Genomic DNA, 1,153,433 nt, shown 5'->3' on the forward strand with positions numbered 1-1,153,433 from the left:
CCCTCTTCTGACAATTATTACTTCGTGTCAACAGGCTGCCGTGCCGAGCTGTCCAACTCTGACAACAGAAGACAGAGCAGCCCCTGTCAATCTCTGAGCCGTGAGGCTCTGGCAGGGGGTCAGAGGTTCTGGAGTTTTCTGTGGAAAGACATAACATCCTCTTTCCTGTGCTCCTTGGCAGCGGTCTCCCACGCAGGACCTCACCAGCCTGCAGCGTCGCTGTGTGCTGGAGCCGCAAGCTTTGATGCTGGCACTGCCTTGGCACCTGGCTCTGCACCATGACAGTGTGACAAGGAAGACAGGCTGCCTCCTAACCGTCTTCCGGACAGAGAAGTTTACTATCCTGGGATTTGTTCCAAAAGGAATTGGAAATGACTTCTCGCTCCCTGTCATGAAAAATAACCTGTATAAAATCCAGGCTTTCTGAAGGCAAGAAAGGGAGGAACAAAGGCCAAGCCAGGAGGGTCGAGGACAGGAGTTTGAGACCAGCCTGGGCAACAAGCAAGACCCATCTCTACAAAACATTCAAAAATGAGGCCAGGCGCGGTGGCTCAGACCTGTACCTCAGCGCTCCCCAGCATTGTGTGTGTGGAGCCCGGACCCAGTCCGCACCCCTCCTCTCCGGCCACTCGTCCTCTCCCCACCTTTTTCCTTCTTTCCAGTGCAGCCCTGTGTCCCCTCCGCATCCCGGGTGCAAGGCACGGATCACGATCACGGGTTGCTGCTTCCTCCACTCCCAGAGACCTGGTGGGAGTGGGAATACGAGAAACCTTGTCCTTTTTAAACTTGCCTATTTTTGTCCTTTCTGATTCTTGTATTTGTTATCGGTGAATTCTTTAAACATTTTTAAATTTCGGCTGGTCATGGTGACTCACGCCTGTAATCCTGGTACTTTGGGAGGCTGAGGCAGGCGGATCATGAGGTCAGGAGATTGAGACCATCCTGGCTAACATGGTGAAATCCTGTCTCTACTAAAAATACAAAAAACGAGCTGGGTGTGGTGGCCGGCACCTGTAGTACCTGTAGTCCCAGCTACTTGGGAGGCTGAGGCAGGAGAATCGCTTGAACCCGTGAGGTGGAGGTTGCAGTGAGCCGAGATTGCCCCACTGCACTCCAGCCTGGGTGTCTCAGGGAAAAAAAATTAATTCCACAGCTTTAGGGATACAGGTGGTTTTGGTTACATGGATGAACTGTGCAGTGGTGGAGTCTGGGCTTCTAGTGCCCCTGTCATTCCAGTAGTGTATGTTGTACCTAATAGGTGATTTTTTATCCTTCAGCCCTCTCACTGGGCCTCCCTGCCTCTGCGTCCACAGGGTCTATCCCACCGTCTGTGCCTTTGTGTACCCATCGCTTAGTCCCACTTAATAAGTAAAAAGTTGGGCCAGGCGCGGTGGCTCACGCCTGTAATCCCAGCACTTTGGGAGGCCAAGGCGGGTGGATCACGAGGTCAAGAGATTGAGACCATCCTGGTCAACGTGGTGAAACCCCATCTCTACTAAAAATACAAAAAATTAGCTGGGCATGGTGGCGCGTGCCTGTAATCCCAGCTACTTGGGAGGCTGAGGCAGGAAAATTGCCTGAACCCAGGAGGCGGAGGTTGCAGTGAGCCAAGATTGCACCATTGCACTCCAGCATGGGTAACAAGAGCAAAACTCCGTCTCAAAAAAAAAAAAGAAAAAATTGCAGCATTTGGTTTTCTGTTCCTGGGTTACTTAACTTAGGATAATGGCCTCCAGTCTGTCCACGTGGCTGCAAACATATGATTTCCTTCTTCTTTTTCTTTCTTTTTTTTTTTTTTGAGATGGAGTCTTGCTCTTATTGCCCAGCCTGGAGTGCAATGGCGCGATCTCGGCTCACTGCAACCTCCGTCTCCTGGGTTCAAGCCATTCTCCTGCCCCAGCCTCCGGAGTAGCTGGGACTACAGACAGGCACAACCATGCTCACCTAATTTTTCTATTTTTGGTAGAGATGGGGTTTCACCATGTTGGCCAGGATGCTCAATTTCCTCCATTTTTACGGCTGAGTAGTATTCCATGGTGCACGTGCACCACATTTTCTTTACCCACTCATCAGCTGTTGGGCACTTGGTTGGTTCCACATTTCTGCAGTTGTGACTGGTGCTGTGACAAACACATGAGTGCAGGTGTCTTTATAACGCAGTGACTGCGTTTCCGTTGGGTCGATGCCCAGTGGTGGGACTGCTGGATGGAATGGTGGATCCGCTCTTCATCCTTTGAGAAATCTCCGAACTTGTTCATTGTTCACTCCCTCGGGATATGGTCGATGTCGTCACCAACTCTTCCCTCGTCCCCTTTGACCACCCTGCCCTCTTCACCCTTCTGGTGCCCAGGGACAGGTCTAGCAGAAACTACGAGGAGGAGGAGCAGGAATGGAGGGCCCAGCAGAGACAAGCACGCTGGGGCCGGGCACGTGGCACTCAAAGCGGTGACCTGAGGATCACCTGGGGCTTTAAAAACACGGATGCACAGCTCCCTCCTCCCCAAGTCTTTTTGTCAAAAGCCCCTCAGGTAATTCTCTTGGGCAACTGGGAGTGAAAAACCATTGATTCTCAACTTTGATCATACACTTAACCGGGGAGCTTTAAATGTCATAGTTTGAGTGACACTTGGGTTATAGAATTTTGTTTTGTTTTGTTTTTTCCATATGGAGTCTTGCTTTGCCCTCCAGGCTGGAGTGCAGTGGCACGATCTCGGCTCACTGCAACCTCCGCCTCCCAGGTTCAAGCGATTCTCCTGCCTCAGCCTCCTGAGTAACTGGGATTATAGACGCGCACCACCACGCTTAGCTAAGTTTTGTATTTTTGGTAGAGACGGTTTCACCACGTTGGCCAGGCTGGTCTCAAACTCCTGACCTTGTAATCCGCCCGCCTTGGCCTCCCAAAGTGCTAGGATTATAGGCATGAGCCACCGCACCCAGCCTGGGTTATAGGATTTTTAAAAGCTTCCTCCTCATGTGCAGTCAGAGCTGAGAACACGGATTGACTGTGGGCCAGCCTGCCAGCTCCCCGAGGCCAGCTGCCTTTGCCAGGGCATAGTACCTAGGAGCCCTGATACTTGGAAAGGCTCACAGAAATATCTTAATCTTCATTTATTTTAAAATCAGAAGCGAAGAATGAAGTCTTAGGTGGAAGAAAATGTCACAGCTAATATTTATACATTTGTTCTAGGGCGGGCACGGTGGCTCATGCCGGTAATCCCAGCACTTTGGAAGGCTGAGGAGGGCAGATCACATGAGGTAGGGAGTTTGAAACCAGCCTGGGCAACATGGTGTAACCCGGTTTCTACCAAAAATACAAAAATTAGCTGGGTGTGGTAGCAGGTGCCTGTAATCCCAGCTACTCTGGAGGCTGAGGTGGGAGAATTGCTTGAACCTGGGAGGTAGAGGTTGCAGTGAGCCGAGATCATCCCACTGCACGATTGAGTGAGACTCCATCTCAAACATAATAATAATTTTATATGTTTGTCTTTCTGCCAGCACAGTCATGAAATATTTTCATTCTTTCTGGAGGAGGGGCTCATGAAGGTCATGGGGTGGCCAGTGCCTGCCCAAATACCCCGTCCAGAGCTTTGTAGCCGCTAGGTACAGAATGAGCGAAGGGACACACAGGATGAAATAGGACTAAAGACAATGAATTCCTTCAGGACGGAGGGAGATGCTGGCATGAAGTCTCATGGAACGGACCCTGCTAGTGGATCTGGAGAGGTGGGGCTGGAAAGAATAAGGAGTGACGGTTAGATCGAGGAGCGCTACCAAGTATGATACAAAAAGCATCGCGCGGGTCCAGGAGCATCTCTGTCTGTCTCTCAACAATGAACTGCAAGCTTTGTTCAGTTTCAAACAGAAGAATTTAGGGTGAATGTTAGGGAAAACTCCCAGAACCTGTGAATTATCCAACACAAGAGAGGGTGACCAGCCTGGGTGGCATAGTGAGGCCCCACATCTACAGAAGATGAAAAACAGCCAGGCGTGGTGGCGCCACCTGTAGTCCCAGCTACTCAGGAGGCTGAGGTGGGAGGATCACTTGAGCCTGGGAGTTTGAGGCTGCAGCGAGCTATGATTGTGTCACTGCACTCCAGACCCTGTCTAGAAAAAAAAAAAAAATGAAGGATTATTTTCAGCAGGGCTGGTCTCGGTGAGCCAGGCCAGGTGTTGGGGTACACAGTCTGAGGAGACCCCCAGACTCGCTTGAGGCTTTTGTAGCCCCTCATGTTTGCACCCAAGACATCTCGCTGGCCTGCCCTTGTCACTGGCCTGTCCTGGTCTGGTCATGCTTTCTGGAGTCCTCTGAGTGCGCCTTGGTGTGGACGTGGGTCTGTGTCATAACTCAGTAAGCTCTGTTCCTATGGACAATGGCAGCCTCCCTGAGAACTCTGGAGAGGGGCTAGGACTTCGGCTTGTTTAAAAATAATTGGAGTAAACCAGCAAGCTGACGATAAAGAGTCTCCTGGGACTCCAGCGGGAGCAACCTCAGCTGGCTGTTCTGAGCCTGGGTTTCCCCGGCGCTCAGGAGGGAGGAATGCTCTAAGAAATCTGCAGTCAGAGCTTCCTGGGAGGCCTGGCCCGGGTGGCACCTGCCTCTTTGCAGTGGCTCTGGTGTCCCAGCTGAGATGCCTGGCAGGGGGCGCTGTGGCAGGCTCGCCTGCCTGTGTCACTTGCTCTGGCAAGAAGCACAAAGCCCATTCTATTTATAGGTTCGGAATAAAGGCGGCTCTCGTGTGTTTTCAAGGCACGTGCACCAGCATGTCACAGGCCTGTTGCCTGGAGGCTGGGGCGAGGGTAAGACTCCCTGGTACCAGTGGGGAAACTGAGTCTCAGGGCCATGAGGCTCTGGGCGCGGGGTGTCTGGAGTGGTGGGACTGGGACCAGGGGCTGTGCAGTCGTGAGTGTTATCGGGGCCGACTTGTGCTTCCTGCTGCATCGTTGCTGGGGACCTCCTCCTGCTCTGAACCCCACCAAGCCCTGTGAGTAGTGGACCCAGTATTGAAGCTCAGTGCTGGGCCACACATCAGCCGGTTCCGAAGAGCCCCTGCCCTTGCCACCACATTCTTTAATCAGTAAACACCTGTACCCTGATTGTCTGCCTCAGTGTTAAAGACACAAGTGGTTCAGTGACACTTGGTCAAGCACAGGAAGGAAGCCTTCACTCAGGATGTGGTGGCAGGCATGGGGACCGCTGCAGTGGGGCGGTGTCGTGTGGCACGGAGATCAGACTCTCCTCCGAATGCAGCCTGGGCCATGGAGCAGCATAAGGGGCGTGGGCACCGGTGGACGGAGAATCACTGAGAGGAACATCAGAGGGAAGAGGGATCTGGCTAAACCCACCCAGCAGCGTTCTTTTTTAATTTGATGTTTGTGGGTACTTAGTAGGCATATCCACAAAACTTACGAGGTGCATTACATGTTTTGATACAGGCATGCAATGCGTAATAATTAATCATGGGTTATCTGTCCCTTCAAGCACTTATCCTTTGTGTTACAAACAATCCAGTGATACTTTCACTGATTTTAAATGTATAGTCATTACTGACTATAGTCGCCCTGTTGGGCCGTTAAACACCGGACCTCATTCATTCATTCTACTGGTGTTTGGTACCCATCAACCATCCTCATCTTCCCCGGGCACCCCGGTACTACCCTTCCCAGCCTTTGCCAACCATCCTTCTACTCTCTCTCTCCTTCAATTCAACTGTTTTGATTTTTAGATCCCACAAATAAGTGAGCACATGTGATGTTTGTCTTTCTGTGCATGGCTTGATTCACTTAACATGACGACCTCCAGTTCCACGCACTTTGTCACAGATAACAGGATCTCATTCTTTTTCATGGCTTAATAGTGCTCCATTGCATACAGGTGCCAGTGTCTCCAGCCGTTCATCTGATGATGGACACTTAGGTCTGCAGGGCTCTTGCCGAAGGCAGGCCAGGGTGATCACACATCAGCCGGTGGATGATGGAGGATGAGGAAGGACCCTGATCAGATCTCGAGGGTGATCAGATGTCCACGGTTGGTGGGGGTGGGGGGCAGTTCTTGCTGAAGCTGGGTTTTATAAGGATGTGCACCTACAAGCCTCAGAGAAGGTTCAGGAGCCTGATTACAGTTTAGCCAAGAATCTTTGTCATCAGGATGTCCCCAAGTAGAATATACATTTTGGAGGGAGGGTGACTGTTCCTTTAACATCCTGTAAAGCAACCTGAGACCCACTTACACTCAGCTGGAGAGAGAGCACAGCACCTCCCCATCTGTTCCAGGTGCTTTTCTCTGGAATAACGGGGGGTCACCTCCCCACCCTTCCACGATCCACACTGTACCCTCCTTTTCTGAGGCTCCTCCTGCCTTGGTTCCTGTGTGGCCAGAGCCCTGGGATGTGGCCCACTTCTTCATCCCCCGGAGCACACTGGCTCAGGGCCTCTTCCTGCCGACTTCAGAGGCGGATTCATTGCCATGCTGATGAGGACAACCGGAAAGGGATCCGTCCGTGTCCTCAGGAGCCCCTCTTCTTGGGGTGCTGTCCTGATTCCTGTTCTTTCCAGCACCCTGCCTCCCCGTCCTCTAGGGAAAGATCCAAGTCTTGCTGCTTGAATTGCAGTTCTATGTCACACGGAACCTTTTAACCCTGCTTTGCGTCAAAAAGGGATAACACCCTTTTATCTGCGTGATGCCTTTGCGGGGAGGGGCTGGCCTGTCTTTTAAACCCAAAAGACCCAAGATAGCCTATCAAGAGCCCCCAAAAGCCCATTTCTCCCCCAAACAAAAGATTACCTACCCTGAAGCTCAATTTTGTCACTTCCCATGAAAGCCCACAGTTGGGCTTCGTTCAAAAGGCAGTGGGTTCTTCCCTCTGCACAGCGGTCACTGAGAACTGTCTGTGGACTCAGCCTTGAGACTGGCCCTGGGGACCCAGGGGGGCCGGGGGTGGGCATCCTGTGTCAGTTGCCTCTCTGGGTTTTTCAGTGCCCGGGGGCGGGTTCTGAGTGGCTGGGCAGGGCTGTGCTGTTCTGGGGAGCAGAGGCTGTGCTTGCTGAGGGTTTCACCTCGCTGCTGCCCGGGAGCTGGTTCTTTCACTGTAAAGTTCTGCTTTGAGGTTTCAGGCCTGGCTGCCACATCGGGGTGAGGGTTTTCTCCAGTCATGGAATGGCTTTTCTCTTTGTTCCAGATGGGGGTCACGTCTGGTTTAGAAAACTGAGATGCCCACGGAGACCATCATGGGATCTCTATAAAGATCAGGGTCTGGTCGTCCTCCCACATTCTGCTGAAGTCTCAGGGAGGGGCAGGGCCTCAGAAAGCTGAGCATTCTGTCTGAGTCAGAGAAGACAGGCTGGGAGACTGGCCTCCTGCAGGGTATGGGTCACATGTGCACACACATGACTATACACAGACATACACATACATGTGCAAGAACACATGCTTGTGCACACATGTACAGATGCCAATATGCACACATGGACACAAGCATACATGCACACACACCCCTATATCATCCCTATATGTGCAAGCACATGCATGCACACCCATGTACACATGCACCCACAGATACACATGTATACACACACAAATACAAAGACATGTGCCTCTGTGCATGAGGTATGCACACATAAATGCACCCTGAAGCCAGCTCTGCCACAGCCACTGTTACCAGGCATGTAGATGGGTGCCCAAGGTCCGTTTGCTGACCAGGGCATCTTCTGAAAGAGCAGTTTCTGAAATGTCTTTTGCCCAGGTGAGGTGGGTGTTAACGAAAATGGCTGTAACAAAGTATGGGTGCCCGGGCAGGTTTTTCTGGATGGGAAGAAGGTGAGGCCTGGAGAGGTCAGGGAAATGGAAGGATTTGAGCTGGTTCTTAGGTAGGACTGGAATAAACAGAAGAAGCATGAGGCTTTTAAGATAAAGGGGGCTGCAGAAGCGATGGCTGATGAGGAAGTTAGTAGCGCAGGTGACAGCAGGCTGGCTGGGCTGGGGTGGCAGGTGCACGGGAGGACAGTCCAGACACAAGACGAGGTGGTAAGGTGGGGCCGAGCCAAAGGTGGCCTAAAGGTCTGAGTGATGGGAGGGACATTAGGAGCCACTGATGTTTCTTGGAAGGAGAAGGAAGAAAAGGAATGCCTGCTGCCACGCTCTTACTGTTGGTTAGTTTCTAAGCCAGATGCTTTAGTGGGTGTTTATGAAAATGCCTACAACTGAGGGTGTGTGCCCAGGGAGGATTTGATGGGATGGGAGAAAAGATGATTTGTTTCATCATTACCACAATCCTGTAAGAGGAGATATTACTACTCCTGTTTTTACAAACGAGGGAACTGAGGCTCAGAAAGGTGATGTAACTGGCCCAGGGTTACATAACCCGTCATGGGTTCAGCCAGTTTTCAAACTCAGCCCTCTGAGTTCCGAAGCCCATGCATGTTCCTTGCCTCCCGAGAAGAGAAACAGAGCTCAAATTAATTTAGAGAAAGATTAATCTAGCTGCAGCAAGGATGCAGACAGCTTGGAGGCTGGGGTCAGGGGACTTGCCGTTGAAATAAACAAGAGCGAGATGAATGTGCGAGAGGAGCCTGGAGCATCTTGTCACGCCAGAAAAGCAAGGAAGCGACCAACGTGGATGCTGGAGCCAAAATAGTTTCTACCAGCCGAAGATGAGGCAATTCGAGCATCATTGAGGACTGCAGCTGCAAGGGATTGGTTACAATGGATTAAAATACATCGGATATGCTGAAATTCAAGCCTTGGTAATGGTACTAAAAATGATACCCACATTGACCACTTGGAGGATGTTGATAAAACCACTCGGGGAACTGGTACAAGAGAAAGAATCAAGCATTCCTTCTGCTTTTTCCATTACGGAATAAATATTCCGTATCTTCAAGTGTCTGTGTTTCAGAAGCACTCTAACAAATGAGGAAGGAATTACAGGGTTAGATCAACACCAGCTGTCAACCTTGGAGGAATGAACGGATCTGGGCAATGATCATTGATGTATGTGGATGACACAAGAACTGAATCAATACTACGCACCACTCAGTGGAGGAGGAACGTCACCGCCTTGGAAGTTCCTTGACAAAACTTCTCATGCCTGAAGCAGATGAAATCTGTAGAGTTACACATCAATTTACCAGAAACTCAAGGGACCAAGGAACATTTTAAATGACATCTTGGGATGACATCAGCAAAGGGCAGACTGCAAGATCATAGACTGGGCACTTGGTAATATTCAGAAATGGATATCACTTTATTTTTTTGAGATGGAGTCTCAAATTCTCTCCCAGGCTGGAGTGCAGTGGCGCGATCTCGGCTCACTGCAAGCCCCATCTCCCGGGCTCAAACGATTCTCCTGCCTCAGCCTCCTGAGTAGCTGGGACTCCAGGCGTGCACCACCACACCCAGCTGATTTTTATATTTTCAGTAGACACAGGGTTTCGCCATGTTGGCCAGGCTGGTCTCGAACTCCTGAGCTCAAATGATCTGCCTGCCTTGGCCTTGCAAAGTTCTGGGATTACAGGCGTGAGCCATCGCACCTGGCAAGAAATAGATAAAATTTTTAAAGGACAATAATGATTTTGTGGATACCTATTAAGAAAACTCTGATCTTTTTCCAGATGCATTTAGAGATATTTATGGATGAAACAATATGGCGTCTTGGGTAGAGGTTGGGGAAATGAAAGGGAGATATGGGTGAGGCAAGGCGGGCCATGAGTTGAAAATGGTTGACTTTAGGCGATAGAAGATTGTTGGATTCTTTTTTTCTACTTCTGTGTGTGTTTTAACAAGTGCATCTAGTGGAGAGGTGGTGCTGCTGCAGTGAGGCTGGAAAGGCAGTGCATGAGGAAGCTTTTCTAGAAGGGGAAGATTAATGAAGCAGAGCTGGATCTGGGGCATGAAGTCGAGGAAGGGGCACCGTTGAGTCCGAGGGGTCTGCCAAGACTGTGGCCTGGCATGACTCAGGTTCCCACGGAGCTAGGCCCTGACTGGAGACAAGTTCTTCTGCCCCAGGGGAGCTGAGAAATGCTCTCAGCCCAGCTGGGAAGAAGGCCTGCCAATTCTTCATGCTCTGTTCAGTATTCCAGCTCCAATGTCATCCACTCTGAATCCTCCCAGATCCCTCTCAGGCAGAGGCAGTCATTCCCTCCTCTGGGCTCCCCAGGCACCTCGCTCAGGCCTCCTGTTCTGTGTAGCCTGACTTGCATTTCAGTGGGTTGTGTTTAGTCCTTGGTTCGTGGTGCTGAGTGTGCCCCCAGGGCAGGGACCATGTAGGAGCCGGGAGTCTTCCACACAGGAGGCCTGTGGATTACGACCCTCTTTCCCCTGGCAGGGAAGGACAGCCAGGGATAGGCACTGTGGAAAGCCTGCCCTGATGAGGTCTAAAGATTGCCTTCCTCCCACGTGGTCAGGGAGAGGCTCAGCCAGAATCAAGCTATTTCTATGGTGCCCTGAGCTGTGGCTTCTGACTCCCTTTCTCAAAGTCGAGTGCACTGAAGAGCTTGGATCAAAATAATCCCAAAGGCCCTTCCCATCAGGGCATTTTCTGGGTCCCTCACATGCTGCTCTGGGGCCTCAGAAGATGAAGATGAGCTCCTCTGTGCTGGCAAGGGCCTGGCTCGGGTGGTGAAACGGGTGGCTGCACACATCCTGCCCTGGGAACCCGTGGAGAAGGTACAGCTGGTGGAGAGAGCTCAGGTGGGGAGCGTGAAGTCAGAAGACCCGGGAGCCAGGGATGCAGTCACACTCCACTTTCAGAATCCCCTCTCTGCTCTGATTTTGGGAAGCTGGGCCATCTTGGGTGTCATTTTATACAACTGCCACTGAGCTCAAGTCGCCTCCCTGGGAGCATCAGAGTCTTGGATTCATTCCAACCTGCGTGATTGCATTGCGCCTGTTAGACTCCCTCTGCAGCAGCCTCCATCTGACACTGTGTTCATTGCATTTGCTTTTTCAGATCAGCTCTCGGAGGGGCGTCTGCAGACGGCACGCTGCCCAAAGCTGTCTCACAGGGTGGAGGCCCAGAGCAGAGCCCGGGTTGTGCTGACACAGGTTTTAGAAGCTTCCGGCCATATCCCCATCACTGAGGACCAGGAGCCCTGGGGCACGGCTGCTGGTGGGCAGGGCGAGGGGTGCTGGGGGCCTCCCTGACCACTTGTCCTGTTCCAGCTCAGGGCAGGGTGGCTCACCAAGGGGTTAGAGCGCATAGGGCTGCAGGGCTGTGGGCCTGGCTGGATGTCGGGGGTCAGGGCTGACCCCGCTCACGCTGGCCTCGTGACTGTGGTCAGGGGCTGCTGTCCAAATTAGGCACCTCCCAGGTCTTTCCTAATTTTAGCAGGATGCCTTTCATCATCTGGGAATTCTCTCAATACTGTGAATCAGGCAGCTCCCTCCAGGACAGCCAGGCAGAGGTGGCCCACTGAGGCTCCCTGGCTCTGAGGCCATGAAGTTGGGGTGCAATGAGTAGATGGGCCTCCAGCCTGCAGAACATCCCCTAACCAGGACCAGGGAGCATCCAGCTTACTCCCAGACCTTCCAGAGCTGCAGGTCCTTCTTGAAACTCTGTAACACAGAGAAACATGGAGCTGCTGGGTAGACTCAAAGCCCCACCTGCCATGGGCCTTGACTCATGGGCCTTGACTGTTGCCTGCAGGGGCAGATGAGGCTCTGAGCCTGAAACCAGGTCCACTCTTCCACCCTCAGGCACAGAGACCCGTGTTCGAATCCTGGGGGGAGGGAGAGGGTGTCCTCAAAGCACAGCTTGAATCCAGAGACTTAATTCAATTCCTTCCTTCTGCAAATGGGAAATTGAGACTGGAGGTCCCACAGCTTGTCAGAGGGTGAACCAGGATGAGGACCAGTGGCTCCTACCACCTGACCCAGGTTTCTGCGTGGCACAGCCAGCCCCTTCTCTCTCCTGCAGTGACTGTGAGCTCTGGGTAGGGGAGATTGGGAGATTTCTCACCTGCTTCCTCAGCACCTGCTGTCTCGGGGGCTTGTGCAGGCTTGTTGAGTGAAGTGGAGCTAACTACGTGGCTGTGGAATTGTGGACATGTTGGGGAGGGAGCTGTCTGAGGCTCTGAGGCCCGGAGAGGCTGGTCCCCACGTCTCAGCTCAGAGTGGGACACCACAGCCACCAAGAGAAAGATGGTGTTCACATGCAGGACTCCAGTGAATAAACGGAGGATCTGCTCAGCCACCGTGCTCCTGAGCTGACTGTGCGTGGATCTCTGCGGGCAGCCAGGACGCATCTGCCCCCGAGGATGGCCAGTGCCTGCTGGCCTGGCGGGGAAGCGGGCTAGAGGCCCGGCCATTCGTTCTCCTAGAGGGCATCTCACAGTCCTCCCGCATCTCACAGTCCATGTGTCCCCACGCACCAAGAAAGGCTAAGAAACTACACGTCAAAATGGTCACAGCAGATACTTGGCAATGCCTGGGGGTGGTTACCTGGCGAGAGATTTGACTGGGTGCAGAGCTTCTCTCCCCAGATCTTTTATGTGGGTGCCTTGTGCAAATTCAACTTTAGTGATAAAGGTTTGGGGTTAAGCACTGTCTGCCTCCTGAGGGTGTGGGATGGGTGTTGCAGTGCTCCTGGGGTTGAAATGAAGGGAAAGGGCAGAATGAAGTGCTCGGAGGCCAGAGGGCCTGGCTTAATTCCTGGCTATGCTCCAGGCTGCCAGGACTATACCCCTTATCTTCTCTAAACCTCAGTTTTCTCATAAAAATGGAAATACCAGCAGCATCTTAATCACTGGGCTTTTTTTTAAAGACCAAATCTCACCCAGGCTGGAATGCAGTGATACAATCTCGGCTCACTGCTACCTCTGCCTCCTGGGCTCAAGCGATTCTCCTGTCTCAGCCTCCCACGTAGCTGGGATTACAGGCATGCACGGCCATGCCCAGCTAATTCTTTTTGTATTTTTAGTAGAGACGGGGTTTGGGCATGTTGGCCAGGCTGGTCTCAAACTCTTGACTTCAGGTGATCCACTCACCTCAGCCTCCCAAAATGCTAGGATTACAGGCATGAGATCACTGGGCTTTCTTGAGCATGGAACTAAGGGATTTCTGTAGGACAGCCTGGTGCCTCACCCAGAGGTGTGCTTAACAAACAGCCTTTTCCTATTGCCTTAAGTAGGACGTATTAGGAACTTTCCTCTAAGATGAGTGGTGGGGCCCCAAGAGATCCTCAGTGCTTAGGAGAGAGGAGAGGCTGGGACCGATGGGACACAGTGTGGGTGGGCAGTGGGGCCAGGGGACAGGAGATAGAAAGGCATGGTTGAGACTCTCCGTGGTGACCACCTGCCCCTTCTCCCTGCCCAGTGGGTTGTTGGGGGATCTGCTGGGGGTGGCACCATAGGAGTGGTGAGTCATAGGGGCCTCCGGAACCCTAGTTGTGTCCTGTTTGGTTGCCCATGGTGGTGGCTCTCACCTGGTTCCCCAGTGTGTGAGGTAATGAAGCTGGCTAAGGCCATTGGCTGTGAAACTTGTGTTCCACTCACAGCTCCGCACCCCACATCCCACACATTTAGTGGCAGGCTTTTAGGATCCTGGTCCATCCCCTGGTGGGCTTTGTGATTAATATGGTTTGGTGGTGTCCCCACCCAAATCTCATCTTGAATGGTAGTTCCCACAATTCCTATGTGTCATGGGAGGGACCTGGTGGGAGATAATTGAATGATGGGGGAAGTTCCCCTATACTGTTTTTATGGTAGTGAATAAGTCTCACGAGATCTGATGGTTTTAAAACCTTTTACTTGGTTCTCATTCTCTCTTGCCCGCCGCCATGTAAGGCATGCCTTTTGCCTTCCACCATGATTGTGAGGCCTCCCCAGCCACATGGAACTGTGAGTCCATTAAACCTCTTTTTCTTTATAAATTATTCAGTGTCTGCTATGTCTTTATCAGCAGCATGAAAATGGACTAATTCGGTGATGAAAGCTGGGAGAGGACTCGAGGGGTCTTGCTTTGCTTGCTGTCCTCAGTTGGCCCCAGATTGGTGCCTTCTACCCAAGAACAGCCACAGGAACAACAAGCACTCACCAGGGACTGACATGGAATTGGGTGGAGGAATCCCAGTTCTGTCACTGACATTGCTTGCCTGCAGGGAGACAGCCCACAGCCTAGTGGCTTAGGGAGGCCTAGAACTGTGAATCCCTCTCTGTTTTCATTTGAATTGGTGTGGGTGGTTTTAGTGGGACCAGCTAGAAGCAGTTCACCTTATCCATGCATGGCACTCGGCCACACACATTTGTAGAAAGAACCTTTCTGCTGTCGTCCTGTAAGGAAAGGTGTGCCAGTCTGCATGGTGTTAGGGGCGTCTCTTAGCTCTCTGTGTGTGCTTGGAATCTCTAGATTCAATTCTGTTCTTTCATCTTTTTCTTATTTTCATAGACAGGCTCTCATTGTGTTGCTCAGGCTGGTCTCAAACTCCTGGGCTCAAGCAGTTCTCCTGCCTTGGCCTCCCAAGTTGCTGGGATTTACAGGTGAGAGCCACTGTGCCCAGATTCCTAAAATTAAAAATCAGATATCATCTTAAGATATCTAATTTCTAAGCAAGTAAACATGATTGGAAATAGGCTGGGGCTCAAGAACGGAGTTGGACAGCTGGGTAATATGGGACACTCTTTTCTCTGGGGTCCCTGAGAGGCCCCGAATGGACATACCAATGGAGCCTTAACCCAGGAAGCACTCTGACCCCAGAATATCTCCTCTTTCCCAGTGGCTGCAGACATGTGGGGCCAGGGCCTGCACACGGGGCTGTGCTGAGAGCATCTTGAAAAACTTGCATTTTTCCAGTTGTCCAGTCACGGTCAACATTCTTCACTGCCCCTGGAAATAACCTCGTCCAGAACTCCTGTTTCACGCAGTATAAGTCCACACAAACCAGGTGACTCCTAGCAGACCTCACTTTTTCCGGCAAGCCACCCCCAATCCCCTCCCAGCTTCTGCAAGCTGCTTCTGGCTCCAGCGGTCTCACACGCCCCGTCTACAGATGGGATGAGTGATGGAATCTTCTGGAATGATAGATGCTGGAACTCTGAGCTTCAGTCTCTGGAATGCATGAATGAATAAATATCTGTTCTGTTTGCAGGTACGTCTCCCTGAAGCCAGTCTTCATGCTCTATATCTCCCGTGGTCGGGATCAGTCTCTGGAATGCATGAATGAATGAATATCTGTTCTGTTTGCAGCTACGTCTCCCTGAAGCCAGTCTTCATGCTCTATATCTCCCGTGGTCGGGAGAAAGTTCTCTCAAAACACTAAAAACTTGGTGGCTTTAGTCGGTGGCCTTTCTCTCCCTATTTCCATTGAGCAAAGTAGTGGAGGGATGACTTTCCTTCTTCACTTTCTTATGGGCTGTTAGCGGGAGGAGATGATCCATTATCTGAGCCCTAATGAGCCCAGGAACTGGAGAGAGAAGGACCCGTGGGGGTGGTTTAATTGAAAATCAATGGCCCAGTTATTCTAGTGGGCTTTCATCTGGACCCCAGTGCCCACAGAGGAGGCTGTCTTGTTGCAGTCAGACGTCACAGTGGTACTGGGGCACAGGTGCTGGGAGGCAACTTCCTGTTGTTTTTGCTCATAACAGTGTTCTTCCAATTACCCAGGTCCAGACAACAGCTCAGGGGCTTCAGTGACACTCCTCCAGCTCTTACAGTTAATTCAAAATGTTCTGGAGGAAAACTCTGGCTTGCCTGTGGGTGGCTCAATGGCCTATTTCCATGAAATGATAGACGGTTCCCGTCTGCTACTCTAGATACCAAGTAGCCATGAGGCATGGGTGGCTGTCTTAGGACAAATCTTATAAAAAATAACAGGCCATATTTGGATGTCTATTGCCAAACGTTGGGTTTTCATTCATTTGTTCATTTAAGAATTGATCCATTCAACCTATACTCAGGATCTGCATACAATATCTCTCTGTCCAAGCATTTCCTCTACCCACCTCTTAACAGGGTTCCGTTGCCCCGCTGATAGGCTCTGATTGCCCTTGCTGAGGGAAGACTGAGGCTCTACTGCTCTTGCTGAGGGAAGACTGCCCCTTCTTGTCCCTGAAGCCTATGTTCCCGTCACCTCCTCAGGATCCATGGTTCTGTCACTACTGGGTCTTCTCCTGCGTCCTTTTTTTTTTTTGAGGCAGACTTTTTCACAGTCGACCAGGCTGGTGTGCCATGGTGCAGTCTTGGCTCACTGCTGCAACCTCGAGCTCCCGAATTTAAGTGATTCTTGTGCCTCAGCCTCCCGAGTAGCTGGGATTGCCAGCATGCACCACTGTGCCCAGCTAATATTTGTGTTTTTAGTAGAGCTGGCGGGATTTCACCATGTTGGCCAGGCTGGTCTCCAACTCCTGACCTCAAGTGACCCGCCTGCCTCAGCCTCCCAAGGTGCTGGGATTACAGGCGTGAGCCACTGCGCCCGACCTCCTGTGTCCTTTTTCTGTGTTCAAGTCTTTCCCTAATAAAAGTTCCTTTGGGATTCCCAACTTCTCCAGTTATGTCTCCTCCTTTCTCCTCCCATTCCCAGCCAGGGTTGTGCCCTTCCCTCCTCTCCTCTTCCCCTGAAAGTTTGGCTTGCAATCCTACTCGGCCCTGCAGTGACTTTCACCCAGGCCACCAGCGCCCCCCCTCATCGTCACATGCCGAGGGCACTCCCACCCTTCCACACGTGACCACACCCCTGTGGTGACCTCTCCTTTCTGGGAATTCTCCGTCCCCTGCCTCTGGAGACGCCTCTCTCATCTGCCACAAGCTCGGGGTTTCTGCCTTCCTGGCATCTCCTCTTCTCAGTCCTTCAGTCCTGTGCTACCTGGGGCTCTGTCTTGTCTCTTCCTCTCCCCATTGCCAGGGCTCCACTTTCCATTTGCAACCCAACATCACCCCAACGACAGCCTCTCCCCAGGCCTCCCTCCCCTCCCCAGCGCTCCATTTTGCTGTCTCCATTTGGGCTTCTCAGATTTTGCATTTTTCTTGCCATCTCCACAAATGAGCGTCTCCGTCCCCATCACTGTTTCCTATCTTCTTCCCAAATCCCCCCTGAACTTTTCCCTTTCTGGCCTCCACACCTCCCATCCACTCAGTAACTCACAGCAACAGATTCTAGTCCCCAGATTCTCTCCAGCGATCAGTCCCGCCACCACACGGCACGCGGTGCTCTCTCTGGCCCGGTCGCCCTCACCTGCTGCCTGCACTGCCCGCAGCACCTGCCCCTGCCCCCTCCAGCTCATCCCTGGTTACATACGATGTAACCAGGAGGGCCTTTCTACAATGCAGCGTTTCTCATGGCACCCTTCAGTGATTTTAGAGTCACCGTTAAGTCAGGTGAAATATTTCATTCAGACTTTACCAGACCCTTCCCCACCACGGTCTGCTCTTCTTCAGCTGTTTTTCTTTCTAGAACATTTGATATAGTTTGGCTGTGTCCCCACCCAAATCTCATCTTGAATTGTAGCTGCCATAATTTCCACATGCTGTGGGAGGGACCTGGTGGGAAATAATTGAATTAGGGGAGGGGTTTCCCCCATACTGTTCTCATGGTTGTGGATAAGTCTCATGGGATCAGATGCTTTTGTTTTTATTTTTTATTTTGAGACCAAGTTTCACTCTTGTTGACCAGGCTAGACTGCAGTGGTGCAGTCTCGCCTCAGTGTACCCTCCATCTCCCGGGTTCAAGTGATCCTCCTGCCTCAGCCTCCCAACTAGCTGCAGTTACAGATGTCCACCACCAGGCCCGGATACTTTTTGTATTTTTAGTAGAGATGTTTCACCATGTTGGCCAGGCTGGTCTCAAACTCCTGACCTCAGGTGATCCACCCACCTTGGCCTCCCAAAGTACTGGGATTACAGGTGTGAGCCACCACGTCAGGCCAAAATCGGATGGTTTTATAAAAGGTTTCCCCTTTTGCTTGGCTCTCATTCTCTCTTGTCTGCCACCATGTAAGATGTGACTTTTGCCTTTGGCCATGATTGTGAGGCCTCCCCAGTCCCGTGGAACTGTGAGTCCATAAAATGTCTTTTTCTTTATAAATTACCAGTCTTGGGTATACATAAGCAGTGTGAAAAGGGACTGATACAACATTCTTTTCAGGATCGGCCACCTGGTTAGATCGGCCACCTGGTTAGCACCTAAGAGACTGATGGGCTATTACGGGCTAAATCGGGCCCCTCCCAAAATGTATAGATTGAAGTCCTACAGCATCTCAGAATTTGGAGAGAGGATCTTTAAAGAGATGATGAAGTTAAAATGAGGTCATTAAGTAAACCCAGTAGGACTGGTATGCCTCTAAGAAGAGGAGATGAGGACACAGACATGCAGAGAGACAAACCCTGTGAGGGCACAGGGAGGGATGGCATCTCCAAGCCAAGGAGAGAGGCCTCAGAAGAACCAGCCCTGCTGAAACCTTGACCTTGGACTTCCAGCCTCCGAGATTATTGCGAGAAAATGCACTTCTGTTGTTGAAGCTGCCCATCTGCGGTATTTTGTTACTGCAGTGCGAGCAAACTGATACGTAGGCTTTCGAATGTGCTTGCATCTCACCTAGTCCAGGAGGCCTTCTTTCTCTCCATACCATTTTGCAACTCTTCTTCTTTTTACATTTTAATTATTTGTGGGTAGATAGCAGGTGTCTATATATTTGTGGGCAACGTGAGCTGTTTTGATACAGGCATGCAGTGTGTAATCACATCATGGAAGACGGGGTATCCATCTCCTCAAGCATTTAGCCTTTGTGTTGCAAACAATCCAGTGATGCTCTTTATTTATTTAGAGACAGAGTCTCACTCTGTCGCCTACACTGGAGTGCAGTGGTGTGATCTTGGCTCAGTTCCACCTCTGCCTCTCAGGTTGAAGCGATTCTCATGCCTCGGCTTCCTGAGTAGCTGGGATCCTGGGCACTTGCCACCATGCCCGGCTGATTTTTGTATTTTTAGTAGAGATGGGGTTTTGCCATGTTGGCCAGGCTGGTCTTGGACTCTTGACCTCAAGCGATCCGCCTGCCTCAGCCTCCCCAAAATGATGGGATTACAGGCATGAGCCACCGCCTCCAACTGCTTTTAGCTATTTTTAAATGTATAATTAAGTTGTTTTTGACTCCAGTTACCCTGTTGTGCTATCAAATACTAGGTTTCATTCTTTCTTTCGCTTTTTTGTGCCTATTAACCATCCCCACTTCCCAGCCCCTGCGAACCATCCTCACTTCCTGTCCCCCTTCCCAGACTCTGGTAACCATCCTTCTACTCTGGGCGTACCTGAGTTCCACTGATTTAATGCTTAGCTCCCACTGCAACGCTTTGTATGTGTGAGATGACTGCTTCAGTGCTGGGTTTCTTGAAAATCTTTGAGGTTCTATGAAAGTAGACACTGGTGCTAGTCCTGTGTTGTATCTCAGTGCCTCACACATTCCTGCTATCTGGAATCTTCCAGAACCATATATGTGTGACTGACTGAGGAAACAAATGGGCAGCATTGGAAACATCCAGGAGGACCCTCGGAGCCGGACCACCCACTTCGTGGAGACGGCACTGACCACAGAATTGGAGCCCAGCTGTTGAGTTCACATGAGGAAGATGTAGAGACCGAGGGATAACTTCCCCTCCACCCTCTGCAGGTTCGTAGAAAATTACTAGCAAGAGGCAGATTAATAGGAGAAAAGGCATACAAATGTATGATTAACATGTTCACATGTGAGTCTTCAGAAGCATACAGAAAGATACAGGGGGAAGTGTCTGTTTTTATGCTTTCATTCAACAAAATATGGATAGCCATATACCAGTCCGACTGCATGAAAAGGGTCTGATGTAATGCTCACAGATGAGGAAGGACACCCAGCAAAGCCCGTCTATCTAGGTTCTTCTTGGCCTCTCTGAGCAGCACTCCTCTTCTCTCTCTTCTCTCCTCCCTCCATTTCCTTCCCTTTTTGTCCATTCATTGAGTCTAAAGGGGTCAGTGCCGGGAACAAACAGCCCCAGGCAGCAGAGAGGAGCTGTCCCTTCCTGGGCTGTCACAGGCATTGGGGTTCCACTGCTTTCCTCTTCCGAGGTGAGGCCTCCCCTGTAGGCTTGGCCAGGCCTGGTAGGTTTTTTATTTGGGTTCCCATAAATCACCTTCCCAAACCTAGTTCTGCTTCTTTGAGCTGATAAATATCTTTGTCTCGTGGTCTCACGTTCAAAGCCACCACACTAGCAATGAAAACACACACTTGTTTTTACCTATTTCTATATGGGTCACTTTTATGTGTATTTTAGATGCACCGCTGCCCCCCCCCCCCCCCCCCCCGGTAGATCCTAATGGAGATCTTCAGTCCTGCAGAAGGTGCATTGTCCTCTCTGGGTAGGCGTGACGCAGCGTGCGTGTGTGTTAGATATGGAGTCTGCATTAGATATGGAGCTGAATCGCAGTACTGCAGTTGTAATGATGGAGGGAGAGAATAAAGCCCTTTAGCCGGGCGCGGTGGCTGACGCCTGTAATCCCAGCACTTTGGGAGGCCGAGGCGGGTGGATCACGAGGTCAAGAGATCGAGACCATCCTGGTCAACATGGTGAAACCCCGTCTCTACTAAAAATACAAAAAAAATTAGCTGGGCATGGTGACACGTGCCTATAATCCCAGCTACTCAGGAGGCTGAGGCAGGAGAATTGCCTGAACCCAGGAGGCGGAGGTTGCGGTGAGCCGAGATTGAGCCATTGCACTCCAGCCTGGGCGACAGAGTGAGATTCTATCTTAAAAAATGAAAAAAGATGTTGTGTTTCTCTAAATTTTTTTCTTTGAGTATGTTTCTACTCTCTGTCCCCAGAAAGTACCTAACCTAGGTGGCTGTCCTCTCTTCTTTTATGAAGAGTGAAACGCTTTGTTTCAGCTCCTGGATTTGCAGAAAAACCCTGCATGGACCACAGTACAACACAGAGCTACTGGGTGAATCAGATGTACTTTCTTTTTCTTTTTTTTTTTTTTTTGAGACGGAGTTTCGCTCTTGTTACCCAGGCTGGAGTGCAATGGCGCGATCTCGGCTCACCGCAACCTCCGCCTCCTGGGTTCAGGCAATTCTCCTGCCTCAGCCTCCTGAGTAGCTGGGATTACAGGCACGCGCCACCGTGCCCAGCTAATTTTTTGTATTTTTAGTAGAGACGGGGTTTCACCGTGTTGACCAGGATGGTCTCGATCTCTTGACCTTGTGATCCACCTGCCTCGGCCTCCCACAGTGCTGGGATTACAGGCGTGAGCCTCCGCGCCCGGCTGAGATGCACTTTCTATAAAACGCAGTTTTACGATTATTTTTGATACAGTAATAGGTCACTCAGCATCAGGGACGGATCAAAATATTTCTCTCCTCTGCCTAAGAGTGATAATTGAATGAATACCTCTTCTTCGTTATTGAGGTTTTAATCGGTAAACCCTTCATTGACAAAACCTCAATGTTTTGTCCATGTTACGTCGCATTTGACACTCATGAGATGCACTCCCTCTCAATCTGTATCTCTCCATCTTTAATTTGTTCAGGAAATTCCTTGCACTGCCCCCCATGACAGACACTGGTCTGATGGAGGCGAAATGGAAGGGAGGCCACTTGGGGAAGTAAGAGGTGCTGCAAAGTCACAAATGGGCCCTAACTGCTCTGCCCTCCCGCCTGGCTCCAGGGTCTTCCTATTGCATCAAGAAAAGTCCACACCTCTCAGCATGGTGTGCAAGGCTCCCCCCCCCCGCCCCGCAGTCTGACATCCATGGGGCTTCTGAACCTCCCCTCCTGCCCCTTCTTTGCTCTTCAGCCACCTGGGTATATCCTCACCTCAAACGGATTCCCACATAATGGTGGTCATGGGTGTTCTTCAATAGTTTCTTAAATTGTTGATCTCTAGAGCGCTCCAGGGTCTTGTAACTGGAGACCACGCCCCTTCTCACAGCAAAGGTGAACCCAACGGTTGTTATTACCCTACTGCACGTGGGAAGGTGGAACTGACATGAGAGGGTGGAACTCGACATGGGAGGGTGGAACTGACATGAGAGGGTGAAACTGACATGGGAGGGTGGAATCCTGAGTTAGAAGTCAGACTACCAGTCCCAGGATGAGGGTGGAGCTCCCCTGTCCCCACCCTGTTTGTAGCAGCTGCTAACCTCTCTCACCTACCATTCTTGGAGGGCAAAAGGTGAGAGGCTGTTGGAGTCTTGTTTCCTGAGCTCTGTTCCCTAAGTTTTCCCCACCTTCTGCGCAGAGCTGGCAACTGCAGCCCTACATGGAAAACTCTGTGAAGGTGTGCACCAGTAGCCACAGACACTGGCTGTTGATTCAAGCAGTTTGCTGAAAATAATGGGCTGGTACCCAGAATGGGGTAGGATTTGTCCCACTAACCTGGGTCACGTTGCCAGCCCCTAAGGGTGTGGGGCACAACTCTCACCTTCACGCCTGACCCATCAGCCAGGGGGTTGGGGCCAAGAGCCGATGGGCAGCTTTGTTCCTCAGGGAGGGCTGGCCCAGTGGCTCTCATCTGTGACCGTAACCCGTGTTCTGACCGACCCACATCTTCACCACCACCGAGGAATATTCCACAGGCCACAGTGCTGGGAGCCTGGCGTGGGGAGCTGTCACCACCTGCCACTGCAGCCCCCGCAAGCTGCTCCTGCCAGGCCAGGAGTGCAGCCAGCCAGGGACTGAGCCCAGCAAAGATGCAGATGCTGCTGCCGGAAGCAGGAGAGGAGGCTTTGGCCAGCACTTGGCATCCTGACCGGCGTCTCTTGGGAGGAGAGCTGGGCAGCGGATGGCCCGGGAAGCAGATAGATAAAGAGGTGGTGAGAGGATAGTTCTCCACACGGCCATTAACAGGCAACGATGACACGGAGCAGCTATCTCAATTGTGCGGCTGGGCACTTTGCCATCTGGGGCTCGGGCTCCAGAGGTGGCCAGCAGCATGGTTCCCACAAAAGGTAGAGCTGTTGGAGTTTCTGGTTGGAAAGCCAATTTTTGAAGGATGATTTCTCGGCTCCTCTGATTAATGAGCAGCAGAGATTTCAGGTTGGCAAATGGAGCTCCCTCTGGCTGGGTGCACGTTTTCGTGCTCTCTCGCTGCCTGCAAGTCCTTAGAAAATGTTTGGGGAAAGAAAGCCTTTAAATAGCCTCCAATTTTCTAATTTAATGGGAATGTGCCAGGCTGAATGGAGGGGCTCCAAAGAGGCCCCCACCCCCACCTTTGGGCAGCACCCAGGTTAGACTCTCCTCTGGATTTCCAGCCTGCAATTCTTTTAAATGCTGGGTGGATTATTTCCCTGTTCTCAAAAATCGCAGAGCCCCCAAATCCCAGTAGAGTAGAATGGTGATGCCCTACGCTGGCATCCAAGTTCCCTGTGGCTTTCCACTCTTCCAGGTCAAATAATTCTGCTTTCTAAAAAGACATTTCCCAAGGGGCCACGGTGTGCTCTTCCTCAAACCTCTAGGGGCTGGGTGGAGGCCACGGGTGCTGCCTCCTGTGTGTCACTGCACTGGAGTCTGGGGCATAGCCTCGCCCTGAATGGCCGACTCCCCTGCTCAGCTCCCTGGCTACCAGCCCTGCCTGCTTCGGTTCCCATGGGCCCAGGCTCCCATGTCAGAGCTTCGTGTGGCCTGGTCACTCTTTAAAGGAGTTGCTGAGGCCCAGAGAGGGCAAGCAGCATGGTCCAGGTCACACAGCCAGTTGCTGCTGAGCAGAGACTCCCCTGCATTTGGAGAGTTGGGGGGCCGCACCCCACCCCTGCCAGGGGTGCCTCTCAAATCTCTCTTGGTGCTGGGCACAGAGTGGCCTGTGTCCCAAGTGTGGCTTGGTCTATTCATTTCCTCCTGACTTCTTTTGGCTGTCTCTTTTTTTATTTTTATTTTTGAGATGGAGTCCCATTCTGTGGCCCAGGCTGGAGTGCAGTGACATGATCTCACCTCACTGCAACTTCTGAGTCCCGGGTTCGAGCGATTCTCTTGCCTTGTGCTCCCCCATAATTGGGATGCATGGCCCCTCATCAGGCAGTGAATCCAAAGCTCAGCAGTTTGCGTTCATTTGCAAACCAGCTCTTCTGTGTCCTGTGGCCCAGTGGAGAGGTGTGCGGGGCCACGCTGGTGGTGCTGGTCTGATTGTGGGAGGTGGCCCAGGGTTCACAACCCTGATTACTTCTCTTCCAGGGTCGATTGTGGAGGCTGCAGGGACAGTGTGTTCCTTCTTCTAGATCTCACCAGGAGATGATTTTGCACTCTGGTTAAAAGCACCTCATTTGAGCCAACAAGGTCTGGGGGTAGAATCTGCAGACCCGGGGTCCCCGGGGAACTGGGTTTTTGTGTGTGGGGAGCCCAAGGGCTGAGTGAGAGCCCCTGGGTCTGTGATCTAGGTCCACACCTGTCTCTGACTTGCAGTGGGATCTTGGACAGGTGGTTTGACCTCTCTGAGTCTCAGCTTATTCATTTGTGATTATCTGTGTTTCTACCCTGGCTATCCAGGAGCTGCCAAAGCAATGTGGGGGCGCTTGTTCTTAAAAATAGATCCCACTTTGTGCTCAGCGTGGCCCAGGCCCTTTAATAACCGCCCTGCTAAGAGTCACCACTCTTGCCAACTCCACCAAGTAAACAAGGAAGCTGAAGCTCAGAGAGGTTCAGTCATTTGCCCAAGGATGCACAGCTAGCGCGTGCAGAGCTGGCACTGCGAACCCGGGTCTGTGTGAGTCCACAGTGAGGGCTCCTAATGCTGGTTACACTGCCATTGAGAGCTTCAGCCTGCAGCTCTACGTTTTCCAAATCAGTAACATGGGGCAGTAATGACAGTTTCTATGCTCCCCCGCACAGATGCCCTGAGGCCCCTGTGGACTTGAAAACTGGCAAAAATTCCAAATATCCTCGGTTTTCCCAGCCTGGACGATGATTCCTTGGCCTTCGAGTTGCCTGGTGGGGGTGAAGCATGGCCCAGGGTGGAGGACAGTGGCCAGGTACCTGCTATCGTCTCCGAGTTGGTCCCTGAATGGCTCTAGGTGAGTGGAGAAAAACCTTTTAAAAGCTCCAGGCTTGGATTCCTCATCTGTAAAATCAGATCAGGGTTCTCAAGTCTGGCTGCACCTGAGAAACATCTGGGGGAGGTTTTAAAAGATATAAAGGCTGGGTGTGGTGGCTCATGCCTATAATCCCAGCACTTAGGGAGGCCGAGGTGGGCAGATCACCAGAGGCTGGGAGTTCGAGACCAGCCTGACCAATGTGCAGAAACCCCGTCTCTACCAAAAATACAAAATGAGCACAGGCTTAGGTGGCACATGCCTGTCATCCCAGACACTCGGAAGGCCGAGGCAGGAGAATTGCCAGAACCTGGGAGGCAGAGGTTGCGGTGAGCTGAGATCGTACCATTGCACTCCAGCCTGGGCAACAAGAGTGAAACTCTGTCTCAAAAAAAAGAAAAAGATACCAGTGCCCAGCCCACACTAGACCAATCGACTTGGCCCATGGGGCTGGTGCCACCTTCTCACAGCTGCTTGGGGTGAGGGGTGTGTTGTGCCCCCCAGCTTGGAAACCCCAGCCCAGCCACCTCTATGGCCCTCCCCGACCTCTGAACATCTATGTCATTAGAATGCAATTGAGTGTCTACTCTCATTCCAGACTTCAACTAATGTGTATGATCCAACCTTACATTGAATTAAAATCAACTTTGAGGCCAGGAGTTTGAGACCAGCCTGGCCAATGTGACAAAACTCTGCCTTTACTAAAAATACAAAAGTTAGCCGGGCATGGCGGCGGATGCCTGTAATCCCAGCTACTCAGGAGGCTGAGGTGGGAGAATTGCTGGAACCCAGGAGGCGGAGGTTGCGGTGAGCCAAGGTTGCACCACTGCAGTGCAGCCTGGGCAACAGAGTGAGTGAGACTCTGTCTCAGACAAAAGTCGACTTTGAGAGTGGAATGGTGGAGGTGGAGTGACTGTAACATGAAGGCCAGGCTTGGGGTCAGGAGATTTTTATTTTATTCTTGGCCTTGGCAAATGGAGACACCAGCTTCCCTCTCACTCCATCTCCTGATCTGTTAGCATGCTGCCTCCTCAGCTGTGATTCGCAGCTGGGAGCTCTGCATGGGCTGGCTGTGATTTCCCCAGCCAGCCGGGACCCCTACCCTCTGTCTCTTTTGCAACTCAGGCTACTGTTATTGTGGCTGCTATGAAATAGGTTTTTGTTTTGTTTGTTTGTTTGTTTTTAGAAAAGCAAAGCAATTCATGACACCTGATGAAGAAATGAATCCCCTGGAATATTCAGTCCCATTATTTCTAACCCTTGGGCACACGCACCCTGGTGGGGATGAATCTTTCACAGCTTGGCAGGGAGGCAGAAATAAGAGCTTTGGAGTTCAAAGATTTGGGCTCAGATCCCACATCTGCCACTGACTAGCCATGGGGCCTTTGGGCTGAGACTTAAGCTTCTGAAACCTCTGTCTGCTCTCAGTAGAATGGGGGCAAAATGATCTACCTTGCAAGGACTTTGGGAGAAGATGATGGGCGTGCAGTGTCTCCAGCCTTGATCACTATTAGAAGGAGGAGGGAGATGGAACAACTTCCCTCAAAGGCTCTCGGGGAAGGTGACAGCTGTGTCCTCATCTGGTTCCAGAGTGTCCTTAGTGGGAGAATAAAACAGGCGTAGGTGTGACATGGAGAACAATGTCTTGTTCTTGAAACAGATGCTAGGAATGTTGGGTGTGGCATTGCTGTGGGTGAATGTTTGTGTCCCTCCAAAATTCATGCACCGAAATCCTTGCCCTTAAGGTTATGGAGGTAGGAGGTGGGTTTTTTGAGAAAAAAATTCATGGTGGGACTAGTGAATTTATAAAAGAGGACCAGGAAGCTGCCTCACCCCTGCCACGGTGTGAGGATGTGGTGAGAAGACTGCTATCCATGTGCACACTTGCCGCACCCCAGATTTGTTGGTGCCTTAATCTTGGGTTTCCCACCCTCCAGAACTGGGAGGAATAAATTTCTGCTGTTTATAAGCCACAAGCCACCCAGTCTATAATATTTGTTCTTTTTTTATTTTTTTTGAAGGACGAGGTCTTGTATCCTGCTTTGTCATCCAGGCTGGAGTTCAGTGGCAATTCACAGGTGTGATCATAGCTCACTGCAGCCTCGACCTTCTGGGCTCAAGCGATTCTCCTGTCTCAGCCTCCGGAGTAGCTGGGACCACAGGTATGTGCCAACACACCTGGCTGCTATTCTGTGATGGCAGCCCAAACACACTGGGTGAAGCATGATTTGAGGAGAAGTCTTCACTGTGGTTTTCTGTGTGATTTTCAGCCATTGATACAAGTATTTATTGAGAGGCTACTTTGTACCCGGCACTCCTCCAAGTTGGGTTAGCATGCATTTTCTGTAAGGGACCAGGTGGTAACTATTTAGGGTGTTGGCCAGTTGTAATGCTAAGTAGTCATGGACACCACGTAAACAAATGAGTGTGGCTTCCTTCAATAAGACTTTGATTATGAAAACAGGCTGCAAAGCTGCGCGGTGGTGCACGCCTGTAGTCACAGCTGCTTTGGAGGCTGGTCCCGGGAGGACCCTACCCTAGAAACCTCCCCAAGAACCACTGTACTGCTCTTCCTACGAGGACTGAATTCTCATTTTGTGCCGTTCTTGGCACATTTGCTCGGCACTGTCTCTACCTCTCTCCCTGTATCTCTGTGCCAAGTCTTAGAGGGCAGGATCCATGTCTGTTGCTCCTCTGGGTGTAGGAATTTGAGACCAGCCTGGGCAACATAGCAAGACTCTTGTCTCTTTAAAGCAAAACCCCAGAACAGGCCACAGGCCAGATTTGGCCTCTAGCTGACTTCAAACCAAAACCAGGCCCAATGAGCCTGTCTCTATGGAATTTACACTCAAGTGGGGGAAGGCAGACAGGAAACAGTAATATAATAAATGTGTAAATCTCTGCATATGTGAGACGGTAAGATGGTGGTGTAGAGAAATGGAGTGGGCTTCAGTGGCATGTGCTGGTGCTGGCTGTGCACATCTCTTTGCAGCGAGCTCACGTTAGTGGCTGGAAATGGGCCGTGATGGGAGCCCTTACCCCAGAGAGATCAGCCGTGGCTACCCATCAGGGCTCCCTGGGAGCTGGTCGGTAAACATTCACCACACTGCCATCAGGGGATGGGGGGTGCTGCGTTTTAAGTTTTAGAAGACTGGTCTGGGTGGGTCTTCTTGAGGAGGAGACATTTGAGGAAAGAATTGAAGGAGGGCAGGGTGAGCCTGTGGCTTCCAGGGGAAAGGGTGTCCCACGTGGAGGGAGCAGTGGATGGTGGGAGGGCTGGAGGAACAGCAAGGACTAGGGTGGGAGACCTGGGCCATGGACGTTGCAAACCAGGTGAAGCCCTGGCAGGAGGGGAGGCGGGGAGGCTGCTCAGAGGCTACGGCAGGAGTCCAGGTGAGATGATGGCTGCTCTGTGCACGGTAGTAACAGTGGTGGCACCAACGTGACATATGACCCATCAGGTGGCAGCTGGGATAAAAGGAGTCATGTGCTCAGGTGTTTGGACTTAGCAACTGGAGAGACGCAGTTGCCTTTTCTTTCTTTCTTTTTTTGAGACAGTCTTGCTCTGTTGCCCAGGCTAGAGTGCAGTTGTGCAGTCTCAGCTCACTGCAACCTCCGCCTCCCGTGTTCACTAATAACCTCCCACCATGACCAACTGGTTGTCACTACCTAAAAGGAGGGTCAGATAGCAACTTTGGGCAGAAGTTTGAAAGGTGGCTGAAATCCTGCTGTAGATGTTGACGAGGAGTCGGGTATTCAAGTCTGGACTTCAGAAGAGAGATCTGGCCAGGCATGGGGGCTCACGCTTATAATCCCAGCACCATGGGAGGCCAAGGTAGGAGGATTGCTTGAGGTCCAGAGCTCCAAACCGGCCTAGCCAATTCAACAAGACCCTTCTCTACAAAAAAAAAAAAAATTAAAACTTAACGTATAGTGGCACATGTCTGTAGTGCCAGCAGCTTGGGAGTTTGTGGGGGAGATCACTTGAGTTGAAGGCTGCAATGAATTATGATGGTGCCATCACACTCCAGCTGGGGCAACAGAGCAAGACCCTGTCTCAGAGAAAAAAAAAGGACAGATCAGTCAGGAGTTATTTACGTGTGGGTGATTTTTATTTTATTTTTATTTATTTATTTTTAATTTTTATTATTATTTTTGAGACGGAGTTTCGCTCTTGTTACCCAGGCTAGAGTGCAATGGCGCAATCCCAGCTCACCGCAACCTCCGCCTCCTGGGTTCAGGCAATTCTCCTGCGTCAGCCTCCTGAGTAGCTGGGATTACAGGCACGTGCCACCATGCCCAGCTAATTTTTTTGTATTTTTAGTAGAGATGGGGTTTCACCGTGTTGACCAGGATGGTCTTGATCTCTTGACCTCGTGATCCACCCACCTCAGCCTCCCAGAGTGCTGGGATTATAGGCATGATCCACTGCGCCCAGCCCATGTGGGTGATTTTTAACTCGTCAGAGGAATGGTAACAATGAAGTACAGAAGAGCATTGAGGACTGAGCCCTGGGGCCTGCCAGTGTTTGGAAATTGAGATCAAAGATTCCCACAAAGAAGGCAGAAAATGAGGGAAGAGGTAAGGAAGAAAGAGGTGATTTTCATGTCCAAGTAGAAACCCCTGGAAATCATAATTCAAAGTCTAGCTCAGGCCAGGCGCAGTGGCTCATGCCAGTAATCCCAGCACTGTGGGAGGCCAAGGCCAGAGGATCACCTGAGGTCAGGAGTTCAAGACTAGCCTAGCCAACGTGGTTAAATCCCGTCTCTACTAAAAATACAAAAATTAGCCAGTCATGGCATGTGCGTATAGTCCCAGCTACATGGGAGGTGGAGACACAAGAATTGCTTGAACCTGGGAGGCGGAGGTTGTAGTGAGCCAAGATTATGCAACTGCTCTCCAGCCTGGGCAACAGAGAGATTCTGTCTCAAAAAATATAATAAATAAAAATAAAAATAATTAAAACAAAGGCTAGCTCAAAATCTCCTCCTCTGGGTGTCCTCCAACCACTCAACCTCCACCGCTCTTCCCTTCCCATAGTTATTACACAACCACTCCTGGGGTGCTTCTCACATACTGTCTTGGGTTAACCAGCAGTCCCAAGAGGAGGTTGGCTCAGCAGTGTGGTGGCTCGAACCTGTAATCCCAGCTCTTTGGGAGACCGAGGCAGGAGGATCGCTTGAGGCCAGGAGTTCAAGGTTAACTTGGGGGACATAGTAAGACCCTGTCTCTAAAAATTGAGAAGTAACAGAGCAAGGTGGAGTGTTCATAGTCCCAGCTACTCAGGAGGTTGAGATAGGAGGATCGCTTGAGCTTGGGAGGTCGAGGCTGCAGTGAGGTATGTTAGCATCACCGTACTCCAGCCTGGGGGACAGACAGAGACCTTGTCTCTAAAAATAAAAAATAGAGAGGCTGGGTGTGGTGGCTCACACCTATGATCCCAGGACTTGGGAGGCCAAGCCAGGTGGATCACCTGAGGTCAGGAGTTTGAGACCCGCCTGGCCAACATGGTGAAACTCTGTCTCAACTAAAAATACAAAAATTAACTGGGCATGGTGGCGGGTGCCTGTAATCACAGCTACTCGGGAGGTTGAACTTGGAGGCGGAGGTTGCAGTGAGCTGAGATCACACCATCACACTCCCGTCCCGGCAACAAGAGCAAAACTCCATCTAAAAAAAAAAACAAATAAAAATAAAAAATAGAGAAAGAAGAATGTCTTTGGCTTTCTGAGCGAAAGCCTCAGGGAAGACCCCTAGGTTCCCCAACCCTCACTGCACCCAATACCCGAGTCACCTTACAGACAGCACCCATGGGCTCCTGGCTATGGCCCCTGGCTGGGTAAATCCTTTCCCTCCCTCGTTCCTTGGTAAATGTAGGAGGTGGTGACTGGTTTCTTCAAGAGAACATGTAGAGACTCTAGAGCTGAGCCTAAGGAATGAGGCTGTGTGGTGGTCCCACCTGCTTCCCTGGGGTCCTTCCTGCAGGCTGTTCTCCCCAGCAGCCCAGGTCACCCTCTTACCTTTGCAGGTAGATCTGGAGCCCCTGGCGTCATCGTGCATACTTGGGATCAGCCATGCACTGCAGTATTCTCCAGGCTGAAGTCATGGAACCACTTTTAATTCTCCCGTCAAAGACCATGGCATTCCCTCGAAGTGAACCCCAAGATGGCAGCAGCTGAGGAGGGGGATGCTGAACAAGTGGCCTGATGCCTTCTGTCACTGGATTTTCTCTGGACCAACTATGCTGTTCACTTTTGTCCTTGAGGTTCATGCACATGGAGAGAGAGCTCTAGTCCGGGCACATTTTCCTTCCACGAGGTCCCTATGGTCAGGATACCTCCCCAGAACCACCCTTTCTCTTTCCATGAGGACAAAGCCCTATTTTTTTTTTTTTTTTGACACAGGGTCTCCTGCGGCTCCGTCTGGGCTCAGGCGATCCCCTGACCTCAGCCTCCTGAGTAGCTGGGACTACAGGGATACCACCATGCCTTACTAATTTTTTGGATTCTTTAGTAGAGACAGGGGTTTCATCTTGTTGCCCAGGCTGGTCTTGAACTCCTGAGCTCAAGTCATCTCCCCGCCTCCGCTTCCCAAAGTGCTGGGATTACAGGCGTGAGCCACTGTGCCAGGCAGTCCTCTCTTTTGTGCTGTTCTTGATACATTTGGTTGTCACTTTCTCTACTTCTCTCCCTGTATTTATTTTTTTTTAGATGGAGTCTTGTTCTGTTGCCCAGGCTGGAGTGCAGTGGCATAATCTCTGCTCACTGCAACCTCCACCTCCCTGGGTTCAAGCAGTTCTCCTGCCTCAACCTCCTGAGTAGCTGGGATGACAGGTGCCCACAACCATGCCTGGCTAATTTTTTTTATTTTTAGAAGAGGCAGGGTTTCACCATGTTGGCCAGGCTGGTCTTGAACTCCCGACTTCAGGTGATCCACCCTCCTTGGCCTCCCTAAGTGCTGGGATTACAGGCATGAGCCACTGTGCCTGGCCTGTGTTTCTGCACCGAGTCTTGGAGGGCAGGATGGATGTCCTCTGTTGCTCTATAAATCTGCTCTCCATATTGCAGCCAGAGGACTGACCCCTCTTTAAAGCTCCAAGATCATGTGCTTTTTCTTAAAACCAGACTCAGAACAGTGCCCTACTTACAACTGAGCTCAATGGTGGTTTGAATGAAGGAAACCCTTTGAAAATGCCCTCTCTTTGCCTCCAGCCTCTACAAAGACAAGCCTTTGTGGACTCAACTTTGCCATGGACTTTCTCTGGCCTAGCTAGGGAGAGGAGGCCCAAGTTTTGGAGCTGGCTTCCCTGTGGTTTCTGCTTTCTGTTGTGGGGGCAAAAGAAAGGCTTCTTTACTCTCAGAAGGTTTGCTGAAATATCAGCTTACAAAAAGCAAGTTAGTAGGAGAAATACGATTATTATTAGCATGTGCATGGGAGCTTTCAGAATGAAGACTTCCCCCAATGCAGAAGCTTGTATGCCATTTTGAAGACCACCCCCAGGCAGAACCTCATCTACCATCTGGAAGACCACCCCCATGCAGAAGCTCATACACCATCTTGAAGTTACAGAAGGAATGTGGGCTCAGAGCATGCTCAAAAATGGTTACGGTGGTAAATCAGGCTCTAGTGGCCAGATGGTCATGGAAGGGAGAGAAGAAAAGGCCTGGCCAACAAAGGTGGTCTTGTTGCACAGACGAAAGCTCACGGGCAGCAGCCCTCTGAGAGACTGGATGGGAAATGTTTCTTCAGCCCTCCGAGAGGCTGGATGGGAAATGTTTCTTTCTGACGTTTAAAGGCCTCAGTCTCTCAGTCCATCTTTCCTAGTTCTGGACAAGGAAGGGTGTGGCTGCATCAGTGCAAATTTTTCTACAGACGCACATTTTCCGCAAAAAAGACAGCTTTGCAGGCCTCCCTTATTTAGCTGCCTCTGACAGCTATCTCAAAATATGTCAAAGAAATATGTTTTGGGGTTGAAAATGTTTTGATTTCCTTCACTGTCATCCAGGCTTATATCATATTCAGTCATTTAGGCTGTTCCTTCCTTTCCCCCGATTTAGACACAGACGCTGGGCAAGGCCTGTGGGTGAGAGAGCTGGGCAGAGCTCGGGACGTTTTCCCTGCCATGGACACCATCCTGGGAAGGACCACGTTTTAGTGACAGCACAGTGGAGTAAGATGAGCAAGGATGCTGGTGACAGGCCCAGCGCTTGTGTGGTCTTGGGCATTACTCAGTCTCTTCAAGCCTCAATTTCCCTGTTGAATATTGAAGATAAGAACCGTGACTCAAAGTCGATTCACTGACATAGGTAGACATCCAGCACGACGCTGCACCTAGCAGGTGGAATGGGTTTGTTACTGGAAAGGAGTCCTGATCCAGACCCCAAGATGGGTGCTTGGATTTCAGGCAAGAAAGACTTTGGGGCAAGTCCATGAAGTGAAAGCAAGTTTGTAAAGAAAGTAAAGAAGCAAAAGGATCAGCTGCTGCATAGGCAGAGCAGTGTCATGGGCTGCTCAGCTGAGAATGCTGATGGTTATGTCTTGATCATATGCTAAAGAAAGCGTGAAGAAGCGGAGAGGCTGGCAGGGGTGAGGAGTCTTGAGCCCCACCTGAGATACCTGAGGCAGCTCCTCCACCTGCCAGGGAAAGAGCAAGAGTGAGGGCCCTGGGTACATGGTGTGGTGATGACAGCCTGGACTTGGCCAGCTCTGCCTCCCCTCCCCAGTCTTCCTCCCCCGGGGAGTCCCACCTCAATTGCACCCTTCTATCCGTCCTGCCCTCCTGATGAAGTCAGGAGGAGCCCGGTGGGAGGCGAGGCTGGAGTGATGGGGGAGCCACACCTCCCATCTGCAGGAATTGCGGATTTTCTCCCTCAGGCAATGGTAACCCAGTGAAGAACACTACGCAGGAGGTGGTATTAGCAGATTCGCCTCTAAAAAAAACATCAGAGGCTTGTGAAGAGGACAGATGACTGTGGCAGACCAGGGGAGGCCTGGGTCAGGGATCCAGCGCAGGCCTGGGGAGAGAGCGAGCTCGATGGAGGTGAGAAGCTGGAGGGATTTGAGCCATTTGCAGAGGCGAGCATGGATGGGAGGCTGGGACTGATGTGGGGGGGGGGGCGGGATTCCTCACAGGGAGCACCCTATGTGCTCTTGAATAAACAAAGGCCTGGTGACCCGTGGGCACTGAGTGCACACTTGTCCCCAGTGCCTCCTGCTGGCCGTCCCTGGAGGCACCGGCACCTGCTTCCGCGCTTGGGGTCTGGAGAAGCCGCAGTCATGAAGACCCCATCAACTTATCCCCCAGGATGTGCCTGGACTTTTCTTTCCAGTTGGAAATCCTGCAGGCGTGTTGCTGATCAGCCACATAAGAGCTGTGACTCCCTAACTCCACGTAATGTGTAATGATAGCACAAGCCTGAAATTACTGAGGACAAGGAGCTGCAGGGTAATTACAGGCTGCTTTGTTACTTGGAGGATTTTTTTCCTTTTAAAGCTGATTCCGTTAAAAGCACCAGTTTGGTGGGTGGGCGGGGAGAGCAGGTGGCCAAGGGATGAGAGAGATTGATGGGTGAGTTCAGCTTCCTCGGGGCTCCAAGACAGGAGAAGTGGCCTGGGATGAGGTGGGAAGGTCTGTGTGGCCCCTCAGTCCCATGTTTGAGTGTCCCTCCAGCCCACCATAGCAAATAGCATCATCGCAGCCTCCCAGGGTTGGGGAGGGGGTTGGAAATGGGGCAGGAGTTGGGAGGAGAAGGGGAAGGGGAATGGCAATCCTGGGTAGCTCCAGGATCACCATGATATAGTGCAATGCAATGGCCACATTACTCCACCCCACGCCATGGCACAACTCAGCTCTTAATCCATGCATACCCTACACCACAACTCAGCTCTTAATCCATGCATGACCTTACACCACAACTCAGCTCTTAATCCATGCATGACCCTACACCACAACTCAGCTCCTAATCCATGCATGACCCTACACCACAACTCAGCTCCTAATCCATGTATGACCCTACACCACAACTCAGCTCCTAATCCATGCATGACCCTACACCACAACTCAGCTCCTAATCCATGCATGACCCTACACCACAACTCAGCTCCTAATCCATGCATGACCCTACACCACAACTCAGCTCCTAATCCATGCATGACCCTACACCACAACTCAGCTCCTAATCCATGCATGACCCTACACCACAACTCAGCTCCTAATCCATGCATGACCCTACACCACAACTCAGCTCCTAATCCATGCATGACCTTACACCACAACTCAGCTCCTAATCCATGCATGACCCTACACCACAACTCAGCTCCTAATCCATGCATGACCCTACACCACAACTCAGCTCCTAATCCATGCATGACCCTACACCACAACTCAGCTCTTAATCCATGCATGACCTTACACCACAACTCAGCTCCTAATCCATGCATGACCCTACACCACAACTCAGCTCCTAATCCATGCATGACCCTACACCACAAATCAGCTCCTAATCCATGCATGACCTTACACCACAACTCAGCTCCTAATCCATGCATGACCCTACACCACAACTCAGCTCCTAATCCATGCATGACCCTACACCACAACTCAGCTCCTAATCCATGCATGACCTTACACCACAAATCAGCTCCTAATCCATGCATGACCTTACACCACAACTCAGCTCCTAATCCATGCATGACCCTACACCACAACTCAGCTCTTAATCCATGCATGACCCTACACCACAACTCAGCTCCTAATCCATGCATGACCCTACACCACAACTCAGCTCCTAATCCATGCATGACCCTACACCACGACTCAGCTCCTAATCCATGCATGACCCTACACCACGACTCAGCTCCTAATCCATGCATGACCCTACACCACGACTCAGCTCCTAATCCATGCATGACCCTACACCACAACTCAGCTCCTAATCCATGCATGACCCTACACCACAACTCAGCTCCTAATCCATGCATGACCCTACACCACAACTCAGCTCCTAATCCATGCATGACCCTACACCACAACTCAGCTCCTAATCCATGCATGACCTTACACCACAACTCAGCTCCTAATCCATGCATGACCCTACACCACGACTCAGCTCCTAATCCATGCATGACCCTACACCACGACTCAGCTTCTAATCCATGCATGACCCTACACCACGACTCAGCTCCTAATCCATGCATGACCCTACACCACAACTCAGCTCTTAATCCATGCATGACCTTATACCACAACTCAGCTCTTAATCCATGCATGACCTTACACCACAACTCAGCTCCTAATCCATGCATGACCCTACACCACAACTCAGCTCCTAATCATACATGACCTTACACCACGACTCAGCTCCTAATCCATGCATGACCCTACACCACAACTCAGCTCTTAATCCATGCATGACCTTATACCACAACTCAGCTCTTAATCCATGCATGACCCTACACCACAACTCAGCTCCTGATCCATGCATGACCTTACACCACAACTCAGCTCCTGATCCATGCATGACCCTACACCACAACTCAGCTCCTAAGCCATGCATGACCCTACACCACAACTCAGCTCCTAATCCATGCATGACCCTACACCACAACTCAGCTCCTAATCCATGCATGACCCTACACCACAACTCAGCTCCTGATCCATGCATGACCTTACACCACAACTCAGCTCCTAATCCATGCATGACCTTACACCACAACTCAGCTCTTAATCCATGCATGACCTTACACCACGACTCAGCTCCTAATCCATGCATGACCCTACACCACAACTCAGCTCCTAATCATACATGACCCTACACCACGACTCAGCTCCTAATCCATGCATGACCCTACACCACAACTCAGCTCTCAATCCATGCATGACCCTACACCACAACTCAGCTCCTAATCCATGCATGACCTTACACCACAACTCAGCTTTTAATCCATGCATGACCTTACACCACAACTCAGCTCCTAATCCATGCATGACCTTATACCACAACTCAGCTCTTAATCCATGCATGACCTTATACCACAACTCAGCTCTTAATCCATGCATGACCCTACACCACAACTCAGCTCCTGATCCATGCATGACCTTACACCACAACTCAGCTCCTAATCCATGCATGACCTTACACCACAACTCAGCTCTTAATCCATGCATGACCTTACACCACAACTCAGCTCCTAATCCATGCATGACCTTATACCACAACTCAGCTCTTAATCCATGCATGACCCTACACCACAACTCAGCTCCTGATCCATGCATGACCTTACACCACAACTCAGCTCCTGATCCATGCATGACCTTACACCACAACTCAGCTCTTAATCCATGCATGACCCTACACCACAACTCAGCTCCTAATCCATGCATGACCTTACACCACAACTCAGCTCTTAATCCATGCATGACCTTACACCACAACTCAGCTCCTAATCCATGCATGACCTTATACCACAACTCAGCTCTTAATCCATGCATGACCTTATACCATAACTCAGCTCTTAATCCATGCATGACCCTACACCTCGACTCAGCTCTTAATCCATGCATGACCTTACACCACAACTCAGCTCCTAATCCATGCATGACCCTATACCACAACTCAGCTCCTGATCCATGCATGACCCTACACCACAACTCAGCTCCTACACGGCCCACAACACTGCACCACAATGCAGCTCCTACCCCACACCCAGCACACCACTCCTGTTATCCCTTGCCCCACTGTGATAAGACCAGAGATGTACACTGAGGTTTGCAGCAGGAGAAAGGAAGGCTTTTCTTTCCAGGGTGCCAAGCAAGGAGGACCAGGCAGCTCACGCTTAAGTCCCGATCTCCCAGAGGGCTTACAGGTAAGGCTTTTTAAAGGCAGGGAGGCAGAGGTTATAGGCAAAGTCACAAATCAATACAAGGAAGCTATCCCTTGCATTGAACTAAAAAGCTGGGGACATTTCCAGGCAGGGGACCTACAGGCCACAGGTGGATTTAAGGCTTTTCTGATTAGTGATTGGTTAGGGAAATAAAGTTTTGTCTAAAAATTTCAGCTCGGCTGGGTGTGATGGCTCACGCTGTAATCCCAGCACTCTGGGAGGCCAAAGTGGGCAGATCACCTGAGTCGGGAGTTTGAGACCAGCCTGGCCAACATGGTGAAACCCCGTCTACTAAAGACACAAAAAGTTAGCTGGGTGTGGTGGGGCACACCTGTAATCCCAGCTACTGGAGGGGCTGAGGCAGGAGAATTGCTGGAACCTGAGAGGCAGAGGTTGCAGTGAGCCAAGATTATGCTACTGCACTCCAGCCTGGTAGACAGAGTGAGACTCCAGCTCAAAAATACAATAAAAATTTCAGATCAACAGAAAAGAATGTTAGCTCCAGCTCATGGGTGTGGCTTCCTCCAGACCCCTCGGGAAGAAATTTAGAATAAAGAATGGGGATCAGAGGTCCTCTGCTCCCCTTATCTGAGGTCTGTGTGCCAGTGAGTATTCTTGGTGGGGGTCTGGGTATCTGTACAACAACTCAGGGACATATGTTAAGATGTTATCTCTAGTCTCTATAAGGAACTAAACGTTTTGACTCTCACTGTTTTGGCTCTTGTTTTAAGCTACAATTACCTTCTTGTTTACTAAATTGTTCGTTTTTTAAGGCTATCTAAGTACCTGGAATTTTAAGTTGTTTGTTTATTTTTTAGGGTCAACTAGATAACCTGAAATTTTTCTTGAAGGAATATAATTTTTTTTCTTTTTGAGATGGAGTCTTACTCTGTTGCCCAGGTTGGAGTTCAATGGTGCAATCTCCGCTTAATGCAACCTCTGCCTCCCAGGTTCAAGCAATTCTGCCTCAGCCTCCCAAGTAGCTGGGATTAAAGTCACATGCCACCATACCCGGCTAATTTTTTGTATTTAGTAGAGACAAGTTTCACCATGTTGGTCGGGCTGGTCTTGAACTTCTGACCTCAGGTGATCCTCCTACCTTGGCCTCCCAAAGTGCTGGGATTACAGGTGTGAGCCACTGTGCCTGGCCTAAGATTTAAAAAAATGCCCATGTTTGGGCATGGGGAGGCCGTGCCCAGCAGGCCCTTAATGAGGGGTTCCTGCTCCGTGTCGATACAACACAGCTCTTCCACCACATCCACATTCCACCATGCACAACGCTGTGCATGACACATAACACACATGACAGCTGCGCCCCAACTGTGCCTCACCTCCTGTGCTGAACTCTACCTGTGCCCCAGCCCTCTGCCCTACCCCATCACATGCTTCCCACGGACCTCTCCACTCTGGCCTTGCAGAGGCCCCCAGGCTGGACATCAGAAGGGGCCCTTAGGAGCAGAGCAGAGGATGGAGGGTGCTTGCTGTGACCACCAGCCCCGGGAGTATCTGACATGGAGCTGGAGAGGGCCATCCCATATGCAGCCTTCCTGAGCCAGCACCGCACTTGGTCACCCTCTCCCTGTGCTCAGTTACTGTTGGTGGCATTGTTCTTCCTCTGTGCAGAGCACCACCATCTGTGCAGCAGTTCTGCTGGAGACAGCTCCCCTAGGGCTCCTGCGGGGCTCAGCAGTGCCCTTTGCCCATGTGCACAGGCACCAGGTGGGCCTCTAGCATCTCCCCACCTCAAAGTTTTGCACAAAAGGTAGCCAGTAAAGTCTTCCTGGAGTATTGGATTGAAGTGGGACTTGGCTGTAAGATGCAGGGAACCCACTGAGAGGGGACTGTGGTGTCCCTTCATTCTCTGGGGAGTTCCAGGCTGAGAGTGGTCACCTGGAGGCCATCCCTGTGCCTCCGAGACTGCTGTACAGGGCCCACCTCAGTTCTGTCCTTCTCTCACGGGTCCTTGTGCCAACTTTGAAATAAAACTGTCTGCTCCCACTCCTCTCTTCAACTTCTGTGCACCATTATTCATCTGCACTTCCTATGGCTGGGTGCAGAGGTTCATGCCTGTAATCCCAGCACTTTGGGAGGCCGAGGTGGGTGGATCACTTGAGGTCAGGAGTTCGAGACCAGCCTGGCCAACATGACGAAACCCCATCTCTACTAAAAATACAAAAAATGAGCCCGGTATCATGGCAGATAACTGTAATTCCAGCTACTTGGGAGGTTGGGGCAGGAGAATCGCTTGAACCCCAGAGGCAGAGGTTGCAGTGAGCCGAGATCGTGCCACTGCACTACAGCCTGGGCAACAAGAGGGAAACTCCTTCTCAAATAATAATAATAATAATTTGCACTTCCTTAACATAATGCTTCTGAAGGGATTTGGTTAGTTCCAGCCGTGACTGTCCATGTGGATTCTTTCCCCTCAGTGGGACTCTGCAGCAGCCTCACCACCACAGGACCTCACGTGCAGGCAGGGCTGTGTGCTCAGGGACCTGTGCCTTGTGAATGTCCCCAGTCATTCATTGCAGCCACTTTTGGAAATGCTCCTCCTCATGCCCATTGTGCTGTGAATGACTCAGCAGTTGTCCCTCCGAGCAGCTGTGTAATGTTTAGGGCACATCCGTTCCACCCACTCATGGCATCAGGCAGACCCCCCAAAGCCAGGCCCAGGCACATTCCTCCCCCAAAGATCCCTTCCCGTTGCTGTGGAGAAGTGATAGGGAATATTCTCCTGCCAGTCCAGGAGAGGAAGGGACAGCTGGGGTCCAAGGAAAGTGTCCTACGACATCATTGGTAGCAGGTTGTGTGGACCAGGTTTGTTAGGGCGGTGGAGAGCCACCCACCAGAATGGGGTGATGGTGTTTCGGTTGGATTTGGGGTGTCATAAAAGCAATTATTTGAATGGCCCAATTGCTTGTTTGACTGAAGCACAAGAATTCCATCTCTAGGTTTCCAGAAGAAAGGCAAAAGCCCCGCATTAATGCCATCAATGTGACAGTTGAAATGGGTTCCTTGTCCCCACAGCCATGGGTCTTCCGTTCTACAGTGGAAGGTGGGTGTTTGGAAGTCTAGAGTCAAAGGCATCTAGAGGATGATCTCCCACGACGAAGAACTTATTACCAAAGTTGGGGTGGAGTGAGAAAACCGACACTGTACTTTTTCATTGCCCCACCCCAAACCTATGGAGGTTTCACTCTGTAGTCACTCCAGCCCATCCCTGTTCTCCCACAATCCCAGAAGTAACCATTGCTAACAGTTGGTATACATACTTCTCCATGTATCTAGATGCATAGTTAGATGCACAGGGATATGTATGTACACACATAATTTAAGCAGATCAATACTACACACACACATTCCCCAACATACGGGGTTTTCATTTACGATGGTGTGAAGGTGATACCACGTGACAGGAACCATCCTTCAAACACCCATTCTGCTTCTCACTTTCAGAGCAGTATTCAACAAAGTCCATGAGATATGTACATTTTAGTGTAAAACAGGCTTTGTGCAAGATGATCTTGCCCCTCCCTAGGCCAGTGTGAGTGCCCTGAGCATATTTAAGGTAAGCCAAGGCTGTGATGTTCATTAGCTTAGGCAGACTAAATGCATTTTCAACTTACAATGTTTTCAACTTTCAATGTGTTTATTGGGATGCAACCCCCTTGTAAGTCAAGGAGCAGCTGTATTGTTCCGTTGACTGGTTTGTTTCACTTGACAATGTGGCCCAGGGTCTCTGTGTCACCATATGTGTTATGTGTACTTCCCCACTACATAGTATTTTATATCATGAATGGCTCATAATTTATGTAACCATTTCTATATCAATTATTTCCAATTTTTTTTTTTTTTTTTGAGATGGAGTCTCCCTCTGTTGCTCAGGCTGGAGTGCAATGGTGCGATCTCAGCTCACTGTAACCTCTGCCACCCGGGTTCAAGCGATTCTCCTGCCTCAGCCTCCTGATTAGCTTGGATTACAGGCACGCGCCACCATGCCCAGCTAATTTTTTGTATTTGTAGTAGAGACGGGGTTTTGCCACGTTGGCCAGGCTGGCCTTGAACTCTTGACCTCAGGTGATCCGCCCACCTCGGCCTTCCAAAGTGTTAGCATTACAGGCGTGAGCCACCGCGCCCGGCCTCCAATTTATTTGATATTACCAATGATCCCATAGTGTCTGGCAATACGTTTTCCTGCGAGTAAACAATCCGATGACAGTTTGTCAACATGATTCTTCCCTCTGTCCTTGCATCTTCCTGCCTGCCTGTCTCCCTCCCTTCCTTCCTTCCTGTCCGGGTAACAGGACATCTGCAAGTAGACAGTCCAGGGCTGGGGCTGCTGCCAACAGATGCTGGGAAGGAAGCAGCCTCTTCCTGTTCCGCCCTCCTAGAGCGTGGCTTGATCTCCTGGTCACAAGGCGGCTGCCACATCATCTTGGTTGTGCCTGTATGTCAGCCAGGAAGGAAGATGCCCAAAGGTAAGAGTCAGGGCAAAAGCTTTCTTTTGAGACATTGCGTTCTTCTGGATGGGGGTTGGTGGGGGGAGGTTGGAGGAAAAAACTCCTTCACAGGGACGGCTTCCATTCAAATGCACATGGCCAACTGAGATGTAAAGGAGGCTGGGAAGAGATGGCTTTCATTTCATAGGCTCAGCTGTAGAGGAAGACAAGGAAGGTCATGGCTGGAATGAACCAATCTTGGAGTACAACCGTCACAGAACACGTATGAACAGTGGTGTAGGAGAGATTCCTAGAACTGGATTTGTTATAAACTCCAAGCTGCTTGGCATGGTACCCAAGGCCTGAGACCTGGGGTCTTACCTTCTTCTCTTTCCTACACATCTCTCTGACTCAGCCCGGTGTCTTCACTTCTGACCTCTCAGTTGCTCCCATGCCTGGACCACACTCTTCTAGGAGGTCCGTGCCACTTCTGTGCAGCCCCACCCTCTGAGGTTCATTCTGTCTTACATTTTCCCTGGAGCATGCGTTGGCCAGCTTGGCCAGGCAAAATGTTTCTTTTTCCAAACTTAGAGGCTGCATGCTTTCACTCTCCTTCTCCCTCCTCTCCCCTTCCCATTCTTTCACTGAATTATTCCCAAGGGTCTTTTTGGCTGAGGAACTAAGGAGGGAAAAAAATCAACAAAAAAGAGAGAACCAAGGCCATAGGCTACATTCAGAGACAGTGCCTCCCACTTGGAGATGTGGGGATCTGTTCTCAATCAAGTCCTCATGGATTTGTGCCTAAATTCTGGAGAACGGGGACTTCAAATGGAAAATGAACAGGCAATTTCACTGGGAGATCCTGTGGCCCCTCGGCAGTCACTGTTCTAACAAGAGTTGCTGTTGGAACTGCTGGGAGCAGCAGGCAGAGTGGGAAGTGGGAGAGGAAGCCCCCACAGAACCCTGTGGTTTCCAGCACCATGGTGGGGACACATGGGGTTTGTGAGCAGCAGAGGCCTTGGCACAAACATCAGACACTTGGTGGTAGTTCATAAGGTGCCAGAGCAAAGGAGGCAGAGAATGGCCTGTCATGGTGTCTAGGAAGACATGCCCACATGCCCAGATGAGCTATCCTCAGGGGCAGGGTAATCCACTGGGTGGTGCTGAGGCCCTGGAATAGCAGATGGGAAGGAGCCAGACAAATCCTGTTTTATGGCTGCTGTGTTTGTCTTCTTCTCTTTGGGCTGCTGTAACTACATGCCACAGACTGGGTAGCTTATAAGTTGACATTTTTGCTCACAGTTCTGGGGCCCGCGAAGTCCAAGATCAGGGCACTGGCAGACCGGGCATCTGGTGAGGGCCGGTTTCCTGGTTTGTACGTGGTCATCTTCTCACTGTACCCTCACATGGCAGAAGGGATGAGCTGGCTCTCTGGGGTCCCTTTTCTAAGGACACTAATCTTATTCTTGAGGGCTCTGCCCTCATGACCTAATCTCCTCCAAGAGTCCCCACCTCATAATACTATCATCTTGGGGGTTAGAATTTCAACATACGAGTTTTGGAGGACACAGACATTGAGACTATGGAGATGTTGATTCTGTCTTCTTTTTTTTCTTGATGAGACAACTTGGATCACATATGCACAGTTGTCTGTAGGTGTAGATGGTGGGTCTCTTGGGGTCCAGCTCTCACTGTCCTAGCTGCTTCCTTGTCATGGAAGTTGCTTTCTTTGTGACTTCAGCAAGATAATTTTGGAGAGTACACCAGGAAGCAGCAGTCCTCAAAGCTGGAGAGTATGTTTTGATTAGACATGCCTTCAACTTTTTCCAGGCAAAAAGGACCGTATCCCTACTCTCTGGAGTGAAATTTTAGAGTTTCTATCTTATACGAGTTTCTAAATTATTTTCTAAGGGGAGTTGGCCTTTTTCTTCTTTTTTGTATTCCTGTTAAATTTTCTTGAGATAATCAGAGGTTTGCATGAAGTTTCAAAAGAGAATATGAAGAATATACCCTTTAACCAGCTTTCCCCAATGGTAACATCTTGCAAAACAATGGTACAGGGTCTTACCCAGGATATTTACATCGACAAAGTCCAGGAAGATACAGAACAGTGTGTTGTTACAGGGACCCTGTGTTGGCTTTTCATAATCACTGCCTGGGTGCTGCTTCCCCTCTTTCACCACCAGCAACCACTAATCTGTTCCTAATTTCTGTAATGGCATTTCAACAGTGTTGTATAAATGGAATCATGCCGTATATAACCTTTTGGGATTGGCTTTTTTCACTCTGCATAATTCCCTCTCGATCCATTAAATGGCTGAGCATGTCAGCAGTTCGCTCAATTTCATTAATGAGTAAGAGTGATCTTTTTCAAGTAAACATCTGACCCCGTTTCTCCATGGCTTCCATCTCTCTAGCACCCCTGGAATGGTAGCCAGGCTCCGTGCAAGTGGCTACCATTTGACCACTGCCTGGCTCTTCAGCCTCAATGCCATCCAGTTGCTGCTGGCTTGCTTGGCTCCATTCCTCCGGGTTTCTTGCCAGTATGTTCATTCTCCGTGTTTTTCTGCCTGTCCTTCCTCCCCCACCCTAGTCTTTGACTTTACAGTTTCCTCTGCCTGGAATATAAGAGCAAACATCGACACCATCCTCCCTGCAGGCCAGGCATTGCGCTCACATACTAGGCCAACCATTTCATCCTCCAGCACCCCTATGAGGCCGATGCTATTTTTTTTTTAATTTTATTTTTTTTTATTGCTTTTTAGGTTTGGGGTTACATGAGAAGGACATGCAAGATTGTTGCATAGGTACACACATAGCAGTGTGATTTGCTGCCTTCCTCCCCATCACCTCTATCTGGCGTTTCTTATTTTTATGCTACTAAAGACATGGCAGAGAGGTTCTGTCACTTGCCCAGGGTCACACATGGGTTGCACAGCAGAGCAGGATTTGGTTCCAAGCAGCCTAGCCCTGCAGCTGTGTAGTGTGGGCCCAGGCTGTACGGGGGCCTCAGCTCCCGCCCCCATCCCTGCACCCCCAGGGAGTTCCTTTCCTGTCATTCAAGCATCTCCCCAGAAAGCTTTCTCTAACCACCAACCCTAAGCAAGTTTGATCCCTCTTGTTGCCTTCTTTTATTTTCTCTTCTCTGTTTTTATACATTTACTACATATTTGTGGACCATATGTATATTACATGGTTATTTTTTTTTTTTTTGTTTAAACAGGTTTTTAAACTTTAAACAAAGGATATCCTACTGTATGTATCACCATGCCACTTGGTTCAGGCTCAGCATTGTTCTTGAAATTTGTATATGTTGAATAGGTGGCTCTTGTTCGTTTTTATTTAGAGATAGGGTCTTGCTCTGTCCCCCAGGCTAGAGTGCAGTGGTGCTATCATTACCCACTGCAGCCCTGACTTCCTGAGCTCCAGCAATCCTCTCGTCTTAGCTTCCCAAGTAGCTCAGGCTATAGGCATGCACCACCATTCTCAGCTGATTTTTATCTTTATTTTTTTTTGTAGGGACAGGGTCTTGCTATGTTGTCCAGGTTGATCTTGAACTTCCATCCAGAAGTGATCCATCCACCTCAGCCTTCCAAATCACTAGGATTACAGGCATGAGCCACTGCACCCGGCCTCCACAGTTTTTTGCTATTATAAATAGCACTGCAGTGAACAATCTTAGATATTTTTTTAAGACATGGCATTGAAAAGTTTCCCTCTCTCCTTCTCTCCCTTCCTCCCTCCCTCCCTTCCCTCCCTCCCTTCCTATCTTTCTTTCTCTCTTTTTTTCCTCTCCTCTCTCTCTCTTCTCCTTCCCCTTCTTCCCCTCCCTTCCTTCCTCCCTCCCTCCCTTCCTCCCTCCTTTCCTTTCCTTCCTTCCTTCCGACAGTCTCTCTCTGTCACCCAGGCTGGAGTGCAGTGGCGTGATCTCCACTGACTACACCGTCTGCCTCCTGGGTTCAAGTGACTTTTGTGCCTCAGCCTCTGAAGTAGCTGGGACTATAGGCTTCCGCCAGCACATCTGGCTAATTTTGGTATTTTTAGTAGAGACGGGGTTTCTCCATGTTGGCCAGGCTTGTCTCAAACTCCTGGCCTCAAGTAATCCTCCCACTTTGGCCTCCCAAAGTGCTGGGATTATAGGCGTGAGCCACTGTACCTGACTGTGAAAGTTTATTTAAATTACAGAAATTATATAAAAAATATCAGTAAAAGAATATTCAACTTTACAAAGTAGTGCCAAGTTTCCATCCAAGGAATGCCTTAGCAGTTTATTCTTCCATCAGAAGTTGAAGACTTTCTTTTTTTCCACATTAAACAATCAAATTTTTGTTTTGAAAAGATTAGTTGCAAAGTAGAGTAATCTTTTCAAAGGAACTGTGCCTACATCTCAATTTCAGCGCAGTGAGCTCCCTTTTAGACTTTTGACTTCTGAAATTGTATCATCATAAATTTGTGTGGTTGTGAAGCCAGCATTTTGCGGTTGATTTGTTACAGCAGCAAACGAAAGCTCATACAAGCCTGTATTCATCTACTCTCATGGGGAGGAATAAGGGAGGATGAAGGAAGGGCCCAGGTACATGGAGTGAAGAGCTAGGCCAGGCAAGTTTCTCCCGCTGAAAACTCGCAGTAGAGAACTGTCCCTGCAACGCGATACTGTCTTTTTTTTTTTTGAGATGGAGTTTCGCTCGTTACCCAGGCTGGAGTGCAATGGCGCAGTCTTGGCTCACCACAACCTCTGCCTCCTGGGTTCAGGCAATTCTCCTGCCTCAGCTTCCTGAGTAGCTGGGATTACAGGCGCCCTCCACCCTGCCCAGCTAATTTTTTGTATTTTTAGAAGAGACGGGGTTTCACCATGTTGACCAGAATGGTCTCGATCTCTTGACCTTGTGATCCACCTGCCTCAGCCTCCCAAAGTGCTGGGATTGTAGGCATGAGCCACCGCGGCCGGCCTACTGTCTTTTGATGTTTTCCATTATATCAGCATGGGGCGGACAAGGATAGAATTATCTGCTTGTTAAGTGTTATCAATCAAATATCAAATTGTGTGGGAAGCCGAACGGCTATTCTTTGTAGAAAATTATTATTTATTTTTTATTTAGCAGAACTCGAGGCTGAGAGGGTGCCCCACGGTGGCCTTCCGTGGCGCTGCTGCTTTCCACGCTTTGGCTCAGCCCGGGCTGTTTATTATGCGAGTGCTGCGTTGCAAATGTGGAACAAATGAAGCTGAGATATCAAATTAATACTGTGATCTGTTTTTCTGTTTTGTTGCCATAACAGTCTGTGCCTCTTGAAGCAAAGAGAAAATTAGAATTGTGTTAAAGGTGTTTACACCATGTACGCCCCATCCTGCATGATTATTTACTGCTATAAGAAGTGTATTTCACATTTGTTTAAGGAGAGGAAACTGCTTTTTCCCTCATGACTTTTCTAATCACATTCCAACCTGGCCTTGCTTTTGACCTTGGCTTTTTCTGATCGTTCTGAGCAGGGCAGAAGAAGGTGCTTCAGGTGGATGCCTTTTGACTCCATGGCTCCTGTTAATAACGTACCCCTTCCCTTCTCCCCAGTCCTTGGAGCTCTCTAAAATCAAGAGTCTTGGATAGAAACAAAACAGGACTTGGTCTAAGTTTTTCTTCTTTCTTTGTCCCCTTCCTGACCTCTAAACCTGATTAGGAGGGCTGTCATCCTTCGGGAGAGATGAAAAAAGGCTGAGGAGTAAAAGAAAGGATAGTTAGGATAAGAGAAAGGATATTAGAGTAATTGGAGCCCCAGAAGAAGCGCAGTGGAAATTCACATGGCCAAGGGGGAGACAGGGTGCCGGTCCCCTAACATCTCCCTCACCTCACTCTGCTGCCCATGTGAAGCACCTGACTGCTCAGAGACTTCCTTGACTGAGGCCTTTTCTGTCCCAAGCATCCCAGCCCAAGCCACAAGGCTGCAGTGTTGGGCCGATGTGGCATAAGCCCTGTGACTCAGTAGGTACATTTCCTCAGGTGGGGCAGTCCTCTTGGGACTGTCCCATGCTCTAAGGTCTTTGAAAGCAAGTGTTACTCCTGCTCCTTTTGTCAGCCTGCAATTCCTAGAACAATTCTAGGCACACATGAGAAGCTGAAGCAGCACTTCATCCGTTGCTGTTCAGGCCGTTATGATGATATAGCTAAAGATCATCCTCTTAGTGAGGGAAAACAGGCTTAAACAGGCACCGCTCTGGGGGAATGAGGCCAATTTTCCAGTGTCTATGGCTCCAGAGAAAATAGAGTAAAGGCTGAGCGTGGGGTTCACACCTGCTATCCCAGCACACTGGGAGACCAAGGTGTGCAGATCACTGGAGTTCAGAAGTTACAAAGTAGCCTGGCCAGCATGGCGAAACCCCATCTCTACTAAAACTACAAAAAGTTAGTGAGGTGTGGTGACGTGTACCTGTAGTCCCAGCTACTGGGGAGGCTGAGTCAGGAGACTTGCTTGAACCTGGGAGGTGGAGGTTACAGTGAGCTGGGCAACAGAGCAAGACTCCATTCCTTAAAAAAAAAGAGTGAAAAAGAATATTTTGAATCTTTCTTAGAAGAGCCTTAAGGGGATTTGTTTCTATTTTCTTCTTCTTCATCCGGAAAGAACATGGGCAGAGGGGGAGGTATGGGGACTTCCACACCTGTGACCCTCTATGCCAAGAGATCAGAGCACAGAGGCCCTAGGTGAGAACAGATTACACAATGCCTTGCTGCTGTCCTTTACTCCCTGGGGTACCTGGAGCCAGGTGTGAAGCCCAGAGCTGGATGAAGGCCCTTTTGTATACCAGCCTCTTTGTTAGCATGAGAAACTCAAACCTGGGATAGTCCCTGGTCATTTTCGTGTTACTGGAGGAAAGAGCCCATGGGGACTAAGAAAAATTCAACCTTTCTCTAAACGCCAAATTAATTTTCTTTCTCAAATTCTTGTACACAGGCACATGCACGCACGCACACATGCGCACACACAGACATACAAAAGGATAAAGATGAGTTTGGAGGTCCAGGTTAGTGGGTGAGAGGTCACAGTGTTACCAAAGGGGGTAGCTGTGTGTGAGTATGGCAACTTCCATCCTGAGGGAGAAGCGTGAAATGGAAGGGATATTAATCAGGATGCCTGAGGGAGGATGCTGGGGAAGGGATGGGCAGGGCAGGGCGATATAAGACAGTTGGGGAATGTTGGCTCTGAGCATATCAGGGAAAAAGGCAAATCATGTCTTTCAGGTCTCCCACTTCTCACTGCAGAGAATATCCTCATCAAGAGGGAAGATAGGCTTTAAAATGCATTTTCTAGAAAGTTCTGAGCATATCAGGGGAAAGGCAAACCATGCACATTTGCCTGCACATGTGCTTTGCACAATTTCTTTCTAGAAAATGCCTTTCAGAACTTTCTAGAAAATGGGTAGTAACTTCCTGGTCATTGTCATGGAAAGGGGTGGTAACTTCCAGGTCGTTGCCATGGCATTTGTAAACTGTCATGGTGCTGGTCGGAGTGTCTTATGCTAGTGAGCAATGAGGGCAGCTAGGGATGCTTTCCTGTGTCTGCTGGTTCCTGCCAAAGCATGGAGCCTCACTTTTCTGTGCCGAGGCACCTCTGGAACTAAGGACATGGTAGCAAAAGACAAACACGAGGCAAGCTTCGGTCTTCCCCAGACACTGACGTTTTGCTTTTATGAGTAACGTGACACATGTTCCATCTTAGTCAGTTTCACTGGTAACTTTAGTTAATTCCTCTTTCTCGATGGGTCTAAATTGCTTATAAAGTGGCGCATGTCCTACTTCAGTGCAGTCACCGGTTCTGACTCCAAGGGTTACATTATAGTTTGTTTATTTCCATGCCAGCCCTTTCCTGAGGCGTAGAGATGTGAAGTAACCTGTCGAAGTTCACACTGAGAGTAAGTTCACACCGACCAGAGCAATGGCAGAGCATTTTGCCATTCTGCTTCCTTCAGCAAGCGTCGGTGTGTGTGCAAGGAGGGACCTTTGGGGCTTCACTTCATTTTGGTTGAATTCCCTTGTGTCCAGATGGTCTGACTCTCTGTGACTGAAACACAGTCATGAGCGCAGGCTGAGGTTGCTGTCACTGGGAGGAAGGACACCTGCAGTACTTATTTCCCGATCCTCAAAGGATGAAGTGAAGAAACTGGCAGGAACAGGCAGCTGCTACAGAAGGGATTGCTAGCTGCCCTCATTCTTTGTTAGCACAAGACAGTCCCAACAGCACCATGAGAGTTTACAAATGCCATGGCAATGACCCAGAAGTTACTGTCCCTTTCCATGACAATGACCAGGAAGTTACTACCCATTTTCTAGAAAGTTTTGAATAACGCTGTCCCTCAGTTTGCATTAACCTAGCCTTTGATTTGCATGTAATTGAAAGTGAGTATAACTGCGTATAAATGCAGTTGCAGCCAGCCCACAGGTGTGGTTCTGGAGGCACTGCCTAGGAGTTAGCTCTCCTCCCTCTGTGAGGAGCAGTGCCCTTCAATAAAAGCTTGTTATTGAACAATTCTGGCTGACCCTTGAATTCTTTCCTACATAAAGCCAAGAACCGTTTTGGGTTAAGCCCCAATTTGGGGGGGTCACCTGCCTGCATCATCCTGGCAACCACAGTGGGAAGAAGCCAGACAGTGAGACACAGCGATAAGACAGCAAGTCTGTGACCGGCGGGACAGTGTGAGGTGACAGGATAGCGAGATGGCAAGAGGCAGCAATTGGTGGTTCGTGATGTGGTGCTCAAAGCTGGAACACTAGCCACACGCCTTTTAGAAGCCATGGTCTTTCCTGCAGGTGGGGCCGCAGGACCGAGTGGAAGGGTGAGTGGACACAGCGCTGCCTCCTGTGAGACCCACCACTCCGGCTGACTGGGCACTGGACTGCATGCTGGTCCCCTCACAGCAGCCAAGTCTGCCCAAGCTAGGGAAACCTGGGGAGGAGACCTTCACCCGAGCACCATGTTACAGACTGGTTGGCAGCATTTCGGCTTCTGCAGACAGGTAAGTGTCCTCTTTGCACCCCCACCCCCAACAGTGTCAGGTGGGCCAGGAAATGAGGCCTTTGGCTAGGTAGTCAATTCAAAGCCCCCCACTATTTGGTTGCTCCGGACAGAAGCACACCTGCCCTGCCACGTCCTTGTCACCCCTTCTCTCTGTTGTTTATCCTCTAATGCCATCGGCACAATTTTTCCGTTGGCCATTTTATTTTATTTTCCACCTTTAATGGAGTCTTTCTCTGATGCCCAGGCTGGAGTGCAATGGTGTAATCTTGTCTCACTGCATCCTCTGTCTCCTGGGTTTAAGCAATTCTCATGCCTCAGCCTCCCAAAGAGCTGGAACTACAGTAGTGTACCGCCATGCCTGGCTAATTTTTGTATTTTTAGTAGAGAGGGGGTTTGCCATGTTGTCCAGGCTGGTCTCGAACTCCTGACCTCAAGTGATCTGCCTGGCTTGGCCTCCCAAAGTGTTGGGATTACATATGTGAGCTACCATGCCCAGCCTGAAATGTATATTTCATTTGTAGTTTTTGCTTTGGTTCTCTTCTAACTGTATTTGGGCAATTGTTTAAGGCAGGACACTTGGTTGGAGAGGTTCTCCGGTGTGTTGATTCTGGGACGCCAGAATCACGTTGTTCTGTGGTCCTACCTGGCCTTTGGGGTTCGCTGTTTCCTGGCTCCTGGGGAATTCTAGGGCTTTTGGCATTTGGTGGTGGGGAATTCTCACTGGTTGATACTTGGGTACTCTGGGGTTTTTGGCATTTGGTATTGTTGGCTGCCCCCAAGATGCTCTGCGGTTTTCAGTGTTGACATTCCCTCCAGGACCGTGGGGTGCAGGCCCACCCTAGGGGAGTCTTATTCTTGCCTTTTCTTGCTTTCTGCCCTGCAGTTATCATTTTCCATAGAAGCATTTTCTTTTCTTATTGTTACTTGATTTACGCTTTTCCTTGTGTATTTTGCTTGATAAAAATACTGTTGTAGTGTTTAATTCGCTGGCAAACACTTATAATGCACTTTTGTAACACCCTGCTACCTATACCGTACACCTTCTCTACAGGAAGTGGGAATCTGAAAGGAAGAACTGCGAGGGCCCAGTGCTTTCTCTCTCACTAGCCTTAGAAAAACTCTAAAAAAAATTAAAAAAAAAATAGCTAGGCACAGTGGTATGAACCTGTAACCCTAGCTACTCAGGAAGGCTGAGGTGGGAGGATCATTTGAGCCCAAGAGTTGAAGGCTGCAGTGAGCTGTGATTGTGCCACTGCAATCCAGCCTGGGTGTCAGAGCAGAGTCTCAATAAAAACAAAAAATTGGAAGAGATCCCTTATGTACAGGCTTTTATGGCCCTTTACTAGCTTATGTTACTTCCAGGCACCAGGAAGTCATGTCTAAGGAACTCCCTCCTAGCCACTCCCCCTAGAATGTCTATACCCTCCCCCAGAGTTTCCTCAGCTCCCCAATTCAAAGAGGGGATTCCCACCAGGTCTGTAACACAGCATTCCACCCCAAGGTCATCATGTACTCCTCCCCCTTATCCAGCTATCCCCAGCCTATCCCCCCTCACTGCCTGAGAAAGTAAGCCCAACCGGTACCACCAAGAGTGGGGCTCTGTATGAGCCCCTGAAATCAAACCTGTGTCCATTGTGGGAGGTAGCTGACAGGAACAAAGGAATAATCAGAGTACGTGAGACTTTCTCTGTGCCTCACTTGGCTTTATGCAAGGAAAAATCTAGCCAGTTCTTAGAGAATCCAGGCAAGTTTAGAGAAGAGTTTATTAAATTGACCATGTTCTTTGATTTAACTTGGTATGACTTGCAAGTATTGTTATCCACTTTCTGTGCTGCAGAGAAGCAGCAGAGGAAAAGGTGTGTGATTAAGCCAGTTAATCCTAACAATGTTAAGGAAGTAACTTAGGGAAAAAATGAAAATCCCATTCTGTTTCAGGGCTGTTTGGTTAAGGTACTCAGGAAATATACTAAGGGAAACCCAGACTCCCCAGAAGGGCAAGCTCTCTTGGGTGTGCATTTTATGACTCAATCTGCCCCTGACATTAGGAGGAAGTACAAAAAGCAGCAGTGGGACCCCAAACCCCAATGGACCAACTCTTGAATATGGCCTTTAGAGTTTACAATAGGGATAGGTCAAAGCAGGCAGAGAGACCCAAACGAAATAGGCAAAAAGCAGCAGTGGGACCCCAAACCCCAATGGACCAACTCTTGAATATGGCCTTTAGAGTTTACAATAGGGATAGGTCAAAGCAGGCAGAGAGACCCAAACGAAATAGGCAAAAAGCAGCAGTGGGACCCCAAACCCCAATGGACCAACTCTTGAATATGGCCTTTAGAGTTTACAATAGGGATAGGTCAAAGCAGGCAGAGAGACCCAAACGAAATAGGCAAAAAGCACAATTGCTAGTGAATACTTTAAACCAACTCCCCCTTCAGGGTTGCCTATCCCAAGAAAGTGTCATGAGAGCAACATCTGAGATACCCAGATGATAGCCCCTGACTTGCTGGCCCCTGGGCTGGAATCAGTGTGCCTACTGTAAGTAAGAGGGCCATTGTCAATGAGAATGTTCTAACCATCCTGGAGAAAGAAGGAAAAAGCTACCCAATCAGTACTAGAGTTAACCTTCTTCCATTCGCTCCCAACCAGCTGCCTTGCTCAAGTAAAACTACTGGGGGTCCTTGATCTTCCTGACAGACATCTTTCCTCTGTGGCAGACAAGTGACCATTGAATGTTTCTCTTTGGTGTCTCTGCTGCTGGGTGGACTCTTTGCTGTCTCAGTTCTTCCCTTGAGCAAATAGCATTTGCCCCCTCCCTTCTATGGGATCCCCTTCCCTGATACTCCCTGTTTTCCATACCTATCTGGGCAAACAAAATTTGGCCAGGTAGGCATGTCTCAATTTTTCAAATAACTTGGATCCAGCTATCCTGGATAGGTCACTTTTTGTGATGTGTGTTGTGTCTAGTGTGCTATCAAATTGGCTTATAAGTAAAAGGTCGCTCATAAATTAAACAAAGAAACTAATCTAAACCGATTAGTTTAAAGGAAATATTGCATCTTCTAAAATGTAACTTTAAAATTTTTATCTAGGTAAACCACTGATATTTTCAGGCTTTGGAATGATTAAAATTCCTTTAAATGATGAGCTTTTTGTGTGGTTTAAGTCTTAAAATTATAGAATGGTTCCTTCTCTATAAAGTGATAATATCTAATAACCAGTTTAGGATTTCTTGCTTCCTAGGTTTATATAAAATATGCCAAAGAAGATGTATTCTTTACTGGGAAAAAGAATAATTTTTTTCTGATTCAGAAGTTATTAAAAAGGAAGTTTAAAATATAAAGAAACCAGTAAGTAGAAAGGAGAGATGTAAAAAAAAAGTTGCTGGTAAGGAAGGATATAAAGAGTAATTTTCTATAAAAAAAATCTTATATGATAAATTCTTTGTCCTTGGGTATTTAAATAAGCAGCAGTATTAGGCAAGTAAGAAAGTCCAAGTGTGTCAAACATGGTCTAAGCTGTGATAATGTTTCTAAAGGGTAATTTATAAAGGAATTTTATATGTAATTAATTTGGCTGCCATTAAAAGAGAATTGTTTCTGATAGTCATTCTAGAGAACAGTCCCTTGTGTTAAAATAAGGTTGTCCTAAGATATAGATTTGCTGTTAGTAAAATGACAAAAACGTTTGCTTTTCGATTCTATAACCTATTTCTTTGAAAAACTTCACAGATTCTGATATGGTTAGACCATATCCCTACTCACATCTCATCTTGAATTGTAGCTCCCACAATTCCCATATGTCATGGGAGGAGCTGGTAGGGGGATTGGATCTTTCCCATGGTACTCTCTCATGGAGTCGGGTCTTTCCCATGCTGTTCTCATGACAGTGAATACGTCTCACGAGATCTGGTGGTTTTAAAAACCGGAATTTTTCTGCACAAGCTCCCTTTTTTGCCCCGTGCCATCCATGTAAGGTGTGACTTGCTCCTCCTTGCCTTCCACCATGATTGTGAGGCCTCCCGAACCAGGTGGAACTGTAAGTCCATTAAACTTCTTTCTTTTGTAAATTGCCCAGTCTTGGGTATGTCTTTATCAGTAGCACGAACACAGACTAATACTGATTGCTAACTCTAAAGTTCAAATGTTGTGTCAGGATGCTTTTAGCTCTCCCTTTGAGAAGGCCCACAAATAACTGTCTTCTTCAGCCTTTTCATCAGCGTAATATTTTCTTCTCTTGTTTCCCATGGTTGTTATGGCCTGATGCTAAAATATTTTATCTTAGAGACCTATAAAAGCAGTGTTTTCCCCTAGTATAACTTGAATCTGTACTCTTGGTTTTTCCTGATGTATAACCTTAATTTTGGGTTTTAGGTTTTGACTCTTAATATTGCTTAAAAGGGTTTTAAGGGATAATGAATGCCTGCCTACCTCCATTCCTGTCTGGCCTGGAATGTTTAATTGGTTATAAGTCCCTTGGCTGAAGAGAATCCCAAAGAAACACGAAAAACTCAGGCAATGACAGGAAACAGGGGGTTGGACATGCCTCACTGTGCTTCCCCTTGAAATTTAGACAAGGTGCAAAAGGTCTTTCAACATTATGAAAATAAAGGATTACCCTTTCCCACAAGAGAAAAGAATAGCTTCCCCTATTCAACCAGCTGACTTAGTATTACTGAAAACTTAAAAAAAAACAGGACCCCTCACCCACTGAATCAATTTCAGCTTATCATGTATTGTAAAGTATCCTCACCGCGATTAAACTTCAGGGAATCACTAGCTGGGTAGACCTGTCCAGGATGAAACCTGTTTCTTATAAGTCCCCACAGGTATAAGAGGAGGACACCATGACCTACACTTGTGAACCCCTAGAAGACTTAAAGCTGCTGTTTCACAAATGACAGATAAATAACATGACAAGAAAGAGTATATGCACTAATAAACCATTCCTATTATTCTCACCTGTTTTTATTTTTACCTTTCCTAAGACCTTGATAGCTATTATTACTAATTTTTAACGCTTGCTTGTTTAACTTCTCAGTGAAGTCTGTCTTCTAGACTGTGACAATTCCATGTGAAGATGATGCTGCATCAGGCTTCCCCACCCATCCAGTTGTCCGACTTGGAGAATACACACATCCTGCTATGGGGCCCCTTAGATCAGGCCCAGAGATACTATCTCTCCAACACTAGGCAAGGCCTATGCCCATAAAATCATGAAGAAGCAGTTATAGAAGGCAGACTTCTGCCCTTTTGCTGTTCCCTTAAGAGTAAGGGGCAATGTTTAATCTCTGAGATAGAAATGAGGGCGGAGACCAGCAGACTTACTTCCCTATCCCCACAAGATGAAGTGAAAAAACCAGCAGGAACCAGCAGATGGTGACGAAAGCAGGTGCCTGGCCACCCTCGTTGCTCATTCACAGAAGACACTCCCATCAGTGCCATTACGGTTTACCAATGCCATGGCAGCAACCAGGAAGCTACTGGCCCTTTCCAAGGCAGTGACTCGCAAGCTCCTGCCTCTTTCCTAGAAAGTTCTGAATAACCCACCCCTCAATTTGCATGCGATTGAAAGTGGGAACAAGTGGATATAAATGCAGTTCCTGACAGCCCACAAGTGCTGCTCTGGGCACATTTCCTAGGAGTTAACCTGGCAAGGGGCAGCAGTACTGTTCAATGATAGATTGCTAATACCAGGGGCTCACCCTTGAATTCTTTCCTAGACAAAGTCAAGCAGTTTTGGGGCTTGCCTGGCCACCAATTTACAAAAACATGTGCATTCTATCTTACGTAATATATGACAGCTTTATTTGTTTCAAATAAATACCAGAGAGGAAATAACAGTGGATTTGGCAGATAAAATGCCCGTATTATGTTTCCTTTAAAAACATTCATGGAAGGGGTGCCTTTTTTGGTGTGTGAGAAGATGATATTGTGAAATATCAAGGTAATCATTTACCTCCCAGGGACAAGCACACACCTCTTTGCCCCATGACACTACCCTGATCGAGGGTACCAGAAGTAAAACCAGAGGATGCTAGGTTAAATTTGAAAATAACAGATTACAGTTTCGGTATGTCCCAAATAGTGTGTGGACTATACTTATATTTATTGTTTTCCTGCAACTGGGCATCCTGTATTTTCTCTGGCATCTCTGCCCCTAAGGAGAGTGAAACCAAAAAACCCGAAGGACCGAATACTTGGCTTCCAAGTTTAAGAATTGTGGTCTAGTGTAAAACAGGAAATAGTGGAAAGAATACTTGGTGGATTTTATTTTCCTGCCTGAGATAAGAAACATTCTGGAGCACGTTAGAAAGTGGCAAAGGTGGCCGGGCGCGGTGGCTCACGCCTGTAATCCCAGCACTTTGGGAGGCCGAGGCGGGTGGATCACGAGGTCAAGAGATCGAGACCATCCTGGTCAACATGGGGAAACCCCGTCTCTACTAAAAATACAAAAAATTAGCTGGGCATGGTGGCGCGTGCCTGTAATCCCAGCTACTCGGGAGGCTGAGGCAGGAGAATTGCCTGAACCCAGGAGGCGGAGGTCGCGGTGAGCCGAGATCGCGCCATTGCACTCCAGCCTGGGTAACAAGAGTGAAACTCCGTCTCAAAAAAAGAAAGAAAGAAAGAAAGTGGCAAAGGTGACCGTAGCTGCTCCCTGCCTCTCTCTGCTAGGCTGTAGCAGGAGGGATTGGAGGGCAATAGACTCCGCTGGTGCCGGCAGCCAGGGCCTGGGAGCAAGACGTGGGGGTGGAGCAGGAGTGGGTGTGGCTTTCAGCAGCTCCGCCCACCGGCCTGACCGCCGTCCCTTCCCAGACAGCTGTGCGGCAGCAACCGGATGTCCCAGGGTTCCTCGCGGCCTCGCAGGTGCCCCAGGCCGGAAGCAGGCTTGTGCTGTCCTCGAGGGGCACCCTCAGTTGCTGTGGGACCAACTCCACCTGAACCGTGGTCAAAGGTCGAGGGTGGGGGCCAGGGCCGACCCACTGAGAAGCGGCAGGAGGACGCTGCAGTGAAGGGGAAGAGGCAGCCAGCCGCGCCGGAGCCCAGTCTAACGCCAGGTAAGCCGCCGCGTTCCCTGCCCGCCCCCACCCCCGACGCCAGGCCCGAGGAAAGCACGACAATAGTAGAACCTATTGTCCCAACCCGGGGCACCTGAAACCGACGGTTGGGAGTGCAAAGGCGCGGTTGAGTGGAGAAACGGTTTCTGCCCTCGTATGTCGGAGGTCGCGGTGTGAGACGGGGGCGCCGGCCCCATGAGACAGTCACGCGAGCAGGGATAGTGCGGGGAGGCCAGGACGCCTGCATGCATGCCCCCAGTGGGTCCCCGGCTCACGGGGTCTGCAGCTGGCATTGGAGGCCAAGGTCAGCGAACTCATGGCTGTGGCCGGCGTCGGCCCGTGTCCTGCGCCCGTGCGGGAGCTTCTGTGCCAAGCCGGCTTTCCCGTCGACCTGACGGTGGACTGTTCCCCGGTCACCACCAGGGCCCATCCGATGGGCAGTGGGATGACCCACGCTCTCACCACCTGTGCGCCCAGGTGGCCATTAGGGACCTTGTGGAACCTAACGGTTATGCTGCGCCGGTTAGTAGCTGTTTGGCCTTAGGCAGATATTTCACATCGGAACCCGTCTGCTCTTTTGCAAAATGGAAACAGTCACGCCCGCTTCAGTGGGTCACTCTGCTGCGTAACTGAGACGATGGGCAAAGAGCCCATTCGGCGCCATGCCTGGGACATAGCAATGGCGCCGTATGCCAGCGTGGTAGAAGCAGTTTGTCCTTGGGCACCCCCACCGCATCCTCCCACCACCCCCCTTCCATGCTCCGGGTGTCTTCTATTCTGTTTGATTCAAATCACCTCGCCCCGAAGGGCTGTTCAAGTTTCCAGGTGGAACTGTTTCTGGGATCATTGATTGCATTTAGCCTTTTAGCTGATGGTAGAATGAAGCCTTCAGTTTATCAGTGGAGCTTGTTAGGAAGTTTTTGGAGCAGAGAGCCCTTCCCGGTTTTGAGGATCATAGCAGATGGCAGCTGCAGCCTGAGGCAGCGAGGTTGCACAACACCAGGCACCGGTCTGGGGCTGCTCCTGGCACAGGGTGGTGCTCAAGTGTCTCCAGCAGTTGGCCAGGAGACTCCTGGATGCCCGGAGCTGGTGGGCAAAACACCAGGCAGCAGTGTATTTCAGGGTCGCACTAGCAGATGTCTGTTTTTGGCCGGGCAGTTAGCCTCAAAGTGGAACGTCAGCAGGAAGAGAACGGGGCCTTCTCACAGGGCGGGACATGACTGATGTGCACTGGGTATGGTGTTCAGCTGCAGGAGAGGGAAGGCAGCTGATTGGATAAGCTAATACTACCTGGAGATTCGATGGATCCAGGTGGAGCTGGAAAGAATCATAGCTCCGGGTAGGACATTTTGTTGTGGGTTTGATGTAGCCATCTTGATATAGAACAACAAGAAAAAAAATGGTTTTTTTAAAAAATTTTCAAGTAATGTGCACAATGGACTTTGCTGACCCAAAATGTGTCTCTGAACTTTATCCTTATCCCTGAGTGAAGCCCAAGGGTGCAGTTAGGCTGGGGGTGTGATTAACAGTATGAAGGGCGTTAGAGATGGGGTGAAAGTATCTGCACGTCATTGCTGGTAAGAAAATAAATGTTGAAAACATACTAGCATGTAAGCTTAGCTATGTCACTGTATTCTCGTGTCAAGTGGCCATGTTATAATGTAGTTTCATGGATGTAGACAGAGATGGCAACTTTCTGGCTGGTGTGGAAGAGAGAAGGGTCTAAACCGTCTCCTCTGAATAGACATCCCAGGCATCTGTGATCAAGTGGGGAAGAGGAGGAAGGTTTCCAGAGGGCAAAATGGGTCCCCGAATGGGATCTGGAGTCTCGATGTTAATGACTTGGCTCACCCAGAGTACCACTGTGGAGTCGTTTCCGGGAGGGGAGAAATTAAATGCTACCACTTTGCATCTTATTGTAGGTGATGCTCAATACAGGCCTTTCCTCCCCTCTGAAACTCTTGCAGGGTGGGCGCAGCATTCCCATAACTCCTTCCCACCCAATTACTCATGCTGCCCACCTCCTGGGAACAAGACCAGGATGGATTTGAACCTGACATGAGTGCCGAGTTATCACCCACTGCTTTCCAGGACATGCTGCTGCTACTGCTGTGTCCATCTCAAGGACCTTTGCTATAGCCTTGGGCTTCTCCATTTCCCACTCCTAATTCTGACCCATCCCCCACTTTCTTTTTTTTTTTATTGTTACTGCTTTCTCTAAATGCCACACCCGATATTGTGCTGTGTTTGAAATACCTCTCAACCTGTTTTCCCCTTTTGATCTGATTGCCTCTTTCTTCTCTGCTTACCTGAACTGGATTAATTTCCTTGAAACATGTCTCCTTGCCCAGTCTTTCCCTTCTCCACTCAGTTCACTTCCCACTCTGATCCATCCTTGGTTGACTGTTTTTGATGTTGGTGCTCCGTATTTCCCATAGACTGAAATCTCAAGGTCCCTAATTTGGAATATGGGGCCCATAACAACATGTCAGCCGCATTTCCAGTGAAGTGCATCGCCCTGTGTTCTGGCTCCCATCCACTCTAGTCAAATCCAGCTGCTCGCTGTCCCCAGCCACAATGCACACCTACTCTGTATTTGCTGCAGTCAGACTCTAGTTTTTGGCTTGGTGAAATCCTGCTTATGTGTTTGGATTTCTGTCAGTTTGGCTGTAGATTCTTTCCTGTAGCTTTCCTCACCAAAAATGCAATTCCTTCCCTTCTTTGGGTTCCAAAGTCCACACATATTCCTTGCTCATGAGTTAATATGTTGAGTCATAATTACCTACCCTTTCTCCTACCAGCCTGTAACCTTAGGGAGAGACGATGTCTCCAGAATTCTATAGGGCTTCCAATTCTCTGCTAGTGTTTTCCAAAGTGTGCCTTAGGATGCTAGTCCTGCTGGCTGTTCATAAACACCTCTCTAGAACTGATTGTGTTGTAAATGCTGTTATGAATGGTTTGCATACAGGTAGGTACTGCTGTTGGTGTCCTGTGTTTCACAGATGATGAAACTGAGGACCTTGCTCCATTGCAAGCTAGTAAGTGGTAAAGCCATGGTCAAACCCAGGGGGGCGTTCTTCCGAAGTCCATGTGCTTCCCCACAGCACTGCATCACCCCTCTGGTTAAAAGGTATCACAGGATGACAGAGTTCCAAGAAGGAAAACGCAGCGTGCACCGGGCTGAACGGGGTGAACGGGGTGGGTCTTTGCCACAGGGTGCAGAGCTGCCCCAGAGCTTTTCTAAGGGACTGCATGTGGGCAGCTTCCAGGAGGACTGGGTTAACAGCACTCCTCACACCTTCTTGGCTGCCAAGCTCATTTTCCCCCATAGATTATCTTGCAGGGTAATGTCTATGGAATATAGTTTGGAAAACATTACTTCAGATCAGTGTTTCCAGATTCATACCACACGGTAAGTTTGTGAATTAGTCAGATTTTAACTGGGTTGGTTGTAATTGTAGAGGTGTGTGACATATATTTATAATCACATTCTCAAATGACAGATTGCCAATATTTCCATGTTGGTTTGCTCTGGCTGACCTGAGGGGCTGCTTGCCTGCGGTCCTCTCATCACAGGGCCAGGGTGCTTGAGTTGGGAATCTCCCCTTCGCTGACACTTTCTCTGCAGAGCGCCATGTACCAGGGAAGGCAGGCAACTGGGCACCCACAGTCTGTTGCTACTGGGCAGAAGTTGAGGCTTCGAACAGGGATGTGCTGACACTGTAGTAGAGGCCAAATGGGGCACCTCCAGGGGGGATGCAGTCAGTGGGACAGTCTGCCTTGGCTGAGCTCACTGTTGCTCAGACTCAGTATCACCCCACTGGAGCTTAAACAGCTGTCCTGGGGGAGGATGAAAGACAGTGGGAACAGGGCGAGGCGAGTGGGGAATGGAAATGGGCAGAACTGCGCTGTGGGGCATGGATTCCTGGAGCTCCAGGTGGGGGTGACTGCAGCATCAGCTCAGCAGGGCATTCTTCTCTTGCCAGAGCCCTTGCCCCTGCCCCTCATGCTCTGTCCTCCCTTACATCTACCCTACCCAGCTACCCAGCCTCTTTGTGTTCCTTGAGGGGAAGGCACTCAGCATGTGTTTTGGTTCGTAGTTTTTGAAGATGTGAAGCTGTTGGTTGGATCCCATGTTGTAGACGGGGAAGAATGTGTTGTAGTTGGTAGGTGGGGGAACATGACTAGAGCACTGGGGCCACTGTGGTCAGCTCTGGTCTCAGTAAAGACATTGGTGTGTAGAGGCTTTAGGGGGCTCCTTGCCCTGTCTCCCACTGTCTTATGTCCTCCCTGGGACAGCCGTTTAGACTCCCCCAGGGCGATGCTGAGTCTGAGCATCAAGCTCAGCCAAGGCAGAGAGTCCCATAGAGCTGTCTCTGAGTGCATAATCTGTGCGGCACCCTGGGGTGCAGTGTCTGCTGTGCGGGGAGAGAGGTTTGCCTGGACTGTCCACTTGCTTACCTATTTGAAGGGTTTTCCCCGCATTTGGCAGAGAAGCTAATGATGGCCAGACTTCAGAGGCATGGGTATGATGTGTTAACTGTGCACCCACGGCCCTGCCCCAGCACCTTCTGTGAGGTGGCTCTTTAATGTGTGTTCTGAACAGAGGAATGATTAGTGGTGTGTGTCCTCACTCCGTGGTAGCTATTGATGTGTTGGGACACAGAACTAGGATCCAAGCCCATGTCCTGCGTGCCTGCTGCCAAATGGCATCCCTGCAGCAGTGGGGACCTTGTGCCTTTCCATGGCTGTGTGAATGGCTGGGTTGTGTTGTGCAGGGCGGGGGCTGGTGTGATCCCATCCTGCCCCAGACACTGACTCACAGGCTCAACAGGAGCTGCCATGGGAGATCTGGGAAGGGAGAGGATCTGCTTCTAAGGACTGCCTGAGTTAGGTGCCTATATCCACAGTGTTCTGCTCATGTATACTTAGTTCTGTGGCTCTTTTTATCTCTGAGATATTCGACTTCTGTCGAGAGGCAGTGCCTAGATATAAAACGTTCCTGAGAGGTGCAGAAAGAGATGGCGGGGCATCTGAGGTGGCTTGACCTCACTGCAGGCAAGTCCTCCATTTGGGGCCCCTTAGTGAGGACCTCTGGGGCCACCAGACAGAGCCCCTATGGGGAGCTCACCATAGTGGTTCTCCCTTGTTCCCACCCATTCCCCACGTCCCCTCTTTGTGGCTCCTGACTTTTGGCAGGACGTCTCCAGTTTCCATCCTCCTGAGTCCATCCGCAGTTGAATAAGGAGGCCCTTTCTCCAGCTGCGGCATAGTCACTGCTGCTTCTGGGAGTCTCCTCAATCATCCAGCATGTTTGAACCCTGACTAGATGGCAGGCACTGTGCAAGGCACAGGGGACCCAGTGATGGATGAGACACAGTCACTTCCTTCAGAGAGCTCACAGTCATGCTAGGAGACAGACACATGTGACATGGAAACAGCATACCATAAATAGCAGATGTTCTGTGGTATTGCAATAAATGTGGGAAGACAGAAGCGGGTAGAGAGAGGAGGGAGAGGAGAATGACCGCAAAGATCATAACCGCTGCAGGGCTTAGGTAACGGTGAGTCTCTCTTAAGAGTCACCCTCTACTAAAGCAATGGCTTTTCATCTTTGTGCTTTCAGTAGCAAAATCACTTTTCCAAACTTCTGCGCAGATCACCAATAAATAAAACCAAAGCAGAGTGCATTTGTGAAACTGGGAGCAGGGCGAGGATGGGGGTGAGGGTGGGGGTCGAGTGCTCTCTGCCTGGCTGCATCTGTGCCCCTGCAGTTTCAGAAGCCTGACCTCTCTTCTTCCCGAGGTGGTCATATACTGATTCAGGTTGCTGTTGAGGACGGCTCTGCCTTGGGAGGGCCTGGAACCTACAGGCTTGTCATAGGCAAATCTAGAGGCGATCTTGTGATTCCTGCCTTGGGCCCAAACTGGACAGCTAGGCTTTTCTTTTGGGGAAGGGATGCCTAAATAAGATCCAGGTAGGAAGGGTGGATTAGAGTGAGGAATTGGTTTCCTTTTCCTAGCGTGGGATGAGTTGGTGGCTTCCTGGAGTTCTGCGGTGTGTGAGCCTGTAAGGGGAGGTGCTGCCAGTGGACAGTGTCTCTGAAAGGGGTCTGTTTGGGACTTGTCAGTGCAGACCTCTGCTGGAAGAGCTGTGCTTTCTGGTCAGACCTTGTCTACAGTTCCCCAGGGAACCCAGGGAGCTCTGTGGGGCTCTCTGCAGGTGGCTAAATGGATACCTGCTAGGAGAAAGTGAGAAGCCAGAGGCCAGCAGAGGTGAGTTCTGTAGGCGTGGCTGCTCCAGCTCACCTGCGGTCCTGGAGAGCGCTCATGGCTCCCTGGACACCAAGCCCATCATTTTCCATGGATTGGCTTAGTTGATCCTCATAACAACCTCATGCGTTAGGTATTATTTTTACCCTCCTTGAGCTAATGAGGAAATTCAGGCACAGAGGTTCCCTAGGTAATTAGTGGTAGAGCTGGCATTCACACTGAGGCAGTCTGGCTTTCTAGAGAATGCACTTGAGAACTTTCTATACATGTTAAAGCAGCTTCATGAGAGAGGGATCCTTCAGTGTCTCACAACTGGGGATTCTTACGTGCAGCTTCAGCTCTAAGTGACCAGTTGGAGAACACTGTATGTGTAGTTTAATATTAAACACCCTTCTGATGCAGGCATGTAGAAGCTGGCGCCAGGCTGCTTTGCTGACTGTACAGAGAGGCTACAAGACAGGGAGCATTCCTCAGAAAGCAGCTCCTGCCTAGAGGTGACTTCCAGCTGTCTCGACCTGTCACTCTGTGCTGGTCTCCCAGCATGCAGCCGCTGGTTAGGGAGACATGGGAGACTCTGGAATCAGGGCTGTAGACCAACAGGGGAATATGTTGGTCTTATTCCTCCCTCCCTGACTAACTCAGCACGCTCCTACCCATGATGCCCTCGGCCGTGTGCTCTTTACAGAAGGGGGGCTTTCTAGCTGTGTGCCTGATTGGCAACCGACTTCTGTGAAGGGGCACCCCACACGCACGCAGCTCCTCAGCACCAGCACCCAGGCCTCATGGACGACTGGTCTGTCAGCGTTAAGCGCTCTGCAGGCAGCTGTGTGGCCCCAGCAGGTGCCCCCTCCAGGCCCTTGGCTTTGGCTGCCTTTTCTTCCTGATTTTTGGCTTTCTCTACTTCCTCACTTTCATTAGAAGTTTGTTTCTTTCTTTGTGAGAAACTTATGAGTAGGTGGTTTGTAGTGGGAGAAGGCAGAGAATGGAAGAATTCTGGATTATCTGTGGGTTTTCATTAACTGCTCTTTCTGTCCCTCATTACCAGGGATGAATAAGATTTGCTTCATAAAGGATCAGGATGCTTGTGCCATTTTGCAAGAAGTTGTTAAGGACTTTTTCTTAGAATCAAACACTAAGCTAGAAAAACAAATCCAACATAAAACCCTGAAGCAAAAAAGGAATCCAACAGAAAATGCTATTCTGTTCAAACTTGTGGCCTGTAGGAAAAATTTCAAAAATATTCCATCAAAGGGCCAAGCAGCAGGCCTCCCATTTAAGCTCTGCAGCTGTTATGGGATGTCTCTCTCTCACATACGGCTTTGAAACGTTACCCTTCTCATCCTGAATGATCAAATGCCTTCGCTCGCTGCCTCTCATTCTGCGGTTCTGAATAGGGCAGCTACTGTTCTCCGGCAGCGCATGGTTTCAGTGTCACATCATTCGGTAAAGTATTGACATAAACCAGCATTATTCCTGGATCTGCCTTTCTCTTTGGTCCCCTCTCTTCTGGGCCTAAAGAGATCACATCCAGAAAAGCAGTTGGGTTTTCCAGTTTGGGGTGGATGCTGGGCACTTCCTAGTGGGCTTTTTGGCCATGAAGGGATTGCTCTGTTCTGCCACCTGTGGTGTGTGGGTAGAGACGCGCTGTGGTCACGAGGCAGGGGATGGATTTCCAGAGGTCTCTTGGCTAAAATGCACTACGAAGAACTTTTGTTTCCAAAGTCAATTTATTGAATATTAAGTCATAAAGCCAGTGATATAATTTTAATGAAAAATATCCTGTATCACTCAAGACTTAAAAGAACAAAAATACCTTAGAAACACTGCTTTGAAAAATAATCACATTAACTTTACACACAACAAAGTCCTTTCTTAAGCTTCATTTAAGAAATCGAGTGCTATATTGTTCAATATATATAAGACACATCCAGTATTGTGTTCCTGATAGCAAGTGCATAGATTTTGTTAAGATACCATTTTCACTCAATATAAACGCTTCATGGTCACATGAAGATAATATTCCCAGTGATTTGCCCAAGCATGAGAGGAGAAAACAGAACACAGCAAAAATAGTGAACTACAACAGAGATGAAAAACAGAAACAGCAAATTAGTAGAACAGTCGATTCCTGATAAGTGAATAAGCTGATTGTTTGGTCACAATGTTTTATTCACTTATCAGGAACGATTCACAGTACATTATGTTCACTGTGTGTCCTAGCCTGCCAGCTAAGAGTCGGCGCCCCCTGGCTGTGGGCTGGGCAGCTTGTGTGGCTTCCATCAGCAGGGCGGGTGTTGGCGGTGCTGCAATGCCACAAGGTGGTCTGCGCGAGGCAAACTGATACACCTTGTTCACACTGCAGCAGGGTCATGCCGACTCAAAACTATGGGTCTGAATTCAGCAGGGACCAACTCGATAGTCATAAGTGCTGAAAGGAACTAGCATTTTCATCCCCTTCTTTGGAGAATTATTTGTTGCTTTAGAAGAGCAACAAAAACTGGCTCTTTCTCTTCCTTTGCTTAGCATGAGTATTTTGTCTTGTGCCAAAAAGGTGGATCTATGTACTTCTAGATTTAAAAAATAAACACTTACACCTTGGAAATAATTTAGTCACCCCCCCAATACCGCCCAACATCCCCCTCCCACCTCCCTCATACAAAGAAATCACACCCTTAGCCATCCTTTCCCACTAATGTAGGCAGTGCGTTTTCAGAGGCAGACTGCTGAAGGCTATGAGGAGACTGAAAGCTGAAGTGGCGGCAGGAAGTGAGCTCCATCCATGCAGACTGGAGCTGGTGGCGTCAGCATCACTGAGGCAGCCAGCCCCGGGGAGGGAGCCTCCCTTCCTCCACCTCACCAGTCCCCTCTATTGTTAAGCAGACTAGAAAATACAATCTCGGGCCAGAGGGGCTGCTGCAACGAGAGGGTAAAGAGCCTGAGCACCTACTGGGAGAGAGAGTTCACTGGCACCCAGAGGAAGGCTGCCAGGTGCTGGGTGGCCTGAGTCAGACAGAGCTTGTGCGTCTGAAAATAGTGGAAGTAGAGAGAACACAGAGGGAGCAAACATCGACGGAATCTTGTAAGAGCACTTTAAGAGCGATCAGATTCCTGAGCATAGGCAGAACAGGGCCTTGTGGCTTCAGTCTGTGAGGGCATAGAAGGAACAGTATTTGATAACTGGCCTTGGGGTGACAGTGGGGATGAGACTTACTCTGAGCTCTTATGTTCATCCAGGAGGGAGTCTGTGGATGCGTATGGTGTTAATTAGCTTGTGTTTGGAAAAGGACAGTAAACTATGAAGACAACTCGACTGTGAGAAACTTGACCTCCCCGTGCCCGCCACCCCCCCGACTGAGTAGGGCTTCCGTTTGAGCCCTTGGAAACTTCTTTTCCGTTAGTGTTAATAATTAAAGCTGCTCCTGGATTCAATTAGCTTGTAGAAATAATTTAAATGACTTTTCTATACATATCTTTTGATTGATGGCAACAAATAGACTTAAGTTTAACCCTTTTCACATCTTCTATTCACCGGCTAAGTTTATTTTTCTTGCCTGGAGAACTCACCTCTTTTAGAAAGGTGATTAGTGTCTATGAAGAGTTCGACTGTACTGATGCGGCTTTGGCCTCGTGGGTATAGAGGAAACCGCAGCAGCAGTCTGGAATGTATGTTAAGAACTGCAAGGATAGACTCATAAGGGAAGAGAGAGAAGGTGAAATTAACCTGTGTGGTCAAAAGACCGTAAAACACCTTGGCAAATCAAACCCCTTAGGCAGTTACTGAGGTGAACTGTAGAAAAAAGTGTGTAAATCTTGGAAGCAGGAGTTTGAGTGGGCAGTTGTACATAAATCAAAGGTGGCTGGTGTGCAGTTTCCCTTTCCCAAATCAGATATTCACTTAAGTGGAATCGACTGTATCTTTTTACACAACATAGAGAAAAAAACAGATACGTGAAACAGTGAGGTGTGTAGATGTATCACCAACACATAATGACTACCAACAATACAACACGCAGAGAGAGAAACAAGTATTAGGAAAATGGTTTAATATTGGAGACAGAAGCAAAAAACTGCATCACACAATAACATACATTACAAAAATAAGTTTGACTGTTTCAACTACACGGTTATGTTCACAATGAGGACAGAAGAATCAGAAAAAACTTTGATCTAAACAGCAAAAAAGCAAACCCTAAAGTTTTAACTAATACATTTATCCACTTAAAGTGACTGAGTACTTCTAAATCTAATTACCTTATTGTGTAACTGCACGATACAGAATAAAAGTGAAACTTACCGCTGTTATTTTAAGACAAAATTCTAATGCTAGATATAAGCAAAGGGAAAAAAGAAATCAAGCCAAAGTTTTTAATTCTCAAAAGAAAAGCAACTTTCTTTCTATCAACCCAAAATCAAACTTGAAATCAGTCATTGTCAGGGGCCCACCAGAGTAAGCCACAAAAATTTCCACTTTTTTTTTTTAATCTCCAGTATAAAAAGTTCCACTGGTACAAAATGCATAAGTACAATCAGTTGTAGAAATAGGAAAGCCTGCGTATTTTTTTTTTTTTTTTTGGCTCAAATTCCATCAAACAACAAAATCCAAATGCATCAATAAAACAAACAATACTCAAATGGTCTTACAGTTTCCACTAGGGTGCATTAACTTTGGCTTTTCTCAGACAATATTTAAAAACTAGTTTGTAATTCTAAACAAAATGATTATTAATCTATAAACATCAATTGTCACAGCACAAAAAAAACACAAATACATTTTTTGTATGACATTATTCAAAAAGGTAATGAAACTACAAGTTTTTTTTTAAATTTTATTTTTTTAATTAGCACTTAAGATAATAAAAACAAACAGTGAAATGATTCCAGAGTAGCACAAGCCAAAGAACTCTAACCCCTATGGTGAAAGAAAGATGAACTCATTAAGCCTTTGAGGACTGCCATTGTATCACAATTCTCTAATTTAGATTACAAAGAACTATTCTCTACATTTGATTAAAAAAGCAGTTTCCCTGTGTGTTTTCTTCTGGCACAGGCCCTTTGCACCCTTGCAGCTTTGTCCTTTTGATACCAAAAGATCAAGTGGATAGAAGGACAGTTTGTCTCTGAAGAGGAAAGTTATCTTTTAGAGAAGGGCAAAAAAGGACTTTCCCCCTCATGTCCCCTCTTGGTTACTCGTCAAGAAGAAACACTCGACTTGGAGTGCTGGTCCTGAGCCCCCTGTCCCCTGCCCTCAGTGTTTCCTCTGGGGGAGATGCATGCAGGTGGGTTGAGAGGGAAATGGGGAGGGGCCTCTTCTTCAGTAAAGAAATCAAAATTGTTTCTCATTGAGGTTTAATTGATAAGGAGTTTCAGAATGAAATAGTCTTAGAAAATCAAGTGGTGGGCTCTTGTGTTTCCATGTATGTGTCAACACACACCGTGTTCTCTGAGAGACAGATGTGGTAACTGTCGTTGTTACTAAGCTGATTGCTGCAGGAAGTACAAAATAGCCCTCAGAGGATGAAGGAAGGCCCCAGCAGTAGTAAACACGTGTGACGATAATACAAATCATGTCATTGTGAGTAAGTGCATGTGCTTTAAGAAGGAAACGTTTGTTTAATTTTTTTTTGCATCAGTAGAGGCTAGTCCTTTCCATCCCAGGGCTATCACATCCACACACACTGATCCTAACAGGGTGCTGAGCGGGGAAGGGGAGCTGAGATCAAGAAGCTTACGGGGCGTGCTAGAGAGAAAGGCTGGAGTTTGTGTTGGGGCAGTAGTTGTGACATTAGGATTTGTCAAGACAGCAAGGTACTTGTTCACTGAAAGTCATATGGCACTTTAAAAAGTGGCAGCAGGAATTGGTGCTAGGTATTTGGTCAGTAAATTGTGATAAAGAACTGAGCTTTACTTAGATGGTCAGTCCCCTTTAGATGTGTTAAAGAAAAACAAGAAGGCTGAGAAAGGGCGATGGGCTTCTAACTCCAGACACCTGGTATATTCAGAGGTATCTACTGGGGTCGGAGACACCCCAGCATAATGGCTGACTAGAAACAGTATTTAGGAGTAGTTAAGAAACAAAAGGAAAACCCCTCAAAAGACTATCCTGCCACAAAGTCGTTTTACTGTACAGTATATGAAAATATTCTAGACTAGGACACACCGCTAAATGTGATCTCAAAAGCATACAGGATTGTTAGGTGCTGAATCTACCTCCGTTTTCCCTCAGAGTTTATCCAGTTACTAATTAAAACTCCAGAAGGAATTCTAGTAGCACAGTAGGAATCCTTTCTTTTCCAAAAAACAAGGAGAAATAATCAAAAGTAGTATAGAATTTTTTCCCCCTTTAGATTGGCCTCATGGAATCTTCTTTTGGATCTTAACCAAAGAAAAAGTAGTCATCGGAAACAACTTAGCGGATAGATGCAGGGAAATATCCAGATTAGAAACACCCCAAAACAAACTCAAATCATGACAGTAGAAAAAGTTAACATTCCAGATAGCTCTGGGTAGAAAGGGTTAAAAGTTCAAAACTTTCTCACCTTAGAGGTTTCCATAGATTATGAAGAAAATACATGGTGAGGTTGCCTTCACAGCACTGATGTGCAGAGTGGTTAAAAAAGTGGGACATGGGCACTTATACAATGTCTTACAAAAAACATCAGAGAAATAACAAACGATAACAATTTCAGGCAACAAGACCACAGGATAGCAAGTTAACAAACTTTTTAACCTTTTTTTTTTTTTTTAAATATTAGGGATTTATACAAAACACATAATAAAATACCCATGTTATCAAATTACTTCTCACAAGAAACACACTGAAGCTCTAGGAAGGAAGTACCTTTGGAATTTGGCACTATATATTTTCACTTTTTTTCTTTAAAAGAAAAAACAGATCACATTTTGCTGAACACAAACACATCTAAATAGTTCACAATTAATTAAAAAAAATGACATCAATGCTTCACAAGCCAACACAAAACTTATTCTGGAATAGGTTTTTTTTTTTCCCTCACATGAAATTTGTTTTAAGCAAACAACTTTTTTTTTTTTTTTTTGAAATTCTTTTTTTTTTTTGTATTAAGTAAACCAATTCTAAACTTGTCTTATCAACAAAGAACATTAAGACCATAAGACTCATGATGAAACCACAACTTAATTCACAGAAGCACCAACATAACACAGTTTACAGTAACCTTTCTCCTGTACATTGAAACAGTATAAAATATAGGTAATTTCATGTGCATTAAACCATGGATTGTCTAACTGTGAGTTCAGCAAAAGGTGACACAAATAGGTAGCATTTGCCCCAAAACAGGGTAAATATTTTTCTTATACTAATCTACAAAAAGTGGTTCTATATATATATCTTAATGAGAAAGTGAGCCACCTAAAATGGCCTTATCAAAAAACTTTACACTGCCTGAAAAATGTAAAAACTATTACAGACCTCTAGAGACTTAAAATCAGACAGTTTTTTTCTCAAACTGTTTTTGGAAGTAGTCTGTTAGAAACCAACATTCAGTGTCCCTGGACACATATTGCTATTGTTACCAGTGACCGGGAAGAATGCCAATCCCTGTATAATACTTTCAAGTCTGTTTTATGAAAAGAAAAAAAAGAAAAAAACATTTTGCCACAGGTTTTTTCTATAATGAATTTGTCTAATAAATTTCAGTCTTGCATGAATGCAGCAATGTTTTTCACATTGACTTCCCAGAATTCATAGCTAGATGAGGTCACATGCAAATTTCAAAGGTCAAACTAGATCAAAGGTCAGTAGGAGAACCAAATATGATGTGAGGTCAGAAAGACATCAGAAACAATGACGGGACGATGAAACTTTTTTTGAGACGCCACAGGGACATGCTAGGCAAACGATGAACTAACGGGCATGAAGATGTCTAGGGAAAAAACAAGGAAGAGTAAAAAGTTACACAGAATCTATGCAGCAGCAACAAAATAACTCTTAAGGGTGCAGGAGAAAATCTAATGCAAATCTTCCATCATTAGGGAGTCTCCGAGCCATTCACATAATTTGCATTTCTTACACTCTTTATCCACAGCACAATGAAACCCCAAGAGAATCCATCTGGAGAGAGTGAGAGGGGATGGATTCTGGGTGTTGTGGGGTGAGGGACAGGGGAGAGGGTCCAGTTTCAACAAATGTGACATACGGGGAAAGTCAGACGACTGAACTGTAAACTAGATAATGGAAGTTACGAACAAAATCATCAGACAGATACAAACAACGAGAAGATAAAGCATGAACTTTAGGTCTAGGGTTCAACGGTGAAAAAAAGCCCATTCCTAGAACAATTCCTCTAGAGACTACTTCAGAAGGTTCTAGCTAGACAGAGAACTGCTCTTTAGGTACCCAATAAGTTAACAATAGGCAATAAATAACTTCCATTATTTCTGAGGCAGTAAAAATTTTGTATAAAAATAGAAATGCTTTTTTTACAAATAAAATTTACAGGCCTGTGGCTTTCTTTTTTATTTATGTATTTATGTATTTATTTATTATTATTAAATTTATCTTTCAAGAAACATCAAGTATTTTCACTCATTTTTATTTTTTAAACCCTGTAGCTTTAAGAAACAGATCTCTAAATCTTTTTGTACATTAATCCTTTCTAAAAACTAAAATAAAACAATAACAAAGTAGACAACCAGTGTAATAATTTGACCAATAAAGGTTATGTTTCTTTGAACCCTAAAATAAAATCCTACTTAGTAAAACAAGCCGATGTAGTGGAAAGACGTGCGGTTGGAGTAAGTGCTTCTCCTGGCTTCTCCCTCTCCTAGGCCACCACGTTAACCTCTAAGTGCCCGGCCCTCCCTCCAGGGGCGGGTGCCGGGCAAGGAGGGGTGAATTCTCCAGGCAGTGCTCTCGGGGCACCAGTGGTTTCAGAGTTAGAATTGCACATTAGCTTTTGTTTGCCTTTTAAATTCTCAAGATGCCATTTATTTGCGTATATGCTTCTCTTTAAAAAAGCAAAAAAAAAAAAAAATTTAAGAAAACGGTAAAAGGAGATTCAAATTGCAAAACAAAGGAGAATACAGTGGCACAACTGGGGGAGGAATTTACTCAATAGAAACAAGGTGGGCCGAGTTTTAATTATGGCAAACTGGGTGGGGGAAGTGGGTGGGGACAGGGAGGCCTTGTTGTAAAAATAACCGTCTCTCTTGGTAAAAGTTGGCAATGTGGTCCTCCTCTGCCTTTCCTGTTGAGACAGGCTGGCTCGTGGGACTTACCCTAAGAAAGCTAAAATGAGAGCAGGGAGCCTCTGGGGTTAGGATCAGTAAGGTTTGCTGTCGTTTTTGGAGCGCTTCAGCTGCACCTTCAAGCGTTTCATGCCGATCTGAAAGCCATTCATAGCCTGGATAGCAGCTTGTGCAGAGACTGGATTGTCGTAGCTAACAAAACCTGGAAAACACCGAGGGTGGGAGTCAGGCTGGAGAGGAACCCCAGCAGAAAATGGAGCGAGGGCTCAAGAGGCAGCATGGGGCACCAGCCCCACAGGTTCGCCAGTGCTCTACCCAGCTGATTGTGTGTCTGACATGAGTGGACAATGATGGAAGCCCATTGAGCAGCTGGACTGAAAGATACCGTCCGAAGAACACACCCCTCCCCAGAACACTGAAGCATCAGACACAACTGTTTGCGGGAATTCAGTTCCATTTACTGAAGTTGCTCAAATCACTGTGTTTCAAGTCTCTTAGCATCTTTCCGAGAGAACCCCAGGTATGTACATGCTACTCAGCTACTCATACAAGCAGTGGGTTAACTATTTCAGGGCTGCAAGGGCTCACATGTCCCAACCAGGTGAGGCCAACAGGCAGGCTCGGGAAGGGCTGGAGAAGAGCAGATCCTGTCAAGCCCCTGCCTCACTCCAGCTCTCCATGGCCTGTCACACAGAGCCCACACCTGTTTGCCTGGAGGATGGGTCAATTAGCGAGTTAACTCTACCGGTTGGGACCAAGGAGACTAGGGAAGTGCTGGGCCTTTCTCTTTATCTCACTTTCTATATCCAAAGCTCTAGTGAATTCAACAGAAAGGAAATTGCTACTTGGCATCTCCCAAAGTCTGGGGGCATAAACAGTCAACAGCTTAGAGCTTAATCATCTGATGAGAATTCCCATCTCTTACTCGGTAGCAACTACCTCCACCAAAAACAGCAGGGAGGGCATGCTTTTGAAAAAGAACTACTGCTACTCTGCAAAGACCCAGAGACGAGGACCTCAGTCTCAGAGTCTGCTTCAGCACTGAGAGGCGGCAGCAGAGGTGCAGCAAGGCTGTGGAGGGTGGTGACAGGAAGCTATTGTCCTCATTTACTTTTAGGTGTGAACGTCAGCTGTTCAGAAGCTTCTGTACTAAGCACCTCCATCCATCTGCTATTAAAGATAAAGAGAAAATTCCTTGATAAACTAGAGGAGGAAGAAAAGGACATGACTTTCTGTACATTCTCAGCTGATAAAAAGGGGCATGCAGTGTAATGCTGGGCAGCTTTTCAGAGGCAGGCCGTACTGCCAAATGGCTGTTTAAATTTTTATTCAGTCTCATTCCCAATAAATGGGATCTGAGATTTTTGCTCTGACTTTCCTTTCCCTCGGGGTCTTTATCAAGGAAGAGCAAGACAGTTACAGAATGTAAATGGACAAAGGCTAACAAAACCTGGCTAAGAACTAGGAAGGAAGGAAGGAATGGGGTATTACCTTATGACCAGCAACCCTAAGAAATCTGGCTGGCTCATCAGGCAACCTGGGTGCTACAGTGATTAACAACAATGGAAACCAGTCCATCATGCTCAGGAATTGTCTGCTGACACTAATAGCTATGGTTTACATTGGCTAATCTGTTTTCAAGGAAGTCAATATTAAATCATGAAGCAGAATGCCCTTCTAAATAAACCTAGAATATTGTTTATGAAAAATAGAAGAGTCAGCCTCAAAACCTTGGAAACCTTGTGTAGGGAAGCCTCCCTAAAGTAGGCTCATGCTCACACACACACCCTATTATGATTTCATTTGCATATCACTCTCTACTAAACTGCCACAAAGGGGTTTATGCAGTTGCCACAGCAGCAGCCTAATAACGGGTTCTGGCTGACAGCTTTGCCACTAGGGTAATGTGACTGTAAGTGGCTGACATGTGGAGTCCTTTAACGGTGCCTTCAGACCTTCCTGGGTGATAGCAGAAATGAGAAAGATCTTATGATAATAGTTTTAGAAGCCAAAACATTCTCTTTGGACTGGTTACCCATTACCAGCCCGAGTTAAGTTTAAGAAACACCCTCCCTTTGCTACTTTCCTTTATGGCACTCAAGGCTGTGTGTTTCCTCCAGCCCCTACCAAACTTGGGTTGATGCTGTTATTACCTCCCACTGACATGAATTATTAAATTGCAGGAGTGATGAAAGCAAATATTCTAGCTCAAACTGGGTGCTGAGCTTGTCAAGTGATATAGTTTGAACATCTTGGTCTCTAAACTGCTTTGGGGGCCAATAGGGTTTGAAAAATGAAACAAGGAATATATTTAATGAATGCTATTGTCCCAGTGTGAAACATCAGTATGGGAAGTAAGCTTCTCTTACTCCCTAAGGGAGTGAAAACCACCACAGGAAGCAGAGTCCAGGCTGACTGAGGAAAGGGCACGTGGCAGCTCAGGTAACAGCTGCACACTCCTGGACTCCATATTTGTTCCCACAAGCCCTGCCAGTCTCTCACTCCCCCACTGTGGCCTTCAGATCCCATCGTCATGCAGTGCACTGTGTAACTGTGAGATCTGTCAACCGCTCAACCTGGGAACGTGGATGAGCAGTGTGTTGAGGCTGATGAGTGGTTTCTGCCTGTGAAAGTGTCTGTCAAGGCAATAAGCCTCTAATATGGTGTTGCCCATAACCATGGTGTCTGAAGTGTACTAAACCTGGAGGGGTAAGGAATTAGTGGGAAAGTTGGGCTAAATGTGGTTAGACTCCGTAATAGTCTAGAACATTACCTAAAGCATGGGCATTGACATTAATTTCCCAGAGCCTTCTTTTGTTTGCCCAAATCTGCTTAAAAGGATCCAGAAAATGAGAGCCCCCCACCACCACGTGGGGAAGGCCCTATGCTGACTGAAATTGCCAGTCACGTTTTCCTTCCCATGACTTCACTTGGGAGCCCAATGCAATATTCTAGCTTAGTTTCTTTTGCATACCAAAGCACTTGCTCAGATTGGTCTGTTTGTCAATGAAGACTTTAGCAGAGATGACATTTCCAAAAGGCATGAACATCTGTAGAATGTCCTGGTCTCCAAATTCTTGGGGAAGGTGGTAAATAAAGAGGTTTGCCCCCTCTGGACCTAAGGAGGAAAAAAAAAACATCAGAGTAAGTCTTAGTTTCCAAAATCTCTTCTCAGGAATACTGCAACAACAGGTAGGCTAAGCATTTCACTTTCTCTCAATACAAAGAACAGATGGGTTATGTGTCAAGTGCTGGAGTGACTTTCAAGAAAGCAATCCTGCTCCTAAGCTCTCCTCTCCGTCTGTCTCCTAACTCTCCCCTACCCATATAAGCACCATTTGAAACTTAAAAGCAGCACAAAAGGGAAGAAATGTAAGCCGAGGGAGATAAGGGCTGGCTGTTTCTTGGGCATTCCAGGCATGGAGTCTTCCAAGGAGGGGCGCTCACAGAACTGGTGAGGCGACTTCTGCAGATCAGGAATCCTCAGCTGGCCTCCACAGGAAAGGACTAGGCCTGCCTGCCGAACTGGACAACCCCAGGGGAAGCTACACTGGGGTCCCTAGATGCGGGAAGGGGGTCTGTGTGTGAGATGAAGAAAACTAAAATGGGGATAAAAAGAACTTTGTAATAATGTCAAACCAAGCCTCTTTCCCTGCCTCCATGAGATAAATCACACAAAAGTGTCCTAATGGTTAGGACTTTTCACAAAGAAAAGTTCTTGAGGCAGACTGTGGAAGCCACAGAGGTGGAGTACTTCTTTCTCATTTAAAAGTGGGTCTTCGTGACTACTGTAATTTTTTATATTGCTTCCAATTTCCATGGACATATCCATATTACAGGCCATGGGAGGGAGTCATGTTTTAAAGGGACATGATTGCAGGGAGGCCTTGGGTCCCCAGATATTTTCTCGTTTTAAAAGAATCAAAATTTAACATGAAAAGATGCAAAACCCAAAACACTGGAAAGGGATGTTCTGAGTGCTCTGTGTGTGCATCCTCGGCAATATGTTTGCTGGTCAGATTTGCTGTCCCCAAGCTTCGTGTTCCTGCTGCACAAATGAGGGTTACTGGGCACCAATCTGAACTGTGAAGCGCATCTCACCTCCAGAAGCCGGGGTGAAAATACAGTTTCAGTGCACATGACAGATGACTGGGTATGCCTGAGTAGTCCTAACTTTCTAGAACGTTGCTCATGCTGAATGCATCTTTGCCCAACAGAGACCAAGGAAACACAGAGGCCAGTAAACAAAAACAAGTAGGTTTTGTCCTTTTGCTCCTGACACTCCGCCTAGAAAATGTCAGTAGCGTCTCTTGACACAGATCCCCCAAGTTTTTCATCACGAAGAAACAATTTGGTTTTGTATATATGCCTCAATTTTTTAATACTAAAGTGAGAACAAATATTTCATATGGAAAACCTCCCTTGTATGCAACTAAGGTGGCTGAGATGAGGAAAAAAAACATTAAAAAAAATGAGGTTCTACCTGTGTGTCATCTAGCTTCCTCTAGAAGTGGGGTACCCCTGTTCACAAGTCACCCCTTCATCAGATTTCTCCTGGTGCACGTTACTGTCACTTGGTAGATTCTCTGTTACACTCACTACTGGTTCTGGCTGTTGGGTTGTCCATATTTTGTCTTTCTCATAGGGCACTTGATCTGGCATAAAGCACTGGGGATGTTCATAGCAGCAAAGCTGTATGAGGCCACCAGTGTCGCGCTCCTCATGGGACTCGCCTCCTGCAGGTAGTGGGGAGATGGAGGCCATCAGAGGCTCACTTCCTGTCTGGGGAAAAACATTCCAGGGCACGTGACTAAATCCATCACACTGACTTCTAGGTCTTGTGACCTCGGACAGAACTGTGGAGTAGAAAAATCTAAACATCTACTTAGTACTGGAATTCATTATTAGTTTTTGCTCTGCCTGGCATCATTTGCTTTTAAAGTTACATTTTAAATATTATGAAGATGTTTTAAATTTCTTGAGCACAAGAGAAGGTTCTCATCCTTCTTGAGAAGGGAATCAGATGAGAAGGTGGGAGATGATTAAAGAAATGCTGAACAAACAACCTGATGAAACCATGCTACTGAAAACCCACACCCTTAAATCCAGAGCTAGCAATGCTTATTTTGGCTGATTTTACCTTAATCTTAGAAGGGAAATTACTGCACTAAGCAGTAATCCCTAAAACTCAACACAAGGAACTTGAGGGCAGTGGGCTCAGGTGAAGCAACTCAAAACATGCTGCTTCAGGACCCAGACTTCATCCCAAACAGCGATATAGTTCACTGAAAGGCCCTGCTCTAATGGAGAATTGACCACCATTCTCTCAAACCATGGGGGCAACTGGCCTTCTGGCCTCTGCATGAGGATATCATCATCCTACGGGATCCTGCTCTCTGCTCCCTTTCACAGGCCTGGGGGAACCACGGTTGTCCGAACACCTGTGCATGTTTCAAAAGCCTACAATAGCCACAGCTAAGAGTAAAGAGAAAGTTGAAATAATGAAAAGTAACTTAGCCTTTCATATAGTTTTCATTTTAAAAGTGATCTCCATGTTATTTATACAAAGAAAAAAGTCTTTTCCCTTCTTTCAAAAAAAATACATGAATATCTGTTATGCTGTGTTCTCTCAAAACCCACAACTTGGTTTAAGTCAGAATATTCAGATAAAAGCAGTTTACAATTATGGGGAGGGTAAAAGAGAAGGGAAAGAAACTTCAAAGAATCTCCTTTAGTACTTCTCTCTTCTAGCTTTTTAAATCCCATATCTAAACAATTCAGAAGAAAGTAAGTATCATTTAGCAGATTTTGCTCTAGAGGAGCTTCAAAGTTAAGGAAGAATCAAAAGGAAGAATGACCAATGATCCTTATTTGGACTTATGACCCATTTCATAATTAGCTTTAATTTATTCTTAGCATTAAATTCCTGGAGTTTATTTTGCTTTACTGGCCGAGAAGCAAGGTAATCAATCACTTACTTGCTTTCCCAGAAGACCCCCCAATTAAAGAGCAAGTCAATCCTAACCATGGATTTTGTCATTCACCTGGAAACCATCACCTACTGACAGCCACATAATCAAGGGGTGTGCAGACTCAAAAACCCTGGCAAACACAGAACAGTGTGTGTTTCACCTACTGAAGACTGTAGGAGTTTCTGTGTAGGGGAAAGTTGATGGTCTGTGCTGACTTGGGAGAGAGAGGTCCCTGGGAATTTTCTGTAAGCAGCAACTATTAGGTCATTTATGGGAAATTAATAGTTTAAAAGAACTTAATTATGGGAGGGGCTGAGCAGTCAGAGGATATTTGGGATTGTAAGAAAGGTGATCAACGTTCCTAGACTTAGAGCTGCAGAGATGCCATAACCCTTCAGAAGATGTAACTGGGGAATGACTTAAAACCATCTGTGTATCTGCAAAGTCAGACTGGTATACAAATACACAATGGACAAGAATGTCATCTAAACAAGATGGCCTAAGAGTTAAATTAGAAGGTAGCTATAAGACCAAAGAGAAAGATTGAAATCAATGAGGTTTTTGCTTTTGTTCCAGGGAGAGGGGTCTGTGTTCCCTGATGGAAGTGCAGTGACTATTCACAGGCATAACCATGGCTCACTGCAGCCACAGCTCCTAGGCTCAAGTGATCCTCCCACCTTAACCTCCCAAGTAACTGGGACTGCAGGGACATGCCACCACATCCAGCTTTCAGGTTTTTAAACATGAATAACAGAACACATGCTTTCTGTTATGACATGGCTTCAATTTGATACCTGCTCACCGCACTCGAGAGGTCAGCACTGCTTGTCGGGCTAGTCCCTGCAGCCCCTACCCAGAGCCAAGGGTGGCACCTACCTTCCTTCTGGCTGCCGGCAGCACTCTGCTGCTGCAACAGGCTCTGGCTGTACAGAGTGGGCAGCGCAGCGGCTGCGTACTGCTGAATTCCTGAGTAGGCCTGGGTGAGGGCGTCCATGGTGCCAGCCGTGCCATTCGTCAAGCCTGTGGCGCCAAGTCCTCCATTCAGAGCCGCCATACCTGAGAGCATTTGAGCAACTTTACAAAAAACCCAACAATAGAGAAGAGAAACAGCACTTATTCATTAGTGCTTTCCAAAGGAAGTTAGAGAATCATTTGACACAAGTACAACAGCAAGTACATGCAGCTAGCATACAATTACACTGACAGGAAATTAAAAATGAAACCATGAAGAAAAAAATGATGATAATGGGGAAAAATGATCTTAGCCATGAGAACCCTGACTCTCTAGGCCACTGATCCAAATGCACTGTGGCACTAGTTAGATGAGACAGTCAAATGCCATGCAGCGTGCTACTGGCAAGTACCACTGTTAATCTTTTGGAGATAAAAGCTTTTTGCTTCTCGGAGCCTAGGAGCATGTAAAACACCTTAGGAGCAGAGACCTGTAACATCTGTACACTGAAATCCATGTACTGGGCTCTTTGAGGAGCTATGGGATGGCTTGCAAGGCTGAGGAGGAAAGGACGAGACAAAACTTTTTTCCCTTAAGCTGCGTGTGAGGAAATCGCAGAGAGGACAGGTTCTGCAGTCTTGGACCCAGTGGACCTGGTTCTGGGAGTTCTAGTGTGGGGAAACTGGCTTTCTCCACCACTAGAGAATGATGTCAGGAACTAGGACCTTAGGAATAAGTAGCCTGGGTGATGAAGAACTGAGGAACAGGAAGAAATGTGGGCCCTTCCCACAGTCGCAGACCTGAAGCTACTCATTCAGAGTGGTGCTATTTTCAGCAGGAAATAGTTACTGTGTGCACACACACACCTGAGTGGCGACTGGGGTTTCAGCCACTGAAAGAGCTCCGTGTCATGTTTTCCAGTCAGCCAGAGACAGAGCCATGCCTAGGGGCTGGATCTTGGCTATCACTTGATGGGAAAGCATGGTGGCCAGACGACTTGAGTTTCTCCTTGTTTCCTGGCTGCTCTTTGGCTCTACTGGGGTTGCTGACTGTCACATTTTCCTTGAATACTGACTCAAAGCAAGCAACACTTCATAGAGTGCTGACTTCTGTAAGAACTCAGGAAATGGAAGAGGTGACATCACAATGACCTCTAGATCCCTGTGTGATCACAATTTTTAAAGAAAAGATCTGTTTCTGAGAAGATCTTACGATTGGAGATATGAAAACAGCAAGGATGACTAACTGAGAAACAGGAAAGAAGTCTACTGAGAACGGAGGACAGCGAAGGTAGGCTGCATGGAAACACCAGGGATTGGCAGCAGACTGACCTCCACGCCCGGCCGCACAACTGCCCTAACAGAGCAGGCGGAATGTTCTGTTTATTCCACTTGTGCTTCTGTTTGGCCAACTTTTCCTCTTCAATTAAAAAGGACACGTGTAAGATAAGAATTGGGCCATGGCTTACCAGTGGAGGACTGTCACTGTGCCTCAGCTAGGGTATTCCTGTGCTTCTCAGAACAGACACGAAGCAGGGGGTGGCGAGGAGTGTGTGAATGGCGTGAGGAAGGAGTGACAGCTTCCTGAGTGCAGGTGCAGGTGCAGCCCTGCTTTAGTTTCTTACCATGAAAGGCTCTATTCTCTTTTTGTGTCATGTAAGTGCTGTCCAAAAAGCGTCGACGCAGATTGTTCTAATTGCTCTAAAAGATCCTTCAGACACCAGCAAATCACAGTCATCTTCCTGCTACTGTGGCCACCAGGGGCTAGGGAGTCATTTTTCTCTTCCTTCAGTGGTCTTATTTCATCCTCACCTCCCAGTATTTTTGTGATGCAAAGAAACATCTGTGTTTTCTGCGACAGGTGAGAGGAGTATGTATAATAACTTGGGAAGGGCGGGGCACCACTGATCAATTCTGTTGGTCTCACTCTGGCCGGGATGTCAACAGGGCTGTGGATTACAGATGATCAAGTTCTGGGCACAGCCCTCAGGAAACGTAGATGCCTGTGCAGAGGCAATGCTGGCGGGAGGGGAGCGGCGACTTGCCACTCTGCTTGGATCCCAGGGCATGAGGTTCTTCTGGCTGTGCCTCGATGCCAGATGAGCATGGGGTGAAGAGGGCAGCTCTGCTCCGATGGATGCCTCCAGTTTCCCACAGAGGGGTGGGAAACAGCACATCACCATGATGCCTTGTCTGCTGGGGGTCAGAGTCTTCAGGCCCTGCCACGTGAGACCCACAAGGGCATCTTCATTTGATGTGCAGCCTCCACGACTCGGCTTCTCCAGAGTGCCAGATACACAGGTGGCATTTCATGGCTGTGGCCACGGGGCCCCAACACCTTTCTCCGCACACAGCTGTTTTTTAATTGTCCATGTCAAGAAAACTACCTTCCTACTTTGAACTTTTTCCCCTTTTTGCCAAGAATGTTTCTCTCTTACAACACAGAAGCAGAATGAACCTCCTGCTCTTGAAATAGTGGATGGATGTTTCAGAGGGTATTGTGAGGCTTCCAGCCACATCCTCCACTCCTGGGTACACTTCAGAGGCTGGCTGTGTCTCTGGACTACGCCTCAGAGGTCACCCGCTTTTTGGAAGGGTTGTGTTTACCTGTGCTGATGCTGTGCATGTAGGAGACAGCTGTGACTGGCCCTGTTTCCCTGGGGAACGGGGGAGGTGGCAGAGGTGGCACCATGAGCAAAGGATGCAGAGGCACAAGGGGCCTGTGCCGGGGACAAAGGGAGGGTCTGGCCTCTCCAGCCCAGGGCTCACCACCTCCATGGTATAAATATCCTTGTGAACAAAAAAGTTCTAACAAGTACCAGCGCATGGAGAATATTTTAAACCACAGCTAAGAACTTCTGGGAGGGTGGTTCCTAGGTCCAGGGTGGAAAAGCAGCTGAACACATGGTAGGATTTGAAGAACCATCAGAGGCAGCCTTCCACTTCTGAGAACAGTTCCTGTGACTCACCTGATGTGCTCTAGATGAAATAATTCTATCACTGACAGTGTTTGTCAACCTGGCTGCAGCCACCTGATTAGCTCTAAAAGCTCTGGATAACAGAAGCAGAGCTGTAAAGAAAGTTAAGTTGAATAAAATGCTTCCACTTCAAAGAATAGGGCTTTTCCTTGAAATGGCCACGTGGATCGACCATTTCCTCTCATTTACTGTCATCTCCATTCCTGCGCATGCTATTTAGATGAGGAAGGCTGGAAGCAAGTGACAGGTGTGGCAGGGCACAGCAGGGAGGCCTCTGCACCTGGCCCATCAGGAGGCCGGGATGCAATGTGACTACTGAGTGCCTTCTGCTTAATTACTCTCCAGAGTCCCTCAACTTTCTATAGAGACCCAGGAGCTGGGAGATGACTGAATCTGTTAACATGACAGTGAAGGACTAACCCAGAAACAGGAGCCTGACTATTTTTTGCACAGCTGGGGGGCCGGGTTGGGGGCGGAAAACGAAGGAGATGACACTGAAAAGTAGAATCACAAGCCAAGTGCCATAAGCAGATCACATTTACTGCAAGCTGCCCTGCTAGGTTTTATCTCAAATCAGAAAGAAAAAGGAAGAATATTCTCACAGATTTCTAACCACTTCACTGGTGTAAGTTTTCCTTTATACAGATGAGAGATTATCCTTCCAAGATGCAAGCTGATAAATGAGAAGGATAAAATGTCTACAGCTAGGGTAGATGACGATCACTACACTAGGTGTCACTTATATACCTGCCTCTGTTATTACGGGCACAAATGTGTGTGGGGCTGTATATAACTTTATGCATATTAGGAATACAGACTAAAGCAGTAATTTCACAATGCAAATAGTGCCAAGCCACAAAAATATTCCCAGAGCATCTTCTCTTTTCTGTACTTCACAGAAAATATTTCCATAGACACTTTTCAGCAGGCATCTACAGCTGGTTTTCTTAAAACAATCATAATTTTAGCACTATATGGTAAGCCATTTGGAAGCCATTTGACCTATGCAATAAAACAAGGAAAAATAAAGATGTCACTTGGCATACACTGAAACATAAAAACAGAGACAGAGTCTTGGGCCAAAAAAGTATGTTCTTCACCTTAGTTCAGGCATTATTATACAAAACATGCTCAGGGAACCCTGGAAAGAACCCAGAGGTGAACACTGATGGTGATTGCCATGTGTTCCTTCTTTTGATGTTGATGATTCTGACATTTTTAGGATGCTTTAGTGTTTTGTAGCCTTTTCCTTCATTAATGTATAAGGGAATAAAAAGGATATCAAACTCAAAACAGTTTAATTTAGCTACTTGTCTACTGACCAAAAACTTACTTTCTTGGGAGATGTATTAGGGCCTCGGGCAGGAAAGAAAAGAAAACATAGGCTCTAGTGAGCCATCGACCTGCTTTCTTGCTGGCTGCTGTGGCGGTGGGCAAGAGGTGGCTCTATTCAGAAAACCTGAACACTCGACAGATGCAAACAAATAATGGCTGCTGAGATGGGATTAACAGCAGTGCTATGGATCCTCAGTCAACTATGAGAAGCTGACTCTGTCCAGATAACCACTGCCTGACAACTTTCTTTGGGAATTATCCAGTGGAACTGGTAGTATAATCATCTTTGTTGAGAAGGAATAGTCTCAAAGAGGATACTCCATCTTGTAAGGTTTGCTCATGATATTTAGAAACAGGCAGCAAATATTAGCTCCAGGTCAATGCTGAGATCGTAAAACAGCTCTGCATTAGTAACCCTTTCCAATCACAAGGAATGGATTTTCATTTGTGCCTGGTTTTGGGTTTAATTAAACATTTTCTTGGTGCATACTACCTAGTAGGTGTTATTTGAAACCAGAAATGTTCTTCATTTTCCATGAACTATACAGACTTATATGAACCCAATGGCAAAGAACTTCAAAAAGCAAAACAATTTAAACCTGTTGTCCTTGCCAGAAGCAAAATGTATGTCACACAAGACCCCACGTAAGAACTACTCATGGTTTCTCTGCCATTCAACACAGCCCCACTCCAGTCCCTGATGAGTACGATGGGAAAATCTCAGCAATGCAGAGCAGAGCAGCGTGGACAGGGCAGGACGCAGACGAGAGGACACACACACACCAGTCATGAGCACGTGCTGAGGAGGACAACCATTCCCACTGGCCTGTTACTCTTCAGACCAAGGACAGGCAGGCGGTCAAATCAAAGTCCTTGTTTTAGGGGAACTAGGTCCTGGGGCAAGAGAAGCAGCATGAGGGGATGTGTGCGAGCACAGACGTCCTCGACCTAGGTGAAGGACATGGTCAGAGCGAGGAGCTGTACCGGAAACGGGGGTCAAGGCAATGAAGTTCCTACTTGGCTGCTGGAAAAGTCAAAGCTGGAAGCGGTTCTAATGAATGAAACACTGGCTGCTGCAGGGCTACCACACTAATCACAAGCCATCCCGTTTGGGAGGTATGGGCAGCTAAAACTTGGTCCATGTTTTTGTTTTTCCCAGAGCTTCTGAATAAATGGATGTATTACAACCTGAAGATGTCCTACTTCTTTTTTTTTGAGATGGAGTCTTACTCTGTCGCCACACTGGAGTGCACTGGCGCAATCTTAGCTCACCGCAGCCTCTACCTCCCGGGTTCAAGCGATTCTTCTGCCTCAGCCTACCGAGTACCTGGGATTACAGGTGTGCATCACTATGCCCAGCTACCTTTTGTATTTTTAGTACAGACGGGGTTTCACCATGTTGACCAGGATGGTGTTGATCTCTTGACCTCATGATCTGCCCACCTCAGACTCTCAAAGTGCTGGGACAACAGGCGTGAGCCACCATGCCTGGCCAACGTCCTACTTCTAAACATGATTTATCAGGGTTATAAAAGTGAATTTTTATTTGGATGAATTTTAGGTTCATTTTTCTACCAAATCCATTGCAAGGTATTCTGAGCTTGTATAGTATGAAATTACTGGGATTAATTTGCTTTTAAAAATAATATTGCCTGATCACCCAAAAATAGTCCACTTATTGAACCATGGTTTAAAATAGGGCAACAACTGTCAAGGACTCATTTATTAAAAATGAGAATGGGCAGGTGCTGGGCTGCTGGATGCGGGGGGGGGGCAGCTCCTGTATCAGCAGCTCTATTGGCTGTCATGGATCTTCTGGGCTTGACTACTCTCAGGCAACCAGGGGGTCCGAAATGGAGGGACAGGGAAATTACGTGTCCCCTCTGTGGGCTGAGGATCAGCTTCCCCAGTGTAGGAACCCACACCAAGCATGAACCTAAAACATGACTTATTCTCTGGGCAGCACACTGTTCCCCTCATCAACCGAGAATGACAGGAGCAGGTGGGCTGCAGAGAACAGAACCCGGAGTTCGTCAGTGAGTCCATCTGGATGTCTCGGAACCAAGTACAGTTTTGTGAGTGATTTGCCTCCAGCCTATTTCAACCTGCCACAGCTAAACAATGTCCCTTTGGATGGTCACTGATGTAGAGTGACCAATGTCTGTGGTGTTTAATAAAGATTCCGATCATGTCACTTCTGGCAGTGGCTCCTCTCCCCTCAGTTTAGTTTCCTCCTTTCCAAGGCCTCATTTTGTCCCCTATTTAATTGTCATGAATCTTTGGACTTTGGAGCTGAAGGGAACCTTTAAGAATCATCTGATCTAGAACTTTCCTTTTTTTTTTTTTTTGGGGAGACAGAGTTTCGCTGTTGTTACCCAGACTGGAGTGCAATGGCGCGATCTCGGCTCACCACAACCTCCACCTTCTGGGTTCAAGCAATTCTCCTGCCTCAGCCTCCTGAGTAGCTGAGATTACAGGCACGCACCACCATGCCCGGCTTATTTTTTGTATTTTTAGTAGAGACGGGGTTTCACCTTGTTGACCAGGATGGTCTCGATTTCTTGACCTCGTAATCCACCTGCCTCGGCCTCCCAAAGTGCTGGGATTATAGGCTTGAGCCACCGCGCCCGGCTGAACTTTCCATTCTCAAATGGAGACTCTCAAGCCTACAGAGGGAGCAGCATCTGCCTGAGTTCCCACAGCTGCCTGGCAGCAGAGCTGGGTTCAGGTTTCCAGCCTTCCAGTCTGTGAACTTCTTGTTATAACACCCTGCCTCACAGGACAGAACTGACCAAAATCAAGCTAAACTCCTGGAAACCTGAAAATAGCTGCCAGCCACAGAACCCCATAGATGAGCACATGTGCTATGCCACACACTGAAAATCTGGGGGTGGAGAGTGGTCAGGGAATTTTTGAGGCAAATTGAGTGTAGACAGCTTCTGCCTATCAAAGCATGCGCTCCTCCATCCCAAGTTTTAGTTCTCCCCTGGCATACCCTTTTTCGGGTCATTTCTGGCTGACCCCTTTCTGTGGAGAATTTGGGGGAAGGCTGTCCACCAGAGCAGCGAGTACTCACTGTTGATGGTACCTGCTAGTGCATTAATATTATTCAGTCCGACGGTGGCCCCAGCCAGTCCTTGCAGAGTCCCGAGAGAGGTCAAGGAGTTCATGGCTGCACCAGCAGTGGAGTTGGGGGTTGAAGCAGCCACTGAAAAACAAAAGGAAGAGAGGAAAGTGGGGAGAGAAGACATAAGGTGAGTGAGAGCCAAGAGGACTAGAAACCCTTTTGTCACCATCCCAGTGGACAAAGCTGAGGACCTGTGCTTGTGGCTTTCATGTGGAGGACATATGGGACTGTACTTGTGACAATTTTGATAGATTTGGTGATGAAAAACATCATCATAGCATGGTTTTGCCAGTACAACACCAACACACACACACACACACACACACACACACATTGCCGGGTGGGGGGAAAAAGTCTGTGAATGGGAGGCCTGTCCAGCCAGGTTTATACAAAGTTGGCAATAATTCTTTGGTTTCGTTACTTGATAATATTTTGCTTTTTTTTTTTTTTTTTTAAGCCTATGTAAGATGGGCCTTTATTTTTCCTTCTTGTACTGTCTTTAGTTCTGCTCTGAAGCTTTTGCTAGCCTCAAATGACAAGGAAAGTGTTCCTGTTTTTCTGTTCTCTAGAATAAACTGTGAAAGACTGAAATTAATTGTCATTTAAGTGTGTGGTAGAACTTGCTAGTAAAATGTTCTGGAATATGTCTTCACGGGAATATTTTGAAATACTGATTACATTTCGCTAATTAGTGGATGATTGAACTTTTTCTTGAATCACTTTTATTAATTGCTGCTTTCTAGAAATTGATATTTTCAAATTGATACACTGTTTTCAACTATATATTGATATAAAGTTATTCATAATATCCTCAATAAACTTTTGCAATGAAAAACATTTAAATATAAGTCTCATTCATTTGGTCTACCTGATCTGGAAGTTCCTGGAAGAAGCATGTGAACATCTGCTGTAATTCCAACTCCTCCATGTAAATATGTTTATTTTTTGTAAATGATCGTATCTTCTGGTGAAATAAACCTTTTTTGGGACAACCTTTTTGTTTCCGATTTTTTCTTGAAGTCTGTTTTGTATGATGTTTTGTGTAAAAAGCACCTATTTTTTTGGGCTTTGACATTGGACATCTTTTGCCATCTTTTTACTTACCCGTTTATGTTTTAGCTACATCTCTAATATACAGAAATGTTTAAAAACAACACAGCCTGATAACTTTTAACACCAGCATTTAGATTTTGTTAGATTTGTTCTGCTAATATTACATTTCTTTTCTTTCCTTTCTTGCTGTCCTTGAGGTTTCTCTTTCAATTCCATTGCCCCCTCTACTACTTTGGATGTAATGCATAGTAATTCTATTCTTTTGTATATGGCCATAAAAACTTTAAGTCATCCTTAACTTAGGCAAATCGAAGTTACTTGTCTTTGTTCTTTGCCAGAAAAATTCATGGACTTGAGAATACTTAAAGGCAGAAAAAGCCCCCTCTGAACCCAGGTGTGGGATATTCATGCAATCATGCATTTTAGTTGTAGCTCTTCGTTTTTTCATTCAGCACATCATTATTCTTCATAGCACATATTTAGCTTTGCCCACATATTTACCACTTTTGCTTGTTATTTATCCTTTAGTTTGAAGTTATATCAATACCACTTTATTTTGTGAGGGTCTATTGGTAAAAAAGTCTTTCAGCTTTGGTTTGTGTGAAAATTATGTGTTTATCCTAGTTCGTGCAGTATTTTTTTCCTGGACATTTGAGATTGACGGGTTCTTCTTAGCACATTTCACAGCCTTCTGACTTCCATTATTACTGTTGAGATGTCAGGTACTGAGGTGTTTGTATCTCTTGAAGGATGGTTTTTCTCTGTTTTCAAGATCTTCTCCTTGCCTTTGGTGTTCTGCATTTATCACTGTGGTGCTTCCAAGTTTAGACTGATTTCTATTTTCCCTGTTTGGAATTCTTCTGGATCCCTCAATATGTGGATTTTTGTTTCTGCCTTTTATCAGTTCTCAAAGTTCTTGGTTATTAGCTGCTCTTATATTGACTTTCCGCCATCCTCTCCTTTCCACTAGGAATTTAGTTAGATCTATTTTGTATCACTTAACCTGTCATGTTCTGTTCTTTGGTTGGGTGTCATCTGCAAAACCTGTGTTCCAGCTCACCTCATTCTCTTTCAATTGTATGTAATGTTCTGCTAAACTTACATACCCGTATTTTACAATTTGATTATATTTTTTCATTTCTAGTATGTTAATCATGTGTGTAATTTTTCATAATCACTTGCTTTTTCATTTGTCAAGTTCTTTTAATATAAACATATTAACTTCATTTCTATTGTATGCTAATAATTCTAGCATCTGAGGTCTTTGTAGATGTATATATGGTATCTAATAATGTCCCTGCTAGTTTGTAGTTTTGGGACTTGGTTTTCTTGTATATTTTGTGGTTTTTTTGGTTGTGAGCTTAACTATCTTCAAACTTTATTTCTAAGGGTAATTTGAGGCCTGGGTTGAAGATGAGTTTTAACTTCATAGCCTGGGGTTTTTGACCATTCAGATAAAATCAAATTGGGATGTAAACTCATGTGGGGGATGGTTAATTGTTAAGAATTCTCAGAGGGAAATTCCCCTGGCCTTACCTAACACTATGTTTTGAGATAGGCAGTTTTCCTTGTAGTTTTCTAACGGGGAGTACTTCGTATTCATCTTTACACTGAGAGCCTTTTGGGCCTTCAGGCTTGTATGGGGAGGTTCTCCTATTACATACCTCACAGGAGCCTTAGACTTTCTTGCATTCCTTATGGTTGGGAAAGCTTTGAGAACAGATACTTGAATTTACTTGGTTCACCAAATATCCTTAAGAGGAATGCCACCTTCAATATGTTACCTCTTCTCTCAGTTTCCACTTTCACTTAATCATTGATTTATGAGTATTCTTTGCTAATTGATTAGTTATTGATGTCATTAAAAATATTTTTAAAAAATTATCATACATTTTAGGATTTTTCCCAGTGGGAGTTTTGGAAAAACCTAGTCCACCTAATTGCCAGAAATAGAAGTCTCTCCTATGTGGGGTATTTCCCAGGAACTGTATGGGATGTCACTCTACATGTAATAGTTCTTTCCAGATTGCTGTGTCAGTAAGCAGAGTGTTAAAACCTATTCCTAGTACAGGTTTGAAGTCTAAAGCAGCAATAAAGGCCCGAACATTTTCACACTATTTTAGGGAAGTACTTCTAAAAGGATATCTGTGGGCCCTCTTTCCAGTTAAACAGCCACAGCAGATAAAAGTGATAAAAACCAACCAATTATAGTCTCTGGAAATTGTCCTAAGGTATCTACATGAAGAAATATTTTTCTCAAGATTTATCAAATCTCAGCATGAACAGCAAGCATCTGTGGCATGTGAGCTGCACCCCACAACCTGCTCCCTTCTCTGGTACAAATACCCTCCTCTGAAGCTCAGCATTAAAGAAACTCTACCCTGTGTGGGTATGACCAAGAAGATGGGGCTCCCCCTTCCCACAGCTCCAAATGCACAGGATTATGGTTTCTCCCAGGGAGGAGGAGACCACCAACACTGACAATTTACAGCTCCCACCCCTGCCAACTCTGTGGCAGAAGCTCTATTCTAGGCCAAGAAGCAGAGAGGTCCCTTCCTTAGCCCAGCCTCTACTCATGGGGTGGAAGCTCTACCCCAGGAATAGTATTCCGAGAGCACTGACTCCCATTACCCCACCCATCTCACTCACTGGTGGAGGGTTTATGCTGGGAGAGGCAAGCAGAGAAGACCAGTTGCTCCCACGCCCACACAGCACCCTTCTTGTAGATGAGAGGTGTCATTCACAGAAAAGCGGGCCACTGTCCCTGCACCACATTCAGAGCAGGGAGAGACAGGACACAAGAACACAGGGCTCTGTAACTTTCCATAAGGAGAACTAATTTATTTGGAACACAGTATGGGAAAGTTCAAGACTAAGGTTCTGTTAGAAACGAGAAATTGTGTTGGTGAACAATTAAGAGTAGGAGTAGCTCCATGATAGCAAAGCAGAGCAGCTGAAAGCTTAGCAGAGAGAGCAGGGAATGGGACAGCTAAGAAGAGTCCTCCTGGGGTCTGAGCAGGCCTCAAGAACTGGCTGAAAGAGCACCCTTATGAAAAAGGTCCAACTGCAATCAGAGCAGACTGTGGAGACAATTTATGCTCCAGGGCCAAAAATAATAGAGTGAACCACTGAAGATGAGTGAAGGCTAACAGCTAGAAGTGGAAACAACAGAGACACAGCAGCTAGAAACTTAACAGAGATCAAGCAAAGAGGCAATGAAAGGGAGCCATCTGGAAGAATTTTGTAATTTAACAAAGGAAAAATAGGAATGTCACTCATAGCCCAAGGATGTGTCTTCTGAGGAGGGACAGCAGAGGCACACTGCAGGGGAAGAGACTTCGCTGAATTATTCTTGCTAAATCACTAAGGAAATAAACACAAATGAGAAGCCAGTCGGGAAATGGTTATGTGTAGTGGGTAAGGAGGATTAGTACCCAGAAGTTGCTGTAATAACTACAGTGTTCCATTGTGAACAAAAAACTATGATATATGCAAATGAACAAGAACATGCAATCTGTACACAGAAAAACACATGAAAAACCGGACAGCAGACAACAGAAGTGGTGCCTAAGAGGGCCCAGATGTTAGACTGAAGTGGACAAAGTCATGAAAGCAGCTATTATAAATATGATAATCTAAAAAATAATGCTTAAAGGATTATAATTACAATGTTTCATCAAAGAAAGAATGTCAACAAACAGGCTGAAATTATAAAAAGAAAAAAATGGAAATTCTTTTTTGCATTTTACAAAGTAAATTTATTTCAACATTCGTAAGTCAACATAGTACATGCAAGTAAGTAGGACAGAGGCCATTGACAATCCTAAGAAAATCACACTGCCTAGCATGTGATAGACATCTGCCAGGCAAATGACAGCATTTTAAAATTTAACTTTCAGTTGGAAAGTGATGGAAATAAAAATCAAACTAGATAGTTCACCATATAAAAACAATTTTAAAAGAGGGTAACTGCAGTGAAGTAATCTGCAAAACACCTATAAAGCTTTAATAAATAAATGTGACCTGAATTGAACTGACAAGTTTTAATGGGTTACATGTAATTTACTTGTGCCCTGATAAAATAAATAAAAATTCTGGGGCTCAAAAGTAACCAAAATGAAAAATTCATCCTAGGGCTCCACAGTTGGTTTGAGTTGGCAGAAGAATGAATGAACTTGAAGATGCATTGATAGAGATTTTACAGTCTGAAGGACAGAAAAAAGAATGAAGAGAAATGAACAGTGCCTTACAGAAATATGGCACACCAGTAAGCACACTAACACACATGTAAAGTGTGTAATGTGTGTACCAAAAAGAGAAAGACCAGAAAAAAAATTTCAAGAGATAATGGCCAATAATTTCCCAAATATGATTAAAGACATTAATCTACACATCCAAGAAAATAAATGCTAAGTAGGATAAACACTATAATCTATACATAGGTGCCTGACAGAAATATGTTGAAAATATTTTCTTGGAGAAAATCTTAAATGGAACAAGAGAAATCATCATGAATCCCAGTAAGACTAACAGCTGACTTCTCAGTGCAAACAATGGACCAGAGGTCAGTAAGGTGACATATTCAAAGTGCTAAAAAGAAAAAACCTGGTTGGGTGCAGTGGCTCACACTTGTAATTCCTGTACTTTGGGAGGCCGAGACAGGCAGATCACCTGAGGTTGGGAGTTCAAGAACAGCCTGACCAACATGGAGAAACCCCGTCTCTACTAAAAAACAAAAAACAAAAAACCAAAACAATTAGCCAGGCATGGTGGCACATGCCTGTAATCCCAGCTTTTTGAGAGGCTGAGGCCAGAGAATTGTTTGAACCCAGGAAGCAGAGGTTGTGGTGAGCCGAGATCACACCATTGCATTCCAGCCTGGGCAACAAGAGTGAGACTCTGTCTCAAAAAAAAAAAGAAAATAAAAGAAAGGGAAGAAAATCTATTAGGTAAGAAGCTTACATCCAGCCACACTATCTTTAAAAAATGAAGAGGAAATAAAGACATTCCTGATGAAATCCACTGCCAGGAGACCTGTCTAACAAAAATTACTGAAGTTCTTCAGGCTGAAAGCATAGGACTCAAGAGAGTAATCTGAATTTATACAAAAAACACCACCAATAAAAGTATGTAGCTAATTATAAAACCATATAATTGCATTTTCCTTTCCTCTCTTAACTGATTAAAAATCAGTTGACTAAAACAATGTGCATATAGCTGTATTGTTGGATCTGTTAACATACAGAAATGTAATATTTGATAATAGCACAAAGGAGGCAAGTGGGGGTGGAGCTATATTGGAGCAAGGAAATTGCACTAGATAGTAAATGGAATCTGCAAGAAGACATGAAGAGAACCAGAAATTATAAATAAGAAGGTTACAAATGAACTCAATATACACCAGCTCTCCTTTAGTCTTTCAGTTTCTTTAAAAAGAGTTAAAGATGTCCATATAAAGTAATAATCACAACAACATGTATCTAAACAATAGCATGAAAAGGGTAGGAGGGGAAAGAATATATAGGAAGGACAATTCTATATGCTACTGGAATTACGATTATAAATCTGAAATAGATTCTGATAAAATATAATCTCTATTATAAACCCTTGGCAATTACTAAGAAAATCAATTTAAAAAACATTGGAGACAACCATTACAGAAATTAAAGTGTTATACTAGAAAATATTCACTTGCTACAAAATAAAGCTGCAAAGGAAAACTGGACAAAGACATGGGACACAGAAAACAAAAAGTAAAATAGCACATGTAAATTCAATTGTATTCTTAAGACCATTAAATGTGAATGAATCAAACAGTCCAATCAAAAGGCAGGGATTATCTGACTGGATTAAAATGAATGATGACAACAATAACAACGAAGAATGAAATGTAACAGTATGCTGACTCTGGGAGGCACACTTTCGATTCAAACATATAAACAGGCTGAAAGTAAGAGGATGAAAAAATATGCACCATGCAAACAGAAACCATAAGGTGCTGGACTTACTATATTCATATGAGACTGATATAGATTTTAACAATTTTAGAGAGAAAGAAATGGGGTCAAGTGCTCACATGGCAAAGGAGCTAAAATACTATAGTGAAGTATCTGTTTTTGTCCTGATGAAATGTACCTAATAAAATAACTCCAGTGCCAGTATGTAGTGACAAGTAGAAAACCCTTATTTAGGACTCTATTTTTCTTTTCCTCCCTCAGAATCTTTATTCAGATCTAAGGGAAGGGAATGGAAAGGAACAAGCTGAGCAGATAAGATATCCTCACACAGTATAGAAGGGAGGGAGCCAGATGGGATGAAGTGTGAAGTGGAGTAAACTGAGTAACTGGACCAGGACATCCTAGCACTCATCTGAGAAACATGTACCTGTGTCAGAAAGGCCCCAGAGGTGGCTGCCATTCATGCCGATAGAAAAGTGTGGGTGGCAAAGAACGAAGACCAATAACCTGGAGACAACCTTGCTAACCAGTGAGCAACACCAGCTCCCTCGTGGTGAAGTACACCAAGGACCGGCCATCATGCTGACAATGGGGCATGGCCACTGTCATTGCTGGAGAAGCAACACACAAGACAGGCTGTTGCTCGGAGCCTCTGCAGCCTGCACCATGCAGAACCTCAGCTTAGGGCACAGACCTCACCGGTCTCCACTGTTTTGCACTGTGACTGGGGAAGGTCGCCTGCCTCTGGTGAGCAGGGGAAGGATCATGGAGGTTGGCTGGCATGGGGCATCACTGAGAAGGGCAGGAAAAAGGGTCCTACTAGCTCAGCCCCATTGCTACTGAAAAATGAAACCAGCTCTCAATCAGGAACACAATTTATAGTTTTTCAGTGGAATCTTAAAAACAAAAACTGGAAGCAAAATGGGTTCATTAAGCTTGACTCCCCTGGACTTGATCTGTTCCCTCATCTCCCCAAGCTTCTGTTTCACTGCCTTTAAGTGGACGAAGAAAAAAGTACCTAATTTGCTGCGTTTTTGTAAAGATCAAATAATCTATGTAACAGATTTGGCACTGTCTTTGGCCCCATTTTTAGATCATTATCAGTTATTAGGTAGAGGTTGAACTGAATAGACAAAATTATATAGGATCTATTTCATGTAACAACAAAAGCGGGTAACACTTTTCTCCACTTTCATCTAAATATCTCCCACTGTTGGTGACTGCTCAGCCACTCGTCTGGATTCTGCTGAAGGACCTTCCTCCACCTTGTAGGAAATCACAGAGAGGGCCCTGTATGCTAGTCTGTAACCTCTCTTCCTATAATGTCCCCATTGTGAACTGCTGGCCCAGAGATGCTGCCTGCTGTGCCCTCATCCTGGGACATCCAGAGCAGTGCCCATCTGTGCCCAATTCTAGAGTGCTTCACCTCGGGGCAAGGGAGAAGAGGCACTGGAGGATGCCAGGTCTGGCTGAACTTGTGCTCAGGGATTGACTTCTCAAATCCTTCAAGTCGCCAAGGTGAGTCTGCGAAAAGGTGTGGATGCCACAGTCTGCTCTCATGTGGATGACTCCCAGTGGTGATGGCAAATAGTGAGTTGGGGAGAGAACCTGTTAGGCACAGAACATGCACATGGGGGAAGCCTAGCTCAGGGGGCCACGGAGAGGTGGAAGCAGCTTAGAAACTCCCTGGGCTCATTTTATTATTGATGACAGTGAGTCAATATGCAAATTAGGTCTTTTTACACCCTGGTTTCCTATTTAAAAACTGGGAGCCTGGCTACAGTGAACTGAACATTCTTTCTCACTTCTTACTATGCTGTTCTTGGACAGTCCCAGTAGAAAGATGAGGAAAAGGTAAATAAGAGGGAGAAGAATCAAGCATGAGACTGAGAAAAATTAACTAGATGACTTGCCTTAAAGTAGAAAGACCCTCTGCATGCTACATCATCAGACAATATTTTGAAAATTCACTGCAACCACGTCTCAGTTGAAGAGGATAGCTCTATTACACATCTAGCCACCTTTATGAACCTTTTGAATGTTAACAAATCATCTATTTAAAGCATAAGAGAAACTCCAGTTTGTCACACAGGCCATCTCAATCAAGTACTTAAAGACTAAACGTTCAGCAGATGCACAGTCTCTAGAGAAAGAGACCCTAGACAGAGACACATGCAGTGCCACCAACACACAGACTCTCCATTTCTGCACTGGTGGACTGGCAAGATGCTGCCCTGGACAACCATCCACATTCTTCCCACCCCAAATTCCTTCAGTCTGTGCTCAGAACGGTACCCTGCCCTTTCTCGCATACACATTTTACAGAATGCCAAAGGAGCATCTCCGGAGAGACGTGGTCTGTAAGTGTTGGCTCATAATCACCCAGAATGCCTCTTCAAGCAAAGGCTGCACCATCTAAGCAGGAGGAGGCAGAACAAAGCCAAGAGGAACCCAAATGAAGGCTGCAAAGTGCACCTCACCTTGCTCACACAGTGGCTGCAATAACTTGTATGCAGCACATTTCAGGCCTGTTGTACTATAGTTAAAACCTATCAGCCAGGCTACGGACATTCAGACCAGCTAGCTTGCCAGGAAAGAAAATGGTCGAGCAGTCAAGGATGGCCATGTTTTTATTAGCTCATGTGGCAGACAAAGTCTGTGCCCTTTTGTGAAAACTGTGTGGGACAGGGTGGGGTGTGGAGAAGAGGAGAAGTGAAGTGGTCCAGGGAGACTGGTAGTGAGGATATGCCCACTTTGGCCTGGTCACAGAAGTTCTTTGCTTGTTTGACCAGGAAAGCTCATTGCTAGAAAACTCCAAGTTGCGTAATCCCAAACACTAATCCCAACTGAGAGGATAGGATGGGTTCCTTCTCCTCAGAGCTGTGCTAGGTCTCCACCCAGAAGAGACTCTCATCTTAGGTTAAAACTGTAGGTCACAGACTGAGTGTCTAGGTCATTAGGTGCTAGAAGATCACCTAGAATAACTGCCGTTCAGTATCTTAAACAGAGCTGAGAGCCTTCTCTTCCTAATTCCCACTGACAGTCATAGGTAACAGTATATCTTTCAGATGGATCTTTTACTGAAGGTGAGATCCTCCCAGGCAAACTGTGAACTAGACTGGAGTCTTTCCCGCACTTGAAAGATAAGCAGAGACCAAGAGTGCTGAAGGGATTGGCCCTGTTGCACGCATGAGAGACGAAGGATGGGCACCAGCACCCAGGTGTGGGTGGGCATGAGAACTCCACGAGGAGGTCAGTGGCCTTTACCACTTAGGGATATAGCAGTTGTGGAAGGTCGGTCTGTTTGGAAAGCTTTCTCAAACCAACCCAGATAAATTTCCAGAGAGGCAAGGATATGAGCTCTACTTTCCAGGAAAAAGTTCTTTTCTCTGCCATGTAGATAACCTGGACCACCTCCCCATGGCCCCTCACCAGCCTTGGATTTCCCATGGGAGGAGGGGGTGACTAATCAGATTGGTAGAACTAGGAAGGACCTGCATTTACCAGGCCAGAGCTGGGGGAGGAACACAAGAGTTGAACTAGAAGATGCCAGTGTGTGTTTGACAAAGGCTTTCCCATTCTCTCTTCTCTCTCTGTTTCAATGGCTCCATTCCTGGATAGGACCCAAATAAATTAAGCTTATGTGGGTCCTAAGGGCTATGTTTGGAGCAGGAACTACGAATTATTATTAGGTTCTCTGTTCACCCCCCCAGCCAGCTCAAGACATCCATGTCCTAATTCCTGGAACCTGTGCCTATGTTAGGTTACATGGTAAAGAGAAACTAAAATTGTAGATGGAACGTACTATGGTTTCATTGTATTCCCCAAATTTCCTGTGTTGGAAACTTAATCCCCAATGTGGCCATATGGAGAGGTAGGGCCTTTAAGAGGTGATTGGATCATGAGGGCTCTGCCCTCATGAATGGATTAATCCATTCATGAATTAATGGGTCAAGGAATTCATGGGTTATATAACAAGAGTGGAACTGAGGCTTTATAAGAGGAGGAAGATTGTCCTGAGCAAGCATGTTAGTATGCTCAGAAATAATTCCTCATTAAAATGAATTACATAGTTTCAGGTGCTGTGTTATAAGCAACAGAAAATGGACTACAAAAGTTGCTAATCAGCAGACCTTGAGATGGGCAAGATTACTGTGGATAATCTGGGTGGGTTCTTGTAAGTGGAAGGAGGAATCAAGAGAGAAAAAATCAGAGCTGGCAGCATGAGGATTTGCTGGCTGTGAAGATGGAGGAAGGGGCCATGGGCCAAGTCAAGTTGGTGGCCTGTTTAAGCTGGGAAAGGAGATGGATTTACCCCTAGAGCCTCCAGAAGGAACACACTCTGCTGACACCTTGTCCTTAGCCCAGTGAGTATGCTGAGTTCCTAATCTACGGAACTTCAATAAATATGTGTTAAGCCATGAGGTTTGTGGTAACTTGTCATCTCAGCAACAGGAAACTAACATTCTCCAGCTCTGCTGCTAATAATGAACACAGCTCAGGTGTGAGTGCTCACCACGTGCTGCTCATTGCCATAAGCACGTCATGCGTGTAAGCCCATTTAGTCCTTTACAGTTGTCCCGTTAAGTGAGGTGGCATATGAAAGGTCACACAACTCTCAGTGGCAGAGCCAGAATTTAGACCCAGTGTTATGTTGATGTGGAACTCAAAATCCTGTTTTGCCTCTCGTGCCTACCTAGTGGCTACTGTAGACATTTATTTATGAAAGCAGTGAAGTTGCACTCACTCAGATTTGCCTTTAAATTTTTGGCTCTGTCCCTTCCAGTCCGTAAGAACTTGGGCCATCTACTCCATTCAGCTGAGGCTTGTATTTATCCACAAAACAAGAGTAATGTGCCCTGCCTCTGTGGATGGGTGTGACAATTTAAGAAGGTGTCCCCAACGTCTGATTCACAGTGGGTGATCCATATACATGTGTTCAGTCAAGGACAAGAATCTGGGTATTCTGTCCTCAAAAGAGGAACTGCATCTTTTCACTTTCTGTTACGGCACTTGCAATGAAGACTCAACATTTTCCTCCCCAGGGAGGCGACTGCATGCATGATGACTACTTTTGCAGCCTTTCTCATTAGTCTGGTCTTCAGGAAGGTCAGTCTGTGTGTATAGTTTTCAGAGCATCCTGAGGAGGGTGACCAGACATGAAAGCCAAGTTGAAAGAGAGTGAGCTGGTAACAGTAAAATTGAGCCTAGAGAGGTCAAGACTAAGGCAAGAAACAGTCTTAGGTCTTAACGTGAGAAAGACAGATATTCTTTGCAGCTCAAGAGACCCAAATTAGGATGTGGATGAAAGCTGTTCAGAGGCAGATTTCAGTTGGATACAGAGGGAGGTTGGCTAGGGAAGAGAAGTCTTCCGCAGTGAGCTGCGCTGCCTCTGAGGCACTCCAATCCGTTTGTGGGGTGAGAAAGCAGACACCTCCAATGTATATCAAGGGGTTTCCGCAGACCCTGAGGCTAGGCTTGATGGCCACAAGTTCCAAAAAGCCAACTTCTGAAAAGCTCTTATTGTTTCTAGTAGTGCCAAACACATGCTGGCTTCATCTCCTGGCAGAGAAAGAGGAGTCTAGGAAGGCAGGGTTCTAACACTTCCAGGCAGAACTCTGGTGAAGGCTCCAATTTCCACTGCCCATAGCAGAATAGAACAACGTGAAAATCCCACGTCAATTTAGAGACCAGAGAGCAAAGGATCTACATAAATACAAGCACCATTAAGCTTAACGTAGAAATAGCTTTTACCTTCTGCCCAGGAAAACCTATACAGCAGGTGCCACACCAAGCACACCCAACTCAATCCTAAATGAGCAGATCACAGAGAATGTCACCAAGAAAAAGACCACAGTTGTGTGGTGTCAACTCCTGCTGGCCCACGACCCTGGGCGGTAGATGCTCTGCAGGCCATTGGGTCAGTTGTCTGGGGAAGGCGGGCCTAATCCTGTCCTTTGGGGGTGCTATAGCCACAGATACATTTAATGGAGAAAGTCATTACTGTAAAGTTATATAGCCTCGAAGCTCTGGCATCAGCACCACCCGGGCTTCCCTCACTCCCACTGAGCCGGACGCTCTGGTTGTGGGGCTTGGGCATCTGAGTTGAACCAGCCCTCGGGTGCTGCTTTTCATGCAAACGTTGGGGAACCACGGGTCTCAGGACCCTCCAATGCAGTGCTATCATATTGCACCCTGACTGGGTGAAAACTGGAATCTGAGGCATGAGAGGGCGAGAGGATGCAGGGAGAGGGAAGGTTTGGTTTGTGACAGGAAAGAACAACAGTCACTGGGCACCAAGGAACCCAGAGTCAAAAACTAGGCAAGAGTGTAAGTTATAGTTCTGTTCTTCCCAAGGAAAAGAAATCCCACAGAAGACAGTGTGTTGAAGAGCAAGGATTTGATTGTCCACTACCCTAGAACCTGTGAGGGTGAGTGGTGCAGCGGGCACTGAGCTGGCTTCTGCGGAGTGGAGGAAAGGCTGGCAGATCCACCGAAGGCTGAGGTGGCTGAGCTGGGTGTCCTGTCTGGCTCCCTCCATGAGGCATACGTGGAGACCACAGCCCGGTGGACGAGGGCCTCACACTGTACCTCCTGCCGTTGCCTTGCTGGGGCTCCTCACGACACGGCTGAGCATGGGGCTCGCCCAAGACCCTCATCAAACCCTTCCCTTCTGCTTACGTGCCCCAGAAAATGGGGAAAGCCTCAAAAACAGTGGGTGAAGCCAATTGCTGCTGTGGTGCCACCAGGCCAGGGCCAGAGAACCCCTCTGTTCCTCTGACACAGCTCCAAGGCAGGACCAGCGAGGGCGATGCTCAACTCAGGCAGGAGCGGGGCAGAGGCCAAGTGAAAACCCATCCTGGGGAAGCCCACCACCCCTTGCCAGAATGGGAGTCGGGCATGCACGGGGGCTCAAGTGGGTTTCTTATTCTTTGTAGAATGTGGGATGAACAGGATTCTGGATTTGGGGTGACACTGCCTGCTGAGGAAATTCAGTATTCCACCATCCTTCTAACGATTCCAGATCCAAAGAAGGCAACGAGGAGCTTATCCATCTCTCACATTCACCACTTCTTGATTAAAAAAAAATTCCCCTATTAATGTTCCCCTTCCCCCTCGTCTTCTATCTGCGTATCTGCAGGCCATGTGTAGCATAAGTCTGTCCCAGAAACTAGCTTGCATTCTATTCAGGAACAAATGCATTCATGTTCTCATATTAACCCTATTTCCCTCTCTTCCTGGATAGCAAAATACTTTTTTTTAAAGCTACAACAGAACAGTATTAACAGAAGACAGCACGAATTTGCCTTCGGTGCACTCATTAAACACTTTCCATAGAACAATTTGATAGCGAAAGCATAGTGGCTTTGTGGTTTAGGAAATAAAATCATTGTGAACAGAAAGAAAATTGCCTGCGTTGACCAAACATGCTCAGGACGACGGAGCCCAAGGTGGCCGTTTTGTCTCCAGCGAGCATGGATGCTGCATTCCAACAGTGCAGGAATAGCTTGTGAGGAAGCAGCATAATTAAGTCATGACACAGGCACTATCATTATGAGCTAATCACAACCCTGGGGTATTAGCACAATACGGCCTCTCCTCCCATGGGGCCTAATTATTCCACAATAACCACACCTCTCATTTTCATTCAGTCCCTCAAAGATCTTTTGGGCAGGGAGGGACGAGGTGATGGACAAGGCGGTGGGGTTGGAAAGTGGTGCTGGGCGCTGCAGTGGTGAGGTGTGACCTCACACTCCCGCCTGGAAGAGGGCACCTTCCCCAGAGATGTCAATGCCCCTCTCTTCTGCTGCCACTTCCACTTCCCAGGGAAGCTGGTGGTACCTGGCTTGGTGCAGTGCTGGTTAAGAGTTGTCACTATGGCTTGGTGCAGTGCTGTTTAAGAGTTGTCACTACTAGTTCTCAGGAAGACTGGAGGAGGAAAACACTCTAGAGGGCCGGGTCTGGACTCAGAATGACTGTGGAGGCTTTGTTCCATGGTGGCGCACATGTGGAAGGCAAGGAGGTAAGGTGCCAGCACGTGCTCCTCCCGCCCAAAACAGCTGTCCTGTTCTTTGCTTTAATGTTCACTTCCAAAGACCTGTGGGAGCTCTCTCTAGCGGGTCCAAGACATGTATTTGATGGGTTTTCATTAATCAGGGTGCCTTCATCCCTGGTCTCATTTTTAGCACCCTCCCCTGTCCCTTGAGGACAGGCACTCATAAAGGCAGTGTGAGGCCATGAGTTTGGAAGAGTCCATTCATATACACAGTACACATGGATCTCCTAAGAATGAGACAAATGAGAGGGAAAATCAAACCTCTTCCCTGCCAGTGATATTTTGCTTTTGACTCACTGAAACAAGAGTATGTACTTCCCCTTTAGCTGGCCCCAGATGTTTGTTTTCATACACAGCCATGGAGGAAAGAAAAAAATAAAACACTGGCCATCTCCTTCTAAGGGTGAGAATGTATAAGTGGAGAAACACAGAAATACAGTTCTGGGATCCCAGGAGTTCCTGCTTAGAATATGGATTGTCTCATGGCATGCCAGAGCTGTCATCTCACCTGTCAATAGCATCCCACACTCCCTTGGGCAAAGCACTGACCCTTGCAGGCCTCTGTTTCCTCATGTGGGTCACGAGGGAGGCAGCTGGACACCTTAACAGCAGCTGTACTATTTGATGATGGGACCAGGCTGGGGCCTTTGTAGAGAAAGGGTGAGGACAGAGGCTTCTCAAGAAAGCAGGCCCATGTCACTGTGTCACTGATGGCCTGTCTGAAGTCTGGCCTTCCTGTGGGGATTAGGGGGCAGCTTGCCAGATGTAGAGAATATCATTTCTGGGAGGCAGATTTCCCTCGGCCAACATGATCCCAAGGGTGGCAGGGGGCAAGAGGTCACCTGGTGTAGCCCTGGATCGTCACAATGGGGCTGCAGGCTGGCTGGGGCTTGGTATGCACTCAGCAGGAATGCTGCTCCCCCACAGGCCCGGCACAGGGCACGAGCTATGAACAGACAACTGCCCACGGGTCTCAGGCCTGGCCCTCAGTGCAGAAATCCTGCCTGGACACAGCTATCTGGCTCTGTTTACGCCAGTCATACCATTCTGCCTTTGCTAAGGAGGGGATGTTGGTTCTAGGAGCTCAGGTGGCATTTATGGTAGGTAGAAAGTTAACTGTTCCCTCGAGCGGCAGAGCACAAAAGCAGAAAGGAGTGAGGAAACTGTCTTCTCCCTGTATTTATGTCCTAATTTTTAAAGGAAGGGTGGGTGGAGAGATACTTGTTTTCCAAAGGCAAGAGATTCAGAGAAAAGTTATCGTTGGACGTTAATCTAGATTTAACCCAGTTATATATCATCAGACCTTATTCTAGTTTCAACCTAGTTAAATATCATAGGACCTTGTTCTAGTTCTTAGTTAAACATCGTCAAACTCATTCTAGTTTTAACCTAGTCTCTGTTCTGCAGAATTGCAGTATTTTGTGTCACTCCAAAATAATGAAACGCTCTTCCCATGAGATACTTAAATATCTTTTTTAAAAAGCACCAGTATACACTTGTAGAAACATAAATATGTGTATATGTATAAACCTCAATGCTTCCATAAGAAAAGTGAATATTAGCAATTAATTATATTTCACAACTGAGAAAATTAAAGAAACATTACATTACTTGCTCCAGTGACTTGACTCTTGATCAAGATGTCTACATACTCTCGAAAAACAAAATTGGAAATCCTCTATTACATCCTGTAGGTTGACCTTTTCTTTGAGTTTTTGTTTCTAGCCCCAGATATATCAATCCTGGCCTGTATGTGATGTAAGTATCCTTCTGTCCTAACTTCCTGGCATCTCCAATCCTGACAGAGGCTACGGTGTTCCCTCCCTTAAGACTGCACCACTTGCTGACTCAGCCCTGATTCAGGTCCATGCCTGTTGGCTTGTGCACTAGTGCCAAGTCCGTCCCTCCAGCCTGCCCTTTGACTCTAGTCCAGCTTTTAGCTCTCATTGGCTTCTTCCTCTTTCCCTTTGTACTGGCTCTTTGTTCTACAAATATGTTTGTTTTCTCCATCTTAAAACCATAAAAACGTTCTCCTCCTAGTGCTCCCAGTACACTTACAGATATTTTCTTTTCTCTTTTTTTTTTTTTGAGATGGCGTCTTGCTCTTGTCAGCCAGGCTGGAGTTGGCTTACTGCAACCTCCGCCTCCTAGGTTCAAGTGATTCTCCTGCCTCAGCCTCCCAAGTAGCTGGGCCTACAGGTGTGCACCACCATGCCCAGCTTATTCTTGTATTTTTGGTAGAGACGAGGTTTCACTGTGTTGGCCAGGCTGGTCTCCAACTCCTGGCCTCAAGGGATCTGTCTGCCTCAGCCTCCCAAAGTGCTGGGATTACAAGTGTGAACCACCATGAATGGCCCTATTTACAGATTTTTATAAATGTTCACCACATTTCGTGAACATCTGATCACTGCTGGACACATTTTACGGAATGTCTGTTCATATAGAATTCTGTTCTCTCTTACTGCTTGCAAAACTGTCAACCACTGCTGTGAAGCAGCCACTCTGGGGAGAACCCACTCCCCACATTGAACTTCAGTCAGCTCTCCCTTCACCCCCTCCATCTCTGTACCCATTGGCTTCCCTGCCACTGTGCTTTCCTCAGAAAGCTCCCTTTCCATCCCTTGGCCCCTCTGTCCCACAAGCACAGATATCCCCAAGGCTTTCTGCACCCAGTCCCTTCCTTGCCTTGCTGGTGATTTTGGCCTAATCACCTCAGCCCTCACCTGGCTTGGGGCAGCCCGCCTGGCCTCTGCAGATCAGTGTCAATCCACTCTCCAGTGCAGGGCTCTGGTCAGCCTGATGGTCATACATCTGATCGCTGGTGGACACATTTTATGGAATGTCCGTTCATGTGCTCTTGAGCTCAGCATGTGCCATGTCTGATCATCCTGTACAACAGCTTCCCTCAACTCCTCTCACAACTGAAAACTGCCCCACTGGCCACCCAGACTCCACACCCAACATCATCTTTCCTCCTTCCCTTTTGTTCCCCCCACATCCAATGGGTACCTCAGTCGTGTCACTGTCATTCTTGGGCCCAAAGTCCTGAAATGGCTCTTCACTGCTAACAGGAAAAGTTCTGGCTCCTTAGCCACGGCTTTCAGTCTCCCGTGGGCATCCTTTTCCCTATGTCCATGCTTGTGAAAAATGAGAGCAACTTCCATTTGCAGATTAAGTCCTATTTCTGCATTTTCACACGTTTGACATATTTGATATATCTTCCATTCCATTTCTACTTTTAAAAATCCTACCTACCCTGAACATTTTGGCTTAAGTGTCAACTCTTCTATTGAAATCTCCCTCACTTCCTTGGGGCAGAATTGCTGCTGTCACTGACACCTGTACCTTACCTGCCTTGCTGCTTTCCTCCTGTGCTGTACAGGTTGGTGTATTTTGCTTATGTTTGCACGTGGCCATGGAGTTGATGGTGCCTGGTCCTGGGGATGAAACCATATCTGAACTAAAAATTCCCATTTGATTACTTTCAAGTCTTAAGAAATGGACCTTAGAGTATACAATTCTGTGAAGTTGTGACTAGGATAAAGCTTTGATTTTCCCACCTGATATAACACTGAAGCATCCATGCCAGTGGAGATAACATGTTTCTATCACACAACATCACAGATCATTTAGTGGGAATAACAATCTCATTAAGTGGTTGTGTTGGACAGAAAACACATCCTGAGCTCATATAGATATCACAAGGGGATCTGATGTGGATTTGCCATAATACAGGAGACTGTGCTAAGCAAAATTTAAAAACAAATCTCTAACACTTAGCACAGACTCTAGAACCACTAACATGAAAAAGCAAATACATGAAGAATTAGAATCGACAACTGCACATATTAAAAAGCCCACTCAAAATGAGGAACAATGTGCTTGGTGAGTGGCAGCCCTAAGATGCACGTGAGGCTCTGTCTACCTGGCAGACAAAGGGACCTGCCAAGCAGAGCTCTGGGCACAGGTGGAATCTACTTGCATGAATCCCAGTGTGGGCTCTGTGGTGAACCATAAGTATCTACCCCGACAGCTGTGCAGCTTTATTAAACTTTAGATTGGTTCCAGACTATTAAGAGACTCCAGCCTGCTCCAGGTCGGGGCACTGCACACACTGCCTGGAATGTCCATGCACTCACTGTGCAAAAGGTCATTCCACACCCAAACTCCTGCACATGCAGGGCCCTCAAAACCTCTCTGGTTGGGAGGGGTTTGCATGCTCTCTCCTCCTCTAGAAGCAGGATGATCAGTGCCAAATAAAGGACATTTACTAGGAAGATACACCATTCCCAACTATTGTTTTCCCCAACAATGTAAGTCTTACATGCCTCAAGCTTTCAGACAACTTGGTTTTCATGTCCTGCTTCTGTCGAGACACCACAGAGCAGCCCAGGTAGCAAGGCTGAGCGCTAAACCTTCTCATTGTCTGCTTCAGCCACTTGCAGTTCTACCCGAGGTGGGGCCCTCCTCCCAGCTCTTGGCTGTACTCAACACACAGACGGAACAGCTCAAAGGAGAAAAAAGAGCTTCCCCTCCTGCTCTTGATGTCATTCACAAAATTTAATGTAAGATATATAAAATATTGGTTATGACATTTTAAGAGTGTAGAAGTTATAGTTTATACTTAAAGGCTATTCAAATTATTTTTACTATGGTGTGAACTTAGTAAAATGACACTTTTCTTGAAAGCTAATGCTACAAGATAAAGGACATGCAGGCAGAAATCATCTTCAGCTTTGTCTACTGATGTGTCTCAAGTTCTGGAAGAGTCCCAGGCACATTGATGCAGAGATATTTGATGAATGAATGAAAAAATCTATTAAGAGATAGCAGCCACTGCAGAGTCATTTTATTTATGGAACATGTTATGTAATGTTTGACTCCATTAACATTAATGAAAATAAAGTGAGCCCCATACTGTCAAGAGCAAACAAGACAACTTTTTCAGAAAGGCAGTGTAAAATGTTGAAACTTGCACGAAACGAGCAAAGACCAGGATGCCAACGCTCTTCCTACTGTAGCAATAGGAGTGTAAAGAAGTTGGGCTGTCAGCACCTAGGAAAGGTTTAAAAAAAAAAAAAAAAAAAAAAAAAAAAGATGTGACTGCCAGGCGCGGTGTCTCACGCCTGTAATCCCAGCACTTTGGGAGGCCGAGGCGGGTGGATCACGAGGTCAAGAGATCGAGACCATCCTGGTCAACATGGTGAAACCCCGTCTCTACTAAAAATACAAAAAATTAGTTGGGCATGATGGCAAGTGCCTATAATACCAGCTACTCGGGAGGCTAAGGCAGGAGAATTGCCTGAACCCAGGAGGTGGAGGTTGCGGTGAGCCAAGATCACGCCATTGCTCTCCAGCCTGTGTAACAAGAGCAAAACTCTGTCTCAAAAAAAAAAAAAAAAAAAAAAAAAATATGCAGGGCATAAGTGTGGTGAAGTAAAAAATACTCTGAAAAGCTCAATGGGACCGTGCTGTCTGTAAGCCAGTGTGGGCAGGCAGAGCGGAAGGTCATGTGGAGTCAGCAGCACACACAGTCAATGGGCACTTTCTGAGGACAGTCTGCTGTTACGTTATCTTTCAGAAGCCCACATTAGAGCAGGTGGTTCTTCTGAAAATGAAATCACTTATTTGGTACCAGACTCTCACTTATTCTATGTCATGACATCAGAACATTTAGAAAGTCACTATTTGTAAAGAAACTACTCTTGTAATAAAAATGCTGCTTCATTTGACTGTGTTGGTATAACAGTATTGATTCATTCTTCAGAAACTTGTACCCGAGTATTCATCTGTAAGGTGAAACCGAAATATGGGGTTGGTTCTTGAGGGAGCCAGGCAGAGCCACGCCTTACAGGTGAATTGGGTGGGTGTGCTGACCCTGTCAACGTCACCCTGAGGGACTCAGCTGCCTTCCGAGATGTGCACACTGTACCAGACTGAACAGATGGCCTTTAAACATTTGTCTTTGACAATTTTCACTTTGCTATTTGACTGAATTACTAAAAAATATGTGAGGGCCTGTGTCTGATATGCTGTTCCAGATGCAAGGGGGCATTATGCGTAAATAACACAGAGTACCTACTTCAAAAGAACTCACTGGCTAGAGGGCGAGATACAAAGTGAGTGCCCACATGACTATCCTGCAGACACAACAGGGTCAGCGTTAGAGGAGGGAGGCTGAGCGTGTCCTGGCAGCACAGGAGAGGGGCGGTGTCTGCAGAACGCCCGGCCAGCACTGACACTCCAGTCCTCTCCACCCCTGCCCTCAGGGAGCCCGACAGCTCCTCAGGAACAGTCTGCACTGACCCAGGTCTAGAATGAGCTAGGTACTATGTCAGAAATACAATGTGGAAGTGATTAATTCTAACTAGAAGGCTTAATTCTATTAATTCTAACTAGAGGTGGCATATACACTGATTCATAAAAGTAGCAGGTTACTGAAAACAGTTTTTAGTAATTACCACCAAAAATCTTTTATCCCAGTTCAAATGACAGAAGCATAAACTCTTTTTATAATGTGCACTAGAAACACTTTCATATCCACCAGCATTATTGTTCTCAAGAACCAGCAGAGCAGTAAATGAGTGACATTAGATTTTCATGGGAGGAAAGGTGGGAGATGTTCTAGGTAGAGAGGCCTGAAAGAATAATGGCATGAAGGCTGATGGTGCTGCTGGGGTATGAGGCCTGACCTGATCTGCGTGAGCGTGCGCTGCCCAGATTCTGGATGGAAGAGTGGAGCTGGTCTGGGTGGACCCTGAGTGCCACACTTGGAGTTTGTTTCACAGCAGTCTAGACCATAGATGCCAAGAGCGTGCAAGGCAGAGGCAAGGGGCCGAGCTGGAGGCCATTCCAATAGTGCAAAGGGAGAGAAGATGAGGGTCTCCTCCAGGCTCCTGTCGCCTGGGAGGGAAAAGATGCTTCACAGGGAGAACTGAGGGGCTGAAGATGCACACAGATGAGCCAGGGGCCAGCTGCAAAGATCAGCGACTGAGTCACATCAGCCACTGGATGATCCACTTAACAGGGTGAGGCCGGAGGGGTAAGGACAGGTCTGTGGGGCAAGTTTATTCTAGACTTTGAGGTTGTGGGACCACTGCAGTAGCCTTGGGGAGATGGCCTCTCTGTCCGCCTGTCTGTCTCTCTCCTGCCCTGACCCTTTCTCACCTGTGATACTGTCTCCTGCAGGTCACCACTTGGAGAGGGCAGTGCAGGCCCCAACTCGTTTTTATGTATTTGTCCTGCACAACTAGAAGTCTCAGAAATGTGGGTTAAACCAGTTTACGCATCACATCTCTGCATAATTCAACTTCTTCCCTTATGCAAGTGCAGACATGTATTGACAGCAGTGACAAAGCCTCCTGTCAATGGAAAGGCCACAGCATAGCATCAAGGTGAATTCGCATTTCCACTTGCTCTTTCAGCTGCTCTGGTGACATAGGTGTGCAACGACAGTCACCCTTCCTTGGTCAGTACTATATGAGGTGGCAGGGAATAGCTGAACAATGTCCAAACTCCACCAATCTGTTACCCTCACACAGTCCAAGAGGAAATGCCACCATTTCCATGGAGCTTTCTGTTTGTCACAGCCTTCAAGGAGGCCGGGGACACCTTGAAGTTGGGGAAAATGCTACCCAGAATTCAAAGTGATAACTCTTTGAAGAGCCAATGGTGGGAATGATAAAATGTTTCCTAGCCCTTTCAAATGCCTTGTACCATGGTAAGAACCAATCTATTAACCTGGAATGTATACTTGGTTAAGTCTGCTCTTACAGAAGCACTTGGAGAATTTTAAAGCATTCTTTTTCTTTAAAAGAAGAAGATAGAAGAAAGTCAGTGTAATAACATGGTACATGAATACAGTATTATATTTTAGACCAAAAAAGAAGTATTCGTGTGGCAACAGTAACAGTCTCTGCTAGCTCTCAAAAGTACCAGCAAAACCAAGAAATCTGCAAGCTGAATGTAAGACAAACATTACCGTCTTTAATACCTAGTTATGCCCCTTCTAGACAACTCACCTCTTACACAGAGACACAGTCCTCAAAAACAGGTTAAAAACTGGGTAACAAAAAAATGACCCAAGAATTAATTAGCTAAATAGAAGACTGAGGTAAACAAAGGAAAAATTATCATATCAAAATAAAAGACAAGAAACGCGATTAAATTAGGCTTCAAAAGCCCTGTGAGAAACTCATAAAAGGTGTAATATGCACTTACCTGGTTTTTATTCTTTCATGATTTAATTTCTAATTTTATTCACTACCATCTGATAATTGCATGAAATACTTATTCTAACCATGGGCAATTTAAACATTTTAATTTTTATTTCAAGGCCATGAGACAAAGGAACCTATTTATTGCCTAAGGGGATTTTTTTTTTAATTTAACAAAAATTAAAGCTTAATCTTTCATGTTTTAAAGTCAAGACTGTTTTAAATCATTTAAAATAATGCTGTAGGGAGCCTTTTCCTGGGTATGCAAAATTGAAATGATAAATTTACAATTATTAAAAAAATTAATAGTTTAGGGATTGAATTGTCCCTTTGCCTTCTAGATGAATTTGTCTGAAGCTTAAGAGACACGCATTTAAAACGTGGTAAACCCAAGGCCCTGTAGAGGAAGGATGGGATGAGGCTTCCCTGCATCTCATGGTGTGAATGAACTGGCTCATGGTTCAAATACTGTGCCCAGTTTATTATTATTTAAAAAGTAAATAATGGCCATGGCTTTGGGAACGGCTTTCAACTCTTTCTATTTTCTAGAAAATTGCCTTGATGAAGTGGAGATTCATGAATTCTACAAACCACATTTTCTGTGACTTTGAAAAAGTCCCTGATGGAAATTAGACAAATAATTTACTTTCACTTAAACACCAGATTTTTTAGTTAAACTTAAGAAAAATAATTGAAATGCAGATTTCAATCACTGCTGCTGCTACACTTCAGGATTCTAATAAAATACTTCCAGTTACTATGCAAAGCATTCCTCAGTAGAGAAGAGAAAAATCGCTCTCAGTGACACTAAGCGGGTGGCACGTTCTGAAGGGCAGGAAGCCTCTTCCAGAGCAGTAAGGGGAAGGACACTGCCTGGTGTGGGTTTGACTCCAGCAGGGAGGAAGGCTCAGCTTACAACACATTCTCTTTCACTGCGGTTTCAGGAAAAAACTGAAAATAGTCACATATGTTTAAAATTCCTTTTTGACCAACACCTAGGCTGTCACCCTAGGCTGTCCGAGTAGCCCACATTTTAAGAAGGTTGCAGCAAGCTGACGCTCCTCCCCACATGGGGCAGAACGGACGCGGTCCACCACGGCACCCCGACTCTGCTGTCCCCGCCCACTGGCTCTGTCCTCTGCCTGAAAGGGCGCCACAGCTTCCATCACAGAACTCGGGTCTCTGCTTAAAGGTCACCTTTTGAGAGAGGGGTCACCTCCTCCAGCCCCCTTTCCCCTTTTTCAGTGGGATTCTGTCACCGATTTGTCACTCATTGCTTAGTTTTTTGTCTAAGTCCCTGGTGGACTGAAGGACTCCCAAAGGTAGGCAGCACATCTGTCCTGCTCACGCCACACAGCACTTCCTGGATATTATTCTGGATTTATGTTATCTACGCTGATAAGCTGATAGCTACTTCTGCATTTGGCATCTTAAACTGATGAGCCTCCTTCGGATTAAAGATACACCAAAATGCATTAACAACACTCCATGCTATTTTGGTGTAATCATAGAGATCACAAGGGAAAGAATATCCTACTTAAGAAAATACATTTTAATCTGATTTATGAAATCTAAGTTGGGGAGGGTCGAATTTTCTTTTTTAAAAAGGACTTTTTACAAAGGGGAAATCATGTTAAAAACATTTATTTCTCAAAAGGGATCATTACAGGATTTATTTAAATAACAAGTTGATGTGCTGCATTGAAGCTGTCACTTAATTTCCTGAAATTAAGGGTGGCCAAGTTGAATTTTCGGGAACAGTACTCATTACCTAAGATGAGGCCCATATATAGTAAGGGGATGTTTTGGAAGACACTATACACAGCGAACTCAATGTGCGTGCTGTGCTGTGAGATTTCGGCACATTATGGGTAAATACATCAGCCTCTCCGCAACATCTCTCAGACTTCTCCCTCCAAACATCCTCAGGGTGAAATGTCTTAGATACACAGTGTCTTAAGAAGAGACAAAGGGTGACTGCTTTTTAGAGAACTGCCAGCTCTAGGAATGTGCCTCATTCCTTTTCCTGAAGACACATTCGCTGTTTTTTATTAAAGTTTTTTCAACACTTAGCTAATCTTTGGGGCACAGCTGATAAAGGGTCATGGGATTTTGAAAGTTAGAAGGAAGCTTGGAGACTGTCCAGGCCAACTTCTTCACGTAACAGAGAGGGAGGTGAGATCATCTATTAAGGTCTGGAAAATACAGAGAAGGAAAGCCAGCAAAACATTCTACTTTTTTCAAATTAAAACAAAACAAAACAAAAAAAACAACCCTCAAATCACGGTATCTAAGCAACCAAGTTATATGTGGCTTGTAGGAAAAAGAAACTGGCATCTGCTTTTGAATAAGGCAACAAAATTTGTGAAGAAAAAAAAAAGACTTTAAATGACACAGCCCAGAATCTGACCAGACTTGAGCAAAGATGTTCCCTGCTGGACTGCAGATTTTCACATCAAATGTGATGGATGGAGTTGGTGTGAAATATAACATGGGAATCATCAGGAATTTTGAGACTTAAAAGAGAATTCTTACACACAGGACAAAGAAAGACTAAGAGATAGAGGTTCTTCATAGTGGTAACAACTAGTGCTGAATAGACAATACGGACCTTTTTAAAACAGAGGGAATGTGTGAGAAAGGTTTGCGCGGTGGATTCTCTTAATTTTTTCATCTTATCCATGGAAAATAAAGGACACATTTGAATTCTGATCCTTTAAAAAAATTAAATATCCCAGTGAACTAAAGCAGCCCAGTGTAGCTTCCCGGCTCCATCGTGGACACGTCTGGTCTCACCCTTTGCACCTGCAGGCATGGAGACCAACCTGCCACTCTTGCTGCATCCCCCACAAGGAAAGAGCACCCCCATCACTCACCGGGACTTGTCAGGGCTCCCAGGGCGCTGCTCGTGGTAGAGAGAGGGTTTGCATTGGTGCTGGTGGCTGAGGTCTGGGCCGCAGCTGCAGCAGCAGCCAGCGTCGCCAGGTTCTGCAGCTGTAAAGCATTCATGCCTGTGGAGGAAGAGAAAGCTTCTTTAGCAACGGGCCTCACACATCTGTGGTTGTCAAACTGTCAGCACAGGTGGTGAAAGCACATGGCCCTGTGCATGGTCACCTGCCTGGGTGGGAGCTGGGCTCTCCGGCCCTCTCCTCCAAAGCTACTCCCCTTTCAGCTCTGATGCCACTGCTCTTCCCAGAGACCACATACCCAGAAAGGGCACCTGAATCTCTCCCTAGCAGAGCCTGTGCTCCTCCCTCACAGGGGCGTTGCCTGTGCTAACCAATATGCTCATCCCATGGCCTTCTTGCCATGCTGTCAAGTGGAAAAGACGAGAGATTTTGGTGCTGACTGGCCAGAATAGGGCCCTGTGGACTGGCAGCTTCTATGGCACAGGTACCAAGACATGAAGAGATGTGGCAACAGCTGGAGCAAAGACTTCATGGTAAACCCAGTCCCTCAAAACGAGCTATTCCAGAAGAAATTACATTTTACGAGTTAAAAGCTTTTGTGCGGAAGCTGAACTCGTATGGGTTCCAAGCCTGTCCATCTATTTCTGGATACTGAGTGGCAGCATTAACTGAACTCTACCTCAGAGGATTGTTGTGCAGATTAAGTAAGACGATGAAAGTAAATAATGTGGCACAACTAAGTGCTCAGTGAACGTCACCTTTTATTTACCTGTTATTGCCACTGAACTCTCTGGATTTAAATGTGAACCCTAAAATGTGTCCATAGGGACCTCAAATTTCATATTTGATAAATACAGGAAGGCTTGAATAGAAATGGCAGTTACCTTAATAGTTTTTTGGTAAAATATCTGTATTTGCCTGTTCAAGGCATTTGCATGTTAAGAGGGACTTAGACTAGACTGTCTGACTCATGAAAATTACGAGAAACATAGAAAATCTGCATGAACATGAATGGGATCAGCTTAGAGATTTGGGGCGACACTCCGGGGGCGGGATCGGCCCTGGCGTCCACACTGGAGAGTGTCAGCATTTCTTCTCCCTCTCCCCCGCTTCCACCTCTCAGTCCAGAAGTTCTCTAAATGATCAAAGTGTTTTTCCATGATCCACTTCACCGGCAGGCTGTGTATGTGAGAAACATGAAACAGTGGATCTCTCCCTACACAAAGCAGCCGGCAAAACGGTAGACTTCAGCTTAATTCCACCTTCTTCTCTGCTGTTGAGTCCAGATACTTAACCAATATCTATGGAGCAATTTTCATCTTCTTTAGGGAAAGTACCCTGACAGCTGCTTCCATAATGTGTGTAGGGGTGGCAGTTGAAGGGATGAGAATGTTCTAGCAACATACATGTGGGAGCCCCCAGGATGGGTGCAGCCCAGTGCCTGGCTGCTGGGAGCTCTAGACAGCACTCTTCTGCCCCTCTGCCCTGGCCTCCTCAAGCAGGGTGCATTTCTACTCAGAACAAAGTTCCTGCTGTCTTGGCTGCTAAGTGGATTCTCATTTTGTCCAGAGTGATACTGTCTTCTTCCAGGACACATCCAGACCTTTTAGCTTAGGTTGAAAGCCAAGCACCTGTTTTTCAAAACCAACTTTTTTCACAGGGATGCTTGGACATGGGACAGAAGGATTTGTATAATCCTTTGAATTTCTGTAAGAAAAGGGCAGACTTCTGGCAACCCTGCTTTATCAAGTGAACACAACCGGCAAGAAAGTGCTCCCTGGTTTTCTCTCATCCAGGGTCACACGGTGCCATATTCATGAGAACGTGGGTGTTGACAGGCCCTGGTCTCATTTTTCAATTTTACTTTAGGAAAACGGAGGAAGTATGCAAGCTGCCTGGCCCCAGTGCAGACCAACATGGCCCAGCAAGGGGTTCTGCTTCCTGCATGTTTGACTTGCACGTGAGGGAGCACCCAGGCTGTGACACATCTCTCAAGGAGTGAGACACGCTCATACAGATCTGTCTATATCTTCTGGGGCTCTCATGATACGTGCTTTCTCTAACACAAATCATGACCAGACCATACCACCAACGTAAGGCAGAACACACAAGAACAGGGCTTAGCCCTGAAATCAAAGCCTCCAATATGCACCTGACACTGAGTAATGACAGGCAGAGCCACCATTCTAGGCTCAGGCCAGCGGGTCCCCCTTCAGGACATACTTCACCCTCCCAGGTAGAAGCCACAGTGATGGAGCCGTGTTGATGGCCCGGCTTAGCTGGCCCACTTGGGTCAGAGGCATCAGGACCCAGCCTAGGCCTCACAGCCAAGAAACAGACCGTCCTGGGCCTGGGCAGAGCCTTTTGCCCCATCCCATAGCCTACTCCTAAGGAGACATGGTTTACATGTAACACACACTTTCCGTGTTAGCTGAACATTTTTTAATCTGTTTGTTTGTAACTGTTCTGTGGCTTTCATCACACCCTATGTGGACATTATTTGTATGTATTTCTTGCCTTCCCAACTAGATATCAACTCCCTTGAGGACAAAGATTTTATCTTACTCATTTTCAAGTCCATGTAAACACACACACACACACACACACACACACACACACACACACACACGCACATACACTTTTAGGTGATGAGCAAATCTATGTAAGATGAACAAACAGGGTAAGAGACAGTATGACATTTACATAAACTGCTCTGAAGAGTATTGTCTATAGAGCCAGCCAAAGTTTTCGTTTTCCCCATTCTTTATTAGTTCTTTGGTATTTCCAGCAGCATCAAATATTGGTTGTTTTCTCTCAATCATTAACTAATCCATTGTACAAACACTTACTAGGGCCCATGTTTAGTCCTCATCTCAGGCACTGACATTCACTAAAGGTCCTGGAGCTGAGCCGAGAGCACTCAGGTTCTCTCCATTGCCCTCTCCTTTAGGATCCAGGGCTGAGGGCCTGTGTATCCTCCTCTACACACTTTACCACCCAACATTCTGCTCGGCCTTTCCCTACTGCCACCTGGAAAATCCAGGGGGGAGTGGATGAGTTTCTGAGGCACCACACTGGAGCATGGCTAACACTGCTCACCAGCCAGACTGCAAGGAAAGGAAAAACTGTAGGTCAAGGATGCTGAGATGAAGAGTGGAAAGGAGAGGAGACTGATCCCCAGCATCTGAGGGATTTGAGGACAAAATCAGAGAAGAGTTAGAACCAGTCAAATAGGATCCATATTTGCTCATCCACCCATCCACCTACCCACCCACCCATATCTCCATCATCCACCCACCCACCCATCCATCTGTCCATCCCCGTATCCACCCATCCATCCATCCACCTAACTTTCCACCCACCCATCCGTCATCCACACAGCCATCCATCTCTCATTCACATACCCATCCATCCCCCATTGTGTGATGGATCCTCCCACCCTCCCACCCATCATCCATCCATCCACCCACCTGTCATCCAACCACTCTACTCTGTCCATCATCTTCCCACCGATCCATCCATCATCCACCCACCCATTCATCCTTCAACACACCCATCCATCCCTCATTGTAAATGGATCTTCCCACCCATCCATCCATCATCCATCCACCCATCTATCCATGATTTACCTACCATTCATCCATCATCCACCTATCTGCTTATCTATCCCACATCCATCCATCAACCCACCCATCTATTCACAATCCACCCACTGTCTATCCATCGTCCACCCTTCCACTCATCTACCCTACTCCATATATCCATCCATCATCCACCCACTCCTCTATCCCCCCACCATCCATCCATCATCCACCCATCCACTCATCATCTACCCCACATCCATCTATGATCTGGCACTGATTAATGACAGGCAGAGCCATCATTCTAGGGTAGGCCAGCAGGTCCCCCTCCAGGACATATCTGATCCAAGCATCCTCCATCATCTACTCACCCATTATCCACTCATCCTCCACCAACCACACATCCACCTACCCATCTATCAATCACCCCTCATCCATCATCTCAATCCATCTACCCACCCACCCATCATCCACCCACCTATCCATCCTTCATCCATCAGCATGCATCTGTCCACTCATCTATCATTCATTCATCCATCCACCCACCCACCCAGTAGTTACCGAGTAGCCATGATGGGCTACACCCTTTGCAAGACACTGAGGATAAAGTAGAAAACATGATAGTCTGTGTACCCGAGGAGATTTCTGGATATGGGAGCAGGGAGATGCCAGGGAGTGGGGAAGAGATCCTGCCATTTCATCAGTTTCTTGAAATAGGCCCAGATTCAGAATGAAATCCTTCCCGTAAGTCTTTGATTCCATGGGGATGGTAGAGAAGCATAGGAAAGCACAGGCCAGCTAAGGAGCTGTAGGAGGTGTCATCCCTTCCAGCCTGTCCGTCGCCTAGTCCCTGTGTGCTGACCCAGGAGGCTTTCATGGTCCTCCCAACTCTGATTTTCAGAAATAAGTGCTCATAAGCCAGGTGTGGTAGCGTGTACCTGTAGTTCCAGCTACTCAGGAGGCTGAGGCTAGAGGATCGCTTGAGCCCAGGAGTTCAAGTTCAGCCTGGGCAACAGAATGAGACCCCATCTCTTAAAACAAAAAAGGAGTAAGTGCTTATACACCAGAGGTGAGGCAGGGCAGCTTATCTGCTCAGGTTTCTGGGTTGGGGCCCCCATTTCTGGCCCCGAGTCCACATTTCTGCTTTTCTCAATGTAGGGCTGGTAGAGACATCTCTTTCTTCACATGGACCTGTGTTTCTCTAGCTTAGAACACACAAGCTCTATGGTGGAACCAGGGACAACAGCAGCAATCACCACCACCTCCTGAAGGCAGCACAGGCTGGTCCAGAAGAATGCAGGCCCTGCTCTCACACAGCTTGGGCCGAAAGCCAGCTCTGCATCACCTACTGCCAGCCTGTTACCTGGAGCAAGCTCGTTAACTGTTTGCACCTTGGGGTTTTCAACTGTGAAGTGGGACTGAAGTAGAACCCACCTCTTGAGAACTAAGAGATGAAATGGGACAACATACAGAAAGCTCAAACAACAATACCTAGTGAGAGTTAAGCTCAAAAAAGCAGCTCGCAGACCAGTAAGTGAATAATACCGTCTGAAACGGTGACAATACAACCAAGAACAAGGCGTGTGCCAGGCAGGCTCCTCAGCGCTTTACCTGTGCTGCTATTAGGGTTCCTAACACACCATGTGGTGTGGGCACTGTGACTCTTGTACATGTTACAAACAGAGGAAACAGGCATGAAGAGGTGAAAATACCAAGGGCTACTCCCTGAAATGAGACGGTCTGCCCCCTGCCAGGCTGGCCTGCCCATGAGCTGCTTTCTGGCCTCTTGGTCCCCATCTAGAGCTCTTCTGACCTCCTCTTCCTTCTCCTACTGTGCATGGGTCTCCATTTCCTTCCTTAAACTTTGCATCTGAGGGAAGTTTAGGAGGGGTAGGGAGGGAGGAACAGGAAGGAAAGGGTTGATCCAGCACAGGGTCTCAAAAGGCAATGTGGCCGGGGCCCAGAAGTAAACCACCCCACAGCTCCCCGTATCTGCCAGGAGTGGCCTCACTCACCCCCATCACAGTCCGAACAGACGGGAGATGCTGGGGTGGATTCCAGCCTAGCGCTGCTTCAACACACGGTGCCGCTGCTTGCCCCAGGGTCCATAAACACTGGGGCCAATACAGATTTCGTGTATGCCACCTGAATGCCAGAGGGCTGGGACCGAGCTTGTGATCTAGTCTTCATTTGTAGCTAAGAACTAGGTTAACCAGTTAACCACACCTACTTCCTAACCATGTACATGTTTTGCTCTCTAAATCAGTTTGGCAGTTAACACAGACAGATATATTTTGAGACAAGGTCTTGCTCTGTCACCAGGGCCGGAGTATCATTATGGCTCACTGCAGCCATGACTTCCCAGGCTCAAGCAATCCTCCCACCTAAGCTTCCCGAGTAGCTGGGACTACAGGCTCTTGCCACCACGCCCAGCTTATTTTTGTAGAGAAGGGATTTTGCTATGTTGCGCAGGCTGGTCTGAACTCCTGGGCTCAAGAGATCCTTGCCTGCTCTGGCCTCCCAAAGTGCTGGAATTACAGGTGTGAGCCACTGTGCCTGGCTGAATTTCTTAACATGATTTCCTTCTGCATCCATCCCCAGAATCCCAGATATCCCAGACCACTGGACTTAGCTGCCTCAGTGACCAGACAGAACCTCATCTACCACTGCCTCAGTCTACCCCACATCAGGCCCCTGAACTTGGGGCTTCTTAGGCAAAGGTCCCTGACAGGATTCAGTATCTCTGCAAACTCTCTGAAATTTTATGAAAAAGTATGTGTGTGCAGTTTTTGGTGACAGATCATAAAAAGTTGAACTTTTGACACATTCAGACAATCTGAAAGAGATACAAGGGGTAGTAGAAAACCACTGCACGAAAGCCCAGAGGTGGAACGATGACTTGGGCCGTCAGGAAGAGAGGAGAGCTGAGGAGCGAGGACACAGAGAAGAGGGAGGATGAAGGAGACAGTGCTTTCTTCTGATCTGAATGCACACACGTGCATGCACACACAGGCATGCACATGCACACCAGCATCAGAAGCAGCTAGGAGAGCCTGAGCTCCTCCTGTCTTAGCTACCTTCCTGGGCACAGGTGACACTGGGGGAGGACCCAATGGAAAATGGAGCCAAAAAGCCCCAGAGAGCAGCCCTTAAGACCCCCAGGACATCCCCTGCCTCCCGGGCATCTCATTCCAACCAGGACCGAGCCTAGAAAGCAGAGGCCACAGCCCATTCATTGTCCAACCTGCCCCATGAACATCCTCGCACCTTGTGATCTTCTAGGTGCTGCTGACCATCTCACACTGTCACACCACAGTAATAACCTGAGGTGAGAGGAGTGTGGGGACTGTCATTGACCCCAGTGTTCCTGGCACTTATGTGGCAAAAATGCGCACCCCCGTTGGCTGATAGCTCGGCTCCTTCCACCAGAGATGCACCCACAGCCACACCATCACCCGGAACATGGACATCTCACTTGCTTTCCCCTCTGACACAAGGGAGAAGCAGTTTCAGGGAAAGGCACTGGTCCGATGGGAGGACACCAGCTAGGGGAACTGGGTGAGGACAGAGGTTTACTCTCTCCCTCCTTAGCCAGACCAGGCTTCTCAGGCGCAGACTGCAGGCCCAGGGCCTCTCCTACAACTGCCCTTATTCCTCCCCAGAGCTAGCAGAGGGCTTCACTCCTGCTGCTTTGGAAGTCTTCTTTCTGGTTCTCTTCTGTCTCTCTGTCTTTTCTGAGATGTGTGGGTGCCCCGTCCTTTCCCCGTCTCAACCTCTCTCCCAGGCACCTCCTCAGTCTGCACCGCCAAGTCACACTTTGTCCCACATGCTCATCCTGGAAGGGTAGCAGACGGAGAGGCGCGGGCACACACTTGGTAAACAGTTCCTTTCCGAGAAGAAAAATGACATTAACCTCATGAAGTGAGTGCTCACGTGGGCACCTCTCGGACCAGGGGCAATAATCCGGGTGACTGAACATGGAACACATTTAAGTAAGTTTTAGTAACTCTAACAATGGGCTATCTAGATGGCAAATCAAGTCGGGAAGACAGGGATTCAACTTTTTATTCCGTACTTGGGGAAAAAAATCCTTCTCAAAACGAAGAAATTATGTACAAAACAGATGCGCAATATGCCTACTTGAAACTTAACATTAAAAAAAATTATTTATAAGGAGAAGGGCATGAAAATTTAATTTAATGTTCACCTTAGGTAATTTTGTGTCTTATTGTTCATAGCAATTACCATAAATCTGCATATCAATAAGCACGAACAGATGTCAGTTGTTACAAGTGCTTGCCAATCAGGTCTGTTAAAAAGTGACAGATGGGTGGTTATCGAACGTTCTCATAAGGCCTATTAGCACATTTGCAGGAAGTGTCTGCAGTGCGGACTGCTGGAGACTCAGCTTGGGGAGGAACCGAGTTCTGCGTGGGTCCCTGTGGAGGCAGCACACTTCCCAACTTCGGGAGCACCTCCAATTCCAGATTCTCAGACCTCCGATACGCTGTTTTTGCAAAGGTCTTCCCTCCTCTCCACTTGTGCCAGACACCAAGACACTCTTCTAAGAGAACAGATCTCAAATTGATAAAAAGAGAGCTGCTTCGAGGTTTTAAGCAAATATTTGCACTCTACAATTTTATTGTTACCTTCAAAACTTAGAGCAGATATTCTGGAATGGACTATATACTACTTGCTTTACTCAGAATCAGAATGAAAACGAAGCTGTTTCCTCCTGTTCATCAAAAGACTTCCGCCGCAGCTTTAGAACCTCTGTAACTGCTGTAGTAACAAATCCTTATCCTAGAAAAAAAATCCCCTCTAACAAAGAAAAACTACTAGTGATAAACTCAAGATGTTTTTCAGGATGAAGGGAGGCAGCTTTCCTCTTACCATCCCTGAAGTACTTCCTCTCTAACAGTGAGGGGCCCTGAGACCACGTGGTGCTGCAGCTGTGTTTACACAAACACACCTGAAGGGGCTGAGACAGAGCACGGTTTGCCACCCTGGGGGCGGCCTGCAGCTCAGGGTTTGCATCACTGAGCGGATCTGAAGCTTGGTTCTGCCACTTACTAGCTTAGTGCCTGCGGACAAGTCTGCTGACCCATCTAAGCCTCAGTTGCCCACCTGTGCTATGGGCTACTTAGAGTCCCTACCTCATCAAGTTGTGTTATTTGGGAGTTCTGTATCCTGCTCGCTGTGAGGTCGCTGACTCGTGCTGTGGTCTCACACTACTCATTTAATCTTTTCAACTGTAGTGTAGTAACAAGGTGATAGCCATGTCCTTAGCTTGCTATAACTGCATGCTTTTTAAAAGCTTTGTTAAAAACAAACAGGTAAAACACTACCCCTAGTTTTTCTATTACGATGCTCTTTTGAGTTGATAGTTGCTATAAACAAATGAAAGGCAAAGAAGATACTTTCTCTTATTCCCTTTCTCTTTCAAGAAAAATCCTGCTCTTAGCCCAAACTCAGACCCCAAGTTTCTGAGATTTCAGAAATTCACTAAACAAATATCACAGCTGAGTGAGAAATGGACAAGTTTTTATTAGAAGTTTTAAGAGGGAAAATAAAACCAACCAACTTCAAGGAGGCACAAAAAGTAGATATAAAAGCCTTCGGTTTATAAAGGTATACTCCTAATCCATTTTCTGCTTCTAAATTCCATATTTAGTAAAGGTCCTCTTTATAAACGCCATAAAGCACACCTGAAGTTATTTTTAGTTTGAGGGAAAAATGGTTAAGAGTTTTTGGGAAAGAAAGCAAAGCTGATGTCTCATTCAGTTTTATAGATGCAACTACTTGGTAACCAGTCGTCTAAAATGTCTATTTTTCCTATTTGGTTTTACTTTATTTTCTCCTGAAACTCAAAGTGTTTTATCCATATAAATGTGGCGTTTAAACTCTAGCTATGAACCTCATATCCTGAAGGACAGACCAGTATGTTTTGAGAGTTGTTCACAAAAAAATATTATTCGTTTCTCAAAAGATTTTTCACTTTTGGCGACAGTATTCCAAGCTGGATCACTTGAATTTTAGATGCAGAGATCATATTTTATATATATATATAAATAAATGTAATACAGAAAAATTACATCTGAATTGTTTATGTGACACTCTAAGTAGGACACACTATCAATCACCCAATAAGCATTGTCACATCAGGTGGCATTTGGGATAAATAACCCCTTGGATTTCTTCAATCTCACTATCATACGCTTCCTATTGTATTTGTTACATTTTATGTTATACAAACTATCTCCAAATCCCCAACAATTCATTTGTAAAGATACTGTCATTAGTTTATTGTTCTTTCGGTTTATACATATTGCTGAAGTCAAATTTCTTAATTCAAAAACTGGGTATTTAACTTAAGCTCCACAGGGGATTTATGTCTGTTGAGTGATAAATCTATTCACTCATCCACTCGAGAATACTCATGAGCAGCTTAGAGGAGAGGGCTGAGTCTGACAGCCACCAGGCTATGCCCTCCTGGAACACTGAAGAGTCGAGAGTAGGGAGTATCCAGGAAGGTGAGCACAGAGGGAGGGAAGGAAGGAAGGGGCTCTGGGGAACGTGCAAGATGTGCCCCTCTCACATTTGGGGAAGCTGGGAAAGCTTCTCTTAAGAAGGAACCTGCATCACCCATCCACCATGATCACTGTGTAACACCGGTGCAGATTCATTGCAAGGACAGAGAGGCCATATAAACTTGCCTTCAATGGTGGAAAAAATACTCCAAACCCTAATACTTTAAATATGCATGAAGATGAGAGCTGATGATCACTGTAAATGCCAGGTATCCTTTCCAGAGCCTGACAGCTACACCCTGAAGACTCAATATTCCCTATACGCCAAATACTCCAAATGATGGCCGAGAATGGCCTGTCCAGCATTTGATTTCCTAGCCTGTGTGGACTCAGTGTACTCAATTTCACACACTGAGGATTCAAGAAATGGATAATTTGGGAGGCTCAGAACATATACAGATTGCTTTAAATTAGCCATCTGCTCCTCGGCACCTTGTAAGGTGATCCAAGATACCGAGTTTTCAAATGAGCACGCACAGTGAGCAGGCACTGGCATCCTGACCTGCGGCTGGTGTGGCACAAGCACATACATCCTAATGAGAGGTGACAAGGCACGCTGTCCACCCAGGACGCCATGCTCGGTGGCAGCCTTGGGACCCAGTGACCTTCTCTGCATAATTCAGCTGTGGGAGTGGGAAAGCCTGAGGCCTCCTCTAAGGAAAGCCCCTAATTTCGATCCCGGTGAGTCCATAGTGTTAGAAGAAAAGTGTGACAAATCTTAGCATTTATTTTAGAGCTTGCAATCAGGAGGTGTTCTCTTTTGAAACAAAACATACCCTGAATATTTTACTTCTCTCTCTCCAGTTAAGTGAATTAACCATTCAATGTGATTCTTAGCTTCAAGGCCAGCATCCCAAACTGTGTAAGTAAAGATGCTGCCGAATGATTTAGCTCTTTCTCATTTCAAGTCATGTTATTTCCAATAATCCAGAAGGCATGTTACAATAGAACCATGTGGCAGTGCCAACGGATTGAAAGCCCAACGATGATTTCAGAAGTATTTGTATTGCAGGCCAAGGAAGGCTGTCAGCTGATGAGTTTCTAGGACCCTCCGGCCACAATGGCTGGGCTGCTGATCACAGAGCACACCCAGGGAGAAGCCCCCCTTGAAAGTTTTTCCAGATTTACTCAAAGTGAAACAAACGAACAAAAACAAAAACAAAAACCCCCAAGGATACATATTAAAACACACACACACAACAGAAATGTGGAAAAAAGGAATTTTCATGGTGACAAAGAAAGCAAGCTTCATTGTGCACGTGAAGGTTTCACTGCACGGAATCAGGGTGTCCTTGATGAAAACAAACCACGCTTGGTTCTAATATGCCAAAAACCCGTTCTTCTCTTTGCCCTCTTCCCCCACCTTTTTGGAATCACACAAGGAAAAGGCTCTCTGACCGTTCCTCATGGCAGGTTAATGGGCACCTGTGTTCTGATTTATTGTGCCCGCTGCCTTCCCTGGCCCTGTGTTAGGTGGGGAAATCAGCACGGAAGGTGGCTCGGCAGGAGTGACCTTTCGCTAATCACTGCACCTCAGTTACTACTGGCGCAGCTCATTAGAAGGAGGAATCCTTCAACAAGCTGGCTTTCAAACACAGTCACACTTTGATTTTTTCGAGAACAAAGATTATACTTTCACATAAAAGCTTCTGATGCACAATTCTGTCAACTGGGGCACTACAGTAAAAACGGCGCCCTGTTAATTGTCTGTCGTTATCACGGGGCTGCAACCCGCATCAAAGATAGGCCTGCAATCCTGGCCTTCATTATGGAGGTCAGAACATCTTTCCTGACTATTATTCAGATTTTAGAGGGGAGTCAATCATTTGGCTGCTCTAGATATAGGAATCTGGCTGGAAAGCCCCCAGTAATCAATCTTATTTGTAAAAACAACAAATGACTAGAGAGTCATTTATTGATCCAGTCATGTGTTGATATAGATGCCAAGCAGGATTTCTCAGCCCCGTCATTCTACAGCTGTCACGCATAGGGAAGGTGGACAGGTAACCTAAGAGGTAGCAGAGACAGCTGAGAGCAGGAGGTTCCAATGTTAACACCTAAGACGGAAAGCTAACAAGTCTGATGATCACTCTTGGTTCTCTTCCCCTGCTGCTTCTCTTTGCCCTGAGAACCAAGCCCAAATTCTGACAATGGCATAGTCAAAAGGAGAGGCATGCTTCCTGACTTACCTGCCATTTGCTGAATGCCACTGAACGCACCCAGGTTGCTGGAGGAGGTGGCCTGCTGCAGGAGCTGCGGATGAACACACAAGTGCAAAGTCAGGGCAAGGAGGAGAGGTGAGAGCAAAGTAACTTCCTCATTAAACTGGGGACAGATTCGGTTTACTTTGCATTTAAGAGTTGGTTGTTCCTGCCTACTGATGGGCTGAAGGTCCCAGAGCTGGGGCTGTAAATCCATATTCATGTCTAATCTCTATTCAGAAACACAGACACTGGGGAAACTCACTAACACTGCTGCCTTAAAACAATTAATCAATTTACTCTTTTTAACAACCAGGTGTTAAATCTATTGAAACCAACATAGCGTGACTAATTATTTCTCTCTGTAGTCTAGCAGTTACCATAACTCATCTCTGTCAATCAGGGTCCATTCCCTCCCTCTCTTCTACTTTCCAGCACTGTTCAGCTTTCTTCACCTTTCATCAGAAGCACATGGACTCACTGACTCTGGTGCCAACATTAAGATCATCATGGTAACTACTAACGTGAATGCATCTATTCACAGCCATACAGCTGCAGCCCCCACTGTATGACCACGCAAATGGGCAGCCGTTTTAAAAGTCTTCACTGCAGAGAGAAACATAGCTTGTCAAAACTGAGAACTCTCTGGTGCTAGGTATGTGAAGTCACAAATTGTGAATGTCAATCTTCACAAAAATTAAACTACTTGTGAGAAAGTCTGTTTTCCACTAGTGCTTTCAGGGATGCATTTTTCCTGCCATGCAGAATGAATGGGTGCCACGAGAGAAAGGCATGGAGCCCCTGGAGTGCAGCTGCACTTGTCCAGTTCAGCTGAACTGCAGGTTAACTGAGGTGAAATATGGAGCGATGGGCTCTGCTTACTGCTTTTGTATTTGGCAAGGTAAATCAATACAAAAACATACAGCTATTTAGAAATAGCTTTCAGAGCCAGGTGTGGTGGCTCACATCTGTAATCCCAGCACTTTGGCAGGCCAAGGCAGGTGGATCACTGGAGGTTAGGAGTTCAAGACCAGTCTGGACAACATGGCAAAACCCCCATCTCTACTAAAATTACAAAAATCAGATGGGTGTGGTGGCACATGCCTATAATCCCAGCTTTTCAGAGGCTGAGGTAGGAGAAATTGTTTGAGCCTGGGAGACAAAGGCTGCAGTGAGCAGAAATGGTGCCCCTGCACTCTAACCTGGGCAACAGAGCGAGACTTTGTCGTGGGGGGGGGGGCTTTCAGAATTTATTTGGGGCTCTGCTCTGTGAAACAATCTAGAACACTGTTCCTCTGGGGAAGTCCAGGTCTTTCCAGTTTGATATGAAAAACACTACACGTGGATATGACTCAAAAATGAATCTCAAGTGAGGTAAATGCACCACGCAGTGTGGAATTATCAGTGGCAGGTTCCAGCAGTCCCCAACCTTATTGGCACCAGGGACCAGTTTTGTGGAAGACAGTTTTTCCACAGACAGGGGTTGCAGGAAGCTTTTGAGATGAAACTGTTCTACCTTAGGTCATCGGGCATTAGATTCTCATCAGGAGCAAGCAACCCAGATCCCTCGCCATGTGCGGCCTATAGCACGTCTGTGCTCCTACGAGCATCTCCTGCTGCTGCTGATCTGGACAGGAGGTGGGGCTCGGGCAGTAATGCTCACTCGCCTCCCCTTCCCTCCTGCTGTACAGCCCTGTTCCGATCAGGCCATGGACTGGTACTAGAAGCCGGCCCAGGGGCTGGGAACCCTCGGCTGATTCAACGTGAGCCTCAGGTACAATGATATCACATGACTTCACACTAACAGGTACTAAAGCCAAACAAAGTCTGTGTTCACTCGTCCCTCTCGATTCCTTGCCCACACATACTCTCACACACCAGGAAGAGGAAGAGAGTGAGGAAGACAGAGTGGGAAAAGCTAGGGACTGTCCATTGTAGAAGCAAGGCCTTATTTGGTTAGATTTGTTGTGTTTGCATTCCCTTAGGCTTATCAACTCCAACTTCCTCCTCATATTCAATTTTACATTTTTAAAATTAAGCTAGCGGTGAAGATATTTTGAGGAGTTAACACCTATTGAGGTAAGTGGAAACACCTGGAGTGTCATGAAACCACCACCCACTATTATTGCCATGGATAACCAACCTCTGGTGAGCCAGGGTCAGAACCTATCACTCAAGGCAGCCAAGGGCTCCTTCAGAGAAAGGGCTTTTCAACTGAAAGGGAGTAGAACAAACACGGCCGAGAATCACCCACAGCAGAGGGAAATGCAGTGCAAGCATTTAACATGTTTCTATAAAGGAGGCTGAGATTTACTGTCCTTCATGTACAGAAATAATTTGCAGATATGGTCCCCAAAAACATGTGGCTGAGACTTCTGTGAGCTGTGGGGCCTAGGAGATGTACTAGAAGACAAGAGTGTCCACGTGTCTCAGTTTTCAGAAACGGTGGATGGGAAGCTGGACTCTTAGAGAGTATGGGAAGGTGAGCATGATGTCAGCCTCGGACAAAAATTCTGGTGCATATAATTAAACCAACTGTCTGTGCACATCTGAACAACTCACATTTGTGGAAAAACAAATCACAGTCAAGCTAGACTCATTTTTTAAAAGCATTTTTTAGACTGATAAGAAAAAAATCCTAGAGCAAATATAGATTTCAGCAAGACAGCTGACAAAATCTCTCATGGTATCTTCATGAAAAGGTAGAGAAATGGAGAGAAAGTGATGGTAAGCTGAGCCAATGCTTTTGCTAAGAGCACAGAGGAAGACAGGAAAAGGATGCTTCTCATTCATTAATCAAATATATATGGAAGAGCCGTTATGTACCAGACCCCACCGGGCACTGAGGGTGGGGCAGCTAAAAAGATGAAAGTGACCCACAGCAGCACCCAGAGTCCTCAAAGAGGCCGTATGGCCAGCTGGCAGGACACGCAGGGCTGAAGTCCCATGGGCCACAAGAAGCTGGTTGATTCTGGGTTAAGTTACTTAGCTTCTTTGAGTCTCTCTTTCCTCATTTGCCCTATAAGCAGGATAATCTCACCTTCCAATGTAATAGGGAAGATCATTTGACAAAACAGCACAGCTTCTGCTACAAAGTAAGCTAATGAGTGATAGGATCCCAAGAGGGAAAGTTAAAATGTAAAATGACAGAATTAGGACCCAAGACCTGTGGGGTGTACACACACACACACACATACCCTCTCAGAGGCTGGAATCAAAGGCCCAACCCACAATATGAAAATAATACATGTGAAGTCTAGCACTTATGTTCCAAAGCAGAAAAATGGGGTAGAAAAGCACAATTCAGCAGGAATTCAAGTAAAGATAAAATCTTTAGAGTACTGGCTGCCTTCCCTCCCACATCTGACACGGTTACTACAAATCCCAGGCTCAAGCTCCAGTCAGAGGCCCTAAGTCCACACTAGGGGTTACTACTGTGTTCTGTTCAGATCTTGCTGGGGGGACTGTCTTAAATTCTGGTCACTGTGTTTCAATAAACATACCGACAAACTGAAACAAGGAGCATGAAGGAATCATGACCAACCAGAAAGCTCAAGTTCAGATACCATGAGACGTAAGGAATGGCTGAAGGAACTGCATCTGCTGGGCTTGAAACAGAATAAAATTTTGTTGGTTTCAAATATATGAAGTAAGAAACACTTGATTTCACCAGTCAGGTTCCACCATGAAGAGCCAGGACAGTGGACTAGAAGTTCCGGGAGATTTCACAGGAGGTCCTGCTGGGACCGACACTGACCTGACATGGATGAACCCAGCGGCCTCCCTATCCTTGATCAGCGGCATGTCTTCTGACTCAGGGTGTTGCGGTGCCTTTCAAACACTGGTTAGAAGTTTAGCCTGTGGGACTTTGCCCAGTATACATCAGGCAGGAATTCACTTATTCCTGTTCTTAATGGAATCAATCTAACTTGGAAAAATATCCTGCATAAATGCTGATTTCAGTAATTCCGCGAGACTGAAAATGTAATGAAAATGAATGCCTCAGCTTGGGAGGGGAAAAGTCAGTTTGCAGAGTTTCAGCCGGTGAGGACCTTGCCGGCACTGCCCAACACTTACCGCCAGATACTGCGGGGTGAGTCCGCCCAGCCCCGTCAGGTTCCCCCAGGTGGCAGTGTTGAGCTGCTGCATCTGCTGAGCGAGCTGCTGCTGGAGGCGCCTTTGCTCTTTGTCCTTCTGAGTGTCAGCAAACTTCACCACGATAGGTGAAGAGCAGCCCTGTGGTCAGACACATTGGAAAGTGGAGAGGGGGTTACAGGCTGGCGGAATCCGCTCACGACACTCAGCATCGGAGCCACCTTTCTGCACTAGCCTGGAGCACATGGAATGGGCTGAAATGGTTTAAAATGGTTTGATATTCCTCCTTCTTCTCTGAATAGTACCATCAACAGAAAAATCCAGACATTGCCAGTGGTATCTTTGAGGGATCTGGTGATGGGTGAAGTCACTGGCTTTCTTGCTCTGATTAGTAACGGCCTCTCCTGTCTTCCTGTGTCTTCCTTCAACCTTGCAGGACCTCCTTACAGACAACAGACCTTACCGAGGTTCTTTAATGGAGCTTCATGGTTTGCTCGTCTGAAAGAGATTTGGCTTTGTATGTCTGCCGGTGTCCACAGGTGGACAGAGGACAAAGGGGAGAATTTGTAATGGGAATGGCCATATCTCTCATTCATTCATCTTTTTACTCTTTCCAATTTTCAGTTATGTACCTGTGGACTTTGCAATTGTGAAAATCCTATTGACCCAGCAAGAATAGGGAGAAGGGCTTCATTTTAGCTCTGTGGATGAGGGCAGGAGATATCCAGAGAAGACAGGCATTCTCCAGAGTAACCGTTCACATTTTCAGAGAGGCCTCTTCCCTCAGCACAACTGTGCGACCCATCATCCCTGGAGCTGGTGCAAACCCAAAAACCAGAAGCACGTTCTAGCCAAAGAAGTTAGACTGTGAACGGCAGATGGAGTCGTCCACGGGCTTCTTTCCCTAATGAACCTCCCCATTCTAGTGGCTTCTTTCAGTTTTAATTTCCTTTAAAAGGCAAGAAGTAGGGGGCAGTGAGAGAGAAAGGGCCAAAGGTCACAGAATTCACTTGAGCTAGATAAAATCATCAGGGAAGATAACAGCCCGACACCTCAAGCACGAAGACCTCCTTTCCAAAGCACCTTTCCACTCGCCACTTGCTGAGTAACTCAGCTGCAGTCTCCCCTTCTTCCTAGCCTCTTCTCCTCCTCCGCGTGGCTTGCCCACACATTTCATCACAGTTAAAGCTGCTCAGTTTTGCTGAGGTCTAAAGAGGTAATTCTACCCAAGTGATTAAAATAAAAACTTTTATGGAAACTCAGCATGATAATAGACCCCTCTCTCTCTCCTCTCAGAAACGTTTATATTCCTATTTAAATGAGCTTCTCTGTTCCATTCCCTTTGGGTCATGTTTCTTTTTTCTGGAAAACAAATGCTTTTTTTTCCTTATCACCTTGGGTAGTTACTGGGGATGCAGTTCTGAATACATGAGGATATCATGTCTGTTAATAAAACAACGTGAGAAAAATGAGATGAGTATTTCAGTGTTGAGCTTCCAGCCTATTGGTCTTCGCTCTGGTAGGCAGGGTCATGGTACAGAATGTTAAATGTTAGTAAACTGCACAAAGATCCGATTTCCATCATTAAAAAAATCTGTAATTCATGTTTCTGTATCTGCTCCATGTTTCAGCATCACTTTAAAGAGAGCAACATACTTTTCAGATTATGTAGAGAAGGGTTTGAATGGAAAAGCGTTGTTACTGTCCCATCAAATTTGTTCCATAACAAATTATAGCATTTCTCCTCATAGAACATCTTCCTTAAAGACTAAAAAATGACATAAAAGTAGAAAATTAGGCCTAGGATTATAGCTTAAAAATGATTTACTGAAACCATGAAAAACAGGGAAGAGAGGGAATAGGCAAGTGGAGAAATAGAAGGCACAATATAAAACTGTTCGTAACACCTTGTTCTTGCAACTTTCACATCACTGTGAATTAAGTAATACATCTTGTTTAAAGACGTAGGCCAGACTCTTGGAAATAATGTAATTCGTTAAAAAATAAACAACGTTAGTCCAACAATTATAATGTGACTAATACATATTCTATTTAAATGTCAATTTAAAAAAAACTAACCAAGAAACTTAAGTGTCAGAAGGCCCCTCTGTGTAAGCATGGATGTCCAGTTTTAAAATCAAGTATACCGAATTTGGTTAAGTAACACAGATAATAATAATAAAAGATGAAGGGCTTAAGAACAAATATGGCCCAGTGGTCTAACCAACGTTCAATTATGGGAGCCTACTGTTTCTCATCCTGGCTCATGCCCAGTTCTGCTTTATGATCCCGAGTACTCCTACAGGAACATAGGGAACATGGTCTCCCACGGGTTCTCCATGGCTCTGCGAGCATTACTCGGGGGGTTCCACGAGAAGGAATGGGGACGGCAATGTTTCTAACAGAGGTGAAAGAATTGAAGTTAAAAAAAATTATCTCAGGTGAGGTCAATTTGGGTACAAATCACTAAATTACAAGAAATAAAAATAAGAATGACTGCATATATGGAAGATAAATACAAGAGGTTTTTTTTTTTTTTTTTTTTTTTTTTGCCCCTACAGCATTTCCATTTTAATCTTCAAACTGAATTGAAGATTAAAATGTGGCTGGAAATCAGGCTAATCCACAGGAATGGAACAGCCTCAGTAAGAGAAAAAGGGAAGCAAACACCATCACATGTGTAACTTCATGTCAGACAAGATTAGCTTCCTAGACATTCCAAATCCTGCTCATTATCTCCTATGGGGCCCGATTTTCACCTGAGTTTGCCTTCAGGTAGGGGGTTGTGAGTGTCTTAAAAATGCATTGCACTGAAAGGAAAACAAATTGATTATATAAGATATGTTAGGAATATCAAAGTCAAGATGAATGTTTGAAAAAGACAATAGGCTTTGCAATGCTGGTATCACAAGTCAGAAAAGTACAGTCAACACTGAATGACAATGCCATGCACACTCCTTCCCCCCTTTGCACCCACCTTTCGATTCACTATAAAAAAAAGTTGCCCACAAAACATGACACATACTGATCACTTGGCTCCCAGCATGCTTTGGGAGATGCAGCATTGCAAAAAAACAAACAAAAAGAAACAAAAAATAAAACCCCAACAAAACAGGGGTAAAACAGAAGCTCAATCAAGAAAAAAGTTTTCTGCATATTAAATACAATTGAAAATATATTTCTTCAAAATATAAAAACATAGCTTCAGATAACACCACAAGGCCACCTCCGGAAAAGATCACCCATACACAAAGATACGGTATACATAATACAGCAGAACATGCACTCCCAAATGATTCTATCAGACAATACAGAAGTAACGGCATATCACTCTTGGAATGCTTTTGTGCAAAATTCTGAAAGGCCATGACCCAAATCACAGACTAAAAGTATAGAGCCATCTATCTATGTTTGTGGGTGTACATCCACACCTGGGTATTCACCTTCCCCTAAAGCCATGATCTCTCATTAGGAGACCACATTTGAGCCTTTATTATGTTTCTTCGTTATTGCTCATTTTTTAGGAAGGAGACAAATCCTATTTTCCAAATTTGCATTTACACTGTTAAATGCAGTGGGAGAAATAATAACTTTCTCCAACATTCTTCATGTAAAAACACAATGCTGTTTGACTAGATTAAAGGTAACTTGACCCTGTACAAAAGAACGAACACTGGGACTTAGCACAGGGCAAGCAGCAATTTGGGGTGGGGCTGTTACTGTTTCATCCACACTGACCCCAGGGTAGGGAACGTATTTGATCCTGTAGGTCTAGAAGGACACTTTGCTTAAAGTGCTCACGATTTTACACCTCAGGATCTGTGCCACTGCAATAAAAGGCTCAAAGAAATAACTGGAGAGCAAGTGGAAGGTTTTACTAAATGCATTTCAAGTCATTAGGGGAAAAATGCGGGGAAGGGGGAGGGGGAGAGGGAGAGAGAGAATGAGAATGAATGAATAGAAACTGAGATGGTGAAAGTTTACATCTGTGATTGTCATGTGAACAATCCGCACAGGAGAGAATTGCTTTACCATTCCCCATCATTTGCACAAAGAAAACAAAGAAAGGGCAGATGATACAGTACCTCCATGGTCTGAGACTGATGCATGGCTTTGATTGCATTCTGTGCCATTGCCCTTGTAGAAAATGTGACAAACGCACAGCCTGTGGGAAACAAGGGGACAGGGAGCAGGAAAGACAAAAAACAACAAGACAAAAGGGTTGGACGCTTGTTAAACCAACACAGTCTACGAGAACTGCCACAAGACGACACTGTTCTCAGTAGTACATAAAAATAAACAACTTCTCTCTTTGGTTTTATCTTATTTTGCTTTTTATTCACAGTGCTGACTTGCTAATCTGACCAAAGCAGAAAAACGTATTTATTTATTTATTAGTTTATTTTTTAAATGGAAACTAGGGGAGGAAGTTGGGTACTGTTTTTAGCCACAGGGTTTGAAATCAGCAAGATCTAGTTTGCATTTTCTAAAATAAAAAGTTGCTATTTTCCATTTTCTCCTTGACTGATGATCTTTACTGAGGGCATCCACACTTGAGGGCTTTGCATTTCAAATTTTATCATTGATTTTTAAAGGGACAAATAAGAAAATCCTCACACCAAGAGCAAATTAGCAAATAAATTTCAAGAGCTCAAAATGTCAGCAAATAAATGTATCTAATACCTTCTGGGTAGTTTAAAAATATATGTATAAATATAAATTGCTGCTATGCAAATACAAACAAATATACCAAATCTGTTACAAACTATTTAGTAATTACTAATTATTAATAAAAACAAATGCTGTACTACTCCGAGAATATTCAACACTGCTATAAAGTAAAATGTAAAAAAAAAAAGTGCACTGGCATTTATTTGCATAAAATCTTCGTGACTTTTGAGACTTGTGAATTTCTGAAACGTATCAAAGATTTGACCTCAAGTCTAACATACACAAGACAATGTACATTTCTCTGAATATCTACCAGAAGACCAGTGAAACTTTCCATGCCTGTTTTTTCTTGTGCTGTAAAATGACTAGACTCTGTAGTGCCTTTTCCTCTCCTTGTACCAGCGCTGGCCACCATGCAGGTCACTGCTCCAACTGCACGGCTCACTGCCCTTTTCACTAATAAAAACATTGCCTTCTCAAATTTACATTTTATTCATCATGTACCCTTGGGCTTCTTAGAGAAAAAGACTGTGAAATTAATGCAGATTCAGGCTGATATTTTAATAAAACCATAGCACACTAAAAGGTTAGCTAAAGCAACATGGACTTATTTCACTTATGATCTCTAATGACTTTAAAAGTGCATTGATTTTCAGCTTCTTTAGCCTTGCACAGTTTGAACTTAGGTATCAGAGAATAATTTAGTGTTCCACTCAATTTCCTCAAAACAGTATTATTACGACTTAAAAGATCTCCAAATGAAGCAAATCTGAACACTGAGAGGCTGTAGCCTATCGTCATTTCAGAGTGAACGCGTGAAAAGCAGAATTCTCGCATTAACACTGCGAGATTGTTGCCCCTGTGGCCAATAAGCAAAATAGAACATTCTGATTCCAGCAGCCAGCAGATTGTTTGCTTTATGTAAATCAATTTGTAAGCCATAAAATATATTTTTTCTTTTTGCTCTGCACGAGTACCTGGTGAGATTATCAAGTCAATACTGTCGTAGCACCTTTTAATCAAACAGCAGTGAAAGAAAGCAATGCTTGCCTGTTACCCCCAAAGCACAACGACATCCAGTCATGAAAATAAGTCAATGCATTTTTTTTGCATCATGCTATAATTTTTAATATACAAGAAACTCTCAGTACATGAGAAACTCATCTCACATTCGCCTCTTGGCTAAGCTGGCTTGAAGAAGCCTGAATGACGTCCAGCTCACGGTCAATGCTGAGCTGTCTCATGGTTTTCCGACAACACAGCAGCTGATGAAGCTTACTATTTGAACACACTACCTGTACTAAGACTGACTGGAGCTTCTGTCATCCATAAAAGCAATTTAGTGGCCTTCTGTAAGGCAGCTAGATGAGGTAAGCGTGGGACAGAGGACAGGACCTCCACTGGCTTCCATGCTGATGCTGAGCTCTGAGATGATCCAGTCCAAATGTGCCACCTGTTTCCTGGTAACATCTCTTCAGAAGCATTTTCGTCATCTCTGGCATTATTAACAGAGGAATTAACACTAAAAGATTTTTATTTTTCCACTTCTTATCCTGAAACTACAATGGAGGAAAAAGATCGTCTACTGGAGACAGATCTGAAACCAAGCAGAGCCTGGACTAATTTTGCCTGTAATAGTTAAAAAGATTGCTGCATTCACTTCATTTGTTTTTCTCATCTAGCACCATGTGCCAAACTGACAGTTTCCAAATGGAGGTTAAAAATGTGTAAGAAACATATAAAATGTCAACAAAAATCAATAAGGCACAGTTTATGCATTTGCCACAATTTCATATAAGCAGAACTTTTTAAAGTAACTTAGTGAGAAAGATACAGCAGTTATCAGGCCTCAGAAGAAAAGCATTACCAATAGAACAATGAAATCCTGTTCCTAGAAATCAAATCACTGCCCTTTCCTCTAACAAACCTGCAGTTAAAAGCCTGACTGATGCTTCTAATTATGCAATCCTTACCCCACCCAAAAAATGATCTGCCACATCGGAGGATTTCTTTAACCATTTAATTCTATTGGCAGTGGTGCAGTAAGAGAAACTGTCTCCCTAGGGGCTTCTGTCAAGTTCTGCACTGTGTGCTGTGTTCAATTACCTGAGAAAAAAATTACAGTGTCATTTATAAAGTAGGAGTGCATGTTGAAGAATGTCACTCTCTGTGTCACTCCGGATGAAGTCAAGCAACTTGAGTCAAATGTTTCTTGCAATGGTAGCTTGTTAACCACTGTCATTTCTCTAAAACAGGAGGTCATGGTAAATCCTATGGATAGGTGTTAGTTTTCAACACCACTGAAAACACACTGGTGGCTTTAGGATCAGGCCTCCAATCTATGGAGTCTGTGGCTTCAGACTGACAGGATCATGTGAGTCCCTACCATTAAGACTGGCTGCTGGCTTTTTCTTTCAAGCCAACCAGAAGGCTTTCCATCCTTCAGCAGTAACTTGGGTTTTAACTGTCTCTCTCTTCTACTAAACATGAGCTTCTGGGTGCAGTGGTGTTCACTGGGTCTTTATATGACAATGGCTCTAATCTTGTAGGGACAACCCTTAATCATTCCAGACTTTTGAATGTCATGTCTCAGCAATCGGCTCTTTGCCTACTGACCAAAACAGCAGAGAAACAAGGCTGGAGGAAGAAAGATACAGGATTAAAATAATGAAGCCACACTTCTTTCTTTTTTGGTGGGGAGGGATTCTGGTAAGATAGTATGTATATTACTGTCTGAAAACCTCCACATATATAGTAGCAAAAAAAAAAAAAAAGATCATCTGTAAATTTGGCCAACCTGCAATTAACCTTTGCAATGATTTATTATCTCTGTTTTCAGAATGTTAGGGATTGCCAACAGAAACGAAGGGAGCTGCATTCCTCTCATTTCAGTGAGGATGCCTTCTTCCTGCTAAAACAGATAAATGATTGACTGGGGAAAGGTTTCTCAAAGTAATTTCCTCCTACAGACAAGATCTAAGGAAAGCACGTAGCCCTGTCACAGAGAAGATTTTGGAACACATCTATTACACTTGTCATTTCAATTGAAAGGATATCTTAACTCAGGTGTTCCACCTTTTTTCTCAGCTGCAAGAGAATTGAGAACTAGATGAATTCTTGCTCTGCACCAAAAAAAAAAAAAGTACAGGTACTGTTAAAAGCATGAACAATGTCAGGGCCTCTTGCTTTTCTGTGTTACTTCTTTGAAAAAGGTGTAGTAGCCGCTATACTTGAAGTGAAAGAAGTATAACTTAACTAATGTAGTACAAAGGAGATTTTAACCTATGGAAAACGTCTTTATAAATTCCTAGTCAGCCAAAGAAAGATCTGAATGCAGCCAGTTACAGTAACATAGACATATGTTACCAATATAATCTCAGGGCATAAAAGTTAGTACCCTGATGTGCCATCCCTGATGCGGGGTTACTTCATTTAAAACTGGCACGCAGACATCATTCATTTATGGCATGTAAGCCTGGGTATAGACTAGGACCTACTCAATAGCTGGCAAAACCTCGTCACTGAGGTAAGATTGGAACAAGATGGCAAATGCAGTCAGGAGTCCAGAGGGCATGCCATAGAAGTTCCCACACATCTGAATGTTTAGGTACTGTGTGGGCAGAGCCAAAATGTGTGAAAACGGATTCTTTTCTGTGTACATGTTTGTTGTTGTTGTCTTGAGATAGCATCTTGCTATCTTGCCTAGGCTGGTCTTGAACTCCTGGGCTCAAGTGATCCTCCCGCCTCAGCCTCCCAAGTACTGTGTACATGTTGTAATAGTCAAAAGCCTGTCCCTGTATCCTGATCAGATATGACAAAAACAAATGAGGATTTAATAGCTAAATCCAGTCTGTACTTGCCAACATCCCTGAAAATATTGCCAATCCATTTGTCAAGGGTTTTGGCAGGGGAATGTTGGAACACCATAAACACAGCTGGAATATTCTTAAACAAGCAGAAAGTTACCTTAAATGGCAGTGAAGATTTGTCTACAGTTTGCGGGGGGAAAACAAAATAAACTCCTTTACTGTCTCTGGGTTACAGATATTCAACTGTAATGGTGCAGAAAACCCTGTACCTAAATAGCACATGCTGACTGTGGGATTCTGGGTAAGTGAGAGCGTGTGTATTTTGGGAAATCAACATGCTAAGGTGATGCTGTCAGTTAAGTACATTTGACTTAGAAAGTTCAGGCTCTGCTTTTAAGAGCAAACTCCTTATTTGAATTGCCACATGTGGGCCCACGGCATCCTGTTCCTTTTCTCCATGAAGGCTTCTACAGCAGGCCTGAAGAGCCTGAGCAGCCACTGCAGAAGGAGCTGAGCCTCCCATAGTTGCTTGGAAGCATTTCAGTGTTTTCCAAGTTAGAGAAGATGCAGAAGGGGTTACTTCCCCAAAGGGAGAAATGCATATTGAGATATGCCCACGCTGCCTCAAGCCAGGAAACATCCTCAGATCTTTGAGTGGCTCCAAGTGCTTGGCAGGTGTTAGGTGCTTTCTACTTAGAGAGTCGTGACAATTTCCTGAGGGTGTGTGCCCTGGAACTTGGGCTGGGGCTGGCGAATAATGATGGGATTTTTAAAATATTTTTTTCTTGCCAACAGGTGGATCACGACTTTAAAAAAAAAAAGGCATTGATTCTAACCGAAAGTATAGCATGGCTTGATGGGTACAGTGTCGGCCAGGGCAGGGCACCTCTCTGATACGGTGGGGCAACTGAGTCAGGTAGCCTGGAGAAACCTCAGTCTAATGCTCTTAGGAAGGGCCTGAGACTACTGAAGTGGCGGGGGAGAAATGGCATTAGAAATCTGTGAGGAGCCAGCCAGCCTAGGTGCGTCCTTTGTGTTCATCCTTGTAGTGAACTGGGCAAAAGCAGACAAAGTAAGGGGAAGCACTCAGCTGCACTTCTGTCTCACATAATCCAAGAGTTTGATTTGAACACTTTCTCACAGAAGAGGGTATACCCTGGTTTTGTATTAGAAGGTACTTTGCTGAGCTTTTGTTTCTCTTAATTATTTATTTTTAAACAGCTGAGCCAGCAATAGACATTAAGAATAGAAATGCTGAATGCCCTTCATCTGCAGTGCCACTAATGGGAGACACTTACTAATATTGGATTGAAAACTGCAATTCTTTAATGAAAGTAAAATGGCAGCATGAAAGAATTGTTCTTTTAACAAATACACCGACTCAGGAGCAGCCCCGTAGCCAGGAGTCCCTGGGTCCTGCTAATCGAAAAACATACCATTGTCTGTCTTTATATCTCAGAATGGTTATAAATGAGTATTTTCCTTTTCTTTTTTTTGGCAATAGGGAATTCTCATCAGTTCACCAGAAATGACTTTTCTGCTGTTAAACAATAAAAAGAGTGAGGGAGGAGTTTTCTCCTCTTTACGCTGAGCCGACATTTGCATAAAATATTAATGGGAATGCTCCCTGTCACTGGTTGCAGGGACAGGCTGCTGCTGGTGTCAAGTGCTGGTTAATCAACCAAACGGCAGATCAGATTAGCTAAGTTCTCTTGTTAAGTACTGTGTGTCCTGCTCTTTCCCATGGAGGTTCTTTCTGGCTGCTTCCAAACCTGATCTGCAGAAATAACCGATGTCTGCTCGAGGAGCTCTGAACGCTGCAGGCAGCAATGCTGTTCATTACTGTCCCCACTGGGCAGAGTGTGCCAGAGAGTCACTGCCTAGAGCAGCCAGGCCAGCAGAGGGGGAGCACAGATCAAGCGCACACACTGCCCACCCGGGGTCCCCTAACCCATGCAGATAGTATGCGCAGGCGGAAAGCTACCACACCAGTAACGAGTGACTCCCTGCAAGAGGAGCAGGGCAGATATATTTACAAATGGGGACCTCAGGACAGAGGTCAGAAAATAAAATTACTGAAGTTCTATTTCATTTCAGTACAAGTTGTGGGACTGGAACTTGGGGTCAATGCCCCCTAAGCCATGATATATTTCATCATGATTAATTTAAGGGCTCTCCTTGTGCCATTTCTCCTTACCTTGGAGAATGAAAATTACAAGGGTTACACTGAAGTGTGATTGAGAACAACAACAGAAGATAATAGGGATTCTAATTACCAAATTGGCACCAGAAAAGGGATTACAAAACTATGATCATATCTTTCCACATATTTTATTCTTTGCTTAGCCACACTTTTTCCCACAGTACTTTCTCTCCTAGTTTGTCTCTTTAAGTGGAGATATATATATATATATATATATATAACGACTGCAGAAGAATTGGACGACCCGGTGTGATCACAAGCTCTGCTGGTTTGAGTCACTAGGAAGGCATACTAGCAACCCTTGGCTGGTGAGGCTGTTCAGGAGCCAGAGGTGGGGCGATCCATCACAACAATGGATGGCTTTGCTTGCCCCTGATGATGCACAGGTGAAAAGCTGCAGAGGAGCCCCAGGTACTGGATCTGCTAATCCAGAATCACACTCAACAGAATGGCTTGTTCAGCTTTTAGAGAATCACATCTTTTAAGTGAGTGTTATATAACACAAATTTCAGAATTGTTAGAGAATGCATAAACTGTGATTTCCACGCCGCCTTTTTTTTTTTTTTTTTTAAACCACGTTCAGAAGAAAACACAGGAATCAAAAGCTTGGCGTGGTTCCACCTCCCCCTTGTTTTCCTCTAGACCACCTCCATACTGGGGCTCCGGAGGTGGCTGTAGGTGGGCACTTTTGTTCTCCAGGTCTTCCGTTCTGGCAGCTGACATCATGAGGCTTTATGTTTAAAAATCAAAAGAACAATGTGCTTCCTCACATGGTACTGAAGTTAGGTACAACTAGTGAGAGGGATGAAAACTCGTGCTTTCATCCTCATGACCCTATTTTTTTCTTTCAACATGTGGTTTGGGGTGCCAGTGCTGGCCCAGAGCCAGAGTTTGAGAACGAAACCAAGTTCCTCATTTGCCCCACAGAAACTGCACTGGTAATTACAGTAATAAAAGAATGAAAACCTTCTCCATGTTGCTAAAAATACGGATTTCTTGCAAGAAGTGAAAAACACATTTTATATATACATTTCCACCTCGGACTGACTCAGGTAACGGCAGTCAGACGAATGTCAACCTCCAGTGTCAGCCTTTATGAGTGGTTTCAGGAAGGAGGTGTGCAGCATTGTCAAGGGAGAAGCCAACAGGGAAGAGAACGGTGATTTCCAAATATTTTGTAGAGCTGATTGCAAAAATACTGGCTTATCATCAAGGCTCTCAGCTACTGCTTTTGCTTCTATTGTGGTGGCAAAGAAGAGTGTACAATCTTCTTCAGGAAAAAGTCGTTTTTCTGTCACTTAAAGAGCTCCCCTGGTTCAGGACTCCAGGAGTTTTGCTCTCTGAAATAAAACTCTAATACCCCAAGACAGGCCCACTTACCCCACATTCCTATCTGCTCTGCACTGTGTGTGAACACTGATGCTGTTTCCCTGGTTTGTGTCACTGTGAAGAGGACCATACTCTTAACCTTTCTTTCAGGCACAGGCAGAAAGCCTGAAGACTAAGATGAAAACAACAAATACCCTTTATCATTTTCTACCTCTCCTTCTTGCCCCCGACACCCTCTTCAATTTGATATTGAAAAGGATACCTAGCAGTAGGGCAGCCCGTCGGCTTCGCACCTGACAGTGATAACCTGAGCTAATATAGCGGCACCAAGACCTTCTCAACTTGAGAAATAAAAGGTGATCATTTCAGCCGTGGTGAAAAGTTCAGGTTGGATAACTTTATCACATGGGATGTATTACAGGGTGACCTCCTGCTGTGTGTGGTGCCTACATCTGTCTCGACTGTGACACAGAACTCCAATTAGCACTTAAGGGGAGAGGCTTTACAGACAGCACACTCACCTCGACTCAGCCCATCGGGTCCCCGGAGGATCCGGCATTCTTCTATCTGGCCAAATGGAGAAAACATCACCCTGATATCATTCTCATTACATTTCTTCGAAACCATTCCTATGAACAATTTTCTGTCTTCCACAGCTAGGAGATAAAAATAATGAATGAGCAAAAGCCATTTCATCTTTTTTCTTGTAATCAATGCTCCATTACCCCATCAAACCAGGCCCCAGCCATGGGAGACCAAGCACGTGTCCCAAGGCCCTCTCTGCAGATGTCCAGCCACTCTTCTCCCTCCATGCGCCCCACCCTGCCAATCCCTCCCACCTGGCACTTCCTGAATGCCTTGTTCTCCCTGTGCGCTTGTTCTTATTAATAAAATGCTTTAATACAACATGGAATGCTGTTAAGTTCTTCTCTCCTATCTGGAAACTAATAGTAATCTGGTGACTAAAATTTCAAAGTACTGTATAACTGTTCAACACTACCGTTCCCTGGGGATATTTTTGGATACAGATTTTATTCTGGGTTTTTTGTAGACGTTCTTTTAACCTGAATGACAGGAACAGAGAAAGGTCAGGAGAGGAAAGACAACAGGGGTGGATGGAGCGAAACAGCAAATCAAACTTTTAACAAAGCATTCGAGGGAAGAAGACATTTTTCTGTTTCAAGTAGCTTCATCCCTGCTGATCCAGACAAGAATAAGAGATCAGAGAGACTGTCACTTCTCTGGGGAGCTAGGAAAGTACCTCTTTCCTGTGACATGGGTGATTCCGTGCTAACCAGCTCCCATACCTGATTCTAACCAGCCATGTTAATTACAGCTCAACGGGAAGCCAATTCTAGGGAGGAGAATGGGAGGAGAATGGGGTAGAGAATGGGGAGGAGAATGGGGTGGCTGCTGCTGGAGAAACACCTTAGATGGCCCCGAGCTTCTAGCCCTTCACAAAAGATCAAGGAGGGAACAGTACTGTGCTAATCACTGGGAGGCAGGATTCTCGGGGAACAAAAGTGCATTTGGGGATCATGAGGGAGTCACGAAATTTGAACCTGGGCACACAACAGGGGGTAAGGTAAGGCAAGGTCTACCTCACATCGCCCGGGAGACTTTCCTCAAAATCTCCATGCCGTGCTCAGGACACATGAACTACTTTCAGCCTGAAAGGCAAGGTTAGACCCGATTTTAGGACAGCATTTGGAGTCTTGTTTTAGGAGAGGTGCCTTTTTTTTTTTTTAGGACATCACAGACACCCATGGGGAGAAGTCCTGCTGCTTTTCCATTGTTTCATTTCAATCTATTTTTTAGAATTAAAAAAAAAAAAAGCAGCTGCACCAGACTAAAGAGTGTCCCAGCCTAGAGGAGGGCTCTGCCTTAATCCACTTGCACATAAATGTTTGTTTTGAATCTGTGTTATCAACTTGTCATTCTTATTTAATTGGATTTTCTTCTTCTTCTTTTTTTTTATGTCTACCCTGGACAGGAAGTATCTCATTTTCATTTAACCGACGAGCACTTATCCAAGACTTAACCGGGGCCAGTTCCTTCTGGACACTCAAGCTCGTGTCTCAGCTTCGAAGGGGCTGGGGCAGGTGTACTGGTACCAGGTGGGTTCCTCTACCACAGAGCTGTTGACACAGAAGCTGAAGCCACATGTGGCTACTGAGCACCTAAAGGGACTGGTGTGACTGAGGAAATACTTTCTAAAATGTAATTTTAATTAAAGAGCCCCACAGGATTGCTATATGGGACAGCACAGCCCTAAGGTGCCTAACGGAGAGAGCTCTTTGTAGAATTCCAGACCCGAAGGAAGAGACCGAAGGGAGCTTTTGTCTGTCTCGTCCAGTGGGGGAGGGACCTGCTAGGGTCACCCAGCCTGGCCCACAGCCTGGAGTCCTCCTCCCAGGCCAGCATCCCTTCCCCTGTTGTGTCTCCTTCAAGTTCAGAGGAGGAGGAGGCTCACAGGGGAGAGGAGCAGCTGTGAGTAGGAGACCAAGGCTCTAGGTCTGGTGCTGCCATTAATTTGATAAGTGTCCTTGGATAATAGGCTGACCTCTGAGGACCTCTGTTTTGTCATCCATGGAATGAAGGTTTGAACTCTTCTCTCTCCTAGTAATGGAGAGAAGGTGGCCCGTGACGTACTCAGGCAGACTGGAGCTCTTGAGGTGGGGATGGTGAGCGGAGGTCAGAATCCCTTCCACCTAGCTCTCTCTAGACTGTGACAGCTCCTGGGACACCTCAGAAACTCCAGGGCACAAGGAATGCAAGTCGAAAGCACAATTCCACAATACTTGTCAACTATGAATTGTATACCCGAGTGTCTGAGAAAGGCTTTCTGGGAGATGGGGAAGTCAAGCTAAATGAAGGGTCTGGAGAGACCACAGGTGGGAGGGAAATGAGGGCCTCACCAGGCAAGGTGCAGAGTATGGACCTTGTGTGGGGTGGATGGAGGAAAACAGCCTGACCTTAGGACAGCATGCCCCTTCTGCTTCAGCTGCACAGAATGAGCTCAATGAGGAGAACGTCAGCTGGCCTGAGCCACTGCTTGTGTTCAGACTCGGAGGAGACATGGGTAACAGGCACCGTGGGCTCTGATTCCTGGGAGGGAGACTACTGAGGACCTGACCTCCTATATGCCAGTGGAAAACTTCCAATTAAAATTCTTTCTCCTCTGTTCAGAGAGAGCAGAGTAGCATGGATCTGCTGTGAGCTGGTGAAGCCTGGTCAATCATGGGCAGCACAGGCCTGACAACTATGCCAGTCATACACAGATATCCTGGGCAAGGTGGTCACCTGCGGGCTGTCCACGCCACCTGCTACAGGCTATCTACACCGCCAGTGCTCACTAACACGGGAGGATTCTGGTGGGGGAGACCCTGTAAGAACATGGTATTCCCTTGAAGGGAAAGGGGACAGATGGGATGGAAAGTGGGTAGAAAAGGGAAAAAAATCACCGACTCCTCCTTCCCTCTCATCTCCAAGACTCCTACCCCCAGCAGAATATGGCTGACATTTTTATGAGAATAATAAAAAAAATCCTGTTGTGTTCCTTCTTACCCTGAACAATCTGGTTGTAGTTCCTTTAAACAGAAGCAAATGAAAATTCCCCCTAAGTTCTTGGTTTCACTGGTAAACCTGTAATTACGGTATTTAGCTAAAACAATTTGTAGGTTTCGAGCTTCAGGGAGACGGCATGGTAAACTAAACATGCAGCTCCTGGGTAAGCTAAAAAATGATATTTTCTAAGATGAACATGAAGAAAATGGAAACTACTCATGAAGAAATGCTGACTTCCTAGCCATCACTCAGGGTCACCTTGGCTAGGCAGCAAAAAGGAAGATAACTCCCACTTTTAAAAATAGCAAGTATTAGCCAAGAAAAAAAAGGGAAACGTCCATCATCCACGTTGTCAAAACGTTAACTTCCGTCTGTGTGTGTGGTGTGTGGGCTTACCTGTGCGTGTGCACAGGAGTGCTGGGCTTCTGGACTCTCTTCCTAGCCAGTGCTGTTCTGGGTTTCAACAGTTGGGCTGTGTTTGCTTTAAAGGCAAAACGGGAATACCGAACACACCCAGCTTCCCGTTCTTAGGGTCCCCAACAGCTTTGTAAACATTCTACAAAAATATAGTTATCTTGAATTCACTTGGTTTTTCATCAACTTTTGATGACCATCTTGGTGAGTTCTCACTGGGCACTACATATGTCACTTATTTTTCTCAACCTACAGAAAAGTCAGTTTAAATAAAACCTACTGTGTTCAGAGTATTCTGCTAGGTGCTTTAAGGAAGTGAAAAAAAAAAAAAAAAAAAAAAGAAAACCACTTAAAAAGTAAGGTCCCTGCCCTCTAGGGGCAAAGTCATTTTCCATGACAGACACTGAATGAGGGCAGGAAAAGGCTTTTACCTATGAAGTGCTGCACAGATGGGGTCCCCACACTACAGTAGTAACGATGACCACAGAATCAAAAGGGCTTCCACACAGGCCGCCATTTAAAGTCTTCCTTCCATGATATGAGAAGACTGGGTTAATACTTTAAATGTATGGGGTGACTTTTTTAAGTTAGGGGAATAGAAACTTCATTTTTAAAAAAACCCCTAATTGTAAGTCTGTGCTAACACCCTGGCGTACAATCTGTGAAAGTCACACCTGGATTTGGGGCTGCCTGAATTAATTAACAACTTCTCAATGTGTTAGTGCTAACATATGGCATTTAATTACTGCCTCCAAATCTGTGAGTCTCTCTTCTTTGAATTTCAAAATTATTTCTTCATCTTATAGTGAATCAGAAAGTGACTGGGTGGAACCACCCCGTGATTCCTATTTTTAATGAGGCCTTGCAGGTCTGCACCCTCTGCTAACAATATTTAGTTATCTCCACTCCCGCCAGCTCTGAACTTGACACATGGACACTGGAGGTTTTGGAGGCCTTGACAGAGAAACACACACAGCAGCCTTCAGCGGCATTTCTCAATTCTAGGCTTTAAGGACCCCCAGCAAGTTGTGAGGTTGGAGGGTTAAAGCAGGATGGATGGATTTATGCTCTGAACATAGAGTAAAAACAACAAACAACTCCCCTTGTGATAAGAGGCAACACATCGGAGTGAGTACAGGCCCTGGCCTCCGAGTCCCAGACCCAGAACCAAAGCAGCTTCTGTGTTTGTATCACTCACTCCTAGCCAAACTTCAGCAACTGCTTGTGACCTTCAATCTCGAATAGCTGGTACCTTGTTGGGCATAGCAACAGAGGATTAAAAGCTGGATGGCATAGAGAATGAAAGAGAGTAACTATGTTTCTGCTCGTTCATAACGGTGCATGAAATCCACACCTCTTCAAATACCCTGCCTGTCCCACCATTCAACTTTTTGCAGTGGGAAAATAAAAACAAAGGTGGATTCTGTTGGAAGGTAGGTGTTTGCTCAGTGTGCTCCTCTTAGCAGCCCCAGCAGTTTTTGCTTCTCCAGAGTGAGACTGTTTTCCTTTGGGACAATCTCGCCCTGAGGGAGCATGTGAATGGAAAACACAGGCCACGAGCTTCCATCAGTGTGCCAGAGCCTGCGGCTCACATCACACACAGCCAACGGAAAGGGCAGGTTCCAGGAAGCCACACAGACTCGGGAGGTCTGCCCAGTAAAGTCCCAAGTGCAGGGCTGACCTGGGTGCAGCCTAACATTTCTGGGCTCACCCCAGAGGTTCCCTTTCTCAGAATAGCTCTATGGACAAAAGCTGCCATGGAGTTCACCTGTCCATCGTGAATTAATCCATGATTAGCAGCTCTTTCTTGCTCAGCAAATACAAAGTTTCAGCAATCTGAACACAGTGATAATGAAGACAGTAACTGTCTAACTGTGATGAGTCCTTTGTGCTCTCCATAAATGTCAGCAAACTCAATAAAAGTGCAATTAGAGCTCGTTATACTTCTTTCAAAACTACAGGAGCTATTTAGAGCAACTGAGCCAAAGAAATCTTTGTGCTCTCTGAGCTTTTGAAACTGTGCTTACCTGTCAAAAATGCCATGTGAAATCAGAAAAGGCTTGCAGCTTTTATCACTTGCTTTAGAAAATTACACATTTCTCCTGCTTCCTCAAATCAGGTCCAAAGAGAACCTCAAAGCTGCTGCTGTCTATACCAGGTGAGGTTCCGTTTGGGCCTCTAGAAAGAAAAGCCCTTTAAAAGCAGCCTTCGGTCCATTTTATTTTTGAACTTTTCTTACTGAAAGTTCAGAAAATCAAGGTCCACACACAAAGCAAAAGGAGAACTGGTGCAACTAGAAGGCTTCGGGGTTTTCATTGGTACATACAGATCTCTGCTTTGGACAGGCCAGCCTCTGCCCCTCAGAATGCACCAAAAAGGCTGCCTCGGTGAGGGGAATAAGTGTTAACTTGGCGGAACTTAGCACACTGGATACTTGGTATGTGCTAGGTATTATGCTGAGCTCTTTACAGATTTTAACTGACGTAAACCTCAAATAACCTTGTAAGACGGGCATTACAACAAATGTTCATACTACTCCACTGGAGCCTCCTCTTACAGCTAAAGAGACATTGATGCTAAGTAAGATTAAATAACTGCCCAAGGACAAAGCCAATCAGCATGGAGTCAGGGGTCAAACCCAGGCGTCTCCAAATAGTTCTTAACTGCTACTCCAGGCTGCTGCTTGGAAAACAGCATTTTCAGGTAACCGTCTCATCCTAGAAATAACAATGCCTGATGCTCCTTGGCTTCTGTCATCATGCAAAATTGGGAGTGCCCATGACAGTTTTATTATTTGCTGTGATTCTAGACCGAAAGCAAACATGATCCTCAGGGGCCAGAGTGGACACTGGACAGAAAGAACAGCATAACACTCTGCAAACTCCTGGCAGCTGCCTGCAGAAAGGGTTCTTTAAGGCAGATGAATATCTGCACAGCAGAAAATGCAAATGAAAAATATCCCTTTGTGTTTCAATACTGGATATTTCAAGTCACATGTTTTCCATTTGGCTAATTTGTCATGTTTTTATAACTACAACCAAAGGTTCAGAAGGGAGACAAACACTTTCCACAGACTTTCACTCCATGGTCCTTGTCCTGACACAGTTTAGAGAATTATGCCAAAGATAGGGAGCACGTCTTGGTGGCCACACACTCTGAGGTGACTTGTACCAACAGGATTCATCCCAAAATAGAAGATTCACCTCTCCTCTCTCCCACTGAGGAACTGATCAGACTGCAAGGACACACCTCCAGTGTGCAAGGGCAGAAAGGAGCCAGCCTGGGTGAAGCGGTCTTTTTCCCAGGCCAGCAGGCTCTGTGAAGCGCCCGCAGAGGCTGGGAGACCACCTCTGGGTGTAAACAGTAATCAGCATTCTATAGAAGTGTTCTATCATTAAAGAGATTGCTACAAATACCTTATTTTAGTCCTGGGCCGGGGGAAAGCCAACTGAGGTGCGACGGTCACCATTAATCCCATTTTACAAATGTTGAGATTCAAGTTCAGTGTTTAAGTGACTTCTGGATTCTTAAATCAGTAGACTGAACATTACTTCCAGAAGGTCAGAGACACAGTCTCTTGGGGTCTTTTCTTCTTCCTTTTCCCGTTCACTGCTGCAGCCCCAGCCCCTAGCAACATGCCTAGCACACAGTAACTGATGCATTAAGCACTGGTGAATGTAGGAGCAGCGTGGCTCAGTCATGGGCCCACACAGCAGCAGCGGATTTGACAACTTCTGCTGCTAAGAGTCAAGTTTGTGGTAAAGCAGTAGAGCAAAGAGGAATTAACCCTAAGTAAAGTGCAGGGCAAAAGAGAAGACAGTGGTTAAAGCACCAAAGTCTCCTCCTAGAGAGAGAAGAGCTTTGTTAAAAATTTTGTGTTCTTTCTTTATATAGGTATGTTGCCCAGGCTGGCCTTGAACTGCTGGGCTTAAGGGATCCTCCTGCCTCAGCCTCCCGGGCAGCTTTGACTACAGGCGTGGGCCACTGTGTTCTGCTGAGAGCTGAGAAAAGCAAGCTCTGGTAAGCCAGGTGCAGGGAGCACTGCACTATGACTTGGAATTTTCTTCAAAACTTTCTAGTCTGTGGAGAAGCCAGAAAATGGGATGCACTACAATTAGCAAAAAATACCTTGTGGAGAGATTTAGAGCCCAATCATGATTTACATTTGCAGATATGTAGATCTCTGAGTGCATGGCTTCTGCCCTGATTACTAATTAATGAGGTGCAAAACTGCCTGTTGGAAGGAAACAGTACTGATTATGACAGTCTTATGAGACAGAGCAGCTCTCTAGTCTAGGACGGTAGAAGATTCTTTTAACATACATTTCAGTAAATTAAAAGAACAAAACAGGGACAGAAGGTTTGCAGAAATGAAACAAAAAATTAAAGAGGGAAATGTGGCTATCAACTCTCTCGTGTCTCGAAAAGGCAAAACCCAATTATTTCATGGACGTCATCAAATGCATATTTTTGCACCAAGTGTACATTTATTTCATCAGCAGACTAAACGCTGAATTCTACTGTAAATGTATCCGTGCAATTTAGAGGAGTACAATAAGGGAGGCTCCAAGTCCAAGAGAAACACATGGAAAAGGTAAAAAAACCAACAAGCAGAATCTCCCAGAAAGACAGCCTGAGTCTTCCCTGGCAGTTCCTCTCTTGCTGACGTCCCCTGCATCCCCATGAGATGGCCCCATATTGCTCTGATGGAGGAGACAGGAGCCAAATGCTACAGAGCCACTACACAGGACAAGTCCCAAACAGAAGGACACAGAAAGCCACTGCTTCTGACAGCCTCATGATCTTTACACCAGAGATCAACGAGACAAGACAGTGGAGACTGCGTTCCTCTAGACACGCAAGCCACAGCTAAGGTTCCTGCAGCAGCGTTTTCTCTTCTAGAGAGAAATGCAGCCGGGCCGCCTCCTCCCACCCGCATCTGACTTTTTCATTTAAAGAAGCAGGTATGATTAAACAAGACAGTTGGTTACCACCTACCGTTTGACTTTTCACTATCTGCAGGTTTCATCTGAATGGGATGATGCATCTAAAAACACAAAAGTGAGAAAGTAAAGGCAGATTGAACAACTGTAAAAGTAATCTCAGGAAACTGAAGCAATTTGAGTTCTGATACTGTTTTAAGGGCACATAAGTAACAACAAGACTTCTCCCAGGTAATATTAACTACGTTAAAAAGCAGGCCTGTGTTTTCAGGAATCAAACCCTTTTAAGTCACGTGGCCCCGTAACACAACACATATTTAAAAGCTTGGGCTCTGCAGTCAGACTTGAGTTTCAAACCTGGTTCTGCCACTCAGTATGGTTTCTGCCTCTACATTATAGGTAATACTGCTTCTGCCATGTGTTACAGCTATGCAATCTCCGGCAAGTGTCTTAACTTCTCTGAGCTTCAGCCTCCTCATCTGTGAGATGGAGATAACACCTGAATTGCAGGGCTGGTCAGAGTTAAATGAGAAAATGCATGTAAAGTGCTTCATAAGTAGAGGCTAAGATGTGTGGAAAACAACTTAGCTATTATCATATTATTATAAAATTAAATCATGCAGACTTTTCTGGCCATCCTGTGTTTGTTACATGGGTTTTTCCTAGGTCTCATGAGTAATCTGAAGATCTAGCAGTTGACTGACTCAAATGCTAGTATATAATTTTTATTAAATGCTAATACAAATATAGAATAGGAACACAGAGCCACTGAAGAATGGAAAGAAGGATGGAGAGGAGGAGGGGAAAAGGGAGGGAGACACCTACCTTCCAATCATGTCTAGTACATGACAGGAGTGGAAAGAAATTGCGACAGCGGGGCTGAGGTCCTGAGCTACATTGGACTCGGGTGTCCCATGGCTCTTCATAGAGTGCCTGGTCCAGAGTGTGTTCCAATCATAAAATGCTGCCACCATTTCCAATTAGAATCAATTCCTCAAACCACCTCCAAAGGGCCTCCTGCTTCACATTTCATTGTACCCCAAGGAACACAGAAGCCACAGGGTGGATGGAATCCCTGAAGGTGCAAATGGTTTTATTATAACAGGTCCCACTCTCTCTGAACCTTTTGTGGACTTCCATTCCTTGCAAGCCACAGCTCTGGGTTTTACCTAATTTAAATGAAAGGGAAATGGCACTTGGCTCTGGTGCCTTCATCATGGGAAATTATTACCAGGCAGTCAGGATCACGTGCACCTAATGTCTGCCTGGGTCTTCAGAGCAGAGGAGGAGGGAGAAGAAAGAGGCTAAGTGAGCTGCCTCTTCCAAAGCAGGACAAGTCAACTGTGGAAAGCCATGAGCTGGGCTGAGGAGTGTGACCTCTATTCTAGAGTAATGGAGAGAAGGACCAGTAACTTGGCTGGGGGAGATGGACAGAGTCTCTGAGCAAGTGATCCAGCCGGCATGCATCTATCTGGTTGTACAGCAAGGATGGAGGAAACAGATACCCTCTGTCAGGCTCTAGGCCAAGGACTGGGAACAAAGGCCAGTGAAGAAGGTGCTCAGTGTGGCGGGGGTAGGAGAGACGCTGCTGCCCACAGCCAGTAAGCACCCTAGCAAGCGGGTGGGAGAGGCAGGACAGACCTTGGCACAGGAGTCCAGGGGTGTGGGACTTAATCCTGCCTGGCGAGGAAAGCCAAGTTGCTATCTGGGTTGAATCCCTGGATGTGCCAGCAACCAAGGGGGACCAGCATGTGAAACCCACGGGACCTTCCAACGAGGGGAAGGGTGACAGTTCCTTCTCACAGGAAGGGAGACAGTTCCTTCTCAACATGAGCACGGAGGACCATAGGAAGGGGCTGTAGAGTTGGGCAACTCCCAGGCCTCAGAGGGTCTTGTAAGCTAAGGAAGTGAAATTTTGTCTGAAAGTACCTGGTCAGGTACAGAAGATTTAAGTAGCAAAGGCAACAAGATGGAAATTCTAGAAAAGCCATTTTGGCTGCAGCATGGAGGGTGGATCACAGAAGGGAGACATGGGCAGGGAGGACAGTTAGGAGGCTGTTGCCACAGGCCAGGTGACACTGGCGGAGGCTGAACTTCATGGCTCCTGGCTGGTTGTGGGGATGATGGAGAAGGGGAACTCCAGATGTGTACACCAGGTGGACTGTGGGATGACTGCCCAAATGGAGAAAATGCGAGCAAGGAGTTTCAGAGGCGGCCAAAGGGCACCGGTCTGGACGCGATAAGTTTCAGAGGCGGCTAAAGGGCACAGGTCTGGACACACTGTTTGATGTGACTGGGACACAGACTGCAGTTGTCATCATGGGGCTCAGCTTGAGAGAGGGTCCAGGGCCACAGGGAATGTTCCTGAGCATGGCAGTGAAGCCACAGGTATGTGTGAAGCTGTCAGTGAGGGAAAGAAGCATGCAAAGAGCTGAGAGCCAAGGACAGAACTGCACAGAATACCAGGAGAGAGGAGTCCAAGGAGGGCAGCGCAAAGGGCAGGAGAAGCTGCAGGAGTACCTGGTCCCACGGGAGCCATGAGGGAGAAGAGTTTCAAGAATGAGGGAGTGGTCAGCCAGAGCAAGGGCTGTGAGGGGACAAATAATTTGGATTTGGCAATAAAAAATTATTCAGGGAATCTATCAGAAGTAGGTTCTGTGGAGTGGCAGAGAACACCAGGTCATAGGGAGTGGAGGGGAAAACAGAAGAACAACAGTGGATATGGTGAACGAGGACTTCTATTTTGAGGTCACCTGCACAGGGGTTTAATAGGAAACTCAGTGGAGGACTGGGGGTGGCATCTGTCCTTTCAAGACAGGAAAGGCTTGTGCAGGTTCATCTGCTGAAAAGAGTCTGATAAGATTCACAGGTTCAAGATATAGGAGAGACAAGGTGAGCCGACCTACATTATGCATGGGACACAAAAATGAAATGAACATGGCTTCTGCCCGCAGGGAGCATGCAGTCCATCATGGTGGTTGATGTGCATCCACATAGAAACAGGGACAAATCGAAGAGGAGCACAAACAGCCCGAGAGCATTCAGATGCATCTGTCATCTGTGAAATACATGGAGGGTGGGAGGCAGAAATCTCAGAGCAGCAAAAACAGAACCCCTCTACTCTAAATCTGTAAAGGGACCTGGAAATTGTGCGGTCAGTGCTCTTGGCTGACAGGTCTGAAGGGAATAAGTGACTGCATGGACACAGGTGATTAACAAGAGCTGGGATTACACAAATCTGATATCCCTACTCTTAATCCCATGACGCCTCCCCTAAACCACACTGCTTCTCCATAAAATGTCCAGTGTGGGACCTTGGCCATATGAGCCTTTAATTGAGAACAGCATGCTTCACTCACTAAAGGCGACAGACACATACTCATTTGAAGGCACCTGCAATATCCCCTTAGGGGAAAGTAATCTTCCCTTCCCCCTAACTCCCATAAGACCTGATCTCTGTAGCCTTATGACTCGTATTACACTAAGACTGGACTCTCAGTGTTCACGCAGCTGCTGAGAGAATTAGCCTGTGCTGCTCTAAGACTCCACAGAAGGCTCGGCAAAACAGCAGTGGTAGTGGTAACTGAGCTACTGCCACTGCACACTTGAACTTTGTTTTGGTCTTTCGTGGGCTCAGCAGGGGAAGAATCAACTTCACGGAGCTGTGGACTGTCAGACCATGGTGAATTCTGAATAGGTGGTCACCCCACTTCAGGTATGTTCTGAAGACAAGCTAGATAATGTATGCAAAGCACTGTGACCTTCTTAGAGAAAGGTGTTCAATCAGAACTGTATTAATAATGGCTCATTATCATGACCGGTTCATTTGAGTTACAGATTTCTGATCACACCAGATGTAAATGTCAAGGAAGACAAAAAATGGGTGGGAGGACTTGTTCTCATAACACGTTCCGCTTCCTCAAAATCTTCCGGCTCCACGAACTTTGGGAGATTTCTTCAGGAGCGAAGTTATGAAAAAGTGGACATTCTAGTGTAAAGTTTCAAGTTATAAGGATGGAAAAGAGAATTCTTTCCCTGTAACAGAAATCGTTTCAGTGATATGACCCAGTATGACTGCTGGTTTATTCACGTGTTTCTGTTTTTACCAGACGCTGTATGTTAGATGCTGGGAAGAGGAGGAGGAGAAGGCTTTCTTATTGCAATGGAGCTTGCAGTGTGGTAGGAGGGACAGATAGAGCAACCGTTTCCCACAGCGTGGTAAGAGGTGTGCTAAGAGCTGTAGGGTGGGAACTCTAAGAGACATCAAATACAGATGGAGGAAGGACACGCTGGGGAAGGTGTTTCAGATGAAGCAACGTCTGCATTCATTCTCGAAGAAATTCATTGTTAACCAGAAGATGTGTAAAGGACATTTCAGGGAAGAGAAAATACGCCCTACAGTTGATAAAGAATGATGACATATCCCAATCAACAGAGGAAGCAACAGAAGTTGTTAAAAAGAACCTTCACCGAAAACAAAATACCTAAAGCACAACAAGGCTAACAGTGAGAAATCTGTTCGTGGGCTGGACAATTTCAAGTAAAAAGAAAACAATGCGAATCTACTCACTCCTGAATTAAACCTTCCTTAGGCGCCAGGATAGGCAGCCAGAGCCCACACCCTCAGCACCCTTCTCAAGAGCTGATGATGAAATCAGTGGGGTCAGAACCGTTGCTTCTCAACTGCTTCCTGTGACTAGGGACCCTGGCCCTCCCTGCTGCCAGAGTTAGACGGGACCTGAGGCAGGATCTCATGCTGTGCCCTCCACATGCCTGCAAGTCCCAGGAGACAGCAGGAAGCCAGGGGAAGGCCCAGATGATGTGGGAGTCGCTAATTTAATCTGCCTACTGTGTGGCTAGGGTCAGGCCTGACACTAGTTCCCGGAGACTACCTCCTTCCTCTGTGACAAGAGAGCACACAATCTTCAAGAAGTTTTGCAAGGAGCCTCTGAACCGAAGAGATATGTGCTAATTAAACTGAGGCTGCAGCTCCCAGCTGTACAGAATGGGCTGTGACATAAACATCTTCAGCGGTCTGTACTGCCATGATCTATCTACACTGTCTGATGAGTCTAAGAATTGTACACACACCAGACCCTGACTTTACAGGGTGGTTTTCCTGAGTCATGATGAAACACAACGAGTCTGCTACTTCTGCTCATCTCAGCCGCTCCTGCAGCCAGCTTAGAAGACGACAGATCTCCGGTCCCCCAACGCTAGGCTGCAGCATGTCAGTGGGGAAATGGCAGGAACGTAGGGTTTGCGAATAGACCCTGATGATGGGAGTAAATGGGACTTCACATGTTTCTTCAGCTTTAAATTGCTTTAAAGAAAGGCGTCTAAATCCATTCATTTGAAGAGTTCCTTGAAGGAACATGAATTTTTAGATTTTTTTTTTTTTTTTTTTGAGAATAACATTTTGCCTAAAGCCACACACTAAGGTACTGGTTAACTCCTTGGTCTCTGTTTAGCCCTATTTGTTTAAAAACCAGTGACACATAATGAAAGGGGAAATTTCAAGGGCTCCTTCCCTTCCTCCCTCCTGTGGGGAGGGAACTAGAGCTAAACACCGTCCTAAGAAGGCTTCTGCTGAACCTCTGTTGCTCTTGTGTACTGAGAATCAGCATCCTACACACAGTCAAGGTGGAGCTCGTGGAGAGGAGCATCCCGACACACAGAGGTGTGGTCCTTTGGGGTCTGCTTGGGCTCTCAGTGAGCTGGAGCTTCCTGAGGACAGGTCCCTGTCTCATGGTCCCTTCTCTCCCAAAGATAAGCTCCTGCACCCACAACAGCACAGGGTGGCTTGATTCTGACCTGGCATCAGTTGCCACCAGTGCCTCCATCCCTGTCACTCTGGCAGGAGCCATCTGTTGCTGGCAGACCACACAAGCCTCCCAGCATCAGGCCTCCGCCTTCATCCCACCCCCTGGGGATGAGTGGCCTGTGGTCCTCCTACCTCTTCTCCCTCCCTACACACACAGGGCCCCAGAGCTGAGTGCTCCATTCTGGTCGTCACCCTGGCTGGCCTGTGACTGGGCCTGACACCTCTCACTCCCGAATGAGCTGACCTTCGATTCATCACACAAGGGCCCAGCTGTGACTCATGAAATGAAAATGAGAGTACGACTTAGGAGCAAAGTCATTTCGCAAGTCTGAGGGGCAAGTGCATGCACAGAGTGCTGCACACAGCTCTGCCAACAGCTGTCACTGCCTGGTGCCGCTGCGAGGCTGGCCACTGAGCAGCCATGCTCTCCGGAATCACTGCTATGGACGGTCTCATGGGGCTCTCTGAAGCCCTAAGCCTTGGTCAGTCTCTGCTGCAGGAAGGGACAGTTCTGAGCCAATGTAGGACTAGTCTGGAGACAGAGTCCTGGGGGAGGGAAGAGGCTGTGCAGGGGCACGGCTGGCTCCTCACCCATAGAAGAATTCGTGTTGGAACTTGTTGAACCCCAGACATCACCAATTGATGAGTTAACCACCTTTAACACGCGATTCAATAAAACATGCCATTTTTAACCTGAAGTGGGTTTTACAGAGCCACTGTTATGCATCTCATTATTAAACCTATCATGACCCCTTGAGAGGGCAGCCATGCTAGCACATATTATAAGCTTACTGCCCATAAAATATTTAAAAGTAGAGAAAGGGGATGGGAAGATGTGCATTCACAAAAGAGCTATGTGCCAAGTGAGAAGAAGAAAGGATTCTGGCCAGTAAAGCCCCACTGGTATTTTTCTTTCACTCCACGACAACACAATCATCATCCGTGGAGAATACCCATGACTTGCTTGTAGAGTCACTACGGAATGCCAAAGCACCTATACCTTCTGAATTTTCCTCCGAAAAAATTCAGGAAATGCTACCAAGTTTCAAAAGACTTGCCGCCAACTGGAGGCCTGTCACCTCCTAAAATGAAAGCGTGTGTGCCCCATCACAGGACCTTCTACCGTACAGGAAGGCGCCCCCAAGTCACACAGGTCTGCCTGCCTCCCTCTTGAGTGATTCTGATTCCACTGTTCTATCACGCTCCATATAGCACAGATGGGGAAGCTTTAGGAATGGTGACTTAGGAACACCAATCAGCACTGAACAATAACCTTTACTTAAAAAAAAAAAACCCAAAAAACCAACAGTAATACAATGGTAAACTTGCTAAGATACCTTTAATAGGACACTTGTGAAAGAAAGAATAAAGATGACAAGAATAATCTGTCAGATCAATAACAAGCAGCTGGCCCAGCGTGGTGCCTCACACCTGCAATCTCAGCACTTTGGGAGGATGAGGCGGGTGGATCACTTCAGGTCACGAGCTGGAGACCAGCCTGGCCAAAATGGCAAAACTCTGTCTCTACTAAAATAAAAAAATTAGCCGGGTGTGGTGGTGTGTGCCTGTTATCCCAGCTACTTGGGAAGCTGAGACAGGAGAATCATTTCAACCTGGGAGGAGGAGGATGCAGTGAGCTGAGATCAGCTACTACACTCCAGCCTGGGTGACAGAGCGAAACCCTGTTTCAAAAAATAAGTAAGTCACAAGCAGTTTTTATCACTGGGACAAAGCCACATCTGGAGGTCCTAACTACTCCTGGTGAGTAGAATAGAGCCTTTAGATAGTTTCTGTCAACACTGAGGAAACCTTCCCCTTTGCCTTCATTCTTGAGGCACCCTCACTCTACAGGCTCAGTATGCAGGTAACCCACTTAATTCTGACCAGAGCCCTGGAATGGAACCTATGAGGAACCAAGGCAGAGAGGCTAAATAACTTGGCAGTCAGACCGCAAGCAGTTAGTGGAGCAGGGATTCGAACCCAGGTCCGTCCGGTGGGAAGGCAAGCCCGAGGCCTCTACCCGACGCCACCTCTGATGTGCATCCACCCATATGTGGTGCAAGCAAGTTTTGGGTTTTGAATAATCTGTAACATCACCATAATTTCCCTCTTCCACACTCCACGTAAAGATTGCCTCAATCTAAGGCCTGTCTCCAACAGAAACTCATATTTTATACCTGTGTGTGTAGATTTTCACATACACAACGTCTTAATAATTAGACCGGGAACAAAAATTACTGTTTGGGTTTTATGAAAAGAGCAGGGAAGAAAGCTTAAAAACATGTAATGAATGAAAACACACGTACTTCGCTTTAGAGTCATGCCAGGAAAGTGTAGCCCCGGCCAATCTGCTGTTCGACTAACAGGACGGAACTAAATTCATGTTCAAATCCAGAGGTTCAAAACTCACACAGTGGATTAGACTCTGAGGTGTCTTTCACAGGACAAGCTATCTGAAATGTTCTGCACAGATGCTGAGACGCAAACTGAAGATAAATAAGATTACTATCAGTCATTCTGTGAGAGGAAATAACGGTTGTGATTCACTGACATTAATTGATCCTACATTTTGTGGTTTATTCACAAACAGTGCAGAAAAGTCCACTGGAATCTATAAAACGGATCAAAGTGAAGACCACGCATTGTTGCGTGAGCCATCATTCATGTCAAAAGGCCCTGGGGTGTGGCTTTGTGTTCACTGCCTGTATTATGCAAGGCCTATTTATCTGAACACTGCTTTGGAAATCTGGGAAAAAACCATTCCCTTCTGAAGATGCCAGTTCCACAGTGGAGGCAGAATATATGGCGCTTACCTAACTTCTGAGTCTCAGTGCTATTTCAAGTTGTTGCTTTATGTACCACCATTGAGTTAATGCAGCAGGCACATAGAAAACTTCCTTTTTTTTTTTTTTTTTGAGACAGAGTTTCGCTCTTGTTGCCTAGGCTGGAATGCAATGTCGTGATCTCGGCTCACCGTAACTTTTGCCTCTTGGGTTCCTGGGACTCTCATGCCTCAGCCTCCTGAGTAGCTGCAATTACAGGTGCTCATTTTTTGTTTTTAGTAAAAGGTTTTGCTATGTTGGCCAGGCTGGTCTCAAACTCCTGACCACAGATGATCAACCTGCCTTGGCCTCCCAAAGTGCTAGGATTACAGGCATGGGCCACCACCGTGCCTGGTCAGAAAACTTTCAATCACTATTTGCTGAATAATTTTATACAAGTGATCAAAGCCAGTAAAAAAAAAAATGGGAATTTGAGTTTGAGAACAATAAAGAAACAGAAGTTATCCTTCTCTCATATCCCCTTCTCCCAGCTGGGGGGAAAAACTACAGTGGAAATAAATCACGACTTTTTCCTGACAGCCATGATGTGTGTGACATACTTAAAACACCGATGGCAGTCAGTGCCCACTGGAGTTGTCATCATTGTCTTCATTATTATTTCACATAGTGTAGGAGTTTCCCTGAGAGGAGGGGAAAAGGTCCCATTTGAAAGCTAAGAGAACACACTGGAAAGAGTGGCCTTTCTTCGTCACCTGGGATGTATAGAGCTAGCCGTGCTCAACTCCACATGTTAATAATCCAGGGTTGGAGAGAAACTGCAGAACCAGGATTATGTATCTGATTCCAGCTTATCAGGCTCCAAATCAGCCTCTGTGCTGTAAAGATACTACCCATTTACATTTCCACTAAAATCGTGCCGTACACCGGGGGAGGTGGCGGGGGGGAACAAGCAATGCAGCCATTTAGTCCTGGCAAAAAATAAAATAAAATATTGCAGGAAAACCAGATTACTCTGGGTGGAATTCTGTGAGGGAATTTGGAGTCTGTTATGGTGATTAAATCATCATTTCTGACAGATTACTCTAATCGGCTGTCAGATAGCATTCCACAACCCCATCTGTAACTTGGCATCCTAGTTACTCAGCCCATGTTACCTTCTGTGTATAAAACACACACCAAATAAGAGAAGGTACAGCTTAGCATTTATTACACTCATTAACTGTGATTAGGTTCTGTGTTTTCATACTAAATAATAACACAAGCTTTCATTTTGCTTTATTTAATCTTAAAATTAGAAGAAAAATGAACAGGCTTAAAATAGGAGGCACAGACCATGAACGAAAAATAACACCTAGGATCAAAGCATGAGTATGCTGCTTTCGGTAGCACTGCTCTTCAAAAAAAAGGCCATCTTTTCTTAGTTTAATTTTTCTGAGAAACATTTTTACTCTGTTGGTGATAAAGGTGAATAAACCGATGCCCTTTTTAACCCTCCCATCAGATGTGGCACCCGACTAGCTATTATCTCAGTAGGAGGTACTGTCGTTTCTGTGTTTAGCAATGTTATTGTGAACAGGAAATTTCTTTGAGAATATTTCAGTTCTTCCCTCTATGTCACTGTACCTTTGTGTCCTAAGAAGCAACGAATCCAGTCAGTTGAGCTCCCAAAATAAACGCAAAGCAAAACTAGTTTTAATTAAAAGTTTATACCTATGTTTGCCTAGAATCCTCTGCTTAGAGCTGTATGTTTTAATCACAAAAAACTGAAGGGTATAAAACAATTTTGAAAATGGAGATAAATGGAAAGATTCAACGTAAGAAGAGCCTTGCAGGATTATTGTGTTGATGACTGTACTATGACAGCTACAATTATGACAAAAGACCATAAGAATTGTGTGTGACATTTGGAAGATCACAATCACTACTGCTTAATGAGCTCCAATTAACAGAAAGGTAACAATTTTCCCTTATCATTAAGTGGGAAGTATACTAACACCCTTTTTAGCCATGACTCCTTTCTGACTCGTGGAACTGCTTCTGAAATCAATGATGGGTGCGCCAACACTCCTTCCTCCACATGTTCTCCAGACCTTACCGAGACACTGAATGAGACAAGCTGCCTAACTGGACCATGCAAAATACACGCTGAAATGATAATGCCTGACCTGGCCATTGAAGGCGACTCAAGGCGTGATTTAATGACCTGGTAGTTTACTGACATTTCCGATCCTAGATTCTATCAGGTTGGTGCGAAAGTGATTGCAGTTTTTACCATTACTTTCAATAATATATGCCAACAAACAGCTTTCTCTCATAGTTTGAGAGAAACAAGTCTGGTTTAATAACAAATCATCCTTGTGACATCTGTCTTTGCCCGGGACGCTGCCTGTGGCCTCAGTGCCCTCTCCTGCACCAGCTGTGGTCAGGTGGGGCTCACTGACTCAGTTCTCAACACCCTGTGAACTGAGATACACAAAGCCCTAAAAGCCAGTGAGTGGCTGACCCCCAAGCCTCCCTGGTAACCCTCATCCTGGGTGCATATGCCCCAGTGCCCATTTTCTCCTTGGGGACCTGGTACATGTGCTGGCCTCAAATTGGGAAAAAGTCTCCTCACCTGGATCTTCTGAGTCTCCTGGCAGGGCATGGCTCTGTTAGCGCTGATCTCTTACCCTGCCTCCCAGGATGATCTACTCAGACTCTTTCAGCTACACCCCTGCCTCACCCCATAGGAAATGACCTGAATCTGTACCCCACTGAAAACTTGAGAAGCTAGACAGAGACCACTGCTTTCGGAGCATCAGCTCCGGGATGGGGGCAGCTACTCCAGCTTCTCAGACATCTCACCTGACATTTTGGCGTGGCTCTAAATTTGCTTAATTTTCTACCCCTTGAAATTCTCAGTTTCTCTCTCTACCAAATTTCTTTTCCTTCTCGTAGACTTTTCTATTTCCATGGCCACAGCCCTAGTGAGGTTTTCCTTCCTGCTCATCTGGATCCCTGAAACAGACTCCTCACCAGTTCTGGTCATTGTCTTCCATCTTCTACACTATTGCCTTTTTAATCTGTCTAAAACTCAGGTCTAGAAATATTTCTCCCCCACTCAAAAACTTTTACTTACCTGCCAGATTAACTTCCAGCTCCTTGGCCTGTATTTCAGGGAATTCCAGGCTTTGCCCGCAAGCTCCCCTGTCAGGCCTATTTCGCATTATTGTATCACACACTCTTCTAGTCGAATCAGGCAACCCCCTATTCCATGAACTTCGGCTGTGCGTTTATCCACACAACTGCACAATGACCCTTCTCATGCACGTACACACGTATTTCCTTTGCCGATATCTAACTGTTGTATATTTATTATAGAGTAACATCTACACTTCAAGTTAGGTTAATGTGAAATTGCTGTTTTTGTAGCTTTTTTTTTTTAAAAAATGGGTTAATAGTGACCATTTCATATGGTTAAACGTTATATACTACATGGCAATGAAACTACATTCTCTTCAGATAACTCATAAAAGGTCCAAAAAGTTTAATTTATTTACACTCTTTCTTTTTCAGGTTTTGGACAGGTTCCTAGCAATTCATCTGCAGTATTTACTAGTTTCGATTTAACTTAAACACTGACTTGGCTTAAAAAAACACGATGCTCTAAACCAGCCACAGAATTGACGAGTGCTTTGAGTACAACGTAAGGCAACCTCCGTCCACTCCGAGCAGCTTCACTGCTCTGTTCATGTGACTGATGCTTATCCAGTCATCTCTAGTTTCCTTTGAACTTTAAGACAATCTAAAGCCACCAAAAATACCCCTCTAACAAGCAAATCTTTAAAATCTCTGGTTCAAAACTAACTTGGAATATTTAAGCCGACTGTATTTTATCTTGAACCTTCTGACAGGTCACAGGCGTTTTGTGAAATCGATAAAAGTGCTACTGAATTTCGTACTCTAACGATCCTCCCCAAGCTGGGTTGTGAGTCCCGAGTTTTCTGAGTTGCTCTGCCAGCCACGTTTATTAATTAGTGTCTAACATTTCCACCTCTCTGCAAGTTGCAACCTCTCATAAAAAATGCATGATTTGATTGGTTTAGGAATGACAACTTCATTTACAACAGACAAATAAATACCATACCTCACTTGGCATTCCTTTTCATTTATTTTACTACCTCCGTGGCCTCTGGGAGTTGTACTGAGTGAATGAAAATAGATAACTAGAGTAATTTTCCTTTCTTAATCATGTTTAAGCAAAAATGATTAAATATCTGTTTTTTTTTTCTTTTAAACAAATGAGGCTGCCCCCTGCCCCCAAAATCCCCTCCTAAAAATAAATGGCAACCCCTTAAGGGCTATTTCATATTACCCATGTTTAGAAATGCAAATCCATTAAACATCTGGGCAAGACATCAGATACGTTTTTCAGCAGCGGCATTTATTCATCGCATCTTCTACAGCAGCACTAACTTTGGTTGCTATTTTGCTAAAGAAAGAGCTCGCCTCCAGTGCTGCTCATTCTTCATGAGTTTAATTTCACTGTGTCACTTTGGTTTCTACCTTCCACTCTCATGTATGAGCTTGGGAAATTACTTGTTGGTAGAGCTTAGAGAAATTATGACTAAGGTTCAATTGATCTATAAATATGCTTATCCTGAAGCTCAATCTTTTAAAGACTAAATTCAAGTCTCAGGCCTTCAGATATGCTGCATGTAGCCGAAATTTAAATAGCAAAGTAAATGTGGATGAGGAATGTGTGAGACAAGCACGTGGGAGGGATTTTATGTTAAGGAGTGAAGCGAGAACCCTTTATTGACAGCACTGGACCTGTGGCGACACAGCTTCTACTTTCATAATTTCTAACAACTCTGGACATGTGGCATTTAATGGGGACTTGGGAAGCTTGGGTCTTAATGTTTGCTTTCTAGTGGAAACAACATCACAGAATCATAAGGTTTGGGTTTGAATGCCGACTCTGCCCATTGCAAGTATGTTAGTCAAGTCACTTGACCTTGTTAAAACTTGGTAAACTTATGTTTGAAGCAGGGATCTTAACAGAAAACTCATTCCATGACTGTGAGGACTGAATCAGAAAATATATATGAAAGCACACAGTAAACTGTAAAGTGCTGTACGATTGTCAACTCCCTTCTTCATTCACTTAAGGATTCTAATTACAGTAAAAAGTGCTTTTTTTCCCTCTGCACAGGTTCTTATCTCTACTGTTTCTTGTGTGTGGAGAACACACCTACCTGACGGAAAGGACTGTGAGGGGGGAATGAAGGGATCAAGACCTCCTTCCCACCTCCCATCCCCGCCCGCCGGTGTGTGAAATAACTCAAATTTCTTTAGTTGAAGGAGTGTCTATGAATAAAAGCTATTCTTGAGAGTTCGTCTATTCAACAAACATTTGTCGAACACCATCTATGGTATGAGGCATTAAGTCAGGTTCTGACAATGTTCCCTCTCAAGGTGTTTGGAGCTCAGAATGCAGTGGCTGAGATGCCAGCAATGGTGGGGAATGAAGAATAGTAGGTGACACGATACATTTAAGCACGTGACACAGATTACAATGAAGCAGTATTCACTTCGACCTTCCCAGGGTAAGACACTGAATGTGTGTGTGCTATCGCACAGCTGGGATACAGTGTATGAGCAAAAGTGGCCCAGAAGCTGAAGAAAAAGGAAGGGGCTGAGTACAGAGTGTGGATCTCACCTTTTAGACTCGGCAGTCACTTTTAATTTTTCAGACACAAGATGCGGCAATGTTCATATATGCCTGTGTGTGTAGGGGGGTGATGTACAACTCCCATATACCCACCTCTCCCATTCTGCAAAGCATCTAGAAGACTGGCAACCATGGTGACTACAGGGATAACCTCCTAAATCTCATCCCTGCTGTGCCTTCATTACCCCTGATGACAACTGGTAAGTCCCAACCTGACGAAGAGGGAGGAATTCTAGAGGTGCCATTAAGGTAGCATCCCGGATATCTTCACTGTTGGAAATCGGGGGCAGAAAGTTCAGGTACAGGAAGAGGAGATGAGGAAGATGATTTCTTGCTTTTGGCCTCGGTGGGTCTACCAATTCACTTAAGATGGGCAATACAGGAAGAAGACCTTGCTAATAGTAATTTTAGTACTGGAATTTCCTGTAGACCATTTGAATGGATCTGTTCAATAGCAGATACTGGATATCTAAGTTTGGGGCTTAGCAGAGAAGTCTGATTTTCAGATAAACATTTGGCAGGCAGCAGCCAATGCGGGTAGCGAAAGCCTAGAGAAGGAATCACTGGGACCTAAAGAAATCAGGGGTTTGAGAAGAAAGTGGTGAAAACAGAACCCAGGGCACGTCACCGTTTAAAGGGCAGTGACTGATCACACCCTTTGCTTGCAATCTCTAAAAAGTTCCTGTAACTTAGGAGAAAGTGTCCATTTCTCCTGCATGTGTGAAGGCACATGGCTTACGGTGTTTCTCTTTTTCCCTCAGCTTTGCTCCAATCCCACATTCTGAGTTGGAGGCCTGACCCAATCTGCCCTTTCAAAAAGCAGTGTTGGGCTTGGCCAGCTGGTATATTTACTCTTTCATTACTCAGAATTTTACTGAATTCTATGGTAGGTTTTCTTTTCTAGTAAAGCTTTCTAATGTACACTGGATATGTTTAATAGCCACGTTACAATGAAACTTAAAGAGTGTGCCATGTTTAGAGAACAGAGTCAAGATAAAATGCCTATGAACATATCTAAGGAGTCCAAACTATAGCATCTGTTAAGCAAATGCTGTCAAGAGGCTGAAGGTCATGATTAAACAAGACCCTAGGGTGCTGCTGTGGGAACTGGACAGCTGGCACAATTGATTTTGACAACCTCCAACCATATATGCAGCATGCTCTGCCATTTTTCTTCTCCCATCCATGAATGTGGGCTATCTCCTATAAAGCAAATTATGTAAAAATATAGCACAGTGTGTCCTTAAAATTAGTACCATGCACTTGGCCAACAACGACAAGGCACATCTCAGGAGGAGCTTTAAAGATCACCCCAAGAGCTGAAGATATTTCACTGCTCTTTCCCTTCTTCCAAGACATATGCGATTTTACCATTAGTCAACTGCACTGAGTCCAGAGCTCATTTTTACTAATAAGTGGATGTAGTGGCTGTGACCACTTGGTCCTGTGGCTGTGTGAGTTACTCACTTCTTACTCTATTATTTTTTCTCCCTAAGACCAAGGGGGAAGAAGACTCCACTAATCTGACTCAGAGACACAGTTATCACTGATGAGAAAACAATGAGGCTTATGCATCTCCAAAAATGTGGCACTGAGAGATAGCAGCTCTTTTTTAGCCCCAATTGTATTAATTCAGCTCTAATCAGATACTGAAATATAGAAACGAGTAGAGGAATGTGAGAATGAAAGATATCAACCATATACAAACTAAGTAGACAGGATTTTTTTTCCCCGAAGAGTTAATCATTTGGTTGCAATAAGCAAAACAGACACAATGTGTGTGCTTCTGTAAGTTCTGCAGAAAGCCTGGACGTTTTTGTCTTCTAGCTGACATACTCCTCCCGGATCCCCTCCTCTGCTCAGGGCTGACACACCATCAAGGTGGTATGATGCCCTAGCTTGTCTCCTCCTCTGGTATGTGTTCTCCCTTGCCTTGCCCCACTCTGCTTCCTGTTCTACAAGGATCCTCTCATCACTTTCTTATTTGGTCGACCAACTGCAGCTCACTCTTTGATGCTGCTCTAACAAGCAGCAGCTGCGGACTGAGGCAAAAGCGCTGACCACGGTTAGTTCTGGCTTTACGCCACAACAAATGATTTTGTCCTTACAGACTACAACCCAGGATGTTTGTTGTACCTACCATAACTAGGAATAACCCACAATGTGAAAAACTTCTCCAGACCCACAGAAATGAAAAACAAGAACTCAGAACTTGATCAAGGGGAAATCTTACACTATTCAGGGCAGATGACATTCTTTGTAAGCCTCCCAAATTGCAAATACATACATAGACACAGCATCCCTCATTATGCGATAGCATATTCCACTCTAGCATTCATGTGTTAGTTAAATTTTCTTTGTCAGCACAAGTCTCTCAAGCTGTGGATATCAAGAGAAAAAGGATAATAAATGCTTTGCTTTCCTGGTAAGGAATTTCAAGTCCGTGAATGATGAAACAGCAAGACTCTACACTCCTATGGTTTCTGGAAGGTGGAAATAAACTGCTGAATATTACAGATTAACTCTTTGTGGCAGAAAATTGCTCCTTATGCTTTACAATTAGCTTATTCTGGCCAGAAAAACTGTGCTTAAAATAGCAGCATTTCCATTCATCCCCTTATGGTCTGACACATATTAATTCTATGTAAGTCCCATTCAGAGATTTCCCAGCAGAATTTAGAGGATGGTTGGGAGGGAAAAATCCAGTTGCCCATCCAAGGATGCTAGAAAACCCTGGACGCCCTCACATTGCCATTTACTTTCTCACCTCCTGTCCTGCAGCGTCAGGCTGCTCCATGCCACCCTAACTTCAGAATGTCTGAAAGGTAACAGGGAGGGTGGCAGCCTCCCCAGAGGATCTCTCTTGACTTTGGTACTCAGATGAGGGAACACAGCAACCCAGCACTTGGAAGCAGTGTGCAAGCACACAGACACAGGGCTGCCCTCCAGTGCCCTGTGAGGGACTCCCAGGGAAACAGCATCGGGGAGGCCTGGTTCTACATAACAACACTTCTCAAACTTCTCTCTGTACCCATGTCACCCAGGAGTTAGTGTTTTCAATTTAAAAACATTTTTAAATTTTATTTTTTTCCAGTGTGCTGTTCTGATACACAGATGCACTGTGAAATGATGTTGGCGATCAAGTTAGTTAGCTGTCGCCTCACATGATTATTTTTGTGTGAACGTGTAAGACCCAGGAATCTAGTTTAAATGCAGGTCTGGGGATGGGGCCTCCACGACTGCATTTCTGACACTTTCTCAGATGATGTCACTGCTACTTCAGAAGCAAAACTCTAGTGTACCTGTCAAAGATGATCAGCAGCTCAGTGTGTGTGCCTGTACATCTAGATGGAAGCAGGAGGAGGAAACAAGTTATGTCACCACCACCTAACCCTTGGGGTCAGTGATGATTAATTCTCTTAACAGGGGTCCTAAAATTTGCCTGCACACTGGAATCATTTGGGGAGCTTTAAATATACTAGGCTGGGCATGGTGGCTCACACCTGTAATCCAGCACTTTGGGAGGCTGAGGTAGGTGGTCCACTTGAGGTTAGGAGCTCAAGAATAGCCTGGCCAACATGGCAAAACCCCATCTCTGCTAAAAATACAAAAATTAGCTGGGCGTGGTGGCACGTGCCTGTAATCCCAGCTACTTGGGAGGCTGAGGCAGGAGAATTGTGCGAACCTGGGAGGCGGAGGCTGCAGTGAGCTGAGATTGCACCACTGCACTCCAGCCAACAGAGCAACAGAGAGCAAGACTCTGTCTCAAAAACCACCACCACCACCACCACCAAACAAACAAACAAACAAAAAAACTGATGCCAGACTCTTATCCCAAGTGAGTCTGATTTGACTGTGGTGTGGCCCAGGCACACAGTTTTAAAAGCTCCCAAGGGAACTCTACTACTGTACAGCGGAAGCTGAGAGTCAGTGCCCTAGTTTTACATTACATGCAAATGGACTTGAATACTAACGACTGCTTTCCTTTGTCTTCATCAGTTCTTTATAAATTCATCTACTCCACCTATCGTTTTAGGTAAATGGCCAAGAAGAATGTTATTATTAGGTTTCTGGGTCTTTCTCAGAGAACAGAAATGAGAAAAGGAAACACCAAATTCAATAGCCTCACGTCATAGAGTGAAATGTTACGAACAGATTGGCAATTTGGATTCTGGATTTCTGATTCTTTAAGATGACATGTTTGGCATAACCTTGCAGAGAAATCACGGGGGCGCAGTTTGCTGAAAAGAGCAATAGGCTCGAGGTTAGGAGATGTGATCTGCACTCACCCCAGCACTGATGGGCGCGACCTTCAGCGTGTCACCTGTCATCCTGCCTTTCTTTTTTTTTTGAGACAGAGTTTCGCTCTTGTTACCCAGGCTGGAGTGCAATGGCACGATCTCGGCTCACCGCAACCTTCGCCTCCTGGGTTCAAGCAATTCTCCCGCCTCAGCCTCCCGAGTAACTGGGACTACAGGCGCGCACGACCATGCCCAGATAATTTTTTTTGTATTTTTAGTAGAGATGGGGTTTCACCGTGTTGGCCAGGATGGTCTCGATCTCTTGACCTCGTGATCCACCCGCCTCGGCCTCCCAAAGTGCTGGGATTACAGGCTTGAGCCACTGCGCCTGGCCATCCCGCCTTTCTGGGCTTCAGTTTCCTCATCCATCAAGTGAGGAGCTGGGACAGGACATGCTTCTATGGTCTGAGATCTACGTTTCCATACGGCCTACCTTCCTGCACAGGTTCTTTCTTCCTCTGTTGACCCACATAACATTCAAAGAAACACAAGCCAACTGAAATCAGCTACAGGATTTCCTGGGCTTTGGACTCTCAAGTATTTCCAAACTGATGATACTTAGTTTTCCTTAATGACCTACAGAGTTTTTAAAATCTAGGTCACTGACTTAGGAGTGATTTAGGTTAACTCAGTGACTGAGATTCTCTAATAAATGATAAAATGGTACTTCCAAGGTTTTTTTTGGCGGCGGGGGGATGTGGGTGGGGTTGTAATTATAGTTAGTGCCTCTGTGAGCTGCAGAAGACACCAAAGATCAAAATCAAGGCTACTGCTCCAGCACCTAAATGATATCTTAGAAATATTAGTACATCGTAAGTCAGATATGAGCAATGTGAAGAAGACAGGATGGGGTCAGCTTCAATTAACTGACATGTCTCTTTCATATCATACTTGTATCTAGTTAAAGTAGGTAAATTATTACCCATAAAAGATACGCATTGATTTATCATTAGAGAAATTTTCTCTAAGATGTGCAGCCACTTTAACTATCTTTGAACGTACAAGAATAGACTTCTAGTTGAAAAAGCAACCAGGTTAGGAAAAAAATGACTATCTTATTATTTTATTATTTACATGAGATCAAGTATATACTAAGTTCTTGGCATAGTTCCAAGGACAGAGTAAACACTCAGTACATGTTAACTGTCACAACTACTTTTAATGCTTGAGCGTTTCGTGTATTTGATTAAAATTATTTGAATTCTGAAAGCCACTGACATATCCATTATGTAGACAAAACATGTATAAGCCAAAATATGCCAGAAATATCCTGAAGTTCTGTGACTAGTGTTCTGACATTTACCTAGCATATAACATACACGCAAGGACAGCAATTCATTTTCTCTTTCCTAATCCCTGTGACTTCTTGACTCCGCTGAGCCCCATACGCTACTTAAATGTGAAACGCCTGCACAGTGTCCTGGCATGTATTTAAATCCACGCTTTTCTTAGGAAACGATGATACTGCGTATCTGCTGGCAAGTACACAGAGTGCGGAACGTCACAGATTAAAATATGCCCGGTGACCCACAGTCACCCGGTCAAGCCTCCAGGAGAGGAGATGAGTCTGTAGGAGCCGACGCTTTGCTCTCACTTGGTACCTCATCGCTGACACATGACAGTGTAGCAGAAACAATCAGCCTAAAGATGGCAGACAGCTACCTCTAACCTCAGCTGCCAGTGGCCACCATGACATCATTAGCTCTGACTGCTGTAACTAAGATAGAGGCAGAGGTGGCTTGAGCTTCTGCCTCATAATACATCTATCACTTAGATTCCAGCAGAATCTAACAGCAGAAACCACAGTGAGATGCCAAGACAGACCCAGCTGAAAACTGGCCCTAATGTCCTGGCCAGGGCTCAGCCTTTGATCCTAACCAGCCTCCGTCTTGATGATGAACTGGGAGGGCAGGGACATCCAAGCTTCTGGCACTCGTGATCACTTCATAAAGAGCGCCCCTGCCACCTGTCCTCCCTGCCCTTGACTTTGCCGTGACAGGGACAGTAGCAGCTGCTGTCTCATGGGGCCATGTTCATCCTGCTGCAGCATCTGGGGCATGGGCTGCCTGGTCCTGCCTCTTCGTGCCCTGGTTTGTGGTGGTGAGTCTGGCCCTTTGTCAGCAGCAGCAGATTCAGCAGCTTAGATGGTTACGCAGACTTCACTGCTGGGACAATCATTTCCTCGTTAATAATACAACAGGGTAGAACAGTCACTTTCTACAGGCCTCCAGGAGTTTTCAGGGCAGCAGGGTGGAATGATGGCAGGCAGGCTGAGGTTTCTGTTTGTCTCACAACCTCAGCCCCTCGTCCTGCAGCCTAATGCTTGGGGTTGTAGGGAAGAGTCCTGCTCACTCTTCTAGGGTGAGTCTCCATACTCTGCCCTTCCTCTGTCTGTGGACCATGGAAGCAGAGCAATGGCAAGGACAGCTGGATGGAGATGGGCATTAAAATGCAGATTGTGGATTGGGACTGAAGGCCTGTGGATGCAGATAAAGAAATGCACCCTAATAACATGAATGTCAATGAGATGATGCCAGTAAAGCTACAGCCCTCTGAAGAAAGACGGTGCATTTATAATCACTTCGCAAAGCAGTTCCTCTTACAGTAATGACTGTCTTTCATCTACTGCTTCCCCTTAGAAAGCTCTGTTTTAGTAACATGCTCCAAAGTTTCTAGCAAACACCTTGCCTCACTCACTGAGTGTTTTTCAGGATCTCTGCCTATGCAGGAAACATAGTTTCCTGTTTTGGGCAGAGCTGCAGCCAGGTGCCCTGAGGCTCCTGCTGTGGCAGGACCAGCTCGTGTGTGTGTGTGTGTGTGTGTGTGTGTGTGTGTGTGTGTGTTTGTGTGTGTGTGTGTGTGGCCACTGATGGCCCAGGTGACTTCTAGGTTCACACCGCTACACCCTGTCAGCAGGTCCACTCCATGTGACACAGCCAGAACTGTCATGGCCCTGCTGTTCCACATCCATGATGAGCTGCAGTAGTAGGGCAGGGCTAAGAATGCAAATTTATCTTGTGTCAGCGCCAAAGGGGCAAATGTGGTCCTTCTGAGACCCTCCACCTGCCAGCAGGAACCGGGACCGGCAAGCTGGCACCCAACACACAGCAGAATGCAAAGTTCCTTGGCTCAGAGTCCAGACACGCTGATTCTACTCAACTGCCTGTAAACTCAGGGGCTAGCTGTGTGACCTCAGACAAGTTACCGATCTTGAATTTCAGCTTGTCACTACAACACGGTATGCATCCAGTGTCCTGTGGAGTTGTGAAAATTTAACAATAGCCATGGAGCCTCCCCAAGGGAACCCATGCAGAGGAGCTTCTTTCGTTTGGTGATTTTTCCTGTTCTGCTGTGCTGGCTTCTTGAGCCACACCCCTTCTGCCCCACAATGCAGCCAGCACACCTAAATCCCCACCATGAGGCCAACCCACGGGAGTCCTAGCAACTACAACTTTTTTTTTTGAGACAGAGTCTTGCTCTGTCACTGGGTTGGAGTGCAGTGGCGCAATCTCAGCTCACTGCAACCTCCGCCGCCTGGGTTCAAGGGATTCTCCTGCCTCAGCCTCCAGAGTAGCTGTGAGGCACCTGCCACCATGCCCAGCTAATTTTTGTATTTTTAGTAAGGACAGGGTTTCAACACGCTGGCCAGGATGGTCTCGATCTCTTGACCTCATGATCCACCTGCCTTGTCCTCCCAAAGTGCTGGGATTACAGGCGTGAGCCACCGCACGCAGCCCATGACTTCTAATTCCAGGTCCATCATTGCTTTGCTAGGGGAGGTCACAGAAGCTAACCTCTGGCACTTCAGAGATGTCCTCAGCATAACAAGGTGAACGCTATTGATACACCACCTGAAATATTTTTAGAAAGGATAACGAATAAACAACCCTATAAAGCCATTTACAAACAAAGATGAGTCACTTATCCATGTTAGCCAGGACAGGAATCAAATAGATAAAAAAAAATTCCACCAATAATCCTGAAACCTCATTAGGTTAAACACCCTTTCTTGTCAAACCAAGGCTATAAACAAGGATATAAACTGACTTGTTCGACTCCATTCCCTTTCCCTCTACTTTCTCTGCTCCCCAGTGGAAAAATTACGACTGCTCAACTCCCTGTCAGTTCTCAATCAGAGAAGAAAGCAGATGCCCAGAGAATCTCAAAGTGGACAGACGAAGCTTGAATAATCCAGATTTCTCTACATAAAGCACTGTAAAATGACCAACCCATCATAGAACCAAGTCAAGTCACAGTATAGAGTTTTCTATTAAATAGAAGATGACCACAGACAAAAAAAAAAAAAAAAGTTTTGCAAGACAGGAAAGAGTCACTCAGTTGACACATGTTGTTTTGCAGATCAAGTACAGAAAGCATTTCAAGCATTTTTAAGGCTGGAGGAGGAGTGGAGGGCAGCATGAATGTGTGTTTTGACTGCCAACAGGAAGCAGTGAAAGGCAGGAACGATGAGGAGCATGTAAGAGAGCCTCTGTCACAGCATCACTTCCTGCGACCGCCATACACGCTGTTTACTGTTTATCCTTTCATCTCCATGGTGGGTGGGCAGTGAGAGCTGTGAGGATATGGCCCTGAAATATTCCTTCATTATCAAACCAACTTCAACAGCTTATATCACAATACTAAAGAGATTTCCCAGGCACCTGTATGCTATGACTATGGCTGAAATGAGCAGAGGGACAGAGGAAGCTTCTAATCTGCCCCCCCCACCCCCCTTTAAGTATCCAGTACACTTCCCTGCACTAACCATCCAGGGCCCTGACTCCCTCTGATCCTGGCCTCGGCTCCCCCAAGCTCAGCCATCCTCTATTTCCTAGCATGTGGGGGAAGAACCTTGGTGTTCCTGGGACAAGTCTTCTCCACACCTACCCACGTCACATACTTTTTGTGTGTCATAAAGTTCCAGGCTCTGAACTCACCAGCCCACTTCACCTGGACATTGCCTCCCAAGTTACACCCAGCTCATGTCAACGATTCCAGATCTGTCCAGCACACTATGATGAGTTCTTACAGAAACCCTATATGCTAATGACAGAATTTGGACAATTTTATATGCATATTTCAAATTTTTCCTTTCATCATTTGATTATCATAACTCACTCCTTCCTTTGCAATTCCATCCAGTCCTTTAATCAAATTCATGGATCCCCGCCTCCCCCACAATCTTCTTTTGAAATCCTATCAACCTTTCGGGAACTAAGGTCTACATAAGTGAACTGCATATTCCCAGGTTCATCTTGTGCTGTCATAGAGAAATGATTATCTCCGAAATGTAACGATGGCTTCATTTTGCCACTGTACCATCCCACCATCCCCTCCAAGATAATAATGAGATACAGTATCCCTCAAGCAATGGCGCAAAGCACTTCTGCAAACCTGATCAGGCACCAGTACCAAGGCATTCACATACTCTCTCTCTCAGAAGCCCCGGCAACAGTCCTACTAATTAGGGATAGAGCTGAGACCATGCGGTTTGCAAACTAGGCGGTAATGCCTTCCATCGACTTCTGCAGCCGAACACGCTGTGGCTACTCCCTGCTGTAATCCTGTGCTAGCATTTTCAACTTTGCACCACTGAGGAATTCTCATAAACTCTCTCTCATGCAATTCCTTGTATTGAGTAGGTCATGTTTTAAAAGTAACTGTTTTTAAATTTTTAATTAAAGCCATATATAAATAACTGCCCATCAACATTACTGATTCAATGGACTGCCAGCCAAAAGCAAAACAACCTGCTATTCAGGTAGTGTATAAAACTTTACGGCAGGTGAAATAGACGACTTGTAATGGCCTTTTATTAAGTATTAAAATATACTTTCCCATCTCCCTGGGGCTTGGGCCTGCAGACTGGAACTCACTGCGCCCAGAATTTCCTTCCATCCTCCAACTTCCTCTCCTGGGTCTATACTAGTGAGCTGGGAGCCATCCTGATAACCCCTGGCTGAGCCCAACTTGGGGCTGTGTCTGTACTTTAAACCTACGCCTTTCGTATTGCTGTGACTCCTGTAGTGGGAAGGGGCTCCTAGACCTCCAAGGACTCCTCCAGAGCTCCCCCTACTCTGCATCAGAGTCCTTAAAAACTCATCTCCAAGAGAAACACAGTCCTTATTTAGTCTGTCTGGCTTTTATTTGTATGAGATCTGAGTGTTGTATGAAAACACAGAGGGCAGGGAAATGGCTCCCATAGGCAGTCCGGTGAGGCCAAATTTGTCAGCCCAGGCCAAATTCTGCAAATGTAAATCTGAAGCACGTGCACCAAATGGATGTCCTGACTGACACATTCCACAGAATACACGTGTGGAATACCTGAGTGTTCCACACAGGTTTGTAGGTGGGGTACTCCACAAGGAGAGTTCACACCTACACCAATGATGAGGTAGACAGAGCACCTTTGAGGAATGTTTACTCAGGGCTCAGGAAGCTCCTCAAGCAGTACCCTGCTCACCTCCCCACTGTGAAGACGGTGGGAGGCAGGGCTCACCATCACTGCACCCTCTCCAACTCGTACCATGAACCTGCCGCGATCCAGACTCAAAGCACCTACAAACGAATTGTAATTATGCCAAGGAACTGAGATCACCGATGAAGCCTAAAATAATAAAGTTCACCACAAAGCACTGGAGACCATGTCGGCTGCACAGACAAGGGACTTGAAGCTCTATGTTTCTGCAGTTATCTGGACTGGACTGACATCCCCATGTGTACATGTGGAACGTGTGTTTGTAGACATACACATAAATACACAGATCCCTGCCTATGAAACCATCTGTATCACTAAATACACACACATGTCATGACATGTATCTACATTATTTTAGAACATGTGAAATATTTTTAGGCAGAATTATCTTTTTTCAGAAAACTGTATTCCTTTGGAAATATTTCATTTACTAAACACGTACCACATGTAGGCATGGTGGCAGGTTCTGTGTTTCGGTGATTCGGTTACAAAGGGCATGGCTGCTACTGCAGTACCCTGGTATCTAGAATATTGCCTGGCCAACGGTAAACGTTCAATACGTGGTTGCTGAATAAAGAAATGAATCCATGCTCTGTGTGCCCCACATGGCACAAGACTTTGAGGACTCAAACCTGTTCATACAGAGAGATGGGTGTTTTTCCCATAATAATTTTAAATCAAAGTCATCTGAGAAAAAATACTCAAATCGGATGGTTTCGGCAGAAATTTCCCTGACACACGAGATCCGGTTTGAGAGATTTTATGGCAAAAATGAAGATGATGATGACAATGATAAAACGATAATCACGGCTCAGAGAACAAAGGCATTAATATCTATCAGTAAGTAGGAGAGGAGGTTCAAAGAAAATGAACACCCAAAATGCATTCAAACGGGCAAATGGAGTTTGCCCCCGTGAGAGTCGAGCTTTTTTGCTGCAGAGGGTAACAAACCACAGCACTCCACTATGAAGTAACACAGGGGCCAATTCTATGGAGTGAAGCCTGCCTGGGAGGAAGGTGCCTACCCACACGGGTCTATTATCTCTTCCAGGGCAGGCCAGGAAGGGGCCCATTCACTCCACCTGGGTGAACATACTTGTCCCAAGAGGCCATTTCCCTTCCTGCCTCTTCCCATTGGATCAGGCTCATTGGTTTTTCTACCCCAGATCTCCCGCAGTCCTTGCTCACCTTGCATGGGTTATCGTAAAACATCTTTTGGTATGCTGCTAAAATGGAGCACTCTAAACAAATGTTCTCTTAGGGCAATAACTCCTTAATATAAACTGCATTTAATAAAACTGGTGGTGATTCGAAAAAGAAATGGGTAAGGCACATTCAGAGAAGATGTCTGGAAGAAATTTGCAATTAATATTTTACAAGACATTTAGATTCCACAGTTTCCTCCTTGCTGTTAAAATTTAAGAGCTTTTTCAAAACTGTATTCCTGTTATTACATTCTTAATTAAATTAATTTATACAGTGAATGCTCTAATGATACTGCTGTGGATTTCAATCCAAAAGCCTTATTACTAGAGACAATATGTGTTAAGACCTTGAAAAAAAAATGACACCCAGCACAGTGCTGACACCAGCACAACGATATTTGGCCCTGACATCTGATTACTGAAGGGATCTTGGTAGTTTTTGAGTACCTCAATTAAGGTCTTATTTTAGTTTTTTTTTTTTTTTTTTGAGAAGGAGTTTTGCTCTTGTTGACAGGGCTAGGGTGCAATGGTAAGATCTTCGCTCACCACAACCTCCATCTCCCAGGTTCGAGCGATTCTCCTGCCTCAGCCTCCTGCGTAGCTGAGATTACAGGCATGCACCACTATGTTTGGCTAATTTTGTATTTTGAGTAGAAGTGGGGTTTCTCCATGTTGATCAGGCTGGCCTTGAACTCCTGACCTCACATGATCCACCTACCTCGGCCTCCCAAAATGCTGGGATTACAGGTGTGAGCCACTGAGCACGGCCTACTTTATCTTTTAATTAAACGAGGTCAACAAAAACAAAATGAAACTCACGCAAGGTGCCTTGAAAATTTCCCTCCAGAAAACACAATGGCAGGTAATGACATTTCTACTGAGTAAACTACCAGTTAGGTTGTGCCTACATAAAACCCTCAATAAGGGATGCTGTCTTCAAGCCCAAGTTGACACATATCAAAGTGGAGGCAACCAAAATTAGTTCAAAAACACTAATGGCCCAGCAGTGGGAAAAGTCAGCCTAACAAGGCACCAAACCCAACGGCTTACCGGGTAGCCCCGTCTGTGCAGATTCACTCACAATAGTATCCTCAGGCTGTAATGGCTCTACCTACTAGGGATCTCAAGGATGTGTCTGTGTGGTGGAATGGGTATTCTGTCTGTAGCAGAAAAGCATGAAATACAAACCATGTAAGTATTAATTACCTCTCTACTGTCCACCCTTCCAGCTAGATTAGCTAGAAGCCCCCTTAGGCTCGATCCCTGCTACCTCCTGCCAATATCTAGCTTAGAGCTAGGCACATTGTAGACACTCCATGATCATGTGGGATTCATCTCATGAAATGTCAGTAACTAATAAGGCACTGTACCTAAAATTTCATCTGTTGCTTAAGCATCAAGCAACCGCTTCTAGTGAAGAAACATGATCAAACCAAGGGAATGACTCCCAGACTCTCATCCCTTGCTCTGTGCCAAGCTGTTGAGTTTGCTTTCTTTACAACTGCCATTGTATTTGTAGGATTTATGTTGAGAATTTCAGAGGACGCAAGAAATAGTGTCTTCCTTCGCTACCCAGTAAGAGTCAGGTTTGAGAAACGTGTCTTCGATGATTTCACCCTGCTCAGTAAGGGCCCTGATCCTGCAACTCAATGTGGTAGTCCTTCCCCCATCCCCATGTAAAGGGTTTCTAAAATTCCTTCACAACACATAAAGGAGGGTGCTTTTAAATCACAATCTTAGAGCAGCTACTTTCGACGGCACAACGGACCGTCCTACCAGCTTGTTTCTGTGTCCTAACTAACCAAGTTCTTTGTTTCCCTCAAGAAAGAAAGATGGTGCCTACAGAGGAAAGCAAACTCGAATCATCAATCAAGCTTGGCTGCATAATAAAAGTTCCTCAGGAAACAAAATATCAACTGCAAAAGAAAATTACATAGAAAAAAACCCCAGCATTATCTGATCTTGTTTTACATGGAAAGTTTTGGACACTTTAGCAAAAAGGCAAGTGACTTTTTAATGGATTTTATCCACAGGAAAATGATTACAACCAGAAAAGCTTTAAAGTGTCAGCTGCCGATGCATTTTTTTCTTTATCCCTTTTATTTTTATTCAGAAAGAAATTGAAGGCATATGGTAAAGTGCATCATTAATTTCTTATTAATTTCATAATATGAAGGCAGCCAGTTAAAATAGTAGCGTACAACTTTAAATTACTGAACTCACTTGGTATTTAATGAGAGATTTAGCACAGCAGGGTCTCTGTTAAATTAAGTTGTGCCTTCACATCACAGTGGGAAAACAGGTGTATATTGGTTTAGAATTATGGAAATGTTGACTAATTCCAAGGCTTGTAATCAAACAGCAAGGCACCCCGTAATATTTTTTCCGAGAATATGCATTAATGTTTTGTATCTGGTCCCTTCTTTCTGTCCAGCAAAGGCTCACACAGCTAAAAGGCAACGACTTTCATGTTCTTCCCATAGCTGTTAAGGGTAATGTTCACCGGATGAAGCTCTACATAAACGCAAGATGGGAAACTCTATCCTCATTTGCCATATTGGAAATGGCAAATGGAGCGAGTGTGTGCACTGGAAAGGCTATCAGCCTCACAAATCAAATCTGACTTTTCAAATTTTCCTTCAACCTGCCTCAAGTAATTGGGCATATGAAACTAGATAAGGAGAAAACCAAAAATAATCCACCGACCATCTTTTCCAACTCCCAAATTACTGTCCTTGACAGTGGGTCTCTAATGCAGACTTTTTAGGAAGAAAGCAAATAACACAGGTACAACTTTCTAAAAACATAAAACATGTTGTTTTCTAAGAGTCAGTGTAAGATAACCCAAACAGAAGTATATTCATAAGTCACTTTTATGCATTTCAACATGCCCCATTCATCATATACACTCCTGGCTTCTTGAGAGCACCGTTGACTATGAAGATCACATGCTAGGAGCTGGGCTTAGTAGAGGGATAAATATAAATTCACCAAGCTTTGCATTCATTTAAAGTACGATGTGACTTGGCGTCAAACTACACTATACCTTAAATACTAAACAAACAACAGTTCATGTCTCAAGTAATTTTAACAAACACACCTAGAAGGGATTGTGCATGCTAATTACTGAAAAAGCATATCTTTGTAAAAGAAGAAAAACAAAGTGGTCTCTGGGTTTGATTAGGAGTCTGGGAAATAAAAAGGATTTTCTTCTATTGTTGGCTGAGTCAGTAAATATTTGCCTTGGTTCTTTCATTCTATAATGTGACCGAACACTGCAATCTCCCAGAATCTGTGTTAAAAAGTGATTTTACATGAAGACTGCAGAGGAAATAATACTGTTTTTTTTAAAGTCACTGAGCAAAGCACTTAGACTCAATAAAAGCAGCTTTACTAAGAACCATGAAGCAGTTGCAGAGAGAAGCAGTGGAACTGGGAGGGACCACTGTGGGACCACACACTGGCTTTACTGAAACTTCTATTCTTTGATTTCCTCACATACAATGGGGAATACCAAGTGGCATGATTCAAGATCAAGGTTCATAATTTATGACTTCTGGGTGATTAAGAAGCTAATGTTTTGAAAATCTTTTGTTGAGCTTCTTGTCACTATAATCTTGTATTCTGAATGAGTCTGGGATGAATCATACAAATGCTATCTTTTCTTGGGGTTTGGGGGGGTTTCAATGGTTATATGTGCATGTGTGAATATGTATATACACACAGATGTTTGTGTATGTGTTCAGAGACAAATAAATGACACAAAGGTAGAACTTTACCCTGAAAACATTAGGAACATTATCTTATCTTTGTTCTGATCAAACCAGGTTTCAATAAAGTCATTATCCTGGCACTGGTTACCACAGGTTTTTCGTTATAACAAATGTAAGTCATTATGATATTGAATGAACTCATCACTGACATTTGGGTCAATGGGGAAAACATCCAAACAGCATCAGGAAATTGGTAATAGCAAGAAGTACATAAAAGTGCCACAAAATACTTTAGTAAAAATGTATTCTGGTGTTCCTACATGCAACATCAGTTCCCGTCTGATGAACTGTTCCAAGGATCAAATATTACTGGGAAGGAAACGGGAAAAAAAAGGTAAGCTTTTTATTTCCTGGCCTGTATCAACATGAGGCCACAAATTGGGCATTAAAACATTGACTTTGTTAACCACCATTGACTGTTTAGAAACCATTAGGAGGCTTAATATTATGGCTGTACAGGGTACATTTTGTCCTTTCAAAAGAAAATCTAAAGACAAAATTTGAAAAGGAGCTCCTGGTGAATAAAAGCTTTTTCTTTTCCATTTGCTTCTCTTGTGTGTGTTAGTTTTTTTTTCCCCCCCTTTTAAAATCTTAGCCCACCCAATACTCTTTGGCAGCAGCAGCTGCCCAGTGGGGTCAGTCTGATTTTCTAACCAGGGGACACAGTATTTGAAAATGCTTCCCATCAGTGTTCATGCCAGTGCTCCTTTATGGGCTGGCCAGCTGGTGTGGCTGCTGCGGGGAACCGGGGGGTCAGCACACACTCCTCAAAAGACCAAAGCCATTTTTGGCACTAAGAGCCCGTAACTAGAACCTTCAGTTGAAAGGACCATTTTCGAGCAATAAAGTGATTCTGACACAAAAGTAAAGCGACTCACCCCAGGTAAAGTTTTAATATTGTGCAGCGCGTTCTGGGCCTCAAGTGCAGCTTTTCTTGTATAAAATGTTACGAAACAACAACCTACAGAGAGAAATGAAAAGGTTTTAGAAATTTCTGTGAATGCTTTGCTTAGATATAATGGAGACTGTGGCGAACAAATGATCTACTTAAAGGATGCACAGTTTAAAAATAATAAAGCATATGAGAACAGCAATAACATCTCAAGCATTTACACAGTGCCTTTTCATCCCAAATCATATTTATTAGCTTTACCCACTTTGGAGATCAATTCCTGACTCCGTGCCTCACCTCTCTGGAACACAGCTATTCAGAAAGGACGGTGGGAGGTGCTGGTGGAATGGGTGAGGTGTGCATGGGACCTGCATTATACCAGCTACATGAAGAGAAGTATTTCATCACAACAGCAGCAGCACAAGCTTACATTAATTGTAACTTTCTTAAAAGGTATCTCCAGAACATCACACTTTTGAAAGACTTCCAACCCTCACAGGTTCAAACAACTGTATTATAAGCTTCTTAAAAGCTGGGCTAGTGCCTTCTTCCTTATCTCCACCACAGTACATGATGCAAAATTCTGTACATATCACCCTCAATACTTGTTTGCCAATATGGAAGACTGTATTTTAAGTAGTTTAGAAATTAATCTACAGTACAGATGGGTATATGCCCACACAGATGTCAGTGGACTATGGCCCGCGCATTACATAGGCTGCAGGATACAAACTGGCACCGTGTTGATTTGTCCTTTTCAAGAGCCTATGGGAGTTCCCAGCCCTTCGGGGCAGGCCAGCATGTATCTTTTTCCCAACCAACCTCCTCCACCAAAGAGTTGTATGGAAATCCTAGGCCATTCTTTCTGGGTCCTGGAGGAGGGTTTGCACCTTCTTCAACTTGTAGATAAAGATAAAATATGGGCTAACAATTTGTTCATCGGTATGCAGTTTCTCAGCATTAGTTTGGGAAAAGGATAGCACAAAAAATTCTGCAATTAAAGGAATAAAGATGCTAACCTTTGATCTGGGCTGTCTTTGGTAAGTGGCTGGAGAAAAAAGTCGAGGGAAGTATTCACCAAGACTAGATATTTTATCTTGACTTTACTAAAGGAACGTAATATATGGAGCCATACAAGCTTTCAGAGGTTCTCCCATGCCAGGGGGAAAATAAACTATAATCTCATTCATGTAGGATTCTTAAAGACATCTCCCAGATTCTTCCTCATTTGGAACCTTGTCATTTTACACTGGGTTTAGTTAAAGTCTACTGACAGTCAATACATATAATCCTTTACCTTTTGGACAAGGTAGACTATGACCATAGCATCTTGGCATTTGAAAAACTCCATGTGCCCAAGGATCAGAAACTCTTCAAATATACCACTTGAATGATGAAGGGAATTGAACATTATGACATTTCTTCAAAAAATCGCAGCTGAAGAGACTGGCCATTTTCACAGGTGTCTTACTTCAGCTATTTTGAGTTCTGTGACCAGAACCCACTTGGCCCTGCTTCTTGATGGTAGATTTTTTACTGAACTCATCAACTTCACTAGTGAGTTCAGCTTCATTGGTGTGATGTAAGCCCCAGACAAGCCATAGGAATTGCTTCCTATCAGGGAATATTCACTAGTGAGTTCAGCTTCACTGGTGTGATATAAGCCCCGGACAAACCATAGGAATTGCTTCCTATCAGGGAATACTTTCCAACAGAAAACTAACATCACAGCTTCCGGTAGCCATTTTTATAAGAAAAATACCAACCATGTCTCATTAGGCTTGGTATAGAAAGACAGGACAAGCCTTACTAAATGCTTCCAGCAAACACAGTCTCAGTAAGTTCCCCTTTCCCTGTCCTGGGCTTATGGGGTTAGCTTCCGGATAAGGAAGCAATGGGGAAGTTGTGAATTACCACCTTAGTTCATAATCACAGTTTCAAAAAAAAAAGAAAGAAAGAAAAACAAAACAGAAAGCACAATATTATACTTTCAAGCAGGTAACTTTTGGGGATGAGATGTTTAAAAAAAGATTTAGGAATGGAACAGTTTACGGGCTGAACAAAAGGAAATTATGAAAGAGTAAGTTCAGGAGATGCAAAACCGACACCAGTTTGGCCATGCTGGAGCCAAGAATGAAGAGTTTAGGTTGGCCTGGAAGAACAGCGTTATGACAAGGAAAATGCAAATAGACAATAGAGTACTGAACAACGCTAAGAGAAAAGCAACACAGAACAATGCTGATGTAAACCGAGAACTGTGTGCACTTCTGTGTGAGCCAGCTGTGGAGAGCTCTGACCCACACACAGTAGTCTCAGGGATAAAGGGAGTGCTGCTGCCTTAGACACGCAAGCAAAATCCCTGCCATGTCCTGCTGCCTGAGAATCCACCAGGACGGTGAGTCCATCTGCTATTTATACATTAAAATACTATCCTTGAGGAAGGAGACATTTAACTGTTCCTGGTTATTACACCTTAGTGTGATTTTAGCTACTTTAAAGTGTCTTCCTCTTGAACAAAGTTCTTAGCGAAAAGAAGGTGGGTGGTTTTTGTTTTTCAGAAAGGGAGAGACTGAAGCTTTATCTGAGCCTGTTGGGATGGCAGGTGAACAGGACAAAGGAAGGATGAAAGGAGTCTAACATATAGAAGAGGAGATGGGAAGATCCCCAGGATCTCAAATGCTTCCCAGTTTCATCCAAGGTCCACTCTGCCTTTGCAACTAGTAAGGTGGAGTCAGTGACTTACCACTACAGATCCTCTTCCAACTATGCATAGCTCTAAAGTGTTTCAGTTCAAAGTGTATACTCATCTAAACAAATACTCTTTAAGATCATGCAGGGAGAAGCTCTACTTCCAGTGTGACACATAGGAGCATCTCTAGGTAACACTGCTAATATGCCTTGCTGGTCATCTGCCTGACCCAAGAGCTCAGCCCCAGCACAGCTCCACAGGTGCTGTGTTTTGGCAGGGAAGACCAGCCTTTTTGCAAATTCCAGAATGGGATGGGATCTCATCTCCAGGTGGGCACAACTCCTTGCTACAGTCCACGGCTTGATAAGCCCAGCCCAGTCTGGATTTCCACCCCCATTCACAGCCTCAGCGGGGTACCCTTGTGTAATGAGCAAGTAACACAAATGTGGGGTCCTGGGCAGACAAGAAGACTGGGAATATTAACCCCCAGATTCTTTTTTTTTTTTCCCACATTTAGTTCCTGAATGAGTTACAGGGGGGAATATCTTGCTTCCTCAGTACCTTAGTTACTTTAGTTTCATCATTTAAAAAGTTATTTATTTTTGAGACAGGATGTCACTCTGTTGCCCTGGCTGGAGTGCAGTGGTATGATATAGCTCACTGCAGCCTTGAACTCCTTGGCTCAAACAGTTCTCCTGCTCCTTCCCTGAGTACCTGGGACTTACAGGTATATGCTACCATGCCTGACTAGTTTTTAAATATTTTGTAGAGATGGGGGACCATGTTGCCCAGGCTGGTCTTGAACCCCTGGCCTCAAGTGGTCCTCCCACCTTGGCCTTGCAAAGCCCTCAGATTATAGGCATAAGCTACTATGCCCAGCCTAGTCTCATCAGAAAGTAAAAACCAGGTTGCCTAATATCCCCCTAAAACTACATGGATATACAGCCAAAGGGCTTCATTCAGGACCAAAAAAGAAAAAGGGTCAAAGCATTCTTAACTTCTATTAGGCTAAAGAAGTCTTACGCTTCGTTCGGCATGCATAACGGTTCATTTAACAAGTACAGTGTTTGGTTAAGTTATGTTAAAATTTTCAGGACGAATACTTCCAAATTGAAATAGTCAGCTGATATGCAGCAATTAGTGTTTCTCCCCAACAGGACTTCAGTTCGTGCCTTTCCAGATACTGGAATGTCAAACACATTCTCGAAAGAAGACTTTCTATGAGTCTTCTCCTAGCTAACAACCACAGTCTTTTCATCCACCTATCACTTAATATGCTCCCATAAAACTTTAGGTTCACTGACCTGCAGACAGTATTTCAACAAAGAGAGAAATATCATTATTTTCACTGAAATGGCAATTATTAGAGCAAAAGGTCAAGGAGCTACTACAGATCCCTGAAAACCCATGAAGGCTCAACAAAGATGGAATTTTCCTTCTTGCCAGCCCTAACCAAATACGCAGCTGTTAAGGGAACCACCTGTCTCCTGGATTTCCCCAGGCCAGCTGTAACTCAGGTCTGAAACGTACTGGAAGCCTTTCCAGGTCAGCGGCAGCACCAGATGGCTCAGCAGCCTGATTCAGGGGACAAGCCTCCTCCCGAGCAGGGTGTGTTTCCGACAGAGGTGGAAGGTGGGTAGCTACACATCTTTAACACCCAGGCACTCTTCGACGGTCACTGGTTGCACCACGCATCAGAGGGGACACTCCACTGGGCTTCAGATTTCATCCCCAGAATTCCCTACAGTCCATGGAGTGGAGAGAAAGGCCCCCCTCCATGTTACAGGTGACTGGCAGGGGGTTCTGGGGAATAGCACAGGCTGAGGCAGTCAGATGAACCAGGTGGTTCTGCACGTCTCCAGCCTCCCTCTGCTGCTTAATGCTGGTCATTTCTGCAGCTTCACATTTTTCCACTTTGCTCATTTGACACTGTCTAATAAGCACCTGCATTGTAGGTTCACACCACTGCTTATCCACTCATCCAGGGGCTTCTGCCAGTGGCAGCAGACTATTTAGAAAAGACAAACATGATGCTCCATGCCCAGGTGACTTCAGGATATCCTTCAAGGACCTCCTTGAAACAAACTGTAAATAGTTAAAGCTTTGGTCCTTGAAGCAAGAAAACCCCAAAACACAAAAAACACCATCCTCTATCAAGATGCCAGTTTATCAAGCCTCTCCCACGACTCCTCACCAGGACTTTTAAAATTCACAGGTCAATCAGGTCCAGTGGATAACTTGGGAGAGGTGATTCCAGAAGCAAGTATCACAGCCTCAGGTCTACAGAGCCTAGCAGTTCCACTAGCGACTTCTCCTGTTGACTACGAAAAGACTGTGCTGATTCTCTGTAACTTAAAGTGGAAACACACTAGATCTTACTGGCCACTGATGTCACTGTGATCACTGTCAACATCTTGCAGGGCCCCTTGGAAGGGAATGTAAGATGGAAAAAGCACATAAGATAGGTCCGGGGGCACCATGTGCTGTCTGTGAAGGTAGGCCCGGGAGAGCCTCACAGGGAGCATCTCTGGGCGGCCAGAAAGCGGCAAGAAGACCCTCAGCACTGAGGGAAGGAGAGAGGTACCGAAAGCCCTGGTTTCCCATTTCCCACCTGTCACCCTATTTCCCCAGAGGCCTGCTGCAGGGATGTGGACACTTTTGACGCCTAGATTCCCAGAAATTGGTAAGTTTGGCAATACAGTTGCATGTGTTCAGCTTGGAAAGCAATCTGTAATCAGTATTATAATCGCGAGCTATGATTACACCATCATGGATAAGAAGTGGAGAGTGGCAATTCCCAGAGAGGCTGAGTGCGACGTACTCCACACAGGGTAATTGGTGTCTCGCTGTATTTTTTCACTAATAGTTTCTGCTGTCATGAAGAGTTCCCTCAGGTATTTTGCTTGCTTAGCTGCTAGATAATTTGAGACAGTGATATGAGATTTTTGCTGTTTCCAAAGATAAAGCCCCAAAGACCAATGGTAGCCACACACAGACACAGACACACACACACACATACAGTCACACACACAGTAGTGTATTTAAATCATAAAGAAAACACTCAACTGTACTGAAAGACTTTAATTTTAAATGATCAAGTAGATTTATCCTCAAAAAAACCATCTGGATTATCACAAATCTTTTCAAACCACAGCTGTTTCCCCTGAAAATCTTTACTTGGAAACTCTGGGTAATAATACTCACAGAAAAAAAATGTACTGATATATAAAGATAACCAGCTTATACCATGGTTTGCTGTGAGTCAAAGAGCAATAACGTTTTTAGATTTTTCAAGGTAGAGAGAGTGTAGACACTGGTCTGGACAATGGTAACATGAGGTCAGATTTTACAACTCATTCTTCCCTTAAGAAAACTGACACCATAACTCATTAAAGCAACTTCCTCCAAGGGTTCTAAACCAAGGTTTGATGCTCTAAGACACCATTTTAAAAAGGCAGTTTTTTTTTAAATCCCTTGACTCTAAAATATGGACAAGGTAATTTTTGTTTTAAAGGACCAGATTTCACTCTGTTGTCCAGGTTAGAGTGCAGTGGTGCAATCATGTTAACTTCGAACTCATGGGCTAAAGTGATCTTCTCTGCTAGAGGCTCCTGAGTATCCAGGACTGCAGGCATGTGCCACCTGATTTTTAAATTATTTAGCAGAGACTGGGTCTTGCTATGCTGCCCTGTCCTCAAACTCCTGGGCTCAAATGGTCCTCCTGCCTTGGCCTCCCAAAGTGCTACAATTACAGACATGAGCCACTGTGCCTGGCTGAAGCAGTTTTTAAAATTGCATTCATTTTCTTTTTAAAAATTGGCATTTTAGACAGGGCGTGCTGGCTCATGCCTGTAATCCTAGCACTTTGGGAGGCTGAAGTGGGCAGATCACGAGGTCAGGAGTTCCAGACCAGTCTGACCATGTGGTAAAACCCCATCTCTACTAAATATACACAAATTAGCCAGGCATGGTGACACATGCCTGTAGTCCCAGCTACTCAGGAGGCTGAGGCAGAATTGCTTGAACCTGGGAGGTGGAGGTTGCAGTGAGTTGAGATCATGCCACTGCACCCCAGCCTGGGCGACGAGTAAGACTCCTTCTCAAAAAAAAACAAATGGCATTTTGTTTTTTGACACAATATTTATACATGTTTATGGGGTACATGTGGTATTGTGATACATATATACAAAGTACAATGACCAAATCCAAGGCAGGAGGACAGTGATTTGAGTCGTTTTCAATTATTCAAATAGTGGCTCATCAGCTGCAGGGCAGGAACTTCAGATCACAGGCCAATAAGTCACACTGCCCAAGGCGGGAGGTGACCCCATGTTGCAAGGCTGGTGTTACTGAGGCATCCCCCCTGACTCCTCCACTGACACCAGCCTGAAGCGAGGAGAAGGTCCCCTGTGAAAGGTGTTCTCTACCGTGGCAGTGGGGAAATTTCTGTAAAGTTCTAGTTCTAATTGCTAATTCTTTTTCTGATATGACTCTTCAGTAATATCTTATTAGGTGGAATTGTGGAACATTTTCTGGAATACAAAATAACTATACAGCTTGAGGTTGTAGAGTTATAACAGGAGACAAAGTGAAAAGGTTTCCTACAATTCTGCGGCTAAGCTGGTCAAATAAAAACTATTTCCATTTTGGAGCTTATGGGGTTGGGCATGAGAACAACTGTCTCCCTCCTAAGTGGACTCTGCCCCAGGGTAAAGATAGGCCTGCCCCCATCTTCAAGGCCATTCCACATCTTACACATATGAAAATGTACTGTTTTCCAAATCTAAGCACATCAACCCTTGACAACAGCCCCAGACTGATCATCTGATGACTAAATCCTGTGTTGCTGTTTTTTTAAAAAAATAATAGCCCTAGCAGGCAACTTCCATTCGAGTTATATTCCAATTCAGGACATCAAAAAAGTCATCATGTTGTGTAGAAAATTCCCTTACAGGCTGCCTTGGAATTCTATGGGGCTGACAGATAAGGGACAAAGGCCCTAGAAGGCTAAATTAGTGAACCCGCTATGTTTTTTTTCCTTTCCGTGAATGAAGCTCTCTTTTGTATGTGCATTTGCAAGCAAAGCAGGTGCCTGCTTCACACAAGTCAAATTGCAATTGGGATCCTGGCTTCTTGTCAAGTCAGGAGCATGCAAGCCAGTTTAAGTCAAAAGAGGACACACTCCTCATACTTGATTCCCCTTGTCATCTATTTTCTCCCTCAATCTGAGCCACTGGGAGGAGAATTTAATACTTTTCTTTTTCAAGAGTACAAAGGTTGTGGATCTAAGTGGTACATTTTGTGCTCAAGTGAATATCCCGTGCACTACAGTTTCAGCTCTCAATCACTGGCTTTGCCCCTGCCAGGACCCCCTACTTTCACTTTCTACAAGGCAGTTAAAGGTTCAAAAACCCCATAAAAAATCCCCTGCATTAAAATTTTCAAGAAAACTTAGCATTAACCTTAGCAACAACAAAAAAAAGGAGTCCCTTTTCCATGGTAGAAGGTGATTTATACCCTCAGAATCTTGAAAGGCAATGATAAAATGCCATTCTTAGAAAATACAAGAAGCCTCAGGACATGATTTGGGACCCTAGAGGGTCGACCACCAATGTATCCCTTTTTTTCAGCCCAAAGTCCAACCATCAAGAAGAACTGGCGCTGCTCCGAAAGGTCACATCAGGTCACTATGACTGACTCCAGGCCCCACAGTGCTGGGCCCTCAGGCTGAATTCCTGCAGCTGGTCCTCCATGAAGTGCTCCCTTTCTAGGAGTCCTAGATACAACTGACCAAGTGATGCCACCAATTTCACGAGCGACATCTGAAACCCAGGCCCCTTGCATCTCAGCTCTCTGACGTATTCCTGCCTGTAATTTCTTTATTGTGGCCCCCCTGCACTTGATGCTGAACTTGGATGGCCGTAATGACATAAACTGACAGACACAAGCAGCAGATGCATGAAAAAAGCGCCGGTCACAGCACAAGTTAGTCCAGCACAAGACTCCTTCTCGAAAAGCTCTCCATACCTTCCCTCTAGCTCTCTACCTGACACGCTATGACCACATTTCTGTCAACTGGCCATGAGAGCCAGGCCCCTGGCAGCCTTCTGCTGCCCTGGGGACTTCACCTGGAGGAACCATCTTCTGTTATTTCCGTGGGCCTGTGAAGACTGGCCAACTATCTCTGATTTCCATGAGGAAAATGGAGTTTCTTTCTTTCCTTTTTTTTGACCTAGATTAAATCGACTGCATTTTCAAGCCTCTTGGGAAAGCAAATGCGGCCTGATGTGCACAGCTATGTGTGTACTGTAACACTTCCTCACCCACTATTATGTAAATTCCAACCAAAGCACGACACACAGATAGAAAAGGTATCAAGGGCAAAATTGCTGAAATCTGCTTTTCCCCTTCTCTGGTTCTTGGAAATAAGCCACTTATGTTCAACCATTTCAATTGTCTAATAGCTATGAAAGTATTTGAAGAATTTCAGCATCATCCTTTTTTCCCCCCCCGATGGGACCATCATCGTGTTCAGCTGTTTCCTGAACTCCCCTACTCTGCTCTGGGCGTCAACACGGTAAATTCATGGGTGACACATGCATCTGTCAAGGCCCCCGGGGGGTGGCATGAAGAAAGCAAGGGGTCTCCTTTGTCAGAGAAAATCTCACCTGACTATCGGAAGGAAAGGTAATAAACTAGAAACAGAATTGACTAGGCTTTGTACTTTTCAAATTCTCATTCCGAAGTAGTGAGGAGAACTGTATTTTTCTCGGAAGGTGAGGAAGAATGAAAAACATCAGGTTGAACACAGGAGGCCAACTAGAGGGTGTGACTTCCTTAAAGGCAGCATAATTGGCCCAACACCCTGGCCAGCTGGTTTCCAGGTGAGGGGAAGACAAGTGACTGAGTGGCAGGCAGGCCTTCAGGCTGACCAAACCGTGACCACTTCCCATACGCCAAGGGGGCATCACAGGGTTAAACGTGGTCAGTATTAGGTAGTTGTGTCTTGAATCCAATTAAAAAGGATTTAGTTTCTCAAGTACTGAGGGACCTCATTAGAAAGAAGTTTCTAATGTAAGGTTATTTCATAGTACAGATTCTCTGGAGGATAGGACAGCATTATAATTAGGAGGCTAGTGGCAATGAGAGTAGGTTAGAATCACATCTATTTCCTATGATTCTCAATTCACAGCACACTGGGCTTCCACACCAGGCCCATCTCTCCAGCCCCCACTTCACTACGGTGCTTTCATGGTGCATCAGCCTGAATTCCCTGGGCTAAGAATACAGGCCCCTTATTGTCAGCCTGAATAAAATACAGCTCAGTTCTGTTCTGAGCTCCTATCCGTGCTATTCTAACTTATTACTCATTTGTTGTAGGTGCCTCTGGACTCTCAAAAGGGGTATTTGACATCCAAAGCAGAACAAAGGTATTTTTTCTGGAACTGGAATGAGGAAGTCATTATCTGCTTCCTCACTCTGGTCTTTACAGTCCAAGTGAAATGGAGAGGTAAACCCTTAGGCTATAGAAATCGAAGGCTGAAGAAAACATTTGTACTGACCGTAGACGTTTTTTCTTGTTGGATACGATAATGGGGAACTAATCTTTATGGCCGTTATAACTGGCAATAACTGAGCCGCATTTCACGTGTATGGAGATCAGAGAATGAGATGTTTTTCCATGTTGCCTGGAACAGCAGGAATCATTTAAGAAATTCAATTTTGGGGCCAAGGTGGTCACTGAATTCTCATGGCAGAGACACCATGACAGTTTTCAAAGTGATGCTGGATATTCTTCTCATGCTCACTCATAATCTTTGCAGTCAGGCCAGTACAGTCATCCCTGATCAGCATCAGAGGCTGACGGCTTCACCTCCCTAAGCCTCTGGTTCTTAACAACATGGGGTTAGTGACAGCTATATCACAGGTGTATCATATTAAACCAAACAATGCATGAAAATGCTTAACATACTTGCTGGTATGTAAATAAGAGAGTTGAGTAAATGTTAGCAGCTACTGTCCACTTTAAATTTATCATGTCTCTCCACAGAGCCCTGAGCCCTAACAGACACTATGCAGGCTCCCTTTGAGGCAGGTAAGGGATAGGTAGCTTTACTGCACTTTTGTAACAAATGCAGTACAGAAATGCAGTTGTGACGGGCCTGCCGCAGGCTGTGCTGCTGCTGTGTGTCCCTGGGAGGACGGGAGGTGGGGAAGCTGCTTTTTAAGTGATGACCATGAGCCCTTTAATAGGGCTTAGAATTGATTGTGTTGTCTTGCTTTCTGAAGTAATTACTTGGAACTAGCAGAGTTCACCCATTCTCACGGCCTATGAATATGATGAAAATCCATTTATGTGGCCTCTAAATAGTCAATCAATTTTAATGGAATCATTTTCATGACTTTCTTATTCAGGGTAAAATAGAATGTCCCCCAAGTGTATGCTCTATGATCTGCCCCCAAGAGGCAAAAAATCCCTAAAACTGTTTGTTATTTAAAATAAAACCTACGGCTAAGAAGCACATCCAGGTTTCTACTACACGAATTCAACCACAGATTTGTCACTTCCCTTTATTTCAGCAGCAAAGAAAAAACAAAAGCAGCAACACTGGGCTTTGCAAGAAGATGTGATGTCCCAAATGCCTGTGATGAGGTCAGGAGGAGGAGAAGGAAAGGTCCAGCAAAGGGCTGGGGCACAGGCCACCATGGGTGTCAGGCACCTCTTGGACATGGGGTTTCCAGCAGCTGGATTTCATTCTGAGGGTTCCCCTCACACGGGGATCAGGTGCAGAAGATCACTGCTTCCTGATGGTGGTTCTGCTGCCACACTCCCCTGTTCTCGTAAGGAACACAGCTCTTTGCGGGCGGCTGCTACCTCTTAGGTTTCCTTGGTTCCCCCTTCTACGGCATGGCCTGGTGCCAGGCATGGGAAGTTCCTACTGAGAACTCAGGGGATGACTCCCGCCAGGGAGTCTGCACATCCACTTCCTTTAGAGCAACATGGTGTTCTCTCTGACTTCGAGTTCCATGGGCCTTTCTGATGCAGGTTCCTGGGGGTAAAAACAGTCCATGCAGTACTCTCTAGCCCACTTCCGTGAGATGACTGGTATAGTTACTTCCAGCCTAAGACAGACCTGGTTTAATGTCTAGGTAATATGGATTCTGTTTGATTCATTTAGTATACACAGTGCCAAGCCCAGAATCTGGCACAGAGAAAACACCAAATAAAGGCTGCCTTCTTTTCTTCCTTCTGACTGTATAATTTTACGAGCACTATGAAGGGTTTCTTGATATCCAGGGTGATCAAATAATTCATTCCCCAAGTGAGGACACTTTTGAAAGTGGAGGGGAAAATGCTAATGATTCTGGGACAGCAGAAGAAACCCGGGCTGGGACAGGCAAACCCTCCACTCTCCTCCTCTTCTGACCTCTCCCCCAGTCCTTCTGCTCATCCCCTGAGCTTCATCCTTTCAGTGTAGGCTCCGATTCATAGTAAAATAAAAATGCCTCAGAAGACACAAGTCTTCAATCTGTTTCCCAAGCATTTACAATGCAGTGTAAATGAATCTTACAGCTACCGGCTTTGGTAAGAGTTTACATAGTGAGAACGTGGGCACTGGGGCATGAGGGGATATCCTTAAAGGAGGAGGAGGACCCCAAAATGGGGTTGGCTGGGGAGAAAGTGACAAACTTCAGTCACATTGTAATTCCGAAAAGGGTCAGTACAGCAATCAACTTTAAATGCTGCACTGAAGAGAGAAAAAAGATCTTAGCAACCATCTGGTTTAAGTTCTCACTTCCAGTTAAAGAAGCAGAGGCACAGAGAGGGGCTGTCTTGGCGGAGTCGCCCTTCCGGTTCCTGATAGAGCCTGGGCCTGATTCTAGTTAGGTGGACTCAACTTGTCAAACACTGCTCTGCTTCTTCGTTGACCCACGTCTCTTAACCACAGAGAGCGTGTGGCTTTTTTTCTTTTACAGAAAATTAAATAAGTGTACCCGATTATGGATACTAAAACAATCAAACACATGGTCCTTGTACTTGATGTGTTTCAATTTAGCTGCTCCCTCATTAACAGATAGGAAGAGGATTTATCTTCTTTGCTCAAGAATCTCTCTCTGGAACACCTCAGAGGGAAAAGTAAAATATTTCCTTCATTTCCGGGTAACAAAAACTCTCCACACCACACACTGATTAGCAGCCACTGGGTTTTGTTTCAGGAAGAGCACGCCACCCATAAATCGTCCCCATGCCACCTGCATGCTGTAGTAGTATTTGATCTAAAAACTTTCATTTTTCTCAATCATTGCCAATGACACTTATTCTATTAAACCTTTAGAAAAAAGAAAAGAAATATCCTGCAGACTCCTATTTCTTCCCTCGATGACTGAATGAAGACAGATTTCTGAGTATTTTTAGCCCTTTGGACTCTAGGGCCACTGTGCATGACACACACACACACACACACACACACACACACACACACGCACAGCTGCGGATGGGGGTGGGAAGAAAGGCAGGTCATAGACCACTCTGCAAGGAGCTAAAACGCTATAGGCAACAAGACCATTTATCTGATAAAGCCTCTGCTGCACTCTTCTGCTTCCTAATTGTGCAGATAACAAATGATAATAATATTCTTCCACCACTAAGGGTCTCACTGCTAGTTCTAAATTATATTCGATAACAAGATCAATAGCCAGTCTAAACAGTGGCTACCGCAAACACCTTTCCAACATGCGCTGGAACGCTTTTGATGTTAGTGAGAGGAAGACTTCGCTCCCTGAATATAACTGTCACAGGCTAATATTGAAGTCGGTTTGATTCCCTGAGCACATTCCAATCTGTGGAAAAGGACTTGGCCCACGTGACGGACTCGCGGGTAGCTCAGAGAGGGCAGTGCAGGATCCAAATTTGCTATGAAAAGCTGACCCAACAGATATTCCACACATCGTGTCCATCTTCTTGTAGTCCACTGGGGACAAGTTTTCCATCCTTCCTCTTTGGGATGATAAAGAATTTTTTGCCACATAAATAATTCAACTACTGCACATCCAATATATTTATAAGCTTTTAATTTCCATGGTGGTATGTTTCTCAAAGATTCGATATTATGACAGGAGGTGAAAAAAACACCCTGAAGATTTCATTACAGTTAATCTTATACACTGACCAATGTGTTAAACAGCTGTCATTAGATGATATATTCCTAGCATTTGATATAAACCATAAAATCACCATCTGTCAAAATGAATGGTAAACTTGGTCAACTAAATGACACAATCTGCTAATCCAAGAAAAATTCAGGTAGGAACAGATGTCTTAGTGTTACATGGTAGAGTCACGATCTTGTCTATGCAATGAGACCAAATTCTGAGAGAGAGAGAGTTAAACATGGGTGCCGGGAGTTAGGTTTTACCATCAAGCCCACCACCATTCCTTACAACGCAGGATCCTCGGCAGAAAACTGCAACAAGGGTACCAAATAGCTTTCCACAATCTAATTACCTCTTAACATAACCTTTCTCAAATGTTCCTGGAGATGACAGCTGCCTGGGGCATTGGTGAAAACAGGACTCTTGGAACCAAGCCATGCCCCTTGGCTCTGGCTTTCCAGGGGAAAGTCCCGGTCATCTCTACGGCAGTCTCCCTGGGATTCCTACCTTCTAGGAAGCGTGGGAAACAACACGCTGAAGGACACCTGTGGCAAAGACTACCAGTGTCCACCGAAGTCCATCCTCTCCTTCCTCAGGGTCAAGACTGGAGCAGAGCTCACGGTGAAACCACATTTGTCCCTGGCCACATGACTATAGGCATTCTAAGGGAATGTAAGCGGAAGTCACCTGTGCTGCTTAAGGCCCAGAGCTTTTTTTTTTTTTTTTTTTGAGACGGAGTTTCGCTCTTGTTACCTAGGCTGGAGCGCAATGGTGCCATCTCGGCTCACTGCAACCTCTGCCTCCTGGGTTCAGGCAATTCTCCTGCCTCAGCCTCCTGAGTAGCTGGGATTACAGGCACGCGCCACCATGCCCAGCTAATGTTTTGTATTTTTAGTAGAGACGGGGTTTCACCATGTTGACCAGATGGTCTCGATCTCTTGACCTCGTGATCCACCTGCCTCGGCCTCCCAAAGTGCTGGGATTACAGGCTTGAGTCACCGCGCCCGGCCAAGGCCCAGAGCTTTTAACAGAGTATACATGAATCTTCCATACTTTCTTTTCTTTCCTGTTTGAATGGATGCAGATGGCAAAAATATAAAATAAAATTAAACAAACAAACAAACAAAAAAACCAAAGAGCTGGCAGAGCCACAAGATGCAGAAGCCTGGATCCTTTATCATCACATGGAGGAAAGCCACCCACCAATAAGGGTTCTGTATTTAAAAGTCCTAATATATTTTTGGGTGTACAAAAATACTGACAGTTTAACCTATCCTAATGTAACACCTAGAGATTTAAAAAAAACCTACACAACAAAAATACTGGTGAAAGAGTGACAATTCTGCCCATGGCAGTGCTGTCTCTGTCTCACACTTCATGGGGCTATCTGAAACAGCTACATGAAAAACGTACCAGGAGGATCCAAGTGAGTATGTTTCAGAATTTCATTTCAGAAAATTAGAAGTTGGTGAACTGCTGTAGAGAAGTCACGTAGATAAAGCCAGGGAAGCACCGAAACCTACATTTACACTTTCTTGAGAACACCTTTTTGAGCAAACCACTTGGTCAAACTGACCAGTTTGAGAGGGAAATACAATACACTTTCTGACAGGAATATCTGACATTTCATCCTCACTGATCGACAACTCTCAAATTTCATTTGCTCAGAGGGAAAACAACCTGCATGGTGAGATTCCACCCACATCGACACAGAATTTAATTTCTGTCTTCCTTCCTCGACCTTTTTGTTAGCAGGTTTCAGAATGGTGACCCAGTCATTGAGGCTTGCATCTCCACCCCCTGTGACTGCTTCTCCAACCTACCAGCAGCAGTGAATGACAGGCAGGCCTGTGCAGAGGGACACAGAAATCTGACCTAGAAATGTCTTGCAGAGATCTGAGCCCACTGAGCAAGCAAAAGAGGGAGATCCTGAACCATGTTCCTGGGTAAGCCATGAGCCAGCATGTGGTGTTTAAGTCCTCTTGGTACTCAGGTATCACTGCCATCATTTTAAATGCTTTCAAAGTATTCACGAAAGTAAGCACATGCCCACATTCAGCAGAGTATAAGAAATACCAAAGGGATTACGAAAAAAGAGAGGATTGGTATTCAATACATTTAACAAATTCACTTCTTCTTCTCCCTTGGCTGGGATTTTCATATCTTTGCTGTAAGGAGATGCTCTTAGTCTTTTAGCATTTTGACACAGGAACAAAGAAAAATTAATAGTTGGAAAGGAGGCAAAAGTGAGGCTGAATGTGAGATACCTACCTATTGATGCAAATGTAAGCCCTAACAAGTTCACAGGCAGACTGAAAATCAGGTTGGCCAATGGTTCTTGAAAACTATTTGTAAAACTCCTCTACTGGCCCCAAAGAGTTAATTACTCCCCCAAATCTCTTCTCTTCCCATGAAGGTGAACTCTGGAAAGTCTGGGTGAATTTTAACATCGTTCATTCTCGATCACAACTAGAAATCCAGTGTCAAAAAACATCTGTCCCTGGAAGCTCTGCCCTAAAATCTATTCTCTAGAGCACCCTCCCATGGCCCAGTTTTGTGACATCAATGCCGGGACATATCTGGGTGCTCTGGAAAACTCCGAGGTGAGAAATTCAGGCCATCCAATTAGGACGCTTCCAGGTTACCTCCAGCCTAAAGACTCGGGTTTTCTCTCATTAGTCTTCATCACATCCCTGTTCTAGGCTGAGCTTTCCCTCAGCACTGCTGCTTTAGAGAAGCAATGGACAGATTTTGCAGAGAATTTTAAAAAATTCTAAATTTCCAGCTATCAAGGCTAACTTCTTGCCTGTCAGCAGCTTTTAAAATATTAATGGCTTTCTCCTCATAACAGACAAGCTGAGCGGAGACTGAAGGGCCTGCCCTTAACTGTAACTAGAAATGAATTCCAGGGAATTTACCACATTTTTCAAGAGAAGGCACACTTGGAGAAGCGGTGGTGGGAGAGGGAAACTTGTGCCCATCCTCTTTTCCAGCCCAGACCCTTCTCATTCAGGCTCTAGACCCTACACAACACGCGGGCCTTCCCTGCTTACAGGAATGGCAGCTACTTCCAGCACTTCTGGTTGGGTAGTGACAGCAAGGATGGCCTGAGCTCAAGGAACAACGGAGTGTCTGCTTAGAGGGCTCAGGATCTGTCTGAAAGTCATCAGCTCCATGTTCAAGATAGGGGAATGGCAGGCCCAAGAGAGAACCAGCAACCAAATCAGGGAGCAGAAGAAAACATCACAGAAACAAGGTGATGCGTCTCACACTGTATTCTTAACTGAAAGCCTTCTAATAGGACTCCACTGAAAGATGCTGGTCCCAGAGCTGATAATCTTTGGTTCTAATAAAACTGTTCACGCCTTCTTTGATGATCTCTCACCTCTAGAGAATCGTCATACAACTGCATGTCATCCTGCTCTCAGGTCCTACCAACCCCTCCTAAGGTATCCGTGGTTACCCGAGAACTAAACTACTATTGCTCCATATAAGGTGAGGACCGTCCTGCAATACAATCCATTGTTTTATTTTTCTTCCCTATTAACTGGAAAGCTCATGTCCTACTTACAGTTTGAAGACAGATGGTGATTTAATGGGCAGACCTTTATATACAAGATTTTGAGTCTTGGGTCTTTCTCAAAACATCACTAACAGTCTACGGATTGCCAGTAACATCTTTGTAAACAAGAATAATTATCCCTAAAGACTACCTAGTCTATGAAAAAAATCTACAGTGCTTTTCCTTCGGATGAGCTTTGTATAGAACGCAAGTCTGAAGCAAACCACTTAACCATGTTCTTCCGGGTTTCCCTCAACAGCTGTCAAAGTAGGATGTTAAGAAATGGACACTGGTCTAGACTAGTTTTTTTAAACCCAAGTTCTGTAACTGTGGCTATGTTCTGATTGCTTTCAGAACAGAAGAAAACTATGAGCATCAACATTCTTATTTTTAAGGGGTCTACCTATGTTTAGATGAGTACGTGAAAATGTAGGCTAATCAAGTTTATCTACAAACAAAAAATTCTTAAGTATTAAAGAGAAAAGATGTTGGCAACAGATTAAGTGTTCTGCCTCCCTGGGCTTGCTCTAAGCTCCCAGGCTTCTAGGAGGTCTGACCATCACAATCCATGTTTTCCCTTTAGAAGATAACAAAATAGAACTACCCAATTTGGGAAAGGGCTTGCTGAATGCAGTTTTTATCAGTCACTGCATTTGGCTCCCACGTTAACAACAGCAGAGTAATTATTTTTGAGATTGTATACTGCCACACGGAACAGAATAAGCTGGAACACCAGGAGATAATGGACTGATTACGCAGCTATCCTTTTAAACATTTCATCAGTCTCAGAACAGCAGATAAAACAACTATTTCATGTGTACCAGTGGGTTCCAGATTAACCCTGCAGCGTTAAAAAAAAAAAAACTGTGGAACCACAAGTCAGCTGATTCCAATTTAAAGCAATAAATCACTGGTAAATGCTGACATAGTTATATGGAGTCTGGTTACCAGGTGACAGTTACTTTAAGTTTTCATCCAACTTCTCTACTGAAAAATACACCATCTTGCAACTGCCTTGAAGCTGCCACAAAAAGACATTTTTAAGAGTAATAAACAAATATCAAAGAATAGCCTTCATAAAATTGTCAGCATCAAAATGCTACAGAAAAGTCCTCATGAAGAGATGAATGGAAGTCAGTAGTAAATATATGCCAGCACACTAAGCATGAGGAAATGGAACATATTTTGTGTACATGCACCCAAGATGAGATCCCCATTTGGGAATAAAGATGTAAGAGTTTCTCCCTCTTCCCTCTGCCACTGACCACGTGAGTCACACAGAAGTGAGATTCTATTCAGCAGATCAGGTGAGACAGCCCAAAGGACAGTCTGTGTTACTTCCTCGGTGGATTAACAGAAAAGTGGCCCACTGAAAGAGCCCATAAATGCTGCTGCTGCTGCTCTCACTGGAGGTAAAAGGGAACGGGGACACTAAATTCTCTTCTGGAGAGTACAGAAAATGATTTCTGTTTTCTTTTTTCCCTTGTGATATTTAATGAGGGACCACATGCTACCCTAGTATTTGTTTATTTTATGGGAACTGAAATTTGAGATGAAACTGGATGCTACTTAAGCCACAAAACCTTTTTTACCTATATGAAAGGACAGGAGACAAAGGAGCGAGCATCACAATGGGAGGCTCCTGGATTCACCAGTGTCCAGGTATCACAGAGTGCAGAGTCACAGAGGGTGGGTTTAGTCCCAAGTCTCCCAGCTGGAGCAACTCACTGACCACCTTCAACCAGATATTTCTCTTCTGTGTAAAATCAAGACGCTCATCCCTACCCTCCCTACCCAGCCTACTGACTCAGCAAATGCAGACAATGAATGCAAGGACAATAAAAATCTGCCTTACTTTTCTGTCTTTCCTTTTTTTTTTTTTCTTTTAAAAGAGAGGGTCTTGCTCTGTTGCCCAGGCTGGAGTACAGTGTAATCACAAACTCATGGGCCCAAGCCATCTTCTCTCCTCAGCCTCCTGAGTAGCTGGGATCACAGGCACGAACAATCATGCCTGGCTATTTTGTTTGTTTGTGTGTGTCGCTAATTTTGTATGTGTAGCTAAGTGTGTGTGTGTGTGTGTGTAGAGACGGGGGTCTCGCTATATTGCCCAGGCTGGTCTTGAACTCCTGGGCTTAAGTGATCCTCTATCCTTGGCCTCCCAAAGTGCTGCAATTATAGTTGTGAACCAGCACACCTGGCCTCAAAGCACCCTGTTAATAGATGGACTCCATGCAAACGTAAGTTATTATTGAACAGGTATGTAGGTTCTTTGGTGTAAACAGCGAGTCCACCACAGCAGGAACTAAGCTGCGGCAGCAAGTTACTCTCGTCTTCATTTTCTTCCTGCAGAAAGACGCTGACACTGCTCATGTGCTTCCCAGGGTTACTGTGGGACGACTGGTCTAAATGACTCCAAATTACACATTCAGGGATTTATATGATAATACAGCTGCTAGCCAATAAAAATAGCCTAATTATGAATTCAGACTATATGCAAATGCAAAGGATAAAATAATTCTCGAGGAACCAGTTTTTTTTTCCCCCAGCACGAGGTGCTGTTTCACCATGGATGTGGGCAACGGAGGTTTAAATGGAGACTTTGTTTTGCCACATTCAAGAAAGAGTATTAATATTTTGTGACTGCATCTATGAATGAAGACACTCAGAAAGCCATATGTTTCCAACTTAGGTTAATAATAAGGCCATTTTTCCACCCACTCTTTGGCACTGCTGCAATATTTCTGGCCTCAAGTGGGAGGCAATGTGGAACAACGCCTCTCAGAAAACAAAGGACACACAGGGCCTCCCCATGCCAGTTCCTATAAAACACCAGCAGGTGGGCCTCAGCCTCAACTGTCTTAGTGACTGTGATTCTCCTTTTCCTTTTCTCTCCAGCAAGCATACGGCTGTGGTGTCAAGGTCTGCCAAAAGAGCCTGGGTCACGGCACCTAGGTTATGGCAAAATAATTCTCCTAATTCCAATCAGATGCCAGTCGAAACTCTGAACACAACTGATGCCCTGTCCTGTTTTCTTTAGTGACACTGCTTTCCACAAGCATTGCTATCAGCCTGGATGGATGTGGAAGGTCTGTGTCCATGATTAGGAAGTAGCAAGCGATGGAAGAAATGGCACCTAGGCCTGGCTTCAATGACCTCATGACCTCATCTAGCAACAGCAGGAGTCAGGGAATACCACATTTACTCACGGCTTTTGCGAACAGCCCACTGCACACTGAACCTCCTCTTGGTGCCTGCTGTGTTTCTGTTCTCCTTGGCGCAGAAAAATGAGCCAAACAGCAGTTAACATTCTCAGAAAGCACTTGGGTGATATTCTCGGAAGAGGACAGTAAGAGTGCCAAGTGTGACATTACTTTGCTATAACAGAAGGAGAAATATTATCACACCTAGAGGTGTGATAGGAGCTTAAGTTCATGGTCGAAAGCCGAGAATGAATATCATAGATTTCTACAGCTTCCAAAAGGGCATTCAAAAGCTCCTTCTCAACTATGCAGGAAAAGGCATTACTGTCCCTGCTACACTGAGATGGGACTAGTACCTATGGAAAAGGCTGCCTGCTGAAAATTCTAATTCAGAGCAGAAGCCACTGAGATCAAGCTTACCTCCCCTCCTTCCTGAGACTATGGCTTGTCCAACAAAGACTCGTCAGTATTTTTGTAACCCAGATAGTACTATAAAATATAAGAGATGATTGTTTCCTGTGAAACAGCAAATAAAAATTGAGTTGAACTTCTCAACAGCACACACTATTGTGAGCATTCACAACCAATGCGACTGTCTTTCAGATGCAGAAACTGCTAACTGAATTTCTATTAAAATTTACCATTACAGTCACAGTAAAACAGCCTAATAGATTAACATGTCACTGATCTTTGCTAACAAAAGCGGGGAGGGCTAGGAGAGCACATGTGAAGGCCACAGGCAGTTTCCCTTTGTGTAGCTTGCTTTACCTTCCCTCCTACCCTTCAGCGATCAATGTTTGGACCCTGAATGTTCAGGGTACCTTTTGCAGGGAAAGGGTTTACTGGTTCTAAAGAACTACATGAATGCAAAGGTACACACATTTTCATTATTAGGCAAAGAGCAATTTTTTCTCTCCAAAATTTTGAGTTTTCTCATTTTTAATTTCAAAAGGAAAACTCGATTTAAAAAGTAAAATTACTGTGAAAAGTTCTAAAACATGAAATGTACCAAAATGAATTTTAAGACTGCAAGTCTTGTCCTTGAACTCCCAAATTCCTAGCTATGTGACCACTATTTAAACTAAATCTCAGTTGTCTCATCAGAAAATGAAGAGACTAGACCTCCTCAGCCTCTTTCCCAGATTATACCCAGAACCACTACTTCGTAAATCTATCAACCTGAAGCATCATATAGGCACATTTTAGAGTTTCCTGGAAAAGCTATTCTGTTTACAAAATATCTCAACCATGCTTACAATCAGTGTCTTCGAAGATCACATTCTTTTGGTTAAACCTGCGTTATTATGTTCTCACTGCAAACCCTATCTCGGACCCTCAAAGGGTCCAAGTCCTTCTGCTATACACCTGCCCTTAGGTGTGTTTAAGTCTCTCCCACCTTCCCACATGCTGCAGTCCTCAGGTGGAACGAACAGGAATGTGGGCTCAAGAGAAGCAACAGCCCCAGATAGAGAGGGGAGGGCGCTGGCAGCAACACAGAATTCACCCTGAATTCAACTACATCCCATTGTACGGAACCTTCTTCAGCTAATAGTTTCTTGCAAAATTTTCTCCTGTACTCATTTAATTTGTGCACTTGTCACTGTGAAACTTTTGAGTTATTCTCCACTCAGAAACCTGTGATTTCTTACAGACTCCCAGTTCTCTGATTTTGAGACAGTTTTAATGGGCAAGGTGGTTATTTTCACTCTCTCTTCTTGCATTTGGCACCTAGGGGTTTTCCAACCAGGAAGCAAGGACAGCCCTGGAGAATCTCGGCCCAGATCCTCACGGCACCCCAGAAAACCCCGCTCTCCAAAGGACAGACTATGATGACATTCCACGAAGTCACTGGAAGCCCAGGGCGACGCTGGAGATCTGGGGGTGTTTGGGTTCGGGGCTGTGAACTACCACGGCTGATTCTTGCTAAATAACCTGGGGTGGCTGTTGGAAACAATGTTAAGAAAAACAAAAAGTCATAAATAACTTTACGTTAAAAAGGTTAAAATTAGTAGACACTGCCAAAGTGAATGGAGAAATGACAGCCACCCCAGATGAAATTTACCAGAGTGCTCTTGTGACGTCCACCTCCATCCTTCCCAACCCTGGCTGCACATCAGAATCACCTCAACACCTCAGGGGCTACCTGAGGCCTAGCAGTGGAATTAAATCCGAATTCCTGAGGGTGGGGTCAGGACACTGGTATTTCTCTGTTTCAATTCTTCTAGGGGATTCTAATGCACAGAAGGGGTTAAAAACACTGCACCCCATTTGTGTCTCATGTGAACTCGGTGAAAAGAGCTCTGCGAGGGTGTACAGCTCACCCAGGTCACACAGGAGATAGATACTGTCCAGATCGGATCTCCACAGCCTTGACTCCTTTCCAAAATAGCAAAGCTGGCTTGTTATTGTCATGAGGCTGTCATGGGGACAGCTGTTATGGGAAGGTGAAGGAGCAGGGTGTTTGACTTCCATGGAAACCCAGCTCTTGCACAATCAAGTCCTTCCACGTTAGCAGCTGACGCCGTGGTCGCCCCCCCATCAGTCTGTCCATATGGCAGGGCTAGGTAGCACTGTGGTGGCAAACAGTGCCATGAGACTACTCAGCATGGGAAAAACGGCTTCCTGGGAGTCAAAATGGCTGGTGCCCTTGAATGTCACTAGAATAAAGGGAGCCACGCTCTTGGTGCCTCCAAGTACGTAACAGCAGCGCTGCCTCCCTCCAGCCCTTCTGGGATGAAAGGGATGCTCACTCAGGGTGCTGTGCTTCCTCTGCATCTCTTAAAGTATTTTGGGGCTACACTGGAAGAATCCCATCTCAACCATGACTGAACCCAAGCACCCTCCTCAGTGGGTGTGAATCTGCCAAGATCCCAGCCTGCAGGGCTGCACAACCGAGCAGGTGGGACGGCCGGCTCCTTAAACCTGATGAGCACACTAAGGAATGTGCTGAACGTGAAGAGCAGGTGACACTCCCTCACTACTAATTGGCTACTCTGGGAAAACAGCGATAACCCATAAAATGACACTGACTTCTCAGGAAAATTCCCTGCGTTGTCTGTCAGGTTCCTAAGAAGTAGAGTTGACAAAGGGCAGGGGCTTTGCATGGGAGGGCAGGGAGGGCGGAGAACAGGCTTGGGAGCACACACACGGCCCCTCCCTCCTCCTTCACTGGGGATTTATTTCTCTATTCAAACTTTGGATCATCCCTTCGGTCAGAAAGTTAAACACCAATGAGCTAACCATTACGTAACTATATTTCACTTACGAAGAAGTCCAGTCTGCCTACTGGGTACAGGCCTCACCTTCTAAGGAAGCCAGGGTGTGTAACATCCTAGGGAGGCCACAGTTAAATAAAACCCAAGGGCAGGCCAAGGGACGCCCCAGGCTCCAATTTCCCCTGCTACTCAGTGACTTCAGATTTCAAGGTGGTGTGCCTGTTGTGTGCCCCTTGATAGGTCACTTTCCTGAGACCAAGGTTGGTAGCTGATGCCCCACAGCACGTCCAGAGGTCTCCCTCCCACTGCAACACCAGGAGACACCTCTGAGTTTCCTTGTCCAGGGTGCCTGCCCCAATGACAGAGGAAGGGTATATGTGTGATGGAGCCCCTTATCAACACCAGGACAGAGGCATCAGCTTCAACTGGCTGAAATAAACAGAGCACTGCCCCTTTCCATGCTCCCACTCCTGCCCCTTTCCTCTCCAAGCCCCATAGCTGGACAGAACGACCAAAGTAGGAAGCCTCTCTCTCTAAAGAGGAAAAGGCACAGAACTAGATGAACATCTATGAGTGCCCAGTGTTACAGGCACTGAGCCAGGAGCCTTTCAATACATCAGGCCCCATTTACAGATGAGGAAACAGATTCAGAGAGAACCAGGGGCTGGCTCAACCTCAGGCAACCCCAATTTACTTCTAAGCTTTCTGTACACATGGCCAGGACCTCCGCGGACATCAGCAGCACTGAATACACTGATGCTCTTGTGCGGCGATAACCACTGTCCATCTCCAGAACTTTCCCATCTTCCCAAACTAAACCTCCACGCTCCTTAAACCCTCACTCCCTACTCCCTCCTGCTCCAGCCTCTGGCAACCACCATCCTATTTTCTGTCTTTCTGGATTTGACTGCTCCAGGCACCTCATAAGTAGAATCATTTCAACTGATTTTTTTTTTTTTTAAGAGATAGAAAACTCAGTGACTGGGAGTGAGAATTTAGTTTTGATCTTTCTCCTTTTTTGTATGCTTTCAGTCTTTCAGGGAGATTTTCGAGGACAGAAGCTGTCCTTAGCACTTCCAGGGTATAGCCTACTTCGTGATTTTTTTTCAAAAAGAACAAATCTGTTGAGAATCCTTCCTACTAGGAGTTACTGCTTTGATTAAACAGCCATTTCTTGAACCAGGTACCATGCTTGGTTGCGGGAAAACAAAGACAGCAAAATGAAAATCTCTGCCTTTAGTGTTAAGTTTTTTTTTTTTTCAAAGAGAAAAGGGCAGTTCTTGTTTGCAAACTGAGACACAGAGAAGAAAGAAGAGATAATTCTAGCCAAGTAGGGAACAGTATTGAAACATCCTGCAAACAATTTAATTTCCCTATTACTTTTACCCTAAGATATTTTTATCACTGGGCCAAAATTTCATCAATACCTAATTTGGTGTTCATTCCCAAGATTGCCAGTAAATGCATACTGAATGGGCATGTATGGATTCCCAGCTATGTACACAATATAAATTTCTAAGAGCATGTAAATGAGACATGAATTCTGTCCTCAAGGGATTTATAGGTGGTTGGAGGAGATGAGACATGTGCATAAATAAGTTAATACAAGGTAGAAAGTGAAGGCTTGAATAAAACAGGTTCACATAAATCTTTACAGGAGTTTGCAGAAAGAAGAGATAATTTCCAACTTATAAATGTGTTTAAAAATGTGCAGGAAATGGAGAACCTGAAGAAAGACAAGCTGTCGACAAAAGGAGATGGAAGTTCCTGGTCCAGAGGTCTCCCTCCCACTGCAACCCCAGGAAACATCTCTGAGCCTCCTTGTCCAGGGTACCTCCCCCAACGACAGAGGAAGGGTACATGCGTGAGGGAGCCCCTTATCAACACCAGGACAGAGGCATCAGCTTCAACTGGCTTCTGAAATAAACAGAGCACCGCCCCTTTCCATGCTCCCACTCCTGCCCCTTTACTCTCCAAGCCCCAGGACCAGGAATTTCTGTATCCAGTTATCAAATCTGTAGGAATGGAAATGAAGGTTATGAATGGAATTAGAGGAAAAAAGAACAGCATGGTTTATGGAAGACCTGGAAAGCATGGCCAATGAATCTGGGTTGTATTTCCGAGTTGATGTGGTGCCACTGAAGGTTCACATACCATCACTGGTGCTGGAATTCCTCTGGATAAATAGAAGGCACTGTGAGAAAATCAGGGACAGGAAATATCATCAAGAGATGCAGACTTCTGCCTCTGGTCTAGATGGACAGCCCTCCTGCCTGAAAACAGCTCATGGCCTGAAAGAGTTTCTGGGCCACAGCACACAGAGCTGGACGCCAGGCAGGACCCAGTGTACTCCGTCAGCTGACAGTGTGGGGCCATTAGAATTCACCAGAAAGAGTAGCAAAGAGGAAGGAGCTGCAGAGAGAACTCCAGAGATCTGGAGAGGTACCTCTTGAGTATTCAGTGTTGATCAACGCATGTGACTAAAGAAACTACCAGGTAAAGAGCCCTCTAAAAAGATGAAAGGCCTGTCCTTAGCAGACACATTGAAAAAACTCGCAATTCACGGTCTTGGGTAGAGGACTAGGAGAGGCCTCACTTTAGAAGGAGGAAATAATCATATAGATGCTAGAATCGGCAGACAAGAACTCAAAAAGGTCATTATCCCTGTATTTGGTATGCTCCACAAGATAAGCAGAGACTTGGAAGATTTAACAAAGATCTGAAACGGACTTCTAGAGATTGAGAACCGCAATGTCTGAGATGAAGAAAACAGAATGGGATTAATGGCAGATGAGACGTTGAAGAAAACATTGGTGAACTGTGTTTCAAAATGGAACAGAGAGACAAACAGGAACTTCAAAAAAGCGAGACAAGAATACAATAGCGAGCTGCAGGACAACTTCAAATGGCCAAATAGACAAGCAATTTGAGTCTCCAGGGAGAGGAGAGAGAAAGGGGACAGAAAGAATAGCTGATAAAGGAAATTGATGAAAGGGAACATCACACACCAGGGCTTGGCGGTGGGGGGGCGTGGTGGAGGCTAGGAGAAAAATAGCAGGGAATGGGGGCCAGGGGAGGGACAGCATTAGGAGAAATACCTAATGTAGATGACAAGGTGATGGATGCAGCAAACCACTACCATGGCACGTGTGGTACCTATGTAACAAACCTGCACAATCTGCACACGTACCCAGAACTTAACGTATAATAAAAAAAAGTTTTCCAAATTTGATGAAAACTGTAAGCTTGCATGTCCAAAAGTCTCAATCAACTCCAAGTACAAGAAAACCAAACCAAGACACATCATAATCAAATTACTCAAACCCAGTCACATAAAGAGAAAATGTTAAAAGCAGACTGAGGGGGGAAAAAAAGAGAGAAAGAAAAGGATGACATCAGAAACAGTACAAGTGAGAAGACAGTGAAGCAATGTCTTTAAGACACTGAAAGAAAAGAAATCCTGTCCACCTAGAAAGCTATAGCTAGTAAAAGTAAACATCAAAAAGGGACAAAATACAAAAGGTGAAAGACACACAAAAAGTGAGAGAATTTACCACCAGATGACTGGCTGTTCAGGCAGAAGGAAAATGATACAAAAAGGAAATATCAATCCACACAAAGGAAATGGTAACTATGTGGGTAAATAGGCCAGATAGTTTTCTTGTGATTGAAATCTAGGATTAAAATTGTAACAAGGTATCATGGAGACACTTTAGCAGGTAAAAGTAAAGTGTGTAACAGCAACAGCATGAAGTCTGTGAAGGGAGAAATGCAAGTAGATTCTCATGCTATATGTGAAACTGCATACTATCACCTGAAGTAAACGGTGATAAAGATTTGTAACAAATACTCCAAAAAAAAAAGAGCTATAACAAGCCAACAAAGGAGATAAAATGAAAAAAGTTCTTTAAAGTCCTAAGATTCGGCAAAAGGAAATAACAGAGGGGAGGAAAAAAAAAAAAGTGAGATTAGAGACCTAAACCAAACTTTATCAACAATTACGTTATATGTTAATTATCTAAACACGCCAATTAAAAGGTAGAGCTTGTCCGAGCAGATTCAAAAAAATTAAGACCTAACTACCTGCTGGGTACAATAAACGCACTTTAAATATAAAGACAGAAATAAGTGAAAAGACAGAACATAAAAATATGTATTATTTAACAGTAGTCAAAGGACGTTGAAGTGGCTATATGAATATCATAATTTCAAAGCAAGGGATAATCCCAGAAATAAAAGAGGCCATTTCGAAACAACCAAGGATGAAATTCACAAAGAGAACACAAAAATTCTAAACATTTACTCATCAAAAAAACAGAACTTTAACATACGTAAGGCCAAAACAGATAGAACTCAAAGGAGAAAGACACAAATCCACAAGAGAGATTTCAATAGCCTTTCTCAGTAACTGATAGAACAAGTATTAATATATAGAAAATTGGTAAAGATATTGAAGATCTGCAGAACACTATTCAATCAAACTCACTTTTGTAGAGCACTCAGTCCAAGAACAATAGGATACCTGTTGGTTTGAGATGCACATGGACTGTTTGCCAAGACAGTTCATATTATGGGTCATCAAATAAGTCTCAAAGAATTAAGAGTTCTCAAGCCGTACAAGGTATATTCCTTGGCCACAATGAAACTGAATTAGGGATCAGTAACAGAAAAAACTCCAACCCTCCCAGCTCCTAAATACAGGTTGAGATGCTTTATCCAAAATGCTTGGTCCTATAAATTTTTTGGGTTTTTGCTTTCAGATTTTCTTTTATTTGCATTATACTTACTGGCTGAACAACCCTAACCTGAGCCAAAACGTTTCAATGAGCATTTTCTATCAGCGCTGAAAAAAGATTCAGATTTTAGAGCATTTCAAAATTTGGATTTTTGGATTAGGGATGCTCAATCTATATTTGGAACTAAATGACATATTCTGACTAACCCATGGCTCCAAGAAGAAATCAAAAGAGAAATTAGAAAGTATGTTCAACTCAATGAAAATGAAACCAGAGCATATCAAAATTTGTGGATGTCAGTAAAACAGTACTTAGGAGGAATTATATACCACTAAATACTTCCATATGGAAAAAGATTTCAAACCAATAATCTCAGCTTTCACCTTAAAAAATCAGAAGAATAAGAGCAAGTTAGACCCAAAGTAAGCAAAAGAATGAAAGCAATAAATATTAAAGTGAAAGCTAGAGAAATAGAAAAAAATAAAGAAAAGTAAAAAAACCGAACGCTAGTTCTTTAGTCAAAACTGAGAACTTTAAGACAAAAGAATAAAAAAGAAGGCACAGATGATCACCATCAGGAGTGTCAGGAGATGACAAGTGGGAATGTCTTTATGTGTAGACTCTGCGGGCATTAAAAGGATAACAGAGGATACACAGTTTTATGCCAACAAATTTGACAACTTAGAGTAAATGGACATATCATTTGAAAGAGAGAAACTGACTCAAGGAAAAATAGATAACCTAAATATTCCTATAGGAAGGAATTCAATTTGTAGTTAAAAACCTTCTCACATAGATAACTTGAAGCCCAGATGACTTATGTGATGAATTCTACCAAACTAAGGAAATAATACAACTTTACACACAATTTTCCAGGAAAATGAAGAGAACACTTCCCAATTTATTCCATGAGATCAGAACTGCATTATACAAAAACTAACCAAAGAAGTATATGCCAGCTACAGAAAAATATTCTCCTGAACACAGATGTGAAAATTCTAAACAAAATTTGAGCAAACAGACTCCAATAACATCATCACGACCAAGGAGGACTCATCCCAACAATTCAAGGTTGGCTCAACATTGAAAACAGTCAATACAGTGGAGTGCGGTGATGTGTACCTATAATCCCAGTACTTTGGGAGGCTGAGGCAGGAGGACTGCTTGAGCCCAGGAGTTTGAGGCTGCAGTGAGCTGTGATTGAGCCATTTCACTCCAGCTTGGGCAACAGAGCAAAACTCTTGTCTTAAAAAAAAACAAAAAAACAATGTGATATACTATATTTACAAACAGACAAAAAAACCTCTATGATCATCTTAATAGATTCAGAAAAAAACATTAAATAATGTCCATTAGTGATAATGTTATTTTTTATTTTAATTAAAAAATTTTTTTTATTGTACTTAAGATTCTGGGGTACATGTATAGATCACGCAGGATTGTTGCAGAGGTACACACACAGCGAGGTGGTTTGCTGCCTCCAACCCCCCATCACCTATATCTGGCATTTCTCCCCATGTTATCCTTCCCCAACCTCCTCACCCCAACTGTCCCTCCCCTAACACCCCTGCAACAGACCCCAGTGTGCAATGCTCCCCTCCCTTGATAATAACTTTCAGCAAAACAGTAATGCAAGGCAATGTCCTCAATAAAGGGCATCTATGAAAAACCTGCATATCACATCATATTTTTCAATATAATAAAAGTTTTCCCCTAAGATCAAGAATATGATAATAATGTCTGCTCTCACTATTTCTATTCACCTCCACACTGGAAGTTTTGGCCAGTGCAAGCAGGCAAGAAATGATGATGCCTAGATGACACCTAGATTGGAAAAGAAGAACTGTCTTTTTGTGCAAATGACACGCCCATCCATGTAGAAAATCCAACAGTCTCTTTTAAAAAAGCTACTAGAATAAGTGAGTTTAGCAAGGTTGCAGGATACATAATCAATACACAGAAATCAATTATATTTCTATATGCTAGCAGCAAACAATTGGAAATAACAAATAGAATAAAATTATTTAGAAGACCACTGAAAATATATAATATCTAGGGATAAATCTGACACAGGATATGCAAAGTCCTGTTCAAACAGCAAACCACAAAACATTTGTGATAGAAATCAAAGAAGACCTAAAGAAGTGGAGAAATACACCGCTTCGAGATGTGGAAGACTCAGTATTGCTAAGATGACAATTTTCTCCAAATTGATGACTAGATCCAATGCATTTGCAATCAAAACTGTAGTAGGCTTTTACTGCAGACACTGTCCAACTAATTCTAAAATTTATAGAGAGGCAAAGAACCTAGAATAGCAAAAACAGACTTTGAAAAAGAGGAACAAAGTTGGAAGACTACCAGTATCTAACTTCAAGACTCGTGATAAAATTGCAGTAACTAATATAATAGTGATGCAAAGACAGACAAATAAGATCACTGGAGCAGGTCAGACTGTATTTAAATAAACTGACACATATACAACTGATTTTGAGGAAGGTACAAAAGCAATCAGTGGAGAAAGGAGAAACTGGTGGAACAACTGAATATCCACATGCAAAAAGATGAACTTCAATAAATAATTCATACTGAATATGAAAATTAACTCAAAACACATCAAACACCAAAATGTAAAGCCTAAAACTCTAACACTTCTAGTAAAAAATTACAGAAAAAAAACTTTATGACCTTGGGTTAGGTTTTCTTTGGTGTCAACTGAAAGCACAATCAGTAAAATAAGGAATTTATAAATAAAGCTTTGTCAAAATTAAAAAGTTTTTAAAAAAATATTAAGAGAAAACGAGGCACAAACTAGCAGAAAGTGTTTGCAAAATGTGTATCTAGTCAAATATTTTCATACAGAGCACGTCCAGAACTCCCAAAACTCAACAATAAGGCAACAACCCAAGTAAAAAAATGAGAAAAGATCTGAACTGAAGACAGATGTACAGGAATCAAGCATATCAAAAGATGAGTAGCATTATCAGCCATCAGGCAAATTAAAATTAAGACCACAATGACATACCACTACACATACTTTAGAGGGGGTAACATTAGGAATACTGATCATATCAAGTGTTGGCGGGAGTGTGGAGGAAAGAAACTCAAATACTGCTAATAGGAATGCAAAATGGTATAATCCATTTAGAAAACAGGCAATTTCTTAAAAAGTTCAATATAAATCTACTATAGGGCTGAGCAACAAAAGCACTTATCTTTACAAATACTTGTACATGAATGTTCCCAGCAGTTCTTTGTTTAAAATATTCACAAAGTGATGAGGTGATGAGCTGTGGTACCTCCTTTCTGTGGAACACTACCCAGCAATCAAAAGAATGACATGGATGAATGTCATCCTGAGTGAAGGAAGCCAGACCCAAGTAAGCACACGCTGTATGACTGCAGTCATACAACATTTTAGGAAATGGAAACCACATACAACCGGAAGTAGGTCAGTAATTGGTCAGTAATTGGCTACATGGGGTAGCCAGAATGGAAGGGATTGCCAAGACATGTGAGGAAGCTTGCAGGGGTAACAGGTGTGTTGGTTATTTTGATTGTGGTGATATTGTTTCACGGGCGTATACACATGTTAAGATGCATCAAATTTCATACTTTAAGTATGTGAAGTTTACTGCACATCAATTATGTCTCCACAGAGCTGTTAAAAAGACCCTTTAATTGGTCTCTGCAATATTCTAAGTGGCACAAATGGCGACGAAAATAGAGATGGAGAAAATGGTGGTAGGAATATTTAAAAACTCAAGTTCACAAGATTTGGATGCGAAGGAAAGGAAAGGCAGGAGTCAGGGATAATGCTGAGATTCTGAGATCGGGCGACATGAAGGAAGAAAGTTCCACTAACAGCAACAGGGCCAACCAAAGAGCAGATAATGCATTTGGTTTTGGCCAAGCTGTAAGCTGGCAGAATGTCTAATTCCAAGGGGCAGCTTAAAATAGGTGGGACGGGAGAGGTGAGAAACACTAACTAGCCTTTGGAACCTCCACTCTCATTTTCTCTTCACACCTCTTCCTCATTCTCCTTGACTCTAATTCTTTTCCAATCTCTAAAAATAAATTTTCCTCCATATTATAATCCAAGCCCTCAAAGAAAGAAAATCCAAGTCTGGAAGAGTTCCTTTCACCTACACATGACCTTCAGCGAAGCTCTAGGATCACAAGCAGGGGCAAAGCATATCATTGTCTTAGAGTTCCAAACATGCTGTCAGCTAAGTGGAGTTTTCATAGCCTCATAAAAGGGTTGTATGTCTTGGCACTAAGTGAATAAAGTGATGGATGAAAACTCAAAGGAAAAGGGCAGTGTGCACCACGGGATCGAGGCAAGTAGAAAGGGATAGGACCTATGAAGTCATTTCTGTTTGCTGCCCCGCTCCCCGGTTACATCAGCCCCTGCCAGAATGGAATTGTTCCTGAGAACTGCAGTGTGGTTCTTCACGCTGGAGCCAAAGGAAACATCTGTAAGTCTGGCGGGGTTTCAGGTGAGCACGCTGCTCAGAGGGCTCGGAGCCTTGCTGGCAAGAGACGCCAATGACAGAGTGAACTGCTTTTCTCCTTCCTTATTTTATTTTAAATGTCAAAGCTTTTCACGCTACAGTGACACCCTAAAATGATTCTCTTACTTCCACTGCTTCAGCTGAAACAATATTTTTTCATGTTCCATGGAGTGCCCACCAGCTGATTCAAAACCAGGAATGCAACGGGGTACTCTATGTCAACGTGCCATGAAAAGGAAGAAAAGAACAAAGCAGAATACAGGCTGGTGGGAAAATCATGTCCCTTTCTCTTGAATGCTTTGCATCCTCTCAATCAGCAATGTTCTTCACTGTTTTAAGGCACTGTTCCATGAGACCCTACAAGGGATACCAATGGACTAAGCCCAAATTCAAGAGGTTTAGAGTTCAAGATGACAAATGCAAATTCATCTGCAGAATGGCAAAGCAAGTACTGTGCACAGTGAGAAGGGTATGCAGTGTCACAGGAATTTCAGCACAGCAGGACATGATTCTGCTGGGGTGTCCAGAAGGAAGAGCCATGCAGGATGCATGGCGTATGCACTGGATGCCGAAAGGCCAGGATAAAAACCATCCAAATTGGGAAGAAGAAATGATACCTCCACATAGAGGAAATGGCAAGACTCAGGCATGGGAGCAAGAAACCCAAGAAGTGTTGAAGGAATAACTCAATGTACTTCAAACAACATTAAACACCTATTGGTTACCACACACTGTGCTAACTGATATAAATACAGAGATATCAATGACCACTGACAGTCGAGAAGAGTATTCATTCTAACATAAGAGAGGTAATGTCAGTTTGACAAGCACAGCAGTCAGAGAGATGTGCCCAGCTCCATGCTACAGAAACCCCAGAACCAGGACAATGTCATGGTTAGAAGTGGGGACCCCACAGACAAAATACTTAGGTTTAAATTCCATGTGTGGGCCATGCACAGTGGCTCACACCTGTAATCCCAGCACTTTGAGAGGCCAAGGCAGTCGGATTACCTGAGGTCAGGAGTTAGAGACCAGTCTAGCCAACATGGCGAAATCCTGTCTCTACTAAAAATACAACGAAACTGTGTGTGTGTGTCGGGGGCGGGGCACATGGGGGTGCCTGTAGTCCCAGTTATTAGAGGGGCTGAGGCAGTAGAACCACTTGAACCTGGGAGGCATAATTTGCAGTGAGCTGAGATTGCGCCATTGCACTCCAGCCTGGGCGGCAGAGCAAGACTTCATTTCAAAACAGATAAATTCATTCATTTATTCCATGTCTGCCACATACTTAGATGTGTTACTTTGCTAAGTTCCAGTTTTCTTCTCTGTAAAATGGACACCGTAAGTACTATTAATGTCATAGGGTTATTCTGAAGATACGTTACGATAAGAAAATGTATAGTCAGCCCTTGGTATCGGACCCAGCACTTGGCAAGTACTCCAGAGAAATACCAGTTATTGTTGTTACTACCGTCAATACTACTGAGAAGTGATCTTGCTGTCACTGATAGGTTAATTTCTTTTTTTTTTTTTTATTGCATTTTAGGTTTTGGGATACATGAGAAGAGCGTGCAAGATAGTTGCATAGGTACACTCGCGGCAGTGTGATTTGCTGCCTTCCTCCCCATCACCTGTATCTGGCATTTCTCCCCATGCTCCCTCTCCCCAACTCCCCACCCCCCTGATAGGCTAATTTCTTTGGATGGCAGGCTATACCCAGAGTTGTCACTGAGAGATGGGAGCCCTTCCAGGCTGACACTTGCACATCTCTGGACTTGGGTTTCCTCGCCAGGAGGAGACTGAGTGTGGTGTCTGTTTACCAAGTCCAGACATCATTGTCCCTGCTCTGCCTCCACGACCTCACTTAATCTGCTCAATAGCCCTGTTCATTCTGCAGATGAGGAGGCAGAGGTATGGGGAAGTCAAGTCCTTAGTCTAGGTCACAGAAGCAGGGGTAGAGGAGGGTTCAGGAGCCCTGTTCTCAACCACCACCCCACACTGCCTTTTAGGGTCACTGCCTTCCACTCCTGCTGCCGCCTTCTGGGAAGGTGGCATTTGATCTGGTAGCCAAAGGGTAGACCAAAGCTAACCACGACACGAAGAATCACCGAAACCAGGAAACGCACGTAACCACACATCACGCCTCACATGGGTATGGAGTTTTACGATTTATAAAACTCATTCTCTTTATCTATAATTTGTTTTACTCTTTGGCCCCAAGTGACTGAGGAGCATCAAGGGGCTAACAGAACCTCACATTAGCAACACCTCACATTAGGCTGAGGTGTTGCTAATGTGCGATTCTGTTAGCCCGCTGGGGCTGCTAACAGAGAAGACTAGGTGGCTGGAACACTGAGTAAACATTTTTTGGTTTAGAACTAGTTTTGAGAACTAGGAGTGAGTGTAACCACATGACACCACGTAAGCTCTACTACTTTAAGACCCGATTTTCAGCATGCACCTGGCAGCATCCTGTATGAGCTGGACAACTCTGACCCTCCTTGCCCTTATTTGTACAATGCAGTTGTTCTTAACCTTTATAGGACCACAGAGCTTTCGGGGCGGGGAGGAGTAAGAAGAATGTCACAGGCTCTCTCCCCAACACAGAAATACACATACCCTCATGCTCCCCACTCCACTCCATCATTCCCCAATAGACATCTTTGTATCCCTGGGATGCTGCATATTGCCTGGCACACGGCACTCCCCAAACATGTCCTAAGAATGAATAAAAGCATGTCTCTGCTCCAAAGACGAGCAACTCTGTAAAAATGGGTAAGTTGGTGGTGGATCAGTGAGAAGTAGCATTTACTTTATTAATTCAATCTGCAGCTAATTTTCAATGCCTATTCCATGCCAGGCACCGAGCTAGGCACACGAATTTCAGAGATACAAAAGATACAGTCCTTCAGCAAGAGATGTAAGCCAGCTGCATAAAGATACTTAAGAAATTAAGTGTCATAAAAATCTAAAAGATTTTCAAAGTGTGGGTGAAGCTTTAATCTTTTTTTTTTTTTTAACAGTACAGTATTATGTGCCTATTTTTATTTGAACAAATGCCAGGAAAGAAAATGGGAAACTAAGTTGTCTTCTGAACTCAATATACAGTATTAGGGCTTAGATTTAAGGTCACATGGAACACACATGGCTTAGGTAAAAGAAGCAAAAGCATTAAAAATTACTCCAAAGGATGTGTTGGATTTCAAGACTCAATCAGCAATTTTCCCTGGATTATCAGCTTTGCTTACTGTATCACTTAATCTTTGTCTCAGGTTCCTTTTCTGTGAAATGGGGCAATGTTCCTGGGGGTGTGGAGGAAGTGGCCAGAGGGCAAGAGAGGATGCAGTGTGGTTTAACGGTTTCCTGACTTTGAAGTGTTCTAAAAATACAGCATTTTCACTGCAAACATGTGATGGAAGATGTGTTAACACAGCATTCTGTGTTGCTAGGGCAGCCCGACCAATGGTTTCTCATAGACTCACGCATTCTGGCTAATGCGAGGGGAGAAAGTCCCAGGGCAACAGGCCCACTCTTATCTCCGGAGCATTCTAGCTGTCTGGAAGACATGTGGCAGGCCCTCCAAAGAATGATTAGTCTAGGTTAAACAATCAAACTCTGCCATTTGACGAAGACTCTTCTTTTCGCCTCCTAAGCTGTCACACATTTATTTGCCTTGGAGTTTAATCTGTGGCATAAAAGCCTGACATGTCCCACTTAAAAAACTGTACTCCTAAGTACAGATTAGACTGCAATTAGGTAGAGTGGAAAGCCTAAAATACACAATTACAAAAGTGTGTCTTTAATTTATTCATTACCTTTCCTTAAGTCTTTTTCTTCCTTCACAGAGATTAGAGCAAAGCCTTGGCTCTGGGAAGCACTTCCTTTGCAGGGAGTGGGCCTGGTGGAAGGGTCCCATGTTTGCCACCTCTAGAGCTGAATACACCCCGTGCTGGACTTGCAGAATAGCTGAGAGCCAGCGCCACCTGGCAGCTGTATGGTGGCCTGTGTAGAACGGACTGGTGGTCATCATCCAGTTCTCATTAGACAGATGTCCACTTCACAAAGGGAGCATCACACTCAGCAGCCCGGTTGGCAAAGGGGAGCGAGGACTGGGCATGGAACGTGCATTTCCTCTTTGCGCCTAACCAGGTTTCCTGCTCCGTCACACTGACGCAGGCCAGGATGTGTGGTGGGCAGCATGGCAGCCGTTCCGAATCCTTTGCAAACACCTTAAACCCTCTTTTCAGATGTCACGTCCTTTATCCTACTGGGCAGTCACGTTTTTCGAATCTAGGTTGCAGCGTATTGAGCCTCACAGTGGCTGTCTTCTAAGGCCACCACCAGGACATCCTGGCTTCACCCAGAGAGCAATGGACACTGCAATTGCCTACAACACTCTCCGCAGCCTCCATTACGGGGTTAGGGAGAATGCTTTAGGCATGACAGGCAGAGAAAGGCCCTCCTCATTCATTCCAGAGTTCACGGCATCTTCACCCCAAATCAACAAGGAATTGTTGGCTCCTAAACATAAGGGCAAGGTGGTCCCTTATTACTGAAAGTAACTATCTGCTGGACAACTCTTGGCTGTCTTACAGAGGATTAAAAACTCAGGCCTATTTTCTTCCTTGCTGTTGAAGGACTTCATTCCATCTGGACAGTGAAACCAGGCTGGTCTGTTTGCTCCCTGCCTCATGGAAGTGCAAGGGAAAAGTACACTTCCAGCACTGCAGGGGAGTGTACAAATTAAGCAACATTTCTTCACTGATTTTTCTTAATTCATGCCAACATTTTGGTTCATATCCTCATTCTAATAACCTAATATTCTTTTTTTCAAAAAATTCACACATGCAAACATAAGTCAACAAAATACAAACACCCAAGGTAAGCTAACTTTACTTGAAAAACAATATTTAAGCAGCAACACAGAAAGTAAAAAATACGGACTTTTATTTCTTTCATTATGCTGCATTAACTATATAACGTGGAGGAGAAACTTACGCAGAATTGCTGTCAGTTTTAACACTTCCCTACTGAACATTCTATGTAGGGGATGACTTAGTAACACACATTTTTGACAATGGGGTGTTTTTTAGAGAAGGGTAGTGTTTAGAAAGCTAGTGTTAACACGTTTATCTCCTTTTCTAAGCTGCAAGTCTTCTAATAACCATCTTAACAACACTTCACCCAAATAAGCCACCCTATATGGGTTTCTGCAGCCAGTGGGCATTCTGGGTAGGCTGCAAGGCTGGGAAAAAACCAGCATGTCGCTGAAATGATCTTCTTGCCAATGGTTGGCACGGAATGCTTAGAGATTCTACATTAAAGTGACCAAGCTTCCTCCACCACTGGCCACAGAACACTGCTCTAACGCCAACCCACCATCTTTAAAACTGAATGGAGCTGGCAATAAGAGGCTATGTAAAAGGGGATGAAGAAACTTAGAGGAATATTGAAAAATCACCCAAAAGTAATACCTTGTTGATGGCAGTTCAGTTACATTTTCAACTTTGAACAAAGCACACAGAAAGTTTGCTCTGTGCCAACAGGAAAATCTGACAGCATCTGCATCTGTACTGTTTCTAGCGCATCTACTCTACACCACCTAGTAGCCTTTATTCAGTTTCCGCCGTATGCGAGACACCATCCTAGGCAACTACCTTCAACATTTTATAAGCAATGCCACACTCATTTGAAAAAAAAAATGGCAAAGAAACAAATTAACTTTGGGATACTGCAAAGTTTAAAACATGTGTGAGTTCTACACAAACACACATACGTGCCTCCTATGACGGTTAACACTATCAGTCACTCTTTGATGCCAAGGGGATGTAATCCATCAGGTAGGGGCTGGCAGGTCTCCCTCAGGACCCTGCACCAAACACCATGACATGAAAAAGGGTAGGACCAGCCTGATGCCTTCAATAAACTAATATAAACACCCTTTATATCCTTGGATTTAGTGAAGAACCCTCGGAAAGCGTCATTAGTGAAACTTAAGCCTCTTCTTGTCCTAAACTCCCTATAGGGAGGGGAAAGAAAAAAGAAAACTAAAAATGAAGAAGGGGAAAGAGGAGATACAGCATGTTATTGAAAGGAAAAATGTCAGACACCTACTATCACATGGCCTTGGTTCCTCTCATGTTCTCTCACTTCATCTTTATTATACCAACAGCACAGGATGATCACGCTCTCAAGTGCATTCTCTGCTAAACAGAAAACACATGTGTACATACGCACTCACACACACACGTGTGCCATGGACATGGCTGGCCTGAAGCTGGTTTTACACCGCAAGCTAATTATGGCTGTCCTCTCTTTACTACAGACAATTCTTTCTCTCCTTCTGGGACAAAGAACATGGCCTGCTCATCTGTATGTTCTCAGCACTGAGAATGGTGCCTTGCACACAGAAGGCACCCAGAAGTGTCTACTGCCACATGAATGGTACTTTGGTAAACACTTTGTCAGCTCCATGCACCCTATTTTCATCTTTTCTATTCTATATTAGGTTCAACATTAAAAGGGACCCAGGGCTTTGAAGGCCACCCTAACCTCATTGTTACAGAAAGGCTCTGCATTAGGCCTATGCAAGAGATGGCCAGAAGCCCATGCCTGGGGACTGCTAAGTGAGCTGCCCACCATCTCCTTAACTTTCATAACATGCTCTAAGTTCACCACCTCTTCTGTGCAAAAGTTTGGCTCAAACTCTACATGTTGCCTGCTGTTCCAACATTTTAAACATCAGCAGCAAAATCCCAGGGTTTAACATTAATTGAAAGAGCTTATCTATATATAGCTTCACTCTGCACTTTTGCGTCTTCAAAACTTCAATCATATTCTCTCTTTTTTTGAGAACACAATCCCTCCTTTTCATGTCTTGCTACAGCCTTTCCCCCTTTTCATTCTCATGACTCAATGCTGTCAGGTCTTTTAAGCTAACCTCCTAGACCTTTCCATGTGGGCTCACCTTCCTGGACCTTTGTGATTCATGCTGCTCTTCTTTGGAGCTCCTCCATCTCCTTGATATCCTTCAATAACATTTCCCAGTATCAGGCACAGTGGCCTAGTTAGGAGCTAAAAACCTTTTTTTTTTTTTGGTGAAAAGTGGCCGATTACTTGTTCCATAACACTTGGTGTCTGGTGCATCATGGGGAACGTTTAGCATTTGGGGGGCAGTTCTGACCATTAGCTTGTTGAAGGCCTTTTACCCGGTATTCCTCCCCCTCCCTGATGTTTGTGTATTCTTTACATGACTAGGGTACAGTTCCCATTACACTATAGTAATTTGGGGAGCATTTTTTTTTTCACCCGAAGCAAAAAAGGCAACAAAATAGCAGCAATTCATGAACTTAGTAAATGCCGACAATGCTGGAAGACTATAAAGAGACAGGTCTTGATCCACAGGCAGGTAAAGCTACATAAGCAATAAAGCCCAACATAGCCCAACATATTTTATAATGATCAGATGCTGGGTCAGTCCAATAGTGTGGTGAGTCAGTATTCTCTTTCAGCCCTTTAATTCTTCTCCCTACTTCCTATTTCTGATCCTCCAGTAGAAACAGAGGAGTTACATTCCTTTATTCTTCAAACCAATCATTGTCCAGAGTGTATCTTATGTGTTTCTCCCATGTAAATACCAGAATGGGGACATGTCACTTATGCAAAGAACGAAAAAAATACTGATCCTAAATACCGACTTCTGCAGTGTTTCAAAGGCCATCCCCACTCTCTGCTCCATTAGCTTTGCTATTACAGCATCCCCGTTTAGCTAACTAGCCCCTGTTTCCATTTACAGCGGAACTCACTTCTTTGCTTGCCACTTCTGTGTGTTTGTCTGTGTGACTCAGGCTTGGAGAAATTCATGTACATTGAAGACCTTGATTCTTTAATATATGTAACAGGTCTAGTTCACTACAAATTTCCTCAGTGTTATACCTAATATACATCACTCAGTTAACCTTATGACTAACTGATTTCCCACGGGAATTTCTCAGTATGGATCAAAACATCTTCAATTCTCCTGTCCCAGAACCTGATGCATTATCGTCATCATTTCTGTGTTCAGAATATATATAGACCCATATCAATCTGTCACTAAATCATATAATTTTAACTTAGTTTCCACTTTTTTTCTTTTGGTCAATTATCTTTTCATCCTTTCTTATGTTCTGATGGTTTTGAAGATCATAACAATTATTCTGTCCTTATTCATGGCCGTACACCCTGGTATGCCTGTGAGATGTTACTATAAGAGGTTTGGCCCACCCAGTATTAGATAGTGAAGCAGGAGAATAGATGGGCTCAGAATCAGTGAAATTATGATGAGGTTAGCATCTGGGGCGATATGTCCAAGGATGAAAATTCAGTCTTTTAAGAATCTACTAACTTAAGATACAAAAAGCAGTACTAATTATACTAGTGGTGTTTTACATTCTGCCATGATTGGAATTATTCAAGATAATAAACTTCTTCAAAAGGTATGTCATGATTTTTTAATTAATGCTAGAATTCTGAACACTTCTAAAATATAACTTAACTACGGTTAATTTTAAACTTTCATGAGAAGTTGAGAGTGAAGGAGGCTGCAAATAAACCTGTCAACCCAAATGCCTGATTATCGGGGGTATCTGGAGCGAAAGTGAGTAAGGGCAGGTAGGCTGTGCTAGGGCAGCGCTGAGGCAATGTGTGCGCGTCTCAGAGTAACTAACAGCATCACCCTGTGGACAGCACCTCTCCTCCTGGCCAGGAAACTGGACTTCTCCTCTCCAAAGGACTTGCTTCCTAATGCCCCACGGTATGGTAACCCAGAGTGGTACAATCACGTAACTGATGGTGGCATCTCTAGTGGGGAGCTATCTCCTTCTTGCTGGGTGCCAATAAAAAGGCAAGTGAGGCTTCTAGACAGGCAACTCAGACAAGCACTCGGTGGCAAATGAGGCTTCTAGACAGGCAACCCAGACAAGCACTCAGTGGAAAATGCAAATTGTGAGATCACCTAGACTTCACTTTTCCAATCAACCTGCAATACCTGCTGGATGGACTGAAACAGACGCTGCGAAACTCTGGGTTTTCTTTTCATGTCACATTTCTACCAAAGAAGTCTGTTCTCCTTTCATCCAGCACCTGTTTTCTTTATTCTTCTGCTGCTTTAATTCCAGAAATGCAAAGCTACTGGGGAAAAGACGACTGGGGACTAGCTGAAGTCTTAATGTCCCAGACAGAAGAGAAGAAAACAAAATGGTTAAAAGCAGCCATGAGTAATTTCTTTTCTTCTTTGATATTAGCTCGCTCTGTCTGTCTTTTTTGTCTCCCTCCTTTCCCTTCCTCCTCGTCTCTCCAGAGATGTAAGGATCAAAATGTACCCATGATAGGTATTATCTGCCAGGGTAGACGCTGCCTTTTGATGGAAGTTAACAGAAATTCAGCACTGTGACTGAGGCACAGTCTCGGCATCACCAGAGTATGGGGCATTTAAAGGGATTCCTTCTCCCTGTACCTTAAAGGAGGCTTATTTAACATTTGTCCTGCTTTATCTCAGTCAGCACAATGACTAGAGTCAGTATCAATCTAAATATTTTAAAACTGCATTTCACAGAATGAATTGTTCTCTTTTAATATAGCTAAATGATTTAACTAGTGAAGTCACCTTTCACGAGGATGCGATAAAGATCCTCCATTTGCATCAATATAAAAATTCTGACTGCATTTTCTGTTTGTCCTATAGGTCGTCAGTCAGCCAACAATGAAAGGATGTCACAGGAAGTAACAGAGAGCCTTCTGTTAACAGAACATTAATTCAGGATGAGATGCCCTTACTGTGGGCTACTGAGGCAGCACCAGAACTGGGGCTGTCCCAGAAAATCTAGGGCAGCGACCCTGGTTGTCAAGAAATGTAGGACAGAAACCCTATTCCCTATTTGCATGCATTAAAATGTGGTGTGGGTTCTTCTTCCTGCAGTTCGAATTCTTTCTCAATTCCTGATTTCAAGATAACACTGCTTAAACAAATGGGCTTCCAAGTCCACTTCTATTACTTAAGTGAAGTTTCGGACATGTTTTCAGGAAGAAAGGAAAGGCATGAAATGTGAAAATGAACCTCCCCACTCCAGTCCTCCAGCATCAGTGCTTTCATAAAGGAGCCAAGGGTGTTCCTTACAAAAAACCTTTAACATTTTAAGCAGGAAACAAATAGGGTGTAAGATGATCAACCCTCTTTAGACCATGCCAGCAGCACTCACACATTTGTTGACTTAGTGAATATGTAAAGCAACTTGGGAAGTGGGTATTATTTCTATTACACGGATTAAAAAAAGTAAGCCTCATTCTCTGCACAACTTGGTCATAATAAGTACCAGTACCAACTCCCCTTCTCCAGGGCCTACCCTCATTCTACCATCGCACGGAAAAACCTTCTGGATTCAGGGCTACCCTCTACCCAATTCTGAAGTAAGTGAAGTCAGTCTTCGGTGTCTTTATGCTTCTCCTCTCCCTTTTTCCCTCTTCCTGGTCATTCCCCAGCAGTCTAGTCTGATTCTCAAAAAACTTTTCCACTGTACTCAGAGAGAGATTGTGACAAACAAAAATTTTACTAATGACTTCTTGAAAATTGAAGCGAAGCCTTTAAGATGGAAAGAAACAACTCGTCACCCTATTCTAAGCTCAGTGGGGCCAGCCCCAGTGTAACCCTCACTGCAGCCTGACCAGGACGAGGATGAAACAACAGCATCGTAACTCCCACAAAAGTGCTCTTGTGAGACTTGAAGGTAATAACCTTCCCAAAGGAGTCATGAATGCCATTTCTGTTCCATCCAGAAAGCTCTGGCTCACAGCACTGCTGGGCTGCAGTTGCACGGCAGTTATGCCATGACCTCCCAGCTCACTGCAAGAAAAAAGGAAGTTTTTTCCTTTGGTACGTAGTGATAGTCAACACAGCCACTTCCCCTTTCTATTTCTCTTTTAGCTGAGAAATTGCCAAAAAAGAGATCAGTAAAATGTGATCAACAAGACATTTGGTTAGGACTGAGGTGCTGTTCCTACCTTCTCATCTCCAGTGCGAAGTGATTTTAATCTATCACTCAGTTTTCATTCCCATGAAATCAGGATAACAGTACCTAAGCATTTAAGTTTAGAAAAATTTAAACAATGTTCCCTGTAGAACACACTTTCTCAGGGTGCTATGATCTGGGATTATAACTTTGATTAACTAACACATTAAGAGAGCGATGACCCAAGGTAATTTATCCACTGTTTCTAGGTTCCAAGTATAGTCACGCTTGACCACAATTTTCCTATCTGCCAACTTCTCCCACTGAACCTCAACTGCCAACCCTTCAACTCCTCCTCCACCTCCCAGACCAGGAGCTGTCTTTCAGCATTACCGACTTCCCTACTTCAGACCTCCGAGAGAACATTCTAATACAGCTGCTGCCCTTCCTGATCGTCTACAATGTCTGCCCTGATCACCTACAACTTTGGGATCCCTATAACTCTGTTTCTCTGCTCACCCAGCGACAGACAGTCCTAGAACCACAACCATCAGGGCCCACCCCAGATGAACATGATCTAAATATGACTGGCTGCTCCCTGCTCTTCAACAGTTCTACTCTCTCCATCAAATTTCCCAAAGGAGTCATTTTAAACCTTTTCCATTCAAGTCTTCAATTCACTAAGACTTCTCAGAAATTTCCTATTTACTGAGAAGACTGGGGGCAGGAACCTGTACAAACTGTCTCCCGCTTCTGAAACTTTGTGTTGTTACTTCCTCCTGAACCAGCCCCCCAACCCCCTGTCTCAAATGAAGTATCTTTCTACCCTTTCACAGGCCTGAGATAGTGTCATGTCTGCCTCACACTTTCACAATCTTCTTTGCCATACAACTTACAATTTGCTGAACAAACAAACAGCCTGCCTAAGTTTCTGCTCCCTTCATGCCAGACTACAAGGAAGGCGAGTCTACACCGACAGCCTCACACATATATCCATGCACTTCCTTTTCCCACAACCCTATCCTCCTTCTGAAGTGCTCCTGGGTCTTCCCAGTCACCAAATCCAGTGACTTTTCTTGGCCTGCATCCTTACCTCTTCTGCGACACTTCAGACTCAACTCAATCAAAACTGACTTTAATACTCCTCTTCTCCATTCCCACCACGGCTGACTGCGCTCCCAATTCTCCCAGTTAAGCCAAAAACTCCTGGTCATCACTGCCCCAAATTAGTTATCAAGTCCTCTTCCTTCCACTGTCATGCCTGTACCTCAGCCTCCCCTTCCATTCCCACGACAGACAACACCCTGACCTCAACACAAGTCAACACACTGCACCAGCCTCTGAGCCTCTTGCTGCTAAAACACTCTATTCCTAGAGTCTTGAGAGTCTAACAAAGGCATTTTAAATACTTCAGCCTGAGAACGAAGGCCTGCTAAGAGTTGCTCTAGCCTCTAGCTCTAGGCTTCGTGATCTTCCCTTCCTCTATTTCGTGTCACGTATTTCACCTTTCCCCTGAACTGTGGGAGAATTCAGTTCTCAGAACCTGCCCTGCACTTCCTCACCTGCATGCCTAAAGCAGGCCATTCCAACATTACATTATCAAAATGTAAGGCTCATTATCATTACTTACTGAAATCCTATTATTGTTTTCAAGATCTGGTAAAGATGCCATCTTCTTCATCTCCCATAAGCTGTGAATTATTCATTTCTTTGCTCAACTTCCATGGTTCCAGTAAGCTCATCTCTTTCTTACTCATTTACTCTTAGCTCATGTTCTTTTGTGTGAGAGCTGCCTGTGAACTTGCCTTCTTGTTCCTATCAGTTTATGTTCTTGGAGACACTGATGAAGGTAACAAGAAGTATGATCATCACGATTGCTATAACCAGCTCCTACTGTATCCCAGCTCTGTGGAAAGCGCATAACCTCATCACACAGCAACACTACAAGCACTGCCACCACTTTCAGATGTGATTAAGCAACATGCCCAAGGCCTGCACCAAGGAAGCAGTAGAGCCGGAAATTAAATTTAGCGTTCTCCAACTTCAAAAGCCATGCTCTCAATTCTCTATGGTACTGCTCACCATCTACAAACGAAACAGATGACCCCTGAATAAAACACACTCTTCCAAAGTCCTCATGGGGGAGCATGTTTACTGAGCCAGACTCCCCAAGTTCCTCAGCCTGCTTGGTCAACACATGCCCTTATAGGGAGAAGACAGGGAGCTCAGACTCAAACCCTGAAAAGATGATTTCACAAGTATGACCAAGTTTTCGTGGCTCAAGACTAAACAGACCATAAAATGGAAAGTGAGGAGAAAATCTAATTCACCAGGATTAGGTAATAGCCTGACAGTTTCTCTGCTTGGGACCATCAACATGGGTAAGGCAATGAATCAAGCCCCTCCAAAAGCCTTACTCACATAACCTAAACCACTTACAGTAATTCTAGTTTCTGAGGCTCTAACATCAGCCTTGTGAAAATATGGTAATTGTACTCTGCTGACAAAGTCTGAATCAAAGAGGTCTTATTTTACATGTACACAGGCAAAATAATAACGGGATGCATAGGTAACAACATGAAGAAAGTGGGGGCTGTGGCTCTCTCTAGGTAAGCGGCTAAGGACTGTAATCCTCCGAGAGCAATGTCATTATACAGCTCAAATCCCATCACAACAAATACCTTCACAACAGAGATGTCTGTGTAACAAAAGCTCTTTCAAGCTTTGGCTGACGGCCCACGTACTTTAAGCAATATTTGATGTGAAACTTGGAGTTCACAGTAGTGGGAATTGACCTGTATTTCCAAAGGTAAGATTTGAATGATTTCATCTCTAACTCCTACCCCAGGATATCATGAGGTGGGACTGATGTACAATCTAAACCCGAGTATAAAAGCTAAACACAGAGACCAAAATGAAATCAACTCATTCTTAAAGAATGAAATTTCCTCCTTTCAGTTGGGGAACACTTCAGGAAAGGAGACTGTCCTTGACCCAGACCCTGAAACACAGCACACCAGGGCTGCTCTGCAATCTCGTCTCATGGAGACGCAGAATGGTTTAGTCCATGAAGGGAGATGGACCATGTCCAAATCTCCGATCTGTCACTTACCAGCTGGGCAAACTGCACTACGTTTCTTAACTTTCTATGATCCTGAGTTTCCTCATCTGTAAAACATGACTGATACCACCTACCTTCTGGTTTTTGGTGAGGACAAAATGACAACATACGTAAAATCCCTGACACAGGGTGTGATACACGTAGCATGTGCTCAAAAAAATTTCCCTCACTGGTCCTCTCTCTGCTTCTGCAGTCCGTGGGCTTCTGAAAACTATTTCCACCAAATTAGTAGTAAGACATAGTGAATACAAGTTAACAGAATGTATAGTCTTAGTATAGGCTGGTAAAAAATGCTGCTCAGAGGAACATCTGGGCAAGAGAGACAATGGGAGAATAACCAGGTCACGCTCAGGCTCTTATTTGACTGAAAAAAGGGCCTTTTCAGCCAAGTTAAGATACATGTATTTCAAGGCTGAAAGTCATGGAACCAGGCAACAAAAGCTCTTTCAAGCTTTGGCTGACGGCCCACGTACTTTAAGCAATATTTGATGTGAAAAGTGAGCACTGATCATTTTGTCAAAGGTAATTTTTTAAAAAGCTGATAAACCAAAATTTGGAGTCACATTTTTCTTGTCAAGGATGAATTGTGGTTATTTCTCTAAAGCCTAGTCTACCTCCTCTGGTCTAGTTTTTCCTGAGTGACATTATGGCTGTTGAGAGAGCCCTTATTTGGTGATTATTTATTAAATTTTTTAGCTCTAGTCTATTGATTTTTCTCAACAGCATACTATGAAAGTATTAAAATAAACTCTAGTTTTCTCCATTTGGAAAACATGTAGGTAACCAGTATCAAAATATGGTCAATAAAAGTATTTACTACTGCTCTCATTTATGAAGTTTAGAAACCCACAGATTTTCACTTACATGATTTTTCTATATTTCAAACAATGGGGCAATCAAGTTTGTGGTGACAATATTCTATGTACTTTTTCAAACAACCTTGTTTAAGGTTTGTTTGGAAAACTAAAGTGTTCTGAACATACTCCGAAGACACACCTGTTCACCTTTCTAAAATGAGTACTGGCCAGGGGCTCAATTCCTTAAGAGGCTTCCAAAAGCCCTACCAGACCTTGGCGACTACAGGGAACAAGAGGCAGTCCAACATTTCTCGTAGTCACAGAATGTCAGTCTTAAAGATTTCCTAGTTCTATCCTTTCACCTTGCCATTAAGGAAAAGGCTTAGAGAAAAGCATGTGCCAATGTTCATGTGCCTAACTGAAGTATATACACAGGCAAAATAATAACAATAATAAAGCCAAGTGATGCTTTCAGGGGTCTTAGGAGAAGCAACACAGAAATAAAATAATACACCAGACAGAAACACCAAGGCACAGAGCAAAAGAAACTGAGAGACCCACAGAACAACAGAGGACTCCTGTGCAGAGACTGAGAGATCAAGAACAGGGAAAGAAAAAAAAAATTGCTAAAGCAAGAAGGTTAAAATAGCAACAGAGATCAAGTGGTAGCAGCAGAGTAGGTATTTTAAATTCAGTCTGCGGAGAGCTTCCAAAGACAGACTCCAGTGCACAGAAGCATCAGTCCTCACAATGGGCCCTGGTCTCTATTTCATTAGCTGCTCCCACTGCCCCCCATCACCGTCATCTTAAAATGGAGGCAGGAACAACTATCAGATCCTATACCTTCATCTCAACACTGAGAAGGGCGTAACCCGCAAGCGTCTGTGAAGGTGTGCTAGTATGTCAGGCCACTAGGGTGCTGCTCCCAGCGCCAAAAGGCAGATTCACCTCCTGATCCCCACCTGGCCCCAGGAATGCGTGTCCCTCCTTCAAGGGAGCCTTTTCTCCCTCGCACCAGTGGCATCACATCAACTGTTTACGAAGGTACTTTGAGGTCCCCACCGGCTATGGAAAAGTGAAATGCAATTGTAAGTACATGGGCAATTATGGGAACGTAGGGGTGGGGAAGAGTTAGGTCCTGAAATACACGGCACAGAAACGCGATTCCTCGGAGAGGCAGCCACCCCGCCCAAGCAGAGGCTATGCTGCCTAGAAAGTGACCTCCTGGGAGCGATCACGCGCCTGGACGAGCCTCTGCGCTCCCGCCCTGCCTCCGTCCCTCCCTCCCGCCTTCAACCTGTCCCGGAGGGACCGCGGGCGGGCGGGGGCGTGGGGAGGAGTCGGGAGCAGCCCCTGGAGCACAGGGGCCGCCAGCGCCGGCTGCTTCCAGCCCTCCCGCCTGCCGGCCCTCCCTCCCGCAGGCTGGGGGCTCGGGCAGCCCCAGCGCCCCCACGACGCCCACCTGGACTCCTGGCCACCCCCGCCCCGCGCTCTGTACCTTTACTCTGCGGAGGGTTCTGACTCCGGTCCCGGAGGACGTTGATCTGGTAGACGGCTCCATAAGGCTCAAAAAGTTCTTTCAGCTCCTTTTCCGACCACGACCGGGGGATCTGTCCGACAAACATCTTAATGGCATCTGGGTCTGGTTGGTCTGAGTGATCCAAAGCTCCGTTCATCTTGTTGGCTGTGCCGTTACTGTCAAAAACGGAACCGGGAGCCAGAGTTAGGGCGGCACGATGAGGGACAGGAAGAAAAAAAGCGGGGGTTGGGGGCGGGCAGGCGGAAGGAGGAGGAAGAAGAGCAAGGGCAAAGTGCCTAATGAGTCGTAGAAATTTCATGAACTAAAACAAAGCAGAGGCACCATGAGTTGCTCCTCGGCGGCAGCGAGGCTCTCACTGCGTGCTGCTGTCGAGCAGAGCCGCGGGAGCACAGGGCAGCGCCCCGCCGCCTGTCACCCAGGGCGTGGACATCTTGGAGGCTCGGGAGGCAGCTGCAAGTTAAGTGCAGGTCTAGCTCTGCAAGGCTGCCATCAACGCATCAGCGCGTTATCAGCCCTAACCCTGGCTGTGGCTGGGAAAGAAAGGAAGAGCTACACGCCTGCTGGATTTCTCTCCCTCTCCCTGCCCCGCCCCCCACCCCACCGCCCTTTTTGGGAGGTTTTTGGAAGAGAGGAGAGAGGTGGTAATAATAAAGTCACATGGAAAGAAAATGAAACACTTGGCAGTCCGTCAGATGACTAATGCAAGATGCGGGTGATGAATTTGCAGAGTGCGCGAGGCATCCATGTGTGCATCAAATTAGTACGTTGTTGCTACTCAGAATGGAAAGCGGTCCAGCTATGCAGCTCTGCGCAGCTGATTGGCTGCCCACGCTGGAGAAAAAGGCCGGCGCTGGGAGGGGGCTCCCCTTTAAAAAGCACATTGTTTATGGGACCCAGGCACAAAGGGTTTAATTCAGAGAGGCAGAGGAGATCTCAGAATTGCCTGCTTTGTGCTGGGTTAAAAAAAAATAAAAAAAGAAGCCCCAGAAAGTTGAGTTCCCACTAAAGGACACTGAATATTTTAAATCTTTCACACTCCATAAATTGTTCTCTGTATATCTGACTTCCAGATGTTGCACTTGAGTTCTAAACAATCACACGTTTGGGAGAGAAAAAAAGAAAGTCTGCCTTTTCTTCTCCCAGCTTCAGTAAATATTTGGGGCTGACAGAGAGCACAACCACAAGCTTTTGCATATCAGTCCCCCTCAACGCTGTTTCCAAAATCCCCATTTGGAAGAGAATGCTGTACAGAGCCTGCGATTCTAGTCACCACCAAGTAATCCGATGATGAACACATGTCTTTTTTACTTGCCCCCATCCTCCTTTGAGCAGGAATAAACAGCAGAGCAAAACCACATACCCCTTCCCCCCACCCCCCACCTCCAAATATTCCCTGAACCCAGCTACTCTGCCAAGTGACAAGGCTGAATGCCTCTCGGCAGCACTGCGCTCTTGCTCCAGCTTCTCGGCCTGTGAAGGGAGAAGGCACTGAAACAAAGCAGGCAGACGCTGCCCCTATAGAGCCTCCTCCAACAGTACGCCCACCCCCAGAAGCAGAGAGGTCAGAAAGGGGACATGTTAACTAAAACTAAACTGCAAGGGCCAGGCGTGATTTCACTGTAGCCTCCTGGTACCACCAAGAGGGTGGACAAAGATCTTACAGAAGGCTACTTATTTGGTTAAAATGAACCATCAGACAAACAAACCATCAGAATACTTTAAATCTGCTGTGGGCCTAGGCTGGCCCTAAGTCCCTAAAAAGATGATACTTACTCATGGTTAAAAAGCCAGAAACCTATCGAAAGGAGAAATCCTGAATGAGATTCAACCTGTAGAGTAAAGTGATGTCAAATACTCTTTGCTAGGTCCCACCTTCAATTTCTGCTTCTTTGTACCCCCCTATTTCACCACTTTATTTTTTATCCTTCAGATAAACAATCAGACTGTCTAACTTGAAGCACTTTCAGAGCTTGTGCTAATCAACCTTATTGTTATAAAAAATGTTCTGCTGAATAAAATATTGAGTACAAAATCTTCTCTCAACAATTTTGCTGTAATGTAATCCCTGTTTATATTACAGCTAGATTGTTTATCTTGTTCTTATGCACCTATCCTTTTCAAATCGCTCTTTGAGAATTCAATAAACACTTTAACCGTGTGAATCTGGGGCTGAGTGGGGCCGAGGTGGTAGAGTCCCTGGCAGTATAGCAGGTTCACACCCTGTGAGGGGTTGAGCGTGTGGCAAGACTTATTTCTGGGACAGGAAAGACTTGTGGTTACTGCTGTTGACACCCAGCTAGAATGTAAAGAGGAAGCTTTGCCACAGGTCTCAGCTCACAGAAAACACAAGTTCAACAAATGGGGCTATTGCCCTCATCTGCGGAGCGCATAGTGTAACACAGTGGAGAACGGAGCGGCAGTGTACTAGTTCTCAACTCAGAATTCTAGAGCAAGCTCTCCTCCATGCTTCTGCAAATGAGAGGCCACTTATTCTTTCTCAGAAAATACAAACTCACCAAGATGCATCAAGTAAGGAAAGCGGAGGAGCGGTCCTATGCCTCACACCTCTGGCCTGTACGTGGCAAGGTGTCCATGTATAATTCATCCCCATAAGCCATGCTTCACCCCCATGAATAGAGACTTCTCCTCTTGAGGCACTGTAGCACAGTGGCTCTGAGTTCTGGTACCACCACTTCCTAACTGTGCTACTCTGGGCTCAGACTCTTCATCTGTAAAATGGGGATAGCGAACTCCATCTCTTAGACTCATGTGCCTAATACAGGACACGGCACAAAGTAAGGGCTCTTTCAGTGTCAGCTATTCCTACTGTTAATTCCTTCTTTGCATCTGTGAAGCATGTGAAATGAGTGACCATCAAAAATCTACTTTTCAATTCAAAATGTTTACAGTAAAGACTACAACACAATTCCTATCCTAAATAATGATATGTAATGTAGTGATCACTTACACAGCAAATACTGTGATATGTGCTTCACATTTTTTTCAACCCCCCTTTAGGGCACTTTGAAACCCACATTTACTCAGTCACATAGTGTGTCTCCAGCCCCACAGATCCCCTCCTTCTCTGCTCTCACACAGCCACCCATGCGCGCCTCTCATCTGCATCTACATCCTTGCCATGCCACCTGCCCTTTTGGAAGTAACTTTTCCAAAGATTTGCATTAAGTTCTAAGGGCAGGATAAACCCTTCCTTAAGAAAATCCAATTATGTCCACTTGTTCAAGTTAAAGTACCACCCCCCAACACCTTCCCGATCAAAAGCAAACTAGGTGGTCCTGTCCCACGGATCACCCTCCTGGCACTACCTCATTACATGCCCAATCCCGAGAGTGCCGCAGCAGCGTGGTCTCCTCCCTTCTCATCCACCCAACCGAATCCTGCTCTGGATTCCCAACTCTCTCCCTGGCTGATGCTCGTTTTTAGAGGAGATTCACTGAATTCTTTTGTCCTCAGGGGTTGTAGCATTGACACTGCTAAGCAAGCCAGACATTATGTGTTCAACTGTCGAACCTTTGGAGTTACCTGTCCAAAACCAAGGAGAGCCAATGTGCTCTTCAAAGAGAGGTAATTACAGGAACAGACACCCCAGATCTCAGCAAGACCCTTGATAAGGTGTCCTATTTGCAAGGATCTCATCTTGGGCTTAGAAAACTAGACTAGCTTGCTCCTCTTCACTCCCTAGACATTCTCAACACCGAGAACAGTGCCTCTCACAGTCCAAGAATTTACATCCAAATTCAAGTAATATTTATTGAGGGGCTACTCTACGCCAGGAACCTTTGCCAAGTTCTCAATATACAATACTCTCAACAGCTCCCATTGGAATCATTATCTGTTTTGGAGATGAACCCAGTGAGAGTCACAGAGATATACTGACTTTTCCAATGACACACAAAAGGTGCCTAGGGAATGTGGATACAAGGAGAGGTGAAGGTCAGCTGCCTAGGCCTCATGTTCCATGAGCTACTTTTCTCCAGGTTGATGTTTCCCATCTCAGTGACCACTCGCAGGCCCCGGACACAGGCACACACATCTCTGCTGGCACCCTGCCTGCAAACTGCGATGAGATCCCTGGTGCCAATTCTGCTAGTGCCCTTGGCAAGGAGCCAGCTAGAAGGCTCTTCTAAGACACATGCCGTATGGAGTAAGACCACAAGTCTGTGAGCACTACGCCAGTGGGCAGTGGTATCACCCGTGTCACAGTCCAGATGAAAATGAAATGACGTCCGGAAAAACAATGAGTGCTTACTTTTCAGTTTTAGCCCAGGCGCTGACCTACTTCCCTATTTTAAAGAGAACTAGATCAACAGAGTATACGCAAAATCTTCTGAGGTTCCTCTAGGCAGTAAACTATTACAAAAATTGTAATAACTGATTCAACATACTATTGTTTTTACTAGTTTTAGGACAACAAACTTTTATAAGGTCCAGTGATTTGCAGGCTTCCTTTGGGAGAATGAAAACAAAAGAATTAAAATTTCTATTCTTTTTTTATCTTGTTCTGTGGGTAACTTTCTGTGTTGCATTTCCTTTATTTATATAAAAAGAACAAACTTACAAAATGGCTATAAGAATTGCCAAATGGCTATCAATTATACTAATGCTAAAAGACATAAAATGTCATCTTCAGAATGCACACTATACTAAAAAGTATACAAAATGATTGTCTTAGAAAAATTGTAGGCCGGCCGCGGTGGCCCAAGCCTGTAATCCCAGCACTTTGGGAGGCCGAGGCGGGTGGATCACGAGGTCAAGAGATGGAGACCATCCTGGTCAACATGGTGAAACCCCGTCTCTACTAAAAATATTAAAAAATTAGCTGGGCATGGTGGCACGTGCCTGTAATCCCAGCTATTCAGGAGGCTGAGGCAGGAGAATTGCCTGAACCCAGGAGGCGGAGGTTGAGGTGAGCCGAGATCGCGCCATTGCACTCCAGCCTGGGTAACAAGAGCAAAACTCCGTCTCGGAAAAAAAAAAAAAAAAAAAAAAAAAAGGGAAAGAAAAATTGTAATATAAAGATAGAAAATCTGCCTAGTAATTATTAATAATCATATTACTCCAGTACCTTTTTTTTTTTTGGATCCTTGGGATAATCCACATCAGTGCGACCCAACCTCGTGCCATCATGGAAACGTTCTGTATCTGCAGTCCGATGTGGTGGCCACTAGCTACATGTAGCTAGGAAGTACTTGAAATGTGGTTAATGCAACTAAGGAACTGGATTTTTAATTTTATTTAACTTCAGTTTACCTAAATAGCTATAGATGCAAATACACTTGTCCTTTGCTTGTTTTGTACTGATTAGAGTTGAGATTGATCTAAACGTATCATTGCATGGGAAGTCTGCTTTGGAAACACAAGAATATGGGGCCCAGAAAGCCCCATCAGTGCTTGAGGCCGTCAACGGCAGGTCAGCAAACAGTGGGCCAGCAGACCTTAGTTCTTATCTTGGCTCAGCAACAACTTCACTGCGGGATCTGAGGCTAATCATGTAACCACTCTGTGCCTCGGTTTCCTCACTCGTAAAACAAAGCAAGATGATAGGTCCCATCTGGCTCTTAATTTCTCTAATCCTGTGACTATGGTCTGGACTCAGAGAGATTCATGGAAAAGATAATTGAGATAATATAATGAGCTGCCTGAAATTTTGTTGTGATTCCTTGTCTGTGTCCCATTCAGTCCCCCCAGCTCATAGGGGACAAGGTGTCACCAGCACTGTGGAGAGCAGCCTGGAGGCTCAGACAGGCTGCTGAGTGGCAGGTGAATGGGCTGCTGCCACAGCCCCATCCCGCTCCATGTATGCCAGTGCCCTTCTTAATGTCGTAACTGTACTCCCGTCATCTCTGTAGCTAACAAGCCACTCGTTCAAAGGGCTCAAGAATCGTTTTTTAATATCACTTGTACTTAAGTAATAGCACATGAAGAAACAGGCTTTGTTTGGTTATTACAGGAAACTGTCCAAGACTCAGCTGCTTAAGGCAAAAGCAGAAAAAAACCTGGCGATGGGCCTGGTGCCTCTGGCGGGCAACAGGACGAACATGAAATTCATTAATATTAACAGTCTCTACACTGTCCATTTTGGTGTTGCTTAAGAAGAGAAATCTCTTCCCGACAGACTGGCAGTCGGGCAGCTGAGGTCCAACCATCAGTTCCTTCCCACCCTGCGCAATGAAGAACACATTAGAAACTCAGGCCCCACCCTTGGGAGGCTCCCTGTCTGCTAAACAGTGCCGCAGCCTTTCCATTTAGGAAGAGGAGTCAGTGGCCATCCAACCTGGGAACTGCAAGTTCCTTTGCAAATGCATTGCTTCGTGCTTATCAGGAAGAAAGCCTCAGTCTTCCGTGACTGCCTTTCAGCCAGGCAGAGTTTGCCACCATTCTGACACAGCTGTCTTAACTGCAGTGGCATCCTGGGTTGCTGAAAACTTTGGGTAAATTGAACAAAATGTTTTGGTTATCAGTTACACCACCAAAAAGGTGTGAAAATAATGATGCTCCCCTATTTAGCTGGAAGATATTGTTACCATTTATCATGAGTAGCAATACCTTTTGAGGCACCAAATCTTTGAGATGGCCACACATCAGCTAGTGAATCCACACAGAAAATTAACCAGAGCAAATACCCTCAACAGGACAAAGTCAAAGCCCTTCTGCAGATGGTCAAATTGTCATTAAATAGCTTGAGCTCCTCTGAAGAAAAGGTTCAGATTTCCTATATGTACACATACATATATTACCATAAGCTCAATCCTGTACTTTAGCAAAATTAAAAAAAATAGTTTAAGAGGGCACAGGACATCATTGTGATTCCCAGATAATTGAGAATACATCTGTGTTCTTGGGGACAGGCATTCTGCTGGATTACCAAAGGTACTGCTGAACTGTGTTCAGTCGGAGGTCTCCAATGCTTTCCAGGGTAAAATGCATCCAAGACTCGTAGAGAACTATTCCTGCAGAACAAGTCACAGAACATAGGCACTTGGACTCACCAAGTAAAAGGGAAACCTTATTACCTTATCTCAACTTGGCTGCTAACAAAAGGCACAAAGCTAGAAAACCCCCACAAAGAAGTAAATTTGGAGGCATCTAGGGGGTGCCTTATGGTTGAACAGACAGTAACTCTCCCTGGGAAGGGAGCAAGGCAGCGGTGAAAGACAGCCTCACTCAGGCAACTCATTTCCTTCCGTGATTCATCAGAAATAGTTCAGTGGACTTCAGGGCCAAGCAGGAGGCATTCACACAGGGAGAGGTAGGTTGTTTTAGATGGACTTTTAGAAACAGCAACAGGGAAATAATCATCACAAGGAAGATGTACTGAGGGCTTCACATTCCCAAAGTGCTTTAGGGGTACACACCAATGAGTCCTCTCCCCTGCAGTTGAGGTCACTGTGACTGCCCCTCACTTTACAGACAGGAAATTCCTGCAGAAGCCCCTGCTTCTACAGCAGATCTAGGGTATCCTGAACTTACCTGCCAAAGGCTGGATGCTGCTGAAGTCACCTGTTTGCTATGGGCAACTAATTGAAAACGCCTCTGGATGACTGACAGGAGACTGGTTTGGCCATCAGTTAACTATAAAGAGAATCCTTATAAAATGATAAGATGAAGACAAACGTAGGGGGACACTCAACAGGAGCCTGCATTTCCCAAGATGAAGAATGACTTTTAACACAAGTGTCCCAACTACAACCACAGTCCAGCAACAGATGATGAAAGTACAGGCGGGGCAAGACACGGACACACAACATCTGATTCCCTGTACACCAGGTGGGGGCAACTGTGCTCCTCAAGGCAGGTAACTTCTGCCAAGACACGGACACACGACATCTGATTCCCTGTACAGCAGGTGGTGGCAACTGTGCTCCTCAAGGCAGGTAACTTCTGCTTTTACTACTGGTGAAGATGCTTTGCCTGGACTTATTTGTGCAAAAGAATAAGGTCAAAGCGGATTCACCACCCTCTTCCCAAACTTCAGAAATATGGACGGTGAAAGCGAATTATTCCCCTTTGCAGAATCTCAAACACAATTGAGGTTTACTCTGAGTCATTTTCTTTCCTTGTCATTCTCAGTTACTGAACATTTGCTTTATGTCAGGCACAGTGCTAGGTTTGAAGGTGAGGGAGGTGAAGAACAGATTATGTCCTTCTGCTGCTCATGGCCAATTAGAAGAGACAGACATGGACACAACATGAAACCAAAATCCAGTGTGCTAAGGCCTGTAATAGAGCAATAAATAAAGGCCTGGAGTAAGGCAGAAACAAGCGACTCATTAAGCCCAGGATTGGGCATGGGGCATTTCTAAATCATGCCACATCCCTATGGCCAATGTTTAAATAACATCTGGGGTGGGGGCAGATATCAAAGCCAAAAGATGACAGGCTTATACCACTTCAGTTAGTTGGCAATGGGACTGAAATGAAACAAAAAATTGGGGAGAAAAAGGTGGCCCGAACAAGGAAGGAAGTTGGGAAGGCAGGAAACACAGCCCCAGAGCACAGGTCCTCTACAACCATGCATGTGTGAGAGACAGAAGCACCAGCACAGATGGCAGTCACGGGCACCACCAACCTCGCACCAAGGACACAGCTTCATTCCCCCACCTGCACTTGAAATGCCACCCCCCAGAGCCTGTCCCACAAAGGCCCTTCCATTTCCACTCTTCACTCTTGCTCGCTGTGCTAATCCTATGGAAAGCTCACCCATTCTCGAGTATTTGAAAGTAACTGCCCTCATCTCGACCATTAAACTCTAATCCCACAGCACATCCTGGCACCACCTCAAATGAGCACACCTGAAATTCATCTCTTCCTGTCTTCCTTTCCTCCAAGGAGGTTTCAGGCTCAACTTCCCTGTCTTTCTTACTGGCTGAAACTCCCTCCCGAACCAACAATCTAAGACCAGGAACAGTGCTGCAGCACACAGAATATGCATGTAATGCAGACTGACTGCTTGCTCTAGCCTTTCTCTTCTCGGATTGCAGAACCTCAAACAGTGATTCACTGAATCCCCATCAAGAGCTTGGTGGAGGTGTGAAATCCTGGAGACAGGGATGTCTTCTTCAATCATTTAATCAATATTTATGAAGAGACTCTGACAAATTCAAGGTGTTGGGAATACCATAATTGCTAAGGTGGGGTAAAACAGCCTTTTTGGGAGAACTATCCAAGATGGCCAATCGCTAGCATCTCGGGATTGCAGGTCTCAGTGAAAGCGCAGAGAACTAGAGGACACCACACTTTCAAATTCTGGTTGCTCACGGAGCAGAAGATCCCCAGTGGAGGAGCCACACGGGTCGCCAGCATGACTCTTGTGGCCGGCGCAGCGGTTTCGCCGGCACCTTGGCACGGCAGCTCTCGGAGCAGAGTAAACAGGGCTGGCTCCCCTTCTAACCGAGGTTTGGAGGACCCACACGGGTCCCCAGCACGACTCCTGAGGCCGGTGCAGCAGCTGTGACAGCACCTCGGCAAGGCAGCTCTCGGCGCAGACTAAACGAGAGTGGTTCCCCTTCAGACCGAGGTTTGGAGCCCCGGGAAGGCAGAGTCGCCTATTACGGACACAAGAAGGAAGCCAGACAGGAGAATCCTGGGCAGATAAGCACCATCAGTCTTAACGCCGCTGTTCTGGCCCTGGGAACTAACAACTTGGACGTCCACCTAATCTGAAAGTTGGTAATTTCAAAGATGACAGGAGGATAAATTTACAATGATGGGAAGAAACCAGCATCAAAAGGCTGAGAATACTCAAAATCAGAACGCCTCTCCCTCTAAAGATGATCACAGTTCCACATCAACAATGGGACAAGGCTTGATGGAGAACGAGCACATCCCAATGCTAGACTATCGCTTCAGGGAATGGAAAATAAGAAACTTCTGTGAGTTAAAAGAACATGTTGTAGCCCAATGTAAAGAAACTAAGAACTTTGAAAAAAAAGTTTGATGAAATCCTATTGAGAATAGACAACTTAGAGAGGAATATAAGTGAATTAATGGAACTGAGGAATACAATACAGGAACTCCGAGAAGTATGCACAGGTTTAAACACTCGAATTGTTTAAGCAGAAGAAAGGATATCAGAGGTCAAAGTCCAACTTAATGAAATAAAACAAGAAGACAAGATTAGAGAAAAAAGGATAAAAAGGAATGAGCAAAGTCTCCAAGAAATGTGGGACTATGTGAAAAGACCAAATTTACGTTTGATAGGTGTACCTGAATGCGACGGAGAGAATGAATCGAAGCTGGAAAATACCCTTCAGGATATTATTCAGGAAAATTTTCCTAAATTAGCAAAGCAGGTCAATATTCAACCCCAGGTAATACAGAGAACACCACAAAGATATTCCTCAAGAAGAGCAACCCCAAGGCACATAATCGTGAGATTCACCAGGGTTGAAACGAAGGAGAAAATACTAAGGGCAGCCAGAGAGAAAGGTCAGGTTACCCACAAAGGCAAGCCTATCAGACTTACAGCAGATCTCTCAGCAGAAACTCTACAAGCCAGAAGAGAGTGGGGGCCAATATTCAACATCCTCAAAGAACAGAACCTTCAGCCCAGAATTTCATATCCAGCCAAACTAAGCTTCACAACTGAGGGAAAAATAAAATCTTTTATGAACAAGCAAGTACTCAGAGATTTTATTACCACCAGGCCTGCTTTACAAGAGCTTCTGAAAGAAGCATTACACACAGGAAGAAACAACCAGTATTAGCCTTTCTAAAAATATACCAAAAAGTAAAGAGCACCAACATAAAGAAGAATTTACATCAACAAATGGATAAAACAGCCAGTTAACATCAAATGGCAGTAACCCTAAATTTAAATCGACTAAATCCCCCAATCAAAAGACACAGCCAAAACCCAACGGCATGTTATATCCAGACCTGTTTCACATGCAAGGATACACAAAGACTCAAAACAAAGGGATGGAGAAAGATTTACCAACCAAATGGAGAGCAAAAATAAATAAATAAATAAAAAGCAGGAGTTGCAATTCTTGTAGCAGATAAAATAGATTTTAAAGCAACAAAGATATAGTGGTAAAAGGATCAATGCAACAACAAGAGCTAACGATCCTAACACCCAGATACATAGAGACTTAGATTCAATGAGACAGAAAATTAATAAGGATATCAAGGACTCGAACTCAGATCCAGAACAAGTAAACTTAATAAATATTTATAGAGCTCTCCACTTCAAATACACAAAATATACATTCTTGTCAATAGCACATCACACCTACTCATAGGTTTAAATGAAACATTGATTGGCCATTATCAATACCCATTTTGTTTTCAGAATAAAGCAATATTTCCGTTCACCCTCCCTCTTTCTCTTCCTCTCCTTTACTCATTTTTTTTCTTTCCTTCTCTTAAAAAAAAAAAAAAAAAAAAAAAAAAAGAAATCAACTTGTAAACCTCTAGACCCAGGTCGGCAATGTCTCTCTCATTGCTTGATTTCCTTCCTTCCCTCCCTCCCTCCGCCCCTCCTTCCTCCCTTCCTTCCTTCCTTCATCCCTTCCTTTCTCCCTCCCTTCCTCCTTCCCTCCCTTCCTGCCTTCCTCCCTTCCTCCCAAACAAACAAACAAAAAACAGCCTTTATGGAGTTACATTCTAGAGTCGGCATGAACTAAGCAAATAAGTAAATCTTATCATAGATTAAAAAGACCATTTCGACAGAGAAAAATAAAGCAAGCAAGGGAAGAGGCTGCTGGGTATGAAATAAGGGGCTGCAGTATTACATAGGTGGTCAGGGAAGGGCTCATCTGGAAGGTGAGGATAGTCCCAGCACATCCTCAAGACACATTTACTGAATGAATGGATTTAATGCAGGGAGTGAGAAGTCTTCAAAGTTGTAAAATTAAATCACGTCATGTGATCCGTCACCACTATTATGTAGAACCACGTTATCGTGTCCAGTGCTGTCCTATTAAATTCGAGAGTCAGTACACCTATTACCAGTCTGTGACTGAGTCATGCCTCTTTCTCTAAATGCCCACTGGGTTCACTTGTCCCTGAATGGCCACCATTCCGATTCTGGTTATCCTCTCGTTCTCACCACATTAATGTAAAACCGCTTGGTGGGCTTTCCTACTTTGGACTACAGGACAAAGGCGCCACATCGCTGACCTTTGCGCTTGCCTGGCCTTCAGAACTCTGCCTACTTTTCTGTCAAATGCTGATTATCTGTCCATTTAGTATTCATTTTATCATCTATCAATGGCAGAATTTAATCTCAGGCGGGTCTCTCCCCAGCCTGCTTTTGGCCTACCTTTCTTGGTTGTAAATGATGTGTAATCAAGGAATACAACTGAAATGAAATGCCAGGCTAAGGAAGGCAGCCAGCAGCATGAGGTCTGATGTGAATGCACTGGACATTATGGACGCCACTGTCTCCTTCCACTGATCTGGAAAATCAAAAGTTGACAGTCCACGGGAACTAATTACATCATATTAACGACAGCAGTTTAGAGGGAAAACAGAATCCACTTGTGAAGAGAGGTATGTATTTATTACATTCAAATATATTGTCGTTTTCCCAAAAAAGCCTTCAAACTCCAATATTTGTAAATGGCCAGCATAAAGGAAAAAATCTCAGAGCAGCCGGAAACATATTCATCACAAAGTTCCCATCCGGATGTTCATGCCCTTTGAGCTCTTTGGTGAACTCTTCAACCCACTCCTCAAAGATTCCTCATGCTGGTTTTTTCACAGCCTCATCAGCTGCATTTCAAACCCACAGGGGAAGACAAGTGGCAAAGCAAAGGGAGGCTCTCCAACAAGCAGGCCCATGTCCTGGTGGGGACGGACAACAGCATCTGCAATAGCCTTGTGGTGAAAGCCTACCAGTAGCAGGGGGGACTGAGATGTGTTCCCCAGCCATTCCCAAGGACAGTGGCCCAGCAGAGTTATTAATTTGTATAATGACAAGCTTGTCTCATCTGAGAGGTCACATTAAGCTCAACAAATTCTGCTTACGAAGGCCGGGAAATATATAATTTATTTTAAGAAGCGTTCCTTCAAAAAGAGACAAGAAAGAGAATTGGTGCCTTAAAGGAGAAGCTTTCAGCTGTACTGCAAACTTAGCTAGTGAGACTGAGTCATTCCTCAGGGATGAGCGGAGACGTTACTCGCGTTTTCACACACAGCTATCAAACGTTGAGATCTGTGTACCATCTAATTAGCTGTCACTAAATGCAGCAACTGACTGCCTAAACTCTTCGGCTTTGTTTGGGTTAATGTTGACTGAGTATTCTCCGTTTTTCCCTACCTGTGATTGTTTTTGTTGTTTTGTCTAGGAGAATTAAGGGTGATGGGTGGAGTACAAGGGAGGAATGAGCTGTTCCCTTTGGGTAGTTTGTTTTTCAGTAAATAATGTATCACAAATCCAGAAATAAACTTTAATTCTTTCTCTTCAGCACATCACAAAAGATGATTGGTGAGGTTTAAAAATTGGAAATAAAAGGCCCTAAAGAGATAACTGTGATAGCACTAAAGGGGCAAGCACACATTTTCTACAATTTTCCTGTCCGGACATAACAAAAGGCAATCAGATGCACTGCAGTGACTGTACTGAATTCCTAGATGGCAGTTCAAAACATGCACCTCTTACAGTCTAAAGAAATTTGCAAGACGACTTCTAGCATTCTCTGCAGGCCACCTCATCCTGCGGGTTCCCCTTCCATGCAAATATGCTGGTCTGTCATGCTACAAAACCACATCTCAAGAGGCAAAGTCCAGATGCCATAATACTTCACTAGTTTTTAAATCCCTAAATTGTATCTTAAGATGAAATCAGTATCAAATACTACATTTTGATTTGGAAAGCTATAGGTCCTCTCTCTTTCTTCTGTCTCTCTCAGCAAGTCATAAATTCCATTTAGCATCTTAAATCACCAATTAAAATAGGCTTTGACATTTAATTTGCTTATTTCTTAAAACCCCCGAAACAAACAGAAGTAAAAGTAGAATTATGTGCTAAATTAGAATGGCTGTTACACTAAGAAGCTGAATATTACTATATCAAAATTCCCCATAGTTGATTTTTTTAAAAGCCATTTCTTCATTTTTTGATACTACATCTGGCACAATGAATACAGATGATCATGTGTTTATATATCTGTCTAACTGCCTTTCCCAAACACAGCCAGATGGAGTCTTTCAGAATCAAATTAATTTCAGATTAATTCACTCTGGACCCACTCCAGTTTCATGACTCTTTGCTTTGAGGCACCAACCAAATTGACGTGAAGTCATCAACTTGAAAGAGCACAGGTTCCTCGATATCAAGGGGAAAAAACTGTACAATTCTGTGGTTGCTCCCCCTACTGAAAAAGAAATCCATTTAGGTACCACAAGACACCAGTTTCACAGTGTCAAAATCACCCAGGTAGAATTTTTCCTCTTGGATCCAAAAAAGATCACAGTTAATTGTACATCAAATATTCATAATGCCTTTAGATGAGATAATTCCAGTGAAAATTAGCATCTCCATCAGTAACAACAGCACCAAGGGTGTTACGGTAAAGTTGCCACATAAGCAGAGTCAGGTACAACCTGCGACTCGAGAGAGAGAACCCTAAACGCACAAAGTGCATGTTCTCTGTCTCTAGCTGTAGCTACCGAGGGAACTACAAACAAATGTAGCCAGGCTTTGCATGCTGTCAATCTTGGTGGATGCCTTTATTATCCTACTTGTTTCAATTGCAATTTGGGTTTCCATGGAGACACAACAGTCAGCTCTAGAAAATTATAAGATAAATGTCAGACGGTGATAACGGTGTTAATGAAGCTTCGGTGACAAGCAGCTCTGTGCTTCAAGTAATAAGCCTATTTTCTATTAGCATATGTATAACCTGTCAAAAAATACCTGGAAGAAGATATTCAGAAATATCTATCTATATTTAAGAGGAGACGGGTGAAAGGCCCCTCTGGAATGGCTTAAATGTGGTGGGTCAACCTGAACAACAAAAAAAATTAAACTGCCAGTTTCTTGGGAAAATTAGGCATGAGCCACAGCTCTAAATGAAGCTTTAGCTGACATTCAGAAATACCTGATTTCACTGGGTCACAACATTTTTTCTTATAATGTGGTCCAGGTAATCTGTTTTTGTTTCTGGAAGCTAAGAGCTCTACTCACTAAGTCTGACTGTGGAAGATTATGAGTTTTAGAGAAATCAATGCCACAGCCAAACTCACAGCACCTGGACTGATGGAGTCCACCTCCTCCCTCAGTGCTAGGTTGCTGGATAACTCTAATTGGATTGCCAGAATCCACAGCCATCCCTGCCTATTCCACAACCAAACAGGTTCTCTTACCTGCTACTGAAATTTTAGCAGGTAAGAGAAACCGATAACTGTGACAAGAGTTATGTAAGTTTGATGCATTCTGAAGACAGAAGTTGAGACTCTGGAATTGTGAACTACAGCACAGTTCAAGGGAACATGCTACAAAAAGTAACTGAAGGAAAAATTTCCTTTTTTGGGAGAAAAAGATCACTAAGGAATAAAGCAGATTTTTATGTTTTGTTCAAGAACATCCTTTAGGATTCTGAGTTAAAAGGTGACAAGTTAAAAGGGTGGGAAGTTAAAAGGATGACAATTTTGTAAGTCACAGTCTCTCCAGAAAGACAACACAGACTTGCACATGGTAGCTTCTCCTGCACAGTTAATGCTATCTGACACCTTGCCATAGTCCCTTCATTTAATTCTTTCCACCATATTTTTTCTCATTTATTTAACAACTGCTTCCTGAGAACCTACTTGGTGTCAGGCTCTGTGTTCAGAATATAATGATCAACAACACGTTGTCACTGCTCTTATATTCTTCATTGTTCAGTAGCTTGGACAACCTAATGTTCAAAGTCTTGAATGAGGTGTCCCAAAGTTCTATTCTTTCTGTCTAAAGTTTGGTCCATTCAGAAGTGACTCCATATGTTTTTGCGGGCCACGGCAACTCTCTGGCCACACATGTGCATCTAGAACAGTCCATGTTCTCTCCTATCCACTCCTTCCTACTTGACTCCTTCCCAAGCCCCTTCTTCAAGAAGAAAAATAACAGGAGTCAAACCCAAGGACTAGGATATAACTGGGCCATGGTACTAGGGTCAGACTTTTGGTGTAGCTTTTGAAGAAACTACGGAAATTCTTGTTCCCTGCAAGGCATTTCTTTTTCTCTTTAGAAAGCTCTCCTGTAACTCTGTAAGGCTTACGTAGACTATCCCGTCTTCTACTCAGAGAGTGGGGTACTTTGCTCATGTTGCAAGATCTAGCATGACCAGAGTAAGACTCAGGGTGGAGTGAGAAAAGAACAGATGATTAACCAGACACCCTTGTTTTTAGGAGAGAGAATATTCTATTTTTCCTAAATATGCTTAACTACACTCTTTTTCCCTTGACTCAATTCACCATGAGATGTAAAGATCCAGGGACTCAAGTTAGGGTTTGGTCCAGAAAAAACAGCCTCATTCCTCCTTATAGTTCCAGGCTAAAAAGATCTTTTGGTCTCTTATGGCCAGGTGGCTGTCTAGTGTCACAGGTTCTATAGCAAGGCTCATGGCCATACATAGGGTCCCCTGTGTATAGATCCTGATACGTCTCTAGGAATGTGATGGAGGAGTCCAGAGTTCAAAACTCTATCCACCTTGCCAGAAGACAAAATAAAAACAATACAAAACAATCAATCCATAAACTGTCGACAACAGCAAAATCCTACAATATCATGACTGACTCATGCTCTTTTTCTGGGTTATCCCATCCATGGAAAACATACAGAAGAAAAAAACAACTCAAGCACACACGAAGCCCAGGACACTAGCAATATGATTCTTTAACAAGGGCCAAAGTGTAATCTGAATCCAGGGAATATATAGGAAAAGCCATAAGGTTTATATTGAATAACTTGATTTGGACTATTGGACCAGAGATGGAAAACTTTCAGTTGTAAATTAAAGCTTAATATTATGCTACTAAAAACTGGGTGGGGAAACAGCTGTGGTCATGGCAACAGACTACAAACAGCATGCCTTTCTTAGCAACAAGTTTAACCAATTAAATAGGCTCATTCTTTTAACCAATGTTCTTTACTTACTTTTGCTCCTGAACTTTTTATGATCTCACAACATTGTTGGAAGGTGATGGGGAGTTGAATATCTAAAGCCAAAAAGTCACCTGTAATCATTATTACTGGTATTTTTACACTACTGAAATAATTACTGTTATTTTTAATAACCACACAAAGCATCACACTGTAGTTCTTCAGTGTTAAAATGACAGGTCTAGGGTGGGGCCCCAAAATTAATCATAATTTTTCTGAATTGATAATATTTGCTACATAGACTCCTTGGAGAGTAGAGAGTTACACACGTGAGAGAAACAAACAGATTATAATTTCAGCATGGCATGGCACAGCACAGCATCCAAAGTGAATGCGAAAGCAAAAGCTGAAAACAAACGGCTGCCTAAGTGTTGTGTTTTCTTCCCACCGGTTGACATGGAGAGGTTTGGGTACACAGAGGCAACTCAACTGCAGATCTGAAAGCCACAGCTCGGGGTAACCCCTGTTGGTTCAACCATCATTTCCACTTTGAATGGTGTCAAAAGTATCTTTTAGATTTGTATGTTTGCCCTTGCAGACTATTTTATAAGGGCAACCAAACAAAAGACAGCGAATGGGAATTCCCACATCAATAAGGTCATTCAAGTACGACTATGAAGGAAGTCTTTCCAAAACAAGGAGGACTGCAAGTTTCTCTAAGATGCGGCATGCAGCATTCATGTTTAGGGAGCAATGCACACACTTTCCATGCTGGGAAGAGTATCACAAAGTAACCAGGTCAAAACAAAGATGATAAACCACAAAAGTGGGATACCTGTGCTTTTGCCTTCAGCTCTACATTGTCTTTGAAAATCACAATATGTGTGTGTGTGTGTGTGTGTGTGTGTGTGTGTGTGTGTGTGTCTTTCCTAGATTAGTGACTGAGGGAAAACGAACTCCTTGGAAAGATGTGTCTTACGTTAGCAAAACCAACAATGAAACAGACATCACTGATGTTGAAAACTAAAAACTCACCAAGGACAGGATGATGCAGAAATATTAAAAACAACCCATATTACTACAAAAACAATTTTAATTCCCCTCCCAGGGTCATATGGAATCAATTTTGGAAACCACCTTTCCCTTGGGAAATTTAACTGTGAACTTTTCTGTGTCCGTAGTATCAGGAATATATTTAACAGGGGAAAGGCACTAGGGGTTTTGGAGATAAGCTGACTAGCATTGAATACCTGAACACAGTATATTTCCACTGGGGGAGATGTAAGATGATGAGGTAACTTCCTAATTATGTGCTTATAATGACACACACACTTTGCAATCAGCTTGTTTTTGAGGCTTCCATTCAGAGGTTCCATTGGCAACCCAAAGAATCACAATCTCTGTGGACAGCCTGGAAACATTCTCCCTCAGCACACAGGAACATGAGAAGCCAAAGCAAGTCACTGAGAGCAGAGCACAAGAGAGGCAGCAGTAAAGGAACACCAAACTTATCCTGAAGCCGCCCTCATAAAGCGCAAAGCCTCGGGTTTATTTCATACACTGCTTCTGGAAATCCCACTTCCCTTGGCCACGGGGCTCATACTTACTTTATAGAAAAGATTTGTTCTTCAGGAATTTTCACCTAGATGACATGAAACCCAGAGATCTGGGATTCAACTGTATGGGAAATAAAACTGCATCAGTTGGTGAGGGTAGGGGAAATCTCCTTAATATATGAGTCAATAGGCCAGGCGCGGGCTGGCGGCGGGGCGGGGCTTACACTTGTAACACCAGCACTTTGGGAGGCTGAAGACAAGGGGGGATCACCTGAGGTCAGGAATTCAAGAGGAGCCTGGCCAACATGGCAAAAATCTGTCTCCACTAAAAATACAAAATTAGCTGGATGTGGTGGCACACACCTGTAGTCCCAGCTACTTGGGAGGCTGAGGCATGAGAATCGCTTGAACACAGGAGGTGGAGGTAGCAGTAACCTGAGATTGCACCACTGCACTCCAGCCTGGGGACAGAAGGACACTCCATCTCAAGAAACAAAAACAGAACAAACAAAAACTCACCTGTCAATAATGCCAGTATGGTGGCAGGGAATGTGGAGCATTCACAAGGAGAGTACTCTCCTAAATGGGTTAAAACTCAGGACAAATGGGTTCCAGCTCAGACCCACTTCCCTAGTGACACCAGAGTGATGAGGTTTATTGAGGCAATTTTTAATACACTAACTGGCCTTTCTTGACAGGCTACTGGGCTGGTTTTCTGGGTTTTTTGGTTTTTAAAACAATAATCGAAAACAACAAGGGCAACTTGCTCTTTCCCCCCTTAATTAACAAAAACATTCCAGAACCCTGACAGAGAAGAATAATGGTCAAATAAATTATGGAACTGCTTATGTATGAAACCATACATTATTAAAAGTACTTTAAATAGGTCCTTAGTCTAAATAAAGATGGTCATTTTAGGAAGCCAAGCATCTCAAGAATCAGAAATAACACAATGTTAGTGTGACCCAAGTTATAAAAGGTGGATCGCTTTGCCAGCAGACAGCGAGAGTATCAACCTGCCCTTGACCATGATTAAAATTCATGTACGGCTCTAACACTGGATGAGGCTCAGCTTCACTTATTTACAGGCCTGTCTTTCTGTTGGTTAAAGATCGGAGAAAGAAGCATATTGGGCAAAACTCACTACTAATATTTACACTTGGCCTATTCCAGACCAGTCAGCAAAAGCAACGCCTTCCATTCTGTACTGTGTGCAGGCAGGCACAGGCCTCCACTGGGAAAATGTCAAAAATAAGCAATGCCCACAGCTTAGGGTTCTCCCTGTCATCCAAAATACCAATCTCAGTACGGCTGAAGTACCTTTGACTCTCCATTGTAATGCAAGGGGCATTAATGCACACACTTAGAAAAACAGAGAAGCCCCCTCCTTATCAAGTCACATTCTTCTTGCCATATTAGTGTCACTTCCTTTGCTGTTCATTTATGCAAATAAACAAGCAGCGCTTTCATACTCTTTTAATGTAAAATCTATCTTTACATATGTATACTATTTCACCCACACCTTCCTCATTCTGCCCTGTGGCTCTCTAAGGGACAGAGAAGCCTCTTTGCTGCCGCTGTGCCATGCCTCCTGCTGCGAGGAAGGAAGTCTTGCCTTGTGTGTGAGCCCAGGCGAGGCTCTGTTGGCAGTTTTACAGACCTGTGGTCAGGTGCTCACAAAAACGATTTTGCAAGTGATACAGTAATATGAAATCTCAACTTGATGCCGTGGAGATAATTATAATCAGGACAATTTCCTCCTAACAAAATTGGCAAACCATGATTATGTGCGTTTCTGTAACTTACATTCTGCATTAAATACAAGAGAAATCCACTTGCCTTGCATATACTGCCATGTGATTATGAAACACTGAACCAAATCACTTTAAAAGACTCACCCTAGTTAACAAAGGCATCCCGGTTTATATGCATAGAACCCACACTCCAAAAAGCTTATGGGGACAAGTTTTGCACAAGCATTTTATTTTTTAATGAGTACAGAGGCTCCTGGGGCTCATCATATTAAAAGAAACAGAAAAGAAGGGAAGTAGCGTTGGTTTTTAATTACTTCTACCTCTAAATCGAACAATCTTAAAATAAGTGTTCTTTAAATATTTAGAAACGAACTAAAATGCGACCCACATGACTTGTGCAGACACTGATTTTGTGTCAGTACCACTACTGCTGGCACCGTAATATCTCACTGAGAGTACAAGCCAGACCAAATGAAAAGCTATGATTGCTTTTCCCAAACAACATCCTTCACAACAACAAACACCTGCTAATACCAAGTAGCAGTTTCTCTTGATTCCATCATCCCTTTTTCATTCTTGTAGTCACCTTCACTGTGTATCCTGGCACCCAAGCGGAAAGCCTGGCATGTACAAGGGAGTGCGTGGGTGGGTGGATGCGAGAGTGATCAGATAAACAGGATATGGTAATGTGTCTGTTAATCCAGGCACTGATCTAATTCTAATGATTTCCAGTAATTTTTATTAAGGCATCATGGAATCTGAATGTCAATTTAGATAACTACATTGACCAAATCAGCTCCATCCTCTTCTTTCAGACGAACACATCCTTTCTAATGTCACATGCCATGGCTACAGGCTGGCTGCTGAGCTGCCTTACTTTTACCTAAGCACCATGAGGATGTCCAGGCAAAGATAACCCTACATGGATAAACACACTTGGGGATGTGACTATGGGTTGCAAATGCAAGATGAGCTTTTCTGATGACTGGGAGAGTCAAGGTGCCTCTGGCCTCTCATGGGAAGAATCCTGAAAAGTCCTCTTAGATTAAGAGAACAATTCCATTATTTAGCCATAGTATATAGTAACAAATCACCAACAGAACACATGAACATGTGGCCACTGGGGAATGATGGAATGTGGCTTAGTGACCCCGTGATATTCTTATCCAATCCATTCTGTAATTCCCTTCCACCAGTTAAGCATGAACACAGGCCACACAAGGAGTCATAAAATGAAAAGGGAAAACATAGTTGCTTGTCTAGATTATAACAAAAGTATGTCTTCCCTTATTATGAAAGTTGGATTGTTCAGACCTGATACACGGCTATGCTTACACGTTATTTTATCCATTTCTTTAGGATATGTGTAGAGATATGGATATATTTCATACATAATTAAAAAAGACACCCTGGTAGAAAGCTCTATTAATTACACTTTGGGTCCTTTTGGAAAAACGTCACATGAATGTATGGAAAATACCGCTAATAAGGTGTCATTATTTGAATCATTCATTCAAGTGAATCTCTGTAAAATACTACATAATATTTGTAAGAAGTGTAATAAATGGAAGAGGGAGAGTTTTGAGGCTTCAGACCCAAGTTCAAATCCCGGCTCTCGAAGCTTTCTTGCTATGCAATCCTGGGCTAGGAGCAGAGCGGCAGATCCTCTCGCAACAGAATGAGCACAAGGAGGCCCCCCTCTCTGTGCTGTTGTGAAGATTCGGTGAAACGTTTTATAGGCCTAAAAGCACCGGGGGAGAATACAGGGAGGTATTCTCACAATATTCTTGGATATTAAGTAGTTAGAAAATGGAAAAAAAAATGTATAAATAAGGAATAATTGTTTCTTATACAACGTAAACAACGTATATGAAATACACATTTTAAACAGAAGCTATGTGGCCTAACCAGATCCCCAGCACCCAGAATGCTACAATAGTGCAACCAATACTGGTAACCATGCTAAAAAAAAAAAAAAAGAGAAAAATAAATGAAGCAACTTCTTATCTGCCACAGAGGCCTGGCTGGATTTTCTCAACCCTGTTTGGTTTATGTGTAGTTGTTCCACATTCAGGCTGAAGGGAGCCCTGCACATAGTGCTAATGTCTCTCTGCAGTCACCCACAATGGCTCACTTCCGCTTGCCACTTCCTGCCTTCAGCGTCCCCACCCTCTTTCAGTAGCCGATTTGAGAATACAGATTTCCCAGAACAATTCTATCCTTTAATATCTCTATCCCACCAATTGGTTCTGTGAGGACAATCTTACCTGATTCTCATATTAAAGGCAATCACTCACCAGGCAGTCATGTTTTCAAACGCGGGAGTCCTGCGTACAACCTACTATAATTTGCTTGGTCAGCACGAAACACATTTCAGAGATGCTCCTGAATCCTGGCGCTCCTGCAAACCCATGTGAAGCTCAGCCAGCTCTTTCAAACACACATAAAGGTATCTCTGCCACACAGATGCCTCAGACTCACTTATGGAGCAATTACAAACCCTGAGCAGCCGCAGTGTTTTACATTTGTTCTGTTCTGTATTTTTAGCCTGGGCCTTTTCCTTTCGTGGATTATGGTAAATATAACATTTGCTTCCAGAATGTAGGACTTGCTGGGATTATAAAGGAAAGTGCATAACAAGCAGATTACCTTTGGCTACTGCATTATAGGGAGGCAGACAGTTCACACTAAGTGGCTGAAGTTAGTTACATTCAAATTCTATTAAGTTGCCTTGCCTTCAACATGGAAATAAACAAGAAAGTCTTAGTGCTTCATGTATTTTCAACTCCCCACTTCACAATCAGGGCTTTGAGGGGCGTTTTTTTTTTTTTTTTTTTCCCCGAGACAGGGTCTCTCTTTGTTGCTGCAGGCTGGAGTGCAGTGACACAATCATGGCTCACTACAGCCTCAACCTCCTGGGCTCCAGCAAGTCTCCCACTTTAGCCTTCTGGGTAGCTGGTACTACAGGCGTGCACCACCACACCTGGCTGACCTTTGTATGTTTTGTAGAGATGGGGTCTTGTCACGTTGCCCAGAGTGGTGTTAACTCCTGCGCTCAAGCGATCCTCCTGCCTAGGCCTCCCAAAATGTGCGATTACAGGTGAGCACCACTGCACCTGTCCCTGGTGGTTTTTTTTTTTTCTTTTAGTAACACGGTCTGTTTTTGGAAGTTTGTTACTTAAGTTTCCTTCATTCATTTAACAATTTGTAATCTGCTGTCTCAATATCAAGTCAATACAGGAGTATGGGAGCGCCAAGTTAAATAAGCACTATAATTCTGCTGGAAACTATAGTCTGCTGTGTAGAACCCAACAGTACACATTCTACACAAAGCACTGTGTTCTGTTCCCAGCAGATGACATTCCTTATTACTTTATATCCCATGGCTAAACTGATTAATACAATATCTAACTACTATTTGTGTATTTTGCCTAATTGCCCAACTACGTAAATCATTATGAGCAAGAGGGACAGCTTTTTCTTCTTCTTACAAGCCTCCTGCTTTTCTGACCTTGCCATGCATTAGTGAGATAGGAAGTTGTAAATGCAGAGCTGCAAATGTCTTTCAAAGGCAATTACAGTGAAACTTTGTTAACATAATGAAATGTGGCATTTTCACTAGATAATGTCCATATTAAGCACACCAACCAGAAGCCTAGAGAGTGAACCCAAAAATGAAACAAAAATGTGCCATTAGCAAAGCATTAACTGCAGAAATGCCAAGCAGCTTTCTCAACCAAGTGAGTGCCAGCACTGATCCACAGCAGTGTTGGGAACATACAATATTTAAGGAGCTGTCTCCTCCAAGTCTCTGCATTTAATTGTTTCCTTTTTGAAGAATAAAGACAAGACATTTACCACTCTGCAAAAAAATGTAAGTCAGGTCTAAACTTTGAAAAGAAATGTGTTTTAATAAAAGATGAGAATAAAGGCAAATGTATGTCTGGAGACTTTCTAATGTAAATGATCAGCAGAGCATTGAAAAGGTTAATGCAAGGCCTATACTCAGACTGGTGCCTTTTTGGTAGGGCTTTTGAAATAGCAAAATGAGCATAACATACTGCAGGGCATGTTAAACTGTGTGGAGGCCTGAAGTTCTCAATGTGAGACATGAAGAAACTACAAATAAGGGAAGAAGAGGCATGCATAACAGACAACATCTAACTAATTCTTCTGGGGCGAAAATCATTCCAAATGCAGATGAAGTCAGGAAGGCAGAAATGGCAAGAACTGTCTGGCCAGGAGGCGTCAGTCAGTCAGACAAAATGAGCTTGAAGTGAAAGGAAGCTCAAGTATGGCAATCTTAAGCTGCAATGGTCGAGTCCCTAGGGCCTGAAAGAAAGTGAATTTGTTTTTCTACAAGTCTCTAGCTTTTCAAGGGGTTGTTGATTTCCAACAAACCAGAATCATCATGATTAAAGAACAACAAAATATTTCATTAAACTGTATATTAGAACTATGAAAAGGTGACAGATGCTTGTTAAAAATTGGTGGACTAAGCCAGAACACTTTTACCATCTCAAATACAGAAGAGATGTGGGATGGAAAAGTGGCCATTACAGGCACACAATTGAAAGCCAGGACAAGAGGAAGAAAGGAAGAAGCATTAACGGAGTGAGTCCCGCCTCCCCGCCCCCCAGCAGAGCACTAAGGCAAAAGGCCCTCCAGTGGAGGGAGTACAGCAGAAGCACTAGGGGAGCGAGTCCCCCCAGAGGAGGGAGGGCAGGAGAAGCACTAAGGTAGCAGGTCCCCCCAGTGGAGGAAGGCAGGAGAAGCACTAGGGGAGCAGGTCCCTCTAGTGAAGGGAGGACACACCTTGGCTCCAGCAATATCTCCGCCTAACGACCTGCCCTCACATCTTACCTTCCCACGCATTCCACCCACCACTGCTGAGTACTTTTTTTCTAACTACTGGTGTGTATTTCTTGGATCCTGTGGTCACTAATCTTTTCACAACAGCCCACCCATTTTTAATCATCACTCTAAAGTTCTTCACTATTGGATCCACGGATAGTTGCAGTTCTTACCCTTTATCCCCCACAAGAATCCTAGGGCACAAACTCTTACACCCGGTTGTCTGCCTCTGGACACTTCATTCACGTTTGTACCTTACAATTAGTTTCCAAATCTGAATTTGCTCCCATCAAGAAACAAATTATCATTCAAGACACAGCAATCAAATCTTCTCAAAACTTACCACATTGTTGTCTATGTAAGCCACCTAATGGGCAGTCACACTTTATGCAATCTCACATGTTTTGATCTTCTGCAGATACCTAGTTACAGTATTATTATTTAACAAGTGGGAAAGTATGATGCTGTGGCAAGATCGCTTGCCAATGAGTCCAAAGACCTTGTCTGGAGTTGTATCTTCATTACTTATAAAGAAGGCTACAGGACATAGTTTCATCCACGCTATAGTCGCTCATTAATAACATGTCAGCTGTGATAACGGGATAAATCACAGTTGTTTCAAGGATTAAAACATACACTATATGTGAAACTACTCTGCATGCTATTGAAACACTATATACGATACATTATGTTATCTTTCTTCCCAACTAGACTAAATGTCTTGAGGGCAGGAACCAGTCTAAGGGTTCTCTGAATTTTCAACCTTATCTATCAAGGCATATCACCGTGAAACAGGAACTAAATAAACATGGAATGATTGATTAGTCTGCACTTCAAAGTCAACAGTGAAGGGCCTGAGGAACTGAGGACTGTTGCTTTTGTATTCCTCCCCACCCCAGGTTGTCCAGTCTAGACCACACAAATGCATTTTCCACTTGACTCCCAGGCACGTCTTCGAAGAATGTCAGTCTGTTTCTGTTGCACCAGCTCCTTAAAATCGTTTAAAACTCATATAGGTAATCTTCAAACTTTTCAGAGTAAAGAAGGCTTTTTAGGAGCTGCCTTGTGGGTCAGTCTATAGTCTCACTCTTCCTACGCTACCCCTACCAAGTCTCTGCACCTGACTGGTCTGCTCTCTGGTCCTCGAATATACTAAACTCACCCTTCCAATGTCCTCCATCATGGGACTGCCCCTTGCCTTTATTCATTTAGCCAAATTCTATTTAACTTCACAACATTTCTCAGGGAACTATTCTGCTCCATTCAGTAACCCCAGCAGGGGTTAGGAGGCACTGTGCTGGCATCTTAGCTCTACATAATGACTTAGACAAGAGCTTCCCAACAAAGGGGTCCAGCATTCAGAGTTTCATTCCCAGACCTTAGCACAGTCAGTGCTCAGCATGTGTTGAGTGTTCAAAAAATTGTACTCAATGTATGGCTCTAAGAATAAATGAAGAAAATTTAGCAACCATCTTTTTTTTTTTTTTTTTTTAAGATAGGGTCTCCCTCTGTCACCCAGGCTGGAGGGCAGTGGCATGATCACAGCTCACTGTAGCCTGAACCTCCCGGGCTCAAGTGACCCTCCCATGTCAGCCTCCCGATAGTAGCTGGGCTACAGGCACACTCCATCATGCCTGGCTAATTAAAAAATTTTTTGTAGAGATGGGTTCTTGCTGTATTGCCCAGGCTGGGTCTTGAAATCTTGGGCTCAAGCAATCCTCCCATTTGGCCTCCCGAAGTGCTAGATTACAGGCGTGAGTCACTGTGCCTGGCCCTGATTTTTAATACAAATAAGTGATTGGCGTTATCCTAAAAATTATTCCATTTTAATGAATGTGAGGTTGTTAAATTGTTAGTAGCGAAATTTATAAGTGACAAAGCAAATACAGTATTTTGTACTTTTTTCCAATATACCAAAATATTTTAATAATTAAAAATTTACATGCTCATAAAAAACAGAAAGTCTTGTCTAAATAAATTCAAAAATAAATTTTATTTTTGAATTTATTTAGAAGAGATACATGAAGCTAAAGGTGGATGGACAAGTGACTATTGCACACCTACAGTATTTCACATAGAGGCATACCAGATTGTTGAAATGGGGTACTTAAATGTCTAAAGATGGAGCTGGGTGCAGTGGCTCACTCCTGTAATCCCAGCTACTCCCATAATCCCAGGGTGAGACCGAAGGATCATCAGAGCCCAGGAGTTCAAGGCTGCAGTGAGCTATGATTGCACCACTGCACCCAACCTGGGCAACAGAATGAAAGCTCGGCTCTTAAACAAAACAAAAACAAAAACTAACATCAAAAGACGAAGTCTAACACAATTCTTGCCCTTTTGGGTACCTAAAATTGGGGAAGAGTAAAAACATACCAGCCAGATTTATTTTAGGGCAAATTTAGTTACTGGTAGGTATTTCTGACTAAGCAGAGGCAGTTTTCCAAAAGATAAAGTTGGCTCACCATCTCTCAAAAACTAAAAATGTCTATTTTACTTAAATAAAATCCCACAAAACTGTTTCTGATTTGAACCTCCTGGAAAATAATGCAGGTGAGAAATCGAAGATGGCTTATTCTACCATATTAACAGTGGCAAGAATTGAGGGGTATATTGAGATGACTTGAGGGGGTGTTTGCTGAATTTAAAAAACCTGAATGATGAGGTCTATTTTAAAGCACTGGGAAAGGAAACAGGGAAGGTAAAGGATAGATATTTGTGTGACTGAAATTTAGAAGAAGGATGAGGCAAGTCATCAGATAGTAGGGTGTTAAGAAGGAAGAGTTAAGGACTTTACAGGTTTTACCTAAAGTAGCTACTAGAATAATGAAAAAATGTATACATTTATTGCACTCAACTCACGGGCTTGAGTGGTTACTTATTCCCTGTAGGTTACATTTTTACATAAAAATTACATAACCTATATGGAAGTTTCATCCCCAAAAGTAACTAAAATATAAGAAAACATTAATATAGCCCTTTTATTTGGCACATAATACCATAAACATTAATACAAAGTTTTCTAGTTTAAAATATTCTTTGAAAGTCAATCAAGGGTTCAGAAATAATCCTGAGTTTTAACAGAATTTCCTTTCTTACTATTTAAAACTGTGTTTTACAAAGTTTCTTCAAATTTCATTTAAAATTTTAAATTTACAATCAAAGTGTGATGATTTATACAATATATAGAAGCATTTGAAGATAGTAGCAAGCTATAAAATCTTGATAGTTTTGTTGTTTAAAACTACTCATTTCAGCATAAACTCCACATTTATTTATTTCAGTTTCCTTACAAGCAACATTCTCCAGAGCATTACTGTTTCTACAGATACCCTTTATACAGGGCGGCTGAAAAATTCTCAATATGATTATGGGACTTCATTTTCATGACTTAAGTAATTGAGCCTGTCTTTGCAGCTATTAATTATATCTACTTTCAAAAAAACAGACTAAATATAATCGCCATAACTATACTGTAAAAACCAGTAATTACATATTAACTCCCATCATTCAGTCACACACCACTGCACGTAATGCCTTCAGTAAGTTCCAGGCTCAAGTTCAATGGTAAGCACCAACTTTCCCACTTACACTTGATAACTGATGGCCGTTTTCAGTCATAGCACCCAAGCTTCCATCTTACATCATTATAAATGGTTTAGGAGGGAGAACACCGCACTGTTGAACACACTCAAGAAATGATTTCCCACTGAACACATGCCATTCATTTTAGCATCTTGGCTTCTTTAAAGAAAACGCGGTTTGAAATACAATAAACAAAGCCAGTTCATGACACCTGCCCCCATCTTCTGAAAATAAAAATTTGGCAGTATGTCTTCAGGCTAGTCTTTACTGTTCGATGATAAATTCTTTGAGAGTTTGCACCACAGCACCCAGTGGAGTATCCAGATCCTGTGTGTGTCACAGACATCGGTGTATAAATACCGAATTAATAAAGTAAGTCTGTCAAGGAAGAGGCCCAGGACAAGCATGGAAGAGTTGTGCCATCTTGAAGAGCAACGGCCTCTCAAAAGCTCCCTGTGCTGCAACTGAAGGCCTCGACAGTAGAGAGCAACAGAAAAAACGCCCACCAAATGTCATACTGTGGGACTTTTGTCTAAGCCTCAGGATACAAAATCATTCCATTTACATGTCTCAGTTTATTTTTTAAAAATGATCTAATATTTAATATGTAAACATCTCCAAGAAAGAGCAGCTGCTGGGAAATGAAAATTCCATAATCATTACTGTATTTCAAAGTCTCTTATGGAAATTGCTATATTCTGTTTCCATATAGTTTCACATTGTGCTAATTTTATTATTTTAATGTACTAGAAGTAACTTTAAATTTGTGTCTAAAAATATAATTAATTAGGTCTACATTCCAAGCCCAAATTCATCTAAGTCTGTTTTACCCCATCTTTTATCGGGGCACAATTAACAAATTGTTCAAATTATTTTTTCCATCCTAAATTGAACAAACACTGGTCGGTACACATGCTATGAAATACTAAACAAGGTACAGTCACAGTCTCCCCTTTGGGTACACATTACAAGGGAACACTGAAGCTTGGCTCCAAATTCTAAGGTTTCGAATCACTGGAAGAGTACAGATAAATCTGTTTTTAAAGTTTACACAATAGCTAAGATACACAAAGTAAAAAGAAGAGTTGTTTTGTGGAGTTTAATTTCTCTTACTTTTTAGGAAAGGCACATTAATTTACACACAGCAGTCTCTTTTAACCGAGTAAATGATGATATAACGAGAGTCAATATTTGAGTGCTTACTGTATGCCAGGCTTTGGGTAAGTGCTTAACATCTATTAACTTATTTAATATTTTCTATATCCCTATCAGGTAAGTACTATTATTCAGGCCATTTTAGAGAAGAGAAAACTGAGTCTAAGAAATTTAAGTCCTGTGCCTCACAACACAGTCAGAGTACAGACATGAACACAAAACCACGTGACTCTAATGTCGCAGCTCTTACCCACAACACTGTAGTAACACGGTCTCCATCCTCTGGAATTTATGCACATCAACTCCCAAAGAATATGCCTTAAATTCCAAGTATTTAAGTCACAGAGGACTAACTCCAGAAGAGCTACTGGAAGGTATTAAGCAGAATGTTTCTAACTCAACTCTATTGACTCTAGAATTCCCAAGCAAGGATATTCTGATCTACTTCAAAAAGCCAACCTACAGCAATCCCTAACATCTCAAATGATCCAAAAAGCTCATATACGAAAACTCTTTATTCTGCTATCACATTGCATTTTCCAATCACTTTTCACACGTGCGTGTGTGTACATACATACACACATGCCATACAGGCACATACACACATGTATGTATGTATTCAAATTAGATAGCATTTTGAGAAAGAAAATCGGGTGGAAGGAGCTGTTCCGTAAAGAGCTAGTAACACCCAGAACTCTGACAGTCAACATTAGTCCTATTTACTTAGCAATTAACTGTGCGTTCAACTGCGGCTTCTTTTGTTATTATACCGAATTATGTGATCTGTTTGCTATCGTTTAACTGTGTTTTTTTTTTTTTTTGGAGATGGAGTTTCTTTCTTGTTGCCCAGGCTGGAGTGCAGTGGAGCCATCTCCACTCACGGCAACTTCCGCCTCCCAGGTTCAACCAACTCTCCCTAGTAGCTGGAATTACAGGCACCTGCCACCATGCCTTGTAAATTTTATTTTTAGTCAAGATGGAGCTTCACTATGTTGGCCGTGCTGGTCTCAAACTCTGGACTTCGGGTGGTCCACCTGCCTCCACCTCCCAAAATGCTGGGATTACAGGAGTGAGCCACTGGGCCTGCCAGTTTAACTTTTCATGTGCTGTGTTCCCAGCCAGAATATAAGATCCTCAGAGCCCAGGAACCATGTTATATTCTCTGTCATCTCAAGCACTCAGCAGAGTAACTTTCTCCTAAGAATTGAATAAATATTTACTATTTGGCTAGTTGATTGAAAATGTCAGCCCTGGGTTTTTAGTCATCTTTCTCAACCCTCCGATCCAAGGCTGAGTTGCATTTCTAAACAAGTATAAAGCAGCATATTCAGGTTCCACATCTGTTTTTGTACACCCCTCTATTCCTACCATCTAGCCAAGCAACCGTATATTACAGTCCATCAATAAATATTTGCTGAATGGACGTACCTATTCTCAAGGGGCCATGAGTTACTCAGGAGCTTGGTCGAAGTGCCGATCCGAGGCTCCACTCCAGGGAGTCTGATTCAGTAGGTCTAGAGAGTGATGCTAGAGTCTGTACTCTCCCCAGCCACCACCCTAGCAATACAGATACTTACAGACCTCAGACCATATTTTGACAAGTGCTAGCCCTATCCATTTGCCTCTAGGACTCTGGGGGAAAAAAAGTTCAATGGTCAGGGCTGCCGTGCAATTTGCCCAAAATGTGGGGGAGCAGTAATGATGCCTTTCATAAAGAGAAGATGAAGGAGAAAAGTACTAAGTGCAACTCAGAGTACCCCTTGCTCTATGACTCCAAACTCATATCCCTCTCTTGAGCAGATGGCACAAATGACTGTGGCTATTTAGAACACGGTATTTCACAGACAGGCAAGGGTCTTTCTTATAGCATATTCCATAGGCATCGATAAGATTGTTTTAATTTGTAGAAAATCTGTTTGCTCAGTGTTGAACTACAGTGGAGTTAAGTTGGAGGAAATGCATGTTTCATAGACATCCAATGGTTTTTCAACAAACCGAAAGAAATGTAATACATGAGCCACGCACTTGGCCTGAGCCTCTGACCTCCAGTATTTCATATCATGTATGAAAAAAGTCTTGTCAGGGAAGGGAGATACTGCTAAAAGGAAGTGTGCGGGTTAATATAGAGGCTGCACGTAAATTACTTTAAAATAAGTACTGAGACATCAACGACACTGCTGGAGAACCCTTCGGCAGTATTTTAAGTTAAGAGAGAGCATAAAACAGCATCAGCACATGATGCCAGAGCTGGTCAGCACCACAGACTTCCCAGGAGGAAAAAACGCAGGGAGTCGGGACCAAAGCAGCATCTTTTTCCTTAGGGTGTCACTCAGCCTCTCAGAGCATCACTCAACGTAAACACTCATCTGCAAGACTAACCTTCAAGGGTTTTGTGTAGGTGCAGACACTGGTATCTGAGGACCACGCGAAGACCTAACATTTCAAGCAGCATTGATGCTAGGCACTGCAAGGTTGGGGGTATTTTCTCAAGCCAGTGGCCACAGCTATTTCATTGATACAAAAGAAAAAGATTTTTTTGTATCATTGATACAAAAGAAAAAGGTTTCAATTAAAATTATAGGCACACGCCCCTCCTTAGGTTCACTGTGTTTCCCCACCACCTCCTCCTAGGAGGAACTCTGAAAGTGTGAAGGCTGAGGGAGGGCAGGTTCCTGGGTGTTCCTGGCTGTCTCCTTGTGCCCTGCTTTTCAAATCCCACTGCCAACAGAAGCACTAATGCTTATAAACAGCGTGAGTTCATTCACACAGCAGGAACTTATCGAAGGTCGGTAAGCAGCAGACGCAACCCTCAAGGTGCTGGAGACAGTGGTAATGGAAAGGCACAGTCTGTGGCTTCAACAGAACAGACCTGGTATGAAAGACAGAGTCACCTCTGGGCACCGCTGAGAACAATCAGCACTCGGGACAAGCACAGGACGCCTAGGGAGAACACAGCAGCCAAGTCCAGTCACCCAGCGGCTCCAAGGCTTGCATCAGGCAAGACCTACTTCTATTCAAGCCTTCCCTGTGGGATGAGTCTTCTGAGGTCACACTCAGCCGCCCTTAGCGAATCCACTGCTTTTTACCATGAAGATGTGCATCTACAGGATCCAAACTCAACTCCTGAAGCAGGAAAGTTAGACTCACAGAAAAGTAGGAGAGGTCAATGTTCCTCCTGCAGGGTGCACCTTTGAACCTCAGCCAGATGCTGCCAGTGTTATTTATCTCCTCCAATCCCTTAGCCTTGCTGTGATAGGCCTCTTTGCTGGGAATTCATGCAAGGACAAGGAAGGGGATGATGGTGATATTCATCTCTTTAGAAGAGTATAGTGATATTCTTAGTAAAATATTTACAAATATCTCTATGCTAATCATTTACAATCTACACAAACTATAGAATAATATAGAATTCCAGCCCAAAATACAAAGAGAAAGTATCTGTGACAGAGGAAAGACAACCAAAATGTGCTAAGTGTCTAGTGTTTCAGCAACGGCTTAACACCTGCTAAGCTGGGGAGGGGCCAACCTTTAAATAAAGAGTTCAAAGTCCTTTGCAGGTTTCATCCAAAGGAATTACTTCTTCTTTAAGAAGCTGTGCCCTTCACTAGATCTCCAGGTAAGAGAGTCTGGGTGAGCAGAGACCCCTATGTCAGGCCAAGGTGACAGGTGTGCAAGGTTGGCAAAAGCCTCCGCGGAAGGTACTCAGCCCTTTTCAGATTCAGATTTCCTCTAACAAAGCAGAGTGATGCTGGAGTGCAGTGAGGATTAAATGAGATGGACATATCAGATTAGGCTTAATGTATATTATTTCCCCTTTCAGTACTGATGTTTGTGATTTTGTTCAGACGTTAGTGACACATTCCCTATCTTGTGTATGTATGTACAACTTTCCCTTCACGGTGATCACAGTCATTACCACCATTAATTGCAGGAGCATTGCACAGGCCGCTAAACTGTGAAAAGTAAAGAACCACCTTGAATGTTTCTTCTTCTTCTGGGTCCCACAGCATACACTGTTACATCAAAAAGGTCAGCATTTCAGTGGGAGAGAGAGCAATATTGGAATGGCTCCAGCTTGCAGGATTCTAATTGTTTCAAGAATTCCTTTCTAAAGTAAGAAATCAAGGTTCTTGACATCTGCAACTCAAGGCTCTAACAATCTGTTATTTTACCTGGCTGTCTTCTTCTTTAATGGCTCCCTGTGGATTCAAAGATCTCTTTGGGAGAAATTAGACATGTTTACCTTCTTTCCTCATCGTCTGTGTCTCCTGCTTTCCCCTTTACGATGGAATGATGCTGCATTCTAAAGTAGTGGACACATGTAGTACAGCTGTCTTCTTTAAGCTCTTTAGTTTTATATGTTTCAACATAACAGCAGTATTTAATCAATGGAATTTTCATGACTCAATTTAACCAAACATTTCTGCCATCCCTGCTCATCTTAGTGTAGCTTCTGATATAGATCACTAACACCATCACCTCTTATATTATCCTGAATCCTTATTTATCCTGTTTTGAGGTCAAGAAACTCTACTGGTGCCTAAAACAAAGCAATGTCACTGCACGAATCACTAATACTTTGGGTGCATCCTGAGCAAAGGCCTAAGGATCCATTTGGTGGCCCTGTTTTGCTTTCTATGACACCCTCTGGCCATGTGATTACATAACACTGTGTCACTTTTTCTCCTAGGCGGGCATTTGGCATTGCTCTCCATTTAAGACTTTTGTCAGTGGAGTGATTTTGCTGCTGTCGGACTGCATTATGGATATTAGGTCTTGAATGAGCTGTAACTTTCTGCAGCTGAAAATCTTTAACACAAAGACAATTTCACTGGGCCCTGTCATTGTCTAATACACAATCCCTTGAGTATTCAGGACCATGCTGATTTCTAGGATTCTACCTTTGTCACCCACATTTGCAGAATTATGAAGGTTCTTTATTTTTATCCCTTTGTTGTGCTCTTGAGCTAACTTAGACTTTGCAGAGATGAAAATATGTCCGTGTTTCCTTCCCTTGATAGTCTACTCTCTTATATGCTAGGCTTTTGCCCTAAAATGACAACCTATCTTGTAAAAACTGGGACGAAGAGATGAATAATAATAATTAAAACCCACCTAGAAACTTATTTTAAGTATTAGATCTTTAGCAAAAAGTATTTTGCAGAAATGAACACTAATAATCTTTATCTTCTTTGCTCTTGACTACACACTGGTAAACATGTTTAACCGGCAGCAAAATTCTTAATAACAACGCATAAGGGAAGGAAGTGAGGGACGTGAGTGATGCAAGTGGATAACCTGAGGACATAGTTAAATTGGGCACATGTGCACAGATATATACTGTACCTTTTGTTAAAAAATGCTTGAATATTTACAAGTCTTCCACCTTTATAAAATGAAGGGTTTTATTGATGACTATAGGACTTAAAACTCAATATCCACTCAACATATCACTTGAAGTCTGAGTTTTCTCTATGAAGTAACAGAAACTCAACTCTTTAATTAAGTGTTATAATTCAGGAGTGCTGCTTTTATGTCTAATCAGCTGCAATACTAGATTCCTAGGTCAACTTTTTAATGTTGTTTCTTTCTGAACCCTCTCTTTGCCTCCCAAAAAATGTCACTAAAGCCAACTTACCTACTGAACTGCAACTAGCTGCAACGTATGTCCTATGGAGAGCAGTTTATACTTCCCAGTCTTCCCAGCAGCAGCCCATGGCTACTGCCACAACATGGCTGACAGCATCTCACCTTCCTCCGTGGATCCATGCTAACGTAGCACAGAAATATGCGAGGGGAGGTGGCCCATGATTGACAGATGTAAAAGATCCTTAGCCCACAAAACATGTGCTGGCTGTTTAGAGTCTTTGGACCTAACAAACCAGTTATGAAGACTGAGGTCAAAAACAGCTTTCAGAAAAAGTTGATCAAGTCCAGGATAATCCTAATAGCTAACATGACTCTTTACTCAGTTAGGATGATGAAAACCAGATCTTACAACTGGGCAGCAGAAGGCCTACAAAAATGTCATGGCACCTTTCCTCTAGTGACTAAGTACATAATGAGTCCCAGGAGTCCTCGTGCTTCTTGCTCCAGCACGTATCCCTGAAGGTAAGCACATGACAGCGGGTTTCCTGCATGACAGTCTTAAGGGCACTGTCATGTTGGAAACTGCCACCTTCTTGTTAGGCTTTTAAGGCACAGATACCACCCCCAACCCAGTTACTGTCTTGCCAAGTGTTCTGAAGAAATCAAACAAATATTCAAACTTCGAGGTGTATTACTATAAAGTATTTTCAGTGGAACTGCAATATAACGCAAGTTATTCGGTTTTGTGGTTAACAACTACGACGTACGTAACAATGGTTGGATGCTGGATTCATCTTGGATGCTTCGACAAGCTTCTTTTTTTAATATGCAAATGCACTAAAATCTACTTCCAGGGAATTCTCCCATCTCTAACTGTGGAGGGACTCGCATTCTCTTCATCTAGCTGTATTATAAACTAGTAATGAAAAGTTCTCACATCTGTTGTGTATAAACAGGTAATGAAAAGTGGAGCAGAAAAAGGAATTCTCCTATTTAGTGGGCTAGTAACAGACTAGGTTTCAACAATATTCATTTACCCGACAATTACTGGCTTAGCAGAGACTATTTTTTAAGTATACATTTTTAAGTGTATTTTTAAATTTCCAACAGCATTACTGGCTATATAAAATACATGAATATAAACTCAGCAATTAATACAAATATGTATTACATATACTCATCACATATACTCTTCAGATCTCAACCAAGTACTTGGAGTGCACAGAAGAGAGTGATAAATGCCTTACAAAAATGAAGGGCTATGGGGCATCCCAGTAAGAAAATGAAACCTCCACCCTGAGATGCAAGGAGGGGCAACGTGTGAAGACTGGTGTATGCCACGCCCTGACTGCTCAGGGAGCTTTTGAGACAGTTTTGGAACTCTAAGGGTTTAGAATCAGGAAAATGGTGAGCTCTAACAATGAAGTAAATGCCTGTTGAATGAATGGTATGAAGTATGAATGACACAAATGGCTGAAGAGCAACTATATCCCCAGGGGCATGTAACAAACCATGAAGGCAAATGCTCCGACTAATACAAGGGAGTAGGAAATACAAAACGCTAACTAACAGCAATGTCTGTATTACAAAATTTACGAAACGTCAACGACTTACTCTGTATCCACAGATATGACTGCTTTATTCTATGTTCTCAAATACACTGTGTTTTACATATTGACAGCATTGATTTGGACACCGCTCTGTATATTAATTAGCTGCAAGCAGAGTTAACCATGGGAAAGGCAATTTTTATATACATAAACAGTGTCTGCATTTTTAAAGAATTGTTGAAAATATAATTCCTGTAGTCTAACTGTAAATACACACACAGATGGTATGCATACTTGTATGGATGATGAAAGTCGTCTTGAAAACATCAGATATTTGTCAAACTCATCTCTTATTCCTAGTTTGCTTACTAGTATAAACCACCCTGCAAGGGTTGTGTTTTTATTTTTGCAGGTATACTGGTCCATTTTTGACACCTTGAAATGTAGGAGTAGACATATGAGCGAGAAAAGGCAAGACATGGTTAGCACGTACAGAAGAGAAAATGGTTCTGAAAGTATTCAGGGTTCCTTGGTTATTGCTGAAAATGCTGTGAAAGACGGAGAATTAAAAACACAGGGAACCGGAAACTTAGGAAAACATTAATCATCGTAAATGCACTGTCCTTACTGGGTCACTGTTTTCCAGACAGCACATCCTGGCTACTCAAAGGACATGTAAAGTAGCTCAAGCCACCATAGTTGCAGGATGTTGTATTTTATGTCAAGTGGACAGAAAGAACTTATTCTGTGATGGGAAGAAAATTTGAGGAAATACACTGAAAATTATAAGCGTGTGTTGACAGAAAAATGAGATGAATGGTTTACATTGGTAGAAGCCACACAAACCCAAAAGCTGTGATTTTAAAAACATGAAGTTTAGAGTAAGCACAGAGTATTACTCTGTTTGAAAAATAGCAGACATATAAATTAAGTTGCCAAGGAAGACATCAAAAACAAACAGTATAAATGAGCTTGAGGAGACAAGTAGACACTTTAATGGGGGCAGCAGGGATTTAAGGCTGTAGTGACGAAGTCAGCGGGCAGGGTAGCCAAACCGAGAGGTGACAGCAGAGTGACAAAACGTTACCGTCACCACTCTAACAGCATAAACCCTGGACCACTGCGCCATTTTGGAGTGACTTAAAATGAAGAAAGCATGTTATTAGATAATAGATCATTGGTTTATTTTTAAAAAGTCAGTGAATTGAGAGATTTAATCTCCTCCAGGGAGAAGTAGTTTCAAAATTTAGTTGTTATGGTGGAGCTCTCTGAGCCACTTGGTTGCTTGTGTGAAACTCCTATTTTTTTAATCCAATTACCATCCTAAACTGGCCACTCTTCATCAGTAGAGCACACCCAAGGGTTTTCACCCTATGGCCACATTACAAACAACAAAGGTCATTGAATAGTCCCAATTCCTAGCCCACATAAGTTTAGATTTACATCCAAATTAACAGCCAACAAGAGAATTGACTGTTCTTTCACTCCTTGAGTCCTGGGTCTACTCCAGTTTGGTTTGTATGGCCCCTGCTGTTTAATGAACTGCACTCAGCTGGGCCCAGAGGTCCTCACACTACATCTGTGTACGTTCTTGGCCATTTCCACCACTGATCAGGGTCAATTTCAAAAGAGAGCCTGTTGAACCTGAAGCCATCATACTTAATGGTCCAGCTAAGTGGTTCCCATTAGAAAGGAAGCCATGTAGACTGAAGTAACGAGTAAAACAATGTCACACAATATGAGGGTAAATTGTGCCTTATGCCTATTTGTCATCTACTTTTTATTCCAGGAAATAAAATCTCAGTCCACACTTTTTCTCCCCTATCCTGGTCTTTAAGAAAAAAATCTCACACTTGATAAAAAAACATAAATAAGCATATGTGAATCTAAGGCAAATACGCTGTCCATAAGCCATAGAAAGTATTAAAAGAATTTTATGAATAAGTGTGACAGTAATTTTCAATCTTTTCAGCATCTTTTGAAATTTCCCATATGATGACAGACTGTAAGCTCCAGGAGATCAGGGACCATGAATGCTGTGTGTACCAATGTACACTTAAAACTTACCACAGTGCCTGGCAAACATCCGTTACTCAACAGATACGCAAGAGACAGATGAATGGATAACAGAATAATGTCTTACTGAACTTCTCATTCACCTGACACACATGATCTCCACTTTTTGGAAAATTTTAAGCATTGCTGTTTCATGTTACATTTTAAAATGCTGAATCACTTTGTTTTACATCTAAAAACTGTGCAGTTTATTACACACATCTTTGTACTGTAGTTTATTTTCAATGGAGCGACCTTTATCCCATCCCATTTCCATCTTTGTTAGGAATTAAGAAGCTAAGTGATACTGTCCTTTTCTCAAAAAGGCACATGAACAGGTAGAACCAATCTCATTTCACAGGAAGTTCATCAAGAATAGTAAGGGTGACTTAGTGTATAGGTATGTATGTATACACACATCTCTAATCTTTCAGTATCAAGAGAGACAGAGGGAAAGTGATATGGCTGGCTGTGTCCCCACCCAAATCTGACCCTGAATTGTAATAATCCCCATGTGTTAAGGGCGGTACCAGGTGGAAATAACTGAATCATGCGGCAGTTCCTCCATACTGTTCTCATGACAGTAAGTCTCACAGTAAGTCTCACGAGATCTGATGCTTTCATAAATGGGAATTCCCCTGCACATGTTCTCTTGCCGGCTGCCATGTAAGACATGACTTTGCTCCTCATTCATTTTCAGCCATGACTTTGAGGCCTACCAAGCCATGTGGAACTGTGAGTCCATTAAACCTCTTTTTCTTTATAAATGACCCAGTCTTGGGCATGTCCTTTTTAGCAGTGTGAGAACTAATACAAAGAGACAGGGATCTAAGAAAGAAGAGACAGTAGAAAGAAAAAAGGAACATAAAGAAGAGAAAGAAAAATAAGAAGTATAAGTCTTCATGTTTCTGTACGTATTAGCCTAATAATTTTTTCCTTGTCTTTCATCTTAGAAGGAATTCACTGGATTGTGCTCTATGGTTGTTCTAATCATTGGAGAAGTCATGGCCACTGTGCAGCAGGATCGGGATAGCAGGTTCTTTTCTGCAAAGAGCAAATGTCTCATGCTAAGGAATTGTCCTAACATGGTGTTCAGCCCTGGAGACCTTACCAACATCACAGAGGATTCTCACCCAACTGTTGACCTTCACCACATATCAAAGCCTTGCCTCAGCTGGGCGTGGTAGCTCACACCTATAATCCCAGCACTTTGGGAGGCTGAGGTGGGAGGGTCTCTTGAGTCCAGGAGTTTGAGACCAGCCTGGGCAACATAGCCTGATATTGTCTCTACAAAAAATAAAATAAATAGCCAGGGGTGGTGGCATGTGGCTGTAGCCTCAGCAACTCAGAAGGCTGAGGCAGGAGGATCCCTTGAGTCCAGAAGTTTGAGCTGCAGTGAGCTATGATTGCGCAATGGTACTGCAGCCAGGGCAACAGAGCAAGACTCTGTCTCTAAAAAATAAAAATAAAAAATAAAGCAAACTAAAAACAAATGCTGCCTCAGAATTGGGATCCCCAAACAGTGCCCTTGTAAACAAGGACTTTAGAGATCACAAATCTTCATGGTTGTGAAAAGTGCCTCCTCCCTTCACATCTAAGATTTTACTCCACACTCAACTGGAAAGCTAGAAGGCTGAGGGACCGATCGGGAAGAACTGGAAAACTCTGAATGTACAATGTATTTACCCTTATTTTCCTTTCTTCTGCTACAGGACTGATATTCAAAACTGTAAAGTGTACTCCCAGATGCTGTAACTAACTGCATTACTAGATCTTCAGACAGATGCTCTCCTTCCTCCTCCAGGGAGCTTCCCTCAAGCCCTGGCCCCACCCCATGGTAGACCAGGTGTCTGACACATACATCCACAGATCCTCTGTTGATCTCCACAACAGCAATTGCAAACTTGAAAATAATTTCCTATGTTTCTGTCCAAGACGGTAAGTTTCCTGATGAGAAAAACTGAGCTTGACTGTAATAAATACTTGATATGCATAAATAAAACTTTAAAGTCATGCATGAGAATTTTCTTTTAAGAGACTTGCTGCTCCTAGTGTTAAAGGAACAAATCTAAAAGGAGTGGGGGGAAACTCAAACCCTAACCACAATTTATCAAATCAGGAAGGCTTTTGGAATACTCTCTATGAAGGGCTTACTTTCTGAAGACATTTTGAATCAACACAAATAGGTGACTCTCTATAGTCACTGTTTGAAGGGTAAAGCTGTTTAGAAAGCAGCACAAAGAATCAATTGATTTTACCATTAGGTTTTTTAACTTTGACAATTTCTGAACATCATAAAAGCCTTTTTAATATGGCTCTGTATTATGTAAAGCAGATGTCCTTGGTTACTAAACTGATTAGTAAGTGGTTTATATCATTTTAATGGTTGCCATCATTACTGTGAATTTTTAAAAAGTGCATAAGTGAGGTTGCAAAGCAAGGCTGTTCTGTATAGTTTGGGGGATGACAGGCTGTCATATCAAGAAAGGATTCAGAGAAAGTGCCAAGGCCTTGCTGCAGAGATCCATTTTCAAAAGCACTGTTCCAAATAATGAATAGTGCTATGCATTAAAAAAAGGAATGATCCATTCAACAGCTTCTTAAAAACACAATGGAAGCCAGGTCAGAAACCGAGATTTGCCAGAGATGCCTTAATTGGCTGGTGTACCTGACCTGGGGGTGGAGTGTTCCAGATTCTACACGATGAACTCCTAATCTGCCATCATTCTAGGTGATACGGTTATCTGGCAAACACGGACAAAATAAAGCCCCCGGTCAGTCTGCATTAAGCCCTTCCTTGGGGAGCACATCTCCTCAGTTGAATAGACATCATCTCTGCTCTCGCCTGTCTCTACTCTGTCACCAGAGCATTTCTTTGTGCATGCTGGGCTCCATGTATCCAGAATATGACCTCCTGAAACATAGTTTCTGCAAGAAGCACTATGGGGCATCCTTTGCTAAGAAACAGACACAGCAAAACCATTTTTTCCCCCACAAATAAGTCAAAGACAGTACGAAAACATACTAGCCTCTCAGCACCAGGCAAGCTTACTTCACTGCACTAACAAGAAAGTTAACTTGTATTTACTTTTGTGTTTTACTAATGTATGCATCTCTATTTGACCAGGAGCTCCTGAAGAGCATGAACCATTTGTTTCTGTTCATCACTGTATCCCCAGTACAACGTGGTACCAACCACATAGTAGGGCCTCAGATACTTAAGGGAGGATGAGAAGAAACAAAAGAAGAAAGGAGAGAAGGGAGGGGCAGCAAGGACAGAGGGAGAGAGGAATGAAGGCAAAAGCAAAGGCTACTACCAAACGGAAAACACTGTTTAATGGGTTGGCATCAGAAGAATTTGCCTAATTTCTTTCATGCAAACAGTCCAGACCTGCACAGATTCCAGCATCTTATGTGTGCTATTTATTCACAAGCCCAGAGAGACTGGCTAGCCTCTGAAAACACTAAGATAGGTCTTAAAATTTTATATCAACCATGTAATTGGACCCATCAAGGGAGAAATTGGTTTTCTATGCCTGGAAATTGGTGGGAATTTTACTATTTCTGAATTTGCAAAATAGTATGCAGTTGAAAAGTCCAATTGTGTAGACTTATAAACTTCTTAGGCAAGATATGGGGCTAAGGTGGTGATTTCTGTCCCTGACAGGAACATGCCTTGGGGTGTAAATAATGGCGACTGTAGACACTGGGCTCATTTACAGGCTATACACCTACTTGCAAGCTCTTGGCACGTCTGCAAATGGACGCGCTTAAAAGCTGTTGATTTGAGAGGCACGGGGTGGCCAATCCGTGCAGTCTGAGCTGCACCTGCAGTAATTCTGCACTTCAAGGACTCCAAGCTTCAGGCAGGAGCACTCACAAGGTATCCATAAGAGCCTCAGCGCTATCTGTAGTGCTGCTTTAAGTCTCACTATGGCCCTTTTCTGTTTTCAGATAGTAATCTAGGAAATCAAGGGCCCAAACCAGCCACAGCATGGATGGGCTGCAAGGGTTGGAGAGGGGTGGGGAAGCTGGAGGAGAAATTAAGCACTCCCTAGATGCAGCAAAGGTGAGAGCAAAGGCTGTTTGAGGGTTTCACAGCTGAATGCAGCTGTCCTAGATGGGATTTTTGAGGAGCAAGAGGGCTGCCTGAATGCCAGCCAGTACCTGTGGTGGGGAAGGGAAGGGTCTTTGGAGATGCAGAAATTTCAGTTGCATGGATGGTGTGGGTCATTAACATGTCTCGAAATAACAATAAGTAAGCCTGAAATCTGATGGTCTCTTGGTTCGTTTTCCGTTATTCAACAATGACTGAAACAGTGGAAATGAAACCCTGTTAGAACATTAACGACTCAGGAGCAAAATCCAGCAAAGCTTTGCTTTTTGCTTCTAGCGGGAGAGAGCACAGGGAATGGCAACAGTTTTGCTATCTGCTACCAACTATTTGGGGAATATTTGCTCCTTGGGACTACTAAGTAGGGTATCCTTTTCTGCACTGATGTGTAAATTAAGAGCTAAATATGCGTACATCTGTAAGCAAATGACTATCCTTCTGGTAAATCAACTCTGAAGAGAGTATCCCCCCACACCTGGCGAAGATGCTTGACACACACAGCATGCTCCAAGGATGCTTGCTGACTCAAATGAACCTCTCCTTTCACCTGGAGAATTAGCACGGATTCCACCAAACTCTGCTTATGTCAGCAAAATTAACTGCTGGGAAATGGAAGCATAAATAAGTAACTAAATGGCTTGTGGTGAAAGTTGTACAATTATGTACGATTAACAAAATTCAAACATCCCTTTAAAGTAATGAACTCCATTACATGCAAATAATATCTCAATAAACCAAAAAGGGGGGGAAAAACCAACCAGCCAGGAAAAGAAAATAAACACTGCCCTTAGGATATAAACCCACATATACCCATCCTCTTGATCACTGTGGTGTTCCAGCCCCTTTGCTCACTACAGGGGGGGATAAAAGCTTTCTTCGTGTGTACATTTGCAACTTGTATTTCTTTTCATGTGAAAAGCCTATTTGTACATTTGTATCCCTCACCCATTTTTTTTCTTGCGGTTTTTGATTTTTTTAAAACAATTTATGAAAGTTTAAATATTAAAAAATAGTTAATTTGTTGGTAAAAAGTAACTAAAGATTTATACAAACATGACATTTCTGAATGACACATTTCTTCCAGAATCGATAAAATAAGTTATTAATGGGTAAGCCTATGCTAGAGAAAGCTGTAAATTTGATTGTTATAAGACATTATTTTTCTGTTTAAAATTTTAAGGTGCTATGAAAGAAATTAGGTCTGCTATCCTGAATCCGTACTCCCCAGCTTCTTCAGAGGTAGTGGACAGCTGACATGTAATGTTCCTTAGGACAAGGCTTGTACCAAAATAACATCTGACTTTTAGGAAGCCTATCTACTCAATTTCACCAAGCGAATTTACTGCTCTATTTTATCAAGGTCTCTTAACTATGCTCAAGTTTTTGCAAGAAATCTAAAGTTTAAGGGAGAAACAATTATGCCTTCAGACCCTACTGCCTTCATTATTACAGGGACACAGAAGGTGACACGGTGGCACCACTTTTTTGGTGCATCATCTTGTTGAAGACTCATCAGTCCTGATCTAGTTTCAGACTTGTTCATGTATCTGGTCAACTGGATGGTGGCTCGACAAAGTTCCTGAAGCAGGCCATTCTGTCTGAGCATCTCCACTCACCTTTCCTGACAAAGTCACCATCGGAGACAGGCCGGGGAGCAGGGCTCCTCCATCCTCATTTCACAGAGAGTGACACAGGAGTTAAGTGACTTGCAAAAGGTCACACAAGCAGTCATCGGTCAAGACCAAAAATAGAACTGGGGATTGCTGACCTCCTTGTCTCCTGCTCAAATGATTCAAGGACAAGAGAAGTGACTCCTGAGCTGTAAAATAACACTCCAGGCTTTTGATTTTCTCATCTTTGTACAGGGTGAGCTAAGACACTTATGCACTTTAACATTTCTCTTCAACATACAAATGAGAAGCTGTTGAACTGGGGGGGAAAATCCAAGTCAAGAACGCCAAAGCCAGTAACCTCTGCTTTTCTACTGACTAGTTATAAACTGATACCAAACTTCGAACTTACTGCACCTCAGTCCTGTCTGTCCAAAATAGGGACATTAGGAACTACTTACTGAATAACTCATCTTTTCAAAGAAGTGATGTATCTTTGAGTACTGCTCCTCAAAGCTTTGTGGGCCAGGAACAGGGGCTCTCGCTTGTAATCCCAGCACTTTGGGAGGCTGAGGCATGAGGATCACTTGAGGCCAGGAGTTCAAGACCATCCTGGGCAACACAGAAAGTCCCCATCTCTCTCACACTCGAATGTGGTTTTTCAGCATGCCACTTAAAGAGGAAAACAAAGAGCAAGTGGAGGTGACCTGCTGAAAACAGTACACCAAGCCTTGGGTTCGGACTGCAGAGGATGGGGTGAAGAATAAACACCATTCAAATGGGGTTTATCATGCAACTGGGCAATGAGCCCTCGGCTGGCACTACGGAAACATATCACCTCCACTGTGCAAATCAGGCTTCACACAGGGCCTTATTTAATTCACAGACATGCTTATACTTCTGCAAAACTAAAAAAAAATAGCCTTTAATTACTATTTGTAGAGCAGCTAAGACAATTAAATGCTTCTGATTACCCTTTTGTTTTTTAAAAACACAGAAACAGGGAATAAACATTTCCTCACAGCAATCAGAGCAAAATGCCTTTTGAGGTAGAATGCTTTGAATACATTCTGCCTTATAAAAAAACGTATAAAAGGATAGCGCAGAAAAAGGCTGTGAGGCGTGACATGGCCTATCATGTTGTGCATGCATGAGTTAGCTTTTACAAGATCAGAATCAGAAGCTAAGATGAATCCTATTCGACCTAAGCCTGATGCTTTGGAAGTTCCGTAACATATGGTTTGGGGTCAGTGGAAGGCCCAAAGGCACCCTCTCTCTGGAGAGTCATGCATTTTAAAAATACTTGGGTGATCTTGTTATTCATCACCTGGAATGGAGACCACTGTTCTATTTTAATGTGAACAAGGATCATATTCATGTCGAGACACCATCACACACATGGTTTTTGTTTTTATCATAAATATTATGCAGTTAGACATAAAACCCCCTAAGAGGCTGTATAACATCACCTCAAGGCAGACCCAGATCTAAAGGAGTGGCCTCCAGAACTGCTGCAGAGAACAGGAAAGCCGGAAACACAGGAAGACGGCAAGGCCCCTTTGGGCATCCTCATCACGGGAGAACCACTGGATTTTTTGTATGATACCTAACCAATTTCTACAGAGCAAGACATTTTGACTTTTGTGAAATCAGCACGGTTTCTATTGTTACAGTTGTTGAATGAAGAAGGCATCTCAGGAAGGTGACTATTCCATAGCCACCCATCCAGCAAATGTCAGAATTTAAAGCCAGTTTTAAGTCCACACATTTGGCATTCAACTAGATCTTTTAATGAGCCTGAAAGATGTGAGTAGAGTAGGATGATATAAAGGAATGAGAGAGACGATCACTGCTTGTCACTGTGATTTACCAATCATCGCCTTGTATTACTCAGAAGCAGCACAGCAGTGGGTTGAGTGTGGATTCTGAAGCCAAACCTTTCAGGTTCACATTCAAGTTCTGCCATTACTAGCTGTGTGATCCTGGGCACATGACTTAACTGTGCCCAAGTTTCCTTATCTCTAAAAAGGGGGTGATCATACCACTTAAATCCTATGACTGTCATGTGGATTAAATACAATATCTGTAAGCCATTCAAAATAGTATCTGCCATAGTTTAAGTTGTGTAAGTGTTGGTTAATGAATACACTATCCTGCTATGAGGTTCAGTGTACTTCTCTAACTGACATAAACAACTTAGATGAATTTTTAATAAACGCCACCTCACTGATACCTTTGTTCCAAGTTTCTTTTGACAAATTCTGGATAGTCTTCTCAGCCACATGATCAAAAGGAGCACAGGATCTCTTTCTTCATTGGATTTGACAAGTGAAGGGATCACCACTGGACAGCCGACCTACTGTGCTGAACTCAGCAGGCACTCTTCTCTCCAAAGCTTGGAAAACCACCAACTGATTTTGCCAAATAATCAGCATACCCAGCTGTGGCACTAGCACTTCAGGCCTGAGACCTCAAGCCCTGCTGGTCAGTTTCTGGTTAGCCTCCAAGCCTCTGGGCCTCACATGTATGTTAGTGAACACACGCCGACTTCTCATACATTTAAGTTACTGAACACACGTAGATTTCTCACTACATGTAAGTTTGTAAACATGTGCAGATTTCTTGTCGAGGAACGTCAACAGACTCAAGCATCTCTGGTGACTGGGTTTCAAAAATTAAGTCTAAGAAGAGAGTGCTAAAAAGGCTCTACTTTGGGTAAGTCCTGGCCACTGGCCGACAGTTAAAACTGCAGACGGCTTAGTCTTTTCCTCTTCTGAAGGACGGCTTGTATATTTCTGCAGTCTAGTGTTCTTGCGGAGAAGCAAGTCTAACCATTAATATGGAGTATCAAATTAAAAGGATTTTATCTAGAAATTATGAATACCGTCCCACAGGGTTAAGGCCATTTTTAAAACTGTTTGCTATTTTCCTGCACTTATCATTTGGAAACCAAGATACAGCACCATGCTGGCTGTTACAGGGAAATAGGTCCTTCATGTTTCTTCTTCACATACCAATTGTCAAAGCATAAATGTCAGATATATTTCAAAGGAAGGTGGTACAAGATGTGAAAAATCAACCTATTTTTCACTCTATCATAGGGCAAAGAGACATGCATAAAAATCGATTCCTGTAAAATCATATTTTTAATACCACTGACAACCAGCAGCACCAAACTGGATTAGCAGTGGTGATAAGTAACTTGAATCTCCCTACGTTTTCATCATGCATTTCAGTATTTTGCTTTTTAGGTCTATTGTTTTTTCTTTGCAGCTCTGTCAAGTGTCAGCTGTGACTTTTTGAGCAGCTCTGAGTAATAGGATCAGCCAATGTTCTGTACATGAAGAAATTCCATATCATTCGCTTCTCTAAAAATACTGCTGCCTGCCACTGGCGCCAATCAACAGTGATGAACAGCTAAAGGGACAAGCAGGCCTCTAAATTTACTTCGTATCTGACAGCCCTTCAGCAGATATGGATAATGGATCTCTATGACTCACAAATACAACTCCCCCCTACACTACAAGCAAGCCCTTTCTTTTCCCCACAAGAAAGGGCAAGAATTCTTAATGACCGCTGTTCTTCCTTTCCCCTTTTCAACAATCCAAGTAAAGCATGTGAAACGCCTGTAGCATCAGGTTCTTTGCAGCTGCTGGACCGGATATAAAAAGCTGGTGAAAACACACATCCCTTTTCGTCTCTTAAAAAAAGCCATTAGTATGAGGCTTATGACTACATCTGAATCCATGTTACCAATCAAAATGAAGCTGAAAAAAATCAATTTGTGTAGATGTGTACATCTCGCTACTGTACCTTGCTGATGTGGAGATATTCATGTGGATACCGCATATTAATCTGCATGCTGGACAATTTGTGACAAGTTGATCCTCACACATTTATGTGGAGTCCATGCTATTCTTCCAGTTTTTATTCTTCAAATTCAGTATGAATTCATCCATGTAAAAATGTTCATTAAGGCCCTACTATGTGCCAGAAGGTATACAGTACATGTTGGGAACCCAGTAGGGATACTAAAGGAACAGAATTACATGTAGAAAATCAACTATCTACTGAACTGATGACCTTTAAAAAAGAAAAGGTAATTGTGATGTTTTAGTTGTATGTTTTCGCTGATCAGAACTCAAAATCGTATGATAAATTATCTCATCTTCTGTAGTGGGTGTTGAAAAAGAGGTATCGATCTTTTCAGAGTATAAACATCTTTGTGAAGTTGAATACCTTAGAATACATTTCAATTTCTCAAGTCAAAAAACCCAAAGGGCTGTGGCCAACCCACTGCAACTCGACAATCACTTAATAAGTACGCTCTCTTTCTCAAATTCGCCATCATCATTCGCTCACTCAACCTCATACAAACAACAGGTATTAGACTGCAGTGAAGTTCCAACCATGGGTCTTAACTTCAAATCCTCTTTTGATTTATGACTCAATGAGAGTGCAAGCAAGAACACTGGCAACTTTTAAAGAGTCACTAAGTGGCTCGTGACAAATCCATATTTGGTGTTATAAAGACATCGCACAGCACCTAGAACTGTCAAGTTTTCTTTGATATATTATTTACCCTTACACAAGTTTAATTCATTAATGCTCCCTCACATTTGTTCTGTACTGGCATTTTACATAAATCCTATTGGCCTATTATGCTTGTGGATATTAAGAAATCATTTCCATGTTCAAAACATTTCTTAAAGTATTTTTGATCATCACTCATTTCACTGGTTGTTTTTACTCTCAGTATGTTCTGAGCACCAGACCCTTTGCTAGGTATTAAAATTAGAGAGACAAATGAGAACTAGGAAGCCCTTAAATGAGCTATTATATCAAACTTTTAAAAATTAAGCAGAGGGAGAAATAGAGAGGAGCATAATAATCAAAGCACAGAAGCATTTCCCAGAATTGGATTTGTTATGAGCTTCTTTTGCCCAATTACTACTTTAATTGAACCATCTATAATTCCTTTTGCTGATATTTTTAGTCTACAGGAAGCTAAACACAGAACATCATACATGAAGCCAGAAGCCAGCACATTTTCTGAGAGCAGAAGACTCCCTAAAGTCTATCAAAATGAGCAGAAGAAAGAAAAAAAATCAAGAAGTGATGGTCCTCAAAAATGACATCTGTCAAATCAAGAACCTTGCTTTTGTTTCCTATGTTCCTAGGCTAGCTGCACAGAGGAGACCAGCCAGGACCCCAACTCAGGCAACTCCACACATGCATACCTGCTGGGAACCCAGGTCAAGGCAGACTGTCATATTTAATAAGGGATTCTCAAGAACCTTGCCGCACCAGAATACCAGAGGCCTTCTCCTCCAATTTAAGAGATACTTGCTTGAGATACAGGGCTTTTATAAAATTCTACTTGACTATCCCATGTTTATTTAACGGGGCAAACACAGAAGACCTTCTCTCCAGCCAGACCTATTTCCACCACCCCATCTCTCAGCACAGTTTTAATTAGTGAGAAAAGTGCATCATATTTTATCGTCCCCTTTCCTCCACCCTCTAATATGTTTCTGTATTCCCTTAACAACCAATTAGTGCTAACACAGAGGAGAAAGCATCCTCTATCATTCGGTTCCCCCAATTCCCCATGCCCCATCTAGTGGTGATAATTATATTAATAGCAATGATGATGCTGATGATGCCATCCTCAGTGAATTTAAAACACCTATAAAGGCCAATTTAACAGTGAATAAACCATAATCTTCATTTTCCTTTTTGAAACATAAAAAACAAAGTGCTTATGTATTATTTTGGCAAGAATCACCATGACCTCCAGGTTAGAATGCAACCATCTAAATTTTAAAATAAGAAGATACTGATTTATGGAGTCATTGAAAATTGTGTTTCCCTGTTTGTTGGTTTTCCAAACACTGGTAGTAAGACAAAGTGTTTCTGAAGTCAAATACGTGCTATACATGTGGAAGCGCACTGCATTTACTCGTTATGACTCAGTTTCAAAGACAGCTCCCTTCATACATCAGTTTGCACTTGCCACACCTTTGTCTGTATGTCATGTGTGTTGCCCAAACTTCTCCTCTCACAGATACTTGCATTAAAATTGATTATTACTATTGCTTCTCCCATAGACATCGTCGCCTACATTTTACTGCCACTTGATTTCTTCTGCTAAAGGAACATAAAGACATCTTTCACTATCCACATCTACTTCTTCCTTTGCTACCAGAAAACACAGAAATAAAAAAGCAACAGATACAGTCCACTTTCAACCCTTCACTTTCATTACCAGTTGGAAAGCTGATGCACCACTCTGTGCCTGACCAACAGTGAATGTGCATGTGCAATGAGAGGCGACACACACGTGTGTACGGTGCCTATGTGTACATACGTATGCATCACTGGGAATGTCACCGTGTCCTCATCTTCCTCTAACTCCTGCAGCTGCTGACTCCCTTTTCCCATGTTGTATAACCCATCATCTCAAATCCTTCATACGTCCCTAGTGGAATGCAATCTTGATGGTCCTTTCCACATCCTGAGATACCTCTTGAAGAAATGAAAACACTCGCTCTTCCCGAGGCTGAGATGAAGAATACGCCAAAGCCTATAAAACAGAATTTTACTGAAAGACATTCTCAGCCAGTAAGATGGAGCACATCCAAGAGCATCAGCTCGGGGTCTGCATAGACATGGGCTGTGGATAAAGTTCTGCTGTACTATTCCATGTCTATGTCAAGGTGCAAATATCAAAGAGGGCTCCTTGAAAGCCAAAACCAGAGACAGGAAACAAGCTGTTGAGTAGATTTTAAAAGGTACTCTGAGTTATCCGTCAAATATTTAGCCTGTTTTCCTTACAGAAACCAGGCCATGCATACAGCTTGCACTGTCAGAGAATAGGTCTCTCCATCAAACATTATTATAAGTCAGCCAAATTCAAAAGATACAACTTCCACTGCTTTATATGAGAAATCTCTTTCTAAGATGTATTACTGTCTGAGGTATTGATCTGTTCTCAGATTGCCTGTGGAAACACACTGAGTTTTGGCATATCCAACACGAACTTGGGGCACTTTGCCTATAGGACAGACATAGCACAGGAAGACGCATTCACGTGATTTCAATCATTTTTCATCTCTAACCTCTATGACATAGGCCACGTTGCCTATGTGAAAAGAGAGACTGCCTTCATAGCACAGACAAGCATTTAGAATCCTCTTCAATCCACAACCAAGAACAGTTACCCATTAGGGAAAAAAAGAAACATAAATCCTCTTTGTGATTGGCAATAGCTTTCCTCTAGAACTGGTGGGTTTTGCTGGGAGGAAAGAAAATTTCTCGGTCTACGAGACAGATTTTATTGAATGCAGATCAAAGAAAAACTAAGCTTATTCTTATGAATCATTTTTAACTACATCTGAAAAACACTTATCAGTAACAAAAGCATCGCAACAGAATCCATTCTATGAAGGTACTTTACTTTTAAACGTCACCAGATGACCTGCCCGGTGAATAGGGAGATTGTTCAATGGTTTTGTTTGGTCGATTTGCCTATTTTAATCATAGAAGTTTTTAAAAATAAGTAAAGCCATCCAGTGGGAAGATGAAGATTAACACATCAGAAGGCCCAGAAAGTCTCTGAGCCCCTGAATAAAAAAGCACTCCATTAATAAATGCTACATATTATTATCTCATCCAAGTATTTCAAATCACTTCCAAATGACAACTTCCATTTCAGAGGCAGGTAGCAGAATGGAAGCGTGGAGAGTACATCCTTACCCAAACCCAATGGTACTCAGAGTGGGAGAGGCTGACCTGATTATCTTCCAACCCCACAATCCTTCTCCCAAAATTGCCTTGCTGGACGTTCTGCAGTTATACAGTTTTTAAAGAATTCAATAAAATTCTCATTACAGTGCTATGTTTTCAAGGCCCTTGCTCCTTGTTAGCGGGGGTCTAGGCTTCCAAGCTCTCGGGCATGAAACGAGGTGGTGGTGAAGGTCAGGCTTGCAGTTCCTTGACAAGTAGAAACTGCCCCCGGACGAGGCTTCCCGTGGGCACACTGTACTCTGGAATTCCAGAAGAAAGGGGACTTTGTTGGTGCACTGCTGAGAATGCCAGTGACCCTGGCGAACACTATCAGTGTCACACTGGCTGCCTCACTGCCTTCTCCCCACTCATCCAACACCAAACAAGATGCACCCAGACCTCTTCCTCTCCTCTCCAATGCTCTGCCTAGGGACGTTACCTCCACTAAAGCTCCTCTGTTTTTACTCCATGCATTAACACACTTTGTCTGGACTCAGGTAGAAGACGGGAGAAGTAGTACTAAGTGTTGGATTGCTTCTTAAAACTTAATTATTTCACATTTCTTTTTTCTGTTCCACTCAATGAAGGGGACAGATTCTCATACACAAAAAACATACCCTACTAATGCACCTAAAGATGTAATATACCTAGAAAAGAACAAAAACCAGATTTTTTAAAAACAGGGTCTTGCTCTGTCACCCAGGCTGGAGTGCAGTGGCATGATCAGAGTTCCCTGCACCCTTGACCTCCCAGGCTCAAGTAATCCTCCTGCCTACACAGCTGACCTCCCCTCCCTAAGCAGCTGAGACTACAGGAGCATGCCAACACGCTCAGCTCATTTTTTGGAATTTTTAGTAATGAGGTGGTCTTGCTATGTTGTCCAGTCTGGTCTCAAACTCCTGAGCTCAAGCCATCCTCCTGCCTCAGCCTTTCAAAGTGCTGGGATTACAAGCATGGGCCGCCACTCCCAGCCTAGGTTCACTTTTTGAGACACAGATTAAAATGCAAAGCATCAGGAATCTACTCCTGTCACACTGCCTTCTCACCTGCCTCGACTCCCACCCACTTCCTAAACTGCTATGAATAAATTCCCTTTTGCTACAAAGGGGGAGGGGGAGGGAAACATAAAACATATGCATGAGGTAGTTAAGGGAAATAACCAGCCTGCAGAGCACAAGCCTTGCTCCTTCAACAAGGTTAAAGAGAAGTAATGAGAAACTCACATAACTTTCACAGGCAGGAGTAGACTGCGAGGGGTAGAGAGGCTGAAAAAAATCACCTGTTCTAACCTGGGAAAGGAAAGGGGCAGCCTAGGGCAATGAATTCAGAGGGCGCCCCTAGCTGTGCCGGAGGAAACCCTGGCCACGATCCTGTCTGTCATTGGTATGTGACTATGGGCGCTGTGCTCTAAGTTTCAGATTTATGTGAAAATGATAACACGGGGCAGGCAGGATTTAAAGGCTCTTTCTTGCAGCTTTCAGATTCTAGATAAAACCTTAAGTCTATCCACCGTCTATGTGAGGCGCCACAGAGTCCTGGTATCACTGCTTTCTTGGAGGCCTGTACCCATGATGCCGTCTGTTTGCTATTCCAGGAACAAAACCCGCCACAAAAGCAACAGAAACACAAAAATCCCTCCCTTCTGAGGGCCGTAAACATCTATGTACGAGGTATACCTATGCAGCTAACAGAATTAACTGCTAGAAAATATCCTTGGTAGCTTGGGATGAGGAAGAATTTTTTAAAATATGATTTAAGTCATCAAGGAGTCCATTGACAGATCTGCCTACAAAGGCACAGTAGACAAAATTACAAGACATTTGCCACATCTAAAAGTGAATAGAGAATTAATACCCAGACTCTACAAGAGATCAACAAAAAAGACAAGAAACCAAATAGAAAAACCTGCATACGATACGAACCAGTAATTGAGAGAAGGGAAAATAATCCAAATGGCGAAGAAGTTGATAAGAAAAGGTCAATCTCACCAGTAATCAGAGAAATGTAAATGAAAATGACAATGCTACAGCTATCAGATTAGAACGAGAAAGTCAACACCAAGTGGAGATGTGGGGAAACAGAAAACCTCATTCACAGCTCCTGGGAGTATGAATGGATCCAGTCATCCTGGAGAGGATCTCCCACATTTGGTGAAATCAAGTGTGCTTGAGCCTGAGAACAGAACTAGACAAACCCGCCAAGCTCATGCGTGTGAGGGGATATGTGCGCTAACAGAACTAGACACACCCGCCAAGCTCATGCTTGTGAGGGGATATGTGCGCTCACTGCAGAACTATTGGAAGTATCTGGGAACGGGAGGCAGCTGAGGGTACTATTACCAGGAGAAGGAACAGATAGCAAGTGGGGGATCTACATGACGGGACCCATGCAGCAGTCAGAAGCAAGGAGTAAGATGCACACCTAGCAACACAGGCAGCTCTGAAGACAATACAGGCTGAAAAAAATAAATAAAAAAAACAGTGAACCAGAATCTTCGATCCCACTCTTGCAGATTATAAAACACATTCATGCAAGTACATATTTTTCCAGGAAACATACACATTTAAACAAAGGGTTCATGATTCTAATGGTCACCTGTGAAGGGAATGAGCAGGGGAGTGAGGGATGTGGGGAAAACAAAATGAGAGCATCCTCACATGGCCTGAGGAGAATTCTGCACTGTGTATCTGCAAATGGCAGGAAGGAGTGGGAAGATGGGAGTGGGGAGATAGGGAGGGGGAAGAGCGGGGACACAGGGGGCAGAGGGGGGAGTGGGGAGATGGGGGAAGGGGCAGAGGGGGCAGGGGGAAGAGGGAAGGGCAATGGGGAATGGGAAGGAAAGAGAATGAGAAAAGGGAGGAGATGAGAGAAAGGAGGCAATGAGCCAAGGAAGGAGATGAGAAAAGGGAGAGTGGGGGGAAGAGGGAGGAAGAGAAGAATGGACAGGGGGAAGGGGGCAGGGGGAAGAGGAGGGGGAGGAGGGGGATGGGGAGGAGGGGGATGGGGAGCGGGAGGAGGGGAAGGGGGAGGGGGGATGGGAAGGAGAAGGGAGGAGGGGGAAAGGGAGAGGGGGAAGGGGAGAAGGAAGAGGATGGGAAGGGAGAAGGGGGAGGTGGGGGGAGGGAGGGGGAGGGAGAAGGGGAGGTGAAGGGGAGGGGAAAAAGGGAGAAGGAGGGGAGAAGGGGAGGGGAAAGGAAAAAGGGGGGAAGGGGAGGGGGAGGGAGGGGAGAAGGGGAGGGGAAGGGAAAAAGGGGGGAAGGGGGAGGGGAGGGAGGGGAGGGAGGGGAGAAGGGGAGGGGAAGGGAAAAGGGGGGAAGGGAAGGGGGAGGGAGAGGAGAAGGGGAGGGGAAGGGAAAAGGGGGGAAGGGAAAAGGGGGAAGGTGGGAGTGGGAGGGGAAAGTAGGTGGAAGGGAGTGGAAGGGGAGGGGAGTGGAGGGAGAGGGAAGGGTTTAGCCTGGAGCTGCCCCCTCTAGGGAAGCCAGGTACTGCAGGTTCACCACAGCTCCCCAGTTCTCCCCAAAACCAGCACAGCTCACCAGGCCTCAGGGACAACTGAGTTAGCTGCCTTGCTCCTGCTCCCAGTCACTCATTGCTGGGCAGCAATAGCTTGCTAAGCAGCTTCCTGAGCTGCAGCAGAAACGGAGAGTTGTAGCCACACAGCTCCCTGAGTACAAACCACGTTAAGTGTTATTTTTTTCTTTTTGTTTTAATACCAGGCATAAGCCCAGTTCAAGTGGGAGGGCTGTGCTCCCTCTGCAATCTGACTGGCAGGAGATAACCCGTCAGGGAAGGGAAGCACTGAAGCTCTCTGCAGACATGGGAGGTGTTCCAACAGCCTTCCTGAAGGGAGGTGTGGACAGTAAGCCTGATCTGAGAAGCAGCCTGCACTGAGGCGTCACTGTCCCCAAGGACTACAGCACTCCAAATCCCATGCTGTGTGTAGACAGAACCACAACTGCAATCCCATTCCCTGCTCAGGTGTTGGCGCCTTCCACAAAGACCACAGGTACAAGTCATGACTGTTTACTCCATGGAGTATTCATTGTTCTCTTTAGGTTAATTTTTCATCCTTACTTAAAGTATCTAATTCAAATGCTGAAGGAATTCCACCCTGGAGAGTGCTGGCTTCTTGTTGCCTTTCCGTAGTTCTACAGAAATGAACATATTGCTCCTGTTTCAAGACTAATATTAAAAATGCCAAGATAGGTGGAGCGTGGTGGCTCATGCCTATAATCCCAGCACTTTAGGAGGCTGAGGTGGGCAGATCACTTGAGGTCGAGACCAGCCTGGCCAACATGGCAAAACCTCATCTCTACTAAAAATAAAAATTAGCCAGGGGTGGTGGCACATGCCTGCAATCCCAGCTACTCAGGAGACTGAGGCAGGAGAATCACTTGAACCCAGGAGGTGGAGGTGACAGTGAGCCGAGATCATGCCACTGCACTCCACCCTGGAGGACAGAGCAAGACTCCATCAAATAAATAAATAAAATAAAATAAATGTAATAAAAGTACCAAGATGACCAAGTTCTGGGTTCAGATACTTTTCTTCCTGGTCTAAGCTTGTCTGCAAAGTGGATAATACCTTCTCAAAATGATCAGGGTGTATCTGATGAGGAGTCCATGTGGGAATAAGAACTTTCCATCATTTCTCTGCAATATAAAGCCCTGGGAACCAGTAACAACATTCTATCAAAGAGCCAAGGCAATACTTGAATCACTTTGATTCTGTGTTTTCATTACAAAGAATCTCTAAGTGAACCACACACTATATACTGTCAGTTAATAAGTGCTATGAAGAAATCTAAAGAAGGGAATGAGGTAGAGTGTGATTGGGGTGTCATATTACAGGGGTAGGGATAGTGGAGACTGGAGTACAATCTCCAGCAGGTAGGGGAGCCTGCAACCTCTGTGGACAGCAGGGGAAGATCCCACAGCAGAGATGCCTGAAGGTGTCTGAGCAGCAGCCAGCATGCTAGAGCAGAAAGCTGCAGAATGACCTGGCTAAGAGAACATGAGATGGAGAGAACATTTAGCGTTAGCTGGGGGAACAAGAGAAGGAATTAGGTTAGGTACTCAGAATCCGAAATGAAAACCCAGTCGCCACCTCTAGTGGGCAACTGAAAAATGCAAATGATGTCACAAAAGGCAGGGGCTGAAGACACATCCGGGAGTCACTGCTGTCTTGGAGATAACGAAGTCATACCCAAATCTTTTGGAAGGGTAAGAGCAAGAGCAGTGAGTATGTCCTATTCTGCTCCAAGAACTGTTCTATGGTTTTACAAGGAAAACAAAAAAAAATGGTCTCCCTTAATCTCCATAGTATCACTTTGGGATAGGTAACTCCCAACATCACTTTGGGATAGGTGACTTCATTATTCCACTCTACAGATGAGGAAACTAAGCAAACGGATGAATTTAAAGCACAGGAAGCAAACTGATGAATTCAGTCACACAAGTAGGAAGTAAGGTCAGTTCAAACCCAGCCAGGCTGGCCCTAGAATCATTATTTTCTATCAGGACTATAGGTGGTAAAAAAAACAACAACAACAACACCAACACTACTTTGTCTGTCACTCAGTGAAAAATCAGATAACTTGTTTAACCTGACTTAAAGTTTCATCTCCTGTCAGATAACCTAACTGGTATGTTATGGATCACTGTTTCAGTTTTGCTAATCAGGAAATCACAGGGTTGGAAAAAAAGGATGCTTGGGCAAACTACATCGTGGCTGAACCAGGGTTTTCACTCTTTGACAGTGGACCAGCTTCAGAGAAGGTGATTATACAACTGTAATCAGCAGTTGCTCCTGTATCTCACTTTTCATATTCCTCATGAGGTCACCTCTGTCTGCCACATGCTATATGGAACCAAACTACACACTATTTACATGCATTGATACTGAGGCTCTGAATATGCCATTGTTTTCCTAGATGATTCCTATACTTATCAACTCCAAAGAGCATTATTAGAAAATGAATTGTATCTTGTTTTCAATAATGTTTTACCTTAGTGCATTTAGTGGACATTTTTCTTAATTCAAGAGTATTTTATTTTGTTTTTTCTGGAGACAGGGTCTGATTCCATCACCTAGGTTGGAGTGCAGTGGCACAATCATGTCTTACTGCATTTTTGACCTCCCAGGCTCAGTCCATCCTCCAGTCTCAGCCTACTGTGTAGCTGGGACTATAGGTGCACACCATACACCTGGCTAATTTTGTATTTTTTGTAGAGACGGTGTTTTGCCCAGGCTGGTCTTGAGCTCCTGGCTTCAAGCAATCCTCCTGCCTTGGTCTTCCAAAGTGTTAAGATCACAGGTGTAAGCCACTGTGCTTGGCTCAAGGGTGCTTCTTATGGCCCAGTAATCCCAGGAAATACTTACGTTTGTAAGGTCAATTTCAGAGTATTTTGTACATTATTTCCTGGAAGTTGAAACTCATATTTAAAAATTCTGATTATAGAGTTTGATCACTTGACAGATAATTATAATAGACTGTAGCACATAACAAAATGCAAGTAAATAAATCAGAATGCAGATAAATAAATCAGAATATTCTTTCAAAAATTGCCTTCCTCCAAATACACAGACTTGTATAATTTGACATAATTTATGGTATATCAAACAGTTTGATAGAAACAGCAGTCAGTATCAGTGATAATCAGATTAATGCTGGAGACCAAATAATAAGAGCAAAAGGGTAGCACCAGTCTATATTTCTTCCACTAAATAGCGGTCATGCTTTGCTGAATCAAAACAGAACAACTGACCGTAAATATTGTAACCTGCATTTCTCACATTTCAGGAGAGGATAAATTTAGGAGTCAGTAGATTCTACTCCTCCAAATTTTTAAATATGCAATAATTTTAGCTTCCCATTCCAGTAACAGTATCATGTCTCAGTAGAGTTTTTACTTCAATCTTTTGGGCTATCAAACTATATCTATATACAAATTCACCCACGTGTTAGCTATCTGTTGAGTATTTACTGAGCTTCTATTGGGAACCAGTAATCAGAACTCAGTCTTGAGGGTAAGACAAATATAACCAATACCTCCCCTCCAACAACAAATCAAACATGAGCCAGGCACAATGTTTAATTTAACGTGTCAAGAGCTGCATGCGGTTCATCTCAGATCATCATGACAACCCTTTGAGAAAGGTACTCTTATAATTCCCTCTTTTGCATATGAGAAAATTTGAGGTTCAGAGAACCAGCTAATGTCTTTTTCTTTTAATTGATTACTTTAGAACTGGCATAGTTTGAAATCCAGTGAAGTCCTATTTTTGCCATGGACTGGAAAGAAGGCATAAGTAGAAGCTATTGCTACTCTTATGAATTCATTTTTGCTTAGGTGATGGATTCACTGAATCAGAGTATGGTCTATGAATGTCAGATTCAGAAACTCTGCCGCTTCAATGTAGTGAGTAAAACTGACAGGGACACTATTATACTCGTCAGCCACATGGCTTTCCAAGAGCTCTACCATGATAATTAGTTCAGTAAAGGGCCATGATGCTTCTAGACGAAACGCAAAAACACCCTTAAAAACACATTTTTACGATTTGGACTATAACTTTATTATGGGAGTTTGATGCTTTCTCCCAGGAAATTGCTTTAAACCAGGATATCTCAGCAATAATGGTATTTTCCTGTCATTATCCAAATTGTCAGCTAAAGTGAAGATCATTATAATTCCATATATGATAGAAAGAATGGTGCTGTAAACTAGATTCATTTCCCACAGGATGGTATTAAAGGAAAATTATTCCAGGCAAGGGAGAAATGATGCTTGGGACGCAGAGGTTACAAGTCTTTCCGTTGTGCTACAGCGGTGAAATCCTACCAGTCAGTCAGTCAGTTAGGGTGGGTCCATGCTGTGTAGAAAGCACAGCTAATTTTCTACAAAGAAATTTGAGATCATGATGTTGCCAACATCTGATCATGCCCGAATCAGTGCACAAAGTCATATATGTCATTATCCAGGGTGTCCATTTCTCTAACCTTGAAAGCCTCTCATGTTTTGGGTTCTCCGACATTAACACTATCGCAGTGCTCTATGTCTTAAGAGCTATTCCTCTCTAACCTCTTCAGTCTCATCTTCTTAATCCCAGCTCGAGAAACATTAAGCAATCTTATGCACATCCATGACTGAAATTACTCCTATATACAAACTGTCACAATTTAGATGTTGAACCAAGACCTTTCTTACAACATACAGATAGATCTGTACATCCTACTTTCTATTTGACATTTCCATTTGGATATCTCAAAAGTATTGCAACTCACTCCACCTATCTGAAGCCTAATGTTGCTGATCATTCCCTCCAAACCTGATTCTCTTTCAGTGACTAGCTCTCTAACACCACCATTCTTTCAAGTACACCAGTAAGAAATCCTAGAATCATCATTTATACCTTCATCTCTCACCTTCCAAATCCAATTCATAATAATGTCGTATTGATTTTCCCTTCTAAATCTCTCTTGTACACCCAAGTAAAAGAAACAGGATTCAGAAACAAAATATTTTAGAAACAGTCAAGTCTCAAAATCTAACTAGATAGCCCCAAAGGTGTTTAATGAAATACACACCTCTTTGCCTGGTGTTTCAACATGTTGCCATCTGCATCCTAATATGAATTTTGTTTCATTGAATAAAACCTTCTAATTCACGAAAGAAAAGAAAACCACACAGCTGGTATATGATACCTCCCATTACAACAAACACAGAAAGAGAGTTACTTTGCTTTTCCTACCTCCAAGGTACCTGCACATTAGGTTTGCAATGTTAAACATTGTTTTGTGCTTTAAAAACATCTCATATTATACAACGCTATGGGAACTCTTTGTGAACAGGAAAAACCCTGCACATTATTTCATTCATGGACTTAGATTTAGTGTTTGAATGGTGGGGAGTGGTATGAAGTATGCCAGATAGGTTATCATCTTTTCTTTCAAATATAAGAATGAATTGCACAGACTTCTTAAAGTTCCCTTTTCATTTCCTAGAGGGTATAACCCATGTATATTTATTAGGAACACACATGTGGTTCTGAACGAAGGTATCCTGTCACTTATGAATAACGTTATGTTAAGGACTTATCCATGTAACCCAAACCACCTGTACCCCCAAAACTACTGAAATAAAAATTTAAATTAAAAAAAAAAAGTATGTGGACTTCCTGGGAATGAAAAAGGCAGAGAGGATTTTCTATAATTAGCATCACCCTTAGCTGATATTCCACAGCATCAACTTGTTGGCCCTGGTTGACTATGCACTATAAACTTTTTGGGGTTTTTTTTTTTTTCCCCAAACTGTCGTCCAGGCTAGGGTGCAGTGATGCCATCACAGTGCACTGCAACCTCCACTTCCTGGGTTCAAGTAATTCTCCTGCCTCAGCCTCCTGGGTAACTGGTATTTTATAGGAGTCTGCCACCACACTTGGCTATTTTTTGCATTTTTTAGTAGAGATGGGATTTCACCATGTTGGCCAGGCTGATCTTGAATTCCTGACCTCAGGTGATCTGCCTGACTCAGTCTCCCAAACTGCTGGGATTATAGGTGTGAGTTATCAAAGTCCAATACAGATAACTATATAACGTACAATACATTCAATTTTACCATTAAAAACAGTAGCAACCTACCACTTTACCGGAAAGATTCTGCAATTTATACTAATGTATAGAAATAAAATATTCCACAAAGAAAAGCCAAATATATAGGGTAACAAAGTGTTGAGAAATAATTTTACCTGATTGTGAGATGCACTGACTATAAACTTTCTGTAAAATGAAGTTACATTGGTGTTGATGCTGCCACGACTCATCAGAAGTGGAAACAGAAGGAAGTTCGGGAAATCTATGCTTATGAGCTAGTCTTCTTTTTAATCCATGTCTAAAATGTATTTGTCCAAGGCAAAGACCTAGTAAAGAGCCACTGAACAGAAGACGAAAAAATCGACCCCAAGGTAATTTTAAATGAGAAATAAAATCTGGAGGGAAGCCATGCCAGAATTTATTGAAAAACAGATTTTTCTCCTTCAAAAATGTTATTAAAAAATACGAATGTTTTTGTGACTTATTGCCAAGTTTATTTTATAAGCTCTCTGCTACTCAGATGTACCATACTGTACAATGTGATGGATGGGGGCTATTAATCATTTTTACTGAAGTGCAGAACAGCCCATGCGACACACTGGTATTAAAAAAAGGTGAAGGTATTCTAAGAGTACATTCGTTTCCTCATAAAATCACATTTCATGTATCCCTTGGCTTTTCAAATAGTTCCTTCCAATTGACTCACGTATTTTGCTGGTCCTGAAAGATGGGGTGCTATGTGGAGTAGAGGGCTGTCTCATGGCCCCCTGGAGATAGTCCTAATTCATTCTCTGGCCAAACTTTTATCTGAAGTCATCTGTGTGTTTCATATGGCGAACCTTATTTGCATTTCTGTTAACTGCATTTTAAACCAAATCCAGTTTTAAATATCCTCCTGCTGGACTGTACCCAAACTGATGGGATGAGAGAGGTTCGAGGAAGCCGCTCTTATGCGTGGCCTGCTGCCCAGGTAGAATTATCACCCGGTACAGAGCCAAGCCTTGGTCAAATCAGCTGTCCAGCAGTTCACAGAAATTAACCACACAGATAAAGGACAAAGTGGCAGCAGTTTACAGAAAGGTACGGCCAGACATACTACATTAACCAGGACCTTTGTTACTTCTACAGAGAAAACAGTGTGCTCATGACACATTTATACTTAGCATGTATTTGTCTAAAATGGAAAAAAAAAATCAGAGTGCCCTCTGTGCCTTTCTAAAGGAGTATGTGATGATTTCTGTGTCTGTTATTTCCTTTTGGGTCCTCTTCCTCATCCATTCTTTCCTTCCCTAACTGTCCCTTCCTCCATGATTCCTTTTTCAAGGCTGAAGAATCATTCGCTCTCTCCAGTAGGCAGGGGTCTGAGCTCATGAAAATGCTCTTGACCTAAGGGCAAATGGAACTGAGCAAGATGAAGAATTAGACACCCGCCTCTACTTGCAATGGCTTGGAGACAGGGTCTACTACTCTCAGCTGAACAGAGGAAAGAACACACTGGCTCCTGACCCATCACAGAAAGAAAGTGATGGCTTGCCAAGTGCCTGTTGCTGCTCATGGCATACAACATCCTACTCCTCAGCCTCTTTGTCCCCGTCCTAAGACTGTCCTTCACTTGGCCCATTCTATCTAAAATATGGGCGTACGAAACACACCTCACCCTTCAAACAGACAACACGCTACACCTTCACTGGCCACATGACTTTCTTTCAATCATCATCCTGAATGTGCCTTCCTGGTTAGTACCTAGGAACAGCCTTGGTTTAGTGATGAGGCCTCAGCCTGTGGTGAATGCTGTTACTCTGGCTTTAACCGGAACACAGTCCCTGCAGCACGGCATCCAGTCCTCCCTGACTCCATGTGTTAGATGTCATGTGGTCAGGGGCAGCATGGGTTAAACCCCAGAAGGGCCTGGAGGAGGGACCCAGCTACAGTCCATCTGGGAAGTCCTTGATGAGACGTAATGATGTTGACAGAGGTTGGTTGACCAGAGAGATCCACCATTTGGGGATGTCCCTACCAGGCTGAGTATAGTGTAAGGAAAACCCCTCAGAAACTCAGGATCCCAGGAGGATCTTAAAACATGGAAGGGAAAAACAAAATATGCTATATATGAGCCCTTGGTGACAAAGAGTGGAAAGCAAAGCTTGGTTTTCAGAAGTATAAGGTCAAAGACTGTTAGTGATGGTGCCCTGCTACCCACTGTTGAACCAGAGTGCTCGATTCCCTGGTCCCAGAGTCAGGGTCGAGCAGAAGCTTATTATAACCCAAGAGGCTCGAGGCAGAGAGATAGAACCAAAAGGTCATATCACTGGGTATTTCATTTTCCCAGACTGCGTTTCCATCTCTTATGCGCATCTCTTCTCCTAAATCCTCCCAACTCAGAAATTTACTTTCAGATCTTCTGACCTTTCTTCAAACAGAACAGGATTGGACAAAGTGCTTGAAAAGCAAATGGAAGTATTTTGTGAATAATTACTAAAAGGGAAGACATACAAATATTTTTAAAGGCAAGTTTTTACTGTTAATGGTTCAATGAAATCTCTCTCCTATCTTTGTTTTCTTAATTTTTCTACAAACATACCATAAAAATGAATGTGATGGGCAGTTCTACTTTTGTTGGGAAATACTATAAATCACTAAACTGCATTAACTAAAAAAGGATGTGGCAACTGCCCAGCGAAAACATCATCAGGAGAATTTTGTGAGGAACAGCACTACTCCTCCAGCCACATTTTCTGAGTCGGTGATGAAAACGATTCATTTCCTATTGTTTCTAACTTCCATTAGACTGGCATACATTTGAAGACATAAGAAACAAGTAATAGGCCAGGCACCGTGGCTCAAGCCTGTAATCCCAGCACTTTGGGAGGCCGAGGCGGGTGGATCACGAGGTCAACAGATCGAGACCATCCTGGTCAACATGGTGAAACCCCGTCTCTACTAAAAATACAAAAATTAGCTGGGCGTGGTGGCGCGTGCCTGTAACCCCAGCTACTCAGGAGGCTGAGGCAGGAGAACTGCCTGAACCCAGGAGGTGGAGGTTGAGGTGAGCCGAGATCGCGCCATTGCACTCCAGCCTGGGTAACAAGAGTGAAACTCCGTCTCAAAAAAAAAAAAAAAAGAAAAGAAAAGAAAAGAAACAAGTAATATAGAAAAGGAGGGAGAAGAGGAAGAGTGGGTTAATATAGAATTCTTATTAGTTCCCAGTTCATTTAAATTGGGGCCACAGTAATTTGACAGTAACCTCCATTATCCTGGTATACAGAGGACAAGTGAGCAGGTCCTCAGGGCCACACAGAGAGGGCAACTTGTTGCTTCTAAGGTTACAACCAAAAGATACTCACAATTGCTTCTGATCCAAGGTTTTTGTTTGGTTTGGTCATTTTGGTCAAACTCTCTGAAGAGGGGTTCCGTGGAGAAAAGGTTTGCGCATGCCCAGTCTGGCTGTACAGCCAAACACAGGCTGCTTTCAGTTAGCTCCCGCAAGACTTGAGAGTGCGCAGCAACTTCCTTCTTTGATTCTTAACTGCTTTCCTTTTCTATTTTTATTTAAGATACTTAATTTGTTTTTAGTGATTTACTCTTCTTTGTAATTAGATAGTGTGATTAGCGATTATCTTTTCCTTGGGAATGCAGTTTCCCTTCAACAGAAATGAGCTTAAGTCAACAACACAGTTGCCACTAAGTGTAAGGATTCATGAAGGGGAAAACAACGGACTCCATTCCCTCTCTTCTGCTCAAGTAATGCAAATTAGAGGTAAGACAAAGAAAGAAGTAATTAGCAGGAGGGAGGCAACAAAATGGATATTTTAAATGCAGAATTCATTCATAACACAGCACTTCTCTCAAGAGAACTATTCTAATAGATTACCTTCCTAAACTGCATTATTTAAGCTTTAGATGTTCAGAGGTAGAAGTGAACGCATTGCCTCTGCATTGGGTGCATAATGTGTTTCACAGTAATGCAGGTCAACGGAGGCTACTTGTTTGTTTTTGCAAAATCAGTTATCACTACCAAGGCAGGAGGTGGTAAAGGGAGCTGTTAATACCTATGGATGCGAGGTAGGTGTCCAGACATACTTTCATGATAATGTACAATAAATATGGCAAAATATTACACTGTAAATTCTAAGGATATGTTTTTTTAAAAGATCATTTTACTCTAAAAATCAGCTAAAATAAATGCATCCTTTTTCACAAGGGAGTTTCACAAGCGGTTTCATCATTTTCTTCCTGATTCTAAGTGTTGGCCTCACAATTTGTGAGAATTTCATTTTGAAGAGTCTCCTGTCATGATGATGAATGCCAATGTCTGCATCTCCTAGTGCGAAGCACTGCGTGCCTGCCTCTGTCACTGTCTTTTTCTGGTCTCCAAACAAAAATTTTACCATAACCTCTTTCAACAGGCCTTTTCCCAAGCTGGGAGGCTGTTTCCAAGTGACAACTCCTTGTTACAGTTAAAAATGTAGGCAAAAGATATGCGAGCTTACATGCCTCTGTTAACCCTCAGCTGCCCTCCCCCGGCGAGTCATGGATTAAAAACATCCCTTAGCTTCATCTCAGCTCCAGATAACTCATGAGCTACTGGAGAAAACATGCCCAACACTGGGGCACTCAGACAGTGACATGCAGTCACGGACAGGACTCTGCCATGGGACTCAGTCATGTCAATCCAAAGGACACATTCTGGAATGATACAGTACACAACCGCCAGCCAATATGCTACTTCCACACAAATGCAAGAATGCTCACTCTAATGAAGTCACAAGCTCAGCTTAGCAGCCTGCTAACCGTGTGTCACATATCCATGCTTCTCTTACAAAAGAGAATCTCAAGGTATTTTGCTAACAAGCAAAGGAAGAAACTTCGTTTTGTAAACCCCCTGCACAAAGTATCACAGGGGCCAGGCATCAGGGCCAGTGCTCATCTGGGTGCCTCATTAAAAACTGAAAATGGACATAAATATAATTAAAAGCGATGAATGATTGACAGCAATGATAAACAACTTTCAAGATCAAAAGCAAATCGAATCCAGTTATTACTCCACCAAAAATATCAAAATGTAATTATACTGTTTTCACACATCATTATTTGCCATTTTGGGAAATTAGAATGGACACATTAATGAATGTACAAAATGATATTCAATTAAAACAAGTGCAGTGTATCCTTCAAGGTTTTGCCCTAGAATTCTCGCGAATGTCTCCTACTGAAGGGATTACACCAAGCAGTTTTATATTTGCTCATCGATGGCTAAGGTATTTTGTATGTCAGGGACACATTCCTCCTCATGAAGAAACCAAATGACAGACATGCTGACATGGACACATGATGGGCAGCTTTTTTCCCCTGAGTGTTTAAAACACTCTTTTCTACCTTAAAAAATAAATCCGCAGATATATTTAACATATAGACACGGCTCCCGCTTCCCTTTTGCTTTTTTCCCCCTTCCAAAGAAACTGCTTTCAGGAGAAAGCTGGTTGCTATGGGAGCCTTACTGTTGACCACTTCAGTATGAGAAGGTTGGAAAACATTCAACCATTTCAAGCCGCCTGATTTACTAAACATTCCCGAGTTCATTATAATAAGAATGAGGCAGAAGAGACAGACAAGGTAGTTTCAAAAAACCATGCAGCTCTTTGCCCTAAGTGGACTGCATATCCTAGTAACTAGAACCGCTACAGCCACGGCTAATTCGCACAAACTTTTCTTCCAAAGCTGTGCTTACAAATGATGGCATTTTAGAAAGATAGCAGATTCTTATGTTTCTAAAATAACACACAGTTCTTGTCACTGTTGTGTACTCAGTGTAAAGTTAATGTTCTGCGATTCAATTGAGTTAGGCAACTAGGTCTCCAGCAAGTTAATTTGCCACAAAGACACGTTTCATAAACACAAGGGCAAAGAAAGCACTGCAATACACAGAAAGTGGTTTTATCAACTGGCCTGAAAAATGGAATGGCTTTCAGTACCACGTGGACATCCGGTCTCTGAGAACTCATGTGGACTGTCGTGTGGTTGGTCTGATCTCATCTGTAATACCATTAGCAGAAATGAACTGTAACCAATTGTACGTGGCTACTAATTGTCCATGTCAATAATGGAAAATACTGACTCAACCTTAGAGTTAATTTAGTGTGAGTGGTAGAGATACAATCTGCAGCCATCATAATTATATCACAAGTTGACCTTATTAGTCAGCCATTCTGGGGTTCTAACTGTAAAACAGAGATCAAGAAATAAGCAGTGGGCTGAGATTACGCTGACAATTTGGGCCATGTTAACTGAACTGACTGGCTGATTCAGCTGGAAAAAGGGCCTGGACGATTCAAGTAAACAAATGGCTCCCCGATGAATTAAAATTGCTGAATTGTTTTATAGTTGTAGATTATAGTATATCAACTTTGTTTAAAACTTCAGTTGACACACAGGAACAGTTTCACTGTGATCCTCAATTTGATGACTTTAAGGTAGTGATTTGCGGAAATTATGAGCTGGGATATGCGTAGGGCTATTGGTTTGATTTGGTAACATCTTTTTTGGCCTTCTTCCTCCTCTTTTCCAGGTCTCTAGTTGGCATGGCATATACTTACTCACATAAATTAAAACTGGTATTAGTTTAAATTTCACAATACCCTCTCTGTGAAGATAGAAATATCCCCAGGTGCAGCTAAAACAATGTTGGGTGTTAGGACTTTCAAGACTAAGCCCCAACCCTGGCAATAGTCAAATGAAATTTTCACATTAACTAATTCCCAAACATCAAACTGTGGCCCTAAAATAAGCACCATCTGAAGAGGGAACAGACCAAGTATCTCACAAATGATTGACAGCAGCATGAACTTCTTCTGTTGAGGAAGTCAACATATCTGCAGATGCGAAAAAGCCAGAGGAGACAGTTACAAGTAACTGCACTGCTTTGCCCCTATCAGCATGCTAAGTCCTTGCAGAGTAAGAAATGAAGACTGATGCCATTCAAGCAGCACAGCCTCCTATTACACACGAGAATGGACGGAACTACACTGGGCAGCATCTGAAACACCAGGAAAAGCACTTCCCAACAGAGAAGGTCAAAGGAAAGTTGAGCTGCAAATTCAGAGGTGATAAAGTAAGATATCCGAGTCCCATGGTTGGATGGATTCACTCAGCTCTGGATGGAGGGTTTATCAGTCCAGAATGCTGATGGGGTTCAGGCCGCACTATCCCAAACTGAAAGCTTGGCATCTGAGGAAACAGCAGAGGCAATAGGGCCACTCTCACCTTCTTCCCTGAAGTGGGTCACAAAACCCAGAAAGAATTTTCTGGCCTTGTCTATACCCAGAGAAAAGGAACATCCTTATCTCTGAACAAACAGGAACACAGAGAAGAATGTGAACCAACAAGATCTGCTAAGCCTCCTTAATTTATTATCATGAGATCATACCCTTCTTTCCCCCAATCACACTTCTTCATGACTGCTAGAAACACAGTTCTCCCTGTTTCTTTGGTTCTTCATTTCCTTATCAAGGCACCCATGTAACGTTAAATATATCTGTCTGCTTTTCTCTTCATAGTCTTTTGCTATGAGGGTCTCAGCTATGAACCTTGCAATGGGTGGGAAATCTTTTCTCCCTTTTGATGCCTGAATTAAGAGGCAAGGCCTGAGATCAAGGATAAAGTGGTGTCCGCAAACCACCTCTTGTGTTTGGATCACCATCACTATTCCAATGAAGGAAGGTGAAAGTGGTATTACATTTCTTAAAAATGTAATTTTTAAAAATTTCTTAAAAGTGTGTTTAAAAGTTCAGGGGGGAAAAGCACAAATTACGTGGTGTTAAGAATAATTATCTAACACCTACTAATAAGGCAAGGTGGAAGTAGGAGAGTGTGCCCTTTCACTGTCATTCTGGGGCCCTTCGAGGTCTGTGCAGGGATTATTTCATTCTCTCAGAAGAAGTATCTATCTCAGATTTTTCTATTTGGCCTTTGATTAGAAGTTACAGATTAATTTCTAGATGTATGTCTAGTTGAAACTATTATCCCACTAGTTATGGTTTTATTACTTTCTAGGATATTGATCAGTATTATACATAATTGAGAAATTTTATTCTGCTTTTCTCAATACCTATAAATACCTGGTTCTGCAAATGTTCTTTAAGCCAACGTTACCATTTTACTGGTCTCATTAATGGGTTACATCTGTGGCAATTGTTCATTCTATATTTGATGGAGAGTCATGTTTTTAACTTGAAGTTTTGACAGTGGTAAGTTCATTTTTAGTCATTTGGGAAAATTTTATCGCTTTTCTTTCCCCATTTTTATATGGGTTAAATTTTTCTACAAGTTTCATTTCACAGAATGAGTTCAGAAACTACTAGGTTGGTAGGGGGAAAAAATTCGGGTCAACTCCTCCTTCAATTTCGCCTTTCCCTGTATTGCTGTCAATCAGCAGAGAGCATGCTCGTTCGACTAGCATGCTTGTTTGACTGCAGAAGCCTGCATTTTAATATGTCCTCACACAAGTCTAGTTTACCCCATCTTCAAAAAATGAGGAAAGGCATTGAAAGAAAAGGCAAAGCACATTAATTTTCTGGAAGGGATGTGTCATGTACTCAGAGTTTCATTTCTTTTAGGTCCTAGGCATGTAGGGTCAGTGTTTTCTCAAGCCCAAAAAAGGCTAATTAACATCTATAAAAGAGGCCATGTTTCTCACAAAAAATTTCATTCCTTTGCTGAATGGTTCTCCAGAGAGAACAGCCTTACCTCCCCTGTCCTGGGAGACCAGCGATTTCACTTAATGTCTTCTTTCGAGCTGACTCAACGGGCACTTGTTAAAATGATGAAACCTGAATTTGGTGGCTGTCAGGGACTGGGAGGAGCAGCTGTATCCTACAGTAATGTTATTTTAGGAAGCTGGTTAGACAAAAAAGAAGAAGCAAACATTCATACCATAGGCTCACTGCTTTATGTCTTTTTTCTTGAAATCACCCTGTTCAAAAGGAATTTCATAAGGAAACTCACAATTGATATTTAAGTCTACACATGATCTTGAACACATTAACTAAGGATTATAAAAGAATCTGATATTGAATACAATGATTACATTTTTTAAAAAATGACATTTAGGTGACAGAAAAAACACACAAGCTTATTCTTCTAAGATAACTATCATTCCTTCATTTCCAGCCTATATTTTTGTTTAAGAGTTATTTATGTATGCACATATGGTTTTTAACGTAGGTATCAATTTTCACCTAAACATTGATGACAGTACAACCTAACCCTCTTAAAAGTCTTGTGGAATTCCATTACATCACTTCTGTCCCAGCCCAGTGCTAAAGAATAGAAAATAATAAATATTAGCCTTTTTCCTATTATTTGAATCTTAAATGGCTATAAAGTATTCTATTACGTAGATATGCCACAGTATCTTTACCTATTCTCTCATTGCTGGATATTTAGGCTGCCCCTAAGTTTTCATAATCATACATAATGCTGTAATTTCCATATGTACATTTCCAAATTGCAAATCTACCTTTCAATGTTCTCTCAAGTGAGTCTTAAAATGCCCGAGTATTCTAACATATAAAATACTTTTCCAACTATTAAGCATTAGAAAAGTAGAAATTCATTTGATTTTGTATCAGTCTGGAGGGGGAAAAGAAATATGAAAAGCAGCATATCCAGATTCAGACACAATTTACTTATTTTCTTCAAGTCAAAAATAAGAAGTTCCTCTATCTAGGAGGAAAATACTACCATTTATTCTTTTAAATACAAACATATATAAAAACCTACTCTTTACCTAAGTCTTTCACAACTACTTCTTTTACCCCTTGTCTCCCTTTTTCAAAAGGGTTCAAGGTGCTCCCTAGGCATGCTTTTTTTTTTTCTTCCAAATTTCATTTTAGACTCAGGAAGTACATGTGCAAGGGTATCACCTGGCTGTTTTGTGTGATGCTGAGATTCAGGGTGTGAAATGATCCCATTACTCAGCCTAGTACCTAGTAAGTAGCTTCTCAACCCTGTCCCCTTCTCTTCCTCCTCACTCTTTGGAGTCCCCAGTGTCTATTATTCCCATGTTTACATCCATGAGTATCCAGTGTTCAGCTCTCACTTCTAAGCAACAACACGTGGTATTTGCTTTTGTTTCTCCACTAGTTCACTTAGGATAATGGCCTCCAGCTCATACATGTTGCTACAAAAGATACTTTTTATGTCTGCATAGTATTCCATGGTATACCACATTTTCTTTATCGAATCCACCACTGATGGGCACCAGGGTTGATTCCACGTCTCACTATTGTGAACAGTGCTGTGATAAATATATGGGGGCATGCAACTTCTTGGTAGGATGACTTCTTTGGATATACTTTTGATGGCTTCTGCCTTCTCTCTACCTCACTACTCTTTAAGCATTTGCTATCTGGCTTCTGCTTCCACCAGCCAATGAACCCTCTTCCAAAGACCATATACTAATGCTCTTTTCTTCACACTGTTCATTCATCTCACTATCATATCCTCAGTCTGCCACTCCCCTTCTTGAGTTCCTCATCCTGCTCTTCCAAATGCCGAGATGCCTTTGGCACTTGGACTTATCTCTGGCCACCTTCTCTGCATGTATCTCCTTTCTTCAAGTCTTCAGCATCTCTAGACTGGTGTGTTACTCCTGTATCTTCAGTTACTACAGCCTCTTCACCTTCAAAACCCTATGTGCTAACTGAATTAGTCATCTTTGCTGCTGTCAGCTGCCAACCTCCACTGTGGCCTACAGTGTGTTTCAAAGATGGCTCTAGTAATTATTCCCATCCCATATGTTCTTCTGCTATGTGACCCTGGCATCCCCACCAAGAGTGGCAGTCCAATCTTCCCCCCTTTAATCTGGGCTGGCTTTTAGGACTCTCGTCACCAACAGGATGTGGAAGAAGTGGCGCTGTTCAATTTTTGAGACTCGGCCGAAAAGGATCGTACAGCTTTCTCCTGGTTCTACTGGAAGGCTCCTACAGACGCTCATGTCTCTCAAACCCAGCAGCCATCCCACTGGCAGCCCAACGCATGTGAGAGGCTCGCACATGCTTTAGTCGGCAGCGCCAGATAAGCCCAGCTTTCTGGTCACATCTCCTACATGTCTGATGTGCTAGTGAGGACACCTCCTGATGACTCCAGTCCTCAGCCAGCTGAGTCACCTGCCATTTCAATGCTTCCAGCTGAGGCTCTCGACACTGTCACACAGAGAGACCATCCATCACCTCTGTGCCCTGTCCAAATTCCTGACTCCACAGAGTCCATAAGGAAGAAGTTCTATGCCACTAAGTTTGGGATGATGTGTTACATAACAGTATCTGCCATAACCAACAAAACCACCAGTTCTTCCTGGCTCCCTCTGCCTAAGACATTTGTTTCTGCACATCCATTCACACAGCCGAGAAGCATCATCATTTAAGAAATTGAGGTGAGCAGGGATATGTATGCCAGCTCTGCCAGGCTCTTCCTTCTCTAGTCCATTCTGTAGATTACTGAATTCATCTTCTTAAACCACAGGTAAAACCATGCCATCCCCTGCTATAAAGCTTTTACTAGATCTCCAATGCCTAGGGAACAAAGTCCAACCCCTTGGTCCAGCATGCAGAGACCTCTAAAATTCAGCCTAACTTCACATTCTCTGCCTTCTCTCTCATTTTCCACTGCTGATGTTCCAATCTGGTTGGATTGGTCAGCGCCCTCTAAAGATGTCTAAAATGTTTCTACACGTATGGCTCACTCATGCTGTTCACCCTGCCTCTCATAGCCATGGGTACCTCCTTTAACGCACAGCCCTGCCTCACCTGAACAACCTCAGCACTTCGCTCTCACCTCATTTCTGGCACGCCTCACCTTTGCTTGTGTGTGGACATTTGCTTTTGCATCTCACCTCTTCTACTGAACCACGACATTCATTAAAGCCTCAAACCACATCTTAACACCTGTGTTCCCAGTGCCTAACACACTGCCTTCCACATCAAAAGCATTCAGTGATTCTGTCATGGTGGAGAATATACCAGAAGGACAGACTTCGTAGGTAGGAAAAAAGTTAATGATCTACTCCAACATTTAAGAAACATGTATAGTGTGCAAGGCCATGGGAAGTAGATCAGCCCTCCTGCTCCTTTGGAAGTTCTGATAAAGCCTAACTACTTCACTGCAGGTAAAAAGAGAAGTCTGAAGGGGAATTCTGACTTTAGGGGCCTGGAGAAGAGGCTATAAAAGAACAGACACTTGCTAGTACTATCCAGCAATGCAGGGGGTTCAAAGGCGTGTGTTATGAGCCAATGTTTCTGTGGGTATGTGTTGTTGTGATAGGCCAATTATTCCTACTGACTGAGTAATATGGAGCCAAATCCCGTCATAAATGTGATGCATCTCATTCCAGGCCTTGCTTTAATGCATTGGCATTTTGAAAAGAAAATGACAGACAACTGCAGCTCGCTGCTGTGTGATAACGGTGCCATTTTCTACATCAGCCGAGATGCCATCAGAAGGGCGTAATTTAAAAGGAGAAGCCAGTAGCTACTTCCCTTCACCTGGGCAATTCCAGTTAGAAGTGTTGCAGGCACTCAATAGACACATGCTTTTGCCCCTTGAAAAAGGCCTGGGAGTCCTAGGACTGCTTAGGTTTACTCTAGTCTAGTGTCATCTGCTTAAAAAAATGCTTTATCCTCTACACCCCATCCCAGTATGTACGAAACACATCTCTCATCACTTATAAATCTTTTCATTGTTCATTCAGTTTGGAAGCTGGTATATGAAGAGCATTCCTGGAGTCATCCATACACCCTAGGAAGATAACCAAATTCAAACTCAGCAAAATCTCACAACACCAATGCCATCTTTAGAGATGTAATGCATCCCTGACGTCACAGTGCTTTTGTACTCTGGGAGGAGGGGTCTTCCTAAACACCATCTAGAGACTGGAACAGCCCAGTTCTGTAGCTCCCTGTGGCCCCAAGTATCTCAAACCCACCTCCCAGAGACAGAGAGGCACATAAGCTAGTCACAAGAACATCCGAAAGACTTAATTCTTCCTTGAAACCCAATCCTCAAGATTCAATTTTGCCATCAGTGCTTGCTCCCCCATCTTCTCCCGCCCCTTTAAGAAAGCAAGAAAACACCTTTCCCTGGAATTTGTAGAAATATATTTTTACATGAAATTTTATTTTGGTCTAACCATGCAGGAAGCTATTACCCATCCATTATCTTTATGTGCGTGATTAGGAATAATAGCTGATTTGTGAAGTTATCTATTACGGGAAATAATCAAGATTAATGAGCCCTGTGGCACTTGCTGAATGCCTCGAGAGATTTATTGCTCAGGCTGTGCATCTCTCTTGTTGTGTTGTTGGTGCTGTCAAGAGTTTTTTTTTCTTTTTTTTTTTTTTAAACAAATGCAAATGGAGACGTGGATTCATTGTGGAAAAGGAAAAATGCTCTTTCAGTGTTATCAAATATTTTGGACTGCTCAGCCCCACCTCTCTCAATGATGCTATTTTACTTTACATAACGATGTTGGAATGCTGGAGTCTAATCCCCATTCCCTATTAGACCCGGGTAGGGAGCATGCAGCTCACACCCTCTGCAGTGCAGGGAGCAGACACGACAACGCAGCTCACTTGGGGCTCCTGTCCAAAGTCAAGACACAGCCCAGGCGGAGGGAAAAATACGGTTGTTATTACTGCAAATGCCAGGGGAGTTTAAATCACCTGCTCAACTGGGGAGATGCTGTTCTCTCCTCAGTGGAGCTGCCCTATAGCTATAGGGCTTTTCCAGATGGCAGTGCAAATACACCTTCATTGTGAAAGTCTGGATTAATTCAGGACAGTGCTATGATCTACGCATTTGTGGAAATGGAGTGGCGATCCAGGATTCAAATGGTGGTACTGTCTATTTTGTTAACTGTGTGGTTAATATGACATTATAAAAACTGCTTCTGACAGAAGCCAGATGGGGAGGTGGGGACAAAAAACTCCCAATGACTGGATCCCATTTTGGGGAAGCAGATGCGGGCCCTGAACCAGACTGCCTGCTTTTGAATCCCCAATATGTAACTTTGGGCAGTTTCTGTCAACTCTCTGTGCCTCAACGGCCCATCTGGAAACTGGGAAAAGCAACACTACCAGCAACAAGGTCACTGTGATGGATCTAATGAATTAACTCACGTAAACGTGCTTAGGAGGACTTCATAAATGTTATTGTTATTACTGCCAAATAACAATTTGCCAATGAAAACATATTTGACAATCTCCTGGACTCTTCATTCACGGTGTTCCAATATGTGGGCTCAAATCTCCAGGTTCCCAGTCTTTCCAATGAACAAGGTTATGGTATAAAAGATGAATATCAAATCTGGAGCTAAAAGGCCCGGCTTCTAGACCCAGGCCAGTCACTAAGCAATGGTGTGCCGTTGACCATGGTATTTTATCACCTTGGGTCTAGTTTCTTGTCTAAAAAGAATTGGAAACTGATTTCCAATGACTTCACTGACTGTTATCTGCCAAAGCTTTAGGTCACACTTCTTTTTGTTACCTTAAGGGGAGAAACAGCATGATGATTAAATATAAAATCACGGCCATATTCTCAACATTTTACGTAAATGAAAGATAAGCCAAACAAGAGTAAATCCAAATACCAAGAATATCATCATATTATCAACTAATAAGGCCAGAATATTTATTTTAGAAATTTTCAGAAACCAAAGCCTTTGAAAAATACAGTAACAACACAACATCCCTATAGGATACGTTTAATGTGTTAGAGCCTAGAATTTCCATAATGATATTAAGAGGATCATTGGGTTTATTTAAAAGCATATATACTGATGACCATAGCAGTCTGACGATAATGACCCTCTTTGTTGAGGGATCTGTATTCTCTAGACGGCAATTTTCACATTTTCTTGGCAGATCGTAGAAAATAACATTGTGGGTTTTCTTCTTTTATTCTCTTTCTTAGGGACTCGTTACTAATTATCAGATAGAGTCTTAGATTTCCGTATCAATGGCAAATTGGCTAGTTTTTAAAGCAGTATTTTCAATTTAAAAGCAGAAATGAGTCACTGTGAATTATAACAACTGTTAATTTAAGGTCATGACTATCATTTTTCTCATTCAACTTCATCCTTGACTCTGACTGTTAATATACTATCCATCTTTCTTTAAGACCAGGTGAAATTCTAAGACATCATCTCCAGCCTTTCCGAATGATATTCACTGCTCGGCACCCCAAAGCCTTTCTATTTCTAACGCAGCATTGTGCACAGCACCCTTAACTAGGTAAGCTCACCTTCTTTCACCCCAGTAAGGACCTAAGTACAGCATCTACCTCTAACCCATGTTTGTTCAAAAATACACCCAATCTCGTGTCCATGCATTCCTCTGGCTGCCCAACAAGACCCTAAACACAGCACCTATGTCTTCATCTGCATTTGTTTCCACTACCATATTTGGCACACACTACTGACAAAGTTGACACTCAACCTAGGTTGTGCGACTGAATTATTTTACTTCTTGGGGTTACATCCAACCAGAAAACAAGAAAGTAAATTCTACCGGAGGAAAATGAATTTTCCAGGTGATAGTTTCCTTTCTTTGCCACAATATTATTTGCTCAGACCACTGGCAACCAGCATGGACTGGATCTTCACAGTGGGCTGGTAAAGGCTGTGAACCTTCGATAGTAGGGTCTGCCCGCCCCCCGCCCCCGGATTGAGGGAGCAGTAAATCGTGACTGAAACAGTCCATGCTGTGGTTGCTGAGACTGGCAGCAGGAAGCACAGAGTCAAGATGTGGTCGCTACACATCAGCCTTGGTTTCAAAGCCCTCTCCATGCATTTTCTGATTTAATTCTCCCTTATCACTAAGTGGAAATGGCATCATCATCCCCTTGGGTAAAGATGAAGACACTAGGGTGTGAAGACATTCACTGGCTTGCCCAAGTCAGTGGTGGAAGCGAGAGTCCAATTCAAGCTCTCAGACTCCCAAGTCCTTGCTCTCAACCACTCAACTCTGTGAGATGGGGCAGACAATACATGCATCACGCATTGCAGGAAAAGGGGAAATCTGGAACATGGGAAGGAGAAAACAGGTTAAAGCAGAGGGCTGAACTGAGGTTCCAGAGAGGGTGCCTGACACTACCTTAGTAAAAGCTTTCATGTAAGACCAAAGCTATTTTCTATCCTTGACAGGCTGGTTATTTGGAGCTTTGACACGCCCCTCTATGGTAGAAACATACCACCATCACCACGATACTCCTAGTCCAGTGTGCTGTGGCCTCTTCCCGTCCGTTAAACTCAATTACATTTACATTTAAGGGTTCCTTCCTAGAAGCCTTTCACCGAGCAGTCAAGAAGCTGAAGTACACATTTGCTTCCTATTATTAAGAATTCACCAGTTGGCACAGTCCCCAATAATGGGCATCTGTCAAAGTGATAATGGTCCTTTCACTCCTTTCCCCAGTTCATTTTCATTTTCCCAACAGAGGTGTCAGCTGTCAACATATTCTGTGGTATGAACAGAAGGGTCACTCTGACCCCTCACCTCACTGCCAGTCAAGATAGGATAAAAATCACAGCCAAAGGAAGCACTGTGTACTAGGATGGGACCTGGTGTTAAGATCCAGTATGAGGATGGATCATACCAACTCCTCTATGAAGGCAGAGTAGGAACACTATTCTAATATGAATGGAATTTTTTTCTCTGGTAACTATTTATTCAGCTTAGAGAGATAAGTAAAAAGTAACTTCACCTCATTCCATTCTAAATATAAGACACTCGTGATTTTTTAACAGCTAGTCAGTATATGCAAAGGGGCTGTTTCACACACGCTCTCTGAAGGACAACAAGCTCTGACCAATTTGCTCAAAGGCAGTTTCTTTCTCCATTTACAAGAAGTAACTTAAAGTCCATAGGTTTTTTTCTACCACGGATGAAGCAGTCAGGCCATAAAGCACGGTTTATTCACAGACAGCATGCTCTTCATGCCAAGAGCTCGAAGAATGTGCTTTTAATCTTAAATTTGGCAATGTGGAACACTGACTCCAGAGATCTGTAATCTGAAAATCATAGCATTTTTAGAACTGGAAGGGATCTCAGAGCTCATCTAAGTAATCCCCTCATTTTACAGATCACAGAATTGAGAGGCGCAGAAGAGGAGTGATATACATAGTTACTCTCTACTCAGAGCAAAGTAGGATCTGGAGCCATTTTTATGTCTCATAAGGACTAGGTTTTGGCCCTGTAGGCGGACCTAACACATTGCCTTGCCCAGGCCAGCCATCAGTAACTTTCTGATGAGTAAACAGCTGATTGAGCTGGAAATACAGGAAAAGAGAAAACAAACTAGTTGGAAGAGAGTTTGGAGATGATCATCAGCACACAGGCAGGTCATACAGCTCATCCTTATCACTGCAAGGAAGCCAACTTCACCCGTTGGCTGCAACTGAATGGACTCTCTTTAGGGTCCTCTGTTGGAAGGAGCTAGGGGCAGGATACCATTTTTTGCTGTTTTCTTGGAGTTTTAACAGTTTTGGATTCTGCGAGAGCCCCTGGAGGTAAAAGCAGAGATGAGGCTGTGTGAGGGGTGACAGGGTGTGTCACCTTCCTCACTCCTGCCCTCCACAGGTCTCAAGGTCCACATAGAAGCAAGAGATGCAGCCCCAAGCCCCAGGCCATGGGAACATGAACAACTCTGTGATAAACTGGCCCAAGTGACAGGCAAATCCACAAGTCTCTCCAGGGAATGAAAACTAGGCCAGGGTGACATGTTATTAGGCCCAGAATAAAGCTTAATTTATTTGATTCTCCATGAGTTAAAAATACATGGAAGAAAGCACCAATATAATGGGGACATTAGAGTCCAGGGAAAATGCATCAGCACATGATGAGTGTGTCCTCAGTGTTTCTTTAAGGGAAAGAGTATCAAGGAAGCCCTGCTGATACACACTAGAAACCCTGCCAATACTTATTTACCAGAGTGAGCAAAAGAATGTGTCAAGTATGTCAGAGAGAAAACCTATCAGTCAAAACCTCCTTGTATAAATTTTCATGTATTTCTAAATCCATCTCCCATAAGGACATGTCCAGAGGTTCCAACATGTCAATTTATTAAAATTCCCTTATTTTTTTCTATCTCATCTCTTCCAGGTTCTGGCTGGTATCAGATCCCTCGGTGCCAAAATAGTGAAGGAGGTTCCTCAAGTAGAATTTTCATCTTTCCTAAAAAAGGTGTTCTATTGGGAACATGAATGCTCTTTCCCTAATATTTTTGTTTAGTCCGTTTTTTAAACTTGAATTGTCCCAGGTATGACTTAAGAGAACCTGGATACTAGTTAAACTTGAGTTTTCAAAAAGTCCCCTTTCAATTATGGAACTGAGATTCAGACACTGAATCCTTAAGGTTTCTTTCTTCCTTCCCCTAGGCTGGTCTTTTTGCCAACCTGGGTAATAGAAAATCCCTTTGTAAAATCTTCTTCAAAAAAGTCTTACTTTCTAGGTGATGCTATTAACATAAGAACATGCCCCATTTTATAAAAGTTCTTATGTGTTAGTACAAATACACATAAGTCTTCATGTTACTAATGAATTTAAGGTTGGAATTGCCCCCTCTTCTCAAATAAGCACCATTTCAAGAATACTTTTGTTCTCTGTCTGAAATGGATGCTAAAGCAACATCTGAGAAATTCAACCAACACCTGTTTTTCAGAGGAACACCAGACTAATTCATCTCACTGAGCCCACTCAGAAACTAAGGCCAGAAGCAGGCTGAGACAGAGAGCCCTAGCCTGCCTCTAGAAACTGGCAGCTGGCTAAACTTAATTCTAATGACAACATACATGGATCAACTTGTGGTTCATACAATTTCCTTTTCATTAAGTGACTATTAGGACTTTGATTAAAATTAAAGACTGTCCCAGAAAAGCCTGTCCAGCGTCCTCCTCCATCTCTGGAATAGGAGCTTATCACAGACGTTTTAAATTAACCACCCAGATGAGGTTCTCTCTACAATACACAATGAAAAGGCCCTTCAATATCCAAATAATGCACCAATTACATTCTTACAGAATAACTGTTTGACAGAGATGAAGGTAATGGTTAATGCAGACAGAAACTTTCACATCTAACACTGGCTTTGCCTGAAATTTACAACGCCTACATATATCTAGATGTCCATGTAGTCAGTGAATCCATTTTCTGAGTAATCACAGGTAAACTGTAAACTGTGTGTTTCTCGTCTAATAGAGGAACTAATAGCCACATCCTCCTAAATAGATGTACTCGCCCATTTGCTCATTCCATGAATGTTTACTGTGAACCTAGGGTGGTCCAGGAACTGGGTGCTGACTAAGAAATTATGCATTAATGTCTATAAAAGACTTGTAAAAATACACTTCGTTTAAACAAAGAAAAAGCAAAGGGAACTAATATTAATGGGGTCTCTACTTGGATTTTTTTATGACCTCACTTGATTCTCATAATAAACCTATGTTATTTCCATTTTTTAAATGAAGAAATTGAGGTTGTGAGAGGTTAAAGGTTTTGCTCAAGGTGACCCTTGGTAGCAAAATCGGCATTTGAACTGGTGTCTGTCAAGTGTAAACCTGTTTCCACTCTACCTTACTTTCATAAATATGGCTAAAACATTTACAAACCGGAGAGCAATTCACAAAAGTTTATGATCTTGATGGTTCAGTTTCATTTTTCTTAGCGCTTTAAGTAGTAAAAATGGTCAGTAGCTAACAAATTCCTCAGTCATCTTGCTTTTTTATTACTCAATGCTGTTGCTGTTTGCACTGTACTGTGGTAACTCTGATCACATGTGATGATACTGCCAAGTGATGGCAGAAGTGGACACAAGAGGGAAAGTTGAGCGACAACTTCTCTTTCCATCTTGAATTGCTAGATTCCATGGCCTAAAAAAGCAGGGGGCGGGGCGCTGTACAATCTCACAGTGCTATGAAGAAATATCTAAGACTAATTTATTAAAAAAAAGAGGCTTACCTGACTTACAGTTCTGCACAACTGAAGAGGCCTCAGTAAACTTACAATCATGGCGGAAGGCCTCTTTCATAGGGAAGCAAGAGAGAGAATGAGTGCCAAGTGAAGGCAGAAGCCCCTTATAAAACCGTCACATCTCCTGAGAATTCACTGTCACCAGAACAGCATGGGGGAAACCCCAATCCCTAATAATTCAATCATCCTCACCTGGTCTCACCCTTGCTACCAGGCAATTACTACAATTCAAGGCAAGATTTAGGTGGGGACACAGAGCCAAACCATACCATGGGTCATGTGCTTTTTTTTGCACATTTTTGTTGAGGAGACAGCTGTACTTCAACCTAAAAGCTGGGAATCTGCTAAAACCAAGGTCTGCAAATGGGAATATAAAGTAATTTTTAAATAAGAGATCATCTAGGTGAGAGGACTTAATTTCAGCTAAGTCCTAAAAACCACATGAAATTTACATGTTTTTGAGATATCCCTCTCCTGTCACTCTGAGCAAGTTTTAGAATGTTTTCAGTTTTACCTCCAGGCCAATAAATGTAAGGTGTTTCTGTAAAACTCCAGAGACAGAAAGGAGTGAAACAGAAAAGTCGTTTTATACTTTCAGTACATGAAAGAGATACACCCTATCACACCACAACTGTACACACAGAATCCAAATAGCAACAGAAAGTGTGAGCTGCTCATGCGGTTTAATCAACTGTAAAACAGAGCTCTTTGGGTCCAACAGCATTTGCTTACTTATTCTTTAATCACATCACATTTGTACTGAAGGAGGGACCAACATGATTCTCCAAAGCAAAGCAATGGACTCGCCCAGTAGCACCACCACTCCCAGACAGTATCCACCGGGCAGTCTAAGGTTTAGAGTCTTTCCTGCCCAGGTCAAGAATACATAATAGGTAAGAGAATACAGAGTGGCAGCCTCAGATTCTTTTATATTTTGTGCAGGCGGTGCATGGAGAAGAACCGCCCACGCTTTTGTGATCTGACATAATTATTCACTCATCCATTAAGCTTTTAATAAGTCCAGTGTTACATCTCTACCTAGCTTTTCTGAGTAGTTTGCAGGGAGTACAGACAGATTTTGGAAGACCAAGGATTTGGAGATGAATAAGGTTCTGGATGAATGAAACCAGTGACTCTAGAATTAGGTCAAGCAGTAAAATGAGGCCAAGGAAAAATACATTTAGGGACTCTTTCAACTTGGGACTGTGTTATTCTCTATGGGCACTTGTTATTACAGGTAGAACTCCTTCAGCTCTGGAACAGCAGTGAATTCATTTCCCTTGGTAATCATTTTCTGTGAGCAAAGCGCAAGTTTATGAAAGGTGAAACCCAAGAGAGAAATGTTGTTGAACTGTTTCCCATTGCATACATTCCCCCCATTCCCCACACTTCCTTTACAATAATACAAGCAAGAACAACTACACAGAAACTAGAAGAGGAATTTTCTTTTAAATAGACTGAATGTCTTAACGAAGCTCTCAAGTATCTGTATCTATTAGACTATGGAACTGTCCTCCAAGGGAAAGCGTTCAAAAAAGAAACAGATGAAACATGAAGGTCAGGGAACTCTCTCAAAGTAGCAGCAAACTGTCTGCTCCGGACTACCTACGCTGGTGACTTCCCAGCCCTCATTTATGTTTTGCATTCCCTTTTGCATGCTTTTCTCAAGGATTACCTTGGGCTTTAGTTGCAAAACTTCTAATATGCTTTTACAGGTGTTACCGTATGTCTAAATCCTGAGGTAGCAGTTCGAAAGTCAGACTACTGTCTTTGTCCTACATATTTTTCTTCTACTCACATAACAATTTCTTGAGCTATGGGACTGGAGTCCTTAAAAGTGAAATTAATTTTATGTTTATGTGCACCGTATGGTTTTGATTATGGGTGAATTGCTCATCATTCATCTGTCAAGAGGCTCACCCCTGTACCTCGAAGCATCTCACTCACAAGGCGATGGAATGTGTGATACAACGATAAATGCTAACTTTGAACCTAATTGCTTCATGGTTTCACCTTTAAGTTTTACTGAGAAAATTATGATAGGTATTTTTACAAGGCTCAGAGGATTTGTATCATCTTCCAGAAGACAGAAGCATACATATTCAAGGCTAAGTATTTGGAAGCCAGAAGTTTTTAACGCCAACAAATTGACTTCATTACTTCTGGTGTTTTGATCACACTTAGGGCATCAAGTCTCTGGGTATAAAACCTTACAATACCTTCAATGCTGGACTCATCAGAACTGACCCACTTGGGATTATTTCAGATGTTTCCACAGTCGTGTTTCTTTACTTCCCCTTTGGCTTTAAGAGATAAGCGATGGGCAATGGTGGTCATTATAAAAGCATGCCAACTTACAGCCTTTTGCTGGGGTTTGTTCTGGCGTTGGCGCACATTCCTCCCAACGTGCACACTCTGTTCTTACAACCCCTCTGTGCACTGAAAATCTGGTATTTACAATACTAACCCTAGGCACTGTGAGAACTACTGTCATTACAGAGACATTAACTTGTCTCAGAGTTAATCGTTTTTAAAAAGGCAAAGGCTTGGGAATTCACCATTTAAGGGAAGAAACTGAAGCCCAGAAAAATAAAGTGACTTGGTAAGCTGGTTATGAAGCAGTCAACGACGGAGCAAGAATTCAAAGCCAGATATTATCTGCAAGTCCAATACTTCTTTCACAGCCTCTCTAGTCTACTATAACCTACTCTTCCCAAAAGCTCCATGTTATCAATAGCCAAATTAAATACGCCACACAATTTCCCCTAGAGTCAATCCCCCGTAAGCCTAAAATTATACTACTGACTACCAAAGCCTTGATTTGCAGAGCTCAAACGAGGTGATTTAAATTTTCCTGGGGCTTAAGAAGCTGAAAAACAGACTTAAGTCCATAGATTCACCCAATGCTTCTTTGACTATAAACTTTTACTTAATGAATCCACATAATTTTAGTATGTACCAAAGGAGAGACTAAACACACAATTTCACCTAGAGCCAGTCTTCCTTTAAAAAGGCAGTGCCAGGGGCTCCATGTCATACTGGTACAAACGGAAACTGGAGTTAGCAATCAGTACTTAATTCTGGACTGTGAAGCATTCTTACAAGCTTTCACCTGAAAAAACATTCAAGCATTGACAAGTGGCCCTGGATCTGCATCTGTCCACAGATATTAAAGAAAGCAGGGCGTATTTAAAGCCCTCAGGCCACATTCATCCAGCTCTTGCTGTACAACATATCAAGCCCAGGTCCTCGAAATGCTAACACACACCCCCATAGCAACTGCTTTTCCTTTTTACTCTGTCCCTTTTTGCTTGCTGCTTAATTTGGGCTCTTTTACTATTACTTACAATGCTAAGACAAAGTTCCACATAGTAAACCTCCTTGTCCTCCAATGTTCTTTGTCAAGGAGGAGTAAAGTTGGCTTAAGCCTGGCATCTGTCCACCAGGCCAGCGCTGTTAACAAGCTTCCTCCATGTATGACCATCAATATTCCATCTGCTATTTTACCTCCTCCTTTTTCATGTCTACCTGGACTTTAAAAACCCTACAACAGATCTAACTTCCTTTTCCTTCTGAATAATTCAAAAGATACCTCGACTAATTTTCTTAACTGGTGTTTTCTCACACTAGAAAAGTATGCTGATATATAATTTTTCAAAAAACTTCTAACAAAAACAGGAAGAAAAAGGAAAGCATTTTGTTTCACTCATTCTTAGATACTGATGTTGGCAGTTCATTAGACATTTCAGTTAACGGAGATTCATCAGATTACTAGTATTTTGCCCTGATACTGGTGGTTTCATCCTGCCCACAAGGTTTCCAGCCATCATTTCATAGCACCTGCTTGCTTGGGTCGATCCTTCAGGAATCGCTCTTCCTTCCTAAGAATCCTCATGGCTGCTCATCCTCATTTCATTCCAAACACTTTATACCCCCAAGACAAGTCTCTAAGTCAATGCTACACCAACATTTACTGTGGACTCTGGACATTTAAGTTAATACATATGTTCATACCATTCATCCACTTCATTTACACAGAAGCCTTCTTTTGAATTTCTTAGAGCTCTTTGCAGATAGAATAAAACACCTTCAACATACTGGTTTTGGGAATCCAATTACCAACTCACAAACTCTGTCACATTGTGCATTTATCTATATACCAGGAGGGCTCTCCATAGCTTACTGAATAGTTAAGATTAACCTTCATTTTCTTTTTCTGTTTTAAGAAGAGGGCCGGTGAGAGAAAGGAATGCTGAAAGGGCAGGGAAGAGCATATTATGCTTTCGTTTGCTATTTAGTAGAAGAAATATCAACATGCCTTCTGATCATCCCTTACAAATGAAGAACACAGAGTGGGGCAATTCCATGCCATTAGCACTCAGCCAAGGAAGAGGAGGACAATCAAGCCACACTTGACAAGGGACAAGACCATTCACTTTTAGGGCTAAGGGGATTAGCAAAGAGCATTTTCCCATAGTGACAAGAGGAAACAAGAGAATCGAAAACATCTTTCAACTGCATTCTAAGAGGTTCTTGTTGCAGCTCAATTAGGAACCTACATGTAAACCAGCTCTATGAGAAAATAGTTTGCAAAATTTCAATATGTTGTTGAAAATGAACTTTTGACTAATTTGTTATTTAGAGACAAAATTCATTTGCTTTAGGTATTTCAACATAAGAATAGTGCACAGTTCCTATGGCTGGGAGTATGTACAAAGGAAATGGATCTTTTCCTAGGCAGAGGTTGGAATAGCTGTGTCCATGTGCTCTACAGTTGCAATGCATGATTTACACCTTTTGTGGCACTCGGAATTGCCACCATGCTCTCGGCTACACTGGACGTATTTTTTGAACCATACCTACTCTGTCTCTGCTCACACAAGTGCTGCCAATAGCACAGTCCACAGTGACAGACAGAAATGAAGGGCATCTTTTAGCAAATTTCAAAGAATAGCAGGTAATTTAGCTCATAGTGAATATTCATTAGGCAAACCAGAAAAGAGCAAACAGGCATGGGCTAGAAATCTTTCCCTTTAACTCCACACTACTTCTAAGGCAGTATTAAGGTATTTGGAAAACGGAAGGATTCAATTCAGTGATGAAATTTTTCTTCAGGATAAGCTGACATATTTTCTAAGAACAGACCTAGGCTGCAAGCCAAAGTCACTAAGTAATTTCCAATCTTTGGCTGTTTTTTAAAAATCCCTTGAGCAGCAGCAGAACAGTAACTCCCACCCTTCATGAATATATATTTTAAAAAATGTTTTAGCACCCTCATGAGATAATAGTTGAACTTTTGGTACCAGATAAGTAGGAAGAACACAAAAGGATATAAATTCAAAGCTAGTTTGAATTTGGTAATGTGTTTGGAAATTGATATTTTGCTCATCAAAAAAGCAACAGAACAAGTTGAGCAGATGTTGTAATACACACATACTCACATATACTTTACCTTATAGACAGAGCTTGCTGTGTCTAAGGATTTGGAACTTCTGATAACAACTACAGTCCCTCGAGGGACAGTGGCCTGCTTGCTAGAAATCATTTCTCTAAGGTAGGTTTTCAAATCCCAAGCTTCCAAGTTCAGTGGCCATTACAAGAATATTCTCAGTTATTTTACATTTGATAACAGTATGAAAACAATTTACAGAATTATAACCAAAACTGTGAATGTAAAGAAATTGTGAATTAAACCCTCACTCTGCTTCGCAGCACTACACAAAACACGAAGGGCATTGTGGGTTTCCAAGCCACCGCCCTGCAGCCATCAACTTACATTATCAGCACCCCAGGGAGATCTGGCCTCTTCTCCTCAGTTGATGTTAGTAAGGTCACCACTCTGTAAGAGGCCCAAGGCCATTCTGATCCTATGGTGACTGGTAACCACAGCTGGGTGAAATATAAAAGCCACTCCACTTGAAACCAAAGAGTCCACACACAAATTCTCTAAGCACAATCAATGCCTGACATATAGTAGATCCAGTAAATGTGGCTATTTTTGTAACTATCACAAGCCAGTAACTCATGACGTCTGGGTATGAACTACACGCCAGACCCTCACACCACTGCATGTTGCCAAGACTCTTGCTAAAGATCCTGACACGATTCAGTCCCTGCTGCTACTGCCATTTCTCGACTTTAAATAAACGTGTCCATATTCCTAGAAATCCTTAACTGAACAGATGAAACCATTAGGGTAGGGGGTGTTGGAGTTGGAGGGCTTACGTGCCACCAAAATAAAATAAAAACCCTTCCTAGAGGAAAATGCTACCTCATTTGAGAGCAAATTGTCAAAGCTTATGGGATAGTTTCTTCTACATGAGGGTAGTACATGAGGCCCAACAAGTAACTAGTCAGTGTTATACTCACAGATATGTGAGATGTTTCATAATTAAAGTATTATTGCTAAGATTTGGCATGTTAATATTTTGGTTAATAATTATATTAACATTACTTATATTTATAATTTTATTTCCAAAATATGTAAGTTGTATTACTAGTAGGTTGTATAATATAATTTGTGTAATAATTTCTACTGTATAACATGATAGAATTACATTAACATAGTTGTTAGTATAGCATTAACATTTTAATATAGTTATTACAAATGTTTTCTGTTATAAAAATCAGTTTTATTTCAGGGATATTTTCTTCCCATCCTCAGTTAACATACCTCCGCTTTATAATGGAAAAAGACAGGGAAATCAGTATTCATGAAACAGATATTCCTCAACTCAAGTGGCACCTGCTAACCTGAGGTGTTAGTAAACTTGACCATCACCATCTACAGACTCCATAGGGGTGGGAGATACTCCTGTGCACCTATGGCTGGGGCTGCCTTTCTATACCCTTTGTTGTAAAATCCAGGGGGAGTGAAGATCAGCTGAGGCAATAATGTCACTTTGTCCCAAAGCCCAGAATCTGGAATGTTACCCAGAGCCCCTATGTTCAAAGAACGGAGTGTGGCTGCCAGGGCCTCACAGGGGCCAGTGGTCACACTCCAGCCTCAAAGTGAGCACAAACGTTAGAGGCTCCACTATGGTCATGGTCTTAGCAACGTGCCGGAAACAAATGCCTGAGTCCTTCCAACCATTCATTGTCATCTGGGTAAAACACAATTAAACATCAAAGACTTGAGTCTCACATACTGACATCGAAATCTTTTCCTCAAGTCAAAGAAACAACTTGTCACATGCACTTAACAGAGGTTACATAAGTTAATATTAGAGAGATGCAGAGAAGGAACAAACCCTAGGAGAGAAAAATCACAACTCTCTCAAATTAGTGTCTTCCACGGGCTGAAAACTTCTATTAAATAGGGGCTTTGATCCTAAAGAAAAAAACAACAAAAAAATATTGCTCGACCTCACCTCCATCAACTTTCCTATTTCACTTGGAATGCGTTAACTCGGCCATCCACATCTTGGACAGCTTGACCATTCTGTGAAATCCTAAGGACATAACCCATAAGGCAATCTCCAAACCCATGGGGGCACCACAAAGTCAACACTTCTATTTTAATGTGGGATCAACCTGTCATGGTCACAATGCTAGTTATGACTTCCATCCATTCCGTTTTCCTTCTACACGTCACAACATTTCACCAGTGTGACCCCAATGACTCAGGACTTAACAGGGGTGAGATACGAAAGGATTCAGATGTGTTTTGTTCCTGCGTGGAGTCCCAGATAAGGAACTGAGATGATAGTAGGTGGGTGAAGGAGCAGAAACAAAATCCTGCACACATTTCCAAAGCCTCTGGGAAATAAACTGGTTTTATTATTTTCATTTCGCAGAACTACTTCCAGCAGCAAGACAGTTAAGAGACACGCTGGATGAGGCAACAGTAGGGAAGAAGGGGAGATGATCTTCAACTGGCTGTGTGCCGACTGTATGAATAAAAACAGTAACCCCCAACATCTGGGTTTTGCTAGAAAAAATCTCTCATGAAAGGCAGAGATGTTCTATCAGCTGTGATGTTATCTTTGTGTCGAAGATCAATCAGGAAACACATAGCCTGAGTCACCTGGGTTTGAATCCCAGTCCTCCCTCTTCCTAGATGTTTGACTTTTGCAGGGAAGTGGCTTCCTCTGAACCTTAGCTCTATCATTTGTAAAATGGAGGTAACGAAACCAGCCTCATAGAGTTGTTGTTGTGAAGAAACCGAGGTAAGACAAGCTGGATGCCTGGTGCAGTAAAACTTCATGCCCCTCAGTTCATGTCCCAGCTGGAGGCTTGCTACAAAATGTAAGCTAGGCGGAACTCAAGGAAACGTAACAATTCAAAAAAATCAGGAGCTCTCAAATGTCCATGGAGATAAAAAACTAAATTACAGCAGAATTAGCCTCAGTAAATAAAACAAACAAGATTAAAATAAGCAGGTTCACTGCTGTCGTTATCTGGCCATTTGATATTACTATGTCTTTACTCTCTACTACCTTTAAATAGCCAAAGTTCTCAAAATAGGCATCTCTACTATCCCCTTTTTTCTCACCTTCCATTTCATATCAGTCTAGTTCCAATTCAGCCTATAACCTCATGACTTTACTGGAGTATCTCCCACTAAAGTTACCAAGTATCTCCATGTTGCTAAGTTCAAAACCTTTTTTTAGTTTTCCTCTCATTGCTCTCCTTAGCAGCAGCTGATGCTATGGACCCTTCCTGGAACATTCACCTCCTCTGTCTTCCTTCACATGACAGTATGTTTTCTTTCATGCCACTGTTCTTCCTCTGTTTCCTTCAGAAGTTCACTGTCTCTTCAGGCCCCAAGGCACTGTTGGTTCCAGACACTGGGACTCAGATGTTCTCACTTTATACCCCTCCCCACAGCTGCTTTCATCTTCCCTCAAGATTTTCATGACTCACGATGTTCACCTGAACTACATGCAAATGAACCTCAAGTCCACACTTCCAGCCAGAAATCTCTTGCCAGGCCCAGTCCCTTATATACAAGTGCCTGCTCAAAATCACCTCAAATGCCATCATCACTTTTAAAATCCAAGTGTGACAATGCCTGTCCTCTGCTTAATTCCCTTGCTCTCAGAATCAGGGCAGAAATCTCCGAGTGTACAGGTCCCTGGATCACGGCTGCCCACTTCCTCTCCAGCCTCACCCACTGATGGTGTTCTCTGCATTCCCACATGAACAAATCCTCTCTCCTAACCCGAGTCCTTTGCACATATTGTTCCCTCTACCTGAAATTCTCTTCCCTCCTCTTTTGCCTGAACTCACTATGTACCAAGAAAAAGGGTCATCACCAAAGGGCCCCTTTTATTCTTCTATTTGTACTTTTTGAATGAATTTAATGAATGATTTACACAAGAATGAAATGAGAGTACAAACAACATTATTGGAAACATTAGTGGTAACTTAAACAGCAAACCCAAATTTTTACTCTATTTTCCTGGCTTTGAAGCTACAGATACTCAACATAGGTAACATCCTTTGAACGCAACTAACTGCTCATCCACTGTCCGGAATGAAGCTGGAATGTATCCACCTTGCAAATGCTAACTCTAGTTCTGAAAGTAGCTCTAACCGGTTCTAGCTTATCACTACTTCCAGGTCTTTTTATAGTTGCATCATCAAAATGCAGTATCTTAACATTTGACGGCTCATAATTTTGCTGATGAAAGGACAGCCATGTTCCTGGCTTGATAATTACGAAACACTTTCATTTTTGGATTTAGTGCAGTCAATTAGAGTGACAAGCCAATGATTCTTTGCAAATTTCTACATCATATATTCCTTCTAACCACCTCTGTATACATACCTGCATTTGTCCATTTATAAACCATATGAAGTAAATTTTTGGTACACAAACATCTTAAAAGATGAAAGAATTTGTCACATGTCCTTTTAGCACAAACCAAAAGCTCCAGGTTTTTGCTGCAAAATGTTCTATGATGAAGTATTTCCTACTGAATGACTAACTGGATACAAATACCGTATTTCCTTTTTATCCTTTGAAATGTATTACTGACTCACTGATTCCTGAGTTGAGGAAAATTTATCTGGGATACCTTCATCTGAAGAATCTGAGATTTCACTTATACAATCAATTTCACCATCATCTAGAGTCTAGAGAGTTTCTGTCTTTTGGCATTTATCTTCTGAATCATGGGGTAATCATCAGAGGTCCTGATCAGTTTCCTTTTCTTTGTTATCATGGGAGAAAATTATCAATTCTCAACTGTGTTCAACTAGAGATTTTCTAAAAATTTAGATAAAAGCATCTCCTGACTTCCTTTATAACCTTCTTGAAAGATACAAAAAACTGTGGGTCATACGGCAAGAAAACTCCAAGATAAAACAACATTTCAGTATTGCATCAGCCTTAGAGTAGATCCCATCACTCTTTGCTTTTCTAACTTTTATTTTAGTATGGTTGGGAATTGATAAGCATGAATGAACAAATTTCTCAGATGATCAGACAGGAAAATGTTTCAAGACACAGAAAAAATGAGATCACTAAGATGTCAAAATGTGTCTTAAATGTACAAAAGGTCCAAAAGAACAATGTGGTAATGCTAAGACAGAATGAGTTGTTCTTTGCCCTAAAAGAAATAATGTTCTGTTTTTCCCTTGTAAGACCTCTAGGAAAGATTAAATTCATCCAACAGCAATCCTTAAAAGCACTTAAGGCATCTCAAAAAAAGAAACTCCAAAATTAAAATGGGGTTCAAGGGACCCTGATGTTATACTGAGGGCTGCATGCACTCCTTGCCTTTAAGATACTGGTGTTACTGCTACCTTTTCAGGTAAGGTTTTCTGGATCCCCCTGATTTGGTCAAATTTGCCTATTACACCATTTCATAACATCATTTTCTTCTCTCTCACAGCACTAACACAGTTGCAATTTGACATTTATTGGTCTGATTAGTGTGAGTATTTGGTCAATGTCCGCTCTCCCACTAACCTTTAAAGATCATGAGCATAGAGACTGTGTTTCCCCAGCATCTGGAATCAGGCATGGCACACAGTAGGTTCTCAATAGGGACCTTGGGGAAATGAGTCTAAATTCAGTTCTATCTCTACACTACGTGAAATAACTGTCATAATGGGTAAGAATTGCCCGCTATGACTTTATGATTTTTTCCTAAGAGACTGTTACATGTTTTCATCCTCCCCACATTCCCTGCTGTGTGACCCCTGACAACAGTGAAGGAAATATTTACTAAGTACCTACTGGGGTCAGAGGATCTATGTTTAATGTTAGGTTTTACTTCTCAAAATCCTGCAAACTGAATGTTCCCATTTTCACTTTACAGACGGGAAACTGGGATTTAGAAGGTTAAATAACTTGCCCAAGGTCTCAGAACCAATAAATAGGAAAAGAGATTTAAATGCATGCCTGATCTGACTCTAACCTGTGTTCTTTGTACACTACCCACTGAAACACACAAGGGAAGCATGTTCTATTTCTTTTACAACTACCCAGAACACAGAGTCTCTTGCTCGGGAAACAGTGGGCCCTAAGAGGTGTTGTCTAAGGAGCTATGATCCAATGTAAATCAATATTTAGATTTGGTTTGTCTTGCATCAGTTGTTTTCTTCCTAAAAAGCTTGTACTGTCCTTGCCTTGTGTGTGGAGTCTTATTTAAAAGTAGAATTTATGTCACACAGGCACTTAGAGGCATTCTCATTTTCCTTGGAAAACAGGAAGTCAGCTCCAATATATTAGTAAGAGCAGTGCGCTATCGATATTACATATTTGCAAGAAAGTTTTACTTAGCAAAATCAGAAAGAAAGTTCCCCAATGGAGGACTTGCACGTCAAAAACGTACTTGCACTGGCTATTAGAACGCCTGTTGCCATAAAATATCATGACTTTAAGTAAGCCCAGTGTTTTTCATCTGTCAAATATGTACACATTTATGTACTCTCATAAGAGGTTATAATGACTTCCTCCTCAGAACTTATTTCACTTCATACATTTCTATTAGAAGCTGAAGTTCCTCCTTTCAAAATCCAACAGGAAATTCATGAGATGACATCATTAAAAGCCATAAAAAAAGCTAGAGTGACATTAAATGACTAATAACTGGATGTTGGAGGGAAATGAGAGTGAAGTGAAAGTTGCCAATTCAGGTCCCTCATCATAATTTCTACCTGTAGGCAAGAGTTCTATCATGCCACATGACAGTAACTACAGACCCAAGCACGGTGTCACCCTGACTGTGCTGTTTTCAACCCAGAGCACCTACACCAGTGGTCTCCGTGGGTAGGGAGGAGAGGCAGCAGGAGCTGGCATTCTTGCTTCAATATACACATGCAAGTCTCCTAGCTCCTCCCACATCCCGGCAAAGAGCAAACCCTGCTGTAAGTGGGAGATCCACTGCCTGGGCCCGAATACTGACTCTGCCCTTGAGTGACTCAAGCTCTCAGAGTCTCAGTCTCCTCACCTATAAAATGACGGTTTAAAGCTGTTGCGTACAGTTTACAGCTGTTGTGAAGGGTCACAGGGTTAATCAATGTACAGTGATTGACAGCATACCCACCATAGCAAGTATGAGCTATTGTTGCTATAATTTTCAGAGAGGGGGGGAAAAAAGGAAGGAGTGTATAGTTTCAGAAAAAAATATGAAGTTTAAGAAAAAAAAAATAGTTACCAAACACCTGATGAATGCCAGGGCACACAATGAAGCCAGCTCATTCCTCTGCTCAAATCCCTCCAAAGCTTTACTCCCAGTGTCATGGAAAGCCAACTCCTTCCAAGGCCCTGTGTGGCCAGGACCCCACTTCCTGTGGCCTTATCTCTTTTCTGCCTCCTCCCCACTCCCTCTGCAGCAGCACACTGGCCTTCAGTTTTCTCCAACATCCCAGGTACACTCCTTCTTTACCAGGCACTTCCAGTGCACCTACCTTCTGCCTGGACTGCTCTATCCCTCATAAGCACATGGCCGAATCCCTCAGCAGCTTCCTGGTTTAATTTCAATTGCTCCTTCTGGATAAAGCCCACCCTGATATCCTATTTAAAACAGCAACCTTCCCTCTGCCCTGCTCTATTCCTACCACACCACACTCCTGTCCCCCACCCGACCATGGTATCTTCTAAGTAGGTTGTTTTATTTATAGCATCTGTAGTCCTCACTAGAGTGCACACTCAGCAAGGGTGGGGGGCGGGATTTGTCTGCCTTGTTCACTGATGCTCCATAAACATGTGTAGAATGAATAAAGCCTGTACTTCTTATTTTAGATTTAAGTTTTTCCCTATTGGTTCAAAGAGAAAAACCACATCCTTGGGTTTTCCCCTCTCATTTTGACATGGATAAATCAAAAACAGTGACTGGAGCTCCTTATGATTCTAATGATCCAAGAAACCTCTAACCATCACACTAGATGGTTCACTGGATAGCAAACTAATTTGTATATTGCATTTATTTCTACCCTTCTCTTTCCAAAAAGAATCTGAGGTCATTTCAGTAGTAAGGGATTTCCCTTTAGCAGTTCAAGAATTGCCCACCAGATCTACTAAAAGAAACCTGAGGAAACAGGATGACCATCTCACATTTTTGAAAATGCATCACTGTAAGACAAACACTTGCATACACAATACCATATATTCGTTTCTAGGACAGGTATTGTTTTGATAATGGCAATGTTTGCCAAACTTATGGCTATCTGAAAATCCCAAGATACACTGACCACCTCTCCAGAGAGGAGACCTTGTTTAACAGAAGGTGAGCTCCATTAAGTCATGAACGGAAACTCACCCGTAAGAAACAGATTGCTTAACTGCTCAAACTGCTTGATGCCTTGGATAGCAAGGAACTTCACTTGGATAGCAAGCACTTCACGCTAATCGAGATGTGCATTACAAGATTACCAGGGATAGTCTGGGTGACAAATGACACACACATCTTGAGAAAGAAGTATTCCTGAAATGGAGACTGGGCCCACAAAGCTTTCGCAGTAGTTTTCTACCTGGTCTAATTTTAGATGATCCCTGACCACCAGAGGGTTTGTACTATGCCAGGCTGATCCCAGCTCAAGCAACAGATTTTTCTATCTGACTGCAGGTCACATTATCTCATGAATGAGCTGTTATTTAGGTCAGTGAAAAATCTCGGCCTAATTGAATGTGTGTTGTATTCCTGGTGCTTGTGCTCTATCAAGATTTTAAATCATATTTGGGGGGTGGGGAAGAGATTGCTATGAGGAAGCAAAGGGGGATTGTGACACTTATGCTCTATTTGAAGCAAAACAAGGCAAAATACCTTAACGGTTTTAAATGTTTCACCCTGAAACGATGGGTTCATTATGGTTTAGTTGATACTATTTGCTTTGCTATTATTTCTTCCACAGTGTTAACACACTTTTTCCCTAAACAGGAAATGCTGTTTAATTATAACTCTGAAGCTTATGGTTCTAGAAAAAGAAAAGGAATTTACTGTTTCTTTCATCATAATAGACAAACAAAAATAATTCCTTGGTGAATAACCACAGACCACTTTGAGGGGAGTGCTGGTGGGACTGACCTGCTGAAAATGATAAACAAATCCAAATGTGGAATGCAGTTAAAGAGAAACCAAATCCACACATGAGAAAAAGCATCAAGTAACGGAAAATGATTCGGAAAACCCAGTCCAGATCTAAGAATCAGGTTAAGTCTGTCAACAAAATAAGATGATCCTGTTAATGGTGCATTTAGACTTTGAGAAGACTCCTCCTTTTGCCCAAAACAAAAAGTATAAACTCCAGAAGGAGGGATCAACTCTCTCCCAGAAGATGCTAGCCATCACACCTGATATACAGCAGCCCCTAAAGTATCTGCTGAAGGCACTCAGGAATGAAGAGTTCTCTGCAGTTCAACTGAGTGAATGCAACTCCACTGAGAAACACTGCAGTCCAGGGGCTATAAAACATGAGATTACGCAAGGAGAATGCAAAAGGCACGAATCCATTCCCTTCTGGAAGCAATATGCAAAGATGCTCAGTGTCACCCCTCAGAGAGTCTGACTTAATGGATCAGAAAGGGACCCAGGCACCAGTGTGGCTAAAGAATTACTAAGGTGATTCTAATATGTGGACCAAAATGACAACCACCGGTCTATCAATACAACACTGAGTTTGTAAATCTGAGCATTTTTATACAATGTCTTATCTATATTACTAACACAAGCGAAAAAAGGGTTTATTTAAAGATACCTGCCACACTTGTGCAACACTTCGAAATGATCTGCTATTTAAATTTCACATTTAAATCCCTAACAACAATCTAAGACATTTTATTGAATATCAAGTGAAGAAATAAACCTTTTTATTTATGATGCCATACCTTAAAATGTGACCCCAAATTACTATGGAATAAAAAAAATGCTATGCACAATGCCTAGCACACAAAAATGCTTTTAATAAAAATTGCTCACTAAAATTCCATAGTTTCAATATTCACATATACATGGTTCCATGTGGAAATTTTATAGATAATCATGAATGCTTGGTAGTAGTCAGATGACCATCTTAAGTCAGCATCTTTCAACGATTTCAAATCACTTCAGATATCAAACGGGGAGTAAGTATTTAATACGTAGCCCCCCTTTGTGTGTGCCATGCCCTAAATACAGGCATGCCTTGGAGATGCAGATATTGCAGGTTTGGTTCCAGACCATCAAAATAAAGCTAGTATTTCAATGAAGCATGTCGTAAGAATTTTTCGGTTTCCCAGTGCATACAGAAATCATGTTTACACTACACTGTAGTAAACATAACTACTAAGTGTGCCAAAGAATTATATCTTTTAAAAAGTACATTTCTTAATGTTAAAATACTTCATTGCTAAAAATTGCTAACAATCATTTGAGTCTTCAGCTGGTTGCAATGGTTTTGCTGGTGGAAGTTCCTGCCTCCATGCTGATGGCTAATGACTGATCAGAAAGAGGGCTGCTGAAGGATGTGGCAAGTTCTTAAAACAGGACAACCATGAAGTCTGCTGCTTTGACTTACTCTGGGAAAATTTTTCTGTAGTATGCCATGCTGTTTGATAGCATGTTGCCCATATCAGAACTTCTTTTAAAATTGGAGTCAATTCTCACAAACCCTGCCACTGCTTAATTAATGAATTTTATGGAATATTATACATCTTTTGTCATTTCAACAATGTACAAAGCATTTTCACCAGGCGTCCATCTCCAGAAACTGATTTCGTTGCTCATCTGTAGACGCAACTCCTCATCCGTTCAAGTTTCATCGTGATATTATAGCAGTTCAGTCCAGGAGTCCCCAGGCTCCACTTCTAATTCTAATTCTTTTGCTATCTCCACCATACCTGCAGTGACTTCCTCCAGTGAAGTCTTGAGCCCCTGAAAGTCATCCATGAGGACTGGAATCCACTTCTCCCAAATTCCTGTTGATTCTGATACTGTGACCTTCTCCCATGAATCACGAATGTTCTCAATGATCTCTAACATGGTAAATCATTTCCAGAAGGTTTTCAATTTCTTTTGCACAGATCGATCAGAGGAATCATAATCTATAGCAGCCATGGCCTTACAAAACATATTTCTTAAATAAGACTTCAATGTGGAAATTACTTCTTACCCATGGGCTACAGAATGGATATTGCATTAACAGGCATGGAAACAACATCAACCTATTTGTACATCCCTATGACAGCTCTTGGATGACAAGGTACATTGCCAATGGGCACTAATATTTTGAAAGGAATCCTTTTTTCCTCTCTGTGCAGTAGGTCTCAACAGTGGACATAAATTCAGTAAACCGGCCAGGCTGGCAACTCACACCTGTAATCCCAGCACTTTGTGAGGCCAAGGAGGGTGGATCATCACCTGAGGTGAGGAGTTCAATACTAGCCTAGCCAAAATGGTGAAACCACAACTCTACTAAAAATACAAAATTAGCTGGGCGTCGTGGTGGGTGCCTGTAATCCCAGCTACTCAGGAGGCTGAGGAAGGAGAATCACTTGAGCACAGACAGTGGAGGTTGCAGTGAGCCAAGACTGCGCCACTGCACTCCCGCCTGGGTGACAGAGCAAGACTTTGTTTCAGTTAAAAAATAATAATTCAGTAAGACATGCTGTAAACAGATGTGCTGTCAACCAGGATTTGTTGTTCCATTTACAGAGCACTGGAAGAATAGATTTAGTATAAGTATTGAGGACGCCTGGTGAAGATGCTTTGTACATTGTTGAAATGACAAAAGATTCATAATATTCCATAAATTTCATTAATAAACTATTTTTGGAATAGTAAATGAGCAATGGCTTAAAGTGAAAGTCACCAGTTGTATTAGCCCCTAATAAGATAATCAATCTGTCTTTTAAAGCCAGGTACTGACTTCTCGTGTTCAGCTATGAAACATCTAGATGGCATCTTCGATAGAAGGCTGTTTCATTTACCTTGAACCATCTGTTGTTTAGTGTTGCCACTTTCATCAGTGATCTTGCTAGGTCTTCTGGATAACTTCCTGCAGCTTATCCATTAGCAGTTGCTGATTCGCCTTGTACTTTTACGTTAAGGAGATGGCTTCTTTCCTCCAACCTCACCGACCAATCTCTGCTAGCTTCAGACTTCTCTCTTCTGCAGCTTCCTCACCTCTCTCGTCCTTCAGAGAAACTGAAGAGAGTTAGGGCCTTGCTCTGGATTAGGCTTTGGCTTAACGGATTGTTGTGGCTGGTTTGATTTTTCTATCCAGACCACTTCAGTTTTCTCCATATCAGCAATAAGGCTATTTCACTTTATCATCTGTCTGTTCATTGGAACTGCACTTTTAATCTCCTTCAAGAACTTTCCTTTGCATTTACAACTTGGATATGTGCTTGGTGCAAGACACCAAGCTTTCAGCCTATCTCAGTTTTTGACATGCCTTCCTCACTGAGCTTTAATTAATCATTTCAAGCTTTTGATTTTTGACGCTTTCTTTCAGTTGAACACTCAAAGGTCATTGTAGGGTTATTGACTGACCCGATTTCAATTAAAAAATTGAAATTTGGAGTATAGAAAAGGCCAAGTGGAGGAAGAGAGACAGGGGAATGGCAGAACTTCACACACAACTTTCATTAGCTGTCTTCTGTGGGTACTGTTCCTGGCACCCTGAAACAACTGCAACAGTAACATCAAAGATCGTGAATAACAGATCACTGTAAAAGTTACAATAAAGTTTGAAATATTGTGAAAATTACCAAAATGTGAAACAGAGACGCAAATTGACTACATGCTATTGAGAAATGGCACCTACGGTCTTGTGACGCAGGGTTGCCACAAAGCTTCAATTTGTTAAAAAGGAAAAAGAAGGCAGTAACTGAAAAGGACACTGAGGTGAAGCACAATTCAACAAGGTGTGCCTGTGTTCTTAAAGTACATCAAAGGGTGATGACAGTGTACTTGTAAGAGTGGCCGAGAGTGAAGACAGGAGCACTGAGGGTATGCAGGAACATCTGTACTATCAAGAACCTCCACCACATAAAATGCTTCACAGACCCTAATTACACTTTGCCAGAATCTGGCAGACTTGTACCTGACTCTTCGGGAAGTACAAAATGTCCCTGAATCATGAAGGCACTACTCACTCTGCTGGGAACAGTGCATGCAGAGCTGTCCTATCCAGGCAGAGTTGTGAATGAGGTTCACTTGGTTCCTAGGGCTGTATTAAATAGCAAAGCGTATTTCATGTTCTTTCAGGTAGGAGAATGCAGTGAAACTGCTGCTGGTACCTCTCAGATCACGGGGCTGTTCAGCGACTTGGTGAGACAAACTAGACTTCAACTCTTCACATACTGTGATCTCCATTCACAAGGTAATCAACAGCACCAACTCGAGAACTTTACTAGATTTCTCTCTTCCTCTTGCATTTTGAGAACAAGCCTCTGATTTCAAAGATGAGTGCTTCTGATACACTTTGAAATAAAAAGAATCCGAGAAAAAGAACTATGACCAATTCAAGAGCTTTTGAGCATCTACTCTGTGCCAAGCTTAAGCATGTGAAGGTTGAAATCTATCCTAATCAGATAAACTCGAGCAATTTAAATGCAAAGGCTCTATTCCCTCATTCAGCTGCAGTTAGAAGACGAAAACCTGCACATTTCCGGGGTTTCAGATACTCAACAAAGTGAGTTTGGGCGAGTCCTTAAAGAGTTAAGTTTCCTTAAGTGAAAGCACTACTCTTCACTTACAGTGCCTGAGGGCCTGTTCCCTCTGGTTGATATAAATCACTGCATTTTCTGTACTCTGTCCCCACAGACAGCCGCTATCTTGGAGTCTGCAAGGCTATGTGTTTATTGCAATTGCACAATTCTTTCTTTGGACTCCAAGCTTTCTCTTCAAGGTTTAAAATCTTCGATGCACAGAAACAAGAGCTGTCACATGGAATATGTTTTGACCATCTCACCAGAATACTCCTTCAAACTATCAGCCTCAGCCCTAAAAAGGACCATGCTAAGTAAACCAAACACTTTCCTCATTGTGAGGAAAGGGCCCGTTTTCCCTGAATATGAGTTTAGTAAATGGTCTTAAGGTTGCTGCCTACCTTAGCAAAATGGCTCAAACCTTCCGAAATTACCAGGTCAAATGATTAGGTACACTACAAAGACAAATAGACTCAAGCACAGGCTTTCCACCCTAAAACAGAAGTACAAGTCTAGTAAAATTGAGTCAAAAAGCCAGGGATTAAGGAACAGAATGCATATTTCAGCTCAATGATTAAAATGGCAGCATCATGTGGTAAGCCATAGTGAAATGAGTCAGAAGAACCACCATTGTAGCGGTGGTTCTGTTTACTAGTGGAGGGCACTGAGGCAGTAGTCTTAACCTTGTCTGTAGCTTGACTCAAATATAAAATAGAAGGCCAGATGCAATGGCTCATGGCTGTAATCCTGGCACTTTGTGAGGCCAAGCCAGGAGTATCACTTGAGCCCAGGAGTTTGAGACCAGCCTACGCAAGATGGTGAAACCCCTCATCTCTACAAAAAAATTAAAATCAGCCGGGCATAGTGATAAATGCTTGTTTTCCTAGCTACTCAGGAGACTGAGGCAGAAGGATCATTTCAGGCCAGGACCTCAAGGTACTAATCAGCTATGATTGTGCTGCTGCACTCCAGCGTGAGCCACGAAATGATATACTGTCTCTTTTAAAAAAAAAAAAAAAAAAAAAAGGCCAGGTGTGGTGGCTCATGCCTGTAATCCCAGCTCTTTGGAAGGCTGATGTGGGCAGATCACCTGAGATCAGGAGTTCAAGACCAGCCTGGCCAACATAGCAAAACCCCTTCTCTACCAAAAATACAAAAATTAGCCAGGCCCGGTGGTACAAGCCTATAATCCCAGCTACTTGGGAGGCTGAGACAAGAGAATTGCTTGAACCCAGGAGGCAGAGGTTACAGTGAGCCCAGATCATGCCACTGCACTCCAGCCTAAGTGACAGAGCAAGATTTCATCTTAAAAATAAAAAGAAGTAAACAGTACCTCACCTAACTTGCTTTGATGAATTGTTGAAAAATAATACTTTATACTTTAACACAGTAAGTTAAAATAAAGCTCTTAAATCCAGAAGCGGGAAGCAAATACAGTGTAATTCCTTAAAATCAGTGTTTTCCATTAGAAGCACACACATCAGAACAGTGACAGGTGTATAGCCAGCCTACAGGAGAACAATTTGCAGACAGTACTTAAAAAGTTACTACATGGCTGAGCTCAGGCTAAACTAGTTTAGTATTTTATGTATACTTGTTTGCTTAAATACTACAACTTGACTGAAACATGCCAGATTCTCTACTGGCTCCAGAAGAGGGGGTGTTTGAACATTAGATTCCAATTTTCTCTTCTATAATCTATTCCCATTTGGTTGGGAGTAAAGTATTTCCATTTTGCTTAGCCTCTTTCTTCTGTTCAGGCAATCTAAAAGCTAGAGTAAAAAAGGAAGGAGGAAGAAAAGGCTTCCATTTAATTTAACACGTCTTGCTAACAGTAAAAAGTAGAACCTCTCTTGCTAAATATGCTTGTTCTTTGTGGTAGACTGCTGGTTAATGTCAGAACCTTGTGGGATGCAGTATCCTGAAATGCATCTTTCTGATAATATGGGTTAAAGGGATGAGGCTGAGTTTGGGGAAACAGATTGTTCACCAAAAACATTCTGTGACTCTTGTATTCCCGAAGTCATAATCTGACAATCACCATCCCTACATTACATCCTTGTGCTTAAAAAGCCAGCTTCAAGTACTTCATGAGGAGAAAAATAAGAGAAATCATACTACGTCAATGGCTTTGAGCATATAATCAGTGTTTGTATCCATAAAGGCCAAGCATTCTCTTTGGATCAACACTTATTCAAACGCTGTTCTCCCCCGACAAGGCCGTGTCTAAGGCTCCTTTGTGAGAGTTCCATGGTAAGTAGTTGTTTATATCAGGCCACTAACTTGTTTTCCTTTTTCTCCTGTTCTCTCTATAGATTAACATTTAGCAAAATGAAAATATCCTCCAGGTGTTTACCTGGCTGTATTTCAAGGCATTCATAAAATGCCTGGGCTCTACCCCTCTAGAGGCCCAGGCATTGCTCTCTCAGCCAGGCGTACCTCATATGACCCACACTGGCTCATTAGCTTCTGTGGTATTTCATGGAAGTCCGGTCTGGGACCTCTTGTTCTTTCAGGGATTGTAACTGTTGCCTCTGGAGATTGATTTTTCATCAGGGAAAACTGTTTCTCTGTTATACAGATGGTACCATGGCCTCCAGGCATGGCTGCTGACTAATTGCCCCAGCACAGCCTCCCCCTCGGTTCACCGTTCTGGAATTCATTTGGGAGCAGGCAACTGGACACCTCACTCGGCCTCTCCCCCAGAAGCATATAGTTAGGAGGTTGAATGTGCCATCTGATTTTCCTCCTGTGGGCCTTGCCCTTCCCTGCAGAGACTTTCCCCAGTACTATGACTTCTTTTTCTGGCATAAGTTTAGAGGTATTGCTAATGGCCAGCTTTTCAGACTTTAATTACAATGACTGATCAATCAGATTTGCTTCTAACATTGGCTCTTAGCATCTTCTTCACCTCTTCAAAGATGAGTGTTCTACTATCTTCATGAAACTGCATCCTCCAATCCTGCTTCCTCTTAGATGTTTTGCAAGGTCTCCTTCTCCAAGAAATAAATCAATACTCTTTGCAAACATTTCATTCTTACTCTTAAAATTTACAACCCTTGACTCCCTTCTTAGACAATTCAAATACCTTCCCTTCCTGCACAAGAATTCTTTCTTGCTCTCTGCCTCAGTGCATTTTATGGAATGTATGCTTATAATTGCATCTTACAATTCTCTTTATCTTACAGTGAAACTGTCAGGGTTGAAAAGCTCATGCAAGTGTAATCAATTATTACCTGATTGATTAGGAAGTACAGAGCATGCTGTTAGGCACCTATTCCTAGCTATGCATCTTAGAGAAGGCAGAAGCGACTTACAAAAACATCTAACCATTCATTTCCTACAAGAACAACAAAGCCTCATTTAAGGAGTAACCCTACAAATATGATGGAGTGTGAGAGAGCATATTCTAAATGCAGAATGAATTATTTGAACGGTTATGAAAGCATTTTAAAGAGCTTTACAGAATTGTGGAATACAATCCCATAGTGTACATACACCTCTACCTTTAACAAAAATCTCCAGTTTCCATCAGGGGGTTTATCTATGCACGGGCTCAGTATTCCCATTTTCAATGGACAAACATGCTGAAGCCAATTCTGCTTAAAACGAAAACTCTTTCTAAATGCACTTCTTGGATTTAGGCCATTGTCACAAAATCACTACTCTTCTCTGTGGCTCCCCTAGCTGCTTTTAAAGCTTTGTTTTCAAATACAAAAGCAGATTTGAGCATTGCTTGCAGTGAGTGCTGTAGATGGGGTTTAAATAATACAGCAGTTGGGACTGAAAAGGAAGCTTTAGAAATGGCTAGATGGGGGACACTCCAGATAGGGAGAGAAAGGAAAGAAAAACTCACATAGGAGCTTTCAAGATGGTGGCCACAGCACTTGCACTTGGTCTACTGAAGAGTCTGCCATGCCTTCCAGATGCCATCAACAGTTTGCGGGAGCAATCAGGATCAAAATTAGGTCACATTTAGCTAAGAAAGTTTTTCTGCTTCAGAAACCATCTCCCAAAATATCAGGTTTAGAACGAATCTTAAAAACCATCTAAGCCAAGCTCATTTACCTCAGTCACTCACAAATGCATGAAGCATGAGTCGCTCACAAACGCATGAAGCAAGTGCACAGGGATGAGGAAAGATTCTGAAAGGGAAATGCACCTGTGAGCTCCTATGGCACCTGTGTCTCCATTAAAACTGTCCTCAGCCAAATGATACTCTGTCAGCCGAATAGTTCTCTTTATTATTCTTTCTCCCAGTTATTCTGATTCAGAAACTTAACAGAAACAGGAATCTGATCCTGTTCATAAAATTATGAGGCAACTGTAGTACTAGATATAGAATAATGAGTATCAACGTGGACTTGTAAAGGCATTCTACAAGGGGATAGTCTATCTCCTTGCTTTTTGTAGTATTTGTCTTTCACCCATGTTCCCTCTAACTAGTAAAGCACACCAGGAGAAAATGCATGTGAACTCTGAGTTAGTATCCGTCCCATCAACTTATTTTCTAGTTATTCTGGACAACTGGAAATTTGCATGAATGACATATAAACCCATGAAACACAGGTTCTGAGCATTATAGTAACGTCTATAACGCAATCAATTTTCAGAACCGAAAACAGCTCGAGACTTTCTCTAAAAGAATACCAGTGTGGTGGCTCATGCCTATAATCCCAACACTTTGGGAAGGCAAGGCAGGTGCATCATCTGAAGTCATGAGTTCAAGACCAGCTTGACCAACATGGAGAAATGCTGTCTCTACTAAAACCGAAAAAAATAGCCGGGTGTGGTGGCAGGTGCCTATAATCCCAGCTACTCAGGAGGCTGAGGCAGGAGAATTGCTTGAACTTGGGAGGTGGAGGTTGCAGTGAGCTAAGATCGAGCCACTGCACTCCAGACTGGATGACAGAGCGAGACTCCAAAAAACTAAAAATAAAAAACACTAGAAAAGAAAGCTTTTTTCTTCCCTCAACAATCTTCACTCTCCTATCCTGACTTTCATTTGACCTTCATGTCTCACATCAGTTAGTGCCAATCCACAGACTACAGGTCCAACACAGTGTCCTCCAGATCACTGTGAAATGAGATAAAGACAATGTCGATTTTTCATAAATTGAAATTAAAAGACAGTCCTATTACATAGACACACACATACACAGACACACAGACACACACACAGTTATCTTCTACCTCTTTTAAAAATGACGATGAAAGCAGATGACAGACTTTTTCCTAATGTCCTTGCCAAAATAAAATCTTAGCACCTTATACGTGTTTCTCCAAGTCTAGGAACCATTGCCCTAAATATCAACCGAACCACCTCTTCCTCATGAGATCACAGTAACTACGGGATGATACACTAAGGGAAAGCTGGAAGAACAAAACTTTGGTGAGGGAAAGATAATGGAATAAAAGACCTGGCTGTGCATCCTATAACTACCACTATACAAACAGGCATCAGCTTTGTAGTAATAATTGTAGAGCATTTACTGTGCACTTCCTATATGCCAGGCTTTTTACTAAATGTTTTTCAAACACGGTCTCACTTGTCCCATTCTGAGGTCAGAAGTTGAATAATGTGTTGCTTCCTAAAGATACTGGAAATTATACTTCGAAATTCATTTTGGCTATGTTTAGACAGTATCAAAATGGGGCATTTCCCAAAATAGGCAAATGTAGTTTTATTACTGGTAATATCATTAATGAAAACTATAAACAGAACTGACAAAAGTAAATTCAAATAAATCAGAGTATGCCTACAAATGCCCAAGTAAATTCAGCCTTTTTAAAACGATGTGCTTTTTGGAACAAGAGTAACAGAAATTTGTCAATGCAAAAGAAAGAAATTCTTTTAGCCTAAAAGTGGAAGAGTTAAAAAGATGAGTTATTTCCTAATCCATCCACAACACATACTTGAAATTGATTATAACTGTGTTTGAATGCATTTTGTTTCTTAGATACACCTCTGAGGTGAAACAAGCAATGGCAAGAGGAAGCAGGGGATCCGTGCACCAGAAAATACTGAGCGAGATCAGAGTATTCTGTCTACTTCACTGAAGATATGGTCTATTGAGGGAAAACTAATTAACAGTTGATCCAAGGAACAAAAGAACACTGTTATGTGACACTTTGTTGGGAAAGTGACTGTAATAAAACAAATGTCCAGAGAATGTGTCACATAACTACAGTGTTTATGATTGATAATTTAAAGGTATAGATGAATTGTATACTTCTGAAGGTCTCCTTTACCCTATGAGAATACAAGTTACTTTGCTATAACCTTGGTTTTCTAGGAAAAAGAAAAAACAACTTTACAGTAATGAACCAATACTACAAGATTAAAGAAGAAAATGTTAAAAAACCCTCAGGCTCTAATCAAGAAGAAAGTTAAATAGAGTAACATGACATTTCACTCTAAGGACAATAATACGCTCTGAAAAGTTAGTATGGACCAGTTTTGTGATATTGCGGGGGAAAAAACCAGATTTTGACACGAGAAGCCCTCTACCACATGATTTACTGGTTCCAGTGCCTGAATCCACTTCCTTCCTCTTCCCAGGATATGGTATCATCCTGTACCTTCCACCATCATAGTGGGGCCATCTACTTGCAGAGTTGCTGCCTGGATCAAACAAGATAATGAACAAAAGAGAGCTTTGGTTGTAAAGGAAGACATCATACAAGGTTACTGTCAGAGCAATGTGTCAAGGATCCACCAAAGTTCCAACTAAACACAAAACCATTAAAGGTTGTAAAAAAAAGTCTAGTTTACCAATCTGCAGTTAGCTTTTCATTTTTAAATATGGAACTGCGTGGTTCTGAACAGGACCAAAGTTCATTTGACAACCCACAGGATATAATCCAAGGACGGTGCAAGTATGATCATCTGAGGAAATAAGCAACAGCAACTGAGCCCAAAAAACCTACAGGTCAGTAACAAAATAAAGAAGCTTCCATCTCCGGTGACTCTGTCAAGCAAGGTTGAATCGTAGTAACCAAAAAATTGATGATCTGACCTGACTTTGGCAATGTCTTTGAAAAAAAACAGAACGATCTCTACTGGCTGTCTTCTCAGATTTCCCCTACATGATCGACAGACACAATTTAGCAAAAGAAAGTATTAACAGCAGCAGCCTAGGATAGTGGTTCATGCATGTAACCCCAGCACTTTGGGAGGCCAAGGTGAACGGGTCGCTTGAGGAAGACCAGCCTAGACAACATAGCTAACACCATGCCCAGCTAATTAGGTATTTTAGGGCCCATGACAGGACTGTAAAACACCTAATTAGCTGGGCTTGGTGTTGTGCACCTGTAGCTCCAGCCACTTGGGAGGCTAATGTGGGAGGATTGCTTGAGCCCAGGAGGTGGAGGTTGCACTGTGCCAAGACTACACTACCGCATTCCAGCCTGGGCCACAAAGAGAGACCCTGTCTCCAAAAAAAAAAAGGTACTAACAACAACAAATACATACACACAAAAAACAAAAAACTGCCACTGTCTAGGAAGCAGTTAAGATCATTAAACTGCATGGTTAATCCAGTAATACTGGGCAATGTGAAGGTGTTTTACATGAAGCTCAAACATTTCATCTTCAATGAAGCCTTCCTTGTCCAACTCCACCACCAGTTAAATCAAGTCCCGTGTGTATATATTTTAAACTAGCTTGTAATTGTATCTTTGTGTGATTATCTGATTAGCATCTGTCTCCCTCTCAAATCTGAGTTCCATGGAGGCAGTCACCATATCTGTTATGAAACTTTAGCACAGTGCAGTGCCTGGCACTTAGGTGTCCAACATACTCTAAATAAATAAATCGAATGCAATACTTGACTGGGGAGGCATCAGGTTGAGTTTTATAAACAAGCACTGTTTAGGTTGTTGTTCACATAAACCAGCCAAGCAAGAGAGGCAAACTCAGAGGCATATAGGCTAAGGATATGTCCAGATTTAAAATATTTTCTGTAAATAACATAGAGGTGGATAAGAGAAAGAGAACTGTATATGTTTCAGCTGTTTTCAATATTCAACACATAAGGAAGCATTTCATGTGAAATGCAGTAAAACATGTTTTCAAGATAGCATCCATATCACTGTCTGGCTCCAATACAACTTCTCTTCCAAGAAAGAACTAAAAAGCTAACCTTTTCAAGCAAGGTTATCTTTTTAAGAAAACCTAGAAACCAAAGACTACAGAGATTGAGTTCACAATCCTTACCCCTCCTCCCAGGCCTCACCCCTCCCACAGTGAAGAATTGTCCCCATGCTTTCAAGAAGGCAACATCAGATCTGTCAGCTTTCAGCATCTTGATATAGTTGCTACAAAAAGAACTAGTCTTGGAAAATAGGCGAGGTTCTCTTACGGTTCAGGGTTTTATTATCGTCCCTTTCCTCACAGTGGAAGCTTTATGGAGGAGGATTCAGAAGGAAGGCAGGGAGGCAGGCAAACAAGAAGCCCATTGGGTGACTGAGTGACTGAAGTGTAGGGGAGGAGAGGGCTCACGTGCACGAGTATAGTCCGCAGAGCTCTGCATACCAGGCAGGGAGGGCAATACCCCTGGGTATTGTGAGAAGAGGCACAACGCCATCAGACAGGCCTTAAGACCTGTATGGCAATGCAGTGTGGAAGGGACTGGTGACAGAGAGAAGACAGGAGGCTGCAGAATCATCTGGAGAATAAGTGTTGATGTTGGAATGGAGAGCAAGGACTGAAAGGAGATCATGGAAACAGAGCTAAGCGTTCAACCCAATACAAAAAGTAAGAATGCACAGAAAGTGTCTGCACATAGCTGTGAATCCAAGAGAACTGGCTCCCCACTGACAGCAGGAGCTGCTACAATCCAGCAAAACCAAATCAGAAGCAACATTCCAGGTTCAAACAAGGCCAGGATCCAATAATACAAATGTCTTCCACTCACCATGACTTCTGCCTCTTAGTAGTGTTGCTTATCTCAGGCATGTCCCAGATGAATCTGAAACTGAAGCCCAACATAAGGTCCAGACAATGTGGTTTAATGATTTTTAAATGCTGCATTTGCTTTTACCACTTAAGAGATCAGCACAAGCAGGATGTTTGTAAGCCCATTACACTGGAGGTCTCTCTGAAAACTTCAGGGACAGAGTGCAGGACGCAAACACTGTTCTGTTCTTAGAATGCCATATTTTCTGTGGCTCATTAACTCTTCATAGTGCCATTCAGTTCCCTGCCCTTAGCAGGTGGCCAGTTTGTCAGGAAACCCAGAGGGGGCAAGAAAGCTGTAGCTGCCCAGTTGAGCCGCACATACTGATCAAACTATTTGTAATAAACAGCGCCTGCCCTGCAGGCCCTCTGAGCACCTGACAGGCCACAGGTAGCGTGTGGAACCAGCAAGTGTTTATGATACCCCTGAGAATGCACAAAGGCAAGTGGGCGGCGGGGGTGGGGGGTGGGGCAGGAGGACACTGCCAGTCCTCCACAGTGGTAATGTTTTGAGGATGCATGAATGACGCTGTGTTCTCCTCCTCCCAACTGTGAAGATGTGTTTTGTAAGCACTCACATTTTACACTCCCTATCCCACAATACCCAGAGTCCACATACAACCCATTTAAAGAAAAAAGAAAAGAACCACTCGAAGGAGGCAGGGAAGTCATAATGAGTAACCATATCTCTATGGCCCTTTCTAGTCCACATTCTCTACGTATGTACTGGAAGCAAGAGTTAGTGTGGAAAAGGAGAGGTGCGGAAACAAAATGACGCTTGGAGAAAAAAAATAATTAGGAGAGGACAAAAGCAAAGGATCAGAGAGACAGGAACAAGCAAATTGGAAGAAAAAGGGAACGAAAATGAAAACCACCAAATAAAGGCTGTTTATTGAATGATTCAGACTAGAGAAAATCAGAGGTCCCGGTTCGCATTGTTCTCAGACTACGTCCTTGACCTCTCCCCCATCTATTTTTGACATAAAATGATTAGACACAAACAGGGCAGCTAAACTAGCACAGTACTGTTGACGTTAGAATGCAAGAGTAAAATGACCATGGAACCCAGCACACTCGACCACACTGTGATTATCTCAATAACTGAAATATTACTAAAAATCAGTTTGCTGAGATTCTCACTGGAGGCTTAACTTAGGAAGTCGTAAGGAGAAAAAAAAGCAGAGAGGCAGTTTCAAAAAAAGATGGCATACTCACAGTACAGCTATCACAAAAATATTTGGAAGGCTAAACTGATTTTTTTAAGCAAGGAAAAAGTGAAGACTTTTTTTTTTTTTAAAAAACAGAACAGTTTGTTCAAGGTTACATAAGAACATGCAGAAAACAGGCGATTTCCTTCTTGCCAATTTTTCATGGCAATAGGTTACACCCAAGATCCCACTCAATTCTGTACATATTTTGAAGCTCCTCTGGCTTCTAATACATGAAGGGAGCATGCAGACGAAGACAGAGCTGTAAACCACATTTCTGTTTCCCTGACAATTCCAATGATGTTGTGCTCCCTGTCACTCATTTAAATTAGGTATTCTGCACTCAGAGCATTTATGTGTAATGCACTTACATGTACACACACTTTGGAGTTTTTAACAAACTAATTCATACGCCTACGTTTATAATTACAGTAAGAACCAGATTAGCTGAAACGGAAAATGACAGTGCTCTGTAACGTACGAAGCTGAAAAGTCTGTATTGCCCCTCAAGAAGAGAAAAGAGGAAAACTGTGCTCTTAGATTCTACCTTAGGTGTTTTATGAATGCATTTTCACAACTTGGTGGATCTTAACAGCTGCGACAGTGCTGTCAAATGAAGGTGGATCCAATTCTTTCCAGATGTCAGTATATATCTTACATGAGAGGTAGCGGTCAGCACTGAAACATTGGGATTAAAAGTTAAACTACAATACCCTATGTTCATTAACCCAACAGTCTCATTATCAAGTATATCTGGTTCATCTCTCTCTACTTTTAATATGCATAATATTGAGAAAGCAAAAAATGCATATTCTGTTGACTGCCAATTTTTAAAGCAGAGGCAAGAGCATAAATGCAAAGCCGGGGGAAGGTCAACTTTTCTACTGAGAAGAGTGTTAATAACCTGCAGCTATCAAACTCTCCCGCTTTTCTTTGACAGTGTTGTAGAGATTAACAACCTCCACAGTGCAAACTATACTGTGACATTTTCTGGTGACTGAGAAAAGCTACATTGCAGGCAGAGTATCTAACTGGAATACGGCCTTGGGGAGTGCTAAGGGGAGGAGATGTGGGCCAAACAATGAACCTGAGAAGAGAACAAACCGCTGAGTATGACTGTTACGTTTGGAGAGAGGGTTTCATGGGCTTGTTTAAATTATGAATGAGTGAGTCTTCAAATTCCTAGTTGATTTTTCCGTGATTTTGAAAGTTGACATCTAGAAAGGAAAAAAAAAATCTTTATGATTGTCCCAAAGTATTTCACTCTACACAAGTGCATGTGGCAATAGCAACATGCTGGGGGAATTAGATAAAATTCTGTCTAAACGTAGGCAATATAGAATGAAAATGTCCGTACCCCAGGAAAAGATTAAGCCTGAAATTAGTATTCAGGAAAGGCACTGAGGTCTTCAGTAGTGAAAGAACTACTGAATAAACAAGAGCTCATCACTACTTTAAATCTTCTAAAAATAAACTTTTTGCTTCAAAAAGGAGCTGATGAAATTTTGTCTATTGTATCTACACAGAAAAGAGCAGCTTTAATACCTCCGAGGTTTCCTTAGGAATCAAAGATGATGCTGTAACGTAAGGATTTTCATACAGTACTCCTCAAAATCTGTTCTGCAGAACAGCAGCATCAGAGACTCCATGCTCAGAGTCTGGAAATCTCTCTCTTCCATACCCACAATGCACAGCAGCCATATTAAAGACTCTGACAGTCCTGAACGAAACATACCTGTTTAACTTTGCTTAAACCCATGTTCATCGAGTTGCTTTCTTTTTGCCACAGAGTCCTTTTCATCCATAGAACAGTCTTCCAGTGTCCTCCGGGGACTCTACTTTGGAAAACACTCATCTCAAAACTGAACTCATGGGTTGGCTGTGAGTAAAGAACTAAAATGCAAACTTAGAGATTTTTTAAAATCTGTTTTCATGAAGGAAAACATTATTTTCCTCTAAAATGCTTAAATAGGAAGAGATTAAAGGACGTGCAAAACAACCGCCCCCCCACCAAGCTCCAAAATTCTTTTCTGGTGAATAAATACCCAAGTGCTGAGACCTAGGAAAATGTGAGGGAAATAAACAATGGGTTTGACAATATAGTAATTCCGAACAATCCTTCCTCTACAAGCCCAATTTGTTTTCTATCACTTCTCTGTAAATTTTCTTCTCCCCAGTGACTCAATCGAATGTTAACTTAGTGGAGGCAGTTTCAATCAAATTTAAAATTTCAGAAAATGAAGCAACAAGCCAAGAGCTTAAGCTTTATGTTAACAGGGTGGTGAGAGACAGTGAAATAAGATTAAAGACAAGGGGTTTACAACAACTCTTTGGGAGGTGTGAGAATCCTCATTCCTGCATGAGTCCTGAGGAATCTGCCGGCCCTTATTAACGGCTGAAATGAGTCAGGAAAATAAAGGGTAAATGAGGAGAACCTTGGAGTGGATGAAAAAGCTGGTACTTCGGGGACCACAGAAGCCATGAAAATTAGCACTGAGCCCACATGCCCAGGACATAAAAGAAATCAGGACAGTCTTAATGAGAATCAGGCTGTGTGCCTAATGAGAACCTTAATATGCTTTATCTTCCCTTTATATTTCATTTTGGCGTCATCAGAGGCAGTAAACCAACAAGTATTTATTGAGTGCATACTCTGTGCCCAACTCTGGGCCAAGTGCTCGAGGGAGATCCAAACTGCATCCACCAGCAGTTGGCAATGTGTGATTTCCTGACCGGTACATCCATGGGGCATCGCAATCACCCAGGAACTCATTAGAAATGCAAATTTGCAGCCCCACCTTGGACCTGATAAACCGGAAATCTGGGGATGGGCCCAGCATTCGGTGTGGTTAGACAAGCCCTGCTGTGAATTTGAGACCCGCTAGCATGCAGCTTCGCTGGGGAGGAAGGAAAACATTAAACAGCAGAAAATAAAACGGAGCTGAAAAGTGTAGACAGCTCAACGTCAGCTGGTCTTCCTGACTGTTCAAACTCTTCAAGAAGAGTCGCTGCCTTTAAAAACAAACCCAGAGTGGCCAGGCGCGGTGGCTCACGCCTGTAATCCCAGCACTTTGGGAGGCCGAGGCGGGTGGATCACGAGGTCAAGAGATCGAGACCATCCTGGTCAACATGGTGAAACCCCGTCTCTACTAAAAATACAAAAATTAGCTGGGCACGGTGGTGCGTGCCTGTAATCCCAGCTACTTGGGAGGCTGAGGCAGGAGAATTGCCTGAACCCAGGAGGCAGAGGTTGCAGTGAGCCGAGATCGCACCATTGCACTCCAGCCTGGGTAAGGAGAGCCAAACTCCGTCTCAAAAAAAAAAAAAAACAAAACCCGGAGCATTTTAAATTCTGTTTCCTTTCTCTCACCTCTACCCCTAGAGGCTTCCATAAAAAGAGCAGAGAACTTGAACTCCCATTATTATAACAATGAAATGAGCACACATTCTAATGGGTATTGTGAGTGTCCCAGCCAGATTAAGTGCCACAGAAAGATCTATTTTTGTTCTTTAAATAGGCTATAAACAGATATGGCACCTTGAGGGGGTCTCTATCTGTGTTATATTTGTTACACTGTGTTCAGCAGTAGACCCAGTCCTTTTTTTCAACAAATGGAATGATCTACAGCTCTGGGGAAAGCAGCAGAGGTCACACATTTGCATTTTATGGCTCTACTTATAGCCCTTTTACTACTCTTTACCTGAGAGTCATTCCAGCTTTCCCTTGCCAAAGAATATTTCATCACACACAGTGTTCAAATGTTTTAAGATAATAGTAATAATAATTGCAGTTAACATTTACTGAGCATTTTATTAGGCGCCAGGTACTTTATAGGAACTATTCATTGAATTCTCACAAAACCATACAGGGTAAATACAGTTCATCCCATTTTACAGGTAACGACATTTAAGAATAGAAGACAAAGTCTCACAGTGACATGTTATGTTTAAGTATAAAGTTAATGGCTGGGGGTAGTGGCTCACTCCTGTAATCCCAGTGCCTTAGAAGCTTGAAATGGGAGGACTGCTTGAGGCCAGGAATTCTAGCATGAGCAACCGAGTGAGACTCCCATCTCCACAGAAAAACATAAAAAACTAGCCCAGCTCTTGCCCTGAGCCCAGGAGCTTGGGGCTGCAGTGAGCCATTACCATACCAAGGCACTCCAGCCTGGGCAACAGAGTGAGATCCTACCTCCAAAATAAAAACAAAGTTAAGACTCAGCCTTAGGTAAACCTGACTGCAGAACCCAAGTTCTTAGTCACTGAATCATATCCTCGGGAATTATTTAGGGTACTGGAATATCTTCACCAAAGTTAATATTATTAGCCTTACTTACTTTCGGCTATTCTATTAAATGGAATAAACAGGCAAGAAGAGGTCTGGAAGGCACTTGAACCATCTGGAAGTCCAGGCAATAATGTGCCACACAGTAAGAATAAATCAAACTAGGAATGTGCAATTCAAACACACGGACATATTTTGTCAATATCCCTTCTGGTATTGTGGTATCATGTTTTAGATAAGAGTCTCAACAGCAGAGTCTCATCCTTGGACATTATAAAACTACAAGAGCTCTATGAGTATATAAGTGAGATCCTTATTAGTAGAACCACAATAATAAGATACTATAACATTACAATATTATATCCTAGGGTATTGTAATAAAAGGCTATTATCGTGTACTTGGCTAATAGGGTCCATACTGTTACAATGTATTAAAACCAGATTGAGTAATAAAAATGACAATGTTACCATCAGTCTCTGGTACTTGGTGGGGAAAACATTTTTCAAATGAGGTCTCAACGCACCTGCCCAGAATTATTGCAAATTCATATATGAAGAAACTGTGCTACCTAGAGATTCATGCAAATTGTACTCTCTCTCTGTGTGTGTGTGTGTGTGTGTGTGTGTGTGTGTGTGTGTATGTGTGTGGAAGTCTTTAGCAAGGTGTACAAAAAAATTTAAAGCTCACCCAAAATAGGTTGACAGCAAAAAGACTGATTGGGTGATGCCAAAAGGAAGAATAAAATAACCTGTTCACTTAACAGTCATTTACTGATTCCCATTATGTGCCAAGAACCACTCCGAGCTATGTAGATACAACAGTAAGCTCAAGAGACAAGCCCCTGCGGTTTCGGGGCTCCCATCCCAGTAGACAATACGGAAAAGCAACACATAAGCAAATAAATAGGTAACATTTTGTTAAATAGTAAAAAATGCCATGAAGGGGATCAAGTGAACTAAGAGGATAGAAAGAGATGGGACACTGTTTCTTTGAGGTGGTGAATGGTGAGCAGGGACCGCCTTCTGAGGCGGCAAGGTGATGCAAGCAGAATCTTAAAAAAAGTCAGGATGCAAGGCTGTGCCAACAACTGAGGGAAGAGGGTACAAGGAAGAAGGAAGAGTAAGTATGGACAACCTGAAGAGGACGTGCTGGCAAAAACAAAGGACAGCGAAGGAGCTCATGTGAGTGGAGCAGAGCAAGCAGAAGATGCCAGAAGTTGGAGTAGCAGTCAGCGGCTGGTAGGACATTTGAAGGATGTTGGCTTGCTTTCTAGGTATGTGAGGAAGCCACTGGGGGGATCAGAGCACAATCTTAAGTCCAAGTGACAGATGATGGCTGGGTGACCAGTCCAGATAGAAAACGTGTGGCTTGGTCCAAGGCGTGAGAAAGAAGTGGCCAGAGCAGGAGGGACTGCATGTGGAATGTGGAACACACAAGGTTTTTCGATGACCTGAATGTGGAGAATGTGGGAGATGCAAAGTCTCTGGAGGTCTGCCTGAAGCAACTGACTACCTTTTTTTTTTTTTTTTTTTTTTGAGACGGAGTTTCCCTCTTGTTACCCAGGCTGGAGTGCAATGGCGTGATCTCGGCTCACCGCAACCTCCGCCTCCTGGGTTCAGGCAATTCTCCTGCCTCAGCCTCCTGGCAACTGGCTACCTTTTAGTGAGATGAAGAAAGGAAGGAGAGGGGATGAGGAGCTTGGTTCGGGACATGGAAGTCTGCGATCCAACCATGTGGGCATCCAAGCACAGACAGTCCAGCCAGCAGTGGGATGCTCCAGTGTTGAGAGCAAGGTTGAGGCTAGAGACACTTAGATTGCATCAGACATCGTGATAACCAACGGCTCCATTCCTCTGAATGGGAGCATGAAAGTAAGTAATTCCAGGACAATTATTATTTCTCATGTGTGTTTTTTTTTTTGTCACCCAGCTTTCCTGAAATGTAATGCTGCAGTGAATGCTGAGGGTGAGTCAGGAGACACGAATTCTAGCCCTGGCCCTGCCGAAGACCCACCAGGCTTGGTTCTCACTTTGTGTCCTACCCTTGTCGTTACAAAAGCAAACATAACTGACCAGGATCCTGGGACAGGCAGCAACAAGTATTGCTGAGGACGCAGCGACATTGGAACCTCATACACCACTGATGGGAAGCTAAAATGGTGAAGCCACTTTAGAAAAACAGTTCCTCGAAAATGATCACATGACCAAGTGACTTCAATCCTAGGCATATATACAAGGGAATTAAAAATAAGTGTTCACACAAAAACTTGTAGGTCAATGTTCATAGCAGCATTATTCGTAACAGCCAAACCAACTTAAATATCCAACTGAGGAATAAATTGTGGCACCTATACACAATGAAATAGCCGTAAAAATGAAGTCCTGATATACACTCTAACATGGATAAACCTCTGAAAACATCTTAAGTTAAACAAAAGCCAGACACAAGAGGCCACATATTGCATGATTACATTTCTGTGAAATGTATATTTAACAGGCAAATCCAGTTAACAAAGTAAGGAAATCAATGGTTCCCTGGGGCTAGGGGAAATTGGGGTGGGGGAGGTGACTCTTAGGGGGCACAGAATTTCTTTTTTGGGTGATGAAACTGTGTGAAAATGATAGTGGTGATGGCTGTACAATTTTGTGCATGCGAATAAACACAACTGAATTGAGTATTTTAGAAGGGGACGGACCATAACGGTATGTGAAAGACAGCCACAGTCAGGCACAGTGCCTCAGATAAAAGAAAAGATACACCAGGTTAAAATCTTATGTTGTCAGAAGAAACATCAATGTGAGTCTTCAAAGTCAAGAGAGACTGTTCAGTCATCTGTATGCAGGGATAACCAAGATGTCCACCAACTGTATTCTCATTTCTACCTGTACTCTGACCTCTGCTTCCAAAGAACTCTAACCTTTGACTGCCCGGTTTAAAGATATTCAACATGAAACAGTGCTGCCAGGCTTCAAAAAGCTGTAGAATAAATGTACTGTCTACTGTGGAATAATATCACATTTGAAAGAGAAGGAAGTAAATGTAAGTTTCCTTCTATCACAAGAAAAAAACAACTTCTTAGTAATCTCCTGACAAACCAACAGTGTCAAGCCCCTGCTTTCTTTTTCAAGCTATTAACGAAATTTTGATCATGCAAAAATAGTTCATCACAAATCTTCTAATCTGTCCTAAGTTCACGCATGGCTAACCATATACCCACAATTATGCCCCCAATGAGTAGATAATATATTTTAGTAAAATTCAGATACATGACAATGGAACCAATCATAGTAACCTAGAGATAAGTATGCACCAAATATATAAAAATCCCAATAATCCTGACAATTCTTTCTTATATATAGTAACAGGACTGTGAACATCCAACTATATCAGCTTACAGACTGTAAACTCTCCAGGACACATTTAATTCCACAGGGATTAATGTTATGTCCTGAAGGAAGGGCTAGACATCCCACTGGGTTCACAGCAGGAAAATGGACCCACATCTTTATAAAAGATAACTTTCACAAGAAAATGGTCTGAAACACAATGAGAAAGCTTCATGTAACTTGACTCATGGGAAACTACAAATGAGTTGGGAATGAAGAAATAGAAATCATATTGTTAATATGAAGTCTTCCCACCCTGATGCCATGTGTATCTGCAAGCTATTTTTTCAGCCTCTTTACAAAAGAGGGCATTGAGAACTTTCCCTATTATGACTGAGTTTAGAAGAGAAATCCTAAGGCATGTGTGTTTACAGACACCAACGCCATTCTTCATAGTTCATGAGTTTTGATTCTGTACTACATTTTCCTAAGTCTTGCCTTAGGTAGTGTCTCCATCTCTCTCTTGGAATCTTATTCTACATCTTGTACTACCACTGTTTGCCATGGACTGAATGTGTCCCCCTAAAACGCATGTGTTAAAGTTCTAACCCCCAAATGTGATGGTGTTAGGAGGTGGAGCCCTTGGGAAGTAATTAGACTGAGTTAGAGTCACAAGGGCAGAGCCACCATGATGGGATTAGTGCCCTTTTAAGAAGAAAAGGGAGCCCAGAACTTCCTTTTCAACCATGTGAGGGTACAGCTAGGAGGTAGCCCTCTGCGAGCCAGGAAGAGAGCCCTCACCAAGAACCAAATCTGCCAGGACCTCTTGCACTTTCTAGTCTCCAAAACCTTGAGAAATAAACATCTGTTGTTTAAGCCATTCACTCTATGTCATTTTGTTACAGTAGCCCAACCAAAGTTAAGATATTCATGGCAGGTGGTCACATAACAGCAGCCGGCCGGAGAACACCCATCACAGAGATGAAGCTAAACAGAGGCTTAATGCAGCTTTGAATAATGGAAAACCCTGAAAAAGAGGAGGTGAAATCAGTTGGAAGAAGAGAACTCACAAAATCAAAGGGAAATAAAAAATGATCATTTCCATGAATGGGGATGTAACTTTGAGGATGCAGAGTTTTCCCAGCACCTAGGATGGTAATGGGCACAGGCATTTAAAAGGATTTGCTGAACTAAGGAACGACAATGAAAACCATTACTTAGGAAACAAGGAACTGCTAGGAAGTCAGCTGCTATGTTGAAAACACAGCATTAGATAGGTTTCTCCTGGTGGCTCAGAGTTCTAGGGCTCCATAAGTCAAATTCCATACCAATTATACCTTTAAAGTTTCTACAAACTATTGTTACTGTTATTCCATGATGCAGTTTATCAGCTGTGAAGGTATTATAGCAGATTGAGATCTTATTAAGCACTAAACATAAGAAAGTGTGTTTACTAAACAGAGACCCTATTTTGTTTCTTCTCCAAAAACACTGTCTATAGCTTGTTAATGCTTGTTTTGAATTCTCTCCCTATTGTTGGAGGCAATTCACAGAGAACACAGCAAAGACACAGTCAGATACATACATGAAATGTCTCCCTTTCCTTCTGCTTTGCACTACCATGAGAATTCTTTAACTTTCTCCTGTCCTACCTTCTCTTCCCCTCAATCATGTTGTCCCATCCCATGATCAATGACATGAATGTTTTAAAGTTTTTCAAAATTTACTACTTTCCTAAGACACTGAACTCCCTGAAAATAGAAAGTCTCAGTTAAAAACAAAGTTGTCATAGCCTACATAAAGATAATCAACACATTTTTCTCCTCTCAGTCCCTGGGATGTATTTTGTAAATAATATTAGCTTGATGAAAACAAACAGGAAGATCCCATCCCCAACACATACCACATTCCAATGTCACCTGGAATTAAAATATATACCAACATGCATCTTTGGGTTACTCTGGCCCATGGTTTCCTCCAGTGGCACTGGAATTTACCAAAAACCTAAGATGTAATAGACATATAATTATCTTTTCTTTTTTCCTAAGCGAAACTAGTCTTAAAACCTGATATATATGTTCCTAGTTTAATGACCAAAATTATGAAGCACACTTAACCTATCTTCCATTGAGTGGCTTTAAATGGAACTTTAAACTGTGACTCAAGAACTTGTCTTCAAAGACAAGCATTAGAAGCTTGTAAAGCTTACAAAAGGAATAAAATGTGTATATGGGCAAATATGGAACAAGCAGTGTCTTCTGAAGTAAATAATTAACTACGAACTCGTTTTAAGGTATTCTGAGTACACACTGTGACTCACTGCATCGCTCACCATGCTAATAGTATGAATTCACACGACCAATGTCAGAGGTAGGCTGGAGGAATAGTTCAAGAAGTACTAGCTTATTCAATAGCTTCGATGGGCTACATCTTGGGATGAGCCTACATCCCAAATCCTGGCCTGGGAGGTGCCCCACGAGAACTGGCTCAGTTCATCTCAGCACCAGGGGGTGTGGGCAGAAGGCTCACTGCATCTTGGTTTTTGCTCTCAGTGTCCTCCAGGTTAATGGGAGAACTGACACAGGACTCAGCTGAGGCTGCCATTACAGGGTCAATGCCATGAGAGAGGTATGGATGCAGGCAGCACACGTGCACACATGTCCAGGATACTGTGGAAGCTCAGGCGCACTTGGCTTAGGGTGGTGGACAGTTGGGGGGATGGAACAAGACGACTGCTGGCTTTCTACAGGAGGCACTGCTTCATCTCTATGTCAAATAATCTGTAAAGCTTTCCATTTTTAGCTCCAAAAGCGTATTTAATAAGTTTCCTTGATGACAGAAGGGTTTTAATAAAAATGAATCCAATCAGTGTAACTTAAATTATCATGATTTTTAAGCCCATCTATGGGGTTCCAAATATTTAAATAGTTTTATGTGAGATGTTTATACTGTTACAGCACCATTTAAAATAATCCTTGAGTGTTTTATCCTACCTTCTTTTGTAATATATGTATGATTTATAAATACATACGTGTAATATGTACAAAAATCAGTGCTGAAATGGGTGTTCAAAATTTCCTTTTAGCATTCATTTTTACAGTGGTGTGCTTCCTAATATTTGACTAATAGAAATCCTGTCAGAATTCCTACTGTCCAGCGCCATAACTACTACTCTTTTCAGGTTTGCTGGTAGAAGAGTAATCACTTTGTAACAGGATTAACTTCACACCTTGCCTAAGTCGACGACCATCCTTTATCAATGACTTAATAAGCACTACCGTTTGAAATACCATTCAATTTCACACACCACATACCTCTACCAGTACAAGTTGGTGATTTAATGCAGCACAAACCACCTTAGATGCATTCTAAGAATAGCAGCATTTTTCTCTCTTAAGAATATAGGCCAGAGGCTACTCAAGAGGACTCCACAAAGGGAAGCCAGGGTACAGATGGAAAAAAAGGAAGTCATTTCTCAAATGAGGCTGCAACCTTCATCTCTGGAACACAGACCTCAGCTCCTCTTTGCTGGTGTGGCTGGGTTCTCTCAGAGGCAGCGACCTCCAGAGAACAGAGATACACAGAGCATTTCCCTCGCTCGCTTCAGCTTCTCTGCGTGTTATCACCAGCAGCAAGGATAGGTTTGCAACTTAACATGGCTACCTAACATGTTCCAGGGAGTAGAGTGCATTCTTCTGAAGTTTTATAGAAATGACATACTGAAATTACTGTTTTTTCCATAAACCTCGGCTTCCCAATAACAAATTTCAAGCTTTTCTCTTTGCCACCGCTCATTAATTCAACCTATAACCCAATTCTTTCTTGCTCTCTACCTTTATACATTTTTAAAAAATTAAATTTAAAATTGGAGGGCCATGGACTAGAAGCACATCATGACACAGAAGTATCATGATAAATCCATTTCAACATGGACACTAAAGTGTAAGAAACTAAACAGCCCAAGGTAGGCCACAAGGAACATTCACCTTGCAAAACACTAAGTCTAATAAACAGATGAAGAAACAACTCACGGTTTGTTACAAACTTAATTGTTGAAATGGGGCTGTGGCCAACTTGAGCATTCAGGACGTGCCTATTATCAAGCAGATAAACTCCACCATCTACCATGGTTGACTCAAAGCCCAGGCTACTGAGGCCGAGAAACAGCTCACCAGGAGACATCCAGATAAAAATCAAAGATCAAAAGTTGAGAAACAGCTTCCCCCTACCCCAACCCCAATCAGCCAGAGACATGGTGATTGATAGGGTTTGGCTGTGTCCCCACCCAAATCTCACCTTGAATTTTAATGACCCCTCACGTGTCATGGGCGGGACCCAGTGGGAGGTAATTGAATCATGGGGGTAGGTTTTTCCCACACACTCCTGATGACAGTAAGTCTCGTGAGATCTGATGGTTTTTGAGATGGAATCTTGCTCTGTCACCCAGGCTGAAGTGCAGTGGCGCAATCTCAGCTCACTGCAACCTCCACCTCCCGGGTTCAAGCAATTCAGCTGCCTCAGCCTCCCAAGTAGCTGGGATTATAGGTGCATGCCACCAAGCCCGGCTAATTGTATTTTTAGTAGAGACAGAGTTTCACCATGTTGGTCAGGCTGATCTTGAACTCCTGACCTCATGATCTGCATGCCTCAGCCTTCCAAAGTGCTGGGATTATAGGCGTGAGCCACTGTGTCTCGCCAATCTGAGGGTTTTATGAAGGGGAGATGCTCTCTTGCCTGCCGCCATGTAAGATGTCCCTCGTCCCTTTGCTCTTTGTCTTTTGTCATGATTGTGAGGTCTCTCCAGCCATGTTAAACTGCAAGTCCATTAAACCTCTTTCCTTTATAAATTTCCCAGTCTCAGGTATGTCTTTATTAGCAGTCTGAGAAACGACTAAGACAGTAGGTGAAGACAGCTCTCTAAAAAGGGAAGGATGAGGAGGACAAGGAAAGAGCCAAAGAGTGAGAACGGCAAGACGTCAACAGTCAGAAGGCTGGAAGAAAAGGAGACATGGAGGAGTAATGAAGGATAATCAGAAAAAGCATCACATGCCACACCAGCCAACAGAGGAATTTTAAGGAGACAAATTGCCAAATATATAAAAGGCATGGAACACATACTTTAATGACATTAAAAAAAAAAAAAAAAAAAAAAAACAACCAACACCCAGGCCATACTGATGTGTCCTCCCCCAGCCACCCATGACGGACAAGCCTATCTATAAATCCCCAGAGGGCTCTCAGCGTAAAATCAACAATGGAATAGTAGACTCAGGGATATCATCTTCCCATAGGAGACTGGTCTGAGGAGGCTAAAAGGGACCGAGACACCACCAGGTGGCAACCCAGAGCCAAGTATGATTCCCATTTATTTATCTAGGATCTGTAACAATATTGGATCATAGAAATGGCCAATATGTCAATGAAGTATCTATTTTTAGGTGTAGCAAAAGATTAGAGAAACAAAAATAGGTCCCCATAGAAAGGCAAATATTGAGACTGAAGGAGCCTGTTGCCATTGTACAGAAGATACCCTCAATTAGTAACTGTATCTCTACTGTGTAAATGGCTGAAGAAAGTAATTAACGATTAATAGAAGGTGCCCTCAATTTAAAGCCTGCAAGCAAAGTAATTAAATTCAGTAGAAGCTGTAGCCTCTAAACAAAGTCACATCATACAAATACAAAAGGAAACACAGACTTGAATAAAAAATGCAAATCAGGAACAAGGTTTGACTATCAGCGGAAGAGAAATGATCCTAAAATTATCCTAAAAAATTCTCTATTCAAGAGTCAGTTTATGGACCTATTTTAATCTTGGCAAAGGTCTGACTTGAATCCTGGCTGATGTTTGAGTACAACCTAGCTTTCCAGGTATTTATGCATGCAGATCAGACAGTTTCCTGCAGTTTCAATTAGCTATACAAGTACCTCTCATATCAGTGCAGATATACTTGATATATGCAGTGTCAACATTACTACCAGGGATGGAGATCACAAACACCGCTTTGCTTGTTGGTCATGAAATAAAATTGCCAAGCAGAATCTGTGTAGCTCCAGAGGGTATATTAATGCAGGCAACACGGTTATCAGCAGTCTTTAGCCTGCCTCTCTAAGCTTCTAACAGAAACATTTAGGGAGAGGAAGCATTACATCTGGCTACAGCTGCACATTACATGGTCCATTGAGACTCAGATGCTGATGGCTGAACGGAATAACAAACAGCTGGGTATAAATGTAAAAATCAGGAAACCAATTTCCAACACATGTATTTCAAAAATCCTCTGAAATTCCAGCACTGTAGGGGAAAGAACAATTAGTCTTACAGAGTGAAAGAGTATCTCATATTAAAATACAAAAATATACCTAGGCACCCTGGGGCCATTAAATCTGGGCTGAGCTCTCTTGTGACTCTTTCACAAAGGACAGTGTGAGAACAAACAAAGGCAGTATCATCTGATCATTTTCTGGCTGTGGTCACGCTTTGGCTGAGTCATGTGAAGCATCTGAGCTGCCCATCTGAGCTTTCCAGAATGAGGAAAAGTTATTAATTCAACAGCATTGAATGGGAAAGTTTCCCCCAAAGCCTCATCTCAGGGTCCTCTACATTAAACCCGGGCACCAGGGAAGGGTGTACAGAGGAATCTCCCAGCAGGGTGCTACTGCATTAGAAACACCGAATAAACTTGTATTAAATTTTGAATAGCTTTTCTATGTGTAAAGATTTAGTTAAGATGATAGCCTGGAGAAAGAGGCTAGAAATTTTTTTTTCCTTGGGGTTTGAAAGTGTTAACCATTTTGGTGGAAAAGCTTGGGTTAATCCTATGCATAGACTTCTAAACATTGCCACCCATTTGTATTGAAAAAAGGCAGTGTTACAGGATCAGATATGAGAAAGAGGACCAAATAATTATCCCAACTTGGACACTTTTAATTCAAGGGAGAATACTATTGATGATGTCAAAACAATCGCTCTAAACTGGGAGTAGCCCAGCAAACCAGGTCAGTACCCACTTGAGTACCGAGGGCAGGAGAAAGAGCCTGAGGTTGGATCTACGATGCCAATTAAGTGGCTGCAATCCCATCCTCTTATTTTCACTGATCCTCATTTACTTGTTCTCAGGAGTCCCAATCCAGTGTAAATTACAGAGCTCTGCTACAGAAGTTCAGGGAGCAAAAGGATAGACTCAATAAAAATCTGTATGTCATTGCTTACACAATTAATTCCATGGATCATACCAGATTCAATGTGACCTAATGGAGTAGAACACCACCACCACTGCAGTTTTGAATGGGAAAGAACTGCCATATCACCAGTTTTTATTAATGTTGATTTTCCCCCATCATGAGCTAACTAGATGCTACAATCCAAATGGCCAAGATCACAGAAGTCCTAACAGTACTAACATACGTGCACATTTCCACCAGAAAACTATTTCTTCCGGTGTTCTTAGTAATAAAGGACACATGAAATATTTTTAACGCATATAGGAGGGATCTAGATGTAGCAAACAATGAAAAATAAAGATGAGGCACTATTATAACATTTACCTCACCTGATCTACAGAGTAAGAAATGAAGGTCTTAGAAAGTTACATCAGTTAAATTCTTGTATCTCAACAAAAAATTCCTTTATTAATCCAATATAGCACCCAATCAACACAGAAGTACAGAGCCTTCTTCATTTTAAACTTGTTCCCTTCGAAACAACAGGCAAAGTCAACAGGACCAAAGCCTAGAGTAATCCAGTATTTATGCCTGTAATCTAAGAACTACTGTTAAACTCCATACAATTTTCTAATACCTACAACAGCCGGCAGCTACCCTGCATATTGTGAGACTTTGAAACTGAATATTTGTGTTAAGAACGATAAACTACAACTCTTGTTCATTGGTAGACATTTCAGGCTTAAAAAAAGGAACAGATAGTACAGAAATGTTTAGTTTCCAAGTGACAACAAAACAGCTGATCAGTTCAGTCCAACGACAGTGGGTCACTTGTGACTCGTAAGTCCTAAGTTCCTCAGTTACCCAACTTCATTTTAACTATTCGATTTGCTGTACAGACTGTACGACTGCAATGTACCTTCTCACTTACACTGTATTTACGACACCACAGTGGAATCAATTCACTACTGTAGGGGCTCACAAGAAACCCTGAGAATTAGGTAGCTTTAAAAGCTAAATTTACATTAGTTCTAGGCTAAGTACCTTTCTTAAAATAAGTTTCGTTGATGGGCTAAGAATCCATGTTATCAAAAGCCCAGGCCAGGTGCGGTGGCTCACGCCTGTCATCCCAGCACTTTGGGAGCCAAGGTAGGCGGATCACGAGGTCAGGAGATTGAGACCATTCTGGCCAACATGGTGAAACCCCATCTCCCCTAAAAATACAAAAATTAGCTGGGCGTGGAAGCACACGCCTTAGTCCCAGCTACTCGGGAGGCTGAGGCAAGAGAATCTCTTGAACCTGGAAGGTGGAGGTTGCAGTAAGCCGAGACTGTACCACTGCACTCTAGCCTGGCAACAGAGCAAGACTCCATCTCAGAAACAAAACAAAACAACAGCAACAAAATCCGAGGGAGTCAGTCAGATGCATCAACATATAACCTATCAAAAAAGTGCCCTGAACATTGAGACAGTATTTGTGATTCACAGAAAGAATTCATGAAATGTACAATTGAGTTGCCCTCACTTACACCTCGCCATTGGGCAGTGATATTATTTGATGAGGAATGCCTACACTTCAGAATTTTCAATGTAGAGGCTTTGCTTCAAAAGCTACAATAATCAATTACATAAACGATGAAGAAACCCTTGCTGACACACTATATTACTCAGAAAACTTTTTACTTGGACCCCAAAGTTATTTCATTTTAACTCCATGAATGTTAAGAATACTTAATTGGTAACCTTGGCATTACAGTACAAAGTAGTCTGTCCAAAACCCAGCATACATTTGAGCTTATCATTTACGTTACAAAGGTAATAAAGCACACAAACTGGGGAACATCTAATTCATTAGATATACATTAACTGTCCACAATGTAATTACGACCCAATAAACATTTCTTTGGTGACATATTGTCCTGTCAGACATCGACACCAGAGAATCAGGAATAGTCTATAGGTTTTCTGAGGAACCTTCATCAATTTGTTCTGCTTCTGTTTTGGATTAAGCCATCACAATAGGTCTTCTTTAATTTTTTCAAGAGTTTAGACTCTACTGGGGCCTGGAAAGTGAGTTACAACATTGTGAAACACCACGTAGATAAATTTCCTACCTTAAAAACAAAATAACAATGATGCCATCATTGATTCTTCTTCCCATTAGTTTTCCATCCAAAACCAAGGACCATCTATTTCATGAAACAGTTACCTAGATTTAAAAATGCTACTCAGCCATGAACAAAATACTAAGCTTCACCATGTCAGATTCTCATATTTTTATTTTTTTTTAGGGCTAGGCTGGCCTCAAACTCCTGGCCTCAAGTAATCCCCCCACCTCAGCTTCCTGAGTAGCTGGAATTAAAGGCACTGAGCCACCCTATCCAGTTAGTAAATTCTCTTTAAAAATTTCAAGGGGTTTAAGCTCTCACTAAAGTTAGAAATAGGGTCTCACCTTGTGTCTACAAGAGTAAAAATGACCAGGATGGTTTTCTGGTATTACAGCCAGGTTCTAAGGACAAAAAAAAAAAAAAAAACCACCATGAAGTAGTGTGGTACCCCCTGGAAGCAATTTTTTTTTTGGCTGAGTCTCATGTGGAGTTGGGGTATGCAATGAGGCTACACATAATGTCCCAGAGATGCAACTGTACCTGCCCCAAGAAGGCACACACTTCAACCAACTTTCTCAGCTTTCCCTGTCATGCATGCATCTAAGTCAATCTGTGTTTGTTTCACATGGTGGAAACAGAGGCCTTGTGTTAGAGGTGCACTGTGGTTGAGTCCACAATGGAGCAAATGAAGTGCTGAAAGAGTAATAGCATTTTCCTCAAATTACATGATCACTGGGAGCCCAGCATTTTGACAAAGTGTTCAAACATCAGAGAATGGAGTTGGTATCGTGTAGTTGAGAGCCATGGTATTGGGCCTTAGAGTCTGATTTCTGAAAGCCTTATAATGAGGGTGGAGTGGATATACATTCCATTCTTTGGCTGTATTTCTGTTCAACAAAGCCTGCAATTTTCAGTCACTTGAAAATGTAATTATAGATAATGTTTGCATCAGTAGCAAAAATACAATAAGCACACAGGGCATGAAAACTCCACTCAAATCACATCCTCTTAGGTTATGGTGCTTGTGTCCTGCCAAGAGTAAAGGCATTTTGTCAAGCCAATGTTCGGTATAAAATGGTTTGTGGGTCAGAACAACGCATGCATGAATTCCCCTCTAACTTTTCTCTGATCCCTTCTTTTACATTGGGTGTCTACACATGGACAGAAATTTATGATTTGCTGAAAATGCAGAATCCCATCAAATATTTATGCACTTGAGCTCAAAAGCTATGGAGAGGCTGAAAGTGTAATGACCCTTGAAACGGACCAGGTGCCACATGTCGGCTGGTCACAGCTGTCCATCACCAAAACTCTACTGTTACCTTGCATAGAAGCCCACTTATTCTATTGCCTACTTACAAGGCTCACGTAAGGAGGAGGGCATAAAAATGGCCGTTACTGTAGAAAGCATAATGCATAAGGTTATCAACTGAGGTGGGTTGTGGGGACAAAATGCCACCTGAGAGCCATTTTCTAATTCACAAGGCAGCATACTACCACCTGAGAAGGACAAGTATTCATCTAAGTCATATGAAAAATTCTCAGGTTCGAAGTGAATGGGGGAAAATGCCAGGTGTCTAATGAAATCCTCCAAAGAAACCTCTTCATAAAATATACCATTATCATAAATGAAGAATAAGAGGCCACCTTAGCATTCAATGTTAATTGCTTTTTTATCTCGGCAGTGAGAATCTGCCCGAGGCATTAAGAGATCTTGACACCGCTTGGGCGTCTCTATCCACTGACACATCTCTTAAAATGCTTTTGCCTTCCAGCCTCAGAAATTGCTCTATGAAATAAAATCAAGAAAAAGCAATTTATGTAAAAGAGCACATAAAAAGTGGAAGATTGTTGGGTAATAGCTAAGAACCTGTATTTCACACTCAAAACCCACATAGTCAGTTGCCAATGGGCCAACCTATCTAGAAACTCAACCTGTTTATATCAAAGAATCCTCAAGAGACTTCCAGGCAACCCCAGGCTTTGAAAATGACAGACAGAGGTACACTTTTGTGTTTTCAGTACCACCACCTTTTAGAACCTCAATATCTTCGTTTGCAAGATGGAAATGACACAAATTACCATGAAAAAATTTTCTGAGAATTACTGATAAAATATCAATTCCTTAGTCTGATGGCTAGCCCATGGTGTATCCTAAATCAAGAACTAATCTCATAAAATAGTTCAGAAAACATAACCACAGGACGGCAGCATCCCTCAACATGTTCGTAATCAGAATTAAAGAAAACACACACCAAAAAGCAGCATATGATTGGCAAGCAATTAGTTTGGTTGACATTAGAAAACATTTTCTGGCTTCTGTGGTCTGCACAATTATTACTTGAACAGGGATCTGGAAATAAATCTGGATCAGAACTAGCCCGTCCTTAGGAGACCTGAAAAACGAGACCAAGAGCAGCAAGACAAAAAGTGTGGCCATGATGCGGCTTCTAAGGTGATAAAAGTCCAATTTTGGTCACTTTTTAAAATAGATTTAAAAACAACTGAAAGTCTCCCTATAAAGTTAATTAGATTTCTCTGACACTGATAAGAGAAAAAGTGCTAATTACAAAGTACCAATTAATTTGTACGGAAATATTTGTACTATCTGTATGGCTGCCCTCTTCTCCAAAGATTTTTCCAGCTTTCAGTCACAGACCTAGTTTTCCCTTCCCAACAATCTCAAGAGCGGCAGTCATCTCTGACATTGCCAAAGGCCCCCCTGCCTGCAGCAAAGTCCCCTGCTTCACCCTAATGCAAAGTGCGGTGTGATGAGAGGCAAGAGTCTGCATTCTGGAGGTCACATTCACAGCCTGGAGAGTTCCTCCACAGTCAACATCACACTCAACTACAGTAGGTGCCAAATATTCCCCTGGCCTGTCATGGAGGATATTCCTCAACAATGGATTCACACACCAAGGCTTTAGGCTTCCAAATGGAATCTGTGCTGTCTGATCTAGAGCATCAAGTCACTTGCAGCACTGGGAGTGAACTGTCACACCCTATGGAGGCTCTGATCTCTTAGCACTCCAAAGGCCCTATCAGCTACATCAGAAGAAAGAAGTGCCTGTTTATTAACCACCAAAATAAGGAGGACCTTGCAGCTGGACACCATGTAGATGCTGTAGATAACCCACATACCAATCCCCTGTCTTAACCCTATGCCACCGCATAAGGCAAAAATCACCAATTCCTTCTCTAGGTCAGTTCCTGCCCCAGGGACTCTCTCCTTCTACATCCTCCAGGCGTTCTGCAGTCTGAGCACCTAATGAGGCCACCCTAGACTGCAGGGTCTACAGTCCTCCCGCTCCATATTCAAATCATCAAAATTGTTTCCCCAGTCGGGTGGGGTGGCTCATGCCTATAACCCCAGCACTTAGAGAGGCTGAGGCGGGCGGATCACTTGAGGTCAGGAGTTTGAGACCAGCCTGGCCAACATGGTGAAACCCCATCTCTACTGAAAGTTCAAAAAAAAAAATTAAGCCAGGTGTGGTGGCGGAGATCTAAAATCCCAGCTACTTGGGAGGCTGAGGCAGGAGAATCACTTGAACCCAGGATATGGAGTTCCAGGAGGTAGAGGTTGCAGTGAACTGAGATCCAAAAAAAAAAAAAAAAAAAAGAAAAGAAAAAAAGGTTCCTTAACGGCTGGGTTTCTGCAAGGGTTGGGATACCCATTATGTCAGAACCAGCCTTCATATTGCATGGCTGATTCTCTTCCCATAAGAAAATCAGACTCTATTTCAGCAGGTGTAGAGAAGAGAGTTTCACAAGGCTCATGTGGAGATATTGCCTTTGCTTCACCCCATCCCAGAATGGAAAGGTCTGACCACAAGTTCACGGCAGGAACATGAACTGCATTTTACATCTCAATCGTCATGCAGAAAGGCGAGAGAGAATAAAAAATTCAGTCTTCATGATGTTGACCTGGGGACTGAGCATTTTCTGAAAGTTCACTTGGGAGCAATAATGCTTTATGGGTCTTTGCCCAAGACTTAAAAGCATGAAAGTTCTGAAGAAGAAAACATTCACTCTTCAGTTGTAATGAAGTTCTATTAGACTTGATTCTCCCAGGAATTGTAGGGGAACTTGCGGTCAGTTTTAAGTACCAGGAAGCTGTAAAATATTTAGGTTGTCATTTCTTTCCCAACATTAGTCTGACAATAACACTGTGGGGCAGGTAAGCAGAATATTTTATTATCCTTATTTTCTAGTGGAGGAATCTTGATAAGTCAACTGAGGCTTGAAGCAGGCACAGAAAGATCAGAAGACAGGCCAGGCATTCTCATGAGATGGTGGCAAAGGACGGCTAGCTTTGAAGGACGCCCTTCCACTGTGGTGCTGGGAGAGGCCACGACGCCTCGTCCCTAGTGGTTCCATTCTATGACACACAGTGCAAGTCAAACAAGAGGAAGTTACTGCTATGAAAAATTAAAATTCACACGTAGCCAATGGAACTAAAACCATCTTTGCAGTAAGAAAAATTATTTCCTAAATTCTACAGCGAATACTCAATCAAGGAGAAAAAAAGGACTTGCCTCTGTCTCCTCTCCAACACAGGAGAAGAGCTCTTCTCTAAGAGGCCTCTAAGACACCAGAAGTAAAAACACATTCCTAAGTGCTCTAGGTACCCACAAGAGAAACACACACCATCCATTTGATGCTGGCAGCTACTTTTAACATCACCGCATAAAAGAAAAAGGGGAACAAGGAGACAGGAAAACATGAGTTTGTGGTGAAAAGACAGAATCCCAAATGCATGAAGAGGCAATGTAAAGATGACTTAATATTAAGAAACTTCTTTGAGACAGAGTGGCCGGCAGCATTCAGCAGCATTCAGGCTTCTCAAAGGACTCCTGTGTTATCTCTCAATCCTGACACCAAGAAAAGATGGCTGGCTGGACTAAGGGAGTCATGAGGAAAGATGTTACCAGAGTGGGCTGAAGTGAGTAATTGCAGTTGGAGGCCTCCTGGTGACAATTTTGAGAAGGCAAACACAGCTGCAGCACAGCCAAATATAGCTGGCCCAGACAAAGACATCCATAAAGTTAATCATTCCGAAACACGCCACCCTTATGCTCAAGCCGAAAACTCAACACTCCTCCTATAATGTAGGAAGTCAAAATACAGTTCAGTGCACAGAAACAAGCAGCTGCTCCAGTGGAATTTACAAGTGACGAGTTAGGTATTTGGATACTGCTCTCCTCCTGAGGCTCCAATCCTGAGAACTATGTCCCAGACGGATGTGGCCCCTGCTCTTGAAACTGAGGAAGCCACTCAGGAAAAGGATAATAAAATGGGCCTTAGAGGAGTTTTTTTTAAAAGATATAAATCAGGAAAACATACGAAAGGCAACAAGAAAACTTTAGAAAAAGCTGTACTGTTTATGACCACCCTGAATCAGGGCCGGGGCACAGAGATTCAGGAATGAAGAGCAAAACAAACCACAAAGCAAACCCACGAGTCCTCTGCCGAACGCTGCCTTCGCGCTTTTGGGAATCATCTTTCTATGATTCCCCTAACGGTTTTCAAGGACAAAATTATTTCAACCCTGTTTCACTTGATATCCAACATCTTCCCTGAGTTCCAAAGAGAAAACACCTGGGTGGGTGTGTGTGTGTGGGGGGGGGGTGGGTATTTAAGTTGGTCTACACCTATTTACCCACTTCCAGGCATGTGCACCTGCTGTAACATTCATCTTTTTAAAATGTTCAGTTTACATGCTGGACTCCCAACAGACAATCAAAATTTCAAGGACTCCTTTCAACAGCAACAGGTGGCCATGGGATAATGACATGGATCACATAAAATGGCAGCAGCAGCAAACAGGCATAAGGGAGGGAATGTGGTCCGGGGAGGACCACGTGTGCCTGTGCAACAAGAAAACATCCACGGGGTAGCAACAGTCCAGATTTTTCTGTGAAGAGTCTTTGTTCTTCCTACTCTAATGCTGAAAAGACCTCGGGAGTGGCAACATCTCAACCGCCACTGAGAAACAGAAGCAGCCCCCAAATCCAAGGACTCAGCAGTGAGGGGAGAAGGGGCCATTAAAAGGGTAAGTGTCTCAGCATGGCAGGACTACCAAAGTTGAGGTTTTTTTCACCCTTAATAGGAGTTAATCCAAAGTTTTGGTCAAAAGAGTAGAAATACAGTCCTGACAGTCTTTTCTAGCAGTATCACTAATGTGCAGTACAACCTTGCTCATGCTTTAAGACACTTGTGAACAGGTAAATCTTCCAGTTATAGTAATAATCCATAAACACATGTATCATGACTTTTGCAACTAAAGACCATTCAATGGCAAATATTTTAAGGAAGTGAAACACTACGCTGTATTAGTCTGTTTTCATACTGCTATAAAGAACTGCCTGAGACTGGTTAACTTATAAAGAGTTTTAACTGACTTACAGTTCAGCATGGCTGGGAAGACCTCAAGAAACTTATGGCAGAAAGGAAAGGGGAAGCAAGGCACCTTCTTCACAAGGAGGCAAGAAGGACAAGCATTGGGTGAAAGGGAAGAGCCCCTTATAAAACCGTAAGATTTCAGGAGAACAGCACAGGTGAAACCGTCCCTGTAACTCAATTATCTCCACATGCTCGCTCCCATGACACCTGGGGATGATGATGATTACAGTTCAAGATGAGATCTGGGTGGGGACAGAAAGCCCAACCATATCATACATCCAGTAAGATGAGTTTCCAGAAATATATATATTACAGTCACCTATATATACGTACATATGTATATACCCCCACACATACTTTAGGCCTACTGAGCATAGCCAGGTAAATAACATTTTACTCTTTTAGTCTAAAGGACCAACCCATTGTCTTTGTGTCAAATAAATGAGGTTCAATGTTCCTGCTACTAGGAGAAAGGAAGACAATTTCGGGAAAAGGATAAAAAATACCACCTTAAAATTTAATGAAATTAAATCAACCTATGAACTTTCTTTAGAAAAAGCATAAAATCAAGACTTTCAGCTGTGGTACTGGGAAAACAATTTCCATGGTTTTGACAGAGAGCACTGCATACAGTCTTACTAAAGAAACTTCTGGGACTTCTTTATTTTATTATTATTAGAAAACGGAGTCCTGCTCTGTTACCCAGGCTGGAGTGTAGTGGCACACTACAGCTCACTGCAACCTCCACCTCCTGGGTTCAAGCAATTCTCCTGCCTCAGCCTCCCAAGTAGCTGGGACAACTGGCATTCGCCACCATGCCTGGCTGTTTTATTTTTAGTAGACACAGGGTCTTGCCATGTTGGCCAGGTTGGTCTCGAACTCCTGACCTCAGGTGATCCGTTTGCCTCAGCCTCCCAAAGTGCTGGGATTACAGGTCACAGCCACCGTGCCTGGCCAACTTCTTTAATTATTGAAACTTAAAATCAAAACGTATATATGTATCCTACCTTTAAAGCCCTATTACTGTGACAGGAATCCTGGTAAACTGGTCAACTATCTGGGTGACTGGTGGGCTGCTAATCTGGAGGACACACACACTGTTTAAATCAACATCTCTTCAGAATAGACTTCACTTAAAACCTGACTTTAAGTAAAAGGCCATATAGCCTGATAGAAAAATACAGAATAATAAGCCAACCTGATAGTTTAAATACAGTCTAAACTTAATTTACATAAATCTTTAAGAGGAAAAAAAATGGGTCTAATAATTTGCTGGTTAAGTTTGCTCTGAGGCATTCATTCAAAAGGAGTAAATAAAATTTGACTAAAACCTGAATTTGTACTCATATGTCATTTAGAAAGCCGTAAGATCACACATTTATTAGCATTACATTTTAAATTAGCTGATTTTAAAACATCACTCCCAGTATCTAAACACAATATATAATCTGCAGTTCATAAAAGAGACTGTTCATAAAACCGCAGGTTGGCATGGCGAAAGTGTAAATCTCAAATACGCTCACAAGGCATTTCAGCCACATAACTGGAATTGTATTTCTATAAAAGCAGTTGGACTAATCACTTTCTGTCATGATTTAGAACAAATGGGGAGAGTGAAACTGTTCAAAATCTCCCTCGATGTCTCCGCCTTTCTTTCAAAGGTCCTTTAGGAGGAGTCTAAAGCTCTCACTAAATGAAAAAGACATTCCCAGGGGGAGGAGGTCGTTTACATCCCTTCACATCTGGATTCAGAGCATGAGGATATTGGATGGAACAATTACTTGGTGATGATGCTGAAGGGGAATAATTATTTTACAATTACCTGAGAGCATCACATTTGCTGCTCTAATTAGTTTTCATTTCCCACATAGGTTTTCCCAGGAATGTGCAGCTCCATTTCTCTTAGGTTTAGCAAGAGCTGTTTCTTAAGGAAAAATGAAAATAAATTTTCTGCACTGCTACACAAGTAGCACGTCACTGAGACTGGCTTCATTCTATTACTCCGCACCTCCCCGGCGCAGGAAACAAACAGGATGCATGAGAACTTGCAGGTGCTAATGAACTGGAAATCATTCGTAGTTTCCCAACGCTCCCTTCTGCGCTTTTGTAAAACAAACATTACACTGACAAACACCTAACTCTCTGTGATGGCCTAATCCGAAAACAGAAAGCAAAAATGTGACCCTCCCTAGCAGTAATACTCCAACATGGAAATAATGACCTATTACATTCGGGTAAAGCGCAGCACTGAACATAAGCATTGATGACTTATTAATTTGGCTCCTTGAAATATGTTGGAAATACAACATTTTCCATTTAAATGCAAATTAGATACGGAATGCTTATAGTATTGTTTAACGTTTATGTGAGTTTGTTTTCATTTTTGTTTTTACAAAAAATTCAACAAGGACATCATATTCCCATTATAATCTACATATAAGCCTCAACAATGACCACTATCCTGAATTTCTGCACAATAGCTGGGTCGTATTGTGTACTGGTTGTGTTACACTTAACTGTATCAGTTATTTTGCATGCGAAACGTAACCCTTTTATAAGTAAATGAGTGTTTAACCTTTAATAAACAAAAGCAAGGAAAGCATAAAGAGAAATCAACTTTGAGGATTTATGTAAAAAAGGAAAGGATATTGCAGTCTTTTACCAGAGGCCAAATATAGTGTTGTTATAGCTGTTAGGGGGAGGAAAAAACCACACTGAGAGGTGGAAAACACTCTAAATGATCCCATGAAATCTTAATTACTAGGTTCATATCTAAAAATCCCATCTCCTTTTTATCTAGTCTTTCAAGGGTCTTGTTTCCCCAGCTCACTGCGTCTCATCAACAGATGCCAAAGCAATCTCAACCCAGCAAATTACAATTAAACAGCAAGATTTAACAATTAAAATAATACCTCTGCCCAGATCAAAGACAACATTAGTGTTCTGAAAAGCCAATGTGGGATGAATTCTTCGCCTCGGAAAGCAGCTCATATGTGCTGTTAACTGAGAAATCTCAACTGAAAAAAATATTTTAAAATTTTTCTTAAAGAACCATATGCAAAGCCTTTTCTTTAGACTTTTCTCATTTTAATCTCCTTTCACAACCATTATTGTATCAGGTGATAAACATCCGTTATCTTTATTTATATGACTGCATTGTCTACATAGACTTTAAATGCTCATGAGGAGATCAACAGGACCCCTCCTGCTTTTGAGCTTCATCTTGCTGGCACCTTGTAAACCAAAAAAATTTTTTATTAAAATGTATTCTCATTAGGTAATATACAGAATAACTGACTTGGAATCAAACTAGAAAGTGTAAAATGATGTCTCACGTGTCAGTCCTGAAGAGGTGACATGTTCTCTTATGTTCATTCTCACATGGCAGTTTTGATTTTCTGATAAAACTGTATTCATACCCTTTAATTCACTTTTCTTCTCTGCAACAACCCATGAACATATGGTTACATGCCACCCCACGTGTTCGATTACTTGAAAACCACAGCCTTGCCATTTACTGCCTATGTCGCAGGGGCAAGCAGGTCACTTCTGTAAACATCATCTATAAAAAGTGGGCAATACTCAGCCTGCAGATTAGAGACCATGTGAATAAACTCTCCTGGTGCATAGCAAACACTCAACTAACAACTCACGTTTCCTTATTTTGGGTGGGGAGGCAATAATTACTTCTTAGACTAGTCGCACGGCCCCTCTAACAGTTTCTTACTCTATAAAATGAGGTCTGATGAGACGGTCTCCAAAGTGCGTTTCAGCTTTAACAACGATGTCCTCAGAACCACCCTTCAGTTTAATTATGCACTGATACTTTGCCAGTTATCCTAACTTGAAAGGACTTAACAAAAGGCCAATTCATCAAGCTGACGAATTTACAGTCAAGATCACTTCTCTCATTTTCAGTAAGGTTACCTACCAAATATTAAAAAATTAAAGTTTATTTTCAATTTATTAGTAGACTCTTGGTGTCTTATTCTAACACTTAATACTTTTTAAGCTGTTTATTTTTCTAACTGTAATTTCTCATTTTTAAGGCATCATTCATTAGTTATGTTTAAAAATTCAAAACCATTTACAAACCCTAAATGCATGTATGTATATGGTCATTAAAAAGGCGAACCAAAGGAGGAAACACCCCCAACACACACACACCAGATCTTAATTGAAAACCAATTGTCAGTTTAAAATCAAAAAAAAAATCACTGCCTGTTTTCATACTTTGTTGCAAATATTGTAGGTGATATTCTATAGTAACACAAAGACACTGAAACGTTAATAATCAAGATTATTTAAAAATGTCCATTTCCATTTATAGTTTTGATATTGAATGTTTAAAACCCCACAACTTTGAAGCACATGTTAGAGCAATTCTATACCACTACAGAGTCTAAAACGATCTGAACTCTTTAAACATTGGATAGCTTGTGGGGCCATCAAGCGTAATAATTCATCTCAAAAGCTGTTTGTTCATCTGCCTTGAGGACTCAAACATATTACATCTTGCAAAGTTATCTAATATATTCTTGTGGGAAAAAGCCATTGAAAATGTTCTACTGCTTTAGAAAAAGCAACAGAAGAAAAGCCCCTATGTTTACAGTCCATTTTAGGAATAGGCCAATATCTAGCCAACTGCAATTTAGTCCAAATGGTGATATACCACACATGACAATCAGTCCTGAAAACAATCCACAGGCCATCTTCTCAACTGCACGAATATAGCAATAAAACTTATGACTTAGGCAGATTTCATGCATTTTCAAATTGTCACCCCTCCAACACCTCTACCCCCAGATACAGATCTAATGTGAGTTAATTACCAACAATTCTGAAAAGCATGCTGTAGTGTTCTCAGGACTATAGAGACACACAACATATTTTGGAAACAACTAATAAAATTATTTTTTCTTCCTTGAGTTGAATTAAGCAATAGCTGACAACTGAGAACAATTTGGGTTTGATTACAAAGGCCATCATTTGGAAATAACTAACATTTGGAAGAGAAGTGGGGTAGAAGTCACATTAGGATTGTTATAGGAGACTCCACGGTTGAGGCACAAGGGCTCAGTTCAGAGCAAATCATTTAAACAGCCACATTCATCCACCAAATGAAAAGGATAAATTAAATTTTCATAATTCATAATTGACAAGAAACTACATCTTTCTGAGGTCATTAACACTTTAAATTCATAGAGCATTTCTCAGCTTAGATATATGATGGTCACTTTAGTAGCAGGTGACCATAAATTCAAAATCATCATTAAGCGAATTCTTCAGTTAAGCCTGAACACTCCAGCCTCTAGAAGAGAAAACGCGTAAGACTTTCACAATAGCTCATGGGCAAACATGAATTATATGTCTACACAGGTCTATAATTTAAGATAGGGGACAGGACAGAGGTCTCTTAAAACAAATATCGTGGCAATGTTACTAATCAGAGAAAACTACCAAAAAGGAATATTAATTGATGTTACGTGGTCTCAGTTTAAATAATGAACTTGATCGTGTACAAGAAAGTTAACATTCTCAATAATGACTCAAAAGACAATTCGTAGCAGATTCTATCATCCCCCTCCTCCATCCCCCCCCCCCTTTTTTTTTCTTTTTCGGTACTTGTAGCTCAAACAATCGGCCACTGCAGAATTTCTGAAGAATCTCTTAACTGCGAACACTTAACATGCTGGAAAATGAATCTAGCATGGCAGGGCAAAGTTAGTTGCCAGGGAAATGGATCACAGAACCTGAATACTGCAGGTTACCATAAGGTGCCAGAAAGAATACGGATGTGTAGTCCCACAGGAGGTAGAAAAGGAAACATTTTCCATGCACTCTTACCATACCAATCCCTTCCTCCCCCTACTAGATTCAATTAATTACAACTTAGATCCGCTATCCAAGTTCCCACCTGATCAGAGAGAATTTTATATGTCCGAAAGGACACAGATCTTTTGGTCCCACTCTGGCAATCCTGTTTTTTGTTTGTTTCCTTTTCCTAACATGCCTGAGATACAAAGACCCTACTGACCCTCCCTGAGCTAATAAAAACTTTCCTATCAAGCCAGCTAAAAATTAGACACACTTTGCTTTCTTCAGGAATCCCAGCCCTCCACTTCTTCCAGTAAACGCTCTACCCTAGTTCGGCGACATGTAAAACAACCAGAATCACATTAAATATTAAATTACAGACTGCATATCAGACAAACCATCATGACTACGTAAAAATTACCTGGAATTTCTGCAATAAAGTACACCTGGCTGGTTTCACGCTTTAGCATTCTCTGCCCCCCCACCCGCCCCCCCCCCCACCGCTTTTCTCCGCCTCCCCTCTCCCACCTTAGCAAAGGATCTTTGCAAATATTAAGTCAAACGAGCGGGTAATTTGGCAAGCAGGGCTCTTCCCCCGGGCCACGAGAGCTCCGTCAGCCCCGCATTTCAAACGGCACGAGCGTGCACAGTCGCACGCGCGCACCCCGCCCGGACCCGGCGCCCCGCTCTCCGGTCCCCGCCCGGTCCCCGCCACAGACGCGGCGACCCGCTCGGGCCTCACCCGGACCCCCAGACCCCGCCCGGTCCGCGCCCGCCCTGCCGGACTCCGGGACTCCGGTCCCCACTCGGACCCCGGAACGCCGCGCCCCGCTCGCCCCGCTCACCCCGCTCGCGAGTCCTCGCCCAGGCCCGCGGACCCCGCCCGCCCGTTCCCCCGCCCCGCCCGCGGGTCCTCACCCCCGACCCGTGGACCCCGCCCGGTCCCCGGACGCCGCGCTGCGCTCGCTCCTCCGGGAAGCCCCGCGCCCCGCGCCCCGCGCCGCCGGTCCACACCCGCTCCCTCCTCCCGCGTCCCGCGCCGGCCTCCGAAGGCCGAGGAAGGCGGCGGCTCCCGGGAGTGGCGGGCGCCGCCCGTGTGCCTCGCGCCGGCGGCTGTGAGGAGAAGACCGCCCGGCCCCGGGACGCCGCGCCACTCACATTCTGTCAGGAACTAGCAGGCGGCCCTCCACCATCATGTCCGGGAGGAAATCCAGCTTGAAGGCAGAAGTCATGTTCGCGGGCGCACGCGGGGGGCGGCGGGGGGCGGCGGGGGGCGGCTCTGCGCGCGTCCGAGCGGCCGCGGGCGGCGCGAGACGGGCAGGGACAGGTGCGCGCGGCCTCCCCCGGCGGCCCCGAGCCGGCACTTGTCACATTCTCTCCTCGCGCTCCGCCAATCCCCTCCGAAATCCAGCGCCGGGCGGCCGGCTGCAGAGCGCCAGGTGCGGCGGGCGGGGGCGGAGCTCGCGGGGCGCCCGCAGCCGCTTAACCCCTGCGGGCCCGCCGGCCCCGAGCGCGGCCCCGAGCCGGCTCCGCCCCCGCGGGGACCCAAGGCCGCCGCCGCCGCCGCCGCGCTCAGCGCCCGGGCACGGCCAGACTTCTCGGGGTCTCCGGACCCCAGAACGCAAGCCCGCTCCCCGCCTGGCTCTGCTGCCTCTCCCGGGGTGGGGGCGGGGGTGGGGAGTGGGGGGGGGTCCCTGGCACGAGGCCGCGGTGGCCGCCTCACTTCAGACCCAGAGCCCAGCACGGGAGGCGAGCGGCACGAGGTTTGCCTGGAGGCTTCTCGGGGCGGGGTGCCTGCAGGTGCAGGGACCCAGGGCCATCACCTAACGGGAACCGGAGGTTTAAGCGAAATACCAGATAGATGACCCAAGTGACATTTAGGGACGTATCGCAGTGCCCTGAGGAACACGAACCTGTCTCTGCAGGACGGCCCTGCCCTTTCTGTCATCTTGCAAACAGAAGTATACGCGGCTGAAGATACTCATAAATCACGTTTTCCACACAAGTGATAAATCACGAACCAGCCATTTCCAAGTATTTAACACAATCATTAGAAACCAGCTGAGTGACTTCACGAGCGTTAGATCCGTAAAGGGCCATGAAGTTTCAACACCCACTTAAGATTTGTGACTGATCGACTAACAAGAACTGAGAAAAATGGACAGACTCTTAGAAAAAAAAAAACCGGAGGAGCTGGCGGGTTTAATTTTCAGGTGATTTGCATTCAGTTCTGGAAAACCAGTTGGTAAGGTAGCATTCTAATTGATCGTTCTCGTTGTTCAGCTGATTAATTGGGTAGCAAACTTTTCGCAGTGTAGTCACAAGTATGTAAGACTTCACGGCATATTTAACATTCTGAATCAGCACCATAAAGTGCCTACCGGAAGTTTGTACTTTACCTCTTACTGATTTTGTAATGACTTCTTAAACTTTAAGGGGATTATATGTGTCTATACATCTAGACACCTGCAAACACACGCACACACACACATTATGGTTTTGTTTGAAGTATGTAATGTTCAGTCTTTGTTTTTCTAAAAATCAGACCTGTGCTAGGAAGCTTGCCTTTCTCCTCACAAATGGAGTTATGCCTCAGGATTCTGTGACACGAACCGGAACCACAGGTTTAAACAACTAAGTCACAAGTAATTAAATGTATCAGACATGATAGAAAATAGGATTTTAATTTCTTCTCACCAGTTTCTTGTATGTCATGACAGTTATCTTCAGAGGTTATGAAGGCAAATGGAGACTTAGATATCAATTTTAAATCCAGGTTTGAGGCATTGAGCAATATAAAGCATCAGACCTGGGATATTCAATTAAGTCCACACATGCTTAATTGACTTGGTTGCCTTCTTCAGCTGATCAATATATCTGGCTTTTGACCTTCTAATTCCAAGATTGTTAGATGTAGGTCTAAACTAACTTTAATTTTTAAAATATCACCTTACCTGGTGAACCAGGTCTAGGCTCATAAGGAACTGATAAATAGTTGGAATCCAATGAATTCTTATCCTCCTAAAGGGCCAAACTTGTTCTCAGACTAAGCTACATTTACTCCCCACCTTAGCTACTGTTCTGCCTTTGAAATTACAGGATTTTGGTAGGTCTTTCAGTTATCTTAATAATGAGCTGGAAAAATGAAGACAAACCTTGACAGTTCTTGGTTTTCCATATGTTATGTGCACAAATATCTAATGTATATAATGAGCTGACTATATACAAATTATTTTAAGAAAGGAGCAGAACTGGCCTCCAAAACAGAAGCAAAACACAACTGCATGAATCAAAATGAAAAATATTTTGTAATCAGCCATAGCATAAAGTTCCATACAGATCTACGTTCTATAAGGTAGAACGTATTTCATTAACACATACACTTCTGAAATATTTATTTTCTCTTTAATTGCATGTGAATTAGTTGGAAAAAGCTGTAAGGAAGCCCTCTCACTGACTTAAGCCTTCTCAGCAGTTTGTTAAATTCTAGCCTCAAATCCCTTGAGGCAATAGTGGATTCAAAGCAGCTTTTAATCATACGATGAGGAGGGTGAAGTAGTATGTAAGTAGGTCATAGAGAGAGAATTCCAAGTGCATAGGTTATTGCCTTATTTAACTACTGTGTAGCAGTTTTCAAAGCACGTCTGCTTTTGCATTTAAAGATATAAGCAAATACAGGGTCAAATATAAAAGAAATACGGTGAACAGAGGAGAGCTTATGGAGTGTATCTGAGTTTAAATATTTTGGCTGCCAAATACATAAATAATGTAGTGATTGCACAGGCACTTGATATAGGTACCAGAGGGAAACAAAATCCACACATCCTCCCCCCGCCATGGGTTATTTACGACAGTCTTCCATTTGTAGCTTTCACTTATAACAATATCGAGTCGGTTTCCATGATCACAGCACATACACAAAAGCCATTTGTAAAAATACAAATTTCAAAAGCTCTTGAGAAAACAAAACAAGAACACCCAACCAAATATCACCCAATGAAAAGCTTCAATTTCTCATTTCACTGCTTTGGTAGAAAGAAAAAAAAATCTAAAAACAACTCAACAGGGCCCCTTTTTAAATTTGCATGCAGTAACGAGCCATCAGGTATCATGTTTTGGCAGTTGGAGTTATTTGGCAGACAGCTCCACAGGGCCGCTGTTGAACACTCGGGTTCAATGAAGCTATTTTATAGCCAAGGATCTTATCAACAGCAGTGGGGGGGACGACGCCATCAGCTGGCTCCACTCGCGGATATGAACTGGTTGGTGACACACCACCCGGTGTTGCCATCACTGGTGACCAGGTTGTCCTGAACAATGAAGTTTCCTCATAGTTTTAGCTGCATTGTACAAAAACCTTAAGCTCTTCTCTAGCCCCATCCCCCTACCTTCCCTAATTGTCTCCTTTTTTTTTTTTTTTTTTTTTTAATCAACTTGCTATTCATTTTCCAAACAAAAGGCAATTCAAGAATTGGAAGCACTTCAAGGGAAAGTTTCTGAATGACCTCATTTTATATGAGGCCTACCCAGGCAAGGGAAAGCACTGTGCAGTTTCAGCTTCACTTCCCTCTTCGAACCTCATCTCATACAGTTTTATCCCCAGGTCATTGTCTGAGCACTGAATTATCACTAGCGTTAACACACACACACACACACACACACACACTCTCTCTCTCTCAGTAGAAACAGTGCTAATAAATGCATTTGTACACAGAGTACAAACTGGTTGAATTGGAATACTAATCATTTTCCTGCCACCTCTCTAATCAATGAACCAGAATGTAGCCCACTGACTATAAATCTTTCAACATTTTTGCACAAACTTTCTACTATAATTTAGGGACTGGTGCTTGATATATCGTGACCCATGTTTATAACCCAACAGTTAATCTTCTGCTCCTGCAGACAACCTTGTATACCTTGTGATATTATTCCCATTCCCACAGTAGCATCACTTTAAAGGCCGTCGCTCTCAGCCCTGCAACTACAGAACACAGATGTACTAGCATTGTTCAGGCAACTCAGAAAGCCACCTTTACTGGAGGATTTCTTTTTCTTTCTCATTTCTGGCTCCTCATGACAAACCAGGATGAAAAACGTCTTTCCCCATCACATTTGCAAATTCAAATTGTATTAGCATAGCTGTTTCAGTTAATAGCAACAGCAAGGAAACAGAAAACAAGTGCAGTGTGCTCATAGCCATTTGGACCAAGGAATACAGGCCCTGTGAGGGGATCTCCCATCATTTCCAGGCAATACGTTTGAAATCCACATGAATTTTAAATACCTGAGAGAGTATCTGACCTTGTGACCATGTGTTTGTTTTTGGCTTACTGCAGTTTCATTAGCAACTTGCAAAAATAAACAGTTTTTAATGTGCTTTAAAAAACCCGAACATATCCTTAAGTGATATATCGTAATCATATCTCTTCTTGGTTCCAGAATGACATCACTTAAACAAGAAATATTTGTATCACCAATTATACGTTTAAAATGATCACTTATTTTCCCCCATCTCGAAAACTTCTGGACCGGTGACATTATCGCATATCTAAGGCGATGTAAGGAACAGAAAATGCCAATAAACATGAAATCATCATTAAGCTCATTTTACATTTTTTTCAGGGAATAGTAAGTAGTCACTGAGAATAGCTTCTACAGGTTTTTATTATTATTATTTTGCAATCTTGTGTTTTTCTGAATGTTTTTCATAGAGCCAAAATACATCATGGTGGATTTATCTGCCTTTCGAAGAGGCCCTCAAACTGAAGACGGTTCCTTGAGTACATACCTTCTCATTCGGAAAGGAGGTACCCCGCTAGCGTGTTCTGCAGCTTCCAATCCAAAGGAATGCAACGTAAGCACTGTGGGTCTCTCACACCCAGAGCCCAGCCATCTCATCACTGCCCTCTCTAACTTGCCCTTTCCTTTTTCTCCTTTCTGCATCGTACCACGATTGCAGGCCTTTCCTTTCTCTCTCAGCTTTCTTTCTCCCTTTTCTCCTCCTCTCTCTCAAATGGGAGCCAGAAAATGGCAGAAACTTCCTCTCCAGCTGCGTGTCTGAGGAGGTAGGTGGCTACCAAAGTGGAGAGAGGAGCCGTGGGTTGCTCATCTGCCAGAGAAATCACGTTGACTCGCCTTGACCAAGGCTGATTTCCGAACTAGGAACAGCTGTCTTCGCAGAGCTCACTGGGATTCCTTTCCAGACGTTACCAGGAAGAGGAGGGGGAGGATGGAAGATGGTCCACCATGAAGGCAGTCAATGGGATGTGAAAACTGGGGTAAAGGATGGGAAGAAGAAAAAGGCCTCCCTGTCTAGCACTGTAATTTGCACATGGCAGGCATTCAGAAAAAAAAATCCTTTGAAGAAATGTCCCAGTGCCCTCTTGAAGGTGCCGAAATTTGTCAAACTATACCAGGTGCCCTTATCTAGTGCCAGTCTGGCGACAGGAACAAAATTTACACTTATCAGAATGAGGTTTTCATTCCTTCCTTCCTAGTCCACCCCTCACCACCCCCACCCTGACGACATGTTTTCCCAATTGGCCAGAGGTTCTTATCTTACTGTCACGTGGTGTTAACTTTTTAAAAAAGGAGAAATTGCCACTTGACAAACTACAACAGCTGAACGGCAACAGCTGGGAGGACACAGTTGCGGGCGTAACATTCGGTCCCAGAGAAGGCAGCAACAGGTGGGGTGAAAGGAAGCGAAAGGGACGTGGTAAGCTTGAGGGTGGGGTTGTGTGAGACGGATCTTGTCAGGAATCAAAATCTCCACTTCAGAGGGAATCTCTCTGGGTATCACAGCCCCAAGTGCCTGAATGTCTCTCCTTTTTCTCGACAAATACAACTTGAAAAAAGAGTGAGGAGTAAGAGAGCCAAAGCTTGGGTTTCTGCGAAAATAAAGCACATGAATCTACTTGACTCACTATGGTAACTGATCCCTCCCAAAGAGCTCATGGTCACTAGGATCAGAAGATATCTGATCCGATACACGCAGATCAGACTCTTTAGGACAAACGCTACTTTCAGACTGACTGAAGACGTTGTGAGGATAAGAACCAGGCCTGTTGGATTCAGCATTTCATTTCGCCGTAGAGCTGATTGACACCCGGGATGAGTCATTTAATTTTCTGATTCATCATCTAGACCTTTCCCTTAAGTGTGGCCATTCCGTACTTCCTAATAGAGATGAATGGCTGAAAAATCAAAGCCTACCACGATCCTCAGATAAGAAGTACAATGTGTTAACCTAATTATCACCACAGCAATTACATAACCAAGCTATTAAAGTGACATGTAGGTTGGAAATACATTAAGGTTTTGAGCACAGGAAATTTATTTTTTCCCTATAATATGGTTCAAATCTCCAGCCATTTTTAGCTAAGGATAGAGGTTTTTGAAAATCCCAAATGACTTTTTATTTAACTTTGCTTTTGATGCTAATTCCCATGAAGTCCATTAGGAGATTTTTTTTTTTTTCTTTCTCAAGAACTACCCAAAACCTTCATGGAAAGGTGGTATAGCTATCTAGCCAAGCTCAGTGGAATGTGTTCTATTTTGTTTTACTACTATCGCTGAGTACAAAGTGTTATGTGACCTAATCATGTCACCTTTCAATTTCCTCTTTATATGAATAGCTACATATTTGCCTGCTTCATAGGAATAGGGCAGATAAGAGGAGGAGAGATGTAAATGACTTTAGGGTCTGAGGAAGAAAGGTGATGAAGCTAAGGATTGTATTTTGCTTTGTTTTAATAATAAAGATGAATTCAAGGTGTCCTAATGACACCTCCTCTCTCCCCCTCACCCACCTCCATCTGCCCATCCTTCAGGGCCCCGCTTACCTCCCCTGTCTCTGCAACAAGCCACTTGGCCCCTCCTCATCCACTGGCTACTCTGTTCCATGAACATTGTAAGCTGTTTGAGGGCCCAGACTATGTCTTTTATTGAGCACTGCATGCATGTTTATTGCTGGATTGGTTCTCATTGCAATATGACCTATTTTGGCACCCTAGATGCATAAAAATTCATATTTTAATTCATAATCCTTTAAAATTCTCTGTTGTTCCTTCCAACATCTGTTCCCATTATACAGATTAAAGCCCAAGAGAAGTGAGGCATGGAAAGCTTTAATTCAAAGACCTCATCAACTGGAAGGTGAACAAATAAGGGCATGGAAGGGAGAGTTGTTAGAATCTGCATTGCTGCTTTCAAAAACGTTTCCTTCCTTACTCTCTAGATGCTTTCTTTGTGAATACCCTGCTCTCTTTCTTCAGTCCGATGCCCTTCTCAAAATTGGCACTGGAAGGTAAGTGTAAAAGAGCTGAGATTTAGGAAGGGCCGAGCAGCTGAAACTATAAACAACAACCAGGGATTTGACCTCAGATCCTATGTGATGGTTCCTTGCTGAGTCATACAACTTCCTCACTGGTCAAACCAGGAGACACACACAACCCAACGTCTGCAGTGGAAATGCTGCAGCAGTGAAACAAGTTTCTTTAAAATGTCAACTATTAAATAGTTACACTGTCAAGGTGGCCCAGGGAAGGTGTTTGGCTGAGTACGGAGCCATAGTTCCTCCCACTATGTCTAGGGGCCTGTTATTTTACCTCTCTCAGGCTCGGCTTTTCCATCTTTAAAATGGGAATAACAATTACCATTAACTCTTGGATATCTGTGGATTAAACTGTACAAGCCAAAAGGAACCAGTTAGTGTAGCCAGGTGTATAGCAGACAGTTAATAAATTTCAGTTTTATTTCTTATTTCTATCATAACACCCCCACCCCCAATCTTTGTTAAAACCGAAAACAGGCAGTTGGAAAAGAACAGAGAAAACCAGTGCTGATTCGATTGCTCTTTTAGCACTGAGGGTTTCACTGATACTTCTAAAGCCTGTAGCCAGACCCAGAGGGACTAGAGAGGTTATCGTTTCTGGAGAGCAGGCACTGAACATCCTGAGGCTTGGAATGAGGTCTCCATTCCTTTTCATCAAATCGGTTTTCAAAAACAAGGTCAACATGAGTTTTCATTTACAGACATGATACCTTAAAGGCATCTCCGAATGAGCAAGTCAGTCTTCTCATAGAGCCCAGAGGAGAGCTGGACTCTCAGCCCAAGATGTTCAAAAAGCAAGGCATGATCAACAGCGCAGGGCCTGTTGCCCTTGCGGGACTGAGATGGAGAGCCCTACAGGAAGGATGAAAAGCAACTCATCAATGTCCGCATAAAGGCACGACTGTGCTCAAGCTAGACCTGCTGGAAGCCGGTGATGCTGCCTGTAAGCTTCAACCAGAGTTTTCTACTGATTGCAGCTGCAGGCCTTCTCAAGAAGGGGATGAAAACAGCCACGCATATCAGAGGTGTATCAGCATCATAACTTGAAACCTCAAGCGTAGGGAAATTCTAGTGAATCAAGTGATTCATCATGATCCTAAACAGCCAATCATGGACGGGTCAGCCTGGAATGGGCTGAAGTAGCAGGAGTTCAATCTGCCCTAGTAATACATGTCACTTAGGTCTGGTTCACCCTCTCTCCACAGATGCCATTTCCTGTTAACTCTGATTGTCTTGGCATACAAGAAAATGTGCCGGATCGGTCCCACACTCAGAAGAAAGCTGTGGGGGAGATAAACACGCCTGTACGTGATAATTGCTGATGATATGCCACAAAGCAGAATGGTGTGTTTGGGTACAAAGTGTATCTCATCAAAAACCAGTGTTAACCATCAATATCTCTGAGTTGAATTGAGGTTCAGACACACACACACACACACACACACACACACACAGCTTCCATCTTAGTCCCATCTCCATGAATTGGTATCATTTAATCAAAAAGGTGCTTTACCTCTCGGACACTCAACATTAAACCCTCACACATCCTGTCCCTCCTCAGACACTCTCTTTCCAATGTCAGCCAAGTAAAATGCCATGAATTTTAATCCTCGCTAAACCATTGCCTCATCTTTCCTACCGAACAAAAGTCACTGTTAGTTCAGAAAAAAAACCTCCCAAATGCAATAACAGTTAGAGAAGCAATCAGTAGTTTTATGAATCAGGAATGCTCCCCCCCCCCAAATTCCCCAGGAATTGTCAAAATATGGAAAGACATTCAGTGAAGGCTAAGAAAGGTGATCCAAGAAGGCACTATTGCCACTGAATGGACTTGTGCCCCTAACTGTTCTAGGAAGTACAGATCAGTGCTAGGAAGCAGAAGATGCCACAGAACGAACTGCGTTCTGTTAACGACTTACAGAAATCTCCATACAAAGCAAACCAAGCGGGCTATTTCTAAAACCTCACCACCAGGATTACAAAATCAAGGCATGCTTTTCGTCTAGGAATACTGACGCCTTAAATACAGAGTGATCGCCCCCATGTAATACCTTTCCTTGTGCATTTTACTTTCTTTCCCTCAACCTGCATGTTTCCATGGCTGTGCTCAATGAACTTTTTGTCAGACACGTTTTCACCTAATTAACCCCCCTGATTACAATAATTAGTATTGATTCACTCTTGGAATGACTTCCTCGGTCTTCCAGCACAATCTGCACTTGCTATGAAGTTCTAGATCTGAATAGTAATCAAATGCTCCTCTTTTATTTTTCAGCCCCAAAAGGAGATTTTTGCAATTGTATACCCTCATATTTTAAAAAAGAAAAACTGGTTTCATTTTAACAAATTCAGGAATATTCATACCCAGGGGTTATAGATCTCAGTCTGTGGTCTGCTGAACACATTTACGTGAATATCCCCAGAGCTCATGGCACAGGGGCTTAGGGTGCAATATTTACTTTCTATGGAAAGGAGTCATTTTTCCAGTTAGAATCTTTTGCTATTCATTTTTCTGCATGTCTGGGTTTAGAATGAAATTTCACTTCGACATTTGTTGAAGTCACTACCTTGGGGAATCATTACATGCAGAGGCTTATGGAAGGATACAGATTACGTATCCCATTCCTGTTGTGGAAATAGATGTAGACAAGTTTGCCAGTTTCGGGCAACCTCACACCATCTCCATCAGGTGAAAGGAAAATACATCTGTATGTTGGATGCCAGAATGGGGGCAGTCTCCAAATTCCGGGAGCTGATAATAGATCCAACCACCGGAAAAGCAAACCAAGTGAGAAGACAGTTCCCTTGTTCCTGGACCTAACTGTGACTACCCAGGAATCAAAGTCATTAGACCATAGATAAATCACTGATAATGTAGTCAAATATTCAACGTGGAGGTTTTCTAGTGATTTCTTTAAGCAGGCCATGGACAAGTAGCTAGGGAGCACTGAAGGCTACTTTCCTCCCAACCCACAAAAAATGGAATTGCAACCTTTGTTTTGGAATAAAAATTTCCCATGGAAGCAGAATCTGAGTGTGCTGGGAACAGTGCGCTGGCCCCAGATATGAAGGTTCACCAGTTACCTTTTATGAACTCATCTTGAAAGCAGTTACTGGAATACTCGATGGAATGAGCAGTTCCGACCCCATGGCAAGCAAGAGAATACCGCAAGCATGCATTTAAAATCCACACTATTCATAACTGATAACTTCAAAAATATTATGCTGTACATATGTTTTGGGTGTACCTACTCTGAAAGTCTTGTCCATAGAAAAATCTCTACTTCAGAAGGCAATTCTATTTATCTGGTAACATTTATTTAAATAATTCTATATTAAAATTTTTATGACATTTAAACTTAAGTTGGAAAAATTTAAATTCACATCCAAATTCTAAAAATTAGCTCATGTTTCATAACTGTTTTCATAAGTAATACATCTTGTTCCTTATTTACTGAGAGCATCACTAATTTAAACCAAAATATAATCCAACTGGAAATATTTACAACTAAAGTTTTAAAAATACCCTTTAAAACAATTTCCTTTCTGTTTTTTAAAATTAAGTACTTAAACTCTCTCTACAAAGGTACTAATATATTTTGATATATTGCTGGGGCACAAATGCCCGATTAAGCAACACACTAGACTGTTAGGTAAGATATATTCTTCACAGAAGTCAACCTTAGTAAAATAATTTTCATGTAAATCATTTATAATTTACTACTCTCGGGCCAATTCTTCTATTTCTTATGTGACAATATAAATGGTTTCATTATTTGAGAAGTTTGAAACACATTTTTTCCATTTTCTCTGTGTAAAGCCTCACTGTTCTCACCTTAGAAACCAATGCTTATCTTGTAAAATGAAAGATATTTGAAGATGTGAGAAATGTTTGCCCTGCACAGAAAGGCATTTTATGAGGACATAAGCATAAATCAAAAATCAATATATTCCACAGAGACCTTGAACTTCACAACTTAATAGGCTACATAATAATAGTTTGTGACCAAAATTGTAAGGGCAAAAGTTCTCACTTGTCCTTGAATTTCTAAACTGTTTATCTATGTGGATTCCAAAGGGAGAAGCAGAGACTAAAAATTGTAATTTGCATAAACATCAAAAATATTCCTCTGAACTCTTTTTCATGCTGTGTTTCATAAGTTCATCAAATGAGCGAATTAAAAATCCCCAAGCCTTAAATACCATAGAGGCAGGTCTGATCACAAGGCGTTTGCCAGAATGATAATGGTATTACAAGCATTCTCAATCGATAAGTTTTCTTTCAGTAGTTAACAGAGAGGCAAGCAATAAATCTCTAACTTAATCCAACCAACATATCGGCAGAATGCAAAAAGCTCTATGAACAGTAGATACTCAATTTTTCAAAAGCACAAAACCACAAACAAGCAGTTGCAAAAGCTCTTCATTCTGTATAGTCTATACAAACAAGATTATAGGAGATAAAAAGGGTGTTGAAAAAGAAAAAAATAAAGCCCCAGACATGCATTAAGCTAGTTTGACAGCTCCATTGTTCAACGGGTCCCATTGTCAGACTCAAAGATGTATTCGGGGCTACAATGTCTGCTAGCAGATAAACAAAAGACTACATTTTTCAAAGCAGGATGCCAATTCTATCATAATTCTCCCTCTGCTTCCCAAAAGGTCAGTGGTGCCTCCTTCCTGGTTTGTGAGAGAACCCCCAACACAGAGGCAGGAAACAAATATTTGCTTTCAATACATGGGGACCCAGGACGCCATGCATGAAAGAGGTCTCCAAACAGGTACACATTTTGGCAAACAGGATAAAGTGATCCAAACCTGGTTACACGGGAGGACTATTTAGGTAGGCTAAGTCCAGATTAGAGCGGTATTTGGAACGCAAGTCTAATATGGAGTCTCCTCAGCTCCTTTTTCGGTGATTATTCCATGCAGAGTGCATAATAATGAAAGAGGCTTAGACATTGCAAAGGAAAAGACAAACCAAGAGCCAGATTTGGAGCCCTTAAAATTATTCACTGGCCACTCACAAATAGCAGTGAGCAAATACATGATATGCTTTCAAAAGGCAACTAGTACAAATAGAACTCACGGCAGTCCTCCGCCTTTCTCTCGCTGGCTCTTTCTCCCAATCTCTTGGTCTCGATTTCATCTCCCCCTCTCTTTAGATTCTTTTCCCCCCCTTCTCTTCTAAGGTAAGGAAGCTACTTGATTCAGAGCATAATTATTGTCTCAGCCAGCTCTAGAAACTAGAAAAGCGTGCATTAAAAACAAAGGACACAACAACATACCTTAAAAGCAGCTCTTCATTTCTCATAGTAACAGCGGATTTGGGACAGCGCATGCTTCTATACTGATAGTCTCAACAAAAGCCAGTTCAGAAGTACGCTCAAACATCAATGCCACAGTCGCTGCTCACTAACGCGCCCTCTCCTCTCTCCCTCTCTCTCTCCTCTCTCTCTCTCTCTCTCTCTCTCTCTCTCTCTCTCTCTCTCTCTCTCTCTCTCTCCCCCCCCTTCCCACTCTCATCCCTAGTCAAACGCTGAATAGTAGAGCAAAGGGGCTCCTGCAGATTCACTAAGTAGAAATAATCCTCTCTGACAAGTTATGTTGTCTATGCATATTTTTACACTAATACACTGTGCTGCCTATAGGGGTCTTGTCTGCATTCACTCAAGCCTGGCTAGTGTTAGTTCTCCTAATTACCATCTTTAAAAATTGGGGCGGGTGTTAACAACCTAAGAACTCATTTACCTTTTTCTTATAAATTTAATACCAAAACCAATTTCCCAGTTGCCTTTTGCTATCAAAAACTACAAGCGAGCATTGCAGATGACTAACCACAAATTGGGATGGGTCAGTGTGCTAAAAAGGATTTTTGCCTCTCTTTTCTGGGACACTGCATTCACAGTCGGATTCATCTGCTCCTCTTGTCTTGTCCTCAGGAAAAGTGACAAGGTCAAGACCCCTTAGCCCCACCCTAGGTCATAGATGCATAGGATAGAGATCAAGGACTTGGAAATATTTTAACTCTGTGCACACCAGAGTTCTCATAAATCAGAGCGTCATTCACCTGGAGGAGGGTATCTAAGGGAAGCAGGCAATGCAAAGATTGTAGGGTGGCACTGGAGTCCTCATCAATACGGGAGCATCATCTGCAAAAGACCAATGAGTTGCTCTTTCCTAAAATAAGAAAAATCTGCTTTCCTACCAGGCTTCGCATGTACAGTTAACCGGGGAAATATGCATTGTACTTCTGTTTACTGGAATTAGAAAAATTCCATGCAGACTAGCCAAGTAAAATAGCAAGTTAAACACACACACACAGAGGAAAGAAGAGATGCTGAGGACTGAGCAATCCGTCATCAAAAGTGCAAGCGAAGGAGGTGTGTGCTGACCTGAAGCCAAGAATGTGCTCCGCTTGAATGGAACAACACAGAACAGCTTCAAACAGACCTGGGTCACTGAATCCTGGTCCCGCTCCCATTCTCCATCAGTACCACCATGCACTTCAGGATAATCTGGACTCAGAGCATTAGTGGGGGTAATAATAGAGGGGGTAAAGTAATGTTGGACTCTGTTCCCCACCTATTTGAAGATCTGGAACACACTCCAATTTCTTGCTAGGTCTCTGACCTCTGAACTTGGTCTTGATCCACAGCTAGAAAAATGAACATGTTCTCTGGGCAGGGGGAGATGAAGGTTTTTAAATCTCTGCTGCACAGCAATCTTGCATGGTGTATCAGTCGGACTATGGCAAATAAGCGAAGGATAGCAGTCACCATCCCATCCCTATTTCTAGAGGGCAACAAGAAGGCGTGATGAGTCACTTGACAAAAATCAGATCATGAAATGAGAGCCTTGTCCCTAAAACAACCCTATTTTTTTTTTTTTTACATATTCTTGCTTCATTCTAACATATGAAAGTTACAGTGAATATATAAAAATGAACAACTTTGCCAGCAAATGATATCATATAAAATCTAAGATGTTCTTTTGAAGTAAGAAAAGCATCATGTAAATGAGCTTGGAACCAGCGAGGTCTTAGGGAGAAAGAGTTTGAGCCTGTTCGCCTTGTGACTTTAGCTTGGTGCTGGAGCAGAAGTAAGGCAGGCGGGTCATGAGGTCAGGAGTTCAAGACCAGCCTGGTCAACATAGTGAAACCCCGTGTCTACTAAAAATACAAAAATTAGCCAGGCCTGGTGGTAGGTGCCTGTAATCCCAGCTACCCAGGAGGCTGAGGCAGGAGAATCACTTGAACCTGGGGAGGCAGAGGTTGCAGTGAGCCAAGATTGTGCCATTACACTCCAGCCTGGGTGACAGAGCAAGATTCCATCTCAAAAAAACAAACAAAAAATCCTCTCTGTGGCTCTCTTTGCTCCAGCAGTTAAATGGGTGCAACAAATGCCAATTTATTTTAAAGCATCTGAAGAGCTTGTAGTGAAACTGGGTGTGTTCAGTTATTGCAAATATTAATAAAAGTGGGATAACTGGACGGACACCAGTCATGGGTTTTGTCCATTAGAGAAAAGTAAAAATATGCTGCTCAGACACAAAGCCCTTTTCTGCATATTTCCATATGGTTTCTAATGGGGGCTAACCTATGAGGCAAGTTCTAGCAGCACAGTAATGCAGTTGCTTATCCAGAGGTAAATTCTTAGCATCGGAAGCCCATGTTGTAGTGCATGGGGCTGTTCCTACAGCGAAATGAATTGTGGATCTATGGTAGTAAGGACTGGAACTGAACCAAACCATTAAATATTTTATACTCTCTCCACTTCCTTTTTGGTTTATGGATGTAAGTAATAAGAAAACTATTGAGGTAAGAGTTTAGTACCTGTCTAAATGCCACTAAGATGACAGGTTGAGAGCTTTACATCCACCATGTGCTAAACCTGGGTTATAAAGATGAGTGAACAGGAAGAAAGAATGTGGTTTAGAACATGTACATAGTGTATAGTAAGTTTTTGACCCTCCCAACTCCACATTGAATTAATCTTTGCCCTTCTTAATACACCCAACAGAATATTTTTTATCTTATCTGTAATTAATACATATTTGTTAAATAAAGGAATGAAATTATTTTTAACCACTGGAAAGGTGAGGAGGGGACTATTTTATTTTCAAAAAAATTTTAAATGCCGTTTCTTTAACAAATAGGTGAAAAAAAATAACCTTGACACTTCTAATTCTAATTCAGGCACTGGTTGGCATAGATGACTACACTGAGATATTCCTTTCATGCTTTTGTGTTTTACATTCCAAGACCTTTTCACATTTACCAATTCATTTAATCCCTGGAACAACTTCGTGGGCAGGCAGAGCTGGTTCCTTAACCCACTTAGGTGCAGAAGTTCAAGTGCTGGAGTGACTTATCCAGAGGGGATGCATTAATGACAGAGCATGGGCACTCATTCTACCGACTGCTGGGCCTGCCCCTTTCAAGGGCAGCACATGCAACCTGATGCCCCCACTGTGCACAGAGGTCCACATACACACCCCAGCAAAGCACGGTTTTTAAGGAATGCTTAGTGTAATAAATCTTACACTTCCCTAATGTGATAATAATAACTTTAGAGGATAGTCATATGGTTTGGCCGTGTCTCCACCCAAATCTCATCTTGAATCGTAGCTCCCAAAATTCCTACATGTTGTGGGAGGGATCTCGTGGGAAATAACTGAATCACAGGGGTGGTTTCCCCTGTACGGTTCTCATGGTAGTGAATACGTCTCATGAGATCTGATGGTTTTATAAGGGATTTCCTTTTTCACTTGGCTCTCATTTTCTCTCTTGCCTGCCACCATGTAAGACGTGACTTTCACCTTCCGCCATGATTGTGAGGCCTGTTCAGCCACTTGGAAGTGTGAGTCCATTAAACCTCTTTTTCTTTATAAATTACCTAGTCTCAGGTATGTCTTTATCAGCAGTGTGAAAACAGACTAATGCAGAGAGATAATAAGTTAATGAAAAATTGCTTAAGAGGTTCTGTCTTGGCCACCAGCATCAAAGCCATTCCTTTCAAACTTTATTCCACATGAAGGTTGAATTGAACCTAAACAAACTAACAACTTTTGGTGTAAATTATTAATATTTTTTGAGATCATCTACAGTAGGAGCCATTTTTTAACAATCCTGATTATTACTATATTTGGCTGGTAGGGAAAATTTTTTCAAGAAAATTAGCAGTAATTAACAAAGAACAACAATAAGAAAATAGTAGATTGTTCTGATGCCCTGCATATCCAAAAAGATGTTTTGCTATATAAATTACATTTTTAGCTAATAATGCAAACCTGATGAAGAAAAAAACTAGAAAAGTGCTGCAATGTGAGAATATTGGTAGTGAGCTAAGAATCAGCCATCTTCTTGGCCTTTCCAGATTTGAACTTCCTAAAAAACTGTAAAAGGTGAAAGTATGGATGCATTTGTTTCAGTTACAGGTGATTTCCAGAAGAAAGAGCTAAATTTCCACATACAACTTACTGACTCTTCTATTTTTCTGCTTTCTGTGCCTCATCTTTGCATTTTGGCATTTACATTGCAAAAGTAATAAAAAGTATCATTTCACACCAAAACCTAAAATGCAATAAAAAATAAAAATAAAAAAGTATTATTTCAATGGAAGTGTGAATATGAAATATGCTAGAGCCTGGCACAATGGATTCCCTCTTTGATAAGAATGGGACAGTACACAACTCTAGCCTGCCTCTCAAATCCTAAAAGAATAACCCAGGCAGGTGGAGGCACCAAGGACATTAAATCTATTTAGCTGCTAGTTTCTGATACCAAGAACTGCCAAGCTTAATTAAGAAACAGCCCATATTGCTATGGAAGATGAAAAGAATACATGGAAAATTTGTTAAGTAAATATGAAGCAATGATCAACGTCTAAAAGAAATGGATTTTCAGCTGGGAGCAGTGGCTCATGTCTGTAATCCCAGCACTTCGGGAGGCCGAGGCGTGCAGATCACGAGGTCAGGAGATCGAGACCATCCTGGCTAACACAGTGAAACCCTGTCTACAAAAAATTAGCTGGGTGTGGTGGCATGTGCCTGTAGTCCCAGCTACCCAGGAAGCTGAGGCAGGAGAATCGCTTGGACCCAGGAGGCGGCAGTTGCAGTGAGCTGAGATTGTGCCACTACACTCCAGCCTAGGTGACAGAGTGAGACTCCATCTCAAAAAAAAAAAAGAAAGAAATGTGTTTTCAGTGTACCAAGTGTGTGGTACATAGCAGGAGCTCAGTGAAGTTAATAAATATACATGTGAACGGATGTTCTTCTATTCTGCTGATATCACACTGAAGACACAAAGCTCCTCTGACCCCGATTTATCAACTTCAGAGGAAGGGTCTTTCTCTACGGGTGCAATGGAGGCAAAGCAGTGATGTCTGCAAATAGCAGAGGAGCCCGGGCAGCACTGGGGACAGGAGCCAGAACTACGAGAATATGGCACATCCTTCCTCCAGACCCCAGTTCCCTGTCCTGCCTTGCGGGGGAAGAAACTTCCAAAGCATAAAGGACCCAAATATCGCAATTCACTACCTGAAACATAAAACTGAAATTTGATTCAAAAGACCCCAGGAACATTGCTAAAGAAAGGGTTTGATTGTATCTGGGGAACTTGGTCAAACAAGTTGTTGTCACTTGAGCAACGAAAAAATGATGTCTCAGTCACACTCTGGAAGCTGGAGGTGGCCATCCCTATGACAAACCCAAGGGCCCTAAATTCCAAAAGGAAGGAATTTCCTTTTGGAATTTTTAAAATGGAGCTGTTCGACCGGGCGCGGTGGCTCACGCCTATAATCCCAGCACTTTGGGAGGCCAAGGCGGGTGGATCACGAGGTCAAGAGATTGAGACCATCCTGGTCAACAAGGTGAAACCCTGTCTCTACTAAAAATACAAAAATTAGCTGGGCATGGTGGTGCGCACCTGTAGTCCCAGCTATCGGAAGGCTGAGGCAGGAGAATTGCTTTAACCCAGAAGGTGGAGGTTGCGGTGAGCCAAGATCGTGCCGTTGCACTCCAGTCTGGGTAACAACAGTGAAACTCCGTCTCAAAAAAAAAAAAAAAAAAAAATGGAGCTGGTTCACCAGGATGAGCAGGGCACAGGAATGAATAATGAGCAAGACTAATTGTAAAGCCCCTTATCATGATAAAGTGTCATATTTGTCAATAAGTATGTATAAATAATAAACCATAAAGTACTTGGAACTCTAAAAAGCTACTAGATAAATTTAAGAGGTATTGTTCTAAAGAGTAATCGTGACTCTCTGCTATAAATAAAAGCAGACACCAAGAAGTGGCTTCGGAGGACTACGTCTGTGTAGGTAGAGAAAGGACTGTTGGAGACAGGCAGAAAGGAAAGGATCTCCCAGTAAAATAGACTATCATGGATAACCTAGTTGATAAAAAAACAGCAAAAACAACAACTAACTTTGGTTTGTGAAGTCTTACAACTTAGCAGACAACATGTGCACAACAGAGTGGTCGTTTTTGGCCTAATGTTTCACCAACCACCACTTTCAGGCACGTGGGAAATCTTAAGAAGGCCATAGGTGAATATCGTAAGTTAGACATTTAATTAACATCTATGTGGAAAATGTACCAAGTTAATTCTTGCTATTCTTAGAGAAGGCAAAGGCACAAGCAACTTCCTTTCTTCCTGCTCAAAGTGCCAGGTCAGAGGAACTACATAACTCAACCATTATCCAGGCATGGATGTGAAACGTGGTGTTTAATGAACTTGGGGATCTTTCTTCCCTAGTGGTTTTGATTCTAGGGAATCCTAAGAAGTAAAGCACACAAGCTTAATGAAGACCACAGTGGAGTGGGTCTGCCTTCCTTCCTGGAAGCTGAGCTCAATATGGCAATTCATATGATTACATGACGGAAATGCAAGAGAAACCCAGATGGTCTAGGAAAAATGACTTTGAAACTATCATAACACATCCACGGTTCTTCTTAATTTTTTTTATACTTTTTCAGAGACAGTGTCTTGCTCTGTTTCCCAGGCTGGAGTGCAGTGGCACAATCACAGCTCACTGTAGCCTTGAACTCCTGGGCTCAAGTATTCCTCTTGCCTCAGCGTCCCAAGTAGGCAGGACTACAAGTGTGTGCTTCCACGCCCATGGCATAGCTCTCATATAATACTCAGGTGCTTTCAGTGTTACCTTTCTTTTTATGCCACCCTCTGAAATTAAGTTATTGACTTACTAACTTGTTGATTATCTGTTTCCTCCATCTGAACCTAAGTTCCATGAAAGCAGAGAGTTTCTCCATTTTATCCCCACTTAGAACAACGCGTGGCATGTGGTAGACACTCAGGAAACATTTGCTCAGAGGAAGGATTTCTTCCTGAAGTATTCTTGTTGTCTGTTACCTAGTCACACAATTTGTAAATTGTAACACTCAACAAGGCGGAGTCATTAAGTTATCCAGCTATAACGGGGAGAGACAAAAAGATTAGGAAGGGCTTGTCCCTAACTTTAAGGACTCGACACATCCTCGAGATGGAATGATAATCTTGATGTTTTCATAATTGTTTTTGAATTTTAAAGCCCCATTTATATGGGTACATTGAAAATAAAATGATACAACTGTATATTTCCTTCATTGCTTTCTGTAAATGCTAAAGTTTGGGAGTTGATAAACTGCAGGCAGGTAAGACTGGGCATTGAAGATCAAATGCGAAGACAAGACTTTCAGAATTAGGGGCGATAGGAGGAGGAGGGTAATTTTTGTGATGGCTTGGAAAAAGCAATTGTACTGTGGGCAAGGTACAAGAATCAGAAGTCAGTGTAATTTTTGCTTCATTCATTTTCCAGAGTAGGTCTACTTTTTGTATTTCATGCTTCCATTGACTGTGCCATATCCCCAAGAGCTGGTGTCACCTCATTTCTCCCTGGGTCGGCCTGCACTCTGCTGCCATCCCACCTCACTGAGATCCCTCAGGGATCAACAGCAAGTTACTCTTATGAGTTCTATCCTCTGGCTGCCATTAAAAACAAAACTTTGGCCGGGTACAGTAGCTCACGCCTATAATCCCAGCACTTTGGGAGGCTGAGGTGGGCAGATCACGACGTCAGGGGTTGGAGACCAGCTTGGCCCACATGATGAAAACCCTGTCTCTACTAAAAATACAAAAACTAGCCATGGATGGCGGAATGTGCCTGTAGTCCCAGCTACTCAGGAGGCTGAAGCAAGGGAATTGCTTGAACTCAGGAGGTGGAGGATGCGTGAACCTAGACTGTGTCATTGCATTCCAGCCTGGGTGACAGAACAAGACTCCATTTCAAAAAAAAAAACAAAAACGAAAACCCAAACCAAAACAAAACCCCACAACATTGAAAGCTATTGAAGGCACTACACACTTCCTTAAATCAGTTCCTAATGACATCTATCCTCACTTTTTAAAATGCATTAAACTTTATTTTACATTGCAGTGGTAGACATTAAGCATTACATTGACTTTCCTATTCCTTTAAAATATGGCAAATGCTCTAAGCACATAACTAAGTTATGATCTCCAAAAGAAAGTTCCTGGGAGGTTTCTAGTGGCCAAAGAGGCAGTGGAGACAAGGCAGAGAGTAGCCTCCAGCTGAGTGAGGAAAGATGTGGCATTTCACACTAAAGACTCTGCCAGGAGGAAGCCATGAAAGGTTTGGGGCTCTAGAAAGATAACTCAGCATTGTATTAGCCTGTTCTCATGTGACTGATGAAGACATTCCTGAGACTGGGTAATTTATACGGAAAGAGGCTTACTTGACTCACAGTTCCACATGGCTGGGGAGGTCTGACAATCATAGTGGAAGGTGAAAAAGGAGCAAAGTCACATCTTACATAGTGGTAGGCAAGAGAGCATGTGCAAGGGACCTCCCCTTTATAAAACCATCAGATCTCGTGAGACTTACTCACTATCAGGAGAACAGCATGAGAAAATCCAATCCAGCCCTCATGATTCAATTACCTCTCACTGGGTCCCTCCCATGACATGTGGGGATTATTACAATTTGAGGTGAGATTTGGGTGGGGACACAGAGCCAAACCATATCACACATGGAGCATGAACTGAGAACTTGGAAGAGCCTGGAGAGAAGACGGAAGGACCATGGGAGGACCACCCTATAAGTGAGAGACTACGAGGCCATGAGGGAGGTTTTTCTCTTTTTCAACCACTGCCTACTTGTCCAGCTGGTGCACGATGCATATAACATTTGTGTGGAAAATGGGCCAAGTTTATTCTTGCTATTTTTAGAGGAGACAAAAGCACAGACAACTCCCTTTCTTCCTCCTCAAAGTGCCAGGTCAGAGAAACTGTAACTCGACCATTATTCAGGCATCCAAAACGTGAATGTGGTTTTGGTGCACTTGGCGGTCTTTCTTTCCTCGTGGTCTTGATTCTGGGGAATCCTAAAAAGTAAACCACGCAAACTTAATAAAGACCACAGTGGAGTGGGTCTGCCTTCCTTCCTGGAAGCTGAGACCAATATGGTGATTCACATGATTACATGACGGAAATGCAAGAGAAACCCAGATGGTCTAGGAAAGATGAGTTTGAAAGTATCATAACACATCCACGGTTCTTTTTAATTTTTTATACTTTCTCAGAGATGGTGTCTTGCTCTGTTGCCCAGGCTGGAGTGCAGTGGCACAAAGGACTGCATCACTCAGCTATCAGAGCCATCCTGTAAATCTGCATTGTCACCCACATGACACAAATGAGAAAAGGCGAGGGCCTGGGGGATTAAGAGCGGCCCACGCTGACACAGGCAGTGCGTGGCAGGGATGGGCATCATTATTCCATGTTGCCAGCAGCAGCTGTAGAGAGAGGAGAGGGGCCAAAGCATATTTCAGCAGTAGAATCACAATGTGGACAACTGAGTGGGTGGAATGAAGAAAACCAAGGAGTTGAAGATGATTCTGATGTTTCCAACATGGACAATTTGGCAAATGATGATACTGTTGACCAAGAAGGCAACCACAAAGGTAAAACCAGGGCAGTGGGGAAGATAAGTTACTCTGCTGAGAATAAGCTGAGCTTGAGATGCCTGTGGGCAGCACCTCCGGGGAGAGGAGGAAGTTAGAAATACTGCAGTGGAGGAGAGCAGCCCAGAAGAAAGTTGAGGGCAAAAACTGAGATTTGGAGGAGGACCAGAACCCCAGGGCAAATCCAAACCTGGCTGCAGGGACACAGGGGGATGTTCCAGTATAAGCGAAGACCAAATGCAGGAAAGAAGGGTCGGAACCTAGTCGCAGCAAAAAAATACATGCATACAAAGTGATGAGTCACCTCGCCATCGATGATATTATGCATTATTTATTTGGATGCTGAATGAAAAAGCAGGACAGTACAGATATAAGGCGGGAACATGCTGAAAGTTTCAGAAACCAGCTGGGAACTGGGGCAATAACCCACAAAGGTAGCTTGTTTTAAAAGAAAACAGGCTACTTCTGTGGCCGCACATGCCCTGAGAAAGGACATGAGGACAGAAGTTCACCCTAGAGGTCAGGTAAAGTCCTTGCCTTCACTGTAGCCAAACCTTCAGCTCCTTGCCCTGATTTCTGAGAGAGTCACAAGTGCTCTGCTATTTATCACCATCTCCTGTAATGTATAACTAAAAAATAACAGGGCTGGGGGCTGGGGGCTGGGGGCACTGAGGTAGGGGCACTGCACCCAGCTTTCTGAACGGACAAGCAAAAGTGCAAAACAAGCTCTTCTGCTTCCGGTAGGCTGGTTGGATCCACTATTTCCAGAAAAGCAACAGCACAAGTTGATTTTGAAGATGTCTTTGAATTTGGCCAGGTAAGGGTTCCCAAAAACTATAAGAAATTAGCAACTCTAGACTTGCGCAAAATGTCTTGGGTCAATTGTTTTATACTTTAAACTTTTTTTAGCAAAAAGTATTATATACTTAACAAGAAAGTTCACATATGCGTTTAGCTCATGGAATGTTCACAGTCTGAACACACCTGTGCAATCAGCACCCAGATCAAAGCTTTACATTCATTTTTAATTCCCGAACCCGTCCCTAGTCTTTCTGGCTCTGATCCATGTTACACGTGGGCCAGAGTTATTTCATACTTGAACGTGGTCATAGCTGTCTCCTGCTGAGAGCCCTCTGAAGGTGTTTCCCTGCCCTAACAAGTCCAAGCCACATAATAATGCCCACGAGACCCACCTATATCTCCAACTCATCTCTCAGGTATCCTCACCTGGCATATCTAAGCTTCTTGCAATTCCTCAGATACACAATTTCTCTCGTGTCTGTGCTTTCACTCATGCTGTTTCCTACCAGTGCAAAAGTCTCCAGTAATCCCAACCCCGTCACTGGGTTTATTTCTGCGTATCCTTCAGAGCTGAGCTTAAATATCAAAGCACTGAGCATAAAAATAGGTGCTCAAAAATACTGGCTGGCTGAATATATAATCAATTCAGTGACATCATCTCAGGAGAAAAGGAGATACAAAGATGTCATAACATGGTCCCACTTTCAAAAATAAAAATAAAAAATGTGATGAGTTACACGAGCCACACGTTTCTTTTTCTGAAGGGTTAGAATGTTAGTTATCTAAAGTTGACTTGCTGTAAGGAGGATTCAAAAGGGGCCTTGGGCATGGCTCCTGCCCTCAGGGAACTTAAAACCAAAGTAGAGAGACACAGTTTAATATGGGAAACAAAGAATAGTGCAGTGACTACTGCTGTAGGATTTTTTTTTTGAGATGGAATTTCACTCTTGTTGCCCAGGCCAGAGTGCAATGGCACAATCTCAGCTCACGGAAACCTCCGCTGCCTAGGGTCAAGCGATTCTCCTGCCTCAGCCTCCCAAGTGGCTGGGATTAGAGGCATGGGCCACTACACCTGGCTAATTTTGTATTTTTAGCGGAGATGGGGTTTCTCCCTGTTGGTCAAGCTGGTCTCAAACTCCTGAGCTCAGATGATCCACCTGCCTCAGCCTCCCAAAGTGCTGGAATTACAGGTGTGAGCCACTGCACCTGGCCTGCTGTGAGATTTTATGAGCCACAAGAGCTCCAGGCAAGGGCAGGTGATAAGAGTGTGCTACAGTAACCAGGGAGACTTTTGCAGAGTGACAGGACTTGGAAGAATCTTGAAGGGCATGCCTTCACTGGGGTAGGACATGGCAGGAAAGTATGAGATAGCCTCTGCAGAGGAGACAAGCTTGAGGGTAGAGTACCTGACAGATGGTAAAAGAAAGCCTGAATAGAAGAGCTTGGATTGACAAAGGTGGAGAAACAGACACAGGGAAGAGTGAGGCTGAACTGTGAATCCTATAAATCAGCAGTCCCCAACCTTTTCGGCACCCAGAAGGGTGGAGTGTAGGGGTGGCAGGAGGGATGATGGTTTTGGGATGAAACTGTTCCACCTCAGATCATCAGGCATAAGTTAGATTCTCATGAGGAGCACACAGTCTAGATCCCTCACAGGTGCCATTCACAATAGGGTTCGCCCTCCTCTGAGAATAGAATGCCACTGCTGATCCCACAGTGGGCAGAGCTTAGGTGGTAACTCAAGCAATGGGGAGTGGCTGTAAATACAGATGTAGCTTAGCTGGCTCACCTGCAACTCACTTTCTGCCATGTGGCCCTGTTCCTAACGGTTAGGGACCCCTGTTGTAAACCAGGCAAAGGAATCTGCATTCAACACAGCAAACAATGGAGATTCCATGTAATTTCTGGATCAGTAAATGAGAATCCTCTCTGAATACGTCAACGAGAAAGTGAAGGACAGTTTCAGCAGCTGGTAGCTGACAGGTAGACCATGATATTCCCAACTACACACTAACGGCACTCGCACGATATAAAAATAATCAGAATTTGATATCATGGTGGAACCAGGGAAAGAAACAGACACTCTGCAACCATAAAAATAATGAAATATCCCCTTCTCCCAATTGCTTCTTTATCAATGACAACTCTAGTCCTTCTTTAATCTTCATGTCATCTAGATAAAAACTACCAAGATACTTGTGTTAGTCAGCTAGGGCTGCCTACATGGCAAACCACACACTGAGTGGCTTAAGCAACAGAAATTCATTTCTCACAGTCCTGGAGGCTGGAAGTCAAGATCAAGGTGACAGCAGGCTCGGTTTCTCATGAGGCTCTTCTTCCTGGCTTCCCAACAGCCTTCTCCCTATGCCTACGCATCCCTGGTGTCTTTTTTTTTTTTTTTTTTTTTTGGTAAGGATACCAGTCCTAATGGATTGGGGCCCCACGCCTATGATGTCATTAACTCTACTTCCTTAAGGTTCTATCTCCAAATACAATCACATTCCCAGGTACCAGGGTTAGGACTTCCACATACAAATTTTGGGGAGAACACAGTTGAGTCCATAACGATATGCCATGCTTTCTGAAAACATCCAATCCAAGACTGTCCTCCAGTTCCTTGAATCCCCATTTGAATCATACAGCACAAGCCCTATTTCTATAATAAGCTCCTTTCAACTCTCTTTTTCCAAGATGTCCCGTCACACCCTTGGCATGCATTCCCTTTTGCTGCCACAATTATGTAAATATAGCTTTGACTACAAGTGTGCTCCCAGTGGCTTAGGGTGTTAGACTTCTGTACCAGGATCTTCCATATTCCTGAGGTTTGCCTTTCTCATGCTTGGTGTCTGTGTAAATTGGCATTTCCCCTTCCTGGTTAACTCCTGCTCATCCTTACAGTTGCGGTTCAAATATCACCTACCCTGCAAGCATTTCCTAATTGCTCTTTCTCGTAGTTTGAGTTAGATGCCTCTTGTGACAGCTTTGTAATAAGTCAACTTGGTCAGGCCAAACTATGCTTCCCAAAACTCATTTTAAAAGATTTCTAGTTAGGGTGGGACACAAGATTCTTGGGAGAGCTGAAGGACAAAAGGGAAGCAACAGTTATTTTGTAGCTCATATACTTTGTAACTGATCTGCTGACTTGCCTCTTTGCTGGGAAGCAGCAGCTGGCTCTGCGATTGTTCTGCCTTGCCCTGGATCCTCCTCCCTGAGTTTCTCTGACTTCTGGGCAGCCATGTGCTTAGCTCTATCACCAAGGTCAATGAGCCTTACTGAGGCAGAGACAACAAGAACATATACGTGTTTCAGCACATCCTCAAGTAGTTCAAGCTTGTAGTTATCGGTTTTAACCTACTGTTGATCTCCTCCACTTTATCATCTTCCTTGTTAGCTGTTTGGTCTACAGACTTCAAATTCCAGCACTGAATGTAAAGAAAAAAACCTTACAGAGACTGTTTAACCTACTGCCATAACTGTGTAGTCAAGTCCCTGTAACAAATATCCATTTATCACCTATCATTGACTTACCTGTTCATCCATTCGTTACCTTTCCATCTAACTATCAAATCATCTGTCTACCTATATATCCATTATCTATTGATTCTGCTAGTTCTCTTTCTTTGGCTGAGCCCTGCATAATACACCCGTCTTCTGAAATATTTCTCTTTACTTCATCTAAACCTTGAATATACTTCTCTTATATCATTTATCATACTTCATTATCACAATTTTTGTGTTAGATTGGATTATTTTGCCCATCCTTCATGCCCTCTTTCAATCATATGACCTTATAGTACATTAGAGTGAGTGGAATATGTCTGCACTCCATTGGCATTGGACTTGACAATGAGATGTGCTTTCATCATTAACATGTTACTCGACATTAGGTTAAATGTGCTTGTGTGGTTTGGGTTTTTCAGTATTGTGACCTGTGACCATGCTTTTCTCTGACGTGAGAAAAGCATGCCTGGGAAATCCACTGTTCCTTCCACCTGGGTCCCAGAACAAACACACATGGAGATTTGAGCCCAACTCACAAGTTAAAGCCAACCCCAGCTGATTCACAATCTGAAAGAGAGCCACCTAGCCTAGATCTGCCAAACCATTGTTGATCTGTAGATTCATAAGTGTAAGAATAAACATTTATTACTGCACACCACTGCACTGTGGAATAATTTGTATGTGACCTTATTGCAACAATTGATTAGTAAATGTGTTTTCTTGTCTAGGTCCCTATTAGAGTGCTGGCTCTTTGAGGTCAGGTACCATGATGAGAATTTCCATATTTCCCAATGCCTGTTAAGGTACCTGACACACAGTAGGTACTCAATAAATGTTTGTTGTGTAACAGAGTTAAAAAATGACCAAGTGAATGAAGAACTGTTGTGGAGAAAGGCATGGCACAGGAGCGTTTTAGGAAGGAGAAACTGATAGATGTGCGTAGGATGGAAATAGGGAAAAGTCTGGAATCAGGTAATCAGCATAATGGGATCTGTGCACAATTATGGGATGAAATGTTGTCTACCTTTTTCAAGAGGCCACAGGGGTTGCATTTGATTCCAGTAATCTTTGAAGAGCATTTTCTTCCCTCTTTCAAGTTTTTGGGGGCAGCAGCAATACTTGTCAGTAGCAATATTTGAGAAATTGATGAAAGATGAAAAGCCTTAAACTCCTCTGAAAATTGAGAAAACAAAATTACGGAGAAGTAAAACTTTCCTATTCTTCTTCAGATAACCTTGCCTCGGTATAATAGTCTAATTTGACATGGGCTGTTTATCACCCCTGGATGCACTGGTGGATTTGTTGGCGACAGGCAGGTGTGACACCACATCTGAAACTCTCCCAGCTCTTAGCCTGGTTACCAGAGGTGTCAGCAGCCCATTTGCCTCAGTTTTCCCAGCAGGATCATCCCCACTGAGACTCTTGTCACATCCCCTTAGCGTGTGCCTCATAGGCCTGTCATCTGAATTGCTTTTTAGGAGACAGCTTGAAGGATGCCAAATTCATTAGCTGTCGTCAGCTGAACTTTGCAAACCTTTTTCTCACCTTGAACAAACAGCGCGCACATATACACACGCGTACACATGCACACCCAACACCACAAGTACCCACAAGGACTCCACTGTGTTTTGGAGAACAAAGAGAGAGCCTGCATTTTGTTTGGTGTCAATCATAACCTGAGATTAAAGCTGTTGTTTTATGCATTCGAAATTTACACCCGCCAAACTCAGGCTTTCTCTGCCTAAGCTCTGAACTTCAAAAGGAATACTTTATGGGGAATAAAAAACCCTACCCAAACCAAACAACACACACACACACACACACACACACACACACACACACACACGAACCTCGAAAAGATGCTGGAAGCTCTGGAATGCATTTCATTTTCATTCCTTAAATGAAGGTACAACGCCAAAATGCCTGCAAAATTATTCCTAGAGTTGTGCAAAGCCACTGAGGATACAACTTGCCCCAAATGATACCCAAACCACGTTGACGTAGTCAAACGTCGGCGCATTTCTGAGCATTTCACTGAATCCTCTTTCCAGGCTATCTCAGGCAGAAAAAAACCTTGTTTTGTAACAAGTGTTTATCTACAAATCTCTAGAAGATCATTCCCTTTTTTAGCCTATATTTAGCATCTTGCTACAAATGAAACTTATCTGTAAAATATACTGAATTCCCACTGAGCATATATTATACTACTAAAACTTTACCATTAAGAGGCTCTCAATTTAGATGCCATTAACTCAGATTTAGTGATAATTTGGACATAGAATGTGATTCTCTTTGAAAAGAACATTTATTGTTTTTAATGATTACAAAAGCAATTCATGCTCATAATAATGCTCAGAAACACAGATAAGTATAAAGAAGAAACGTTATCACCTCAATCTCACTAAATACAAAATTGTTTAACTTTTGCTCATATTTCCTTTTGGTCATTTTCAATGCATATGCTTTATCTCTTTATATAAAATTGTGGTTGCTTTAATCAGAATTTTAAATATTTTTTATACATGATATGTTTTTCTCATGTAAGTAATGACTTGAAAATATTTTCCAAGTATTATATATTATTTCATTTTACAGATATCCCATAATTTATTTAACCATTCCCCTAAAATTAGATAATAAGAACATTTGTAAATTTTTACTTCTTCATATAGCATTGAGATGAAAATTCTTATATGTGAATGTATGTGGGTAATTCTGATTTTCATCAGAGAGAAGATAACTCTTTTATATCTTAACATATATCACCAAATTGCTTTGCAGATTTGCAGTGGACATTCCCCCATATACAAGAGTGATGTGGTGGTCCCAAGTGTACTGTTCATTGTAAATTGGTACATCCTATGAGTGATGACATATTACTTCACTGTTTAATTTGCATGTCTCTGAATGCTAGTGAAGATAAAGATTTCTCCCAATGATTATCGTCATTTGTCTACTTTCATGGTCAGTTTATATGCCTTAGTAATAAACTGTTGCTCTTAATCAAGTTGAAACCGGTCTATATTTATTTCTTTTTTTGAGATGGAGTCTCACTCTGTCGCCCAGGCTGAAGTGCAGTGGCGTGATCTCAGCTTACTGCAACCTCCACCTCCTGGGTTCAAGTGACTCTCCTGCCTGAGCCTCCTGAGTAGGTGGGACTACAGGCACCTGCCACCAGGCCTGGCTAATTTTTTGTATTTTTAGTAAAGACAGGGTTTCACTGTGTTAGCCAGGGTGCTTTTGATCTCCTGACCTTGTGATCCACCTTCCTTGGCCTTCCAAAGTGCTGGGCTTACAAGCATGAGCCACTGCGTCCGGCCTCTATATTTATTTCTACATTTTAATTCCTGTAAAAGAATGATTTTTCCCAAATCATCATTTACTTTTAATGATTAAAAATTTTTTGGTGCTGAATTTACAAATTTTGAGATAGCCAAAGATTTCAATAATTTCCTTCATTATTTTATTTACCATAATAAGTCTTATCTACCCTGAGAGTAGATTTTTACCTTTGTGTTTTTTTGGTTTTCTTTTTTACTACTTGATCCATTCAGAATTTATTTTGGTGCATGTTGTAAAGTGAAATGCAATGTGAATTATTTATTTTTCCACATGGGAAGTTTAACCAGTATCATTTATGGCACGATCCTTTACTCTGGGGTTTTTGAGGTAAGATGTGTATGTTTACATATCAGATTCCATGCTACTAAATCAGTCTGTCATTTCTTAGGTTGGTGCCATGCTGCTTTAATGAAGAAAAACTGGTGGCTGTGCTTTATAACATCTGACATGGCAAGTTACTCTTAGCATCATGCTTCCCTTTCAAAGGGAACTTCAAGCTGAGATTTTGAGTAAATTCAAATCAATTCAAAAAAAATTTACTGAAATTTTTGTTGGTGTTTGTTCTGTACCCTTGGATTTATCTAGGAAAAGTTTAATATCTTCAGAGTACTAGCTCTTTCCATCTAGAAACATAGGCTAATTCTAAATTTATTAAAATCTTAACATTTTCTCTCTCAGAGAGGACTTCATGTTTTCCTCAGATAGTTCCCACGTTTATTTAAGGTAAAGTTGTTGCTTAAAATTTTCTTTCATTACATTGTCTGTCCTTAAATTCATACAGATTTTTAGTTTTTTCACTTTTTATGCTGATATTTATTGTTTTCACAAATGACAAAATTTGTATCTTTTGTGTTTCTAATGAGTATATCTGATCTTGGCTTCCATGTTTTATTGCTATGAGCAGACCTTCCACTACATCATTTAATGAATGATGATAATTTGTGCCCTTGCTCATCTCTTACCCAATTATTGGTTTAAGATAGCTGTTCCTTTGTATTCCTGTTTTTCTAGGAGTTTCTTCCGCCCCTTAGGAATAAGGGCTTAATATTTTTAAAATTTGTATTTCAATAGTTTTGGAGGGTACAGGTGGTTTTTGGTTACATGGATAAGTTATTTAGTGGTGATTTCTGAGATTTTAGTGTACCCATCACCCAAGCAGTCTACACTGTAACTAGTATGTAGTCTTTTATCCCTCACCCCACTCCCAACCCCCCCACAAAGTCCCCAAACTCCATTATATCATTCTTATGCTTTTGTATCCTCATAGCTTACCTTCCATTTATAAGCGAGAACATAGGGTTTTCCATTCCCGAGTTACTTCACTTAGAATAATGGCCTCCAGCTCCATTCAAGTTGTGTAAAAGACATTATTTCATTCCTTTTTAAGGATGAGTAGTATTCCATTCTATATATATTTATATATATGTACCACATTTTCTTTATCCACTCATTTACTGATGGACACTTAGGTTGGTTCCATGTCTTTGCACTTGCGAATTGTGCTGTTGTAAACACGCGTGTGCAAGTGTCTTTTTCATATGATGACTTCTTTTCCTCTGGACAGACACCCAGTAGTGGGATTGATGGATTGAATGGTAGACCTATTTTTAGTTCTTTAAGGAATCTCCATACTTTGCCATAGTAATTATGCTGATTTATATTCCCACTAGCCATGTAAAAGTGTTCCCTTTTCAGCCAGGCGCGGAGGCTTACACTTGTAATCCCAGCACTTTGGAAGACACCTGAGGTCAAGAGTTCCAGACCAGCCTTTCTAACATGGAGAAACCCCATCTCTACTAAAAGTACATAATTAGCCAGGGGTGTAGTGACACATGCCTGTAGTCCCAGCTACTCGGTAGCAACCTGGGAGGCGGAGGTTGCAATGAATAGAGATGGTGCCATCACACTCCAGCTTGGGCAACAAGAGTGAAACTCCACTGCAAAAAAAAAAAAAAAAAAGGAAAGAAAAGAAAAATAGTGTTCCCTTTTCACCACATCTGTGCCAAACAGCTATTGGTTTTTGACTTTTTAATTATGGCTATTCTTGCAGGAGTAAGGTGCTATTTCAGTGTGGTTTTAATTTGTATTTTCAGTGATATTCAGCATGTTTCATATGCTTGTTAGCAGTTGGTATATCTTCTTTTGAGAATTGTCTATTAATGTTCCCTGCCTACTTTTTGATGGGATTATTTTTTTTCTTGCTAATTTGTTTGAGTTCCTTATAGATTCTGGCTATCACTACTGAGTTCCTATTGAGATCATTTTTTTCCTTAGTGATCTACTGAGGTGATATGTTATAGTATATTAATATTATAAACGAAAGCATCTTTTTTTTTCAAACAAACCACAATCAATTGTGGAGTATAATTCTTTTAATGTGCTCTATCTCTGAACTGCATCAAGGGCCCTAGGTTAAAGCACAATCTTAACTAGAAATTCCAAAGAATATGTACTGTTTTTGAGTAAAAAGTTAAAAAGTAAACAATATATCTTGATATTTTAAAGTTTAGGAAACATTTAATACAGCCCTGTTGTGACATATTTATTTTCATTCAACTAAGCAGAATGAGCGTGTATGTATATATGCCTTAGTTTATGATAATATTTACAAAAATAGCTTACATTTGGGAAATTCTCCAATTTTAGGAATAACCATTCTGAATTAGATTTTAGAGCAATACCATAAATGGGAAAAAAAATCTCTGGAGAGCTGTTGTTAACATTTTCACTACTGGCTTACAAGCTATTTTAAAATGATCAATCATTTTGCTGTTGGAGTTTTGGAACTGAGAGTCTCTGCTGCCTCACCAATCTTAATTTCTTCCATTAATACCTTGTGACATGATTCAAGAGGTAGAATGCAATTGAGATGGCAGGTCTACAAGTAAAGACGACCACTGCTAGCTAGCCTATCCATGGCTGACTTTCGGAAGTTCTCCCGATGACTTTTCTTCCCATAAAATAAACAATTTATACACTTGTACAGCAGACTCCACATTTTCATCAGTTACTGCTTGGACTGTGCCTTCCTTCTGCCACTGAAAGTCCTCAGGGCTGGGGACCTTCTTCCCTCCTTTGATATGGTCATATAAACCCATTATATTTGACGGTAACGAGTGACCTTGCAGTTCGGATGCTAAGGTTTCTCTCACATGTTCCTCCCTGTGAGCCCTGCCACACTGCAATGTGGTAGACATTGTGCTGTAGGGGGAGTGGTTGAACTGCCTATTACAGTTGTGCCATCATCACTTTAAGTGTGGTTTGATCCCTTAGAATTTATTAATTCAATTTAATTTTTAAAACATCACTAAGTAGTTGTCATGTAAATGGAACTATATTACAATGTAAAGATACTTCATCTGATTATACAATACTCCTTTCTTCTTCCCAGATTATAGTTTTAATTTCTACTAATTGGGTATCAACACCTAACTAATTTCCACACTTTACAGCCTACTTAAAAATCACCTATCACACATTGTCAAATTTGATGTAATGCATTTACCTCACATAAAAACCCACAAAATCAGTATTAAATGATAGAATAGATTTAGTAAAGGAGATAATTCTTTATGAGATAAATTAGATTCATAGGAAGCTTGATTATGTCCGTGTTATAAAATAGCTTTCTTAGATATTAGAGGGCGAAAAAAACTCTATTGGTATTTTGATCGATCCCAGATTCTAGCAAGTTATATGAATATCAATCTTTTTTTTATTTTAATAGTTTGAAATAGAATACACTTAAAAAAAAAAGGTTTACACTGTATAGATAAGTTCCATTATTAGTATAGGATGTAAGGAAGCGGATAAAACTAGAAATTAATCTAATCAGCTATCTACAAAAATTCAGAAGTTGCTTAGGAGACAGACAGATATATGATGGTTAGCATTCCCTCTCAAATTCGTTGTTTCTCTATTTTGATCTCAACCCGTAACTGTTTTAACCAGCATTTCTATACAGTCAGTCTACAAATTTCCTAGAGATGAGGAAAGAGTCCGGATTGTATGAACATAGCCCGCGTGCCTGTTCTATGGTTGGACAGGGTGAGGCCAAGGCCCATCTATCTGCTGCCCAGGAATGAGGGTCGTCATAAGGTATGGCTGTCATCAGGCCATGTGCAGACCCAGCTTTGTGAGCACACATTCATGAGTCTTTAGTGAGAAGAGGAAACAAGAGAGGAAAGGAGAGAATGAGGATCTGGGCTTTCAAAGGGGAAAGCTTTACCTCTAATTTTTCTATTATGACTATGGCAAGGGCAACCATTTAAATAGGGCTGTGGCTAATCCCACATTTCACTAAGGACACTGTTTCTAGCATGAACCAGACATCCACATGCAGCATCAAAATCTTCAACAAAAGGAAACTTGTAAGAGATGATTACCAAGCACTTACACAGAGACAATGTGTGCTTTGTGGTCAATTGAAATGCAAGAAAAGTCTGTAGTGGGTGTCTTACAAAGGGCGCTTTCTTCTCAGGGTTTTAAGAAAGGCAGATCTATCAAACTTATGATAATGCATTGCCATGCTGATTTAATTGTCAATTACAAATTACTTAAGTGTAGTTTAATAATCTATATAAAGCCTTTTTTTTTTTTTTTTTTTTTTACTTCTAATAGCTATTAATGGGTGTTAAAGAAAGGGAAACCACTTTGCTGAAATGTAATGTGGGGTATATTAAGAGTAAGTTTTCAAAATGATAAAATATTATCACAAAAATGTGAACCCCTGTACATTTCAATATTCCTGAGTAGATCAGTCTTCACCATACTGAAAGAACATTTCCTTCAAATGACATGTAATTACAATTTAAATATCTCCATAGATAATATACATAGAACAAAGTTTTCCTAATTCCCAGCCAAAATGTTCCTTTGAAAATTGGAAAGGAAGTTGGGACAACATATTTTTACATTTCCTCCAAAAGTTTTAGAAAATGTGAAACATTCGTCAATAGAATAGACTCCACTGACCACAATCACGTGCCTGCTTCTCTTCCTCACTGCCCTCATCCCTGTTTGTTTTTAAAATTACTAAAAGAATGAACGACAAAGAAGCATTCTGTGCTCTCTCTATAAGGACAAATATTTAATCAATTCAAGGTATGAATATGCTACAGTTAAGAGACATATCTCTAAAAAGAGGTAAATTCACATTCATATATTAAAACAATACTTTATGCTAGTGTGTATTGCGAAGGAGGCAAAAATGGTGGTGAATCCCTTTAAATGAGAGAGTCATTCTGTAATGAAACCATGATTTCCTAGTGTATCTGTCAGCCTGACTCCTGCAGTGAGTTTCTTTAAAGGGAGGACACGTGTGCTACCTGAAGACCACTTGAATACACGCAACTGAGGTCATCCTCAAAGTGTACCTTTCCCTATCCTCTAGGATACCCATGAGACACGGAGCTATTAGAAATATGAAATTAAATATCATTAGAGTCAGAATCAAACAGCACCAGGCTTATGTCCACATAACCTAAAGTAATTGAGAGACTCACAATTATCTATCTAGTACTAACTGTAGATGGTTAAATAAGCCAAGTGGTCAAAGCAAAATAGCTATTTCAGAGTCTTAATTGTTCTACTTGGCTGCCTGCATGGCTCGCATTAAACAACCATCAACACTTCATTTAGTGTTTTATTTATTTTTTATTTTTTATGAGACAGAGTTTCGCTCTTGTTACCCAGGCTGGAGTGCAATGGCGCGATCTCGGCTCACCGCAACCTCCGCCCCCTGGGTTCAGGCAATTCTCCTGCCTCAGCCTCCTGAGTAGCTGGGATTACAGGCACGTGCCACCATGCCCAGCTAATTTTTTTGTAATTTTTAGTAGAGACGGGGTTTCACTATGTTGACCAGGATGGTCTTGATATCTTGACCTTGTGATCCACCCGCCTCGGCCTCCCAAAGTGCTGGGATTACAGGCTTGAGCCACCGCGCCCGGCTGGTAGTGTTTTATATTTTATGATGGGATGTGAAGTAAAAAGAAGACGGATACTAGAGTAAGATAGGGCTTGAAATGCACCTCTGACTCAATGACCATCTGTGTGTCTTTCGGCAAGTTTCTTTTTGGAAACGATTTCTTCATCTGTGAAGTGGGGATAACCCATACCTTACCTGAATATTTCAAAGATAAAATAACAGATGCTAGTAATCTGGCACCTTGTTCCATTCATAAGGACTAGCTATTGTGGCATTCATATGATCTTTTCAACCCTGAGGTCCTTAAAAAATCAGCAGGCAGATTCACATATGTGGTGATAAATCTTCCATTCGCAACCTAATAGTTCAGTAGTTCAACTTAGAGGTTACATGCAAATTGCAATGTCATCTTTTAAATCCCTGAGGGCAAGCATCAAAACCTACATTAAGAGCAGATATATTGGCTGGGCGGGGTGGCTCATGCCTGTAATCCCAGCCCTTTGGGAGGCTAAAGTGGGCGGATCACCTGTCAGGAGATGGAGACCAGCTTGGATATCATGGTGAAATCCCATGTCTACTAAAAATACAAAAATTAGCCAGGCATGGTGGCAGGTGCCTGTAATCCCAGTTACTTTGGAGGCTGAGGCAGGAGAATCGTTAGAATCTGGGAGGTGGAGGTTGCAGTGAGCCAAGATTGTGTGGCTGCACTCCAACCTGAGCAACAGAGTGAGACTCTGTCTCAAAAAAACAAAACAAAACAACAAACAAACAAACAAAACTCCAGATATATCTTCAGTAGCATTCATCACAGCATAAGGCCTTTATAGGGACTTAGTAAAAATTGCAGACTGAATTGAGTCCAGCACAAGAACTAGAATTGTGTCATATATATGTTTACTCTTTGCTTCTCAAGGATAATTTTATTTTTTAATAGTCCCTAATCAATTCAATCAAGTAAACAAGTTAGGGAAGATGTGTCAACTTAGGTACAGGTTACTTACTGAATACCCAACCCCCAAACACATTCAGCTTCATTTACTAAAATGTGTGTAAATACTGCTATGTGGACCTGCGTGGTATTTAAGTAAAAATGTTTAAAATACATAATTCAGATGTATCACTATTTTTATCTAATATTTTCATCTTATATAAACATATGTATTGGAATTTGCCTTCTGCAAAGATGAAAAAAAATGAAAAAAGAGCTTAAATTATTTTTTTTAAATGTGGCAGTTCAACTAATTACTGGATTGACAAGATAGGACCTTCAAATCAGGAAAGGGCTAACATCCCATTACTAATGGCAACATTTCTGGGGGAAGGGGCTCCTTCAGCAGATCATCTTGACAACACCCTTTTTGACAATTTAAATGAATAAATCTAAAAGCACAGTAGTCTTAGAAAATTCAAACACTAAAACAATCAAACAAAAAAAAAACCCACAACAGAAAATCTCCAGCAGACCATAAGAAATGAAAGTAACTTCAAAACCAAATGCACCTTAGAAATGGAAGATTTATGAGTAGTTATGGTCAAGAATGGGCAAACTGGCAAGTGCTTGATATATTAATTAGATTTAACATGGCTGGGAGAAAAGTGCCATAGTCGTGTTGCCCAAATGAATATGCCTTAGGTTAAAAAATAAACCTAGTATAGAAGGGAACCAACTTCTTCCCTTCAGATCAAAGTTGGAAGTACAGGGTAATAGGAAGAAAGCACTCGTTATACTTTCTTTAAAGTCCTGGAAACTGAGGAGGAGCTCTTTCCTGGACCTGATTCCTGCTTTCTCTACCCTCACCTCCTTCCTCTGGGGCCTGTGGGCTGGGCTGGGACCCAGATGCTGCTTGTTTAACCTCATCTGTGCCCCCAAGATTGCCAGATTCCCAAATTTTTGTAGTAGCTAATAATTCATTTTCCATGTTAGTCTGAAAGGTACTTTTCTTTGTCAGTTTAGAAATATAATATTAGGGGTATGATTCTGTGGGGCTTTGGGGTCACTGGAAGACTTCCACACCTCTACCTATCATTTCTACCTGGCTTCAGGTGCCTAAGGATTTTGATTGTATGGTTGTCAGGATGTAGAAGAGACAGCTGGCTTGGTGTGGTGGCTCACGCCTGTAATCCCAGCACTTTGGGAAGCTGAGGTGGCTGGATCACCTGAGGTCGGGAAGCTGAGGCAGGAGAATTGCTTGAACCCAGGAGGTGGAGGCTGCCATGAGCCAGGATCATGCCATTGCTCTCCAGCCTGGGCCACAAGAGCGAGACTCCATCTCGAATAAAGAAAAAGGTCTTTATTGGAGGGTCTACCAGGCAGTTAGGAGTGGAGGGCTTGAAAATCAGACAGACCTGGGTTTATATCCTGACTATGTAGCCCTTCTAAGCCTCAGTTTCCTCATCTTTAAAATGAGAATTATATCATTTTACCTGCCAAATCGAGGAGAGGAATTGAAGAGGAAATGCATGAAAAGGGATTGGCACAAGGCCTGGCACACAGAAAGTGCACAATAAATGTCACTTACTTGTATTATTTCCACCAGTTCTCAGCAGAAAAAGATGAGCATGAAATGTAATAAAATTAGCAGAGCCCTAGAAAGGGTGTTGCTATGGCAAACAGTATTGGCAATACCTATTTTCTCTTAGTTCTATTGAAAATAAAGCATGCATGGATGACAGAACACTAAGTGTATATTTTTGTTGTTTCTAAAATACATATAAAAATCTGTATTTTAAAAAATATAGACAATCTAGGAAGTACTTATTGACTTGTGCAAATTACTGTTGGTGCAGGTTCTTCAACCCTGAATCTATCAGACCATATATGCAGGCCACTTCTTCTGGCTTATTAGTTTTTAGTGCCCTCAAAATGCAGCATCAATAGGATCTCGCTAAGAGTGTGGTAAAAACCAATAAATGTTTTGACAGGGAGGTACAGTTTAGCAAGCTCATTCCCTCCTCAGCCTTTTAGCAAATCACACAGTTCAAACTGAAAAGAAAGCCTTTTGATTACAGGCACTTAATGGGAGTCTCGATAATGAAGTGGAATCCAAGTGCAAACAAAGGAATGAAATAAATGAGAAACCTTCATTCCTTCAGTAATATTTACTGGGCAACTACTCTATATAGACTCTGGGACTTCAGTGGGCAAGTCATGGGGAAAAAAGGGCTCTCTCTGGTGGTCCTAATCCGTAGCCACCTGCACTAGCAGTTCAGGGATTTGTGACACCTTCATCATAAAAAGTGTAGACATACACAATTTAATATGTGCTGTCATGCAAGGTAATGAGTAGTGCTACCAAAAGAAATAAAAGGGGCTATGTGTGCTGGCTCATGCCTATAATCTCAGCACTATGGGAGGCCAAGGTGGCAGGACCGCTGGAGATCAGGAGTTCAAGAGCAGCCAGGGCAACATAGCAAGACCCCATCTTTGGGGAAAAAAAGAAAGAAAAAGAGGAGGGGACAGGAGGTAGAAGGGATGGAGTTGGATTAAGGGATTTTTTTTTTTTTTTTTTTTTTTTTTTGAGACAGGGTCTTTCTCTGTCAGCCAGGCTGGAATGCAGTGTTGCAATCTTGGCTCACTGCAACCTCTGTCTCTCGTGCCCAAGCAGTTCTGCCTCAGCCTCCCAAGTAGCTGGGATTACAGGTGTGCGCCCCCATGCCCGGCTAATTGTTGTATTTTTAGTAGAGACAGCGTTTCACCATGTTGGATAGGCTGGTCTCAAACTCCTGACCTCAGGTAATCTGTCTGCCTTGGCCTCCCAAAGTGCTGGGATTACAAGCGTGAGCCACTTTACCCAGCAGATTAAGGCGTATTTTATAGATGTTGGTCAAAGAAAGCCTTTCTGACAAGGTGACATCTGAGCACATACCTGAATAACCTGCGCAGGTGAGAAAGACCGTTAGGAGATCATGTGAATCATCAGAAAGGTATCCCAGGTAGTGGGAAGAGCAGGTGCAAAGACTCTGGAGACAGAATCTATTAGGTTAGTGCAAAAGTGATTGCCATGAAAAGTAAGAAACAGGAGGTTTTCAAGAAACAGCAAGGAGGCCAACCCAGCAGAAGCACAGTGAGCTGAGCAGACAGTGGAAAGCAGGAGAAGGAGCCATGGGAATATGGACGTTTGCCTCTTAAAATAGAGGCACACCAGAGTCTACGAGGCAAGAAGGGCTTCGCAGATAACATGCCTTCTACGGTAAGGTGGGTACCAGCTTGGGAAGGAAAAGAAAAGGGACGTAGCTTCTTTTAAATAAACAGGAACATCTGTAAAGATAAAACTCTATGACCTCAGAAGAAAAACCGTACGTGAACGAACTACAGCACCAGCAAAGACGGAAGGAAGGAGAAAAGAAAATGAAGGCAAGGCTGGCTGCTGGGTTGATCTGCTCCCGTGGGCTTATTATTCTTTGACATTTAAAGCTGTGGCAATTTTTCTTTCTTGTTCCTTGCATTCTTCCTTCTGCCTCTGTTTTCAGCAACTTTTTAGAAAAAAAATGAAGTCTGATGACTTTGAATTGAATTATGTGTGCTGACCTCATGCTGCCTTCTTTCTCGCCTTTCATTTTGCTTCTGTAAGCGCTGTCAATATTCTCCCTAAAAACAATGCCTTTGACTTTCTTAAAATAAACATGCTGCCAAAAGATAATCTCTTCTTATTGGAGAGGGACAGGAGAAATAGTTACCACAATCTTTGCAGTTACAAACTTTTCCTCTTTCCCTTTACTGTTATGAGTATTTCATTTCCCCCACCTCAGAGGTTTTAGCAGCTACGTTCTGACCAAGGTCTGCTCTCATGGGTATTGTCAACTTTGATTTGCTCCTTCGCTCAAGTGCTTTGCAAATTGTAAGGTTATAAGCCAATGGAAAAAAATTTTTTTTTTTTTTGAGACAAGATCTGGCTTTATCACCCAGGCTACAGTGCAGTGACATGATCTTGACTCACAGCAACCTCCACCTCCCAGGCTCAGACCATCCTCCCACCTCAGCCCCCTGAGTAGCTGGGACTACAAGCATACACCACCATGCCTGGCTAATTTTTGTATTTTTTTAAGAGACAGGGTTTTACCATGTTACCAAGGCTGGTCTCAAACTCCCGGATTCAAGCCATCCATTGGCCTCAGCCTCCCAAAGTACTGGGATTACGACATGAGGCACCGTGTCTGGTTTCTGATATAATTTTTATTATAATTACTATCACTCATACTTATTTAAGAAATTTCCACTACTCTTTTTGGATTTATAGTCTGAAGTTTGCTGATCACTGACTCTTGTGACCTCCTAGCTGCATGATTAGAAGGCACAGGCCTGACATCAAAAAACAGAAGTGTTACCACTCATGATACAAAACTGTGGGTGTGCGGGAGAGACCCCAGAAACCCTGCCTCCTTCCTTTGTCTCAGGCTGGCTTGTTTCAATCACTTTTTCTCCTGGAAAATGGCGGCCGAACATTGGGTCAGACAGTGAGAGGCAGAGGTGCAGTTCTCCCAGGACAGAGAGAAACTGGAAGGCTGGGGAAAACCTCTCAGGATTTTAGAACTAAGAGGTCTGAAATCCTGGAAAAGGGCTACAAGGTCAACACAAAACAGTCCAGCCGAAGAGCCAAAATTCTCTACTAACTTCCGAAAAGCCATGATATATGCTTCCATCAAGCTATTCCTTGCTTATGAGTATTTCTGTTAATTTTCCCAATATTCATCAGTAATACTGATACCGCTTTGGCAGTGCGTTGTCAAAAACCTCCCTATTTTCTTAACTTTTTTTCTTCTCTCTTCATGTTCAGTTTTGTGGCTTGCAATACTAGCCTACAACATAATTGGTAGTGGGTTGGGTCTTGCCAGTTTATTTTTCTCCCTATCCTTTCCTTAGCGTTTGTGAGAGATGGCCTCAGTATCCTCTATAATAGTTCAAGTTGCTTTTATTGTGTTCTTGGCATGCGTGGTACAACTGTTGTGTTTTCATTAGCCAATTGTTCTGGACACGGATTCACAGGTGGTAGCACTCTCCTATCACCTTGAGGTCTTTAAAACACACAAACCTCTGCAGAGACCTCAGTGCTATGAGGGATATGTCTGCTCTTGCCGTCTTAATTGGCTACCAATCGAGGTCATCAACAAAAGCATAAATGTAAATGAAAACCCTTGAGTTAGCCCTCGTTTTTAACAAAACATTTTTATGATGGACTCACAGTTGAATAGTTTTCCCTTCTCCTCTGAGACTTACGTGATTAAGAGGCAGCGAAACAGTTAAACAGAGATGGATTGTACAAAGCATTGGGCTAAAATTGGATATTTCTGCGTAACTGAACAATGGTATAAAACCAGTGTCTTGGGAAGTCTGGAAGAGCAGTCGCCCTGCTTTGATTTTTGAATCATGTAATTTCAGGATGAGTCAAGTACAGTAATTTCGTAGACACATTCCTGCAAATTTATGATCAACTTCTGAAAAGAACCGCCTAATGTTAACCACATTTCTCTGAAAAACAAAACAAACAACAACAACAACAAAAAAACCAAAAACAACCTGAAACTCAAAACACTTAGAATACCTTCCTTCTTCATATATTAACTTCTATGTAATAGCACAAGAGCAGCTAAGACTTACTGAGCACTGACTGTGCCAGGTACTGGTTTTAACTCCTTGTGGATATTATGCTTTTTCCTCAAAACAATCCCAGGAGATGGGGACTCTTGATTGATGCCCCTTTTACCGTGAGCCCCAAATTTTAAAAACACATGCTTGGAACCACATGGCTGTGAAGCAGAAGAATAAATTTGAGCCTGATCCAATTCCCGGGCACATGATGGTGAACTTCCAAAAAGGCAATTAGGGACCTGAATGAGTCCCGTGAAGAAAATATACAACATGTACCAAATTCTTCCATTTTTTTCTTTAAAGAAACTGCAAAGATTTCCCCATAATTTTAGAAGCGGATGACATTCAGAAAAATGCTTTCATTCTCTTTCCGTGTTTCAGAATATCTAAATTGACTCATTCCTAATCTTTAAAAGTTGTACATTTCACACCAGGAAAGACAGTCAAAGAAGGGAACATTTTATTCCCAACTGACATTCTGGGTTTAAATATCCTTTGCAACAGTTTTGTTTTGAAAGATCTCAATGGTTACATACGAACCTGCCAGATGTCAACAATGTGTCTATCCCCCAAAGACTAAAGCTTCTTCTTGCTGATACAGTATTTGAAAATAACTGGCAAACGCCATGGACCTGCAGCATCACTAAGTGTCTGTGTAAACATCTCTGAAACAACAGATGTTCTGAATTCTTGTTCCCTTGGAATAACAAAATGACTTGCAGGGAGCTGATGTTCCCCGCACTTTTCCAAAACAATTTCAGGAAGAATTCATGAGTTCTCAAGCTTAGATCAACTTTGGGTCCTGGAATCCACCTGTGGCTATTGGCAGGTTTTTTGTTTGTTTGTTTGTTTTTTGCCGGTGTTTGCCTGTGGGAAGCTGTCGAGAATTGGTTTAAATCAGGGCAGAGCTCCTGAAAGATGGACATTAACCGGCAGGAACGTTTTGAAGTGTCAGAATTTCTTTCTTGGACACAGCCATATAGGTGGAATCTGAACATAAAAATAAGTGCAGCAGGAAAGTCTGTGCTTGAGCCATTTAGGCAGAAGAAGGCTTATCTGGAAAACTCACAAGGATGAGAAGTGACACGTGACAGGGGCCAAGAGAGATACTCAGTGGTGCAAGTGAGCTGCATTTTGAGTTACTTCGAGGGAAGAGAGGGGAAATGTCAAGAAGTCAGACTCTACAAAGTATGGGAAATGACGTTGAATATGAACAAATGTGGAACCGTGGTTTGAATGGCAAGCTTCGGCATAATGACCATGACCATCAATACTTTATAAGCATTTTGCAATTTCCAAAGCCTTTTTAGGTGCATCCTGTCATTTTAACTGATTAGGAACCTGAGACTCAGAAGTGAAACCAGACCTTGAACCCAGAAAAGGGAAGACAAGAAAAGGGAGCAAAGTGAAAGGTGATCTTAAGGTCTCCCGTCTGAAACTAAAGGCATGAAAAAAGAGTAGGATAAAATGGCTTAACATGAAAAAAATTGACCAAGCCTGGCACGAGATGAAATGTACGAATTTCATGAAGATGTAGGCAGATACCAGCTCTGCCTACAACAGAGCCCTGTGGTACTGAGGACACGTATCTGATGGCAGTTGAAAGACCCACACAATAGAATTGGCTCAGCAAGTCACTCACTGTGGAACTTCGGCAATGGCATTGAATATATCCAAGCCCAAGGTTCCTGATGTGCAGAATCGGGGTAGTAGTGAAGTAGGAGACTGGCAGGACCTGTGTTCTGCTGACCAAAACAGTATCTGGGTCAAATGGGAAGAAGCTAAGAAACCAGTGGGAACCAGCAGATGCCACAAAAGGCATCCCTAGATGCTCTCATTGCTTATTAGCATAAGACACTTCCATCAGCACCGTGACAGTTTACGAATGTCAAGGCAGAGACCCAGAAGTTACTACTCCTTTCCGAGGCCCCTTTCCCAAAAAGTGCTAAACAACCTGCCAGTCAATTTGCATGGACCCACCTCTTAATTTGCATGTAATTGAAAGTGGGTCCACGTAAGTATAAATACAGTTGCCAAGTGGAACTTGGTGTGTTGTCTATGAGTTAGCTGTGCTTTGCAAGGAGCAGCGCTGTTCAATAAAAGATTGCTCTCTCACACTACTGGCTTGGCCTTGATTTCTTTCCTGGAGAAAGCCAAGAACTCTGCAGGGCTACGCCCAGTTTTGGGGCTCAAAAGTCCTGCATCATCAGCATTTGCCTTTCATCATATATGTAAATGTGCTTATGGTATTGCTTGGCACTTAAAAGCCAGGCAAAAATATTAGCTTAAAATGATAATCAGATTCCTCTTAATCAGCTACCTACAAGTGTCTGTGAATATGACACATGCATTTAGACATTTAAGCATCCGTGAATATTACAAATGCATTTAGACGAAGATCTCCGTGAATTAGATGGTCCCACTCTAGAAGTAAAGAAGATTGAAACTGAGTGGTCAGTTTTGGACTTGACACTGGAAGTTAAGTATTTGAACTTCTGATCCCTGGATCTCTCATCAGGGAAAAACAATCATTTAAATAATGTGTTGGCCAGGCGCAGTGGCTCACACCTGTAGTCCCAGCACTTTGTGGGAGACCAAGTGTGGAAGGATTAAGGCAGGAGGATCACTTGAGCCTAGGAGTTTGATACCAGCCTAATAACACAGTGAGACCCTGCCTTTACTAAAAATTAACAAATTAGCTGAGTGTAGTGGCTCATGCCTATGGTCCCAGCCTTTCCGGAGGCTGTGGCAGGAGGACTGCTTGACTCTGGGAGGCTGAGGCTGCATTAAGCCATGATTGTACCATTCCACTGCAGCCTAGGTGACAGAACAAGACCATGACTTGGGGGGAAGAATGTGTTCTAAGTCACATAGCCACAAAGGAGGTGAGACAGGATTTGACACCAGGACTATCCAAATCTGAAACCTGTGCTTCTGAGGCTCTATTCCTGAAAACTGAAAGTTGCTGGCATTCTTCTTCAGCCTTTATCTACTGTTGATTACAAGGGACCATTCATTTCCAGATAAATATCACAATGCTGTTCTGCCAATATGGAAAGATATGTTTTTGAGTCAAAACATTGTAAAATCATATATGGTTTGCCTTCCTTTATGGCAGAAGTTCACCTCTGTGTTGCATTCTGAGAATTAATCTCAGTCTTGGTCCATGAGAATTTGATCAGGCAAGGCTCAATGTGTCTTTAAGATGGTATACTTAATTTTGTTACCGTAGCTGAGAGGTGGCGATGGGAAAAATAGCAATACAGCCAGCAAGCATTTCTTCTCCTTTCATTGATAGTAAATTGCTGTACCTAATCACATAGCCAGAGGGGATAGCTTAGTGAAGTAAGCTTCAGGTTTGCTAGCATAGGCTGTTTAAAACCTCAAGTTCTAATCCCGGCAGAGTCAGTGCATGACTCTTCATCTCCTTGAGTTTGATCAATTACATTTCATAGATTTTTTTATTATGTAAGAGACTCAAATGAGGCTTTAGAACCCAAATCCAGCCTATCTTATGGAGACACTAAATACCTTGTCCTTTTTATTTATCTAAGTATTGAATTTCAGGCTTACTGTTTCTAACTACAGTTAGAGAGAAAATTACATGAAAACTTTTAATTAAGATGAGAATCTTTCGGTGGGATACTGTACTGTATCTCTTATATATGTTGATCTGCTAATACTAGTGAAGGAATGGGTCTAGGACACAGAAGAATCTATTATAAAAAATGACATTAACCACCATTTGCTGAATGAATACTGTGTGCTCAGCATGCATTGTGAATTATTTCACTCAAACCTCATAGATCCTTTGTAGGCTAGATATTTCTCTATTCAGTTTACAGAGGATTCTAAATGCCATATCCAAAGTCACCCTAGCTAATGGGAGAGCTGAGATTCTTGTGTAGATCTCTTACCCCAAAGTTCATCATGTTTCATTTATCTATTTTTCCCTGAAATTACTATATATCTAATTAGAAAAATTAGAATGATGTGGGCAAAAAGTACCAAATGTGTCATTGTAAACTAAAACCCCAAATTAGGAAGGCAGCAGGACCCTGGGGCTCAAAGGAAAACCTAAGTTATGTTGGCAAGGCAGGGTGGCTCACACCTATAATCCCAGCACATTGGGAGGCTGCGGGAGGAGGGTAGCTGGGGGCCAGGAGTTCAAGAGTAGCCCAGGCAACAGTATGAGACCTCATCTCAAAAAAAACAAAAAAAAAAGTTAGCCAGATGTGGTGGTACATGCCTGTAGTCTCAGCTACTCAGGAGGCTGAGGCAGGAGGATGGTTTAAGCCCTGGAGGTTGAGGCTGCAGTGAGCTATAATTGAGCTACTGCACTCCAGCCTGGGCAACTGAGTGAGACTTTCTGGGTCACACTGTCATGTATTACATCAAGGTTGTCTTTTAAGAGCTGGCAACTGGTCCTCCCACTCATTCCCTGCCTCTTTCACATGGTGAGTAGGCAGGCTTTTAGGCGTGGTCTGCACAAGAGCCTGGCGTGGGTGGGTGTGAGGGGTATAACACTCTAAAAATGTCACAGACAAAGCTCTTATACTTAGTGGAATCTTCTCTCTGCTGAGGTGTGATGTCATGCACAGGCACTGTGACCCAGGAGTCATATCCCCCAGGAGTATGTGCTGCTGCCCTCTGCTTGCTTGCTTTCTTTCTTTCTTTCTTTCTTTCTTTCTTTCTTTCTTTCTTTCTTTCTTTCTCTCTCTCTCTTTCTTTCTTTCTTTCTTTTTTTTGAGACAGAGTCTCCTGTCACCCAGGCTGGAGTGCAGTGGTCTAATCTTGGCTCACTGCAACCTCTGCCTCCTGGGCTCAAGTGATTCTCCTACCTCAGCCTCCCAAGTAGCTGGGATGACAGGTGCCCATCACCATACCTGGCTAATTTTTGTATTTTTAGTAGAGATGGGGTTTTGCCATGTTGGCTAGGCTGGTCTCGAACTCCTGACCTCAAGTAATCCACCCACCTTGGCCTCCCAAAATGCTGTGATTGCAGGCATGAACCACTGCACCTGGCTGCCTTCTGCTTTAACTACCTCCCCAGGGTTCCATATTCTTTGCCATCAAAAAATCTCTCCACCCTCCATTCACACTTTCCATCTATCACGCGACCATCCTGTTGTGCCTTTGTTGCAGTGCTGAGAATGTAGGGAGGGAAGACACAGGCAAAATCTATCAGGTCCCCATGTTTTCTGGGAAAGGTGGCTCTCTGAGGGGCATTCATGGGTATTGCACATTTAGAAATAGAAATAGACCAAAAGTGAAGGGTGTGAGTGGACGTGACCTTGTGGGTTTGAGGTTCATTGAGTTTGAAGTGCCCCAGGAGCATCCAGGTGAAGAGGCAGAGAAGAAAACTGAACAGGTGCACCTGATGGACACAGCAAGGTCAGGCATGGAGACCTGAACTAAGAATCATCAATACATAGGAGATGGTTGAACCCATAAGAGAGATGGGCTCACTCAGGGAGCGAATATATAGAAGGAAGAGTAGTGGATTCAAGCAGAAAGCTGAGGAATACCAAGAGAGAGGAGAATGACAAGGACAGGTGAGAAGGAGGACCAGGAGATAACAGGGATGGGGAAATCAAGTTTGAAGAATGGCATTTCCCAGAGGGTTTTCCTAGTTTTAACCAAGATGAATTTTCCAGGTTAAAGCAAAACAGGCTTGCTAATTTCTACTGTGAATCTTTAAAGGGGAGTATCATATGTAGAGCTTCTAAAATCATTTAACCACAGAACTCTTCATTCCATACAAAATCTATTCATATCCTGCAAAACTCGTGTTTTTGGTGCGTGATTTGGGATAATGTAGGTAGTGAGCTTCCTTGAATAAGAAATTGTCTGTGAGATCAGTGCCACAGATAAATCCTGGAGAAAAGCAACAGATTCACTAAGAAGAAATGAGGCTGGTATGTGTGTATCAAAAACATCATGTCATACACCTTAATTATATATAGATTTTATTTTTCAATTATATCTCAATAAAAACAAAAAGAAAAGAAGTAAAGATGTAAAAACCGTGCATGGGCCAGACACACTGGCTCACACCTATAATCCTAGCACTTTGGGAGGCTGATGCGGGTGGATCACCTGAGGTCAGGAGTTCGAGACCAGCCTGACCAATATGGTGAAACCCCGTCTTTACTAAATACAAAAATTAGCTGGGCGTGGCGGTGGGCACCTGTAGTCCCAGGTACTTGGAAGGCGGAGACAGGAGAATTGCTCGAACCCGGAAGATGCAGGTTGTAGTGAACTGAGATTGTGCCATTGCACTCCAGTCTGGGTGGCAGAGCAAGACTTCATCTCAAAACAAAACAAAACAAAAACAAACAACCAATAACCACAACCACAAGAAAAAACCATGCATGTGGATAACTCAAGAAACGTGTTTGAAAGGAAGGACAGGCACGTAGGCTGGTAACAACGGTGGGTGCAACATCAGTTGTACATTTCAGGATTGGCAGAGCATCTTGCAAATTTATAGGCTGGATAGAGAAAGCAAGTGAGTGAGTGAGTGAGAGAAAGGCCAAAAATATATAAAGTGGCGGGGGTTGAGGTGGAAGGGTAGGTACTCAACAGAGGCACTGAAGCTATGGAGAGGAACTGAGTAAGATGGAAGATGAGGTGTGCTTGTATAAAAATAGAGGGGCTGTCTATGAGAACTCAGAGGAGCAAGAGCTTCATATTAGCTGGAAGGACAGGGCAGAGGTTCTTCCCAGAGGTGGCCTTTGAGTTGAATCAGGAAGGAGCAGGCAGAGAAGCAGAGATGAGAAACAGGGAACAAAAGCCACTCCAAAGGGATGGATGCTGAAGAGAAGGTGTCGAGAGGCTAAAAATCAGAGTACACCCAAGAAAAGAACAGTTAGAATCAGAATTCTAGCACTTTTCATTTTTAGCTATTATAGTTCTCTCTTAATTGAATGTCATTGGTTCCATGGGGTAGGATGTCTAGTTGACTATGGGATCTTTTTTTTTTTAATTTTAAAATTACTTGACTCCCTGTATCTAAACTTACACAAAGAAAAGAAAACAAAGTTTTCTTTTTCTATTGTAAAAGAGAAGGAGACTAAAGAAATACATAGTCTACTTTTGGTGAATTGAAGAATGTAATTAGACAAGTCAGAACAAACCCAAATCTTGTGGGTGAGAAAGATTACATGTTGTTCATTTTGCTAATTTGGAATTAAGAGTTGAGTCAAGGATTTCTACGAGACCAGAATCTGGAAAGAAAATGAGAATTGTTATCAGTGATTACTGTTTACCATTTAAAGATGTGAAATAATCAGTGCTTTGGGTAACATTTTAGAAACAATTATTTTAAAGGTTTTGCACGTCTGCAATTCAAAGCAAGAACTCACTGGCCATCACTTGGTTTTGGAACAAGCATGAATACTGGGATTTAGATGCAGTCAGGGGACATTTCTACAGAACATTTCTGTGTTAAGCAGATTGCATCAACACAAGCTTTTCAGTGGTTTTTCTCTTTAACATTCCACTTTCATCCTTTAGCCAGTCATATTAAAAAACAGTCACACTGGCTAGGCATGGTGGCTCACACCTGTAATCCCAGCACTTTGGGAGGCCAAGGTGGGTAGATCACTTGAGGCCAGGAGTTCAAGACAAGCCTGGCCAACATGGTGAATCCCCATCTCTCTTAAAAGAAAAAACTAGCCAGCCATGGTGGTGTATACCTGTAATCCCAGCTACTTGGGAGGCTGAGGAAGAAGAATCACTTGAACTTGCAAGAAGTAGGTTGCAGTGAGCCAATGGCGTACCACTGCATATCCAGCCAGGGTGACAGAGTGAGACCCTGACTCAAAAAAAAAAAAATCATACAAGTGGAAATTATCCAGTTCTAAAGATGACACTGTAGTTGTTTCCATTAGAAGCCGGCTCCCTCCATGGCTTGGTGAGGCATCCCTGCCTACCCTACCAGAAAGAGAAAGTTCCTCCCTATCCCAAATAAGTGTTTAAACACCACATGTTAGGTTGTATATTGGTAACCTATGACTTCCCACAGATGGAACAGGGCCATTAAATCTACATCTATTTAATGGCCACAGACACGAGGGACAAACACCTTCATTTATGTGGGAAAAGCTTATATGGAAATAGAGTTAAAGTAACCCCATATGACTTTAGATCTATTCTTTTTGGGAATGCATATATATATATATGATATGTATTCTGAAGTCTATTTCTTTATTTATGTGTAGTGCATGAATAAATAAGTGTGCACGATGAAAGAGAATGGGGAAGGGGAGAGGGAGGGGAGGGAGAGAGATGGAAAGAAAGAGGGAGAGGAGGGAGAGAGATGGAAAGAAAGAGGGAGGGGAGGGAGAGAGATGGAAAGAAAGAGGGAGGGGAGGGAGAGAGATGGAAAGAAAGAGGGAGAGGAGGGAGAGAGATGGAAAGAAAGAGGGAGGGGAGGGAGAGAGATGATGGAAAGAAAGAGGGAGGGGAGGGAGAGAGATGGAAAGAAAGAGGGAGGGGAGGGAGAGAGATGATGGAAAGAAAGAGGGAGGGGAGGGAGAGAGATGGAAAGAAAGAGGGAGGGGAGGGAGAGAGATGGAAAGAAAGAGGGAGGGGAGGGAGAGAGATGGAAAGAAAGAGGAAGAGGAAGTATAATGTTGCCTGTATCTTTGTACATGTGGCAAAATGGGAACGTTTGTAATTTTTTCATTATTGGCATGTCAACTCAAGAGACAGACTCATCTACAATTAGTTAATCTACGTAAGGGCTAAGTCTCCACTGCATATGCCTTCTCCATCGACTGGAAGCTCCTCCTAGCCACAGTTCTTAGAGATCACTCTATTTCTCCTTAATGCCTACCCTCAACCTGTGACGTAATAGAATTCACTCCATACTTTTTGGGGTTTGCCCAAGCCTCACTTTTTTTTTCAGACTTTTAAAAGTCTTGCTACGTAGTCCAGGCTGGAGTGCAAGGGCACCATCTTGGCTCACTGCAACCACCGCCTCCCAGGTTCAAGTGATTCTCCTGCCTCAACCTCCTGAGTAGCTGGGACTATGTGCGCCCGCCACACCCAGCTAGTGCTTGTATTCCAAGTCCCACAGTTTGAAGTTCTCCGCAGATGCTCATCATAACCATCATCGCCATCACAATCTTAGCAGTTATCCCTATAGGAAAAAGCAAGGTCTTTGTTCATCTCATTTGCACATTATTAGAACTAGTTAATGCATTTTCATTTTGAACAAGAAAAAAAAAGGCCTTTTATTCTCAGAGTCATTATATCTTATTATTCATTTTTGCTCCAGTCATTAGAAATGTATCTCCTTAAACATCATGAATAACAAAGTTATCAGTAACCATAATGGTTTGACCTTTAGTCCATGTACTACCAGGAAAAGTAATATTGAGCAGGAAGCAATGGTCCCACCCCTGATAACTAATTTTTTTTTTTTCTTTTCACCACTTTTAGTAAAATCCATTAATATACTCTCATCTCTGCTATACGTTATTTTAAGCCTAGAAGAACATAGAGTGAAGTACAATACCATTAGAATACAATACACATATGTCCTCACTGGAACCTTTACATTAGTTACGTTTTTCAGAAGTCATCTAAAAGATACCTTGCTCTCTGTACACTCCCATCTCTCACAGACGCCAATAAAATATACAATCCTCATTGGGTTTTCGAAACAATAACTCCTCACTTCTCCATTTTGACACCAGAAGAAACAGAAAGAAAATTATTTACATAATTTAAAATGCAGCACGATATATGCATATTTAACTTTGGGAACATTGCTCAGTGGCAGCTGGTGTTCTAAACAGCATCATGCATTCCACCCAGTGGAATGGGGCACAGATTGTTTATCGAAAATGAAAAACTAGGTGCTCTAAATTTACAAGCCAAGAGTTTTTTTTCTGGGTCAAAACAATAATAACCATTTTGGCAATCATGAACAAAACAATGGTGCACTGTCAATTCTTGATGATTTAGCAGTTGGGGCTCTTTTCCAGTCCTCCCTTATCAACTCTGGTGGCGAACCCTGTGGTGTTTTGTTGACCTCTCTATAACTTCTGAGAAAAAAGTGAGGACAAGAGAGTTCCTGCGGCTCCTTCTCAGCTCTTAAAACCAACCCAGACAGGCCGGGTTGAAAGCATAGCTTTCAGGTCCTGTTGGATTTTAATGACTTACACTCTCTACTTTCTAAGCACTAAAGATAATAAAATGCTGTGTGTGTGTGTGTGTGTGTGTGTGTGTGCGCTTTAATAATGTATATTACAGCATTCCCATTGCAAAGCACAACTGTTAGGTTTACATTTGTCCCAAGACATGTTGGCTATCTGTCTATGGTGGAGGACATGCCCGTGGCAGAATTCCAGCTACTGGAGGATGGCTGACCCAGGGACCCAGCTGCTGTGCTTGAAATCCATCAGCACATTTGCTCCCAGCCCTTGCTTCCTACTAGTGATTCCCAGTCATTGATTGAAGGCAGCAGGGACACTACGAGAGGCTCATTCGGCCCGAGGCCCCTCCAGCAGCCATGCTGCACATTTCTTAGACAACACTGCACACTAGGAGGCTGGCGCCCACCTTCCTGCACTCAGTGTCATGCATGTATTGTGGCCTGACCACTCTTTCTCCCCATCTCTTCTGTCTCCCATCCCATTTTCTCATGCAGGCACTTCCCCCGAATGAAATCCTTGCATGTTTATTTCCCTCTGGATCCCTACTTCTCAAAGTACTGGGACTCACACAGTCTGTAACTCTATGTGAAAATCAGGAGTAGGAAGGCATTCAGTCAAGCTTAGCCTAAAGCTGCCTCCTTACATACTTATTCTTTTTTTTTTTTTTGAGATGGAGTCTTGCTCTGTTGCCCAGGCTGGAGTGCAGTGGTGCAATCTCGGCTCACTGCAACCTCTGCCTCCTGGGTTCAAGTGAATCGCCTGCCTCAACCTCTTGAGTAGCTGGGACTACAGGCGTGAGCCACCATACCTGGCTAATTTTTGTATTTTTAGTAGAGAAGGGGTTTCACTATGTTGGCCAGGATGGTCCCAATCTCCTGACCTCGTGATCTGCCCGCCTGGGCCTCCCAAAGTGCTGGGATTACAGGCTGAGCCACCATGAAGTTCACTCTCAAGGTTTCTCCTATATAGTGACCTCTAACCTAAGTAGATGTGTAAACAGACTGGAACTTACTCTTGCACCAATCATTGAGTTTCAGCCAATCCCAGAAGGCCACCTGTTCAAACAGTGTTCAAATAAAGCAGATGCCCAGCTGTCACCAGTCCAGCTGTCTCTGTCCCTTCCATTTTCTGGAGGTTATTTTCCTTTTTTTTGTCCACAAACACCCTCCGACCACGTGGCGGCACCGGAGTCTCTGTGAACCTACTTTGGTTCGTGGGGCTGCCTGGTTCTCAAATTGTTCTTTGCTCAATTAAACTCTGTTAAATTTAATTTGTCTAGAATTTTTCTTTTAACAAGGGTATGAATTGGTAATCAATGCAATCCATTCAGGCATTTCACTTCGAATAGCTCTTCTGGTTCATCCCAAACTATTCCAGACAAGTGGCTACAGGAATTTGTTTTACTTTCCGATTTGCCGATAATGGCTGCTTTCTTCTCCCTTCCCTTACCCCACAATGACAGAGACCTTACTGGCTACCTGGGCTCCGTGCAGCCCTGGGTGGTTCCTGCAGTTACGGGGTGGCAGGACTGCTGGAATCACTGACTTATCGCAGTGCTTCAGGCCAGCCTCTGGTTTCCTTGTCCTCGTCCTCTCATGATGTCCTTAATGCCTTATCGCCAGATAGCCTTCGCTTTCTCAACATGGAACACCTGCTCAGCTCCAGGTGTTTAGATCTCCCCCAGAAAGGTAGGAAAATGTCCCAAGCATCATCTTTGTCAGCTAGAAATCCTTTGTGAGTCTTCATAAGGAAAATGGTAGGGTTGGGGTATGGTGAAAAGCCCAGAGGAGAAGGTAGGAAAGGAAGCAAAGCTATAGTTGCTGGAAGCTAAAATATTCCAAGCAGGCCTGTCCATGCCTGGAACTCCAGAAGCAAGGAAAGGGATTAATGGAGAAAGAGACCAAAAATATCCTCAGCCATTTATATCACAGGCACACAGCTGTCCCCGAGCTCTTCGGCTCCACTGTACCACACACATTGACCCAACTATGAAAGAAAAGCAGCATTGGAGGCTCCCCCGTCACCATCTAACAAAGGGAGAGGGCAAAGGGGATGTGTGAATGGGCTTCGTTGGAGGTGGGACTATGCGAGATGCACATCCTCAGAGTGCTTCCTGTGGACACTGCCTGGACATGCAAAGAAAACTCAAACAAGGTGTCCAAACCAAAACTCACCGTCTCCTCCATCCCTGCTCTCCTATCTGGGTACCCCACTTTAGTGGGTGATGCTTCTTAGTGGTAAATCCTAAAAGTTCCCCTTTAGAAGCACAGTAAGTAGAGCCTATGGCACTATTAGAAGTATTTTGTGTGAGGGAGACACTCATGACCATTGCGTGTCACAGTCTTTCTGTGTTTGGCAAAACACACTTGAGTTCCAAACACCAGACTCCAAATAAACTGTGGAATATGATCCATCGATAAGTTGGGTAATAACTGTGCTAATGATGTGGGATACAGCCTCATTTAGAAAATTATTATTATTCTCATTAATCAGTTAGAGTTATTCATTCATAACCTGATATATTTTGAGCTCAGCTTGGTTTCTTTAGGTCTTTTAACTTGTGGGTTTAGCATTGAGTTCCTTGACTGTGTCTGTTTCTATGAATATTCTGTGCTCTTATATCCCACTTTAAAATGGATAGAAATCTTAAATATCGTCAAATAAAATTTGGAGAGGACTAACTGTTTATTTGTTCTAATGACTCTCAAAGTGTATTAGCATCACTTGGGAATCATTAAAATGCAGATTTCAGCCTCACCTCATATTACTACATCAGAACTCAGGTTCAGGCCCAGAACTGAATTTCAACAATCCCTGTGGGTGATTCTAATCCATGCCCAAGTTTGGAATCTAATGTATCTGCTATCTCTAGGCCAGGAATTACATCAATCATGATCAATTAAGCTGTTTTAAGTGTCCTATATCTAATAGTCTCTGGGGGAAATCCAAAAACATCTTCAAGAATTAGGTTTGTCTTTAAGAATTTTCAAGCACATTGGGGGAAGCTGATGCACATGAAGTTAATGGAAAACTGACAGGACAGTAAGTAATTAACTTTGCACCAATCAAACCGTACCATAGGATATTGAAGAGAGAGAGAGGGCTACATTCACTGGCCTCTGTCGATTTGGATATGATTCAACATTTACCTTAAAAATAGATAATTAATATTGATGGAAAGGCAAACTATCCTTCTAGCAAATGAGGAATGAGGGGGAAAGCCTTTTTGCCCTGGACTGTAAGAATTGGGTTGGAGTAAACTGAAGTGTCTATGTAAATATGCTGCTTGACTCCTCAGAGACAATGACAGCACAGTTTCCCTCATTAAGCCACACTAGTATTACCACTGTGAGGACTAAGAGTTTTTTTTCATGCCCAGCTGAAATCTTTTCCCATTGACCAGAAGAAAAGCTCTTCATAGCTAATTCATAACTGGCACCATAAGACAGGGGATGTGAAAGCATTTTGCAAAGTTTAAAATGCTATATAAAAGTTAGATATTTGCTATTATTGTTTGATTTCAAGAGCTGCACTGCGTCTGCATGAGAAGTTGAATGATCTTGTTGGTTCTAAAGTGGCACTATGAGAAGGTTCACATGCAGTTTAAAATTTTAGAAAACCTGTTTTCTTACTCCTTTTGTAGATGTATCTGAAAATGTACAACAGAAAATCAGAAGCCCCAGGCTTTCTTCCGCTCTCAAAATGTATTTTTTAAGTTGCTGAAAGGACATAAAATCAAATCCCTTTGAAAGGCGGATGGCCTCACTTATAATTCCATAGGTCTGACCTTAAAGCAAAAAAGAAAATAATTTACTCACTTTTGGTGGTCCTTAATTCTTTCAAGTTACATAAGTACCATTTAGCACATTACCATTTGAAGACACGAAATGGCATCTTAAAGGTTTCAAAGTATTAAAACACCTTCAAAAAGTGGTCAGTTTACTCCCGTAATCACTGATCACGACACTCCAAATAGCTTCAATTTCTTTGGTGCTAGAGTCTGATAAACACGAAACACTTTCCGAGGCATGATCAAATTCACCCTTAACAGCGTACTTAAGGTGGAAGAGGGGAGCTTGAGAAAAAGATTCCAGAACTTCTCCTGCAAGCTAAAGAAATCCCATGGGGTTTAAGGGAGATTTTTAATTACAAACGTATCCAATAATTGCAAAATCTTATTATCTGAAGAGTGCTCTGCTCTTCCTTTTTTATTGACCATACTTTATAATGCTAATATTATACTAATGCCTATTGTAGTATCTCTTTGATTCACATTTATGTTTTCAGACTGAGTGGGAGCATGTGGTATTAGATTTAGATTCTAGCTTATGCAAGAATGATTCTGAATCTTTTTAGACAGCTGTGAATACAGGGAGAACTCAGGAAGTGAGTTCATGAGGCATCACCAGGGCGGACATAGATGGGTACACGCATGAGAATGGGAATGGGTTGAGAATTCATTGCTACATCTGGATTTGAATCAACATGGCCTCATGGACAATTTCAGGAGGATAAACCCCTTTCTTCACCTTACATGGGTGGCTTTAACTTTTCATGAAGGACCTTAACTCTGACATCAGTTTGGTACTTTTGCTCAAAAGCCACGACTTAAATCCAGTTAACAAGCTGCTTTATAAATATCTACCTGTCTATCTATCGATTGATTGATCGATCTATATATGTATGGCTGGATGGACCCATAAATAGAGGCTCATACACATGGAGCCATGGAAAGACTTCACACCATCAGCTGAAAGCAGGACAGCATGAATTCTCCTCCAGTTCTTCACATACATTTCTCTGGTTTTTAGCCCCGTGGATTGTTTGTACATGTACTTTTGAAAATTTCCTTGAAATTTTTAAGGAAAAGCTCTGTCAGTGGTGAGAGATGTTAAAGATCACATTAAGAGGACAAGGCTGAAGATGACAGCCTTAAGTGTGGAATAGAAGGAAGTATTTTTTTTCAGGGTTGAATAAAACAGTTTCTTGGCTGGGGAGGGTGGCTCATGCCTGTAATCCCAGCACTTTGGGCAGCCGAGGTAGGCAGATCACTTGAGGTCAGGAGTTTGAGAGTAGCCTGGCCAACGTAGTGAAACCCTCGTGTACTAAAAAATACAAAAATTATCTGAGCATGGTGATGGGTGCCTGTAATCCCAACTACTGAGGAGGCTGAGGCAGGAGAAATGCTTGAACCCAGGAGGCACAGGCAATAGATGGCCATGTAACGGAATGGAATCTACTTCAGCATCAGCCGAGGGTTTGAGTGGCCATTGGGAGGCTGGGAAGAAACGTTAAATTTTTTCTCCTGGTTTTATCTTTTCACATCCTTTCTTCCTTCATTTCCTCTCTTTATGTTGAAAAAGATTTTTATTTTTGAGACAGTGTCTTGCTCTATCACTCAGGCTGGAATGAAGGAGCACAATCATGGCTCATTGAAGCTTCAGACTCCCAGGCTCACAAAATCTTCCCGCCTCAGCCTCCCAACGGAGCTGAGATTACAGGTGTTTGCACCACCATGCCTGGTTAACATTTTCTATTTGTAGAGATGAGGTCTTGCTCTGCTGCTCAGGCTGGTCTCAAACTCCTGGCCTCAAGCAATTCTCTGAGCCTGGCCTTCCAAAGTGCTGGGATTACAGGTGTGAGCCACTACGCCCAGCTGAAGAGGAAATTTCTTGTCATGGTGTACTTTCTTCCATACTTCAAGCACAAAAGCCTCTTATGGCAGAATTCTGGTCTTATCCTATAACAAGTAGTGTTTCTAAGGGACCTTCGAGGCTTTGTGAATGGCCATAGAAAGCAGAGGAGACGGGCAGGGAGATGGTGCTATACCTAGTATCCCATTTGGTTTCATCTGAAACCTCTACCTTGTCGTGCCATAGCACCTATGGGTTAGAAATGAGAGAGGAGAACCTCCCCCTTTTTTCTTTTCTTTTCTTCTTCCTTCCTTTCCTGCTTCCCTTCCTCCCTCTGGTCTTCCCTCCCTCCCTCCTTCCCTCTTTCCCTCCTTCCCTCCTCCCTTCCTCCCTCCCTCCCTCCCTCTTTTCTTCCTTTCCTCCTTCCATTCTACTCTCCTCCCTCCCTCCCTTCCTCCATTTTCTCTCCCTTTTTTGTAGAGATGGGGTCTCCTATTATGTTGCCCAGGCTGGTCCTAAACTCCTGGCCTCAAGTGATCCTCCTGCCTTGGCCTCCCACAGTACTGCGATTATAAGCGTGAATCACTGTGCCTGGCTGTAAGAGGACAGCCGTTGTTAATTTGAGATTAGCTTTTTGGCTTTCATCCATACTTAGGTGGGAAAAAAGATCTGAGGGAACGAAAAGGAAAAAGTATACCCAGCAAGACAAATGAAAGATTAACTTCAGAAGCCAAAATTAAATGATGTGGGAAAGATTTCAAACCTTTTTTTTTTTTTTTGAGAAAGGGTCTAGCTCTGTTGCTCAGGGTGGAGTGCACCAGTGCCATCTTGGCTCATTGCAACCTCCACCCTGCCTCTTGGGCCCAAGATATTCTCATGTCTCAGCCTCCTGAGTAGCTGGGATTATAGGCGTCCACTACCATGCTCGGCTAATTTTGTAGTTTTAGTAAAGATGGAGTTTTGCCATGTTTTCCAAGCTGGTCTTTTACTCCTGACCTCAAGCGATCTGCTCACCTCGGCCTCCCAAAGGGCTGGGATTACAGGCATGAGCCACTGCACCTGACCTACAAACATTTTTTAAACACAATCTTCCATGTCACCAGCACCATTGTTTAAATTTGTCAAATGAAGAAATTCACCTGGATGGGAGTATCTATCACCCACTCCTCACTTTAATATGGTGACATTTCACAATACATTTTTAGTTTTTCTCTTCAGGAAGTCAATATCACAAACTATAAATACACAGTGTAATCTTCTGCCAATAAAATGAGGTCAGCTTTCCTTTGGGTCTCCTTTAAAACTTGAAATCATTACTGATCTTCCTACTCCAAATCCCCTCACCTACTAAAAGAACTTACCTCTTCCCATTTTTTAGGAAAAAGAACAACAGATGCCTTTCAATTTCAAATTAATTCTTTGGCCTTCTTCTGGTCTAAAAAAAATATTGCTTGTAAGAAGACCATAAGGAAATTCAAAGTGCATTGAGCAGGTGGGGGATGTGCCAATAAAATGGGCAGAAATATTAGAGCAATGACAGGCATCTCATCCTCATGTCCTCTTTAACTTATCAGCCAAAGAGAAATTTAGGAGCAGAGAGGCTTCTGTCTAGTGGCACGACTAGTTGCAATGTGCCTCTGAATGTGCCTATTGCATTTAAATGAACAAAGCTAATGCCCAGTTAAAAAGGAAAAAGGAGGCAGATTGTAACACATACCTGTTAGGTTCGCCGTAACATATAAAAATCACCTAACTCTGCCTTGAGCTGAACAACCAGCCAGCTGTAATAAGAAGTCTCTGCCGCTCTGCTCTGTTAAGAAATGGGATGTTGCGTCAAATCACACACTCTGTTTCATAGAGTATTCCCAAGAATACTGGGTATGCATTACCAATTTGCGAGATACGCAATCCAATAAAAGACACTTACCACTAAAACAACACTGACCATGTTTTAATCTTTCTCTGATGAGTCACGACATTTCAGAAGTTTTTATGGGCGCCAGGTCACCCTTATGAACCTCAATTTTCACTATGCCCAGTGAAGCATGGTTATATCAATTAATAAACGTTTCTGTTTGACGGCATGTTCTAACAACTAGTTTTAACAGTTCAGTGTTTCTACAGATGGGTACTGGACCAAAAACGTGAATGCCAATCAGTTGGGAGTTTTTGCCTAGGATGGCACTACATGCGGTTCAGTTCCCAAAAAAAAAGGGTGCTGTCTTCGAGTGGTTTGAATGTTCAAGACTTTTCCTGCCACGAGGTGGGTTGTGATGAAGAGAAAAGCACAAATCACTTCAACGCGTCCATCGTTGTTCTCACAGTGCTGTTAGCAGAAAGCTCACCAGCTGTAACCAGCACCTGCCTGTTGAGTTCCAGTGTCCCCAGGGAGGTGTCTACCATCAATGAATGGCCACCTAGAAAGCGTGCTATCTGGCTGTAACGTCCGCCATCCCGAGTGGTTGGAGAGTTTGAAAGTCAGTAGCAGGAATCCTGAGAGCTCACGCTAATGTTGACAACCACAGCGCTGGAATAAAAAGCACATTGATGCGCATCTTTTTTTCAGTTTTGGTCATACAAGGTGGTGGTGACTGGTGCTAATTGAAAAGGAAAATGATAATTCAGTGTTGTAACAGTTCACACCTACCTCATGCTTTTCATCCAGACACATTTTCCACAAAGGGAAATACTCTAAGGTAATTTCCTCTGGGGCATGGGGTCATTCTGTGTCTCTGAAGAGGCCAGGCGATACTTACATGGTGACAGCAAGTTATGCAGAAGGACCAGAAAGATGCAAGGCAGAAAACTCAAATATGCGTCTCTGAAAGCGTCCTCCATGCTTCGGAAGTAGGACTGCATTAACCAACATGGGTGGGAGGTGCAAGAACACTCCTGCCATCCAAGTTTCATTTTCTATGTTGGATAAGGCGCCCAGATGAAACCAGTCACCCAGAAACACCTGAGCAGAACTCAAAGTGTTTAAAACGCCGAGTAAATACTTGGGGAAGATGACCACAGCCTCTTATCAAAGGCAGCACACCATATATAGAAAGTAGTGGGTCATAATAAAGTCTTCCCTACTTTGATAACTGATAAGCACAGATTCCTCATATCAAGTGCCACAAAAGGTATCAAAATGGATCCAAGATGTCTTCTTATTTCTTTTCCTTTTTTTTTTTTTTTTTTTGAGATGCAGTCTCACTTTCTCACCCAGGCTGGAGTGCAGTAGTGCGATGTCAGCTCATTGCAACTTCCGCCTTCCGGGTTCAAGTAATTCTCCTGCCTCAGCCTCCCAGGTAGCTAGGACTACAGGTGCCCGCCACCACGCTTGGCTAATTTTTTTTTGTATTTTGAATAGAATGGGGTTTCACCATGTTGGTCAGGCTAGTCTCGAACTTCTGACCTCAAATGATCTGCTCATCTTGGCCTCCCAAAGTGTTGGGATTACAGGCGTGAGCCGCCACACCTGGCCTGGATCCAAGACTTCTTAAGACTGAAAAAATGTTTTGTTTTAGCCTTGTCTTGTAAATATCAATCAAAGCGCAATACATACATACACCGTGGTGCTGTCGTGGCCCTATTCTTTGTTTTCTTTTCTTTTTTTTAAAGACTAGGTCTCTCTGTGTTGCCCAGACTGGAGTGCAGTGGTGTGCACTCCAGTTCACTGCAGCCTCAAACTCCTGGGCTCGAGCTATTCTCCCTCCTAAGCCTCCCGAGTAGCTGGGACTTATAGGCATGCACCACCATGCCTGGCTAATTTTTAATTTTTTTCTAGGGGTGAGGTCTTGCTCTGTTGGCCCAGGTTGGTCTTGAACTCCTGGTCTCAAGTGATCCTCCTCCCAAAGCTCTGAGCCACCACACCCAGCCATCTTTGTTTTTCTAACACAGTTGAGAGGCAGACCATGGGAGAATGCCTCTAAATGAGGGCAGAGCAGCGGCTTTCCAACTCAGAGGCCCTCTGTCACAGTTTCTCCATCATGCTCCACATTCCATGTGCTAGCTTTGGAGTATCCCAAGTTGGGGTGCGAAATGTCTCGGACAGATGGCTGGGTTTCTCACTTCCATCTCCCGGACTCCACAGTTTGGTCTATTTTCCCCTTTTAAAATGTGGTTCATTCTAAAAGCAGATGAATTGGGACACACAGGACTTCTGAGGATAGATCCCTGAGAATTTGGCTGCAAGGTCCAGGAAAAGCAATATTTCTGGGAAGAAGCCAAGCACGGATTTCAGCAAAACGTCTCCCTCATGCTTGAGCAAGTTTCTTTCTTGTTGAAACTTGTCAGATTCCCTTTGTCCACCCTTCTCTCTAGACAGATGGACAGGGAAGAGACCAAGACACACTCTTTGAGTCTAAACATTTCTTTGAAGACATAGGGCTTTCTGCTAGACTCAGTTACTTACTCCTAAAGAATCACTCACATGTACTCTGTCTACTTTACCCTCTGCCTGCTGAAGACTTTGTACACATTCCTTAAGTCATAGCGCTCCTCTGAAACACATAACAGAAACGGGGACATAAAATGATTTTCTTTGAAACAATTTGAAGTGATTCTAGTGTTTAGTCTCATAGCATCTCACCATGGGAGGGTGAGAAGAAGATGTAGCTGAGAATGGGAACCCAATTAGGAAGATGGGAAAACCAGAGAAAAACGTGGTTTGGGAGTTAAAGGGCCTTTCTTTAAGTCTTAACTGACTTTCAAACCAGTTTCTGTTCACCAGCTACCAACGATTTTCAAGACATGTGAGCAAGGAGAAGCTGGAGAATTTGGCCAATTATGAGTCATTTTACGATGTCAGGAGAGCAGAAGGAATCCTGAACGTGTTCTCCAGGTAAGAGGTGGCCCACTAACTTTGACCTCTCTGCCCTCTATCTAGGAAGAGAGGAGGGATAGGGAGAAAGAAGGACTGAAGCAGAGCAAATGCCTGGTGGCCTGAAGATTGTTTAAAGTAGACCCTGGTTAATTCCAGTAGGGTTTCTCCTGGCCTTAACTCACACTCCTCAGAGATGAATCAATTCATCCTCTTACATTCAAACAAAAGGCATCTGGGATCATCCTTCAGAGAGAGTGAATGAATCCCAGAGGATACACAGGCACAAAAAGAATGTTAATTCGATCACAGCGCTAATGTACCATTACCTGTAATGTATTTTTTCAATGACTTTTGCTAGCACCTGAGGTCATATCTAAATACATAAATCAGTTTGAGTGAATTGGTGGGAAACTGGTTAAATGGTAAAGAGACTAAGACTTATCATCCGTGGAAATGTCAGGAATTCCAGAGAGACACAGCAAAGAGAGGACTAGGGGAGAAGGTGGCTGCCTGTAAATACTTTCAGAGCTGCCTTCTGCAAGAGTCTACACTTGATCCTGCAGTGCTTAGATGGCAGAGGTGGGGCCACTCATGGAGGTTACAGGAAGGCAGAGTTAGGCTCATCCTGAGAGGACCTGAAATCAAGGGCAACCCACTTGGAGCAAATCACTTTTTTATTATTTTACTTTACACACACACACACACACACACACACACACATATATATATATATATATATATAAATATATATTTTGAGATGGAGTCTTGCTCTGTTGCCAAGGCTGGAGTGCAGTGGTATGATTTCAGCTTACTGCAACCTCCACCTCCTGAATTCAAGCAATTTTCTGCCTCAGCCTCCCGAGTAGCTGGGATTACAGGCACATACTGCCACACCTGGATAATTTTTTTTTTTTTTTTGTATTTTTAGTAGGGATGATGTTTCACCATGTTGGCCAGGCTGGTCTTAAACTCCTGACCTCATGATCGTCTCTGCCTCGGCCTCCCAAAGTGCTGGGATTACAGGCATGAGCCACCGCACCCGGCTCTTTCGTCTTTTTAAGAGGCAGTGTCTTGGTCTACTGCCCAGGCTGGAGTGCTGTGGTACCATCATAGCTCACTGCAGCCTTGACCTCCTGGGCTCAAGTGATCCTCCAGTCTCAGCCTCCCAAACAGCTGGGACTGCAGGTGCACACCACCACACCCAGCTAATTAAAATTTAGTTTTTTCTTTTGTAGAGACAGAGATCTTGCTATGTTGCCCAAGCTGGTTTTGAACTGGCTTCAAGCAATCCTCCGGCTTGGCCTCCTAAAGCACTGGGATTACAAACTTGAACCACTGTACATGGCCAGCAACCACTTTCATGGGTCCTTTTGCATATGGCAGCCTGAATCACCTCAAAGACCTTTTGCATATGGCAGCCTGAATCACCTCAAAGACCTTTTGCATATGGCAGCCTGAATCACCCCAAAGACCTGTCTAGCAGGTGTTATTTAACACTGTGGTAGAGAAGTTAACAGTGAGGTTCAGAGAAGGTGAGAAAGTGCTTTGGGTCACACTGCTTAAAAGCAGCAAAAACAGGATCAGATCTGAGTTCGGGCTGCTTCCAAAATTGTGGCCATCTGATAGCCTCCATTCAGGACAAAATAGCTGCTAAAAAGGGAGAGGAATATGCAAGTCAGTATAGCACCTGGAACATTTCCCACTCGTGACAGGAAAGCATTTTCTCCAGAAAAGGGTTTTAAAGCTCTAACATTTTGATTATGGAGCTCTTGAAGAAATAGAGCGGAGATGCCGTGGCTTCCATTCTTCTTTGTTTCACTTATTAAGGGCAGTTTTGTGGCTGCAATAAAGGAAAATAACTCAGTATCGATGTTCAGTAAGCTCCCCATCAAACTTAGAGGAGAAACAGAAGAAGGATGTTGCTATAAAAATATCTGTAAACGGGCCCATCCACATAAGACAAATTTAAAAGCCGGGGCGAATGGATTCTCAGTTGCCCTTTCTTCTCCATTTCCTTGTAACAAGTGTAATCTTTCCTAACTTAGGTCTGAACAATTCCAAATGATGACTTGATTTGCAGTGATGGACCTAGCGTGAGCCAGGGGGGCTCGGGTAAGTGTTTATAAACTATCACACTCGGGCAAGGGACACTAGCAAGTGGCTTTGCCTCTTTGAGCTTCTGTCTCCTCTTGAGTAACTTGAAGGGACCCTAAGACACCTTTAACCTCAACCTGCACCAACCTGGAATCCTCCTACAACAATATCCTAGTGTCTGTTTCTTGTCTTATTATTGAAATTGCTGTATACAAACAGAATAAGTGGCTAAAAATACAGTATGACAGATAATAGTCCTGGGGGCAGACTATCTGGGCTTAAATTTCAGCCCCAGCTCACTTTACTCACTAGATGCCCTGGGCACAGCACTCAAACTCTCTAAGCTTCAGTGTCTGCATCTGTGAAATGGTTATATTAACAGGACCTACCCCACACAGGTGGCTAACGGTTGAACGAGTTCAGATGTCGAGAGTGTGTGCTATTATGGCTGTCACTGTGTCACACTGGTTCCGAACTCTGTATCAGGCTCACTCAAGGAGATCTGAGAAACCTACAAGCAAATGGTCTATTTCATGGGGTTAGATTCAATAGATCTGGGTTGGGGACCAGGAAGCTGCAAAGTCCCTGATGTACAGCTAGAGGTGAGAACGTCAGTCATCTGTTCACGTGAGGCCCCCCAAAGGCAGGCAAGGCACACGCGCACTGTGTAACTGAGCGGAAAGCACACAGGCTTTAGTTCCAGAAAGACTTGAGTTCAAATATTGGCTTTGCCATTTCTTAACCACGTGGGCTTCAGCAAGTTACCTATTGCCTCTCAGTTTGTTTTCTCATCAATCACACGGAGAGAACATCATCTTTCTGGAAGTTGTTGTGAGGTTTAAAGACAGGTGGAGGACAAATTTAAAGCCCTCGCAGGCAATCAATAAATGATACTTTAAAAAATAGATATTTATCCTTACACAGATTGCTCAGATCAGAAGGAAAGACCACAGAAGTTAAAAGTGCTAAACTATTTGGAGCCTTTGAAATAGGCAGTTGATTTATCTTTTTAAAACAATAAATGCATGAGTATACTATTTTTTCTCCCTTTGGAAAAAAAGACATAGCATATTTATATATTCTTTGCTACATGCTGCTTTTAAAAAAAAAACAATCATATATCTTGGGGAATTTTTTCAAATTGGTAAAGAACATCTTTATTTATACTTTACAGAATTACAGTATTCCACTGAATTGATGGTTCATAGCAAGTTCCCTATTGACGGGCATTGAGGATGTTTTCTACCATTTGCTTCTACAAACGGTGCAGGAATAGATAACTTTTAAATAAGTCTTTTCGAACAAATGTGTCTGTAAGATAAATTCCTAGAAGTGGAATTGCTGGATCAGAAAGGTGGTACATTTGTCATTTTGTTAGAAATTGCCAAATTGCCCTCTATAGATTTTGCACCAATTTATGCTCCTATCCACAACAGGAGAGGGGAGGCTGTTTCTCACCCCCACCATTAACACAATCTGTTGTCAGAATTTCTGACTTTTGCCAATACGATCATCAAAAAGCGGTATCACGATGTAGTTTAATTTGCATTATTTTATTGGGAGTGTGTGATGCATCTTTTCACATGTTTTAAAATAATTTCAATATCTTTTCCTATAAAATGATTATTTATACCCTTTGCCTGTTTCTCTATTGGTGTAATCTTTGTCATTCTGATTTATAGCAACTCTTGATATATTTTCGATAGCAGGCCTAATGAAATATAAGAATTACAAATACATATATTTTTAGGTTTGTCGTTTACTTTTTGGCTTTGCTATGGTGTTTTTGTTCCGTATGTGCTAGTTTGCTAAGCAGATTTTTTCGAAATGTAGTCGAATTATTTTTCTCTTATGACTTTTGGGTTTTGTCTGATGGTTTCAAAAAGGCTTCCCCACTCCGATATTATAAAAGAATTCTCCCATGGTTCCTTCTGGTAAGTTTATTATTTTGTATTTTTCATATAAATCTTTGATCCATTTGAAATTCATCCTGGTGTAAGGTATGGCTCTAACTTCTTTTTAACTGGATGAATTGTATTTTTTACACTTAGAGAATAATATACAAGAAAGCGTAGGTAGGATTTAAAAAAGCAGTCTTGAAGATTTCAAGCAAAGAGAAAATGAACAATTATTCTTGTTAGATAACTTCAACAGCTAAATTTCTTTTGGGTGTGAAAGCACACTCACTATTCCTCTCTCTCCCCTTACCAGTTGTCACTCATTTACCAAAAATATAAATCTCAATGGCAAATTGAGCTAAAAATTATAGATGGTAATTATAGATGGTCTAGAGCGAAAGTTTCTGAAGATGACATGAGTGATGGGCTTTATTTTCCTCCCTTGCCACAGAATCCTCTTTTGTGGGCATCCTATCTCCTTGATTTCCAATGCTTTAAAAGCCTCTGTGCAATAACAATATAATCATAAAAGCTAATTAGTAAAGATTTTGTGTCTTGTTAATGATGTACAATTGATTGTGGCTTGAGGACACAACGAGAGTAACCATTCATCCGTGACGAGCATTGCATTCTATCTTCTCACAATGTGAAGGTGATGGCATTTTTATGACTGTGTTTCCATTATGGAGACATCTGAACCAACTCACCAATCTGTTCTGTGGCATCAGCTTTTACTACTAGCAAACCTGAGCCCTTTAAAAATGCAGAGATAATTCTGGATGCCTGATTAGGGAAGGAATGAGGAAAATTAATTACATATGGGCCAAATGGTAAAAAACAGGCATCATCTATCTATTCTATCTTTGGTTAATTTCCTTTTTCAACTACACTTTTCTCCTCTAAGGCCATTGGCCATAATTACATTATACAAATGCCTGATTGAAAATAACCTTAAAGCAGCTACTTAAATAACTATAATCCCCCATCTCTTTATTTTTTCTGGACCTGTCTCATATTCATTAATTCTTTATAAATAAACATATGTAGATAGACGTAGACATTCACAGATGTTAAACTATCTATTTACATACAGAAGGAAACCCCCTGTGGAGACTCTGGGACTTCCCAGAAAAAGCCCTTCTCCAGGAATTTATTCTGTGCTAACTTCCTCTCCTGAGTCCGGTGGCTGGAAGCCTTCATTTCCCACTTCCTTCTCTGCTCCTGCCTTTTTTTCTCCTTTCATAATTTCCTCCTCCACCTCAAGAGGCTCCAGCCCTGAAGCCATGCACAACTGCAGCTCCCATCTTTGGGGTTTGGTTCAATACCCCATTTTTCAAAGGCACGGGAGTTCGGCTCTTTTTAGAGTTGGTCTGGATCACAGAGCTATGCTGAGAAAAGAGCTATTCTTCAGTGGGGAAGGATAACGAGTTTCTGGTGGTGTGGCTCTTTTCTTAGATTGTACAACCAAGGTGGCATTGCTGGCATAGTAATTCCCAGTTACCATTTTCTGACGTTTGAAAAGACCTGAAGATATACTCCTCGGATGCTGCTGAGAAGCTCTGGGGCCTCAGCTGATAACCCTGGGTAGCCACTGAGCACTGTGCTTGCCCTGGGTGCTTGCCCACCTAGACTCCACTCTCCTCTCTCTCTGGGATCATAGAGTCGAAGGTGTCCTGTGGCCTGTTGGCCAATCCCAGAAGCTCAGCCTGCAGAAGATTGAGGAGAAATCAGTTTGGGAGGTGCCTGGTGTTTTGGAGATGGGATCCAGAGGTCTCTGCACACCGAACGACTCTTCCCCTCTTGTACCAGCTTGAGGCTGACTTCATTATGTTTGGGCTGCTGGGCCCTGGAGGAGCAAGGCTGGGGCTGCGTTGGGTAGGTGGATAGAACACAAGGCATCTCTTTATTATTTTCTCCTGTCTTTCTAGGTTAGTAGAGTTTGGTTTAAATGGAAAAGCATGAACCTTTTTCTTTCCTCTTTACTCAAGGGCTGGCTCTAGAGGGGAAATACTAGGTGAAGTGGAAAGACTGAACACAGGGTGAATTGGTAGGGCTATGGATTTCAACCTTTAAACTCGTGTCCTTGGAGGAGTAAAACGGCATGGAGCTATCCTCAGCCACCCAGTCACCCTTCCCCTTTGCTGGTGTCTCTTCACCAAACAGATACTTTTTACAATGAAGGACTTGAATACTTGATACTATAAAGATCTTTTTTGTTTTGGAGAAGGGCCAGGTGCAGCCACTCATGACTGTAATCTCAATGCTTTGGGAGGCCAAAGCAGGGGGATCACTTAAGCCCAGGAGTTCAAGACTATCCTGGCAATGTGGCAAGATCTCTGTCTCTATAAAAAAAAAAAATAGCTGGGTGTGGTGGTGCATGCCTGTGGTCCCAGCTACTCAGAAAGTCAAGGTGAGAGGATGGCTTGAGCCCAAAAGATCGAGGCTGAGAACTAGGATCGTACCATTGTCCTCCAGCCTGGGCAACAGGGCAAGACCCCATCCCTCTCTCTTAAAAAAAAAAAAGGAGGATGGTGCTGAACTTGAGTTCCCAGTAGTTTGAAGAATTTGTTCTGATGGCTTTGGTAACTGGTTTTTGTAGATACCAAGTATCTACCTAAATAACAGATCATGAAATGAGGGGGTCGAAACTGGGACAGGAGCTATTTTCACGAGTTACCACAATCCCATCGTAAGAGAATAACCGCTACAGCATACACACACCGCGACGCTGAAATCCGACTGTTCACAACTTTGACTGCCAAGGTGCTTTCCGTGGAAGTTCTCCTCTGGCTTGGCACGGGCCTAGATTTCTGGATGCCATGCATGACGCAGTTTTTGCAAGAGGCATTTGCAGTAGGGGTGTATTTAATACGTGCTGATATCTGCTGCTGTTCTAAGACACTTTAACTGAACTTTCATATTTTGTACTTCTGTCCCGAGGCAATTTAATCAGGAAAGTTGCAATGCGATGTGCAAAAATGATAAATATGTAAATGATATCTAATTTCTGAAAGAGGGCAGCAGCAATGGAGAATCGTGGTAAAAGTCCATCTTCATCACCCTTATGAAATGCCTGCAATTCTGCAGTTCTTCTACATGTCCCCGAGTGAGGCCGTCTCTTGGCAAGGTACTATTAACGAAATCATACATATCCCCTCACACACACAGAGTAAAGTGAATAAAATATCAAGAACTGAGAATGATGTTCTCCAGATTCATCCATGTCCCTACAAACGACACGAACTCATCATTTCTGATTGCTGCATAATATTCCATGGTGTATATGTGCCACATTTTCCCAATCCAGTCTATCATCGATGGGCATTTGGGTTGATTCCAGGTCTTTGCTATTGTAAACAGTGCTGCAATGAACATTCGTGTGCATGTGTCCTTGTAGTAGAATGATTTATAGTCCTTTGGATATATACCCAGTAATGGGATTGCTGGGTCAAATGGGATTTCTATTTCTAAGGCCTTGAGGAATCGCCACACCGTCTTCCACAATGGTTGGACTAATTTACACTCCCACCAACAGTGTACTAAACACTGGGGTCTATAGGAGGAAAAGGGGAGGGCCAGTGGGAGGGGGAGGTGGGGAGGGATTGCCAGGGGAGAAATGCCAAATGTGGGTGAAGGGGAGAAAGCAAACAAAACACACTGCCCTGTGTGTACCTATGCAACTGTATTGCATGCTCTGCACATGTACCCCAAAACCTAAAATGCAATAAAAAGAAAAAAAAATATTAAGAACTGTATCGCTTCCTCCTGCAGGGATCCCTGTCTATGAGACCATCACACATTTCCTTTGTCCATATCCAGGTCCCCATGTGAAATCCTAACTCTTTGGAGCCCCATCTTTTCAGACCCAGCCCTTCCTGGGGCCACAGAGAGAAGCACATGACAGTGGCCATTCCCTCACCTGCACCACCTGTCCTCAGACACACACCCTGCACTGGGTTCTTCTTAGTAATGGTCTCTGGGACTGTAGCAACCCCCAGATTCAGAAATGCTCAGAATCACAGTTCAGGCCCTGGCCCCTTTCCCAGTACAAAGTTCCTGCCTCCCTTCAAGAAGACAAACTCAAGGTAGGGAAACCCAGGGAATCTGCAAACCTTCAACTCGCCTCCTGCAGCCGGGGGTAAACTCAGAAAGCAGGGAAGGGAGGCGTGATGACACATGGTCCCAGGCATTGCCAAGGTAATCAGAGAAGACTCTCAAGCCAGCCAGGGTCAGAAAGGGAATGCTTTTGTCCTTTTAGCATAGAAAAAGGCAAAGTCCCATCAACTTGGAAAGAATGTCAATGTCTCAGGTAGACAAAATAAGGGTTGTCAGCCAAAACTGATCCCAGTCATGTGAAGTGAGTCTGAATCTGTAGGTGAGGTTTTTTGTTTGTTTTTGTGACAGTATCTCACTCTGTCACCCAGGCTGGAGTACAGTGATGTGATCTCCACTTGCTGCAACCTCTGCCTTCCAGCTTCAAGAGGTTCTCGTGCCTCAGTCTCCTGATTAGCTGGGACTATAGGTGCCTGCCACCAGGCCTGGCTAATTTAAAAAATATTTTTTAGTAGAGATGAGGTTTCACCATGTTAGCCAGGCTGGTCTTGAACTCCTGGCCTCAAGTGATCCGTCTGCCTCAGCCTCCCAAAGTGCTGAGATTACAGGCATGAGCTACTGTGCCTGGCCTCTGGCTGAGGTTTTTAAAAGACAAAACTAAATTGACAGCACCCCTGTGTCAGAACGTTCTGCCAACCTCCTCTGTGGCATGATGGCCTCCACCATGGCACTGGGTGTCCTGTCTCTCTTACCTACAGTAGTAAAACCAGGCCTTGGGAGATGACCTAGAGGCACAGCCCCACTGGAATCAGTGCCGTCCACATGACATGAGTGGGGTTTGGGGACTGGCAATGGTGCTGCAGAAAGTGCAGGGGCCATGGGAGAGGCATGGGGATGAAAGAAGAGAGAGAGAATATAGAAAGGGGATGCGATGGAGAAAGCTGGGAGGAGGTGGCCTTAGGGTAGAAGGAAACATATATAGAGAGCACCCCGTCAAACCCCAGGAAGTGAGACTTCACATACAAATATTTTCGCCCTGAATTTCTCTTCCCTCCTCAGAGATGGTCCCCTCACCTCCCTCAACTCTCTCTGGGTAAATACTGCTGTCACCCGCTGCTTGTGTAGACATGTTCATTTGGGGGAGCCTATGTCCAGGTCCAGGCAGTGTCTGGAACACGTGAAAGAGCTGCTCCTCCTTCTCCGCAGCCAGGCAGCAAACTCACCTTTTAGATGGGTACACAAACAGGTAAGTGTTTTCGCAGGAAGCCAGAGCCGGCCAATGCCAGGAGCCAGCCAGAGGGCCTTGATCATGCTAAGAAGGACCACGGAGAAAGTGAAAGACCCCACGACTTAGAATGTAAAAACATGGCAGCCCCCGCGCAAGAGGCTCTGCCTGTTTTAGGGATGTGGATAGGGAGACGACGAAGAGCAGGTGCTCAGAGTTTCCAACTGTGCAAAAAGGAAGCTATGGGACTTGAGGCGGAGATGCAGCCCCCCCATAGGAGGGCTTCATGTAGCCTTGGCTTCCTGAACATTCTCAAAGACTTCTGAAATATTTGGAAAACAACCACTTTAGTCAAAGGTTAAATTGAAGCCCACAGGTTTATATAAAGCTTGATCACACAGCAGAACATCAAGTCTTAGGCCCAACACAGAAGGACAGGGTGTGGCTTTGACAGCAGCCCCCAGATTTAGAAACCACCCAAACCTTTCCTTCCAGAGCAGGGAGATCCTCAGGCTAGCCTTTTTTCTGCTACTACTCTGGCTAAGAGAGGCTGTAAGGGCTAGATGTAAACCCCCAGAGGGTACCTCCTGGACTAGAGAAGATGCAGCATGAGCTCAGGTGGGAAGCAAGGTTTGTATTGAAACACGGAAATAGGACCAGGAATACAGAATTCTGGGACCATGGGTAAAGGAGGTGCAAGCCAGCATGTGTTACGGAAGTGGTTTCCAGCTGTCTCTCCATCCATGTGAACATGTCTGCTTTCTACCTGCACGAGCTGATGAGCCCAGGTCTATGGCAACATACAGAGGCCCAGCCCCTCTGGAATGTTTAAATTTCGGAATTAAGCAAAGTGGGCACCCATACAATGTGTACAAACCTGCATCCAGCTTTCTCACTCCCTTGCATGACCTGTGCACATCTAACACCCCAGGGCGATTCTTTGTGATTTTTCTACCATGCTTGGACATTCTTGCCCTCAAGCTCCTACAGAGTCCCACCCCTCCTCTGCCGGCTAGCTCTCATACTCTCTTCATGAAGACTTTCTTATGGCCCCACACCGGAGGCATTTTCTCTCTTCTCAAATGACATATTTTTCTTTTGTGGTGAAGATTTGTGTTTTTGTCTTCTTATGCTACTCATGACCTTGAAAGCAGAAAGTTATAGGTATTCACGTGTCTAGCAGGGATTGCACAGTAGGTGCTCACTTCCTCATACATTTCTGTATTCTATAAGCTTGAAAGCCAGGTGCTGTTCCAGGCACTAAGGACACAGAGGTACTAGGACACTGCTTCCCTCTCTTGTATGCTTGTTAGGGCTTCAACACAACATCAGATCATTGACAAATTCAGCGAATGGTAATCTGACCATCCCCAGTTACAAATGATGTTTCATGCTACCTTCTATTCCTGCCCTCATAAATCAAGGTAATTACTTGGCAATCCAGCTACGCCTTGTAAGGCAAAAGAGCTGTTCATGTCTTGTGTCAAATGTTGAACAGGGACGGGGAGGAAAATGGTAAATAATCCTGCCTCCCATCAGTGCCCAATCAGCTCTAAATCTCCAGGAAAAAATGCGCTCAGGATCGCCAGAGAAAAATCCTTCCAACTGTGCATGGAAAGGTAGGATTCTGTGCAACAGATAAGGGACTGGCTCGAAGTAAGCGCGTGCTGAGCTTTCATGTTTGAAAGTGAGCCTGTGCACTTCTAGGGTTTCCTTGCCTTCTCTGATCTTACAGCAAGGACAGCAAAGCCTTCCGGGCCTGCCTGTGACATGTGCTGCACGGTCTAAAGATGCCCTGTGCAATGGAAGACACCCCTGTCTGCTCCAGCATAACTGCTGTTCTTCCATCTTATCGACCTTAATGCAACAACTCCTTAAAGGCAGAGATTTTGATATGTGTTCTTGCCTGAAGAGAGACTCAAAGATGGGACAAATGGGTAATTTAAATGCCTGTTAAAATGGAAATGGACATAATACAGTCAGAGGATTGTGGCGGCCAAGAGCATAGTCTCGGGAGCAGATCTGTCTGGGTTACGACCCCAGGCACACAAGGTCCCGGTGGTCCGAGCTTAGGCAAGTATAGAGGTTTCGTGTGTCTCTATACCTCATCTCTAAATGGAGTCAATAAAATAACTTACCCTAGAAGTATTATTCTATTAAATGAATTATCATTTGTAAGGGGCTTAGAATAGTGTGTGGCAGTCAGTAGTACCATGTGAGTGTTTACTAAATTTAAAAAAATTAAAAGTTTATCTCTTTAGGAAAAGAAAAAGAGGACATATATCCCCGACCTTTTGATTTCTAGCATTCTACCAAGAAGCCAAGATTATTTGCAGGGAAAGGAAAGGTGTACGTTTTATCACATACGGTACATTTTTATGCTTACTACTCACTGAAACTGAAGGAAAACATCCAAAGATGAAAAAAAGAGTCCTCCCCAAAGGCTACTTAAATAAAACCTGAATAAATGAAAGCTCTGTAGGTAATTTAACCCTCTGGATAGAGTGACACAATTTCTACACCCTTAATGAGTATCACGTGCATTCGTGTGGGGAGAGAAATTCCCCAAATTGGTCCTCTTTGTGCCTTGTTTCCTTCTTTATGTGCAATTTCATCTTTTTGGGGCCCGTGTAAATCCCTCCCAGCCTATGTTATCTTCCCATGATAAGCCAGAGGCCATAATGACAGCCACCTGTTTTAATGACAGAGCCAGGATGGCAGTGTCTTCAGCAGGGTGCTATTAATCTGGATAACCTTTCCCTTCAGGAATGCCATCCCTACCCTCTCACAGCTACATGCCAGCTCCAGAGCACCTGTTCCCCCTACTTTGAAAAGGTAAATTCCTCCCCAAGGGGGCTCCCCTGCCTACATCCCAATCCCCTGCTACACAATTTATATAAATCTTATACTTTTGGTCGCTATGGTTTTCTCAATCAAACCAGCAGGGAGAAAACATGGAGGATGGAAACATTGCCTGAGGGTCCACATTAATATCCTATAACAGCCCAGCCAGAAATTTCTCAACATCATTAACAGCCCCTCTCCCTGGGCTTCTAACCTGGAAAGACTGCTGAGGGCCCTCGCTGGCCAGTCCCCTAGGACGTGAGGTGTGTGGGATCAACAGCACTGCAGGGTCCAATGCCAGTGACTGCCAGTGACACCCTTCACTACTCAGATATACCCAAGGAGGGGCTTTCGGACCTCTGGCCGCCTTCAATGAGCCCCATTCACATTCCCAGGCTCCCTGATACTGCCTAGATGGCTACACATGGATTTTACCACGAAGGCTGCGCTGGCAAGCCCACCTAAGTCAGGCTCAGGTGGTGCTCGGCTTGTCCCTGGCCCTAGACACACAGCATGGTGTCAACTGGAAATCAGATGGGTCTCAGTGCAGAGCTGGCTTTTCCTCTTATGAACTGGACGACCACAGGTGGGGCTTGTCACTTCCCTAACAAAAGGCTGCAGTGCCGACAGGTGACGTATGATGTGGTCGGGCTCAGAGCAGGTAGTCAGGGCAAGTTACCTGCTTTCCTCCCTCCCACGATACCTAAGATCTGTTCATCCTCTGAGGCCCAAGGCTTCTGCATGAAGTGGGGGGAGGGGAATGCCATCAGCTGCCCCCTCCACCAAACAAGCTTGTTTTCCTGCCTCCCTGCTGGGTCCCCGAGCAGCATCCCTGCTCCTGGGCTAGCACCTACTGCTCCCATCCATGGTTAGGCAGAATGTCTAAGATTCCCCGATGTTCCCAGTCCCACACACTGCTCTGAATCCACACACACCTTTCCTGCTTCCATCCTTGTTCAGATGGAAGCCCGGGCTCTCCTTTCAGGCTGATCCTGTCTGTGCCCTGGATCCCATGCCCTCTTGCCTTCTCAGGGACTCTGCCCCCTTCCCTCCTCTCCTGATGCCTTCTGTGCAATTAGATGAGTCAGTTTCTCCTCTCTTTAAGAAACATCTGGCTGGGTGCAGTGATTCATGCCTGTAATTCCAGCACTTGGGGAGGCCGAGGCAGTTGGATCACCTGAGGTCAGGAGTTTAAGACCAGCCTGGCCAACATGGTGAAAACCCACTTCTACTAAAAATACAAAAGATATAGTCAGGCGTGGTGGTGCATGCCCACAATCCCAGCTACTCGGGAGGCTGAGGCATGAGCATTGCTTGAACCCAGGAGGAGGAGGTTGCAGTGAGCTGAGATCATGCCACTGCACTCCAACCTGGATGACAGAGGGAGACTCAAGAAAAAAAAATTCCTCCCTCCAAGTTTATTCTGGCTGGTTCACTGCCACTACCTCTCTTCTCCCCTCTCAAACCGAGCTTCTTCAATGAAATTCCTACAGTTGCTCAGTTCCAAGTTACATATAAATCCACTGCACCATTGCTTCCTTCCTCCCTTATAGCCCAATGCTGCTTCTGTGGGCACCGATTTCACCCGATCCTTAGTGCCTGCAATGACTGTGGGCTAGTTCAGATTCTCTGTTCTTCTCACGAAAAATACTTCCCCAAGTCAAATGATTTTGCCGGTAACTCCCAAAATATATTTACAGCCAAGGGAAGAAGTGTTTCAAGACAGAGGTGCTCAATGGTATCACATGCTGCCAAGAGACCCAGTAATATACACACTGAAGTGTCTACTAGATTTAGTTATATGTAAGTTCTGTAAAGTTTTGTGGTGGGGTAGGGACACTGCAGATTAGTTAACTAAACTCAGTGAGTTACAGTGACTGACAAGGCTCAATGTCACACACCTAGATAGATCCAATACTAGAACATGAACTCTTGACTTCTACTGTGTTATTTCACAGTAAGTATGGACTGAGCTTGCCTTCCCTTGTGAGGGTAGAGAAATGCGCTGTAAGGCATGGCTGGTCTACTTCACATGGGCAAGTTTCAGAGTCATATTAAAGAGCAATCTTGGGGACAGGTGCAGTGGCTCATGCCTGTAATCCCAGCACTTTGGGAGGTGGAGGTGAGCAGATCACCTGAGGTCAGGAGTTTGAGACCAGCCTGGTCCACATGGCAAAACCCCATCTCTACTTAAAAAATACAAAAATAATCATCTGGGCTTGGTGGCATGTGCCTATAATCCCAGCTACTCAGGAGGCTGAGGTGGGAGAATTGCTTGGACCTAGGAAGCAGAGGTTTCGGGGAGCTGAGATTGTGCCACTGCACTTCAGCCTGGGTGACAGAGCAAGACTCTGTCTTTAAAAAAAAAAAAAAAAAATCCTGGGTAGGTGATATAGATAGTTCTTCAAGAACGGTGTTTTGCCTCAAGCTTCTGAGTTCCAGAGCATCTGAACCCTTCCTAGCACATGTCTAGCTCCTAAGACTTTGATTCCCTGTGCTACTCTGCTTGCCTTGTTAACAAGACTGCACCGGAGCTTCTGCTCCTCTCATTGAATGTAGCTCTCAGGACCACATGGCTTTTTCCTTTCAGAGCTCAACTAACTCCCTTTTCCTTCAGCCCCATGTGGAGTTCTGCCCCTCACAGGTAGCAGCTTGATAGGGATACGCTTACCAAATGCTAGGAGTTCAGCCTAGGTTTCCTCACTGGCTGCACAGAAAGCCAGTCACCAAGATGCGTATCACCAGGAAGAAGACCTTATTCAGGTAACATCAGTTGGAGAGATGGGAGACAAACCTCCAATCTGTCCCCTCCCCAACAGTAAAGTTAATGGTTTATATCGCCAGGAAGGACAACAGGAGGGCAAGGAAGAGGAGTTGGTTACAGGCAGCAGATGCATCTCACTGTGCAAATATTTCTCAGGCGTCAGTTCCATGGGCGTTCTGGCTTGTTGGAAAGTTGTTCAAAACTTGTGGGTCCTGCCCTGAGCTTCCACTTGGCTTGAAGTCGGGTTCCTTTCTGGCCACAATGGGACAGTTTCCAATTATCCAAGAAATAGTTATCTGGTCATTACATTTTCTCGGCCCTATGATTTAGTCTTCACTCTCAAGGTATTGCTCCACATCACCACAAATAATTGAGAATTTGTCCTAGAACATAGCATGTACTGCGTCAAAAAAAACTCTCTGTCCTATTGCAATTTTAGAATCAAATCTATGTGTGAAGCATCTAAAATGGCCCCAGTGATCCCTACCTCTTGGTACTCACGTCCTTGTGTAATTCCTCCTTTCAGTGTGAGCTGCACCTCATGACTCATTTATAATGAAGACAGTGCAGTCACAGTGATGGGATGTCATTAGATTGGGTTGTGAAAAGACTGTGACTTCCCTCTCGCTGGCCGATCTTATTCTCTCTTTTGTTTGCTACAATGGAAGCCAGCTTCCCTATGGAAAGACCCATGTGGCAAGGAAGCGAGGGCGGCCCCAGGCAGCAGAAAGCCAGGGACTGAGACACGCAGTCCAACAGCCCAGAAGAAACAGAATCCTCCAACAGCCACACAGGTGAGCTTCAAATATGATCCAGCCACAGGTAAGTTTTCATGAGATTGCAGCCCCTTGACTGCAGTTTTCTGAGAGCCAGCGAGTCATGAGTGCCCCAAAGCTGTGTCCAATGACCTGACCCCAAGATACCAAGATAACAAATGATTGGTTTTTTTTTTAAGCAGCTAACTTTTGGAATCATTTTTATATATAAACAGATAACCAATCTTGCATCTAAGCTAACCCTTCTGCATGATCCAAGAGTAGAAAAGATTCATATCCAAGAAAATTTGTTTTATCCTGAGGCCAAAATCAAAACGAAGACAGAAAAGTATGTTGTCAAAATTCAAGCATGATAAGGAACATGATGTTAGGAAGATTGTTAACTTCTGATTTCTTCCTTTTTTTTTTTTGAGATGGAGTCTTACTCTCTTACCCAGACTGGAGTGCAATGGCCCGATCTCAGCTCACTGCAACCTCCACCTCCTGGGTTCAATCGATCCTTCTGCCCAGCCTCCCCAGTAGCTGGGATTACAGGCACCTGGCACCACACCTGGCTCATTTTTGTGTTTTTAGTATAGATGGGGTTTCACCATACTGGCCAGGCTGGTCTCAAATTCCTGACCTCGGGTGATTCTGCCACCTTGGCCTCCCAAAGTGCTGGGATTACAGGCGTTAGCCACTGTACCAGGTAGACTTTTGATTTCTGAGGTTGACTGTTCAGAGGAGAGTAACATGCCTATCCTATTCCTACCATCCCAAGTGAGTGAAAGGAAGAGGCAAGTCGTTGTTGCTGGGTGTCACTTGGTTGTTGTTTCCTCTAGCTGATTTGGGCAGATGCAAAGCGGCTCTAGGCTCCAAGTGCAGTGTTAGCATTAATGAATTCCCAAAATATCTTGTTTTCCTGGGGTAAATTTACTTTATAAGTACCACCATTGCCAACCAGAAATTAAATCAATAAATCAGTATGAGGAAATTGTCAAGAGGAGCCGGGAGTCCTGCTAGAAGAAACCAAGTGTTTATGCACCGAATTCCCACACCCCTCTGTAGCTGGCCTGTCACCCAGTTCCAAGGTCATGGGAGGCCTGGAGAGGGGGATGGCATCATGCCACTGGGGGCCGGAAAACACTACAGCACTCTGGGTCCAAGTTGGCTGCGGTGTCTCTGTAGCACATTTCCCCACTCCTCCAGGAGAAAAAGAGAAAGGAATCATTGCCAAGCCCTTCTGCTCTTGCTTCTCTCAGGGAATATGTATTTCTAACTTTTTAACCCTTTGCAGATACTTTCCATTTCTGCATGCTCAGTGCTGCTTTTCTGTAACCCCCCTTTCCTCTGGTGGTGTTTCTCTAGAACAACATCACTCGGGACCCAGTGACGAGGATAAAAGGTCACCCTTACTGTAAGTTATGACTTTATACTTACAGAGAGATGTTTGGTAGAGAAGTGGCCTTTTGAGGTTTTACATTAGCGCTACAGGGTAATTCACTGAATCATGTAGAAATCGTGATTGCTACAAAAGTTGCAGATGATCAAAACCAGCAAATAAGCCAAAAATATACATATTTTGGGAAGGAACAGCTCCCTGCAACCCTTCTTCTCCCTATCCTGCATACACTACACATACAAACACATTCAGATTGGTGCTTGTCCAGACAGACATACTGCCAGGTCACAACCACTATCTACGTAACAAGAACTACAAGAATAATAAATGGGAGCAATTCCATGCTATTCCTGTATGTTTCCGTGTTGAGTGCCATGCATTTAAAATATCCATGTGAATCACTGAATTTTGTACACTTCATTCAAGTATGTTAGAATGTAAACCAAGCCACCTGTGTGACATGGAACCTCTTGAAACCTGTCCATGTCCAAATAACTAAAGCAACTGTTTTGTTTTTGTCTGGATGCTGGTCACTGCCCTGACCTCAAACCTGGACTCCTCAGTCCACACTACTCCTTTCCCCGCATGACAAAGGAGCAAGGTAGCTGCCTTTGCGGAACTCAGCATGGATTATCTACGGTTCTCCCATGATTCTTTGAGAACGGGGAACTGCCCAGAACACTGGGAATGGATATATCTTGAATAATCAAAGATAAATGTACTGTTAATCTTGTAAAAAAATAATAAAACGGGTATAACTACTGATATCAAAAGCGTAATTCCCCCAAGTGCCACCCTTTAGAGTTAAGGTAGTTGACATATAGAGCTTTGTGCTCTCCTGTGCCAACTCTTTTGTTTCTTTCCCCATCTCTGCATGCATAATAAATCTGGCAAGCATAAAATTTAGATATTAGCTTGGGGACCTAGATCAGAAGTAAAATGCTATGTTCAGAAAGGATCTCTAATCGCTGATCTATGTTGCTGTCTGACATGCTGCCAGTGCTGGCTTTTCTGATTCTGTTGGAGTCATTCATTTTTCCCCCTCCTTCCCTTCACCGAATAAACACTTATTAAGAATTTGCTACTCAACGGCTGAGTATGGTGGCTCAGCCCTATAATCCTGGCACTTTAGGAGGCCAAGGTGGGCGGATCACCTGAGGTCAGGAGTTTGAGACCAGCCTGGCCAATATGGTGAAATCCCATCTCTACTAAAAATACAAACATTAACTAGGGGTGGTGGTGCGTGCCTGTAGTCCCAGCTACTCGGGAGGCTGAGGCAGGAGAATTGCTTGAACCCAGGAGGCAGAGGTTACAGTGAGCCGAGATCGCACCACTGCACTCCCACCTGGGTGACAGGTGAGACTCTGTCTCACAGCAAAACAAAAGAATTTGCTAGTAATCAACCACTCGACCAGGTGATGGGGATCCAATAGTGGCTACATTAATAAAGTAGAGGCTGTCAGGGCCCTACCTGTATGACCTCAGCCTCCCCCGAGGGTCACCTGCAGATCCCTCCCCAAGAAGCCTGGGGATCTCAGCTTTTCTGACTTTCAGAAGGGCTTTTCCTGATGCAGGAGTGCTTGGCCTAGTCATGGAGAAAGACAGATGTACCCAAGAGCAAACGCCCCTGGGATGACTTCAACTAGGGAGAGACAGGGCAGATGGGAAAAGACAACAGCTTCTCTGTCTCTCTCGGCGGGGCAGTTCTTCACAGGGTCCAAAGCTGGCTGGAGTCCGAGTTGCCCAGGCACTAACCCGCCCACACTCATGCTTTGCTGGCCTCTCCATTCCCATCTCACATGCCCCTCCCTCATGTCCTTAGACTCAAATTCTAGTCTCAGGATCTTCTTTGGGGAAATTCAGTGAAACTACACACTCATTTGGGAGACAAACAAAAGGACCTCCAAATTGTCATACAACTCCTGTTTTCCCCCAAGTAAGTCAAATAGCAGAATGCTAAAATAATTCAAGTTGAGAATCCTCTAAACCCAAGTTGCCTGACATGTTTGCAATGGTATTTTAACATATCCCTCAGCGTCACAAAAATCCATAAAGCGTTCATTCAAATGAAATCTGAAGGACACGGAAAACCCAGGCACAGTCTCTGAAAGAATTATCATGCAATGCCCAAAATACAATGCTCTTGCATTTTTCATTCTCTAAATTTAAAGATAATCCTTCGGTATTTGGGTCTTCGGACTGGCTGCTCCGTTCAGCTCTTTGTTAAATCTAAGTAACATTTCCTACGCTGCAAATTAATATAATACTTTGAATCAAACCAATTCTACTTGGTAGACTTGACTTGAATGCTATTCTTCATCAACATCACATGCCCGTTAGAAAACCAAGAACAGCCGGCTTTTCACTAAAGTGATTAGTTTCCTGTTATTGAATTGTGAATATTCAGTGTTACCTATCTCCCCTCCATCTCTTTTGAGTCATCCCAAATTAGACTTCTCTATCTAAGACACCTCAGTTTACTTTAGTGCAGGGGACAGACTAGATGTGAATAGAGTGGAAAGCAGAGAACTAATGTCGCTTCTGTAATACTTTTCAGTTCATACGGAGTAAATACATCTAAGATAATTGTAACACCTGTGCAGTCAATAAACGTCAGTTTCCAGGAATCAACTTCAAAACTACGGCTGATTCATATCCCTCTCTCTTTCCCTCCGTATATCTGTACGTTCACACACCGTCATGCTATCTACACTGTCCACAGCCACTGATAAAAGATGAGAACATCTAGGAACTCGGGTATTTGACACAAATAACACTTCACATTGCTAAAATAAACACTTTCTAATACAAAAACTTCTGTCACTCCGTCAGTTATAGCTATTCATCAGAAACTCAGAATTGAAAGTCAAATCTTGATTGATACTGTATCCTAAGCTCATATGATACTATATCCTAAGCTCGATAACAGAATATTGCCTTTATCAGGTTCTTTTCAATCCACAGGCTGCCACGGCTGTTTTACAGTAATTCAGACTTTGAAATTACTCCTGCAGTACTAGTTTCCAAAATGCTTTGTAGCATCTTCACAGAAAGCTAATAGGAAGAAGCCAGTCACAAGGTAGAACTGGCTGGGCGCCATGGCTCACACCTGTAATCCTAGCCCTATGGGAGGCCAAGGTAGGCGGATGACCTGAAGTCAGGAGTTCGAGACTAGCCTGGCCAACATGGTGAAAACCTGTCTTTACTAAAAATACAAAAATCATCCGGGTGTGGTGGCACTCGCCTGTAATCCCAGCTACTTGGGAGGCTGAGGCAGAAGAACAGCCTGAACCTGGGAGGTGGACGTTGCAGTGAGCTGAGATTGCACCACTGCACTCCAACCGGGGCAACAGGATGAGACTCCGTATCAAAAAAAAAAAGAAATAAAGTAAAATAAAAGCATTACATTCATTCATTAATTTTTATTGAGATGTAATCAAAGCCTAAGCATCATATTCTTCAAGCATGAGAGACTTGGCAAGTGGCGGTTACTTCTTTAAGATGGGGCTGGTGGCCCTGTAGTTGTTTGCTCGTCAAAGGATGGTCTGAGGACCAGAATCATCAGAAGCCCCGTGGGAGCTTGTCAGAAATGCAGTATCCTAGGTTTCACCACAGACCAACTGAATCACTACAAGCAGTTAAACACAATGCTGAGGTCACTTCCGCGGCCACCAAAATTTGAGGATCTCCATCCTACACCGTGACACGCCTGCACCGACACTTGTTTCAGCACTTTCCTTTTGCCTGTTTCGGCACCAGAACAAGGTTATGGTGGAAAACACTAGCACTGAAGTTTTTGTCCCCAGGGATGGGGATACAAGTCACCAAAGAATTGGCGGGAAAAGGTACACACAACCAGAAAGTGGTTAAAAGGGTTCCTGCCTCTTCTGCCCCAAGAACGGGCCCTGAAATGATAACTGCACTCCATCCACCCCAGGCAAACGTCAGCTTGTCCAGTGATCCCACAGGGAGTGCACATGGGGACTTGCCTTCCACTCTCTCATCTTCATTCTGTTCATCTGTAGAACAAGGGGATGGTGCAAAACAGCTTCCAAGGAGCTTTAAGGTTCTAGGATTCTAGATACGGAAAACAACAGGCTGAGTGTACACTGCAGGGAGAACAGTCACGTAACATGAGGATTTTTACACAATTATGCAGATTACTTTGTGATCTTACACGATCTTTATGTCAAAATGTGATTATTGCTCCACTGAAAATAACCATTTCTTTATCTTCTTTTTCACCTCGGCAGGGACGTATTGTTTCTTTCTCCTCTCTCTCTCTCTCTCTCTCTCTGTCTCATTTTTTGAGATGGAGTCCCACTCTGTTGCCCAGACGGAGTGCAGTGGTGCAATCTTGGCTCACTACAACCTCTGCCTTCTGGGTTTAAGTGATTCTTGTGCCTCAGCCTCCTGAGTAGCTGGGACTACAGGTGTGCACTAATGCATCTGGCTAATTTTTTTTTCGCATTTTTAGTAGAAACAGGGTTTCATCATGTTGGCCAGGCTTGTCTTGAGCTCCTGACCTCAGGAGATCTCCCGCCTCACCCTCCCAAAATGTTGGGATTATAGGCATGATCCAAGGACTTATGGTTTCTTTCCACATTACAAAAGTCAACTGCAAGGCACATGTGTATCAGACAAGGGACACAATCTAATGAGAGAGTGGAAGACAGAAAGAATGAAGAATATAAGAAATATTTGCAGGACCACAGGATTATGAGAATTCCTAAAAACCAATGTGACACCATCTGCTTTCCAGGACTTAATTCCTTCTGCAGCATTTCATTTCCCAATTATAAAGTACAATTGTTCTTTATTTTTGCTAGAAATGAGAACATATCTTTTTTTTAACCTCCCAGGAATCCCTGTATGATGTTTAAGTGGCCACACATATTAACAACAGAACATGGAATCCTCATGGCTCAACAATCCTTGGGATGATAGGCCATGTTAGCTACCAGCCACTGTATGACCTATTTTCCCTTACCTGTTATGCCTACATTTGTCTCAAAGCACTGCCTCAAACTCATCTTTGTTCTTTTTTTATTGTACTTTAGGTTCTGGGGTACATGTACAGATCATGCAGGATTGTTGCATAGGCATATACATGGCAAGGTGGTTTGCTGGCTCCATCTCCCCGTCACCTATATCTGGCATTTCTCCCCAAGTTATCTCTCCCCAACCTTCCCAACTCCCACTGTCTTTCCCCTGCTCCCCCACCACAGACCCCAGTGTGTGATGTTCCCCTCCCTGTGTCTATGTGTTCTCATTGTTCAACACCCACCTATGAGTGAGAACATGCAGTGTTTGATTTTCCGTTCTTGTGTCAATTTGCTGAGAATTATGGTTTCCAGATTCATCCATGTCCCTACAAAGGACAGGAATTCATCGTTTTTATAGGAAATCTTAATGTAGGATACTTAAGCCACACTGAAGCAAGGTGACAAAACAAATAGCTAAAATGTCTCACGAAGCTTGACTTTCCATTCACCCTGGTATTCAGCAGAAACTCTTGCATCACGGAAGCTCAACTTGGATAGGACTTTCCCAGCTGAATAGTGTCATCTGCCGGACTTTAGGCAAGGACCCAGAGAAGATGAAACCCCAGACAAGACAAAACAAGCCAAGGAATACCAGACCAAGACGTGAAAGGCCAGATGAGAACAAGCAGCGTACACAATTCTCTTGCCAACAGAGCTCCCCTAACAGCGTTGTGTACCAAATTTCCATAGTGAATGTCAGGAAAAAATGGCAATTGATTGAGGTGGGCAGTCAAAAGAGAAGCACAGTCTATGATGGAGTCACCCCAGAGAAGTCTTTCTTTTTTCTTTTTCTCCTGGTAAACTACCAGGATTAAATTAAAATCCTTTTGAGTATTGTATTTATCTCTGCAGTAACGTTATTTGTTCTCAAGGAATCTCTAACAAATTTACATGTTGTCTAATTTGGCAGGGAATATCACTAGGATAAGACAGTTGCAAAACCCATTTGTGTGTGCAAAATGGCTTCCAGTGAACCTTGGTGCAAACAATGAGCAAGATGCTTTCTTACTAAATGCCCAAACACTCAGTTCTACATCCAGAACTGCCCCTCAACCCTCACCCTCTCAAACTCAGTACAAAACAACCCTCTCTAGCTCTGCATTTCCAGTGAATGCCTCTTCCTCCAGATATCCCTAGTTTCTGTTCATGATACGATGACGTTTCTAAACTGGAAATCTGAGAATCATGTGGACTGCTCCCTCTTTCATTGCCTGAGTTTAAGCAAACAATATCAATTAGTTTTCCCCAATTTTTCTATAATCAACTACTTCGTTTTTGTTTCTACAATGATTGGCCTAGTTCATACACCTGGTATCCTCACTTCAGCCATTTAGAAAGATACTTAGCTCCCATTTACTCATGAGTTCATTTGATGCATATTTGAGTGCCTACTCTGTGCTCGAGGCACTATGCTAGGTGTTGGGGATAGAAAGGTGAGCAGAGCAGACGTGGGTCCACTCCCAGAGGAGTTTACACGCTGCTGGCTTTTCCCACCCTGATAGATTCTGCAGATTCCCATCGGATTCACCTTGCTAACATGCTCTTTGAATTATATTTTTTACCCCGTTCAAATGCCCCCAATGGCCTACTGAAAACAAAACAAAGCCAATCAAAAGCAAAATGGTCATCAAGAAAGTGGAAACTAAAACCACAGAGAGGTATCACTTCACCCCAAGCAAAACGGCTATTCATAAAGAGAAACAAAATAACGAATGCTGGCACTGATGTGGAGAAAGGGAAGCCTTATATACTGTCTGTGGGAATGTGCATGAGCATAGCCATCATGGAAGCCTTATATACTGTCTGTGGGAATGTACATGAGCATAGCCATAATGGAGGCCTTATATACTGTCTGTGGGAATGTACATATTAGCATAGCCATCATGGAGGCCTTATATACTGTCTGTGGGAATGTGCATGAGCATAGCCATCATGGAAGCCTTATATACTGTCTGTGGGAATGTACATGAGCATAGCCATCATGGAGGCCTTATATACTGTCTGTGGGAATGTGCATGAGCATAGCCATCATGGAAGCCTTATATACTGTCTGTGGGAATGTGCATGAGCATAGCCATCATGGAGGCCTTATATACTGTCTGTGGGAATGTACATGAGCATATCCATCATGGAGGCCTTATATACTGTCTGTGGGAATGTACATGAGCATAGCCATCATGGAGGCCTTATATACTGCCTGTGGGAATGTGCATGAGCATAGCCATCATGGAGGCCTTATATACTGTCTGTGGGAATGTACATATTAGCATAGCCATCATGGAGGCCTTATATACTGTCTGTGGGAATGTACATGAGCATATCCATCATGGAGGCCTTATATACTGTCTGTGGGAATGTACATGAGCATAGCCATCATGGAGGCCTTATATACTGTCTGTGGGAATGTGCATGAGCATAGCCATCATGGAGGCCTTATATACTGTCTGTGGGAATGTACATGAGCATAGCCATCATGGAGGCCTTATATACTGTCTGTGGGAATGTGCATGAGCATAGCCATCATGGAGGCCTTATATACTGTCTGTGGGAATGTGCATGAGCATAGCCATCATGGAGGCCTTATATACTGTCTGTGGGAATGTACATGAGCATAGCCATCATGGAGGCCTTATATACTGCCTGTGGGAATGTGCATGAGCATAGCCATCATGGAGGCCTTATATACTGTCTGTGGGAATGTACATATTAGCATAGCCATCATGGAGGCCTTATATACTGTCTGTGGGAATGTACATGAGCATATCCATCATGGAGGCCTTATATACTGTCTGTGGGAATGTACATGAGCATAGCCATCATGGAGGCCTTATATACTGTCTGTGGGAATGTGCATGAGCATAGCCATCATGGAGGCCTTATATACTGTCTGTGGGAATGTACATGAGCATAGCCATCATGGAGGCCTTATATACTGTCTGTGGGAATGTGCATGAGCATAGCCATCATGGAGGCCTTATATACTGTCTGTGGGAATGTGCATGAGCATAGCCATCATGGAGGCCTTATATACTGTCTGTGGGAATGTACATGAGCATAGCCATCATGGAGGCCTTATATACTGTCTGTGGGAATGTGCATGAGCATAGCCATCATGGAGGCCTTATATACTGTCTGTGGGAATGTACATATTAGCATAGCCATCATGGAGGCCTTATATACTGTCTGTGGGAATGTACATGAGCATATCCATCATGGAGGCCTTATATACTGTCTGTGGGAATGTACATGAGCATAGCCATCATGGAGGCCTTATATACTGTCTGTGGGAATGTGCATGAGCATAGCCATCATGGAGGCCTTATATACTGTCTGTGGGAATGTACATATTAGCATAGCCATCATGGAGGCCTTATATACTGTCTGTGGGAATGTACATGAGCATATCCATCATGGAGGCCTTATATACTGTCTGTGGGAATGTACATGAGCATAGCCATCATGGAGGCCTTATATACTGTCTGTGGGAATGTGCATGAGCATAGCCATCATGGAGGCCTTATATACTGTCTGTGGGAATGTGCATGAGCATAGCCATAATGGAGGCCTTATATACTGTCTGTGGGAATGTACATATTAGCATAGCCATCATGGAGGCCTTATATACTGTCTGTGGGAATGTACATGAGCATAGCCATCATGGAGGCCTTATATACTGTTTGTGGGAATGTACATGAGCATAGCCATCATGGAGGCCTTATACACTGTCTGTGGGAATGTGCATGAGCATAGCCATCATGGAGGCCTTATATACTGTCTGTGGGAATGTACATGAGCATATCCATCATGGAGGCCTTATATACTGTCTGTGGGAATGTACATGAGCATAGCCATCATGGAGGCCTTATATACTGTCTGTGGGAATGTGCATGAGCATAGCCATCATGGAGGCCTTATATACTGTCTGTGGGAATGTACATATTAGCATAGCCATCATGGAGGCCTTATATACTGTCTGTGGGAATGTGCATGAGCATAGCCATCATGGAGGCCTTATATACTGTCTGTGGGAATGTACATGAGCATATCCATCATGGAGGCCTTATATACTGTCTGTGGGAATGTACATGAGCATAGCCATCATGGAGGCCTTATATACTGTCTGTGGGAATGTGCATGAGCATAGCCATCATGGAGGCCTTATATACTGTCTGTGGGAATGTACATGAGCATAGCCATCATGGAGGCCTTATATACTGTCTGTGGGAATGTGCATGAGCATAGCCATCATGGAGGCCTTATATACTGTCTGTGGGAATGTACATATTAGCATAGCCGTCATGGAGGCCTTATATACTGTCTGTGGGAATGTACATGAGCATAGCCATCATGGAGGCCTTATATACTGTCTGTGGGAATGTACATATTAGCATAGCCATCATGGAGGCCTTATATACTGTCTGTGGGAATGCACATATTAGCATAGCCATCATGGAGGCCTTATATACTGTCTGTGGGAATGTACATGAGCATAGCCATCATGGAGGCCTTATATACTGTCTGTGGGAATGTACATATTAGCATAGCCATCATGGAGGCCTTATATACTGTCTGTGGGAATGTACATGAGCATAGCCATCATGGAGGCCTTATATACTGTCTGTGGGAATGTACATGAGCATAGCCATCATGGAGGCCTTATATACTGTCTGTGGGAATGTACATGAGCATAGCCATCATGGAGGCCTTATATACTGTCTGTGGGAATGTACATGAGCATAGCCATCATGGAGGCCTTATACACTGTCTGTGGGAATGTACATGAGCATAGCCATCATGGAGGCCTTATATACTGTCTGTGGGAATGTACATGAGCATAGCCATCATGGAGGCCTTATATACTGTCTGTGGGAATGTACATGAGTATAGCCATCATGGAGGCCTTATATACTGTTTGTGGGAATGTACATGAGCATAGCCATCATGGAGGCCTTATATACTGTCTGTGGGAATGTACATGAGCATAGCCATTATGGAAACCAGTATGGAGGTTTCTTAAAAATCTAGAAATAAAACTGCCATATGATATAGCAATCCCACTACTGGGTATATTTGCAAAGGAACTGAAATCAATACTTCAGGACGTGTCTGCACTCCCGGGTCCATGGCACCATTATCCACAAGATCCAAGGGGTTGATTCAATATGAATAAAGAAAATGTGGTATATATACATAAGAGAGTACTCTTTGGCCATAAAAAAAATCAAAATCTGTCATTTTCAACAATATGGACGAACTTGGAGAACATTATGTTAACTGACATAAGCCAGGCACAGAAAGGCAAGTATCACATCACCTCACTCATAGATGGAAGCTGAAGAAGTTGATATGATAGAAGTAGGGATTAGAATGGTGGCTACCAGAGGACTGGCTGGGGTGAGGATGAGAGGGGGGCATTGGGAGAGATGATCAATGGCTATAGAGTTACTGTTAGATACCAGGTTCTGCTGTTCTATTGCATGGTAGGGTGACTGTGGTTATAATATTAAATAGAAAATTATAAAGCACGTTATATATTTCAAAATGGTTAGATAATTTTAAATGTTCTCATTACAAAGAAATGATAATTGTATGAGATGACAGATATGCTAAATACCCTGATTTGATTTTTGCACAATGTATTCAGGTATAGAAATGTCACACTGTATCTTATAAATATGTATAATTACTATGTGTCAAAAAATTTTATATATGGTGTCAATCTGTCACCTAGGCTGGAGCGCAGTGGCACCATCATGACTCACTGCAGCTTCAACCTCCTGGGCTCAAGCAATCCTCCCACCTTAGCCTCCTGAGTAGCTGGGAGTACAGGCATGTGCCACCATGCCTGGCTATTTTTTGTATTATTATTATTATTGTTATTATATTTTTAAAGACTTGGTTTTGCCATGTTTCCCAGGCTTATCTTGAACTCCTGGGCTCAAGTATTCTTCCTGCCTTAGCCTCCCAAAGTGCTGGAATTACAGGCATGAGCCACTGTACCTGGCCTTGTGTCAATTTTTAAAAGAGTAAACGACTTCTATCATTCTAAAGCTTTGCAATCTGGCTTCTACTCAATTCTCTAATTCAAATTTCATTCTTCTCTTCATAAACCATCTGGGTGAAACCAGCTGGCTGGATCTCCATCTCAGGACACTCTACATTCCTTGCACTTTGCTTTATTTTTGCCCTTTCTGGTTGCAGAAGGGATATTCACTGCAATGTGGTATTTTTTCAATTGCCATATGAAAAATGTTCTTTCTCCTCTGCACTTAACTGTTTGGTCCGGGTATATATTACCTGATGTACACACATTATATATATATTACTTTATCTTGTGAGAGATATTGTGCTAAGAAAGAACATGATTTCTCCTGCTAAAATTGATTCCTACTTTTAGAACTGTTTGGTTCTTTTATTTAATTAACTACTTTATTAGTTTAATTTTTAATTGATAAGGTAAACTTGCCCATATTTATGGAGTACACTGTGATGTCTTGATGTACATATACATATGCTGTGGAATGATTAAATCAAATCAATATCCATCACTTCACATACTGATCTCTTTTTGTGATGAGAACATTTAAAACCTACTCTCTTAGCAATATTCCAGTATACAAACATTAACTACAGTCGCCATGCTGTACAACAGATCTCCCAAAGTTATTTCTCCTGTCCAACAAAACTCTGAACCCTTTGACCAACATCTCCCCACTCCACACCACATCCCTTGTCCAGCCCATGCTACTCTGCTTCTATGAGTTTGATTTTTTTTAGAAGAATCTTTCGGTTCTTAAGGGCAGGGATAATTGTATTTGTATCGCCCATAGGACCTCATATATTTCCTTGATGAATGATGTCATTGGTAATGATACTGCTTGATATGGTTTGGCTGTGTCTCCACCCAAATGTCATCTTGAATTCCCACATGTTGTGGGAGGGACCTGGTGGGAGATAACTGAATCATGAGGGCAGGTCTTTCCCATGCTGTTCTCATGACAGTGAATAAGACTCAGGAGATCTGATGGTTTCAAAAACGGCAGTTCCCCTGCACATGTTCTCTTGCCTGCCACCATGGAAGATGTGCCTTTGCTCCTCATTCACCTTCTGCCATCATTGTGAGGCCTCCCCAGCCACGTGGAACTGTGAGTCCATTAAACCTATTTTCTTTATAAATTACCCAGTCATGGGTATGCCTTTATTGGCAGCGAGCGAAATAACTAATATAGTGCTATTATCAAGAGATTCATTTTAAGGTTTCATTGTGGTGTCCATAAGCATCTCCATTATTAATTAGATACATATTTTTAAAACTTGTAAACCATCTGCAGAAACCTATTACAATGAAAGCCTAATTTAGAAATGAATTTCCTTTACTTTGGAAGGAGTGCCGTGGTGGCCAGTAATAAATTAGGAGCCACCAGGTGTCACTATGTCAATGCTAGCCTGAGTTCCACAGGTTGGAACCTGGTTGAGGGAGGGTCTCAAATGCTGTACTGTGGCGGTAAACAGAGTTTCCACTTACTCACTAGATAATCATGTTTCCAATATGAGTTTCTCTTTAGAATCCTTTGTGGAGCTTGGCGTTATTCCTTAAAGCAACACCTTCCACCCCCAGCCAGCATGAGAAGCAGAGGTTTAAGGATGAATAGTCAGGCCTAATGGGGAATTTATTTTCTCTATTGGCTCATGTCACTGCCTCAGCTTGGTTTTATATAGTGTTTTGTGAGTCTAATGTTGCTTATTTGAAAAATGAACACAATATAGGATGCTTGAGTGGTTTGGGTCCAAAAGGAAAACTGGTATTTGCCAGAAAGAAGGAAAAGGAAAATACATAATAGAAACATCTACAAAACCTAATCTGAAAAGAAAGGTTTACAAGGTTTAAAACTATCTATGTATACATGGGAATAAATTTTATTAATTTATATGTTCTTTGAAGCTTGACAATCCCAAACATCAGTGAAAGCCAATATTGAAGAAGGTATAAAAAGCAAACCAACCTTGGGCAGGGACAGAAACTCTCCAGCCTGTTTTGTTTTTGTCAAAGCTCATTGGACAGCAAAATCTGAAATCCTTTAGAGGATTAAGAAAGGCTTTTTAACTAACATGGATGTGCTTTATACTACCAAAGGCTACTAAATAAAAATAAGAATATCGTATTTAACATATAATGTTATTATATCTTGGCAATGCCCCTTTAAATACAGAAGAAAATGAATGGGAAAAGGTTATGAAACAAAATTATTCACCCAAGGGAGGAGCAACTTTTACATAGCAAATGAGGAATTCTAACTGCAAAGTTATATCTTACATGGAAACCATTTTCTACCCCTTTGCTCTATAAACTCTGAAGCTATGAATGCCTCCACAAACAGAACGAATAAAGCTCCAATTCTCTATGGTGACAAATCCAGAAATGGCAAGTTTTATCTTAAAGGAGTTCTGCTGCACAAAAGCTCTCATGCACAAATACTGAAATTCTCAAATTGGGATAAATGTGCTTTTAAGAATTTTTATTTTGATCATTTATTTCAGGAAACACTTGTGGATCATGCAACATAGCTTTGAATTATGAAGCAGATAAGGAAAACCTAAAAGGAAAAAAAGAGGGCAGGCCTTTATTAAATTTTAAAGTATGTCTCTGCTATACTCTTATGAAGAGCCAAATAGGGTATCCAAATCTCTGGAGATCACCAGTATAATTTCTTTATCATGTTCCATTTAAAATTTAATTATGCAGTCTACTACAAGAAGAATCTGAGAAGTCTAAATAGGTCAGGCAGTGAGTAAGTTAATAATATTCTAAAGTTTTCCTTGTAAAGATCATTCCTTTGATAGTCTGTTTCACATCAGAACACTGTATTATAAAACAAGTGTGATTTAATTCAGTCGCTATGGATTCTTACCCGCATCTATAAGGAAACACCACATTTCCCATGGAGCTGCCCATGACAGGTGGATGGTCTTTGCATATATACTTTCTTTAGGTTATTGTTATTTTTATGTATTATAGCAAGGTCAAGGGTCTCTCACATTTAATGCTTTGAGTATTCTCTTTTAAATCACCAGCAATAATTCACGGCAAGGCAACAATCTAGGCACTGCATAATTAAAATCTGAATTAGAGGGTTATATGGCCAATGAGTTGATGCTGCCTCATCGCCACCTCAGATTTCAACTGACATGCAACTTTAATCTCCTTATAATGAGAGAATCGGCAAACACTGTTTTAAGCATTTTACATGGATCGTTTCTCTTAATTCTCAGAACAGTTGGCCCGATTATTATCCACTTTACAGATGAAGACAATGAGGCAGACAGAGGTGAAGAAACTTGCACAAGGTCCAAGGAGTAAGTGGCTGAACTGGGATTTTTAACACAGGCTGGAGGTTGGCTCTATATCATATGCACTGAATCGCTTCGCTGGGCTGCTCCTTAAAATGTAATATAATACCTTCTCCTAGATTTGAACACACCTAAGTGTTGGTAAAACAATTAGCACATTCCTCTCTCTCAGTGAACTAAGATAATAGGTACCACGTATGGATTGCTGTGAGGCAGGCACCGAGCTAAACACTTTACATGGGTTATCTCCACACAGTGACACTGTGAGATGGGTATCATAATTCTTCCAATGTTATAAATGAAACGCTGAGGTAGAGATATTAACTTTATTAACTTGCTTAAGGTCACATGACTAAGAAATGGCACACACAAGATTCAAGCATTTCTGAGCCCAGAGCCGAATCTCTTAGCCTCCATGTTAACATGGCCTCAACAGCAACAGCTCTGTGCAGCATGGCAACAGCCAAATTTAGGCTAATAACTTTCCAGCCAATTAGATGATTTTTTCCAGGTGGCAAAGTCTACGGAGCAGTGAGAAGAGTGAGAAGGGTGGAAGGGGAGAGAGAGAAAAGGCAGAAATCATTTATCTTGTCTACCCCTGGTTCTTTAGGAGAAGGTTTCCTCAATCCTTCCTCCCTCCCTTCCCAATTCAAACATTAGTTCATTCATTCAAACATTTATTAATCCATTCAAACACTTATTAATTCATTTAAACATCTGTTCAGACGGTCAAACACTTATGCAAATATTTATTCAGTGCCTACTATGTTCCAGGCACTGGGGACAAACAATGAATAGTGATAGGATTTCAGTGTGTTTCCCAATTAGTGGAGAAGGTGTAAAAGTCCTCTAGTCAATTATATCATTGGGGGACATGGATGCCGGCATAGGGGTTGAAACTGGGGTCTTTGGGAACGAACAGAAGGAACATAAAGCTCTCCAGGGCAGAGAAGGTATCAAAGAAACCTCGGATGTATCTAGAACAGTGGTCAACAAACCTTTGTATGAAAGTAAACAGTAAATATTTCCAGCTTGGGGGCTAACCATCTCTGCCGCAACTACCCGACTGTATTGTTGTAGCACAAAAATGGCATAGACAGCTCATACATAGACGCTATGGCTGGGTTCAGAAAATCATTGATAAGCACAGGCCACCACCCAGATTTGGTCTGCGGGCTGTAGTTATCAAATGTGGATCCAGAAGAATAAGTGGTAGAGAGATTGGGAGGAGAGAAAAAGAGTAGAGGATGACACGGAGCTTCCAAATAGAAAAAGGAACACGTGTAAAGACCAGATTTCAGTTTTCTTGTCTCTGAAATGAGGGGGGAGGGTCATACAGTCATTCAACAAACATTTATTGATTGCCAGTTCTGTTCGGGGGCTAGAAATGGAGGAATAAACCAGACAGGCATGGGAGACATTGTTCTGGAGCTAAGGGGAAGGGAACAGAGAGTAACTAAATTAACAAATATAAAACAGATTATTACAATAAATACGGCAATGTGACAGAAGTGTGCTGGGGGTTACTTAATAGGGTGGTCAGAGGAGGACTTTCTGTGGAAGTAAGTGGGAGAAATGGCAGTGTATCAGAGACAAAATAAATAAGAGAAAAAGTAGCAGGTGATGAGGCTGCAGAGATAGACTACAGCAGCCCTGGGAACGAAAGGAGACTGCATTGATTTTATTCTAAGCGAGAGGAAACTCTTGCATGACTTCATGGAAAAAATAATGTTTTGATTGATGACTTTTCAGAGATTATTTGAAGTTCTTTGTGGAGAATGAACTGCAAAAGAGGAAGTGGAAAGGACCATTTAGAAGGCCATTTAACAGTTCACGGGGGAGTTTACAGTGGTTTGGAAAGAGACAGAGAAAGCAGACAAAGTGAAGATAAATTTTAGGCTGGGCATGGTATCTCATGCCTGTAATCCCAGCATTTTGGGAGGCCAATATGGGAGGGTTGCTTGAGGCCAGGAGTTTAAGGTCAGCTTGGGTAAGATAACAAGACTGCATCTCCACAAAAAATGTTCAAAATTAGCCCACTGTGGTGGTGCACACCTGTAGTCCCAGCTACTTGGGAGGCTGAGGCAGGAGGATCACTTGAGCCCAGGTGTTCGAGACTGCCGTGTGCTATGATCATGCCACTGAACTCCCATTTAGGCAACAGAGTGAGACCCATCTCAAAAAAATAAATAAATAAATAAATAATGATACATTTTGGAGGTTGAGCCAACAAGTTATCTGCTAAGTCTGAGAACAGAAAAAGGTTCTTTTCTATAAGAAATGTCCCTAGGTTCTCCTTAAGCATTGAATGTATGATGATAAGTTGGGTTGAGGAAGGGTTCAAGAGTTTTTTTCTGGCCACATCAAGTTTAAGGTTATGCTTTCAAGCAGAGCGTCAGATTAGCAGCTGGATATTCAGTTTTGAAGCTCAAGGAAGAAGTCAGGGCTGGAGCTCTGCAAATGAGAACCATCTACATAAAGATGATCTTTAAAATCATGGAGCTGGATAAAATCTCTCTCCACTTCCTCCCCATAAGGGAACAGAGCAATGCCCAGGGCACCCTGCGGCACTTCACCCTGCAGGGTTCAGTCAAGCTGGCAAGGAATAACAGAAGACTGATGAAGAATGGCCAGCAAGAGAGGAGGGAAACCTGGAGGGCTTGATGTCTCTGCAACTAACAGAGCACTTCATGGAGGAGGAAGTAGTCCCTAGGTTGAATGCAACTGAGAGGCTAAGTAGGATCACAGCTAAATGGCCATTGGATTTACCCAGATAAGGAAGGAGAGTGCCCACCTGGGGCAGATGCCATTCTTTAAGTACTTACAACCCGTCCTCCCTTCACCCCAACTCCTATCTTTCTCCTTGCTGACAGAACAGATCTCCCCTTACAAAGGCTGAGAATACCAGAAACCCAATGTCCCCTCCCTAAAGGGATTAGGCATGCAAAAGGGACTTTTTTTGCATGCCTTAAAAAATGGTTCCATGGAATAAATCGGATGTGGTCTCCATGTGATGGCTGGAGGAGCTGTGGACATGAGGCATGCCGTATCAGCATGATGAAGATGGCAGAAGCTGTACCAGGGTGCTGGCTCGAGTCCACTTTGTTACAACAGAATCACACAGACTGAGTAATTTACAAAGAGCAGAGATTTCTTTCTCACAGTTCTGGAGGCTGGGAATTCCAAGCTCAAAGCACCAACATCTGGTGTGAGCCTTCTTACGGTATCCTCACATGGCAGACAGCAGAAGCACAAGAGAAGGCAAACACTGCATCCTCATGTGGCGGAAGAGCGAGAAAGGCAGTGAGTCTGCCTCCACGAGCCCTTTGTACAGTGGCATTGATCCGCTGGTGAGGTCGCAGCCCTCATGACCTTATCACCTCCCATTCATTCCCACCTCCTTATATTACATCAGGGATTGGGTTTCTAACACAGCAATTCTGGAAGACATATTCAGAACACGGATGCTCTGAATTCACCCTGAGCTTTCTCTGACCTGTTGAACCATAACTACAAACTCAACCTGCATTTTTAGCATGCTGTAACTACAGAGTCTTTTCAATGGATTCAACCTGAGAAGAATGATAAAGAAGGACGTCATAAGAGAAAAAGGTTTCTGCAGGAAAGAATTCAGTCACGGACTATGAGTGGGAGATGCATGATGAGAGGTTGGGAGGTGGGGGCTGCAGCAGGGAGGAGGAGAGAGCACATCTCACCACCTGCAGCTGTGACCACAGAGTCCGGGTGCTGTATGATGGCTGCACGCTAGGAGTAGAAAGTTGGGCTGTGAAAGGTATAGAAACCAGCCACTTAGGCCAGTGGGTTTGTTTTATACTGTGAGCCAAGTAGTGAGTCTGAAAGAAGAGGCTGTGGAGGGTTGCAAGGTCTGGGGACTCCATGGGGTATCCCCTGTCATGTGCTCACCCACTCTGACCCACCCACTCCAGTCCTGCTCAGAAGGTCGGTTCAAGATGCCGTCCTTACTTCCTACAACGAGAACTACTCCATCTCGCTGCTGAAATCCTTTGGGTTTTTGTTTGCATTGCTGTTTTCCTACTTCTCTTACGGCTTCAGCACTTCCCCATAGCGCTGGGATGGTCGCTACCTTCCTCACTGCACTGAACTACTTCAGAGAAGAGATGGTGTCCTGTCTCTCCCGCTGAGCCTACAACCATGCTTGGCATATACTTAGTGTGTGCTATACCTTGGCTGAATTAATGACAGAGAAAGAACTGTGTCAATACTGAATAGCACCAGGCACGGGCCTCAAGAGAGTTGGGGAGACGCTGCTTCTGGGGACGATAAAGAAGACAGGAGGTGTCCATCCTTCGGCTCTCAATGACTCAGTAAGAGGTTGGCCTGGAGGTACCAGCATATTTGTCTCCTAATTTCTGAAGGCCTTTCAGAAGATGGCATTGTGTACTGAGGACAATGAGAAACAGGAAGTTGTGTTACCTACCGAAGCCCTCCTCCACCTACCAAAGGTGATCTCTCAGAGATTATCTGAATTCTCTTTGCTTTCACTGTTTCTGCCTGTTGCCACCTGATCCATCAACTCCACGACTGATAAATACGGTCTATCAGAGAGGTCGGTCTTGCTCTTCCATAAACGGAGTCTGTTCAGTTAAAATTTCAGCTAACAAAAACCTGTGACTTAAGACCAGAATTTCACAGGCAAAACTGCAGTCTAATGGCTTCTGCCTCTGACAGTCTCATGAAGCAGGCAGTTCTGTCTTCTTGGTGAAGGCTCTCAGACAGTAATCCTATGCTGTATGCCAGTGTTCTCGGGATTGGGGTTCCCTGGTTGCTCAGAGTAAATTATGCTTCCTAACCCCCTCACGGAAGTCAAAAAACAAAGAGATCAAGTTACTGGATTAATATATGAGAAAAGTCTAAACTTTTCTTTCATAGCTTTACTTTAACCTTTGGCCCCTGCTTTCCACTGGTTTATACTAAAATCTAGTACAAGATGACATGTAATTTATATACTGAATTACTTTAAGCTTCATTTACCAATACTTCACGATCCTCAAAGAACATCCTGACTTTTTGGTGTTGTGATTAAGAACCAGCATGCGAATCTCGACTGTAGTACTTAAGATGCTTCTATTAAGGTCTATTATACCCCTTCATTTTCTAAACTGTTGAGTTTATGTTGAATAACAGTGGACTATGTTAACTAGGAATTAAAATGCTCCTTTTTTTTTTCAAAAACAGAAGCTCATAGTGCATGATTATGATAAAACCTCTGTTGATATAAACCTTGTTTATGTCTTTATTCTGCTATCCAAAATAAACATTTCTCCTTCATAGGTGTTTATATTGAAACCCCATTCCATGTGAACAAGTGGGGTTTCACTATGATTTAATTAAAACACATCTACCAAAACGCAACGCCCTTCAACCTAAAAACCAGATCTTGAAAAACACGTTCGTAATGGGGAAAAAGATTGCTCAGATTGCTAAGTCGTCCTTTGTTACAAGCAAAAATAAAAGCAAGGAGTCACTTATGAGATTGGAAATGATCATTTTGGCAGTTCAAGAAATGGAACCATACATCCCGTTCCCAGGACTCTTCAAGATAAAGAGATGGGCATGAATAGTCCGTGTAGCCAGTTTAAATATTTGTTTTAATCCCAACAAGATCATTGGTTTTAATATTTATAATATAATTACAATGCTCAGTGCATGTTGTTCATATAATGTAATTTTTCCTGGTGACACATTATTACCAGGCTTTAATTTCAGCAATGGCAAGAATTCAAAGACGCATTTAGGTCATCGTTAGCAATGAAGAACAAACCTAGCGCCTGTTCAAGCACCATGGGCATACCTCTCATTTTGACTTCAAACATTTTTAACTACCCAGATGCAATCCACTGCTACAGGATGCACACATTTTCACAGAATATTAGCCACCAGTGGCCTGGTACTTTAAATTAATGCCATGTAAGGCAATTAAAGTGGAAATACTCTACCCTTACGCGACCAGTGTAAATGGCCTTCCGGAACATTTCAAGACAGTCATAGCCAATGAAAACCAAACTATAAAACAGTTCTCAAATCCCACCGTCTTCCTTCCCAGCCACATATCACTAGTTAGCCGTTGCCTGAATTGCAGTTTTCCATTTTTCCTAGACATCACAGCGTAAGCATGCTTTTATGACTAAAAGCAGAAAAAACTCAAAGTGCCATGTTCCACTAATCATTAGCCTACCAACCAACAAAATAACTACAGGTGCTTTGTTTTCCATGGCACTGAGGTATTTTGGGGTTAATTTGCACATTCCCCACGACGGGCTGAAGAAATCTGAAAAAGAGGCCAAAAGCTATAACAACTGATGGAAGTCTGTGAGACTGTACAAACAAACGAACACTCGCAAAAGAAATCATCTGGACACAAGGGAAGGATGCGTCATCAGATAATCACATTACTTCATGTTAATGGGGACGGCCAATCCTTGTCAATGGCTGTGTCTCAAACTGCCCCTGGAGAAGTCAGAATAATACCTGAGGCTACATTATAAGCACAGTTGAGAAATCACTGATACACTGTTTCTCGTTCCTTATTGCCAGGCGGTACAGTGACTGCAAATTGCAGTTAGAATGGGAACGCTGGCATGTTGTTTATTTCCAACATGACTCGACATCAGAATAACAAAAATTCCTGAAGAAAAATAAGTCGGCTCATGACCAAAATAACACCCACCAAACTTAAGAAGAGAACAGCCTCTCCCTGGAGTAATAAACCAGCTACAACAGACCATTCCTGGGGAATATAGGCATTGCTGCTTGGTATTCAAAATACAGTGCTCCTTAATAGAATCCCGGGCGCCCATGCAGATTTCTCAGACATCTGAGTAATTTTCATCTGTGTGATTACAGCACGGAGTCGGTCTCTCCTGATAACGGAGAGGTGGTCTGCTCCTTAGCTGCCCTATGGAAGTTTGGAAGTCATTCCTCATTCCATTATTTCAGGATTAACTTCCTCAGCACAAACATGGGGAGACACACAACAATCTCTCTCCCCACACACGATGGGATGCTCAGGTCTTCAGGGTGGATTCTTTTCCAGAGTGAAAGCATAAAGACAAGCAAACTCAGACCAGAATACGCGGACAGTTTTAACCCTGAAAACTGGCACACGGTTGAAATGTTTCTTTGGGACGTTATCCAAAGAATGAAGACATACAGTAATTTAAATATTTGGATCACAGTAAACAGTTTTTTTGGCACTATTAATCATGATCCTATAAGCAAAGATTTTCTTTACATAAAAAAAGCAACCAAATGAGCTTATCTCCGGTAACAGATGGCTACAATTTGTACTTTCCCCTGTTCTCCAGTGCTGTTCATGACAATGTGCTCACTCTGCTTTTCCTGTTCTTGAGATTCTCTTGTTTTGTATCTCCAACAGTTTCTAGGCAATAATATGTTTCCAGGAGCTATTAACACATTCACACATGGTTATCAAGTACCTTCAAAAACTAAGGCATGGGTCAGGTGTGGTGGCTCATGCTCCTAATCCCATCCATGCTTAGGCTGAATGTCTAAGATTCCCTGATGACCCCAGTCCCACACACTGCTCTGAATCCACACATGCCTTTCCTGCTTCCATCCTTGTTCAGATGGAAGCCTGGTCTCTCCTCTCAGGCTGATCCCGTCTGTGCCCTGGATCCTGTGCCCTCTTGCCTTCTCAGGAACTCTGCCTCCTTCCCCCTTCTCCTGATGCCTTCTGTGCATTTAGATGAGTAAGTTTCTCCTCTCTTTAAGAAACATCTGGTCCAGCCCAGCGTGGTGGCTCAGGTCTGTAATCCCAGCACTTTGGGAGGCCAAGGCAGGCAGATCACCTGAGGTCAGGAGTTGGAGACCAGCCTGGCCAGTATGGTGAAACCCCGTTTCTCCTAAAAATACAAAAATTAGCCACGCATGGTGGTATACACCTGTAATCCCAGATACTTGGGAGGCTGATACAGAAGAATCCCTTGAACCCAGAGGGGAGGTTGCAGTGAGCTGAGATCGCTCCGCTGCACTCCAGCCTGGGCAACAGGAGATTCTGCCTCAACAAACAAACAAACAAAAAAGAAAGAGATATCTGGCCGCACACAGGGGCTCATGCCTGTAATCCCAGCATTTTGGGACGCAGAGACCGGTTAATCACCTGTCAGGAATTCAAGACCAGCCTGGCCAACAGGACAAAACCCCGTCTCTACTAAAAATACAAAAAAATTAGCCAGGCATGGTGGCGCTCTCCCATAATCCCAGCTACTCAGGAGGTTGAGGCAGGAGAATCACTTGAACCCTGGAGGCGGAGGGTGGAGTTAGCCTAGATTGGGCCACTGCACTTCAGCCTGGGTGACAGTGTGACATTCTGTCTCAAAAAACAAAATGAAACAAATAAACAAAAAACAACACACAAAAAAGAAGGCATGATCCTTGGTGCCCAGGAGAGATTCTAGATATATGTAATGCCCAGTAAAATACCTCTTAAATTACTTTCCCTTCCTCCCTCCCTTCCCTTCCTAACTCTCTTCCTCCCTCCCTCCCTCCCTCCCAGTCTTCTCTCCCCCACCCCCTTCCCCTTCCTGTCTTCCTTCTTCCTGCCTTTCTTCCTATTCCCCAGTCTTACCCCCATCTCCTCTCCTTCCCTCCCTTTCTCCTTCCTTTCTTCTTTTCTCCATTTCTTCCTCCCTTCCATTAAATGCTGGTAATCATTCTTGATGGCTAGCTGTCTAGAATTTGCATTCTGTTAATCATTTCTCATTTAATATATTGACATAAATATCAAAAACATGTAAAACACATTGATAAACTACATATAAAACACATTGATCAATTACACATTAATTTCGTTCTCTGATATACTATTACTAAGTATTTATTTCGATGACAATGAGAATTCCACTGCACTTGATACCATCAGTCAATACTTCAGGGGATGCTCAGGATTCTTTCATAATCTCTAAGTCCCTGAATACAGTAACAATAATGAATATATTGAAGAAAAAACAATATGTTTTTCGATTGCCAATTCCCATGAACATAATAAAGGAAGCAGCGTGTGTCTGATTTCTATGGCATATCTAGCTCATGTATGCATCTCCAAATACACCATACGGCTTCCAAGGAATGTGAATATTCTCTCTAAGTCATTTATGAACCTGAGCCTCATTACTTCTTGATTACATCACATATATGTGATTCATGCATAAATTTTGGCATTCACATAGTGATGTGTGTGGTATCAAAATCTGACACGAGGAAGACAAAATAAGAAGACCTCTTACAGAGGACATGGCACAGTACTTCTTTTTGTGTACATAAGAAATCAGGTATAAATAAGCAAAGCCATCGTACTCACCTTGGCAGACTCCCAGCTAACTCTGTGGCCGTCTCTCTGCAGGAAGGAGAAAAAGAAGATAAATATGATTATTTTGGTAAATCATAAAAATGTATTTAATCACATAATAAGTATTATGGTATTATGAATAAAGAAGACACTGTACATGCAGGTGGTTAGAAACTTAAAATTGACTAATGGCATTTCTGTTTAATTCCCATTAGCCATTTCAATGGTTACTTTCAACAAAATTTTACACACATGTAAAATATCTGCCCCTACTTTCTGGTGGTTGAATGCAACTGCGTTCAAAATATTAAAATTTAAAGATGTACAACATCCAGAAGGGTAATATGAGGAGCAACAAATCCCAAACCGCCTTGTAGGCACTGACATTTTAAACAAAGCCCCCATGATCTCTTTCCAAGAACTCCTTAGAAACGTATTCCTTTGGGGATGTTGCTCTATGTTTGCCTTTGTCACCCGAGGCTTATGAAGGAACATGGACTGCGCAAAACGGAATTCTTTTATCAGTAAACTGCTGTTTTTCATTTCTTTGTTATAAAGTTCTACCATTTGGTACTGTTGAAGGCAGATACTATAATTCAAATGGAAAAGTCATTAAGGAAAGGCTCTACAGCCCATTAACAGAAACGACCAGGGACAAGTTTCAAAAACTAACTTGCTCCTAATTGCCATCTCTTGTCTTCTTTTCTTTTCTCCTTCATTCCTTCCATTTTTCTTTTTTCTTTCTTTTTATTTTCAGTGTCTTTCACTGGTGCCCAGGCTGGAGTACAGTGGCTCAATCTCAACTCACTGCAACCTCTGTCTTCTGGGTTCCAGTGATTCTCATACCTTGGCCTCCCCAGTAGCTGAGATTACAGGTGTGGGCCACCATGTCCAGCTAACTTTTGTATTTTTAGTAGAGATGGGGTTTCTGCATGTTGGCCAGGCTGGTCTCGAACTCCTGACCTCAAGTCATCTGCCTGCCTTGGCCTCCCAAAGTGCAGAGATCACAGGTATAAGCCACTGCCCCTGGCCCATCTCTTGTCTTTCCATCAGAAATGTATTCTTGGGAAGAGAAGGGAACAATGAATAGAAGGAAGAGATGAAGGCTTTATGTTGAACTATTTCAAAAGGAGAAGAAGGCTCGACTTTAGACCAAGGGATTAAAGGTATAATTCTTAGCAACAATGGGGTAAAATCTCCTTAGTGTCATATAACCCCTTTAAAAATCTCATTAAAGATACAAACACCTTATATAGAAAAAAATAACAATATACACATACACGCACACTGTGGTACACACTTGCAGACAGTTCACCGAGCTCCCGAAGCTAATGTGTCAGTCCTGGTTAACAGCCTAGCTTCCTACCATGTCAATTCAAACAAAGGACTTCCTTCTCAATGGACCTTCCCTGACCCTCCCAGCTCTCAGAACTCCCTTTTCCTATTTACTGCCTGTGATAATACCTGGGCATTCTGGAGAAGTGATGGTTCCCACAGAGCCATACTTCCTTAAAAAATGAATAAGTTTAGCTTCCATAAAAATGTTCTTTCCTAAGTAATCATATAACATTAAACAATCGGCTTTTGTTGCTATAAAGATTGTCTCTGGGGAGAAAGTTTCCGTTCCTTCGGCAAAACCGCGGTTGAAGGCCTTGACTGTTAGGTACTGAATGCCTCGCTTCACACGTGTTCATCTCTTTGAAGAATTTAGTGGCTGCATGAAAACTTTTTCTTTCCAAACAGAATCCGGAACTGTGGGTACCCCAGCTAAGAAACACTCCTCCCTTTAGCCTTCCATTATGACATTTATTACAATAGAAGTATCTTTTAAATGCTTGTTTTATCCTTTATTTTTTTGTCATTTGAGACAAACATATATACTCAATAAATATTTGTTGGTCTTATCAGCAATGAATGAACTTTTCTGGTCTCGTTGACCTTAAGGGTGAGATTTATGTTCACAGTCTGATTATAGTAACACTAACAGCACAGAGTGAAGACACAACTAAATGTTTTCTGTCTCCTCTTTTAACTTTTTATTTTTGCATTCCAGACTATACATATTTTGATGTGATGAGTCCCCTGGTATCTTTTATAATGATGTTGTTCATACATTATCCATTTAAATCACAGTGGAGCAGCATTTCCCAACCTTGGCATTATTTTGAGCTAGATAATCTTTTGTTTTGGGTGGGTATCTCGGACACTGTAGAATGTTGAATAGCATCCCTGTCACCTATCCATTGATGCCAGTAGTACCGCTCCTCCCCAGCCCCATTTTAACTCCTAAACATGTCCTCAGACATGCTAAATGTCCACTGGCGACAAAGCTGTCCTCAGCTGAGACCACTGCAGTGGCCAAGCACGGCGCCTCACATCTGCAATCCTAGTACTTTGGGAGGCTGAGGCAGGAGGATGGCTTGAGCCCAGAAGAGTGAGACCAGCCAGGGCAACATAGTGAGACCCTGTCTCTACCAAAAGTTTAAAAAATGAAATGGGCATCATGGTGCATGCCCGTAACCCTAACTACTTGAGAGGCTGAGGTGGGAGGAGAGCTTGAGTCCAAGAGGTCAAGGCCGGAGTAAACCATGATTGTGCCACTGTACTTCACTCTGGTCTGGGCAACAGAGTGACATTCTGTCTCTTAAAAACCAGGGCTGGGTGTGGTGGCTCACACCTGTAATCCCAGCACTTTGGGAGGCCGAGGCAGGTGGATTGAGACCATCCTGGTCAACACGGTGAAACCCCGTCTCTACTAAAAATACAAAAAATTAGCTGGGCATGGTGGTGCGTGCCTGTAATCCCAGCTACTCGGGAGGCTGAGGCAGGAGAATTGCCTGAACCCAGGAGGCGGAGGTTGTGGTGAGCCGAGATGGCACCATTGCACTCCAGCCTGGGTAACAAGAGCGAAACTCCATCTCAAAACAAACAAACAAAAAAAAAAACCAAACCAAACCAAACCAAACCAAACCAAACCAAACCAAACCAAACCAAACCAAACCAATAATCCACTGCAATAGAAATGTCCAATGTCCACAACTGACTTCTGTTTCCAAAGCTTTCTGGATTGACCAACATCTTTTACTCCCAGGGGAAAACACAGAGACTGAGGCCTCCTAAGGGCACCTACTTTGATTTGGCTCCAGTTGCTTAAGTCTGCACGCTTACCAAGAGTATGTTGTGTTTCTTTCCCAACCTGTTTATGGTACTGACAATCACTGTAATTTTTAAATTTAACTAAGCATGATGTAAAATAGATGAAATACGAGTGTGGAAAAATACTTGTTTCTGTAAAACTCAGTTGGATACTTTGAAAAGATAAAAAATGACAAGTCACTTACGAAAAACTGATGTTGAATTAGATACAAATGTCTCTAAGTTATTTTTCCTCTTAAAAAAAACAAAACAAAACGGAAATCTAGGTGGAGTACAGTGGCTCGTGACTGTAATCCCAGCACTTTGGGAGGCTGAGGCAGGCAGATCACTTGAGCTCAGGAGTTCGAGACCAGCCTGATCAAGATCGTGAAACCACCATCTCTATTAAAAATACCAAGATTAGCTGGGTGTGGTGGCATATACCTGTAATCCCAGCTACTCAGAAGGCTGAGAACCCGAGAGACAGAGGTTGGGGCGAGCAGAGATTGTGCCACTGCACTCCAGCCCTGGTGATGGAGCAAAACTCTGTCTCAAAACAAAACAACAACAAAAAAAGAAATTCCAAATGGCAGAGTATGGGAGGAGGTATGCACAAAAGACAACGCAGAACTTTGTTCAGAGAACGACACATTCAAAGAAAAAGGTGTTGGTCCTACCTTGAAAGCATAAGACAGACGCTGGGTAAAAGTCATATTCATCACATATTAAGTTCCAGCAGGGGAAAACTATACTTTAGATAGTTGTGTGCTAAGAATTTACATTAGAATTACAGATATTACCTGATGTCTATGATTACTGAAAACCTGATGATTTCATTGGTGCATGTAGCTCTAAGATTTAACAAAACAAAACAAAAAAACCCCACCGTATCTGACTGCAGTAATGTACCTGGGACGCATCCTCAAGGCAACATTTTTGAGACTGGCAAATGGACAAACACTGGAGCTTTTCAGGTGACCATTTGTTTGGTTTTCTCTGTTTACTGCTGTTAAACAATCACCTGAATTAGTCACATGTTTTCATGAATTTATATCTTTGGTAAAGAAACCCTTGAGTGAAATAAATTTAGCGGACTGTGCATGCTTCTTCTAGATTAGGCTCTGTCATTACCCATTTGAGGGGATTTAAAGCAGGTGACATAAAGACCATGATTTTTCATTGAACTTTTATAGGCACAAAGTCCATGATTAGCATTGCTTCCTAAGTGTAGATCATCTTTATTAGCATGTAGTCTGTGTTCAGCCCCAGCTATTCTGGATGTTTTGAGAGGCACTAAGATGAATTTAGATCCTGATCCTCCTTGCCAAGTGTTTACACTCCAGTAAAAGAAATTGTATAAGGTACCAAGTCCTGAATAGTTTCCATTTTTCTACTACTGTAAAGCTCCCCTAAGGGATGGATGCAGGGGCTCACACCTGTAATCCCAGCACTCTGGGAGGCTGAGGTAGGAGAATTGCTTGAGCCCAGGAATTCAAAAGCAGTCTAGGCCACATAGCAAGACCCCATTCCTACAAAGAAACAAAACAGATGAGGTGGGCATGGTAGCATGCACCTATAATCCTAGCTACTTTGGAGGCTAAGGTGGGAAAAGCCCTTGAGCCCAGGAGTTTGAGGTTGCAGTGAGCTGTGATCATTCTGCTACTCTCCAGCCCAGGCAACAGAGCAAGAACTTGTCTCAAAAACAACAACAACAAAAAAGGCTCCTCCAGGTCAAAGACCACATCTCGTTTAAGATTTTGAACACTCAGGGCCTGGCACACACCAAACACTCAACAAATACGAGTGTAATGGACACTTTCTACTGGCTGGTAATTCTACTCCCTTAAATGCATTTTTAAACTGCCTGATACAGTTATAGCAGTATTTGGAGTTTAACTGTACCAATTTCTTTTCCTTAGTTATCATTACCAAGATAATCTGATTTCAAGTGAAAAGCAGAACACTCAAATCTCTTTTTTTTTTTGAGATGGAGTTTCACTCTTGTTGGCCAGGCTGGAGTGCGATGGTGCCATCTCTACTCACTGCAACCTCTGCCTCCTGGGTTCAAGTGATTCTCCTGCCTCAGCCTCCCGAGTAGCTGGGATTACAGGCGCATGCCATCACGCTTGGCTAATTTTTTTGTATTTTTAGTAGAGACAGGATTTCTCTGTTAGTCAGGCTGGTCTCAAACTCCTGACCTCAGGTGATCCACCTGCGTCGGCCTCCCAAAGTGCTGGGATTGCAGGTGAGAGCCACCGTGCCCAACCTAGAACACTGAGAATGTAATGGAAACAAGGATGCAAAAAACTATAAGGTGAAATTATATGTTCAGAGAAAAAGAACTGTCCCAGCAACAAAGAAGCAGACTGAGATGACGGAAGGCATGCGGTTCTGATAAGTTGTGTATCCTTGGGCAGCTCATGTGCCCTCTTGAGGGTCTCTGTGTCCTAGAATGTCAAAATAACACCACTGACCTTTGATCTAAGGTTGTTGGTGTGATCATTAGCCTAGACCAACAGGAAAGCTCTCTGCAACTTTGAAGTTGCAGCATAAATTCAATTTTATGGAAGGAACGAAATCCCAGAAGAGATAGCAGACAAGTGGACCCTGTGTCTGACACAGTTTGGGTAGATTATTTAGCATTCCTTAAAAAAAGCCTTTAATTTTAAATATGTAGGGCATTCATCAGTGCATAGCGTGATGCCAGCTTTTATCAGCTGTCTGCATAGCGCTCCCTCATCATCTCCTGTCCTTCCCCGTGCCTGAACTATGCTTACAGTTCTTTTTTTAGGAAGTGTTGGAGCGAGAGCATACCAGCTATTTCTGTGCAGCCTGCCAGTTTCCAAAATTAGCTGACAACTGTGAAGCAGAAGACATGAGCCCCCATGCTAATTGTGTGTCACCAAGATAAATATTTTTAAGACCTGGAATGTTTTTCTCCAATGGAATCTTTAATTTTTTTCCCCAAAAGTACAGAGACCTATTTTTTAAAAGGTAAAATAGATTTTATTTTTATTGCCCACCCTATAAATGATTTAATATTCTAGTTGTAGAAGGTGTGAGGCTTTCTTTATTTTAATTGTGTGTAAGTATTACAACGAAGCAGATTTTTTCCCTCCCTGCCCTTCATCTTCCCCTTTTCCTCCTTCCCTCCCTCCCTCTCTTCCTTCCTTCCTACATTCCTTCCTTCTGTCCTTCTTCCCCTCCCTCCCTCCCTTTCTTCCCTCCCTCCCCCTCCTTTCTTCCCCTATCTGCCCCCTCTCTCTTTCTTCAGTCAACTAGCTTGAAGCAAACTGTGGACATTTTTTATCTGGATCCGTTTTCAGATAAAACACAAACTAGAAGTTAGCTTAAAGACATCATTACAGGCAGGGTCCAGTGGCTCATGTCTGTAATCCCAACACTTTGGGAGGCTGAGGCACGTGGAACACCTGAGGTCAGGAGTTTGAGACCAGCCTGGTCAACATGGCAAAACTTTGTCTCTAATAAAACACAAAAATTAGCCAGGCATAGTAGCACATGCCAATAATCTCAGTTAGTTGGGAGGCTGAGGCAGAAGAACTGCTTAAACCCTGGAGGTGGAGGTTGCAGTGAGTTGAGATCGCACCACTCCACTCCAGCCTGGGTGACAAGAGCAAGATTCCATCTCAAAAAAAAAGATATCAATACAAGCATTACAAGGCATATATTAATTTAGGACAGTTACTTTTCTTCTTATGTGGTGAACCTTAGCACTGGAAAATCCCAAACACCTTAGAGATGAAAGTTTCCTCTCTGTTAAACAATCTAAAGGCACTGTTCTTTCCCCTCACTCTGATTCTCCCTCTGATCATTCATTGCTATGTTTTCATTCTTTTTGGCCTTTATATCTTCTCTCCTACTTTTATTCCTCCTCGATTTTCACTCACATGATTAAAACATCAGAGTGTGTGTGTGTGTGTATTTATCTGTATAAAAACATAAGCCATTATTCTCACGGGGTGAAATCTACAATCACACACATATTCAAGATTCAACTGGAGTCTTCTTTAACACCAGTCACTATTCATTCATTTACAGGTGTCCACTCACTCAATCCTGACAAAAGCCTCGCATAGTCCTTATCACTAAGCCATGGTTGGGATGAGAAAAATGAGACAGAAGCATGCTATGTCACTTCCCAAGGTCCTTGCAGGCGGTGACAGAGAGAGTCAGGATTTGAACACGGCCCAAGCATCCCGGCTCCGGAGCCCATGCTTTTGATCAGGATGTTAGAAACAGAGCAACGTGCAGAAGCCACAGATAAATTATCTGCGCCATCCACTCCTGCATTCCTCCCGGCTTCTGCTACAGCAGTGAACAACAGCAACTGTTAGGAACTTCACATTCCAGAAGTGGGAGACACACAGAGACCAAACAAGCAAGTGAATACTGATTCCTACAATACTCAGTCTATGTTATGAAGGACGAGGCAAGGTAGGGGAGTAGAAAGCAGAAGCAGGGGTGGTGGAGGCTCTAACTGTTTCCAGGGCATCCTGGAAGTGCTCTCTGATGAGGTGACTGTGTGCATACGTGGCCGTATTGAATGCAATCACTTCCACCCCCATCTCCCTTTCTTACGTTCATTTCTTTCCCTTGCACTGTTGGATTTCCCTCTTCTTCTTGGGGACTACTTATGGGGCACCTGCTGCATGAAGCAGGTGACACTAGGTATTGCCGTTATTTAAGAGAAAAGACCAGGCAGCCCATGTTTGGACATTCAAAATGCCGATCAACTAAAACAAGACCCTTAAATGAACTCACCACATCACTTAGAAAACTGTAAGTTTTGACAAGAGGTAACTTTACGTCGCTCCAGAGGCCTGCCTCTCCAATCTACTCCTGGGTGGAAATGAATGCAGCGACATTCACAGATGTGTTCTGCCTTCAGAACAGCTTCCCAAGAGCGCTCCTCTAAGTTCCTTCTGCCCTGCCTGCCTTCACAGGAACAAACCTTTCTCGACGTCTCAGGTTCCGAGATAAAGTCCAGGAGGTGGAGTTTCTCTTTAAATCACCCCATTTGCTTTTGGGATTTCACTGCCTGGACGAAGCTCCGGACAGGCCCCAGGCCCAGGCTTGCGGAGAGGTGCTGGCACGGGAAAACTGGCCTTCCATGCACAAATCCCTTAGTCAACACTCAGGAATGCACTGTGCGGTGCTGGGAACTCGCCACTTCCTTCTGATAGAAGGCAGGCCTGCAATCTGAGTTGTCAGAGGCTCGCTGCAGTGGAGATTGATCGGATCTAATCACTGACACCGACAGCCTCTTCCTGATCATGTTTCATTTTTACTTGGGGAGTCCTCTTCAGAGTCCTTGCCACGATTTTATTTGGCTTACAATTTACACGTATTATTTCAGTATTCTTTCTATAAAACAGCCACACCTGTGTGCCTTTGTCCCTGTCCTTGTGCTCAAGTGCCTTGAAAATCAAATGGCCAAAGGTTTCTGTTAATCACCTCTGCAGAGGAGCCCATCTGGCCCCGGCTGGCGTCCATAAGGGAAGCCACGGCGAAAATGTCACTGGTGTCCCTTCCGTCATTTCCAGATAGTGTGAAGGGCTTTTGTTTTCTTTTGTTTCAGACACGTCCTCTTGAGACACAGCTCAGAAACCCACCCAAGAAGAGGAGGCCTGGCTTGGACACCGCTGGTGGCATTAGGAGGGTGCCCCAGCGCAGGCTTGCATTTGCATGTTAATCATCGTACCGTTTATGCTCTGTGATTCCACCACAGTTAAATCATGTGAGCCATAAGTACCTGTCTTGGCTGCTAGTAACAATTCCTGCTCATTGAAAGTCACGCATTTCGACTTCAGCAGTGGCGAACGTGACCGGCTCCCGAAGGTGGTCTCAGAGCCTACACGTGTCGCGTCAAGTTTCATTGACCGACTTGTACTCCCAGAAATGAAAAGCGGAAGTCAAGGCAGAAACGGGAAAAGCAGACGATGTACATGAAGGCATATGCTCGTGTTTTGTTGTTGCTGCTGTTTTGTTTTTTTGAGACAGAGTCTCGCTCTGTCGCCCAGGCTCAGTGCAGTGAGTGGCACCATCTCAGCTCACTGCAACCGCTGCCTCGTGGGGTTCAAGCGATCCTTCTGCCTCGGCCTCCCAAGTAGCTGGCTGGGATTACAGAGGCGTGCCACCGTGCCAAGCTGGTTGTTGTATATTTTAGTGGAGACGGGGTTTCACTGTGCCGGCCGGCCTGCTCTTGAACTTGACCCCTCCAGTGATCCGCCCACCTCAGCCTCCCGAAGTGTTGGGATTACAGGCGTGAACCACTGCACTTGCCTGTGTTTCTCTAAAGCTTTCTGAGCAAAATGACATCTCTCCAAAATGAACCAAGAAAAGTGTATTTTCTTCAAATCCTATAATTGTACAAGTGGGAGAGGATCAGTTTATTAAAGAACTCTGCTTTTAATATTGCTGAATTATCGTGCTCTGAGCTGCGCTGCAATTCATACATGGCTTCTTAAGGAAAAATACACCAAAATAATTATTTGTCAAAAATAAAAATGTTGTATAACTCAGTGTAAAAGGATGCCTATTTTGCAATAACACCTAATTTTTCTCTATTAGTTCCCAGGGACATAATATCACTAATAAGTTCTCTTAATTAGAGAAAATCATCTCTACTCTCGATAATTTCTGGATCAAAAAGGGATTTGCAAATACCAGCCTGCATTGTGATGTTTGACTAATGGCCTAATCCATCAACCAACAAGTATTGGTATTGAATTCATTAGCATTTATTCATTTGCTCAACACACATTTCTACGTCTCCTACTGTGTGTCCATGTCTACATGCTGCAAATTAGGCAGGAAACTCTATCAACACGAACCCCCCTCTTTCATGAGGCTGCCTGTCTCCTGGGGAAGACACGGCCACAAACACACAAATGAATACACAGTGGTAAGTAGTGGGATGAGATTTTATCCCTCATCCCACTGATTCCCTTTTGGGGAGGGAAGGAGGCGGAGGTTTACTGAAACAAATACCAAGGGACTTCTGCCCATATTTGGAACTGAGAAAGCAGATAACAATCACAAGAGGAAGAAGATTTTGTCTTAGAGATGTGCCTTCTCTTTCCAAGAATGAAAAATGCAAAAGCCACAGCCTTCAAAGGGGAGTCTGTGTGGGAACTGCCAGGGCAGAAGGCACATGGGAGGTTCTGATGGAGAGAGAAACCCGGGAGAACAAGCAGCTTTGTGACAGCCACAGAAAGACTCCATCCAGGAGGAAGTGGTCGGATGGAAAAGTTGAAGGCATGAGCTACCCTGGCCCCTGGACTTCTGCCGTGTCTGTGATGAGCTAGGGACCACATCACTTCCTCCTGCCAGGTGCCGCGAAGGCTTCAAGGAACACAAACCATTCCTAAGGACATGTAGCCCCTCGTGCGTTCCCCAGATACTCTGAAGAAAGGAACAAATTGGTTCCCATTTAGGGAGTGTGTGGTGTGGTGACCTCTGTCAAAAGGACAACCCCTCAGAGGTCTTCCCTCTTCCTGGGCCTACCTCCCACCTACCTCCCACCCCAGTCAGAACATGGGGCTCAGCACAGCCAAGTGCATTCTTTAAAAAATGCACCAGTGGCCAGACATGGTGGCTCATGCCTGTCACTCTAGCACTTTGGGAGGTCGAGGCGGGTGGATCACTTGAGGTCAGGAGTTTGAGACCAGTCTGACCAACATGGCAAAACCCCGTCTCTACTAAAAATACAAAAGAATTAGCCGGGCATGGTGGCACATGCCTGTAATTCCAGCTACTCAGGAGGCTGAGGCAGGAGAACTGATTGAACTGGGAGGCAGAGGATGCAGTGAGCTGAGATCATGACACTGCACTCCAGCCTGGGTAATGGTGAGACTCCATCTCAAAAAAAAAGCACCAGCAATTGTGTCAAAGCTGTCCTCTGGCCACAGAGGTGAAAGCTCTTCGCAGCCATTTATGGAAATAGTGATGAGATAAAGGTTGTTGTGATATGATCTGAAACATCCTTGGTTTTTTGTTGTTGTTGTTATTAATGTTGTTTTTTATTTTTTACTTTTCAGAACAATGGTTATAAACACATAATAACATGCTCCTTTCCCCTGAAGCTACAGAACCTATTTCTTCTCCCCAACAGTGTATTTATTTATGTATAAAAATCTACCCTGTGTATACAGTCTTTGACAAGAAACAGGGTAGTGCTATCAGCCCTCATTTTGCAAAGGAGTCAGGTGAGGCTCCCTGACAGTTGGAAGGCAGCTCAGGGGCCGGACATCTGCCCTCTGACTGTATGGGAAGGTGGGGCAGCAGCAGTATGGGCAGAAACAGAACTTGATTTGAGTACAGAGCATGAAAGAGAGAGAGATGAACATTTTCCCATTCATGGGGAATTTTAGCCGTTTGAAATGACACCACTCTGAAAGCTTTCAGCAGAAACCCTCATGCTATTTTAGATCCTTCAAATTTTCCAGGTTGCTTCTTGGATGGTGCTGGGTAAATTAAATGTGGTATTCATCCTTACCTCTGAAAATGCAGATCTGTGTATTCAATGTATTCAACCATGATGGGTCATGTCCAAATCTCTCATTTTAACAATCTCCAATATGTCTTTTTGTAGCAATGGGAATTTTGAACCAACCCCAGATGAAATCTACAACCTTCAGTACATTCACAGATGACAATTATATCTCTACAATCACTAAAAAAATAAATAAAATAAAACCAACAGATATGGAATCAACAGTAAAAGAGCTAAATTATAGATAACAGAATATTCATAAAATGATACCTCATCTCATGAGTGTGGGTGCACTGTCTGCATGCCAGGATTTCTTTAGCCATTGGTGAGATTCAGCATATTGCAATTGAGTGCAATTACAGTTAGCTATAATTAAGAACAATTACAGCTTTTATTTCTCTACTTGTTCTTTAAAAGCACATTTGTAATAAAACTTTTTTTAAAAGGTGAAGAATATAATTATACATCCTTATAACGTCTCAAATAATTAGTTTGACTAAAGTTTCTTCTGGAACAATTTTCATTTTAACTGTCAAATCTGCCATTTATAGTCAATGAAACATACTTAAAAAAATTCCATCATTAACCTTTTTCACCCCATATAGCTGTATATGAATTATTGGTACAAATTAAAGGTTTCGGTATTTAAATCTCTAGGGCCTGCTGCAAGCTGTAAGAAATTCTTTCCGTTTAGTAACGTGTGTGTGCATGCACGTGTGTGTGTTTGTGTTTGTGCGTGTGTGTGTGTGTGTGTGTGTGTATGTCTTTGAACAAAAAGGAAATGCTATATTTGTAGAGTATGTTTTCTTGAACAAGGTTTTGGGAAAAAAGTTCTGTTAGAAAGGGATGTTTTCCACTTTGTCTACTATGGAACACTCTCCTCTTTGTCTATTTATTGTATATTTTTACAACATACAATAAATAGACAAAACTAAGAAGTCCCTGGATTATGAGAAGTCTGCCTCTCTGTTTAGTAATTTATGGAGCACATGGTCAATATCAGCTCAATTAGGACTAGTGAAATGCTACCTTCTCTTCTTCGAGATCCTGACTCCATGCTATCCATTCCTGTTTGTCTCTCTCCTGTTCTAGACTGTAGGTCCCATGAGGGCAGCAGCTTGGGTGCTTTTGTAACATCTCCATCACCAGCACTTAGGAGAACGGTGCCTGGTGCAAAGTGCTGGGTAAAACTGAACACACTGCATCAACCAAGAGGGCTTTTTTTCAGGTCCTTCCCATTTATGTTGGGGACAATAAAAGATTTTATCGCCTGAATGACTTTGAAGAGAGAAGAAAATTAGGTAGTACAACTCTGGAAATTAAGAGTATTTTCACCATGTATCCTGTTGAATTAGCGGATCTAGAAAAGAAATTGTTAGACAAAGCCTATGCATGTTGGGAATGGGGAGCTGGGACACACCATCTTTTAACGTCCTACACAATTTTTATCTCTTTTCTTTGATCGTTTGGAGTTTTATTTTTATTTTTATTTTTGTTGTTGTTATTTGAGACAGAGTCTGGCTTTATTGCCAGGCTGGAGTACAATGGTGTGATCTCGGCTCACCACAACCTCTGCCTCCCAGGTTCAAGCGATTCTCCTGCCTCAGCCTCCCAAGTAGCTGGGATTACAGGCATGTGCCAGCATGCCTGGCTAATTTTTTATTATTTACTTTTTTTTAGTAGAGATGGGGTTTCTCCATGTTAGTCAAGCTGGTCTTGAACTCCCGACCTCATGTGATCCACCCACCTTGGCCTCCCAAAATGCTGGGATTACAGGCATGAGCCACCATGCCCCAGCCCCACTCCCTAATTTTACTGACAGATCCTTGAGTGTTTTTCCAACTGGTTCTCAGGAATTGATTCTTTCTATGACAAACATGGATATATGTATATTTGAGGTTTTGAAAGCAGTTATGGGGTAAAATGGTATTTATTAAGAATATGGGGGTAAAACTGTATTTCTCAGGAGTATGGGGTTAGAGCTCAGTTTAAACTCTCCCCACGTGTACCAGAGGCAGGGGCATGGGCATTAATTACAGCGCTATCTGCAAGAGAAGCAACTTACATGCCCAGGAATTAGGTCATGGCTCAGTAAACGGTGCTATGGATGTTGTGTGCAATCTAGGGAGTGGTTAGAAAGAATGAGGTAGACTTCTATGTTTTAATATAGATGGGGTTGAACATGGTGGCTCATGCCCATAATCCCAGCACTTTGGGAGGCTGAGGTGGGAATATGGCTTGAGGACAGGGTTTCATGACCGGCTGGGAAACATATTGAGACCCCATCTTTACAAAAAGTAAAAATAAAAATTTTATCCAGGTACGGTGACACTTGCTGGTAAGCCCAGCTCTTTGGAAGGTGGAGGTGGGAGGATCACTTGAGCCCAGGAGATCCAGGCTTCAGGGAGTTGTGACTACACACTGCACTCAAGCCTGGATGACAGAAGGAGACAGACCCCGTCTCTCAAATTAATTAATTAAAAATGGATAGAATTACAAGTCATGCTGAGTAATAAAAATAAGAAGATACAGAATAATATGATTTAGTTTAAGGAGGTTTCTGTTTAAAAATAAAAGACACAGATGAATAAAATATTCCATGGGTACATTTCACTCTGGACATGGATGGCAACAGTGCTGGAAGGGAACACAGCAGCATGACCCATGGTGGACTCTGTAGAGAGGAGAACGCAGGTGGCATGATGTCCTGATTACTGCAGCTTGATAAAACATCTTGAAATCATACACCGTTAGCCTCCCAACTCTGTTCTTCTCTGTCAAAGTTATTTGATTATTTTAGGTCCTCTGTGTGCTCACAGAAATTTTACCAAAAATTCTACCAAAAAGTCCTCTTGGGATGTTGACTTGTATTGCATTACATCTATAGATTCTTTTTGGGGAGAATTCATGTGTTAACACTATTGAGTCTTCTGACCAATAAATTCAGTGTGTCCATTTATTTGGCTCCTCTCTCATTTCTCTCCACAGTGTTTTATGTTTTCAGTGTACATATTTTAACTTCTTTTGTCAGATTTCTCCCCAAATACTCAATACTTTTGAAGGAATAACAGGTACAGTATACAGAAATACCATTTACTTCCATTTATATGTCTTGTATCTTGCCAACTTGTGAAACTTACTTATTAGTTCTAGTAGCTTTTTTATTAAGATTTTATTCAATTTTCTACATAGACAATCATGTTGTCTGCAGACAGACAGTTTAATTTCTTTCTTTTCAATGTAAGTGTCTTTTGTGTTGTACTTTTATATTGCATTCTTTCTGACCACACTGGCTACAACCCGCAATAGAATGGTGAACGGGAGTGGAGAGGGCAGACTCATTGTCTTGTTTCTGATCTTGGAGAAAAATAATTCAGTCTTTCACTATTAAATGCTATAGCAGCAGGACATTTTCTGCTACTAGATTAAGGAAGTTCCAGGTTGAGAACTTTCTCTTCTATTCCTAGTTTGCTGAGAATTTTTTTTTTTAATCAAGAATGGATGTAGAGTTTTGTCCAGTCCTTTCCTCAATCTACTGAGATAATTCTATGATTTTTTCCCGTGTAGCTCGTTAATGTGATAAATTATTTAAATTGATTTTTGAATGTTACACCAATCAGATCCCATTTGGTTATAATGAATGTCACTTTCTATAAATTGTTGGATTCAATTAGCTAAAATTTTGTTTAGAATTTTATGTCTATGTTCACCAGGGATACTGACCGTTAGCACCTTTGCTTGTGTTAACAGGGTGATGCTTGTGTTATAGAATGAATTGGAAAGTATTTTCTCTTTTTAACTTTCCAAAAGAGTTTGTGTAGAAATGGTACCATTTCTTTTTTAAATATTGGGTAGAATTCATCAATAAAATGCTCTGGTCTGTAGTTTCCTTTGTGAAAAAACTTAAAATTCAATTTCTTATTAGATATGGAAAGTCAGGTTATCTATTTCTTATTGAGTGAGTTTTGAAAACTTGTGTCTTGCAAAGAATTTGTCCATTTAATTTAAGTCAGGGGTTGGTTCTTAGCCCGTGATACGGTTTGGGTCTGTGTCCCCACCCATATCGCATGTCATGTCAACTTGTCATCCCCAGTGTTGGAGGTAGAGCCTGGTGGGAGGTGTTTGCATCATGAGGCGGATTTCCCTCTGGGGTTGTTCTCAAGACAGTGAGTCGGTTCTTGTGAGATCTGGTTGTGTAAGAGTGTGCAGCACCTCCCCACCTCTTCCTCCTCCAGCTCCAGCTTCCCTGTCTGTAAGTTTCCTGGGACCTCCCCAGCTCTGCTTCCTGTACAGCCTGCAGAACCATAAGTCAATCAAAGCTCTTTTATTTTTAAATTACCTAGCCTCAGGTATTCCTTTATAGGAGTGTGAGAACGAACTAGGACAGTCTGCAAGCTAAGAATGTTTCTTACATTTTTAAAGATTGGGGAAAAACATACATGACATAGACCATCTGTGGTCCTCAAAGCCAAAAGTATTCACTATCTGGTCCTCTACAGAGAAAGTTTGTTCACCCCTGATCTAAGTTGTCAAATCTATTGGCAGAAAGTTGTCATAATGCCCAAGATTATCTTTTTAATACCTGTTACTCTTCCAATCAATTTCTGTATTCATAAACTACGCTTTCTTCCCCACCCCACCCCCTAAGTCTAGCTAGAGGTTTGGCAATTTTATCAATCCTCTCAAAGAATCAGCATTTAGTTTCATCAATCTTCTTTGTTGGTTTTCTATTTTCTATTCCACTTTAACCTTCCTTATATCCTTTCCTTCATTTACTTCGGGTTTAATTAGCTCTTCTCTTTGTGGTTTCTTAATGTGGAAGCTGAAGTAACTGATCTGAAACTTTTCTTTGTTTCTAACCATAGAGGTTTAGTGCTAAAAGGTCTCCCACACCAGGAGGCTGAGGTTGCTGTGAGCCGAGATTGCTCCAGCTTTGTGACAGAGAGAGACTCTCTTTCAAAAGCAAACAAACAAACAAAAAAGGTCCCCCACAATAACCGCTTTAGGAGCATCCTTTGATGTGCTGTATTTTTATATCCATCCAGTTAAAGATACGTTCTAATGATCGTTTGATTTATTTGACCCATGGAGTATGCAGAAAGGTTTTATTTTAGCTTCAAATATTTGGATATTTCCTATTGATTTCTAATTCAATATTTTTATCATTTATATATTTTGCACCACTTGAATATTTTTGAATTCATGGAACCTTGTTTTATCACCCAGGGTCTGAACTATTTTGCTAAATGTTCCACGTACACTTAAAAAGAATGTGAATTCTGTTATTGGGTGTGACGCTTTATAAATGTCAATTAGGTCAGGCTGCTTCAAGCGTTGTTCAAAGCTTTTATACCCGTACTGATTTCCTGTCTACTTGTCCTATCAGTAATTGAGAGAGGAATGTCAAAAACTCTGACTATGTGGATTGTCCATTTTTCCTATGAGTGTTTGCTTCCTGTATTTTGAGGATCTGTTATTAGAGGCAATACAGTTTAGAATGACTATGTCTTTCTGATTAGCTGATGAACTGAGCATTTGATGATGATCAGATGACCCTCTTTATCCCGGGCAATATAGTCTTTGCTCTGAAATCGACTTCGTCTACTACTAATGAGCCATTTCAGCTTTCTTTTGATTCGTGTGTTACTTTCTTAGGGCTGATAAAAGAAATTATCAGAAAATAGGTGGCTTAAGAAGTAGAAATTTACTCTCTCATGAGGGAGATCCTAGGGGCCTCACACGGGAGCGATCCCCACAGATCTCCCTCAGTCATGGGCGTAGCTCATGTGGCCCTCCAGACCTGGCTCTTTTCTTTCTCCTTTTGTCCGGCACACTCTCTCTTCCAGGTTTGGGACCCTCTCGCTGGACGAGATTCCCGGGCTCACGTTCAGTTCACAACACTCTCAAATTTCTGGAAGCTAGAAGTCTAAACTCAAGATACTGGCCTATGCATGCTCCCTCTGAAGAGCATCAGCTCAAAAGGTTCCAAATATCATCACATAATTCACATAAATTAGGTTTGGGTGAGACACTGGGTATGATCCAATCTGGGGAAATTCTTGTCCGTCTGTGGACCTGTGATACTAGAAAACAAGTTATCTGCTTGTAAAATACAACAGTGGGTCAGGCATACAATAGACTTTCCCATTCCCCAAGGGAAAAAGTTAAAGAAATAAAGGGGTTACTGGTCTAAAGGAAGTTTGAAACTCAACAGAGAAGGTTCCATTAGTCTTTAGGGCCAGATAATATTCTTTGTGCCTTGATCCACCCTCTGAGCCCAAGAAGACTGAACCAGTCAGTGTTTCTGGGCCTACAGAGCCCACCCTGGCCTCTCCTCTATGCTCACTTTTCCGACCTCTGCCTTTGGAGCTATTTCTTTTCTTTTTCTAGAAAGGTAGAACGGGTGTGTAGTTGAGAATCCTAGAAGCTCGACACGCTTCTTTCATTTTATTCTTTCTCTGTCCCCTTTGGTACAAACTGTCAGTTTTTCTGCTGAGATCATGTTCTCAGAAAGCTCGTTGCTCTCCTGTACCTGCTGCGGGAGACATATCATTACACAGGACGATTCTGTACGGATCCTTCCGGATGACCCATCTCTGTCGCTGGCCTCTGCTAAGACGGTTGCTTGGGTCCATGAGTCACAGGCCTCATCTCTTCAGCAAACGTTTGTCCAGCCACACCTGTGGCCACGTTGTCTGGAGCATATTATCTGAATAGGTTGGGATTTTCCAAATCAAGTACTAGTCCTTCTTTGTTTAATAGTCACTTCCTCAATGTTTCTCTTTCCTCTCTCATTTTGCCTTAAGCGACAAGGAGAAAACAGGCCACACTTACGTGTGTGTGGGAATTTGTTTTTATTGGTGAAGAGGACATCGGGTGAGAAACGTCACCTTGGTATGCTCTACCTCCCAGAGAACGTCCATTTGCATTCTAGACCTCCTGGGCTGCTTTATGGAACTTTTTCTTCTTCTTGGAGCTGCTCTTGCTGCCAGCAGCCTCTTCAGGTCCACTGCCGACCGGCTCCTCTTTGGAGAATTTCCTTTTTTTCTTGGAGACACTTCTGTTGCTTGCCTTTTGGGGCCATGAACTGTTTTCTCCTTGGGTGAAGATTTCTTCCTCTTGGGAAGACTGGTGCTGCCAGTGGTCTCTTCAAGATTGCTACTCATCAATTCCTCCTTGGCAAAATATTTCTTTTTCTTGGGTTCGGAGAAAGAGATAGATGGGTCTTCCATTCCATTCTCCGAGGAACCTCCTGGGGCTTCTGCTTTTGCTTCTTTTTGGGTTTTCCACTTGTCTCCTCACACTCCTCCGGAGTACCGCTATTTTCTGAAGATGCCAGGGAAGTGCAGCCATCCATTTCTTTTCCTGCTTTAAGTGCTTCTTCTCCTGTTTCTCCAGCTTCCTGTTAATACCGCAGCTCCTTCCTCTGCCCAATCCATTGCTTCCTTCATGACATCCAGACTCTTGTGGGATCTCTCCAGTCTCATAGAAGGACCGCCGCTCTTCAACTTGTTCTCGAAGCTTCTCCCAAATACACCTGAGGGCACCTCAGAGAAGCAGTCGATTCATGAGGCAATACTGCATTTGTTTGCCAGGTATCATGAGACGCAGCCTTTGTTCTTGGTAGCTGCTCCAGGACACCCTTTCTACGTTTTTCTTGGAAATCTCTCCAGCTGAATCCCCAAGTTTGTTGCTTACAAGTTCCACTTTCCACCAAACCCTAGAAGGCAACTCAGCTACCTTTTCTACCACTTTCTAAAAGGCGTTATCTTTCCTCCCATGCCTAATAACATATTTCTTCTGCGACCTCACCAGAAGCACCTGAAATATTCTTATTTCTACCAACGATCTGTTCATGGTGATACAGGCATTCTCTAAAATGGTAAATGCTTTCTCTACCATGGTCTTTACCTCTTCCTGAGCCCTCATCAGAAACATATTTAGCATCTGTATTTCTACCAATAATCTCTTCAAGGAATTCTAAGCTTCTCCTGTCATGGGGCCTCAAAATTCTTCCAGCCTTTACCCATTACCCAATTCCACATCTACTTCCACATTATTAGATATTTGCACAATAGCCCCCATTCCCCAGTACCAAAATCAACGTTAGTTTCCCAGGGTTATCATTACTAATTACAGATGGTCCCAGGCTTACAATGGTTCAACGTATGATAGTTCAACTTCAGAATGGGTTAATCAGGATGGAACCCTGTCCTAACTGAAGGGGCACCTGCACCAGAAACAAGGTGCCTTCAAACAACACAAGTTTATTCTCTCACAATCCTGGAAGCTAGAAATTTGAGATCAAGATGTTGGCAGGGTCACCCTCTGTCTGAGGATGCCACAGAATAACATCTTGCCTCTTCCTGCCTTCTGGTGTTTGCCGAGAACCCTTGGCATTCCTTGGCTGGCAGCTGCATCCCTAGAGTCTGCCTCTGATGTCACCTGTCCTTTTCTGCATGTTGTCTGTACCTCTTTGTCTCCTCTTTTCCTTCCATAAGAATACTGGCCATATTGGATTTAGAGCCCACCCTGATCTAGTGTGCCCCCATCTTAACTAATTATATCTCCGAAGAGCCTATTTCTAAATAAGGTCATATTCTGAGATTCTGGGTGGACATGAATCATTCACAGACACTATTCAGCCCAGGATACATGATGTATCTTTTTTCATCCTTTCCCTTTTAATCTGTTTATATTTTTATATGGGCAGTTCATTTCTGCCTGTAGAATCCTAGCAGTTCAACAGCCTTCTTTCATTTCATTCTGTCTCTGTTCCCTTTAGTACAAGCTGTTGGTACAAGCTGCTTATATTGGCAGAAGCATACAATTGAATCTTGCTTAATTAACAGCTTATGATCCCCATTGTGGAGGGAAGACCCTTCTATATGCTGTACCCATTGCCCTGTGAACCTAGAGGTGTTCCTGTCTGCCTGATGGGAATGGACACTATTTTCAGTCTTGTGTAATGACCAGTCACCTTTAATCCTTTAAGTGGTTCTCTCTCCAGCTTCCAGGAGTTTCTTTACATGCCTAGTTGATGAGTACTAAGCTAAGTGCTAAAGGGGTACTTTCTACAGATCTCTGACGTTTTCACTCTACATAGCTGTCAGCTCTCTAGTACTCTGCTGTGAATTTTAGCCACCTTAGTATTCCTGGACTCTCAGCTTTGTTTCCTCAACTCAGGGAGTCTCCCAGCCTCCTTGTCCCCTTCCACATGCCTTGAGCCATGGCCTGGAAACTATCTCAAAGCAGCAAGCTGGGGGAGCTTAGGGCTCATACACTTGTTTCTCGTCTCTGAGGGATCACTGCTCTGCATTGTCTGATGTCCAGTGCCTTGCAAACTTTTCAAAAGTGTATTTTATTAATATATTTTAAAAATGTATTTAATATATTTTGTCTTTTTTTTTTTTTTGCTTTTTTGTCAGACAGGAGAACAAATCTGGTCCACGGTACTCCATCTGGGTCAGAAGCAGACATCCTGCAGTTGAATTCTTTGAAAGTGGAAAACAAATTGTGAAATTGAAATTTTCTTGAACTGGAAAAGGTTTGTCCAGCCACACCCTTGGCCACATTGTCTGGAGTATATTATCTAAATAGGCTGAACATTTTCCAAATCAACTCCTGGTCCTTCTTTGTTTAATAGCTCCTTCCTCCATTTTTCTGTTTCTGCTCTCATTTTGCTGTAAGCAGCAGGGTGAAAACACGCCATACTTTCTACATTTTTTCCTGGAAATCTGTTCAGCTAGACTCCTAAGTTTGTTGTTCATAATTTCTATTTTCCACCAAACCCTAGAATGCAACTAAGCTATATTTCTGCTCCATTCCAGGGAAGGTCAAAAATGTATAGGGTGGATAATACTGACGAATTCACATCAAGATGCTGAATATTTCTTTCTTGGGAAATATCTTTATGGGATAAGTCCATAGAGGACATCAGGAGGCAGCTGGGCTCAGGGGTTTGATCTCCTGGGTTTACGTCTTGGTTCTCAAATGTATCAGTCAGCTGTGTGACTTCAGCCAGGTTATGTCACATATGCACCTCAGCATCTCATCCGTGAAATGTAGATAAATTTGGACTCTTGTAAGGATTTAACGTGATACCACTCAGTACAGTACCAGGCATATAGTAGCTAGTACATTTGACTTTCAATAAATACGGACTCATTTATTATAACTTCTACTTCATACTACCTAGAGACTACAAGTGGAGCAACATAAGAGTGAATTAACACAAGGTAGAAACATATTGTTGTGCCCTGTCAGTGTGTGAATGGGATTAGCACCATTTATCAATATTATGCCTAGCCTGGCATGGTGGCTAATCTTGGTACTTTGGGAGGCCAAGGTGAGTGAATCACTTGAGGTTGGGAGTTTGAGACCAGACTGGCAAACAGGGAGAAACCCCGTCTCTACTAAGATTACAAAACTAGCTGGCTGTAGTGGCGCACACCTGTAATCCCAGCTACTCAGGAGGCTAAGGCAGGAGAATAGCAGGCAGAGGTTGCAGTGAGACCAGATGGTACCACTGCACTCCAGCCTGGGTAACAGATAACAGAGTGAGACTTCGTCTCACACACACACACATTTATGCCTGACAGGCTTCCCTTGCTCAATTCATTTTTCTTTCTTTCAAGTGGCACATTTATCGTGGAACATAGTAGATTCCCCTTTCTAGTTAACTGCACATTCCCTAAGTTCAGACAAATTTTTATTATTATCTGCCTAAAATTCCATCCTACTGTATGATTGAAACCAGGGCCTGGGAAGTCTCTGTGCTAGAGGAATTTTCAAGTTATCTTTCAAACTGTGCCATGTATCTGAGGCTCTGATAAAGCAGATCTGCTTCAGAACAATGTGAGACAAATCAAGTTACTCAGAATCTCACGATGTGGTCAGGCTGCTTACAGCATCAAAGCTTAGTAACTTCAGACATTACATTAAAATCATAAAGTTGGTGCCATTGAGCTGGTGAGATGATTCATCATCACAAATCCAGTAACATGTTACCAACTCTCAGACCCCAATGTTATTCTACTTGGCTCTTTATAATCCATTTTAGGGTTCACATTATACCTCCTCCCTGCGCTTCAAGTGTTGGACTCTCACCCAGAGCAGTAAACTCCTGAGATTACTTCCAATTCTTTTTTGCCCAAAACGAAAAATCTATCATTTTGACTTTTTTTTTTTGACTTATAAGAATCAAGTTAAAAACTTGATTTGTTGTTAAAATTGTCTATAAGCTTCTGACTCATATTTATTTCTGTTATGGTTAACACAGTCATTCTGCTCCAAGAACTCTCCCTGATTCCAGAAACCACGAAGAGCACCCAGCACCTGCCTTCTGATATGGTTTGAATCCGTGTCCCTACCCAAATCTCAGGTTGAGTTGTAATCCCCAGTGTTGCAGCTGGGGCTCGGTGGGAGGTGATTAGATCATGGGGGGCGGTTTCTCACCATCCCCTCGGTGCTGTTCTTGTGATGGTGAGTGAGCTCTCATGAGATCTGGTTGATTAAAAGTGTATGGCACCTCCCTCCTCTGTCTCTTGCTCCTGTTCCCACCTTGTGAGACATGCTGCTCCCTTTTTGCCTTCTGCCATGACTAGAAGCTTCCCGAGGCCTCCTTGGAAGCAGAAGCCACTTTCCCGTACAGCCTGCAGAACCATGAGTCAATTAAACCACATTTCTTTGTAAATAACTCAGTGTCATGCATTTCTTCATAGCAATGTGAAAATGGATGACTACACCTTCCTAGACTGGGTTTGCTCTGGGAACTTTGTACAGTAGACAAGGCCATAGTTTTAGGTCCTGCAGCCCCACACACCCAAGTCCGCAGTGGGGTCCTGTAAATCTTGCATCCTACTCCTGCCTGACTCCTGGGTTTAAGCTGTTGTTCTCACAAGAGTTGATCTGGAAACCACTTGGATGGCAAAGGAACTGTTGGAGGCCTCATATATTGCAGCACTGCTATAATCTTAGGGCTCACATAATTAAGCTCTTTCTTTATGTGTAATTATTTTCAAGCTGCTCAGAAACTTGCTGTGTGGCCTTGAGTGAATAATCCACCCTCTCTTGTGTCTCTGCGTGAAATGCCCTGCCTCTGCAAAATAAGAATTTTATCGACCTCCCTCACTGGGACTTGGGCTGGATTAATTTGTTCCTGTATTTTAAAGGGCAGTTAATTCCAATTCTTGCTTCAAAGCCAAGTGTTAGAATGTTCTGTTCTAATGTTATGCAGGGTGTCCACAAGGAGCTAGTATTAGAAAGGATACAATGAAGAGAAAACAATCCTAAGAAGGAAGACCAAAAACGGTATCAGTGTTTTCCTCTTTCTTTGTTTGACTTTCAAGTCCTTTCACGTCCCCCCGAATGTGAGGAATAACCAGGCTTCATCTTGCTTGACAAACACATTTTCCTGTGTCAGCTTCACACAATAACATCAGAAATCAACTCTATGTCCTTTTTCTCCTCTACGTCAATACCCAATGCCTTCCTCCATGGTGGCTCTACAGAAATCTGGAGTGAGGCTGGCGGTTTTCCAGTGAATTGGAACAACATGTAGAGCCTGGCAGTAGATCTGGGGAATGACCCGTTGTCCAAGTTCACAGTGTGTCCCAGATAGCTCAAATCACAATGGGAACTTATTTTGCCATTCCTCTAGAAGGCAAATAACAGCAATAGAAACTCCACTAATGAGAAGGAATGGGGAATAGGGCATTTGGATACACGGAGATTTCCATTTCTAGACTTTGTGGTTGAAACTCTTAAGTGTGAAGCAATTCACTGTCAGAGGCTCAGTCTACAGGAACAAGGGGTGCCTTCTGTTTGTGGATGGAGAGGATCTGAGGAGCTCTCATGCTGCACAGGAGTGTGTGCTCCAGATCAGGCCAAGGAGATGAGCAGCTCCGGGGGACGAGGCAGAAGGAACAATCACAGGGGTGGAGCACCGGAACCTGGGTCCAGGTGGGTGAGTGACCTTGGCCAAGCGACTGGACATCTCTAGTCTCTAGGGAAGCTTCCTGCCGAAACCTGATTGTGACCCTAAAGATATTCTAGAAGCTGTTTGGGTTTTAGCAAATCTATGCCATTCCCTTCTATGCTTACTTATGCCATACTTTCTTAATTATGTCTTGCTCTCGAAAGTGGAGTTTAAGAAAGCAACCCCAAACAAGAGTTTCTATTTATTTGGGCTCTAATTAAATAAAGGGTTTTTTTTTTTTTGGCATATCATTGCTTGGGCTACTTGATGAATGTCCCATGTCTTGAAATAATGGAAAATCATTAAGGTAAACATATTTTAAAGAATAAAACTAGCAAGCAGTACTGCTCAAAAGGGAATGGTTGCCAGAACTTATGTTTTTCTAGCACTCAGGATACACTGTGTCATCTGCTCCTCCCAGTGACCCTGCGAGGATTGACGGCCCAATTTAACACCACTTTACAGATGAGACAACAGACTTGGAGTGATTAACAGACTCTTCCAAGATCACAGAGGTAATAAGTGACAGGATGGAGACCAGAAGCCAGAGGTGATCTGACCTCGAGGCCTGTGACTCTGTAAATCCATCCAGACTGCCCGTGCAGCTAATAAACATCCAAGCAGCCGCATCGAGTCAGGGAATGACTCATGAGGCCTGAAGTCAAGTCTGGGTCGAAGTTCAGCTTTGCCCCCTAAAAGCTCACGTCCCAGTCACAACATCATCTGAGCGGCTGTTGGTCCATTTGAAAAATGAGAAGTAGGACACATACCTCTCAGGGTTGTTGCAAGGATGGAATTCAGGCTATGTATGTAAGTACCCAGTACTGCAACTGGCACAGAGAAGAAATTCAGTAAAAGGTGCGGCTGCCTTGGATAACAATGATCATGAGATGAAAGAGAAATGTCTGAGATTTTGTCCTGTACAACGTGAAGAGCAATTCTTTAAACTTTGTCTTAGAGGAAGGAACAGCACTTCTTCCACGGAGTGTGCCTATCAGGGTAAGGAGTGTTGCCTGCTCTGCAGATGCCCTTGTTTGGCTAAGAATTTATAAGAGAGTTAACCACAGTCTATTCCCAGTCGGTTACATTAACATATGGGAAAAACAATACAAATAATCCTAAAGAGATAATCCAAAAACTACTTACATTTGTTCTCACCTAGAGTCTATATATCTAATCATCTGGAGATCACTTTAAACCTATGGAACAAAAACCTAAGCATCCAGCTTCCCCACGATGCTGGTCTCTTTAATCACTTCCTATGTCTTCTCAGTTGCGGAAATGGAAGACACATTTTGCACGTGGATATGGAGAACAACTAACACTAGCGTCACCTCTCAGCAAAAGTCCTACCTTCCAAGGCAGAGAGGTGCTTAGTGCTTGGAAGGAAGTTTTCTTTCAACAAATGGGCAAGTCCTAAACAACCCAAAATTTCATCCATGTCCAACAGACTATGGGGAAAATCAGCAAAATTATGAAGTAATCACTTCAAGGATTGTAATAATGCACAACTGAATTTGATACTATGTTTTTTAGTCGTCAAAGCATTTTTTTGCCATGACATTTTGCAAAGCTCAGCCAGTCTTGTAAGTTGGTCTAGAGGGGCAGCTGCTGAGGCGTAGGGGGTCATGCACTCACATCCTTAAATCTGAGTCTGTGGGCCTTCCTTTCTACGATGTGTCCATGATGTGGACAATTCACCCTTGCGTGATCCATGCCTAGATATAAAGCTACGTAGAAATACCCCTGATTTCCAGAAAGCTGGTCAATATCTGCTCAGATCATCTTCAAACCTCATATATCACTATTCTTATTCTCTTCGGCTATTCATTTGACTCTCATTTTGAATCGGAGAGAAAAAAGTCACGAGAACTCACCATATTCACATGCCACTAAAATTTTATCAGTTGCAGTTTGGGGCAAAACAAAACAACAAAACAAAACCACTCCTCATTGTGACCCCGACCCCATTGTGTCCATTTCGGGAAACTGCATACTGTTGATTTTAGCATAGAAGATTAAGGTTAAAGTGGATCCACATTGGTGCAGGACTCTCCTAGGGTAACTTCCCCAAATTTATCATGCACAGGAGACTACACTCTTTCAGGAAGAGAAATGGTTCCTGAAAATTCCAGATGGGCTAAGGACTTTCCCCAGAATCAGAACCAGAATTTAAGTTGTGTTACTCTGAAAGACTCTCCCATGCAATACTCTTGGGTTATGCCCTCTCCTAGGGCTGGCGCAGGTGAGGAAGGACGCTTGGCCCGCAGGTATATACCTGGAGGTGGCAGAACTATGTTCTTAATATCAGTGCCCAAGCCAGGCTAGATCTGCACATTTGCAGACTTTTATTAGACTTTTATGAGAAAGCAAAAGTCAGCCTGACATGGGCCAGAGACTGCTGGAGGTCTTTTGAGAGAAAACATATCACCAAATATTGCATGTTTCTGATGATCAGACATTCTCCAGTTCTGACAGAGTATGTGCAAAACCTCTGATTTTAATGAAGAAACCATTCACAATAATATATACTTGCTTAGGGATAGCAAAAAAAAATGTTATTTTAAAAGATATTACCTGCAGTGATAAACGTCAGCCTATTTATCACTATTTTGTATCATGCTGCCTAGAAAAGCAAAACCTCAGAGCCCCGTAAGTGGAGTACAGTATATGATTTCTTCGAAACTTTATTATGTGTAGATTAACCCCCGCGAAATGCCTCCATCACACGGCATTACTGGGGAGAGGGGAGAACAACAAGACAGCAAATCCGTGGATTTCAGAGTGAAAATCCCGCAGGCTTAGTTCCTTCTCTGTTGGATCTGCCCACATGAACATTTTATATTAGAGGATTCTAAGTCACACAACCTCTTTCTGCTTTCTCTTCATCACAGAAGGTTTTACATTAAGAGTTTTGCATTTTTTGACAAGAGAAGAAACCAAGGTGATGGGCTGTCCCTTTGACGGGTGGGGGTCCCTTCTCTGGGCACAAACTCATTCAATTATTTAATAAGCACTAAGAGTGTATGATTTGCTTGGGTTGGGTAGGAAGACAAAGAGGAGAGTGACATGGTTCCCACCCCAAGAAGCCTATGATCTACTGGGGCAGACAGACCATGGTGTAGATAAATAACGAATCAATTATAAAGATATATGGACAATGTGCTAAGGGGTTTCAGAAAAGAGATACTAATTTTGGCGACAGACGGTAATAACTGTTTGTTCTGGGTCTTGAAGGGCAAGCCCAAGGTTGTGAGGATAAAAGCGTGTTTCAGGTGGAGAGAACAGATCAGGCGAAGGCATGGAGGGTATGAAAACACTGCTCGAGCCTGGGGTGTGCAGACTTTCCGGGGTGGCTTCTGCCCGGGTTCACGGAACACACAGCAGAATTGCTGAATGAGGCTGGACAAGGGGCATCTTGCTTTTTTCTTTACCCACAAAAAAATCTTATATGTGAAGCAAAGTCTCTGTGTTCTATTTGTTAGTCTCAGAAAGATCCAAATTCACTGATCTAACTGGTCCTTATAATTCAACGCTGTTCTGTTACCACATGGTAATTTTTAGCTAAGCTCAGAGTTATGGTGTGAGATGAAACTGTTCCCCCAACTCATTCCCCAAGAGAATTCAATCTATAGGGGTGCCTGCACCATGCCATCCCCACCCTGCGTGCACCATTAAATTTCCTTCGGAATGTGTCCAGTAAGCAAGTCATGCCAAGAAGGAATGTCTACTTTCTTTCTGCTCCCATCTAACCCAAAGTGATTTTCCAACATTTATCTCTCTTGTTATTTAGAAATTTAGTAATGTAAATAATTTGCTGTTTTATCCATAAATCTTATGTACATGTACCAAAACCCATGTTTGCATGATAGAGATGATCTGATTGGCTGTTGGTATATTTTTTATAACCACCTTTAGAATAATAATGTTCTAGTTGTCTTTTTGTCCCCACCCCCCAATACAGCCTGTGCATCAAAAGTCTACACAGGCCAGGCATGGAGGCTCATACCTGTAATCCCAGCACTTTGAGAGGCCAAGGCGAGCAGATCACTTGAGATCAGGAGTTTGAGACCAGCATGGCCAACATGGTGAAACCCAGTCTCTACTAAAAATACAAAAAATTAGCTGGGGGTGGTGGCATATTCCAGTAATTCCAGCTACTCAGGAGGCTGAGGCAGGAGAATCGCTTGAACTTGGGAGGGAGAGGTTGCAGTGAGCCCAGATTGTGCCACTGTCCTCTAGCCTGGGTGACAGAGCAAGACTCTGTCTCAAAAAGAAAAAAAGTCTACACAGACCAATTGCATTTTCATCTTTTCTCTGAAGAGTTTCCCAGACAATTTTAATTTTTTTGTTTCAGTATTCCACCAGAAGCTTTGATGTATAAATTTCTAAGAAGTAAAAAAACAAGGACAACTAGAAACTTTTTTTTCAAAGTCTGCATATTATTCTAAAAATAGTTTTAAAAAATATACAGCAACCTCCAAACAGATAATCTCAATCATGCAAACATGGGTTTTGGTACTTTTGGTATTTCTTTTTCCCACTCAACAGAAGCAAAATCAATTGGACAAGCGGCCCAGTTGATTCAATTGAACTTTGCAAACTACCACCCTGTCATAATAATATGCGTGGAATCGCCTGCCCGAACTGCTTACATAACGGCTCTTATCACATGAGATTTATCAGCAGCTGCATTTTTCTTGGTAGGCTGGAGCCCAATGAAGTCAATGGTGAAAGAGTCCTATTAATCACAGTTGAACTTCGCGTGCTATCTGTGATACCTTGTAAAAAAGAGGGTGATAAAAAAGATGCATAGTGACACCGACTGTCAGAAATGCTTACAGGATGATGTGCCTGTATCAGATGGCTTTGCAATTGGATTGGCATTCAACATTCTACAAGTGGAGTTTAGAAAAAAAAAAAAAACAAAAAAAACAATGCTACAAATCTGGGAAGGAATAGCTCTAGGCTTCTGCCAGTCCCTGGTTATTTTAGACCTGGCGACAGGGAGTTAATGCATGAGAAACTACCAAGGCAGTCATTTGAAACTGCAAATTCAGGAGGCCTAGGCAAAAATCTGTCTCCCCTTCTCCCCCTACTCCCCAAACCTCATCGCATCTAGAAATGCATTTTCTGTGACAGGCCCTTGTTTGGCATATCACAAACAGCTTATAAATAATGTCAGCTCCTCGCTCATTAATTTTGTGAATTTTTTTTTTTTTTTTTTTCTGAGACAGGGTCTCACTCTGTCATCCAGGCTGGAGTGCAGTGGCGTGATCACAGCTCACTGCAGCCTTGACCCTCCAGGCTCAAGAAATCTTCTCATGTCAGCCTCCCAGGTAGCCGGGACCACAGGCATGTACCCACATGCTTGGTTAAGTTTTAAATTTTTGCAGAGATGGTGTCTCACTATATTGCCTCGGCTGGTCTTCAACTTCTGGGCTCAAGCCATCCTCTTGCCTTGGCCTCCCAAAGTGCTGGGATTACAGGCATGAGCCACCGTGCCCAGCTTCATTTCCTTTTTTAATGCACATACACGTTCAGGCTCTTGTTCAATTGTCAGAGTCTTCTTTGTGTACCTGTGCAACAGTTTCATTTGTCAAAAATGTAAATATCAGGAGGGCAGCCCCTCTGTTGGCACTTTGCCTATGCTCTGCATGTTTCAGTGTTCAGTGAGAGTTCTAAAATGATGAGGCTCAAAGTTGTTTATGAAAGGCTTTTATATTATATTATCACTATGGGTGACAGTCTTCTCCCAATAGCTTTGTCTTGAAGAACAGTTAAAGGGGTAATAGATAGTCAAGTGATTTATGCTGGTATAACTAACTTGGGCTAAAAACAGTGCTTGATACACAGACTCAATAAATAACTATAAAAAGAGAGGAAGGAGGAAAGGAAGGAAGGAAGGAAGGAGAGAAGGGTAGGAATGAAGGAAGGCAAGAATGAAGCAAGGAGAGAAAATGACCCTGGATAGAACATTAATTTAAAATATAAAAGATCCCCCATCTGGATTATTAGAATACCTAGAAAAGATGAGTTCTTTCTGATAACATGAGATATGGTAGGCAGATTAACGTTCTTCCAAAAACATCCACACTCTAATCTCTGGAATTTGTGGCAATGTCACTTTATATGCCAAGAGGGGTTTGCAGATGTGATTAAATTAAGGGTCTTCAAAGTGGAGAGAATACCCTGCATATCCAGGTGAGCCCAATGTAGGCACAAGAATCTGCATAAGAGAAAGGGGAAGGCAGGAGAAGGAGTGTCATGGGAGGAGACTGGGAGATGGAAGATGGGAAGCAGAGGTCAGACAGACGAGATCTGAATGTTGCACTGCTGGCTTTGAAGACGGAAGGAGAAGCCAGGAGCCAAGGAGTGCAGGTGACCTGTGGAAACTGGGAAAGGCACATCAATGAACCCTTTCTGGGGTCTCTGGAAGAAATCCTGGTCTCCAGAACTGTAAGACCATAAATGTATATTGTTTCAAGTCACTGCACTTACAGCAGCAATAGGAAAGTATTACATAAGATCTCCATTTGGTTTACCAGGGGCTTATGAAGACATTTTTTTTTGTATAATTTTTTAAAAACCTGTTCTTTGAGCTTGCCTGCTTTATGTAAGTATATTTATAAATTTCAGGAAGTCAGAGGAGGTTTGTCATACAGCTCATCACAATCAAGTTCTTGTCTTCTGCCTGTTTCCTGCTAAACTGAAGCCCAGATTCTAGATTTAGACTGGAACTGCACTTACATTTCTCATATAATTTTTAAGAACAACCATCTACCATTTGAAAACTTTTCTTCTAGAAAGTGTTTTCCTCCAGCATATACATTAGTATGAAGCATAGACCTATATGTAGTCTATAAAGAACTATCATTTAATTTTAGAAATCACTAACTAAGTGCTTAGCATGTACTAGGTAAGTGTTATGAACAGAGAGGACCACAGGAGGCATGTCACAATGGACATGTATGTATACATATAATCACTCAACACAAAAAGACCACGGGGCCCAAAGTCATGCTTAGTGGCACTGTGTAGAAGTGCAAAGGCTCGGAGGGAGAAATCCTTCTCAAGAAATAAATAAATCCTTCTCAATAAATAAAATAGAATTTCATCTGGGCCCTAATTTGTTCAGATTTCCTCAAGTTCAGCAAATCAGTATGAGTAAGGAGTTGCGGTCATGTAAGTATAAGACGTATTCTAGAAATGGCAAGAAGTCAAGGATAGTTCAAGCACATTGTATGAGTGTGTGTGGGTCTTGAGTGTGTGGGTAGGCAAGAGAGTAGTTCACATGAAATACATACAGGGTAGGATAAGCTCTGTTCATAGTATTAAAAGTCATATTAAATAATATAGACTTTCTGTTGTATATAATGAAATAAAAAATGAGGGAAATCTGGGAGTGTAGTGTCATTCAGGTTTGTGTGAACCGATACTTTGACCTTCGACATTTCAAAGCACTGCAGGTTTAGCAATGGGCGAAGGTTAACTTCAAATCATATTCCCAAACAGCTCCTGACAAAGAGGAGGAAGACAAAGAGGAAGAGCAGGAGGGAGAGGAGGAGAAGGAAGAAGTGGAGAGAGAAGACAACAAAAGTAAGAAGGAGGGGATGAAGAGGATGAGGAGAAGGAAGAGAAAGGTCACACAATACCTTCCAGGTCATCTAAACCACTTCTGACAGTGACTGACATGCACAGGTTCCACTTTTCCAAAGCCAGCCTCTGGAAAATACACAGCTCCCTCACTTAGGAAGAATCCCATTTAGTTACAGCTGTTCTTTATGGAGTCACTGTTACAGAGCTTTGAAACTGGAAAAGGACCTCTGAGATGATTGTTTAATCACCCTTGGCTGTTTTTTTTTTTTTTTTTTTTGGTATTGTTGTTCTTTTTTCTTTCCATTTATAATGGAAAAAAGAGGAGAGCAAGAAATAAGATTGTGAGGTTCCTTGCAGATTCCTAAATCATGTGCCCAAACATCTCCTGACAAGGAGGAGGAAGATGAAGATGAAGAGCAGGAGTGAGGGGAGGAGAAGGAAGAGGTAGAGAGAGAGGATGACAAAAGCAAGGAGGAGGGGAAAAAGAGGATGAGGAAGAGGAGGAGAAGGAGGAGCAGAAAAGAGGAAGACGAGGAGGAGAAGGAAGAAGAGAAGGAGGAGGAGAAGGAACAAGAGGAAGAGGAGGAAGAGGAGGAAGAAGAGGAAAAGGAGGAAGAGGAGGAGAAGGAGGAGCACAAAAGAGAAAGACGAGGAGAAGGAATAAGAGAAGGAGGAGGAGAAGGAAGAAGAGGAACAGGAGGAGGAGGAAGAGGAGGAGGAGGAAGGGGAGGAAGAGGAGGAAGTGGAGGAGGAAGAGGAGGAGGAAAATGATGAGAGTGCCCAGCCCTTGTCATCGATTCAATACTAGCAGCAGTAGGGAAACATATTAGGCAAAACCATATGAAATAGCCATTTTTGTAAGTAAATATGGTCAAATATCAGCGAGCGGCCTTGGCTGAACTCATCTTTCTCTCCCACTTTCCACCCTTGAGATGAGTTTCTCCTCACGACCACAGGACTCAGCACAGTCATCTCAGTACAGCAGATTCGTCCAACAACAGCCCTGGCCATGGAGCCTGTCCCTTTCACAATGTCACTCTGGCCAGTGACAACATGAGGAGCACACAACTACACTACCCAGAGGCTAAAAATGCCATTCAGGGTGGCAGCATCCATGATGCTGGGACCCCACAAAATCAAGAGGCCAGTTTCCGTAGAGAACACATTTAAAGGAAGAATCTTAGCGATGCCATGGGATTGCAACATGACTGTTTGAATAGAACATTCTTTTCCTTATAACACAGGACAGAAAATTTTGGAACATGAAAAACGCTGCACTTCTCAAATTTTATTGCTTAAATGCTGAATTGATGTAAGGAATTTTGAAGCTAAAAGTAAATACAATGTAGCTCCGTTCACATTCAGCCTCATTATTTTTCTGCAGGTTTTTACACATGTACATATTTGCTCCTCTAGTCAATGTTTTAATTTGCCAAGCTTTATAAAGATATTTCTCTTGAAAAGTAAAATGGATATACATGGGCCTGTTACTAGATTAGCAGAATGACAGAGTATTGTGGAGTGTTGTGTAATGGCCTGCTGAAACATAGTAACAGTAAAAGTAAACTATTAGTTTTGCTCCTGGTGCTATCTTTTTCTTAATTAATAAGTGTGGAAGTAACATTTCAAGAGACAGGAAGAATGACAATAAGCCCCTTTGCCACCCTATCACGCCCAGAGCTTATAAATCAGCGGAAAGTGGACTTTACCATACACTCATGACAAGACCATGTTTTCATAACAGAAGACTCTTAGTCTGAGGGTGCTTTAAGGGAGACAGACAAAGAGATCAAAGGTTAGCATTGTACCCAGAACTTGATTTTTTTTTTTTTAATTTGGTATTTTAAATTTTGGAATAATAAAATAAAATAATAGGAGTAAAATAATAAAATACACTTTATTTATCAAGGGCCCAAACCACAAGAAAATCTTCAGGGAGAAAATTCAAGTGAGGCAAACTGTCATTAAGTATGATATTTTCCCTCTCTTAATATATTATAGAGTTTCTCTCATCAGGGAAGGAATTGCTTTTTAGAGCAATAAAACCCCATGGAATAATTCAATTTGCTCATGTTAGCGGAGGGATTTTCCAATAATGAATTGAGTTTCATGAGAAGGGACACATTTTCATAGCTATGAATGGGGATTAAACTAGAAGAAACTTCCTTCCCTGTTCAGATAAGTAATTTAGTGACAACAGAACACTTTCCCATGGTCGAAGCACAACAGAATGGAGATAGACTTAAGGAAACAAACTGAGGGAAGTCACATTTCAGTTCTGCTCTTTGGTGGCAGTTTACGCCAGGGGAGGCCACACTGAGGATCCCCTGCCTGCTTTCTTCTTCCCTTACTTCCTTTCCTCCTTGAGGCCTTTTGTCTTCACTTTTTTTGTTGATTTCTTTGTGCTATAAGAGTGAAATCATGAGTCACAAGAGGCAAGCCAACAGCAATCTAAACAATGTGAATAAGCATTTGCGGGAAATGGGAAAACCAGCCAAATAAACGGATAAGGTAACGAGTGCATTTTCAGAGTTACAATGGCGATCCTTTGGCTGTGCCAGATTCACTTTCTGCCCATTTCTCCTGAAATGTCCTTAAAAACATGTTAACAGATACCAAAATGCTACATAAAAAAGATATCAATTGAAATATGACTAATCTTTGGGAGCAATTGCCCCTCATCTCAAAACAAGATGGATCACACCGAAGAAGGAATAACATCTAGTCATGCCAACACTTGTGAAACTTGACCAGGTGGAATGATACTGGACAAATGACCGTTAGGCAGCAGCGGTTCTGTCTGCCATATGCATAACCCTTAAGTTTCACATCCAACAAAAGGGATTCCAGCAGCACCAGGTGGACTGTGAGAGATGAATCTTTCAGTATCCGACACATACCTGTACACATACAAAGACTTTAAAAATGCCAAGACTAAAGCAAAATATTCTCATCAAAAGGCAGACCGAGAATTCAGATGACTCGTAGCATTTCACTTCTTAAGAAAAGGAAAAGAGATCTGAGTTGCATATGAAAAATGTTTCATGATGCTAAATCTGGATGGTGGATTTACCTGTGTCTAATTCTACAAATCTTTGGACAGAGGCATTAAGTTTGAAATATCTCATATTTTGCTAACAGCTGGTCTCCCTCGCCAGACTCTCTTTCACAGCTTTAAACTTCAGAAAAAAATCAAGTTAAGAATTTCTTTTTATTCTGAAGGAAATAGGTAGTTACTTATGAATTCTGTGCGCAGCCAGATGGCTTTCAGATTTTAAGGCAACTGTAAGTCTTCCTTGGACATGCGAGGTCTCTCAAAATACACCATCCATGCGCCAGTTCTGAAAATGTATATAAATATATTCCAGTGATAAGTGAGATGAAGCAAAGGCAAGAACTTATGCATGGCAGGCAAGTCCAAGGACAAGAGGACAGCGGGGAGCAATTGACCAAGGTGAGCCCGTAGAACCACATCCTAGTAACTTGTAAATGAGGTTGCCAAATCAAACAGGCACGTTAAACAATAGTTTTTGGAAAAAAAACCTCTTTACTGTAGCAATCATCAGGGTCTGGAATTCTGTATGACACCAAGATTAGTCAGAAGGTGGGTGGGGAGAAATGAAACACACTAAGTGTCTCACTATAAAGAAGAAAGAATAAAAAATGGTGTTCCTTGAATTAGGTCATTAGAGTACATAAGACTTTCCCACCTTCCAGAAATATACCTTCCTCATCACTGGAAAAAATAAAAGCAGAAAAAAGGAGAAAGAATTCTGGAAACAGGTACAAACATAGAATGTACAAACATGGCAGAAATTAGTCCTATTTTGGTCAAGAGAAAAAATGTCCTCTTTCAGGAAATTTGCTTCCGCTCCATTCTGTGTAAACAGGGAGGCTTATTCTACTTCTGTCGGCGTCGGCCTAGTTGCTTGGTCTTTCCTTTTCGTGTCTCCCAGTCTGTTTCTTAGCTTCAGAAATTATGCCCTCCTGTAAAATCCATATGCTCAATATAGTTTAGTCATAGAAGCTGAAGCCAGTATCCTTAACACCCCAAATCTCACTGGAAGGATTCTCAGGTGAGAGTGACAGTCCTAAAAAGACATGGTTAAGGAGACAGGCCCCTTAGCACCCTTCCCTGTTTGACCATCCTAAAGAATGAGGGCAGAGAACTTCCAGACTTCACTGATCGCCCCTATTTTCTTTCTGCCGAGAATATTCAGGCCTCCAAATCCTGGTACATTTATCCTTTTAGCCACTTGTAACTTCAAAGACAGCAGAAACTATAACAGGGGGCACATTGAGAGGAGGCACAGGCCGGGTGCAGTGGCTCACACCTGTAATCCCAGCGCTTTGAGAGGCCAAGGCAGGTGGATCACAAGGTCGGCAGATCGAGACCATCCTGGCCAACATGGTGAAACCCCGTCTCTACTAAAAATACCAAAATTAGCTGGGCATGGTGGTGCGTGCCTGTAATCCCAGCTACTCAGGAGGCTGAGGCAGGAGAATTGCTTGAACCCAGGAGGCGGAGGTTGCGGTGAGCCGAGATTGCGCCACTGCACTCCAGCCAGGCGCCTGATGACAGAGTGAGACTCTGTCAAAAAAAAAAAAAAAAAAAAAAAAAGAGCAGGCACGGGAGAAAATCTAAGCCTTCCAAGCCCAAAGGTCATGGTTCTCCTGGCTGGGAGGCCCAGCCTCACACAGTCTCTGCGGGACCTGCAGGAACCAAACTTCTGTCAGGAACTAAGGAACAGTCTCCTCTCATGCTATTTCCCAAATCATAACTTGTTCTTTTATTTAGGTATTCCCAGATTTGAGATTTTTGGTCCTTGAAGAGAAGAACCGTTTCTTGCCCTTCCTGATTCCCAATAGATTGGGGAAATTTTCTTCTACTTAGAAGGCTGAATAAATATTTGCTGAATGGATTTAAAATTGATAATTGAACTGCTTGAGTTCATCATGTTTTAGATTACTCAAGAGGTTAGATGTCAGGTTTTATAATTAGAAAGATGGTCACCTCCGTGATGCCATTACTGTCAGACTAGACAAGAAGGTTCAGAAAATGTATGTGTTGATTGGCAGGTGTGGAGTTGGGAGAGCCGTAGAACTACTTGAAAACACTGGAATTATTCCAGCCAAGGAAGAGAAGGGGTAAGAACAGCGTGGCGGGATGGGACAGTGTGCTGGAGAGAAGGGGTAAGAACAGCATGGCGGGATGGGACGGTGTGCTGGAGAGAAAGCATTTATTTCATGTAGAAGGTACGATAACACAGGGTAACAGATTTACACGTGATGGGGCTGAAGGAAGGATTTCTAAACTCAATGTTAAACCATTTAGACGGGTGCCCTGTAGACTCTTTTCCTAGAGAGCTTTCAAGATGGAATTGCCATGTATCCCTTCCATATGGTTTAATCACAGGGCTTTCTGGGAAGGTATGCATAAGTCCAACATGACATTTTATGTGTCATTCTGAGAGTCTGTGGCATGAACAACCTCAAACATGAGCTTTGCAACAACACAACTCTGAACACTCTGATTTTCTTTAAAAATACAGAGGCCGGAGTAAAGCTCTAAATCAAGTCTTCTGGTGTGAGGATCTAACTAGGTTGGGTTTGAAAATATTAGCCACTGCGTGGCACTGCTTATTGTATACGGTGGAGGAATGTCCAGGGGTGGGCGCTCTGGGAGGCCCAGGAGCAGCCAGTGAGGTTTTCTGTCTCTGTCAGATGCAATGAATTGCATTCACCAGGCCCCTTCTTTAAATGTGTTATGAAAGTGACACAGTGTTTACTTTCCATTATGAGAAAGTACATTGCCGTGCAGGCTTGGAATTAACTGTTTTCATTTGATTACCTAAAGGATAACACCCTGGGATATGAGCACAATCATCCCAGTTACTCTCCTGGATAGAAAGAGACATGTAATTAATGGCCCCTTGTGCATCCCAGCAAAGACAAAAAAAGGAACAGGAATGGCCCTGGGAGTGAGGAGTGTGAAAAGTAAAGAATAAAATCTTAATTTTCTAGCCGATGTGTTTGAGGGAGGTGGGAGGGAATCAACTGCAAAGCAGCCAGAGCCCCTCATCTCCCCTGACCCTGATCTTCACCCAGAGCAAGGCGGAGACAAGAAGACACTGGAACGACGCTGTAATGAGTACAGCTGCTTTCCTCTGTGTGTTTGCGGAAAAGAAAATCGTGTTTTTGTCGTGAACAATTACGTGATCTCAATTTGAATAGGAAACAAACACTCTCTCTTCCACAAGTAATGATGTGTTGTCACTCAGAAAACCCTCCAGTTACTAAGATGAGGAGAGATTTCTCAGCAGAAACCACCAACTTCAGAGGACTGGGGCTGAAGGTGAGGGCATGTAGGACCACTTGTCTAGGCCTGCCCATTTGGACATGCAAATGTAAGATCTTCTTGTACCATCTTATGCAAAGAGCAGACAAAAGCCCCCAAATCTCAGGCTTGAGGAATCGAGCAGACAATGGCATCATGGCACAGAAGCACAGGTTAAACTCAAGGTTTCATGAAAGGAAACCAGTGTTTGCTCCATGTCTTGTCCGGGAAAGTAACCCATTGTGCTCAGAGACTCACCAAAAGGCCTGTTTCTTTTTTCCGGTCTGAGGTTGGTCACCAGATTAGCCCAGGGAGATGGCCCCTGAAAGGAGCTAAGGAAAGAGTGGCCCTTGGGCCCAAGCTAGTTGACATTGGAACCAATATCTTTCACTCTACTGGAGAGTGAAGGATTCTAATAGAGTCATCCTGCGGCCTCTGGGATCCTCAGGTTGGAAGGAGTAGGGGGACGGTGCTTGTTTCTGTGTCTAGCTGGGAAATTCCTGCTGGTGGGCCAGCAATCCCAAGCTTTTCGATTGCCTCAGCTTCTGGTGGAGGCAGGGAGGTCCACTGCCTGCCCCCTCCCCCACCTCAGCCACAATTGCCTCCTAATTGCCATGCAGGCTTGAAATTAACTCTTTTCATTTGATGGTGGAGGCAGCTTCTGGTAGAGGCAGGGAGGTCCACAGTCCCCCCTCCCCTTTGATCTTTCATATATCAGCCTTCCCCGACTTGGTTTATGAATTTCCTTTTTTGGAAGAGTGCATCTTCACTGGCTTGTTCTGGGTTAGGCTGCTAGAATATTAGATCCTATCTAGATGAATGAATAAAACAGATGTATGCTGTCAACCACAGGAGGTCAGAGGCTGTGCCAGGCCTGCTGAATATGACAGGCATGAAGTAGAATTATTGAATAAATAAAGGAAAAAAGGAAGGAAAGAAGGAAAGAATGTATTCAGCCTCCTCTAAGGATGGCAGTAAAATGTTCTCTCGTCCATCTCACTCTCATTTGGAGAAGACCTGTTTGTCAAGTGTGTGAGAGTCTCGGCAGGTGAGGGTAAAGAGGCAAAGAGGGTACATATTATGTACATAATTCTGATCAGTGGCAGGACATTTTGCATTCTTTGTCTCTGAGCCGACAATGGCAGTTTAGCACAGAAGCACAGGTTAAACTCAAGGTTAACCCAGACTTAACTGTGAGAGTCGAATGCTACCTCGCCAGAGCTCTCTCACTCATTATCTTACAGCCTTATCAATTCACTTTCTCCAAATTACAGGTTGCTGAGAAAATATTCCATCCATTCATGTATATGAAAGGAAAATAAATCCTAGCCCACCCCCACCACCAAGAGAAAAGTCGAGTTGGGAACTGCTCAGGGCAAACTGCCTTCCATTCTTTTTTTTTTTTTTTTTTTTTGATTATCAAAGAAGTTTTATTTTCATTTCATAAGACAACATATTCTGGCATTTAAAAAAATTCTAGGGTACCATTAAGACCAATGTAGAATCAAAATATGGTCTTCCACATGCCCCCTTCTCTCTCATCCAGAACCTTGATATTTTCATCACAGATACAATCTTAAGAATTACTTTTTCAAAATAGATATTTTGCTGATTTGTCTTGACTTTAAAATTTAGGCAAGAGATTGATCAGAGATTTTAGTCTTCATACAATGGTAAATTAAATGCTTCCTTTTTAAAACATTTTTCAGAAAAGGTAAAATATCTTTTCATTAATTCAACTTTAAACCCACAGCCCAAAATGTAAAATTCCCTTACAGACAGAAACATATCAGGTAATCTCTGTGTATCTTTGTTGTCTTTCTTGGGCAGATATTACCAACTGCCTTCCATTCTATTCAAAGTTACTCCCCTGCTCACTGAGATAAATGCGAATCTGATTTCCTCCTTTGGAGAGACTAATCAGAAACTCAAAAGAATGTACCCATTTGTCTTGTATCTACCTACTCCCCAGCAGCTGTCTCCCCACTTCTAGTTTTCCCACCTCTGCCTTTCAGGACTGCATCAATGTTCATCTGACCTATGTTGATTGATGTCTCATGTCTCCCTAAGATGTATAAAACCAAACTGTGTGATCTGACCACCTTGGGCACATGTCTTCAGGATCTCCTGAGGCTGTGTCATGGGTGCGTGTCCTCGACCTTGGCAAAATAAACTTTCTAAATTAACTGAGACCTGTCTCAGATATTTGGGGTTCACACAAGAAATTGTCAGTCATCCAGTCCTGATGATTAAGTTGAGGGAAAGCTGAATTACTGCTTGCCCAGATCACTGCGGAGGCCTCTCCTTTCCTAAGGCAAGTCTACATTAGGTGCTCACCCTTATGGAGCCATATCTTTAGATGTATCCTGCATTAGGACTCTTCTAGAAGGAAGCTAACACTGCTGGTACTCCAGAGAAGTGCAAACAAGCCTTCTGGGTGGCATTGAGCTGAGGAAATGTGAGTTCCGGAATTTCAGATATGAACCTCAATCTCCATCCTACATACACGCAACCACGCACACAAACACACGCACACACATAGACCACACACACATTGCACATGCGCAAACGTTGCTCCATTTAAACAAGCATTTCTTAATTTATACCTAAAGTGTCACTCTCATCTGAAGGAGTGCATGATGATGCTTTTTTGGTTTTAGAGACAGAAGAAAGAAGAGGAGAACATAAGGGACACAATCCCGTAAGTGGAGAGGCATTCCGCAGAGTAGGAAAACCAACACATGTGGGGAGGGGAGGGGTCAGTGAAGAGTCATTTCCACGTTGCACGTTTGTCCTGCAGACATCAGAAAATCAGAGCCGTCACATTGCACTCAAAGTGACTAGCCTCAAAATGCAGGACTACTGGTCACATCTCATTTGGAGAAGACACGCTTGTCCAAGTGTGTGAGTTTCTGGCAGGTGAGAGTAAACAGGCAAAGAAGGTGCATTTTATGCACATAATTCTGATCAGTGGTAGAATATTTTGCATTCTTTGTCCCTGAGCAGACAATGGCAGTTTAGCACAGAAGTTCAGGTTAAACTCAAGGTTAACTCAAACTTAACTGTGAGAGTTGAATGCTTCCTCGCCAGAGCTAGCACAATGGGAGAGCTCTCACTCCTAAACACAATCCTGCTTCTTCCCATCTCCCATTCTCCTAACGTATCTATAGGGGTAGGTATTTCTCCAGTTGGTATTCAAATGGAAGCCAACATCAGATTTGTAGCTTTTTTAATGTGGTCCTTTGCACAAACCCAGGGATTAGAATAAGACTCAACAAAAGCCACAGGGAAGGAGCATAAAAAAATGATTGTAAACCTCACCTCTGCCCAGCTGACACCTGTAAAGCACAGTCGTGTTTTAATGATAACACTTTGGAATGGCTCAGGTCAATATAATGCCATATGCAAGGCTTTCAGATGGTGGCAAATGCCATCAGTACTTATGATCCCTATAGGTAGGTTTTCTCTTGCTGTGCTCAAGTTTGAATGGAATATAAACGCACCATTAAGGCTGCCCTAGAAGTACAGAGAGCGGTTGTTGCATAGTTAAGTGAAGAGGCAGCATTTTCTGTCTGATAGAGCAGTCATCTTGAAAACAGCAAATTGGTGGAGTCAGGGGAAAGAGATGTATGGGGAGTAACCTCAACAGCAGAGAGAGACGGAAGTCGGAAAGTTACTTTTAAATAACATACTGTACTTTACAAAGCTTTTAGAGAAAAAAATGCAGATTCTTTTCTAGGCTTAGATATAAGGTGCCTATCCCCCACCCTTCCACCCCAGCACTGGCAGGAAAGCTGCTCGATCACCGCAGCCATTGTTAGAAGGGGGCAAGTGGACAAGCAATCCACTTTCACTACAGTAAACAAGGCGAGTTTAGCCATCACAGTGAATGATGAATGGGTACCTAGCGCTTTCCGAGGGGGAGAGAAACCGAAGATTCTGTATCAATTTTTATAATTTTAAGGGTGGAAGATAATAACTCTGCAGAAATGGAGCAGAGTATATAAAAATCTCCTCTGAAAATGTGATTACACATAAAAATCCATAAAAATGTACAAAGTGATAGATGAACCAAAACTAAACAAATGCAGTTTTTCACCCTTTTGGAACTGAGCAGAAAGAGCATATGTAGAGGGGATGATTTTATTTTGTATTTTTAAAAGAACTATTTGGAACTTAATTGAATTATCTTTCTGGTGGGAATTGAAATTTTCAGATGGAATATTGGATTTTATTTTAAATTGAATTCTATGTTGAAGAGATGAAGAACGAACCATCAGTGAAATATTAACAATAAAGTTGACACATTTCAGTAAACAGCTAAAAGAAGCCAGCATAATAGAAGCCAGCATAATTTCTTCCTACACGCTCCTAAATCCGCAGAGGGGCTGTATTCACTATTCTTGACCATTTGGACAAGGAAATCAGCTTTGATTGATTTTAATTAAACCCAGTTTACATATATATTTATTTCTACAGATTCTTAAAACAGATCCAAATTCGATCATTTTCCTGTGGTCATCCTGCTGAATCTCCTGCTGAATCTACTGCTTCTCTTACACCTTCAACTTCGTATTGTCAGTGAATCTAGAACAGGTATTGTCTCATTTTGCAAATTCCGCAGAAGTCACCAAGTTAATCCTGTATTCTACGTACTACGTCTTTCTGATATATATTATTTTTATTATTTTGTTTGAGTTGCGCCTTCAGGAATTTTATGACTCTCCATTAGGGAAATTGAACCAACATCAATATGTATGATAAAATGTGCTTACATTTTTTTTTTGCATTTAGAAATAATACTAACCATTTGTTTACTAATTAGGGTTGATGAGAAAAATGCCTTTCTTCTTTTAACTTTGAAAATATTGTGTCAGAAGTCCTTATAGATCTATTGATAAATTTTTAACTCATGTATCAGCTAGTATAGACACCACTGCATAGTATAATCGAGGTTTGTTTTTTTTTCAGTTTCCCTGGAATCTGGGTAAAGTGTATTGTAAACAGTGCTTTGCTTTTCCTTCCTTTCTTCCTTCCTTTCTTTCTTTTCCCTCCCTCTCTCCCTCCCTCCCTCCCTCCCTCCCTCCCTCCCTTCCTTCCTTCCTTCCTTCCTTCCTTTTCTTTTCCCTCCCTCCTTCCCTCCCTCCCTCCCTCCCTCCCTCCCTCCCTTCCTTCCTTCCTTCCTTTCTTCCACAGAGTCTCACTTTGTCACTACTCAGGTCATTCAACCTGGAGTGCAGTGGTGCAATCACGGCTCCCTGCAACCTTGAACTCCTGGGCTCAAGCAATCCTCCTGCCTCAGCCTCCCAAGTAGTTACGACTACAGGCACATGCCACCACACCTAGCTAATTTACAAAAACTTTTTTTTTTTTTTTGAGAGACAGGGTCTTGCTGTGTTGCCCTGGCTGGTGTCAAACTCCTGGGCTCAAGCGAGCCTTTCTGCCTCTGCTTCCCGAAGTGCTGGGATTATAGGCATGAGCCACTGCACCTGGCTAGAATCATTTTAATACACAATTTCAGCACATTATTTACATCAAGTAGATTCACGGCAAATACAGAGACTAAGCATCATCCCGATGAAAGCTGTATTTTTAGATGTCTGTAAGGAAGAGCACTGTGTCACCTCCCCATATCAACTTTGCTTACAGGAAGCTGTTTCCTCCACAACCCCAGAAGGAAGGCTGGACAAAGGGGCAAAGGTCTGAAAACCGGCAAGGACTCAGAGAAGGGACGAGGAGAACCGGATAGGGATGGCGGGTTAGAGAAATGAATTCCAGAGCAAAGAGGAGGTAGAGAGATGAATAGGCCTTTGGTTTATTGCTAATTTCTTTAATATATGATGACTCTAAAACCTTGGTCAAAAACCCACTCAGGTTGTATAAACTTCCACCCTTCAGCAGCCCCAATTTCAAATAGGAGAGCCTTGGTAGGAGCTGACAATATGCTCGGGGCACTGATGTGCCTGTTATCAACACTATGAGCTGCAATTCCTCTGACTAAATGCCTTGGACAGAATCCAGCTTGAGACTCAGAAAGCACTTTGGGATGAAAGATGTTGTCACTAAGGGAACCCTGTTTGCTCATCAAAGCACCAGCAACCAATTAATAGTTTTATCACTAATACTATTACCCCGAGGGCTAAAATTAGGCTTATTTATTTATTCAAAGTTCAACATCCTAAATTCCACCCTAATGCACAACAAGGTACGGCTCGTATTACAAATGAATAACTTAATTAAAAAACATTGATTTTGCTCATTGACTGCTGCAAATTTTATTAAATATTAACGATAACATTTTGTATTTTTTATAAGAGTCATGAAAGTTTTATGCCCTCTCTCCCCTACAGCAGCCTTAGGTTTCATGACAAAATCTTAGGCAGCTCAAAGTACAAACATAAATATTACATTGGCCAGCTTGGTACAATATATGTGTGTACATAAGCCGATAAAAGGATGTGGGTCCATTTACCCAAATGAGCGTGAGTGAGGAAAGCCGGCGTAAGGCAAGCAAGGGGGAAACTTGCACGGTGAAAGTTTACGTTTTATTTTAACCACCAAGAAAGGTCACCCGGAAAGAAAGTCCTAGAACAAGTGCCCCCTGAGACAAGACCTCAGAACCTCTAACCACGTCTGTCCTTTTGCCAAATTCTGTATATGGAATTCAAGGCACAAAACACTGCTCCATAAACCACATGATTATACAGGTTTCATGTCTATGGCAAGAGGTTTCACCATAAGGACAAATGTCTCCTCTTTCCTCATCCCATTTATGCAACAATAAAAGAAAAATTCAATAAAAGCCACCAGGCTATGAGAAAGCCTTTAAAATTTTTGCAGTTTTTTTTTTTTTTTTTGCTGTTGTTTTGCCTCTGTGGGTTTATTTTACATGTTTATATTAGAGTCTGCACAGCCTTGTGTTGTTATCCGTCTAGATGGACTAGAAGTCACCCTTATCTGGTTTTCTCCAAGCTTTTAATGGGAAGCACAAATGTTTGGGATCAGCCGACAGCTGTGCGCAGTGAATCAGGCAACAGCATGATTCGGAATGTTCTTCTATTATTTGGAAAATCGTACTTAAAAACATTCATAAAGCACTCAGTAGAACTTAATTTCTTTGAACTTCCGCAGTAACTGATTTTTTTTCTTCCTTTGTATCTCAAAGTCATTTAGAAACAAGGGAGAAGTTAATTTCTTGAGGTCATTTCCTCAAATCACCTCTCAGGTCAGAAAGACAGCTCTGGCCTCTGCATTACACTGTCTTTCCAAAACGTTAGGGATACAATCTTAGCAACGCAGACTTGAAAACAAAGCTGGAGTCTGATTAAGTACTTGCCAGGAAGATTCCAGTCATATTCTGCATAGTTTGCAAATACTCATGTAGGGAAAGGTGAGGGAGAGAGGAAGGGAAGGACTGGAGCTTTCCGAAGGAAATATTTCACATGGAAAACATCAAGGGTTTTCTAAAATCAGTAATTAAAAGACAGAATGAATATCTTTAAGATATAAGCTTCTTTGAAATGCAAAATAGAATGTCAAATAGGCAATGGAAGATAATAGGTGTAAATCAATGTATTCAATATCACAGCCTCCTATAGAAGGGGACTTAGGGACCTGAGTATATGTCTGGTCCCCAAGTCTGAACACTGAAACCTTCCAGGGTTTCAGCCCTGTATTGGTTTGGGCTGAGTTACCAAGTTTCTGGTGATCTTTGCCCCCCTCCACTACTTCCTCTCTCCTTCAGCTCCCAGTGGCCCCTGGAAAGCCCATTTCTCCCCTCACCCTGGGTCCTTCTGCTGCTGGTGATCTCATGTTCTGTTATGTCCCCTGGTTCCACCCTAAAAGTCCTTCCTAGAAGTCTTTTGAAATGCCTGAGTTGGATTTTTTTCTTTTCTTCCTTCCTTCCCTCCTCCTCTTCCTCCTTCCCTCTTTTCCATTCTTTTTCCCACTAGGTTTCTAAAACAAGCAGAGAAGTTGCAGTTTCTACTAGGTGTCCTTTTCAGACTGTGTTATGTAAAATAACTCTAGACATCAAGTCGCAGGTGGCTTTAAAAAAGAAATCTTCTAAAGAAAGTAAGTAAGGTAGAATACATGACATGAGATTTGGCGCATAGATTTTTAGTGAATTTCGAGATATGCAAAATGCTACCCAGTTACATCAGTATCATTTCCCTTTCTGTTGTGGAATGAAGTTTCCTTTCCTAATGAGGAATGCTCAGGGAAACAGAACAAAGCTACAAAGAAAAGAACCCTTCTTTGCAATGGCATTTGACACTGGACCCTGGGGCATGCGCTCCGTAAGTTTGACACATTTTGAAAGTACCAGTGTCCCCAGCTCAGCTTGACTGTGAACCGGGTCTACATAGCCACCTTTAGTCCTCCCAGGGAATAAATTAAATCTGCATCTTGACTGTGTTGCCTGGAAGAAACTGTTCAATTATTTATGGTGCAATAGCAGGGAGTTGCTCTTCTCTGCAAGTTGGGGGCGGGGGTGGGAGTGTACATTGCCTCTTGCCTACTCCAGGCCACTGCGTTAGTGAGTCCAGTAATGTCTAGAGAAAATAACAAGGCTGGAGGCAACCAAGATATATTAACGAAAAAGAGGCAGTAAGTCACTTTTTACTATTTGGAGACTGTGCTCAGGCCAGCATGACTGCCACCGTGCTCTGGTGCTGCCCGGGCTGTGGCAGAAGTGCACTGATGCCTGACCGTGGAAGGCTGGGCGGGCGGCTGGTTAGGGACCACATGGATTTAAGGCTGAAGTTTGAAAACGGAAATAAGAAGCAGCTCAAGAATTTGTAACCAGGGATTTTTACTAATTGGAGACTTCTGCTTCCCATTTTTGGTCCTAATTCACAGATGCAGTGTCATAAGAGCTTCATATTGGGAATCAGAGGACCCAACTCTTGGTCTCAGAGGGCTGACTTCTTTAAAGTTTTTGTTATCTACTGGTATTCTGGAAATCACTGAAGCACACAGTCACTTGGAGAGCCACAGTGGCGTTTCTGTGAGGGTGAGTCTTTGCAGTGGAGACTTAGCCCTTGATCCATGCAGTCCAAATTGGTTTTACATGGAAAAGAATGAATAATACTACTGTATAATTATTGAGAAGATTTAAACACACATATCCCGAGATAGGCAATACGTTTACATGACAAGGTAAAATAATCTCAATACCTTGTGGCCTTTTTTTTTTTTTTTTTTTTGCCAAATGTCCGTAAGTTTAATGTACATATCTTTTAAAGTATATTTATTCAATTCTATTCCTTTCATTGAAATAATCTTTAATAAAAATGTTAAAGATGGATGTCATTCCTATTTATTTTTCTTAAGAATTCATAAAAATACATAACTACTATGGCTTCTTGGTTAAAATTTTGTTCCCCTTCTCTTACTTCTCTGCTAGTAAGTTCTTAAACTTTAGATTTTAAGATAGTAGGTAGAGCTGAGGTCTGGCATAACGTAAGACAGAGGGAATCACGACGGCAATATAATGAGCCATTTAAAATTGGGCATTACTTTTTTTTTGAGCAGGGTCTCCCTCTGTTGCTGTGACTGACCCTCACACTCCTGGGCTCAAGCAGTCCTCTCAGCTTCCAGTGCAGCTGGGACCACAGAAGTGCTCCACTGCACGCGGGTATTTAATTTTTGTAATGACTCATGGCCGGTTTTCTAAATGATCCATTATGTTGATAAGGCGTGAGGAAAGAATGTAACATGGCAGAGGGGTGCAGAGGAAGTGGACACCACATGGAAGTAAACATGGAGGAGCCCAAAAGCTGCCTATTTTGTAATTTTTCATAAAATCAGGGCTTAGAAAATGCTGTGTCTTAGTTGTCGGGACAGAGCAGAAATTCCACCCTCAAGTATATATGCAGGACATTCGCTGTTTCAATTTCTTTTCTTTTCTTTTTTTTTTTTTTTTCTTGAGATGAAGTCTTGCTCTGTCCTCCAGGCTGGAGTACAGTGGCATAATCTCAGCTCAATGTAACCTCCACTTTCTGGGTTCAAGGGATTCTCCTGCCTCGGCCTCCTGAGTAGCTGGGATTACAGGTGCGCACCACAATGCCTGGCTAATTTTTGTGTTTTTAGTAGAGATGGAGTGTCATCATGTTGGCCAGGCTTGTTTCGAACTCCTGACCTCATGATCCGCCCACCTTGGCCTCCCAAAATGCTAAGATTGCAGGTGTAAGCCAGTGTGCCCAGCCATTGTTTCAGTTTCTAAGGGGTATTATATAGCCTAATTTCATTGCAAGTATAATAGAAATCAAATACGTGATATTTATACGGATCTTTTCTCTTCTGAGAACTCAAGGGTTTTTTAGACCTATCTAATCCTTCCAATATCCAAGTTAAGAGTCCAGTTTTTATATCATTTTACTATTAACGAAAGTAAGGCATGGAAAAAAATGGAAGTTTTTGCTTTCTAGACAGATATAGAAATAGATACATGGAGTAGTTTGGTTTGCCCTAATATTAGCACGTGTTACTGTAACACTCTTATACATGTGTGGTACACATTAATTAGTTCTCTTGTCTAGAAAGGAAAGTGCTGGATTGGAGACACACCTACCACTGAAATTAGCATCAAAAATAAATTCTAGGAAGACCTGCAAATTTGCTAGCAGTGAGCCACAAATTCTTCCCTTTCTCTACCATGTTTAAAGTTTTTGTTGAACTATATAATATACATAGAAAAAAGTATACATATCCCAAATGATACACCCATTGATTTCTATACCTTTTGCTTTTAACAACATAGTGGTAAGAACTTGCTCAAAGGTTAAAGCAGGAGAACAGCCAGTAGGAAGGAAGAAGATGAAAACTAGGAGAATTTTAGCATGTGGGTGGCAGATGGTAGATCCCAAAGACAGCTGCAATATCTCCCATCCCATCTGCTCTTCTGCCATGTGACCTTTCTACTCTCCCACCCAGGGCTAGAGTTTGCTTCTCTACCCGCTGGTACCTGGTTAGGCTCTGTGACTCCTTTGATCAATAGAATAGAACAGACATGAGACTTTGCCATTTCTGGCACAAACCTTTAACTGGTGTGGGAGCTTCTTCCTGCCTCTTGGAATATTTGTTCTTGGTATGCTCTTTAAGAAGCCCAAGCCACATGGAGGGGCCTTGTGTAGGTATTTCAGTCACACCCAGCTGAGCTCCCAGCCAGCCATCAATTTCTAGCCTTGCGTGTGTGTCATCTCGCATCTCTGGCCCAGTCAAGGTCATAACTGTAGCCCCAGCCACCGTCTGACTTCAACTGTTGGAAGAGAGCCCAGTGAGAAATGCCCAGCTGAGCCTAGTCCATGAGACTAATCAAAGCACAGAACCATGAGAGATAATCAATTGTTGTTTTAAGGCCACTAATTCTGGGGGTGGTGTGCTAAATAGGAACAGATAACTGGGACAGGTACCCACACACAGATCTAGGAATCTGACTTCTGGCTATAGGAGGAAGGCAGAAAAGACACAAGAATAAGCAAAATTGTAGATACATTTTCAGATTGTACAGGGGGAAGTCACAGGTGAGAATCTGTATATAATATCACTTGGTAAGAGAAAAAAGGATGGGAGGTTGGGTTTAAAAAAGGAACAAATATTTGAAATATCAGATATATGGAAATGAAGACAGAATCCAGCAAAAAGGTCACTGACATACTTGAAGGCCATGCTGACGTTTAAGCTATAAATCTGAAGAATACCATCTGCCTGGGGCTGGGATTTTCTCCACATGTGCTCAGCTATCCAGGTCAGGAGAGGAGAAATAATACAATCGAATTAATCTTGGATTGCAGGTATAAAGAGTAGATGAGGAAGGAAGAGAGAGTTATAGCTGTGGGTTCTCGTAGGCAGGAGTTGAAGGCATGGCCCGTGGGTTTTGGTCTGTGCGGCTGGGAGAGGATTGATAATGAAATGAAGGCAAAAACGGTGCTGAAGTGTGAGGCCAATAAGATTAGCTATATGAGGAAAATAATGAGAACCCTGGAGAGAGGTTGTGACCCAAAATAGAATGTTCTATGGTCTTTTGATGTGTTTGTCTTTTTACAACATCACTAGTAACTGAGAGTTTTACCTAGAAAATATTTAAAGACTAATCATAAACTAGTTAATATTTCCACTTGTCAGTAACTTGTGAAATCTCTGGCTGGGAAGACGGTTCACAATGGAGGGTGAGACTGTGTATTTGCCCACACCCACTGGCGTGCTGGAGCTGGCTCACAGCCACCTGGGGGAGCCCACTCTGTGTACCTTTTTCCATATCTGCACTCAATGACATCATGTTGGTAGCTTGAAATTGGCCATGGTGGAAATATTTACACCACAGAGATATGCAGACAGTATAAATCAGAGCTTTTTCCCCCAGAGAGTAGGGGGAACATTTACCAGCACATCACTATCCACAACCTCCCTATACTCTATTTATGATCAGTAAGATAATTTAAATTTGTTCTTATCTATGTAGATATATTTACTAATGCCTCATTCTGCATAAATCTATTCAAAGGACACAAAAGATTATATTACCACACTTTTTTTTTTTTGAGATAGAGTTTCACTCTTGTTGGCCAGGCTGGAGTGCAATACTGAGATCTTGGCTCACTGCAATCTCTGCCTCCTGGGTTCAAGCAATTCTCCTGCCTCAGCCTCCCAGGTAGCTGGGATTACAGGCGCCCACCACCATGCCCAGCAAACTTTTTGTATTTTTAGTACAGAGGGTTATTACCATGTTGGCCAGGCTGGTCTTGAACTCCTGACCACAGGTAATCTGAACGCCTTGGCCTCCCAAAGTGCTGGGATTACAGGCATGAGCCACCGCGCTCGGCCCTCACCACAGTTTTATTAGTTGCATGAAGCCTGATTGTTGGATTCACAGTAAGTTGATTTCTTTTTTTTTCTTTTGAAATGACAGTATCTTGCTCTGTTGCCCAGACTGGAGTGCAGTGGCACGAAACTGGCCCACTGCAACTTCACCTGCTGGGTTCAAGCAATTCTGCTGCCTCAGCCTCCCAGGTAGCTGGGACTACAGGCGAGTGGCACCATGCCTGGCTAGTTTTTGTATTTTTAGTAGAGATGGGGTTTTACCATGTTGGCCACACTGGTCTCGAACTCCTGGCCTCAAGTGATCCTCCTGCCTCAGCCTCCCAAAGTGCTGGGATTAGAGGCATAAACCACCACTGCACCATTTCTTACTTGTAAAGACTCATAGCTCCCCTTTCCCTACACGGGGCATTCCAAGATGGAAGGAAAAAGGCAACAAAACAAGCTGAAGTCAGTGTGGTGAAGATGTAGCCCTTGTCCAGATGTACGGAATGGAAGAAAGAGTTACCCGTGAAATGATTGTTTTGGGAGGAAAACCAGGTGCACTTTGACCTCACTTCTTGGTGAGCTTGTGGGAAAGAGGAATGGAAGCCAGGCAGCAGCTTTTCCCGGACCAGTGTGAATCTGCATGTTAACACTGCGTGAAAGCCTCGGGACCAGGAATCTATGCCAAACATGCACCTCCCTTCTGCTGTTACTTTACAAATACTGTAACACGGTCACTAGAAACGCTGCTAAATAATAGATCACTTAGAAAAAAATTATTTAACCTCCCCAATGTGCCCAATGATGTATCTGGTTTATTACCATCTAGGGCCCAAACAGGCTTATCCTCCCACTTCAAAACATAACCTTTTTTTTCCAGTTAAGCTTTCACATAGTGTCTGCATTCTTCTTTCTCTCTCATTTTGCTTTGAATAGTAACAAAAATGGATGAACAGCACAGCAGAAAGGAAAGTTAACGGAAATAGGAATGAAAATCTAATCCTCAGAGGATTCCAATCTAGTGCCTTTGGAATAATGCACAAAAATTTCACCTGCTAGGCAGAGCAAATCTGAGGATTTGGAAGCTGTTACTTAGTATACTGTGCCATATTAACATTTTTTCCATTTATGCAATAAAAACTGATTGAGAATGACTTAGATGTGGCTGTAAGGGTAATAAAACTCATTGTGACTCACTCTCAGAATTACAACAAAGAATGAAAGCCTTCATTATAATTAGTAGCATATTAGGTTAGTCTGTTTTTATTAAACAGGAGAACATTCATATGTGTTTTATCTTGGGAAGAAATGAAAGATGAATATGTAATAACTAGTGTTGAAATGCAGGTTGATATTTTTGCAAGAAGAAAAAGCACTAACAAAACGTCCACAGCACTTGAACTCTGTTCTGTGACAGTTTTTATCCTGGTGGCTTCAGCGATAATCTCATGGGGCATTTGCGGGTGTTATGTTAGTCACTAGATGGTTTCCTTTCCTATTTTTCCTTCAATACAATAGGAAGGAGACTCTATTTCCTACTGAGAGCAGAAGAAAAGTGAGGTAAGTAGTGAATTCTGTTTAATGGTGATTCTGTTTAGTGAATGAAAATTATCTAACAGGAAAAAATAATTGTCTTCATTTTTCCTTCCAAGGGCACTTATTAAAATGGATTTTTAAATGAATATACAATGATACAGCCAATTAAGTTTGCTGTATCCAAAACAATAACACACTACAAGGTTTTGAAAATACCCAGGGTTCTTTTATTTTATATGAGGGGAAGCTCTTATATTGTAGATATATATCTTTTTCATTACCTCTAGATGATAGCATTTGGGGACAAGAAGGGGTTTTAAAATTTCAACAAGCTTTCCCTGAGGGAAAAACGACGCATGAAATAGTGTGAATGTGGAGAGGAAAGCTGGTCGGTTATGAACCGAGTGTTTGTGTCTCTCTAAAATTCATATCTGGGACTTCTAACCCCTAAGACAATGATATTTGGAGATGGAGCCTTTGGGAAGTGATTTGGGTTAGAAGAGGTAAGGAGGGTAGAGTTCTTATGATGGAATCAGTGTCCTTATAAGAAAAGAGCCTGAGTCAGAATGCTTCCCGGACCCACCCCATGTAAGGACGCAGCCAGAGAGTGGCCTTCTGCAAGCCAGGAAGGGAGCCCTCACCTGGAACTGAATCAATAGGCACCTTGCTCTTGGACTTCCACCGTCCAGAACTATGAGAGATAATTCTGTTGTTTAAGCCACTTAGCCTGGTATTTTGTTATGGCAGCCTGAGCTGATGAATACATAGAACCTGCCCTCAAAGAGCTCAGTCTACAGTGGCAGAGAAATATACTGAAGATATCGGTAAGTACTATCACAGGGATATGCATGGGGTGCTAATGAAATGTGCTGGTGACATGATCTAGCTTTTCTCTGAGATTTAATAGATGAAGAAATGAAAGAAAAAAAAAGTCCCAACGTTAAAGTGATTTGCGTAGAGTCAAAAGTTGGTTGACGGCAGAGTTAGGCTATTAACCAAGATTTTATGTGTATATGCATATTAAATGTACATGTATAATACATTTTTAAGCCATTTGCTCGATGCATTTTTACTATGCCCCTATTATATGCTAATTATCATAATAAGCATGTTAAAACCATAAATTGAGACACAATAAATTTTAAAAAGTTTATCTGAACAAGTAGCAATTCATGAATTGGGCAGCTCTAAACTAGAAGTGGTTTGGGGGTTCCATCAAAGAAGCTTAAGGGACAAGCTTTTATAGAGCTCATGTGAAAGTAGTACAAACAAATATTTGATCGATTACAGTTATAAAGTTGTCTTATTTGGCTTGTCCTGCTGGAAAGTCCTAGTTAAGTAAGTTAGTTGGTTACTTAAGAAAGTCCTAGTTAAGTACGTTAGTTGGCTGCTTTTGACCAGAGGGTAAGTCGTGTTTTTCTTTAATACAGGCATTTATAAGAAACGGCTCAAGCTAAGCTTCACTTATGTTTGCACATAAAGAAAGGTTTAAGTCACTTATGAGGAATAATTAGCTTTCTCTGCCATGGAATCTTCAGGCCTGGTCTTCACATTAATTTATTAGGTTGGTACAAAAGTAATTGTGGGTTTTGCCATTGAAAGGAACAGCAAAAACTGCAATTACTTTTGCATCAACCTAATACTTTAAAAGCATTTCCATGAATTATTTTATCCTTACAAAACCCTAGCCCCATTTGATAGATGAGACAACCAAGGTTTATAGAGATTTACCAACTTCTCCCAAGGTCACGTAGCTTGTCAACATTAGAGCTGGGTTTTGAACCCCGAAACTTGAAATGCCAGTGTTTCTGGCAGGTAACAAAGGTAAAAGCACTTGGAAGAAGTTAAATAGTAAACAGGGGCTGATTGGTAGCATCTCTAGTACCTTCTCACATGCTACACACACACAGGAAAACAAGTATACTTTTTTTTTGAGACGGAGTCTCGCTTTTGTTACCCAGGCTGGAGTGCAATGCCACGATCTCAGCTCACCACAACCTCTGCCTCCTGGGTTCAGGCAATTCTCCTGCCTCAGCTTCCTGAGTAGCTGGGATTACAGGCACGCGCCACCGTGCCCAGCTAATTTTTTGTATTTTTAGTAGAGACAGGGTTTCACCACGTTGACCAGGATGGTCTCGATCTCTTGACCTCGTGATCCACCCGCCTCGGCCTCCCAAAGTGCTGGGATTACAGGCTTGAGCCACCGTGCCTGGCCATGTATACTTTTATACCTTTCTCATAGGGTTAATTTGAGGATTAATACGATAGTGGAATTAACACTCCCAGGGCCCCTAATAAAGAAAATTATCTCTTTTAGCCAGGGCAACGTAGCTGGGAGGAGGAATGGGGTCTTCCCTGTTCATCGCTGCTTCCTCCCGATCATTGTAACGTGTTTGCTTCTTTGAGGCTCTCAGCCTCTGGCTACACTAGTCTCTTAGCACAACGGGTACCATCATGTTTTGGTTCTTCAAATGTTGTCATCATTCTAAGGAAACATGAAGACTCTATACAGGATACATCCAACCCTCTGGCCATGCAGATCTTGTCTGATCACCTCCTTTGCTCCGTGTCGCCCCTTACTCTGCCCCTACTCCTATTCCCACACAGAGAAGAACACTATTGACAGAACTAAAGTAAGACTTTTGAATAGAAATTATTTTTGTGTCATCATGAATACTTTTAATTAGAATAAAGATATAACGGATTTTACTGATATTCCACGGTCTTCATGGAAAACATTTTTCTGCATTTGAAAATATAAAAGCAGGTACTCTCGACATTACCTAGTACGTTGATTTTAAAGCATGTCTGCAAATGATTGAACATGGCTCCTGTTGAAAGGCAGGGCCCACGTGCCCTCCTCTTGAATCTGGGCTGACCCTAAGGACACACTTGTAACCATCAGAATACAATGGAAATGATGTTGAATGACTTCCGAGGCTAGCTCAGAAGTGGCCAAGTAGCTTCTGCCTAACTCTGTTACAATATGTGGCGAGGGCTGAACCAGCCAGGTATCATCTAAGAAGCTTGAAGTGGTCACATTGGAAAGTCCACAGAGAGGCATTATCATTGACAGACCAGTTGAGTTCCAGCTGACAACCAGCATCAACCGCCAAGCAGGTGAGTAAGCCACATTGGATTCGCACCCCAGTAGAGCCTTCAGATCACTGCAGCCCAGCCAACATGTGACTGCAGCTACATGAGAGCCCCTAAGTGACAACGGCTCAGCCATGTCCTTACTGAATGCCTGACCTATCAAATTGTAAGCAACATAAAAGGACTGTGTTAAGCCACTGGGCTTGGTGATAATCCGTTAATCATGACACATGAACATTAGGGGCTATACATACTTTAATGCTTCCATTCATTACCATCTGGTTTAATTTACACCCTTGTAAACGATAGGTTAATATTTCTAAAGAAGTTTACTTTCACAGGTAACAGTCATATGTTAATATGAAGAGACAGATTCATTTCCATTTAAATGCCCCCAAGAACCTTGTCTGCAAGCATTCTGGAGAGCTGGACACAATGGAAATAAAAAAGAAATAGGTTGACTCTGCCAATGCCTTTTATTAGACCTATTGTTTTTAAAAGATTATTTCTAATTACATAATGGTTAGAAAGTCAAGGGCCTTTGTCGAGCTTCGAGCATATTAATTATCTTCTGTCTTAGTTTCACAAACTCAAGGATGTGAATAATTTTTATCTACCTTACCCAGTTCATCTAGGGGAATCAGAATTTTCAAGGGATCAACTTCGAATGATTTTACTTAAAAAATTTTAAATGATTTCTAAAATAGGAATATCCAATTCTTATAAGATATTTAAAATGTACAAGTTAGGATTGGGGTTAGGAAGGCAGAGTTGTTGGGTGGTGGTTAAAGTGGCCGGCAGTTAACTTTTCTGGTGGATTTACCTAAAGCCCCCTTCACAGCTGAGAGATTGTCTAAGGATCATTAACTTTTATAAAACCAGGGAACTATATTTTTACTTATAAAAATTGTTGTTAAACTTATTTGTCTTGATGCTGCCTCCATACTACAATTTTCTATGTAGCAAAATGCAACCTAACAGTATGTAAATCCACTGCAATCTAACTTAAGAATACATCCTTGGTCAGACACAGGGGCTCATGCCTGTAATCCCAGTGATTTGGGAGGCTGAGGCAAGAGGATCACTTGAGTCCAGGAGTCTGAGACAAGCCTGGGCAAAAGAGTGAGATTCCATCTCTAACAAAAGTTAAAAAACCGGCTGAGTGTGCTGGGATGTGCCTGTAGTCCAAGCTTGTGATACTGAGGTGGGAGAATCACTCGAGCCCAAGGAAGAGTTGCAGTGAGCCGAGATTGTGCTACCCTAGCCTGGGCGACACAGTGAGATCTATTCTCAAACAAACAACCAACCATTCGTGGCTGGGTTGCTGGGGTATACCTGGAGTCCCATCTACTCAGAGGGTTGAGGCAGGAAGACTGCTTGAGCTAAGGCGTTTAAGGCTGTAGTGCACCATGAAGAGCCACTGTCCTCCAGTCTGGGTAACACAGGGAGATTACAGTCATATGTACGCGTATCTATACTTACACAGTCATATATACATATATATGTATATATATGACTGTACACATATATGTATATATGACTGTCTATGTATATATGTACATAGATACATATATGATTGTGTAAGTATAGACATGCATACATATATATATGTATATGACTGTGTAAGTGTATATATGCATACATATGACTGTATGTATGTATAAGTGTATATATATATATATGAATATGTTCTTGTAACCACTGAGTCTCAGTCACAGCAGTCATATATATACATACATATGTACAGTCATATATGTATATATATGACTGTATATATGTATATGACTGTATGTATATATATATATACATATAGTATATATGTACAGTCATATATACATATAGTACATATGTACAGTCATATATACATATATATGAACATATATGTACTGTCATATATACATTCATACATATGTATATATATGAATGTACATATATACATATATAAGAACATAAGAACATACAAGAATATGATTACAGTCATATATATACATATATGACTATATATACATATATACACATATGGCTATATATGCATATATGACTGTACGTATATATACGTGTGTGTGTGTATATACATATATATATAAAAGAATATATTCTTGTAACAAACCACTGAGTCTCAGTGAATCACAGCAGCCCAGCTTTTAGCAAATCACAGACGGCCAACCAATCAGACCATAATCATATAAAGCAAATACCCCATCACATCATACCCGAACAAGGCAAACTCAGAGCTGTAACCGATCAAGCTGTTCCTGTACGTCGCTTCCTTTCTTATCTGTAAATACTGCCTGCCACATTGTTGGGTGAAGCCCTGTGAACCTCTCTGGATTGTTAGTGCTGCTCGATTCATAAATTGTTCTTTGCTGAAACAAAGTCTGCTAAATTTGATTTGTCTAAAGTTTTCCTTTTAGCAGCACCAAGTATCATTGCATTAAAAAGTTATCAACTGAATTGAGTTTTGCATTAAAAAATGGAATAAAATTGACTTTTTCTCTTATACTGTGATAACTCTGCATTTTAATGAGTCATAGAATTTCCATCAGAAGACTCGAGTCAGAGAGAGTTCTTCAAATAAGTTAGGACAAGCATTCTAACCCACTGGTGGCCTGAGGACATCTGGGAGACACTGGTGGGCTGGGGACACCTGTGGGTCCCAGAGACTCTTTTAGGAGGTCTGTGATATCAAAACTGTTTTCAAATAATGTTATGACATTATTCACCATTTTAAATCTCATTATTTCAATTGCACTGTGGAGTTTTCTAGAGGCTGGATGGTGTGTGATATTGCACAGATCCAACACACAAGTATACATGAGAATCCAGCTGTCTCATAGGAGATATTAAATGATTTATCAAAGTATAAACTAATGACACTTTCCTCACTATTTTTTCATTACATATAAGCTATCTTATAAAATTATTAACAAATAATACATTTTCATAAAAATGTACCTTAACATGTAATGGATTATTATAGTTAGTGAATTAATATGTATTTTTCCCAGTTTTCTTTTCCAAGGCAAATATTAATATTGCTAGACATAGTACATATAAACAAACACTTTGATATTCCCAAATTAAAAAAAAATGTAAAAGAAGACTGACACCAAAACATTTGAGAACTGCCAGGCTAGTAATTTATCTAAGGAAATAAACATTATTTTACTGATGTAACTATATCATTTATACTGATATAAGTAGATGTTTCTAGGTACACTGAAAACTTAAGCTTCTAAATCTTCATTTTGCTTCAAATCTCAAAAATTCTAAGAGTCAGAAAACCTAGTAGCATAATGTGTGGCCTGTCTGCTAGATCTTGGTGGACCAGATAGTTATCTGAAACTCTTGGAATCAAAGACTCTAGCTACTATAAAAAGGTTTGTATATATGTCTGTGTGGTTATTTAATAGGACGACAGATTAACAGGAAAACTTTTCTCTATAAGAAATATTATTAATTGAAAAATTCAGCTTTCTTCCATCTAAAAATCTCTTCTCCTCTATTTTCAGACCAGATAACAGGGTCATACTGTGGTGGCTATTCACCAATTATCCTTGCTTGCTTAGGAAAATAGGCAATATACACAAAAAAATCAGATCTTTCTATTCCAAAGGACTGTTAAGACTCACTTCATTTAGCCTCCTCTTAACCAATGAAATGGGGCTAATGAATCACTTTTGATTAAGAAGCCCTGAAATTAGATTCTCATTAGGATAATAAAAATTAACTAACTTGATCAACCTGAGCCTTCAACGAAGCCTTGGTCTGATTATTACGTTTTAAGGGAATGTGCAATTTGTTTTTTTATTGCTTACTGACTTCCTATCAAGTCTTTACAATTACTTCGTTAGCTGAAACCAAGTGAATAAGAATGGCAAAAAAGGAAAACAAATACAAAAATCATTAATAAGAATTCTTGAAAAAAGTTTAGTTCTTGCATTTTGAATTTGTCCTCCGAAAGTCAGTCTTTCAAAGAAAAACAAATATTTACTTATTATCATCTGCTAGTCATTGAATCACTTGTGGGTATCTAAAAATTGTACAAAAGATGGAGACCACATTGTCCCAGTGTTCACTCATGCCTGTGCACATAGTGCTTTATCAAGAGGGCTGAGAAAACTTATAATCTTCCTTACTTTATAAACTCTTCTGGCTTTCTGAATTTTCTAAATAAATTAAAGGAATAATGTTATTTAAATGTTCTATTGAAAATGTTTAGCTTTCCTAGGTATTTTTTTTCTTTTGGAAATGCATCTATTCCTGAATACTTGCATTCAACAACATACTTTCAGTCATTCAACAACAATTTATTGATCAAGTACTATGTGCTGGCATTGGATAATAGACTAGATAAGGGAGAATTTCATAAATTTTATATTCTAATGGAGTAGATAAATTAACTTTAATATAGCTCAGGTAATTATTGAAGGTAGGGAAAATATAAAACAAACATATAGAGGGCAATGGGATGTGGAAAGGGATATTTAGATAGGATGATCCACAAGGCATCTCTGATGGGCAGGTAACAGATGGCCACATATTCTTTCTATCTCATTATGCCTCTCTCTCTGAAGCTGGCCTAGGTCATGTGACTTGCTATGCCAATGGGACATTAGAAAACAGGACACAAGCAGTCATGAAAAGTAGCTAGACATTGGGGTGTTCTCTCCATTGCTACTCCTCTTACCATGTAAGAGGACTAGTCTATTGGGTAATGAGAAACCAGAGACAGGCCTCAGACATCCCTCAGGTGTCATCTTCTATCCCTGCTTAGTGTTTGTGAAATTCTTGGACCTGTGGGTTTGTACTTTTCATCATAATTTGATACATTTTAGTCATTAGTTCAGCAACTATTTTTTCTGTCCTCAAACTTTTCTGGGACTTCAAATTACATATAAAGCTACTAAAAGTTAGCCCATCGCTTATTGGAGCTGTGTTTACTTCTTTTTCTGCCTTTAATATTTCTAAATATCTTTCTGACTTTAGGTAACTTAGATAGTTTCTATTCATTAATATTCACTCTATAGTTTCTAAACTGCTGTTAAGCCCATCTAGTCACCAAAAAAATTTAGTGTATGTACAAATTTTATAAATTCCCTGTGGCTGTTTTATATTTCTATTGCTTTATTGTGTGCTCATGTTTACCTTGAAATGCTTGCGTACATTTATAATCAATGTTTAAAGTCGTTTTTTTTTACTAATTTTATCATGACTCATTACCGGGTCTTTTTCTATTGACTGATTTTTCTTTTTGCTATGGATAACATTTTCCTGCTGCTTTGTACATCTAGTGTTTATTTTTGTTGTATTGAGGTTTTATACATATACATATATATATATACACATATATAGTATATATGTAGTTTATATATGTATATATATTTCACCATTGTTACAATTTTAAAATGTACAATTCAGTATATCTAGTAATTTTTGACTGAATATTTGACATTTTAAACATCATGCTGTTGTCCGTCCTTTAAAGAGCTTTGGCAGGCACTTAAGTCACTTGTTTGATAGCCCGAGCCTTCTGAGATTTGTTTTTAAGCTTTGTTGGGGTGATTCTACATTAGCCTTCATTCCAAGGCTAGTTTAGTCCTGCTACTAAGAAGTAACTCTTTTGTGGTCTTGACTGACTGGCCTGCTGTTTGACAAGGTCTTTTCACTGCGTGTAGTTGGAAGTGAAACATCTCCCACCTCTCTGAGAGCTCTAGAAGCTTTTTAGCTTGTAGAATCCCTAGTTATTCTTTTCCCACACTGATGAATTCCTCCAAGGCATGAGATGCTTAGAAATCAGTCAACGACCAAGGCAATGTCGTAAATTTCTGGAGCTCTTTCTCTGCAAAGCTACTGTAGCTTCTCCAAACTCAAATCTTGGCCTACGCAACTCATTAGCAAACTCTTGTTCTCCGCTTGGGTTTCCTCTTACTTTCCTGTTACCCAGAAAGTATCAGAAAGCTGAGATGATTATGGAGCTCACCTCATTTATTTTCTTCCTCTAAGAGATCAGAATTCTATACTTCCTTGCTGTCCAGTGTCCCAACAAACTTGTTTTATGTATTTTGTCCAATTTTCTAGTTGTTAATGGTGAGAAAGTAAGTCCAGTACTAATTTCCCTATCATGTATGAAAGTGAAAGTTCAGAAGGTTTTTTTTATTTGTTTGTTTAAAGATGGAAAATACTACAGCAATGTGATAAAGCCAATGAGAATCATCACCCAATCAATAAGATAAATCTGGTGATGCTTATGAGAAATGATATTTCGGAAGTAAATCCTCTCAGAGAGAGAATGGATGTAAATGAGTGCATGAGTAGGAGGCTTGACATTATTTAGGAGGATGGGAATTGTGTCTAGTGACTCAGCATTTAAGAACAACACTAATGAAGTCAGAATAATGAAGTATAAAGTATGATGCAATGGGAGGATTATTTCTTCCATTGTTTATTATCTGATCAAATGATTTCAGTAAGCAGAAGAACAAATATGATAAAGTATTTGCTCCTTACCTTTGGCCAAAATGGAGTCATTTTTTTCCTGCAGAATTACAGGTCTTTAAATATTTGATCTCTCTGTTCTACTTTGCAGATGTTTTACTTGAAGATCTCCATATCCATAGAGATCAAATATTTTTAAAAATATTATATGTGAGTGACTCACTGTGGGTGAATTCTGGGTTTTGGTGCTGGTCAACTTTTTTAAGTAAAACATTTGCATTCTATTGTTTTCTACTCAGGAAAACAATGCAATCTTATGTGAAAATGCAATTAATATCTACATAACAGAGTTAGTGTCAGGATCAAAAAAATATATAGTTAGTATGCTGCCATAGTTGTCACTGAAATACCAACTTCCTTATTTTCTTCTTCCAAGGAAGTAGAAGCTCTGGCTCACTCAGTCTTGTCTTTAGAAATTTTAAGTTCTCTGGAAAGATCAACTAGGAAGGCAATATGACACAGCATCCATAAAAAAGTATAATGAATTTAGTTCTTTTTTTTCCAAATGCCCTTCCTAGATCTTAGATCTGGTTTCTTCAAACTGACATCTCTTTGCTGTCTTTCTTGCTTTTTATCTCTTTTGTTCATTGTGAGGTCTCTTGGGCCGAGAATCACAGCACATAGCAGATACTGAATTTCTACTGTATTAGATACCTAATCTCGACTACATGCTGGAAGGTTACAAAACCAGGGCTGGGGCAGGGCGTGGTGGCTCAAGCCTGTAATCCCAGCACTTTGGGAGGCCGAAGCGGGTGGATCACAAGGTCAAGAGATTAAGACCATACAGGTCAACATGGTGAAACCCCGTCTCTACTAAAAATATAAAAAATTAGCTGGGCATGGTGGCATGTGCCTGTAATCCCAGCTACTCAGGAGGCTGAGGCAGGAGAATTGTCTGAACCCAGGAGGCGGAGGTTGTGGTGAGCCGAGATTGCGCCATTGCACTCCAGCCTGGGTAACAAGAGCGAAACTCTGTCTCAAAAACAAAAAACAAAAAGCAAAAAACAAAACCAGGGCTGGTTTTACTGGCACATAGTAGATACCCGATAAATATTATTTATGTTGGAATAAATGCTATTAGTCAAGCATCCTCGTATAGCACACATTTTGGGAACTGCTATCATGGAGAAAAAATGGGTTTAAGTAATCACCTTGATCCTCCTCTTCTCTGAGGAGACCTTCTGCAGCACAATGAACGGGAGACTCTTTCTTGTCAGAGACTCTATGTCAGAAACAGGCTGTAAAAGCAGTCTGGTAGCTAAGCCTTTTAAAGTCACAATCTGGGTAGGATTTACATGCCAGCGAGATGAAAGGATTAAATTTCTCTATGCTCTGCTCGCCTTTGGTGACAGGGCACTGTGTTTCTGTTGTCAGAGCCTCTGTCCTTGGTTTTCACGCCAGTGCCAACGAATTTAGATGCGCAACCTGGGTCTCACTGTCGTGTGTACACATGTCATCCGCAGGAAGCCCATCCTAGGTGACAGCAGTGTCACTTTGCTACCACATCCTCTTTTACACCTGATCACACTTGCGGATGGGAATGCCAGAAGCACCTCTGAATTGCCAGACCAGGGGAAGTGACGGCAAGACGAGGTGCCAGATGGACATCTTGATATGCAGAGGGGCCCGCAGACCCCCGGTGTGGGCGCTGAGAAAACTGATCAAGCTTGTGCATCCCATGCAGATTCTCACTGGGACTGGAACCCAGTGGAACAAAGTGGCGACAATTCAGGAACCAGAGAGAGACAGGTGGACCCGATGCTTGGCGGTGACCCAAACATGAAGTTCCCCTGCAGGTGAAGATGGACTTTGACTGACTTCTGTGTGTTGGGCAGAGTTACACCCTTGCTGTGTTGGAAATCTGAACTTGCCCATCCAGGCTTGACAGGTGGATGTTGGCCCAGATTTTCCTCCCCTGGGGCTCACTTTCTGCCCGCTTGGGTGGATTCACTCCTGGTATGACTCAATCAGCCAGGGGATTAGAAGAGGGGGTAGGAGAATGATGGTGACTTGGAGAGGGGACCCAGCATTCAGATATTTTAATATTTATACATGGAAGTGAAAAAGATTCGTTTACCACAAGACGGGGGTGAGAATTTTGGATTGAAAGTTGGAATTTGGAGGAAGAGAGAGGGAGCTTACAGTTTTGCTGTGTACTGGAGAGGCAGCAAGCAGAGAAAGTGGGAAAGAGGGATTTGGGGAAATGCTGTTGGTTTCCACATTGAATTGAACGTAGTTCATTTAATCCTGTTTTGGGAAATGCTAGTAAAGCTGGAATCATTTTTGCCAGTAATTATTTCTGGATCCTGGACTGGGCTGCTTGGGTCAGGTTGGAATGGAATCAGTGTCTTCCCTCTGACCTTCAAGCTGACGGTCAACGGCCATTCAGAAGGAGCCATTGTATGCTTGGCAGGATCTCTTGTCTGTGGTCACACCACACACATAACTCGACTTCTGATTCTGTCTGGCTTTGCCACTTTTCACAGCTTGGGGCTGACAACAAGCACCCTGCCCCAAAATCGTTCCTTCGGTTGGAACAGCTCTGGACAAAACTAGAGCAGACACAGGCTCTTTTGACACTTCCACATTCCAGGTTCGATTCTCATGTTGACACAGAGTCCTTGTGAGTGTCCCCCAGACATATCTCATATTCATATTTATATATTCATGACTTGGCATTTTGCAAGTAATGTGTAACATACACATTGACACCAGGAAAATGTGCATTTTAAATGGACTCTCAAATGAGAGTTAATGTTTAACAGGAAAACATTGCTAAATGACAGAATTGTTGAAACTACACAAAGAAGATATTTAGGGGGTAGAAAAATGACATCCAGAGCATTCTTTAAATGCCACACCAAATCTTATTCTCCCTTTTAACTTCCTTGCTGAGGTGAACGTTCATCATCACCTGGCCAGCCAGCATCCATTCCGCATTTCTAATGGCTTCCTGACTTTCTCAGAGCAGCCCAGCCCTCCTACACTGCAGGTAATTTAATGTGATATTAGAATCTGGCTTCTGCTTCATGCTGAGGAGAACCAAGAGACCAGCTCCTCACTCTCATGATCTCCATGTGGCTAGGAGGATGGCTCGCGACCTGTCTCGCAATGGGAGGGCTTTTTTTTCCTACTGGATTTTTACTCATGAGCAAATGACATTATGACCAAAACATTGTTGGAGAGCATGATTCCCAGCCACCATGCTTCTCCAGCATCCTGTTCCTACCCGGAGACCATCCTATTGTGTAGTTATGTTTCCTAGACCTCCAGAGATGCTCTTGTTTATGCTCATTTCTAAAACTGATTTTGTAACCTTCCAGTGGATTCTCTGAATTCCCCAGCTATTTTCAGTAAATGCACCACTTCACCCTAACCATCCCCATCTTTTTTCTTTGTTTGTTTGCTTACAGTTGCCTGCTAATTAAGCCAGTTATTATAGCAACCAAGAATCCTGGACAGACAAATTGTCTGTCATTATTTTAACTGCTATGATCTACATTTTAAAAGAGAGTTGTGTTAGTCCCTTTTCACGCTGCTATAAAGATACTACCTGAGGCCAGGCACAGTGGATCACACCTGTAATCCCGAGCCAGACAGATCACCTGAGGTCAGGACTTTGGGACCAGCCTGGCCAACATGGTGAAACTCCATCTCTACTAAAACTACAATAATTAGCCAGGTATGGTGATGTGCACCTGTAGTTTCAGTTCCAGGGGAGGCTGAGGCAGGAGAATCATTTGAACCTTGCAGGTCGAGGCTGCAGCGAGCCAAGACTGCATGACTGCACTCCAGCTTGAGTGACAGAGCAAGACTCTGTCTCAAAAATAATCATGATTAATAGTTGAATAATATATCCATAAACCCTTCCATGCTGAAGAAAGATTGAAATGTTAATCCTGTGTTTTAAAAGGCGCACATAAAAATAAACTATGATTCTCTTGTTCTGCCTCCAGATTCAGCTTCTGAAAATTAAAAAGGGCATCTTACCTCATGCTGTTAAAGTTTTCTTTTTGAGAAAACTGTAGATTCACATCCAATTAAAGGAAATAACACAGACACACTGTGTGGACGCTTTGCCCATTTCCCCCCATGGTAACATCTTGCAAAAGTGTTCTGGTCTCACACCACAACCATGATATTGACACTGATTCAATCCCTGGATCTTTTTCAGATTTCCCCACTTCTGTATGTTTTTGGTGGTATCTGCGTACATTTAGTTCTATGCAATTTTATCACATGTGTAGGGTTATGTATCCACCACTCAGTCAAGATACACAACAATTCTACCACTGCAAGCATTCCTCATGCTCTTCTTTCATAATCACACCCCTTTCTCCCATGTCCCTTCCAGCCCCAACTCCAGCAACAATTAATCTGTTCTCCACTTACATAGATAATTTTGCCATTTCAACAATTTTATACAAATGAAGTCATATAGCACGCAACCTTTTGGAAATGGCTTTTTACATTCGGTGTAATCTCCCTAAGATCCATCCAAGTTGTTGCATAAATCAGTAGTTTCTTTGTTCATGAGTAGTAGTCCATTGTGTGGATGTACCACATTGGTGTAACCATCTACTTGTTGAAGGGTATCTGTGTTGCTTCCAGTTTTGGCTAATATAGATAAAGCTCTATAAACATACACATACACATATTTGTATAGAAATATAAATTATTCTGTCTTGAGTAAACACCAAGGAATTAAACGCTTACATCATATGATAGAAAACTGTTTAACTTTCCAAGAAACTACAAAATGGTTTTCTAAAGTAACTAGCATCTTACATTCCCATCAGCAGCATATGAGCTTTCTAGTCCCTCACCGTCCTTGCCAACACTTGATATAGTCAGTTGTTTAATTTTAACCATTGTAATAGGTGTGTAGGAATAGCTCACTGTGGCTTCCATTTTCATTTCTGTAATGACTTATGCTGTTAGCAATCTCTTTATATGCTTATTGGTCATCTATATGCCTTCTTTGGTAACATGCCTGCTTAAATCTTTTGCCCACTTAAAAAAATTGTGTTGTTTGCTTTCCTGTTGTTGAGTTTTGAGAGGCCTTTATATGTATTCTGTATATGATTCATTTATCGCAGATAAGATTTATAACTGTTTTCTCTCAGTCTGTGGTTTGTCTTTTCATTCTTTTAATGATATCTTTCAAAGAGAAAACATGTTTTAGTTTTATGTTTTGTTTCAATGAGGTACAATTTACCAACTTTTGGATCACAGTATTAGCTTCATATCTATGAAATCTTTGCCTACACAAGGTCACAAACATTTTCTCAGATGCTTCCTTCTAGAAGTTTTATAGTTTTAAGTTTTATATTTAGGTCTGCAATCTTGCTGAGTTAATTTTTAAAAGATGGGCTGAGAACTGAAGTTAATGTTTTTGCAGATGGATGCCTAATTGTTCCATCATCATTGTTGTCTATGGTGGGAGGGCAAGTCTGATACCAAAAACCTGCTCTGAACATTTGTTGTGAGAACTGAAGTGTTCATTTCTCTGGGATAAATGCCCAAGAATGTAATTGCTTGATTTCATAAGAAATGGCCAAACTATTTTCCAGTATGCTTTTTGAAAAGGAAAGATGTAAGAGTTAAGAACTCATATGGATTCTGTGTCTGCTTCTTCCTTGTTAGTCAATGTGAACAACTTATGAAATACATTTGTCTCAGTTTCTTGCTGGGTGTGGTGGCTCACACCTGTAATCCCAGCCCTTTGGGAGGCCAAGGTGGGCAGATCACTTGAAGTCAGGAATTCCAGACCAGCTTGGCCAACATGGCGAAACCCTGTCTCTACTAAAAATACAAAAATTACCTGGGCATGGTGGTAGGTGCCTATAATCCCAGCTACTCAGCAGGCTGAGGCAGGAGAATCACTTGAACCCAGGAAGCAGAGGTGAGCTGAGATCACCCCTCTGCACTCTAGCCTAGGTGACAGAGCTGAGACTACATCTTAAAAAAATAATTAACAATCAAATAAATAAATAAATAAATAAATAAATAAATAAATATCTATGTCTCAGTTTCCTTATTGGTAAACTGGGGACAACAATATTGTGCACCTTATTCGGTTATTGTGAAGATTAAAAGCATTAATAAAAGCAAAGTATTTAAAAGAATGCCTAACACATAAGGTGTGATCAATAAATCTTGCTTGTTACCATTTGCAATTGATGTGGCTACTATTATCTTTTGTGGCTCTCTACCATATTTAAACATCCTTCCTACAGTTTGATAGTTTCTCGTATTGTAAGATTCAAGGGGGAAGCTGGAACACCTGCATTTTCAGATTCTTTTGTAGTTGAAATAGAGGCACATGTCCTAAGTTCCTAATCAGCATAGCTCTGGAAGCCTTGGATTTAGAAATGAGCAATGCTGGATGGCCATGTCTCCGCAATTCATTCTTCCAAAGAACTTGGAGCATCAGCAGTGGGAGAGTGTTAGGATCAGTCCCAGATGACACAGGTACCATGCAGTGATACCCATCATCTTCCTACTGGGGAAAATCCTGCCACATGTTTAGGCATTTTTGCTAGTTGTGTAGGTTCAAAATGCTGCTGTCTAACCTTTCTGGAGATTATTAAACTACCAGACATTATTTAATAACTTCCCTTGATGCTGGAAGGGAGGTGTCCCTTAGAGATGGGACTCTGATCCCACCTAAAACATGGCAGCATCCCCTCACAGACTCCCCTGACAACCCTGTGCTCTAATCCCCACTTTCTAGATGGTCGAAGAAATGCTATCATATTTCATGGTTATAGGCAGCAATTGGAATCTGTTCTGAGGATGTCCCTTCTCTGTCTCCCACACTGGCCTGGGAGAAAGATCCAAGCTCCATGACAGCCAAAACAAACATCTCCCCTCAGATGCCAAACGGGAAGATATCAGCAAAACTCCACAAAACCATGAAAGCCTTCCAGGGGGAGGGAACAGAATTCTTGCCCCTGAGCCTTTTGTTATGGGTGGCTCTGAACTACTTTCATTCAAACACTTCTGTCTTAATCCCATTCATAAATGTAAACTCATCTTTAATTTCCCGAGAAATAGTCTTCTGGTCGAAAGCGGCGTTCCTAAGCTTTAGCAGTTTCTAAGTTTCCCAGGTCATGCTTTTAAAGAGTGGTATACATGAAAGGTTGCCACCTGGATATTCAAGGCACTGTTGCCATTTTTCAAGTCTGAAGTTCAGCCAGGGGAAAGGAGTCAGCACGAACTTCAGATGGGCAAAACAGTTCTATTCCCGAAGTCAAGAGCATTCAAACGTATTCAAGGCCACACGATTTTTTGTTGCAGTAAAGGAGTACTGAACACATCAACTAGAAAATCTTCTACCTAAAATGTACTGTTTAAAAGGGCAATTTCTTATAGGAAAAGGAAATAAAATTTCCTCCAGAGGATTTAATCTGAACCGATATGCACAGTATAGTGGGAAGCTGTCATCTCCAGTTATCTGATGGACTTGTAGACCTTGAGGGGAAGAGAAAGGAGAGAGGGAGAGAGGGAGGGGAAAAAAAGAGAAGGGAGATCATCTTCTATATGTGCTTTGATAATGGCCTGTATGGTGAAATTAGGTGTACTTTAATTCACAATATGTAGTCATTTTAATACAGTCATTTTTGCCGTGTGTGCGGCCAGTGTTGTATCTTCACATTCACAGATGATGCTATAAAATCTCACTGCCCATTAGAATCTCCGGGGAGCTTAAAACTAAACCACGGGTAAGCCTCATCTCAGACCAAATGAATCAGAAGATCTGGGGCAGGGCCCAGGTGATGCCACAGCACAATGAGGGCTGAGAACCACTGCTTTAAAATAGACACTCTGCTTTGCACAATAAACATACTCTTGCAAATGGAAACCTCTTAAAATACACTAGAACTTGCTATTGAAAGTCACTCGGTAATAATGCTTTTCAGGCAAGAAAGCCACCCTCCCTCATGGGAGGAGGTGAATCTGAATTGTTATGCATTGCGCTGGGCTCCAACCCTGTGAAGGTTTACAGAGACAGGAGGCCTAAGGTAGAACGAGCATGGCCTCCCACGGCTGCCACCCAGACTTCACATTTACATTTTTCTTCCCACAGCATTTTCTCATTTGAGGCTATAAAGGAAGTAGGTCAGATGATATCATCACTATTTTACAGATTGACAAGGAAACAGGGAGAATTGAAATGACATTCTAAAATTATCTGAGACAGGACTAGAATACAGGTTTCTTTCCACCAAATGCGGGGCATTTCATCCTCCACCTTTGTTTATAGGTGTGTGTGTGTGTGTGTGTGTGGTGTGTATAAAATGTACATATTACACATTATCTATTATACATACCTAATATAATATAGATATTACTATATCACCTAATTTCATGTGTGTTTCCTGCAAATAGAAATATTAAGCTATTGTTTAATTCTTAGCTCTATAAAAATTACATATCAAGTCTGTAAGTAATAAAAGACATCACATCAGAGACAGCTATCTTTCTTAACCTTAGGCCAGCAGGTATGAGAAAATTGCAAGAAGGAATTACAAACAGAAAACCAAAACCTGCAATCACATGAAAGTGTTCAAATCTTATTTAAACAGCATGTACAATAGTTCGGTCCAAACTCAATTTTTATTTTTGGAAAACATAACTTTTCATTAGGTGGTTTTCTAACCTCATTTCAGCAAAATCGAACTTGATTTCAAGATTCAGGTATGTGGCATACCTGCAAGGGCAGCCTTCTGCTCAGCGTTCAATGTGAAGTCTAGTAGAAAGCATCCCTCACGGATCTGAGCCATTCAATGCTTCACATTGACATTGCATGGTATGCTCAACTCACAAGGCAATTAATGGAACCCTTCTAAACCTTTATCCCTGGTGATAAAAACATCAAAATGGAGACGAGTTCTTGAAAAGAAAGTGACAGGGAAAGGATCGCATACATAGATCCTTCTGGGATTTTTTTGAAAGTTATTTGCTAATTTCAATAATATTTGTCAAGATGAAAAGACACCAGTGGATTCCTCAGGCTCTCAGTGACCAGGCAGCAGCTGCTGCTCTGTTGATAGAGGGAACATCTGTGAAAGATTCTGGGCAGTGGGGAGGAAGATATCATTGTCAGCCAAAAAAAAAAAAATTAAATTAAAAAAAAAAAAGCTTTAAGAAAAACCAGACCTTGGGAAGCATGAAGGAGTTTGGAAACCACATTGAAACCTGGCCTATGAGGAGGCCATACCATATATAATTAATCATGAAAATGCTGAGTCTTAGCAGAAGGGGAGGAAGAAACAGATTTTTCACTGTGACGATATCTGAGAAAATCAAATATTGTCAAAGGAAATGCTTGCTCCTGTTTGAACAGTGGGAGTACAGAAGGGTCTGTTGGAAGCACGAAAGCCCTACAATGCAAGGGGATTCACAGGTTGGCGAGTCATTTTACAGATGCAGAAGCTGAGACACACAGACACGGTGACGTCTCAATGTGCCATATTGAATTAATAATTTGCTCATTATGGAACCAAATAGTTACATAACACTGAGGGTTTTTTTCTTTCTTGGTTTCCTTTTGCTTTTCAGCTTCAATAAAAGAAATCATATCAGATATATCTAACTTTCCTAATCTTAATTTAAGTATGGGGAGCTGCAAGAAGCCATTACAAATGGAAAACCCAAACCTGCAGTCACGTGAAAGTGCTCCAATCTTATTTAAACAGCATGCACTAAAATAAAATAAAATAAAAATAAACAGCATGTACAACAGTCTGGTACTGAAACCCATTTCTTTGTATAATTGATAAATAAAAATTGTAGATACATATGATATACATGTGATATTCTGACACATGGATGCATTCTGAAATGATTTAATTAAGCGGATCATCCTAACCAGGTAATATTGAGTCTTGTCTTCTAGGGTCTCTCTTTGATATTTTTGCACAGGTACCGTCTTTTTCTTGGAAGAGAGAGCTCAGAAATGCTTTGCAGACTTCTAGCTATGACTCCTTGGACAGAGAGTATGTGTGTGTATGTTTTGTTTTTCTTTATTGTTTTATTACGTTTTCTGTTTCACTTGAAAGTTTTAGGGAGTTTCCACAGATATTATCCTAAGAACATAGGGTTATTTGCCAAAACAGCTTCCATTTTTTTTGGAGCATAACTGAAGGCTAATGGACAGGAAACTGAAATTGCATTTTCTTTCTCCCTTTAAGAAATTTGCCTTTGAAAACATGTTGAAAACAGATCTCTTATTTGAGGCCCTCAAAGAATAAGCCTCCCATCTCAGAGACAGATTAGTCAAGCAAGAAAACGGCCAAGCAATTTCCCATCTATGATGGCAAAAGCCATTCATCATTAAATAAAACATTTAAGCAGTAATTTAAATATTACAGGCTGTGAAACTGCTCAGGCAGTGAAGAGGAACTGGAATTAGAAGCCCATTCCTGTCCTTGAGCAAATAATTAAAACCTTGCTGTTTCTCACACTTTTCTACAAAAATGGAATGACAATTCTGGTCATTCATCCATCTCACATGAAGCCCTGAGAGCTCATGAATAGTTACGAGGCTTTTTCTCAAAGGGAAATCCTTGTGGAAGAGGTGAGCAATAAACAGCAGACATTCTTTCCTGGGTTTTCCATGATAACTCTGATTTCAAAATTTCTGGCCCTTTCTTAGGGCATGTGTCAATCTTTTTGCCAGGTTTTCTGCTGATCCCAAACAAAACCCCTTTCTCACGGTCCTCAGACACACTCACGATCTCCTGAAGTCAGAGAATCCCAATAAAACTCAAAGACTGACTAGAGAGAAAAGGCTTAGGTAATTTCTTTAGTATTAGCGTAAGGCATAGGTTAATTTGCATGACTGATTTACACATGTCAGAGAAAGGCCCTCTGTCAGTTTTCCCACACTCCCCCTCCTTCTGGGGTAAGAGCGCAGACAGCAGTACAATTTCATTCCAGTAGAAGGCAGCAAAAGAATCACTGTTTTGGCCAGAATTATTAATGAATACTCCTTATTTTTCTCCAGCTTTTTCAGACTTGACACTTTATCTGGCTCACATGGGGGCAGAGATTGCTTTCCACTTGGTGTGAATGTTTTGAGAATGAAACTTCATGGGACAGGATGATCTCGGGAAAGACCAGAAAGACATTTGACCCACTAGGTTCCCCGAGAAATATACCCTTACACATTGGTCAGAGGTCGCAAATTAGGTCTTATCTAACAGATAACTTCTATTTGCGAGGACAGAAATCGCAGGACTGTGAGATGGGAACAGAGATAGGAGCGAGGAAGCAGAAAAGTCAAGTATAAAACATCACCAGGAGAACTCAGAAGCACCTGAGGCAGGACAGACTCCCAGATGTCAAAGGATCTCAGGAATCATTTAATTCATTTTCCCCCGATTCATGATTCCCTTCCACAATATCCTGCATACATGGTTGCTCAGACAATTTTCTCACACCTCTAATAAAAAAAATCCTATGTAATTCGAAGAAATTTACTAACATCAGTTTTTAAGGATACCCACTTTCAAAATTTACAAAAAGACAGCTGGGGTAGATTCAGAACCTATTCAGTGTTTGGGGCGATTTTGTTTCAAGGGTCAAAACATCGTCACTGCTTTGATACCCTTCTATCAGTAGATCGAGTGGGCAGAAAATCAGTAAGGATATGGATGATCTGAACAGCAGGGTCAACCAGCTTTATGTAACTGAATGTACAGAATGCTTCATTCAAACACAGAAGAATACACATTTTTCTTAAAATCCCATGGAACATTCACCAAGACAGACCCCATTCCGAGCCATAAAACACACCTTAAAAATTTAGACAAATATAGATCATACAAAGTATGTTTTCGGGTCACAAAATAATTAAATTATAGATCAATAACAGAAAGATAACTGGAAAAATCTGTGACATGTAGCAAAAGCAGTGCTTAGAGGGAAATATGTAGCATTATCTGCATATATTAGAAAAGAAGAAAGATCAATAATCTGATTCTAGCTTATGAAATTAAATTTAAAAAAAGCAATTTAATGCTGATACATGTAGAAGAAAAGAAATAATGACTTAGAGGAGAAGCCAGTGATTGAAAACAGAAAAACAACAAAGAAAATCAATAAAACAAAAAGCCGGTTATTTGAAAAGATTAATAAAATTGGCATGCCTCTAGGCAGGTAAAAATGAAAAAGAGGAGACACAAATTGCTAATATCGGATATGAAACGTGGGTCATTATTACCAATCCCATATACATCGAAAGGATAATAAAGAAAGATTGTGAACAACCCTATACAAATTGGATTACTTAGATGAAATAGACTGACTCCTTAAAAGACACAAATGACCAAAACTTACAGGAGAAACAGAAAATTTGAATAGCCCCATATTTATTAAAGAAATTAAAAATTAACCTTTCTTCCGCCACCTCCCAAAGAAGTATACCTGGCTGAGATGGCTCCACTGATGAATCCACCAATAATTTACTAGAGAAATAATGCCAATTCTCCACATTTTCTTCCAGAAAATAGAAGCAAAGGGAGTGCTTCCTAAATCATTCTATGAGGCCAGCATTATTCTAATATCAAAGCTAAATAAACACAGTAGAAGAAAGGAAAATGGCAGTCTAATATCTTTTATGAACATAAATGCAAAAATCCTCAACAAAACATTAGCAAATAAAATTCAATAATCTGTAAAAAGAATTATATACTATGACCAAGTAGGATTTATTCCAAGTATGCAAGGCTGGTTTGACATTAAAAAATCAATTAATGTAATCTACCATATCAACAGGCTAAAGCAGGAAACTCATATGATCACGTCAATGGATGCAGAAAAAGCATTTTAAAAATTTGAACACCCCTGTATAAGAAAAAAAGCTCTCAAAAAAAAGAATGTACAGAAACTTCCTCAATTTGATAAAGAGCATATCTTTAAAAACCTATAGCTAATATCATTCTTATTAGTGAGATCCTGAACACTTTTTCTCTGAGATGACAAGTAAGTCAAGGATGTCCTTTCTCATCACCCTGATTCAGCATCACACTAGAAGTCCCAGTTAACAGGAAAAAATACAAGTAGAAAGAAGTACAAGCTATACGGATTGGAACAAAAGAAATAAAACGATCTTTATTTTACATGATGTAATTGGCTATGTAGAAAATAACAAAGAATCTACAATATGCTGGAACTGATCAGTAACTATAGCAAGAGTACAAGATACAAGTAAATTTCCCCCTATATATAGCAAGGAGCAATTGGAGCCTTACTATTTGAAATGAGAAATACCCTTTACAATAGCATCAGAATAAGTGAGAAATAGATATAAATCTAACAAATATTTATGGGACCCATATACAGAAAACCTCATAACACTGTTGCAGAGAAATCAAAGAGGATTTAAATAAATGGGAACTAGTCTGGGTTCATTTTGAAAATCTCAATATTGTTAAGATGTCAGTTGTTCCCAACTTGATTTATAGATTCGATGCAATCTAGTAAGAATCCCAGCAAGTTGTTTTGTGGATGTCAGCAAAGTTATTTTGTAGATATCAGCAAACTGATTCTAAAGTTTAAATGTAAAGACAAGAGACCAAGAATAGCCAAAACAATATTGAAGAAGAAAAACAAATGTGGAGGACTCACACTACCCAAATTCAAGACTTACTACTAAGCTGTGCTCATAATAATCAAGAAAGCATGGTGTTAACAAAAGAGTAGACATAAAGGTCAATGTATCAGAATAGAAAGCACAAACGTAGACAAACATAAATACAGGCCATATATATACATTTTTTTAAGATGCAAAGGTAATTTAATAGGGAAAGAACAGTCTTTTCAACAACTGGTGCTGTAACAACTGGATATCCATACACATAAAAATGAACCTAGACACAGAACTACACCTTCCACAAAATTAACTCAAATGTAAAACTATGAAACTTCTAGAAGAAAATCTATGTAACTTTGGGTTTGGTCATGAAGACTTTTTTTGATAGTATATTAAATGCACAATATATGAAAGAAAAAATGGACATTTGGACCTTTTAGAATTAAAAACGCAGCTTTGAGAAAGATACTTTTAAGAGAATCAGAACGAGAAATATCATTTGATGCACTAATCCCATTACCGTATATACACCTAAAGGATTATATATCATTCTACTATAAACACACATGCACATGTATGTTTACTGCAGCACTCTTCACAATAGCAAAGACTTGGAACCAACCCAAATGCCCATCAATGACAGACCACATAAAGAAAATGTGGCACATATACACCATGGAATACTATGCAGCCATAAAAAGGATGGGTTCATGTCCTTTGCAGGGATATGGATGAAGCTGAAAGCTAATATTCTCAGCAAACTAACACAGGAACAGAAAACCAAACACCACATATTCCCACTCATAAGTGGGAGTTGAACCATAAGATCACATGGACACAGGGAGGGGAACATCACACACCAAGGCCTGTCAGGGGTCGGGGGCAAGGGGAAGGAAAGAATTAGGACAAATAGCTAATGCTTGGGGGCTTAAAATCTACATGATGGGATGATAGGTATAGCAAACCACCATGGCACGTGTATACCTACATAACAAAACAGCATGTTCTGCACGGGTATCCCACAAGTTACAGTTAAAAAACAGAGAGAGAGAGAATCAAAAAAGACAAGCCACAGTTTGGAAAAGAATATATTTGCAAAATATGTGTTTGATAAAGGACTTGTATCCAAAATATACAAAGAACTCTTACAACTCAGCAATAAAACAATCCAATTTAAAAATACCTGAATGATATCAAAGAAGATACATGCATGGCAAGTAAGTATATAAAAAGATATGAAATATCATTTGTCACTTGGGAAATGAAAATTTAAACAGCAATGAGATACAACTAAATACCTACTAGAAAGACTTAAATGAAAAAAATTGACAATGCCAACTGCTGGTGAGGATGTGGAGCAGCAGAAACTCTCATTCATTGCTGGTGAAACGCAAAATATTATAGCTACTTTGAAAGACAGTTTGCCAATTTCTTAGAAAGCTAAACAGAGTCTTATGATGCAGCAATCAGGCTCTTAGGTTATTTACTCAACTGATCTGAAAACTTATGCCCACATAAAAACCTGCACATGAATATTTAAAGCAGATTTATTCATAATTGCCAAAACTGGAAGCAGCCAATATGTCCTTCAATAGGTGAATGAGGAAACCAGCAAAATAGTACATCTGGACAAAGGAACATTATTCGGTGATAGAAAGGAATGCAGTATCCAGCCATGCAAACACACAGGTAAAATGTACATGCGTGTTGGGAAATAAAGGAAGCCACTCTGAAAAGCCTACATACTGTATGATTCCACATATGTGACATTCCACATAAGCCAAAATTACAAAGACAGTTAAATATATCAGTGGTTGCCAGAATTTAGGGTGAAGAGGTTAAATAGCTGAAGCACAGAGAAATTTTTAGGGCGGTGAAACTATTCTGTATGACAATATAATGGTGGATATATGCCACTGCGTTTGTCGTTCAAACCCTTAGACCTTTATAGCACAAAGAGTGAAGCTTTATTTATGCGAATTTCAAAAAACATCATTCATAAGGTCCAGGAATCCCAGGGTGAAATTCAGAATGTCAAAAGAAAACTCTGACTTTATTACAAACATTGGAAACAACCTCACCAAAGGATATGAAGGAAAAAATATTCTTACTTAAGTAACTTTGGAAACAAATGAAATATGTAAGACCCGAGGCAAAAGAAGCTGTACATAAGAACTGCACTCTAGTTGATAAAGTTGTTTCTCAATGGGGTGAAGGGATGAGTTAACATTCTGAAACCACTATACATGTGAAATTGAATGTCTACGTAAATGGATGGCATTAGGTGAGGGCCAGTTGTCTCACTGTTAGAGTGGGAGTTTGTAGATAAACAAGGAGAGAAGGTAATAAATTAGAGCTGAAGACACCAGTATGAACTTATGTTAGCTTACTATTGATATAGAGGGTTACATATAGAGATATTTAAAGATACATGTATATGCATGAGTTAATGTACACAAATATTTCCTTGCTCTGTCAGCTGAGAGAGCCTAGATGCAATGATAACCCAGTAGTAATGAGCACACTTCGTGTCCAGGTCTTGGTTTCTAACATAATTTTCTAATAAATAAAACCAAGACTCCCTAGAGAAATGGCTGATTCTAGGACAGGGGAAAGAAAAATATAAGATGTGCATAAAACATCTTATTTTTGAGCAGGTAGGTACTCAAAATGTAACAAAACGAATGAAACCCACGTGAGAATGTGTCAAAGAACATAGACATATACATAGGAGACGACTGAAAGAGAGAGAACAGTATGGGGGAAGCCACACCCATGACTCAATCATCACCCCCCAGGTCCCTTCCACAACATGTGGGAATGATGGGAGCTATAATTCAAGCTGAGATTTGGGTGGGGACACAGCCAAACCACATCAGCAGTCACCAAAGGCAATGTAGGAGTTGGGGCACAAAGGGGTGAGCAGGGAATTCCTGGTATATAAGGGTTCTTGTAGGCAAAAGTGGAGAGGTAAAAAATAATTAGGGTTAGTTGAATTTATCCAGACCAGTGTATTCACACAGTCAAGTTAAAAATGAGGCTAGAGGCCAAGCACGGCGGCTCATGCCTGTAATCCTAGCACTTTGGGAGACTGAGGCGGGGGGGATCATAAGGTCAGGAGATCGAGATCATCCTGGCTAACACAGTGAAACCTCATCTCTACTAAAAATTAAAAAAAAAATAGCCAGGTGTGGCGGCACACACCTGTAGTCCCAGCTACTTGGGGGGCTTAGGCAGGAGAATCGCTTCAACCCAGGAGGCAGACGTTGCAGTGAGCTGAGATTAAAAAAAAAAATGAGACTAGAAAATGTGGATTCTATGTGACAGCCAAAGGGAAGTCATCTATAGTTTCTCCATAAGAAAGTCACAGAATTAAATAAGGATTTTAAGTAGCGATTTTCCTGCATACATTGCCTCTCTCCCTTTCAGTCCAATTCAGAAAGGCTTTTGCCTGGCCTCCAGTGGTGGTTGTTACCTCCTTCAGTGTCATATCTAATAGACACAATTCTAGTTTTATCTCCAGTTTCTCCACTGAATTTGAATTTAACACCGCTATTGATTACTTTTCCTTAAAACAATGTTTTCTATCAGTGCCTGTAAAACCACACTTCCTGGATTTTCCCCTTCTCTCTGGCTACTCTTCCTTACTAGTTCTTCTTTGTCCACCCTCTAGGTGATGTGGTTCTTCAGGTCCCCCCTCCACCTTTCTCTTCTTCTTTTCCTATGTTTATCCCTTGTCTCTAAAAATAATAATACACAAAAGAAAATCCATTTGGCCACAAGGTGTACCGGCAGTTTCAAAATGCAAAGCTAAGTGAGGAGCTAATGCAGCAATCAGGCATCATGCCCCTAATTTATACTCCAGCCTCCTATGTAAGAAAAATGGGAGGTCGAAAGGGCATAAATGTGGGAAACATTAAGAAGGTAGGAGAGACAGAATTTTGTTACTGCTTTGATAAGAAAGGAGAGGGGAGAGGAGAGGGAACAAGGATGGTTCAAAGGTGTGGAGCCTGGGGAGAAAGACCCACAAATCACTGACAACAGGGAGCCTGGAGAGGCAGCATCAGACAAGCACCATGAAGGTTGGCTGCTGGGAACCTGCGTTGTATGTATGTCTGGCTTCCTCTCATGCTGTTAATGACTTTTATAATTTGATTATCTATCACATCAAACCAAAGTTTTGTCTGAAGTGGGATGTAAAGATTTCTGGTGAGCTTCTCATTACTATGCAAAGAGGAAAGGCTTTGGGGTCAGGTCAAAAGTGGGGTCTGACTCACAGGATGGTCCCTGCTACGCGTCCTCGGCAATCTTGGAATCTTCTGTAAAATGGGAATAACTACTTCATGTGGTTGTGAGAATTCTAGGGAATACATATGGTCTGCTCTGGGCTGACTCCTGTCCTGTGGTGTTTTAGAGCCCAACTCACCCCTCATTTCTTTTCTTTCTTTAAGTTCAGGGGTACATATGCAGGTTTTCTATATAGGTAAACTTGTGTCATGGGGTTTACCATACAGATTATTTCATTATCCAGGTGTTAAGTTTAATACCCATTAGTTGTTTTTCCCGAGCCTCTCCCTCCTCCCACCCTTCACCGTCTGATAGGTCCTAGCATGTGCCGTTCCCTTCTATGTGTTCATGTGTTCTCATCAATTAGCTCCCACTTATGAGTGAGAACATGCAGTATTTGGTTTTCTATACTTGTGTCAGTTATGGCCTCCAGCTCCATCTGTGTCTGTACAAAGGACACCATCTCATTTTTATGGTTGCATAGTATTCCATGGTGTATATGTACCACATTTCCTTTATGCATTCCACCACTGATGAACATTTAGGTTGATTCCATGTCTTTGCTATTGTGAATAGTGCTGCAGTGAACATACGTGTGCATGTGTCTTTATGGCAGAATGATTTATATTCTTTTGGGCATATACTCAGGAAAGGGATTGCTGAGTTGAATGGTAATTCTGCTTTTAGGTCTTTCAGGAACTGTCACACTGTTTCCACAATGATTGAACTAATTTCTACTTCCACCAACAGCGTATGGCCATTCCCTTTTCTCTGCAACCTCACCAGCATCTGTTCTTTTCTGACTTTTTAATAATAACCATTTTGACTGGTACCATATGATATCTCACTGTGGTTTTGATTTCCATTTCTCTAGTGATCAGCAATGTTGAGTTGTTTTTTTCATATGCTTGCTGGCTGCATATACGTCTTCATTTGAAAAGTGTCTATTCTGGTTCGTGTCCACTTTTAAATTCCTCACCATTTCTAACACGGGCTGTGCACGCACCATTCTTCTCTCCGTGATTCATAATCCTTGATTATATCCTTACCTAGCTTCAGGGCACAGTGTGGGAATAAATGAGATCATGCTGTCTGGCCCGAATTATCTACTTTCTAGCCTATTTGCAGCAAGGTTTTACTCTTGGCCTGGCCTCACCCTGACCCAAGGAGACATCGGGCAGCTCCTCTGTGTGTCAGCTGGTGTGTGCTACAGAAAAAGAGTTCACCTTGAGCATCAGTTTAATAAACACGGTTGGAAAGGAAAAATACCAGGTGCATTCCCAAATCAAGCATAGATGCCTTTGAACATTATCTTAGTTTTGAACTGAATCTGCTATTGCTTCATTTACATTAACCAGGTTGATGAGAACGGGCTGTGTGCCATAATTCTAACAGGGCTTAAAGCTCTTTGGAGAGAAGATAAGCCATAAACACAAGGCGTTATCACAAAGGTTTTATGCACGAGGATGAATCCTCAAAAGTGTGAAAGGTATGAAATGACATTTTTTCTCTTTGCTAAGTTTTTTCTTCACAGAGCTCAGCTTAAAAATACACATACACATGCATGTGCACACACACACGAGGGCACGCATGCGTGCGCGCACACACATATATACACCGCCGTTAGCACACCTGGCATTCAGAACTCTCAAACACTGTCCTAGGGTGATTCTTGGATATCTCAGAAAGCCAGTCCTCATAACAGAAGCATCTCTTTCTTTCCTTTTTGTAGTGCTAGGCCGATTTTGCATTTTATCTTCTCTCTCTTCCATTCCAGTGTAATGAATGCATGTTCTCAGGGGCTGTTTATGCAGGTATTTCCATTTTAAAAACAAGACACTAGGGAAGAGTGAAGCAACTCTGAGACAACCATTAAGGACCCGAGGGAAAAGGTCCTATAAATGGAGCCAGGATCCAGGATGGGCTTCCCCCCTGCATCATGGACTATTTAGTCAGTTGATTTGATCATCAAAGTTTCATTGAACGAACTCACCTGCACACTTCACAAAGCTATAATCACTCTTCGAAAGGGTTATTCTCTCCTTTGCGCTGCTATAAACATAGCATTTGTCCTGAAGTTGAGGTCCAGTGTGAAACCCAGAAGAACCTGGACTATTTTCTGGCTTTTAAAAATGATTCTTTTTGCTGTGGGTGATACTACATGTCTTTATGTCTGGGATCTTAGGAGAGGCCCTGGGGATATTCAAATCTACCTGTGAGTAGCTCTAGAATATCTGTGTTCAGATCATTTCTACAAAGTTCTCTAAATTGTTCTTCTCTTGGCAAATCTTCATTCATTCATTCATTCATTTTTTGAGATGGAGTCTCACTGTCACCAGGCTGGAGTGCAGTGGCATGATCTTGGCTCACTGGAACCTCCGCCTCCCGAGTTCAAGCGATTCTCCTGCCTTCGCCTCCTGAGTAGCTGGGACAACAGGCACCTGCCACCACGCCTGGCTAATTTTTATATTTTTAGTGGAGACGGGGTTTCACCATATTGGCCAGGGTGGTCTTGAACTCCTGACCTCTGGCAATCCAGCAGCCTCGGCCTTCCAAAGTGCTGGGATTACAGACGTGAGCCACCTTGCCCGGCTGTAACGAATATTTATTAAATGCCTACCATGTTCCAGGCATTGTACTCATTTCCCGTAGGGGAACATTGATTTGGGAACAGGTTGACTAGGTAGAGATTAGGTTGTAAACTGATGTCAGGGGCTCCCTTCTGTGTAGTGGAATGATGGCTGTCTCGTATCCCTGGGGACAAGTCCAAAAACATTGATCTTGTTATCACATCCTCATCCCTCTTTTCACCACGTTCCTTCAGGATTTATTGGCTCACCTTTTTAGGCTGAGGGCCTTCATAGGAAGCTGGCACACAACAGTCTGTGCCAACTTCCTGATGTAGGAAGGGCAGCATGGCTTCAGAAAGAAACCTTGTTCCAGAAGTGTCCTGGCTGCCCTTAGTGTGAGTCACGACCTTCAGCCAGCCCTGAGGGAGTAAACACCAGGGAATCTGGGGTCACGCTCACATGTCTCAGAACGCTCATGACACCATCCGAAGTCAACACTGGTGACCTGTTGTAGAATAACGCTAACGGACTTGAAATGTGCAACTGGAAAGTGAATTCACTTCCGAATGTTAGAGCGCTCCTTTCTTTGCTCTACAGGCTTCGGCAAGAAAGCAAAAAGCTCTAGATCCCATCACTACCCATTTCCAGCGCTTTTTGGTTTAATTTAGGCAATTCTCTCTCCACCAGCCTCACACAAGCCCAACATTCAAGCTACTTTGAAGATCAAATACAGAGTTAAGCAAGGCTGAAGTAATCAGAAATGGGGAATTTGATACGATGACGTCTACTGTTTTTAACACATTGGACAAAAAGTTAGGAGAGTGGATTCATCGACAGATGTGGACCACTGTGATAAAAACATAGTTTTGCAATATATTTGTGTTTTGCAGCTAGGCAACCAAAAATGACTAACACACAGGAAGTATGTAGCTCTGTGCTTCTTCCAGCCACATTACGGGAATTATAAATCTCTTAGTTTTTGTATGTGAATGTTCTCTATGTGAAAGAAAAAAAAAATAAAAGAAATACAGCCCCTTGAGTTTAGAGGGCTTGTTTTTGACTTGACTTCTCTCCCACAGTCCTTTTATTTTCTTTCCGTAGTCTTTCCCACAGGGGATGAGGAGTAGGAAGTTTTGTAAAAAGAAAAGAAGGGAGTGAATTGTAACTTGTTAATTTTTTTAAAATCCTCCAAGGACCCAAGGAAGAATAATACAAAATGAGGACTCAAACTTGGCTTCATCATGGGGTGACATATTATGTGAACTATGTTATATTTTTTAAGCTTTTTAGGAAATAGACTGGTATTAAGGTAAAGACTGTTGCTATAAAATAGCTATGATTACATTGCAACTCAGATTCTAACAATCTGCCATAAATACTGTTTGTACTATTACTGTAATTCTACAATATCCTGTCGGCCTGCTTTTTTTTTTAAATAAAAAAAGAAACTCCATGACATTCAACAGTTCACCATTTGTATTGCTCTTTGGAAATCTTTTCACAGCCGAGGCTAAACAATTGCTTTTAGATATCTAAGTGGGGGAACTTTGATTACAGTAGACCAGCCAGGCATTTTCAAGAGAGGACTCATAAACTTTTCAACAGAAACTGCTGCGTCTTGACCCTCGACTGGCTATAGTTGAACTTTCCTCCATGCATACACTCATGCCAGGTGGGCAAAGATGTTAGTATCATAGAGTACTGAAGAAATGGTGGGGTGGGGGAAACCTAATCCAAATTAGTTTTATTTTTAAAGAAGGTGTTTTATTCTACTCTCTAGTGAAAAATGAGATTTATAACCAGGGGGTTACAGGTCGCTCCTGCTTGGATTTTAGAAAAGGTAGCTGTAAGTTAAAAATGAGATTACATCAGTTCCAAAAACTAGAAAACTGCCTGAAACATTGAGAAACTCCAGTAGAACATACGCACCATGTAACATGGAAGTCACCCCCTACACGAGCTGAGAGTCACCATCTCAGTTTGGCCAGGCCACTATGTGTGTCTCAGGCACCCCAGCCCCTTCGTTTCGCTTCTTATTTCTGGGGGTGTTGGCTGGCTTGATGCCTAGAGGCAGAAGTACATGCTAAAGCTTTCACTAGAAAGGCACTCAGAAAAAAACCTTGCACCTCATGTCCCAAAGTCTGCTGTGCCCACAAATCTGATAGAGCAATTTCCTTGGACTAACGTCTGGGAAGGAATAAAGATACGTAAGTCCAAATTCCACAGAATGATTCCATAAAATTATGACACAAATTGATTGAATTGATCAAAATCTCAAATTCATAAATGTATAGGAAGTCAGCCCTGGAAAGACCGTTCTCTGAAGTCTACATACATTCTAGATCACGAGTCTCAGACAGGAGGTGATACAGCCGATGAAGGTCCACAGCTCATTAACAATTAGGTTGAAAGAAAGATGCAGGCTTCCTAACTCCTGGATTAGGGACTGATTTCTAAACAAAAGCTCTTTTAAGCTGTTCTGTTTTTAATACATGAATAATTGTGACTTTTTTCCTGTCTCATATCATTCTTTGTTTGCCTGTTTCAACTTTCATCAGAAAAGGACCAAGAGTGGAGAACAGGGGCAGGTTTGCAAGTCAATATTCAAGATAAATATCAGTCCATAGGACACTGATGACAAAGAAGGTAAGATTGATGATAAAGAACCATTCCTCAACACAGGGGAGCATCTTTATGGGTTTGCTCTGTCTTATAATGTGTAAATCTATATTACATACTCTTTCTTTCCCATTTAATCCCCTCTTCTGAACTCTGAGCTTGGACATGTGCTGCTTTCATTTTGTGTTCCGGTGGACAAATCTGGAAGGTAAATTTGCAGTAAGTGTTGCTACTTCTCCTTTTGCCTGTGACAAACACGACCCAAACCAGGCTCAGCGTCACTTTCAGTGAGATGGTGCATTCCTTCACCCCTTCCTTATTAAATTCACTCCTGGTCTTCCATGAATATTTTCTGAATACTTACTGAAGTACTTCGGAATGTCAGTCTTAGCCCTAGACATTCTTGCTCTAGCACATTGTTTGGAACATAAATCTTGGTTTTATACATGAGTGAATGACCAAATCAATTGTATCTGTTGATTTATTTGTAATTATGATAAAATAAACATAATTTAAAAATGATTATTGAAACCATTTTAAGTGCACAGTTCGGTATCACTAAGTACGTTCACGCTGCTGAGGAACTAATCTTCAAAATACTTTTCATCCCAAACTGAAATTCTGTCCTGATTAAACAACTCCCCATTCTCTTCACACCCAGTGCCACCATTCTACTTTCTGTCTTTATAAGTCTGACTATCCTGGACACCTCATCTAAGTGGAATCATACAGGGTTAGCCTTTTTATTGACCGGTTTCTTTCACTTACCATAATGCTCCATCCATGTTGGAGCATGGCCAGAATTCCCCTCCTTTTTGAGGCTGAATAATATTCCATTATATGCGTCTATCACATTTTGTTTATCTAGTCACCTGCTGATGGCTACTTGGGTTGCCTCTGACTTTTGGCTGTTGTGTCTAATGCTGCCATGAATATAGGTGTACAAATACCTCTTTGAGACCCAGGTTTGATCCCTTTGGGAACATGAAGTACAATTGCTGGGTCATCTGCTAATTCTATTTGCAGTTTTTCGAGAAACAATCATACTGTTTTCTACAGCAACTGCACTGTTTGAGATTCCCACCAACACTACCGAAACTTGTTATTTTCTGTTTTTTTTTCTTTTAAGACTAGCCATTCCGATGGTTGTAAGGTGATATCTTGCAGTTTTGATTTGCATTCATTTGTGCTTTTGATTGATTCCCTAATCCAAATTAGTTTTATTTTTAAAGAAGGTGTTTTATTCTACTCTCTAGTGAAAAATGAGATTTATAACCTATACTTCTCCCTCAAGATCTGCATTATCTGCTTTTATTATTGTATTTTTGTAATGAAATATGCATACTTTCTCTCTCTTACACACACATTTTTGTGTAACAATATTCTTTGCATGGAGAAAAATCAAATCAATGCCAGGTATGATACATGAGTACTTTTAAGAAGTGTTGTAAAAAGTAACTATCCTGGATACCTGAATCACCAACATAACTCAGCTCCCCTGTGGCACCTTAGGGAGTATGAATACTTCCCATGGCTAGAGGAGAGACTCAAATCCTCAGTCTACTCTAGGTCATCCTTGGTAGCTAGGGTCAAGTATATGATCAGTTACTGAAAATCTATGGATGAACCCTCTTTTGCTATATATTTAAACATCTTTTTGTTTCCATTATGCTTTTCCAAAGTAGTCTATTCTCAAGTTGCAAAGACAAATGATGTACATTTTATGTTTTCCCTATTTTCCCTGCCTATCCTCAGAAGGAGACATGATGAAGAGGTGACAATCTTAGTGAGTGAAATAATTCTTAACAGCGTTCATGAAATGGGAGAGGAAAGACAAAAATCCCTGGGTAACCCATTATTGAAATGTTTACCTTCTGCATATTCTGGGGTGGGGACTATCATGTGCTCATGGGAATATGGAAATATTTGTAAAAGGCAGGAAAGTGAGTCCTTCAATGTCCCAGAGATCTGGGTCAAAATAGCAGAATTTCCTTCTTAACTACTACAAGAAAAAAAACAAAAACCTCTTTGATCTCAATAAAATTTCCAGGAAGGCTCAGAATTACTTAGTCTTATGTGATTAATTCTATCGAGAGCATTCCATCACACCTCATTCTCTTGAAAGATCCCAGGGAAGGAAGTCACATCACTGCATTTTAGTCCCAGTCAGTTCTGACTCTGCGCACAGTTCATGTCCTCATCTGTACATTAAGAGATCCACATCTCTGGATTCTAAAGGCTACCCACTGTCCTACCAGAAAATTCTATAATTCTTCTTCTCTTGATTACTTTGCACAAACAGCAATGCAAATTCTGGACCCTAGAGACAAAAATACAAAACAGAGCCCCTAGAGCAAAGGATTCTTTATCTTTGAAGGTAACTTGGGTGCTCTCATGGGTACTTCCATCTTTACTGTATCTGTTATTTCAATTTCATCATCTAGATTTCAAACTTCTCAGAGATAGGACCTTTTGCCCACCCACAGTATTTACTAAAGCATAGAGATAACACTGTCTATCACTGGGTTCTGTCATAGACAGGATTGTCAGACAAAAATACAGGATGCCCAGTCACATGTGAGTTTCAGATGAATGACAAGTGATTTTTTTTTAGTATAAGTATGGCCGGTGCAATATTTGAGACATACTTACACTCAAGAATTATTCACTGCTTATATGAAATTCAAATTTAACTGGATATCCTGTATTTGATAAATCCTGGAACCCTAGTCACAGACCACTGGGTCTGAGACCATGAGTCATGGACACCGGTATACGTGAATCTGAAATCAATTGTGACTACACCTAGATGAACAAGTAAGCAGGTTACAAAGCCTCCATAATCCTCGATTTCCTCATCAGCTGAATAAGAATCATATTCAAAGGAGGGCCATATCAAGAGAAATGGGCATCCTAGAAAAACTAAGGATTGTTTTTTGATCCATCTGATCATTATTAAATATTGGCATGATATTTACTTATGGTTTGATTATCCTGGCATTTGTTTGGACCTACAGCCCCTTTATCTGACTTTCTTCCTAGTCCTGCTGTAAGGATGAATAGCAGAGATGAAAGTCTTAGTACAGCTCCTGGCACACAGCGTACGCTCGTTGGCTATAGATATTATTGTTATTCGTACAAGATCCATGTCTGAGCAACCTACTCCTGAAGACATTCTTTGGAGATGGCTTCACAAGCATCTTTTCATCACAGCTTCAGACCTGAGAGATGATCTAGTCTAATTTTATCATTTTACAGATAAGGAAACAGAAGCCTGGGGAGAGAAACAGGAGTTTGCTCAGAGTCTCTAGGCAGGTGGGGACACAGCCTGGGAAGCTCGGGCTCTTTGCTGTCATGTTACTTTGCAGAGAAGTCCACCAACACTGCAGATACCTAGATGACTGACCCAATCCAGAAAAGATTTACGCCTACAAAGCAAAAACGCCAGGCATGTTTAAACACATGTGCAAATATTAGCTTTACCATGAAGTTGAAAGTTTATAGGAACGCAGGAATCTTGCTAACACCGTTGGACACTTAAAACATCGGTATCCTTCTCTCAAAAACCCCAATCAAATCAGACGGGGACGCTGGAGCTCAGGATCCTACTATAGCCATCTCCAAATAAACACCCACTTCCGATTGTGAAACGGCCCCAGTGAGTCTCCAAGTATCTTTGGAAACTATTAAGACGCTTGTGCAGATTATAATTACAAACGCTTATTAAAACAGCATGCCCCAGGAAACAGAGAGGACAAACAATGACAAACAGAAAGGTCACCGTCTGATGAAATATTTCCATTAGGTGGCCCAGGTCCATGTTCTCTCCCTGATTTTCCTTCTTAATCAGAGGCTCAAAGAGGTGTCAATGAGTGCTGGAGAGTTAATGTTCCATGAGAGTTGAAAGCTTCAACTTACGATTCATTGTTCTAAATATGTCCTTATGTTTTCTGGCAGCTTGAAGGTGCAGGCGCATATCTGAGCTGACCCCCTTTGGCTACAGTTCACGCACAGTCTGTGCAGCCACAGAGACTAAATATTTCTGACATTGCTTAAGAAAGTAGTCACTCTCAGTGGGTTTACGCTTTGCATTTTTCCCGAAGTACGGCTCAACATTAACAGGGTTAAAGCTCCAATTGGAGACTGTGCATAATTATTCTCCAAGAGCTACCGGGGCAGGGAAAGGGGAGAATCTCAGATGTGTGCCGAAGGATGGTTTGACAAGGATCTCAAACATCCTCAAGTTTTATTTCATTGTATTCTTCTCTCTGCAGAGTCTTGGTTGAAGATGTCAGGTTCCAGATATGCATTTGTATTTGGGGGGTTTTGCATAAAGCTGAGAGGTGAGAGGTACTGTGAGATGAGACAAATGGAAAATTCTAGGAAACTCTGTCGTTGCTGGCCAAATAAATAAACCCATTTATAAAATCACACACTATTAATAGCATTCTTGGGTATAGTTGACTAAGACCACACAGCTCATCATTTGGAAGAGAAAACAAAGAGCTTTGGCAAAGTTCTTACATAGATTTTAATATACCAGAGTTTCTGCTTTTAAACTTTAATGGCTAAAATTTGTTGTATAATAGACACAAATTCCAAATGGTATTAGAAGGGAAGATAAACCTTCATCTCTCAGTTGTGGTAAGGTTTGACTCTATCATCTGTAAAACAAACATCTCTCTTTCTCTCCTGTCTATCTACCCATCCAGCTATCTATCCATCGGTTACACACACACACACACACACACTCTGAAATAAGCATCCACACTTAAACACTAATAGTGTGTTTGAACAAGTTTTGTGCCTTTTCTCATGTATAAAATGGGTATAAGGATAATACTTGCTTTATGGGGTTGTTGCAAGAATTAAATGAGCTCACAGATGTCAAATATTTAGAACACTGCCTGGCTTGCAATGACTATTTAAATGGCAGATGAGATTATACTTATCAAAATTTATTATTAATACTATTATCTCTGCCACATTTAGCTTAGTATTTTTAAATAAATAAAAATTATTTTGATGGTTTTTACATTTAACATAATTCAGCCACTACAGTTTTTGGTCTATAGGAAAATATGTATACACAGATACACACACAGACACAGCTCAGATGACAAATGCCCTTATTTTTTTTTCTCTCACTTACAGTTTAAAAAGCATTGTATGCCAACTGGAGGGAATCTTTGAACTCGAAAAGTCACACACTGTGTAAGGAACAGCCATTTCTACAGCCAGATCCCAATTTCCACTCCTGCATATGCAAGCTCTGTACCCTCAGCTCACTCTGCAACCCTGGGAATGCCTGCAAATGGAGAGTCAGCAACCCAGACGCTGTGAGACAGTGTTCAGATACTGAACTTTTACTTATGAACATGTGATGTTCAACTACAGACTCACTATGCATTCATATTTATAACTGGAGCACGAGAGGGTACAGGCCATACCTATATTTTTTCTGTTTCTTTCTGTGCACACAAAAAAAGCTTTAAAAGTCCTTTCTAATTGTGATTTTTTTTTTTTTTTCAAAAGGAAGCTGCAGAAGAATGAAATGACGTATGCCATTTTTAGGGCCTTTTTTGCTCCATCTCAAGGAAATATTCTATTCTCAAGAACCCACATATATCCAAACACCTAATAAAATAAGTAAGCTATCTCGAAAAAGTTGATTTTGAATTTATCTGATCAATTTAACCTTGCTTTGCAAGTGAAAAGTTTAGAACTGCACAGAAATGGTCTTTATAAGTAGATTCCTCAGAATGCATCAGTCCTGGGTAAGCTATTAGGGCCAGCCAGCTGCTTTCCAAACAAGACAAGAAATATAAAATCTATAATAAGTAAATAATTCAATTTTCTTTACCCCAAATGACTTGGTTTTGAAACTTGTTCAAAAACATGTTCTCTCTCTTCTCTTTTTCTCTCTCTCTGACATATGAAAAGAAAGTAAGCAAAGAACCCAAGTCAGAGAAAAACTAAAACCGTAAATTAGGTCTATACGTTAATTCATTGCTTAAAAAGACATCCTTTCCCTGGAGGTTCTTCAAACTGAAGGGTGAACTTCTGAATGAACACATATCATTAGTCTGTGGAGTGCAATCCAAGGGGTTTTGAGGGCATTTTACTTTGAGTAAAAATAGTATCACGCCTCAACTAGTGAGGCAGCTTTGCGGACTTATGAACACCTGACCGCATATGCATCACTGTCACTTCTTCTAAGCAGCGTTTATGGAACTCCTCTCCTTGGGGCAGGGAAATCTCTTCCTTTACCGCAGAATTTGCTTCTGAGATGGCCAAGAGGCCATGGCTTTCTGTCCATTAATACATTAGTACAGAAGGAAAGGAAGGCAGAATCAAATAGCCAGATAGCAGCTGATGTCACAGGGCTAGTCCCCTTCCAGGCTTTGGGGATGCAGATGTGGTGACATCCAGTGCAGAGCATCCTGCATTGCAGCTGCAATGGAAACAGTCTCTAGAACAAGCAGCCACAGCACAATATGGCACCTGCCAGGCGGCCACACCAATAGGTGGTGGTGAGAGAAGAGAATGGGAAGGAGGGAGTGCATTGTGTACAGTCTGTGTGCCAGCTTAAAACATCCACTGTCTGTAGGCCACAGATGCCCCAAGCCTTCCCAGTAGGGGAGAAACAAAATCATCTTGTCTTTTAATAAAGTAACCTGTACCAGGACATGGTGGCTCCCAGCACTTTGGAAGGCCAAGGCAGGAGGTTCCTTGAGCCCAGGAATTTGAGACCAGCCTGGGCCACAAAGCAAGACCTCATTTCTACAAAACATTAAAAAAGTGGCTGGGCATGGTGCACTACCACATTGTACCCCCTACTCAGGAGGCTGAGGCAAAAGGATTGCTCAAGTCCAGGAGCTTGAGCCTGCAGTGAGCTGTCATCGTGCCACTCCGCTCCAGCCTGGGAAACAGAGCTAGGCCCAATCCTTCAAAAACAAAAACAAGGCCGGCTGTGGTGGTTCACACCTGAAATCCCAGTGAGCTGTCATCGTGCCACTACACTCCAGCCTGAGAAACAGAGCTAGGCCCAATCCTTCAAAAACAAAAACAAGGCCGGCTGTGGTGGTTCACACCTGAAATCCCAGTGAACTGTCATCGTGCCACTCCGCTCCAGCCTGGGAAACAGAGCTAGGCCCAATCCTTCAAAAACAAAAACAAGGCTGGCTGTGGTGGTTCACACCTGTAATCCCAGTGAGCTGTCATCGTGCCACTCCGCTCTAGCCTGGGAAACAGAGCTAGGCCCAATCCTTCAAAAACAAAAACAAGGCCGGCTGTGGTGCTTCACACCTGTAATCCCAGCACTTTGGGAGGCTGAGGCAGATGGATCACGAGGTCAGGAGATCAAGACCATTCTGGCTAACATGGTGAAAACCCATCTCTACTAAAATACAAAAAATTAGCCAGGCGTGGTGCACATGCCTGCAGAGAGGCTGAGGTAGGGGAATAACTTCAACCCGGGGGGCGGAGGTTGCAGTTAGCTGAGGTCATGCTACTGCACTCCAGCTTGGTGACAGAGAAAGACGTTGTCTCAAAAAAACAAAGGTAACCCCTGCAGCAACTGCAGTAAGCCCTGGAGTTGGAAGAGAGGGTCAGGAAGCCTGTTAGACTCTTCCAAGACATTGCAATGGAATGATGGAGACTCAAGTTGGGCGGATGCAGGAACACAAGAAGGACTTTAACTCAGGAGGGGCTTCCATGGAGAAAATGAAGTAACTGAATGATAATTAAACACACATGGCAAGGACAGGAGCTGACCCGCTGGTGACGTCAAGCCCCTATCCCTGGCACTGTCCCCTTTCCATGCCAAGAACCAATGGTTCAGCTCTGTGCCTGCCCACACACATGCACCCAGCATCCACGTCTGCCTTTAGAGGCCCCCTCTACACATGTGGGGTCTAGAAAAATGTCAACAGCCATTCCATTGGAATTCCAGAGCCAGACAGTCACCTGCCTGCTCCCTCTTTGGGACATTCAAGTTCAAAGTTGACCCCAAACCTGGTTGTCTGGCAGGTTTCCATCTGAGTAAATGATACCCCCACCCATACCGGAAACCCAGGCAGCCTCCTGGATACTTTCTTTTATTTTTTTGAGACAGAGTCTTGCTCTGTTACCCAGGCTGGAGTGCAGTGGCTCAATCTTGGCTCACGGCAACCTCTGCTTCCTGGGTTCAAGTGATTTTCCTGCCCCAGCCTCCTGAGTAGCTGGGATTACAGGCTCCTGCCACCATGCCTGGCTAATTTTTATATTTTTAGTAGAGACGGGGTTTCACCATTTTGATCAGGCTGGTCTTGAACTCCTGACCTTGTGATCCACCTGTCTTAGCCTCTCAAAGTGTTGAGATTACAGGCGTGAGCCACTGCGCCCGGCAGGACACTTCCTTTTCCCTCAACCCCACAACCAATGTCACTCCAGTCCCTTGGGTTTTCTTCCTGTACATCATTTGAATCTGTCCACTTTTTTCTAGGCTCATAGCTCTTGTCCCAACCTAAACTTCTGTCATCTCTGGCCGGGACAGCAACAGCGACCCCCAGAATGCTCCCCACATTCACCCTGGTTTTCTGCAGATGCACCTTTCCCCCACCAATACCAGAATGAACTTCCAGAAATCCAAATCTCGTTGTGGCATTCTTGCTGTTTAACAGTGTAAATGGTTTCCATTGCTCTTATAATGGGAGAACGAAATCTTCAGTGAGGCCTTGAATGTGTCTTAATCCTCCTTCCCGTCCTTGCTAGCTGACTCCTACATGGTGTTCTGACCTCAGTGTACGTAACAACTCCTCAGGAGCTCCTTTCTTGATTTCCCTAACTGGGTCAGAGATCCCTGTGTCAGACTGGCAGCACTCCATACCTCTCTGTCCACCCCTTAGCATAGGTGTGATTTTCTATTTATTTTCGTGTTATTAATGTATTTCTCTCTAACTAGACAGTAAATTCCGTGAGGCAGGGGCCACGCCTGCTGATCCTCACCAGCGAATTCTCCTCTTGGCACATATTAGCTACTCAATAAATATTTGAATAAAAACGGATGGAATAAGTCCCTGGTTTCCAACATGGAAGAATGGGGAGATGGAGGAAGTCACGGATCAAAGTTGAGAGAAGACTTGGATGAGGCAGAGTGTTGGAGCAATGAATTTTATGCAGGACAAGTTACAGATTTTTCCCTTTTTAAATGATTTCTACAGGATACCATACAGTATTCACACATGTACTATGTAATACAGTGCATTGGGTACTGTATTAGTTCATTCTAATGCTGCTGATAAAGACACACATGAAACTGGGAACAAAACGAGGTTTCACTGGACTTACAGTTCCACATGGCTGGAGAGGCCTCAGAATCATGGCGGGAGGCAAAAGGCACTTCTCACATGGCGGCAGTAAGAGAAAAATGAGGAATAAGCAAAAGAAGAAGCCCCTGATACACCCATCAGTTTCCATGAGATGTATTCACTATCATGAGAACAGCACAGGAAAGACTGGTGCCCATGATTCAATTACCTCCCCGCGGGTCCCTCCCATGACACATGAGAATTCTGGGAGATAGGATTTAAGTTGAGATTTGGTGAGAACAAAGCCAAACCATGTCAGGTACAGAGAAGGGTTGCAAGCTGAAATGCCTATAGAGACCACCTGGATAAGGTACAGTAAGGGAGGCTGTGAGACTGTAAAGTCTGAGACAGTTGGCAATGGGTCTGAGCTGAAGGTGCCTGTAAGATCAGACCCAACCCAAGACATTCTATTAGCAAACCTAAGCACTCCTGCAAGCTCCAGTTGGAAAGCTGCTTGACATCTTGGAGAGCAGAGGAAAAGAAAGGCAAAGATAAAGGCCTAGGTGTGCAGAGCGCGAGGTGACAGAGGGGAAGGAGGAGTGAGCGCAGATGTAGGAGAGAACCAGTGGACGTTCTCTCTCCTGTCTCACGGAAGCCATGAGAGGAAACTTCTCAAAGAGAAAGGGGTGCGTCAACAACGCCAAGGCTTTAGAGAGTTCCACAACAGTGAGGATGAAAAGTAGACCCCTGGATCTGGCTATCAAGATTTGGCATTGCTAACTTCGGCAAAAGCAATTTTATGCTAAACTCATGCTACAATTCGTGGTTTCTGGCTCTAAAGCCAGGTCAATTTCAGCACTTCCTCTTCAGACAGCGTTATCCCAGGGCGCTGTGTCTGACCTTAACTGGCTCAGGTTCCCTTTCTACCAGCATCAGTATCTCATATCCACCTTTAATGTTATCTTTTTAAATAAAATAAAATTAAAAATCTATCTAAAACTAACTGAGAGCAAGGGTAATTTTGTATATGCTTTATAGTTTCACAATTCAAATACCCAGCACCGTGAGAGGTATACCGAACAGCTATCATTCCCATTTTAGAGATGAGAATACAGAAACTCCGGGTGGTCAAGAATTTACCCAGAATTCATTAGCAGGTAAATGCAGTCACAGTCAGCCCCAGTCTGGGCTCATCCCATGTCTGTGCAAAGTGCTTCCTGGTTAGTGTACTTGCTGAGATGCTATAAAGTTTCAGCTGACCCCTCTCCTACAGGACACACACACCCAGGAAGCCCAGTTGACAATGGCTCAGATGTTCAACTTCCTGTAGGAAAGATGCCATGCTGTCCATGGCGGCTCACACTTGTAATCCAGCACTTTGGCAGGCTGAGGAAGGCAGACTACTTGAGGTCAGGAGTTCGAGACAAGCCTGGCCAACATGGTGAAACCCCAGATCTACTAAAAAATACAAAAGTGAGCCAGGTGTGGTGGTGTGCACCTGTAATTCCAGGTACTCAGGAGGCTGAGGCAAGAGAATGGCCTGAACCTGGGAGGCAGAGGTGGAGGCTGCAGTGAGCTGAGATGGCACCACTGCACTCTAGCCTGGGCGACAGAGAGTGAGACTCTGTCTCAAGAAAAAAAAAATACACACACACACACACACACACACACACACACACACACACACACACACATATATGCGCCATGTTGCTTATTGGAACTACTGAGGGCTGAGACTTTTGGCCCCCAGAATTGAGGCTGTCTGCTTCTTCTTCATCAGCTTCTGTAAGTAAGGTCATATACCTGGGATCTATGATTATGATCAGTTCTCTAATGGAAGCAGAACGTCATCTAACGAAAAAACCTTTCTTCTGGATTTACTACTTCGGTGGCTAGATGGCTGGATCTGCTTGGGTCCTCTGCTTTTGGAGTCTTGTGCATGTAATTGATACACTCATGTCAGCTACAAAGCTGCCTTGTCCCGGCAGAACAGATGGGTGGATCACCAAAGGAGTTTCCAGAGGCCTCATGAGTGCGTATTAACACAAAGCCAATGGCATACAGTACCGCTTAGAGATTATAGCCCCAAAATATAGTTTCTGAATAGAGGCTGCCTCGACAGTCTTATTGACCTCAGTGAAATACCCTGGGTGATCAGAAATATTGGACTTTATGTACAGGTGATATCAGCTGCAACACCAGTTTGTTTAATGAGTGGATGAGTAAGTACTATGTGCTAAGGGTTTTACAAGGTCAGCTACCTCAGAGATTCAACACTTACCTAAGGTCCTCCAGTTATGAAGTGGCAGACTGGATTTGAATTCAGGTCTATTTTGATCAAAAGCCCAATGTCTTACTACACATTGGGCCTCAGACACAAATGAGAATGAGCAATGGTAGTAAGGGAGTGAGTTCAGTAATCTTATGACTTTACTATGTAACAATGTTAGTGCATCTATGTTTGTTGCAGCACTGTTTAAAATAACTAAGATTTGGAAGCAACCTCAGTGTTCATCAACAGATGAATGGATAAAGCAACTGTGGTACATATACGCAATGGAGTACTATTCAGCCATAAAAAAGAATGAGATCCCGTCATGTGCAAGAATATGGATGGAACTGGAGATCATTATGTTAAGTAAGCCAGGCACAGAAAGACAAACACTGCACATTCTCACTTATCAGTGGGATCTAAAAACCAAAACAATTGAACTCACGGACATACAGAGTGGAAGGATGGTTACCAGAGGCTGGGAAGGTTAGTAGGGGAGTTAGGGGAAGGTGGGGATGGTTAATGCTATGAAAAAATAGTTAGAAAGAATGAATGAGACCTACTACTTGGTAGCACAACAGGGTGACTATAGTCAGTAATAATCGTACGTTTTTAAATAATTTAAAGAGTGCTATTGGATTGTAGCCCAAAGGATACATGTTTGAGGGGATGTGATTTTTACACATTGCATGCCTGTATCAAAACAATCTCAGATACTTCATAAATATGTACACCTACTATGTACCCACAAAAAAAGGAAAAAAAAAACAATGTTAATGCCCTAAACTTAGGACAAAGAAAGCCTAGTATAGACAGACGCGTCTACTCCTTTCTTCTCACTTTGGTTCCATGTAAAGCATCAATTCCCTTTGTGTACTCTCGCACCCTCCACTGCCTGCCATGTTGGTTATGTACCATCCGGAAACTTCCAGGCTCAGCTTCCAAGTCAGCTGTCGGAATTACTGATACCACATAACCTGACCTATAGGTTCCCAATTTTATTTTCCAACTTCCAATAATTTTCTTCCTTAAGGGTCAGAGTAGTGTATATTTGCATATTTTAACTTTAACAAACTAGAGGTTTTCATTTTGAAAACTCCAGTACAGCCAATGGTTACAAGCTGTCTTTTTAAAAGAGTCTCTGCTTAACTTTAATCCATTACCTGGACCTGAATTGTACTAAACCCAGTTGTTGCATGGAATCACCTGTGGAGAATTTAATGGAAAAGCAAGGATGCAAATTAGTACCATATGATCAGCCTGAGTAATACTAAGTGTTTATCCAAGGCCCCTCTGAAGAATGGATTGTATTTTTAAGATATGACTTGTTTTCCGTATCTGCACAGAAGCATGTCTCTAGTTAACCGGACATTTAATTTCCCACGTATTCATCTTTCTTCTTACAGCTCTATGGCTATTCAGTATGTGCAAAATACAGATAAAAATAATTATAGGAAAAAAGGATACAGAGAATGTCACAATTAAACTGTGCATCAGCACAATACACTCGATATACCTGAAACATCGTGATTGCTATAATCAGGTAGATCAGGTTTTCAGCAAATACTTTTTTAAACAGGGGTTTACCTAAAGTCAGAAGCAGAAGGCAGTTCCTAGAATCACCCTATAACACAAAATTAACTGAATGCGTCTTTGATTATTTAAAAAAAAATCAGATATAAAGAGTAATAAAAATGTAAATCAACGGATTTATGAAACACAGGGCCTCTTCCGCCACTTTCTAGGACTGGCTTATGCGTCTTTTGTCTGAACTCTCTTTACCAAAGTCTTCTGTGCTTACCAAAGACAAATGCAGAAACGTATGGTTTCAAGATGTGATTTAAACTTTTACGTTACAGGTTGGAGATTAAAGTTCAGACCAAATACAATTGCAGGGTTCAATGGAAGTAAAAGGTCTGTGTGGGAGAATGGTGTTATCACAAGTTCAAAACCATTTATTGTTTTCACAAAGAGAAAACACTGTCTGCCAAAAAATAAGAAATGATGATCAAAAAGGATTTAGGCCAATGTGGGGGGGGGGGCAAAAAAACCCCACTAAGCCCCAAGCTATGAAATATAGAGTCAAGGACTGCAAATCTTTTCTCTCCTTTCTCTATGGTGTTTGAAGTTTATTAGCAAAATATTTAGCTCTGTTCCCCATCTAACAGGCAGGTTGAGGGTGTTCTGGGTCTGCTCATTTACTGAATGGAGGTCCACAGAGAGCAAGCCAAAGACAAGAAAGCTAATTTCATGGCTACCCCAAAAAACTTAACTAGAGAATTAAAGCTTAATATAGCTTTATCCTCTGGAGAGAGCTGCTTGATTGCAGACAGAGCTTAAAACCAGGATTCCGAAGCACAACAAACTAGCTTTGTTAGAAGGGCTTTGCCCAAGATATGTTCAATAAATGGAAAACCACATTTGCTGCCTGTCTTCTGTAATGAGGGAAGACAGAGGAGCAGGGCTAGTCTGGGAACCAGACAAACAGGTTTTATTCTCCAACTTGGTTACTAGTTTTTGGGAAACAAAACCTGAGCGCTCAGAAGCAGTTTTTCTCAAACACACACTTCCATCTTTCAATGATATAAATAATGACCCTTTCCTCCTTTCCTGCAGAAATATTAATTGAGCAAATTATGCCTTACACAGCACTGTTCTTTCCTGCCACCATCCGCACAAGGCCAGTTGCCCAAAGGGGAAATCTATCTCCTGCTTTATTAGTGACAGAGGGGCAAAGAGAGACACACTAGTCACATGCTGGGAGGAAACCTGATTACAATCTGGGCCAGGCCAGGGGCTCCAGAGGGTTTTACACCCAACAGGAAGAAGTCATAAATGCAATTAAAGTCTCTAAGAGAAATTCTGCCTTGAACTGCCTCCTTCTCCAGTGATCTTCTCAAAGCCCCATTCTTTTATAATTCTCACTCTTTTACAAGCCAGACTGATGCTTTTTTTTTTTTTTTCTTTTAGATAGAGTCTTACTCTGTCACTAGGCTGAGTACTGTGATGCGATCACTGCTCACTGGAACCTCCGTCTCTTGGGTTCAAGCTCCCCTCCTGCCTCAGCCTCCCAAGTAGCTGGGATTACACGTCTGGCTTTTTTTTTTTTTTTGCATTTTTAGTAGACATGGGGTTTCACCATGTTGGCCAGGATCTGGGTCTCTTGACCTCATGATCTGCCTGCCTTGGCCTCCCAAAATGCTGGGATTACAAGAGTGAGCCACTGTGCCTGGCCTAGACTGACACTTTCAATCTAGTAATGGAAGAGCAATTGACCGTGAAGTTGTAATTTATTAAGGAAGAGGGGAGAGAGCCATCCTAACCAGGACTCCATGCCCTCAGTGATCCAGACAGAACCTATGGTGTTTGACTTCAGGGTTACCGAAAGCCTCACCGAACATGTAATTCCTGAGTTCTTCTGTTCCCACCTCCCATCCCATGTTGCATAATTGGAGACAGTTCCTAAAATACAAATCCCCTGCCACATATGACCTGGATTTAACTTCAAGGTAAGCTGTAACCGATGGATCTCTCTCAAGAGCCTCACTACAGGAGGAAACTGGAGGGCCATGTTACCTCATTTGGCCCAGGGCCAGCTCAGAATCTTAAATCTCTTCGAAAATAGTGTTTTCATTGTCTACTGATGGAGATGCATGGCCTGTCTTGGAGGGGCTCAAGAGGCACGTGTTGGAAGTGGGAAACGTAGGCTTCTCCGGGGTGCTTACCTGAATGCCTGATCATACATGCATTCGATCTAGCATCCAAGCCATGAGTGAACTTTATTTTTATTTAAAAATAAATGTGTGTGGCCACTTCCAAATGAAGAGGTTGGATTTTGTGGCGATGAACACAGCAATCGTGGATATAGACCAAGGCACGGAGAGTCAAGTTCTCTTTCTCTTGAAGTCATCTTCTGGCTCTTCTCGGCAATAAATGATCCCCGCTGCCTTTTTTCCCAGAGTCCCACAGTCTCATTAGCCCAACTTATTCTAAGGAATCTTCTTTTCCTTTCTCCCTTCTCTTGGTTCCATTTCATTATCTGTCCTCTGTCCCCAAAGCGATGAGTGTGTGCTCAGGAAGGACAGGACTGCAGGTCATTGAAATCTCTATTTGCTAGACAGCAGAGGGGCTGAGCCTTCCTTAAGACGAAGTGTGTGCTGCTGTTTTGCCTCGACAGAGCCAAAGTGAAAGGAGATCCTGGGTCTGAAAAAACCAGCTTTCGGGCCGGGCACGGTGGCTCACGCCTGTAATCCCAGCACTTTGGGAGGCCGAGGCGGGTGGATCATGAGGTCAAGAGATCGAGACCATCGTGGTCAACATGGTGAAACCCCGTCTCTACTAAAAATACAAAAAATTAGCTGGGCATGGTGGCACGTGCCTGTAATCCCAGCTACTCAGGAGGCTGAGGCAGGAGAATTGCCTGAACCCAGGAGGCGGAGGTTGCGGTGAGCCGAGGTCCTGCCATTGCACTCCAGCCTGGGTAACGAGAGCGAAACTCTGTCTCAAAAAAAAACAAAAACAAAAACCCAGCTTTCTTTCCCTCTCAGCTTTTGTACACTAGTTTTCCCAGGAGCTAACGCCCAGGACAGCTTAGCTCAACACTCAGTACCTGCGGAAGGGTTCACTCCTGCTGCCGCTTGTGGTTCCATCTCCCTGTTGTTGTCCAAGTTACTGTGATCTCAAAGATTTCTTTTCTTTTGAGATGGAGTCTCACCCTGTCGCCCAGGCCAGAGTGTAGTGGCGCGATCTCAGCTCACTGCAAACTCCACTCCAGGTTCAGGCGATTCTCCTGCCTCAGCCTCCCGAGTAGCTGGAATTAAAGGCGTCTGCTACCATGCCCGACTAACTTTTGTATTTTTAGTAGAGACAGGGTTTCAACATCTTGGCCAGGCTGGTCTTGAACTCTTGACCTCTTGATTTACCTGCTTCAGTCTCCCAAAGTGCTGGGATTACAGGCGTGAGCCACTGCACCTGGCTGGATCTCAAAGGTTCTAAAACTCAGTGGAGTTAGCAAACCATGGCCTACAGCCCAAATCCAGCCCACCGCCTGTTTTTGTAAAATTGTAAGTTTTCTTGGAATACAGCCATTTGGAATAAACTCTTTAAATAGAGTTTAAAGGAAGTTTTGCTGAAATAAGTCTTTTAAGTAAAGAGCTGTGCTTTAATGGAGAAGGGGAAGAGCCTCCCAGGTTTAGAGAACTCAGTAATGTATGTTATGTTCAATAATGACAATAATAATGGCAGTCAAGGAATGGCATGTGCCAAGTGTCAGAGCTGGCATTACGTGCCATTTACAAATAACAGCCTTCAGCGAGGGCCACATTTCTCCAGTTCACAAAATCCTTCACTTTACCTACCAGGAAATATGATCAAATGTATAAAGCTGCCGTTTCCACAGGCCTCTAACAATTCTTTCTGGCTTAGACATTTGTGTCTTTATAAGAATGAAAAACTAGCACAACACAAAACCAAAATGGAGTTCTACAGCATGGTTCACTGAAACGCCTGCACCCTGGATGGATTGCAATCTTCAGCCCTGCAGGACCAGTCATATGATCGCTAATGTCAGTCTGTGTCAACAGAACTCATCCCTGAACAGCTGATTTGCATTAGAGCTCCAGCTCACAGACAGCACGTCTGAAAACAGATTTGTAGTTTCGTCCATCAGCTCCACAGAAGGATTGGGAATAAAAGAGCCTTGAAAGAAAATGAGGATCAATATAAAGAGAATTGCTTCGGTGTGAGGAAGACTGGGCAGTGTAGGAGATGGATTCATGGTATCACTCAGAGGTGGGATTTGGGATCCGATGGGAAGGTACTTCTCTGTTCTGTGTTACATCGATCAAATAATTTTATAGGTGGGCAATCCTGGCTCAATATCTCACTTAGGAATGAGGAATATGTGGGTTTCCATCCAAACATTCAGATAAATGCAGTGCCTGACGACATAAGGGATACAAGAGGACACCAAGTTGAATCAGTGACCCTACCTATCTTCCAGACACTGACACCCTATTAATGGAATTACTACACAAATACTACAGAGTAGAAAACATGCATTTGTGGATCTGAGCTTTAGATTCAGTGCTATGAGCATTTAGAAGAAGAAAATCTTACTTCCACTTGAGGGTGGACAGGCAGGGAGGGGGCTTAGTGAGTTCTCAGGTGGAATTTGAAACATGAAACCTAGATCCTGAATACAGGACCAGGCACTGCTGAGGACACAGTGCTGAACAGACTATCCCTATCCTCCCAAATAATATGGTTGGGGAGTAGAGACTTTCATTTTTACATAGACCTGAAGAGATCACCAAGAAACTGATCTCTCAGATGTCCTCTAATTCTGCTGCACTAGAGTTGAGAGTGTGGGTGATAATGATTTGGCTGTGTCCCCACCCAAATCTCATCTTAAACTCTAGCTCCCATAATTCCCATGTATTGTGGAAAAGATGCAGTGGGAGACAACTGAATCATGGGGTGGTTTTCCCCATACTGTTTTCATGGTAGTGAATAAGGCTCAGGAGATCTGATGGCTTGATAAGGAGATTCCCTTTTGCCTGGCTCTCTTTCTCTCTTGCCTGCCACCATGTAAGTCATGACTCTTGCCTTCTGCCATGATTGTGAGGCCTTCCAAGACAAATGGAACTGTGACTTCATTAAACCTATTTCTCTTTATAAATTACCCAGCCTTGGGTATACTGTGATCAGCAGCATGGAAATGGACTAATATAGGTGAGAAATACAGCAGCTCTGGGTGAGGACAGACAGGATCCTGCATGCACATTATTATCTTTACTGTGGATTGGATAGCATAGGATCCTAGGATTCTGGGACTTTCAGCCAAAACACATTATTTGGACAGAGGAGGGGAGATAAGCGGTACATGGTGATTTTCTGTTTCCTAACAATTCTCTCTCTGTGAAGAAAATCCTCCAAACCCTCTTCTCAAATAGGCCTCCACCTTGAGCTATAAAAACCACAGACTCAACACAAATGATTTCATCAGTTCCTTATGACACACAGACATAGTTTCTAACGGCTCAAGGCCACATCCTGAGGGTGACGCCATTCCCCTTAAAGTGCCTGCCTCAGAAAGCTCCAGGCTGCCAAAAGAATTGACCCTGTGTTCCAGCCAACACCTGACCACCTGCCCCTGCCCGCCCTTTCTTAGGTCATTGAATACAACGTGCTTATCATGGTGATCCCTTATTCCATCCCTTTGAGATGTGCATGTACCCCCTGCAACTCAAGAGGGTCTTTCTCAAGGACCTGAAAGCCATTTCTTTGCAATGTAACCACCAGGAAGGCCGGGACCACCGTACCCCCATCTCTGTGGGAGAACTGAGTCCTAACATGTACAGCTGGCAGTGTACACACAGCTGCCAAATCACACTGACACGGACCCACATATGTAATTTTTCATTTCCTGACTACGGAGCTCTTGCTTTCTGGGCCTCCGCTCCATTCTCCCTTTAAAAAGCCTGGTCATATCTCTAAAGCTGAGCCCTGTTCTTGCTGAAAGTGCATTCCTATTGCAATAATTTATTGCTGATTAAAATCTGACCGGACCACTTAATTGATAAACAAAGAGAACCTGATTTTTGACCATTATCTGGTGCTATGACACAGATCTGGATCTGCTGCCATGAGACCTTTGAACAGGACAATTCTGCGTGCACAGAGACTCTGGTGTTCTTTGGGTCTTTGGTGGTGAGTCTGATTCTCCCGATCCAAGGCTCCAAACACACGTCTGTGGGAGCACAGCGGGGAGACATTTTGATTCTGATGGCTCTGCACATCCCCTCAGAAGCTGGAAGAGAGTCCCAGGCTTCTTTCAAAGGGGACCTTCTGGGCTGCAAGCATTTCTTCCTGGATACTTACTCTGAGTGGGGATTCACTCCCTGATGCCTGAGTTGGAAATTATTTTCCCTCCTATTCATCCCATAGGAACTTCTCAGCCACCTGAAAGCCCCTTTTCAAACTCCTGCTGAGGTGAGCTCCGATACAATGGCACTAACTCTGCCCACTTCTCCTTGGCATGACTTGACAAAGGATGACCTGGAACTTAAGTGGTTTCTTGGGGAAGCAGGATCTCCCTAAACTGGCTCTCTAACCCTTCCGTTACCTCCCTCCTCCTCCTACCAGTTTCCATCTTCCCTTCCACTCCCTTGCACTCTTTGGTATGAGCTTCTTCGAGCCCCTGACTCCTCCTCTTCTCTCTTCACCTCTGCTAGACACTTCCCTTCCCATTCCTGCCCCTCAATTCCCAACAATCAGTGGAACTTAAGGCCAGCTGCCCCCACTGGGGGACTCTGCAGGGACTTAGGGATCACAAAAGCAACTACCTGAGGCTGAAAAGAAAAATTAACTGGAAACAGATATTTAGTCACCTCCCCCACGAGATTATTTATCAAGGTAAAAAAAATCTTAAAGGTCTCCTCCACAAATATTAGTGATAAGTTGTAGCTCTCATATTCAGCAGGTGAATGTTGGCTGCTCCACCTGCCAGAAACACAAATTGGATTAAAAAAAAATGGGGAGTAAAAGATGAGAGCCAACTCTTCCATACACAACTGAACTTTGTATTACTGTATTTATGCCTGACTCATGGCTAACATTTAAAAATGAAAGCCATAGGTTTCAATTTATGTCTATGTGTTTATGTATGTATGTATGTAAGGAACCCTCCCTCCAGATGACATTGCCACATCAATTCACAAAATACTTTAAAAGAGTTCTATCCTAATTGGCTTAGAGAAAAATATGCATTTATATAAATTAAATCTTTCTAAAACTGTCAGAAATATAGAAACCAACTCAAATGTTTATGTAATTTGAGTAACTTCTTGGTAAGATTAGTTTAATATTGTTGGTTTAACAAAACAGGTATGTTTTCAGAGTTGTCAACATGAAATATAATGTGAGAATAAATTTTTATTTATCTTGAGTTTACTAGTCCAATAAACTAATATTTTGTAGCTAGTTATGATTATAAAAATAATTTGATTTGAAGGAAATAAAATCATTATTTTGACAAACTTTATTTTAACAATAATTGTTTCATGATGTTTGCCTAAGCAGAGTTTCCAAAATCTTTTCAGTTTCTTGCAACCTTAGAATTAACACTAAATTAAATACTAGGTATTCATTAAATATGTAATTTTCAAATAAGATAAAGTACTAAAGCATCCATTATTAAGTGTAAGCTTAGGTTTATATACTTTTGACTTACTGTCGTATAGTACAGAGTGGCTGGAGATAATTAGGGTCTGCTAAGGAAGACAGAAGAGCAATTCCGTCCTAAAGTAAAGTGACTGGCTTGTCCAGAATGAGAAAGATGGAAAGTTTAAGATGAAACCTGAATGGATGTGGAAAGTCACAGAAAGTTTAAGGAAAGGAATATCATATTGTGATTAGTCAGCTCAGAACACCATAATGAAATACCATAAACTGAGTGGCTTAAACAATGGAAGTGCATTTTCTCACAGCTCTGGAAGCGAGACGTCTGAGATCTAAGTCCCAGCGTGGTTCTGATGAGGGCTTTCTTCCTGGCTTACACCTTCTTGCTGTGCCTTTACATGGAAGAGACAGAGACAGAGACAGAGAGAGAAACAGAGAGAGAGAAAGAGTATGTGCAAGCATGAGTGAGCCGTGGCATCTCTTCTTTTTAAGGATGCTAATCCCATCATGTTGTCCTCACCTCCATAAACGTATCTAAACCTGACTATCTCCCCACAGCCTCATCTCCAAAGACCACCACATGGCGGTTGTGGCCTCAACATGTGAATGTTGGGGAGACACAATTCAGTTCATAGTAAATGTCAAGACTTACTAAGATTAAATGGATTTATGTATAAAATTTTAAAAATGAGCTTCAACAGCAATAGTATATTGATTCAAAACTAGTTTGGTTTGGTTTTCCCTCTCTGAAAATGAGAACACTTCTTGAATTAGTGCTATGCCCTTAATAAAAGACTGAAAAAGGTTTTTCTCTACTTTCTAGTAATCTTCCTAGGAAAGAAAGATTCTGCATCTCATAAAAATAATGTTCTGTATTTCATGTTGCCTTTACCATGTCCCTGATTATTTTAGAGAACCATGTCTTCTCACTTTAAAAAGAACTAAGGTTTTAAAAACAGTGATCTTACCTCCTACATTTACTTTTAAATTCTTTCATTGTCGCACTGGCTAAATACTTAACTAAGGGTTGTTCACAGTGACCCACGATCCTATGTTGTCAAGTAATCAAACTTGGGACATATTTGAGAACTTTGTCTTCCTGAAATCAAATCTTAAATAAAGGCTTCATGATATCAAACTGACTTTGAGATTTCCCAAGGGCCTCTGAAAAATCTCAAAGGGTTTGTTCTTTCACCTGGTTAAAAAAAGAGATGTTAAAATCATTGAATTTACCTGCAAGGTGGAAATTCGTGAAAAGCATTATTTAATAAAAATAAATGTTTAACCTTCCCCAGGTTATATTTGTACAGGTAAATGCAATGTTTCAACAGTTACATGAAGTTCCTTGGGATTTGTCAATGCCGTTGGTACCCAGGATCTGTCCCAATGGCGCTTTGCCTGGTATTAGACAATAGTGCAATGTCATCAGTCATAATGCTGGTATTGGTTTTAAGATGTTTTATGTCACAGAAACAACCACATTTTCTTGTCAGTTGTGTTATTTTTATAATGAACGCTCATCAGATCTTTAATCATGGCCATCTTAAGTATTTTGTCATTCAGAAATAGTGACCGTTTACTTTGCTAACAAAAACAGCTCAAGCCAAAGAAAGTTGTCTTTAACAAAAAGGAACTGTCCGCTGGGCGCAGTGACTCACACCTGTAATCCCAGCACTTTGGGAGGTCGAGGCAGGTAGATCACCTGAGGTCAGGAGTTCGAGACCAGCTTGATCAACATGGAGAAACCCTGTCTCCACTAAAAGTACAAAATCAGCTGAGTGTAGTGACGCATGCCCGTAATCCTAGCAACTCGGGAGGCCAAGGCAGGAGAATCGCTTCAACCTGGGAAGCAGAGGTTGCGATGAGCTGAGATGCCATCGTTGCCGTCTAGCCTGGGCAACGAGAGCAAAACTCCATCTCAAAAAAAGAAGAACGGTCTCAGAGACCTATGACGAGTACTCTGGGTGCAAGCTTCTGATGTCATTGCTAACGTAACTTGATACCATCCTAATGAACTGAGTCAGGGTTTCCGTAATTCTAGCAGAGAAGCTGACAGCTTCGGAAAACTGCTAATCCAAGATCAAGCAGAACAAAATTAATTATTTAATATACTGGACTCAGTAAAGTGATAAGGAATGATGATTATTTTTTATGACTTTTGTTTGGAATATTTCTGGTTCTTTAATGTTCTATTTTCTAGAAAGAATGAAATCCCTTTCCCTTTCCTCCTAAGCTATCAGCCACAAAAATTTACTAAACTATGCTTTTCTAAACAAAATAGATTTATTTACCTTTTTCTCCTTATCTCATGTCTCCAGGATCCAGAATCTGTTCTTGAGTACTCTTATTTGCACGGCAATAGTTATTTGCACAGGTGCAAAAAAAATCTGTCTCCCTTATAATAGAATATAATTGGAAACATTGATTATCTGTTGAAGGCCTTGAATGTAATGCCCAGTTTGAAAATGACACATAAAATCAGATATGACCAGACATATTTAAGGATCCAAGGTTGACTTTATGGAGTGAACGTGCACAAATCCCCCCTGGAATAACTAGGCTGATACCAGGCTTACAGGATTTCCAGACGTATAGGTGACTAAGAATGGTTATGTCCTGGCAAGCCTAAAAACGTTAAAATATTTTGGGGACCTACAAAGACAAGGAATTTACCCCAACCTACAGATAGTGAAGTCTGATGGCAAGTTCTTGGCTTGGCTTGCTAGGAATGAAGAGGCGCTTAAAAGTCCAATAGGAGATTCTTCATTTTCTAACAAAGCAAACTTAAAAAGGTCTGTAGGGGGAAATAGGGGAGGGACAGTGGGGGATGGGGTTGGGGAGAGAGAGCATGGGGAGAAATGCCAGATATAGGTGATGGGGAGGAAGGCAGCACATCACACTGCCGTGTGTGTACCTGTGCAGCAATCTTGCATGTCCATCACATGTACTGCAAAACATAAAATGCAATAAAAAAGGTCTATGTGCTTAATTATTATTTTTGCTGCACTTATGTCATCTGGGCCAAGTTTAATGAGACAAGAAGCAATTTCTAAACAAGAATAGGCTTAGTTTATCTTTGATCAAAAAGGGGGGCAACTGTGGACAGATCTTACGTTTCAATGGAAAACTGTAACACATCCTCAAGGGTGATTAGATTCTAGTCCTGTTCCTTGCTTTGGGGGGTTGATGTTATTTACCTATAAAACGGACTGGATCCTTCCATTTTACACATATGGTCACCCCTTACCAAATCCCCTTCTAGTTTTCTTCAGTGAGTGACCACAACTCTTCAAGTTAATATGTTCATTTTTTTCTCCCTTCCTCCTGACTTGGCATCACTGAGAACTGAAACCTGATGGCCTAGATCCCTATTGAGACTCAGCATTGTTTTGTAGATGCTGTTTTGTCCCATGACCTGGTACAGTCCTAAGTACTGAAGCCAGGCAAGTGGATGTACACTTCCAGACAGTCATTACCTCAACAAATCAGGTAGGAGCAACCCTCATACCCAGAGCTGCTGCTACCAAGGCCACTCAGAAAGTCCACTGGAGGCCGGGCGTGGTAGCTCACACCTGTAATCCCAGCACTTTGGGAGGCCGAGGCTGGCAGATCACGAGGTCAGGAGATCGAGACCATCCTGGCCAACATGGTGAAACCCCGTCTCTACTAAAAATAGAAAAATTAGCTGGGTGTGGTGATGCACACCTGTAATCCCAGCTACTTGGGAGGCTGGGGCAGGAGAGTTGCTTGAACCAGGGAGGAGGAGGTTGCAGTGAGCTGAAAGCAAGCCCACTGGAACCCTTGTGTCTTCCATGCTCTGCTCCAGGAAATATCCACATCATCATGACAAAAATCCAAACTATAAATCAGGAAATCTCTTGAATTGCCATTGCCCTTCTCACGTCACCACCTACAGATGCTTGGAGCTCAGTGTCCAGAGATCTTCTCAACTGACTGTCCTCTGGCCTCAGACAATGAGCTTACAGTCTGCTGTTTCCACAGAAAGGCCCCTCATTAAATGCCTGGTTGCTCCCCAGTCCGGCAAATATCCTCTACTTCCAAGTCTCAACAGATGGTTTAGCTAGTCCTTAATGAACACAAGGCGATCAAATGGAAATGGGTTTAGATTGTTTAAGGAATGTACACTGCCTCTTTTTTCCTTGAGCAAGAAGAGGACTGATAAAGACTCTTCAAGCCAACTCCAGCCAGGTTCCTCTGAACTCTTCTCAATGAGGCCTCCACCTTGAGCCATAAAACTGACACATCCAACACAAATGATTACATCCAACACAAATGATTTCATCCATCTGTCTCCACCCTCATTAAAAAACTTGAACAAACACTGACATAGTTTCTAACAGCTCAAGGCCACATCCCTAGGGTGACCCCATTCCATTCCCCTTAACGTGCCTGCCTCGGAAAGCTCCAGGCTGCCAAAAGAATTGACCATGTATTCAGCCAACACCTCTTCCTGCTGTTCTATAAAAGTTTCAGAAGTACTGAGTAGTGACTGAGTCATGATTCTTCAGATATTCCTGTGGGAAAAGGAAAAATTACGTGGTCCAAAGTTTTCCTGAGTTGTAGTATAGACAACACACTTTGTCATGCTTATCCATTTATCAAGAAAAAGTAGAAACTAGATCAGAGAAGTATGTGGCGTTACTGTTTAACTGCTCTAGCTCAGAGTTAGCGATACCCAAGTCCACGTGGGAGCTAGCTCCGGCGCTGTACGTTTGTGCCTGGGTAAGTGACTGGAACCTTATAAGCATTCCTTTCTTCTAAATAAGAGTGAAAGAACCACTGCCTACGTCACAGGCTACTACAAAGATAAAATGAGACATTATATGAAAAGCACTTAGCATAATGCACGGCAGGTAGGAACCACTAAGAATTCTTCTGTATTATCATCTAAGAATATAAATTTCTGACTTTCAGATGGCCATCCTGCCCACCAGGAATACTGGCAGAGCATCCACACAACCTTTCCATGCTCTATACATCTTTAAGATGTCATGTGACATGAACCAAAGGGTATGTACACATGACATTCCTCCAAACTTACATGGCACGCTCTCCTCTGTGAATCTGGGATGCATCATAGGAGGCTTCCCAGGCATGTGAAAGAGAAATGTATGCTCAATGAGCTAGAGACAGCAACGAAAAAGAAAGAATCAAAGCCAAGCAGTGACTTACAACATTTCAGGGTCTGGTCTATATTTCCCACCAACATGTGCTGTTTTCATTAATGGGAGGTTCTCACACATGCCATAAGGGAGCAGGTAAAAGTATAATTTGTGATAGCTTTAAGGCTCATTCAAACATTTAAGGGATGTGGTAAACCATATATTTTCTCCAGCATTCATCATCTTTGTAAGATCAAGTGCTCATAACCTAAAACGTCTTTGACCTTTGAAATATCACCAAGGCTCCCTGGAAGTTTTTTCCTAATAACAAGACTAGTTTTTGATATTTGCCTTGTTATTTGAGATTTGAAAGCATCCCTCCAACTATTTGTCAAAGCTGCTTCTATTTTCCTGCTGGTCAGATCATTAGTCTAGATCATGGACACAAGTCAGACTATGGGCCCTGGGCCATATCCAGCCCACTGTTTAAATAAAGTCTGTTTAAATAAAGTTTTATTAGGTCACAGCCAAGCTACTTACATACCATCTATGGCTGCTCTCAGGCTAACATAGCAAAGTTGTATAGTTGTGATGAGAAACTGTATGGCTAGCAAAACCTGAAAAATTCATCATCTGGCCCCTGATGAAGAAAATTGTCAACATTGGTTCCAGATCATTCTCTTGTCTAGAAAGAATAAATTCTACCTGAATACTACATATAGGTCAGATTCTCAGAGAGGATTTTAGAATTTTCTACATAACCATATCAGATACTAATTGGCACAGAAATAAGCAACTGAAGATAGAATTACTCAACTAGGTGTTGGAGTCATTAATTCATCAGTTAATTCATTCATTCCACATAATACCACAGTATCACAGTGGTAAATACTAGGGGTGGGATGTGAATGAAAACCACAAAGCCTCTGGCCCCATGGAGTGAGTGTAAAGTAGGATGAGAGACAGTGAGTCCTTCACTCATTCATTCACTCATTTGATCATTTATTTACTCATTGTCATGTCCCAGGAAATCTTTTAGATACTAGGTATATACCAGTTAAATACACAAACTATGCATTCTAACAGGGGAGAGAGATAATCAGTAAACAAATGCATATGCAAACAGAAGATACTGGCAATGCTGCGACGAGAATGTTAGCTGAACCATATGAAGTGGACATTTTTAGAAGTCAAACATAGCTCAATACTGGCTGTTGCCTATGATTCAGTCTATCAGGGAGATATGCTTGAAACTGGGAGGTCAGGGAAGGCCTCACAGAGGAGATGACAGGGAGCTGAGGCTTGAATGAGGAGCAGCCTCTGCCCCGCCTATAGCTATGCAAAGATTGCCAGGCAGGGAGAGGGAGTAGCCAATGAAAATCATGCCAGAATAGCCCGGCTACATAACTGAAAAAGAGAAAGAGCAGCAGGGCTGGAGCAAAGTGAGCTGTGGGCAGAGAGGGAGGAGATCCAGGCAGAGAAGCTGATAAGGGTCAGAGCAGATGGGGCCTTGCAGGTTAACATAAGGATACTGGCCTTGACTCTGAGATGAAGGGGAAGTTTTAGCAGGAAAGTAACGGGATCTGATTTATGGTGTGTGTAATGCTTTCATTCCTCTATGTGCAAATTAGTTTAAGAGAGCAAGAGTGAAGGAAACTAGTTAGGAGGTAGCCTTCTTAGCAAAACTGGATGTTATCAGTGGAAGGTGGAGAAAAGTAGAGAGAGTCCCTAGGTGCTTAGGAGTCGAACTCAGGAGGAGCTGGCAAAAATTTGGATGTGAATTAAGAGGGAAAATGAGGGATTTGGGAGACTGCCTGGCTTTCCAGTTTGAGTACCTGGCTGTGTCACTGTGATTCATAAACCTACTAGAGCTGGAAACCTATGAGTTCTTGGGGGGACATTATTAGATAGAGTTTATAACCTGTTGAGCTTTTGACATCTTTAAGGCATGCAACTGGGCTGAGCTGTCTGAAACCCGAAGGAGAAAGGGAAACAGAAGTGGGGGTGGGGAGGAACATTCCTTGGGAGAAAGCATGGAATTGGAAGAGGGGCTGGCAACAGCCTGCACTGCTAATGAGTTCTGTGACTGCATCCAGCCACTTTATCAATTCCCTCATTTCAAAAGGGGAGAGTTAAACTTGATTTGGGGTTTTTAATCCTTCCCAGAGGTGACTTAGGGCGTATGCACAAAAGGAGACACCAGGTGTTCTGGGTTCCATTCCCTGCTTAATCCTCCCGTCCACCTGTTTCCTCTCAGGTCATATATATGAAGATTCAACACATTTTGGGGTTTATTTTACTCTTTTAGTCATGGTCTAACACAGTGTTAACTTTTTTCTTCTGTGTACCAAGAATACTGTGTTTTATTTAACCTTTGAATTCTTTTCTTTGAATAAAAGAGCTGAAGGGTTTGTACTTTCCCAGGGGTCAAATGGGAGAATGTTGAAAATTGTTGGCGGGCCGGGCGCGGTGGCTCACGCCTGTAATCCCAGCACTTTGGGAGGCCGAGGTGGGTGGATCACGAGGTCAAAAGATCAAGACCATCCTGGTCAACATGGTGAAACCCCGTCTCTACTAAAAATACAAAATTAGCTGGACATGGTGGCGCGTGCCTGTAATCCCAGCTACTCGGGAGGCTGAGGCAGGAGAATTGCCTGAACCCAGGAGGCGGAGGTTGCGGTGAGCCAAGATCGCGTCATTGCACTCCAGCCTGGGTAATAAGAGCAAAAAAAAAAAAAAAAGAAAAAGAAAATTGTTGGCATGTCTTTTGGTGAAAATTAGGTTTATTTCCCTTGAGGTAGACAGTCGTTAAAACACAGGCAGGAGCACCACTACTACCCGTGGTTTCCCCATGTAACAAAATGGAACAAAGATGGAGCGATTTCAGATAGACAGTTCTTGAGAAAGGCTTATAACCTAAAACTGTGCCCTGGGAACAGGTATCTCCTAAAACACTACATCGTGGTGTATGCAGGTTTTAAAATTGTGCCTTGTGACCCCTTTTTAGGAGCAACAGGTTTGGCAGAACTCTAGGCTGAGCTCCTGGACCAAACACAGGAAGATATTCCAGTTATGCAGGTTTAAAGGCCTTTTTGCCTTGTAATATGCTTTATATAGCAGACGTTCTGCTATTTACTAATCAGATGAAGACAGTAACTCCTTTTTCTCTTTACTGGAATGGGCCTCTCACTCCATTCTCTGGAATTCTAGAGCACTGTATTGACATAACCCAGATCACAGAAAACCCTGCTGTGTGGTGTTAGAGTATACACCTCATTTTCCTGCTAGATTACCCATTTATCAGGCTGTTATATCTTTGCTTCTTCCACATAGTATAGGCAGAGACTCATTGGTAGCGAGAAAACAGTTCAAGGAATCAAAATTAGCCAAAAGGATGCCTCACCGTAAACAACTAAAGAATTGAAAATGCAATTTATAAACTCTATCCGTTTATGGTTCCCGACCTCTGAAAATGATCACACACAGTTAAAAAGCCAGTGGGATTATGCTTGCCAAGAAGAGGCGTGGACAGAATTAACTTGGTGTAGCCAAAGTACTCAGTGTAGAAATGTTTATCCTTCCCAGGCCTCATCAGTCCAAGTTTCTGAAACTTCACTTACTCTAGCAAAACGGAGCTTCACTTAAATTTGGGGCACGTTTAGGGAAAAGACAACATTCTCACTGATTTTTTAAAAAATGAGTTAAGACTTGAGACCATTATCTACAAAGGCCTTTGTGGGGGCTACATGCTTCAAAATCTATTCTTAGGGCTAGAGCCTGCCTGATCCACTGGTGTAATAATATTAAGTGAATCACCTGAGAAAAAATGGTTTGAAAGTACTTGTAAGAAGTGTTTCAGTTTTAGAGATAGCTTAGTAATCCAGTTAGAAAAAAAGGAGAACCACGTTTATTCTAATAGCTGTACCCTAAGAACATTTACAGAAGTACTTTACCATTTTTCAATAATTAAAAATAAAGTTTAAACATGCAAACAAAAAAACATCACTGAAAGACTCACAAAAATGTACTTTTCATCAAGAAATCCCGTTAGTCCTTTAATACAAGTAAAAAGCTAGGTACACAAAGATATTCATTATGTTGTTGTTAGTACAAATTAAGGAGTGGAAAAACCTACATTTTCAACAGAGGGTGGATCACCTGAGGTCAGGAGTTCAAGACCAGCCCGGGCAACATAGTGAAACTCTGTCTCTACTAAAAATACAAAAAATTAGCTGGATGTGGTGGTGGGTGCCTGTAATCCCAGCAACTCAGGAGGCTGAGGCAGGAGAATTGTTTGAACCTGGGAGGCGGAGGTTGCAGTGAGCTGAGATTATGGGTCCCTGCACTCCAGTCTGGGCAACAAGAGCAAAACTCCACCTCAAAAAAAAAAAAAAAAAAAAAAAAAAGAAAACAATGTACATGAATATTATGGTAGTTTAGTGACTAAAATGGTGCTTATGAAAGTCAGGCCGAAACATGAAAACATGTTTGATATGTTAGCTGGAAACAGATCATAAAACAGCACATATGACCTGATGTGCAAAAACCATACGTGGAAAGTTACAGAAAATAACAAGAAACACTTTTTTAAAAAAAAGAATAATTAAGGTGGATATTGGCAATTTTTAAATTTGCTATTTTCTATAATCTTGTTTTTAAAAAGAACAAAATCAAACAAACATGAAGGCAGAATGCATCAACAGGAAATAAAAACTTAGCAAATTAATACAACATAAATTTCAAGAAAAAGCAGACCCAGTAACATACACACGCTTCTACTCATTTGTATTTGTTATTTGGGTTCTGGTCCAGGAAGCCATGTTTAGGGGTAGATATTTGGAAGATATGACACTGTGCAGAACAACTTTTAACCAAAATCCCTCAATTGAACATTTCCATATTTCAAAAATTGCCAAAAACGCTTTTTCTAGGGAATATCCTTTCGGGTCAGTGAAGCCCATGAATTAATTACACCAAGGGAGTCAGCTTAGAGAGGATACATGAACTTTGCCCTTTTTGGCTTCTTGTATTCTAATTTTTCCGGGCCTCTGAGAGATGAGGAGGTCAGAGTTCAGTTTTTCAGGAGCATTCAGAGAAAGATTTTATGTCATACATTCTGCCCATTCAGTTTCACCATCAGCAGAGTGTTTCTGTGACCAGTCTTACCACATTAGGCCTGGGGATGGGGGTGGGGGAAAGGTGAGAGGAAGAAACCAAGTTTCCTTGACCCTTCAAGGACCCTAATAAGGTTTTCTAGAAAAGTTTGCTTTTCTTGCTTTTTTTTTTCTCAATTTTTTGAGATGGAGTCTCACTCTGTCACCCAGGCTAGAGTGCAGTGGTGTGATCTCTGCTCACTGTAACCTCTGCCTCCCAGGTCAAGTGATTCTCCTGCCTTGGCCTCCTGAGTAGCTGGAACTATAGGCACCCACCACCATGCCAGGCTAAGTTCTGTATTTTTAGTAGAGATGGGATTTCGTCATGTTGGCCAGGCTGGTCTTGATCTCCTGACCTCAAAGTGATCCATCCACCTTGGCCTCCCAAAGTGCTGGGATTACAGCTGTGAGCCACGATAGCCGGCCCAAAGTTCGCTTTTCTATCGGATGTCCTAGAAAGTTAACTGTTTTCCCTCTTACACCTTTAATGCACCCCTCAAGCCCAAAAATTCAGTATGAGGACTCCTTCCAGTGAGTCAACAGGTGTCATTTAAATAAGACTGTCCTCCCTCCTGGAGTGAAACTGGAGGACCTCAGGTTCACAGGTCGGTCCTTACTCGTTTGTCTCCAGTCTTCCCACCAGCAGATCTGCTTATCCCTGAACCCCACGAGGTGCATTTCAAGCAACTCCAGGCGCTCCTGCACAGTGGTGGGCGGGGGCAGGGCCTTGGCCTTGAACTCAAACCAGGATGCAAGAGAAAGCAAAGCAGGCCTACCTTAAACCTTTCCAGTCTTTCGGGGGATCCAAGTCAGAGACCAGGGAAAGCATTGTCTAGGAGCCGGCTGAGGGCGAGTCCGGAGAGGAGGAGGCGGGGATGGGGTGCTGGGGAACAGAGGGAGGGTTCTGGACCCAGGCCGGCCGGCGCCCCAGGCTCCCTCCTTCCCGGGCGGACACGCACTTGTCCTGACTTCTCTCCACCCCGCAAATCAGTCCTGCGCTCTCCTCCTTCCCACACCCGGCTCCCAGCTCCACACCCCAGCCCCACACCACCTTTTAAAGCCCCGGTAATCTGCTCCAACTGATCAAATTTGACCTTTTTGTAGCCCACTTTATTCCAAGCACAGCTCCCGCTTAAATCTCTCTTTATTAACTCCGTCCTCCTTGGCTTTCCTTGGGAACAAACACAGCTCAAGCCTGAAGCCCCCCGGACTTTACCGGCAATCATTCACAGATTACCGCAGGCTGCAGCCTTCCCCTCCTTTGGGGTAGGTCTCCTGCCTGGGAGATTTTGCTTTTCAGACTCCTGGCAGGAGACTGGTTAGGTTTCTTTCCTCCTTTTTTTCGTGGCTCAGGCTCTGGGATTCTGACACTGGGCTCGGAGCTTCCCACAGAGACTGTAACTACATTACTGCTAGGATTTGTTTTTTAAAAATAATTTGGAACAGGGCTGCTAACAAGCTAGACTTCACTGTGTGTTTTCTGGCAGAGGTTTTTTTGCTACACTGCTCCCCCACCCTTTGCTGGCTTTCTTGTGTTTTTAAATAACATGGAGGAAGAAATGCAGGATCTTTTTAAACATGAAGAGAAAAGGGTATGGGCTCTCCAACCCTGCCCACCACCTTGTGTATCTTCTGCCATTTATTTAAAACCAAACTTCCTTCCACTAATCATTTGAAATAGTAACAGATGTTTGAAAACATCTGGGCAGTACTGTTTTCCTGTAGTGTCCGTTCATAGTTTGTCTCCTTACCCCTCTGCCCCATGTGGGTTCTTTGGGACTGTAGTGATTTCTTATTTTCATAAGCACTGCCTCTTAAGCGTAGGTTTCTATGCCTGGAGAGTCCGGGTTTGAAGTAAGACCTCTGCAGCTGAAGCTCTTCCTCCTGTTGCTACAGGATCCTGGAAGGAACCGACCTTGAAATCATCTGGTCTAGGGGTTTCCAGACCAGGGCTGCCCAGGCCGTCGAGATTTCTGCTGTAGCTGCCGGCCACACTAGCTTTACTTGACAGTCTTTCTTTACATCAAGTTTCTGTTTTTCTGACACTTACTTTGAAAAGGGGTTTTTAAAGTCGTTACCATAAATGGAAAATCAGGCTTCACTGGTCTTTGGTAGAAGGAACTGAAGAGAACAACTGAAATAAAACAATGATCTTTATGCCCGGACACTAAGACCAGCGAAAGGCTCTGGTTTAGGTCTTTTTTTCTCTTTGTTGCAAAGAGAGTTTGTGGAATGTTAAGAGTGTTAAGAACATACCTGAACCAGCCAGCGACTTCTCTCAGAAGGAAGAGGAAAGACTGCAATAAACACGTGTGACTCAGTGCTTTGTAATGCCCTTATTACTTGAAAGCGTCAGCCCGGAGGAAGGGTCCCAGCTTCTTCCCTTCAAGCAGAGCCCTCTAAGAAAGAGAACCTCTGTTCCTTCCTGAGGGGAAGATGTTGCCACAGTGTTTGGAAGCAGGCTGTCTTACTGTCAGAAAGCGTTTGCCGTTCCAAATGCCTGTCCTAGCATTTTAAATCCTCTTCTTACCACCCTGTCCTCCATGGACCCGTGGATCTTAAAATATGCAGCTAACCCTCTGCTTAGATTTGTTTTCTCTTTAGCAGTCGTGGATACTTTCCTTCGTGGCTGTGAATGACTCTCCTCAGGGTGCAACTGTCTTCAGACTAAAATGAAAAGAGAATTTCATACCTTGTACAAAAACCATTGCCTTTCTGGGACTTCAAGCTTCTTCCTGGGCCGTCTGTGTTGTCCACTGTGAATCTTGGACCACAGCGTAATCATGTGTAAACATTTACATAACACTTTGAATCCCCAAGTACTTCACCAAACGTGGGTGATAATAATAGCTCTTATATGGAGTGGGCCGCTAAAGAGTTCCGGGTGCTTTGATAGTTAATAAAATGCTTTTCCCTTTAGAAAGTTAGCAAGCGAGTAACAAGATGATAATGAAATAGTTTCCACAACTATAAGACATGACCCTCATCCTCAGCCCAGGCACCATGGAGGTCCAGGTCTGGGGAAGGGAGGGAAATGAGTTCTTAACGCCTGGAGTTCAGGGTTAATGGAGGAAAGGGGGTGGGATTTGGCTTTTGGCCAAAGGACAAAAGGACAAACTCATGTTGTAAATTATGAAATACTGTTTTAAAGCAGTTGTCTTCTCAAAAACTTTGTAAAGCTAGTCAGTAGAATGTTTCCTCCAAATAAAGGCTTGTACCAAACCCACGCTCAGAAACAGATACAGCTGTGGTTAACGTTTATTCCTAGGTACTAGGAATGGTTCTAATTTCATTAGGTGTGTGGATTCGTTCACTCCTCATAACCAACTTGTTTATGAGATAAGTTATGAGTTGTACTCTCAGTTTGTTAATGTAAATGGAGACATTTAGGTGTGGAGAAATTAAGGAACTGTCCTGAACTCTCAGAGCACTGAACTTAGAAGGGATGCCTGTGGACCCGGTGAGTAACTGAGGCACAGCACTTCTGCTGACTGCTTGGGCATGGGATTGGGGTTAGGGTCAGGATAGGGTTGGGTAACAGGAATCACATGAGTCTCACAGGGAACCTTAGAGTTTAGGAGGATAATGTTTGAAACCCACTTCCCAAAAGTATTTAGAGATGGAGAGAAATTATTTTTTAAAGGATGCATTGAGTCTAAGAAGGGCAGAATATTTTGTGTTTCTTTTTCCTAACTTCAAGATCCGTGTGTGTGTGTGTGTGTTTACATATATTGGAGATTAACTCCATGCTGCTACATACTGCAAACTTCCTTTTTCCCTTTCCCCTAAATATTTCATTACTGATTTCAATGGATCACACACCTAATGTATCCATTTCCTACTAAGAAATAGGCCATCAAGATGATTAATTCATCTTCAACAATGAGGGTGCGTCCTCAAAACAAAAACAGACAGAAGTGTTGCCTTGTTCAAAGCCAGGCCAACTATTTATCTGTAACACAGAAAGGCAACAGCAAATTTTCTATTAATAAAAATAAAAGGCTCAGCCTTAATAAACTTGGGCCCCAAATTATGATTTTCCTCCATGTCACTCTATAAATTGTAAGATTTCATTCTCTGTCTTCTTTTGCACAATTTTGATAAATTTACCCCTTTACATCAAAAATTTTTTTTGGTGTTCCTAGTGGTTCTTAAAGAGTCACCTCTCCTGAGAGTTTCCTATCTGCTAAAAAAACAAAACAAAACTGAATCCATGTAATGCAACATTCATGATTGTCCTGATAGTATCAGCAACAAGACTCACCACTTTCCTATTCATAGAGCTAACATTTCTGTGATCTCCCTCCCCCTTTCTTTGGTTTCCTCGGTAGAGAAGCCAAAACCACAACCCAATTCCAAACAAAAAGGAAGTCCACTGTTTGTACCTCCTCCAAACAAATCCAACCCTCTGAGCCTGTGGTTTCCACATGTAGGGGTTACAGTCATGAGGGAAGCGTAGGGAAATGTGGAGAATCAGTCAGGAGACAACATAGGAGCTGAGGAATCTGCATTTCTACCAGACCTTGGCAGAGGGCACCCTGGGAAATGCGGATATAGAAGGTCGACAGAAGATCCAGCCTGGTTATATGGCATCTCAGGTGGCCTTTCATGTGGTTCTGGGTGATATCATTAGCGCCAAAGGTGAAAAACCATGGAAGCTCATCCTACTTTAGCAGAAGAGTTTGGCTCACGAGTGAGCCAAACAAGGAAAAAGGCATTCACAGCAGGGCACCGTGGCTCACACCTGTAATCCCAGCACTTTGGGAGGCTGAGGTGGGTGGATCACGAGGTCAAGAGATCGAGACCATCCTGACCAACATGGTGAAACCCTGTCTCTACTAAAAAAATACAAAAATTAGCTGGGCATGGTGGCGCGTGCCTGTAGTCCCAGCTACTCGGGAGACTGAGGCAGGAGAATTGCTTGAACTCAGGAGGCGGAGATTGCAGTGAGCAGAGATTGCGCCATTGCACTCGAGCCTTGTGCCTGGTGATAAACTGAGACTCTGTCTCAAAAAAAAAAAAAAAGGCATTTACCATCAACTGTAAGTAAAACCAACATTAAATAAGGCTCCAGAGAGGCAGGTGTGAGGTCTTAGTAAGTTGCTGCCCCACAAAATATCTAACTTCCTGACAGGACTTGAAAATCAGATTGGGTTAGGGAAGAAATACAACACTTTCTTTCTCATTTTTTCACTCTTCTTTGTGTGTCTTCATTTCTTATACACTACAGTTTTCTTCCTAAGGATCTGATTATCCTAAACATTTACGGTCATTGTTTTGGAAAGGCTTGCTTTAAAATTATTCATTCCTGATTCTGTCACTTCCTGGTTAAAATTCTTTCCCTTTCTGGTTATCCCAGCTTTTTCTTCTCTTCTTATTTGCCGGCTCTTGCCTTCTTCTCAAGCCTTCTTCTCAAGTGGTTAAGATCTCTCTCTCTCTTAATAAAGTGAAATGACTAATTGGAAATGCATTCTATGGCTGCAAAAGAATATTTCCCGATCTTGCTAACGTGCCAGAATTTTAAGGTTGGCAGATGGAGCGAGCTAAGAAATCCCAGAATTTGTTCTTGACCCTGGAAATAGGACCCAGCCTTCCATGCTTTTCATAGCCAACAACAGCATGGCAATGATGACAGGCAAGGACTGGCAGATAAAACACAGCACACCCAGTGAACGTTGGATTTCAGAGAAATGACAAATAATTTTTTAGTATAAGTATGGCCCAGAACATTGCATGGGATATACTTATACCAAAAAATAATCATTGTCTTTTTATCTGAAATTCAACTTTGCGTGTCCTCTGTTTTTATTTTCTAAATCTGGCTACCCTCTGCTAAATTGACTTTTAAATATAAATGACCAACCTCACTGTGGTGATTATTTTTCATTTATACAGGTTTGTAATAGTACCTTCGATGTTATTGACTAGGCACCAAAATAAATTTATTTGTTCTTAAAGCTTTTGATTGTTTCAAGTGTTGTAAGCTAAACATAAAAAGGCCCCGGGTTGCTTTTTGAATGAAGCAGTGATAGGATCAAAATATGCCTATTTTCTCAAAAGTTAGGGAATGCCACAGTCTTCTTTTCCTAAGATTGGCGATGAACACATTTTTTTTTTTTTGAGACAAAGTTTCGCTCTTGTTACCCAGGCTGGAATGCAATGGCGCGATCTCGGCTCACCGCAACCTCCGCCTCCTGGGTTCAGGCAATTCTCCTGCCTCAGCCTCCTGAGTAGCTGGGATTACAGGCAGGCGCCACCATGCCCGGCTAATTTTTTGTATTTTTAATAGAGACGGGGTTTCACCATGTTGACCAGGATGGTCTCGATCTCTTGACCTCGTGATCCACCCGCCTCGGCCTCCCAAAGTGCTGGGATTACAGGCGTGAGCCACCGGGCCCGGCCGAACACATTTTTAAGTGTTAGCAATATTGCTGTGTCGAGAAGCACTGAAGCTGATGTTCTGTGAAACGTGGGGGCATGTCTATATTTATTTTATGCACAGCGACTTGGCAGTTAATGTAGCTGCTGTGTTTTCTCCTTTTGTTTTCTGCTTTCCCAACCATCAGCTCTCATTGTAAAAAATCTGCACCTGAACAGTTAACCATTAATCTTGTGTTATATAAAATGTGTTTTGTACATATCCTCACTTCAATGATGCCTGTAGAGACAAACTTCCAAAGACGGCTTTTTTCTTTTTCTTTTTTAGATAAATGAATGTAACTTTAATGGAATTTCAAGTGCTTTCGTGTTTTGCTCACAAAACCTGATACAATGAAAAGTCTATGAACAAAGATATGTGTTTTGGCCCTTCATCCATGACTTAGGAATTGTTATTATGGGACATTTCATAAGCTAAAAAAAAAAAAAAAGATTCTAAAGGGTCTCTAAAGAGACAGCTTCAAAACCCGCTACAAAGATGCGAAAGACCCAATTTATTATTCGGGGTCCACATATGTGCCATATATTTTCCGCTGGTGCTAAAGCCCTCCTAACAATTGGGAAGGAATGCTTCTTTCATTTGGAATCTTGGTCAGCTGAACAGCAGGTTAAAATGGATTAAAGCCAGGGGAAGGGGAATGCTGGATCTTCGCCAGGCATATTTTAAAGTGAGAAAGGAAGAGAGGAAGGAGACTCACACCCAGCCAGCTGCTTTTCATGCCATTCAAAAGGATCGCAGGCCAAATTTGGTACGTATAGTAGGGGGGAAAAAAAAGAGCTTTAACTCCTATACTGCCATGGCAGATGAGATTTTCAAAGCTGTGTAATGTTCTTTTAATTTCCAGTCTGCCTTTGTTAGCACACAGGGCTCACGCCCACAGGGACAAAGGGAAAATGTGTGGCTCAGATAGCCTCCGCATCACAGGCCAGCGAATAAAACCCGAAACATGGATCTTACAGTCTTTTTCGGTTTTGTTTTTCTTTGAATGGCAGCTTTAGATTGTTCTGGGTTTTGTGAGCTTAAAAACAGGACTCCTCCTCTGTTTTTTAAGAGGAAAATCTGAGTTTCCAAGGAAAGCCAAATACAGTTGCCAAGTTGCCAGTCAAAGAAACAATGTCAACACCTGCTCGTAGGGATGGAATTCCTAACCCGGAATAGTGCCCCGGAATTACTATGAGAAAAAGGTAAGGCTTCCATTATTACTCATTCCCCACTCCCCGACACAAAAGCCCCAGCAGACCTAAGTAAAGTTAAAGGGTACAACAAATTCACTTGAAGACAGATCTAAAAACTAACTTGTTAATTTAATTCAAGATGGTAACCGCTGCACACAAATATTGATTGATGATTGATTGGTTACCTAAAGCATTTGTTGAGCAATCAAATGACTGCATGTCAAAACATTTTCCTATTTGGCCAGTAGGTAAGGCAGTATTTCCCACTGTGATGAGGAACCTCTCTCCCTCCCTCCCTCCTTCCTTCCCTCTTTCCCTCCCATATCCCTCCTTATCTCCTTCCTTCCTTCTTCGCTCCTTCTCTCCCTCCTTCCCTCCTTCCTTCCTTCCTCCTTCTCTCCTTCCATTCTTTCTTCCTATTTTCCTCCTTGCCTTCCTTCCTTTCTTCCTTCATCCATCCCTCCCTCCCTTCCTTCCTTCACAGTTTTTGATTCATTACAGACCAGTACTTTTGTGAAATACAAATAAAATAGAACTATTAGAAAAACAATATAAACCCCATTAAGAAAAATATTGGATTATCAGCCATAAAATTGTTCTGTCAAATTGCTGTGCCTTTCCAAATTCTTACTCCTAATCCTTGTGAACTGTAATAAGCAATCCACCCACTAGGTCTGCTTTCCATACCCTGGGGAGCCCTCGTAACAAGTATTCCACAACGATAAGAAAACAATTCATAGAGACTTTTAAAGAATCATTTTAGGGTCTATGTTTGAACTAGAGGCTTTATAATCTAAGGTGAATGGAAACGGTATCCATTTATACTGTGGATGAAAAGAAAAAAATACACTATTCCAGTTAAAAATGAAAAGTTTACCTAAATTATCTCAGTAGTCACTTGATGTCAAACATTTCTAAAGTCATAATTTAATGAGAATATTTTAAATCATTTATAATTACATGAATAATTTAAACACTGGGACAAGAGTCCATTGAAAATACATTTTTGTTTATTGGCAAAGTTGGAAATTGGTAGCTGTGCCCCAGTTCCAACTGGTTTCTTGAATTCCTATTTTTCTACGTTAAAGAGAAGAAAACAAGGCTCATCTGCTAGTTTACCACAATGTAAGGCATCTGGCATATAAAAATCTCAGTCTCCTCCCCTAAAAAGCTATGTAGATGATAAAATATTTCAGTGTTTCTAACATAATGTCTGAATTGTTTAGTGATCTAAAAAAATGTACTTCAACATTTTTGACATTTTGAGACAGAGTTGCAAATGGAAGGACCTAAGAATAAAAATGGATACAAGTCAAAACAAAGTGCAAGACTGCATTTTACCCATCAAATTGGTAAATACCTTTAACTGACTACATGCAATGACACAATGTGGTATAATGAAATGGGCCCACTCATATACGGCTGGTGAGTGTTTCAACTGCTGTCCAGAAAGCAATTAGGTAGCACAATCAAAAATGAAAAACAGTGTTCTACTTGACAAAGAGTTTTTACTTTTTTTTTTGAGACGGACTTTCACTCTTGTTACCCAGGCTGGAGTGCAATGGCGTGATCTCGGCTCACTGCAACCTCTGCCTCCTGGGTTCAAGCAATTCTTCTGCCTCAGCCTCCCGAGTAGCTGGGATTACAGGCACGCGCCACCATGCCCAGCTAATTTTTTGTATTTTTAGTAGAGACGGGGTTTCACCTTGTTGACCAGGATGGTCTCGATCTCTTGACCTCGTGATCCACCCGCCTCGGCCTCCCAAAGTGCTGGGATTACAGGCTTGAGCCACCGCGCCCGGCCGAGTTTTTACTTTTAAAAGTTTTCTTCTTGAAGGGCTATGTAGCAGGATATTCATAGTGGTGTTAATTATATTAAGCTATCAGAGGCAACTTAAATGTCTACTCATTTAATGTGGGTTAAATATATATGCATATGACATATCTAAAATACTGGATATTATGAAACGATCAAAAACATGTTTTGGTGGAATGCCTTCGAAAGGCTTTCAAAATGAAATAAGTGATTGAAGGGCACAGAATGTGATGTCAGTATTTTATATTGCTACCAGCACTGCAGACTCAGCTGCCTGCAGTCATCAGAGAGGTGCCGTAGAGGAAAAGCACACAGGGAAGCTGACTATTAAAATGCAGCAGTATTTTTTTTTTTTTCTCTTGCTTTTCTAGAAACTTTCAGCCTTTTGGTCTGGCTTCTCTTTTGTAGTCATCTTTCCTCCCCACACCACCCATATTTCTTTCTTCCCACTCTTATTGACATCCACCCACAGGAAAATCTCTAGGGTAAGACAGCGTAATAACTGGCAAGACAACTCGGTACCAACAAAGGGTAAGCAGAGGTGGGTGTGGCAAGCAGGAGAAAGGAGTTCTCTGAAGATAGGACCCCTAACTCAGCTCCAAAATTTCCATGTCTCTGCAGACTACAGCCCAGACAAAATGCACTCAGGTGCTTCCAGTTTGTGACTTCCAACACTCATATGTAGTATGCAAATGGGAAAAAAAGACTGGAAAGAGGCCAGGCATGGTGGCTCACTCCTATAATTCCAGTACTTTGGGAGGCTGAGGCAGGTGGATCACCTTAGGTCAGGAGTTCAAGACCAGCCTAGCCAACATGGCGAAACCCCATCTCTACTAAAAATACAAAAATTAGCTGGGTATGGTGGTTTGCACCTGTGATCCCAGCTACTTGGAAGCTGAGGCAGGAGAACCACTTGAACCCAGGAGGTAGAGGTTGGAGTGAACCGAGATTGTGCCATTGCACTCCACCTTGGGCAACAGAGTGACACTCTGTCTCAAAACAAACAAACAAACAAAAAACCCCAAAACACCACTGGAAAGAAATATACAATTATTGGTACAATTTCAATCATTTAATTTTAGTTTCTGTAGACCTTTCCTTATTTACTAAGTTCTTTCCACATATTTCTTTCTAAAATAAAAAATAGAAAAAACCAGGACCTTTCTCATATCATTCTATTTAGTCACACTTTTAGGAGGTACACAGTAGTTTTAGAAAGAGAAAGGTCCTATTTTGAAGTTTGCCTCTGACCTTCTGTTTTCAAATATATCCACACAGGTACATTCTTATAGACTGTTGTTATTTATAGAAACATTATTTCTTAGTTGTAAGAAGCTTCTTTGAAAAGGAGGGCTTTGAAAATTTGTCTAATTTTTCTTGCTTATGGCTTGTACTAATCATTTTTGGCCTCATTTCAGCAAATCATAGCTACTGTCCTCAAGTGTTTCTAGGTGATATTAAGCAATTTTTTAACCTAGTGGTAGAGTCTACTGATGATACAATTTTGACAGTTCACTGGCCAAAGTGTCTTTTATGATATAAAATATTAGGACATCCCATGATTATTTGAATAGGCATGGCTTTGGAAGCAGAAAAGAAAGCTTTAAGGTTTACGCCAGCACCACCATGCCACCTCTCGGACACATGCTTCCCCTTACAAACGGGGATTAAAAAAAGAAAAGGGAATGTAGACTGTAGCCAACCAGAGCAATACTCCATCTAGGAAAAAAGAATGTAACAGGCTCAGCTGATTGAGGGCAATGATAAAATAACTGGGAAAAACTACAGAGCCCTGTCTTTATGTAGGGACAAAGAACGCTTTTCACAAAGCTCGAAATGAATTAATTACAGAATCACTGCTGTACGTGAACAATAATCTTTACACACCTCCCCCTCTGGGTGTCTTCTGTTTAAAGGCTAAGGCTTCTTGGGAAACAAGCTTGTCTGGCCATTTCTCTCCTGTTTATAAAGCTTGTGTTTTATGAAAATTGGGAAAACAGAGAAAAAGCTTGAGTTCATTGTTAACAAACCATTTTTTTTTTCCTAATCTCTGTTTTACTCTAAGCACGCTCTGTTTTTGAAAGTTTAAATGAAGACTGGGCATGGTGGCTCATGCCTGTAATCCCAGCACTTTGGGAGGCTGAGGCAGGTGGATCATGAGGTCAGGAGTTCGAGACCATATTGGCCAGGAAGGTGAAACCCTGTCTCTACTAAAAATACAAAAATTAGCTGGGCATGGTGGTGCATGCCTATAGTCCCAGCTACTCGGGAGGCTGAGGCAGGAGAATAGCTTGAACCCGGGAGGTGGAGGTTGCAGTGAGCTGAGATCACACCTCTGCACTCCAGCCTGGTGACAGAGAAACTCCATCTCAAAAAAAAAAAAAAAAGGATTAAATGAAAAGGAAAAATGAAAATTGTTGATAGCATAAAAACAACTGTATCCTAGCTATTAGGCCAGCATTACCGAACCAGAAAACATCATAATTCATTTTCAAAAAAGGCTCGATATAACCTTTAAAATGAGAATCTCTCTCTCTTTCTCTCTCTCTCTCTCTCTCTCTCTGTGTGTGTGTGTGTGTGTGTGTGTGAGAGAGAGAGAGAGAGAGAGAGAGAGAGAGAGAGAGAGATCAAACCTTAAGGGCTTTCTTCCCACTGAAGAATTAAAAAGTGAGAATTCTGATTTCTGGCTGACAATGTTTCAATGAATATGTCACTTTATAATTACAAATGCAAGGGAGGAACTTTTTATAACTGAATATTTAGCACATATTAAAGTTTTAACACAATTTCAAAACAATTTTTGCCCGAGATTATCCATGAAGTGGGTATCTCAAATCATTCACTTTAATACTGAAAATAGTTTTCTGAGATGACGAGTTCACTATGGAAACGAATATGACCAGCTGCTTCGTAACTTTTCCTTCCCTGCACTCTGTGTGTGCGTGTGTGTGTGTGTGTGTGTGTGTGTGTTAAAAACATAATCCTTATAGGCAAATAAAGATAAAAAGGAGTAGACGGTATATACTTCCTCTAGATGCACGGGGTAGAGAATGGTTAATTCCCTGTGTTTATAATTTTCACTTTGCTTAAATCTAGAACACTTGTTCCTGTATCACCTCTTCAAGTGAGATGGCAGACCACCACTTCAGGATGGAAATATTATTTCTCCACCCCTCTCTTTGCTCTCTGATGACCTGCTGCAAATAAGGTGAGGCTGTTTATTTTCTCACTTGATTTCCATTCTTTGAGTTGAATCACAGAATGTAAGAAACTTGTAATAGCAGACTGAGTAATATAGAACTATTTCAAGGGTTTCTGCTTTCTAACTTCCTTTTTAAAGAATTAACCCTTTCTAGGATTTTTTTTTCAGGTAGATCACAAGGTGTGATGGAAGACTGCTCATCCTCCTGATCTGTATTATGATTGGCTTATTGGATGCCTTCCTGATGTGGTAGCCCAGGGTCATTTTTTATTGCCTCCTACAAATACCCAAGACCAGAAATCCATAGGCATAGAGAGTACAAAGGAGATTTCTATTCATGATAACCCTTAACATGGGCATTATCTCATTTAATGCTCACAGAAGCATGATGAGGCACGCATCATTATTGTCCCTGTGTCACTGAGGAAACAGGAAATGCAAACATAGCCACATTAGCCCTGATGGTAGACGGTGGAGCAACTGTGAGTGATTCTAACTCCTGTGTGGCTGACTCTGGAACCAGTGCTTTACCAGAGGGTTTCAACCTTGGCCTGGAGCTTTTATTTTATTTATTTTTCCAATATTGGAGGTTCCACTTGCAGAAAACATTTCTTTTTAATTTAGTTTTTTTTCTAATTGACAAATAAAAGTGATATATATTTATGATGTACAACCTAATGTTTTAATATATGTCTGCATCGTGAAATGGCTAAATCAAGCTCATTAGCGTATCTATTACCTCAGGTACTTTGCATTCTTTTGTTGTGATAACACTTAAATTCTCACTCTCAGTGATTTTCAAGTGTAAGATACCCTGAATACATTAACCATCATCACCATGTTGTACAATGAATCTCTTGAACTTCTTTCTCCTAACTGAAGTTGTGTATCCTTTGGCCAACTTCTCTCCAACTTCTTCCCCCATCCCTCCATCCTGGTTTCCCCATATAAGTGAGATCACGCAGTGTTTGTTTTTCTGTGCCTGGCTTATTTAACTTAACATGATGTCTTCCAGGTTCATCCATGTTGTCACAAATGACACGATTTTCTTATTTTTTTAAAGGTTAAATAGTATTCCTGTGTGTATATGTGTGTGTGTGTGTGTGTATGTGTGTGATATATATATCTCGTATCTCATCTATGTGTGAGATATATATATATGTGATTATATATATCTCCTATCTCATATATATGTGAGAGGTATATATATCTGATATATATGTAATATATATATATATCTCATATATCTCACATGTATGTGAGATAGCTATATATCTGTATATCTATATATATCTCACATTTTAAAAATCCATTTATCTGTTATTTGACACTGAGGCTGACTCCATATCTTGGCTATTGTGAATTGAGCTGAAATGAACATGGGAGTGCCGATATCTCTTCAACATATTGATGTTATTTCCTTTGGATATATACCAGTAGTGGGATTGCTGGATTCTATCATAAATGTGTTTGGCTGGGACTTGATATAGTCAAGTTCTGATTATCTCATAATTCTGTTTAAAATCCCAATGTCCACGGCACACTCCAGACATATTAAGATAGAATCTCAGAGGCTGGCACCCAGGCATAAGTAATATTTACAGCTTCTAGGCAATGCTGATGTAAAGGGTGGGCTGGGTGACACTGCACTGCATGGATTCTTACCGATCACCATGAGTAGTCAAGGTGAGGACTGGCTGTACCTCGAACTTGAGTGAAATGCATGTGGAATTTTGCACATACTCATCTTACATTTGATAGTAATCTTTCATGAAGCAAATATGGAATTTGACTTGGAAAAGGTAAAGCTATATCATTAAGCACTTTCGACTGTAGTGTTTTCTACTGTAACTAAGCACTTTGGTTGTAGACATTCACAGATCCAAGCCTACCTCTGTGAAGTCTGGCAGTAGAGGTGTGGCCATGCAGAAGGCAGGCTGCACACTCTCAGCATCCTGCACAGGTGATAATATGGACAGGAGATGGGAACACTAGGTAGAAGAGGGCGATTACCCAGCAATGGCCCCACCCTCAAAACTAGAATCCTGTGGCCCTAAATCGGAACAGGCATTCCTGTTTTTGTTTCCAAAAGTTGCCTTTTGGCCCACCATACCTCCCTATACTGTACGCACATAAACCCCAAACGCCTGGCTTTACAAGGAAAGAAAAACAGATGAGCAGAAGAACAGCAGAATGGCATGGCAGAGAGAAGAGAAGGAGTGTCTGAATGTTGACAAGAGTTTGGCTGGGGATGATCAGAGAAGAGATTAGCTGCTGGATGGCCACACAGCAGAGGAAGATCATTTTCTCACTCCATCCCCCTTCCAACTCCCCATCCATCTCTCCAAGAGCCAACTTCATCACTCAATAAAACCCCCTTACATTAATCTTTCAAGTCCATGTGCTACCTGATTCTTCCTGGACAGTGGACAAGGACTTGGGTACCAAGAGGGCACTGAGCTGGTTAACACTTAAGCTGTTCCTGGATGACAAGGCTAAAAAAGCACTGTAACACACATACTTGGGCTTCAGGAGCCACAGACCCCCATCCCTAGATGCTGCCATGAGGCTGGAACCCAGGGTGTCACCCCGGCTCCTATACTTGGCCATCTGTGTCCTCCCCAACCTGTAAAGAGTTTGAGCACACATGGTGGCAGAACAAAGGAGCCACACCCCTGCTGCTCATCCTGTGAAAGGGTTCAGGGAACTCTCCCATTTCAGTGAGATGGATTGAAATGTGTTAACCTGAATATCTGGAGCCATCGAAACCCCAGAAATAAAACCCCAGTTGACCCAAAGACAGCAAGTTCGAGGTGACGCCCTCTAGTTCTTATTTTGTTTGAGAGCACCCCTACTTGGAGACTGAAGACTATTGCTTAGAACTGAATTACAGAGCATTCAGATCTTCTGAAATAATACTGCATTCAGTTCCCGTGGCTGCTGTCACAAAGCCCCACAAACTGAGTGCCTTGAACACAGAATTTCATTGTCTCTGGAAGTCCGAGATCAAGGTGTTGGTACTGGCAGGGTTGGCTCCTCCTGAGGCAGTGACAGAGAATCTGTTCCGCCAGTCTCCAAGTTTCCAGTAGCCTCAGCCATCCCTTGGTTGTAGATGGCCATCTTCTCCATGGGTGCTCCCTCTGTACTTTCCCTCTGTACCCTCCTCTACCTGTACATGCCTCTGTGTTCAAATTCTCCTCTTCATTAAGGACACAATCATATTGGATTAGGGCTCACCTTAAAGACCTCAACTTGTGCACCTGCAAAGACTCTGCTTCAAATAAGGTCACACTCACAGATACTAAGGGTTAGGACTTCAACATCACCTGGGGCAACTCATTTTAGCCCATAACGAATCTTTTCTGCCAACCAAAAGAAGTCAGCACTAACCAGGAAGAGTGAAAACCCCTCATGAGAGGAAATTTCTTAATACATCCGGAAAAAGAGAGAAATCCTACCTTAAACCCATGATCTGCATAGCAACCCTTTAAATCTACTAAACACATTTATAGTCGAAATGTTTAATTAAACACTTTGAGGTCACATTCATAAGGGAGGTTCCACGGCTGAGCTGTAGTCATACAATCCCATTTATGTTTACTGCTCTCCCCAGATAAATGATCAGTCCAGTTTGACTCATCAAAGACCAGGGGCACAATGGGTGGGATACCTCAGACTAACCTAGCTGATGTCACAAAGAATCTGAAAGGTCTGGTAACAAGAAGACAAAAGAAGGTCAATAAACCCTCCTTCGGAAAGTGATGCATTCAGGATGAGATGCTAAGGAAGAAAGGAAAACACAATGCTGCCATTCTGTCGGCTTTCCATAAAGTCTGTTCATTGACAAGGGGGAGAAGGACACTGTGATGGTTAGTCTTGTGTTAACTAGACTGGACTATGGGGTGCCCAGATTGAACATTGTTTTGGGCACACTTATGAAGGTGTTTCCAGATGAGCTTAGCATTTGAAGCAGTGAACTCGAAAGCAGACGGCCCTCCCCAAGTAGGCGGATATCATCAGTCCATTGAAGGTCTGACTAGAACAAAAAGGCAGAGGAAGGAAGAATTTGTCCCCTTTCTTTCTGCCTCACTGATTGAGCTGGGACATCTCATCTCCTCTTCTCCTGCCATACACTGGGACTTATACCAACCGCTCTCCCAGGTTCTCTGTCTTCAAACTGAATTACACCACCAGCTTTCCTGGGTTAGCAGCTCACTGCTGGCAGATCTGGGGACTTCTCTGTCCTTATAACTGCATGAACCAATTTCTCATAATAAATCTCTTCCTATATACAGATGTCCCTTGGGATCCAAAGGGGATTAGATCCAGGACCCCCATGAATACCAAAATTGGAGGATAGAAATTCCTTCTATAAAATGGCATAATATTTTCATCTAAGTTATATAATCTTTCCCTATACTTTAAATCATCTCTCAATTACTTAAAATACCTAATACAATGTAAATGCTATGTAATAGTTGTTATACTGTATTGCTTTTTAAATTTGTGTTATTTGTATTGCTGTATTATTACTTTTTATTTTAATCACTTTAGAATGTCTTTGATTCATTGTTGATTGAATCCACAGTTGTAAAACCCATGGATAAAGAGAGGGACTGTATATGGGCTTGTGTCACTTAATGATGGGGATACATTCTGAGGATTATGTTTGTAGGTGATTTCATCACTATGGGACCAGCACAGAGTGTACTCACACAAACCTAGATGGTAGAGCCTAATACAACCTAGGCTACTGATATGGTTTGGCTATGTCCCCACCCAAATCTCATCTTGACTTGTAGTTTCCATAATTCCTATGTGTCATGGGAGGGGCCCAGTTGGAAGTAACTGAATCATGGAGGCAGGTTTTTTCCTGTGCTGTTCTCATAATAGTGAATAAGTCTCATGAGTCTGATGGTTTTAAAAAGGGCAGTTCCTCTGCACACACTCTCTTGCCTGCCGCCATGTAAGATGTGCCTTTGCTCCTCCTTCACCTTCTGCCATGATCATGGGACCTCCCCAGACATATGGAACTGTGAGTCCATTAAACCTCCTTTCCTTTATAAATTACCCAGTCTTTGGTCTGTCTTTATTTGCAGTATGAGAACAGACTAATACAGCTACCAATCTGTATAGCATGTTACTATACCAAATACTATAGGCAATTATAACACAATGGTAGGTATTTGTGTATCTAAATGTATTTAAACATAGAAAAGGTGAAAACATGGCATTATAGTCTCACAGGGCCACTCATATATGTGGTCTGTCATTGACCAAAATGTCATTATGTGGTGCATGACTATATATACTACTAATTCTTTTCCACTGGAGATCACTGATTAATACAGACAGTGAACACTACCTTATTTTTTTTTGGTGAGTTGATTTTCACAACATGCTTTCTTTGCAGGATTATTTTGCTTTCTTAGCATTTCTGTGATGACTCAGGAAGAGTATGATGCTTTATCAACACGGCATGTTGCTTTTTGAAACATGCTGAGCCCCAAGTGAAGTAGTGTCTCAATAACCCCAACTTAATACTCATTGGCATGTTCAGTTAATTAGCATTGTGCTGATGAGGATTCTAGAAAATGATGCCAAATACAAACCCCTGCAAATACCGAAGGCTGTGACTATATAAGCTCGTTGGCCGGGCACGGTGGCTCACGCCTGTAATCCCAGCACTTTGGGAGGCCGAGGCAGGTGGATCACAAGGTCAAGAGTTGGAGACCATCCTGGCCAACATGGTGAAACCCCATCTCTACTTAAAATACAAATATCAGCTGGGCATGGTGGTGTGTGCCTATAGTCCCAGCTACTCAGGAGGCTGAGGCAGGAGAATAGCTCGAACCCAGGAAGGGGAGGTTGTGGTGAGCTGAGATCGTACCACTGCACTCTAGCATGGTGACAGAGCAAGACCCTTTTTCAAACCATTAGGAAAGAAAGAGGTCTACTGATTACCAACATGTACTGCTAATATGGTAACACCAAGAAGCACAAAGCACCTACCGTCTTCTTTAAAACGCCTAGGGTAAGTTCTTCCAGGAATCATTATTTCTTATTCTTGCCAGATAGCCACGTGCACAGAATTAGGGGAGATTGGGAAGCTCTATACAATGGTCATTTGGCTCTGACTCTGTATCAAAATACTATAAAACAACCAGATAATCTGAATCATATCAGATATCCAAGTAGATGACTGAAAATGTACTTTTTTCAAAGAAAGTGTGGGCTATTCCTCTTAGGAAAAGTAAAATAACACAAAACACAAAACCCTCTACTGTCAGAAATATCAGAACTTAAAGTGAACAGAAAAGTTATTAGAACTCACCAGTCTATCCCTCACTTTCCATGTTACCTGCAATGTACCCCCAACCCCCATCTCCCAGCCCCACCCAAGCCTGTCTGCAGGGATCCCCTGATCTGATCTGACTTTAGGCCTCTGGGAGATATTTCATACCTAGAAAGTTTAGAGGTTTTTTCTGTTTGTTTTTGTTTTAAATAACTTTCAGGCCAATGAGTTCATTTTATTGGCAAAAAAATTAAGATAGGGAGGGAAAATTTAGATCTGTGATTCTCAATACTGACTGCTCGTCAGAATTTCTTGGAGAAGCATTTAAAAATACCAGTGCCTGGCATGCATCCCAGAATATTTGATTTCAAATCTCTTGCGATGAGCCATGAGCATCTCCTTAAAAAAATACCCACTCAGGCCTGGGTGCAGTGGCTCACACCTGTAATCCCAGCACTTTGGGAGGCCGAGGCAGGCAGATCACGAGGTCAGGAGATTGAGACCATCCTGGTCAACAAGGTGAAACCCCATCTCTACTAAAAATACAAAAATTAGCTGGGCGTCGTGGTGCATGCCTGTAGTCCCAGCTACTTGTGAGGCTGAGGCAGGAGACTTGCTTGAATCCAGGAGGCAGAGGTTGCAGTGAGCCAAGATCGCACCATTGCACTCCAGCCTGGGTAACAAGAGCGAAACTCTGTCTCAAAAAAAAAAATCCCCTCAGATGAATATGATGTAGATGGAGGCAGAAGAACCCTTCAGCTGGATGTTCATTGATCATCAGAGCTAGGGCTAATGCTTGATAGTGGGGAAGTTTTGCACAGCCACATGAACTGAGGGAGATGAAGCCAGGAGAAAGGAGAAAAGAAAGAGAAAGAAAATAGTAAGGAGAAGGAGGGGTAGAGAAACAGGAAGGTTTGTCAAGGTGGAGTGAATGGGGCCCAAGAATAAAGACATTCGCTGCTCCTCTGATTGGGCCCTGGCTTAAGTAAGGCTTTTATATGTGCAAAGTGCAGGGTCCTTACTCCACACCAACCACATGTTGTATTAAGTGACGGTGCAGAACCAGCCTGTGTCAGGGAAAGTTGGGCAACGCTTACTTGAAATTTCTGGCTCCTGAGTTTTGAAACTATTCCTTAAACCTTGGAGATACACTGCTATGTAAGAGGGTCAAATGAACACAGTCTGTGAGCTGTAATCCAGTCTGTAAATGTCAGTCATGGAGAGATGGTAGAGTATAAGGAGGTGGAAAAGGGCGAATGGGGAAAGACCAACTCACACTTGGTCAAATGCCCACTACCTGTTAGGTTCTGCGCAAATATCATCTAACAAAGGCCCCCAGCTTTGTTCTTTTTCTGCTGGCCTTCATTGGAGACAGTGTATAAATTCATTAGTTAGGCCTGATTGTGGAATCCAATTGGGTATCAAGACCTGTCGTCTACCTCCACATCTAAGCTCAAAGGCCATGCCCTCCCTCCCTTCCTGGACTCCCACCACAAATTTTAGTTGTTTCTTCTACAGTCCCATTGTACCATAAATGCACCTGCACTGTAATCACTGTTCCATAGTTACCTATGCTCAGAAGACTGAGATGCTCAGAGTTCTTAATTATGACCAATTTTTGGTCCTAAAAATTTATTCATTTTTTACGTATATTTACTGATAATTCATTATTGGCCAGAATCAACCTATTGGCCAGTGGAAGGCACACCACCATAAAGCCCTTGAGAGTCTCCTTAGAGGCAAACAGGTAAACAGGTGATGACTCTTCAGAGTAACAAGCAGGGCAGTACAAATCTCAGCTCACAACTCTGACCTGTAAGAAATGTGGCTCCATTTTTCTTTAATTTGGCTTTATTTTTTGAGCTCCATTTTGCCAGGGCAGCCCAGTTATTTCTCAGTTAAGTCATAATTTCTTCCTCTTTTCCGTGACTTGGTCTATGCTCTGGGAATATATAAATTTGCCAAGGTTTTGCGGGCAGGAGAGTCACTGGATGTTTGAGCTCTCTGTACAGTGCTTGGATATGCGTGCAGAAAGGCACTGAGATGCTTCATATTCTTGCCAGTCTGGTCCCTCCAGGTTGTAAAGGTCCCTCTCTTGGGTGGTTGAATCTGTAAGATCCCCATCAGATCTTCCCCACCTTCACTATGCACGAGAATGTGAAAACGCCAACATCCCTTGTGCCCTCTCTGGACTCATAAATTCAACTATAGTTTTGTTGTCACTACAACAAAATATGGGGTACAGGACCCCTATTTCCTGAACCTAACTGCACCAGTGTCTATACTTAACAGGAGATGTGATTTTTGTTTGTTTTTTTAAAAAATTCTCGCAGGAGGTAACTCTAGAATGAGACCTGAAGTTGTCAAGTAGGAAAGAGATATGGCTGAAGAACTGCTGTATAGGCAGAGAGAACGGCTCTGCAGGAAGTGAGAGGGAGGTGTGTGAGAAGCTGCTCATAGGTCATTATGGTTGGGTTTGGGGTAAGGGCCAGAGAGTGATAGGAAATCTGTTTGGAGAGAGAGGCGGGTAAGGGCCAGATCGTACAGAGCTATGGATTGGGGTTTCAGTTCATCCTCAAGGCAAAGGGGGCCAGCCTAGGGGACCATATGCAGAGTTAAGCAGAGGGGTGAAGAGTCACTTGCACTGTAGAAACGTCACCCTGGCTGCACTGGAAACATGGAGGTGGGGAGACAAGTTGACCAAGGCTTTGACCCAGGCAGCAAAGGAGAAAGGATCTGAGTCAAGGCAGGGGTAGGAGAAGAGGAGAGGAGAGCGAACAGAAAGATGTTGCGAAGGCTGGACTGAGTGGCTGATGGGCTGCTGAGGATGAAGGGGAGACAGGGGTGAGGTGTCCTAGCTAGAATTCCAGCCTGGACAGCTTGTTAAACGTGATGGCATCATTCAGACAGACAGCGGAGAAGGAGAAGCTGCTTTGACATGATGATTATGAATTTAATCTGGGAAGTACGTGCTGAATCTGTAGCATCCAGGACACCCATGTGAACATGTACCAGGGCCAAGGGTTTACATAGGCCAAGAGCATGGGACAGAGATTTGGGTGGAGGCAACAACATGGGGGGATAATTTGGGCAGGGGTGTATCTAAAGCCGGTGGAGTAGAAGAGGTTTTCCGGGTCAAACATGTCTAATGGCTGTTGGGGTCTAAGCAATGAGAACATTTTAGAGTTAGCACCAAGAACACAGTGAACACTGAGAGACATGATCACGGAGGGTGCATGGACGAGAGAAGCCACAGAAGAGATGCCACAGCCAGGAAGTGGGTGCAGCATGGGAATGAAAACCTGGAGAGACAGAGGCCATGGGACTCCAGAAAAGAGAATATTTATAAAAGAAGGGAGTGAGCAATTGGGCCGCATGGCATAGAGGAGACGCGAAGAGAATGCAGAGGGTGGGGCCTCCTGGAGGACATGTTGACTTTTTCTAGGTCATTGTCACGAGTGACGGCAGGAAGCCAGGTGGCTGCTGGCCAAGGAGGAAAATAAGGCCTAAAGAAGCTGCCTTCAGATCATCTATTTCCCCTGCTGAAAACTCCTCCCTGAGCTTCCACAAGCTGAAGACTGGAAGGCTGAGGGCATGAGGCGATGGCAGCTGTTGCTGCTGGGCTGGTCCTGCTCTGCGCATGCAGCCAGGAGTGGGGACGTGGAGCAAACAGAAATGCTGGAGTGGCCCACAGTGAAGTGAATCCAAATACCCGTGTAGTGAACAGCCAGGGCCCGTGGCTGACACATGCACTGTGTTCATATTGTCTCACTCAGCATCCCCTCTTCGACGTCCTCATTGCTTAGACCTTAGCTAATGCCGTACATAACCTAGGGATGAATGGATTTTTGTGTGCCTGTAAGGGACACCTTTAGAAACTCCTGACCAGGGTAAAGCAGGGCTCCCAACGCACGGAGAACAACTGGAGGATGGAATACCGTCTGCATCTTCACGGAAGTTTCCCACCATCTCTCCAATAATTCTGTATTTTCCAGCAAGTTTCTATAGAAGTATAATCCAACCCGCACCATCCTAAGCACAGCTTCTCTCCCGAGTATGCTAACTCTCCAAATGCCACGACGACATGGTGTTCCAATCTTTGGAATTAATAAGCGCTGAAATGCTTTGAAACTGAGCAAAAATTTTTACAGCAACTGAATTTCCTATAAGGAAGGCAAGGTTAGTAAACTGCACTGTTTCTGTAACACTGTGAAACGAGAGGTGTTTGCTTTGGAGGGCCGATGGCTGGTTCTTCATATGCTGTTCTGAAGTGCAGGTTTCTATTAACGATGCCTGTGTCTAGCACATCTGGTATGTTTCTGAAGGGAGGCTTTGTAAACACATTGAGCAGGCCCAGCTTATAAGTTACAAGACAACATAGTGAGGACGCAGTGGAGAAATCCGAGGAAATCAGGATTTTGTAAGAAACTAGGACGAGCTTAAGTTATAATGAATGGGTGTTATGTTAGAAAAAGAGCATTTCCATCATTCAGCTAAAGCAGTTTAAGCAGACGTACAGGGCAACCAGAATGATCTTTTTACGAGGTTATTAAAATTTTTTTTATTACCATAAGGGCACTCCTCATTGGTCTCATATCCCTAATGCGATGTTTAAAATCTAATTAGGAATTCTCACCATGACCTGAGAGGCCCCATGCTCTGCCCTCTGGTCTGTTTCTATGTCCCTATCCCCTGCTTTCTGTTGTTGCTGTTGAGATGGAGCCTCTCCCTGTCATGCAGCGGCACAGTCTCCGCTCACTGCAGCCTCTGCCTGCTGCGTTCAAGCGATTCTCCTGCCTCAGCCTTCCAGGTAGCTGGGATTACAGGCATGCACATGTCCGGCTATTTTTTTGTATTTTAAGTAGAGACTGGTTTTTACCATGTTGGCCAGGCTGGTCTCAAATTCCTGACCTCCAGTGATCACCCACCTCGGCCTCCCAAAGTGCTGGGATTACAGGCGTGAGCCACCGCGCCTGGCCTCCATCCCCTACTTTCTCCCTGTCCCATCCCAGAGCCCCAGTGCCTCCCTGCCATGCCTCAGACAAGGTTGTTCCTCTGTCAAGGCCTTTGCAGTGGCTGTTCCTTTCCCCAGATATTTCCAAGACCCTCTCCTCATATTCTAGGTCTTAATTCAAAAATCACTGCAGGCTGGATGCATTGGCTCATGCCTGTAATCCCAGCACTTTGGGAGGCTGAGGGGGGCAGATCTCCTGAGGTCAGGAGTCCCAGACCAGCTTGGCCAACATAGTGAAACCCCAACGCTTCTAAAAATATGAAAATTACCCGAGCATGTTGGTGGGCACCTGTGATCCCTGCTACTTGGGAGGTTGAGGCAGGAGAATTGCTTGAACTCGGGAGGTGGAGGTTGCAGTGAGCCGAGATTGTGCCACTGAACTCCAGCCTGGGTGACAGAGCGAAACTCTGACTCAACAACAACAGCAAAAATCACCTGAAGACCCGAGAGGCCTTCCCTGAGCATTCTACAGAAAATGCCACCGGTGTCCTATACTGCTGGCCCCTTCTCACCACATCATCTTATTTCTGTTAGTTCATTCTCACACTGCTATAAAGAAATACCTGAGGCTGGGTCATTTATAAAGAAAAGAGGGTGGGCCAGGTGCTGTGTCTTGTGCCTGTAATCCCAGAACTTTGGGAGGCCGATGAGGGTGGATCACAAGGTTGAGAAATCAAGACCATCCTGGCCAACATGGTAAAACCCCATCTCCACTAAAAACACAAAAATTACCTGGTGGGTGGTGGTGCATGCCTGTAATCCCAGCTACTCAGGAGGCTGAGGCAGGAGAATTACTTGAACCCAGGAGGCAGAGGTTGCAGTGACCTGTGATCATGACATAGTGCCACTGCATTCCAGCCTGGTGACAGAGCGAGACTCCATCTCAAAAAAAAAAAAAAAAAAAAAAGAAAAGAGGTTTCACTGGGTCATAGTTCCTCAGTATGGGAAGCACTGTGACATTTGCGTGGCTTCTGAGGAGACCACAGGAAACTTACAATCATGGCGAAAGGCAAGGGGAAGCCAGCACATCTCACAGGCAGGAGCAAGGGGTGGGGAACAACAGTGGGGGAGGCAGGTGCCTCACACTTCTAAACAACCATCTCGTGAGAACTCTATGAGAACAGCACCAAAGGAATGGTGCTAAACCATTCATGAGGGATCCACTCCCATGAGCGAACCACCTCCCACCAGGCCCCACCTCCAACACTGCGGATTGCAATTGAATGTGAGGTTTGGGTGGGAACACAGATCCAAACCGTATCCCCTATCCGACCCTGTTTTAGCATTTTCACAGTGTACAGCTGTCCTCTACAGGTGCACATTCATTCGTCTGTGTTTGCTGTGTGCTTCCCTCAATTTATGATGGCTCCTTGAAGTCAGGAGCCCCATCTCTTGTGTTGGGAATTGTATTTCCAGTACCTAGAACACTGATGAGTGAATGATCAATAAGTATTTCTGTGCTTATTGAAAGAAATCTTTTGCAGAAATGCCTTAATGAAGTCACCTGCCAGCATGAAAGGCCTGGTTCAGATTTAGAACTAGTCCCCAGCAGCAAAAATCCTGGCTTTTTCTCTCCATGACAGTAGAAAATATCAAGTGTGGAACTGGTGGGGAATTGTTTTGCTGTGAATATTGGGAGGATAATGATGGAAAGGAATGAACAGTGGGTCTGGGCCATGTGAAGAAGAAGGGAAGAGAAAACCTTTAGAGACGGGGAAAAAAAGGTCAAGGTTGAGAGATTTATAAACCAGAACTGTGGAGCATGGAGGGCTGGGCTTTGAAAAATACCCCCCGAGTTTCCAGTTTATCTGGTCTAAAGGATTTGCATTTTCAGAAAAGTCCCCTAGGTGATTGTAACATACAGCCAGGGTTGAAATACCACTCAAATCAAAGAACAAATGTAGTCAGATGTACCCAGTTAAAGTTCAGCATGCCTGTGACATAGTCAGCCTTACATGTTTTTCCAGTGACTTATTTTTACCTGTACAACACGCTACGCTTCAAATCAAAGGACTGTGCCGATACATGTATAAATGCCTATAGGAATTTTGACTGTTATCATTAGATCAAACCACTGCAAATAATGTTGGAGCCTTAACCACAACATGAAGCAAACGGATTTCAGTTGAAGTGTTTGGGTTTCTAAAGTGAGGGGAGAATTTCTCACTTTCAGTTTCTATAGCTTTTTGTTTGTGTGTATATCAATAAAGTGATAGGATCTTTAGACATCCATGCTCCAGCACATATAACACAATAATACCCTTGAAACATCTTAACAGGTGGGTCAATATAGAGGGTGGGGGGTTATTGTTCCCTCCCGTTTCATATTCTTCCTTAGAAATCAACACCATATTTGTGTTTAAAGAGATGTCCTAGATTTTTTATTCCAAGTGGCATATCCTGTTTACTGAATAAATGCTAAAAAGCATTGTCAGGTGGTTTAAATTACCTTATGCTGTCTTTGCCATTCAACTGTGATAATATACATTTTTAAAGGTATATATTTTAATGAAATGTTATCCATGCACTAAATTTTCTTCTACTGTATAGAAATTAAAAGCAACATTTCTCTGGCCTAGAGCTAAGTTTTTATGACTCCCATGGTATTCTCGTTTTTTTATCTTGATTTTTTAAGATGTTCAAATAAGTGAGTTTTCTTTTTACTTGACACATTTTCACATATGTTGCCTTGATCTTTCACATCTCTTACCCATATGGGAGCCTTCCTAGGAAATAAAGGATCTGTATTTAATTATCTCCTGGGGACAATTTAAAGGGAAATCCAGAGCTGCTTCTCTATAGCTCTGCCTTAAGGAGGAATAAGAAGCAATGGCGAACTTACAGCTTTTGGCTGTTGATAGGGATTTCTCACAGTTCCCTCTGTGACAGCACCAAACCCACCTGTTCACTTGGGTACATCCCATGCTCATTGACTTGGACCCTAATTTGCAAATATTCACATTGCAACCAGGCAGCGGTGTTGATCACAAAGGTTCGCTTAGCGAATTAAAAATTATGCCAAGGTAAAAGACATAGCATTGAAATGGAAACCAACAAACAATGTAGCTTTAAGCAGCTGAAAAAGTATCCATTTACACTTAATAATTTCAAGCTGATTCTTAAAAATCTAGAGTCACAAAATTTGCATTTTATAGTTGAAACTAGGCTTAGAGAGCTCAAAAGATTCTCCCCACGGTCGTATAGCTGAACAGGGGCAAAACCAAGATTAGTTGACAAGCGCAAATTCCCTGCCATGTGAGTCTACCTTCCAAACTCTTCATTAAAACCATGTCCTCAGAACAGTCTTATGCTAGTTCCAGTTCTTTTTTTTCTTGAATATAATAATATTTCCGGTAAGATACATTCTAGAGTCTACATTTTTTCTCTAAATCCAACAGGCCTTTCTGTACGATAGTCACAGTAATGAAGCTCTACTCTATTCTGCTACAGTCTAAGACATGGAATTGTCTATGGTTTTCATATACATTCAGATAAATGAACCTAGAGAAATGAATGGCCGGTTGATGTACTTGGGAAAGCCTTGCCTGATGTCTATATATTAATCAGAACTTTTCCAGTTTCAAGTGACTAAAATCTATGTTGTTGCCGCGGATAGCTGGAAAGTAGACTAGGATAGTGTGCAGGTGTATTAGTTCATTTTCATCAGCAGATAAAGACATACCCAAGACTGGGCAATTTACAAAAGAAAGAGGTTAACTGGACTTACAGTTCCACATGGCTGGGGAAGCCTCACAATCACAGTGGAAGGCAAGGAGGAGCAAGTCACATCTTACACAGATGGCAGCAGGCAAAGAGAGAATGAGGAAGACACAAAAGCAGAACCCCCTGAAAAAACCTTCAAATCTCTTGAGACTTATTCTCTACTACGAGACAGTATGGGGAAGCGGCCCCATGATTCAATTATCTCCCTCCCACAATACATGGGAATTATGGGAGTACAATTCAGGATGAGATTTGGGTGAGGACACAGCCAAACCCTATCAGCAGGATTGAAGGAAGAATGTCAGAAACCAGAATCAGGGACAGGGATTCAACGAGGCACTAATGCCATGTTTGCTTACCTCTGCTTGGCCTCATTCTGCAGACAGACTTCTGCCAACACCTGGGAAGATGGCACTAGTCACCTGAGCTTTACATCACACTGGCAATGTCACTGTAAACTGGCTTCCAGATCTACTTCTGAATCTTAGATAAAGTCTCCAGTTGACTCTGCTTAGGTTATGTGTCCCACTGGGTCCAGAGGGAAAGGACTCATTGGCTGGCTAGGGATATTGCAAGTTGGGTCAGGGATGGATGCAAAATCAAAAGATGGGGAATAGAAAAGCTTTAGGGACACACAACAGCAGTAACTTCCAAAGTCAATTACATATGGAATTTGCTGATTTGAGCAGCTAGAAGAACACTCATCTACTCCCTCATCTCTTTCCCCTGGACCTGTCTCTTTAATGGAAGAATTTGCAAAAATACAAATGCCCAGTGCTCATTCCAGAGGCTCTGAATGAGGATTTCATAAGGCGAAGCCCAGGGGGGCTTAGTATTTAAACAGCACCACAGGTGACTCTGACACGTCCCTAGATAAGAAGTACTGTTTTAAGTAATTATCATTAGGAGTCTATTTTCTGGGATGGATAACATATCAAGCATTCATCAGCCATCAACATCTTATCATGAATTAGTTCAACAGATTAGCCGAATTCACTGAGCAGGATTTTAAAATCATGATATACAGAATGAATACAATTTGATGAAGAAGAAAAGAGGAATTAGAGCTGGCACTAAGTGGGGTCTGGGGTGGGGAGTGGGGGTTGGGGTAGCATTGCAGTGGGGCTCTGTGCAGTTAAGAATAATCTGAACCTCATATTTTACTTTCTGGGCACGATCTATTGATTCCATCTCTCTCAGTTTCCTCCTTCCTATTTAACAATTTTCCTTCAGTCTCATACTCCTATGTCATGATTCCTCAGTTTGCTCTAGTTTTCTAATGGCCGGAACCCTCTCCCCAAGCTGCTTCAAACACCCTGCAACTCATCCTTCCAGTGCGTCCACCCTAGCAGACCTCAGCCTAGGTCAGCCCTACAGTTGAACTTCTCCTCTCCTGCTTGCTGGCTGCTGTTTCCTTCCTTCCTCTCTTTCCTTTCCTTCTTTTCCTTCCTTCCTCCTTCCCTCCCTCCCTTCCCTTCTCTCTCCCTCTCACTCTCTCCCCCCTCTCTCCCTCTCTTCCCCTCTCCCTCTCTCCCTCTCTCCCTCTCTCCCTCTCTCTTCTCCTCTCTCCCCCCGCTTTCTTCCTCTGCCTCTCTTCTCTCTTTCCCTTTCTCTCTCTCTCTCTTTCTTCGAGTCTGGCTCTGTCACCCAGGCTGGAGGGCAGTGGTGCGACCTTGGCTTACTGCAACCTCCGCCTCCTGGGTCCTCTTGAATGTTCGATGACCATGTCAATATTAACATATCCACAACTGATTATACAATCTTTTCTGCCACGCCTCTATACCTCTTCTTGTATCCTCAATGCCAGCTAATGGTACCATATCTACTTGGAAGCTCTTATCAGAAACCTTCAAGTTTTCTAATACACCCCTGCTGACATCAATCTCTATATCCAATTTATCACAAGATCTTTACTGAAGTCCCCATGTACTTACAGGATCTCTGAGCCATTTCTTTCTAACCCTTTGCCACCACGTAACCTGTTCAGGTCTTCCTCATCCTTTGCTTGGAAGAGTGCATTAGCACAGCAATGAAGTCTCCCTACTGCTATAAATGGATCCTCTACTTTTCAGCCAGTCATGTATCTAAGAGGTAATTCTAAGTTATCCTTTCTGTTTAACATTTTACAGTGAATTAGCATCACCTACTGAATAAAAAGCTAATTTTTTTTTAAGACAGAGTTTTGCCTTGTTGCCCATGCTAGAGTGCAGTGGTGCAATCTTGGCTCACTGCAACCTCCGCCTTGTGGGTTCAAGAAATTCTCCTGCCTCAGTCTCCCAAGTAGCTGAGACAACAGGCACATGCCACCATGACTGGCTAATTTTTGTATTTTTCAGTAGAGATGGGGGTTTCACCATGTTGGCCAGGCTGTTCTCGAACTCCTGACCTCAGATGATCTGCCCACCTTGGCCTCCCAATGTGCTGGGCATGAGCCACCAGGCCCAGCCTGAAGAGCTGATTTCTTATTGTGATATGAAAAATCCCATGTGACCTACCTGCCACTAATCTCTAACCTCTTCCTGCCCCACATTTTATGCAAATCACCCAGAACTGACTGCATTCACTGTCCCTTGATCCGGTGATTCTCTCTACTTGGAAGGCCTTTCCCAACATTCATCAATGGACCGATCTCTCCTCATTCCTGAAGACAGCTCAGAAGTCACCTCTTCCAGGAGAACTTGGTTGGGAGAAATGCCCACTTTAGTACTGTCTCTCCTGATAGACTTTGAGTTCAGGAAAAGGGCCACACTTTCCTCTCTGCAGTCTTACTCTGCAGCACAGTACCAAGCTCATAAAAAGCATATAATAAACACCTATTGTACTGAGCTGAAGGATATCTTGGGGAGACAATCTCAAAAGGATGAAGGGAGGAAAGAAAAATAGGAAATGAGAAGAGGGCAAAAACTCCCTTTGCTTATTTTAGAATTTTGCTGTTAGTAGATAATATATTTGGCAGGTAGAAAGAAGGACAGAGAGAGTGTGCATTAGCAGCACTGCAAATGACAGCTATTAGCAGGGACACATACTTTAGAACAAGAAAAATTAAGAAAGAGGGCCAGGCGCCTTTGGGAGGCCAAGGCGGGTGGATCACTTCAGGTCAGGAGTTTGAGACCAGCCTCGCCAGCATAGTGAAAACCCATCTCTACAAAAAATACAAAAAGTAGCCAGGCATGGTGGTAAGCACCTGTACTCCTAGATACTTGGGAGCCTGAGGCGGGAGAATAACTTGAAGCCAGCAGGCAGAGGTTGCAGTGAGCCAAGATCCAGCCATTGCATTCCAGCCTGGGCAACAGAGCAACACTCCATCTCTCTCTCTCTCTGTCTCTCTCTCTCTCTCACACACACAAAATAATAATAATAAAATAAAATAAGAAAGCAACAATGGGATCTGGAGAAGGAACATGACAGAGGTGGAAAGCCTGTTTCAGACAGCCACTTTCTTTAGATCCTTTTGGCCTTAGCTATTTCCAGGGCCTTGGGGTACTTGTTTCTGCCAGTAGCTACCAGAGGAAGAAACTCCGTATGAGTTCCAGCTGACCTCATGGAGCTATAACCTGTGAACACTTTGCCTTGTGGCCCTGCCTCATTACTGCTTACCCAACTCTGGGTTTTGCTTGGGAAGCTGAGGTCCGAGATGCCAGGAGATGCATTCAAGGACCCAAGTCTATGCAGGTCAGAAAGAGGGGTGAGTAACCACAGCATGTGGCAGAGGTTGGACGAACTGGACGCAGGGGCTGGCAAATCTAATTTCACCGCCTACTTCCTACACTTGCGTTGTCTGAAGATGAAGTTATTCATAGGCCCCTGAGAGATGCTCCCATGAGACCGAGCAGTGAACCCCGCTGAATGCCTAGCAGTGGTCTGTTCACTGACACCCTCTGCAAAGGCTCTCTTTCTTTCTCTGCTCACACCCTCTCCCTCACCCTGCTTCTCTTCTGATGGACTCCCTAATACAGTAGTAACATGCACATTTTATTTATTTTATTATTTTTTAAATTCCAGGCTCCATTTCCTGAGGGACTTGGGCTGAGACCATTGGTATCAGGCTCTTGAAAACACACCCTGAGGATGGCATTCTGGAGGCACCTAATTTGAAACCAGCCTAAGCAGATGTGGAAGACAGAAATGGGCACATGAACGGGTGGCCCAGACTACCTTGTCATCTACTTCTGAAGTACTGAAACCTGTCGTTGAACTCACAATTATGGTATCGTGGTGGCGGTGGTGGCCGTGGTGGTGGCATTGTTGGTGTTGGGTGATTTGTGATCAACCAAATGACTTGGGACTGGTTCATACTTCAAGAGGTCAGCACGATATGCTGGTGCCAGCCAAAACTGGGTACTGCTGCATTTCAGCTCCAGCATGGCCCCAAAGGACAGTGATGGAGGAAAATATCCCTGCTCCACAGAGCTTCCAGCAACACACTCACTTGTTCCTGAGAAGTGGCTTGAGATAGGAAAATATAGGGACCATTAGTAGTGGGAAATGAATTCGTGGTCGGTCAGGGGCTTAGAAGGAAAAAGATCAGAATATCAGGGACAAGGCGGTCCAAGGAAGACACGCATGAGTGGGTGCAAAGCATGCAGACTTTTGTGTCTTACGGTCATGCCCACTGAGGAATCACCATTGAAGTGGAGGCTCTGAAACCCCACAGGGCAGGTATCTCATTCTGTGCCTGTCACTCACCCTCTGCTTTTGGCAACCCCGGTGCGGACATAGCAGGTTTATGAACAGAGTGGCCAAGGCGGCCGAGGTGAAGGTTAAACGTGAGCCCAACAGCATGGGCTCTCTTTCCCCAAGAAAAGAGAGCCCCTGCTGCTGCTGAATAGCCAGCCTCCAGTGTGGAGACCAAGGCTGAGCCCTCCCCTGGCTCCATTTCCCAGGGTCCACTCAGACCCTCGAGGTAGGTCCCTTAAGTCAGACCCCTTCCGTCCCAGTGGAGGCAGCAATGTGTCTTTCCTGTAACACACGTCTTCTCCACACACGGCTCTCCTTTTGCCTCCCTTGCAGGTCTCCACCTACTTACCTACTCCATATAAAGTCACCTCAGACGTATTTTAAGACAAAGGAAGAGCAACAGTGGCAGAGTGGCAGGCAGAGAGCAATGTAACTCCCTCATTATTCCCTGTGCCTCATTCACCCAGAACAGCTGGCCTGTGAAGGACTCAGCTAGGGCATAGCCCGGGGAAAGCCTCGGCTAGAATGTACCAGTCTTGGATCTAAGGGCAGAAAATTAGGATCGGTTCCTATCAGCATCCATCACCCAATGACCAAATAATGGCATCTGCACTTGCTATCTCTGCCATCTTAGCTTCCACCAAGTTAGAAGTTCTGGTTTCCGGGCTGAGCGTATGAAACACACAGGAGGACTTGGTATCTCAGGTCAGAGTGCCAGAGGCCAAGACGGCAGTTTTGGTAAATTGGTAGCTTGGTCCTGACTCTCCCGAAGAGCTGGGAGGGTGGCCCAGGGCGCTCGTGTCTGGGATTCAGAGCATTTCCTCTGCAGTCTCTTGGTGCTTCTGAGTTGAGTGATGACGATAAACGGGAAACTGCACCAATTGCAGCCCGACAAAGATGAGACACTCAGTCCTCATGGAGAGAGCTCTGGATCCGCCCTGCAGGTAACAGGCAAGCCCCAGTGCTGGCTGAGCATGAGCATGAGGGAACTCTCAAGTGGGTAGCGGAGGATGAGCATCAGTCATGACCTCAAGACCAGCTGCTGTTGGTTGTTTCCTCAACCTTTTAACTTAAGGCTTCCTCAGAGATTGAGGTTGGCTGCCTCTTGAAGGGGACACTCTGTGACTGATATTTTTTTTCTTGAGATGGAGTCTTGCTCTGTCGTCAGGCTGTAGTGGTGTTATCTCGGCTCACTGCAACCTCTGCCTCCTGGGTTCAAGAAATTCTCTTGCCTCAGCCTCCCAAGTAGCTGGGACTACAGGCACACACCACCGTACCCAGCTAATTTTTGTATTTTTAGTAGAGATGGAGTTTCACCATGTTGGCCAGGATGGTCTCGATCTCTTGACCTCATGATCCGCCTGCCTTGGCCTCCCAAAGTGCTGGGATTACAGGCATGAGCCACCTCGCCCGGCCTGACTGACTGGTTTTATATTCCCTCTTCTGGCATCTTGTTCTCACAGCAATAAAGCCCACCTGTGGTCGGGAGTCGGTACAACGCAAGGACGCGGGTAAGTGTGGCAGATGGGTCGTCAGGTCTTCACAGCCTCATCAACCTCCTGGCCCCGGGCCCCTTGTTCTGGCCTGACCCCTGCCATCCAACTGGCTGTCTTTGGATTCTGACCAGTTTCACCCAGGCACAACTCAACAGAGCCTAAAGCCATCACACCAAACACCTCTCACCTCGTGCCCTGGGCCTTCTATTTTTGTAAGAACTGAAGCAAGAGGTTCCTCGGGACTGGTTCAATGCCATCCTTGTGCAATTCAGAAGCATGGGACAATTTTCCCACAAAGTGAAAAATGGGACCAGTGGGAAATGGGAGCTGGTAAATAAGGTCTCCTGCCCTGGACACACTGTCTGAAGTTCACAGTCAATTTATCTGGTTCCTTGGACGTCAGCCCTCATAAGATCAAGCCTCTGGTGACCCTCCACCCCTAAAGGTGGTACTAGAAACCCCGCCCTTGCGCTGGCTCTAGCTTCTCGCTCTTTTCCTTCCTGTTTTCCCACAGTCCTGCTTTCCTGGGGTGCACTCCCTAGTAAAACACTGCACACGGCTTTTCCTCAGGCTTTGCTTTCTGGGCAGCCTGGCCAAGGCAGAATTCATATAAGAATGCAGAGATTTGAAGTGGAGAGATTTAACTGCTGCAGAAGATCTAGAAGCAGATGCTTAGCAGACAGCGAAGGTGGGGTACAAAACCTAGGAAGTGGGGAGACCTCTTTTCATCTTGCTTCTGTTACTTCCAGTTGTCAAAGTCAAGTATTGGCTTCCAATTGTCAAAGTATTGGCGTGATGATTTATAAGATGATTAAAAAGACATTAGAAGGAATGGGAAAGAAAGATTTGGGGACATGGCAGGGTCAAAGGGTGACCCTTTTATATGTGTTTTACATGTGACATCAACACCTGCCTTGGAGCTTACTTTTCCAGACACACTGATCCCAGGCTCATTCCTCTTGGAGAACTTGGCGCTGCTGCTTCTCAGAAGACACTTCGTGCAGTGTGCAGCGCCTCTCTGCTGTCTGGTTAGGTTTGCACGAGCGGTTGTGTAGAACTTTGAAGTGCTCCATTATAATCATATTTGTTTCTACCTCTTACGCGTGTGGAAACCAGGTTAAAATGGCAAAGGGCGAAGGCACAGTGTGGGATCGGCACCAGGTTGCCAAATGGAATTTTTGCGGAAAGTAAGCTTCTTTGAAAACAACTGCCTTCACAGCAGCTTTGATTTGGAATTTTTAAAGGACATATGATTTCCCTTTCAAATACGAATTATTGGGGTTTTATTGTCAATGCACACAATAAAGTGTATCATAAACAGCCTCATAGAAAAACACGTTAATCTCCCCAAAGTATCCCTACTAGACATCTCCTTTCCTTCTCTTCCTGTTTGAATTTTTGCATGACCCCAGAGTTGCCCTGTTACTAAGAACAAATGGCTGAATGGACACTAAAAGCATGGAGCACTGCTCGTCTGTGGGTTACCATTTAAAACTCTTTCAGACAGCAGCACAGCGTGAAATACTAATTCACTCCGTCTACAATACCATATCCATTAGCACTTTCTCATCCTGGAATTTAAATAGTCCAAAGCTCAGAGAGCCACTAAAGAGAGTAATTAATACAATAGCACAATTCTCCACGGTTCAGGCGACATGATGAACGGCTTTACCTGTCACAAACAAATACCGCAGGAGGCAGGCTCGGCTTTACCTGTCACAAATACTACAGGAGGCAGGCTCACGCGGCTTTGCGTTTTGAATCCTCTCCCCCTCCCTCTCCAAGTTCTGACATTCTCTTTCCAGGTGGATGTTGTATTTTTGTCTACTGGAAATACAGGGACCCTCTGTTTCTGCCTTCATGCCTCATTCTGTTTCAAACAGCTCCACAGTTTGAATAACCATGCAATTGCAAAAATAAGCCACAAAAGAGACATGGTTTATATGTCGGTTTCACCTGCCACTTTCCACCTTTCTGCATCTTCCTCCTGTCTCATACTCAGAGTAGCTCTGTGAAGGTACGGACTCCTTAATAAAGGCTATTCAGTCCCATGACCATCGAGGGTGGGTTTTCCTGACTGGGGCAGCGTTTCCAGATTGTGTAAGTTGGAGGGCCTCCGTCTCATAATTACAGACTTAGGGATCTCAATTTCCAAGTCCATTGTCAAATAAACATATGTCACAAACCACTTCACAAGGTTCACGACAAAGGATACGTCGGCTCTTCCATGCAGTGAGGGGAGGAGGGTGAAAAAGCTTTTGCCTAATGTTAAACTGCTCAAATGACTTCTGCATAAAGGAAAAGCAGATGCTTCATAAATACAAATCGGGCCAGTATTTTGCACTTAGTGATATCTTTTCACATACATTATCTCATTTATTCTTGCAGCTACTGTCCAAGTTCCAAAAGTCAAACATCATCATGTATGTTTTGTAAAATGAGCAAGCTGAAGCCCAGAGAGGCTAAGCAGAGACTGCACGTGGAAATCCTGGATTATAACCTGGGACGGCTAACATGAACTCGTCGTACTAACCAGATGCTGCAGCTCTACAAATGTGGTTGGCTTTTCTCAAATATTTTATAATTTATTTTATTTTAGAGGCAGAGTCTTGCTCTGTCGCCCAGGCTGGAGTACCATGGGCAATTTTTAAATATTTTGTAGAGACAGGGTCTTTGTATGCTGCCCAGGCTGGTCTCGAACTCCTGGGCTCAAGCAATCCGCCTGCCTTGGCCTCTCAAAGTGCTAGGATTACAGGCATGAGCCACCACACCTGCTTATTTTTTTCAAATCTTTCTCTGCTGTATCCTTCTGGAACTGTTCGCCATAGAGCATAAGTGTTTAATGGGTGTGAATCCCACTAGCCTGAGACCTGAGAACCCCCTCCAGATGGTAGGGATTTTGCTTTCCTAGGGGATTCTGGACTGTTGACTCAGTTTCTGAGTGTCAGTCTGGATTTTAGCTACATGTAAAAATCTGGCATAGGTGACTCCCCTTCCAGGGCTCCAGGTGTCTCTATAATCTACACTTTCTTTTTCCCTCTTACACCAAATTCTCAGATGATTCTCCTACTCAATTCTCTGTCTCCACCTCCAAGTCATGTGTCAAATGACTTCCATTTGGCTTCTTCTAGCACAATTCCTAATAAAATCATGTTACAACACTGACTTTCCTATTACTCAGGCCCCTGAATACCACCCTGTCCTCTCCTTACACTTCCCAGAGCAGATATCCATTCTTCCTGCAGCAGTCTCCGCCCACCAAAGTCTCCTGGTGTGTCTTCCACATCTCTGGTCATTTCTGGTCTTGGTTTGGTGTCATCCTTCTCTACTTAACCTCTGATGTTGGAATGCATAAGGGCTCAGTGTTGGGACCTCTTCTCTGTCTCTCTCCCAATTTTAGAGCATCTAATTAGTTCTAATGAATTCATTTGCCATGTATATGCTCAGGATTTTCAAATTCGTATTAACAATTAATTATATACTCTTAGTCTAAGTCAGGACCAATAAGATATCATCTACCTATCTGTCTACACACACACACACACACACACACACATACACACACACACATGATTTACTATAAGGAATTGGCCTCTGTAATTAGAGAGGCTGAGAAGTTCCAAGAGCTGCAGGTGGCAAGCTGGAGACCCAGGAGCCCACTGTAAAGGACTGAAAACCAGCAGAGCTAATGGTGTAAGTTCCAGTCTGGAAATCAGCAGGCTCAAGACCCAACCACCAATGTTTCAGTTTGCGTCTGAAGCTAGGAAAAGACCAATGTCCCAGCTCAGTTGAAGGCAGGAGGTTCTCTCTTGCTCTGGGGGAGGTTGGATTTCGTGTTGTATTCAGGCCTTCAACTGATTGGATGAGGCCCACCCACATTTGAGAGAGCAACTGCTTTATTCAGTCTACTCATTCAAACATTAATCTCATTCCAAAACACCATCACAGGAACACCCAGAATAATATTTGACTAAATACCTGGGTATCCTGTGGCTCGGTGAAATTGATACATGAAATTAATCCTCATATATTTTTCATGGACTTACACTTCTACCAACCTATTCAACCATGTCTGTTTTGAGTTCTCACAGGTCCCTCAGATTTAACCTGTCAAAAACTTATTGTATAATCTTTTTCCTTAAATTTATTCCTTCCTCAGGTATTCTTGAAAACTGTAAAATGACACCAAAACCCATTCAAATTCTTATGTGAGAGCCTGAGAGATACCTTTCACACTCCTTCTCCTACACCCCGTCAGATCACCGATTCCAGCCAACACCCATTTTGAGGTATCTGTTGAAGGTGAAGACTTCCTTTAATTTCTGTTGTTACTTGTTTCAAGTAATCAGGATTTGTTTTTTTCTTTTGGAATTGTGGACCACAGTGGTCTGTAGACTTCCAATTCTCCCCACTTAAATCTATGCTCCATAAAGCGCTGAGTGATCCTTCAAAATACACTGTAGACCATGCTACCACCCAGCTTAAAATTCTTCTGTGACTTCCCATTGCTCTTAAGATAAAGTCCAAATTCCCTAATGAGCCCTACAAAGCCTTGCATGGCGTGGCCTTGGCTGACATTATTAGCCTTGCCCATCTCACTCATTCTGAGCCCTGCCAGGAGTTTTTTCTCAGTGCCTCCCGCTCATAGAGTGCTTTCTTTCCTCCACGCTTTTACAAATCCTTTTCTTTCTGCTAGAAACACTGTTGGCCTTTTTCCTCTTATGCTTGGATGTGTTCTATGCAGGCTCTAGGCTTCAGCGTACATGTCATTTCACTGGGAAATCTTCCCGAGTCCCCTGGTTAGTTGGATGTGCTGTCATCACATGCTGATCTCCTTCCTCCCCTCTGACTTGTCATACCCATCACCCACTCACTGCTTCTGTCATTCTATTTAATGTCCATCTCCCAGGCAAGATGGTAAACTGTATCCCTGTGACTTGCACACATCTTCTGAGTTAAGTAAATGAGTAATAATTTAGGGCATAAATGAATGAATGTGATGAACCAACAGTCACGATGGCTAGCTCTTGCTACAACCAAGTCACAGTAGCAGAGTCTCTTTTCCATGCAGGTGCCAGTCTGGGTCACATGGAGAATTCAAGAGCAACCGGAGACCACTCCTAGAGTCAGATGTTCTCAGTAGGATAAAGAGGTCTAGATGTACCAGACCACAAAAGGTAAGAGTCAAGACAACAGTGGTCAGAGTGATTTTAGCTGGGAACAGTGGCTCACGTCTGTAATCCCAGCATTTTGGGAGGCTGAGGTGGGTGGATCACCTGAAGTCAGGAGTTTGAGACAAGACTGGCCAACATAGTGAAACCCTGTCTGTACTAAAAACACAAAATTGGCCGGGCGCGGTGGCTCAAGCCTGTAATCCCAGCACTTTGGGAGGCCGAGGCAGGTGGATCGCAAGGTCAAGGGATCGAGACCATCCTGGTCAACATGGTGAAACCCCGTCTCTACTAAAACTACAAAAAAATTAGCTGGGCGTGGTGACGCGCGCCTGTAATCCCAGCTATTTGGGAGGCTGAGGCAGGAGAATTGCCTGAACCCAGGAGGCGGAGGCTGCAGTGAGCTGAGATTGCGCCATTGCACTCCAGCCTGGGTAATGAGAGAGAAACTCCATCTCAAAAAAAAAAAAAAAACCACACAAAATTAACCAGACGTGGTGGTACACTGCCTGTAAGAGGCTGAGGCAGGAGAATCGCTTGAACCCGGGAGGCGGAGGTTGCAGTGAACCAAGATTGTGTCATTGTACTCCAGCCTGGGCCACAAGAGCTGAACTCTGTCTCAAAAAAATAAATAAATAAATAAAAGATGTTCAAAACCTGGCTATTTTAGCTACTATTTCTATATAGAAATAGTACCATGTTTTCAAGAACATAATTTATCTTCTCTATATGATTTTGCAACCGGTCTACATATTCAATAAATACTTGGAGTCTGGTTCTCTCATCTTCTGGCAGGGAGAGGAAGATGAGAATTTAGACTTACGAAACTGCTGGAAGAATCTTCTATGACAATGGCGATTCTCCTGTGTGTTGTTAGGGTCATGAAAACTCGAGCCTGGGGCCCAGAGTGAGCCATGGTTGGCTGCTTAGGAAATGGGCACTGAGCTCTTAGTGAATCCAGCCAATACTCACAGATGCCTGCTTTATGTAGGGTGGAGGAGTTAGGCCTGGCACCTCCATCTATGCGTTCTGTCTCACCTTCCATTCATGCGGTCTTACGCCTTTGGGATTTCTTCAATGATAAATTTGCATGCTACGCTCAGGCCCGGGGAATGGAAGGGAAACCGGGTTACAAAGCTACCGCTGATTCGGTATCTCGCGTCTCTGTGAAGCAAGGATCTGTGGCGATGAAGCTGAACGTCAACTTTTGGCAAGGTTAGAAAAATTTAGAGGACTCCCTGACGATTAGGAGATAGGGAAGCTCTCCTAGCAGCTTTGTTCAGCAGGCGGTTTTAATCAAAAGACAAATGAAGTTAGAAGACACGCTGTATTGATCTTAGAGAAACCGAGTGAGGCATATGTCAGGCAAACAAGAAATGCACAGGATAAAGAACAAAGAAAGGCACTGGTTTTGGCCTGGGTGGCTTATTTCATTGCATGTTCTTAAATGCACTCAAATCTGTCAATTATGCACTGGATGCTACCCATAATTGTTCACAGCCATGCAATGTCTCAACCATATTTTTCCATTAAGGCACCAAGGTCAATGATACAGATAATTAACCAACTGATTTAGTGCATTCATTTTCCCTGAAGTTCTAGGAAGGCTCTCAGTACCCAGCCTTGAGATTCCTACTCCATGTAGACACCGGGACAGCGTGGGCTCCGCAGTGGGACGCCAGCGTGATCCATGGCTGGGGTTCTGCCTAGCAGCATCGTGTGAATACCTAAATGATGATGAATGCTCTCTTTGGACCAGGCAGGAAGATGCTATTACACTGGCCCGTATTCCTGACCTCCCAGGGTTTCCCACTAAGGACCGCCAAAGAGTCGCAGTGCTAACAATTCCTTACAGAACACTGAGCGTGTAAAGCAGATAGGCAAACCTGATGAAAAGAACCCAAGGTGCGTTGAAGCTTAATCTATTACAGCACCAGCACCGAGAACAGCTGGACGCCTTTCCGTCCTCTCGCTTTGCCCTTCCACGATGGCACCAGCAGTCTACGTGCTATTTCTGCCCTCTCCAAGCATTCTTCACTTAGTTACATCTAGTCCTGTATTTCACCTATCAATAAAAAGAATTTGAAATCTTTCCACACAGAGATATTATTTCTGCTTCAACTTATTTCAGGGTGCCCCAGCTCAAAATGAAAATCTGTAGATTGCTGATAGCTCTGTCAATATCATTCAGCCGCTAACAACATTTTATTTGTGATACCTGCAGACAGAGTGTAGGCCCCTGAACCTAACCACAAACAGAGAGAAAGTCTGGGGTTCAAACAATGTAGTTCTGTAGGGGTCTAGTTTACAAACTTTGCTTCTTCATTACTGAAGGATCCTTTTTTTTTTTTTTTTTTTTGAGATGGAGTCTTGCTCTGTAGCCCAGGCTAGAATGCAGTGGCACAATCTCGGCTCACTGCAATCTTTGCCTCCTGGGTCCTGGTTCGAGAAATTCTCCTACCTCAGCCCTCCAAGTAGCTGGGATTACAGGCATGAGCCACCATGCCCAGCTAATTTTTGTATTTTTTAGTAGAGACAGGTTTTCACCAAGTTGCCCAGTCTGGTCTTGAACTCCTGACCTCGTGACCCCCTCCACCTCAGCTTCCCAAAGTGCTGGGATTACAGGCGTGAGCCACTGCACCTGGCCTATTGAATGATTCTTCACACGTTTTAAACTATATAAAATGTAAACATCTTATAACAAATTCAGCAGCAGAATAACAAGGGCAGGAACTATATCTTCTTTTTTCCCCGCTCTCTCTTTCTCTCTACCTTGCTAAAGAAAGGGAAGTTTTTGCCATAACTTTTCATTGTTTTAAATCACAAGTATAGATGCAAACTCTTCAAACTATATATTTAAAGACAAGCAGCTTATTCTTATAATTTTGGGGAAAAGTCTGTTGTTGATTTCATTTGTATCTCTTTTTCAATTTAGGCTGGTAAGTATCTTTTCATATGTTTCTTAATAGTTTATTTTTTCGTAGTTTGCCTTTTGGAGTGTATGCATACATGCATACATACACAGGCGTGTGTGTATCACTGCTGAAGTCAATGGATTCACAGAAGTAGTCTATTTTATTTTACTGTTTTTTTGCTTTCTGAGACTGAATTTCGCTTTTGTTGCCCAGGCTGGCGTGCCACAGTGCGATCTCCACTCACTGCAATCTCAGCTCACTGCAACCTCCACCTCCCAGGTTCAAGCATTTCTCCTGCCTCAGTCTCCCGAGTAGCTGGGATTACAGGTATGTGCCGCCACACCTGGCTAGTTTTGTATTTTTAGTAGAGACGGGGTTTCTCCATGTTGGTTAGGCTGGTGTGGAACTCCCAATCTCAGGTCATCCACCTGCCTTGGCCTCCCAAAGTGCTGGGATTACAGGCATGAGCCACTGCACCTGACTATTTTACTGTTTTAAGAGACAGTGACAGTGCAATGTTGTGATCATGCTCACTGCATCCTTGAACTCCTGGGCTCAAGTGATCCTCCTACCTTAGCCTCCCAAGAAGCAGGGGCTACAGGTGCATACCATCATGCCCATCTATTTTATTTTTTGTAGAGAAGTGTTCTCACTTTGTTGCCTAGGCTGGTCTTGGAATTCTGGCCTCAAGTGATCTTCCTGTCTCAACCTCCTAAGTACTGAGATTACAGGTATGCGCCATTGCATCTGGCCCACAGTTTGTTTGTTTTTTGAGACAAAGCCTTGCTCTGTCACCCAGGCTGGAGTGCAGTGGCATGATCATGGGTCACTGCAACCTCCGCTTCCCGGGTTCAAGCAATTCTTCTGCCTTAGCCTCCAGAGTAGCTGGGACTGCAGGCACATGCCATCACACCAAGCTAATTTCTGTATTTTTAGTAGAGATAAGGTTTCACCATATTGATCAAACTGGTCTTGAACTCCTGACCTTGTGATCTGCCCTCCTCAGCCTCCCAAAGTACTGGGATTACAGGCCTGAGCCACTGTGCCCGGCCCCCACAGTTATTTTTTAATGGATATTACCATTTTGTCCAGCAAACAGCAAACATTATGGCTTCTTTAAGTCAATCTCATTTTCAGAGTCTTGATATTCACACTGTTCTAAGACAGTGGTTTCTAGAAAATTGCTGATCACAAACGAATGGAATAGATTGGTAGTTCAAGAAAAGAAAAATGAAGGAATCAATAAAAGTATCATTATTATCAAGAGTTAATTTAACTAAATAGAAATGCATCATTAAAAGTCAACATTTCAGAGACCTGTTCAATGGGAATCTAAGAGATCTCTGATGTTCACTGAAAATTACTCAACAAATATGAAATAAAACTATATGATATGGCACAGATTTTATAAATTAAGACTTAATGTAGTTTTACTTTAGAAAAAGTGAAAATAAAAACAGTCGTTGAAAACCATGAGAATGCTTTTATTTTCAGGTAAAAAAAATCCCAACTCTATCCCAAACAGAATATTTATTAGGTTGGTGCAAAGGTAACTGTGGTTTTTACCATTACTTTTAATAATCAGCAAGATAAATTTTCTTAAACATGTTTAAATACAGACAAATTTGAAAGGTTTGCCACATCAGAATATTAAATGACCCGAAAAGTATAACAGTCATCTGCCAAAGGAAAATATATAGAAACTGAAAGAAATAGTATCGGTATTTTTGGCCAGCCACCCTGTTTCTTGTACTATTTCAAGTATGCAGAATACAGAAGAAAATGACTCTTGGTGTTACATGAAAGGGATTCTTTCAAACTAATTATTTACATTTTCCTGTAATGATATGTCCATGAAATTATTGTGAAAAACATAGATCCCTTGAGCAGGCAGCATTTTATATTTCATAAAACCAACGTGAGTTCATACTGAACAACTGAGTGATGGGCATTAGGATGGTACACTTTGGCTCTATTCCAGAAAAAAAAAGATTTTGGGGCAAGATGGAATAAGGGTTGTTTCTGGTTGTGTGTCTGGCATCTATTCTCTCATTTCTTCTTCCCAAGAAAACACCAGTTGTGTTCATGTACTCGTTGATTTTCTACTCAGCTAAGGCATCTCATGAACCTGATCCCACCTGTGGCTGGAGAGTGACTATGCTGAGACTGAGCATAGGAAGCTTCACCTGAGATAACTTGGTATGAGGGGGCGTGGCTACCACATGCAGGGTCTCTTCAGGAAGATGTTCCTCACTCTCCTGAGAAGGATTACAAAGATGTCTCTTTCTCTTTTCCCTTTGGACCATTTGTCCTGTGCACCTGTTGTAGAGCGACTGACTGGTGCTGCGTCAAAACGAGTCTGAGGAGGAAGCAGCAGATGCAGAAGAGAAAAGCCACATGTACTGCAGGGAAATGGAGCAGAGCCAGGAGAAGAAGCAGCTCTGAAGCCTGTCCCAGCCCTGACTTTCCCTCGTGTTCAGTGAGTAAATGCCCTTAGTGTTGAAGCCAATTTGAGCTGGGTTTTCTGTTACTTGCCACCAAGACTGCCCAGAACGATATGATTAGAATTTTAATGCACTGTGAAGAAGAGCCAATAGAAAATAAATATGAATATGAGAGAGGAAGAAACTCATCTTCTCACTCTGTCATTCCAAGTATCTGGTGTAAAATGAGAAGAGGTTATGTCAATTATCTGTTAATTACATAGGAATTCTTTGTATCTACTAAGATAGAGATTTTTATGACATTTTGAGATTACAAGCCTGCATTTTACCACCTCTTATTTTCTCTTCCTTTCTCTTTTAAGCTGCATCCTAGCATTTGTCTTTTGTAAATATAATGTTGGAGTAAATTTAAAGTTACCGATTTGTACCATCTTGGAAGCCAGTGAAGATGGTTTTTGCCCACAGGAAGCAAATGATCTACTTATTGAGGGAAGCAAAACATCTAAGTTTTAAAAAGCGGTAATAACTCACATAATTCACAAGGCACATTCTCATTGTCCATTGACTGATGCCAATGGCTCGGGGCTGAGGAATTTGTGCAGGTGTTATCATCAGAAGGAGTTATTACCTAAGGCTTGGGTAATTAGGAGAGGCCTTGGAGCATTGAGACTTTTCTTGGGCTTCAGAGAACATGTAAAATTCAAATCTATAAAGAGAGCTGAGGCTGGAGATACAGTGGTCAAGTTATCAGTATTTCCATTACTGTATTGCTGGTATTTGGCAAAATGGTTGAAGTCTAATCAAAGAGAGCTAGAGAATCTAGACCTAAAATGTGAATAACAAAAATAGACCAGGGGCTAAACACTCTTAAATCATCAAATTCTAAGACAGCAGAGTTCACTTTGAAGCATTTCTTCCTGATCATGCTTCCTTGTGTACATCATTTGAAGCTGTCTAGAGTCTCCTCTATTTTCTTAAAGAACACGAACAAGAGTGCTTCTGCTTGGTCAGCATGGTGGCTCATGCCTGAAATCCCAGCACTTTGGGAGGCCTAGGCAGGAGGACTGCTCGAGTCCAGGACCTGGAGACCATCCTGGGAAACTTGGCAAAACCCCATTTCTACCAAAATTTAATAAAAGAAAAACTGGCCAGGCATCATGGCACATGCTTACGGTCCCAGGTACTTGGGAGGCTGAGGTGGGAGGATCACTTAAGCCTAAGAATTGGAGGCTGCAGTGAGCTGAGATTGTGCCACTGCACTCAAGCTTCGGTGACAGAGCAAGAAGACCCTGCCTCAAAACAAAAAGGTGTGCTTTGCTTCATCATCTAAATGGTTAATTTCAAATGCCTTTCTAGTCAAATACCAACAGAAAACACCCACCACAGCATGTACAAACCTCCAAACAACCTCTATTTATATTTACTTTTCATAAGAGGTATAAAACACGTCTCAACAGGCAGCAACCTAATGTGCATCAATGCATTTGATCTGTTGAACATCCGCTCGTAATAAATTCTCACCTATAAATACATATTGAAAATACAAATTAAGCATCCACACTAAGCAATGTGGCCCGTTTGCTAGATGTCATGGATTTTGCTCTGGAATTATCTGTATAACCTCAGGAAGCGGCCATGTTCTTTGTATAGTTCAATGTACAGACTTTAGTTTTAATTGGAAAAGCCTGGCACATGTGACCAAATCCCTAAGGTAGGAAAATTACGGAGAATTTCACTGTTTCAAGAGTTAACTGCTCATCTTATAAATTTTCTCAAAAGATGTGTGATTTTCTTTATATGAGAAAGAGAAATGCTATCCTAGTTAAGTTGTCCAAGAATAAAAGCTATATAATCAATTGATTAACATGGTAGTGTGTTTCCCAATCCTTGGATAAATTTCTTGTCTGGGAGTGGATTCACTTTTCATGACACCATTCAAATCCATAATGATACCAGTGAGTAAGAGAAGAGAATGTTCTTCTCCTTTTAAGTGGATAGGATTAGAAGTGATGGCGGAATGCATGGCAACTTAGAGATAAATTTTATATATATACACACACACACACAGACACACAGACACAACACACACAGACGCACACACACACAGACGCACACACACAGACGCACACATACAGACACACACACAGACGCACCCACACAGACACGCACACACACATACATACACAGAGACGCGCACACACACATACGCACACACACAGATGCGCACACACACAGACGCACACACACAGATGCACACACAGGCACACACAGACGCACACACACAGACACACACACAGATGCACACACGCACACACAGATGCACACACAGACGCACACACACAGACGCAGACGCACACACACACAGACGCACACACACAGACGCACACACACAGATGCACACAGACGCACACACACACACTTTTTGTGAATCACTCTGTTGCAGAGTTACACACACACAAATAGATAAAATCCCATAGGCACTCTTGATCTTTATACACAAACATACAGCTTTGGAAATTGGAATTCATTTTTAGATTGGAACTTTTTTAAGACACACACCCACCAAAATACACACAAACTAAAACAAACATTTCACTAAGCAATACTTAGCTTTTTAATATTAGATGCACTCAGAGAATTATTTATTCTATGTCTTTCATTTAAAGTTTAAAAAGGGAAGTCGCGAACTACAATGTTGATTTTACAATTCACCAAGGGGTCACATGAGTTGGAAAACGCTGTCTTTAAGTAGTTTATGTGATGTGTGGGAACAGCTGTAATGTATGGAAACGCGTGCAATATTGGTTTGTGAATATTTGTATTAGGATTCCCCTGAACCAGGGATTAGCAATGGAATTATTCTGAGACTCAGAATTCCATGTTTAATGTCTATCATGGTAGATTTTTTTTTTCTTTTACTACCAGTACTTTGCTCCCATGGGTAATACCAGTAAATTATTTTGCCCAAATTCTTTTAGATCTCTGGAATATCTTGAAATACAAAAAAAGTCATGTCCTGCCATGTCACAGTGCTCTGTCATACTTCTACAGCCAGCTTTATTTAAAAGCCACAGCTATCTACTTGCTCCTAGTGGCATCTTAGTGATAAGGAGGGTTCTACAATGTGATGGGTACATTAGCCATGGTTAATAACAATAACAGAAAACCTCCAGGTCATGTCCACGAGCCAGATCCCAGGACTGACTGTCTCCTGGGAGGAGTCCAAGCTGAATGGAACCAGCATTTGGCCCAGGCCCTAATGTGAATGCTGAGAAGCAACCTTTGTCTGTGGCCTCTTACATGTTTTCAGTTGGAACACCATCGGATTAGGTAAAACCTCCCCTTCGTCAATCAGTGACCTAAGCAGGTAATCATTTGTTGTTACCAACACATGTTTTCTCAGTAAGAATATTTGATTTCATGGGTCTATTATATCCGTGGATGTATTTGAAACTTGAATCGAAGAGCCAGTTCAAGAGAGCTATGTAACACGTACTAGAAACCACACTTGATTGTTTAATTTCTTTTTTTTTTTGTTTTTTTTTTTTGAGACGGAGTTTCGCTCTTGTTACCCAGGCTGGAGTGCAATGGCGCGATCTCGGCTCACCGCAACCTCCGCCTCCTGGGTTCAGGCAATTCTCCTGCCTCAGCCTCCCGAGTAGCTGGGATTACAGGCACGCGCCACCATGCCCAGCTAATTTTTGTATTTTTAGTAGAGACGGGGTTTCACCATGTTGACCAGGATGGTCTCGATCTGTTGACCTCGTGATCCACCCGCCTCGGCCTCCCAAAGTGCTGGGATTACAGGCTTGAGCCACCGCGCCCGGCCTAATTTCTTAATTAAAAAAATTTCCATTCACAAATTGGAAATAGGATGTATTTCACAAACTCACCTAATTTAACTACTAATTAAATCATAATACTAATCTTATTTTTTTCCCAAAGCAGTACGAGATTTGTGCCGAGCCACCTCTACCATCAACTTAATCTTTTGTGACCAGGAGGTAGCAATAAACAAAGCTTAGTCATGAAATTTACAGCCATAGAAGGGAGGTGACTTGACTGGTTAATATTGAGAATGGATGCAATGCCTTGCCTCATCAGCATGAAGTTCTGCTTAAAGGAATTTTGTGAAAAAAGGCAAAAACACCATCTGGGTAAAATTAATGGAATTACAGCATGGCTGGCATATGTAATGATGATCGTTGGTCATCTATTTTGCTCCTAAGGTAGTTTTTGTATCTTGTCTTTGCTTTTAAGCATTTTCAGAATGTTTTATAATGAACCATAAGGAATGATCATTCTGTGCCCTTCAGATGCAAACTTGATTCTTTGCCAGAGTTGGAATGATCTCTGAATGGGAGCTATGTTTTTTTTACTTTCCAAGACCTTTATGCCTCTACCTCCAGACTGAAGTCAGCTGACCCTTTTGGAAAGCAAACTTCTTCCTGCAACACAGTGAGTTCTCTCTCCATTTGGCATAACTGCTTGTAGAGCAGTGATACTTATTTTTCACAAAAGGACAGACAAGAGGTACCAGAAAATCTGATTCATAAATGCACCCCCAAACCGAGATCACAGAAAGATTTCTCTCCCAGAGGCTCAACACTCCAATATTTCTCAGAAAAGGAGCTATTGTTAGCACAATGTGATCTTTTTAAGCCTGCTGGATTCTAAAAAGAGCACAAGGAATATTCAGGGATTTCTAGACATTGTTGAAACATGTTCAAAATCCTGAAACAATTATTTTGAGAAGGAATGTTTGTTATTTCTGTAGGTCTTTATATCAGCTTTAACAAAGGGATTTGGACTTCATAGATGCTAGTGTCTAAGTTGGAAGAAGAATGGAATGGATTTAGTGATTCCAGGGACCTCAATCTGCACCCATGGCAACTGAATTTTAGCAGGGTCTTACCACTTGAGTTTCAAGGACGCCTTTGCCAGCTGGGATTTAATTAACGAGAAATCAACAAGACAGACAGGTGACAACCCTTCTATTCTTCCACCTTATCACTAGGGCTAGAATTAGTGACAGAAGTTTCAATTAAACTTTAACTTTTTCTTGCATAATTAACTTTAAGAATGGAACACACATATGTATTTGCATGAATAAATTTGTTAGATTTTTTTTCAATTCCTTGTTTTACATCAGAGCATTTAGCAGAGAAATGGACAGTATTTAATCCAAATGAATCCAGTGTAAATTTAACATTCTCCAGTTGTCTTTTTAAAATGTTGAAATACTTAAAAGGGTGCCTGACTCATGTCAATACACAGTAACAATTTCACTTCTTTCATTTGCCTTCCCTGGTTGAGAATCTTTCTCTGATTTTTTGCATTTTCCCAAATGCCCTAGTCAAATGCTGCACTGGCCATCAGCAATGTATTCATCTCTTCCATGATGGAGAACAAGCAATGCTATTTTTCATAGATCCATTCTACGCATTTTCCTTGAGGGCAAGGGTCCTATCTACTTGTTCCTCCTATTTCCCTAAGGTTCTTACCAGGGTGTCCTTTTCTCTTTACTAATGATCACTAGCTTCAATTTAGAATAGTCAGATTGGTTCATTATAAAACATTCTGAAAATGCTTAAAAGCAAAGAGTAAATATGAAAATTACCTTAAATCATATCATTTATGGATAATGATCATTAACATGTTTACTAATTTGCTTCCAGTCTTTTTGTCTTTACATACAGTACTTGCAATCTTTAATTAAAGCTGGGATCATCCTATACATGCATCCTAGTAGCCTTCTTTCCATGCATACATTTAAAATAGTATCTTATGCCCTCAAATATTTGAAAAATATAATTTGTAATGAGTGGTTAACATCCCATTCTATGACTTCATAATATTCACCCTTCCTCCTGTGTGGGACATTCAGATTGTACGATACAATTAGTATATAATATTCACACTTCAAATAATACTGTTTGCACATTGATGCTTAGTAAACATTGTTAGCTGTTTTCTGTCACTCAGGTACCATTTAATTCACAATTTATTTTATTTTTATTTTTTTTTGAGACAGTTTCACTCTTGCTACCCAGGCTGGCGTACAATGGCACAACCTCGGCTCACTGCAACCTTCACCTCCTGGGTTCAAGCTATTCTCCTGTCTTAGCCTCCCAAGTAGCTGGGACTACAGCCATGTGCCACCACACCTGGCTAATTTTGTATTTTTAGTAGAGATGGGGTTTTGCCATGTTGGTCAGGCCGGTCTCAAACTCCTGACCTCAGGTGATCCACATGCCTTGGCCTCCCAAAGTGCTGGGATTACAGGTATTAGCCACTGCTCCTGGCCTTAATCCACAATTTTGATGGATAGCATATAAAGTTGTAATTTAGATCTCTAGGTGCACTTAGAACCTCTCAGGCTGTTCCCCATGCCATGGCCTATTGTAGAGGGAGTAGAAGGGGATATGCCTGCTGTAATGAAGCCTACACTCATAGCAGCTCTAAGTTGATTTCATATCCAGCTCAAATGTCCCCTAGATCCAGAACCATGAGTCTTCTATAACAGTACAACAATATGTGACACACAGTAGACATTAAATAAACATTTCTACATGAATAGTACAAGTATCTATATGATATTTCACGCTTGTCTTGTAAACACTTGTTGTCTTGTAAGTATTTCAAATTCAACACCTCCATACAGTGAACTCTTAATTCCTGCTACGAATCTCCCATAAAACAAAAATATTGCCTGGCTCTCTCCCTTCTCGCCATCTCAGTCAACTACACAATTTATAGTTGTTTGGCAAACTGGAAAGCTGAATCATCTTTGACATTCTCATCTCCCTCACCTAACACAGCAAACCCTGTTGCTTCCTTTACAGACTCTGCTTCTAATTCCCCCAAGTCTGTGTATCTCCACAACCACCACCGGATCCAAGTCACCACCAGCTCATTGTCAGTCCTTTTTCCTGGCCTCCTCTGTCCGGCCATTGACCTCTTCCAGAGAGAATTCTGGAATACACACATGGGTTTCTGCCCCTCCTCTCTTGAAAGCAATATAATTTGCACTTACCACTTTTAAATTTTGTTTTAGAGATGAATACTATTTGTGCATATTTTTGGGGTACACATGACATTTTGTTACACACACATAGATTGTGCAATCATCAACTCAGGGCACTAAAGGTATCCATTGTCTCAAGTGTTTATCAATTCTATGTGTCGGGGACATTTCAAGTCCTCTCTTTTAGCTATTTTGAAATATACAACACATTGTTAATTATAGTCACCGTACTCTGCTATTGAACATTGGAACTATTCTTCTATTTCACTGTATGTTCATACCCATTAACCAGCCTGTTTATTCCCCCACCCTACACAGCCAGCCTTCCCAGCCTCTGTTTATTCCCCGACCCTACACAGCCGGCGCCCCCAGCCTCTGTTTATTCCCCCACCCCACACAGCCAGCCCCCGCCAGCCTCTGTTTATTCCCCCACCCCACACGGCCAGCCTTCCCAGCCTCTGGTATCATTCTACACTCTTCCTCCATGAGACCATTTCAGGATCCCACCTGTGAGTGAAAACATGCAGGATTTGTCTTTCCGTGCATTTGGCACGTCCAATAAAATACAAATCCAGACTCTTCAGCATGGCTTATAATGCGCTCCCTGGCTGTCCCCTGCCACTCGCCCTTTTTTACAGCCTGTGATTATGCCAGCATTCTCCATTCTCAGAGCATCCTCTGAGGCTGTCCTTTTTAGCTCTGCATTCCTGATGACCCTCCTTTTCCCTCAGCTGCTCCTCTGAACCAGAATCTTTCTTGCACTCCAGGTCCAAGTACCTGGCTCCTTCTGTCAGCCCCCAGACACCGTCTAGCAATGTACCCTTCCCCTTCCTTCACTGCACTTGCCACGAATTGCAAGTGCATTTCTTTATTGGCTTATGATTTGTCTCCTTCACTTACTGAAAACTCCAAGAAAGTAAAGGCCATCCTACCTGTTTAATTTTTTGTGTGTTTTACACACAGTGTCTAGGACAATGCTTGGCACACAGGAAACCCTGGAGGAATATATATTAGAAAAAGTCCTTAGATTCGATCACCCCAGGGTGGGTGGGGATGATTTTTTTAGGACAACCTCCATTGCCAGTTCCACCAGCTTGCAGACTTTTAAAGGATGGACCTCTTATCTAGACACTTGATTTTAGTATTTTTCTAAACTCCCTAAGAGAATCCTATCCTTGAAAAAAATCTTGATGACTGTTTAATAAATTCAACAAATGTTTCCTAAGGCCTTACTTCAAGAAAGCCAGAGCCTAGGTAGGTGCTTTACTCATACCATCCAGCTCTCATTTAGAAATTAGGGTAACAATGTATGTCTCCACACTTCTCTAACACATGGTGGTAACAGGCAGCAGAGGTGATGCTCTGGAGAACCTGTTAAGGCGTAGGACTTAGCAGTGACAGTGCAAAAGCCATCTCAATAGCTATCTATTTGTGGTACATTCGAGATATTTAAATTACCAATTTAATAATTTAAAAATACACTGATTTTATTATATTAATACTTAAGAATAGAAACTCTAAAATCAATAGCACCGAAATCTCCAATTTTAGGTCTATGAGACTAGTAACAGGTTTCCAAAACATCAAGAAACTGCTTCACAATGATTGCTGGTTTCTGTTCAGTCTTAAGCAGAGAGAGGCCAGAGGGATAATGAGAATTCTTTTACAACATGTGTCAGAACTCAGTTTTCAGGCTTGGCCTCCTTTAGAAGTTAAAGTTTAAATGATTTCCTTAAACTTCTAAAAATCTTGAATTTGAACTCTCTATAAAATGGCTAATCAATCTGAAATCCAGGTCTCTTTTTCGTGCAAGCTGATTTGACATAGCACCTCTCCAAGAGGCTGACGGCACTAACCGAATTCTTACATTCTCTGTAAGCAAACAGGATGACTATAACAGATGTTGGTGAATGAATGCGTAATTGAATATTAAATATCTGACTCTTAATGTCTGTGTCAGTGTTGTCTATGTTGTCTGTTATCCTAGTTTTTTTTTGCAGATTTTACTTGTTGCCCTCAAAGAATGCAGACTATTCCATTTTCATAATAAGAAATCCTGCTACAAGATCTAAAAGCAGAATGCAGTGAAAGAAAGCTGTGAAAAGCAGAGGCAGCTGATCTGTGTTAGATGAATGGTTAAGATTCAGGGGACTGGAAGAGCCATGCCCTGGACTGGCCATCTAATTAAAATGAGAAACGGCACAGGCAGAAGCTAAGCAGCTTGAGACATTAATAACCAGCAAAAATGCAAAATGAAGACACTTAGTGTTCATTTCCATCGGTATGCCATGAAAACCAAATAACAGGCAGGAAATAATACCAACATGAGGCACGTAACATCAAAAGCATTTTGCCCGCACATTGCATAAAGCAGACGGGAAGACCAGATCATCATCCCTGCTCAAGTGCAGAGTTACTGAGATATTCCCAATGGTGATGCGACTTACCCAGAGATACCTACATTAAGGTTAAAGATAGGGAGGCTTGATGGTCAGCTGGTTCCATGGTCATTTTAGAGGGGTCACCCTCCATTAGGCAGAGACCGGCGGGAAAAAATCCATCCCTAGTGAGGCAGCATGAAGATAGGTGGTCTTTGTAGGGATGGTTATACCCAATGGAGGGAAATGGAACTGGTTTAAAATTATACTAACTCTTGGCAAGCAGGCCAGTTAGGAGGAGGTTAAACACAACACACAACTCGAAGCCCCAGGAGGAGACAGCCTGCTCTGCCGGGAAGGATCTGCCAAGCTCTCGACTTCAAAGAGAGCTCACCAGGGGTGCGGAAGAAGAGAAGAACTTGGATGAATCTGTGAAAATGTTTACATGGAGCTAGGAGGAGAGACTGAACAAATTCACATGGACTAGAAAATTGCCTTGGAAACTATAAAAGGAGATAGGAGTAATGAAAGGAAAATAATTCAGCAAGAAATCAAGGTGATGAAGCCACAGCTGTGGCCAGTAAATAAATGTTATTTCGCACGAGGTCTGACCCCAGTTCCGTAACTTTTCTGCTTGCTTGCTGAGTGATGATGGAAGAAGCAGAAAAGCACAAGTAGGCCACGTCCATGAAACAGGCCTCATTGCAAATGTCTCTTCAGTTTTTAGCATAGTTTTTTTTTGTTTTGTTTTGTTTTTTTTTTTTTTCCTGTAGCTTTACATGGCATGGTTTGGATGGATTTGATGACAGCCACTTTCTGCCTATCTTTAGTGGAAGAAACATTTCCCACAGGAATGAACTCAAATTCATGCCTTTGAGTCAGGGTTCCTGAGCCTTAAAGCTCTGGTTATCTCCTGGAAGGCTGGCTATGAATGTGCTGTGCTGAGAACTCCGTATACAAACCCCAACCAACAGGAAAGATTGGTAAAATGGAGAGTTGGTAATTGGATTCCATTTTTGGTGTAGAGGGGATTTGGGTAGAAAAAGCTTTCTCCACCTCCTAGAGAGCTTCTTTCTGACTTGCAAATTTTCATACTGTAGTCAGAGTATGAGGGTAAAACAAAATTAATGAAAACTATTGACCAATTGCAAGTCAGGTTAGAAGGGGCTCGACTCAGTACACATTCAATGGATGAGTGCTTGCAGAACAAAAGGTAGCAGAATCATTTTTGTTAGTATAATAGTCACATATATAAATGCATATTTAAGCCAAAAAACCCAAAGTATTCTAATTGCTTTGAATTTTGGGATTTGACATATAGGGCAGGACATGCTGGGCTGGATGGGATGAGGCTAGACATGGCTGGTATGGAAGCCATCACTTCAGCCTATCCTTACTTGGGAATAATTAGATGTCATAGGAAATTGCTTATAAAAGCATTCTTTAAACACTTTGGAAATGTACTAAATACAAATAAGTACTAAATTACATGTACCATTACTGCTAATTCATGACCTAAAGATTTCTTCTTGCTTCTTGCAAATGTGAATAATTACACCTAATATCTCCAGGCACCGAAATTATATGCATTTGAATGATTTAGGATGCGAAATAACACTAGCATTTTTTTAAACCCAGAGAAGAGAAATTTGTGTGTAGAAGAGTATGGCTTCTACTGTTATTCCCAACATACAGGTGGTGGGGTGAGCTGATAATGTTTGTACTCTCATATATGCACTTGAGATTTATAAAGCAACATTTATGGGCAAAATTCTAGAGAGGCTGAGGATACCTGCATAGTCTCAAATCCAAAGTTGCTTAAAGTTGCTTCTTGGAGCAATTTTGGATTACTGCCTCACTGTTTTCGATCTTTGTAAAACAGTCTTATCTGAGTATTTGGAGGAAAAAATCCACTTAAAAACAATTCAATATTTTAAAAAATCTGGGTAGAACACAATTAACATAAAGAAGAAAAAGAAGTTCGTAAGAACATTTTACTTCTGTATTTCATATCATGAAGTTATCACAGATGAGCATGGCTGCTGGACTAGAGTAGCGTCCATGAATCATTTTACTTGTATCAGTATCTGTTTCCAGAAGTCTGTTTTTGGCTTCTGGATTTCCATTGTGTTTAGAAACATTTGCCTAAAGTCGTGTCTTTAAGAGTTCACGTGGTCTGTGTGGTATCCTCTAAAGGTAATCATCCTTGTTGTGTGATATTCTAATCATTTCCATGGCAACTGCTTACGGATGAAGATGCCTCAAAGAGGATTATGACATTGGGTGCAGCATAAACAACAAAAATGAAGCATCACTAAGACCAGGATACTGCCCGTGCATTAAATAAATGAGTGGGAAATAGAAAAAATGGAACATTGTGTTTTCCCATTAAAATGTGCTTGAACTCATAAGTTGCCTATCAGTGAGGGAATCCTCAAATGCGAGTCTGGGCAGATGGTATCTCTCATCGGGGTGATAATGGCCTGACTACCTGCAGTCATTTAGAGATTAGAGCTATTCTTAGTTTCTCGAAGGGCAACCCTTTATCTAACTGCATAGCATGAAACACTTTTCAGAAAAGTGTACTGTTGTGTGTATCTGTAACTTGCCATTTCTGCTTCTTGTCAAAACTGCTAAGATGTCTTTCAGTTTGAAGAAACTAGCTTTGCCTCTAAGACTACCTCTCATTCCAATGGGGACCACCAGCTCTATTTCATCTGCTAAATCATAGTGAGCATCCATGGATGATTTCAAAAATCAGATGGACTTTCCTTGGGATAAAAATGGACACGCCCTATAAGATCAGAGGAATATCTGCAGTGGGAAAATAACTTTAGTACAACGAAGTAAACTCGGTGGGATCTAAGATCGTTTTCTTCATCATTTACTCACAAATGGGAACAGCCTTAGGCACATAGTAGGTGCTCAAAAAGTGTCTGTTAAGTCAATGAATCAATGAAGGTAGCAATAAGATACCACGAAAGCAAAGGCAGAAATGCCTATTTGTAACTTTCAAAATGTTTCTCCATAAAGTTGAGAATCCAACCTCAGTTCAAAGAACATGACATGAATTTCTCCTTCTCATGAAGATGCCACTCTCTTCTTTGGCTAATAGAGATCATAAATCCTCCCTCATGCACATTTCCAATAAGGTACAAGGTCCTGGCCAGGGTGGAGAAAACTGCCCTGATTGTTGAAAGGTGAGGCCAGCCAGCCAGCGACCAAGCCATGCTGTAAGCCACAGTAAGCACTGTCTTTATCTTAAACAATTTCAAGTTGAAAACTTTTATCACCTTCTAATTTGATTTATTCCAAGTTGATTTCATTTGAGTCAAAGTGTCAAAATGTTCTTTTTTTTTTTTTTGAGACAGGGTTTTGCTGTGTTGCCCAGGCTGGATGTATGTAGAAGATGAAACAGAAGTTCCTTTTCAGTTTCCTTGGCTGTCCCAGATATTCGCCCTTACATGTCTGGACACGCCCAGACGAGCAGCACTAGATCAGAGTTTCCTTCTTTGCCCCTATTGGGAAGTACTTTTGTCTTTCTCAGCATTCCACAAGTTACTTCCTCTCTTCTTTGTTCTTTCTTGCCTTTACCTATTGAGTAAAGGCAGGAAATTTTAAGTTGCTAGCCAATTGGGTGAGGCTTAGAATGTGAGATCCTGCTTTGGCCAATGGAAACTGGACACAGCAGTAAGGTGGCTGCGTCAGGTAATAAATGCTCCTGTTCCCTTTGTTAGGATGTCCTCTCATGGCAGGATTACTAGCGAGGGGCACCCTTTCTGCACGAAGTAAAACTGGCCTTGCTGAATGATCCACAGTTTCAGTGTTAATCCTTTACAGCACCAAGAACCTGTTTCCAACACTGGAGTGCTGTGGGGCTATCTTGGCTCACTGCAACCTTCATCTCCCAGGCTCGAGTGGTCCTCTTGCCTTAGCCTCCTAAGCAGCTGGGACCACCAGCACGCACCATTATGCCTGGCTAGTTTTTGTATTTTTTTTGTAAAGATGAGGTTTTATCATGTTGCTGAGGCTGTTCTTGAACCACTGAGCTCAGGCAGTCTGCTCACCTCAGCCTTCCGAAATGCTGGGATTATAGGCATGAGCCCAGCCAGCACCCACCCAAAAGAGCCTTATAAGGAGATGGTAGAGAAAGGGGTGTGTGGATAAATTTGACTGTACAGTAAGTCTTCATTTAATGTTGTTGATAAGTTCTTGGAAACTATAACTTTATATGAAACATTGTATAACAAAACCAAAATTTTTTTTTCTCATTAACAGTATAATGAAATGACATTGAATGAAACAAAGTTATTTGAGGACTTGACATTTCACTTAAAGTTGCAGTTCCCAAGAACCTATCAATTACCTTAAATGAGGAAATCGCCGTGTTCGGGCAAAGGCAAGAATAATTTCAGCAATAAAATAAATAATGGTAGTATTAGATAATACATAGAACAGCATGAGTTCATACCGTTATGAATGCATTGAAAAGGGGAAAGGAACATCTCTTACTTAAGAATTTCAATTAATAACTATAGAAAGAATGAAATAGGAAAATCCCCATTAGACAAACAACACAGTAACAACTGTTATGGACAAGAACCGCCAAATGGATGCTAAAATTAGAGGGAAATATTCTAAAGAGGAGTGAGGATACTCACATAGTCTCCAACTATCTTCCCCGTGACAAGTAATTTCAAGAGAAAAATAGTAATTTTATAAGTGGAGATACTGAGTGGACAAGGCCTTAGCCAAATGACCAAAGTTAACCTCACCAACAATGAGGCATATTGGCCTCTTTGAACCTGATTTGAATCGCTGAGAAGACTTCACTGTTTCTATGCTATTCTTGCCAAAACACATCACTTCCTTCTAATCAGGAGAACACATCAGGCAAACTCTAAATAAAACAAAACAGCTGATGAGTATTCTTAAAAAATGTCAAGCTCTTTTTTTTACATATTTTATTTTATTGTGTATATTTAAGGTATACAACATGATGTTTTGATATACATATGCACAATGAAATGTTCCTATAGGTAAATAAATGAATATACCCATTATGTTTCATAGCTAACTTTTTTTAGTGGTAAGAGCACTTAAAAACTACTTTCTTAGCAAATTATTAGTATGAAATACAGTATTAACTATAGCCCTCATGCTGTGTATTAGGTCTCTAGAATTACTAATTCTACCTCACTGCAAGTTTGCACCCAGTGACCAGTATCTCTTCATTTCCTACCTTCTCTGCCCCTGATCATCTACTCTACTTTTATGTAATCAGCCTAAAAAAAATCCTGCATATTTAAGTGAGATCATGCAGTTTTTATTTTCTGTGGTTTATTTCACTTAACATAATGTCTTCCAGTTTCATCTATGTCATCACAAATGGCAGTATCTATTTTTAAAAGCTGATTAATATTCTATTGTGTGTGTATGATATATACGTACATATATTTATTTATCCTATTTATTCAACAACGGGCTGCTAAGTTGTTTCTACCTCTTGACTATTGTAAATAATGCAACACACAATGAACATGGCAGTACATGTTCATTGCAAGGTGCTGCCTTCATTTTTTGGGGTGGGGTGGGGTGGGGTGAGGGATATACCCAGAAGTGGTATTGCTGGATTATATGGTAGTTCTATTTTCAATTTTTTGAGGAACTTCCAGACCATTTTCCATGACCGCTATACCAATTTGTACTTCTAACAACTGTGTACAAGGGTTCTCTTTATCTGTACCCCCTAGTCAACATTTGTTATCTCTTTTCTTTTTGAGTGAGGGATAAGTCTGTTCAGTCAGCGGTGCTGGGAAACTGGGTATCCACGTGCAAAAGAATGAAACTGGACCTTTACCTTATACCATATGCAAAAATCAATTGAAAATAAATTAAATACCTAAAGATAAGACTTAAAACTGTAGAATGACTAGAAGAAAACACAGGGGAAAAGCTCCTTGATATTGGCTTTGGCAATGATTTTTTGGATATCACCCCAAAAGCACAGGCAACAAAAGCAAATATAAACAAATGGGACTACATTAAGCTAAAAAGACTTCTGCATAGCAAAGGAAACAACCAACACCATGAAGAGACAGCCTGTGGGTTCAGAGAAAATATTCGCAAACCATATATACGATAAGGGCTTAATATCCAAAATATATCAGGAACTCACACAGCTAAACAGCAAACGAACAACAAATAAAAAGTAACAAAAATAACCTGATTAAAAAGGGGGCAAAGGACCTAAATAGACATACTTCCATAGAAGACATAAAAATGACCAATAGTCCATGGAAATGCAAATGAAAACCACAATCAGATACCACCTCACAACTGTTAGGGTGGCTATGACTGAAACTGTCAAGTTCTTAAAAGACAAGGAAAGGCGAAGGAACTGTTACAAAAACTTGGGGAAACTAAGGAGACGTAAGAGCTGAACGCAGTGTGGGATCCTGGATTGCTGTCTGGAAGAGGGCAATGGTGGAAAAACTGGTGAAACATGAATACGTTCTGTAGTTCGGATAATAGTATTTTATCAGTGTTAATTTTCCAGCTTTGATCATTTCACTCTGATTATGTAAGACATTTAATATGATGGGAAGCTGGATGATGGGTGTATGGGAACTCTACCATTTTTTTGCAACTTTCTGTAAGTCTAAAATTACTGCAAAATTAAAATGCCAAAAATGGTGTATCTGCTGCAGTAATGTCTGTTGCAATTCCCATATCTCCAACTGATCACTGATTAGCACTCGTATAAACATTTTGTAAGATTTCCATAAAAACATCAAACAAAAACCAATGAAATTTTATTATGTAAATAATCATGGTCAAACATTATAAAAATAAGCATAAAACCTTATAATCTCACTGTTAGTTTGTTAATATCCATTTATCCTCAGTTTTCTAGCCATATATCTATTCATATATAATACGAATATAAATAAACATATCATTTCTGTTATCAGATTCTATTTGGTGATCTGTTTTTTCATTTAAAAATAAGTTGGTCACATATTTTGTATAAATCCATATACACCTATAGCCTCGTTTCTGTGCTTTTAAACAGACTTTAATTTTTAGAAGAGTTACAGATTTACAGAAAAGTTGGCAGTAGAGTACATAGAATTCCCACATACCCCATGCCCGGTCTCTCCCACTATTAAAATCTTACATTAGTATGGTACATTGTTACAATTAGTGAATAAATGTTGATGCATTATTATTAACTAGAGTCTGTAGTTTGCTCAGATTTCCTTAGTTTTTTCCCTTCCAGGATCCCAACCAAGATACCACATTTAGTCATCACGTCTCCCTAAGCTCCTCCAGACTTTCACAGTTTCTCGGACTTTGCTTGTTTTTCATGATCTTGACGAGTTTAAGAACTAGTTACATATTTTATAGGATGGCCCACTATTGGAATTTATCTGATGTCTTTCTCAAGATAAGATTAGGATAGGGCCGGGCGCGGTGGCTCACGCCTGTAATCCCAGCACTTTGGGAGGCAGAGGCGGGTGGATCACGAGGTCAAGAGATCGAGACCATCCTGGTCAACATGGTGAAACCCCGTCTCTACTAAAAATACAAAAAATTAGCTGGGCATGGTGGCGCGTGCCTGTAACCCCAGCTACTCGGGAGGCTGAGGCAGGAGAATTGCCCGAACCCAGGAGGCGGAGGTTGTGGTGAGCCAGGATCGCGCCATTGCACTCCAGCCTGGGTAACAGGAGCGAAACTCAGTCTCAAAAAAAAAAAAAAAAAAAGATTAGGATAATGGGTCAAAACCTCAGGTTGTACGTCTCAAATATGTACGACTTTTATTGGTCAATAAAGCTGGAAAGAAAAGAGTGGGGTGGTGGAGCTTGCAGAGGGAGACCACAAAGATAAAGTGGCATCCTCATCGTGTCATACCAAGAGTGCATGCCCAGCAGGAGTCATCAGTGCTGACACTGATGTTGATCACCTGGCTGAGGGAGTGTTTGTCAGGCTTCTCCAACGTTAAGGTCACTCTTTTGCCATTTTGTTTATACCGTATTCTTTGGAAGGAAGTCACTATGTACATCCTGCATTTAAACACATGATTTTAGTGGGTACAAAAATATGAATCTATGGCAGCTATTTAACGGATGTCTTTTTTGTTAAACACATGGGGGTTTTAAACTGGTAATTACTATGAAAGATGTTATCAGGTACCCTGACCTAGTACCTCTATCTCTTCATGAATCACTGATTATTTCTTTAGGATAAAAAGCAAAAGTAAAACCTTTGGGTCACAGCATATGTAAAGCAGGGAATTTGACATGCAGTGTCAAATGGACCCCCAGGAACTCTATGCAAACCCAGTCCCACCTGCAGCAGGCCTGGGTGAGAGCAATCCATGTGTTTATATCCCCTGTGTGTGGCTGGAGCAGTTGAGACTGATGTCAGATGATGTTGCACTGATGGGCAGAGACCAACGTGTGCAAAGAGTTTGCCTTTTCTTCTCAGTATCACGGGAGGCCACTGGAAGCCCATTAGCTGGGGAGAGATCTGACCTACTTTCTGGGATTTGTGCTGTGTCTTCACCGCTTAAGATAACCCCTTAGATTATAACTGGATGTTTCTCTTTCGACCTTGACTCAGAGGTTGTCAAAATAAGAAGGCGATATGACAGGGAAACTGCCATGTGTTCTTACGCCAACCTAGCAGGCTATCAAGTGAAGAAACCCAGAAGGTGGCTGGAAAGAGAAGAGGAGGAGACGAGATGATTTATTCACAGGGAAGGAGTTTCAGGCAGAGGATGTAAAAGGGAAGAATATAGGGAAAGCTTCCCCACTTGCCGAAGGCTTTCCAAATGATTCTGCAAACGAATTCTATCTTGCCTGCTGTCCACAGCATGGGCATTGAGAACAACCGGGAGAGGAAAGTCACAACTCCCAGAGAGTTTTCTGCTGGTTTTGAGTCCTGGCAGAAAATATTACCCAAGATAAGGAGAACATAACGTAGCCCAGGAAAGAGCTGTTTAGAGATAATTCTCTATGAGATACCAGATATATCTTTTGATATGACTTAGTAATTCTTCATGCAAAGATGTTTATCACACTTGGGATGATAAAAGGCTGATATAAAGCACTAGAATCTTCTAAATCTAAATAGGTTTCAAAAATAAGGATTAAAGAGAATTATAGGGACAGTATACGAACCATTAAACAGACCCATCAGATAATGTTTCAAACATTTAAGGGAAAGTTGAGACCCATAAACACATTGAAGTAGAAATTGCCAAGACTTATACCTTTTTTCTGTAAAAGGTCTTGCCATTGATTAGGACACATAAGTACCTGAAACATTTCAGAAACTACCAGATGGCTCATCCGTCATCGGGCCTGCTGAGATTTAGAATTAATCTCTAATTACTTATTTATAATTTATAATTACACAGATAGGGCCAGCACATCCCGCTTGAGTGATTTTCCATGAGATTAAGTTGCACCATGTGGAAGGCATATTGACGCTTCCCATCCCTACAGAATTAGAAACTTGTATGTCAGGGAACCAATCGTCGTGATCCAAACGATCCATATTCATATGAAACTTCTTAAACAGATTGCCATTGGTGTTCTCATTTCTGTGTGTTATTAGTAAAGCCTCTTACTGTCTGAGTCCTGCAAAGTTGATGGTCAACACATTTTAGCCACCAGGAAGACTAAACACATTAGCTCTGACATTTTTCGTTTTCTTTATTTTCCTACTAACTCTCTCATCTTGCCATTTGGAGCTGTTTTGTGAATTAACACAACCAACCCAGCAAGCAACAAGCACGTAAACAGACAAAACCTCCCAACATATTTCTCTTAAGTTGTCTTGTTCATTCAGAACAACATAAAGGGTATTTTAGGAGACGTTGATCTATAAATATCCAACATTTTGTCAATTTGATGTATATGATACCTCTTTATAATCAAGTTTGCAAACCAACTAGGAAATGGGCAAAACAAAACCAGAATAGAAATAATTTTAGCAGAAAAACAAACAAAAAAACCCCAACAAACCAGAAACCAAAACCAAGCCCAAATCCAGACCAAAACACGTAAGCTAGAGGGTTGACCCCATTCCTAGCACCATCGTTTTAAAGTGAGAAGACTTTAATGAGCATTCCTTCATAAAACAACAAGGAAATGAGAATAAAGACCTGACAGTATATTGGACCAAGCTCTCTTGAGGGTTTGTATCTTGTTTCAGCTGCCCAGAAAGAATCTAAGGCAATGAATAAAAAATAAATTCTAATTTGAGAGAATTTTCAGAATGGGACTGGGTGCTTAATGAAATCTAGTCTAATTTCCTTATTTTAAAGAAGGGAATGATTCAATCCATCAGGATCTGGTGACTTATCCAAATTCATACATCGAGTTAGTGGCAGGGTGATTCGCTGAGCGGGTGTTCACTGGCTATATGTTGGGTGTTGCTAACTTTTAGGTGAAGAAGACACAGTGGCTGATCTGTCATGGTGCTCACGTTCAGGACGTCCCATTGCTGCTCTAATAAATGCTGAAGAGACAGAATGTTGTTTAACTCACACTAGGAAGGGATGGGGGAATAATTGCTAACAAGTATATTAAATATCCTAGGAAGATCCTGACCACTTATTATCACCATAGTCATGCAGACAAGAACAGATGAGTCTCTGTTACAGCAGAATAGAATTCAGTCAAAAATAAGAAGCTAATTCTTTAATGTCATGGAGATTATGCATTGAAATTATTGAGGAAATTCATTGACAGTATAAAATGAAATAGATATTCACCTGTCTTCAACTCTAGTTCCCCCCCTAATTTTTTCCTTTTGTTTCCTGATGTCCTGTTTTAAACAAATAATTCTAAGAGTTTTAGTTCCAAAGTTGCTTTTGGTTTAAAGCATATCACTGCTACTCTCTCTGAGGTGCTAAAGTTAATAGAAACTTAATTTAGCGGTTGTGCTTCTGTGTTTATGCTGAAACTTTTTTCATAACATACTGATACCTAGAAATAGCCCATGAAATATGGCACAAATGAGATTCTTAAAAGTTGACTGTAAAGTGAAATTCAGAATTTAACTTCTTAAAAGTTGACTATAAAGTTAAATTCTGAATTTAGCTTTTAACAATTTTTATCACTAACTCCACATTAAAATATTGAAACAAGGTATCTGAGGAAATCATTTGGGTCCTGATGTTAATAATAGCCTATAATAATAATTCCTAAGGGTTGCATTCTCATTTTATGCAAGACATTTTATAGTTATAAATCTGTATAATCCCTTCAAGTAACTCTATTTTATATCTTTTAAAGGAGACGGAAACTCAGAAGACACATTTCCGAAAATCCCACCTTAAGAACTGGCAGGAGAAGATTTGGAACTAGAGTTTGATTTGGCAAGAACCTAGTGAAGTTGGCAGGACTCTTTATGCACACAGGCCCCTTCCAGGCCCTGGAAAATGCCCTTGAGATGCGTTTACAGGGCAGGGGGCCCAGTTCCCAGTTTGCTGGTCACTTAGAGGTTTATCAGGATTCAGAGCTCTCAGTGCTAAAGCTGGGGCTGTCCTTCGCAAACTGGGGTAGTTAGCCAGCCTGTTAGGGCCATATACTTATAAAAACAATTAAAAGTGAAGTATTATTACTACAATAGATTAAGACAGTTGCCTTTCTCCACTCTTATTTTCTTCTGTTTTGTCTTACCTTCGCTAGGGTTACTGGAATACCCCCCACATTCTTAGGTTCTAGCCTAGGGGAGCTTGAGTTGCAATCAGTTGGTTCAAAGATATTTCTGTGCACAGTTGAGTGCTTGCCAGCCATCTTGGGTTAGAGAGGACATCCAGAACTGTGCCTCTGCCCACAAGGTCAACTCCTCTAGCACTGTGACAGGAGGATGAGGGGGCAGAGGTCCAATCAGGACACACATATGTCCTAATAGCATCCAGCACCAGATGTGAAACAGAAAATGGGATATGAAATATATCAATCAATTAGCTCTACTGTAGAGAAGTCTTCCAAATCTCATAGCCCATAAATAAAAAAAAACTTGCAAAGATTTTCCCAAATTTAACAACAATCCTTATATATATGCTCTTACCAGTAGCAAGTTGTGAAGTTGGAAGAACCCATAAGAATAATATTTATAGTCATCAGTTTCTGGTCAACCATTCTGGAAGGCTGAATTACCTTTCAATTTTCCACATAAAAAAGAAGACAAGATTGTTGTGTGAAAAGGTGATCAAAGACTATGCAGAAAAAAGAACATGTAGGAAAAAGGGCCTTATTGAGGTTTGTGGAACAATCAGTAATCGGTATATATATGCTATTTTTCAGGATTATTGAGGTTTTATAAAATGCTTAATTTCCTGTGATTTCTCATTTTAAATAGGTGTTCACTTTTAATCTGATTTCATTTTTGTAAATTTATATTACATTCTTAAAGAGGGTCTGCAAAATTTTTTAGGCTTTGGCACAATTTGGCTTTGGCTGTGTCCCCACCCAAATCTCATCTTGAACTGTAGTTTCCATAATTCCCCTACATTGTGGGAGGGCCTGAATAGGAGATGATTGAATCATGGGGGCGGTTTCCCCATACTGTTCTTGTGCAGTGGGGATAAGTGTCATGAGATATGATGATTTGATAAGGGGAAACCCCTTTCGCTTGGTTCCCATTCTCTCTTGTTTGCCACCATGTAAGACATGCCTTTCACCTTCCACCAGAATTGTAAGGCCTCCCAGCCATGCTGAACTGTGAGTCCATTAAACCTCTTTATTTTGTTAATTGCTCAGTCTTGGGTATGCCTTTATCAGCAGTGTGAAAACAGACTAATACAGGCCCCATGAAACCTGGACCCATCTTTGGATGGCCCTAAGTTCCCAGCTGAGGCTGGTTCTTTGGCATTTTCTTTCTTTTCCCACCTCTTCCTGGCATACTTGCCATTTCCCACATGCTTAAAGCTTGTTTCTTTGATGACTGAAATTGGAACATTTATCACTGCTGGCAGATAGAAAGAGGAAAAGTTTGAAGAAAAAATGTAATTTTTAACATTTTCATAAAATGTGACTATGGGTCTGCGCCATGTGATTCAAACAAGAATAGCACGTCTCTTAGAGAAACTGACGGGCAGAGCAGGGCCCTTCAGTGGCCCAGGTGTAGACTCTGCTTGTCTACACAGGTAGAATGTGGGGGCTGAAGCTAGCTTCAGGCACACCCCTTCTCCTTGAAAAGTGTGGTCTTCATCGCTTGATTGACTGTTAGTAGATTGTGCTCTGATGTCACTTTAAAAAACATGATCCTGCTGTTTCCCCCAGGGGAAGGTACCCTATGCTAACTGCATTCCTCACTGCTTGATGATTTTTTCTTAAATTCACATCAGCAGCTGTTAGTAGTGAGGCTCATCCTCTTTTTCTTCCCGGGGAGTTTCAGGGTGGGCTTCCCAATCCCAGCCTGCTGGCTAAAACCTAGCTCCTTGTGTATTGGTGGACAGGTTCAGATTCTTGACTTCTTCACAAAAAAGAATTGGAGGCCAGGTGCGGTGGCTCATGCCTGTAATCCCAGCACTTTGAGAGGCCAAGGTGGGTGGGTCATTTGAGGTCAGGAGTTTGAGACCACCCTGGCCAACATGGTGAAACCCTGTTTCTACTAAAAATACAAAAACTAGTCAGCCCTGGTGGTGGGTGCCTGTAGTCCCAGCTCCTCGGGAGGCTGAGGCAGGAGAATTGCTTGAACCCAGGAGGCAGAGGTTGCAGTCAGGGTTGCAGTGAGATGAGGACGAACCACTGCACATCAGCCTGGGCGCCAGAGAGAGACTCCATCTCAAAAAGAAAAAAATAAGAGGCCAGATGTGGTGCCTCACACCTGTAATCCCAGCACTTTGGGAGCACAGGGGGACAAGTTAATATAGCCTCCTCACCTTACTTTTCCTGCCTCGCTTTTCCAGTTACCTGTCTGCTATGGGCCTTCCCAACCTGAAACTGAACAGAACGCTCCTTCTTCTGTTCCTGTTGGGTGCTCTTAGGGCTGTAGGGTTTTGGTGTTAAAGGTTGTCTACATACTAAATATGGTATTTATTGAAAGTAGCAGTATTCTGAGGGGTACCCTTTCAAAATGATTCTTTCTTCTGGAAGTGTTATTTTGACAGGCAAGGCTCCTCAAATATGGACTAACCACATTTTGTCTCTTATTTTACATTTCACACTGCATTTAAAAATACCAGTTTCCATATTTCCATAACAGATGCTGGAGAAGTTTGCTATCTGCAGCTTTCAGAAGAGAATGTCATTTCATTTAGATTCTTGCTTCTTTCCATTTTACATAATTGTCATTTCTTTTTGTTAATTATGTGTGTGCAATACAATGGAACTATTGATTCAGTAATATTAGATATGGAAATTCAAGAAAACAGTGCTCTACCTGAGTGACCATGGTAATCCAGTTAGTCACAGAAAGTCATGTTTTTCTATATTGGCTAAATGGACAATGAATAAATTTACTTTGGGGTGTGTGTGTGTGTGTGTGTGTGTGTGTGTCTGTAGGGTTATCTTTGCTTCCTTAACCTGTAAGTCCAATTAGGAAAAAGTGATTCCACTGGAGGAAAAGCCTCAGATGTGGACTATTGTAATATTTAATGTTCAATCAAAACTTGTCGCTTTGGGAAGTGGATGGTGATTGGGAGAGAAGAAGATCATTGTGTATAGCATGTGGCATTTTAACAGGCAAAGTAATGCTCCCTGGGAAATAGTAGTAGCCACTCTACCTTCTCCTAAGGCACCACTCAGGACAATAGCAGGGACATCGAATAACAAGAGGTTATTTCTCTCTCATGCTGGGTACGTTCCCTCACAACTCGCCACGTGGTCCCCCTCATCCACACAGGGGTCAGGACGACACCCTTCCCACGCCCTTGGAAGGCATGAGGCAGAATTAGTTTCTGAACAGGAGGCAGGGTTTTCAGGTGGCAAATGTTTTGGCTTTCCTTCTTTCACCTCTGCATCTATCCATCTGTGGAATGTTCCCACATGTGTGTTTGCAGTTTCTACTATGTGCAAGTCCCTATGCTACATGCTAGGAGACACAATGATGAAAAGACCCCCCCGCCTTTTTCCTTTGAGACAGTCTCCTCTGTTGCCCAGGATGGAGTGTAGTGGCATGATCTCGGCTCCCTGAAACCTCTGCCTCCCCAGTTCGAGCACTTCTTGTGCCTCAACCTCCAGAGTAGCTGGGATTACAGGTGCACACCATCACTCCGGCTAATTTTCCCTTTTTTTTGAAACAGAGTCTTATTCTGTTGCCCAAGCCAGAGTGTAGCGGCATGATCTCGGCTCACTGCAGCCTCTACCTCCCCGGTTTAAGCAATTCTTATGCCTCAGCCTCCCAAGTAGCTGTGATTACAGGCATGCACCATCATACCTGGTGAATTTTTGTATTTTTAGTAGAGATGGGGTTTCCCCATCTTGGCCAGGCTGATCTCGAACTCCTGGTCTCAACTGATCCACCCACCTTGGCCTCCCAAAGAGCTGGGATTACAGGTGTGGGCCACCGTGCCTAGCCAAAAGACCCATTTTTTCTTTCCAAGATTGGTAAGTACAGTGGAGGAAAAAAAAATCCGAGGACTTACAAAAAAGATTGTAAAGTCCCCTAGTCAATTTTATTGATGTTGAAATTTTCTAGTACTTCCGTCCTCTTGGGATAGTGTCGTTTTCTCTGTATTAATCTACAGACGGTGAAGATTTATGAGGTGCATTGACAACTGAAGAGAATTTGCTGTGTCACCGGTTATTCCTGAAGCCCACTAAGAATAGCTGGATACTTAGAGAACAAGATGAATTTCCATTTATTTTATCACTTAGGAGTCATACACAGCGTTCACTGTAAGAGTAATAAGCTTATAACTGTGTTGATTATTTTTGACAATTATCTTTGTCTCATATAATTCCATGATGTTGTGATTAGGAATAATTAACCACAATTAGGAATATCTTAGAATTTGTGGCTTTTTGGCATGTTGCTTTCTGAGAAACATAAGATCGATTCTCCACGAAGCAGCCCTTCCACGGAAAAAAATGCCTTTACCAATTCTTATCTAATCTACTGTACTCTTTCCAGTAAGAGAAACGAATTCACATTTGATCGGCTGTATTTCTCTTAACATGACTAACCTACTTTGTCCGGATTTTAAAAAGTTAGAAACTTGTTAGTGCATTTTCCTGTTTAATAAAGGATACAGCGAAGGTCTGGGAACATCTGGTCAAACCACTGAATCTTCCTCGCCCGTGAAGACTAGTATTTTTATCTGGTCCTCTCAGTTTGTCTGCATAATTTTTCCCTCACAAATTGGTATTTAAACCTCAAAACCTTTAGCTAACTACATCTGTCATTGATATTTTATTGTTTAATTTTCTTTTTATGGAGGCAAATTACATCTCTTCCCACATACAGCCGGCACTTTACATGTCTAATTTGTCGACATGTTCTATAATGATAATTTCATTGATTTAGAAAGTGACATTATGAGCAACATATGTTCAGTTTAGCAGTAGACCTTGTTAAGGCAATCAATTCTTTTCCCCTCCAGAACTCAAGTATATTCCACATTTAGAGGCGGCAGAATCATTTAAGCAGTTCATATTCTTGCAGTTTAAGAAAGGGAGAGAGAGAGAGAGAGAGAGAGAAAGAAACCTACTTTTAGGATTCTTTCCAAAAAGGATAAATTCTCAGTCCGCAGTTTACAATGTGCAAACATTACCACTGTATACCAGAGACAGGTGAAAAACAAAACAGGATACACATTCAATGAAACAGCAAATGACACAGAAGAAATGCTTTACAAAAGCCCTCTTGCTGTCTCCCACCCTCTCCTATTCAGCACGTAACCTTAATCATCAGCTCTGCAAACTTACCTTCTGAGAACCTCCAGAGTAGCTCGTGCAGTACCAAATGCTAGGCTATCTTGGGTGCTTTCACACCCCTATTTTCTTGCTTGCATTTTATTTCTCTACTCCATACCGAACAGAAAAAAAAGTACTCATTTTTCACGATTCAGCTCAAAAGTCATCTCTGGACAGGGCTTCCCCAACCCTCTTCTCCCAACCCAAGTCAACGTGAGTCATGACACCTCTACCTGTGGCTAGTGTATGTGGCTCCCTCTTCACTCTCCTGTAAGCAACACAGGGAGAATCTTATTCATCTTTGCGTCCCCAGCAGCTCTGTGCCAGGCTTATTGTAGCACTCAATAAAAATGAGACTGGATTAAAGATACAATATTTTCTGTTTGACAAAGCTATTGTATACCATAAAGGAACCTTTAAGATGGCACCCTGTTTTTCTTTATAAAGCAATCAAGGGCAGATGTTCTGTGTTGTGGCTGATGATGATATATAAAGCCAGCTTGGAGTCTAGTTCAACATCAGTACAAGGTGGAGTGGCTTAGAAATGACTGGAGTGGTCTAGAAGCGAAGCGGGAAATATTGGGAGGGACAGGTGGCTGCAAGAAGAAAGAAAAGAGGCACAGGAAACTGGAAGCAAACAGAGGAAACAGAGGGATCTTATTTTTACCTCTAATCACCCCCAACAGCATTTACACCTACTGACAGTGTTTGGCTCTGTGTTCCCACTCAAATCTCATGTTCAGCTGTCATCCCCAGTATTGGAGGTGGGGCCTGGTGGGAGGTGATTGGCTCATGATGGGCCATTTCTTTCTCTCTCTCTTTTCTTTTTCTTTTTCTTCTTCGTTCTCTCTTTCCTTCTCTCTCTCTCTCTCTTTCTTTTTTTTCTTTCTTTCTTGATGGAGTCTTCCTCTGTCACCTATGCTAGAGTACAGTGGTACGATCTTGGCTCACTGCAACCTCCGCCTCCCACGTTCAAGCAATTCTCCTGCCTCAGCCTCCCAAGTAGCTGGGATTATAGGCACCCACCACCCCACCTGGATAATTTGAATTTGTGTATTTTTAGTAGAAACTGGATTTCGCCATCTTGGTCAGGCTGTTCTCGAACTCCTGACCTCATGATCCACCTGCCTCAACCTCCCAAAGTGCTTGGATTATAGGCATGAGCAACAGCACCCAGCCGCAATGGGTGATTTCTAATGGTCTAGCACCACCCCCCAGTGCTGTTCTCGTGATAGAGTTCTCATGAGATCCGGTTGTTTAAAAGTGTGTGGCACCTTCCCCCTCTCTCTTCCTCCTATTCCAGCCATGTGATGACACCTGCTTCAGCTTTGCCTTCCACCATGAGTCACAGTTTCCTGAGGCCTCCCCAGTCATGCCTCCTGCACAGCCTACAGAACCGTGAGCTAATTACAACTCTTTTCTCTATAAATTACCCAGTTTCAAGCATTTCTTGATAGCCATGTGAGAATGAATGAATACACTGACTATACTACACAGTCATCATGGTGAATATAACATTATTCTTAATTCTAAAGGATTAAATTGTACGAGGTAGGTGCTTATAAAGGTAGGAAACTAGGACAGTATTTTAAAAATTTCCCCCCTCAAATAAATGTCAATACAGAAAATCTGAGTCCCAGTTCATGACCAGGCTGGAGCGAACACATTTTTCCCTATTCCTCTTGCTCAGTGCAGCCCACCAGCCTGCACATTACACAGTGAAACAAACACAGCAAGATTCTAAAAGCGGAAGAGACAAAGGCAGCTCGACTAGGTACCTTGGGACTCAATGAACTATATGGTGGGTTTTGTTTTTGCCTTAAATAAGTTTCCCTGGGTGGGAACTCTAGAAGCTGATAACCCAGAAACTCCAATGAGAGCAGACAAAATGTGTCAGAAGAAACAGCTGCATTCTGTAGCCAGAAGATCAAGAGAAGCACACACTAGAAAGGCAGAAAAAATGTGGATAATGACCACTGGACACCAGCCAAACATAATGAATTCAAAAAACGAATTCACATTTTAAGACAAATGCTAATTGGTAAAGGTTTTGGATTTTCTAGAAAAATCTCCTTAAACACTGTTCATTAACTAAGAGCTGAAGATACATTTGCAAAACACTGATGAGTCCTTACCAGTCTCAAATGGAGCAGCTCTCTGTTAATGCATCTGTTTTAGAAGACTCTGAGAATTTCCTCTCCAGGATGCTGGAGACATTAATGGAGCAGCTCTCTGTTAATGCATCTGTTTTAGAAGACTCTGAGAATTTCCTCTCCAGGATGCTGGAGACATTAATGGAGCAGCTCTCTGTTAACGCATCTGTTCTAGAAGACTGAGAATTTCCTCTCCAGGATGCTGGAGACATTAATGGAGCAGCTCTCTGTTAACGCATCTGTTCTAGAAGACTGAGAATTTCCTCTCCAGGATGCTGGAGACATTAATGGAGCAGCTCTCTGTTAACGCATCTGTTCTAGAAGACTGAGAATTTCCTCTCCAGGATGCTGGAGACATTAATGGAGCAGCTCTCTGTTAACGCATCTGTTCTAGAAGACTGAGAATTTCCTCTCCAGGATGCTGGAGACATTAATGGAGCAGCTCTCTGTTAACGCATCTGTTCTAGAAGACTGAGAATTTCCTCTCCAGGATGCTGGAGACATTAATGGAGCAGCTCTCTGTTAACGCATCTGTTCTAGAAGACTGAGAATTTCCTCTCCAGGATGCTGGAGACATTAATGGAGCAGCTCTCTGTTAATGCATCTGTTCTAGAAGACTGAGAATTTCCTCTCCAGGATGCTGGAGACATTAATGGAGCAGCTCTCTGTTAATGCATCTGTTTTAGAAGACTGAGAATTTCCTCTCCAGGATGCTGGAGACATTAATGGAGCAGCTCTCTGTTAATGCATCTGTTTTAGAAGACTCTGAGAATTTCCTCTCCAGGATGCTGGAGACATTGCTTAGAAACAATTCAGACCAAAAGAACTTCTATTTCAGATGACCAAAAGTCAGGCAATATTTGACCTTTAGACAGCTAGACTCATTTTTATATTCTCAAAACTCAATGCTTTCCATTAAAACAACCTGAGTGGAAGATGAATTTAGGAAACAGTCCGTATTTCCAGTTGACTACAACCGGATCAAAAATCCTTGTTCCTCATAGATACCATTGACTTAAAACTCGGAGAAAAGACAAAACATATGAGTATCATCGTATATAATGATGTATGAGGAAGGAATCAGTTTTGCAGATGTTAACATTTCCTTTAATTGAATAAGATTAATATCAACATCCGAAATGAAGGAAGAGAGGTACAATTTCCTTGTCACAAGAGGGAAGGCCTTGCTCTACATCTCTTAGCCTGCCCAGTTCCCAGATCTCAATATTGTTGTAACTTTGCCCCAGTCAAGACAATCAAGCTGGTTATTTTAAAAAGAAATGCTAGGCCAGGCACGGTGGCTCACACTTGTAATCCCAGAACCTTGAGAGGCTGAGGCAGGCAGATCATGAGGCAATGAGTTCTAGACCAGTCTGACCAACATGATGAAACCCCATCTCTACTAAACATATAAAAATTAATCAGGCATGGTGGCATGCACCTGTAATCCCAGCTACTCAGGAGGCTGACACAGGAGAATCACTTGAACTTGGGAGGCAGAGGTTGCAGTGAGCTGAGATCACGCCACTGCACTCCAGCCTGAGTGACAGAGCAAGACTCCATCTCGAAAAAAAAGAAATGCTAACATCAGCTTCTGGAAGTACAGTGAGACCTTTCGGTTCACGCATACAAAGCCATTCTTAATTTTTCCCATCGCCCCTGGCTGGCTGGTTGTGGAAAATCAAGTGTCATTGCTTTTTAAACATGAAGCTATAACATTCTATTCTTGAAAAGAGCAGAAGCTTTTAATTATAAAAATAATTTTGCTATAAGGGCTTGGCTCTAAGTGAAAGAGTTGAGAGGAGAAGAGAAAAAAGGACATTGTTGTGTTTTCCATTTTGCAATTCAGGCTTTAAGCAGATTGCCCTTTTTAATTTACTTTGGGAAACAAGGCTATTTAAGCTGTGTAGATTCTTATGAATCTACAGGTATTTCTTGCCTCTGAAATTCTTTCAACTGTTTTTTAACATGCACTATTCAAAGGCATGTAATTTTAATGAGTGCATTTTTTGAAGTTTTTATTTGTTATTTATTTTGAAAAAGGGTCTTTCTCTGCTGCCCAGACAGGAGTTCCATGACTGTTCACAGGTATAATCGTAACTCACTACAGCCTCCAACTCCTAGGCTCAAGCAGTCCTCCTGCCTTGGCCTCCAAGTGGCCAGGACTACAGGAATGTGCTACCAGGCCTGGCTATTTTATTTTTATTTATTGTAGAGATGGGGTCTTGCTTTGTTTCCCAGGCTGGTCTCACTCCCAGCCTCAAGCAATCCACCTGCCTTGGCCTCCCAAAGCGCTGTGATTATAGCATTTTGCTATATTTCAAAAGCTTTCTTGAATTATGCCTTTATTATTTTCTTGAATCATGTTTGGTCATTGAAACAGCCTGTTAAGTGGGCAGAGGAGGCTTCATAACTGTCAATTTACAGATGAGGATGCTCATCAATTCATTCCCCGGACCCTGAACCCATTGCGCATGCTAGGTTCTGGGATCTACCCAGAGATGAAAGCATTCCTCTATAATGATGTAATCAGACAGGGAGAAATGCAGTTCTGTAGACCCCAGTGAGCTATAACTGACTGTGCTTAGTGATTCTGAAGAGAAGCCATGCACGGAATGGGAAGGTATATCATGAGTTTACCTAGAGGGAATTTTTTAAAGGTGGTATGTCCATATTGCAGGGGAAATGCAAACCCTTCATAAAAATTAAAATGTAATTCAAGAAAATATTCATTGCACTCCACTTTCAAAAGATGCTAAGAGGGAGGATAAGAAAGATCTAAGGTATTGATGAGCGGAGGAAGCATTAGCAGGTATTGGACACTAAGGTATTATTTTGTTCCAAAACTTCCACTTGGTAAACATTAATCAAAGAGAACAAATAGTAGCTTTGCCTTTTACCAATTACTTTTCCTAAACAGACACTAAATATTTGATGGTTGGGTGTAGATTGCTTCTAAAGTCCAAGTGATATCTCCGTGTAGACTAACTGGGGTAAAATGCATTAAGTATGTGTAAACAAATGATTAATATTTCAAGCTAGATCTATTTGGCTACTTTTAAAGATTGACCTCAGCCTACTTCCAAACCTCTGCCAAAACCCAGTATTTGGCGTCTCTTCCCAAAAAGTGCAGGAATAACTGTTCATCCGAAGCAGTTGCATGTGACATGAAGCTTCTGAATTTAAAATAAGGTATGCTGTTAAAAACTCATAAAATGCAAATGTCGATAGTCTCTGAGCAGAAGCTGCAGTCTGTGCCAAGGTGCTTTGCTTGTACTCAACTGACTGAAACGTCACCTGTCTAACGTGGCTTAATTATTTTATTGATCTGTGTTACTAGGCAGAACATTTTATTTTACATCCAGTGGGGTTTTAAATGATAGTTCTAGGATTTGAATTCATATTTTTTCCCCCAACTGGCTTTCCTAAGATTTTATTTCTGCTCACTTTATTGTGCTTTTATGCTGAATTCAATTGCGGAAGGAGAGGGCAAAAATAGGCTTGTGACCTGACCTCAGGCAAAAGCCCAGCCAAGTTACATGCTATAGTTGGTCTTTAAGATGTCCTGGGTCCAAATCAAGAAACTGGACTCGTGATTAACTAGGGTTGCTTTGGATAAAGAGGTTTAAACAGGTAGACCTCAATGATACTTTGTAGAGTATTGTATTATCTCAAAATTTCTCTAAGAACATCATCAACGTTCACTATATGCTGTGATGAGACTGTCTTTGGCATTGCTCCTTTCTTCTAAAAATCCTTGCTCCCAGATTCTGTACCACAGGGTTTCTTAACATAGGGGAACAGAAAAAGGTGGAGAAATGACTTAGGGAAGGGGTCTCATATCTAAGGAAACTGTCCTGTTGTTGGTTAGCTGCTTTTCTTAAGCGATTGCATGGAATCACTTATACTATCACCCAAAGGAGGCGCTGGCCGTGAGAGGCACCTCCAGCCAGCTTCAAAAGCAAGGAGAAAGGACAGATTAATGGTAGGCAAAAAACATGCTATTAAAGACAAGAGCAGCCATTTACCTTTGTCTGGTATTCTATACTAAATGTAATCATATTTTAAAAATTGCATTTAATTCAATGAGCCTATGAGATAAGTAGATTTACTATTTCTATTTATAGGTGAGTTGCCTGCCATATGTCCTGCCTAGTGTCAGCCAAGGCTAGAGCCCCAGAGCTTCTGACTGCATCTCAGTTCTCACCATTCCACTATCTAACCTCCCTCTCCTAATGAAAAGGAGCCCAACCGGATCCACAAGACAGAGCTAAGTTATATTTACTTAGGACCCAATTAATAGGAAGAAATGATGAAATTCAGAAAGGTGAAATGGTTCATAACAAGTCTGTAACCTGTGACTTCATGGATGGCTGTCACTGAACTGAAAACAACTGCTTTTGTCGCGTTCAGGCTAGGTTATGGATTGCTCTAATCCCCGCCGCCAAAATCAGAATCAATAGCTATCATTTGCTGAGTGCTTACTATGTGCTGAAGGTTATGCTATGGTTTTACCTCCACTGAGCCTTGGGTAGACAGGTCCCATTTTTATTCCTGCTTTATAGACTAGATGAGGCACAGAGAAGTTAGGGTCACACAGCAAGGTGATAAGTGGAAGGGTCAGGAATGGAGCGAAGATCTCTTGGCTCTATGTGATTATGCAGTTCAGGAAATTGAAAAGAGTGCTTGGCTATGCTATTATGTAACATATAAAAGCAATCAATATAGGCTTGGTGCAGTGGCTGACTCTTCCACTGACAGTGCTTTGGGGGGCCAAGGTGGGAGGATGGGTCGAAGCCAGGAGTTACAGACCAGCCTGGGCAGTATAGCAAGACTCCATTTCTACAAAACAACAACAACAACACAAATTAGCCACGCCTGGTGGTACACGCTTGTAGTCCCAGCTACTTGGGAGACTGAGATGAGAGGATCACTCGAGCCCAGAACTTTGAGGCTGCAGTGAGCTATGATTATGCCACTATACTCCAGCCAGGGCCACAGAGTGAGACCCTGCTTCATTAAAAAGAAGAAGCATAAGTAATGTAAAGCTTCCAGTAACTATTTTGTAAAAGTTGTTGGTCTGGCTTTCTTAGTATCAGTGGAAATACTTAAATAATTATTTATCTTTGCTGCTTAAAATGTTTGGGCTCAAGAATCTGGGGAATTGGTGTAGAGGATAATCAGGCTTCCTATCAGCAGGTGACAAGTTCACCCACCATTTATAGGAAACCTCCTGGTTCTACTCTTTCCCTAGGCGTGATGAGGATGCAGCAGCAATAGCCGCACAGAGCATGGTGTCTGGACCCCTGACTTGGGTCAGTTTCCTGGAGGAGACATCACAGTGATACCTAGGTTTCAGCTAAACTCTTTTTCTTTTTTTTTTTGTGAGACAGAGTCTTACTCTGTCGCCCAGGCTGGTGTGCCGTGGCACAATCTTGGTTCACTGCAACCTCTGCCTCTCGGGTTCAAGCGATTCTCCTGCCTCAGCCTCCCAAGTAACTGGGACTACAGGTGGCACCACAAAGTCTGGCTTTTTTTTTTTTTTTTTTTTTTTTTTTTTGTATTTTTACTATAGACAGGGTTTTGCCATATTGGCCAGGCTGGTCCCAAACTCCTGACCTCAGGTGATCCACCAACCTCATTCTCTGAAAGTGCTGGAATTGCAGGTGTGAGCTACTGCGCCCAGCCAAGAAATCCTAGATTTGTATGTGGGGAATGGAGAAGACACCAAAAGGGCTAAGGAATACAAATAATAGAAGTGTTTTTGATTCAAATTTACTAGTAGTCTTTGCTTTCCTACTAAGAGCAAGATAGTACTCACTTTGAAATAAGGCTCTCAGACGTGTTTATTTAAAATTTTACAAGTTTAAAGAAAACTGAATTGGTTTGTTGGGCAAGAGAGCATTTATAGGTAGCTTCAATCTTTCAAGATTTCATATTCCATATTCCAGAGACAATAATTACCTTCATTGTTTTTAACACCAAATATGAAGTTATATAATCTACATGAATGCATCTTGTCACAGGAGTGAAACAATCACAGATCATAAATTTGACAGTATAAGCTCACTAGGAAACAGAATTCTGCCATTATTTTAATTACTTATAATAATTTAAGAATCCTAGGGTAAGGTGGGAATGAATAAAGTTTTCCCAGAAAATCAATATCCACAAAGACACCAACAGAAACCTAGAGATAGCATCCTCCTTTGAAAGAAGTAGGGAGAAAGATTCTGGACTGATTACATTTTTCTGGATCAAGTAGAATTTCACATAATTCCTGCCTCTTCTTCCAAAGGACCCCAATTCTTTTCTCTCTTTTTATTTGTTGTTCATTTAAATTATCACATACAATGGTGACATCTTCTTCCTGCATTTTACTTCCTGTAGGTCAATATATGACTTAAAAAGTAGTGAAAAGCTGTAACTCATTTGGGAAGCACGAGGTTAACTATTTTAAACACACAATGTTTTATTTCCATTTACCCTAGAAGAGAGAACTAAATATAAATTTATTTTTTCACATAAGAGGCTGAAATTTTCTTTCATGAATAAAAGTAATGGCCTATTTTCAGTTTAAAAAGCCATTCAAGAGGCTGTTTTGATTAGGTGTCTGTATTTGACTAAGATACATTATTTTCTTAATAAGTTTCATTGCCTTTGGTGACTCCTCAAAGGAACGAAAAAACTAGTAAATTAAAGGTACACGTTAGCGCGTTAAAAAAAGTTCCAATGGCAGAGCACAAATTATTTTATTACCACACCAACTGAGCACTTACTATTTCACAATTCATGAACAAATTTTCCATTACTATAGAGTCATGCTTTTATTGACTGTTATAAAATCACCATTTGTATCTTTTTTATCCCGCTGTGTTTCTATTTTATTGGAAAAGTCCTGTAACAGGTATAACATCAGCTCAGATTACCAAGAAATCTATAAAATAGCTTCCTGCTACTACCTTTGGTACAGATTGAAAGAATACATTATGATCCCACTGAGTCCCTGATAAAAACTGATTCACATGCCCACATGATTTATCCTTAACTGTTACATATCTGGGCTTGATCTGTTCTATTAAATTACATGAGCATTTCACTGGTATTGATTAGTTATGTTAGGCTTAATTAAAGCATCTGGGTCATGAAATTTAAGCACAAACTTTGGGCATGGAAATGAAAGCAGAAAAAACCTCAAAACATTGCAGCGAAAGTGTTGGAATGTTCCAACAGCAGGTTATTTTCAGCTTTGGTGGAAGGTTTTGTTGCCAATGCTTTGGTTGAAACTGATCACCTTGGTCTCTGATGCTTAGATGTGGTCTACACCTGGGGTTGGAATGAAAACAAAGGAAAGAGCATGACCATAAACCAAGAGTAGCATTAACTGACTCAATTTTATGGCTACGCTTCCAAAAAGCCAAGGTAATAAAAAAGGAAGCAGTCTCAACGATTTTTTTTTTCTTTTTGAGACTGGGTCTTGCTTTTTCAGCCAGGTGGGAGTGCAGTGATGTGATCTCAGCTCACTGCAGCCTCAACCTTCTGGACTCAAGCTATTCTTCCATCTCAGCCTCCCCAGTAGGTGAAAGCACAGGCATGTGCCACCATGCCTGGCCAATTTTTATCGTTTTAGTAGAGGCGAGGTTTTGCCATGTTGCCCAGGCTGGTCTCAAACTCCTGGGCTCATCTGCTGGCCTCTGCCTCCCAAAGTATTGGGATTATAGGTGTGAGCCACTGTGCTGACCTCAGTCATTTTACCAAACAATAAGTATGTATACACATTAGAATTTTCATGGACTACTTGACTCCTATCTTTAGGATATTAACAGAAGAAAATTATTGATCCAAATGGCTCCCAAGTACTAATAGTATCAGAGTTTACATGCACGATCGTATATCCATGGGCCACCTAGGAAAGTCAGCTGGATTCATCATTGTTTCCCTTCTACATTGTTTCCATTGATGTTCAAATAGAATTTTTCTTTTCTTTTTTTTTTTTGAGACGGAGTTTCGCTCTCGTTACCCAGGCTGGAGTGCAATGGCGCGATCTCGGCTCACCACAACCTCCGCCTCCTGGGTTCAGGCAATTCTCCTGCCTCAGCCTCCCAAGTAGCTGGGATTACAGGCATGCACCACCATGCCCAGCTAATTTTTTGTATTTTTAGTAGAGATGGGGTTTCACCATGTTGACCAGGATGGTCTCGATCTCTTGACCTCGTGATCCACCCACCTCGGCCTCCCAAAGTGCTGGGATTACAGGCTTGAGCCACAGTGCCCGGCCCTCAAATAGAATTTTTCTAACTAACAAGCAATGAAGTTTGTTTTTAAAATGTAGAGAGAACTGTACTGGGACTACATCAACTCAGCTGATGTCAAAAGAACAAGTCACCCCAAATAAAGCCATGCAGAAAGGTTCAACGTCTCATGGATGCCATGAACTAACTTCCTGGTCACGTGTTGCTTATAAATGCAAAGGATATACCAGTTTAAATATCACTATTTCTAGCAGCTTTGTGCATAGCTATTTATGCTTCCCTGGGAGTTTTCAGATAACTTATCCTTATAGCAACCCTATACGGCAAGCAGAGAGAGGAGTTATTTCAGTCTCAGGGAAAGTGATGGCTGTGTAAGGGAAATAGAACTAAATCCTTGGTCACCAACTATTCTACCACAGAGGTTTTGGATAATGCCTTAGGAATGGTTTATTTCACAAAACCATCCTGCAATAATTATATCTGTGTTATTTGAACCCACAGTATTATGTAACACAAATCAATAAAAGGAATCATAATTTAAGCTCTTTCTCTTAATTATAAAGGTAGTAAACAGTACACATAGAAAAGGATGCTCTCATGAAAGAACTGGAAGTAATCTTTGACCAAGAACAAAGATTCAGCAAGTTGAAAGTCAATGAATACTAAGCAAAGGAACTATAATGAGAAGATTTCATTTGTACAGTTTGATTGTCTAGCTTACGGGTGGAAGACGGACTGTTGAAAACTCCATGGAGCTAGCATGAAACACAGATTGTTTCCCCAGTTACTGAAAAAGCAAAGGGTGTATTTTCTCTCCTCCATGGCCTTTGATTAACTATATTAAATACTAATGCCTTATTTTATATCACGGTTTTGTGCTTTAAAATGATCCATGAAGTTCTTAAAATGTTAACATACTTTCTTATTGACTCACTGAATGATTTCAGAGATGCTTTATTTTTATTTCCGGGAGCTCTTCAGTTGGTTATGGCTTCTAGAATTTGAACTTTAAATCTCCTTCTTTCTGTCACCCCAGGTCCAATAATAATCTCTAAGCAAACACTTAAAAACAGAGGAGAACTCTTTAATAAAGAGTTCAGTGATGAATCTTTTGTATGGTGGAAATAAAATGCCTTTGTAATAAAAACTATTTCCAATAAGTCAGATCTTTTTTTGTAAATAGGGCTTCTTAAATGTGTTAGGTTTGTTTGGGGCGGTGATGAGAAGACAGAGGCTATACTCTTAGAATTTAGCTAACATAATTATTTATCAATTCAGCTAAAGCATGTGGATGCCCCAAGATACATTTAAATATGCCCACTTTTACATTTTGGAGAAGTTATTTTCCCTATGATTAAAAGGTATCCCTTATAAAGCACTCATCAAAATCCCCCATCCCTCTTAGCACCGAGATGATTGTAATTTTGTCAACATGTCGTAGGGGCATATATAACCTTCTTTTATTGTGTCAGCCTGCAGGCACTCTTGATCTCAATTGGTGTGAATCTCATTTAATTGCGGCACTGTGGAAAGATGCAAGGTAATCTGTGATTTTTTTTTTCCCTAGTTCACACTTTCTTTTCCTCTTGAAGCTGAACATGTCTAGCCGGCAGAGCTCCCTAATTCTGATGGCTCGCCTCGAATTAGTTAGAATTCAGCCACTGTCCTGTTTTATATTCCAGGTCAATACTACTAATTGCACTGTATTCTTTCTTTACTTTTCCAGACGGAAATTTCTTTTACCAAAGAAAATGCTGATGAAGTTGGCAGCAACCACGTAATTACAGACAAAATAATCATGGTATAGATGCAAAAAAAAAGAGCTTCAGAAAGTTGCCAATATTGTAAGGCTTTTCTTGAGGGAAATTTCATACTTTCTAGTGGCCAATAGCTGTTTGATATTTTGGGGGGTTATGTTTTTAATCACCATCTAAATACTACCTGAAAGTAGAGTCTTCGTATTGATCTATTGATCTTACTGATCTCAAAGCACATCTATATCATATTTTCTTTTTATTTTTCTTTTCTTTGTCTTCAGATGGAGTCTCACTCTGTTGCCCAGGCTGGAGGGCAGTGATACAATCTCGGCTCACCGCAACCTCCACCTCCCAGGTTCAAGCTATTCTCCTGCCTCAGCCTCTTGAGTAGCTAGAATTACAGGCACTCGCCACCATGCCCAGCTAATTTTTGTATTTTTAGTAGAGACGGGGTTTTGCCATGTCGGCCAGGCTGGTCTCAAATTCCTGACCTCAAGTGATCCGCCTGCCTTGTCCTCCCAAAGTGCTGGGATTACAGGTGTGAGCCACCACACCCAGCCTATCCTCGTATTTTCTTTCGCTGCCAGTTCGAGTTGTTCACAACCGTTTATCCCGTCTTTGATTCAGTTGCACATGAATAGGTCTTAGAGCTAATCAAAACATGAAAGCAGAATTGCATGACATACCAGAATTGGAAGCTGTCTCGAGACAGTAGTTCACCTGAGTAGTTCATATATCGAAATCACTGAAGGGTCATGGGTGATTATCTGCAATTCTCAAGACGGATAAACGCCCTCTGCGGGTAGGCAGGCACACAGTACAGACGGGCAGTCGGCCTGCTCAGCAGCATGTAACCTGTGATGGCTTCTTCCACTGTTTAGATGACACCTCGATAGTCAGCCCCAAGTGTGTACTGACGTTCTCTGTGTCAGGCAGTGTTCTAGGCTCTGAGGACACAGGAAGGAGCACTGTGGAGTCAGTGCCAACAAGGGACATGCCTTCCAGGGATAAGAACGGGCAGTGTGTATATAACAAATAAGATAATTTCAGGAATGAACATTATGAATTAAGAGAAAAGAGGTTAACGTTCCACTCGAGTGACAGGAGGTGGGGCTGCTCCAACAGGTTGCGGAGGCCTTCTGAGGAAAGGATTCAGGAGAGGATGTCACAGACAGAAGGAACAGCAGGTGAAGTTGATAAGCGCTACTGAAATGCTAAGTAAGGCTCTCCAATGGAAGGAAATGAATGTACCACAGAACGGAAGCAAGGTCCATTGTGGCCATTTTGTTGTGAGGGACCGGAAAGATGGCGGAGGTGAGGGCCCAGTTTTGGAGGCCTTGCCTGTTTAATCAAGGGCTGGAACTTAGCTCAAGTATCATGGGAGCAGAGGATTTCAAGCTTTCCAAAGACTGCTTTGTTGACACAGCGACACGTGGGAGGTGATTGGGTTCATCCTGGAGACAGATGCCGGTGGTGCGCAGGAGGGTGTAACCAACATGTGAGAGTGAGTGCCGAGGGAATTTGGAATATATTTTGGAGAGCAAAGCAAAGAAAGGATGACTCGTAGCCTGAGAGATGATGGGGGCATGAGTGAACTAAGGAATAGAAGTGAATACGGAGAATCAAAATCCGGCACTTCGGCCATGTTAAGTTTGAAATACTCATTTCAGATGAAGATGCCAGGTAGGAATTGGATGTTTGAACACAGGTGTCAGTGGAATGGCCTGAGCAGCAATGAATGTGAAAACATTTCATTGCTGGTTGTATCTGACACCGCAGGGCTAGATGAGATCACTCAGAAGAGGGTAGGAGAGAAGGGCTTATAAACCTTGCAAAACATTTATAGCCTTGGTTAAAAAGAGGACCCACTAGAGGAGCTTAGAAAAAAATGGCCTACGACCCGTGATGTAGAAGGGAAACTAGGCAAATATAAATCATAGAAGTCAAGGGAATAAAGGGATTAGAAAAGCTCGTAGTCAACCGTGACACGTGCTACTGAAATGCTAAGTAAGAGCTACACACTCTGAACATGCTTGTGTTTTGCGAGAAGCCAAACCTTCTCTGATGGATGGGTGTGGGTAGTGATCCATCATGTACGCCTCAGCTGACCTGCCATTCCAAGGGGGTGAACTTGCCCTGTTCCGAGAGATTCCAGTTTTTTGTGTGTGTCACACAATCAATTTCCAAGGGACTGTATATTGTGAATCTGTGGAGACATGCTGAAATCTGAGATGAGGAAAGTCAGGGAAAAAGGGGCCCCCAAACTATTCTAGAAATAGGAAAATGATGGCCTTGGGATGTTGAGAACTGCTCAGCGTCTTCCTCGCAAATCCAGAGATAAACAGTTATCCTCTCAATAAGTGAACTAGTAGAGAAACAAATACATTCATTTTCCCCCACCCCCCGCTGCCCCACTCTACTTTCTTTTTTTGGGGGGCAGAGTCTTGCTGTGTTGCCCAGGCTGTAGTGCAGTGGCAAGATCTTGGCTCACTGCAACCGATACCTCCCAGGTTCCAGCGATTCTCCTGCCTCAGCCTCCCAAGTAGCTGGTACTACAGGCATGTACCACCATGCCTGGCTAGTTTTTGTATTTTTAGTAGAGATGGTGTTTTACCATGTTGGCCAGGCTGGTCTCGAACTCCTGATCTCAAGTGATTCACCCGCCTCAGCCTCCCAAAAGTCCTGGGACTAGAGGCGTGAGCCACCGTGCCCATCCCCTCCCACATACTCCTCTATTTTGATGCTAATCCCCAGGTGTACAAAGTGGGGCAATTGCTCCAGGTCACCTCTGTTCTGTGCAGGTCAGGAATGGACTTTGGAGACTGGGCAATGAATGCAGGATCTCGGACTCAAATGCAACCCAGTATCCTTGTGACTCAGATATGCAACCCTGACACCAATCAATCACAAAGCTTTCCATCTTTTTCTTAAGAAAGGAAGCCTGTAAGAAACACAACACAAATATCAATTCCATCATGTCATAGCTCCTGGTCTATGTGGTTTTTTTTAGTTTAACTCACAGCAACTGTCATGTACTGAATTCCACATTTACTCTTATGGCCAATTGCAACTCACATGACTGGTTATCTCTCAGGCGTCAGTATAAAGCAGTGGTTCTCAGAAGGGTGGGGGCAATTTGGCAACATCTAGAGATGGAGAGAGTTTTGCTTCTAACACTGGGAGGGTGCTGCTGATGAATCCAGTAGGTAGAGGCCAGGACCACTGCAATCCTTCCCACACACCCAGGACAGTTCTTGCAAACAGGATTCTCTGGGCCAAAGTATCAACAATGTCAATCAAAGTTAAGACTCTGATCAAGGCCAGGCACGGTGGCTCATGCCTGTAATCCCAGCACTTTGGGAGGCCGAGGCAGGTGGATCACGAGGTCAGGAGTTCAAGACCAGCTGGCCAAGATGGTGAAATCCCATTTCTACTAAAAATACAAGGACTAGCTGGGTGTGGTGGCAGGTGCCTGTAATCCCAGCTACTGGGGAGGCTAAGGCAGAGAATTGCTTGAACTTGGGAGGCAAAGGTTGCGGTGAGCCAAGATTGTGCCACTGCACTCCAGCCAGGGCAACAGAGTAGGACTCTGTCTCAAAAAAAAAAAAAAAAAAAAAAGAAAGAAACTCTTACTAAGAAAAAGGGGTGAACTAAAGAAAAACTCTAAAAACCACAGTTAATTCTTGGCACTCACCTTAATTTTAAAATGAGTTGAGAGTACAATCTTGTTAGTTTATTTTTCTGACTGTTAGGCCATTTCTCTAACCTAGTCTCTGTTGTATGACATTTGTTTCACTTTAAAAAAGAAAATGAGGAGGGTGTTACATTCCAAGTACATAAAAATGCCCGTAGCCTTCTACTGATTCCATTAATGCATTTTAGCATTTCTTGTGAAGTTTTTATGTGTCACTGATATTGCAGATAGGACCCCCACTGCTCCTGAGACAAAACTGACATTTTAAAGTCATTCTCAGAGAGAAACAACAGTGGGGGGAAAAAAATCAGATTTCAAGCTTACCAGGTAGTTGGTAGCCAGGGCAATTGATTTGTAACCAAACTACTTGTTCCTTAATCACATTACCAGATCAAAACAGACTTCTGCTGCACTTCGCTATGCTTATAAAATGGTACCATGTGTTCGATATATGTTTCTTGAATAAGTGATGCCCACTGATTAAACTCCCTCTGGAATCCTTCTAATGATTCCTACTTTGAGACAGGAAGTCCTGGTCAGGAAATTCTCACCTGGACGCTAATTATCCCCAATGGATTCAAGCCAATGGAGTCTCGAATCCACTTCTTTCCCCTACTTTCTTACAGTAACAGCTTGATGATGACAACAGCCTCCCTGAGGATTTTAATTTGATAAATGCATTTTTCTCCCTCTATTTTGCTTCAAGTATACTATCAATGTGCCCCATGCCTTAGTGAGGAAAACTGGGTTTTGCTTGCTATTTAAAGCATTCCTTTAGTATGAGTTCGTCTTTTCAAAGTGGCAGTCAGGACCCTATGAGTTTTCATGACTGTATTGTGGAACCTTAGTTAAAACATCTTTTTAGGGGTCCTGGAATCCACCAGGAGCCACCAGGGAAAGACTGGATGAAGCATATATTCTCAGCCGTGTTATTCACACAAGCACCCAGCCATCAGCTCACCTGGGGGAGACAGCTCCTCCTACGACAGCGATACTTGGTGGGGAGATTTAGGGTGGCCGAACACAAACCACTTTTTCCCATACTAAGCCGGTAAAAAACGTAAGAGATCACATATTGATGCCATCTGAGGGAAATCAGACACCTGAGTGCTGGATTTTTAAAATCCATCATAATCGCCATTATTCATTTTTTAATAGATGTAACTGAGACAAGTTGTCTTTTTTGGACATTTTAGACCACTGCCTCATCCTTTTCCACGTTAAACAATGATCAGAAATAACAAAAGGAAACATTTACGCTTCCCCTTGGATCCTGAGTAGCTTGGACGATCAACGATATTTGAAAAGTCCTGTGTCTCATCCATGTTCACGTCCTCTCCTGGTCGGGACTTCCATTATTTCTGGCTGCTTTATTTCCTTCCTATTCACTAATCTTTCATAGAAAAGAAGTACTATTTTAAAAACAAATGAATTTTGCTAGCTTCAAAGTTGGGAGCAGCAGTTAAAAGAGGGGTGGGAATGGGGAGGAAGGAGAGAGATGAAAAAATAACAACAAAAACAATTTTGAAATAAAAGAATGCAAAGAAGTTAGGAAGAGTTTTGGAAGAGGGAAAGAGGAAACTGGAGATTTCTTTTGAAAGAAGTCCCCATTCTCTGGGCCTCCATTCCTTCTGAATGTTAATTACAGTCTTTACCTTGGCATTTTGCTCTCATATCAGGGAAGCAATTACTGGCCTAATTCAAATTCATAGCAGCCATTAACAATGAACAAACAGATACATTATTTTAATTCCATTTGCTGCTTCCTTTCTGCCGATGTATTGACCCGTGAAGCGTTGACTGGATGTCCTGTAATTGGCATTTGGCAAAGGTTGTTATCATCATCATCCTTCCCATATATGAGTATTTATTAAGCATCTATTGCATACATAACACCTTGCAAGGGCAGGCAGCTTAAAGACCACATGCCAGAAATAGCATTTGCCTTTATGTAGGTTATATAATGATGCATTGATTTTTCTAGATACAAATTTAGCCTATTTGCATGTATGTGCATGTTCCTGTATGGGGTGTGTGTGTGTGTGTGTGTGCGCTCACGTGCACATGTGTGTGTATTTGGAAGGGTCAAAGTGAATAACAACATGCTCAGAGATTATTTTTTACATAAAATTTTCAACCATTCCCAGTATATGATTTTCATCATATATGTAGACTTTGTCCTTCACTCAATACTGCTGTTTCCATCAGATTCCAAGGCAAGATCTCACCATGAGATATTGTTCATAAAAAGAGATGAAGGCCGGGCGCGGTGGCTCAAGCCTGTAATCCCAGCACTTTGGGAGGCCGAGGCGGGTGGATCACGAGGTCAAGAGATCGAGACCATCCTGGTCAACGTGGTGAAACCCCATCTCTCCTAAAAATATAAAAAATTTAGCTGGGCACGGTGGCACGTGCCTGTAATCCCAGCTACTCAGGAGGCTGAGGCAGGAGAATTGCCTGAACCCAGGAGGCGGAGGTTGCGGTGAGCCGAGATCACGCCATTGCACTCCAGCCTGGGTAACAAGAGCGAAACTCTGTCCAAAAAAAAAAAAAAGAGATGAAAGAAGAGAAATAGCTCTAAAATAGAATAATCTATAACCCTTTTCCTAGGATTTCTTCTTCTTTCTCGAGTCACTGATTTTTCTTATCATGAAGCACTATAGTATTATCTTGCTTCCCATGAGTTTTGCACACTGCTATTCTATTTACGTTTTAATTTGGAGGTGTTTTATATATGCCCAGCCAGTTGTTCGCTTTTTTTTTTCAGGATCATTTGATATCATTGTCATGTGTCCCAAGGTGCCAGCCCTTACATAAATTAATCAGTCTGACCGGAAAGGATACCAGTGTCTCTCAGCACTGTGGAACCTTGTGAAGTACACGGAAGCTATTCACCTTCTTGGGTCTCAATTTCCTCTTCTGTAAAGATAGACGGTAGCATTTAGTGTCTCTTCTGGTTCTGAGCTTATAGTTTCTAAACATGATCCCGAGTTTCTGAGCTTGCGGACTAGGCCAGTGCAACGGGAAACACTAATTTAACAATGTATTGATGTTTTCTCTTTTATGCCCTTTGAATTTGCTCCCTGCCTCAAATATTCAGTGTTTTTATGACTTTTCTCTCCCAAAACAGCTCCTAAACCTTCATTTATATGAAGATACTAACCACCAATAATTGCCGAAATGCCAGTCTTCTCAATTTGCTCCATTTTAACTTGCATGAATAATGTATACTAAAGGCAGTATCTAATGGGTACAGCGATATTCATTCTATTTTTTTCTTTGCTTATATTTTACCTTGTAAGGATTAGGCCCATGTCCCTGAAGTCCTCTCTACATAAAGATTAACAAAGTGTGAATTTAGATGCTTAGTAATAGTTGATTTAAACGAACAATCCAAACCTTATTAAAATCAGTTTATAGGATCTCAGTAGTGCAATGCCTTTTATAAGAGGGAAATTATCGAAAGGAGATTATTTTGTTCGGCCCTGCCGCCCAACACAGGAATCCAGCCATCAGCATCCTTGACAGCCGTTCATCTAGTCTGCTTCGGCTTCAGTAGTGACAAGTTGCTCACAGATCTTTGTGGCAGGTTCTTTTATTTTTGTTGAAAGTCTGATGGCTTTCTTCACGTGAACCAAAATTCACTTCATTCAATTTTTCTAGTTTTGCCGTCTAGATTAGTGAGGAAGGCATCTAACAGCATCGCCATTCATATATTTAGTGCCAACTACCATTTTACCATTACCTGACATTTCCTTCATTTGGTTGAACAATTTTTCCTACTCCAAATTAAAAATACGTATGCTTTTACCCTACCTGACATAATAAAAAAGTTCCTTAGAGAACCAGGCATCCAGGATTTTGCTGATAATTAAGAAATTATCTGGAGACTGAGGATATATTCCCAACTGGAGAATTTCTAAGTCAAATTGCATAATTGTAAAATCTGGCATCTGAAAATAGCACCCTAAAATTGACTTGTTATTTATAGTTTTACGAGAGTACTCACACTCAGAGAGCCAGCATTTCAAATGAATTTGAATATTTAACCCAGGTTGATACATTGAAGGAAAGCCAGTAACCCCAATTGCCAGAGCTCAGGACTTCAGCATTGACCCTAGGATCGAAAAACTCCAAGATCGGGATGGCTTTTGGAAGATAAAGTCCGAGTAGGTAGGCTAGTGTTGCTGGAATAGTTACATTCGTGCTTGGAACACTGAAGGCGTTCTGAGCTTTGTTTGATATTTTCATTGGCTTTATCTTCTCTTCTTCAAAGCAGCAGCAGGAGCACGGAGACAGTAATATCTTTGCATGGCTTGTAAATCTATCTGCCTAAGGTTTTGGCAAAACTAGAGAGTTGAAAGTTCTAAAATCTAGGCAAAGAAAGGACACTGGACCTTGTATCCAGAAATCTGAGTATCTTTCTTGACTCTGCTACTAAACTACTCTGGAACTTGTGACGATTCACTTGAGTTCTTTATATCTTCGTTTTCTAATACATTTGCTGCTCATATCTGGTTTTTTGGAAAACTTGGGGCCTTGCCGTCCATTTTACAGGGTGAAACTTCATGAATTCTACCATGTTTTCCTCTTGGGAGCATCTTATTTCTTTTCACCCTTTTTCTACCCTTCTGAGAATCCTGAAGGTCGTAAAACTTTCTTCACTCAGGAGACACCCTGGGTTAAGACACCGTAAGTGGAAGATGTTGATGGGGGATGCTGATGGCTCTGGGCGGGAGGAACATTTAGGCCAGGAGTAGTCATACAAAGAGGGAGATGAATTAATGCAAACTTCCCCTGCACCTTGACGTCCACTCACTCATTTAGTCACCCACTCACCCAAGAAACACAAGTTTTGGTTGGGTGTCTACTTAGTGCCAGGTACTGTAATAGACTCAATGAATAAGGATCGATTCTTTGAGGATATCACCAAAGCAACATGATTTATCAAGTACTATTGAGAGAAGTGCATGTAGGAGGGATGCCCAGCTAGACTTGGCTTCCTGAAAGAAGTGTCATATACTCTGAAACTTGAAAGATGAGGCTAAAAGAGTCTGGGATGGAGCGGGAAGGGAGGGAGGGAGGGAGGAAGGGGAGACAACCTCTGCAGACTGAGAGAACGCTTTGCGTAACTGGCAAGTTAAAGACATTTTAAATAGTTCAAAGGTGCACAGTCTGGCTGGGATGTAGACTGTGGCATGAGTGAGTGAAGGAACACGGGGGTGGAGGTTGGGCCTGACCATGAAGGACATCATAAGTAGGTGACCATCTGGTTTATCATCTCTTTCGTTCTAGAGGGCAACGGGTGACACAAGGAATTACACTGGCAGAGTGGAGTATTTTTTGTTTGTTTTTGAGACAGAGTCTCACTGTGTCACCCAGGCTGGAGTGCAGTGACATGATCTCAGCTCACTGCAACCTGTGCCTCCAGGTTCAAGTGATTCTCCTGCCTCAGCCTCCCGAGTAGCTGGAACTACAGGTGCTTGTCACCATGCCCAGCTAATTTGCGTATTTTTAGTAGAGAGGGGGTTTCACTGTGTTGGCCAGGATGGTCTCTATCTCTTGACCTTGTGATTTGTCAACCTCGGCCTCCCAAAGTGCTGGGATTACAGGCATGAGCCACCACGCCCAGCCAGAGCAGTGTAATCTAGAATTGTTCATGGTGAATTGGGACACATAGCCATCTACAGGTGAATGGGCCTCCGTGTTATGAGCTTGCCATATATTATACATGAACTGGGGCAGGGGACATCCAATCATCTAGGTGGGTTATAAAGAATCTGCATTGTGATTTTAGCAGTACACTAACGGGACATTTAAGAAGCTTTTGGGGAAAGATACAAACCCAAACTCATGATTCTCTTTTCTGATTCCCTAACTGATAAATGAGTAAGCACCAAGTTGTAGGCTCAATTCTAGATTTGCGTGATTAATTTTCGGTGGAGTTTCTTCACCCTGCACTTCCACCACTCCCCTACTCTCCCTGCAGTTCAATCACAGCCTTTCGTCCCACAATAGGAAATTACATATTTAAATGCAAATACTTTGACAGTTACTCTATTGCTAAGGAAAAGTCTCACCCTAATTTTTTTTTTAGGAAGGAGACCGACTTCTGAGAGAGAGGGTAAGAAAGAATAAAATGAGACTCACACATTCAGAGTTTGAGAGCTTCACAAATTTATCATATGACTATGTTCATGTGTGGAATAGTCTAAAAGAAACGTAGGACAGGGTGAATAGGAGGGAAGAAAATTCCTTATTTTTTCTTTTAGCATGAAGGTCTAGCTCTGTTGGCCAGGCTGGAGTACAGTGGCACCATCATAGCTCATTGCAGCTGCACACACCTGGGCTCAAGCAATCTTCCGACCTCAGCCTTCTGAGTAGCCCAGATTACAGGTGTGTGCCACCATGCCCAGCAACTTTTAAAATTTTTTGCAAAGACTAGGTCTCGCCATATTACCCAGGCTGATCTTGAACTCCTGGCCTCAAGGGATCTTTCCACCTTGGCTTCTCAACTTGTTTGGGTTACAGACAGGAGCCACCATACTCAACCAAAAAAAAAAAAAAAAAAAATCATATATAAGCTCCTGTCTTCCTTCTTGGCTGATCTGGGGATGGGGTGGGTGAGCATTTCAACAGGGATGGCAGGATGGCATTCTCTTGCTATTAAATAAAAGGAACACAATTAAATCTTCTACCTCCATGGTTGAAGCATGTGCTGGGACTCAACAGACAAGGTACAGGAGGAGACGTGTCACACAGCGAGATGGGGGAGGAAGCAGCATGCCTGCCTGAGTTAACTAAGCCCCAGCTACCCAGCTAATGTGTCTCCTAGAGAAACGGGAGACTCTACTCCACTGATAGCAGTGCTGATCATCAGCCTTTTAATTTTGTAGTTTGAAATGAAGTACCCCTTGATGTATGTTTGATTATTAATTATCATATTATTGTTCATTATTTCTGGAAAGCGATAGCATGTTTAATAAAAATCTGAGCTACAATAATGAAAATCATTTCGATAATTTTGAGCATTTCAACCTCTTGAGGACTTCAATTTGATTTCCAAAATACAGTAGAAACTTCCTAATTCAGACTAACGACAGAGAGCCCCTATTGTGAATTACAATCTTGCAGATGAGTGGGTATGAAAACAGACAGAAAAAAAATCAAGGAAGGTAAATCACACAATATGCGTCCTGCATTTGTGTTGACAATGATAGTTCAGACTTACCAGTCTATGATCAATATACATCAGTTAATGTGTTGTCGCTTGTTTCATAAAGATAATGAAGTCCTAGTAATCAGAAATCTCACTCTAGGACTCAGACGTTAAATCTTTTCTCAGACGTGGCAGTGGGACGGCAGGGTTTCAAATAATGATCTGGCTTACAGAGTACTGAGGTGAGGACGACAGAAGTTCCACTATAAATGCACGGTGAAAAAGAGGGAAGAGGGTATTTTAATCCATTGTATGGCTGCCATTTAGCAATACTGGAATATTTCGTGTTTGCAATCACAGATCTTTCTAGGCAGAAGAGACTGTGTATAAGTTAGCATCCTAGTCTACTATGCTGCCGCATTGATTAGGGATTAGTGACCCTCCCTTCCGGAAAGGAGGAGGTCTAACTTAGTTACATGCAATTCTCCTTTGTCTGAGAAAATGCTACACGTTTTTGTGTACTGAATGGAATTTGGACTCAGAGATAATGCTGGGATTCAGAATGTAATGTAGCTCAATTTTTATTATTACCCATCATTTTATATTCTCTTCTCCTCCTCTCCCTTCTATTCATGTTGATGGATAGTTCTCAGCCCTAGCTGTACATTAGACCCACCTAGGGCACTATTTAAAAACATCATTCTGTATCTCCAGACATTCTGCTTTAATTGATGATTGAGAGCCAGTGAGAGACCATTGATAGTGGAAAGGGCTATGTTTTTGTGTTCCATCTTCAGTATTATATTCTGTATCCTTCATAGACCCCCAGTGGGGAGGACCTATCTGGATCCTGGGCAGGATAGAAAGACAGTCTCCCTGTTGGTTAAGTCAGGCCTGCACCATTTATGGGGGAACTGTGAAGTAGAAACCTGCACCCTGGAATCAACATGCCTGGGTGTGAATTCTCACGCAAACATGGACTAGCTGAGTCATGTTCTGAAATTTAATTAATGTCTCCCTACTGAGGTTTCCTCATCTGTACAAAGCAGACAATTACGACTCTCTATAGACTTGTAACTTAAGGAATTAATACATACGAAGTGCTTAGAACAGTTCTCCGCACATGGTAAGAACTGTAAATGTCGGTTGTTATTTTATAGAATCCGTAGCTTCAAGACAGAGGCAACAGAAGGTGTTGCATTCCAATGCCGGTAGTTCTGAAGCGGTCGGGTTGGGTCTGGAGCTGATAGTGGAATTGCTGACGCCATCAGGAAGAGTGGGATGGCTTTCTGGATAGACCCTATAAATGGTTTTAAAAGAGTCAATGCTGCAGGATCTCCGCTTTTGTAGCTATCTAGTGGAGTGGGGGGGAAATTTAGATAAAGAAAGGGCCAGAGAAATAAAACTGTTATATTTAAAAAGAAGGTCCAGCCCGAGTTCTAATAAAATTTTGTTTGTTCCCCCAAATGGGTCTGTAGTGGTTTTTAGAGACACGGTGAATTCTTAAAACACTTGTTGGGCCGGGCGCGGTGGCTCAAGCCTGTAATCCCAGCACTTTGGGAGGCCGAGGCGGGTGGATCACGAGGTCGACAGATCGAGACCATCCTGGTCAATGTGGTGAAACCCCGTCTCTACTAAAAATACAGAAAATTAGCTGGGCATGGTGGCGTGTGCCTGTAATCCCAGCTACTCGGGAGGCTGAGGCAGGAGAATTGCCTGAACCCAGGAGGCGGAGGTTGCGGTGAGCCGAGATCGCGCCATTGCACTCCAACCTGGGTAACAAGAGCGAAACTCTGTCTCAAAAAAACAAAACAAAACAAACAAACAAACAAAAAAATGCCTGTTTATTTGTGGGAGGAATTATTGTAGAGATGTAATATGCTTGGTTAAGGTGGCCCAAACGTTGACACAACTAAAGTGGTTTATTTGGACTGGTGGGCTGGCAAGGTAAAATTTCAAAGCTCATAGGCGAGGGACATAAAGGGGCCAGTCAGGTGAAAAGGAAATGTCTGGCCCAGAGAAGGAAGTTGAGCATACCTTCCTCTCCCTAAAGTTAAATCTAGATTGATTACGATCTCGTGAGTCATTTGTTTGGTGACTATTTTCCTCTTCTCCCCATTTTTAGTGGCAACATTTATATTTTGGGCCTCTTCTTCCTCTTTTTGTTCCAAGCCAGGCAGGGCTCATGGAACGGAATAGAATATCAGTTTAATACCAGTTTAAGCTAAAACTAATTAGGGAAGCAAATCCTCTGCTCCCCTCCAAAATCAAACACTGCATACCAGAATCAAGTCAAAATGACTTTTAGATTGTCTGTTATTTGGGAATATCTGTACTGCTGCTCCTTCAATTACCAAGTCTAATTTGGAGTTGACTGCAAATTTAAGCACTTCTCACAGGAGAAGTTCATGAGACATTCAAACTAAATCTAATTCATTTGTACAGTATTTCTTGGGCAAAGGTGGGTAGCTAGGGATTTATCTAACTACAGGGAAGAGGAAAACTGCAGCACGAGGGACTTTCTAACTGTCGCTAAGCGAGGTGACAGCAGAAATGGAAAATGGGACATAGCTCTCCGCAGCCTCACCCTGCCCCGCATCTTGGTTACCCATCTTGCCTACGGACAGTTTGCCACTGGTCCCTGCCTCCATCCTTTCTCTGTCTTTGCATAAACATGCAGAGTCATTTGAAAAACAACAGCAACCTGGTTATCATAATGTTTATACATATTATGTTCATCAGCCTCTCCAGGCACTGCCTGTGAAACCTGGAGCCCATGGTATTTGGATAAAATTGAAACGTGCTAATTTGGACCCTATGGCAGCAGTGTAACCAAGACTTACAGTTGCAAATGGTTGACAACTCAGCTATTGGGTGATAAGAGAGTGATGGGAATCTGATGTGATGGGATGACCCTTTCTGACAAGTGAACAAAGAGACCTGCATATCTATTTTTAACCAGGCTCTGGAGACTCTCAGTAATTGACATTTGCAGCTGAGCTCATATTCGTCCTAGTTCCCCGGGATATTTGCAACTCTTTCTGTGTTTGGGTTTTGTCTGGTTAATCCTTCTGAGCAGGTTGGGAAGCACATTAGCCTCCGCCTAGGCTCAGGACTCGGGCAAGATGCTCTCCTTCCTCCCAGCTCCCTGCAGCCTCCTGGCACTGTCTCTGGCTGGGCCTTCACGCTTGATGTTTTATTCCAGTAGAAATGCAAATGCTGCACTGAGTTTTTGTGAGTTGCCATACCTGAGGGCCATTGATAAATCTAAGCTTAGGTTTTATTGTTTGTGTTTATTATGGTGGGACACAGGGAGCCATCAAGGTTGGGTCCTTGAGTTGAAGTCCAGCAGAATAAAAGATAAAGCTAGAACTTGGTAGGTGGAGGTGTAGGAGAGTCAGGGGTCCCCTCCAATCCCCCTTAAACTCTTATGTGGGCTCTTAGACTGAACCTAGAAACCAAAATCTTAGGCTGATTAACAAGAGAGAAGCATATGCATTGTCTTAGCATTACACATACGTAGAGATCTTCTAAAGAGGGAGAGATCTGAAGAAGTGGCCAAAGGAAGTTGCTTTTATACTTTTTAGACAAAGAATGATCAGTTTCAGAAGAAACTATGGGACAAAGAACATGCAGCTATGGGCAACCCATTTCTTTAGGAGTCACCAGGAGATATATGGGAGGAGGGAGTGTAAAAGTAATGGAAGTAAGGGTTACTTCGAGAAGTCCATTCAGGTCCACTGCAGACCGCAACGCCCGGTCTCCGGTGATAACGGCTGTTTTCTCACCTTGGTACAGGTACCGTTGCCCTCCCAGAGGAATCTTTATGCTATGCTGCATACAGGAGGAGACAGGTCAGCCCACCCCTTTTAAAACTACAATTTCCAGAATGTGGTCAACTGAAAATAATCAGTATAACAGTCTGGTATATTTTGGGATGGCATGTCCTTCACTCCTTCAGAGGTGGCATGCAAACAATTCTCCCAGAAGGAAGTGACTGGAGTGAATCGCAGAGTCTGTGAGCTCAGTCTTGGCCTCCCTTTCTTCTTTTCCCTCTTCCCTGGGGCTACTCATTTACCTGATCAGCCTTCCTATTTGGGTCTCTTATTCTGCCTCTTTCTGAGTAAAACCTCTTCCCATGCAACCATTCAATGAGTTATCCACATCCAGGTGCAGTGGACACACTGTTTCTGTGTTACTTCTCAGCATGCTTTTAGCATTTGAACAAGGACAGGGCTGAAATCCAAAGGGGTAAACCTGTTGTCTGAGAATTCCAGATCCCTAATCAGGGTGATATTCTCAGCTTAAGACAGTGGCTAGGCTTTTCCTGGAAATACTGAAGTATCAGCATTTCAGAATTCGGGCCTCTGCTGCTTCTGCGTTATCAGACCAGTGTCCCTGAAGATACGAGGTAAAAGGCTGTGAGATCTGGCGCCATTCTACTCTTCACAATAGGCTACCAGAGACGTCATTTCGGAAACACAAATCTCTTCACCCCAACTGAAAAGGCAGAAGTAGTTTCACGGCCCTGAAAGACCAAAATCTTTACAATGATCAAAAGGCCCCAGAAGAGGCCAGCCTTCTCTGGCAATCTTGATCTCTCTCACGTTTCCAGTCGTTTCCCAGTTCCTCAAACGTAAACACCATTTCCAGTGAGGCAACCCCTCCTCTAACCAGGATGTGGATGGGAGCCGGTCCCTCTGTCTGAGAGGTGCTCCCTCACCCACCACCTCCTCCGGTTCCCGGCACCGTCTTCCTAGATAACTGCAAATCACCATGCAGACAGATCAGATGTCACTTCCTCCCGGAATGCTTCATGATTGCTTATTTGCTCTGTTCGTATCCATACAGTGCTGAGACAATTTGCAATAATTTGCTAACTGTCTAAGTATCTCGACAAGGACAAGCTCTGCATATGAATTGCTCACCACTGGTATCCCCATCTCTACCAACTGTCGGGCCAAGGAAATATGAAAACAAGTCCTTATGGGACCCACAGATTACACTGAAACCCTGATCGAATAATTACTGTCATGATTTTTATTTTACTATCAGAAGGAAAGTAGCCTAAGTTGTCCTTAAAAACATGTATTACTTTCTTTCGTAAATTCGATGTGTACGTATGTGTAAATATATAGGGATATGTATGCACAGCAGAATTGGGGAAATATTTCACTTTTCAAAACCTCTTTTGTATCTACCATTATATTTGTTTATCCAAAAAATTCCGTGAGGAAGCCGAGGTATTTTATTGTAAGGAAATTCAAATATAGATATATTATATAAACACATCCTAGTATATTTTATGGCTACTATATAGTATACAAGTATTTTCATATACACGAATTTACTATTATATTGTATGTGGTGATTATACATCACAGGTACACATTTATGAATCTATTAGATATTTAACTAAAGCCACGCTGCAAACTACTTTCAAAGACAGAATTCATTACTGAATTTCATAATCAAGAGTGATGATTAAGATGGTGAGGACTGTGTGTGGGTGTTGTTGAAAGGACTGCCGCTAGACATCCTTCCTTTTGCGTTGGCGTGTAAGGATGGCGCTTTAATTTCTGTACTGTCTTTCACGATTTGTTTGTGATGACAGTCGAGGACCGCTGTGAGAAGTCTTCCATTGCTGACTTTTCTGTCAAGTGAGAGAGAATAAAGCAGAAGTCAGCCGGGACCAGTTGAGACCAAAATGTGTTTGTGGCACAAATGCGCTGTTACAGACCTGCAGGTGACTGAGAAGGGGGCTGTTCCACGGTTTGGATGGATTATTCTGAAAACAAATGGGTATGTGATTTTGTGGATGAAATCAGGAAGAGCAAGGTAAAGACCATGACGTACGTACAGCAAATACTTTGCTAAGCACTTTCATAGGGTTTGACTTTCTTGCTAATCCTCCCCACATCCTGAGAGATGTTGGTTTTGTTATTTACTTGTTCCAGAGGAAGGACTCCAAGCACAGATCAAAGTCAGCTCGCCTGCATGAAGTCACAGGAGCCACCTGATTTATGGGACTGTTCTACCAATTTGAGCTCGATTAATCAATTCCATTGGCTTCAGATCTTTTTCTGGAGCCACTGTGTAGTGAAACTGAATATTCTACCATAGATTTACTGTCGTATTGGACAGCTTTTTAGGATCTATGAAATCAAGCTAGGGCTTGATGTTATCACATCAACTGCTAAGGGCTGTAGGTCTGGGCCCCACTGCCCACTTTATATGTTAAAACTTAATCTTCTTTGGGAGGCTGAAGTGGGAGAATCACCTAAGGTCAGGAGTTTGAGAGCAGCCTGGCCAAACATGGTGAAACCCCATCTCTACTAAAAACACATGAATTAACTGGGCATAGTGGCACATGCTTGTAATCCCAGCTACTTGGGAGCTGAAGTAGGAGAATTGCTTAAACCCAGGTGGTGGAGGCTGCAGTGAGCAAAAATCTGAGATCATGCCATCACGCTCCAGCCTGGGTAACAGAGCAAGACCCTGTGTCAAACAAAACAAAACACAAAACCAAAAACCTGATCTCCAAGGTGATGCTATTAGGGGGTAGGGCCTGTGGGAGGCAAGAGATCATGAGGGTGAAGCCCTCAGGAACGAGACTCATGTTTTTATAAAAGAAACCTGAAGAGCTTGCGTCCTTTTGCCATGTGGGGATGCAGCTACAGATTGGTGGGCTGCAATGTGAAGGAGGTTCATCACCAAATGCTGCATCTGCTAGTGTCCTGATCTCAGACTTCCCAGCCTCTGGAACTGCGAGAAATAAATTTCTGTTGTTTATGAGCCCTCACAGTCTAGTGTATTTTCTTACAGTAGCCTGAACAGGCTAAGATATCAACCTCACCGATGCCCACAGACTGGTCTCTGTCCAGCTTCCAACTGGTACGCCGGCCTTAAGCAATGCTTCAGTGCCCACTTTGTGAGATGGGTTTCCTGTGGCTCTCCTTATTTACAATGGACAGCTTGTCATTCAAGAGCTGCTTTGGTGATGCATCACTAATTCTCCACTCGTCTGTCCCATTGCAAACATCATACAAAAAACCACTACCACGCAGGCAACGCCTGGCCTTGTTAATGTCTCCATCTCCTCATTTATTATCCTCCACACTCAGGCTTTATGCTCAAAGTATGCCAAACCCAGGTCAGATGTTTGCCATGGGTGGACACCCACCTTTTTTTTTGGTCTCCTTCTTAAGCAGGACATCATAATAACAGGTGCTAATCATGACACCAAGCATCTTAAACATGTTTTGTTATCTAATCCTTAAACATAGACCTTACTTAAATCTCACTATAATCCCAGGAATATGGTGATTTCCCATTTCTCTGAAAAGAAACAGAGACAACAAAAGGAAAACAAGTTCCCCAAGGACATACAGCTTGAAGGAGGTTGAGCTGGTGTTTGTTTATGTTTGTTTTCAGAGAGTCTTGCTGTCACCCATGCTGGAGTACAGTGGCAACATCTTGACTCAAGGCAACCTCCACCTCCCTGGTTCAAGTGATTCTCATGCCTCAGCCTCCTGAATAGCTGGGATCACAGGCGTGCACCATCATGCGGTCTAATTTTTGTATTTTTAGTAGAGATGGGGCTTCAACATCATGGTGAGGCTGTTGTCAAACTCCTGACCTCAAGTGATCTGCCCACCTTGGCCTCTTAAAATGCTGAGATGATAGGCATACACCACTATGCCCAGCCATGAGCTGGTATTTTGTATACAGGTGCTGTCTTCTCATCCAGCACTGCTGTCAACCATTGTATACCGATGGGATGCTTGATGGGGGCCGGTGGGCATTTTGCCTTCATTTTCTACTTTTATTTTTGAAACTCACTATATCATATACGGTGTGTTATTTTAATCTATGCATGTGCATACACACACATACATGATAATGCTTAGTAAGATGTAGGATCTCGGCTCACTGCAACTTCTGTCTCCTGAATTTAAGCAATTCCCCTGCTTCAGCCTCCTGAGTAGCTGGGACTATAGGCATGCACCACTACACCAGGCTAATTTTTCATATGTTAGTAGAGACAAGGTTTCACCATGGTCAGGATGGTCTGGATCTCCTGACCTCATAATCCGCCTGCCTCAGCCTCCCAAAGTGCTGGGATTACAGGCGTGAGCCACTGCGCCTGGCCAAGATGTATAGATAATCTTAATCACATAGACTGATAGACTAGGAAACATGTTTGATTTGTTCAAGCAAACTCAGGCCTCCAACACAAGGGAGCTATAGTCTGGAGGACATGATATGCTAGAGGGTGACACCTGCAATTCAGGCGTCGTGAAGAACCAGTCACAAAGGGAAAAGTGCAAAGTTCTGGGAATTCCCAATTCCCAGAATGGGAAGAGAATCTTCTGGCAAAAAGGAAACCTGTATAGTCTTGGAAGCCAATGAAAAATAGGAGAGAGGTCAGAATTTGGAAGAATGACACAAAGAGAAAAGCATTACTGAAGACTGTCGCCCCTAGCGCCCATGTGTGAACATTCCAGTCGATGTTACACAGAGACAGTCATCTGTTGAGACCTCATTCTCAATCCTGTTATATCCTGAAACCTGCCACTGGAGTTTCTGCAAGTAGGTCTGACTGGTGCTTGGAGTGTCCTCAACTACACTTGTTGAATAAAATATTTTGTATGGGATTTCTGTTGAAATTCAGTGCAAACATGTTATGTATATAGAATTTTGTTCACATGCACATATTTTAATAAATTTGTCACATAATGTGGAATGAACTTTCTGTTCATTTCAATTCTGTTTAAAATCCTTGGTTGAATAGAAGGCTTTGTTTGAGGAGGTTGGTATACACACTCCAAGTTCTTCAGTGAATCTGTTTTCGTTCATGTGATTCGAGTGCCTTTTCTGGTATTATCTTAGGAGTAAATTTATTGTCATAAACTCTCCGTGAGTAATTACTGTTCATGTCTCTAGCCAGCACGTTGAAAGTATTTCACAGTGCTATGAAGTATATTCAAATACTAGTTTTTATTTTTTATGTTATGATTTTGTTAAATGTGCTTTCATTTTTTTTGACATGGAGTTTCACTCTTGTTGCCCAGGCTGGAGTGCAGTGGCACAATCTTGGCTCACCACAACCTCTGCCTCCTGGGTTCAAGTGATTCTCCCACCTCAGTATCCCAGGTAGCTGGGATTATAGGCATGTGCCACGATGCCTGGCTAATTTTGTATTTTTAGTAGAGACAGAGTTTCACCCTGTTGGTCAGGCTGGTCTCCTACTCCTGACCTCAGGTGATCTACCTTCCTTGGCCTCCCAAAGCACTGGGATTACAGGTGTGAGCTACCATGCCCAGCTGTTAAATGTGCTTTTAAACTGATATACTGCAAAGGTAATATGGTTTAGCTGTGTGTCCCTACCCAAATCACATGTTGATTTGCAATCCTCAGTGTTGGGGGAGGGACCTGGTGGGAGGTGATGGGATCGTGGGGACAAATCACCCCCCTTGCTGTTCTCGTGACAGTCAGTGAGTGAGTCCTCATGAGACCTGATGTTTAAAAAGTGTGTAGTGCTTCTGCTTCCCCCTTCGCCATGATTGTAAGTTTCCTGAGGTCTCCCCATCATTCTTCCTTTTAAGCTTGTGCAGTTGTGAGTCAATCAAACCTCTTTCCTTCGTAAGTTACCCAGTCTCAGTTAGTTTTTTATGGCAGTGTGAGCATGTACTAATACAAAAGGTAACAAAAATTATGGTACTCAGAAATGGTACCATATTTACCATTTTTTTTCTTTAAAATTTAAATTTACGCCACCCCCTTTTTAAGAGAGAGATAGGTCTTGTTCTGTTGCCCAGGCTGGGGTGCAGTGGTGTGAGCATAGATCCCTGTAGCCTCAACTCCTGGGCTCAAGTGATTCTGCTACCTTAGCCTCCTGAGTAGCTGGGACTATAGGCATGCACCACCATACCCTATTAATCAATTTTTTTTTTTTTTTTTGCATAGACAGGATTTAGTTTTGTTGTTCAGGCTAGCCTCAGATTCCTGGCTTCAAGTGATACTCTTGTCTCAGAGTATTGGGATTACATGCCTGAGCCACTGGGCCCAGCCAAAAAAAATGGCTGGTACCATTTATTTTCATACAACCAATTATATCATCCTGAATTGGTTTAAAGGAGTGACTCAATTCTTAGGGATGCCAAACACTATAAATATTACAAAGATGCCATGAATTATTAGTGATTGAGAAGTAATGTGTTGAGTTCCCTCTGCTGTACCCAGACTTTTTGTAACCAGAACTTTCTCTGTACTGGACCTACATCAGCTATTCGATTGGCTTACGCTGTTGTGGCATAATGATACCTGTCAATTTGGGAGTCTAGTTAACCACACAAACTGGAGAAGGCTGGGTAAGGTCTGGGCAGCACTGAAAGGCAGTGGTTCTAATTTGTTAGCATCTTTCTTTCTGCCCTGGTCAAGAAACGTCATCTTGGAAGTGTCATGGCATTGCTTTCCTGTCCCATATGTGGAAAAGCAGTCCAGATCTGTTTATAAACAAGCACTTTATCTTCTAGTTTAAAGGTTTCTGCAAGGCAAGATATACTGATAGTTTCAAGTTGAAGTTACAGGACCTACAGTTGTTGCTTTGATAAGAGAAAACTGAGTCCATCTGTTGCCATGTTAAAAATGAAAGAAATGCAGGTAAAATCCTAAATCCGAAAATAAAAACTCCAGACTGGCTCTAACAAAACAGATCCTTGTAACTTAGGGAATTGCTTAAGCATGGTGATAAACTTGTTCACGAATATCATAAATGTAGCAGCAGAAGTAGCCCTTGCTGGGAGGCTGTACTTTAGAAAGAACAATTGTAAAGGCTTTGTATGCTTGAATCACAAGTTAGAACAGGAGACATGATTGTGCTATCTGCTCTTTGGAGAAGATCCACTGTTCCTATTTGCAGAAGCTCCCAGACATTCTGGCTGTTCCGATAATTTTTCTTTCTCGTGCCTCAGGTAGCAAATTGACAGTGGGTAGGACAGAGTAAACGTTGGGGCGATAGAAATTATGTAAATGTTGCGTCCCAGAAAGAAAACTTTCAGCCCCTTGAGGTCTTTTAAACAGCATTAACTCTAGAAATTAGATATAAAATTTAACTTTTTCATGCTAATAATGATTTCATAAAGAAAAACTCGTTAGTAAAGGTGACAAATATGAAGTTCGATTGAACATTTAAATTCAGGAATCTCAGTGAGTGCCCCAGGGAGATATTTACCCAGCCAATGACTCGCTGACGTTATTAAGAAGTAATTTATTCAAGGAAGTCTCCATTCATGAGTTTACATAGGAACAATATCTAGTTTTCAAAGGCTTGTGTTCTCAGTACAGAACATACCTAATTTACAATGACTTTTGGTTAAAATTTTCATTAGGTTGGTTCAATAGGATTTGATAATTTTAACTCAGCTTTATGAGATCCCAGGTTCCCATTTACAGGAAGAGAAAATGCATAGGAAATAAATTTTTAAAGGGCAAATTCATCTCTCAAGCAAGCTCTGCTAAATACAGCAGTGTATCTGAGGTGGAGGAAAGTTAACCTTTACTGTTTCTATGGCAGTCCATTTGGGCAGAGGTGACTGACACCCATTAAAAACAATTCAGGTCCACCATATCAGCACTTTGCATGTGCCCATCTGTGTAGCACTTCCATAAGGGACTCCTGGGTGAAATACTGAAACCAAAAAGTGGCCCCACAGTTTAAGTGTAGGATGTTTTCATGGGCATAGAAAAAAAGGATCAAAACAGGTAAAGAATGAGTGTTGCCAGTTCGTGAAATGAGGGCTAAGGAAGATACAATAGCCAGAGATCAGGAATTTAGGTAGGAAAACCACTATGCAAGACTTCATCGAGAAGGTAGGATCAGGGCAGGCTCAGAGTTCCACTTATAAGAAGGTAAGACTGGCCATGGGACAAGACATCCCAGTGTAGTGGAATAAACCTGTCGTAGCACAAATCAGACTTCCTGCTTGTATCAGTCTGTTTTCATGCCGCCATGAAGACAAACCAGAGACTGGGTAATTTATAAAGAAAAGAGGTTTAAGTGACTCACAGTTCCACATAGCTAGGCAGGCCTCAGAAAACTTACAATCAAGGTGGAAGGTGCAACTGGCCTGTCTTACACGGCGCAGGTGAGAGAAAGCAAGAGCCAGGTGAAGAGGGGAGCCTTTATAAAACCACAAGGTCTTGTGAGAACTCACTATCGCAAGGAGAATACAGGGAAAACTACCCTATGATTCAATTGTCTCTACTTGGTCCCGCCCTTCACACGTAGAGATTATTACAACTCAAGGCGATATTGGGGTGGGGAAACAGAACCAAACCATATCACGGCTCCAGAAGGGAAGATCTCAGGGGTGCGGTGATCACAACCCTGCCAGTGTAATGGGGACTTTGCCCAGCTTGACTGGAAAAGGAACAAGTTAACAAGAGGTTGCAACCCACCCCCACCCCCACCAAATATCCAAAAACACAAATCTACAGAAAATTAAAGATTTTAGCAATTAAGTTTCCAGTTAAAGCTACCTGGTTTAAGACTTCCAAGGTGATAACTCCAAACTTTTTTCCCAGGTAATCTGCAATCTTATCAACACTCTCCCAATTTTATCAACCAACTGAAAGTATCTATTTACTAACAATGAAATCATCTCACATTATGACCATCATGCTGACACTATTGAATCGCAAATAAAGTGTCCTGTCACGTTAAGCAGCAGGGTCCTAAAAGATTAGCTATGGTTTGCCTAGCTGTGATCACCCTCAATGAAAGACCAAGAAGGGCAAGCCACTCCCAGACCACCATGACCATTGTGAACTGGCCTCTTTCCCCCGACTCTTCAGGTAAAAGAAGAGGACTAGGAAACAATTATTTGGTGAATTTGACCAGTGCAGAAAACCAAACTAGATTATACACCTTCTAAATGTCAGTTTCCATTTGCTAACAGTCTTACGTGTGTTTCTTCTCTTTATTTAGTTCATGAAAGGGCCCGTGGTTCTACTCAGAAAACAGACTATTTCACACTTGTCCCAACCCACGGTAAAGAAGGAACTGGCTTGTTTCTCAGGAGGAGGCCTGGGCTATGAAATCAGCCTCATATTAAGATGGGATTCAAAAGAACATCTCCTGTTCTTTTTAGGGCTTGGCCTCTGAGACACCATATAAAAACTTTGAAACCAAAGTCAAAAGCCCCGAGTGTTAGTTGTGTATGGACTTTGAAATCTGTCTAAAATACGTTCTGATAGTATTAGGAGTGAATCTACAGACTACAAGGTATGTGATTGCCGTCGTCATTACAAGTTATGACTCTGTATTTTATAGTATGTAATAAAATGAAATGATAAAAGTGGCATTAAACTTTGAATTTCCGTCTTTAAATCACACATTTGATACATCATTTGGCAGCTAAACGTCTCTTAAGTACTGTGGAAACTTTTATGATTGAATGTTTGCCTAAAGAACTGAAAGAAATGGTAAAGCTGTGTCACTAAGTACAGTTGAACAATGCTGCATAAATCCACTAGAAAGCAGACGACAGTAGAGTTTCCTTTGGCCTCTGAGAAGAGAAGGACCAACATTTGAGCTGCTCTACATACTTCTGGCCTCCCGGTTCCTAAAGGATCGTCAAAACCACACCATGCACAGAACAAGCATAGAGTTTACCTGCTTTCTTACCATTGCACTTATCTTGCCCCAACAACCCTTTAGAACCCTTCATTATGCCTAAGAAATTGATATTTTGGTCTCTGGTAGTTGTTGGTACTTAGCCTCCTGTCTTTGTTGGTCTTGCTCCAACCGAAGAGAATCCACTGAGATGTGGGAAGTCTTAACTCTCGGTGCTTAAAGGCTCAGTGAACTGGCTCCCAGGGCCTGCAGGGTTTCCTAAAGACCTTGATGACTATGCACCTGTTTCTCAGATTTAGGAGCTTCAAAACAGGATGTTCTATTCTTGGGATGGGAGCTGGCCTAATTTGGCAAAGCTCTTGTTGCTATTAACTTTATGTATGTATGTTATGTTATGTTATGTTATGTTATGTTATGTTATGTTATGTTATGTTATGTTATGTTATGTTTATGTTATGTTATGTTATGTTATGTTATGTTATGTTATGTTATGTTATGTTATGTTATGTTATGTTATGTTATGTTATGTGACAGGGCCTTGCTCTGTCACCCAGGCTGGAGTGCAGTCATGCAATCTCGGCTCACTGCAAGCTCAACCTCCAGGGCTCAAGTGATCCTATCACTTCAGCATCCTGAGTAGGTGGGATCACAGGCAAGTGCCTCGTGCCTAGCTAATTTTGTTTATGTTTTATAGAGATGGGGGTCACACTATGTCGGCTAGGCCGGTCTTAAATTCTGGACTCAAAGTATCCGCCTGCCTTGGCCTCTCAAAGTGCTGGGATTACAGGCATGAGCCACCACGCCTGGCTCATTATTCATTACTTTTAAAACTTTGTTTTATGATCCTTCTGGCAATGGAAATAGTTTTCCATATCCTGACCCGCACAGTCATCGCCCAAATGCCTGGTAAGAAGGTCGGACTTAAAACAGCAGTATCTGCTTTCCAAACTCACTTTGTTCAGGCTCTGACTACAATTAGATAATCACAGGTCAACTTCCACACTGACGGAGGAAGAATGCAATTTGTGGTGCAATCTGATGATGATTCTAGAGGATTTGGGAAGGTCCTGTTACTTCCTAGAGTGTTTGCCCATCTGCTGACTCCTACCTAAACAGCCACCATCCTCCATCATCAATGCTTCATCCCTTCAACCCACGTATGAATCCCCATGATATGCAAAGGTTGTAACACAGGTAATTTCCCAAGGTGTTATTAATCATACTTAAAGATACAGGAAGTATGTGTGATTTTTCTTTTTTGTAGGGGGGAGTAGGAGGACCTAAAGGTAGAAGTTCTGAAAAGGATTGGAATGAAAGAGAACCAATAAGGAGGAAGAAAGAGAAGAAACGGAAAATCCAGAGATCAGCTGGGCATGGGCTCATGCCTATAATCCCAGCACTTTGGGAGGCCGAGGTAGGCAGATCATGAGTTTGAGATCATGAGTTTGAGACCATCCTGGTCAACATGGTGAAACCCTATCTCTACTAAAAATACAAAAACTAGCTGGGGGTGGTGGCATGCACCTGCAGTCCCAGCTACTCAGGAGGCTGAGGCAGAATTGCTTGAACCTGGGAGGTGGAGGCTGCAGGGAGCCGAGATCATACCACTACATTCTAGCCTGAGTAAGAGTGAGACTCCGGTCTGATAACTTTTGCCTTTGGGCCCACTGACAAAACTCTAGGATTTTAAAGAATCGAAATTGCTTTTCGTCACCTTCTCAGTTAGGGAGGCCAATCCTAATAGTAATGAACACTCCTGAGCAATGAAATGGTATTTTTCCTTTCATCAGCACGCCCATCATATATGATCTACATTACAACTGCCATCCATGCCATGCACACATTTCAGGCTTAAGTAGCTTTTTCTTTCCCATCTGTGTTCAAACTCTGTGCCATATGTCACCTAACAAGGTATTTTCCCTTATTCTTTTATGCAGTTCACTGCATGTTGTCCCTCTTGTCCCTTGAAAATCAGCCCGTCTGTAATCAGAAACCACTTCCGCTCACAGCTCAGAGCCCCTATTGTAGATGTGGCAAATATGTGTTTATGCGCCTGGTAACTGGATCAAAACATTGAAAAGAAACAGAAGGATGGACTGTACTGGAAAGAGGGGAAAACACAATCGTGAAAATCAACAGAACCAAAATGAATTAAAAGCTGCAATGAATGAAATCGCTATTAATAGTTCTTTATGTGTAACAATGCCCTGGATTTTGCAGTGCTCAACATTCAATTGCAGTGACACTTAAAAACCTAAGAGAAGGAGGAAAATAACTTTTGAACAGACTTTCTGTGACGATGACTTGAAAATGGCCGATCAGTTTCTGTGTATCTTCTGGCTGCCTTTATGCTGTGCATACGTCTTCTTTGCCCCTGGATATTGAAATACTGTGGTAGGGAAAACGTCTTGTGTTAAATTATTTAAGAGAGCAAATTAATTATTCTCTTAAATTTGGGTGCTATTTTGATATCTGAAATAAGAGAAAAGAGAAAGCAAGTGTGATCCCTTTTCACAGGGTCTCGCCGCGGGCTGTGAGGGTGGCACTGGGGGCTTGCTGGGTCATTTTGTCAATCCAGGAGTTCATACACAGATGACTGCTTCCATTCTCAAAATATACTCATAGAATTCTATTTCTGCACAGTCTCCTAATAACTGTTATTCAAAATACTTTTTACAAAGGAGCCGACGTTTTGGGGGAAACACAATAAAACACCTAGCAATAGAAGAAAAGCAATCATAATATAGAAATGTACAATCAAACCATCATCCATGAATGCTGACGCACAACAACAGGTAGGCCCTTATGTAAATGCCATCCGAAGAGGCAACGGGTCAGGTTCAACAGTAAACTAAATCCAGAAGAAAAAAGTGCAAAGAGAAACAGAAGCATTCATAACCCAGGTACGACAAAAAGCAGAAAACCAAAGCCAAGCGAACAAACCACCTTTCTTTCTTTTCTTCCTTCGTTCCTTCCTCCCTCCCTCCCTTCCCTTCCTTTCTTTCCTTTCTTTCTCTCTCATTGTCCCTCTCTCTCTTTCTCTATTTTTTCTTTCTCATTTTCTCTTTCTTTTCTTTTTTTTTCATGTTTAACACCCAAATTTTATTCTTTAGACCAGTTCAGGTTCACAGAAAAATTGAGTGAAGGTACAGAGTTTCCTTAGACCCCCGGCCCCTCCACACACCCAGGCACCCCAACTACCAACATCCCCATCACAGTGGTCCATTTGCTACAGCCGATAGACGTATATCAACTTGTCGTTATCACCCGGCATCTAGTTTACATGAGGCTTGCTCTTGGTGTTGGACATTCCGTGGGTTTGACAAATACCTAATAACCTATATCCACCATGACAGTACCATGCAAAAGAGTCTCACCGCCCTAAAAATCCTGTGCCCTGCCCATTCATCTCTCCCTCCCTCCTAGCCCCTGGCTTTTTACTGTTTCCAGTTTTCCCTTTACTGGAATGGTGGAGAAGTACATTCCTTCAGAATGTAGCCTTTCATGCTTCTCTCAGCAACATGCATCTAACCTTCCTCCCTGTCTTTTCCTGGCTTGATAGCACACTTCTTTTTAGTGCTGAAAAACATCCACTGTCTGGATATATCAGTTTACTTTTGCATTCACCTATATGCATATAAAATAGAGAAGAGAATGCTGTGTTGGAGATTTACATTTGGGAGTTTAAAGCATGTAGATGACAAGTAACTATAAAGTATGTGTGAAAATTATAAAGTGGAAAGTTGTCAGGATATCTGAATGCACACAGATACACACTTGAGTTCACGCTATAAAATGTTATACAATGTGTAAGTACATGCGTATGGCTGAAAAAACACCCAGAGAGGAAGGGGGAAGGAGAGATGTATCTGAAATAATAAAAAGAAAATCCTGGCCGGGCGCAGTGTCTCACGCCTGTAATCCCAGCACTTTGGGAGGCCGAGGCGGGTGGATCACGAGGTCAAGACCATCCTGGCCAATGTGGTGAAACCGTCTCTACTAAAATTACAAAAATCAGCTGGGTGTGGTGTACACCTGTAGTCCCAGCTACTCGGGAGGCTGAGGCAGAATCGCTTGAACCCGGGAGGTGGAGGTTGCAGTGGGCCGAGATCGCACCGTTGCACTCCAGCTTTTGTGTTTTTTAGTGTACCGAGTGAGACTTGGTCTCAAAAAAGAAAATCCCATCTGTCAAGAGGGAATCTAGAGTACCTCATCCTATGAAGAACTCCCAACCCTTGTGAGGGTCCAACAGACAGATCCAAATGAGAGGATGAAACTACCGCACGAGCACCCTGCAGGGAGCAGGTGAAGGGTACCTTCCACAGAGACCCACTAGAGGAACAACCTGGGCTTGTCCCCAGGTGCCAGGGCCAAGTAAGAAGAAAATGTGCCTTCCTCCTTCCTACGACACCATCTTCTGATTTGGTCTTGTTCTCTTCATGATACAGGCAGGGAAACAGAGTCAGCAGTTCCATAGAAAGCCACCTCTACCTTGTTCTTAAAGGAGTTGGCAATGGTTTGAATAGGATCAAACAGGTATATATTTCGAAGACTAAGAATTTAAAACAGTTTAAGAAAAAAAAATTTCTAGGTATCATTCAGCTTTCAAGTTTCTAGCAGCTGCTCTTCAAACACCATAAGTCTGCACAAGAGGCAAGCTCTTACCTGATGGGCCGGACCGCTCCCTTGTGTAGCTCTGCAGACCTAAATACAAAAAAAAAATGAAAGTAATGAAGCACAGTTCTTTAATTTGAGAAATATATTCTATGCTAACATGTAATTTTTTTAAAAAAATTTCTCTTTATTCAAGAAAAATGGTAAAGCAATGTATAATAACTGAGATTAATTTTGTCATTTGCTTTTATAAATTTCTCACGTGCTCACTGGACTACAGTGAACGCAGAAGTGAAATGTACTTGTGGAAGACTTCTTGTTCCCCGTCAGAGTAAAATGACATTGCTGCATTAATGGACTTTTGATTTCTACCACATCTACGCAAGTAAGACTTACTTGGGTTGGTCTTGATTTTTTATTTTTATTTTTTGCCAATCAGTTTGAGCTTATGAGGGTGCTCAGGTTAGCCTTGAACTCATGACCTCGCCTTCGCAAGCGCCACGACCTCCAGCGGGAGCCACTTTGGACCCCGGGTTGGTCTTTATTACCTTGAGGAGTTTGATGCCCGTTGGCTACTTTTTATTTTACCGTATCAACTGAACGAGAGGTAAAGAAGAAACTTCAAGCCCTTGAATTCTGTCTAGAGACAGAAATTCTGTCTAGAGACTTAATGTCAGAGGATTATGATGAAAATCTCTTAATCTCTTTCACTTAGATGGTGAAGTCCAGAACGTCAGCCAGTTGTTCAGGTCAAATGTTTACTGAAATCCATTTACTACATGTAACCTTTTTAATCTTTTTAGTTAAGCAGTACAAACAAACTCTGTTCCAAAATGGGTTTTGTATGAGCTATAATTCATTTTCATGGTTGTCAGTGGTGTAAGATTGATGAATTAGGACCCGTGAGGACTAATATTCTATTGTAAATGAAAAATCCCAACTTCATTCTTGAATCCTTGAATCCATGAACCTAAATCAGGACTTGACACACTGTAGCCCCGGGGCCAAATCTAGCCTGCTAGCCTCTGACTTCTGAGCTGAGAATAGTTTTGACTGTTTTAAACCGTTAAAAGAAGAATCAAAAGAACAACACTATTTCATGGCATGTGAAAATTATATGAAATTAAAATTTCATTGTGCACCAGTAAAGTTTTTCTGGAGCACAGCCACATGCCCTTGTTTATATATAGGCCGTGACTCCTTTCATGCTCTGAGGTCAGTAGGTGAGTAGTTGGAATGGAGAGGGTACAACCTGCACATCTTAAAATATTTACGACCTGGACCTTTAAGAAAAGTGTACTAACCCCTGACCTGGGCAGTCATTGATTTCTTCTTGGTTGGAGGTATAGGGGCAGATAATGTGATGAGATCCTAAGAGCCAATGCTGATCCGTAAAACAGGCGAAAGCTAACTTTTCAGACCATTAGGATAAAAAGAATTCTATTTTGTCCTGGGGCCTGTAGGTCATTCACAGAAGACTATGTGGGGTAGAAACATGAATAAATGGTGTCCTTAGCTATCTGTGCTGGAAAGTTCCAGGCTGAATTCATTGCTGTACTTTAGATACTCATCAGTTCGACTTAACACTCTTCTTAATATTCGAAAAGACTATTTAGATCATTAACTCAATATAGAATAAATAAAAACAAGTCTTGAGAGAAGCAAATAAAAATATTTAAATATATATGTAATTATTCACATGAGTAATTTACACGTAGCTAAAAAAGTCTACATGTTTGTGTGACTTACACAAAAAATACTTAAGAATTTATATAAAGTTGAAAAATGGACACAACCAAACTACATTTTTAATGAAAAGATATAAACACATAAACATACATATTCATATATATGTAGTAAACAATTAACTTTGCTGAAAGAGGGCTCTGGTCTTTTCCCTCGGCCCTGGGAAATCGTGGCTAAGTCCTTGGATGTCCTGTTTGCTCTGAGTGTCACTGTTTACCTTGGTGTCTTGGCTGCACCGACAGGCTATGCCAGCCATGTGATTCATGGCAGCGGCCCTGGGCCATGCGCTATCAAACTGATTTTCGGTGGAACTGGTGACAAAGGTCAGCCCTGCAGATGGTCAACCGTGCTTATATAACGAAGCCCCAGTAAGAACTCTGGACAGTGAGCTCGGAGGGCTTCTATTGTTGGCATACGGCATACGAGTAGACACACATCATGCTTCTGGGAGAAGAAAGCACTGTCTGCAACAGTCCAGTGGGAGAGGATTGCCAGAAGCCTGGCTCTGGGAACTGTCCTGCATCCCGCCCCATGTGCCCTCCCCTTGGGTGATTTGAATCTGCATCCTTTCACTATAATAAAACAAAACTGCTGAGTATGCGCACTTTCATGAGTTTTGTGATCTTTCTAGAAAATCTTCAAAGCTAAAAGTAGTCTGGTGGACCCCCCCCAACTTGCAACTAGTGTCAGAAGTGGGTGTGGTCTTGGGGACCCCAAACTCTGCAGTATATATACATTTTTTGATTTTGTTTACACACATACATATATCATACATATCATAAAAATCATGCTACTAGGGTTTGTGTGTGTGTGTGTGTGTGTGTGTGTGGTGTGTGTGTGTGTGTGTGTGTGGTGTGTGTGTATGTGTGTGTGTTATGGGGTGGATAATGCGGATTCTAGGATACTAAAAATTCTTAATCTGGTGGTGGTTAAGTGAGTATCAACCTATCATTATTCTTTAACATGTAAATGTACATTTTGTATACTCTTCTGTATTTATAATACCTCTATATTTTAAAAAAGAGGAAAAACCCTCCATAGAGCAAGATATTATAAACATACATTCACACAAGTTTCAGTGCAGGAACTAATGCATTCAGCTATATACAGATTACCATTCTAATTTGAAGGAGAAAAAGGAATAACGTAACATTTACGTATTTATCATGTATTTTTCGGTGGACAGTGAAGTATATACTGCACGACCAAAGGCCCCACAACGTAGATACGCAATGACTGCCGAAGGACCAGGAACTGCACCAAATGCATCTCTGTGAGTGAAGGAGACTGACTGTTCACAGGTTTAAATTTTGTTTGTAATCAATCTGTTAAAAACTATTTACCGGGCCGGGCGCGGTGGCTCACGCCTGTAATCCCAGCACTTTGGGAGGCCGAGGCAGGTGGATCACAAGGTCAAGAGATCGAGACCATCCTGGTCAACATGGTGAAACCCCGTCTCTACTAAAAATGCAAAAAGTTAGCTGGGCACGGTGGTGCGTGCCTGTAATCCCAGCTACTCAGGAGGCTGAGGCAGGAGAATTGCCTGAACCCAGGAGGCGGAGGTTGCGGTGAGCCAAGATCGTGCCATTGCACTCCAGCCTGGGTAACAAGAGCGAAACTCCGCCTCCAAAAAAAAAAACAAAAAAAACTATTTACCTAAGCACACAGCATTCCCAGAACTTGGATAAGTAATTTTACAGGCAATAAAGGGAAAAAGATGATAAAGAGGTCTAGATATCCAAGCAGAAGAGTCAGAATGTGCCGAAGAAGCAGAGAGCGTGCAGCAGGCTTGCACCAGTAGGTCTGCCCGACAGAGGGACACATATACCCTGAAGATGGTACCTTACTAGGTCATGTTATGAAGTCTTTTAAAAAGTCACCCAGATTGACTGTCACAAGTCCATTCCTGGCAACTGCATTACCTGCCTTTGTCTGATTCCATTGTTCATACGGCCCTAAATAATCAGGCCAGTCTCATTGATCACTGGCTTGTTCTGGCCAACTGAACAACTCAATCAAATTGACCCTGTGGCAACTTGTTTCGTTGCTTAGCAGGTAGCAGCTAGGATTCCCCCAAAGCCTGAGTCAGCCATCTTTGAGCACATAGAGCAATAATTGTGAGGCTGCTTCCGAGCAAAGAGCACAGTCGTGGAGAACAAACCACTGGGTGGCACCACCGCATGTTGCTTCAAGGAGAGCGGGCTGCACTGACGGGGGATCTCAAACCTTAACATGTGCTGACAATCATTCAATGGAACCTGCAGAAACTCTGACTGCTGCGCCCCACTCCAGAGACACTGATTCGATATCCTGCGTTGGGGCCCCAAGGATATGCAGTTTTCAATAAGCACCTAAGTAGTTCTGATAGTGATTGATGGTCTCAGAGAATCTTAGAGAATCATAAAGCTTTATTTGCCCTGTATCCAAATCTCAACAGCCAGAACTGCTTGTAGGTTTCCAAAAAGGGCAGTTGCTTTCACTCTCACCATACAATTCACCTGCTTATGACAGGACGTTTTAGCGGCCGTACGTTCTATGACCCAGTAGGAAAGGCTGCAGCCAAAGGCTCTGTCCACGAGCCATGAGACCCTGTGGCCAGGGTACAAGTGGTACTTAGTTGGGTTCTATGTAAATGATGTGAACCTCCAAAGTATTTTATTAACATCCTATAACTGTATATCCCCAGAGAACAATCTTGGCTGATTTCTCTCTGCAGAATATACATTGCTATAGCCCTCATTATTTTACAGCTGCCAAGCAAAACCCTGAGCAGTTGGGCTGAACTGGTCTGCTTTTTTGGACCATATTAAAAGACTTTATATTGTTAATAAATGGAGGCAATTAAAGGTTAAGTATTTAGTTCATCTTCCTTTTAAAATAATGAATGATTGTAAAGACAGGTTTAATTTAATTCTCCAAATTTGAAGAGTTACTAAGAGTCTAAGAGTAGCTGGGTGCAGTGGCTCAGGCCTATAATTCCAGGACTTTGGGGGGCCGAGGAGGGCAGATCACAAGGTCTAGAGATCAAGACCATCCTGACCAGCATGGTTAAACCCCGCCTCTACTAAAAATACAAAAATTAACTGGGTGTGGTGGTGTGTGCCTGTAACCAGGTGTGTGTGTGTGTGTGGCGGTGTGGGTGTATGTACATCTGTGTGTGTATGCATCTATATACATGTAATTGAAGTAAATGACAGCAATGGTACAAGGGATGGGAGAAAGGAATTAGAATTATTTTGTTATTAGAAGGTAGTCTCACTGCCTTTGAAGTGGCACAGTGTTATCTGAAAGTGGCACACGGCTCAGATTAGTTGTTCTTTTTGAAATTAAAGACTCTAAGGCAACCACTAAGAAAGTAAAAAAAAGAAAGTATAACTAATATTCTAAGAAGAGAGAAAATGCAGTTGCATCAAACCCTCAATTAGGCTCATGCCTGTAATTTCAGCACTGTGGGAGGCCAAGGTGGGTGGATCATGAGATCAGTTCGAGACCAGTCTGACTAACATGACGAAACCTAGTCTCTACTAAAAATACAAAAAAATTAGCTGGGCTTGAAGGTGTGTACCTGTAATCCTGGCTACTCAGGACGCTGAGGCAAAAGAGTTGCTTGAACCCAGGAGGGGTAGGTTGCAGTGAGCCCAGATCATGCCATTGCACTCTAGCCTGGTAGACAGAATGAGACTCCATCTCAAACAAACAAACATCCTCAATTGTATCCTTAAAATGCAGAAAATAAGTGGAAGAAAAAGTAGGAACAACAACAACAACAAAAGCAACAAAGAGGAAATAGTAACAAATATGGTGGACAGCAATCCAATTACACTGATAATGATTTTGGATGCAGTGATCTAAATGCAGCAGTTAAAACACAGAATCACAGTGAATCAGAAAACAAGACTCAACTGCATGTATTCTATAAGAATCTCACTTTAGGCATAAAGAGATATACAGATAAAAGGAAGCAGATAAAGAACAATATACCACGCTAACACTAATCAAAAGAAAGCAGGAGTCACTACATTAATTTCAAAAAGAACAGACTTTAAAGGAAAATTATCAAGGATAATGAAGGACATTAACTAATAATGACAGGATCGATTTCCAAGAAGGCAATGCTTTTAGTGCAGGTGCCTAAAATCAGAGCATAAAAATACACCAGGCAAAAACCAATAGCACTGCAAGGAGAAATAAATTAATCCAAGATTGTAGTTAAAGACATTAGTACCTCTCCATCAGCAATTCACGGAACCAGCAGCATACAGTCAGTAAGGACAAGCTGAACTCAGTACTGTCCATCAACTGGATATAATGAATATCTATCAATTACTTGATCCAAGAGCAGCAGAATACACATTCTTCTCAAGCTAACATGGAAGATTCATGAAGACAGAAGATATTCTGACCTATAAAATACTGATTAGCAATTTTCAAAAAATGCAAATCATATAATGTCTGTTGTCAGACCACAATGGAGTTAAATTAGAAATCAATGATAAAAGAGAGCTGGAAAATCACAAACTGTGCGGAAATTAGATAGGAGACTTCTAAAAAACACATAGGTCCAAAAAGAAATTTCAAGAGAAATTTAAAAAATATTTTGAGTCAAATGAAAATGAAAATACAACTTATCAAAATGTTTGGGATGCAGTGAAATCAGTGCGTTGAGGGGAATTTATAGCGTTGAATGCATATGTTACAGAAAAGAAAGATCTAAAATCAATTATCTCAGCCTCTCCTGTAGGAAACTAGGAAAAGAAAAGGAAACTAAATCCAAAGTAAGTAGAACAAAAGAAATAATAAAAATTAGAGCAGAAGTCAATGAAACTGAAAACAGAAACTCAATAAAGAAAATCAACAAAACCAAAAGCTGTTTCTTTGAAGAGATAATAAAATTAGCAAAGCCCTAGTGAGCCCAGCTAAGGAAAAAGGAGAGAAGACACAAATTACTTTGTCAGAAATGAAAAAGGGTGTATTACTTCAGATGTCATTAGCCCTGTCACCACTGCTTTTCCACATTGTACTGAAATATTGGCCAGTGCAATAAGAAAAGAAAAGAACATATATACAGGTTGAGAAAGGAGAAACAAAGATAGTTTTTGGTAGTCTATGTAGAAAACCCAAACGATTAACAAAAACAAAACCGCAAACTCCTGAAACTCGTAAGTGATTATTATGGCAGGGTTATATAAAGTGAATACAGAGGCGTCAATTCCTTTCCTGTACACCAGCAATGAACAAGTGGAATTTGAAATTAGATACACAATACCCTTTACATTAGTGCCTTCAAAATAACATGCTTAGGTATAAATCTAACAAAATACATACAAGATCTATATGAAAAAAACTACAAAACTCTGTTCAAAGAAATAAAAAATAATTAAATAAATGAAGAGATATCCCATATTCATAGATAGGAAGACTCAGTATTGGCAAGTCAGTTCATCCCAACTTGATCTATGGATTCAATGCAAACACAATGAAAATTTCAGGAAGTTATTTTGTAGATATTGACAAACTGATTCTAAAGTTTATAAGTATAGGAAAAAGGCCCTGAATTGCCAACGCATTACTGAAGAAGAAGAACAAAGTTTGTGGACTGACACTACAAACTGCAAGACTTACTATAAAGCTTCAGTAAAGAAGACTCTGTGGTATTGGCTAAATAATAAACCAACAGATCAATAGATCAGAAGACAGATCCATCTACATAAACATAGTCAACTGATTTTTTGACAACAGAGCAAAGGCAATGTTGAAGATATAGTCTTTTAAACAAATTGTGCCAGCCCAACTAGACATCCACATGAAAGAAAAAAGAAACAAAGGAATCTAGACACAGACTTTCCACCCTTTACAAAAACTAACTCAAAATGGATCACAGACCTCAATGCAAAATGAAAAACTCCTTGAAGGTAATATAGGAGAATATCTAGATTACTACAAAACTCCTAGAAGATAACATAGAAAATCTAGATAACCTTGGATTTGGCAATGACTTTTTGTGTATGACACAAATGGCATGAACCATGAAAAGAATACTAGAGAAGCTGGATTTCATTAGAATTAAATATCTCTGCTCTGTGAATGACACCGTGGAAAGAATAAAAAGGCAAATCACAGACTGGCAATAAATATTTGCAAAAGACACATCTGATAAAGGATTACTATCTAAAATATGTAAAGAACTCTTAAAACTAAACATTAAGAAAATGAATAATCTAATTAGAAAACAGGCCAAATGCCTTAAAGGACACCTCATTTAAGACGACATACAGGCGGGGTGCGGTAACTCACACCTATAATCCCAACACTGTGGGAGGCCCCAGGCAGGTGGATCACCTGAGGTCAGGAGTTCAAGACCAGCCTGGCCAACATAACGAAACCCCATCTCTACTAAATATACAAAAATTAGCCAAGGGTCGTGGTGCCTGCCTGTAATCCCAGCTACTTGGGAGGCTCACTTGAACCTGGGTGGCAGAGGTTGCAGTGAGCTGAGATTGTGACACTGTACTCCAGCCTTGGCAGCAGAGCAAGACTCTGTCTCAATTAGAAGAAGAAGAAGAAAGAAGGAAGAAGGAAGAAGGAAAAAGGAAGGAAGAAAGAAGAAGGAAGGAAGAAGAAGAGGAAGAAGAAAAGAGAAGAAAGAAAGAGGAAGAGGAAGAGAGAGGGAGAGGGAAGAAGAAAGAAGAAGAAGGAGGATGAGGAGGAGGATAAGAAGAAGGGGGAGAAAGAAGAAGAAGGAGAAGAAGAAAAAAAGGAGGAGGAGGAGGAGGAGGAGGAGGAGGAGGAGGAGGCAGCGGTGGTGGTGGCGGCAGCGATGCACAGATGGCAAAAAAGCATTTGAAAATATTCACCACGTCATATGTCATCAGAAAAATGTAAATTAAACCAACAAGAAGATATGACTACACACCTATTAGAATGGCCAAAATCTAGAATACTGACCACACCAAATGCTGGTGAGGCTGTGAGTAACATGAACTCTCATTCACTGCTGGTAGAAATACAACATAATACAGCTTTTTGGGGAAGACATTTTAGTGGTTTCCTGCAAAACTGCACACAAATGCGATCCAGCTATCACAGTCCTCAGAATTTAGTCAAAGGAGCTGAAAACTTATGCCTACACAGAAATGTGTACACAAATGTTTGTAGTAGCTTTATTCACATTTGCCAAGAGCAATAAGACGTTCTTTAGTAGGTGAATGGATACACAAACCATGAGACATCCAATTACTTAGAACTATTTAGTGCTAACAAATGAGCTATCAAGCTACGAAGGGAGATGGAGAAAACTTCAGTGTATGATTCTTTCTTTTTTGAGACAGATAATTTTTTTTGAGTCAGGGTCTCATTGTATCACCCAGGCTGGAGTGCAGTGGTGCAATCACAGCTCATGGCAGCCTCAATCCCCCAGGCTAGGCAATCCTCCCATGTCAGTTTCCCAAGTGGCTGGGCCTGCACGTGCATGCCACAGTGCCTGGCTCATTTTTCTATTTTTTTTTTTTTTTTGTAGAGATGGGGTTTCACCATGTTGCCCAGGTCGGTCTCAAACTTTGGGCTCAAGCAATCCACCTGCCTCAGCCTCCAAAAGTGTTGGGGTTACAGGCATGAGCCATTGCATCTGGTTTACGTGTACAATTCTAAGTGAAAGGCGGCAATTTGAAAAGGCTACAGACTGCATGATTTCAACTAGGACATTCTGCAAAAGGCAAAACTATAAAGACAGTAAAAGATTGGTGTGGTCGTCAAGGGTTAGAGGGGAAGGACAGATGAATAGGGAGATCACAGGAGATTTTCAGGGCAGTGAAACCACTCATATTATAATGATGAATACATGTCATTAGACATGTGTCCAAATCCATAGAATGTACAATACCAAGAGTGAGCCCTTATGTAAACTATGGACTCTGGGTGATAATGATGTGCCAATCTAGGTTCACTGAATGTAGTAAATGCCCTCGTCTGTTGCTGTTAATGGGTGGGGTATGCAAATGTGGGAGCAGGGAAATATGAGAACACTTGGTACCTTTCTGTCAATTTTGTTGGGAACCTAAAACTGCTCTAAAACTAAAATCTTAAAAAAGTCAAATTGTTAAGTATGAACAACCTTCTTTTCGTTTTGTCAATTTTTAAACAGAACTTGGTCAACTGGTAAGTGATATGTTTCATTTGATGTGTGCAGCTGGGCTACACAGTCACTAAGGGTGTTATGACTCTCCTTGGAAACTCAGATTGGGGCTGAAAGTCAGTTGAATTTAATTTAACAAATATATGTTGAGCCTATGCTATGTTTAAAGTATGTAAGAGGCCAGGCACAGTGGCTCATGCCTGTAATCCCAGCACTTTGGGAGGCTGAAGTGGCTGCATCACCTGAGGTCAGGAGTTTGAGACCAGCCTGGTTAATATGACGAAACCCTGTCTCTACTAAAAATACAAAAATTAGCCAGGCATGGTGGTGCTTGCCTGTAATCCCAGCTACTCGGAAGGCTGAGGCAGGAGAATTGCTTGAACCTGGGAGGTGGAGCTGCAGTGAGCCAAGATCATGCCATTGCACTCCAGCCTGGGTGACAAGAGTAAAACTCCATCTTAAAAAAAAAAAAGCATATAAGAGACTCAGTCCCTTCCTCCAAGAAGCATGCAATCTAACATAAGAAGCAATAATACTATGAAAAGTGTGTAAGCTCTTTAAGAAATTAAAATTCTCCAGGATTCAGAGGGATAGGGAACAATACCTTGTGAGTGTAAAGGAAGATGTCATGAAGAGGGGCATCAGCACTGTCACTGAAGCACAGAATGTGTTGTGAAAATGAGCAGTCTAGCTGGGGTGGTCTGTAGATTGCACTTAGGGAGTCAGAGCAGATGATAGACCTGCAGGCTTTTATCCCCTTATGCACTTGGGTTCTGGCTCCCAGGGAGTCGTGGCAAATCATGTATTAGAATCTGAATCTGCACATCTTCTTTTAAAAGAAAATGCTATGAATAGTTTGGGAATAAAATGATGCCAGTTGGCTTCTGACAGTGCAGTCAGGTGGGAACCAAGCAGCTGACGTTTTGCTCTGCAGTTCTGTGAAGTCACCTGCTCTCTCTCTCTTTCTCAATTCTTCCACCTGTGCAATATAATTCTAGGATTCTTTATTATCTCAAAAAACATCAGCATAATAAAAAATGTTATTTGACTAGGACTTTACTTTTCATAAAATATCAACCCATATATTCTCTCTTTGATTTATACAACCAACCTTTCCGATGTTTGGGCTGACATTTTAATCTCTATTTTGTAGGCACAGAAAGTGAAGTTCAGAGAAGAACAGTAAATTAGCTAGGCCATGCTGCTTTCAACCTGAGAATCTCGATTCAAATCTACTTCCGCCATGAAACCCCCATTGAGTTCCCTCTCTCCACAGCAAGGCATGAATAGGGTGAATATAAAAATATTTTGTAGGCCAGGCACGGTGACTCGCACCTGTAATCCTAGCCCTTTGGAGTCTGAGGCAGGCAGGTCATGAGGTCAAGAGATTGAGACCATCCTGGCCAACACAGTGAAACCCTGTGTCTACTAAAAATACAAAAATTAGCTGGGTGTGGTGGCATGTGCCTGTAGTCCTAGCTACTCGGGAGGCTGAGGCAGGAGAATCGCTTGAACCCAGGAGGCAGAGGTTGCAGTGAGCTGAGATCATGTCACTGCACTCCAGCCTGGAGACAGAGTGAGACTCCACTTAAAAAATACATACACACACACACACACACACATACACACACACACACATATATATATACACTTTGTAATAGAAGCAAAGTTAAAACTCCCTTAAGGACAACCTAACTAACATTCATAGTCATATAACTAGATTTTTTTAACATGTAACTTTTTGTTTGTTTTTGTGTCAGGGTCTCACTCTGTTGCCCAGGCTGGAGTGCAGTGGCATGATCTCAGCTCACTGTGACTTCTGTCTCCTGGGTTCAAGTGATTCTCCTGCCTCAGCCTCCCGAGTAGCTGTAATGACAGGAGCACAGCACTAAGCCTGACTAATTATTTTGTTTTTGGTAGAGACAGGGTTTCACCACGTCAGCTAGGCTGGCCTCGAATTCCTGACCTCAAGAGATCCCCCAATCTCAGCCTCCCAAAGTGCTGGGATTACAGCTATGAGCTACTGAGCCCAGCCTGTATGTAACTTTTCAGAAAGAAAGAAATCAAAAGCTGAGAATAAGAAAACAGCAACAAACAAAACCTAGTGTCAGAGAGAGTAAAAAAAGAAATATTTGGGTCACTCAGATATTAAGTGTCTTTGACGTGACGTAATATGGAACATATACGCTGTATTTAGCCCAAAGTTTTTACCATGAATCCATCAGAAATTCTTATCATGGAAGTGTAGCTTTCATGGAAATATGCAAGACAGAGGAACAAACTGACTGGCTCCATGAAGCAGCAGCCAGTCAAATCCATAAAATGGGGCATTCTGGCAGAACAGCTTGCTCGGCCTGCTGGACAGATCCGTGTCCTAAATTACAGGATGGGGTTGGAAATGAAGAGCAGTGGGAGGGAAGATGAAAAGGGGAGCTGAGGAGAGTTTGGGATGATAACTTGATTACAATGATGATTTCATGGATGATTACACATGATAAAAAGTACTGGATTATACATCTTAAATATGTCTAGTTTATTGTACGTCAATTATACTGCCATAAAAATTATAACATTATACTGTTAAAAATGTCAATGGTGAAAGCAGTTCTTGGAACCACAGGGTTGCTCATTGTAAATTTCTGGATATCTCAGTCTCTCCCTCTAGGCTGGTGTTTCGCCTGATTTATCCATTTCATCCTCTTTGATGGTAGAGAAGACTACAGGGCTGGCACGGGGGCTTGTTTGAATCTGTGTCTTTTTGGGGCACATAATATGAGCAGTCCCTTTAGTGAAAGGGATTTTGCCAGTGGTAAGGGTGTGCAAAGAATCATGAGGTTTGTTTTCATGGTAAAAAGCTACCATGCACTACCATTCTGAGAGGCTCGCAATAATGCTGGCTGGAGAATGCCATGGGCTATGCCCCTGCTGAGTGGAAAGGCTCGGTTTATTTCTATCTGATCTTCTGATTCCAAATTGTGCTTTTATTCCCTGTGTTCCAGCGGACTGGGGGCTGGTATCTGTGTGTGCAGAGAGGCACCTTTGCAAAATCTCATTTGCATAAGCCCACACATGGAAGAACGTTTCAAAGATCCAAAAGTGGGAGTAATATGGCTCCTGCAGATAAAAATGAAGAGGCTCCCTGAAATGTGGGAGACCCATTCAGCAACTCCAGTTTACGTGCTCTTTAAGTTATAGGAAATATTTCAACACCGGTTTATGGTTGTGATCAGCCTGGCAGCTATTCCTGTGGCCTTTTGTGCTTAAAAACATCTCCATTTCTGTGTGTTGACACCTGAGAGCACTCGCGCACAGTCGCATCCACACTTTCATTTATCTGGAAAGAGCTAAATGCAGGAATGCATTTTGAATAGATTATTTTTTCCAAAACAAACACGTGGTCGACTTTCACAGCATCGACTGACACGGGCAGTTGCTAAAAGAGAAAGTTGACCCCAAACATTTTTCCGGTTTCTATTGCATAATTAAAAAGTCAGCTGTGTGAGTAGTAATAACTATAGCTTCCATAGACATAATGCCAGGAGACCAATTCATTTATTCAAAGAGCATGGTGCCTTTCAGCCCTGACATCTTAAAACATTTTCAAATGAACAGGGACCTTCTGGATTGCCCGGGATGCATATTCATTTTTTCTCCTATTATTCATGGCTCCATCACGATTCCCAGCTGATTTATTTTGGAGGGCCTTTGGCTTATAAATGTATGCTGTGGTGTGTGCATGAACGTATGAGTATGTGCATGACTGTGTGTGCAAAACCAAGCCAACCTCTGAAAATAGGCTAAATGTTAAACAAGCTTCTTTCTTGCACACAACCATCCTCCATAGGTGAGAATCCTGGCGATTTCTGAGACAAGAGATTTCAGGGCCTTCTCTCCTTTCTGGTTTGCTACTTCCACTGCCACCTTGAGACTCATCTTTGATTCTTCAACTCAGCTTAAGGGCAGAATTGGTGTGAAGTGCTCGAGATCATTAACAGGCTGGAGGTAGAGCAGCCTGTGGTCACCTGGTGCTATGATGGGCACTGACCCACAACCTGACCCACCTGGCCACCCCCGCCCCCGTCTGATTTAGTTCCTCTTGAGAGAGACAGAGCCAGTGCAGCCCCTGACCTGAACTGGGTTGACTAGTGGAATCTGACACATGGTACCCATTCAGTAGCTGTTTCTTGGCTGAGACTTTTCACCTGGAACAGGGAGAGGTTACAATTGTGGGGGGTAATGAATGGACATTTATACTCTCAGGCTGAGTAGATTTGGAAATCCAGTAAATGAGTATGAAAGCAAAGCTAAGACACCTGGAGGAAACCCAGCCAGAGCCAATGAAAGGATTTTCTCTGCTTTGCACGCAGTGAGCAGGATGAATCCTGCTGAGAAAGGCCCTGGCTCTTAGTATCACCAGGCCCTGGCACGGTGGGCGAAACCCTATTACCGGCTCATGGGCCTTGGCTTTGCTCCTGGACCTTCTGCTGCTGACGACAGCATGGGAGAGATTGCACAGTAGTTTTTGCATAACATTTTCATAGAACGTTATGCCCTTCTTCTGCCAAATGAGTTCTTTGTGGACCTTAACATTTAAGAATAATTCCCAGGATTTTGATGTCTCTAACCTCATCTCCCTGAGCAATCTTACATCTTAGTGTTTACTAATAAGGGACTTGTACAATTACAGTATCACCCTTCTTTGAAAACTAATTTCTGACACACTGAAATCAAGATAAACAGAATTATACTTTACTATATTAGGACTCTATTATTTTCAACTATGAAGTGGGTGCTCGCGAAATAGCAACGTTTCAACACCTACTGGTAGATTTCTACATCCAGGATGGACAAGAGTCATTGAGGCAGCCTAAGCTGAACGACCGTGAGAAGAGATCAATGAACAGGTGATTCAAGATGTTTAGATTACAAGAAAAATAAATAAATTATGGCTTTATAAATACATTTACATGTATTGCTAATATACTTTATGCGTATGATGGGTTTGTAGTGAAGAACCACTAGAAAGTGGACTTGCAGAGGCTTTTGCTGCTTCCACAAATGTGCGGGCAGAGCCTCTGTACTTAACTGGGATTTTCATGTTCTTTTCCTGGAGGCGTGTTATATGACCCTAGGAACACGATTTGACCTTTTTAGCTCCTGTTTTCAATTTTTTTTTTTTTTTTGAGACGGAGTTTCGCTCTTGTTACCCAGGCTGGAGGGCAATGGCGCGATCTCCGCTCACCGCAACCTCCACCTCCTGGGTTCAGGCAATTCTCCTGCCTCAGCCTCCTGAGTAGCTGGGATTACAGGCACGCGCCACCGTGCCCAGCTAATTTTTTGTAATTTTTAGTAGAGACGGGGTTTCACCATGTTGACCAGGATGGTATCGATCTGTTGACCTCGTGATCCACCCGCCTCGGCCTCCCAAAGTGCTGGGATTACAGGCTTGAGCCACCGCACCCGGCCCCTTTTTTCAATTTGACGTTAATTTTTATTCTTTATTCTGAATAGGTTTTCATTGTACCTAGTGAACAATGAAGGGGCTCTGGAGACAAAATAAACCTGTAAAGTACCCATGAAATGTAACCGAAGAAGGCAACACGACATGATGAAAAGCTTTCAATTCTGAAAAAGCCACGTGATTAATCCGGTGCCACAGTGTTGAGGGGCTTCACACTGTCTTCATTTGTTGGTATTTTCTTTGGTTCTATTTGATTCATTGGAATGATAATTTTAGTTTGAACGGGAAATGTGAATATCTCTCTGTGACTGCAAAAATGTCTTAACTATTTCAGCAATTTTTTAGACTTCCCTTTTCCGTCTTTGTGAGGAAAAGGAACTGAAGTGGAAGATTTGGCTATGACGATGGACCCCCCTAAACCATGCACCCGTGGCTACTAATGTAGCGGCAAACAAACAAATTCTCTTACATTTATTGTTTCTTTAGCAGAACTGAAGGTAGATGCTTCAGATGGTTTTCTATCTGGCTTGTTTTCTATCTAGACTTCTTGTTTTCTGAGAAAGAATCTCACTCTGTAGCCCAGGCTGGAGTGTAGTGGTACGATATTGGCTCGCTGAAACCTGCAACTTCCTGGGTCAAGCGATTCTCCTGCCTCAGCCTCCTGAGTAGCTGGGATTACAGGCGGGCACCAACACGCTCGGTTAATTTCTGTACTTTTAGTAGAGACAGAGTTTCACAATGTTGGCCAGGCTGGTCTTGAACCCCTAACCTCGTGATCTACCCGCCTTGGCCACCCCCACAAAGTGCTGGCATTACAGGCCTGAGCCACCATATTTGGCCTATCCAGCCATTTTTAAAGATCTCTAGAATCCCACTCTTCCTTGATAGCCCACCCTGGTTGTTAAAATTAAAAGTGTATGTATAATTTTTACCCACATTCAACTTTCACATGTTCTCTTTTGTTTGTTCCTTTGCAAATGTAGAGGAAATTCACTTGATGTCTTCTTTGTAACATTGTTTCAAAACCCAAGGGTGGCTATGATGGCATTTTCCTAGTTTCACTATTCCAGGTGAAAACACCTCTATTATCATGAATCTTTCAGCACAGAGCTTTTTAAAAATATCATTTTGTGGGCCGGGCGAGGTGGCTTAAGCCTGTAATCCCAGCACTTTGGGAGGCCGAGGCGGGTGGATCATGAGGTCAAGAGATCGAGACCATCCTGGTCAACATGGTGATACCCCGTCTCTACTAAAAATACAAAAAATGAGCTGGGCATGGTGGCGCGTGCCTGTAATCCAGCACTCAGGAGGCTGAGGCAGGAGAATTGCCTGAACCCAGGAGGCGGAGGTTGCAGTGAGCCGAGATTGCACCATTGCACTCCAGCCTGGGTAACAAGAGCGAAACTCTGTCTCAAAAAATATATATATATCGTTTTGTGTTTATATTTCTATATTCATTTTTAAAAACGTGAGCCCTGAACTGGTTGCAGTAAAGGAATGCTACAATGAATATTTGAATCGAGTAGTGGATTCGCGTCTTGCATCACCCCACATTATTCTGAAGAGATAAATATCGTTTTAAACATCACACTGCTGATATGTCTCTTATTTTTAGTTGCTGAAAAAAATCTAGCTTCAGCTTGTGATGTGCTGGGACCACCAAAACTGTGTTTTTGTCTACCTATTTTTTTACCCAGATTTTGAAGAGGCTTATAGTTTTTGACTCAGAGGATGTTAACACACATATATCCTCAGTGGTTTATATTCTTAAACTGATTTGTTTTGGGAGTTCAAAGTTCTTGAAGATAAGCTCCAGCAGGCTAAGTAAATCTGTTTTCCATCAATTTCTCTTTCAAAATGTCACTTATAACGAAATGGATTTCTTTTGTTGCAATAGGTTAACTGCCGGTAGTAAACTGATGATGACACGCTGAAGAATCTATCTGGGCTTTAATTACATAAGATGTGGCTACTGTTGAGTTAGAAATGTAATAACGTTCTGTTGCATGCTGCGATTCATCTTGGAGGGAAAGGATGGATATTCGGGGCCAAGGATATGAAAGGCTGGTATCAGTGACAAATCACCAGAAACAAAAAGTCAGCCTAAACGCGTTTTCTAGTGGGTCAGCCGACTGAAGCATTTCTTATCATCTTACCCTGTATTTTTCAGCATCCACAAACAATTCTACTCTCTTTTCTGGGCATTATGTGAGAAATAATGAACTTTCAGTATTTCTTCCTGCTTTCACCTCGGTTTAGCTACTGACATAAACATTCTTTGAACCTGTTTTCAAATGGATTGAATAGCTTTTATAGCCAAAATTAATGTCGTTGTTGTTTGGGAATGGTCAAAATGTAAAGAGTTAAGCGTTCTTGAAACTCGTTCTCTATCAGTGTATGAATACCCTGGATTTTTCTTGTGCTTTTATTCTTTGGGGGAAACTAGGGAGGAATTGCAATTTATGAGATGATTCCCCTTGAACGATCCTAAATATTAACTTGTAGCCGCTTGCTTCTGAACAACCACAGAGAAATAACCAGAGATTAATAAATGTTGCTCGATTTCATGGTTGTTCTTCTTGGGCAAGTTCTTCCCCACAATATTTTGAGTGTACACAGCAGCTGCTGCACGCTTAAAATGAAAGGTTTTTCACGTTCACCTCTTAGCCCCTGCAATATTTCAGCTAAGCCTGCCTGAGGACTTCCTCCCTTCCTTTGATGGAAATAATAAAGTATGATGAGTTTGCAATAACAGCTCTCCTTTCCACCACCATCTCATTTCTAAGAAGTGGAACAATAGCTCCTTGTACTGCTGTGAATAAGACCCTTCAGAACGGGTGGAGTTCAGACCAAGAAGCTAGAATGGGGCTTTGTTCGTGCCAAGTGCTGCAGGGGTCGTGGAAAGACATCTTGACATTGAGTTACCATGGAAGCATTTGATGTTGCAGTGACACTTCTCTTCTTCGGGAAGTAGTTAATGTGCACTCCAATTAACACATCAGAAAGCAAAGCTACTATGTCAAAAGATCATCTGGTAGATTCCAAGGCTGTTGCCTATTTCTCCCTCCGCCATTGCTGGTTTCTCTGCATTTTTTTGGGGTGGGGGTCAATTTAGGATTAAAATAGTGCTCAAGGAAAGACATCACTTTCTCCAAAGATGAGGGTGGTAGAGAAGGGCGTCAGTTTTACTACATAATGAGACTTCTTAGGCACACAAATTTCCCTTTTGTCACATGCCTCCTCATCTGCCCACCATGCCTGCAAATCTCTGTATTCGGTAGTGACTGAGCTGCCAGGATACAGGGTGAGAAGCCACTACTGGGAACCAGGTCAGTGCGGGAGGATGTCAGCTTGCATTGTCTCTGAGGTGCAAAGTCACCAGGCAGAAGTTCAGCGGTGTCTGGGTTTTTAACTCCCTGGGAAGTCATGCAAGTCTTAGTCTCATCCTAAGCCTGAGCAAATATCTGTCAACTGGAGTCACTGGATGTGGGCCCTGAAGGGTGGACCATTCTGAGAGAAGTCTGAGTGCATTTCTTTGCATGGATTGTTCTACCTTGGATGTATGCAGTTCAACTGTGATATGAAGAGATTTATGTCTCCTACTGAGCTGGTACAGTGGATGCATTTGGAGGCTACTCAGACCCTTTCACCAGGCGGGTGTTCCCATGCACCTGGTGCTGTGTGCTGGCTGTTAATGGGTCACAGCTGTTCTCTCCAGGGACTTTCCCTTGACCTCCACCCCCAACTCTCCAGGAGCATCCTCACCCCCGAGGTGCCTGGGAATTTCCTTTCTACGTGCAAACTCCACAGCCCTGGAGTAGGGCTGCCCTCAACAAATGGTTGGCTGATGTTTACATACAAAGACCTGGATCTCTTACGTGAGATGAGACGCTCTAGAACTTTCTGTTGGAAGAGGATGAGGCCGAACTTCACCTGACACCACCTCTTTGCTTAACTATTCCCTGCTTCACTTGCTTCCCTTCCAGCTTAACAGGTTCCTGCCAGGGCACTCTCTCAATTCACTCCTTGCACAAGAATTTCTGTGTCGGCTTCTGCTTCAAGGGAACATGACCCTTGAAGAAACGTGGTGACTAAATCGACTATTACGATGTTCTAACCTTCACAATACAGTTGTGATCATTTATATATCTATTTAACATTGGAAAATTTAAACATATATACCTCATCTGTTAAAAATGCAGACAGGTGTTTATCACGTTTACCAGCAATTCCACTCCTAGGGATGTATCCAAGAATAAATGAACTCAAAGGGCCTTGGACGAGAATGTTCATCGCACCTTTATCCATACAAGCCAGAACCTAGAAACCACGCAGATGTGTCTATCAGCAGAAGAATGTAAACATAAACTGTGGTGTGTTTATAAAACCAAATCTGACTCAGCAATAAAGAGCATGAGCTATGAGTACATGCAGCCATAGTTGAATCTCAATGATATCTTGCTGAGTGAGGCCAGATGCAAAAAGGAGACACTGTATGATTCAATTTAAATGAAAGTCTACCATAGATGAGTAATCCGTGGTGATAGAAATCCAATCAGTGATTACTTTGCAAGAGGATGTGGAAATGGCTGGAGAAGGGCAGGAAGGAGTTTCTGGGACTCAAGAAATATTCTGTCTTGATTTGCATTCATCAAAACTTATTGAAGAACGCATTTAAGATCTGAGCATCACACTGTATGTAAATTATACCTCAATTTTAAAAAAGCAGATGTAAAAAATATCTTTTTTTTTGAGTTTTATTTTGATCACACGCTTGTGTTGAACAGGGACTATGACTGCATTATCGCAGAGTCCCAGACACAGGTGACAGTGATTGGCTGCAACATGTCAGCATTCCAGTGTGTTCCTTCTGTGGAATTTTCCATTTGGGTTCACTTTACTTCACGTTTACCTTGGATGAGAGAAACGGAGAGAAGAAGATTGTTGATTCTCCAGGTTCCTTTAAAAATGAAGGTCAAATAGGTCATGCTTTTGGATGACACTTTGCGAAAATGTAAAATGTTCTGTCATTCATTCATTTTTCTCTTATCACTCATTTTAGTCTGCTTATGGCATTGCAGGTGCTGAATTAGGTGCTAGCGAATATAGAGACAAAATAAATGCTGTCTTAGCCTTGAATGAGTTGAAGGAATTGATTGCAGCTGTTACAGCAATAAAATACTGGGAGTGCCTGACGGAAGCACAGTACTGGGCACAGCAACTGCTGAATGGAGGGGGTGGAGAAATCCACCTGGGGATGCTAGGAAAGGCTTCCTAAAGGAAGTGATGGTTGGAAGAAACACCCACAGCATTTGTAAGCCACAGAGACAGCACTGTCCTGCTGAAAGACAAGCACTCTGGACTTAGGTCAGCCAGAGTTTAAGACCTTTGCTCCAACACATTATCACCGTGGGCAGTTTGCTTGGTTTTTTTGAGCCTCCACTTTACTATTTCTAATCTGGGATAAAACTTACCTTGCAATGTTGCCATGACAATCATACATAGCTATTGTTATTATTATTATCCATGAAAGGTAACATATTTAAGGCATGATCATCCATGAACAGTTTATCAATTAGCAACCCAATTTAAGAGCAAGAAAGGTTCCTGATGAAGCTGATTTGGGGGAGTAAAGGTAAACCTGGTTTTCTTGCCATTTCCTGCTCCTAGAGGCTGCCTGGCCTCCTTGGCTCACGGCCCCTTCCTCTGCCTTCAAAGCCAGCAGCATATCAGGCTGTCTCTGAACTTTCATTGTCACATCTCCATCTTTGTCTCTGCTTTCATTATGACACCACCTCTCTCCCTCTGACCCTTGTGCCTCTGTCCTACGACAACCCTATGATCACATCGAGGGCACCCAGATAATCCCGGAGAATCTTTCCATCTCAAGATTCTTAACCCTGCTAAATCTCTTTCAACATGGAGAGTAATACATTCCAAGTTCTGAGGATAAGATGTGAACATTTTTTGGGAAGGGAGCATAATTCAGCCGACAGCAGAATGTAAGCCAAGTATGATGGCGTGCCTGTAATCCCAGCGGCTGGGGAGGCTCAGGAGGGAGGATCACTTGAGGCCAGGAGTTCAAGACAAGCCTCAGTGAAATTGTGATTCCATCCCTTAAAAAAAAAATTCTTGTACCCCACCGGCCCCCCCAAAAAAACCCAGAATGTATATATGAATTATCTTGAAGCCATTCTGGTGGATCTGAGTAGTTTAAGGGCACAGTTGTTGAATGAAAAAGAGGCCAGGTAGCGCTAGGGAATCGTCTTGCCTGAGGGAGCTGGAACCGAAGGCACTAAAGAGTCCTCACGCTGGAAGTCAATTCTGCTTAGGGTAGGGAGGGTGGTTTGAAGGGTCTGGGAACTGGCGGTGAGGCCAGATCCTTGGATGCCTTTGCAATAGGACAGGTAAGGTATGAACTAGAAAGTTCACCAATGCCAAGATGGATTTCATCCTCAGTCACCACAGTGAGGGAGGAGATCTGAAGCAAGATGAGGAAGGGAGGGAGAAGCATGAGATTCTTGCTTTCTGAGGGTTTTGACAGAATAGGTAATTGCTAAAGGAAAATAACCTACATGGCAGTCATTGGCAATTACTCGCTTTGAAATTCCTTTAAATACGGGAATATTGAGGGTGTTAGACTTGATAAGATAAATATTTTATTAAAGAGCAAACAATTCACTGACTAACCTTATTGGAAGAAGATTCCCTCAATATAGAACAGTGACAAATTATTTGCATATAGGGCACAATCTCTTTAATATGCTCCTGTTTCTTTATGAAATTGAGGGATTAGCTGGGTCAAGAAAAATGAAAGAGCAAAAACCATTATTATCAAGCTCTTGAGGTTGCTAGTATTAAATAAAGTGATTTGAACAGCATTTCTACAACAAGGGTCTGTGTAGCTTCTGTTTGATTTTTCTAATAATCAGAAGTCAAACAATTGTGAAGCATTCTTCTGGTGAACATTTATTATTTTAACCGCCCTTGTTATGCAGATGTGTTTATGAGTTCACCTCTGGGAAGGTATTACAAATGCCCCTCAAAGAAAGAGAAAGCTTGTTCATTGTTCATTGCGCTTGGAGTCTCTGTAATTCTCAAAAAGACCTAGGCATTTTCTCTGTATTATCCAGGCAAGATGTCCACGAACATAAATTCTAGATAATAACCACCAAGACTGTGAAGATCAAATTCTATCAGGCCAGTTAAAATGTTAAATACTTGACCCAAAAAAGAAGTGACAAGAGCTACATGGGGTAGACGCACACATTCAGACAGCTTAACAACATAGAACGTATTTTATTAGGTTTGGCTCCCTGAAGATGTCTTTCTGTATGCCAGAAAATTAGAAAAAAAGTACAGAAAAACAGGCTTAAACTACTTTGATGATAAAACACATTTATAAACGTTAGCCAATACGCCAAGATTTTAGTTTCTCAGAAGATGGATACATGAGGTCGTTTAGAAATTCTGCAAGCCATCTGGTCTTAGATCTAGTATGTATAGATATACATGGATTTATTTTAATGGAAACAAAACATACTCATTACATTGCTTAATACATGATAGTATCCATAAAAATGTCGATATTATCTTTGGATTTCAGATACTAAACATACGATAATATACAAAAGTGGAAATGTGGTCAGAAAAGAAATGGTGAAGTGATTGTATGACAGTTTAAGACAGAACAAATATTTCAACACTCTCAAGGCTGTGAACAGCAGGAGATTGGGATAATTAAATGGGCGAGAAGGGGCCACAATGTTCCTAGCAGTCCACAAGCTAACCATGTAGGTTTTTTCTTTTTAAGACTCAATATTTGGATTTTCGAAAAGACTGCATCAGACAGGAATTTTTAAGTCACCATTCTCGACAATAGCTTGAAGCTTTGGTGTTTTATGGGTCAAGCGTGGAATTATGTTTGCTAATTTCCTCGCTGTTTTATAGTGGATTGTTAAGGTTGCAACCAAAAATTGTAGAAGCTGTAACTTTTCTATAATTTTGCAATTCAGCGTAAACTGGGAGACGAGTAAAAGTTAAAGACAAAATTAAGGCAAAGCAAGCCTTATACAATTCAAGGGATCCTTCTGGATACGTGTACTTCTTGGCGATTATTATTCCTTTCTTATGAAATAGCTTACCATATTAAAAGGAAATAAATCATATTATAAGGACCATCTAATATCCCCAACTGAACCTAAGAAATAAAATATCATGAATACAATGAAAACCTTGTGGGATGCTCCAGAGTATACTCTCCCTCCCAAATCCTTGGATCCCTCCTTAAAAGCATATATATGTAGCTCCTTAATGGATGTGTAGTATTGTTTGTCATATTCTTAAACTTTATATAATTGGGTTTGTGTTATATGCATTCTTTTTTTCTTATTCAACATTGTGTTGTGGGAATTAGTCATGTTGCTAACTTTGTCTCTACTTCATTTTTTTTCTTTTGTAACTTAAAAAGAAAATAGCTTTATTGAGATACAATTCACGTACCGTATAATTCACCCATTTAAGGTATCAGGGTGCAAAAGTAATTGTGGTTTTTGCCATTACTTTTGATGGCAAAAATAGATATACTTTAAAAAATATATACTTTTTAACATATGCATAGGGTTACGCGACCATCACCACAATCTAACTTTAGAACATCTTCATTCCCCTAAAAATAAAAACAGGTGCCCAGTAACAATCCCTCTCCAGTGCTCCTTTTCCCCAGCAAATCAGAAGCAATCAGCTACTCATCTACTTTTTGTCTGTGTCGTATGTGTTTTGCAAACATTTCAAATAAATAGACATGTTCATTATTTGGCCTTTTGTGTCTGGCTTCCTCTTTGACTTCACCAAATCTTTTCAGGGTTCAGCAATCTGCTGAATAATAGTCTGCCATGTGAATATACAACATTTAATTTATCCATCCATCCATTGATGAATATTTGGTTGGTTTCCACTTGTTGGCTATTATGAACAATGTTGCTATTCACATTCACGTGTAAGTTTTTTGTGTGGACACATGTTTTCATTTCTTTTGGGTAGATACCTATGAGTGGAATTGCCAGGTCAGATGCTGACTCTATGTTAAATATTTTGAGGAATGCCCAAATGCTTTACAAAGTGGTTGCATCATTTTTTTTTATCAGCAAAGTATGACAGTTCTATCCTCCCCACATTCTTGCCCACATTTCTTACTTTCGGTTTTTTTCATGGCAGCCATCCTAGACAGTATGAAGTTGTATCTCACTGTGGTGTTATCTCATTTTTTCATGCTGTGTATTATTTCATTTTGTGAAAAATTTATTCTCCTGTTAATAAATGCTTAGGTTGATTCATTTTTTTTTTGCTCTTATAAAGAATTCAAGATGTAAACTTTTACATGGGCCTCTCTAAAATATAGAATTAGAATTGGAATTTCTGGATTACAGAGTATGTATAGCTTCAATTTTATGAAAAAGTATGGAAAATATTTTTTAACTAAATTTTAAGTAAAATGGGAAGATTTACTACTTTGGAAGCAAGATGAAGAACCGAAGTTTCAATGTGCTCAATGAAGATAACTTTGATTCTTTGACTAAGATGCATTAGGCTTTGCATGTCATTTCTACCCAAGTCAATGCTCATGATACTTTGAACTGGGGCCTTTTTGTTCATTTGTTTTCTTTTTCTTTCTAATTTCCCTCGATTGTCTCAAATGGGGCTGTAATGAAATACTACGAAAGGACAGGTTGAACTTTGCACTGTCCTCTATCATTCCCTGGATGTGACACCAGCATCTGTGGAACACTAAATAGTCTGAGTGTTTTCTGCTGGTTGCGGTGCACTTGGCATTCCTGGAGATAAGCCCTAGTCCATCCATACAGAATGAGCAGATTATGGTGGGATGGATATCTTGGTGGGGCTGTCTCAGGAATCGATCTAAATGGCCACTTAAATCATTCTCCTGCAGAGATCGATGTGGAGGTGGCAGAAGTGATCAGAGGAACAGCCGCAGGCCAGGGGAATCTGAATGTAGCCTCTCAGGCATTGCTCTGTCCTCGAAAGCAAGTGGGCATAATTGGAGATTTTCAGTTTAGCTACACTGCAGGTGGGTCCTTCTGCAGTGCTGGGACCTCTGTCCCCAGGAACCAGTACTTTGGGAACTCCAGAGATATCTGGGTTATAGGAATTCACTTGCCTTTTCTAGATGCATGAGGGAATCATTGCACCTTCAGATTCAACTTAAAATCTACCGTGCAGGTCTATTATTAGATAGGTAATGTCAGTGAATTTAAACTGTTATCTAAGATAAGCTGTGTGGTTTCTGGTACCACATTCCTCTCTATGAGATGTATCCCTAAGATATATCTGTATGTAAAACATATAAAGACAGTTTTGGGAATGATCCAACACACTTTTCTCCCCAGAGGAAATAGTTGGCAATATTAACCCGAGTATTGTAATACCAACCTAAGTATGGTAAGGTTGACCTGAGTTTGGTCAGAAAACACAGAGAAAACACAGCCCGCTGTCTACTTACGACTTCAGACCGCTGCAACAGAATAATAGACCTACTTTTTTTTTTTTTTTTGAGACGGAGTTTCGCTCTTGTTACCCAGGCTGGAGTGCAATGGCGCCATCTCTGCTCACCACAACCTCCGCCTCCTGGGTTCAGGCAATTCTCCTGCCTCCGCCTCCCGAGTAGCTGGGATTACAGGCACGCGCCACCATGCCCAGCTAATTTTTTGTATTTTTAGTAGAGATGGGGTTTCACCATGTTGACCAGGATGGTCTCAATCTCTTGACCTCGTGATCCACCCGCCTTGGCCTCCCAAGGTGCTGGGATTACAGGCTTGAGCCACCGCACATGGCCCAGGCCTACATTTTTACTCTGAGATGGTGAAGGCAAATACATTTGGAAAATGTAGTTGCCTTTTCTTTATTAGGTCATGTAGATAACAAAAGCCATACCATTTTTGGCTATGAAGAGTATGTAAATGTGTGCTGGGTTATCTATGAGAATCTCGACTTTCACCAGCATGAAAATATCAGAGGATAATGGTTTCTTTAGACATAATACCTGTTTCAAAAGGGAATAGATGGGAAATCAGTTTTCCTCTAGCAGCTGAAAAATCCAAGAGTGAAATCTTTAGCCTCGCGAAGTTACAATACATCATAAGGAAAGTGAGCAACACATAACATTTCAATTCAGTGGCTCTCAGGAGGCGAGAAGAGCGGTAATAGGCGACAGCGTGGCCTGTAAGCGGTGCGCCCCTCCCCGTCATTTCGCTCACCGAACCCAGTGGAATGCAGCTATAGTAATACTTTGAGCAGATCAATTTCAAATGAGATTGCTCTAATATTTTGGGATAATCATGACATTTAAGGATGTCTTCCTTCGGGCTACTGGGTATCACGGTCCATCATCTTGGATATTGAGCAACAAAAATTACAAAACTGTAAAATATTCCTCGGCAAGCAGTAAGAGAAAATCAAAATATACACCTGACCCATTTAAGCTACAGACCATTGCTTTCAGAACATGATCTATCATGGCGTGTGGCAGAGAGGAAAGGCTATAGACTCGCGTGGTTGAATGAGACGTCGCGTAATAGTTGTTGCAGTTGCTCTTTCGCTTTGGCTGATGGGGAAATTGTACTTTCTTTTACCTACTGCAACCCTTCCTGCCCACTCTGAGGAAACTAGTGAGTGATAAGTATGAATGAAAGAGCATTTTCAATACCAGACACTGAGCTGGATCTGGCTTATGGGCTAGGATGTATCAAAGAAGATCTCTTTCTTCCAGAACTTTATAGCCTAGTAAAGAAAGACAGACACATGAAGAAAGAAGAGTTTCAGGGAGCTAGGTACATGACTATCCAGGGATTCTGATAAGGGTTCCTGGGATTTTTAGGATGGAGGCTGGGTGTTAACATAGAAGAGGCCACATCCAAGAGCTGAGTCCTGGGCTTCAGATAGAGTAAGTCAACGTGGGGATGAGGTACTACTGTGACTGGGTGGTGGGTTGTTGCTTTACATTGCTGCAGGGTAGTGGGTGGTGGATAAAACCTTACACGTTCACATGTCTTGAGGGTAGCACAGCTGAAAGTTTCTGGAAGGGTAAAAAAAAAATTATAAATGAAGTTTGGAGTTAAACACACATGTAGGCCGGGCACAGTAGCTCATGCCTATAATCTCAGCACTTTGGGAGGCTGGGGCAGGCAGACCAGGAGGTCAAGAGATCAAGACCATCCTGGCCAACATGGTGAAACCCCATCTCTACTAAAAAAATACAAAAATTAGCTGGGCACGGTGGCGCATGCCTGTAATCCCAGCTACTCTGGAGGCTGAGGCAGGAGAATCACTTGAACCCAAGAGTCGGAGGTTGTAGTGAGCTGAGATCGTGCCACTGCACTCCAGCACGACGACAGAGCCAGACTCTGTCTCAGAAAAAAAAAAAAAAAACCCAAAACCCAAAAAACCAAAAAAAACTAACACCTGTAGTCGAATCCTAACCCCATCACTAATTCTGTGTCTGAGGGAAGTGAATTAAGATGCAGGTAATTTTCTCTCCCATAACCATGGGCTGGTCCTAAGCAGCTCACCTCTTGCACAGAGCAGTGACCGGGATTTATTTAGACGTCATCCTGGTGTTTTCTAAACTGTGACTGCAGCCCATGGAATCTTTTTGGAATAGCAGGTTTACTTAGTGGTAAGCCCATTAAAACACTTTAAAACAGTGAATAAGGATGTTAATTATGGAAGACAAAAATATGCATGAAGTTTTTAAAGAAAGCAAGACTTCAAATATTTTTTGCTTGCCTGGTTTGGGGGACTATTTCTCCAAGGCATAGGGATATGCTCCGTTACGTCACAGAGTGAAAGCGTGAAAAGTACTGTCCACAGGGGCACTGTGTAAAATGCAGAGCCCCGTCCAAATGGTGCTCTTAACGATCTGTCATCATCATTTATTGATAAGTCCTCTAAGTCCTTATTAAGCAAGAGCTGCCCTTTGGCTGTAGAACAATGGCTCTGGAATTTGGTGACTGTATGTTATCCACGTTGATGTTTGCATTTGCAAATTGTCTTTCATTTGTCAGAGCTACCTGGGAAAGATGAGATCAAGTCTCACACGGCTTTTGTGTAAAGGCAGGGATGCTGTGCACCCCCGCATGTGGAGCGGGCGGGCAGTGGGTTCCAAGCCCAGGAAATCACAAGGATCACATAGTTTTCTTGCAGCAGGTGATGCTTCAGCAAAGTCCTGAAGCAGATGTAGGGTGGAGACTGGAGGAGCAATGGGGAAGCGGGAGTTAAACACAGAGGGAGGCAAGGAAAGGGGAACCAGGAGGACAGGGGCCAGGGCGAGGCTGCGAGTGCTGTAAGGCAGGGCAGTGAACTTAGAACCTGGTCAGCATGCTCAGAAATCAGAATTCAGTTCAAGGAAAGGAAGAGTGCATGATCCTATTTATAACGGCATAAAAATATTAGGTGGCAGGAAATGCAATGTATCTATCTCATGGGGGAAAAACAGATCAACACACTCCTTATAACTGCCTGGCTGCCCAAACTAGACTTCATCTGCAAACTTCAATGGAGAATGAGATGTCAAGTTCTTCAGTGTCCTAGCCAAAATATTAGAATCAGTGCATCTGGAAAGGTCTCAGTTAATACTCTTCCTCACTTCAGAGTAAACTGAGGCCACAGGAAGTTAGCATCCTGATGTCAGTCTCAACCAGCCAGGCACAAACCCAGAACGTTACCCTACATCATGCTTTTATGAAATCTCAAACCGGTGTTGCTTCTAGACAGGGAAGAGGGTTTTAGACAGGAATATCTTCTTTGCATTCAATCATTTGTCAGGACAAAAAGACACTTACTGAGTGTCTGCTCTCCACCAGGCAGGCGCTTTCTAGACACAGGAGATATACAGTGAATAGGACACTCTCACCCTCCCTGCACTCTGGAAGTTTATCACCCATCCACTATCAAGCAAATTTATTTTTTATTTTTTTGAGACAAAGTTTTGCTCTGTCACCTAGGCTGAAGTGATGTGGCACAATGATGGCTCCCTGCAGCCTGAAACTTCTGGGCTCAAGTGATTCTCCTGCCTCAGCCTCCTGAGTAGCTGGGACTACAGGTGCATGCTACCATACCTGGCTAATTTTTCTGTGTTTTTTGGTAGAGAGTGGGTCTTACTATGTTGCCAAGGCTGGCTGCAAACTCCTAGGCTCAGGTGATCTTCCCACCTCAACCTCGCAAAGTGCTGGGATTACAGGCCTGAGCCACTATGCCCAGTGACAAATACTTTCTTAATCACAATTGTGACAAGGGTTTAAAAGTAAATTGTGAGCAGTGGCTCTCTTCTAAGGCTGGCCTATGTGAGCATGGTGGAGAACAGAATTGTCCACAACCCAGCAGGCCCCTGAAAGTGAACGGTGCTTCTCCGTGAAACATGTATTCAACAAGGGGGATCCACAGAACTCAGGAAGGGGGGATTCAACCTTGCCAACTGACAGTATCCCATCTCCCCTGAACAAGAGAGTTACATGGTGCCCCACTGTCCTGAAAGCATCCCTGTTCTTTCAAAACAGGCCAATATCCCCAGGAGATCATTCAGAACCCTGGCAGAATATTTTCATTTTTGGTTTGTTTTCACAGCTGCAGGGAGAGAGGCGCTTTCTCTCAGTGTATCGGCTAAATTTTCCACACAGCACCCTGACGTACAGTTGTCCCACTTCATCTGCCTGTCATTGGGATTTTCAAGATGATGTGAAAAAGTGGAATCCCATCTGACATTTTCTAAGTCACTGCTGATTTGCTGACATTCTCTCAGTTGTCTGGGTGGCAACTGTGAAGTGCTCCGGAGTGCATTTGCCGGAAGAGCCTGCTATGTGCAAGGAAGCCCAGGACATGGGGGGAGACACTTTAGACACCAGCGGGGCTAAAATAGGTCTTTTGTTTCATTTTTGAAGTGAACCACCTCAGAAAAGAGATCTGTACACATTCCTTGCTACACGATGGCTAGCAGTTTCCCATCCCTCGCCCAGACCAATCCTGCCTAAGACAGGAGCAGATGCATCATGGGAAGCAGATGAAGATGAGTCCATCAGCTGCATTTGTGCTAGAGGACACTGACTGATGGGTCTTGGTTCACTGTGGTGTACCTGCTGGGCTCAACTGTGGTTAAAAACCAGACCTGTAAGAATTCAGCTGACACTACTCTGCTTCCAAGTAGAAGCTCTGAAGTGCAAACACACATATGTGTGCACACACACACACACACACACGAACACACGCTATGCAGTTTCCTAATTGAATCTAAAATGTAAGTGGTTTGCTATTTAAAAGGACCTTGCTATCTTGATAAGAAAAACTAATGAGATGCCCTTTCCAGAGCTGGTCACACAATAGTCCCAGTGACAAGGACCCCTATCAAGAAATAAAGCAGAAGATAAATGAGATTTTTCTAATATCCATTTCACCCATTGTTCACCAGTGTCAGGCAGTACAGATTCTATTTATCACGGGGCAGCAGAGAGGAGACAGGATTCTGTAAAGAAAGCTTCCGCGGAAGCCTCGTGTTTTCAGCCACAGGTAAACCTCCTTTGTCACCTGGTAGAAAAAAAAAGGCAAGGCTTGGGTTTGTGGGGGCTGGGGATCAGGACGGGGTGATGTCCTTAGCCTTGCATTTTTCCCTTAGGGATATAATGAAATTAACTTTTGGAAGACAGGGGAAAAGATTATTTCTGACTAATTTAATAGGTTATGATTCATAAACCATGAAACTGTAACTGTGTCAAAGGTTCAACCTGCAAATGGAAGTTAAGAAAGTGCCACTAAGACTGACACAGTTTAAAATTTTCAGAGGTTACATTACATTAAGACATAACGTAAAACTGCAATTTCACTTTCAGGCTGAGAAGAAGGTTGGGTAGGTTTATAGGAAACGCCTGTTGTTCTCCTCCCTAGAAGGAACTCTAGGGTCAATATTTAGAAGTTGTTCCATAGCATCCATTATAAATGAAAGAGTGTTAGACAAAATGATCAGATCTAAACCTGGGAAACAGTTACAATTCTGTGGCCCTGTATTTTTCAAAAATTTACCTGTATTAATCCATTATCATGCTGCTATAAGGACAGACCTGAGACTGCGTAATTTATAAAGGAAGGAGGTTTAATGCAGAGTTCCACAAGGCTGGGAAGGCCTCACAATCATGGCAGAAGGCAAAGGAAGAGCAAAGTCACGTCTTACATGGCGGCAGGCAAGAAAGTGTGTGCAGCAGAACCGCCCTTTACAAAGACCACCAGATCTCATGAGACTTATTCACCATCATGAGAACAGCACAGGAAAAACCCACCCTCGTGATTCAACTACCTCCTACTGGGTCCCTCCCATGATACGCTGGGATGATAGGATCTACAATTCAAGATGAGATTTGGGTGGTGACACAGCCAAACCTTATCCCTACCTTTACAAGACCTACATCACTGCCAGAAACCTGAGCCTGCAAAGGGCTCACTCAAGGGAAACATTTCAATGCATGTCTGTCCTCTTCTGGCTGTGTTCAGCATGATGGGGAGTGTAGCCATGTGACAGCTAAAACATTTAAAAATATTTTACATTTCAACAGAGCTTTCTTATCTGCAGAACTCAAAGGACTGAGCCAGCTGCAATTCTCCCAACTGCCGTTTACCAGGAACACCAGTGAAGAATGTCCTTGTTCTCCAAGAGGAGGCTGGCTGAGAGGCAATCCATGTGGAGTAGCAACTCCGGGGTCAGATGGCAGGCCAGGCCTGCAGAGAGCAACACACACCCTACACCCCTGACTGCTGGTGCAACCGAAGGAGAGGGGAGCGCCCCACCTGCACCCCTTGCGCTCCACAGATCCACTGGGAAAAAGAATCATTTTGAGCCAATATCAATGTACTCCTCTGGGAACTTTTGCTATTCATTCCTTTTGCTATTTTTAGGGGAAGCATGCATTTTAAAACTAAGTGTTTCCTCTCCAAACTTCCTCCATATTTTCATATTATGAGTGCCCTGTAACATTTGCAGAGATAAGCAAGGAGGGAAAGGGGCAAGGACAATTCAGCTATCTTCTTACAGATTTTCTGTTTCAAAAGAGCTAAAGTACATGCACGGAAGATTCATTTGCATTTCAATAAACATTTTCTCTCTGGAGTTGCTTCGTTTTTCCTCTTGCTCCTTGCTAAAAAGACATCCTCTTCCACAGGCTGTGACATCATTATTTAATGCAGGCAGCCATGCCACACTCTGTGCCTGCTGGGTAATATGAACTTAAAGCTAACCAGTCTGGCTTTGGGACTCTGCTGGAGAAGTGATTCAGAGAGCATGATGGTTGGTGTGACCTGTTTGGAATCCCTTTTGATTTACCAATACAGCGTCAAAGTACTGGCCAGGCAATAATTGTGTAAAGTGGGGAAGAATTTGCCTCAGATAATAGAAAATCCAACAATCTTCAGACTGTTATAAATATCCTTGCAAAAGCAAAGGGACCTGGCCCTCTCTTCTCTTCATGCTTTATCCTGAAAGCTTCCTGTCTTCTTTTCCTCTAGGATGGCCTTGTTTGTTGAATGAATGAGTGAATGAATGAATCCATCATTTCTTGACTACCTTCTAGCTGGTCTTCACTCACTAGGCACTCAGAATCGGGAATAAAAGCAGTGCCCTTCTTCTTCAGGGTACATGATCTAGTTTGGAAGCTGACTGAAGTCAGCACAAGGATGTATAATAGCAAAAGATGGAGAGAAGAAGGAGGGGAATTCATACAACCTGAGAGTTATCTAGTTGAGTTTTTATGTTTATTTTTGCCCATTTTTAATCTAAACATGATGGGGTGTGGGATGAGGAACACAAGAGCAAACTGACTTAATCAATGAGAAATTTGTTTTAAAACCTCCGTAGGCTGAGCATGGCGGCTCATGCTGCTAATTCTAGAACTTTGGGAGGCAGAGGAAGGTGGATCACTTGATGTCAGGAGTTTGAGACCAGCCTAGCCAACATGGTGAAACCCTGTTGTACTAAAATGACAAAAATTAGCTGGGTATGGTTGCAGGCACCTGCAATCCCAGCTACTTGGGAGGCTGAGACAGGAGAATTGCTTGAACCCGGGAGGTAGAGGTTGCAATGAGCTGAGACTCTGCCATTGCATTCCAGCCTGGGCAAGAAAAGTGAAACTCCATCTAAAAACAAAACAAAACAAAACAGAGCAATAACAACAACAGCAACAAAACCCTCTGTAGCACTACACCCAAGAAAAAGAATACTTAGTCCATTCTAGACACGATGCCAAGTAAAGACATTTTGAAGACATACATCATGACTTCCTGAGCACGACGGGACAAAGTTCTGCATGATTTCCACTTCACAGATACAGAAACAGAGACTAGTCACTTGCCGAGGTTGCATTAGGAAGAGGAGTCATAGAATTTAAACCTTGGTTTGCCTGTACAAGCCTATAATTATTCCCACAACCACAGGCTGCCTTCTAAATAAAAATATTATTGTCGTTGTTGGTGAGTGCAGACTGTGGGAAGCTGATGACATTTTATAGTTATCCGGAACGGTCAGTAAGATAGGACTGGCTGACCACATGTTCTCAATAGCATAGGATATGCTGTTCAGAGATTTGTAAACTTTCCTTTTTTGCTTAAAGAGGGTTTGTCATTCTCATGTAATTGACTTATAGCCAGCAGGGATCTCTTTGGTCCTCAGAGTCAACCAGACAATACAAGGTAACAGGTAGTGTGGAGGGAAACAAAGATGGCCAATGAGGTTTCCGTCCATTGTCATAACTGGGCCAGCCAATGCAGCCATGCAAGGGGGAGCACTGGTAGATAGAAAACGATGGGAAGAGATAGCATGGGGAGAAATGCCAGATATAGGTGAAGGGGAGGGAGGCAGCAAATCACACTGCCACGTGTGTTCCTATGCAACTATCTTGCATGTTCTTCACATGTACCCCAAAACCTAAAATGCAATTAAAAAAAAAAAAAAAGAAAACGAAACCAAGGCTTTTGTCATGTTAAGTCACAGAAGTATTTTTTCCTTCTTTCTTTTGTTCTTTTTTTGAAAATAGTATGAGAATGCTAACATGATGCACTGATTTATGTATCAAATTTCATTTTAACATCCATCCATTCATCCATCCACCCATCCATCCATCCATTTATTCAACAAATATTTACTGAGTGCCCGCCATGCTGATCTTAGACATTCAGAGATACATGAAATTATTTTTGTCCTTAAGAAACTCATGAGACTATAGAGCAGAACCACTGTGCAAACAAGCTATTATAGAATCATGACATAATTGAAGATGATAAGATTTCAAAGGAGAGGAAAGACCCAAATCTCACCTGGTGGTGGGAGGGGAAAGATGATGTTGGAGAAAGTTCACAGTGGGGACAAAACAATTGGGAAAGTCTCGATGCATGAGTAAGAGAGAAGACAGGAGTGCTTGAGGGAAGGGTCCCAGACAGAGGGAACAATGGCATGGCAAAGGCAGAGGAGAAGGAGAAGGAAAGTAACATTTTCACAGCATTGCACGACTGATTGAAGCCAAGCCTTTACTCAACATCTAATATTTTCAAAACATTATTAGAGGCACAGAGATGCAAAGATAGGACAGGGTTTTCATCCTTGGTGTGTTTAATATATCACTGGTGAGACAGATATATACATAATTAAAAACATAAAGAAAATAGTGTTAAGTCGGACTGGAAGCAGCACACTGAGAATGCGTAAGAAAGGGGAATTAATTAAGGGATTGGGAAATGTTTTTTGGAGGAGACGACATTTGAAACGGGGCTTGAACCATGTGCCAGCTTTTGTCAACAGGTAGTATAGAGGAAGGCATTGCATGTAGCAAGAGGACACACAAAGACAGGAAGGTGTGATCTCCTCCAGGAATGGAGGCTATTTCTGTGGGTTGGAGCATAGCATGTAGAGGAACATTAACAGTGAATGGCGCTAGCCGTGTGAATTTCATCTCCTCCTTCAGTCTCTCTTTCATTGACTGTCCCTAGTGAGTCTTGTTTGCTTGGTAAGATGACAGGCAGGGCTTCACTGCAGAACTTAATTCTTGGAAAATTAATTGCCAAAATAAAACAGAATTATTTTAAAATTTGGTAATTATCTGCCCCAACAAGAACCTACATGAAACTTTTTAGTTTAAGACATTATTAGATGTTGATCGGGGACTTCCCACAGCTCTTTCATCATTTCAATAATGTTTCTGAAGGATTTTAAAGATATATATCAGGGCAATTAAAATTTATTTATTCCAAAGTCATTTAGGAAGTATAGTTGAAACAAAGTCCAAGTTGAGATGGTGAAAACAAGTGAAGTTAATATTTGCTACAGTGTCTTGTGAGGACAGATATCTCCTCCAACATGTATAAAGTTTCCTTGTTAATTTTTATACTTAATATTTTAAAAGATAGAAACATTTTCAAAGAGGCATAAGTCCTGCAAATTGCAACCACTATTTTAATATTCAAGGAGGGAAATCTCAAGGGCTCCAGCGCAGCTTTAGCGTGATCCAGATTGGAAAATAATTTCTTTTGTCATAATTGATAGCACCATAAGCCATCGGCTGACAATAATACTAGCTATTAAAAATACTCAAGATGCTTAGGGTATTTAATCACTCTGAAAAAATTTCACCATGTCAATGCCAATTACACAATGCAGAACAATCGCACATTTTTCTAGGATATATTTTATTTTCTTACGAATATACAGTGGTTGCCAGAATCTTATATTAAAAGCTCTCTTCAGTGTTTTTTTCTCTTAAAGAAAGAACAAAACCACGAACAACATTGAATCACAGAGGAAGAAACATTAATTAAACGAATGTGACAGTTGGTAGCGATTGAACAGAAAATCTGGTCTGTGCACGGCTCCTCCGATCAGGGATCTACTGCAGCTCTGTTTTGTTGACTTTTATAATGAGATTTCTACTTTGCCAGTCAGGGTGAGGTGAAAAAGTCTGATAGGAAACTGACATTTAATTTCTCTCTCTCTCTCTCTCTCTCTCTCTCTCTCTCAGACAGAATCTAGCTCCGTCACCCAGGCTGGAGTGCAGTGGTGCAATCTTGGCTCAATGCAACCTCCATCTCCTGGAATGAAGCCATTCTCCTGCCTCAGCCTCCCAAGTAGCTGGGACTACAGGTGCATGCCACCATGCCTGGCTAATTTTTTTTGTTTTCATTTTTAGTAGAGACGGGCTTTCACTGTGTTAGCCAGAATGATCTCGATCTCCTGACCTCATGATCCGCTAGCCTGAGCCTCCCAAAGTGCTGGGATTATAGGTGTAAGCCACCACACCAAGCCCTGACATTTCATTTCAATCCACAAAGGAATCCACCCTTCGTGGTCTAGAAAAGAGTTCTGCATTTGGAGAAGACAATTCGTCTAAAAAGACTAGAAAATGTAGTCCTTTCCCAATAGTTATTGACTTGCCCTGAGTCAGATTTCATGATTTAGGGACCTGTGGTTAATGACCTATGCTCCTAGTATACTGTGAATAGTAAGTCCTTTAGTAAGCACCCACATCTAAAACGTGTTATTTCACGCTAACAATGCATGGCCTCCAAAATAAGTTAGATAACATGATTTGTCTCTGAGACAGGTGTTTCTTTACAATGTCTCCTTTTCATTCATGTCTCAAAAAAAGAATCTGGAACTCATTTATTCATGACAGTTGTCATTTTCCAGTAGATACTGTATGGACTGGTTCACAGTTCCACACTCTGATTATCCCACATGTTTGGATGAATGAATGGATGGATGGATAAGTGAATGAGTGGGTTCATGTAAGAACTCATCAATAAATGACGTGTTTGCTGGTGAGGTTAAGCATGGGTTTGAAGCAAGCTGAGGATACTTCAGCAGAACTTGGGACACAGAAACCAAAAGGACTCACGAATTTTTTTAAACCCATGCCCTTCGGTAATTGTCAAGGATGCTCACCTGGGGGCATTAACGTATCTGCACAAAAGATGGGATGGTGGGTGCTGTTTTATTTCTTGTACCAGAAAGACACAGGCAGCATTGCTCACAATACACAATGATGCACCACTCTGTACACGGCAGTGGCCCCCAATTGAACTGAGTATTTCTCAGGATTCTTTTTGATGAACTATTCATTGACTGCCCTAAAGGGGAGAGAGAGATCCATATATAATAACCTTCTGATTTTTCTTTTCTTCTCTTAAAGAAGTATGATTTTAAACTATCACTGAACCTCATAAACATAATGCTTGTTTTTAAGGACCTCAGAAATTCTACTTAACCCCTATTCAGATGTGGAATTTCGTGCAGCTGCAACAAGTCAGCTTTTGTTGAGAAGGATCAGACAGGGCTGACAATGCTCGATTCATGTTAAGCAGAGCACAGATCCCACAACAAGCTCAAATCATCGGAGGCCCAGTGTCACACTGAAAGGTGAGTTAAGAATTTTTTAGGTGACCATTGGGACCCTGTGCCTGCCGAGGAAGAATACGGTTTTTTTAGCAGTCACATCTGCGGGAAATTCCCCATTTGGAGGTATGGAAATGATGACATCTCAGAGTTGGAAAAGCATTGCATTCCTTAAGATTTGAATGATGGTTATCAGGTTCTTTCTTCACCTCTGGTCACCAGAGCCAGTGCGGAGGTGATCAGTTTCCCCTGCCTCTGAGCAAGACACAAGCTCAAATACAATGGCAGCAAGATGCATTCTGTCTGGGAGGCTAAGAGGGACAGTATAGCGCAGGGCAAATTGCAACGGCCTGGCCTGAGTTCCAGGATCTAGTGAGACCGGGGTTCTAGTTCCAATCTTGTTACTAGATAAGTATCTTGCTTTTAGCTGGATGCCTCTGTGCCTGAGAGTCTGGGACATTAAGGTATGTTTTGAGGGGGAAATAGCAAATCTCTACAGGATGTTGGTTGCAAAATAATTAGCGATTTTACTCCAACATTTTTAGCTTTCCCTTAAAAACGTACCAGAGTCGATTATTCACATGGTGTGATAGAAAACAAGTCTAGCTGGGTTGGAAGACTGGTCACTAACACAAGCACAATTACCCAAGAGCTGTGTGATCAGGCGACTTCCCTGGACCCAAGGTCTCTCGTATATATAATTGCCATGAGATCTAAATATCTAAAGTACTTTCTTTAAAAAAAAAAAAAAAAAAAAATATATATATATATATATATACACACACACATATATGTATATAGACATATATATATATATATATTTTATTGTACTTTAGATTCTGGGTTACATGTGTAGATCATAGAATTGTTGCATAGGTACATACATGGCAATGTGGTTTGCTGCCTCCATACCCCGTCACCTTTATCTGGCATTTCTCCCCATGCTATCTCTCCCTAACCTCCCTACCCAACACTGTCCCTCCCCTAGTTCCCCCAAAAGCCCCCAGTTTGTGATGCTCCCCTCCCTGTGTCCATGTGTTTTTATTGTTCAACACCCACCTATGAGTGAGAACATGTGGTGTTTGATTTTCTGGTCTTGTGTCAGTTTGCTGAGAATGATGGTTTCCAGATTCATCCATGTCCCTACAAAGGACATGAACTCATCATTTTTTAAGGCTGCATAGTATTCCATGGTGTATATGTGTTTCTACCTGGTAAATCTGGCTTGCTGATTTTATTTATGTGTTTCATTCACATAATCTCTAGGAAGAGACACATTAAAAATGTATCTTAGTATAAAAATACTTTTTGTGGCTGGGCGTGGTGGCTCATGCCTGTAACCCCCGCACAAGAGATCAAGACCATCTTGGCCAACATGGTGAAACCCCGTCTCTACTAAAAATACAAAAATTAGCTGGGCATGGTGGTGCACACCTGTGGTCCCAGCTACTCAGGAGGCTGAGGCAGGATAATCGCTTGAATCTGAGAGGCGGAGGTTGTAGTGAGCTGAGATTGCACCACTGCACTCCAGTCTGGGCGATGAAGTGAGACTCCATCTCAAAAAAAAAAAAAAAAGAAAACAGTTTTTGTGTCTGTGAATCCTAACAATTTCATTATCACACTTGCAAATGTTGCATAATTCTAAATTTCCAGAATTTGGTGAACACTTCCCCTTTGTAATTGCTCTTAGAGATCATCTTCACATAGAAGGTCTCATTGAAAGTAGAAATACTTATATTATTGATCCCGTGATTTTAAGGTAAAACTGGTAAGCAATAGAATTTCCATGTTCTCAGATATTAGAGAGAAATTGACTATTGGGCATGCATGGGATGGATTCTTGCTAGGCAACTTGAATACGACTTCTGTGTTTGTATGCGGAGATGGCTGGGGAAATTGAAGATGCCATGTATTTCCATAGTATTTTCCCCATTTCAATTGCCCCATGCATTCAACACACAATTATTGTGATGTAGCTCACTGACTTCTTCTGAAATGATATATTCTGAAATGATATATTCTTCTGAAATGATATATAATAGCACAGAGCATTAACATAACAGAAATATGAAGCTGATTTTATTGCTGAACTCCAGGCTACTTTAACAAGTAGAGAGAAAATGTTAATATATGCAGCAGGGGTATCTTAAATAAATATCTGTCATATATAAACTTGTGGTTTCCTGGTGTTAATTATGGCACAATCAGAAGAGAATAGAGAGGAAGGTATTTATTGTAGGTTGAAAAGCCAAATATTAGCTTTGTTACAAAGTAAGTCAAATGAAGTGGCAATTACATAGTGTTTTGATCATGCAGAGAATTCCTTAAAACAGATAATTTCTTGTGTATATATTATTGATCAGAATGAAATAATTCAAATAAAAACTTTTGATTAAATGGCTACTATAATGGCATTTTGGAAATGTTCAAAATTCATTCCTTAAGTTCTTTGACATATTTCTTAGGTGAAAAATGTTTCTGCCCAATAATCTTTTCTTTATGATATCTATCACTCAAATTTCTGTTTAGATATAACCAAATAGGTTCAGGGAAAGAAGGAAAGATTTTTGTAATGGGTAACAGGCATTCCTGGGAAAATATGAGTTGTTAGTAATTATATTATCACAGTTGCCACACCAATCATTAAGGAAGTGGCATTTGGAGATCACAGTAACAGTGTCTCTTTAATAATTGACTATTTTGTTTTGGATAGAATTTGAAATAATGCCTAACAATCTTTTCATCGGCATATAGAATCACTTCCTTCACAGCCATTATGTTAAATTCTGCTAATTATTTAGAGACAACTTGAACATCCTTACTTCTGATGTGACTTTTGAAGAGAGCTGATGGAAAAAATAAAGAAATGTGTATTTATATATGTGAATTTACATACATTCATTCCTTCTACACATTTTTTAAACACAAAGATCTTATATAACATCTGAGGCTTAAAGATAGCCACCCCCTACCCGGGAGGTGTAGAATTAATCTACATAAAAGAAAAATTCAAGGAGGTAACCTTACAATGAGATAGGATCAGAAAGTGGAATGACCTCCCAGAAAAATAATCAATAAACTGGTGCATGGAACCTTCTGCAGAAAAGGGAAGTGGGCTTGGAACAATTTATCTGATATGTTTAAGGACTGTACCTTATTAGGGATTTCTTTTTGCAAGAAGTGAGATGATTTTTAAATTGTCTATATGTAAGTTGTTAAAAATTTAAAGGATAATAAATGAATTAAGAGCTAATTTCTTAGGGGGCAACTGGACAAATGATTTGCTACTCAGTCATGGGCTGAATCATCCCTACATCCAGGGATGCAGTAGAATTATCTGTCCCTGACCCTTGAGTTTGAGGGTACCCCTGTCACTTGCTTCGAGAAATGAAAAGTAAGCAGAGGTGATGCATACCACTTGTGGGATTTAATTGCTGGCTTGCCACTGTTCATCCATCTCTTCTGCTGTGTGGCCTCCAGGGAGCCTGAGTAACTTGATGGAGTTACATGGGTCATGTCACATGGAGGGCTCAGCCAACACAAGGAGGACTGCTGCCCCACATAATCACCTTGACCCAGAGCAGACTTTGGCTGCTAAGAAACATACTTCTATTGTGTCAAACCTCTAAGAATTTGGGGATGTTTACTATTGTTGTATAACCTAGCTTATCCTGATTAACATAGACTGGCAAGGAAATTACAAAGGAATATTTGATTGTACACCAAAAATATATACAATATTTGCCAATGAATATAAGCTAATTTAAATAAAGTCATATTTGCAGCTGATGTGTTAGCTACTTGCAAAACATGAGAATCAGCTGGAACACTACTAAAAATGGTGTAAGATGCCTAGTTAGAAATGAATATACAAAATAAACTTCATGTATATAACCAACAATTAATATGAAGGTGTGATAGAAGAGAAGGGCCGATTTCTAGGCATACCCCCAATTTAGAATGTACCTAGGAATGAAATAAATGAGACATGTGCATAATATATATAAATAAAAATTTAAAGCATCAATATGTAACTCACAGAAAACTTCAAGAAATGGAAAGGCATACTATGTTCATGAATAGAAAAATGCAGCATCATATAGATTTAAGAATCTAACATGAATTTGTAAATTTCATGTAACTCAATTAAAGTATCAAGAAAAGCTTATTCTAGAGCACATATGGTAAAATATAAAAAGTAAGAATTCCAGGAAAATCTAGGAAAGCAGACTATTGGGAAACAAGTAAGCTCTAACACTTAATAAAATATCTAATAAAACTATAATAATTTAAAATTAGTATTGCTAGTAGTTGAATAGGCAGAAGATAATTACAACAGATTAGAAATTTAGACATAAACCCAAATATATACAAATATTTAATACATGACAAAATAGTAATTTTGTCATATATTAAAATATATATTAATTTGAAAAGGATATAATAGTCACTAAATAATAAAAAATTATCCCAAAAAATTGTATCTGTACCTCACTTATTACAGGAATATAAATAGTCCACCATTTATATATATGTGTATGTGTGTGTGTGTATATATATATATATATGGTCAGATTTTTGAAGGTTAAAGTAAAATCATGAAAATACTATAATGAACAGATACACTCAATAATCTCAAAGTAGAAAAGGTCTTTTTAAGGTGACATAAAGCTCAGAAGGTTTAAAAGATATTTTACTCACATAAAAGTATTCATTTTCTAAGTGACAAGAAGTGACAAAATTAAAAAATCAGTGACAAACTATAAAAAATATTTGTAACTCATGTCAGACAGTTGTCTTTAATATAAAAATCTTTATAAATCAACATAAACACCAACATTCCAATAGGTACATGAGCAATGGACACGAACAGTTGGAAACAGAAACACTCAGAAAGATACCAAACAAGAGAAATGCAAACACACCCCATCCTGGGATATTACTTCCATAGACCAGCAGGGGTCAGAACCGTAGCTTGTGAGCAGCGGTGATGAGACATAGGGGAATAAGGACTTGCTTCTGTTTCTGATGGTGCAACTGATGAAACCTTTGTGGGACAATTTGGCAATGTGTCCACGTGTAATAAAGTGTCCATATTCTTCCAACTGTTAGTTGAACTTTCATAAATTTGTCTTACAGATACACTCACAGGACTGTGAAATGAGTTAGGTCTAAGCACAGTCCAAAAACCAGTTTCCATAATAATGAATGATGATGACTGCAATGATCACAGTAGTAATACTGAAAAATAACTTCCATGACCATAAAGAGAATACTGGTTTAAAGAAAGGACATTCATGCAATGGAATCCTAGGCAGCCTTTATTAAAAATGAGGCCTTTCTGTGTTTACTGATATGAAAGGAGCTTCAAGATGTAACATAAAGTGTGAAATGTAAAGTCCAGTTTCAGAGCACTTGGCGTCGTGTGTGTGTGTGTGTGGTGTGTGTGTGTGGGGGGTGTGTATGTGTGGTGTGTGTGTGTGGTGTGTGTGTGGTGTGTGGTGTGTGTGATGTGTGTGTGTGGTGTGTGTGTGTGGTGTCTGTGTGTGTGGTGTGGTGTGTGTGTGGTGTGTGTGTGATGTGTGTGTGGTGTGTGTGTGGTGTGTGTGTGGTGTCTGTGTGTGTGGTGTGGTGTGTGTGTGGTGTGTGTGTGATGTGTGTGTGGTGTGTGTGTGGTGTGTGTGTGTGGTGTGTGTGGTGTGTGTGTGATGTGTGGTGTGTGTGATGTGTGTGTGGTGTGTGTGTGGTGTGTGTGTGGTGTGGTGTGTGTGTGGTGTGTGTGTGTGGTGTGTGTGTGGTGTGTGTGTGTGATGTGTGGTGTGTGTGGTGTGTGTGTGGTGTGTGTGGTGTGTGTGTGGTGTGTGTGTGGTGTGTGTGGTGTGTGTGTGTGTGGTGTGTGTGTGTGGTGTGTGTGGTGTGTGTGTGTGGTGTGGTGTGGTGTGTGTGTGGTGTGCGTGTGTGGTGTGTGTGGTGTGTGTGTGTGTGGTGTGTGTGTGGTGTGTGTGTGGTGTGTGTGTGTGGTGTGGTGTGGTGTGTGTGTGGTGTGCGTGTGTGGTGTGTGTGGTGTGTGTGTGGTGTGTGTGTGCGTGTGTGTGGTGTGTTTGTGTGTTGTATGCAGTTATTTTGGAAAAGTATCCCAGAGCTTTGGTGATCACCATTGCCTCCAGGCATAGGAACTGGAATACCAGGTTCAGAGAAAAGAAGAGGATTTACCTTTCTACCTTCTGAATTTTATACTATGTGTTTTTATCATCTAAGATAAATATTTTCTAAAAGAAAGCCTAGTAAACACAGACAAACCAAAAGAAGACTGAGATTTTATGAAGAGGGCTGGTTTCCTAAGTGTGTTAACAATTCTAACTGACAAAATTCGGACCTTGAGGGTTTATTGTTCACAGTGATCTAATTGTCAGATGACACAGCACTGCTCTGCTTTCACCTTTTCCAATAGGTCTAGATTATCTACTCTTTCATGTAGGAACTTACACGTGTGTGTGTCTGTGCAGGAAATTAGAAATAGACTTATGCTTGCACAATATCGACGTGAGCCTTCTAGAAACAGTCAGCTGTGAACGTCAAAATAATTCACTGCATGACTCAAGTAATTATCTACAAGGTGAGGCGATGGATTGAAAACCCGTGCCACCCTTCTGGCTCCTCCACCCTTTGCATCCCTATAAAGGACTGCTTGCTCCAGTGGGTGGAAGTTTTAGGTCAGATTTACGTAGGGTAATGAACTCAGAAATCATAGCTTCACTAGTTTTAGTGACTAGACTACAGCCTAAAGCATTGTGGCTTTTGAAAATACAGTGGAAGGGGAGGCTTGGGATGAAGAGGGGTCACTTTGTGGGAACAAAGAAAGGAAATAGGGTTACCTGCTGTGTGCTGGACACTGGGTTAAGCCTGTCACAGGCCTCTCATTTATTTCTCACAACACTAATTAGTATGCATTATTAATACCACTTTACGCTTGAAGAAACTCCGAAAAGCGCAGCCTTGCAGCTGGTTAGAGGTGAACCAAGCTCCCAGCTTACCTCTTGTAAATTACCCTGCAGCAGAGGTTTGCTCATTAACTGGTATCTCGGCTCGATACTTCTCCCGTTTTCTTATCTCACACTTCTTAGAACATTATATTTCCATTGTGAGTAGAATCTCACCTATGCTAGGGAAAATTTTCATGCTAAGAACTCAGAAAAGGAGCTCAAAGTCAAATGCGGACGCTCTTCCAGAGAAGAGAATGTCCAGTGGGTGGTCTCCTAAAATCACAGCTCGTCCGCATTTGAGGAATTTACAGGCTCCCCATCTTTTCCTGACATACAAAACGATTTTGTTTCCTGTTTCTTAAGCATCTGACGTAGTGTTACTGTCAAGCTTTAAGTCATTTCTCAACAGAATGGTTGATGCTGGGATGAAATGTTCTTTATCCCTGCTCTTTGAGAACTTTTGGAATTTTCTCAAGCTAATATTTTTCAAACTCTCATGACCTCTAGAGACAGCTTTGAAGTATAGATTCTGGTTTGGAGGTGGCAGGTTAGTTCCAGGTCCTTTCGGGTCACCTCCATGCATGCACAGAAGAGTTTCAGGTCCAAATTACAATTTCCAAATACGTGTGCATGCTTTTGAACTAGCGTTTTCCTTAACCCTGGTTTAGTTCGTTCAGACTCACCGTGAGTTTGGCTTTGTTTCTAATGAGGAAAGGTGCCTCGGTTAATTCTGAAGTCTTCCCTTTAGAAACAGAGTTCCAAATGTCAGGCTGAGTCTGGAAGTGATTACTCACAGGAATAAAACATGGTCAGTACGTTTGAACGAATGTTCACAGCTGTGTTTTTTATTAAAGAAATTCAGTGAGAAGAGTTTTAACATCGCACTATAGTTGAAAATCTTAAGGTGTATAACACTGGCAATTCCAAATTAGAGCTCCCCTGGCAACTGTCACTCTGTGACATCACACTTTATCTAATGAGGCATAAAAATGTACATTGTGCACTCTGCAGCTCCTTCATGTGCACGGGGAGTCATCTCGTTGAATTCTTAGCTGTAATGTTTCACCTGTGTGGTTTTCTTTATTTGCACCTATATTTTCTGTTTCTCAAAATTCAGTAATTCTAAGGCATTGCACACCCTATAAATGCCAAACAGATATTGGTTAATTCCTCCTCCCGTTCCATCTATCCCACTGCCATTAATTTCTCTTCCAATCTGTAAGATCTTCTGGGGCTATTAATAGTATCTATGTTTATGATTGTCTGATATGTACTCATTTTATGAGCTGTTGGTTTAGTGGCTACGAAACGTTTTACAGCATCTAGTGACAATCTCTATTCAGTGGGTCTGGATTCAACTGCAGTCACTAGAGTCTTATTACTCTAATGAGGAAAGGTGTTCCATGATTGCGGCTTCTTTCTGCAGCTTGGAGACTAGAAATGGAGATTAGACAGAGATCCCAGTGGCCTCCGATTCAGATGGTGGGTGTAAGGATTACGTCTCTGCCCAGATGACACACCAGTCCTTGCCTAAGTCTTAGCACAACCCCCACCGAAAAAAAGGAAAAGTCAGTAAAGATTGTGGACTGTTGGATGGTCTTCACAAATGCTAACTCTAAGTTTCAAAAAGTAACTCTGCTTGCAAATGCTCTTCCATTCAAAATGCGTATTGAACAAACATTCATTCCTTAATCCCTTCCCCCAGTCAAAGCCACACAGATGGGCTGATTAAAATCGTAGGTCTGTATTAAAGGAAAATTATTGCATTAGAGGAAGCGTTGGGGGAAAGTGGGCGATGGGTAGAGAAAAAAATAAACAAAAGCAGACAGAGCGTCTTGCTTGGCAAGCTATTACTCCATTATTCTTTTATCATCTAACTTCCGAAGTGGGGGAACATAGGATAATAGGAGGTACAGAGTTTTCCGTAATAAAACATCAGGTAAAACGCATTCAGGAGCAGCACATCTAATAGGCTGTTGTTTCATAGCTTCACAAAAGGATGCTTTTTTTTTGGTCTTCAGCCGTGCTCTGCGATGGTTTGCTTAGGCAAAATCTACTCCATCACACAACATCATGCGCACGGTGTCCAGATTCCTAAAACAAACGCCTCTAATTAGTATTTTGAAACGGAGTACACCGGGCAGTCTGACATTCACTGGAAAACCGTTCACTGGAAGAGTTCCGCTATCTTTAAGCACACTGAGCCTTTTGTCTTTGAGAGATTGTTATTCCCAAAGTATCTCGGCTTATGTAATCCAAAAAGAATGCAGCTCAAGTAACAATGATTTTGCAGTTTCTGTTGCAGAAAGCATGACAGACTTTATCAAACATGATGTAAAGTGAAGCTTAATAATATTTAAGTAAAAATTTTAAAAAGTGGTTATAGTTTGCAAATGTTCCTTTTTTTCTATTTTGTTGTTTTTGTGTGTCTAGTTTGCTAATTTTCTACAGAATATAAGGCCCCAACATTAAAAAGCAAATGCAATCACTCATCCAATAAGCTGGGCTTTAAGAACAGGGGTGCATTTTGTGAGCAGAATTTTCTTCCATACTATGGGAAAAATTTCTTAACTTGAAGCAATATTCAGGGGATAGGAAAATGAACCTCAGAAAGAGGACAGACAAGTACAGCAAGGAGTGCTCAGGGCAGAGGCCCAAAGTTAGGGTACACAAGTTTGGGGCAATTACGCACTTCATATTCAGCATGAAGGAGTTTTACCTGGTGTTTTGTTATACAAAAATCCACACCTCCTAGAAGTACAGCAAGGAGTGCTCAGGGCAGAGGCCCAAAGTTAGGGTACACAAGTTTGGGGCAATTACGCACTTTATATTCAGCATGAAGGAGTTTTACCTGGTGTTTTGTTATAGAAAAATCCACACCTCCTAGAAGTACAGCACCAAGGAGTGCTCAGGGCAGAGGCCCAAAGTTAGGGCACAGAAGCCTGGGATTCTCCGGGTCCAGGAACCAGGATGTTCTGCATGAATGAACTCTCTAGGGAGAATGGAATACCCTGTCTTCCTGTCACAGTCTATTATTGCAATTGGATTAAAAATGTAGGTCCTCTCTTCTCTTCAGAAGCTTCAATGTCTTAAAATTAGAAAGTGTCTCTTATCTATAGTCAGAATCCTTTGCTGCAGACATTTTCCTTCTGGCCACAAATGATTGGCAAGGCTGCCTGATAAAGAGGAGAGTCTTACAGCCAGACACGAAAACATACATGCAGTCACTTTTGACCCCGTGACAGAAGATAGGCTACTTAGTCTTGCATGGAGTTGATTCATTCATCCCCAAAATGGAGATCATGCTCCCCACTTCATGCATTTTGGAAAAGAATTGGGGGAACAGGAAGCATCTAGCAGAGAGGTTGGCATTGTGGTAGGTGTTCCATAAACGAGTTTCTTTCCCTCCCTTCCGTCTCCTTTTCTGGAATGTGAGCAGCTTAGTCTGTACGATAATAAAATATTTGGTTCTAGAGACACGAGGATCCTGATATTAGTTTTTTGACTCTGTCTTGCAGGGTTTGCTATTTTTAAGGAGGGTACATAAGGATTAGGCATTTGGGCTGGGTGTGGTGGCTCACGCCTATAATATCAGCACTTTGGGAGGCTGACACAGGTGGATCGCCAAGGCTAGGAGTTCTAGACCAGCCTGGCCAACATGGTGAAACCCTGCTTCTACTAAAAATACAAAAATTAGTTGGGCATGGTGGCAGGTGCCTGTAATACAGCTACTTGAGAGGCAGGACAATAGCTTGAACTCAGGAGGTGGAGGTTACAGTGAGCTGAGATCATGCCATTGCACTCCAGCCTGGGCCACAAAGGGGAGACTCCATCTCAAAAAAAAAAGAAAAAAGAATTAGGCACCTGCATGGTTCCAAATAATAGATTAAGCACTGAGAATATACCAAACCAAATGTGCACGGTTCTCCTCCCGTGCAGCTTATCTTGGGAGTGAAAAAGAGTTTCACGTTTAAGAGGTCACGTAGGAAGTTTAATGAAAAGTGTAGAAGCATCAGTGTTCAAAGCATTCAAAAGAGCCAGGAGGGTCTGCTGGGTTCGAGGTGGTGTCTGAAGCTGACCCCACAGGTTCTTTCCCTCCTCATTCTCTGAGGCTCCCTTTGGCAGTCTACCCAAGAGCCACCACTCCCTAAGATCATCAATTGACTGGTGGCTAGTGGTGAAGCATCTGTGAAGCAGCTTTAACAACTTATAAGGTGCTGGACAGAAACGGGATGTCTAGTTTTTAGGGCTTTGCCTCAGCCCTCTGCATTCTAGAGAGGTGACCTCCCGAAGCCTTTCTCCTTGCCCTGATCTCAGGTGTAAACTGAGTTGGCACAGGAGGACTCCCAGAGGCAGTTCTGAAACCACGAGCCAAGCAGCTAAAAATGTCATGAACATTGAAACTTAGCCACCTTAATTCTAATCATTCCTAGAAAGCCAAAAATTCTACATTTTACCCCTCCCCTCTTGAAGGTATATCTGTTTATTCAGAGGTCTTATTGGAAGGTTTGAGAGTGTAAGATATAAACTCCCATACACCTCTCTTACATTTGTTCACCTCCTTTCAGGAATAAAACGAGGGTATTTTGGAGGGGTACACGACGCAAGCGCCTCTCTACACATTTTTAATCACGTGGCCCAGGTGACAAATTTCTTATTTCATTACGAAAGCCACTTAGCAGTGGCTTCTTTAGTGCTAGAGTTTGGGATTGGAGACATTTTCCAACAATGTGTTCTTACTTCACAAAGCCCCATGGCCTGTCTGATGCTAGGATTTAAGGAATGCTGGAAACAAAAATCCTCTGAGCTCGGTAGCACTCAAAATGTTGTCAGTGGCGCTAAGGTGCTAACGGAGAAAAATACTCAGCATCTTAATATTCTATTGTAAACATGTGATTAAGGATTGATTTTCAGGATTTGAGGACTCCAAAATTAATACACAGAAGAAAGCATGTTGAATAAGGTGTCAGTGAAGTACACTAAATAGAAAATACACTTCTGCCTGTGATCAGTGCCAGCCAGCTGAAGACTGACTGTTTCAACTCAATAATTAATATAGGAACGCTTAAAAGCATTAAATATCAAGCTCTAAAATGAGGGGAAAAATTAGAATAAAAATCTATACCAAAAGACTAAAGTCTAGAGGGAGAATCCAAGCTCTATTTATTTGTAGTCTTTTTTTTTCCTCTCCCTTATGAAAGCTTTATCAGTAGCTGATACGTCTGACACGCATAAAGCTGTTGATCACATTTAGGAAATTCACATGTTGTTTAACTGCATATGAAACTCATTTAGGATGGGCAAGTTTACCACTCTACATCAGGCTTACCTCATTTACTCCATACCTAGCATGAACACAAATTCATTCTAACACGAATACATGGGGAGGTCTTTTCATTTTTTTTTTTTTTGAGACGGAGTTTCACTCTCGTCACCCAGGCTGGAGCGCAATGGTGCCATCTCGGCTCACCGCAACCTCCGCCTCCTGGGTTCAGGCAATTCTCCTGCCTCAGCCTCCCGAGTAGCCGGGATTACAGGCACGCACCACCATGCCCAGCTAATTTTTTGTATTTTCAGTAGAGACGGGGTTTCACCATGTTGACCAGGATGGTCTCGATCTCTTGACCTGGTGACCCACCCGCCTCGGCCTCCCAAAGTGCTGGGATTACAGGCTTGAGCCACTGCATCTGGCCCACGGGGAGGCCTTAACATGAAAATAACCCTTTCCTTTCGAAGGAATGAGGACTGTGGTGTAGTTCCCAAGCTGTTTGGAAAATGTGTGATTCTGCAGCTCCCAACCTGCAATGCACTAAAAGTCAGGAAGGCAGAGCGTGTGCTTCACCATTGGATGTAGGCGCTCAGTATCAGCGCAACGAAAGTAAGTTCAAGGTGAACAAAAGCCTACATTAGCTTTTTATTTTGGTTCAAGTTGGGAGCAAATTCCAAAATGTCTTTCTCTTTCTAGGTCAAAGCAGAATCCTTCACCTCACAGGTCTGCCAGTGGCAGGTGAAACTGGCTGTGGTATTGTAATACTCTACTGCACTGCATGAGGTTTGGCTCTTGTCAGCAGACAACTTGGTATTTTTAGACGTATAAAAAAAAAAAGAAAAACGGATCACATAAAATAGTTGCAATGACCACAGCATTCAGAGACATGCACTGAAGACAATAAAGCAATCGTGCCGGTGCAGACAGACCCAAACACTCAGATTGACCCTGTCCTTCGGGGCTTGGGATCATGTGATGGGGGCTTTGTACCCTTTGCCCCTCTTCAGTGAGGGATGGATAAGAAGTGTGAATGGAGAGCTGGGGCTAAGGATTGAAGGGAAGGACGCAAGGAAGAAAGAGAGGTTCAAGGAAGCTGGCCCTGCAAGGACCCTTTCTAAACCCAGCCTGAGTTATAAATGATGAAGCAAGAAGTTTTCACTTTGGCCCTGAGGCTATTTCATTACGGGGGAAAACCTTGCTGTTCAGAGCTTCCAGATTTGAAGTTTTGAAGCTTCTCTGCATTCCCAGCCGATCCAGCAGGGCATGAGGCTTTTGTTCCGGGAAAACATAAGGCATTATTACTGTGCTTCAGAGATGCGCGATGTTGCCTTCCGTGCAGAATGGGCTTAATATTAGGACCCACTAAAGTCCCTTATAAAGGTTGCCATGAGCATCAAATGCATTCATACGTAGTGGCAGCTGCCCGTAGTACAAGGTCAGTGAATGTTGCTGCGGCAGTTCTAGTGGCTATTATTTCTGTATTTCCATAGTTAGAATTGCCCTCAGATAATACAGCGAGTGGATTAAAAGCCAAATGGGGGTTACCTTTAATTTCCCCTTTCTATCAAAACCGTACCTACAGGGTTAGGGAGCATTTCCCACCTTCCCTACATTTTTACACAGTTGCTATCTAATTAAACTGAGAACGAGTCAGGGAAAACTTTAAGGGAAAAAGAAGTCACAAAAGGTCAGTGTGAAGATGAGCTTTTCATTTTATATTTTGCATTTAATTTTGTTGGTAGACATGAAGAAATGCTCCCACCCACTTAGGCTTGGCAGTGACACCGGTGATAAAAGGTGTGAGCTGAGCGGCTACGTGTGACACCTTATCATATTATTAACAACAAAAGTGGCAGCACGAGGACCTTTCCTCCGGCCATCTGCCTCTTTGTGTCCCTGTGAATCTGTTCCTTGTCTCCTCATTCCCTGGAGAGAGATGATTACCTGTGAGTTATTTCAGCAGTGCAGAATTTCTCTCAAAAACCTTGGAACCTGGGACAATTGTCTTAATTTGTCAAATCCCAGGAAAACATCTGAATAGAGTGTGCTATTTATAGAGTTTTAGATCTACTGGGATCTGAGACCGTACCTCCCAGGGTTTTCTGCAATCAACATATTCAATAGCACCGGGACTACATTTCTGTGCTGAAAACACGGTGCGGCACTCATTTGGGTCATTTTTGCAATGTATGATGCATCAATGGGCCACACTGGCCCAATGTGATGTGAGTTGTGAACAGATGAAGGTAGCTGGATTTACTAACTGATTGTACTGAAAACCTGAATCATTTTGACTGTGTAGACGTTGACTAAATTTTTTGTGTTTTAAGTGACTCAGATTATGCCATGGAAGCATGATTGTGACTTGTTACTATGGCTCACTTGTTCTGGAACAAAGACAAAAGGCTAAAGATACTGAAAGGCATTTCTAGTCGAGGATTGTGAAAATTGATACAGACCAGATTTCTGGTGTGGACTGTAGAAATTTGTACATAAGCTCGGCTGTGATCCATGTCAAGTGTCACTGTAGCAGAGGGGATGGTAAAAGGGAACCAGAGGCCATGGAGACAGGGATCTGCTTGTCACCCTGGGAATACGTGCACACTGCCTAGTACATCCTGTTCTTTCTCATTCCAAGCCACCGAGATGATAATTTTTTGAAAAAAATTTGGAAATGGAGAGACAAGAGCACAAGAGTCAATCCAGAAAGACTTGCGTAGTCCAGTTTGATGAGTCTCATCAGATGGGCCCTCCCTTCTTGAGTGTAGCACTGAGCACATCAGCTCTGGGTCAGACTCCCTGGGTTCTGGGCCAGGCTCATCAGTTTAACTCATTGGCTGGCACTGGGCAGTTCATTTGACTTCTACATCTCAAATTCTTGATCTGTAAATTGGGCATGATGAACCCTACTTCAAAGATTTGCGGCAAGAATTAAATAAGGTGATATAAAGCGCTCAGAACATTAAACGGCAGCTTGTAAACGCTCAGTGAATGTAAGCTCTTTCTAACGTCCTCATCACGGTCATCATTTCACTATGTCTTCCCCCTCCGCTGTCTGGATCATCTTGGGTCCATCTGCTCCTTAACGTCTAGGCTCAGACATACTTCCTGGATCCTTCTGCCTCAGTACTGGAAGCTACTAATGCAGGTACCATGTTTCCCATGGTACCTCCTGCTGCAGTGGCTTTGGGGACGGCTGTAACTGCGAAAACAGAGTGACAGTCCATTCTGCCTAAGGGAAAAAGACTTCATGCCATTCAAAGACTGCCAGCATGACATAATTCCCAACATTAAGATTAGCATCTCTGCAGAATCAGAATATAGTATGAGGAGAGAGAGCTCAGAGTAAATTAAATGATGATTCTATAATTCTGCAATCAACTTGCAAACTGCCCTTTTAGTTTTAGTAAAATACAGAGCGCTTTTTCGGTGCATGTTTATTCCACAGATTACCCACACTTGCTGCTCTCTGGAGAATAGAAGAGCCTCCTTTGGGTACTCTCTGCAGACAGGTTTCAAATTCTAGCAAATAGAGGCAGCTTTACTGCCATTCACAGGCACGAATTCCACAGGTTTCCTTTCCTGTGAGACTGACGGCATTTCATCCAACTGTATTGTTTAAATCAAGCATCTTATGGCCTTAAAGAGGCCTCTACACCACCTGCTTCCAAAACCAGGTCCACAAACATACATCCTGTCTGTAGTCCTCTCCCTCACCCCATTACTAATCTTTGTCTAAGTTCTTTCCCCAGTCGATGACAATAACCTTGGCTTTTATGTTATTTTTATCTGTTTTGGACACAGGGGTCTCACTCTGTCACCAAGGCTGGAGTACAGTGGTATAATCATGACTCACTTCAGCCTTGACCTCTTGGGCTCAAGCCATCCTGCCACCTTGGCGTCTGGAGTAACTGGGACTGTGGGCACACACCACAGCTCCCGACCAATTCATTTTTCATTTTTATTTTATAGTGATGGGGGGTCTCACTATGTTACCCAGGCTGGTCTTGAACTCCTGGACTCAAGTGGTCTGCCCATCTCAGCCTCCCATAGTTCTGAGATTATAGGTATGAGCCACCACCCCTGGTCTAACCCTGGCATTTTACAAGAATCACTCCACTCTTCTAGGTGTGAATCCTCTGCTGAGTTACATTTAAGTCTCACATGGGTCCATCTCAAAACCAGAACACTCATTTGAGATCTGCTTCTAAAAGTACCTAAAACATTGAATGCCCAGGACTCGTGGTGCTGCATGCTGGCAGTGCCTTGGAATCACCAGCAGCATTTTCATGGGGTGCCAGGGGCTCGTGATTCTCAGGACGAGAAGACAAGGCTTAGGTGTGGCTACTGTTGAAAACCCACACACGTTTGACAAACAGTTGTCAGGCTGTGAAATACTTAGTTTTTCATCGTGCCAAGACAAATAGTCTCACGGCCCTATGTGAGAAACTCCTTGTAGAATTTAGGTTGAAGGAAACTTTTTTTTCTGCTACGGAATGCATTTGCTTTCATCTCCTACGGAAACTTATGCAACGTACCTTATTTTTCCTGACACCTGGTGGAAGGGCACTTCCATTTAAGGTTCAGCCATAGAAAGCCATTTTACCTCTGGCCTCTCTTTTCTGAGTTTGCTATCTCTTAATAAATTATTTGTTTTAGATTTCCTTGTTTCCTTGAGTTCCTGGCAGAATCGCTTCTTGTCCCTGCTCCTCCATCTTCCCAGCTACAAAAGGAAGAATGAAATGGATAGTAACAAGTCCTGTTTCCTGAATGCCGTATGTGCAAGGCACCATGGTAGGTGACTTATATGGGTGCCCTTCAGAAAGGGGGGCAAATTTGGATTCAGCTTCTGTCCCCCATAGTTGAGAGACTCATCAGTTCCTCTCAAGGATTTCTGTGCATGCTGAGGCCCTCACGGCTGCCTCAACTCTCGTTCTGTGGGTGTGGACCTATGCTGTTGCTTCTTTGTCCTGGATGTAAAACTCAACTCTTCTTCAAATGTGCCATAGGCGACGTTCTCAACAAAAAGTTTCGTGAACAAACCAGCTCTGCCCAGAGGATTAAGGAGGCTCTAATGTTCACACCGCACATTAAGTTGCATATGACGTCTTCTGGATCGGAATAACTCTGCTGAACCATTCTAGCAAGGGAAGGGTGTTGACTACTGGCCATTTCCCTAGAGCAGGGGTCAGCACAATTTTTCTGTTTAGGGCCAGATAGTACGTATTTTAGACTTTTTGGGCCATATAGTGTCTGGTGAACGTATTAATCTCTCCGTTTTTTTTATTTTTGAGATGGAGTCTTGCTCTGTCGCCCAGACTGGATTGCGATGATGCCACCTCGGCTCACTGCAACCTCTGCCTCCCATGTTCAAGTGGTTCTCCTGCTCAGCCTCCTGTGCCTTTTTTGTTACCCAGGCTGGAGTGCAATGGCGCGATCTCGGCTCACCGCAACCTCCGCCTCCTGGGTTCAGGCAATTCTCCTGCCTCAGCCTCCCGAGTAGCTGGGATTACAGGCACGGGCCACCATGCCCAGCTAATTTTTTGTATTTTTAGTAGAGACGGGGTTTCACCATGTTGACCAGGATGGTCTCAATCTCTTGACCTTGTGATCCACCCGCCTCGGCCTCCCAAAGTGCTGGGATTACAGGCTTGAGCCACTGTGCCCTGCCTTCCTGCGCATTTTTTAGACAGAGTCTTGCTCTGTCACCCAGGCTGGGGTGCAGTGGTGTGATCTTGGCTCACTGTACTCAGAATTCTCCTGCCTCAGCCTCCCGAGAAGCTGGGATTACAGGCGTGAGCCACCACACCTGGCTGAACTCTACTGTTTTGAAAGCAGCCTTGGATTGTATGTAAATAAATGAGCATGGCTACATTCCAATAAAACTTTATTTACAAAAACAGGTAGTGGGCCAAATTCAGCCTGTGGGTCCAAGATTGGCAAGCTTGCCTTAGAGCGCACTCTCTAATAGTGAGTATTAGAAACCCTTTTTTTCTCATATGGATTCATTTGCTTTCATCTCCTAGAGAAGCATGTGCAACATACCTTATTTTCGTGGTACCTGGCTGAAGGGCACTTACATGTAAGGTTCAGCCAGAGAAGTCATTTCACTGTTTACGGCAAGTGGGTTCTTTCTTTTTTCTTCTGTTTGTCTCTTCTTCAACCCTGTACCCCATCTCTGTCACCATGAACGAGCCAAAAACCCTTCCTTCCTATAGAAAGCAATTCTTTTTCTCCAGAACCTTGGCACCAAATGGTACTTAAGCCCATGAGGTCTCAACTTCTACCCCCAAATCATCAGGAAGATGATGTTTTTCCAAAGTTCTCTTACCTTCAGGATTCTGGCACCAACTGTGTTGATAATACAATGTTTTCTGCCTCACTAACTTCCTATGGACACACAGCCCTGTCAATCAGTGGTCATAAATGCTAATGCCTTCTAGGGCAGGCCAGGGCCAGGTGGGCAAGACCACAGGGCATGTGGAAGCCTGAGTGGGTTGAAGAGGAGAGCTCCACCCAAATACCTTCCCGTCCATCTTCAGAAACAAGGGGGTGTTTGCCGGCACAAGAAACCTGTGGACTAAAGTCAGCCCCGTGACTACCAATGCATGAGCTCTTCTGTAAATATTTCTGTTTTCTATTTCTGCACATTTAAACTAAGACTCAAGGTGCAAGTGGTTTTTCCATACCCTGTAAGTGGGAGAGCACTTTAACAAATACCTTCTGCTACCTACAACGTGTCTGTGCTAGTGACACAAGAGTGAAAAAGAAATTATTGAGGCAGTTAGTGAGGGTGCTAGAGTCCTTGATAAGGTTTCTCTCTGAATAAAAAGTAGCCCCCAATCATTTCTTTTTCTAACAAAGAGCAGCCTAAAAAAGCAAGCTGCAGACATAAATAAGCAAGCTGGAATCCTGCATGGGTAAATGCGGCAGCTGTGCCAATAGGAAAAGGGCACCTGGAAGCCAGGCATGTTCAACATGGAGGCCCCCTTCCTTTTTCTTTGTTGCCACTTGTGCAGTAAAAAGACAGGTAACATGGCGCCAGCCAGGTAGAGACCTCATCTGCATAATAAAAGTTTAGGGCAGGATGGCCAACTCTTCACATGCTATGCACATGGCATATCTGGTTCAACTAATCTCTAGTGTCCTATGTGAATCACACACCAGCTGCTCAAGCTCAGCTATAAAACCTCATGCGTTTCACCATGGAGCTGGAAGATCCATTCAGGAGCTCCTCTCTCTCTCCAAGAGAAAGAGCTTTTCTCTTTCTCTCGCCTATTAAACCTCTACTTTTTTTTTTTTTTTGAGATGGAGTTTCTCTCTGTTGCCCAGGCTGGAGTGCAATGGTGCAATCTCAGCTCACTGCAACCTCCGCCTCCTGGGTTCAAGTGATTCTCCTGCCTCAGCCTCCTGAGTAGCTGGGATTATAGGCATGTGTCACCATGCCTAGCTAATTTTGTATTTTTAGTAGAGACGGGATTTCTCCACGTTGGTCAGGCTGGTCTCAAACTCCTGACCGCAGGTGATCCACCCACCTAGGCCTCCCAAAGTGTTGGAATTACAGGAGTGAGCCACCACACCCAGCCTAAACCTCTACTCTTAAACTCATTCTTTGTGTGTGTCCGTGTCCTTGATTTCCTTGGCATGAGGCAATGACCTTTAGGCATTTACCCCAGACAATGACGCTGCCTCCCTAGGCCTTGGTGACCCTATAACAGACAAGGCACAGTTCCTGTCCTCAGGGAACTTACAGTCTCATGAAGCCAAGAGATGAGTGAGAGACCATTTCCGTGCATCACAGAAGAGCTGCCATGAGCAACGGTTGGGGTGCTTTGAGTTGCAGTATCGTCACTGAACTCAATTATATGGGCTGGAGTTGGCCTTTTAGATGATGTAACAACTTTGATGCTCCAAGGAAAGGTGAGGTTTCATCGGAACAATTTCATATTGACGCCAGAAGGCTGAGGATCTGGCAAGTGCCAAGGTCCTGGGGTATAAAGGAACAAGCCTCTTTCAAGAAGAGGCATGGAGTGTTGAGATGAAGGAGGGGAGTAGGGAAGAGGCTGGGTGGGAAGAAGCAGCCAGGTCCCTGTGTACCTGGAAATGGGCACATTCCTAAGACATCAGGAAGCCAGCAACTGATTTTAAGCAGGGGAGTGACGGTCTCAAATTCAGACCTTGAAAGGATCCTTCAGGCTGGATTCTAGATAACTGGATTGGAAAGAGGCAGGCTTAGAAACCAGGAGCTGTCTGTGTCTGCAATCCAGGCATGAGATGATGGAGGGCTAAGTGCAGGTCACAGCCCTGGGGGTGGAGAGAGCTGCTCAGAGTCCAGAAGTATTAAGTTGATAAGAGTTCAAGATTGCTTTGATTTAGGGAAGGAATGAGGGAAGGGGAGAAGTCAAGAGTGATGGCCAGGGGCTTTACAGAGCCTTGCGCTTTCTGGTTCCAGCACAGAAATGTTGTACTGATTAAGAAAATAAATAGGGTGTTATAAAATTGGAATGTTAATGTAAATTGGATGTGCATCCTTTCTGGCAATGCTTCTGTACTCTGTACAGGGTTACTTAGTTCCAGTAAAGCTTTGTGCTTTGGTTCTCTCTGGCCTCCCTTTCCTGTACTTTCTTCTCTCTTTTGGGCCTATTTCCCCACTTTCCAAGCCTAAGGCCCCTTAGGGTCTTTGCCTTGTTCATGCTCCCCAAGAGGAAGGTCAGGGGCTGGCTGCACCCAGGGGTCAAAGCCAGGAATTTGCAGCCAGACGGCCCTGGGTTCACAGCTCAGGTTAAGCAGGGGAGCGACGATGTAATGATCCCTCAACCATGGGCGAGGCACCCTTTCTAAGCCTGCCTTTTTTCAATCCAGTACCTAGAATCCAGCTTGAAAGATCTTTTCAAAGTCGCAATTTGATACTGTGGCTCCTCGGCTGAACCTGGGCTGTGAACCTCAGGTTAGCACTTAACAGCTGTGTAGCCTTTGGAAATTACCTAACCTCTTGTGCCCAGCTGGCTTCACTTTAAAATGGGGTTTGCGACGGTCTCTCCCTCACGTGGTATTGTGAATATTACATGACTCACCCCAAGAAGGGTGTTTAGCCCATGGTGAGGGATCAATACGCATTAGCTCTCATGTTGGCATTCCACACAAGCTTCACTTTCCCTTGTCCCTATTTCGCAAACTCATTCCCAAAGTTGTTATTTCCTCCTGTTACAACTCTCGTTCCTTGAGATGTATCTGCCAGGGATCTGAGAAACTATTTGCTATATGTAAAACTGATATTAGCTGATCCAGGAATTTTTCAAGTTAAAAATAGAATTTGGGGATCGGGTGCAGTGGCTCATGCCTGTAATCCTAGCACTTTGGGAGGCTGAGGTGGGAGAATTGGTTGAGCCCGGGAGTTCGAGACCAGCTTGGGCAACACAGTGAGACTGGGTCTCTACAAAAAATAAAAAAAATTAGCTGGGCACAATGGCACACGCCTGTGGTCTCAGCTATATGGGAAGCTGAGATGGGAGGATCACTTAAGCCCAGGAGTTCAAGGCTGGAGTGAGTTATGATTATGCCACTGCACTCCAGCCTGAGTGATAGAGTGAGATCCTGACACACCCACACCCACACCCACACACACACACACACACACTCTTGGGTGAGGAGGAAGTACTGTTTTGCCCTCATTCTCTTGAGTCAGTGAGAAGGTAACAGCCCCTCTGTGCCTAAATGGAAAGCCTCTTGAGTGCATAATGCCAAGACCCATATGGCAGGTTTCTTATGTTACAATTTCTATAGAATCCCATTTATACACCCAACAATTATTTGTTAGGCATTTTTACACAACCTGACACCTGGACTCAACCTTCATGTAACCCCTATGTTTGTATATATTGCCCAGGAAAATTGAGAGAATTATTTCTAGAACAGGAGGCCTCTTCCTCCAACCAACAGGTTCTGAATTTGCTTGGTAAAACCTTTAAATAATGAAACACAGACACACCAAAAAACAAAAAACAAAACAAAACAAAAATCCCAAACAAAACCTTTGAGAGTACTAGTGCTTTCATTTTCCAAAATACAGTCAATTATTGTTATTTGTGGTAACTGCAATCTATAAAAGTCACTACAAACACTGAAATAGGGAACACTGAACCGTTGCTCCTAGGAGAAATATGGGCTTAGGTTCCTGTGAGCCTCTGGTCACACGCTAACCAATCAATACATCAATCACCTTATACGTCAATCACCTTATGTTTCTGTTTAAATACACTTCATTAAACATATAATGTTGACTTATTAACACTGAGCTCCAGCCAACAGCATCCTGACACATGCTTGTAAGAGGTTTATCTAACACACATATTCTCTTGATAATGCATATCATGGCTTTCGTGTTCTTAGGAACATTAGACTTCCATCACCTGCTGTATTAGTTCATTCTTGCACGGGTAGTTTTTAAGGAAAAGAGTGTTTTTTTTTTTTTTTGAGATGAAGTTTCGCTGTTGTTACCCAGACTGGAGTGCAATGGCAGGATCTCGGCTCACTGCAAGATGCACTCCTGGGTTCAAGCAATTCTCCTGCCTCAGCCTCCTGAGTAGCTGGGACTACAGGCACACACCACCATGCCCAGCTAATTTTTGTATTTTTAGTAGGGACAGGGTTTCACCATGTCGACCAGGATGGTCTCGATCTCTTGACTTCGTGATCCACCCGTCTCAGCCTCCCAAAGTGCTGGGATTACAGGCGTGAGCCACCGCGCCCAGCCAGGAAAAGAGTTTTAATTGGGCTCATGGTTCTGCAGGCTGTACAGGCTTCTGAAGAGGCCTCAGGAAACTTATAATACAGTGGAAGGTGAAGGGGGTGCAAACACACCTTACATGGTGGGGGCAGGAGGAGGAGAAAGTGCAGAGGTGTCATACATGTTTAAACAACCAGATCTGGTGAGAACTCATTCACTATCATGAAACCAGCAAAGGGGACGTTCACCCCCACGATGTAATCACCTCTCACCGGGTCCCTCCTCCAACAGTGGGGATTATAATTCGACATGGCAGGGACACAAATTCAAACCATATCAACATGACCCTTAGGGACTATATTAAACCGCAAAATCACTTACACGAAGTGCAGGAATGTAGAAAACATGGCACGAGGTAAACTGTGAAGAAGATTCCTGCTCGCAGCCTGAAAGCTGGAACGGGAAGGCAGAGTGTAGCCTCCTGGACCACAGCTGGGTGCTTACATATGATCACCGAGTAGGTGAATTGGCAAATATGGAACCCACAAATAATGAAGATAGACTGGACTTTCATACATGTCTTATCTCCCCCCTAGTTTAAGTATGTGTGTCTCACTTCAAGGCTTTTTAAATTAGAGGATAGTCAGTAGGTTGCTCAGTTATGGATCAGGGACTGGAATTTAGTAGACCTCCTTGATTGATGGGAGGACGGCTCCCAGGAACTGGGAGATGGGAGCCAGGCTGACCAAATTGTACCTTTACTCAACGAAGCCCGTGGACACCATCATGCTTTTCAGAGTTTGCCTCTTCATCAATTCCCATAACTTGATTGCTTCCCACCATTGTATGGTAAAAGAGTTATGTGCAGACAAGATCTGTCTTGGTACATAAGTGCTTTGCTCATTCCTGTGTCTGTTTCCTAAAGAACACATTTTTCTTTCTTTTTTTAAATTATACTTTAAGTTCTGGGGTACATGTGCAGAACGTGCAGGTTTATTTCATAGATATACACGTGCCGTGGTGGTTTGCTGCATCCATCAACTCATCATCTACATTAGGTATTTCTCCCAGTGTGACCCCTCCCCAATCCTCCCATCCCCTGCTCTCTCTCTCTCCTAGCACCCCTACCCCCTGACAGGCCTCACTGTGTGATGTTCCCTTCCCTGCGTCCATGTGTTCTCATTGTTCAACACTCACTTATGAATGAAACATGCAGTGTTTGGTTTTCTGTTCTTGTGTCAGTTTGCTGAGAATGATGGTTTCCAACTTCATCCATGTTCCTGCAAAGGACATGAACTCATCCTTTTGTATGGCTGCATAGTATTCCATGGTGTATATGTGCCACCTTTTCTTTATGCAGTCTATGACTGATGGGCATTTGGGTGGTTCCAAGTCTTGTTATTGTGTACAGTGCCACAATAAACATAGATGTGCATGTGTCTTTGTAATAGAATGATTTATAATCCTTTGGGTATATACTCAGTAATGGGATTGCTGGGTCAAATGATATTTCTAGTTCTAGGTCCTTGAGGAAGCGCCACACTGTTTACCACAATGGTTGAACTAATTTACACTCCCACAAACAGTGTAGAAGTGTTCCTGTTTCTCCACATCCTCTCCAGCATCTGTTGTCTCCTGATTTTTTAATGATCGCCATTCTAACTGGCGTGAGATGGTATCTCAATGTGCTTTGGATTTGCCTTTCTCTAATGACCAGTGATGGTAAGCTTTTTTTCATATGCTTGTTGGCTGCATAAATGTCTTCTTTTGAAAAGTGTCTGTTCATATCCTTAAGAACAGAGTTTTCATTTACCAGCTCACCTTCGCCTGGGCTCTGGACAGTACTTGCAGAGAAAAAAGTCCTGAATTCACTATCCAACCTCCTATCAGTGGCTTGTAAACCTGGGAACCCGCTTTATCTTAATCGTGTGATAACAACTTGCGAGGGCAGTGACATGAAGATAAGGCTGCGTCCATCTCGCTCCCTGTCAACAGGCCTAGCACCTTGTTCACTTTTATTTGTGAATAAGTGACCCCATCCGTTCTCTCTTGCTGAGTTCCTGGTGGCAGCCTGTGTGGAGTGGTAGGGAATGTGAATCACTCACGCTGAGGTCTGAAGACAGTGGAATTTTATAACTTTTGCTTTGCTTTGTTTAAATGAAGCCATTTGCCGTAAGATAAATCTACCTTTAAAGTCAGAAAAATAACTCCTACAGAGAACTGCCTTAGATGTGACTGCAGGGTAAGAGGTGGCCTGATAGGGATTGGGAGAATTGCTTATTAGGAAGAAAACGAGGTGGGAATGGGGAGAGGGAGGCAGTCTTCTACCACTCTCGTAGAGCGGGAATGCTAGCAGACATCTAATTGGTGTTAAATGTAAGAGCATAACAAAAATGGCTAAAATTTTCAAAGGGAAAATGGAGGAGGAAGCAGACATCTGGTCATCCTAATCAACCTTCGAGATTGGCTGATCTAGATCATGGAATCCAAATTATTCGAGAAATGCAAGCCCAGTCTCCTTTCCCCAAACATTACTTGGGTTATTTCCCACTCTCATGAATTCCCCACTAGCTGGGGAGAGGGCCAAAGCATTTATTTCCTCATTCTGACTTATCTTCTTCATTCTGCATTTGCTAGTCCAAATAATGCCATTTCAAAATCACAGACATTGAGGGCAATAAAAGAAAATCCAGCCCTTGTTTCCAAAAGTGCTTATCACCTTCCAGGAAGGAGCAATAAATCCAAGGGACAGCAGCAAGATGAATAATAATTTGGGGAGGTTATGGTACTCCAAAGCATCATTTCTATTTTGGACTGTGATTATCTTGCTATAATCAGACCCCTGTGTTACATTCTTGCTCATAATAAAAGTCCACATATTGGAGAGGAAAAGCTTTTTCTTTTAAAGCATTTTCAGCAAGGATTAGAAGTTTTTTCAAATACAAGCCATGGCAACCCTAACGGGAGACCAACTGATACACGTTTGCATTCAACAATTTGAGAGGAAGTTAATTGTAATGAAGAGGGAAAAGTCAGAAATCTGCTACATTCTGCCATCTCCATAATTAAACAATAAAATCACGATATCGTTTCACACAGACATTGTAAATACAGAGCATCTTATGAGTTTATATCAGCCATACAATCATCACATTGATTCCGCATGCCAATGAGGTAACATTCCACTGTGTTTATTTTTCGCCCAATTGCCTTCTGGAAAGTAATAAAATTAAATCCAATATGATATTAAATGTAAACATGCATGGATATTATATGTAAATACCCATTTTAAACCCTCTCTTTTTGGTATTTTCTGAGCATAATATTGTCAAGTAACAGTAATATTCCATCCCCCCACATGGCTCACCGTTACTCTGAGGATATCGAGAAAAAAACTCCCTGTGTAATTCTGCTTGACATTTATTTCATGATTTGTGGGAAAGAAAATCCTGGGGAAAAAAAACCTTCTACTCTTAAAAGTTACTGAGCTAAGAGTTTAGAAGCCATTCAAGTTTGATTTCCAGTGTTCACACCTTGAATGGGTGTCTGCAGAGCATTTCTTCAGACTGCTCGACTTCTTCTGGTGTTAGTTTTATTTCCTCGTCTTTAAATCTGGCACTTCATGCTAACTGGAGGAATCAAACAAGTGCACTCATCTAACCATGGATTGAAATGTCCAGCTAAGACTCTATTCTTACAATTCAGACACTAAATAAGATCTTTCTTACTACATGAAATGCTTTAATGTGCAGAAAACTAGGCTTTTTATCAAGATGAAATGACCAGTCATCGTAGCTAAATCAGGTGGGCCTGATTAAAGAGTCTGGCCCTGAAGGGACCCGCAAATGGGTCAGATGTGGTAGCCCCAAACGGAAGCACAGGAGCCCCCAGAGGAATCCAGCAAAGGGAATCAGAGGATTAGCAGGAAGAAGGGCATCCGACACAAGCCCATTGCTTTGAAGGTGTGATGGAGGCCTGAAGGAACTGAGAGGCTTAACTGTCACGACTCAGCTTTCTCCTGCCTCCCTGCAGCATCTTCTGCCGCAGAACGTCTGCATCTTTGCACATATTTTTCCGTCCGTCCAGAATGTGTCTCTGCTAATCAGAACCATTCATTTTCTCTCTCTGGCCTGCGTGTTTCTGTATTTAGCAGATTCTTGACACATAGAATTCCTGAAAATTATTTTCTGAAGGGATGCTGAAGCTCACAGTTAATGAGGAACAGGTCTGAGATCATAGCCTACATTTATTTGTGTGTGTGCTTTTCCACTTTTATACTTCCGGGTTCTTCCTTTTAACACAATCTACAGTGATGCTTATAACTTCACCTCTGCCTGGGGACACTGAACAAAAACAAAAGATGAAATGAACAGTTGGATTTGGTTTTCCTATAAAGCAAACTGGCTTTTCTCTTTTCCCCCAGTGAGATATTTTCATAGCTTTTTCCCCTCAATGGAAATACTACCGACCATGGTTTGGATAAAATCCCCTGTCATACTTCCACGGGTGGGTCTACCAAATACTTCAATAAGTAGACTTGAAAGGAAAGTTTCCTTTTGCCAAATGGTTGTTAGAGCTACATAATATCATAACCAGTAGACAGGGTGATCCTTTTTCTCCTAAATTTAACTACACATTAGGCTGAAATCATAGATCTCCTTGGAGTCCTGTTAAATGTTTAGACAATGGTACGACTCAATATGAATCCCTGCCTCCTCCCTCTCCCCAATAATAATGGAACCTGCTAAGTTCTTGCCTTTTTTGCCTTTTGACAAGTAGCTTACCTGAGCATGTTATAAAATAAAAAGATGAAATTTTATACATCAATATCTATACCTGTATCTATCTGTCTCTCCATATAGAGAGGGGTGTGTGCGTATTTGAGTGTTTGTACGTAATTAGCAAGCCTCAGGTGTCTCTGCTTCACTGTCATTAATCTCTAAACCAGGAAATCAAGTTAGACAGGGACAGAGATGACACTGATTTTTCAGGGAAGGGGCTTTTCAATCATGTTCTATTTGTAGGGTTCTTAGCAGTAATTTGCAGTGATCTCAGTTATGTTTCATTACCAACATGTCTTATTACGACTGTGTCGTTATTTCACGTGTTGGTGACTAATGGGTTATAAAAGGCATTCGAATGCAAAAAGGAGGCCACCTTTTCAGGTGCTTTGCCAAGGTAAGTTTATCTGAGGTGGCATGTTTGCAGCTTAGAATGATGAAGACATATGTAACATTCTCATAAAGCATGATAGGGAGGGACTCAGGGTAAGTCCAGTGCTTGCTGTGTTGGGTCTCAGTGCTCTTTATGTCCCATGATAGACTGGGCCCTTAGAGAAGCTCCCCCGCTGCAGAACTCCTCTCCAAGTCTCTCCTTACACTCAGTTGCCTGCCTGGCTCTGGTCATATCTGCATCAGGCCAGCAGTTCTTTCCCACCCATTCAGTAACTCAGGGGATACAGACACGGCCCACTACAGGGTAGCTCTCCAGCCTGTCCCTTCCAACTCACATCATACTTGCATCACAGTAACACCTGCAGAGCACTTCCTCCCAACTCCTCCCCCTCATCCCCGTTTTCCGATCCTTAAAGACAGAAAGTGGTGCCGTTCTCAGGCCACATGGGGTCATTTTATTCCCAGCTTTATTTGGACAATAATGATTGGCAAAGTATGCATTTTGACTGTCATCAGCTTCACCTTTCATTTCTCTACTCAGAATTCTGTTATTTTCTCCCTCTAACCACGATAACTGGTCTGAAAGCGAGACGATGCACCAATTAACTTGTTTGCTCTATACCTCGTCAATAACAAGTTTGACTATTTTTATTGACTGTGCTGAATCCATTGTTGACTTTTTGGGCATTGCAGAGACAAAAGCATTTATTAGCATGGAAGGACAGCTTCCTGTGAGTTCACTGCAGTTGAATGAAAGACAACCTGCTTTCTTGAAACTTCTGACTCTCAATCTCAAAGAGCTTGTAAGTCTGCCTAAAGATATATGTAAGATTTTCAAGTTCTCTCACATTAGCAAAAGCAACTTGGAACAATAATCATTTTAAATGAACCATCAGACATGTCACTTCTAAAAAAAAATGCCAACCTCAAATTATAACTTACATAAACTTTCTAAAGCCACTCACTGAATAAAATGATATTCACACATATTCTAAAATTCAGAATGAAAAATTCTGTTTTTGGAGTTGGCATCATTTTAAGGAAGCACTGAGGGAGAGAGCATGTGAAGATGGGTCTCCGCTTGTGTAGGAAGAGTATTTTAATTCTTCAAGCCCTGCATATCCTAAGGATCCAGCCCTAATTAGTAATGCTGGAGGTTGTGGCACAGCCAATCAAGCTGTAGCATATTCATTTTGTTAGATCTTATTTAACTGACTGGAGAAAAGCAAGGTTCAACGTGTTGCTGTCTTTAAGTTTTGATCAAAATATCGAAGTGTATTTCAGCCTACACTAGTTATCTTAACTGATAGGATGCATAGCGAAACATATTGATCCACACAAATAGGTTCCAGATCAATTGTCCTTTTGAAAATAATGCTTACACTTAGAATGGGTCTCAGAACTTCATTAAATACGAAGGTTAAAATTAATTTCCCCTTAACCACAATGATTAGTGGATTTCTTATACCTTGCACATTTCTGAATCAATGCAAAATATCTTTGAGGCTTTATATGCTGCTCTTCCAAGCATATCTGTGAGGCAAGTAGGTACAGAAGACGGTACAGCCCATTATTTTAGCACATTAGCAGATGGAGAGAACTGAGTCACAAGCCAGTTGGGTGAGTTGGCTAGAACCATAGCATCTAATGTGATTACGGCAATCCCCAAATAGAGTTCTCAACTCCTACGTCCCATCTGTTCCTCCAAGAGACTTAAGAAGCCAATTATCTGTTCCTTTGTAAGAAGAATCTATTGATTCTATTAGGGGGAAGAGAGTTGGCCCCAGCAAAGTTTGCCTTGACCTTTCCACCCCTGCACTTCTCACTCAGCACAGCCGCTTCCTCTTGTCCTTCATGTTTGCTTCCCTCCATGATGTTCTCATCAGCTGTTCAGAACCTCCTGCTGTGCAGCTCCTAGGGAGATGTGACTGTGTGCAGGGTGGTATCCAGGGAATCTTTTTTTTTCTTTTGAGACGGAGTCTCGCTCTTGTTACCCAGGCTGGAGTGCAATGGCGCGATCTCGGCTCACCGCAACCTCCGCCCCCTGGGTTCAGGCAATTCTCCTGCCTCAGCCTCCTGAGTAGCTGGGATTACAGGCACACGCCACCATGCCCAGCTAATTTTTTGTATTTTTAGTAGAGACGGGGTTTCACCATGTTGACCAGGATGGTCTCGATCTCTTGACCTCATGATCCACCAGCCTCGGCTTCCCAATCTTGACAAAGAAAACATGTATTCGTCATTTTCCATGTTCCAAGGTCAGCTCTGAGTTCCTTTGCTCACCATTTTCTTCTTTCAGCCTCACCACAACTTACTGGACAGGATGCTATTTCATAACGTTCATGCTATCAGGTGTCGGATAAGCACACTGAGGATGGTGGTGCTGGTGGTGGCAGAGTAGAATGTACAGAGTCAGAAATAAAGTCACGGGGCTCCAGCTTTAGCCCTGGCCAGCAAACCCATGTGGCCTTGGCTAATGTATGATTTTTCTCTCTGGACTCAGTTCTCTCACGTGGAATAGAGGCAGGACACAGGAGGCGAGATGAGCACTCAGACTGTGCCTACGCTAACGCAGCAGGATAATGTGACTGACATGACAAGTAAGGCAGGAAGAGCAATGGTTTTCTCCGAGAAGATCACATTGGCAAGGAGGCTGCTTTCCATCCTGGCCTACAGAGCCCAGTGATCTCAACCCTGGGCATAAATCACGGTCACACGCCCTGCCTTCATTTCCAGAGCGTTTATAATTTCCAGTAATAAGCCTGCTGATTCAGGGGGTCCCTTGCTGTATTTTTACAAGTACTAGTAATTCTTGGTATTTCTAGTTAAGATACCTAGTTCTAATTAAGAATGACTGCTCTGGCCAGACACAGTGGCTCACACTTGCAATCCCAGCACTTTGGGAGGCCGAGGTGGGCAGATCATGAGGTTAAGAGATCGAGACCAACATGGCCCCAACATGTAGTGAAACCCCGTCTCTACAAAAGATATGAAAATAAGCTGGGTGTGGTGGTGCACACCTGTAGTCCCAGCTACTTGGGAGGCTGAGGCAGGAGAATCACTTGAACCCAGGAGGCGGAGGTGTTGTGAGTTGAGATCACACCATTGCACTCCAGCCTGGCAATACAGCAAGACTCGGTCTCAAAAAAAAAAAACAAAAAAAAACAACAAACAACAACAACAAAAAAACGAATCACTGCTCTTTACAGAGGGATTCAGACGATACAGAAAAATATGTGGTGGAGGAGAAGCTTTCCTCAGACTCAAGTAACATCATCTATTTGGTCTCAGTGGCTGGGCTGGGGAGAGCCAGGGAGAGCTGGAAATGCATTGATTACAGGACACAAGTGGAATGCTGTCTGTGAAGTCCAGACTCATTTGCTTTCATTTCATCCATATCTTTGTCCCTTGCCTCTAATTCAACCTGGATAGTTTTAAATCTTTCCTTAAAGAACAGCCATTAAAGATGATAAAATAGTCTGGTTCCCAGAGCTATCCAAGCCCGCAAGTTCTAAGAGAAAACCACACAGACATCTAGTGCCTATCTTGTCTTTGGAGCGAATTAAGGATCCTGTGGGATGCACTAAGTCCAGGATGTTATTTCACCTAAATGAATGGACAGTCACTAAGGATGAATGATTTTGGGTCTGCAGGCCAGTGTTAATCTGGCTGTCTTCAGGTAAATACTCCTGGTGTTCAAAAATGCTTTCTGTCTTCTAAATCAAGCAGCTCCTTGAAGCTGGAAACCCCAAACCAAGTATCTTCTGTGTAATTCTGTTGTTTTCCATGACGTAACCAAGGTTGTAACAAATAACTGGCCTCATTCAACTGTTGTTTAGAAGTTGGCTTGTCGACATCCCCCCAGAACAGAGTCATGTGTTGCTTTATTGCCTGGACTCCTGCTCAGTGATCTTGGGCAAATGTTGACTCTCACTGAAGATGATTCACTCACCAGTTTTGAAGGATTTTATGTTTTCTATTTCTTTCCTGCAGTCTTGTATCTGAAGAAGAAAATTTACCTAAAGGCTTTGTTCCAAAATTCACAGAGAAAAAGTGACTGATCCCCTCCCATCCCTTTCTTACAGTATTTTTCTCTGATACCATTGTGTTTTGGGGGAAAGCCGGATGAATGAAAAGCACCTGCTGCTTTTTTAGAATGGGTTTCTATGCACGCTTGGCTTTGAGATCTATCAAAGAATAAACCTGTAATTTCAACTACTTGCAGTCTGAACCTACAAGTTACAAATGGGAGTCACAATGCCTATGGCAGGCATTTTGTTAGGCTGTCAGGTAGCTCATTTTGCTGCCATTTCCTATTTTTTAAAAACATTTTCTTAACATAAATAAAATGTAACACCGTGAGAAATGAAACTCCTGAACAAAAACCACATGATGAGGTACACCAAAGAGCACTTACATTATCCATTTCAAGTGGCTGCTGGATGTGGAATCTTCACTGACTATTTCAGTGTTAGGAGCATTTCTAAACTAAGTAAGAAAACAAAATTGCTCTTGGTCAAGGATCAGCTTTTAGCATTAAATAGCTTTCGAATATTTATGGAGCGCACATAATACCACAGTGGTGTGTAAAGGTCTCAGTGATATTTTACTTTGGTTTCTCCTTTAATTGAAATAACCGTGGAATTGCAAAGTTCTAGACAGAACTTCACAGCAAGATGAGGGTAGCCTTACCCCAGGTTACACAGTTTGCTGTTAACAAACCTACTCCCAGTCCTAATCTGCCATGCTTGAGTCGTTACGTCTTTCCAGAAAAGCATACTTTTCAAGATAAATGAGAAAGCAGACTTTTCAGACCCTTTAAGAAACTGCTTTTTTTTTTTTGTAGTTGGCCCACCCAATTTTATACAGTCAATTATTATTTTAATATTCTAATTTTACTCTAGTGACTCCAGAGAGCTTTAAGGTACAACTCATAAAGGGACAAATAGAATCCGTTTTGCAAAAATCTCAGTTGGTTAGAACGTGTTACAAGGAACTAAGTTGGTTGAGTTGAATCCTATACAATGCTAGTTAATTTCCTAGTTTTGTGACCATAACAGCTACCGGTAATATGTGCTAAGTGCTGCCTGCCTTTCCTCAGTTAATCACTAGTAAGCCACATTCCATTCAAAGCTCATCCTTGACTAACCATCAATCAGCCCCACCACTTTAATTTACAAAGTACATTCATTCTCAAGGAATTTGTGTAATTGTCCTTAGTTTCAGGACCGCTATTAAAACTTAGCTCTTTTATTCTCTGTCCGGTGAATTTCCCACTACAGCCTAAATCCTTCAACGGACTCCTGGAGGAGTGACACTGGCCACATCTCCTCAGTCACAGATATCTTTGTGCTGCAGATAGCCCATTGAATGTGTTTCTAAGTTGCACTTAGGACTACAGGACACAGTAACTGAATCCTCCTCGCCCCTTTGTTTACCTCCGAAAACCAAGGCCATATTTACTTGGATTAATGGAGACAGAAGGGTTGGGACAGAAAAGAATGGGGAGGAACACAGCACAAAACAAAACACCAGTGCTTTCCAACGTTCTGACTCATATTCAGGGTTGTAAAATGACTTATAGCCCTGAAAATGTTGGCAGAACACTCAGCATAGATCATGCATTACAGGCACATGATACAAATGCTTTTTGGCTCGTGTCTACAGGCTAGCAATTTTATAGGCTCTACTGCAGTTCCAAGTAACTCATCGTATTTGCTTTCTGAACTAAGTTTTTTGGATTGATTAAAGGAAGCCTCCCAAAAGCATGCCTTCCACTGGGCATACGACTTCGCTGTTTCTCACAGGATGGATGTAACCCTCTGTTCTTGCCCGGGGTTTCACAGAATATTTGTGCTAACACACATGATCTTCATTTCCCGGACTCTTCTCAGCTTAAGCACGCATAGACGATGGGCTCAAATCGGCCAGGGCATGGCCCGGTCAACGCTGTAAGCTGATTTCATGTTTGACTATGCAGTAAACCACAGGTTCAGCCACGCACCCTGATCTGCCCAGTAAGTCAGCCAAAAGAGTCATTGTATTTGGGGTGGTTCAGCTGTAACAACACAGGTTTTCTCGACAGTGTGGAAAATCTACAGCCTTATTGCATAGTAGGAGTTACATATTTTTTTAAATTATTTTATATTTTTAAGTTTCAGGGTACATGTACAGGATGTGCAGGTTTGTTACATAGGCAAACGTGTGCCATCGTGGTTTGCCGCACGTACCAACCCATCACCTAGGTACTAAGCCCAGCATCCACTAGCCCTTTTCACAGAGGCTCTCCGTCCCCGACAGGCCCCGGTGTGTTGTTCCCCTTCCTGTGTTCACGTGTTCTCATTGTTCAGCTTCTACTTATAAGTGAGAACCTGCAATGTTTGTTTTTCTGTTCCTGCATTAGTTTGCTGAGGATTATACCTTCCAGCTTCATCCATGTCCTTGCAAAGGCCACGATCTCATTCCTTTTTATGGCTGCATACTATTTCATAATGTATATGCACTATATTTTCTTTATCCAGTCTACCAATGATGGGCATTTGGGTTGGGCTGCAATGAACATACGTGTGCATATATCTTTATCATAGAATGATTTACATTCCTTTGGGGATATACCCAGTAATGGGATTGCTAGGTGAGAGTTATATATTTTTAACTATTTTTAAGAAGAAATAAAATAGTGATATGAAATGTACATATTCAAAAGATAGACGTCAAGAGTATTTCAGTTTTTATATAAAGGTAAAGTTAGTCATGTGGACAAAATGTTTGCATTAATAATGAAGAAGTAAGACATGCTAATTTGATTACTTTGTTCCCAGTATCTGTTTGAGACTGGTCTGCTCACTGATTAGATGCTGGCTATAACAGGCAGGTAATTCTAGCAAAATCTATAAGACTAGCTCTTTGGGCTGGGCGCGGTGGCTCAAGCCTGTAATCCCAGCACTTTGGGAGGCCGAGGTGGGTGGATCATGAGGTCGAGAGATTGAGATCAACCTGGTCAACATGGTGAAACCCCATCTCTACTAAAAATACAAAAAATTAGCTGGGCATGGTGGTGTGCCTGTAATCCCAGCGACTCAGGAGACTGAGGCAGGAGAATTGCCTGAACCCAGGAGGCGGAGGTTGCGGTGAGCCGAGATTGCGCCATTGCATTCCAGCCTGGGTAACAAAAGCGAAACTCCGTCTCAAAAAAAAAAACAAAAAAACAAACAAACAAACAAAAAAATAGCTCTTTGTAGGAAAAACAGCTAAGTAAATTCATCACAGGCTATTTTCCTAAGTGCTCATGTTTGTTTCTTGTCTTGCTCACCGCAGCCACACAATGATTCTGAAAATTATTACTTCTAATACTATCATGAGGAATCTTAGAGATTCATTTCACTCTGCCTCCAGGACATAAAACCACGGAACCTAATGATTTCAACATGTTTTATCCTTTCTGTCATTCCTTTGTAGATATCAAACTTCTTTTTGACTAGAACCTTTGATTCATTAATTCCCAGTGAACCACATGACAATGAGAAATCTGTTGTACCTTAAGCAATTTGTGTTCCCTTATGAGAATGAGTGATCATTTGTAAATCTTTTTTTGCTTGTTTTTGAGATACAGTTTCACTCTGTCGCCCAGGCTAGAGTGCGGTGGCACGATCTTGGCTCACTGCAACCTCTGCCTCCCCGGTTCAAGCGATTCTTGTTCCTCAGCCTCCCTAGTGGCTGGGACTACAGGCACTCACCACCATACCTGGCTATTTTTTGTGTTATTAGTAGAGAGTTGGTTTCGTTGTGTTGACCAGGCTGGTCTCAGACTCCTGACTTAAAGTGATCCTCCCCTCTCGGCCTCCCAAAGCGCTGGGATTACAGGCATGAGTCACCATGCCTGGCCATTATTTGTAAATCTCCTGACCAGCATTTCAATTACATCTCTGAAGCATTCCAACATTTATCATTTATATTATGAATAATATTAATTTTATAAGTTAAAGTTTACTTTTCAAGGACAGTGTGCGCACGTGTGTGTGCATGTGCGTGTGTGCGCGTGTGTGTGTGTGCGCATGTGCGTGTGTGTGTGTGTGTGTGTAAATATCCTAGACTTGGCTTCCCTACTCGTCTGTGTTTAGAGATCTGACCACTTTCTGTAATAACACTAGAGACCTACAGGTTCAACAGCAGATTATTAGAGAAAAGGCTTTTATCCTTATTTTATTCAGAGAGAGAATAAATTCTTTAACATAAAATATTCCAAGTTCTTGCTGAAGTTGTGGTGATGAGGTTAGTGATCAAGTCTACTTTCGTGATAATCAGCCCGCTTTTCTCTCCACTCCTCCAAAATAAGGAGAGAGTTTAGATTGAAATGCTTCCCAAGAGGCAGAAGACAGTGGCCTCAAGGTAAAAGCAATTTGAGCCTTCATCTCAGGCTGCTTCCTCAGCTGTTCATTCATTCTGTGACTTGAATGGGGAATGCATTGCCTAGAAATGCAAAATATATGGAAAATAATTCTACCTCCAGTTCATTGTCCTTTTGGCTATTTTTCTCATTTTGAAGCTGCAAGGAGCTATTTTGGGCCTTCTCAGTGCACTTAACATTGCTTTAAAACAGATTTAAGTCTCCCTACAAGACTGAATTTCCAATTCTCCATCTGACAGAGCAGTACACCGTTAAAGCTCTACCAGGTGTTTCAATATGCATACCTTTGTCTGACTCTTCTTTTAGTTAGAAATAATAGGAAATGAAATTGAAGATTTATGCTGCAGTATGATTTGCTGAAAATACTGGTATAAAAACAGCTTTATGACTACTTGGTAAAGATACAAATGAAATCCAAAATATTTCTAAACATAATGTAGCTTCCCTAGTTGTGCTTGCCTTGGGCCTTGCTATACACAGTTGCATGTTTTAGAGACAACTCCAAATCCCCCAAAGAATATGAGTTAGGAAAAGACAGAAAAAGGTAGCTGTGAATTATACACCCATGATTTACCCATTTTGTGACTCATTTGTGACAAGTTGTTGAAAACAGAAGACTGGCTCCTGTTGCTCTCAGGTTCCGTGGCACCTGCTTGCTTTTTAGAAATGCCTGTATGCTCATCAAGTGTCAATCAATTACAAAGTAGATAAAAAAGGCCAGGCGCGGTGGCTCAAGCCTGTAATCCCAGCATTTTGGGAGGCCAAGGCTGGTGGATCACGAGGTCAACAGATTGAGACCATCCTGGTCAACATGATGAAACCCCCTCTCTACTAAAAATACAAAAAAATTAGCTGGGCATGGTGGCGCGTGCCTGTAATCCCAGCTACTCAGGAGGCTGAGGCAGGAGAATTGCCTGAACCCAGGAGGCGGAGGTTGCGGTGAGCCGAGATCGCGCCATTGCACTCCAGCCTGGGTAATAAGAGCGAAATTCCGTCAAAAAAAAGTAGATAAAAAATAGGTAACAAGATAAAAATACCCACCTCTAGCTTTGAAGTGGGAGATTCATTGACAAAATCTAATAAACTTATTAATTTTAAAAAATCTGATCACCACGTGTGAGTTTGGTACACAGTTGATACTCAGTGAGTATCTGTGAAATGAAAATGACTTTGCTTAAATATAAAGGATTGTCACGTCACAGAATCTGCAGTCACTGGCTTATTTAGAACATACCACTACCCCAGTTCTATTCTATTTACAAGACATCTACTTCCTACTGTTTGCACAAAGTTTGATGGTTTTCTTTGAACTGCATATGAATAAAAGTGAACCCCAGTATTTCAGGACCCCAGACCATTGAACCAGGATTCAATGACTGTCAGTCAGACCCTTGCTGACCCTTCCATGGCACACGTTTAACTATGTAACAAACCTGCACATCCTGCACAAGGTCAGCAAGGGTCTGAGAAATTCAGGAAGGCCCAGGCACACAGCCCACCTCAGTGGGTGTAGCTGCCACTCATAGGAAGAAAGAACCCAAACACTATTACAAAGATACAGGCACGCGTATGTTCACTGCAGCACTATTCACAACAGCAAAGACATAGAATTAACCCAAATGCCCATCAATGATAGACTGGATAAAGAAAACGTGGTACATATACACACCATGGAATACTACGCAGCCATAAAAAGGAACGAGATCATGTCCTTTGCAGGGACATGGATGGAGCTGGAAGCCACTGACCTCAGCAAACTAACACAGGAACAGAAAACCAAACACTACATGTTCTCACTTATAAGTGATAACCGAACAAGGAGAACACAGGGACACAGGAAGGGGAGCATCATACACTGGGGCCTGCTGAGGGGTAGCGTGGAAGGAGGGAGAGCCTTAGGGAAAACAGCTAATGGATGCCGGGCTTAATATCTAGGTGATGAGTTGAAATGTACAGCAAACCACCACGGCGGATGTATATGCAACAAACCTGCACATCCCGCACGTGTACCCCGGAACTTAAATTTTAAAAGAAGAATGAACCCAAATGCTTATGCTAAACTGCTCTTGAGGGAATGCAAATATAGGAGCCAAGTTTGTTTTTTGTTTGTAAGACAGAATAGAACACAGATGGGCCATTCCTTAAATTTATAATGCAGTCAATTAGACATTTAAAAGGTTAGATACAGGATGTTTTGAAGAAAAACCAACTGCAGTTTAAATGTGCCCCATTTCTGAAGGAGCTTTCCTGGCCCAAAGTCATAGGGATGACATCTGTCTTCCAGTTAATAATGTTTTATTCTGTTCTAAGTTTAGGTTATCAGAAGTTCTTTACATCTCTAGATTAAATCCTGAAATTCTCACTGGAGATGTATGACAATGTCTACAACACCATTGAATGTTCCTCTAACCTCCTGCTGTCCCCATCCCTGCTCTCTTTGCCACTGAAGCAATGACTTTAAGTGACTTTCTATTTCCCTCCATTCCCCCTGAGGGCTTTTGATATCGGGGTTGAAGCAGTAAGGAGGGGCTGAGATGATCTTCCTCGGGATTTTAGCAGGGAAATTAGAACCCAGTTCAGTCATGAACAATGAAATCCTAAGAGCTAGGAGACTGGTGGAGCTTTCTAGAGCTAAGAAACCTCCTTATGGAAAAGCTTTGGTTCTTCTGCTTTCTTCGGGGTTCGCTGTTGCTCTAGCCTCTGGAAGGCCTGTTCTTGCTCTAGGGTGTATCCCCAGACCTTGTTAACCCTGGGCTCAGACTTTCTGGATGCAAATGCTGGTTCCACCCCTGCTGGCTATGTGGCACGGGCTGGTACCTGCACCTCCCTGCACTTCGGTTTGCTTCGTCTGTAAAATGGGAGGAGTAAATAGTGCCTATTTCACAGGGGTGAATAAGATTTAAATGAGCAACCATAAATAGATTACTCACAGTAGTGCCATATAGTATGTTCCACTCATTTGCTCATTAGTTTATGGATTGAGCTTGGCATAAAATCCTTTGGAAAAGGAGGATCCATGTCTTACAAAAATTTAAAAACTTCTCAACTTTTGTCCTCCCCCACTCCCTGCTTTCCACGTTCAATACACGTATCGGTTTCTCTGCATTTCAGATTGCTAGGTTTGTCTCCTCTTCTTATATCCATCATCAGCATAAAAGCTCTTCCCAAAGTTCGACACCCAGATTTTATGCTTCCTCTGACACTTTGGGCTTCTGTTTCCATGGCTACAAATATCACCACCATGCAGGTAAATTCCATGTCTCGGTTTTGATCCAAATTGTATCTTTAAAAATCATTATAAACAAAAATCATTTTAGTCCTCCCAATCAAAACAATAAAAAGCAGAATAGCAACCACACATGTTACAAACAGTCCTGTGGTCTTCAAAACAACATCAGAGATAGATCAGACTCATATGAAGAAGTTTTAAAAATAGACTTTGGTAATTGACTCAAATGCCGGACAAGAAAACCACTCTTTTCAATGAAAGCTTACTTTGCAAAAGCCCACTGAATCCAATCACAAGCCAGCTTCCTCTTCCTGAGCATCCCCTCCTGGGATGCAGGAATGACTCTGCAGTTTCCTGATGACGGAGTTGTAAGTGTTCATCAGCTCCCACCACATTAGCTGGTAATAACTGGTAAGGGTGTCGTAAGACATTTGTGCAGTAGGTCAGCATTAAGGCACATACAGAAAGGGGCAGAGATGAAACAATAAAGGCAAGAGAAAAAAATAAAAAACATGTCACAGGTAGTTTGGCAGCAAAGAGCACAGTGATAACCTGTTCACCCTTTTAAGGCGTATTTTTCCATTTTCTCCTTTGTAGGCTCATAAGCCTCAAAGCTAATGTTTCTCTGACTGTCAACTCCGCATATTTTTACAGCCTTGATGGGCACATGTTATGCTATCAACTGGAATTCAGGAGGAGAATAAATTATTTTTCATATGACTTTGCCTACTGCTAGTAAATATAAAAATTGTTAATATTTACCAAGTATCTGTTCTGAGCCAAGCATTTTGCTGGTTGCTTTTAATGCATTCCCTCATTGAGCCTTCTCAGCAAATCTAGAGGAATACAGTTCTTTTAATCTTCGTTCTACAGGCAAGGAACTTGAATCTCAGAGAACTTCAGTGACAGGCTCTGGTCACAGTTTTATAAGAAGGGAAACCAAAATTTCATTTAAGTCTCCTTCAAACCATTTCTCTCAATGACTTCTCTATAGTGTTCTTTCAATTTATACTAATTAATAATATTCATCAACGCACCAGGAAGCTTAAAAATCAGGCCCCAAATTGGGCATGAGGGAAGAAAGAGAAACAAAATGCTCAATTTGTAAAAAGTGAGAAAATCAGCCCTGGATTTTTCAAATGTGGGTGAAATCCCATAGATTGTTCAGTGGGTCTGAATTCTTTAGTTTCAATTATCAAATCTGAATGATGTGCCCTGAATATGCACACACAAATTTGCACAGATACGCGTAGGTTCATAATTACATGCATAGGTAACTGGAACCAGGTGGCTCTTAACCAGTGCACTATGTGTCCAGAAATCCAGGCTATTTGGCCATGCCCACTGCAGGATGTGAGGCGTCTGCTGCGGTGGCTGGGCTTCTGGGTTTCGATGCTGATTAACACGGCTGCCCAGCATAAATCACGGCCCTTGTACAGAAGCCACTGCCAGTTCCCCGAAGAACTGTGGCTAAAGGAAAAAGCAAAGACCCTCTAGAAGAGGGATGACTGACAGAAATCTATCAAGGGCCTTTCTAAGGAAGAACTGAGTCCCAGGTAATAAATGTGTTGGTACTGTATTCATGCCTCCCTGAGGTTCTAGATCACAATCTCTGGCCATGACAGCATCTCATCCGAAATATTTAGGTGAAACATAAGATTTGAAATAAAGGCCGGGCGCAGTGGCTCACGCCTGTAATCCCAGCACTTTGGGAGGCCGAGGCGGGTGGATCACGAGGTCTAGAGATCGAGACCATCCTGGTCAACATGGTGAAACCCTGTCTCTACTAAAAATACAAAAAATTAGCTGGGCATGGTGGTGGGTGCCTGTAATCCCAGCTACTCAGGAGGCTGAGGCAGGAGAATTGCCTGAACCCAGGAGGCGGAGGTTACGGTGAGCCGGGATCACACCATTGCACTCCAGCCTGAGTAACAAGAGTGAAACTCGGTCTCAAAAAAAAAAAGATTTGAAGTAAGATGTGTTCTAAGCGCTCTCTTTCAGAAGAACCCCTACTCTTTCTGGATACAAATTCATATAAACATAGGAGAAAGTATTATTTCAAATGTTTTTTTAGCCCAGATACCAAAGAGTTCCTTTTTAACCAGAAACATTGAATTTATAAATTCTATCCATTTTGCACAAAGAGGCAGTGTCCTTAGACTCCATTCATTGAATTAAAGGGCTCATGCCTGGGTCTTATCGAAAAGTAACATTTATGTATTAATCCTGGATACCATTTTCTTTTGGGATGCACTGGGGAATATTTAAGAGAAAATATTTAATTGGACAAATGTGTTGCTTTATCTATAGTCAAGTGTTAGGGTCATTGGAAAAAGTACTTGAGGAAGATTGCAAAACCTTGAGCAGTGGCAGGAGAGGCCAAGGGACCAGGGCACTTGAAACGTGCTTTTGTTAAAGTGGCTACGCTTTACTGCATTCATTTGTCCAATCTTACCATTAACTTGGAATCAACTACAAGGATTTTTTTGAGGACTATCAGATGCCAGTCCATTAAAGTTAATTATAATCACTACGTGATATCAAAAGGTCATTTATACAGAATGATATCTTGGTCATTGGAGTTGAATTTTTTTTTTCATGTCACATTTATGCTTGCCCGGAAATGACTTGGAAGGGTGGTTTGTCATTGTTACTCAAGAAACACAAAACCTTGAGGACTGTCCACAGCACGCTGAAATAGGCTGCTTGAGTTTACTCTCTGAGAAGCTGTGGTACATGAGACACAAAAACAAGCCAGCAAATAATCTATATCGTCAAGGATGACAGTATTCTCATTTTTCACAAAGGCACTAATATACTATCGATCAGTTTCACGTGGCTGATGACACGTTGCTTAATTTACATGAGTGAATTCTCTAACTTATTGGGCCTGTTTGGTTGAGTCGTCTGTCTTCTTCCAAAATTTAAGTCGCTAGAGACAAATCTCCTTCTATCCCTGATGAGCATACTTAGAAAACTCAAATTTGGCTTGAGGGTGGGAGGAGGATGGAGTTTTATCTTTTAGACTCCAATCTGAATAGTGGGTGTTCTGGGGGTCAGCACGCAGGTGACTGTCACGAGGAAGGCTCATGTGTCACTCTGGGGCTCTGGTAGCGGTTGGTATATGACAGAAGTTGGTCTCTTGAGTGACCCTTGAGGAACCACCACAGCCTTCTGGGTGGAGGAGGAATAAATGTCAGAAGAAGATCTGAGGAGAAGTGGGAGTTAGTACAGGGAGAATCTATCTCCATTCACAGTGAGGCTGAAAACCCACATTCCCAAATTCCATGCCACCCCCACAGATTTCAGAGCTGTGTTTCAACTCGAAAAGAAGAAAAGGTGGAAAATTCTCAAGAAGAGGAAGAAAGGACAGCTGAGGCCACGGCTTTCCTTCTTTCTGAGAACTGGGTGAAGGAAAAGAAGAGAAATGCTTAGGAACAGAGACGCCCCACAGGTGCTCACCCCAGGGGACTTCCGGTTGTTTAGAGCAGGAAGTTCAGTGTTTCCAAAAGATGCCAAACTCCATCCTCTATGCTCCTGTACGCTCTGCAATGTAGAATTGTCTGCTACTCCTGGGCCACCCATGGTTTTTGCATTAGCAACTGGGTCTACTCCTGCGCAGATTGCTACCCACCCACCATGGCAAAGCAGATCCAAGCCCCCACGCACACAATGTTCTCTGAAAGGGCACCAAACCACATGTGCAATTCTGAGACAAAGTGGAGAGTGGGTGGATGCAACCATATTCTAAACCTAGGGAAGTGAAAATTAACTTTCTCAAAGCCCTCTTTCAAAGCGAACATTATAATGAAGGCTTCAATGTGGTTTTGCTGTGCTATTTTTTTTTTTATTTACAGGTAGAAGTTAGAATCCTTTCTCAAATACCAACAGCCTTGCTTTCTCACCAAGTTCAACCCTGTTCATCTCAGTACCCACTACACCAAAACAGAGCAGGAATGATTGCTTTTCTGAAGGACTTTTGATACAGAACAGGTGAGTCCCAAACTGGGGCTGAGCCCATAGGAGTTCTTGGCTTCTCCCAGGAAAGAATTCAAGGGCGAGCCAGTCAGTGGCAGGGTAGGAGAAACGCTTTACTGAAGCAGTGGTGTTACAGCTGCATGACTGCTTCTGCAGAGCGGAGCTACTCCACCGGCAGAGCATAACAGCTCAGGGCTGTCCTGCCATGTACCATCTCCCCCACCACCCTTACTTAAAAAATGAGATCTCACTCTGTCACCCAGGCTGGACTGCAGTGGTGCCATCTCACCTCATTGTAACCTCCACCCCCTGGGCTCAAGCAATTTGCCCACCTCAGCCTCCTGAGTAGCTGGGACTACAGGTACATGCTACCACACCTGGTTCATTTTTATATTTTTTGTAGAGATGGGTTTTCACAATTATACCTACTTTAATTGCATGCAGATTAATGGTTAGTTTATACAGGCATTTCTAGGGAAAGTGTGGTCACTTCTGGGTCCTTGGGTCATTGCCATGGAAAGGACCAGTAACCCCCAGCTGTTGCCATGGCAGTAGTAATGTGACATGCCACACCAGTTGTCCTGCCTTGCGGAAAGCTGCTTCCACCCCATCCTTGTTTCAGCAGGTCCTCAGTTTGGTCCCCTGTTTAAGCCCTATCTCTGGAGTCCAGTCCTGCCTCCCACCTCATTTTCAGTGTGTGCTTATCAAATCTGAGTCACTGTGGCTACCACCATGGTTAAATTGTATGGACCGTGTATATCCTTTCCCTGACCTGGTCCCAGCACAGCCTTACAAAGTGAGGATTCTATTACCCAGTGACTGTTTTACTCCTTCCTACTCCCTTTGTATGTCAGGTTCTTCACTCTGAGTCTTCACGCCTTTAGATTTTCCACGGATCACCTTTAAGAGGCTTATGCATGTTGTGAAATTGTACAGATAATTTTATGTAACATACATTTTTATGGTGAGATGGTTTGTGGTTTGTATTAAAGAATTAATGACCTAGTTGGTCATTATTTCGGGATCCTTTGCCCCGCACACTACTGTGTCTAGAAACTATTCTATCTGTGCTAAGCTCAAAATCAGAGGTTGCAGCTACATTTATGTTATCTTGGGGTGGTCCCTCAAATTTCCTAGCATGAGCGACCAGCCCACCCTCTGGGATCTCTTCCGCCTGGAAGACTTTCTGGTCTCTTCTGAGAGAAAAGATGAATTCTTCTAGTGACCCCAGGGTCCTGAGAATTAAGGGTTTCGAGAACTCTTAAAAGAACTGACTTGGTACCTAACCAGCTCACTCTTTGGGATCTCTGCTGCCTGGAAACTTTCTGACCTCTTCTAATGGGAAAGATGAATTCTTCTAGTATCCCCAGATTCATGAGAATTAAGGGTTGAGAGAATTCCTAAAAGCACTCACTTAGTACCCAACATCCCCCAAGTCATAGTTCTTTGGCTCTTAAGCAAAGTCTTGCCCCTGTTTTCTTCCTATCTGACGACCTTTGATTCTTGTAATTTGATTGGGACTCTGACATATCCTTGTTTGGATCAGCCTTGAATTGCGGCTTCTTCCTGGAGGAAGCAAAATTCTGTTCTTTCTTCTGGTTGACTGATTTGGTCTTCTCTGCTTCCAGGCACCTCTCTGAACTCAGCCCCTTCCAATGGAGGCCTCTTATGGGGTGGGCAGAGTTTCACCCTGTGCAGTCTCATGACTGGGCACAGACTGGCTTGAACTAAAGGCACAGCGTCTGTCCAATGCGTGACCATAACCCTGTATTCCCACAGGCATCTCAAACTCACCTCTCATAGAAATCATCATTTTTTCCTTCTAAATGAGCTTTTCCTCCTGCATAACTGTACCAGCTGGAAGCAACAGTCCACCCAGTCACCTGAGCTAGAAAATCTGGAGATTCCTCTTGGATCTCTTTTGTTCTTAGAGTTCCATTTACAGTCAGTTTCCCTGTTTAGCCAACACTAACCTCAAAATATTTCTCAAGCCTGTCGCCTCTTATCTGCCTCCGTGGTCACTGCCCATTTCAGGTCTTTATCATCTGTCACTTGGAGGTCTGTATCAGGGTGCTAACTGCTCCCCACGCATCACCCACAGATCCATAATAATGAGCACAATCAAGTCTTGATGCTTAATGCATTATGGGTGCTTATCACAAGCTTTAGACCATACATAAGTGTTTTTATGCCTCCTCACACGTAATTCTCACTATAACCCTATGGGGTATGCATTTGGCGTTATGGTATCCACTTGACAAATGGAAAAACTGAGGCTTGCAGAGGTCAGAGAATTGGCTCCAAGTCTCATGTGTACAATGTGGTGAAGCCAAGACTCAAATCTAGCTCTGTCCATCTCCAGAGCTTTCATCAGAGAATCAATGATTTATCTGAGATCACAGTTGCCTAGGTGGTCCATTTAAAATACAAATCTTCCTTGTTTAAAAGCCTTAAATAGTGTCCGATTTCCTTAGCCCATCACTCAGGGCCCGGAATGGGCTTCCCTTTTGTGGTAGATTATTAGAATACTGGCCTGTGGGATGATTGCACCTCCCTGTACCCACACACTTGAGGTCTTCTCCTCTGTTGAGTGTGGGCTTGGCCAGGTGACTTGCTTTGGCTAATGGGACATGAGGAAATACAAAGCAACAAAAGACACGAGAGATGTTGGGGCCCTGGGGTCTGTACTCTCATGGCTCTCTGAGGACCTTTGATCTCCATATGAAGAATCCAAGATGACCTTCCTTGAGGTTAAGAAACCACGTGAAGTCACTCCACCTATTCTAGTGGAGACCTCGGATACCTGAGCAAAGCCATTCTACATCTTCCATCTCTGGTCAAGATGGCCCAGACCAAAACAGATACCTCAGAAGACATAGAATCGTAAGTAAATAAAACAGTCATTTTAAGCCACTAAGTTTTGGGGTTATTTGTTACACAGCAAAACCCAACTGATGCATCTGCTGCCTTTCCTACCATCATGTCTCCCCACTCCTTGCTTATCACTTCACTTCCCACCAAGAGCCTTCTGCTTGCTGGCTGTGGATCTGGCTCCTTGCTTTTGCTCATGTTGGGCTCTCTGCTGGGAATGCCCTTTCTCTCAGCCCGCTTAACTTGAACTCATCCTTTGCTATTTAGTTTAGATTTTGTCTCATGTTTTGTCTTCTAACTTTTCCATATGGCCCTTCAGGTTGGGTTAGGTAGGTGTCCTTTTCTTTTTTCTTTTTTTCAGACAGAGTCTCGGACTGTCACCCAGGCTGGACATCACTGCAACATCCGCCTCCTGGGTTCAAGCAATTCTCCTACCTCAGCCTCCTGAGTAGTTGGGATTACAGGCACCTGCCATCATGCCCTGCTAATTTTCTGTATTCTTTTTAGTAGAGACAGGGTTTCATCATGTTGGCCAGGCTGGTCTTGAACTTTTGACCTTGTGATTCCCCCACCTCAGCCTCCCAAAGTGCTGGGATTACAGGCATGAGCCACCGTGCCCAGCCAGAAGGTATCATTTCTAAACATTTTCAAACTCCCTATCACTACACTTCAAACAGCTTGTTCATGAGTCTACTCGTCTGCTAGGATCTGGGGGTTTTGAAGACATTGCAACCCCAACCTCTAGCAGAGTGGCTGGCACTGAGCAGTAGCCAATAAAATGTGCTGAGTGACTGAGGCAAAGAATGAGTGAATGAATTAATGAAGTCAGGAGGAGCTTTTCTGTAACCTGCTAAGGGAAAGGCTCCCAAATCGGCAGCTATTAGTTGGTTTTGACACGCTTTAATTCAACTTTTATGTATATTTGTCTTACCTTATGAGATATGAACTCTGAAAGACAAACGCATATGAGTTTTCGTCAAAGGAAGTCATGAGTAGCAGCAAAGCAGTGTCTTAGATGCTTGAATGTTTTGGGTTGGCTGACATTACGAAGGAAAGGAAGGTGCTAAATGAAACCCACAGAAAGTAGGGTCTGAGGTCGATTATTTTACTTGTTCAAGCGTTCAAAATAGAAATTAGACTCCATTTTCTAACAGGTTTCCTATTTCCTATAACTGGGTTTAAAAAAAGAGAGATTTTTCTCTTCCCTTGTTGCATCCCAAACCTCCAAGTGCCGTCGTAAAACTCACCCTGAGACAGAGTTGATAAACTGACAGATAGTATCAAATGTCAGCCAGGGCTTCCTTTCCATCCCCAGGCTCTTGGGAACGGCGTACCAACAGATTGTTCCTGCCAGAGTATCTCATTATTTTAAGCAAATTGAATTTCTCATTGACTATGTTGAAAGGTTGTACGCTAGTTATAATTACCGGTTTTACTTAATTTCCTTTTATAAATAGGTTGGTACTCCGTACTTGAAAGTAGTATGTTGATTACGGATTTTTTTTTTCTTTTGGCCTCTGGGAGAGTTTAGTGTAGAGACTGCTGACTGAGTGAATTTAATGAAACAAATACATATCCAATTACAAGAGGATGTGTGCGTGTGTCAGAACACACACAGACTCTCAGGTAGCAAACACACACTATGCCAGGATAATATGCCTTATGGTGAGTGCAGGAGAGACATTGGGTTCTAAATACACATGGAATGAGGCACCGCAGAGCTACTGGTGACAAAGCCACTCCTGGCAGTGGGCGCTGAGTGACTGGGAATCTGCATCCTCTGAGGAACTGTCTTCTCTACCTGAACTGCCACAGACTCCCGTTCATGGAAAACCTTTGTTCTAATCAACGTCGGGTTCCTCAAACAGTGCAAGTGTGATATCAGGAAGGGAAACAGAGCAAACCACCATTTCTACAGAAAATTTTAATACAATATGCATTTGTTTATTTTTCCCAAGTATGAAAGTAACACAGGGCTGGGCGTGGGGGCTCACGCCTGTAATCCCAGCACTTTGGGAGGCTGAGGCGGGTGGATCATGAGGTCAAGAGATTGAGACCATCCTGACCAACATGGTGAAACCCTGTCTCTACTAAAAATACAAAAATCAGTGGGGTGTGCAGGCACGTGCCTGTAGTCCCAGCTACTTGGTAGGCTGAGGCAGGAGAATCACTTGAAACCCCAGAGACAGAGGCTGCAGTGAGCCGAGATCGTACCACTGTACTCCAGCCTGGCAACAGAGCAAGACTCTCTCAAAACAAAAAATGTAATACAGTTTTTAGGTCCTAACAATTAGAAAATGAAGAAATCTAAAAAAGAAAAGAATAAACATTACCTTTAATCCCATCACCAAGAGATAAGCCTTCAGTGTTTCATATATTACTTTAAATGTATATATCTGTATTTATGTATACATATATATGCTCCTCATATGCACAACTTTGTGTTTTGTTTTTCTAATATTCATGTAGTAGAAGCATATATCCATGTTATCTACCTTAGTAAATGTAACTTTTGATATTATTTCATAGAGTAGATACACTGTTACATCTTTAACAATCCCATTATTATTAAATGTTTCATTAAAAAATCATTTTTGGTATTATAAAGAATGCAATATTGAATGTTCCCATAATTAATTTTCTACATATCTTCTATTTCCTTTGAATGAATTAAAATAAATGAAATTTCTAGGTTATGAGGTTTGAGCTCTTTTATGTCTTAACATAGATGATGAAACCACTTTTTTAGATATATTGTAGCAGTTTATGCTCTGTCAATGGAAATAGGACTGTATGTTTTATATTCTTGTGAACACCAGGAATCAAATATTTTAAAATGTCATCATTGTGATAAGTGAAAATGTCTACCTTACGGTTTTAATTTGCATTTATTTTGTGCTTAGTAGGGATAGACAATTTTATTGGTCTACCATAGCAATTTAACACATGCATTTTGCCCTGGAAGAATAGGGTTTAAAAGAATGAGACAGAGAGAAATAAGTTTTGATGGAAAAAGGGCAGAAAAAAAAAAAAGAAATGCCCAGAGCTTAGATTTTAGCAAAAGAATCAGTTGAGGAATTTATAACATTTCTGACTTAACTGATGAGGGAGGGGCCAGATCTTGGTATTTTCTACAAGTTTTTCAGGTAGATCTAACATGAAACGGAGCTGAGAACACCTAAGACAGAGTTTGGCCAGAAAGGCAGGCCTGTTGAGCTGCCAAGGTGGGCTGTACAGAGCAGCTGAGGGTGGAACACAGAGGCAGTGGGGACCTTCGGGGCTGGGGGTAGTAACAGGGCAGGAGAGCTATCAAAAGGAAATCAGAGATGAAATAGCCTAGTGGGATTCCACCTGTGATTAAGCCACTTACTCTCAATTTGGGGCTGAAAATTGTGCCTTTTATTATACAACTTACTCTCCAGTTGGGGCTGATAATTCAGTTTGTGAATTGTCCTGGCTCCTGTTTTTCTGGCTTCAGGGTGACTTTTACACATTTCCTTGCTCATAAGCACCTCTGTGAAATGTTAAAAAAAATAATGGCTAAAATGGAGGGCTGGGGATTACCTGTGGATTTCAAATAGCCAATCTTTTCTTGACCCTATTGCCACAGAAAATAACAAATTAACTTTAAGAAGATGTTTCTTCCCATCTCTCCACTCCAAATAGAGGGAGATCATAAAAGCCTGTGTGTGTGTGTGTGTGTGTGTGTGTGTGCACTCACATGCCTGCTATGTCACAGCTTAGGGCTGCACGTGTTTCTATAGGAGGCAAATAAAAACCCCAGACAGTGATCTCTCCTCTACAAAGGATTGCTGAGCTGCACAGGTAGAGACTTGGATCTGCCTGTCCCAGATTTGCTGTCAGGACTGAAAAACTGGCTACCCAGAGGTAGGCAGCTCAGAATCCCTACTTGAGGGTTGTTTTAAGGACATTGCTCCTGGTGTCTGAGGAAAGACTAGGACCTTAGCCAGGGTTTAGGCAGCAGCACGATGTAGAGGAAAGATTATAAACCTTCGAGTCAGAAAACCTGGATCCTAGCCAGCCTTTCTCTGAGTGAGTGACTGACTGAATGACATGTGAGAATTCGCCTAAATTCTCTGGGTCTTGTGACTTTCTCATGTGAATAGTAAAGACAGTGACTCATGTCTTTTCTTGTGGGGGAAAGGATGCATTGTGATGACCTCCAGCTTGACCAGGCACTCACTTGGTGGACCGGAATGAATCACTAAGCGCCTGCAAGTCTTATTTTCATATTCTCCCAAATGGGTTAACAACACCAGCCACAGATGGGGGAAAGGTGTAGGAATCTGTACCTACTACAGATAGGGGAAAGGTGTAGGAACTATAAACAAAAATTAGCATTCTAAGCCCCCCAACCATCTGAACGGATGTCTCCTCTCCGCCCAGGGCATTCCAAAGTTAACCTGAAAACCTAGTCGAGGCCATGATGGGAAGGGAGAGTCTGATGTGCCTCACATTACCATGAACATCCATCCAGACCTTAAGAGTGGGAGAACAGATCCTATAACTGTGATAAGAAACATTTACCATCTATTCTCTCTGAAGCCTCCTACGTGGAGGCTTCATCTTCATGATAGAACCTTGGTCTCCATAACCTTTTATTAATTCAGACATTCCTTTCTATTGATTCCAGGTCTTTAGATAATAACTCAACAAACTGCCCATTAGAAAATCTTTGAATCTGCTTATGACCTGGAAGCCCCCACTTCCAGTTGTCTTGCCTTTCTGGACCAAACCAATGTACATCTTACATCTATTGATTTATGTCTTATGTTTCCCTAAAATGTATTTTTACAAGTTGTAGCTTGACCACCTCAGGCACATGTCATTAGGGCCACCTGGGGCTGTGTCACAAGTATGTCATTAATCTTGGCAAAATAAACCTCTAAACATTTTTTTTTGAGATGGACTCTAGCTCTGTTGCCCAGGTAGAGTGCGGTGGCATGATCTTGGCTCACTGCAACCTCCGCCTCCCTGGTTCAAGCAATTCTTCTGTCTCAGCCCCCTGAGTAGCTGGGATTACAGGTGCCTGCCACCAAGCCTGGCTAACTTTTGGTATTTTTAGTAGAGGTGGCATTTAGTAGAGACCATGTTAGCCAGGATGGTCTCAGACCCCTGACTTTGCGATCTGCCCACCTTGACCTCTCAAAGTGCTAGGTTTATAGGCATGAGCCACCGTGTGTGGCTAAACTTCTAAATTATTTGAGGTAGTCTTTGGTTTATAGGATCTAGTAAGTTGATGTGCATGGAAACATCAAGGAGCTCTTAAACTGACATTTCAACATAAGGGGATGGTACCCTGTTAATATTGGCATCTGCACCAGAATAGGGCAGAGGAGGCTGTTTCTGAGTGAGCGATCAAACACTGGAATACCCTGAGAATAGCTATAGGGTTTATTGTTCCATTAATGGCTGTGAGGTAACATTGCTTAGCCTTTTAAACCCATGACCTGTTTTGGTAAAAAAAAAAAAAAAATCTCATATAATTTTTTAATGCTATTTGAAATATCAGAGTACATTGTTAGGAACAAACCTGAATCATCTACTATCCCTTAAAGAGATGCCTCCTTGCTAGTCCGACCGACACTGTCAGATTGAGCATGGCTGCTCTGAGGTAGATCCTGAGGTGACAGCCAGAGTCCCCCCAGAGGCTTCTGGCTATCCCACGGTGATGCAATCACAACGTGTCCTTTAAGATCTCTTTGGACCAACCTCAAGTTCACAAATGCCAGAGCGGCAAGGTTCATGTGAGGCTCAGAGGCATAAGTGACAGCGTTAGGGTCTCACAGCCAGGGGGGGACAAGGTTGGAGCCAGGGTCATTGGTCTCAGTGACCTGCTTGTTCCTGTTAGGAAACAGTTTTCTTCAAGGTTGAAGCAATTTCTCTCTCTCTCCTGTGGCTCCAAGTTCCAAATTCCAGTCCCCTGAAGACACCAGGGCATCTCAAGCTGCCCTGGGATTTGGGGTAACGGGGCATGGGGCCATCAGTGTGTGGGAGACAGGCAGTTACCGAACATGCATAATTTGAGGCCTGCTGGCTCAGCTGGTGGAAACATTTATGCTTCTTTAACACATAATCTGTTAGAAGGGGTCATGTCTTCCTCTTCAAGACAGCTAACATGTTATGTAAAAAACAATTACATCTTCACCTTTTCTCCCAGTTCCTTCTTCTTGCTGAGTGGGTGGAGGGGGAGCAGTTAACATGTGCTTGGGCCAGAAAATCTTGCAATCCTTTTCCCAAATCTGCAAGTGTCTGTGACGTGCCCTGGGATCTTCCTCACAAAGCCCACAAAGCCATAAGCTAGTTTTCCATAGTAGTCAAGCCCTCATTTCTCCTCTTGAATTTAGCTAAGTGAGGCTCTATAGTAGTAAAATCACAAGGAGAATTCAAACAAAGAGCAAGGAAAGAAATGAGCTGAAATTCTTAGAATGCAACTCTAGGCCTACTTTGCATTGTTCTGATAGTTCCAGCCCCTAAAGCTTAACTTGAAAAGCGACAAGGACAGATAAATCCCTACAATGTACTTACTATTTGTCGATTTGTATGTTTACCGTTATGTAAAAGATGTTTACTTTGCTATGACAGATGAGTTAAAATAATTGGGAAGGCTTCTGAACACTCTAATTGTGTAGCAAGGACTCACCTCTTCTGTTTACCTGAAGTCGTTTGGCAGGGGTTTCAAGGGATCCTATGCAGCTGCACTGAGTGATTTGCAAAGCGAATGCGTTTGGGGTCAAGTAGGAAAATATATAGGAGTGAAATGAGGGAAGCAGGTTGATTGTCATTCGGGGGCAAGTGGATTATGCATGTCAGAATACTACCTACCTACATTTTGTTGCATGGAATTTTTAATAAATCTCCATGCAGGCTACACAATATGTGTACTTTGCCCAAGAGTGGTCTGTTGCTTTCTCCTTCTCTTTGGTGATGTGAATGCCCTTTCTTTCCTTTTTCTCTCCCTTCGCCAAATAGAAGCATGACAAAGTGGTTATGGACACGGATACGAGAATGAACCCTTCCTAAGACTCAGTTTTGATCATTCGTAAAGGGGCAGGCAGGAAGAATGCGTGAGACTTAGATGGGTGCCAGGCTCACATAAAACATCGTGTCTGTGTTTTATGACTAACTCATGATCAGTTGGTTAATTTCCAAGCTCCTCTCCTGTCCCAGGTGTTGTAGTGGCTTAACTGGGAGCTCTGTCAATGGATTCGATTGGAATCTTTTGTTTAAAGGAAGAAGAGGAATGAAGAATGAATATTTTTTTGCCTTTCAAGTGCTGGACATTATGTGATGAGCTTTTCAAACATTAATTTATTCTTCAAACAACTTGGAGATTTTTTAAATGCATGCTGATGGGGATCAGACTGCCTCAAGGCAACACAGCCATACATAGTAGGGCTCAGGTTTGGTTTGAATCCAGACTTGACTCTGCCCGCAGCTGTGGCTTTTCAATCAATCCATCTCTCTCTCTATCTCTCTAGAAAGATAGATAGATTTTTTTGAGATGGAGTTTCACTCTTGTTGCCCAGGATGGAAGGCAATACCACAGTCTCAGCTTACTGCAACCTCCAGCTCTTGGGTTCAAGTAATTCTCCTGCCTCAGCCTCCCAAGTAGCTGTGATTACAGGTGTGCACCACCTCACCTGCCTAATTTTATAGTCTTTAAGTAGAGAGGGGGTTTCACCATATTGATCAGGCTGGTCTCGAATGCTTGACCTCATGTGATCCACATGCTTTGGCCTCCCAAAGCGACAGGTTGTAGGCGTGAGCCACCATGACTGGCTGGATTTTCAATAATTACAGGGTCAAAATGAGAGCAGATGAAGCTGTTGTGGCTGCTCACACATGAACCACTCCCCATGATGGCCCTGGGCTGGCCCTGGACTTGGCCTTGTGTCTTTCCCAAGGGAGGTCTGAGGCTCTACCACCAATCAGTTACGATTGGCGTGAGAAAGGAAAACTATTCCAACCTGGGAATGTTCTCAGCTGCCTCAAGGAGAATCTTGACCAGCATCACAACTGCTTCCATGGTATAGATAAGAAATAGCTCAATTATTAAAAAGTCAAAAAATAAGAGATGCTGGCAAGGCTGTGGAAAAAGGAAATGCTTACACACTGATAGAGGAAGTAGATTAGTTCAGCCACTGTGGAAAAGCATTTGGAGATTTCCCAAAGAACATAAAACAGAGCAACACTTCGACCCAGCAATCCCACTGGATGTATATCACTGCATATATATCCAAAAGAAAATAAATTGCTTTACCAAAAAGACACATGCAGTCACATGTTCATTGCAGCACTATTAAAAATAGCAAGGACATGGGATCAAGCCAGGTGCCATCAACGGGGGATTGGATAAAGAAAATGTGGTACGTATATACATGAAATACTATGCAACCATAAAAAAGAACAAAATCACGTCCTTTGCAGCAACATAGATGTAGCTGAAGGCTATTATCTTAAGCAAATTATCACAGCAATAGAAAACCAAATACCACATGTTCTTTGCAAGTGGGAGCTTGTAACATTGGGTACGCATGGACATAAAGATGGCAGCAATAGACTCCATGGGCTACTAGACAGGGTAGGCGGGGAGGAAAAAAGAGCTAGAAGACTAAACTACTGGGTCATATTCCCCCTCCCTGGGTGACGGAATCTGTATCCTGAATCTCACCATCATGCACTATACACATGTAACAAAACTGCATGTGTACCCACTAAATCTAAAAGCTGAATTTTTTTTTAAAGAGATAGCCTTGAGTGAATAGGAAAGGGCATAGCCTGCCTCGGGTTCTGCTCATGTTTTGCACTTTATCTGCTGAACCAGACCAGCAACCCCTTTCTTCCAAAGGCCTCAATCCACTGGCACGTTGAGATCTTAGACATTCAGAACAGGAAGAAACAGTAAAGGCCACTACGTGTACTAGCTGCCATATACAATCCACTTGGTTCCTCCTAACTATAGAAACCACCAGGAAAACTTGTTCAAAATGCACATTCATGGGCCCCACTCCTTAGAAATTCTGATTTAGCAATGCTGGAGAGGGGTCCAGAGATCTGTATTTTAGCGAATTCTAATGTATATTCCGGTTAGGAACCCAATGATTGAGCTGGTCATTCTAATTTCAAAGAAAAAGAAATTACGTGATGTGCCCAGTTCACCCAGGTAGTGAGTATAATTAGTTGAGAACTCAGCAATGCGAGCTTCCAACAGTTTTCGCACCACACAGCATAGCGTCCCTGGAACTTTCCAAAATGACGAGCTTAAAAGGGGAAACTGACACACTTTTTGAGATGAACATCTTTTTAATGTGTGAATGACATTAATTGTAGGATATAAGTCTCAGATTTAAGGACTAGTGTGTTTAAAGTCAATGCATACAGAAGAGCACACAAGTGCAAACCTCTTGATTCCACCCAAGCAGTCTCTGAAACACGTAAATTTCATTTGGCCTGAAATGAAGCAGTCTCCTAGAGGGTCACCATGGCCTTTTTGTTATCTCAGGATATTCCAGAGAAAAAAGAAAATTAAAAAATAGATGGCAACCAGATTTTAAGAATAAAAACCTATTTTCCCTGTTGCAAGGTTATAGTCTCAAGGGAGAAACAGAATAAGTGTGAAGCAAGCCTATTTCAGGAAAAAATTAAACAGACAGGCGCGGCCTCAGAGTTGTTAGCGTAAAAACATTAGCAGTGGAGCAGCTTAAAAGCATGCCTCGTTTTATTAGCATCCACTTCTCTTCTGAAAGGCTAATTGTAAAATTTATAGAGCTAATTATCTCTCCAGATTAATATTTATGAATATACAATAGTAAATGTGGGCTCCAAGCGTTGTATCAAGCGTTGGCTTTTCTTTTCTCTCTTCACACATACAAGCAAACAACAGATATCTCAAGGTGACGTTAATATTCTCTCTACAATGTATGTAAACAGTCATGCTACATTTTTCTTCCCAGATGCTGCAGATTGGTATTTACCCAGCAACTGAAAACTATTTTTAACAGTTAGTACCTTGAAATGTATTGGGACCCTCCTGCAATATGACTGAGAGCTGGGAAAATCAATTGCATAAAAGATCTCCTAATCAAACAGCAAAGAAAGAGACTTCTCTTTATTGACTCATTTAAACTACATTTTGTTCCTTTAAGACAAAGGAAGGGTAATCAAAAACACTTTGTTGTTCTCCCTGCACTTGCAATACAGAGCGAATGCGTCTTTATTTCCAAAAACAGAACAAGGTTAAGTGTTGCACAAACACCGCACTTCCAAAAAATCCAGGCGTGTTCAGTCCAACACACTCGGCTGAAACCCCAATTTTTGTGTATAAATCTTAGCACTTAGCTGATTCTCCTACCCATATATGCCGTGAAGTTTCCTTTCTCCATGATCCAAGGTAGAGAAAGGTGTAGAGAGTACAGGAAGGGAAGATAACGGAAGCCAAGTTTGATGACAAAGGAATGGCTAGGGGCCAATCCTGAAACTCTGTTTCAGTTTTCTTGTCCACAGACTTAGGGGTGTTTCTCTAACCCTTCACCTCCAAAACCTCTTATGAATTTATTATAAATGAATTAGTAGGAACATCTTACTGAGAATATTCATTTGCTTCCAGCCATTCTCAAAGAGTTCCAAAACCTCAGAAAAGTTAAGGGCTATTTTACTAGGTGACCTCCAAGATCCCGTCCTGTTAAAATCCTCTTTAGTTCTTGCTGTATCCTTGCCGTAATTTTGCTTTCGTGGTCCACCCTATCTCCTGCGCAAACAAACGTACTTCTCTCAAAGTTTCCTCCTCCTTAGACTTTAGAATGGCTCTAGCTCAACATCGTAGCCTTCAGCCACGTGGGGCTAGGTAAATTTAAATCAATTAATACAAAACTTAAAAATTCATTTCCTTAGTCTCATAAGCCACACTTGAAATCATCAACGGGTTCCCGCGTCATTTCTTGTGGTTGCTGCATGGGACAGCACAGAAAAGGAACATTTTCGCCATCTCAGAAAGTTCTGTGAGACAACATGGCATTAAAGGCAGTGGTTCCAATGCTCTCCTTCCAGGCACTGGCATTTTTAGTGATTCGGATGCAGAGTCTACAGATTAAACTGGAGAAATAGGGCTGTTAAAGCAAACTGAATATGGCCTGAGAAGGACTCCGGACTTCAGTATTGGAGCCCTCGCAGATGAACTGTAACCTAGCTTAACAGGCAGACAAAATCGAAAACCTAACTAGTAGTATGCACCTGTAACAATAGCTAAGTCTTGGCCAATGCCAACAGCCATACTTCAACCACTCATACACGGCTGGGCGTTCAAACTGTTCAAATAAGGCATACACCAAGCTGGAACCAATTCAGCTGCTCCGTGTACGGCCATGTTACCCTGAATGTGTCTGATCTTGGAAGCTAACAGGATCGGGCCTGGTTAGTACTTGGATGGGAGACCAATTCAGCTTTTCTGTATGTCACTTAAATTTATGTATGTCATTTCCCTTTTTATTGTCTAGAAATCTTCTACTATGTAGCAGTGCTAGAGTCTCTGTGAATCTACTGTGAATCTATTGTTTAGAAATCTTCTACTATGTAGCAGGGCTGGAGTCTCTGTGAATCTACTGTGAATCTATTGTCTAGAAATCTTCTACTATGTAGCAGGGCTGGAGTCTCTGTGAATCTACGGTGATTCTGGGGGCTGATTTCCGATTCGCAAATCATTCATTGCTCCATTAAACTCCTTTAAATTTAATTCAGCTGGTTTTTCTTTTATGGGGATACCTCTGGTAGAAGAGGAGCTAAGGACATCCTGACCTCTGATTTCCTGCTTGTTTTTAGGTATGTGGTGATGACTGTGCTGTCACAGCACCACTAATCGCTCTATCATCAACATCCTGGTCTCTGAAGGGAAGCAGATAGCCTTAGTCTCCGACTGTATTATTGGAGGTGGAAGGAATCTTTGAGGCTATAGTCCAAACACTCATTCTCTGCTTGGATCCTTCTAGACACTTTTCCAACCTAGTCATCTTGGATGACATACTCTAACAAGAACGGTGATGGAGACAAAACTCTCAAAGTTGCACATTTGATCTTATAAAAGCCCCCATTACATCCTAGTCTTTCCTTATGTGGAAACATATCCTGCTGTCTTCCACTCCTGGGTTCTGGGACTTTGGGTGTGTGAGGCTAGTGCCAGCCCCAGTCTTTCTTTCATAGGGTCACATTCTGTAAGTGTATTTTATAGAAGGAAAGAGCTTTTGGAAAAGGATAAAAACTTTGATGAGCTGCCTTGGGTGTGACGGGAGAGAAGCTGGTCTCTAGCCCTGGCCTGTCAACCTGGTCTTCAGCTTCACTGGGAGACAGGATTGTCTCCCCATGTAGAACAAAATACAGGCAGCAACTTCAGGCTAATCCTAGAGGACCCATAGTTTTTGCATTAAAATTGTTTTGAACCTTTGAGGCATTGAGAGACCACTTCCTTGGTAGAAAATAATGTTTCACCAACAGCACAGGTAAGCCTGAATTACTGTCCCCATGGGGCTCATGGACAATGTAGTTGAGAACAGAAAAAAATGTGAGGGATAAATCATGAGTAACTAGAAAATGCCCTGAGGACACGCAGACATAAACAAGGATAAATCTGATAAACTGACAAATCCTGCAGTTATGAAAGTGGGGAAGAGCAGATATGTAAATTCCAGGTATTGATGGAACCTCATTGGTTCCCTGGGTTTGGTGATTCTAGAGACATACCGTTATGTATCAGTCATACATACCTCTTCACACTGCTGCACTGCAAGACATTTGGATATTGGAAGACAGCTTTCATTATCCCCCTATGTCCCTTCTTCTTTAGGTTTAAGTCTATACTATTTCTTCTGCCTTTTTTATGCTACATGGTCTTGGAATTGTTCATTATCTGCTGAACAGATTCCAGTTTGTCCAACTCCTCTTAAATTGAGAAGACCAAGACCGAATGTTTTATTCTGGATGTGAGTTGACTGCCCTTCAATAGAAAGAAATCATCACTTCCTTCTTTCTAAATTCCATACAGTATTTGTATTAATGCAAATATGAGATTTTACCATTTTTTCACTGAAAGCAGAGACGGGCAGAGTACAGGAGAAGGTCATGACCTGGTAGCTCCCATTCTTCCCTCTCTGTTACCTGATTTTTATCCTATTTTTATGCTTTTAGGGAAAAACATCATGAGATAAAAGCAGCTCCCTAGACCAGCTAGTAGAGCTCAAAGAATATGAAGAGTACTCAACCACGCTTATTGACTGCTTGAAAGTCTGAGAGAGAATATGCACTACTGAGGAAATCACACATTAATGCAAAAACAAGGTTGTTAACTGGAATTGGAAAGGACTGGGAGAGCTGGTTGGTTAAAAAAAATCGAGATAATGTAGAATTTGTTCAACTGTAAAATGTGAAGCCTTGACTCCATAATCACTAAGTTCCTTTCTTATTCTTAATTTACATATTTCTATGAAAAAAATATAATCTCAACAAACTGTCTCAGGCATTAGCCAAAATATCACCAGCTTTTCTGACATCCCAGTTATCTAGGAACATGAGATCCTCACCAAGGACCCATATCCAAAAGGTATCTAACAATGGATTTCATCACTGCATTTAAATTTTGAGAAAACAACATTTAACTGTTGTAAGGGACTTGCTGTGGAAAAAGTGACATAAACTAGTTAAAGTGTCTCCCAAGCAGGGATTCATAAGTGTGGGCCAGTATACTGGAAAATTGGGTCAAGTGGAAATGAAGTATGATGGGTAAAGGACCTTCGTGAGACGATACAGAGTCAGACAAATGTTCACAGGAATGAGGACATCTTGGAAATCTTGCTCCTGCTAGATAGAATATGTGACCCTTTTAACCTTAATGTAAGTATATGTGGCTATCTTAATGGTTACCAAATCATCACATTAGTTATTTATTTGGTTTTCAAAATAACCTGGAGCTGGCTTCGTAGAATGAGTCTCAGGGTTAGTTTCTTTCCTGCTCATTCCTTCTTGTTGGAGCCTTATGTGACTACCCTGGTTTGCCTGAATGTGAGAGGTAGACAGTGTGCTCTTTTTCTGTTACTTGTGTTGGTGTGTCAGATTTCCTGAGTACTCCTGACACAATCTCCACCCCTGCCAGAGCGTTTCCTCATCTCTCATTTTAACTGTCATCTCCTATTTGCAATGGTCAATCCAAGTTCCAACGCTCTGAACTTCCCGGTAAAAATACCTTCTTGACAGTAAAATAGATCAAAATCGGCAGTTTTCAACTTAGCTTTCACAGATTCCTCCTTGACTCAAATAATCAGCTACTTCTAAAACGAAATATACAAATTATAGCAAAAGATTGTACTTTAATATCCGGGAGCAACTGCTAGCAAATTGAATGAATAGGGCCACGTCTTTTGTTCAGCTGTGACTACTACACATTTGTTAGCTTGTAAACAACACATATATTTCACCACAACGATTATGTGCAAACATTGACATCCTATCTTTGTCAGGAGATTCCAAATATGTACAATTCACCAACATTCAAAACACAAAAACACGTTATCTCCGACATACAGCCAATAATGACTACACTACACTTCCACTAAGGAATGGAATTGTGATCCAAATACATCTATTTTTCTGTGATTGTAGCCTTTTCATGGACAAGAAAGAGAAATTCATAAATGTAAATCATTCCTTGCCACTCACATAATATAGTGTGTGATAATTCTATTAGCTTCTTTAGGGTTTCCACGGTCACTAAGAGATCAATTCCCCCATTGACTCAATCATACAGTAAATACTCATCGATTCAGTGTAATACAGTTTGTTAAGTCACTGTATTGCCTTTTCTACGATTCTCAGGAGACACAACTGCCAAGAGCTTGACATGGAAATACAATGATCCACACTCCATTTTCTCTAATGTTTTATAATCTATGCCACGTATTAGTTTCTTAAAATCTTAAAGAACTGCCAGGAACTTTTAAAACTGTAGGTTTCAATCATTTTGTTTTACACACAAAGAAAAATTAAGGATCTTGCCCACGGTCACACATTGGTTAATGACGGAGTCAGAATGCCTAGCCCAGTGGTCTTCTTGGTAACCATACAGTGGTGTGCCAAGAGGAATGGGTTATGAGCTTAGAAAAGTTAAAAAAGAAAAAAAGGGCCGGGCGCGGTGGCTCACGCCTGTAATCCCAGCACTTTGGGAGGCCGAGGCGGGGGGATCATGAGGTCAACAGATCGAGACCATCCTGGTCAACATGGTGAAACCCCGTCTCTACTAAAAATACAAAAAATTAGCTGGGCACAGTGGCACATGCCTGTAATCCCAGCTACTCGGGGAGGCTGAGGCAGGAGAATCGCCTGAACCCAGGAGGCGGAGGTTGCGGTGAGCCGAGATCGCGCCATTGCACTCCAGCCTGGGCAACAAGAGTGAAACTCCGTCTCAAAAAAAAAAAAAAGAGAAAGAAAATTAAAAAAAAATGTCTAATAGTCATTCCTGGGTCAATCCATTGAAGAAATAGGATCTGCAGTCTTGTTTTCAATGAACAGTTCTAGATGCCAGCATGGTTAAGAGATTAATGGCAACACTTAATAAACTCTCTCTTGCAAAGTGCACTTACGAATTGCGAGAGAGAATAGATCCCCGCCCTGGTTTTTCTTTTCTTCTAAAAGTTGTACTTTAGAAGTTTGCCCCATCTCGATCAATCCAGGAGCGATTATAAGCTTTTTGAATAGTATGACCTTGCTAACTCATAGTCTCATTTTAAAGTCTGTATGAAAACATATTTTGTAATATATTATTTTAAGGGAAAAACTTTACTAACACATTTTCTTTGCACCACCATTATTGCTGTGTAGAGGGAGAAGATAATTTGTGGTCATCTTTTTTGATGTGTTCTTGAATTCCCACATCAGTCCAGATCTCACACTCTGTTATCGGTTCCAGTAAGTCAAACCTCTTTTTTTCCCATCATTGTTCTATTTTTAAACTATTCCTTCAACACCTCACTGTGTTTTGGGAGTGTGAGTGTGTGTGTGTGAGTGTGAGGGTGAGTGTGAGTGTGTGAGTGAGAGTGTGAGTGTGTGTGTGAGTGTGTGTGAGAGTGTGAGTGTGAGTGTGTGTGTGAGTGTGAGTGTGTGTGTGTTCATTTTTACTCTGAAGCTCCTACTCAAAATCCATTTTGTTTCTCAGATATTTGGAACTTTTATGCATTCCATAATATCACATAGTTAATATATCCTAAGGAGATTAAACATTCCTTCAACGTGTTTTGAAGGTAACAATATGATACCAAAAGGCGAATCTTCTTACTCTTCCGGTAACGTTGCCTCTATAATGAAACCGTCTATGTTTAGCTTCTCTTAAAGATGCGGCATTTTCAAGGTGGAGGGAGAACTTTATATTAGACCACATATGTACGTTTACACATGTATGAGTCTATTTCCGAACTCCAAAGGTGTATAACAGCCCAAGGGACTAACGCCAATAACAGATGCACCTCAATGAAAAATGTGTCTTAAGCAGTGACTTACAGCCTATGCTAATCCTTGAGGAACTACCCAGACCAAGCCAAAGTGAGGCAACCAGTTCCTAATTACCACAGAGCCTCCAACCCCTGGATAAAGGCAATGAGTACCACGAAGAGCACTGATGCTCATACATGCACGTTTCTCCATGAACGTCAATCCTGCATTTTCAGCCTCCTAAACCCCAAGATGCAAATCTGTAATACTCCCCTGAAGCATTTCACGGGGCTTTGAATTTTACTATGTCTCCATTTGGAAATTCCAAGAAATCAGAACTTGAAAAGAGCTTGCCATCTCTTTATAGCATTGGCTTGTTCATTCATACCCCCTTCAATCATTAAACAGAAACATGTTCTTGTGAAGAGAACAAAAACACGTTTCGTTCCTAAGCTAAAACAGACACTATGTGTAGAGAACTATCAGGCTTTGGAAGATTTCAAAAGCAGGAAATAGAGTTCCTGTGTCTTAAACCCGGAGATTATGATATAGTTGAAGTGTCCCAACATGCGTGAGCTAAGCAGCTAATAGATGTGAAAGTTAACACTAGCATTAACAACCTAAAGTGTATCAAGCATTGGTATGATCGGTGCAAAATGAAATTAGTCTTAGCTCTCATAGGAAGAATTAATGTCAAGATGTGAATGCCTACAGAGGGTTTGGACCCGTGGAAGGACTGAATCTATTCCCGAAACACAAGCAACTAAGTCATTCTGTTGAAAAGGGCCAATGTAATGGAAGAATATCCTGAGAAAAGCAGGTTTGGGTAAGCAAGTTATATTTTGGGGCTGGAGTGTGCTTGCATGATACCTTTCCCACTTTGGAGATCAATATTCCAATACGTGCTTCCTTTAGCTTATTCCTCTGATAAATACAAAAACTAAGGACCTCATGAAAATGGATAAAAAGATTCATTGAAAACAACTGGACCCAAATTCCACAAGAAGAACATACAGACTTTCAGTCCTATCAGGAACAACTGAAGAGCTGATGAAGTGATTTCTCAATCTCCGATTCCTCCCTACTAAGGAACAAATAACCCACGGCCATGGAGGCTCTGTCAATAGCTCTTGTCCAGTCTAGATTTATTTCTGTGTGTCCTGAGATTTTCTCACCATTTGCTCTGGCCCAACGCAGTTTGCTTCTTGCTTCAGGGCCCCTATCTTGGTCTTTGCTTATGGACTTTCTCAAACTACAGATTCTGCCTGTCAGTTTCTCTGCTGTGCTCTGAGCCCACTGTTTGGATGACTGCATTCCCCTTTGTGTGATTAGTTTTTTCCTTCTTGGTGAGGTAATAGAAGAGGAGATGTAAACCCCTCTAGGGGTAGAATAGCCTCTACCTCTTTGGTTTCCTAAATGAAAGCAAATCTCTCAGTTACATAGGCCTCAGCAGCACCGTATTTCCAGTGCGACACAATTACACATCACACTGGTAAGAGTAACTCCAGTTGTCAGTTATTTACTTTATGCCAGTGGCTCTGGATACTCTGGGTAATGTACCACATACTGTACAAGTGAATGGGAAGTGGATGAAGAATGAGAGAAGATCAGAGTGGACAGAGCTGGGGAAGGCAGAGAAAGCACCCGGAAGGAGGTGACGTTTGTGCTAGGTTTTACAGTTTGGCAGAGATGCATAATGGATATTTGAAATAAGAGAAATAGCATGGATGAAGGTACAATGGTGGGAACATACAAGTCATCCAAGAAAAATTAAGGAAATTGCACAGAAGCAGATTTACTCTTGTGGCACCTATTGGGTGCTTAACGCGAGTTACAGTAGGCTCCTCCTTCTTTGCCTATCCTCTGGGAAGTCTTCTACTCACTAGTAAGTGAGAGGCATTGTAAGCCTTCTCTGAAGTTGATTCTCTTCTTTCATAGCTCATCTAATGTCAAAACATGTGCCTGGGAAATATAGTATTTATGTTCACTGGGCTGCATCTTATTTAAAAAATGTGGCTCACGCCTATAATCCCAGCACTTTGGGAGGCCGAGGTGGGTGGATCACGAGGTCAAGAGATCGAGACCATCCTGGTCAACGAGGTGAAACCCCGTCTCTACTAAAAATACAAAAAATAAAAAATGGACTCCAAAACTAATCTGGGCAGACTTTTATTCCACATTAACTACTAACTTTAGATAGGGGCGATGGGCAGGTGCTCTCAGCTCTATGCAGTTCTCTGACCCTTAGTCCCTTAATTTCTTTCATACCTGAATCCCCCAGTTTGGTCTCTAGCTCCCTAGAGGGATGAGGCAGAACTCTTGCAGGTGTGGCCACGCAAGAAACAGGAAAGCTCTCAGGCTAAAGGCCCCGCCAGGTAAAGCAGCCGCTGGATGCCTGAAATGTTGTTTTACAGCTTCTGCAAAAAATTCTGAATGCGAAACCTTTTATGTTAGTCCATGAGACTGCCGAAATGCCTACTTTGATTTGATTTAAATTCTACTTTGATATGATTTACTCCTCGAAATCCAGAGGTAATGTCTGCTCACAATTCAGGACCTTGCCAGGGGTCAAGGATTCCTCTAATGCAATCTTGAAAAACGTTTTTTTTTTTTTTTTTTGAGTTGTTGAATCTCACTTCGAGTGTCCAACACTCTGGGCACAAACCAATAATAAATTTCCATTTTCCCCTAATTTACATGTTACTTGAGTGAAAATCTTGTGCTTTGTAACACTTCTACCTTTTATTGTCTCTTCTGCACCGAACCTGTTTTAATGGGATGTGTTGACCTAAAAATTTAAACACACGACCTCGGTAGCCAGAGGAAAGCTAAGCTTTCAATTCTTGGAACAGACTGCACATATTTGATGTTAGGTCAGACAGAGAAACCACATGGTGAGACAGTCGTCTTTTTACCTGGAGATGGAACAGGTTATGAATTGGGAAAACAAAAAACTGAAACCCTGACGCGTTGCATAAAACACACTCAACAAAAGACGAACCTGTCTGGATTAGGTATTTTGCAAATGAAAATTTCTTAACATTTCAGGGTGAATCAATGTCCAATATAGAGCAAGTTTTGTCAGTACTTTATATAAAACCAATTAACAAAGGACAACTTCGGTTAAGAAGGAAAAACGCCAGGCAAGTTGACTTGAAAATATTCCATGATTGGCCTGGTGCAGTGGCTCACGCCTGTAATCCAAGCACTTTGGAGGCCAAGGTGGGCGTATCACCTGAGATCGGGTGTTCAAGACCAGCCTGACCAACATGGTGAAACTCCATCTTAAAAAATAAAGTTTAAAAATAAATAAATAAATAAAAAAGAAAAAATAAAAATAAATAAATAAATAAGAAGGAAAAACGCATATAACCCAAATGCAAAGCATGGATTAGCTCAGGCTCCTTCTATGATTTAGACATTTTTCTAAATTGGGCTTTTGATATATTCTTGTTTATTCAATGTCTAACACCCTTCAAGAAAGGGTTAATGAGTAATGTGTACTCTTGTGATGTTTCATTTATGTTTTGGTTGCCATTATTCGGAGAAACAAGCTCAGTGAAACACCCTATGTCTGGGATGGTGATCAGTTATGCTTATATTTATTCCTCCACTGTGAAGCCTGGGTTATTTTCCTTGAAGTTATTAGGTATACTTAGCATTTTTAATAAGAACAACTAAATAAAAAGTCATTTGCTTGAATTAAAACATTAACATAGGCCTGGCTCATGCCTTTAATCCCAGCACTTTGGGAGGCAGAGGCAGGTAGATCACCTGAGATCAGGAGTTCAAGACCAGCCTGGCCAACATGGTAAAACCCCGTCTCTACTAAAAATACAAAAAAGAAAAAAATTAACTGGGCATGGTGACAGGCACCTGTAATCCCAGCTACTCGGGAGGCCGAGGCAGAAGAATCACTTGAACCCACGAGGCAGAGGTTACAGTGAGCCAATATCGTACCATTGCACTCCAGCCTGGCTGACAAGAACAAAACTCCATCTCAAAACACAAACAAAAACAAAAACATTAACATACATACTACCAGCTATGAGGTTTGGGTTGTTTGTACGTATTATACTTCACAAATACAAGAATACTTATTTTGAACAAAAAGTTTTTTTTTTCTATTTGTCATTATTTTTATGAGAAAAACCATAATTTTTTTAATTAAATGGGACTCTTGTTGGACCCCTTTGAATTCCTGATTTATTCCTTTTCGACAGCTCACTGCTAATCATTAGTAACAAGCTGGTTGGTTGATCATAACACATTTAGCTCCTCTTCACGTTTTCCTTCACCTGTAGAGTAACCTTTGTCTCTTCCTGCCCAGCACTGCGTGGCCCCACCAGCAGCATTTCATATACGTAGTGTGTTTCCTGCACAGCCCTCCTTCACCTCTGTCATCGTTGGTCCTACTGCCTTCACTGTATCACTTATCTGCTCAAAAGTCTTCTGTTGGTCTGCAGTGCCTGTGGGGTATGTCCTTGGCTTTCAGAGTTCTTTACCACCTAATCTTTATTTCCCATGATTCCCATGTAGCCCTCCTTTATTTAAGAGTGGACTCTACGAAAGATGTCTTCTGCATCCCAAATTTGTATTCAGGCCGTTTTTGACTTCCCAACTTCTTTTTAAAATACAAAATTTCTGAGGTCCTCAGTGACCAGATCAGATTACATCGATCCTTTTCTATTGTGAATATGCAGAATAATTTTTTTTAAACAGGAAGAATACTTCTCTTTGGCATTTAATACTTATTGGCTTTCATAAAATAAGATACAAACAAATACATGCAAATGAAAGCTCTGCAAAGTAGGGGCTTGGTCCTAGAATTCTTTGTGTCACCTGTGACCCTGAAGTCATCACCTTAACTGTGTGAGGGTGTCAATGAATATTTTTGCTTGACGATTTTTAATCACATAAAAGCTAAAACACTTGACTTTTTAATTTTGTAAAAGCTACAATACTTGATCAAATATTCTATTTTTCATTTAATCTGAGTCTTATTTACAGATTTTAATTTATAAAAAATAGATTATATATCTATACTGTAAGACATTTACATATTTTATTTATAACAATAATCAATAAAAGCAATAAAAATATGAGTACATGTACTCAGAAGATCTATTTCCTGCTCTTATTTCATTGAACTGGAAACTTCTTGAGAAAAAGAATTCTGCATCTCTTTGGTACAGATTACCACCCCAAAGAAAAATATACAATCCCATTCAACCCCTGGACACACAGCAGAATTGTAAGTCAGTGTAGACAAGGTATAAAAACTCTTCCATGAGGGCAAAGGTTTCATGATGAAATCACCAAAAGCAAAAGCTGACAAATGGATCTAATGAAAGATCTTCTGCACGGCCGAAGAAACTCTCATCAGAGCAAACAGGCAACCGACAGAGTAGGAGAAAATTTCTGCAATCTATCCATCTGACAAAAGTGTAATATCCAGAATATACAAGGAACTTAAACAAATTTACAAGAAATAAGAACAAACAACCCCATTAAAAAGTGGGCAAAGGACATGGGCCTACGCTTCTCAAAGACACTCATGCAGCCAAAAAACAAATTAAAAAAAAAAAAAAAAAGAAGCTCAACACTGATTATTAGAGAAATCCAAATCAAAACCACAATGAGATACACCAGTCAGAATGGTGATTATTAAAAAGTCAAGAAGCAAGCAATCCTGGTGAGGACGTGGAGGAATACAAATGCTCTTACACTGTTGGTAGGAATATAAATTAGTTCGACCATCGTGGAAGATGGTGTGGCGATTCCTCAAAAATCTAGAACCAGAAATACCATTTGACCCAGCAATCCCATTACTGAGTATATACCCAAAAGAATATAAATCATTCTATTACAAAGATACATGCATGTGTATGTTCACTGTAGCACTATTCACAATAGCAAAAACATGGAATCAACCCAAATGCCCATCAATAACAGACTGGATAAAGAAAATATGATACATATATACGATGGAATATTATGCAGCCATAAAACGGAATGAGATCATGTTCTTCATAGGGACATGGATGGAGCTGGAAGGCATTATCCTCAGCACACTAATGTAGGAACAGAAAACCATATGCCACATGTTCTCACTTATAAGTAGGAGATGAACAGTAAGAACGCATGGACACAGAGAGGGGCACAACACACATTGGGACCTGTCAGGGCAGGTGGGGTGGAGGAGGTAGAGCAGTAGGGAAAATAGCTAAGGCATGCTTGTTTAATACCTCGGTGATATGCTGATAGGTACAGCAAACCATTATGAAACATGTTCATGTAACAAACCTGCATCTTCTGTACACGTACCCCAGAACTTAAAAAGAAAAAAATAAAAAAGGAAAGAAAAAGGAAAAAACCAACCAAACAAAAACTCATGAATCCTGAGATGAAGTCCTAAGATTTAATACAGAGATTTCCAGAAACTAGGGACCTCAATAGACAATCCAATGTTCTTAATGATAAGAAAAAAGTCTCAATTCCCTTTATATTTAATTTAAACCTTGCAAATGGGACCTCTTAAAGAACCATTCCGCAATGCAAATCGTGGGCTCGGACTCTCTCTCAGGGACTAACACCATACACGTTGCCATGAATTAGGTATAAAACAGAACATCGAGGCCAAGGCGGGTGGATCACGAGGTCAAGAGATCGAGACCATCCTGGTCAACATGGTGAAACCCTGTCTCTACTAAAAAAAAAAAAAATACAAAAATTAGCTGGGCATGGTGGCACGTGCCTGTAATCCCACCTACTCGGGAGGCTGAGGCAGGAGAATTGCCTGAACCCAGGAGCGGAGGTTGCGGTGAGCCGAGATCGTGCCATTGCACTCCAGCCTGGGTAACAAGAGCGAAACTCCGTCTCAAAAAAACAAAAAAAACAAAAACAGAACATCATGCTTTCCAGAGCTGTTCTCCACAGCCAAGACCACGTCCTTACAAGCCGCGCTGCTCCATTGAGGTGCGTCTCATCAGCCTGTTCCCCCGCCCTCTCCTCATTGCTCTAACTGACGGAATATCAGAATATTCTCCCTCTCTTTATTCACTAAAGTCCTGGGTTCCAGAGCCTCTTTCCTCTCCTCCATTCCTACTCTCATCTCATCCTGAGGAATGGCAGAGTTTTGTCCGTGCTTATGCTTGACTTCTAAACTTTTTACACTCTTGCTTATCTCATGACACATGGTGAATCCCTCAGACACCCCTGAAATCTCCTGCAAGAATCTGCTGTGTGACTCGGCCTTACAGGCACCCTAACAGCAACCTTCCCTTGACCTCCTTAAGACCTCCTAATGCTGCCCCAGGTACCCTCCCGTTCATCTTCCCACTGTTTACAACTGCTCAGATGTCTTCGCTTCCTTTCTAACTCAGTTTACAACCCACGGTCACTGTTGTTATCACTCCTTGGTACAAACTATCACCAAATTGGCTTCCTTTCCTGCTCTTGAATTCAAGTGGTGAAACCCTATTTACCATCACTTCAGAAGCTTCATGTCCATAAGTTCTGGAGAAAATGATATGATTTGGATGACTGGATGTACTTGATTATTATTGTCAGCAGTCCATAATATTTACCATTTTCATCAATGTCTTTCTTGCAGTGCCTTCCTTTTCCCATGCCAGCCAACCAGTCAAATGTGTCTGATTTGAACTTACTGCAGTACATTCTTTACTAACGGATTTAGTAAATGTCTGTGGGTGGTAAATGCCCTAATGTCTTCGACTGTCTGAAGATTTTGTTTGACTGCCATTTTGCAAAAATGCCAGTAAATCTAATTTTGCATTTATGTTCATGCTTGTTCAGGCCTCTGACCCTACCCAGCCATTTGCTTCTGAAAGTGTTAAATTATGGCCATGAGGAGTCTGATGGTCACGTAATTGTCTGCTTCCTTCAAACCTTTCTTTTCCATCTAGAAGCTCTTAAGATTTTAATATTAACCTTGATGTACTTTTATTTAATTACAACTCATCTCAGTGAGGCTTCGGTTTTATTTAACAAGCTTAGTATTCAGAGTGCACTTTCAACCTCAAAAAAAAAAAACTACTCATTTTTTTCCTGTAAAAATTTCAGAAATATGTCTTCAGATATTATTTTCCCATGATTTCCTGTATGCTCTTTTTCTGAAACTCTCTTTTAGACATATGCTGAAGTATTTTGAGGTGTCGTTCACATCTTCTAACTTCTCATTCATGCTTTTAATGTATTTATCAGTATTCCAGGCAAATTTCTCAGTCCTGTCTTCACATTTATTAATTCTCTCCTTAACTATGGTACTCTTATATTGTGGCATCTTATACTGTGACATTTATATATAGATATTTTTAATTTTGGTAATTTATTTTTAACTACTGATTTCTAAGTGGATCTCTTTCATATCTACCCATTTTAGGCTTTTTCTTTACATTTTAGTAATCTTTTAAAATTGACATTATTCTTTCATTTATCTCTTTGAACACCCTAAACATCTACATGAAATGCTTTTCCCCTGGGATGAATTTCAGCTCTGCTTTCTGACTTGCAATAAATTTAGGTTGTGAGGTTGATATTCAGCTGAAGTTTTCTGTTTTCTCTGTCTCTCACTTGCTTTCTGTTAATCTCAACTCATCCCTTGCCTCCACCCTGCTTCTGGGATGCACAATGTGGAACCACATCTTACAACTGTGCTTCAGGGCTCTTCAGACCATTGACTGATCCAGGAGGGGGTTTGACTTGGCTTCTTGCCCTGAGGCATTGCTGCTGTGCTCCTCTCAACACCCCTGTAGACTCAGAGCTCCCTGTAGGCCAGAACCCAGGTCTCACCTTGTGATACCTCAATGTGGGAGGCACTAGGTTGGTTTCTCAACTAGCTTTTCTTCTGCCTGTTATCTAGAAAGGATGGGAAGCCAATGCACTCTTTTTCGGTATAATTTACATACTGGCAATGAGGTACATCCATGCCAGATTTGGGAGAGGCAATCTTCCTGAAGATTCCGTTCGTCTCTGCTGGGTAGCAAGGTCATAGTTCTCCTGAATCCGTTTCTGGTGATCATTCTCCTGATGTTTGCCATGGCTGTGGCACACCTGCAGTCTAAGACAGCACAGCTCTGAAAGCCACTGAATTCTGGCTCCCCAGTGTCTGGTTCATGGTATTTCAGGAATCATTCTAAGAAGCTCACCTGGAACCTGCTTCTCCAATCCTCCCAATGATTTTTCCAAGCACCTGATTCTTTGCATTGAATTCCTCTCTCTTTCAAATGTATAGAGTGCTTTTTGTTTCTTCTGTTTAACCCAACTGATACACACACCTCAATCCTAGCTTCACAAATGAGCCCAGAATAAAATATATTTTATCCCTTACTGATATGGTTTGGCTGTGTCTGTACCCAAATCTCATTGTGAATTGTAGCTCCCATAATTCCTACGTGTTGTGGGAGGGACCCAGTTGGGGATGACTGAAATATGAAGATGGTTTCCTCTATTCTTTTCTCCTGGTAGTGAATAAGTCTCATGAGATCTGATGGTTTAATAAGGAAAAATGCCTTTCACTAGGTTCTCATCTTCTCTGCCTTCTGCAATGTTACACATGCCTTTGTCCTTTGCCCACGATTGTGAGGCCTCCCCAGCCAGGTGGAACTGTGAGTCCATTAAACCTCTTTTTCTTTATAAATTACCCAGTCTCAGTTATATCTTTATCAGCAGCAGGCAAATGGACTAATACACTTACCAAATCCCAGAAAATTCTCAGGCATCAATGCCTGATTTCTGACCAGTAATTAACAGCCCCCTTTCTTCCACTGCCATAGTTTTCTGCTGTTTCAAGTAAATGACGGTGATACCTTCTTTCTAAGATGAATCCAGCATTTTTCCTTTTATTATATTTCTCCTTGCTACAAATTGGAGGAGAAGAAGTGGCATGAAAGCATAAATTTATTACAACATTGTAACTAGTAGTCGCTTCTTTAAATTGAGTGTAAATCAGATTTATAGCCATAGGCTCCAGTAGGTACTCAAGACCACCTCTTTCAGTTCCACTTCCCTAGTAAATCACCTTTTCTTTCTCCAAATTGAGAACTTCAAAACCTTTCCTTTCTGTTTAAACCCTCCCAAGCCCTCCTCCTCACTCACATTGGTCACTAAGAAAATAGAAGCCAACACGATGGAAGTCCTTTCTTTCTCTGTCATCACATCCGCAAACCCCACTGCCTTTGTGCACATCGTCCTTGCTCGCCTTCCTGTTCCATCCAAGAAGGGTATCCGTGCGGCTGAAGGCAAAGGCAACCTCTTCAGATTGGCACCGGATTCCATTAGATCTTGGCTCCTTTAAAGGAAAGGTGGGCAAACCTTCTTGGTAAAGGTCCGGAGAGTAACCATGATAGCCCGTTTGTCACGTTGACTCAGGTCTGCAGATGTGGCGTGAAAGCAGCCACAGGCAATATGCAAGCAAGACGTTGTGCCTTTGTAAACTTCATCTGGAAAACAGACGCTCCCTCCAATGTGGGCAGTAACTGCTGATCCCTGATCTGGGAACTTCCTTCGTCACTTATCCTTTTTTTTCTCCTGACTCATCCTCCACTTCCTCTCCAATCATCTGCATTGTAAATAATCTTATGACCATATCAAGTATTTCTTTTGCAATCCGTCCGCCTGTAGTTCCCATGCTTTCAAATGAATTGTTTGCTCTCACTCTCCTAACTTCATTCATTCATTCTATAATCCTTTCTACTTGAAAGGACTCTATTTAAAGCAGTCTTACCTCTTTAATTCCCACCTTTTCACTCTTTTTGCTTTATAGTACTTATGCTCTGTAATTATTTTGTTTTTTTCTTTTTTGTATATCCTCTACCTTATGCCTCAGAGTGAGAGTTCCAGGAAGGTAAGGATGTGGTCAGATTTGTTTATTGCTTAATCACTGGGTACCCTAATCGTGGATTGTAGGAGTTCTGTAAATATCTGTTGAATGAATGAATAAAGGAATCCAAAATGCTGTTTCAGACACTGTGGTGTGCTGCCTACATCTGCTCTCCAGGACTTACTTCCCCAGCTGAGGGCAGTCCTGCCAGAACGTAGCCTTGGTTTGGAAGTATCGCTGCTGAAGGGGGCCACATTACCCAAAGTCATGGCCCCTTCCCGGGGAGGCCTCCATCCAATGAATGATCAGCGTAGGAGGTTGCTAATTACTGGTTAAGAATCAGGCCTTGATGCCTGACAATTTTCTGGGATTTGGTATCGGTGTGGGAGATATACAGGCCTTGGCCCCCTTCGCCTCCTCTCAGGCCAATTCTGCAGGGTCACCCAGCTTCCGAGCTCCTAGTAGCCTGACAAAACCTCTGCTGAGTGCATAAAAGCTTGGCTTGTCTCCTGACCAATTCTGCTTCTCTCTCTTCCTTCCCTGCCCTTGGGTATCGATCCCAAGAGCACTCCCAGATAAACCTCCTATACTCAAATCTCTAGTTTAGAGTGAGCTTCCACAGGGAACTCAACCTGTGACACTGGCTGAAGTTTAATTGATCTATAAATGGCAACGTAGGATTCAAACTAACCTCTGCTTGAATTCTAAAGTCAATGCACTTTTCCTGGTCGGTTTGTTGGAAGGATAACATGATTCTCTAGGATAAAATAAACTCCCTTTATTTCTGTTCCTTCCTCAGTTGTCTTTACCATTAAAAGTGACTTAACCATAGGCGAAATGTTTCGTCACCGAATCTGTTTGTATGTATTACTTGGAAGAAGTCTATCTGGAAATTTTGCTCTTATTCAGACTGTCTTTTCTTAAACAAACACTGTCCTTTTCTGCATAAGCATCCACTTCACTTCTATCTTCAGAGTGCGTGTGACCAATACTTAAATATGTATATTTATGCATATGTAGAAGTAAATATATATGTCTCTAAAAGCCAAATGCCTTGCATGTTCTTTGGCTATATCTTATATAATCGGAGTAAATATAAAAATTTAAGTAGAGGCCAGGCGCGGTGGCTCAAGCCTATAATCCCAGCACTTTGGGAGGCCCAGGCGGGTGGATCACGAGGTCAAGAGATCGAGACCATCCTGGTCAACACGGTGAAACCCCGTGTCTACTAAAAAATACAAAAAATTAGCTGGGCATGGTGGCGCGTGCCTGTAATCCCAGCTACTCAGGAGGCTGAGGCAGGAGAATTGCCTGAACCCAGGAGGCGGAGGTTGCGGTGAGCCAAGATCACACCATTGCACTCCAGCCTGGGTAACAAGAGCGAAACTCCGTCTCAAAAAAAAAAAAAAAATTTAAGTAGAGATTGGTGGAAGCGGCTCATTCTAGGAAAGTTACTTACTTTCAAGAAGCCAAAACAATCTCGAGCACTGTTTTGATAACATCAAAATATACCAGCCTTGAACAATCTAAAGTCTTTGGACTCAACATAGAATTCAGCTCTAATCCATCTACATATGTTGTGAACAAAAGGTGGCAACCTGAGCGTTTATAAGCAGTGGCTGCTCCATCTTCTTTTTCTCAAAGTTAAAAATCCCTAAGTGCCTTTCCGCTGTGCTATCAGGGAAGGTCGTCGCAAGAACTTAGAGCAGCACAACCACTGCCTACTGCGACACTATTGCTATTCTTTTTTTCTGCATGTTTGCTGAATGGGATGTCCTTCAACGTGCTGAGATCCTTGGACTACAGTTTGATCCCATCTAGAGAGACTATGGTTCACATTTTCCCTGGAGCCTTCCTTTAAAATAGACATCGATTGAAGCCCAATATGGTATCCCTGGATTCCGAGTTCCTTGAGCGTGAAGACCATGCCTGGTTCTGTTTGGTGACCTCACATGTTGAATCAAAGCTTGCCACATCAACACATATATAGGTTAGAATGGGTAGGGATAGAGTTCCATGGAATTTCCGAAGTTCACTTTTATACAGCTTCTCAAATGCCAGGAAAGGACATGATGCACAGTTACGACCGTGTTACATTTCTGCTGAAACAGAAAGTCAAGTACGGTAACCTCCACTGCCTCATTAATTGCTGACCCTTAATTAAAGGTATCATACATCATTAAGGACTGAGCCTAAGTAAAAGCAAAATTAGATAAGCATAGCTATTACCTTAATATGAAGCTAATATAGCTCCTTATTTAATGATTACACAAATTGGCTCTCAGGCTGAAGATAACAGATATTTGCATTACAGTGCTTATTAAAAGGAAACCTGTAAGTCCAAAATTCTTCCTTGCAGAGAAATTAAGGCACACATATAAAGTTTTCCAGTCTTACACATTCTTGCACCAGAAGCATCCAGGAGTGGCCCAGGGAGTCTTCTCAGGTGGCCTTTTGACCCTCTAGAGCCAGGTCTTACAAAGTTAGAATAAAGAGCTGCACTTCTCATCCAATGCATCTGCTTAGGGCGAGACAGGCTAAGGATAATGAGAGATTCCAGTCATTCTCTTTTGGGCAAGCCCCTCTTCCTACTCATTTTAAAGCATTTTTATCCTGCGTTTCTTCTCTATCTCCCTTTTGCAGGGGTCTATCCCTGTGGGTCTGTGAGAGCCGTCATCACTGGCTGGCATTTCAGAACTCTGACTTATTGCTTATTTCAGTCACTTGTTATATAACCAGGGAAGCAGGTCAACATTGCTCTTAACATTCTCTGGAAAAATTAAGGAGAAACAGGCTGCAAGTTGTTCAGTATTGTCCCAGCTAGAGCTCAGGGACTTCAAGTGCTCAGATAATAGCCTGGGCCACTTGACTGAATGCCTCTCCTCACTCTACCTTCTCTCAAACCTGAGTGAGAAAATAAGCCCCTTTATCAACTAATTAAAGAACATGGGCCCTGGAGCCAGGCCAATTTGGGTTAAAAATCCCATTTCTGACACATCCGGCACTTTTCTTTGTTTCTCTAAGCAAGCATTTCTTGGTTTGTACAGAAGTGAAGATCCTGATCCTATGGAATCACGACGGAATGATTTACGCAGAGCTCCTACCACAGTGCCTGGCACACTGTAGGTTGCTTATTAACAGGGGCCTCTTTATTTGTGTATTTATTTGACTAGCGATTTCTTGTGCGGGGAGTTTAAGCGTGCCTTCCGTTTGCTTTTCTTGGTGGAGATAGGAAGGGCCGGTGGTCTAGAGCAGTGTGAAACCCCAGCCTGTGTTCACATTCTGGCACTTGGCCGCCTTTCTTCCTAAAGAAAACGAGTCTAGGTGTGTATTCTATTAACAAGACATCCTGGTCTTAGAAGAGGAAAGGGCAAAGTGCGACGAGTCAGAAACAGATGAAGAGGGTGAAGAGGCGATGAAAATGGTCATCGACACAGGTCTTTGTCCCTGTGACTTCTACATAGTCACAATTCCAGCGATTTGCCCCATGAAGTATCTTCACAGGTTTGACTGGTCGAAATTAAAATAGGAGAAAATCAATCGCGCACAAAGAAATCAAAATGCTTGCTTTTTAAAAAAAATCTAAAGTAATTCCTTATGCCCAGCCCCAGTGAAGGACCCTGCCCAGCCCTTCCTGGCAAATGTGTTGATGTGTCGCCATTTCTGCTGGTGCATTTCTTTAGCTGAGCTGCAGGGGATGTCATGTGTTGAGGTAATTGCCATGGAAACCATTGTTGTTGAATGAATAGACAGGTTTTAAATTCTTGGTAAGGAGCCTGAGAACCTAAGTAGGTCTTCAAGTTTCACTTGCTTGGAAGTGGCTCACATTTCACACAGAGGCATTGGAGACAAAAGGCAGGGGGCAAAGGACGGCAGAGAGGAAGTTTTTTTTATGCAAATAAAATAACCTAAGATGTTACACTTCCACTTGCACTTTTTAATGAAAACAGAAACACCAGCGATGCTGCATAGCATCAAGCCCCAAGCTTTGAGCCATGCTCTTGCCTGTTGAACAAAGTGTCGCTTTGAAACATTTCACTTAAATCAACACTTTTCAATTCACCTCTCGCAGACCCTAACAAATGTGAGCTTAACTGTTTTTAAGGCAGTTTATTCTGAGGCTTATCTAGATGGTGAGATATCTGCAGGTGGGGCCCTGTTTTGTTTTGTGTTTCTCCGGGTTCACAGAATACTCATTCCATAGAACGGACCTTCGCAGAATACACAGCCTCAGGAGGTTTCTTCCATTTGAAGCTGAAGAGAAACGACCAGTGACCACAGGATTCCCGCCATGCCATCAGCAATTTCTTAGGGTCTCTCCCTCCCTGCCTTGTCCACCCCCGGCCTATTTTTTGAGACACAGTCTCCCTCTGTCGCCCAGGCTGGAGTACAGTAGCACAATCTCAGCTCACCACAACCTCTGCCTCTTAGGTTCAAGTGACTCTCCTGCCTCAACCTCCCAAGTAGCTGGGATTACAGGTACACACCACCATGTCTGGCCAATATTTGTATTTTTAGTAGAGATGGGGTTTCACCATGTTGGCCAGGCTGGTCTTGAACTCCTGACTTCAAAATCCACTCACCTCGGCCTACCAAAGTGCCAGGATTAGAGGTGGGAGCTACTGTGCACAGTGTCTTTTCTCCTTTTCCTTCATACACATCTGAGATCCTCCCCACTTTGCCCAGGATCCTTCCAGGTTGGATGTCTTCTAGGCAGGACAGTGGTGACAGCACATCAGTAGAGACAGAGAACAGGGAGTGAAATTTGGGAGGGTAAGCCTTTCTTTCTCCCCCAATGGCTTTAAGACATCTATCAGACTCTTCCCTCTCCTCCAGAGACCCAGGGCTAGGATGGAAGCTGCTTCCTAAACATTTATGTGGCAACCTTGTCATTCTCCAGGGCCTTTAATAAGAGGAAAGAGAAGGGGGGAAGGAGGACAGACCTGAGGAAAAGGTCTTGATATTCTGTCTCTTTATCTTTGTTCCTAGCTTTTTCTAAATAAGAGCCTCAGACTTCCCGAAGGGTCTGTGGTGCCTGAGAAACAGCTACTGCTCCGTAGTGAGCCTGAGAAAGATCGTCCTTGGTTAGACAGAGCATATGGCTGTGGAGGGCAGAGAGGTGGACTCCGTATATGACCTAGAAGTGGAAGGAAATAAAAGGGAAGGAATGGGAAGAGGAAGGCAAGACGGAGAAGGAAAAGGACCAACGCAGGAGGAACTTTGAGGTGTCAGAACTTGTGTGGGTAACTTCAGGAATCAGAACCTTTCTCCTAAGTCCCCTCATTCCTGTTTTCCAGGGGTGACACAGTGAGGTCGCTAGAAAGGGCAGCACGAATGCTCTGGAGCTAGGTTGCTCAGGTGAGAGTCTTGGGTCTGCCAGTACTCTCTGCCAATTACTTAACTTCCTCATGCTTCACTCTCATCCTATATAAAAAGTGGATAATGGTGGCACACATGCCATTGAACAATGGGGAAGATTAATACGACAATGCCCACGTGTCTTAGAAATCGTAGCAAATGATCAATATAAGTAAGTGATTAGGATTATTTATCTCGAATTATGCAGAACTATCCCTTTGGCTCTTCATTGAGCTGGAAGCCCAGCCTTTCTGCAGAAGTCAAAATTCACAGTTTCCTGTGGAGAATCTGCCCTCCCCCTCGTCTCCAGAAGGGACTAGTGGCGGTGGAGAACACAGCAATGCCAGAGGGTTAGCATGTTGTTTTCGTGCCATTTTAGAGTGATTACAGCTGGAAATCCAGCGGTTCTAAAATCCTGTCCTAGTAACCTCTCCACTGGGGGAAGTTCTCAAGGGAATTCTAGGTAACCAACAGCAGAGTTGATTGGTCACACTGGTAGAGTGGGAGCCCTCTGGGAAGCGATGGAATTGAAGCTCAAAGCTTACATTCTCCTTGCAGAATTGAATGCTGATATTGCACCTCTCTAGCCAGTCTCATGAAGAAATGAAGTCAAGGAGAAGGTGGGAGCAGGGGCGCTGAACCTGCACCTGGGCCATAATGCCACCTTCTCAGTGATCTTGTCCCCATCTGCCCCATCTTACAAGACAGAACCTACAATTCCCCATTTCATTTCTCTGGCTTAGTTTTCCCTTAGCACTCATCCACATCTGAGATGCTTAATGTTTTAATTCTCTTGTTTATTGAGGATGGCTCAGGACTAACATGTAAACCCCATGAAGAAAGGGATTTTGTTCTGTTTTGTTTACTGCTCTGTCTCGGCAACTAACGTACTTAACATGTATTTGTTGGATGAAAGAAGTGGAAGGAAGGACATGGAGCATGGCTGTGTACTTTCCAACACCTAGTAGCTTAGGCAACTGGTAAACCCAGCCCAGTCAATGTCCTGGGGTGCTCAGCAGTCATACCCACTAGTCGTCTCCTAGGGCTGGGTCAGAGTGTGGCTGGAAAGGGGAGAGGGCAAGTAGTCATGGATCTGGCAGAGGGAAAGCAGGCTGAAAAATCCTTTTTTTTTTGGTCAATAGATGAGGAATTTTTAAAAACTTCTATTTTTCCAAAAGTTACTGGAGTATGGGTAGTATTTGGTTACAAGAGCAAGTTCTTTAATGGAGATTTGTGAAAGCCTGGTATACCCATCATCCAAGCAGTATACCATGCACCATATTTACAGTCTTTTATCCCTCACGCCTTCCCACTCTTCCCCCTAAGTTCCCAAAGTCCATTGTGTCATTCTTATGCCTTTGCATCCCCACAGCTTAGCTCCCACCTGTCAGTGAGAACATCCAATGTTTACTTTCCCATTCTTGGGTTCCTTCACTTAGAATAATAGTCTGTAATCTCATCCAGGTCACTGAAAATGCTGTTAAATCATGCCTCTTTATGACTGAGTAGTACTCCATCGTGTGTGTATACACAGACACACATACACACACACGATAGAATATATATTTATATATATACCAGAGTTTCTTTCTCTACTCATTAATTGGGCATTTGGGTTGGTTCTATGATTTTGCTACTGTGAATTGTGCTGTTACAAACATGCATGTGCAAATATCTTTTTTGAATAATGACTTCTTTCCCATCCAGCAATGGTAGTGGGTGTACAAGTTTACATTCTCACCAGCAGTGGAGAAGGGTTTCCTAATTGCCACATCCTTACAAGTGAAGGGAACAGGTGAGTGAATCAAAGACAGGGTAGGATGTGTCTGAGAATATTACCCCTCCTCCTACCAGGGTAGAAAGCTGAAATAAAGTCAGATTCTGGAATTGTTTTCCAAGGTTAACATTAGATAGTTAGGCAATATGTCAGTAATAGTTCATGGTATTTCAGGGGCCATCCATGGGGCCATACTGTCACAAGATGAAAACTTACACTCTACACTGCAATCAACAATACGCATTGATGTTTTAGTGTGCCTGCATTTGATCTATGCTTACCTGTGTTTCCTTCTGGGAAAGAAAAATGAAGAGGAGACCCACACACCTTAGAAAGAATGAATTCAGAGTAAATTTCCCTTTTCGAGTTGGCTGTAGGCTACTATGAAGGGGCAGCTATACTTGGGAAGCCGACCTGTGTTTGGGAAGCCTGTCCAGAGCCATAATAGATTTATACCAGATTGAGGATTTTGAGACACTGAGCCCTCATTCCAAATTTCCTCTGTCACTGGGTCTAATTGGTTAGTAAGCCAGCCTTCAGCCCTGCAGAGTCAGCTTTGCCATACATGCTGCAAAAGTACAGGAAGCCATCAGGGACGTCTAAAGCTTCATCAAATGATAGATTTGCATTCAATGATAATTTTAGTGCAAATTTTTATGCTCCTAGAGCTGCTTACCAAAAATCATGGCTAAGGCTAAGGAGGCCATAGTCACATGGGGGGAATGCAGCAGGCGGTGCACGGCGGTGCACGTGTGTGTGACAGGAACTGGGCTTTGCTCATTTTCTTGCTATTGTTATGAACGCTACCTCAGAATTCCCAGATAGGCCCTTTAAATGCACTAGAAATGTAGATGACTTGTAATTATCCAAGGGTTAAGAAGGCCCTTTCCAAATAATAATGCCCTTCCTTCCGTCAATAGCAGCGTATTATTTCCACCATGTGTCAGGATCACTGCTGGTGGTTAAGTCAATATGGTGACACTCACAGCAAAATCAGCACTGTCTTACCCACCTGTGCCCATACGCACATGATTAAAACCACTGGTGTGGTTTTGAACAGCTAGGCAATCTGAATTGCAAAATGAATCTCAAATGCTGTGCTAGGCACTTTACACCAATTATCCAGAACACTTTTAATATTCTGTGGCATGTTTAACTAATGAGGAAATTAAGATTAAGAGAGATTAATAACTTGCCTATGGTCATATGGCCAGTGAGTATGAGATTCAAAACCAGATGATGACCAATCTCATTTTATTTTGCAATACTTTATGATTCCGGAGAAAACACCAAATTCTTCACATCGCCAATGACGCAGGTCAGACATGCTTCACATTGATGAAGGAAGGAGATCTGAATTTTATGACACTCACTACAGTTTGTTATAAGACAGGAGTTATTGAAACATGCCCACTCCGTGTCCTCAATGTGAAGTACAAATGCCGGCAACACATGTATCTTTAAATCTTCTAGTAGCCACATGAAAAATTTTTAAAAAATAGTCAAAATTAATTCTAAAGTATATTTATCTTAATATATCTAAAATATAACTTCAACATTAATGTAAACTAATGAAATCTTCTTATATTATTCTTGTGCTATGTCTTGGAAATTCAGTGTCTATTTTATTTATTTATTTATTTATTTACAGACAGAGTCTCACTCTGTCGCCCAGGCTGGAGTTCGATGGCACATTCTCAGCTCACTGCAACCTCTGCCTCCCAAGTTCAAGGGATTCTCCTGCCTCATGCCACCATGCCCAGCTAATTTTTGTATTTTTAGTAGAGACCGGGTTTCACCAGGTTGGCCAGGCTGGTCTTGAACTCCTGACCTCAGGTGATCCATCTATCTCGGCCTCCCAAAGTGCTGGTATCACAGGTGTGAGCCACTGCGCCCAGCCGGAAATTCAGTTTACATTTTCTAACTTTAGCGCATCTCTGAACATGCTCAGTCACATGTGCCCAGTGACAACTGTCTTAGCACAGGATAGCCTTTGCCATGAAGTGAGGAGTTGCACCCAGCAAGACAACATGGTAGGTATGCTCAATCAATATTTGGCATATGAATGCTTTCAGTATAAATAAATAAGTGAAAATAAACTACTGAAAAAAATAAGGTATGAAAATCTGCATGATTTTCATGATCTTCATGGACATGATCCATGAAAAAAATGTTATGGTTTTAACATTATTTACCACAGTATCTTGTTTAGTATATTTAAGCACTAACCAAAGTACAGACTATTACCCACAGCTAGTGTCTTACTGATCGGGGAAAAATTGGAAGCCTTTCCTCTAAGATCTGGAATAAGGTAAGGATGGCCATTTTGACCAATTTTATGCAACACAGCACTGAAGTCCTAGCCGGAACAGTTAGGTAGGAGAAAGGAAAAAAAGTCCTTCCCAATTGGAAAGGAGGAAGCCAAATTATCCTTGTTTGCAGACAGCATGGTCTTATCTTGATAAAAATCTAAAGACTGCACCAAAGAAACAAACCGGTAAACAAATCCAGTAAAGCTGCAGGATACAGAAGCAATGTGCAAAACTCAGTGGCATTTCTACACACCAATAGCAAACAACCTGAAGAAGAGAAAGTCAATTCATTTACAACATCTGCGAATAAAGTAAAACACCTAGGAATATATTTAATCAAAGAAGTGGAAGATCTTCACAAGGAAAACTATAAAATATTGATGAAAAAATTAAAGAGTACCTAAAAAATAAAAAGATATTACAAGTTCGTGGATAGGAGAAATACTGTTAAAAATGTTCCTATTGCCCAAAGCAATCTACAGATTCAATGCAATTCCTATAAAAATGCCAATGACATTCTTCATAGAAATTTTAAAAACATCCTAAAATTTATATGGAACTACAAAAAACCCAGAATAACCAAAGCCACTCTGAGCAAAAAGAACAAAGCTGGAGGCATCACACTATCTGACTTCAAATTATACTACAGATCTGGCTGGGCACGGTGGCTCATGCCTGTAGTCCCAGCACTCTGGGAGACCAAGGTGGGCAGATCACAAGGTCAAGAGATCGAGACCATATGGCCAACTTGGTGAAACTCCGTCTCTACTAAAAATACAAAAATTAGCTGGGCGTGGTGGCACACACCTATAGTGCCAGCTACTTGGAGGCTGAGGCAGGAGAATAGCTTGAACCCGGGAGATGGAGGTTTCAGTGAGCTGAGACTGCACCACTGCACTGCAGCCTGGACAACAAGAGCGAGACTCTGTCTCAAAAAACAAACAAATAAATAAATAAACAAATTATACTACAGATCTATAGTAACCAAAACAGCATGGTGCTGGCATAAAAACAGACTCGTAGACCAGTGGGACAGAATAGAGAACCCACAAACAGATCCACACATTTACTGACAAAGGTGGCAAGAATGAATTTTGGGGAAGGGACAGTCTCTTCAGTAAGTGGTGCTGATAAAATTGGATGTTCATATGCAGAAGACAGAAACTAAACTCCTAGCTTTCACCATATTAAAAAAAATCAAATCAAAGTGGATTAAAGACTTAAGTCTAAGACCTAAATCTATGAAAACACTAGAAGAAAAATTTAGGGAAACTCTCCAGGACACTGTCTGGGCAAAGATTTCCTGTGTAAAAACCTCAAAAGCACAGGCAACCAAAGCAAAACTGGACAAATGAGATTCTATCAAACCAAAGAGCTTCTGCACAGAGGAATAAACAATCAACAAAGTGAAGCTACAACCCACAGAATGAGAGAAAATATTTTCAAACCACCCATATGACAAAAGAATACATAAGAAGCTCAAAGAACTCATAAGAAAAAAAAAACCTAACTAAAAAGCTGGCAACAAAACTGAACAAAAATTTCTCAAAAGACACACAAAACCAACAGGTATATTTTAAAAAATGCCCAAACCACTAATCATCAGAGAAATGCAAGTCAAAATTACACTGAGATGTCATGTCACCTTAGTTAAAATGGCTTTTATAAAACAAGACAGGCAATAAGAAATGCTGGTGAGGATGAGGAGAAAGAACCCTCACATTCTGTTGGTGTGAATATAAATTAGTGCAGCTACAGTGGAAAACATTATGGAGGTTCCTCAAAAAACCAAAACTACAACTACCATATGCTCCAGCAATCTCACTGCTGGGTACCTATCCAATAGAAAGGTAATCAGTGTATCAAAGAGCAATCTGCGTTCCTATGTTTATTACAACACTATTCAAAATAACCAACATATAGAGCCAACCTGTGTGTCCATGAATAGATAATAAGAAAATATATACACAATGGAATATTATACAGCCATCAAAAATAATGCATTCCCATCATTGGCCACAACATGGATGGAACTGGAGGACTTTATGTTTAAAGAAACAAATCTGGCATGGAAAGAAAAACATCACGCGGTGGCTCAAGCCTGTAATCTCAGCACTTTGGGAGGCCGAGGCAGGTAGATCACGAGGTCAAGAGATCGAGACCATCCTGGTCAACAAGGTGAAACCCCATCTCTACTAAAAATACAAAAAATTAGCTGGGCACGGTGGTGAGTGCCTGTAATCCCAGCTACTCGGGAGGCTGAGGCAGGAGAATTGCCTGAACCCAGGAGGCGGAGGTTGTGGTGAGCCGAGATCGCACCACTGCACTCCAGCCTGGGTAACAAGAGCGAAACTCCATCTCAAAAAAAAAAAAAAAAGAAAAACATCACATGTTCTTATTATATATAAGCTAAAAAAAGTTTAAACTCTGGAAATAATGAGTCTAATGATGGTTACCAGAGACTGGGAAAGGTAGTGGGATGTGGGTGATAAAGAGAGGATGGTTAACAGGTACAAAAATCCGGTTATATAGAATAAATAAGATCTAATGTTCAATAGCGCAATATGGCAACAATAGTTAACAACAATTTGTTCTACACTTAAAAACAACTAAAAGAATGGAACTGGAATGCTCCTAACACAAAGAAATGAAATGCTTGAGCTGATGGAAATTCTGGTTACCCTGAATAGCTCATTATACACTGCATGCTTGTATCAAAACATCACATGTATCCTATCAATAGGTAATATTACGTATCCATACTAATTAAAATTAAGAACTCAGGCTATTATGGAAGTTCAGTAAAGTATTACATATACACATAGGAAAATACATATATATGTAAGATACATATGTATCCAGAGAAAAGATTACATACAGTCACCTAAATCCTGGCAAGTCTGGGAAAGAACCAGTAAGGTCCTGGGCAACTGTGAAGAACCCGATGAGGCTCTTCTTGTGATGTGCAGGTCAGTCCTTGTAGTTTTCTGAACTTCACTTTAAAATCTTAAGAGTGTTTGCAAGATAAATGTAGAAGTGTGTGAGTGCAAGTGCGCATGGGTTGTACGCATGACAGAGTTAAGGGGCTGCAGACTTCAACTTGTTCAATACCCCAAATGGTGCAGAGTGTTCAGTATACCAAAAAGTGTAGCTCTTTACAAAAGCTAAACCGGGGTCACTCACAGCAAAGAGTATTCATGGATAGAGTATGCTGATAACAGAGCAAATCCAGTTTTGTTTTACATGAGGGTTATCCTCACGATTATAAAAAGGGTCTCATTTCTGAAAAAGAAACATAACTTAGGTTTGCCAATATTTTGTTTACTGCCCTAGTATATCCGGCATGTTTTTACCAGGGATAGGTAGATTATACAGATACGTCTGCTTCTTATAAATGGCACGTCATACAGAATGGAGACTGACCATGCCTTACCGCAGACTTCAGGTGCACATTATTCTAACTTTACCACGGATAAAATAAAAACCAGAAAAGACTTTCCGGCCTCCCAGGTGTCCCTCTGGTAACGCAGCTGTAGAGTGCTTCCTCTTGAGATTCCCCTCTTGGTTGCCAAATTGTTCATAACCCTTTAGGGTGACTTACCTAACCTCTGGGTGGCATTCTTTCGTGTATCTGTGAAAACCACGGTGTCACCTTATGGCTCGTCCTCGGCAAATTTTTGAGGTTGATCTTTAGTATATTTCCCTTTGTGACCTGCCTTTCTCTTTGTGACTCTTTTCCATGCCCCTGTAACCATGTCCTATGTATAATTCGCATTGTAACATCTCTAGGAGTACTTGCATCTTACACCTTATATTTCATTGTAGAAGGAAATAAATGAGCGTCGAGCTTTGCTATGTGGTTGGAAGGGATGCACTTCTGGAGTTAATGCATTTGAAAACTGTACGAGAGGAGGGCAGTCCAGGCAAACACAGTGAACTGAATTCAGGGAAATATTTACACAGATGATGGAAGAGCTGAGAAGCCAAATAGGGTAGAATGAGATAACTCAGAAGGATGGAGGGACCACAGGGAGAAGTAATGCAGCTGGGACTATCAGCCAGGGTTACCAGAGGGAAGCTGGAAGCAAAGGCTGACCGGCGCAGAGGAAGCTGGAGCCAGAGGGCAGAGGTGCTGCAGCAAACTGCCTGAGACAAAAAGAGAGATGGCTCCTCTCTTCCCTCTGCCCTGTACCCTCCTGACAGTGCCTCCCAATAGCCAAACACAGCTGGAAAGAGGCCTGGGAAACAGAGACAGCAGGAGTCAACCTCTGTCATTACAGGAGAACAGAAGGACACGATCAGATCTGAGTGCAAACATACCAAGGACCTGCCACAGCCACAGGAACACATGCTCGCTGCTGATACAGGAGGACACCTGGGTGGCTCAGGTGAAGGGTGAAGGGTACGAGATCGGAAATGTGCTGTGCATACATCAGGGCAGGATGCTCCTTTGTCCCCAGTATCTAACCTATTGCTGGATTCTGTTGACTTTCCCCGCTTCTCACTCTTAAACCAGCTCACACCTGCTCATTCCTACATCACCAAATAGTCCAAGGCATGGCATCTACTGCTGGGATCACGCAGCCACTCTCAGTTCTCCATCTGCATCTATTCCTGCCACTTCCCAGTGGCCACCCTTCAACCCAGGGCCAAGAAAGTCTTCTCAAATTGTCACTGTGACCATGCTGCCACTTCGTGCAAATCCCTTCTGAGGGTTCACTTGGCATTGGGTGTGACCACAGCTCCTCCCAGGGCTGGCGAGGCCCTGTGTGATCTGACCCACTGTGACCATTGTGCTTCCCCAAGCTCTTTCTGCTCCAGCACAGTGACATCTTGCTTTCTTTCTTTCTTTTTTTTTTTGAGACTGAGTTTCGCTCTTGTTATCCAGGCTGGAGTGCAATGGCGCGATCTCGGCTCACCGCAACCTCCGCCTGCTGGGTTCAAGCAATTCTCCTGCTCAGCCTCCTGAGTAGCTGGGATTACAGGCACGCGCCACCATGCCCAGCTAATTTTTTGTATTTTTTAGTAGAGACGGGGTTTCACCATGTTGACCGGGATGGTCTCGATCTCTTGACCTCATGATCCACCCGCCTCGGCCCCCCAAAGTGCTGGGATTACAGGCATGAGCCACTGCGCCCGGCCGAGTGACCTCTTTCATAGTGACATCGTGAATTGTCTTGCCTGCCTCTTGCCGTAGGGCCTCTGCTCGCCCTGTTCTCTGCCTTGAATGCTCTTTCACAGTTGAATTCAACTCATCACTCAGATCCTGGCTCTGTTGTCACTTCTGCAGAGAAAGCCCTCTCTGACTTCCCTGATGAGGTCGCCCCTCTCTCATCTTCATCCTGGAAAGCAGAGACGAGATCTCCTCTGTTTGTGACTCTGCCTCTGTCTCCCTTCATCTATGTCTGTATGTCTTTCTCTGGCATATAAGGTGCTATGGACTGAGGTGTACATCCTCAAATGGACATGTTAAAACCCTAACTCCCAAGACAATGATATTTGGAGATGGGGCCTTTGAGAGGTGATTAGGTTTCAATGAGGTCAGGAAGAGGGAGGCTTGATGTAAGTGCCCTTATAATAAGAGCCATGACATGGTTTGTCTGTGCCTCCACCCAACTCTCTCATCTTGAACTGTGGCTCCCGTAATTCTCGTGTGTTGTGGGAGGTACCTGGTGGGAGGTAATTGAACCAGGTCTTCCCATGCTGTTCGTGTGATACTGAGTCTCACGAGATCTGATGGGTTTATAAAGGGAAATTCCCCTGAACAAGCTCTCTTGCCTGTCACCATTTAAGATGTGTTTGCTTCCCCTTTCTGCTGTGATTGTAAGTTTGCTGAGGGTTACCTAGCCCTGCAGAACTGTGAGTCAATTAAACTTCTTTCCCTTATAAATTACCAGTCTTGGGTATGTCTTTACTAGCAGCGTGAGAACAGACTGATACAAGGCACCACAGAGCTTTCTCTCTCCCTGTCTCCCCCTCTCCCCGTGCCCCCTTGCTGAGAGGACACAGCAAGAAGCCAGCCATCTTTAAACCAGGAAGGGAGCCCTCATCAGGAATCTGACTGGCTGGGACCCTGCCCTAGCAGGCATTCCAACCTCCAGAAAAATGAGAAACAAATGTCTGTGTAAGCTGGCCTGTCTGTGGTATTTTGTTATAGCAGCCAAAGTTAAGACAGAAGGCATGCAGTAAATGAAGAACTGAAGCATGAACAACAGCAGAAAGGACATGGGAGCCCGGCACCAAACGCTCCCATTGGGATCTCTCTGATCTCTTACCCACTCTCTACGGAATACCTTTCCTCTTGATCCACAATGCAGAGTATGAACCCGTTTCACACTCCCCCCCTCCCCCAAACACTCAGAAGGTTCTCTTGAGGTCAGAATGAATACTTTCATTTCATGGCTAGAAACATTTAGCTTTTTTTTATCCTTTTTGGCCGGGTGGGTGTGAGTTTAATCCTGGAGATCCGATCCACCCACAGGAGGTTTTGTCCTTGGGAGAACAAATACACCAGGCAAATTCCCATTCATTTTCTGCTCCTCTCCATTAGGAAGAGCGGCAGACAAGACGGATACTATGTGTTTCTCTCACCTCCACATACGTCTGTCTTTACTTAAAATTCTTTCTTTCTGCCCATCCATTCATTGCTAGGTTACAATTTTCTGTAACAATGGGCTGCCATTTAATTTCTCTCCTCTAAGCCTGACTGTTTCCCAACCCAAGGACTTGCTGTCATAAAGCATTATTTCACAGTGTGGAGAGGCACCTGGCTCTCCCAAATGGACTTTCATTTGCACTGATCAACAAGAATAACAAAAGCCTTGTGTCAGAGGTACAAGGCAACAGCTTTGTCTGAAACCACCCACTCTTCCTTTGTTTCCTTCCACAGCACACTGTGCATTATGCTCCACGTGCTCCTCTCTGGGGCTCTGCAGATGTGAAACTTTCAATGCAGGGTATTTAAAAATAATAAGAAATTATAGAAAAAAGAAGGCACCCTGAAAATTACGGAGCTTTGTAGTGAAGCAGCATGCACCTCCCTAAAGAGCTCTGTTTATCAAGAGTTCAGATGGTTTCTGTGCTGCTGACAGAGGAAGGGGTCAGAGGGCAGGGAAGCTAAATATCAACACCGGAAAGCACCTGAAAACCAGCGCTCCTACACCCTGTCCATTTTTAGAGGAAATACGTTAAGCACCGTTGTCTGGGAGTTTGGGATCACTGACTGCTTAAGGTCCACGCCGTCACGAAGGCCTTAGTGGACATGCGCAGAGTGGGTTTGTGCAAGGGAATTAAAATCAATGGAGCTCCCACTGCATCCCAGCTCCTAAGTATTAGTACCTTTGCTTCTCTCAGCCAGTCCTTATAAAAATTCTATAAAATCGTGAAATTGACATTTACTTCCCCAGTGGAGACTGGGGGGAGAGGGTCCAGCTCTGCTTGGTTTCCCCCTCAAGACAAGGCACTTAATTCCCGAGCTGCAGGGACCGAAGGCTCTCAGCAGAGCCATTATCGGCAGTCTCCTCCAGCTGCAAGATGCCTCCAGGCCCAAGGATATGCTTCCTCCTCTCCCCTGGGAACACCTGGTTAGTGATGAGCTGCCCTCATCCAGTCCCTCTTGCCTCAATCTCGGCGAGTCTAAAATGCCACCCTAGCTCTAGGGCTTTCTGTGGAGTCATAGAAGCCTCTTAAAACTACAGTTGACCCCCGAACAACAATGGTTGGAACCGCATGAGTAAGAGCAGCAGACCAACCCGGTTCCAATTTAATGTAACGAAGTTGTGAGCTGTTTTTCAGTTGTCACAGAGCTCCACACCCAGGGTCACATAACCTGAGCATGCCCAGATCCACAAAGCGTGCAACCATGGGGGGAAATGAAGCGCTGGGACCCAGGAATGGGACTGAATTAAGTAGACATCACATGAGAGAATCCAGAATCCAATCAGATGGAGCCCTGACATCACACCATGCCAGGATCCAATCAGATTATGCTTCCCAGCATCACCTCATTGCATGATCCAATCAGAGTTCACGTCTCATTACCCTATGCTTATAAAACCTGACCCAAATCCCAGCTCTGGGAGGCAGATTTGAGCCTTTCTTCCTGTTTCCTTGTCAGTCAACTTGCAATATAAACTCATCTTTTCTCAAAAGTCCACGCCATGGTAGTGGCTTCTATGCACATTGGACAGCAAACCCACTGATCGCTCTGTAACGTGGATCCTCTTAAGACACAGATTTTCTTCCTTTTCTGCTACCCCCGAAACAGCAGAACCAACCCCTCTTTTCCTCCCCCACCTCCTCAACCTACTCAATGTGAATATGATGAGGATGAGGATGATCCACTTGCACTTAAAGAATAGTGAGTCTATTTTTCCCTTCCTATTTTGTCAGTAACATATTCTTTTCTCTAGCTAACTCTATTGTTAGAATACACTACATAATACATAAAACAGGCTTAATCCACTGTTTATGTTACTGGTAAGGCTCCTGGTCAATAGTAGGCTATTAATAGTCTTTGGAGAGTCGAAAGTTATATATGGATTTTCAATAGTGCAGGGAGTCAGTGACCTCAACCCCCACCTTGTTCAAAGGTCAAATGTGTATGGCATTTCAGGTTCTCCAGTGACCAGTCCTGCCTCCCTCACCCCTTTATTGGTTTTGTTCTGAGGCCTTTTTTTCCCCACACAGTAACTCTTCTGTGTGCAGGTAGTCACCTCAGACTCTGTTTCCTGGGAACCTACCTTTTACAGGCTGGATTGCCTCACCTCAAAATTCATATGTTGAGGTCTTAACCCTCAGTACCCCAGAATGTGACTGTATTTAAAAATACATTCTTCTGAGAGGAGATTAAAATGAGGTCTTTAGGGTGGGCTAAAAGACCACCAGTATGACTGGTGCCATCTTAAGAGTCAATGAGGCTGGGCGCGGTGGCTCAAGCCTGTAATCCCAGCACTTTGGGAGGCTGAGGCGGGTGGATCAGAGAGATCGAGACCATCCTGGTCAACATGGTGAAACCCCGTCTCCACTAAAAATACAAAAAATTAGCTGGGCATGGTGGCGCGTGTCTGTAATCCCAGCTACTCAGGAGGCTGAGGCAGGAGAATTGCCTGAACCCAGGAGGCGGAGGTTGCGATGAGCCGAGATTGCGCCATTGCACCCCAGCCTGGATAACAAGAGCAAAACTCCGTCTCAAAAAAAAAAAGAGTCAATGAGAACATAGATGAGCACAGAGGGAAGACTGTTGGAAGATGTAGGGGGAAGGCAATCAGCTGCAGACCAAGAACACAGGCCGCAGAAGAGACCAGACAGAGCCAGGCGCAGTGGCTCATGCCTGTAATCCCAGCACTTTGTGAGGCCAAGGCAAGCAGATCACCTGAGGTCAGGGGCTCAAGACAAGCCTGGCCAATATGGCAAAACCCTGTCTCTACTAAAAATACAAAAATTAGCAGGGTGTGGTAGCGGGCACCTGTATTCCCAGCTGCTTGGGAGGCTAAGGCAAGAGAATCACTTGAAACCGGGAGGCAGAGTTATAGTGAGCCAAGATTGCACCACTGCACTCCAACCTGGGCAACAGTGCAAAACTCTGTCTCAAAAATACAATAACAACAAAGAGAAGAAACCAACCCTACTTGACACCTTGATCTCAGACTTCCTGTCTCCAGAATGGTGAGGAAATTAATCTCTATTGTTTAAGACATCCGGTCTGTGGTATTTTGTTGTAGCAGCCCAAGCAAACTAATGTACCATGAAGATATCTCTAGCTGCCCATGTCTCTCCATTTCACAGAGGATAACAAGAGAACCAGAGAGATTCTTAGAGTAATCTGCCTAAGATCACAGAGCCAGCAAGGAAAAGACTTGTGAGCTCAAGCTGATCTTTCTGTTACGTGAGATGAAATGTAACCTTGATTTTGCTACCTGATCACCCCTTTGCAGATGCCAAGAACTGAATTAATATCCAATATAATTTAACACTTGTCTAGAATGATAGTTCCTTCTAATTGGGGTTGGTCAAGAGGAACTAGCCATACATTGCTATTTATTGCTCTATCAATTATTAAAAATAGCATCTTCTTCTCATGCCAAACATTCTTTTAAAATCCAAGGCAAAATACATATGAAAAATAATTATGCGATGTGAAATACATAATTATTTGTGAAAACTATTATATAACTTAAAACCAAGCTCAAAAGAGAGATTAAGAAAACCTTGATGCATTTTCTACAAAACAACAAAAAAAGCAGGTAAAATCATGATCTAATCTCAGCCAAGGGAAAATTATTGATCTACCTTGGAAGATTTTTATTTCTATTTAATTCTGCAAAATACTGTGACTCCTATAACTGTAAACTAGGTTGAGTCTTCAGAGTTCAAAAATGTCAAAAGTACTAAATGATTTCTACTATATTTATTAGAATAGAGTCATAATTAAAATAAAACTAAACCCTTATAGAAGAGCTTAAAGATCCATCTCTCTCTAGATTCGTTGCTTTCTACAAAGCATGGGCATCTTTGTGTTTAGGGAGCATAAGGTTGGATTTAAAACTGAGACTATGACAAATATCTTTCCTGTCCAGCAGGAAAGAACACAGTAACCAAAAGGATGCTTGCTGTAGTCACTCTAAGTCAGGTTGACAATGAATGACTTAGGATTGGTAGAGCTGGGAGGGACCAGAGTGTCCCTGGTACACCCCCTTCACTTAAGAGATGAGGGAAAAAGGGCCCAAAAAGATTAAACGATGTGTCCACGGTCATATACTCATTAGTGCCAGAGCCCGGGCTGAAACCAACGGCCCCTGGCTGTTCATTCAGGGCTCTTTTCCCCCTTGACTTGCTGCCTTGTCTCTCTATAGAAGCTGAGCTTATAAAAAGGTAACCAGATTATATGAAATCTAAAAATCATTTTAAAAGAGCCATGCCTTTTAGGAATGGCACACCTCTCTGCATGACGTGATAGTCTTTGCGTTGGGGTTTGTAGTCCACGTCACAGGTGAGTATTAGCTCTCAGAAGGTAGGATGATCAATGTCTCATATAGAACAGGGCAAATCTTGCTCAGCCATGGAAGTTAGAGAATAAACACAAGTCCAATACTTTTACCTATTTGATGAATCGGGTCTTCAGAAAAATGAACATTTACAAACTTATTGCTGAGATACCACACAAACACACACATACACACACACTCTTTGGTGTTGTAAGAACAAGACAGTGACATTTAGCGGCGGAGGGGATGGGTGGTGGTGGTGTTGCCACAGAGACCAAGAATGACAAAATGGACATTAAGATAACACGGAGATACTGAGCTCAGAAATTCTTGTTTCTGCGCTTCGCTTTGTATGTCCTGTGCTATCCATTTGGGAGGCGTCCCAACATTCATCTCTTATTTGCCCTGTCACGGGAAAAGTCAGTGGAAGTAAAATCCTGTTGTTCCAAACATGTTTCTGATCACTGCAGAATGAATTAAGTGACTACTGTGTGGTGTGGGAATGGGATAGGCAGCACCACCGGTCAGGTGGCTGGCTCGTGGGGGCTGCAGCGTGGGCAGAATAGTGAAGAATTTGTCATGGATATGTCTTGATAGGCAAGTATTTGGGTAGGGCCAGGATTTGAAATGTTGTCTCCCCAACATGCCCAGCTCTGTACACAAGTCGTTTTTAATCATAAATGGTTCCTTGAATATCAACTTTTTTTTTTTTAAATACAGAGTCTCACTCTGTTGCCCAGGCTGGATTGCAGTGGCACGATCTTGGCTGACTGCACCCTCTGCCTCCCAGGTTCAAGTGATTCTCTGGCCTCATCCTCCCAAGTAGCTGGGATTACAGGCGCATGCCACTACACCTGGCTAATTTTTGTATTTTTAGTAGAGACAGGGTTTCGTCATGTTGACCAGGCTGACCTTGAACTACTGACCTCTGGTGATCTGCCCGCATCAGCCACTCAAGGTGCTGGGATTATAGGTGTGAGCCACTGTGTCTGGCTGAATACCAAGTTTTAAGAAATCACTCAGAAAAAGAAAAATGTCTATCAGGTCCTTGTCTCTCTCCCCTTCCCTCACTATTTTGAGAGAATTGTGTCAAGCGTTCTTTCATGACAAAATCATGAAAATAATTCACCTACAACATATAAAACCCATTCTAAAGTATTGTGTTCCTGACTAGAGAGTAATTATGACCTCTAATTGTCCAAATGAGCTGGCCCCTGACACTTAATACAAGTTCACGTGGAGTATAGGTGGCCTGTGTTTTGACCGAAGAAAGCAGTTACAGCCAGTTTACTTATAATGTAGTTGGTTTATATTGAAGACACAGGGTTCATCCACCTGACTGTCCCAGACTAACTCACCAATGACCATGAGAACTCTCTCCCAGAAACCTGCGCTAACTAGTTTCCATGAACCAAAATCAGAATCACCTTTGGAAAAGGAGACCAACCTGAACTCTGAACAAAAGCATCTGTGAAGCTATTTATAGATGATCAAAATTCAACGGGTTTAATGAGCATCATAGAGTTTGGTGATGACTGCCTCATTATCCTGCACTGTGAATTAACATCACATCCACTGCAGGGTTATCGGCAGGAAGGGTTTCAGTGTTGATGGCGGATAACCGAGGGACATACAGCCTCAGTGCTTCTGAAGCTATTCGAATGGGTTACTGGTGCCAGGTGTTTTAGATGGGAATGACTGTTTTAAGTGCTTTTCCTGACTGCTGTCAGCGTTGTCCTATATCCTGAGGGGTTTTAGCACAAGGCTGTTCTCTGAACCTCTTTCCCAATTGTTCCCTTTCTCCAGGAACATAGCCAAAATTAAACACCACTGAGGAGGAGCTATCCCCACGTGTCTTGGTGCTTTTAAGCAGAGACATGGCCTTATTTTGATATGCTCTTCATCTAAAGACTGCTTCTGCCAGAACTCACGGTGCTGCTATTATTTTTCAGTTCACTGCAAAATATTTGAGTGGCTTTGCTTGCTCGTTCATCCTGAAAGTGTTGAACTTCTTTGTTCTTAAAAATAATCTTCTATTTGAAGGTTAACTCTTTCTTAACATAAAAAGACGTGTGTGTACGTCTATGTGTGTATAGTATATTTTAGATCTTTATTCTGAGGATAATAGCAACCCAATAAGATATTATGATAGAATATCAGAAGTCAAGAAATGGAATAAAGCATCATTTTATTTGTGGTTTTGTGTCTGCATTTTCCAGAATAATGTGGTCAGTAATTAACTGATTGTTAATGTAAGGGACGTCTTTTTCATTAATTAAAACATCCTTTCCCTTGCTTAGAGAAATGTACATGGCGTCATTTCTTTTGAAGCAGGCCTTGTTTGGGTTTCTTTTGATTATAGGCAGAAATTCAGTTAATCCAGTGACAGGATTACTAGCCATACTAGGTTAAATGGAATGTTGGTGACTCAGCGTAGCTGCTGTAACCTGAGTGGGGATGTGAATTCTTCCTGACAACATACAAGCACACACACATACAACTGCCTCCACGCATCTCCACGGAGCATGTCTTGCTTTCAAAACAAATCATAAAAGAATACTTTGCGGTAGAAATGGGCATCCTTATGTTAAAAATAGAAAGCATAATCTTCCAGGTTTTATTGTGGTCCCTCATCTTATTCATCTGTGTTCCACCCGAGCCGAGGCGTTGCGTGGGCTGATTGCTCAGTCCTACGCGTATATCAAAGGGAAACAGAAAACCCACTGAGAGGTGTGTATTACAGTGATTAGGAAATTCAGGCACTTCAGGCTTAAGAATCTTAAAGATGACTTTGGACAAAATATTCTCTTTTAGATGTAGAAACCCAGACACCCTTCAAGGGTCCCAGAAAGACTACTGAGTTTATTTTGCCAATAGAATATCAAATTAGGGAGTGATTTTACATATGCGACTGGAAGGGATGCTTGGATCGCTTCCCAGTTCTTGTCAGTGAGCAATCCCTTACTCTTCCTTTTCTGTTACATTTGTGGCTTCCTGGAGGAAAATGCTGTTCTCTCTCATCTCCCTCTCCATACTCAGTGGTGGGAAGTTGGTAATACTGGGAAGAATGTTTCTTGATAATAATGTCTCACAACACTTTAGGCTCACTCTTTTGTGATCTTCTCACTATTTCTTACATCCAGCCATCCTTTTAATGAACAGTACTAGTAGTAGTATACTCATAGCTTTATACATGGAATATTTTCATTTTACTTTAAAACACTTGTATATTCCATGGAATACTATGCAGCCATTAAAAAGGATGAGTTCATGTCCTTTATAGTGAAATGGATAAAGCTGGAAACCATCATTCTCAGCAAACTGACACAAGAACGGAAAACCAAATACCGCATGTTCTCACTCATAAGTGGGTGTTGAACCATGAGAACACATGGACACTGAGGAGGGATAACAGGGGATGGGGTGTAGGGGAGGGATAGCGTTAAGAGAAATATCTAATGTAGATGACAGGGGGATGGCTGCAGCAAACCACCATGGCACGTGTATACCTATGGAACAAACCTGCATGTACTACACGTACATGTACCCCAGAACTGAAAGCATAATAAATCACTTGTAGATGGCTATATACAAATTTATACAAAAATATCCCATTATAATGTCTATGTAAATATGCAGGTATTAGTTCCACTGAAGGGCAGAGAAAAGCCATTTGCTCAAAGTACTTCTCTAAGTAGCAACTGAGGCTAGAACCCAGGTTCACCAAGATGCACCCTTCCCTTGCTGTGCTGTGTGTGACAAAATATTCCTTCAATTTGGCAGCTTTCCTATGACTCTCTCTGGTCCTCAACTGCTCCCTGCCAGGAGGAGTAAGATAAAGTCCTTGGCAAACCACTCCCTGCCTTTTTCCTACATGGCTGACAGGGAATTTGCTTCTCTGTTTGTATCTACCTGGTGGCCAAAAGGAGACACTGTTTCATTTTACATTAGATTCCGATTTCAGCACTGGTCACCAGCACTTGTTACAACAGAACGTTCACAGGTGGAATGCTGGCATCCCTCTAATTCTGTCTTCTACTCCTTGAACGTCTTTAGAACATACACCTTTAGTGATTTTAGGGACATAATTGATTCAGGTCCCCAAAGCAAGCACTTTCATAGTAACTGCATGTTAGAAAGAGGCAGCACACTCACAGCTTGAGCTGTATCTCATTAGGGACGCATGCAGTTCTCAAGGCAAGACTTACTGGATGCTTAGTGCTGACTTTATCATTCTCCAGAGTCAATGCAAGGTGATAGCTGACCCAGAGACTGTAGGACCCTCTGAAGGAGGGTGGGCATTATAGTCTACTCCTTTTTCCTTTTGAGACCAAGTTTCACTTTTGTCATCCAGGCTGGAGTATAATGGCGCGATGTCGGCTCACTGCAACCTCCACCTCCCAGGTTCAAGCGATTCTGCAGCTCCAGGCTCCCAAGTAGCTGGGATTAAAGGCGCACAACACCATGCCCTGCTAATCTTTGTATTTTTAGTAGAGTCAGAGTTTCACCATGTTGGTCTCAAACTCCTGACCTCCTGATCCGCCCACCTTGACCTCCCAAAGTGTTGGAATTACAGGCGTGAGCCACCGCACCCAGCTTTTCTTTCTTTTTTTTTTTTTTTGAGACCGAGTTTCACTCTTGTTGCCCAGGCTGTAGTGCAATGGTGCAATCTCGGCTCACTACAACCGCCACCTCCCAGGTTCAATTGATTCTCCAGCCTCAGCCTCCCGAGTAGCTGGGACTACAGGCACCAGCCACCATAACCAGCTAATAATTTTTGTATTATTAGTAGAGATGGGGTTTCTCCATGTTGGTCAGGCTTGTCTCAAACTCCTCATCTCAGGTGATCTACCCACCTTGGCCTCCCAAAGTGCTGGGATTACAGGTGTAAGCCCCTGCACCCAGCCTATTCTACTGCTTTGATTATAATGTGCACAGAGCTGGTGCACAGCTAGCTGTGTTGTTTATATCTGAGTTTCTCTGTCATGTCACCCGGTCCTCTTAAACACAGAAACTTCTGTTAGCTTAATCTAAGTTGACAGGCCTCGGTGCAGGTGGCCACCTCCCGTAAAAGACCTCAGTCTATGGGATCAAGCAGGTTGACCAGGTAGGTTAACCTTCAGCTCGCACGTATGAGGGAATTTTGAGGCTTGTGTTTTTTTAGCTTAGACAGAGAAATGGAAAGAGAACATTCTTCACTCTTCCTCTAGCAGCTGTGACCTTGGCCAATCTTTGAAGTTTACTCTGGGGCTGGATGAGGAATGAGACCAACCATTTCTCAACGCCTAGGCGCCTCCCAACCCACCAGGCAAATATTAAGTAGTATAGGGGAGATCAGCACCAGGTGACCCAATAGACATCTGTTCGCCAGAAGCCAAGTCTTCAGCCTAATTCACAAACCTGCTGGAACCCGTGAAAGAATCTATGGTCGACTGGGAGGACTCTTCTCCAGAAGGATGCCTTTGAATACACAGGGGCAGCTGAATGATTCCAAAGGACTCTTCTGCCTGAGAGACTGAAAATACAGACTGGCAATGGCCAGGTCATATATTAATGTAAAAATCTAACTCTGACCCACAGTCCGCAGCCTCCAGCCCAGGAAACCAACACACTATCTAGATAAGCCAGCTATCCTTAACTCAGACTCATCTCACTGGGAGGAAGTCACACTACTGCCTTGTATATCTATCCAGGAGGTCGAATCATAACCCCTGCAACAACTGGACTACAATGGCTAGGACTTGATCAATAATTCACAGCTTCCCTAATTTTTTCTGCTGCTTCCAACTGAGGATGAAACCTGAGAAAACCAATACAGTACATCTAACTAACCATTCAGGAAGTACCCCCTCTAGTTAGCCTGCCTGTGGCTTCCTTGTTCCAACAACCTGCAATCAGGACACATCTGAAGCCTTCCCTTTTTTCTACCTTGCAATGGAGAAGCTTTCCCTCTCCTCTGCTAGTCCTTGAGTCTCTGCCAAAAAGCAAGAGACAATGGCTGCCTTCCATGCAGTTTCAAGCTCTGAATGAGCAGCCTTTGTCTGTCTTCATCTGATTGGTCTTCATTTATTTCTACTTGCCTTGGTGGTTTTTTCCCCCTCATCATGTGGTACAGGGATCTAGCACCATGCTAACTCATGTTTGAATACAGGCAACAACGCTTGTGTGGCCTTTGGTGAATTACTCAACCCTCTATATCTCAGTTTCCTCATCTGTAAGACTGGATAACTGGATTTGACACATAAGAACTAAGTGAGAGTTAGGCAATGTGAGACTTAGGCAATGTCAACGCATTTGGCACGCTGTCTGGCATGCCGATGGTACCTATTTATATCAGCTTTTTTCCAGTGAAGCTCATTTCCCGTCACCCCCACTGTTGACCTGCATCGTCAGGTGTAAATCCTATTAAGATGCAAATTTTGTCTGGGAGAGGCAGTACAGGAAACTCTTGGCATTTACTCACAAATGAACTTCAATTAGCAAGTAGAATTTCTTAGCCTAGGAAGATTCCTGGAAATATTATCAGAGGTGTTTGAACCAGAGCAACTCCATCTTGAACAGCAGTTGGGTAAAAGGAAGCTGAGACCCGAGCTGCATTCCCAGGAGGTTGGGCATTCTAAGTAGCAGGATGAGATAGGCTGGAACACGATACAGGTCATCAAGACCTTGCTGATAAAACAGGTTCCAGTAAAGAAGCTGGCCAAAACCCACCAAAACCATGATGGCGATGAAGGTGACCTCTGGTCATCCTTACTGCTCATTATACACTAATTACAATGCATCAGCATGCTAAAAGACACTGCCATCAGCACCTTAGCAGTTTACAGACGCTATGGCAACATTAGGAAGTTACTCTATGAGGTCTGAAAATGAGAGGAACCCTCAGTGCAGAGAAAAGCCATTTGCTCAAAGAGAATTGCCCACCCCTTTCCCGGAAAACTTAAGAATAATCCATCCCTTGTTTAGCATTTAATCAAGAAATAACCATAAAATAGCCAACCAGGAGCCCCCAGGTCTGTTGCTCTGCCTATGGAATAGCCATTCTTTTTTCCTTTACTTTCTATTTTTTTTTGAGATGGTGTCTTGTTCTGTCACCCAGGCTAGAGTGCAGTGGCGCGACCTCGGCTGGCTGCAACCTCTGCCTCCCAGGTTCAAGTGATTCTCCTGCCTCCTGAGTAGCTGGGATTACACGCCCAGCTAATTTTTTGTAGTTTTAGTAGAGATGGGGTTCACCATGTTAGCCAAAATGGTCTCTATCGCCTGACCTCTTGATCCGCCCGCCTTGGCCTCCCAAAGTGTTGGGATTACAAGCGTGAGCCCCCGCGCCCAGCCTCTTTTTTCCTTTCTTAATAAACTTGCTTTTACGTTACTCTATGGATTCGGCTTGAATCCTTTCTTGCATAAGGTCCAATAACCCTCTCTTAAAGCCTGGATGGGGAGCCCGTTTCCATTCACAATATGCCATCAGCAATCTTACAGAAAGGTTTTATATGTGGGTGGATCTTTCAGGAGGTTAACATGGGTTGGAACTACAAAGAGCAACAGGGAAACGGCCAGGCATAGGAAGAACACGGAGGGAACTAGAACGGTCTGAGGATACTGAGTTCCATCAGATTAGCGTGCAGTAATGGAGAGTGCATGAGTGTAGAGAGCACAGCCACCACAAATCCATCCTCTTAAAGAACTCCGAATGATAACAGTGGGCACGGTTTTGGTAGCCTTACATGTTTTAATTATTGGTAGAAGTAGATGGGACCTCCCTTTCCCCAAAAAAATCCAGGGCTCTCTGCACAGATGTTTTCATTTCTGATCATCAGAAATTTCCTGATGAACTCAACACTTGTAACACTCACCAATTTGGGCTGGGAGGATCAACCTTTCATTCCCTGCTGTTCTGCATCCTCTTAGTCATAAACCACTGTGTGGGTAGCTAGGTCTTCTGAAGCTTAAAAATTTAAAAAGCCCCTTTGCTCTGGGAAAAGGCAAACCCAGCTTAGACATTTCTGCTGGAAACTAGGCTAGCCAGGAGGTTTCTCTTGATGACTGCCGCAACAGCCTCCAAAGCAAAGGGTTCCTGAGAGGATCTTCATCTTGAAGCCTGGAACTCAGGACTGTGTGCAAGAGATAAGGACGATGAGGGTGCTGGGATCCAGGAGCTTTGCTTCATGTTCACTCAAACCCGTTCCTTGGGTGTTTCGTTTGCAAGTAGATGGATGGTGCTGTGTGCTGACATGCATCCTTCCAGACTCTGCGATGAAACAACTCAGACTGTGACACTGGTACAACTTCACCTTGAAGTCCCTTTTCTTCTGGGGAAGGCTGTCCCCAGCAACAGGAGGGGCAAGGTTCTTCCTACCAACTCAAAATCAAGACACTGGAGCAAGAGGAGTTATTAACTGCCTCAAGTGTTTTATTGGAAAGAGTTGGGGGTTAAAAAATAAGGGAGTCGGGCCAGGCCCAGTGGCTCATGCCTTTAATCCCAGTACTTTGGGATGCTGAGGTGGGCTGATCACGAGGTCAGGAGATCGAGACCATCCTGGCCAACATGGTGAAACGCTGTGTCTACTAAAAATACAAAAATTAGCTGGGCCTGGTGGCGCGGGTCTGTAGTCCCAGCTACTTGGGAGGCCGAGGCAGGAAAATCCTTGAATCGGGGAGCCAGAGGTTGCAGTGAGGCAAGATCGTGCCACTGCACTCCAGCCTGGGCAGTGAGACTCCATCTCAAAAGAATTAAAAAATAAAAATAAATAAGGGAGCCAGTAAAGTCTAATTCTCCCTTTACCTCGACGGAAATAATTTGTTCCCGAAGATTTTCTAGATCTACCCCCTGCAGTCTTCGCTGAGCACCCAAAGGAAAAGGAAATAAACATCTAGGAAAGATGCCCGACGCCGCCTGGCTTATTTTCTGACTTTCTGCTTCAAGTAGCCAAGTCATTTACTTTGAAAGCCTCTGTAACTGAACACGTGTATTTGCTGTGCTATTTCAAATGTGTTCTATTATGCCTTGGCCTCTTTCAACGATGAGCACAGTCCTAATGCCTGGTGGTACGATTTCAAGTGGGAGGCGTTCTCGGTGCGAGCTGAGTAGAAGCCGTGGCAACACCGTTCACGAAAAAATGTAATCTCAAGACTTGGAGTTTCAGGGTTTTCTGTTCGGCTTCAGCAGCCAAGTGTCACAGGACCCTGGTCAGGGAAGGTGGCCTTCCGTGCCTCACTTTTGCCATCTGTGTGGTGGGGTGAGCTGCAGTTGTGATGGGTGAAGACCTAACGGGTGAATAAACTCCCACAGTAGCACAGAGGTGGGGGTGGTGGGGGCTGGGGGCTGGTTCTTTGGAAGCCTTTGAGATTCTCCCTAAGTTTAATTAAGCAAAGGGCCAATTCCCAAAAGTCCCAGGGCAAAATCAAAACACTTGTCTCTACTGGTGACGAAGACCGTGCTGACTCCTCCGACTTCAATCATCCCTTCTGCTGCTTACTGAAAGCCCCAGGAATAGGCACCGTCACTTTGCTTTGTGTAGATGAGAAAATAAGTCTCAGATGACGAAACCTTCTCTGAATCTCGTAGCTACTCTATAACTCTAAGTCCTTACTCTTAACCAGTTTGTCAGTGATTCTCAAGAATTACTTTAGGGCTGACGTCCAGAAAAGGAAGATCAGAAATCAGCATTTTATAAAGCATCCGGATGTTCCTGCTGTGAGTGGCCATCTGACCACCGAGTTTTGGGCTGTATTATTTTTCACTTCCCTGCTGTTTAGTATGTACATTTATGTCCTACTTCTCCCTTAAGAGAAGTGGGGGAAGATTAAACAGAGAACGCCACTCAAACAAAAAGATAAAGAAGAAAATTCTGGCCGGGCACATTCGCTCACACCTATAACCCCAGCACTTTGGGAGGCTGAGGTGGGCAGATCACCTGAGGTCAGGAGTTTGAGACCAGCCTGGCCAACGTGGTGAAATCCTGTCTCTATTAAAAAAGTACAGAAGTTAGCCAGGCATGGTGGTGGGTGCCTGCTATCCCAGCTACTTGGGAGGCTGAGGCAGGAGAATTGCTTGAACCCGGGAGTCAGAGGTTGCAGTGAGCTGAGATTGCACCACTGCACTCCAGCCTGGGCAACAGAGTGAGACTCCATCTCAAAAACACAAAACAAAAAATGAACGAAAATCCGAACTAGTAAGGAAGGCAAGAGAGAAAAATGTGCTTCCCTCCAGCTCATAAGACCACGTGGGTGTTACAGAGAACAGTCATATATGGTCAGTATGGTGGCCTCCTTTCCTCAACATTGCTTCTTTCCTTCAGCAATTTCTCCATGCTTAGCACTCACATGGTTCCAATGTGATTCCAGTCTCAATACCAAAATGCTTCCCATCCCATATTCTGTATTATGTTTTGGGCTGGAAATTTGTTAGCTATGCTAAGAATAGGGTGGGTTGTTGCAGGGGTGACTGGGAGGGGTGGGAGGACACATGAGGCTGACACCAGGAGATTCTAGGAACAGATCATGTCTTAAAGCCAGGAGGGCAGACAGAGAGGGAGCTGCAGGAGATTTAACCAGAGACACTTGAGATCAGGCATAGGGAGTGGGAAAGGTTAGAGAGCTTGGTCAGCAGGTGCATTGTGTAGTCTCTCCTTAGCCCTTTCAATCCACTCTCCACCCTTCTCTGTCTCCCTCTGAGATCAGGAGGCTGAGCTCCTTTGGATGAAGCACTGGGGCTCTCTTGCCCTTTGGTTTCTACTTCGGTTCAGCCAATGGCAGGTGGTGGCAGGCCAGAGAGAGGGAGGACGGAGATGTGCGGGTGGTCATAGCTCATCTCCCAACTTGGCCAATGGGGACTGGCGGTGGTAGTACCCTGCTACCGAAGGCCATGACCTCTGTCTGGGCACCCCTTCTGCAGCGACTCTCAGGATACTCCGGTGGCCACTGCCTTCCCCGTTATGCCTGAGGGTGGCAGTAGCTGCGGCACTGCCTTTACAGCTTGTGCTTTGGGAGGGCTCTGCTTTTCTTTTGTCCACAGCCCTTCCTCATTCCATGAAGAGTCTGCACTTGGACTGTATGCACCGCCCCCTTATAAATCTGGCTCCCAGGGCTACAGACCCCCCAGTCTTCTGCCCAAATGGCTCCAAGCCTGCTTGCAGGTTCTGCCAGGTCTGTCTTTTCCCTGGGTTGATAATGCACCTATAAAGTTTTTAGTCATAGGCTCAAGGGGTAAGGAAAGGTCAGGTATTTATGGTGGTTCGGATCTGAGCTAGGGCACATGAGCTGGCTCATGTGAGCCCCATTCGTGGGGAGGTACAGAGCTGGACGTGGCAAGAGACATGAATGTGTGGGCCAGTGGCTGAGTGGCAAGCAGGGCTCACTCTCTTATCACCAAAAACTTCCAGGATGACTCCAAGGAGTCCTAGTATTTCAAATTCAAAGCAGGTCTCCAGGTCATTATGAAATATTAAGGTAGGCGGATGGAAGTACTTCATTTCACAGTTTGCTCAACTTACAACTTTTAAATAGACAGACCTGTGGTCTGTGGCTCTCTATTTGGGCTGCTGCCCTGGGCCCCGCAAATACTAGAAACAAGCCTGAGGATACTCCTCCATCCCCACCTCATAGTTGCTATCCCTGGATTCTTCACACTGATTCTTTAAGCTTCCCTTGATGCTGTCCCCACTTTTCTAAATATTCCCTGGCTGGTTACAGAGCTACCGACTGTCAGCTTGGAAACTCACCCTCTTAACCATCTCTTTGTGATTCTGGGGCTGGTTTCTCTCTCTGCCTAGTCAACAAGCTCCTGATTAAGAGTTAAGTCTTAAGTCTGTTAACTGAAGAGCTAAGTCTTAAATCTCCTTCCATGCTAGAGGGACACTTGAAGGCTGGAGGAAGAGGAGGCTTCTCCGTCTTGTTAGCCTCTGGTTCCTGTGCACCTCATGGCAGCTTACCATTTTACGCTAGCACTGGCGGCAGCAGCAAATGAACACAGTCTGTCCAATTTGCTGTTTGTTTTCCAAAACATTCAGAACAAGCCTCCTCATGCCCCAGCAGCACCAGACAGTGAAGCCACCTCCTCAGAGGTCTGCTTCTGTCCACAGGGTCCAGTCTATCCTCTTCTGCATTTTCATAATCCCAACAGATGCCCATAGTTCTCCTCCAGCCCAAGTGGCTTCATGTGGCTCATTTGTCCTCTCTGTTTATTAAGAATCCACCTTTACCTTTTCAGTAAATACTTCCTCGTATTAAATTCTCTCTGTTAAAATAACTGGTGTGTTTCTGTCCCCCTGTCTGCACCCTCATCAAACTCTTCACAGATCCTGCTCCGTGGTGACATTTGTTACCTGTTGGGACTCTTGCTGATATTCTGGGTCAACAGTCAAACCAGAAACTCTATTTGGGGTCACAGTTGAATACAACTATAAGGTCTAGAGTTGCCAGCCACAAAATGGACATATTTCATCAGAGTCTTGAGATTTGTTACATTCTCCTCAGTAGAGAAGGAATATTTGCTGACAGAGCACATGCCATTTCAAAATAGACCAAAAGCAATAGGGGATATTTATGTGACCGGTGTTTTCATCTATATCAAACTGTGTTTGTGGGAAGTACATAAAGTAACAATGCAGTGACCTCAGTATTATTCCCAAAGCTTTCTTGAAGCCCCTGCCCCTACAAACATGGGCAAGTGCTTATGCTCCCACTAGTTACCGCCCAGTCCCATTGAACCATGGCTATTTATCCCACAGCTTTGCTCATTTTATGTGCTGTAAAGTCTAAAACTATGGCTCACGATTATGCGCCCCCTTGACATTTACTAAACTGGGAGGGCCTCGAATGCTCTAACCACAAGTTCCTCTCCGCATTCTGCTCCCATGGATAAGGTTACCCCAGCCAAACCTTCCTAATCGAAGGGACAAGGTAGGGATTCTGCTCATCCAAGTGCTGGGTTTCAGTTCTCTGCCTAACTGTGGGATTGTTCCAACAAGCCAATCACAGCCTGCTTTGGGAACATGAGAGTTATTTCACCTTCTTCTTCTTCTTTTTTTTTTTTTTTTTTATGAGATGGAACCTTGCTCTGTCACCCAGGCTGGAGTACAGTGACATGATCTTGGCTCATTGCAACCTCTGCCTACCAGGTTCAAGCAAGTCTCCTGCCTCAGCCTCCTGAGTAGCTGGGATTACAGGCACACACCACTGTGCCTGGCTAATTTTTGTATGTTTAGTAGAGACAGGGTTTTACCACGCTGGTCAGGCTGGTCTTGAACTCCAGTGAAGCCCCCTCTTCAGAGTGTGCTTCCCGTCCACAGGGTCCTGTCTGTCATCTTCCGCATTTTAAGAATGCCAACAAATGCCCATAGATCCTCCAGCCTGAGCTGCTTCATGCAGCTCTGTCCTCTGTGATTATTAAGAATTCACCTTTATGCTTTCAGTTACCCAGTAAATACTTCCTCTGTTAAAATAACTGGTGTGTTTCTGTCCCTATCTGCACCATCATCAAACTCTTCCAGGGAATCTGCTTCATGGTTACATTTGTTACCTTGTGATCCACCTGCCTTGGCCTCCAAAAGTGCTGGGATTACAGGCATGAGCCACCATGCCCAGCCCCGTCTCACCCTTTTGATACCACAAGTTCTGACTTCCATGGCTGCAGGTGTTCATTCTGTTCCCAAGTGCAGTCACGTTGCGTGGGTCTGTGTGTTCTGACACGTTCTCCTCTCCCAGGCTATGAGTCCATGAGACTAGGAAAGTGCTGCTGATTTCATCTGCCAGTATTGGGTATTGTGTACTTAGACTGCTCTACAACTCTGGGAAAGGAGTTCCTGTCTTTCCAATGGGGTAGAAAGACGTGATTAAAACAGGAGGTAAAACAAGATCCCTCCATACATACACTAAGGCTGATGTAAGGGGATTTATATGATGGAAAATACATTTTTTTTCTTTACTTGAAGTTATGAGGTATTAATCTAATTAATTCATTATATTTGTATAGACAGATTCAACATTATCCTGTTTATAAAGAAGATCCTTAAAGGTCTCTCCAAGTATTAAATTGTCTGTATTATGCCTAATCCTACTAGGGAAAAGGATTAAGCTGCTTCCTTTTTCAAAGTGCACCAATTCTTTTAGACTGTAATAATATCAGGATGACCTCTTGATTCATTCTAAGAAATACCTCAGTGGCCTGAAGTTAACTGTTTCTTAGAATTGAATCCATTCTTTTCTTCTCCAACACAGGATTTTACTTGATATCTCCTAAGTGAGGGAAGACAGGTGTAGAACTACAGATAATTGAGGAAAGAGAAATTGAGTTGGAGCATGAGGTCCATATTTTCAATTTAGTAAGCCATCATAAGATTTATCCCTGTCTCCTTTATCCTCTCTCCCTCTGGCTCAGAGGAAGAAGATGCTCTTTTTCAAGGTTAACCCAACTCTGTGTGCTCCTCATCTTATTCCTCGTAGGTTCACTGGAAACTTGCTCGATCAATTTCTTTTTCTCTGTGTCCTCTTCGTCCCCATCAACAAATACCCTCTGGTCTCCCCACTTTCAAAGACATTCTCTGAGTTGCTTCAGATTATTTTGCTATTCTCACCTCTCTTTTTACCCTAAACTTCTTCCAGATGTTTCTTCTAGACTTAGTACCTGCCTTTTTTTTTTTTTTTTGTAAACTACTCCTCACCTCTTCAAATCCGGTTTCTCTCTCTACCATTTTACTGAGAATGCTCCTGAAGTGTCAAATACAATCACATTTTTTTCCCAGTCCGTATCTTTTTGATGACTCTAAAACTTTTGATCCTATGGTCTATCATCTCCTATTCAAAATACCCTGGGACAGGGTATTATCTTCATTTTCTTTTGATGTCCATATTTTGCTTTCTTGGTTTCTTTTATTGTTGATTGATCTTCAAGTTTTTCAAGAATTTACTTAGAAGTATTTTGTTTTCTTTATACTCTCTTCTTCAGTGATCTCACTTAATTTCAGAAATTCAAATATTATCTGCTAGTGACTTTCAAGTAGGTATCTGTGTGCCCAGCTCTCTCTTGGACTTCAATTGTCTACTTCTTGCCTTCTAACTTTTCCTGGATGGGCCATCACCATCTCAGATTCAACACACCTTGACCTTAACTTACTGTTTCCCCAAAGAGATCTTGTCTGAACAGTGCCTTTGTCCATTTTCTCTGATTCTTTCTCCCTTATGTGTGAGGACTGTCTTCTCTGTGAAAGTGATTAAGCCATTCTCCCAAGGGCATGCAGACAGCTGCAAAGTCCAGATTCAAACAGGAGTTTCTCTGACTCTCATACACTGGGCCTTTTCATCTTTAAGTTACTCCAAGTTAAAGAGATTAAACAAGACCTACTTTAAGCTCTTGAAAGTCCTACAGTAAAGTTCAGAAGGCACTTTTGTAAAAAATTGATGACCCATAATAGATACTTGGAAACTGTTAGTATAACCTTTCTATCTCCCCATAAGGATCACTAAAAATTTGTATCATAATTTTAAGAAAATTGGATTCTTGTTCTTCTAAAATGTGTATGCTCTGAATATTGGGCTCTATGCTCCTCCCCTTGTCCCTTAAAAATCTTCTTCGTTAAAAGACAAAACAAAGTCTGTTTGATCAACATTTATAGGTAAAATAAGAAGTGATGACCTGAGATCAAAACACGTCTCTGTTTGAGCCACGACTGTAAATCATACTCTCCACGTTGAAATGTGCTCTAATTCATTTCAGGTGTTTACAGCCATATTATGGTAAGTTGTCATGGTTTTGAACAAGTGAGGATAATTTAGCCATCTGCACTATTTCTTCTTAGTTACAGACCCAGCATTCTGAAATAAGATGGATTTAAATTTGCGGAGACAGCACTTAGAGAAAGAATGAAGTCAGAAATGCTAAGTTATGAAAATTCCCATCAACCCAACTCTTCTGCCAATATTTGGAGGATGTCTTGTGGGGGGTGCTGCTCTACATTTTTGTTTTATTTTCATTTATTCCTTTTTTCTGAGAAGATGATAGCTTCATCTTTAATTTTTTTCTCTTCTATCATTTTAGCATCTAATCTTCCAATGATAAACCAAGGTAGCTTAGAAGGCTCCCTGGTCTCTAGTGAATAAATTAACTTTCCTTTTGAAATACAAAGATATAATACCTAAAAGAGATACAAAATTCACAAGCAGGCAATGATCCATATTTAAAAGGTGTTATCTAAGACTGACCTTAGAATGGGCTGTATCCTACTTAGATATTAAAACTATAGGAACTGGAGCAAGGCTGTGATACAATTTAACTAGTGTTCTGCAGCTCTTAATATTAGATCATATAATCACAGGAAACTTTATCGCAATAGACTCTGCCTTCCTCCCTTAACTTGTGACTTCCACTTAAACTGTTAGGGTTCCAACTGTGCAAATGAAGGTGGTGTTTTGGTAACAGCTTGTTGAGAGAACTCCATGTTTCCCCGGAATGTACTTGAACAAGATTAATGAGTTCTACATATATGCCAAGTCAATCTGTTCCTCCCTGTCAATCATCATCCCAGGGACAAGCATCTCCATCTCTGCCGATATGTTTTCAAACAGATGTGTGGCTTAAATTTTAATTAAATCTTGGGAACAAAAGACTACCAAAGATTTTCTGAGTTTGTGGCGAAGGAGTTTTCCAGTAGCAACAAATGAATTTTACTGAGAAGACTTTGTCCACTTGAGCACTTCTCAAACCTAATGGTAACAGAAAGGGTTGCAAAGATGTTGTCTGTCTTTCGAAAGAGCTTAAGTACCTTTCACTGCATTGCCATTAGGCAAATATGGAATACTTGAGGCGTAAGATGCTGTGTACTGTCTCCACTCTCAGCCACCTTTGCTTAAGGCTCCTTTGCGCCCTCAGTCAACTCTCTGCTTATTGTTTTTCTCCTAAGGTAGGGGTCGATGTAGGCATTAATGCATCTGCAATACTGTGAGTGGGACTGGAGCACCAGAGCTGGTCAGGGCCTCCTGTGAGCAGTGTTTGCTCCTGACTGTCTGTGGGACCATGGAGTGCTGACTACATCAGGATTGATACTGTGTTTTCTTTCTAAAAAGGATGAATTTCCAATTAAACAACATCTACAAAGGTAGCTTTAGGAGAGATGATTAATTCTGATTCAAAATTTATAAAACACAAGTGAGGAGAGAAATTGAACTTGGGGACTTTACCACCACCCTCTTCCTCCTGCAGAATTCACACGCAGATCAGGATGCTAAGTGCAGAGTCCACCTGGCTTAGTAAGCACCTCATGAGCTGGCCAGAACGGCCTAGGGTGGGAGATGCAGGAGGGGCTGACGCTGGAGTCCAAAGAGAGTGATTCAGAATAGGATGTGATCTATCACGTCAGGAACCGGAGGATGTGGTCAGATATCTGAATCTCACAACATTATTTTCCTTTCCTAGAACTGTTTGCCCTATGAATGTTCTAATCAAATCATAGTTTATTTTATCCTAAGGATACTACAAGACCTTGGTCAAGTGACTCAATTTTGTTTTAGAGCATGATTAAAATTACCTGGGGGATGCTGTTACAATACAGATGCCTGGAACCTAACCCAGTAGGTCCAGAGTTCAATCAAGTTATCTGTACCTTAAAAAATGTCTGAACTTGTGGCCAGGCACGGTGGCTCACGCCTGCAATCTCAGCACTTTGGGAGGCCGATGGGGGCAGATCACGAGGTTAGGGGATTGAGACCATCTTGGCTAACACAGTGAAACCCTGTCTCTACTAAAAATACAAAAATTAGCCTGGTGTGGTGGTGTGCACCTATAGTCCCAGCTACTTGGGAGGCGGAAACAGGAGAATCACTTGAACCTGGGAGGCAGAAGTTGCCGTGAGCTGAGATCACACTACTGCACTCCAGCTTGGGCAACAGAGCAAGATTTCATCACACACACAAAAAGTCTCAACTTGTTTTCTGATGTAGGTGTTCCCTAGGGCCCACTTGAGAGACTGTGTGGTTTTAAAGGAATATCAGTTTCTATTGAGATGATGTGTGACCACAAGTGAATGCCAATTGAAATGTATTTCTTTAGAAGATGTGGCTCATTTATTCTGGAAAGATCTAGAGTTGAAATCAAGCATGGGTTTTTAGCTTGCTGGTACTGTAACAGGGTGAAAGCACAGAGAGACAAAACCATGATTTTCTGTGTGCTAATATCAGCAGAAAACGACCACGTCACCATCATCTTAATTAGCTGTTTTGCATTAGAAATACTACGAGCTGTCACCAGCTGCAGGTGTAGGTCCACCCTCTGGTTTACTCCTATGTAATTTGAAGACACAGCATTAAAATGACCATTCTATTCTGCATCTAAAATAAAAGAACAGTACCAATTCGACACTGAAAATAGTTTTTAAGAAGAATTAGTGGATAGCATGCCGTATTGGCCATTTCAGAAACCTTTCCTCTTTCAGTGGAGCCGTCTCAGCACTCACTGTTTACAAACAGCTTTGTAGGCAACCAGGTATCAATACCTAAGAGTTTTATGTTAACTCAGAATGGTTTCCTCCTTCTATTCCCTCTCCCCTTCCCTGCATTCTTAGTCTCCAGAGCAAAGAGGGCTTCTAGACACTCAGAGAAAGGGTCCTCCTGAATCATATGTATGTGTATGTGTCAGAGGCATTGGAACCAGAGCAACTCCACCTTGAGTGAGGCTAGAGAAAAAAATTAAAGATGAAGCTATCATCTTCTCAAAAAAAAGGAATAAATGAAAATAAAACAAAAATGTCGAGCAGCACCCCCCCAAGACATCCTCCAAATATTGGCAGAAGGGTTGGGTTGATGGGAATTTTCATAACTTAGCATTTCTGGGGCTTGCTGGGCTGCACTCCCAGAAAGGTAGGCATTCAGAGACTCTAGATGTTTATGGTTAAGGGAGCAGACTGATAATGTTTCCTAAATAGACCCAGACTTGGGAGTGTCCTACTATCCCAGTAGCTTTACAACAAAAGCATTCCTAATTTTGCCTTAAAAATAATACCGATTCTTGCAAAATGTAGTAATTAAGGGGATGGGGAGGGACAGCATTAGGAGAAACACCTAATGTAGATGACGGGGTGGTGGATGCAGCAAACCACCATGGCACGTGCATACCTATGTAACAAACCTGCGTGTTCTGCACTTGTACCCCAGAACTTAAAGTATAATTTAAAAAAAAGAAAGAAAATGAGTCCTTAATCACAAACCCTTGCAGCAGAGCACATCTCCCATGATCTTTCTATCCTGTATGTAAACAAGCATGTACCCAGGGTGGACTCATAGGCCCCTCATTTTCGGAAGGCCCTACTCTGTCTGCGGAGTAGCTGCTTTTTCACCACCTTACTTTCTTAATAAACTTCCTTTTGCTTTGTACTGCAGACTCACCCTGAATTTTTTCTTGCCTGAGATCCAAGAACCCTCTTTTGGGGTCTGGATTGGGACCCCTTTCCTGTAACACTTGTGTGTGGAGGGGAAATGGTGAGTCGGGAAAGGCACTGAGCATCCCTCTCATCTCCCATCTGGGCGTCAGAGCAACTGCAGAAACTGTTCAGCTTCTACAAGCCTTGGCATTCTCTTGAGAACAGAGGTACATTCTTAAATTCTTGCTAAACCACAGCCTGAAGATGTTGGCACTGCCTTGGGGTCTGTTCAGAGCCACTGATGTGGATTCTGGGGGAGAACATATTTGTCCTCCTAATATTAAAATTCGTTAGTGTTCTGACTAAGGCAGGGGTAGGTTTCATTTTCCTTTAGTAAATAATTGACTAATCTTTAAGACTGCTTCACATTCACACACACTTTTTGTTTCTCTTTTTTGAGATGGAGTCTCGCTCTGTTGCCCAGGCTGGAGTGCAGTGGCGTTATCTCGGCTCACTGCAACCTCCACCTCCAGTGTTCAAGCAATTCTCCTGCTTCAGCCTCCTGAGTAGCTGGGGCTACAGGCACCTGCTAATTTTCGTATTTTTGTTTTAGGAGAGATTCCTGCCTGCTGCATGACAGCTACTCATGAGTTTATCAGCCAAATACTGGTGTGGTAAGAGGAACAGAATCTCCATCCTCCAAAAAGAACACACTAGGCTCCTCTGCATTTTACAGAGCAGAAATACAGGACATGTCTGCATTGCTAGACTCTGCCCAGGAGAGTACTACGAACTACATTTGCTATGATGCTAATTTAAATTACCATTAATGAGCACACACTTGTAAACTGCAGGCGAGGAAGTGCTGCTGTACATCTAGCTTATTACTATCCCTCTCAGGCTGATAAGACATTCTCCAGACAACTGTAATTATGGGTCACTTGTAAAAAAAAGTCATAAGAGCTGTCTTTTATATAGCTGAAATAAAAATTCTTCATTCAGTTACCATTCTTGGCTGTGCTATGATAGCTACCTCTGGTAAATAATAAAACTAACATTAATAATGATAAAGTTTTAGACGACAAACTCTTCCGTTTAAGATCCAAATAAACTCTTTTTTCTTTAAGTCTCTTCCATAACAAGGAGTCACGAGTGAATTATCTGCATTCTCTTTTCACTTATTTGGGGATAAAAGATCTTAAAGAAGTATTGCTGCGCGCAATGACACAACCACACTTCAGGAGGATGAGCAGTCATAGAACCGATCACCACTTGGTAAATACAAGAGGAAGAACCACAAGAAGTGTGGGCGGGGCATCTACTGAGCAAGGAGGCAGGTCAGCACCGCAGGAAGACTCTTAAGTGGGGTGCATGCTCACCCCTGTGATCTTCGGCTAATTTAGGGCAAGTAGATTAACATATTAATGTCTTAGGTTCAGGAGGCAGTTCTGGAAGCTTGGGACTTCCCTCTTGTTACGAAGATAGTGTTTGTCCGGCAGGAAGACTTCCCCACAGCACTGAATGTCAATGGCAACCAGCTTCCAGGGTGATGGTGGCCATGGTGTCCGTGGCTCCAGCATCCCCCTTCTCAGCCTTCACATTCACCTTCCTTCTGCGCCCCCCAATAGTCTATCCCGTTTGTTCTTTAGGTCTTCCAACTTCCTATCATCTACTCCCAGAAAGCTTGGAGAATTTCCTGATTCCTTTCTGCTGTATTAGCTTTATGACAGGTATGAAAAATGGGGGGCTGCCCATCTTAAACAGTGGGAATTCAGGCATCTGTAAATTGAAAGCACATCTGGTGAGCTGGTTGGGTGAAGAATGTTGCGTGATGAGTTAGACCATCTGAAGGTCTGGGCTGTAATCTGATGGCATCCAGTTACCAACTATGTGATCTTGGTTTCTCCTGAGGACTGAAGGAGATAATGTATAGAAAAGCCCTTTCAAAATGAGATGAAAAAGCTCCGCGTAAATGTCAATGAATGTGCTACTTTCCCTGAAATGAAAGCTCTTTCTTGAGTTAGAATTACATGGAAGTGTCAATCTCTTAGGATTGCATCTAGAGATTCCATCACTGAAGCTTGGCCCGGTCTATGTTTTCTTCCAAAGCCCCAGAGGAGAACAACTATGTAAGCAAAAGTATTTTCCTCCCAGTAAAGAGCTATTGTCACTTATTGGAGGCAATGATAGGCTCTTCAGTCTCTGCTAGAGACGCCCTGGAGCCTCCAGTGTATCTTGTAAGGTCCAGGCCATATTATAATAAGGTAAAGACCTCTAACTGGAATCCAAGCATCATTTAGAAGAACTCAAATATTGGATTGATTTGGAAGAGTCAAATATATTCCATGGTGTATATTATCTTTAAATGAAACACCATGATTAATACTTTTATTTTCAAACTATGTAGCCTGTTTTTTTTGTTTTTGTTTTTGTTTTTGTTTTTTTGAGTCAGAGTCTTGCTCTGTCACCCAGGCTGGAGTGCAGTGGCATGATCTTGGCTTCCTGCACCCTCCACCTCTTGGGTTCAAGAGCAATTCTCCTGCCTCATCATCCTCCCTAGTAGCTGTGACTACAGGCACGTGCCACCATGCTTGATTAATATTTTTGTATTTTTTGTAGAGACAGGGTTTCATCATGTTGTCCGGGCTGTTCTCGAACTCTTGGCCTCCAGTGACCCCACCTTGGCCTCCCAAAGTGTTGAAATGACAGGCATGAACTACTGTGCCAGCCAACCTGGTTAATTAAGAGCAGGTTGGCTCCATGGCCTCAAACAGGGCACGACATCATCAGAGTACTGAAGGGGTGAAGGAAGATCAACTAAATACTAATCCTCTTTCACATGTTTATGCAAAGAAACACATCGGGATCATTTTCACTTGTAATAAAACCATCACATTTTGCTTGAGTAGCAGCTGCTGATTTATAAACAGTTGTGGTGCAAGTTTAATGCAGCCTCCTGTGGTCCAAGGGTAGGACTTCCTTCTTTGCCTAGGTGACCAGAAGTCCAGCTCTGAGTGGCTGCCCAGCCTGTGACTTCCAGGAAGAGAAGGACCAACATTCTGTAGAAAGGACCCATCCACTTTAAGTGTCACTCTACACACAAATCAATGCTGTCTTCTAGATGACATTCCTTTGGTAGCACGTTTTGAAGATCATCCATTCATGTAATCAACAAACATTTGTTGAGTGTAAAAGAGTTGGAAGTGGCAGAAGGTGGAGCTGGTGGGTGATGAGCTCAGAATGGGCATGAGGTGGACCTTGAGATGCTTTTTGGCCACTGACTTGGAGAAGTCCAGCAGGTAGTTGAATCTCCATGTCTGGACCTAAGGTCTGGTTTAGAGCCATCAGTACCCAATGCGTGTAAGGTCACCCAGGCAGGTTATGGGTGGGTGGCGAGGGCAGACAGAGGGCAGCATATTAAATAGCAACAATGAGAGGTGTCTGGAAGAAGCTGAGTAGTCAGTCGCCAGAAAGGTGGGAAAGCCAGTCCCTCCCGCTCCTTTGTAACATTCTATGTGACTTTATCAAGTTTTAATTCTAGAAAAGAGATCTTCAGGGAAATGTTTATGTAATAAAGCTGTGATTTTTTGATTAGAACATTGTTTTTTATGTGACTGCCTATTATTTTTGATTCTATAATATCTTTGTAGTGATAGTTTGAGCAGAAAAGCACAGATACTTGGTTGAAAACCAGATTTAAAAATCTAACAGGTCCATTGAGCTAGCGTTTTTCACTTTTTAAAAGAGCTGAGCAACTTCTGAATACATCATCATCTATGTGTGAAAAAACATGCAGCATCACTAATCATCAGGGAGATGCAAATGGAACCACAATGAGGTGTTACCTTGTACTCGTCAGAATGGCTTTAATCAAAAAGACAACACATGTTGGCAGAATGTAGACTAAAAGAACCACTGTGTATCATGGGTGGGGATGTGAACCAGTACAGCCGTTATGGAAAACAGTATGGAAGTTTCTCAAAACGTTAAGTATAGAGCTATCATATGATCCAGTATGATCCACTACTGGGTACATATCCAAGGAAGATGCAATCAGTATGGAGAAAAGTTCTATCTGCATTCTCATGTTTACTGCATCATTTTAGACAATAGGCAAGAAATGGACCCCGTCAGCCTAAGGGTCCATCAGTAGATGAATACAGAAAATGGATATATGCAAAATCCAATACTATTCGGCCTTAAAGAGGAGGGAAATTCTTACATTTGTGACAACATGGATGAACTCGGAGGACAGTAAGTAAAATAAGCCGGGCACAGAAAGATCTGTGGCATGGTCTCGCTTACAGGTAGCATCTAAAAAAGTTGAAACTACACAAAAAGAGGGTAGAATGGTGGTTACAAGGGGCCAGGAGGAGTGGGGAATTAGAACGACGACGCTGGTCTAGGGCAGGGGTGTGCAATCTTTAGGCTTCCCTGGGCCACACTGGAAGAATAATTGTCTTAGACAACTCATAAAGTACACTGGCAATAGCTGATGAGCTAAAAAAAAATTGCAAAAAAATCTCATTTTAAGACAGTTTATGAATTTGTGTCAGCCGCCTTCAAAGCTGCTCTGGGCTTTCTGTAGGCTATGGGTTGGACAAGTGTGGTCTCGGATATAACATTTCAGTTAGGCAGGAGAAAGGAATTCTGGAGCCTTACTGTATGGCATGGTGACCATAATTAATAATAATGTATGGTATACTTAAAAATTGCTAAGAGCATAGATTTTAATTGTTCTCATTAAAAAAACTGATACCTAGGTGAGGTGATGCCAATTAGATTGATTTAATCATTCCACAACGTCGGCAAATATCAAACTATTGCATCGTATCCCATAAGTACATACAATAAAATGAAAAATGGTAGTTTATGCCTACATGTACATATCTGAATACACAATCCAAGAACCTTCTACATTAGGGCTATACCAATGATTATCAGAAACATACATACACACATACACACATACATGTACACATACATACATACATACATACATTTTACTTAACTGCTGTCTCTGTGAGACTTTCCTTGGCTTCCAAGCATGAAATAAGTAGTGAATAGGGCCACTGTCCTCCAGAAATACACAGGCTGGATTTCTAAACAAAAACTCATTTCATCCAAAGTTTAAAAATGACCTTGGTAATTTATCAGCTCAGAAGAACATAATCAGAGTGTGAGGCATCATTCGAATACTGCTATGATAAAAAATAGAAGGTAGTACTTAAAACCTTTAAGAAATGCTTACCCATTCTTGAAGGTATCAGATAGAGGAATTCTATCAATTCTAAAAGCCTATCTTTTAAGTTTTTATTTATGAAAGTGAACTCTCCTTTGAAGCAACTTAAAAGTGATGGAATGCTTTCAGTGCACTTGGCCATTTCATGTGGCAATCACATACAAATGGCCACAGTCCCCAGAACTCAATCCTATGTTAATAATGATTGCATGCTTATTCAAAGGCCTGTGGACCTGCGTTTATACTAGATAGGGCCTGACTATAGCCTTAAGATCTATGAATCTCCTAGATTCTTCTGTGAGATGAGATATGCGCACATGTGCATAAACCCAGAAGGAACATAATCTTTTAAACTTCTATGATGAATTTTGCCCTCTTAGAAACGTATTTACCTCAAGAGAAAATGTCTCTTGATGGTACGCACTACACATACATTGCAACTCTAGTTTTCTTTCTTATTCCTTCCATTTGCTATGATTCTGATCTTTCCCCATTTCTTATTCCCTTCAGTACGGCCTGTCTGTGGAAGACTTCATTCATTGAAAGTCTTTCCTACCAAGTGTGAGTGCACAGGTTACACATCTCTGTGTACAACTTCTATGTGTCTGTGCTTAAATGGAATTAAATCTACCTAAATCATTAACACACACAGTTTATAGAAATTTGAGGTTGTAGCAACATTGCTGGCTGAAGAACCTGAACTGGAAGCTGGATGGTGCCATTCACAAGGCTTAAGATGCTCTTGCTGTTGTGAGTGATTAACCAGACGGAAGTATACGGTCTTCCATTTAATAAATAAACCCTGTCGGCAACTCCACAGCTGCACCGTGGAAGGCTCTCCCCACTCCTGCACAACCCACCTGATGTCGCACTCGATCATTAGCTCTGCGAGGGCAGCAACAATGTTCCGTTCTTACTGTTGTGTCCCTAGTCATAATGGAGAATATGTTCAATAAGTATTTATTAAGGGAAGGAGCGTACTGAATGGAGGTTGAAAGGATTCATGATGTGCCCAGCGCAGTTGCAAGGACCAACCTCTAGCTTAGATTCTGGGAATTTCAGCCTCAGTGTTAGGGTCTAGGGTCCTTCTGTGCTGGCTTTATACTCAGCTTACAAGGTTTTGCCATCTCCCCAGTCGTGATTTCTGCAAGTGCATACAGCACTATAGAAAGATATAAATTCTGGTGACAGGTCACCTTCTGACTGTTAATACAATAAAAGTTGAAGTCCAATGAATGTAAACATCCACCTGCAAAATAGCCCATTAAAAATCATTTAAATACCTGTGCTGAAGTATCTAAAATTTTCCCAGTATCTGTTGAAAGATATAGGTGTAGTCAAGCCTAGCATGTCGCTAAAGAAACTTGCAACCTACCGCCTAATTTACCATAAAATTCAATGGCTAGAAGTAACTGTGTGGGGCATAAAGAGAAACCGAGAGAAATTCAATTCAGATAGTAAGAATCTGGTAGGTTGTTCTGTAGCATGACCTTTGACTTCCAGCTCTTCCCTGATTCATCTCTCCAGATGTAGACCCGTTTGACGGTCTACAGGTGGGCTCCTTTCTGCCCAAGTCCCAGAATCAAATCTTATTTTTAGCAGAGGAAGCTGGGAGAGTTCCAGCTCTATAACCTGGACCTCGACTCTGAGCACCTTTTCTGTTTGCTTGGGTCCATCTTGAACTTAATCCAGGGCTGACCATGTACTAAGTGCCTTCCAAAGGTGAAGCACATTAAGTATGAGTAATCACAACCTTCTGCTTTCTCAACCAGGAATGTGCTTTTGACCTTTCAAAAATACGGACGTTGGAGTGCCCTGTAGACGGCACATGCCCTGTGAGAATAGGAGGTTCCAGTGATTTCTACATTTGGAAAACATAATATATTAAATCCACATCCATGCACACTCATGTAGTCATGAGCACGATTCCAGTCGGCATGCCAAAGATTGGGAAGAAATGGTAGAGACACCTAGTTTGTCTGTTTACACTCAACATTTTCTAATGTTCGTTGGATGAACGGTATAAAAAATTAAAACAGGAAGATCAAATAGCTGCTATTTAGACACCTAGATAACAGGAAGAATTACTCCATAAAGTACTTGTAGATATTTTTCCAAACAAAATTGGACTCTTGGGTCCCATTTTCGTCCCAAGAGAAAGATTGCTGGGATTGTTTAGAAATATTTGCCGCGGATGCAGAAAATGCCAGGAAGTTGCAAGGTTTTATCATCCCTGCCCCAGATAAAGGTGACTTCACCAAGAGATGCCACCTCTTGAAACCCCAGCTGGACCATGGCCATCCCTGATCATAAGCTGCAGCCAAGGGCGGACCACCAGAGCCCAGTTACCCCCATTCCTTCCTTCCTCATTATTTGGTAGTTAGAGAAGGATGAGTATACAGAGCTCCTTATTTTTTACTTGTTAAAGTAACACATCTGCTATGGCTTTAAGAAAATAGTGCAGACATTTTGGTAGAATCCCTGGAGTGACACACTGATGAAAAGAATCATATGATAAATTAACTGTCACATCCTTTGCTCTAGCTAACAACTCAAGGAAGCAGTATAGATTTTTACAGCTTAGGGTTAGCAAGTAAACAAACAGATCAATGCAGCCACTCCCCTTTCTTTTACCATTTTGGCTCTGCCTCTTTAGATCAGTTACATGAATGATCGGAGGCTGAAGGGAGTTAAGAGCTTATAAAACAGGTAATAACAGAACCTAGCAGTTTATTAAGACAATTAAATTGAAGATGCATTAAAAACACTTAGCCTAGTGCATGGCATGGAGTAAAGATGAAAACTGTTTTAGCTATTAATCTGAAATAATATTAATAAAGAGCAATTGCTATTATTAAGCTGAACACTGAAAGCACAGAACCTTGACTTAGCTTTGCCTCAGTAGCTTCCCAGGCCTTTTGGAGGCTCCCAATTCTGCCTTCTTTGGTCAATGCCTGACATTTTTACTGAGACATGGTGGCTCTGTTTTGGAATATGGGACTTCCAGGGTGCCATGCCCTTGTTGATCTGCGGCACCCTTGGCTCACTGAGTTGTCCTAGCTCTGGAATTGCTCTGGGGTGAATGACTCTCACTCTGTAATTCACCTTGACTACCACACAGCAGGGGATACCTGTGCTTCTCCTCTGATGGTCAACACTCTTGTTTCCAGCCACCTTCTACTTCCTCTTGCTCAGCACTGACCCTGCTTGTCTCAGATTCAGAGACCTGAAATCTTTCCACTCCTTATTTTAACAGGGACTTGCATTTCATAAGCAAATTTGGTTACCATAGCACCGTGACTCTTCACAGGACCTGATCTGAAACCATCCAGCTTGACTAAGTAGTTACTAATCTGTTTGGTTTCCATTTAAACTTCCCCCTTTTTCCCGTATCCTCATTACTGTGGTTTGTATTCAGCTTCTGATGATAGCTAACCATTTTTGTGAGGCCTAGAGCATAATAGGTATTAAAAGCTCAAGCCTTCCGCTGCATCTGTTATTTGTTTTCCCTCCCTACTAATTAGCGGGTCTACATTCTCCTTTGTCTTGTTCCTAATGAATTTGTGAAATACCGTCTGGCTGCCCTTTGTTTCCCTCACTGGTTGCATCTCATATTGCGCTTTGGCTTTGCGGCTACTGCTCCCCTGTTACGCCTGCCCTGTTCTCTTACCCTGGCCGTCAGAAGCGTGCCCTCTTTTCCCTTTACATGTCATTTCATTCTGGCAGCTCAAAGCTCAGCGTGGGTTTTGCTCTCTACGGAATCACTAGCTCAGTAGAAGCTCGAGGACATGCTCTCAAGTACTGGAGAACGGGAATAGTCGGCTCTTTCTGGTATCCAATGCTTAGCCCCAAATTTAGAACATGACAGTATTTTCTGGAAAGTCTACCTACCCCTAACCCAGCAGGCCGGGCAGCTTGCTGTGGGGTCTGGTCCTGCTGTGGATATTGTTGGCTCTTTGATGGTGTCCTATGCTGACATCAGTGAATGCTGAATCAGGGCCAGTAAAAGGGTCTTTCATAACAACTCTTCTTGTCGTTTCTGGCATCCACGAAAACTCATAGAAATTTCGGTTTTTTCCATAGGTCTTTAAACCGATCTTTATAAAGTATTTTGGGGACAATCTAATGGTTCATTTTTTAAAAATGCAAATTTTAAAATTTAGTCAAACGCCTTACATTTTTACTGAGACATGGTGGCTCTGAGACAAGTGTGCCACAGATTGACAAGGGCATGACATCCTGAAAGTCTCATATTCCAAAACAGAGCCATTGTGTTTCAGTAAAAATGTCAGGCACTTGACCAAATTTAATTCTTTAATTCAAAAAATGCAGATTTAATTCGTCCATGGTAGTCTACTGTCTGGCCTGGGTAACTGCAAGATTTAGTAGACCCCATTATGAAGAGGAAGACGGAACACAGAGGTTGGGAACTATGGTGCAGATTTCCTTGGCTGGGAATAAGGGAGGCTGGGCAAGAGGGCACCCACCCTCTCTGCAGCTGAACCTTACAACATGCAATAAACACCCAGCGGTCTGGGACTCATGTAAACAGAAGGATTCCTTACTTCCCTTAAACTATGAGACCAGCTCTGGCACTGTTTGAATAATTAGGGAGACAGAGAGCCTCACCCCTTTCCTGCCTCATGTGTGCCTGTCGAATTGAGTGTTTGCTGGTTTAACTGTAAACACAGGTAAAGGCAAACCTCACGGGGCCCAACTCACCATTTTCATTTGTCTTTCAACCCATGAAGAGTCTTGTGGTTTGGCCTAGCTCAGCATCTTGGAGGTAGTTTTCATAAACAAAACCACCCAAAGTTGTTCACCTGTAAGAAAGCCTTCTTGAGGAGAATGGGACCCTACAGTGACATCACAGACATTCTTACATTTTCAGCACTTGGATTTCATGGGATACATCTGTCAGGGCTGTTTTTCTTTTCTTTTTCTGTCACTAGGAAGTCACATTAGCTGTTGACTTGTGAAGTTCCAAAGTTGCTATCATGGTATCTTAAATGTCAGGAGTGCAGACACCTCTTCCATGCCATCACTAAAACTGTCAAAACCAACGTCTTGGGTCATTTCATCTTTTAAAATTCTGCATTCATTTATTTAGCCTAATATTAGGCTATTTTCATTTGCATAGAAAATTTATTCAAAGTATTTATATGTCACTATTGTAATAGGACTTCCTGAGCCTGACCCTTTAAAAAGCAATCATTTCTAGAGATTGGCCGGGACTCTGCTTTGTGAACACGTAGGACCTGACCCCAGACAGGCAAATACCTTGCCTGACTCCTTCTGACCCTTTAGCAAATTCCATTTTCCTAATTCTGTTTCCAGCTTACTGCTTGGCTCACTTCCCCCAAAATCCATGCTGGCCTGCCCTCAGGTTGGCATTCACAGAGTCTCAGATCATCCTGTGCTGTTTTTTGACTGACTTCTTGGTGTTCTGTTTACTCTTCCTGAAACTTGGCTCTTACTCATTTCCTTCCTGATTCTTCTTGGTCTGAAGTCCTGACAAATTTTTGTCCACTTAGAAAGCTCCACTGAGCTCACCTCGACTCCCAGGAATGTGCTGCCCCAATCACATGAATAAATTGATTTCTTTACATGGTGACCTCTCAGCCAACTTGTCCTCCTCTGCACGTTTGCAAGCTGGATCATCAGTAGGATTTCCTTACAAGTGGCCCCTTCGTATTTCTTTAAATATGGAGCCATTTGTTGTGTTGTTGTTTTTAAATCATTTTGTGGTATGTTGTATCTACTCTGATGTCCACCACTAAAAAATTGGTGCCACTCTTAGCTGAGAACATCAGCTTCCTTCAGATTTGGTGCATCAGCACTTAGTATTTAATTAAGAATTTTACTGCATCTTGGTTAACACTTTGCAGCTAAGATGATAAGAGAATTCCCACTCTTGTCGTGTTTGAAATTATAGAATCATAAAGCGCCCTATTCCACTCTCCATGAGGAACCCAGAGCCCAGACAGGTCACACAGCGGCAAACCAGGAAGATGAAATATAACCTCCTGGCATCTACTGTCTGTCTATTCCCTTTATCAGCATTTCAGTGTCCCACACAACATGGAGACACACAACTGTGTGGAGCTTGGGCTGAAGAAAGCCCAGTATTTGTCTCAAGTCCATTTGCAGACACAGTGCAGGGCTCGGGACGGCTGACCTCAGAAGAGCTTCGATTACATTAGGGAAACAAAATTAAGAAACTCCACCAAGGGCCAACATCAATGATGGGTTCATGGCAGAAGCTGGGCTGGTGCTATTGTTGAGAAGCCATCTAGTAACTTAGCACCACGCAGGAAATGCCGAGCCTGACTGAGGTGTCCAGACAGCTGGGTGGGTTTCAAGGAGATGGTGGGTGGCTGTAATGTGATTTGTTACCTTTTCAATGGAAATGAAATCCAACAGTGCCAGGGAGGCCACTGAATTTATATAAGAAACTGGGGAGCCGCAGGTGTGGGAGGCTGGAAAGCCGGAAGAGGAAGTACCATTTTATACAGGATTTTCTAGCACATTAACCACATAACTCCTCAGCAGGATCGCTAGCTCTTTTCAAAGAGCAAACCTCTCCCACATAATTGTCATAGTGGGATTGCTTTTGGATGAGCTTCACAGCTCCTTCTGAGAATTATGGCAGCATCTGGGCACCCAGTGAGGCTACACCCCGATAGCTACTGTCTCTGCCTACCTTTCCTGTGCTGTCAGTGAAAATCACTTCCTAAAACCTGACATCGGCCTGGGTGGATGTCTCCAGTGCACTTTGCTAAGGGATCCAGGCTTCAGATGTAAAATATGGGCTCTGAGTGTCAGCCTGAGCTCCAGGAGAGAAGCACATGTCAAAACACCCCATTTGTTATCATGTTATTTGTTATGACCTGAGCTGGCCAGGGTCAGGGTGGGTTGACAACCTCCCTGCTTTTCTTACTATGTTTTCCTTTTCTCCCTCGTACTCAGAATCCTGATACCAGGAAGGAAAATAGGAGAAAACTGATGAAAAATGTGGGCTCCAGGATCTGACTGCCAGGGTTTGCTTGGAAACTGAGGCTACCTCTTAACGCTTTCAGACCAGCTCGCCCTCAGCCTGGGAAGTCTCTTGTCAAAGTTCAGTCCTCCTCAGGCTATAGAGAGTGAATTGAGAATAATCCTAATAATGCTTGTCTATGATACCAGTAATGGTAAGGGGCCTAAATGAGATAAATGACGAATATGTTATATGTTATGATGTTACTAGTCCTTCTTTCACAGGAAAAAATTAATATATTCATGCACTGCTATTTTCACACAGCTCTTCTAGTAGCTGTAACATCCAGTAATGAGTGAGAGTGATGTATGGAATCCTAGGGTTCTCTTTTTTTTATTGCATTTTAGGTTTTGGGGTACATGTGCAGAACGTGCAAGATAGTTGCATAGGTACACACATGGCAGTGTGTTTTGCTGCCTTCCTCCCCTTCACCCACATTTGGCATTTCTCCCCATGCTATTCCTCTCCAGCTCCCCCCCCGCTGTCCCTCCCCTATTCCCCCTAATAGACCCCAGTTTGTAGTGCTCCCCTCCCTGTGTCCATGTGTTCTCATTTTTCATCACCCACCTATGAGTGAGAACATGCGGTGTTTCATTTTCTGTTCTTGTGTCAGTTTGCTGAGAATGATGTTCTCCAGATTCATCCATGTCCCTACAAAGGACACGAGCTCATCATTTCTGATTGCTGCATAATATTCCATGGTGTATATGTGCCACATTTTCCCAATCCAGTCTATCATCGATGGGCATTTGGGTTGGTTCCAGGTCTTTGCTATTGTAAACAGTGCTGCAATGAACATTCGTGTGCATGTGTCCTTGTAGTAGAACGATTTATAGTCCTTTGGATATATACCCAGTAATGGGATTGCTGGGTTCTCTTAAAGAGGGAACTTGCTGCTGGGTGGGAGGAGGAAGAGAGGTGAATGCAGCCCTCTAAGGCCAGGCTACTTTGCCCATGGGGGATGAAGACGCCAGGCAGAGAGGCGTTGTCTGAGAAGACTAAGTTGACAGCAGGACTGAAAGGGACTTATCTCCCATCCAGACTTCCCGGGGGCAGGGGGTGGGAGAGAACTCAAACTCAGTCAAGGTGATTTTTGCTTTTTTTTTTTAAATGAGGCTGAATATTTATTTTCTCCCTTCTTCTCTCTCCAGATCTATGGACATAATTTACTCAGGACCCCCGAGGGTAATTAAGCCAACAATTCCTTTGCCAGTAAAATGAGAAAGACCAGCTCTCGGTAAATTCTGAATTCCACTATGGATGTTGCAGAAACAGAACTAAGAGCAGCTGCAGTTTATCTGTGGCGCCGAATTGACTATAATTTGCTGCTACCCTCACCCTTACCACACAGCAATCAGCGTACAGAAGTGCAGAATGTTAAGATGATGAATGTTTTAGTTCTTAAAATAAACAGTAGCAATTTAGCAACACAGTTATGTATTTTACATTTTTTTATATAGTAAAAGTATATCGGAAACTTCCTTAGTGTCAAAAATCCTCACATGCACTTGTCAAACATATCAAGATGACAAGCTAATATGGAACTCAGATGGAAATAACAGACATCTCAGATGCATTCTACGAAACTTCTGGTCGTTCTGTTTGCACTGACCCAGCGATGTCTATTGCCTACTCCTGGTCTGGTATTTTAAGATTGTCAGAAATAGTCATGCATTCCAAAAGCTAGGACTAGACCAAGTTGTAAGGGATTTGTTTTTTTTCACAAGTTAACTTCTTATCAGCCTAGCAAATACCAGTCACAAAACGAGTTTCTTTGCTTAGAATCATTTCCTTAGTCCAATATCTGCTTTCCACGTTTGCAGGTACACTGATATAGTCTTTACCTAAGCTGCTTATTGCTGCCATCTCTTATCAAACCTAAGATCGGTGGATTTTTAAACTCACCATTATTTCATTTATGACTAAGCAAAAAAAATGCTGCCAATTAAATAACATCATCCATCATTAAGATGTTTCCCCATTTCAGAGATGTTCAATGAGAAAAATAACGTGCATCTTAGGATCTATGAAATATGGCATCTCAGGTGGGTGGATCACAAGGTCAAGAGATCAAGACCATCCTGGTCAACATGGTGAAACCCTGTCTCTTCTAAAAATACAAAAAAGTTAGCTGGGCATGGTGGCACATGCCTGTAGTCCCAGCTACTCAGGAGGCTGAGGCAGGAGAATTGCCTGAACCCAGGAGGCGGAGGTTGCGGTGAGCCAAGATCCCGCCATTGCGCTCCAGCCTGGGTAACAAGAGTGAAACTCCATCTCAAAAAAAAAAAAAAAGAAAGAAAGAAAGAAATATGGCATCTCCACTTTCCAAAGAAGAAAACTGGTTTAGTGACTGATGGAAGTTTGCATAGCTATGAAATGGTAAAAACAGGAGCAGTCTCTTACTTCTGACTCCTCATCTTTCCAACTTGGATTGTCTCACACTGCGACCTTGTTGAGTCATGAATTCCCTCTGGGCTACACTTTTTCCTTCTTTGTTTCAAGTGACGTTAACAGGGATAATAACCAGAATATCGGTGAGTCACAGTGGGACACTGAGCTAGAAAGGATTCTTCTGAATTCAAATGATCCTTTTTGCTCTCTCAGGGCCCCTTGGTCTTTACCAGATTGAATCTTGTTTGTTTTACCTTATTATTAAATACAAATATTCAACTACTGTGTGCCAGCACTTGAAAACTATATACTAGTAGAAGAGATTTCAGGTCCAATGAATGAGCTTTCATCAACGTGATTAAGATAAGTGATACGACTCCGGTGGTGGATGTGGGAAGATGTCATTATATGAATATGATTAGTTTTAGTACATATCTCAACTGTGTGATTTCACGAGTTTACACAGCTAGTGTCTTCTGGCTTCATTACACATACAGAATTGATTATGAGAACTTGGCACAAAGTTTATAAAAGGTGATCGGGAGCCACTGCAGAGTTCAGTGTCCCCACTGTTAGCTCTGAGGGTGTGTCACCTGCTCAGGATCCTCTGTCCCTAGTAGCTCTTACCCTACTTGGTGGAGCTTTCTTCTTGTATTTTGAGATCTCCTTTCAAATCCAAATGCCACAGGCAAAACATTTCAGTCCTTGCTGCTATTATGCATTTACATAACCTGTTATATAACTCCTTGCTTGTCATAAATGTTAATTAGCTGTGCTTTGTGAGGCATCCAGAGGTTATTCCAATTTTGCTGATGAGGAAATGAAGGGTAAGACTGATCTGGGAGCAATAATTTGAATCACGTCACATGGAGACAATAGCGGTTTTAGGAATTAACACTCAGGCTCTTGATTTGCTCCTTCTCTGTTTAACCCGTGGATTAAACAATCTCTGGCTATTCATTTTCTTCAGAGGAGGCCCCCAAAAGCACCTCTGTTGTCAATGCCTTAAATCTCATAAATATTTAGAGATTTAAGATACACCCTCACCCACCACTGACTATTTCCAACCACACTAGCCTGTATAAACAAATCGTTCTTCCTGCCACGTGCTGAATCCACCTCCTCGTCCCACTCTTTCCTAGGGCATATCCTACAGGTTCTGCTCTTGGCCAGGGCTCAAAGCCCACCCTCAGGAAGTGCCAGGAAGCTTCCAGCAGGTGATCACATCTGCTTTGTGCTTGCTGCTTCGTGTGTTAACATTCTTCAAGTATGTTCCTTGTGAACAGGGGACCATGTCTTTTTCTTTATTCTCTACCTCACCTCGATTATGCTGAGTCCACAGATGTTTCTCAATAACTATTAATACATATGAAAAGGAGTATTTGACCAAGTGGATCCATCAGTAGGTCAGTTATATACTTGGCCAGCTGATTTAAAAAGAAAATTCCATGAATCGATCAGTTAGGACAACTAGCTACATTCTATAGTCAATTTTCTCTGCAAACTTCTTCATTTATAATATTCCATACTGAGTGACACCATCTCTCACTCTATTGTATTTGAAATCAAGAACTTCATACTTGCATATGGTCCCTGAGGATCTGGGAAGAACATCTTAGAAAGCTCCCAGGAGTTCTGTGTGCTTGGCAAAGAATATGAATAAACCTGTCAGCGATATATCCAGTGTGGATGGCTCCAGGGTGTTGAGTGACAGCAAATGGGAGATGTGCTGGCAAGGGAAGAGTCTAGAGGGACCTTAGAGAGGGACCTAGACTTTGCTTAGAGAAGGAGCCAGGCTTTGCTTAGAAAGAGATCTAGGCTTTGCTTAGAGAGGGACCTAGGCTTTGCTTAGAGAGGGACCTAGACTTTGCTTAGAGAGGGACCTAGGCTTTGCTTAGAGAGGGATCTAGACTTTGCTTACAGAATGAGCTAGGCTTTGCTTAGAAAGAGATCTAGGCTTTGCTTAGAGAGGGATCTAGACATTGCTTAGAGAGGGATCTAGGTTTTACTTAGAGAGGGATCTAGACTTTGCTTAGAGAGGGACCTAGACTTTGCTTAGAGAGGGACCTAGGCTTTGCTTAGAGAGGGACATAGGCTTTGCTTAGAGAGGGATCTAGGTTTTGCTTAGAGAGGGTTCTAGGTTTTGCTTAGAGAGGGTTCTAGACTTTGCTTACAGGGGGATCTAGGCTTTGCTTAGAGAGGGACCTAGGCTTTGCTTAGAGAGGGACACAGGTTTTGCTTAGAGAGGGATCTGGGTTTTGCTTAGAGAGGGATCTAGGTTTTGCTTAGAGAGGGATCTAGGCTTTGCTTAGAGAAGGATCTAGGTTTTGCTTAGAAAGAGAACCAGGCTTTGCTAACATATATTGCTTTTGTCCCTTCTTTGGGTCTAATGCAGAATGTGGCATGGTCTGTAAGTGAAATCTGAGTTCATATTTTTAAAAATTAAAAGTCTTTTAAAAGCCAATGCTTTATAATTTAGAGATTTCAGATTCAGCTTTTTGATTAAATTATTTTATCATCTTGGATATTTTGCTGTAATTTGAGCTTTCTACTATATGTAGGCAACTCTGCTAAAAAAAAAAATTAAAGCCATACCATAAAATGAAATTTCCCTGTTACTCTTATTGTTTGGTGTTTACGTTATTTTCTCTCTCTCCCAGTTTATACTGGATGAAAAAGGAGGATTATATTTAACTGGACAGAGGTAGCTACTCTCATGGATTGATAGCCTTCACTTTCCTTTTTAAAAAACCTTAAAATTCAAAGTCAGAAGGAAATCTTCTGATCCTAGTAAGCTTTATATCAGGATAAAAGAAGTGCTGCTCTTTCAACACATCAGGTCTAGCACGACTAGATGGGAGGGTGATGTGGCTGTGACAGCTGTCACTCTTTGATTAGATTTGATGGGGTGACGCAACCTCTTAAGTATGTCACAGCATGTTCATAACAATGAAAAAAACAACAACAGAGCAGGGACAAAAACCTCCAGTGTCCGTGAACCAAGAAGGTACACAGAATTTGGTCCATGATGAATGTTTAGCTTGAGCCCTTTAATGACACTGATTTTTATCATTGTGCAGAACCAAGAACAGTAAATGAAAGAGTGGCCGATCTGAAAGCCTTGTGCATCACCAGAAAACCACCACCTCGGTAGCCTTTGCATAGTGTTGGATGAATCACGGAAGTGTGGGGACTTGACTTTTGGGAACGGGCAAGTCAATGCTTCTGATAAAGCAGTAGGCTAAAACCATCACAAGAGCATTTCTTTTAGGCCTGGGATGCAGGCCAGGGTGTTGATCTGACCACCCATCAGGACGAATAGCTAGTCGTTCAATCTTCTGATGCCAAAGGAAATTCAAAAGAGGAACTAAAGAGACAACTGTGGCTTAACAGGAGGGGAGGAACTGACCAAAGAGCAGGAGCTAAAATGTGTTTAATTGATCCTGTTAAGAGTTCCACACCAGGCACAGTGGCTCATACCTGTAATCCCAGCACATTAGGAGGCTGAGGCAGGCAGAGCATTTGAGGTCAGGAGTTTGAGAGCAGCCTGGCCAACATGGTGAAACCTCGCCTCTGCTAAAAATACAAAAAGGGTTAGCCTGGCGTGGTGGCACGTGCCTGCAATCTCAGGAGGCTGAGGCAGGAGGATCACTTGACCTAGGAGGCGGAGGTTACAGGGAGCAGAGATAGTGCCACTGCACTCCAGCCTAGGCTACAGAGCAAGACTTCATCTCAAAAAAAAAGCGTCCCAAAGCTACCTGAACTGGGCTTCTCAGAAGCAAAGTCTTGTGTTCAGTGTGTGTCAGCAGCAGAGAACTCATTCTTTTCTATTGTGATGGTATGGAGCTGTTGACACATGGTGCCACACATTCCAAATCCTGTCACAACAGATGTTGCCATCAGCAGCACAGATATTGACTGAGTTCCTACTCTAGGCTACAGAGTGAGGAGGAGGCATGCTATTTCACCCATATCAAGCTCTTTACTCGCTTTCATTTACACCCTGGAGCAAGGAGCTGATTAGTTGATAAAAAATTAAATACCCAGAGAAAAAAATAAGGGTACTTGGCCAGATTCTCATAGTCCTGGAATATAGTGATTTTTACATCCCTGTGTTTCAGAGTTACAATAATTCAGTTCAACAGATACCTGCTAAAGTCCTGACATTGGCAATCTTGTGTTGGCTCTTTACTAAGAAGAAACAGACGCTGTTCTTGCATTTCAAAATCTTTTAATCGGTTTGAAAAGGGGGACTATGAGTGCAAATTTTTAGCCTCCATAGAAGAAAACAATAGCAGCAGGCCATGCTATGGCTCTTATCGTGCTGCTGGTGGTTTCAAGTGGCTTATGTCTATTCATCTGATTCTTACAACAATCCTTGAAGTAGGCAATATTCTTATTCACATTTTATAGTTGAGGAAACTGAGGTGCAGATGGGTTGAAACAATTTATCCAAGATCTCATGGTAGAAGCGACATTTGAACTGTGGGCAGCTGCCAAGCTGTGCTGAGACCCACTTCACAGACTGCCTTCAAGACAAAAGCTGCCAGGGTCTCAACTGCTGAGTTTATTTACATAACTATCATAGTCTGTTTTTATTTTTGCTGTTTTCTTTTACAGTTTATTCTCCAAGCAGTAGTCAATATAATCCAAACGCACACACATATAAATATATGTATACACACACATTTAAAGATATATGTATACATATATTTTATTTATTTATTTTTTGAGACAGTCTCACTCTTTCACCAGGCTCCAGGCTGGAGCGCAATGGTGCAATCCAGCTCACTACAACCTCTGCCTCCTGGGTTCAAACAATTCTCCTGCCTTGGCTTCCCAAGTAGCTGGGACTACAGGTGTGTGCCACCATGCCCAGCTAATTTTTGTATTTTAGTAGAGATGGGGTTTCTCTATGTTGGCCAGGATGGTCTCCATCTCTTGATCTCGTGATCTGTCCGCCTCGGACCCCCAAAGTGCTGGGATTACAGATGTGAGCCACCATGCCTGGCCTATTTATTTTTGGGATAGAGTCTCGCTCTGTCACCCAGGCTGGAGTACAGTGGCACAATCTCAGTTCACTGCAACTTCTACCTCCCAGGTTCAAGCAATTCTCCCTGCCTTAGCCTCCCCAGTAGCTGGGATTACAGGTACCTGCCACCATGACCAGCTAATTTTTGTATTTTATAGTAGAGACAGCATTTTGCTATGTCGTCCAGGCCGGTCTTGAACCCCTGATGTTAGGTGATCCACCCGCCTCAGCCTCCCAAAGTGCTGGGATTTCAGGCGTGAGCTGCCGCGCCCGGCCTGAATACAAATAGTTTAAGGTAAAAGGGATCGTATAACTCTGCAGCTCAAAACCCCAGCACTGATCCATCTCATGCGGAACCTAATCTGAGCTCCAGGCAGGCCTGTGGGGGCTGCACAGCCTGCTCCTGCTGCCCCTCTGAGATCCCCTCTCCCCTCATCCTTTTTCTTTTAGTGCCGCTTCTCTTTGTGTTCTGGGAACATCCCTTACTCCTTCTCCCTTCGAGTCTTTTGCATTTGCTTTGCCCTCTGTCTGGAAGGCTCTTACCACAGATCTTTGCGAGGCGCATTCCATTTTTAATTTAGATTTTCTGCTCAGAGATCAACTCCATGGATATCATCTAGAAGGTCCATCTACTGCTCAGCACTCATCTTCCCTGAGTTATTTTCTTCATGACATTTATCACTATCTGACAACTCATTATCTATGTGTTGGTTCACTACTGCCATTAGCATATAAGCTCCAAGAGGACAGGGCTATTACCTGTTTTGTTCACTGCCAGCACCCCAGTGACAAGAACATAACCTGGAGCATACTGTCAGTGCTAATAAGTATTTGATGAACGAATGAATGAATGAGAGAATGGCTACACTGATGAAGTATTACATGGGGAAAGATTAAAACTTTCTGCAAGACAAAAATAAATGCAAGAAGATATTGCTATTTTATGCCATTTCTCCTCTTTCTCCTGCTGTTCACTCTTTGGCTTACTAGACAGGACCACACAAACAGCACAACCTAAAAGAAGTATTGCTGAGTGCTGCTATGACTAGGAAGCGAGCTGCACAGAGGGCTAAAAGCCACTCCGCTTCCGAATCAAGAATTTGAGGGATGACTTTTCATTAGTGAAAACACCTAATTTTCATTCAGGATAATAGCACTTAGAGGTTTGTGAATAGGAAGTGAAACTAACGATAAAATGCCCATCCAGAGGGATCATCACTAAAATGAAGCCTCGACCAAAAAAGATCTAATAAATTAATATTAAAGGCAAGTCAAGGTTGGATTAGTATAGTTGGTTTCCAGGGAGAAAGGAGCAGGGCTCACAATGTTACGCACAGCCAAGAAGAGATAGGTTCAGAAGCCAGAATCCCTCCCGGCCACAGAGAAATGCCTTTGCAGGTGCTGGGCCTTGGTTGTAGTTAGAGCACAATTCAAGTTCATTAGCAAGGTCAATGTAGGCTCACTGGTGGCCCCTCCACCCCTGGCTCCTGATTGTGTTGTGGATGGGGAAAATGAAAACACCTAATCCTTTTAGTCCTTTACGGCTTCACTCTCAATATACTGTAGGGGTTCTCTGCAAACAGACTACAGTGGTCACTTTTTCAGTTTTCCAAAACTGCACCAAAGCTGAAGCAGTGAGTTTGCAGTATGTGTGGCTAATCTCAAAGGCCTGTTTGACAAGGGATGGAAGCAGAGACACGGATTATTTTCTAGAGTTAAGTTTTTCTTCCCGGGGCAGGCTGGGATTTATTCTGTAGAATAATGTCTTGGTCCATTCTGGCTGAATACTGTAACAAAAATACTAGAGAGTAGGTGGCTTACAGACAATAGAAATAAATCTCATAGTTCTGAAGGCTGAGAATTTTAAGATTCAGAAGATGGCAGATTTGGTGCCTGATGAAGTCAGATTCCTATGTTCTCACTGTAGCCTCACTGGGCAGAAAGGGCAAATATGCTGTCTAGGGAATGCGGCACTAATCCCATTTGTAAAGGTCCCACCTTTATGACCCTGTCACCTCCTAAAGTCCCCACTTCCTAATATTGTTACATGGGGGTGAGAATTTTCACGTACATGTTGCAGGGAAACACAAACATTCAGTCTATATCAACATCACAAGCAGGCATAATGGGGCCGGGGCAGTGTAGAAAAGACAACAGAGTAATATCCAGTCCTTTCCAACTCTTTACGTATACATCCTGATTCATCCAGTACCTGAAAGAATATTCAGCAGGCAAGCAAAACCATGCTAAACAGAAATAAAGCTAAGCAGAACCTCCCATCCCAGATTGCATCAGATTCTTAGGAATTATACATTTCTCAATAAAAGTATGATTTCGCTTTACCCAACCATATAGCCACCTCAGGATTCACGACATTTGATCATTATTATTGCATTTGAAAATATGTATCTGTATAAGAAATTTGGGTGAGGGAAGTATTGAAAATCAAATCAATAAGGCACACACGCAACCAAGATGCCGAACTGACATTTCTCCCTGTGGACTATTGGGAAAAGTCCCTGAATAATTCCTAATTGGAGCCAGGGTTTAGATAAATCCAACAGGACATTTCAGATGGCTTGTGCCATTCAAGAGCATGCTGAGACTCTCTGATCTAGATTGTTTGGCTTAAAGACTTGAGGAAGCAAATAGAAGCAGCTGCACTAAGGATTTTCTGCAATTAGATTCATGCAGATTCTGGAAGTTGGTTATTAGGTCTGTCACTTTCAATCCATCTGGTATTTTCATGTTCAAGCAGTATTGAGAGTTGCTCAGTGGGGTCAGTGGCTTTCCTTGTACCTGCAGGACAGCATGGTACAACTGTGAAGGCTTATCTGTTGGAGGCAGGATGCACAATTTGACTGCCTATTGCATGAATGTTGTTGATTTGTCTGTGTGAGACAGCAAAGACACCTCCCAGGAGTTCCAGTGTCAACCAGTCCAAGACAGAGATACTATTCCCAAGTTGCTCTGGGCTTATTCATTTTTGTTTCTATCTTTTGCAAAATGCTCTTTTCTCTGGTGCCTTATGTAACACACAGAAAATAAAGGTAAATGCTATGGAAAGCTAATTTATCTACTTTATCACTTGTTAAGTATCGATTCCGGAAGCTGTTAACTGAATTAGATGCTAAGCCTGAAATAGGGGTTGGCGCCTTCAAATGACCACGTTTGAAGGCTCTCAATAGGAAAGATCAGATCCGATCTCTTAGAATGTGCTATTTTTTTAAACATGATGCCTTCTTCTACTTTTCTCCTCAAAGTGCTATTTTACAAAGTCAGCCTTCATTTGGATGGAGGAAAATTGAATTCAAATACAGTCAGAAGAATTTCACACCCATATGGCACAGCCTCCACCTTCCCACAAATTCCTCTCTTTTCCACCCTGGTCTCTCAGTTGACCATAATTTTTCAATGCATGTTTGAGGATGTGCTTATTTGGAAATTTTGCATCTCCCCTTCTACCTTCTAGGTAGCTAGTGGGATCATGCGAATCCCTACTATATCCTCTGGAACTATGCAGTTATGAGAGCGGCCAACTCCCAGGCCCGATCCTCAGTATTTTGAACATTTTTTGCATTTGTATCTGACCTTTCGAGACTCTGAGAACAATCTTTTCCAAGTCACTCATTTACTTCCAGTGTGCTTGGAAAGAAAAAGAAATCTAAAACAAATAATCCCGTGAAACTGGTGATAACATCAGTGAAAAGCTGGTAGGCATTTTTTTTTTCTCATAACTTAGGTACTGTGACGTATTTATGGATGTTACTATGAAATGTGCTTAGATGCTGCCTTTCATGATTCTGACTTAGAGTTCCATAGAATCAGGAAGTAAGTGACAGCCAGTTTTTCAGTAAAACTGGTTGTTTATTAAAAAAAGAAAAGGAAAAGGAAGGGCTCATGTCAATATTATGTTGAAGTGCTGAAACTTAAGAGGGCGATAGTTGAAATGATGAAGCACATTTATTTCTGGCCATTCCTATGAACTGAGAACCAAACACCCCAAATCTCCATCATGTGGTCTACGAAGCACATCCTTTGTCTGGATCTCCTATATGGACCATGGCTTCAATATGCACAGGAGGTAGCTGGGCACGGTGGCTCATGCCTGTAATCCCAGCACTTTGGGAGGCTGAGGTGGGCGGATCACTTCATGTCAGGAGTATGAGATCTACCCAGCTAACATGGGGGAAATCCTGTCTGTTCTAAAAATATATAAATTAGCCAGGCGTGGTGGCCCGTGCCTGTAATCACAGCTACTTGGGAGGCTGAAGCAGAAGAATTGCTTGAACCCAGGAAGGAGAAGTTGCAGTGAGCCAAGATCGCACCACTGCACTCAGCCTGGGCAACAGAGACTCCATCTCAAACAAACAAACAAAAAAATATGCACAGGAGGTAGACAACTCTGGTAGATGGTAGCTGCATTGTTTATTCATTCTAAGCCCAGGATTTATGCATAAATCATCTAAGCCAGGATTTATGCATTCTAAGCCCAGGATTAGAACTCCCGCTTTTCAAGTTTATATTCCTACAAATTCTAGAGCCTCTGCTCTTCCTTAATGGAAAACAGATTGGGTTAGGGGATGGGTGGAGTGGGGCAGATACATAGGATGGTTGTCTCTTGACAGTGAAGACTGAATTCCATCAATCTTTCTGATGGTCATTTTGATAATAGCTGGGCATGGTGGCGTGCGCCTGTAATCTCAGCTACTTGGGAGGCTGAGGCAGGAGAATTGCCTGAACTCAAGAGGCGGAGGTTGCGGTGAGCCGAGATCACGCCATTGCACTCCAGCCTGGGTAACAGGAGCGAAAACTCCATCTCAAAAAAAAAAAAAAAATATATATATATATATATATATATATATATATATATATATATATTAACCTTTTTAGGACCCTCGCTAATTCCAGAACCAGATGGTGACAGAAATTCAGAATGAGTTGGGATAATTTATCAGCACATACATATATAGACACAGACACAGACACACAGACAGAAACACACACACAGAGCAAGAGCATCTTGGGGATTTGATGAGAGCTAGGTGAAAACAAAAAGCATGAGACTCAAGAAGTAAGACCCAGTGGATGTTTTTACTTTTAACAGGAAACAGGACAATGTGAGGAAATTTTTAACTGATTTTGCTGTTGCAGGAGGGTTACCAACTCACGGATAAGTAACACTTTTAAAAAATAACGAGTGAACACCAACTTCTGCTTCTGGGCAAATGGAGTAGACACACTTTTCCTTGTTCTCTTTTCTATATACAACTCAAATCTCTGGGCATTGCATATAAATTAAACACAAGAGTTTGAAAGGTGGAAAGAAGGCAGGAGACCACCTAGGGAATTTGAAATCTGAAGATAACTTGGTGATGAGTTACCTTTTTTGTCTCATATATCCCAAATTTAGAGCTGAAGTGTTTGGCAGTTTTGAAATAGTGATAGGCACATCTTAAGAAGCCCAGCAAAAGTTTACTCTCTTTACCCTATCCACATGATCAGAAAAGCAGCAGCCTACCAAGATGTAAAACGATCTGCTAGGCAGTATTCTAGCGGGTAACATCTGATGTACTTCAGAGGATCATCACAGATGAGTTCATGACTTCAGACTTACTTATGGAAGCAAGGCTAAGCGGGGGGGGGGGGGGGGGGACACCTAGAATTTTACCATCACAAAGCTGTAACAAGGTGTTCTAAGGCCCCAGTGGGGTGGTGTCAAAGGCGGCCAAGTACAGAGCTAGAGTTTTAATCCCAACTGAACAGTAATGAGGTCTCCCTTTCACTTCCCCTCTTCTCCTTGGTGTTAGTGGTCTCTATGTGGGGGAGCCTGAAGCTTCCAAGTGTACTTTCTTTCAGTAATAAGGTGTCTTTTCTCATCTCTGCTGGGCTGGGACCAGAAGCAGCCTGGTGGAGAGTCAGGACTTTCATCCAGTGGTAATCAAGTCACCCTCACTATAGTGTCAGTGGAGGCCACCTGAGGATGCAGAAATCACACCCTAACCCTGTAGTTGGAAAAGGATTCCTACCCAAACTTACATGTTAAAGAAGGATAAGTGGGTAACATGGACCTCTGTCTCTACCCGGTACTAATGAGGCAATACCCTCCATTAGGAAATCTTTCTTTTCTTTTCTTTTCTTTTTAATTGCATTTTAGGTTTTGGGGAACATGCAAGATAGTTGCATAGGTATACACGTGGCAGTGTGATTTGCTGCCTTCCTCCCCTTCACCCACATCTGGCATTTCTCACCATGCTATCCCTCCCCAGCTCCCCACCCTGCCGTCCCTCCCCATTCCCCCCAACAGACCCCAGTGTGTAGTGCTCCCCTCCCTGTGTCCATGTGTTCTCATTGTTTATCACCTGCCTATGAGTGAGAACATGCGGTATTTCATTTTCTGTTCTTGTGTCAGTTTGCTGAGAATGATGTTCTCCAGATTCATTCATGTTCCTACAAAGGACACGAACTCATCGTTTTTGATTGCTGCATAATATTCCATGATGCATATGTGCCACATTTTCCCTGTTCAGTCTATCATTGATGGGCATTTGGGTTGGTTCCAGGTCTTTGCTATTGTAAACAGTGCTGCAATGAACATTCATGTGCATGTGTCCTTACAGTAGAACAATTTATAGTCCTTTGGATATATACCCAGTAATGGGATTGCTGGGTCAAACGGAATTTCTATTTCCTTGACATAGGCATGTCAGAGAGAGTCAGTGAAACCAAAGTTTGAATTAAGGTTGAGAGTCTCATGACAAGATAAAAACATTGAGGTTTTAATTTCAAAAATCAGTCATCATTAAAAGAACCAGGAAGATCTCAAATTGAATAGGAAAAAATCAATAGATGCCAACACCGTGATTACAGACATGTTAGATTTATCTGACAAGTGTTTTAAAGGCAGCCATGATAAAAATACTGCAACAAGCAATTACAATCATACTTGAAGCAATTGGAAAAACAAAGGAAGCCTCAGAAAGGACACAGAAGATATAGAGAAGAACCAAATGGTGATTTTAGAAACGAGAAATACGATGACCAAAGTAAAAAGCTCAGTGACGTGTTTAACAGCAGAATTGAGGGGTCAGAAGAAAAATCAGTGAGAAATGACATATTCCAAACAATAGAGAGATACACTGAAAAAAGAAAAATAAAACACAGACTCAGAGCTATATTAGAGACATATAGGGCTGTAACAAAAAAAATCTAACTGTCATGTCATTTGAATTTCAGATGGAAAGAAGGAGGTGAAAAATGTACTCCGAGAAATACTGCTGCACAATACCCCAAATCTATTACGAGACATAAACCTACAGGATAAACTCAATTAAATTATCCAAGGCACATAATTAAGCTTCTGAAAAGTAAAGATGAACATCTTGAAAGCAGCCAGAGTAAAAATGATGCTTTTTTCATAGAGAAAACAATTAGAATGACTATTGATTTCTCATCAGCAACTATGGAAGCCAGAAGGAAGTGACAAAATATTTTTCAGATGCGGAAAACAACTATCGACAAGAATCCTGTATCCAGTGAAAATATTCTTCGGGAATGAAGGGGAAAATGTGACAGTCTTAACTGAAGAGAAACTATGAGAATTTGTCACATACAGACTTAATCTAAAAGAATGGCTAAAGGAAGTTTTCTACACAGAAATACACCCTGAAAGAAGAAACAGCAGGACATCAAGAAGAAACAAGTACATAGTAAGCAATAATGTAGTTAATACAACTGGCTTTCCTTCTTAGGTTTTAAAAATTATGTCAGACAGTTGAAAGAAAAATTATGTGTATCTAAATGTATGTAGAGAAAAATATTTAAGATAATTATATTATAAAATGGGGTGTTGTAAGGGAACAAAGAGGAAGATAAGGTTTCTATACTTCACTTAAACTGGTAAAATGATAGCAGCAGATTGTGATAAGCTTTGAATATACAATGTAACACCCAAGAGTGACTACTACAAAAGCTTTGCAAAGAGATACATTCGAAAACACTATAGATAAACCAAAATGGAAATCTAAATATTGTTCAAGTAATCCACAGGAAGAAAAGTAAAAGAAAACAGAAATTTAAAACAGAGTATAAACATAAAATAAAAATAAAATGTCAGACTTAAACCATAACGTATTAATGATTACATTAAATGAAAATTAAATTAAATGTAAATGACCTAAATATACCAGTAACAAACAGAGATTGGCAAAGGGTATTAAAAAGCATGTTCCAATTATGTACTATCCATAATAAAATCATTTAAAACATAAGGATATAAGCAGCTTAAAAGCAAAATAACAGAAAAAGATATATCATATAGACATTAATCAAGGGAAAGCAGGAGTGGTGACATTATCACCAGATAAAGTAGATTTCCAAGCAAAGAAATGTATCAGAGACAGAGGTGGAGGTTACTTAATAACAAACAGTCAATCCACCAAGAAGACACAACAATTCTGTGTATGCATCAAGCACAGAGCTGCAAAACATGTGAAGCAAAAATTAGTAGAACTGAAAAAAAAAATTAAAAATTCACAATTAGAGTTACAGACTTCAACATTCTTCTCTCTGCAATTGACAGAGTAACTAGATAGAAAATCAGCAGGGATATACAAGAACTCAACACCACCACTATCAAACAGCATGATCTAACAAATGTTTATAGAATATTCCACTCAGCAATAGCAGAGTATGAATTATTTTCAAGTGCCCATAAGACATATACCAAGACAGTTAATATCCTATGGGTGAAACAAATCTCAATAAATGTAAAAAACTAGAATCAAGCATAGTGTGTTCTCTAATCATAATGCAATCAAACTAAAATCAATTCAGAATGATAGGGAAATATTCTAACCTACTGAAATGAAACAGCCCCTTCTACATAATCCTTGAGAAGGATTAAAATGGGTTAAAATGCAAGTCTCAAGGGAAAAAGAAAACATGAAACTCAATGATAAGGAATATATAATGTGCTAAAATTTTGGGGTTACAGCTAATGCAGTTCTGAAGGAAACTAGAAGTAGTGAATGCATTAGAAAGGAAGAAATGTCTAAAATCAATAACTCCTCATCTCAAGAACCTCAAAATACCAGAGCAAAAAAACTTAAAGCAACCAAAAGGAAAGAAGTAATAAAGAGCAGAAATCATTAAAATTGAAAGTAGAAAAACATTAGGGCTGTTTTTAAAAAAATCAATAAAACTGACAAGCATTTGGCAAGACTGATGAAGAAAAAAAAAAATAAGAAAATGAACACTATCAGTAATAAAATAGGGTATACCATTACAGACCCCGCAGATATCAAAAGTATACTAAGGAAATAATGTACTACGAATATTTATATACACATATATTTGACATATTTGATAAAATGACTCACTTCCTCAAAAAACACAAACCTATCACAATTCACTTAATATGAAATAAATGATTTGAATAGAGCTACAATAATTCAGAAAATAAACTCATAATTTAAAAATTCTTAAAAGGGAAATATCCAGTCCCAGATGGTTTCACTGGAGAATTTGGGACTCTAATGCCAAGACTAAATAGCTCATAAAAAATTAAAACCAATTCTACACAATCTCTTCCAAGAGGAGCACTAGGGAACACTTTCCAATACCTTTTATGAAGCCAGTATTACCATGGTATCAAACAAACACATTGACAGAAAAAATCTGCAAATCATTATCCCTCAGGAATAGAGACACAAAATCCTAAATAAAACATTACAAATAGAATTCATTAATATATGTGAAGAATTATATATCAAGACTCAGTAGGGTTTATTCCAAGGATGCCAACCTGGTTCAATATTGGAAAATCTATTAATGTAATCCACTCTATTAGCAGAATAAAAAAGAAAAATCAAATGATATTACCAGTGTGATATAGAAAAAGTATTTGCCAAAAAAAAAAAAAAAAAAAAAAAAAACTATTTGCCAATCATTTATGATAAAAACTCTTTAAAAAAACTAGAATACGGGGCAACTTCTTTGCTTGCTAAAAAGCATCCCAGAAAACCCACAGCAAACATTATATTTCATCATGGAAGTCTGAATACTTTCACTGTAATATTAGGGACAAGGCAAAAATGTCTGCTCCCACTACTCGTATTCAACACAGTTCTAGCCAGCTCATTAAGTAAAGGAAATAAAGTCATGCAGATAAGAATGAAAGAAATAAGTGTTCTATTTGTCAGTGACATGACTGCCTACATACAAAACCCTCTGGAAAACTCCTAGAATTAGTAAGTCTAGCAAAGTTGCAGGATACAAGATAAACATATAAAAATCAATTGTACTTGTATATACTATGAACACATGAAAACTAAAATTAGAAATACAATGCCATTTCCAATAGCTAAAAACTCTTTAAATACTACCCAAATTCATCTAAAAACATGTATTTAGAATGTATAAAGACTCTCAAAACATAACAGTAAACACACACACACACAAATCTAATGATACAGTGAGCAAAAGACATGAAGTATTTAAAAAAAAAGGATATGATGGTGTCAAATAAACACCTGAAATACTTTCAACATCATTAGCAAGTAACAAAGTGTGCATTAAAACCACGAGGAACTTCCACTACACACCCTATCAAAGAAAGTAAAGTAACACACACTGACAAATTCAAATACTGGTAAGGATTCAAAGAAACCATCACTCATACACTGCTGTGGGAATGTAAAATGGTACACACAGTCTGAAAAACTAAACTGTTTCTTTAAAAAATTAAACATGGGCTGGGCGCGGTGGATCAGGCCTGTAATCCTGGCACTTTGGGAGGCCGAGGTGGGTGGATCACGAGGTCAAGAGATCGAGACCATCCTGGTCAACCTGGTGAAACCCCGTCTCTACTAAAAATACAAAAAATTAGCTGGGCACGGTGGCGCGTGCCTGTAATCGCAGCTACTCAGAGGCTGAGGCAGGAGAATTGCCTGAACCCAGGAGGTGGAGGTTGTGGTGAGCCGAGATCGCGCCATTGCACTCCAGCCTGGGTAACAAGAGCGAAACTCCACCTCAAAAAAAACAAAAAAACCATGCAAATACCCTGTGACTCAGCAACTGCACTCCAGAGACATGACAACTGTGTTCATACAAAGAAACTGTACAGGAATGTTGACAGAAGTTAATTCATCACAGCCCCAGCCCGGAAACCATTCAGATCTTTGTCAATGGATAAACCAACCACGGCACATCCATCACGGAATACTACTCAGCAATAAAAAATGATAACTCTTGATACACATGACAACCTAGAAGAATCCCCAGAGAATTATGTGTCCTGAAAGGTTACACACCATGTGATTCATTTATGAGAGATTCTAAAAATGAGAAAATTATAGAAATGGAGAACAGATTGCTGACTGCCATGGCTTAAGGGGCAGGCAGGAGCAGCAGTCAAGTGGGTCCAAGTGTCTCCTTGATGATGGAAGTGTTCATCTTGACAGTTTCAATGTCAATATCCCAGTTGTAATGTTGTACTATAGTGTATTAGTCCATTTTCAGGCTGCTGATAAAGACATACCTGAGACTGGGTAATCTATAAGGAAAAAGAATTCAACGGACTCACAGTTCCACATGGCTGGGGAGGCCTCACAATCTTGGTGGAAGGCAAAAGGCATGTTTTACATGGTGGCAGACAAGAGAGAATTTGTACATGGAAACTCCCCTTTATAAAACCATCAGATCTCATGAGACTTATTCCCTATCATGAGAATAGCACAGGAAAGATCCATCCCCATGATTCAACTACCTCCCATCAGGTCCCTCCCACAACACATAGGAATAATTCAAGATGAGATTTGGACAGGGACACAGACAAACCATATCATCTTTTGAAAGATGTTACTCTTAGGGGAAAATTGATGGGAATACATGGCATCTCTCTGTATTATTTCATATAACTATATGTGAATCTACAAAGATCTCAAAATGAAAAGTTCAATGTAAATATGTGGATACTGTAAGTAATAATTCTCCAAAGAATAAAGTAAAATGGGCCCTACCTCAAATTGCCACATCATTATTATTTAGTGCCCAAATGAGACGTAAGGCAGGTAGATGCTTCAATATTTAGAGTGTCGTTACTGTGACTCACTAAATGTTATTGAAATGCTATTCCCTGTTCCAGTTCACATGGTGAGGTCCTAATGGAGCTTATACTTAGCCAAAGTGGAAAGACTGACTTCGCTTTATAAGTGTCTCTCTCCTGTCCTATGCCATGGTTTTCTGGTGCCTGGTACCACCATTAATGTTTCAGGTGTTCTTACTTCTGTACATTATTCCAGCTTGTTTCCCACTGAAAGCTCCACATCCCATTCTTTCCCTCTTCTTCCCCAGCTCAGACTGCACCCCTGACTCCTAAGCAAACTTATCACAGCAGTGTATAATCACATAAGCACATGTGAATTACCAGTAAGTTTAGCCCTCCTTTTGAATGCCCTGTATTTAAGAATAACAAAAATAATCCAAACATAATTAGTCTCCTATTGGTAGAATGGCTGGGCCTGGTGCCCTGTAATGTCAGCACTTCGGGAGGCTGAGGCAGGAGAATCACTTGATACCAGGAGTTTGAGACCAGCCTGGTCAACACGGTAAAACCCTGTCTCTACTAAAAATACAAAAATTAGGCAGGTGACACATGCCTGTATTCTTAGCTACTTAGGAGGCTGAGACACAAGAATTGCTTGAACCCAGGAAGCAGAGGATGCAATGAGCAGCGATGGTGCCCTTGCACTCTAGCCTGGGTGATACAGCAAGACTCCGTCTCAAAAAATAAAATAAAAAGGTAGAATGTTTGGGAAAGATCCAGTGTTTCATAAGCAGTGGATGCTGCAGGTGTAAATGAGCCAAGCAGGGGCCATGCGGACTCTTCTGACTTCTCCCATCTGGATTTTAGGGAAGGAGAATGAGACAGAGCTGGAAAAATGCCCACGTGTGTGCTTGTCTTCCCCTTTCTCATGTCTCCAACTCTCTCCCACCTCACTTTGGTCCTTCTTTAATTTGTAAAGATCTCAATGAGACCATTAACTGTATTTCATGATTTTACATGTCAATGTCCTTTTTAATGAAATGAGTTAATCAAATTTTAGCTGCAAATCCCTACTTCCTCATTTTCTGTGGAATTAATGCACACACTTGCTTGGCTTGTTACACTGTGTTTTTCAGCAATGTGCCTCTGTGTTAGCTCCATGATGGGGAAGAGGCTAAGGAAGGTGAAGCTTGACTGAACCTGCAAGATAACACTTGCTGAAAAGGCATTGTATCGTGATCAGAAGGCAGGATGTGCTCTATTTACCCGGTCCCTTGGATCTAAACAGTCTCCTTACAGTATGCTTTCCACCTCATCTCTTACTGCCCTCTCAACCACGGGTAGAGTTCTGCCTCCAGGACACTCAAATTGCTGTCAAACTGCTGTCTCTTAATCAAACCCATGAGACTTGGCCAACTTTCACCACTGTTAACCATTCTGCAGGTTTTGGGCTGATTACCTACTTCCTTCCTTGTACAACTTTCCTTTCCCAGTATCTTTGAGGCTGCCCTTCCTGGTTCTCCTTATTCTGGTTCTGCAAAGTGTCTAACTTGTAATCTGCCTCTGGATACATCACTGGCATTTCAGATGGTACAGGTTTCTATCTGAGCTGACATTCCTCCAAAATGAGCTCCTTCTGCCTCTTTCCTTCCTACAGTTCACGGCCATCATCATCTCCTTCTTGTTCAGGCCAGATGCTTTGGGATAGTCCTCGACTCTTCTTTCTCTCCCTCTTCACAACTGGTCCATAAGCAAACCCTGCTTGCTCTTCCACAAAACAGACCTAGAACTAAAGCACTTTTTACCGTCTCTCATCGCCACTCTTCGGGGACCCTCCCTGACCTCTGGCCTGAATTACTACAATAGTCTCCTTTTTGGTCTGTTTCTCCTTATCAGTTTCTTCTTTTGCTCCTCATCTATTAGTCTCAACAGAAAATCCAGAGTGAAGATGTTAAATTATGAGGCGGTCCAGCCATGTCCTTGCTCAAAACCCTCCCACAGCTTCCTGTCTCACTGAAGTAAAAGCCAGCCCTTAGGATGCTGACAGCATCGGCGACCTGTCGTCCTGATTCATCGTCCTTCTCTCTGACCCAGCCACGCCAGCCTCCTTGCTCTTGTGGAACACGCCCAGCAGACACCGGCTCCACAGCCTTGCTTTTGCTCCCCACCGGATGAAACACTTTCTCGCAGACAGCCAGCGGTGTGGCCAGCTCCTCTTCCTCTGAGGCCTTCCCTGGCCACTCATCTAGACACAGAAAAGCCTCATCCCTGACCCTTCATCTCTCCCTTTCCTGCCTTCTTTTCAACCCGTAGCACTTTTCACGGGTTCCTATGGGAGAGCATATAAAGTGTACACTGTGTCGCATCTTTCTCTTCCACTAGGCTGTGAGTTCAGTGGGCAGATAATTGTGTCTTTTTTGGTTTCATTGCTGTATTTTCAGCTCCTGGTGCCTGGCATAAGTGACATGCAGTACATTGTTTTGCATGAACTGAATGCATGATTCTCTCCTCCATCCTTCTGTTTCTGTTCCTCTGTCATGTCCTCTCCTTTCTTGGATCTTCCATTTTCTTCCTTGGCTTCATGAACGTAGGTATCTCCATAAAGCTTTTCCGTGGTGCTGTGATTTTTTTTTTTTTTTTTTTTTGACACAGTCTTGTTCACTCTTTCTGTCACCCAGGCTGGAGTACAGTAACGTGATCTCAGCTCATTGCAACCTCTGCCTCCCAAGTTCAAGTGATTTTCCTGCCTCAGCCTCCCCGGGATTAGAGGCATGTGCCACCTTGCCCAGCTAATTTTTGTGTGTGTGTGTGTGTGTGTGTGTGTTTTTACTACAGACAGAGTTTCACCACGTTGCCCAGGTTGATCTCGAATTCCTGGCTTCAAGTGATCCGCCCACGTCGGCCTCCCTAAGTGCGGGGGTTATAGGCATGAGCCACTGTGCCTGGCCAGTCATCTTGTTTCTATTACACACATTTTCTCCCTCCTTTCTTCCACTACTTTCCTTCCCTTTATTACTGACCCTGCCTTCAGTGAACCTCCCCACCCCCAGACTTGTCATGGGCTTCTGAGACTAGAGTTAGGAGCGTTAAGAACCCCAGGTCCTATAGGGCAAGAAACGCAAGGATACAGTGTATATCCACACAGAGACAATTTCAATACAGTTTATCACAAGAACTTCAGGTTCTAGCCTATGTTATAGGGGTATGTGTGTCTTCTTTCCTTCTGTCTGGTGACCTCAGTGGCAAGAACCATGCATTATTTATTGGTATTTATCTACCCCTCCTTCCATCTATTCATCCATGCCTGCATTTATCAACAGGTAGCTGCCAAGCACCTATCAGGTCCCAGGTCCCATACCAGGGCTCTGGGAATGAGGAGGTTAGTTGAGAACCGAGAGGCTTTAAGAGCAACCAGAAGACTTGATGGCTTCTGGCTATGAAGATCAGGAATGCAGCAAGAACAGGAGATGGCTCACTGCACGTCTGCCTCCCAGGTTCAAGGGATTCTCCTGCCTCAGCCTCCTGAAGAGCTGGGATTACAGGCATGCACCCTCATGCCTGGCTTATTTTTGTATTTTTAGTAGAGGCATGGTTTCACCATCTTGGTCAGGCTGGTCTCAAGCTCGTGACCTCATGATCTGCCCGCCTCGGCCTCCTAAAGTGCTGGGATTATGGGCATCAGCCACCACACCTGGACAATCCTGAACTCTTATAAGTCATTCCTTCCTTCTATGACAAGTCAAGTGACTTCATTCATTCAGTAAATACTATTGAAAGACTATTATATCTAAGCCTTCTGTTAGGTATCTGCTCATATCTACCACATCACAGGTCCCCTAGAAGCTACCTTAACTTATTGCCACAGGTCCCCCTCTCGAACACGGTCCATAGCTCATTACACATTGGGCAAAAATGCCATTTAGAGTCATTTTAATTACTGTACTGTTGGATGATGGCAGGTAACTATTTGCTCTGCCAGAGATTTTGATTTTTTGAGGAAGGGGAGAAGCCAAGAGGCATTCATTCAGCGGAGCATTTCTGGTTGCCTGTGAACCCTGGGGGTGCTCAGGTATAGAGGACAGGGATAAAAGTGTGGGTGATCTTCAAGGCCCCCTTGAGGTCCTCTACATGAGTCTTCTTCAGTAACCTTAATTTCTACACTAGTTCTTAGGAAAGGGCCAATGTCTGGATACTGGGGGGTAACAGCGATTCTCCTGTACACATACATCTGTAAGGCTGCAGAACTCTTCAAAGCTATGACTCCCAACTGTGTGATGTGCCATACGTAATATGAACGCTTTTTGATGCTCTTGTTTACGAAGAGGTTAATTTTTGATGGAGTAAGGTAGATTTTCAATTCCGTCTTTGATTGCCTACAGGCTAATCTTAACTTAAAATAGCTCGAGCAGTGGTAGCCTAACCCACCCTAACTTGATTTTCTCTACTATCATTTACCTTAGTTTTGACATTCTGTTGCACGTAGATTCATATTAATTTTTATCTGAGACATCAAATCCCAGAGTCTAATCATATTATTTTTTATAGAGACCTTTCACAGTGACTGTGGCATTTAGATGTGAAACTCTGACATAGGTACAGAATAGATGTTCAACAAACCCTCTATGACTGGTTTAAGAGAAGAGCTTCCACTTTGGGAGGCCGACGCGGGTGGATCACGAGGTCAAGAGATCGAGACCATCCTGGTCAACATGGTGAAACCCCGTCTCTACTGAAAATACAAAAAATTAGCTGGGCATGGTGGCGCGTGCCTGTAATCCCAGCTACTCAGGAGGCTGAGGCAGGAGAATTGCCTGAACCCAGGAGGCGGAGATTGCGGTGAGCGGAGATCGCGCCATTGCACTCCAGCCTGGGTAACAAGAGCGAAGCGAAACTCCGTCTCAAAAAAAAAAAAAGAGAAGAGCTTCGCTGTAGAAGATTGTGCTGAGGGTGTTTGACTCGTATGAAACTCTGATCTGAGGAAAAAATGTCAAATCTTCCAATATACTTATTGCTTTCCTTTTTTGTTAATTAGAACAACTCGGTCAGTCTTGTTCTTCCCACGTGTAAAATGGAATTTACTGGAAAATAACTAGCTCCAATATTAAGAGAACTTGGAATGAAATTCTGGTATTTCTCAGAATGCCCATTTCTCTGAGTGGGAATAGTCAAAGATGCCGAGTTACTCTTCAGATTCCATCCCTCAGTAACAAAGCTTACTAAAAGAAATGTCCATGTGTTATTAGAAATTCAACTTTACAGGCCAACATTCTGAATTCCAGAATTTCAAAACCCTGCTCCACTGATCTCAAGGCAGCTACCTTTTCATCCCTTCCTTTGAAAAAAAAACATCGTAAACTGGAGAGAGAGTGATTTCCGCAGCGTGGTCTACATGGTTCCAGCTGAAATTTATTCATTAATTCAATGTTCATGAAGCATTCATTCTGTGCCAGGCAAGGGCGGCTGTGCTTTGGACGCAGTCAGCCCCTCTTAGGAGAGACAATTAGTGTAAACTCAGAGATTTTACCCTGGGATCACTTCAGGGCCCCTGAGAACAAAGAACCATGGGGTCCCCAGGGAAATAGCATATTCTCTGCTTTGGACAGTCGGGAGAAAGTTAGAGGCAGGTTGGCAAAATGGTACTTTTTAGGCAGAGAACAACATCATGATCCAGACTCAAAGGGATAAGCACAGAGCAGCCTATGGCTTATGGAACAGTTCAGGCTTTTGCAGCCAGGCATGGTGGCTGAGGCCTGTAATCCCAGCACTTTGGGAGGCCAAGGCTTGTGGGTCACTTGAGGTCAGGAGTTTGAGGCCAGCCTGGCCAACATAGCAAAACCCTCTTTCTACTAAAAATACAATAATTAGCTAGGCATGGTGACAGGCACCTGTAATCCCAGCTACTCAGGAGGCTGAGGTGGGAGAATTGCTTGAATCCAGGAGGCGGAGGCTGCAGTGAGCCTCGATCACGCACTGCACTCCAGCCTGGGCAACAAAGTGAGACTCCATCTCAAGAAAAACAAAAACAATAAACCTCCCAAAACCCAAACAAAGAGTTTGGGCCTTTGGTAAAGGCAGTAAAGCTTATTTTATTTGGCAAAGTATATATAAAATTTACCGTTTTAACCATTTTTAGGTATACAGTTAAGTGTCATTAACTACACTCACACTTTTGTGGGACCGTCTCCACCATCCATCTCCAGAACTTTTCCATCTTGCAAAACCGAAACGCTGCACCTATTCAGCTGTAACCATCCATTCCCCGTATCTCCAGGCCCTGCTATCACCATTCTATTTTTCTGCCTCTATGAATTTGACTACTCCAGTACCTCATTCAAGTAAAATCATACGGTATTTGTTGTTTTATAATTGGCGCATTCCGCTTAGCATAGTGTCCGCAAGGTTCGTCCATGTTGTAACACGTCAGAATGTCCTTCCTTTAGAGGGTTACTGTATCAGTCTGTTCTCGTATCTTTATCTGCCGCTGATAAAGATATACCTGAGACTGGGTAATTTATAAAGAAATAGTGGTTTAATAGACTCACGGTTCCATGTGGCTGCGAAGGCCTCACAATCATGGCAGAAGATGAAAGGCATGTCTTACATGGTGTCAGGCAAGAGAGGGAATGAGTGCCAAGCAAAAGGGGTTTTCCCTTATAAATTCATCAGATCTTGTTAGATTTATTCACTACCATGAGAACAGCATGGGGGAAACCAGCCCCATGATTCAATTATCTCCCACCAGGTCCTTCCCACAACATGTGGGAATTATGGAGTCACAATTCAAGGTGAAATTTAGGTGGGGAGACAGCCAAACCATGTCAGCAACTAACACTTCATTGTATTTATATGCACATGTTGTTTACGGTGGACACTTGGGTTGTGTCCACCTTTGTGTTATTGTGAATGCTGTTGCTATAAACATGGGTGCACAAATCTCTCTTTAGGTTCTTATTTTCAGTTCCTTTGGCTACGTACCCAGAAGTGAAACTGCTAGATCATATGGTAATTCCATGGTGTATTTTTTTTTTTTTTGAGATGGAGTTTCACTCGTTACCCAGGTTGGAGTGCAATGGCGTGATCTCAGCTCACCGCAACCTCCACCTCCTGGGTTCAGGCAATTCTCCTGCCTCACTCCCCCTCCTGAGTAGCTGGGACTACAGGCATGCACCACCATGTCCAGCTAATTTTTCATATGTTTAGTAGTGACGGGGTTTCACCATGTTGACCAGGATGGTCTCAATCTCTTGACCTCGTGATCCACCCACCTTGGCCCATGGTGTATTTTTTTGGAGGAACTGCCATACTGTTTTCTGCTTTCCAAGTGAAGTTTACTATTTAAAGAGTTCTAAGGAGAAACAGACTAATCAGTTTGGTTTAGAGAACAAATTTCCTGCTCTGAGGAGAAGGAAAAAGAGAGGGGCAAGGCCAGATTTGGGCTGCTGTGCAAACAGGTTAGAGATGAAGAGTGATCAGAGTCTGGCTCTTGTAGAAGAGGACAGAGGAGGAATTGCAGAGATCTTTAGAGCAGTACAGTTAAGCACTTAATGATGTGGGTGATATGGCATCACCAATAACTAGTCTCCAACATGGAGGAAAACTGGAAATAGAATACCTCCTAAATTGTTAACTGGGAAGAGATGAAGAATGGAATAGCACAAGCAGTGAGAGGAAGGGAGGGAGAGAGAGTAAGAAGAGCAGTGGGAAAGAGAGGGAAGGGACATTCAAGAAGAAAGGAAAAAAACACCTGGCAAAAATGATCCTATGTATATGTTTATGAAAATATGATCCTTTGGGCTTGTATGTAACAACAAATGCATTTAAAATGATGTTCTTTAGATGTGGTGGAGAGAGCAAGGACAAGAGAGACATCAGTGTTTGTCAAATAAGAATGAGGTGGTTACTAGCATGAGCTAGTTGAACCACTTTTCTCAATGTGGCTTAACCATATTATCTATTTAACTGAGCACCGAGATTTCACTGATTTGGGGTGTGAATGCAATACAAACTTTTTGTTTCAGAGATGAGAGATAGGCATTCTCATTGTAAAAGGATTCATGAATGCTCCATCATGAAAGTAGGAAAATCAATACCAACATTTTGGGACAATGGGCTGTATACTGTGGAGCTGAGATAACCCTAAGATTAGCTATACAGCCCAGGAGACACCCATATTAAAAAAACACAAGAATGTCAGCATATGTTTATAAGAGCAGTTAGAATGAAGATTATCCTCCTGAAGATACTGAAGAGCAACAGCCAAAGAGCACCAAGTGAATTCAAAACTATTTCTAGTGCACACACTGCAGGTAACCTCATTTAGTCATATTTTAGAAGGGACATGCTATGCAAACAAGTATAATTTCTGTGCAGGACAATTCTGCATCTATTCAATGTGTCTGGATGAAGTTTTTGAAACAAACTGAATAAAATATATTGAATAGAGTTTAATGTCAGTGAAAGGGGCTCGACTGAAGTACCCAGACTCATCTGTGTGCTTTGCTAGGGAAACCTTGCAGCCAAGGAAGTTCCTTTAACCTTGACCTTGAGGGAGCTAAACCGTTTAAGAGGAGGAAGAATCAGGGGTTTTCTAGCTGTGATCAAGTTTTCTTTAGCCCATTCCCTGAAGACATTCAGATAGTAGTGGTTTTCTTACAATAGTCACTGGGGAACAAACAATAACTAATTTTGTGAAAACTTCATACCATTTGCTCCTCTAATGCTGTATTTTTTTTTAATATGACCTTCTCATTTATACTTTGGCAGATCATCTTTGGGAGGTGAAATACCTCTGGCTGTAAAACTCTTCCATTTGTATCAAAGCTTGTCTTTAATCTCAGGTAGCCATTATTAATTCCCTTGGGCAATGTGGGTCAGCTTTTTATATCTTGGTATTCAAGTGGGAAGAAGGCTGTTTACCAAACAGGATTTAGACATGGGGAAAAATGATCACTCTCGGTCTAGGGCCTTATACAAATTTGTAACCTAACCACCCATCACTGTGCTTTCCTTTTTCTACTCTTCTTTATTTTATGTAATGTGTGTGTGCCTGGGCTGATATTAGTATGGGTGAATAATTTCCAGGCTATTGTGCACATGCTCCCCCTCCCCCGCCAGATAGATTATGAATGATCATCTCTGGGATGACAGAGAGGGCACTTTTGTTTCTTTAAAACAAAATCCTCCAAAATCATCACAGACAGGTTTCACTCTGCAGTCAATACCTATTAGTGCATTTGGTGAATGAAGTCTAGAAGAGTACCCATAGTATTTCATTCCCGTGCAGACAAAGGCATTTTCCACAGAATAATCACAGCAGAGAGACTTGGCAGATTTCATGTCATAAAGGAAAACAGTGATTTCTGCTCATGACAATTTTGTAAGCCTTAAAACCCAATTTCCAACTGTAGTTTTTCATTTCCCATCTCTTTGAATAATAGGATTGTTTCTAATTTAGGCAAAATTGGCCCACTCTACCATCTGGAAATTAGGCAAGTCTAAGGAATTCTGTTCCTGTTTTAACATCAAATGGACACCAGTCTCAGAAATGATAAACAATTGAAAGTGTTTTATAGTCTTCAGTTTATGACATGAAAGGAGTGATTTTTTCCCCCATGACATCCCAGATAATTTTATTGGAAGAATAATCAAATTTGATGTTTTAGAGAAATAACAAAGGTTTATGTTAGTTGTGCCATAAACTCTAGATTGGCCAGGTGTAGTGGCTCATGCCTGTAATTCCAGCACTTTGGAAGGCTGAGGCCTGTGGATCACGAGGTCAGGAGTTTGAGATCAGCCTGGTCAACACAGTGAAACCCTATCTCTACTAAAAATACAAAAATTAGCTGGGCATGGTGGCAGGCCCCTGTAATCCTAGCTACTCAGGAGGCTGAGGCAGGAGAATCACTTAAACCTGGGAGGAAGAGGTTGCAGTGAGCCAAAATCGCCCACTGCACTCCAGCCCAGATGACAGTGAGAGACACCGTCTCAAAAAAAAAAAAAAAAAAGAATACTCTGGATCTTTCTTTCTCTCTGACATCTCAGTCTCTGTGAGTTACACAAACAGGTGTTTCTTCTGCATGATATATATATATCCACCCATCCTACCCCCAAATATGTACTCATGTAGCATTTTAACTTTAAAAAACAATGGAAAAAGTTATTTTCCTGAAATTCTAGAGTTCATGAGGTTGTTTGCTTGAAATTGTCAACTGTACCTGAAACCTTACCATTTTGCTGGCTTCCCTCATATTTTGTTTTAAGGACAAGCCACAGAAGATATATTAGCACACATCACTCTCAAATAATTATTGGACTACGTTCTGATAAAATTGTGTCAGAATATTAAAAATCCAAAGCATTGTCCCAAAGTGTAGGTCTCTCATGCCTATGCAATCATCTTTAGCTGCAGTTGCTATTTTGGACTGATGTATAAAAATCAAAATTGAATTCATTTCTAATATGCACTATACACTCAGGTGAACAAATGGGAGAGCTAATTGAAATGATTAAATAACACTAAGAAATGAAGAAACATGATAAATACAATATGATTGGACCCTGTCCAAACAATCAATACTAGATTAAGCTGAGACTGAAAAATGTGGTCTAGTTTTTAAATTATCAGTGATGAAGACTCTCATTATGTCACAAATATGCCTGCACTGTTTCAGTTAAAATTTGGAAATCCCAGGGCTGTTTGTCATGCTGGATGAGGATGATGGCAGGACTAACATATCTGGACTCTGTAAGAAAAGTCCTTTAGAGAACTGAGGTTTCATTTTTGTGTGGTTGGGTCATTATTATCTTTCGGTACTAAGTTCTGTAGGGTGCGGGTTATGGGAAGTGATTTTTTTTTTTTTTTTTTTGGCGAAAAAGTTGGTGTGAAAACGTTCATCGGTGAGATGTGTGGAGCTCCTTGGCAGCATTTTGTAGGGCTGGGTGCTTGGGATGCATATCAGAACTGCGTTCCCTGAGACGACATCGCTATTTAATGGAAGGTTGTCCACAGCCCTACTTGGAGGACATGAAGCTGGCCACTTCCACTATTCCCTACTCTGGATTTTGCCACTTTCAGTAGAGGAGGGGGTTCAGATATGTTGTCTTTGTGTCTCTGTTGGGGGCTTTGGAGACAGGATTTTGATCCCAAGCCTTTCTTGCTTTGGTGATATGGTTTTTCAAACCTTGAAGGAGAAGAATGGAAAGATTTGATAATGAATGTACTTTAACATCTACGTTACTTGGCTATGGCAAATTAATATTATTGATTTTTAAGAATATACCTGTTACGAGAAATAAATCTCTATGTTGAGAAAGAGTAGAAGAGAATAAAAGTGTGGAAAGGCAGTAATAATAATAATACCTGCCATTTCTGAGCAATCAGTCTCTTCGTGCCTTAGTTTCTTGCCTATAAAATGGGGAAGATATTAGTAACTACATGATTAAGGGGCAAATACACATAAAGTGTTTATGTAGCTCATACACCACAGGTAACACTCAACAGATTCAGTGCCAAGCATGCTAAGCATTCTCCACAATCGTCCCATCTGCTCCTGAACACTAGTCTATCAGGCAAGTATTTTCAGTTTCTTTCCTGCAGATGAGGAAACTGACACATGGAGAAAGTAAATGATCTGCTGAGGTCACAGAGAACAAAAAACTCTCTTAGAATTTGAAGGCTGATTTGTCTGACTCATGTTTTCAACACTTTCACTAGTTCAGCCATTTGTTTTCATTGCTATATTGATTCCCAAATAAGGACTGGGATTACTGCTGCCATTAGATTGCACTGAAAAGGCGATATAATAGGGATACACTCTTAGCTACTATTTTAAAATAAATTATAAATCAAGTTGATTACATTGGATTTACCAAAACTAATGTTTTATGGTGATAGAACAAAACAGGTTTATTTTCACTTTGGGGATTGTTTTCTCACAAACTGTTGAAATTTGCTAATTCAATGATTAATATTTTGGCTTTCATTGTTACATTTTTATGTAATAATCATTTAATGATCACATAGTGATTATGTCATGATTATGCATTATTAAACGAAAGTAGAACCCTAAAATGATTGTGAAGTTTTCAATCTTTGTATGACAAATACACTTACTAACTTCAGTTTCTCATTCTTATGTTGAACTCTTTGATACAAATATATTTTTATATAATTTTATATTAAAGTCCACCATTACTAATTCATTTGGTATTCATTATAGGGCCTTTAATCATGATGCATTAATTTGATATCCATGTGGATATATTATTTCTTTATAATTCCATTGTCATTTACCAGTTAAATTATCTAGTATTATTTCAACATCTTCTCAAATATGCATCAAAGTATAAGGTTTTGGTTATGAAACATTTGAAGTCAAGGAAAGACCCCAAGCATTTTTCTGTTTTCAGAGGGGATATCGTAATACCCAATGGAAGGATTGGGTCGTAGAGTCACGGAAGACCACTGTAAGACTACCCACAGTTATTAACGCGGAGAAGCGCACTGTAGTGTGCTTGATCTAAAATTCCTGGGGTTTAACGTACAAGTCTGTAGATCCAGTCCAGTCTATGCAAGACCGAATCAACCAGGCTGCAGTTTGGCTTTGCAAGTGGCTGAGACTTAAGAGAGAGACGCTTTAGATTGTAAGTAACCTCCCAGCCTCATATTGCTCTGACCTCCGACATGGCCACTTGGCCATTCCATAATTTAAATTTTTCATCTGTGTTGTAAGTAAAACATTGGAAACTAATATCTGATAATAATAGTAACAAAGTGAAATACACACACCAACTGTCTTTAAAGGACAAAAGAAGACACTGTCGCATCCCCATTTGCTGAGACCACAGGAATTGCAGAAATCACAGGAAGGCAGCAACATGTTGTCTATACTGAAACATGGCTACCTGCCCTGACAGCTGTAAGCATAAAATACTTCCAGATTATCTATGCAGATGAAACACACCCCTAGGCATATACGATGGACAGGGAAATTTAATTTCATACTAGGGGAATGAGGAAATGGGGCAGGAAGATAAATATCAAATTGTTGCTTTGAATTTTTTGTATTCATCCCTCTCTGCTCCCTTTTTGCGTTTCCTGACCTTTAGCGGAGAGTCTTCACCATCATCATTAGGTCCTTCTGCTTTTAACCCATGTCAATGGCTTCCTAAGTTAGGGTACAACAAACCCAAGAATGTTTATCTAGACTACTTTTCAAAATGCAACGGAGGTTGAGCGTTCCAAATCTGAAAATCCAAAGCGCTCAACAATTCAAAACATTTGATCACCACTAACATGAGGCTCAAAGGAAACGCCCATTCGAGCTTTTCGGATTTCAGATTTTCAGATTTGGAGTGCTCAATCAGGTAAGTATAATGAAAACATGCCCAAGTCCCCACCGCCCCCCCAAACAAAAACCAAAACTCTGAAACACATTGGGTCCCAAGCTTTTGAGATAAGGAACACCCAACCTGCTGTATAATGAAGAGTAAATAAATAGTATGCAATGGTGTAAAATATAAAAGCTACTTTCGCGTAGAAAACAAAAAATACAATTTATTAGAGAAGACTCATTTGAGCTCTGTGGTTAGCATGGTTTAACATCATCATGGGGCCAGTTTCTAAGCCTCTCTATGTGCATGTGTGTTCCTGTGTGGGTCTAATTAACCAACGAGAAAAGGAAAAGTTTAGACTTCTTGTGTTTGCATTATTCATTGATTGTTTTCCTTAGTGCTTTTTCCAGTCCAGATTTAGAAACGCGAGAATGAAGACCACCACTTCCACCTCTGCCACAGGCTCTTGGAGACTCACTGACATTTGCAGGAGAACGAAGAGCATGCTACCAGAGAGGCTGTAGCGTTTCTTCAACATCCAAATGCCATTATCCTACATTTTCATAATTCTAGTTCTACTCCATGCTCTGATGCATGCAATTAACTCATTTGAAAATGTTTTGTCTTTACAGGACTGCTAAGTATAGGATATAAAAGTTTCTGATCACAAACATTGGTGATTTCACTTCCTCTCCTGTATTTCTCCACATTACAATTGTCAGTTATCGTTTTTAACGTAAGTAAGCTTTCTATTTCTCCTGATTATAATGATGTTGTCGGGCTCGGTTTTGCACTTTCATGCCTATTTTAGGAACGGATAGGATAGAGACAGTTAACTCCAGTGACAGTCACTGTGGCACTCCCGGGAGTATTCTGGGAAGAGGTGCTACATAAACACAAGGCATTCTGCAAAAATGGTTGTGTTCACCCTCACAACATCCCATGGGCTGGACGCACTGTGAACATTGTTAATATAAAGCTTCTGGCACCACAAATAGAACAGAGATGATTTTCTCTCCCTGCATGGGGAATGACAACATTTTCCTCACATTTCTTCAGAGGAATTATCCACTGGATTGCTTTGTGCATGCCACCTTTGCACGCATTTGTCTGATTGTTGACACATGTAACCTGAAGACTTGTTTGAGAGAAAAAGCAATATCTTGAGCTTAAAGGTTTACACGTGTGCAGGTGCTTCCCACTGCAAACCAAATCGGAAAAGGTTAACATGGGATGCTGAAATAATTAGAGAAGAGCATCTACTGAACAGAGCAACGAACGCCTGTTGCCTCTGGACGGTCACAGCTTTTAAATGCGGGTTCTTTGCATTACTCATTTTAATCAAGATTATACTGTAACAACATGAATTTTATCTCAGCAATAATGATCAGAAATTGTAAGCAATGTAACTGAATGTATTATCAATGACTAAATGAGAAGTTGACTCTTCTCTAAGGCCAATCCCCTTGGCAGACCATGTAAAAAAATTACTGGGTTGCCCCAGTGAAATGTCAGAGCATGCCTAGAGGGCATTTCCTGGTAGCATCAGAAAGAGTACATGAAGAAATATAAAGTACAGGCTGCTCATAAAGCAGTATCAAGAAGCTATCTGAAAAGAGAAATCCAACACAACGGATATTTTCCTTAAAATGATACCTTACTCCTCAGGGCTGATACGGAATGCAGGATTTTAAAATAAAGTCCATATCCAGGAAGGTGGATATGCCTAATTATTAGAAGTGCTAATTAAGAATGTTATTGTATGATTTGATAGTATTTTATTCAGTATGTTTCATTTTTAGGTTCCTCATCTACTTAAAGCCACATGAATACCTTTTTGTTATTAAACTGTGCACACATGACCAGCTGTGCATAGACTGGGGCTGGACTTGTATTCCTAACCCACTGAAAAGTCGCAAGTACGTCAGTTGAAAAGCTTTCTGGCCAGGCATGGTGGCTCATGCCTGTGATCCCAGCACTTTGGGAGGCCAAGGTGGATGGATCACTTGAGGTCAGAGGTTTGAGACCAGCCTGGCCAACATGGTGAAATCCTGTTTCTACTAAAAATACAAAAATTAGTTGGGCATAGTGGCAGGTGCCTGTAGTCCCAGATACTCAGGGGGCTGAGGCAGGAGAATTGCTTGAACTCAGGGGACAGATGTTGCAGTGAGCTAAGATCGGGCCACTGTACTCCAGCTTGGGCAACAGAGTGAGACTTGGTCTCAAAGAAAAAAAAAAAACTTTGTGCAAGAGGAATGCAATTTTGTAACTTGTAGAGTTAGTGAGGAAACTGATATTCTTTACAGAATACTTTGCATTGTTCAATTTGCTGCATTTTCAGAGTCTTTCTTTCAGTTTCTCATTGGACTGGACACCAGCCTGGTAGACAGAAAGTTTAGAAAATAAAATTGATCACAGAGAGACCTAACTTCTGTCTTTATTTCACTGCTAATTAAGGTCAGGCAAAACTGAAGACACAGACAGCCATCTTCAAACTGTCTTAATTAAACTGGTTGATTTTATATTATAGGCAAAGGAAGGGGACATTTTCAGATCTTGGGGATAACTGGCTAATGGAAAATTTTACCCACACTTAGGTTTGTGCATTCCTCAATTATACACTAAACATGTATTTACACACACAGTAGACGTCTATGTGTTATCAGGAACTGTGTTATACTTATCCCGTCTTACTATTCAATCCTCTAAGTGCTTTTGGAGGAATCATTTTTCTCTCCAGTTTACAAATCAGGGCATAGATACTTGGAGAAGTCATCCCGTGATATTTTAGGTTCTAAGTAATAGTTTGATCTGAACCCAACTTTGCCTCCAAATTTTTTTTTTTTTAGGATTCTACCAATGTGGACTGAGCTGTTTACCAAACATTTGTCTAGATTGCACCTGTGGGACTGTAGCTTGTAAAGGTGATAGAAAGGCAACATGGAGAAGCAAAAGCCATTGAGAGAAGTTTTTACTACATATGGTTTCCAAGAGAAAGGGACACACCATTCACACAGGGAAGCACCAGCCTTGTTAAGGAGGCAGAAGTAGGGAAGAGAAAACAGCTCAAGCCCTTTATTGTGTTTCCATGGGAAGGAAGGGGCCGGGAGGATAAGCAGCTGAGCAGGTTTAAAACCGGCTAGTTTGAATAATTTCACTGAGCTCTGAGCTATCAAACAGTGACAGGGGAGGTGTCCTTTGTCATCCAATACCTGGCACTGGGGCTATTAAGGGCAGGGAAATACTGCCTTGCTGTGTGAGTTGGATGAAAGAGGTGGCTGGTGGTGTGAGCTTTGGAGTAGTTGTTTTGTATAGGGCAGGCATGTTCACAGGTGAGTTGTTTACTATCTGTAGGAATTAGCTCTGGGAGGGGCAGTCTCTCCAGGATGAGTAAGATGCTCCAAAATGTCAAAGCCTCACAAGACACAGAAAATAAAAAGTATAATCAATACACTGCTGTTCGAAAAAGAAAACTGTCTTTGGTGTAAGTTTGATAAATGTTGCAAACTTCGTTCTTGGCTTCAATATTTATGATAGCTATTAGCATAGTTAAGGTTGCATGAAAGTCTTACGGTGAAGGCACATTTTAAACACTGTTTAGCCCAGAGTTTCTTACATTGAGTTGACCATTGGCAGCCAACTCCTATTAACAGTTAGTAGAACATTAATGTTGTAAAAGCTCATTTGGTAAATGCCTTCCTTAACCAACTTTTCTCATATTTTAAATTAGGTGATTTCTATAAATCTGTGATTGAGCATTAAGCAAAACATATACTTCATACATTTTATGCATTGAAAATAATTTATAATGTTGCAAAAAACATGCCATATGCATTGGGATATTTCTGAACAATTCTCCTTCTGACAGATCTTTCCCCATGCAATGAAATGTATGAATATATAATCAACAGTTTCCAAAATGGAATCTTCTGAAAGACATTTACTATGCAAACCATTCTTTCTCACAGACACAGAGAGTGTATGTGCAAATCAATATTGTTCACCTACTTATGGCAATTTCTATCATGCTAACTCTTGTGTCTGCTTAAAAAGATAGGAAAATGAAAACGATTCTTAAGTTTAAGAACATTCAAAATGTGGCCATTGAGGATTCAGAATTGTGCTTTGCTAGAAATAACTTTTGCCTAAATTGGGCCTTCTACATATGCAATGAGACCTGATTCTGTATTATTTCATGTACTGCTAAGCCCATGTTTCTGCCAGTGAATAATTATTTTGAGTTATTAGAGGGAAAATGAAGCATAACATTTGCATGATTTCCCTCAAACTACAGAATTGAGTCAACAATTTACAATTAAAAGGGGAAAAAATCATCACACAAAATATTGAGATCTGAAGACAAAGAAACGACACTGTTTCCTTTTCTCTTCTTCCCAAGTCTTGCTGACCTAATTATTAATTTTCCAGTAGCGTCATATGTCATTCAAATGGCAAGGTAATGGCATGACTCTTAGTCCTTTCAGGATATCGGGGAGTGGGATGCCACCTTCAAATCTGAAATAATCCAGCTTCAAGGGGGGGGAATGGAATGTGGGGAAGTGGATTACCTGAGCTTTGCAGTTAAACTGGAGGTGAGAGAACTTTTTTCTTGTCATGTCTTTCTCCAGAGAAGTCTGTTTAAGGTGGATAAAAGTGAGGGCTCACTTAATTAGCTCTGTACTCATTCAATACATATTTATTATGGGCCAACATATGCTAGGCACATGATGGAAGACAAAGAAATTCCTTGTGCTGTGGAACAAATTTTGAAGTGGAAACAAGTAATAAGCCAATAATTAAGCCTGCAAATCAACATGGAACATATAGGAATACATGGCACACGGAAAGCACTTTGATTCCACGGCAAGTGGCCTATTAGCTACTCTAGTTTCAGCGGCTGAGGAAGGTCTCTCTAAGGAGATGATTATTTAGCCAGAATGATAAGGGGGAGCCTGGAAGAACATTCCAGTTGAATCTTTCTTTTTCCAAAGTACAAACAGTGGGCCTGACTCTTAATCACGTGGATGATACTGAGGTGTAAACAATAATTTTTAAAAAAACGAATGGTGTCTGGAGATGAAAACAAAGCTACTGCGACGTTTAGAAAATAGTCCTTAAAAGAACCATTTATTGGGCTGTTGATGACTTCTTTTGCATTTTCGGTTTTCTGCGTCATGCAGTTTTTAGTCCTTTTTAATTCTCACTTGCAAGGGCAGCACTGCTTACGTACCCATCTTCAAATGCTTAAAAGCGAGTTTAGTTAATTTGGGAGTTTAGGAATCCATGACCATCGATAGCCTTTAAAGCAAGGATTCTGAAATTAGGTAGCAGCTTGCTCACTTGGGAAACCTGTGAAAATATGAATAGCTCATGTGTAACGCCCGTGATTTTATGAAGGACTGCATTTCAGTGCATAGGACTCTGGGCTTTTACTAAGAGATTGTTTGCTATGTTGCTCTGAATTACCCTCAAATTGACAGAGCCACACTGTGGGTCAGGAGAGCTTGGGCTGTGGGTAGCTGCGTGTAGAGAAAGGAGTTCTGTTAGATGGGGGAGTTGGCTTTCTAATAAACCTGGCCATTGTGCTAAGTAAGGGGGATCCACTGCCTCAGTGCTCCTCTAGAGGGATTAATGGAGGTCGCAGGCCCCCTTAGACATGACTCAGAGGCCTGTTGGATGAGGCTTTGGGCTCCCATTTTTTCATAGAAACACTCTTCTTTTGACTGTTTTGTATTTTGTGGTTACATATATGACTTAACTAAGTTAAAGATTCTGCTTCTAAATAGATTAAACACCAGTGAGCTATGTGGTGAGGAAGGAACCAGGAACTATTATTTCCATAGACCCAATGAGGTCCAGATTCATAAATTAGATTCTAGGGTCCAGAAATCATAGGTGAGATCCTGGGAGGTGGGCTAACTCTCCACCTGATCTCAGCCAAAAGGCCGACAAGTGATCAGGGTAGATCTCTAGGTCAGGCTTCGTCATGGTTAGTTAAGACACTGAATGCACAGTTATATTTTCTTAGCACAGAAAAAGGTAAAAAGGGTAAAATTGTGAAAACAATAATAATAATAATTCCCATTTATTAAGAGATCATCACATTCCAGGATTGCACACTTCACACCATCTCTTCCATGTAATGTCTGAGGAAGATACTAATATTGTCATTTTCCAAGTGTGTAAACTTGAGTTTTAAAATATTAAATGACCTTTTCAAGGTCCCCTGGTAGATCTAGAACCTAAACTGAGGTCCATGTGGTTCCAGAGCTCATATTCTTAATCACAATATCCAGTCAGACCCTACCTTAGAAAGAATGGGGCTCTTTGCCTGTTCTCAGTGGTGAGAATTACAGCGAAGGTGATAAAGCTGTCGTGATAGTTACCGCATTTCCATCATAACTTCTGTGTACTTTGAAAATTAGTCTAGATGGGCCAGGCCGTAGTGGGCTCACACCTATAATCCCCGCACTTTGGGGGGCCGAAGCCAGTGGATCATGAGGTCAGAAGATCAAGATCATCCTGGCCAACATGGTGAAGTCCCGTCTCTACTAAAAATACAAAAATTAGCCAGCCATGGGTGCCTGCAATCCCAGCTACTCAGGAGGCTAAGGCAGGAGAATCACTTGAATCCAGGAGGTGGAGGTTGCAGTGAGCCAAGAGCGTGCCACTACACTCCAGCCTGGGTGACAGAGCAAGACTCCATCTCCAAAAAAAAAAAAAAAGGAAATTAGTCTGGATGAACCATGTCTAATACAGATGAGAAGACAGAGAAAGAGTGTGCTTCTTTATTCTCCGTTATCTCAGAGTCCAAGAGGCAGTTCTTGCTTAAGGAAAAAGGAAGCAATGCAAAAATATCAGAGCAGACAAGTGACCTGTCAGTCAGATAATGCCAGGAAAAGAGTAGGGATGGGTATGTTGAGGGCAGGAGGCATGAATAAATCAAAGGATTTAGAAGTCCTTTTAATTTTACCAAGCCATACCAAACCAAAGCAATTAATTCAACCTATTCCATATACTTTTACCTTGTTATTGCTCCTAAACCAGAAAAAAAAATTCACTGGCTTCCAGTGATTCATACTTTACTGTGAACGCTTTTGAAACTGAAATTGTCCCAGCCAGAAATGATAAAGGTCTGGGACCTAAGAAAGACTTATTCAAGTGTGTCCAGGCGTTTCTGACTTCTTTAGGCCACAAACCCTGCATGGGCAGCTGCATCTGTCATTCTGATTTAATAATTTACTTAGGGGTTCTCATATACTGTATTCATGGTGAGTCCAAATACAACGAAAACATTTTCCTGTAATGACTATATAACTGTATTTTTAGATCGAGGCACATTTAGAGAGAGTTTTATCATGTATTACTGCTTTTTTTCTACAATCTAAAATTAGATGGGACAACAACGTCCCAACTGCATCAGAGGTTATCAAGAGGAATGTGTACATTAGCTTCTTCCTTTGGAAATAGGAGTTTTCTGGTACATGTTTGAATTTCAGTAGGCACAAATCAAATATCCAAAATGTTTCATATCCTTAATGATAAAAACACCGAACTGAGGTTGTGAGCTACAGCAAATAAATGTAGCTTTTCGCTGGCCCGATTCCAGCCTTCAGCGGGTGGAAACTCATAAAGTGATTGAGAACTAAATAGCACTGGAGTCTATGGTTTTTCCTATTCAATTCTTGACTTACCTGCTGACAGTCCATTTTTGTGCCACATAACCTAATTTTTATACGACAAAAGATAGCAAATCTGATGGCTAACTTTTTCCCCAGAAGGGTATGTTAGAAAACTGATTATATAGAATCTGGTGTCTGGCAATGTTTTTAAGGGATGCTTGTCAATGACTCAACAGTGAGAAGTGAGACTCAAAACAGCCTCAGGGATAATCTGATGTCTACAGCATTAAATTGTATTACAGATATTCTGAGGACAGAAATAATAGACTGCCCCATTATCTGAGGGATCCATTTTCATTGGGAAACATCAGGAATGAAAAAGATTCCTGTGCTATATTGTTTTAAACACCAGTTTCTATGTCATTTATGAATTACCAAATTCTTTTTATAAAGGACCAGATGGGGTTTTTTTTTTTTTTAGGTGTTTCAGGCCATGTAAAATTTTTATCTCATATTTCTCTCTTTTCTTCCCTCCCCTCCTTCCTTTCTTCCCTCTTAAAAATGTAAAATCATTCTTAGCTCAAGGGTCATATAAAAACAGGCTCTGGACCTCTTAATCCTATTTACTTCTTAGGGGTATTAGCTCATAACAGCATTCAGGCTAGAAAACTGCCGAGTCAAAATAAGACACAGTGAGGCTGTAAATATGATTAATGATGTTTACAGTTAAGAGGGGATTCACTTCAAAATTTTGGATGACTGAGGGCCCACCAGGTGTTTCTGTGTTTCTCTACCTACTTAGCTGTGACCAGGACATAGGCAAACCGTAGACATGAAACCCTTCTGGGCCTACCCATTGTGTTTTTGCAAAGACTCTCTGAATCAAAGGCAGCACCAGTATTGGAGAAGGCAGAATTGCATTCTCAGTTCTCCATTCTTTCCAACAACCTCAAATAAAAAATACCATAAATTTATGCTCCTCTCCACCCCATCTTATGGAACGCGCTACAGAAATGTGGCTGAAACTTCCAGTGGGAGCCCAACCGAAGGATGTGGAGTGGTCACTGTTTCTCAGCCTCGTGCTTTGATTCGTGGTATAGTTCTCCATGTTGAAGAACAACGGAAATGGCGTCTAAGCTAACTACCTTGAATTGTCTGCCTCCTCCTGTATTTGTACGGATATCTGAGTTGATTGTGCTAGATATAAAGAAATACAATCTTTAAGTTACCTAGATTTCTGGAAAATTTTTAGGTAAGAATAATTTCAATTGCATTGTTTGTCCTTATAATACCTGACTTACCAAAGGATCACTTTTAAAAACAGTGTTAGTCACCAAATGAAACATTCGAAAGGAAGAACAGTTAAGATCCTTGAAGCTAAACCTGGAATGGGGCCAACACTGACAGTTTACTGTAAGAAAGAACCAACTCTGTAAGAAAGAACACGAGGAATACAGAAAAAGTATAGTTTTTTTATTAAAAGAGCCAGAACTGTGTGATTAAAGAATATACAAGGGTTCTAATTTTATTTTATTTTATTTTTTGAGATGGAGTTTCGCTCTCGTTACCCAGGCAGGAGTGCAATGGTGCGATCTCGGCTCACCGCAACCTCCGCCTCCTGGGTTCAGGCAATTCTCCGGCCTCAGCCTCCTGAGTAGCTGGGACTACAGGCACGCACCACCGTGCCCAGCTAATTTTTTGTATTTTTAGTAGAGACAGGGTTTCACCATGTTGACCAGGATGGTCTCGATCTGTTGACCTGGTGATCCACCTGCCTCAGCCTCCCAAAGTGCTGGGATTACAGGCTTGAGCCACTGCGCCCGGCCAGGGTTCTCATTTTAAAAAGTATTTTATATTCAGAAAATGCCATAATAAGGAATACATTTATATTTTCCCACCAAGAACTGGGATATCTCTTAGGGAATTTGATTCTGTTTTTTCTTTTAACTTGCATGCCAACAAATATATTTAGTGCAGATTTTAACTTACCAAAAAAATCTTTGGGTTAAAGATAGTGGAGGGTAGGATAAGGGCAAAGCTACCATCCAAATACAGAATTAGGGTCCCAGCCAGGTGGCATTACTTTGATACTTCCCTTCCTGGTTTTTACATCAAACCCCCTTTCCAAGAAAATGTGGATGCTTATCATAATATGGTTAACATTTTCAGCATGGTAATAAAATACAACCTTTAAATTCAAGTAGTCCTATGCCCCTGCATCAAACTTAGTTCTCAAGTATCTTCTCAATAGTAAACATAATGTCGAATAATTCATACCACGTGACTAAACCTGCCTGGGGTGACGCGGAGGGGAAGAGCTGTATGATTGAAGTTAAATCAGAAAGTAGACATACAGAATGATAAATAATCTTCCCTTATCACCACAAATGGCATTACACTGAAAGACATAAAAATGATGTGGTATTTGCCCAGAATGTTCTTGAGTTTGAGGAAATTTCTCAGAATATCTGCCAATTACTTCTTACTAAGCTGTTCTAACCAACTCTTTGCTTTGGAATGTGTATTCAAGAGAACAAAAACCCAGCAGTCTCTGCAGTGGAAAGCAGCAGTCTACAGTTAACTTGAGCAGAACCAGGTGCCAAAGTGACTCAGAAGCCATGGTATACAAAATAAAAAGGTATTGTCAACAACCTTACAAAAGAAGGAGCTAAACAGCTTACACGTGGAGTACAGAAGAGAACAAAAGGGAGAAAACGTCTGCCCACTCAAAGAAAAATGCACTCCATGATCTTAATTGCTCACAATTGAGAGTTTAAGGTTCATTATTTAAAAGTTAGCCTTTTATGCATTAAAAAAAAATACAGATAAAGGCCTGAGCAAAGTGTTAACAAGTAGCTAGAAACACTTCTTAGCCTCAGATTACCTGAGGACAACACATATTGATCACGAATTGGGGGAAATGTTTTAATTACTGCAGGCCGTGTTCTTTGTCTTTCTACTGATGGATTGATTATATTTGTTTTCCAGAAAAAGGCCCTCAAGTTATATAGTTGAGTATCCTTTTCTTGTTACCCCAAAAAGTTGATCTGGAAATAGAAAATTACTTTTCTGCTTTTTTCTGCTTCGGAGTGGCCAAGCACAGGCGCTCAAAAAATTCTGCCAATAATTGCGACCTTGGTAAGTCGGTGCCTTCACCGATTTTATACATCTGCAATCCATATGAGTGACACAGGGGCAGAATGACGTGTTAGAAGGGATCCTGGTCCAAGTTTCAAGGAACATGGGATATAGGACTAGACCAGCAGGAACCCATTGCAATGCTACCGAGAAAGTTCTATAATCTCTTTGCATCTCTCGGCTTCATTTTGAGTGAGCCTAACTGCCCTCCCCAAATCAGAGATATACATGGACATCATCAAATGTGTTCACAGAAAGTGCTCTAGAAATATAAAAGTTCAACACATGGATTATAAGGAATTGTTCAACATATGCCTTATGAGAATCTTTTCTAATTAAAAAAGTCCTTGGAATACTACTTTGGGCACTGTGAACTCGGAATCTCCTCAGTCTGCCTGTCTCCATCTTTTCCAAACAAAACATTATCCCATTCATCTCTGTGTTGAGTGTATCATTCCCAATTCATCAGTGAACCTTTCAGATCTACTTCTAAAGCATGTCCTAGGTCTCTCATCTTTCCATTATTTCCACAGCAAACGTCTTAGTCGCAACCCCCACAGTGGGGGGTGACAAATCACCTTTTCTGTATGGCCTGCCGGTTAGGTATCATTTTTCCAATTTTATAGGGTTGTCACACAAAAATTATACAGAATTCAAATTTCAGTGTGCATAAGTTTTATTGCAAAACGACCATGTTTACTGATTTTATATTGTGTATTGCTGCTTTCATTCACACTAAAACACAGAACTGAGTTGGTGATCCATAGACATTATGGTCTGCAAAGCCTACTATGTTTAACTTTTTGGCTTTTTATAGTTTGTCCACTTCTGCTCAGAATGCTTCCCTTTTTCCACCATTCTCATTGTTACTCTGCTCTCACCCATGCTAACTTACTCTGTTAAGCTTGTTCTTGCTATGGTACCATTGCTTTTGTCTTTTCCTTTCTTCCTTTTTGTGGAGAACAGGGTCTTGCTATATTGCCCAGGCAGGTCTTGAACTCCTGGGTTCAAGCTAACCTCCCACCTCTGCCTCCATGAGCCACCACGCCCCACCCACAGTACTATTTTATATGTTGTTTTCTTTTGTCCTTGATACTATTTCCCTGAATATCCCAGGACTTCTTTCTTCACATTACTCTAGAATTTGTTACCCTTCTCAGAGAGGGTTTCCTTGACCACCTTATAGAAAATGGCACTGTTATAAAAATAAGAATAAGACACAAGTAATTTGTTTCTAAGATACAATCCCTGGTTTGTCTGAGTTTAAACACTTTCCCATTTAGATGTTGAACTTTCTAACTGTCAAGAATCAGTGTTAAATGTCAGCTATTTAATAGCCAATAGCTCAGACATAGTTTAGAGGATGAACTAGGAGTGGAAATTGACATGATTCTCATTTTTTCCCAGTTCTTCCAAGAGCTTAGTATGCGACTCTGGACAAATAATTTAGTATAATGAAGCCTCACTTTTCCTTTCAATGACTGAATAATTATTTCCCTTGATCTGCATAGTAAATATGATGGTTAACCGTAGACATAACCATTACATGAAACAAATGACTCAATGAAAACAGCAAGGACAACCAAACATTCCCGTAACACATTAGGCATGTATCATTGTCACCAGGATTTCACTTTTCATTCTTACTTTTAAAAAGTATGGCCATCTTTACAAAAAAACCTGCTAAGGGTATATGTAACAATGGTACTTGTGTTAGTTTCCCAGGGCTGTTGAAAGAAGTACCACAAATTGAGTGGCTGAAAACAACAAATTTATCACATCACAGTTCTATAGGCCAGAAGTTCTAAATAAGTGTGTTAGCAGGGCACATTCTTTCAAGCCTGTAAATAAACTCTTTCTTACCTTTTCCTAGATGTTGGTGGTTTGCTGGAAATCTTTGTCTTTCCTTGGTTTGCATGGCATGTAACTCTGCCCTCTGACTTCACTGTCACAATGCATCTCCCTGTGTGTCTCTATCTTCACATGGCTATCATCTTTAAAACACTAGTCTGATTGGATTAGGGGCTCAGCTTACTCCTGTATGATCTCATTTTGAGTAACTGCATCTGCAATGACCCTATTTTCAAAAAGACTCACATTGTAAGACAATGGAAATTATGACTTCAGTTATTTTTTTGAGAGAAGGCACAATTCAACCCACAATAGTACTCATAACATCAGGCAACACAAACCTGAGGCTTCAGGAGTTTGTGCTTTTAGAAGTAAGATCCTGCAAATATGTCCATATTCATAGGAGACATGATTTCTTCATATCTCCTATGAAGAAAACTCATAGAGGAACACACAGAAAGGGAGAACCCAAAATAGGAGTAAACTCTTTGCCTAAATTCTCAGTTGCCATATTACATGGGCACAGGGGAGACCTCGAGGAGGGCAGACTAATAAAAACAGCATTTGTGACCATATGAACAGAATAGATATAGTAGTAGCTGTACACCAATGACGAGTGTACACTGCATTCTTGTTCAGGCAATTAATCAAATACTGTAATAACAGAGCAAGAATTCTCAGATGACTACAGACTTCATTGTCATGACAATGGATTATCTTCAATGTCTAGTTTACAACCAAAAATTACTAGACATGCAGGGAAACAGGAACAAACAGGAGCAAACAATAAATAGAAACTGAATCACAATGGTCACAGATGTTGGATTTAGCAGACACTTAACGGTAGTAATTATAAGTTTGTTCCAATAATTTTTAAAAAGTAATATGTAATGAATAAACAGAGAACCTCCAGAGAAATAAATTTATTTAAAAAATTATAAATTTGTGAACTAAAGAATTGATAAACTTAGTAATTTACAAGAGCAACTCAGCAGACTGGAGATGGCAGAGTAAAGTATGGGTAAACTTGAAGATAAATCAATGCAAATTACCCAATCAGAAGAATAAAGAGGAAACACCTTGATATAAAAAAGAACAGAGCCTGGGAGGCTTGTGGAAGAGCATCACTCAGGTGATCGAATATGCAATTGGAATTCCCAAAGGAAAAGAGACAGAACAAGCATGAAAATGTTTTGGAAAAAAAAAAAAAAATTACAGAATTTCCCCCAAATTTGGTATAGAACAAAAAACAAAGACAACTATTCCTAAGCACATTGTAATTAAACTGCTGAAATTCAAAGGGAAAAAATTGTTGAACTCAGCTAGAGAAAACATACACACTAGCTACAGGAGAAGAGGCTTTGATTGACAACTAACTTCTCCTAAGACGTTATAGAGCTTGGATAACATTGTATGACAAAGCACAAGGGCTAAAATGCAAACAACTGGTTGATAATTAACTCCATGCTTAGTGAAGCCATCCAACAAATGAAGATGAAATAAAAACATTTTCAGATAAATATAAAGTGAGAAAATTTATTACCAGGAAAATCGCATTCCAATTAGTGAAAAAGATGTTCAGGCTTTATAAACATAGTTTCCTCTCTTAAATTCTTTAAAAGAGAAATGGTTGCTTAGAGAAAAACAACTTACTTGTGTTTATATTATAGATACAAATAATATATATAACCACAGTAGCTCGAAAGCCAGAATGAAAATATGCTTTTGGAATTGTAATGACATGAACTCTGAATGGATTGGGTTAAGTTTAAAATGAATATTGTAATTTGTACCATATTCTACTCAAGAGAAGAGAGACACTTTACAATATAAAAATGGTCAACATATCAGTATAATGTAACAATTATAAATGTATACACACCTAGTAACAGAGCCTCAAAATATATGGCACAAAATCTGAGAGAACCCAGGGGAGAAATAGACAAGTATTTAATAATAGAGACCTTATACTCCTCTCAGTAACTGATAGAACAGATAGAAAGCTCCCCCCCCGCAAAAGAAACAGTAGAAAAACAGATCATAAGGACAGTACCCACCTAAATGGACATACCAGAATACTACATCAGATAACTGTAGAATACTCATCCTTTTTCTGTACATCTGGGGTTTTCATCAAGGTAAGCCATATGTTGGCACATAAATCAAAATATATTATTATTAGGCATATTCTCTGACAAATGGGATTAAATTAAAAATCAGCAATAATAAAACATCTAGAAAAGCCCTAAGTATCTGGGAATTCAATAATACCCTTCTCAAAAATCAATGAGAAAAAGAAGCAACTGCAAAAGAAATTAGATGTTATTTTAGAAAATGAAAATGAAATAAAATTTGCGGGATAAAGCTAAAGTGGCGTTTGGGGGGAAATTTGTAACTTTAAAGGTATATATTAGAAAAAGACAAAATGGCTAAGTTCATTATGTAGGTGTCTACCACAGAAGATAGAAAAGTGGACTCCCAAAGATGTCCATGCTTTAATCCCTGAAATCTTTAAATGGGCAATATTAGATGGCAGAAGAAACTCTGCAAACGTAATTAGTAGCATGGAATTTGAGACAGGGAGATTATTCTGAAGTATCTGGGTGGGTCCAGCATGATCATAAAGGGCCTTAAAAGTGGAGAAACTTTTGCAGTTGGATTAAAGGTATGAGACAGAAGAAGGAAGAAGGGAAATTTGAAATGTAAGAAGTATCTGACTTGGTATTGCTGGCTTTGAAGAATGAGGAGGAAGTCTACAAGTCATGGGATATGTGTGACTTCCTCAGCTGAGAAGCAACCAAGAGATAGGGATCTGAGTTCAACCCTAAGGAAGTAGATCTCCCTCCAGCGTCTTCTGAAAGGACCACAGGCCTGCTGACACTGATTTCTGTCTGGCGAGGTCTGTATCAGACTTCTGAGCTACAGAACTCTAAGAGAAGAAACTTGGATGGTTTAAGCCACTAAGTTCTTGGCGATTTGTTATGGCAGAAGTGAAAAACTAATTTACTTATTTTTTTTAAAAAGAGGTAGATGACACAAACTATTCATGCTAAGAATGATAGTGGCGATACTACTATAAATCCTAAAAGAATCAGGGGATAAGGGAAGATGAACATTTTATGGGCATAAAGGTTGAGTATCCCTTATCCAAAATGCTTGAGCCCAGAAGGGTTTTGGATTTTGGATTTTTAAAAGATTTTGGAACACAATGTTTGCATGATACCTATGTACCAGTTCAGCATCCCTACTCTGAAAATCTGAAATCCGAAATTCTCCAATGAACATTTTCTTTGAGCATCATGTTGGTTGAGTGCTCAAAAAGTTTTGAATTTCAGAGCATTTTGGATTTCAGATTTCCTTTGAGATTAGGGATGCTCAGCCTATACTTGTGATTACTCAGATTTTCTTTCAGATTAGGGATGCTCAGCCTCTACTTGTGATTACTCAGATGAATTATACAAGTTCCTTGAATAACATAAATGACCAAAACCAGCATAGGGAAAAATGAAAAATTTAAATATTAAATTTAAGTAATAAAATTGAATTTTTAATTAAAACTCTCTCCACAATGAAAAGGCCAGGTATAGATAGCTTACCGGTAAATCGAATCAAACATTTAAAGAAGAAGAAAAAAACTAATTCTACACAAAATACTGCATAAAACAAAGAAGGAAGGAATACTTCCCAACCCGTTTTATGACATTAGCATTACTCTAATATCACACACAAGTCATTACAAGAAGGCAAGGTAACAACCGGTATCCCTCATGAAAAAAGACACCAAATTCTTAATAAAAATATTAGCAAATCAAATCCTCAGTACATAGAAGGACAATGCTCTTTCATTACAAAACTCTCAGCAAACTAGGCAGAGAAGGGACTTCACCTCCTTCATGTGTAAAGGCTCTGCATAAAAATACCTCATTCTCTATAGTGAGAGACTAAATGTGTTTCCCTTAAGACTAAGAACATGTCAAGGATGTTCACTTTCATTATTTCTACTTAACATTTCACTCGAAGTCCTAGATATTTCAAACAGTTAAGAAAAAGGATAAAAGACATACAGTTGGAGAGAATGAAGTGTTTTGATCAAAAAGTTGATGATGTACTTAGAAAATCCTAATATGAATTTAAAAATATTCATGATGAGAAAATGTGTTAAGACAGCAGTGTACGAGGTCAGTAAATAAACATCAATAGTATTTGTATACTATAGCCACAAGCACTTGGGAAAAACATTTCACTTAAATAAGACGCTGAAACATTATGCAAGGGGTCTTCAAAGTGTTCATGAAAAATGCATATTATGAAAAAATTATGCATGGATTTCCATTTTTTTGCACTGTAATAAATTCATACTAACTTTCTATAAAATGTCTGAATGGAATCTAGTTTGAGGCACTATGAAGGACACAAAGCCAGTTTGAAAAGAGCCCCTACTAGAGCAACATGAATTGGTGAAAACTGAATGAAGAACAAATGTCACGTTTAGGATGAAGCTTAGGTGGAAGAATGGGGTAATCACTGATGTGTTATGTAAAGTGTATGGGGACAGCTACCCAAATAAATTCACAATTTACAAATGAACGAGTTGTTTAAAGAAGGGATGACAACGATGTTGAGATGGAACCCACAGCAGCAGATGGGCCGCGTCGATTTGCAAGAAAAAACATTTTCTTGTTCATGCTCTAGTTGAAGATGCCCAGCAATTCACAGCAGGATCAATAACCGACACCCCAACATCTTGATTGGTTTACCTTACACAATTCTGACCGGAAAACTACAGTTTAGCAAACTCTCCACTCAATGGGTGCCAAAACCATTGTGTCCAGATCAACAGCAGCCAAGAGCAGAGCTTTCGAGAGCATTTTTAAACAAGGAGGAGGAGGATTCTGAAGCATTTCTTTGAGGAATTGTAACAGGAGAAGGAACATGGCTTTACCAGTAAGATCCTAAGAAACACGTACAACCAAACCAATGACGACCAAGAGGCAAAAGGGGTGCACTCTAAGCAGAAGCACATCACTCAAGAGCAAAGTTCATGGCAACAGTTTTTTGGGGGATGCGCAAGGCATTTTGCTTGATTTTCTGGAGGGTCAAAAAAGGAGAGTCTCTGTTTCTTGTACAAGAGTGTTTTGAGAAATCCAAAGCTTGATCACAGAGCTCCTGCTCATTCCTCTCAAACAAGGGCAATTTTGCAAGGTTTCAGTGAAAAATCATTAGGCCTTGCGTTCCTGATTTGTCTCTTTCTTACTTTTGTTTGTTTTCTAATTCTAAAAATTATTTAAAGAACACCCATTTTTTTTTCCCTTCAGTTAATAGTATAAAAAACCGATGTTGAATCGACATCGGTTAAATTCTCAGGACTCACAGTTCTTTAGGGATAAGCTAAGTGGCTGCTATCACTGCTTATAAACGTCTCTTGACCTTGATGGGCTTATGTTGAGAAATAAAGTTCACATTTTTTATTTTTAACTTTTAATTCTATTTTTCCATGACGTTTCTTGAAGTCCCGTTGAATATTTAGGGATAAATTTAACAACAATGGTGAAATACCTGAGTACCAAATACTGCAATCCATTGTGGAAAGAAATTAAAGAACAACTGTATAAATGGAGAACAGCTAGATAGTTGTTTATGGATGGAAGATTCAATAGAATTAAAACATCAATGTTACAAACTGAATTTATGTTCGATGCAATTATTACAATTTCACCAGGATTTTTACTGGGGTGAGTATTTACAAGCAAATTCTAAAAATTATATAAAAATGAGAACAACTTAAAGAAGCCAAAGCAATTTTTTAAATTAAGAAAGTTGGAGTACCTTTTTCTAAGACTTACTATATAGCTAATCAGTACAATGTGAAGTTGGTAAAAGAATAAATGTATAAATGTATAAATCAATGGTACAGAACAGATCCCAGAAAATGACCAAGAAACCTACTGACAAGTGATTTTTGACAAACTAAGGTAATTAAATGGGGTAAAGAATAGTCTTTTTAGTAATGGTGCTAGAGCAACTGCTCTCCATATGATAAAAAAAAAAAAAAAAAGAATCTTGGTTTTTATTTCATACTAAACATAAAAATTACCTCAAAATGCATCATAGAACGGTATGTAAAAATGGAAATTATAAAATTTATAGAGAAGCACTTAGGAGAAAAATCTAAGCATTTTTACTTTGTCCACACACAAAAAAGTATAAACTGTAAAATCAATTTTTAGGCTGGTATGTGATATATTGGTAATTTGGATTAATTCAAATGAAAAAATGTGCTTCAAAAAGACACCATTAAAAATAACAGAGTCGCATACTGGGAGGAAATGTTTCCCATACACCTATCTGCAAAGAGACATCTATCCAGAAGAAAAAATAACTCCTACAACTCAATATTAAGATGACACATGGAGTCCAATAAAAATTGGACAAACTATTAGAACAGATTCTTCACCATAATCAATGTGTACATTAAAGGATGCCCCACATCATTCAATTTCAGGGAAGGTTTAATTAAAACCTCAGAGAGTTAATCCTACACGCCCACGAAAATAGCTAACATTGAAGAGACTGGCAATACACAAAATGTTGGTCAAGATATCCAGCAACTGGAATTCTCCAACATTGCTGGACAAAGCATAAAATGTTATAGCCACTTTGGAAAACGGTTGGGTTTTTTCTTACACATTTCAACATACCTCTACTCTATGATCCAGCATTTTCACTTCTAGCTATTTAACCGAGAGAAACACCGATGCCTACATTAAAGCTCGCACATTAATGTTCATGCAGCTTTACTTATAATGGTTCCCAAGTGGAAAGTACGCAAATGTTCATCCACAGGTGAATAGATCAACGAACTATTGCTTATTTATATAATGAAATACTACTCAGCAATAAAAAATTTACTGATATATGCAATGACATGTAGGAATCTGAAAGGCAGTATATGAAATGAAAAAGCCAGACACAAAAGAATACATGCTGCATAATCCATTTATATGACATTTTATAAAATTTAAATTAATCTATCGTGACAGAATGAAAATCTGAAGGCCTGTCTGAAGGCCATGAGTGGAGGTAAAGTCACAGGGACACAAGAAACTTGTGTATGAATGTAAATTCTCTGTGGCTTGGTTGTTGTGGCTTCACAGGTACGTAAATCAATGAAAGCTCATCAGATTGCTCAAGCGCTGCTTTCAAAGGTACACGGAAACATCAGACTATGCAGTGCTGTTTACGGAGACAGACTTTCTCTTTGTTTCTCTTGGATCACAGGTAAGAAACATTCTAACAGATGCTAGAACAGCACTCTTGACATACACTTACTATTCTGTTGCAGTTTTCCTCTGCAGTCTCGGGGGCGTTAACATGATAATGAAGAGAAGAGAAGGTATACAATCAAGGGGCAGGTATAACCACACGTCCATTCAACACAAACGCAGAAGTGAAGACTTAGAGCTTGTTAGTTTGTAATTGTCTTGTATTTTGTTTAAACCACTGGTGGACAAGTCTGGACAACCACCTCTTTTCCTACCTGTCTTCCACTAGGATGGAATAAAAAACAATTATAGTGTTGGATGGGGTCATTTCCTCTTTGTAAAGATGAGGAGGACAGCGGCCTATGAAGACTACGAGTGACAAAGCCAGTGGGGTGATGAGAAATGACACTTGATACCTCCTGATACCCCATTCAGTGCTCCCTGCCCATTCTCTTTAAGGAAAAAACACACAGAAATTATAGGTGTTATGACTATTTGTATCAATAAGAATTTTTTCTAAAAAACACAGGAAATAGAAAACGTGTGGATATAGGTAAAGAACTGAAGCAAATGAGAGAAGCACACATTATGCCAGCTCCAGGTACTCAGAAATGAAGTTACAGCTTTTCTTGATCCCAATAGCCTGACACAATGCTAAGGTCATCCATAGACTAATTAATCAAATTACATTTTCTAGTCCACCTAATGCGTTTCTACTACATTGTAATTCCCTTGATGACCAAGACAGGACTTTTTCTGTTTTTCTCGTTCCCTACAGATTCTGACATACTTCCTGTCACAGAGTTGATACTCAGTAAACATTTATAACAAATTGAGCAAATGTCAACGTCATATTTTCAGGGAGCAATCCGTGTACCTTCCTGTTGCCTTTAATGTTTATTCTGGCATCATATATATTTTTTCCATATGTCTGTGTGTAAAATAACAATGTGCATTCTCTTCATAAGGTATTTTCTATTTCAACACCTGTGCAAGTAATAGGTGAAAACTCTTCCCAAATGCCACAAGAGCTTATGGCAAATGCAGAATTATTGTTAGGGAATTTTTCTCTTGAGATTGTGATGTCATAGAACTTCAGTAAAGGAAGATAAAAAGACATTCTGATATTATGTATGCTTAGTTAAAAGGATTTGGGGCTATTCCTGATTCTTTATTGAAAAAATAGATAGGTAAAATCTAACTAACATAATTTCAGTGTTATCCAATATTTTATTAATGGAGGGAAGCATCATTTTAACTGCAGCAGTCTATAGTATTATGGACTGATTACTAGTTCAAATGACAGAGTCCTACAATGAAACCCATAATTTTACATTGCCTTCTATGAAAGATGATGGTAGTTCCTCACATGTAATGGTGCTGCTGGCTCAGGATCTTGTTAACACTCACAGTCTGAGAGATTGTGCTTATCCTTTCTTATTCTTATTTTAAACCAGAAAGAAACATTTTCAAAGATCTATTAGCCTTTATTTTTCACATATGGGATTTTGGTCAATTAGAAAATTATAAAGAAGAGGCACCTCAATTTGAAAATTTGAGAACTTAAGTATAATGGTAAAATTATAAAGAAATGAGTCGTTTTTTTTTCTATACTAAAAAATACAAGTGCTGTGGTTTGACTCGCATTTAGCTCTTTGTAGCTATTTCTCTTCACTGATTCCACGGAAAGTCGCTAAGGAGTTAGTTGCTTGTTACTGGGCAACAATTTATTCCAATTATAACTGAAATGTTGCTAATAGACAGTTACTGGTGGATAAGAACGGGCTTTAAAAATGAACTATTCAATCCACAGCATTTTCTCTTGTTGTAAAGAGGCAGAAATTATTCTAACAATTGACACTTTGTAATGTTCTAAGGTCTTTTTAGACATTTCAAGCGCTCTGGGGGCACCAGTGAGGACCCAGGGGCAGCATGGTTCAGAGCTGTTAAATGTAGAGTGACACAATTAGATAGAATAGCTGCGGAGACCAGAGACCAAATGTTACCAGCGTATGGAATGCCATATTCTCTATAAGATGCAAATGGCATACAACCTTCAAACATCCAAAGGAGGATTTTTTTTTTTTTTGGCTTTTTAGAAAAATGGACATTTGGTAACTACATTCTGTTTTTGACAACCTCTCAATTACATTTATAGTGATCTATTCAAAATTAAAGGACAAAAAAATAAAAATAAAAATTACAACAATTTACAAAGAACAATGGAGGGACGGCGAAATAAATTCTTTGCTGTTTCACATGTGCTTTTAAGGGAAACAAAACAAACAAAAAAGAGAAATTGTAGTTCCTGTTTCTTTGACCCAGATCCAAGCAGACTAACTGACAAGCCTAAACCTCTCCATGTGTCTTCCTGCTCCTGAGGCTAAAACATGGATAAGCTCAAAGTTTGACACAAAAGATGTATTTTCAAATGACATGTTTGGTATACAAAAAAAGAGCTATCTATATTTTTTATAATATTTAAATGTGATGTAAAATATACTGGCCAGAGTTGCATTTCTCACAAGTGCAAGTTCCACGCATAGAAGGAACAGAAAGAAGTCCATTGATTGTAGGATATGTAACCTCGAGAACTTTATCTTAAAGCCAACGGTCACACATTCTGAAATGTCTTAAGTGATCTGGCCAGTTCCAAAGGTAGCAGGAAAAGCTGGTTGCTAAAAATGTACACTATCTAATTTCAGTTGTTCCCCCACCACAGAGTCACAAGCAAGCACAATCTCTGCAGCAATTCCAGGCAGAGTATACACAGAAATACTTGTTGAATTTAATTGGATTGAATTAAAATTTGTCCTATTGAAGAATAAAGTTGGCATCTCAAGTACAAGGTCTGCAAATGATGTAGGTTCTTCTTAACTGGCTGTCTAATGAACTCCTGACTAGTTACAGATGAAAGGGATTAAAATAACTTTACCTCACTTCAGGCTGTTTCATTATCTGAACTAAGGAAGTCTAGGATAATTAGCGTTCCTTAAAAAAAAGCTTCATCATTGCACTTCCTGTTTGATGAGTAAACAGCAAACCCATTATGGTCTGCAAGGTACCTATTAAAACCCGTAACATCCGTGTAAGGGAGTAACTTGGAGAAAGTCAAGAATTCTCTTTGACAGGACACCGAAACTCCGAACAATCAACAACTCATTGTCATAGTGTGACAATCTTAGCTCAGATGCAACTGGGCAAACAGTCAATTTGCAGAGAGAAGAAACATCGGGATAGACAGGAATGCTGTTATTAAGCACTCTAAGTATGACGCGGAGGTCGTACATCAGGCTATTACACCTTTTCATTACATGCTAACCCCTCACGGCAGGGAAGCCACGCTTATGACTGCATTAGACAGACAAAGCCTTCAGCTCTTAAAAAAAAAAAAAAACCAAAAAAAAAAAAAAAAAGATGAAAAAAATTAAACTCATTTTCTTACCAGCACGTTGCAGCACCAACTCGCTCACAGGAATGTTGCCTTTACAGGTTTCTCTTTTAATTATCCTAGAAGCAGGGAGACAAAAAAAAAAAAAAAAAAAAAAATGAAAAAGAAAAAAAGGCAAAGAAGAAGAAGCAGGGTGGTTAAATTAGCGTGCTGGAATCTTTTCAGTTTGTCGCAGAGTAGAAAAATAAAAAAGGAAAAAAAAAAAAAAAGGCTCAGTAATTTAAATTTGCTCTCAGTTCAGGCTGCAATGCTGGGTCCCGCCCCTTCTTCCGGCTGGGTTCCACTACCTGCAAGGCTGGAATTGACAGCCACCGTGCAAACAAAAAAAGGCAACAAGCATGCTGGGACCATTCCGTCTGCTGTTGGGGTCTCACTTGTCCTGACAACTAAAAATCATCAGTGGAAAGGTATTCTACATTTCTTATTTGAGGTATTTTATTTGAGGTATTTGCATGTAATTCCCGTCCATTTTAATTGACACACCATAAAACATGATGTTGGGGTTTGATTACTGTTTGGCGTGGTTTTTTTTTCTTTCATTTTTTTTCTTTTTCTAAACATCTATAATACTAATAGTTAATACTATTTTTATGATGATGACTGTTTAGTGACATCTTGTGCATTTCTTACTGTTCCTGCCTCCTGCTCCAAAACATATTCTCTCCTGTCTCTTCCTTTCATTCCTAAACATTGAGATTTCTAGGAATATAGAGTTGGAAATACCAGGATTTCCAGGGTTTCCATTTCTCCTCTGACTCTTCTTTTTTGGGGGATGGTGGGAGGGGCATAGGGAGGTGCATAATGCTAAGAATAATTCAAGGGACAGAGGGCCTAAGATGAAGGTCCCATCAACCCCCGAAACTTCTAGGGAGGATGAAATATTGAAAAAGTCTTCACAACTAAACGCAAGAATTTTATTTTCATATTTATGTACCATGCAGATAACTAAAAATCATGGAAATAAACTTGATCTCCATTGCCAATTTTACCTAAGGTGTCTCCTATAGAAAATCGCTTTCATTTTAGCAACAAAAATCTGCCACTTAAGGTGCAGCATATTGCAAGTATGTAGCAGAGGAATTAGGAAGGGTAATAAAACCTCTCCTTCATCTGTCAGAATGCAAATTGCTTATGCAGAATTTTCAACAAGGTTTTTGTTGTTGTTGTTCTTTTCAGAACTGTAACTGTTCTCTTCAGATGAGGGTGTTAGCAACGACTTCGGTAATGAGGCTATCAGAAGCCCGCATGTGGTAGAGAACATCTATAAAGCTGCCTCTTGATCTGAAGCATTGCATTTATAGGAGTTTATGGCGTTGGCGTACCTATTCAAGTCTGAGTTTTTCTCTGATCATCCGACCACCCTAACTTAAGAGTACCATGCTGACGTCACATAGCTGGGGGTAGGTTGCTAAGGACCAAAAGATATAATCTTACACAGTTCTTCCCTGGTGGCCAAAGACACGAAAGAGGGTTGCTCTTGATAATGTTACTGTTTAATCTACTTAAAAAAAAAATAAACTATTATTTTCCTCTTATCCCTACCTCAAGCCATTTAAATGGATTTCACCATTTCTGCACAACTTGTGGAATCTCTAAAATCAAGGACCCACTGCTTTAATGCATTTTATTAAAAAAAAATCAGACTTTCAAAAGATAAATGAATAACAATGTAAGTTAAATAAATATGAGTTTGCTTTTTAAATTGGTAAATATTTAGCTGACTGTCAAATATTTGTTCTGTCATTTGAGGTCTCATCAGGAAACCAAACCAATTAAGGATGGAAAGGTCTGGGGAAGCACAGAGTGAAACTCCATCTTCGTCTTGTATTATAACCTTTATGAAGACTATTTCTCTACTACCGTCAGCAGTGAATGACTTTGCTCACTTCCTACTAACAGCTGTAGCACAGAAAAGAAAAGGACAGGTCAAGTACTAGAGAAGCCATGTTAACTTCCCAAATAGGCAATCAGCTTTAATGAAACTGGTAAATTACACCAATGTGCTAATTATACAGGACTTTGTCACAGCATAAGAGGTAATAAAATAACCCATGTCTTGGCTTGGAAAGTGCTATACATAGATTCTTTTTTTTTTTTTTTTTTTTTTTTTAATTGAGATGTAGTTTTGCTAGTTACCCAGGCTGGAGTGCAATGGTGCGATCTCAGCTCACAGCAACCTCTGCCTCCTGGGTTCAGGCAATTCTCCTGCCTCAGCCTCCTGAGTAGCTGGGATTACAGGCACGCGCCACCATGCCCAGCTAATTTTTTGTATTTTTAGTAGAGACGAGGTTTCACCATGTTGACCAGGATGGTCTCGATCTCTTGACCTCGTGATCCACCCGCCTCGGCCTCCCAAAGTGCTGGGATTACAGGCGTGAGCCACTGCGCCCGACCACATAGATTCTTTTAGAAGATTTAATTGAAGAGAGATTTTTATTTTCCTGAAGCATTCTATAATTCCCAGGGGCATTCTTGCCATCCTTTCCTTTTTAAGACTAGTTCTAGACAAAAAAAAAAAAAAAAAGGCAAAGAGAACCGAAAATAATGACTTAAAAATACGTTCTTACAAATATTTATGACTAAATTGCCAACATTAGTTACTTTGGTATAACTGTGAACACAGCATACTTAGACCATGTTAGGGAATATGAAAATACAGAGTGGCACATATTGGTTTATACTCTGAATGTCTATTTTAAATGAAGAAATAATACTTTCATGTTGATCAATGTTTACTGACTTCAGTTAGAAAAATATTAATTTTTTAAGAGACAAAGTCTCTCTTTGTTGCCCAGGCCAGAGTGCAGTGACATGATAATGACTCACTACAGCCTCAACATCCTGGGCTCAAGCCATCCTTCCACCTCAGCCTCCTGAGTAGCTGGGACTACAGGTGCATACCACCATGCTTGCTAATTCTTTATTTCATTTTTTGTCGAGATGGGGGCCTCACTGTGTTGCCCAGGCAGGTCTCAAACTACTAATTTCAAGATAACTTCCTGTCTCAGCTTCCCAAAGTGCTGGGATTATAGGAGAATATTAATTTTGATTAAAACAAAACAATCCTGACATTAAACTTCAGAGAAGGAACATTTTTGTTTAGCTAATGTCAGCTAGGTGTTAGCAAACGTGTCTCACACATGATTCCACTAGATATTTAACCTATTATTTCAGAGAATTTTACTTGGTGCTAGGGAGATTAAGTAATATACTGCATATCTCACAGCCATTCTGGAAAAAAAATACACTTCAAAAATAAATATCCTACTAAGATGTTAGGGAATTCTGTGTAGTGATATACATTTCAGCGGCTTTCCCATCATAGAAATGTGTTTTAAAGCAATACAGGGAACAAGTTTCCTGGAGACATATTTTAAATAATGTGGAATAAGTTTACTGTCATATACTATTTAAATTGTCATGCTCAGAGAAAATTAATATCAAGGTGGGAAATGCTAATTCATTTTTTAAAAGCTGTATCAAATTAATACATTTTAATCTTTCCAATTATAACTGACAAATATCATTTTCAAACTTCTTGCATATATTAAAATTATTTCTTTTCGATAAATGTATTCCTCATTCTGAGTCCATTTTCTTCAGTGTGATTTTACTGTTTTGTCTTTTGGGCAGTATAATACTGTCTAATAAATCATATGTTGTGGCCATGATGTCCTATTGATTACAATAACTCATGTAGTTTTCAATTTTAATAGAATTTGAAAAAAAATGTTCACTCATGTTGTATGACCTAGCCATCATAGTTAACCCCTTCATATGTGAACACTCAGAAAATATTTTCTCAGGGCTGCCTAGGAACTGTGTCCTCATCATTGAATCAACTGAAGCTTACAAAAAAAGTTTAATTCGATTTTTAAAACATACATAGACACAGAATCCTTGATTTTAAAGAGATTTTCACAATGATTTCTTTGTGATCACGGAGGTAAGGAATTGCAGGTAATTTCATCTGGGTAGATCACAAAGAGATCAAAACAGAGACTGATATTTGCCTAGGGTAGAAGCAAGACCATGAGGATGCCTTATACCCCAGTTGGCCATTTCCATCTTCCTGCATGGACAGGAACACATACCACAGATAAACTTTGCTTTTAGATTGAATTCAATTCTGAAATACAAGGTAGCTCATGTGCGAGTGGGTCACACGGAGAAATGTAATGTCCCTGTGCCATTGGTGCTGGGTATATGTGGTACCTGGAGTTTCATGGCATTTTATTAGTTTCTATTTCTAAACCAAAAGTGCACCCTGCTCCACTAAAAGACACAGAAAATATACAAATTGTAAGTCGAGAACATGACATGCCACAGAAAATATAAACAGAAAACCCTGAGTTAGAGACACACATAAAAACTAGAGCGCTTAACTATGAGAACACATGACACGGGGAGGGGAACATCACACACCAGGGCCTGTCAGGGGGTGGGAGGCTAGGAGAGAGATAGCAGAGAAATACCTAATGTAGATGACAGGTTGATGGGTGCAGCAAACCACCATGGCGCATGTATATCTATGTAACACACCGGCGCGTTCTGCACATGTACCCCAGAACTTAGAGCATAATGACAATAATAATACTAAAACTGGAGCTTTTTACAGACAGTCCATTACCTGGCAAAAGTGGCTGTGAGAATGTGGAAGCACATACTGGAAATAAGCGAAGTTTCCTTCTGAGTCAGTTAATAAGAGATTTGACGTTGAGAAAGTTTAAGCAAAGATGAAAGTCCGAGGAATTGCAATACAAACATGAGAAAAAGGCGGCACAGGGCTGATGGGACGGTATCAGCAGAACACATTCAGTGCTCAGAGAAGGGGGTGACTTCTCCCTTGGGCAATGGAGTGGAGAGCAGTACACACTCTGTGGGAGACGGGAGGGGGGTTGCTAGCTGGGAGGAGTGAGTGATGGCATCAGTTTGTATCAAGTCCATCTGATGACCCTGTTGGACAAAGCGGAGGGGATGGGACCATCTGGGTCCCGCTCTCGGAGAAGTTCTCAGTAGAGAAGCGATGATGATGGGAGTCATGAGTGTACAATGGAAACCACAGAATAATGAGGTCTTCAAGAGAGCACAAGAAATACAAAGAGCAGAATCCCAGGAACAGCAACGAGGAAGCTCGAGTGAGAGATCAAGTGACTTGAGAGGTAAGACGGAATGTGGAACAAAGTGAGGTAAAAGAATTCAAGCAGAAATGATTTGGACTAGACCAGGGCATGAAATGCCACAGAGATTTCAGATATTTATCATCTGGCCTGGAATCGAATGGAAAATATCAACAGGAATTAACTAGCACAAAGCTAATTGTAAAGTGATGTTTATTGCAGTGGTAGGGGCAGTTGCCAGAGAGCACTGGTGGAAACGTGAATTGTGAAAGGCAAAATGTCATGGCATTAATGACCACACAATTAAATGTAATAAGGACTTATTAACACTCTTACTGTGGTCCTTTCTGGCAACGTAGTTTAATTTAGGTTTTACATAGGTAGTAAGAGATTCAAAACAGATTTCTAGGTTCCTATCTTGAAAGAGTTGACAATCTATTTGGAATGTACACAACTGCATTTTAGATTTCTTATTAGAAACCATTCTATTTTCTATAGAGAAAATCATGGTATAATAGATAAGGAAACAAACATACCTGTGCATAATACATAACTATCCCTTACTAATTTATGGCATTCAACTTGGCAGGGACTAGGTATGCATATAATAAGGAGATGTAATGGCATACTAAAAAGGCTGAGGAAATGCTCACGGGATCACTGCATAAAGGAATGTAAATGACACTATAATATACCTTAAACTTTCCAGGAATGAGACACATGTGCGTGTATGATATCACTTCGAATGCTGACCTATGTAATTGTCAACACTGGTCTGAACTGGAAATACTGCGTCCTCGTTTCAGGACTTGAGTTTCAGTAGCTGCTTCTGAGTTTTCTCGAATTTGAATCTTTATGATCTATAAGGAAGTGTCGCCCTGCTAGCCCACAGATGCTCTGCAGAATGCTCATTGACATAGCTTCTGTTTTCTGATATTGTTAGTAAGTCAGAATTAAATGACTTGCTATTTTGGCATTTTAGAAAGAAGGAGCATTTCATTCCAAAACTCCGAATTTCTTTTTAAGCCACTGGTGAGAAAGTCCTTTCAGGGCAGCTTATTGGTCTTAAACCATGATTTTCTGTACTTACCAGAATTTACTGAATTTCTGTCTTTTAGATCTAGAAAGAAAATCAAGAGGAGATGATAGGTGGGGAGAAATTATATGTGAATCCTGAAAATAATCTTCAAATATTTTCCTGAAACAATTTACCACTTTCATTGAACTTAAAGCCACTTCAAACACGGGAATTGCAGGTACAGTTTTCCTGGACACTGAGTTAATTTTGTTATTCAGTTAGGGGCTTGTATACCCATTTGTTACATAGTCTATTTAGAACGAAGGTTGAACAGTTGATAGAATATATTGTTAGACACTCTCTTGTTCTCCCTCCATTTTCTACAACATTACATAAACTTTCTAAGATTACCATTTTTTGCTAAATAGAGTTCTATATACACTACTGTGGGAAAAACAAAAATGAAACAGCAACAAAATTAACATTTTGCAAGCTTGTTATGAAAAGCTTGTCCAGAATTTTGATGAAAAGGTAAGCCAGTATATGATCATAAAATATTTGTTTCATTTTCCAAGTGGTTTAAAGTGCAGACTTGATGTACTTAAATGAACTTTTCAATTCTGCACTCAAAAGTGTCATGAAGAGTCACGTGTGCTTCCTAAGGAGTTTGTGTTTCACCCTAGAAACAATGGGAGGCCACTAAGGTATTTTAAGCAGAAGTACGACATCATTATATATATTGTTGAAAGACAAACCTTCCAGCAGCATTTAAAATATATTGAAGTGGTGAGATAATTTCACTAACATACTACCCTGAAAATATTTTACCTTGCTTGATTTGACAATATAATTTTGGGGGAAGAGGGAAAAATAAGAATCTAAATGAAGAAGACAAACAGGAATTAAATTAATATACAACATGATACTCGAATGGCAAATGCCCTTGATAGAAGTAAGCTAAGCTTTGGTTCTAAGCTTCCCAAACAATGTAAAATAGAAAATACCTTTAGCTGTGTGCATCAGAATATACACAAGATGAACAAATCACTTGTTTAGGAAATAGCTCTTTGACATGAGAAATTAGAGGAATTTCTCTGGTAAGTTTTCACAGAGAGGTAACAGAATGGTTTGTTAAACAATGTTTTGCACAAATATTTATATTTTATACACAATGCATCTGATTTTGGTCATAAAAAAGCCCAATTTCTTATATCAAAGCTCAAGGTGATTATAATTTTAGCCTGAAAGATAAATAATCTAATATGCCCAGGTGCAGTGGCTCATGTCTGTAATCCTAGCACTTTGGGAGGCCAATACACGCAGATCACATGAGGTCAGGAGTCCGAGATCAGCCTGGCCAACATGGCAAAACCCCATCTCTGCTAAAAATACAAAAATTAGTGGCATGGTGGCAGGCACCTGTAATACCAACTACTCTGGAGTTTGAGACAAGAGAATCACTTGAACCAGGAAGGCGGAGGTAGCAGTGAGCCAAGATTACGCCACTGCACTCCAGCTTGGGCAACAAGAGTAAAACTCTGTCTCTAAATAAATAAATAAATAAATAAATGTAATCAAATGCTCCACTACAGACTAAAAACAAATAAAAAAGCATAGTAAGCAGTTGTCTAATCAATTAGACAATATTAAGCAGTTAATCTGAGTTAGGCACTGTCCTTGTCACTAGAGATGCAACTGGCAACAGGACTCACTGTTTGCTCTCAGACTACTGGGGACACAGGCAAGCTAACAGACAATTGCAACAGTGTCTGAGTAGTAGAAGGAGAGGGTTAGGGTTAGGGTTAGCATGATACGTTAAGGCCAAGCATATTCCCAAATGAGGCTTGGCGCATGGTTTCCGGGGGAAGTGACAACTGGGTAGCAGCTTGGAAGGGAGAAGAAACTCCCGAAGAAGAGACTAGGAACATGGGAACAGACAAAAAGCCAGGCTTGAAGGGAACAAAGAGAACACCATTCCTCCAGTGAGTTAACAGTTGTATCTCTAGTCCTTAGAACAGAGTTATCAAAACACATTTTTAACTCGTAATTTCTTAAATGTTGATAGAATAACATTGCTTGAAACAGTAAATATCATCTACCTAAAACTTACAAAGAACATCGTATTTAATGTTGAAACTCAGAAGCATTCTCATTAGAATCAGAAACAAGATAAGAGAGATTTCTTTTATCTTTGTTATCCAGCACTGTTCGGCAGACAATAGTTAAAAATGAACAACATGTATTTTGAGAGAGTAGAGGCAACTCATTAATTTGTCTTTTTTATATAATATACTCATCTATGTAGAATATTTAAGACCACATATGACTCAGAGGAGATGAAAGTTAGATTCAATTAAATATATAAAAATCAGTAATATTCTTATACCTCAGCAATCCCATAAAATGTAATAGAAAACAAAAGCCTCTATATACCAGGAACAGAACTATGAAAAGTAAATTTAACAAAAGATATACAAGATCTTTTTGGACAAAATTATAAAATGTTAACAAAATACATAGTATAGAATGGAAATATGTGAGTTTTACAATGTTATAGAGAACTAATTTTCTACAAATTAATCAGAATAAATGCAAAGTAATTTAGATCAAAATATTATACATTAGAACTCACAGAGTCTACATCTAAAATTCATTGCTTGAACTGTACAGCAAACCTCCTTTTTAAAATATAATATTTAGGGGAATAGTATGTAAAGCTTTTTCATCTATTTAATGATAAGAAGTATGAAGCCACAGCTTTAGGAAGCATAGCACTTTTTTTTAAAATTTTTTATTGCATTTTAGGTTTTGGGGTACATGTGCACAACATGCAAGACAGTTGCATAGGTACACACATGGCAGTGTGTTTTGCTTCCTTTCTCCCCTTCACCCACATTTGGCATTTCTCCCCAGGCTATCCCTCCCCAGCTCCCCCCCCGCTGACCCTCCCCCTTTCCCCCCAATAGACCCCAGTGTTTAGTACTCCCCTCCCTGTGTCCACGTGTTCTCATTTTTCATCACCTGCCTATGAGTGAGAATATGCGGTATTTCATTTTCTGTTCTTGTGTCAGTTTGCTGAGAATGATGTTCTCCAGATTCATCCATGTCCCTACAAACGACACAAACTTTTTAAAGCAAATGAGCAAAAGAAATTTTACAATGAAACACACTAAAGACAGAAAGAGGAAAGCAGGCTTCTACTTCTAACCCGGTAACGTAGTGCAGGGCTTACAATAAAACCAAGAAAATACAAAACAACTGTGTGTAAGCATTGGATCATAAGCAGCTGAGAACTGTCACCCCTAAGAGAGGAAACACGAAATGACCCCATACTCACATGAGGTCTCCAGGGAGAGGTCCCGAAATACAGCAGAGGGAAGCAAACCTAAATCAGAGCATTATGGAGTCACTAATGAAGAGGCAGAGAGTTCAAGGCTACTGACACAGCTGAACATTGAATAACAGATCACCAGAAAGGAGAACATAGTGGAGAGAGGGACTCCTAAGTATGTGTATGGGTTCCTTGAAAGTCCTTGAGGCCAGGGTGGGATCCTGCATTGCCCAACAGAAAGTGCTAGAAGGTTCAGAGCGGAGCTGATATTGCACAGTTGTGATAGGTGCCTCTCCAATTAGAATGGAGAGGCATTATTAAGTCAACATATGAGCATTCAGCTGATACACCAGCAAGATCATACCTTAGGAGCAAAAACCATGTCTGAAAGTTACGTAACCTTCTTTAAGTAAATCTAAAATGAAGCCCCAACTAAATACAGGAGAGATGCTAGCAAATTTGCATCCTATTAAAACAAAATTCAATGCTCTAAAAAAGACATCAATCCAGACTTAGTAACAATTGATAATTCACAATAATCAGCATTCTTGCTTATTCCCTAGACATAAGAATAGCTAAGAAGAGAAATATGTATTTATTTAATCCAAAAGGAGAAAGAAAAAAGAGAAACAATATAACAAGAGATAGGATAGAAAACAAGTAGAAATATGGTATACATAATCCCAAATATATCAATAACTGCATTAAATGTAAATGGACCAAGCACTCCAATTAAAATGCAGAGATTATCAGATGGTGTAATAAAGTAAGACCCAACAAAATGCAACCTGTGAAGATTCACCTTAAAATATAAAGATACTTTTAGATCCATCAATTTCTTTACTGTGTGTCTGTGTGTGTTTATAGGTGTATAGACAGACAGATAGAAAAGAAATCAATGTATTGGAGAGCTATCTGCACTCCAATGTTTATTGCAGCACTATTCACATTAAATAGAATCAACCTAAGAGACCATTAATGGATGAATGGATAAAGAAAATGTGGTATCTACATACCCAATGAAATATTATTACTCAGATATAAAAATAATAAAATTCTGTCATCTACAGCAACATGGATGGTAATGGGGGTCATGATGTTAAGTAAAATACATCAAGCACAGAAAAATACTGCATGTTCTCACTCATATGTGGGAGTTAAAAGAGGGAATCTCACGAAGATAGAGAGTAGACTGGTGGTTATCAGAGGCTGGGAAGGGGAGGGAGGAAGGCAGTTGAAGAGGGGTTGATTAATAGACACAAATAGAAGGAGGAAACCTAGTGTTTGGTAAGTCAGCAAGGTGACTCTTGTTAACATTAATCTGTCGTACATTTCCAAGTAACCATAAAGGAATAATTCAAATGTTTCTAGCATAAAGAAAAGGTAAATATTGACAATGACTGATATCCTAAATATCCCAATTCACTCTTTACATATTATCTACATGTATCAAATTATCTCATGTATCCCAAAATATGTAATTATATATCAAAAAATAAAACCATCAGAGGAAAACAAACAAAAATAAAATATAGAGATGAAACTAGGTTTAAGGTAGAGTATGAAAAAGGTACACCAGGTAGACATTAAGCACATGGAAGTCACAAAAGGGAACATTTATATCAAACTAAGTTGATTTCAAGATAAGAAGCATTAGAGATGAAAAAGAACATTTCATGCTAAAAGAGCAAATCAACAGAGAAATGTAACAATCTTCATCCTGTCTGTGGCTAATAACTGTCTTGAAAGATATGAAGCAAAACTGGCAGAACCAAAGAGAGAAATAAAAGAAATTCCAAGTTGGAGTCATAGATTTTGTCTCTTCTCTCAGAAACGAATTGAAAAAGGAGACAAGAAATCAATAGGGATATAGAAAACCTGACCTCAGAACATTATACCCAGCAACTGCAGAAAACACTTTTTCCTAATCGCATATGAAATTGGCCCAGATATTTCAGATTCTGGGCAATAAAATAAGTGGTAATACATTTCAAAACTAATGAGAAAAAAAATTACCTTGTCAGAAAGAAAAAAGATCATATCACTACATATCCTCTAGTCATGTAAGCAAAAGGAAATATTATCTACAAGTCAATTACAGCAATGAATTAGATGAAAATAGACACATTTCTCAAAAACTCAGTTTACCAAAATCAACATGAGAAATTACAGAAACCAGAAAACTATTTACTCTTTAAATAGATTTGTAATAATAGATCTTCCTGCAAAGAGAAGCCCAGACAGATACACTGGTGCCTCCTAACAAATGAATTATGTCTATTTTCACACAAATGGTTTTCAAAATAGCACAGGACACTTCCCTAATGAATGTTATGAGGCTATCTGTAATGACAACATGATGACTGCAATAAAGACTGGGATGGTCATTACAAGAAAAAAATACACAGAATTAAGTTTTCTTATGAACAAAGATATACATACCTTATTTATCTTAAATCAAAGGAAGTAGAAAAAGGCAGTAAAAATTAGAAAGTGATGAAATAGAAAATAAAGATACCACAGATAAATTTTAAAAATTAATAGTTTTCTTAAAAAGTAATAAAACAAATCTCTCAAAAATGAAAAATAGTAGCAACAAGAGGGGGCATCATTTGAAGAGAAGAGATTTAACATATTATTGGAGAATCCCATAAATGACTTGAAGCCAGTAAGTCAGAAACCTTGGTCCAAACAAATTCTTAGAAAAATATAATAATAGAACACTCAAGAAGAAATAGCAGTCTTAAACAGTCTAATAACCATAGACATAAAATTAGTATTAAAAATTACCACAAAAATTTACCACCCCAAATGATTTTGTCAGCAAATTCTATCTAACTCTGAAGGAAAGGATCATTCCAATTTATTAAGCATTTTCCAGAAAATGGTGAAAAATGAAAATACACTAATTCCATGAGACCAGCAGAATCTTGAAGCCAATCTCAATGATAACTATGTATTAATTATTGTGAACAATAACATGAATTAAGCTGGTTATGGGATGTATACATAAAATTCGATTCCTATACATGAACAATGGGAAACAAAAATCACGAAAATATAAATGCCATCTACAATGACAACAGAGTGTGAAGAAAAGTCTAACAAAATTTGTGCAAGACAAGACTGGAGAAAACCAGATAATGTTATTTAAAGCTTAAAAATATGATGTGACTAAAAAGCAGTGTCGTGTTCATGAATTAGAAGGCTCATATTACAAATATTTCTTGCTCAAATGTATTTATAGATTCACTGACATGTCGATAAAACTCCAAAAAGACTTTGTAAGCTGATTCTCATGTTTATATAGAATACACTAGACCAAAATTTGCCAAAAAATCCTAAAGACACAATGTGTTTATGTGTATGAATTACTCTGCCAGGTATCAAGATCTATTATTAAGCAACGAATGGTGTGTTATTGGCCTAGGGATAAAGAAATTGATTAGTGAAACAAAATAGAACACATAAACCCAGATCCATCCATGAAATCTGGCATCCATAGTCACAGCAAGTGTGCAGTAAAATGGGTCATTTAGTTCAAAGCTATGTTCTGTGGCACTGTATGTCAGTAACCTGAGCATTCTGTAATGCATCTGAGGGTAGTGCTTGCAGGCGAACAGGGTATGTAGACAGATTCATAGCCTGAGTGTTAGTTCTGGCACGAATCAATAACTGCCCCTCTGGGATCAAAGTTGTTGGATGTATGAGATTTTCCGACAGGTGACCGGCTGTCCGCTTTGCACAATATTATATATTGAGAGCTCAAGTTTGTTCTACTACTGACAGAGCTGAACATTTGGGAACAGCAATACATAGCTGAGTCCCATCTTGAAGAAACTGGGGGTCCCTGGCTTATTCATAACCCCTACTTCTCTTACCATAACTACTCTATTTATGGGGACAGAATTCTGTGGAAGACAGAGTCTGCCTGCTATTTGCCCCTAAATGCATCCTGCCTACCTAGCTGTTGAGGGCATCCTTTACTGATATGTATTGATCATGCCTACAGTATTGGGTCTACCCCATGTCTATTTTCCTCCTTTCACTTCCAGTGTTTCAGTGTGAGTATTACCAGGCCCTTCCTAATCAGTAAAGCAAATCATTGCTACTGCCCAGGAATTCACCCATCTTCTACCTCAGGCTATTTTTCTCTCCATACAAAAAACCACAACCCAGTATGTCTACTGCTTGTGGTTCTACAAATTGATTTTCTTTTCCTCATTGTTCTTTGATGTTATTCCTGGGTAGAGCTGTAGCACAGCATCGGACCGATTCTGTCTTTGCCAACATGTTGAGTTAACCTACTTCTGGAGCAAGACTGCCATTTTCTTTTTGGTTCTTTGTTAGGTGGCTTTAGAGAATAGCCCAAGGCGCTGACGTGTGTGTGGTGGGGGGACACCCATCGATATGACAGATGTTGGCAACATGGAGATCTGACGCGTCTGTTCTTATAATTTTGAGGGCCATCAGGAATGCTCGGACAAATTCTGAATGTACGACTTGCATTTTATGATGAATTGTGACCGCACCTACCCAACTTGGTAACATGATGAATCTGACTATATCCGACTCATATTTGCATCAGGGGGTTAGGCACTGTCTGCTAGGGCCAGGTAGCATGCCAGAAACTGCTTTTCAAACACCAGACGGTACCTTGCTTCGGAACCCTTGTGTTCTATGCAGTGACTCATTTACTGGTGATAACTGGAGGCTTTATATTAGTACATTCTCCACCACAGATCCGCTAGCCCTGTTGGATCTGCCGGGTCATATGGTCTGGACCGGTGACAACGTTCTCTCTCATTCTATGCACTTAAAACTGGTAGCCTTAGAGTCGCTTAATAAATGAATCAGGGCACTTTATGCAAAATGGTTTATGCTGCCTCCAAAATACGGAGAAAACTACTAAGCCTGTGGCTGTGTTTCTCTCTTAGTGATAAAGAATGTACGGTTCAATATCGAACCCTTTCCCTTAGAACACCGCAGCATGCTCCAGATCAGCGGAACCTTGTGAACATTATGAAAGTGGCAGGTGTCTGAATTTTAATTTTGCAGAGTATGTAGTGCCCTCTAGCATGTTATGTATCTTTTTAGGATATCTAGAATACTAGCCACTTTCTGCTCACCAGAGCATTTTAATATATGGTATTTTGCAGAATGATGAGATGATTGAAGTCTTTATAGAATACACTGTGACAAAGAAAAGGAGAAGTGACATCGTTTAGGGGAAAGACAGTGCATGTGTACTGCTGTTGCTCCCATGTAAAAACATATGGCTCTGGTCCCCTTTACCCAGGAATTTTGAAAATAATTTACTATATCAATTATAGTCACTATATCAATAATTGCATAACTCAAATCCCTCAATCTGTAATGATCTGTTACATCAGTAGACATGCAGTGTGGAAGCTCCTCAGGGACCTGGCCACATATTATCCAAATACAGCAACAGCTATAGTTATGAGTCTGTTCACCAATACTCTAGATCTCCTCTCCATCTAGGCACAGAAAAGAATTGCATTTCCGGCTGGGCGCTGTGGCTCACGCCTGTAATCCCAGCACTTTGGGAGGCAGAGGCGGGTGGATCACGAGGTCAAGAGATCGAGACCATCCTGGTCAACATGGTGAAACCCCGTCTCTAATAAAAATACAAAAAATTAGCTGGGCATGGTGGCGCGAGCCTGTAATCCCAGCTACTCAGGAGGCTGAGGCAGGAGAATTGCCTGAACCCAGGAGGCGGAGGTTGCGGTGAGCCGAGATCGCGCCATTGAAACTCCGTTTCAAAAAAAAAAAAAAAGAATTGCGTTTCCCCGGCCTTTTTGAAATGAGGCTGTCCACCCAGTAAAATGGGAAAGTCATGCACATCACTTCTCGGTGATTAACTCTTAGCCAATGTTTTCGTATCTACATTTGCTTCCCATCGACGTGGTGACTATCCAAGTGTGGCTGTCGAGTTTGTCTATTCCTGCCTCAAGTAATGTGTGTTGATCATGACCCTGTGAGCAAGAAGTAAGACTTTAGTTGTGTTAAGCCTCTGAGATTTTGGGGTCCTGTACAACCTTAATATACACAGAGGGTGGCAAACGACGGCCCACTGCCTGTTTCTGTCATACCATGTTGTTGAACGCCGATATAAACAACGCTATCATGACAAAAAAATGAACAAAAATACCTGAAATCTGAAATACAGCCCCAATCTGATGCATAAGTGGAAATAATTGTTTTTCTAAGCCCCCGATTTTTGGCATAACTTGCTACGCAGCATTTTTGTGGCAGAATCTAGTGGATACACACTGTGATTTAATTCTGTAAAGTTTTAACACAGACAAAATTCAGGAATGGTATCTGAAGTCAGGGTGACAGTGACCCCTTGTGAGTGGTGATGGCAGGAAGCCCCAAGAGCGGGGCGGGGTTGCTGTGATGTTCTGGTCCCTGATCTATGTGGTAGATACACAGGAATATTCACTTGATGAACTTCTGATTTTAGTCTTCCTTATGCCAAGAAATTTTCATTTTCTTTGTGTGCCAAGAAGATAGAGGACTGAGCATCTAATCTAGGTATCTTCATATTGGATGATTTATGAGGCATTTGTTAAGAGCAAAAGGCAATCACAGAATAGCCAATGTGAATAGTACACCACCATTTGTGGGAAATTCGAAAGGGGGATATGGATACCTACATTCTGGCACAGAAAAGACTCCTTTAGAATGATAAATTTAGTTGCCTCTAGAGAGGATAACTGAAAGGTCAGAATAGAAATTAAATAAACTTTTAACTGAGGATCCCCCTTTTTGAAAATTGAGATTTTTAACCATGTGCGTCTAACTGAAATTTTAAATACCAAAATTAGAGTTATAATGTATATGCTCTGCTATTAACTCTTCCCTTCTATTTTATCTGATTACTACTATTACTTAAATAACAACGTGATAAACATTCTTAATTTTGTTTCTATTTAACATAGATATCTGAAAATATGATTGGACCCAGAAATGGAAGACAGATTTCCTTGAAGATTAAGTGATTTAATCACAGATATTTATATTTTATATTTTACTGTATCTTTTTTGTTTTATAGGTGAACATAAGTTTCATAATTTTAGACAAATTTTAGAAATTTTTAGAATGAGAACTTGTAAAACTAGAGTTCCTTGGATAATTTATAAAAATGTGATTTGTAGTATACGTGCTTTTTAACTTTTCTATTGCCCAGGACAAACTCCTGGGATGAAGCACTCCTCCTGCCTCAGCCTCCCAAGGCTATTGGGATAACAGGTGTGTACCTCAGTGCTCAGCTGAAGTTCTTTATTGATTTTTCATCTTGCTATTCAGAGTGCGTTATCCTAAACATTTATTGAAGTATACAATATATTTTGATATATTCATAGTGGAATTATGAAAGTCAAATAACCTAATTCATCACCTTCCATAGTTACCATTTATAAGAGAATCTAAAATCGTGGCAAATTTTCAGTATACAATATTAACTGTCTTCATGTTTTAGGTTGGAACTCTGGATTCATTCCTTCTCACAACTGCAAATGTGTCCCCTTTGACCTACCTCTCACTTCCTTCCCCTCCTTCCCGGTATCCACAGTTCTATTTCTATTTATTCAACTTGTTTTAGATTCTACATACAAATGAGATCACAGCGCTTTCCCCCATGCCTGGCTCACTTCACCTAGCATAATGCCCTCTGAGTCCATGCGCATTGTGGCAAATGGCAGGACCTCCTTGTTTAAGGCTGAAAACTGTTTCATTGCATTTTTGTACATACAATCCTAAAGGGTGAATTTTAGGTTGGAGCATGAGTGAGTGTTGTCATCCAACCACTTCTTAGCCTGTATGAAGGATCACAGCACATAATCACACATATACTCACAGAGCTCTACGGGTTTTCGGTGTACTGTGGTGTCATCTACCTTGAACTCTATGGCCATGGGGCTTATTTTTCTCGTGGGTAGTTTGGCTTTCACAGCACGCAGTGTGAATTATTCCTTTTGCCTAAATATCGTCTTTGTTCCTTTATTTGTATAGAGGAGAAGGAGGACTTGTGTCTTTTGTTACTTCCATTTTTGAGAGTTTCCTCTCCGTTCTGCCCACTAGTCTCCTGTTTTCACCATTTCTACCGGCAGAGAAAGACACTCCCGTCATTTCAGTAATCAATATGAGATTTCAAGTCTTCATGCCTTTCCAGTCTTTTTCCAGTGGAGAAGTCCCTGCCACATATGTGGTTATTTCCTAAGGGGTATCATGCAGTGACACAGTCACAATGTTTTCTATCTATGGATAACATATCTATAGATATAAAATGTCCATATGCATAAAACTGAAACACCTAGCATATGATTCACTGATGTTAATTCTGAGATAAAAGTTCTCCAGGTGTCACTGCATTAGCATCAGGGTCATCTTTGTCTTATCTTTATTAAAATGATTGAAAAAGCAATTTGGATGAAGACTCAACTCCTAGTTATTCTTGTATCATGTTAGTAATTTGATATATTTTACTTTCAGTTTTTTAAGAACTTGAATTAACCATTAAATAAAGTATCAATTGGCTTTTTTTCTATACAATTATGAGCCTTTAATGGAAAAGATGACATTCTCAATTCCCAAACATACCCTTATTTGAAGAACATTCTACTGAACGATATGATGACATTGCAAGTACCTAGAGTCTCTTTTAATTCTAAGAAACTATGTAAAGGGCAAGAATTCTCATGTGAATACCAGGTCTATCCTTAGAGGATTCATTTGTGCCAATCACTTCATATCTCAGGGTGTAATAGGAGGAACTGGAGGAGGTTCCTCCCACATTTGTGTTATCTTTCATTTATTTCATGGTTAAAATACAGTTAATTAAGTCCTGTTTTTGTGCTAGTCACAAGGACGCTTGGTGGCAAGTACTGTTATACTTCTCTATAATAGTTCTGATGATTGTAAGATGGTTACATTGCTCTGCTTTTTGAGATGGAGTTTTCCTTGTTGTCCAGGCTGGAGTGCAATGGTGCAATCTCAGCTCACCGCAACCTCCGCCTCCTGGGTTCAAGCAATTGTCCTGCCTCAGCCTCCTGAGTAGCTGGGATTACAGGCACATGCCACCATGCCCAGCTAATTTTTGTATTTTGAGTAGAGACGGGTTTTCACCATGTTGGTCATGCTGTTTTTGAGTTTCTGACCTCGTGATCTTCCTTCCTTGGGCTCCCAATGCTGGTGGAACTATAATAGAAAGATGGCTAGGCTGGTAATTTCCATATATTTTGCATTTCTAACATATCTTTTTCACTTAAACATATTCCTCTGGGAGCATGGTCTACTATCATGGATTTTTCAGAGGTCCCCAACACGGAATCTACATGGATACAAGGAAATAGTCTACTATATTAATTAGGCTCATTAGCTGCTTTAACAAATTAACTCCCAAACTTCCAGGACTTCAGCCTTACTGAGGTCTATTTCTTCCTCAAGCAACAGTGATCTGGTTGTTCCTGAACTTTGGAAATCATTCCTCCAGGCTGTGGTGTAGGGACCTGTGTTCCTTCCCACTTGTGGCTCTGAATTTCATGACAAGGTCTGAGAATTCTCTGATTCCAGCCAACAGACAGTGGTGAAAAATACATGAAGAAACCACATTGTTTCTTAAGCATCACGGATGGCAAGCACCACACATATCACTTCTATTGTCATTCTGGACTGACTGCAAGGATCACTGGGGATCACAGACTCTGGCTAGGCAGTTGCTTTCCAGGGCAATTCTGTTCTATGCAAGAAGAAAGCACGATTCTCACAGTTATCTCTGCCCCATCCCACACAGCACTTGGCAGTGCAGTAGGAGATATGTGTTAGGCCTGTCATTTAACGCCAAAGTCACTGATTTTTATGAAGTGACTCCCCACACATGGGTTTTTTTTGAGACAGAGTTTCGCTCTTGTTACTCAGGCTGGAGTGCAATGGCGCGATCCTGGCTCACCACAACCTCCGCCTCCGGGGTTCAGGCAATTCTCCTGCCTCAGCCTCCCGAGTAGCTGGGATTACAGGCACACGCCACCATGCCCAGCTAATTTTTTTGTATTTTTCGTAGAGACGGGATTTCACCATGTTGACCAGGATGGTCTCGATCTCTTGACCTCGTGATCCACCCGCCTCGGCCTCCCAAAGTGCTGGGATTACAGGCTTGAGCCACTGCGCCCGGCCCGGGTTTGTTTTTTTTTTAACCAAGTTCATTAAACCGTAAATTGAATTTTTGGCTGAGTTCTAACCCAGGATTGACAACACACACACCCCTATCGATGACTCCTGAATGACGCTCATTACATTCATTACTAAAACAGGAAAGAGGCCAGAAATGAGCCACTGTTAGACAAGGCAGTCCTGGTTGCCTTTACTCGAAGGTAGTCTTCCCCAGGAGATCATTGTTCTTTGGATTATTCACTCCAAGTTCTTGTTTAATGAGGAATAGAACTGCATCCTTTCCAACATCAGGAGATCTTTCTGACCTCAGTTTTCTCACCTGCAAAATGAATTTAGACTGAAAAATCTCCTAGAGCTCTTCATGCTCAAAAGTCTCTATAGAGTCGATCGGAAACCTATTATGCTGCTTGTGTACCTTAGGCCCTTTGAAGTTCTGTTTCCTTGTCTTGTGGTCATGCATATGGATGTTTTATCCGCACGACTATGCTCATGTCTGAAGGCTTTTGCCAGTGTGATCTGTCAACTTGTCATTGCCTTCTAGCCCTCGGCAGCTCTGCTGTAATTTCTGATCGCGCCTGAGTGTCTTCTGGAGGCCCCCTTTCCTGCCATCACTTCAATAGCTGGAATGTGGCCTCTTCGCTCAAATTCCTAATCAACTTTTTGAAGCATTAAGTCCTAGCCTATGATAACTGAGATATCTAACCTTTGAAAACATATTCCCCAGGTAGATACCACTCTTTTCTCTTCGAAGCTAATTTAGTACGTGATCCATTTGATGGCACCATCTGTTTTTTTTTTTTTCTTCTGCCAAAGATACTCTGCACATTTTGGCAGCTTCCCTAAGTGTACTCGGTAACTCGTGCCAAGTACAGTTGGAATGCACCGTGAATTCAAATTCGGAAAACAACTGAACCAAGCCGTGTTCATCTTAAACTGACTGACGAGTGGTGAGTCAAGCAACACGGGCCTATATGTCTGAATGTGAGGTGGGGAAGGGGGAACCGTGATAACTTCTGCATTGTAAACTGGGACAGTGATTTAGAGTCATAGGATGGGGACAGTTTGGGGATATTTCTTCCCTGAAGTGTACTTCCCACTTTTGGGATTATAATCTCTACTCACATAAATACCACTGTGACCCCCTTCATACACATGACCCTGTGTATCTCTATACCCAGTTGATTGGTTCAGAAGCAACATCTAACTCTGAAGGAAGCTATATTTAGGACTCAGATTGCCACAGAGCTGCCGAGGGTTATTATAGGTTATGAGTCTTCCCACACGGACCAGAGAAAGAAAGATAGCATGTCTTCAATGAGAGAGAAGAGGAGGGTGAGAGTGAGCAGATGAGGAAGAAAGAGTGGAAACACTCCGATGAAGACAGAGTTCGAATGTCATCGGTGCACTGTGTCTGTTTTTCCCCAGAGCCTACTCATATTTTGTTTCTTAAATTCCAAGAGGGAGACCATAATAAATATTCTCTTTGCATAATCAAGTTATGCTAGTTGCAAGCTAAATTTTAACTTATACCTACAAGGGAAGAACGTAAGATTTGGTATTTTTCCAATCAATACAAGGCTGGACTCATTCATAATTGCCAAAGAATAGAGTAAAAATAAAATTTGAACCATTTGGAAGTTTGATCTGATTTTATAATCATTTACTCCAAAGATGGTAGTTTTTATAGTTTATCTGTCATATACAGTGTCTGTGCTTTCTGTATGTCTAGATTCTGAAGGGTTAATCATATAAAATGTTTATACTCTTCAACCAGAGTTAACATGTCAATATATAAGTTAGGATGCTATAACTTTTTCTGCTTCAATATTAAACTTTAAGAGATGCTTTATAAGACTATCATAGTTCTCACTGGTATAATAGAAAAGCCAAATATAAAATACAGCAGTAAGTACAAAGCATGTTTTGAGAAGTAAGCTTAAAATAAAGCTTAGTGATTTTGAATGTATTCAATTTGTTCAGACTGTGGTGAAGACTAACAGTCAAAGGTAGGTATTATTTCAGAATTTTATCAAAAATTTACATCATATCAGTGATAAAGTTTTTAAAAACTTTACAAATATCTCTTTAAAAGTCAAATATTCATTGGCTTTGTGTGTCTAGAAAAAGGGAACTTCAAACCAGATACACATGTGTCTACCCTATTTTTTTAAATTCACTCTTGAGAGTTATTTTTAAAGCACTGGTCTTATGTATGCTTTAGAAAACCTGTTAATCTGATATTTTTCTTCTGGCCTTTGATTGAACTTGCTTTGCTTTAAATTGTAGAGTCATTGTAGGGAACATAACCTTTTCCAAGCGAGTCACCCCAGGGTCCCATCCACTGACAGGGAAGTAAGAGTCCTCGTCTTTTCGATGGAGCTCTTTGTTAGAATCCTGGTTTCGGAAGCTGCTGTTTCTCACAGGCTGTATCCTTTAACCTCTCTGAATCTTATTTTGCTCATCTCTAGTGTGATAATAAAGTTTGACTCAAGAGGAGATTGCAGAATTAAAGACAAGGTAGACGGACAGCAGGCAGGAAATAAAGAGTTGCCATTGTTGCTCACAGCAATGTCCTCAGCCAAAAGAGGGATTCTGCTTGGCTCCCATGAAAGTTTTCAGGAATGAATTGGCTCATGCCATTCTTGGCAACTCAGAGCATTACTTCCTCTGCAAATGGAGGAAGGCACAAAGACAGAGGACTCTGCTTACGGCTGGGATGCTGAAGAAGCTTCAACCAACAAGCCTCACATCTTTTGTTCTCTTGGCTGAAAACCAGGCATTCGGGTAGTTTTCTTTTAATAACATTCTGTGTCATCTGGGTTGAATTCCCTAGTTATTATGTATATTTGACATCCTTTTACCACGTAGATATTAATAAAGAAGGAAATATACAAGTAGTTACCTTCCCTCTCCACAAAGAATAAAAGGTATAAAACTATTATATTTTCATTTGGTCAAACCATCAGAAAGTAAACAAATACATATGCACATTTAAAGATGTTTCTATATTTTTTACAGAAAGAAGAGCAATGTTAAAAAAAGTACATTCTAAATTGATGAATGAAAATAGTCTTTGAATGATGGATTAGAAAATGTATTTGTTCCATAAAAATATCTCGTGGTGGAAAATAAATTCTCAGAATCAAGGTTTTCAGTTATTATGAAATAACCATTTGAGTCATGTCTTTTACTATTAAAGTCAAGGAAGGCATTGGTGTCCCATTTGCTGTGATTCATAGTAAGTTTAGCAGATTCACGATGGCTGGATTTATTCAAATTTGTCATTGAACATTCAAAAACAATTTGAACAAATTTTCTATGTTATCATATAAATCAGTACAAACAAACCTCCATGATGTCTGAGGGCTTAAATATTCATTCTAAGTATTCATTCTGCACGTTTTAGTTTTACCATCCCTTGGAGAGCCGACCTTTATTTTGCTTACTAAGAGTACGCTCGTCTAGGTAAATCACTGGCAGGGACACAGGAAGCACTCAGAACTCTTCTTTGAATTTTTATTTTAGAAATTTGTATTTTGACCTTCATATTTGAAAATGTGTGTCTTCTCTTTATAGAGCACATTAATTGCTTACTGATATGTTAATTATTACTTACGATAAGTTACAAGTACTTACTTGCTTGTTTCCTAACTTCTAACCAGAAGGATACACAAAAGTTACATGCAACGGAAGGAGGGGAGAAACGAATGGGTTTGTTTGTATATCACTTCCCAAGTGATAGGCGCCAGTGATGGACACCATGAAACTTCACTTCTAACCATGTAGTGTTGCAGCTTTTCTATCAGGTGCATTATGTATTTCATTTTAATTTGTGAAAGGAACCTCATCCAAGTTGCACGATGGTAGAATTTGTAAAAGCACTCGTTTTGCCCCTACATACCCTACTGTTTCCCCAATTCATTATACTGTTTCTTTCTAGCTTTACTTATACAACATTAGGTCGTGTTTCTTTAAGTTTTTTCTTTTTAACCCACTCTCCCTTCATGGATATCGATAGGATCAATGAAATCTTACCAGGAGCTGACTTATCTGCTATGAATAATTCAACAATGTGTTATTAAGACAATGTGGAGGTATAAAAAGGCAAACACTCTTTTCTTTCCAATGTTTAGGTTCAAGGGGTACATGTGTGCATTTGTGAAGTGGCTAAATTGCATGTTTAGGGGGGTACAACAATTTTTTTTTGGTTTGCAACAATTAGGTTGGTTTACAGCAATTTTCTTGGCCTGGGAAACAGCATAATATGTGATAGTAGTTTTTAAATATTTTTCTCCCACCCTCCACCCTCAAGTAGGCCAGGTATCTATTGTTTCTTTTCTTGTCTGTGTGTATTCAATGTTTATGTTCCACTTATAAGTGAGACCATGCAGTATTTGGTTTTCTCTTCCTATGTTTATTTGCTTAGGATAATGGCTTCCAGCTGCATCCATACCGCTGCAAAGAAGATGATTCTAGCCTTTTTCATTGCTATGTAGTATTCCATGGTGTATATGTACCACATTTTCTTTATCCAGTCCACTGATGTGCACATACATTGATTCCGTGTCTTTGCACTTGTGAACAGTGCTGCAGAGAACATAACTGTGGCATGTGTCTTTATGATAAAATGACTTATAGTCCGTTAGGTGTATACCCAGTAATGGGATTGCTGAGTTGAGTGGTACTTCTACCTTGTGTTCTTTTAGAAATCTCCAGACTGCTTTCCACACTGGCTGAATTAACTTGTCTTCCCACCAGTGTGTGTAAGTGTTCTCTTTTCTCTGCAACCTTTCCATAATCTCTTGTTTTTTGACTTTTGATAACAGCCATACTGGCTGGTATGAGATGGCATCTCATTGTGGTTTTGATTTGCCTTCCCCCAATGGTTAGTAATATTCAGCAGGAAAGACAGTTTTTCTTATGAGAGCTTTGCAAATGCATATTCTCATGGCCATTTTATCCTTTGTGCCATTGCGTAGAGGTTGGAGCATTTGAAAAATATCAAAAAGCAGCAGAGACAAGTTTAGGTGGTTTCCAGGGAAGAGGCACCGAAAGTGATTGATTCCTATCAAAAGCACAAGGACAGGGCAAGTGATTCTTTCTAGTAAATGTCAGCAGAGATACAGCTCAACCGTAAGGATGTGATGGTCACGGCAAAGAAGGCTGATGAGTTCTAGGAGAAGCACATTGCTCATGACCGGAGCCATGGTTCTTGACTTCCACCGGTCTCATATCAGGCAATCAGCATATCAAAGAATCTTGGTGCCACCATGATAGAAGCCAAATTTTTACTTTTTGTCTTTGTGATTAGCCACAATCGTATTGATGTGTTTTTGTTAATGCACAATAACAGCGATGCAAACTCTGTCATACGTAGTTTACTTATGTGTAACTATTACCAGCTCATGCTCCACAATTCAAGCATCACTGTCAAGAGACATATTCGGTCCTAAGAAATGAATGTCCTAAATCACTTTGCTAAGGCCAACTGATCAAATAGCGAGCGAATACGAGAAAAAAGATTGAAATAGGATCATGAGAAATACGTGTTCTAGGCGCGGAAGTGGTGTCTAGTAAAGACGGTTGCACTGCACCAAAAGCACAGTGTGAAAGATTTAAAGAATAACTTAGGATTTCCTAATTAGGAAGTAATTGTCTTCTAATCAGCAGTTCAAGAATAAGGAGAAGGAGATGCAGTAGGCACATTGATAGCCACAAAATAAGCAGTAACAGCAACTATTACATCAGGAAGCTGTAGGCATTGGGAAGCTGGCGCAGAGTTTCTGGGTATGTCCTGCAATCAGTATCTTTTTGGAAACCCCTGGGAAGACAACAGCTGATGGGATCAGAAAAGGTGGGACCCTACAAGACTAGATCATGGACAAAGACCACGTCTTCCACTCAGAGTGACAGATTTTATCAGCTGTCAGAATGCATAACGGGTAGTTCGACAAGATTCATTTCCATGAATTTCCTTTGAGTCCAAATTCACCTTTTAGTAAGACGATACATGGCTCCACTGCACTGGTTTCTTTTTCTTGTCTATGTCTGTGTTTGCCAAGTAATGCCTTAAAGATCTCGGTTTCTGAGTTTAATCATAAGTCACTGAGTGTAGATGAAGTCTAAGAAGACTTTGGGGATCAGGTAATGCCTGGCCAAGAATCAAGCCGAACCCATTCTTCAGGAGATTAGGTCACGTGGTGTGAGCTAGGAACTTGGCAGGAACTGCCGTGATCAGATCTTCTGGCTACTAGTCACAGACACCTGTTATCACTGGAATAAGGACTTCAGTCACAGCCCTTAATGTTTCCTATCTCTGGCTGGAGAGATACCTGCACACGGAGGCTTTGTGAATCCAATTTCTTTGCACATATTTTTTTGGAAGAACCCCAGTTAACACCCACATGTCAGTGAACACACAAGAACTTGTCTACTTCACTACTCATTGGAAACATTTATTCTCTCATTTCTGCTCCTTTTCAGAGAAAAAAAATCATGCAAGATAAGGTACCATTGCTTGTCAATCTCTTTCTAAATTTGGAATCAGTCCAGAAAACCCAGGGGGAAGCTCGACTCAGCCACAGTTAATCTTCAGAAAATCCACCCACGTGACTTCCCTCACACCCCCATCACTGCTGATCTTTTCATGTATTCTTTATAAGGAATCCATTGAACTTTAATTAATATGAAAAATTCAGGTTTTCATCTGATTTAAATGTGACTGACATCACGCTGCTGCTAAGAGCGGAACCAAGTACAAGCATGGGGAAAATAAAACTTAAAACCTGGTGCCTGTTTTCTTTTTTTCACTGCCAAATCATCTCTAGCACTTTCATGAGGCAGGAGAGAAATGCACCCACAGCGCTTTTCAGAGGTCTTCACGTCCATATGTATGAACAGGGACATGCTTGAGGAATGTCCACACACAGGCAGGGATGCGATTCGCTCTGTCATATGAATCAGCAATCTTTAGCTCTAAACGTTCTAGTTAAAAATGACTGGAGTGACACAGTTAAAGGTATGTAATTCCAAAAGGGTTAACCTGGTAGTAAGGGGGAGGAAGTCTTTTGAAATGAAAACACACACGCATCTGCCATTCATACACACACACCACCTCCTTGCATTTAGGGAATTGTTCAAGAGAGCCACAAATGTGCTTTTGGTAGGCATTAGGTTTCTGCTTGCTACAGATCAGGCTGCTCTCATGTTTATGGATTCTGCTTATCAATGGTGTAATACAGGATGGATGTCCTGATGTTGAGAGTTTTGTTGCCAGAACTGAACTGCCATTATCTTCTTCACAGAACCCTGTCTACTATCACAGCAACACACCACAAGAGCACAATTAACACGTTTGTGAAATCTACAATCCATTGTTAACGATACTGGACTTGATAAACCTCCTAAATATCCTGACTTCAATATCCATTCTATGCAAGAAAACGTTATACGCTGTAAATACGTACACGTATTACATGTCAATATAAATAACACATTTCTCACTGCAATAAAATATATTATCAATGAGCTTTGTCTTTTTCTGAGATAGGGTCTCGCTCTGTCACCCAGGCTGGGTGCTGGGTTCAATCATGGCTCACTGCAGTCTCAAACTCCTGGATGCAAGTAATCCTCTGGAGTACCTTGGGATAAAGGTGTGGACCACCATGCTGGCTATATTTTAATATGGCCAAGGTCTCACTATGTTGCCCTGGCTGGTCTTGAACTCCTAAGCACAAGTAATCCTCCCACCTAAGCCTCCCAAAGCACTGGGATTATAGGTATAGTCACCGTGTTAGGCCCCTGATAAAACTTTATGGTTGCTGGTTAAAAAAACAATCATTCTCCACCATGATGGTGTATGTGGTTGTCTTTCATCCTCCACGTGTCTTCTCAGAAGGCTTTAGGGATCAAGTAATGCCTGGACAAGAATCAAGCAGAACACATTCTTCCGGAGATAGGACGGGAACCGGTAATGAAGTCAGGGGCAGTTCCACAAGCAGACGCTGGAGAAGAACCACTGTGGGGCTCTGAGGACTTGCATGTGAAATGACCCGCATATGGGTGCTGGTCATTCACAGGGTCCTTAGCATCTTACCATATCAAACTGAAAAGAATCAGCACTCTCTGGATAGTTGGACAGGTTTTATTGATAAAATAATGACTTTGGCGAGGCGCGGTGGCTCAAGCCTGTAATCCCAGCACTTTGGGAGGCCGAGGCGGGTGGATCACGAGGTCAAGACATCGAGACCATCCTGGTCAACATGGTGAAACCCCGTCTCTACTAAAAATACAAAAAATTAGCTGGGCGTGGTGGCGCGTGCCTGTAATCCCAGCTACTCAGGAGGCTGAGGCAGGAGAATTGCCTGAACCCAGGAGGCGGAGGTTGCAGTGAGCCGAGATGGTGCCATTGCAGTCCAGCCTGGGTAACAAGAGCGAAACTTGGTCTCAAAAAAAAAAAAAAAAAAAAGACTTTGTATTTATACTTCTCTAGTAGGTTGGTTCAGTAATAAATATGTGAGCTCTTAGGTTTGGGGACAAATATATAAAATTAAGATTTTATTTTAATTCTGCCTATTGGTCTTGGTCTGTTCTTGGTCAAATCACTCTACACGCATCTAACACTACTTCCCAGTGTTACATATGGGTAGATCATAGGTCGTCTCTTACCACAGAAATGTGAGTAAAACTAATGTGAATTTTTTGAAACTAATTTAAATTAAATTCTGAAAGGGTTAATCTCATTAAAATATTCTGAAATTGTGGCAAGTGTATTTAAAACTTGAAGCACCCCAACTTATTTTCAGTTCTGTACCAACATTTTCCTCTTTTCTTTACCCTGTAACCTCTGATAAGTATACAAGCTACCCCTTTTCATGTATACCCAGATATAGGAGACTTTTAAAAAATTATAGTATAAGCAAACAGCATTGAGATAGTTTTATTTTAATGTGATTGTGTTTCAAGGAATGTGTGTCTTAACATGAGACCCACAGGTTGAAGTTGAAAGAGTTAAGGTTCATCTTAGCTGCCGAGTAGCTAGGGTCTCATATTAAATAGGTACAGAGTGCTCCTGCCATTTCCTAATTACTTTTGTTCATGTTTTGGTAAGTTCAGTGGGAATTTAAGTATATTGTTTTAACCCTGTATGTCTACCAAAACCTACAGGGATATGACTAGTTTGGGAGTCTGGGGTTGGTTAAAAAAAAAAAAAACTCTCCATGAGTTTCTGGTATTTCTGTGCATCTTGCAGGTAGTGGCCCTATCAGCCTTTAGTCTAGACTCTTTGGTCAAGGATATGTGTTTGGCAAACAGTCTTGGCAAATAGAGGTGGTTGCTGTCTACCTCTAGAGCAAAGGGCAGGCATACTTGTCCCGTGTAATGAAGTTAGCATCTCTCTCTGGGGCTAAGGTCATGCATATTTATTGCTGATTATAGAAGATTCCTGTTTTCTAAACTCAGGGTTCTTTTCCTAAAATCCAATGAACTGTATATGGTTATTCCTGGTTCTCTGTCCGTTACCCTGTGAGAACTAGGGCTTGAGGACCTGGCCCAAGAAATGCTGATGCCCTGAGTCTGCTCTTACCACGAGTGACATGTTGTCCTTTCTCTCTGACCCAGGAGTCTTGCGTCATTCATTATAGCATCCATGAAACTGTCAGGCTAAACTATGCACTTGCAAGTGGGGTAAAATCTCATATTCTTCATTGTTCCTGACAGGTGGATGTGTGGCCCAGTAGGAATGACAATTTCTTACTTGTTATGGTACAATTTTTTATAAATATTACACATCAGAAATATTTTCTTCAGACTGATACAGTAAGCCTTTGCTACGGACCAGAGATCGGGAAATTGCCATCTGTAGGGTGAATCTGACCTGCTGCCTACAAAGGCTTTGTTTTTGTAAATAAAGTTTTATTTGAACAGAGCCATGCACATGGTTGGTATGCTGCCTATGGCTACTTTCATGCTGCAATAGCAGAGTAGAGTAGTTGCCACAGAATTCCTGTGGCCCTCACAGCCAGACATATTTACTACCTGGCTCTTTAGAGAGAATGCTTGCCAACATTTGTTAGAGATCAGAGGCAGCAATAAAAACTTCAAGCCATGGTGAGCTGCACCCAAACCCGAAAAATTACCACTAAAGAACTTACTCATGTAACCCAACACCACCTGTTCCCCAATAACCTAAGGGAATAAAACTTTTTTTAAAAGGGTAAGAGTTTAATAGTGAACCACAGATAAACATATTGACTGCATATACTACACTTCTACAATGTATTTAGCAGATATTTGCTAGACTACAATTGCATGTTCAGATCTTGCAAGGCTCAGCTCATCTCTCTCAAAGAAGCTGACCCTAATTCTGCACTGGGGTATCTATTTTCTCTCCTCAGAGCTTCCATAGCACCTTATCTGAACATCTTTTATAACCAATTTCCTACTTCATATTACAGTGTTTATGCACACTGATTTCTCCTGCTAGACTAAAGGTAAAATTCATATCTGTAAATGGATTCACAAACTTATTTACATGATCCAACTTTCAGGATAATGATCAACTTTTAGAAAATTTGGAAATTAATTTGAGCCACTTTCTTTTAACAGGAGTCATTAAAATTGGATTTTTATACTATAATATTAAAATATCAAATTATGCCCTTACATTAAAACATTAAATGTGCTCTAATGCATTGTCTTTGTAAGGTATTTCTTTTTCTAATTATATTTCTTAAAGTCTAATTGCATTTCCTAAGCTGATTTCAATTTAATAAAGAAGGAATGTAACAGAATGGAATTATATCTATTGGCAAGGGAAAAAGATATGTATGAATCAATTCTTCTTGAGAAGGTAGTGAAGGAGAAGATACCAAAAAAGGTATCACTAATTCTCAGAAGTAGAGAGACTGGACCCATCATTTAGCCATGAATTCTATGCTTCGCAGTGGTGGGTAGCAAGATTCAGGCACTTAAGAGTGGGGTGCCTGGGGATAGAAGCAGATTCTTGGAAAAGGAGGATTCCTCAGTGTGTAAAAGGGTTCCTAAGCTCAGTCACTCGGGGAGGGATTTCAAGAAAAAATTTAGGCTAAGTAAAAATGATAACATGATTGAGGGCAGCTTTCTGAGAACCAGGCACTCTCCTAAGCAATGAAGATGTATCATCTTATTTAATCATCACAAGAACCTGACACAATAGGGTTGATCAGTACTCTGATTTTATAGATGAGGACAAGTTGGCCTAAAGAGGTTAAGTAATAAACAAGGCCAACAACTAGTAAGCGACAGCAAGGGAAGTTTAATTAATGTTTGCACCAACTCACCCCAGAGGACAAACTCTTTTAGTAATTACATTCCACTGCCTTCAGTTTTCCAAAGATGGTTCCACCATGCTCCACACTTCTCCAGAGAAGGGCCTTCACCCTCTCTGCCTCTACTGCAAACACCTCATTAAGAGGAGTGCTGAAATGAAGGGGTTGGTCGGCACCATTTCATGATTCATGTCTGAAGCTCCTTCAGTTCCCTGAGACATATCACTCCATTCTCACCTCTTCCATCGGGGAGTGGTCCTTCGCCAGCCCCCACCAACTCTGTTGATCATGGCACTGTATGGATTCACTATTCAGGTGTCCTTACTCCCAGTCCTTTATTACTATGCCTTCACACTTGTTGTAAGAGTATTCTATTCACACTGGGGCCACACTGTTAACACATTTAATGCTTTAGAATAAGGAGAGGCGGCTGGGCGTGGTGGCTCATGCCTGTAATCCCAGCACTTTGGGAGGCTGAGGTGGGTGGATCACGACATCAGGTGTTCAAGACCAGCCTGGCCAAGATGGTGAAACTCCGTCTCCACTAAAATGACAAAAATTAGCCAGGTGTGGTGGCAGGCACCTGTAATCCCAGCTACTTGCGGGGGGCGCTGAAGAAGGAGAATCACTGCAGAGGTTGCAGTGAGCTGAGATTGTTCCAATGCACTCCAGGCTGGGTGACAGAGCGACACTCAAACTCAAAAAAAAAAAAAAAAAAAAAAAGGAAGAGAGGCAAGTCTTGCTCTTAATCTTTCAGATGTGTTAATAATTAATCTCGCTCTAAAGTAATCAAGACATGTCCCAGCTGCTGGCTCAGAGCTCTGGGGCCTGAAACAAGGGCTAGAACCTCTTCAGAGGTCAGGAGCTTGGAAGAGGACAAGAAGCATGGTGTGGGGGTGAGTTCTCAGTAACTGACATACAGTTGGGTCTTATCTTTTCATTGTACATCATTTAGTTTCACTGTCCTTAAACAAAACTAATGAAACTTAAACTTTCACAGCCACTAGGATAGAAAGGTGCAAAAGTTTTCATGAACAAAGAATGATACAAGATGAGGTAGAGATTCAAGAACAGTTAAGAAGTCAGCCTCTCACATGGGACACACATTGGAGAGTTGAAGGGCAAGTGAACCTGTCATGTCTCAGGTGTTTGTACATAGAGCTAAGAATAATCTAGATAATCAGAACAGATAATGCTGAATTACTGGTGGGACCACAGGCCAAAACTCCGCTTCACACTGTGACGGTCAAAAGCTAGGATCACCTTCCTGTAGAATAACTACCAAAGTGGAGGGAACACACTTCCATGTGTGGTTTTCACATCCTCTAGAGACAAGGTTTGGTTCTGAGTTTCTCGCTAATTCTTACCAGCCTCCAAATTCTAACACAGTGAACCTATTTTTAAGGGAAGAGCAAACAGGATGTGCATTTTTTTTTTTTTTTTTTTTTGAGATGGAGTTTCGCTCTTGTTACCCAGACTGGAGTGCAATGGCACGATCTCGGCTCACCGCAACCTCCGCCTCCTGGGTTCAGGCAATTCTCCTGCCTCAGCCTCCTGAGAGGCTGGGATTACAGGCACACGCCACCACGCCCAGCTAATTTTTTGTATTTTTAGTACAGACGGGGTTTCACCATGTTGACCGGGATGGTCTCGATCTCTTGACCTCGTGATCCACCCGCCTCGGCCTCCCAAAGTGCTGGGATTACAGGCATGAGCCACCGCGCCCGGCCCCCAGGATGTGCATATTTTACAAGGCTTCTAGCATTTTAGGCTTAAGCAATGTGGAGTTGACAAAGAAGTGATCTTATTTATGTCTGACAGCTCTACTAACCCGTCAGTTACTTCGAGTTCAAAACGATTTCTTCCTTTTGCACTCATCCCCCCCACATCTGTACTGATACCCATTACTGATATATCACAGGAGCTCACAAAATGTGTACGTAGTGAGTCAGTAGCATTGATTGACATGGCTACAGTAATAAATGTTCATAAACCTATGGGCAAGATAAAAGTTATGCTTTTTCTATCTGCGTGTATATACAAAGGCTCCGCTGTGTTTTCACTGCCTGCATGTGGTGTGTGTGTGGCAGTCCGGAGTCCATACCAGGCCAGGAAATGGGTATCAGCTCAGGTCGTAAAATTGTCATTGGGCTGATGCTTAGTTCCACTTGAAAAGTAACTGTAGGCGGGGTGCGGTGGCTCACGCCTGTAATCCCAGCACTTTGGGAGGCCAAGGCGGGTGGATCACGAGGTCAAGAGATCGAGACCATCCTGGTCAACATGGTGAAACCCCGTCTCTACTAAAAGTACAAAAAATTAGCTGGGCATGGTGGCGCGTGCCTGTAATCCCAGCTTCTCAGGAGGCTGAGGCAAGAGAATTGCCTGAACCCAGGAGGCGGAGGTTGGGGTGAGCTGAGATCGCGCCATTGCACTCCAGCCTGGGAAACAAAAGCGAAACTCTGTCTCAAAAAAAAAAAAAAAAAAAAGAAACTAACTGTAAAGATCCATATCCCAAACTAAAATATTAGCTTCCTCCGGAAACTGTTACCTATTTCAGCAACATCGTCTGGTTTCCAAGACTTGAAATCTGTGAGCTGTGTTTGACACCTGCCTCTCTTTACTGTTTCTATCTATTGCGTTCTGAATCCTGTGACTTTCACTTTTATTAAGGTGTTTGAATACATTACAGCTTGAGTAGTCCCAACTCAAAATTGTCATGTGAAATTCTCTGAAATCTGAATCTTTTCTGAGGACTGACATGACGCTCAAAATGTTCATAGGAACATTTTGCATTTTGGACTTCAGATTCTGGGTTTGGGACGTTCAATGGGTGAGAAAGAATAATGCAGACATTCCAAGATTCCTAAAACTTCTGGTCTCAAGCAGTTTGGATAAGCAATTCTCAACTTGTAACTCCATTTCATTTCCTCTATCCATTTCTGATTTAGACCATCTTTAATTCTGCTTTGAGCCACTGTGATGAATATGAATTCCAACTGGCCTTTTTTAATTTTTTTTTTTGAGATGTAGTTTCGCTTGTTACCCAGGCTGGAGTGCAATGGCGCGATCTCGGCTCACCGCAACCTCCGCCTCCTGGGTTCAGGCAATTCTCCTGCCTCAGCCTCCCAAGTAGCTGGGATTACAGGTACGCGCCACCATGCTCAACTAATTTTTTGTATCTTTAGTAGAGACGGGGTTTCACCATGTTGACCAGGATGGTCTCGATCTCTTGACCTCCTGATCCACCCGCTTTGGCCTCCCAAAGTGCTGGGATTACAGGCGTGAGCCACTGTGCCTGGCCCAATTGGCCTTCTTTAGTCTAGGCTCTTCCATTCCAATCCAATTAACAGTTCTTCAGGCAGATCTTTTATACATGCTCCTAGTACAAAATGATTTAATCACTTCCTACTACCTAGTAAATAAACTCCATTCTTCACATATTTTAAAGAAAGGCTTTCTAAAACTTAGCCTTAGCTTTATCTAGTAATGAGCTCAGTGGTTATAATCAAGACCCCTCAATTCCCAGAATCCCTTTTTCTCACTTTCAAAACACAGGAATTAAAACTATTTCCTTTTGGTTTACTATCTGATGACTTTACACTTTAATTGTTCTTAGGGTAAAACGTACATTATATACTAAACAACTTGCATTTCTTGTTACTACTAGAATATGGTCTACAGCAGAGGTTTTCTCAACATTTTGAGGATTTAGACTCCTTTTGACAGTTTAGTGAAAGCTGGGGACTCTCCCTACAGAAAAATTACATACAGAATTTCACGAGGGCAGGTGTATGACCCTGAGGATCTGTGGAATCACTTGACACTTTCCTGCTTTATCCTCTTTCACCCCCCACTCCCTTTTTTTTGAGACGGTTTCATTCTTGTCACACAGGCTGGAGTGCAGTGGTGTCATCTTGGCTCACTGCAACCTCCACCTCCTGGGTTCAAGCAATTCTGCCTCAGCCTCCCAAGTAGCTGGGCTTACAGGTACCCACCACCATACACCCAGCTAATTTTTTGTATTTTTAGTAGAGTTGGGGTTTCACCACTTTGGGCAGGCTGGTTTCAAACTCCTGACCTCAGGTGATCTGCCCGCCTCGGCCTCCCAAAGTGCCGGGATTACAGGCTGGAGCCACTGCACCTGGCCCACCCCATTCTATGTATCTACATTTCCCCAATATATCCCAGGTAACCGTTGAAATCTAATTCAAATGCAACATCCTGAGTCCTATATATTTTCCCTTATTAGATATGAATGACTTATCCTCTAAATCCTATATCATTTTTTTGTGTACCTTTCTCTACACCTATGACATTGACTCATATGTCATTCTTCATGTGCTTCCCTCTAGTTGCAAGAGGCTTGCAAGGAAGGCTAGTCTCTCTCCTCTTGGCTTACTGTATACTCTACACCATCTCATCGCCCTGATGTCAACCTTGAACATTAAGGATATTCCACAAGCATGTATTAAATCAATAAACGAAGGGCCAGGGGAACACTTTTAAAGACTAACTTTACATTTACTTATGTATTGAAATTTAATTATATATTCATTTGTATTTAGAAAAATAATACAATGCCACTATTATTACCAGCAACTTGTCAAAATGTCCTAATAAAGAACTAGAAATAAATGGTGAGCATGGGCCATCTGGCTGTGGATCAACCATCGAATTTCAGGAAACATTTTGAGAAAGACGACAGTGGTCCAGATTTGGTGTAGTGTTACCGCCTATGATACTATGATCAACTTTTACAACCATGTTGTGTGTTGCATGGTGTATGTTACATTCTCAATTCAAAATGTTTGACTTTGAAAAATCTTTTTTTAGCTTGGGAAAAATAAAACTCATATCCTCTGTTCTTCAAAGTGGTACCTTAAGATCAGAAAGAGTTCAGAGAGTATTTTGGAAAAGCATCATTTGCTTCCCAAAGTGGTGTTCTTTTAAACAACCCTTTCATCCCATGCATTTTCTTCCGAGGAAAATAGCTGCAACCCACTTCTTACTATCAGGTTACACTCTTATCCCCTCTAGTCAAAGATTTAAGTTTTTAAATTAGACGACAGTAATTACTGTGACTTCTTCTTGGTCTTGAGATCAAGATTTTCCTGGGAAACTGGATACATCCCAGCTTAGAGACACTATCCTGACCTCTTCTAGATTAGCTTGTCCATGTCTGTGACTATATACATCTAATGTCCCCTACTAAGGAAGAATTTTAGCCAAAATCCCCCATCCTACATGGCTTTTAGCAGAAAATTGCATTCATTCCATGGTTTATGCAGTGATCTCAGATATATTCACTCCTTCGATAGATTCTTTAGACACACCTATTTGAAATTTCTGAAAAACTTATTTTTTGTACTAAATTAAGATTGAGTAACTTAAACATTTTTTTCTTTAATCGGGAATGGGGTGGGAATGGATGTGATGTGTTTTGGATGTGTGTTCCCCACCTAAATCTGTTAAGTCATAATTCCCAGTGTTAGAGGCGGGGCCTGATAGAGGTGATGGGATCATGCTGGTGGTCTTCCGTGAAGGGTCAGCACATCCTCTTGGTGCTGTTTTCATGATAGTGAGTTCTCGGAAGATCTGCTTGTTCAGTAGAACTTCCTGTCTTGCTCTCCCTTGTTCCTGCTCCTGCTATGTAAGAAGCTCACTCTCCTTTTGCGTTCCATTATTGGAAGCTTCCCAAGGCCTCATCAGCAAATACCGCTATGCTTTCTTCACAGCCTACACAACAGTGAGCCAATTAAGCCTGTTTGTTTAAAGACATAAATTACCCAGTCCCCGGTATTTCTTTACAGCAATGAGAGGATGCTCTGATACAGGAGGTTAGCCATATGTGGCATAAAAATAGCCCATTCCGAGCTCATGCTTGCAATCCTCATTAAAGGACAAGGGAGAAGACATAGTTAAGTGATGGCTCTTTCAAGGTAAGACAGGCCCAGAAAAGAATCAGCATTCCTTAAAACAATACTGTTCTGGTTTTTGTTTTCAAGAACCTGGAGTCATCCTAACAAGCATGATAGTCTTTCCCCAAGTGAGGCCAGGCCGTGCTATCTGAGGAAAGCATCACTGTCCTTGCTGAGGTGCTCTGCTCCTCAGCTCAGCTAAGGACTTAACTGGTACAGGCCTTGCTGCAGTGGAGCCTAAGCTGGATACGGAAACCAAAAGGGGAGCTCTGAACTTGAAAACACAGGCCTGAGGGGCAGAGGGAGAAACACGTATAAACACAGGCCCGGAGGGAGAGGAGGAACATTTATAAACACTCTTCCTTGGCTCTAGAAAGGGAACACCTTTCACAGAATGTCTAACTCTGCATGGTCAGCTACTAATGCTTGGGAATAAATAAGCTAAATACAAGTTTAGTTAGCTGAGAAATACAACTCTCTATATACCCAATAAGATTATATACATTATATTTTTCTTACCCTGTATTATACTTTAGAAACATAATCAAGTAAATCTCGTATTTGTCGAGACAGGGTCTCACTCTGTTGCCCAGGCGGGAGTGCAGTGGTGTGATCCTGGCTCACTGCAATCATGAACTCCTGTGTTCAATTGATCCTCCTGCCTTAGCCTCTTGAGTAGCTGGGACTACTACTACCCAGCTATTTTATTTTTTCAATTGTTTGTGGAGCTGGGGCCTTGCTGTCTTGCCCAGGCTGCTTTCAAACTTCCAGGCTACTTGACTGTTTCATAGAAAACTATGTCCTTCTGTTGAATGTTTTGTGTTGGGCGAGCAGGATTGGAACAGCGGGATATTTCTGGGTAGAGGAAGGTGGAATTTCCTTTCCTGGTCATCTTTCATGGTTCTGGCAGAAAGGAAAATCCACTCCCCCTACTCCTAATGAATACAAATTAGGAGTGGGGTACACTGCAGATGCTGGCAGTGGTCAAGAAATGAGTCTCCATCCCCCAGCTGAGGACTGTGCGATCAAGTTACCGGGCAGGAAGAAGCGGGCTTCCCAAGTCTATGTTACACTGGCAGCTTTGAGGAATGACGTAAGGAGCTTTTTCAGACAGGAGGGACTATCCTTAGTAGAACCGTCCACAAAGAGCCCATGGCTTCCTTTACTAATAGGCATCTGTGCTCCTAAGCGACTTTTTTAAAGCAGAATGTAGTTATCAGGGTTCATGAAAGGAATGAATATTCAGACTTTCTAATGAGGCTCTGCATGAGAGAAGCGGTTTCTGGAAGGAAAGTCTGAATTCAGTCAAGATGACAGCGGGGTTGTTGCCAGTGTAGGTGTGTGGCTGCTGGCAGTGCCGGAAGGCCCATGGGATGCTGAGGGACAACGTGGGTGGGCCACCAAGCCTTCATTCTGGTTTCCTGATGTGTAATGACCCCCTAATTCAAACCCATACGGATAAGGGCTGGAGCGTGTTGAATCAGACACGAGCTTTGTTTCTGCAGTTCTCTCATGATCAGAAGCATCACTTTGCCTCCCTGATGAAGCCAAGCACAGATTTGCAGTGCAGCCATAAAAACAGTTGGGAGGTTCATCCAGGCACCCCTAAGTTTGTTCGGGTCTGGCAGTTACGACCCGAGCCAACCATGGAGTGACTAAAAATGACAGACATCTTCCCCGTCCTATTTCAGGAACTAGTGAGCTTCCTGGGACATGTGTAATGCTTGGAAGTTGTCAGCAGTGGGAAGGGCAGTTCAAGATGTTCAGAACCTCTAGTTTCCTGAAATAGCTGAGAGCAGCCTGCTGGCCTGGCTGACATCTATGATGTTTCACGTGGCTGAATGATTGCCTGGGTTTAGAGAGAGATATTCCCTGAAGGAATCATCATTATGAGTTGATAGGTTTCAAAATTTGTATGAGGTAGTTCAGCAACTCCTAGAAGAAAACACTGGGGCCAAGCTCCATGACATTGGTCTGGGCAAATTTTTTTTTTTTTTGAGATGGAGTTTCGCTCTTGTTACCCAGGCTGGAGCGCAACGGCGCGATCCCGGCTCACCGCAACCTCCGCCTCCTGGGTTCAGGCAATTCTCCTGCCTCAGCCTCCCGAGTAGCTGGGATTACAGGCACGCTTCACCGTGCCCAGCTAATTTTTTGTATTTTTAGTAGAGACGGGGTTTCACCATGTTGACTAGGATGTCTCTATCTCTTGACCTCGTGATCCACCCGCCTCGGCCCCCCAAAGTGCTGGGATTACAGGCGTGAGCCACCGCGCCCAGCCTGGGCAATTTTTTTTTTTAAAGTGACCACAAAAGCATAGGCAACAAAAGCAAAAATAGACAAATGGGGTCACATCAAAGTAAACGCTTCTACACAGCAAAATAAACAAAGAGAGTGAAGAGATGACCTATAGTGGAGAGAAACTATTTGGAAACCATCCATTTGATAAGGGATTAACATCTAAAATAAACGAAAACAATAGTAAGAACGCAGTCAATGAAAATGGGCAAAGAATCTGAATAGGCATTTCTCAAAAGATGTACAAATTGGCCAACAGGCATATGAGAAAATGTTTAATGCCACTAATAATTGGGGAAATGCAAATTAGAGTCACAGTGAGGTATCACCTCACCCCAGTTAGAAAGATTATTACAAAAAAGACAACAGATATTGAATGTTGGCAAGAATGCAGATAAAAGAACCCTTCGACACCGTTGGTGTAAAAGTCCATTAATATAGCCATTATGGAAAACAGTATGGCGGTTTCCGAAGATATTAAGAATAGAACTGGGCAATTTCTAAAGAAAAAGAGGTTCAAGGGACTTGCAGCTCCACGTGGCTGGGGAGGCCTCGCAATCATGGTAGCAGGCAGAGGAGGAGCAAAGCTGCACCTTACATGGCAGCAGGCAGGAGAGCCTGTGCAGGATAACTGCCTTTTATAAAACCCTCTGACCTCATAAGACGAATTCAATATCACAACAACAGCATGGGAAAGACCCACCCCCATGATTCGATTACCTCCTACCAGCTTCCTCCCATGACACGTGGGGATGATGGGAGCTACAATTCAAGATGAGATTGGGTGGGGACACAGCCAAACCATATCAGATGTTCTTTAGATTAAGCATTTATCGAACACAGCTCAAGTTTAAAGTCACTGTGAGAGACAGGTACTGAGAGGATTTAAATAGGTAGCGTACGTTGTCTGTACCATGGGCAGAGTTTGTAATCCAGTGTGGGAGATGGAATATAAACAAATGAACACATAGCAGAGCAGAAAGGGTTAAAAGTCTGGACAGGCCGGGGGCACGGTGGCTCACGCCTGTAATCCCAGCACCTTGGGAGGCCGATGCAGGTGGATCACGAGGTCAAGAGATCGAGACCATCCTGGTCAACATGGTGAAACCCCGTCTCTACTAAAAATACAAAAAATTAGCTGGGCATGGTGGTGCGTGCCTGTAGTCCCAGCTACTCGGGAGGCTGAGGCAGGAGAATTGCCTGAACCCAGGAGGCGGAGGTTGCGGTGAGCCGAGATCGTGCCATTGCACTCCAGCCTGGGTAACAAGAGCGAAACTCCGTCTCAAAAAAAAAAAAAAAAAAAAAAGTGTGGACAGTTACAGTGGGAGCTCAGAAGCAAAAGGAATTACTCCTAGAGTAGAAACCAGAAGAAACTTCAAAGGAGTGGCGACACTTTTAGCTTAGCAGAGGTACTGGTCAGGGTTGCAGTCAGTGGCAGCCTGCAGGCAGGTGCGTGAGCAACGCCACAGCGGTGCTTGTCTGAGGGGAATCAGATCGTCTTAAAATATTTCACTTTGTTTTTTTCCCCCACAAGATTTTATCATTATTATTTTCCCAGAAAACACCAACACGTCTGTTAAAACCCTGCACATCTAGTTCCTGTATGAATCCAGAACATGACCCTCAAACTTTTTTTATAGCTTGATAGCTAAAATACGGCCTTGTGATATTAGGTTAACTTTGGATAATTGTCGCTGTATGTTCATTCTATCATACCAGTCGATATTTTATCAGGCATAGCTTCTCCCTTGTTTGTAGAGGAAACTACCAAAACAGCAATAATATATTTGCCTTGGGAGATCACCGGACGAAAATGTAAAGGTACCTTATTCAAATTGTAGATTATGATTTTTGTGAGTGAAACTGAGGGAAAGAACAGAGATGAGACACGTGCCAGTTCACTGGCTACTCGAATTTTTCTTTCCATGAAGTGACTGTCTAGTCTTTTGCTCATATTTATACAGGATTATCTCATTTTCTCATTGTTTTGTTAAGAGTTCTTTATAAATTCTGGATATGAGGCCTTTATAAAGTGTATGTATTACAGGTATGGTTGATTCTCATGATACGCGGTAGTCACAATCCATAGTTACCCTGAAAGCTGAGTTAGCATATACAGAAGCATTTTTCTGTGTGGAAACACAGCATTAGGTTACTGTGAGCTTCTGGTCACCTTTTTGTCAACTATCAATGCATAATCTTGTTTTCTGTTTCAAACCACCTGAGTTAATATGCATTGTTGATTCATTAATAGTGAAATGACTGCTCACGGCACAACTCAGGTCTAAAGGAAGTTATCCAAAGCGTGTATGTCTCTGCAGGTCACATCACAGCCTTCTAGAGCTTAGGAACCCTAGACAGTACTACTCTTGGTCATTTACAACAGCAAAATATCCAATAAAAAGCCTCAGAATACAGAAGGTGTCACAGTAAAGATACCACACGAAGGGCACTTGGCAAAACAGGAGCTAACAGGAGAAGGCGGACATGTTACGACTCCCCGTTCAACCTCAGGTGCAAACGTGTGTGTTGGTCTATTCATATTTCACTGCTCCGCACAGGTCTGTGAATGACTGAAAGCACTGTACTGATTTTGGGATTACAAATAAATTTTAGCAGGTAGGTGAATTCACCAGTTCAGAATATGCAATGAGGAGGATCAACCATGCCTCACTCTTGTTTGCCATCTTACACACTCAGCTGTCTTTTGAAGGACAGAAGCTCTTAATTTTAATAAAGTTCAATTTCCCAATACATTCCTCCATGGCGAATGCTGTGTGACTTGATTGAGAAATATTTGCCTATATCAGGATCATGAAGAGGTTCTCCCTGATTTTCTTCCGGAATTTAAATGTCTCACTTAGATGCAAGTCCGTCTGGAATTGATATTTTTGTATGTAATAGGATGTAGGGCTTGTGATTTGTCCTTGATAAAGATATTCAGCTAACCCATAACCATTTACTGCAAAGATTATCCCTTTTTCTACATTGTGGTATGAACTCTGCATATATATGTCATCTTATGAATCCTGTTCTGTTCCATTTGTTGGGTATCCGAACTTGCACCAGTAGACTTGTCTTGTTGACTGAAGTTTAAAAGGAACTTGGTAAGTGTTAGCACAGAACTTTTACATTTATCTTTTGTGATTATCTTAGCTATTCTTAGCCCTGTGTACTTCTAAATAAATATTAAAATAAGCTTATCAATTTCCACACACAAAAGGAAAAGATTAGAATAATGTAGGACTGATTAGGATTGCATGGAATCTATAGATCAGTTTGGAAAAAAGGTGAGATATTGAGACTTCCAAGCCACAAACACATACTGGAGGCACTTATGTAGATCTTGTTTAATTGTTCTCAGTGATGCTTTGCAATTTTAGTGGAGAATTATTGCGTATTTTGTGCTTGATTTTTCTGGCGCTATTATACATGGTATCTTTTAAAAATCTTGTTTTGTTGTATGTAAAACTATAGTTTGTTCCTAAATATTGGCCTTATATCTAATAACCTTGCCAATTTTACTCATTAATACTAATATTTTATTCATATATTTTTACATATGAAACTTATAATTTACAAAATATATATGTATGTATGTGTCCATATATATATATATATATATATATATATATATATATATATATACACACACATTTCAGAACTTCTGAAAGAAGCATTATACATAGAAAGGAACAACCAGTATGAGCCTTTCTAAAAATATACCAAAATATAAAGAGCATCAACATAAAGAAGAATTTACATCAACGAATGGATAAAATCGCCAGTTAACATCAAATGGCAGTAACCCTAAATTTAAATCGACTAAATCCCCCAATCAAAAGATACAGCCAAAACCTAACGGTATATCCAAAGATACACAGAGACTCAAAACAAAGGGTTGGAGAAAAATTTACCAATCAAATGGAGAGCAAAAATAAATAAATAAACAAAAAGCAGGAGTTGCAATTCTCACATTTGATAAAATAGATTTCAAAGCAACAAAGATACAGTGGTAAAAGGATCAATGCAACAATAAGAGATCTTAATAACCAGATACATAAAACCCATAACGAGATTTAGACTCAACGAGACAGAAAATTAATAAGGATATCCAGGACTTCAACTCAGATCTGGAACAAATAAACTCAATAAATATTTATAGAGTTCTTCATTTTAAATACACAAAATATTGATCGGCCGTTATTAATACCCATTTTTAGAATGAAGCAATATTCCTGTTCTCTCTCCCTCTTTTTCTTCCTTTTTCTTCCTCTCCTTCTCTCTTTTTTTTACTTTTCAACATCCTAGCTCCTCACCTCTACTCAATACATTCCTCTGAACACCTGATTCCTTGTGATTCTCTCATCCCACTGAAACCTCCAATCCATTAAAAAAAAATATATATATATATATATTAGCATAGGCATAAATATAAAAAAAGACTCAGTAGAGAACTCACACATATGCATGGACTTCATATGAGAGTAAATACTGTATATTACTAGGGAAAAGTCATTCAATATATTTATATATATTTGGATATATAGGTAGAGACAGGGTCTGACTGTGTTGCCCAGGCTGGTTTGGAATTCCTGGGCTCAAGAGATCCTCTCACCTCATCCTCCCAAAATGCTGTAACTACAGGTGTGTGAGTCACCATGCCTGGCTGAATATATTCTATTCCTTCTTTTCTCCATTCTTATATTTCTCTTCTTGCACTTGCTGGGACTAGAGGATAATAATGAATAAAACCGGGATAAGCACCACCTTTGTCTCATTCCTCAACAGGGAAATTTCCTCAATATTCCACTACTAATAATACGTTTGCTACAGAACTTTGTAGATTCTCTCCAACAGATTAAAGACCTCAGGTTTTCTGCTGGGTTTGCCAAGACGTTTTGGCCTAACCAAATGTTAAATTTTAGTCAATGCCTTTTCTTATGCATCGAAATGACACATTTGTGTTTGAATGTGGTGAATTACATGGATTGATTTTTCAAACATTAAATAACTGCTTAAATAAGCCTGGGTTGGTCAAGATGGGTTGTCCCCATTATATACTGCCAGCAGGCATTTTCTGTCTTCTTAGCATTGTAGTGCCCATACCCATGAGAGATAATGGCTTGTGATACTTTTTATAATGTCATTTTCAGGCTTTGGTATCAGGATTGTTTTAGATGAGATTTCCCAAGAAAAAGATTCAGACACATTTGCTTCTAGGCAACAAACTTCTCTGGGGAAGTGAGGAAAGTTTCATTGTGTTGTAGCACAGCAGAGGCCATGGATGATCTGAAGGAATCTTTGAACCTGGGCACCCCCTCAGCGTTGTTGGTAAGGCCAGAGGGATGGGTGTTTATGCCCTGAACAGCCCAGCCTTTGTACAAGGCTGCCCTGGGTTGGTGTGACCGTGGAGAGACTGTAGCTCTCTTTGGCCATCAGGTACTCCCATGGAGGAACACAACTGAAAACTGTTAGCTGCCAACACTCAAGGGGGCGCTCAGCAACTAGCCGGGAAGGCAGTGTGCTTCAGCACCCAGGACCCGTCCACCGGCCTCATAACATTAAATGGACCAAAATGGTAGAGATACAACTGTATCTGCATGCTGATGGGAATAAGCAGACGCAGATGAAAACTGAGAATTGAGTAGAAGCGGAAAAGAAAAGTCAGTTCTTTGAAAAGAGCAGAAGAAAAACACAATGAAAAGAATCCTCTTCTACTGTATATATATATATACACACACACACAAAACTCCCAAAAGTACGAGGTGGAAACCAAATGCATAATCATTTCCTCTATATATTAGGAACATTGAGGTGGTTATAAGATTATATAGTACTTAATTATATTCCAGTACATTTGAAAATTAGGTGGATTGGATCATTTCCCAGAGAAATAAACCCGCAATTTATTTTTTCAGTGTGGAGGTCATTGGTCATATTGATAAGAGCAGTTTTCGTGAAGTGGTGACAAATCCTGGTTCAAAGGCACGTAGAGATGATTAGGAGAGGAAGTGGAGTTACAACAATGCTTTAGAGAATTTTGTGGGCGTAGAGAACTTGAACGGTAGCTGGAAAAATAAATAGGTCAAGAGAAGTATGTTTTGAGATGGCAGAAATAGCATCGTATTTGCGTACTGATGGGAACCATCTGATGGAAATAAGAAACTGACGCAAAAGAACGGTGCAGAAACTGTTAGGAAGAGGTTCCTTATTTTTTCTTTTAAAAATCAGCTTTCTTAAGTTGAAGAGAAATATTCCTGTCAAGGTAAAAAGAGACAGCAACTGAGTGCAGGAGCACAAGATTGGCTTCAGATGGAAGCATGAATTGTCACCTACGACACCACGTAGAGTGTTCTGGGGCAGACATTGGCTGCCGAGGAAATGTGCTGTTAAGTCTTTGGAAAATTTCTTCTGATTCTGTATTAATAGACGAGACAACTAAAGAATAAATTCACTCCAAGTTGTCCTACAATTTAAATGTACTTTAAGGTAGAATTAACAGTTTCAGGAGGATGTGACCACCTGATTCTAAATTGGCTTAACAAAGCAAATACGAGCCAATTTTGAAAGAGAGAACGGTATGTGTGAGGGTGACCACCATAGAACAATGTCTGCTTTTCGTCTGTAGCAACTAAGATCGTTTGGCATTAGCATAGGCATAAACAGAATAAAAATGACACTCAGTAGGGAACCCAAGCATATGCAGGGACTTCATGTGAGAGTGAATATTGTGTATTGCTAGGGAAAAGTCATTTAATAAGCATCTGGGATAAATGAGTATCCACATAAAGAAAATTAAACTAGATTCCTGTGCCAAAGCGTACACAAGAATGCCACGTCATCTAAGACCTAAATGGGAAGAGTTCATCATCAAGACTTACAGAATAAAGATAAGTCTATTCTCCAAAGTCTTCTTGTGAATATGTATTACCCCTGCCCCCGGGAAAGTCAGTCTCTCTTTGCTCTTGTTTCTTATGCTCTAAACGGATGTGGATAATGAGGTGTCCCTCACTGCGGTCTCTCTGATGAAAAATAGTCATCAGTGCTGCATTGATAAGAAAAACCCATTTTTAAATGGATTTATGGTGACATTCACTAACATCCTTACTGCTTCCACATGTTTTCCTCAGTTTCAGTGTTTTATGAAAAACACACATCTTGGGCCGGGCGCGGTGGCCCACGCCTGTAATTCCAGCACTTTGGGAGGCCGAGGCGGGTGGATCACGAGGTCAGGAGATCGAGACCATCCTGGTCAGCATGGTGAAACCCCGTCTCTACTAAAAATACAAAAAATTATCTGGGCATGGTGGTGCGTGCCTGTAGTCCCAGCTACTTGGGAGGCTGAGGCAGGAAAATTGCCTGAACCCAGGAGGCGGAGGTTGCGGTGAGCCGAGATCGCGCCATTGCACTCCAGCCTGGGTAACAAGAGTGAAACTCCGTCTCCAAAAAAAAAAAAAAAAAAGAAAAATACCCATTTTGTCTAGCTATGCTACCTAATTATATATGTCCATGTTATATGACACAGCCTGTCTTACAAATGTGTTTCATAAACATGTTGGAAGCTTCCAGCAGCTGCATAAGAACTCCTGTGGGCACAGAAAAAAAATGCTTTGTTTACCTATGTAACAAACCTGCACATCTTGCACATGTATCCTGGACCTTAAAATAATAATAATTTTTAAAAACCTATATTTCCTCCATCAAAGAGGAATAAATTTAAACATCATCTATTACTTGGTTTAATGTGCCTACCTGCAGAACTATATCAGGTGTCTATTTATGATGGATAATTTGCTTAAAATCTCTGGTTATTTCCATAATTAGACACTAGTCAATTTTAGTATTGTATTGTTATCATTAAAACTATTATCTAAAAAAAAAAAAAAGAGAAAGATAAAAGAAAGGAGTGCCCTTTGGTCCTAAAATTCTTCCACAGAACTTTGTTTCCTTGTTCAGCCCTTCTCTCATCTCATCTCTGGTCCATTCCTCGCCCTGCTCCATGCCCCACAGAGCTGATCCAAGCCTGGAATGTCTTTGAAACCAATGGGAGTTCCGCAGGGGGCTTGGCAGGTGAAGCTGAGAAATGGGACCTTTGTAATTCTTGCCTCTGCACCTTGCGGGATTTGTCAAAATTTTTTGACTAGAGATCCAAATGCTTTGCTTTGAATTTTGTGAGCTCCTTAGATCTCTGCCACAGACATTCTTCTTAAAGTATATCCAGCCAGATAATGATCTCCTGAGACTCCTACCTGCTTCAGGTCCACACATTCCTCAGTGGGACTTGTTGGGAGGTAGTGTGTGCTTGATCTTTACTTCTGAAACTCAAGTTCCAGCTAAGAAATATTGAGGGCATCTAATTAGCATGAGAAGCACACATCACCTTCCATATACACCACTTTTTTCTTCTACATAATTCCAATGGAAAGTTCGCTCACTTAAGGAGAAAAGGAGAAAATTTAATTGAAAGCAGTGAGAATAGGCTGTCCACCACCATTCCTCTTCATCCATGGCTCATGTAGCTGATCTCCCCCTTCTATCCCTCTTTTGTTGCCCCCCAAAAGGGCTGAATATTTCCTTGAAACTATACTCTGTATCTGTGGCCATTAATAGATTACCTGTATAAATAGGCAATATAAGGTCTAGAGCTTCTCATGCAGAATCAGGAGTTGGGCCAGTGAAAATCAAGACATGTTGGAGTGTCATGAATTGCAAATTTTAATCTTGAATTAAGAGTGAATCCAAAAACGAGGTTATGTCACCAAACTGAGGGCAAAGATGTGGGGTGAGGCAATTCAGTTATCTATAAAGTAGTGGGACACACAACAATTCAGTGTTCAGGGTAAAAACATAGGATATTTAAGGTTGAACATACTGGAATTTAAGCATGGACCCTTGAAATAAGGTAGAAATGACAGTGCCTACTGGTTTTAATACTGGGGGTGATTAGCACTACCTTGCCTTTCTGGACCAGACACAGAGGTTAACCTCTGTTGATACAACCTATGTTCTCCCATGTACATTTACTCTGCATGTACTAATAACACCCATTTTTTTGAGAGATGAGATCTGGCTCTGTCACCCAGGCTGGAGTGAATGGTGCAAGCATAGCTCACTGCAGCCTCGAACTCCTGGGCTCAAGCATCCTCCCACCTTGCCTCCTAAGCACTGGCATTTCAGGCATGAGGCATCATGCCTAGCTTACATTGTTTCTATTGTTTTGCTTCTGCCATAAGATTAAGTTAAAAGAAATATGCTAAACTTTAAATATTTATACTCTAAGGGATGTCTGCAATCTGGAGCTGTCAAATGATAAAATGCACAGCTTCATCAGGTGGTGAGGCCCCATCACTGAAGGTAAGTGCAAGCTGGCAGGCCACTTGTCACTTCGGCATTGGGTGCGAAGTCAACCCAGATACTATGAGTTACCATTTCTGTGAAGCAACTCTGTGTGAGGTATTATGATAGTTGTTTAAACTGTCATGGAGGAAGTGCTCTGCAATTCTACTAGTTCAACTAGTTGCTAATTAAGCAGTCTGTGTTGACCTGAAATTACATGCAGAATGAACCTGATGCGTCTGAATACTAGAGTGAAACACAGAACATAGCTAAACATATTGTGTAAACTGAATTTTTAAACAGATACAATATTTCATTCAGAATACATAACAGTTTTACATCTGAACTTGTAATGCTCCTACTATCTGAAATAAAGCAAAGCAGAGGTCATTAATGCTAAGTTATAGTCTAAATAATGTATGCACTAAAAATGGTGGGCACAGGCTTAGTATATGAAGAAATGTGGAACTAACTTGCAAATAATATGTAGTATGAATAACACCGAAGCATTTATTTTCTGCTACTAGTATTTATATATATATTGGTCACTGGGTTCTGGTAATACGCATTTTTACCTGTAAGTCACTATATAGGCTCTGTGTTCATTCACGCAGAATGGCTTCATGTTGTAGGACTGCTGTTAGTGATTAGATTGTATACATAGAATGACAATGTACTTTAGAATTTGAGACGGGCTTTAATTTGAGTATCCAATCTTATTATTCCACTGAAGACTGAGGTATCATGAAACTCCAACATGTTGGTATATACACTGACTTTGTTAGACTATCTCTAGGCAGCCTTAAATGGAACAAAATACCATTATCAGGTCATATGTTCTAACAGAGGGGTTAGAAAACATGATCTGGGTATCAGTGATTGCGGAGTGATCCTGACAATAATGTTCTTGGGCAGAGATTGGGAGGATTTGTCCCTGGCTCCCTCCTTACTATGAATTTCAGGAAACTGAGGAGAGATGTGGCAGAGAACAGCTTGGAGTTAAAACAGGTAGCACTGACCTCTCCAAGTCTTTTTCTTTAGGGTAAGCATTTTTCTTTTTCTTTTTACTTGTGTCTAGCCTATTGTCTGGAAACATTACATGTAGACTTTTTCTTTCTTGCCTTCTTTTTCTCTCTTTCCTCCCTTTCATCCCTTTCCTCCCCCGTTGTCCTCTCCTTTTTACTCCCCTCATCCCCCAGAGAAATTCTGAAAGAGGTCACAATCCTTCCTATGGTCTCTACCTGTGTACATGACAGCCCTGCCAGAGAGCACCATGTTCAGAGTATCACTCCACTTGGGAGCTCTCCTGCTCCAAGATTCTCTATCCAAAGCCCACTGCTACATTCCCCGATTCTTATCCCTTCCACCAACATTCTTGCGTTGAGCTGTTGACTTTGACCTTGCAACTCTATTGGATTTTTTTTTTTTTTTTTTTTTTGGTTTCCTGCTAAATAGCTCTGGCATTCGGTCTTACATGGATACTTGTTGTAATCTACTTCATTCAATAAAGACTTACGAGTGTCTAGATCTGCTTGGGTACCAAGATAAGTAAGACATCTTCCTGACCTTAAAAAGCTCACAGCCTACAGCCAGCCAAATATAAAAACCATGCTTCAGAAGAACACATTCAAATAATAGGCACGTGTTAAAAGGACATGTATTGCCAAGTGTGTGAGTTAGATCACATTATATCAAGAATCTCTCACACTAAAGTCAAATAAATATGGAGGAAATTAGATTCATGTAGATGCAAATATATATTTACTCCAAGAAACATAGGTTTAAAGTTTAGAATATGTCCCTCTTGATGTAACAATGCCAAAGAGAGGTGGAGAGAGATTATTTGTAAAGTGGGCATATGTTAATCATCTGCTTTATGTAAATAAGGCCTAGCGAACTATTACTGTTATTATTGATAGGGTTTCCCTTGGGTGTGTCTTAAAAATAAACTTTTATTTTGATGATTGACTATGCTATGGCAGTTTTGATATCTAACAAAGCTTAGTGAGATGGGATTTTTACCTGAAATGGATCTCAAACTAATTTACCTATTATGCCATGTCTAATACAGCATATTCTTCTCTTATATGTAATACAATAAGACAGGAGGATTTTCACAGAAGCGGGGTAATATGCTTATGTTTTGTAATACTCTTCGTGATGACATAAACGTACATGCACACGTCTTAAGGACTAATTTGTTTTTGGTGTAAGATTGGCACTTATCAATGGCATAAGATGGCAAGACTGAAATTTTAAGGCGGAAAACAGTAACTTCGGTTAAATCATAAGTGAAGGGCTACTTTAGTAGGGGAGTCTTCTAGGTTTCCTATACTCTGATAACAGAAATACTACCATTTACATCACAGAGACAGTTATTTGTTATGGTAAGGGAAATGGCAATTAAACGTCTTGTGAATTTCAGTTTTATAATTTAATATGATGAATGGCAGGAAGACATCCCATCACTGACCCTGGCGAGTCCCACCCGCACATGGGTGGTGCCGTGTCTTTGAGAGGTGCATATCTGAACGTGAGATTTAATTACTCCGTAAATTTAAGTCTAGAGTCGTTAGAAAAGTCTGAGTAGGGAGTGTGGGTGATATAACAATAACACTACCCTGGGCATGTAGAGTCACATTACAAATAGGCAGAGACCGCTTATCAGCTTCTGCTTTTCAAAGCTTATTTTCAAAGTATTTCTTTTCTTCCAGTCGCTGTTTACTTACATGTAGGCTTGGGTCACCCTTGTTTTGTGATGGTTTCTGTCTTAACAGGAGGCATATCAGAAGTCCTTTTCTGAGTGGGGTTCTCAGCTCTGTTTTGGGGTCACCCCATGGAGTTTGGGATGCTGATGTTGACGTTAAGTGCCTTCTGCTCTGCCCTGACACTGGTTATTTAGGGGGATAACTAAATAACTCCCGCTGTGTCCACCTGGGACTCTCATGGACCACTTTGTCATGGTCTGTGATAATACCATCCCCCTTGTCTGCCAGGGTTTCCACTATTACAGTTTCTTTCCAATATGGGTCTTGATTTCTGTAAAGAAGGACTATGAGCCAAGATAGGCTCTCTCTACAAGAGGCCTGGGTAGGTTTGGTGTGTCAGGTGACACACAATGAGGAGGTGAAGCCAAAATGCATAAAACAGAAAACAATATCTTACTTACAAATTCCAGGGAGGTCGGGGTGCCGTTGACTGGAGGTCCGGAGGCAGCCGGCGTCTTAGGAAGGGACTGGGAGCCAGAGGGCGCAAGCTTCTGAAACTAGAGCTTTATTAGGGCCCAAAGGCGTGCTCCCTCGGGCTTTCCCATTGATTGGCTTAGAGAAAACAGGTGCAAAGGGGGATTTATTGACAGGACTCTGACATTGATCATTAGGTTTAATCATGGCCAGCAGCTGTGGGGTGTGTTGGGTTTTGCGCCACTGAGATGAGGAACACGTGGGCTGTATAGCAAACACCACACACCCTGCGGCAGTTTTAACCAGGCCAAAGGTGATGGAACATGACTGGGTTTCAGACAACTTACATCAGGCCTAAAAGTGGATACCGGCCAGGCGCGGTGGCTCGCACTTGTAATCCCAGCAGTTTGGGAGGCTGAGGTGGGCAGATCACCTGAGGTCAGGTCAAGAGACCAGCCTGGCCAACGTGGTAAAACTCAGTCTCTACTAAAAAATACAAAAATTAGCAGAGAGTGGTGGCAGGTACCTATGATTCCAGCTACTCAGGTGGTTGAGCCAGGAGAATTGCTTGCACCTGGGAGGTGGAAGTTGCAGTGAGCGGAGATCATGTCACTTAGCTCCAGCATGGGCAATAGAGCAAGACTGTACCTCAAAAAAAACGTGGGGTGGCATTATCTTTGCTTGCTGACATAGTGAGCATTGGCAATATTAATATTTATGTGCCAAATAGCTCCAGATTTCTTAGGCTGAAAATTATCTGTTTTCGAACAAATAAAACAAAAACCTCAAAACCTCAATGAGCTAGATGTGAAAGTCTGAGGTATGTAGACATGTTTTGGAAGAAGATTGGGAGCAAGTACTGATTCATATTTCTCGTATAATGACTAAACAGGATTTTTTAGTCAGGTATCAACAGGAAGGAAAAAAAAAGGGAGTTGTCAGTGAATCAAAGAGAAGCTCTGTGGAAATAGGTGGTTAGAGAGAAATCCCAGGGATCAGGGTGGCCACATATCTTTCAAGAATGAAGGTAGTCCAGTACTCAATTTTGAGTTGTGCAAAGTATCTATTTTAAAACACTGCATCCCCCCATGTGTAAACACCTATAACATAGTATTGTGTCAAATATATGTCAGATAATAAAGAATTTAGTGTTCAGAAATGAGAACACATGGACACAGGCAGGGGAAATCACACACTGGGGACTGTTGGGAGATGGGGGATAGGGGAGGGATAGCATTAGGCGAAACACTTAATGTAGATGACAGGTTGATGGATTCAGCAAACCACCATGGCACATGTATATCCATGTAACAAACCTGCATGTTCTGCCCATGTACCCCAGAACTTAAACTATAATAAGAAAGTACAATTACAGGGAACGTTAATAATACAGAAAATGCTTATGATAGAACGTTGTTAATAAACAAGGATGATACACACACACACACACACACACAAGAATTTAGTGTTCAGAATAAGCACTGAGTGGAGCTGCTGAGGGACAGTGGCCATGGCATGATGAAAAAATCCAAAATCGAAAGTGATTGAGTGAAAACAGGACTTCAAACACGGAGACAAGGAGGAGCCTGTATCTGACTCCTAGTTGTGTGCTGGAGGGAGCTCCTGCTTGCCCGTGAATATTCTCAGGAATTTTGTAAGACAGCTATTATTCAGACTGCAATGAGGTATCATCTCAGGCTGGGTGTGGTGCACACCTGTAATCCCAGCACTTTAGGAGGCTGAGATGGATGGATCACATGAGGTGAGGAGTTCAAGACCAGCCTGGCCAACATGGTGAAACACCATCTCTACAAAAATACAAACAATTAGCCAGGCATGATGTCCACTGACTGTAATCCCAGCTACTTGGGAGGCTGAGACAGGACAATTGCGTGATCCTGGGATGCAGAGGTTTCAGTGAGCCAAGATGGCGCCATTGCACTCCAGCCTGGGAGACAGAGTGAGACTGTGTCTCAAAAACAAACAAACAAAAACTTCTAGAAGAATTAAACTCACAGAGATAAAGGATAAAAACATGGTTACCAGTGTCTGGGAAGGATAGGGTGGGTTGGCAGGGAGGTGGGAATGGTTAATGGTACAAAAACATGGTTGTAAAGAATGAATAAGACCTGTTATTTTACAGTACAACAGGGGGACTAGAGTCAGTAATAATTGCACATTTTATAACTAAAAGGGTATAACTGATTCTACTTGTGTGTCTTAGTGTTACAACCAAAACCCTTAGCTGTTTGTAACACCAAGGATAAATCCTTGAGGGGATGGATGCCCCATTCTCTATAATGTGATTATTATGCATTGCATGTCTGTACCAAAACACCTCATGCACCCACAAATACACGCACCTACTATGTACCCACAAAAATTAAAAATTATATAAGCATAATTAAATAAGTAGTATTAAATAACAGAAGTAACAAATACCCAAAATGTCACTTTCTGTTTGTTTTCCTACGTTTTACCACGATCTGTGCTCTGAGGTTGTTCATGCATAGTGTAGCTGTCTGGTGGCAACAGTATATAATGGTGAGTGATTGCGCATCTCTTTCCTCCTCCAGGTTCAGCAACGGCACTTGGGTAGCATGAATTCGCCATGGTGGGAGTATTTACACCATGGGCACGTTGGGCTTTTTGGTTGTGGGGAGCCAGGTTGAGAAACAATTACCAGTAACCATCGGTCACTTCCCAGCTCGTGCACATGAATACCAAAAAATAAGGAGGTAGACTGGGTGGCCCAGGACAGGATGAAGAAGGGATTAGAGAATTTAAAAAAATGTCTCTAGGGAGCAGATGGCCTCTGAGGAGAGCTGAGTTACACCTGAGGTTCATGACTTCCCTCTGCACTTCCTCGCAGGGCGACTGGATCTTCAAGCAGAGCTCGATACCTGTGCTGCTCATGCCCCGTAAATATGAGCCCATCTGTTTCAGCTCTCGTACAACATCTTATTTCTAATCTTTACTTCTATTTTGGATGCAGAAGTGACATACATATTTTTTATCCTTTCCTGAGCCTATTCAGTAATGTTGAGATAAACTGTATTTCTGACAAGGGAGATGTTAAAGCTGTATAATCATATTATTTTTGGTACTTTTTAAAATGTTATATTGGATTCACAGTTTTATCATTATCTGGCTTTCGATTACCTCCCAAGCATCATGCTTATTAATTTAAATCTCCTTTGATTCTGTTAGGCAGATAGGGTAATAGGAGCGCTCCTAACAGATGTTTCACTGCTGGAGCAGTAGTGTTCCTGCCCACATCATTTCTTTGTCTTTCATTTTCCCAGTTTCTCAGCTACAGTCACGAACAGCTTGCAAGTTCCAGCCTGTGTTGCTTTCTGGCCACGAGGAAAGCAGGGAAGCAGCCCCAGCTTCCTTACAGCATGAGATGATACATTGAGTGATTCTCCTGCTTTGTGAATCTGTGATCTAGTTAGTATAGGGGTTGAGGGTGTGGGTTCTGGACCCACATTGCTTGAATTCCTCAGAGTCCTTGTCCTGCCACGTTTTAGCTGGGCAACCTTGAGCATCTCTCTCAACCTGAGGTTTTGTCTTGTCTGTAAAATGCAAGTAAGGATGGTATCTACTTCACGGCGGATTAGATTTCTGTGCCTGCCAGAACAGATGATGACAAACCTGGTGCTGAATGCAAGGGAAATGTATTCTCTCAGAGTTCTGGAGGTCCAAAGTCCAAACTGCAGGGGTCAGCAGGGGCACACTTTCTCCAGAGGCTCTAGGGGAAATTCTCTTGTTCCTTGTCTCCTCCAGTCAATGGTGGTGGCTGGCATTCCTCAGCTTGTGGCTGCACCATTCCAGCCTCTGCCTCTCTAGTTACACAGCTTCTTTCTCCTCTGTTGGCCTCCCCTGTGAGTTCCTTAAAAGGACATTTGCTCTTGGCTTTAGGGTCCATTGACTGTTCCAGGATAATATCAAGATTCAACTCCTAAATTCAAAGAATGAAAAGAACTCCCTCCACTCTACAAGAAATCTTAAGAGCTGATCTCTCTTTTTCGAAGCCAGGAGAAATACACACACTCCTGTGCTACAGAATGGTCCTAGTCTTCTGCACGATTTACTAATCTGAAAATAATCCTGCTGTATTTGCTGTTTCATGCATTTACCTATTCTTTATTTTACATAGCAGTTATTCACTGTCCATGAGTTCTGAGTTTTCAAGGGGTTATCTAGATACTTTACTTGACATTCATTTTGGTTTAAATTAAAAAAAAAAAAGACTTCAGATGAAATTTTCTCAAGGGATCACTCTCTGTTGCACAGAAATGACTTTGCCTTAAAACGACATTACCTGAGGACTACAGTGCACGAAGAGGGATTGTAGAAACAAGAAAAAAATTGGGTAGGATTAGCTCAGTATAAGGCCATATTGCACAACGTTTCCAAGTCTCGTCATCTCATACTACATTGAACTTTTCAGTTTATTGATTTTCTGTACATTCTTCTTAAGATGGTGTCATAGCTATTCAGAAAAGTTCCAAATTGAAAAACTCTACCTAGGAAAGTAACTCTTATAGTTGTACTAATTAAATGTCCTTTCACTGGGAGGTAGGCTCCTCCATTCTGTATTAATTTTCTGGTCTCCTAGGAAGTTAATGCAAACTGTTTAATGAACAGAGAAGTGTGATTCGCTTTCTACGTTCTGGAAGACGGCTTCAAAAGAGGCTTTTCAACTTCTCCTGTCATGGCATCGGCAGGGTATTAGTTTTCTGTAAACAGTGAGAGAAGCCTCAGAGCGCGGCCAGGACTTCAGAAATTGCGATAGAGTATTCCTTTTCGCCTTCCAAAGTCATATGCTAGCTGTGATATTCTTACCGCATGTATAGCTATCCCGCCAACATCTCAGGAACCAGTGTTTAAAATGGAGGCCCGATCTTTGCCATTATCACTTTTAGAGTATCGCTCAGCTTAGAGTGGCCCACAATTTAGAATTACCGTAGCTACAAGCAATTGAAGTTCATTTTTCTCTTTTGTTCTGGAAGTCTGGATTCAGGAAGAGCTATGCAGGCATGGCACTGTGTGGTGTTAGGAGTCCAAAGTCTCTTAGTATTTTTTTTTTTTTTTTTTTTTTACCTCAGCCATCCTCAACATGTGGCTTTTGCTTCGTGGGCCCAGTTAGTTGCCCATGCTCCAGCCATCAAGTCTGCATTCCTGGGCAAAGGAAGGGGCCAAAAAGACATGCTCTGTCCCTTCAAATACACTCAGTGGAAGGCACATAGGACACATCTGCTCCTACTTCATTGACAGGCGCATGCTCACGTGATAACGATTCTTTGTGAAGGGGAAATGGTATCTTTGCTTCTGGAACCTATGTCCTCAGTTTGTCCTTAACCTTTATTTAAATTATTTTAAAATGTACTTTTAAAAGTTGTCTTAGAGCCGGGCGCAGTGGCTCAAGCCTGTAATCCCAGCACTTTGGGAGGCCGAGGCGGGTGGATCACGAGGTCAAGAGATCGAGACCATCCTGGTCAACATGGTGAAGCCCCGTCTCTACTAAAAATACAAAAAATTAGCTGGGCATGGTGGCGCGTGCCTGTAATCCCAGCTACTCAGGAGGCTGAGGCAGGAGAATTGCCTGAACCCAGGAGGCGGAGGTTGCGGTGAGCCAGGATCGCGCCATTGCACTCCAGCCTGGGTAACAAGAGCGAAACTCCATCTCAAAAAAAAAAAAAAAACAACAAAAAAAAAAACCGTGGTCTTTATTATTATTGAAATGTGAAAGAAGTTATGTAGTAACCAATGCAATAAGTGCAAAATATAAAAACAGAAACTAAATTTCTCCTAAAATTCTTTCATATAAAAAAGCATTGGCAGTAGTTTAGGGTAAATGCTTTCCGTTTAGTTTCTATATAATAAGATTACATATAACGTATTTGCTAACATGACAAGATATTTTGAATTTACTACCATGCTGGTAACTACACATCTATGACATTCTTCTTTGAGACAATATAGTGTTCCATTGCTAGGCTGTCCCATAATTTCTTTAACACGGCCCCTATTAATATTTTGTTTCTTCCTTACTTTTCTTCTGTTAAGACATAGCCACCTTAACCATGCATGCACAGATGTTGCTTTGGTATTTGTTAATACAGTGAAAGGTCTGGAATTTTACCTTACTTGTAAGCCAACAAGTTCACCTGACACAGTTTCACTGATGGCAGCAGAAGGCTCCGCACTCCGGCATCAAACAGAAAGGGTTTTATCGTTGATGACAGATAAAGCCGGCAGAGGTCCATGTTCACATCAGTTCCCCTTCCTTTTGACGTCATTTTGGCTGTAGGACCAGGCAGCTTCTGCTCATGCACTGGGTTGTATTGGAGCTGAGGAACCCCAAGCCTAGGAAACCCCAATCTTTTAAGGGAGCCATCAACAAGCCTCTCCAAACGTTGCCCAGATGGAGCCATTATCTTTATCATATTGGTGGGTAAAAAAATCTGCCTTCTACTGGAAACAGGCAATCTGTCTTCCTACACCAACATCATGGAAAAGACAGTCTGAAGCAGAAGTCACCGGTGTCTGTGTTTACAAGCTCTGCAGAAGTCCAGAGACCGTGGAGAACTGTCTCCCAAACAGCAGGATTTCCTCACAGCAGAGTTCAGCGCCTGTCTTGTCTCCCAGTGACCCCTCTATAGATAGCCTCTGTCAGGTTGTCCTCCCTGAGATTCTGATGTCCTGATGGACATCAACGAGATCATAGACCAGGTGACAGAGAAGGGAAGTCCAGGAAGCCTTCATCTGAGATCGAGTTTAGAGTTCCCTGGACTAAATCATATCACATACATATCTACTACATGCCAGAAAACCAACCAACCAACCAACCAACCCACCCCAAAGTTCAAGATGAAAACATCTGCTCTCATACACAACTGTCTTTCCATCCATCAGCATGTACTGAATGTCTCTTCCCTGGGTCTACCTTGTGGCAGGCACGTCACTGATCATGCTATCCAGTCTTGGTGTTAGCATACTGATATGGTTTGGCTGTGTCTCCACCCAAATCTCATCTTGAATTGTAGCTCCCATAATTCCCATGTGTGGCAGGAGCGTGAATCATGGGGGCACTTTTCCCCATACTGTTCTTGTGGTAGTGAACAAGCCTCATGAGATTGATGGTTTTATAAGTGAAACCTCCTTTTGCTTGCTTCTCAATTCTCTCCTCTGTTGCCATGGAAGACATGCCTTTTGTCTTCTGCCACGATTGTGAGGTCTCTCCCTAGCCACGGGGAAGTGTGAGTCCATTAAACCTCTTTTTCTTTATAAATGACCCAGTCTTGGGTGTCTTTATCTGCAGTGTGAAAATGGACTAATACACATAGAGAAGAATACATTAAAACAGTTCGTCTTCTGTTTGAGGATTAGTGATATGTTATACAATTTTACAAATTCGCAGAACATTGCACATTTACGGAACAGGTAAACCCAGTAAGTCAAACATAGCTTGTGAAATATAGTCCAAGACCAATTTAAATTTATCATCACCATCATCATCATTTTTATGAGAGGCATATTTGCTAGTTCATTTTGTTCCAGCAATGCTGACAATAGAAGCCACTTATAAAATTGTTCCTGAGAGTACCTACTTAATGAAGACTTAGATTTTCCTTCTTTTATTTGGCTAAAATATTCTAAATAAGAAGGATGTGCTTCTCTCCTTTCCAGGCACACACTCATTTAAATTCTCATGCTTGTTGAATATTTCCTTCGACAGGACTTCAGTTTTCTATAACTGGAATGTTTGTTTGTTTAGACCAGCTTATCTTTCTACAGAACTCACATATAGATGATTTGCTTTGTTTCGTTTTCCCACAGAGTTGCTGAGAAGCATGTTTTATCTTTTTCATATGACCACATCAATAGCAGTTCCTCAGGATTTCCTTCCTTTCTGAGTTTTCCTGGATTCTTCTAAAATAGTTGTTCTCAAAGTGTGGTCCCTGGACCAGCAGCAAGACCACCACCTGAGACCTTGTTTAAAATACAATTTCCAGACCGACTGACGCCAAAATTCTAGGGGCGGGGTCCAGTAATCTGAGTTTAAACAAGGCCTCCAGGTGTGTCGAATGTTACCAACCTTTGAGAACAACTCTAAACCAGAGGATCTCAACCTTGCTCATGCGGTAGAATTACCTGGGGAGCCTTAAAGAAATATTGATGCCTGGTCTTCACCCCAGAAATTCAGAATTAATTAGTCTCAGGTGAGGCCAGAGAATTGGGGCTTTTACTAGTTCCCCAGGTGATTATAAAGTGCAGCCAAGGTTGAGAACTGCTGCCCTAAATCATTTTCACTTCACATCATATTTGCCAACACCAGGTTCTTTTTTTTCTTTCCCTAAGGAGCGGTGCCGTATGAGCAGACAGCGAGGCTGCGGTGAATTAAGTATTACCTTGTTGTGAGTGGATTTAGATATTAAATGAAATGTGATACTGCATCTTAGCATTTCCTTTGGTTTTGTTTATCATACATGATGAGCCTTTGAACTTGAAGCTGAATCAATTTAATGCAGTGTTTCCTTTTGAATCTGATGGATTTTGTGTGTTTCAGGGTGACATGCAAAAGGAACATCTAAATGCTCTTCCTGTGATCTTTGGGGAAAGCGCCCAAGTAGAGTGTCCACAGTACATTACCCATGTAAAGTGAGTTTAATCAGACGGAATTGATTTGTTTAAGTTACACTTACATGTACAAAAAGAAATGTTCTGGACTAAATAAATTCAGTATGAAAATTGCCTTCACACTTCATACCTTACCAATTTTTATCACCATATATGCTACCAGTTAGATGCTACTTGGGAAAGAAAATGTGATCCTTTAGCTAGCAAATGAGGAGAGACTGTAAGCAGTAACTTCTTCTTTGTTTCAGTGAAGAGGAATATCTTAGGAGCCTTCCCAGACACAGATTAGAAGCACTCCCAACTCATTTTATAATAGACAATGAATCATTTCCTCCACACTCAGTCAAGTGTTTACATCTTGCCTTCGTCACACAAATACTAGCCAGTGACATACTACTTTTTGTCTTCGATATTATTTTATGTATGGAGAGAGCTTGGGGGTGACTGTCCTTTGTGATTCAGATTTGATGCTGGGAGATCCATAGTTGTCTTTTGAAACTGGGCATCCCTAGATGTCATCTGGTTGAGAAGATTCTAAAATATTCAAGGCCAAGTGATAGCACCTCACCAGCAGAAGCTAGATGGACATATTCACTGTCACATGCAGCAAAGCCAGGATGGCTCCTGGGGTCTGGACTCACAGAGCTCTGTGGTGATGGCTAACAGTCTATAGTGTCCAGGGTGTGAGGATGATGGACCAGCAGCAAGGGGATGACTTGATTTTATAAGAGAAATAGGAAATCAAGAACAAGGAAGCAGAGGGCAGATATCAACTGTTGCAACTTGAAAATCATGACCTCTTCCTCTGATTCCAGAACTGAGAAAATTCTCAAACCCAGAGCCCTCTGTTGAAGGAGAATCCGAGACCCCAAAGGAAGAGCCCTGATATGTGACAGAAAGCATGTAGAGTACAAGTGCACTTCCCAGTCCTTCCCTAAGGCTATTTAGCAGAATAACCTAGGGAGAACTTTGATAGAAGATGTAAGAGTTCTTCTGCATAGTTTATGTAACCTGATACACGCAAAGGTTTTATAACTATAAATAGTGGATTTAATGATTAATTTTACGTCAACTTGGCTAGGATATGGTGACTGGTTGTTTGGTCAAATACTAGCCTAAATGTTGCTCTGAACATATATTCTATATTAAATTACCACATTTACAATTAGTTGACTTGAAGTAAAACATATTACTTCCCGCAATTTGAGAGTGTCTTATCCAATCAACTGAGTCCTTAAGAGCAAAAACTGGGTTTCCTGAGGAACAGGAAATTCTGTGTTGTAGAAATTTGACTTGAATTTTGGGGCTGCCCTACACATTTTGACTTGCCAGCCCCACCATTGCGTGTGTGTGTCAGTTCCTTAAAATCTATCTGTCCTCTTACCTATTTATCTGTTCATCAACCCACCCATCCATCGATCCATCCAACCATCCACACTACTGGTTCTGAACAATTTTGACTAATTCAGTAGATAAAAATCTAGATGGGGGAATGGTGGTAGAGCACTACATGATTCTGAAGCTAGGCCATCTAATTTTTTTTTTTTTTTTTTTGAGACAGAGTCTTGCTCTGTAGCCCAGGTTGAAGTGCAGTGGCTCGATCTTGGCTCATTGCAAACTCTGCCTCCTGGGTTCAAGCAATTCTCCTGCCTCAGCCTCCCAAGTAGCTTGGACTACAGGCACCCACACCACACCTGGCTAATTTTTGTATTTTTAGTAGAGATGGGGTTTCACTATGTTGGCCAGTCTGGTCTCAAACTCCCAAACCTCATGATCCACCTGCCGCGGCTTCCCAAAGTGCTGGGATTACAGGTGTGAACTACTGCACCTGGCCCTGGCCATGTAATTTAATAAGCAACTACTAACATGCTACTGGCCCCTAAGAGAAAATGAAGGCTCAACCAGGCAACATGAATCAGTGATGCCACCTGAGAAATTCAACATGAGCTGGTATTGGCATAACCCTAAGTCATAAGGTGAAGTAGGCACAACAGTGATTCACTATGCAGTGGAAATGATTCATTCACAATTGGTTTCAAGCAGGTCCTGAGAGTTTACAGAAGTTACAGAAACAAGTGGCTTAGACTCCACATCTGATGTCACACCAATGTCTTACCTCAGTTTACATCATTGCAGCTGATAGACAGGTGAGCCTGTTTGTTAATACAAGAGAATACATAACTGCTATTGCACTAATGACCTATCAGGGGTGCCCTTGAAACGTGGTGATTAGGGAAAATCTTCTCAGTAGCAATGCTTCGAGTAGTACGTCTGGTCATGTGTTTTGTTCGGAAGGAGAAGTCATCCAAGGTAGGAATCCACATGGACTCCTAGGCAGTGGTGAATGGCTTGGAGAGGAGAGAGGAGCAGAGTTATGCAGATGGACCTAGGAAATGGACACAAAGTGTGCAGAACTCTGTATTGCATGGCAGTGGCCACCAAAGAACACCTATTCCCAAGAAGAGGCTGGAAACCAGCTGAACAAGACGTCTCATTTGGGTGCCTCTGCTCTTACTGCCCCTGTGTTTGTCCATAAACAGGAGTCATACTGGCTGTGATGGAAGCATGCATGGCCTAATTGCCATCAACTGCATCTCACCGAGTTTATTCTAGCTGCCACTGCTGCTGAAAGACCTACCCCTACGATCTCTCAGGGAGACCATCTGGCCACTTGGTGACAAGCTGCGAACATTAGACACCAACCACCTTCCTGTGATTCATCCTTATTGAGAATGACCCATATCTTGAGTATGGCTTTGTCTCCCTTGACTGCAGTGACTGAGCCACATTGTCGGAGAGCTCAAGGCATCCACTGTACAGCAAAGGAGGTGTGGAAGTGGACATATGACCCTAGGGCCCACTGGTCTTCCCATAAATGACTCCCAGGAAGCTGACACACGAGTAGAGCAATGAAGAAATCTTCTTAAAGTCACAGCTAAGCCACAGTATGGAGATGACACACTGTGAGCTGGAGTTCTGTCCCCCAAGATGCTGTTACATGGTGCTGTGACACTGACACTTAAAAACACGCATCTGGGGATGGGCTTGGTGGCTCATGCTTGTAATCCCAACACTTTGGGAAGCTGAGGTGGCAGGATCATGAAGTCAGGAGATCAAGACCATCCTGGCCAACATGGTGAAATCACATCGCTACTAAAATACAAAAAGTTAGCCAGGCATGGTGGTGTGCGCTTATAGTCCCAGCTATTCAGGAGGCTGAGGCAGGAGAACTGCTTGAACTCAGGAGGCAGAGGTTGCAGTGAGCCAAGATCATGCCACTGCACTCCAGCCTGGGCAACAGAGCAAGACTCTATATCAGAAACAAACAAAAAATATGCATCTGGGAACGAAGGAAGGAAACAGATGATCCTCTCTCTATTAATCCTAATCAAGTCACTTGGAGACTGTTTCTGGATTACAGATCCTAGTTCCTGGTGGGAGGGGCATTCTTCCTTCAGGGGACACAGAAAGGGTTCCACCAAACCCAAATCAATTACCATAGGGCCATCTGGGGTTCTCATGACAACTGTCCAGGGACCAAAAAAAATAAAACAAAAAACAATTACTATATTGACAGGAGGAATTGAGGCTGATTATCATGAAGATAGAGGATCACTCCTATAGGGTAGGGGCAGAGAGAAGGAAGTCCAGAATTCATGGGAGCTGCTGGAACACCTCCTGCTGCTTTCATGCCTGGTGACAGCTGGGAATGGTCAGTTGAAACAACCACAGCCAGAAGCCCATGACGCCCAGGGGATCAGATTCCTCTGAAATAAATGTCTGGGTCATCTCACCAGACAGGTAACCTAGACCAGCAGGAGCAGCGCTGAAGGTTGGAGCAAATTGGAATGGGTAGTAGAGGAGGAAGATGAGGAATATCAAGTGCTGCCTCTCGGTGCCATAGCTTATCCCACGAAACTGTCTCCAGCCATACAAATGTATGGTTTTACTTTTGTTTGTCTATTTTTTCGAAGTTGTGTGTGGCTACTACTTTGAAGCAGCAGAGACGGACATCAGGACAGCATGAACTTAACATGGAGCACGGGATTTGCAAATCAATAAACGGACACTCTGGAAAATGAACAACAATAAAGTTATTATATAATTACATATAAAAAACTGAAATGCTGTATAAAAATATAAAGTAAAATGAAAAAATAAAATTTGTCTTTAAAAATATGTAATTCATTTTCCTTTTGTTTCAAAATACAATAAAGTGAAATTGAGAGGTGACCTTGTTCACTATTCAGAAAAGTCTAAATATCACACATTCTGATATGCAAGAAGCTATGAGTCCTTACAGGACTCTATGTCTTACTGCTTAATAATGCTGATGATTAAAAGGAAGTTTCATCCGATCTTCAATCTCAGACTCTATCTAAATTCCTCCTGTTATGAGCCAAAGTGGCTTAACAGTTGATCAGTATTCATTTTATTTTCACTCTGTTTGTACACTGTTTAAATTAAACTGTCTTCTGTCATCTCCAGTAAGTCATCTTAATTATTAAGCAAAAATGAAAAGACAGTCGATTTTTGTTCTGGGATTTTTGTTATTAAAAATTGCCCCAAGTCCGTGTTTCTATTTCTTATGTAGACTTTTTTGGTGCTGAGAACCTAGGATTTATTTTAAATAGTTCTTAAAATCTTGCAGATACTTCTTTCTGAACCCACTGCTCTTGGTGTATTCTCTCTCCTCAATTATGATAGCAACCCAATAGTTGGTTTTATTGTTTAGAGTCATCTCTGTCTCAAAGCCAGCATTCATCCAGAGTACACTCTTATGTAACTAGAAATCTGCAGGTGCTAGCTTCATGCTATAAACTTTCAGGGATTCCCACCATGCTGTAAATTCCTCTGTGTTTTGACCTAAAATACCTTGTCAGCTTCATCTGCTGCCGTAAATTACTTCTCCCTTTGGTGTCTAAAAATGTTCTCAGTGTCACAAAGGATCATTTCGGTACCATATCCAGACACACCAGCTATCTCATAACTGTCTACCTATCTTCCTTGTTTGCTATTTCAAGGGAAGTTTCTCCATGTCCTTTGTGAACAACAATTGTGCATTAGATTTGGCCATCTCTTGGAAAGATGCCAGGAGATATTCTTGACACTTAAACCCTTCGATGAGAGACAGTCAACATACAACTGAGAGAAATGGGCTTGTGACTAAAATAGTGGCCAGACAGTATAGTCGTGTGTTTAATTAGCAGTCAAGAAGGTTTGGTGTGAGTTTATTAACTGGGTGATACGAAGATCTGAGAAAAGCATGGGTTAGAATGAGAACTGGAGAAAGGGCATGCATAAATCTACTCCTGCCTGGAGAGGAACTGCCATTCTTTATCCTTTCTATTCCGGTCAGAAGGCACAAGATCTTGCCCCAGTGGGTCAGGCAAGACAGGGAAAGGAGCAACAAGAGAGGGAGACATGTGAGGCTGAGATGCCTGAAGCTGTTCCAACTGGACCAAGTCACCGTTTCAAAGGCAAGGATTTTCAACAAAATACTCTAAAAGAGCCTCAAAGACCAATGAACCGATTAGGCAAAGGAAGTAAAGACAGTATTTTGGAGTTTGGTACATTAGGAAAAAACCCAACCAATACTTGTAACCTGTTTATATGGCCATTGGTTTGATGTTTTGTTAAGTGATAAAATTGCCCAGACACTGTGTGGTCCCAGCTCAGTCGTAAATGACCAGCATCCCCGGATGAGCGCAGTCACCTGCAGCCATGTCAGTGCAATTGACAATTTACAAACCAGTGAGGGTTTCTTAGGAGTCTGTTCATCTCTCAATAGAACCAACCGCCTAGAGTTGAATTGTTTGGGCTATAAATAGAGAAATAGTGCACAGGACAGTTTCACCATTAAAGAGGAGAAGAACGTTAGATGGAAAAAAAGGAGCAAATTTTTTTTTTTGAGACAGAGTTTTGCTCTTGTTACCCGGGCTGGAGTGCAATGGTGCAATCTTGGCTCACTGCAACCTCCGCCTCCTGGGTTCAGGCAATTCTCCTGCCTCAGTCTCCTGAGTAGCTGGGAATACAGGCACGCGCCACCATGCCCAGCTAATTTTTTGTATTTTTAGTAGAGATGGGGTTTCACTATGTTGACCAGGATGGTCTCAATCTCTTGACCTCGTGATCCACCCGCCTTGGCCTCCCAAAGTGCTGGGATTACAGGCTTGAGCCACCGCGCCCGGCCAAAAGAAGCAAATTTTTATATCACTGCTTTAGAGGAACCTGGGTAGAGCCTTTGGAATATTTACCCAGTTAGCTTTGCAACTGGAAAAGAAAATAATGTTAGCAGTACCAGCATGTTCCAAATGCCTAGAATCTGCTGAATGTCATTTTATAATCTCTGGAGGTCAGAAAAAGAAACCACTGTGGGATATTACTCTTGTCAACCCTAATGGTAGTACAACAGACTGATAATCTATAAAGCAAACCACTGTAGTAACCTCCTGAGGTTACTAGCAGGGGGAGCACATGGTTCTGCGGAAACCAGCTGGGTACAGTTCAAAGCATTCACAAGCTCTTTATAAGGATGCCTTGCGTTATCAGTAGGGCCAAAAATGTCTCAATCAGTACACATTTCTACAACAATGACCAAAATCTTGGCTAAAATGTTCCTGAAATGTGCAGTAGACTATCCTCACAATTTTATGAATATGATGTGGAAGATTAGAAATTTTTCATTTAACTCTGTCTACCAGAAATATGTGTCCAAATGACTGGGTTAAAGCAGATTAATTTTGTTTTTGCTACACTGCATACATTCTCACAGATGTATTTTTTTAAAAACTTGCAGTCACATATTATTCCTATCAATATATGTCTTTATGTCTTAGCCATATTTACTTTTTCTGATAAAATTTAAACACTGATCAATTATGACACTCTGAGCAATACTGACTTCGCATACTGACCCTATTTGAATTATATATTTACACAATACAATTACTTATATAATTTTTATAGCTTTTTAAATTTCTTGACTAATGGGAACATTTTTAAAAAATTATTTACCTGCAGTAAAATTCACTCTTCCGGTGTTCAGTTCCAAGGGTTTTGATAGATGCATTGTCATGTAATGATCACTACATTTCTATTCAGAACAATCTCTCACCAAACGTTGCCTTTGTGATGCCCCATGTTGTCAGTCCTTTCATCCACCTGCTCACCCCTCCCCAAATCCTGGCAACCACAGTAGTTTTGCATTTCCCAGAATGTCATGTATAATATATCAGTAAGTCGGGGCCGGGCGCGGTGGCTCACGCCTGTAATCCCAGCACTTTGGGAGGCCGAGGTGGGTGGATCACAAGGTCAAGAGATTGAGACCATCCAGGTCAACATGGTGAAACCCAGTCTCTACTAAAAATACAAAAAATTAGCTGGGCATGGTGGCGCGTGCCTGTAATCCCAGCTACTCAGGAGGCTGAGGCAGGAGAATTGCCTGAGCCCAGGAGGCGGAGGTTGCGGTGACCAGAGATCGCGCCATTGCACTCCAGCCTGGGTAACAAGAGCGAAACTCCATCTCAAAAAAAAAAAAAAAAAAAAAAAAAAAAATATATATATATATATATATATATATATATATATATGTAAGTCATAGGCTATTTACCCGTTGGCACCATGCTTCTTTTGCTGAGCAAAGTGCACTGAAGATTATTCATGCTGTTGCTTGAATCAACAGCTCATTCATTTTTACTGCTGCATAGTATTCCATTGTATGCATAGAAAACATTCATATTCTATTAATAATAATTTCATTAAGGACATCTGGATTGTTTCCAATCAGCAGTGATTATAAATAAAGTTTTGATAAACATTTGTGCCCAGATGTTTCTGTGAAAATCAGTTTTCGCATGGCTAGGGTAAACACTGAAGACTGGAATAGGTGGGCCATATTGTAAGTGTAAGGGTAGCTTTGTAAAAAATTGCCCAACTGTTTTTTCACTATTGCTCTATCATTTTGCACTCCCACCAGTAGAGTAGGTGAATTTCATTTGCTCCAAATCTTTGTCAGCATTTGGTATCATCAGTGATTTTTTTGGGGGGTGTAATAACCATTCTAATATGTATATAATGGTATTTCATTGTAGTTTTAATTTGCATTTCCCTAATGGCTAATAAATTTGAGCATCTGTTTATGTGCTAATTTGTCATCTGTATATCTTCTTTGGTGAAATGTCTGTGCAAATATTTTGCCCATTTTCAAATTCTTGTTGAGTTTTGAGAATTCTTTATGTATTCTGGATACAAGTTCTTTGTCAGAAAGTGTTTTCTCTATTCTAATTCCTTTGCTTTTCTATTTATATTTTAGAATTGATGGTGGTATTTACAAGAAAATCTGATGGGATTTTGCCTGGGATTGCATTTAACCAATTGTTCAATTTAGGAGGACATCTTAACAGTATCAAGTCTTCTATTCCTCAAACACAGTTTATATCTCTATTTATTTAGATCTTCTTTGATTTATTTAATTGGCATTTTGTAGTTTTTAACATAGAAATCCTATATATTTTTAGATTTTCTTATACCTAAGTATTGTTGTGTTTTGGTGTTATCATATGCAAAGTTTAATTAAAAATGTTTTATTTCCAAATTTTCACCACTGCTATATACAAATACTGATTTTTGTATATTATCCTTGTATCCTGTAACTTTTCTAAAATTCATGTAATAGTTCTCAGAGTAATTTTGTAGATTTGAGAAGTTTTTAATATGGCTTTTTACACTGTCTCCCAGTACGATGTTAAATAGGAGTGGTAAGAGAATATTTTTGCCTTACCTGTGATCTTAAGAGAAATTATTCGGTTTTTCCTCAATAAGCATATGTTATTTAAAGAGATAAATAGATGCTCTTTATCAGGTAAGCTTCTGATAGGTAGACTCTTCATCAGGTAAACTTTGTCTATGGCCATACCACCCTGAACGCGCCTGCACTTGTCTCATCAGGTAAACTTCTATTCCCAGTTTACCACATTTTTTTTTTTAAATTATGAATCCCTGTTTCTGAAACTCCCATTGAGATGACTTTTTTCTTCTTAAGTATGTTATAGTAAATTACAATCACTGAATTTTTAATGTAGAACCAGTCTTGTATTCCCGTTGGAACAATTTTAATTCACAGAAATTATTTGTTCTTCTCATCACTAACTCTATTTACTTTCCTAAAGTGTGGAGATATGTATATATATATAATTCACACACACATACATATATGTTTTCATTTTATACTCATTAATTCCTTCAATTTAGTATTTATTAAACACAATATGTTGAAAATGTGGAATAGACCCAAGTGATAAAGGGGAAAATTATTCAGGCTGGAGGTATAACCAATAAACTCTGGGCATGGCGAGAAAGGGCATGCGAATCAGCGTGTGTGGTGAGTGAAGGCTTCTCTCAGGAGGTGGCTGGAGCTGAGGCTTGAAGGAAAGGGCTACATAAATGTAGTATGCCCTTTACCACCTTCGCCCCTTACCTAACATTACTTACCCAGTTCAAGGCCCTAAGGAGTGAGGAGGAACTCATCCAGCCCACCACAGTCGATTGGATCAGCGCAATCAATTTACTGCCTGGAACAAGGTATCTCATCCTCTTGCCAGTAATATGGGGAGTGGTCCAGTCCTCAGCGTTGGACTCCAAAGCAGGAGGCTACGTAGACACTGTGAGTTGGCTTCCACCTGTTGCTATGTGGAAGCTAAACAATAAACAGAAAAAATGAGTCTTTAATGAGAGGAGGAAGAGAAGAAAGAGGCAGGACTCTGAGGGAAGGGCGTGGAGAGCTGGCTCCTTAGAACCTGCTACTTACCTAGTTCCTGTAAGGTCGACTAAACTTCATTTTCTTAAGCTCATTGTTTGACTTTATCACAAATGTAACTTTTTATTTGGGCCAGTCAGGGAGGATTTCTGAGCCTCGAAAGCAAAAGAGCCTTGATTATATTGACATTTAATACCAGGGTTTGAGCCACCAGACCCTCCAGATAATGTGCGATTGACTGTGGACTTCATCAGGGTGGAAGGAAGCTGGGGAGGACTCAAGTTGGTGGGGAAGGCAGCAATAGGAGCTTGCTGGGACAAGATAGAGCACATTCCTCTTAATGCAAAGTTAAAGCCAAGTGTAAGCAGAGTGGGTGTGTTGGATATTGGACACTTTGCAGCTGTAAGCAAAGTGGAACAGCTCTCCGTCAGTGACTATTTGCCCCTGGATAAAACACATAGCTTCCTTCAAGTTTCTGTCCAGAAAAATACACCTATGACACTAACTACATGCCTATAATAAAGAATGATACACACCTAATGTCGATGCTGGGGGGATGGATGCAGCAAACCACCATGGCACATGTATACCTGTGTAACAAGCCTGCACAATCTGCACAGGTACCCCAAAACTAAAAGTATAATTAAAAAAATAAAAGAAACTGGTATCGGATGTTATAGACATTGCACTGTAAGTGTGATTTAGGCAAAACAATCAAAACGGCATGAAACTCTAAAAACTGATCACCCATCTGAAAGTGAAAACTAACAGAAAGAATGGTGAATAAATATTCTTAATAAAAACAAGATTTTTAAATCATAGATATGTCATACATATGTAATTTTAAAACTGGTTATCTAATTTAAGGAACTATTTTGATTAAAAATAATAATAGCTACAATTTTTAAGATCTTGTTTTATGTTAGTCATCGTGCCAAGAGCTTTCCTCGCGCTACCTCATTTAACCCTTACACATTTCTTATTAATTAGATATAATTACTTTTCCATTTTATAATCGAGGATATTTAGGTTGAAGCAATCAAGCAACGTGCTCAAGGTCACAAAACTAGTGGGTGATAGGGCTGAGTCTGCAACAAGGTTCTCATCTTCTGATGTAGTTTGGATATTTGTCTTTGATCAAATTTCCAATACTGGAGGTGGGGCCTGCTGGAAGGTGTTTGGATTACAAATAGTTTGGGCCATCACCTTGGTGATAAATGAGCTCTAGCGCTGAGTTCCTGTGAGATCTGGTCATTTAAAAGTGTATGGTGCCTCCCCCTACGTCTCTCTCTCTGTCTCTCTCTCTCTCTCTCTCTCACACGTTCTCTCTTGTCTGTCCCTGCTTTCACCATGTGGTACATCTGTTCCCCCTTTGCCTTCCACCATGAATGTAAGCTTTCTGAGGCCTCGCCACAAGGTGAGCAGATGCCCCTTGCCACTCCTCCTGTGTAGCCCACAGAACCATGAGCCAATTACGCCTGTTTTCTTAGAAATAATCACCCAGCCTCAGGTGCTTCTTTATGGCAATGCAAGGAGTGCCTAATACGTCTTTCACATCTTCTGAAGCACGAATAATAGTTACTTTTGTTTTCAGAATCTGCTGAACTCTAGAGTTCACGTGGACAATCCGAATTTAATATATTTCCTAAAGATTGGTCTTTTCCTTAATGTCTCCTTTAGACTTTAGACTGGGGCAGGGGGAGAGGTGTCAGAAAACCTTGTAGAGAGCCAGATGGTAAATAGTTGAAGTTTTGTGAACCTCCTTCATTAAGACTTAATTCAGGCATAATCTCTCTCTCTCTCTCCTCTCCCCACACTTCTCCTATCTACATTTTCATGATGCCTTCAGGCTAAGTTAAATGATCTTTCTCTGCGTTCCTATGCTACCTGTTTATACTTCCTTCCTGGCACATGTCATTTTGCATATTTTGTATAATGACTCACTTGTGACTGTCACTCCTCCAGATTATACATCTAGCAGAGATTCTAAATGTACTTGTCATAAATATTTCTTAATAAATGAATGTATGTGCAACACATTTGATTGAGAGCCAGCCTAGGCTAAGGTTCAGGCAGACAGATGATTTATTTACCAATGAATTTCAAATTTGAAATGTCTTGAAAAAACAGTTTTAATAAACAGTTAAAGCATAAATTAAACAGATTTAATAAACAGTTAAAGCATAAATATTCTGTTAGGAATAATTACCAATCTTACTTTAAAATAATGGGATTCAATTTTCTTCTTGTGCCATGTGTACAATATACGTATATCAACTAATACCAAGGTCTAATGGCATCTGTCTCTACAAAAAAGTTAATATAAAATGTCTAAAAGAATTCATCTCCTAGTCTCCTGGACTTAAAGTCACCCAATATATGCTCTTGTCTATACAGAGACATATGTCATAAGGATAAAAATGCATTTAGAAATTTCCATGTTCTTTCTCAATATAGAAATATGTTAGTTACCATAGCAACAAGTGTTATAGATTCACTTATTCTCTTTTTATTATTTAAAAAATGCAGAAGCTGAAATATTTTGTAATAAACTTTGCCATTGATGTCTAGGAGAATATTTTTGTGATCATCTAAGACACTTGAAAGAATATGTTAAAATGGTAATAGAAGAATCTTTCTTAATAAAAGTCATTGAACTATCATACACACAGAAAAACCCATCAAGTCACATATATTTCCAAATAACATGAAACCTACTGGAGTAGGGCAAATAATATTTTGTTTTTGCTATTTGTATGTGAAATAGTCAGATTTATTTTAAGAGAACAATACCTGAAATTTAGAAATATAAATATCACCCCTTAAATGCTGAAAGCTTTCATTTTTTATATATAATTTCCAATCACAAATGAGAATGTCTTATGTTTTTTAAATAAACGGTAAGTTAATGACCAAAATGTACCTCATTAAAAAACAATAACCCTTGAAGAAATTAAGAAAGACTCTGAAGGAAACGGCAGAACTGCAGATGTTGAAATGATAAGCACACTGTTATCATACTGGTTAGGATGTAGAATTTAAGTTGGTTTTACTAATATTGAATTGAAACATTCAGATACTCAATTAGGAGAATCACCAAGCAATACCGTTTTTCTAAAAGTCCTAAAATTATGTTCTATGCTTTCCTTTGTAGCTTTGGACTTAAAGCTTCACCTGAGTGCTCAGCTATGCTTGGATGCTTCACAGGTTCTGCAGGTCCCAAGCTGAAGTTATGATCCCCAATCACCCCTACCTGTTCTCCCTCCCAGCTTTTCCATCTCCATAAATGGCAGTGCACATAACCATGAGCTTCAGAAACACCAGAACCCTGTTACAGGGGCTCTTACAGGATCCTTCCTTCAGAACCACTCAATAAGCTGCCAATTATTTGTCTCCTAATTATTTTCTGAATTAGTTGTCCCATCTTCTTTCTGACTGCAGCTTTCCACCAGGAACCCCTCTGACCGGGCACAGTGGCTCAGACCTGTAATCCCAGCACTCTGGGAGGCTGAGGCGGGCAGATCACTTGAGGTCAGGAGTTTGAGACCTGCCTGGCCAACATGGGGAAACCCTGTCCCTACTGAAAATACAAAAATTAGCCAGGCATAGTGGTGGGCATTTGTAATCCCAGCTACTCGGGAGGCTGAGGCAGGAGAATCACTTGAACCTGGGAGGCAGAGTTTGCAGTGAGCCGAGATTACGCCACTGCACTCCAGCCTGGGCAACAGAAGCAAAACTCCACCTCAAAACAAAACAAAGCAAATCAAAATGAACCCCTCCCTCCCTCGTATATGAGTGACTATTGTAGTTTCCTCAGTGGTCTCTCTCTCTCTCTCTTCTTCTGGTCTTGGCTCCCATCTGTATCCTTCACAGAGTAATGGCAGAGCATTAATTTTAACAACAAACCCTCATTTTCTCTCCCAATCCCCTTCAATGCTCCCACTGACTAAAGACAACCAAAACTCTTTCACATGACATCCAGCTGGCCTCCGCCCTCCTCTCCACCCTCTTTCCTTCATCCTCCGAAGGGATGCCTAGGTCTAGTAATTTCACGCTGGTTATCATTGCTGCACATGAAGGCCTTTCTCACTTTTGCATCTTTGCTTGTGCAATCATTCTTTCCCGTCATTTTCTTTCCCACGTCCTTCCTCTGATTTTTTTATTTATCCTATTAAACACAAGCAGCACCTCTTCCAGGAGGCCTCCAGGATACCCCAGGTGAGTTCCCTGTCTCTCTGCCTCCACAGCAGTTGTTACTAATCTTTACCATAGCACCCATCACCCTATTAAATCTATGTGTGGGTCTTTGCTTTACTGCAACTGTTGCAAAGTCAGGAAGAGATCTTTCCTATGTTTGAATTCTCAGTGCATCTTGGCAGCAAACTTCTCTGATGTGGCAGAGTGGGGTGGCTTATGCCTGCGATCCCAGCACTTTGGGAGGCTGAGGCAGGCAGATCACTTGAGGCCAGGAGTTTAAGACCAGACTGGGCCATATGGCAAAACCCCGCCTCTATTAAAAATGCCGAAAATTAACTGGGTATGGTGGTGTGCACCTGTAATCCCAGCTACTCAGGAGGCTGAGTCACGAGAATTGATTCAACACAGCAGGGAGAGGCTGCAGTGAGCCGAGATCTTGGCACTGTACTCCAGTCTAGGTGACAGAGTGACACCCTGCCTCAAAAAAACAAAACAAAACAAACAAAAACTTCTCTGAGGAGAGAAGGCAAACCTTTTAACAGCATTAAATATTAGGCAATATAATTTAAGGTTATTGATATGATGTTAGTACTTCTGGTGTAGCTGTCTGCTCTTTTTCAATTAAGGAATTTTTTATTAAACAGTTCTTATTAGACATCTGATTTTGAACCAAAAATCAAAAAAGAAGAATATTGAAAAGAAGACAACATCAAGTTTTAAAAGGAAGACACCATTGCCTGTTCCTTGCAGAACAGACTCGAGCAGTTTCAGGATACTGGGAGTAACAGGCTGTGTAGAAACACCGAGCTCTAAACCACATGGCATCTAGGAGGAAACAACACTACTGGGTACTAAGGAAAGAGGGAAAAATAAACCCCAAACCTTTAGGTTCTGCTGTCTCCAGTGATGAGCTGACTGCTTGCTAGCCTGAGCTCCCAGGTCATGGGGACGCATTCCACACCCCCTCAATCCACTGGGCACCACTGAGTGTTTGAACAGACATGGCCAGATGTGGTGTTTACACTGCATTCCAGAGGCAGGATGGCATTACATTGGATTCTAATGGCTCAGACAGGTAAGTGTGCCCCACCGAACACCGCACTTACCAGAAGGAAATGAGTCGTACAGTAGGGACCACTCTTCATCAACAGTGTGAGTTGAAGGCTTTTGTGGGCTCCTGTGGGCTGAGATGTTCAGACGATGGCTTTCCAAACAACACACGTCTTACTCAACCTTTGCAAACGAGGGCCAACGGAATTCTGAATCGGAGGAGGAGTTAACGTCATCCATTACAGTCATCCATGTGCTTGCTTGGAAAATATATTGCTGTGTGTGCAGGGAAGGGCTGCATGACTGGGCATTTAGTGTGATAACCATTCGTGCTTTGCAAGGGCAACACAAAAAGCAGCTTTTTAGAGGGTTTGCCGGTCTCTGATGGCTTCACAAATATCAAGGATGACATTTCCATTAAAAATGGCCCAAATACTTTCATTGCATTATAAGAACCTCAGACTTCAGAAAGAAGCCAAGATGTCTCTCTGCCTCTTCCGGTTGACCAGCAGCCGCTGTCTAAATGGCTGAAAGATGTGATGGGATTTCATACACTTCAACTGGTGATTCTAGAAATGAAACACAAAAAATACTAATAACACTTTTCTGCCTGAAAATGAATATATACATTTATATTCCCCTGTGTATTACTAAATTGTTGAATTTCTAGGAGGGTTAATATGTGTTATCTTTGATAGAAACAGCAATTACAATAATGGGCACTCGCATAACATGTCATGTTTTAGAATGTTCTCCCTCACATTCTGATTTGATTTTTATAACTCCTCTGTGAAATAGAGAGGCATTCCATTATTTTCATTTATTCTACACATTGGGAATCTGTAGATAAGTTAGGTAGAAAAGTTAAGAATATGCACTGAATTTCTGATCCTTGATGATCACCTGCTTTTGAGAGGCACGCAGTCTGAGTTAGACAAAAACTTGGTACAAAACTTGGGTGTAAGAAAATGTGAAATATTAGATTCTCATGCATGTATTCTGCTATGTTAGTTCGCTATAAAAGTCACAATTCAATCTCTAGGATCTATGACAAGGAGAACACCATGTGGTTGATCAAGAGGACTGAGTGAACTATCCTGAAACTTAAATATTTCATCATAGATATTGGTCACGGATAATGAACACAACTAGCCACTGAGAGCAAGAAAGCTCAGTGGTGCCCTGGTTCAAGAGGCACAGAAGATTCTGGAGTTTTCCCAGTGACCCCGGCACTGTGCAGAAGCTGTGGTCAGAGCAACGATGACAGAACACAGAAGAGGATTCAAAGGTGAATGGTATTGTGAAGCAACGGACGGCTAGGATTTGGGCTTGGTTTTGCAGAGCTCTGCTTCTCTCAACTGCATGTACTTAGGAAGCACAGTTGGATCTTGTTAAATTCAGATTAGAATTCAGCAGATCTGGGGGAGGCCTAAGCATCTGCATTTTTGGCAGGCTCCTGGGTAATACCATGGCTACTGGTCCACAGACCAGCTTTGAGTAGCAAGATTATAAACAACCACACCAGGAACCTACCTTACCTCTAACCCCAGTTCAGCCACCTCTACTTCTTGGCTTACAAATCCCAAGAGGTAGCGTATGGGATGGGAATGGACTATTCTCCACTGCTTTATTTTACCAGTTGTTTATCATCACCCTAGAGAAAATATGACCTAGTGTCTGCTGCTCAGATGCCATTCTAATCCATTGCAGAGAGAGAAATACAAGTTGTGAACGTAGAGGCTGTGTATCCACAATAAAAACATGTTTCTAAAATCCAAAACGAGCAGTCAAAATATGCAGGTATTTCTGAGGGATAAAGCTTCATCCATCATGCAAAGAGGTGACCAACATATTTCCTTTCTTGTTGTTGTTTAGAAAACAGTAGAATAGACCCGTGCCTTTGCAAGTAGAAAACCCCCTTCGTGGACTATGCTGTCCGCAGCTCCAAATCCTAGTTCAACACATGCTTTTGCTCACGATGGCTCCGTTTACAAGTGGCAGAGCTGAGTCACAGTGATCTCTGTGGCCGCACGATACATTTGTCTATGCATGTGGATATTCTAATGTATTCTCTAATGAAGATCTTGTTTTAAGATCATCTGAGATGTTTTCCCCTCATTATTATGTACAGTAGACTTTTATTATTCACAGATTCCCTATTTGTGAATTTACCTATCACTAAAATTTATGTGTAAACCCCCAAATCAATACTCACTGTCGCTTTTGCAGTTTGCCTACAAATGTAGGACCACCAAAAAATCTGAGGTTGCCCAAACGCCTTCCCAGGTGAGGTTGAATAGGCACGAGGTGACATGGTACCTCTGTGTCTCAGCTCTCATGCTGTGAACAGTGTCCTTCTAGTGGTCTATTTAGAGCTATAGTTTTCATGCGTTCGTGCCTTTTGTTAGTGATTTTGCTGTTTCAAACATTACCCCTAAGAGTAATGTTGAAGTCTTATCTAGTGTTCCTAAGTGCAAGAAGGCTGTGATATGCCTTTTGGAGAAAATCTGTGTGTTATATAAGCTCTCTTGAGCTATGAGTTTTGGTGCTGTGGGGCATGAGTTCAACGTTAATGCATCGACTACATATATGCTATATATCTGTTAAAGAGCTTTAATCAAGAACATACACAAAACAAGGCCATGTACTGATGAGTTGATGAAAATGTGGTGATCAGACACTCGTAGGAACCTTAGGCCCGTATTTCTCCTAGCAGCAAGGGTTCAGATTTGCTAATTTAGTGTTTGCAGTGACGTTACAGAATATAACTACTGTGAATAATGAGAATTGATTATAGTTGCATATATAACAACCTATAGATTCAAAGACATCAAGTAACTTGGGATTAAGCATATGGGCTCTGAGTGCAAATCCCAGGTTTACACTTTACTACCTGGAGCACTTCGGCTTCCATCTCCTCCTCTGCAACTATCCCTCATTCATAAGACGGTGATGACGTGTAAAGGAACTGGTGCTTCCACAGAAAGTCACACATGGGGCACACTTAGAACAAGATCTGGGCAGACAGCAAACACTTGATAACATGAGCTGCCACTATTGTTGATCATTTTATAGAGCATGAAACATCATAAATCTCCAGAAAAGTACATAATGTCACACAAGAAGCAGCTGAGATGAGGTAAGAACACAGTCTTGAGTTTAACCCCAAATTCACAGGGGAAGCCATCCAAGAGCGGAGTGAGATGTGTCTGGAACATGTATACAGCATGTGGCTGGCCACTGCCCTAAATATAAAGTTATGGACTGTGTGCTGGGAGGCAGGATGGGATGGGCCATTCAACAAGGGACGGGAGAAGGGGTGCCTTTGTGTGACTGCAGCCATTTCAGGTGTCAGATCTCAGATCCCTTGGTTTTGCAGCTTTTTATAGAAATGCCTGTGGAAACATAATGGTAGACAGGGGTGACCATAGTTCAGCATTTCAGACATATCATCTTTTCTCTCCAGTGCTGCAGGGGTTATGCTACAAATTGAAAGATCTAGCTACACGAAAGGGAGCTGACACGTTGAGCCAGGAAGTCTTTTCTTCTGCAGAAAGCTCTGATCTTCGAGTTAGCCAATCTGGAAGGGGCGGATTTGACAAGAATAATTCCACATTTTGCACTTGCAGGGACTGCAGGCAAAACAAGAGAATGAGGACCACGTCCCCGATTGAGGAGCTAGGGAAATAAAAACCCCGTAAAACCCAAATGTGAAACTGGGATAGAGATAGGAGAAATTGGACGTAAGACATGCCTGGCACTGCCTACCTCTGCCAGTGGGGTAGCTTCAGGCTTGGAGTTGGGAGTGGGCTCCTTGGAAGGTACCCATTTTAATCACTACTCTCTGCACTGTGCTAACACATGCCTTCATTCTGATGTAGCATCCTACCCCAGAGAATGGGGCCACTGTGCTGCTTTTAGAAGCAACCTCTTAAAACTACTCACCCACTTGCAAGAGGGAAGGCACTGAAAGGTGGATTGCTTGCTTTCTGGTATCCTAAGAATGGTGGTGTGGACGGAACAGAGGTTTTGCTAAAGATGAAAGAGGAAAGGGAAGTCATTTCCAAGAAGAGAGCTAGTAAGATGCCAGAATATTTGGAGTCAGTGTTTTAGGCACCCAATGGGGAGCTAAAGATAAAAAAGAATACTACATAAGAGTTTTATAAAAACAACCTGTGAAGGAAAAAAAAAAAAAAACCAGTTGTTACTGTGGGATGGGCACTGCTCTTCTAGAAAACACAAAGGCTTTCTTTCACTTAATGCCCTTAGCATTCAGTCCTAGGAAGCAGGTCTGAATTCCCTCATTTTACTAGAAGAAAAACAAGCTCAGCAAAATTTTAACACTTACTCAGAATGATACAAGTTGTCAATGGCAGAGAACAGATTCAAATACATATCTGTAAGATTTGAAAGCTTGGGCTCTTTGCACACAGAAACCCCACAAAGAGCAACAATAAAAGCTAATATTTATCAAGCACTTTCTAAGTTCCAAACACTTCTTTACAGGTTTTATATGCATCAATTAATTCAGTCTTCACAGCAATATGATTTATGCACAATTATACCTACTTCATGAATACAGAGCCCGAGACTTAGAGAAGGTAAGCAACGTGTTAATAAGTTACTTTTAGAGCTCAGAAAAGAGACACCTTTGAGGGACAACTGCCAGGGGTAAAGAGAGATTTTTACTAACATTTGAACTGGTATTTACACAAAGTCTCGATGTGTGGGTATTGGGGAGGGGCAGGAAGATAATGCCTCATTCCTAAGACTGTGGTAAAGTACAAAGGAATTAATGCACCCATGGCAAGTCACACATGGGGTACACTTAGAATAAGATCTGGGCAGACAGCAAGTACCCAATAATATGAGCTGTCACTATTGTTTATTATTTTATAGAGCATGAGACATCAGAAAGCCCCAGAAAAGTGCATAATGTCACACGCTGAACTGTAGAGAGCGGACGCTTGATTACTGTGAGGACTCGTGTCTCCACCATGTTGTCACTGGGAAAATGAAGAACGAGCTAAGTCAGAGCAGAGGGACTGGAGGAAACAGTCTTACATAAAGAAGGTGAGAAAAATCAGGCCGGGTTACTGGGAGGGAAGAGAGGACCCCAGCGTCTTTGCAGCTCAGCACAGTGGCACTAAGCAAGATGCCTGCCACGAGCCAGATGCAGGACAGGAGGTGGGTAGGTGGGGGAACGTAGTCCTTGGAAAGTCGTCTCACTGCAAAGCCAAAGAAGTGGGTCTGAGGCCCACTCAGAAGAGGCCTCCATTTTCCCAGGAGCTGAAGTTTGGAAGAAAAGAGCTCAGGGCAGCCTGGAGGCTGGGAGTGTATGGAGCAGGTGCCGTAGCCTCACAGACTGGGCATAGGCCTGGAGGTCAAGGGCACAGAGAGGTCCCCAGAGGGCACCTGCTGCACAGAGCTAAGGAGTAGCATGGGGCAATGGCCCCCTCAATGACTTGTCCCCCATCCCCTGAGAGGCCATGGGGACAGCTCAGGCACAGCCTGGTCACATGCTGGACCAAAACTCCTAAAGGTAGAAGAGGCACTCGCCTGGACTGAGGGGCTGGTAGAGGCAAGGAGAGATACCTGTAGCAAGGAAGGCCTGATGTTTCCCTCCAATGGGTGGTGGCCAAAATCTGTCTTGATGCTTCCCCAGAGCGAGAGGTTTCCACCACATGATTCTACTAAGGAGGGCTCTGTTTACAAGTGGCAAAGCTGAGTCACAGTGATCTCTGTGGTCAAATTGTTCAAATGATGCATCTGATTACGCATATGGATATTCTAATGCATTCTGTAACCAAGCAGGTCTGTTTCCCGCTCGGCTGTCCAGATCTTGACGGAATGTCCCCTTTCCCTGAGTTTCAGCTCCAGGGCACAGTTGCATCTCGTGCTGACTGAGCCATGTAACTCCAAGCACAATTTATTTTAAGAGAAAATTGCCCACCTTTTAGAGTAAACAAAGTTGAGAGCAGAACCAGGCAACTTCATTCCCACTTCCTAGTATAGCAACTGAAGAGCGAGCTTCCTTCAGCTTCAATTGCTCTTCTCAGAAAGTTTTTATTTAGCTTAATAGAAGAAAGCACAGTTTCTAGACCAAAGAGGAGGAAAATAAGACAAGGCAAGGGAAGTAAGTAAAGGACGTTTCAGCTTTGACTTTTTAAAAAATGTCCCTCCCTCTCTCTCTTCTTTATTTGTATTCTTATCCACATCGATTACTGTATGTATTATGAAGCATCAATATAATAGGGAAAGGCGTGGCATGCAAATAACAAAAGAGGAGGAATGGAACAAAATGAACTAAAATAGGCATGTAAAGCCATTGTTGTAAATAGTATATCTTATAATAAATATCCACAGGGAGCTGGGAGATAAAAATAGCACCACTGTACTTATTTTCCGTAGAAGCTGCTGTTTCTCTTACAGTGAGAATAGACGCTAACATAGGAACACACTAAGCGTGGTCCCTTACATGTCTTCCCTTTGTATGGCGTGTGTTGTATGTTATGTAAAGAACTCACTTTGCCCACCTACATGCTTGATTTTGTTCTTCTTTAGGATTAAAGGAGACCATCCCACATGGAGCTGTCAGGCATCAGTCAACATGGCTTGAAATTAACCATAGTGAGTGACACCCAGGAGGGTTGAATCTGAAGGGAAAATGAAGACAATGTAGTCTAAAGAGGTTTAAATGATGGCATAGACATGATTTATTTTCCCAAGCTTTGGTTCAAATAACCAACAGGACAGGAAAAAAATGAAGGAATAAAAAGTTGTGCCTTGTCTTTCCTGCTATATTGGTGTCTCAACCTAATGAGGCTCCTGGATCCTAGTTTGCTTCTGAATATCACCAGGGGTGATTACAGCTTGCAAAAGAAGACCCGAGAAAGGCATGCCTTCCTATGTCTTGGGCTGTAATTAAAGCCACAAGCCATCAGATAGGGAAGAGGCCAGCTGCAGCCCTTCAAACCTTTAGTACCCTGCCATTAAAAATAGATTACAGCACAAAATATGTACCAAAAATAATCCCAATAAAAATTTTGCACATTTGATTACTATAATTGATTTTTTTCTTCTAGATATGAATAAATGACCCAGGCTAAATGCCAGTTCCTTGCAAAGAATTTCATTTAAGCTTCACTGAATTGAAAAGGCTCAACCAGACTCAACATTTCCAACTTCCTAGCAAGTAGCAGAAAATCTACCTGACAGTTGCTATGGCAACACGAACAGGAAGAGTGAACCACCAGCCTATAAATCCACAGAGAAACCTTTCTTAATTGGAAGGCCTTTAACCCACACATTTTTCTCATAGCTGCAGAGCTTATTTCTAAAGAGATTATTAAATTCCTCAATTGACTTATGAAGGATGCTTCCCACTATATTACTGTGCTTTGCGTTGCGATTCTTTATATCTGTTTCCAAAATTACAAAGCAGACCAGGGATAATAAAAGTTAACACAGATGTTTCAGTGAAAAATCCATATGATTTTCCGAAAATAACTTCAGCGGCAACACCGAACAAAAAGGATTCCAATACAAGAACCAAGATGGTGAAGGCCTGTTTGTTTCAAAGCCGTATCTAAGTGACCAAACTTCTTCACTCCCCGATTCTGACATGTTAATGCAAGTGGAAAATCCTGACAATACTTTCTCATATTTAAGAAGGCTGACCACGTCAGAAATAGGAATAAGCGAGGTGTTGGGATATGTTCACTTTATGCTCACCCTTAATTTTTAAAAATGCTCTTTACCATTTGTTAGCAAATAGTACCTGGTATGTGGCTGGCTAAGTGAGAAACAAACACAACTAAACATCTCAGTGAGTTTCAGCTTCTTTGCGGCGGTTGCGGTTAAGGAATCCATTCTAGTAAGCCCTTGCTTCGTGTCATCTATAGGTTCCTGAAAATGGCAACTCTAAATACAACTGTGTGGAGTGAAACCAGTTTCACCATAGGCTAATCGACATAAACAAGTTACATTCCTGTGGCATATTTCTGGCCACAAAAACAATGCCAAACTTCTAAACAAAGACCAAAACCCTTCTAAACATTAAACTAAATGTGAGCTACGTTTACATTTTTAGAAGATTCCTAAAAACAAGTCAGACAATTATTTACCCAACTATTACAGTTCAGAGTCAACCCCGGCAGGACACCATCCCATCACAGGGCTCACTCACACACACGCACACACACACGCACACACACACGCACACACGCACACACACACGCACACACACACACACACCCATGCTCGCTCAGACGGGACACTTTAGACATATAGGTTCACCTAACATGCATATCAAGAGGACGTGAGAGCAAAGTGGAGTCCCCAGAGAAAACCCACACAGATATGGGGGCATGTTCAAATTCCACACAGACAGTGGCCCAAGCAAAGAATTCTTTTCTTTTCATCAGTGTTGTAATGAAACTCTGTGCAATGACATAACCACACTGGAGGACCTGCTGTATGTGATTAAATTTTGTCAAACCATCTATGTGAGGAGTGAAGGTTATGGCAGAGACAGCTGAATATAGAAATCTACCCATGTCCACATTGTAGCTTTCTCCCCTTATTTTCCGTTGTATTAGAGAATCGTCCCTCCTCCTACTCCTCCCAGTCTAAGCCAAGGCCCTGCTTGCATCCCCACACCCGTTGCCTCTCTGAGATGCCTTCCCGTAGAGACCTACACCTTCTCCCCTTTTCCTTCTTCAACTTTCCTTCACTCCTGCCCTTCTCACCCTTGGTATGTAAACTTGTTTTGGTCTCCTCCAACCTTAAAAACACAAACCAGCAGAGCCTCTCAATCCCATGCTCCACTTCCGTACTGCCCTCTCTTTCTTCTCTCCTTTCAGCCTGGTATTTTTGAGAGTAAAGTTGCTCTCTTCCCTGTCTCTCCTTTCTTCCTTTCTGCCTTCCCTTCAGTTCTCTGAAAGATGTTCCCACTCCCGGCGCTCACATTCAGTCCCCAGAGTGGCTGTCTTCTCATCCAGCATGGTGGGTGATGACACCTGCTTACTTGATGCTCACTCTTTTCTTTTTCTTTCTTTCTTTCTTTTTTTTAGATGCAGTCTCACTCTATCTCCCAGGCTGGAGTGCAGTGGCATGATCTCGGCTCACTGCAACCTCCGTCTCCTGGGTTCAAGCAATTCTCCTGCCTCAGCCTCCCAAGTAGCTAGGACTACAGGTGCGTGCCACCACACCCAGCTAATTTTTTTTTTTTTTTGTATTTTTAGTAGAGACAGGGTTTCACCATATTGGCCAGGGTAGTCTTGAACTCCTAACCTTGTGATCCACCCACCTCGGCCCCCTAAAGTGCTGGGATTACACTGTGAGCTACTGCACCCAGCCTCTTTTCTTGATTCCATGAGAGGGCATTATCCTGGCTTGTCTTCCATCTTCTCCATTGTTCAGCCTCTGTCTCCTGGGTGGTCTCCTTCAGGACCTTCCACGAGTCTCTTCTTTCACTTTGCACCTCCCTTGGGTACTTTCAAAGCCTCCCATGGCTTCCATTACCATCAATACATGAACAACTCACAAATATTTATTTCAACCTCGTAAAAAGCATGATAAAAAAAAATCTACCTCCTCAGGTTGTTAAGAGCATTGGAGACAACACTTAAAACTTGTCTGACACATTCCCAGAACTCAGCAGAAATGTGAGCTATTATTAGTATGGATTTGAGACACCTTCAAGACAGTATGTGCAAAGCGGAACTGACTTCTCCTCACAGTGTTCCTTCCCTTGGTTCCTTCTCTATAAATCCCCTACTTATTCTTTAAGCACATTTTAATCACTAATTTCACCATGAACGCCCCCTCCTCCTTCTGGATTCAGAGGCCCCTCTTAAGGGCTATCAAGGCATGCTATATTATTCAAGTTCCTATCCAACTGCATTTTAATTGTCTGCCTGTCTCTAAGAAGGCAAAAGTAACCATTATTTTATCTCCAGCAAATACGTACTGAAGCACAAATGAAGGTGGATCATCACATAAGATGAACCATTAAATAGAAGTAGTTGAAGTTATTCCTTCATGGTCACCCTGAGAGGTTTTTGGTAACTTCTCATTTCATCCTTCTCAATTCCTTTTATGAAAACCTAGATTGTGCCAATTAACCTTATGGAGGTGTCCAGGACTACTTTTGTTTTAAACAATGACACTGGAAAACATGAAATTTTCAAGTAATACAGAAGGTTGCAAAATATGCTGAAAGGTCAGTGTTCTGGTGCCTGCAGAAGTGCAGGCATCTACACAGACAATATTTTCTGAGCATAGACGGAAATCTCTCTTTCTTCTGAAAAACTTACCTGCTGTCTACTCTGATCACTAATCACCTGGAGAAAAATAGTCTTTCTCTGAAACCGTTTGTTGAATGATGTGGACAAAGCCTTTCCCTGGTGAATCTGTGTCCAGATGTTCTTAGACCTCTTAGGGAGGTAGCTGCTGCTACCGTGGGTCTGCGCACAGACTCAGAGTTTTTAGTCAATGAGTTCAGGTTGCAATTGAGGGAGAAGTCAAGGGACAGGGTAGTAGGCAACCTCCTTCTGACTGTCACTACAGAAACAAAAACACCCACGGTCAGTTTACACATGCAATTATCTCACAACCAATGAATGTGAGCAAGGTATGGTATCTGGAAGCCCTCCTGACTTGCAGGGAGGAGCCTACATATTCACACGACCTCGTACACTCACTCCTGAGGCTGTCTCCTTGCAGCTGGCTTTCTCATTCAAAGGCTCTATTTGTGTTCTGTTTCACGGACCTCCAACTTATAATACTTTGAAAGAGCCAAGGTGAAACAGGTAGAAAGAAGCCCAGTACGTGATAGTCTGATCTCTTCATCCAATAGAGAGAAACCATAGAAACTTCCACGACAGTCCACTTGGGGAAGGTATATGCCGCTGTGGAGCACTGATGGGCAAGTGGTCCGATTTTGAATCTAGCTTCACCTCTTGCTGGTGGTGTGACTTTGGGAAACTTTATTGAGTCTCAGCTGCCTCCCCTGTGATGAAGAAACAATAGTACCAGCCTTAGAAGATTACTGCATTATATGAAGTTAGGTAGATGAGATTCTTAAGGTTAATAAATGTTCAATAAAACGAAGGTACAGAAGGGACGAAAGAAGCAGATGCTGCCTGCATGAGGTCACCTTCAGTGAACACTGCTGCTGCACCTTCCGTTGCACTGATCAAAGGGATGGGTGGATGAACTGGCTCATGTATTGTTTGACCACCTGGAACAGCATTTAGGGTTTGAACACTCATAACCGGTAGCTTTCTCTTTAGCTCTGCCCCTTGTCAGAGCACATAATTTCAAAAATATCTTTCGCAGCAGCTTCTTTTCTGTCTCCTCTTTAACATTTAGAAGTAAAAATGTTAACTTGTTTATTGAAAAAACATAAAATGTTAAAGCAACCTTAGAGACGTATCTGTATATTGCAGGATAATTATGTATTGGACAAAAAGTAATTCTTCTGTATAAAGCATAGAGTCAGATTTTTTTTGTCTGTTTTGTTTTTCTCTGAAAGGAAAAAAGGAAGTGCCAAAAGTGTATGTCTAGGTAAGAGTGAATGTGGAAGTCTGATTCACTGACGTGATCACTCCCCTGCGACCTACCTATGGACATTTGCCATGTGACACTGTGGAACATATCCTCACATTAGTTGATTTAATTTTCATCATAATACTGAAACACATGTAGATGTTAGATATTATTTTAATTTTTACAAATGAGGACTTAAACTCGGAGAATTTTCATAATTTCACCAAAGAATTAGGCAGAATCAAGATTCAAACCCAGCTCACTGATCATTAAGAGTATTCTTTTTTCTGGCTGGGTGCGGTGGCTCACGCCTGTAATCCCAGCACTTTGGGAGGCCAAGGCAGGTGGATCACAAGATCAAGAGATCGAGACCATCCTGGTCAACATGGTGAAACCCCATCTCTACTAAAAATACAAAAATTAGCTGGGCACAGTGGCGCATGCCTGTAATCCCAGCTATTCAGGAGGTTGAGGCAGGAGAATTGCCTGAACCCAGGAGGCAGAGGTTGCGGTGAGCCGAGATTGCACCATTGCACTCCAGCCTGGGTAACAAGAGCGAAACTCCATCTCAAAAAAAAAAAAAGAGTATTCTTTCTTCTGACATAACCTAGTCCCATGATGTACTACCACTTCACCTTCTTAGCATTACAGTAGTTTTACAATCTCATGCCCTTTATTCTTCCTCCTTCCCTGTCTCCTCCTTCCTCTTTTTGCACAAGCATATTGTTCCTACCTTTCTGCCCAACTTAGTAAGTTTAGTACAGCTTCTGTCTGCAAAGATGCTGGGAAGGTATCATTGCTGAAGGGGGTCTTCCTCTAGTGCAGTGTTCTCACCTGAAACCACTGTCTTAGCCTCCTTACCCCTTTTTGCCCAAACTCATGCATAAATCCTAAGCTTAGGTAAGAAAATGTGCATGCTTTACTCCCATTTTCCTTTTCAATTTTAGTGTCATGTCTACATTGTGTAAAATCATGTCTCTCTCTCTCTCTCTCTCAAATCATGGACTAGGAGACTTCAAACATTAGGAATATAAACTTTATCACAAATCCAAATCTTGTTTATAAGTTTCAATATCCAGCATTTCACAAGCAGATTTTTCTCCTAGTAGTAAATTAGATCCACATATATGCGATACTTTAAAAACTATTTTCCAATGGTTGACTACACAGATAACAAAAGAAAACAAATTGAGAAAGCAAGAAAGTACCGCAGGATGGAAAACAAAATGTTTTGAGCAAAAAAGGGGTCACATGACACACTTACTGGCTTCAATCAACCTAAGGACCCATCTCTAAGATACATCTAAAACTGAAAAATAATTATCCTTTTTTTTTCAAACCTCTTGCTGACAGTTTTATGTGTGTGTGACATATACCTCTAAAGAATCCACAAATTTCTATTCCTCTAACTTGTTTCTCAAAGAGGACTTAATGAAAATGAGAGAAGACCTACCAGCACCATTACCTTTATTCATTAAAAATTATTTGGAAAAGTACATTTGCTTGATGTTCTTTCCTTCCCCTCCCTGTTCCCCCAAAGCAGCCTACACCAAATGCAAGGATGCAGTGTTATTTATAGAACTGAATGAATCATGTTCTTACAGTACATAAGCCTTTCAGTTGCTTTAGCAACCTGGGAAGCTATATTAACTCTGAGAGATTCTGCCCCCTCTGTAGTGTTCAAATTGCTTCAAAATGTTAAACTCAATCTTCTTCAGTTGCCCTTAACCATGGGATGGGATAAGGAATTAACATTTTGTGACTCACAACATTCCTTGGAAAATGGTTACCCTAGAAATGAGGTCTGCAGATGAAGTAACTTTCCTGCAATCACAGAACTAAGCTAGAATTCAGAGACAGATGTATTCATGGTATCATTTGATCCTGGTGTTATATTACAGACATAATTAATTGTTTTAGATCAAATGCACTTATACATTAAAATATACCTTAGGTTCCAGTTTTCAGTGACTGCAGAGTAGCTTGTACTGGACAGTTTCCTGCTAATAACAATTATATTGAAAAAGACTAGGCCGGGCTCGGTGGCTCAAGCCTGTAATCCCAGCACTTTGGGAGGCCAAGGCGAGTGGATCACAAGGTCAAGATATCGAGACCATCCTGGTCAAAATGGTGAAACCCCGTCTCTACTAAAGATACAAAAAATTAGCTGGGCATGGTGGCGTGTGCCTGTAATCCCAGCTACTCAGGAGGCTGAGGCAGGAGAATTGCCTGGACCCAGGAGGCGGAGGTTGTGGTGAGGTGAGATCACGCCATTGCACTCCAGCCTGGGTAACAAGAGCGAAACTCCGTCTCAAAAAAGAAAAAGAAAAAGACTGGAGAATGACCCAATTCAGGTAGAAGCTGGAGGGGATTCAACTCTTGAGAGGAAAACACAATGGGTGAAATCTGGGCAACACGGCTTTCTTCTGAAGACAATTCCCAATATCCCCCACCAGGAATGGATACAATCAAGCATGGAAACAGTTTTATTAGCCTGATGAGGCAGAGGATAAAGTCAGAGGATGCAAGGTGGCTGGAAACTGAGAGAGGTAGAAGGAATCCCAGAAAGACTCAAGAACCCCCAAATCGGCCTGTAAACTCCCTTAAAATACCTTAAACCATGAACAGTGTATTTGTGAGACGAGGCACCAAGGGGCTCAGGAGAAAAGAGCCACTTAAAACTGAGACAGTGAAATGAGATTTCAGTAGATGCTCACTATGCAAGAGACTGAAGTGTGATAAGAAATCAGGTCCCACTGAGTTACAGTGGCTTGGAAAATGTTTCGAGCTTTTTTTGGGAGTTCACCGAACTCCCAAAAGAGTTAGGAGTACCACAGGCAAAACTAAGGGATTCACATAAGAATTAAGGGAAAAAAACAAATAGACCTACCTTGACAAAGCTTGAAATCAAGTATCTACCAGTTTAAGTTGATTTGTGGTAATTTAACTCCTACTAGAATGAAACTCTTCATTCCTTTGAGAGAGATAATAGAATCCAGAGTTTCACCAATACATAATCCATAATTTAATTTTTTTAATGAGAAAACATATAAAAAGAAAAATCAATCTCTAAAACTAGACCTACAGATAAACCACGTATAGGAATTTGCATTTGGGAATTTTTTAGGAAAAAACGATGACAAATCCAATAAATATAGAAATAATGTATTTAAATATATAAGTAGAAAAACATGATAACAAGAGTATGAAGGAAAGAAGGAGGTGTAAAATTCCTATACAGTCATTAAGTGATATAATGGCAATGCCAAGGTAGATTTTGCTAATGTGGATATATGTACTATAATCCTAGAGAAAAACTGTTAACAATTGCAAAGCAACTTGGGTAAGAAACAAGTAGGGAAATGGGATGGAAAAGCAAAATATTTTGATTAGCCAAAATAAGACAGGTAAGGAGAATTAAGGAACAAATAAGAGGAATATGAGAAGATAATAATGTTAATACTTACATTAAATATTAATAGACATAATATACCTTTTACCTATAGTGAGCTCGTCCTTCAACTGTTTCAAGGCATATTAGCAATAATTATCACAGGCTTGACATTTTTAGCAACTACTTATAGTAAAGATCTGCTTCTAAAATTTTTTTTTTTTTGAGATGAAGTTTCACTCTTGTTACTCAGGCTGGAGAGCAATGGCACAATCTCAGCTCACCACAACCTCTGCCTCCTGGGTTCAGGCAATTCTCCTGCCTCAGCCTCCCGAGTAGCTGGGATTACAGGCACGCGCCACCATGCCCAGCTAATTTTTTGTATTTTTAGTAGAGACGGGGTTTCACCATGTTGACCAGGATGGTCTTGATCTCTTGACCTCATGATCCACCTGCCTCAGCCTCCCAAAGTGCTGGGATTACAGGCTTGAGCCACCGCGCCCAGTCCTGCTTCTAAAATTTATGAGTGACTGAAAGCTGAGAAGTGCGCTAAGTTGATTTGCTAATAGAATCACTGTAAAGAGGCACCAGTCAACCCTTTTCATCACCCTGGATCAGAAAGATGGGCTAAACCTAACAAGATGAAATAAGTTATAGCACAGGGGAGACCTGGATTAACAATCATTTGTATGAAAAAGACTGTAAGATCAATATGGTCTAGTAGGATGTGCATCCCATAATAATAGCGAATACTCACTTGGGCCGCAATAAAATAACAGGGTAAGGGAGTCCATGAATAAGTCAGCTTTCTGGGTATCATGTGGGCTGAGGCATGCAGTATGTGCTCAGTTCTGGGTTATGTGAAGGGGGGCATTATTAATTAGAATAGGTGAAGAAGACAGTGAATAGGATAGTGAAAAGCAAGGCATTAATGTCCATCAAGGGTAAACCTATATGACATAAGAACAATTCAGCTAGTTCTAAAAGGCTGCATGAATATATACTATTTGAAGGGCCATCATGAGAAAAAATACATTAGTTTTTAGTTTTCTGTGTAGCTTTTTTTTTTTTTTTTTTGAGATGGAGTTTCACTCTTGTTACCCAGGCTGGAGTGCAATGGTGTGATCTCCGCTCACCACAACCTCCGCCTCCTGGGTTCAAGCAATTCTCCTGTCTCAGCCTCCTGAGTAGCTGGGACTACAGGCACATGCCACCGTGCCCAGATAATTTTTTGTATCTTTAGTAGAGACAGGGTTTCACCATGTTGACCAGGATGGTCTCGATCTCTTGAGCTCGTGATCCACCCACCTCGGCCTCCCAAAGTGCTGGGATTATAGGCTTGAGCCACCGCGCCCGGCCTTCTGTGTAGCTTTAAAAGCTCCTGCCTCCTCTCTGTTTCTGTAACATTACATATACATAGTATGACACACAGTTTTATAATTCGTGCACACCAGGTAGGAAGAGAGATTTTGTGCAAGTTATTATTTAATGAGGTGCTGCTTACTTGACCTGTGTTCTCCAGGTACCAGAATCTTGGGTGCTATTAAGTAACTATCATTCGTTTTTTACTCTGACCTTTCTCATGGCTGTTAGTTGACTAACATGAAATACTCAGTACAAGCGTTTCAAAATAATGGATGGAATCTCTCCATATATCTTGCATGCATGTGTTGGATATATGCACATATGCATGCAACTTTGTTTCCAGCAGTCAACTGACATGACCAGCTGATGGATGTGACTATGACATGGATCTCTGGCCTTGGCTGTCGAGAGTTCCTTATTTCCTCAGCTGGATTCTGCTTTAGCTAATTTTCGGTGTGACCTTAAATGGAGGATGAGGTTAATATGGTTACTGTCTTCAGTCAAGGTCAGCTATAAATACCAGACAATCTTTGGCTTCCCACTATTATTCAACTTCCAACATATCAATACCTAGAATCTACATTTATGTAGCTCTAGATTTTTTTTTTTTTCTTTTTGAGACAGAGTCTCATTCTGTTGCCCAGGCTGGAGTGCAGTGGCGCAATCTCGGCTCACCGCAACCTCTGCCTCTTGGGTTCAAGCGATTCTTCTGCCTCAGCCTCCTGAGTAGCTGGGACTCCAGGTGCCCAGTACCATGCCCGGCTAATTTTTGTCTTTTTAGTAGAGACAGGGTTTTGCCTAGTTGGCCAGGCTAGTCTTGAACTCCTGTCCTCAAGCAGTCCATCTACCTCAGCCTCCCAAAGTGCTAGATATTGTTCCTTCTGCTTTGCTTTTTCCTCAGTACTAGCAGAATATGTGCATTTATATTTACATTTACATTGAAAGACAATGAAGCTCCCGTGGAAATGACTTCTCATGGCAAGGTGGCTAAGTGTGCAGACTTAAGAGTCAGATGGCCACCATGAAAATCCGGACCTTGCTGCCTATCGGCTGCAGGACCCTGGACATGTTATTAACCACTTTTGGTCCCTGCACTGACCTCAAAGTGTTGCTACTACCAAATGATTTAACAATATAAAGTGCTTAGAACACCGTCCAGCATATAATAAGCAGTTATTATTTTTGTTCCTTTCTGAATAAATACATCTGGAATGCCATCTGTCATGAGTAGTTTTTACATAATGTACCGGTTGTCAGTCAATGTGCCTCTGGAAGTAATATATTTAGGCAAACCCTTAGTCGTCCTGTAGACTTTTTTTTTAAATTGCATTATGCTTGGTAAATATAAGTGTCTATAATGACTTGCCTTCACGCCGTTCGTTCTCTATTAACTTGAGAGCTTCTTGAAGTTAGGGACAAGGTCTTACATTAACTAGAATAGAGCTAAAATGTACTCAGAATCTTCTTGGAGAAATAGTTTTTGAAGTTAGAGGGAAGCACTATTCATATAATTTAAGAAAGAAAGAACAAGGCCGGGCGCTATGGCTCAAGCCTATAATCCCAGCACTTTGGGAGGCTGAGGCGGGTGTATCACGAGGTCAAGAGATCGAGACCATCCTGATCAACATGGTGAAACCCCGTCTCTACTAAAAACACACAAAAAAATTAGCTGGGCATGGTGGCACGTGCCTGTAATCCCAGCTACTCGGGAGGCTGAGGCAGGAGAATTGCCTGGACCCAGGAGGCGGAGGTTGCAGTGAGCCGAGATTGTGCCATTGCACTCCAGCCTGGGTAACAAGAGCGAAACTCCGTCTCAAAAAAAGAAAGAAAGAACAATATAAGTTGTACCAAAATATGTACTTCCATTTAATGAGTACAAAAGCCTGTAATCTATATATCAAGAATATTATGAAAAGATTCCAGTGCTGGAGCAGAAATTTAAAAGTCACCTCCCTCTATTTCTAAGATTTTACTGCTCCCCTTTGTATTCCTTGCACACACATTTACTAAGAGCTTATAATTAAACAAGCATCCCACTAGAAAGTGGGAGAACAGCCAGCGATCACAAGAACTTTCTAGACTGAAGATAAAAAAGCGAACAGTTTGAGTAAATAACCCAAACTTTAATAGTGGTAATCAAGTCTATCCTAAAATATCAAATGGGAGGTCACCTGAATCAGTGAGTATTGAGATAAGTAATGAAGGATGAGGGCGGCCAGCTTCCGGGATGCCCTGCAGGCAAGAGGGTTGGAACTTTCACACTAATAAGCTATGAGATGATGGAAGGTATGGCTATAACCACCTTTCTCAGATGGGAAACGAAGACATAGAGAAAGACAAAGAATGTCTTATTCTAAGGATTGTATTAGTAATAGAATTAAGAAGAATGTCCGGTATTTTAAAGTTCCATCCTCCATTCTACATAGTTGTGTCTTGCCATAAGCACATGACATTTCAGAGCTGGTTCTGTACCACAGATCTGACTCTATTATATTAAAATTAAATAGTCTTCATAATAACAAACAGTAACATATATTCCAATTAATGTTAATAAAAAATAAAAATTTGCATAATCCTTTCAGGCATCCAGGAACATTATAACATTCCCCATCTAATGTCTATTCACTTTTTAGAATGTGGTGGTTTACCAAAGGGCATTCGTTTGAATGGCTGGACATCTGAGTACAACCTTTCATTTCTTCTTTTGGTCTAGCTCAGTGGATTTTAATGTTAGGGTTCATAAGAATTTTAGTCCTGGCCTACGTGCAATCAAATATGCCACACACTAAAATCAATTTATGGAATAATTTGAGAATTTTCAAGATTAACTTGACTGCACAAAATTTTCACTTATTGAGCTAACTTTAGAATGAAAACCTGCAAAAAATCTTTCCTTACTCTTCTGTTGTTTCAGATGTTGGCTACTCTTATTATAATTACCAAGCTTATTGGATGCTCTTTTTTTCTTTTAGTTGGGCAGTTATTCCTAAATACCCTTGATGCAGTAGGTTGATTTTATTTAACATTAAAATGGCTAATCGCATGGTTATAACTCTCATCTCTGATGACTTCCACAATATCCTCTCTTCCTGTGCCTGAATGAGCTTTCCTGAAAATACCTCCAAGTAACTCCTTGTAAAGACCGCTTCTGCATATTGTCATGTCAAGAAGGCCATTACTGGTAAGAATCGCAGATAATTTCATTCTTCTCAGCCATGACAAACACCCAAACCCCATTACAAAATTGTTTATAGGAGAAACTTCAAGAGAAGCTTCATGTAAGACCTCCGCAAAGCAGACAGTGAAAAACAGAAATGGCAACTCCTGTACACCTGTAGCAATCCAGTTTTGGAAACATACCTTCCCCTCATATGTGGATGGCTATACCTGCCTCCCATACCATACTCTTTCCTCAAGAAACATCGGTTTTACACCCTTACTTATTTTTTTTTTCTTTGAAATGTACTCCTTAAGGTCAAGGCCAGTTGTGATTTTCAATGACACTTTGGCAAAGTCTATAAACTTGCTCATTTAATATATATATATATGGAGAGCATATGTAGTACACAGAGCCTGGAAAGCTGTAACACTCTACATGGGACAATCTCTGGCAGTCGGAGCTCCCGGGTGTGCTACAGCTGTTGACAGTAAGATTTCCTCCTTTGGATCTTGCATCTGAAGGAGTCAAATCAGAGAGGCAGGACTTGGGCATGCATTTACAGGGGACTGTGTCACGGACGGTGATGCGCAGATCCAGCGGCCTGGCTGGGACTTCCCCAGGTCTACAGCCAACGTGATCAACATGGTCTCATCAAGGTAGAAGCACATGATAGCTCTTTGGGGACTCAGAACTGCAATGTGGTTCTGGGAATCACTCTTGGTAATGAAGCTGCCCTCGCAGGGTTAATGAGAATTACAAGCTGGGCATTAGGCAAAATTCTAGTTAGGCATTGAACCCGGTGCACTGGTACACTTTGGCTTGCTTCCCTGTTGGGGCTAACTGGGAGTCACGTAGCACTCTGACCACCTGCTTCCCCATTGTTCGTATGGACAGAATCTCTGATACTGAACCTTTTTACCTAAAAATTGCTTAAGGTGTTTTTCAGATCCTAAATTCTAGCAAAACACAGGATGTCAACTGATCTAAAGACCCACCCTACCCCACCCCCCAGCCCGGCCAAGGAGTCAGCACAGCACAGGAATGCCATTTCTTCATCTCCCTGCCCGTGACTTTACTCCTTACGTCTTGACCAATCGGCAATCCCAGACTTAAGGTTCTAAGTCATTTCGTACCATTTATGCTCAAACTTCATTCAATAATGAATGTCTTGTTGCTGAAACTTTCTAAGACAGAGTCTTTTCTCAGAAATGGAACCCTTCCCTACATACTCCAAAAGGGACATTACAGACGATCCCCAAGTGGAGAATTCCTGAAGTGGCAGGGTTCTCATGCTTCTCTGTGTTCTTTGTAGATTTAGCACATGATCCTCTGCTTGGTTGAGTCCTGGAGGGTTTCACGTGCAAATTTGGTGACTAGAGAGGTCAGTGAGTGAAAGGACATTTCACTGTGCCTCACAGGGAGGGAAGCTAGTGAAAAAACTGACTTTTCCAGCGGCACACAACTCTACTCCAGTCCTGGAGAAGAGGGCCACCTCATCGGTGGAAGGACAATGGAAAAGCGGCAGGAAAGACCCAGCAGTTAGCGTTAGGTTGGCCCGCAGTCCTGGAGAAGAGTTACGTGTTGCTGGAAAAGGGAGTGTTTTCAGCAGTTTTCCTTCCTGGGAGGCACAGTGAAATGTCCTTTCACTGACATCTCTAGTCACCGAATTTGCAAGTTTTAGGGTAGAATGGTGCCCTCTGAGCCTCAAGACGGGCATTGGAGAAGCCAATTATCCTCTTCTGATCAAGCCCACACCTTGGCAAGCTCAGTAGCATCGCTCAGTATTCAGAAAGGCTTCTTCCTCACACATACAGTGCCGATGCTCTACACATTAGCAGGTGAATGTATTTTTTAAAGCGATTGAAGGTGTAAAATATTATCTTAAAAATCGCTCCATAGCTTCCCTTTGCAATTTACCTCATTATTCTTTTAGTTGGGCAGTTATTCCTAAATACCCTTGATGCAATTTTATGTTCATTCTTTCTTATCTAGGGCTCGTTAGCATAACCTAAGGCGATTGGGTTATGTATAAGTCATCTTAATTTGCATAATGAGCCCCAGCGCCTCTCTAGCGTGAACTAAGAACTAAGGAAAAAAATTGACGGCTTCAAGAGAGCCAAAAAATTTCTTTTTTTTTTTTGGTTTGGTGAGGGGATCCTTTTATAATCTTCTAATCAGGGCTGAGGACAATACAAAGTGGCAGAAAAGGCCAAGCCAATGACAGCACATTAGGGATTGCACAAAAGTTCACTCCATGAGGCACAAGATTCCACCTTTGTAGTGAAAACAGGTTTTCCTTTTACACATGACCTTTGAGAAGCCAATGAGGTACCCCCAGATAAAGCTTTAAGGAACAGCTATTTCTATTTGTAGAAAGCGGATCTGAAACCCACGGCATAAACCTAAGGGAGAGAACATCTCTGAACAGGTGAATCGCTACAGAAGTGTAGTGCTCAGATGGACTAGCAGTAGTAATATACAATTCATACTTCCTCTTCTCCATAGCAAACACGTAATTATCAATGTCCTATACAGATTATGTTCACGACCCCACTTGATGCTAAGACAAATCTATTGAGTTGATGCTATTATTACCAGCACTTTAGAGATTAGGAAATGAAGGCTTAGAAATACTTCATAATTTACCCAGGTCATGCAACTAGTGAGTAGGTGAACCAGGATTACAACCTGGGCAAACGGACTCCAGTGCATAAACTTCTAAGTAGTACACCATACTGCTTACGATACATAAGTCTTACCATCTAGGGTGCTCACAGAACTGTACATGGATAATCTGGACCATTGAGAATACACTCATCAGACACTAGATAAACACAGCAACATGACACCACAGCAAACTACACTCAGCCACAAGTGACAGTAGGAGCAACCATGTAACAGTACATTGTAGGTGAGCCATTCAAAAGGGCAATGGGACACACTTTTGGTGTAGACCCAAGGATCTTCTATTCAGGACTGACTTTGCCACCTCTTAAGAAATGATGAGAAACTTATTTTAGAATAAAGAGAAGTTTCTTTTCCCTTTATATTAGAATGCCATCTAATAGATTATTGTCAGATTGCTTTAAAACGCAGTCTGTATACATCTGTGAGGATGTATTTTCAACCTTCTAACAGGGAGTTTCAGTCAAAAGAAATAGGAAAGAATGACACGTGAAGTGACCTGGGACTTTCTTCCATAGATACCTCTGCGTCAGATGTCACCTTGGAAGGATGATGAATATGGTGGTAAACTCTGTGTGTCAACTTGACTGGACCACAGGATGCTCAGATACCCGGTTCAACATGGCATCTGGGTGTGCCTCAAGAGGGTTTCTGTATGAGATTAGCACTAGAATTGGTAGACTGAGTAAAGCAGATGTATGTGAGCCTTATCCAACCCACTGAAGGCCTGAACAGGACAAAAATCTAAAAGGCAGAGTAAGAGTGAATTCTCTCTCTACTTGACTGCTTAAGCTGAAACATCAGTCTAATACTCTTGGGCTCAGACTCATACTGTTGACACTCCTGGTTCTCAGACCTCTGTAATATCGATAGGACAGGGGAGGTCCCCAGAAGCCGGTAGGACCTTGCCCCCAGTCAGTGCTCAGGTTCTTGACACCATTGTAAGAAGATATTCAAGGATGAGTCAGAAAATGGGGAAAGTATGGAGATTTATTGCAAAGCAAAAAGTATATACTTTTTTTTATACTCAAGAGAATGAGTAACATAATGAAGTTTGGGGCTTCTACCTTTAGGGGGTTTCTTTAACTAAGGATTAAAATATTCATGAAGATTCCTGGAAAAAGAAAAAGATTTCTCACAACTGAGGTGTCCCCCATTTTTACACAAAATATAGGTGTTCCCATGTATCAGTCTATTCTCACACTGCTAATGAAGACATACCCGAGACTGGGTAATTTATAAAGGAAAGAGGTTTAATTGACTCATCAGTATGTCTGGGGAGGCCTCAGGAAACTTACAATCATGGGCAAAGGGGAAGAAAACAGATCCTTCTTTTCATGGTGGCAGCAAGAAGTACTGAGCAAAAGAGAGAAAGCCCTTTATAAAACCATCAGATCTCCTGAGAACTCACTATCATGAGGGTAACTGCCCCTGTGATTAAACTGCGTCCCACCAGGTCCCTCCGATGACATGTGGGGATTATGGGAACTACAATTCAAGATGAGCTTTGGGTGGAGACACAGCCAAACCATATTATCCTGCAACTGTCATGTCACTGACAGGTGTGTGCTTTAGTAGGTTAATGAGCATATAATGAAGTCCGGGTGAAACCTAGCTTCAATCCAGCGTCGTGCTGAGTCCCGTCTGTCTTAGTCAGCTTAGCCCATACTCTGGTTTTCAGGGTCTTACTGGACTGTAACTCATGCAGCCATTTCAACGGTTTGCTTTGTGCGAGTATGTGAACTTGCTGTCTGGATTGTTCTATCCTCCTGTGACCATCCTGTATTATTCCTGTGTCATTTGGACTCAAAATGGAATTTACAGCATAGATTTTCCTGAGTCTTAATGCTTACTGATGATAGATAATGGGATTTCCCACCCACCATAATCCCTAAGCCAACTCTTTGTAATAAATTTCATTATATGTTCATTATATCATATGTATTTATTATATATAAAATATATGTATATTAGATATACATTATATATTAGCTATATATAAAATATATGCCATTTTTCTTTCAATTACATCATGCTATACTACAATCACAGAATCATGATGACCAGTGTCCTAGTCAGTGTTCTCCAGAGAAACTTAACCAATAAGATATATATAATAAATAATATATTAGACATATATAATACATATATTTTATATATAGCTAATATATAATGTATATATAATATACATATATTTTATATATAATAAATACATATGATATAATGAATATATAATGAAATTTATTACAAAGAGTTGGCTTAGGGATTATGGTGGGTGAAGGGGAGAAAGGAAGCAAAACACACTGCCATGTGTGTACCTACGCAACTGTCTTGCATGTTCTGCTCATGTACCCCAAAACCTAAAATGCAATAAAAAATTAAAAAAAAAAAAGAATGCCATTTTTCAGGTTAGACAATCCTGAGTTTAAATTCTTGCTCCATCATTTACTAGCTTAGTGAACCTGCGTATATCACTAAAACTTTCTAAACTTCAGTTTCCTCAGCTTTAATATCCTTAGAAAAAGAATACTCCAAGGAAGTTTGATAAAAATATCAAAGAGGTAACATATTAAAATCTACTAACGTATCAGTAGATTACCACACTCTGTGTGGAGGCTAAAAATTAAATAAACTGAACTCACGGAGCGAGTGGAATGACGGTTGCCACAGGATGCCAAGGGCCATAGGGAGTGTAGGATAAAGCAGGGCTGGTGAATGGGCACAAAATACACTTGGAGAGAATGAGTAAGACCCAGTATTCAGTAGCACGATAGAGTGACTGTGATTAACAATCTATAGTGTATTTTAAAATAACCGAAAGAATGGACTTAAAATATTTCTAATACAAAGAACTGATAAATGCTTCAGATGACGGCTACCCCAATTCCCCTGATTTAATCATTACATATTGTATGCCTGCATCAAAATATTACATGTACACATGTACCCCACAACAATATATAATTATTATGTATGTATAATTAATTTTAAAATGTCAAGGAAAAAGAAGCGATGAGAAAAGTATCAGCTAACATGTTGAAAGATTAATTTATATATCATCTCCTTGCTTAAGAGATTGGCAGGACTTGGAGGAGATGGAGGTTATTTTTCCTCTCCCGACCCCCAAAATGTAGCTGTGTTTAGTTTTTTTGAGTTATGAGGTCTTAGCCTCAAATTGTTGTCATCCACTTGTGTAAGAGGTAAATGCAAGCCAAGCCCAGGAAGAGAGAATTCTGGAAAGCATCCCACCATACCACGATGTCATTAATACTAATTGTAAAGGGATTATGAGTGCCTTGAATGCTGCCAGGGCTTCGGGCATGGGTGAAACACTGAGACCTTAAGACAAGAAAGGGGAGCTTCTGTGACTCTTACTCAGAGCACTGGTGCCTGCCAGACAGTGGTGGCCCATGCCTCATACACCAATAATGAGGATGCAGGACTCCAACTCTGCCCTGCCCATAGAAGCCCAGGATTCTTCTATTATGCCTTGGGAGAGATGAAGGTGACTTGATAGTGATGGAGACTGAACTTTTTCTCAACCAGGGAAGTATAGAGGCTTATAGTAGATTAAATTTGACAGAAAAGAAAAAAATACAATTATTTCAATGTGTATACAGTGAAACAATTTTATAGCAGATTAAATTTGGCAGAAAAGAAAGAAGAACACAATTATTTCATTGTGTATAAGGTGAAATAATTTTTATAATTATAGCATCCCTTTCTTAGTTTCAAAAAGCATAGACTATTTTAAAATGTTTGAACATCAAGCACTCATTCCCTTGTAGTAGTGAAAGATTCCATGTTCCCATCCCCAAAAGTAATGTCTAAAGGGTTAATTTTTAAAAGTCGGCTGGGTGCACTGGCTCATGCCTGTAATCCCAGCACTTTGGGAGGCCGAGGGGGGCAGATCATCTGAGGTCAGGAGTTTGAGACCAGCCTGGCCAACATGGTGAAGCTCCATCTCTGCTAAAAACACAAAAATGAGCTGGGCCTGGTGGTGGGCCTCTGTCATCCCAACTACTTGGGAGGCTGAGGCAGGAGAATCTCTTGAACCTGGGAGGTGGAGGTTCCAGCAGTGAGCTGAGATTGCGCCGCTGCACTCTAGCCTGGGTGGGCAACAGAGCAAGCCTCCATCTCAAAACAAATAAATAAATAAATAAAAACAAAAATAAAGAGGAGGAGGAAGACATAAGGAACTTCATTGTGGGTAGTTTAGATATGGTTTCTGTCAATGGAAATGAAAGCTTCAACTCCTACGTGTTAAGGCAGGAAGAACAGTAGAAAATAAGAGAAATAACAATGGAAAACCTGGCACTCTTCTAAGTGTAAGGGACACAGACATATGACCTCCATTTTTGTACATGTGAAGACCCACACAGGATTTTGAAAATTTGTCTCTCTTATACAACTCGCAAGCAGCAAAAATGTGATTTCTGACAGTATGTTTTCTTACAAACTATTGTTTTTTCTGCCATCCCATAATTGTCTAAGGTGCCTGGTGCTCCCCTGGGGGAAAAAGTTATGAGGAAACTCTAAGATACTTAAAATGAGCTTATTGAAATGTTATGTCACCTGCCGGTTAGCGGGGAAATTCTAAATTTGAAAAGGGCTGAAATAATCTTCCTAAAATTACAGATTTTTAACGACAAGACTTGAATTTTAGGGACAAGAAACATGAGTGATTGGAAGAAAGGATCACCCAGAAGAGGCTCTGTGGTCCTGACAGCAGCCCCATGGCCAGGGGCGAGCTGTCTTGGGAAGAGTCACACAGGGATTCCAGCTCTCAGCTTGCAGTGCGGGCATTCATGCTGCTCACATATGTGGCTTCTTGCTTTCATTTGAATGATAGAAAAGGCTTTAACTTGTTGGGGCAAGGATAAATTACAAGGAGACAATCCAGCTGTTGTAAATTATACACATTCTTTCTGTGTTGTCTCTTAAGACACTTACATGGGAATAGGAAGTTCTATTATCTTTGTCAACTCAAAGTTTCTTTTCTTTTCTCTGAAACAGAGTCTTGGCCAGATCAGCCACCATCATGCCTTTCCCCGTTAGGAAATTTAACCAAAGACCAAATCGAAGCTGGACATCTCATCAGTGCGTCGGGAAACACAGGCCACATTTATTTGCCTTTTTCCCTTTTTTCTTCTTGATTCCTTTCTGATAACATTTAACACATTAAGAAAAAAATAAGCAGGAAAGATGCAAATGTGAAAAATGCTGGCGAAGTAATTATAGTAGTTCTTGAAATACCCAGAGAGGCTGGGTAAAAAATTAGAATGCTTATATATGAAGAAGCCAGGCAGCATTGCTAATTTTAGAACAGGACGTCTCTTTTCCTTATTCTACCGCCTCAACCACAGTAAGCAATATTTCCAGCAAGCAAGTCAGACACAAACAATACATAAGCAGGTGAAATAAATAAAATGAAATGATGCTTTGGGCTTCGGAGGGCAGCAATATCCCTTTTCTAAATTTCTACATATTCTGTGCTGCATCCAGAATGTAAACCCGTGACTAGCAAGATACTTTAGCAAGTAAGAACTTGGTACTTCCATAAGCAGGGAAGGAGTTTGAGAGGCATAGCTCTAATTGTCCTTCGGAAAGTCATGTAGCCCTCCTTTTTTTTTTCTTAAGTGTGTGTTCTTCCTCAAAATCATTAAAAAGCTAAAGAATAGGCCAGGCGCAGTGGCTCATGCCTGTAATCCCAGCACTCTGGCAGGCTGAGGTGGGCAGATCACGAGGTCAAGAGATCGAGACCAACCTGGCCAACATGGTGAAACCCCGTCTCTCCTAAAAATACAAAAATTAGCTGGGTGTGGTGGCATGTGCCTGTAGTCCCAGCTACTTGGGAGGCTGAGGCAGGAGAATTGCTTGAACCTGGGAGGGAGAGGTTGTGGTGAACCGAGATTGTGCCACTGCTCTCCAGCCTGGCTCCTGGTGACAGAGTGAGACTCTGTCTCAAAAAAAAAAACAAAAAGATAAAGAATATTTCATGGCATAAGATGACTTCTTTTGTTTGAGGCATATCCACTCTACTTTTTCATTTTCTCTGCTTCTTTCTCTGTCTCTTTTTCCATAAAATATTGGGCATCGGGGCACTGAGCAGAGTAAATAATTTTTGGATCTCAACTTGTTATCATTATTTGGTTTCCTTCCAGCTTATTTCCCAATTTCTTTCATTTTCCTTCCCTTCCAATGTATTCACTCTAATGCTTTAAATTTATGCGTGGCTTAAAAACAACCCTTAAAAACATGTGAGTTTGTGTGTGTGTGTGTGTGTGTGTGTGTGTGTGCGCGCTTTGCATTCATTTAAGTTGGAATGCACTATGGATCTCACTCTTTTTTCTAATTTGTTTCAGTCTAAATTTTTTTTTAATTGACAAACAACACAAAGGCCCATGTGTCTTAGCCTGGGTTGTCTGGAAAGAGAGCCTGAGACAAAGACTTCTGTGCAGATGTGTCCTGGGGAATGATCCCAGGGTGCTAGTGGGAGGAACAGAAAGAGTAAGCAGAGAAAAGGGGCAGGGCTGAGCCATGAGTCTGTTATTTTCACTTCTACCTGCGATGGACCCTTGGTTCCTCTGGACTTCCTCAGAAGTTGTTTGAAATGCATCTCAGAATCTTCTGCCCATGGGATCAAAGTGGAAGTGTTTATTTATCTATGGGCTTTTATTCTCCTGTGGCCAAGTGGGGTCCTTCAGGCACTAATCTCTCAGTACTTTGGGGATGCACCTACATCATGCTGGGAGTTTTTCTGTAAACAATTCCTACCACAGCTTCAGAGAAGCCCCAGGGAGGAAGCAGTTTCTGTTTTGTTTTGTTTGTACGGGCCGAGGTCAGGAACTGCCAGGTTGCACCTGGGAACATTTCTTTGATGTGTGTGCAAAAGTGGTTGCCACAGCAGTGACTAAAGTTTTTCTTGGGATGGATCAAAAAAAAAAAAAATTGGGAGTAATTTTCAGTGGGGTCTGACATACATACTAGGCTACTGAATGCGTATCTGGTTCTATTTGGACCCCTTTGTATTTTGTTGTCCGCATACATCACAGTTTGCTACTGAAGTTTCCCTGCTCTCCTTGTGGCCCCATGAAGCCATAACTGTGGTTGGTGTCCTCCCACACAGTAGAGCCCTTAGATCCAGGCCCAGGTGCTCCTGTCCTGACAACCAGACTTCAGAACTCCTCCTATATGGTGCCTGCGACCATCCAGGTCAGCAGTGTATCAGGGTTGGTGACCCGAGCCTGGACCATGACGTCTGTGGATCCCAGTTCCCCTTTCTTCCTTTTGAGGCTCTGACTTTCCATTTTACCTGTGAGGTTGACCAGGTGCTCTGTAGAGCTCCTGTACTCATTCCTCCTGGGCCATATGGACCCAGATGCCTCTCCCCACTGCGGGCAACCAGAATGGTCTCTCCACCCACTGTGGGCTCTGCATATCAAGTTGTGCTCCATGGCTGGCAATGCCAATCTCCTCCAAGGGCCTCTGGGACCTAAACTATTGATCCAGAATTCTAAGAGGCCCTTCCTATATATATTTCCTCTTGCCTACAATTGATACATTGATATCCTGCTCTCTGTGTCTGGTCTTAGGCAGTGACTGATGAAGGGAAGACATACCTTGAGAGAGTGGTACTGGTCTTCTCACTCAGCCTATGGGCCCCTGACCTCCTCCCACTGTGGGCCGTGTGTGGAAGACAGAGGTGTAGGCAACATGGAAAGAAATCACATCCCAGGAACGTGGTGATTACGACCCAGAAAGATTAGGAGAAGTCATTCTGGAATGATGTGCCATTCCATGCTTTTAGCAACTTTAACTTAACTTTAACATGAAAAGAAAACTAATTCTCGTTCATGTTGTTCTGAACAATCTAAGATTTGAATTTGTGGACATTATCAGTCAAGTAGAGTGAAACCTTTGATATAGCCATTGGGTACCAGTGTTCTTGGGTGAATGAATGCAGAGCCAATGATATCGTGTTCTGACTCATGATGTAACTGGCATTAAGTAATTGAAACTATGTAACTGCACAGGCAAGAAGAGCTGTATTATTTCAATAAAATAGGCTCAGAAATTATAAACAATATCGATCTTTTCTTATCATAGCAGAAGATGTGAAATAGACTGAAATAACATGTTTGACAATAAGGAACATGAAGAGGTAATTCTCGGATCTGAACTAGAAGAGATGGTACCTAGAGAGTATAAAGAATGTTCACATGCACGAATTAGACAATAAAGAAATATTTGAGACCCTCTTCTGTACTCATCATTCCAAATGATTTGGAGGCATCTCATATAGATGCCTGAGGTTTTAAATATATTTTCTGATAGGATTGTATACACAGATGATAATTCTGCCAAAAATATTTGCTGGAGTCCCATATATCCTAAAAATAGTCTTATTCATGCATAACTCTTTATGAAATTGTGAGAGATTTTCTCTGGTCCCTATTCAAGGAGAGGGAGTGTTGAATACTATCACATAACATAAATGTATTTAATTTACCCAAGGACCAGTCTCTCTAGAAGGCTGCATCGTTTTTATCATCGACACTGCTTGTGACTCTAGTTTCTCCGCGTCTGCACCATTCTTACCATCTGATTTATAAATTTGTATCAGTGTAATGGGCTGGAAGTGATAGTTCACTGTTTTAAGTTGAATGTTGTTGATCATTACTTGAGTGGAGCATCTCTTTTAATATTTCCAGGCCATTAGGTTTATCCGTCTGTAAAGTGTATTATCATAACTTTTCCTGTGTATCTATGGGTCAGCCTACCTTTTCCTGCTGCTCTGAGAAGTTATATTAACCCCCTTTTCACCACAGATATTGGTAATATTTTCTACCAGTTGATCACCACTTGGTAACTTTTACTGAATATAAACCCTACTTTAGAGGCAGTAAAATCCATTCATTGACTGCAGGCAGTCTTCCACCAAAGCATGTGCTCCTAACCACTACCACTGTATTATACAACCCAACGTGTATTTATTTCCAGAAAACAGTCATTGATATTTTCACTATAGCTGACAATCGCTGTGAACAAACAGAAACCAAATTACTTGAGTAAACATTCTAATTGGGGGGACTTCTATTCGATACTCTGAACATCTGAATTCTGTTGAGCCCAAATATCCGCAAACCTTTAGCAAACTGGCAAGAAGAAAAATTCTGTACGCCTGTTTAACGTCATCAATGATCCCTTCCTTGGGCTGTCTTCATTGGAAGTGATTCTTCACATTTTTTGCGTTTCTGAGTATCTTTTGAGCAGAGCTTTTGTTGCAGACTGCCTTTCCAAGGATGGTTGTTTAGTGAATAAGCTTGGAAGACAGAGATAGCCTCTTGCTTCAGAGCAAAGAACAAAACATGCTTACCGTCCACTGAAATTAAGGTAACCCAACCACAGGACTCCTTTTCTGTAACAAAATTCACCTCGGTAGTGGTGTCACCCAGCCCTTATCTCATTGACCTGTGGGAACTGGGGCTTAGGGAACTGACGTAATTGTGGGGATACTCATGGTGTCCATCTTTGCCTAAGAGTTTCGTGTCATCTGCTGGCATCCATGGAACTGCTGGAGGTAAACTCGTTAGTGCCTACATAAGATACCATGTGACGCTTACAGTTGTTGGCACTGTACACCTCTCAGCTGGTAACTGTCTATACTTCTGCTCTCATAACCTAACTCTTTCCCCAAAAACTTCCTTTGGGTTTTCTTTTTTTTGAGACAGAGTCTTGCTCTTGTTACCCAGGCTGGAGTGCAATGGTGCGATCTCGGCTCACCGCAACCTCCGACTCCTGGTTCAGGCAATTCTCCTGCCTCAGCCTCCTGAGTAGCTGGGATTACAGGCACACGCCACCGTGCCCAGCTAATTTTTGTATTTTTAGTAGAGACGGGGTTTCACCATGTTGACCAGGATGGTCTCGATCTCTTGACCTCGTGATCCCCCCAGCTTGGCCTCCCAAAGTGCTGGGATTACAGGCGTGAGCCACCTAAGACTCATATTCTTACATCACTTTTTTTCCTTAATATCTATGGGATCAATATCCTTGGAGCTTTCCTTGATTGATCTCCATGGTTTTTGCTCTTTAAGCATCCATGACATTCCTCTCCCACTAAACCTTTAAATGATTGGGCTCCCAGGGGATAGACAGTAAACCATTTTTTTTGCCCTGCATTCCCCCTTTGGGAGGGATCCTCATCCACAACCGTCACTGTCACTGTCATCACTGCTCAATTTTACCAACTCTCTATCCCCAGACCTCTCTTTTGGGCTCCACACGCAAATAGCCTACTGCCTGCGTAACATTTTCATCTAAACGTCTCAGAGGAACTACAACTCAATACATCCAAAATAGAAGTAATAATTATTCCCCTCCAAACCTACTTCTGCAGGTTTCTGTCTTGATAATTGACATTACCGCCCAACCAGTGATTTAAGCCAGAGGTTGCTGTACCCACGTTTCATCAAACATAATGATCACTTGATTCTATCTCTTAAACCTCTTTGGAAGCAGAACGATTTCCTCCACTGCCACGTCCCCACCAGATTCCAAGTCACCATTGACTGTTTCCCACAGTATTACAGCAGTATACCCAATGATCTTTCTGCCTCTTCTGCTCCTGCCAAACCATTTTCTATTCTAACCAGCAGGACCTGTCAAAAGTGAAAAATCTGTTCATTTAATCTCCCTATCTGAAATCATTGGATGGCCTCCTTCCATATCATTTATAATAAAGTCCCCCTGCCTCAGTGAGGCTTGTAAAACCATGTATTTTTCTGGGCTAGCCTCAACTCATACTATTCTATTCTGTCCACCCCACTGTACGTCTCCTCGTAAACACTATGTGAGTCTTTTTTTTCCCTAAATGTTCTTTGTTCTACCTTGAATGCCTTTCTCTCTGTGGTAGATTAAAGATGTCACTTTTTGTTGTTGTTGTTGTTTTCTTTTTCTTTTTACTCTCTTTTAGAGGCACAGCTCATTTTCCCTTTTCCTACAACTGTGCTGGCCACGTAATTATTTTAAACAAACTGAAGTGGTTCTGAACCTAAATCTTTAATGCCTTTATTATCATAAAGAAACCCTTAAGAAAAACCTAGCAGCCTTTTTCCTTTTGTCTTGATCTGTCATCTAAGCAATCTACTACCTTTCTGGAGAGACTGTGTGGAAAGGCCAGGTGATGAGGCAAGAATCCAACCCCACTTGGACAGAGAAGCCCAGCCTGACAGCTGACCCCAGCTTTCAAGATATCCACCACCTATAAGTGGTGCACATCTCAGATCTTCCAGCCTCGCTGAGATTCCCATGACCAAAGTACTAACTGACATTACACGGAGCGGAAGTATCACCCACTGGAGCAGTCAACCACACTATCATGAAACATAATAAAGTGATCGTTTTGTTAAGCCACTAACTTTTGAAGTGGTTTGTTAGGCAGCCACAGAGTTGACTTGTCAGAAGCCAGAAATGCCATGATAATGATTAAGACATTCTATAAATCCACAGATGGCAATTTTGGAGGAAAATTTAAAAAGTCTAGCAGGTGAGGCAAATCCATAGAGTAAGTGACTATACTAGGAAGAGTAAAGAGTTTTCCCTTCATCATCGAAGTAGTCCAGAGTGATCATCCTGTCCTAGGTGGTTGGCTGATGACCTCAGAGAATGGCACCATATTGGAGGCTGAGTTTTAGTCCTTGTTGATGGCAAGTTGTAGTCAATAGTGTCTCTATCCATAACACTTACTTTTTTTTTTTTTTTTTTTTTTTTTGAGATGGAGTTTCGCTCTTGTTGGCCAGGCTGGAATGCAGTGGCATGATCTTGGTTTACAGCAACCTCTGCCTCCTGGGTTCAAGCGATTCTCCTGCCTTAGCCTCCTGAGTAGCTGGGATTACATCATGCCAGCTAATACTTGTAATTTTAGTAGAGATGGGGTTTGACCACATTGGCCAGGCTGGTCTTGAACTCCTGACCCCAGACGATCCACCCGCCTCGGCCTCTCAGATTGATGGTATTATAGGCATGAGCCACCCACCCAGACCTATAACACTTTTGATGAGTCAAAATCTGTTTGCTGGGCTTCTCTGACACCAGCAACCACTTTGTTCATGAGCCCATTGGGTGCAGACAGCAGAGACTGGGAAAAGATTGGATTTTAATAAGTACTGACCTACTGCCACACAGTGGGGACAAGAAAGTGTAAGTCTAGAATCCAGAAATTGTCTAGAGTGCCTAAATTATTTCAAATCCATATGTTTCAGAACATGTGGAAATATACTAGTCCTCTTGCCTAAGAGTCTATTTTTAAAGCAAGATAAAGTTATACTTTCATGAAGAATAATGCATATGGTTAGACTCCAAAGGACTCATATCTCCAGAGAACCTCTGTTTTGAGAAGGGAATTAAGCTGAAAATTGAGTCTTGGAGCAACTACTTAGTAGCTGTGTTGGGTATAATTTATGGGGTTGATTAATTTTTAGCGGTTAAAGGAAAAAGTATATAGAGCATTAAATGGGGAGGAACTGGTATATGATTCAAAAATAAAAAGGCATGTGAACTGATAGGAATCTTTGTAGTAGAAGAAGCAAAGATAAACAATGCAAATGGACGATAAATCAGGCACAGCTATACAGTAGGGGTTCTTATTGCCAAAATGTATGCAAGCTCTAGGGAAGTGGCTGTAATACACATTCCTTTCCCAATCCCTTTTTCTTTCTTTCTTTCTCTCTCTTTCCTTCCTTCCTTCCTTCCTTCCTTCCTTCCTTCCTTCCTTCCTTCCTTCCTTCCTTCCTTCCTTCCTTTCTTTCTTTCTTTCTTTCTTTCTTTCTTTCTTTCTTTCTTTCTTTCTTTCTTTCTTTCTTTTTTTGAGACGGAGTTTCGCTCTTGTTACCCAGGCTGGAGTGCAATGGCACGATCTCGTCTCACCACAACCTCCGCCTCCTGGGTTCAGGCAATTCTCCTGCCTCAGCCTCCTGAGTAGCCGGGATTACAGGCACGTGCCACCATACCCAGCTAATTTTTGTATTTTTAGTAGAGATGGAGTTTCACCATGTTGACAAGGATGGTCTCGATCTCTTGACCTCGTGATCCACCCGCCTCGGCCTCCCAAAGTGCTGGGATTACAGGCTTAAGCCACCGCGCCCAGCCCCCCAATCCCTTTTTCAATTGGCTCTCAGTCCCCTCTTCCATGAGTGTGATGGAGTAATTGAGGGTATGAAATTAACATGCGATTATAAGCAGTACACTATTCATCATGAGGAGGAGGCTTCAGAGAGTCTGATCCAATTTCAAGGAAAGATGTTGATCCTGTGTCATATAATAATCTCCCTCCTTGTTTTTGTAAGTCCAAAAGATAAAACAGCTGAGATACTTGTAAAACACCTCAATTTCTGTGTTCCACTTATAATTCCAAGAAGGTCATGGTCCCCTAAATAAGAAGATCCTGGAGGTAAAAAGCGAACAGCTTGATTTTTCAGGTCTGAGTGTCATCACACACAACGTTAGGTTTATAATGACTTTCCAGTGGTGCTGACAGAGATTAAATGAGATAATGTCTGAATCGTATCTACCAGCATCCAAGTATTTTTCTAAAAAGTAGTAAAAACAGCAATTCAAAACAAGTATTTGTTTAGTGTGTGGCTCTATGAAAATAAAGGCATTAAACAGATTCCAATCTTACTACATTTTAAAAACTACTTTATTACAAAAAAGTTATCTGTGGATTAATCAACCTGATAAATAAAAATCATATCTTGCTAAAAAGATCCTGTGAGTTGATTAAAGTTTTCCCTCTACAAACATGTTGGCAGAGTCTATGTGTCTGTTGTAAAATGAGAAAAATAAACATCTAAGAACATGGTATTTTAGTTAAATCTAGTAGATTTTTCTAAAGCCGGAACCTCTCATTCGAATAAAGCAAGCATTTAATCTCCACATAAGACTTTTAAACAGGGTCCTAATGAATAAATTAAATTCCTAATTCGTTTTGGCCATCATTAAAGTGTTCCGCTATCAGCTGGAATACATACATATGGGATGACTGGTTATAGAGAGTCCTTAAGACAGATTAGAGAAATGAGAGGGTCAGCTCGTAGTCTGAATTCAGGCTTTCAAAATTCTTTTATTTTTATTTTCAGAGTTGTGCCTGGGCAGGAAACGCTCTCACCCCTTTCATATGGAAATTATTTCCACAACATGCACCATCAATATTCATCAAGTATCACACCAATTAACAAACCGTGAATAATCTGGAACAAAAATTTAATGCATGAAAACCCACAAACATCTAGGTGGCTGATAATAAGGCTATGTTTGAGGTAATCACACACAAATTTAATTTTAAATACGCTTCCCTTAAGGAAGGGGTATCAATGTTAATTTGAGAATTTAATTTGTATGGTGCTTTTACAAAATGTCTTTCAAGGAATCTTTGCAAAAACATCGTACCATCCAAACATTTATTTTTCTTTTACAGAATGAAAATAGACAATTCCCTTTATATCAATATAACTTCATGGACCTCCTTCGTGGGATTAATATAAACCTACACGCTCTTAGTAAAGAAGTTGTGATAGAAATTCTTTGAATCATAATTTATAAAACATCTAATTTTGAAGTTAGTACTAAAAGAACATTTTTCAGCTTTAAACTATATTAAAGTTTAGTTCAGGTGCTTAGAGGATGGTCATTTCTGTGATTTTAAAATTTACACACGTTCTAATCAGCTTTCCAAACCAGTGTTTTAAACTGGCAATTTCCCATCCCAGATAAGTTTATAATATTTTTTGGTTTGGTTTTGTCCATATTTGATGATGCAGGAAAAAAAACCCGATGTCAACTGTTTCTACATACACAACAAGATCACCAAGGTTGGGAAGGAGTACACAACTTTCTCTGCAACAAGTAGCAGAATGGCAGAGCTCCGACCTGCCTATGTTCCCCTACCTTTACAAATGCTCCCCCGCCTTCGTAGAGGATTAAGGTAAAGCCAGTAAAAGTTGAGGAGAGGAATTATAAGAATATAAGCTAAAATTAATTACACTGAAAATAGAGATGTAATAGAAAGGATCAACAAAGAGGAAGCGGATCCCTGCAGAGACTAATAAAGTAGATAAATCTCTTGCATGACAAATCAAAGAACAAAAGACAGCACAGATAAAGAATATTAAAAATGTCAAGGTGGATTAATTATACTTGGGATAGAAGTTTTCAATGCTATAAGAGAAAATTCATAGAACCCATATGGCAATACACTGGAAAATTTTAAAAAATGGTAATTTCCAAGAAAATATAATTGACTGAAAAATATTGAAAAAGAATTAGAAAACCTGAATAGATGTATCAAGGTTAAACAGATTTAATTAATAGTTAAATATTATGCTCTCCCCAAACCAAACAATTCAATAAACATTTCCAGCCCATATGACATTTTGGGCATTTTCTATCAAGCATTTAAGAAAGGTATTACTCTAATAACATGCAAAGTCTCTAGAGTGGAAAAAAAGAACATTTTATAAATCTAATTTTGTTAGAAAAATCAGGTAGCTAGAGTTTGAAAACCAAAAATTACAGTTCAGTAATATTATCCAAGAGTATACAATTAAAAAAAAAAAACCAAAATAAAAAAATACTAGCAATATATACAGTGTATATTTGGAAAGATCAATTAGTTATTTTTAAATCTTATCAGAGAATGTCTTTTACCTAGGACATTGAATCCATTTTATTTTATTTGACTTCTATAATTTATTCAATAGTTTCTTATTTTCCTGGTTTTACCTTTTTTGTTGTTCTTCCTTTCCTGAATTCTCTTCTGATTGAATGTACTTTTTCTTTCTCATTCTGCTTTATTTATTTATTTATTTATTTTTGAGATGGAGTCTGGCTTCCTCACTCAGGCTGGAGTGCAGTGGTGCAATCTTGGCTCACTGCAACCTCTGCCTCCTGGGTTCAAGTAATTCTCATGCTTCAGCCTCCCAAGTAGTTGGGATTACAGGCTGATCTCGAACTCCTGACCTCCGGTGGTCCACGTGCCTTGGCCTCTCAAAGTGCTGGGATTACAGGCATGAGCCACCATGCCTGGCCTGCTTTTCTTGATTTGTCTGGCCTTTCTTGTTACTTTTGTTCACCTTTTCTTTTCTTTTTTTTTTTTTTGAGACGGAGTTTCGCTCTTGTTGCCCAGGCTGGAGTGCAATGGCGCGATCTCTGCTCACCGCAACCTCCGCCTCCTGGGTTCAGGCAATTCTCCTGCCTCAGCCTCCTGAGTAGCTGGGATTACAGGCACGCGCCACCGTGCCCAGCTAATTTTTTGTATTTTTAGTAGAGACGGGGTTTCACCATGTTGACCAGGATGGTCTCGATCTCTGGACCTCGTGATCCACCTGCCTCGGCCTCCCAAAGTGCTGGGATTAGAGGCTTGAGCCACCGCGCCCAGCCTGTTCACCTTTTCTTTAAGTTTGATTCCATTTTTAATTGACACACAATGATTGCACATACTTACGAGGTACAATGCTGTGTTTCAATACAAGTATGTATTGTGTAATGATGAAACCAATGTAACTAGGAAACTCAACACCTCATATACTTATTTGTAGCGACATCATTCAAAATCATCTGTCAAGCTTTTCTGAAACATAAAATACATTGTTGTTAACTTTACTCACCCTATTTCTGCAATAGTTTTATCTTCTTTAACTTCCTTTCATATCGATGGCAAAAATATTCCTTTTTCATTTATGTATTTGGAGACGACAGTTTTGCACAATTTTTAACAAAGTCTAAGTTTTATCAATAGTATCCTTACTTCGCTCTGAACTAGTACAAAAAGGCCTTGGACAGCGTTGCCTCCAATCAGTTCTCTTTTTAATTGAAAAAGAAAATTTCTATTGTGGTCTAGTATTTTAGTCCCGTCCTGTTTTTCTCTTTCTGAATTTTTATCGTGTGATAGACTCAATGTGCATTTTGACTTCTCTACAAAATTTCCAACATCTTTGCTCATTTTTCTTTTTGCATCTTAGACTTTCTGAAATAATTTTCTTTGTGCCTGAGATTTTTTTAAATGATTCCTTTGCTGAAATTGAACGTTTGCTAGTAGCAAATACCTTTCAGTCATTGTTTGAAATGACTTTTGTTTCACCTTCATAATTGAAAGATACTTCTGATGGATGTAGAAGTAAGATTTCAGTTATTTCCTCTTCCTCCATGGAAGATACTCTTACGTTGTCTTCTAGCCTCTAGCGCTGCTGCTGTGTAGACACTTGTCAGTCTGACGTTGCTCCGCTGTGGGTGACTTGTTCTATCTCTGTGGCTGCTTAACATTTCGTCCTCAGTGCCCTGCACCTTCACTGATGTGGTTAGATACAAGCATTTGGATTGCCTTCATTTTTTTCTTATGTTCTTCTTTTGTTTTTTTTTTTTTTTTTTTCCTTTAGACCCTGCTTGGGGGCTGGGTGTGCCTGTAATCCCAGCATTTGGGGAGGCTGAAGCAGGAGGATCACTGATCCCAGGAGTTCAAGACCAGCCTGGGTTTCTAAAAGAGCAAGACACCCATCTCAAAACAAACAAGCAAAACCCCAAACCAAAACCAAAAAAACAAAACAAGCTTGGTTTTGCTTAACCTGGTTTTGCTAACCCTGATTAGATATTCATTTATTTTATCCTGACTTTTCTGTTCCTTTTGAAAATATTTCTATCTCTTTTTTTTTTAATTTTTATAGGCTTACTCTTTTGGGTTATAACCTTCAGTTTACTAATCCCTTTGGCATATGTATTTATCTGCTATTTAATTCAGCCACTGAGAGTTTATATTTTACTTCTGTAAAATTCCTGATAGCTTCATTTGGTTCTTTTAAAACATTTGCATAAACTTCTATAGATTTAACTTTTTTCCAAGTCATATCTCAAGGCTCACTTTTGTCTTTAACTATATAAATGTTGTTTTTCAAAACACTCTGTTTCTGAAGGGTTCATTGGAATTTCTGGATACATTCTGCCTATCTCTTTAGTTTTCTTTTATACTTTATGTTTAATTTATAGAAAATATGCTACATTATGGGAAAATATTTGATATTCCAGTTCATTAATTAATCGGTTTTATTGCTGCTCCTTTTCAGCAATTGAACTCAACTGAGATGTTTTGAAAATATGTTTAAATTCCCACACTTTACACAAATCTCAGAAGAATATTAGCTAAATTTATTTAGAAATATTTAGTTTGCAGTAAAAACCTTAGTTTCCTTGGGTGCCCATTTTTTACCTCTCTTTCATGTGTCTGAGTTTTTGATTCTTGGTTACCAGGTCATGTTTGTGAGACTCTGCGTTACCTGGTTTGGTAGAGGTTGGTTCTGACTACAGGATTCTGTACATGGTGATGGGGATGAAAGGCCTGTCTTGGACTTTGATATGGTTTGGCTCTGTGTCCCCATCCAACTCTCATCTCAAATGTAATCCCCAAGAGTCAACGGAGGGAGCTAGTGGGAGGTGGTTGAATCATGGTGGCGGTTTCCCCCATGCTGTTCTCATAATAGTGAGGAAGCTCTCACAAGATCTGATGGTTTTAACAGTGGCAGTTTTCACTCAGGCCCTCTCTTCTGCCACCATGTAACACACATACGTTACTTCCCTTTTGCCCTCCACCATGACTGTAAGTTTCCTGAGGCCTCCGGAGCTATGCGGAACTGAGTCAACTAAAACTCTTTCCTTTATAAATTACCCAGCACCAAGCGGTATCTTCATAGCAGTGTGAGAATGGACTGATACAGACTTCAAGTTTCTCTTCCTTATTGGTCTCCTGAGTGATCTGAGAGCACAGCTTGTCCGTGGTCACGTGTGGACACGCTGGCACTGCCCCCTGCTCAGTCCAAATAAATACGTCGAGGTTGGATAAATCAATAGCTTATTGTCCAACAACATTTCTCTTTTTCACTTCCACATGCCTCCCTCCTGCCCCTGCTCTAGGTCTAAGCTTTCGGCTTCCCTGAAATGGCTTTTAATTCACCAAGTGTTCTTCCTAAATGAGTTTTGAATTTTAGTTTTCCTCCTTTTTTCTTCTCTGTGATTCTGATCTCATTTCATTTCTACTTCCTAGGAAGTCCTCAGAAATTTTTTCCACTGATATCTTCTCTTGCTTTCCAGTGACGTTATGAGATTATTTTCTAAGATTAACCTGACATTAAACAGAATTTCTGGTGGGAGGGGAAGTGAGATGCTTATGTTCACTTTAACTTACTTTTCTGATCCAATCTCTGATGTTTTTCTATCTCTATTCTCTTGTGCATTTAAATAATTATTACTTTTATGATTACATAACCTTTTAAAATATGGTTACACCATGGTTTAAACACTCTCTACAATATGACATCTCAAATGTTTTACTAATGTAAATAACAATAGAGTGAACATACTTGGAGATACACATTTTCACATATCAATACTATTTTCATAGAAGCTTGCTGGGAATAAAATTTACTAGGTAATACCTTTTTGAATAAGCAAATTGGGACTGAATTTAGAAAGGGTTGCAGCTACAGTGTCCAGTAGATGTCAAGGTCTAAGATAAATCTTTCTGGGGTGCTCTGTCTCCCCTGAAGAGACACAAGAGGCTCAGTTTGGGGCGTGTCTGCCATCAGCCTGTCTGTAATGCTGATTAAGAACAACTGACTGATTTCACCATGTTGAGCTTCACACTAAGAAGAAAAAGCAACACTTCTGCCAGCTGTTTCAAAAACAGTCATGTGCTATATATATGTAAAAGGAGATTACATCACTTTTATTTTTAAACCTGGTTCTAAAGCTATTTTTGCATGTATAACTTGAAAAATATGTAATTATGATGTATTACACATATACACCTCTATCAAGCTTTATCAACACATATGTATACATGCGTGTATGTGTGTATGTATGCTGGATGTCTGTGCCCACACCAAATACGTATGATGAAATCCTAGCCCCACCCTCCACCATGAGTGATGGTATTTGGAGATGGGGTCTTTGGGAAGTGATTAGGAATAGACAAGGTCACCAGGTCAGGACCCCATTCTGGAGGGATTTGTGTCCTTATCAGAAGAGTCACCATAGAGCCCATCCTCTCTATATGAACCTGTGAGTACACACTGGGAAGAAGCTGATCATCTACAAGCCAGGAGAAAAGCCCTTTTCAGAACCTGAACACTCTGGCACCCTGACCTTGGGTGTCCAGCTTTCAGAAACATGAGAAATACATTTCTGTTGTTCAAGCCCTGTAGTCTATAATATTTTGTCATGGCATCCTCAGACGGCTAATACAGTATGTAGACACACAAATACATACATTTTTTTCTATGAATCAAAATGAAAAGCTTCACAGATGCAACCTAAGACATTTTCATCCAAAGATTCAACACTACAGTTCAAGAATTCTCTTCTTCAGATCCCTAAGAAAGCTTTAGAAAAATAGTCTATTTCTCCTTAATTCAGATTCGGAGCCTTTATAGCTCCTATTTCTAGGTTACAACCAAATAATGTTGTCTGCATACTACCTTCATATTGAATTCTGATTTCTGATGGGGCCCCTAGTGATAACTTCACATTTGTTGTGTTCTATTTTGTGGTAACATTACAAGAAGTCCCAGAATTTTGGTCATGTATTATCGTAGTTTCTGTCCTTGCCCAATAAGCATACTATTAAGAGGTTTTCAGCTTATATGAAAAGTTTCCACATCTATGGCCAGCCTTTCTTCACTATTTTCAAAAAGTCTTTTTTTTTAACTGCAAAGAATGAAATAAATAGGTCTGTAGATATACTAATACCTCCAATTATTGTGTTACATAAATGTCATGTTAAACTAGGATTTTAAACATATTCCATCAGAATAATTTTATAAGATAAAAATCACAAGTACAGAAGTATAGCTGACAATGGGGCAGAAGGTTAAAGTATAGAGTTTGGAGCATAGCTGGACTCCTGTATTTGAAATGTACTAGTTTTATGACTTGGAGAGAGATACCTAATTTTCCTGAATTTAATTGTGAGATCTTAGAAAGGCATGATAATATCATTCCTTAGGATGAGTAGGAAGATAAATATACTTTATGTAAAGTCCCTATTTGATTCTTGGTCCATAATTGTCCTAAATGGCAATCTTCTAGTGGTTATTTTTACTGTTACTGCTCCTGTTAATATTTTCACTTTTGCTTCCTTCTCTACCTTCCGCCCTTGCAAAATATTAGACTAAGTCTTATTTCTATCGCTCACTGAATTGTACATGAGCATCATGAATTGCACAGGGTTTTCAGTCATACGGAAACGGACCACTTCCTTGAACATTTACACTCTGACCATGTGATTATGAAAACCCTGTTTAGCATCTCCTCACCCCAGTTTCATCATTTGTAAAAAGTGAACAGTAACGCTTGCTTTCGAAGTATTTGATCCATGAGGATTAAATATAATTTGTACTTAAATATACATAAAGCACTGAGGATAGTACTTTTGCTTTCAAGGTAAAAGATTATAATAAAGTTTGGTTTCTGTTAGTGTAACTTAACATTATTAGTTCTGAGATGAATTTCCCTACCCTCTCACCCCCAAAAAAAGCCAAGCAAGAATTTCTAGGGAAACCCATCTAATATACTTAAAATTTCACGTGGTTTCTTTCATCCCCATTCATATCACAAGATTCTCTTTCTTATACCCAAACCCCAAATTATTTCCTTTGTTTGTTTTATAGGAAGAGATATTATAGAGAACAAGTTGAACAAATACTGCAGCTAGAAAAGGCTGTTTAAATGAGCCCCCCTCAACTGATTTTTTTAAATGATGCTAAATAACCCATTGTACCCAAAATAGAAAAGCAAAGAGCTAAATCACGACCTACACCATAAGAAATATCCCAAAGTGAAAAAGTAGTTATATAAACAGCCAGTGGGAAATATAAGTGCTATAAATACATACATAATTTCATCATCCACTGTTTCACCATTAGATGTATTCTCTTTCAGATGGTTCTCAGGCATCTGTTGAAGACAAAGCCGCAGTGAGCCTCTTAAATTACTTATAGCTCTTAAAAACACACACTTTGGGTTGCAATTTTTAAAGTATTTAAATTTTATTTAAATGTGTTTAAAGACAGTTTTATGTCCCTGGATTTGGAAGGAGGTAGCATATTTCTCATTACCATAACACTTTTAAACAGCTAAGGACTATACTGAATGCTAATTAAACCCAGAAAATATGGAGGAAAAACATGAAATTCTCAGATCATTTAAACCACACATTGTAAGGTATTTTAAAAGATAATGAAGGTCTGGGATTAGATTACATAAGTTTTAATTGTATAACTATTATACCTTATATCATGAGCTCTTAGAAACTGTACCTTATAATTCAAGAGACCAGTCCAGTAATAATGCTCATATACAGCAAGTCTGTTCTGTTTTCCTTCATACAGTCTGACCTCAATGCTTTGCATATTTTTCATTTGTCATAAAGCAATTTTATAACTTGTTTATAAATTCTTCCATTTTTAATTGCTTTAAAAATATTCAAGGGAGTACACTGGTTTTGTCTTTTGACCAGAAACCTGATTGACAGAATAAAACTACTTGGCTACAGTAGACTGCATGTTATATTTTCTTCAATAATCTATGTAAAAGTGACACTGATGAGAATCATGTGTCATGAGGAACGGCCTTCTTAGAAGACTTGTCTACCAAGAGAATTCACTCCTGATTGCAGTAGATCAGCACGAGGAAAGCAAGTCCACAGGCACAGTTGTGCATATTTCTACTTTTCAGCTAGAAACAAGGGATGCAATGACTTTTTTTTCTCATCAGGGAATGGAAAGAAAGCAGAAATAAAATATAGGAGAAGGGTACAAAAAGCAGGAAACTCAAGTTACATCCCTTGCTAAATTCAAGAATGACTCCAGAGATAACTAGAAATGCCAAGGATGCAAAGTAATGTCTTTTTTTTCTCATGAAAGGCACTGTTTAGAATCTTTTGTAGCCTTACATTGGTGAGAAAAAAAATGAACCTGGTAGAGTAAGACAAAGGGCACAAGATCAGAATGATAAAAGCCTCTGAGAACAGCATAAGGAAATCTCTGACGATCCTCAAGGATGGTAATAAAGACAGGAAATCTCTGACGATCCTCAAGGATGGTAATAAAGACACACATGGTGTTTGTTTAACTTTCCTTTTTCTGCTATGCAACTGTGACTTTGCTTTTTAAACGACAGCACATTTTAATAAATGCATTATAATCAATATAATAAATTTTGGCTTTCTCTGATATGCACACTTAGTCAAACACTTTACACCGTGTCTCTTCCATGTCAAAGCCTCATTTCCTGGTGGTTAAATCCTGATTTTAAGCAGAGTATCTAAGCAAAAAGATAAATTGCCTACAAAACTCAACATCCTGAGATATGTCATTTCCGGGTAGAGGTGATGAATTGAACACTGGGGCATTTACTTAAAATACTTTCATTATCCACTAAAACCTACTGTAAAATCCACAATGAGAACTTTTTTTTTTATAAATCTTAACACCCCAAATGATCCCTGGAATTATGTGCCTTCAAATAGAAAACTTCGGGAAATCAAGTGGCTTCTTATGGTGGGAATATTGCTATAGGCACTGTGTGGTATGCTACTTACTTTGATTACATTAGAAAACAGGTGGAATACAAATACGCACATCCAGTACGGTTAAGAGCACCTAAGAAAGGGAATTCTATGATTACTAAAATAACCTCTTACTTTATGAATCAAGTTGATTTCTCATCCTCATCATTTTTCTCTTTTCTTGAATGTGAGGTCATTCATAGGAGACAAATGATTCCTTGAAAATTGGAATGAAGAAATGTGGGTGGATTCAGATAAATCTGAGTATCTGGACCTCCCTGTAAATTCCTTTAAGACTAACTCACCAGCAAATAACTTCTCCTCATCCCTTCTCTGAGGAAGCTAGCTTCTCCTAGCTTGATTATACTGTAATGACCTTACATTGGAAGTGCTTATTTTCAAAAGATCCACACAGCCTCCAGACCCATAGTATAGTCTGGTCCAATGTAACCAAGGGAAATGAGTGCTTAGTCTGACATGAAAGGGGTCAGTTTACACTCTGAAATAACTGCAAAATGTGGTTAGTTTATACCAGCAGAAATTAAGATATATGAGCAGAAATGGAATGTAAGTGTTTTTGCCCATGGTGGAAGGAAAATAGCTTTGGAATGGCCGAATGTATCAACATGGGTGTACTCATGAGATTCTGAATTCCACATGTTAGCTCACAACTGGGAAATGATGTCATAATTTACATGCAAAACCTGGACCCCACATTAGTTTACCTCAAAGGGAGCTGAGATGTTGTATTTCCTTACTATAATGTAGAAGTATAAATCTAAAGGCTTAGGGAAACAGGACTGCTGGAGTAGATTTATACTGTGTAAGTGACTCACCCACCTCCTCTTTGTGTGTCCTAGGAAGGCTCACAGGACATTCTTTTCAAAAAAGCACGAAGCAGTATTTTGGTGAGGAAAGCATCTCCACCTGGAGACATGCCCTAAAGGATGGGATGATAGTGAATTCCCTTGGGGAAATACCTTGCTATGCTTTCATGAATGTGTGCTGTGAATCCTCCTTCTATACTTTCTCAAAGGGAGCTGGAGTCGTTAGCTAGAGAAACTGTTTCTTTCAGGAAAGGAGGTAGGCTACTTATGATGACTGAATCCTGATTCTGAGTTGACATAAATCCTGGGGGAGTCAAGTTGCCTTGAAATCCACCAGTCACAGTGTGGACATAGGAGAGCTCGGTAATAAATAGGTTTCCGGCCTGACTCTGTTGCCTGGTATATCCACTGGGTCCCCAAATGTATCTGGATTTCATTTCCCACTTTTGTGTATGCCGTTAGGAAAAACAGACTTGGCAAGTGGCACAAGGCCCTCATTAGCTTATAGGCCCATCCTCATTTATAAAACTGCCTAGAAATGTTCACAGTTTATGTTCAATTGACTTTACAATTACCATACTTCTTCTGTTCAAAAGGAAAGCATACCTTTCACCCATTCCAAATGCTATAGCATACAGAACTGGCTTATAAAATTTTGAGCACCCAAAAGGTTCTAACTGTGGACACTGTTTATGTGGGGAAAAGCTTCATGATCCTCTCCGTCTTTTTGTCTTTCTCTACCTTGTCAATATTCCTAATGGGAGTGAAGCTCAGCACATGCTAAATATTCTGTATTTGGAACAACTAAAGCAGTAAAGTGACAGTGATCTTTCTAAATATAATTAAAATACTCTCATGGACTACAGGGATTTTTCTCCCAATTTCTTTTCATATTGGAGAAAAACAACGATCAAATTTTAGCGACCGAATTCAAACAGGGGGTGCATGATGCAGTAAGCACTAAGACCTAGTTAACAAGTTGTGCCACCAAATATTCCAGTTACGGATCCATCCTCATGTACTACCTCTTAAGAAAAAAATAACTTGTAGTGCTATATTTGAACAACTTCAAGATGTGCGAGAACATGCATAGTTTCCCATATTTCCTGGAACGAGTAAGCAGAACTTTGGCTACTTCAGATCACGTCGTACTGAGCATCAGTCAGTACGTGGTAGATTGAAATGCGCACAGGACAGGGAACCAAACTGGAAATTCACTCCCCGATCGGTCATCACAGATTCGGTGATTTCAGTACACTGCTGGCATTGATATAAAAGGCGACGTTGTGCTAAAATAATTACGTCTGTTTTATAAATAAAAAGTTTAACCTTTTCACCTCTGCCTAATTATAAATGAGATGAATTGGAGCACATGGGAAGAGCTGGGAGTGGGAAAGTGAGGTGGGGAAGCCAGTGGGAGTGTGAGGGTAAGAGACGAGCAGCCACGTCCCACGTCTGCTCCGGTGTGGATGGAATTCACCGGAGGACATAGTGACCAGTCATGGGTTTGGGACAGGAAACTTTTTCAGCTTCCTCCAAAGCATAGAAAAAGGGCAAAGATCAGTCAGAGGCTTACAAGGAGGTGACATTTGTTCATGTTTTCTGACATAATTTAAGTCAAAAAGGCATAAACTGAAGATAAACAGACTTGCTTAGTATATCAGAGCACATGTGATCATGGCTTGAAGCTGGAAGAGTATTTTAGAGATTAATAATAGGATAGGCTGACTGCAATCCCAGCATTTGGAGAGGCTGAAGTAGGCAGATCGCTTCAACCCAGGAGTTCGAGACCAGCATGGGCAACGTGGGAAAAACCAGTCTCTACAAAAAATACAAAATTAGCTGGGTGTGCTGGTGCATACCTACAGTCTCAGCTACTATGGAGGCTGAGGTGGGAGGATCACTTGAGTCTGGAAGATGGAGGCTGCAATAAGCCAGGATTGCACCACTGCACTCCAGCCTGGGCAACAGAGTAAGAGCCAATATTATTATCAAATAATGATGATAATAATAATAGGATATACTGGATTATTTTAGGCATTAGATATGATGTATCTAATCCTTAGCAGGAGTGTGACATTCAAGGGACCACAGCAAACTTCCAGGAAAGGCTAACATTATTCATAGTAGAGGACACATGTTGCAGGGAAATAGAAACCTGAAGGATGGGTGCCTGACATCTGAATGCACAAAAACTCTAAACCCACCCTTATAGAGGCATGGAGGCTAATGTCTTTAGACCTTGTCCTTCCAGACCTCATGCTCTGGGCAATGCCTCTCTTCCTGGATGGCAGATCTGTCAGTTCCCTTCAACCTTATAATACCAGAGCGTTGACGTTGCCTGGAACTCAAAAATATTTGCTTAAATAGTATGCTGGTTTTATGCAGCATGTTTTTAAATTATGAAAAATGCATTACTTCTTGTAGTTTTTTTTTAAGAAGTATAAGTTACATGCTATAAATTGCCCCAAAGCTCAAGGTTACAATTAGACAATTTTTTCCAATGTATCTATCAGGTACACCTTAGCCCACATCTAGAGACATAACATTTCCAGCTCTGGAGAGTTTCTTATTGTCCCTTGCCATCAAGCACTTAGCACCAGCAACCACTGTTATGATTGCGACTTCCATATTCTAGGTTTACCTTGTTTTGAATTTTATGTAAGCGAAAACATGCAGTTGATACTCCTTTGACAAATGTGGCATTTTAACTGTCTCCCCATGTCACTGGATGTATCAATATTTTACATCTTTGTTGCTGGGTAAGATTTCATTTTATGAATATAGCGCAATGTATTTCCCATCCTCTTGTTGATGGACATTGGTTTGCTTCTAGTTTCTATTGATTTATTTTTGAGATGGAGTCTTGCTCTGTCACCAGGCTGGAGTGCAATGGCACCATCTCCTCTCACTACAACCTCCACCTCCTGGGTTCAAGCGATTCTCCTGCCTCAGCCTCCCAAGTAACTGGGACTACAGGTGTGCACCACCACACCCAGCCAATTTTTTGTATTTTTAGTAGAGATGTGGTTTTACCAGGTTGACGAAGATGGTCTCGATCTCTTGACGTCATGATTTGCCCGCCTCAACCTCCCAAAGTGCTGGGATTACAGCCGTGAGCCACCATGCCTGGCCTGAATTTATTTTATACAATAGCAAAGACCTGGAACCAACCCAAATGCCCATCGATGATAGACTGGACAGGGAAAATGTGGCACATATACACCATGGAATATTATGCAGCAATCAGAAATGATGAGTTTGTGTCCTTTGTAGGGACATGGAAGAATCTGGAGAACATCATTCTCAGCAAACTGACACAAGAACAGAAAATGAAACACTGCGTATTCTCACTCATAGGTGGGTGATGAACAATGAGAACACATGGACACAGGGAAGGGAGTACTACACACTGGGGTCTATTGGGGGGAATAGGGGAGGGACAGTGAGGGGGGAGCTGGAGAGGGATAGCCTGGGGAGAAATGCCAAATGTGGGTGAAGGGGAGGAAGGCAGCAAAACACACTGCCATGTGTGTACCTATGCAACTATCTTGCATGTTCTGCACATGTACCCCAAAATCTAAAATGCAGTAAATAAAAACTTTCATGCATATTTCTTTACAAATTTTTTTGTACATATGAACTTACTTGAGTGTATATACCTACAGAGAACATTGCTGATTAATAAAATAGGTGTTTATTTAACTTTATTAGAAACTTTCCAATGGTTTTCCTAAGAGTTTATATCATTTTATACTCAACCAGTAGTGTATGAGTGTATAGTTGTTCTTTCTTCCTGCTCACCTTGATACCGTTCCTTTTTCAATTTTAGGTATTCTTGTATGTATGTAGTAATATTACATTATAATTTTATTTTGCATATTCCTATTAATAAGGTTGAGAAGATACTCAATGTGAAGGTCTTTCTATCATTATATTTTTATTAGTTGATTGGCATAAATTTTTTTATAAAGAAATGCTACTTCCTTGTATTATGAATGTTTTCTCCCAGTCTGTGATGTAACATCTCTTTTTCTGAACGTTTTCTGCCACACAACTTTAAGAATTTTATCTTACATATATACCATCATTTACTTAAGTAGCCAAATTGTTTCCAATGTTAGTTATTTCAAATAATATCAAAACAAATATCCTTGAAATTTTATATATATATATATATATATATATATATATATATATATGCACTCTTCCTTTTCCTTCCTCCACCCGTACTTCAGGGTCTTACAACAATACTTTTTATAGAATTCAAATCAGCCCCTTTAGGGCCCAGAGTTTTCATTTTACTTTTCTACTAATTATCCTTTTCAGATACACACTATAATTTTCTTCCTTCCTTCTATCCCTTAGCCATATTTCTTAGCTATCAAAAAAGAGTCCTCCTAAGTTTAATGTAGATATAAAATTAATATGTATTAAGAAACTATTATGTGTCCCACACTGAGAGATGCTCTGATTATGCATAATTTCAATTTATGCTCAGATCAGCCCACTAAGTTTCATTCTCTTTTAATTTTTGTAACTGGAGAGGCTAAGATTTGAGACATCCACACATATCCAATTAGCAAATGCTTGAGCTGGGACTCAAGGCAGGAGGTCCTGCGTCTAAATTTCAGGCCTTCCCTCCATCTACCTGGCTCTCTTCCAAATATAATTTTTAGAAAAACGTGATGCGCAACTGATATAAAAGCACAATTTACATTAGTCCCTACAGAGATGAGTGGAGCGCTCACTTTCTATCTAGTGACACCAATTTAAAAAGAAATTACAAAATGGCAAAAAGCTAAAGCCTGACTTTCCCTATTAAGTGAACTGTCTTTTATCTGGTCATTATGTATACACAGAGAATCAGAACTAATATGTCTCTTTTTAGAACCTGATATTAACTTAGCAAAACAGAATATATCAAACCACATTCACAATCTTCTGAATAAAACATAGCTCCTACAAAAGCAATAATCAGGGATTGCAAGTATAAAAAGAAAATGTTCTGTAATCCCAGCACTTTGGGAGGCCGAGGCGGGTGGATGACGAGGTCAAGAGATTGAGACCATCCCTGTCAACATGGTGAAACCTCGTCTCTACTAAAAATACAAAAAATTGGCTGGGCATGGTGGCGCGTGCCTGTAATCCCAGCTGCTCAGGAGGCTGAGGCAGGAGAATTGCCTGAACCCAGGAGCGGAGGTTGCGGTGAGCCGAGATGGCGCCATTGCACTCCAGCCTGGGTAACCAGAGCGAGACTCCGTCTCAAAAAAAAAAAAAAAAAAAAGAAAGAAAATGTTCTTTTTGACCAATATATTAGAAACAAAGCACATTGGAAACAAGGGGATTTTTTACTTACTTACTTTTAAGCCTGACAATATACAAATTTATTTTCATAAAGTCCTGGATTTGAAATAATAAATTTGGTAGAACAGGTGCATCTGACTGCTAGGAAACTGCCATCCCTAAAGGGAGGAAAGCCACTGTCAGAAGCTACTGAGGTTAACAATAGATTCACAATTGTGGCCCTATTTTTAAATTTTGTCATGAAGTTCCCAGCGCATATGTATACAAGTGGTTGTGCTGAGGAATTTTTAGCTGTTAGATGCCAATATTTCAAACACTGAACTTCCAGATTTTCCACTTAGGTAAAGAAATGGAAGAGGTGAGACCGAGGCAAGAGACTTATGAATTGACTAATGCAGTTTTCAGATATTTAGAGGGAGAAAATTTACATGTTTTCTTGCTGGGTTAGTTTAATTTATAGATAAAATTTTGATAACTTTTACATTGTTAAGAATTGTCCTGTTTTTAAAGTAACACTTTTTCTTAAAAATGTTTAGATTGACTCGAAGAGAACTCCTGCCCATCAGATTCAGGAGAAAATAATATAGAATTGCCTTGGATGATTTCAAAAGTTTCAGGTAATTTCCTATCATATGTTCACAATGTGAATAAGAGCAAGTTTTGGAATGTGAAAAATAAATCATACATAATTATCATCTTTCTGTGGAGTTTATCTTCCTTTCCAGCTTAACTGCAATGTTTGTGAATAGTTTTAGATTGACAGAAAAATTAAGAGAAGTTAGTACAGAGGGCTCCCAAAAGCTTTGCATACAGTGATCCCCATTACTGATGGAAAAAGGAAAGTATCTTGGGTCCCCAAGATCACTAAGCTAAAGGGAAAATCTAAGCTGGGAACGGCTCATGGCAAACCCACCTCACATTCTTTTCAAAGTCATCCCTCTGCTCACTAAGATAAATGCATATCTGATTGTCTCCTTTGGAAAGGCTAATCAGAAACTCAAAATAATGCAACCATCTGTCTCTCACCTATCTGTGACCTGGAAGCCCCTCCCCGCTGCTTTCAGTTTTTGCTTCCTGCTTTTGCTACGAGTTGTCCTACCTTTCTAGACCAAACCAATGTTCATTTTACATGTGATGAATGATGTCTCATCTCTCCCTAAAATGCATAAAACCAAGCTGTGTGCTCTGGCCACCTTGGGCACACGTCATCAGGACTTCCTGAGGCTGTGTCCCGGGTGCTTGTCTTAACCTTGGCAAAATAAACTTTCTAAATTAACTGAGACCTGTCCAAATTTTCAGGGTTTACACTAATATCCTACATCAGTATGGTTCCTTTGTTATAATTAACAAACTGATATTGATACATTGTGATTAATGAAAATTCATACATTATTCGGATTCCCTTAGTTTTTATCTAAAGCTTTTTTCTCTTCCGGGATCCCGTCCCGACGATCACGTTATATGTCATGTCTCCTTAGGCTTTTCTGGGTTGTGACAGTTTCTCTGTCTTCTTGTATTTGATGACTTGGAGAGTTTTGAGGAGTTCTGGACTTTGAACTCCTTCCAATAGAAGAACTTTGTAAGAAGTTCTTCTATTGGAATCTGTTTGATATTTTCTCATAATTAGATTGGGATACAGGTTATGGGGAGAAAGATCTCCAAGATAAAGTTGTGTCTTTCATCATATCACATCACAGCTACACACCCCCATCATCACATATTATTGCTGAGGTTGACCTTTTGAACACCTGGCTGAGGTTGTGTGTGTCAGGCTTCTTCACTGGAAAATTACTCGATTTTCTCCTTCACTATATTATACACGTTGAAAGGAACTCACTGTGCACAACCCACAAACTGAAGAGTGAGGATTTTGTCTGTGGCCATACTACCCTGAACATGCCCAATCTCATCTGAAGAGTAAGGATCTACATTCACATCCTTACATGAAGATAAGGGTGTCTAAATAAAGTATTTGAAATGCTTCTGCATATGAGATTTTCTTCTGCTAAACTTCTTTCTTTCTTTAATCATTTATGCATATTGGTGTGGACTCTTGGACATTCTGTATTTTGTATCATAGTCTAATGCTACTTTGTTTTGTCATCCAAATTGTCTCAACTTTGGCCACTGGGAGGTCTTTCCACTGGCTTCTGGGTTCTTTGATGTATTCCCATCACTGTGTGTGTCTGTGTGGTATGTGTAGATCATTTCTTTACTTTCTGGCAGTACAAGATGTTCCAGGGTCATCTTGCCTAGTTTTAGTGCTAGACATTTCTCTAAGAAGCACTGGTTCATTTCACTGGAGAATTAGAATTGGAAATCAGGGTTTTGGTGCTAGGACTGCTTGTTGCTACTGGAGTGCCATTTCTAATGGGCTTTCTCAGCTGACGACAAGAAAATACATGTGTGTATATTAATCTAAGTATACCCACAATCTGTAAATATTTCTATCTGTAACCATCTGTACCTAAATTAAGCAAAATATGAACACACCCTTGTCTCCAACCCTAATCCATTCCAGTGTGGGTCATTCCAGCCTTGTTCCCTTGCCTATCTCCAAATTCCCACTCCAAAATAACAAACTTGCCTGGCACCACTCACCATCTACTTAACCTTTCAGTTCTAGGACGCATGTATGGCAGAGTCAGAATTGTTAACCAACTCCCTGGTCCTACCTTGGAAAACTACTTTATCAACGAAAGCACAGTGCTTATGTGCAGTTCTTTTGGCTCCAGTCTTACAGGTTTGTTAGTTAGGTTGGTCCTTTTCTCTCACGTCCCCTTAACTAATGCTGTTTCACACATTTGATTCGATTCTCTCGAGACAGTTTGCATTCCTTCTTGGAATGCCCAGACATCCTATTTTTAAAATGTGCATATGTTAAGGTTTACTCTTTGTGCTATAAAGTTCTATTGATTTTGACAATGTATATTGTCCTGTTAGCCATTTCATTATCTCACCAAATAGTCTGACGACCCTAAAAATTCCTTGCGCAGTCCTTACCTCTGTTCTCCAAAGCCCTGACAACCGTTGATTTTATGCTGTCTGTATAGTTTTGTCTTTCCCAGAGTCACATCCCTGCAATTATTCAGGATGTAACACTTTGAAACTGGCTTTGTTACAACTTAGCAATATGCATTTAAAACGAATTCTGTTCTTCTGTGGCATTGTAACTCATTTCTTTTTATTGCAGAATAGTATTTTATTGCAGAAGTGTACTCTACTTTGTGTATCTATTCACCTATTGAAGAAAATCATATTTGCTTCTGGTTTTGTTGATTATGAATAAGAATGCCATAAGCATTCATTTTTAGAGTTTTGATGTGGAAGTAAGTTTTCCACTGAATCGTATAAACACCTAGAAATGTGATTGCTGGATTGTTTGATAAGACTATGCTTGTCTTTGCAAAGAATGAGCAAAACAAATGTATTTCAAAGCCGATGCATCATATTGCATTTCTACCAGTAATGAATGAGAGTTCTCACTCCATATTCTCATCAGAAATTCATATTGTCAGCTTATTTTATTTTGTCCATTCTAATCATTGCAGAGGTATCTCATTTTTCTTTTAATTTGCAATTCCTTAATGGCAAATGAAGTTGAACACATTTTTATATGCTAATTTGTTGTCTGTGTATCTTCTTTTGTGGGGTGTTTTCTGCTCAGAACTTAATCCATTTCTTAACTGGGTCATTTGTTCTTTTCTTGTTTTGTTTGTTTAAAATTGTGGTCAAAAAACATATAAAACTACTCTCTTAATCATTCTAAGTATCCAGTTTAGTAGGATTAAGTTTATTTACATAGCTGTGCAACCAGTCTCTAGAACCTTTTCGTCATGTAAAATTGAAACTCGATATCCAATAAAGAGCAAACTCCTGCTTCCTCCTTACCCCATCCCTGGCCACACCATTCTACTAAAGTTTCCATGAATCTGACTGCTTTAGACACTTCGTGTAAGTAGGTTCATACTATGTTTTGACTTTTCGTAATTGGTTTGCTAAACTTAGCATAATACCCTTAACATTCACACTTGCATGTGTCAGAATGTCCTTCCTTTATGAGGCTGAGTAATACTCTCTTGTGTGTATAGGGCCACATTCTGTTGATCCATTCTTCCATTATGGATGCTGGGGTTTCTTCTACATTTTGGCTACTGTGAGTAATGCTTCTCTAAACATGAGAGTGCAAGCATCTCTCCAAGTCCCTGCTTTCGATTACTTTGGGTATGTACTCAGAAGTGAATTCACTGGATCACATAGTTATTTCATTCTTAAATTTTGAAGCATCAGCCTACACAATTTTGCATTCCCAACAGCCATGCAAAAGGGTTCCTATTTCTCCACATTCTTGCCAACTTATTTTGTTTTTCATTGTTTGTTTGCAGAAATCATCACTGTCATAGTCATCCAAATGGGTGTGAAGTGACCGCATTGTGGTATTGATTTGCATTTTTATCATGACTAGTAATGTGATCATTTTTATTTGCTAATGATCCATTTGTAGATCATCTTTGAAGAAAGGTCTATTCAAGTACTTGACCCATTTTTTGATCATTTTGAACATGCTGATTGTATCTTGTTGAGATATAGGAGTTCTTTATAGATTCTAAACATTAGCCCCTTGTTAGATATGTGATTTGTAAATATTTTCTTCCATTCTGTATGTTGTTTTTTCACTCCACTGATTGTGTCCTTTGATGCAATTAAATTCTGATGACGTCCAATTTGTTGAATTTTATTGCTTGTGCTTTTGGTGTCATAGTCAAGAAATTCCTGCCAAATCCAGTATCACGAAGCTTTTTCCTTATATGCTCTTCTAAGGATTTTGTAGCTATGGGTCTCTAGGTTTTTATTCATTTTGAGTTAATTTTTAAAAAGAATTTATTGGGTATATCTAAGGCATACAACATGATGGTATTGTAGATATGTAAGATGAACAGGTATAAAGATAAAATATACAATATGAGGATCTATAGTCATAATAATGTAATGTATTCAGTTTTTTTCATATTTGAGTAGATTTTAGCTCCTCTTGCCACAAAAAACATTAATTCTTATATGTGGTGTAAGGTGATGGTTCAACTTTATTTTTTTATGTGAATATTTAATTTTCCCAATACCATTCCTTGAGAGACTGTACTTTCCCCTTTGAAAGGTCTTGACTCCCTTATCAAAAGTCATTTGACTATATGTAAGAGTTTATTTCTGGGCTGTCTAATATTGATTTATTTTTTTGAGATGGGTTCTCACTTTGTCATCCAGACTGGAGTGCAGTGGTGCGTTCTCAGTGCACTGCAACCTCCGCCTCCCAGGTTCAAACAATCCTCTAGCCCCAGCCTCCTGAGTAGCTGGGACTATACTGTGCTCTCTATTTTATTCCATCCATCTATATGTCTGTTGATATGCCCATACTATCATATTTTAATTACAGTCAAATTGTAATACATTTTTAAATCAGAATCACAAATCCTTCAAGTTTTTCTTTTTCAAGATTGTTTTCACAATTTGGGGTCCCTTGAGAGTCTATAGGAATTTTAGATTTTTTTTATTTCTGCAAAAAAAATAAAATGCAGTTAGAATTTTGATGAAAATTTTATTAAATTTATAGATGGTTTTAAGTAGTAATGACCTTTTTTTTTTTTTTTGAGACAGAGTTTCGCTCTTGTTACCCAGACTGGAGTGCAATGGCGCGATCTCGGCTCACTGCAACCTCCGCCTCCTGGGTTCAGGCAATTCTCCTGCCTCAGCCTCCTAAGTAGCTGGGATTACAGGCACGCGCCACCATGCCCAGCTAATTTTTTTTGTATTTTTAGTAGAGACGGGGTTTCACCATGTTGACCAAGATGGTCTCGATCTGTTGACCTCGTGATCCACCCGCTTCGGCCTCCCAATTGTATTGACCTTTTAAAAATACTGTCTTGCAATCCGTGAACATGGAATATCTTTCCATTAATTTATCTCTTCTTTCTTTCAGAAATGTTTTGTAGTTTTCAGTGTATAAATCTTGGACCTCCTTGCTTTATTTTTAAGTATGGTACTTCATTATTTTTGAAGCTATTGTAAATTTAAATGTTTATTTATTTTTACATTGTTCATTGTTAGTATATAGAAACACTGATTTTTGTGTGTTTATTTTATATAGTGCGACTTTATTAAAGTTTATTTGTTCCAATAGTTTTTACTTTTGGTGAAGCATTAGAGCTTTCTACATAAGGTCGTGTTATCTGTGAACAGAGATAATTTTCATTCTTTATTTTTTATTTTGGTGCCTTTTATTTCTTTTTCTTGCCTAATTACTCCAGCTATTTTTTGAGTTTTATGAGTGGTTTGTATATTTTGGACACAAGTCCTTTATCAGATATTTTTTCCACAAACATTTTCTCCTAGTCTGTGGCTTGTAAAATTTTCTTCATAGTTTATTTTTCACGGCAGAAGTTTTTAATTAATTAACCCCAACTTAGAAATATTTTCTTTCCTGGGTCATGCTTTTGGTATTCTATTTAAGAACTCATTACCAAACCCAAATTCAGCTAGATTTTCTCTTGTTTTCTTACAGAAGTTTCACAATCTTGCATTTTACTCTTAGGTCTATGATTCATTTTGAGTTAATTTTTGTGACAAATGTCAGCTCTCTTTCTAGCACTCGTGTTTTTGCATATGAATGTTCAATTGTCCCAGCATCACTTTAAAGACTACATTTTCTCTGTTGAATTGCCTTTGCTCCTTTTCAAGGATCAGTTGATTATAGTTCACTGAATCTGTTTCCAGACTGTCTACTCTATACTATTGTCCCATATATCTATTCTCTTACTAGTGCCACGCTACCTTGATTACTGTAGGTATTTAGCAAATCTTGAAGCTGGGTAGTGTCAATTCTCTAACTTTTTCAATATAGAGGCTATTATGGGTCTTTTGCCATATGATCGAAACTTTATAATCAGTTTGTTATTTTCCACAATATAGCTTACTGGGATTTTTATTGGCATTGCACTGTGTCTGCTATTTATGTAATTTTAAAGCTAAAATGTTTCCAAAAGGCCTTTCTTATGAGGCATTCTCATTTTACAGATGGCTAAACCAAAAATTAGAGAGGTTAAGTGAGTTGCCCAAAGTTATACAATTGATTCAAGTCAGATTTTTGATTTATGACTTCTGGTCCACTCTTCTTCATATTATACCATCTGTTTTCCCCTTCCGAGGACTCCGTGTTAATCTCTATGCATTAAATAATATTTCTACAGACTGGATATAACACACAGAACATAGAATTGTCCATTGATTTTATGCAGTGAAATGTAGTAAAATTTTAGCAAATCTTGTAAAAATTTATGCAGTTAAAACATGCAGTGCATTACTTAAGTTATGGTATCATAATAAATATCCTCTACATTTCAGTACCTTAAAACAAAGAAACATTTTGTTTTCTTTTTTTTTTTAAATATTTTGTTTTCTAACATTAGAAGTTTATCATAAGTTAGCTTTGAATTTTATTCTGGGACCCAATCTTGATGAAGATACAGTTTTTCTTTAAGGCACTGCTTGTATTTAAGAAGAAGAAAAATGCAGTTTTAGAAACAATATGATGGTGTGTCACATATCCCTCCCATTCCAAAGCAAGCCATGTGGCCAGTGTGGCTTCAGTGAGGAGAGACATACGATGATGTTACAGGAATGGACCTGGTAGGAAAGGACAGGGAATAGTTTGACAACAACAAAATCCACCCAGATAGCGTTGCCCAGTGGTTAAGATAACAAACTGAAGAAAACTGCTTAGTTTTAAAACCTGTTTCTACCAATAACCAGTTTTAAATCTTATTTCTACCAATAACCAGATTACTGAGCCTCTCTGTATATCGGTTTCCTCATAGGATAATTATATTGCCTTGTTCTTAGGATTGCTCTGAAGATTATTGAGATAATATGCGGAAAACACTTAACAATGCTTCTGTTGCGTGGTATACTATAGAATATTCATCACTATTATTAGTTGTAGCTGCCCAGTGAAAACAGTCATGTTTGTTCAGCTCTTCCTTCCTTCGTCTTTTGCTTAGTAACTACTAATGGGCAGATGGCCACCCTTTGTTCCGTTGTCTAAAATATTTACCCCTCTCTCTCCTTAAAGTTATTAAGTGCACTTTGTTTAACAAGTAGGATTTATTCTTAGGTTCAGATGTATGGAATATTTAAAGAAATACAGGGTTGACTTGGCAACGGAGTTGTATTTTTTTACTGCCAAACTTTCATAGATTTATTTCACTGTTTATTAACTCAGTTTTCTAAGTTGACAATGGAAAGTTTCATTCACTGAATGCCCACTCTTCAGTAAGTGGGCTACCAGGAGATATTAATACCTTTGATGTTTTTATTATTTATTGGGAGAGACAAAATATTTAGATGAAATGCAAAACATTTTGGGTAAGGATAGAGGGAGAGTGGGAAGGGGAGGAGTAGAGATAAATCTGATGTAGAGAGCTCTATGTGAGTAGGATTCAGAATGAAACTTAATGTCTCGTGGCAACCTGGATAGATCTTCTTTTATTTAACAGATGGACCTATCTAATGCATTGAACATGTGAGTTTGAGGCTACACAGTTAGCAGAAACTCACATGGAGTTGAAAACAACAAACCATTTTAAATGCACTTGGTCTAGTAAAAGTAAGGCTTGTAGTAACTTCGTTTCTTGTTGACAATGATTATCAATTCACTGTGCATATTTCATACTGGCTCCACTACTTATTGGTGGGCTCCAATATGAGGTTCCTGAGTTGGCAGCTTGACATGCTATGGAGCCCAGGTGGGAGGGATACTGTACTCACTAATGGTAAAACTTAAAGAAATCCCATATTGTGGGGTCCCTGAAGTCTATTTGTATCTGTATTTCTAGGCCTTGGCACTTCCAAATGCAAGGTGGATATTAGTCCCTTCTTTCCCCTTGAGGCTGGAACTACCAGTGATGAAGTGAGCCTCTACAGGATCTATGAACCTCACGTTCTCTACCCTCTTCATAGCAGATGATAATTTGCTCCCTTATATCAAAATGCAGCCAACATCTCTGGAAACAGAGACAGAGATCTGTCAAAGATGTTAACGTGTCCTGTATGCCATAGAAAATGCAGTGCCGATGATTGCAAACTATTGCCCTAAATCAGGGCCAGCTACATCATTTTCAGGTCCTAGTGCAGACTGAAAATGCACATCCTCTTGTTTGCAAATTAGCGAGGATTTCAAAATGGTGAAAGCAGAGCATTTAGGCATTCAAGGGCCTCTTCTAGGTGGACCCTGTGTTTTTGTACAGGTGACACCCCTGTGACAATGGCCCTGTTCATGCTATTCCTCTCTCTACCTGAAGGTGGCATTCTTTAGTGTCTACAAGGTCCTTGAGAATGGAGGTGAATGGCAGAGTTTCCCAGCAGTCCCTACAGTTCTGTCCAGGAAGCCACTATGTGAAACTTGGGTTTTAAGGAGGTATTGGGGACCTCTCTATAGAACCATGAATAAGCAAGCAAGCATCATTTCCAAAAACGAGAGAAAATGAATCGGAAAATTTGGGGAACATTCATCTTTTCTTTCCTCGTTTAAATTTTGAAGGGGACAAGAAAATAATTGCATGCCTAATGTAAGCAATTAAAATCTGTTGATTTCATCTTCTAATGAAAAGAAAAAATTAGTTTAGTGGTGATGTATTGGTCACTATAGGCAGAACTATGCTATAGAAACAAAAAGCCCCTATACTTCAATGGCTAAATATAGCAAAGACTCATTTCTCATTTACTCACTGTAGTTACAGGTGGCATTCCATGACAACTACCATTTGTGGCAACTACACTCACTACTTATTTCAAAAAAGTATCCAAAGGAAATCCATCATCTCTCTTCTTTATTAGACACATGGGTGTCTTGCAGTTAAACACAGCTTCATTGTCTCCACAGTGGTAAACTAGGTCCAGTGGACAATATTTGCTAACAGATTTGGTGAATATAATTGCATATTTATTTTTATAACTCTGCCTTTTCTAATTGTGTTTTTCCATTCCAGACACTAGAAGGCTACCCTACTGAGTTTTTATAGGAAACAATACTTTCATATCTTAAGAAAACTGGCAACAAAATTTTGCATTAGAAAAATGCAACCACATCTCACATATTTTTTGCATTCTGGAGAATCTACTCTCTTTCTTTGCTCATGTACAATCAACACAGAAGCCAGATGATACATTTCATTTTAATCAAGAGTTTCATTGAGCCTCAGAGACACAAACAAGATTTATGGCTCTTTAGAAGCTATAGTGTATAAAAACAAAATTATTTCAAAAACTGTATTTTCTTGAAGTTAAATGCAAAGCAAATAGGCCCTAATGTACTAAGCATTTATCTGGTACCATTTGCCACAGCATCTTGAAATTTAATAAGATTATTTAGGATTATATGGCACTTTCTACTTGCTGTCTCTAAAAGTCACTGTGTTCAGAGATTTTTAATCTACTCCTTGAACATTGACAGACCAACTGAATCCATTTTACAATTGAGGATACTGTTAAGATTTGACATTCGTAGCGTCATATGGTAGCTAATACTTAGTCTAGTAATTCCAGTTGTCTGAGAAACATAGCCTCTACATTTCCTACTAATGCTTATAAATAGGTTTGGGCAGAAACCCAAGACTTGGACAAACCTAAGCCTCAGCATTCTTTATTTCAGCCAACTAGTAGCAGTCATCACATCTGATACTCTCTCATCCTCTTCACTTGATGCCAGCAAGAAAAAAAATATTGTATCTGCTGAGAGATTTGCACCCATTCATTCTGGTATAAGTTAGTAGAAGTTTTAGAGTAGATAAAATAATTTGCAAATTATGCATACTTCATAAAGACCTGGGTTTCTCCTCACTCCTAATGGCTGTGGCCTATCTGTGTGACTTGGCACCCTAGTGTAGCCAGATTCCATGGTTCATCGAGGTCAAGGCCATATTGATCCCAGCGTGGGACCATGGCATCCTTGCATTTCTTAAGGTTGCACACATTGCCATGTATAATCCATTGATAAATGTGTGGTCTTTCACAGTTGATCCTGGACACATGCAGATGAGAACCATTTACACTATGTTTGAGAAAACAATTCAATGTGAATGTGAAAAGAAATCTTCACTCCCTCCAAGAAACGTTTACGTTCTCCTTCGTAGCATTCACTTCCTTCTCCTTACCAGATTGTAGTTCTTCTGTGCCTACATGTAAGTATCCTCTCAGACTACTCTGGATACAGATTTTATTCCTGGGTGTGTATGTCTCCCTTACTCACATGTAAAGCACACAGGATTCACAATCTCTGTGCCTGTATATACATTCACAAGTCCTAATATAATACTTTTGCACATAAATTTCCAATTCAGGGGTGTTAAATATAATACATAAAATTGCAATGCTTTTCAAGATGTTTCCATTCTCTGTTATTAGTGGGCCTGTGTCTAGGTTATTTATATTAAAGTGGCTTAAATACAAATAAAAACATATTATGCAATTATTTATATGAAAATGCTTTTAGAGTAATTTTCTGATTTTTTTTTTCAAAAAAAACTCTGAATAAGAATTTTTACCAGTGTACAAGAGAAACAAGAAAATCTAATATATACTTAGACTTAGAGACTAAAAATCCTACTTCACTGAAGTTCCTTAGGACTCAATTTATGTCATCTCATTGAAGAAGCTGCTGCTGACTTCTTCCTAAAGTCAGACCTTTCCTGCTTTTTTCTCTCCTAGAGTACTTTGAACTCTGCTGGAACTACAGCATGTGGTACACTGTGTGACATTTATTTATTTACATAACTGCTTCTAATAACAGAATGTAAATTCTTTGGTAGGGAAACACTGCATATTTTATCTCTGTAACCGTAGAGCCTTGAATAAAGCAGTGTTTACAATGATTCTGAATATATTTTTTATTAAGCGTAAGTCATTTACACTTTGGATATAAGAGACTGGCACAGGTATCTTCTAAAGCTACTTAAAGTCTACGACCAAACCATCATACTGGATAAACTACCAGGATTTATGTAAGGCAGCCATAAAACCTGCCAGTTTCCCAGTATTTGGAATAGGAGGAGGAAACCTGATAAGGTTAGGAGACTAGAATTATGACATCTACCCCACAATTCCTAGTGGACTTCAAAGGAAGGTTTCTGTCCCAAATAGAGACTATTTCCAACACTGTCCTTTTACACTGAGTTCCCTTAGCAAGAATGCTTTGTGTTTCTAATAGATGCATGGAGTCTCCCGAAACCTGTGGGGTTAGGCTGTAGATAGTAGGGCAGTGGATGGTGACGGTACAGATAGAATTGATGCAGTTTCAAAAATGCCCCCGGTGACGCTTAAGGGAACTCCTCTTTATCCCCTTTCCTCATCTTCTCATTTGGGCTGCAAGTGATAAATTAAAAACTGAGCAAAACTGCTTCTTAATTTTTCCCCTTGTCTTGCTTGGTTTTGTCCCTTTTATTGAGAACTCTGAAAGACGGGACTAACGTTTATGTCTTGATTAAGATTTAAATGGCAATGTGCTTGCTTCGTCTTCCATTCAATTTACATCAATAAGCACCTGCCGAAAGAATATTCAGATGCATTTTGAAAGTTTGTTTTAGTAATTATGATGTCAACCTCAGAATTTGAGGTTTGTCTTTTTTATAAATTCTCACCACACCTTACTTCCTACATGGTAAAGTGTCTTTGATTGTAAGAGGAAATACAAATATAAAAACTAATTTTGGAAAAGAAAAAAACATTTTTATTTTTATTATATTATAAGACCTATTTTGTTTTTATTAAAAGACCTATTTTGATTCAGAAAAGTAAAAATATGAAAAAAAGTACATCTATAGCAATACTCAGGGTCTTACTTCTGTTTAATCTAGGATATTTTAATGACTTCAAATCAGAGTTGCCTTTATTTTTGCTTCCAAATAATCCTGGAAATTTTCCAGGAAGGAGCCCCTAGATCCAGCAGGCTACTGCAACTCCCTACGCTTAACGACAATGAGAAAAAAAAAGTTGCTGGTCTTATTGAACACTTGTCTCTTGAACAATGGTGATCTATGATCTAAATTATTCAAGCTCATCTCTGAGTGCCCTAGATTTTCTTGTCTTAGACTTAAAAAAAAAAAATCTGCCTTATTTTCTGATTTAAGACATGAGGTCAATTTTCAACCATCCGCTGTTTGGTTCTGCTTCAGGGATGCTAAATCCCAATCCTAAAAATCATGGGCATTTGTTGCCTCTCTGTTGTGTCCCCTCCAGATCTGCTCCACCCAGCTCTGCCCTGCCAGAGACAACCTCCATGGACTGCATCATCCAGGATCACTTGTCCTCTCAATTCTCTTTCGAGTCAGCCAATATGGGGCATCAGCAGGAGATGAGAAGGTAGGAGGAGAAATCGCTTAGAATACTTATATCCTCAGCTCTTCTTCCCAGAAGCATAGGTCAGCAGTGGCTGCATCACTACCAGTGGCCAAGGCTTCTACTAAATGACCTTCTCTAAAGCATGGGTCTTACAAGTTTCTTGAAAGCTCTACACTACTACCTAAGGCCTCCCACTCATCGCAACCTGTGACTAGCCCTAGGATAATTGACCAGTTTTTCTTGGTTACTCTACCAGTATGGTTATAAATGGACACTTTCTTAAACTCTCCTCAATAACCACATATGAGCACATCATTTTCTCCCTGCCAGGACACTCACTAATATAAGATCACTTTTATATAAATTTAAAAAAACCATTAGCATATTAGTATACACTCACTCATGTATACAAATTGATGGATAACAGATAAATCAGTACGTTAAGATATAAGATCATTTATGTTTAGTTGGTAGTATTATGGTTAACACATTTCCCCTTTGTATCATAATCTTTTCCATATGTTCATGCTGAACATGTCTTACTTTTAAAAAAATCAGCATAGATAATAAAGTACAATGACATCACATGATTCCACGTCAGCTGTGCGCTAAATGCTACTTGTCGCTATTTCTTTAAATCCCCAGTTAATCCCCTTGCCCATTCCACTGTCTGAGTATTTTTTAATCATCCTGGTTGCCCAGTCTACCCTCTCTGCATCCCTTCCCACCAATTAGCTCTCATTTTAAAGAAAGAAAACAAGTACAACTGATGAGAATTCCTCCAATTTCCTTGGTCATTACTTCAAAACTCAATAGTTTTAGTACCAATGTATTTTTTCTAACACCAAGAAATTCAAAGCAATTTTTCTTTCCAAGATCCACACATGCACCTGAGCACATGAAACCCTCTGCTCTTCCTTTCTGAAGGACTTGTCTTTATGAACCATCTTTGATCTCTTACTCTCTTCAGTCTTTAGTTCTCCCCTCTCTGATTTTCCTTCTTTGTCCTTGGTACAAAATATCTTCCATTGTCTAAACTTGGTTTTAAGAGGAAAATGCATGCTCTCCACAGTGCTTATCATGCATTCCTGTACTATTTTCTCTGCTCCATGCCATCCGTTTTGTCCTTTCTTTGTCTCCCCTGAAACTGCTTTCAAAGGTCATAAATGTTTTTATGTTTATCAAATACAAATGGCCTAAGCCTCATTGGATTCAGACTCTGTGGTATCTACAGCTTCGAAAACAAAAACTATTTCTTTTTTCCTAAAGGCGTTTTTTCCCTTGGTGTCAGTAACATTCCAGACACCCCGTGCTTTTAATTCCCCCTAGAGACTTTTTTCCTGGATCCTTTCACTGACTCTTCCTCTTTGCCTCCCACTTGTTAACCAGCCTTTTTGGTGTGTTCTCAGCCCTTATTCCTGTGATTCTCTATACTTCTTAAACAATATTCTTCATTTTACTGACCACAAGCGACATTTTTAGCTCTATACAGACATATTCTCAATTATTTCTCAGTTACATAGAGTAAATAAAAAATCTATACAGATAAATTCTCTGTTTATATCTATATATTCTCAATTATTATATATAATTATCATTATAAATCTATACAGATATATTCTCTGTTTACATATATACAGATATAGTCTCAATTATCAGTTTCATATTACAGGAAATAAAAAATTTAGATATTATTATTATTATTTAAGACGGAGTCTCACTCTGTTACCCAGGCTGCAGTGCCATGGCACGAACAGGGCTCACTGCCACCTCAGCCTCCTGGGCTCAAGTGATTCTCTGCCTCATCCTTTTAAGTAGCTGGGACAACAGGTGCATGCCACCACACCTAGCTAATTTTTGTTTTTATTTTGTAAAGACAGGGTCTCAGCTGGTTTCCCAGGCTGGCCTCAAACTCATGAGCTCAAGTGATCCTCTCCCCTCAGCCTCTCAAAGTGTTGGGATTACAGGTGTGAGCCACTAGGCCCCATGTCATTATTTTGATGAATGGCTTCATATTAGGGTTTCTTTAATCTAACCTCAAAAATTGATCAGCTGAGTGTGCCACAGATTCCTTTGCTGCTTTCCCGCACCTAACCCTAACTCCAAATCTCTGTTTGAGACTATTCTCAAGTCTCACCTGAAGCTTTTCCAAAATCGCAAGTCTTATTATAAGATACTTTTTCTTAAATAGATCCAAATTTTCTTGATCTCTTCGGAATAAATTTTAAACTCCACAACATGGCACTGAAAGACAAATCAGTGTCATGCTGTGTGTTTTTCAAAGTTGTCTTTTATTCTTTCTTTCTTTATTTTTGTTATCATACTATACTACAAGGTTGAACTGTCTGGCAGTTTCTGAAAACAACAGGCTCTTGCGAGCTTTCTTTTCATGTTTTCCCACAAAACTGTTCTTTTCCCATCACTGCTACTAAAATTTCACTCATTTATAAAGCTCAACTCAAATGTCACCTGTGGGAATTAAATACTCTTTTTTCTCTATTATCATCACATGTTTTGCAACAACAGTCATTGCATGTTTAAAGGTATCCATCCTTCATTAAAATGTGACCCAAGATTCCTCTGCCCTTCAATGAAAAACAAAAATATAACTGTAAGGTTATACTATAGCCAAGTTCTAAAATGGAGATGGGGAAAAGGGATTTAAAAACCCTAACATATATCTAAGACTAATATGATATCTTATTGAATTTATTGAATATAAATTATTATCTTTTTAAGGTATGGTTGTGCCAGTAGAGGATTAATTTGAAGATCTCCTACCTCGTATTTTAAATAATTACTCATGAGCTTTTAATTACATGTATTTGGCATATACGTGCTTCTAAAATTTGTTTATCCTTTCAATTTACTTAGCAAACTACTTCTCCGCATATAGTACAAATGTAAACTTCAGTAGTGTGTCTTTCTGTACTGCATCAAATTCTAAATTAAAATTGTCTAGATCAATGAGGATTTATTACCATATCACACGTTTTTTCATTTTTATGATACTGCAATGCTTCTAAGATCTTCATACCCATTAATTACTTTTATGCTTATGATTTTGCCATGAGCTAGGGAGAAGAGAAATATTACTTTCCCCTGGTTTAAGGACAAATAAAGAGAGAGGCAGTTTGAGTGACTTATTAAGATCACTCATGAGAAAGGGACAAGTTATGAGCCCAAGTTTCAACTAGGATTTTTGTATTTGGCCTGCAAAGGCTACTTTCATGCTGTGCTTCTAGCCACCAAATAGTTTTGAGATGTTAAAACATCCCAGTCTTACCACTAATTGTACTAATCTTTGCCAATATTTTCAAAGAGAAAATTAAGCCATGGTAGAAAACTGCCGCACTCATGTCATTTCTGGGTATATGAGGTTCCTTTTCCCAGGTGGGACATTTTTATAAAGCAGGCCCCCCTATATTTGGTCCAAAGGTGAAGGACTTTGGTTTTCCAAGCTTGTTATTTACTTAAAGCAAAAGCATGTGTGACCCAAGACAACCTAAAAGAGTGTGAGTGGCACACACCAAATTGAGGCTATGTCTACAGGCCTAAGTACATGTTAAGAGTATTCCGAAACCTGAAAAACGCTGTGCTAAATCCTAATTCCACTCCTCAGTATGGATTTCTATTTTGTTTTCCCCAGGAAATGGAGAGCAGCCCATTCATCATTCCCTATTGTTCAGATGAAGCTGAATCTCATTTGCTTTGGCTGGCCTGACATTTAGGATAAGAGTAAATCCCTTAAAGTAGAGGGTTCACAAGAGCAAGCCAATGGGGACAGCCAAGTTAAAATTTCAGTGCTCCGGGGATAGAGGAAAAAATTCCAAGAAAACATAATCCCCTGTAGATCCTCCTACCTGAAAGCCTGGCCCAAGCTTTAAAACCTACCCAGCTGGTGGCAATATGCCCAGAAGAGTGAGGCACCTGCCTCCCTTAAGCCAAGAATCTCTGGAATGGGAAAGACAGGTAACTGATGAAAAAAGAGCCTCATTCTAGCAGCACAGATGGCCACCACCATTGCCTCCAAATGGATCCTTGGGTCTGACAAAGGGGACAGGGTATCAAACAGACAAAGCCTGAAATGACAGTTCTGAACAACACTGAAAAGTGTGAAAGGGATGGGGGTGGGGGCAGAGAGATGTAGACATAGTCGATCTATGACAAAAGTACTGCTGTCTCTGCCTGGCAGCATGTTCCTTTGACATCTGTCTTCCTGGGGCTCTTGGATTTTCTCAGCCGTGGAAAGTGAAAATCAGGCGCCCGGGCAGATGATGTGGTTAGCTCCTGCTGGGGCAGGGGCTGAGTCACTGTGCTTTGTCAGTTACTCCACCCCAGTGATGGATAGGGTAGTGGGAAAGTCACCGCTTCATTGGCCAGACACAGTTCCCTCCCTCCGAACACAGAACCAGTTCAGCAAACAAAAGTGGAAGGCATTCAAAAGTTACACAGGGGCTGGGAAAAGAAGAGCAGTTACTGGAAACACAGGTAACGGTTTGCAACATGGAGCCTTCTCGTAGAATATGATGAATACATGTTAATTCTCTCTGCTTTCATCTTCAAACCTCACCGAGGGCTTTTTTGTACTCACCCTTTACCCCACCTGGTCCTGACGCTTTATTTTTCTATATACAGGAAATGTATCGGGGTAGGTGTATGTAGAAAGAGCCTTGAAATACGACCTCTGCTTCATTTAGTATAACCCTAAAACAACTGGGAAACTTCACATAGCACTGGTTATTTCAACATCCCAAGTTTATCTTATTGAACTAGTGAAAACTTTTATAGGCTATTTGCCTTTCTGTTTCCAAAGCCTTCCCTGAGAGGGGTTTAAGATCAATGGTTCTGCCCAAATGCTCCTCTTGAGAGGTCAATGGACATAATCATGTCTGGAAGTCCTTTCCCCTTAGATGAAACATCCTTAGATGTATATATACTCTTGGATCCAGGAAGTTATTAGACATTTTCCACAAAAGGGTAATCAGAGATGCACTCAATGGTTTATCTTTTAGGGTATTCGTGAAAATATTAAACTTAATGCCAAATCCAATAGGATAGTCATTAAATTAGCTATAATGCTGTTTATATGGAAATCTTTAAAAAGATACAGCCATTTAAAAGTAAACTTGTACAAAAATATTAAATTATGCCATTCTTGGTCTGTATGTACCAAGTTATTCTGTGGTAACAACATCAAAAACAACCTCCCAAAGCCTAGTGGCTTGTAGAAATACGACTTATATAGGACTCACATCACACGCCCGTGTTGGGCTGATGGGAATTCTGTTCCACTTCTCCTCACTGTGGGATACAGGCTGCAGTAGGATGAATTATGACCCCCATTGATATCCAGGTCCAAATCCCTGCAACCTACAAATATCAACTTATGTAGAAAAGGTTTTTGCAGATATAACTACACTGAGGATCTTGAGATGAGGAGATTATCCTTGGGTTATCTAGGTGGGCCCTAAATATAACTAAAAGTATGATTATAAAAGGGAGCAAAGAGAGAATTTAACTACAGGCAGAAGAGCAGAAGGTCATGTGACAGAAGCAGAGGGAAGCAGCGTCTGAGAGAGAAGATGTTTTGATGGTGGCTTTGAAGACGGAGGAAGAGACCATGAATGTAAGGATTTAACATCGAAAGTTAAGAGTTTTAAGGAATGCAACTCCAGATTTTTATGTTCATGGACACTTCATTCGCCAAGATAAACCTACGGCCCCACCCAAACCCTGGGGAACCAGGTATCTTATCATACACATGAATTTGAGGGAACTTGCAATATTTGGTTAGGTGTTCTAATCACGACTCACCAGATGGAAAGTATGGGCAATAAAATACCCACTGATAATCAGGGCATAAAACTCTTATGATACCAGTATAGGAAAATAAAACAGAAATGTGTATCTACACTAAAACAGAGAAAAGAGCCCCAAATACCATAGTTTCTTTTTTTTTATTCTGAAAGTGATAATATAGCTGACTTTTCTTTTTCTCCCTTTTAATGATTTTCAACTTTACATCAATATGTATTTTTGCAAGTTGCAGGAAAATATATTCTTCCAGTTGGCTACCAGGTGAGCAGTGATAGAGGAATGTACAAACCCAACCATAATACCCACAACAATTTTCATCTGTGAAAGCGTAAAGGTAGAGAAGTTAGAGACAATCACCACTTGAAGGGTCTGAAAGAAAATCAAAGCCCAAAAGACGATAAAATGTATCTAAAATCCTGTCTTTCACTTAATGGTAAAACCGATACTTTCTTATTCTTTTTCATTTCCCTTCTTATCCCACAATTTTAGTATTGAACGTTTTTGGAACAATGGGTTATCTATATTTGTTTAGTGGATTTTACCCTCTGGGAAGGAGACAGCAGACTCTGGTAACCTGCTAACATCCTGGCAGCGGGGCATGCACCTGCCTGTGTGTCTAACACAGAGGAATCTTCAAATAATGACAGTAATTTCAAACAAAGCAAAAGGATTGCAGCTTCAGAGGCAGTATCCTTCTTGGGAATTCAGGTGTATTCATTTGCAAGGTCTACCATAACAATGTCTCATAGACTGGACAGCTGAAACAACAGAAGACTTAGGTTCTCATAGTTCAGAGGTCCAGGAGCAAGGTGTTGGGAGGACTGGCTTTTTCTGAGGCCTCTCTCCTTGGTCTGTGGACGGCTGCCTGCTTGCTTTGTCCTCACATGGTCTTTTCTCTGTGTATCTTAGGGTCCTAATCTCTGCTTAGAAAGACACCAGTCCTATTAGACACCCACCCTTAGACCCTCATTTCAACTTAATTATCCCTTCAAATCAATTGTCTCCAAATACAGTCACATTCTGTGGTCCTGGGGATTTCGACTTCAGCATAAGAATTCTGACAGCCATTAACATCAGGTTCTTGAGAAGCACTGTTTATTGACATAGAAGAAACGTGTGTGTGTGTGTGTGTGTGTGTGTGTGTGACAGTCTCGCTCTGTAGCCAGGCTGGAGTGCAGTGGTGCAACCTCGGCTCACTGCAACCTCCACCTCCTGGGTTCAAGTGATTTCCCTGCCTCAGCCTCCCAAATAGCTGGGATGACAGGTACGCACCACCACACCTGGCTAGTTTTTTGCATTTTAGTAGAGACGGGTTTTCACCATGTTGGCCAGGATGGGGAACTCCTGTTTCTTAAAACAGATAAAAATACCACATCTGAGTGAAAAGATGTGGTCCAGAAGAGCTAAGTACTATTTGGCCCAGCATCTAAACGTCATCCTGTAGAGACCAAAACCTCCTGGAAGAGTGCAAGACTAGATATATATGGACATTTAGATTCGTGAACACATTCTGTAGGCCTCTTCCTTCTCGCAAGATACCTACTTGTGAGCACACTGATCTTCCCTGTGCCTCTCCTTCAAAGCAGGATTTGCAGAACCAGAAGCTTCCAAGAGCACGGCAATTTACCTTATTCTCCCGCTGTAACACACAGCAGGTGTTAATTACTTTGTTATTTTAATTGATCAAAATGCCCCAATGCCACAGTGATTCTGGGCACACTTACCAACTGCTACTCACCCCATTTATTTAAAAGCCTGCCTTGAGTGTCTCTTTGTTCAGCCAAAATTGTGTTCCAAATTGTTACTGGCTCATTCTTACTAGAATATGAAATAAATTCCCAAAGTTGACCCTAGACATATATAATTTTGACACTAACTGCAAGGAAAATGTAAGAAGGAGTTAATAATTATCCTATTAGAGGGCAAAAACTATATCATATGAGCCTGTAGACCTTTATCCCCCCCACCCAATATAAATTGGTGCCATTCTACTAGTAACTGGGGAAATAATGCAAGGTCTTTAATTTCCTAAATTATGTGTGGGTGTTGTGTTTGCAAGTCTTGTTCAAGTATTTACCAAATAGAGCTCAGTTGAGCACTCTTGAGATTTCTGTGATTCGAATGCACAAACAATGGTTCCTGGAGCCAGTCACTCACTACGCTATCAGCGGAGGCTGCCGTTTCTGTCTCTTTTATCACTGAACAAAATGATTCTGGATTGATATTTTACCTACTTTAATCATGGGAAAGATCAAAAGAAACCGAAAATTCTGTTCAAGCCTTTTAAATACGGAGCAGTTCAAGTTCAAGTCGAAGAAGTAAAGACTCTAAGTGCCCGCAGCCTCCTTCCCAACTCTGTGGCACCCAGGAAGTCCTTTCCACTGCCCTGAGCCTCAGTTGTCTCCCCTGTTAGGTGGTGAGCAGATCCCATCTGATATATGTCGTGCATACTGCTTTATAGTTTAGAACACATAACATATGATGCTTATCGCCATCAGCACAGAAGACTGGGAGGGTGTACTAGAACTACCATTTAGCACATGCAGATTCTGAGGCTTAGAAAGACGGTAACATGGTTGGTGGATAGGAAAACATCGCTTGTTTCCTGGGGATAGAGGGGTAAACCAGATGTCCTTTTGATATCTCTTCTTGTTCTAAGATCTAAGGTTTTGTTAAGAAATAAAGCAAAATTTTGGAAAGTTTGCAATAACCTGCAACAATACAAAAGCCAAATATCATTTATTCATAGTAAAAAGATCCAAGGATAGCATAAATAATTTATGCCTCCAGACAATACAAATTCTATTTTGTTTCTATGTAATTAGATTTGAGCAAACAAAATAATATGTGTGAAATCATCTGCAAGTGTCTACTGTCTGTTAGGTACTCAATATACGTTGGCTAAATCTGAAACTATTAAGCCTATTTTTTTCTTAGTAGTGCATAAGTATTTTTTTCTTTTTTCCTCCAGAACTGTTCTTCTTTTAGCTCCATGAATCATGGCTTGAGAATATATCAAATGCCAGGAACAGAATCAGTTTTTAGTTGAACCCATTTTTAGGAATAGGACAAGAAATAGCTTTCAGAAACATGTTTAGAGTATTTTCTATTTCCAAGAAAGCTTATTGAAAACTGAGATAGAAAGCTCAGGTTTCAGATTAAGTAAATACTATATGTGTGGTAGCCTCAGATGAATTATCCTACCAAATTTGATTGCTTTTGGCCTTTTAATATATTATGCTATATTTGTCTCTATGTATTCTATTCTGTTTCTATGTAATTAGATTTGAGCAAACAAAATAACATGTGTGAAATCATCTGCAAGTGTCTACTGTCTGGTAGGTACTCAATATACGTTGGCTAAATCTAAAACTATTACGCCTATTTTTTCTTAGTAGTGCATAAGTATTTTTTTCTTTTTTCCTCCAGAACTGTTCTGTAATTACTCCTCAGCAGCTTTATTTGTGTGCTCTCTTATAAGCAACATTAAGGCAGGATCCATTGATTCCCATGCTTTTTCTTTCTTTCCCATTAAAACATGCAGCAAAGGGAAGTACACAGAGCAACATAAAGAAAAAAAAAATGGACTTTGAAGTTAAAAGACTTGAAGATGAGCCCTAGCTTCCCAAATTATCAGGTATGTGATAATGGGCAATTCGCATAATCACTGGAACTCTGTTTCTTTTTCCCAAAGTAAGGATGAAAACTAAATAAGTCACAAGGTGGTTTGTAATCCAACGAGTCAAAGCACATGAAAGAGATCTATAATGGTACAAGAACTATAAAAGTGTAAGTTTCTGCGTCAAATAGAGTCTAGGTAGTTCATCTCCAGAAACGTTCGTTTCCCTTCTAAGTGTACAAAAACGGTACATTTCAGATCATCCTTTGCAGTTCGGTGTAACCATCTGACTGATCTATGATCAGTCGAATGGGCAGAAAGTAAAAGATAGTACTTCCAGGTCTAACTCATAAAAATGTCCCATGTAAGTGTCTCTGTCGGTCAGCTGAATAGATATTGATATCCAGAGCAATGGTGAAGCTTGTACCGAAAAATGGTAGAGGCTCCATCAGCCTGAGTACCTGAATGACCGTGCGGAATAGAGTCCTCTTTCCATCCTGCTGCCAAAGGGACTTTACGAAAGCGGGGACTAAACCACTGTTGTGTTAATTCGTTGATATTTTTAGTTTATTTGGACCAGAAGCTAGCATAATCCTAACTAATGCAGGTGATATTATTCAGTGTTAGACAATGTAATTTTCTTCCAATATCTGTGGGGATTTTCTGTCTCTCTGTGCTGGCAGCTTTCAAATACAAAAATGTCTGTATCACACATGAAACATTTAAAAACCTGAAAAAGGTACAAATCAGCAAAAATGATAGTACAGTCACACCTGTGTTTAACAGGGTCCCAGTGTCCATAAATCGTGCAGTCCGTGCACTGCTCAGCTGGCCAACTTTGAGCACTGCGTGGTTATTTGTGTAGTCCTGGCGACTGCCCTCATTTTGTTTACACATTTGTTCATGAGGGAGATTATCACACATTCTAATGACCACATGAGCTTCTTCTTAACTCATATGCAAAGCAAGTTGTGCCCACACATCGCAATGTCATATAACCTCTGCCAACCAAGGATGTTTCAAAATATACTGCTATTAACATAAGAAGTCTCAGTTACAGCAAAAGTATGTTTTCCAAATTAATCATAATTGGCATCATGGCTTCCCTCATGATTCTCCCGGAGGGTCCAGGGTCTGGGCTCTTGAACGTAACCCTCAGCCTTATGAAACCCAAGGCATGTACACTAAGAATTCAGTGTGGGGTTGGTAGCTCCAACAGAGCTAGGTACTTCAAGGCATGGCCCACAGACTGCAGCAGAACTGACCTGCGAGGCACTCCTAATTCATTTCACATCCTGCTAATCAAAAGATGATCTCTAACACCCTTTCAGCTCTGCCAGGTTTTGGTTTGTGACTGCTTTCATATTTGCCTTGAAGCTCTATCTTTTATCATATTTTCATGGTTGTTTCTTTTATCTTCAATATTTAACTTCTGTATCCTAACTTGTGTTTATTACTCCATAGTGCCTTGTACTGAACCTCAACAAATTGTGAGCTCAACCACGGTTCACCTAGTACCTTCTGATGTGCGTATAACAAAGACTGCTACTCCTTGGCACCTAAGCCCTGGTTTTCAAAGCACAATCATACTTTACCCACTGTAACTCTATAGAATTAGAAGGGTCCCAGCACTTTGGGAGGCTGAGGCGGGTGGATCACGAGGTCAAGAGATCGAGACCATCCTGGTCAACATGGTGAAACCCCATCTCTACTGAAAATACAAAAAATTAGCTGGGCATGGTGGCACGTGCCTGTAATCCCAGCTACTCGGGAGGCTGAGGCAGGAGAATTGCCTGAACCCAGGAGGCGGAGGTTGCGGTGAGCCGAGATTGCGCCATTGCACTCCAGCCTGGGTAACAAGAGCGAGACTCCGTCTCAAAAAAAAAAAAAAAAAAATGAGAAGGGTGAGATTCTCGTGTATAGATTAAGGTACACAAGCTAAGAGAGATAAATTATTCGTTGGGGTTTCTGTGACAAAGAAATGGCAGATCTGAAACTAGCTCCCTCTTTTCTAACTTCCAATTCCACATTCATTCTGGTGACACATTTGTAGCCACTATAACATCCAGGGAGTTATGGTGATGAGGTGATGACAAGAGGGAAGCAGGGAATAGTCACACCGGCACCTGACAGAATACCCTCACGAATAAAAACGGTAATTAAAAAAGACAGGTAAGACTTTTTGCCCCAGCTGTCCATCCTGAACATTTTAAAATGAGGATTATTTCTGAATAGCCAGATTTTCTGAGGTACTTGAACAAATAGAACAGTTGGCCATGGTGAGTAGAGCAACAATGGTCTCAGTGAGTCATAATTTTAGGCTGCGTGCAGTGGCTCACGCATGTAATCCAAGCACGTTGGGAGGTTGAGGTGGGCAGATTACCAGACATCAGGAGTTCAAGACAAGCCTGACCAAAATGGAGAAACCTGTCTCTATTAAAATCACAAAATTAGCTGGGCATGGTGGTGCATGCCTGAAATCCAAGTTACTCGGGAGGCTAGGGTAGGAGAATCACTTGAACTCAGGAGGTGGAGGTCACAGTGAGCTGAGATCACACCATTGCCTGGGCAACAAGAGTGAAACTCCATCTCAAAAAAAAAAAAAAAAAAAAAAGAGAGTCATGACATTTTAACCAGGTATTTAAGTGAGCCTTCGTATAAGTGCAAAAGGACCTTTGGAACCTGCCTAACACTGAGAAAATTAAGAGGAAAAGGAATCTTAATTTAGAGAATTTGGAGTGCTGATGACATTACAAGAACATTCCATATGACTTGGCAGAGACTACGAGCTAACTAGCCAAAACTTGTTGACACCTCCTTTGTGCCTAAAGCTAGACTGTATTTCTAAGTCTTCCACGAAGTTTTTTGTGGCCATGTAAGTTAGGATGGAAGCAAAAATACCATGTTCCACATCTAGACCTGGTCCTTAAAAACTCCTAGCCACTGAACAGCTTTTTCTGTAGGAGTTGCCATGGCCACAAGATGTAAGGATCTTTAATAATCACACGCAAGAGCCCATTTCTGCACACCTGTCTCCTTCCATACGTGGGTTTGTGACTTCATCTTGCCTTATTCCAACTAATCCAAGCAGTCAACAGAAGTATATAAAGTGGTAACGGAGAGAGAAAACAACAACTACCCACACAAAAAACCCTCAGGCAATTACTGGTACTCCTGAAGGATCGTGCCACCCAAAAAAGAATTTTCAACAGAAAACTGGTTGATGAAAGTGTAGCTTCATTTTAGGAGATTCCTATGTTATTCACGTATTTGAAAATGCAACATTACCATTTATCATACAGGCAAGTACTGACTTTAACAAAAAAGAGACAGAGAGAAGAGATTGAAGTTTTTTGTTACTCTCAAATGTGTCACGATTTGGCGTAAAACTCAAGTACTCTCCAAAGTAATAACCATGACTTTGTATGACATATTTCAGAGATCTGGAATGATTTATGACATTTATAAAAGAAATGGAATCAGTCAAATTTTGAATTCAATAATATCTTCATACTATAAACACTATATATATGTTTTGTTTTTCCATATTCCTTTCATCTATCTATCTCTATCCACCTACTTACCTACCTGTTATGGGCTCTGAAACTAGACTGCCTGCACTACAATCTGGCTATGTCACGCATCTGTGGCATGCCGGTGGAAAAGCTGCATAACCTCTCTGGTTTTTATTTGCTGTGAAATGAAGTGAGTGCATGCATATGGTGTCCATGGAAATGCACCTCCCAGATCTCCTACAAAAGGGAACATATTTGATTGGTGGCTCCCTCAGCTGACTTCCTGAATCTTCCCCCATGCTCAACAAAGGTCTTAATGCAGGCCCAATTTCTGTAAGAAGAGGAATCATTTTTTTTTTTTGAAACAGAGTTTTGCTCTTGTTGCCCAGGCTAGAGTACAATGGCGCCATCTTGGCTCACTGCCACCTCTGCCTCCCAGGTTCAAAGAATTCTCCTGCCTCAGCCTCCTGAGTTGCTGGGATTATAGGCATATACCACCATGCCCGACTAATTTTTTATTTTTAATAGAGACTGGGTTTCTCTATGTTGGTTAGGCTGGTCTTGAACTCCTGATCTCAGGTCATCCACCGGCCTCGGCCTCCCAAAGTGCCTGGATTATAGGAGTGACCCACGGCACCTGACCAGAAGAGGAACACTTTTAAGGAGCAATTTCAGCTTGCGGCCTCCCCTCATCCTGGTTGGAACCTTCTTAGAACAGTCCTGTAGGCTGAGATTCTTCCTACCGAATCTGTGTCACTGTCTAAGGTTCTTTCTCTTTTGCTTTCTTCCTCTTTATCCCTCACAGCTATCTGGTTGTTCTCAGTAAAATTTATGCATGTCTCAACCCACCTTGGAGACACAAAATAATGCCAGGCCTGACAAGAGTTAGCATAGGGTAAGTGCTTACTGTCTATTGACTATTTTTTTTTTTTTTTGAGATGGAGTCTTGCTCTGTCACTCAGGCTCACTGCAGCCTCTGTCCCCTGGGTTCCAGCGATTCTCCTGCCTCAGCCTCCTAGATAGCTGGGATTACAGGCACATGCCACCATACCAAGCTAATTTTTGTATTTTTAGTAGAAAAGGAGTTTCAGCATGTTGGCCAGCCTAGTCTCCAACTCCTGACCTCAAGTGATCTGCCCACCTTGGCCTTTCCAAGTGCTGGGATTACAGGCATGAGCTATAGCACCTGGCCACCTATTGACTATTTTTATTTGTATTATTTTTATTTATTAAAGAGTAGATTCCATTAGCACAATGGTAAAGTGACAGGCTTGGGGGTCAGGTGAACCTAGAGTAGACTTTCAAGACTAGGAAAAACATACAAGAAAAAAATCCTTTGGAAGGCAGAGGCAGATGGATTGCCTGAGCTCAAGAGTTCAAGACCACCCTAGCCAACATGGTGAAACCCCATCTCTGCTAAAAATACAAAAAAAAAAAAAAAAAATCAGCTGGACGTGGTGGCTCATACCTGTAATCTCAGCTACTCAGGAGACTGAGGCAGGAGAATCTCTTGAACCTGGGAGGCGGAGGTTGCAGAGAGCCGAGATGGTGCCATTGCACTCCAGCCTGGGTAACAAAAGCAAAAAACTCCATTTCAAGAAAAAAAGAAAAGAAAATGTCATATCTTAGGGATTATTATATCATCACTTAAAATGAATATGCATACAGAAACTATAAAAACAACATATAAGGGCTGATTTATAACTTGTGGTCGCTTTAGATATATTTTTTAGTTTCATTTTAAGTTCCCTCATCTTTACTCTAATTTTAGAGACATGGTGATAAAAGGTTGAAGGAGTAAGGAAAATGGAGTGTGACTTAATTTTGCATTGAACATTTGAATTTTATAGCACATACACAGATAAGCTCTTTCACATAATTGGCGTTGGCTTTAAGATAAATGAGGTAAAATAAAAATAGTAGGGGCAACAATAACTCTTCTCTAACACAGAAAGTAATAGAGCATGATTTTCTATTTGTGAATCCTTAGTACCAGCCGTACATGCGTTGTAATACATGTTGAATGTTGTATCTGAATAGAGTTGAAGACTAAGTGGGTTGGGGACAAAATCAAAGAATATAGATGTGTGACGTCTGATCTCTGTCACTGGGTTGCTAAAGGCTTATGGATCTTCATATGTAAACAGCTTATCAATGGCCAGCAACTTACTGCAACTTCCACTTCCTGGGTTCAAGCGATTCTCGTGCCTCAGTCTTCTGAGTACCTTGGACTACATGTTGAATTCAACATGTAGATAACAGTACAACCCATGTTCGGAGATGCTGTAAACACTGGTAAGTAGACAATAAGAAGTGATCTTATATCTAACCAGTCAGAATGGCCATTATTAAAAAGTCAAAAATTAACAGGTGCTGGCGAGGCCATTCAGAAAAGCAGAGATCTATAAACCATTGGTGGGACTGTGAATTATTTCCAGCACTATGGAAAGCAGTTTGGAGGTTTCTCGAAGAACACTGAACGATCATTCAACCTAGCAATCCCATTACTGGGTATATATCCAAAGGAAAAGACGTCGTTCTCATACAAAGACAAATGTATTCATGTGCCCATTGCAGTTCTATTTACTAGAGCAAAGAGACGGAATCAGCCTGGGTGCCCATCAGTGGTGGATGTGATAAAGAAAATGGGTGCATATACATCATGGAATGACATACAGCCACAAAAGAGAATAAAATAGGCTGGGCACAGTGGCTCAGGACTGTAATCCAGCACTCTGGGAGGCCAAGGTGGGGGTATCACCTGAGGTCAGGAGATCAAGACAAGCCTGGCAACATGGCAAAACCTCTTCCCTACTAAAAATACAAAAACATTAGTCAGGCATGGTGGCGTGTACCTCTAGTCCAAGGTACTCAGGAGACTGAGGCACGAGAATCGCTTGAACCCAGGAAGCGGAAGTTGCAGTAAGCCAAAATCACACCACTGCTCTCCAGCCTGGGTGACAGAGTAAGACTCTGTCTCAAAGAAAAAGAGACAGAACAAAATAATATCCTTTGCAGCAACATGGATGCAGCAGCTGGAGGTCATGAGCCTAAGCACATAAACACAGAAACGGAAAACCAAATCACTTATATTGTCACTTACACATGAAAGTGAATCATCTGATACTCATGGACAGACATGGGAAGAACAGACGCTGGGGGAAAGGAGGGAGACAGACAAGGGCTGAGAACTACCTACTGGGTACCAGGCTAACCGTCTAGGTGATTAAAATCAACGATTTCAATATGAATTAAACATGAAAAAACCAGGTTGGGCACCCACAAACCTTAGTGTCATGCACTATTCCCATGAGGCTAACCTGCACATGTACCTCCAGAACCTCAAATAAAAGCTGAAATTATTAAAAAACAAATGAAAACATTTCTTAATGACCCACCATGTTTCAGGCATGGTACTCAGGTTATCCCATGAAATCCTATTGCGAGGAACTGTGAACCTTCTCTATATTCTGGGTAAGAAAGCTGAGATAGAGATTAGAACACAGACCCAGGAAGTTTTTTTCTTTTGGTGAGATGGAGTCTGGCTCTGCTGGCCAGGCTGGAGTGCGGTGGCGTGATTTCAGCTCACTACAACCTCCGCCTCCTGCAGACCCAGGATTGTAACCTGCCTTTCCCTGGGGCCAGGGCTTTTCCTGTTAGCCACTGAGACACTGAGAGTCCACAGGGCCTAGCCCATAATCTAAACAAAATGACAGATTTTAACAGATGCATATCTTGAGTAGCTGTGCACCTCATAGCTTTTACAAAAGGTAACAGAATATTCCAAGGATAGAATAGAGAAACCAGGGCAAAGGCACAAAATGGAAAGAAAGCCAACCATAGGTACAGGAGGGAAAGACAGCCTCGCCTAATCCCACTAGAAGCTCTGTTTGGGGAAGTACTGAGATGAGACCGGGTAGTGGAGGGGAGCCAGTCACTGCTGGACAGCCTGAGGTGCAGGTCATGGCAGAGTTGACACCTGCTGTTGAGGGCACTTTGTTCTGGACTGTAGGTTCTGGGCCTGGATTCCTGGCATGAGGGTGGAGAGCGGTGGTTTAGGGGTGTCACTCTGGAAACGGAAAGCAGGGTATGAATCAGAAACAAAGCCAAAACCGAACCCCAACTGTTTACAGAGCAAGCACTGGGGACTGGTGATGTCGCATAAAGGAAATATGAGGAGGAAGGCCAGTCCTGGTCTGCAGTGGGCACTGGTAGCACACGGGGCAGAGGGTTTAGGACACAGGGGTGAGGGGGGGCAGGCAGGAAATATTGTCAGCAGTAACAGCAAACCCCACAGCCCTGCTTTCCACCATCATCACACACTGTGTGCGGCCTCTATACAGGCTGTCTGGGAACAGGAGGCTGGCCTCCCATGGTGTTTATCATGGGACCCCATGCAGGTGCAGATTCGCCTGCTGTAGGGAATGCAGCAGACAAAAGGGTCTCGTTCAGATCGGACTCACAGCTGACCAGAATGTCACCCTCAGGTGCCTGCCAGGCCTCTCAGGGAAGTTCTGCCACTGCTCCCACCCCACCCTTCCCCAGAGCCAGAGCTAATCCCCTGTGAAAAAAACTGGAGCTGCAGCCCCCATCTCCCCAGGGCCACTGTGTATTTCTGCAGCTCAAGTGGGCCCCGGCGCGGGCAGCTAACAGTCTGTGGTGCACACGCTGCTGCCATGCCACGTGGCTGCCTCATCAGTGCCTATTATGCTGTATAAAGCTGCACTGATGTGCCTCTTAAAAGCTTACCACGGACACACCTATCATCTGACACCATACAATTAATTCACCCTGCGCTCCCGGAGCCCACAGTAGCAGCAGCGTTGCTACATTAGAGGAATGGTTACCAGAGGCCCCACAAAGCCTGTGTGCCTGCAGAGAGCCTTCTCCCTTCTAGAGCAAAGGATGGGGGGTCATGTTCTCTGGATCACTGAAAAGTGTTAATTTTCCAGAGCATTTCCTCCTAAGAAAACCACTGTGCTATCTCATCATGTGATCCATTACGGTTTACCCCGCTGGGAAATGTTCCCCCTTCCCTAGACAGAGAAAATAGGACTTCACTGAGCAATTTATGTGTTTGGCTGGAGAAGTATATTTGTTTGTGGAGCTCTGTGAGATTTCACTTCACCAGACAATCTTATAGAAAACCCCTGTGACACCTCCATGTGCTATATTCTATCATGTCTCACTCCAGTCCTAGCTCCCCCACTCCCTGCTACATGTGTGTGCTAGACACACACATACATGTACGCACTTACACATAGACACAGTCATGCTCTCACACACTCACCTATTATTCACCACAGGCACAGATATGCACTCACACAGACACGCACTCACTCACACATAGACACATACACAGACATGCACTCATCCACACATAGACACACACAGACACTCACCTATTATTCACCACACAGACACATACACAGACATGTACTCACACATATACATACAGAGACATGTACTCACAGACACACACACAGACATGTACTCACATATACACACACAGAGACATGCACTCACACACATACACTCACCTATTATTCACCACACAGACACACATACACTGACTCACACAGCAATGCACCTATCATTAACCACAAAGACACACACACACAGACACCCACTCATACACAGACACACACATACACACAGACATGCACTCACACACATACACATGCACCTATTATTCATCAAAGACACACACACACTCACCCACCCCCCCACACAGACATGCACCGAGTCACCACACATAGACACACACACACACACACACACACAGACACCCACTCATGCACAGATACACACACAGACATGCACCCATTCATCACACATAGATACACACACACATATACACACACCCACTCACACACAGACATGCATCTACTCTCTCACACATACACACATTCACCCACCCCCCAACACACAGACATGCACCTATTCACCACACATAGACACACACACACATACACACAGGCACTCACCCACTCACACACAGATATATACACACACAGACATGAATCCATTCACCACACATAGGTACACACACACATATACACACAGACACTCACATGCAGACACACACACAGAGATATGCACCTACTCACACACACACAGACATGCACCGAGTCACCACACATAGACACACACACACACAGACACCCACTCATGCACAGATATACACACACAGACATGCACCCATTCATCACACATAGATACACACACACATATACACACAGATACTCACATGCAGACACACACACACAGATATGCACCTACTCACACACAGACATGCACTCACAGACATGTACCTACTTACATACAGACACACGCACATACACTCACACAGACATGTACACACACACACACACACACAGGTCAGGCTCAAATCTACTTCAAAATGCAGACAGGACGATAGTGCAAAGGCAAACTTACAGAGTACAATGAAGGTTTCTCAAGCATCCGAGAGACGCAAGGAGCTGGGTCTAAAAAAACTGTGACTGGAATTCTAGCCTACAAAGTAACAGTCGGGGTTTGTGCTTTACCATGGACAAATGCAGTTTTGAACAAGGAGAACAGAGCATTGAAAACCTGGATTCTTCTTAGAAACTCCAGCTATGGGCTGTAATTGTCAGAGCATGGAGAGCAGCCAGCGGTCAGGGAGACTAGTAGGAGAGCTTTGGTGAGCTGTAAAGGAAGCCAGTGTGCTTTCTCCAGCAGGATGCTTTGTGGGGGAGGAGGAAATGTGTTTGGGGAGGCCTGTTTACACCCCAAGGGGCAATGCACATTCACTGGTGAGTGCCTGAGTGCCGTCCAGGGACACAAGGGCAGGGAACGAAAGGTTTTAGGATAATGTAAAATGTTCCCTCTGGTGCTGGTTTTTCTAACCAGGAAATAAGAAAGTTTCTACCTTTCACAGAATCTGTTTTTATCCATCTGTAGTCTCAGGAACTGAGACAGCTCTTCTGTTGTAACTTAAAACAAATAAAAATAAAAAATAAAAGCTGAACCTTTCATACCAAAACATCTCAATAGTTGTTTTTTTGTTACTGTCACAGACACACGCAGAGTCATGCATTCTCTCTCTCTCACACACACACAAACACACACCACATTTTAGTGATGGTGGTGGTGGTTCAGCCCCCAGTCTTTATTCTGATTCACCGTCTGCTCTGAAAAGCCAACTTTTCTTGGGAAGTGCCAAGAGAACAGTTTTTGCTGAATTTCCAGCTGGAAGTTTTAGGAATTAAAATGTCCCAGTATGTCAGCACTCATGCTATTTCTAGTCATGCTTTGAATCAGATGTGCCTAAAAATAAGGATTTTCAGATTCTAACAACAACTAAAAAAACACAACAAAAAGCAAAAAAACAAAAAATGTTTACCGTGGCATGCTTTGAAGAATACCCAAGTACTTATCTATCTATTTGGAGATGGAGGTGGTGACTTCTGGTCAAGGGGAAAGGCCTGTTGAATATTTTGTATCAAAGACATGTTTAAAATAGACTTGCCTTTTATTCAAGTTCACCTTCAGAAGTCACACCATCTCCTATTCCTGAGCCACTTGTGGTGATTAAACATTTTTGTATCACAGTCTCTTAAAGCACATGAAATTTTGTTTTCCTTTTTTATACCCCAGACTCCCTCAATGTATAAGACAAGGAGCCTCAAGAAAAGAATTAAATGCAGGGGCTGGTAGCCAATGTCAGCACATCCTCTTACAAGCTCTAGTGATAGTGAACTGCAACCACCGATGAGATCACATGCTCCAGGCAGACAGATGGAGGCCCTCAGGGTGTCATGTCCCCCCTTGTAAGGAAAGCTGGAGTCACATACATGCACAAATTTGGCAGGGAAAAAAAATACAAGACCAAGACACTGACACTTCACAGAAGATACTGGCAACTTGGTTACAGAGACCTTAACCCTCTCAGTTTCCCGACTCTTCTCATTTTCCCATGGGTTTGGCAGCTACACTCTTCCTTGAGCACATTTTGCTAAGAAGAATAAGATGGAAAATTAGCATTCTTAGAGGCTCCAGCAATCATGCAGATGCAATAAGCTGAATACGTCTTGCAACAAAAATAAAGCACGAAGCATGCTTCCATATGGATCTGCACTCTCCTAATAGCAACCACACAGGTGCCTTAGATTTGGGATTATTGAAGACAGCACAGAACGGGGTGGGAGGGTGGAAGTGACAGAGAGAGAGAGAGGTTAAATGGGAAAGCGAGGGGCACACTGGATCAGAGTTTTATTCCTAGGACAGTATATGTGTGAGAGATACTGTGAGGAGATCCTCGGACAGGTATACTGAAAGGAGAAAACTTGTACTTTTAGTTGATTAAAATATGCCGTCTTCCAGTAAACAAATAAACATTTATATTAAAATGGGACTACAAGACGGCAAAGTAGATTACCTTTTGATCCATATGAGGTGTGGCTTATTTTTATATTAAATATTTGAGTTTTGAAGACTTTAGAATATCTTTCTATTTGTTCTGGAAGCCATATTATCTATCACAGGAAAAATTTTGATTGTATTTATTATGGGAACAATGAACACATCATTCACTCCTTCATTCATCCATTTATTTCTTCACTGTGAGGCATTGCCTTGCAGGCCATTTAGAGTAATTGGTCCCCACCAACCAAATGCCTTGAGCATCCCCCAGTCATTGTGACAACCAAAAAGAAAACTAAAAGCCTCAAACTCATTTCGAAACACTCTCTGGAGGAAGCAGGAACAATCCCTCATTTCTTCCCCCCTCCTCCACCACTTTTACAGGCTGAGAAATCTTGAAAGACCGCGTGGATTTACAGCAAACAATATGGTGCCCCAAAATAAGGAATGAACAGACTGGTGGGGAAATAGGCAAGTGTAATCATTTTGTTAATGTGTAATCAGTTTCAGTCCCATCCAGCTTTCAAACTTGTATGTAATCATCAGTTTAGAACTCAACTCTTCTCTTCCCTGGGCTCAGACTAGAGCTGGGCCCTCAGAACCATGGTGTGAAGGCTGGTGCATGGGCCAGAGAGCTAGAGAAGCAAAGCCCTCCTCCTCTATCATTGACCACTCTGACATTCTTGCATGATCCATGTAACGATTTTGTAAACAATTCCGACTATCTGTAGGGTATCAGCAGGATGCTTACTATCTGTAGGATATCAGCAGGATGCTTACTATCTGTAGGATATCAGCAGGATGCCTACTCTCCGTAGGAATTGGAGGAAGAAAGTGCTTTGGCCTGGTTTTATAAATACAGTAGTATTACAAATCTGATCCAGCAGGAACCTAATTTCTACCGAGCATTTGTTGGCTCTATTTCAGTGTATGCCTTTGCTGAGTAGTTTCTTCGCTATTAATTCGATGAAACTTAGAGTGTTGAAATAACACATCAAACATGAAGAAAAAATAATATATGATTACAGATATTTGTCAGTAAAACACTGTAAAATTTGCATATAATCTGAAAAAGGCATTTGATATTTAAATAACTGATTCTAAAAATTATAGAGAAATATGGAAGAAAACATACATCTCCACTGGAGCAGAACCTAACCCCCCAATTTAAATTAGTATTAAATAAACAGCCCCACAGTTTTAATTTTGCAATAGCCCAATGTCTTACCACAGATTTCCTATCCTTCTTTCTTAATTACAACCGGTTTCTTCCACTATGGCAACACTTACTTTTCAATTATTTTGAAAATCCTCCAAATGCTAATGAAACAAGGAGGAGGCCACTGCTTCTGCATATCCCATCTCTGTATGCTCGTATGGTGTCTTTTAGTCATCGGGACAGCCCTGACTTTTACTTTTGTATCCATGACCCATTGATAAATGCCACCTGAGCAATAACAAAAAGCGAAGAAATAAATGGAACTTGATATTAAAGAAACATTTTAAAAGTATCTAAAAAGCCTGTGCAACATTTTTTGCTTTATTTTTTAAAATATAACATTCGAACTCACAGTCCTTGATCTTCAAGCCTGTTATTTCAAACCACCGAGCCATGTTGCCTCTCTGTATGAGTGGACAAAGACTTTGTGATGCCTTTGCAGTATGGGATTGCTTTGGAAAATACATTGTGTCTGGAAGAAAGACGCAACGGTGCCTTTCTAACTGATCTTGTCACCACCACTCCTTCAATCTCACCACGCCGCTTTCACATCATTGAAAGACTATGCAACCGCTCACTGCTAATGCTGCCAGAGCATAGAGATAGAGCTGATTTCAAAACAAAATGTGAGATTTCTGATCTGATTTGTACACATACACTGAGCGCATAAGAAAGTTTCATTTTGAAATAAACGCACCAATGATTCAGATTTTCATAGGCTTGAGAATGAATGTAACTTGTGAATACAAAGAAAGAAGAGATTAGCATAAAAATCTATATAATTATTTTAATGTATTCAAATTTATTTGGCAAATATAAGTAGGGCTCAACTCTTCTGACATTCTAGAAATACAGATTTCATTAATAGAGTAAAGAATAAAGACCACTGGCAATCAGGCATTGTGGCTTTCATGAGTTTGTAATTAGGAATCAATCCCAGTATCAGTATTTTCAAAAGGATACAGTCATTAGCCTCTACACCCATCAACTAAGTGGGCAAATCAGGGCGTCATGTCTTAGTTTCAATTGTCTCACCTGAGGTGGATTTAATGCTGTACTATTCTATAAGCATTCCTCATCACACAGTGTTAGTTGATGATTAAGAAAATTGACATTAGAACCAGTGCCTATATTTGATTTGGTTGCAAAGAAGACCATATTTGGTCTCTGTTAGTCCATTCTTGCACTGCTGTAAAGAAACACCTTTCTTTGACTATAAAATACTAAATACTTGTTAACAGTCTCAAGTATTATGTGCTATACATAATTGTGTGTGCTTTGCTGTTAGATAATTGGTAGCATAGTCACTGTGTTCCCACCAGCATCACCACAAACACATGAGTAAAGTGACACACCACAACATTCCGATGGGTACAACATCAACAGGCAACAGGAATTTTCCACTTCCATTATCATCTTATGAGGCCATCACCACATAAAGATCTAAAAAAACCAGCTTTATTTGACTAAAAATTACCTTTAATGACTAGGTACATTATAAATAAAAGAGGTTTAACTGGGTCACAGTTCCACAGGCTTTACAGGAAGCATAGTGCTGGCATCTTCTGGGCTTCTAGGGAGGTCTCTAGAACCTACCAGTCATGGTAGAAGGTGAAGGGGGAGCAGGCGAGAGAGAGTGGGAGTGGGGTGGCTGGTGCCACATACCTTTAAATGACCAGATCTAGCAAGAATTCCCTCACTATCACGAGACAGCACCAGGCCATGAGGGCTCCGCCCCCATGATCCAAATAACTCTCACCAGGCTCCACCTCCAGCATTGGGATTACAATTCAACATGAGATTTGAGCAAGGAGAAATATCCAGACTATATCACAGTCCACGTAGGCACTGATGCTATACTCTCTGTAGACAAATGTGTACTTCAATTAAGCAGATTTATGCTTTCTTTTAAAGTCTATGAGCATACAGACTAGAAAGTTAAACAGGCAGCAGGAGATAATCCTGTTATCACTTCAAATGTATATATTAATGCAAAGAAGACTGTGATTTACTTTCTCCTACTTTCTGCACAATTATATTGCAAATAATAATAATAATAATAAACGCAACCTGCATGTGGGAAATACTTATCTACATCGGATTCCCGTCAATTGAGTTGATCCCTTTAAGTTTTGGTAAAATTACTCCTGAAGTGTGAGATTATTTTTATTACTGTGCAAACAATAAAATATCCTACAGTTGGGGTACACTTTATTGATGCTTAATGACTGAACTGTCATGTCGATGAGTGGTGACCAAATGAACGTTGTGAGAACTTTTCTTTTTTTATCACCAGAGCAAATATCCAGTGCACTCTGTCTGTGTGTGTTCCATTCCAGTTACTATCTGCTGTTTTAACTTGGAACTGAACAATATACGAGCATGAAACAAAAACGATAAGAATTATACTTAGAATCATTCAACTGGAGTTAATGAAATGTAAAGATTTCATTCATAAGCTATGACAAAGTAAGTCACACTTTTCAGAAGTTATTACTGTATAAAACCAAGCATCCCTTCCATCAAAATAGGGCTCAGTGATATTTTATTACACAGAGATAAAATAAAGTGTTAAATACAGTCAGTCAATGATATATGGACTGCATATACAATAATAGCCTCATAAGATTATAATGGAACTGGAAAATTCCTAATGCCTAGTGATACCATACCTGTTGGAATGTTGTAGTGTATCACATTACTCATGTGTTTGTGGTGATATTGGTGGGAATACAACTAATACGCTACCAGTTATATAAAAGCAAAGCACACACAATTATGTACAATATGTAATACTTGAGAATGATAACAAAGAATTATGTTACTGGTTTACATACTAGTATTTACCATACTATCCTTTTTGTGGTTATTGTAGAAATTACTCCTCTACTTATTAAGTCAAAAATTTACTAAGTTGGCATAAAAGTAATTGCAGTTTTTGCCATTAAGGGATGCCATTAAGTGATGGCAAAAACTGCAATTACTTTTGCACAAATCTAATAACTGTAAAACAGCCTCAGGTAGGTCCTTCAGGAGAAGGAGGTATTATTATCACAGGAGATGACAGATTTTCCAGTGGAACAGGATGTGGAGGTGGGAGGCAGTGATTTGAAGATCCTGACCCTGTGTAGATGTAGACTAATGTGTATCTTTCTGTTTTAGTTTTTAACAAAATAGTTGGCCAGGCGTAGTGGCTCACACCTGTAATCCAAGCACTTTGGAAGCCAAGGCAGGTGGATCACCTGAGGTCGGGAGTTCAAGACCAGCCTGACCAACATGGTGAAACCCATCTTAAAAAAAAAAAAAGTTAAAAAAGATTTAAAAAATTAAATTTAAAAGTGGAAAAAGCTTACACATTAAGAATCTGAAGAAAGGAAATCTTTTGTATGGCTCTATAGTGTTTTATGTGTTATTACAAAGGAGTCAAAATGTTTTTAAAAATTAAGAGATTTATAAAGTAGAAAAGTAAAACTACAAGCAACCTATAGAACTGAAGAAAATACTTGAAAAAACTATGCCTCTCATGAAGGACAAATATCCAGAATCTTCAGGGAACCCAAGCAAGTCAGCAAGAAAAAAAAAACAAAAAAACAAAAAACAATTTCCTTAAAAGATGGGCAAAGGACATGAACAAACATTTCTCGAATGATGTACAAATGGCCAACAACATATAAAAAAAGGCTCAACATCACTAATAAGCAGATAAATGCAAACTAAAATCACAAGTAGATACCACCTTTCCCAAGTCAGAATCGTCATTATTAAAAAGTCAAGAAAACAACAGCTGCTGCCATGAATATGGTGAAGAGGAAATGCTTACATGCTGCTGGTAGAAATGTACGTTAGTACAACCACTATGGAAAACAGTATAGAGATTTCTCAAAGAACTAAAAGCAGATCTTTTTGATCCAGCAATCCTACTACTGGGCATCTACCAAAGGAAAAGAAGTCATTAGATAAAAAAAAGATACCTGCAAGCATATATTTATTGTAGCACAATTCACAATTGCAAAGATTTGGAATCAGCCTAAGTACCCATCAGCCAATGAGTAGACCAAAAAAATGTGGTATATTTATACCATGGAATACTACTCAGCCATTAAAAAGAATGAAATAATGTCTTTTGCAGCAACTCAGATGAAATTGGAAGCCATTATTCTAAGAGATAAATTCAGGAATAGAAAACCAAATATGGCATGTTCTCACTTATAAGAGGGAACTAAGACATGTGTACACAGGGGCATACAGAGTAGCATAATGGACTTTAGAGATTGAGAGGAGGGGAGAGTAGGAAGGAAGTAAGGGATGAAAAATTACCTGTTGGGTACAATGTACACAATTCAGGTTATGGGTACAGTAAAACTTCATACACCACTGTACAATTCATCCAGGTAACTAAAGACCAAACCACCTGTCTCCCTAAAGATATTGAAATATATATATTGAAAAGGCCAGATTAAGCTAATACGAATTTACTATTAAAGAAAAAAATGTGTTTAAAATAAATGTAGTGTAACCTAAGCATAGAGTGTTTATAAAGTCTAGAGCAGTATACAGTAATGTCTTAGGCCTTCCCATTCACTCACCATCACTCACTGACTCACCCAGGGCAACTTGCAGTCCTGTAAGCTCCATCCATGGTGAGTGTCCTGTACAGGTGTACCATTTTTTATCTTTTATACTCTGTTTTTACTAACCTGTTTTCTATGTTTAGTTACACAAATATTTACCACTGTGTTACCATTGCCTACAGTATTCAGGTTCTTGTAGACACATGTGACTGCCCTTTCCTGATCCCTTGAGGTTAACTTGTCTGTGAGTTGTATTTACCATGAAATGTGGGAGCTGGTAAATAAGTCTCCCCCTTTCTCTTCTACTTTAGAGATTGTACCTGAATTTGTTCATAAGGAGAATGACTGGGAGCCACCACATACAATCTCCTTTTCCTAGAACCTATTCATGGGAAAGAAGAGCAAGAGCAACAAAGCAAATTTTGCTGCTGTGAGTTGCGGCAACTTTGCTCCTTGCCTTAATGCAGCATGCCTCCCTATTTTGATGGACACATCACCTTTGCCTTGCATAAACAGCTTAAAAATAAACAGGCTTAGAAATTCTTTATCATGCAGATCCAGCAAACCCCTCTGATGTCAAGCTATGAAGACAGTTCTCAAGAGGAAGTGGAACCTCTATTTATCTTTGACAATATGGCCAAAGATTATTTGTTATAGCCCTGATAACAACAGAGAAATGGGGCTCTCTCTGCTTTATGGAGGCCACAAGAACAATTTGTTGTTATTGTGATACTAATTTACCTCTCTGTTTCCTCTCCTGCCCTCTTCCTTTCACTCTTCTCTCAAGAGTTTGGAAGAGCTTAGAGATATCTTGGATGCATCACTGTAACTTTGAAGTAGCATGTACGTGATCCTAATATCCAACGGAGGAATATCAGGAAAAGACAAAACAGGGGAAAAATGGACAGATCTGCCATATGATAAAGATTTACATAGGGCCGGTCTTAGTGGCTCATGCTTGTAATCCTAGCACTTTGGGAGGCCAAGGCAGGTAGATCCCCTAAGGTCAGGAGTTTGAGACCAACCTGGCCAACATGGTGAAACCCTGTCTCTACTAAGAATACAAAAATTAGCCAGGTGTGATGGTGCACACCAGCTACTTGGGAGGCTGAGCAGGAGAATCACTTGAACCCAGGAGGTGGAGGTTGCAGTGAGCCGAGATCACACCATTGCACTCCAGCTTTGGCAACAAGAGCAAAACTCCGTCTCAAAAAAAAAAAAAAGTCTGCATAGATGAAAGTCACTTTAGAACCGGGAAGACAGTTTTTTCAGTTACAAATAAAAGCTTACAGAAATCCTATAAAATAACAGAAGGAATATATTCCACTTATTTTAAAGCTGTGCCTCTACTGTTGTGTTTAATTTATATATCACTTGAATCTAGAAAAATATTTCGTGGCTGGGTAGAGTGGCTCATGCCTGTAAATCACTGCACTTTGGGATTCCAAGGTGGGTGGTCAGCTAAACCCAAGAGTTTGTGAAACCAACCTGGGGAACATGGCTAAATCCCTTATCTTTAAAAAAAAAAAAAAGAATTAGCCAGGCATAGTGGGACATGCCTGAAGTCCCAGCTACTCAAGAGGCCAGGGTAGGGGGACCACTTGAACCTGGGAGGTTGAGGCTACAGTGAGCAGAGACTGTGCCACTGCACTCCAACCTTCGTAAAAATAAAAATAAATAACAGTAATAAAATGTAAATATTTTGTCCGTTTTTGCAGATCATGATACTGTCGGACAGTCTTCTGAATGGTTCAGCCTGGTAATAAACAGCAGAGTTGGACTTCAAAATCAAGTCTAACCCAAGCCTCCAAGTTATATAAATAGAAGCAATCTGCTTGATCCCTACTCACTGCTCACAAAATATGGCTACAGTTTGGGCTCGCTGGAACCCCTGGGGATTTCTAAATGGCTTATGAAAATTAATGATACAAACTCATATTTTGACAATTAACATAAAAATTAGAGCTCATTCCACTATGCCTCACAAATTAAATTTTAGGTTAATGAACCTAAATATACCATCATCAGTGGGTCAAACAGTTGCACAGATGGCTCATGGGAAAATCTATCAAATGACTGCCATTTCCTATCTTATTTATAGCCACAAAAATGGAAGTCTTTCCTGTAGTCGAAAGAAAGCGATTGCACGATGTGATGTGTTACCATTTAAAGGAAGCAGTAGTGCATTGCACCATTAACTGCCCTATTTCCTGTAAAACATTTTTTCTTGTAACACCAGCTAGGCCAATGTGTAGATCCAGCAATCGCTTTGTTATTTTACATTGGCTTCATAAAAGTCAGGGGGTAAAATAATAAATGCTGTCCTCAAGAAGATTTTGAGTGTGCAGGTATAATTTAATTGTTTCATTATGAATCCTGATTTCTCCCTCATAATCTCAACTATCTGCAGGACATCCACCCCTTCTTCCCGAAGCTTAACCAAATACCTCCTCCCAAGATCTGTTCTTAAGAGAGACACATCAGTACAGGTTCAACCAGAGAAGCAGCATTTTATATAATACATACACACAAATACATAATACAAATTTGTTCATATACATATACACGTTTATGTATATGTATGTACATATATACATTGTGACAGGTACATAACCTTGATTATATATATATATAATATATGTACATATAAAATTTATACAAAGTATAGTATATATATATACACACACACATACACACACACACACACACATAAAAGAGAGAGACAGACAGACACACACACCGATATAAGGCTGATAAGAAATTTACTTACAGAACAATTGTGAGCATCTGAAACCCACAGAGAATACAATCAGGAACAAGGAATACCTGTGCAGACTGAAACTCACGGACACATGTATGAGCTACTGTACACAGGCAGAATATTTTCTCCTTGGGGAAACTTCAGCCTTGCTTTTAAAGTATATAACTGATTGCATGAAGCCCGCCTAGAGTATCCAGGATAATCTCACTTACTTAAAGTCAATTGATTGGGGGTTTTAATTATATCTGCAGCAACACCTAGATTAGTGTTTGATTAAATAACTGGAGACTGTAGCTCAGAGAAGTTGACACATACAAAAGTAAAAATCCCAAAGGAGCTCTAGGCAACATATTGCTCAGTCACTTATTATTGTCTACTTTATTTACATTTTCTTTTTCTATTTGCCTGATCATAACCATTGCTTGACTATTGTAATGTCTAACACGTAAGGAGCTTCAATTTTCAAGGCAACAAAAACTGGAGCAGAGGCTGAAAAACTTCAACTGGAACTTTTCTTCCATTTGCTAAATGCCAGCTCTCTCTCTCCTCTCTCTCTCTCTCTCTCTCTCTCTCTCGTGATGGGACACATTCTCTATTTCAAGTTACTCCATATTGTATGTCTGTTGCATAATAACCTGTATATTTTTGTTAACTTTATTGTCTTTATAATATTAATATTGCCTTTAAATGTTTACTTTCTCTTATACAGTAAGGTTTTATACAGCTACATCTGCTTAAAACAATGTAGCTGACAATAGGTAAAACATAGATATGAAAAGTCATCAGGTTGAAATAAAGAAGGAGATCAAAGTACGCCTGAGACTTGTAAGGAAATCAAAAGGCCAATAGTAGAATGAAAATCTATGTGGAAGATAGTTACAAACAAGACTCACTCATTAAACACAGAATCAGAGGCCAGGCACGGTGCCTCATGCCTGTAATCACAGCATTTTGAGATGCCGAGGAGGGCAGATTAGTTGAGGTCAGGAGTTTGAGACCAGCTTGGCCAACAAGGTGAAACCTTATCTCTACCAAAAAATACAAAAATTAGCTAGGTGTGGTGGCATGCACCTGTAGTCCCAGCTACTAGGGAGGCTGAGGCAGGAGAATTGCTTGAACCCAGGAGGCGGAAGTTGCAGTGAGCTGAGATGGTGCCACTGCACTCCAATCTGGGTGAGGGAGCGAAATTCTGTCTCAAAACAAAAACCAAAAAACTCACAGAAGTGGAATGGACAGAAAACACTCAGAGATTTCAGAGTTATGAAGGACAAAACATAAAAATCAATATGTAAAAATGTCATGGGTTTAAACTATAAAAAGAAACACGTGAGAAAAAGCAATAGTCAAAGATGTAATGGACTCAGTATTACCTAAGTTAAAGGGGGACAATATATGAAGGTTGGTAAGATTTATCATCTGCCAAAAAATTAATAAAGATGTATATTCCCAGATTCTTTAAAAGCAAATTTTAAGTGGCAAAGAAATAATCCTATAAACAGCCAGCCATCAAAAATAGGGATCATGTAAGAAAACAAAATTAGGCAGGTTTCTCAAACATTTATACATCATTATGTTAAAAAAAAAAAACCAAGGCAAGCAGTATCTGTAGATTTTGACCATCTGGAAATGAAATTGTATACACCTTTGATGTCATTTTCTATGAACATGTGGAAAATAATACTCTTGATAAAATACCATCAACCTTTCTTTAAAATAAAAATCAAAATAATCATTAGAGTCATCTAGTGGACTATGGCAGAGATAAATCAGAGTACAGAATCTCTCTCCAATAAAACTAATAAAATTATTTAAAAAAGGATAAACATGAAAAGACGGACACCGACAGGAATGGAGCCAAAAGAGGGTTAGAATCCAGTGTCACATTTCTGCAGCAAGGCTTGACTGAGTAACTGATACCAGGCTTTCTCTCAGCCTGGACAAAATATACAAAGTCGCAAATTTCCTGTGGAGTGGGACGGTGATTCTGGGGAGAAGGAAACTGTGTGAGGTGCATCTCCCATTTGGCTTGGATTTGTGGCTGGGGTGTTGTCCTGGCTGCCGCAGAGGACGGTACAGCCTTTCAAGGTCACGGCACCCTCCATGAGCTGAGGAGGCATTTATGTAGGTACATAGTTTGGGCTATCAGCAAAGTTAGAATGTGTGAGGCAGGATCCTTGAGAGGGGGTGCTCCACAAAAGGGGGTTGACAGCATTCTCAGTGTAGATTTCCCATTGGTGCAAAAACATGCACAGAATGAGACTTCGTGAGCCAGGGATGATCAACACAGCAAGCCTGGGCTTTGATTGGAGACACCACAGGCCACCTGATGCTGAGTGCCACTGCAGTTTCGTCCAGCCATGTGGAGGGGAGAGACACTGTGGGCCTTTCTGTAAAGACCAGATGAAGGGCACAATGTAAGAATAGGACTGCCTTCGTTAGTTCAGGTTGGTTAATGAAGAAAAAAGTCACATACTAGGAGATTCAAACCAGTGTCATTTAGATCTCACAGCTCCGAAGGCTAGGAAGTCCAAGATCAATTTCACTCCTTTCTTTTCTTTTAGACTGAGTCTTGGTCTGTTGCCAGGCTGAAATGCAGTGGTGCAATTTTGATTCACTGTAACCTTTGCCTCCCAGGTTCAAGCTACTCTTGCCTCAGCCTCACAAGTAGCTGGCACTATAGGCACTCATCCTCACGCTCAGCTGAGTTTTGTATTTTTAGTAGAGACAGGGTTTCACCATGTTGGGTCTCAATCTCCTGTCCTCATGATACACCTGCTTCAGCCTCCCGAAGTGCTGGGATTACAGGTGTGAGCCATCGTGCCAGCCTTTTTTTTCCCATGAGATGGAGTCTTTCTCTTGTCACTCAGCTCACCCAGGCTGCAGTGCAGCAGTGCAATCCCAGGCTTAAGCGGTACTTTCACCTCAACCCTGCAAGTAGCTGATAATGTAGGCACATGCCACAGGCCCAGCTGAGTTTTTTGTTTTTTGTAGAGATGGGTTTTTGCCATGTTGTTCAAGCTGGTCTTGAACTTCAGAGCTCAAGTGATCCATCTGCTTTGGCTTCCCAAAGCACTGGGATTATAGGCATGAGCCACTATGCCTGATACACTTCTTGCTTTTCTATTTTGACATTTTTTATCACTTTCTCTTGCCTAATTGCCCTGACAAAGGCTTTTACTGCTGTGTCAAATAGAACTGGTAAGAGTGGATACCCTTGTCTTATTTAGCATCTTAAAGGGAAAGCTTCCGGCTTTTAAGCATTGCCTATAATGTTAGTTGTAAGCGTGTTACTTATGGCTTTTACTGAGTTGCAGTATATTCCCCTTCTATGCCTGATTTGATGACAGTTTTTTTTTTTCATGAAAGGATGCTGAATTTTATCAACTGCTCCTTCTGCATCTAATGAAGTGCAGTTTTGTTTTCATGCTGTTAATGTGGTATATCACATTTTGTTAATTGGTACATTTTTGTTCATGAAATTAAAGAAAACATAAATAGATGAAATGATATGTCATATTCATGGACTGGAAGAATATTATTATAATTTTCCGTACAATTCAAAGCAATCTACAGATTCCATGCAATCCCTATCAAAATTGCATTGTGTCAGTTTTCATGGAAACAGCAAAAACAACCCTCAAATTCATATAGAATCACTGAAACCCCTGAGCAGCCAAGGGCGTCTTTAGCAAAAAGCACAAAGCTGTAGGCATCATACTACCTATATTTCAAAAATGTAGTAATTAAAACACTATGTTACTGCATAAAAACAGACACATTGACCAATGGAACTCAACAGAGAGCCGAGAAATAAGTCTACCAATATATGGCAACTGGTTTTTGACAAAGCTGGCAAGATGAAATGGGGAAAAGCCACTGTCTTCAACAGAGGGTGCTAAGAAAATGGTTACTCCTACAGAAGAAGAAGATGGATCCCTCATCTTATACAGCATGTAAAATTTAACCCAGAATGAATCAGACTTAAATGCAAGATCTAAACTCAAAAGCAACTAGAAGAAAACACAGAGGGAAAAACAACTGCATGACATTTGGCAGGGCAATTTTTTGGTGGGGAAGATGTTTAAAAGTGCAGGCAACAGAAAGCAAAAAAAATAGACAAACTGGATTACATAAAATTAAAAAGCTTCTGCATAGTAAAGAAAATAAGTAACAGAGTCAAGAGACAACTCACAGATTGGAAGAAAATATTTGCTACTACATATCTGAGACAGGAGAAACGTCTAAAATATACACAAACTCAAATAACCTAACTCACATATGGGCAAAGGACCTGAATAGACACTTCTCCAAAGAAGACATACGAATGTCTAGCAACAGAATGTAAAAAAAAAAAACAAAGCTCAGCCAGATGTGGTGGCTCACGCCTGTAATCCCAGCACTTTGGGAGGCCAAGGCAGGTAGATTGCTTGAGGTCAGGAGTTTGAGACCAGCCTAGCCAACATGGTAAAATACGTCTCTACTAAAATACAAAACTTAGCAGGCATGATGGTGGGTGCCTGTAATCCCAGCTACGAGGGAGCCTGAGGCAGGAGAATTGCCTGAACCCAGGAGGCAGAGGTTGCAGTGAGCTGAGATTGCACTACTGCTCTCCAGCCTGGGCTACAGGGTGAGGAGACTCTGTCTCAAAAAAAAAAAAAAAAGAAAAAAGAAAAAGAAAAATTGCTCAACATCTATAATCATCAGGGAAATGCAAGTGAAAGCCACTATACATGTCAGAATAGCTATTATGAAAAAAGATAAAACATAAATACTAGTGAGAATGTGGAGAAAAGGGAACCTTGGTTCAGTCTTGGTGAAGATGTAAATTAGTACAGCCATTGTGGAAAATTACAAGGAGGTTCCTTTAAAAACTAAAACTATATCTACTGTATGATGCAGCAATCCTATCTCTGGGTATATATCAAAGAAATTTGGAACCAATATATCAAAGAGATATCTACACTCTCATGTTTGTTACAGCATAGTAGCATTATTCACAATAGCCAAGATAGGGAATTAACCTAACCATTCATCCACAGATGAATGGATAAAAAGCATTTGGTATATTTTAAAAAAAGGAATACTATTCGGCCTTAAAAAAGGAAATTCTTTCATTTATGATAACATAGATAAACCTGGAGAACATTATGTTAAGTGAAATGTGCCAGGAACAGAAAGTTAAATATCACAGTCTCACTTTTATTTGTAATCCAAAAACAGTAAAAATCACAGAAGCAAAGAGTTGAATGACAGTTATCAGAGTCTGGGGAGTCAGGGGTATGAAGAGATACTGTCAAAGGGTGCAAAGTTTTAGTGAGACAGGAGAAATAACATTTTTTGAGCTTTACTGCCCAGTGAGGTGACCATAGTTAATGATTGTGTATTGTATGCTTTAAAATGATAGTATATGAGATGGCAGAATGTCCGTTAGCTTGACTTAATCATTCACACTGTACACATCTACTGCAACATACTTTTTGTCACATAAATATATACCATTATACTCTGTCAATTTATGATGGAAAAGAAGAAGTTGCGAGCTTAAAAAAAGTGTGAGAATTTAGCATGTACTACACAGAGAGAAGAAAAAGTAAGACAAGAAGGGGAAGGAGGGAAGGTCTATAAGATGGTAGGAGTCCTTTCAGGCATCAGTGAGTTTTATACTCAGTGCCAATCAAGCTTACTAAGGGCAAATTGTTATCAGAGAATGACATGCATGATTTCAGAGGTGATGAGGTACAGTGCTTTGCTTTAGGAGGGAGCATCTGAAATAAAGTAGGGGAGAGCTTCTCTAGACTCACTGGTGGGAGTAGAAATTGGTTGAGGAAAGTGAGAAGCAAGCATACATCCTAGGTATTGAAGTCTCCCTCTGTGATAGCTACACATCAGTGAAAAGAAATATGCCAATTCAAGGTTTTCAGTGAAGTGTCATGTAGATGATCAAGCTAGACAGGTAGAGAGGTCTTGAGCCTCAAGTAAATCAAGATTTGTAAGGAATACTAGAGAATAATGCCTGGGATGTCCCAGTGCCATTAAATGTTAAGATTTTGAATCCATGGAAGAATGGTCAGCCTCCACTAGAGTGGGTTCTGGAGAAGTGGACAGGGAGAGGAGTGCTGGACTTCAGGCCATGGAGTGTAACCAGCATCCAGCAGGGTGGAATACGGGATAAAAGCAAGGTGTGAAACTATCCAGGGAAGACAAAATGAAGGCTTTCTACAATGTATATTACCTCTGCTTCCTCAGTGGAAATGACTGCCTGGGAAAGAAGCCTTGACCTTGGTGAAGTCTTCCCTTTTCCACATTGACTGAGAGGATTCATAATATACATCATGGTCAGAGTTAGCCAACCTCAAGATAATCCATGTAGATCAGCGGTCCTCAAAGAATGATTCCCAGGACAGTGGCATTGGGTAACTGTGAACCTGTTAGGGATACCAATTTGGAGGCCCTGCCCCACATCTACTAAATCAGAAATTCTAGAATTGGAGCCCATAAATAATGTTTTTTTGTGTTTTGGGGTTTTTTTTTTTTGAGATGAAGTCTTGCTCTGTCACCCAGGCTAGAGTGCAGTGGCACAATCTAAGCTCACTGTAACCTCCATCTCCTGGGTTCCAGCGATTCTCCTGCCTCAGCCTCCCAAGTAGCTGGGATTGCAGGCATGTGCCACCATGCCTGGCTAACTTTTGTATTTTTAGTAGAGATGGGGTTTCACCATGTTGATCAGGCTGGTCTTGAACTCTTAACCTCATGATCCGCCCACCTCAGCCTCCCAAAGTGCTGAGATTACAGGCATGAGACACCGTGCCCAGCCCAGAATGTGTTTTAATAAGCCTTTCAGGTGATTCTGACATGTTTGCAAGTTTGAGAATCATTGGCCTCTGCAATCCCAGGGTGGCTGGTAAGGAGGACACTAAGATCTCTCCACTTAGTTGTGGTTGTGAAGGAAACTTGAGGGATAGGCTAGGAGATGGCAGCTGTTGCCAGAAAGTAAAGGGATAAAGGATAAGACAGTGGATTCCCTTATGATCTTCAAACATGAAATATTAAAATACATTTTAAAATAACCCCCATGTTAAAACGCTTACTGGTATCCACAATTTTTTTCAGCAGCGTATCTGCACACTCACCTAATTAAAATGTTACTGTTGCAGATTGAAGAGCTGATAGCAGTGGCAAACAAAACACTTCAGGCTGACACAGAACATTCCCTTGTTCAAAACCTGCTTTAGTATACACTACATGTCTGATGTGATAGGTGGTGCGCACTGGAAACGTAACAGTAGGTCAATAATACAAAAGAAAACTTACATTCCAAAGGAGAAAACAAACATACACAAATTATTACAATGAAATCCCAGGGCTAACTTCCACTTTGTGAAAGAGAATGCAGTATATGTAATGAGAACATCTGACCATACCCAGTGGAGTCCTGTTTTTATATGTAGTCACCATCAAGGTGGATTTTTAATGAGCAAAGAGTTTCCCAAGTGAAAAAGTGGAGGAAAATTAGGTAAAGCTGCACAATCAAAGCCAAAGAGAGCATAAGATATGTGATATGGGCTGAAGAGTAGGACGTGCGTGTTTAAAGTAAGTTTAAAGAAGTAAATTGGGCCAGCATGTGCATCTAACGCGTTTTATTCAGAGTCACTGAAAACATCTTTTTGGAAAAACTTCTGGATACTTTTGTTGCATTTTCTACAAACAAGGATAGTCTCTTGCAGATACCACCAGAAAAAAAACAGGAAATTAACATCCATCCATTGCTACCATCCAATGCTCGAACCCCCATTTAAATTTTGCCAGTGCCCTTTAGAGCAAAAGGACCATGTCCAGCATCACCTGCTGCATTGAGTCACCGTTTTCGTTCCAAGTCCTTCAGCCTGGTTCCCTAGAGTCTCCTCCTTCTCCTTGAATTGAGCCCTTTGAAGGGCATAGGTTCGTTATCCTAAAGAATGCCCCTCGGCCGGGCGCGGTGGCTCAAGCCTGTAATCCCAGCACTTTGGGAGGCCGAGGCGGGTAGATCACGAGGTCAAGAGATCGGGACCATCCTGGTCAACATGGTGAAACCCCGTCTCTATTAAAAATACAAAAAATTAGCTGGGCATGGTGGCGCGTGTCTGTAATCCCAGCTACTCGGGAGGCTGAGGCAGGAGAATTGCCTGGACCCAGGAGGCGGAGGTTGCGGTGAGCCGAGATCGCGCCATTGCACTCCAGCCTGGGTCACAAGAGCGAAACTCCATCTCAAAAAAAAAAAAAAAAAAAAAAGGAATGCTCCTCTGATCATGGTCAAGTGACGCATCTTGAATAAGAACTTTCCTGAAGTTATTACTATTAGGTTGGTGCAAAAGAAACTGTGGTTTTTGACATAAAAAGTGATGGCAAAACCGAAATGACTTTTGCACCCACCTAACATGTGGGTTCTCCTCATTCCGTCATATCCAGCAGCTCACGAGGTTTTGACTTGTCCCAAAATCTTGATGTTAACGCGTTGATCCCTTCATTATGGTGGGAACTGCCAGGCGTTGTCACTGTAAAGTTCCTTTTTGACTTCCAGGCAATTAGTAATTATTTTGTAGGGAGGCATGTTTGTAGATGTGTATTTCCTATTCCTTGTTGAATTTTAACTCATTCCTGGAGTCCTATTTTATGCAGTCCTATTCAGTGAGTCTTACTGTATTATTAGTATTAATTTAGGGGCCCAAATCATCCTATAGTTGACCAGTAGGAGCCCCTTCACACTGGCCCCGATATCCTTTTATACCTTACTACCATTTTTGAGCATACACCTCCTCAGTCTTAGAAACAAGATATTTTGAGATCCTCTTAAAATTTCCCTGCCCTATATCTGGAATCAACCTGGTTTCTCTTAGAGGACAATGTTATTTATTAGCCAGGATCTGAGTACTAGGTCTTCTCATTGCTGCTGGGGTGTCTCTTCCCTCAGGTCTTTTCAGTGGACAGAGCTAGGGAGCATATGTGTGACCACATCTGTGTACACACACACACACACACACACACACACACACACACACACTTCCTTCTGTTCTTTATCTACCCATGCCATATATGTTGAGCTGACACCAACCTCTCTAACTCCAGCAACAAGGGGCTTATCTTTCCACCCTGTATCTATCTGCAGTTCTCTTCTCTGACAATAAACATGATTTTCATTACCCTTACTCATACACATACTCAATCCTTCTATGGGTATTGATTTTTTTTTTTTTTTTTTTGCGGCCATCAAGCTGGCCTCCACCAACCCCACCAGCATCCTCTTCTGCCCTCCTCTGGCTCCCACACCCTACATGGTCTACCCTCACTCCTCCTGAACTTGAAACCCCTCCTCGCCCTGCCTGGGCTCTGGCCTCCCTGGGGAAAGAAGCCTCCATCTCCCCCTTGGGTTTCAATTCTGCACTGCCCAGCCTTTTCTCACCTTGTTCCAACCTTTGTGTAAGACTGCCTGACACCCCAGCCCTGCACAGATAGCCTTCTTGCTTTCCTACAGCTCCCACATCTCACCCTGTCCCACCTCCCTCCTACCCCTTGTGTGATCACCTGCTTTATCCCGATTGCAGTCCATCGTCCACAGCCAGCTGACCTACGGCATCAACACTTTCCTTGCCTGCTAGCCTCCAACCTGGGGCCCTCTCACATTCACTCTTTGTAGCGCTCTCCTCCCCCAAGGCATCCACACCTTGCTTGGTTCCATCTAATGGCTTTGGGGTTAATTTCCAAGAAGGGAACTGATATGGTTAGGCTGAGACCCCACACAAATCTCATCCTGAACTGTAGCTCCCATAATCCCCACATGTCATGGGAGGGACCTGGTAAATAACTGAATCATGGAGGTAGGTTTCCCCATACTGTTCTTGTGGGAGTGAATAAGTCTCCTGAGATCTGACGGTTCGATAAGGGGTTTCCCTTTTCACTTGGTTCTCATTCTCTCTTGCCACCATGTAAGGTGTATGTTTTGCCTTCTACCGTGATTATGAGGCCTCCCCAGCCATGCTGAACTGTGAGTCCATAAAACCTCTCGTTCTTTATAAATTACCCAGTCTTGAGTGCACCTTTATCAGCAGCATGGTAACAGACTGATACAGAAGCAGAAGGCAAATGGGAAGGAGAAGGAGAAGATACAAAGGAAGAGAAAAAGCTGTCCGTATTTTTAAGCAGAGCAAAGCATATACTGGATTTGAGTTTTTGTGAGAATTTCTCATTACTATAATACACAAGATACTGCACTGCTGATAGAGGTCTGCTAGGTGACAGCAACAGCATGTTTTTAAAAGAGGAAAAAGAAAACTTTTTGAACCTTGAAGAAAAATGATGATTGATTAAGTAATCTGCAAGTAAAGGGAATGAAGGGGTCGATGCTGACACGGACTTTTAGATCCAGGTTGAGATTTGGCAGAGGTTATGTTTAAATATTTGGGGATCTTCTTCCTCTAAATAATCCTTTCTTTGGCCTCTCCCCAATGCGTAGCCTGATTTCTCACCTTCCTACCACCATTCTTTGAGGTCCGTGCTGTGTTTTAGACTCACATTGTCATGCACGCCTCCTAAGTTTTAGCGTTTTCCTTGAAATTTCTCACAAAAGACCTCTCCAATCAGTAAATATTCCCCAAATAGCTGTCTTCGCAAATGATGTAAGCATCTAAAGCTAGCCAAATATTTCCTTTTGTTCCTAGGAACCTCGTCCTTTGTCATATTTATTCTTTAGTATCATGTTAAATGTTAAAACATATATTCTAACAATCTTAATAAAACACATGGCTATCTGACTTTATAGTACTCTATGAAAGATGAGTCTGCAACAGATCGTAAGATCATTGGAAAACAAGGAATGTAACACCACCAGAGTTATTTAAATTGCAGCAGAGTCAGCAACCATGAACTTGAATGCTATTCAAGCTACTTAACTAGGCATTTCTCTGCAAGAAAATGGCTTTTATCCAATTAAAAAACTGCTGGAGTAAACATCAAAGAATAACAGAGAAAACAAAAAATAGACACTGTTTTGTAATCAAAGTTTTGAAACACACAAGGAAGGGCAACCTTGCTCAATTTCTGGAAGCTGAAGGCTGTGTCACCAATTTCTTTTTCAGTTTTTGTTCCTGCTCCAATATCCATACGCTATTATCAGTACAGGCACAGCAAAAACCTCTCAGTCATGGATGGCTCCTCCTAACTGGAAGCAATAAGACACACTCAATTCCTTCCCCAGTGATGGTACTGGGAAAAAAATAAGTCTGTTAATACATTTTGGACAGGGTTATCTACAGAAAGCTTGGGAAAAAGAAATTGAGCATTTAGAACGTTTGGGTTGTAACTTTGGCCTGAAATAGTAGAGTCGTCTTTTTAAATTACTTTGTTACACTTTATCCTAATTTCAATTTTCTCCAACTTAGTTTTCATTTCCTAAGTCCAAGTACTATTCCGGACATAGATGAAATGATCATTGTTTGCTACTTAAACACACTTGGCATTGTTTCTGCCTTTTTTATAGTCGTCACAAAGGCAGCATATCCAAATTCCGATCATATTAAGATAGGAGATTCTGGTAAGTCTGGTGTGCTGGGCAACTAGAATGGAGTTGTTTATTTATTTAGAGAATTTATTGTGGCTCTGCTATCATCAAAGCATCGGGCATAAGTCTGGAGGAGATTAAAATGATAATTAAGGGCTGTATTTTAAAAGAGGATTGAATATTGTAGCAGTGCCAAGATACGGAAATATTTAACTATAATCAACTTGTGCAGTAGAACGACATACGTTAGAAATTTCTGTTAGGATGTAGAGAAGAAAAAGAGAAATCATTATAAGCCAAGTTGGATTTTGGCTATATTAAGCAAAGTTAAGATATTTAGATTATGGTAAAACTGGATTTCTGGTTGTAGAAATTATTAGAATATTTTCTAAAGCTTCTACCTATAACAAAAAGAGTGACATTAAGACCAGATCTAACAGGGTTCTTGAGGATAAAATGAAAAATGTGGAAACTGATACCATCGCTGGGGAACTACCACCATAAAGCCTAATTGGAGAATCTGAATCCAATTATAGAGGCTAACAAAATGCCAAGAATTCTGGATGCTTTTATCCCCCAGAATTCACATATTATAATTCTAATCCAGCAAGGTGATGATTTTAGGAGGTGAGCCTCTGGGAGGTGATTAGGTAATAAGGGTAGTCCTCCTGATGGGATCAGTACCCTTATAAAAGGGGTCTGTGAGAGACCCCTCACCCCTTCCCCACATTAAGATACAATTAAAACTTGAAAATCTACAATCCAAAAGAGGGCCATCACTAGACCATGATGATGCTGAACCCTAATCTCAGACTGTCAGCCTCCAGAATGTTGAGTAATCAATGTCTACTGTTTATAAGCCACCCAGTCTATGGTATTTTAAAATAACATCCCTAATGGACCAAGACAAGAATATTATATCATCTAAATTCTAGCACTCAAGTTGGGCAAAGCAGCAGTTGCCAATACTAAAAAAGTAGAATTTTAAAATAACTTTTAAGGGAAACATTTTCTGTTAAACTTATCTTTTATTAATAAATATATGTGTCACTCTTAGCAAACTCTTTCTTTTAGGTAAATCCTTGGTTCTGCCCTTAGATTCTTGCCCTAAAGAGCCTAGTCTGCCACTTAGGTATTGATTTCTTGCTGGCAGAGCTGCAGATGAAACCCATGTACATTTCTGACACATGCCCTATGAGCAGTTCCTTGTTTAGCATCTATTATTCAGTAATTTGTCTTGGTAATCTCACTTGATAATTTTTCTCCTTGATTAATCCAATTCTATTTCTCAATTAAATTCATCTGAGAGAAATACTGCTTTATAATTGACCTCTCAACTAGAAAAAAGTATACTTAAATATATTGGATATTGGCTTTGGGCAACAAGGTTAATTCAGTCTCTTATAACAAGAGCAATGGGTTGAGGACCCTGTATTCTCTTATCATTTTCCTACAACCCCAAACAGAGAAGGAAGAAAAATGTCTAAGATAACAAATGCATCATGGTACACAGTTAGGTTTCTGAATACCGGGATTGCTATACTGTTCCTCACTTGATGGCTGCCATTTACAACTTACACCATGAATGTATTCGGAATACATTGCAAATACATGTAATAGGATTCACTAAATACACAGTGGATTCACTAAAAGGAAAATTCAAGTGGTATTCATGGCTACTGACATAGAATTTAAGGGAATATTTTAAAATCATTTTTACAAAGACAAACATAACATATTGATAGTAAAAATAAGACAAATGAATTACAAGAAAGGAAAATTAAAGAACATTCTCTCTCATGAAGAATCAAAAATACTAAATAAAAATTAACAAGTAATCTCAGTTATATATAAAATTGGTTATACATCATGACCAAGTTGTTTGTTGTTTAGAATACAAGTTGAAATTACTTTTGAGATTAAATCAGTGAATCCATTTAATGGAAGTAGTTAATGATCATCCCAATAGATGTAAAAAGATAATTTATTAACATTCGACACCCATTTATGACTAAAAGCCTCAGCACACCAGTACCTGGAGATGTCCTTAGCTCATGAGGCAAATCTCAGAGGTAATGTTCAGTCATACAAAGCTTTATCTCTGCAATCAGAGGTAAGACCAAAAAGTTCACAGCCATGGCTTTATCTCAACATCCAAGGTTATACCGGAAATTCTAGCCAATGAAATAAGGCAAGAAAAAATAAATAAATCATATAACAGGAAAAGAATAAATAAAACTTATTTGCTAACAATATCGTTTAAGATAGGGAATCCTAAATCACTTACAGAAAAAACTAGTGGCATTAACAGGAGAAGAGTACAATCCACCGGTCATTGCTCAGCTTGTTATACTAGCACATTTTCCCCTTTCAGTGGGCATGATATTAAGCTTTGCCCACAGAGCGCTCTGAATGGGTCCTAAAGGATGAAAACGCTGTTTGTGTGTGTGTGTGTGCTTTGGTTGTTTGTTTGATCCTTTCTGATTCTAGTGTGGTTATTTGGGCAGACATGTGTTGGCCAGCAGCATGCGGCCCTCACCCTGTGCAACTTTTCCCAGCGCCTGAGAGTAGTTCCTAAGAGGGTCTGATGGAGGGAAGCGCAGTTTCTCCCATTAGATGGATTATCCCAGAGCCCCTTTCACGTTGCTCTGCAGTCAGTTCTGAGACACTGAACCTCCCCATCCACCGCTAGAGGGCGCCTCTCCAGGCACGGAGAGAATTCTTTCCATTGAGTCCCACCAGTGAGGCAGTGAGTCCCACCAGTGAGGCAGTGAGTCCCACCAGTGAGGCAGTGAGTCCCACCAGTGAGGCAGTGACTAGGTTATCTTCCCTCCTGCAGGATGGTCTCCCTTACACTCACAGGGCGGTGGTGCAATGAGTCCCACTGCTGCGGCCCCTCAGTGGACCTTCCGAACATCCTGTGAGACAAGGACACACCTTCAAATGAGGTGCAGATCTGAGCCATTTTGTGAGGAGTGACTCTCAGATCTGTTCTTCCTTCGAGTGCTCTGCCTCAGTAGTCCTAAGCCTATTCTGAAGACAGGCATTGAGCTGTTTTGTAGCGTATCATTTTCTCAGCTGTTTCATTGCTTGGGTGGTGTGGGCAGAGCTTCCCTTAACTTCTTAGAGACCCAATTTTCCCTGTCTCTTAAATGGGAATAAAGACACTACACACCATTTCCCCCCTACATTTCCATAGGGGGAAAAAGGCAACTGAATAGGAAGGTGAGCAAAAGAGGACATCCAAATGTATAAGATGCATATAAAAATGCTACTCAACTCTGTCACATAAAATAGCATACTGCTACTTAACTAATAGTATAAAACGCAAAGGACTTTGAGAAGATATACCATGGCTGGAAATCTCATTTACTTCCAAAGGGAGTGAAAACTGATGAAAGTACTTTGGTGGCAGCTCAGAAGTGTTTACTAAAGCTGAATATATGTACGCTCCATAACTCCAGATTCTATATATACCAGTCCCAGGTATATATCCAAAAATATATACATATAACCACAAAATCATGTGTGTATTCCTCAAAGGACAAAGTACGTTCATAACACTACTTGCAATAATCCTAAACTGGAAATAACTATAATTTCCTTCAACAGTAGAATAAGTTATGAATTGTGGTGTAATTATACTGTAGAATGTATAAAGTAACAAGAATGAATAAAATATACACATAAATAAAGCATGGATGAAACTTATAAACATAATAGTGACTTAAAAAGCCAAACATGAAAGAGTACATAAGATTCCATGTATATGAAATTCACAGAACATAAAAAAGTCCCAAAAAACCAACCTACCTTCCTAGGAGTTTTATGTAATGATAAGTAGTTGAAAAACTAGGGACAAGAATGACAAAGAGAAGAAAATTTGGGTGCTGGTAATGTTCTATTTTTTGATCTGGCCTCGATTACAGAATTATGTTGATTTTGTGAAGGCATATCTAATTGTGTACACATAGGATTTGTGAACTTCTCTATGTGTACCTTATATTCTACAACAGTTTAAAAAGGAAACAAGCAAAATAATGCATATGAAACAATTATCACAGTGGCACTATAAGACAAATTGTCAGTAAGCATTTATTCCTTGATGTGGTTTGGCTGTGTTCCCACCCAAATCTCATCTCATCTTTCACTGTGGTTCCCATAACTCCCACGTGTTGTGGGAGGGACCTGGTGGCAGATAATTGAATCACGGGAACGGTTTCCCTCATGTGGTTTTCATGGTAGTGAGTAAGTCTTATGAGATCTGATGGCTTGATAAGGGGTTTCCTCTTTTGCTTGGCTCCCATTCTCTCTTGTCAGCCACCATTTAAGACATGTCTTTCACCTTTTGCCATGACTGTGAGGCCTCCCTAGCCATTCAGAACTGTGAGTCCATTAAACTTTTTTTTCCTCTATAAATTACCCAGTCTTAGGTATGTCTTTATCAGCAGTGTGAAATGGACTAATACAGTCCTGGTATTAAACTGATTTTTCAGTGGAGTGATGATCGTTGATTCGAGATGGAGAGTGTAAATGACAGACAACTGCCACTCTGACCACCCAGTCTCAAAGAGGAAGTAAGGGTGCTTTCCAACTCCTGTACTTTGGTGATTCCTGTAGCTTTAAATCTTGTCTTGATGACTCTGCTTTCCTCTGTCAGCAAGGACAATAAGGATACTCACCATCAGAGTCTACATGGGAGAAGCTATGAATAGGCCAAACCTGATGTTCTATTCAGCATTATTGCATCTATTTTTGTTTATTTAATAGACTTTGGTTTTGAGAGTAGTTTTAGGCAAATAGAAAGACAGAATGGGAAGTGTAGAGCTTTCATATGCTCATCCTATAGATTTTGGACTAGCCGTCTCGTCAGCTGCTGAAAGTGTGAGAGGATTTTTCTATCTTCATCATCTTCGTCTGACAAATTGATTAGGTTTCTGGAGGTAAATGTCCTGAAAGTGTGGTGGGGGAGCTCCCTAAAGCTGGGTCCCTAGGAATTTTTAATCTCTCAAGTGAGTTCATGCTCAGTCTACAGGAATTAGTCAAGTATCCTCTACATGTTCTCACTAAGGTCTACAAGTGGCTTCTCTTTCCAGAGAGCTGTGATTTCTGTGTTCATCTGTCTTTATACATTTGGGGCTGGTGGTTTGCCTTGTGCCCTAACTTGTTCAAGGGATTTAAGGAGAGTTGTTGGTTTTCAGTCTGTTTAGCTTTTTTCTTGTTATGAGGATGGGAGTGATGCCTTCCAAGCTCTTTACATGCTAGATTGGAAACTGGAAGGCGCTAGACTTTATGTAATCATACACAAAATATACACACATGCAGTGATATGTAAGATCTGCATGTAATAAAACAAAGGCCCCTTTAAAAAATGTGAACCTACATAATAAAACCCAGACATAAGTGAATTTTAGCATGCATCTTACTTTAGATATGTGTAATCAAATAGATTCTACATTACAGTCACGTTTACATGGTATTCCTTCCTAACACTAAATTACCTCTCCATGTTTAAAATCAATCAAAGCCTTGAAGTGCTAACTGTATTTTTTTTAATCCCAGGATGTGAATATCCTTTCATGTCCTTTGTTTTTCCTAAATCTATTCTTTCCCTGAGAGCGCTAGCTTGTAAGTGCTCTAGATTGCTAAACTTCCCTGCCATAAGACAAAGTTAGATGTCTGCTGGCTAGACGCTCCCCTGCAAATATAAGTCATATACTTTTCTTCCAAGATCCTCTGCCAACTCTGAAATCAGTGTCCAGCAGCAACTCTAAAGCTACTTTCATTCATATCAAGATCCTTGTGGTGTCTAGGAAGTCACTTCCTTCTTATTATAATTGAAAACTCTAAAAAATTATACTGTTGCTGGCCTTTTAGCCCCAGAAAAATGTCTTTATTTGGGGCATCTCAGGCAATTTTACCTGTCCTGGTGTTTGTGCTATGAAAGATATTTAATTTCTCATTCTGCATTCACACAGATACAGATATTTTTGTGTCATGTAGTGACAACGAGGATACCTTTTAATCTAATTACATTGGCATGCCTCTGATCAAATAAATTAGCACCATCGTCTCAACGGACTCATTTGATAGAAATGAATACAACATACCAGTGTGGATGCTGACTCCCATAACTCCATTGTCTTAATGTGAGGAAGTATTCAACACGTTTTGGTGTTTACAATTTTTAAGAAATAGCAAGTTTTCCATATTTTTATTTTGGGTTCCCCAAGTAATTTTCTTAGGTCTATTGTCTACAATATATTCTCTGAAATACAAGTGTCTTTAAAAGGGCAATAGAAAAAGTCACCTGATATTTAACTAGTCTACAGGATATTATGCAAAATTATTGACAAATGGAATCCTATGACTCTAACCAAATGATACAGCTGAGCTTGGGATGTTGATTTTAGCATATATGTGGGATTTTAAATAGATGTATCATTTTCAAATTGTTTTCAATAAAGGTCACGATATAACGTGATTGTCACAAGATCTACATGTAAATGACTATGTTTTATTCACATCAATCTAAATCCTTCTCAGATTGAACAATTTTAATTATCACAAATTCCAAAAGAAAAATAAACCTTGTTTTATTTACTGGGAAAAACTATTATCTAGAACACCATTGTTTTCTTATTATCATCTTAATATTTACAAATTCAGAACAGAAATAAGGTCATAGCCAGGCATGATGGCATGCCCCTGTAGTTCCAGCTACTCGGGAGGCTGAGGCAGGAGGATGGCTTAAGACCAGGAGTTAGAGGCTGCAGTGAGCTATGATTGCACCACTGCACTCCAGCCTGGGTGACAGAGTGATAACCTGACTCTTTAAAAGAGAAAATGAAAAAAAAAAAGAAAAAGAAAAAAGAAGAGAAATAATACAAGGAGAATGAAGGAGTGGAAAAGGTTTTTTTAATGTTTCAGGTTTTGTACTGACTGTGAAATCTTTAAAGAGATCATAGTTTATTCATCTTTGGAATGCCACCCCCCATAGTCCAGTTATAGCAGATGAAAAGCTGTTAACACGTGCTAGTTTAATCCCTGCATTTGTGTACTTCCTCTGTTCTTACTGAGGGCAAACAATGGAGCTAATTTATGGTCCATTTATACATAGCAGCTATGTGACTGACTTACGTAGTTTAAACTTAAGGTAAAGGGTAAGCATATTCTTTCTTCTCTGTAACCTTTCCCATGTCAGCACTTTATTTTGCTGGAGAGGCAGTCAGGATAGGGTTGAAAGGAGGAGCTCTGGGGCCGGGCGCGGTGGCTCAAGCCTGTAATCCCAGCACTTTGGGAGGCCGAGGCAGGTCAAGAGATCGAGACCATCCTGGTCAACATGGTGAAACCCCATCTCTACTAAAAATACAAAAAAAAAAAAAATTAGGTGGGCATGGTGGTGCGTGCCTGTAATCCCAGCTACTTGGGAGGCTGAGGCAGGAGAATTGCCTGAACCCAGGAGGCGGAGGTTGTGGTGAGCCGAGATCGCGCCATTGCACTCCAGCCTGGGTAACAAGAGTGAAACTCCGTCTCAAAAAAAAAAAATTAAAAATTAAAAAAAAGAAAGTAGGAGCTCTGGAACCATTATCTGAGATCAAGCCTTATCTCTACTATTTACCAACTCTGTGACCTTGGGTTTATTGCCAGTCATTTTTGTGCCTTTATTTCTGCATCTCTAAAACTAGAACTTTAGGCTAGGGGCAGTGGCTCATACCTGTAATCCCAGCACTTTGGGAAGCCAATATGGACACATCACATGAGGTCAGGAGTTTGAGACCAGCCTCGCCAACATGATGAAACCCCGTCTCTACTAAAAATACAAAAATATTAGCCAAGCATGGTGGCGAGGGACTGTAATCTCAACTACTTGGAGGCTGAGGCAGGAGAATAGCTTGAACCTGGGAAGCGGAGGTTGCAGTCAGCTGAGATCGTGCCACTGCACACCAGCCTATGTGATAAGAGTGAAATACTGTCTCAAAGAATAAAATAAATAAATAAAACTAGAACTTTAATAGTATGACCTGCCATAAGTGGTAGTTGTAAAACAATAAATTTTTGCATGAGAACCATTTAGCACTCTACTTGGCACATGAAACTACCCATGAACAATTAGCTATGATAAATTCTCCTGTTAATCTGATCATGAATCTTCCGGTTAGACAAGAACCAAACCTGCATCAACAGTTTATCAAATGAGTGTCAGTTATATTTAAGAGGAACTAAAAACTCAATTGGACAATAAAGCAGAGTGAGAAATGTTATGGTATAGAAAATAAGAAACTATGAAAACAAGCAGAGAGGCCTGATTTGATACCAAGTTCAGGGAGCTATGTCCACTGAGAACTGCTACCATGAATAAATGCTGAATTCAGTCAGGTTATTTTTTGCATTTATTAATCATATTTTTATTATACTTTTGATATGGTGAGTTACAGGAATTGAATTTTAATGTTGAGCCAACATGAATTCTCAGAATAAACCCAATTTAGTCAAAGTGTATTATCCTTTGTGTGTGTGTGTGTGTGTGTGTGTGTGTGTGTGTGTAGCTAAATTTGCTAAAATTTTAAGGAAGTCATGAAGGAGGTTGGTTTCTCTTTTTTTCTTCAAATGTCTTGATATGATTTTTGGTATCATAGCAATGCTGGCCTCATAAAATGAGGTGCGAAGTGTTTCTTTCTTTCTTTTTTTTTTTGAGGTTTGGGGATGGGGACAATTCTTGGGTTGGTTTACAGCATGGCAGCATCAAGGATGATTCAGGTTTTTTTCCTTCTCTCTACTCCTCCATCCTTGGTGTGTTGGTTTAGTTTGCAAACTATTTTCTCATAGTCTCGAGATGGCTGACTGTCTCTTTCTCCAGTCTCATTATGTTATATTGTAGATGGTATTTTCTTTTCAGTTTCTTGAAGAGTTGATGCAGAATAATTACTATTTTTTCCTTTAATATTTAATCATTACTATCATTACTATTTTGAAATGGAGTCTCTCTCTGTCACCCGGGCTGGAGTGCAGTGGCGCAATCTCGGCTCACTGCCACTTCTGCCTCCCAGGCTCAGGTAATTCTCTTTGCCTCAGCCTCCTGAGTAGCTGGGATTACAGGTACATGCCACCACACCTGGCTAATTTTTGTATTTTCAGCAGAGACAGGGTTTCACCATGTTGGGCAGGCTGGTCTCAAACTCCTGACCTTAGGTGACTGGCCTGCTTTGGCCTCCCAAAGTGCTGGGATTACAGGCTTGAGCCACCATGCCTGGCCTATTATTTAACATTTGATATACTTAATCAATGAAGCTATCTGGCTCTGGGTCCTTCTTATGGGAAGGTTTTAAACTATAAATTTCATTTATTTCACAGACACAAGGTTCTTCTAATTTGGGTCTTTCAAGGAATTTGTACATTTCATCTAAGTTGTTGAATTTATAGACACAAAGTTACTCATTACATTTCCTTATTAATAATTGTGGAGTAAATAAGGATATCACTTTTCTCATTCCTGAGACTGGTAATTTGTGCCTTCTTTTTGTTCTGTGTATCTCACTAGACATTTATCAATTTTAGTGATCTTCTGAAAAAATAACATTTGTTTCATTGACTTTTGTATTCATTTTCTATTTATTTTTCTGAACTTTCTTTTATTCTAATTATATAGGGTTGAATTTGCTCTTCTTTTTGTGGTTTCTTAGGATGGACAGTTAAGTCATTAACTGAGCTCTCTCTTCTTTTCTAGCTTAAGTATGTAGTCATGTAAATTTCCCTCTAAGTACCACCTCAGTTTCATCCTCAAAATACTGACATATTGTATTTTCAATTTATAGCTATTCAAAATGTATTTTACTTTCCATTTTGATTTTCTTCTTTAATTCATATGTAATATAGTAGTACACTAGCTTACAAACATTTAAGTAGTTTCAAGATATTTGCTGTTTGTTTCTAATTTAATTTTATTGTAGTCATAGTGCATGTTTGTAGGACTGAATTATTTTAAATTTATTGAGACTTTATTAATGGCCCAGAATATATTCTACTTGCGAAAGTTCGGTGCATGCCTTAAAGGAACGCATATCCTGCTGTTGTTGAGTGGGCTGTTCTAAAAATATTGATTCCATTTTGTTGACCAGTGGCAGTGTTGCTGAGGTCTTCTATACGCATACTGATGTTTTTCTTCTTCTTTAACCAGTTAATGAAAGACGTTTTGTAGTCATGAACAGGAACTGGGAATTCATCTATTTACGCTCAGTTCTATCAGTTTGTGCTTCATGTGTTGAATTTCTATTATTAGGTATATAAAAACTTAGGATTATTATGCCTCTTGAAGAATTTATTTTTAAATCACAAAAAATCCTTTTACCCTAATAATAATGTATTTTTGTTGATATGAAATTTTTCTGATTACATTATTTGGTTTTTATATTTGTGGCAAATCTCTTGTAGGCAGTATATAGCTGGGACTTGCTTTTAAAAATTCAGTCTAAAGATCATTGCCTATTAACTGTAATATTTAGACCTTTAGCATTTGATGTTATTTTTAATATGGCTTGGTTTAAATCTATTATTTTATTACTTGTTATTTTTTCACTAGTCTTTTGCACCTTTATTCTTTTTTATTGATTTTATTTAATCTGCTTGGTTTATTAACTATATTTTTTATCATTGCTTTCATGTATAGTAAAAAAACTATACATGGTGCCCGTTTCCCATCTCTTTATCATTGTACTGTTTTAGTCATACATGCTATTATGACATTTCCTATAAAGTAAAATATATTATTACCTTTAAAAACAATTATTTTATACTTATTTTAAGAAGGAATCATCATAAAAATGTTTACTGACATACTAATCTTACCTAGTGTTTTTCTTCCTTTATGTGGGTAATCATATTTCTATCTGGTATTATTTTCCTTATGCCTAAAAGAATGCCTGTATTTTTTTTTTTTTGCAGTGCAAACCTAATAATTATAAAATTTCAGCTTTTGTTTGTTTGACAGAGCCTTTACTTCGAATTCATTACTGAAAAATAATTTCATGAGTAGAAAAGTTTAAGCTGACAGCTTCTTTGTTGCTGTTCAGTACAGGTGTGATTTTATTCTATTCTCGTTGCATTGCTCCTAATAGAAACGCAGTAAAAACCATCCCCCTGCTTTTCGTCCTTGTACACAACATGCCTCTTCATTGGCTGCTTTAGTCATTTTTTTTCTTTAAAATTTGTTTTAAGCAATGTCATTAACATACACCTCGGTATTGTTTTCTTCGTGTTTCTTCACTTTAGGCTGATTGAGCACCTTGGATGTGTGTACTGGTAGTTTTAATTAAACTTGTAAACAATTATTGGGCCTTTATTCAACTTTTCTCGAGACTCAATTTACATATATTGTAGCCACTTAAGATGTTCCACAACCAAGTGATGCTTCATTCATTTTTAAAAATTTTTCTGTTTAATTTTGGGTAGTCTTTTTATTCTGTCTTCAAATTCTTTAGTCTTTTATTTTCCGAAGTTAAATTTCCTACTAATTTAATATAGTATATTTGTTCATCCCATGCATTGAATTTTTTCTATAGCAATTACATTTAATTATTTTTATAAAGTCTATGTTTGTAATTAACACAATTAATCTTTTCTCTACCTTCCACAACATATAAAATACAATTACAAAACCTGTTTAGACGTTTTTGTCTGCTAAGTGTCATCAATAATATTTTGTGTTGATTTTTCAAAAAAAATTCAAGGACTCTATTTTTGAGTAATTTTAAATGTAGGGAAAACTAAGCAGAAAGTAGAGAGTTTCCATATATTTCCTCTCTTCCCATGTAAATTCCCCTATTATTAGCATCTTGCATTACTGTGGTATATCTAATGCAATGGATGAGCAAATATTGATGCATCATTGGGTCCATACATTATATTAGGGTTATTTTGTGTTGTACAGTCTATGGATTTGGACAAATGTATAATGGAATGTATCCACCAATAGAGTTTCATATAAGAATAGTTGTATGGTCCTAAAAATCCATGATGCTCCACATATTGATCCTTTCCTTCCCCCAAGCACTGGCATCCACTAAACTATTTACTATCTCCATGGTTTTGTAGGAGTTTTTTTTGGTGAGGGTATATTATATTATTGAAACCATATAGTAAGTAGCCTGTAAGACTAGCTTGTTTCACTTAGTGATATACACTTATTTCCTTCATGTCTTTTCATGACCTGATATGATAGCTCATTTCTTTTTAACACTGAATAACATTACATTGTTTAGACATACCACAGTTTATTTATCCATTTACCACCTGAAGGTCCTCGGTTGCTTCCAGGTTTTGACAATTATGAAAAAAGCTGTGACAAACATTTGTATGCATCCTTGTATGTAGACACATTCTCAACGCATTTGGGCAAATACCAATGAGCGTGAGACTGGACTGTATGGAAAACATTTTAAGTGTTAGAGACTTTCAGAATGTCTTCCAATGTGCTTACCATTTTGCATTCTCACCAGTGATGAAGGAGCTTCTGTTGCTTCACATCCTCATGAGCACTGGGTGTTGCCTGTGTTTTAGATTTTAGCCATTCTAACGTTTTGCTGCTGTGTTAATTTGTATTCATGATGACATATGACATTGAGGATTTTTTCAAATGTCTTCTGTGTATCCTCCCTGGAGTGGTGTCTGGGAAGGTGTCTTGCAAACTTTTTCAGTTGGGTTATTTGGTTTCTTACTGTTGAATTTTATGAGTTCTTTGAATATTTCGAATACCAGTTCTTTAAGAGATATGTGTTTTTCAAAGATTTTCTTCTAGTATGTGACTTACCTTTTCATTTTCTTAACAGTTTTTTTTATATAGAAGTTTGAACTTCTAATAAGCTATAACTTCTCATTTTTTAAAAATTCATAGGTCATGTTTTTGATATTATATCTAAAAGGTCATTGCCTGAGAAAGGACACCCTATTCAATAAATGGTACTGGGATATCTGGCTAGCCACAGGCAGAAGAATGAATCTAGGCCCCTTCCTTACACTGTATATAAAAATTAACTCAATATGGCTTAATGTCTTAAATGTAAAACCCAATCTTACATAAAATGCATGGAAGACAAACTAGACAATACTATTCTGGACACAGGAATGGGCAAAGATTTCATGACGAGGGCACGCAAATGGGATCTAATTAAACTAAAGAGCTTCTGTACAAAAAAAGAAAGTATTAACAGACTAAACAGACAACCTACAGAACGGGAGAAAAATTTGGCAAAATATGCATCTGACAAGGTCTAATATCCAGCGACTATCAGGAACTTAAACAAATTTATAAGAAAAAAAATTCAAAAGTGGGCAAAGACATGAACAGACACTTTCTAAAAAAGATATATTTGGCCAAAAGCATATGAAAAAAAAAAGCTCAGTATCACTGATCATCAGGAAATACAAATCAAAAACACAATGGGATACCATCTCACACCAGTCAGAATGGCTGCAAAAATAACAGATACTGGCAAGGTTGCAAAAAAACAAAAAACAAAACAAAACAAAAAAAACGAACGCTTATACACTATTGGTGGGGGTGGAAATAGTTTAACCATTGTGGAAAATGGTGTGGCAATTTCTCAAAGACCTCAAAACAGAATTGCCATTCTACCCAGCAATCGCATTAGTGGGTGTATATCCAAAGAAATTTAAATTGTTCTGTCATAAAGAAACATGCACACATATGTTCGCTGTAGTACCATTCATAATAGCAATGACATAGAATCAACCTAAATGTTCATCAGTGGTAGACTAGATAAAGGGAATGTGCTACATATACATCATGGAATATGGTGTAGCTGTAAAAAAGAGTAAAATCATATCGTTAGCGGGAACATCAATGGAACTGGAGGCCATTATCCTTAGCAAACGCAGAAAGAGAAAACAAAATATTACATGTTTCTACTTAGAAGTGGGAGTAAATAATGAAAGCACATGAGCATATTCAGGAAAATCACAGACACTGAAGCCTGTTGAAGGGTGGATATTGGGAGAAGGGTACTAGCCTTAACACCTGTACTAGCCAAAATAATCTGTACAACAAACTCCCATGACAGAAGTTTTCCTATGTAACAAGCCTGTACGTGTACCCCTGAACTTAAAAGTTAAGAAAAAAAGAAGTAATTCAAACAAGAAGTTGGAACAGTAACAGAGAAAAAAAAAAGACAAAAAACCCATAAATTTTGAGGCTCTCAACTGGTTTTATGTATAATTAGAAATAATGTTAGAAGTTCATTTTTGTGCTATAAATTTTTTAGAAATTATACATCATAAATAATTAAACTAAGAGGTAATGAAGTTTTTATTTCCTTTAATATGCCTATTTTTTAGTCCATGACAGAGGATTAAATGTTAATATTAAAGGTCTTCCTTAATTTCTATAACTCTATTATTGAGTTTAAATAAGTTAAATATATTTAATAATTTTGTTTTAAAAATAAAAAGTAATTGCTAAATATAATGTTACCTATACTTTTTCCTGTTATCTTCTAGGTATTTTAAAGTTTTGCAATTTCATTTATATCTATGATACATTTTGAATTAATTTTTACAAAAGGTGTAATGCCTGTATTTCACGTGGGTTCCATTTGTGCCATTATCTGCTGAAAATACTCTCTTTTCTCCATTAAATTGTCTCTGCTTCTTTGTTCAAGATAAGCTGACTATATTTTTTCAGGTCTGTATTGGTTTCTCTAATATACTTGTCTATTCTTTTACCATAGCACACTGTCTTGAATACTGCATATAGTAAGTTTTAAAGTATAAGTAGTATCAGTCTTCTGACTTTTTTTCTTCAATATTGTGTTGGTTATTCTAGGACAATTGCTTTCCACATAAACTTCAGAACCAGTTTTTCAATCCACGAAATAACTTGAAGAGATTTTATTGGGATGCATTGAATCTATAGCTTAAGTTGTAGGGAAGTGATGTCTAATCAATATCAAGTCTTCCTATCCATGGACATGAAACATACTTGTTTATTTAGTTCTTTGGTTGCTTTTATGAGAGGTTTGTAGTTTTCCTCATATAGATCTTGACCATTTTTTTTTTTACATATTCTGGTGTTAATGTAAATGGTGCTGCTTTTCTATTTCTAAATTCCAATTTTTGCTACCGGTATACAGATAGTGAATTGACTTTTGTATTGTAACTTTTGTATTTTAACAAAAAATGTGGTTTCAGCAGGGTTTTGTTTTTGCTTTTTTTTTTTTTTTTTTTTTTGGTGGGGGGACTCAATTCTTTGAGATTTTCTATTTAGGGAGACATTTTGTTTTGTTTTGTTTTAAGACAGTCTTGCTCTTGCTACCCAGGCTGCAGGGTAGTGGCATGATGTTTAGGTAGACATTACATTTTATCTGCACACAAAGATTTATATTTTTCTTCCTTAATATATACAATTTTTATATCATTTTATTTTCTCATTACATTACCTGAAACTTCTAGTATGATTTTCAATAGGATAGGTGAGAAAGGACATCCCTGCCTTGTTGCTGATATTAGTGGAAGAGTATTTACTTTCTCATCATTAAATTTGATGTTAACTATAGGATTTTTATGGATGCTCTTTATTAAGTAAGTTACTCATCATTCATAGTTTGCTGAAAAGTTTTACCGTAAATTGGTGCTGAATTTTGTCAAATGCATTTTCTGTATCTTTTGATGTAATCATATGCTTTTTCTTTTTCTGTCTGTTGATGTGATGGAACACATTGATTAATTTTTGAATGCTGAACTGGCTTTGTGTACCTAGAATGAATTCCTCTCAGTCATGGTGCATAATTCTTTTTATATATTGTTGAATTTAATAATATGTTGCTGAAAAAATTTGCACAGGTTTATGAGAGATATTGATCTAGAGTTTCCTTTCTTTAATAACATTATCTAGCTTTGGTATTAGGATAATGTCAGTCTTATACAAGGAATTAGGACACATTTTCTCTGCTTTTTTTCTGCAGGATTGATAAAACCTTTTCCTTAAATATATTATACAATTAACCAGTGAAGCCATCTAAAACTGGTGCTGGTTTGGTGTGTTATTGATTATTGACTAAATTTTTAAAATAGATAAAGATGTGTTCAGATTGTGTGAGTTTTGGCAGATTGTGTCAACAAATTGGTCCATTTTATCTAGGTTGCCAATTTACAACCATATAGTTGTTAATAATATTTTTAACTATCTTATTCATGTTAATTGTAATATTAACATCAGTAGTGATAGCTGCTTTTTATTTTGATATTATTAGTTTGTGTCTTCTCTCTTTTATCATTTATTTCCCAGCTAGAAGATTATCAATTTTAATGATTTTTAAAAGTATTTGATTTAAGTTTCTCTATTGTCTGTTTTCAATTTTACTGATTTCTGCTTTTTTATTTTTTCTTTTTGGTCTTTTCTTTTTCGAGCTTACTTTAGAAAGCATTAGGATTAAAATTGAATTTGGTTTTGATTTTTTCTTCTTTTGGTTTCCTAAGGTGCAAAATAAGATTATTGATTTTAGATGTTTATTCTAATAATATATGCCTTGAATGTTATATTTTTCCCCTAGGCACTGCTTTTGATGCATCATACAAATTTGATGTTTCATTTTCAGTTTCATCTAGTTCAAAATATTTTTAAATTACTCTTGAGATTTATTTGACCTATGCGTTAATTAAAAGTAAGTTGTTTAATCTGCAAATGTTTTGGAATTTTTAAGCTATCTTTTAGGCATTGATTTCTAGCTTAATTCCCTCATGGTTTGGGAGAATACTTTTATGATTTCTAGTCTTTTGAACTTGTTAAAATGTGTTTTGTGTCACAGAATGCACACATTTTGGTGATTGTTCCATGGAAGCTTGAGAAGAATGTATATTCTGCTGTTGGGTGAAGTATTTTCTAAATGTCAATTATATCCTGTTGATTTATGGTGCTGTCGAGTTCAACTGTGTTCTTACTGAATTTCTTTCTGTTGCATTTGTCAGTTACTGATAGAGGGTATTGATGTCTTCAAATACAAGTGGGTTATCTGTTTCTCCTTGCAGTTCTATCATTTTTTGGCTTACATATTTTGACACTCTGTTAGATGCATAAACATTAAAAGTTGTGAAGGTTTTTGGAGAGTTGAGCCTTTGTCATCATTGAATGCCCCTGTTTTCCTCACAAGCAATTATCCTTGCTCCAAAGTTGGCTTTGCCTAAAATTAAGATAGCTACTGTAACTTTCCTTTGATTGGTGTTAGCATGGTGTATGCTCCTCCATCCCTTTTAAAAAAATCAAACAGTTACTTTTTATTTAAAGTATATCTTTTGTAGACAACATACAGTTGGGTATTTGTTTTTTTTACCTATTCTGATGGTCTTTGCCTTTTAATTAGTTGATTTAGACTATTCATATCTAAAGTGTTTATTGATATAGTTGGATTTATATGTACCATATTTGTTACTATTTTCTGTTTGTTGCTCTTATTCTCTATTCCTAATCTTTATCTTTCACTCTTTTCTTACCTTTTATAATTTTACTTGAGCATTTTATATGATTTCATTCCCCTGCTAGTATACCAATTATACTTCTTTAAAAAGAGTTTCAGCGGCTACCATAGAGTTTGCAATATACATTTGTAACTAATATAAATCTGCTATGAGATCACTGTACATGTCGTAGGTACTGCAAGTATTTTTCACAGAGTATTTCCGAGTTCTCTGTTTTCTTTCACAACATTGCTGTCATTCACGTCACTTGCCCGTGAACTGAAGGAGAGTTGAGTGAGATGGCAATTTAGGACTCTGCAGAAATCATCCCTCAGCATCAATTTGAACAACTATCCACACATAAAAACCACTTCAGAAGAGCCAAGGAAACCAAGGAGAATGTTATAGTACCTAGTTATAACATAATATTAATAAAAGGCTTATTGATGAGGGTGGAAAGGCCAGTTTTATGTTACCCGTGTCATTCCTCTACCAAGACCAAGCAGCACAGCGGAGAGAGAGATACTGTCCACTTGGGGGAAAGGGGACATACGCATAGTACTTTGCCTTGGACACTAACACTGGGCTGCACCAGGCAAACTACTATAGCCCCTGACTCTAGGCTGGTATCCGTGGACTGAGTCCGCAAACCTCCCTTGACACCAAGTGGGGAAGCATATATCCCAAGAGGTAGACTCCATCTGCAGTCTGCAGTGGCCTTGAGCTCTGAACAAAACTCAACAAAGGTTTTGAAATTTGAAAAAATTGGAAAAAATTCGGATGTCATTGAATACGGGGTTTTGGGCATGCCTCTTCACAGTGACGGGATGGCCACAGGAGCTATGGGATTATAGGCTGGCCTCATGCTGACTGCAGTAATCCTAGGCTTAAAGTGTTCCAACAGTCTAGTGCTATGATGGCCACCATGGTGCTGAGTATAAGGATCATGCCCACTGACCTACCCAGACCCTCTCAACAGGCTTACCACTGACGTGTTTCCAGACATAGCTAGTCTATAAAGACTGAAGTGAGTACCTGCTTCTTCAAATGCACGGACGTTGATGCATGGCAACAAAGATCAAGGGCAATTAGGGAAACATAACATTACCAGACAGATAAAATGAAGCACCAGTTGCCAGTTCTAAAGAGATGGAGAGATTTGAACTGCCTGAAAAATAACTCAAAATAACTGTCTTAAGAAAGTTTTGTGTACTTCAACAAAATGCAGAGTAACTATTAAAAGAAATTAGGAAAACAATAACTGAACAGAATGAGAAATTTAACAGAAGATTGCAACAACAACAAGATGATGATGAACAGAAATCCTGGAGCTAAAAAGAAAAGACAAAATAAAAATGCAATAGTATCAACAGAGTTCATCAAACAGAAGAATCTGTGAACCCAGAGGGAGGTTACTGGAAAATATACCACCAGAAGAGGAAAGAAAGACACAAAAAGAATAAAGAGGAACGAAGAAATTTTCAGGACTTATGGTAAAGTACCCAAAATGCAATTGTTCAAGTCATCACAGGTCAATAACCTGGAAAAAGATAGAAATATCCAAGTAGAGGAAGACCATAAGTTTCCAAGTGGATTAAATCCAAATAAGACTATTCTAAGATGTATTACAATCCAACCTCTATATCCACAGGTTTCACTCTTGTGGATTCAACCAACTGCAGATTAAAAATTTTGTTTAAAACACCAAGAGAAATTATTATAGAAATGATACAAACAAAACATGGTGTAAAACTAATTATATAGCATTTACATTTTATTAGGTATTATAAGTAATTGGGAGATAATTTAATGTATATGCGAGGATGTACATAGGATATATGAAAATATTACACAATTTTATATCAGGGACTTGAGCATCTGTAGATTTTGGTATTCAAGGGAGCATACTAGAAATGACCCTTGTGGAAACCAAGGGATGACCATATAATCAAACCATCCAAAATCAAAGACAAAGAAAGGCTCCTGAAAGCAGCAAGAAAAAAGCAGCAAATAACAGGGGAATTCTAGAATATTCAGTAGCAGACTTCTCAGCAGAAACTTTATAGTCCAGGAGAGAATGGGGGAATATATTCCAAGTGATAAAGAAAAAACTGCCAACCAGATAAACTGTACTCAGCAGAAGTTTTCCTGAGAAATGGAGAGAGAAAGCCATTTTGGACAAATAAGAGCTAAGGATGTTTATTACTACCAGCCCTGTTTTCTAAGAAATGTTAAAGGGAGCTCTTCAAGCCTAAGGAAAAGGATGCTGATGAGTAATACTTGTCCATAGGCTGTAATCACTGAATATATTATTTCTGTTATTATTTTGAAAAAAAATCCTTTTAGATCATAAGAACAATAAAATATTTCATTTTTATTTATTCCTTTTCTAGTGATCTTTTTTTCTTTATGTAGATTTGAGTTTCTGACTTAGCTAAGTTTCTTCTCTCTAAAAAATTTAATAGTTCTTGACAATTTAATATTGGTGACAATTCTTAAATTTTTTTTGGTTCAGGTCTTCTTCTCTCTAAATAATTTAACAGTTCTTGAAAAGTAAGTTTATTGGTGACAAATTTCTTATTTTGGGTTGGTTAAGAAAGTATTTCTCCTTCATTTTTTCAAATACCTGCTTCTTTTTTTCAAATACCTTCATTTTTTCAAATGAAGGAGAAATAAAGACATCACCAGATACAGAATTTCAGGTTGTTGAATTTGGCTTTAAAACTAAATATTTCACTGCATTCTCTTTTTGCCTTCATGGTTTCTGAAGATGCCAATGCAATGTTTATCCTTGTTCTTCTATAAGTGGTATTCCCCACCCTGGTTGGCTTCCTTCAAGGTTTTCTCTTTATTTTGGATGTCTTAAATTTAAAGATAATATGCCCAGTTATGTATATTTGGCATTTATCCTGAGTAGTCATCTCTGAACATCCTCATTTGCAGTTTGATGTTTGGCATTAATATTAGAAAATTGTCAGCCATTATTCCTTCAAATATTTCTTCTGTTTTTATACTCTTCCTTCTTTCTCTGGTATTCCTATTCAGCATATACCTAATGGGAACTGTCTCAGAGTTCTTGTATGTTTTATTTCATCTATTTTTTTCTCTTTGCCTTTCAGTTTTCAAATTCATGTTGATTTCTTCAAGATCACTGTTTCTTTCATTCTTTGCAGTTTATGGATGTGACCAACAAAACATTCTTTATTTTTGTTTTTGTTTTGTTTTAACATTTTCTTTTAATTTTTTATTTGGTCTTAGTATCTGCCGATTATGTTACCCATATGTTCTTATATAATGTCTACCTTTTCCACTGTACAGTGAAGCATATTGATTACAGCTATTTAAAAATCTCCGTGTAATAGTGCCAAGATACCTGTCATATCTGGGCCTGGGTCTCATGCTTTGTCTCTTTACACACTGTGTTTGTCCTTAGTATGCCTTGTACCTTTTGTGAAAAGCTGGACATAACATTCCAGGTAAAGGGAATCCTGTACTGGCTTTAGTGGTGGCCTTTGTTCCCGGACTTCTGCTCCAGTAATCTTTAAATCTTTGTATTTACCTATCTCTTCAATTTGGGAGTTAAAGTTTGCCCAGTGATTTTAGTTTTCTGCTGAATATAAGTTGTTCATTTTCATTTTATTCAAGTTTTTCTTTTTGTGAGGATTAGAGTGATTTCTAAACTCATTACATGTTAGATCACTGAAGTTCTGGGTCAGTTCTGATTATTTTTCTCTTCATTGTGTCTTTTTTACTTCTTTTGCATGCTTATTCATTTTTAAGATGACATAAATTGTGTATTTTTAAATTATTGGGTCCTGAATAATCCCATATATAAAAAATAATTATTGAAATTTTTCGTGTAATACCACCAAGCTGCTTGGAAACAGCTTGATCGTTATCTTAGTCTGTTTCATGTTGCTGTGAAGGAATACCTGTGGCAGGTAATTTATAATGAAAAGAGGTTTATTAGGCTCACAGTTCTGAAGACCGTACAAGTGTGACACTGGCATATGCACCTCGTGGAGCCTTCAGCCTGTTTCCACTCACAGTAGTCAAGGAGAGGCAGAGGCTGCAGAAGTCACATGGTGAGAGAGGAAGCAAGGTAGTTAGGGAGGGCCAGCCTCTTTTCAACAATTAGCTCTCAAGAGAACTAACAGAGAGAATTTACGCACCCTGAAGGGAGGGCATTAATCTATTCACCAGGGATTCACCCATGACCCAAACACCTCCCATTAGACTTCACATCCAACACTGGGGATCAAATTGCAACAGGAAGTTTGACAGAGAAAACTTCCAAAACATAGCCATCGTTTTGATGCTTCTTTTTAAGCTTCCTCAGATGAACTACGGCAGATATGAGTTTAGGGCTAATTTTGTCCCACTACTGAGTCACTATTTTAAAGTGTATCTTATAACCTGTGTATTTTGTCCAGGGTAAGCTCTTTGGTGAAAGACTACTATTTTCAGGTGGTTCTTATGCCATCTTAAGATAGTTTCCCTGGACACACACACACTGATTGGTACTTAGCAGTACACTTGGGGCTGACCCTCAGTTGATCTCTGGAAGTCTTTCTGCTGATCCTTCCTCTCTGTGAACATGTCTTGCAATCTCCATCTGTCTTGGTCTCCCTTAGCTCTTGATTTTATCTCAACAGTGGCAAAAGCAGACATCCTTGTCTTACCCAGTTTTTAAAGAGAATGCTTTTATGTTTCACTAAGAAACAAGAAGTTTGTTGTATATTTTGGATAGCGATCATTACCTATTTACGTGATTCCTTTCCATTTTGTGTTTGTTAAGAAATTTTAGGCTGGGTGCAGTGGCTCACACCTGTAATCCCAGCACTTTGGGAGGCTGAGGGGGGTGGATAACCTGAGGTCAGGAGTTTCAGACCAGCTTGGCCAATACAGTGAAACCCCATCTCTACTAAAAATACAAAAATTAGCTGGGTATGGTGGTGTGCAACTCTAATCCCAGATACCCATGGGGCTGAGGCAGGAGAATTGCTTGAACTGGGGAGGCAGACTGCAGTGAGCCAAGATTGCACCACTGCACTCCAACCTGGGCATCAAAGTGAGACTCCATCTCAAAAAAAAAAAAGAAAATTTAAACACACACACACACACACACGTATCTATTTATTTTGCTTTATGCCCTGGGATACATGTACAGAATGTGCAGGTTTGTTACACAGGTGTACATGTGCCGTGGTGGCTTGCTGCACCTATCAACTCATCATCTAGGTTTTAAGCCCAACATATGTTAGGTGTTTGTCCTAATGCTCTCCCCTTGCCCCCACTCCTGACAGGCTCTGGTATGTGTTCCCCTCCCTGTGCCCATGTGTTCTCATTGAAAAAAATGAAATTTTAATGAATTGTGTGTTGTTTTGCTGTATCAATGTGATTATATAATTTTACTTGTGAAGTCTCTTAACAGTAAACACTTCCAGTCATCCTTTGATAAACTCTACCCAGTTATGATACACTGCTTTTATTATTTGTACGTTGGTGACTATAAGAATTTCATCATTCTTTCCTCTGCATTCCCCGTGATACCTGTGAGAATGTCTTGCAAATAATGAATACCAAAGTAATTTAATGAACTAAATCTATTTGAATTCAAATTATTTAAATCTCTGAACTAGCACATAAATTTCAAAATGATTCCTCAAACTCTTCTAGTTCCCATTCATCTTATCTAATTATAGAGTATCTACGATATGCCAGCTAGGAAAAAATAATATTTTGAATGAATGAAGCTAAAGAGAGGTAAATATTGTTCATGGAATCACTGAGGCATATACAAGATGGCATCTCAGCTGCTAAGTTTTGGTTCAGCAAATGTAATTTTAATGGGTGAGTTGACTGGGCCTTACTAAAAACTTGTCACTGTTGAATATTTTATCAGTTTTATTGGTGTACATGTGTGGGAATACACGATGAAGCTGTAAGCACTTAACTTTCATATAACGGTGTTATTTCCTTCGGAAGAGCTCAAACATCCCATAGGTTTTAAAGAACGAGTCATTTATTACGGCACAGTATCTTGCACATCGACTCTGATAGCCAGCGTTTTCCTTGTTGATCTCTTTCTGCTCCATTTTGCTTTGTTGGCTTTGTATCCCAGACGGGTTTTTTTCTGGACACAATCAGTCCCACCTTGTTGTTAAATAGTAAGATCTGTCTGAGTTCTTCACTAATGAGTGGAAATGTTGGGAAGAGGTGTAGAGGGCCTGATGGGGGTGAGTAAAAGGATTTGCAGGGAATGGAGCAGGCTGCTAAAGAAACCAGAACCTGACATTTGCATGTGGTCCATTCTCTGAGCTTGAGCTGCTAGTCATCAGGCGGACTTAAGCATATTTAATGAATTAACACATTGTTATATACTTAACTAAAACTCTCTTTATACAGAGTTAAAAGTTTTCATTACAAAGCCCTATAAGGTATAATAGAGCTTATTGAAGGCTTATTTCTTGATCAGCTCTGTACACAATGCTGCGTCATTCACCCAACTGATTCTTCAGGAACTTCCACCACCAAGCAGACAGTGCTGCTTCCATGTTACCAACGTGGACAATCAAAATAGGAAAGTTTCGGTATTTGCCCACAATCACAAAAAACAAGCATTGAGTGACTGAAGCAAAGATTAGTCTGATTCTAATATACAAATGGAAATATAAAATTGCAAAAACAAAATTTAAGTACATTTTTGGGCAATCAAAAACAATAAAAAATCTTATGCTTGATATACGTATTCTTTGGCTTTTCAGAAGTGTTCAAGAATTTTCACAATGGAGATGAATGTAATTTTAGCCATTTTACAGATCATGCCCAGGGTTTTGTTTTCCTAGTGCTGTGTTTCTCATCTTTTTAAAGCAGTTTTTGCACAATAGTAGCTCAAAGATACGGCTCTAACGTTCTCTTGGCTTCCCTTTGTGCTGACTGTGAATGCCCCGTTGGATTTCCCTATTTGTTCTTCAATCTGCAAAGGTCAACACTCCGAGATGACTCCTACAGATCTGAGGCTCACCCTTCAATCTGCAATGAGTCATTTTCTATGTGTGATTTGTTCACATTTTTATTAAAGAAACTTCTTTTTTAGCTGGATAGGTTTTTTTTTCCTCCTTTCATTTCTTTGGATTTAAAAGGCTTCACTGTAAAATCACATATTTATCTTACCCCATTTATGTAGTTTTCTCTTTGAATCATTCCACTGGAACCCACTTGCCTTCTATATAAAAATCCAAGCTTCTTGAGCCTACCCTTAATAATTAACTTCAGTTATTGGTTTCTATGCCCTCGTTTTTTCCTATTTTTCCTCAAGTCAATCACCCAGTGCTTTCATAATTTCCCCCCAAATTTCTTATGTCCCTTTCTTCATGTAATACGGTCATTGACACAAAATATTCTAAATTCTACCCCAAAACATTAATAAAGTTCTAATTAGACCAAGATCTAAAAGAAAGATAGTTTTCCTCCCTGTATTTTCTCGCTTAGTGTCAGAGACTACAAAAAAGTAAAACTAATTCCCCAATAATGCATATCCTTGTATTTAAACAGATTTAGTTTAACACCATATATATGTGTATGTGTGTACACATGCATGACACATAATTTTATAATTTCTCTTTAATGTTTAATTCTGCTTTTTAAAAAAAATCTTGTGGTCATAACCAACACAACTCAAATGCTAATTCATATTGTATACAACCTACTAAATTCTGTTTATATTGACTCAAGAGGGTCTCATTTGAGAAATAAGAAACCATGCACTGAGTTTTACTAAAATCGAGGAAACGTCAAGATAATTAGATGTTGTCTATACTCTAAGATACCTTTGATTTCAAAAGACTATGAAAATAAATCCAATACTTGGCAGCAAGAAGTGTCCTAAAGAACTGAGTGAATACATACAAGTATTTAGGAGACAAAAGAATCTCAAACAGCAGCAGACATCAGGAAAGATTTTATGTAATGGTAAATTTTGGGATGATGCTCTGATTTCGACAGGGAGAAAAAGCATGCAATGTACAGGAATGGCAAAAGTACCAGGCCTGAAAAATGCAGAGTATGTTTAAAGGACAGGACCTGGAGCCCTATTTGATTGGCACATACAAGGTAGCTTGGGAGTTAAGTATGAAAAAGTGAAAAAAAAATGATCAGAGAAAGCAACTGAAAGGAGAGACCCATTTTCTCCTTTTAATTGCTAAATTATAGCTGTGGAGTTTTAAAAATCTGTTGGAAATGTTGATTGAAGGTTTTTGCTGTGTCTTTCCTCCTGGCATTGAAAGACAGGAAGGAAGGTTTTAACAAGAACCAGGAAAGTGAGTGTCAGTAATTTTTAACTGAGAGAGAAAAGGGAGGCCAACTTTTCTTGACACATTCAGGTCTCCCTGAGAGCTGAGCAATCAGAGAAACTAACACATATATGAATGGGGCACCTTAATCTTGGGGTTCAGCATCTTTCTCTTCCCGGAGCCAGGGAAAAACATAAACAAAAGTGGGTTTAAAGAGAGAATAGAAAAGAGTCTCTCTTTAAACCTGAGTTCGGAATCTCTTGTGTATTTCCAGAATTTAGAACAGAGGGTGACTAAAGAAGAATCTGAAATTGCATGTCTATAAGATTGTGTAACATTATTATGCATTAGATGGGTTTATGATTTATCATTTGGTATTGCTCAAACTATGTACCACTGTGACTTTGTCACCACCTGGTGACAGATTGCTAAAACTTTAGATTTGTTGAATAAGCACTAATTTACAACATTGTATATAACACTGTAAAACAGCATCACAGATATCACAGTTGAAGTTAAAATCTGTAGCCAAGACATTTCTGTTACCAAGGAAACATGAAAGAAGACAGAGCATAATTTTACATGACATCTTTTATGCCCTCTAGGATTCTACTTCTTGTGGTTAAATTATCTTCCACTATGATAAATTTGCAAGACAAAAGTCGAGGTTACAGAGAAGACGACATAGGACTTTTTCTTGTATGTAATTAATAATCGATTTGTAGACATAGGGTCTATCCATAAAAGATGGAACACAAAACAGAGTAATATTAAAAAGAATTGAGTTTTGTCGAAAAGAGGAAGAGATCACTGTGACTGAGATGAAAAAACAAATCTTAGCCAAGAAAGTGAGATATGGCTTGGCCCTTGAAGGAGTAGAACATGTTTAGGCCATTTCAAGGGAGTGTGAATGACAGATGCATGGGTATGAAGTTGGGTATTTGTAATTCGACCAATGTGAGATAACTGAATAAGTTAAGTAAGCCTGTTTTTCGTGTGTGTGTGTGTGCGTGTGCGTGTGTGCGTGTGTGTGTGCGCGCGTGCGTGCGTGTGTGCGCACGTGTGTGTGCGTGTGTGTGTGTGTATGTGTGTGTGTGCGTGTGTGTGCGTGTGTGCGTGTGTGCATATTTTCTCATCACAATAATATAAATTACAAGACTTCTCCCTTTTTATATTTGTTGTTATATTACCTTTAATGTCAACTATAGTGTTTTATTAATGTGTATATTTCTTTTCTCTAGTTTTGTTTTTTAGGTTGGTCAGGTGAAGCAGTGGGAATGGAGAAGCAACAAAGAAATCTGTAAGTGGTTGTGACGAGTTAGTTGCAAACAGCACTGCGCTCCGACCAGCTGTGTTTCATATCAGCTCCTTGAGCAGCATTTGCTGTGTTCAGGAAAAAAGGTATAGCAAGGGAAAGAAGAATAAGCAAAACAGGCCACATTTTAAAGGGTCTCGGAGAGCAAAATGAAAAATGTTAACTCGTCTATCCTCTTCAAAGATGAAAAAATTTTGATTTTGGTAATACAGACAGACAGACGTGATCGTTACACCTTTCTTCAAGTTTTTAACAGTTATTCATCAGCCCTATATAGAAAACGTCAATTTGATGGTTATAAGTCACGTTCCCCATTTATATATTCATTAATATATGTGATTTTGCCAGTAATTACATGCAGAAATGCCTTAAATTTCTCATGTACAGTTGTAAGTTTACTAGAAGGAATTTATTCATAAAGAGGAGAATCTTCATAAAGCATAGTGGCAGTGCATGAATACATTAGGACCCAGGGTGAATAAAAATATTTCCACTCAACAATCCTGCAAGTCACAATGAAAGTGACTCTTTCCTCCTCACCTCTTGAAGTTTCATGCTGTAATAAGGTTATGTTGGGAAAGGCTGGGAAAAGCAAAAAAGGGCTTTGCAAGCATTCTCACAGAAGATCTACATTCTCATCCTAAGATTACAAACAGTTAAGTCTCACTTTCATAGTTTACATTTTATTAAAGAGTAGTACTTACTGTATTTTATTAATAAGCAGTACTTATTAATATTAGAGGTGACTCTCAAACATCATTCCTTTGTGGGTAAGGCTTTTATTTATTTTGATTAAGACCAAAAAGTTACTGTAACATCTTTAAGCAGTCAACCTTAAACCTCATCAGAAGTTTCTACCAGATCTGCTAAAAAGGGTGCTCCAGGAAGATGTAATTGCATTGGACTCACCTACCCCTTCCTTCTTAGAGGTGGAGAGGATGAAGAAGGTAATTCATATATTTGACACACACTCCATAAGGGCAGGTGACATTTTTGAAGTAGAAAAATTTTCTGCCAATCAGTCCTCAGGTTTCTGTAACACCAACCTCCCAAGCTAAACACATGAATTCTTCCCGGCATTTTTATTTTCACCGAAATGAGTGAAATAGAATTCAAATCACAAAGAGAAGAACAACTTGTTGCTTCCACCATAAACTTGCCCTTCACCAGAATATGTTCCCGTTACTTATACACTGAGGTTATGACAGCCTTTATTAAGCTTACTTCACGGTGCCTCAAACCATTCAGCTGAAGCATGGAGCTTATTAAAGCCCAGAGACAGTTTCATCCTTACTCTTTTAGAATTATTCTTCCACAGTGATATAAAATAGGAAAAGGTGACCTCTTGTCTTACAAAGTTGGATTCTTAAACTGATTAGGGACGTTGGCTTCGAACTAGAGCAAATTGGTTGGGCATGGTGAGTCACACCTGTAATGCCAGAGCTGTGGGGGGTCCAGACAGGCACATGACGAGGTCAGGAGTTTGAGACCAGCCTGACCAACATGGTGAAACCCCATCTCTACTAAAAATACAAAAATTAGCTGGGCGTGGTGGTGTGCGCCTGTAATCCCAGCTAATCAGGAGGCTGAGTCCAGGGAATCACATGAACCTGGGAGGCGGAGTTTGCAGTGAGTTGAGATGGTGCCACTGCACTCCAGCCTAGGTGACAGAGCAAGACTCTGTCTCAAAAAAAAAAAAAAAAAAAAAAAAAAAAACCAAACAAAAAAAAACAAACTACAGCAAATTGTCTCATGAAAACAAAACAAAAAATCCAAAAACCACTTTGTGAACTGTGACTAAGTTTTTCAGTTAGCATTATTTAATAGCAGAATTACCAGCACAAACAGGAAAACAAGAGGACAGAGGATAAAGGCAGAAATCTCTCTATTCAAAATCTGCAAAATGTTTATTAAACGTGTCTTACTTCTCCCCTTACTTGGTCTTAGTGCCCTCCAAGTGACCTGAGAAAACCTGAACCTTTACCCTTGAAGATAATAAAGAAAGCAGTACCTTTTGCAGGGGTAGGTAGAATAGTCTATTCTTTCATAATGCTACACAATTCTTTTTTATATTTTGATCCAGGCTAAAGGGGCTGTCAGTATCAAGGAAAGAAAGATGAGTGGGCAAGCCCAGTGTCCCCCTCGCTCCCACATAAAGTCCTAAGTGTGCCTTGCATTACTTCCAGTCATATGCAGTTGGGCAAAGCAAGTCATATGGCAAAGATGATGTCCGTGAAGTTAAGAAGTATTCTCTGGCATGAAGGCACTGCAAGATCTACGGTCATGGCTAGTGACATTATTTCTTTCATAAAAATATAATTAGGAAGAACAATATGATCATGTGTCATTGACATTTGATCATGAACCCAGCAAATAATATTCTACAAAACTAAATAGAAATACCATGTGAGACCTGACTTGACATTTCCTAGAGATCTATGATCTCTTGCAAATGTGAAAATAATATTTGGTATTAGATATCAAATTTGTGACATTGAAATAACATATCATAAAGAAGTTGGTTTTTTTTTTAGGTGTAAATGTTCTTAGTGTGGGTCACAGAGTCATTTGCCAAGACAGAACAGCATTATATTTGAATGGATGGGAAAAGGGCTTTAAGAGTAAGCTGGGAGATTAACAGGCAGTAGTTTTTTGATGCTTTCCACGTGCAGACCAAGTCAAAAGAAGATTCACGGTATTTCCATGCCCAAGTTTTGAACAATGCATAGATCCACCTCTCCTAGCAAGAAACATTTTAATTAAAAAATTATCTTCTGACTTTTAATATAAATGGCAATATCCTCCTAGATTATTAAAATTCACATGTTAATTTTAATTCACAATTAATGGAAAAAAAAGGAAAAAAGAGCGAAACAATGGTTTATACAGATAAGGAGATTTCTGTTTCCTATTGAGAGTGACACAATGCAGAAAACCTGTTATTCAAATTAATGTAGAGCCGATACCTTCATTTCTTTTAAAATTTGATTATTAATTTGCTATGGCTTTATGTCCATGCCAAAACTCATGTTGTAATTTAATTGCTATTGTAATGGTGTTAAGAGGTGATTAGATCAGGAGGAGTTCATCTTGATGAATGTATTAATGCCTTTACTGAGGTAGTGACTTAGTTTTCATGAGAGTTTGGCCTCCTTTTCCTCTTGCTCTTTTGCTTGCTCTCTTGCCCTTCTACCATGTTATGAAACAGCAAGAAGACCCTAAGCAGATGCCAGGCAGAGTCTGGTGCTGTGCTCTTGGACTTCCCAGACTCCAGAACCATGAGCCAAATCAGCTTCTGTTTTTTACAAGTTACCTAGTCAGTGGTGTGCTGTTATAATAGCAGAAAATGGCCTATGACATAATTGTTTACTTAGAACTGTGGGATAGAAGACTTTCTAGAAAGTTCTGGGTATAACTTTTCAAACTGAGATTCCATTGTAAAGTTTACTTTCATATATTCATTTGAAACAATTACAAGTAGCAAAGATAACTGTGGCAAAATCCTGAAAAACACAGACTGCATAATATATTGAGACAAAAATGGACCTCTTATAACAATAGTGTGTAAAACATAAAGACAGACTTTATAAACAGGTACTAATTTTAAAAATTCCGAAACTGTTCACGGAAATACATTCCATTTATTAAGTCTATATTATCTAATATATCCTAGCTATATCTTTCTTTAGTATTTAGGAACTAGCTATGGCCATTTTCAAACAAACGTTTTACTCTATAAAAACATTCATCTACAGTGTATGCTTGTCAAAATTATAATGAAAATAGATTAGTAAAAATTTCCTTTTCTAACTGTAAGTGAAAGAAAACGGAATGAGCTGACAACATTTAGACCACATGAATTGAAATGTCCATTATGATTATGGGTAAATCCAACAATACTATGAAAACCTGCTGACCCAGAAGCTTGTCTGATGAACTTCCTCCAAGTTAATCCTCCAATAGTTCTTCTAAGACCTTCGTCTGTATCTATAAAGCTCTGTCCTTTCTTCCTTCCTCTCTCCATTTCTGTTGGAAAACATCTAAACTATTCAGATTTGTCTTAGTTTTTGTCATCAGTTTGGTCTTTAACCAAGGGAATACAAAAATAATCTTTTAGCAGGAAACCGTCCATCAAAACATTCAGCCAGGTTCTTGCCCAGACTGAACTCTAAGTACCTGGTTCATTGTGCTTTTGCCTTTATTACATACTTGCTTGATTTCATTGCCAGTGATAACAATGATCTAGAAGTAATGTCACTGTTTGCTCCTCGTTTTCTTATTCTTTTCAAAATCTGAAATGTGAGCTGGATCTCTGCTATAAAATGCTAACTCTCTGACTGGCTTTGGCTACACATTGCAAGGACACTTAGTTAATTATTGCCAATATTATTGAACTCTAACACAGATATACTCACTAAATGTCCACCTGTCACCCACTCTCACCTTCCTCTCATACCACTCTATCCTCCTCTTTGCTACTAATACTAGTTTTATATCATGGCACACTCTGTGCATTGCAGTGGGCTCTTACAGCTGAGTCTAAATAAACTCTAATGTGGCACAGCTAACTTAAATAGCTGTGGTAATGGCTATGATCATGAAATATGGGCAGAAACTGAAAAAATCTTATAATAATCTCTGAATGAATTATTTGACCAATTTGGATTCAGCAGTAATTATGAAAAGTAGCCTCTGTTATATTATTCAGAACACCAGCATCTTGATATTCAACATATTCTTAACCTTCCTTTCAGCGACAATATACTTAACATTAATAATTCGAGTGGCATTTCTAAAAAATGTCAAGAGACATATTGAATCATTACCCAGAAGCTGTGTTATGTGTGCTCTTAACAATTTCAGATGAAGAAAGTAAAAGTTTTAAATCAGGCAGCATTAAAAATTTTAACCATTCTAATGTATAATAGTATGTTAATGAATAAGGTCAATTTTCATTATGTGTGTATTAAAATTATACTTTTTGTTGCGTCTATGGATCCAGCTATGATTTCCATGAAGCCTACATTTTTAGTAAACCAGAGATTAACCAGTTGGAAAAACAGGGAAAAAATTCCACATTATAGAATAATGGTATACATATTGCTTGGAGCCAGAAAGATGATGTTTTAGGAGATAAGATGATTAATGATGATACCAGACTATGAAAACTAAATATAAAGAAATGAAATCAAGAACATTCTTAATAAAGAATATATATTTGTTTATGATAATGTGATATACCAGAAAACTTGATGAAGCTCCCATGTAAAGCAAATAGCAATTCTGAATAAATTATAATAAACATTTATTAAGATGCAGATTTAAGCTCTTATAAAATTAGGGAAATAACATTCTGGGATGAAAAAATAAACAGAGTAGCAAAATGAGTTAAGAAAGAAGTTGTAATGGAAACACTGCATGTCTTGATAACTAAGGGGTTAGCATTGTAAAGGCCATGGGGAATAGGGGGTAAGGACTTGGTTCTAGATGAGATGACTAGTTGACATTTAGACTTTCCACAGAAAGCCAGGATTTTGAGGCTGCATCCCCAATGAGCCGGTAGACTAGAAAAACTGCCCACCTGTCTAGCAGATAAAGACAACAGGGAGATTTGACTATCTTGACTTGCTCTCTAGGTAGAAACCATGTGGTCGGTCATGAGAATGTGTGGTCTTATATGCGCTATTAAAAAAGTTTCAGGTTCCAATGTGTACCATCTGCAAGTCACAGAAAAGCCTGGGCTGGAAATTAACATTAAAATGTGGTCCCAGCCTTACAATTCTCTGAATTAACTAGCAGAAGCAAATAAAAACTTTTCATGCGGGAAAAACATTCAAGTTAGGCCTCACAGTTCCTTAAAATTGATCTCACATAAGAAATAACAAGATTATAACTCAAAAACCCCGTGTAACACAATATAAAAATTACGAATAAATGTTAAATAGCACAGACGTAAAGTATTATAATATGTGGAAAAACAATTCACATATCAAATGACCAAATTTATTTCAAAAAAGACAAAAATAGACAAGAAATAAAACTTTAAGTTAATAAAACAAAAATGTCAATGAATGAATAACAGATTTAAAATATTGAGAATGTTAATGAACCAGAAAAATGCATTAGATGAAATTATCTGGAATGTGTATAGTAACAAAGTTCTAGCACACGTAGAAAACAATGTAGTAGATGCTACTGAAGCAATAGGAACCATTCTATTGATCAAAACGGTGAACTGCCAGATGACAATATAGAACACACCTACATGCTTAAATGGCCACAGCTCTCGAGCAAATTTTATTGTATAAGTTGCTAAGACACTGACAAAATCAAATCCAAAACTATCTGACACAGTTACTGAAGTATGTTTCACCTCAGGAGATATCTGCTTAATGTAATGATCAATTATCCCTCTAATTTTAATGTATAGAGCTATGATTCAAAACAGAAAGAAAAAAAGAGCTGAAAAAAGAGACTATATAAGAAGGAAAAGAGCATTTTTTAGGACTATAATATCAACATAGGAGGTAACTTGCAAGCCCTCTCCTGGTACCTTGGAGGATGCGTTCATGAACGCACCATTTAGCAAATAGCCGTATTAGTGTACCTTAGTAGAATGGTGTTTCATTTTTTTCACCAATAAACAGAGAAGATACATATGCTCTAACTTATCGGAATGGCCGTAGCGTTAAAGTGGGAAATTTCACGTTGGTACTTATAGTATCTTTATTTTAAAGGAAGAAAATATGCCCAAGAAAACCTTACTGTTTACCCCCATAGCATAAATCACATATTCCCCCGTGGTGAAGCCTCTCAGTCACGTGGAATTAAAAGAGCATTTAAGATATTTGTTATGCATCTGTGGTAAATGTATTATTTTTTGGCATTTATCTGCCAAGCCACACATGCGTTTCTCTACTTTCGCTTATTTTGTTAGAATAAACATTTCCCAGAAAAATACTGACCAAAAGCTCATAGTATTTCCTCAGGGAACTAAGACTTTCATGGCAAGAATTAAAACTGAGTCAAGTTTCTGAGGAAGATTTTAGTCAAAAGGAAACACCCAGCCTGACCTCCTCAACCAACCAACCAACCAACGATGTAACCAGAGTTATAACGTGTTCCCCAGTACCGCGCATAAGCAAATCATCCATTATGTTGATAGTGCCATGTTATTTCAGGAATTCAGAGCAACGAATCAGTGACACGATGATGGACTTTGTGAATTACATTAGCCTAAGTGCAGAAACAATTGCAGGGTTATTAGATGTCTTGCTACATGACGCTCTTCTTGGTAAGTATAATAGAATACAAATGACCCCTGTGAAGCGTTCAAAGCTTTACTCTTTCCTCTGCCCTCCCCAAACTGAAGTCTGATGGCATGTGCTTCCTTCTCCTACCTCACAAGTCATCTTCTCTGGGCTTCTGTGCTGTAGTATGGAAGAAGGGGAAAGCCTTTGAGGAAAAGTAGTGTGGTGGACAGGCCTGGGAAGGGAGGATTTCAGACAGTCAGAAGAAAAAACTGAAATATAGAGAGATTTTAGGATGATTGCTCTAGTTACATAATATCTTTCTGAGTGTTTGAATATGATTTAAGCAGTCATGAAATTTCATCAAATCTAAGTGGCCACTGATTAAAAGACATCACAGCATCTATCACTAAAAAAAGTAAAGGCTGCCCTTTAAACTTTTTAAACACACTATTAATAGATTTTAAGAGATGTCTCAACGTGGAAAAGTAAATGTCCATGAAATGAAGCCGCTGTATTCGAAGGTACTTTTTGGTTATCCCATTGTGTTTCTTTCACGAGGATGCCATTTTTAAAGTGGGCCACATGGGAACAGCATTTATTTTCCACATCCCATAATCCTTGGGAAATCCATTCTCCTCAGAAAATGCAGAACTGCAATACGGTGGCTGGATGAACACAGACACACAGGAGCACTGGGAAGTAAAAAGAAGGCTCAAAAAGGGGAATATCCCCTTGATGGCGACAGTCTGGACTCTGGAAGAGCCTGATGGGTGGAGGATTTTGTGCCTGAGGACGCAATGTTAAGGAGTCAGAGGTGATTGGGAGGCACTTTGGGGATCTGTTGAGTGGGCAGACACAAATGAGAGAAGTATCATCAAGGTTTATGACTCGGAACACTTTAATATCATTCAAGGAAAGAGATGAATTTGGCAGTTCATCTACATTATTTTGTATGTGTTGAATCATGCTTTTTAAAATGAGGTCTATCTTAGTTTGCATTCTGAAATCAGATTACCTCAAGAAAAAAACCTATTTCCTACACCACACACACACACACACACACACACACACCCCCCTATATATATGGGATAAAGTCAAAGAAAACAGAGAAACCTGGAAATCAAAGATAATTTTATAGTAATTTAAATTGTTTAATTACAGTTTATAAAATACAAGTTTCACACAGCCTGTTTTTTTTTTTAAATAAATGTCGCTTTTTCTATCTCAACAACTTCTCTTTTGTACTACAGCTATTTTGAAAAAATGGCCACATTTTTCAACCCTGAAATCTGAAACCAACACAATACAACCCTGTTGGTTTCAGATTCAGCCATGCTGTCACAGCTTAGAATGAAAATATCATTGCACAAGATTATAAAATACAGTGGCAATAAAGCATGACTTATAGGTTGTTGTTGGATAATACTGTTTCCACAAAATGAGAAGAAAAAAAATGGAAGACTATATCTTATTAGAACTATATATCTGTGCGTTCCATCATGAACTTGGTTGTACTTTAAATTGATATCATATTAAAAACTAATAAGAAGGCCGGGCACGGTGGCTCAAGCCTGTAATCCCAGCACTTTGGGAGGCCGAGGCAGGTGGTTCACGAGGTCAACAAATCGAGACCATCCTGGTCAACATGATGAAACCCCATCTCTACTGAAAATATAAAAAATTAGCTGGGCATGGTGGCGTGTGCCTGTAATCCCAGCTACTCAGGAGGCTGAGGCAGGAGAATTGCCTGAACCCGGGAGGCGGAGGTTGCGGTGAGCCGAGATCGCGCCATTGCACTCCAGCCTGGGTAACAAGAGTGAAACTCCGTCTCAAAAAAAAAAGTAATAAGAAAGTAGTAATTAGTTGTCTTGTGAATGCAAATACATTGAAAAGTCTAATTTCCTATTTGATGTTGGACAATACAATAGAAGAAAATTTCGTTCAAATACAATAAATCTTCACTGATTGGCCACAGAATACGTCCTTAATTCTGGCCAAGTCATCTTGCAAATTTGCAAATACCGTTCCAGCTAAAACAAAATAAAAACTGGATTAATCTGCATTAAAGTCAGGGTAGTGGGCCCCAACTACATTTTTTTGTTAAAAGTCATTTTAAAGGCAAACTTGGGAAAGGAGTTGGGAAAATACCATGGCAGAAAACAGAAAGTGAGCTAAGAAATGTTGATTGCCAGAGCTGGTTTTCAAGTCTCAGTCAAACACCAGGACCAAGAGGAGTAAACGAACGATTAAGTTCATGGGCTCACAGCCTCCACAGTCAAAACGCACAGCGCTAGCAGAGGGAAGAATGCACTCAGTTTACACTGCTCAGCTGTGCTTGTGTCAGAGATATGTGAACCAGAGCAGACTCCATCTTGAATAGGGGCTGGATAAAATGAGGCTGAGACCTACTGGGCTGCATTCCCAGATGGTTAACATATTCTAAGTTACAAGATGAGATAGGAGGCTGGCAAAAGATTCAGATCATAAATACCTTGCTTATAAAACAGCCTGCAGTAAAGAAGCCAGGCAAAACCCACCGAAACCAAGATGGCGACAAGAATGACCTCTGGTTGTCCTCACTGCTACACTGGCATCAGTTTACAAATGCCATGGCAATGTCAGGAAGTTACCTTAGATGATCTGAAATGGGGAGACATGAATAGTCCATCCCTCGTTTAGCATATCATCAAGAAATAACATAAAAATGGACAACTAGCCGCCCTCCGGGCTGTTCTGTCTATGGAGTAGCCGTTCTTTATTCCTTTACTTTCTTAATAAACTTGCTTTCACTTTATAGACTCACCCTGAATTCTTTCTTGCTTGAGATCCAAGAACCCTCTCTTGGGGTCTGGATCTGGACCCCTTTCATGTAACACTTGCATGCTAACTGACTATTATCCATGAGAACCCTTAAGCATATTAGTCAGAGTTGTTTTGAAGCCCTAGGCTGACAATTCCAACATTCCTGTCATATCTGACTTTGGTTCCAGTACTTGCTTTTTGACATAGACTGGATAACTTCCCCCACTCAAATCTCATGTTAAAATGTAATCCTGGTGGGAGGTGTGCGGATCATGAATGGCTTGGGCCATCCCCTGGTGATACTTGAGCTCTTACTAAAGTATGTGGCACCTCTTCCCCATCAACTCTCCCACATTCTCTCTCTGACTCCTACTTTCGCCATGTAAAGTACCTACTCCAGTTCTGCCTTCTGCCATAAGCAGAAGCTCCCTGAGACCGCCCCAGAAGCAGATGCTGCTATATTTCCTGTAGTCTGTAGACCATGAGTCAATTAAACCTCCTTTCTTATAAATTACTCAGTCTCAAGGATCTGTTTACAGCAATGCAAGAATGGCCAAATATGCTCTGTGTACTCAAGCTTTGGTTTTGCATTTTAGTGTGCCTTGTAATTTTTTCTTTTGATATCCAGACATGATGTACTGGATAAAAGGTACTGCTGCCACAAACAGGCCTTGAGTAAAGTGCTGGAAGGGTGCTGGGGGAGAGGCAGCATTCTATAGTCCTGTGATTCGGTCTCAGTGTTTTTGTGACTGTGCCTCCAAACTGTGAATTCACAAGCACATCATGGTCCGTCCCTTTCTCCTTAGGTGGAAGAGAATGGAAGAGGGGGCTCAAGTGGGGCATCTGTCATCCCCCAGGTAGGTTATACTCTGATAAAACCCCAGCAAGATAAGCTGTGATTAAATGGTTCCACCTGAGAGCAGATGTTATTAAGATCATAGCACTCTTGGGTACTTCAGCTGGTTCCTTTTCCTTCCCTCTGCATAAACATGGAGGTGGGGGGTTTTCTGATATTCTCTGTGACTACCTGGTAGTACTCCTGTAGGAAAAACTGACAAGTGACTGAGTCCCTCTATAGGTTTAACCCTCAGGCTTGTGCACTGAACCTGCAGCAATTTGTCCATTATGGTTCCGATTTCCGTACCCCATATTGGTTCCCTTGGAAGTTTCTGCTGTTGGCTTTCCGCTCCAGTAAATGATAGTTCTCTGTTTTCATCTGTGTCCCTAGTATGAGGGGCAGGGATTTGCCTTCACTAGTAGATCTAAGATTTGATGATTTTTCAGTTTGTTCAAATGTATATTTTTTGTTAGGGGAGTGGTTAACTTCCAAAGCCTTTACACAAAAAGGATACATTTTTAAAACGCAGAGAATTTCTACACCAGGCCTGGCTAATTTTTATATTTTGGGGATAAATAAAGGGTTTTACTATGTTTTCCAGGCTGGTCTTAAACTCCTGGGCTCAAGCGATCCAACCACCTTGGCCTCCCAAATTTCAAAAAATATGAAGTTGAGCAAACTGAAGAATTACCAGATCTTCTTGTATCTTCACAATCTTTCTCAACACTGTTCTGCAGAACTCTTACCATGTCACTGATGTAAAATAGTTTTTGGTGGTAGGAGGAAATGGCTGAATCAACAACAGTCCATCACTGCTGTGGGAATTAAAAACCAGATGTTTATCTCAAATGAATCGTATCACCTTCATATCTTATTTAAAATTAGCTGTTGCGGCAAAAATCTAGGTTCAACGGACTTTCAAACCTAACCGTGAGACAAATGTCTGGTTTTTAAACATTTCTTAAACATAAGGAACTATATCTGTGCGAGTCATACTCTGGTCTCTGAACTACCATTTATAGATTGAGGAAGTTTCGGATAAAAAAGATCTCAATTATTTTGTCAACAATTGTTTAAAATCTACATTGAGAAGCACCATGTTCAAAGTGTTGAAATAGGAACCCATAATTTTCTACCGTTCCTGAGAAAATCTCATTAAAATGACAATAAAGAAATACATAACTGAATGAGTTTGTGTTAGAGCAGATAATGGAAAGAAGAAAGACTAACGGTTAAAGTGTTTTATTTTTTTCATACATTTAAAATGAATGAGACCATATTAAGGGATGGATCAAGTAAGAAAAGATTATAGTCCAGAGAGACGAGAGGAGATATCTGCAATGCACTGTTCTTTAAGGAAGAGTTTCAGAGTATTCAGGGGCAGAAACAAGAATTCTAGAGAGACCAGCAATCAGCAATCTGAGTAAGTAACTGGAGAAATGAATATCTAGCGGCTGGTATTACTATGCTTTCTTTTATCTTCACCCTTACAAAGGGTTTGGAGGAGACTGGGCTGTGTTTGGCCAAGCTAAAACTGAAGAACTTATCTGCTAACCAGAAAACAGTATTGCCAAGTGACAGAGATTTTAGTGATGTACCAGCAGTTTCCAATTTGTACCCCTTTCATTTTGGCATTGAGTAGGGAGATGCTCCTAAATGTGATATCCTAACATCCAAAGGGTTAGCTGACACTTTCTCCTACATAAGCAAAGCTCAAGTTTTGCCCTCCCAGTCAAAGAAAAGAATGCAATCAACATGTGTTGAATTAAGAAATGTATATAAATGCAAAAAATAATCTGAAACAGAAACAATAACAAAATTAATAGTGAATGTTGGGTGTGGTGGTTCACACCTGTAATCCCAGTGCTATAGGAGGCTGAGGTGGGAAGATCATTTGAGGCCAGGAGTTCAAGACTAACCTGGGCAACATAATGGTATCCTGTTTCTCCAAAAAAATAATAATAATAAATAAAAATTAGCTGAGCATGGTGGCATGCACCTATAGTCCCAGCTACTCAGGAGGCTGAGGCTGGAAAATGGTTCATGCCCAGGAGTTTGAAGTTCCAGTGAGCTCTGATCACCACTACATTCCAGCCTGGGCAACAGAGCAATACCCTATCTCAAAAACAAACAAACAAACAAATAAATAAATGTATGTTTAAAGAGAAAAGTCCACAACAACATGCGCTTCATGTGAGAAATGCAAGAATAGACCCATGTTGAGAAATGCAGTAAGATAATGCCCTAGTCAGTTTAGACTCCTATATCAAAGTATCATAGACTGGGAGTCTTAGAAAATAGAAATTTGTGTGAGATCAGGGTGCCAGCATGGAGTTTTGGTAAAGGCCCTCTTTGGAGTTTTAGACTGGCAACTACTCCTTGTATCTTCCCATGATGAAAAGAGATCAAGAGAGATCTGTGAAGTCTCTTTTAAAAAAACACTAATCCCATTAATGAGGGCTCCAATCTGAGGACCTAATCATCACCTTCCAAAGACCCTACTTCCTAATCTCATCACACCGGGTGTTAGGATTTCAACATATAACTTTTGAAAGGATACAAATAATCAATCCATTGCAGCAATAACTAATAGGTCACAAGAGAAAAACATATCATACCAATATATTAATTTTCATTTCTCAAAGAAAAAAAATCTAGTGAAATAAAAACAGGCACACTATTAAAGGGATTACATAAAACCGAAAGCCAGTGTTACATGTAAAAGCATTCACACTGATTTCAAGAACAGGAGAACACCCACTAAAAAAATCACTTTCAGCACTATTCTGTAATTACAGCTCAGGCAATTATAAAATAATAAATAATATGTAACAAATGTAATAAAAGCTGTAGAAAATGTACTGTTGAAAATAAAGTACTTTCTCTGTAGGCTGCTTGCAGGGTTCTATATATTTTTGTTATACAAAGGTCACTAATCCTCTCATTCGAATTTTCTTTATCCTTAAGAATTTTTTTGTGCTGGATTAATTTGTTTCTGTTTGATAGATATGTAAAAACCTCCAAAATGATGTTAAATTTGACAGTTTTACATTGTACATCTATCAGTTGTGCTTTAAAATTTTTCTTTGTTGTTGAGTTCATAAAAGTTCGTATCTTCTTGTTGATGACTACTTTCATTATTATGTAATTTGCCTTCTTTAGCCACGATAATGTATTTTGAGTTAATATCTAACTCAAAATGAGTTGTTTTAAAACAGGACATTGATAATGTCTTGATATTAATATTGCCGTTCCAGGTATCCTTGGTTTAATGTTTTACTGACTTTTTCTATTTGATATTTGACTTTTGTATTGGGCATGTCTTTGAAAGCACTTATATTTTACTTTCATGGTTTTACCTCGATTCATTTCTAACTTCTTAGTCTAGTTTTAGATTACTACTTGTTTTACTTTGCTTATTTTCTTCTGTCTTAGATTCTGTTGGATTAACTAAATTATGTTTATACTCTGAGCTTTTGCATCTGTTATCTGGGAAGCTATATACTGCATTTACATTATTTTAGTACATTAATTTTCAAATACATAAAACAATCTATAATTTTGAAATAAATCTGAGATTCATTTATTTAGTATTGCTATCTTGTTTCAAATGTAACAAGAAACTTAACTAGGTTCAATGACCAACCAAACAGTCCCTGGTCCATACTGATACTTTTGTCTTCAGTTTTTTGTTTTCAAATTATTTGAAGTATATGTAAAATTTGTGATCCTTAATTTTTATGCTAATATTTAAATTAAGCTATATTTTATCAACCCCTACCTTCGAATTGATCCTTAATCCCTATGCCTTCAAACTTGTTCACTTTTCTTCTTTCTGAGAAAATTTTATAGTTCTTTTATTGAGGAAATGATAGCTGATAAGCTTTTTTACACACCTCAGAAAGTGTCTTAGTTTTATTTTTGAATGATAATTTGGCTAGATATAAAAATTTTGAGTTTCACATATTTTCCCTTGGTAATTTATAACATTCTTCACAGTTTTCTGCCCTCTGTTGTTGATGATGATTAAATCTTCTCCTGTTTATCCAACTGATATTTTTTAAAGCATGACCGGATTTGTTACTCTTATAGCTTGCTTGCTTTCTTTCAAAAGAATTACTGTTTTGTAAAGATTACTACTTTGTGGTTTTAGCACAATGTGTTTAGATTTTTCTGTATTTATTCTACTCAGTTTCTGGAATCCAGTTCTGGTCTTTTGCTGCCTTTGTTCAGTTCTGAAAAAAATATCAGCCATGAGTATTAAAACCAAAAAAAAAAAAACCTCTTAATTTAGATTCAGGAGGTACATGTTCAGGATGTTTACTTGGGTATACTCTGGGATGCTGAAGTCTGTACATCTGCTCTACTCAAAGTCGTATGATCGTAAATGTTGATCACATCTGCCAGTGACCTTTACCACAGCCCACGGAGTGGGTGTTTGACCAAGCAACTGGGCACCGTGTTCTAGCCAAGTGTTTTTTTTTCTGAAATTCTGATTAAAATGTTATGGAACATCTCAATCTATTCTCAACAGAAATTAATTATTCTTTCATATTTTGAATCTCATTTTAGTTATGCTGGTTTATAGGCGAATCTTTGAATTCATTAATCTTCTCTTTGGTGAATTATTTTATACTACTTACTGTTTTTAAATATCAAAGACTATGCTTTTCATTTTTAATAATAAAGTACAATTTATTTTAAAAAACAGAAACTTCCCATTCTTACATCATTTATATTTTGTCAATAATATTTGCTTAATCCTAAGGAACAAATAAATTATTTTATATAAAACCATTACTTATTTTTATGAGGTTCTTTTTACTTATCACTTTGGACATTAAAATTCTATTTAAGTTTTTGATATTCTATAAATTATTATGTCTAAAATTAAATTGTTACCTATAATTAATTCTGCTGTTTCCTATGTTAGTAATTTTTAAATATATTTGAAATGATTGTTTAGAAAGGCTTAATTTTCCTAAAATAAAGAAATTTGTGTTTTGAATTCTGCTTGACATTTTCTTTTTCTCATTATCCCCCTTTCTTATCTAAAAATTTGAATATTTCTTCTACATGATTGTCTGTATCTCCCCCATCAAGAGCTAGGTTTTGGAATCCTGTTCTGTGATGATATGAGGATATCTGTACACCTATCCATGAGTACATGCTAATTTTTCCCAGTTTCTTGTCATTAGAATTTGTCTTTGTTTCCTGGCTTATATAGGCTCAGAGTTCCTCATGAAATTATGAACTCTTGCTGTTTCAGTTATCCCAGTTTTTCTTGAATATTTTTTTTTTGAGATGGAGTTTTGCTGTTGTTACCCAGGCTGGAGTGCAATGGCACGATCTTGGCTCACCGCAACCTCTGCCTTCTGGGTTCAAGCAATTCTCCTGCCTCAGCCTCCTGAGTAGCTGGGATTACAGGCATGGACCACCGTGCCCAGCTAATTTTTGTATTTTTGGTAGAGACGGGGTTTTCACCTTGTTGACCAGGATGGTCTCTATCTCTTGACCTCGTGATCCACCCACCTCGACCTCCCAAAGTGCTGGGATTATAGGCGTGAGCCACCGCGCCCGGCCTTTCTTAAATATTTTAAAGGACCTCACCAACCCCTGGCTTTAAGCAAAAGCCTACATCTTATTAGGCCAGTGTATATCAAACAATTTTAGATTTTGTTCCCTGGTAGGAGCCATACTCCTGACTGTGACTTCCTGCATCTCTTATAGATTTAAGGTTTCTGTGCTCTGCATCTACAGAGATATTTAACTTACTCATGTGGCTAGACATATCCTATTGGCTATATCCCACTGATTATATCTATTATTGTTCTATGGTTATAGCACAGTGAAGGAAAGATATGACAAATCTAAATTCATTTGAGTTATATTTATAACAAGCATTCATTGATTCATTCATCTCATATTTCCTGCCTGAAAAAGATCCTGTAATCTGATACACTGACCAGTCTACACTCCCTTGCAAATATTCACAGGTTTTCCCCTTTAGAACCACCTCACTAACACCCAGAAATAATCGATTATTTTTCAGAAATAATTGATTATCAGTACCATGCCAATAGCCCTCTGATTCTTTTAGGAAATACTCTTTAGGGGAAAAAAAAAGGTGAGCAAAAGAAAGAAAGAAAAAAACTCAAATTCGGAAATGTTGCAAATATGAAGACCCATCCAGCTTGTTAAAATGGGATCACAGCATTGCTATTCATTTTCCAGACTTATAACTTTTATTGTCATCACCCTCATTAAATAGCATATAACTGAGCATTCCTTTAGCATTTGGCACTGGTCTAGGTGCTGTAGTATTTAGCTAAGGAATTAATGAACGGTAGAAGCAAATCAGTATATGAGGTTTTTATCTCTCCAAGAAATAGTCAAAATGTACCCAGGGCAGCCTTTTGGAATTCAGATATCCCAATACAATATAAAATATTGTCATTCCTATCATCTCTGTGGTAATTATTGTAGCCTACAACAGAGCATTTTGCAATGTTGCACTGATTATTTATTGAATAATTAATTCAACAAATGCTTAGTGGACACCTATTTTGGGACAAACACTCTACCAGATGGAAAGACAAATTATCCTATATCAGGTTCTCTGATAGGCGTCACGTTGATCATTCCTAATATTATGCCTAGCTTACTTATGTTAAGTGCTCAGTGGATGCTTGTTGAAATTAATGAGTGACTGTAATCCTAGCACTTTGGGAGGCCAAGATGGGCAAATTGAGGTTAGAGTTCAAGACCATCTTGGCCAACATGATGAAACCCTGTCTCTACTAAAAATACAAAAATAATCTGGGTGTGGTGGTGCACACCTGTAATCCCAGCTACTTGGGAGGTTGAGATAGGAGCATGGTTTGAACCTGGGAGGCAGAGGTTACAGCGAGTTGAGATTGTGCCACTGCACTCCAGCCTGAGCGACAGGGTAAGACTCCATCTCAAAAACAAACAAACAAAAACACACACACTGAAATTAACAAGTGAGAGAATTAAAAAATTAATAAAATTAATTGCCTTTACAAGAAAAAAATACAAATTTTACATGTAGTTTTATTTTACCAATCCAGTACGCTAACCTCTTACATTTGTAACGTAAAGTTATCAAATGTCCACTGGGATAAATTAATTTACTCATTAACTGCTCCATGTGGCTCATATGTCCATA

The 1,153,433-nt window shown here is 41.9% G+C and overlaps 3 protein-coding genes, 5 long non-coding RNA genes and 1 pseudogene across 65 annotated transcripts; 6 read left to right on the plus strand and 3 right to left on the minus strand.

Moving 5' to 3' along the window:
* The first annotated feature begins 42,277 nt into the window (after positions 1-42,277).
* Positions 42,278-182,031, plus strand: LOC144576862 (uncharacterized). Of its 7 annotated transcripts, XM_078329322.1 has the most exons (6): positions 42,278-42,328; positions 51,085-51,290; positions 58,105-58,346; positions 144,870-144,993; positions 150,752-150,877; positions 155,910-182,031. In XM_078329322.1, coding segments are annotated over exons 2-6 (609 nt in total). In that variant the 5' UTR covers positions 42,278-42,328; positions 51,085-51,174; the 3' UTR covers positions 155,911-182,031. The 7 variants fall into 7 exon arrangements, 6 of the variants coding, with proteins under 6 accessions (XP_078185448.1, XP_078185449.1, XP_078185447.1 ...); XM_078329323.1 differs by having other exon boundaries at positions 145,881-182,031; XM_078329321.1 differs by having other exon boundaries at positions 150,752-182,031.
* CELF2 (CUGBP Elav-like family member 2) lies at positions 66,327-926,230 on the minus strand. 50 transcript variants are annotated; one of them, XM_078329290.1, is made up of 16 exons: positions 926,197-926,230; positions 706,344-706,382; positions 477,789-477,824; positions 232,241-232,437; positions 182,756-182,838; positions 151,856-151,904; positions 143,398-143,532; positions 134,950-135,029; positions 130,847-131,005; positions 126,758-126,821; positions 114,365-114,499; positions 88,168-88,287; positions 80,692-80,889; positions 76,818-76,961; positions 73,874-74,045; positions 66,327-73,602 (listed from the first exon to the last, which is right to left on the minus strand). In XM_078329290.1, the coding sequence occupies exons 4-15, from the start codon at positions 232,416-232,418 to the stop codon at positions 73,918-73,920; spliced, it is 1,473 nt and encodes a 490-aa protein (XP_078185416.1). In that variant the 5' UTR covers positions 232,419-232,437; positions 477,789-477,824; positions 706,344-706,382; positions 926,197-926,230; the 3' UTR covers positions 66,327-73,602; positions 73,874-73,917. The 50 variants fall into 50 exon arrangements, with proteins under 50 accessions (XP_078185416.1, XP_078185426.1, XP_078185412.1 ...); XM_078329300.1 differs by having other exon boundaries at positions 66,327-74,045; positions 80,692-80,871; XM_078329286.1 differs by having other exon boundaries at positions 66,327-74,045.
* On the plus strand, positions 73,817-87,273 carry LOC144577213 (putative uncharacterized protein CELF2-AS1). The gene is given in 2 exon segments (XM_078333136.1): positions 73,817-82,261; positions 82,673-87,273. Coding segments are annotated over 2 exon segments (615 nt in total). The 5' UTR covers positions 73,817-82,140; the 3' UTR covers positions 83,167-87,273.
* Positions 297,930-323,366, plus strand: LOC118143155 (uncharacterized). Of its 2 annotated transcripts, XR_008473142.2 has the most exons (5): positions 297,930-298,294; positions 309,709-309,821; positions 312,690-312,770; positions 320,015-320,109; positions 322,352-323,366. It is a non-coding gene; the product is annotated as an uncharacterized LOC118143155 (long non-coding RNA). The 2 variants fall into 2 exon arrangements; XR_008473143.2 differs by lacking the exon at positions 312,690-312,770 and having other exon boundaries at positions 297,932-298,294.
* LOC128928295 (uncharacterized) lies at positions 489,901-534,607 on the minus strand (annotated as a pseudogene). The gene has a single exon (XR_013519466.1). The product of XR_013519466.1 is annotated as an uncharacterized LOC128928295 (transcript).
* LOC144576863 (uncharacterized) lies at positions 606,815-629,543 on the plus strand. The gene is made up of 2 exons (XR_013519467.1): positions 606,815-607,010; positions 626,039-629,543. It is a non-coding gene; the product is annotated as an uncharacterized LOC144576863 (long non-coding RNA).
* Positions 926,231-926,515: 285 nt separating the features above from the next.
* On the plus strand, positions 926,516-929,777 carry LOC103794087 (uncharacterized). Its single transcript, XR_621340.5, has 3 exons — positions 926,516-926,609; positions 927,379-927,602; positions 927,952-929,777. It is a non-coding gene; the product is annotated as an uncharacterized LOC103794087 (long non-coding RNA).
* Positions 929,778-990,000: 60,223 nt separating this feature from the next.
* LOC128932527 (uncharacterized) lies at positions 990,001-1,002,125 on the minus strand. The gene is made up of 3 exons (XR_008482430.2): positions 1,001,616-1,002,125; positions 996,048-996,252; positions 990,001-990,626 (listed from the first exon to the last, which is right to left on the minus strand). It is a non-coding gene; the product is annotated as an uncharacterized LOC128932527 (long non-coding RNA).
* A 51,871-nt stretch (positions 1,002,126-1,053,996) lies between these two features.
* On the plus strand, positions 1,053,997-1,067,180 carry LOC118155231 (uncharacterized). Its single transcript, XR_004745418.1, has 3 exons — positions 1,053,997-1,054,072; positions 1,064,518-1,064,683; positions 1,066,737-1,067,180. It is a non-coding gene; the product is annotated as an uncharacterized LOC118155231 (long non-coding RNA).
* The last annotated feature ends 86,253 nt before the right edge of the window (positions 1,067,181-1,153,433 follow it).

Source organism: Callithrix jacchus, chromosome 7 (assembly GCF_049354715.1).
Source record: "Callithrix jacchus isolate 240 chromosome 7, calJac240_pri, whole genome shotgun sequence".
NCBI lineage: Eukaryota > Metazoa > Chordata > Mammalia > Primates > Cebidae > Callithrix > Callithrix jacchus.

Excerpts from the sequence above, each read along its gene's own strand:
- LOC144576862 (XM_078329319.1), top strand. The coding sequence starts at position 51,175 with ATGCTGGTCCCCTCACAGCAGCCAAGTCTGCCCAAGCTAGGGAAACCT. Across the intron at positions 51,291-58,104 it reads ATTTCGGCTTCTGCAGACAG|ACAGCTGTGCGGCAGCAACC; the intron begins GTAAGTGTCCTC and ends GTCCCTTCCCAG. Across the intron at positions 58,347-86,238 it reads GGAGCCCAGTCTAACGCCAG|AGCTTCTGAATAAATGGATG; the intron begins GTAAGCCGCCGC and ends TGTTTTTCCCAG.
- CELF2 (XM_078329270.1), bottom strand. The coding sequence starts at position 595,201 with ATGCTTTCCCTGGTCTCTGACTTGGATCCCCCGAAAGACTGGAAAGGT. Across the intron at positions 182,839-232,240 it reads GAACCCTCCGCAGAGTAAAG|GTTGTTGTTTCGTAACATTT; the intron begins GTACAGAGCGCG and ends TTCTCTCTGTAG. Across the intron at positions 80,890-88,167 it reads TAATATTAATGCACTAGCAG|TTGCTCAAATGCTCTCAGGT; the intron begins GTACCATCAACA and ends TTTTTTGTAAAG.